This window comes from Lagenorhynchus albirostris, chromosome 16 (assembly GCF_949774975.1).
Source record: "Lagenorhynchus albirostris chromosome 16, mLagAlb1.1, whole genome shotgun sequence".
Taxonomy (NCBI): domain Eukaryota; kingdom Metazoa; phylum Chordata; class Mammalia; order Artiodactyla; family Delphinidae; genus Lagenorhynchus; species Lagenorhynchus albirostris.
In genome coordinates this window covers 25,522,843-26,613,210 of record NC_083110.1, presented here as the reverse complement: position 1 = coordinate 26,613,210, position 1,090,368 = coordinate 25,522,843, and the positions used below count along the sequence as shown (strand labels likewise).

The 1,090,368-nt window shown below is 39.9% G+C and overlaps 13 protein-coding genes, 1 long non-coding RNA gene, 1 other non-coding gene and 2 pseudogenes across 69 annotated transcripts in view; 9 read left to right on the top strand and 8 right to left on the bottom strand.

Annotated features, from left to right (window-relative positions):
- Positions 1 to 3,815, top strand: part of DUSP29 (dual specificity phosphatase 29) — a 108,446-nt gene extending 104,631 nt beyond the window's left edge. For both annotated transcript variants that reach the window (XM_060126238.1, XM_060126235.1), the window contains exon 5: positions 3,381 to 3,815. The gene's annotated coding sequence lies outside the window, so the exon portion shown is untranslated. The remainder of the gene's footprint in view (positions 1 to 3,380) is intronic.
- Positions 3,816 to 160,737: 156,922 nt separating this feature from the next.
- TRNAG-ACC (transfer RNA glycine (anticodon ACC)) lies at positions 160,738 to 160,810 on the top strand. The gene has a single exon. It is a non-coding gene; the product is annotated as a tRNA-Gly (tRNA).
- Positions 160,811 to 172,652: 11,842 nt separating this feature from the next.
- Positions 172,653 to 657,339, bottom strand: ADK (adenosine kinase). 9 transcript variants are annotated; one of them, XM_060126259.1, is made up of 12 exons: positions 657,231 to 657,339; positions 652,678 to 652,758; positions 615,965 to 616,039; positions 588,440 to 588,493; positions 480,704 to 480,782; positions 403,915 to 404,087; positions 400,470 to 400,578; positions 319,672 to 319,842; positions 261,813 to 261,848; positions 252,128 to 252,242; positions 204,544 to 204,630; positions 172,657 to 174,075 (listed from the first exon to the last, which is right to left on the bottom strand). In XM_060126259.1, the coding sequence occupies exons 2-12, from the start codon at positions 652,686 to 652,688 to the stop codon at positions 173,951 to 173,953; spliced, it is 1,035 nt and encodes a 344-aa protein (XP_059982242.1). In that variant the 5' UTR covers positions 652,689 to 652,758; positions 657,231 to 657,339; the 3' UTR covers positions 172,657 to 173,950. The 9 variants fall into 9 exon arrangements, with proteins under 9 accessions (XP_059982239.1, XP_059982245.1, XP_059982237.1 ...); XM_060126257.1 differs by having other exon boundaries at positions 656,652 to 657,318; XM_060126258.1 differs by having other exon boundaries at positions 656,751 to 657,318.
- LOC132507166 (proteolipid protein 2-like) lies at positions 464,705 to 465,221 on the top strand (annotated as a pseudogene).
- Positions 657,340 to 657,550: 211 nt separating the features above from the next.
- On the top strand, positions 657,551 to 691,483 carry AP3M1 (adaptor related protein complex 3 subunit mu 1). Of its 3 annotated transcripts, none has more exons than XM_060125834.1 (9): positions 657,551 to 657,817; positions 667,629 to 667,904; positions 668,598 to 668,769; positions 672,888 to 673,025; positions 675,068 to 675,153; positions 675,828 to 675,961; positions 676,830 to 677,037; positions 678,513 to 678,657; positions 679,129 to 691,483. In XM_060125834.1, exons 2-9 carry the CDS (start codon positions 667,632 to 667,634, stop codon positions 679,227 to 679,229), a joined length of 1,257 nt encoding a protein of 418 aa, XP_059981817.1. In that variant the 5' UTR covers positions 657,551 to 657,817; positions 667,629 to 667,631; the 3' UTR covers positions 679,230 to 691,483. The 3 variants fall into 3 exon arrangements, with proteins under 3 accessions (XP_059981817.1, XP_059981820.1, XP_059981819.1); XM_060125837.1 differs by lacking the exon at positions 657,551 to 657,817 and adding an exon at positions 658,102 to 658,229; XM_060125836.1 differs by lacking the exon at positions 657,551 to 657,817 and adding an exon at positions 658,102 to 658,292.
- VCL (vinculin) lies at positions 682,485 to 783,810 on the bottom strand. 2 transcript variants are annotated; one of them, XM_060125822.1, is made up of 21 exons: positions 783,517 to 783,810; positions 750,628 to 750,698; positions 728,327 to 728,477; positions 728,038 to 728,146; positions 725,051 to 725,173; positions 723,478 to 723,638; positions 715,694 to 715,784; positions 714,558 to 714,705; positions 711,155 to 711,308; positions 709,926 to 710,101; positions 707,599 to 707,789; positions 706,185 to 706,384; positions 703,835 to 703,963; positions 699,972 to 700,121; positions 697,865 to 697,973; positions 696,446 to 696,748; positions 694,724 to 694,848; positions 693,196 to 693,381; positions 687,334 to 687,537; positions 686,848 to 686,952; positions 682,485 to 684,593 (listed from the first exon to the last, which is right to left on the bottom strand). In XM_060125822.1, exons 1-21 carry the CDS (start codon positions 783,682 to 783,684, stop codon positions 684,447 to 684,449), a joined length of 3,201 nt encoding a protein of 1,066 aa, XP_059981805.1. In that variant the 5' UTR covers positions 783,685 to 783,810; the 3' UTR covers positions 682,485 to 684,446. The 2 variants fall into 2 exon arrangements, with proteins under 2 accessions (XP_059981805.1, XP_059981806.1); XM_060125823.1 differs by lacking the exons at positions 750,628 to 750,698; positions 783,517 to 783,810 and adding exons at positions 689,561 to 689,764; positions 739,123 to 739,219.
- Positions 749,126 to 861,089, bottom strand: PLAU (plasminogen activator, urokinase). 15 transcript variants are annotated; one of them, XR_009535989.1, is made up of 13 exons: positions 860,974 to 861,089; positions 860,554 to 860,641; positions 860,048 to 860,081; positions 859,797 to 859,904; positions 859,303 to 859,477; positions 859,023 to 859,114; positions 858,607 to 858,796; positions 858,241 to 858,389; positions 857,477 to 857,617; positions 856,992 to 857,140; positions 855,975 to 856,304; positions 750,628 to 750,698; positions 749,126 to 750,394 (listed from the first exon to the last, which is right to left on the bottom strand). XR_009535989.1 is itself a non-coding variant. In XM_060125830.1 (12 exons), exons 3-12 carry the CDS (start codon positions 860,225 to 860,227, stop codon positions 856,128 to 856,130), a joined length of 1,224 nt encoding a protein of 407 aa, XP_059981813.1. In that variant the 5' UTR covers positions 860,228 to 860,262; positions 860,554 to 860,641; positions 860,980 to 861,030; the 3' UTR covers positions 849,155 to 856,127. The 15 variants fall into 15 exon arrangements, 9 of the variants coding, with proteins under 9 accessions (XP_059981813.1, XP_059981811.1, XP_059981807.1 ...); XR_009535993.1 differs by lacking the exons at positions 749,126 to 750,394; positions 750,628 to 750,698 and adding exons at positions 821,965 to 822,247; positions 846,449 to 846,553; XR_009535992.1 differs by lacking the exons at positions 749,126 to 750,394; positions 750,628 to 750,698 and adding exons at positions 827,340 to 828,537; positions 846,449 to 846,553.
- Positions 861,090 to 890,622: 29,533 nt separating this feature from the next.
- On the top strand, positions 890,623 to 944,872 carry CAMK2G (calcium/calmodulin dependent protein kinase II gamma). Of its 18 annotated transcripts, XM_060126407.1 has the most exons (23): positions 890,627 to 890,793; positions 892,151 to 892,245; positions 903,307 to 903,366; positions 910,638 to 910,692; positions 911,564 to 911,629; positions 913,856 to 913,928; positions 914,073 to 914,175; positions 914,603 to 914,686; positions 915,122 to 915,216; positions 915,794 to 915,916; positions 919,529 to 919,612; positions 919,835 to 919,877; positions 922,380 to 922,442; positions 924,406 to 924,449; positions 931,682 to 931,714; positions 933,842 to 933,910; positions 935,076 to 935,120; positions 936,594 to 936,642; positions 937,870 to 937,983; positions 939,990 to 940,065; positions 940,433 to 940,527; positions 942,007 to 942,251; positions 942,864 to 944,872. In XM_060126407.1, exons 1-22 carry the CDS (start codon positions 890,729 to 890,731, stop codon positions 942,237 to 942,239), a joined length of 1,767 nt encoding a protein of 588 aa, XP_059982390.1. In that variant the 5' UTR covers positions 890,627 to 890,728; the 3' UTR covers positions 942,240 to 942,251; positions 942,864 to 944,872. The 18 variants fall into 18 exon arrangements, with proteins under 18 accessions (XP_059982408.1, XP_059982390.1, XP_059982392.1 ...); XM_060126409.1 differs by lacking the exon at positions 922,380 to 922,442; XM_060126408.1 differs by lacking the exon at positions 931,682 to 931,714.
- Positions 944,873 to 945,291: 419 nt separating this feature from the next.
- Positions 945,292 to 953,589, top strand: NDST2 (N-deacetylase and N-sulfotransferase 2). 4 transcript variants are annotated; one of them, XM_060126606.1, is made up of 16 exons: positions 945,293 to 945,610; positions 946,239 to 946,340; positions 947,729 to 947,768; positions 947,852 to 949,198; positions 949,391 to 949,478; positions 949,788 to 949,942; positions 950,128 to 950,313; positions 950,572 to 950,700; positions 950,832 to 951,014; positions 951,101 to 951,197; positions 951,564 to 951,687; positions 951,815 to 951,989; positions 952,188 to 952,358; positions 952,464 to 952,573; positions 952,771 to 952,873; positions 952,968 to 953,589. In XM_060126606.1, exons 4-16 carry the CDS (start codon positions 948,194 to 948,196, stop codon positions 953,091 to 953,093), a joined length of 2,652 nt encoding a protein of 883 aa, XP_059982589.1. In that variant the 5' UTR covers positions 945,293 to 945,610; positions 946,239 to 946,340; positions 947,729 to 947,768; positions 947,852 to 948,193; the 3' UTR covers positions 953,094 to 953,589. The 4 variants fall into 4 exon arrangements, with proteins under 4 accessions (XP_059982590.1, XP_059982591.1, XP_059982589.1 ...); XM_060126607.1 differs by having other exon boundaries at positions 945,292 to 945,610; positions 946,239 to 947,768; positions 951,851 to 951,989; XM_060126605.1 differs by having other exon boundaries at positions 946,239 to 947,768.
- Positions 953,590 to 953,712: 123 nt separating this feature from the next.
- ZSWIM8 (zinc finger SWIM-type containing 8) lies at positions 953,713 to 968,404 on the bottom strand. Of its 4 annotated transcripts, none has more exons than XM_060126600.1 (26): positions 967,315 to 968,403; positions 965,066 to 965,219; positions 964,727 to 964,821; positions 964,381 to 964,553; positions 964,098 to 964,205; positions 963,904 to 963,985; positions 963,663 to 963,783; positions 963,063 to 963,264; positions 962,739 to 962,914; positions 961,371 to 962,364; positions 960,479 to 960,610; positions 960,167 to 960,346; positions 959,881 to 960,064; positions 959,570 to 959,668; positions 958,851 to 958,975; positions 958,162 to 958,402; positions 957,905 to 958,063; positions 957,571 to 957,799; positions 957,104 to 957,393; positions 956,726 to 956,949; positions 955,728 to 956,219; positions 955,301 to 955,484; positions 955,021 to 955,197; positions 954,741 to 954,860; positions 954,307 to 954,417; positions 953,713 to 954,178 (listed from the first exon to the last, which is right to left on the bottom strand). In XM_060126600.1, the coding sequence occupies exons 1-26, from the start codon at positions 967,520 to 967,522 to the stop codon at positions 953,730 to 953,732; spliced, it is 5,709 nt and encodes a 1,902-aa protein (XP_059982583.1). In that variant the 5' UTR covers positions 967,523 to 968,403; the 3' UTR covers positions 953,713 to 953,729. The 4 variants fall into 4 exon arrangements, with proteins under 4 accessions (XP_059982583.1, XP_059982584.1, XP_059982585.1 ...); XM_060126601.1 differs by having other exon boundaries at positions 955,325 to 955,484; positions 967,315 to 968,401; XM_060126602.1 differs by having other exon boundaries at positions 953,834 to 954,178; positions 954,307 to 954,485; positions 967,315 to 968,404.
- Positions 968,405 to 969,651: 1,247 nt separating this feature from the next.
- CHCHD1 (coiled-coil-helix-coiled-coil-helix domain containing 1) lies at positions 969,652 to 970,932 on the bottom strand. Its single transcript, XM_060126609.1, has 3 exons — positions 970,790 to 970,932; positions 970,546 to 970,664; positions 969,652 to 969,950 (listed from the first exon to the last, which is right to left on the bottom strand). The coding sequence occupies exons 1-3, from the start codon at positions 970,911 to 970,913 to the stop codon at positions 969,837 to 969,839; spliced, it is 357 nt and encodes a 118-aa protein (XP_059982592.1). The 5' UTR covers positions 970,914 to 970,932; the 3' UTR covers positions 969,652 to 969,836.
- A 3,589-nt stretch (positions 970,933 to 974,521) lies between these two features.
- Positions 974,522 to 979,992, bottom strand: FUT11 (fucosyltransferase 11). Its single transcript, XM_060126326.1, has 3 exons — positions 979,169 to 979,992; positions 978,164 to 978,789; positions 974,522 to 976,754 (listed from the first exon to the last, which is right to left on the bottom strand). Exons 1-3 carry the CDS (start codon positions 979,874 to 979,876, stop codon positions 976,607 to 976,609), a joined length of 1,482 nt encoding a protein of 493 aa, XP_059982309.1. The 5' UTR covers positions 979,877 to 979,992; the 3' UTR covers positions 974,522 to 976,606.
- An 87-nt stretch (positions 979,993 to 980,079) lies between these two features.
- Positions 980,080 to 1,005,142, bottom strand: SEC24C (SEC24 homolog C, COPII coat complex component). 5 transcript variants are annotated; one of them, XM_060126319.1, is made up of 25 exons: positions 1,004,988 to 1,005,142; positions 1,004,547 to 1,004,797; positions 1,003,031 to 1,003,230; positions 1,000,225 to 1,000,360; positions 991,585 to 991,760; positions 991,001 to 991,375; positions 990,551 to 990,687; positions 989,222 to 989,290; positions 987,804 to 987,915; positions 987,447 to 987,574; positions 986,128 to 986,266; positions 985,807 to 985,922; positions 985,504 to 985,628; positions 985,151 to 985,342; positions 984,852 to 984,945; positions 984,520 to 984,636; positions 983,991 to 984,161; positions 983,391 to 983,487; positions 983,156 to 983,301; positions 982,794 to 982,932; positions 982,523 to 982,641; positions 982,243 to 982,422; positions 981,790 to 981,981; positions 981,465 to 981,554; positions 980,080 to 981,320 (listed from the first exon to the last, which is right to left on the bottom strand). In XM_060126319.1, exons 3-25 carry the CDS (start codon positions 1,003,200 to 1,003,202, stop codon positions 981,180 to 981,182), a joined length of 3,363 nt encoding a protein of 1,120 aa, XP_059982302.1. In that variant the 5' UTR covers positions 1,003,203 to 1,003,230; positions 1,004,547 to 1,004,797; positions 1,004,988 to 1,005,142; the 3' UTR covers positions 980,080 to 981,179. The 5 variants fall into 5 exon arrangements, with proteins under 5 accessions (XP_059982302.1, XP_059982301.1, XP_059982304.1 ...); XM_060126318.1 differs by lacking the exon at positions 1,004,547 to 1,004,797 and having other exon boundaries at positions 1,004,988 to 1,005,092; XM_060126321.1 differs by lacking the exons at positions 985,151 to 985,342; positions 1,004,547 to 1,004,797 and having other exon boundaries at positions 1,004,988 to 1,005,092.
- A 3,691-nt stretch (positions 1,005,143 to 1,008,833) lies between these two features.
- SYNPO2L (synaptopodin 2 like) lies at positions 1,008,834 to 1,017,029 on the top strand. 2 transcript variants are annotated; one of them, XM_060126323.1, is made up of 4 exons: positions 1,008,834 to 1,009,065; positions 1,010,301 to 1,010,452; positions 1,010,884 to 1,011,398; positions 1,014,784 to 1,017,029. In XM_060126323.1, the coding sequence occupies exons 1-4, from the start codon at positions 1,008,961 to 1,008,963 to the stop codon at positions 1,016,946 to 1,016,948; spliced, it is 2,937 nt and encodes a 978-aa protein (XP_059982306.1). In that variant the 5' UTR covers positions 1,008,834 to 1,008,960; the 3' UTR covers positions 1,016,949 to 1,017,029. The 2 variants fall into 2 exon arrangements, with proteins under 2 accessions (XP_059982306.1, XP_059982308.1); XM_060126325.1 differs by lacking the exons at positions 1,008,834 to 1,009,065; positions 1,010,301 to 1,010,452; positions 1,010,884 to 1,011,398 and adding an exon at positions 1,012,590 to 1,012,807.
- A 3,853-nt stretch (positions 1,017,030 to 1,020,882) lies between these two features.
- Positions 1,020,883 to 1,027,713, top strand: MYOZ1 (myozenin 1). Its single transcript, XM_060126327.1, has 6 exons — positions 1,020,883 to 1,021,033; positions 1,022,203 to 1,022,293; positions 1,023,215 to 1,023,393; positions 1,025,365 to 1,025,611; positions 1,025,991 to 1,026,156; positions 1,027,203 to 1,027,713. Exons 2-6 carry the CDS (start codon positions 1,022,221 to 1,022,223, stop codon positions 1,027,432 to 1,027,434), a joined length of 897 nt encoding a protein of 298 aa, XP_059982310.1. The 5' UTR covers positions 1,020,883 to 1,021,033; positions 1,022,203 to 1,022,220; the 3' UTR covers positions 1,027,435 to 1,027,713.
- A 5,122-nt stretch (positions 1,027,714 to 1,032,835) lies between these two features.
- Positions 1,032,836 to 1,052,492, top strand: LOC132506707 (uncharacterized). Its single transcript, XR_009535934.1, has 3 exons — positions 1,032,836 to 1,032,871; positions 1,051,493 to 1,051,585; positions 1,051,956 to 1,052,492. It is a non-coding gene; the product is annotated as an uncharacterized LOC132506707 (long non-coding RNA).
- An 18,059-nt stretch (positions 1,052,493 to 1,070,551) lies between these two features.
- LOC132506703 (protein FAM136A-like) lies at positions 1,070,552 to 1,070,970 on the bottom strand (annotated as a pseudogene).
- Positions 1,070,971 to 1,090,368: the final 19,398 nt, after the last annotated feature.

The following is a 1,090,368-nucleotide window of genomic DNA, read 5'->3' as shown; positions in this document are numbered from 1 at the left end:
TCAATTAAATATTTGACATAAAATACTGGTATGTTAAAAGGTGACATAGTAACAGCATTAGAACTAAGCAAGAACTTTAAAATTCTATGGGATCGCTTGAGATGATCAAAAGACCATTAACAAGACCTTTCTGGCACCAAGGTCTTCAAAAGTAAACCACACCATGCCACACAAAGGAGACAAACTCTCAATCTCTGACATTCCCACTTTCAATAAAAGAAAGAACAAAACATTTGTCTAACCCCCAGCACCCCTTTAACTCTCACTATGGAAATTGCTTCTAACAATGTATAAATCTGCATACATTTTAGTGCCTCCATTGTTATTTATGAGTACCAGCAACACTAGTATTCCCATCCAAATGAAGAGTTGACTGTGTCTACAGATCTGGTCACATTATTTTGAACAGCCAAACTGTATGAAAACTAAAATTTTATTTCATATTCCAAGCTCCACACATGTTGTCTGCTAGCCATCTGAATGTAACTATAATGTATTTATATTTGAATCTCATGAATCAAAAATTTAGGGCAAGAAAGCTTAGTATAATCACAAATTTTTTTAATGTAAATTAAAAACAAGATTTTGCTAGGCCTAACTTTCTAAATATACATCAGCGTAAAATAAACCTCATTTGTTCAGCCACTCTGTTCCAAACGCCTGATACATTGCCTGATGCACAGCAGGCACTCAAAATGTATTTGCTAACTATATAAAAATATATTTGAATATAAATGAAAGAAACATATGCTAGTTTAAAAACACTTATCTCTAAAATAATATTTCAAATGGTAATAATGATTCCAACAAACGTTCAATGTGACATGTCATCAAAAACCAGAATTCACCTTATGACCAAGCATTTGCAAAATTGTTCGTTATGACTGTTAATTTCATCTTACAATATAAGTGTTCATTATCTTGCCCTATTTTTCGGTTTAATTTGTTCTTTTAATATGCACAGCTTTCACTTTCTGAGGTAACTATGCAAATGCGTTTTTGTAGCCCCAGTTAAAAAGCAGAGTATAAAACACTGTATTAGAAAAACCAAAAAAGACAAGCTACAACAAACTGGTCACTGACTCCTGCCACCATTTTTTAAATGCCAGATAATCAGCACTGCATAAGTATGGATCCATAGTTATTACTCACAACTGCTCAACTGCAGCACCTTGGGAACACTTTTGCTCCTTTAAATAGCAATTAAAAGAACAATCTGGTTTTCAAGTGACAACATTCCCCTGATAGATTCTAGCTAAAACCCAGTCCTTATACTAATGGGATTGCTGCTTTCATTTGATATAACAATGCTCAAGCCATTGCTGCCATCCTTGCACTGATAAATAATTTACAAAATGTCACATATCATTCATGCAGTGAAACCAATCCAAATCTGCAATCCCATTTTTCCTTCCCAGATGAATTTTTAGCTGTAAGAAAGACATGGCCATCAGCCAGCATTCATGCTCATTTTTCATTTTTAACTAAAGGTAACACAAAGGACAAAGGTTGCTAGTAGTTCATGGCCAGAAAGACCGATGTCCCACACTCTGCTCAATAATAGAAAGCATAGATGATATCACTTCACGCCACACTCAAGCAAGCCCCACCATGCTGATGTATGCTCACAACCATTTATTTTAGGGATAACTGTCTCACAATACTCTATAAAACCACTACATTATACAGAAATGTCTGCCCTGCTGAATTATTGATAATTCAAAGCACTTTTTGCTAACCTCGGTATAGCCGAGTCTAATTAACTTTAAAAAGCTGTCACTTGTATGAAATGAAACTTTTACAGTAATGCACGTAAATGGGTCACAGAATTATTATGATTCACTATTCTCGATCAGACTACACATAAACTGTTTCAAAAAATAATCCCTGGTAATAGATTAAAATGGATTGCAGTCAGAAAGAGGTCTGAATCAATGGCAACTCAATTCTATATAAATCCACTACTGACAAATCATATTTAAGAGGTCTGAAAATGGAACCAAACATCTCCCAGTTCTGAATTCCTTTCTTTGAAATTTCACACCACCACCTAACCTGTTGATCACATTTTTTTATCAACCTGAATACTTCAGTCTGATCTTGAGAACGAACACTCACGGACAGGCTTAAACTCTGCAAACTGCTCGGGAAGCATTTCTTCCTCACCTCCCATGTGATGGTCCTGGGGCAGCTACTAGGCTAGAGGCCACTCATACACTAGCTCATTTAATCATCTTAACAATCCTGCCAGGAATGTATATTATTATGCCCATTATAGGAAAGAAATTGAGGCTCCGAGAAGTGAGGTAACTTTTCTAAAGTTGCAGAGGTTCAAGTGTGGAGCTGGGATTCAAACACAAGTGTGTCTTCTTCGGTAAAGCCCATTTCTCACCTTTACTACCTCCCCTCCTTATCTCTCCTCAAGAAAAACCAATGTTTAAAAATTATTTTCCATCAGCAGTAATAACTCTAATGTGCTCATAATCTCTGCCATCCAATTTCTCCCATGACCAATGGCATACGTTTTGTAAACTATTAAAAAAAGCAACCTTTAATATGCTATAGATTATTTATTGATTACAATGGGGAAATGGTACCTTTACAATGGAAAAGTCTGGTAGACAAACCCTTAACTGAGCAATCGAACCTATCAGCCATTATGGGACAAACTGACATGAGATGCCTCCCAAGCATGGCGCTGAAGGACTCAGCACTGCCTATGCAGTGTTCTTACTGGAAACATTTAGCCTCAATCTAATCATAAGGAGACAATCAGGCAAATCCAAATTTAGGGACATGCTGGCCTGGACTCTTCAAAAACTGTTGATGCCATGTAAGACCCAAAAAAGAGCAGAACCAATTTAGGCGATTAAAGTGGTGGGAAAACTAAATACAATTTGCAATCTTTGCTTGGATTTCGAATTTTTAAAAAATAACTCACGGCTGTAAAGAACACTATTTGGATAATTAGGGTAACATGCACTAAATAGCAGACAACACATAAACTAGACTGTGATTACATAAGAATTGTCTTAGGAGTTATGTGCTGAAATATTTTGGAGTAAAGTGTCATGATGTCTGTAACTTGAGCTCAAATGATGCAGGGGGAAAAATCTATGTGTATTACTAGTGTATGTGTGTGCAGAGAGGAAGAGAGAAAGCAAATGTGGCAAATGTTAACGGCTGGTGAATCTATATAAAGGTACTTGGATGTTCATGACATTATCCGTTCAATTGTCTAATTATTTGTTTCAATGTTTACAAGTTTCCAAGCAAAAAGCTGGAGGCACTTTCAAAAAAAAGATACAGAATGAGTTATTATATAGTTGGATTACAACATTTCTAAAGTAAAGTATGTCAATCCAATTACTGCTTCACAGGAAATACAGAGGACAGAGGAACATGTCAATCTACACAGCAGAGGGATGCAAGTACCAAAACTCTTGAAGACAAATGACCCAGTTTCTTCAACAAGTAAATTAAAAGGGTGAAAGAATGAGTGAGGGAGACAGAAACAGATATGGAAGAAGAACCAATAGATTAAGAGATTTAAAAGGCTTATCAGCCAATTACAACATATAGTCCTTATCTTGATTATGATTCGAATAAACTGTAAAACAAAACAAAATGACCTACTGAAGCAACTTGGGGCTGGTTGGCTGGGAAGAGACTGTTGGGAGGGGACAAGCAGGGTGTCTTCATCCAGGGGTAGGGGTTAGATTTGTTCTCCATGCCTCCATGCCCCAATGAGTCATCTTAGACTCCAACTTTCCAACAGAGCTGTCCAGCAACGAAATGAATTTTTTTCTTGCTTCTTTATTTTACTTTTTACACTGGTAAAATGTGTGTGTGTACGTGTGTATGTATGTGTATGTATGTGTGTGTATATATATATAACATAAAATTCACCATGTTAATCATTTTTAAGTACACAGTTCAGTGGCGTTAAGTATGTTCACAATGTTGTACAACCACCATTGATCTCCAGAACTTTTTCATCTTCCCAAACTGATACTCTGTCCCCATTAAATACTAACTTCCCATTCCCCCAGGCCCCAGGCAACCGCCCTTCTGCTTTCTGTCTCCATGAGTTTGAGTAACCTAGGTACCTCATAAGTGAACTCACACAGTCTTTGTTATCAGAAGCCATGGAGATACTGCATGGACCCTATCAGGATGGAGAGGATGCCACGGTGAACAAAGGAGCCTCCCGCGAGTTGGGATCTGGGACCTTTTCAAAGGTCCTTTCCAGATCAAATAGTTTAATGGTTCCGTGGCTGGATAATTTCTAAGGCCCTTCCCAACTCAGCTCTAATTTTTCATTGCTTCTATTATACTTTTTTTAAAAGAGATTTTAAAAGTCTTCAGGACACTTGATATCAAAATAAGACAGCCTTTTCTGAGGAAACATTCTTAAATCCAAGACAACACATCTTTGATAAGTTTTATATTTACATACGGTTACTTTTATTTCTACCCTGAAGGAAAAAAAGATGCTTGTTAGTCTTGTTAGTCTGAGAAACTGGAAAAAAAAGGAACGGAGGGAGGGAGGGAGGGAGGAAGGGAGGAAGTTCATGCACAGATCAGAGCCATGGGCATCCAGGCTCACATCCTCTTCCTGACAAAGACACCAAAAGGGGTTTTGCCTCCACGGTCTCCACTCACAATGATCAGAGACACAGCCCTCTCTTTCCATAATCCCTTAAGGATTCTTCTGGAGTCATCTACAAAATTTCCTGAATCTACTTATAAAACATACCATTTTAGTAATTCCAAGTGTTGGAAACAATTCAGCATTTTTCATTCATATATTCACACTTGTATCATGGAAAGACCTGAATTTAAATTCTGTTCTCTGAGCCTTGGGTTCCCTCTTTTGTGAAAGGGCACAATAGCGTCCACCTTGTCTTGCTCCAGGGTTGCTAAAGTTCCCATGTGAGTGAGTGTGTGAAGCACTTTTGTAAACTATAAGGTTCTATTCAAACATTGTTAACAATTATTGCAAAATTCACTCTGGCTATAAAAACAAACAGGGCAAACAAACAACTTCAAGTCCTTAATAAACATCAGTGCAAATAATTTGTTCTGGAGTTTAGAATTACTCTAAAAAGATGGATGTTGTGAGCCCCCATGAAAAGTATTCATCTTAGAGGATTTTTTTGTTTTTTGTTTTTAATGGATTAATCAGGGAGTACAGGAACAGCGTAGAAAATGCTCAACTGAGAGTCAAGAGGCCTGTAACTAATTTAATAAAAGGAAAGCTTCAAAGGAAAAGAAAAGAAAAAGATGTCAAAGGAAGAAAAGCACAAACAACTATAAAATCTTAAACTAATAATACCACAAAAGCAAACAAAGATGAATATAAATCCTGTACACCCCAGTATCAAACAGGTCCTCTTTAGAGAATGTTCTCTACACTTTAGCTCAGACAACTCAATTCAATAACTCTACAACAAGCTGTATGGAAGGGCTGTTTTAAGACTCTGCTGTATTTATCTCTTTAATTTATACCCTCTTATCGTCTCACACTGAAATTTGAAGTCGAGGTACTACTTTCCTTTACCAAAATGCTTTTCTCAAGTGTCTCACTTGTGCCGAACACAAACCCTGTGAAATAGGCTTGGTGGCTCTTTCTGTCTCCGTGTCACAGGTAAGTTAAATGCCTCCCTATGGTCACAAAGCTATTAAGACAGAGGGAGCCCAGCCTGCTGACTCTAAGCTCTTAGCTGTTTCGCTTCCCATGGCTGCTCCCTCATTTCCTTTGGAGCTGGATTCACGTTATCGCCTATCAGAAAGGCTATCCCTGACCACTCTCTCTAAAACAGCACTCCACCAGCACCTCTGGATCCTCCATGCCTTGCTTTATTTTTCTGCATAGCACTCATCACTATCTGACATATGATGTATCATTCATCGATTTTGTTTCACTTACTAAACATTAAGAGAGCAGAGATTAGTTGTTGTAGCTCCAGTCTCAAAGTACATTCATGGAATAAATGAATGAACAAATGAACAGACTGCTTTCAGGTTTGGAACTGGCTCCTCCGGTTCAACAGGTCCCAAAATACTGACTACTGTTCTTTATTTTAATGTATATTTTTAATGACTACAATATGAAGCAACCATGGCAAGGTGGGTCCCATCACTATCTAATCTGAATGCTTTTTTCCTACTCTGACCATTTATAATGAATGGCACTTATGTTTGTACATAATTGTACTTCCATGGGTCTAATCTGACAAGATAGAACCAAAATTTTAAAATCAGCTGGGAGGAAAATTGCCTCACCACTCCCACAAGTATTAACTATTGGGACTCACTCACTAATAGCCACTATAGGTTGTATGCAAGATAGCTTTGGGGCCACGCCCAGCTGCCAGTACCTAACTGTGACCACCGTCCCCTTTGCCTCTCAAGAAATAACACAATAAAAATTTAAAAAAAGAAATCAAGAAAGATGAATACACTGCAGTGAGAGTAACAAAATTATAAAAAAGCATCTATCTGTTCAATCTATTTAACAAATATTTTATAAACTTTGGTGTTTTATTATTGGTAATGAATTATTTTCCAGACTGTACAACAGATAGCACTGGGACAACAGAGGTTGAAACTGTTCATGTTGTTTTAGGTAACATACTTTTTTTTTTTTTAGCCACCTCAGCACTATACTTGACACTTATCTAATAAAGAGCTAGACTTCATTTCTTGCCACTTAACCCACTTATTCAACTGATATATGTCTGAACAGATGAAGCCCACTCGTAATTAGGATATGGATCATGCACACTCAGGATTTTCCTTTACAGCAATCTGCTTAAGCTGTGGTCTTGGGAAATAAACTAACTCTAAAAGTAGAGTATATTCCTGTGATAATCTAAACCATTTTGTATTTTAAGAGCATTATCTTGTCCCCGTCAGCATGTGCTGTAACAGTGGTCAGTGCAGCCATCCCTCTGCAAGGTTTGGTGAGCAGCATGCCCTCACAGCAGTCCCGGGGCTACTTCAGATCCTTCAGGCACAACAGACCTCTGTTCACAGCATGTGCACTGCCATTTTCTCTACACTCATGTACCCTTTTGCTTTATTCTAAGGCAATTCTTGCACTTCTGTCATGAATCTTGACCTGAATAGATGCCTAAATAATTTCTTCTGGAAGATAATTGGAGATATACTTATTACAAGACTTTTCATAGGCAACAATTTTACCCTAATTTTCCTCTGGCCATATAGGTTTTATTGTATCACCTCCCCTGCTCATTATACTTCTCTGTGGGTGATTGGTTCTGTGAGGGAGCACTCTATCATCCCCACTGGCTCTAAATTGCGTTTCTGTTATTACTCAGGGCAAAAGGATTTATTATTGCTAATGTATGGAGATCTTGAATGTGACTGCTGTATTTTACCTCCTTGTCACAGTCAAGGGAGTTTTCTGTATTTTAAGAGTGATAACGAGTAAATTAAATCTAATAAAAATATTTAAAAGCATCCCTACACATATCCATAAATACATCACTTCTTTTTTAAGGAATCACTTAGAAACAAAACCAATATCAATGACCACATACGGATAAATTCCCACAATCAAAGGCTGATTCAGAAGTATAAAATTATAAAAAGCTTAGCCACAGAGGAATAATAAGAGGAGACAAGGGAAGACTTTCTAAGAACATCAGTCACAATAGTTATCACATGTGTGGAGCTAACTGAAATGCTCACACTGTATCCTGTTGTCTAGAACTTGTTCTAATTAGGCAGGTGTGCCATTTATAAGAGTGCTGATTAAGGAAAGGGATTCTATTGGAAGGAAACAAATCTAATCCTGCACACTGCATTTAACAATAGCATCTCATTTGTTCTTTTTTTTGGGGGGGGTGGTAAATAAATGAGGCCTACAAGTTGGTGGGAGGGGGGAGAAGGTAGGACAATGAAACAACTGCCTTCCCCAGGGTCTTTAATTTCTTATCTGGGCAGAGACTTGGCTTTGAAGATTTCGTCTGAAAGTCTCTCCTACACTCCTACCATTAGAAACTGCAGATACTGCATTTATCTTCTTAAGAGGGATCAAAGTCTGATTCACCGCTGGAACACCGCTGGAAATTCAACACATGGTTATAGGAAGTCAGCTTAGGATTTACAAACTATTCTCTTCAGCAAGTATGTCATAATATTAGCAATATAATATAAACGCTACCCTATATTTTGAAAAATGGAATTTTAAAATAAATTCATATTCAAGTATCACAAATCTTTAATAGTTTCTCTTTTTTTTTTAATTTTTTTTGCGGTACGCGGGCCTCTCACTGCTGTGGCCTCTCCCATTGTGGAGCACAGGCTCCCGACGCGCAGGCTCAGCGGCTCACGGGCCCAGCCGCTCCGCGGCATTGTGGGATCTTCCCAGACCAGGGCACGAACCCATGTCCCCTGCAACGGCAGGCGGACTCTCAACCACTGCGCCACCAGGGAAGCCCTAGACTTCTTTTTTAAGAGCAATTTTAAGTTCACAGGAAAACTGAGAGGAAGGTACAGAAATTTCCCACATGCCCCCCGCCCCCACAGGTGCACAGCCTCCCTCATTAACAACATTCCCCCACCAGACTCATACATTTGTTACAACTGATGACCCTACACTGACACAACATTATCACCCAAAGTCCACCCAAAGATTACATTAGGGTTCCCTCTTTGTGTTGTACATTCTATGGGTTTGGACAAATTTATGATGACATGTATCTACCACTGTAGTATCATACAGAGTATTTTACTGCCCCCCAAAATCCTTGCGCTCTGCCTATTCGTCTCTCCCTCCCTCCTCTAATCCCTGTTAACCGCTAATCTTTTTTTTACTGTATCCATAGTTTTGCTCTTTCCAGAGTGTCATATATTAGTTGGAATCATACAGCGGCTTGCTCAGTTGCCCCAAGGCATCCGTTTTAATCTAGATGGTGCCTACATACAACTCCACCTAGGCATGATGTGAACATAAACATTCTCATTACCAGTTCAACCAAGAGAAACTTGAATGAACTGCTCAGAGACACAGGCAACTGAATTGATTGTAATTAGATACAAACAGGGAAGTAGAATGAAAAGATGAGGCATAGGTAGATGGATATTAACAAGCTAGAAAAGTCACATGGTAGTCACTTTCTCAATAAGATTACCATCACCACCACCATTCCCTCCAACAATGTCCTGTCTTCACAGAGATTTACATGGTAGTTGAGATGCTAGGCACTATTCAACAAGTTACTAATATTTACTCAGCACCCAAATATGCCAATAGAATACAACTGGTACTCCAAGCGCTTGTCCTCACAGAACCAATAAAAGTAGTGTGATTCCATTATCACACTTAATTTGCGATTGCCCGGTGGGCACATTAAACCCACTGGTGGGTAGAATTTCCATGCCCCTGGCTTTTCTGCTTTTGTTTTCTTCACTTTCAGAGTACCTTTATCCCCTTCAATTACAGTAGTCCTAAGAAGTAGGAAAGGAGGATGGTAATTACTACCTGAATGTCAAGAGCTCTGACCTTGTTTTTTGGACTCTGTCCTAAACCTCTTTGTGGTGGAAGTTCTAGATCCACTAATGCTTTAGGCCAGGCATCAACCCAGCACTTACAGGTATATTATCAGTGAAAGTCTGCTCTCTGGTCCTTTAGCATCACTGCAGGCTATGTAGGGAGGGCACAAAACATAAACCCCTCCCCTGTCAATGCAAACTACAGCAAGGCCAGGAAGAGAAACACCAGAGTGACAGGCTTTACCCCAGGGCAAGGATTTTTAAGCTCGATTCCCTAGAACTTCAAGAGTCTACAGAAACCTACTAAAGGGTATACAGTAGGTTGAAGAAAGCTCTTTATTTTTGTGAAATCAAATTTTTTTTGCATATTTTAAGTCAAAGCTTAGTACACTATGAGCTCTTTGAAGGAGACCCTTGTTTGCTTTATCTTAACAAGAACTATACACACTGTAGCTATTTGATAAATATTTGTTGAATATATAAATGTAACATTATTTCTCATACATGGTTCTTTCTCATCATTTTCTAAATTACATTCTTATTTTAGTATATAAATGGTAAATAGAGAAATAATAAAACAGCACATTATATGAGGAAAAATAAACACTTTAAATGTTTGTCCATTTAGAACCTTCATATCACATCCACCCACTTACATTTTTTAAACTGTAAGATACACATAACATAAAATGTACCATTTTAACTGTTTTTAAATGTATGGTTCAATGTAAAGTATATTCGCAACATTGTACAACTAAGTTTAGATATATTTTTATATACAATGATACAGTTCAGAGAGTTCTGAAAACATCCCTTCACTCATGTAACCCATATTGCTATCAAGATATAGAGCACTCCATAACCCCAGAAAGTTCTCTCCTGTTCCTTCCCAGTCAACCCCTTCCCACTCTCCTTCCCAAGCAACCACTATTCTTTTTTTTTTTTTTTTGCAGTACGCGGGCCTCTCCCTGTTTTGGCCTCTCCCGTTGCGGAGCACAGGCTCCAGACGCGCAGGCTCAGCGGCCATGGCTCATGGGCCTAGCCGCTCCGCGGCATGTGGGATCCTCCCGGACCGGGGCACGAACCCGTGTCCCCTGCATTGGCAGGCAGATTCTTAACCACTGCGCCACCAGGGAAGTCCCCTCAACCACTATTCTTGATTTCTACCTCCACAGTTTGCATTGGCCTGTTCTAAAACTTCATATGAATGGAAGCAGACACTGAGTTCTTTTGTGTAGGGTTTCTTTTACTCACGGTATTATCATATTCATTCATACTGTCGCATATATCAGCAATTCATTTCCTTTTATTACTGAGTAGTATTTTATTGTAAAATATACAAAAATTTATTTATTTTCTCTATAGTTGATCAACATTTAAGTCTTCTTCAGTTTAGAGCTAAAATGAATAAAACTGTTCTGAACATTCTTGTTTAAGTATTTTTGTGGATAGGTGTTTTCATCTCTTTTGAGTAAATACCTAGGAGTGGAAATGCAGGGTCATAAGGTAGGTAAATGGTTAATTTTATTATTAGAAACCTCTAGTTTGAATAATTAAGAAAAATGCTAATTAGCAATACCAGGAAGTAAGCAGGGGATACTACTACAAATCTTGAAGACATTAAAATGATGGGAAATATTATGAACAGCTTTATGCCAATAAATTAGACAACTTAGTAAAATGGACTTCGCTGATAGACTAAACCAACAAAACTAACACCAGAAGAAATAGAAAATGTGAATAACTTTAAATCCATTAAAGAAAATGATTCATAACTTAAAACCTCCACACAACAAACCCCAGCTTTGCTGGTGAATTCTTTCAAAGATTAAGAAGACTACGATACCAATTTTTTTTTTTCGATACCAATCTTAAATGATCAACTTCAAAAAACAAAGGAAGAAATATTTCCCTGCTCATTTTATGAGGCCAGCATAATTCTGATATCAAAATCGGATAAAAGCATTACAAAAAAAGTAAGTTAAAAGAACAACCAATACCCCACATGAACATAAACCCTCATTTGTTTTTCTTCTTCTTAAATCTTACTTAAAAACTTTACTGAGGTGCAATTTACAATAATAATATGTACCCTTTTAAAGTTTGGACAAATATACATATCCGCATAATTATCACAACAATTAAGAAACAGAACCCTCAAAAAGTTCCCTCAAGCCCTTTTGCAGTTCCATTTCCTTTGCAGACCGGGCAACTATTGATCGGCTTTCTATCATTACAGATTGATTATTTTGCCTGCTCTAGAATTTCACATATGAAATCACACAGTATGTACTCTTTTGTGACTTCCTTATGCTTAGCATGTTTGTGAGATTCATCCATGGTGTTGCATGTATGAACAGTTTATTCTTTTTTTTTTTTTTTTTTTTTTTGCGGTACGCGGGCCTCTCACCGCTGCGGCCTCCTCCGTCGCGGAGCACAGGCTCCGGACGCGCAGGCTCAGCGGCCATGGCCCACGGGCCCACGGGCCCACGGGCCCAGCTGCTCCGCGGCATGCGGGATCCTCCCAGTCCGGGGCACGAACCCACGTCCCCTGCATCGGCAGGTGGACTCCCAACCACTGAGCCACGAGGGAAGCCCAGTTTATTCTTTTTAATGCTACATAGTATCTCATTATATCAATATACCTAAATTCATTTATCCATGCACCTGCTGATGGACATCTGTGCTATTTACAGTTTTCAGCTGTATGAATAAAGCTAATACGAACATTTGTGTTAAAGTCTTTTTGTATACATGTTTTCATTTCTCTTTGGTAAATACCTAGGAGTGGAATTGCTGGGTCATATGTTAAGTATATGTTTAACTTTATAAGAAACTGTCAGAGTGGGGACTTCCCTGGTGGCACAATGGTTAAGAATTTGCCTGCCATTGCAGGGGACACAGGTTTGATTCCTGGTATGGGAGGATCCCACGAGCCGCAGAGCAACTAAGCCCGCGTGCCACAACTGCTGAGCCTGCGCTCTAGAGCTCAGGAGCCACAACTGCTGAGCCTGTGTGCCACAACTACTGAAGCCCACACGCCTAGAGCCAGTGCTCCACAACAGGAGAGGCCACCATAATGAGAAGCACATGCACCGCAACGAAGACCCAATGCAGCCAAACATAAATTGAAAAAAATAAATTCATTAAAAAGAAAAAGAAACTGTCAGAGTGGTTTCTAAAGTGATTATACCATTTAACACTCCTGGTTACACTTGGTTTTGCCAGTCTTTTTAATTTTAACCATTCTAGAAAGTGTGTAGGAATATCTCATATATCCTTGATGGCTAGTGACGTTGCCTGTTTTCATGTGCTCAGTGGCCATTCACATATCTTCTTTTGTACAGTTTCTGTTAGACTCTTCTGCCTGTCATCATGGTCTAATGCAATACATTGCCAAACCTTCTTCCAATGAAAAACCTTTGGCCCCAGCTATTGAAAATGCTACCAGCAGGCAGTTTTCAGTTGTCACTCCCTTCAGGGATTGCTTCAGTTGTAGAGTCATGTCACCCAAGGACATGCCCCTTCCAGCAGTGGCCCATATACAAGTGGTAGAGGTCCTCATCTCTGAGTGATACAGAAATATAAAAGCTTGGTCATCTTGGCCCAACTCTTGTACCAACTCTGTCCCAACTCCGAAGGACCAATCTAGCTCTACAGCTACATATAAAGTCAGCCAAGGCTGTTATTGAGCTGCATCACTGCTCAACCCCTTCCTCTGCCCAATAATGCTTCATTGCCATTCCTTCCACAAGAGTTGATACTAGTAAGGGCTTCCCTTAGTAAATACTCCACCATAAAACTTTATCTCAGTGCCTGCTTCCTAATGAACACAAACTATAACACCTATTTTTTAAATTGGGTTGCTTGTCTTACTGAGTTGCAAGACCTTCATATATATATATGTTCTAGCTACAAGTCCTTTGTATACATACATACATAACATATAAAATATATGTACTGTGGGACATCTCTGGTGGCCCAGTGGTTGAGAATCCGCCTGCCAATGCAGGGAACACTGGTTCGATCTCTGGTCTGGGAAGATCCCACATGCCGCGGAGCAACTAAGCCAGTGTGCTGCAACTACTGAGCCTGTGCTCTAGAGCCCGCAAGCCACAACTACTGAGCCCGCGTGCCACAACTACTGAAGCCCGTGCGCCTAGAGCCCATGCTCCACAATGAGAGAAGCCACCACAGTGAGAAGCCTGCACCACAAAGAAGAGTAGCCCCCGTTAGCTGCAACTAGAGGAAGCCCGTGCGCAGCAACAAAGACCCAACACAGCCAAAAATAAATAAATGTATTAAATATATATATATGTACTGTGAATATTTTCTCTCATTCTGTGGTTTGTCTCTTCATTTTCCTAATAATTTCTTTTGAGAAACACCAGTTTTTAATTTTTATGAGGTCCCATTTACTTTTTTCTACTTTTTATGTCCAATCTAAGAAATCTTTGTGTATTCCAAAGTTGCAAAGGCTTTATCCTATATTTTCTTTTAGTTTCCTGGTTTTAGTTTATAAATTAAGTTCATGATGCATTTTTAGTTAATTTTTATGTACGGAATGAGGTAAGGGTCAAGATTCACTTTTTTTCCATATGCATATCCAGTTATTCCAGGACAATTAGCTGAGATTTTCTTCTTCCCATTGAATTAGTCCTTCAACTTTGGTCTTCCTTTTCAAAATTTGTTTTAGCTATTCTAGATCCTTTGTATTACCATATCAATTTTTTAATCAGTTTGTCAATTTCTAGAACAAAGCCTGCTGGGATCTTTATTGTGACTGTATTGACTGTATAGATCAGTTTGGGGAGTGTTGACTTGGTAACATTATTGAGTCTTCCAACCCATGAAATGTACATTTCTCCATTTACTTAGGTCTTCTTTACTTTCTTTCAGTAACAGTTATAGTTTTCAGGGTACATATTTTGCTAAATTCATCCCTATATATTTCATACTGTTTGATGCTATTGTAAATGGTATTCAATTTCTGAATGTTCGCTGCTACTACAGAAAATACAATTGTGTTACCTCCTTCTTTCTGAAAGAATTTATCTAACAGTTGTATTTGTTAAATGTTTGAGACTTCACCATTAAAGTTGTGTGTTGTCTGAGCCTAGAGTTTTCTTTGTACCACAGTTTTAAATTTTGAACTCAATTTCTTCAGTAGATATAGAGCTATACAGAATTTCTATTTTGAATGTATGTGTCAGCTGTGGTGATCTGGGCATTCAAGGAATTTTCCCATTTCATCTAAACTGCCCAATTTATTGGCATAAAATTGCCCATAATATTCCCTTATTATTCTTTTTATGTCTTCAGTGATATCCTCGCTCCCATGCCTATTACTGGTAATTTGTGTTTTCCCTTTATTTTTTCATTGGCCTACCTAGAGATTTCTGAATTTTATTGATGTTTTCAAAGAATCAGCTTTTGATCTCCCCTATTTACTTTCGATGTTCTTTATATGAGGAAAAATGTTGATTCTTATGCAGAAACCTGATTTGTTATTATCACTATCATTATCATTTTTATTCTAATACAACAGCTAGAGCCATGTGGTTATTCAAAATGCCATTCCCTTTTCTTTGGCTGTAGAGCAGAGTGTCCACGCATTCTACTCCGGTGCCACATCAACTCCTGGGAGGCTGGAGCAGGGAGGAGGTAACAGCTGGTGCCTTAGTGGAAGAGGAACCCTACCGAGAACTGCTCTCTAGACAGTGGTTCTTAAACAGGTATGAACATTAGGATGTACACGCCTAAGCAACATGCATGGATTTTGATTAAATAGGTCTGCTGCTGACTTAGGCATCTTGATTTTTTTAAAAGCTTCGAGGAGATTCTGGTGGTACCCCAGGTTGAGAATCACAGCTCTAAATGATTAGGACATCAGGCAGTTTATGCTCAGAAGAGTCTGAGAAGCACAAGAGTAAATACAGAGCTGAGAGGCTACTGAGAATTTGTTACCTACTCCTAAAAACTGTGGGTCTGAGGGCCCCAGAGACATAATAAGTTTATGTCACATGAACATGCTTTAAAGGTAGGGGGAAATATACACATGCATCTAAAACATGGCTTAAATTTCTTCAATACGAGGGCTATTTTGTTGATTTTTAAAGTTACATGTGTGTGTGTTTTAATTCAAATAGCACAAAGATATACAGAATGGAAAATAGGTTTCCCTCCTATGGTTAATCCCTGGACACACAAATTCCCTTTCAAAAGGTTCACTGAGACACTTCCATCTCAAAAAAAATTAAAAGTTGAGGTGTACTAAACCAGTTTTATTCTAATAGATATTGAGGTTAATACCATTCTTTTGCTTCTACAGAAATGTACACGTGCGTTTGCATGTGCAAATGCACCTGCAGAATAAATGCCTAGCTGTGAGATTGCTGGGTCACAGAACATGGGCATTTTTAACTGCATGAGGTTGTGTCACTCTATACTCCTAACATGTTTTATCAAATTTTTTCCTTGCCAATTTAACAGTTGAAAACCATACCATATTTTAACTTAAATTTGTTTTTCAAATTAACTTTTAAAAACTGGATTCAAAGGTCATATTTTAAGTAAAAAAACTAGTAATTTTCTTTATCCCCTAGTATGTGATAATACAAATAAAGCTGTGCCTCCACAACCATCCATAGTTCAAGGTTAATCAAAGACCAGTGTTCTTATACATCCTCACAACCTCTACATTGGAGTAAACAAACCAAAGAAAGTGGAAGCACTAGCCAAGGGACAGGGAGGAAAGTAATGAAACTCTATTCTCCTATCCACTGATCTTTTAGGATCAGCACATTAAGAACATCATCTTCGCATCAAAAAGCTAAATGAAGCATGATTATAAGAGGACTGCACTATGTACGTGTGTGTTTAAGAAAATAAGGGGTGCATACTAATTTTTGAGACCGAGTTAAAAGGAAACTTTGCAAGGTAAGTTTGACAGATCACTGGAACTTACAGAGCCACAGAAATTTGCTAGCAGCCCATAAAATTTCAGTACTTCTTTCCACAGTCCGTGTTACAACAAAGAACAATCTGAAATCAGTGAGCACAGACCCACCTATAGAATTACAGTAACAGTACTGTCAGGCATGGTTTTTCTTCCTCCCTCCTTCCTTTTATCTTCCCTTCTTTCTAATTAACTGCCTGTCTGTTTTGAGGGCCTGGCTCACGTGATACTGCTTGGTGGTCCACTGCTGGTAGTCAACTCTAAGTTATTCAGATGATTTTGAGGATGGGGGAGGGGCCAGGAAATGATAGAGATAAATACTTCTCAAACTTTAATATACAAACAAAACACCTGGAGATCTTGTTAAAATGCAGGTTCTGGTTCAGTAATGCTGGAATGGGGCCAGAGATTCTGCATTTCTAAGAAGCTACCCCATGATACTAATGCTGATCTGTGGTCCACACCTTTGAGCAATCAGAATATAGATACTTTTGAAAAGTAACCCCCAGGGCTTCCCTGGTGGCGCTGTGGTTGAGAGTCCACCTGCCGATGCGGGGGACGCGGGTTCGTGCCCCGGTCCGGGAAGATCCCACATGCCGCAGAGAGGCTGGGCCCATGAGCCATGGCCGCTGAGCCTGCGCATCCGGAGCCTGTGATCCGCAGCGGGAGAGGCCACAACAGTGAGAGGCCCGGGTACAGCAAAAAAAAAAAAAAAAAATTAACCCCCAAATTACTCATATTCAACTCTGGGATGTGTTTTACCATTTCAATATAAGGATTCACTGAAGAGCAGAACCCTGGAGTTAATGCCCTGCCGGAGGAACTATTTTATTAGTCACAGTAATGCAGTAGTTGGTGTGGTAGCAGTTGTAGTAGCAGCAGCAGCAGGAGTAACAGTAATTAGCAGCAGCAAATATTTGAAAAGCACTAAGAACAGATATTCAGGTTAGCACTTAATCAATCATTAAAATGCCAGAAGGTAGGTACTATTATCTCCACACTACAGATGAGAAAACAGAAGTTAACTTTCCCCAAACAGTTAGGCTCCAGGACCACTGCAGTACCTCTCCGGTTATCAAGTTCACAATCACTGTGTTGTTAGTAATGAATGTCATCATTTCTCAAGTTGACACGTGGGAAGGGGCAATTGTTTAACGGCCTTATTTTCTAGCTCCTGTAAAGTCCAGCTTAGATAAATAAATAGATCATTGTAACTGATCAGTCTGGGGCAAGGTCAGGAAGAATTTAAACCTATTATTTGACACTACAGACAATCTACTTTGGATAATCAAGAGTGGCTGTGAGTTCAGAGGCCCCAGAGATGATAATGTTGTTTTAAATCTTCTGGCTTTATTTGTTAACTAAGGTGTGACAGAGTGGAATGGCTTGCTTTAGAAGTTATCCAAAGACTAACACTGGTTACAATATGAATTCCAGCATATTTGGCTTCGAAGCTACATTTTACGCTTCCTAAAAAGAGATCAAGCTAAATATACAGTTCTCAGTCAAAAAGCCCTGTAGAGTAACCTGATCTGAGCAGGGGCACTTTAACTCACTGCCAAATAGAAAAGCATGATCGCCTTATTCCACACACACAAATACCATTCTAGGAGAGGCCAATTAATCATGAATATAACTTTTCAGACATTACATAATTTCATATAGACTTGCTTCTAATGCCTGCCAAGGAAAACAGCAATTTGTATCACCAGGAATAAATCTACATTTGAAAAGAAACGAAAGTTACAAATATGAAACAGTGTAACTCTGGTCACCTCTTTCATGCCACCCTTCCTCATAAGTTCTCTAATTATTTTATTTTATAAAACTGGCATTAATAAAACAACCGAAAATGATGTAAGCTGTAAAATTACATAAATAAATGAAAATAGGGAAATCCAAGTAATTTTTATATCTACAAGAGTAGCAACCTCTAAGATATGATAAATAGCAATGCACACACACACACACACACACACACACACACGTATAAAATAAAGTCATATGCACACTGCATACTTCTGGGTCCTTCAATATTACACAAAAAACATTGGTATATTAAATCATTTATTATAATTTTTAAGAGATTCAATTTTCATATCTAAAATTATTTCTGTTTTCTACATAAATGTTTCACTGATATAACCCTGGTAAATCAGGAATAAGTGATTAATTTGAAAGCAATCCAATGATATCTACAGTCAACATTTTCAAATATAAATAATGAACATAAGCCTGGTAAGTATTCTATTTAGAAAATATACCCATCAGCCCAGGATTACCTTCAGTACGTTTATAAAATTCCTTAACAGAATATTTATAAGCAACAAAACTAGGAAAACAAAAGCAATTAATTATCCTCTTATTAAAGAATGGCTGTACTGAAGAACATCAGACTTTAAAGGGGGATGCATAAACTCATGACAGACTTATCTGAATAGTTCCCTTCTACAGTCATTTTTTAAAAGAATGCTCTCCTTCACACTATCCTTTTTTAAAAAATTAATTTCTCCTTCCTTTACTTAAGGTTGGGTGGACTAGCTCCTGCTTTTGAAACTTCCCTAAGGAAAACCTGACACCCTAATCATGGTCACTCAAAAGCAAGCCAAGTACCCATACATGCATCTGAGGCTCTGGTGCTTTTAAACAAAGACCAAACCACTAATGCCAGACCTTTAGTAGATGTGCAGAAACAAATGGTACAGTGCACTTCCCCACCTCTGTTGAAACCCTTGCTGAGCCAGCCAAGATTTTGTTCTTTATGTGTTTTTCATTTAAAAATAAGTATTTTTCACTTTCTAAAGAAGAAATGATATTCTGAATGTTTCCCCAAAACTATGTAACTATGTATGTGAATGTAGATGTGTGTGCACATATGTATACATGTATGTACATGTGTGTGTATGTGTATATGTGTGTAGGTATGGATATGGGCATATTAAATAGGGGTGTGTTCTTCATTCTCTCCCCCAGTTAAAAATAATAATAATAACAGCTAATATTTATTGCATGTGACCATGTGCCAGATACTGTATGAGGTGCTTAAATTATTTCAACAATCTCAGCGAGGTGTTCTTATTGTTCCAGTCTTATTAAGGAGGAAACTGTGGCACAGAAAGGTTAAATAATGGGCCCAAAGGAGCACAGCTGCCACTGGCAGAGATCAGATTCCAGTCAGGCAGCTGACCTCAGAACCTGCTTTCTTCACCCCCGTGTAAGCCTCTAAATTAGGAACAGTAACCAGAGCAGGAATGGGATACACACATAAGTCAAGGGCAAGGGTCATTTTGGAATTAGGAAGCAGAGGTGAGTTTATAACGGGTGTAGATATTAGAGGAAGAAGCCACAGGAGGTTTTTTATTGTCAGAGTGGATGAAGAGGAGACCATCAGCAATTCTCTACTTAATTCAAAATGACTTTTACAGAAGATTGGCTTTCAGGAGTTATTTAGAACAGAAGAAAAAAGCACAGTTTGTTGAGAAGAGAATCTAAGAAAATGACAGTGCTTGGGAGACAGCTCAGAAGACTGATGTAATGAATTCACAAGGAAGGTGCTACCTAGAGGAACGGAGCCGAATGGAGAGAGAGAAGGCTGGGACCTGAGCAGCAGATGAGGGAAATGAGATAATCCAGAGCCTGCTGGAGGCTGGCTTTGATGCATGGGGCGAACAGCCAGAGGAGATGCAAAAGGAAATGAGAAGCCCCTGTAAAGATTTAAGGAAGGGGTTGGCATGGTCAGGAAGTCCACCTGGCAGGAGGTAACAGCCCATTCTAGGAACTTGGAAGAGGAGGTAAGGAGAGGAGAATGACAGGCCTAGAAGCTACTGAGTTCAGTGGATTTCATGATGATTTCATAAAGACGTGTTATTCTGGACATGTCTGTATGTTGAGGAAGAAAAGTCAGCCAGAAATTGCTCTAAATTTAATAAAGTCTTCAGAAAAAGTTGCCAAGGCAGAAAACTTCCTAGTGACTCTGCCAATACAGCTAATTGCTTAGCAATTACTGGCCATAAGCATCACGGAAATTGTAGACATTTTTAAACCCTTACACTGTGAGGACCTATGTCTCAAAAGCCCTTGAAATTTTTATCAGTATTTGGGTGTGCTCTGAGCCAAGTTCTCTACCCATGTCACCAGAAAAAAAGATGATAATTTTCCAGAGAAAACTGTTATGTTGTCTCCTCCATTGGGCCAGAGTCATCCTCAGCTAAGATGTACATGTGAATAATTTATATTCACCTGGAATGGTTAACATACGAGCATGCTGTTCCAAAGGTACAGTTGGTTTTCTTAACAGTCCAGATCATAGAAATTCCTCATGGTCCTTCTCATTTAGTTAAAGGGATAAAATACAAATATTTATGGGAGAAAAACAACTTTTGTAGCCTATTGATTTAGCTTTAGGAGTATTTCACAACTGAGTCCTTTTTAACAACATACAACCAGGGACATAGGTCTAATCAATACTGAACATCTACCTTGCAGTTGGGGCTTATGAATTAATCAGCATCTACTCTAACTCAAACCATCAGACAAAAATCAACAGTGACCTACATTTTTTTGAACACTGTAGAACCACCTAAACAATGTTATCATTTACAATAATGACAACAATCTTGAACCCTGACCACAAACACCAAAACTAGTGTCTCTACTCATGAGTTATTTATTTCTAGGTTATCTCTTTTTCCAGGGAACTAACAGCAGGAATTCAGGTTGTCACATGCAACACTTCCTATATACATTAGCCACATCATGTTAACACTACTAACCAAAAGCTGGGAAAGAGCACCTGATGACCCCAAGGCCACACAGCAGAATTAGGCAGTATGGGGAATCTGGATCTCTCCACCCAATTCAATGGTCTATTGTTAGGCCAAGTAACCTGTTTCCCGATTAGCATACGAAACAATAGAGGATAAAATAGTGTGTAAGCAGAAAGTCTTTCCTGGTGAGCTGCAAATTATCTAAAGAAGGTTTTATTTCTAATTATGGTCATATAATTACAGACACTTTAAGGAGAAGAGCCTGTTTGTTCTGCCTGATGTGAGCAACTCACTGATTTAGGCTCTCTTGGAGCCAGCAGCCAAGTCGCAGTGGCACAGACCCAGGAGTTCCTGGAGGAGAACAGATGGACAGCTATCCTAAAAAAAAAGAGCTACCCAATGTCGCCCAGCAATAAGATGTGAGAGCTTGATAACTCTACCATACCCATTCAGGTGTTACATGTATAAAATGAAAGAGTTCACCGTTAAGTAGATATTTTTCTCATTGGGTAGCAGAGAGTACCATGCTTGGTCTCCCATTCTCTCATTTTCTAACAAGGCCTTCCCAAGGCTTCCTACTTAGCATAAATTGGCTTCACCTAAGGATTAGTTTTTATTTTTCCAATTGGTTTTGTGAAGAAAATATTCATATTTCATCAAATTTTCAGAACTTCTTACAGAAAGTTTCTGAAAGGCTGGTGACACACACTGTAGCAAAGGAATTGAGGGCCTAGAATCTGGAATCAGATTCTCTGGGTTTGAGTTCCAGCTCTACCACTTTCTAGTTGTGTGACCATAGCCAAGTATTTGACTCCTCCCTTAGTTTCTACATCTGTAAAATGGGAATAACAATAGTTGAGTGACTTATATGAGATCATATATATAAAGTGCTATGTGCTACAGCATGTGGGAACTGCTCAGAAGACGTTAGCATCTGTGAGTTATCACTGTATTTGATGTAGACATTTTGGCCAATCAACATTTTTTTCAGTACCTGCTACTTACTTCAACTGTGCAAGAGCACAGACTCTCTATCCACTGGGCCACAGAAGATTCAAAGAATGAGAACTTACGACCCATGCCTTTGCAGAGTTTACAAATCACAGGTGGAAAGAGCATACATATACAATTCAAGAACATGTTTCAGACAACACAATCCCACAGACACATGGGTTTCTTGCTTTCTTCAATAGTATATTCTGTGGAAAGTTGGCAAGTCACATTCTAAAAGGCCAGTTCCTCTACCTCCTTTAAAAGAAAGGTACGGTGAACACTTGAAAATTAAACATCTCAAGAACTGTCACAGGTCAATTATAACTCAATAAAACTGGGGGCGGGGTGCAGGGAAAGAACTGTCCTATTTTCTTTTATAGGTTCATATGGCTAAAGAAATATTTGAGCACTTACTATACATAAAGGACACTATATTTAATACTAAAATTCAACTGTTTGAAGTTTTATTTCATTAAAGCTATACAGATAGTATATAAATTATCAACAGAAGTATAAAAGTTGGGTAGAGTCAATCCATAGGGCTTCTAAAAGGGGGTGAATTTTGATGCAAAATTTCAAATGGAGGATGGGAGGGATTTCAGGTAGAAACAAACAGCAGGGGCTAAGGGCAGCAGACTTGGGTGGAAAGGGGAGAGGTGGCAGCTATAATGATGATAATACATAGACTTGAGCAAGGATTCATGTGGGGACAGGATAAAAAGGAGGTCCTTTAGATGGAGAGCCAAGTTAGCAAGAGCCTCAAATTTAAAAAAAAAAGAAAGAAAGAAAGAAAGAAAGAAAGCTCTCCTCACTGACTACCATGTCACAGCTTCACCAGCCCAGAGCTCTTGATTTCCCCACAAAATGCTCAACACTGGTGGCTAATAAGCTATTGTCTAGGACACCCGTGCACTTCTGCTTCCACCTGTTGAGTTCTATGCTTAATTGTGTTTGTTTTCAAATCTGTTTATGTCAGTTATGCCTGTTACTGTAATTAAGTACCTTAATTAAACACTGTTATCCAACACCCAATAAACTATGTGTACAAAGAGAGTTGTAGTCTCTATGGACACTTTGTTGAATGTTTTCGGACAGATCTGACTAACAGTGAAAAAAATTATTACAAGACTGGAGGAAATTACAACTAGAAGAATTGCTTCACAAGTGCATCTAAGGAAACAGATTGAAAGTTGTAGAGGAAAAAGATGGGAAACTCCAACCTATGCTCAAAGAAAAGGCTGGAGCCTCCACCAAACAACTGGCAAATATATACACATGATACATATTTTATAAGATAAAATATTAATAAAATGTTGCCATATATATATACAGATATAATTTTTTATTCCCTACTTTTAACCAGCTTTTTGGGTTAACCAACCAATTCTTAATCACATCAAATACAAAAGCTTCTAACTATAATGAAATCAAGTGGACTGCACAGTCAAACTTGAAAGAAAACTATCAAAGAACTGCACCTGCAAATAGGTGGGGGAAGTTCTATTCAAATACATAAATTTTTATATCTATATTCACTATATCTCGTTTCAGCTATGTGAGTCAAAAGAACGGGTAAATGAAATACAAACTTTGTTAAATATTTTGCCCACAAAACTCCAATCTGAATACTGAATTTAAATAGATATTTGCATTTGTAGACCCAAACTTAATACATTGTCATTTTATCTAATGCACAATACTTTATTTCTAATACAAAAGAAGTCAAAATGGATATTAAGTATTTCGAAGTACCTTAAAATGATCAAGCAACGATAAATAAAAGCAAGGATAATCAGTCTCTGAAAAGCAATCATTTTTCAAACAATATAATTTGCTCTTGACTGATTTTAAGACCTAAATAATATTACTATAAAGAATGGTAGATACCTCCTACCCGTGCTCACTTTTTTCTTGAGTGGGTTAAAATACAGGTAAGAACCAACCTAGGATTATTAAAAAGAATTATTTTATTTACTGTGAATTATTTTGAATACACACTTACTGCTTATATATCTGAAACGAGCAGCCCAGTATGAACCACGTATATTTTCCTATTATTTACCCAGAGCAGGTTATTCATCAAGCAATTAATTGCAAACAATTTGCCCAACTGATGGCTCCTTGTTTTTAGTTTGTTTTTTTTTTTTTGACATCACCATTTCACAGATTAGACTATAAAACCACTAAATAGGGATTGTGTCTTGGACTATGTTCTGTACATGATGAATACACTGGTGGCGCTCAGTCAATGTATGACTAATGATAACACTGTCATTCGTTTATTTTTCAAATACTTTATGTTCACTGAAAAATATTTATCACAGGATTTCACTGTATGCAAGAGCATCTGTAACACAGGGTAGAAACGGAATGTTTTCAAAACAGAGAGCCTGGAAACATTAGCCAGAACTCAGGCGGCCAGTATTTTGGGATTTTTTGGCAGGCACATAAAATAGATCAGACATCCTGGTTGAAAACTAAATCTCCCAACAGTAAACAGAAGAAACCAATTTCATTCAAGATAAATGACTTTTTTTCAAATTCCATTAAGAGGAAAGAATCTCTGTTTTGCAGAGATAGGCATAAAATTGTGAAAGATGTATCCAGATATACGAGATGAGGCCCAAACCACCACCAGCACCTCGTACTATGTAGTGTTTCCCATTACAGAGCCTCACAAGATTTGCGAATTTTTTTCTAATTAATTATAAATCACTAAACAAATCCTGACAATAGTGAGAATGCAGCTTGGACAGAAACAGTCTGAACATTTCTAACTCAAGTTCTACCACACAAGAAAAGAGAAATATATTCAGCAAGGGAAAACAAAGGTTCTTGGCTAAAAGCTCAACTCACCATCTTGTACTTATCAAAGTCATCTTAAGAGGCATTATTCTAGGGTTATACTCTGCTATTGTTTAAAAATGAAAAAATGTACATGCACTGGTCCAAGGTCAGTGCTCAAAAAATACTTGTTGACTTGATGTCTTAATTTTTCAAGAAAAGGACTCTGAAAATTTCAACAACTATGTATAAAAACTAAAGATTTTTTTCTACAAAAAGGTAAGTTCATATGTCAAATGACCTAAAAACTGTAAGGCACCAAATAAAACCCAGGCTCTCTGTCAGTGATTAAATCAGTGATTCAAGATGTTCTTCTTGACAGGAGAATAGAAAATATTACTAATATTTATTTATTCTGTAGTAGTGGATTTTACTAAATAATATCTATTTTTTATCTCTCTTTCTGCATACACGGCACTTAAAGCTGAAATCAATCATACACTATTACACTTGATTACTACTCAAAATATCAAGTATTCTGTTTCACATGCATAATCTTATCCATTTAATCATACCACTAGTTTCTTGAGAGAGGGTCTTATACTTTCTATATCCTTTTCGGGGCCTAATGCCCCATTAGGATATAAGAGTTTTTAAAAATTACTTATCTATCAAGCAAGTGATAATCTAACCATGGCAAGAGAAGCAAACTCTTGCATCTGGCATAAACAATGGATACTTGATTTATTCAAGTATCCTGGTTCATAAAGTGGGATTAACAATTTCACAAATTTTGAGCAGAGTAAAAAATCTGGTATTACAGTCAAACAAAATACAATTACTTTTCCTTGAGTTTTGCATTGTACACTCTTGCATTATTACCCTTGACGAAATAAGAGGACTGCCAGCTAAAAGAAATGTACAAATAATAAATGCCAGGTAGACCATTTGTTTCTCCTAAGAGCATTCTTTGTTGAGTTCAGATGCCTGACTCATGACGCGGGTTAGCTTACGTAAGCCTGTGGAGTCCTCTGAGTTAAGGGTGGCTCAGAGAGTCTCTCTACCTCCCAGCATTGGAAAGCAGTACATGACCACTGGTCTGCATACTTCCCAGGCTGGAGAGCACACGGTCCAAGGGCAAAGATCACTGTGGAAGCCACCCAATAGCCCCCTAGCAGCACTGCAGTGGTGCTGGATGCCTATAAACAGCAGAGGACACTAACAAAGGCGGCTGTGTGGGAAAAACAACATCCACTCCAAGCAAGCATGAGAAAGACACGTGAGGAAGGGCAAGGAGCTGGGGAGATGGGCTACTGAGAGAACCCAGAGCTCCCTGAGGCTTCCCCCTCCTCCCAACCCCATCAGTGAATAATCCAGCCTATCACTACTTGCTGACATTCTGAATCAGAAAGGATCTTAAATTATCTGTTTCTTAAAAAGGAGATTTTCAATTTCCCCAACAAGTCTGTCAGAGCCCCCATCCCCCAAAAAAGGTTTCTTACAGCAGGTTCTAGTCAGCCAAGGAGGGGTGCCTCCTGCTGAGCCACTGGCTCCCCACTTCAGATTTTCTGAATCATTCAGGCTCTCCTGGAGGTTTCTTTATACCCACAGAAACAGCGAGGTCTCACTCCATGGGGAACTGCTCTAGGCAGCCCCTTGCCAGTCGACAAATATGACTCCTAATTCATTAGCAGCCTGTACTATTGGAGCGAGGGGTTGAAGTGATATTACAGAAGCTTGAAAGGGGCCTTGTCAAGCACCTCTACTGGGCCAACACACTAATTGGTAGAGAATAGTTTATTATATTAACATCTAGGTCAAACCTAGAACGCTGGCGTCTTCAGAAAGATTTTGTAATTACATTTCTGGAATGTGTATTGTAAGGAACAACAGCAGTGTAGTAATAATTAATGTTGATTATGATGATTCCACCCCCTTACATTTATTGAACATGCTTAACTCTTACTTCATTACTACATTTAATCCTCACAGCCCTGTGTGAGAAGAGCAAGAATAAATACCCCAAAATGAAGGAGTAGGACACACAGCTGACCAGACTAGAGGTCACTCCTTCCTGAGAGCCAAAACAAGAGGTCTCCGGTGTACACTGAGGAAAGTATGGAAACAGTCATTCCTTAAACAAACCTCTGTCTGACGCCTCCATGGGAAATGATGGACCAAACTCTAGAATTTCAGATACAATATAACATAGTCCTTGTTCTAAGGGAGTTGTGAGATGACACGGAAGGAACAAGGTGGCATTTAGGCTGGGTCTGGAAGGGTGAGTGGTTGTTGCTAGTGAAGAAGACTAGAATATGTATGTGAACATGTTCAGAGGCGTGGACCCAAGAAAGAACTTGGGTCAGGTTATCTTAAAAAATAAATAAATAGAATAAAATAAATAAGTAGTTTACATTTTCTCTTATAGGCAGTATACATACAATGGTGTTCCCCCCCACAATGGTGTATATTAGTATGTATACACAGCATACATATTAATATACATATTAGGTACCGAGTTACACATTCACTGTGCCCCGCACCTATCACCACTGTAACTGCCCAGGTTTACTGCCCCCACTGCCCTCCACCCCACCATGGGCTGTGAGCTCCACACGGCACAGACTGTGTCTGTTTTGCTTACTACTGTGCCTCCAGCACACACGCCATGTCCATGTCCGGCACATGAGGAGCAGTCAGTACACTCTTCCAATGAATGAATGAATGAATGAATGTATAGCGGGCACTATGTTATAAAAGAATTCCCACAGAATAGAGTGACACCTAAAAATTAATAATACTAGGTAATGAGTGTTATAAAAGTTATTGTTAAAGAGCTTTGAAAACACAAAGGAGCAAATAAACTAGTTCAGATATCCTCCTACACCATCACCCTGTATAGACAGTTTCCACCCTTAATAATTTGCTTTTATAACAAATACTCGTCCAACAGAAACTACGTTATTCTGTGAAGGAAATTTAAGCAGTAAAAGTGACTCAACTTCCAGGTATAAGTTTCACAGAATGCTTTATTCTCTGCCAACCACTGTGATTATCAGTGCCTTTGTGAGGATTATGAAAAAGAAATGTTACTATATAGAAACACTGGAACAAGACTAACCTCTAGACCTACTCAGGAAATCCTCTTCATTGAAAATTTTCAGTGGGGGAAAGGGGGTGGCTTAGGGGGAGAGGAAGTATAGAATGATTATCCCACCATATTAGAACTTTAGCTTTCAGATGTTAAAACACACTTTATGCCCCAAAGCCTCAATTAAAACAAAGTTGGAAAAAAATTCAATAGAGCAAACTGACAGATTTCATCACAGAGCAGCGAGAAGTGTTTAACTGGCCTATGGAGAGATCGAAGAGTGGTTCTCTTGGCTGGAAGGCACTACATCCAATGCTGTTTTTTGGCGAAAGGAGACATGTCCAAACATCATAGTAGAGAGCATGTCATAGACTTTCTAATTTTAAAAAGGCAATTTCATGGTTAAGAAGGATGTTTTGATGGTAATCAATACCTTTTCATTTTAAAAACCTGACCATGAGAACATCCAACTAAGATAGTTATTTCCAAGGATGTCTCTTCCTTTCAAAGTTAAAACTCTTCGTATTTACTTGGCTTGGACCATGTTTTTTAGTCATTCCCATTCTTTGAATCTTTGCCTAATACAAGCTTTCATTTGGATACACCACTCCCTTTGATGTTTCTAAGAATGTCTTGCTATTAACCTCTAACCCAATTAGTCACCAAATTGGCAGAATACATTGCTATTTGGAAGCCAACAGCTTATGAAGGACGTTTTTAAAAATCTGCAAAATGAGCTATATTATGACTACTTTATTTATAGTTTTTAAAAAGCATTCCAGGAAATCTACAGTAACAAATTCGGAATAAAGGCAAGTACAGGTCCTTTGTGTGCAACGGGGTAGGGAGGTGTGGCTATTGTAAACAAAAATAAGTTAAAAACTTAAATGTACAGTCCACCTTCTCCTTTTGCCATTTCCCCCCTTTCCTCTCCTCTGTTCATCTCAGTAAAGGAAAACTTCATCCTTCTAGTTACTCAGGCCAATAACCTTGAAGCCTCCTCTTTTTCTAACACTGTACGTCGAAGCCTACCTACACATTCTGTTGGCTCTACTTCAAAATACATCCAGAATCTCTTCACGTATCACCACTCTCCACCATCACTCTAGCCTAAGCCATTACCTCCTGCTTGATTTACAGCCCTACCCTCCTAGCTGGCCTCCTTGGTGCCACCCTACAGTTTCTTCTCAACACAGCAGCCAGAACATCTGGTTAAAACTAAGTCAGTCAGATCATGACCCTCATGGCTCAAAACCTTGCAAAGCCTCCCCATCTTAGTCCCAGAAAAGCCAGAGGCCTTACACTGGTTCCCAAAGCCTGGCATAAGCTGGGACCTTTCTTCCCCTCTGTGCTCATCTCTTACTACTCTCCTCCTCCATTCCAGCCACACTGGCCTCCCTTCTGTTTCTCAGACAGTTCACAACACACTCTCATCATCAGAGTCTTTGCACCTGCTATTCCCTTGTCTAGAACACTCCTTCCCCATGCATGGCATGCTCCCTCCTGCACTTCCTTCAGAATCAAATATCACTTTCTCAGGGAGGCCTTTCCCTAATCAAACTAATTAAAATAGCAATCCTGCCTCCCCAATCTGTCACTAACTCTGCTTTATTTATCTCCATAGTACTCATCACCAGGTGACATGCTATATATCTACTTGTTTATTATCTGTCTCTTCCCATTAGAATGTAAATGAATTTCATGAGGGCAGAGAAATGCCTGTTTTGTTCCTTGTGTATCCCCAATGACTACAACAGAGCCTGACATACAGCAGGTGCTCAGGAAATACCGGTTGATTTAATGAATAAATAAATGCGTAAATGCCAGACTTTTCCTTCTCCTTCCACTCCTTCTCCATACTACTTCCAGTAATAGAATTATTTGCCCATGATTTGTCAATAAAATTGTCTTGAGTTCATTTCTCAAAGATCTGTTTTAAATATAACTCTCATTATCCTACCTGAGGGTACACCTAATAAATAACCAGGAAATTAAGAAACCAACTTATTCACCTTCTAGCTAAACATTAGGGACTTGAATCTTTCCAATAACCTCTGCCTGATTCTGAGGGCCTGCAGTTTCTTCTGTGGCAGTGTACAATCCAGACAGTGTTTTCCAATCCTCAGTCACTCCCAGACCATCCTCAGCAATTTTGCTTCATCTACACATCACCAGTGCTATTATCTTTTTAACAGTGTTTTAAACTTGGCTCACTTTTGCTCTTTTTAAAAAAACGTACGTAGGGCTTCTCTGGTGGCGCAGTGGTTAAGAATCTGCCTGTCAATGCAGGGGACACAAGTTCAAGCCCTGGTCCAGGAAAATCCCACATGCCGCGGAGCAACTAAGCCCGTGTGCCACAACTACTGAGCCTGCGCTCTAGAGCCCGTGATCCACAACAAGAGAAGCCACCACGATGAGAAGCCCGCACACTGCAACGAAGAGTAGCCCCCGCTCGCCGCAACTAGAGAATGCGCGGGTGCTGCAACGAAGACCCAACTCAGCCAAAAATAAATAAAAATAAATACATTAAAAAAAAATGTATGTAAGAAGAAACTCATCTTAAGCAGTAATATCTATGAAGTGATAGGTCTGAAGCAGGTTTTGCCCCCCTAAAACATAAAAATAAAAGTATGACCACATGAATGAAGTGTTTGTCTATGGTCCACCACCAGTGTACAATACCATACTCCAGCATTCACTGATATAAGCCAAAAAGTTTATCTTGAGGCCTGCAATACCTTTAGGAAGTAACACACACACACACACACACACACACACACACACACACACACACACACACGCTCCCCTTTGCTTTACACCATGTAAGTTAAGAATTCAAGTCCCAAAAGAATCAGATCATCTATATACTCCAAACATATCATGAAGAAATGTCTAAATTCCTAGTCAGATTAATTCAGACCATCAAAGCTAAGCTCCTACAGGGAATATCTGTTCAATTACTCACTGGGTCCTTTTGCAAGATATTATCTGCTAAAATGCTCTAGTAAAGAGTAAACTTGTATGCTTTTCTAGATAAGTTCTTTTTTTGAGCATCTACCTATCTATCTGTCTGTCTGTCTGTCTATTTTCTTTCCTTCTTCCCTCCCTTCTCTTCCTTCCTTCCTTCCTTGGTTTCTTCTAGGAGGGGGTCAGTTGGGGTAAAAAGACCTGGGAGACATTTCCTAAACTTGATGATTTCTTCCTAATAGCAATTTTACAGTTTATTTCTAGTGCTTTATCAAATTTGACTTCTAAAGATTACTTTTCTATTTTAGAGATTGATAGTAAGAAATCTCTTGATTGAGAATAATGATCTTTTACAAACTAAAAGGCCATTCTTATACTCAAACATGTTTTAAAATGTGAGCAGTATTCTAAACTTGCTTCAGACAGCCCATACAATCGCAAGAGTTATTTTAAGAAAAAGACTCAGATGGACACATCCACGGAAGCTAATACTAATGTGCTGTTCTTCCAACGAAAAGGTTACTGACCTATCAGTAGGAGTTGTCTTTTCTGGCAGAGATGATAGATTTGCCTTGTCTTATCTACACCCCCTGCTCTGTCCCCATAATGAGCCATGGCATACATGTGCAAGACAGCTGGCAAAGGGGGAGTCAGAGTCTGTGGCCATGGGCCAGAGCAAAGATTACCAACCCACTCAGAGCCTGGACCTATGACCCATGTCTCATTAGCACCTTGCTCCAAGCAACTGAGCTGCCACAAAAATCAACAGTGGCTTAAGCCATTTTGTTTACAAGTGAAACAAATCAGGTCAGTCTGACAACCAATAGTTCAAGCAGCCACTAGAGAACTGCCAAAAATACAGAAGAACCAGTGGTGAGGGGTAATTATAAGGGTCTTGCTGTCTTGCTTTTGCCCTCCATCCACCAAAGTAAGGACGAATTTGGAAGGGAAGTGAGAATATAATAGGCAAGTCCATTTGTAATATACCAGGTATTCAGTGCATGTTAACAGAAGATAATAAAAGAAGAAAAGCATATTTACAACTTCCTAGGTGACACCCTTCTTACTCAGTGGTTAGAATATACTTGAAACATGCACAAAAAAGAGCAAGAGACAGTTGTACTTGAGAACTGCAAGCTTAAAAAAATCTACAGTCAAAAAATACTTGGATTACAGTAATCCATTTACATTAGGAAACCATTTGATCTTAAGGCAAAATGAAAGAAACAAAAATAAATCCACAGCAAATCAAGTTCAAGAGAAATCATTACATATTTTTTTTTTTTTAACAGTACGCGGGCCTCTCACTGTTGTGGCCTCTCCCGTTCCGGAGCACAGGCTCCGGACGCGCAGGCTCAGCAACCATGGCCCACGGGCCCAGCCGCTCCGCAGCATGTGGGATCTTCCCGGACCGGGGCACGAACCCGTGTCCCCTGCATCGGCAGGTGGACTCTCAACCACTGCGCCACCAGGGAAGCCCTAAACCTAACTTTTATATGCACTAGGAAACCAAAAAATTTGTGACTCGTTTTATTTCAGTATTCACTTTATTGCGGTGTTATGGAACTAAACCCGCAATATCTCTGAGGTCTGCCTGTATTGAAAATACAGGCAAACGTTAAAAAACAATTACATTTACTATATTCAAAGAGATAAAAACCAAGTTTAAAGATTTGGCAGGGAACTGTCAACTATTAAAATGTGACAAACTTGAAAAATAACTAAATAAAAATTCTATAACTGAAATAGACAATAATTGAAATTAGGAATTCAATAAATGAATTTAATAGCTTATTAGATACGGTTGAAGAATGACCTAGTAAACTGCAATTGAGAAGAAATCCTGAGTATGGCTCAGAGAAAAAGTTGAAAAATACAGAAGAGAGGGTAAGAGGCACAGGGTATACAGTGAGAAATTGTAACATATCTTTTAATAGAAACCCAAAAAGAGAAAAGAAAGAGGATGAGGCAGGAACAGTATATAAAGAAATAATGGCTTAGGATTTTTCTAAACTAATGAAAGATACCAATCTTCAGATCCCTAGCAGAATACATAAAAAGATATTCATATCTAGACACATCATAGCAAAACTTCAAAGATAAAAACCAAAGAAAAGAGTTTAAAAATCAACAAGAGAAAAGGCATTTGCCTTAGTTTGACAAATGAAGTCATAAGACAATGGAATATCTTCAATGTGTTCAAAGAAAATAACCATCCAGAATTCCATACCTAGCAAAAATAATCTTCAAGAATGAATGTAAGATAAAGATAAAATTATCTGTACCATCAAACTTATACTCAATAAAACTCTTTTTCTTCTTTAAGACCCAGTCATATATTTATTCATTTTTTTTTATCCCGTGTATTACATAAGGTAGGCAGGAAACAAATGCTTGACAAACTGCCCTGCCCTGTTAACTCAAATATATTACAACAAGAACCACTAGAATGTACTGGAACAAGAATAGGAATTTTTATCTGTTTTCTTTGCTGCTATATCCCTCACTTTAAAAAGTGTATGTCATATAATAGGTGCTCAAAGATATTATAAAATAAATTCATATTATTAACAGAATTTTTAAAAGATTTTAGGTTCTACTACAAGAGCTGAACATAATTATTTGTTCCCTTTGTTTGTCCAGACAATAAAATCTCTATGTTATACATTCTAAAATTAGAAACACTAATTACAAATTAAATACCCATAAGTATGGTTAACTTGAAATTTTTTTAAAAAGTCAAAACTTACCTCATAAGTATGAGAATACATCTACATTATTAAAAAGCAGTGAAAAAAGGGGTTCCTAACTGTGTTACTAGTTTCATCTTTCACTATGGTCTCCACATACCCTATGCTCCATTTCTATTAAGTGATGTGCCAGTCTACACAGTCACAGTCTGTCTGTCATGCATTCATGCCAAATACTGTTGTCTCTGTTCACAATGTCTTCTTCCATGCCAGTTCTCCAAGAAGAAAAGTTCTCTTATTTTTTAAGACCTAGATCAAATGTCCTTTCTTCTGAAAAGGCCACCTCAACACTATCACCCCATGAGTTAGTATTAACTCTCTCCTCTTATTCAGATAGTACGAAGGCCTTTTATAGAAGGTACTACATTGTGTTCATCATTTGTATATGGTGTCTACCTCATGAGACCTAGAAGGTAAGGGCCATGTCTTTTCCATTCTTTTATCTCCCTACTGCCAAGCACCAATCTTAGTGTTTAACACATAGTGAGTATCCAAAACTGTTTGCTAAGGTGATGAAAGAAAGAATGAGGAAGTGTAACAACCTGGAGGAGACAAAGAAAAAACAACAACTAAAGGCAATGTGGGATCCCAGATTGGATCCTGAGACAAAAAAATACAGTAGGTGAAAAACTGGTGAAACTCAAATAAGGACTGTAGTTTAGTTTAATAGTACTGTACCAATAAATTTCTGGTTTTGATAATCATACTACAGCTATGTAAGTGGTTAACATTAGGGGATGCTGGGTAAAGGGTATATACAAACTCTACTATTTTTGTAACTTCTCTGTATTATTTTCAAAATAATTTCCTTAAAGTGCTTGCTGGATTGAGTTATTTTATCAAATTGTAGAAACATCACAAAGAAATGTTCAGTTTTATACATGTTCAGATATACAAAGTAAATAAATAATGGGATAGGTCAAAGGAACCATTACCAGATCTACACTATCTGAATTTTTACCAAGAATGAATTCATATACACATGTATCAAGTATAATTAAAAAACAAAGCCAAGCAAATAAAGTATATGAAAACTACAAAGCAAATTTAATATAACTGCAAATATGTCTACGGCCAGCACAGTCAATAAAGATACAGGACTCTGAGCCACTTCTATAAGCATTCCCTGGATAACGTGGAACTTGGTGATATACAGAAGAATATGGAAATCAAAATACATGAAATCCAGTACTACTGTGCAGATATTTCATTCTGACTCATCACTGCACATGAAACCAAGCTCTATATAAAAGCACTGTGCCATGCTAGAGAATACAATAGAAAACTATGTCCCTGATAAAACTGTTGAGATTGTAAAAATACAAATGTGAGAAGGTCAGTTTAACTTAGACAAAAGTGAGAATTATCAAAGAAAGCACCAAATCAACAAAACATTTAGAACTATAGATATAAGGGAAAATGCAAACGGATCTACAAGACACATTACCATTAAGGCATTATGATATCTCGCAGGGCCACTACAATGGCAACAGCAGTATAAAAAAATTATACACTTTACATATCATCAAGCAATGTAAGTGAATTTTAAATCACCTTTGGAATACCGATAACAGTGGCAATGGGCAGCAATATTGGAGTGCGGTGTTATTTGAATTGATCTGCCAGCACATGTAACCTTTAAATTATTTCAATTTAAGACAAAGGTAACTAGATAATTCTTTATCTGAAAGACTGGTGACAAGAAAGGAAACAGTCTTTCATTCTACAGATATTCACTGCAATTTAGTATGTGCCAGGCACTGTGGTAGTATTGGGGACACAGAAAGATACAGTTCCTGCCTTATTGGGGTTTATAATGAGACAGCACTAATAAATGTGATGATGTTACGTGAGAGAGAAACAGGAGGCAATGGAAGCTCAGAGCCTGGTCAGGGAAGGCGCCTCCCAGATTCCAGTTACATTGACCCTGAGGTCTAAAGGATGAGTGAGAGTTGGCTAGACAAAGGGAGTGAAGGCGGGAAGTGGGGTTCTTGGCAGGTGAGGCACCTTACATGAAGGAAGATCTGGAAGCACATGGAGCATGGCAGATCAAGGAAGTGAGGAGAATTCAGAATGCCAGAATGCCAGTGGGATGCGGTAGTATATGCATTTATCAGCCCATAGCATGATTTTCAAAAACACAGAGAGACTTATAAGGATGTTTTTCTTAAGCTACATATAGTAATGGTTTATCATTATGATTATCACTACTTTTACCAAAGTAAGAACAGGTTTTAATGAAAAGCTGTATTTCAAAGATGTTTTCTTTGCTTTTAAGGAAACTGCATAAACTAGACTTTGAAAACAAAGTAGAATATGTCAACAGGGGGAAAAAGATCAATTTGCACTAAGGGTACGCTGGAATCATAACCTAACTATACAGGCCTTTTAAATTGTTGAATTCAAAAAAAGATGGCTCATTATTAAAGAAATTCCTAATTTCTTCAGCCAGCTACTTTGAAAAAGTTACCAAGTCTGGCTGAAGTCCCTTACTCGTAAGATCCTAAAATTTTCCAGAAGAAATAAATTGCTTTAACCTTGGCAGTAAATAATAATTAAATGTGATAAATACTGAATTAACCAAATCCAAATTAGTTCTACGCATCTAATATCAAGAAAATTATGTTGAAAGCTACCCACATAACAATTCTTCTATTTAAAAGGAATTCATTTAAATAATAAACCTGATTGAATTTTATTTCTCATTTTTTGTGAGTTCAGCATCTGCTTTCTGTCACAGGTCTTTTAATTTCTGGGTTAACTAATTATATGTTGAGAAAGCACAGTGATACACTGTATGAAGAAAATGCTACAGACTTGCTAAATAAATAACATGTAAAGTTCATGCTGGTCTTGAGGACAGGTCTACTGTACTGGCCTAAGAGAACTGGGTAGCAGGAGACTCAGGCACTGGGCGCAGCTCTCTGGCAGGAAAGGCCTGGGTCCGATCTCCGCAGGTCAGCTTGCTTCCTGTCTCTCAATGTATTGATAGATCTGTTAGCGGGACTCGGGCATACAAGTTTTCTTCCACCTTTGTGCACTCTCTGAAAGGGGCAAATTTCTAAAATACAAATTGTTGTTTGACTAACATCAGGTAATGTGCTTCTGTAGCAAGACCAAAGTCTATTTCAATCCTTGTGAATTCTAGAAGCAATTAACATTATGTGAATATTTTGAAATCTATTTCGAAGTTTATGTGGGGGGTGCTTGACTTCAGATTTCCCTAACAAAAGTTGTCTGCAGAGTTCCCAATGAATAGCTTGTGACACCAAACTTCTCCTTCCAACCACCTGCCTACCCCCTTCCCTCTCTTTACACCCTCAAATGCAAGTAACACTTCACATGACACTTATCTCTGGGATTATCATATAACCATTTATGGTTAGATCCATTTTTTTGGCACTTGACTGAACAATCCAATCAATAGCAACAAGCACACTCTGCTGTCAAAAACAGACGCTGCTCCAGCTGCTGGCTCCCCTGGGGCCGATGCTGGGGCACCATGTTGGAGAGTCCTGCCAGGCCGGCCCCATGTGCCATGATCACTCTGCTCCATCACACACACACAGACATAGACATCAGGTAGAGCACTAACTCACATGGGTCATTAATGAACTTGACTGTAATTAGGCAACGCTACAGGCCAATATATGATAGCCTCCTTTGTAATTCCGAAAGCCTAAATATTAGACATGGCTGCCCATACTATAAACTGCATTCATATCTGTTATAACTGACAAAAAGAGGGAGAAATAAGAGAAAGCAAATGCTCATATAATAAATAACCTTTCTACAATACAGGCAGAGAGCTAAATACAAGATACATGGATGAGCTGCATTAACATACTCACAATATAGGAAATGATATACCTGAATGACTATTTAATAGAAAACCTACTGAAAGTTAGGATTCCTCCTCCAACCCTATCCTGTTCAACCTTTATCTATCACACATATATATGCGAAACAGTTGAGTAACATGCCCAAACAACCTAGAAATTAGGATATTTGAATGCTGAAATCAATAGCTACTGAAGACACGATTAGAAGGAAACCAGTTTAGAAATCCTTTGTAATATAAAAGGGAATATAATTTTACAAAATACAATCTGCTTTTAAAAAAGTAATCATGGGACTTTCCTGGTGGCGCAGTGGTTAAGAATCCGCCTGCCAATGCAGGGGACATAGCTTCAAGCCCTGGTCCGGGAAGATCCCACATGTCGCGGAGCAACTAAGCCCGTGAGCCACAACTACTGAGCCTGTGTTCTAGAGCCCATGAGCCACAACTACTGAGCCCACATGCCACAACTACTGAAACCCGCGCGCCTAGATCCCGTGCTCCTCAACTAGAGAAGCCACTGCAATGAAAAGCCCACACACTGCAACGAAGAGTACTCCCCGCTCGCCACAACCAGAAAAAGCCCGCGTGCAGCAACGAAGACCAATGCAGCCAAAATAAATTTTATTAAAAATTTAAAAAAGTAATCACAAACACTTACTGTTTTTTCCCCAGATTATGGACATACACATTCCAGAAAATGTATCAAATATTTTTAAAGGAAAGATAATTTGAAATGGATGTAAGAATCTCAAATACTACAAAATAATAATTTAAAAATCATGATGAGAAGAAAGGGAATTCATCAAGAGAAAATGACATGGCTCTATAAAACTGGCATGGAACAGCAGGTGGACTAAGTTCTAAAGTAAGTGAAGACAGTTAAAATTTATGCTCAATCAACTTAAAAAAATATGTTCACACATACACACAAGTCTCACACACATATATGCTGTCATTTAACAGCATGAATCCCAGAGGAATGCAAACATTGTTTATCAAATATCTTCACACATATCATACTCCGCTAGGCTACCCACAGTAAAGAAAAATAAAAGTTGTTTTGAAGATTTTAGAGGAAAGATGCTTTACATGATAAAGTACCAATCTCAAAATATATTTTAAAAACATATTCTTTCAGGAATGAAGAAAAATACCCAAGATCCTCTAACAAGAATCAAAGGAAAAGACCTTGAAAATGGCAAAGGGTAGGCTAGACAAGACAAAGAGCTCAAGCCCAAGATCAGGGAAGAAATGGTAACAGAGGACCTAGCTTCTGTATGTATGTGTATTTACTCCCTGCATTCATCCATAAAAGATGAGTGTTGATACCTGTTTTATACAAGTTCAAGTTTCCAGGTCTCAGCAAACTTCCTCTTAAACCCAAGAGGACTTACCAGGGAGGTAGCAGACCTGCAGTCAATTAAGTTTTTAAAGTCAGGGAGAGTGGCTGAGATGCCAGAAGTCTGAATATGAGCAAATGCCAACAACAACAAAGTTAAGGACGAAAATTCAGAAAATAACAGGCAAGAAAATAATGCACTCACCCTCAGCAAAAAACTTTAGAAAAAATTAAACAGATTATTTCTGAGTACCCAGAAGTAAAGTATCAATATCTCTAGATGCCAGGATGGAGTTACGAGGCACTAAACCTCAAAAACTAAGCTCATTTCTCCTCTTAATAAGGCAGGTGACAAATTATTTTCATGCTATAATTATGGAGAAGAGAGAAAAATAAGTGTAAGGCAGTTAGGTGAATTCACTAATTGACTTAAAGACTAAAATATAAATAACCAAAGTAGACTGATTAGTAAAGCAACGACAATGGGAGGGAGGTCTCCCTTTGCCCTATCCTACTCAATACATACGTAACCTCAATAAAGCAGGAGTAAAACAGTAAGAATGTTAGGAAAGATGAGATAGCTGAATGCAAAAGCATAATAACCTCCTCCCTCAAAGTAGTTTGGGATGTAAGTGCTTTGGGGTGGGGCTTGGATGCTGGGCCCTCTGCTCATCCTGTAAGGACTACAACTGCTCCACGAAATTTCCTTTGAAATAACAACAGGTAAAGGACACTAAGCACACATGAAATATGAACAAAAAACTTAAGAAATTTAAGCCTGCTGTAGAACTCAAGCTGGTCCAAACTTAAGTCAGAAAGTACCTTTGGCCATAGAACCCCCTCCTCATCAGAAGGCCAGTATCCATGCAGAACCCAAGAGAGCTAAGGGGAAGGTGCGCACAGCCACGAGGAGGAGGACATGAGCCGGGAGCTTTTTTTTTTTCTGCTGTACATGGGCCTCTCACTGTTGTGGCCTCTCCCACTGCGGAGCACAGGCTCCGGACGCGCAGGCCCAGCGGCCATGGCTCACGGGCCCAGCCGCTCCGCGGCATGTGGGATCTTCCTGGACCGGGGCACGAACCCGTGTCCCCTGCATCGGCAAGCGGACTCTCAACCACTGTGCCACCAGGGAAGCCCAGAGCCGGGAGCTTTTGCACAAAGCGGGTGGGATTACCCAGAAGGATGTGGGAGTCCAGTTTTGGCGTAATACTAACCCAAATCTGAGCACTTCCACCTGGTATCCAGCCAATAAAGAGCTAGACAGGGAACAATTCTGCACAATCAAGAGGATAAGCTCTAAAACTGATTTTAGGGAACAGGCCTGGCCTCGTTTACATATTAATAAGGCCAAGATGACGACCTTTACTATTACTTTTCAGATGTCTCATGTCCCCACTACTGACTCCCCCCGCCAACCTCTTCATATATATATTGTGGATATTGTGATTAAGAAACCTTGGTTCAGAGTGCAAAAAGGAGAGAAGTTGGGGAAGAATTCGCAGTTGATCTGGGGAAGAGGAGCCCAGGCAGAATCTGAGCTGCTGTGGGGTCAAGAGCCTGTGGTCTCCCAGAGTAAGGATAAACATAAATAATAAAAATATATAAAAGGAAAAAAAGAACTATGAACTTATTTATAAGTTAAGTGACAGGAGGTTATTTAAACTAGAAGAATATATAAACTGAAAAAAAACCCAGAGAATCAGGAGGAATATATTGGATTGACCCACGTAAAATTGCCATTTTCATAGATCCAAAAAAGTCCAGTATCAGCAATTTTATAAAGTTCAAATGAATAACTACACAGTGCTTTGCACTGAAAAATTCAGTGTAACTACACTGGAGAGCACCAGAATGAAGAGAAGTTTCAGACTCAGTGTGAAGGATGCACCTATGACAAACAGAGCAAATGGAGTATGCAAACAAACAGAACAGGGTAACCCTCTCTCAAGAGATTTCTGTATTGGGTGGTCTCTAAAGTCCCTTCTGAATATTCTGAAAGTTCTTGCCCACTTAGTCTAAGCAATTTCTGGTGGGTTTAAGACAGGTGGATTTGAAAGGAATGTACCCTGAAAAGAGAATGGGACGAGAGAAATTCAGGAAGGCAAGAAAATGAACGCTTCCACCACGTTCAGCCCACTCTCTGCAGAACCGAGTGATCATCCTGCCTTGACCACAGTGAAATCTCAACCAACATCTTGCAGGCAGGGGGAAGAAATGAGCCCTATAAACAAGTGCTTGCTATAAATTTAAAGGAAGGATTTAGCACCAGTAAAATGCAGAACAGGGTCTGGAAGGTAAGGCTTCACTGAGCTAAAGGGACTTAAACTGCAGAACTGTGCCTTACGTAGTAGTTAGGGACACAGAATGGAGAGCATTCCAGGGGCTGAAGCCCAAGAAGCAGCCCAGCAGAGACAGAGACAATGAATTTGAACAGTCTGGGGTGATAAGTCAGAACAAGTGGGTTGAGGCCAAGACTAGGGACAAGGACCATCCTGATTGCCAAGCTCAGGTTGACACTGTAAGTTTGTTCACTATAGTCTTTTAAGTATAGTTTATAGACAAAATGGAAGACTGAAATAATAAGTGAAGGGATAGTTCATGTCTTCATGCACATGTTTGCAGTATCACCATGTTTAGGACCCAGACAAAGAAAAAAAGCAAAAACATGTTTTGATTAATCAGTTGCTGCTTCATTTTTCTTTCAGGTCAGATCTTGCTACATTTTACTCTTAATGGTTTACAAGCCATATTAAAAATGTCTTGTTGTTTTTATTACACCAATTTTTCTACACACTTCTACCACAAATGTTATTAGCCCATGTTTACCTTGCATTTCCTCTCTAATGAAAACACCCACCTCAGCTCAAATGTGAGAAAAGCAGTAACAGCAAACATTTTTGGGGCGTTTACCGGCAAGGCAGTGGCATTTCAAGGGGCTGAATGGGGCTTCCCTGGTGGCGCAGTGGTTGAGAGTCCACCTGCCGATGCAAGGGACGTGGGTTCGTGCCCTGGTCCGGGAAGATCCCACATGCCGCGGAGCGGCTGGGCCCGTGAGCCAGGGCTGCTGAGCCTGCGTGTCCGGAGCCTGTGCTCCGCAGTGGGAGAGGCCACAACAGTGAGAGGCCCGCGTACCGCAAAAAAAACAAAAACAAAAACAAAAACAAAACAAGGGGCTGAATGGAAGGATTGGTCCACATGGGGTACAGGCAACAGGGGGTACACCTTGTCTGTAGAGAATTTAAAATCAGTAATAAACTGACTACAGTCAGTCTGCCGCTTATTATCACTCTGCATAGGCAATTCTAAACAATTCTGACTCTTCCCTGCTGGGGCTGATGCCTCCCATCTCAGCCATCTCTCCTTGGTCTACCATCAGTACTAGTGCTCAGCATCATATGAAGTGTTTTACACGAACTCTTCTTTAACCCTCATTTTACAGATGGGAAAAGAGGCTCGGGAGACTGAGGTAAATGGGAGAATGAGGATTTACCCCAGGCAGCCTGATTACCAGGGCTGCATGTTTAACCTACAAGCTACTACCACTCAGGGAAAATGAGCAAAAGACAGGAGAAATCCCCAGTTTCTCCAGCATTCATTTTAATGAAGTCCAGCATTCATTTTAATGAACAATGACATCTATGTTTAGGTACTGTCAAAACTGACATAATAGAATTTTTTTTCTTAATTGCTTTAATTTTAGACTGTGCCTTTTACTGGAAGTCATCACATTGAGAGAATGTAGAACGCAAATAAGCAAGAAACAATGTACTTGCATTTCTTCAATGGTTAATAATTTAACTATGTAAACAACTCATTTCCTCTCCTAAGTTTCTCCATCTATTAAGTAGAATGTTAAGTTACAGTCTTCAAAAGTTCAGTGAGGGCAGAATTTCTCTAATAATATAAAATCTTTAGACCATAAAACTACAAAGAGGGACTTCCCTGGTGGCGCAGTGGTTAAGAATACGCCTGCCAATGCAGGCAGGGGACATGGGTTCGAGCCCTGGTCCAGGAAGACCCCACATGCCGCAGAGCAACTAAGCCCATGCGCCACAACTACTGAGCCTGCGAGCCACAACTACTGAAGCCTGCACACCCTAGAGCCCGCGTGCCACAACTACTGAGCCCACGTGCTGCAACTACTGAAGCCCGTGTGCCTAGAGACTGTACTCTGCAACAAGAGAAGCCACCGCAATGAGAAGCCTGCACACCGCGAAGAGTGGCCCCTGCTCACTGCAACTAGAGAAAACCCCACGTGCAGCACGCGCAGCAACGAAGACCCAACATAGCCCCAAAGCAAAACAAAACAAACAAAAACTACCAAGAGAGGTCACTGTTGTCAGGACCTTGGAAATTACAGTGAAGACATCTTCCCTCATGCCATCCCCCAAATACTGAAAGGGAAAAGATAAGAGAAATAAACTTGCCTTCACAAATTTAAACTTAAAAATCAATACATACTGAATATGAATAGAACCATGTAGTAGCTTGAGAGATGCAAAAACAGCTTCCAAGCCCAGACTTCCAAACACTGGATGTATTAACACAACTAAAGAAGAAAGTGACAGACAGCAGGTAGTCAGCAATGTATGCAGAGAGACTAAGGCAGTGGTAGGCAGAATTCTAGGATGGCCTCCTAGTGTATACATCCTCTATAATTCCCTTCCCTTGAGTGTGGGCAGGACCATGAATATTATGGGTTTCACCCTCTATAATTAGGTTAAGTTATATGACCAAGGTAAGGAAATTTTGCAGATGTAATTAAGGCCCCAAATCCATTGGTTCTCAAGTCCATCAAGACGGAGACTATCTAGGGTGAAACTAATAATCAGATGGAGGCTTTTCAAAGGATCAGAGATTGTAAGTCTGTAAAAGATTCTCAAAGTGACCTTGAAGAAGCAAAAAACTATGTTGTGGAGAAGGACATGTGGCAGGGCAGCCTCTAGGAGCAAAGGGCTTCAGTCCTACAACCACAAGGACCTGAACTCTGCCCACAGCCACTGAGCTTGGATGAGGAACCCAACTTTTGGAAAAGATCACAGCCCCAGCCACCATCATTCACACCAAACTGCACAGCATTTTTTTTTTTTTTTTTTTTGGTACGCAGGCCTCTCACTGTTGTGGCCTCTCCCGTCGCGGAGCACAGGCTCCGGACGCGCAGGCCCAGCAGCCATGGCTCACGGGCCCAGCCGCTCCGCGGTATGTGGGATCCTCCCGGACCGGGGCACGAACCTGTGTCCCCTGCATCAGCAGACGGACTCTCAACCACTGCGCCACCAGGGAAGCCCCTGCACAGCTTTTAATACAAGTCTCACAGCCTGAGTATTCCTACACATGTCATGTAGTACATATGAAGACCTTTAAAACATTACCATTGTAAAGCAATTATACCCCAATAAAGATGTTAAAAAAAAATTACCAATATGATTCTGAATTGGGGGGGCTGTTTAATGTATATTCACTTTTTAATGTGTATTCAGTTTTTAATGTGTAAACAAGAAAGAATATGAGAGGAAATATACCAAAGTGGTTATTAGCTATTTGAATAGTGGGAATCACAAGAGATTTTAACTGCATTTGTATTAATTTTTAATTTTTCTCATTTTTTCCCAATAAGCATGTAACAGCACTTTCATAACCAGAAAAAAATATATATGTATATTTATATGTGCATTTATCTTGGGCAAGTCTTGGTATTTGGTCCAAACAAACTTTCTTTCAAGCCAAAACCGATCCTGTGGATACGCCTTGCTCTAGAAAACACAGTAGCTTTGACAGAGCACCGGACTACCCGGAATCTGAATAAGGAAACAAACTTGTTAACAGCAGGAACCAGAGCTGAAAGGATACAAGAGAGCTGAAACTAACAGGGGCCACAACAAATCTGTGGCTTGAGAAAAAAGAAATGCTGAGTAAACAAGAAGCTATGGGGTGGAGGAAAAGATGGAAAGAGGGTGAGGAAACCAGCAGGTGAGAGTGGAGAGCAGAGCCCATGACATGCAGAGGAAGGCAACAACACAGAGACCAGAGGGCACTAAAGGAGAATGAATGGGTGGGCAGACAGACAGGAAGATGGAAGGACGGACAAACAGATGGACAGAGAGCCATAGCTAGCATCCGCTTCTCCTAGGGCTCCTTTGATTTCTAAGAATTTTCCAGCCCCCTTGGCTGGAATCTTTTGTTTGTTTTTTTGATGTGGACCAATTTTAAAGTCTTTATTGAATTTGTTTAAATACTGCTTCTGTTTTATTTTTCATTTTTTGGCTGCGAGGCATGTGGGATCTTAGCTCCCCGACCAGGGATTGAACCTGCACCCCCTGCATTGGAAGGCAAAGTCTTAGCCACTGGACCGCCAGGAAAGTCCCCAGAATCTTTTTTTTTTTTAACATCTTTATTGGAAGTATAACTGCGTTACATTGTTGTGTTACCTGGAATCATTTTTAATAAATGATTTTTCATTCCTTTCAACCAAAATGAGCCCAACTAAAATTACATTAAAAACATTACTTCCGTAAGGCTAAAAATTAAAACAAAAGACCAGTTCTTAAAGGTCTTTTATTTATTTTTTGCAGTACGCGGGCCTCTCACTGTTGTGGCCTCTCCCATTGCAGAGCACAGGCTCCGGAAGCGCAGGCTCAGCGGCCATGGCTCACGGGCACAGCCGCTCCGCGGCATGTGGGATCTTCCCGGACCGGGGCACGAACCCGTGTCCCCTGCATCGGCAGGTGGACTCTCAACCACTGCGCCACCAGGGAAGCCCTCTTAAAGGTCTTTTAAAAGACAATTTCTTAATTTAGACTTTTCGCTTCTTCAAATCTAGCTCCTCCCCAAAGCTGGTGAGAACGTGGGAATCTCTGGCCCTCCTCATCCACAGCACTCACAAACACAATAATCCCAGCCAGAAAAGGATTTGCCTATTAGCCACGCTATCTCCACCAAGACATCAGCCTTATTAAATTACAACCGTTTGAACAAGGTCAAGCACTCAGAGTTTAATTCAAAGTGCTTCCAGGTATAATGCTGTCAGGTCAACTTAAACAAGCCAACAGAGGCTTGGAGCCTGATTAAATATTAAAACAGAATCTTTCACATCTGTTTTTACCCAAGGATGAAATTACTGTACATCACTTCCACCAGCTCATTAATACACTACACACACATCTTGCCTCAAAGGTTACAGGAATATCAATGCTTCACAGGCCTGCAGTGAAACCTGCCCACACAGCCAGAAGTGAGGTCACTGCATACTTCACAGGACGTCAATATTTCTTTATAAAATGTGAGAGATAATCAGTTAGACATAGACACATTTTAAATTAAAGGATGAAAATCTCCATGAAGTTAAGCCAGTTGCTTTTGATCTGAACCTTTTAATCATTCATTCAGTTGGCTTTGATAGGTAACTTGACGGCACACGTTGAGCAAAAATTTTGATTCAACAGTAATTATTTTATAAAATGGAGGGCTGTCATATCCAAATAGATGGCCATGGTGATTACATTTTTTAACTTACAAAAGCACAAATATAAAAGATACATATAAATATTTCAAAGCACAAACACTTGGGACACTAAGAATATATACTTTCATGGTGTATTAAGTAGAAGAGTAGTTGAAGATCGGCTACTTTAAAAACTATAATAGGGCTTCCCTGGTGGCGCAGTGGTTGAGAGTCCGTCTGCCGATGCAGGAGACACGGGTTTGTGCCCCGGTCTGGGAAGATCCCACATGCCACGGCGCGGCTGGGCCCGTGAGCCATGGCTGCTGAGCCTGCGCGTCCGGGTGCTCCACAATGGGAGAGGCAACAACAGTGAGAGGCCCGCGTTCCACAAAAAAAAAAACAAAAAAAAAAACTGATAACAGGGAATGACACCTGGACCAACTGTCTAGAATTACTCAGAGTATTCCCCTGCGTTTAACACCCCCATACCTGAACCCACTGAACAATTTAAAAACTGTTTTGCAGTCCTATGTCGTAGACTATGATAGATATTATTTGTGCTGCTGTGCACATTTCTCACTCTCTCCTCTTCCTCTGGTACATCACTCTTTCTCCTGGGGAACCCATTTCCACTTCTGGTCCTGGAGAACTGTCAATCATCGTGTCCTCACCCCTACTCACATGGATGGGAACATCCTCCAAACCACGGTCCCCCGGCCTCCAGTGACAGTAGCTAGTCTAAGGGGCGGGCACATGCTTCAGGAAGGCTGTTTCTATATATGTGCTGGGAGAGAAAAGTCTTTGGGGGCTGGAACTGCTCACCTGGCAAGATGTATGAGTGGCCATTTTCCCAACTCCAAGGAGAGAGCCTATAGGCACAGCAAGCCCATATACAGAGGGAGCAGAGCTCGAGATGCAGAGAAACAGCCCTGAACGCATCCTCTGAGCAACACAAGCCAATTGAGCCTAATCCATCTCCACTTTCTGTTTTGAACATTAGATGTCTCCAGACAATATTAACGTTAGTTAATGCCAGATTTATCTGTGTTTAGATATTAGCAGTAAGATAATAGAAAAAAGCTATTTTTTCTGACCAAGACGCAGCTAAACTCACACTTCCTCTAGGAAATCCTACTGATCTTTTTCTTTTCTGAAGTTCTACAGAACTTCACCTTCTACAACATTACCTACAGATGTTTATCTTGCACTGTTTTCTTACTGTTTCATCTGTGTAATTAATTTAAAGTTTTAAATCTCGTTGCTATATATTAAAAAGAATATAAAGGCTGCTTAAGTCTAAGATATTTTAAATTTGACTAGGATAAGGATGATAAATTCTAGCTACGTAATACACATCTGGCCAAAAATAACGACGCTGGTACTGATGTGTGACTTGTGGAGTCTGTTTCGTTACAACACTGCCATACCTCATATATTCAGGTTTGTTTTCAACAAAAGAGATGATCACTCATTTTCTCAAGAGTGGAGGTCAACTTCACACCCAAAGAACAGTGGTGACAGTGCAGAGACCCCAAGCGATAAAACGTTTTCAATCCAACTTACACGCTTCAGGTGAAGATTTATTCAAGAACTATTCGTTGGATTATGGAGTTTTTAAAAATCCATTTAGAATGGTGATATATTATCTAACCTTTCATAGAAATAGTGGTTGCTTCCATAAATATATGAAAAACATTTCCTTTCTTTGGACTAATTGACTATAAATAAAAGAATGATTTGGGAGATGAAAAATCAAAGATTCATTTTTTTCCCCCAAAGATATAATCACACTGGAAAATTAAAGTGACTATCAGCAGAGAACTGCTTTATGCTTCTTTCTTCTGCCACTGCACAGTATTAAATAGCACGTCAGTGGGGAAAATGGGGAAACCATGGGACGTGGACCAGGAGACCCAAGCTGGAGTTCTTGCTCTGTCACCGACTGGCCATGAAAAAGATAGGACATACAAAGCACAAAACTTCTCTTGAACCTGTTTTCTTAGTTGTTCAAGGACAGTAATGCCTGCCTTACCCACCGTCTAAGTGGGCAGTAAAGACCCAAAGAGATGAAGTTTAAAAAATAAATAAAATAGCATCACCTGAAAGCAATTCACAAATATAAGTTGCTGTCTAGAGAAAATAAATTAGTTCATATCATGTGCTATGTGCAAACATGATCTTAATCCTCTTCCAATTTATAAATGAGAAAATAAAGCTTTGTCAGAGTTTAAACCTAACTTGTGCAAAGTCACACAGCAGGTACAAGAAGCAGGTCAGACAACAGCCCCCATTCTTCCCGTCACAACCCTGCCTCCAGTGATTTCAGAACAAGGAGGCTACATACCTTGACTCGAAAGGATCCAAATTCTAGGTGGCTTCACCTAGTTTACAAATGCATTTCATGTGTGTTGAGAGGATGAACGTTCTATAAGAAGCACTTTGCTGTTGTTCTTTTTTACTAAACAAACATACAGTTTATTATTAACAGAGAAAAGGACCGGCAAATACACATAAGGACCTACTGTGTTTAGTTGAACAAACTAATTTAAAAGTGTCTGTTTGTCTTCTGTGCTTGGTATGGTTAAAATTCTAATTTAATATGGCAAAAATATCTGCAACTGAATTACAGTTAATTTCCTATGGAGTTTTCAAGTTCTAAGAAACATAATAACTCCCAAATTTTCAATTTGCAAAGTCTAAAAAGCAACATAGATCCTTGCTTACAGGTTCACAGTGTTCATTTACCGAATGTAAACCATGAAGAATACATTTCAATTTTTAATAGAATTAATTTTTATAGAAAAGCTGAAATTTCTTGACTAGTAATTTAAATCATGATGAAAGCTAAAATCATTTAAAAATCAAGACCATTTGGATGAAGTTCACTGCTAAGACACAAAACAGATGCTGGTCTCATCTCTTATATTCTGTAGGATGCAAGCAGCACACCTTGTGAGAAGGTAACAGAAAAAAGAAAGTCTCCAGCTAGTGGTGACTTACTGGATTTTCACTGCCCACAGGCTTAATGGAAGTCAAAGGAACTGACCAGCCTATTGGGACAGAAGATAAGAGGTCTGCCTGTGGGATACCACAGTGGGGAGGGGAGCTGCAGTACCACGGCCACGGGACTTGGGCCACCACTCTAGGCGCACTGCTCTCAGTGCTGTCAGGTGGGGGTGAGGAGCAGTGGGGGGCGGATGGGCTCACCGGGTGAGCGCTGGAGCGAGTGCCTGTGCCTGCGCTTGTTTCAAGGGTGGGGAAGGATGCAGTGAAACCAGAAGGTTAGGCTGCAGGATTATAATAAAAACACTTGAAGACTTACGAAACAAGGCTTTTTGAAATCCTAAACCATTAAATTTAAACACCAGTCGTTAATAAACCATAAAGTAATTTGTTTAAGAGAAAATAGAATTTTAATACGGCACAATCTTACATCAAACTCACACTGGAACAATAAAATCGAGCAGAGTAAACCACACTAAATGTAAAATCAATAAATTCTTTTTTGATTGTTGAACCCTCCCCCCAGTCATCGCCACCACCAAAGAAAAGACTATAAGGAACTTAACAGAAGGAAATTAATCATCATAATACTTTGGGTTCAATACTGATCTACAGTGCAATAATTTGGGCATTAGTTCAGTTTATTTGAAATAAGATTTAAAGCAGCACATTTAAAAGAAACAGAATTCATTAAGCAACCTCTCAAAAGAATCATTTCCTCTAATTATTGCTTTTACAACAGAAGACAAAAGCAACCCAATGTAAGTTTATAAAATCCACAATTAGCTGCCAAACTCTTACCAGATAAAATTAGAAGAGAAAAGATACTTCAGACATATAACTGGCAAAAAGTTCTGTTACTTCTAGAAAGGCATTTTCTGTTTCTTTCTATCCATAACCATTTAAAAAAGACAAATACTTTGGGCCAGATATTGTGGCAGGTCCACAGGAATGAAGGACTAAAAAGACAAGACAAAGCTGGGTGCGCTAAAAGTTTACAGTGCTGGGTTGGGGGGGGGCGGGTAATAAAAATCCTCACAATATCTCCAGACAAATGTTCGAACCTGGGCTGTATGTAAGAAGCTATGGAAGAAGGAGGCTGCTGATTGACTGGTTGAGTCTTAAAGGAGCATGAGCCTGCAAAGGTAAAACAAGAAGGAAAGTAAGGCTCTCCATATTCCATAGACAAGAAACTACAGTGTGTGAAAGGGTACAGACAGAAGGATGAAACCGAATATTTTTAGGGAATCTTTGGACAGAGGAGGAGCGGGAAAGAATAAGGAGGAATGATGATGGAGTGCACAAAGCTGGAATGGTTGATGGGAACCAGATTATGCAAGAGCATTTTAGTCAAATGATGGAATTAATTCAAGCTTCATGCCCTAATTCAATAGGGCCTACTGGGAAAATGTTGAAGATCTGATCAAAATGTCATATTATTTCCTAAACTTTTCAGTATTTCAAAATACTTAAATCATTATAATTAGTGTTTTAACTGCAAAAAAATATATGATTAAAGGACAAAGTGAAAAGGCAACCTATGGAATGGGAGAAAATATTTTCAAATCATATATCTGATAAGAGGTTAACATCCAGAATATATAAAGAACTGCTACACTCAACCACCAAAAATGAATAATCTGATTAAAAAATGGGCAAAAGACTTGAACAGACATTTCTTCAAATAAGATATACAAATGGCCAACAAGCATATGAAAAGATACTTGGGCTTCCCTGGTGGGCCAGTGGTTAAGAATCCTCCTGCCAAAAAAAAAAAAAAAAAAAAAAGAATCCTCCTGCCAATGCAGGGGACACGGGTTCGAGCCCTGGTCTGGGAAGATCCCACATGCCATGGAGCAACTAAGCCCGTGAGCCACAACTACCGAGCCCACGTGCCACAGCTACTGAAGCCCTAGCACCTAGAGCTCGTGCTCTGCAACAGGAGAAGCCCCTGCTCGCTGCAACTAGAAGAAAGCCCATGCACAGCAACCAAGACCCAATGTAGCCAAAAATGAATAAATAAAATAAAAAAATTTTTAAAAAAAGATAATCAACATCACTGATCATAAGAGAAATCCAAATCAAAACCACAATGGGGGGTTTCCCTGATGGCGCAGTGGTTGAGAATCTGCCTGCTAATGCAAGGGACACGGGTTCGAGCCCTGGTCTGGGAGGATCCCACATGCCCCGGAACAACTAGGCCCGTGAGCCACAACTACTGAGCCTGCGCATCTGGAGCCTGTGCTCCGCAACAAGAGAGGGAGCGATAGTGAGAGGCCTGCACACTGAGATGAAGAGTGAGAAAGCCCTCGCACAGAAACGAAGACCCAACACAGCAAAAATAAATTAATTAATTAATAAACTCCTACCCCCAACATCTTAAAAAAAAAAAAAACCACAATGGGGAATCACCTCATATCCATCAAGATGGCCACTATCAAAACAACAGAAAATAACAAGTGTTGGTGAAGATGTGGATAAATTGGAACCCTAGTGCACTGTTGGTAGGAATATAACGTGGCCACTATGGAAAATAGTATAAAGGTTCCTCAAAAAATTGAAAATAGAACTACCATATGATCTAGCAATCTCACTTCTGGGAACATATTCAAAAGAATTGAAAACAGGATCTCAAAGAGATACTTGCACATCCATGTTCATTGCAGCATTATTCACAATAGGTAAGAGGTGGAAGCAAGTGACCATCAATGGATGAATGAGTCAACAAAAGGTGGTATATACATAAAATGGAATATTATTGCCTTAAAAAAAGGAAGGAAATCTTGTCATATGCTACAATACAGATGAACCTTGAGGATATTATGCTAAGTGAAAAAAGCCAGTCACAAAAAGACAAATATTGCATGATACCACTTATATGAGGTATCTAAAATAAGCAGACTCTTAGAAGTAGAAAGCACAACGGTGGTTGCCATTGGTTTGGGGGAGGGGGGAACAGGCAGAGGAATAGTGTTTAATGGGTACAGATCTGCAGTTTTACAAGATGAAGTTCTAGAGATCTGTTACATGACAATGCACATAGTTAACACTACTGAACTACGCACTTTAAAAATATACTGTACTATGTGCTTTACACTTTAAAAATGGTTGAGATGGTAAATTTTATTATGTTTTTCACCACACTTTAAATAAGGGGTTCCAAATGCCAATATAGGGACATGACTTGTACTAGCTATAAAATTAGTTAGCAAGTTTACAATGTTCAGCTTATAGTAAATTACAGCTTTCTCAGATGACAAAGTAATTGCTGGCAAGTTGTACACCTGAAATCTTCAGGGTACAAAATAAGTGAAACTGCACTTAATTGTAAAACCCAGCTCTAATCTGCTGGTGCTGAGAACGTTGACTGTGCCATCATGGAAGGCTTTTTCCAAGTTCAGTAACAGAACTACTGATTTGTAGTTAGAGTTTAAAAAAGAAATTATCTTAAATAAATAAAGCCAAACTTTCAGGTATTAAAAAGTCCAATCTAATCTAAATCAAAACTAATTTCATCCAATGTGAAGCTGCCAGAGAGTGAAAAGAGGCAAATGTCAGAAAAAGGAAACGGAAATGTCCACCCATTTGTCTGTGGTCCTCCGGCCTGTAAAACATCTGCCAATTCCAAGAGTCCAAATGCCAAATCTCTCTGGTGAGACCCGTCTTTGGAACCTCCATGCTGCCTGATGCAGGCAGGGGGGCCTTTGGCTTGTCTCTCACAGCCTCCTCTCAGCCCCTGCCCCTGTGGTTCACCCACAGCCTCTTTCCCCTGGGGTCTCACACCCAGCGGACAGGCTGCACCTGCAGGTAAGGTCTTTCAAGGTGACTCAGTGGCTGCCTCCAGGCAGACCTCCTGGCCAGCAGGAAGTGTCAGGCGTTTGCTGCTCCCTCTCTACACACTGCTCCCCCCACTCCCCACCCCGGGTAGCCCCAGCCACACAGCTGCTTCCAGGTGAGAGGAAGACACCAGGCTCTGTTCACAGACACCTCCAAACTTCAGGAGAGACATGCCACACTCCCTCAGTAACTGTTCCTCAGGATTCCATCCTAATCCCATAGCAGCACCTGGCTGGTGACTGCAGTTCAATAAAATGTCCATCTCCTTTTGCAATCAACCCCGACCTTTCCTTTTTCTCTTGGGGCCTCTCTCAAATGAGTGGGAGAAGGACAGAGAGGAAGAAACCTTCACTTCCCTTGGGAAGAACAGTCCCTCCTACTAGGAGTTCCTTGCATGAAATCCATTTCTAGTCTTCCTGACACAGGCTGGGTTATAGGGTGGAGGGTATAATAGTCGCTAGACCCATTTAGCCACCTCCTGACAAGCCCCACAATGGATACGTCTAGAATCCCTTGAGACTATGTGGGTACTTACTGCCTACTGGTTACAGCTTTGGGACCTTGGCCAGAATTTTAGGCAACGGAAAACTCACATTTAACATGCTATCATATATATATTTGTATAGTAATAGGACAGAAAAATGAGACGGACTATATCAAATTGAGGTACCCTGTTATCAGGTGTCTAAGGTACCTCCATGAAGTGGACAATCCCTCTAAGGACAGTGTGAAATTCAACTCTATTAAGTATTCAAATAACTGCACAAATAAGCACTGTTGCACAGAAAAAGCAGTCAACCCTGATGAACCCAAGCTGCTAGCTGGCAGACAGTGTCACCAAGCAATAGCTTGAACTGTCTGTCACCAATGCTCAGGGTTCTGATTATGTGCACAAAAGCTGGTTAGAGGTATCAGTGCGAAATGTACAAAAGTAAAGGCTAAGCCCACCTGTATTAACACTCATGTGTGTGACAAGGACTATCCAGGGAAGAAGAATCCTGGCAATTTTAGTAACTCTACTGCCACTACTAACTGTCCCTGCATTTTATACCATTCTCTCCAGATTCAAACTCCAGGGTGAAAGCAGTCAGCAGGCTGAGCCTAAGTAGTGAGCCCACCCCTGTAACTCCCAGGAAGCAAGGCCAGGAAATTTGACCTGCGCCAACTTCCATAGCAGAAGGTCCACTCTACCATGGACCACCAGAGGGCAACCCATAGTGGATGCCAAATGTCTGTTATAGATGCTCCTATCTTCTTCCTTAAAGAACTCATAACTCAAAACAACCCTGGCAATGATAAACAATGTTATTTCTGCCAGTCTACATTACATGCTAATAGCATTCTGACTAAAAAAATAATTTATAAAAGCGTATCACTACCACAGTCTGCCATCATCAGTCAGAGTCAACAAAAAATGAAAGCTCCCAGGAAGGCTAAAATAAAATCATTAATGCAACGCTGATGACAAAGATGCCAGGAGATTATTTAATTTTTTATGTCAGATCATGTTAATTGTCATGTTTAAATTTGTAAATTGCTGCTTGTTAAACTATCCATTTACTAAAATAATAAACAATCCATGTTGTGACATATTAGTGAAATTATTATTTTTAAAAGCATCACAGACACAGATTAATAACCATTTCAGTGCAACCCCTTGTACCATTTAGGGGAAAAGAAGACCTGTTAAGTTATACTGTGGCAGAAAAAGCAAGAATTGCTATCACATTTCCCTACCCCAAACTAACCCTCCACATTTCAGATTCCTAAGGTCAGTTCAGCTCAGCAAGGCACCTGGGGAGCCAAAACCAGAATCCAGAAAGTTGACTGGAGGCTTCCTGCCAAAGACAGCCATCGAAGCAGCAGCTCCAGCTAACATCGAGGGTGAGCTGGCAACAGAAGGGTGGTCAGGTTTAAAAGAAAGCCTGTAAGGAACTGCCAGGACCAGACAAGCTGTTCCAAATCATACCACAGCAAAGGTAACAAGGATCACAGCTTTCTCTAAACAATGCTCGCCCATTTTCATCTGCCACTAATCTTACTCAGTAAATCTTTCATGTTCAATTTCACCTCTTCATACAGGGCTCAGTTCCTCACTTTCATTGAATGGAGATAAAAACCAGGGTCTCCTATGATCTCCTGTGAAAGGAAAGTGGTTATTTGCAAATGCTGGCTGGCAGAGAGTAAAAACAAAGTTTGTAGAACAAATGTAATTTTGAAATTCCATCATTTGATTGAAAACAAAAACAACCCTGTGCTCTATATACTTTTAACACAAGATTTGAACATATATCGAAAAACTCTCTGAAAAATCTAAAGTGACCACATTTTTAAAAAATCAAACCAATGATGGTACAAAAATACTTGATAACCAAAAGATTCAATATAAAACGTGTGCCTACTGAATCAAGGTCAAACTCCTAAACCGGCACCCTCAGCTCTTCATGGCCTGGCTGTAAGCTACGTTTTAAAATCTTGGACTTTCCTGGTGGTACAGTGGTTAAGAATCTGCCTGCCAAACAAATCAGGAGACACGGGTTCGAGTCCTCGTCCGGGAAGATCCCACGTGCCGCGGCGCAACTAAGCCCGTGCGCCACAACTACTGAGCCTGTGTGCCACAACTACTGAAGCCCGTGCGCCTACAGCCCGTGCTCTACAACAAGAGAAGCCGCTGCAATGAGAAGCCTGCACATCGCAACGAAGAGCAGCCCCTGCTCGACGCAATTAGAGAAAGCCTGCGCTCAGCAACGAAGACCCAACGCAGCCAAAAATAAATTTAAAATAAAATAAAATAAAATCTTACTTCCTACTGCTTCCCTTTTATAGACCTTTTCCATCTACCTGTTTATATGCCTGTACCAAGAAACTGTACTGCTCACACTTCCTCATATTCTCCTTTGTGCCCCTGTTCACAGTGATGAGCCCTCCTTCCCTTCCTCCCACATCCTTCCTTAAAAAGCAACAGGTTCAAATTCTACTCTTCCTCCAATGACTACCTCAAATGACATCTTGGCCAAGAAGTCTTCCTGGGTTTCCCAGAGAGTGCTCTCTTCTTCCTCTGGCTCCCAAAGCCCTGGCTGACCTCTTACAATAAGCTACACTCTGTACTTTTTTAGTAGTCATCTCTTTATAGTGTTTGTACTAAACTCTTCGTGTTTATCTTCAAAACGCAGCTCTTGCTTTACGGAGAGGCACCCACACTCTGCTCTGTGTACAAAGGTTCCTTGCTCAGGCCTCCAGAACACAGCAGACCCTACCTCCAACCTATGGCTCCTGCCTGCCTTTTTACGCCCCTCAGATTTAAAAGTCCACTTAACTCCTTTGGCTCTTCACCACTAGGGCTTAGTTCTCCACCCAGACAATGCACTTTCCTTTCAACAGCATTGAGTAACACTCTGTGGTCTGACCTATTTTCTGCCTCACCATACAATTACCTTATCCAAACAGTGGATGGGACATCACCGACCAGGCTTGTCCCAGGGAACCCCCAGTTGGTAGATGAGTAACTCTACAGTAATTACCCCTAGCTAACCTGGCACCACCTTGCAGACTGACACCTTCAGCCTTTTCACACTGACAGTGAAGGTTATGATGGACCAACTGGCCCTGGGCTCAAGAATCCTGCTCCCTGCTTTTCTTGGACCTCATACTCAATTCTCTCCCACTGAACCTTCACAACTACTTAACTTCTTAATGGAGCTGAACAATCTCTCAGCCATGCAAGCCTTAAAGTCTCAGATGAAGCTGAGTATCAAGCAAAACATAGAGACAGAAAAGTGACTCAAATGACACAGATAACCAGTCAGCTCTATCTATCTCCTCTGATATATATATATATATATATATATATATATATATATATATAAAATTTTTCATTACACAGTAAGTGAATACATTTTCACTGTGAAAAAAATTCAAATGATACAGATGAAGTCTCTACTGACACCACCTCAATCCCATCCCATTGCTTCCTTACAGTCGCTGATCAATGCATTTACCTACTATCTTCCCTTAAGTCTAAGATCTTATCACATAGGATTTACATTATGCTTCACCAAAAAAAAAAAGCTTAACTATTAAACTATACCACCAATTGTTAGATACACTGATTTCAGAAATGTTAAAATGTGAAAAACACATTTCAAAATCCACAAAATACACTTAGAACCAAAATGAATTTATTTTATATATAGATTTCATATGCATAATACATAAAGAATGCATGAAATGCAATACATATAGAAATATATCTAGTTCCGAGGGGTTTTTTTACATAAATGTGATAATTTTGTAATTTATTTTTCTCACTAAGAATGTATCTGGGAGAGTTTCCCATACCAGTTGCATATAAATCTACCACACTCTTTTTAGGTGTGGCATAATATTCTACATGCTGGCTGTACCACTGTGCATTTAGTTATTCCAATATTTCACCAGTGCTAACCATGATAGAATAAGGGTGTGCCCATGTATATTGTGCTAGACACAAAATTACTGAACCAAAGGTATGTAACTTTATTTTCATGGATACTGTCAAACTGCTTTCCAAAAAGGTCTGAACATTTTATATACTCACTATATATAAAGTATACCCATTTTTATCTCACTGTTGCCAAAAGAGAATATTATTAATCTTTTTAACTTCTGTTAATCTAACAAGAAAAAAATCATATCTGATTGTTTCACAGAATTTATAAAATAAATAAATATAAATATATTCTCTATATTTATCCTTTGTCTATTACACATGGTCTATTTTCTCCTAGTCTCCTATTTGTCTTTTAATTATACTTGTGATTTTGTCTTTGGTGATACAGAGATTTCAAATCTTTGGAAAGTCAAATTTGCTCATCATTTCCCATCTGTACCTGAGATTACTTACATGTAGGTAATATTTTCTTCTAAGAGGAAACTCATTCTTTGCAATTCCACTGGGTTCTGGCCTGGCAGTGCTTAGAGGGAGATGGGATACACTGCCACAACACAAACGCTAGAAAATTTCCACAGCTATCCTAAGCCCACCTCTGAAAGGGGCAGGTGCCAGTCAGTGCTCTGCCAGCCTGTGGGCACAGGAAGGACTAACCAGTTCCCTTCCTTAATGTCTGAGGCAGAAGCCTAACCCATTCCAGGCTATGTGTGCCAGCCTGGTCAGCCTGACATTATGGCCCGAGGCCAGAGACCAAGGACCAGACACACAAGAGAGGCGAGCATCCCACTCTCCATGGCTGAGTTCCCAAACCACGAGTGTCTGGACACCTTGTGTGAAGGTTGCCAACCCACCTCCCCACACAGTACCACCACCACCTCAGCCTCAGATGTAACAGACCGTAACAGGGATGTGGCACTACATCCCTGACCTGGCAAAAACAAACCCACAGTGACAGTGTGTACCCACAGTGGGTAACTCTGGTGGCTGGATCCTGACAGGCCCAGCTGCCAAGACACAGCCCATGTGACACGGTCTCCTTCCCCAGGGGAAACGGCTGGCTCTTCTCCCTCCACATCTGCACCATGAGATCAGATCATTAACTCTAGCTCCCCACTGTTTATGCGGCCTCCCTCTCTCCGTCTTTAACCTACTGCTTCCCGCCTGCCTGAGCTTCACCCTTCAGGCCCTCATGACCCACCCAACTGCCACAAAGAGGGCCCAGGACAGTTATGTTCCGAGTTCCCTGCTTCCAAGCAGTGCCTAGTGAGTTCTGGTTAGTGGCTTGGTGGCAAGATGTGGGGCTGTAGATGGGGCACAGATTCGTGGGGACACACCCCCCTCTGCTCTAAATTCATGATTTATTCAGCTAAAATCACAGAACTTAACGGGCAAGTGAGATGGCTGCACAGAATAGGAGCAGATGCAGCCTGTTTTCCTGTGGCTTTTTCTTTGCCCCTAGGTTTCCAACTAACAGCACAGCCAACTGAACTCAGGTGGGATCTTGCCAGTTTGGAGAAAAATAAAAGCTGAATTCTTGCTGCAGCTTTTAAAAAATCTGGCTTACCTAACACTCGCTATACTTTTGTTTAAGGGAATATTTATATATATTAGATAATCCTGGTCGTTGAGCCAAACTCAGCATTATCGAGAATTCCTCCTCACTTAGGTGCGGGTGGGGGGGTTCCTGTCCAATATCTCTGCCTCCAGCTTTCCAGAGTCTTGGGAAGGTCCATCTCCCAGAAGTGGTGAAGACCTAAGGGGCCTGCACAGACACATCTGGAACTCATCAGAGCTTCTCACAGTATACACCTGGAGAAATCCCAATCCCACCTCAACCCTCTCTCATCCCAAATTAATCTTCTATGTCGGGATCCTAATGTTCCCAGATGTAAACGGTTCCTCCTTGTGCTGTTATAGCCTCAGCCATGCTGCAAAGAACTAAAGCCAAATCCTGACTTTAACAGCCTGATGATGATACCCTACTTGGCATTCTGTGCTCTAGAAGAGACCCCCTTGGACAGGGCTGACCCTTTGGCCTATCAAAGCCTCCCAAGTAAGACTCAAATAGAAAGCTCCGTGAGGGGACCACTTAAGTTCCACTCACTCAGGCCTCCACATTTAGAGCAGTTCTTTACACACAGGAAGTATTTTCTAAATATTTGTTCAATTAATTATATTGGAATTTTTTTTGGAATGATTTGCTTTCTCAGAGAAGTTCATTTCTAATACCTTTAAGTCTGATAAACTTACATCTTTGTTGAAGAAGTCTTTCCCTATGGCTAACAGCAACACTATTCATCATCAACTTCAAATTTAACTAGCCTCAAATATAACCAGCTTCAACTTCTCAACCCAAAACAAGAAACCTTGACAGCTCAGGATGTCATTACACTAAATGGTGATTTTCTACATGATCTAAATCTCTGTTGTCTAATATGGTAACCACTAACCACATGTGACTATTTAATTTTAAAGAAAACTTAAAATTTAACTCTTTGGTCTTGCTAGCCACATTTAAGTACCCAACAGCCACATGTGGTTACCACATTGGACAGTGTAGATATAGAACATTTCCATCATTCTTTTACTCAGCACCACACTAGATGCAATATAAATCTTGAAAATCTGAAGAATTCTTAGCTTGCAGCCATTAAGTATCAGATCATCAAAGTGCCATAATTAAATTAAAAAATACCACCACTCCTTTAATTAAAGCAACAGAAGGAAACACTCTCACTGATGAGTAGAGCTTTTATAATAATAGATTTGTCTCATCACAATGAATAATTTAAACAGCATAATTCTCATCTTTCTCTGGTTGCCAAAGTTAATATGCTAGGCAGAGGGCAATGCATACTTGAAGTTACAGGAATCCTCTCTCTGGACAGATAAAATTTCTAGTTAATGGTCATTTAGGGAACTAATTTTTACATAACCCTTAATATCCTAGGCTGAGTAGAGTGTGCAAACATCTAGAAATTTTTTCAACCCAGAGATTCCAACACGTATGCATACAAAACCAAAATATCAAAGTCCTCTAAGAGCTCAGAATTTGAAGCTAGAAGAAAGGTTGCCAGGAATATGTTAAGTACGTAAATTAGAACAAAGAAAGCCTCTACTACATGGGTCATCCCCCCACCACCTCCCCACTAAATGCCAACGTTCCTTAACAAATAAAATACCCACATAGGGAGTTAGAGAAAAGTGATCTTCTGTGTCTTCTGTAGACTTCTAGGAACATTAAGACTTCAAGGTAAAAGGCCCAGGCATCAAAGTTACATCACTTTGACAGAAAAGTTTTCCCCCACAGTGAATCAATAAGAGGGATAATAAGTGCACAATGGAAAAAAAAAAAAAAAATCAAAGCCAAGGTGGATAATGATGGACAAAACAGGAGGCCTGAAGGTAAAAGACAAGATAACAACTTATCCAGAAGAGTCAAGGTATAAAACAGTATGTTAGAGTCTGAATTTTACACATTTTCAGTATGTATTTGTGACACTCTCACTGGGCTGTCCACCCCCCTGTCTAAGAAATTGAGCTTTACTTACCACCCAAGGTCATTTACCACTTCTTACTAAGATGTACTCTACCTTAAGGACCACTCAAACAACTCGACTCTTTTCAGGTCAGTTTTCTGCTGGATCCTAAGGCCAGTGATTTCCTACGAACAGAAGGTCAAAGGAAATATATCCCTAAAATACTGCCAGAAGGGCAGCTGGAGATCTCACAGGCAGCCAACAATTGGGAGCTTTAACTTTCATCTCCCTTTTCCTGTCACAGCATGTCATAGTCCTAAAACAGTGATCATCCTTTTATACCTGACTCCTTTGTCCTTAAAGAGCTATTTATCATCATGAAATAAAACTGTATTTTCTCCTTTGGGAATATACATGTTTTTCGACAAGACAGGAAATCCTTAGACCATGATGGGTAGAACCATACTGGGCTCACAATACTGACCCTGACTTCACTGGAAAATTTTAAGAGGTTAAAATTTCATCCAGGTAAGAGAGAAACAGATGAGAAACAATGTTCTCTCCCATTTTACACATCCATTATTTCAATTCCATTGCCAAATGTTTGGAACCTTTTTATAAACTCTCAGAAACTCAAGCAAAAACACTGCATGAGTCACTCTCTCAAAAGTGTATAAATGAGGAATACGTTACCATATGCACACTATCATTCACTGAATTTTTTAGTAGCTGTTTTTAATAAAGAAAATACATATGATATCAAAAGTACATTATAAGCATGTTACAGATTCTGGTACAGATTTCTTAAAATTTAGAAAAAAGTAGGTGGACCAAAAAAAGCATTAACATATCAACCTTCAGAAAAGAGGTTTAAAAGGTTTAAAACATTAAAAAACAAAATGTTTTAACCTCGATTTACTAAAAAATTTCTTTACTGGCATATTAGGGAAGAAATTAACTTTTTAAACAATTTTTAAAACTAAGCAATCTTACAAAATGTTTATCTAACAGAATCCCGGCATGCTGGCTATTGCATCTTTATTGACATACCTAAAAAACCACAAATTACTATGAAATCAGTCTGGAAACATGTGGCCCATGGAGAAAAAGTCTTTAACAAAGAAAGGTTTCTCTCTAAATTACATTAGTATTCACAGAGCGGAACAGCTTGCTATAGATGCACGGCATTAGCCTCACGTTCAGTAATACCTTTACTAATAAGAGAATATGTCTGAATATCACACTTCTTTTTTTAAAAACTTAATTATCAGAGGCTAGAATTGAGAGGCCCAGGGATGAGTTCCAGGCTATCAGATAAGAGGATGGCTGCAGAATGAAATTATCATTAAATATTAACTAAAAGTTAAACATGTAAGAAAATATAAAATATGAATCAGACAGTTTGAGGATGAGGTTAAGTAAACGAGGCGGTCAGCCAGATTACTTTAACCAGCAAGAGGAGAAATAAGAGGAATCTATGTTTGAACAGGGAAGGGAGGACGGTAGAGGAAATCTTGAAGATGGGGCAGAGCTCCAGGCTCTAAGTGAGGTGAAGAGGAGGATTCCAGCAGCCCCAGCAGACATATCCAATCTGGGTCTCAGCACAGATAAAGGAGTAGGGAAGGAAGAGAAGGTCTTTCCAATCCTACTCTCTCACCCCAGGTCACCCACCAAGGGTCTATCTACATTAAGACTACTTTCAAGGTCAACCTCAGCAGGAAGCCTGGGTGACAGGAGGACCTCTGGTGTCTAAAACTCCACCCCCACCCATGTGCTAGCTATAGCTGGCACATGCCTGCAACATAGGGTTTAACATGTAAATTATGCCTGAGATAACATACAATTGTTTTCAGTATCATCAGTCAATCAAGCAAAGGTATCAATAAATGATATCAGATTCCGGTGTTTTGACAGAAGGAAAGAAGACAGAGAACAGGTCTGGGGTGTCTGAAGGTGGCCAGAAGGCAAAGGTGGGAAGCATAGGGCAATGGAAATGCCAGAACTGAGTGATGTGCAGCTATGGGCCAGCACCTCACTTTATACAGGTTTATCTCAGAAAAGCCTCACAATAACCCTATGGCTGAAGTGGAGTGAATCAATGAGGGTAATTCTGATGTAAATCTACCCCCAAATCTTGGAAAACTAATGCTGTCCAGTGAGAATCAAACTATAAGCTATACAAGAGTATCCTTAAAGAATCAGAAAAGAGCTGCCTGAAGACCCAGCAATTCTACTTCTAGGTATATTCTGGGAGAATGTAGGTATATTTCAAGAGATTTGAAAACGTGTGTCCACCCAAAAACTTGTACACAAATGTTCAAAGCATTATTATTCAAAATAGCCACAAAGTAGAAACAACCTAAATGATACCAACTTATAAATGGATAAACAAAATATGGTATATCCATACAATGGAATGTTATTCAGCATTTAAAAGGAATGAATTACTGCTACATGCTAACTTGAATGAACTTGAAAACATTATGCTACGTGAAAGAAGCCAGACACAAAAGAGGCCACATACTGTATGACTGCATTTAAATGCGATGTCCAGAAGAGGCAAATCCCATAGCGCCAGAACATAGACTAGTGGTTGCCAGAGGCTGAGGGAAGCAGGGAATGGACAGTGACTGTGAGTGAGTACAGAGTTTCATTTTGGGGGAATGAAAATGTTCTGGAATTAGGTAGTGGTGAAGGTTGCATGACTTTGTGAATATACTAATAAAACCAATGAACTTGTACACTTTAAGGTGAATTTTAGGATATATGAATTATACCTCAACTTTTGAAAAAAGATTTGCCTGAAGACAATAACATATCCAAAGACTGTCCATCAGAAGGGGAGACTTGTCAGCAACAGAAGCTCGGAAAGGGGGAAGAAACAAAAATGGCAGTGTCCAGAGAAGCTTCACCAGCAGAGAGACAAGGAACCCTGAGCTTGGTCCCGTTGGAAAGGCTTTTCTGAGCAGTATTGGCGCTACAGAATTCTCCCCAGGATGAGCAGAGTCCCCTAGGGTTGAGTAACATTGCAGCCCTAAGACCCTTTGTCCAAACCTCACATGCACTAAACAGCTTCTGCTTCCAGTATACTCCACGGATCCAATATCACTTATTTCTCATTGTAAATTAGTAAATTATTATTTAATAGTTTAATAATTATTTTATATAATTTATAATTAACCATTTGATATTTTTAAATTATTATTAAAATTAAATTATTAAGCTGCCTTTCAATCTTTGTAAGCCCAGGCAAGGCGGTTTCATCCTCAAGAGATAACTTACTTCCACATTTTTAGACCAAAGAATATGGTAAGACTAGGGTGACAACCACCCTGGCTTTCCTAGGACTGTCCAGGCTATAGTCCTGAAAGCCCTGTATTCCAAATTTCTCAGTCCCAGGCAAAAAAGGACAGTTGATCACCCTACATAAGAGCCTGAAGTTTGTATCTACACCAAAATAATGTTGCCCTAATGAGGGCAGATACTGTGTAGATTGACTGATGCAAACTCATTCTCACCATCTTTTCCTTTGCCTTCTAACCAAAGAGGCTAGAAAGCTAAGTTCTTGATCTCCCAGAGTACCTGCAGCTAGTGACAGCCATGTGACTCAGCTCAAGGCAATGAAATATAAGCAGAGGCCCCTGGTGGAGGACAGGGTGCCTCGTTTCCTGAACAGAAAGGAAAAGCCTCACCAGGAGAAAGCTTTTGCTGCTACCTCTGGCCCTTTCCCTATTTTCCTGGCTGGAACAAAGCAGTGATGTCTAGACATGAAGAAGCTGTGTTGTGAGAATGAGAAGAGCGTCAGGAAGGCCTCAACGCTAAGGATGGTGAAGCAGAAAGATGCAAAGACCCTGAGTCCTGGAGGCATCATAGCACCATGGCAGCCTTGGAGCGCCCACCCCTAGCTGCTTCAAGAGACAAAGAACCCCTGCCTGTTCAACCTCCACTGAAGGTCTCTACTATCCATTACCTACTACCCCTCACTTGAACTATTTGTGAAACTTCTTAAGAAAGAGCCAGCAAGCCACTCCAGGCTTAAAGTAAGTCATTAGAAACAACTTTAAAAAGTGAATTGTTCTCATTTTTTATACCACATATGTATATTTTATTTTAAAAAAAAAGCTCAGGGACTGAGTTAGGCTTGGATCAGACCTGGGATGGGTGTGTTTGCTGGGTATACAACTAGGTAAATGTTTTAAAGCTGAAAGGTTAATAGTTTGTTTTGTGGTCAGGAAATAGGTGTGAATGTCAAGTCTACAACATCAAAATGGCCTCTTCAAAGTGTCATGTAGCTTTCTAGGAAATATTCCGTTTTGAATCAATAAATGCTTTTTCTTTTAAAGCTTCAACAGATACTAATCTTTCCACTTCACGGATGAGAAGACTAAGGCTCAGAGATTAAGTGAAAGGCCCGAAGTCACTCAGTTAGAAGGCAGAGGAGCCAGGATTGAGACCTAGCACCAGCCCAAAGACTCTCTGCCTCTGCCCCAGGGATGTAAGGGATGGACTGACTGGGTGCTTTGAAAAATGCACCAGTCTGTTGAAATGAAGGAGAGGACAAGAGGCTCTACACAGTGGCACATATAACTTCATCACAATTTCTTTTTTTTAAAAAAAAAAAGGTTTAAACAAGTTTGATTTCATTATAAAGAGGCTTTACCCTTAAAGATTTATATATATATATATATATATATGTATGTATATATTAGATAATAAGTTATCTTGTGGATAAAATAGTCTGTTGAGATATTTACTAATACAATTATTACTTACCAAGAAGAAAACGAAAAGTAAAATTGCTCAAAATACTCAATAAAATGAAGACCAGGTCCCCTTCCTGGGCTAATCCTTGAATGTTGGTATTCCCAGAAGCCTGTCCTCTCCTCAGCAACCATCATCCCCCAGACTCCTCTCCCTCATCCCACACAACAGACTAGAAATGTCCCGACACTTTGGTGTGTCCTCTCCACCCACGGATACCGCTCCACACCAAAGACCTCGCTTCTCCTTTACCTCAATTACACATCACTCCCTGCCTCCAATCTCTCTGCTCCACAGTCGCGTCTCACGCTTCCACCTGTCATGTATCTAAAATATAAATCTCTCCTCCTCTGCTTAAAAGCCTACTGACAGAATAAAGCCCAAATTTCTTCACTGGACACAGCTCTACCATCTTCGCGGCCTCATCTTCCCTCACACTTCCCCTACTCTGAGCCATACACTCTGTTCGGCCATCTGCTTCTTATCCGTTGCCCAAACATGCATTCTGGATCACACCTCCGGGATCACACTCTGGGCTCGCTATTCCCTCTGCCTAGAATGCCATCCCCACTTTTGGGCTGTCGGGTGCACTCTGACACTAAATCTCAACCTAAAAGTTCCTCCCTCTGCAAAGCCTTTCCCAGCAAAACAAATTTCTCCTTCTTTGTGCTCTCAGGGTAACTTATTCATGCCAAGCCCAGTTACTTAGCACACAGCATTAGCATTAGTTGTATGGTTAGTTACTGATGCACCTCACTAGACTCTCCTTGGTTGACCACTACATACTATACCCATAATAGGTACTCAGCAAATGAATGGATATAACATATTTGATGGGTCATTGACTGAAAGAGTGAACCTCATTTAACCTTGAGCTTCTTAAGGGAAAGAGTGCTGTCTTAATCATTTCCGTATCCCTAACACTGGCAAATCTCAGATGCCCAATAAATGTTTGCTAAGCTCAACATCATCACAGCTCCTTACAAAAATATCTCCATTGAGTTGTGATTTAATGCCATCCCTTTCTGTGAACTGAGAAATGTCTACTTGGACAGAGGTCTGGTGTCATTCAGGGAAGTTTCATTTCAGTACATGTATTTTTGATTTGTTTTAACTCTTTCTTTTTGTACAACCAACATGCATTAGTTTTACAATCAGGTATTTCCCTTTGTGGGGAGAGGAGAGAAAAGAGTGGAAAGAAAGACTGTCAATGTTATTACTCATTGTTGATTATAAAGGATTAGAATCCAAAACAAATTACCCTTAAATTCAGAAAAAGCTGGAAAAACATTCTCTCTCCTCAAACTTCTATGCTTCCATATCAGACAATGAGAATGTTATAAACCACATTTCTCTTTCCCCTTAGTTTTTGGGATGTTTAGAACTAAATTATTCATTCTAGACATAGCGTTTATCTAGTCTTTCATCTTAATTATTTTTGATGCTTTGGAAAAAAGATTAGTATATTAAATATATTTTAATCACCTAAGTCACCTAAAATCATTCTTGGATCCAAGCATGGTATAACCACCATGTATAAAGGTGAAATTAGGCAAAGTCACTTTCTGCCTCATCAAAACCGTAGTAAAACCTTGGAAAAAAGTATATATGTCTCAAATCTTGGCAAAAGCACCCCCCCTTTTCTAAATTATTTCAATGCATTTTAATGAGCTTCTTCATTTCAGCTGGGATCTTTAAACCACCACATATTTAAGCATCATTAAAAATCTTCTTCTGGGGGCTTCCCTGGTGGCGCAGTGGTTGAGAGTCCACCTGCCGATGCGGGGGACACGGGTTCGTGCCCCGGTCTGGTAAGATCCCACATGCCGCGGAGAGGCTAGGCTTGTGAGCCATGGCCGCTGAGCCTGTGCGTCCGGAGCCTGCGCTCCGCAACAGGAGAGGCCACAACAGTGAGAGGCCGTGTACCACAAAAGAAAAAACAAAAAATCTTCTTCTGTAAAGCATTAGACTGCCCACACTGACACAACACCTTAACACTACATTATTCTGCTCCCAGAAACCCTTGTGGTTGGCTTAATTTTGCCTTGGAATAAAAGGCCTACTTAAATTGAGAAATAATTCTGTACAAAAATTACCAAAGCAATAACTCCTCAAAATAAAATTTTGCCTTAGTACTTGGAGATGCCTAAGAAATAGTACCACGAAAAGCACACACACACATAAAAGCAAAGATTAGCTTTTAATAAAACAAATCTTTGCATGAAAAAAAGTAATGCCAGTCACAAAGAAAGAACACTTCTATGTACCTTCCACATTCCATACATAACAGAGCAGACATGCTCCTGAGAAGTTGAAGCCTAATTTTCTACTGCCATAGTGAAAAAACAGGAGATACATTTTCAGAGCTCTTCAAATGGTGGGCAAAGCTGACGTGAAGTTGCAACTGTAAATATTTGTTCCCTTCTTGGTTTAAAATTTTCATGATCATAAAATCCTGTATATAGAACCCCTAATTAAAAAGGAATCGATTTGCCTTATAGGATGCTTGAATTTGTACCTTTGAGGTGAATAAAATGGTGCATACTAGAAAGCGGCAGGAAGTAGAATTTTGAATTTTATTGGTTTAACAAGTTCCTCCTGAGATTTCATTTGTCAAATCTAAGAAAGTCCTTCAGATGATAATTTGTGTGACAATGTAGCAGTACAGTAAAAATTAATATCTCCCCTTGACCTTGAAAGTATGGAAAGATGATGTGTGATGAACAAACAACAAATTAAATGTCTGAGAAAAAGGAAGACAATTTTCCATTACTTTGATTTTAGAGTCACTTGATATCACCATTTACTGGTAATCCACTAACAGGGTCCCCTCATTGTTCAAGACTACTTTAATATGCTACTCAGAGAACCAGCTAAACAAAATTGATTATCACACAGCATACACAGATGAACAGCCACTATTGCTACTATTTACCTCTATACTAATCTGGAATATAGACCTTAAGCCTGAATTGATTTCTTATAATAAGCACCACTGCAACAAGCACCTAAGAGTTACTGAGTTCTTATTATGTTCCAGGGATTGTTTGAAGCACTCTGTATTAACTAATTTAATTTACCGAATAGCTCTGTGAAATGAGTACTATTCTCCCCAATCTATCAAATAAAAAATTTAAAAATTTAAAAGCACATATATCTCACACAGAGAAGGAAATTCACTTACTGCTAATAGGTCCAGAGCTCAAAAATGGGGAATCAACACTACATAAATTGATATTGGGCCCTCCCTTCCCTCTCCACAAAACTTCTCTAGGCACCCACCTAACTTTCCTCCTTCTTTCCCTTAATGGCGCCGAGGCTCTGGCCCCAGGGCCTCTGCTCTTCTGATCCACACTCCCAGCCCACTCTCCCCCAACCCCCCCCAATTCAACCCTCCACCCCAGGAAGCTCATCCAGTCTCAGTCCTTTAAATACCAGCTATATACTGATGGCTCTCAAATTCTCCAGTTTAGACTCTTACCTAAGACTTTGATCATCCAACTGACCACCCTGGGTCTCCACTTGTATGTCCAATAGGCCTCTGAAACTCATGCCCAAAACTACTGATTTCTTTTTCTCTACAATCATATTTCTACATCAGCCTCCAGCCTTCCCTACCAGTAAATGGCTCCATCATCCACCTAGATTCATCCCTGTATCCCTTCCCTCTACATTCTACACCCAATCCATTATTTGGTCCTGTTAGTTTTTTTTGTTTTTTAATTTTATTGAAGTATAGTTGATTTACAATGTTGTGTTAATTTTTGCTGTACACAAAGTGATTCAGTTATACATATATATATACTTTTTCATATTCTTTTCCATTATGGTTTATCACATGATGTTGCATGTAGTTCCCTGTGCTATATAGTGGGTAGGTCTTGTTAGCTTCATCTCCAAAAAAATGTCCTAAATCTCACCTCCTCTCCTTCCACTCTCCCTGGATGCCCTCACCACAGTTCTGTCCCTCCAACTCAGGGCTTTTGCCTGGGCTGCTGCTTCTGCTTGGGACACTCTTCCCTGAAGCAAAGCTGCACCTTCAGTTTCACTCGGGTCTGAACTCAAATGTCACCTTCTCAGAGAGGCCTTCCCAGATTAGTCCTCCTAAATCTTTAGAGCACCTATCACTCCAAAACCTGAAGGAATCTTAAGGTTTCACTTGGTAACATGATGAAAGGTAAGTTCCTTGAGGGTCAGGTCTATTCTGCTCACTGCTGTTGCCTAAAACAGTGCCTGGCACACAGCAGGCACTCAATATTTATTGACTGCAAGACTGGAAGGAGAGGATGACTATGAAGTCAACTGAGAAAACACTGACTTACAACCCATTGATCATTAAGGAAATAAACAACACAGGACAGCCAACAGTAGCCACCCAAGTGAGTTTATCTTTTGCTCTCTTATTCTCATGGGGATTACAAGACCTGTTTACAATAATCCTGTGCATGGCTTTCCAACTTTCAATGGTAATTCAAAGTAAATAACACATTTTATCTCATGACCTAGAATATACCTATGTGCATATTTAACTAAGACAGAAGCTTCATGAAACATTACTTATCCTTTCCAAGTGGGACATGCTGTAATGTTTCTTTTCTCTTCTTTTTTAATGCTGCTAGCAGCTACTACATTAATTTCCCAACCAACTAATGGAACAGAATTCGGTATCAACTACTACATTGATTTCCCAACCAACTAATGGGGCAGAATTCAGTTTGAAGAACACTAAACTCATGCCTATTATTTTGGTCTTCTGGGTAAAGAGAGTAAGATCTCTGCCTATACCTGACAACTTCAAATGAGTCACTTCACATCCCTGAGTCTCACCTCACCCGTGGGGTGTGTTAAATCGCTGTGTTAACTATTCATAGAGTGGCTGCCTTGAGTAGAACGGACTGGGGGTGAGAGCACCTTGGGAAGGAGAAGATTCTTTTGGAATTCAGTCTGTAACCATAAGGGGGCAATTTCTACCTCCTGCTCTTCCCCCCGGCCACCACATCCACTCCATCAGCCAGTTCCATTAGTTCTACCTCCAAAACACATTTCAGATCTGTCCTCTTCTCTCCATTCCCACTGTCACACCCCAGACCATGCCTCCATCACCCCAACAGCCTCCTCCCAGGCCTGCCTACCCCTCTTCTGGCCCCCTGTAATTCCTCCCACACACAGCAGCCTCAGAGACCTTTAACGTTTTATTTTTGGAAAAAAAACTCAAACCTACAGAAAAGTAGCAAGAATATTACAATAAACACCCATACGCCCTCAGACAATTTGCCGTCTAATATTTTTTTTCTGAACCATTTGAGAATAAGCTGCAAAGATCACAACTCTTCCCCCCTCTTAAGAACAAGGACATTCTTTTCATCACCACAAGGCGTTATCAAATTCAGGAAATTTAACATTGATACAATACTATTATCTAATAGGCAGGCCATATTCAAATTCTGCCATTTATCCCAATACTGTCCTTTAGAGTAACATCCAGGGTCACACATCTCATTTAGTTGTCCTGTCTCTTGGTGATTTTAAAAACACAAACCAGATCCTCTTGTTCCCCAACTTTAAACTCTCTGCTGCTCTGGTTCTCTCTGCTGCAGCTACAGGAGCTGCCTTTTTCTTCCTCAAACTCAAGGGAGGACCCTTCCCTCCCTGAGCCCTTCAGCTCTTTCCACAGCTGACCCTTCCTCATCTTTTCATCCCTCCTCAGGGACTTTCCAGAGCACAATGTCTACAGGCACATCCTTGGCTTTTCTCTCTCTCACTTCACTCTTGATTTCTTTCCTGTCACTTAACACAGCCTGTAATTACCTTGCTGTTTTTTGGGGGGGGGCTGTGTTGGGTCTTGGTTGCTGCATGCAGGCTTTCTCTAGTTGCAGTGAGCGGGGGCTACTCTTCGTTGTGGTGCGCGGGTTTCTCATTGCAGTGGCTTCTCTTGTTGTGGAACACGGGCTCTAGGCGTGCGGGCTTCAGTAGCTGTGGCGCGTGGACTCAGTAGTTGTGGCTCACGGGCTCTAGAGTGCAGGCTCAGTAGGTTTGGTGCACAGGCTTAGTTGCTCCGTGGCATGTGGGATCTTCCCGGACTAGGGCTCGAACCTGTGTCCCCAGCTTTGGCAGGCAGATTCTTAACCATTGCACCACCAGGGAAGTCCCTACCTTGTTGGTTTATTTGCTTATCCTTACTTCTCCCACTAGAATATAAATTCCATGAAAGGAGGGGTGTCTCTGAGAACAGTGGTTGGCTCGGAGTAGACAATAAATTTTTTGAGTGAATAAAGGAAAGAATAAATAAACTGCTTTCAAAAAAAAAGTGGGGGGTTTCCCTGGCAGTCCAGTGGTTAGGGCTCCGCGCTTCCAATGCAGGGGCCGTGGGTTCAACCCCTGGTCGGGGAACAAGGATCCCACGTGCAGTGCAGTGCAGCCAAAAAATGAAACATTAAAAAAAATTTTTTTAACATAATAATAAAATTTTTTTAAGTGGCCTTGTCAAGACTTTGCTGTGTAAGGCTGCACAATGAAAGGGACACATCAGTGAGACCCCTTCTCTTCCAAGGGACAACACAGCATGTGGGCACAGCCAGGGTGCTGTCAACGTGAACGCTCATCCTCAGGTAAGCACTGTAAAGGTTACCAAGACCAAAGACGACAAGAGGGTTTAGCAGGCCAGAACGAGGTAGTTTCAAGTGCTAGAAAGACTCACGTCCTCAGCTTGAAAGAGGAAGCCCACAGCATTCTAGAGAAAGGACTGGCTCTGAAGTCAGAAGACAGGGTTGGCCGCCCATCTGTGTGGCCCTAACTCTCTCTGGGCCTCAATTTCCTCATATGTCTAGTAATGGATAGTTACTAGAGTTAAGAATAACGCTTAACTTAGTCCATCTGAGAGGAGTGGATGCTGCAAGAAAGATACTGGGTGGTAGGTCCTTTAAAACTACAAAGAAAACAGCCTCCTGAATAGAGGTGAGGAGGCAGTGAATTACGGCACACAGCTGAGCAACAGTAAATGATCACTTCCTAACAACAGCCTAAGTGAGATGCCCGGCTTCATGTCTGGCACAGACCAGGCTCTCAACAGTTCCTGTCTCACTCTTGTTTAGCCCTATTTGGACCCAGAGCAGAGAGCAGCTCAAAATATGCGAGTAGACGCCAACAGAAAGCAGAGACAAAAGCTGCCTCTGGGCACAGGGGCTCCCATCCTAGAAGCGGTGGGAGCAGAGGCTGCACGACCACTTGGGAGGATTCTGCGGAAGCGATTCAAGCACAGGCTCAGCTCCACAACTCACAAGGTCTCTTTCAACCTTGAGACTCTATGATTTCTTAATTGAATTAAGTATGTCCCTGTGGTAGGCAGCATGGAGGATATCAATTTAAGCTCTAGTCTCAATCTCCAAGGAACTGACAGCCAGCCTAGAATGTCACGGCCCACAGAACTGAAGAGTTACAGATAGTGCCAAGAAGCAAGATGGACAATAAAGATCACGGTGCTACAGCGGCTCAGAGGAGGCCAGGAGACTGTCCAAGAAGAGGTGAAAGGCCTGCTACGATACGAAGGCCTGTATGTAACATAAGGCTATTTAGGAGTGTATCCTCTGCTAATGAACATTAGTGGTAGTTTTCTTCTTGTGCTGCTGGCTCTGGCCTCGGCTTGACACACGTGGCCGTGTATTGACATGTCCAGGACAGGAGGCATGTCTAATTGTTGGTTTAACATCCAGCACAGGTTCCAGAGCATGTGGTTATTTGGCAAACAGTCTGCTACGTGGAGTGAGATGGCATGGGATGGTGGGAAGGAGAGAGGAAGGACTGAAGAATCCTCTACAGGAGCTGGAGGAGCGGGGCGAGCCTGCAGGAGAAGCAACAGGGCTCCGGCAGCAGAGCGTGCCCAGAACACAGCCCGCAGAACCAAAGAGGGCGGTGGCTGGGACACGGACTCCAGTTTCCACTTGTTCTACGAAGACTCAAAGGGCAACCTTCTACCCTAAATTCAAAACTGGTTTTTAAAATGTCAGAGATTGAAAATGAACTCTGTTTTTATTTGACTCTTTTGACTTTTTTCCAGGTGCAGATGTCTACAAATGACCTTGTCAAGATTTTTATATCACCGGGCTGTTGGCTTGCTTACAGATCTGAAGTACCTAATTTATTTTTGACCTTCCTAATAATCACTATAGATCTCACAGGGTTATGTATAACACAGAGTCTCTTATTTATTTTATTGAAGTATAGTTGATTTATGATGTGTTAATTTCTACTGTATAGCAAAGTGATTTAGTTATACATATTCTTTTCCATTATGGTTTATCACGGGATATTGAATATGGTTCCCTGTGCTGTACAGTATCAAAGTCTCTTCTTTTAACCAAATTCTAGCCTCAGACATTGATAGATCATGTCTTTTGTACTATAAACACCTGTACTGTTTAATTTGTTTCATTAGCTCACAAAAGTGTTTCACAGAAGAGAAATGGCAATTAAAATCATCTCTTTCAATAGACAATGTATGTTTAAAGAAGGAAAGTGAAAATGAAAAGATCAAATGGATCTATTTGAAATTAGCCGATATGTGATTGTGAGATTCACACTGGTCATCAATAAATAAAGAGATTCTTGTTGCCTCTCATCCTAGATCAAGATATGGAGTAGCCCAAGTGAGAAGCTACTCAACTCTAAAATGCAAACCACAGGCTGCAATTCCAATAATCTGTCCTTAGGACTTTCAATTTAGTTCTCATTTCTTAAATCTCTGTATATTACCTCAGACACAGGATCAGAAAACATGACACATGTCTCCTGATCATCCTAAACACACTCTCCCAAAACCCTCCAAGTTTGGTCAAAACCTGTCCAGCTGTTTCTGGACAGATTGTATGTTTCTGCAATAGAGTAACAGACAAATGGAAACTTAACTTTAGCTAAAAAATAACATAATTCCTTGCACTCACTCAACAGAGGTGATCAAAGAGACCAGGCCTCATCTTTATGGAGCTCTTCAATCTAGAGGGGACAAATGAAGGTAAATAATAACCTGACAAATAAATATATAATTATAAACTGTAATAAGTGCTAATAAGAGAAAGCATAGGGTACTTTGTTGGAATTACTAAAGGGACTTCATTTGGACTGGGAGGTTCAAAGAGATTAGGAAAAGACTTTAAAGAATGACATTTACAATCAAAAATATTTATGAATTAATAGTATGTTTTTTAAAAAGCAGAATATATAGCTGTGGATATGCTTTGATTATAGTTATATAAAAGGACATGCACAGAGACTAATCTGGAAGAGAAAATACAAAACAAAATGGTTCTGTTAGGGTGGCAAGGTTATGGACAAGGTTCACACTTCAAAATTTTTCTTTAATGTTGTTATATTATTTTTACAATAATTAAGACAAGCATAGACATAGAATCTGAAGGCTTAAAGGAGAACTTTTTGTTTACTCTTAAGCTTGATGGAAAATCTGTGGCTTAGATCTTCATTAAAATAGCAGCACGGAAGAACAGAGCAGGAGCCTTGGAGGCTGAGAGCTCTGTACTGCAGTATGGCCCACACACTAATGAGCTGTGTGGCACTGGACGAGTTACTTACCCTCCCTGGGAGACTGTCTTATCATCTTTGAGAGGGAGCTAATGAGATCCACCTCATAAAGCTGTTGACAGGATAAAATGAAAGAGCATATGTAAAGAACCAAGCCCAAAGCCCAGCACAGAATATGTGCTTAATAAATGTTGATAGACATTATGATCATTACTAGCATATAAATCCAAATGAAAAAGTGGGCTTTGAATCAAAAGTCTCCCAGGCCCAACAGATGACCAAACTAGAGAAATCAGACGGCTCTTCATCAATCACTGTTAAATGACTTCTCTTTGATAATAAGGAAATCAACCGGTGGCCACAGTCATTTTCTCTGAGACCCCCTACACTGTACTCTGAGTGAAGCCAAAAAGATGAGTCCAAGAAAAGTTTTCCTAAAGGAGAAATGAGCCACACAATTTTGGCAATTTACTAAAAACAATTTAGAACCCCTTTATTAAAAATGAAGCCTCCTGAAACAGTTTCCAGAAACTGAGATAGAATCCATATAAAAACACGGCAGATTCAAAACAAAATAGCCCTACAAAAATTATACAGCTGGAATTTGCTAAGAGATGATATCGCTAAGGCATGCTTTTAGTTTCCAGGATATCTGTGAAAATAAACTAAAAAGACAACAACTCCATTAGTCTATCATGCCTCTTCAAACACAGACTTTGCCATAAAACTAGTATGCTTCTAACATCAAATATTATGATAGTATATTTTCTTCAACTTAGAACATTAGGTTAAAAAATGCATTCATCCAAACACTCAATAAACCACTGCTTTAAATCATTTAGTTAATTGAGCAAGAAGTAAAAATGTTCTTGTTCATTTGCTTCCGACAGAACAGAAACCAGTATCAAAGGAGGAAGAAGGCTTTCACTCTTGCTTTGTTGAATACCTGGATTAGACTGACCACCCTTTAAGATAGTCTTTGTGTGCTTCCAAACCCAAACCAAGCCACACAGAGCAGCTGCTCATTGACCAACTGGTCTGCAGAATTCAATGAATGACAAAGGGTTACCTTAATTCAATAAGATAATCGGCACACATTTACCCACCACCCAGAGCCTAACCATCTGCAAAGCGGCAGAGCCAAATGCCTGTAAAACAACTGGCAGTGTGCAGACACTTTCTCGTGTCCCTCACGTCTATGACGTTTCTCTCATAGCAACAGCTACAAAGAAGCTGAACTTTCAGAAAAATTTCAAGATACCATGATCCAACAACTTGTTGGTAAGTTATTTTGAGTGCCACTGAGATTTCCAGGCCAGATGGGTAATATGTTTTATTCAACTGAGTCTTGTACTGGGATAACATAATGTGAGACAGACACGATCTGGATCCTTTCATTGTTCAAGACGCAAAGCGACCTAACAGCAGGAACAATGTAGCATGGAAGAAAAGAAAGAGAGAAAGAAAAACAAAACAAAACAAAAAACCAGCGAAACCCCAACTACAAGAGCAACTTCAGAGCAAGAAACTAGTAATGACTTAGACTGCAAAATTTGACATCTGCCTTAGGCCAGGATGTCATTCAGCTAAACAAGCATCTGTAGCAATCAAAACTACCAAATAATGATGATGATGATAATTCAACACAGAAGGTTGAAAGACAAAGATATAATGGGCACTATAAACAATTCGGTATACAAGTTTATTTTCTTTCTGACACACCAACTAAAATCAACGGATGTAGTATTTCCCAAAGTGTGGGATTCAAGATGCTTTCAGGTGAGATGCAAGATAATTTGAAGTGATCTAAATCACACGGAGTGAGGAAGCTGTTGTTCCCTTTTCAATTTTCTCTCATACCTTCTCATTAAGGAGAAAGTCTCAGTTGGTGCTAATATGCCTTTAACGCCTCTCTAATGTTTGCTAATCTTCCTTTCAGAGACCAAGGCCTGAGCTGAGAGCCTCGGCACATAACAGTATCCAAACACATTTTAATTTTTTTTTTAATTTTTTTTTTTTTGCGGTACGCAGGCCTCTCACTGTTGTGGCCTCTCCCGTTGCGGAGCACAGGCTCTGGACGCGCAGGCTCAGCGGCCATGGCTCACGGGCCGCTCTGCGGCATGTGGGATCTTCCCGGACCAGGGCATGAACCCGTGTCCCCTGCGTCGGCAGGTGGACTCTCAACCACTGCGCCACCAGGGAAGCCCCACATTTTAATTTTAAAAATTTTAATAATAATTTTACAACTATATACCTTCTGTTTATGAAGAGGAATACATATTTTCCACTTATGGTAATGATAAAGTTTCCTTTTCCAGTAGATTTATCAAATTAAAGAAAGTGAGGCAATTTAATTTTTTTTAATTTTCATTTATTTATTTATTTATTTATTTATTTATGGCTGCGTTGGGTCTTCATTGCCACATGTGGGCTCTCTCTAGTTGCAGTGAGCAGGTTTCTCATTGCGGTGGCTTCTCTTGTTGTGGAGCACAGGCTCTAGGTGCGTGGGCTTCAGTAGTTGCGGCACGCAGGCTCAGTAGGTGCAGTGTGCGGGCTCTAGTGCACAGGCTCAGTAGTTGTGGTGCATGGGCTTAGTTGCTCCATGGCATGTGGGATCTTCCTGAACCAGGGCTCGAACCCATGTCCCCTGCACTGGCAGGCGGATTCTTAACCACTGCGCCACCAGCAATTTAATTTTTAATGAGCATTCTGATTATATTTATTTTTCCAAATTTACATTTTTTAAAAATTTCAAGCCTACAGAAAAGTTTAAGAGGTATGATGAATGTTTGCATGCCCTTCACCTAGACTCACCAATTAAGATTTTTGCCTCACAGCTTTATCTACACCTGTATCTATCTGAACTCACACATATATATTTATAAACACATACTTTTGATGTGGTTGTTGATGAACCACTTGAAAGTAAGCTGCACCAGCATGACACTTCACCACAAAATAGTTCAGAAGGCATTTCCTAACTCATAAGGAGATAATCTTAGATGACCAAAATGCCATTATCACATAAAGAACATTAACATTAATGGCTTAATTTGCCCTAAGATCTGCTCCAAATTCAAATGTACCTAATTATCACCCAGTTCTAGTACAGAATTTATGCATGGCACTTGGTTGTTATGCCTCTTTAGTGGAGCAATATGAAAGAAAATATTAAGAACATAACTAATAAACAGTATATGAAAGTGGCAAAAACTATGATGAAGGCACACATGGATCCAAAAAACACTGAACTAACCAAAAACTTGAGAGAAGTACGGGAGAAGTAATCTAAATAATTAATAAAGAAAAAGTTAACCTCTGCTATTAAACTAAACTTACATTTATAGCACACAAAGCTGTAAGGAAAATATTTAAGACCTTCTCTTTTTTGATTAGGCCTTGAAAGAGGACACAGTAAGTCAAAAGATCACTGTCAGAACATAGAGGTATATGCCAAAACGTGCTTCATTAAAAATTCCAAAGCTAGGGGCTTCCCCGGTGGCGCAGTGGTTGAGAGTCCGCTTGCCGATGCAGGGGACACGGGTTCGTGCCCCGGTCCGGGAAGATCCCACGTGCCACGGAGCGGCTGGGCCCGTGAGCCATGGCCGCTGAGCTTGCGCGTCTGGAGCCTGTGCTCCGCAACGGGAGAGGCCACAACCGTGAGAGGCCTGCGTACCACAAAAAAAAAAAAAAAAAAATTCCAAGGCTAAAAATAAAATAAAATAATTAATCTTCAAAAATTTTCCAGAGCTGATACATGTTCAAAATAACTAGCTCATCTCTTTTATTGAATAGGCACAGTGTCAGGTGCTCAAATGCATTATCTCATTAAATCCTAATTGACACACCTATGAAAAATATTTTATTATTCCTATTTTACAGATGAGATGACTGAGACTCAGGGAGTTTGTACGGGGCTTGTTTTCTTTCTATTATTAGAACTTTTTCAAGAATACATGCTAATACATTTTTTATATATTCAAAAACAGGGCTTCCCTGGTGGCGCAGTGGTTGAGAGTCCCCCTGCCGATGCAGGGGACACGGGTTCGTGCCGCGGTCCGCGAAGATCCCACATGCCGCAGAGCGGCTGGGCCCTTGAGCCATGGCCGCTGAGCCTGCGCGTCCAGAGCCTGTGCTCTGCAACAGGAGAGGCCACAACAGTGAGAGGCCCGCATACCGCAAAAAGAAAAACATGTTTTTTCAAAAGAACAAAAATTACCAAAAGTATGAATTTATTTTTTGTTGAAATATGTATACAAATGTATGTATGATATTTATGTACAAGTGCTTTAAAAGGGCTTGGAAGAATACACACAAATCCACTAGCTGTGGTTGTCTTTCGAAAGCTATTTTAGGGGAAGATCATGAAGGGCCAATGAGGAACAACTTTTACTTTTAACTTTATACATTTAAATTTTTGACATTAGGTATATATTACTTTTATAACTTCTTAAAAGTCAAAAAATGCAAATTTAAAATGCCCATATTCTTTCAATCATACTACACTGTCACCAGTATGTTTCAAGTACTCTCATCCATTAGACATATTTGGTTTCAATTTAATGATAAAAATATTTAGTTTAAATTGTTTTAGTAAAAAATTATCATATTATAGGGCTTCCCTGGTGGCACAGTGGTTGAGAGTCCGCCTGCCGATGCAGGGGACACGGGTTCGTGCCCCGGTCCGGGAAGATCCCACATGTCGCGGAGAGGCTAGGCCTGTGAGCCATGGCCGCTGAGCCTGCGCGTCCAGAGCCTGTGCTCTGCAACGGGAGAGGCCACAACAGGGAGAGGCTCACGTACCGCAAAAAAAAAAAAATTATTATATTATAGTTTGCTACAACAAAGATTTGGATATATCATGCATTACAGTTTATCATACCGTAGCTTTTAAAACCAACATTGTGTTGTATCTCTCTTCCTCCTTCCCCTCTCCCTCAAGGGCACTCGTGCACACTCTCTCTCTTTCTCCTGCTCTCTCTCTCTCACCTACACACACAAACACAGACACACATATACACACACACACACACACAATCTAGCCCCCTAATATGAGCATAACAAAAGGATGGGCAACAGAAAATAAGCTTACTAATAAGAACAATTCTTTACTGGATAGACATGTTTCTAAAATGTTGTGGGTGAATTTATTAAGACTGAAATTTTTAAATATGCCAGGAAAATTTACCATTCAAAGGAATGTCACTTATTAAACAAATAATACACCATGAACACCTGGGATTCATACTCAGAAAGCAAGGATGGTTAAATATTAGGAAATCAGTTATTATAATTAATCATATTAAAGATCAAAGGAAAAAATCATTATCTCCATAAATGCTGAAAAAACATTTAATAAAATTAAAAATCTATACCTGATGAAATTTCTTTAACAACATGACAAATTCATAAGCCAGCAACATGTTTAATTGGGAGATACTGAAGTATTCCCCCAAAACATATCCACTATCACCAGTACTGTTTAACGTCATTAAGGAAGTACTAGAGCCAATAAAAAGAGACAATAGAAAAATTTAAGATATGTAAATTAGAAAGGAGGAAATACAATTAAAATTATTATTTGCCAGCACAGCATTGCTTGCCTGAAGAACCCAAGATAATAAGCTAAAAATTATTATAAATAAGAAAGAACTCAGTAAGGTGGCTAGGTACAAAACTAATATATAAAAATCAGTAACTATCCTGTATTTTGAAAAGAACCAATTAGAAAGTGTAACAGAAAATTCCATTTACAAAGCAGCCCAAAAAGATCATATTGAGGAATTAATTTAACAGAAAGTTAAAATCCTTCAGTATATGCTACTCTATACTCTATACTCATACTCTATATTCTACACACTTACATTCACATACAAAAGACTTTAAATGGATGATAATGGTCATATTACAAAAATATTTATAAACAAAATGATGTATGTCTGGGATTTGCTTCAAAATAATTCAGTAGTGGCAGGGGGTGGGACAATGTGTAGGGATATAAATAAACAGGAGTGGTCATGAGGCAATTATTGTCATAGCTGGTAATGAGTGAGCATGGTTCTTGATTTTTCATATGCTTAAAATTTTACACAATAAAAAATTTTAAGTAATAGAGTAATAGAAAATGGAAGGATTAAAAAAATGGAAAGATACACCTGTTCTTTGGTATGACTCAAAATTAGAAGGCCCTAAAAACTCTAATAAAATTACAACAAGATCTTTTGAATAAACAGCTGATTCTAAAGTCTGTATGGGAAAACAAGCAAGCACAATTAGCCATGAAGAGTCTGAAAAGGAATATAATGGAGCATTAGCCTACCAAGAAAAAGAGAGAAAGAAAGAAAAAAGGAGAAAGAAAGGGAGAATAACAAGTGATGATGAGAATGTGGAGAAACTGGAACCCTCATACACTGCTGGTAGGAATGTAAAATGGTGCAGCCACTGTTGAAAGCAACTAGGGAGTTCCTCAAAAAATTAAACATAGAATTTTCTGTGACCCAAAAATTCCACTCCTAGGTATATACCCAAAAGAACTGAAAACACAGATACAAACAAATACTTTTACACAAGTGTTCATGGCAGCATTGTTTATGCTGTATACAAGAGATATACTTCAGATTCAAAGACATAAATTAGTTGAAAATAAAAGAATGGAAAAGATACACCATGCAAATAATAACCAAAGAAGGGTGAAGTGGCTATATTACTATCAGAAAAAAGATTTTAACATAAAAATTGTTACTGAAAGAAAAAAAGGACATTGTATAATGACGAAAAGGTCAATGTATCAAGAAAACATAGCAATTATAAATACATATACACCTAACAACAGAGCCTCAAAAGACATTAAGAAAAAGTGACAATAATGAAAGAAGCAGACAATTCAACAATAACAGTTGAAGTCCTCAATATTATACTTTTAATAATAGAATAACCAAGCAGAAGATGAGCAAGGAAATAGAAGTATTGAACAGCACTACAAACTCAACTAGACCTAACAGACATCTACAGATGTCTTCATCCAACAGTAGCAGAATACACATTCTTCTGAATTGCACTCAGAACATTTTTCAGGACAGACCATATATTAGGCATAAAGCAAGCCTCAATAAATATAAAAGGACTGAAATCATATAAACTGCATTATCTGACCACAAAGGAATGAAGTTAGAAATCAATAACAGAGGTAGATTTAGGAAATTCACAGCCCAGTATAAACCTTTGGGCAATACTGAATGACAGTGAGATAGCTGGAAAGATCAGATCTTAGGGTAGGGAACAGAGTCTGTGGGCAACAGCTCAAGGCATGTCCAACAGGAAACCCACTCACTTCCAACTGTGTCAGGTTTAATACAGCAAGGATCTCTGACAAATGCACTTTTAGGTCATTAAAACCAATAGCTGGACCTCCCTGAAGCCACAGTGGTTAAGAATCTGCCTGCCAATTCAGGGGACACAGGTTCGATCCCTGGTCCGGGAAGATCCCACATGCCACAGAGCAACTAAGCCCGTGGGCTGCAACTGCTGAGCCTATGTTCTAGAGCCCACGAGCCACAACTACTGAAGCCCCCGCACCCTACAGCCTGCGCGTCACAACTACTGAAGCCCACATGCTCTAGGGCCCGCGTGCCGCAACTTCTGAGCCCGCGTGCAGCAACTTCTGAGCCCGCGTGCAGCAAATACTGAAGCCGGCACACCTAGAGCCCGTGCTCTGCAACAAAAAGAAGCCACCGCCATGAGAAGCCCGTGCACCACAATGAAGAGTAGCCCCTGCTTGCTGCAACTAGAGAAAACCCGTGTGCAACAATGAAGACCCAACACGGCCAAAAAAGAAAAAAAAACACCAACAGCTAATCAGCTAAAATAAACCCTTCCCTGAACCCTCAGTTTCACAAAATGGTCATAAGGAATTAGTGAAACACAGGCTGACATAATTAGGGCTAGCTAAGACTCTCTAGAGATCCACAGAATTTAGGGAGCAAATGATTTCAAGTGACATGTATTCCAGAAATCTTTGAAAATGGGAATACTGTACCATGAGGCCACTGCCTTTTGCCTCCTCCCTCCTCCCCTACATTCCAAAGCAAAACTGGAGACAGCTCCACAGGCTAAATGAGGTTAAGTGAAATAAAAGTTGCAAAGTTAATTTAATTAAAATTTTCAAAGGTAAAAGCGAAGCTGAGCATTAAGAGAGATCTAGCTTTCTGATAAAGTTATGTGATTTTTTTTAAGGCATCATAAATAAGTGGGGAAAGTAAGAATTTTATTATATGATCCTGGAACAATCAGTCAGCTATTAAAAACACAAGAGGTTCTTACACCATTAACCAAAATTAAAACTGCAGATGACTTTAAGGATCTAAGTATCACACCACTAAAGACAAACAAAAAATTAGAAGGAAATATCAGTAAATGCTTCTCTGAGCTCAGGATGGTAGGATGGAGAAGAATTTTCTTAAAAAAAAAAAAAACAAGAAAAAAATCACAAAAATTGATAACAGTATACTTCATGGCACAACTAAGTAATATTTGTATACTGGTAAAAATATAAACACTGAATACAAATACTTAAACAAAAATGAAGACTTAATTACATTGAGATGAGAAGGGCAATGGGAAAGGGAAGGGTATATGTGTATAAGAGACCTTTATCCTTATTTTCCCTGGCAAGAAGTCAATAGAAAAATGTCTAAAATTGAAATTCAAGAAATAGCATTATAAGAATGCTGTTTAAAAACACAGAACTCTAACTTCCAGAAGAAATGACTAAATATGGTTGAAGGGTTGAAGATGGTTGCCTCCGGGGCATAGGAATGAAGGATGGGGAACTAACTGCAACACTACAGCTATTGAGCAATGACCATTAAACAAAAAACAAGTCATTTGTAATCAAAGAAATACAAAGCAAAGTAAAAGGGAGCCACTCTTCCCTCTACCACATTACCAAGGTAAAAAGTACAGGTGAGGAAGCAAGTAGATGCCCAAGGCCTCTCATACTCTGCCCAAGAGTATAAACTGGTACTACCTTTTGGAACACTTTTTACAATACATTCCGAAAGTCTTAGAAAAAGAATTCATGGTTATGTCCCAGTGTACCTCCTCTAATAATCTATCCTATAAGAAACAATTACCCACTTATACACAAAAATTTTTAGTAGCAGCATTATCCGTAATAACAAAAAAGTCAGGAACACCCTAAATGTTGAGTAACAAAGACATGAGAAATACTACCAGCCATTTAAAATCATACTTCAAGGGACTTCCCTGGTGGCGCAGTGGTTAAGAATCCACCTGCCAATGCAGGGGACACAGGTTCAAGCCCTGGTCTGGGAAGATCCCACATGCCACGGAGCAACTAAGCCTGTGCCCCACAACTACTGAGCCTGTGCTCTAGAGCCCATGAGCCACAACTACTGAGCCTGCGCTCTAGAGCCTGTGAGCCACAACCACTGAGCCCGCATGCCAAAACTACTGAAGCTCGCACACCTAGAGCCCGTGCTCCGCAACAAGAGAAGCCACCTCAATGAGAAGCCCGCGTACCGCAACGAAGAGTAGCCCCTGCTCGCCGCAACTAGAGAAAGCCCGCACACAGCAATGAAGACCCAATGCAGCCAAAAATAAAAAATAAAGTAAAATAAAAGCACACGTCAAAGAATCAATAAGAATACGGGAAAAGGTTTACAACATGGTTTTTTTTTTGTTGCTGTTGCTGTTGTTGTTGTTTTTTGCGGTACGCAGGCCTCTCACTGTTGTGGCCTCTCCCGTTGTGGAGCACAGGCTCCGGACGCACAGGCTCAGCGGCCATGGCTCACGGGCCCAGCCACTCCGCAACACGTGGGAATTTCCCGGACCGGGGCACGAACCCGTGTCCCCTGCATCGGCAGGCTGACTCTCAACCACTGCGCCACCAGGGAAGCCCTACAACATGTTTTAAATGTAGAAAGCAAGATACAAAATTATATAGCTAACATCTTTTTATTTAAATAGAACAAGTGTACATGTAGGAGAAAAAAAGACTGGAAGAAAATACAAACTTTTAACAGTAGTTATCTTTAGAGTGAAATCTGCAGTCATAGTATATCACCTCTGAACTTTTCTGTATCCTTCGAAGTCTGTACAATAAGCAGGTGTTACTCTGAAAACATACTCTTTTCCTCATTATTTAAATAACAAGAAGTGGGGGAAAACAACAAAGGAACATTAGTTTTAGCCATTAGTGGCCTATGTGACTAGAGCCAGTCTCCAATAGGAGACGCAGCCTTCAGCAGAAGGGGACAAGGGTATCCATTTGCACTTCTCCTTCAAGTGCAGGAAGGCCAGGGAGGAAGTGCCGGGGCAACTACCCCTCCCACAGCGCTGGACTCTGCTCAGCTGTCCTTTCTAGCCCGGCCCAGGAAAGGCTTGCTGCCTCGCTATCTCAAGGCCCCATGGCTGTAGCCAACTACCCCTATGCAGTCTGTGCTTTTATTATCTCCATTTGTCAGCTGAGGAAACCAAGACAAAGACCTTACTTGCCCAGCGGAAAAGTCAGGATTTGAACCTAAGCATTCTGCCCCCCAGCGCCTATTCTTCCTAAGACTCCTTTCAAATGACCTCTAAGGTCTCTTTTAGCAACAAGGGCCCTGTCCAGTTAACGTATCTAGACTGTTTCCTCAACCACAAAAGCCCCTGCTTACTGCACACTGGCATCTCCCAGAGATATGAAAAAGTTCTAATGTCTGCCTCCCACCCCGACATTCTGTATTAACAGGCGTCGTATGGTCTGGGCATCAGAATTTTTAAAAGCTCTTCAGATGATTCAAATGTGCAGCAAAGTCTGGGAACCACTGGCCTAAGTCAAATGACCTGCTGAAGGAGGGGAGAGGGGAGAGCCTCCAGAAAAATACTCATAAATATATAAGCCCAACATTCTGTATACAATTTCAGGGTTTACAACCACTGAAAGGAGTCCTTGGATGTCAGCTTAAAACCCTTGAACTTGGTGACCCTGAAGATCACCTGCCCCTCTAAAATGTTATCCTACAGTTGAAGAATTATGATACAACAGTTTTACTACATTAATTCATAATAGAGACAAGAAATGAATGTGATGATTTTTGGTTTTCTGTTCTGAAGCACAAATCCTAAGTCAATTAGTCAATGGTTTCCTTTGGGATGAGTATTTGGGAGAAAAGAGGAAAGGAATTAGCAGTATAAGCTGACATCAGCACTATCACGTCAGCACTGTGTTTAACCAAATGTAAAGATTTCTAGATAAGTGGATGGCTACTGTGAGGAGTGAGGAGAAAGGGAGAGGAGAGGGTCCATTATCAAATCATCTTGGGAAACTGTGAGCTAAGCAAGCTAAATTCCAGAACTTCTCAGGGACATTAGAACTCAGAACGTTATTAGCATCCTTAACATCTTGAAGAGTACCATTTCCTTCTACCTCAGAGGTTGTTTGGGAAAAGCCACCTTAAATAAGGTCACACCATAAATTTTAAGTCTTTTCAGCGACTCCTATTACAAACACTAAAAAGGCACTTAGAGGTCCAGCATTATAAGAACCTAATGTGTAACTATTTTCAATACCTTTTCTTTAAAAGAAGTTTTTCTTCATGATGGAAAATAAGAGGTAGTGTAGCATAATGGTTAAGCATACAGACTATGGAGCCAAGACGCCTGGGCCTGAATCCTGGCTCCACTCCCCATACAACAGCCATGTGACTTTGGGCAAGTCCTTCAACCTCATGTACCTCAGTTCCCTCCCGTGTAAGAACGAAAAGAAGTACTACCTCACAGGCAAGTTGCTATACTTAAAGCACTTTAAGTAGTGTCTAACTCACAGTAGGCAATATATAAAATGTTGGCTGTTGTTACTCATTCCTAAAGGAAATAAATTTTCAGTCACTGTGAAAATGAATGTCTTGGCATGTTTCAACTGGTAATTCTAACTACAATTTAAATATGGCTTGGGCTTCCCTGGTGGCGCAGTGATTGAGAGTCCGCCTGCCGATGCAGCGGACTGTGCACCAGGCTGCAACACCAGCTCTGACACTTCCTGTGTACTCTTGGGCAAGGCACCATCTCTGGCCTGTCTCTTCATCTGTAAAATTCCATCAGTAACAGTACTTATCTCTCAGGGTTCATGTAAAATTATTTTGTATATGTTAAATACTTAGAACTTTACCTGGTAAGCACTAAGTATTTAATACTAATATCTTCTTGCATATTTTCTGTATAGCCTTCAAATCTAATATGAACTGTTTATTATGCATACTTTACAAGGTATAAGTTTTTAACCATGTTCTTTTGCTCTTGTGTCTCACAGACAGAATTGAGAACTGAAATAGTCACAGACACAAATCGCACATTTCAGGAAAGTCAAGGCACTTACTGCAAGATACATGGTGATGTTTATTTCATTTTGCTCTGAAATTTTTAGAAACTGGAAAAATACATATAATTTGCCCCTGATCAAAACTGCCTGTAGGCTTTTGTTCCTACCCTAGCAAGACTTATTGCTAACCAATATACTATGTTAAATTGAAATCAAGATATTACACAATTTTCCAATGCAGAGATGCTTTTATATAAGTTGGTAGAAATGCTTTGTGAGGATGTAATTGTTGGCATCTTATTATATTTCAGTAGCTGGTGGAAAAATGAGATAAGTTGGAAGGGAGGTTTATAGTGTCAGAGCTCATCAGATGAGAAGATCATCTTTTTTTATCAGCTCTAGAAAGCACATTTACAGGCTGATAACTAAACAGTTATCCTTTACCAACTGGAACAGTCAGTATTACCAAGGTATTCCAACTAACTGCAGCTACTGCAGAAAATTCTACTAAAACACTGTGGAATGAAAGGAAATGAAGAATTGTTAAGGTTAACTGCCTTTGTGAATTTTGATGTGATTTTTCTTTCTAAGTTTTTACCAAGAACTAAAAGAATATAATATACATCCAACTGAATGATATTTTTCTTTTTTTCCCAACTTTATTGAAGTATAACTGACATATAACATTGTGACAATGATATTATTCTTTTTTAAATAAGTCACTTTCTTTTTTGGCCTGTTCAAAGTTCTCTGAGGATTCAAATTTAAATAACAGACACAAAATTCTTCAGATGTTACTTAGTCTTCAAAACGTCACCAAAGAGCCTCTCTTATTAAGTTGTTTTACATATCTTCATGCACTCTGTGGGCATTTAAATGAGAGATCCTTGTCTACAACTTTAAATGTACTTGTTAGAAAACGTTTTGGATATCCAAACTCCTATTGTTAAAAACTCTCAAGCTATTACTGCCAAATCCATTCTTCAGTTCTTTGACTCCAGAGTAAAGAAACACTAAGTGGAAATGGGAGGCAGCCCCTGTTTCTGCCCTCGTGGAAATGATTCAGGATGTACCACCAGACCTAGAACTCAGGCTGCCTGACTTCCAGCCTTCAGCTAGCATTATTCCCATAAATTGTGATTCATTCCTTTCCAAGCAGACTTAGACCATGTGATTACACTATAGCTCCAAAACCTTCAAAGATTTGCAACCTCTAGTGCAAAAACTGATTTAGGTGAGGACACTGAAACCACTGTGTGGCAAGCAGAATAATGCCACCCCCCACACCCAAATATCCACTCCCTAATGCCAAGAACCTGTCCATCTGTCACCTTACATGGCAAAATGACCTTTATAGCTGTGATTAAGTTAAAGACTTAGAGATGGGGAGATTATCCTGGATTATGTAAGTGGCCCCAATCTAACCACAGGAATCCTTGAAAAGCTGCCCAGGTGGTTGGTCACAGAAAGAAGTAACTATGATAAAATGGTCAGAGATGGAATGTGCTGGCTTTGAAGGCAGAGGGAGGGGGCCATGAGCCAAGAAATGCAGACAGGCTGTAGAAGCTGGAAAAGGTGAAGAAACAGATTCTCCCCTAGAGCCTCCAGAAAGGAGCACAGTCCTACTGACACCTTGATCTCAACCCTACGAGACCCATGTTGGGCTTCCAACCTACAGAACTGGAAGACAATAAATCTGCGGTGTTTTAAGCCACTAAGTTTGTGGTAATTTCTCACAGCAAGTAATAGAAAACTAATATACAAAGGGTGAAAGGTTATTCACACGGTCTCAGAGTATCACTGTACAAATTACTTATTCACTGCAAAACGAAAAAGGTGCCTTTATAAAGAGAGATCTGGCAGACACCACCTTAACCAACTAATCAAATAAGCACTGCCAGTAACAAGACAACCTGAAAGGATGTGACAAAAAAGGAAATACACAACATGACCCATGCAGTATTCTCGCCGAAAATATCTCCTCTGAACTTAATCGTGAGGACCTAATCAGACAAACACTAATTGTGGGACATCCTACAAAACAACTGGCTTAGACTCTTCAAAACTGCCACTGACAGAAGAAGTAAAAGAAGAGGAAAAACGGTTCCCTATTAAAGGAGACATGACAACTAAATGTGATGCAAGATTCTTAACTGGATCCTAGCTGAAAAACAAAAGTTATAAACGACATTTTGGGTCCATCTGAAGAAATATGGACTATCTATTAGATATAACACTCTTGTTTCACTGTTGAATTTCTTACATGAGATAAAAGTATTGTGGTTATACAGGAGAATGTTCCTTGACATATAATTACTATAATTTAATATCATAATGTTTGCTATCATTTTCAAACAGTTCAGCCAAAAAGTGTGAATATGTGTATGTATGTGTGTATACACAAACACACACACGGGAGAGAAATAACAAATGTGGAAAAATGTTAAAAATCAGTGAATCTAGTGAAAGAAATATAGCACTTATTGCACTATTCTTTCAACTTTTCTGCAGTATTGCAATTTCGTAAATACAAAGTTAAGGGGGAATCGTCTTCCTGGCTCCCACCACTGCCTGCTTTTCCCAGTCTCCTCACGTCCTGCCAGTACTGTAGCTGGAACAGCTTATATTCTTCAAACTGCCCACACTCTTCCACTAGCAGATTCTGTGTTCTGCTGCTTCACTCACATCTCAAGGCTCAATAGCTGCAGTTGGGTTTCGATATAAGGTAGAAGCTTGTACATGATATTAAAATACCGGTTTGGGAAACTAGTTGATCAAATATCAAACAAGAATCATCATTTCATGTCCTTAATACTAGATTTTAGTTTGAGCACTCTTTGCTGCTCTCATTATTGTTTCTCTTACGCCATATAATCTTTACTCTCTGTTTTCTTGAACTTCATCATCGCATTTATGATCTGAGACGGTCACAAGCATGGCAGTCAACCATGGACAAAAATCAAAACTGGTGGCATCAGAAACTACTACAGACACATTCAAGCGCGGCCTCTGGCTCCCAGCCCACACCACTGTGAGTATCACAGGCAGCCCAGACCAAGGCTCACCTCCTTCCTGTAGGCCTCATTGCTCTCCATATGGCAGCTTCCCAACATCAAAGAAGATGGAAGAAATTATCTAAATTTACCAGGCTAGTCCCATTCCCTCCCTTGAACTGTGGAAGAGTCACTGATATCTCAATTACCTATTCTGCAATACCTTTTTCTGCATGCTGAGATTTTGGAATGCTAAAAAAAAAGGGGGTGGGGTGGGGTGGTACTGGACTAACAGATGGAGGATTAGGAACAAAAGACCTCCCTGACAGGAGAAACAAGAGCTAAAACGTTTGTATACCTACTATAATAGCACAGAGGAACAAAAATTTGAACTTGTAAATAAAATTAAGTTGCTCTTCTGAAATGCCTGTCTAGCTACAGACAGGAAAAGGCCCAGCATGGTTTCTATGTATGCTTATGCTGTTTCTAATAGAAAGGATACAATCAAGCCAAAACAAACATCTGTTAACCAGTTAAGTTTGTTAATGAAACAAAATTGCAGCTGGTTTTATCAAAGATCAAAAGTGAAGCAAATTAGAGAAAGGATGTATGAACAAAGCTGGTTTCTAAAAAATAATGGCTAAAGAATTCTAAACCCACTTGTCAAATTAACACAAATCCTTCCTGGATTTTGCTTAGACCACTGATTAGTATTTATTTTGTATCTTTGAAGAAACCAGCCTCACAGTTTAAATCTAATATCATTTACTCTAGAACTCTGCCTATATAGTTCACTTCGCAGCGCTTTCAATGTATTACATTTCACAAAAAAAGCAAAAAAAAAAAAGTTACACTCTACCATTAATATTCTGCTAATTAAAAGGTTCGCTTATAAAAGGAAGAACAACAGTATACAGTTTGCAACTCCTAGAAACTTCTCTGGGAAAGCAGTCCAGTCCTAAGCATAAGCATGATAACAGTGATTGGCATTTCACAATGAGCCCTGCCAGGCCTCCTTCTCTTACTTCTATAAACTCCCCATCACCACCTGAAGACAGTGAGATAAGAGCACCCACACACAAACAAAACACACTTTCCTCATGGCGCTGCTAAATGAAAATGTCAAAAATTACATGGCTGACTCATTTGCAAACTTTAATTTAGTGAGCTAATTGATGTTTATGTACTCAGAAACATTAATAGACTGGAGAGATCAAAGTACCTGAGAAGATGCAGATTCACATGCGAAATGCTGGTTTAACTGGAGAAGAACAGTTCAATCAAATCTACTGTAGTTTAATGTATAGGCCAAGAAAACTAAGTTTATAAACAAAACAAAAAGTCATGAATTTTCCAATCAAAATTTGCTATTGCAGTGATAAAACAATCACATTTTCTTGTGTATTCTTTTTACATTACAAAGATAAAATATATAAAAAGAATATAGACCTTCGTTCTGAGAAACATTATAAAAATCTTCGCCATCCAAGATATGGTCAGAATAAATCAGCAAACAACACTTAACTGTTAAATAACTTCAAAGCTACAAAATATAGATTTTTCTTAGCACTCAAAGTATAACAAATACAGCTGTTATAATCCCAACAGGTATAGGGAACACAACAGTAAATTCCTGAAAGCTGCTGAAAATATCCAAAATTAGTCAAGAAATTACACCCTTAGCATCCTTAATGCTTGGAAGAAAATACCATTAGGAAATCAAAAAATAGACTGCTCTATATATCATTCACGTCAAGGTCAGGAAAAGGCAGCTATAATGTCAAACATATCTAAGATCCAAAGAGTTAAAAAGAATACTTAACACTCATTTTAAGAGTCCAAAATCCTCTGACATAATGTTTCTGTTTTTCCTGAAACCTATTTCATTAGAAGTCTAGACAAGTCCCATCTCGATAAAAGCTCAAAAGTGGAACATGCTGTCACTCCTGAGTGCGAGAGAAAGACGTATCCTTCCCTTGACCCGACTAACTAGTCTTAGACAATCTGAGGGCTCTCTCAACAACACCCCAGCAACTGGTACTATCTGCTCACAAAAGCAGTCCTAGTGCTATTTTGAAGAACTTCTGAAGCTTACCCATAGGAACAACATAACACAATCCTTTTCCTTCCCTGACCCTGGAACAGCACTATGGATTCACCTAGCCATTCACATTATATAATAGGTTTCTGTCTGACTTCAGTCATTCTAAAACCTACTTTCATTCATACTGATCCCAAAATTCAGGTTACAGAATATGGAAGAGTGTATTCTGCCGTATTTAGGCCTTTATCCAACTTTCAGTTGAATGCACACAACTAAGCACTCTTTGAGAAATGCGACATCTGCAATACAAAGGACACCAATTCAAAGGAGAACTGAGAAGGACAACAGAGAGGAGGTCATTTGGACTCTATAATTAGCAGATAAAAAATACACACATTTCTGTCAAAAAGATCCAGAGTTGTCTGAGACCATGAACAGTTCTCCTAGGGCTGAGAAACTTCTGGAAGCCTGCCACATCATAGAACAATATGGACTAGGGAATGGTCCTTCACAAAGTACGGGAGATTAGAAAAGTTCCAGGGGGGGATGAGGAGGGTCTCTCTAGGGTAGGGAGAAAACTGAAGAAAAGAAAATCTAAAAATAAAGTTCTTTTTTTAAAAAATGTATCTACTTTTTATTTTATTTATTTTTGGCTGTGTTGGGTCTTTGTTGCTGCATGTGGGCTTTTCTAGTTGTGGTGAGCAGGGGCTACTCTTCCTTGCGGTACGCAGGCTTCTCATTGCGGTGGCTTCTCTTATTGTGGAGCATGGGCTCTAGGTGTGCGGCCTTCGGTAGTTGTGGCTCGTGGGCTCTAGAGCACAGGCTCAGTAGTTGTGGCGCAGGGGCTTGGTTGCTCCGCGGCATGTGGGATTTCCCGGACCAGGTCTTGAACCCATGTCCCCTGCATTGGCAGGTGGATTCTTAACCACTGCGCCACCAGGGAAGTCCGTAAAAATAAAGTTCTTTAAATTACACCATTTACACAACACGAGAAACTGATGTAGGATGTACATTAATCTTCTATTTATGGAAATATTTCATACTAATTACCCCACCAAAAACCCTAATAAAATATCTCCCTAAAAGGAAGTGGGGGACAAATAGAATAAACAACTGAACAGGCCAAGACCATGAAAAGTGATTTTTAATATAGTTCTGTCTCTCAGCCCCATTTCTGATCATCTGTGCTCCTTCTGAAACTCATTTTTATTTTTTTCTTATTGACAGTATCATTGTGGTAATTACGTTAGAAGGTTTTTCATAAGATTGTAATACAATTATTTCATTTCTTCAAGAAAAAAACATCAAATACCCTACCTGGTATTAGAAGTGTCTCTCTTTCCAACTATAGCTGCCTAGAATGAGAGTTCCCATACTATGCACGGCACTAGAAACATACCAAGATTTGACACTTAATAAATTTTAGGAAGATATTCCCAATAAAGTGAAATACCAAGGAATGTTTAAAATTGAACCAAACTGATTTTATAAAAATGCTAAAGCCCAAATGTTCAAATGGAATCTTAATGCTACAAAATGTATAGTAATAACTGAAGTCTGTCTTAGAATATCTGACTTTCCAAAGTCCTCATAATCTGACCTAATTGAGCTTTACCATTTTTAATGAGAAACACTAATACTATCCTTTAGGAGTTCCCTCACCAAGTCAAAGATAAAGTTTTATCTTCAGTGGTTTAATTCATTTCCATATCACCTCACCAAAGAGAGCTTTCTTAAATAAATACAAAGAAGTTACGCTAAGGAGCCAGTATGGTAATATCCAGTTTGAATTCTAGACTATCAGAAGATGTGCAATTACATTTCAGAAAGGAAGGAGCTCTTCTATTTTAACTTGCATTGTATTCCTCCTAGCAGTCATGCATAGGAATGATGATGATGTTACATTTAATTAGACACAGATTTACTACTTTCCCTACTGCTTTCCCATACTGCTAATATTATAAATAGTGCCTGCTTTAAAAACTGTACTAAGTTCATTGCAACTACCAAATTTAAAATGCCAGAAATCTATTTGTTGGGGGACAACTGCTTCTAAGCATTTGAGGAAATGGAAGAGATACTTTCACTGTTAATGAAAAGCCACCCCTGTTGACCAAGTATACAGCCCACTGGTAAAGAGGTCTGGAGTCAGTCAGACTGTTTCCTTAGAATCTTGGCTTCACCACGCACCAGCTCTGAAAGTGACCTTGGACAAACTGCTTAGGCTTTGAGCCTCAGTTTTTCATCTATAAAATAAGGATAATAATCTATGGCCCTCACAGTTATTGTGATAAGGAGACAGTAAATGTAAGGCACCCGGAATAGTGCCAGCATTTTAACACTTAAGAAATGTTATTATTTTTACCATTTTTATTTTCTTTTTTACAATTAAACTATTCAACAAAGGTAACCAGAATAACAGCTTCTTGAAAGCCATTAGTTGGCTAATTGTGATTGAATGACTTCATCTCTGTACAGTGGCCATTTATACCATAAATGTCCTCCCACAATGTGAATTTTACAGACCTCTAGCACATCAAGAACAATGATAATCTGCCTTTCAAAGATACGAGAACAAGTCCTATATACATGAAGCTATAGTACAACTAATCGACATATAGATCCAAGTTCAACAGCTGAAGCAATAATAATCAAAAGCCAGCAACCAGCATACATATATGGTTTTAGTATAAGAAACTCAAAATATTTTCTACAGTACAAAAATGTTCACATTGGTCTTTGACACTTTAGATTCCTTTGAAAATCTGATAAAAACTACAGACCCTGAACCTAGGAAAACGTGTGGATACAAACGACTGTTCTATTTCAGGGGATTTGTTAGCCCACCTACCCCAAACTCATTCATGGACCCAGGTTAAGAATTTCTATTACATTGACCTAGAAAGTTTACAGGGTATTAAACTATTTATCCCTTGTAATCTCAAAGGGCAATATATTCTGATGTACTTTTTATTACATTTTTCAAGGGAAAAGGCTATTGTAATATACAATAGAAACAGTACAATACATTCTGGCCAAATCGGCAATCTGATTTTCATTTATGTTTATTTGTCCTTTTTTAAAAATTAGATTATGATTACTCAACACAACTAATCCCCAAATTTCATCAAATAAAAATTCTAGGACATATTTTCTCAGCTTTCCTTGTTATATGATGATGCTAACTGGACAATGTAAAGATCAGCACCATAAAAAGAGCAGGAACAACTGCATGATAAGCAGTAAATCACTCTGTTCTCAATTCTAGACACTTTCAGACATGAGTCTTCCTTCAGACTAAAAATACTTCTGTATAGATGCTGTATGAAAAAAATATAAGGATGTCAAGACATGATGGGCAAGGTTAAAGAGAAGGATAGGAAAGGGACTGTGGAAAATCTGTAGTATTTCATCTATCACAAGTTGATACTCCCCTGGACCACAAAATTATTAAAACATGCTATTAAATTGCCTAAAGCTGCCTGAATTAGTCCATGCACCTGATAATTATAAAAGCTTAATATACCTTAGAGTAATTTATATATATTTAAAACAGATATCCAAAGCCATCAAGAAATGGCTCTATATTCCCTTAAGGAATTTCCTGATGGCATAAGCTTTTATAAAAATATTTAGGGCTTCCCTGGTGGCGCAGTGGTTAAGAATCCACCTGCCAATGCAGGGGACACGGGTTCAAGCCCTGGTCCAGGAAGATCCCACATGCCGCGGAGCAACTAAGCCCGTGCGCCACAACTACTGAAGCCCACGTGCCTGGAGCCCATGCTCCAACACAAGAGAAGCCACCGCAAGGAGAAGCCTGCGCACCGCAACGAAGGGTAGCCCCCACTCGCTGCAACTAGAGAAAGCCCGTGCGCAGCAACAAAGACCTAACACAGCCAAAAACAAACAAATAAATTTAAAAATATATAATGAGGGACTTCCTTGGTGGCACAGTGGTTAAGGATCCACGTGCCAATGCAGGGGACACGGTTCGAGCCCTAGTCCGGGAAGATCTCACATGCCGTTGAGCAACTAAGCCCGTGCACCATAACTACTGAGTCTGTGCACTAGAGCCTGTGAGCCACAGCTACTGAGCCCACGAGCCACAACTACTGAAGCCCACGTGCCTAGAGCCCATGCTCTGCAACAAGAGAAGCCACTGCAATGAGAAGCCAGCGCACAGCAAAGAAGAGCAGCCCCTGCTTGCTGCAACTAGAGAAAGCCCACGTGCAGAAAGATCCAATGCAGCCAAAAGTAAATAAACAAAACATACATATAAAACAAAAATAAACAAATGGGACCTAATGAAACTTAAAAGCTTTTGCACAGCAAAGGAAACCATAAACAAGACGAAAAGACAACCCTCAGAATGGGAGAAAATATTTGCTAACGAAGCAACTGACAAAGGATTAATCTCCAAAATATACAAGCAGCTTATGCAGCTCAATATCAAAAAACAAACAACCCAATCCAAAAATGTGCAGAAGACCTAAACAGACATTTCTCCAAAGAAGATATACAGATTGCCAACAAACACACAAAAGTATGCTCAACATCACTAATTATTAGAGAAATGCAAATCAAAACTACAATGAGGTATCACCTCACACCGGTCACAATGGCCATCATCAAAAAATCTACAAACAATAAATGCTGGAGAGGGTGTGGAGAAAAGGGAACCCTCTTGCACTGTTGGTGGGAATGTAAATTGATACGGCCACTATGGAGAACAGTATGGAGGTTCCTTAAAAAACTAAAAATAGAACTACCATATGACCCAGTAATCCCACTACTGGGTATATACCCTGAGAAAACCATAATTCAAAAAGAGCCATGGACCACAATGTTCATTACAGTTCTATTTACAATAGCCAGGACATGGAAGCAACCTAAGTGTTCACTGACAGGTGAATGGATAAAGAAGATGTGGCACATATAATGGAATATTACTCAGCCATAAAGAGAAACAAAATTGAATTATTTGTAGTGAGGTGGATGGACCTAGAGTCTGTCATACAGAGTGAAGTAAGTCAGAAAGAGAAAAACAAATACTGTATGCTAACACATATATATGGAATGTAAAAAAAAAAAAAGGTTCTGAAGAACCTAGGGGCGGGACAAGAATAAAGACGTAGACGTAGAGAATGGACTTGAGGACATGGGGAGGGGGAAGGGTAAGCTGGGATGAAGTGAGAGAGTGGCATGGACATATATACACTACCACATGTAAAATCGACAGCTAGTGGGAAGCAGCCACATAGCACAGGGAGATCAGCTTGATGCTTTGTGACCACCTAGAGGGGTAGGATAGGGAGGGTGGGAGGGAGATGCAAGAGGGAGGAGATATGGGGATATACGTATATGTATAGCTGATTCACCTTGTTATAAAGCAGAAACTAACACACCATTGTAAAGCAATTATACTCCAATAAAGATGTTAAAAAAATACATTTTAAAAAAAAGAAAAAGAAAGAAATTCTAGGGTTTCGATTGGTCTGTGGAAAGGCAAATCACCTGGTCCCACCCAGTTTGTAGAACTGGGCCTCTATCAGCTTAAGGCAAGAAGGGAAGCAGGGTCTATCTTATGCGCAACAGTATCCAAAGAGGAAAAACAAGTCATCAGGAGCACAGCTTTTCCTAACACTGTTTCCATCACTTCTGAAAATGCAGTTGGCACATACAACCATCACCCTTTCTATCAACAATGGCTAATGGCTTACAAGGTGTAAAGTTAACTGCTATCAATGCATCCACTCACCCAAAGGACAGACAACAAGCCCCCAAACTGGAGGGCCGAAACCTTTATAAACAATTTGCTACTCCTCTGTTTTGGTTTTAGTTTGGGCAGTAATTTCAATAGCTTTGAAATAAAACAAAGGAAAATCCTACTTAACCAAAGACTTTAAATTGTAGCAGTAACTTAAGGAGAAATCTGCCATATACGTACAACTATTATGGAAATGACAGAAGGCCCAGAGAAACCAAAGATTATAAGATACAGTATGAGACAAAATAAACATTTACTTTCACCTGCTGAGAAGTGAACAATAACAAATGACTTTAAATTGAAACAGGCAGGATTTAGGTCACATATTAAAACAGTTCCAGTAATGCACAGACTATCAGTATTAAAATAATTAGTCTATAGATCCTTCTTCTCTGAAATAACAATAAAGGGAAAAATATATCAATTATACCTCACAAAGCTAAAAAAATAAATAATAATTTTAAAAGAGAAAAACATATAATGGCCTTTCTTGGATTTTTGAAATATATATGATCCTGCCTTGAGGAAGGAAGATTAAAGTTATCTATCCTGGTCCCTTCAAGCACCCACGGATTAGCAATCATAGTTTAAAAAACAAACCACATAATCATCACATTAAATTCTTAGTCAACCAGCGAGGAAGCCCTTAATACGTTGTAAAACAATAGAGAACAATTTATACTGTAAAACAATATATACCTCTTAAAATATATAAGCCTGCTCTGAGGCAAAACATTTTATTTTATCACACTTAACTCAGAACTTATGTCTGTATAAAACTTAACTGAAACTCTACAAGTCAAATGGGCAATATTTACAGTGTATTGACATTCTCTCTGCACTTACCTGGTCTTTCTCATGGGGTAGAAGGCTGACAGGTGGGAGCGACGATGGGAAAGCACTGGGGTATTTCGGAGCCCCTTTGCCATCTAAGCCTCCATAGTTGACCCTGTATTGCGGTCCGTCTTTCAGTAGCCTCCCATTGTTCACTGCACGTTTGGCCCCCAGTCGCAGCCGCTGCTGAAAGGCTGGGTTGGTGGTGGTGCTTGTGAGATCACTTTGACTTCTGAGATACTTCTCTATGTTCTTCAGGGAGGAGCCATTGGGCTCCTCAAGTCCTTCAATTGCTCTCCTCAGAAGTTTATTCCAATCCACATTGCGGAGATCATTACATGATCCTCTAGACCCCTTGGCTGACTTAGGAAAAGTGCCTGGTTTAACTGATGAAAAGCGCCCAGGGTTGTCTGGGTCCTTATAGGAGGCAAGGCCTTTGTTGGTGACTTTGAGAACTGAGCCATCCTGAACACTGAGTTCCAGCTGTTCAGAGACTGTCTTCTTATCCAACCCATGGGAAGTGCTGACTGCATGGCAGATTCTCTCTTCAGAGGGCCTTTGCTTTTGCTTTTTTATTTTCTGTATAGCTTCAAGAATCCACTCTGTATAAAGTGGGTTTGCAAGTTTTACCATGGTTGACAAATGACTTCTTCAGTACAAAAGTTACCCATAGAGGTTCTCCTTGTATTTAACAGAACTTGCACATTTGAAAGTCATTTACAATTCAACAAACGGCCAGAGTATTCCAGACCATATTAAGCAACATCTTACAAACATCCATCCTTTAGAGATTAAAAAGAGGACAAACAGGCAATGTTGATAGTTGTCTTATTTGACCAACAGGAAAAACTGCATTCGGGTGAAGAACATCTTTAAACAGGAAATCAAGACCTTAAAGGATTAAAAAGGGGGGAAAGGCTCTTAATAATGAAACTTCTAAAAATAAATTAAAAGACTCTTTAGTATTACCTTTTCAGATGCAAAATGACCACAGAAGTAATGACAGGCAGGTATTATGTAACAAAGCCAGAGCGACTATATTTGCCAACCAGAAACTGGGTCACAGCCTGAGAAGGAATTTCTTTTAGGATTTTACACGTTATTTATATGAGTTATTCATGGGGCATTTAAGAGACCACATCTAAGCTATATATTTAATGGATAACCTTTATTGAAATTAATAAAATTACATGACAGTGGTTCAAGATATATGTCTACTATAAACATAAAATCAACATCAAAGAATAAGTCTATGATGCAAAAAATTTGATGGAAGTATATTAAACTTACTGCAAAAAATCTGAAACTTAAAAAAAAAAGACGGAGAGATTTTGTAGTGTTTTGTTTTTATATTGATTCTATGCCTTTTGTATTAAATTATTTCTAAATATTTTAGACTTTTGTCACTATTGTAAGTGGAATATGCTACTAATATCCATTTCGTTCTGGTTATTGTTAACATAGAAAAGCTATTTCTTTAATGTTTGATTTGTATTTAGCCATCTTACCAAAATAGCTCATTAATTCTAGTATTGTTTTTCTATACTTTCTTGGTTTTTCTAAGTATACAATTATATTGTTACTTCTCTTCCAATAATTATATTGATTGCTTTATGTTGTTGTCTTCCTCCCCTTGCTAAACCTCAAAAAAATGTCAACTATAATAGTAATTGTAGGCATTTCTGTCTTGTTCCTAAACTTAATGTAAAAAATGTAGAGTCACCATTTAGAATGATGTTTTTTCTTGTCTTACTAATCAGTACATTCAGCACACTGTTGAAGTGCAGTAGTGATCATGATTATTTTCATCCTTTACTGATTATAAAGGAAATAGTGCTAACATTTCACCATTTAAAATGATGCTTGCTGAAAATTTTTGATGGATACTTTTGACCAAATTAAAGAAATTAATAAATTCATTTAATCATTTAAAAAAAAAAAGAGGGAATTCCCTGGCAGTCCAGTGGTTAGAACTCCGCACTTCCACTGCATGGGGCAGGGTTGGGTTTGATCCCTAACCCTGGTTGGGGAACTAAGATGCTGCAAGATGTGCGGTGCAGCCAAAAAAAAAAAAAAGCAATGATCCTGATTCTTCTATTTCAGCTAAACATTCTATTTCCCAAGTCTCACAAGTAAGAAAATTTCCCATTGAGCCATTTCTACAGAATCATGTTTTCCCATCCCTTTGAAGAGGGTTGGTGACATTCTCTAACCCACAGGTTGGAAAACTGAAACTAATGTAGTAACATAACTGGTCACCTTTCGAACAATGGAAAACTCTAGGTGTCTTACTACCCAGTTAGCTCATGAAACTGCTCAATTCGAGCAAGGTTTGTACAAATCTGATACCAGGTAGGGAGTGATACTGCTCTCTGAGAACCTCCTGGTGTACACAAAAATCCCCTAGGTCTCCAATCTGGTATTGAGTACACCTGCCAAGAGCACCAGGCCAAAGCACCCTGGCCTGGGAGTTGGGTCATATCTGGGCTCTAACCTTGCTCTTCACAGATAATATCCACATCTTAACTCTTTCTTATAGTTTAAAGTTTACAGGGTGTGCTTGCGTATAACTTGTCATGTAATCTGCAGGATGACTCAATGGGTAAACTGAGGCTCAGGGGAAGGTGGAACTCACTCAGGATAACAGTCAGTAGTAGACTCAAGGCTCAAATGCCATTATTCTAAAGTCTAAGTCAGTGCTATCTTCACCTGAGCCATGACTGCCTGCTCTAGCTAGTTCCGCCTCTGCAATTAGACTAATAGTATGCATGCCAGTCCTACCAATGTCTAGCAGAGAAACCCTGGGAAAATGACTTAACATTTCCATCACTTTACCTGTAGGGAAATAACAGTATATCCCTCCCAGGATTGTTGAGAGAATTAAGTGAACACAGTATCTAATATTCAGTATATAGTAGCTATCATCACTTCCATCCAATACAATGTCTACACACTCTGAAAAATGTCTCATAAAATATAAAATTAAAGTTATCTCTGGTTGTTTACTTACATTTAATGTACCTCAAAGGGGAAAATAATGTCTTTCCTCAAAACTTTAGCCAGATACACTGAAGAGTTTAACATTTGCTCTCAAAGATTCTGTTGCTGAAAACAATTAGGCCACTGAACTATACTAGTTCAGTCAGCTTGAAAGAGGCAATTTAAAAAGGATTGTCCTTTTTGCAATCAGTAAGCTGTAGGTTCACTCCATTTTTCTCCCCTCAGATTTAGAAACTTGGGGCTAAAGGGACCTTTGAGGTTATCCAGTCCAACCTCTAGTTAAACAGTAAAAGATCCCTTTTTCAATATCCCCAACAGATAGGCCATAAAGTCTCAAAATACTTCCAGTGATTAGGAATTTGTCACTTCTTAAGACAGCTCATGCCACTGTTGGACAGCTCTAACTGTAATATATTTCTTGCTCACAGGAGCCAAAATCTGCCTTCCCATAACTTCTACCCACTAGTCCTAGTTCCCCTGGAACAATCTCAAGAAATTCTTTAATTATGAGGAGCCTTCATATACTTGAAAACAAGTATCTTTTGAAAACTGCTACAATCAAATCCCATTCTACCTCCAGCCCCACCTTGGACCACTCATATCCCAGTTTCTTAACATGCCCACATTATCACAGGTTTCCAAGCACCTCCTCCTCTTGGTCACTCATTAGTTTGGCTAATGCCCATCTTAAAATCTGGCATTCCAGGCATGATCCAATTATAAATGCAACCCAAGGTAACATGAACTTCCTTACCAGACCTGCCATACAACTGGCTCATGCCAAGCAGGCAGTCCAACTGAAAATCCCAGATAGTCTTTCAAAAATTCTGTCAAGCCGAGTCTTTTCATTCTCTTCCTTATGCAAATTTAAATGCTGGGATTTTAAAATTTTATCACAGTTCACGTACATCTTGTTGGTTTGAGTCTGTCTTCCAACTTGTTAAAAATTGTTTTGAATCTTGATTCTGTCATCTATGTCATCTGCAAATCTAATAAGCACTCCCCTTTGTGTCATTATATAAATTACTGACTGTTAGACTTGGAACAAGGTGTATTTAGGAATGAAATCATTGGCTTTCATAGTGCAACCACTTTCACGATAGAATACAGGAATCACTCTGCTTTAGTAAGTTTAAAACAGGAAGCTGATCTTTCCAAGGTAAAATGGTTTGGGGCAAAATTTCATTAGAAGACATTTCACCATGTCCAAATAATTATTTCATCTTTCATCATTTATTCAGGATGAATCAACTAATTTAATTTGATTGCACAAAATACAACTGCAGGAAGCAGGAAAAGAGGTCACAGAAAAGTATCCAATATTGCAAAGTTGCTTTCAGGCATTTTGGTTACACAAGCAAATGAACATACATTAAAACAAAACACATTTCATAACTAATAAACACTTAAAATATACCTTCATGACAAGCTATTACCACAATCTTAACCACAATCAAAAGAATTGTTCATCTCCATTACCAACACATTTCAACAAGACTGACATTTTATATCTTAAAAATATAATAAAACAAGGGAAAATACCAGAATTGGAACTCCAAGTGTTTTAACAGTCCATGACAAAAAAGAAGATTGTCCAGATCTTCAGGCAAATCTGCCAAAAGAAAAAAATGTAAATGTTAATTTGGGCATAAGGACATCCCTAAAATTCAGCAACCATCTATGGATCTCCACAACTATTCAATCCAAACAGCTGCAGTGAATTTACTGGTATACTATGTTTGGTGGTATGTTAGCTCTTTCATACCACTAAAGGGTATTTAAGAACATGGAATTCAGGACAGGACATGAAGCCCCACAGCGAGTGCCTAAAGAAGTAAACTTTCACTCTTCTTTAAGGCCAGACCTGTTCTCCGCATTTTAAAAAATCAGGTTTGTGATGGAGTCTAAAAAAGAATTCCATCATTTAAATAATTAAAAATCCCACTATTACTCAAATAGCCAGGCAGGTATAACATTTTGTCTGGAGGAAAAAAAAAAGTCGAACATTGTTTAAAGATCAATATTAACTTTGCCAGGCAACATTCACTATTTGTCCCAAAGGTCACCTGGCATCTAGGTACTGATTGAACTATCAAGATATGGCCAATAACTGCACCTAAGAGAAGGATGCACCATTTTCCACAATAGTAAGTACGTGCTTGTACAGGTCACATTTCAGGGCAGTAATGATCATTTTTACTTCAAAGGCAAAAAATAAATGTAAAACAACACTGTGAATAGCTGCACTTTGATAGTGTACAAAACAACCAAGCAACCTTGGATCCCCTTTCTCCCTTCCCGTGGCCACAGACACACACCCCACTCCTCAATTTAATATCAAAATTAGCTCTCATCTGACACCAACCAACAGAGTTAACTAGGCAGAAACAGATGTAACACAGCAGCTCTTCGCTACAAGCCGAATCAGTGTTAAAAACATACACACACACAGAGCTAGGAGTGGAACAAAATCAGAAGTCTCTTATCTGTAGCCAATTCTCAACTAAACACATGTATATTATCCACTTTGTATATTATCCACTGCAAATTTTTTAATCTTAGGCTGGTTTGTTTCTGACATCCCACTGGCCCCACTGTAAATTGGTATATGCTAACAGAATAGATTGAAATTTAATTTTAGTCTAAGCAGTATCTAACTAGAAAGACAAATCTAAGGAAAAATATGCATAATTCATTCAAAAGGCAAATAGAAATGTTTCTTCCCCTGATTCAGAATTATCCATACCACTTCTCTTTTCCAGAGCCCTAGGATTTGTTTCATACGTAGACAGCATATTCTATTACAAGTACAACCCTAAAAACCATTATTCTCTTTTCATTTTTTTCTATAAAAACTTGAAAGTTGGACTAAAAGCCTATCAAAATGAGAATAAGTCATTCCAAATTAATTCTGGGGACTCATGTTACATCAAAATTAAATTATTCTATTTTCTAAGGTTTTGAATCATTTTATTTTTAACTACAAAATAACATCAGTAAATTATATGGTTGTATCATACAGTCTTATAGTAAAACACTATTTACATCACTCATTACACACTATTCTAAACAGATCTAGAGAAATGCTTAGTCCAACACTGAGCTTTTGGCTTCATTAGTATTATATAAATATCAACACTATTCACAAATACACATGTCAGCAATAAGAAGAGTCAAAATACCCTGGATCATAAATAATATGTGAAGCCTCCTCTAAGCTTTTGCTAATGTGTGTTGTTTCAAAATCAATGTCATAACACTCGTGTCATGAGATTGTGGATGAGCCAAAAACAGTGGTAGAAAAAAATAAAGATTAATAGTAGAGTTTACTCTTTTGTCATCCTGAGTTTTGCTTGCTAACAGTTATTTTTAGCTCTCTCACTTTCATAGGCTCCTGGATTTTTTCATAGCCTGCTATGTAATTGAGTGAGGATCCACAAATCTTAACAATATCTTCTGAAACAGAACATACACTGCTGAAGGGAAGGGGCCTTAACTTTGCTTCTGTAACCACCCACCACAGAGCATTAGCACAGCTGCTCCAAACAGCATCCTCGGTGAACAAATATCTGCTGTCTGACAACAATCAGATACATCCATACGGTGATACTGGCTAACTTTCAAGTCCTGGATGCATCTATTTCCCTTAAAATTAATGCTCAAGGCCCAAAACGTGAATTGGGAGGTGAGGTTATAAATACTAATCAAAGAACAACCAACAAATATTTAGTGAGATGTTGTTCTGTGAGTACAGCCCTATGGTAGATGCTGTGGGTATAAGAAGCGATTAAGCACCATTTGGTAGCTCCTCAAAAAGTTAAACATAAAATTACCGTATGACCCCACAATTCCACTTCTAGGTATACACCCCCAAAGAACTGAAAACAGGTACTCAAATAAGTACACGTACACTCATGTTCATGACAGCACTATTCACGATAGCCAAAAAGTGGAAAAAGGTCAATATCCATAAACAGATGAATGGATGAAGAAAATGTGATATATCCATACATTGGAATATTATTCAGTGATAATAAGAAATGAAGCAGTGATACATGCTACAACATGGATGAACCTCAAAAATACGTTGTGAAAGAAGCCAGACACAAAAGGTTACGTATCATAATAATCCCATTTATAGGAAACATCCAGAACAGATAAAGCTATAAACAGAAGATAGATTGGTGGGGCCTAGGCAGGGATGGGGGAAGTGGTTAGGAAAAAATTGCTTAATGGGTAAAGGATTTTATTTTGGAATGATGACAATGTTTGGAAACTACATAGAGGTGGTGGTCACACAACACTGTGAATATACTAAATGTCACTGAATTGTTCACTTTAAAATGGTTAGTTTTGGGCTTCCCTGGTGGCGCAGTGGTTAAGAATCTGCCTGCCAATGCAGGGGACACAGGTTCAAGCCCTGGTCCGGGAAGATCCCACATGCCACGGAGCAACTAAGCCTGTGCGCCACAACTACTGAGCCTGCAAGCCACAACTACTGAGCCCATGCACCACAACTACTGAAGCCTGCACACCTAGAGCCCGAGCTCCGCAACAAGAGAAGCCACCATAATGAGAAGCCCGCGCAGAGTAGCGAAGAGTAGCCCCCTCTTGCTGCAAGTAGAGAAAGCCTACGTGCAGCAACAAAGACACAATGCAGCCAAAAATAAATAAATAAATTTATAAAAATAAGTAATAAATAAAATAAAATGGTTAGTTTTATGTTATGTGAATTTCACCCCAAATTATTTTTTTAAAAAAGAAATAAAGCACTAAACTATAATAATAGCAACCATTGTCCAACACCTACTGTAGACCAGGCACTTTACATAGATTATCAGTAAACCTTAAAATAACCCTGTAAGGTAGCATTGTTGCCTGCATTTTGCAAAAGAAAAACTGATTCCTGAAGGTCAAGACCTCAGACCACTAAGTCATGAAAGATTTTAATTCAGATGCTAAAACCTAAACACTTTCCTGTCTCTCCACTGGTTTTCAAACTAGGCTCCTTGGATCTCTTGTAAGAAAGTGCCTTGGGTATGGGCACCACCTGAAGGTGCCCTTGTGGGTTAAACACTAGGGCCACCATAATCCTTTGCACCAAACAAAGATCTCTACCTTAACTATTCTATGTATAATGGGCTTCTCCGTAAGATTCACTTCAAAGAAAGGGTTCCGCTGAATACAGAAGGAAAAATGTCTGAAAACAACCGTGACTATTCCTTGTTGAGTGTGGAGGGGTAGAACATCCCTTGGACGGAGAGGACTTAAACTGGACCTTGAAAGACAAGGCAGAACTTGGACAATTGCCTGGCCTCTCCACCCCAATTCAAATCCTTTGTGGCCCAGTGCAAACAGATACCTTCTCAGAAGCCCTACATCACTTTGTCTAACAGGAAGCTTTTAGCTTTCTTATTATTTGGCATTCATTTTCCACTTTGTATTTTGCTTACTCATACACGGACCTCATCTCCCCTACTAGACTGTACAATTCTTTTTTTTTTTTGAGTAGTGTTTTGTTTTTTTTTTTAGAAATGGCTTTTATTTATTTATTTATTTTTGGCTGTGTTGGGTCCCCGTTTCCGCGCCAGGGCTTTCTCTAGCTGCGGCGAGCGGGGGCCACCCTTCATCGCAGTGCACGGGCCTCTCACTATCACGGCCTCTCTTGTTGCGGAGCACAGGCTCCAGACGTGCCGGCTCAGTAGTTGTGGCTCACAGGCTCAGCTGCTCCACGGCATGTGGGATCCTCCCACACCAGAGCTCGAACCCGTGTCCCCTGCATTGGCAGGCAGACTCTCAAACACTGCGCCACCAGGGAAGCCCTAGACTGTACAATTCTTAAGAACAGGACTCATGTTTGATTCATCTTGGCGTGCCCCAAGACTTCCCAGGACCACAACTTAACATAAGAGGGGCTCAATGCCTATTTGTTAAATGAATGCATCAGTAAATGAATGAAGGGAATCTAGGAGAAGGCACAGAGCTAAGAATGAGCTGTCAGACTAAAGGGATACCTAATCCATGTGCATGCCTGGAGTGGGGATGTGTTGAAGAGGAATAAGAAATAAAGTTGGCTGTGACAAAAGCCAGGCTGAGGCGTGTGAACATGACAGATGAAGTAACAGAAAGCCACTGCAGGAGTAGTGACACAATAAGGTATAGTGGAGTGCAAGCACACACACACATGCACGCACACACAAATCTGTTGAACGTTTGAATAATTCTGGCAATGGTATCCATCCAGTATAGGCTGGAGGGAAGTATAACTGAAGGAACAAACAAAAGCAACCAGTATTTCCTCTCTCCACATATCAATCGTGTTCAACTTATATTTATGAGCCTAACTCAGCAGCAAGCCCAGAGTAGGCACTCCATAAATGTTAGCTGAATTGAATATTTAATTCCCCATCTTTTGATAATAATACTAAGTTCTTTCTCACTACTCATTAACATAGAGAGTTTTCAATTCATAAGCTAATAATGTTTTCCAAGGATTTCTAAGAGGCTAAATCACCATGAAAATTATCATTTCAACTAATACATATTAGATTAATTGGAAGTTTAATTTTTCATGTCATGCGCTCCTAGTTGACAATATCCTTGTTATGTCATTAAACTATAATTGTGTAAATCTGCTTCAACAAACAATAACTGAACCATCAATAAACTATTATGGCTTCCATAATCCCTAGCAAAGATTAATTTCAATATCATCATCATAAATTAGTAGAGACATGTCCCAAATCTCCTGGTGAAGCCCATGAATTACGTTTGCATAGTCATCCCTGCATTTAAGTGCTCAACAGTTTCAGTCTCTAAACTTTAATCACACTGTTAGGAACCTCACAGGAAATTTGATCCCTTGTAAAACAGAGGATTTTAGAGACAAGATGAAAAGTCATGTGAAGTCATCAGGCCTTTGGAGCCAGGGTACACTGATTAGTAATGATGATATTATAACTAAGCACTTTCACTTAAGAAATAATCAACTAAATTTAGAATATCTTTTTTGGCATTTAAAAATTGCTATTCAATCCTAGTTTTCTTCCAACTCTCAGATGAGCTTTAGCTGGGTTTTAATGACAAAGACTGAGAATGACATATTAAGAAAAAAATCTGACATCTGAATTTTTTAAAGATTATTTTGAAAATACACATCATTTCAGAATTCTGCATTAACTTTATCACAGATGTCTTCAAACAGGATATCCAGTGAAGCCTTAAAACACATTAGGGTTGCCCTCTGAGAATCTCAAGAAAATTACAGATCTATTTTTTAAAAGGAACACATGTACATACAGACATTTGCATACAATTTCAAGGGCTTACAGAACCTCTACTGCCCATCCAAGGACCTCTTAAGGTCCACGCACTACTCTACCTATTTTAACATACACAGAGAGGTCAACAGTTTTATCCGGTTTCACAATAATTATCTCTATGAGTGCTTAAAGTAGCACATATTACATTAAAAGAAAGTTATTCTCATCGGTTTTGGATCTTATCAAACAGGCTTGTGTTAACAAGGTGATGTGCTATGATGGGATGGATCTAGAGAGTTCAGGAATCAAGTCCCCACCTTGTCAGCTACCTAAACTGTGGGATATTGGACATGTTACTGAATCAATCTAAGTCTGTCTTCCCGCTTGTAAAAATGAGAAAAATGTACAGTTTTGCAGAACTGTAAAGAGGAATAATTGAGATAACAAATATGAAAGAACCAAGGATGGTGGCAGACACATAGCAGGAACACAATAAAATGCTAGCTCATAAAAGGAAAAAGGGCAATACAGTCAGCTGGAGACCTGTAAAATCTAACCTGGCTGAACTTCCGTCTATATGACCATTTTCTCCTATGAGACAGGGAAAGTCAGCACCTGGCTCTTAGTTATAGTTGCAGACAAGTAAAAATTCAAGACAGAGAACAGAAGAAAGTGAAGAAAAGCAAAAACAGATTTGTAATGGCGAGGATGGGGTCAAAAGAGTGTATTTGACTCATAATCATACATCTTTTAAGGTCAGTAAAGCTTTTAGAATACTGATAGAATATCTACTTAACCTGAGGGTAGGAAAAGAGACTTGTCTTAAAACAAGACACAAAAAACACTAACCAGGGCTTCCCTGGGTGGCGCAGTGGTTTAGAGTCCGCCTCCCGATACAGGGGACACGGGTTCGTGCCACGGTACGGGAAGATCCCACATGCCGCGGAGCGGCTGGGCCCGTGAGCCATGGCCGCTGACCCTGCGCGTCCGGAGCCTGTGCTCCGCAACGGGAGAGGCCACAACAGTGAGAGGCCGGCGTAACGAAAAAAAAAAAAAAAAACACTAACCATAAAAAAAAGACCAGTAAATTTGACTCCATTAAAATTAATAAGTTCTGTTCATTAAAAGACACCAGGGCTTCCCTGGTGGCGCAGTGGTTGAGAGTCCGCCTGCCGATGCAGGGGACACGGGTTCGTGCCCCGGTCCGGGAGGATCCCACATGCCACGGAGCGGCTGGGCCCGTGAGCCATGGCCGCTGAGCCTGTGTGTCCGGAGCCTGTGCTCCACAACAGGGAGAGGCCACAACAGTGAGAGGCCCGCGTACCGCAAAAAAAAAAAAAAAAAAAAAAAAAGAGTGAAAAGGCAAGCCAGAGAATGGAAGGCATTTGCAACACACACACAGGACAAAGAATTTGTATCCAGAGTAAATAAAGAACTTCTAGCAATGAAAGACACAAGGACCAATTTACAAAAAGGCGGGTGGGGGTGAGGGCCGACTTAAACAGGAACTTTACAAAGGAGGAAATCCAGGTAGCTGATAAATATATGAAAAGCTATTCAACCTCCTTACTAATCAAGTAAATGCAAAGTTTACCAGATTGCCTAAATTGAAAAAACTAAGTTGAGGAGGACGAGAAGCCAGGGATCGTATATATATATATATATATATATATATATATATATATATATATATATATATGAGATAATATACTGGAGAGAGTATAACGTGGTACGACACTTTGGAAAACAGTCTGACTGGTACCTAGTAAAGTTGAAGACAAGCATAGCCCGTGACTAGGGCAACCATACAGCTCATCATCCAAATCCAGACACTGCTGAGAATTAAAGGTGCTATACTACTAATTACACCGGGACAATGGGCATAAACCAGCATAAACAGTCACGCTGCCTGTGAACCAGCAGTTCCATTCCTAGGTGTATACCTCAGAGACACTGTGCACGTGCACACCAGATGACGGATATGGGAACACTCACAGCAGCTTAGTTCACAAATATCCAGCAAGAGTGGAATGGATGATACAAAAATTGTGGAAGATTGTGGGAGTCCTAAAAAAAGGTGCTTAAAGGTGCTTTGTAAATGCAAATTAAAGCATTACAGGGAAGAAATATCCCTTCCTCACACTTCTCCCATCCACTAGTCATTTACTGTTTTATAAGCAAAGATGGATCACTACAGCTCACACATCTCTGCTTTCATAAAACAATTCCTTTTCTCTCGCTTGATAAAACTACAGGCATCCGTATACACGGTATGCACGAAAACTGAAACTATTGTGTCGAGAACTATCTAAGAGACTGAAAAGTCACCTGTGAGGAACCCTGGCATTTAGTAAAGCCATATCGGTTGGCTAAGTCTTTTAACTGGTATTCGAAAGTCCATAAAAGTTTCAGAAGTACATTAACATTATTTATGGAACTTTCTCAACTACCTTCCAATACTCACCCTATTTTACCTTTCATTCCTGTTATGCCTTACATCTGACAAGCAGTGCAGAGACAAACATTTGGTGTAACGGCAATGACATAACATCCACTCTACTCAGAGGCCTGGGTTTGGCTGGTAGGCAAAATTTCAACGGACCGTGTCATTACCACCAGCCAGTCATTCCCCTAAGTTCCTCCTTTAATGTTAAAACCTTCCTCTGCCTCTATCTTTTCTTCTGCTTTTTTTCTTTAATCATCGCTTCACCTTCTCAACCTTCAACCCTAAGTATAAGTTCTCAGGTAAGAATCTTAACCTTTACTGACACATGCATTATGCTTTCCTTCTTAAAAACATGAAAAAAAAAAAACCTGCCCCAATTCATTTTGATAAATGTGTGAAGAATTTATGAATAAAAAAAAATGGGGCTTCCCTGGTGGCGCAGTGGTTGAGAGCCCGCCTGCCAATGCAGGGGACACAGGTTCGTGCCCCGGTCTGGGAAGATCCCACATGCCACGGAGCGCCTAGGCCCGTGAGCCATGGCCGCTGAGCCTGTGCGTCCGGAGCCTGTGCTCTGCAACGGGAGAGGCCACAACAGTGAGAGGCCCGCATACCACAAAAAAATAAATAAATAATGGAGGGCTTCCCTGGTGGCACAGTGGTTAAGAATCCGCCTGCCAATGCAGGGGACACGGGTTCAAGCCCTGGTCCAGGAAGATCCCACATGCCGCGGAGCACCTAAGCCCGTGCGCCGCAACTACTGAGCCTGCGCTCCAGGACTTTGAGCCACAACTAATGGGCCTGCGTGCCACAATTACTGAAGCCCGCGCGCCTAGAGCCCGTGCTCCACAACAAGAGAAGTCACCATGATGAGAAGCCCGCGCACCACAACAAAGAGCAGCCCCCGCTCCAAGCAACTAACAAAAGACGGCGTGCAGCAACGAATACCCGATGCAGTCAAAGATAAATACATACATAAATAAATTGATTAAAAAAAAAAAGAATGGAGTGTTTTACTTCAGGTCTATCCCAGAAAATCTAGGGTACACAGACAGGAAGAATGTACTTTACTCATAGTCATACAAAACAAACAAGCCAACAAACACATACCTTTTTTGGAGTACCACATAACTATCCCAACATTCCCATTATCTACTCCCACCTCCTGTCCCTACATGGAAGAGTTTTCATATACTCTTTCTCTTTACCTTGAATTTCTGGGCACCTCCACCCCCAACTTGTTTCATTGGTTCTCTTTTCCTATTTTCCACGTTTGTAATCTAACCCCTCCTCTGCCTTTGCCCCTTGTCTCACATCACTCCCTGCACTCACCTCAGACCAAAGTACTTACAAATTCAAAACTACACAATGCCCTTTCCCGAGGTAGTACACAGGGAGCCTCCTTCTGAGACAGACACCCTGTTCCCCCTTTCCTGACCCCAGCTCAAGTTACACCCAAGAAATCCAGCCTATCAAACAACCCTATATCCCAAACTAACACCTTTCTCTGCTGCCCCATCCTCACTCTGGGTGCAGTCTAAATCACATTCACCCAGCCCCACCCATCTTTCTTCACACCTGTCACCCTTTCCAATCCCCTGACCCCATGAGATTTTCTGCTAGATATATTTTGCGTATATCTAAGTTCTAAGTAGCCTCACTTCACATTTAAGTCTGCTGTGCTGTCTTACCTTTCAGAGACTCCCAAGAATATCCGTCCCATCCCTCCATGTTTTTTTTTAATGCTTCCTATTCCCCAAAGCTAGCAAACCTTCCTATTCCAACATGCCAATTCACCCACATACCTCCTTCCCAGCACAGTAACTGTACATGTTTCTCAGTTTCCCCAATACTTTCTCCAATCCAATATCTACTTTGCTTCGCTTTCTCAACACTACTCCACATTTACCACACCCAAATCCATTCTTACTCTGCCCCCAGATAACTGTAATCTCACCCTTCTGCACCATTTCACCTGCCCCTCGGTTCCCCTTCCATATCTCCAATTTTGCACTCTTCCCACTCTCCCCTCTCTCCCCTCTGCACCTGCCTGCACACCTCCACTTTCCCCTCCCACCCACCCCCTCACTGGGCGTGTACTTCCCAGACACTCACTGGCCCCCCACCGTTCCTACTGGGTCTCTCCCACTCAGAAAACCCCTCCAAACCCCCGCCTTCCGACCACCCGAGCCCCGCCCCCACCCCATATCGCCCCGCCTCCTCCATCCTCGAGCCCCGCCCCTTGCCCTGGAGGCCTCGATGAGGGGCGGGGCCTGTCCCTCCTCCCCTTTCCCCCGCCCCCTACCGTCACGCTCAGGGGCAGCCTGACCCCGAGCGGCCCCGCGGTGACCCTCGCGCAGAGGCCTGTGGGAGGGGCGTCACAAGCCCCCGATATCCCCCCCGCCCGCTCCCCTCCCGCCCAGTCTCCTCCCCCTGGGAACGCGCGGGGTGGGTGACAGACCTGGCCGCGCGCCACCGTCACCGCACCTGCTGGGGGCGCTGCCGCTGCCTGAGAAAGAAGCCGCGGCTGCCGCCTGGAGGAGGTGCCGTCGCCTCCGCCACCGCTGCCGCCGCCGCCAGGGGTAGGAGCTAAGCCGCCGCCATTTTGTGTCCCCCTGTTGTTGTCGTTGACATGAATCCGACATGACACTGATTACAGCCCAATGGAGTCTCATTAAACCCGAGCTGCGGCCCCGCCCCGGCGCTGCCCCATTGGGCTAGACCGCAGACACTTAGGGCCACCCGTTGGCCTAAGGGTCTGTCCGTCACCCACACAGTAACCACTCTGTAGCCCATTGGGGTAGGATCCTGCCGGTCATCTCGCCTCCGCATAGCCACACCCCTCGACCCATCATACCCCCCCTCCGGTACCACCCCGGGGGAGGGTCCACTGCTAGTACCAATCAACAGACCTCTGGGCCCGCCTCTTCTGGGCACCTATTGGTCCAGCCCTTTTTCTCTCTCCCAGACACCGCGCCACCTCTACTTCCACCTACCCGCCCCTTCTACCTCTAGAAATGGATTGGGTCTACTCGCGAGAGGCGCTTGGCCTTATTGGCTGCAGACAACGCCAATCAGAGGGCCTAGTCCCTCTCCCCTCCCCCACAACCCCAAAGCCCCTAGCCCGCAGCTAAAGTTTGTGTGAGAGCTGATCGCTGGCGGCGGCCGCAGGATTTAGGGGTGGGCGCGGGCGGGCGCGCGCGGGCGGGCACGCGAAGTTAAAATTCGAGGTTCTCAGTCGCCAGCTCCTGCGGTGGAGCGCGCGGACGGGCGCGCCTCCTGGAGCGTTCCATCCCGCCCCCTCCTCCACCCTCTCCCGTCCCGTCCCGGGCGACTACTCGCCCGCCCCCTGGCTCGCATCCTTACCCCCCACGCACCCCTATCCTGCAAGACTCAGGCCGGGTGCGGGCAGTACGATGTAGCTGCACCCTCCTCGCCATCCCATGCCGAGGGGGAGCAAGCCTTTACCCGCCGGGCGTGCACCCCCCCGGCTGCACACTCGCCAGTGTCTGCAAGCACGTGCACCGTTCGCCGCTGCCTCCAGCCACCCCGGTCCCCGGCTAACCTCGCCTGCAGCCCGGCCAATCGCTTGCTGCCCTTTGTTGCTGCAGCCCGGGTCTCCCCGCTGCCTTCCTCAGCCTCCGCCTCGTCCTTTGCCAGCCGCCCGGGTCCGCAGCGCCGCGCTCCCCCCGCCCGGGACCCACCGCCGCCGCCTCCTTCTCCTCCTCCGCCTCCTCCTCCTCGGCTCCGGGCTGCAGCGCACAGAGCCCGAGGCAGCGCCGCCCAGCCCCGCTCCCCCCGCGCCGCCAGCTAGCCCGCCCGGCCCGGCCGGGGGCGCAGCCTGGACCCCGCCCGCCCCAGTCCCCGCCCCGGGGGTACCTGCCTCCGCCCTGGGGGGCTCCGCTTGCCGCCCTCGGGGGAGGGCGGGGATGCCGGTGTCCGCGGGAGGATGGGGACGCCTGGGCCGTTTTGGGCGGGGAGTGTGCCCGCCAGGGCTGGGACTAAGAGGTGCGGTCCTCGCCAACGCGCCCCCCCTCCCGCCGCTGTGGGCCCAAACTTCGTCCTCCGCCCGGGCCTTGTACCCTCGGGTAATCGCGGCAGTTTTGGGGTGGGGGGATGCCTCAGGAGCTGTGTCTACCCTGATCAGGAGGAAGAGGGAGCAGTGACATTCAGCGACTGCGGACAGGGCACGGCGGCGGCATCCTTGGGTGGGAGTGGGGATGTCACACGCGGGCTAGAGGGGGAAGCTGCCCCTCAAGATGCCCTCTCCCGGCCTGCGAGGAGCTGGAGAGCTCTAAGCTGCGTTCTCAGTGCTTTCTTGGGCGGTGTAGCCGGATGGCAGAGGGGCTGGGGGGCGGGAGGAGACGGCTGGGGGGCCCTTCCCCCTCTCCTCTAGCCAGCGCTCGAAGGAAGGCTGATGGCGAAGTTCGGTTTTCCAGGCTTCCCCTGGGCCCCCCGAGTTCCTGAGGCCCACAAGAGGGAGGCTGGGGACTCCTCTGGCCGCCCAGGCGAGGCCACTCTTACGCTGCCCACATGCCTCCCATCGCCCTCCAGACTGTGAAGAGAGAGTCCCTCGTTCTTCCCGGAGATGGGTGGGATGCTGGCAGGGGAAACCTCTGAAAATAGAAAAAGTAGGCTCGAGAAATGGCTCCTACAGAGTTTGAGTACGAAGTTTCCCTTCCGAGGCGCCATTTCTTGGTGAGGGGGAGGAGAACTATGGCTTTGTAAAAGAACCAAGTTTCAGGCATGGTGGCCTAGGTGGAAAGCCACCTGTTGACTGAAGTCTGTCCCAGGGCTATCTTGGGCCCTGGCAGGGTGACACATGGTCCCAGGGAGAGGAGTCCCCTGGTTGACTCTAGCATCCTCATGGCACTGACACTGCAACAGCAGCATCTTCAACTTCCCATTAGAAAGCACTGTACACACTAGGTAGGTACTTTGTTAGAGCAACTTATCTCAAACAAAACAAGCAGCACAGCGCAGTCATCAAATGCAGAGCTCAGCACACACTTCACTTTTTAAAGATGGTCTGCTTCTCTGGAGTGTGAGCTGCCCCTACTGATATGCTTCCTGGCAGCAAGGTGAGAAAGGAGCTAAGACAAAGGGCACAGAGTTGCATGAAAGGATAGAAAAAGGGAGAGGGGGAGCAGAAGAGTTGTAATACTACACTCAAAACTGTCACTGGTTCCATTATAAATCCCTTTTATAGGTGTTTTATTACTTGGTTGTTAGTTTTTAAAACACAAACCTCTTTAGATTAAATCTTGGCATTCACGGGCTCAGCTCAGGGAAACAAAACACAGGGAAAGCTCCACCATCCGCCATTGGCTTGGCTACTTTTGAGTTACATTACTGATAAAACAAACAAGCAGCAGGTTGGGTTTCCTCAGAGTCTCTACCTCTTTTATTTAGTATCTTCAGTAGCTGACTCAAGGTGAATTTTTACAAGCCATTAGTTTATAATTCAGTCTAGTTCATTTAGGTATTTCAAAGAGAAGGACATTTATAAGGTGTGCTTTTTTTTAATAATGCAGGTGCTGGGATTTTTATTCCCCAAGAAATTACTAAGTAAACTTGAGAATCCTGGCACACACTTCAGCCTTTATGTTCTATCTTTTTTCCTATGGTCTGTCCAGATGCACTTTATTTTGTAACTTAGATTTGAGTCTCCCAGCCTGCATTTTATCTCAAGCAATAAAAATAAACCATGTCTTAATTAAAAACAAGTTTCAAAACCCCAAATCTGTACACTCAGAGTATGCTAAAGAAGCAACCAAAGACAATAAAACCCATAAGTCCACATTTAAGATGTCTTCAGCCAATGAATTGTGGAAGATTTATGAGCATCTAACACTTGTTATCACTAATGAGTTAGCCACATGGATTTCCAGTGCATCAAGACCTGAACAGATACCTTAGATAGAAATGGGTCTTATTTGTCTAAACTTGTGCTCCTGTAATCCCAGGAGCTGGCAAACACAGAAGAGGGAAGTATCTTTATACAACATCTTGATGTGTCTTTTGAGGTTCTTTTCTTAACAAACATAGTTCTCTAATGGGCATGGCAAGGAAAGGTACTGTGTTGCTTTCCCAATGATACTTCCCTCCAAGGTTACTTGTCCTTTGAGAAATCCTGGCTCTTCAGATAAGTGGGGCTGGAAAGGATAACAGAGACACAGCTGGAGATACTTAATGCTTCCTCCTAAACCTCTCTCTTTATCTGTGGTATCTCAAATCCTTGGCTGAGCTAAACAGCTCAATTAAGAAGTTAACCTAGAAATAACTTGAATTGAAAACCAAGCATAGTGCAAAATTTAAAAGCTGACTGTACTGAAGGATTGCGAATCCAGGGGCCCATCTGACCAGTCCTCCTCCCTCCCCCAAAATAGTTGCCAATGGGCACCAACCAGAACTGCTCAGTGTGGTCCACAGATCAGTGGCATCAAAATAATCTGGGAATGAGTGCTTAAAACACAGGTTCCTTGGCCTAACCCCAGATTCTGATTCAGTAGGTCTATAGTGAGGCTCCCAAATCTACATTTTTAGCCCATGACTTGGCTTGAAGCTTATGACCATAACCACTGGCTTAGGCTGAATCCCCTTCTTTCCCAACTGCAAAGGAATGTTTCTTTTGTGAGCTTCTTAGCCAGAAGGTTATAGTCCCTAGTACTGAGATGATTCCATGGTCTGACCTATTTGTCCCTGAGTCCTGAGGAAGGATAAAAAAGAATGCAGAGTAGCTTCAGGAGCTGAAGGGAACCTGGAGGGTTTGATCTTTTGGGTTTGCTTACCTGCTCTGAAGCAAGTCAGACAAATACTCTGATAAGAGGGATCACATCCATAGACTCACTAACAAGTCCTTCTGAAAGAAATTGGGTAAGGGAGGCAGCAAGCAGGGACCCTGAACTGATTTGTCCAGGCCACAGCCCATGATGAATTCTATTCACATTCAATTAGTCACTTAAAAACCATTGGTCTATACTGTCCTTCCACCTGCCACACGACTGGAAACTGTATCCTAACAAGGTCACAGTGCGGTTTTGTCAGTCAAGGGCAAAGGGGGTGGGGGATGATCAGTCAAACCATTCGTTTAAGTAAGCTAGCAAATCCAAGCTATAAATGTGTATGAGAAGCATGCATTGTTTTAAATAGCAGTATTTTGCACTCTTACCCCATTTGTTCCAGCTAAAAAAACCTTTAGTGTCTTTTATATGCATTCTGGACCAAGTCTACACTCCTCAGTCTACCTCTAAGGCTATGCACATCTGCACCCAACCATTATCTCATCTCCGGCTTCTCCCAGCCCCACACACTCCTCCAGGCCCAGCACACGCTGTTCCCTCTGCAGCCCTGCTCGCCCTCTTTAGCTTATCTGACGAAGACCTTGGAAAAAGATTCCTCCAAATCCCTGCTTGGCTGCAGGCTCTTTGTTAAGTTTCCCTGGTCTCTGCAGGTAGCCCACAGGACTTGAAGCAAAACTTTACTCCAGCTCTGGCACTTGTTAAGTGCTCTGTTATTATTTGTTGAATTACGGAATAAAAGAAAGCACTTATTACACTCTGTTGTCACATTTTGCCAGTCTGTTTTCCTAATGAGCTTTTTTCTACTGCTTAGCCCGGTTTGTTCATCTGTACAACTGCCCTAGAGCCTGACACATAGAAGCTACTTAATAAACACCATCCACACCTGTGGTTCCCCATCCCTGGCTGCACATTAGAATCACCTGAGGAACTTTTGTTTATTTTTGGCTGTACGTGGGCCTCTCACTGTTGTGGCCTCTCCCGTTGTGGAGCACAGGCTCCGGATGCGCAACCTCAGCGGCCATGGCGCACGGGCCCAGCCGCTCTGCGGCATGTGGGATCTTCCCGGACCGGGGCACGAACCCGTGTCCCCTGCATCGGCAGGCGGACTCTCAACCACTGCGCCACCAGGGCAGCCCTGAGGAACTTTTGAATCTGCCTAGCACCAAGTCCCACCTCAGGGCACTTAAGAATATTTGGGGGTGGGGCCTGATTATCAGTATTCTTTTTTAAGCACTTTGTGCAATCACAGTACAGAACCACTGGTTTATATTTACCAGGAGGATGCCTCAGCATCAAGTGAGAAATTCTGAAGAAGACAGGAGGGTGGTAAAAGATCATAAAATTAGCTAAATGTTGCTGAGAGAACAGAGTTCTCAGGGATGTTTTTGATATTGTTTTGAGACTTAAGGGAGTCTTAATAAAGACGCGGTTTTTAGCACTAGGCTATACCAAAGAAAAACTGAACTACCCCAATATTTAATTTAATGATTCCCAGTCCTTTGGATTTTGAAATTGGGGAAAATGACAAAGTTGCCAACTTTTAATTTTGATAATAAGGACATCTTTTATTTTATTTATTTATTTTTAAGGACATCTTTTAAAAGAACTAATTGCCATCCACTATCTGCATCATTCCATAAAAGAAAGAACTCTCTGAATAAGGGATAGTCCCGCCCATGAAATGAAAGTGAATAACTCTACATCAACATGTACATTTTCTCTCTTCCTCTTTTTTTTTTTTTCCATTTCAAGGCAGAGAGTGAAACTTTACCTCTGAGTCTGGCTACCCGACCAGAATGCATTTAGGAATCACTGGACTATTTTACACTTTTCCAGGGGTAAGAAGTATATAGATCATGTTCAATCTAATCATTAACAATTTTCTCCAATATGCCCAACTCAGTGTGCTCAATTAATTGAAGATGGTTTTCTCTTATTCTATCTTTAATACAGAAAGAAAATATATAGCTCAGAAGGGCAGTGGCAAAGGAATATGGAAGAGAGCACCAAAATAAAAGTAGGTACCAGATTTTTATCCATCTCTGCCACCAACTAACATGTGTCCTTGGACAAATCACAGAGTGGCAATGTCTTAAAAGTCAGGTTTTCAATGAGACAGTAAGCCCCGTATGGACAGTTTTGTCCTCAGAGCCTAGTACAATGCCTGGTACATAGCAGATGCTTAATAAATATTTGTTAATGAATAGATTAAATCAAGAGAGTTATTTTACATCATCTCTAAAGTCTTGGCCAGGCCCCAAATCCTACAACATATTTAAACAGTAAATTACAAATCTCTGCTCTCTGTAATTTATTATTGGCTTACCCTGTGATTCCCAAAAGGTCATCATTCTTGTATGTAAAGTGTCTAAACAATTGATGAAAGAGTGAAACTGCTGAATACCTTTCTTTATTTCCTACCGCATTTTAAAATTATAACATTTTTATACATATCTGTCATAGAAAGTGTGGATAATAAAGAAAAAGAGGGGGACTTCCCTGGTGGTCCAGTGGCAAAAAATCTGCCTTACAATGCAGGCGAGGAGGGTTCGATCCCTGGTCAAGATCCCACTACGCTGCAGGGCAACTAAGCCCGTGGGCCGCAACTAGCACACCTCAGCTAGAGCTCGCGTGCCGCAAACTACAAAGCCCATGCATCCTGGAGCTTGCACTCTACAACTAGAGAGAAACCCACGCACCACAAGGAAGAGCCCGCATGCTGCAACTAAGACCCGACACAGCCAAAAATAAATAAAATAAATAATAAATAAATCTTTAAAATAAAAAAAGAAAAAGGAGGGGAAAGGGGGAGAATTAGTTGTAGGTCCTTACACTGAAATATAATCTGTTGGTGTGTATTCTAATTTTTTACCTCAGTCAATATTTCTGTTGTGACTGAAGTTTGCAGTAAAATTTTCAGCTAGGGAAACTGAAGTAGTAAAAAGCAACTTACTAGGACTTACTAGGATATTGAGACTTCTCAGACAGGTTGCATGTATGATAATCATTCCATGTCTGGAAATACTCCAATTTTTTAACAGAACTGCAGACAGAGGGCCTGAATTAGCCTTTTCATCTATAAGGTCCTCAATTCAGTCCACATCCAATCATTCAAGTTAGCAAGTTAAAAACATCCCAAAGACGGCCAAGAGGATCAGCCTGGTGAGCCATTTAACCAGCTCCATATCTTTCCCGGTATTAGTAACAAGACTGCTTGTGGGAGACCATGGTTGAGCTTGATCATAACAACCTTGGCCAGAAACTCCTTCAGAGTTGGGATTGGGTTTATCTTTATATTCCCCAAATTGCGTTGCACATGGTATTAATAAATGATGTTGATGGAACTTCCCTGGTGGTCCAGTGGGTAAGACTCTGCGCTCCCAATGCAGGCAGCCCGGGTTTGATCCCTGGTCGGGAAACTAGATCCCACATGCATGCCGCAACTAAGAGTTTGCATGCCACAACTAAGAAGCCCACATGCCGCAACTAAAAAAAAAAAATTATGTTGAGTAAAAAGGTTAAGGATCTGTTATCTGCTTATCTAAAACCTCTTATAAAATTCATAAATTAGACTGTAAACCTCATAAGTTTAAATATTTCTTGTATAGTGTGATATACATCATAGGCATTCATTAAATATATGATGGTTGGATGAATACATTCCCTAACCACTGTAAAATTGTACTTCCTGTTACCTAATCTAAAACCACTTTTTCTAAGCTATGTATTTGTTGGGGAGTGTCTTTTTTTTTTTTTTTTTTTTTTTTTTTTGCGGTACGCGGGCCTCTCACTGCTGTGGCCTCTCCCGTGGCGGAGCACAGGTTCCGGACGCGCAGGCTCAGCGGCCATGGCTCCCGGGCCCAGCCGCTCCGCGGCATGTGGGATCTTCCCGGACGGGGCACGAACCCGCGTCCCCTGCATCGGCAGGCGGACTCTCAGCCACTGCGCCACCAGGGAAGCCCTGGGGAGTGTCTTTAAACATTTAACGTTTCAGCATTTGATCAGTGGGTGTGTTTTATTTATTATATACTACATTTATTATATTTTACATTTGGTTTTTCTCTGCTATGTGTGTGTGTGTGTGTGTATATATATACACACACACACACACACACACACACATATATATATATATAGAGAGAGAGAGAGAGAGAGAGATACTTGAAACCACTCTCTCTACTCCCACAACTGTTTTAGCTACCCACTTCTGGAGTTTGTGACCTATTATTCTGCTCCATGTGGCTCACTTCAGCGGCTGATGTGACTTGGCATATCTACTGGTTGGGACTGATATCTTCCATTTTCTTTCCATTGCAATGCCACACATCGAATGATAACCTTTAGTAAATAGTCTATAATGGCTCCTGTTTTGTTTCCTGAATCACAACTGATGACCTAAAATAACAACTCCAAGTTCAATTTATTTGTAGTTTGTAGTATCTCAACCTATGGCAGAGAGATTAGTGTTCACCAAGTATTACCTATCCTCCCCTATTTTCATAGCCTTCTTTTCAGTTAGGTTAGATCATGTGGCTAGTTTCAGCCAAAGGACTATTAGCAGAAGTGGTATGTACTACTTCTGGGTCAAGGAAGTTAAGAACCAGGGTGGTTGTTCTCCATTCTCTCTTTCTCTGCAGAAGCATCTCAGAAGCCATGTGTTTACAGATGACAAGCCATTGTACAATTCGGCAGAGCCATTATCAGCCTGGACCCCTGAGTGAATGAATGGAGCAGATTCCCCCAATCCCACAATTGGTTTGAATGTGTAACAGGAGAAATAAATTTGGTTGTGTTAAGCCGAAGAGATGTGTGTTGAAGTTTGTCTACTACAGCAGGTAGTAGAGTTGGAGAACCTAAATTAATATATTCCCTAAATGCAGTACTTTACAAATACCTTTTTAAAATCTCAGTAACTGTGTCCTTGAGGTAAAAGCACTTCCCTCCTAATTATCCTTTTCTCCAAGCACCCCAGCTGACTGCCCATTGGCCGTGGTATATCAGATATATCACATTATGTTGGACTTCCCCCAGAATGCTTTAGTAAAACTGTTGGTGAGATGAAGAGAATTAAAAAGTGGATCAGTTTCTTCATTAAATAAAAGCTGTGGGGCTTCCCTGGTGGCGCAGTGGTTGAGAGTCCGCCTGCCGATGCAGGGGACACAGGTTCGTGCCCTGGTCCGGGAAGATCCCACATGCCGCAGAACGGCTGGGCCTGTGAGCCATGGCCGCTGAGCCTGCGCGTCCGGAACCTGTGCTCCGCAACGCGAGAGGCCACAACAGTGAGAGGCCCACGTACTGCAAAAAAAAAAAAAAAAAACAAACCAAAAAAGCTGTGAAAGCCTGGGGCGGTAGTGTCATTCTCAGGCTAGAATCTACTGTGTTTCAGAAGTAAGTTGGAATCACCTTAGTGATTAGCTTTTTGGCTTCCAAATAATTAACTTTGTCACCACTGTAAGTTGAGTTTGTTGAAACTCAAAAATGGAAAAATGTCTGCTTCTTAAGGGAAAGAAATTCTGCCCCAGTCCATTCAGTGCCCTTTTTGCAGCTTCTCGGCCTACTCTTGGAGCTCTAAGAAATGACAAACGACCTAGGAGCTGATTTGCAAGGTGGCTAGGAGAAGTGCATTTTGTTCCTGTCAATTAAAGGAGTAGGGGACTCAATCGTTGGGCATGGTGTTGTGTAATTCTGTGGCTCTACTCAAAACCTCTTAGGATAAACAGTGGGGGAATAAGGGATGTTGAAGTGGACTGCGGGAACATGTTGGCTGAGCATGGCTTTTGAGTGCTTGGCCTAACAATATTATTAATAATAGCTACCACTTATGGAGTACTTACAGGGCTAAGTGATTTCCCTGAATTGGCTCATTTGACCCTCACAAAAATCCTTTTTAAATACTGCTATTATCCCCCATTTTACAGACAAGGAAACTGTGGCCCTGAGGTATTGAGTGGTTGGCAGGAGGTCAGAATTCCCTTTCCGTGCCTGTTAGTGAGGTCTGAACTCAAAGCCCAGGGCTACAGCCACTGCCCCATGAGGGTGGTCCCGCGGGGCTGTTCAGGAGTCCAGGCAGGTACTGAGCAACCTGCCCTCCTCACACTGCCCACATGGCGCCTTCCCGCAAACCAGAAGCTACACTGCGGCACCCATGACCTCACCCAGGCACCGACGCCGGAGGCTCTTGGCCAGAGAGGAGGCTGGCTCCACCAAGGAAGGGAAGGCGCGAAGGCAGGAGGCTCGGAAGGCAAAGCGGCCTCTGAGGCAGAAGCAAAGAGTCCTGGCACTCGACGGAACGGAGAAAGAGAAGGTGCTGCTGGCAGTGACAAAGAAGAACCGCCCAGGCCAGGCCTCAGGGAGGCCAGAGGCCCGACCACTTCCAGGCCGTGAGGACTCCGGAACAACCACTTTTCGGCGTGCCAAAGCCTCTCATTTAATTCCGACAAGAGTTTTTTTTAGAGAGAGGAGGAAGGAGCGACGCCGCGAGCGAGGACACGAAGCTTCCGCAGACGGGTGCTGGGGCGGAGGCTCCTGGGCGCAAAGTCGCGCCCGCCGCGGCCTCACCTGCCAGCCACCGGGGGATGTTCTGTGCCTTTGTCATTCAGCGTCCCACGGTGCCAGCTAAGTCACTCAGCTGTCACCGGCAGGCCCAGAGTCGCAGGACTCAAAATAACTCCGGTGAGACCTCCCGGAGGCGGAAGGCCCCTTCTCGGCGCGAAGGAGCATCAGGGGCATCTCTGCAAGTTGCTAAATTAGCCCGGCTGCTGTTCCGTTTTTAATTTTTTGTGTGAATTCAAGACTAGGCCGCGGATGTCTTGGCAGCGTGTGAATGAGTCCCTTTCTGAAAGAATTCACCCTGCTGAAGGGCCGCTGTCAGGCGCACCAAACTTGCAGCGAGCAGCAGGCGCTGATAGGAGCCCTCCCTGTGCCCGGTGCCTCGGCCTCCCTTCCCCGCCGGGCTGCCTCGGGGAACCCCACACCCTGCGCCACCACCTCCCCGGGAAGGGCCAGCCCGGCAGGACCTGGGCCTGGCGTGGCCTCTGTGCCTCCGCCATCGGGGAGCCCGCGCCCAGCATTTTTCCTCCGGCTGGACATGACCCCAGTGGCCTGCACAGAAGGAAGAAAGGAAATCAGGCAGAAGGTTCTGGAAACTGGCAGGTTCCCACCTGGAGGAGCTCTGTCTGTGCTGAAAATGTGCCTGCCTCTGGGGGGCGCCAGCCAGAGCGTCATCACCAGCCTGACATCAGCCATCATGCAGAAGGAAAGATCCATTTCAGTGAGGATGACCCCAGACATTTATTGCTCTAGCAGAAAGCAATAAATACGTAGCTGGGACATTGTAGTGTGGGTTTTGTTTAAGCATCACATCCAACTCCTTGCTGCCACCTTTCTCAGTCTGAATGTGCCCGATTTCTCCCACGGAGGTCCCATAAACCTCCTGGATTTGGACCTCCCGTGTAAAGCCAAGGACACAGGAGCTGGAACAACCCACCACCTTGCCTCGGCTGCCACTTTTGCCCACATGAGCCAGTGTTTTGACTGAGACTAGATAAGAATTGACATGATACATTTTAAAGAAAGTTTGATATATTTTAAATAATACATAGTCCAACATGAACAGTTAAAAAAAGAGGAAAAGTACAAATAGCTAATAAACCTATGAAAAATGTTCAGAACTACTAGTTATTGAAGACATGTGAGGGGCTTCCCTGAGTGGCTCAGTGGTTAAGAATCCGCCTGCCAATGCAGGGGACACGGGTTTGATCCCTGGTCCAAGAAGATCCCACATGCCGCGGAGCAGCTGAGCCCGTGCACCACAACTACTGAAGCCCGTGCGCCTAGAGCCTGTGCTCCGCAACAAGAGAAGCCACCGCAGTGAGAAGCCCCGCGCACTGCAATGAAGAGTAGCCCCCGCTCGCCACAACTAGAGAAAGCCCGCGCACAGCAACAAAGACCCAATGCAGCCAAAAATAAACAAATAAATAAATAAATAAATTTATATTAAAAAAAAAGACATGTGAGACCCTATTTTTCTTCCCTTCTGAATTAGCAAAATGAAAATATGGAATCCCCCCACATTGGCCTGGGTGTGGCAAGCTTAGCACTCTCTCTGGGACCGTAAACTGATGCGAAGTTTCTGGAAAGTAATTTGACAACGTTTATCAAGAGCCTTAAAAATGCCCCACGCAGTTGAGCGGACTCTAAAGCTGGGGCGTGGGAGTCAAGCAGATGTGAGTCCTGATCTTCACCATTCCAGTTGTGCACCCCAGGACAAGTCACTTGGCCTCCTTTAAGCCCCTTTCCTCAAGGATGAGAAAAATGGGATGCTTCTCCCTACCTCACAGGGCTGTTGTGAGGATGAAAGGAAAAAATACAGGCTGCTTAACAAACAGGGATGGTAGCTGTAGTGGTTGTTATCATAAATTCTCTTTGAGGCAGTAATCTGGACTGTCCTAAAGAAATAATCTGAAATGTAGGCAAAGATTCATGCACAAAAGATGTCTATCCAGCATTACCTATAATCATAAAAACATGGAAATACCGCACCCAGCATTAGGGGAAAAGTTAAGAAAGTTATGGTACAGCCACGTGGTTTTAGATATAAACTCGATTGATAGTATAACAGGGAAGAGCCAAATCCGATTACATGTTGGACCTGTTTCTTTTACTTTAACCTTTGCTTTCAGCTTCTTTTGTTCACTAAAAGGATACTGTCTATACATAATGGCCTGCCTTGGGGAACCCTGCCCCTCTGCCTGAATGTTAAACCAAAGTGCCTTTGTTCAGGGAAATATCCGGACCCTGTTCCACCTGTGGATGGCTACAGAAAGAAGAAATTAACACATCCCCTCCCCAAGGCTGCCCATTCCAGGTGATATTTGCAAAACTTATGACCTTTTTACTTTACTTCCTCATCTCCTCCCCTTCTCTGTGCTATGAAAGAAACTGGCATCCAAACCCCAATAAGATGGTTTTTCAGAGACACTAGTCTGCCATCTTCTCGGTCTGCCGGCTTTCCAAATAAAGTCGTATTCCTTGCCTCCACACCTCGTCTCCAATTTATTGGCCTGTCGTGAGGGGAGCAGAGTGAGCTTGGATTTGGTAACAATAGCATATGATAATGCACGGTTCTGTACCTTGCTTTTTTCACTTAACAGTGTAACATTTCGCAAGATACACGCGTCTGCAAGATAAGTGCCTAACATTGGAATTGTTGGGTCAAAGATGTGCATTTAAAAATTTGCAGCTATGGCCAACTTGCCCCACAGAGGTTGTTCCAGTGCACACTCTGACAGAAATATCAGAGGGCCTGTTTCTGCAGCTCTCCACAACAACATTATCAACCTTCGTTTTTGGCCAAGGTGAAAGTGGTATCCTGTAGAAATTTCAATTTGCATTTCTCTTATTATGAGTGAGGTTGAACACCTTTTCATATGTTTAACAGCCATTTGTGTTTCCTTTTCATTGAATTGTCTGCTTTGGCCTCAGTTTCTATTGAGTAATAGGCCTTTTTTTTTTTTTTGCATTCATTTAGCTCTTCAGTTGACACATATGCAAATCCTTTTCCTTTAGTTTATCACTTATCTTTTAATTTTTTTGTGGCTTTTGCCATTCAGCTTTAAAATAAAAAAACATATTGTCAAGGTTCTAGGTAATTGCTCTTTCTCTGCTATGACACAGTGTATTGTCCTAACACATTGACGCTTCTCCCTCTTTCTGAGCTCCTTAAGGGCAGGGACCCTGACCACTTGAACCTCTGGCAGGCACCCAAAAGATACCTGGTTAGTGACTGTAGTTCCACTTAGTGAGTGAGTGCCAAGAACCCATGCCTCCTAGGTAAATCTGCATAGTACACAAGGGAAAAATATTCTCCTGACCTATCAGCTTCTTCCATGAAACAGTCATGGTCAACTTGTAATGAAAATGTAGTGAATTTTCAAAATATTATCCCAGCCTCAGAGGAGTAGCCTCAACGTTCAAGGTCACACTGAGAGTTGACAAGTCCACCCACAGCCTCCCACTTGGCCCAGTCCCACCCAGTCTAGCCCCAAGCAGGACAGACTCTCCCAGCCCGCGGGGGACTCACTGTGCTCTGGCTCCCTGCTGAGCGAGCTGGTGGGCAAATCTCCATCCGCAGGGCCTGGGGCAGCTTCAGAAGACCCACAACTTATCTTCTCAGGGACCTACAAGGAAAAGCAAAGTTCCTTTCCACCAGAAAAGAACAGGGTGGCCCAGATTGTGTTATGCAAATGATTAACTCCAATCTATGGAAACTTCAGAGCATTCCTGGCCTCACGGGGAAGGAACAAGAAAATTCAAGTTTAAAAAGAAGGAAAAGGAAGAGAGTACAGACAACTTTCAGCCTTTGGCAGAGGTGGGCCAGGTTAGGAATTGCTGCCAGGGTCTCACATACTGCTTGCTGTTCAGGGGCAAAATTGGGCAGAGGTACAAAGATAAACCTTGTCCCCAAAGCTGATTTCATTTTGGAGCTCAGCCATTGGTATCGTTTCTTTTCTAACAGCTGCACTCCATGAACAAGGGACATCAGAGGGCTGTGTTAGGGCATCCAATTCTGCTTTACTCGAATGGTTAGCCCCTTCTTCCCAGAAAGCATGATGGACCCAGTCTAAACAATAACCCTCCCATACCAGAGACATCTTCAGAGATGTCTCTCTAAAGACAGAGAAATTTCTTTATATCTTTACATATCTTAAAGGCTTTTAAATTTTTATTTATTGTTTTGGCCACTCTGCGTGGCTTGCAGAATCTTAATCCCCGGAGCCCTAACCACTGGACAGCCAGGCAATTCCCAAGGCTTTTTTATTTTTCACTTCTTATTTTGAAAAAAAGTCAAATTTACAGAAAAGTTGCAAAAACAATTCCGTGAACTCCCAACGCTCCTCATCTATTTTCACCAGTTGTTCTTATTATTGCTACATTTGCTTTATCACTATCTATACAATATATACTATTATTATCTTTTTAATGAACTATTTGAGAGCAAATAGTAGACTTTTACCCCTAAATATTTTCATCTTTGCTGCTAACAGTAAAGACATCCTTTTAAATAATCACAGTACAGTTATTAAATTCAGAAAATTTAACATTGTTAAATTACTGTCATCTAATCTGGAGTTCATATTCAAATTTTACTAATTGCCCCAATAAAGCCCTCAATAGCTCTTTCTTTCCCAGACAAGGATCCATTCTTGGTTGCATTTAGTTGTTTTGTCTTCTTAATTTCTTTTAATCTGGAAGAGTTCCTCAGCCTAGTCTTTTTTTTTTTACTGTAAACTATTTTTCTTTTTCTTTTTATTTATTTATTTTTAACATCTTTAATCAACCTAGTCTTTATGATCTTGATGTTTTCAAAGATTACCGGCCAGTTGTTTTGTAGAATTTCCTTCAGTTTGGGTTTGTCTGATGTTTCTCTAAGATTAGATTCAGGTTATACATTTTTGATAAAAATATTTTTAATTGCTCATGATTCTTGTATATTACAACCAAGTTATCAGATGAGTTGCGTTTTGAAACAAGTTTTTTTTCATTATAGTTCATATTCACTTGCAGCTGACTGTCTAAAACATTATTTTCTGTATTCTTGCACTATCTCCTTTTGGTAATCTTTAAACATGGTAAAAATTTTTTTTTTTTTGCATTTAGTGTTTATCCCTTTGAACACAGATCAGGGAGTCTCTCTTGCTGACTCATTCTCTTTTTGTCAGTTCTATTTTTTGTATCTGTTTATAATATTGGATATTGACAGTTTATTTTGAAATAGAAGTTGTTCCAAATCTCTCTTATTCTCCTTTGTATCTCTGGATCTAGCAACAATACCTGGTACCACTCAGGAAACGTCTGGGAAATGTTGGTTGACAAAGTGGATGAATTTAGTGGCTACACACTGAATTTTCTGAATTCAGGTCCTATGCAAAAAATAGTTTTGGTTGCTATTAATTATTTTACACATTGAGAAATATAGAAATTCAGGTATTACAGTTTTACAAAAGTGTCTTCTACTAATGATTTAAGTGTCTCAATCTTAAGATGAGCCCAAAGTCCATCTCTGGCTGAAACCCTGCTTGAGCCCTGGTGCATTTGAAGGGGGAAGGCTGAGGGGAAGGAGTTGGTGGTCTGAAGGCAGGCTTTTCTGGAGAAAGTCTCCTCCCAGAAATAAAGGCAGAGGCAGTCTGTGGGCTTTCAGGCTCTATTCAAGGACACCAAGTCTGAATGCAGAGAACTGGACCTCGTCATTCTTTGGTTCGAACCTTCTAACTTGTAGTATAGTCCAGCTATATCAACCTGAAGCTCAACACACCTGCCATCTAGAACCTGCCCACCTCTCCAGGCTCAGGCTCTCTCTCCCCCTTTTTCCTCTGCCAGTAACGCGTCTTCTCCATCCACCCCCTCCCAGGACTTTTTTTTTTTGCGGTACGCGGGCCTCTCACTGTTGTGGCCTCTCCCGCTGAGGAGCACAGGCTCCGGATGTGCAGGCCCAGCGGCCACAGCTCACGGGCCCAGCCGCTCCACGGCATGTGGGATCCTCCCGGACCGGGGCACGAAACCACGTCCCCCACATCGGCAGGCGGACTCTCAACCACTGCGCCACCAGGGAAGCCCCCCCTCCCAGGAATTTTGATACTTGGTTAATAGAAGGAAAGAGGCTTAAACTCAGAATTTTAAAAATTTAAATCAAAATGAAATTGTTTAAATTTATTAGCTTGGCGAAGATGAGAAAGATTAATTATATGCAAGAATATGGCAAAATAAGTACTGTTATACACTTTTCATACATTTTACAGCATCTGTTTAAACTTAAGATGCCTTCATCTGAGGACCAAGCAATTCCACTTCTGGGACTCTTTCCTATAGAAATACTTACACAAGTGCAGAAACATGTAAAAGCATGTTCACTGTAACCTTTTTGTAACGATGAAAAGATGGAAACTGCTCTCTCAACTGTCCATCTATAGGGGCTGGTTAAATATTGGGTTGGCCAAAAATTTCATTTGGGTTTTTCCCTAAGATGTTACAGAAACAAACTTTTTTGGCCAACCTGATAGAATATGGCACAGCATATAGTATAATACAATCTGGCTGTTAAAAAGAACAAGGTGGATCTGATCTCGGGTGGCCTCAGCCTGCAGCAGCTTGAAGCAGGGTTTCAGTTCCCGGCCACTGATAGAGGTCGGGTCGGAGTGGTGAGAGCACCAAATCCTAGCCACTAGACCAGTGGTCAGTGACAAGGCCCTGGCCCTATGGCTTTGCTGAAAAAGAATTCCCACAGTAGTGAAACAAGTAAAGTATTTATTAAGAGAAAAAAAGAGTACAATACGTGTGGATAGACACACGGATGGCCTCAGAGAGACAGTGTCGCCCCCTAGTGGCAGTCTGAATCACTTTTATGGGGCATTTCTTCTGGGTTTCCTTTGGTCAGTCATTTTGATTTGCCTGGTTCAAAGTTGGTATTTGGTATAGCTCAGGATTTTCCCATGTGTGCGCGTGCATCTCTTAGCCAAGATGGATTCTACCAAAGAGGCCTATGGGTAAGTGAGCATTAGCTGGAATCACTTCCCTTTTGACCTCCAAGGAGCCTTTCTGCACATGTGTAGTCGGAGAGGTCTTCTGACTTTGAGAATGAGGAATATGTGGTCTCTTATCTTCTATCTGGGCAGGGCCCAGCCGCCTCTCTTAATTGTCCTGTTATTCCAGTCTTGGAGTATCTGTCCACAAGGAACGAACTCAAACCATTTGTCCTGGGGGCCCATCTGTCTCCTGCCTCAGATCTACATGATCTAATATGGAACCTGTCCAAGATATATTATTAAAATGGAAAAACAATCTGCAAACCAGATTAAATATGGTTATTAATATTGTGAAAAATATTAACTAGTTTATATGTTAATATATTTACAGCAAAAAAAATCTGAAAAACACCTACACTAAACTATGAACAATGATTATTATCTGAGGAATGTGGGATTATGGGAGGCTTTCACATTCTTTGTTCTGTACATTTGTGATGTTTGACATTTTTATAAGAAATATTATTTGAAAATCAGGGAAGAAAACAAAGAATTAAAAAGCCCATGAATCAAAAAAATGGTAGTGTCTGGGGTCAGGGAGTCGTTGGGGTACAGATGCAGCAAGACTGACCATATGTTGACAAACGCTGAAGCTACGGGATGGGTCTACAGGGGATCCTTTGTACTCTCTACTTTTGCATATGTTAGAATATTCCATAATAAAAAGTAAAAGAAAAAAAAACACCCCAAATCCTAGGATAGGTAGGGTAAGAGGAAGCACCACCTGCTTGTCAGTTGGGAAAGGATGGAGTTCCATGGAGTCCTCTAAGTATCTAAAGTTAGATTTTAGTAGGTAGAGAATGAGGCTCATTATTGATTTTGTTAAAGTATGAAAACTGATTTTAGAAAGATTACTTTGTATAATTTGGGTTGGAGCAGAGAAGGATTAGAGGTGAGGAGACAGACTAGAAACCACTTTGCTACAGGCCAGTAGCAGTAAGGTAGAAAGGAAGGATCAGTTAGAGGTGCGATGGAGGCCTCACGGAAAAGTCATGGTGACTGTTGAGGAGTGGGGAAGTGAGAGAGGAGTCCTGGGTAACATCTCAGTCCCTCTTGAGAGCCCCTGGGAGGCTGGTGGGGCCAACAGACGCAGACAGACATCAGTTTCTTGAGCGCCAGCTTCTATCTGCTTCCCAGTCAGGGAAACCTCCCAACCTCAGCAAGGGCCTTTTAGCCGGCTCTTCCCTGGCTCAAGTGTGGCTGGAATAACTGGCCTTGAACTTGACTCCACTTTTTCCTCTCCATTCCTGCCAACACTACTTTCCATATCTTGTAGGGTTCCCTAATGGGCTACAGGAGTTAGCAGGAGGATTTGTTTTCTAATGTTCGTTTATTCATCCAATATCTAAGTAGTTACAACAAGCCCAGGCGCTGTTTGAGTACACACGATAATGAATAGAATGGACAAGGCATTGTCTCCTGGCGCCTACAGTCCATTCTTCTACCATCACATAAGTAGTTTATTTTCTCTTTTAAAAATTTATTATTATTATTATTGTGGTAAAATACATATAACAAAATTTACCATCCTAACCACTTTTGAATGTACTGTTCTGTGGCATTAATTACATTCATATCTTGCAAGATTGAAACTCTATACCTATTAAATAATACCTTCCTATTTCACCCTGCCCCCCAGGTCCCGGCAACCACCATTCTATTTTCCATCTTGATAAATTTGATTATGAAGTTACCTCATATAAGTGGAATTATACAGTATTTGTCTTTTTAAATTTTTTTAATTTAATTTTTTATTGAAGTATAGCTGATTTACAATGTTGTATTTGTCTTTTTGTGTCTGGTTTACTTCACTTAGCATACTGTCCTCAAGGTTCATCCATCTTGTAGCATGTGTCAGAACTTCCCTCCTTTTAAAGGATGAATTAACATTCCATTGTAGGGATATATTATATTTTCTTGAGTTGCTTCTATTTTTTGGCTATAATGATAATGCTGCTATGAATATGGATATACAACTATTTCTTTAAGTCCCCAGAAGTGGAATTGCTGGATCAAATGGTAATTCTATTTTTTAATTTTTTGAGGAACTGCCATACTGTTTTCCATAGCGACTACACCATTCTCACCAACAGTGCACCACAAGGGTTCCAATTTCTCCACATTCTCACCAATGCTTCTCATGTTGTTTGCAATTTATTTGTTAGTTTTTATAGTAGCCACCTCAATTGTTATGATGTGGTAGGATGGGTTTTAAAATATAAGAATTTTTGGGACTTCCCTGGTGGTGCAGTGGTTAAGAATCCACCTGCCAATGCGGGGGACACAGGTTCGAGCCCTGGTCCAGGAAGATCCCACATGCTGTGGAGCAACTAAGCCCGTGGGCCACAACTACCGAGCCTGTGCTCTAGAGCCCGCAAGCCACAACTACTGAGCCCATGCACCGCAACTTCTGAAGCCTGCATGCCTAGAGCCCATGCTCCACAACAAGAGAAGCCACCTCAATGAGAAGCCCATGCACCACAACAAAGAACAGCCCCCACTTGACATAACTAGAGAAAACCTGTGCACAGCAACAAAGACTCAATGCAGCCAAAAATAAATAAAATATAAAAAATTTTTACAACTAATATTGTTGAAGAATATGATTTTCAATTCAAAAGGTTATTTTCCTCTCGTATTAAGCCACTCAGTCAGAGACAGAAAGCTTTGAGAAGGCTGTAGCACCTTCTTTCCAGGTGTGTCATTCCACTATTCTGAAAGCAACACACGTGGAGGGTTTAATTCACTCCGTATAGGGCTGTCCTTTAGCTTAGTTTCCCCATTTAGACAATGGGAATAATAATAATATCTACCTCATGGGGTTATTATGAAGATGCAATGAGTTAATTAACATAAAGCACTTAGAACAGGGCCTTACATATTGTAAGCTCTGTACAAACACCTATTAAATAAAATAATAAAAATAGTTGTCCAGTTTTGTGGCTTCTTTGGAGGTGCTGACAAAATGTAAGAATTGTCTATTACACTGGAAAGAAACATGAACTGATCAAACTTTACTGAAGGCCTGTATGTCCAGGATTGTTCTAGGCACTGGGAGGGGAAATAGGAGATGCCCCAGGACTGCCCAGGATCTGTGGCTGCCTAGTGAGAAGAGCTTCTGAACTTCAAGTTTCAGATTCTCCAGAATTAAAAACACAACTGCTCAGTTTGCCTACCACATTCTGGGCACTGTCCTGGGCATTTTATATGCCATTTTTAATTTTTCCAACAGCCCTGTAAAGTAGGGATTATTAATACCAGTTTACAGATGATGAAATTAAGGCTCTGAGGGGTTAAGTGACTTGCCCAAGATGGGGAGCATGGGCAGAGATGAGTCTAGGAGGGAGGCAGAGCCCTCCAGGGGTCTAGGAGGGTGAAGTTCTCCCTCACCCCAGAACTTGAGACCTTCAGGGTTAATGAACATCCATCATTTACTGAGCCCTGCCACATGCCAGGCCCGGGCCAAGTCTTCATACATTGGACTCACCATTCACGGAAGAATTCTTCCAGGAAGGGACTTTTGCAAAGAGGAACCGGAGGCAGAGTGAGGCTAAGTCGTCAGCTAGCAAAAAGTGGGTTCATTTCAAAGTCTCCAGACACCTGGAAGGGTGGCTAAGCACTACCGAGGAGTTTAAAAGGATTCTGCATCAAAATCACCTGAATTGCATATCAAAAATTCAGATTCCTGTGCCCCATCCCAGGCTTATTAAATAAAAATCTGGCTAGGATTTGGAAGTTTCAGTAAAGCTTTCCCTGCAGCCTGGAAATAAGGAGAATACAACTGCCCACAGAGAGTTAAACCATGAAATCAGCATTAAAGAATCCAGGCAAGATTTGCAAAGTCACCTCTAAAGGGACAGATCAGTCTTCCCCTTCCCTCTTAACACTAACCAGATTGATTGTATTAACAAATATAAAGGAATAATGAATAGGAGAAAATGTTATGACCTTGGCATAGAGAAACACTTATTATACAAGACACAAAAATCTCAATCCTTAAAAGAAAAGGATTCAAATATTCAACCGTATAAAAATTAAAAACTTCTGTACAACAAAAGATGTCATAAAAAAAAAAGTAAAGACAAACCAGAGAAGGGGAGAATATATTTGCATTACATATAATCAACAACAGATTGTGTATAATCAACAAAAGATCAGTATCTAGAATATATTAAAAAACTTTAAAAAATCAATTTAAAAAGAGGGAGAAATACTTCTGTAGAATAGTGATCAAAGGACATGAACAGGCAATTAGAAGAAAAGCCTAAACCACAAATAAACATGTGAAAAGGTGTTCAACTATCAGGGATGGGGAAATGCAAATTAAAACCACAAAGAGATATTTCAAGAGCTGGCTAGGCTGTGCAGCAACTGAAACCTCTATATACACTGGTGCCAGTGTAAAATGGGACATGCTCTTTTCAGAGCAATCTGGCAATAGCTCATAATATTTAAGAAGCAAATACCCCACAATCTAGTAATTTCCCTCCTAGAAAAATTCTCCCACATGTGCTCTAAGGTACAAATTTTAAAATGTCTACTGTGACATTTTGTATAATAAAAAAGGAGGCAATTTAAATGTTCAATGTTAACCTAAAACAAGAAAATAGCCAGTTATTTTTTTTTACCAGCAAAATGGGTTTATTCAGGAGCAGCAAAGAATTGCAATTCAGAACCTGCAACTATGGGGAACCACATGCAAGTCCAATAAAGCAAAGGAAAGGAAGCTCTTTTATAGAGGAGAAAGAGAAGTTGGGAGGGGCTGTTAAAAACAAAACGTTTACTGGAGGAAACAAGAAGTTTGAGGTAGAGTGGCTTTTCATTGGCTGAGTTGTGACAGTCTCTCATTGGCTGAGTTGTTGCCAGGCAAGAAGAAAATCTTTCTTCATCATGCCAGCAGTAGTAGAGTAGTGTCACTTCCTCCTGGAGATGAAAGGTCCATCTCTTCCTGTTGGGATGTGTGTTGACTTGAGTGGTACATGTGTGAGAGCTCCCCTCCTGACCTCCCAACTGGATAAGTACCCAGGTGGTTAATATGGTAAGCCTATTTTTTTACTTTTTGAGGAAACTCCATACTGTTTTCTATAGTGGCTGCACCAATTTACATTCCCACCAATAGTGCACAAGAGTTCCCTTTTCTCCACATCCTTGCCAACCCATCTTTTTTTCTTGTCTTTTTGGCAATAGCCATTCTAACAGGTATGAGATGATATCTCATTGGGTTTTGATTTGCATTTTCCTGATGATTAGGGATGTTGAACATATTTTCCTATTGGCCATCTCTATGTCTTCTTTGGAAAAATGTCTCTTCAGATCCTCTTCCCATTTAAAACATTAGATTGTTTGTTTTTTTGCTATTGAGTTGTATGAGTTCTTCATATATTTTGGATATTAACCCCTTATCAGATATATGATTTGCAAATATTTTCCTCCATTTAGTAGGTTGCCTTTTCATTTCACTGGTGGTTTCCTTTGCTGTTCAGAAGCTTTTTATTTTGATGTGGTCTCACTTGTTGATTTTTGCTTTTGTTGCTTTTGCTTTTAGTGTCAAGTCCAAAAAAAAAATCAGCACCAAGACAATGTCAAGGAGCTTATTGCCTGTTTTCCTCTAGTAGTTTTATGGTTTCTGGTCTTATATTCAAGCCTTTAATACATTTTGAGATAATTTTTGTGCATGGTGTAATAAGACAGTGGTCTGGTTTCATTCTTTTCATGTGGCTGTCTGGTTTTCATTTCTTGAAAGAGACTGTCCTTTCCCCATTGTATATTCTTGGCTCCTTTCTTGTAAATTAATTGACCATAATATGTATGTGTTTATTTCTGGGCTATTATGTTACATTGATCTATGTGGGTTTTTTTAAAATGCCAATACCATACTGTTTTGTTTGCTATAGCTTTGAACATGGTTTGAAATCAGGGAGTGTGATACCTCCAGCTTTGTTCTTCTTTCTCAAGGTTGTTCTGGCTTTTTGGGGTCTTATGTGGCTCCATACAAATTTTAGAATTGTTTGTGCTGGCTCTGTGAAAAATGCCATTGGAATTTTGATACGGATTGTATTGAATCTGTAGATTGCTTTGGTAGTACAGATAATTTAACAATACTAATTGGGCTTCCCTGGTGGTGCAGAGGTTAAGAATCTGCCTGCCAATGCAGGGGACATGGGTTCAAGCCCTGGTCCAGGAAGATCCCACATGCTGCGGAACAACTAAGCCTGTGTGTCACAACTACTGAAGCCCATGCACCTAGAGCCCATGCTCTGCAACAAGAGAAGCCACCGCAATGAGAAGCCTGTGTACGGCAACAAAGAGTAGCCCCTGCTCACCGAAACTAGAGAAAGCTCGCACACAGCAACGAAGACCCAACATAGTCAAAAATAAGTAAAATAAAATAAATAAATAAATAAACTAATTGTTTCAGCCCATGACTATGGAATGTCGTTTCCATTTATTTGTGTCTTCTTCAATTCCTTTCATCAATGTCTTATAGTTTATAGCTTACAGGTCTTTCATCTCCTTATATTTTTTCCTAGGTATTTTATTCTTTTTGATGCAATTGTAAATGGGATTGTTTTCTTAATTTCTCTTTCTGATTGCTCATTATTAGTGAACAGAAACACAACAGATTTCTGTAGTTTTTATTTTGTAATTTTTGGTCTTACCATGTGGCTTGCAGGATCTTAGTTCCCTGACCAGGCATCGAACCCAGCACCCCAGCAGTGGAAGTGTAGAGTCCTAACCACTGGACTGCCAGGGAATTCCCTTTTTTTTTTTTTTGCCACACCTTGCGCCATGTGGGATGGGATCTTAGTTCCCCGACCAAGGATTGAACCTGTGCCCCCTGCAATGGAAGCACAGAGTCTTAATCACTGGACCACTAGGGAACCCCTTTAAATTTAAATAAATAAATATATAGATTTTGATCCTCTTAATTATTGTTGAATTTGGCTTGCTGGTACTTTGCTGAGAATTTTTCCATTTATATTCATCAGAGATGTTGGCCTGTAATCTTCCTTTCTTGTAACTTTGGTTTTGGTATTTTTCTCATTTCTTAAGGTAAAAGGTTAGGTTATTAATTTGAGATCTTTCTTCTTTTTAATATAGTACTTAAGGCCATACACTTCCTCCTAAGCACTGTTTTAGTTGCATTCCATAAGTTTTGGTATGCTGGGTTTTCATTTTATTCATCTCAAAGTACTTTGTAATTTCCCCTGTGACTTTTTTGACCCACTGGTTGTTTAAGAGTGTATTGTATGTTTTCCACACATTTGTGAATTTCCTAAATTTCCTTCTGTTATAGATTTGTACTTACATTTCATTGTGATCAGAGGAATATTTGTATGATTTCAATCCTTTTAAATTTATTGAAAAAAAATTTTATGGCCTAACGTATGATCTAATACTGGAAAATATTCCATGTGCACTTGAGAAGAAAGTGTATTCTGCTATTGTTAGCGTATTTTATAGATATCTGTAAGTTGATTTATAGTGTTGTTCAATTCTTCTTTTTCCTTGTTGATTTTCTACCTAGTTATTCTTTCCATTATTGAAAATAGGATATTAAAGCCTTCAAGTATTATGACTGAGTTGTCTATTTCTCCTTTCAGTTATGACTATTTTTGCTCCATGAATTTTGGGGCTCTGATTTTATATATATATATATATATATACACATATATAAAATAAACCTATGTTTATAATTATTATGTCTTCTTTATATATTGGTCATGTTATACTTATATCATCTCCTTCTTTGTCTTTAGTGACAATTTTTAGTATAAAGTCCACTTTGTCTTACATTTATATGGACATTTCAGCTCTCTTTTGCTTACTGTTTTCATGGTATGTCTTTTTCCATCTCTTTCTTTCAAACTATCTGTGTCTTTGAATCTAAAATGTACCTGTTGTAGACAGTATATAGTTGTTGTTTTATCCTTTCTGAAAATCTTGGCCTATTAATTGGAATGTCTAGTCCATCTACATTGAATTACTGATAAGGTAAGATTTATACCTGTCATTTTGCTATTTGTTGGCTATATGTTTTTTCTTTTGCCTTGTGCCTACGGGTACATTATAATTTTTTTTTAATTTTTGTATTTTATCTATATTTTTATACAACAGGTTCTTATTAGTCATCAATTTTATACACATCAGTGTATACACGTCAATCCCAATTGCCCAATTCATAACACCTCCCCCCACCCCACCACCACTTTTCTCCCTTGGTGTCCATACATTTGTTCTCTACATCTGTGTCTCAATTTCTGCCCTGCAAACAAGTTCATCTGTACCATTTTTCTAGGTTTCACATATATGCGTTAATATATATTTGTTTTTCTCTTTCTGACTTACTTCATTCTGTGTGACAGTCTCTAGATCCATCCACGTCTCTACAAATGACCCAATTTCATTTCTTTTTATGATTGAGTTATATTCCATTGTATATATGTACCACATCCTCTTTATCCATTCATCTGTCAATGGGCATTTAGGTTGTTTCCATGACCTGGCTATTGTAAATAGTGCTGCAATGAACATTGGGGTGCATGTGTCTTTTTGAAATATGGTTTTGTCTGGGTATATGTCTGGTAGTGTGATTGTTGGATCATATGGTAATTTAATTTTAGTGTTTTTTTTTTTTTTTTTGCGGTACGCAGGCCTCTCACTGTTGTGGCCTCTCCCATTGCGGAGCACAGGCTCCGGATGCGCAGGCTCAGTGGCCATGGATCATGGGCCCAGCTGCTCCGCGGCATGTGGGATCTTCCCAGACCGGGGCATGAACCTGTGTCCCCTGCATCAGCAGGTGGACTCCCAACCACTGCGCCACCAGGGAAGCCCTATTTTTAGTTTTTTAAGGAACCTCCACACTGTTCTCCAGAGCGGCTGTATCAATTTACATTCCCACCAACAGTGCAAGAGGGTTCCCTTTTCCCCACACCCTCTCCAGCATTTGTTGTTTGTAGATTTTCTGATGACGCCCATTCTAACTGGTGTGAGGTGGTACCTCATTGTAGTTTTGATTTTCATTTCTCTAATAATTAGTGATGTTGAGCAGCTTTTCATGTGCTTCTTGGCTATCTGTATGTCTTCTTTGGAGAAATGTCTATTTAGGTCTTTGGCCCATTTTTGGATTGGGTTGTTTGTTTTTTTAATATTGAGCTGCATGAGCTGTTTATATATTTTGGAGATTAATCCTTTGTCCATTGATTTGTTTGCAAATATTTTCTCCCATTCTGAGAGTTGTCTTTTCATCTTGTTTATGGTTTCCTTTGCTATGCAAAAGCTTTGAAGTTTCATTAGGTCCCATTTGTTTATTTTTGTTTTTATTTCCATCAATCTAGGAGGTGGGTCAAAAAAGATCTTGCTGTGATTTATGTCAAAGAGTGTTCTTCCTATGTTTTTCTCTAAGAGTTTTATAGTGTCTGGTCTTACATTTAGGTCTCTAATCCATTTTGAGTTTATTTTTGTATATGGTGTTAGGGAGTGTTCTAATTTCATTCTTTTATATGTACCTGTCCAGATTTCCCAGCACCACTTATTGAAGAGACTCTCTTTTCTCCATTGTATGTCCTTGCCTCCTTTGCCACAGATTAGTTGACCATAGGTGCGTGGGTTTATCTTTGGGCTTTCTATCTTGTTCCATTGATCTATTTCTGTGTTTGTGCCAGTACCATATTGTTTTTTTTTTTTTTTTTTTGTGATTTGGTAACTTTTTTTTTTTTTTTTACATCTTTATTGGGGTATAATTGCTTTACAATGGTGTGTTAGTTTCTGCTTTATAACAAAGTGAATCAGTCATACATAAACATATGTTCCCATATGTCTTCCCTGTTGCGTCTCCCTCCCTCCCACCCTCCCCATACCATATTGTTTTGATTACTGTAGCTTTGCAATATAGTCTGATGTCAGGGACTCTGATTACTCCAGATCCTTTTCTTTCCCGCAAGACTGCTTTGGCTATTTGGGGTCTTTTGTGTCTCCATACAAATTTTAAGACTTTTTGTTCTAGTTCTGTAAAAAATGCCTTTGGTAATTTGAAAGTGATTGCATTGAATCTGTAGATTGCTTTGGGTAGTGTAGTCATTTTCACAATATTGATTCTTCCAATCCAAGAACATCGTATATCTCTCCATCTGTTGGTATCATCTTTAATTTCTTTCATCAGTGTCTTATAGTTTTCTGCATACAGGTCTTTTGTCTCCCTAGGTAAGTTTATTCCTAGGTATTTTATTCTTTTTGTTGCAATGGTAAATGGGGATGTTTACTTAATTTTTCCTTCAGATTTTTCATCATTAGTGTATAGGAATGCAAGAGATTTCTGTGCCAAAAAAAAAAAAAGAGATTTCTGTGCATAAATTTTGTATCCTGCAACTTTACCAAATTCATTGATTAGCTCTAGTAGTTTTCTGGTGGCATCTTTAGGATTCTCTATGTATAGTATCATGTCATCTGAAAACAGTGACAGTTTTACTTCTTCTTTTCCAATTTGTATTCCATTTATTTCTTTTTCTTCTCTGACTGCTGCAGCTAAAACATCCAAAACTATGTTGAATAACAGTGGTGAGAGTGGACATCCTTGTCTTATTCCTGATCCTAGAGGAAATGTTTTCAGTTTTTCACCATTGAGAATGATGTTTGCTGTGGGTTTCTCGTATATGGCCTTTATTATGTTGAGGTAGGTTCCCTCTATCCCCATTTTCTGGAGAGTCTTTATCATAAATGGGTGTTGAATTTTGTCAAAAGGTTTTTCTGCATCTATTGAGATGATCATATGGTTTTTATTCTTCAATTTGTTAATATGGTGTATCACATTGATTGATTTGCATATATTAAAGAATCCTTGCATCCCTGGGATAAATCCCACTTAATCATGGTGTATGATCCTTTCAGTGTACTGTTGGATTCTGTTTCCTAGTATTTTGTTGAGGATTTTTGCATCTATATTCATCAGTGATATTGGTCTGTAATTTTCTTTTTTTGTAGTATCTTTGTCTGGTTTTGGTATCAGGGTGATGGTGGCCTCATAGAATGAGTTTGGGAGTGTTTCTTCCTCTGCAACATTTTGGAAGAGTTTGAGAAGGATGGGTGTCAGCTCTTCTCTAGATGCTTCATAGAATTCACCTGTGAAGCCATCTGGTCCTGGACTTTTGTTTGTTGGAAGATTTTTAATCACAGTTTTAATTTCATTACTTGTGATCGGTCTGTTTATATTTTCTGTTTCTTCCTGGTTCAGTCTTGGAAGGTTATACCTCTCTAAGAATTTGTCCATTTCTTCCAGGTTGTCCATTTTATTGGCATAGAGTTGCTTGTAGTAGTCTCTTAGGATGCTTTGCATTTCTGCCGTGTCTGTTGTAACTTTTCCTTTTTCATTTCTAATTTTATTGATTTGAGTCCTCTCCCTCTTTTTCTTGATGAGTCTGGCTAATGGTTTATCAATTTTTTTAATCTTCTCAAAGAACCAACTTTTAGTTTTATTGATCTTTGCTATTGTTTTCTTTGTTTCTATTTCATTTATTTCTGCTCTGATCTTTATGATTTCTTTCCTTCTGCTAACTTTGGGTTTTGTTTGTTCTTCTTTCTCTAGTTCCTTTAGGTGTAGGTTAGATTGTTTATTTGAGATTTTTCTTGTTTCTTGAGGTAGGCTTGTATAGCTATAAACTTCCCTCTTAGAACTGCTTTTGCTGCATCCCATAGGTTTTGGATTGTCGTGTTTTCATTGTCATTTGTCTCTAGGTATTTTTTGATTTCCTCTTTGATTTCTTCAGTGATCTCTTGGTTATTTAGTAACGTATTGTTTAGCCTCCATGTGTTTATGTTTTTCACGTTTTTCTCCCGGTAATTCATTTCTAATCTCATAGCTCTGTGGTCAGAAAAGATGCTTGGTATGATTTTAATATTCTTAAATTTACTGAGGCTTGATTTGTGACCCAAGATGTGATCTCTCCTGGAGAATGTTCTGTATGCACTTGAAAAGGAAGTGTAATCTGCTGTTTTTGGATGGAATGTCCTATAAATATCAATTAAATCTATCTGGTCTATTGTGTCATTTAAAGCTTCTGTTTCCTTATTTATTTTCATGTCAGTTGATCTGTCCATTGGTGTAAGTGAGGTGTTAAAGTCCCCCACTCTTATTGTGTTACTGTCGATTTCCTCTTTTATAGCTGTTAGCAGTTGCCTTATGTATTGAGGTGCTCCTATGTTGGGTGCATATATATTTACAATCGTTATATCTTCTTCTTGGATTGATCCCTTGATCATTATGTAGTGTCCTTCCTTGTCTCTTGTAACATTCTTTATTTTAAAGTCTATTTTATCTGATATGAGTATTGCTACTCCAACTTTCTTTTGATTTCCATTTGCATGGAATATCTTTTTCCATCCCCTCTCTTTCAGTCTGTATGTGTCCCTAGGTCTGAAGTGGGTCTCTTGTAAACAGCATATATATGGGTCTTATTTTTGTATCCATTCAGCAAGCCTGTGTCTTTTGGTTGGAGCTTTTAATCCATTCACGTTTAAGGTAATTATCAATATGTATGGTCCTATGACCATTTTCTTAATTGTTTTCAGTTTGTTTTTGTAGGTCCTTTTCTTCTCTTGTGTTTCCCAGTTAAAGAAGTTCCTTTAGCATTTGTTGTAGAGCGGGTTTGGTGGTGCCGAATTCTCTTACCTTTTGCTTGTCTGTAAAGTTTTTGATTTCTCTATCGAATCTGAATGAGATCCTTGCTGGGTAGAGTAATCTTGGTTGTAGGTTATTCCCTTTCATCACTTTAAATATATCATGCCACTCCCTTCTGGCTTGTGGAGTTTCTGCTGAGGAATCAGCTGTTAACCTTATGGGAGTTCCCTTGTATGTTACTTGTTGTTTTTCCCTTGCTGGTTTCAATAATTTTTCTTTGTCTTTAATTTTTGCCAATTTGATTACTATGTGTCTTGGTGTGTTTCTCCTTGGGTTTATCCTGTATGGGACTCGCTACACTTCCTGGACTTGGGTGGCTATTTCCTTCCCATGTTAGGGAAGTTTTTGACTATAATCTCTTCAAATATTTTCTCTGGTCCTTTCTCTCTCTCTTCTCCTTCTGGGATGCCTGTAATGCGAATGTTGTTACGTTTAATGTTGTCCCAGACGTCTCTTAGGCTGTCTTCATTTCTTTTCATTCTTTTTTCTTTATTCTATTCTGCAGCAGTGAATTACACCATTCTGTCTTCCAGGTCACTTATCTGTTCTTCTGCCTCTGTTATTCTGCTATTGATTCCTTCTAGTGTAGTTTTCATTTCAGTTATTGTATTGTTCATCTCTGTTTGTTTGTTCTCTAATTTTTCTAGGTCTTTGTTAAACATTTCTTGCATCTTCTCGATCTTTGCCTCCATTCTTTTTCCGAGGTCCTGGATCATCTTCACTATCATTATTCTGAATTCTTTTTCTGGAAGGTTCCCTATCTCCACTTCTTTTAGTTGTTTTTCTGGGGTTTTATCTTGTTCCTTCATCTGGTACATAGCCCTCTGCCTTTTCATCTTGTCTATCTTTCTGTGAATGTGGTTTTTGTTCCACAGGCTGCAGGATTTTAGTTCTTCTTGCTTCTGCTGTCTGCCCTCTGGTGGATGAGGCTATCTAAGAGGCTTGAGCAAGTTTACTGATGGGAGGGACTGGTGGTGGGTAGAGCTGGCTGTTGCTCTGGTGGGCAGAGCTCAGTAAAACTTTAATCCACTTGTCTGCTGATGGGTGGGGCTGGGTCCCCTCCCTGTTGGTTGTTTGGCCTGAGGTGATCCAACACTGGAGCCTACCTGGGCTCTTTGGTGGAGCTAATGGTGGACTCTGGGAGGGCTCATGCCAAGGAGTACTTCCCAGAATTTCTGCCACCAGTTTCCTTGCCCTCATGGTGAGACACAGCCACCCCACACCTCTGCAGGAGACCCTCCAACACTAGCAGTAGGTCTGGTTCAGTCTCCTATGGGGTTACTGCTCCTTCCCCTGGGTCCTGATGCGCACACTTCTTTGTGCGTGCCCTCCAAGAGTGGAGTCTCTGTTTTCCCCAGTCCTGTCAAAGTCCTGCAATGAAATCCCAGTAGCCTTCAAAGTCTGATTCTCTAGGAATTCCTCCTCCCATTGCCAGACCCCCAGGTTGGGAAGCCTGATGTGGGGCTCAGAACCTTCACTCCAGGGTGGCCTTCTGTGGTATAAGTGTTCTCCAGTTTGTGAGTCACCCACCCAGCAGTTATGGGATTTGATTTTATTGTGATTGCACCCCTCCTACCATCTCATTGTGGCTTCTCCTTTGTCTTTGTATGTGGGGTATCTTTTCTGGTGAATTCCAGTGTCTTCCTGTCAATGACTGTTCAGCAGTTAGTTGTGATTCCAGTGCTCTCACAAGAGGGAGATAGAGCATGTCCTACTCTGCCATCTTCTCTATTTGATGATACTTTTTAAAAAAATTTTATTATTTATATTTTTATACAGCAGGTTCTTATTAGTTATCCATTTTATACATATTAGTGTATATATGTCAATCCCAATCTCCCAATTCAAAACACCACCGACCCCCCTGCCACTTCCCCCCCTTGGTGTCCATACGTTTGTTCTCTACATCTGTGTCTCAATTTCTGCCCTGCAAACCAGTTCATCTGTACCATTTTTCTAGGTTCCACATATCTGCATTAATATACGACATTTGTTTTTCTCTTTTTGACTTACTTCACTCTGTGTGACAGTCTCTAGGTCCATCCACGTCTCTACAATGACCCAATTTCGTTCCTTTTTATGGCTGAGTAATATTCCATTTTATATATGTACCGCTTCTTCTTTATCCATTCGTCTGTCAATGGGCATTTAGGTTGCTTCCATGACCTGGCTATTGTAAATAGTGCTGCAATGAACATTGAGGTGCATGTGTCTTTTTGAATTATGGTTTTCTCTGGGTATATGCCCAGTAGTGGGATTGCTGGGTCACATGGTAATTCTATTTCTAGTTTTTTAAGGAACCTCCATACTGTTCTCCATAGTGGCCGTATCAAGTTACATTCCCACCAACAGTGCAAGAGGGTCCTCTTTTCTCCACACCCTCTCCAGCATTTGTTGTTTGTAGGTTTTCTGATGATGCCCATTCTAACTGGTGTGAGGTAATACCTCATTGTAGTTTTGATTTTCATTTCTCTAATAATTAGTGATGTTGAGCAGCTTTTCATGTGCTTCTTAGCCATCTGTAGGTCTTCTTTGGAGAAATGTCTATTGAGGTCTTCTGCCCATTTTTGGATTGTGTTGCTTTTTTAATATTGAGCTGCATGAGCTGTTTATATATTTTGGAGATTAATCCTTTGTCTGTTGATTCATTTGCAAATATTTTCTCCCATTCTGAGGGTTGTCTTTTCATCCTGTTTGTAGTTTCCTTTGCTTTGCAAAAGCTTTTGAGTTTCATTACGTCCCATTTGTTTATTTTTGTTTTTATTTCCATTACTCTAGGAGGTGGATCAAAAAAGATCTTGCTGTGATTTATGTCAAAGAATGTTCTTCCTATGTTTTCCTCTAAGAGTTTTATAGTGTCCGGTCTTACATTTAGGTCTCTAATTGTGGATATAAATCTTTACATGTGTCACTTGATCTTTTCTTCAGAAGAAAATTCTAGATACCATATTTCCAGGTCATGTTTTTAAGGTTTTTATCTGCCTCTGCAGTATATGAAGTCCTTGCTTCCCAGTAGTTATACTATCATTATTTAAATCATTGCCAATCTGGGACGAAAAGAAAGATAACTTATGTTGATCTGCATTTCCATGTTAGTTAGTGAGGGAAACTTTCTTTTTTTCATTTGTATTCTACTTCTGTGAATTGCCTTTTGTTCATTTTTTTCTACTGGGATATATGTCTTTTTCCTTCTGCTTTGCAAGAGTGTTTTTAAAGTTAAGGATATTAAGCATTTGTCTACATGTCATACTGCCAACATTTTTTTTTAACCCAATGGTTTGTTTGTATTTATTTATTACAAATTTAATTATTTATTTTTGGCTGCATTGAGTCTTTGTTGCTGCATGCAGGCTTTCTCTAGTTGTGGCAAGTGGGGGCTACTCTTCGTTGCGGTGCACAGGCTTCTCATTGCGGTGGCTTCTCTTGTTGCAGAGCATGGGCTCTGGGCGTGTGGGCTTCAGTAGTTTTGGCACGTGGGCTCAGTAGTTGTGGCTCATGGGCTCTAGAGTGCCCGCTCAGTAGTTGTGGTGCACAGGCTTAGGTGCTCCGAGGCATGTGGGATCTTCCCAGACCAGGGATCGAACCTGGGTCCCCTGCATTGGCAGGCAGATTCTTAACCATTGTGCCACCAGGGAAGCCCTCTTCTCTTGTTTCCTTTTTCTTTTCTTTTTTGTGGTAAGAATATTTAAGATTTACCCTCTTAGAAATTTCAAGTATAAAATAAAGTATTGTTAACTACAGTCACATTGTTTTACCTGTATTTATCTTCTTATATGTACCTTGGTAAAATCTACCTCTTTCTTTCAGGTAGATCTTCACACATTTTAAGTTTATTTATTTATTTTATTATTATTATTTTTTAAGTTATAATTTTCTTTGGCTGCATTGGGTCTTCGTTGCTGCACGCGGGCTTTCTCTAGTTGCAGCGAGCGGGGGCTACTCTTCATTGCAGTACGTGGGCTTCTCATTGTGGTGTCTTCTCTTGCTGCGGTGCATGGGCTCTAGGCGTGCGGGCTTCAGTAGTTGTGGCATGCGGGCTCAGTAGTTGCAGCTCGCGGGCTCTAGAGCGCAGGCTCAGTAGTTGTGACGCACGGGCTAAGTTACTCCACAGCATGTGGGAACTTCCCAGACCAGGGCTCAAACCTGTGTCCCCTGCATTGGCTGGTGGATTCTTAACCACTGTGCCACCAGGGAAGCCCTAAGTTTATTTATTTATTTTTTCTAAGTTTATTTTTAAACTTTACGTTAAATACTCATTTCTGGTGATATATATACACGTACATACATATACACACACAAATATATATACACACGTATATACAGGCATACCTTGGAGATACTGTACATTTAGTTCCAGACCACTGCAATAAAGTCACAATAAAGTGACTCACACGAACTATTTTGTTTTTTCCAGTGCATATAAAAGTTAGGTTTACATCATACTATAGTCTATTAAGTGTACAATAGCATCATATATAAAAAATGTACATACCTTAATTAAAAACCTTATTGTTAAAAAATGCTAAATCATCTGATCCTTGATCATCTGATCCTTTTTGCTGGTGGAGGGTCTTGCCTTGATGCTGATGGCTGCTGATTAATGAGGGTGGTGGTTGCTCAAGGTTGGGGTGACTGTGGCAATTTCTTAAAATAAGACAGAAATGAAGTCTGCCACATCAATGGACTCTTCCTTTCATGAATAATTTTTCTATAGCATGTGATGCTGTTTTATAGCATTTTACCCACAGCAGAATTTCTTTCAAAATTGGAGTCAATCCTCTCAAAGCCTGCTGCTGCTTTATCAAATAAGTTTATGTAATATTCTAAATCCTTTATTGTCACTTCAAGTTTTATCCATTAAAGTTTTATCATGAGGTTGCAGCCATTCAGTCACATCTTTAGGCTCTACTTTTAATTCTAGTTCTCTTACTATTTCCACCTGCAGTTACTTCCTTTACTGAAGTCTTGAACCCTTCAAAGTCATCCATAAGGGTTGGAACCAACTTCTTTGAAACTCCTGTTAATGCTAATATTTTGACCTCTTCGCATGAACCATGAATGTTCTTAATGGCATCTGAAATGGTGAATCCTTTTCAGAAGGTTTTCAATTGAATTTGCCCAGATCCATCAGAGGAATCACAATCTACGGCACCCATAGCCTTACAAAATGTATTTCTTAAATAATAAGACTTGAAAGTCAAAATTACCCCGTGATCCAAGGACTGCAAAATGGATGTTGTGTTAGCAGTCATGAAAACAACACTAATTTCTTTGTACATCTCCATTAGAGCTCTTGGGTGACCAGGTGCATTGTCAGTGAGCAGCAATACTTTGAAAGGAATCTTTTTTTTCTGAGAAGTAGGTCTCAACAGTGGACTTAAAATATTCAGTAAACCATGTTGTATACAGATGTGCTGTCATCCAGGCTTTGTTTTCCACTTACAGAGCACAGGTAGAGTAGACTTAGCATCATTCCTCAAGGGCCCTAGGATTTTCAGAATGGTAAATGAGAATTGGCTTCAACTTAAAGACACCAGCTGCATTAGCTCATAAGAAGACAGTCAGCCTGTCCTTTGAAGTTTGAAGCCAAGCATTGCCTTCTCCTCTCTAGCTATGAAAGTCCTAGATGGCATTTTCTTCCAATAGAAGGCTGTTTCACCTACATGGAAAATCTGGTGTAGCCACCTTCATGAATTGTCTTAGTTATATCTTCTGGCTAACTTGCTACAGCTTCTACATCAGCACTTGCTGCTTCACCTGGCACTTCTATGTGATGGAGACAGCTTCTTTCCTCAAACCTCATGAACCAACCTCTCCTAACTTCAAACTTCTCTTCTGCAGCTTCTTCATCTCTCTCAGCCTCCAGAGAATTGAAGAGAGTTAGAGTCTCACTCTGGATTGGGCTTTGGCTTAAGAGAATGTTGTGTCTGGTTTGATCTTCTATGCAGACCCCTAAAACGTTCTCCATATCAGCAAGAGGCTGTTTTTCTTTCTTATCATTTGTGTGTTTTCTGGAGTAGCACTTTTAATTTCCTTCAAGAACTTTTCCTCTGCATTCACAACTTGGCTGTTTGGCTCAAGAGGCCTAGCTTTCAGCCTGTCTCAGCTTTCGACATGCCTTCCTCACTAAGCTTAATCATTTCTACCTTTGATTTAAAGTGAGAGACATATGACTCTTCCCTTCGCTTGAACAGTTAAGAGGCCATTGTAGAGTTAGTACTGGCCTAATTTCAATACTGTTGTGTCTCAGGGAATAGGGAGGCCCAAGGAGAGGGAGAGAGATGGGGGAACAGCCAATTGGGGGAACAGCCAATTGTTGGAGCAGTCAGAACACACACAACATTTATTAATGAAGTTCAGCATCATACATGGGTGTGGTTTGTAGCACCCCCAAACAATTACAATAGTAATATTAAAGATCACTGATAACAGATCACTGTAACAAACTTAATAATGAAAAATTTTGAGATATTGCAAGAATCACCAAAACGTGGCACAGAGACACAAAGTGAGCAAATGCTGTTAGAAAAATGGCGTCGACAGACTTGCTTGACACAGGGTTGCCATAAACCTTCAATTTGTAAAAAAAATACCATATCTGCAAAGCACAATAAATCAAAGTGCAATAAAACAAGGCATACTTGTATACATTTTTATGTACTTATATAAAATTGCTGTAATTGTTACTTTAATGGGAGCTTCTTCTCACTTTATTTTCCAATGGATTATTGACAATGAATATTCATTTAGTCATTCAGCAAATACTTATTGTCCACTGTGTGCCAGGCACTGTGCTAAACAGCAGGACTATGCTAGTACAAAATAGACATCATCTGTGTATAGTATTTATAAATTGTAAAGTTTTGATTACCCTTGCATTTCTGGGCCAAGAATGGAATGTTATTATTTTAATATATTGTACTAATGGATTAGATTTGATAGTATTCCACTTTGGATGTATGTTTATAAATTCCATATAAGTTGCTTAAGTGAGACTAGTCTGATTTGGATTGCATGTATGTGTGCATGTGTGTATGTTAGCTTCAAAATAAACTGAAAACCTTGCCATTATTTCTATAGTTTATACAGCACTGGAATTAAGTGTTTCATCCTTATTCCTTGACAATCACATTAAATCATAAAGTTCAAACTAGAAGACTAAAACTGAGAAAAGGCCCTAGGTTTCTTGAATCTCACACCTTTGAAAGAATTTATGGAATTGGGACAGAATAGAGATTTGAAAACAATAAGCCAGATGACAAGAAATGTGTCTCTTCATGCAGTGGAACAACTAAGTCCGTGTGCCACAGCTACTGAGCCTGCGCTCTAGAGCCTGCGAGCCACAACTACTGAAGCCCATGCACCTAGAGCCTGTGCTCCACAACAAGAGAAGCCACCGCACCGAGAAGCCTGCGCACCACAACAAAGAGTAGCCCCCGCTCGCCGCAACTAGAGAAAGCCTGCACGCAGCAACAAAGACCCAACGCAGCCAAAAAAGAATAAATAAATAAAATAAATTAAAAAAAAGAAAAGAACTCATTAAAAGAAAAGTACTATAGGAAAAAAAAATGTGTTTCTTGTTTTGGTCCTGTCCCCTCATGGGAGAACAGTGGCCTTGTATGTTCACTTCCTGAAAGGACTGGCTTTTTTTCCAGGGAGGACACCAAGTATGCCCTCATCTTAGAGCTGTTCATACTCTCGGCCAGTACAAGACTGGACTAATGCTTTGGGGCAGGTGTGACCGACTGGCTTTGTATGAGTTAAGTAGAAAACTCCAGTAATGACAAGCTGGGGGCAAAAAGCAGTAGTACTATTGTTGTTACTTTCTCAAAGAATCCCCCGACATCAGATATAAATAAGGGTCCCACTTCTTGTCTTCATTCTATGAGTCCTTCTGAATTTGTACAATGGTAGCTAAATCTATAAGGCCAGTTCCATGCCTGCTGCAGAGTTCAATATCACAGCCAACCCGTGAGCCCCAAACCCTGGTTCTGTGATACAACATAATCCTTCTCATAATGTTTTTATTTATATCCCTGAATGTGTCTTCCAATTTTTAAATTTAAGCACCTTCCCCCTTACCTTCCCTAAGCACTTTTTAAGCACATGGGGCTCCTAAACCCCCTTCCGATAGCTCTTGTATTAGTTTTCTATTGCTGTGTAACAAATTGCCAAAACATAAAACAACACCCATTTATTATCTCACTGTTCTGTAGTCAGAAGTCTGGTGGGGGGACTTCCCTGGCGGCACAGTGGTTAAGAATCCACCTGCCAATGCAGGGGACATGGGTTCAAGCCCTGGTCTGGGAAGATCCCACATGCCGCGGAGCAAATAAGCCCGTGCGCCACAACTACTGAGCCTGCGCTCTAGAGCCCGTGAGCCACAACTACTGGGCCCGTGTGCCACAACTACTGAAGCCTGCACGCCTAGAGCCTGTGCTCTGCAACAAGAGAAGCCACCGCAATGAGAAGCCCATGCACTGCAACGAAGAGTAGCCCCCGCTTGCTGCAACTAGAGAAAGCCCGCGCGCAGCAACTAAGACCCAATGCAGCCAAAAATAAATAAATAAATAGGGCTTCCCTGGTGGCGCAGTGGTTGAGAGTCCGCCTGCCCATGCAGGGGACATGGGTTCGCGCCCCGGTCTGGGAAGATCCCACATGCCGCGAAGAGGCTGGGCCCGTGAGCCATGGCCGCTGAGCCTGCGCGTCTGGAGCCTGTGCTCCGCAACGGGAGAGGCCACGACAGTGAGAGGCCCACGTACCGGAAAAAAATAAAAAAATAAAAATAAATAAATAAATAAATTTATTAAAATAAATATAAATAAATAAATAAATTTATTTAAAAAAATGTCTGGTGGGCTTGGCAAGGTACTCACCTTCCGATCTCAAAATGTCAAAATCAAGATGTGAGCAGGGCTTTATTCCTTTCTGGAGACTCTGGGAAAGAATCCACTTATACATTCACCTTTGCTGTTAGTGAAATACAGTTCCTTGTGGTTGTATGGCTGAGGGCTAGTTTCCTGTCTGGCTGTCAGCCTGGAGCCCCTCTCAGCTCCTTAAATTTTCCTTGTTACATTGCTTCTACATCTTCAAAGCCAGCAATGATGCACTGAGTCCTCATGCTTCGAGTCTGTCTCACTTCTCTTTCTGCCTCAGCTCTCCTGCCTCCTACTGGAGAAAGTTCTCTGTAAAGGCTCATGTGATTAGACTGGGCTCACCATATCAAATAGAATAATCTCTATTTTAAAGTTTGCAACTTTAATTACATCGGCGATGTCCCTTTTGACATGTTACATAATATGCTCATAGGTTTTAGGAATTAGGGCTTAGACATCTTTTTGTGTGGGACCATTATGTTTATCAAAGCTTTCATCTCTATTTTCTATGTGGGATATTTTAGAATCATCATTTCCTTTGAAGAAGTGGAAGACAGTTCCACCCCTTTGGAAAAAATAAACTACCAGCCACTATCATGCCCAAAACTCACACAGACATCATGCTTTTAGCTTATGACCTATAAAGTTGTTTGATTCTGGCATCAAACTTAGTAAAATTCGTTTGGTGGATTTAGGATTTGATATAGCCGAATACTGACACACCATTAGGTGGCACTTGATTAGAAAACTTGCTTCTGTCTGAGTTTTTCCAAGGTAGCAATCTGCAAGATGGAAAGGAAACTCTGATGTAGATGCGGGGGGCGGGGGGGGGGGGGCGGGTAGAGTTGGGGAAAGCATCCTTAGCGATTACAGAAAAATCCTTAAAAACTCTCCAAAACTTGAATGTAATTTGTATATTCAAGCCGATTTTAGAGAATTTAATTATTGCTTAGCAAATGTAAATGGAGTATTTAAAATCTTTTACACATGATAGTTTTAAAAAATCCTGGGGTCAAAAAATTACCTCTAATATATTTTTATTGCCTGCAGCATTTGTTCTCTGTTAACGATGAGCAAATATTTGTAGAACACTTAACATATGCAGGGAAGGCGCATAATGAGCACCACTATGTCCTCCTATTTACCTTTGGCCCATATTTTGCACCAAGCTGTGTTTCTCTGAAACAGCACTGTCCAACAGAAATAGAATGCCAGCCATATATGTAATTTTTCACAGTTTTTTTGAGATATAATTTACATACCATAAAGTTCACATGTTAAAGCATATGATTCAATGTTTTTTAGTATATTTATAGAGTTATGCAATCATGTAATCTAATTTTAGAAGTTTTCATCATCCCCAACAGAAAACTTGTACCCATAAGCAGTCACTTCCCATTCTCCCCTACACTTAGGCCTAGTCCACTGCTCATCTACTTTCAATCTCTACAGAATTTCCTATTCTGGACTTTCTGTATCAATGGGGTCATATAATATGTGGTGTTCTGTGATGGCTCTTTCACTTAGCATAAATATTTTGAGGTTCATTCATGTCGTAGCATCTATCAGTACTTGATTCCTTTTTATGGCCGAATAATATTCCATTGTATGGATATAGCATATTTGTTTATCCATTGATCAGTTGATGGACATCTGAGTTGCTTCTGATTTTTGGCTATTTTGAATAATGCTGCTCTGGAGCATTCTTTGTGTGGAACGTGTTTTTATTTCTTTTGGACAGTTATGTAGAAGTGAAATTGCTGGGTTAGACGATAACTTCACGTTTAGCTTTTTTTTTTTTTTTTTTTTTTTGCGGTACGTGGGCCTCTCACTGTTGTGGCCTCTCCCGTTGCAGAGCACAGGCTCCGGACGCACAGGCTCAGCGGACACGGCTCACGGGCCCAGCCACTCTGTGGCATGTGGGATCTTCCCGGACTGGGGCATGAACCCATGTCCTCTGCATCGGCGGGCGGACTCTCAACCACTGCGCCACCAGGGAAGCTCCACGTTTAGCTTTTTGAGCAACTGCCTGACTGTCAAAAATGGCTGTACCATTTTATAGTATCAACATATATGTAATTTAAAAAATAGCTTTATTGGGGTATAACTGATTTACAATGAAATGTACCTATGTACCTATATGAAATATTTAATTTGATAAGTTTTGACATATATATATACCTGTAAAGCCATAACAACAATCAATATAATGATCATATCCATCACTACAAAATTTCCCTCATGCCTTTTTGAAATCCATTCTTCCCATCCCTCCCCACGCCATTACCCTATTATTCCCAAGCAAACACTGATCTGATTTCTGTCACTATGGTTAGTTTGCATTTTATAGAATTTTACATAAATGGAATCACACAACATGTACTCCTTTTTGTCTGGCTTTTTTCAGTGAGCATACTTATTTTAAGATTCATCCATGTTGAATAGATCAATAATTTATTTATTTTTGTTGATGAGTAGTACTTATAGATATATATAAATTTGTTCATTCATTCACCTATTGATGGATATTTGGGTTGTTTCTAGTTTAGGGCTATTACAAATAAAGCTGCTATGAACATTCATGTACCAGTCTTTATATGGACATACTCTTGCATTTTGGCAGGGTAAATATCTGAATGGAGAGTCTGGATTATGTGGTAGGTATATATCCTACATTTTATGAAACTTCTAAACTCCTTTCCAAAGTGGTTGCACCTTTTTTTTTTTGCACTACGCGGGCCTCTCACCACTGCGGCCGCTCACGTTGCGGAGCACAGGCTCCGGATGCGCAGGCTCAGCGGCCATGGCTCACGGGCCAAGCCGCTCCAGGGCACGTGGGATCTTCCTGGACCGGGGCACGAACCCGTGTCCCCTGCAGCGGCAGGCGGACTCTCAACCACTGCGCCACCAGGGAAGCCCTGGTTGCACCATTTTATATTCCAACCAGCTGTGTATGAGAGTCCCAGTTCCTCCACATCTTCACGTATACTTGATATGGTCAGTTTTAAAAATTCTATTGATTCTAGGGGCTTCCCTGGTGGCGCAGTGGTTAAGAATCCGCCTGCCGATGCAGGGAACATGGGTCCGAGCCCTGGTCCGAGAAGATCCCACATGCCACAGAGCAACTAAGCCCGTGCGCCACAACTACTGAGCTTGTGCTCTAGAGGCCGTGAACCACAACTACTCAGCCTGTGTGCCACAACTACTGAAGTCCATGCGTCTAGGGCCTGTGGTCTGCAACAAGAGAAGGCACCACAATGAGAAGCCTGTGCACCGCAACAAAGAGTAGCTCCCGCTTGAGGCAACTAGAGAAAGCCTGTGTGCAGCAACGAAGACCCAACACAGCCAAAAATAAATAAATTAAAAAAAAAATTCTATTGATTCTAATAGGTGTGAAGAGGTATCTATTTCTGATTTTAATTTGCATTCTCTTAATTACCAGTGATGCTGAGCATCTTTTCATGTGCTTATTTGATGAAGTGCGTGTTCAGATATTTCTCTATTTATAAAAATGGCTTTTTTATTGAGCATAACAAAGAGCTTGTTATATATTCTTGATGCAAGTCCTTTATCAGATATGTGTTTTGAAAATATATTTTTCCATTCTGGGGCTTATCTTTTCATTCTCTTAACAGTGTCCTTTGAAGAGCAGAGCTTTTTAATTTTTTTTTTAATATTTTGGCTGTGCAGCTTGTGGGATTTCAGTTCTCTAACCAGGGATCGTATAAGGGCCATGGCAGTGACAGCACCAAATCTTAACCACTAGGCCACCAGGGAACTCCCAGAACTTTTAATTTTGATAAAGTCCAAATTATTGATTTTCCTTTTGGGGATTATGCTTATGGTGTCGTACCTAAATTTTTTTCTTTGTATAATTGACCACAACGATTTTCTCCTGTTTTTTTTGTAGAAGTTTCATAGTTTTAGGCTTTATATATAGGTAAATGGCAAATTTTGAGATAATTTTTGTGTACGAGATATGCAAGATATAGATTGTGAGATATGGATTGAAGGTTTTTTAATTTTTCTTTTTTGGTTTGTTTGTTTGGTTTTTTGGCATAGGACTATCTATGGTGCTACTTATTCCAGCCCCATTTGTTGAAAAAACCTATTCTTTCTCCACCAAATTGCTTTTGGACTTTTAACAAAAGTCTGTTGCCATAGAAATAAAATTTCAGAAATAAACATGTACAATTATCATCATTTGTTTTTTGACAAGGGTTACAAGATAATTTACTATTTGTTGAGAGAATAATCTTCTCAACAAATAGTGCTGCAACAACTGGATATTCATATATAAAGAATGAAGGTGAAGCCCCTACCTCACACCATACACAGAAATTAACTCAAAATAACTCATAGACCTAAATGTAAGAGCTAAAACTATAAAAAGCTTATAAGAAAATGAAAAGTAAATATTTGTGACCTTGGGTTAGGCAATAATTTCTTAGGTATGACACCAAAAGCACAAGTGACAAAAGAAAAAAATAGATAAATTGGGCTACATCAAAATTAGAATCTTCTGGGAATTCCCTGGCAGTCCAGTGGTTAGGACTCCAAGTTTCCACTGCAGGGGCCACGGGGTTTGACCCCTGGTTGGGGAACTAAGATCTGGCAAGCCATGCAACTTGGTCCCCCAAAAAATCAAAATTAGAATCTTCTGTGCTACAAATAATGCCAACAAGAATGTGAAAAGACAACCTACAGAATGGAAGAAAAAATGTGCAGATCATATTTCTGAAAAGGAATTTCACCCAGAATATACGAAAAAAATTTACAACTTAATAACAAGACATAAGCCAATTAAAAAATGGGCTAAAGGGCTTCCCTGGTAGCATAGTGGTTAAGAATCTGCCTGCCAATGCAGGGGACACGGGTTCAAGCCCTAGTCTGGGAAGATCCTACATGCTGCAGAGCAATTAAGCCCGTGTGCCACAACTACTGAGCCTGTGCTCTAGACCCCACGAGCCACAACTACTGAAGCCCGCATGCCACAACTGCTGAAGCCCATGAGCCTAGAGCCCGTGCTCTGCAACGACAAGCCACCACAATGAGAAGCCTGCGCACCACAACAACGAACAGCCCCTGCTCGCCCCAACTAGAGAAAACCCCTACTCAGAAACGAAGACCCAATGCAGCCATAAATTAATTAATTTAAAAAAATGAGCTAATGATTTGAAAATATATTCATCTAAAGAAGATTTATAAATGGTTGATAACACATGAAAAGATGCTCAACATCATTAATCATTAGGGAAATGTAAATCAAAACCACAATGAGATACGACTTCACACCTACTAGGATGGCTATAATAATAAAAACAAAACTGAAAAACAACAATAACCAGAAAATTAAAAATGTTGATGAGAATGTGGAGAGATTGGAAATCTTGCACATTGCTGCTGGGAATGTAAAATAGCTAAGCCACTGTGGAAAACATTTTGGGGGTTTCTCAAAAAATACAATTACCGGATGATCCTGTAATTCTACTCCTAGGTATATATCCAAAGCAATTGAAAACAGGAACTCAAACACATTCTTATATGATAATAATTACTGTAGCATTATTCACAATATCCAAAAGGTAGAAAGAATTCAAGTGTTCATCAAGAGGTGAATGGGTAAACAAGAGGTGGTATAGACATATAGTGGAATAGTATTTAGCCATAAAAAGGAATGACAGCTAATACGTGCCATACCATGGATAAATTTTGAAAACATTATGCTAAGTGAAATAAACCAGAGATAAAAAGGCAAAAAATGTATGATTTCACTTGTATAAAATATCTAAAATGGGCAAATTAATTGCAAGAGAAAGTATATTAGAGGTTGCCAGGGGCTGGGAGCAAGGGGAATGGGATTTTATTGCCTAATGGGTACAGAGTTTCTGACTGGGGTCATGGAAAAGTTTTGGAAATAGATAGTGGTAATGGTTGCAAAACATTGTGAATGTAATTAATGCCACTAAATTGTATACTTAAAATGGCATATTTTATGTTATATATATTTTACCACAATTAAGAAAAAAGATATACCACTTCACTTTTATTACAATGGATATAATAAAGACAAGCAATAACAAGTGTTGGCAGGATATGGAGAAACTGGAACCTTAATATAACGCTGGTGGGAATGTAAAAGTTTTTGGCTGTTTTGGGAAACAGTTTTGCAGGTCCTTTAAAAAGTGAAATATGTTCAATAATTACACCCCCTACATATATATCCAAGAGAAATGAAAACATATGTACACAAAAATTTGTACACAAATGTCCATGGCAGCACTATTCATAGTAGCCAAAAAGTAGGAACAACCCGGTGTCCATCAACTGATGAATGAATAAAGAAAATGTGATATATCCTCATGATACAATATTATTCAGCAATCATAAAGAATGGAGTACTGATGCATGGTATAATATAGATGGACCTTGAAAAAATTATGCAAAGTGAAAGAAGACAGCCACAGAAGATCAAATATTATATGATTTTGTTTATGCCAAATGTCCAGAATAAGCAAACCTGGAGAGACGAAAGTAGATTAGTGGTTGCTTAGGGTTAAGGGGAAGGTGGCAGGGGAAATGGGGAGTGATTGCTAATAAGTAGAGGGTTTCTTTTTCAGTGGACAAAAATGTTCCATAGATGGGAATTCCCTGGTGGTCCAATGGTTAGGACTCTGCACTACCACTGCAGGGGGCACGGGTTCAGTCCCTGGTCAGGGAACTAAGATCCTGCATGCTGTGCTGTGTGGCCAAAACAAAACAAAACAAAAAACAAAAAAAATTTCCATCGATAGCAGGGATCACTGCATAACCCTGTGAACTTACTAAAAAACAATGAACTGTACATTTTAAATGGGTGAAGAGTATGGCTTGTAAATTATATTTATAAAGCTGTTAAAGAATCACTGGTCCGTATCCATATGGTTCTATTTCTGGACTCTGCTCCATTTATCTGTCAATCTTTATGCCAGTGCCACCCTGTCTTGATTACTGTGGCTTTAGAATATGTCTTGAATCAGGTAAAGTAAACCCTCTGACTTTGCTCTTCTTTTTCAAAGTTGTTTTGCCTATTCTAAGTCCTGTGTATTTCCATACAAATTTTAGAATCAGCTTGTCAGTTTGCATAAAAAAGAGTACTGGATTTTTTATTGTGATTGAATAGCTTCTATAGATCAACTTGGGGACAATTGATATCTTAACAGTGTTTTCTTCAACCCATGAAGGTCTATCATTTATTTTTATTTAGGTCTTCTTTAATTTCTCTCAGCAGTGTTTTCTAGTTTCCAGTGTAAAGGACTTTCACATATTTTGTCAGATTTATCCCCAAGTATTTCACATATTTTATGTTTTAGTAAGTGACATTTTATTAATTTTAAATTCTCATTTTCACTGTTAGAATACAGAAATGCAATTTTTATATATTAATCTTGTATCCTTCAACTTCGCTAAACCCACTTAATAGTTTCAGTTGCTTTTTTTCTAATTCCATTGGATTTCTACATAGACAATTGTATTGTCTGCAAATAGACAGTTTTACTTCTCCAACCTGGCTGCTTTCTTTCTTTTTTTCTTGCCTGACAGCAGTGGCCAGTACCTCTAATATAATATTGAACAGAAATGGGGAGAGCATTATATCCTTATCTTGTTCCTGATCTTAGGGGGAAACTATTCAGTTTTTCACCATTAAATGTGACGCTAACTTAGGGTTTCTGTAGATTCTCTTTTTCATGTTGAGGAAGTTCCTTTCTATTCCAAGTCTAATGAGAAGTCTGTTTGTTTTTAAATTTATTTCATTTATTTATTTTTGGCTGCGTTGGGTCTTCATTGCTGTGCGCGGGCTTTCTCTGGTTGCAGCGAGAGGGGGCTACTCTTTGTTGCGGTACGTGGGCTTCTCATTGCGGTGGCTTCTCTTGTTGCGAAGTATGGGCTGCAGGCACGTGGGATTCAGTAGTTGTGGCATGCGGGCTCAGTAGTTGTGGCTCACGGGCTCTAGAGCACAGGCTCAGTAGCTGTGGCACACGGGCTTCGCTGCTCCGCGGCATGTGGGATCTTCCTGGACCAGGGCACGAACCCGTGTTCCCTGCATTGGCAGGCGGATTCTTAACCACTGTACCACCAGGAAAGTCCCCCAAGCTGCTTCAAGCTTTTGATTACTGTCCAGAGTTCTGAAAAAGTTGATTCTGACAGTTTTTGCCAGTTTTTAAGTGCACTTTTAGCGCAGAAGAATTTAGGTGTTCCTTACTCTGTTATTTTCACTGATGTCTCTCATCTAAGTTCTTAAAATCTGGTTTGCTTGCAACCCTACTCTTCCAATCAGTAGTCACATAATGCTAGTAGCTACCATGTTGGACAGTGCAGGTGTATAAGAAAATTTCTAAGCAGAGTTATTTAAAGGAATATAAATGAAAAATGAGGTCTTGGGGATTTCCCTGGTGGTCCAGTGGGTAAGACTCCATGCTCCCAAATTAGGCGCCCGGGTTTGATCCCTGGTCAGGGAACTAGATCCCACATGCATGCCGCAACTAAAAGCGTTCACATGTAGCAACTAAAAGTCCGCATGCCACAACTAAAAAGATCACACATGCCACAACAAAGATCCCATGTGCCGCAAGTAAGTCCCAGTGCAGCCAAAATAAATAAATAAATTTTAAAAATATTTTTTAAAGAAAGAAAAATGAGGTCTTTAGTTGCTTTCTTATACCTTGCCATGAAATGATTTTCGTGGCAAGGTGAGGACACTATGAACCATAGATTGCAAATAATGATAGCTACCACTTCTTAAGCACTTTACTTAATGCCAGATAACATTTAAAGACTTACATGTATTAACACTTTTATTCTTTATAACAACCTAATGGAATAGGTATTATTGTACTTTAATAACACAGAAAGCAAAACATCAAGAAGTTAAGCAACTTACCCAAAGTCTCACAGCTAAAAAATGGTAGACCCAGCATTCAAACCTTGAAAGTCTGTTTTAAAGCTCATGCTGTTAACCACCGCTCCATGCTACTTAGTAGACCTTAAAGGAGGAATTCAGAGAAAAATTATTTTGGCCAAGGGAGGACAGGGTGGGGAGGAAACAGTACTATACAGAATATTAAAAAAAAAAAGTCTAAAATACATTTACAAGAAAACAAACTCACATTTTTATTGAGGGCTATATACCTGCACCTAGCACTTTGATACTTAGTAAGCAGTCAGTGAATATTTGTTGAATAACTAACTACTGCATATTTATACATTGTGCTAGGTCTTTACAAATGTCTCACTCCAAGTCATTTTAAAGAAGAGACACTGAAGCTCAGAATGGTGGAATCATTTTCCCCCTCACTTGCTAGGCAGTGCAGGGATTAGACTAGAGCTCAGTCCTCAAATTCCAGGTCTCCTACACTTTAGCTTTTTCTGAGTTCAAAAAGGATCAAAGTTACAAAGGATAAAAACTTACACCAGATTACACGATCACGTTTCATTTATGTGCATGTAGATAATGTGACTGGGGAGGGGGAGAGAAGACAGTCCAACTGGGGCAACCTGGGTACTCTTTTCTCTTGCTTGCTTAGGGGACAGACTTCTAAGAATGGAGCTACATAGATAGGCAGGAAGAGTTCCAGTATGGAGAATGTGAGCGGAAGTATAACCACATAGTAACAATTATAGTTGTTCTAGCAGCTAAAATCCTTGGTGACCCTGCCATCTCTAAGTAACTCACTGAGGAGATCTGGAGAAGTGAGAAAAGCCTTCCCTGAGCAAACATTTATTGAGCATGCACTATGTGGCAGTGGATAGTCCTGCTTTAGAAGAAGACATAGACACCAATAAAAATTATGATACATTATGATTGTAAAAACTACAATAAAAATATGCAATGTACTTTGAGAGAAAAAAGGTTGGAGCAGCAACTAATTGCCTGAGAGGTTTAGAGAAAACTTTTTAAAGGATTTGACTTTTGAACTGGATCTTTAAACTTGAGTAGTTACAGTATGAAAAGAGGAATCCAGATGGAGGCATGAGTGTAGTTATAAGGTACGTTTGGGCTGCAGTGAAGGGTTATGAAGAGGGATGGCAGTAGGAAGGCTGTTACAGTGGTTAAGGGGTGGATGGTCAAGGAATTTAAACAGACCAGGGAACATGACTGTGTGTCTTCTTTAGCAAGGCATGCCCCATGGTGAGGGAGGATGACTAATGAAGGGGAAGAACTAGAGTTGGGCAAATAAGTTAGACATGATAAAGGTCTAAATTACACCTGAGAGAATGAGGAGGTGAGGAAGAGATTTAGGAGAGGTAGAACTGACAGAACTTGGTGATCAATTAGATAAATGGGTGAGGAAGGGAAAAGTCGGGAAGAATTACTTCTATTAATGAAGATGGAACAAGTAGGAAGAATAGACTGGGCTGGGGAGTTCAAGAGAAGTTGAGTTCTGTTTTGATAATCAACTTGTCTTTAGAATATCCCAAGGGGTTGACCCGTAGGTTTTGAGCCTAAAGCTTGAGAGGAGATCAGGGTTAGAAACAGAGATTTGGGAGTAATTAGATGATAGGTGAATTTGTGGCAGTCAAATTGGACACCTAGGAGGAGCTGATAGAGTGACAAAAAGCTTGTGGGGGTGGAGGCTCCTTGACACTGAAGAAAAGGACAGAGGTGTTCCTAAAGCAGGCTAAAAAGAGGCTGTAAAAGAGGCAATATAATGAGGAAAAAGTGGTTTTCTGAAAGTCAAGGGAATAAGAGGTCTCAAGAGAGTGTGGTTCTCCAAGTCAGATGCTGAGAGAAGATGAGATAGGATAAGGATTGAAAACTGGCCATTAGATTTGACAATTAGGAATTTTCTGATGATCAGGAGAAGGGATGCTTCAGAGAAGGCAGAAGCAGTTTGCAGTGGGTTTAGGAGTCTGGATGGGAAGAGGTCTGGTTGGTGTTTGCAGAGGTGAATATTCCAATTGCCAGGTGGGTTAGGGGATGAGGAGAGGGTGTTCCATACTCAGAAGAGGAGACTGGAGGTTGTGGTAGCCCCAAGAAACCCTGCAGCAGCCCAGGACTGGCTAATTTTGTCATGGAATTCATGCAAAAATTACTTTGAAGTAAATTTATATGTGGTTTTGTATCATGTGGTCTTTTATCTTCTTCATGAGATGCTGCCATCAATCAAATTGAAAAGGTTTTCAATAGCCAAGACATGGAAACAATACAAGTGCCCCATCTGTGTATTCCATACACAATGGAATATTACTCGGCCATAAAAAAGAATGAAATATTGCCATTTGTAGCAACATGGATGGACCTAGAGAATATTATACTTAGTGAAATAAATGAGACAGAGAAAGATGAATACTATGCGATATCACTTATATGTGGAATCTAAAAAATAATACAAATGAAATCTATATACAAAACAGAAACAGACTCACAGACACAAAGCAAATTTATGGTTATCTAAGGGGAAATGTAGGGAAGGGGAAATTAGGAATATGGGATTAACAGATACCAACTACATAAAACAGATAAGCAACAAAGATTTACTGTACAGCACTGGGAATTATATTCGATATCTTGTAATAACCTAAAAAGGAAAATAATCTAAAAAAATAAAACTGACTCACTTTGCTGTACACCTGAAACTAATATAATATTGTAAATCAGCTATACTTCAATTTAAAAATTTTATTAGGTTTTCCTACTTAAGTACTTTATATTCTTCAAACATTAGGACAGATTTCAACCATACAGAAATATTGAAAATTATACAACAAACATCCAACTATTTACTACCTATATTACCACATATATTTACTACCTAGATTCTACAATTAACATTTTGTTGTATTTGCCTTATCACTTATCTACCCATCTTACCATCCCTCTTTCCATTCATCTTATTATTTGATGCACTTCATTGCAAGTTAAAGACATCAATACACTTCATAATCTATCAATATGCATATCATTAACTAGACTTCAACATTAGCTTAGTTTGTGTGTGTGTGAGATTTAAAAATCATGCAACTTAAGTGGGACATTCTCTGAGTTTTGGCAAATGCATATACCTGTGTAACCCCTATGATGACATCACCATTAGCTTAGAAAGTCCTCTCATTTCCCTTCGCAGTCAGTTTCCCTTCCCTCCTCTCCCACAAAGCAGCACTTGTTCTGGTCTTTCTCACTGTAGGTTGGTTTTACCTGTTCTAGAACTTCACATACTGGGAATCTTACAGTATGCACTCTTTCGTATTTGGCTTCTTTCACCCAGTTAAAGTGTTTTTGAGATTGATTCATGTTGTATTAGCAGTAATTTCCTTCTCTTGCTGAGTATTATTCCATCGTTTGAATATATCACACTTTATATCTTTTCTCCTGCTGTTGGACAACTACCCAGTTTCTAGCTTTTGGCAACAACGAATAAAAAGACTATAAATATTCGAATTCAAGTCTTTATGTGGACATATGCTTTCACTTCTCTTGCATAAATACCAGGAGTGGAATGGCTGGAGTCAAAGAATAGGTGTGTTTAACTTTATAAGAAACTTCCATGCCTTTTCCCAAAGTGGTTGTTCCATTTTACACTCCAACTGGCAATGCTGCTTCACATCCTCTCCAACATTTGGTGTTGTCACTTAAATTTTAGTCATTCTAATGCAGTATCTCACTGAGGTTTTAATGTTCATTTCTCTCATGACTAATGATGTTGAATACTTATCATGTGCTTAGTGGCTATTCATATATTTTATTTTGTCTTTTCATTACTGAATTAGAGTTTTTTTTGTTTTTGTTTTTTTTTGCGGTACGCGGGCCTCTCACTGCTGTGGCCTCTCCCGTCGCGGAGCACAGGCCCTGGACGCGCAGGCTCAGCGGCCATGGCTCACGGGCCCAGCCGCTCCACGGCATGTGGGATCTTCCCGGACCGGGGCACGAATCCGTGTCCCCTGCATCGGCAGGCGGACTCTCAACCACTGCGCTACCAGGGAAGCCCTGAATTAGAGTTTTTAATATATTCTGGATATAAGTTCTTTTTTAGACATTATATGTGTTGCAACTATTTTATCCTGGCCTGTGGCTTGTTTATTCATATTCTTAATGGTGTCTTCTTTTAAAAAAAATTTAATCAATTAATTTAAACATCTTTATTGGAGTATAATTGCTTTACAATGTTGTGTTAGTTTCTGCTGTATAACAAAGTGAATCAGCTATATGTATACATATATCCCCATATCTCCTCCCTCTTGCGTCTCCCTCCCACCCTCCCTCTTAATGCTGTCTTCATGAACAAATAGTTAAAATTTTTTTGGAATTCGATTTATCAGTATTTTTTCTTTCGTGGTTAGCGCTTTCAAAGTCCTCTCTAAGAAACTTCTGCCTACCCCCAAGATGTTAAAATAGTCTCCTGTTTTCTTCTAGGAGCATAATCATTTTCGCTTTTATGTTATGGTCGTGATCCATCTTTATTTTTTATGTATGGTATAAGGTAAGGGGCCAAAGGTTCATTTTTCCCCATAAAGATATCAAGTTGTACATGAATGGACCTAGAGATTGTCATACTGAGTGAAGTCAAACAGAGAAAGACAAATATCATGATATCGTGTATATGTGGAATCTAAGAAAAAGGGTACAAATGAACTTATCTACAAAACAGAAATAGAGTTACAGTTGTAGAAAACGAATTTATGGTTTCTAGGGGGTAAAGGGGTAGGGATAAAATGGGAGATTGGGATTGACATATAAACATTACTATATATAAAATAGATAACTAATAAGGACCTATTGTATAACACAGGGAACTCTACTCAATACTCTATAATGGCCTATATGGGAAAAGAATCTAAAAAAGAGTGTGGATGTATGTATGTGTATAACTGATTCACTTTGCTGTACACCTGAAACTAACATAACATTGTAAATCAACTATACTCCAATAAAAAGTAAAAATAAAATCAAGTTGTAATAGCATTGTCTATTGAAAAGATTTTCCTTTTCCCATTGGGTTGCTTTGGTGTTTTTGTAAAATATCAAACTACTTCACATTTAAATTTATTGTACTATTTAGAAAATGTTTTTACTCTCATATTCTCTTAACACTGTCTCACTGGGGGTGGATATATTTTCCTCCTTTTGAGCTGAGAAAACCAAGGCTCAGGGCAGTTCAAGAACTTGACCAAGGGGACACAAAGCGAAGGACGTGCACATAGAACTATTACTGAATCATAAAGAAATTGTTTACATTTTAAACCTACTTTATCCAGTGGAAATATTATTAAATGGACACTTTTTCTGAAGGTAATGGAGTAACAGAAATAAGTGCATATTTTTATATTTCAGCACTCCTGGTATTATCAGACTGCAAGCCAAACATATACTTTCTCTGTAGGCTTGTGTATGTCTAAGACAATCTATATTATGCATCTCTTTCTGAAAAGGTAAAGAATTACAATACTTGCTTTGCAAAATGGGTAAGAATAATAGTTTTTAGCCAAGGGTGCTTGGACTTTATTTAAGATAAAGAATGTATTTCTCTCACCCTGATCTAAAAAGAAAGTTACTCTTCTCTGATTCGAGGAAATAAAGCAGTACATAAAGGTACATATCATGTAGATATAAAAACTAGGAAGAAACTCAATAGCCACTCTTGCTCTTTTTCTTTCTCTCCTACTCTGCTATACTAATACTTGGGCATCCAGCCTGTCTCCAAATGTTTGGTACCACCTTCTTTTCCACCTCATGGAAGCAGTTTTCAAGCAAAATTGATCACTCGCTGAGACTAGGCCAACTTCAATGTTCTAACTCTCCAGACCACCTAGGCTCACCCTTGAAGTATCAGTCTCCTGTGCCCACCTGATTTACCCAACTGTAACACACAAATGAATGGCCTCAGTCTTTGTGGCTCACTCCTCTGGTAAGAACCCTCTTTTCCCACATTCAGAGAGGCAACCTTGTTAAAACCACTAGTACATATTTTAGGGATGTCATAACCAAAGCATCTACATTTTGTGAATTACACAGAATAAGAGGGTTACACAACTATTTGAAGGGAACCTGAGGTCAGAATCCATGTCTTTTTTTAAAAAATATAAATTTATTTATTTATTTTTTGCTGCATTGCATTGGGTCTTCTTTGCTGTGCGTGGGCTTTCTCTAACTGTGGTGAGCGGGGGCTACTCTTCGTTGTGGTGTGCGGGCTCCTCATTGCAGTGGCTTCTCTTGTTGAGGAACACGGGCTCTAGGTGCACAGGCTTCAGTAGCTGTGGCTTGCGGGATCTAGAGCGCAGGCTCAGTACTTGTGGCGCACGGGCTTAGTTCCTCCATGGCATGTGGGATCTTCCTGGACCAGGGCTCAAACCTATGTCCCCTGCATTGTCAGGCAGATTCTTAACCACTGCACCACCAGGGAAGCCCAGAATCCATGTCTTCTTGACAACTTCATTATTCTTCCCCCATCCTATATGTCTTCCCTCAACTATCTGTTAAACCAGGATGAGATAAAGTGGAACTAGGTTAACTACTCTTCATTCCAAGATGGAAAAACTTAGGTCAGAGAGGAGATTGCCTAACAACCAATTAAAGGCAGTTTTCCTGAGACCCAGTCAACTAGGCTAGCCATTATTTTCCCTTTGTCTTTTACCAAAACTAAAAAAGTATGCCATAAACCCAAGAACAAAATACACAACCTAATGACTTTTTTTAACACAAGAAAAGTTATGTGGGACTTCCCTGGTGGTGCAGTGGTTAAGAATCCGCCTGCCAATGCAGGGGACACGCGTTCGAGCCCTGGTCTGGGAAGATCCCACATGCCGCGGAGCAACTAAGCCCGTGCGCCACAACTACTAAGCCTGTGTTCTAGAGCCTGCGAGCCACACCTACTGAGCCTGTGCGCCACAACTACTGAAGCCCGCACGCCTAGAGCCCGTGCTTTGCAACAAGAAAAGCCACTGCAATGAAGAAGCCCGTGCGCCACAAAGAAGAGGAGCCCCCGCTCGCCGCAACCAGAGAAAGCCTGCGCAAAGCAATGAAGACCCAACACAGTCAAAAAAAAAAAAAAAAAGTTACATGATCTGTGTGCATGTTAATTACTACCAGTAGGCATACTTTAGAACCTGCTATAAATAGCAACTGTCATAAAAGTTTAGCTGGTGAGTGGCACTTGATCAATAGCCTTGGGGTAAGGGATTTTCTTATCAAAAAAAGAATAAGAAAGGTTTATTAGTGTCTCACCTACTGATCTAAGAGAAAGATATTCTGCAGTAGTTTTAATATGATACTCTAGCACTTAAACTAATTGTCCTTGAGAGTCAAAGTTGGAGGACTCAGACTTCCTGATTTCAAAACTCAAAGCTCCAGTAATCAAGACAGTCTGGATTGGCATAAGGATAACATACAGACATATAGATCAATGGAACAGAGTCCAGAAATAAAACCTTACATTTATGGTCAATTAATTTTTGACAAGGGTACCAAGACAATTCAGTAGTGGATAAAAGTCTTTTTAATAAGGTACAGGGAGGACTTCCCTGGTGGTCCAGTGGTTAAGACTGAGCTTCCACTGCAGGGGGCACGGGTTCGATCCCTGGTCAGGGAACTAAGATCCCACATGCCACAAGGGGTGGCCAAAAAAAGTAAATTAAAAAAAAGAAAAAAAAAAAGGTACAGGGACAACTGGATAGCCACAAGTAAAATAATTTAGACCTCCCAACTCAAATATATACGAAAATAAACTTGAAATGGATCAAAGAGTTAAATGTAGGAGCAAAATCCATAAAACTCTTAAAAGAGAATATAGATGTAATTCTTCATGACCTTGGATTAGGCAATGGCTTCTTAGATATGAAGCTGAAAGTACAATTGACCAAAAAGAAAAAAAAGAAAAGAAAAAAAATAAACTGGATTTCATACAAATTAAAAACATCTGGGGAATTCCCTGAAGGTCTAGTTGTTAGGAATCCAAGCTTTCACTGCCCAGGATGCGGGTTCCATTCCTGGTTGGGGAACTAAGATCCCACAAGTTGTGCAGCATGGCCAAAACAAAAACAAAAACAAACAAAAATATCTGTGCTTCAAAGGATACCTGCAAGAAAGTGGAAACACAACCCACAGAATGGAAGAAAATATTTGTAAATCATATGCTTAAAACTTATACCCAGAATATATAAAGAATGCTTACAACTCAACAACAAAAGGACAAACCACTCAATTAAAAAATGGGCAAGCAATCTGAATAGACATGTCTCCAAAGAAAAAAATACAAATGGTCAATCAATAAACATAATATCATTAGTAAACAGGAAAATGCAAATTAAAACCACAATGAAGGGCTTCCCTGGTGGCGCAATGGTTAAGAATCCGCCTGCCAATGCAGGGGACACGGGTTTGAGCCCTGGTCTGGGAAGATCCCACATGCGGCAGAGCAACTAAGCCCATGCGCCACAACTACTGAGCCTGCGCTCTAGAGCCTACGAGCCACAACTACTGAAACCAGCGCACCTAGAGCCTGTGCTCCGCAACGGGAGAAGCCACTGCAATGAGAAGCCTGCGCACCGCAATGAAGAGTGACCCCCGCTCGCCGCAACTAGAGAAAGCCTGTGCACAACAACGAAGACCCAACGCAGCCAAAAATAAATAAATAAAATAAATATATTTAAAACCACAATGAGATAGCACTTCATACCCTCCAAGATGGCTATAATCAAACAGAGAGTATCAAATGTTGGCAAGGGTGTGAAAAAATTGAAACCCTCAAACCATGTTAGTGAGAAGGCAAGATGATGCAGTCCCTTTGGAAAAAAGTTTGGCAGTTTCTCAAAAAGTTAAGCGTACGGTTACCATGTGATCCAGCAATTCTACTCCTATGTATATACCTAAAAGAACTGAAAACATACATCCACATAAAAAACCTGTATGTGATTGTTAATAGAAGCATGACTCATAATAGCCCAAAAGTGTTAACAACTGAAATGTACATCATGAATGGATAAACAAAATATGGTATATCTAAAGAAATATTATTTGACAATAATAAGAAGTACTGAAAATGTCCTAGGGTGGGCAAACTTTGAAAACATGCTAAGTGAAAGAAGCAAGACACAAAAGAACACATGACTCCATTTTTATGAATATCAAGAATAGGCAAATCTATAGAGTCAGAAAATAGTTTAGCGGTTACCAGAGAATGGGGAGAATTGGGTTTCCTTTTGGGGTGATGCAAGTGTTCTTGATTTAGATATTGGTGACCGCTGCACAGCTTTGTGAATATACTAAAGCCCACTGTATTGTATACTTTAAAATGAAAAATTTTATGGTATATGAATTATCTCTCAACAATGATAAAGATAAACAAGCATAGGAGACCTAAAAGTTTACTTAAACACAAACAAAACAAAAACCTGAATGCTTTGAATTCAGTTTATAACTATCTTTTTTTTTCTTCAACAATAATCATAATGATAACAACAGCAGGTACTTATTAGACTTGTAACAAGCAGTTTATACTTAGTATTCTCTCTCAAATTATCTCAATGACCTTGTACAGGGGTTATGATCCCATTTTATAGAAAGGAAGTTGAAGTTCAAAGAGGCTGAGTAATTTGCCCAAGGTCATATCAAGGTAGTTAAGTCTGACTCCAGAGGTTCTTTTTTTTTTAGAGATTTTTTTTTTTTTTTGGCCACATTGCACAGCATGTGGGATCTTAGTTCCCCGACCAGGGATTGAACCCGTGCCCCCTGCAGTGGAAGCATGGAGTTCTAACCACTGGACTGCCAGGGAATTTCCTGGAGGTTCTATTACACCATTTTGTCTTCCTTAAAACAGTGGCTTGGGACTTCCCTGGTGGCACAGTGGTTGAGAGTCCGCCTGCCAATGCAGGGGACACGGGTTCGTGCCCCAGTCCGGGAAGATCCCACATGCTGTGGAGCGGCTGGGCCCGTGAGCCATGGCCGCTGAGCCTGCGCGTCCGGAGCCTGTGCTCTGCAATGGGAGAGGCCACAACAGTGAGAGGCCCAAGTACCGCAAAAACAAAAACAAAACAAAACAAAAAAACAGTGGCTTACTGGTCTCTAATACTAAGTTATTTTTCAATGTGTTATGTTGTTCTTTCTGTCTCCATCAACAAAACAGACATTATTTCAGGACCCAGGATTAAACAATGATCTTTCTTCCTTAGTTTGCAGAGCACAGGGCAAAGACAGAAAAAAAGTCCCATATGACAAGTTTTTATTTGTATCAAATTACAGAGTACCATAAGTAAATATAAGATTATGACTTGAATATTGTAATATAGCTTATAATTTGGCAAATTATTTAATTATCCAAAGTTTATTACATGTTTGAGTACACACTGAAGAAATTACTTGGCATAACTTGGCAAGATAAATATTTCTGTACCTTATTTAACCATTTATCATGTATATATGTGGTACATATATGAACATATGTGTGTATATATGTGTACACACACTTCTGAATTAAATATACTTGTATAAAAGCTAAAGATTTATATACTGATATTATCTTTAATTCCTTTAAAAAATCTATCATATTAAATTGCGTCTGCATTCAAAGCAGAAATGTAAAAAAATGATCACTTTACTAAGTACACATGAATTTACAAAGTAATAAAAATGAAACAAAATTTCTATTGAGATGTTATATTCCTGTTTAATTGACATTTAAGTGGCACTATCAAACTATGGAAATAAACCTCCGATTTTAGGTTGCTGAGAGAATAAAGATTCTAGTGTGTACTACTGTACCCTCTAAATTAAGATGAACATTATTATAGTAGGAAAGGTAGCATTTAATTTTCTTCTTTATTAATATGGGAACTCTCAGGAAGCCATCAGGGCAGCGTCTGTACTCCTGGGCTGCGGTTTCCTGCTTTTTCATCAGTGGAAGTCTGGCTTCTCAGGAAAGGTGCAGCCAGTCCGCCTAATTATGACACTTGCTGCATAGTGGCCAGCACGGATGCATTCAGTCAGGGGCTTGTCAGAGACCAGCTGAGACAGAAAACCTGGAACACAGACAAAAGGGAAATACATGAGTATTGTGTAACAGCATCAGAAATGTCATATGGGTCAGAACGAAAAATGGTCTACATACCTATGCCTTTTTTCAGTCTTGAAAGTGAAGTGTCAAACCTCTAGGGTTAGAGAGTTCTTTCCTAATATTTCTTTTAAAGAAAGAGCTCTTTTAAAGAGCTCAAGTCGGGATGTGACAACTCACCACCAAGTCAACCTAGTCTTTCTAAGCCTAAACTATCATGCTTTCCTTGATAAGGAGACTTTAACTCTGAGATTAAAAGGTTATAAGTAAGAAATACTGGCCAAATAATATTATATTGGGTCTTTACAGCTGAGAAATTATTAGTTATGCCTCTGCCTATCTCTCTGGATTCCTTCTGTATTGATGTTATTCCTAGAAAATTGCTATTTGGCAAAAATATCTGGATATCTCTCCAAGAACAAATTTGAGAGTTGAAAAGTTATGAATGACCTTATATCTCTTTCACTCCCAGAAGTAACAGCGAAATAATTTCTATAGTCAAGCACCATGGACGGGCTTGACATTAAAATAAATATGGTAAGGTAGGAAACAGGCCTTCTGCTTCTGACCAACATGAAATAAAAGGAACCAGATTTACCCTTTTTCCTGAAACAACTTTTTTATTTATTTATTTTTTTGCAGTACCCGGGTCTCTCACTGTTGTGGCCTCTCCCGTTGCGGAGCACAGGCTCCGGACGCACAGGCTCAGCAGCCATGGCTCACGGACCCAGCCACTCCGCGGCATGTGGGATCTTCCCAGACCGGGGCACGAACCCGTGTCCCCTGCATCGGCAGGCAGACTCTCAACCACTGCGCCACCAGGGAAGCCCAGAAACAACTTTAAAATAAAAACAAAGCACATGCAACAAAGTTTTTCAAATATTGTACATCAGCCACAAAAGATCCATGAAAGAAGGGAAACAAATGAGGTAAACTGCAAAAGTTACCAGGCCACAACACATGGAAGGAAAGCCTAGGCAGAGCCTGACAGCTTCACTGACTTGAGAAGATGGAATTGGGAGTCAAAGTAGGATAAAATTAAACATCTACACAGACGGATCAGGAAAAAAAGAGGGGAGCTATAAATTGCCAATATTGGTAATAAGAGATATGACATCACTATAGCATCTACACACGCTAAAAGGATAATAAGGAAACATTAACAACTTTATGCCAATAGATCTGACCAGTTAAACTGGACAAACTTCTGGAGAGAGACACAAACTATCAAAGCTCACTCAGGAAGAAATAGATAACCTGAAGAGCCTTCTAGCTATTAAATATTTGATTTTATAATTAAAAAGCACATTAAAAGCACAAAAATAAAGAAAATTCCAGGTTCAGATGGTGTCACTGGTTGAATTCTACCAAATATTTAAGGAAGAAAAATAATGTCAATGCTATACAAACTATTCAGAAAACTGAAAAGGAGAGAATACTTCACAACTCATTATTTGAGGCCAGCATTACTGATACCAAAATCAGAAAAGATGCAAATATTTTACAAATCCAATCCAGTAGTATATTTTTAAAAAGATAATAAATCATAATCAGCCAGCATTTATCCCAGAAATACAAGGTTGATTTAACATTCAAAAACCAATCAATGTAATCTACCACACTAACTAAGAAAACCATAAGATCATCTTCACAGATGCCGAAAAAGCATCTGACAAAATCCAAGATCAGTTTCTAAAAAAAAACTTTCAGCAAACTAGGAATAGAAGGGAACTTCCTCAACCTCATAAAGGGCACTTGTGAAAAACTTGCATTTAATATCATTCTTAATGGTGGATGATGGAATGTTTTTCCCTTAGAATTGAGAACAAGGAAAGAAAGTTTGTTCTTAAACATTGTACTGGAGACCCTAGCCAGTGCAATATGGCAAACAGAAGAAAGAAGAAAAAGCATCAAGACTGAAAATGAAGTAAAACTGTCTTCATTTGCAGATGGCATGACTGTCTATGTCTACGGTTCTCAACAATGCCAAATGTTTTCTGGGGGGCAAAACTGCCAATGTCTGGAGACGTTCTTGGTTGTCAAACCTGCAGCAGAGGGTGCTACTGGCAACTAGTGGGTAGAGCCCAGGGATGCTGTTAAATATCCTATGATGTCAATAATGCCGAGACTGATAAATCCTGGTCTATGTAGAAAATCCTATGGAATCTAGAAAAAAGTTACTAGAGCTACTAAGTGAGTTTAGTAAAACTGCAGGATACAAAATCACTATGCAAAAATCAATTGGATTTCTGTACTAGTAATGTGTATATATAGCAATTGTATATGCCAGCAAAATTGATATTAAAAATACTATTCACCATACCATCAAATATGTGAAATACCTAGGGCTAAATATGACAAAAGGTAAGACATTTATTTACACTGCAAATGACAAAACAGTGCTGAGAAAACAAAACAACAATGCTGAGAGAAATTTTAAAAAGCTAAGTAAATGAATAGATATAAAGTGTGCAGAGATCAGAAGATTCAATATTGTTATCAGCTCTACTGATTCAATGTAATATCAACCAAAATTCTAGCAGACTTTTCTAACAGAAACTGACAAGCTGATTCTACAATTTATGTGGAAATGCAAAGAACTTAGACTAATCAAAACACAACTTTGAAAAGAAGACTACTTGATTAAAAAACTTATTACAGAACTACAATAATTGAGACATTATGGCATAAAGATAGACAAATCAATGCAACTGAATAGACGGTCCAGAAATAAACCTACTTCTATATGGTCGGTTGATTTTTACAAAGGTATTAAGTAATTCAATGAAGAAAGGGTAATCTTTTAAACAAATGTTCTTAGAAGAGCTGGATGGCCATATGTGGAAAAAAAACAAAAACAAAAGCCCCCACTTCTACTCTTCCTCACATCAACCACAAAAATTAACTTGAAATGAAACATACGTCTAAATGTAAGAGCTAAAACCATAAAACTCTGAGAAGAAAACTTAGGAGGAAATCTTAGTGATTTTGGACTTGCCAAAGATCTCTTAAGACATAAAAAGTATAAACTTTTCTTTTTTTTTTTTGCGGTACGTGGGCCTCTCACTGTTGTGGCCTCTCCCGTTGCGGAGCACAGGCTCCAGACACGCAGGCTCAGCAGCCATGGCTCCCGGGCCCAGCCGCTCCGTGGCATGTGGGATCTTCCCAGACCGGGGCATGAACCCATGCCCCGGTAGGCGGACTCTCAACCACTGCACCACCAGGGAAGCCCAAAAGTATAAACTTTTATGAGAGAAAAAATAATTTTGACTTTGCCAAATTAAACATATTTATACTTCAATAACAAGAAACAACCCAATAAAAAATGGGCAACGGTGTTGAACAAACACTTTAGCAAAGATAAACAGATATCAAATAAGCACATGAAAAGATGTTCAACATCATTATTCATTAGAGAAACGCAAATTAAAGCCACCATTAGATACCACTGCCCACCCGCCAGAATGGCTAAAATTAAAAAGACTGACAAACCAAGTGTTGACAAGGGTACAGATCAACTGAAACTCTCATATACTGATTGTGAGACTATAAAATGATAAGCCCCCTTTTGAAAACCATTTATCTGCATCTTAAAAAGTTAAACATACACCTACTATATGACTCAGTTTTTCTATTTCTAGGTATTTAACCCAAGGTAAAGGAAAGCATTTTTCCATACCACGATCTGTAAATGAATGTTCAGAGCATCTTTACTTGGAATAGCCCGAAACTGGAAAACAATTCAAGTAGCATGGAAGCAGTAGATATGTCCATGGTGATGGTTTCATAGGTGTATACATCATTCAACATTTGTAAAACTGTACACTTTAAACATGTGCAGTTTACTGTATGTCAATTATACTGCAATAAAACTATATAAAAAATTGTTGTAGTTATAAATAAGATAGTCAAGAACAGAAGAATCTGGGGCTACTTCCCTCTTAGGAAAACCCGAGCTGCTGTGGCAGTATTCAAATACTCAGAAGAACAGATGATAATGAGAAACTGCTCCGTAGCCAGACTTTTAGGCCCTCCCATAGCCCCTGGGCAGCTGGGGGGTGAAGGTTAATTTAAAAGCTGTGGTGTAGTGACCTGTAGAGAGCATTATAAGAGATTTATGTTCTTTCTCTTCTACCATTCTGACCACACAGGCTTCTCCCTGTCAGATTTGGGGAATGCTCTGTATCCAATAAAATAAATAAGTACGCCCAACCAAAGAATAATTAATTTGGTTAATGGAGTGATGTATTTTGAAGACGTTTGCTTAGAAAGTGAAATCACTCTCTCAAGAGGTTTAGTAAGAGTATTTTATCAATGGGTTTTCAGGTAACAGTCAAAGGTCGATATTAACTTTCAGCCAAACTGTGAGACTAAACTGCTCAGCCCACACAGTGAATGGAACAGATGCCAAATTTAGTCAGATCAGCTTACAGTGGAAACACGTCTATCAGAAGACTTACAAGGAACATCTGTTTTCCTCATTCCTCCTGGTATGTTTGAGAGAAAAGAAAGCTTATGTTTATGAAATATTTTTGTGAAGCCTAAATACCAGCATCCTCTTTCTAAGAGAAGAGCAAGCTGATGATTGAAGTCCCCTGAAGAGACATTTTCTTTGACAAGTGGAAAACCTGGATGCAGAAAAAAGCTAAGACCTTTGCCCCAGGTGAATATCAGTTCTTTAATAATCTATTTTAAAAAACGAACTGAGATGAACTACAGAAGTTATACAATCAATTTTAAGTGGAACCTTCATAAAGTAGCTGGTGTGAATCTTCAAAAGTTGTATAAAATAGTTTAAATAAAGAGAGCTTATATTAAAGCTCCCTTATATTATATTATATTAAAGAATCATAGGAAATCCTTTTATAATAGGAATTAAACATTCCCAAGATACATTTTTTATTGTGTAAAATATACATAATCTAAAAATTACCATTTTGACCATTTTTAAGTGTACAATTCATGGCATTAAGTACATTTTGCAATGTTGTGTAACCATCACCTCTATCGATTTCCAGAACTTTTCATCCCTCCAACAGAAACTATACTCATTAAACTCTCCATTCCCCCTACTCCTGGCCTCTGGTAACTGCTATTCTTCCTGTTTCTATGAATTTGCCTACTCTGGGTACTTCACGTGAGTAGGATCATGCAATATGTGGCCTTTTGTGTCTGGCTTATTTCACTTAGCATAATGTTTTGCAATATAATTTTTTAAGTTTAGATTTTAATTATTAGCTGGTCTAAAATGTACTTTTAAAAAACTGTATTTGGAAATAACTTCAAATTCAGAGAAAACTTGTAGGAATAAAAACAATGCAAATAGTACCCACATATCCTTTACCTGGATGCACTTATTGTCAACATTTTGTTCCTTCTGTGCACATGCTCTCTTTTTGTACAATTTTCCCCCTAACTATTTGAGAGGAAGTTGCATCTGTCATCTCCCTTTACCTTTAAATATATCTATGTGTCTTCCCTGAGAATAAGGCTATTCTCTTACATAACCATAGTCACCAACTTCAGTAACGCTGTTAGAATACTGTTATCTAATCGACTGTCCGTATTCCAGTTTTGTCAATGACCCAATAATGTCCTTTATAGCATTTTTCTTCCTTCTAGGATAGAATTTAGTCTAGGATTTGTCATATTTTTAGTCTCCTTTATCTTGAACATTTCCTCAGTCTTTCTTTGACTTTTGTGAGAAGGACATTTACAAAGAATACAGTCTTCCGCTACTCTGTATTTAATAGAGTGATTCTCATTTTGGTTTGTTTGGTATTTCCTCATGATTAATTCAGACTATGCGTTCCTGGCCAGAATACTAGAAAAATTATGTTATTCTTCTCAGGGTATCACACATTTAAGAGCATATTATGTCTGGCTGCTGTTCATTGGTGACAATTTTGATCACCTGATCAAGGTGTTGTCCTATTTCCCTTGCATCTAACAGGGAGCCTGTTGGTAGACAGTTTAATACCATGCAAATATGCTACTCCCCATCAAAAATCCCAATCCCTTCTCCCAGATTTAGTATTCACTCATGATTATTAACGGAAGCAACTTAAACTGTGATGATTTTCTAACTCCAGCACTCCTTTCACATTTACCAGTCAGCTTCTGGCATTTTACTATATGCAAGAGCTTACCTTTTCTCCCATTTATTATTTTTAATCTATTTATTTATCAATAAGGAGCACAGACTTTTTTGTTTGTTTGTTTTTGTTCGTTTGTTTTTTTGCGGTACGCGGGCCTCTTACTGTTGTGGCCTCTCCCGTTGCGGAGCACAGGCTCCGGACGTGCAGGCTCAGCGGCCATAGCTCACGGGCCCAGCCGCTCCGCGGCATGTGGGATCCTCCTGGACCGGGGCACGAACCCGCATCCCCTGCATCGGCAGGCAGAGTCTCAACCACTGTGCCACCAGGGAAGCCCAGACTTTTGTTTTTTAATCAATGGTTTATAATTCATGACAGCCTTTAATTTGGTGCTCAAAATGCCCCACTTTTTGCCAGTAGGAGCACCTTCAAGTTGGCTCAGGTGTCCTTGGACCTGCCCTCACACTATTTTTGAGCACTTCCTTACTTTCTGGCATTATGTTCTGGGCTCTTAAACCCACCCTATCCCAGCCCTGGAATCAGCCATTTTTCCAAGGATACCTATTTCCTATCAGGGTGGATTAGTATTAGAGATCAAAGTGTGGGTGGTAAGTGCATTCTTTGCTTTTGGACTCTGTCAGTGAATTGAGCTAGGAAGTATGCATGTACACACATGCACAGATATACATACTTACACACATAAATGTGTACATATGTATATACATATATACACAGAACTATTTTAGAAATTGAGTTGACACCAATATTTCCAATTCCAGTCCATCCCCACAGAGTTCTTTCTTACCTTCCCCCCTTCCATTATCATGATTTTGTACTTTCTTCTATAGTGAAAACCCTAGCTCCCAACAATATCAACACATTTATTTACTGGCTCAGTTTTTTTTTTTTTTAGTTTTTTTTTTAATTGGAGTATAAGTTGATCCACAATTGGCTCAGTTTTGAAATAACTCTTAAAACAGCTTCAAAATTGCTTCACCACTTTATTCTACGAAAACCCAAATTTACTAAAAAGAGTTTGGAATTGGTTTGCTGTTCTCCAATGTACTCAAATACTGTGTTCAGTCTGCTCTTTAGATTGGTTCTCTTTTTTTACTCCACTTTAGAATGGTTCACTTTACTTAAGACTGAAAAAAATGTTGGGCAGTTTGCTTTCAGTTTCCGTTCCCTACTTTCATCCTTGTTAATTTAATGTGTCTTTAAAAATATGTAGAATATTAACATGTTTCCAAGTAAAAACTCTAAAAAAGGTATACTCAGAGAAGTGTCACTTCCTTTTACACTGTGCCCCTCTGTGCCCGTCCCCAATGTATGTATCCAATTTCACTGTTTTCTGGTTTGTCTTCCTGTGTTTATTTTTGTAAAGGTAAGCAGATATATGTGCATTTTATTTCCTCTTCTTTCTTACACAAAAGGAGGGTAGCATAGAATACATGCCCTTTTGCACTTTGCTTTTTTCACTTAAAACACCACCTGGAAATCACTGCATATTTATACATAGAGATTCTCCTCATTCTTTTTTACAGCTGCATAGCACCATATTGTATGGATATACCATAGTTTATTCACTCCATCTCCTATGTGTGAATGTTCACATAGTTTCTAATGCTTTGAAATTATAAATAATTCTGTAATGAATAACATTTTGCATACATATTTTTGTGTTGTTGGGTGTGTGTGTGTTATCTTTGGGATAAATTTCTACAAGTAGAATTTTCTGGGTTGAAGGGTAAATATATAAGCAGTTTTGTTAGATATTTCCAAATTCCCCCTCCTTGGGGTTGAACTGTTTTGCATTTCCACTAGTCATGTTTGAGGGTGTCTGCTTCCCCACAGCCTCAATAAGAGAGAATACTGCCAAGCTTCTGAATTTTTGCCAATCTGATGGGTTAGAAACAATATCTCAATGTAACTTTAATTTGCATTTTTCTTACTATGGGTGAGGTTGAACATCTTTTTATATGTGTAAAGAACAAATCTCTTTCTGTGAGTTGTTTATTCTGATCTTTTGCTTATTTTTCTATAGAATTTTTGGTCTCCTCTGCCCCCCCCCCACCAATTTTTAAAAGTTCTCTGCATTTTTAGAATACTATTCCAATAAAGTATTTTTTAGGTAGGAAAAATACAAATAATGACAATATGCTATTAATATATACAAATTCTGTGCCAGTAAGTAAACAAAGTGCTTATTCATATTTCATTCACTGAATGTGGTGAATTATAAAAAGTGTGGTTGGCAGACACTATAGCAGATAAATACGGCTTGCAGATAAATTTAAAAAAGAATTTTGCACTCTTTTACTAAAGATTTTGGGCCTAACAAGAAGTCAAGAAGTAAAATCTTAAATAACTGACTTGGCATGTGTACTCAATATGAAAAAGCACCTTAGAAGCTCCTTTTTAGGGGCGATTAGCTTACGGTCCTTGTCAGTACATCATGTTGAAAATGAAGGGTAAGGCTCTGCATATATGCCTTTCAGCACAGCCATGAGAAGAGGAACAGGAGGCATAACACTGGAGAACAAGAAATATCAGTAGTTTTCCAAATCAAGAACTCATATACTGAGGCAATTGTTGTTACCTTTTTACTTTGGTTCATTCTCTCTGTGACCTCTAACTCCCCTCTGATCCTTTTACAGGTAGGCTTATCCCAGGGCCTCTCAGACTTTCCCCAAATTTAGGCCAAGTCACGGACCTTAGGTCTCCAGCTGTTGAGGCACAGGGTAGGTGAAGGCTTCAATGACATTGAATTTGGTTCCTAGGGCTAGTATCAGCTGGCTTTGAATCCTAGAACAATCACAGACCCAGAGCTCTCAGAATAAACCTCTGTCCATTAACAACTGGTACAGCTTATTACCTTCTGGTAAATTTCATTTGGAATTTTCTTTTACTGATGTTAAAGAGAGTGGTCCGCACATATGGTCACCTTATCTTTGATAAAGGAGGCAAGAATATACAATGGAGAAAAGACAGCCTCTTCAATAAGTGGTGCTGGGAAAACTGCACAGCTACAGGTAAAAGAATGAAATTAGAACACTCCCTAACACCATACACAAAAATAAACTCAAAATGGATTAAAGACCTAAATGTAAGGCCAGACACTATCAAACTCTTAGAGGAAAACATAGGCAGAACACTCTATGACATAAATCACAGCAAGATCCTATTTGACCCACCTCCTAGAGAAATGGAAATAAAAACAAAAATAAACAAATGGGACCTAATGAAACTTAAAAGCTTTTGCACAGCAAAGGAAACCATAAACAAGACGAAAAGACAACTCTCAGAATGGGAGAAATTATTTGCTAATGAAGCAACTGACAAAGAATTAATCTCCAAAATATACAAGCAGCTCATGCAGCTCAATATCAAAAAAACAAACAACCCAATCCAAAAATGGCAGAAGACCTAAATAGACATTTCTCCAAAGAAGATATACAGGTTGCCAACAAACACATGAAAGGATGCTCAACATCACTAATCATTAGAGAAATGCAAATCCAAACTACAGTGAGGTATCACCTCACACCAGTCAGAATGGCCATCATCAAAAAATCTACAAACAATAAATGCTGGAGAGGGTGTGGAGAAAAGGGAACCCTCCTGCACTGTTGGTGGGAATGTAAATTGATACGGCCACTATGGAGAACAGCATGGAGGTTCCTTAAAAAATTAAAAATAGAACTACCATATGGCCCAGCAATCCTACTACTAGGCATATACCCTGAGAAAACCATAATTCGAAAAGAGTCATGTACCACAATGTTCACTGCAGCTCTATTTACAATAGCCAGGACATCTAAGTGGCCATCGACAGATGAATGGATAAAGAAGATGTGGCACATATATACAATGGAATATTACTCAGCCAGAAAAAGAAATTAAATTGAGTTATTTGTAGCGAGGTGGATGGACCTAGAGTCTGTCATACAGAGTGAAGTAAGTCAGAAAGAGAAAAATGAATACTGTATGCTAACATATATATATGCAATCTACAAAAAAAAAAATTGGTTCTGAAGAACCTAAGGGCAGGACAGGAATAAAGATGCCGATGTAGAGAATGGACTTGAGGACACGGGGAGGGGGAAGGGTAAGCTGGGATGAAATGAGAGAGTAGCACTGACATACATACACTACCAAATGTAAAACAGACAGCTAGTGGGAAGCAGCTGCATCCCACAGGGAGATCAGCTTGGTGCTTTGTGACCACCTAGAGGGGTGGGAGAGGGATGGGGGGAGGGAGGGGATATGGGGATATATATGTACATACAGCTGATTCACTTTGTTATATAGCAGAAACTAACACAACATTGTAAAGCAATTATACTCCAATAAAGATGTTAAAAAAATAATAAAGAGAGTGATCAATTTTAGTATAACTGAATCCAGTGTTGGAGACGAGGTCTGAGACATAATTTAAACTGTGATGAGGTGCTAAGCTAGTTTTTTCCTCAAAGCACATAGAGGTGGGATGGCTGGTGCGGGCAAAAGGCAATGTGATTTCCTAACTTCCATGTTGCTTCTGTAGAAAAGATATAACATTTAGAATTTTCCTAGTGTCATTTACAGAGAACTGAGAAATATCATCAGTAGGTATGAAAGCCTTAATGAAGACACTTAAGAGCTAGGGATATTTTAAAAGGAAATGAACAAAGTCTTCAGATCATTTTTTTCTTTTCCATATAGTTCCTCCACTAATAGTTTTCATGGTGGCTGGAACTAAAAACCCAGTAGACTCCATTACTGTTCATTCAACATTCACAGTAAAAAGGATGAGTTAGTTTTTCTGATTATCATCAAATATGGTTACACGGTTTATGTTTTAAAAAACTCCAACAATTTGAAGAGAGGACTAGTTAAATCCAGGCAATGGAATAACAGAAAGCAGTTAACTAGATAGAATGAGTTAGATCTTCATGTGCTGCTAAGAAACAACCTCCAAGATATGAGTAAATGAAAAATCAAGAGATTGAACAGTAAGCCCAGTATACTTTCATTCGATGAAAACTGGGAATATGTATTCATATACAAACTTGCACAAGCACAGGATATTTCTGGGTGGATTCAACAGAAACTAGCAACCAAAGCTACCTCATGGAGGGAAATTAGTGGACTGGGGTAGGAGCAATGTTTACTTTTCATTATATATAAATACACTACTTCTATGATATATATATGTATCTACTTTTTGTGCTGTTGTATCTTCTACTGCTTACAGGTGTTAATTCTGCAATAAAAAGTAGATTAGAAACATTTTCCCATACCTTTAAATATTCTTCGAGACCATGCATTTTAAATGTGGATGTAGCATAATTTACTTAATCCTATTTTTGGATAGTTTTTTTCCAATTTTGTTTTCTACCATAATTAACACTGTAGTGAATATTTTTATAACATTTTAATAACATTTATCATTGTGCACATTTAAAAATTTTAATTTCCTTAGGATAAATTTCTTTAAGGGTAATTAATTTTAAGGCTTTATATCCACATTGCCAAACTCCTTTTCAAAATAATCTTATTAATGTATATACCCAACAGCAGTCTTGCTATAAAAGAATTCTGTTTGATAATTTGAAAAGTGAAAGGCAGAATCTTGTTTTAACTTACAGTTATTTGTATATTAGGGAGGTTGAAAACTTTTTTTGTTTGTATGCCTACTGACCATTTGCATTTCTTGTTTTTATGAACTGTCTGATGACAGCTTTTACCTATTTTCCTATTGGGGTATTTCTCTTCTTTTACTGATTTGTAAGAGATATTCTCCCAGTTTGTCTACTACATACGTTGTGAATACTTCCCGTCATTTGCCTTTTATTTCTATTGTTACATCAATATATTTATCTTTTCTTTAATATTTTTTCCACTGAATTTAGGCTGAGAAAGGTCTTCCATACCATGAGGTCAAATAAATATTACCTTATATTTTCTTTTAGTTCACTTATGCTCATTTAACTTTTTTACACCATCTAGATATTGAGTATGATAATTGGGATGTGATCAACCTCCATTTTTCCCAAAGAGTTATATTTTTGTTCCACTACCATATCTTAAGCAATCCTCCCTGTTCCTATCATTTTTAAACATTTTATTTTGAAATAATTTTAGATTTAAAAAAGAGTTGCGAAGATAGTACAGAGTACTCCTGTACTCATCCTGACTTTATTAAATTCCTACATGTGTTTTCTTACATTTTTGCTCTTTGGTCAAATCGTTGCAATGCATTTTAGAAACATGTTTATTAAAAACAGTAAAAAAGCAAAATTCTTATGTGTCTGAAAAATTATCATTTCCAGATTTCAGAGACGATTTTTATTTTCTGTTTATTTCCTAAATATTCTATAATAAGCAATATTACTTTTATAATCAGAAAAAAAGCCAATAAACATTATTTTAAAGAATAACATGAAGACATTTAGCTATTCAGATGAAAGGTTAAGAACAACGCATTCAAGAATTTCAGCTAAGTGATATTTTATTCTGACAGTTTTCCACTCATGCTTTTAGAGTTTATTAATAATTGTAGCCACTTGGGAACAGAGCTTTCTGCAAAGTAAATCAATATAAGCATCAGTGTTAAGTACAATGAAATTGGTCACTCTTAGAAAGATTCCTCAAAACTAAAGATCTTCACTACTTTCTGTACTCTTAGGCTTAAGGAAACACAGGCAGTGTTAGAGGAGGCATCTTAAGAGAGTTTTTGAGGGAACCTTAGCACAATCTTTCTTCCCCACATGAAGTCTTTATCTTTAGAAAGCACATGCCAAATAAACCAGTCTGCATCATTTGAAATGGAAATTCAAGGACCAATGTTTCCTTAGCAGAGATTCTGGGAGAATTCCTCACAGAAGTAAGCAGAAAGGATCACTCTACTTGGACAGCATGGTCATTATGTGATATCAATAAAACAAGCTTTTTGGTAAAAATGGTGAGGTCACTGGCCATAGGACACTGGCCTTAGCATCTCAGAACACTGTAACTGATGAAGCTGGGAAACAAAAGGCACACACACAAACTGAAGATATTGGTAAAATGAGGTGGGTGGAAGAAAGGTTTTTCCATTTTGGCCTTTTTTGTTTTTTAAATTAATAGACTATTTTTCAGAGAAGTTTTAGGTTTATAGAAAAATTTAACAGAAAGTACAGGGTTCCTGTATACCCTCTCATCTTCTCATCCCTCAGTTTCCCCTATCATCAACATCTTGCATTTGTTTGGTACCTTGCTACAATTAATGAGCCAATAATGATTCATGAAAGCCCATGGTTTATGTTAGGGTTCACTCAGTGTCATTCATTCTATTTGATTTGAAACTGTATAATGATTTGTTATGCACCATTACAATACCACACAGAATAGCTTTACTGTTCAAAAAACTCCTGTCCTCTACCTATTCATCCCTCTCACTCCCCCCTCAGCCCTTGACAATCACTGATATTTTTACTGTCTTCATAGTTTTTCCTTTTCAGAATGTCATATAGTTGGATTTGTACAATTTGTAGGCCTTTCAAATTGGATTCTTTCATTTAGCATGCTGTTTGAGTTTCCTCTGTGTCTTTTCATGGCTTGATAGCTCGTTGCTTTTTATGACTGAATAATATTGTACGGATATACCACAGTTTGTTTATCCAGTCACCTATTGAAGGATATCCTGGCTGCTTCTAAGTTTTGTCAATTAAGAAAAGAGTGCTATAAACATTTGTGTGCAGGTTTTTATGTGGACATAAGTCTTCAACTCATTTGGGCAACCAAGGAGCATGACTGCTGGATCATATGGTAGGACTGTGTTTTGTAAGAAACTGCTGAACTGTTTTCCAAAGTGGCTGTACCACTCTGCATTCCTATCAGCAATGAATGAAGAGTTCCTGGAGTTGCACATATTCACCCTATAGGCCACACATACGAACTCAAGATGCTGCTTAAACGATATGGGTGAAAGAATGTTTTTTCCATTAAAAAAACAATTCTTTCTGTAAAAATTTTTTTTTAATTTTTAAATTTCTATTTTTTAACATCTTTATTGGAGTATAATTGCTTTACAATGCTGTGTTAGTTTCTGCTTTATAACAAAGTGAATCAGTTATACATATACATATATCCCCATATCTCCTCCCTCTTGCATCTCCCTCCCACTCTCCATATCCCACCCCTTTAGGTGGTCACAAAGCACCAAACTGATCTCCCTGTGCTATACAGCTGCTTCCCACTAGCTAGCTATTTTACATTTGGTAGTGTATATATGTCCATGCCACTCTCTCACTTCGTCCCAGCTTACCCTTCCCCCTCCCTGTGTCCTAAAGTCCATTCTCTACATCTGCGTCTCTATTCCTGTCCTGCCCCTAGGTTCATCATAACCATTTTTTAAAATTTTTAGATTCCATATATATGTATTAACATACGGTATTTGTTTTTCTCTTTCTGACTTACTTCACTCTGTATGACAGACTCTAGGTCCATCCGCCTCACTACAAATGACTCAATTTTGTTTCTTTTTATGGCTGAGTAATATTCCCTTGTATATATGTGCCACATCTTCTTTATCGATTCATCTGTTGATGGACACTTAGGTTGCTTCCATGTCCTGGCTATTGTAAATAGAGCTGCAATGAACATTGTGGTACATGACTCTTTTCGAATTATGGTTTTCTCAGGGTATATGCCCAGTAGTGGGATTGCTGGGTCGTATGGTAGTTCTATTTTTAGTTTTTTAAGGAACCTCCATACTGTTCTCCATAGTGGCTGTATCAATTTACATTCCCACCAACAGTGCAAGAGGGTTCCCTTTTCTCCACACCCTCTCCAGCATTTATTGTTTGTAGATTTTTTGATGATGGCCATTGTGACCGGTGTGAGGTGATACCTCACTGTAGTTTGGATTTGCATTTCTCTAATGATTAGTGATGTTGAGCATCCTTTCATGTGTTTGTTGGCAACCTGTATATCTTCTTTGGAGAAATGTCTATTTAGGTCTTCTGCACATTTTTGGATTGGGTTGTATGTTTTTTTGATATTGAGCTGCATGAGCTGCTTGTATATTTTGGAGATTAATTCTTTGTCAGTTGCTTCGTTAGCAAATATTTTCTCCCATTCTGAGAGTTGTCTTTTCGTCTTGTTTATGGTTTCCTTTGCTGTGCAAAAGCTTTTAAGTTTCATTAGGTCCCATTTGTTTATTTTTGTTTTCATTTCCATTTCTCTAGGAAGTGGGTCAAATAGGATCTTGCTGTGATTTATGTCATAGAGTGTTCTGCCTATGTTTTCCTCTAAGAGTTTTATAGTGTCTGGCCTTACATTTAGGTCTTTAATCCATTTTGCGTTTATTTTTGTGTATAGTGTTAGGGAGTGTTCTAATTTCATTCTTTTACCTGTAGCTGTGCAGTTTTCCCAGCACCACTTATTGAAGAGGCTGTCTTTTCTCCATTGTATATTCTTGCCTCCTTTATCAAAGATAAGGTGACCATATGTGCATGGGTTTATCTCTAGGCTTTCTATCCTGTTCCATTGATCTATATTTGTGTTAAAAAAAATTCCTAATACTTAAAAATAAAAACTGCTCAAAACATAAAAGTATACGCCTTATATCCCATACTGACTTATCTATTTCATTGCTTGGTGAACCTACTATATTTTATGTTTGTTGTCTTCAGAAAGCTACATGATTCACTTCAGACACTTTTGGTAATCTTCACGGTTTTGGTTCAGATCCTTGAGGACTGGGTCAATGATCTAATGAACCATTTGCATTCCAGATTGCTGTAATACTATGCTTTCCCTACTGTCTTCATCCCTCATCCCACCCCAACTTATTCATTTAATTTATCAATGTTCTTTATACAAGAGTAATATCGAACTACACACTGTACAGTAGTGACAAGTTAATTACATAGTTATTAAGAGATAATGTGGGAGTAGTAACATAAGTTATCATGTAATTACCTTTGTTCTCAGAGGCATTACCATGTAATTAAAGCAAACCTGATATAATATTTTACAGTAACTAAGAGTGCTGAATTCTATATTCTCCCTGTCCTTTCCCTGTAAAAAATTTGCTGTCATTTCTGGATCAATCTGATTTTTCAGTTCTTTGTTCATTCTCCATCTTTCTTAGATATCTACACTTTAGTGATGATTTTATGGGCTGTCTTAGACTGGTCTGCTATACCTTCTAAACCAATGGTTACCAGATATATGCTGCCACACGGCACATGAGACAGTAAATTTAAAGGCGGTACTTTTTTTTTTTTAAAGGAATTTTGCCTTTATTTGTTTGTTTGTTTATGGCTGTGTTGGCTCTTCGTTTCTGGTGAGGGCTTTCTCTAGTTGCTACAAGTAGGGGCCACTCCTCATCGCGGTGCGCGGGCCTCTCACTATCACGGCCTCTCTTGTTGCGGAGCACAGGCTCCAGACGCGCAGGCTCAGTAATTGTGGCTCATGGGGCTGTTGTGGTGCGTGGGCTTCTCATCGTGGTGACTTCTCTTGTTGTGGAGCACAGGCTCTAGGTGCGTGGGCTTCAGTAGTTGTGGCACGCAGGCTCATTAGTTGTGGCTCAAGGTCCTGGAGCGCAGGCTCAGTAGTTGTGGCACATGGGCTTAGGTGCTCCGCGGCATGTGGGATCTTCCCAGACCAGGCCTCGAACCCGTGTCCCCTGCATTGGCAGGCAGATTCTCAACCACTGCACCACCAGGGAAGCCCTGTACGTTTTTTTTAAAGCCTGTATTTTTATTATTATTACCTGTGCCTACTTTAAGAGACAGAATAAGATATAAATTAAAATGTTGACTAATCTGAATCCTCAATTTACTAGACTTATGCCACTACCACTATGACACTTGTATACATATACAAACTTGTATAAGAAGCAAATGAAAATAAAGTAAAAACCTAGAACGCTATCAAAAGTATTTTGATTTATTCAATCAACCAACATTTATTGAATGCCTACCATCACGAGGTACTGTGCTAGACACCAAAGGATTCAAAGATGGATAAAACATAGTGTTAATCCTTGAGGATTTTATAGTTTTAGGAGAAAAAGCCACACAAATACTTTAAAAATAATCCTGGCAGAAGTGTGGAGCATGAATTTACTAGAAAAGAGACTGGTGGCAGAGAGATCACGTAGGAGTCTACTGTAATATTCTAGAAGCATTTCTCAAAGTGTGGTCCCTGCACTAGCAGCTTTAGTGTGACCTAAGCCCCACCCTAGACCTATCGAATCAGAAACTCTGAGGATAGGACCCAGCAATTTATCTTTTAACAAGTCCTCTAGGTGATTCTGATGCATGCTCAAGTTTGAGAACCATTGTTCTAGAGTGACAGATAATAAGGATAGGATGGGGAATAAATAGTGATTTGATGTGGGTGCTGATGAAATTTAAAAAATTAAGAACACTTCTGTGGCTTAAAGCTTAGGAAACTATGTGGAAAATGAAACATGGAGTATGTCCCAGGCTCAGTTCATGTCACGTGCTCTTCACCAGAGTCTCACTGCTTTTCCTGTGAAGGAGGCTACATTTTACCCCACTCCCAGTAAGAAACAGCAGTAAAGATTCTAGGTAGGACATGACAAGGGTGCTGTTATTTGAGGCACTGGACATTCCACTGGGCAAATCGAATCTAGAGATCTACTGGATAACTTCAACACGTTCTATGAAATCTTGCCAGGAGCCTCTGACCTGTATGCTATTGCCTATTAACAACAGGACCTGATGTTCAGGATTATGATCTTGAGAATCAGTTTTCATATTCATACTACAGGTATTAAGGGAAATAGATATTAAATGCTGCTTGCTTCCTTTCCTAACACGTGTTCTCTCCACATCTACCTCCATTTTAAATAACGGTAAAGAAAAGGTAGCTGTGATCAGTCTGTCACTGGATTATTCACATATATATTCTAGCATAGTTTAATGTTAAGTCAAGGTGACCTGATACGAAAGTATGGCCTAACTTGCTATTTCCTGACTCACTCCCTTTCTGACAAAATCCCTCAATAACCAAGTTCTTAGATATACTGACTAGAATGGTTTCTATCTGATGGTAGGAGGTAAGTTTGTCTGTAGCTATCTATGCATGTGATTAATTGACTTATTCATTCATACAATGAAAATTTACTATCTACTCTAAGCCAGGCACTGTGGTGGGTCCTGAGGATACACTGGAGAATAAGACACATAGTGCCCCTGCTCTCTTGAAGCTTGTATTTTAATGGGGGAGATTTTTAAAGAAGTAATAAGTTAGTAATTAAGATAATAAAAAAGTAAATAAGATAATTCCAGAGAATGTTAAGTCCTATTAAGGAAAATGACTGTGTGTAGCAGTACAGAATAGTGAAGGGACCCATGTTAGATAGGATGGTTAGAGAACACTTCTAAGTTGAGACTGAGGATGGGAAAGACATAGCCATGTAGAGTATGGAAGAGCACATTAGGCAAAGGGAACTCCACGTGCAAAGTGTCTAAGGCCTTAAAGAAGACCAGCATAGCCACTGCACGCAAGCAAAGGTGAAAGTGGCGTGAAATACAGATTCAGAGATAGCAGATCATATAGATTCTTTTAGGCCACTATAGGAGTTTAGACTTTTAGTCTAAGTGCAACTAGAAGCCACTGAAGGGTTGTAAGCCGGAGAGTGAAATAATTTGATTTCTCCTTCAAGTGAGTACTTTGGCTACTCTGTAGGAAAATGGAATAGAATGCAAAAAACACTGAAAGTATGGAGCTCAGTTAGGAAGCTACTGTAGTAAGTAAAAAACAGGCCTGAGTTAAAGTGGCAGAAAAGAAAAAGCAGAAAAATGGATGGATTTGAGATAAGATATGAAATATATCCTTAAAATTGAGTTAAAAGAACTCACTGAAGGTTTGGACAGAAGGAAAGGAAGGTATTAAGAATGATTCCTAGGTTTCCAGCTTAAGATATAAGCTGTTTGATGTTCCCTGTATTGTGTGATAGATGGATCATGCTGTAGGGAACATTTTCAGAACTCTAAGTATGAGAAAAAGGGCAAAGACAAAGGATGCAAACATACATGTGTACAGAGCCCACTCATCCATTACCCTTTTAAGAAAAACCGCCTCACCTCCAGCATTGTTGAGGGGGTCAGCTGATGTATTTGGAGCATGTAAATCAACGCTTACTGCTAACTGGACCAAGGCCAGGGCATCTGACCCCAGATGTTCTTCCAGTATCCTATTTATGAATGGCACAAAAAGTGAATTGAGCTAACCTACTGTTCTCTTTCAGGAGCCAGAATGGAAAGCAAAGAAGGACCAGAAAGACCAGGAAGGAAGAAGCAGACATGCAATGCAGCTGAGTGACATTAATGTGTAAGCAATGGAGTGAAGATCCATGAATATCTGCTGTTGAGGTCTCTAGAACTGATGGAATCTAGAACCATCATCTGGCTCCATGCTCAGTAAAAACCTGTCCAGTTTTGGTTCTTGCTTGAGATTCCTTTTATGACAGGTAACACATATGAAACCTTACTATGTGTCAGGTACTGTTCCTTTATAAACATTATTTCATTCAGCTTTTACTGTAACCCAAATGAGATAGGTATTTTATCCTCATTTTTATAGATGAGAAAACTGAGGCTCAGAGATGTCAAATAACTTGTCCATAGTCACACAATGCCAGAACAAGGACTCAAATCCATGTCTTTTGACCCACTGTCTTAACCACTGTGTTATAATGTCTCCCTTAATGCTTATGTGCTTCCTTAAAAAAAATTCCTTATTCTGAGCCAGATGAAATGGGTTTCTGTTCCTTTGACCAAAGGAATCAGATGAAATAGTGCCTTAAAGCCAAAGTATGGCTGCCCTACTAGATCCTGCACCCCTGCCCCTGCTTCCATGACAATGAGCTCCCTCACATAGTTGTCATTCTTAAGAAAATTGAATAGAACAAAATAAAGTACTGTATTGTGGGGATTTTGAAATGCACATATATAACACAGAATGATACATTATAATCATAAATCTATATTGTTTCTTTTTCCTCTGTCTTTGAATACTTCAATATAGAATAGAGATCGAAATACACTGTGAAAAACCAATTTCTTCCTCTACCTTCTGAAAAATTAAAAGAAGGAGCTCTGGTTGTGTCCACTTAGGTAACAAAATTTTACAACCTGCTACTCCAAGGCTTAAAGGCTTAACTCAGGGTAGAATTTGGCTTATAACTATGTAGCATTTCAAAGGTAAAGAAAACTCCCCATCACTTTTCACTGTTCTTTCTGATAGAGTCTGTTACTCCTAGGCTTTTGAATTGTTCATCCCTCATCATTTTTATGAGTTATTTAGGCAAGCTGGGGCAGTAGTGCAAGAAAGCATGAGTTTACTGTAAGGCACTGAATAAATGATTGTAGATATGGGAAGAAGACTAATTTTAAATATAACGGTAAAAGTTATTTTTATTAAATTTTCAGTTTTGTGTTCATCATCCTAGGTGATGTATTTCAACTGTGGTGTTTTTCTAGTCATTTGCAAGACAGCAGGTAGAGTGTTTATATGAATACCTTTCATCAAATTTAATACCTAATACAGTTTCTCTAGAAGGTAAGCAACTTCTCAGTCTGACCTGTGTCTTTTCCACAGTTGTGCAATCAACTTTTACCTTTAAGATGATGACTAACTTACAGCGGGCTAGAATATTTTAGATTCTTCTCTAATGAAGGAAGGTATTAAGAAAACAGGGGTGGCATTGACAGTTTTATGTGTCTAGGTCATTTAGGTTAAACATTTAAACCTAAATGTTTAATAAAGATGCTAACTGGGTATTTTTTCCTTTATAAGATGTGTTTTAAATATTTTATAATTGCTTTATCACTTCCTTAAAATTGAGTTTTCAGAAAAACCGTGTACTTCTGCTGATATGAGTATAGATCACTGTCTCTTTACATTGTGTTCTAGTGTTAGCCTAATTACTAGAATGAGAAAAAGTCTGAAAAAACTTTAGCCATTAAATTCATATATTTAACAAGTTACAACCTTGAAATCTTGCTCTACCTGAAAGTGCCATTAAAAGTGCTTGACTATTATTACTAGAGAAAATTTTTAATAAAAGCTAATTAAGCTATGAAACTCCCAAATGGTTAACTGATTTTAGGGGCTAAATTTCTGGTACTTCTAATTATCCTCTGATGGCTTTACTTAGTGTTTCACAACCATGACAGACGACAATGAAAAACCGCAGTGAAATTCATCCACCCTGACACTGTGCTAAGCACCAGCTTCTCCCTCTCCAAGTAAAATCAATACTCTGTTTGAGTAAACACGTTTACAGCTTTATTAGGATGTCTTGCTTGTTCTGTAACAGCTACTTGAAGCTGTGGTAACAAATCGACTCAACTCAGTTAAACCTAGAGAGCTGGGTAAGAGGCCCATCGATAAGGCTGTTATAAAAATAAACTGCAGGAGATCAGAAAGCTGGAGCAAACAGTCTGGTAAATGTCAATATTTTCCCTTACAGAGGATGACAAAAACAGTGAGATTATGTGGAAAGTCTTTTTTTCCCCCTTAAAAATGTCTCTTGTTTCAACTGGATAAAGCATTTCTACTTTTTGTGTACAACTCTTCTGAATGAAATTTTTGCTTCTTAATGCCCATGTGCATCTGGAACAGGAAGCTGATGTAAATACTTGGTATTTCTCCTACCATTTCAGATTCTTTATTTTCCTTTGTATAAAGAGGCTTATTTTGGTCTTCACTGACTTTATAAAATGACCTTATTCAAGTTATCTGGAATAACCTTGGTGGCTTAGTCTTACCTTCTTTTTATTAATGAAACAAAATTTCTGTCATCCACATTTGGGAGGTCATTTCAACACAGTGTTCACTCTTGCTATAATACTGGTGAGACCTGATGTTGTACCTTCCAAATTAGGCCTTCCAAATTAATGCATTTAACAAGAGCAAACAGTGTTAGTAGCTATAGTCAGGCTACTTAACCTCCTGACGAGTGGTAGTACATAAAAATGTCTGCTACCTATTAGGAGCAAGCTTCCACAGTGGCTACAGCTCTACCAAACAAGAACTCACATACCCTCTTTTAGATGTTTACAGGTTGCTCAAAGAACTAACATATGGCAGGAAATTCCCACTTCAGTTTGGCTGGCTTAGACTACCCAGATGTGACAAAGTAATGGTTTCCCCCTGCTGAAAAAGGCTCAGATGTAAACTTTTTTTCCTTTCATTTTTTATGTAGTTTAGTTAGTAAAATTTTATTTTGTTTTGACTTCATATTGACTACCAACTAGTCATGAACTTAAGTAACAACTTGTGACTCATATGTTAGAAAACACAGATTTTTCTGGAAAAAGGAAATCAACAAACATTAAATTTTGAAATAACTTAAAAAGCTACTGTGCCCATCAGGGTAAGGTCTGACCTAGCAGGTATTTGCATAATGAAAACCAAAGCCTAAGTGGTGTCAGATGGTGTAGTGACTGACATGCACAGGAAGTCAATTCAGAGCAAAGGTTCCTTCACGACAGCTAAGCACAATACATCCTCCCACACAAAGTGAGCAACTGAGCATCCTCCCACACAAAGTGAGCAACTGGGTATAATATATAGGCAGTGGTCAGCGCTATAACAGTGAGGATAACTTATCTGCTCTTCCTGGTGTATGAAAATGGAAACTTGTCAAATTGTATTAACGTGGCGTGGGATATTGCATTTGAATTAAAAAAAAAAAAATCCCAAACCAAAAAAACCTTTCTGTGCCCCTAATTCAGGAAAGAAGCTCCTGAAGAGTACTAAGCAGTATGTTTTACTTGTACGGATAAGGTGCCCTTGCACCCCAACCCCTTTCAAAATACTGCTTTAAAGATCATTCCTAGGGGCTTCCCTGGTGGCGCAGTGGTTGAGAGTCCGCCTGCCGATGTGGGGGACACAGGTTCGTGCCCCCGCGGAGCGGCTGGGACCGTGAGCCATGGCCGCTGAGCCTGCGCGTCCGGAGCCTGTGCTCCGCAACGGGAGAGGCCACAACAGTGAGAGGCCCGTGTACCGCAGGAAAAAAAAAAAAAAAAAGATCATTCCTCCTTATGGAACAAAAATGTTAGAATCTGAATTTTAAACCTAATGTGTGATCTCTTGATGTGGTTCCCAAAATAAAAGTTTAGCATATGCTTCTGTTTATTGTTAAAGTTAAACATCTTGGATACCCACATACCAAAACAACTATATCAAAGGCTTCTATCCATTTGGGGTATCAACTCTTGACCTATGTATTTCCAAAAGGCCTATATAACAGACTACTTAACTGACAATTTGCATTTGGGTTATGAACACATGTAATCACTGGATCATGAATTAATGAGCCATGAGATCTGGCTTCTAGTATTGCATATTTACAATTAACTCCCTTTCCTCATCCATCAAATGGGGGCTTTTTAATAGACCATCTTAGGTTTTCATACCTAACATCAATTCATTCAAGAGAGCTGCTTTTTATGAGCAACCAGATAAAATGCGGATAGGGTCAAATGGGGATTTGTTTAATCTCATTTCATTCTGATTCAGATAAAACCTCATTTGAACATAGTTTCACTATTGAAAGTTTGAAAACCTGAAAACCAGAAACGTGATTTTAAAAAATACTCCCTTTCAGCATTAACATTTTAAGCAATATAATTAAAAACAAAAAGACTTACCAGGACAAAGTCATAGCTGCTGGAGTGTTAGAATAAGGAGATGACAGTAAGCTTATTTATACCCTAATTCATAAGCAAGATAACTAATTTTGTTACTATTTAACTCAATTCAAAAACCTGTATTTGATCAATTGACAATTTCTCACAGCAGGGTGGTTCTAAAATTCAAAGAGCACTTGATGACAGAAACTGGTTTTAATTTTCCGTTTATTTCATGGGATAGAAATAAAACATACATATCTTAATTTTATAAAATGTCAATGTAAACTGGATAATTAAATGAAAAATAAATTAAGATCTTGTGTTCATACCCCAGGTTTGGGAACTCATATCTGAAGTGAGAATAGCTGTAAATTTAGTAATCGCATTGATAATTTTTGTTTGTTTTATTCAGACCCCTGTTTATAGTAAATAGCCATATAACATCAGAGGTTACACTTCATACAAATTTTCATACAGTTTGGGAAGTTGTTTGTAATAACTTATGCACCATTGGTTAAGACTTCTGCTAGGTCACAAGGTTGGCCAGGCTATGCATCAGTACTACCGACATGTGATTTCATTTATTTTGATTATATTAATTACAAAACCAATAAAGGCACATTGTAACAAATTCAAACATCTATGAGACAAGATTTTAAATTGAATACACTCAGCTTTACGAAAACTTACTATATTGCTCCTACCTTTTTTTCATTTTGCTACTGACTGATGAAATCTCTGCTAAGTCATAGATTGGCCCCAGTCTACAGACTAGTGTTTAGAAAAAGCACTTAGGCTATTTTTCCTCACTTGGAGGGGAAGACAAGAGGATACTAATGGAATGGAGTATAACAAAATGATCAGAGGTAAGAACTTGGGGGTCAAACTTTGAGTTTGAATCCTGGTTTTCACTGTGACCTTGGGCAAATTACTTAATCTCTTGAACCTCTGAGACCAGAGGAACTGTCCAGTTGAGCCTAGGCCCAGCTGCCAATTCACAGATTTGTGGAGTTAAATAAATGGTTGTTGTTTTAGGTCACTAAGTTTTGAGGGTGGTGTGTTATGCAGCAAAACCTAACTGATACAGATTGGATGAATCTGACAGATAAGGTAGGTAAAATTGACCAAATCCATGTAAGAGCAGCTTGGACTGCTATTGGATTCAAGTGAGTTCCATTTGACTCACAAATATCATAGGCCAGGAAACTGATATACATATATTTGTCATATCACAATTCTAACAAAATTAACTTCAGATATTTTGCTTGTGACATTTCTTCTGGCCCTCTGCTACTAAATGAAATCTTATAAATACCAACATTGTTTTCTTAGAATAAGCATTTCTTAATAATCATCAAATATAGGAGATGTAAGGTTCATATTTAAGTTTCAGGGTCTGATAGCCTCCATGGCTCAGACTGTCTCTGGATTATCCAAATCTCCAGAAGACAAAGTCCTTTGAATTCCATTATCTATTTACAATTGCTTCTAGATGGAGGCCATCCAGGATACAAGATCTTTGAGGGAACATTACTATTTGTGAAAAATTCCAGACTTTATCCTAAAATCATCCTGTATCCCATGTCAATGAAAGTTATTTCTCATTTCTGTCATGGCTCGAGGATCATCTTTACCTCTTCAGACCCACAAAGGCTTAAATAATCTTAGGCAAGACTCCTGAAATTTGGTCCTGGTCCAACGTCAACTTATCAAAATCTCTGGATGTGAAACATCAGAGTAGCATGTCATGAAGCATCCTAAGACTGTGCAAGGTGTGAATCTCTCTTCCCTTTCCCCCTGTGTGAACTTGAGCTGCTGTCTCTGGTGTATTTCAAATTCTTAATGACCAAGTCAATCCCATACCTCATTTGATGGTTTTAAGGGAAACTGCTTAAGAAATCAAACACCAAAGATGTCCTGCTAGAGGTAAAAGACAGGGAAAGGGATCGTTGTTGCTGTGGGATGGGGTAGGAGTGTGCAGCAATCATCTTGGTTACCATCCACAAGTAAATCTTCTGCATACAGTGGGTCATATGAAGGTTTCGTTTTTGGGTGAAGAAGTGTGAGAAATGATATATTCAACACTCACCAAGTTATTTTCTAGTCCTCTGAGTTGACAGCAAAGGAAGGGGGTGGTGCAGAAAAAAAAGTCAGAAGAATTCTACACCACTTCTTTGTACAGCACAATGAAGCAGCAGTTAAGAAGAACGGGAGAGTAAGTTACAAATGTTTGGGAATAAAAAGCAAGGTGAGAATAGAAAATGTAAACATAACTTAGAGATTCCCTATGGTTTTCTGAAGTATAGACAGGTGCTACTTGAAAAGGAAGTAATATCCTTGCTCTGGTAACTTAAATCTTTTTTTTAAAACAAAAAGTCTTTTCTGAACATGAATTAGAAAGTGAAATTAATGCTCCTTTTTATTAGATGGGAAATAGGATAATTATTTATACTGTGATTGCTAAGTGGCTTTAAAAGTCATTTTCATATTGTAGGTAATATCGTTTAGGATAATACATTTTCCCTGATAAAGCTGTCATGAGAAATTTGAAAATAAAAGTATTAAAGGCAGCACAGTTACTTTACTATCATTCAAATAAACTATTCTAAGCTATATATGGCTCTTAACATTTAATGAAGCTTTTTTAAACCTAAGAATGTTGGTCCTTGGGTAAGGTCTCTAGTCTTTTTTCTGAGAGTTAGATGTACGTGCCTGGGTATAATCTGTCAAAGGTGTACTCACTTTTAGTCTAAAGATGATTTGTAGGTCTAGTTCATATTCCTATAGCTGCCATAAAACATACAACTAAATCATGTTAGATTAACACAGGCTGGTATTGACAGCCCACTGGGAACATATTGATTAGGTCCCCTTTCATGTTATTTGTTATGATTTTTCTTCTCAGTTTCATTTACTGGGAAGACACAGGGGAAGAGATTTCACAGGGAACAATGACAGTGCCTGTCACAAAATGTTCTCAATGTTTCCATTTGTTACTATGGCAGTGACAAAGAGGGTTCCAAATGAAAAGGCAGACCTGCTGTGACAAAGCACAGCAGGACAACAGGAAGAAATTTTCAACTGACCTGGGAAATTAGGAAATCATACTTAAGAGATTATAGAATTGTCTCCATTTCTAAGGGTACAATCGTGGCGCTTTGGCTTTTGAGGGAGAATGTGAAAAGGGTAGTTCCATCAGGGCTGGCTAGTGACAAGTAAAGGGCAGACATTAGAAAGTGTTTAAGATCTCCAAATAGAACAAGGAGGTATACTTGTGGAGGCTAGAGGAATTTGTCACTGTTACCAAACCCTCGAGATGGAACTATGAATTTAATTTATGTTCCTTTGGGGTACTCATTTTAAAATTATACATGAAAATCTATGATGTAGTCATGTATCTCTTATGTGGCTAATGAGAACGCATGGCACTCTGGTATTGGGATATGTAATATCAGCACACGGTAGGTGAAGTCATGGTTTATCTAAGAACTTGAAATTGGGACTGGAATATAGTTATGCAAAGTCACAAAAGAAAGAGGTGCTTGTAAGCCAGCAAAACTTGAAAGTAATAGGAGGAATATATTAAGCACCTAAAGATAAAATGTGTCAATCAGAAAGGAGACACATTAATCAGGCAATCAAGCAAAGAAAAAGAAACTACATAGTACATGCAAAAGTTGCCATCATTGTCTCTCCATTCATGATCAAGGTAGAGGAGTATACTTCAAAAGATAGAGTATTTCCAATCCTACTAGAAAGCCTTCCCCTGGTGTAGAGATGGGAGTAGGGGATTTTAGCCAATGGATTTTTGAGTATTTCCAACTAACCAGAACATCTCTATTGTAAGATGGATGTATCAGCCTGGTGCTATTAAACAGTTGATTCATATAACTCCCTGTATTCGGATTCCATGCTGACCAAGCGAGTTTATGATCTGGCTTTCTGTATCTCTGTAGTGCAATCAATTCTACTGCTTAGCAGAAACTCCTGGTTCAAACTCACCTGGGATTAAGTCCTTCGATTCTCTTCCCTTTCACTTTCTTTTCTGCAACAATCTTACCCCAGAGTCCTAAGAATCCTATTGTGTAACAAAACCTCCTGTTCAATAAATGAAGTCATCTATTCAGTCAATAGGAACATTCTCTCTGGCAAAACCAGCTTTTGTTAGTAAGGCGGGTCTGTGGTTCTGAGTCCTAATGATGAGATTTCCCTAAAAGTTTAGAGAAGCAGTACAGTTCAGACTGCCTGGGTCTGAATCCTGGCTCTGCTACTTTCTAGCTACGAGAATTTGGGAAAGTTATCTAACCCCTCTGTGTCTCAGTTTTCTCATCAGTAAAATGGGGTTAAAAATAACCTACTTCAAGGAGCTTTTATGAACATTAAACGAGTTAATATATGTAAAGTGCCTAAGATATCAATTGGCTAGTAGGTGCTGCGTAAATGTTATCTATGCTATTACTATATAGCTTGATGTACATAGACAGAATGTGCTGAACATGCCAGCATAAGTATTCCTTGTTAAAATGACATTAGAGTATTCATCTCACTGCATGACTCAGTCTTTCAGGATCTGAATATCCTGGGAACCGATGAGAGTAGGGTTAAAACGAGAAAAATGGCTACTTAATTGAGGTTTTACCAGTAAAGTTCTGCCTAGTTTCAGCTTGACTTCCACTTTCTCTATACTGATTTCAACAGTGCGTAGTGAAATCCAGGGTATGATGAAAGTGAATAAAGTGAGGAGGCTGCCAACATATTACAAAAGGGGTTGGCAAACCATAGCCTGAGAGCCAAATCCAGCCCATGCTCTGTTTTTGTACAGCTGGAGAGAGAAGAAAGGTTTTTACATTTTTAGAGTACTGCAAAAAACCAAAGACAAAACAAAAAGCAAGCAAGAAAACAAGAAGAATATGCAGTATACGGCTTGCAAAGCCTAACGTATTCACTGTCTGGCCCTTTAGGAAAAAACGTTCGCAGATCGCTGTTCCACACTCTTTCCTTTTTACTTACCTCACTGTACCCCAAGAATAAGTATATAAATGAGTCTGGGTAACCAGAGTGAGATAAGAAAGAGGCCGAAAATCCTGTAACAAAGAGTCCAAGGGCTTTGATGATATAGTTCATTTATCACTCTAACTGTAATACAAATGGCTAGCTAGCTGTTCCTATTTTAGTATCCTAAGAATGACTTCCCTCTTCCTCAAAAAGTCTATATATTCCTACCTCGTAGTGGAAGCATTATAGGTAGTTAGGGGTCTATAAAGGAATCTGTTGTTGCAAGGCCAGGAAGCCCCAGGCCTCAGGCCCAGGAGCAGTGCCTAATTAGGTCACCATCGTATCTATGACAGCCTCAGGATGTACCCAACTAAATAGCAAAGAAAGAGAATACTTACTGTTTTAAGTATTTTAAAGTGCTTAAATAACACACACACACGTTATAAATTTAAAAGTTTCTGTACTAGATTCCTAGTTTAACCAATTTCTAAACAGGAAATCAATAGTGTCTCCTTAATGTATTACAGAATTTGGCCCAATTCTGCATAAGGTATTTTTAGGCTACATGGGTTTACAGCTCTGAAGCGGTATGGAATAGGAAAAACAGCTGCAAAATAATCAGTGATGAAGCCTTTCAGAGCAAAGGAATAAAAGATACGTGCGTGACAGTAAAGTAGAACATTATTTGTTGTATGTACTCTTTCCAAAAAAAGATGGCATGGGGCACGCTACCAGTCTAATGGTAAACAGCTCATTTAAGACTAGGCATGAAAAGTTTCAAAGAAGGAAACATGAAAAATTTATGCTAGTGAACATTAAAAGAATATAAATATTTTAAGTAACATTAAGTTCAAACCATTATACAACCTTAAATAAGTTTCCCATAATTCAACTTATCTTCCAAGGAAAGGAAGACAAGGGTCAGCTCCATTCGCCTTTTCTTCCTTGTCTCGCTTGATGTTATGAGAAATAAAGGTCAGGAGGGACTCTTCTGGGCTATCACTCAGGAGTCTAAAGCTTTCTAGAGATCTTAACCTAGCTTAACTACACTTGGCTAGAAGGAGTTCAGACATATGAAAAGAACTTTTGAATCCGATTTTAGATCAATCTAAGTTATCAAGCCAAAACTCTTCCAATTGTCTTGATCTTATTTTTGACTACTCACTCCAAAAATGATTTAGTTTTTATAAACTGTGCCAGTTCTTATTGAACCTTAATGAGACAAAAATTTAACCCTTCCTGGTACAATAAACATCCAACTATTGTGTTAGAAACAGATGTTTTAACTAAAGGATATAATCCAAAGACATCATCCTTAGCTATTAGCGTACTATTAATATTCACAATGTGTTTTAAAGAACAACAATTTGTTAACATTTAAGCCTGAAGGGCTATGAATATACTATGTACTGTCTTGATGCAGCTTGTTTATGCAATATTCTGACAGACACAATTAATCTTGTGAAAATGACTGGGATATAGCGTAACAGTAAATTATCTTTAAGCCCAAAATACATATTTTCCTGTAGTAATATACCCTCATAACACAATGATAGTAGCATATGGAAAAAACATCAGGAATTAATTATTTAAAAGCAAAAATTAAAAGTTACTATATTCATAAATCTTGGCTATGTGGCAGAGACAGGGTTAAAGGAAATGTTTAACTTGTAAGTAAGTATGAAATAAATGAGTCCGTACCTCCAACAAATGCATCTCCAGCTCCATTGGTATCAACAATTTCTTTCTGGTCTTGATCCAAGACAGCAAAAGCGGTGACTTCACTTTCTGCAATTAGAGCCAAAGAAAGGCAGACTGACTTCTCTTTGTAAACACTCAATATACAAACTCACCCAGGAAAGCTTGAAGCTCCTACATCAGCCAAAGAGAGAGACAGAACATGAAGCCCATATTCTGTACATGAGCACTTGGGAACCAAGGTGAAAAGCCATCTGTAAGCAATGCTTTTTGGTATTTTCAGCATACAGATGTTGTATGTGTTTTGTTAAGAGTTATACTTAGGTAGTTCACATTTTTGAGGAACAACTGTAAATGGTAGCAGTACCTTTTTGGACAGTAAAAATACTTGAACAGAAACTATGAGCTAAAGGAAGTATTAAGTACTAGATCATGGATCTCTAATAAAGCATCAAGCCTGGCTACATTCCTGGCAATGAAATCTTGGATATAGTTAAAGAGCTGTAAATTTAAAAACTACAAATAATGAGTCTTGAGTGTTCCTCTATAGAAAATCACAATGGCACAAAAAAAATATAACTACTATTCTGAATAATACTTGATGCCAATGTCAAGGATTACTGATATTAGTTGGCTTATTACGGATAACTTAATCTGGTTACTTTTTACAACGGAGTCACTATTTCCTCCAAACTATCAGTCAAATAACAAAAGGGAAAGCTACCACTGAATGCATGGGCAGAACAAAATGGACAGTGCAATGAGCTCTTCTCTTACAGCAGTCTGGACTTGGTTCTTTTGACTACAGAGTAACCTAATACACTACTTTAAACTTGGCACATGACAGTGGAATGGCATTACAGTAGTCTCCGTTATCCAGTTTTGCTTTTTGCGGTTTCAGTTACCCGCGGTCAGCTAAAGTCTGAAAATATTATGTGGAAAACTCCAGAAATAAACAATTCATAAGTTTTAAGTTCCACACCATTCTGAATACCGTCCCAATCCATCCTGCCCTGGATATGAATCATCCCTACGTATGCCGCCTGTAAGTCACTCAAGTAGCCGCCTTGGTTATCAGATTGACTGTCACTGTACTGCAGTGCTTGTGTTCAAGTAACCTTTATTTTACTTACTAATGGTCCCAAAGCACAAGAGTAGTGATGCTGGAGATTTGGATATGCCAAAGAGAGGCCATAAAGTGCTTCCTTTAAGTGAAAAGGTGCAAGTTCCTGACTTAATGAGGAAAGAAAAAAATATTATATGTTGAGGTTGCTAAGACAGATCTACAGTAAGAACGAAGCTTCCATCTGTGAAATTGTGAAGAAGGAAAAAGAAATTTGTGTTAGATTTGATGTTGCACCTTAAACTGCAAAAGTTATGGCCAGAGTACGTGACAAGTGCTTAACTAAGATGGAAAAGGCATTAAGTTTTGGGGTGGAGGACATGAACAGAAGATTTATTCCTATTGACGGCAACATGCTGCGCCAGAAAACACTGAGCCTATAGGAACACTTCAGCCAGGGATCCCCTGAAACAAGTGACAGCCAAGCCATTTACTGTGAGTAAAGGATGGTTACAGATTCAGTAAAAGATCTGGACTGAAAAATATAAAAATTATTGGAGAGGCTGTGTCTGCTGATGAAGAAGCTACTGCCACATTTCTGGCAGTGCTGAAGGAGTTGATTAAGGAGATAGCATACCATCCAAAGCAAGTCTTCAGTGGTGATGAAACTGGGCTCTTCTGGAAGAAGATGTCCAATAGAAGCTACATTCATAAAAGTGCAAAGGAGGCACCAGGGCATAAAACATGGAAGGACAGATGAACGTTGGTACTATGTGGCAACACTGCAGGGCATATGATAAAGCCAGGCGTAGTGTTCAGGGTGAAGAACCCACGTGCTCTCAAAAACAAACCCCCAAATTATCAGAAAGCATGGGTGACAGTTATCTCATTTATGGGATGCTTCCACCAATGCTTCATCCCAGAAGTGAAAAAATATTTGGAAGAAGAAAGGGTGGAATTTGAAGTTCTATTAGTAACAGATAACGTACCTGGTCATCCTGAATTGTTACAAACGTGAAAATGTTGAGGTTGGAATTTTATCTCCAAATACAACTTCACTGCTTCACCCCTTTTACAAGGACATCATTCAGTTTGTCCAGGTCACATACACCCACCCTGTATTTGATCATATTTGATCAGTAATTGATGCAGACTCTAATCTGGACACAATGCAGTGCTAGAAATCATTCATTATTACTGACACAATAACATTCATCAAAGCTGCAGTGGATGAATTGAAACCAGAAATTGTAAAGGCCTGCAGTCATGAATGCTTTTAAAGGCTTCCTGGGGATCAGTGGAGAAGTTAGGAAAATCATTCACACAGTAAGAAGGATTTGCCAACATGCTTGATGAAGAAGAACACATCAAAGACCATGGAGAAATGTTAACAAATGAGAAAGTGGAAGAACTTGTTGAGTCATTTACAGAGGAAGAGAAAGATGATGAAGAAGAAAGTGGAGTAGAACCAGCAACTCGGACATTACCAAAATTTGCTGAAGTGTTTCAAATTGCACAGACTTTAAAGGACAAAATTAGGGAATAAGATCCTTGGATGGAATGCAGCATTAAAGTCACCCTTATAATCACTGAAGGATTCAACCTCTGTAGCAAAACACTGATGAGTTAAAAAGAGACAACTTCCAATTACAATGTTCTTCCAAAAGGTTTCAGTGAAACAAATAAACAAACACAAACGAAAACTCTTCAGCTATTGAGGATGCCCAACCATGGACATCATCTGCTGCTGATATCCAACCATCGACATCATCATGGCTTGATGATTCTCCTTCTGACGTTATCATCAGAAGGTCAATGTTAGCCTAATGATACATCACAATATCTGTGTCATTCACCTCACCTCATTTCATCACACAGGCATTGTATCATATCCTATCATCATCATAAGGGTGAGTACAGTACAATAAGATAATTTGAGAGAGAGAGACCACATTCACAAATTTTTTTTTTTTTTGGCCATGCCGCGTGGTATGCAGGTTCTTATTTCCCCAACCAGGGATGGAAACCTGGTCCCCTGCGGTGGAAGCGTGGAGTCCTAACCACTGGACCGCCAGGCAATTCCCATCACATAATTTTTATTACAGTATATTATTGTAATTGTTATATTTTATTATTATTCATTGTTGTTAATCTCTTACTATGCCTAATTTATAAATTAAGCTTTATCATAGGTATGTATGTACAGAAGAAAAACAACATAGTATATATAGGGTCTGGTACTATCCACAGTGTCAGGAACCCAATGGGGGTTTTGGAACGAACCCCTGCAGGTAAGGGAGACTACTGTATCTGTGATGAAATTTGGCCTAGAGGACATTTGTAAAAGACTGAATAGTGCTTTTCATTGGTGTCTGGAACTTCTGAAACTACAAATTTGCATCCTTTATGGGGACAAATGTGGCCAAAGCGCTATAAACTTCAATCTCATCTAAGATCAAGAAGGAGAGAAAAGGAAATCTTGGAAATTTTAAGGTCTTAATAAAGAACCTAAGACTCTCAAAAAGCATGTTCTGTTTGCCTTTTGCTACCTGCTACTAATGGATACTTTCAACAAGAGATAAACAAAGTGATGATAATGAAAAAAAGATCCTCCTGGAAAGATTGATATTCAAGAAGAGGACTCATTCACTTAGTGATGTCTTTTGACTGTAGATGCTAAGAAGATTCCATATTAGAAGTACCTGTTTAAACTCTTTAAGTACTACCTTTCCACACTTTGTAACACCAGACCTACATGAAGTTGACAAGATTTTGATTAATTGGAAGTTAAGGCATAAACATCCAGGATTAAATTTTCTAGGGAGTATGCAGTACAGACTGCTACGCAGGCCAAAAAAAAAAAAAAAAAGATATAAGCAGACTTTATTAGAAATAATTAGGAAAGGAAAGGGCTACAGTCTGGTTTAGGGAAAGGTCTGTACCATAAATATTTATAAAGAAATCTGATTTTATTACTTCCAAGTACAAGTCATACTATAAAGGGAATTAACAACTATAAACTAAGAACAAACAGGCATTAAACAAGTAAAATGAGCTAAGTTAATGACACCATTACCATTTATAATAAGGTTATATTATGTAATAATATAACACATCTATAAAACATTTTAGGTAATATAAGAATTAATTCCTGGATTACAGATTAAAATAATCACATATAAATGATAAGTAAGCTGCAATTAGATATAATTCCTTGAGTTCTTTGTTTAAAAAAGTTATTGACTTTTGATTGGATAAATCTTTATTTATGAATAAAACCTAATTCACAATGGAAGAGTTTATCTGAATTTTGTTCTTAAGAATCATGACTTTTTGTTTAAATTAGCAAAAATTCTAAATGAATGCAGCTTTACTACACTTTTTTCTGGATATATGTGTAGATCCTTGAAATCCTTTACCCTTAGGTGTCATATGAAGTTCAATTTCCTGAAACATAAAGTAGAAATATTTTCCACTTTTTGTACTTATTAATTCAAGTAAGTATATAAGAATATTAAGAATGTAAAAAGAGCTGTCATAAATTGGTACACAGTCCAGGCTCTATTATCTTTTGCATCTAGAGAGCTATATTATGAGAACTTCTTTCAAAATAATAACGCTGAAAATTTGCAAGATCTTGAATGGTGTTCCAAATCATTGAAAAGGGATTAAACAAAGTTCAATAATATTCAAGTTCACTTATATTTTTGGTACATTCTTATTTTGAAATACAATGATCTAAGCTGGTTTACAGAGTTATTAAAAAAACTCCCACAAACTAAGTAAATGGTATTCACCAGCATGACCCATTCCATAGCCTTCTAGTCAATTTATTGTATGAACATACAAAGTACCTAACTAAATCTTAAGACACACTTATAGGCATGGGCATTATTCAGCCAATGAGGCCCAAGACACTCATATCACTGTTACTGGGATCTTGTTTTCTTGGGTGTGAAATGGGACTGGAGTAGCTGTGGGAACAAGTAGCAAAAATAGCTTTTTGCCTTAGTTATAGAAAAATGACACTTAGTTCTGATCAAGTACTTCTACTCAAGAGCTTAAGATAAGTAAGTGCCATTGTCTCTTCCCAAATTCTTTATAAAGTGAGAAGGAAAAGGATTGGGAATAATTATTATTCCTATTTTCCAGACTTCTACAACAGCACAAAATCATGAGTTTCCCCAAGCAGACAGGAAACAAACACTAACAATTCAGCTGATAACAGATTTGCTTAGTGTCATTTATTGGATAAGACCCTCACGGCATCTTCACTCAGAACAATGAAATTTAATGTACTTAAAGTACAAAATAATAAAAATCAAACAGTCTCTGGACAGTTTATACAAACAGGTAATTCACTCTTCACTCTACTGTGACATAAGCCTTACTACCCAGTCTCTTAAGAGGCCAGTCTGGCTAGAATCAACTATAATGTTAAGTCGTTTATAGTAGAGATGGTTAGTTCATACAAATGCCACAATATCTAACTGAAAAATAATAATAAAAAATCCACTCATTCAATGCCAAACAATTAGACTAAATGTTCCGGTAGCTTTACTGCTACCAAATTAACTATATATTTTAGTACTGTATACACACACAGAGTCAAGATAATTAATATCCTTAGGAAATTCTGTTCAAGGTATATTAAAGTGCCATGTGTTGTCGCTGTCTTACTGATGTCACCTCTAAATTGTAGTGAAGATATAACTGAAGAAGATACAAAGCAGGATGAGAAGCAGATAGCCAAGTGTTTTTCAGCCTCAAGGTAGACTGTAGTCACCACCTCTACCACTGCCTCTGATGAGCATTACCAGCCATGGAAAAAAACAGAAAATTGATGGCAAAAACTTCACCAGAAAGTGACAAGTAGGACCGTTTAAAAGCCAGAACTCCTGGGCTTCCCTGGTGGCGCAGTGGTTGAGAGTCCTCCTGCCAATGCAGGGGACACGGGTTCGTGCCCCGGTCCAGGAAGATCCCACATGCCGCGGAGTGGCTGGGCCCGTGAGCCATGGCCGCTGAGCCTGCGCGTCCAGAGCCTGTGCTCCGCAATGGGAGAGGCCACAACAGTGAGAAGTCCGCGTATCACACACAAAAAAAAAAACCCCAGAACTCCTAAGATTCTGAAAAGTGGCTCCTGCACCTTGATTTCTTATAATGAGGTATTTCCAGGGTATTAATGTTTTTGTTTGCTTCTTTTTTCTTTTTTTAATTTATTTATTTTTGGCTGCATTGGGTCTTTGTTGCTGTGTGTGGGCTTTCTCTAGTTGTGGCGAGTGGGGGCTACTCTTCATTGCGGTGCACAAGCTTCTCATTGAAGTGGCTTCTCTTGTTGCAGAGCACGGGGTCCAGGCGCGCGGGCTCAGGAGTTGTGGCTCGCAGGCTCTAGAGCGCAGGCTCAGTCGTTGTGGTGCACGGGCTTAGTTGCTCCGCAGCATGAGGGATCTTCCTGGAACAGGGCTTGAACCCATATCCCCCGCATTGGCAGGCGGATTCTTAACCACTGAGCTACCAGGGAAGCCCTGCTTGTTTTTTATTAACCTTTTTTTGGGGGGATAATTTTAAACAAGCAGAAAAGTTTAAAGAAAAATACAGAGAATTCCCATATAACGTTTATCCAGATTTACCAGTTTTTCATTTTGCCATAATTTATCAGTCCTCCTGTATATACATACATATTTATTCTTTCAAGCCATTTGAGCTTAAGTTGCATATATCATGTCCTTTACTCCTTAATAATTTATTTAATTTGGTGTATTTCCTAAGAACAAACATATTCGTTTAGGTAACCATCGTATAGTTGACAAATTTAAAAACTTAATATTGTTATGTCATCTAATCTATACTCCATATTCCAATTTTGTTAATTGTCCTAATGTCTTTTATAGCAATTTTTTTCATCCAGTACAAGATGCAGTCCAGAACCACATACTGCTTTTAGTTGTGCTTGTTTTTTAAAAAAATTTAACCTTTTAACTTTTACTACAGGTAATGCATAACTATAGTCCCCAAATATAAATATGTGAAAATATATGGTACAACAACCCTTCTCTTATCTCTCCCATTCATTCAGTTTCTAGTCCCACTATTTTTCAATCTGGTTATTACTGCTATTGCTTTCCTGTATATCCTTTCACAATTTCTCTATGCACATATAAGCAAAACATTCTTACTTTTCTCCTTTTTATTTTAAACAACAAAAAAAGTATCATACTATATGCATGCTGTTCTGGACGATGTTTTTTCATTTGGAGATCTTTTTATATTGGTAAACAGAGAATGTCATTGTTTTTCATGACTGTGTAATAGTCCACTGTATGGATATACTATAATTTACTTAAGTAGTCCTTTATTGATGAACTTTTAGGTTGTTTCAATCTTCTGTTATCACAAACAATGTTTCAAAGCACTAATGCTTTTATTTTAAGTAGACTCTAAATTTAATTATTTTACTTAATAGCCAAGTTAAGAATATCATTCCTACTTTATACTGGGAACTGACACAAGGAAATTAAGTTGTTATGCAAACAGCATGAAATATGCCTGTGTCACAGAATAGGGAAAAAAAAGAGAATCCAGGAAATGCTTTTTCTTTTCATTGGATACACATATCAGGATATGAGCAAAGACACCCTGCTCAGACTGACCTAATAAACAGGATAATGAAACAGATGACAAATTCTGCTAATAATAGAGATTTATAGAACAATCCTAATTAACAAGGACTTTTGGGGGAAATGAAGAGCTCTGGGTTAATTTAATTTTCTGGTTAACTAAAGAAAAAGCAGAAAGTCTTTTTAGTTGGAAATCTTTCTAAATGTACTAATATAATAACATACCATGACATCCTTGCTTTAATTAATTTATTGAACTCAATGAAAATTTTCTTTGATAATAGAGAATCCTACAGCACATGTTAATGTCATTATTCTGAACATCAGTTCTTATTGTAGTTCCAAAAGTATAAGTGCTTTCATGAAAGGCAGAATAAATGGAATGATGGCAAGTAAACCGGATTAGGACTCAAAAGACCCACAGTTTGAGTCTGGTTTTTGTTCAGCTACTTTATTCAACAAATACTTATTAAGAGCTTATCATGTGTCAGGACCTCTGTCAGGGAAGGAGAATACAGATGTGAATAGGACAAACAAAAACCCTGCTCTCACAGGATCTACATTCTAGTGAGGATAGATAATATATAACTAATACAAAAATGAAGAAGATAATTTGAGATAACAATAAATGCCATGAAGGAAATAAAACAGATGATAAAGTATGACTGGGGAGGAGGGTTAATTTAGATGGGTGTTACTTCCTCACTGAGGAGGTGATGTTTGAATTGAGACTTCAATAGCAAGAAGGAGCCAGCCATGTGAAGATCCAGGGGTGGAATATTCAAGTGCAGAGGACCTGGGCTAGCAACAAGCTTTGTGAGCTAGGCCTGTTCAAGGTTAAGAAGGCCACTGTAACTAGAGTACAGTGAGTATGTGGAGATCAAATTTGTGTGTGTGTGTGTGGGTGGGGTGTCGGGGGGAAGAGCTGGTAGAATTTCATTCTATTTAATAAAAAGGGAAACCACTGGAAGGTTTCAAAGAGAGGAGTGACACGATCCCATTTTCAAAAGAGATTGTTCTGGCAGCCTTATAGAGAATGGACTGAATGGTGGGAGTTGGGAACGGAGTCTAAGATGCTACTTACCAAGAGACCTTATGCAAGTCACAGTGTAACTTAAACTCTGTTTTGCTGCTCAGAAAATGATGATAATTCTTGCTTTAGCTATTTTCAGTGACTATTATATGGATTAAGCATAAATATTAATAAAAGCACCCTGTCAAATATAAAGCCCTATACAATTCTATAAGGTGTTTTTAGGAGCTTATTATCTTTTTTAAATTTTAATTTAATTTAATTTATTTTATTTTTGGCTGCACTGGGTCTTTGCTGCTGCACGCAGGCTTTCTCTAGTTGCGGTGAGCGGGGGCTACTCTTTGTTGCGGGTGCGGGCTTCTCATTGTGATGGCTTCTCTTGTTGCAGAGCACAGGCCCTATGCGTGCGGGCTTCAGTAGTTGCAGCACACGGGCTCAGCAGTTGTGGCTCGCGGGCTCTAGAGTGCAGGCTCAGTAGTTGTGGCACACAGGCTTAGTTGCTCCGTGGCATGTGGGATCTTCCCGGACCAGGGCTCAAACCTGTGTCCCCTGCACTGGCAGGCGGATTCTTAACCATTGCTCCATGAGGGAAGCCCAGGAGCTTATTATCTTCAATCAGGCAATAAGTACTTGTTGAACACTCACTATGAGCTCTTAATTTTCTGCTAGATCCTTTGGAAGCAGATAAAGGAGAATTATTAAGACATGGTCTGTCTTCTCAAGGAACTTAAGAATCTAGTTGGAAAGAGAAATCTAGCATATGTGGAAGAATTTGTGAAATATTAACAATGTAATATTTATAGCTGCAACAGGAGCTCAAAGGAGGAAAGGAACAATGTGAGTTTAATTAACTGGTGACGGTTTCATGGAGAAGATTGAACTTAAAGCTGGGTTTTGATGTGGATAGTGAAAAGGAGAGGAAAAGAAAGATATATATCCCAGGAGGCATAGAGAAAGAAGGATGTTTAAATGTCAGGTAAGGCCAGAAATAACGCAAGATGGGTGGGGTCCAGCCATCTCTAGGGAGGCCTTGAAAGCCCGACAAATGTTTGGACTTGATACATGAGGCAAATGGGATGCAACTGCAGTTTCTGAGCAAAAAGCGATATTCAAATACTTACTATGAGCCAGGTACTGCACCAAGTGCTCTATATACTTTATCTCATGTATTCTCACTGCAATCACATGAGTTAGGTGTTATTGACCTGATTATATAAATGAAGATATTGAAGCTCACGGAGGCTGTCAACTACCCAGGGTCCCAAAGCAAAGTAGGACTTTGGGACAAAAAGAATGAGAGAGAAGTAAAATATAATTCCAAAGCTGCCATTTGAGCAATGTTGCCACCATTTTTTCCAGAAAAAAGGTGATAATGGAAAAAAACAGATTTTGATTGAACAGTATGTAACAGTTTACTGACATTTAAATTCCCCTTTTAAGCCCTGTACTGATAACTAAATTTGACTAAATTAAGTAAATTAATACTCCATAAAGAACAGAGGCAGTATAACATTGTGATTAAGAATATGAACAAGACTCTTGGGTTCATATTCCCGATTACTAGTAAATTCCGATTTACTAGCTCATAACCAAGTTAAACTCTCTATGCCTCAATTTGTCATGTGTAAGATGGGGGCAAAAATTGTAATTATCTCATAGAGTTTTTGCAAACATTAAGTCAGTTAATACATGTAAAGCATGTAGGACAAAGGTTGGCACGTAGTAAGCATTTAATGAATAAATGGACAAGAATATTATTAATCTTAAAATAAGACTTCTGGGTATAGGCGACCAGGTCTTACTTAAAACTGCTCCTTCTGAAGGCATTTTTTTTTTAAATAAATTAATTAATTAATTTATTTTTGGTTGGGTCTTTGTTGCTGTGCGTGGGCTTTCTCTAGTTGCGGTGAGCGGGGGCTACTCTTTGTTTCAGTGTGTGGGTTTCTCATTGTGGTGGCTTCTCTTGTTGTGGAGCATAGGCTCTAGGTGTGCGGGCTTCAGTATTTGTGGCCATGCAGGTTCAGTAGTTGTGGCTCGCAGGCTCTAGAGCACAGGCTCAGTAGTTGTGGCACACGGGCTTAGGTGCTCCGCGGCATGTGGGATCTTCCTGGACCAGGGCTCGAACCCATGTCTCCCGCATTGGCTGGCGGATTCTTAACCACTATGCCACCAGGGAAGCCCGTTTTTTAAAAAATTAATTAATTTTATTTATTTATTTTTGGCTATGTTGAGTCTTCATTGTTGCATGCTGGCTTTCTCTAGTTGCGGCGAGCGGGAGCTACTCGTTGCGGTACGCGGGCTTCTCATTGAGGTGGCTTCTCTTGTGGAGCACGGGCTCTAGGTGCGCAAGCTTCAGTAGTTGCAGCATGCGGGCTCAGTAGTTGTGGCTCGCAGGTTCTAGAGCGCAGGCTCAGTAGTTGTGGCACACAGGCTTAGTTACTCTGCGGCAAAGCAGGATCTTCCTGGACCAGGGCTCGAACCCGTGTCCCCTGAACTGGCAGGCAGATTCTTATCCACTGTGCCACCAGGGAAGTCCCAACAATAAAGATTTTTAAAATGGATATGCATGTACAAAGTTGTTCTCTATTATTAAAGATTAAGCTATTGATGCCACTACTTCTAATCATGGGCTCTCTATTGGTAAGATTTCTGTTTGAATTGTTGATGGTGGCAATGGCAAATGTTATTTAGTTTACAAATGAAAAATTGCATCAGATATGAGAGGACCAATGGCTCCTTTTTTCTCATTATGGATTAGAAGTCTTAGAGCAAGAAAGCATTGCTGAAATATCACTGGTGTTTAGTGCAATCTGGTTTGCAGGGATGATAATGCCTCAAGGTAATGTCATAGGTATATGAGGAAAGAAAAAGAAATTTTAAACAGTCTATACTATACAATAAGATTAAAGTTCCCCAAAGTATGGAGTCATTTCAGAGGGACCCCTGACAAACACTGATAAAAGTTATGAGTACTATTTATTGTCTAGTAAACTAAACTGGATTAACAGATCAGTTGACTACTTGGAGTACAGTGATAAACACTAGTAAACAACCATTTTATCCAATTTAAACAGGACGCTTTTCTTTATTGAGTCATTTGCCAATCTCCCTTGCACTTAAAAGTAGATTAAAAGGTGTAAATGTATGGTTAATTACCTGTTTAAAAAAACCTCTCAATTACTCTCTCTCTCTCTCTCTCTCTCTCTATATATATATATATATATATATATATTCTTTTTTTTTTGTGGTACATGGGCCTCTCACTGTTGTGGCCTCTCCTATTGCGGAGCACATGCTCCGGACACACAGGCTCAGCGGCCATGGCTCCCGGGCCCAGCCGCTCCGCGGCATGTGGGATCTTCCCGGACTGGGGCATGAACCTGTGTCCCCTGCATCGGCAGGCGGACTCTCAACCACTGCGCCACCAGGGAAGCCCCAGCAATTACAATATTTTACATTGCTTTTAAAGCTTGGTTGTACTCCTCACTGTTCTTTATGAACAGAATTTGCAGCATCAGATTTTTGAAAAGTTGCAGGAATAGTTTAAGGATCACACTCATATCCATCAGTAGATGAAGAAGAATGGCACAACCCTATTAAAAAATGATGAAGATCCTGTTTCCAAATGGGCTGGTGTTTGTCATCCAATACTGTGCCAATTACTGTTAATTCCTCTCAGAACTGGTCCTACTAATAATCCCTAGTTGGTGCTTCCATTCCCCTCTCCAAAGTATCATTCTAAATGTCTACTACTCTTCTGAATCCACCAAATTACTGTTACCACGAGGGGATAGAACAGAAGCCATTAGGTGTCAAATCTTTATACTTTACTAGTTACGTTGAACTAGCAAATAGTTATTCAAACGATATAAAAATCAGTATCTTTGTTTCTGAGATTGGAAGAAGATGAGAGATAATTCAATTTAAGAACACCACAGGGCTTCCCGGGTGGTGCAGTGGTTGAGAGTCCGCCTGCCGATGCAGGGGACATGGGTTTGTGCCCCGGTCCAGGAGGATCCCACGTGCCGCAGAGCGGCTGGGCCCGTGAGCCATGGCCACTGACCCTGCGTGTCCGGAGCAATCGGAGAGGCCACAACAGTGAGAGGCCCGTGTACTGCAAAAAAAAAAGAACACCACAAGTACAGCTTCAGAGGATACTATTTATACTCTAGTCCATGTAAATGGTACCTGCTAGACTTGGCCTGTTCATAGTCCACAATACTATTTATACTTCCTCAGATGACCCAGAGACAAGATACAAACTGGTCAGGCATAGATGTCAGTGCAGCAAGGCTGGTGTCATTAATTGTATAGCGTGTGAACTCCTGACATTGTTTACATCTGGACAGAAGAAACTTGGGCCTTGTTATTAAAAAAAAAATCTCTGTTTTAATGTACTGACAAATTGCACTCGTATCCCCAAAGAAATAAAAGAAGCACCGACGGCCTCACAGGCCAGATATCAATTTGCTCATCTATTTTAATATCTTATTTTAGATCATGTAAGTAAATGTTCTATGTGAGCAACATAAGCGTCAGCAATTACCTTCTATTTTACTATAGTGGCTGCTGATAAGGAAAGGGAAAAACCCTCACGTTCTGGTTAGCACATTCTGAAAGCTTAGAATTTGAGTGTCTGCGGGTAAGGTTCACAATTTCTGATAGTAATGGCAACACCCTAAATACTTTAAGAGTGAAGGGAACATATACTGGATCATACAGGTGCCTTCTACTCCTTACATTCAGGTACCTTGGTTTTAAAGGTTGGAGATAGAAACGTCTTTTACACCTTTAGGGAAAGTCATGGGCACAAGCTTTCACATTCTTTACAGCATAAATGCAGCTAAGAAATAACATTTTATCTAGCATATTCCAAGACTAGGAAGTCACTGGAGACATCATATAAAGCTTCTTTCTTGATTATATGTTTACACATTTAGTGGGAAGAAATGGAGATAATTATTGAAACCTAGCAGAAAGCCCATTATATTAGGTATGCAGTAAATACTTGGTGATTGACAGTAGAATTTAAAAGACTTCTAAGCTAGTAAACAGGTATATTTTCTGACAAACTAATTTTTATATACTATTTTAACAAAACAGAAAACTTCTGTATTCCTCAAATATTTTCTTAGTGGGTAAGAAAATTAACATTTTCAATATATAACAATCTAATTTGAACTGAAACCAAATTGGCTTCAACAACATACAAAACCTCTGCTTCTATATTGCTCCTTTCCCCCTTTATGTTGTTATAAATTATATCTTTATGCAGGTATGTCCATTAACATATATTTATAATTATTGTTTAATGTATTTGTCTTTTAAATCATCTATGAAATAAAAGAGGAGTTAGAAATAAAAAATACAAGAACGCTGGCTATTACAATTACCTATGTAGTTACCTTTACTGGCATTATTTCTTTATATGGCTTTGAGTTACTGTCCAGCATCCTTTTCAGCCTGAAGGATTTCTTATAGGGCAGGTCTACCAGTAATGAACTCCTTTAGCTTTTGTTTAATGGGAAATGTCTTAATTTCTCCCTCATTTCCGATGAACTGATTTATCAGACATAAAGCTTCTTTATATTCAAGCCGTTTTTTCAGATGGTGAATTACAAATCTAATTACCAAAAAAGCTAACTCACCAAGTAGATTCTCCACGATTCACCATGCATTTTAATTTACTGAAGGTCCAAGAACATAAAATTGTAGTGTGGGTGGGCAAAGATCAATGTTGAGTTCAACCTAGGAAAGCTTTTCAGAAACTGGTTGCTGATTGTACTTTGATAATTAAATATACAAACCTATGATCCTTTTAGGCTCACCTAATTAGTATCAAATGAGTTTACTTAATTATAGTTGTAAATTAAATGCATAGGGTTTGCCTCACCTCAAATAATTACATGTGCATTGTAATGTGAATTATGGAACATTAATTCGCAGTTTATCGATTACTACCTAAACAGAGACTGGGACTCATTAGGACAAAGTTATTATCATAGCAGTTTTGATAAACAGCTCCTAGAAAAGGCTCCTGAATAATGTTTGCCTATAAGTTCTTTAAAGGAAAGGTGTGCATGTGTCATAATTGGTACTGCCCATTTATGCAAAGCCCCAGCCTAGAAAAATGTTTTTCCTGAGGTATTTAAGTGAGAGGCACATATATATATATATATATATATATATATATATATATGCATGTATGTATGTATGTATACAAAATATCCACTCTTATTCTGCAGAGCTAGAACTTTTTCAAGTTTACAGTAGAGGCTGTAATTACTTTTTAAAAAGTCTTTAGGCATAATGTTAAGTAATTACAGGTCAAACAATTACCTCCAACAAACCAGTTCTTGGTATCCCTCAGATGGAGGCAATGATAGATCAACTATCACGTTAAGAAAGCTTCTGCTATGTTCACTACACTCAGAACCAGCAAAAAAGGGGACAGAAACACTACATCTTCCTCTAATCTGTGGGTACCTTACTATAGTAGATTTTTTTTCTTCCTTATGTGATCTTAAAAAAAAAATCTGAGAAGGGAAGAAAAATTTGCTGCTAGAAAATGAATGGAGAATTATTAAAGGTATAAATACAGACTAATCAGGGGGAGAAAATATTCTAAATATTGAAATGTTTCAAACACAATTTCATGAACAGGCCTCAGGTTCTCCTTAAATACAAAATAAACTTAAGTAAAAATATGAGATTTTCATGTTTAAAAGACACAAACTTTTCAGACCAGCCCCTTGCCTCATCTACTTTAAATGCATCCCTTATTTTTTACATTTTCCTACTCCTGTTTTATTATGAGACAACTCCCAATGACCACACCAATAACTGTTACTGAACTTATATTATTTCCTCTCATTTTTCTTGGCTATTTTGCACTGTGTGTCAAAAGAAACTCTGCTTCCACAGAGCCTGAAGAACGCACTTGGCCGCTTGCTGCAAACACTAACATTTTGCTGGTTAGGAGTAGTGATGTTATCTGGCTTCAAAGAGCAATAAAGGCAAAGACTGAACAGATACATCAAGCCTTTCCTCTGCATTTACAATTTCTAACTTTGGCCACCATAGTTTTTTTTCAGTATACTTGTGGTTTTCTGCCATTTTCTCCCTTTAAGCATAGAAACTGAGGGGAAGACCCCAGCATAACAATTCTGTTTTAATTCAGCCCAATTTTGGCCTAAAGCAAACATCTAATTACTCGTGATTAATTCTAAAGCACATAACCTACTTTCATGTTCAATGGGTCTATGTTTGAATCTAACTAGTGGCTTCCCCTCATTTTTCACTGCCTTTCAGTCTTTTCTCTGTGTTAACTTAATCCCCAAAGTGACTGAGGAATCATAAACTGCCATTCTCTTACTGCACAAAATATCTGTATCATGCAACTCACATTTCAAAGGACTTATATTATTAGTCTTGAATCGTGTGTTCAAATTCAGATTAAATTCAGACCTCTCTGTAATAAATGACAAGATGCATGAGGGTTGCCTATGTAATCTAGGCAACCATAATTATACAATTATTGATGAAGTTCCTGTTGATAAACAATGCAAACATTAGGAAATACTATTTTGCAATTAAATGGTGAAGAAAGCTGTTTATTGCCTTCCATTCTAGCCTCTGTTAATAAGATTGAAGTTGCAGATGTTCTTATATGCTGCATTGATGTTAAATGGTGCATGATGCTCTAGGTGGTTCCCATAACCTTGCTTTGTCTACTATGAACTGACTCAATTGATATGATAATAGAGAAAAGAGCTGGGCTGAACTGGCACCATTTGCATAACCTTGAAATTTGTGATTATTGGACAGCCAACTGCTCCTAAAAGTTCTTGTTCAGTTGTCACTGACAACAATGCGTCAGACAAATAATATTTTGGAATTAACCACTCAGGTGGGGGCATCAGTGATTGAAGCTTTTATCCCATCAAACAAGGTACTCATCAATGCATTTCTAAAGCTAACAAAAGGGAATTTCATGATTTTATTTGGGATCAATTACTATTAGACTTAATACAAAGAGAGCAGACATCATTCAGGGGGTCACAAAACAGTGGCAGCACTTAACAGCTTTTTGACACAGGAATTATATTTCATAAAACCTGTATTTTCATCTCACTGTTAAATAAATATTATATTTTAGAATAAGGAATAATAAAATCTTTAATGTTGCTCAATATTGTACTTTGCTCATTAAAAAAATTATATGAGATCCCATACAAATATAGTAGGAATTGCTCTGATGCATGAAAATAAAAGAACATGTTAAAGAACCTCAAACAATGAAGAAAATCCCAATACATTCCAAAAACATTTTGAACAGTAATAGGAGAACAACTAGAAAAACACCATAACTGTAAGGGAGAACTGAGAATCTCTGAATTTAGAATTTATGAGCATATATGATGAATGAAAAAATAAGAGATAGTAAATGTATCTTTGGTGGGTGGACAATGAAACAATTAGAAGAGAGAAGAAGTGCAAATAAATGAGAAGAATGTAATTTAAGGTTTTTAAAAACATGTTAAAATAAAAATCTTAGAAAGCTAGTATAAAAAATTTAGTGCTAATGAAGGTGTAATACAAAACAGAAAACAACTGGGCTGCGAGTAATACCTAGAGGTCAATATTAAAGATTTAACTCCCCAAAGAGCAAATTCCTTTATCACTAGTGGGATAAGAGATGGGATAAAGGAATTTAGAGAAACACCAGATGAAAGAAACTGTGCATACACGGAATTAATGTTTTAAAGAAGGGCAATTTGAGTGATTTTTAAAACAAACCCAATTCTTTACCTTAATTCAAGGTTTAAGCAATAGTTTGTTTTGACTTTTTTGTTTTTAGTGGTTTAAATCCTAAATTATAACGAGACCATTAGTTTTATTTCAAGAAGACTAGAATATAAACCTGTGAAGTAAAATGGGGACGCAGGTACACTGTATCCACTGTTCCTCTTTACTGGGTTCATTCCCTCGGGAGAACTATATTCCGTTAATAAGGACTGTACTTCCTACCTGATTATTATCAGGTTTGGCCACATGACTTGCTTCAGCTAATGATATGTGAGAGGAAGTGATACAAGAGATATAAGAACTACTGTGTAGTTCTTTCATTAAGTCTTTACCCCTCGAATACAACTAGCATGCTCCTGATTAGGGCTGCCCTTCAGTGTTGGTCCTAGAAAGAAGAAAACATGGAGTAGGGCCTCACCTACAGTGAAGAAAAAGAATGCAAGAGAAAAAAATATCTATTACTGAATGTCATTAAGACTTTGAGGGTTATTTGTTAGGCTGCTGCCTTAGCCTAACCTGGGTAATAAACCCAGGTAATATAGAAAAAGGGTAGCACTGCAATCATTAATCTTAACAAAATTCAAAATTATGAGATGAAAGCTATAGAATAACTGCTTATTTGAATTTGATAATGCCTCCAGTTTGTCTGAACCGAAATGCAGTATCAGACCAAACATTCAATATGTGCTCTTAAAGAGCTCCTGGATAAATGTGGTACAGATGGTAAAATGTGTCTATGAGGATGCCCTTTCAGGGTTATGCCTGCTCCCTAACAGCTTCCTAAGCAACCCAGAAAGATAGAGAAATATTAATATGAATTTAAGTAGGTTCTAGGGGCTTTGATAACAGTAGACTAAGTAATTCGTACCAACCATCTCATCAAGAACAATTACAACGTCTAGACAAAATGTATCTTTAAAAAATGTGCTTGGGCTTCCCTGATGGCACAGTGGTTGAGAGTCCACCTGCCGATGCAGGGGACACGGGTTCGTGCCTCGGTCCGGGAAGATCCCACATGCCGCGGAGCGGCTGGGCCCGTGAGCCATGGCCGCTGAGCCTGCGCATCCGGAGCCTGTGCTCCGCAACGGGAGAGGCCACAACAGTGAGAGGCCCGCGTACCGCAAAAAAAACCAAAACCAAAACAAAACAAAAAATGTGCTTGAAGGTAGTGATGGCCTAACAAAAGAATGAAGAATTACCAGGGTAGGACATAAGGGATGAGAAAGACCAGGGAGGTGAGTCTGATGTTTGATATTGCTGGGAGGACAAAATTTGGAATCTAGAGCCTGTCAAGAGAGATGGCTCTGGTAAAACCTCTTCATCTTAAGTTTGGAACCCAAAGGATGGCAGCTAGGCTTAAGGATATACAGGGGGTAGATAAGCCTAGGCAATGAACTGTGGCTTGGCTTCCAATCATTCTAAGTTCCTGAACTTAGATCAAGATGATTCTAGTATGCTGGTGTTCCTGTGCCTGCCAAAAGAAAACATGAATCATCCTATGCCTCAAATTATTTCTACAAAGAATTTTCCAAATACAATGTCTCACACACAATAAAAAATAGTAATATATGGAGGCAAGCAAGAAATTAAAACCAGCAGAAATCATACAACAGAAAGTACCCCGAAGTGGTTCCAAATATTGAACTTATGAAACAGCAACTCTGAAATAACTATACTTACTGATCATGAGTTAAAAACTAAGCTGAGAATTTTAGTAGAGGACTATAAACTATAAAAAATAGAAACTGAAATCAAGAATTTGATAAGTTTAAATGGAAACTGAAAATAAGAATTCAATGAATATGTTTAATAGAGAATTAGATGCAGCTTAGAAAAGAATTAGTGAACTGGAAGATAGGTCAGAAGAAAGCATCCAGAAAGAGACATGGTGAAGATGGATAAGAAGGATTCTACATAGTTTCTGAAAGTGAAATTAGGACCAATGAAGAGAAGTTATAAGAAGGTAAATATCTGTTCAACAGAAGGAAAAACTTTCTAACAATTTAGGGTTTATAAAACCAAAATGAATAATCTGCTAGGCAGTGAATGTTTTAGAGAGGATTCTTGAATTGAGTTGGGAATGAGATAAGATGATCCTTATGCCCTTTTTAAGACATTAGGACTTTATAAGAATTCAGAGAGCTAACAGGGAGAAAATTTAAACTGAACTGTCTCATGAGAAAACGTCTGGAAAAGTATAGTATAATCCTATATATGTAAAATTATATACTGTGGGTATGCAAGCACTCAGTAGAAAGATGTCTGGAAGGATAAGCATTAAATTGTTAACATCTGTTCTCTGAATAGGGGAATTTCAGTGGATATTTTACGTATGGGAATATGTTGAGGGTGTTATCAGTAACCATGAGATGAGAGCATTGCAACTAAGGGTATTACATTAGGGTAGGAGTTCTCACACTTTTTGGTTCTAAGACCCCTGAAATACTTCTAAAGATTCAGGACCCCAAATTGCCTTTCTTTATGTGAGTTATATTTATATTTACTGTATTAGAAATTTAAAAAGAGAACTGAAAAATATTTACTAATAGACCTATTACATTTTAACATATTTTTATAAAAATAATAATATATTCAAAACAAAAATATTATTGAAAAAAGTGGCATTTGCATTTTTGCTAATCTCGTTAATGTCTGGTTTAATAAAAGACAGCAGGATTTTCATATCTGCTTTAGTAATCAATCTGTTGCTATGTTACATATTATGCATGCTCTGGGAAACTTCACTGAAATTGAGTCATAAAGGCAAACAATGTCTTAGTATTATTGTGAAATAGTTTTGATTTCATGGAAGAGACGCTTTGGAGAATCTTGGAGACCTCCAATTGGTCCACACTTTGAAAACTGCTGCATTAAAGTAGCGGCTATAGTTGTCCCCACGCTGGGATGGTAGAAGTGCTCACTCTGGACAAGCTGTAACTGAAAGAATATGTCAGTTCTGCTCTGTTTAGTGGGATAGGCCAGTAAGGAGTTAATGCTCTAAAGCTTAGAAAGTAAAAGATCCCAAAAAGTGCTTAGATGAAAGCAAGCTGGCTAACAAGAATGTTTTAGACTTCCCTAGGCAGGTAAAGTGTCACTGTGCTGATTCCTTTATGTAATAATAGGCCTGAATTAATTAACCCAAACTACGATTGCTTTGTTGTTATAGCTAACAAAGTAAAGTTTGCTATAAATGTTCTAGACAAAGGACACTGGATGAGGCCTGAAGTGGGAGAACTAACAAAGGTCTCCAAAGTGATGACAGTCTGATCTCCATATTACAATCCTGGTAACTTAAGAGCAAGACATAAGCCCAACCCAAGACAGATGGAGACCTGAAGCCTGCCTAGCATGGCAGTTGCCCTTTTCTGGACACACACACACACACACACACACACACACACACACACACACACACGGTCTGAAGCCCACACTACCATGAAAGGCATGATTTAGCCTATTTTATAAGAAACAAAATTAACAGGCCATTGAACTTCTCTCCTACTAGGCTCACAGTTTTGGAGACTTGAAAGAATCTAGTCACAAGTGTTGCAGACACCATTTCTTCCTTAATTGGGAATGACAGGATTCCTCTATTGCAGAGAATTTACTATAATAGTTTGGTGACAGGGTATTTTTATCCTTCTCTCCATGATGCTAAACCCTGACTTTGAAATATCAGTTTATTTTATTTAATTAATGTATTTTTTGGCAACACTGTGAGGCTTACAGGATCTCAGTTCCCAACCAGGGATTGAACCCAGGCCACTACAGTGAAAGCCCGGAATCCTAACCACTAGGCCACCAGGGAATTCCCTGAAATATCATTTTATGTTTGACTAACCTTTAAAAGTAAAAAGTCTGAGAGAATGGTCCCTCTGAAATAAGATTTATATCATATCCCCCTAAGAATTCTTTTAATACCTCCATTACATTAATATCTAGACCAGAGGTTGTCCTATGGCTTATGGGCCAAATCTAGCTAGCCGCCTATTTTTGTAAATAAAGTTTTACTGGAACACAGCCAGACCTATTTGGTTACGTATTCTTACATATGGCTGCTTTCATACTAGAGGCAGAGCTGAACAGCTACGACTGAGATCGTATGTCCTGCAAAGCTGAAAATATTTACTATTTGGCCCTTTGCAGAAAGATTGCTGACTCCGGATCTAGACACATAGACCATTAGAACACTCTGGACATAAAGACCATCAGAACTGAAAGATACAGTAGAGATTTTCTAGTCAGCCCTTTCATTTTATAGTTGAATAAAATGAAGCCCAGGGTATCAAAAAAGCAGTACACTGAGCACACAGAAGACAGGTGGAAGCTTCCTAGTACATGGGATTCCCTCTTTGCTATTTTCTAGCCTACTCGTTCCACACTAGGAATGCTCTGCCTAAATCAAGAGTCCTGCCGAGTCTCTTAAAAGCCACATATGGTCTTGGCACAGAAATTGTTTTCTTAACACCTGGGTAACCAGGCTGTGTAGGTCCCAGGAGTACAGCAGTGCCCTTAGCATCAGCTCTAGCCAACCCCTGAGGAGTTAGATCTGAGAGAGAGCCACTTTCAAGGCCCTGCCTCATTAGTCCCTGCTGCCACCAATCTAACTCAGAGAAAATTGATCCTTCCCCCATGCCTGCTGCACCAAGGCCAGTCTCGGGGAAAGAGGTTTTGTTCATAGAGGATTTGTTAATTAAGTCATTACTGTACTAATGAAACCCCAGAGCTTCAGCCACTAGTAGTCTATATTACTTTAGTGTAGCTAAATTTGTACACTTAATTAAAAGGCGTGTGTTCTTTTAAAAACAACTGATAATTTAAAAAATATATAAAATAAGATATGGAAAACACACAGTATTTATCATCTTACCCCCCACCCTTGCTGTTTTGATTGTAGTGGCAGGCAAATTTATATTCTGATTTTTGCATACTATAGAAAAGTCCTCAAATTTTAAGTAATGAAGTTTCACAAAATGAACGAACGCTTTGCATTGGTTCATTTTTTATCTAACACAATACATGAGGATAATCTCAAATTGCTGCATTATTTTTAATGGTAGTATCCAGTAAGTAACGTACTTTATCTGTCCCATAAAGGTTTCTTTTAATTTCTACTATGATACATAAAAACAACATAAATATCTTCACATATAGATGCTCCTATTTTGATTATTTAAATTCCAAGAATTGAAATTACTGTATTAAAGGATATGAATACGTTCACCTGTTTATGCTTTAGCAATATTATACAGGCATCTGACTGAACACATTCCAAGCATCAAATAGCGATTCTTTTAAAAGATCCTCTTATATCACATATCCTAATTCGATCTTTTATCCAAGTCCTTATGTCTTCTAGCAAATCTGTGTTCTACCTATAGAATTAACCTTTAAAAATTAGAGTTCACATTGGTCTCAACCACAGCCAGGATGACACTGTCAGAAAGCCATTAATAGTCTGATTTTTTTTTAAAGCTCATTATTAAAAGTGTACAAAGGTAAAGAAAAGTATTACTAAAAATATTTATTATGATCTGGGGCACCTGAGACATTGATCTTTCTGCATCTCTCACAAGGAAAAAATACTCAAACTAAGGTGGTACTGATATATTGTAAAATCTGCTTAAAAGCCAATTTAACATCTTTAACATTCAATCCACAGTCACCAATTCTCAAAGAAAAAAAAAATCATCCAGAATCAGCACAGATTCACAAATACACATACACAAATCTATATAAGTGTATTACTCTTAAGACTCTGGTTAAAAATCACTACACTCAATTCATTATAACTCAGGTAACCTAGATTTGTTCAAATTGTGTATATACATTTAAAAATGGCTAGATCTTTTTTATATGAATAATGGTGCAGGACCCAAAATATTTTATCTGACTATTCTAAGATTAAATTTATTTCTTTTAATAACAGCTATACTGAGGCATGATTTGCGACAGGCTGGGACTTGAGTCCTGGGACCCTTTACTGGAGTGTGTGTACCTGGACAAATGTCTCCCAGAGCAAAAGAATACAAAGAAACTATAAGGGACTAAAAATAACTGCACAAATGTGCAGTTGGGGCAAATTATGAACAAGATACAAAAAGGCAAAGCCCCAACTGCTACTTCTGAGGTGCCAGAGAAAAAGCAGCATACTGTACATGATCCCTGCACACAGCATCACCAAGGGGGTGGGCAGACCACCTAAGCCACCCCTCAGGCCCCACCCACCAATCTGCCCCTACTCTCACTCCATTTAAGGGACCAACTCACCCCCACATAGGGGAGTGAGCAAGGCAACTTGTTTTCATTCCTTTGTGCTGCAGTATGACTACCAATAAAGCCTTGCCTGAATTTCTCGTCTGGCCTCTTATCAATTTCTATTGATTAGAAAGTCCAAGACTTAGGTAGGTAACAGACTGACACACAACAAACTGCACATACTTAAAGTGTGTAACTTAAGTTTGTAGGATGTATACACCCATGGAGCCATCACCACAGTCAAGATAATGAACATATCCATTACTTCCAAAAATTCCCTTGTGTTTTTCTTAGTAAGCTCCTACCTTTTTCCTGTCCCCTAGTTCTCAGACAACCACTCATATGGATCTATAGTGTCAAAGTTTGATTTAGATTTCTAATCAATTACTTTGTAATAATTCAGGTAATAATGCCTGTAGTCAGTGGGTTGTGTCTCAAAAAATGGATATGTAATTTGAACAACAGAGGTTACTTCTAGGAAAATTTCTGAGCTACAGATTCATTGGACCAACAGCAGCTTCAATCATCAGCTAAGTGCCAGTCTTCTGTGGAGACTGCCAACCTTGTCATACATTAACACATAATTATACATCTAGCATTAGCTGATAATTGGTGGTTCTTGAAACAACAGTATTTTAAAACAAATGAAAGAGGAATTAATTTGATAATTTAAAACCAAACCTTTGGAACATTCCTAACAGTTCTGTTTCTTATTCAGTTAACCTATTTCTTTTCTTCTGAGTTAAGAAAAATTCAGGTGAATTTTCTTTTATTTTACAGATTGTAATTTTGAAGAAAACTGTGCCAATGGTTAAGAATCAATTCTAGGTTGTTGATTGGCTTTAATAACCTATGATGAGCATACGATATTAAGAACTTCACTGATGAAACACATTTAGTGTTCAAACATACATTAAAAAATACCCTCTGGGTATTCCAGGGTCCACTCAGATGAAAAATATCTATAGATTATATAATTCTTAACACTGAGTTCCCATTTATTTGTATTATCGATACCATTTTTCTAGTCACTTAAATTTAAAACCTTAGGGTAATTTTTGCTTACTTATGTTGTCACTAATTTCTATTAAACCTTCTTTCATGACACCTTTTGCCTTTAGCGATGTGATCCTTCTTTATCTTTCTAGCTTCTTGTACCTATGCTTAGCTTCCATACACAGACATACTGAACCATGTCCTCAATGCCATGATGCTCTACTCTTCTTTGCCTGGCAAACTTCAAATACTCATCTAACATTTAATCTTACATAAAGCACTTCTTAGACTCTTCCATACAATTAGTTGCTCCCTCTTCTTGGGTCCTTAACACGTTATACACTCATCTACTTAAAAAAAAAATATTTATTTATTTGGCTATGCCGGGTCTTAGGTGCAGTACTCGGGATCTTCGTTGCTGTGTGCAGGATCTTCGTTGCGGCATGTGGGATCTTTAGTTGTGGCATGCAAACTCTTAGTTGCGGCATGTGGGGTCTAGTTCCCTGACCAGGGATTGAACCCGGGCCCCCTGCATTGGGAACATGGAGTCGTAGCCACCGGACCAACAGAGAAGTCCCAACATTCATCCATTAAAACTTTTATTACAACAAACTGTGATTAGTTCTCTACACCTGTATTTCATATATTGTGAGTTCCTTATCCAGTGCCTGGAACACAGTAGGTTCTCAATCCCTGTATATGGAACAAATAAATTCTATTACTTTCTTTCCCATTAACTTTCCATCATTCTAGTTCAAATTCTTACTGGTGCACCTCTAAATTGCTGCTCCCAAATAAGTCTGCATAATTATAACCTCTCCCTTCTCCAGTTGATTTTATACACTAGCATGAAATTATATCTACTAAACTACTGTTCTGATCACATTATTCCTCTGCTCAAAACCCTTTAATAGCTTCTCACATCCTTTCTAATCAGACCCATTCAAATCTAACTAACATAAACTTAAGGTTTTTTTCTTTATCTTCTATTAATTTTCCTTACAAAAACTTTACACTAGTCAGATAAAAAGTACTTGTATTCTCTGGAATATTCTGTAGTCTCTATTTTTGCTACATTATTCTTTAACATTATTTCTCTACTGTTTGCACCCCATTTGAAAGTAAACTTTTTACTGAGGTATAACACATACATAAAAAGGGTTTGAACTATAAGCCTGACCCTGAACATACTGATTCTAAGACTAAATGGAAAGAGAGAGAGGGTTCTAGTTATCCCTAATGAATCCAGCCTGCAGCCAACACACTAGCTGAATGTAGTCATTCAAGTGACTACTGTCACGACCAGTAGAAGAACTGCCCACCTGAGCACAGCCTTGATTGCAGAATCATGAGAAAATAAAACTGCGTTTCTTTCAAGCTACTAATTTGTGGGGTGGCATGTTATGTGGAAACATTCCCTTCCTGCAATTAATAATTCCCTCTTAAGGTAACCTGACTTCTATCTTCTTCTTCTATATATGGATTCACATAGTATGTAGTCTTTTGTTTACATAAAAATGACTTTATTCCACCTTCATCCTCGAAGAAAAATTCTGGGTTGGCAGGATTTTTTGAGCTCTTGAAAAATGTTCCACTCTCTTTTGACCTTCAGTGCTTTTTTTTTTTTTTTTTTTTGCGTTACGTGGGCCTCTCACTGTTGTGGCCTCTCCCGTTGTGGAGCACAGGCTCCGGACGCGCAGGCTCAGCGGCCATGGCTCACGGGCCCAGCCGCTCCGTGGCATGTGGGATCTTCCCGGACCGGGGCACGAACCCGTGTCCCCTGCATCGGCAGGTGGACTCTCAACCACTGCGCCACCAGGGAAGCCCGACCTTCAGTGCTTTTGATGAGAAATCTTCAGTTATTCATATAATGTCTCCCTTGTATGTAATGTGCTATTTTGCTCTGGCAGCTTTTAATATCTTCTCTTTACCTTTTTTTTTTTTTTTTTTGCAGTACACGGGCCTCTCACTGCTGTGCCCTCTCCCGTTGCAGAGCACAGGCTCCGGATGCGCAGGCTCAGCGGCCCTGGCTCACGGGCCCAGCCGCTCCGCAGCATGTGGGATCTTCCTGGACCGGGGCATGAACCCGTGTCCCCTGCATCAGCAGGCGGACTCTCAACCACTGCGCCACCAGGGAAGCCCCTTCTCTTTACCTTTTGTTTTCAGTAGTTTAATTATAATATGTTTAGCTGTGGTTTTCTTGGTATTTATTCTGTTCGTGGTACACATTGAGCTTCCCAAATCCATAATTTCATGTCTTTGATCAGAATTAGGAAACTTTCTGCCATTATTTCATCAAATATTTCTCCTGCCCCATTCTCTCTCGCCCTTCCTTCTGGGACTCCAATTACACATACATTAGGCCCTCTGATATTGTCCCACAGGTTACAGAAGCTCTACTCATTCTGCTTCAATCTTCTTTCTCTCTGTTCCCCAGACTTGATAATTTCTATAGATCTAGATTGAAGGTTGCTAGCTCTTTTATCATCTCTAACCTGCTCAAAGAGCAGCTAGTGAATTTTTAATTTCAGAAGTTGCATTTTCAGTTCTAGAATTTCAATTTTTTTAAGTTTCTATATCTCTGCAGATTTGTTTTGAATTGTTCATTCATATAAGCATATTTTATTTTACATCTTGGAGTACACAGTTAAAACATTTCCTTTAAATCTCTTGTCTGGGGGCTTCCCTGGTGGCACAGTGGTTAAGAATCCACCTGCTAATGCAGGGGACATGGGTTTGAGCCCTGGTCCAGGAAGATCCCACATGCCGCCAAGCAACTAAGCCCATGCGCCACAACTACTGAGCCTGCACTCTAGAGCCTGTGAGCCACAACTACTGAGCCCACACACCACAACTACTGAAGCCCGTGTGCCTAGAGCCCGTGCTCCGCAACAAGAGAAGCCACTGCAATGACAGAAGCCAGCGCACCACAACAAAGAGTAGCCACCACTAGCCAAAACTAGAGAAGGCCCGTGCGCAGCATTGAAGACCCAACGTAGCCAAAACAAATAAACAAAGAAAAAACAAAAAAACCTCTTGTCTGCTAATTCTATTGATATATCAGGGTTATTTCAGAGCTGGTCTCCACTGATTGCTTTGTTCTTCATATGCATGATTCTTTTTTTTTTTGGCCATACCATGCGGCATGCAGGATCTTAGTTCCCCGACCAGGGATTGAACCTGTGTCCCCTACAATGGAAGCGCAGAGCCTTAACCACTGGACCACCAGGGAAGTCCCAGTATGCATGTTTCTTTTTAAATCTTGTAATTTTAGATTATATCCTGAATATTGTGAATGAGATGTTGTGGAACAGTGGTTGGCAACCTACAACCAGAGGGCCAGTCATTTGCTTTTGTAAATAAAGTTTTAGTGGAATGCACCCATGTCCATTTGTTTATGTATTGCCTATGGATGGTTTTGCATTACAATGGCATAGGTGAGTAGTTGCAACTGAGACCACAAGGCATGCAATTCTAAAATATTTACTCTTGCACCCTTTAGAAAAAAGTTGGCTGACCTCTGTTGTAGAGACTAGTCAATTGTGTACCTGTGAAGAGAATTAATTTTTTAAAAAGTAGGCAGTTAAACTTGACTAGACTCAAATTCTGAACTCCTGGCCCCAGCAATAGACAACAACAGAAATCGTCATTCAGTTCTTTTAGCCTTAGCTGGGCTGCTAGAAAACTACTTTGTATATGTGTAATTCAGGGATCATACAGAGATTTGGGCAGGGTCTTTATGCAGAGTTTCAGGCTCATTTTCTATGGTTCTCTCCTTTCAGGAATTTCTTTTCCTGAAAGAAAAATTCCTTTCAGGAATTGCTCACTTTCTACCTGATGTGGTCACCCCAAACTCTTTCTCTGCTCTTAAAGTCTATAAGACTACATGTCTTCTCTTTCAGTTTCTGCCTGATTTTCACTGTTTTCTAGTATCTCCCAGTATTTGCTTTTCTAATATTTTGCCCAGAGTTATAATTGCTACCTGAGAAAGGACTGGTTTGATAGGAGTTATTCCTACTCTGCCTAAGACGGAAGTCAGTATCCACTGTTTTGGGTCTGACTATAATGAGTAAGACCTCTGTAAAGTAATATGGAGCAACTTCCAGGTTATATTACTCAGTGAAAAAAGCAAAGTGCAAAGGAGTATTAATAATGTGCCACCTTTCAAATAAAAAGAAGGGGAAAAAAGAAAACACTGATGTATCTGTTCCTTTGGGCATAAAGAAACATAAGAATGAAATGTCCATCAACTGGTGAATGGATAAATAAAATGTGGTAAATTCATATACAAGTGGGTTGAATAGTGTCCCCCCAAAATTCACATTCACCTGGAACCTCAGACTGTAACCTTATCTGGAAATAAGGTCTTTGCAGATATAATTAATTAAAATGAGGTCATACTAGATTAGAGTACGTCCAAAATGCAATAACTGGTGTCCTTATAATAAGAGATGAGGACATAGATACATACAAGAAGTCCATGTGAAGACAGAGGCAGAGACTAGAGTGACTCAGCTACAAGCCAAGAAATGTTAGCAATGCCGAGGATTGATTGCCAGGAGCCACCTGCAGCTAGGAAGAGGCAAGAAAGGATTTTTCCCTACAGTCTTAAGTGGGAACATGGTCCCGCTAATATCTTTATTGCTCTATATGCTGATATATGGAGACTGCTATGCTTCAGAACTGTGAGAGAATAAATTTCTGTTGTTTTAAGTCATCCAGTTTGTGGTAATTTGTTATGGCAGCCCTAGGAAACTAATATGTCATAGCAATAAAAAAGAATGAAGTAGTGACAGATGCTATAACATGGATGAACCTTGAAAATATTATACTAAATGAAAGAGGACCGATACAAAAGAGAGCATATTGTGTGAAAATATTATATATTGAAAACTAAATTTATTTGAAGATTTACGGAAAAATATACACGAATATATTGTGTATATCTTTCTATGTTAATAAAAACACTTTTATGACTAAGTCAATTTCTGCCATATGGATATATTAATAAATTCAAAAAACAAAAGGCATATATAGAGAGGTTAGTAGTTGCCTAGGGCTGGGAGAGGTTGGAGGAACTGAGGCAAAACGGTATCTTTTGGGGTGATGAAAACGTTCTAAAATTGATTGTAGTGATGGTTGCACAACTCTGTAAATATACCCGCAAAACTGAATTACACATTTTAAATGAGTAAACTGTATGTTATATGAATTCTATCTCAATAAAGCTATTAGAAAAAAAAAGATGAAATACAGGAAGAATAAGTCAGAAACTAGTAAGTTCGGTTGCCTACAAGAGGTGGGTGGAAAAAGTATGAAAGAGAGGGAAAATGGGAACGCAGAAGAAGGAATGAGTGGAGAGTGACACTTCACTGAGTATGTATGTAGTCATGGTAACTTTTCATATACCATAAAAATGTTAACATTAACCAGGATGTGGGGGGAACTCTGTGGTGTTGGATTGGAGTAGGCAGGCAACATCAGTATGAACTCACATTTTACAAATCCATACACACAGATATAGAAATAGATATAGATAGATGTGTTTATACATTCATATATTTCCTAATCTCACCCACAGAAGTCTATAAATAAAGACAATCCAGTAGAAATGAGAATGGCCAGTGCCAATAAAAGGATCCAAGGCTTTTTAGAGAAATGGCTGATTCCATGGGTAGGGCAGGGTAAGTACAAGATGATCTTGGAACATATTGTGTCAGAACATAAGGAAATAAAGACGATAGGAGCATGTCAAAAGGGCACAAGAGTCAACCTGAAGGTACTTCCAATGGCCAAATCTAGGACTATCCGAGCAACAAAAAATGACAGTAATGAATGTGCATCCATAGAATAAAATAAATCTCTGTAAGTCCTGCTGATATAAATAAGTAAATGAATCAACAAATAAATGGGGAGAAGAGTATGCTCTTTCTGATGACAGAATTCCAATTAATAAAGCATGAGGAATAATAAAAACAGAAAATCACTATCTGGCTGACACCACAGTAATAATTATTATTGATCAATCAATGGATGTTAAAATTTGAAGGCAAAAGTATATTGAGAGGGGGGGAAAAGATGAAAGACACAATATCAAAGTGTCTCCCCACAAAATATTTTCTTCATTAAGAAGGGAAAAACACTAATTTATAATGGAGAAACGTGAGAGGTACCACCTTAACCAAGTGATCAAAATTAATGTCATCACCAAAGAGGCAAATTGATATCGTATGCCTCCTGATATGATGCACTGAGAAGAGCAAGATATTATTTGTGAGGTATTCTTGACTAAAAAGGCATAACCTGAATTTTATCTTGAGGAAACATTAGTCAAACCCAAATTGAGAGACATTCTACAAAATAACTGGGCAGTACTTTTTTAAGAGTGTCAAAGTTACGAAAGACAAAGAAAAAAACTGAAAAACTATGCCAAACTGTAAGAGAATAAGAGGAAATGACTAATGACTAATGCAATGTGGCATCTTGGATTGTATCTTAGGCCAGAAAAAAGAACATCAGTAATAACTGGCAACATATAAATAAGGTCTGTAGCTTTATTAATAGTATATTAATATTAATTTCCTGGTTTTGATAATTGTACTTTGATTATATAAAATGTTAATGTTTAGGAAAGCTGGGTGAAGGATATATGGAAAATCTCTACTATTTTTACAACTTTGCTGCTGCAAAATGAGAAGTTTAAAAAAATTAAAAAATTAAGACCAATGCTGTTACAAACATCCTTGTGTGTAAATCTCTGTTGTATATGCTAAATTATTCCACAGAATTAATTCCTGTAAGTAAAGTTACTGAGTCAAAGTTATGCATTTTTTTAAGGTCTGTGATATGTATTTTCAAGCTGTCTTCCAGGAAAGCTGTACAAGATTTCTCCCACCAGCAGTGGGTCACAATTATTTTTCAAATTTCTAAGATGTACCAGATGATCTCTAAGATCGTTTCTAGTTCTTATTTGCATCAAAATCTTACTGATATTCCACAAACTAGTTTACATGTCCCTTTTAGAATATATCATTTCCCTGATCACTAGTGTAAAGTGAATTCATGCTTGCATTATTTCTACAGCACATTTTTGGATAAAATTCACATAATTTTTTCTTATTCTGTTTTCTAGTGTATATCTCACCTGCCTTACTTAAGTACAAGCTCTGAAGTGAGGGCCGTACACCTTTGTTTCCAATATTACCCCAGCACAGTAGGTTACACATAGCAGTCTTTAATTTAGCATTGTAGTAGTTAAAACAAGTTGCAACTTGCTTTCTGCCATGACATGTTCAGATACCTTATCTGTTGACATTTTAAGTCCTGATTTCACTTGCATGAGCTCCTTCTTCATTTTGCCCTGCTTATATCTTTCCTAGTTCTTTATAGTTCAGGCTGCACTTGCAGAGTTGGGCACCAACTCTAAGCTAATCCTAATAAGGGCAGGATACTTACCAAGAGTAGGGCATGGAATAACTTTAGACATTCAGATGTAAGCTGTGGTGGCCCAACTGTGACCACAAAGCTTTGTTCTATCTTAATAAGTTGTCTTCTGTACCAGTCAATCTTGGGAACTGGACTGAGCTTCAGTCTGGATTCCCTATCCTTAGCCCTGAGTAGTATCCTTCCTAACAGTCTAGTCTCCATCTTCTAAAACTAGACTCCTTTCACTCCAAGGTGTTTGCTAGGCATTTTAGTGCTTGCCGGCTCCTGGCAACCTTTCTTTTTATAAGACCAATACAGCTCCTTTTATATAAAAATAGACTTCTCTGAATGACACTGATTTCCTCCTGAGAAAGAGCTTTTTCCATTTTCCCACTACCACTGCTAGCTCACATAGTATCTTGGTGTGTTTATACCAGAATTCCTCAGGTTGTTGTACTCCTGTGGAGACTGTACTTAAGCTGACTTGACACCAGATTTGTTACCAACCCCTGTAACCAGGACATCCTATCTCAACATCTGCCTCATCTGGGTTAAGTTTTTTTTTTTTTTTTTTTTTGCGGTACGTGGGCCTCTCACTGTTGTGGCCTCTCCTGTTGCGGAGCACAGGCTCTGGACGCGCAGGCTCAGCGGCCATGGCTCACGGGCCCAGCCGCTCCGCATGTGGGATCTTCCTGGACCAGGACACGAACCCGCGTCCCCTGCATCGGCAGGCGGACTCTCAACCACTGCGCCACCAGGGAAGCCCACATTATACATCTTATAAACGTAGACTCTTTAGTGATGACATAGTCCTACAGCTCTACATTTTAGGTGACTCTACCATTCAGTTCTTAAAACCCTTAAACCAGGAATATCTCCTGGAAATGGAGACATTTCTCAAATGCTAGCTGCTGCTTCCATGTGGGTTTAAAAATGGGATGAATATATTTTATCTTATTTTAAACACTATTTTGAACTTCTGTACCCAACTTCCAATAATTATTATCAGAATTTCCATAATTTTATTAACAGCTACAGTATCTCCTAATTTAGTATCAACTGCAAATTTTATTAATGGGTTACTTAAATTTTCCCCTTAATTTAACGGAAAAAAATGCTTAATAAAAACCAGGCCAGCAGCAATTCTATTTGAAAGCACTTTAGTATAAACTTTCTCCATGACTGAATTCATTAGCCTTTTGCATTAGTCTCTGTTTATCATCTTTAAACCAAACCAATCTTCATTAATTTTCTAAGGCGCTTTCCCTAGTGCTTTCACCACAGTTTATACATAGCTCCTTTTCTCTACAATTTTTCTAACCCTATCAAATTTGTCTCACTCTAACCTCATGGGATTGTTCATCACTAATACTTTTTAGAGGGATTATTGCAGCTTTTATTCTTTGGCATTTAATAAAAAGAAAAACTTCATCTTTAGTATTTGTTGATCCCTCTGAAAAAGTTTTATAAACAAGTGTAGTATAGTTCCTTTCTTTTATTGACCACAAAATGTTTCTCAACCCAAATGATCTCTTCCTTCTCAGTATGTACTTGAAGCACTTTACTGTGCAGCACAGCATTCAAAGGCCTATTACAACTTACCATTTCATGCTCACCCACACCCCTCTCCCCTATATGTGACTTTCTTTGTGATACATCATACCCTTTCAGGCTTCTTTGCCTTTCGATCTTATTATTCCGTTAACTTACATTCTTTTGTAATCTCAACTTGCTAAAATTGTAAGTATTCTTCAAAGCCTAATTCAAACATCACTTCCTTTGTGAAACTTTCCCCAACTTCTTCTTCCTTCTGTTATCCTATATAAATTAGTTCATAAAAATTGTATACCACTTCTCATACTGTATTAGTGGGTTATGTCTCTCCTAGATTTTAAGAAAAGGAGTTTTTGTCTTACATAACTACAATTTTCGACATATAGAAGGCACTCAATAAAACCACACTGACTTGAATTCATTTGTACTGTTACTTTATGTTTTTTTTTTTTTGCGGTACGCAGGCCCCTCACCGTTGTGGCCTCTCCCGTTGCGGAGCACAGGCTCCAGACACGCAGGCTCAGCGGCCATGGCTCACGGGCCCAGCCGCTCCGCAGCATGTGGGATCTTCCTGGACCGGGGCACGAACCCGCGTCCCCTGCATCGGCAGGCGGACTCCCAACCACCGCGCCACCAGGGAAGCCCTACTTTATGTTTTATCTATTGGTGTCTTGCTTCTCCAACTTGTCCTGCCTGCACTTATAGATTCGCAGGCTTAAGTTCTATATTATCTGGCATATTCTTAGCACATGATCAAAAATCTGTGAGTTGGAAGAAATGTTAGAAATTAACACAGTTCAAAATGTCAACCAATGCAATAATTCATTTTACTAAATACCTTTGTTTAAATATCTATAATGACTCCCATGACCACATAGACTGGTTTGCCCACGATAGTCCTATTACAATTAATAGCACCCTCTTTCACTTCCAAAAGTATCTACGTTTTGATGACAAGTTGTATGGTTACCATAATAATGAATAACTGCCTATTTCCTCACAAGTACTGGACAGCTGAACAGCCCTAATTATTGTACTTTTTGAAATCTGAACCATGTGAATGTATTGCTTATTCAAAAAACATTTTAAAAAATTTCCCCTTTGTTATAGGTGAGTATGGGTGGAATTCTAGGACTAAAGGAAATCATTAAGAGTATAGGCTAAATTTATTACGATGAGTAAATTAAATAGACGGCTAAGTGTGAAATAATTAATTTGACAAAAGAACTAGGCCATTTTCTTGAGACTTGATTGTTTATTGAGCCAGAAAAGCTCGAGACATAAGAACTTAAAATAGTTTAGTAGAAGCAGAGAAAATCTAAATAAACGTTATGGACCAAGATTAAACAAAGGGGGAAGTCCTCAGGAATGCTGGCTTCTACAGGGCTACTTTAAAAATGAATAAATCAAAAATGATGTGAGCTTCTAAAGAAGTTTAATTGGGATAAACTGTCTTTATCCTAATAAAAGGAATAAGGCAATATTTAAGTCTTCATTTAAGTAGCTTTTCATATTCAATGTGCAAACAATTTATTCCTTTTAACTAAGGAAAATTTTAGCTGTTCAATTATCTGAATCATACTTATCTGCTACACCTCCAAAGATTTTTATCTGAACCAAAAACTTGCATGCAGTGATTCAGCCAAAATAAAATTTTGCCACCAAGTTGTAATGCTCTGAAAAATGAATTTTGGTGTCTAACTGAATTTCAGAAAAATCACTCACTGGATACAAACAATAATTATTCTGAAAAATATTTGGTAATATACCTCTTAGATAAATATCCATTTGTATATTTTTAAGAGCTTTCAATTATAGAAATTGATTATATGGAGTTTTAAAACATGATGGATACATTCTCTAAGAATCATTAAAGCTAATGTCTGTCTATCTAACTATAAATGTGTAGGTAAACACAGCTATCATCTAGATACCCATTCACATATACAAAATGAATTTATGATATGTATACCCACCTCTTCATCATAATGTTTTCCAGCTCTTATGATATTCTACTTAAACAGAAGTCTTAGAATTGGAGATTATTTGGAAGAAGTTCTAAAAACACAGTTAACCAAGTATGGACTAGATCATACATGGATGCTTTCTTCGATCAAGGGGCCCCTGGATGTATTCCTACAAGAAGATTTATCCTACTAAAGTCTATTGGTATTGATCTTATGGTTAAATGTGTAATGGGGAAGTAGACAGTGATCCTTTAAATATACATTCTGAGGTACACTGTAAGCCAGGGGTTTTCCAATCTTGATGCTATTTATATTTTGGATCAGATGATTCTTTGTTGTGAGTGACTGTCCTGTGCATTATAGGATGTGTAGTGTCATCTCTGGCCTCTATCCATTAGATGCTAGTGGAATTCCCCCACCCTCCACCACCTATCCCATTGTGACAACCAAAAGTGAGGAGAAAAACTGTTCCTAGTTGAGAACCACTGCTGTAAACAAATGAGGCAGCATGGTATAGAACAGATTAGACTAGACTGAGATTCAAGAGGCTGGGTTCTAATCCAGCTGTTTTTGTCTCTACCTAATCTGGCAGTTCTCAAAGTGAATTATGGAGGGTAGTATTGCTAAATCAGCTAACAACCTTATATAACAAATAACTAAGCCCACTTAACTTTCCAGGACCATATATTTTTCTATTTTATAATAAAAAATATTGACTAAGGACTTTAATTTAGGCTCTAATGCTACTGCTTGTAATAAACCAACTCCTACACCATAAACAGCTAGAAAAGTTGCAAAAATTTAAAAAAAAAATTTAAAACAATAAATGAAGCCAAGACTTGATGGGACAAGATCTCTGAGAAAAGAGAACCTTAAAGACCTAGGCTAACGTGCTAAAAGTTGACCTGCAAATTCTTGGTGCTGGGTGAGAGGTTGAGAATCTAGGCAATTGGCTCTTGCTAAGAGGTAGCAAAGCCAACAGAGCTTTTGGCAGTCTCCAGGGCTGGTGAGACAAAAACTGGAGTTTCAGGCTGCCAAGGCAATCAGAATTGAAGTGGCGTGATCCTGAAGGGGAACACAGTGGAGTAAGCCTTATTCTCAGGGGTTTTCTCCTTTGAGGTGTTTGCCAAATTTGTAAGGCAGCAGGACAAAAGGCCAAGATACTAAGCAGAAGACCTCTAAAGGCAGAGTAATTTTTTGGCAGTTATATGGTGCAAAGAGAACCTACCAATGAGTAGGGACCCTAGTAAATATGCCAGGATTTCAGGTGAGATTTCAGGAGAGAGACAGCATTTCAGGAGTGGGAAAAAAAATACAGAAGTAGATTGAATCTTATAAAACCTGCAACAAAACCTTGAGCTAGTTCAGTTTTTGATCTAGGTTTACTCTAGCTGCCTTCTACAGGAAAACAGTATCACCAACAGAAATGCTATAATTTATTAGGAACAAAAGAAACAGACCAACAGATGACTTGAGACATTATAGTTTCTGGACATGCAATTTACTATTACAGTGATTAATATGTTTGAAAAATTAATGAGAAGGTAGAGGATTACACTATAAAACTGGGATCAATAAAAAAGAATCAAATAATTTAGAAAAAGAAGAATGTGATTACTGAAATAAGGAACTCAACAGATGGGACAAAGTGAAAAAGAGAGGATTAGTGAACTAAATGCTAGGTCACCGCAAAACACACAAGCTGAAGCTAAAAAAATACAAAAAATAATACAAAAAAAATAAAAAGTACAAAAAAGGCATAAAAGATATATGGGACACAATAAAAAAGGCCTAAGATATGTGTAATTGGTCTCCAATTGGAAAATCAGGGATGCAGTATCTAAAGAGATAATTACTGAGAATTTTCCAAAACTGTTAATAGTCATCAACTATAGATTCAAGGTACACTAAAACCCCCAGCAGGATAAATACAAGGAACACCAAAACCAAATACAAAGTTAAAGTCAAAGAGAAATTCCAAAAAGCAGTCAGAGAAAATGGAAATATTATATAAACCTCTTATTCAAAGAATAAGACTAAAATATTATAAAGATGTCAATTCTCTCCAATTGAAATGCAGATTCAATATAATCTCAATAAAAATTCTATTAAGGATTTGGAAAAAAAAAAAAAACAAACTCTGGGGGTGGTGACAACAAGTTGATTCTGGAATTTACCTAGAAATGCAAAGGGCCAAGAAGAACCAGGACGATCCTGAAGAACAAAATTAGAAAGCTCACATTACCAGATAAAAAGGCTGATTATAAACAGAAACTGACAGTGTAAACTGGTACAAGAATAAAGAGAACAATGGAATAAAGTCTCGAAAAAGGGACACAGATATAAGGTCACTTGAAATGTGACAAAGGTACCAATTCAGTGCAGTTAGGAAAAGGATGTTCCTTTTAATAAATGATGATGGGTCAACTGGTTACTCTTATGCACAAAATAAATGAATCATGCCCTCTAGTCCACACCGTATATAAAAACTGATTCTAATTCTAGATGGACTGTGGATCTAGATATAAAAATAAATAAATAAAAATTATAGAAAAAGAGAATAGGAAAATATCTTCATAAGCTTGGCATATGCAAAGATTTTCTTCAAAGAACATGAAAAGTTATTACCCACAGGAGAAAACATTATAAATTGGACTATATTAAAATTAAAGGCTTTTGTAACAAGACTTGCATGCTGACTGTAAGAAGAATTATAATCAATAAGACAATCTAATAAGAGCAAAAGACTTCAGGGCTTCCCTGGTGGCGCAGTGGTTAAGTATCCACCTGCCAGTGCAGGGGACACGGGTTTGAGCCCTGGTCTGGGAAGATCCCACATGCCCAGCTAAGCCCCTGCACCACAACTACCAAGCCTGCGCCCTAGAGCCCACAAGCCACAACTACTGAGACCGTGTGCCACAACTACTGAAGCCTATGCACCCAGAGACCGTGCTCGGCAACAACAGAAGCCATTGCAATGAGAAGTCCGCATACGGCAACGAAGAGTAGCCCTGGCTCACTGCAACTAGAGAAAGTCGGCATGCAGCAATGAAGACCCAACGCAGCCAAAAAAAAAAAAAAAAAGACTTCAACAAAAGAAGATATACAAATGTTAAGAAGCAGGTGAAAAGGTGTCCCACCTCATTACAATAGGAAAATTCCAGTTAAAAGCACAATGAGATACTATACATACTCACCAGAATGACAAAACTAAAAAGGTGGATAGCAGCAAACGCTGGTGAAGTTGTGGGGGGGAAAAGCCATTCTATATGCTACTGGTGGGAGTATAAACTGGTACCATCACTTTGGAAAACTGGAACTGAAAAACGGAACCCTTCTGAATTATAACTATGGTGGTGGTTACATAAATGTATGCATTTGTCAAAACACAGAGAACCTGACACCATAAAGAGTGAATTTTAATTATTAAAAAAAACAACACAGATATGAAAGGAAACCAAAATGGAATACAAACTCTAACAAATGAATATAACTGCATTACAAATAAATAATGTAACCACATGAAGTGGATAGAATAAAAGAACTAACAAAGTTACTTTTGGATAACAGTATTTTGACTAGATACTGTAAGGCCAAAGACAAAAAGGACTATAATCTAACACTGTACATTAAGGAAATATGTTTCATACAAGGGTATGGGTAAGCAATTCAAAACTACTTTAAGACAGAACAAATAGTAAATGTATCTTACATAATGAAAACCAGAACTTCAATGTCAGAGGAAGTTATAAATAAGGAAAGGGAGAAGGCTAGAATGAACTCTCCTGTTGGACTGGAATCAAAGGTATCAGTTTGAACTCATGGAATTTAAATATATAAATGGACAGATAGATATAGGAATAAATATAGATAGGTATAGATTCATGAGTTGTTATACATACATATATTGCCAATCTATTTGTAAGAGGGCCTAGAAGCAATGATTCTCAAGTAGCAATGAACATATCTAGCACCCAGATCTGGGTTTCTAAATACCATTTGCTAATAAAAGGAACCGGGGTTATTTGAAGAAGTAGTCGATTCTTGGACCGAGGTAGGTAAATACAAGAGCCTAGAGCATCTTATGTTGTCAAAAGTAAGGTACTGCTTAAAAAATTATGGGGACAGATCAAGATAAAAAGTCTATATACTGGGTGATTCTATTTTAAAAAGAAGCACAACAAATTGTTAGCAGCAGAAGCCAAAATAATAAGTACATTTGGTGGGGGGTAATGATTAGGAGGGGAGCACAAGAGGTGGCTTCTAAAGTGCTAGAAGTGTTCTATTACTTGATCTGGTGGTAGTTGGCACAGGTGTGTTGACACAGTGAAAATCTGTACCAATTTTGTATCCATACTATATTTCAAAATAAACCATACAAAATATTCTATATTTTGATTATGGTGGTTACACGTTATTTGGTAAAATATATCTGCATTTTACTATATGTAATCTATACCTCAATAAATCTGAATAAGGGTCCTTCCAAAAATAAATGCTATAATAAGGCTAACATTTGCCTAGTGTAGGCTGTCTCCCATTTTGCTTTCTAGCTTTGATAGAAAGGTGGGAGTTGAAAGAAGTCTCATTTCTTGACAGGCATGAGATCACTAAACCACACATACCATGCCCCAAAGATATTACTTTGTCAGGAATGTGACAGTTCCATATATGTCCTTCTAAATTATGTTCGACCTCTTGGATAATTAAAGGACTTTGTCTTTTATGGTTACAAAAATCTAAAAATGGAACATGAGTTAATAACTTACTTGTTTATATTCATAGTTACGAAATATTGATATATATTCTGTAAAACCTCATCTGGTAAGAACTTTTTTCTATGAATGCCATACATAGACACTCTGAAAGAATGCTACTTAATTTGTTCCATCCACGCCATTACCAACCTATGCCAACAAGAACATGATTTAAAATTGGTTTGGCTGCAGTAGAGATAACATTTTCAAAGTGATTTATAGTAATATTTTGTAGCAGTAGGAGTTGTGATGATGTGCTGACATTATTCTTCCAGCTGCTGAGATTGTTTTCCTTCAGAGTTTGCATTTTCTTTTGCACACCTTCTGTGCCTTATGCCTACCAGAATTGCAAATCACACTGATCTTTTCTTAGAGAGTAATGGACAGCACTGAGTGTTTTCAAAGAACATGACAATTTAACTAGCAAATGGGGTGACAAGTTTAAGGACTCAAGAACATGAAGGCAAGAAACTTCAATAACCCTATTTACCCCATAATGAAATGACAAAGGACACTACAATGTGACTACCTCAAATTACAAGCATGCCAGACGCAGGAGACAATTTAAAGTAGTATGTAGGGCTTCCCTGGTGGCGCAGTGGTTAAGAATCCCCCTGCCAATGCAGGGGACATGGGTTCAAGCCCTGGTCTGGGAAGATCCCACATGCCGCAGAGTATCTAAGTCCGTGTGCCACAACTACTGAGCCTGCGCTCTAGAGCCCCCAAGCCACAACTACTGAGCTTGCATGCCACAACTACTGAGGCCCGTGCACTTAGAGCCCATGCTCTGCAACAAGAGAAACCACTGCAATGAGAAGCCCCTGCACTGCAACGAAGAGTAGCCCCCGCTCACCACAACTAGAGAAAGCCCGCGTGCAGCAACAAAGACCCAATGCAGTCAAAAATAAATAAATAAAATAAATAAAAAATAAAAAAAAATAAAGTAGTATGTAGATTGCTTGTTATTGTGGATGGGTCCTCGTTACTTTGTGATTTATTGAGAAAGAGAAGCATTCAAAAAGGCCTGACTTATTGAAGTACTAGATGCTTAGCTGCTAAAAGGTTTTGTTTCCATTATCCCATAGGATCATAGAACTTGCAGCAACATTATTAAATCACCTAATCCAATGGTTCTCAACGTGAGAGATGGAGCATAGACAGCACTGCTATATCACCTCAGGGAGCTTTTTCAACAAATACACAATCCTACACTCCCCTCCCCTCAGACTCTATCACCCCCATTCTTAGACATCTTCTTGAGGATGTATATTCTAACTCCTCACAGGGATGTATCAGGTTGAGGGGAAGGTGTTTTTAAGAAGGAAGGGCTCTATTTACCAAAAGCCCATTAGGTGATTCTAATATAACAGCACCAGTCTTCCAGGTGAAAACCTCTGAGCTAGTCTGTTTTTTCTGTCTGAGCAAAATTACAATTCAAACAGCCCAGAAAGCACTCTGAAATTATTCAGAAAAGTCTACACTTTATTCTTCAGTGGACCTATTTTATTGTCTCGTAACAGCCACTGTGTAAAATGCATTATTTTCAATTTAGAACAAAAGTCCTATTGCTTCCTCCAATTTTTAGTGATAAATTTAGTACGGAAACTTGGAGAAATTTAAACTTCCTATAAGGACATACATATGTATATATATTTACACATGTGTATGTAGAAAATCTGTATTTTTTCACTACAGTCCTTATCATAGTAAGATGTGAATATATGAAGACCTTATTAGCAGCTGCTTTCTAGTAGGTAATCTGTAGTATTAGTTTTTCTAAAGTTTATAGACACAGAAACGATTTCCCTAACCTGACTCCCATTCCTCTAACAGGTTAGTCAACATTAAAAGGATCAAAATGGATAGAATCATCTTTTCCTTCCTGCCCTTCATCCCTAGTCTCTTACTCATTACTTTCCAGTCCCCCTCAGGTCCCCTCACCCCGCCAAAAGCTCAGAACTCAATTATCCTGTAAGCAAGGAACCAGTGATGTGACAAAACCTCTGGGCTGGTATGTGACAAAACCTCTGGGCTGCAAGGATAGAGGATGGATACCCAAATGAAATAGAGGTGACCAAAAAAATAGGGTAAGTGGAAAAGGCTTTAGATTCACAAGCAATTCATAGGAGAGAAATTCAAAGAATTACATTTATAAAATAAGAGAAAGTAGTTTACAGACTCTGTATCTCAAAAGGAGAAAGGTCTCTAGAATTAAATACCAAGGAAACTAATTTTGTTACATTATTGCTAAATGTCACAAACTTAGCAGTGATCATTTAGAAGTACTCTACAGAGTGAGGTTTAAGGAACTAAAACACTAATTCCTAATTAGTGTTTTAATAAGTGTGCTAGCACTGCCTTGTGCCGTTCTGGAATGTCACTTATGGTAAATTAAGGGACACATTCCTTCCCCATCTTCCATTAGTATTTTATGCTAGGAGGTGGGAAAAAGCTGATCCATATTCAAGAGGAAAGGAGGAAAAACAATAACAAATTGGCATCTCTTCTGTGAATTGCCCCACAGGCCAAGCATTTTTATGTTCTTAATCATTATTAAATGACTTAACATGACACCCAGAGCCTGGCGAATGATTGCATCCTGACATGAGAACGAATTACAAATGAAATGAAAGATCAAGCCGTATTAGAGGATTGCCTCTGGGAAATGAAAATCTTTAATTCTCTTTTATTATTGACATTTATTTGGCTGCCATGAATAACAACATAGCAAAGAGATTCAGCTATGCTTGTGCATTGAATAGCTTATCCCAGGGCTCAAAACTGCATTAACATTTATCATGTTTGCTTTTGTAGCTGACACCGCTGAACAGATTCTCTATCCATCTTGTATTTATCATGCATTGCAGATATAGTGCATCCTCTAATTTAAGTTCATTTTCATATAGTAGGAACAGCAAAGATTAGCCAGCGTCTTTCCGCAAATAAATTCCTGCTGGTAAGCATCCCTAAGAATGGTTTAATAGATTTAATAAAGAACAAAATGAGTTGACAAGGAAATTCAGTCACAGGAAGGGGAAGCTAATTTTAAAGGTTTCAATTTTGGGAAAATTGTGCAAATTCACAATGAGGAAGACACTTGTACAATATGTAGATCTGGAATACATAAAGCCTTAAAATAAATGTCTCCATAAAGAGCAACAAATTGCATTTTATGAATCTGAAAGCAGTATAACAGTTCCTATAAGAAATCTGCATGTTTTTCACTTTTCTAAACAGTGTTTATTGCTAAGACAGGAACAGGCCACATACTATAGGAAGACGGCAATCCAGATAGTTATTATCAATGAAGGGATATCTTTTCATGACTTATTTCTTTTCTTTCTTGTACAAATTAACAACAACATGGCTTTTCCTGTCACAACAATTAAAGATTATATACTACCTGGTGCCTTTGCTCACATGATCCTCTTTGACTGGACTGCCCTCCTTTTTTTTTTTTTTGCGGTACGCGGGCCTCTCACTGGTGTGGCCTCTCCCGATGCGGAGCACAGGCTCCGGACGCGCAGGCTCAGCGGCCATGGCTCACGGGCCCAGCCGCTCCGTGGCATGTGGGATCTTCCTGGACCGGGGCACGAACCCACGTCCCCCGCATCGGCAGGCAGACTCCCAACCACTGCGCCACCAGGGAAGCCCTGCCCTCTTTTCTTTAAATCCTTCCTAAAATTCAAGGCTTAGCAAGGATATCAATGTGTCTTGGGAAAAACCACTTAATATCTCTGAATTTTGTCTGAAAAATTACTTTTTACATTTCTTTCTGTTTTATATACTTTTAATTTTGGAGAATTTTAAACATATATAGAAGTGGAAGTAATAGCAATAATGACCATCCCCCCATATATCCATCACATGGCTTCCACAATTATTTACTCATGACAAATCTCACTTCATCTATAACCCCACTTCACTATTTACCACTCACAGAATTATTTTGAAACATATTTTTTTAGGTAAATTTCTCAATCTTGCTTTTGACAATTCTAAAATAAGTAAGTTGAAATAAATTAACTGTAGGGTTCCTTCTCCCCACAATTTGACAATAATTTCTTTTTTCACCCATTTCAGGCTTATATATTTAATTCAATAAAAAATTTACTCCATATTCACTATAACTTCTTTCTTCAAGCTTTACTGATCTCCTTCTTTGAGTCAATACAACCCATATACTCTGTACCAATAATTAAGAAATATAATTATACTTTGTCGTATTCATACTTCGATGTGTACCAATTTTATGTTCCAGTTAGATATTTAAGTCTATCTTAAATTTCAGTGTTCAGCAGAGTACTGAACAAACATAAAGGTAATAATTGCTACTGTTTATAATAATTATAAATTAACTGGTTTTAATCCTAAGGGTTCAGAGAGTATTTAAAGTTTTGTATTTTGGCTTTAATAGTAGGCAGCATCATATTGACAATATTACTCATTTTAATCAATAAATGTTTACTAGATGAAATTCCTATTCTATTTATTATTAAAATTATATATATATTTATTTACCTATTTTGGCTGCACTGGGTCTTAGTTGAGAAACATGGGATCTTTACTGCAGCATGCAGGATCTTTTTTTTTTTTCTTTTAGTTGCGGCATGTGAACTCTTAGTTGCGGCATGCATGCGGGATATAGTTCCCCGAACAGGGATCGAACCTGGGCCCCCTGCATTGGGAACACGGAGTCTTACCCACTGGATCACCAGGGAAGTTCCCTCTATTCTATTTATGTGAGAGCTATAAAATAGATGGCCGAGTAAAAACAAAAGTGAGGTTTTGTTCTTGAAGTTTAAAACTAAGTAAGTAACTTTTTTTTTTTGGCAGTACGCAGGCCTCTCACAGTTGTGGCCTCTCCCGTTGCGGAGCACAGGGTCCAGACACGCAGGCTCAGCAGCCATGGCTCATGGGCCCAGCCGCTCCGCAGCATGTGGGATCTTCCCGGACCGGGGCACGAACCTTTGTCCCCTGCATTGGCAGGCGGACTCTCAATCACTTAGCTACCAGGGAAGCTCTAAGGAAATAACTTATTTCTGAATTCTGTTGCTCATAATCAGATAAATTTATTTTATTCAAGCACAGGTATTTGGTAAGTAAAATGTCTTTTTTTTTTCAAGAAAGACATTTTTAGACTGACAATATCTCCAAAATATCAAAGTAAATAAACTAAATCAATGTGGATTTACTCAACTGAATTTTAATAAATTAAGTTCTTGAAAATGAAATCTTTTCTACTGAGAGAAGATAGGTGTATTTGTTAAACAAAAACAATAAAAAGTATATTTTCACAGAAATATAACAAACAGTCCTAAAATTTGTAGGGAACCACAAAATATCCTGAATAGCCAAAGCAATCTTGAGAAACAGAACAAGGCTGGAGGCATCACACTTCCTGATTTCAGACGATATTACAAAGATAGAGTAGTCAAAACAGAATAGTACTGCAGCATAAAAACAAACACATACATCAATGGAACAAAACAGAGAGCCCAGAAATAAACCCACACACGTATGGTCAATTAATTTATGACAAAAGAGCCAGGAGTATACAATGGGGAAAGGATAGTCTCTTCAATAGATGGCGTTGGAAAAACCAGATGGCCATATGCAAAAGAATGAAACTGAACCACTATCTTACAACATACATAAGCATCACCTCAAAATGGATGAAAGACTTGAAGGTAAGACTTGAAACCAAAAAACTCTTAGAAGGAAACAAAGGGGATAAGTCCTTGACATTGATCAACAATGATTTTTTTGGATTGCACACCAAAAGCAAAGGCCAAAAAAGCAATAATAAACAAGTGGGAGTTCAAACTAAAAAACTTCTGTACAGCAAAGGAAACCATCAATAAAATGAAAAGGCAACCTATGGAATGGGAGAAAATATTTCCAAGTCATGTACCTGATAAGGGGTAAACATCCAAAATATATAAAGAACTCATACAACTCAATAGCAAAAAACCAAATAATCCAGTTAAAAAATGGGTAGAGGGGCTTCCCTGGTGGCACAGTGGTTGAGAGTCCACCTGCCAATGCAGGGGACACGGGTTCGTGCCCCGGTCCGGGAAGATCCCACATGCCGCGGAGCGGCTGGGCCCGTGAGCCATGGCCACTGAGCCTGCGCATCCGGAGCCTGTGCTCCGCAACGGGAGAAGCCACAACAGTGAGAGGCCTGCGTACAGCAAAAAAAAAAAAAAAAAAGGGTAGAGGATCTGAATAGACATTTTTTCAAAAGAGGACAACAGATGGCCAACAGGTACATGAAAAGGTGTTGACCATAACTAATCATCAGGAAAATACAAATCAAAACCACACTGAGGTATCACCTCATACCTGTTAGAATGGCTGTCATCATAAAGACAGGAAATAAATGTTGGCAAGGACATGGAGAAAAGGGTACCCTTGTGCACTGTTGGTGGGAATGTAAATTGATGGAGCTGCTATGAAAAACAGTATGGAGGCTCCTCAAAATATTATAAGTAGAACTACCATATGATACAGCAATTCTACTTCTGAGCAATTAGCCAAAGGAAACAAAAACACTAACCCAAAGAGATATCTGCACCCCTATGTTCGTTGCAGTATTATTTACAATAGCCAAGACATGGAAACAAACTAAGTGTCCACTGAGAGACACTCAGGATGGACAGACTTCAGAATGGATAAAGAAAATGTGGTACACACACACACACACACACACACACACACACACACACACACACACAAACACACACGCTGAAATGTTATTCAGCCATAAAAAAGGAAATGCTGCCATTTGAAACAATATGGATGAACATTCAGGGCACTATGCTAAGCAAAATAAGTCCGACATGGAAAGACAAACACTGTATGATATCTCTTATATGAAGAATTAAAAAAACCCCAACAAAACCCAAAGTCATAGATACAGAGAACAGATTGGTGGATGCCAGAGGTGGGAATGGGGGTGGAGGTGAGATGGGGTAAAAGACATGAAGGTGGTAAAAAAAAAAAAAAAGTACATTGCTTTGAATAAATTAAAATAGAAAAAATATAGAATTTTGTTAGAATGATTAATTTCCATAATACTGGGTTTCTCCCACAGTTTCCACATGTACCTGTAGCCAGTATGGTGTCATCTCTCCCTTGAGTGAAAATCACGATTCGCTGCCTCTCTGAGTTCACCTTTGGAAGAGCCTGTGTCTTTTTGGCTATTTCTTTAATGTCTTCAGTCTATTAATAGAAAGAAGGAAAAAAATTCTCATAACCAATACAATAAACTAAAATTTTATTAGTAGATAAAGGATTTATCTTCTCATGTTCAAAGTAAGAAAGACCTGAAAATGTATTAAGAGTTATTATTTAAAAATTTTAACCATATACAGAAGTAAATAGAATAACAATCTTCAAGGAACCCACCATCAAGATGCAAGTTTTAAATTTATGATGATGCTTATTTCATTTATATACCTTTATCCACCTGCCTTTCATATTATTCTGAAGCAAATCTCAGATACTAGTGTCACATGTAAATGCTTTAGTATGTATTTCTGAAAGGTAATGACTCAAACATAACCATATAACTATTATCATATTTTTAAAAATTAACATTTCTTTGATATCAACAAAAACACAGTTTTCAAATTTCCAATTAATGAGATTGTAAAAAGAGTAATATTAAATTATTTTAGAGGTTTACAGAGCATAATTATGCTGATTCTGGAAATAATGGTTACTATAATGCCAAATTTTTCAAAGAACTAAAATAAGAGAAAGAACTACTTTATTTATTTATTTTTTTCGGTACGCGGGCCTCTCACTGTTGTGGCCTCTCCCGTTGCGGAGCACAGGCTCCGGGCGCACAGGCTCAGCGGCCATGGCTCACGGGCCCAGCCGCTCAGCGGCATGTGGGATCTTCCCGGACCGGGTCACGAACTCGTGTCCCCTGCATCGGCAGGCGGACTCTCAGCCACTGCGCCACCAGGGAAGCCCAAGAACTACTTTTTTTAAAGATAAAGTTTTAAAAATTACAAATTAATTCTAGAAACCTTCATGCTATTTTGCATATCACATAGGCTGCAAAGTTTTACATCATAAATGTCTGCCTTGAAATCTAACTCTTGAGCTATGGGTTAGATATTCAGAATCATGTTTTCAACAATTTTAGATAACTTAAAAACCCATGTCTGAATTTAGTGGGCCTGTAAAATTGCCCATGGTTTGGGGTTTGTTGGTAGTTTACTCTATCACTGTGTAAAGTTTCAAACAGTTATGGAGAAATACCAGTGGGGAAATACCAGTGGGGAAATATATCTAAGAAATACCAGTGGGGAAATATATCTAAGAAAATAATTTAATTAGGATACAGGACAGAAGAATTTAGGTAAGTAAGGCAGACAAGTCACACTGGTTACAGACAACATCAGAAACCATGATTTTTTAAAAGTATGATGGTCATCAGTGAAATATTTGTATGCTGTTTATTCACAAAATACTTAAGAAATTCTGGATGATATATGAACCTAAGCTTCTCCTATACCTAACATCATGATTCCAGAGGACTGTTGTTTCTGAAAAGAACAGCCACTTGTGATTGGATAATGCTGCTGACCTTTCAAACAGGCTGACTATTCCACTTCTGGTTGCTTATTTTAGAAGAGAACTAAGCCTGAACTCTGATAACATGAGAAGAAATTCCCTCAGTTTGAGGGGAAAGACTATTAGAAATGACTGACGACAGTTGAAAGGACTCCACAAAATGCATGTCTTTTTTCTGTTTGTTTGTTTGTTTTTTAAATTTTTACTGGAGTATAGTTGATTTACAATGTTGTGTTAGTTTCAGGTGTACAGCAAAGTCAATCAGTTATATATACATACGTGTATCTTTTTAAAATTCTTTTCCCATATAGGTCATTACAGAGTATTGAGTAGAGTTCCCTGTGCTATACAATGGGTCCTTATTATTAGTTATTGCCAATGTCTTATGATAGTAATGTCTTCACTCTCTCAAATAAATGTATACTCTAAAAAATTACATATATTCTCTCAGTCTCCTTATCAAACACATATTTTACTGCTGTAGGATTTTTGCTTATGATTGGGTACAGTTCATCTTGAGTAAAGGTAAGAAGCAAACGCCAGAAAGATTCACTTTACCATCTTGGGGGCGGAATCTTATGCATGTACTGGATATTTTTTAAGTAGAGGTCCTTCTTTAAGGTGGTATAAGGAATAAATTAAGAGTGAGATTTGGTTGTCTTATACCAACGCTGTGAGAAGATATATTTTTTGTGGTAGTTTTGGTATCCTAATCAAAGAAATTTTTTTTTATGTCAGATTAAATCTTATAAAAATGGCAATTCAAGATGGAAACAAACTTTTCAAATACAAAAGATAAATCTTTACAGAAAGGTTAAGCTATATTTTCTATTGATATTTGCATCAATATCCACCGTTCGTACAAAACCCCTTTGTCTCTCTTGGATCACTGTCAGTGTGCACCAAACCTAAATTTCTCACTATGCTTTGAGGAGTCATTGCTTTGCCCTCAACAGTTGATTCCCATCTCGTATAAAAACTTCTCTTAAAATCTCAATTTTGTCTTCCCAACAATGTATATATTTCGAGTTCTGTAGCCTCTCCTCCCCTATCCCCTGGTAGATTCTTCTCCCATATACCTGGGTTAACATATCTTAACAGAATGATGAAATTACAAGGGAGTATGACACAGCTGGATTTACTATTTGTGTGACCTCAAGGAGGTAAATATACCTCTCAGGCAGGTAAATAAACCTCCCTACAAAACTAAGACAATAATATTTGTGTTAAACGATGTTGGGAGTGAAGTATGCTAAAATCAGTGGGCAAAAGTCTGAAGAGAATCAGGATATTTGCATGGGCTCATAGTATCTCCCCCTAAGATACTTATTCATTATAAAAGGGAAAACAGAAATGTTACAGTGGAGAAAGTTGACAGACATCCCTTCACCCCAGTGATCACATTTAGCGATGCTAAAATTAGTGGGTAAAATAGGATATTTGCACAGTCTCAAAATATTGCCCCCAAGATATTTATTCACTACAGTGGGAAAACAGTAACTTCACAGAGGTTAAGTACCACTTTAACCCAGTGATCAAAGTTAACTTGGCCAACAGTAAGACACTGGGCTATCATTTACATCCCTGATGTGATGCACTGAGAAGGGTGATCTCTGTGGTATTTCTGCCCAAAATGCATGACCTCAATTTAATTATGAGAGAACATCAGACAAACCTAAATTGAGGGACATTCTACAAAACGACTGACAGGTACTCTTCAAAAGTATCAAATTCATGAACAAGGAACAAGTGACAAACTGTCTGATAGGAAGAGACTAAGACGATATGACAAATAAATGCAACCTGTAACCCTGGATTAGATTGTGGAACAGAAAAAGGAAATTAGAGGAAAAACTGGTAAAATCAGAATAAATTCTGTAGTTCAGTTACTGACCCTGTACAAATGTTAATTTCCTGACTTTGATTATTACATTCTGGTTATGTAAGATGTTAACATTAGGGGAAGCTGAGTGAAGGTATCTGGAAATTCTCTGTACTATTTTTGCAAACGTTCTAAATCTAAAATTGTTTCAAAATAAAAATGTTCTTTTGTGAGGATGAAAGAAGATAAGGTAAGTGAAAGAGCTTAATGCAATATTTAGAATATGCCAAGTACTTCATAAATATTAATTTATTTCCTCTATTTACCGTCATTTTAATACTTTCCAAAATTGTCAAAACCTAAGTTGCCTCAAAATCTCTAGAAAGGGCCTCACGAGTTTTGAGTATTGAGAATTCAATTATGGTATCTAATAAGGGAGGACAAAGAGAAAAAAGGAAGGAGAAGTAGAAGAAAGCTCATACAATTTAGCTATGAGCCATGTATAAATAGCTATGAGCACTCTGAAGTACTCATTAAATCTTAACCACTCTAGGCAGTAGGTATTATTACTATATCCCTATTTCATAGATGTAGAAACCAAGAGCCGTGTATGTAGCTCTAAAGTACTCATTAAATCTTAACCACTCTAGGCAGTAGGCACTATTACTATATCCCCATTTTATAGATGAGGAAACTGAGTCACAGAGAGGTTAAGTAACTTCCTAAAGTCATAAGCATACTAAGAGGTGGAGTCAGGACTAGCACCCACAAAGTCTAACTCCAGGGATTATACTCTTCCATGTTATCCACAGATTATACTGCTTCTATGAATTCTGGCAATGTGCCTTCTGTTGTTGTAACCAAAAAACTAGAGCATGTTTATCCTAAATCATTTTATGCCACATTCATAAGTCATTGCTAATCCTGCATTTAAATATGAGATATATATATATATATATATATATATATATATATATATTTTGGTGGTACGCAGGCCTCTCACTGTTGGATATTTTTTATTAATTATTCTGGCATGTATTTTACTGTAGTGAATTTCACCTTCTGAATTTCCAGATATTTCTCATTTTCCAAGGTCACTGGAAATCTGATTTCCTCCTCCAGTACGTTAGAATGTGAGAACGAAAGAAGTGTAGTTTATATAGTAAAGAGTACCAGACTCAGAGAGCTGAGCTCTGATTCTGGCTCTATTGTCTGTTAGCTACATGACCTTGAACAACTCATGCAGCTTATTTTTTCTGTTCAACTGATATGGCAATACATGCCCTACCTACCCGAGCCACCAGGTTTGTATGAATATTAAATATATCGATGATACGTTAGAAAAGGTTTTATAAACTGTGAATCATTTCATAAATGTTCAATTATGCTTTTATTGTCACTGGTGATCACACACCTTAAATTTAGCACTGTTTTCCAAATTAAAAAATATATTCTCGGGACTTCCCTGGTGGCGCAGTAGTTAAGAATCCACCTGCCAATGCAGGGGACACGGGTTCGAGCCCTGGTCCGGGAAGATCCCACATGTCGCGGAGCTACTAAGCCCATGCGCCACAACTACTCAGCCTGCGCTCTAGAGCCCACGAGCCACAACTACTGAAGCCCTCGCGCCTACAGCCCATGCTCTGCAACAAGAGAAGCCACTGCAATGAGAAGCCCGCACACCACAACGAAGAGTAGCCCCTGCTTGCTGCAACTAGACAAAGCCTGTGCGCAGCAACAAAGACCCAACACAAGCAAAACTAAAAAAAAAAAAAAAAAAAACAAAACCCAAAACAGAATATATTCTCTTCATTCCATTTTTAACAAGTTGATGATACAAATATTAAACAATACTGTCACAATCTACCTACTCTAATAGAATACCAATTGTGGTGTCTGCATACATTGCCTCACTTACCCACAGCGTATTCTGCTTTGTTTCCGAAATAGGAACTCCTATAATAATTACGGGGTTCATATGATGTGTCAGCTTCCATCCTGTCTCATACAACCTCCTCCTCACTCACTCCGTTCCAGTCACACTGGCCTCCTGTCAGTTCCTGGAGTACACAGTACATTATGCTCTTTTGTGTCTGTGGGCCTATGTACTCTTGTTCCCTCTGTTTCAAATTTGTTTCCCTATTGTTTGTTTGTTTTGCTTTTTTCTGTCATAGCTAGATATTTGTATTTTTCAAGTTTTCAAAGTGTTAGGCAGAAAGTCAGTGCTCAGCAAATATTTGTTGAATGAGTAAGTGATTAAATGAAGAGAATTTGAAGACTATTGTATCTCTTTCTGTTAATCTAGTGTTTTAAAACTGTTGTCATTTGGGACTCAGTCACCTAAGGAAGCAGCATTGTACTCTCTTAGCCAGCATGACCTGACTTAGTGTCTTATTTCCAGAAACTCTTGGTGATCATTCACTGCATTCTTTGTATTTGTAAGGAACACAGGAACCTTAGAAAAATCTTGGAGAATTCTTTGGGAATCAATATCTCCTGAAACTCTCTGGACTTGCTATCCAGTGCTGATCAGTGGAACTTTCTGTGATGATGTATATGTTTATATCTGCTTTGTCCAATATGGTAGTCCCTATCTACGTATGCATGCACTTCTAATGTGCCAAGAGACTGAGGAACTGAATTTTAAATTTTATTTAATTTTAATTTAAATAGCCACACGTGACTAGTAGATGCATATTGGATAGCACAATTCAATACTTCCCTCTCTCAGTGGTATAAGATGATAGAGTTGTCATTGCTCAGAGAAAGACTACAAGCCTGGAAGCCTCTGGGTAGAGTCATGGGCTGTAGGGAAAGTAGGAAAATGTTAAAAGATTGCTTTATTTCCTCTATGGTTAGAAGTATTGTATTTTAGAGATCTAAAATAAGAAAATTAAAATTTGTTGCCTGGAGTAAAACTGAATAACTGATCCAATAGAAAAGGTATAAGTTATCTTCATCATTTGGCATATACTCTATTTCACTGAGAATGAAAATATAAAAAATATTTTTTATTTAGGTTTTGGAGGTATGCCCTTCACTTTAATTTAAATCAATTTTCAATACTGCTTTAAAAAGGTTTCATAATGAAACATGTTACTAAGTACCTTATTTTTATTTAGGTTCTAAAAATACAAACCTTTAATCAGTTCAAGATAAGGTTGATTTAAAAACACTGCAGTCTGAACCGATTTTCCAAAATAACAAAAGGCCTCACGAAACTTTTTACCCAAAGAATTGTCATTTTAAATTCTTAGCAGGTCTGTCATTTAAAACAGGGCACTATGCAATTTTCCATCAACCTATATATATATATAAAAATCCTCTCTCTTCTGCTTTGTGCTCTGCCCAGCTCCAGTTTTTATCTCATTCTCCAGTGCCCTCCTAAGCTACCTCTTCTTACTGAAAATTGCCCAATTCGTTTTAAAGATTAAAGATTTTTTTTTTTTTTTTTTTGCGTTACGCGGGCCTCTCACTGTTGTGGCCTCTCCCGTTGCGGAGCACAGGCTCCGGACGCGCAGGCTCAGCGGCCATGGCTCACGGGCCTAGCCGCTCCGCGGCATGTGGGATCTTCCCGGACCGGGGCACGAACCGGTGTCCCCTGAATCGGCAGGCGAACTCTCAACCACTCTGCCACCAGGGAAGTCCAAGATTTTTTTCTTAAAGAAAGATTATCTAAAATTTGCAGAGAAGCTAATCAGAATATCATAAACAATGCTGCTGAAGATATTTCCTGATGAATAAACACTGGTTATTTTTAGAGGCATTTAGATTGGTCTCTTAGCAGACAGATCACTAGTGGCAACACTCAGTGGCTTTGGGAACTGATTGGGATTTATAACAGAAAATGAGGGTAGGACAGTGGATTTGTGGGAAGAAAAAAATGCCCACCTTTCCTTTCTTTTTTAATTTTTTCATTTCTCTCCTCTCATTCATGCCCCAAATTAAGAGGTAAAATTAAAGTTGGGAGGAATAAGACAGATTTTGTCTAGTTTGTCACACTACACTTGAGAGCACTGACACATTTCCATAGACATTAAACTGTTAAGTGATTTATTCTTGTTTGAGTCTTTAAAAATACCAGGTTTCAAACCTATGCTTTCATATCCCTATCTAATGAACTTAGGAAACTTTCATGACATTTTAAAATCATTCAGTTTCTCTAGATAGCATGCCATACATGGATTATATTTTATTAACAATACTTATTACTTCAGGGTATTCTACTCATGGCTCTTACAGATTCTGTGATGCGTATAATATTTTAGGGAACCCGTGAAGGGACACGTCAAGACACTGTGTGCTTTTAACCAATCTAACACATCATTGTCAAATCACCAACTGAGTCATCTTGCTATGTCAGGAGGTAATAAGGTATCCTACTATAATCATCATCACTTTGTTTATATGCTGTAATCATTTATGGCAGATTTATGGTAAAAAGAAACAACTCTAGAATCAATGAGTAAGAACTAACGGAAAGGTTAATATGGTGCTGGTTAGTAGAAAATAGAAAAAGTAGTTTGTTGCTAAGACTGTATTTAAACCAGGCATATACAAAGCATGTAGCTCAAGAGGGCAATAAAACTATGAATTAGTAAGGTTTAATAAACTATTAAAAATTATTATCAAGGTACTACTGAATCATGATCATTTGTTATACATAATGTTATATTTCTAAACATCTACAAAATTGGTTATTTTCTAGAACCAAAATACATTTTTAAATGTTAGCACAGAAAATAGGACACAAATTTATACTCTTCAGCCTTTTATCTTTGGAGAATTTTGATGTAACAACAGAGAGTATTAATTGTTAATACTGAAATTTCACATCAGTGAAACTTTAAAACATGGCTGAAAACATTTACGTATAGTTTCATGATCAAAACATTTGACTTTTAAATTGAATATTCCCTTCGTTACACTTAGCCCTGTATATCAATTGCCAGTTTGGGAAATGACAAAGTGAAACTTAAATTAGATAAAAATTACTTGGAAATCTTTATTCCTTCTTCTTCATGTGACTCAACCCCATATTCATGAGAATATGTTAAAACAAAAAAAGCAAACTCCCAAGAAACTATCAAAGTTGCCATTAATTGAGCATTATGAGGCAGAGTTTCATACCCTGATACAGTTTTTTTCATAAGATCTTGAGAGTAGAATACTTATACCACATGCTCACTATCTTCCTCCAAGAAAAGGAAGCCCTGTGCCTGGTTGTCAAGTCCTATGACATGGATAACATACAATGTATCACTTTGTTGCTTGATAATGAATCTGTCTTTTGTACATTTAAATAACATTTCCATCACAATTTCATACAACACCTTTCTCTAAAGAGTTCAAAGTGAGCTTACTAATATATCCAGTCAATGCTCACAGCTTCTGTAGATGGTAGACAATACTGAGTATGCAAATAAGGAGAGAGTTTCTGTATGTTCCAGCTCTAGTCAGATTAAATGTTAAAAAATTACTACCATGAAACATTCCAAGTTGCTGTATAGAACACAGTATTCTATGTAATTCTAGCTAAATAAATATGATAGTCATAAAACTCACCAACTCAGTGAATTCTCTATCAATTAACCTGCGCTGAGATTAGTCAGTGTGGACTAATGATGGACTGGAAGGTAGATATTATGTAGGTAAAAACATAGTCTTGTCTATTAGCTTAATTTTGCCAACAACAACCACATGGAGTTTGGAATCTTGACAAGATAATATTTCTATTTCTATGAGGAAAACAGAATCAATTATCTGGAAAGTAAAGCAAGTATCAATAGTTTGTTTCAGAAAATGTATATGTTTTATGCTATCAAAAAAAAAGAAGAGAGAAGAAAAAAAAGAGATTCAAACAGGAAGTTTATATGAACAGTATTTAAATTAATCAGTTCCTAACAACTGTTAAGTACAACTTTTGGAAATTAATTTACATAATGATAATCTACATGTGGTAGGGTTGAAATTATTTAAATGACATTATATTTCACTATTTAGTCTTGCTCCACCACTGCTTTAGCAGTGAATCCTTATGAAATGTAATGCAGCTAATGAGGTAGCTTTTTAACTGAACAAACTGACAGGCCCCATATCTGCAGAGGCAGCTTGAAACCGTGCCCAACCTCTTGGCTTCCCAAGAGGCTTTTCAAAATTCAATAAATAACATCTGTAGGCGATGTTGGGTGCAGACCTAGCAGAGTGCGTCATAACACTGTGCTGGCAGAACAAAGAAACCATGACGACTGCCAAGTTTCCATGGCAACTGCTGCGAGGCTCTGAGAGTATAATAGCACATCAATCACTGTCCAAAAGAACTTCATTATCAGCTAGAAGAAACCTTTAGGATCTGTTTAGTGTACAATTGTGGGTTAACTCACCTCAAAGCCTTGCTCTCTAGCAAAAGTGGCAGCTTCCTGAAATAAAAAAAAAGGAACAGTTAATTATAAAGTGCTAGGTAATGAAGAAATAATCCATTTTGAAACTCATTCAGTCTTCTTTTTACACAATTATCTCAATATATCCACATAGTTCAATTTTTATTCTTACACCAAAAAAAAAAAAAGATTTCTTTTTACCTTAGCATGAAAAAAAAGGCAGCATAATGTCAACACACTTCAGAAGTTGAAATAAGATATAGTACATGTTTTTACTGTAGCTGTCACTGTGAGTTCAGGTGTTTTGACCCCAGCAAAGAAAATCATTTGAAACCTAAGGAAGATGCTGATGGTTATGTTTTTAATTAAAACAATACCTTACAGAAAAACATAGAGAAAATACCTGTAGAGAAAAACGTCTGCTAAAAAATGTACAGATTCAGAAAACCCACCACTTCGTAATCCCTGATGAAGTTTATTCAGGCAAGGATCATCAATGGATATTAAATTCATTAGGTGAAAGGATGACGGGGAACTGGGTATTTCATGGAATCAAAGTATCAAAGATCACATGCTGGTCATGGGGAGCAAAGTATAACTTTATAATACAAGGATCAAGCTGTCATCACTTTAACCAGCGATCGATCCTATCACTTATCATTAATAATGGGATCACCAAAAACACTGTGTCTTCTGTAATGATGCAGTATAAGGTACACAGCATCAGCTATAAAGTTTTTAACATGAATTAATAAAAATTTTATTTAATAACTTGCAGTCTACAGGAAATATAGAGGATAGGAGAACAAGTTAAATGATACACTGAGAAAGCAAATGAACAAATCCATAATGCAGGACATTATACAGGACAAGTAGCTTGGTTTCTTCAATAAGTCAATGTTATGATAAAGTGGGCAGGGGAAAAATGACCAGGAGCAATATACAGGTTTTAATTGGAAACTGTTTTCAAGAAACCAGCTATAAAATACATTTTGGGACAAGTGGAGAAATTTGATTATGAAATGGGAATTAGATAATATTAAGAATTATCGATTTCATAAGGAAAATGTTCTAGATTTTTAGAGGTGCATCCTGAAGTATTCTGGGATAAAATGGCATGATATATGTAATTTATTTTAGAAAACTTAAAAAAAATAAAGTGAAGCAAAAATGGTAAAATGTTAATGACTGAATCTAGATGTATTCAGTATTACTATTTTTTTGGCCTGTTTGAAAATTTTTGTAATAAAAAGTCCCCACCCCCCATTTCTCTTTGATATAAGATGACAGGGTAACAGAAGTTGAACATCATTTAAAAAATACAGTTAAAAATTTTAAAACAATATTTTTCTGAATATTAAATATATCTTAAGGGCACAATCTGATGAACCTTATTATATACTCTAATGCCCTTATAATAGGTTATCAAATGACAAAAAACACATCTGTGTAACCAAATCCTTTCCCTTTCTTCACTCTGCTTTGCATATATATTTTCATTTAGTACTGATACAGAAAATGGAGGCAATATTACTTTTCCATTCCACTTCCCCCTTGAAAATGGAAAAAAAAAAAAAACTGCAGACAACTGTCAAGAGCCTCTACATCTTAACTTACATTCCTCCAAAATTATCTTTGCCAAGAGATATTAATAGAAGGATGGGATGTGAGCCTGAGTAGTGAGCAGATCCAACTAAAACGACTGCTGCACCAAACCATGTAAGGCAGAAACTACAGTTAATGTCTCCAGCACAAATCTGGGTACCATCTACATGTTAAGGAAAACACAGGGAAGAAAAGTATGTATGCACTTATGGTCCAATATACTAATAGTATATAAATTTAAAGAACCACTTTGAGGGTTTGAAAAGGTCGAAACAGACGATTACAGCTGAACACTGAAGTTAATAGAAAGTGATAAGCTGAAAGTACAACTCCTTAGGCTGTTGACTACAGAAGCATAAGGCTGATTGAGTTAACCTTACTTGATATAGATTTTAAAAAAATGGAATTATGATCTTGACAATTGTTGCAAGCAAGGTTAGCCTCTCTGACAATTTACTTACACTAGAATCTTGTATACCACACAGTCAATAATATTTGCTAGCCTGGATGTCAAGGAAAAGGATAAAGTTCAAAAGATATCAACGTAGAACTTTTCCAAGCTGTCCAACTCAAGAACTAACCAAGCTAATTCTTATATGGAAAAGACAACTAAGAAGCCCTGCAAGAACTACTTATTTACATGGAACTTTATCAGAGGCACAAAAGAAACCTAGAGGACTATAAGACAAAGTTAATATGAAGAATCTGTATGACTGAAGTTGCACTAAGACGTAAAAACTTAAAATTCACATACAGTAGTTAAGTTGCCTTTTTAATGTCCAGTTCTGTTCCACAAATGTAAGAAGCTATCGACTGTGATCTGTTATGGTATAGAACTGACTAATTGCAAGAAGGCACATTTATAAATGTCAGATCATTATTCTTTAAGGAAACTGGGCCCTAGGACACTTCCACATCTGTAAACTATTCCAAGCACCAACATATTTCTTACTGAGGAAGGACATGCTGAAGAAAAGTCAACTCAATTTTCTATCTTAGCGCCCCCTCACACAGGTTTGCAGAGCTGTGCCCTGTCACTGAAAAGCTAAGCACTTGTTCTATGGCTTAAAAAGATCTTATCTCCTGACTTCCTCCCACCTTCTTTTGATCTTGGGCTGGTGCCCCCAGTCACTCCATTAGAGAAGGCAGCTGGCTCACATCACTGCAGACTTTCCCACAGCTAACCTCTGATCTGAAGGTGTTTGTAGATACAATGATAGAACAACATTTATTTTTCCCTCTCAGCAAAACAAATAAAACAACACAGGGGAACAGTCTGACCCAGTAAGAATTTTAAGCAGAATTTTCGTCTTCAGATTCACTGCATGGAGAAACAGAAAGAAAGCAGAAAGCATTAAAAAGAAAACAGAAAGCATTAGGTCAGAAATCAGGGAAGAAAAAAGGGGCATAAATGGTGGGCAGAATAGTAAGACAAGTTCCAAATATCAAGGGTAATTCCAAGTGAACTGATCACACTAAATTGAAAAGGACTTTTTAGCGTGCCTTCGCAGTAAAAGTGAGAAAAGAAAACAAGCAAGTCTCCATCTGTGCTGCCCCAGGGCGCCACGTACTGAGTTTCACAAATCTAATGAAGCAGTCAAGTTAAAATCCAACCACAGAGTGAATGTGACATGTGGAGAACAGCTAGGGTTAGAATAGAGAAGCAGAGCGGTTCCTAATGCAGGTGATTATCCATGTGATAATCATTATATTTACAGGCTTTCTATTTTAGATCTGACATCAAAAATCACAAAGGAGGAGGGATTAAGGAAATAAACAACCGAAACAGAGGCTTTCCTGCTCCCCTGAGAGTGCAGCACTTTCATTCATGCATGACAAGCAACAAAAGCAAAAGGCCAGGAAAGAGTATTTCTGAGAAGGCTGGATTTCACATTAACACTTCTTTCCATTTTGATAACTTTCACTATTACTCAGTTTCTCATACAGGTCACATTTTCAAAATCAGTTCCCATTGTTGTCTGTGCTATAGTACAGTATCATTTTTGGTTTACAATGAATGATACTCACATAATATATCTTTTACAACAACAAAGCCATTTTTTCCTTCCTGGAATTGAGTGTTGTGAATAAAATGACATATAATTAAAGTCTTAGACTCTCATCTACATCACACTGTTTAGGATTTGCATTAGGCTTGCTGCTTCACCAACCAGGCTAAAAGGATGAAACAACACCAAGTATGGTTTTTTGAGTAGAGGTTTAAAAAAAGCTGAAATTCGCGGTTAATGAAAACTATGGAATACTTACATTACGAGCTATTTAGAGGGATTAGCAAACCACTACCAAAAAGCACAATCCTCAGATTATACAGGAAAGGAAGGAAAAACTCAAGTGTGTGTCTGTGTGTATGAAAGACAACAATTTCCTTTATATTCAATTGAGAAGAAAACTGTTTTCTCTGCATTTTGTCTGATAATACCCTGACTTTATAGAGAATTATCTAATCACAAACTAAAACCATAACTAGTCCATATTGTTATTCTAATTCCAATTATTTGTTACTAGTTATATAGAAATACAAATGATTTCTGTGTATTGGCCTTATATCCTGACACTTTGCCAAATTTGCTTATTAGCTGCAGGAACTATTCTTTTGCTCCTGTAAAGAAAGATGTTCCTACTAACCATACTACAAAGTTATTTTAAGAATTTAGCAAATGCCTTAAAAAGGTTACCTCTCTTTTCTCCAGGGTATAAATACTAACTACCACCACTACCATAGCTCATAACCCTTGCTCTCCCACTTCCTGCTCTACACTTCAAGGCACTGAACCCAGTTAGAGCTATTATCTGCTTGCTTATGTTACCACTCTACTTTCTGATAGTGGACATAAGGGGTCTTGGGTATAGGCTGAAACTTCATGGACTGAACTGAAACTTCATGGACTGAAAAGGGAGAAGACCCAACTTAGGACCAAAGAAAGGTAACCTGTGACTATCCACCGAAAGCAGTCCATCCATTCAAAACAAACTATTCTGTTACCCCAATGCAAACAGGAAGCAGAAAGTTCACTGGAGTTCCCATGGTCTTCACTCAAGTCACAGGAGTCCAGGGCTTTAGGAGAAGCCAAGGGAGAACCGAGCCACCAAAACAGTTCTGCTGTTTTGTTTGTTCATCTCTCCATCCAAATAGAATCTACCCTGCAAGGATAGTTTTAGGCTAACAGATACTATTATGCTAGAGGTATATCAGTGCTACAGCTGTTGCAGACCTTACAATGGTATTAGACTTTGACATGATAATATTTGAAACAATACTGTAAATCCTAATGGTGTGGTGTACATGAGAGTCTAAGACGGAATGTTATCTATATCTGCCTTTCTCTGTATAAATCTATGTATAAAAATCTCTATCTATAAATAAAATTCTTAAATTTGTATATACATTTAGATGTATAATGCCTTTTTCGAAGGGCTTTAAATGCAAGATAGTACTGGTCAGGAGGCAGTTACAGCCAAATGGAAAGAGTACAGGGCTTAGAATCAGAAGACCTACACTAAGGTTGCTGTTTTACAGCAGCTCATTTGATATGTAATCTTGAGCAAGTCGCTCAGTATATCGGTTTATATCAACACAACTGAGGGCAACAAAACCTACTGGATTGTTGCTAGGAATAAATAAAATATTTAATGTGAACTGTAAAATCATTTTGCCTATTGAATTCAAGATCTTGGTAAGATCTTAGGATAATTTAAACAAATGAATTTCAGAGCATCCAGAGTACATTCAATGATTTGTCCTATCTGTGGATCATATGTGTAGTAGAGAAGCGTCTGAATTGGTTGCCTACTACATTGATCCCTAACTGGTGATGTTCAAATTCTTGTAAAATTCCCTCCCCTTTGAATGCGGGCTGGACCTAGTGACTTGCTTCTAACAAATATCTGACAAAAGTGATGGGATGTCTTGTTTGTCCATCCTCTTGCTCACACGCTCTCACTCAGCTCTTGCTCTAGGGGAAATAAGCTGCCATGTTGTGAGGACCCCTATGGAGCGGCCCATGACTAACAACCAGAGAGGATCTAGGGCTTGCTAATAGCCATGTGAGTGAGCTTGGTAGTGAATACTCCCCAAGCAGAGATATGACTACAGCCCTGGCTGACATCCTGATTACAGCCTTGTAAGAGAATCTGATTCAGAGGCACCAAACTAAGCTGTGCCTGGACTCCCTATCCACATTTTAGACATGAGGAACCTAAGCCTTAGAGAGGTTAACTAACATGGCCCAATTCAGATATTTTCTCATTCAGATTATGCTAATCCTTAAAAAAAGGTCACAAAAATCAAATCAAACAAGCGTGGCTAACAAATCAATTGTAGGTGAGCAAATTATGGAAAGATAATTTAGATACATACTATCTAAGTGGTTTTGTATACCTGATTATGATTAACCATTTCTTAGCTGTAGCAGTGATATACCTCTAATTCATGCTGACATTTAATGATAAAGAACTACCTGCTGTTTATTTTTTTTCCTACAATATATTATAAAGACTTATGTTGCTTAAGCCTCTAAATATTTCTTCATGCTATCCTTCAGACTATGAATTACTTTTTCTTTATGCTATCTACAAAATCATTTATATATTTTCTCATGAAACTGCATTAATGTTATAGTACTTTTAATATTAAACTATTTCTGAAGAGGAAAAGTTTTAATTTGAAAATAAAGTAAACAAAGCCTAGAGAAAATTGTTAAAGAAAATATAAATCTGGGAAACCCCTTTTAAAATGTTTCATTTACGAAAATATCTGCACTGGTTTTTCCAAACAATATAACACACAACTTTGGGGAGATTTTCAACCTGTACTCTGACATTTATTACCATATGCTTCCTGTCTGCAGAATGCTGAACAGAAATATTATTTAACATTTACTGAGTGCCAAAATCTCTGTGGGGCAATGTATAAACTATAAAGACACGCATGGCCCCTATCCATTAGGTTTATAATAAAAATCAGATAAACATATATAAATTATACTTTCATAAACATGACTGAAAAAAAATTACTCAAATTACAAGCCAAAAAAAATTAGGTTTAGTTTAGAACATACTTAACCCTTTCACAAAATGATTTGATAGACGTGTCTATTCTACTAAGGAAAGTTGTTAATTCCCACTGTTAAGCATATTTAATGGTGGTAACTAAAGGAAAACAAGTTTAGGAAAAGTGCTTCATCAAAATTTGACTGACTAGCTATTTGGGCTAACTTATAGAATAATCCAAGTTTTTCAGTTGCTGAAGAAAGAAAAAAGAGATGCTAGCATAAGAAAATCATCAGGGTAGCAGGCCTCTTATTGGGTATTTTATTTCCATTTTTAATGAGATAACATGTGCTTGGCATAAGGAAGGCACTCAACAAATGTCAATTATTTTACGTATTTCATTTGATCCTCATGAAAATCCCGTAAAATAGGTATTCTTCTCCTTTCATAGATGAAAATCTGAAGGTTCAGAGACATTAAAATATGTCCAAGACCAAAAAACAAGTAATTGTAATAGCTGGCATTTGGATCTGAGGCTTTCCAAATGGTTTGTGCTGGTCTGCTACTGATGAACTCTTTTAGCTGTTTTATGTCTGAAAAAGTCTTTATCTCGTTTTCATTTTTCAAAGATATTTTTACTGGGTATAGAATTCTAGGTTGACAATTTTTTTGTCTCAGTGCTCTAAGGTCCAGCTTGTTTTAGATGCATTCTTATCTGTTTCTCTGTACAGAATATGTCTTAAAAAAAAACCAACCTGTCTGCTTTTAAGATTTTTTTTTTATCACTGATTGTATGCAATTTGATTATAATGTTCCTTGGTGTAGTTTTTTCCTTGTTTCTTTTGCAGTTTGTTGAGTTTCTTGGATTTGTGGGTTTATAGTTTTCTTCAAATTTGGAACATTTTCACTCTTTATTACTTCAAATATTGTTCTGTTTCTCCTCTCCAGGACTCCAAGTATGTATGTTAGGTCACTTGAAGTTGGCCAACCCCTGTATTATGCTAATAGTAGAATATTTATAAATTTTAAAACAGACATTTTTCTTCTTTACTGAATTACCAGTGAGGAACTGAAGGCCCTATGAAGAGCAGGCTACACAGCTTGTTAGCCTTAAGTAAAATGTGTATCTTTAGGTCTTGTTTCCTTCATTCACTGGCCAAAAAAACCCCTAAAACCTAAATCACTCATATTAATAAGAAGACAGTAAAAGACAAGATAAATAACCAATTCTTACAAGTTTAGACACATGTTTACATGCGGCAATGAGAAAGGTATTACTGATCAGTGCTAAACATTAGACCAAAAACGGAAAGGAAGACCTCATGATGGGGAGAAACTGGCATTCTTACTAAGTGTCTTTTTAATAATTCTTCTCCCTCAAATGTGCACCCGTGTCTTTTGCATTTTCCATATTCCATGAACGAAGCTTCCTAAAGTGTCAAGGTGTAATAATCACTGTCAAATCAATCCAACCTTCTGTGGCCACTCTGATGACGCTAACGGCAGAACCTGTCATAAAAGCTCCTCTACTCTTTGAGTCTTCTTGGTCTTTTGAGGGAGAAGATGAAATAAAATTGGAAATCACAGTAACATTCACAACCCAAAATATTACTGAATTAAATTAAGAAAGAAACTTATAGGACTACACTGTGACTTATTAGCACAACAAAATATAGTAAAAAACAGAGAAGCATCTAGTTTCCTACCTCTAGTGGGGAAGGGGGGCTGGGGGCAGGAAAGGCAGTTCCTCTTCCTCCTCAGGTCAGAATTTTTAACCTATGGATATGTACATAACACATTCCATACAAGTATCACCAATAACCAGTATTATTTTCTTCCTTCTTACTAGGTGACTCACAATAATTATGCGCAGAGTGTACTGTAATACTTATGTCTTAGAAACAAGTCCAACACAGACAAACTTAGAATTTTCACAATGGTCAGTAGGAAGTAACAAAAATGGCCATGGCAGTAACAATGAATACAGGTCTCTCAAGGAAAGGAAAAAAAACAAAACCTACGCCAAAAATGAAACTACAAAGAAGTCAAAGGAAAAAAAATCTAATGTGCATGAAAAACAAATCAGCCAAATGTCAGGCTACTAAAAAAATAATCACAAAAAGATGATAGAAAACACCCAACAGAGCATGTAGCAGGCCCTCCATAAAGGATTAATTGAAAGCATAATTCACCAATCCTTCCTCTATGATAATTAGGTTTAAAAAGATACTTTTGAAATGCTAGTACTGCATTTGATTATGAAGTGGGAGCCAATCATTAGTCTACAAACTAGACTCAAGAAATGTCTATCTTTCTACCTCACAAACATCATTTGTTTTCTTTTTCTTCTTTTGGTCACATCACACAGCTTGCAGGATTAGTTCCCTGACCAGGGATCAAACCCAGGCCCCCTGTAGTGGAAGCACAGAGTCCTAACAACTGAACCGCCAGGGAATACCGCCCCCCCCTCCCCAGCTTTGTTCCTCACAAACCTTTTGTCAGAATCTGAGATAACACATTTTCTAATCCTAGTGCTTCCCTGTGTGTTTTGCTGTCTCTGTAACAAAGTATGAGTTTTCACTACATATTAACAAAATGCTGGGAAATGAAGGTAATTCAGCACAGAGGTAGTAATGAAGTGCTGACATTTTTTTTTTAATTTTTAAATTCAATTTTATTTACTTTTTTATACAGCAGGTTATTAGTTATCCACTTTATACATATTAGTGTATATATATCAATCCCAATCTCCCAATTCATCAGCCTCCCATGCCATCATTTCCCCCCTTGGCGTCCATACATTTGTTTTCTACATCTGTTTCTCTATTTCTGCCCTGCAAACTGGTTCATCTGTACCATTTTTCTGGGTTCCACATATGTGCGTTAATATAGGATATTTGTTTTTCTCTTTCTGACTTACTTCACTCTGTATGACAGTCTGTAGATCCATCCACATCTCTACAAATGATCCAAATTCGTTCCTTTTTATGGCTGAGTAATATTCCATTGTATATATGTACCACATCTTCTTTATCCATTTGTCTGTTGATGGGCATTTAGGTTGCTTCCATGACCTGGCTATTGTAAATAGTCCTGCCATGAACATTGGGGTGCATGTGTCTTTCTGAATTATGGTTTTCTCTGGGTATATGCCCAGTGGGGGATTGCTGGGTCATATGGTAATTCTAGTTTTAGTTTTTTAAGGAACCGCCATGCTGTTTTCCATAGTGGCTGCATCAATTTACATTCCCACCAAACAGTGCAAGAGTGTTCTCCTTTCTCCACACCCTCTCCAGCATTTGTTGTTTGTAGATTTTCTGATGATGCCCATTCTTACTGGTGTGAGGTGATACCTCATTGTAGTTTTGATTTGCATTTCTCTAATTACTGATGTTGAGCAGCTTTTCATGTGCTTCCTGGCCATCCGTATGTCTTCCTAGGAGAAAAGTCTATTTAGGTCTTCTGCCCATTTTTGGATTGGGTTGTTGTTGTTTTTTTTTTCCAGTAGGCAGGCCTATCACTGTTGTGGACTCTCCTGTTGCGGAGCACAGGCTCCGGACGTGCAGGCTCAGCGGCCATGGCTCACGGGCCCAGCTGCTCCGCGGCATGTGGGATCTTCCCAGACCGGGGCACGAACCCGCGTCCCCTGCATCGGCAGGCGGACTCTCAACCATTGCGTCACCAGGGAAGCCCTTGTATTCCTTTTATTTCTTTTTCTTCTCTGATTGCCGTGGCTAGGACTTCCAAAACTATGTTGAATAATAGTGGTGAGAGTGGACATCCTTGTCTTCTTCCTGATCTTAGAGGAAATGCCTTCAGTTTTTCACCATTGAGAATGATGTTTACTGTGGGTTTGTTGTATATGGCCTTTATTATGTTGAGGTAGGTTCCCTCTATGCCCACTTTCTAGAGAGTTTTTATCATAAATGGGTGTTGAATTTTGTCAAACACTTTTTCTGCATCTATTGAGATGATCATATGGTTTTTCTTCTTTAATTTGTTAATATGGTGTATCACATTGATTGATTTGTGTATATTGAAGAATCCTTGCATCCCTGGGATGAATTCCACTTGATCATGGTGTATGATCCTTTTAATGTGCTGTTGGATTCTGTTTGCTAGTATTTTGTTGAGGATTTTTGCATCTATATTCATCAGTGATATTGGTCTGTAATTTCTTTTTTATAGTATCTTTTTTAGTCTGGTTTTGGTATCAGGGTGATGGTGGCCTCACAGAATGAGTTTGGGAGTGTTCCTTCCTCTGCAATTTTTTGGAAGAGTTTGAGAAGGATGGGGGTTAGCTCTTCTCTAAATGTTTGATAGAATTCACCTGTGAAGACATCTGGTCCTGGACTTTTGCTTGTTGGCAGATTTTTAATCACAGTTTCAATTTCATTACTTGTGATTGGTCTCTTCATATTTTCTATTTCTTTCTGGTTTAATCTTGGAAGGTTATACCTTTCTAAGAATTTGTCCATTTCTTCCAGCTTGTCCATTTCATTGGCAGTAGTCTCTTAGGATGCTTTGTATTTCTGCGGTGTCTGTTGTAACTTCTCCTTTTTCATTTCTAATTTTATTGATTTGAGTCCTCTCCCTCTTTTTCTTGATGAGTCTGGCTAATGGTTTATCAATTTTTTTTATCTTCTCAAAGAACAAGCTTTTAGTTTTATTGATTTTTGCTATTGTTTTCTTTGTTTCTATTTCATTTAATTCTGCTCTGATCTTTATGATTTCTTTCCTTCTACTAACTTTGGGTTTCATTTGTTTTTCTTTCTCTAGTTCCTTTAGGTGTAAGTTTAGATTATTTATTTGAGATTTTTCTTGTTTCTTGAGGTAGGCTTGTATTGCTATAAACTTCCCTCTTAGAACTGCTTTTGTTGCATCCCATAGGTTTTGGATTGTGTTTTCGTTGTCATTTGTCTCTTGGTATTTTTTGATTTCCTCTTTGATTTCTTCAGTGATCTCTTGGTTATTTAGTAACATATTGTTTAGCCTCCATGTGGTTGTGTTTTTTACATTTTTTTTTCCCTGTAACTGATTTCTAATCTCATAGCATTGTGGTCAGATAAGATGCTTGATATGATTTCAATATTCTTAAATTTACTGAGGCTTGATTTGTGACCCAAGATGTGATCTATCCTAGAGAATGTTCCATGTGCAGTTGAGAAAAAAGTGTAATTCTGCTGTTTTTGGATGGAATGTCCTATAAATATCAATTAAATCTATCTGGCCTATTGTGCCATGTAAAGTTTGTATTTTCTTATTAATTTTCTGTTTGGATGATCTGTCCATTTGTGTAAGTGAGGTGTTAAAGTCCCCCACTATTATTGTGTTACTGTCGATTTCCTCTTTTATAGCTGTTAGCAGTTGCCTTATGTATTGAGGTGCTCCTATGTTGGGTGCATATATATTTATAATTGTTGTATTTTCTTCTTGGATTGATCCCTTGATCATTATGTAATGTCCTTCCTTGTCTCTTGTAACATTCTTTATTTTAAAGTCTATTTTATCTGATATGAGTATGCTACACCAGCTTTCTTTAGAGTAATCTTGGTTGTATGTTCTTCCCTTTCATCACTTTAAATATATCATGCCACTTCCTTCTGGCTTGTAGAGTTTCTGTTGAGAAATCAGCTGTTAACCTTATGGGAGTTCCCTTGTATGTTATTTGTCATTTTTCCCTTATTGCTTTCAATAATTTTTCTTTGTCTTTACTTTTTGTCAATTTGATTACTATGTGTCTCGGTGTGTTTCTCCTTGGGTTTATCCTGCCTGGGACACACTGCACTTCCTGGACTTGGGTGGCTATTTCCTTTCCCATGTTAGGGAAGTTTTTGACTATAATCTCTTCAAATATTTTCTTGGGTCCTTTCTCTCTGTCTTCTGCTTCTCGGACTCCTATCATGCGAATGTTGTTGCGTTTAATGTTGTCCCAGAGGTCTCTTGGGTTGTCTTCATTTCTTTTTATTCTTTTTTATTTATTTTGTTCTGCAGCAGTGAATTCCACCATTCTGTCTTGCAGGTCACTTATTCGTTCTTCTGCCTCAGTTATTCTGCTATTGATTCCTTCTAGTGTATTTTTCCTTTCAGTTATTGTATTGTTCATCTCTGTTAGTTCTTTTATTCTTCTAGGTGTTTGTTCTCTAATTCTTCTAGGTCTTTGTTAAACATTTCTTGCATCTTCTCAATCTCTGCCTCCATTCTTTTTCTGAGGTCCTGGATCATCTTCACTATCATTATTCTGAATTCTTTTTCTGGAAGGTTTCCTATATCCACTTCATTTAGCTGTTTTCCTCGGTTTTATCTTGTTCCTTCATCTGGTACATAGATGTACCTCTGCCTTTTCACCTTGTCTGTCTTTCTGTGAATGTGGTTTTTGTTCCACAGGCTGCAGGATTGTAGTTCTTCTTGCTTCTGCTGTCTGCTCTCTGATCAGTGCCGGCATTTTTATTGTACTGCACATTATAAAGTGATTGGGCTAACAGATGGGATTTTGTTAAAAGCAATTTTGACTTATTGCACATAGTATTACAAACTGGCTTCTACCTATATCTATTTTAGAAACTTTTCCCATTGGTCACCAATCTTGGCCTTTCTTTTTGACTTTTTCAAATAGGACTTGATGACTTTTCTAGAGGGATGAAGGGTTTCTGCATAGTGTAAAATTTAGGAATAATTATTTTAAGAAATAAAACGGGTACTTGTTTCCTTCTATCCCTTCAATCTCTCTCTAAATTTCTCTGCATCACAAATTACTGTTCATTTCCTGAGTAAATATTTTCCCTCCTTCAGGTCTTTGGTCAGTTTTCCCCACTTACTCCTGCACATTTAAGCCCTTTTGTTTGGATTTTTCCAATTCCACTGGATAATTTAATAGGTGAAAAAATGAGACTTTTTTTGATGCTTTAGGGTTTGAATTTTGCCATCCTCTCCTAGAAACACTCCTCCGTATTTTTCTGTTGCATATCATCTTTCCCTTTCTCTCTCACCTTTCTGTTGCTTATCTTCTTTCTCATTCATTACCTGCCCTATATAGTCTTATCTAGAAATTCAGCTATCAACTTTTCAATCTTTTCTCTCTTTATAGTTTTATGGGGTAATTTCCTTTATTCCTTTCGTTTGGTATCATTCTCAGATATCCTGCCTCACTTCCAGAGTCGCTTTGCACTTGACAGCTTCCAAATTCTGCCAAGTATATTTTACAAGCACAAGGCCTATAATATCTAGTCTTGTTTCCATTCTTACTGACAGAATACTAGGTCAGGCCTGTACTACCTCTTGCCTAGATTAGTGCTATAGTGTTTTAATCAGTCTCTAGTACCAATCACACTCAGTTTGAATGTACCCTTACATTCCGACCATTAGATCCACCTTCCTAAATATCAACTCTGATTAGCCTTTGTTCAAAAAGCTACCTACTACTTCCTAAGAAAAGTCCCAATTCCATAGCCTGACTTTCAAAGGTCCTCCATAAAGTGCCCCTACTTTTCATTTCTAGCCTGATCTTTTACTATTCCCTTGTACATGTACCAGATGTCACTCAAACTAGAATACCTGCTATTCTCTGAACATGCCCCAGGCTTTTTTGCCTTCATGCTACCTTGCACATGTAGGCACTAAATGAATTAGAATACCCTTCAACCACCCTTGTCAAAATACTACCAGTCTCTCCAGGGTTAGTTCAGCCATCTTCTGCTTAATGGAAGCCTTCTTAAATTGTTCATGGTCTCCCCTTTCCCACCTCCAGAAGTGGCTTTCTGCATTGCAGAAGAGTTTTGCTCAATTTGTAAAGGCTTTTTTTTTTTTTTTTTTTTTTGCGGTACGAGGGCCTCTCACTGTTGTGGCCTCTACCATTGCGGAGCACAGGCTCCGGACACGCAGGCTTAGTGGCCATGGCTCACGGGCCCAGCCGCTCCACGGCATGTGGGATCTTCCCGGACCGGGGCACGAACCCGCGTCCCCTGCATTGGCAGGCGGACTCTCAACCACTGCGCCACCAGGGAAGCCCTGTAAAGGCTTCTTTTATGGCAGTTAGGTACAGACTGGAAACATAGTTATTTGTATAGACAGCTTATCTCTCCTACTAGATTATAAACTCTTAGTGAAGAAACTCTTTTACACTTTGTATCCTCAAAACATCTAACATATTGCTCTGCCCAGAACAGATAATAAATCCTTGTTGATTTACCAAATGATAAGGACAAAACACTCACCTACATTAAGCAAAGAAGAAATAACTCTGCATTAGATCAGCAATGACTTGATTTCTTGTGCTTCATACTCTTATTTTAGGGATCTCAGTGCTCTGTATATTCTTCTATTACCTTATTTCTTCCACTGCATTATAATTTACTTACGTGGTCTATTTTCTCCCCTAGCTTATAAGTTTCATAAGAACTAAGTTTTATATCATATCTTAGAATTGTGCCTGACACACAGTATGAATTAAATACACGAGCGCTGAAATGAGTTATACTGATTTAAAAGAATCTTATTTTAAAAGGTAAAAGATTTTTCTACTCATGTGTATTGAGCTTTTCTAGAACAGGATCTAAGATTTGGCTAAAAACTTAGTAAATTGCTAGCCTCATGTGTTTCGTGAGAGTATTCACGCAATACGTATATCATGCCATTTCTGCAGTTCTCCTGTTTTGGGAAGTTACTATAAAGGATTTTGGCATTTGTCTCTTTTCCAAGGATCACACAAATAATCAGGGAAATAGTTTTTCCTGGAAGAATAACTGACTCTGAAATATTAAACTATATTTTCAAAGATATATACATTCTAGACATCACTGGCAGATACTGGATATTACAGGGTATAATATAGCTCAACAAAGATAAGCACCAATATTTATGATAGAAGTAGCAAGAATTGCGAAAAATCAACAAAAATAACTAAACAAAACCCACAAAACAACCCCCTACATACGGATTAAATAACGGGTAAATAGCAAGTCTCAACTCAGTTTTAGGACTTCGTAAGTTATCAACTAAGCAATTTTATGACAAGCTACTATTTTATTTTGCTGACACACATGGCAATTAGAAAATTTATAGCAGGTGGGATAGAAACACAGGTCAAATTAGCTTATAAACAGCAACAACCCATTACAGTACATTTCAAAACTTTAAAATGACACTTTTTTTTCTTTAGCAAATAAATGCTAATACCTCCATTGTAATATATGTCATTTTTTCACTGCCAGTGCACATATCCTTATAGAAACCACTCCATACATGTGTAGCTCAAGACCCAATGCTAAATTTTCTTGTTTCAAAAGAAGAGATTATATAAATTGATCTTATGTGTTAAGTGTTTGAAGGACAAGATCTGAGTCAGATAGCAAATCCCTTGGAAACAAAGCTGGAGCAATGGTAACAATCCTAAAAACCTTGTTGTGAAAGGAATGATCTGAGTTACATCTCTAATTAACATGCACTACACCTCACAAACAAGGAAAGTCAATTCTTCATTAGCCAGAGTAGATTAGAGATGGTTTAGACACAACAAGGGCCTGCCTGAGACGTGCTCACCAACCCAGCAGAGTCTGGTAATTAGGCAGTATTGGATTAGCAGTAGCAGGGATGAAGGCAAGGAGCCTGGATTTAGGAGTGTGTTGCTTTATCTCCCACTTCCACTTCAAACAGAATAATTCACTGTATCACTACCATGGTTAACCTTCACCTGGACAACCAACACTTAACAATGGTTTTGTTATTATAGAGATTTTCAGTTATCAATAACTTCTCTTCCTGCTCTGCTACCTCTACATTATCCTCTGCTATTTAATAGGTGATGGCAATCTATTTCTCTTTTTTTGAAAGGATGGCAAGGGAAGTCAAGAGTCACAAAAAAGCAACACTACATTCTTGAGAAAGAAACTACATAAACTGCACATATGAAAAAATACTAACATACTCAAGTTCTATTTAAGGTTTTTCAGGAGCATCCTAAATTACTCAGTGTATTATCGGACACAGCATCTGAGAACATAGTTTTCACAGAACAAAAAATAATTTTCTGTGTAATTGTGTAAGAAAAATAAGCCCTCAACATATCCGATGTATATGTTTTGCTTTGTCCCCAAAGCAAAACATATACATTGGATATTCTATAGATATTGCCTAAAATGTGAAATCTGGTAACTGTAACAGGTTCAGAATAGGCATTTCATAATTGATGAATATCTCCAGCCTCAATGTAACCACCATGATAATGTTAGTCAAATACTATTGAGTGCTGGATAGGCATGGGAGTTGTTGGACTTCTCTTGGTTGTAATGACCTGGATAGATTTTTGATTATCTGTTGTAGGAATAAAGGGAGGCGGTAGCAATAACCATCGTCCAACTGCTTCAAGAATTTTAGCAACCAATGAACATGTTAGATACCATTTATTTCCATAGTTACACGGCACTGTGCTAGACTCATCTGATTAATCAAAAATAAGGAAAGAAGAATTAAGATGAAAGCAAAAATTAAAAGTCAGAGTGCAGTATGCTGTAATGGAAGTTAAAAGGAAAGAAAACGAAAAGGCGTTATGGCGGAAGCAGAATTTGATATAAATCTATCAATAAAAGGATAGGTAAAATTTTAGGTGAAGGTGTATATAAGGAAGGACAGGGAGGTATGGAAAATGAGAGGTCTGTCCTGAGACTAGCGAGCGGCCCAATAAGGGATGAATAGAGGACAGGAAAACACTAAGATTTTAAAGATAGATTTACTCTGTAATGAGTTCGGAGACTGGATTTAATTCATTTAACTATGTGGTAGGTAGACGGAGAAGGTGAGAGACATTAAGGTTTCTGAGAGGGTAGGTACCCTTATTAGGACTACATTTCAGAAAGATTAATTTATCTAGCAGCAATATATAGACTGCATGTAAAAGGGAAGACAAGTGAAGATTTTTAGATGGCAGATCAGAAAACAGGTGATAAATACAAAATATTTTAACTCAAAGAGCAAAGTACAGAAATGACAAGTTATAAGATAAACACAAAATAATGAATTTTAGGCAAACAATCTTTTCTAGGCTTTCCTTCCATGCTCCATAAAATAAAATCAAAGAATCCTGCACTTAAAATGAAGAAACTTGGATTCTAGTTCTTACTTTGCCTCTTACTTTACCTCTAGTGTGACTCTGGGCAAGACATAAACTCTCTTTCTCAGGTTCCTCATCTTGCAAATGAGAAGCTTATAACACTTTCTAAAGTCCTTCTAAGTCTAAAATTCAGTGACCATAACAATGAGTTTTTGGAAGGTCTCTAACAACCACAGGAGGGTTCTTTAAGCAAGAAGTCCAGAGGCTCTATTAAGAAATGACTGGCCTAAATCAGGGAGATTTAAATATCTGTCATTTACTGCTCATACCTTTTTGTAAAAGGTAAAGTAACTTTTCAGAAGACAGTAAAAGATTCATTCCTTCTTGCTAAAAGCCAAAATTCAAGAAACCTTTTGCGTTATTCATGTATACTTAAAACAAACCCTTGCCAAGAAAAACAAACTGCAAAACATGGAGGTTGGAAAATGTGAATCACCACTGATATTAAAACCAACATTTGATAATTATGTTGCAATTTCAAACTACTGCTGAATCCCATTAGGTTTAAACATAAATTCAATAAGAATTTATGATTTTATAAATGGCATTTAAATGTATTCAGAAGTAGAAACAAGAACCATCTGACAGAGAAGTGATTGTGGTTAAAACGAAAAGAAGGAGAAAATAAAGACATAAGGAGGCCAGAAGGTGAAAGAGAGGAAGGATATAGAAATAGGCTGAAAGTGAATGCAGTACAGTAATGATTCTGAGGCAAATGCTTACAAATTTATCTTCTGTACTATGCATTTTCATACTTGATAGGATTCTGAATTAATACAATAAAAGATGAGGCACCTGTCATTTAAGAAGCAGAAATTATTACAGCAGAACTTTATGCCAAGTTCTTCTTCCACATTTTTAGAAATATGGAAAATATGCACCACATGAGTGAAAAATAACAATTTGGTCTTTATTCCACATCCAATTTGGATTTTATTTAACTGTTTTCTAAAATTTTTATTCTATCTTATTTTTAATCATATTCATTTATCTGAAAAATAGAATTGCAAGTGGCGTCTTATTACACCGTTCCCCTTCCTAAGAGTTATGCTTCATTGTTGATATGACCACTTGTTTAAAAATCGTCAGTATCATAAGCAATATCATAATCTTGAATTGTTAAAATCTTTAACTGTCCCATTCAGTTAGTTGAGATAACTCAACAAGCCCATATGAAGGATTCAGTAATGTTCCTGGAGCACTACAGTACTGGAGCTAGGCTGAATTCTAAGACCCATGATTTGAACTTCCAGGCTCTAACTCCCCATTTTTGAACCTGTTTACTTTCACCTGACCTTTTAAAACCATATTTTAAATAATTTTAAAGGGCCTCACAAGGACCTTTTCTGTCCATGCTATTCATACTCAGCAATTTTCTAAGGGCCCTTGGGCACAAAATAGGGAAGGAAGAGAGTAAAAAGTCAATCTTGAAGGGTAAACAGAAAATATTCAACACAGAAAATTAGATCTAAGCTACTAAAGTCACCAGCCTTAGCTAAAACTTTCACGCCGGGGAAGGAGCAGAGCCACTGAACTTTAAGGGCTAAGGGTTGGGGATCTAGAACAAAACACACACACACACAAAAGCCTACTTCCAATACAAAATAATGTACATATAACCAAGTACATGATAGTATAATATATAAAAGTTGAGAAATAATATACCAAAATGGTGAGAAAATTCAAAAAGCTATAAAAAAATGGAATAAGGTTAGTCAGGAAAGGTTTGTTAGAGAAAAAGGATTTCTGTGTTGGACGTTGAAAGAGCATCCTGAGAAGAAAAACAAAGCAAAAGCATAAAAGTATAAAGTATTACAGAATTCTAAGAGAATCACAGGACTGGGGCACATGGGCCATCAAAGAGAATAGATGAAACACCATTAGTTTTCCTGGGCTTGAGAAGGTTTTCAGGTTTTGAAAATTAAAGGTAAAATGTAATATAGTGTTTTCTTTTTTCAAGTGGCTTTCCTCCAAATCTTGATGGGCTTGTTTAATTTAAATAGCTTTTTCTGGGAGATTTCTGAGATTCTGGCTTTTGACTCTAAGCAAAGAACTGTTAGAAGCCAAAGATGTAGAAACAGAGAGATGCTTGGGGAAGTTGATAAGTGAAATGGGTGGTTTTTCTAGAAGTAATTGTTAGGAAATTATTATACAACAGTATCCACTAAAGTAGTAGCTTTCAAGTTTTCTTGACAGCAACCACAGTAAAATACTTACTTTACTTTGCTTTTTTTTATTTACATCTTTATTGGAGTATAATTTCTTTACAATGGTGTGTTAGTTTCTGCTTTATAACAAAGTGAATCAGTTATACATACACATATGTTCCCATATCTCTTCCCTCTTCAGTCTCCCTCCCTCCCACTCTCCCTACCCCACCCCTCTAGGTGGTCACAAAGTACCGAGCTGATCTCCCTGTGCTTTGCGGCTGCTTCCCACTAGCTAGCTATTTTACGTTTGGTAGTGTATATATGTCCATGCCACTCTCTCACTTTGTCACAGCTTACCCTTCCCCCTCCCCATATCCTCAAGTAGGTCTGCGTCTTTATTTCCATCTTACCCCTAGGTTCTTCATGACATTTCTTTGCAACATGCCATACACAGACATATGTATACATGCATTTATATAAATGTACATTCTTATATCTTTTATACTTATTTCATTCAGAATTGCTAATTTTGTCCCCTGACGTGAAACTAAGAATATCATTTACAAAGTAACATGGCCCTTTGGAAGTCAGACTTAAGAAAGTTTCTTGAGGGCATTAAAAAAAAAAAATTATTTATTTGGCTGCTCCGAGTCTTAGTTGCGGCACACGGGATCTTCGTTGCCCCGTGTGGGATCTTTTAGTTGCAGCGTGTGGGATCTAGTTTCCTGACCAGGAATTGAACCTGGGCCCCCTGCACTGGGAGCTTGGAGTCTTAGCCACTGGACCACCAGGGAAGTCGCCTTTGAGGGCATTTTATACAGTGAGTAGTATATAGTAAGTGCTCAATATATTAATCCATCCTTTTACTTACCAAGCACTCACTATGTACCAGGAATTATTAGGAACTAGTAATATAGAAGAGACTATTAAGGGGGACCTAACTGAGATTTGGTGGTGCGGATGAGGAAGGAATCTCTAAAGAGAATGATATTTAAGTTGACACCTAAAGAATGAATAATAGTTAGCTGGGTGAATAATACTAAATAACGGGGTAAAAATAGGTCAAGACAGAGGTAAGAGCATGTGCAAAGAGACTGTGAGGAGAAAGAGAGTTCAATGGTTTTTAAACTGGAAATGGGACAGCATGGCAGGAGATCAGTTTTTGGAGAGATGGTATTATGAATTCTGAATTTTCTTCGATGTGAAAAAACAGAATAAAGCCAATGCCCATGACACAACATAACCAAACAAAGAAAAAATCCAGAAACCAAATTTAATTCTGCCCTTGACCTGGTTTGTAAGGACAGTTTTAAAGTTATAGAGCATAAAATATAATGCAAGTGTACTTGACACAAAGAATGCTGATTTAATTTCTTGCCAAAGCAGGCATTTATTGAAAGCACATGTACCACACTAAAAAGGATCCTAAAATTTTATGTGCCACATTTGATAAGAGATCTAATTTATATTCTGGCATTTAGCTAGAAGCCTGGATTAGTGATGCAGCAACATAACAAGGACTTCAATTTTATAGTTATGTTATATGCACTTGGTCATTGGCAATTCCAACTAGTTCAAACCGATGCACTGATTTCAAAACAAAGGTTATGGGTCAGGAACAAGGAGACTAAGACTATGAAAACGAAACAAATTGCTAATCAGTGAAAGTGTATTTATACGCATTCCAATATACTCTAGTCCTTGAATCATCCCGAAAACAGAACCCTTCATTCTTTTTCTACCTGCTCCAATTACCCTAGTTCTTTGTCAAGTACCCTACAGACATATACTTTAAAAAAAAATAGGTCTATATTCCTTTAAAAATGCCATTTGGACTTATTTATTCAAAAAGCATTTATTAAGCATCTATTATGCATCAGCCAGTGGGCCATTAAAAACAAACAAACAAAAAAACTCCCCCATGAACCATGTCCTTGTATTTCCCCAGTACTGATACTTTCCATAATTAATGCTGATGATTCCCTATCTCACTTTCCTACTAGACTGTCAATCCTGCTCACCACTGTATCAAGAGAAGTGTTAGGCACACAGCAGACATTTAAATCTTTTTTGAATTAATAAATGGTTTTTACAGACCTTTAGTGGTGAGGTTATGGAAATGCTCAAGAACATCAAATATAAACAATTAAGCACAAAAAAACTCACAACCAAATTTCAGTTAAACTAAGCTATAGACCATAATATCAAAGGGTAGAGTTCCTTTATAAAAAATTACAAGGTAAAGGTAGGAGGCAAGGCAATGGAGAAACAGTAAAACTGTGTCACTAATCCTTTTGAGATCTCTTAGAACATGTTTTTAATCCTCCAAAGAGGACAAAATTCATTCTCATAAAAGCCACCTCTACAAAGTTCGTTAAATATCCAGATTTTCAGTTGTGCACCCTAAGAAGCATATTTCTACATACCAGGATCTCTCATACATAATAACATTACAAAGTGGCAATTAGTTTAATTGAACTAAAAATGGAGTACTTTCAGTGTTCTACCTATATTCTTAGACAAACCTTGCAGAGCTTTAGGTGAAAGACTGACTCAACTAAAATATTATATCCCTAAATGAGATATTTCAAGTATTAAAAAAAAAAAATTCACAGCCTTTCTAGGCTTTAGATTTTACACCTGCAAAATGAAGGGATAGATTCAGATAGCCTCTTGAGGAGACCCTTCTATTTTATGACCAGCAACAAAGCTTATTTTCTGAGTGTGAATGGCGCTACTGTAAATGATTATTAGGGTTACCAGTTGCAGGGAAACTATTTTTTGTGAATTACAGTTGAGATAAGAATTATTGTTTAAATTATGTCTAAATGATTAAGATGGCTTTTTTTTTTTTTTTGACATATCAGCTTGGTTAGGCTGAGCTATCTTCTTCAGGTATTCAACCAAGTCCTATTCTAGCTTCTGCTGGGATGGAATTCTGCAGATGAAATCAGAGTCCCTAATCAGTTGACTTTAAGTTAATCAAAGGGAGATTATCCCAGGTGGGCCTGACTTAATTAGGTGACCCCTATAAAAGAGAGCCTAGGCCTTCCCTGAGCTGAGACTCTATCACACCTATACCCATAGGTATTTTTTTTTTCTTATATACCATTTTTTTTCTTTTTTACTTTTTTGGTTATATTGGGTCTTCGCTGTGGCACGCAGGCTTCTCTCTAGTTGCAGCACGTGGGCTTCTCTCTAGTTGTGGCGTGCAGGTGTTTTCTCTCTCTAGTTGTGGCACGCAGGCTCCAGGAAGCATGGGCTTTGTAGTTTGTGGCACATGGGCTCTCTTGTTGAGGCATGCAGGCTTAGCTGCCCTGAGGCATGTGGGATCTTAGTTCCCCGACCAGGATCGAACCTGAGTCCCCTGTATTGGAAGGTGGGTTCTTTACCACTGGACCACCAGGGAAGCCCCTACCCACAGGGCTTCAACCTGCTCCTGATCTTCCCTTCCTGAATGGACTTTGAACTCAGCCGGCCTCCAGAACTGTATAAGCCAATTCCTTGTAACAAGTCCCTATATCTGCATCTGTATGGTTCTACTGTTTCTGCTCCTTTGCTTCAACTCTGACTCATATAATGACATCATATAGTGATGCTATATAAGCTATAAACAGTGAACACCTTAAAATATTTTAACTGTTCCCATCAATTTCAATAAAATGTGTGATATGAGGAGTAGACACATGTATATTGGGCAGATGAAGTGTATATTCAGATGAAACTTTGAGGTGTGTAAAGGTTACCTTTCCCCAGATTCATACTGTTCATCCTCTCCCCTTACCTCAGATTTCTAGTATTCTCATTGTCTCTCTTCTTCCCTATCCAAAACTGAGATGAGGAAAGGATGTTAAAGTTATTCACGCTGCAGTATTAATATTTGACTATACTTAGTATGCTAAAATTTCCCAAGGTACTTTAATAAAAGTGAAAGCCTGAACACAAAGGAGTAACTGGCAAATGGTGAAATAAGCAAGAAAATAAGTATATTCTGGCATACTTAAATTCACAAACTCTTAAATGACCACTTATTCTGCCTACCTGTAAACTGGCTACTTTCAGTTTTTTTTTTAAATGATTTATTCACTTTACATTCTAGAAATGATTGCAGCCAAAGCTTCCACACCGGTAACATTCCCTTAGCACGTAATACTGCTACAGAAGAAACTGATACTTTTTTTTTTTTCTGTTTTATTTTGGTTTGGGGGGGAGTCTTCATATATTATTGGGCAATTATCATTTATTTTATTATTTAACTTTTGATGTACTTATGTCATGTATTCCAAACTAGATCATGAGCTCTTTGAAGACTTACAACTCACACCTTAAAAAACAAAAAAAACAACTCACCAGTGCTTTTTCTTGTAAGAACCTAGCAATAAAACAGGCACTCAGTAAGTGTTTATTAATTTGATAATTTGCAGAATAGTGTGTAAAATGAGGATAACTGCAGTATGGCTTTTATCTAAAGGAATTTTTTTCTGTTCTGTGTGAAATGCCAGTAGTCATGCCTTTCATAATAACACCATTAACTTGGAAAGATGTTCATATATTAGCCACAAAACTAATAGTAAATATAAAGACACCGAAGAGACTAAATTAACTAAATTTCAGAAAAGGACAGATCGTTTGTTAGATGTAGCTTTTTACTTTGGCTTTACATGTTACCTTTACTTTATGACAATATTCAGAAGTAATTGTTAATAATTCTAGAGAATTTGGTCATCTTACAAGTTACTTTGCTTTACAGCAATATTCAGAAGCAGCTGCTAGCCATTCTAGAGAATTTGACCTATTGCTAGGCTAAAACATCATTGTTGCAAATATGATTATACTCCTAGACTGTACATGCAGTACTGACCTATCATCTCCAGACACTTGGTATACTATAGGACTCAAATGATTAGATTCTGTAAATAAGTGAATGAAATGAGTACCTTAGGCCCAGATGAAACATACAATTTGGTATTAATAAAGGTCAGAAGCTACAAAGGACAACACTAACAAATGTGACTACAAATAAATGAAAAACTTCCACATACAAAAAGCACCAAAAATAAAGTCAAAAGACAAACTGCAAGAAATACTTACAAGTAACCTGGGATTTACTTCCCTTATAAACAAAGGGGGGGAATGGGGAGAAAAAAGTTAGTAGTAAAAAAAATGAACCATCCAAAAGCAAGATGAGCAAAGAATTTGGGAGATAACAGATGAAAATACAAATGGCTTGTCAACTTATGAACTTCAGAAATGCAAATTAAAACAATGAGATGTCACTTTAAATTGATCATTTTGGCAAACTTTAAAAACACACTTAAATTGTGAATACGAATTGGTAGAAACACTCAGGAGGGCAACTGGAAAAATTTATCAAAACTTAAAATATTTATTTCCTCAGAATTGGCAGCTCTACTTCTAGAGATTTATTCTATAGAAAAATTTACATTAAAGTACACAGACATATATATTCACTATAGCGCTATTTATAATAACAAAAAACAGAAGACACCCCAATAGCCTACAAGAGGAGAACAAACTATGGTATATTCATACAATAATATAACTATTACAAAAAGTAAGGAAGATAAGTCTGTACTAACAAGAAAAGAGGCCTATGTATTTTGTTAGGTAAAAAGCTTCAAAGCAGAATTATAGTACAATCTCATTAAAGTGAATATTTTAAATACTTTTATGACAAAAAATAATCTGGAAGGGCATACCCAAAACTAGTAACAGAGATTATCTTACTATGAGATGTGGTAGGATTATGAAAGAGTTTCCTTTATCTGGTTTTGTGAAGGCCAAATTTTTAACAATGACCACGAAAAAAGAAATAAAGTTCAAGTACAATATAACAATGACATCTTCAGTCATTTGTTCTATACTATTTGGATACAGAAGTATCTGATACTATACAATTTATGTAATACTAAGTTACATGGTTTTTAAATTACAAAGGGGATGAAAGGGCAAACACAAATATTATACACTCAACATATATCCCATCAGTAATAGCCAGTCAAATATATGCCTATTTAGCTTCTTAAATTTACTTATTTGTTTGAAGACCTACAATTCACCTCTCACAAACTTCAGTCCAGAGTATAAGGTAAAATATGAGGAAAATAAAGCACCAGATTCCTCTACTATCTACGGTATAGTTGTTTCTAGTAGTTTCAATAAAAAAACATTTAAAAATTTTAATTCATAGCTCCAGTGACAATAGGTGTAACTGTAGCTGGCAGCTCAAGTAGAAATTTATTTTTATTTTATACACGTTAGAAATAGTTACAGAGTAGCACCATTCTCTAATCTGTCACAGTTCTTGGACTGTTTCAAACAGATATCTGATAAGATCCACAGTAACAGGGGTGTGCTTGTATTTTATTTCTGAGGTCTGACACCCTACTACCTACACTAAAGAATGCAAGAGGCAGAAGTGAGGACCTGACAGCACCAATCACAGAAATCTGAAGTCCTTTTTTTTTTACAGATACACTACTGTGTAACCTATGCTTAAATCTTACAGAGCAATAGTGGTCCTAAAAGGGAACTAACAGCATGTCTCCAGCTGTGCCTGGCATCCTCTTCTTCTCAAATTCTAAAACAGACTCCTACATTTTTTTTAACTTGATACATAAAAGAAGGCAGTAGGAGAAAAGCTAAGATTGGATAAGGACTGGTCAATAAGACTAAGAAAATGTTACCGTGAATGCTACATATGCCCCTCCTGCCAAATCTCCTGAGTGGTAGGGATATTCCAACAGAAGATATTTGGTTGAATACACAATAGCAGAGTCCCCGCTGGTCAAAGCTAGTGAAGCTGCTCTTTTAGCTCAGTGGCAAAGAATACACACTATATAATACAAGAGAGGTTGGAGACTTGAAATATACTCCTGCCAATTGCTTTTTACTCTGAAAGCTTTCTAAATCAATGATAAGCTATCTGCACTGAGAAGGGCATGGAATATCCTCAAGTTGTATACGCAGTCCTTATGTAGAAAATAAGCATGGCTCATATGGCATATTGCTGTTCTCTATTTTAGAACTAGCACAGGAACCATGTGATGTGTTCATTGCTATGGTAACTACATTTCAGTAGTGAACAGGAGAGCAAATGGGCATGTAAAACATGTATAAGTTGTCAATATATAAGTAATTGCTGCCCTGGAGCTGCAGTAACTTAAATTTCCTTGTTGCATGACTTATTAGAATAAAATTCTACATCTTCTTTTCAAAAAATGAGGTTTAATAAGCCTTCACTCCCTATAATGCCTCCTCCATTCAAGAAAACAAATGAATAGTGTCTTTCATCACAGGGTTTTAGTAGCTTCCTAAAGAACTACTACTACTACTACTGCTACTACTGCTACTACTGCTACTACTGCTGCTACTGCTACTACTACTACTACTACTACTGCTACTATTATTATTACTATTGATCTAGGCTTCTAAAAAAGTATGTGCAATGTCCCATGTGATTTAAGGATGAATGAAGTCTCAGGCTTGGTCAATAGGAAAAATGCTCTGCTTATCTTCTCTAGGGGTCTGAGTCTACTGTTAGGACCAACTAAGTCAGATTTTTAGGTTGATTATAGCGGGAGAAATCTCTGATTTGGCACCAGTGTTATTTCAATCTTCTAAGTGCTTTCTTGCCAGAGCAACCTAGAAACAGATCCTCCTAAGACTTTGATTACTTTTAGAACAGTCTCTGATTGTCCTGTATTTTAATATGCTTATAATATTCTATATTTAATTTTAAACTTTCTGTATAATACCGCTTAGGAGTATAAATCTTAACAAGTTTCTCTGCCAATTCTCTCTCCCACCTCACCCCTCCCTCCCTCTCTTTCAATCCATTATTCTGACTTATGAGACAGCTAAAGGGATCTCACATAATGACTTAAATTATGTTTTTATATAATAAACATTTTGGGGTTCTTTTATAAAGAACCATATTCTGTGGGAAATAAAACAGTACTAAATACAACAAATACTAATATCAAGATGGACTACTGAAAAAAACCATCAGAATTATGTTTATTATTCATAGTAAATAACAATGTTATAAGCTTTACCATATCCTCTATTGAAAAACTTGCTATTAACTTTGACCTGGAGGTTGTTATTTTTCTAAATTGTAATAAACTTTCTAACCTAGAAAATACAGTATCATTTTATTAGAACTCGGAGGAAACATACAGGTTAAATAAAGCAGGTTATATTTATAATCAATATACTTTATACATACAACTATCATATAGAAAGAAAAACTTGTGTACAAAAGAGTAATCCATACTTTGTGCTGTCTGAGCAATAGGAATATTTTCTTCAAGCTCATTGGTTCAGTGGCACCATATGGAACATGTTGATCTTCAGATACCAAAAAATGTCTCCAAGATACACTTCATTCTAGTGTGTTAAAACTTTCTACCCTGCAGCTGTCAGTGTAACTATATAATTCATATCCTACTATGAAAATGCAAATCATATAGCTTACAATACTTGTAGAAATAGAAGGGACTTCTAATGGTATCTATATTTCCAAGTCATAATGTTAGAAGTGTTCCATACATGTGAAGTCACTCATGATTTTGCTGATTTAACTACTGCTACAGGTGTAGTCAAACGATGAGAAAGAGGGCAAAGGAAAAAGGACCAAAATTTTTTTCAACAATATCATATAGCAACATAAATTAATAAACTTCAGCTACATAGAGCAACACGGATGAATCTTAGAACCCTATTATTGAATGAAAAGAGCAAAACTCAGGACACTACATTCCATATTATACCATTTCTATAAAGCTAAAAGAGAAGCAAAACAATATACTGTATAAAGATATATATACATATGTATACATACACACATATATTTCAGAAAATAAAAATGTAGAAGTCAAAACAGGCATTAGCTTTGCAGGGGATGGGCAAGAGTTTTACATGAATCAAATGAGGAGAGAGGCAGACGCATCTGCTTTGTAACATATCTGTTCTGTACGTTCTTTGATACATATGAACAATTTCATAATAAGAGAAAAGAGAAAAAGGACAAGATAAGAGAAAAAGAGTACACAGATGTATAATTACCCTTTCTTGGGCAGAACATCACAGTTCACAATTTACCACAAGAAAGCATAAGAGAACAGAGTACAAGAGGCTACCACAGGAAATCACCTTGTTTTACTAAATATAAGAGCATATACAATAAGGCAAAAAACTCACCCTTCTTCATAGAGGATCTTTATTCCATTTGTTTAGATAATCTTTTTATAATCTGTCATATATAAGCATATGTAAAATAGCATTAAATAAAACTGTTTCCTTTTTTTAGAAACAGGATTTATTTTTCTTGTAAAAACTGATGAGATTTATTATGAGAGATGCTTGGTTGGCTTGCAATTGGCTGCTATTTATATAGCATTTTGTATTTTCTTATAATTGAGGTACACTTTGCAAACAACAGGATGCACAGGTCTCAAACGTTCACTCAAAACAAGGTGTAGAACATTTACATAATCCCAGAAAGGTCTCTATTGCCCTTTAACCAGTCAATTTCTATGCCTGCTTAACAAAAAGGAAACTTATTTACTGATTTTCATCATAGACAGCTTTTGCCTATTTGAATGGATTAATACAGAACACAAATATTATTTTGTGTCTGACTTCTCTGAGATTTATCCCCGTGGTTGCGAGTAACAGTAGTTGATTTCTTTTTATTGTCTAGTAATGTATTATTGTATGAGTATACCACAACTTCTTGAAAAATTATCCTTTTGATAGACACCTGTTTCCTACTATGAATGTGCACAAGTATTTTTGTGGACATATATTTTTGCTCCTCTTAGATAAATGACTTTCTGGGTAATAGGGTAGATGCGTGGGCTTCCCTGGTGGCGCAGTTGTTGAGAATCTGCCTGCCAACGCAGGGGACACGGGCTCAAGCCCTGGTCTGGGAAGATCCCACATGCCGCGGAGCAACTAGGCCCGTGTGCCACAAATACTGAGCCTGCGCGTCTGGAGCCTGTGCTCCACAACAAGAGAGGCCGTGATACTGAGAGGCCTGCGCACCGCGGCCACAACTAGAGAAAGCCCTCGCACCGCGGCCACAACTAGAGAAAGCCCTCGCACAGAAACGAAGACCCAACACAGCCAAAAATAAATAAATAAAATACTGAATACATAACTACTTAAATAGGGTAGATGCGTGATTGAGCTTACATATACTTTTAAAAAACCTTATCAAATAGTTTTCTAAATTTGTGGTCCTACCAGCAAAGAATGGGAGCTCCAGTTGTTCCATATCCTTTCCAACACTTGGTAGTTCTTTTAATTTTAACCACTAAAGTTGGTGGGGAATGTTATCTCATTGTGTTGATTTATATTTCCCTAATGATGTATGACACTAAGCCCCTTTTCATATGCTTATTGGCCATTATATTATTTCTCTTTGTGACGTGTCCAAGTCTTTTGCCCACTTTTTGTTGTTGTTCTGTTTGTTTAATTTGTAGTATATATCTTTATATATACTATATACAAATCTTTGTCAGATACATGAATTGTAAATGTTTTCACCTAACTTGCTGTTGGCCCACTCATTATATTAATGGTGTCCTTAAAAAAAGAAAAAGTAGTTTTATTAGGGTATAAATTTACATACTATAAAAGACATGTTTTCAGTGCACAATTCAATGATTTTTTTTGTTTGTTTTTAAAAATTAATTAATTAATTAAACTTTTGGCTGTGTTGGGTCTTCGTTGCTTCGCGCAGGCTTTCTCTAGTTGTGGAGAGCGAGGGCTACTCTGTTGCAGTGCGCAGGCTTCTCATTTCGGTGGCTTCTCTTGCTGCAGAGCGCTGGCTCTAGGCACATGGGCTTCAGTAACTGTGGCACGCAGGTTCAGTAGCTGTGGCTTGTGGGCTCTAGAGCACAGGCTCAGTAGTTGTGGCGCACAGGCTTAGTTGCTCCACGGTTTGCGGGATCTCCCCGGACCAGGGATTGAACCCGTGTCCCCTGGACTGGAAGGTGGATTCTTAACCACTGCACCACCAGGGAAGTCCCTCAATTCAATGATTTTTGCAAACATCACCACAATCCAGTTTTAGAACATTTCCATCAGCCCAAAAAGATATCTCCATGCCCGTTAATAGTCAATCTCTTTCTACTCCCAGTCTACTATCTGAACTGCTTTAGACATGAAAGACATTTTGAATTAATGAGCCATTTAAAAAATGTAAGGTAATAATGTGAAGTAAAAATAAGAATTACAAAACGTTTTAAAATATCAAATAATAGCTGATAGCAGTGGCTTATGAAAACAAATTTTTATTAGGTTTATCTAACATTACCACCTAACTAAATCCTTTCTATCAATGTAAAAAATTAGTGGAAAGGGCTAAGTTATCTCACTATTTAATGAGGATAAATGTGGCATATTTCATAGTTGGCTGGGAATTAAAAAGAGTTGGGGAAAGAAAACCCAAGTTTTCTAACCATGAAAAGGACCCTAAAAGATGTGTATAACATATGCCTGAATTTATAAGCCTAAGGTATGTACATTTACTAAGTAAAAGGCATAAAATCAAAACAAATAAGGATTCAAAATGTTTTCTGGCTTTAGTTAAATGTAGGATTCTCTACTTTTCATATTTCTTATATCGGGAAAAAAATCATGCATGACCATATTTCCTTTCACTAGTTTTCCCCGCTGAACTTCTCACGATTCTTAAGTCCACTTTGTATTTTACCTTTTCACTTTCATAATGATGTCTTTTGATGAAAAGAATTCCTTAATTTTAATGATTCTAATTTATTTTTCTTTACTGTTAGCATTTTGTGTCCTTCATAAGACATTTTTACCTACTCAAGACCATGATGATATTTTCCTGAGTTCTTTCGGAAGCTTTATTGTTTTATATTTATGTACAATCCATACAGAACCGATTTTTGGTGTAAGGTAGGGATCAAAGTTAACTTTGTTCCACATGAACATTCAAGTGACCCCCAGCACCATCCCTTGCTCTCTATTCCCCAGGGGCACCTCTGTTGTAAATTAGGTGACGGTACATGTGTGGGTCTATTTCTATCCTTTATCTATTAGCTTATCCTTAAGTCAATCCCACACTGTCTTAATTACTCTTGTTATATAGGATTGTCTTAATATAAAAAAAATTTACCTAAAATCACTACGTGTGTAACAGGAACTAACAGTCTTGTAGGTCTATTATACTTCAAAAACAAACATACAGACAAACTCATAGAAAAAGAGACCAGATTTACATTTACAGAGGCAGGGGGTGGGGTGGGTGGGGAGAGAGGGGAAATTGGATGAAGGAAGTCAAAACGTACTATAAACTTCCAGTTATAGGATAAATAAGTACTAGGGATGTAATAATAAATATGAATACAACATGATAAATATAATGAATACTGCTGTATGTCATACACAAAAGTTGTTAAGAGAGTAATTCCTGGGCTTCCCTGGTGGCGCAGTGGTTGAGAGTCCACCTGCCGATGCAGGGGACGCAGGTTTGTGCCCCGGTCCGGGAGGGTCCCACATGCCGCAGAGCGGCTGGGCCTGTGGGCCATGGCCGCTGAGCCTGCGCGTCCGGAGCCTGTGCTCCGCAATGGGAGAGGCCACAATGGTGAGAGGCCCGCGTACGGCAAAAAAAAAAAACACAAAAAAACAAAAAGAGAGTAATTCCTAAGAGTTCTCATGGTAAAAATTTTTTTCTATTTTTTTTAATTGGAGTATAAATGCTTTACAATGTTGTGTTAGTTTCTGCTGTACAGTGAAGTGAATCAGCTATATGTATACCTATATCCCTTCCCTCTTGGACCTCCGTCTCAATCCCCCCAACCCACCTATCTAGGTCGTCACAGAGCACCGAGCTGAGCTTCCTGTGCTTATACCGTGTTCCTGCTAGCTATCTATTTTATGCATGGTAGTGTTTATATGACAATCCTAATCTCCCAGTTTGTGACATATTCACTAAACTTATTGTGATAATCATTTCATGATATATATAAGTCAAATCATCATGATGTACACCTTAAACTTACATAATGCTGTATGTCAATTATATCTCAGTAAACTGTAAGAAAAAATGTTTACTTAATAAGTAATGCAATTATATTTGAAGATAGCACATTATAAACTAAGGTTCAAATGAATATTAATTAAAAGATGCGAATTAATTAAAAAGACTAAGATTGTTGTTAGTGTTTTCCAAATCAACCCACATTTACTCTATTCCTATTCCAATCTATTAAACACAATGTAGCCATGTCAAAGCACAGATCTAATAATGTTACCACCACTGCCTAAAAACCTCTAATATCTTCCTATTGTTGCAAGGGGGACAAAATCCGGGGAGGGAGCAATTATGAGTCTTTTGAAATAATCCAGGAAGTGATAATACCATCTTGAACTAGGAGGAAGATAGTAGACGTGGTATGAAGTAGTCAGATTTTCAATATATATTGAAGGTAGATTCAAAAGCAACTATTTTGATTAATGTGACAATGGTTATCAAAGCTCCTCTGACTGCAAATCCCTGGATAGATGCTCTGACCTAAAATTGCCACTCAAGGTCTACAAACTAACAATGACAACTAGACATCATAACCTTCTTCAAGACGTTCAAAGAATCCAGAAATAGTCTAAATCCTAATGTACACGGCATATCTACAGCTATCAGAAGCTCCATTATAACTTCAATGAATCAACATATAAATAATTTATACCTATTGATATTATACACATGAAACTATATGGGATAAAAGTAAATCTAAATACTTTTTTGCCTATCCTAATCTCTCCTTTCTCAAAGAATATTCAATCTACTATGTAAAGGAAATCACCCACATAAAAAGATAAAAAAACAAGTGTGACAGCCCAAAGAGAATTCTATAAACTCAGGGGGAAAATTAATGAATGAAGGAAAACTTCATAGAAGAAATTGTATCTATCCCTCAAGACATAACATAACTCCATGTTGAACCTGGTCAGGTTTTTAAGACTACATCCTTATTTTATATAATTTCAGAACAAAGTACCTTCCCCTCATAATAGTTGTTTGTGTTGATACTTACAAATTAAGAAGTACCTTAAGTAAATAATGTCTGTCACTCCCATTTGACTGTAAAATCCATAAGGGTAGGGACCATATCTGTTATTATTCACCTAAGTATCCCTAATGTGAATGAGACACAAAGTTTTTATCCTTATGGAGCATACTCCATTCTTACATTCAGTGGCTTTCTGAAGCCATTCTTTTTGTGTAAAACATCTTCTTTACTTCCTTCCATCACCTCTACCATGAAGGTTTCCTGAACACTCTATCTTCTGGTATGGCTGCCAGATAAAATACTAGATGCCCCATTAAACGTGAATTTCATATATGCAATTAATAATGTTTTAGTGTAATTATGCCTCAAATATTGTGAATCCCATCTGAAATTCAAATTTAAATGGAAATCCTGTATCTCTCTATGCTGAATCTGGCAACCTCATTATCTGGTATTTTTCCCCCTTTCCAAATTTCCATTTTAATTATATTCAGAATCATAGAGATTAACATTAAATTGTTGTCTTCTGCAGGATTTTTGTTTTGTTGCTCCATGTTGTAAGCACTTAACAAATATTTGATAGATGAATTCAGAAATCAAAATTACACTGAATATTTATTTACAAAGACGTTCTTCCGAACTGTATTTGAATACTGAAAAAATCAGAAACATTAAAAACATTCAACAATACAAGACTAATAAAAATAAATGATATTATACAGCAACTCCAAATGATACTTGAAGGAACAATTAATGACGTTGGAAAATGACAAAAATATAATGCTAAGTAGAAAAGGAGAAATAAAATTATACTAATGGAAATAATTTCAATTTGTTAAAACTTGGCATATATCAAAAGTTGGCTATATTCTTTGAAAATGCCAATGTCATGACAGAGAAAGACCAAGGAACTGTTCCAGGCTAAAGGAAACCAAAGAGATATGACAAATAAAGGTCATATCTCTTTGGTTTCCTTTATTGGATCTTGAAGTAGAAAAACAAAATTACTAGAAAGGACATTCCTGGAAGACAAGAAAAATTTGAATATATACTGTGTATCATATGCAGAAAGAGAGAATGCTTAAAGCATATGGTAGAAATTAATTTGTACTCTTCTTACAACTCTTCTCTAATTTGAAAATCATTTCAAAATAAAAAGTTTAAATATATGTATGGAAAAAAAACACTGGAAGGAAACACAAAAATGTTTTAGAATAATTAATGCTGGATGATATAATGAATATTGATTTTAATTTTTTTTTGCATGTTTCTATATTTTTCATTCTCTAAAATGAGCATGTATTATTATTATAGTTGGAAAATTGTTAAAAATCACTTAAAGGCACTTTGATGAAATATATAATTTTGACTTGTGAATTTGTCATATTTATAAATTTCCAGAATAAAAATTTATTATTAACATTATATTAAAGATGATTATAAAATAAATTAGAAGACTGAATACATCCTCAATTACTGTCTTAAGAATGAGGGGGTCCCAAAAGGTATCAAATCATCTGGAAGTTTGTCCATCTTCTTTTCCACTTCTATTTCTACTCTTCTCTCTACTATCCAGGATGTTCTCTTTTCTCACAACACAGGTAATTTTTAAAGGCTCTACCTTCAAATTGATCTAGGCATGAGCAAGCTTTCTAGAAACATTCCCTATACTCATGTTACCTACTATACAAAGAGATAAAGGGAATCTGATAACTAAATCAGTGACATCTTGGAGTGTTTTTCTGATTGCTTAGAATAAAAGAAAAAGAAACAAAATCCAGAACTCAGTATAAATCTAACTGAGAGTAGCTAGACAAATAGAGATAAAAGTATTTCTAGAAAAAGCCTAACTTTTCCATTGCTTTTGCCACACAGTAATTAATGCATTAAAATCACAATTTAAGGGCTTCCCTGGTGGCGCAGTGGCTGAGAGTCTGCCTGCCCATGCAGGGGACACGGGTTTGTGCCCCAGTCCGGGAAGATCCCACATGCCGCGGAGTGGCTGGGCCCGTGAGCCATGGCCACTGAGCCCGCGCGTCCGGAGCCTGTGCTCCGCAACGGGAGAGGCCACAACAGTGAGAGGCCCGCGTACAGCAAACAACAACAACAACAACAACAAAATCACAATTTAAAAGACCCCTCCTAAATCCTCCCCTTTCCTAAATATTCCACTTCTTCCATTTGTTATTTGAAACACAGTACCAAGTACCGTTCAGTTGTGACAACACTGCTTGGTAGGTTTGTATCTTTTCACCCATTTTGTAGCTGATCTAAACGTCCTGAGCAACAAACAAAAGTTCTACTAATTCATTTTGTGGTATTCCTTGTGGTGCATTTTGGGGTTCAGCATATCAAGAAATGTAAACTCTCAGTTTAGCATAACAAATATGAAATTTGATTATGAAAGAGTAAACTGAATTTGCCTCCTAACCAGAATTTCCCTCCTGGAAGAGGCAAAAACTGAAGAGGTAATTTTTATTTTATTTTATTTATTTTATTTTATTTATTTATTTATAGCAGTCATGCTGCTTTATTTTTATTTCCTTTCTTTTTTTTTTATACAGCAGGTTCTTATTAGTCATCCATTTTATACACATCAGTATATACATGTCAATCACAATCTCCCAATTCATACCCCCACCCCCACCTGCTGCTGCTTTGCCCCGTTGGTGTCCATACGTTTGTTCTCTACATCAGTGTCTCAATTCCTGCCCTGCAAACTGGTTCAGCTGTACCATTTTTCTAGGTTCCACATATATGCATTAATATATGATACTTGTTTTTCTCTTTCTGACTTACTTCACTCTGTATGACAGTCTCTAGATCCATCCACGTCTCTAAAAATGACCCAATTTTGTCCCTTTTTATGGCTGAGTAATATTCCATTGTATATATGTACCACATCTTCTTTATTCATTTGTCTGTCGATGGGCATTTAGATTGCTTCCATGACCTGGCTTTGTAAACAGTGCTGCCATAAACATTGGGGTGCATGTGACTTTTTGAATTATGGTTTTCTCTGGGTATATGCCCAGTAGTGGGATTGCTGGGTCATATGGTGATTCTATTTTTAGTTTTTTTTTAGTTTTTTTTTTTTGCAGTATGTGGGCCTCTCACTGTTGGGGCCCCTCCCGTGGCAGAACACAGGCTCCGGACGTGCAGGCTCAGCAGCCATGGCTCATGGGCCTAGCCGCTCCGCAGCATGTGGGATCTTCCCAGACCAGGGCACGAAACCTGTGTCCCCTGCATCGGCAGGCGGACTGTCAACCACTGTGCCACGAGGGAAGCCCTATTTTTAGTTTTTTAAGGAACCTCCACACTGTTCTCCATAGTGGCTGTATCAATTTACATTCGCACCAACAGTGCAAGAGGGTTCCCTTTTCAACACCCTCTCCAGAATTTGTTGTTGGCAGATTTTCTGATGATGCCCATTCTAAGTGGTGTCAGGTGATACCTCATTGTAGTTTTGATTTGCATTTCTCTAATAATTAATGATGTTGAGCAGCTTTTCATGTGCTTCTTGGCCATGTGTATGTCTTATTTGGAGAAATGTCTATTTAGGTCTTATGCCCATTTTTGGATAGGGTTATTTGTGTTTTTAATATTGAGCTGCATGAGCTGTTTATATATTTTGGAGATTAATCCTTTGTCCGTTGATTCATTTGCAAATATTTTCTCCCATGCTGAAGGTTGTCTTTTCGTCTTGTTTATGGTTTCCTTTGCTGTGCAAAAGCTTTGAAGTTTCATTAGGTCCCATTTGTTTGTTTTTGTTTTTATTTCCATTACTCTAGGAGGTGGATCAAAAAAGATCTTACTGTGATTTATGTCAAAGAGTGTTCTTCCTATGTTTTCCTCTAAATAGTGTCCAGTCTTACATTTACGTCTCTAATCCATTTTGAGTTTATTTTTGTGTATGGTGTTAGGGAGTGTTCTAATTTCATTGTTTTATATGTAGCTGTCCAGTTTTCCCAGCACCAGTTATTGAAGAGACTGTCTTTTCTCCATTGTATATCCTTGCCTCATTTGTCATAGATTAGTTGACCATAGCGGCGTGGGTTTATCCCCAGGCTTTCTATCTTGTTCCATTGAACTATATTTCTGTTTCTGTGCCAGTAACATATTATCTTGATTACTGTAGTAATCAGGTATAGTCTGAAGTCAGGGAGTCTGATTCCTCCAGCTCTGTATTTTTCCCTCAAGACCACTTTGGCTATTCAGAGTCTTTTGTGTCTCCATACAAATTTTAAGATTTTTTGTTCTAGTTCTGTAAAAAATGCCTTTGGAAATTTGATAGGGATTGTGTTGAATCTGTAGATTGCTTTGGGTAGTACAGTCATTTTCACAATATTGATTCTTCCAATCCAAGAACATGGTATATCTCTCCATCTGTTGGTATCATCTTTAACTTCTTTCATCAGTGTCTTATACTTTTCTGAATAAAGATCTTTGATCTCAAAAGGTAGGTTTATTCCTAAGCATTTTATTCTTCTTGTTGCAGTGGAAAATGGGAGTGTTTCCTTAATTTCTCTTTCAGACGTTTCATCATTAGTGTATAGGAATGCAAGAGATTTCTGTGCATTAATTTTGTATCCTGCAACTTTACCAAATTCATGGATTAGCTCTAGTAGTTTTCTGGTGGCATCTTTAGGATTCTCTATGTATAGTATCATGTCATCTGAAAACAGTGAAAGTTTTACTTCTTTTCCAATTTGTATTCCTTTTATTTCTTTTTCTTCTCTGATTGACGTGGATAGGACTTCCAAAGCTATGTTGAATAATAGTGATGAGAGTGGGCATCCTTGTGTTGTTCCTGACCTTAGAGGAAATGCTTTCAGTTTTTCACCATTGAGAATAATGTTTGCTGTGGATTTGTCGTATATGGCCTTTGTTATGTTGAGGTAGGTTCCCTCTATGCCCACTTTCTAGAGAGTTTTTATCATAAATGGGTGTTGAATTTTGTCAAAAGCTTTTTCTGCATCTATTGAGATGATCATATGGTTTTTCTCCTTTAATTTGTTAATATATTGTATCACATTGATTGATTTGCATATACTGAAGAATCCTTGCATCCCTGGGATAAATCCTGTTTGATCATGGTGCATGATCCTTTCAGTGTGTTGTTGGATTCTGTTTGCTAGTATTTTGTTGAGGATTTTTGCATCTATATTCATCAGTGATATTGGTCTGTAATTTTCTTTTTTTGTAGTATCTTTGTCTGGTTTTGGTATCAGGGTGATGGTGGCCTCATAGAATGAGTTTGGGAGTGTTCCTTCCTCTGCAATTTTTTGGAAGAGTTTGAGAAGGATGGGGGTTAACTCTTCTCTAAATGTTTCACAGAATTCACCTGTGAAGCCGTCTGGTCCTGGACTTTTGTTTGTTGGAAGATTTTTAATCAGAGTTTCAATTTCATTACTTGTGATTGGTCTCTTCATATTTTCTGTTTCTTTCTGGTTCAGTCTTGGAAGGTTATACCTTTCTAAGAATTTGTCCATTTCTTCCAGCTTGTCCATTTTATTGGCATAGAGTTGCCTGTAGTAGTCTCTTAGGATGCTTTGTATCTCTGTGGTGTCAGCTGTAACTTCTTTTTCATTTCTAATTTTATTGATTTGAGTCCTCTCCCTTTTTTTCTTGATGAGTCTGGTTAATGGTTTATGAATTTTGTTTAACTTCTCAAAGAACCAGCTGTTAGTTTTATTGATCTTTGCTATTGTTTTCTTTGTTTCTATTTCATTTATTTCTGCTCTAATCTTTATGATTTCTCTCCTTCTGCTAACTTTGGGTTTTGTTTGTTCTTCATTCTCTAGTTCCTTTAGGTGTAAGGTTAGATTGTTTATTTAAGATTTTTCTTGTTTCTTGAGGTAGGCTTGTATAGCTATAAAATTCCCTCTTAGAACTGCTTTTGCTGCATCCCATAGGTTTTGGATTGTCATGTTTTCATTGTCATTTTCTCTAGGTATTTTTTGATTTCCTCTTTGATTTCTTCAGTGATCTCTTGGTTATTTAGTAACGTATTTTTTAGCTTCCATGTGGTTGTGCTTTTTACATTTTTTTTCCCTGTAACTGATTTCTAATCTCATAGCATTGTGGTCAGAAAAGTTGGTTGATATGATTCAATTTTCTTAAATTTACTGAGGCTTGATTTGTGACCCAAGATGTGATTGCTCCTGGAGAATGTTCCGTGTGCACTTGAGAAGAAAGTGTAATCTGTTGTTTTTGGATGGAATGTCCTATAAATATCAATTAAATCTATCTGGTCTACTGTGTCATTTAAAGCTTTTGTTTCCTTAGTAATTTTCTGTTTGGATGGCTGTCCATTGGTTTAAGTGGGGTGTTAAAATCCCCCACTACTATCGTGTTACTGTCGATTTCCTCTTTTATAGCTATTAGCAGTTGCCTTATGTTTGAGGTGCTCCTATGTTGGGTGCATATATATTTATAATTGTTATATTTTCTTCTTGGATTGATCCCTTGATCATTATGTAATGTCCTTCTTCGTCTCTTGTAACATTCTTTATTTTAAAGTCTATTTTATCTGAGTATTGCTACTCCAGCTTCTTTTGATTTCCGTTTGCATGGAATATCTTTTTCTATCCCCTCACTTTCAGTCTGTATGTGTCCCTAGGTCTGAAGTGGGTCTCTTGTAAACAGCATATATATGGGTCTTGTTTTTGTATCCATTCAGTGAGCCTGTGTCTTTTGGCTGGAGCATTTAATCCATTCACGTTTAAGGTAATTATCAGTATGTTCCTATGACCATTTTCTTAATTGTTTTGGGTTTGGTTTTGTAGGTCCTTTTCTTCTCTTGTGTTTCCCACTTAGAGAAGTTCCTTTAGCATTTGTTGTAGAGCTGGTTTGGTGGTGCTGAATTCTCTTAGCTTTTGCTTGTCTGTAAAGCTTTTGATTTCTCCATCAAATCTGAATGAGATCCTTGCTGGGTAGAGTAATCTTGGTTTTAGGTTCCACCCTTTCATCACTTTAAATATGTCATGCCACTCCCTCTGGCTTGTAGAGTTTCTGTTGAGAAATCAGCTGTTAACCTATGGGAGTTCCCTTGTATGTTATTTGCCATTTTTTTCATTGCTGCTTTCAATAATTCTTCTTTGTCTTTCCTTTTTGTCAATTTGATTATTATCTGTCTCAGCATGTTTCTCCTTGGGTTTATCCTGCCTGGGGCTCTCTGCACTTCCTGGAGTTGGGTGGCGATTTCCCTTCCCATGTTAGGGAAGTTTTCGACTATAATCTCTTCAAATATTTTCTCCAGTCCTTTCTCTCTCTCTTCTTCTCAAACCACTATAATGTGAATGTTGTTGCATTTAATGTTGTCCCAGAGGTCTCTTAGGTTGTCTTCATTTCTTTTCATTCTTTTTTCTTTATTCTGTTCTGCAGCAGTGAATTCCACCATCCTGTCTTCCAGGTCACTTATCCGTTCTTCTGCCTCAGTTATTCTGCTACTGATTTCCTCTAGTGTAGTTTTCATTTCAGCTATTGTATTGTTCATCTGTTTGTTGTTCTTTAATTCTTCTAGATCTTTGTTAAACATTTCTTGCATCTTCTCGATCTTTGCTTCTATTCTTTTTCTGAGGTCCTGGATCATGTTTACTATCATTATTCTGAATTCTTTTTTGGAAGTTTGCCTATCTCTACTTCATTTAGCTGTTTTTCTCAGATTTTATCTTGTTCCTTCATCTGGTACATAGCCCTCTGCCTTTTCATCTTGTCTATCACTCTGTGAATGTGGTTTTTGTTCCACAGGCTGCAGGATTGTAGTTCATCTTGCTTCTGCTTGAAGAGGTCATTTTTAAATTAATACCATGCTGAGAGAAAAACGTGTGTTTCCCCATGTTGTAAAAAATTAATTTTGTACAAACTATGAACCCTAGTTGGCTTGATGCTTTAATAAAAGAACTCTATTTGTGAAATTAAGAATTCTAACTTAAAAAAAAAGAATTCTAAGTTAATATGAATAATTAGTAGTAACATGAATAAATTAGTACTAATATCCACTCTATTAACTAATGTTTCCGTGCTTAATATTTAGTTTTATTCAGGTCAGTTACTAAAAACACACATCACCTCTCAAAATGTATTATTCATTATATAATGTTCAAAAGGAATAGTAATTTAACATTATAACAACAGTCATGGGGACAGCATACCTATTTGGCTTAAAAATATCTAACATCAATCCTATGAGCATTCATATTTTAGAAAGAACATTAGCACACCCTTCCTCGGAAAAGGAATTGACAATAGGAGGAACCAATCATCTCTTGACTATAGGAAAAGATGATAGGTTTAAATCTTCTGTTTTCTAGATAGCAAAATGTGAAAAGAGGGAGCTGAAGTTTCAGTTCCCTAGTCTCCCTTCTCTACAGTATGGATTGAGACCAGAGAGTAAGAGGGCTGACAAAATACTTTTGGTGGAAACCAGGGTCCCCTGGGCTTGTGAAATTAGTACAGGGTTACCACAAAATTGAGGCTCTTAAAACAATTCACATGAACTGGGACCTCTAAGCCAGACCTGAACTCCATACGTGAAAACACATTGCAGATTCTTATTTTGAAAAAAGTTGAGAGGAAAAAGATGGTGATAAGTGAGTGACTGTGTAACAGCAGTGTTAACATTCTAAAAAGATTTTAGAATACAGATATAGAACACAGTGCCTGATATAGAATATGCTCTCAATAAATCGTGGTCAAACTGAAGGATAATATTATATTACCTAAAAATATTTTAAATGTGTTACATACAGTCTAAAATAGTTACAAAGTTTAGTTTGGTGGATTCAGATTTAAGATCAAATTTTAAATCCTAAATCTTTCTAAGATCAAAAGTGGTGATTAAGCAGGACAATCATATTTAAAAAGACAACTATTCTCTGTAATTTGCAAAGGTTCAATCTCCCAGCAAAGGAAAAAACTCATTCATTCATTTATTGAATGTTTAATAAATACATATTATTTGTTAGGCAGTAGGACTATAATACTGAATGGAAGTCTGCTGTGAAGGAACACATTAGTGTAAGAGAAAATACATTAACAAGTAATTACTAAACAATGTAAGTATTAAGAAAAAAGTCTTATAATTACACACAAAATATCAAAAAATCAAATTTAAAAAATGACTAAGTGAATGAGGGGGGGAATTTAAAAAATGACTAAGTGAATGAGGAGAGGAGGTGAGGGAAGTAATATATGAACTGAGATATAATGGATAAGTAGAAGATAGCCAGACAGAGTTGGAGAGGGGTAAGGATAAAGACAGAAGGATTAGAATATGAAAAGACATGAAGGCAAAAATAAATATGGTGCATTCTGGAAACCATGAGTAGTTAGGTAGTGCAGGAGAAAGAGGGATTTGAAGGAGAAATAATAGGATAAAAATACACTGGATAAAAATATAGGATCAGGGGCTTCCCTGGTGGCGCAGTGGTTGAGAGTCCGCCTGCCGATGCAGGGGACACGGGTTCGTTCCCTGGTCTGGGAGGATCCCACATGCCACGGAGCGGCTGGGCCCGTAAGCCATGGCCGCTGAGCCTGCACATCCATAGCTGGTGCTCCACAACGGGAGAGGCCACAACAGTGAGAGGCCCATGTACCGCAAAAAAAAAAAAAAAAAAAAAAAATATATATATATATATATGATCAGAAAATAAAACTATATGATGAGGATTCATCCATATTCATTGAATGATTTTAGACAAACAAGCAAAAATGAGATGGAAGTCTTTACAGTCTATACCTTAAAAAATGATCACTTTTTAAATTTTTTAGATTATTTTTCCTGTGCTAAAATGAATTGGCTAATAGGTGCTGAATCATGTTATAGTCTTAATTCAGTTTAATTCTTGCAGCAATCAAGTTTTTGAAAGAAGGCTAGAATTTGACACTTCTAATGAATTCTATTTGTCGGCAGTGCCTTAAGAATAGTTAATATCTAAACATTAAAATAACCCCATTAGAAAAAAATTCACATATACTGCTGTTGGGAATGAAAACATTCACATATACTGCTGCTGTACCTTTCTTGGAGAGGAATTTGGCAGTATCTAACAAAACTACACATGCACTTATTCTGTGACCCAACAATCCCACTTCTAGGAAGTTACTCTGAAGAAATACCTCTAACAACATAAAACCATGCATGCACAAGGTTATTTATTGAAAGATTGTTTTTAACTGCAAAATACTGTAAATAACCTACATGTCCATAACCAGAGGGTGATTGAATAAACTATGGTACATTCACATAGTTGGGTAAATACAGCTATGAAAAAGATGAGAAAGATCTCTATGAGCTTTTATGGAATGACTTCTAAGATATATTTAAGCAAAACAAACAAACAAACATTTCTAAGATATATTTAAGCAAAACAAACAAAAAACCCAAAAAACAAAAAGTAAGTGCAAAGAGAACCTACAGTGTGCTATATTTCATGTAACAAAGAAGGAGATATGAAAAAATATACATTCTGCTGGTAATCTGTGCTAAGAGAAATATAGGAATGTGAGTCAGAATACCTACAGGGTGGGTGGGAAGAAACAAAGGAAGAAAGAAGCAGAGAGAGAAGAGGTCCTGGGACACTTTTGAGGAAATTTTTTTGTATAGTTCTTATGTTTAGAACCATGTAAATATGTCATATGCTTAAAAAAAAACTGTACATAAATACTGAATTCTAGTTCATAAATATGTTTTTCTCAGCAAGTATTAGCTATCTATTATTGCATGACAAATTACTCCAAAACTTAGTGAGTTAAAACAACAAACATTTATTACCTCATAGTTTCTACAGATCAGGAATCTAGGCATGGTTTTGCTAGGTGCCTCTTAATCAAGGTCTTTCACAAGGCTGCTAACAAAGTATAGGCCAGGGCTGCAGTCATCTTATGTTTGATTAAGGGAACATTTGCTTCCAAGTTCATTTATGCTCATTCATGTAACTCTCAGGTCCTCATTGGCTACTGATTTGGGGACATCAGTTCTTGACATATGAGTCTCTCTTTAGGGTAACTCAAAGCACGGCAGCTTGCTTTCCCAAGAGTGAAGGCTCCAGGGACTTCCCTGGTGGTCCAGTGGTTAAGACTTCACCTTCCAATGCAAGGGGTGTGGGTTTGATCCCTGGTCAGGGAGCTAAGATCCCACATGCCTCGGGGCCAAAAAACCAAAACATAAAACAGAAGCAACACTGTAACAAATTCAATAAAGACTTTAAAAATGGTCCACAATCAAAAAATCTTAAAAAAAAAAAAAAGAATGGGGGCTTCAAGAGAAAGTGAGCAAGACGGGGAAAATGAGACAGAAGTCATAGAACTTTTGTAATCTAGTTTTGGAAATGACATGTCATCAATTTTGCCATATTCTATTTGTTATAAGTTACTAGCTCCAGCCCCACAGTCAAAAAGAGAACACTACATGAGGTCATAAATACCAGTAGAAAGGGATCAAAGGGGAATATTTTATAGGATGTCTATCATAGTCCGTCTTCTAGCCCCTAATTCATGTCCCTCCCGCATACAAAATACACTCAACCTTCTCCTAAGGGTGGTTTTGCAATTCTGAAATTATAGGTACTTTAGATTTGAGCAAATGAGTCAATAAATTGCAGATAATGAAAGCCAGGTCTTACTGCCAAGGAAAGGAAATATGAATAAGGAAAGAAGGAAGTTTAGATTTAACCTTGTGATGCTGGATTGCAATCTGAGTTTTCCTTTCAGCCTCATGATTTTTAATACAAATATAGCTAGTTAGGTAGGTAGGTAGGTAGGTAGACAGACAAATAAAAAAGTGTGCGTGTGTGTGTGTATATATATATATATATATATATATATATATATATATATATACACACACACACACATGTATTTCTTAGGTCTGTTTGCTGAGAGGGCCCAGAAGATACCCAGTAGCACTGAGCACACCTAGTTCCCAGCTCTTGGTTTCTAAGTACAATTTCTAATAAACCAGCCTTCAAGGAACCAGAACTCTACGAAGAAACAGATGATTCCAGGGCTGAGACAGGCAAAAATACAATATGAACTTGGAACAACTTGTGGTGCCAGAAAGTAAAGAAGTGCTAAAAAATTAATCAGGGCGTATCAAAAGAACAGAGGAGCCAAGATGAGGGAGCTCCTAATGGCCAAAACTGAGATAAATGGAGAAACAAGTAATGATTTTAAAAGGATTATAGCCCATAGAATAAATATCCATAAAGTATACTGATATAAACAAATAAATTAATAAGTGGACAGGGAGCATTTCTTCCTTACACAGAATTCCAATTAATAAATGTAAGAGGGACTTGCCTGGTGGTCCGGTGGTTAAGAATCCATCTTGCAATGCAGGGGATGCCGGTTCGATCCCTGGTTGGGGAACTAAGATCCCACGTGCTGTGGGGCAACTAAGCCCACACACCACAACTACTGAGCCCAGCACCACAACTAGAGAGCCCACGTGCTGCAACTACAAAGCCCACACACTCTGGAGCCCAAGCACCACAACTAGAGAGAAGTCTGTGCACTGCAACGAAGAGGCCGTGTGCCACAACTAAGACGCAATGCAGCCAAAAAATAAGAAAATAATAATAAAAAATAAATATTTTTTAAAATGTAGAAGAAATGATGGGAATAGAAAAATCACCATTTGGTAAACACGCAGTAAGTGCTGGAGGCAAGAATTATCAATGAAGGCTAAAAGTAGTGGGTGAAAGTACATTGAAAACACAAAATATGTACATAATCTCTTGTAAATATTTCCCAAGATAATTATTAATTAAATTAAAAGGGAAAAATGGTAACTTTAAAGTGCGTACACTGGATCAACATCTTCTTAACCAAGTGATCAATGTCAATATCATCAGTAATGAGACAAGCTGATATCTTGATATAATGTATGAAAAAAGACAACAGCATTTTGAGGTATTCTTGTCAAAAAGAACTATGAAAACATATCAGTTAATCCTACATCGAAGGACCTTCCATACAATACAAAATAACTGGCCTGTACTTTTCAAAAGTGTAATAGTCATAAAAGACAAATAAATACTAAGAAATTGCTCCAGATTAAAGAAACTAAGGAAACATGGTAAGTAAATGATAACTGAGACCCTGGATTGGATCTGGATCAGAAAAAGGAGGTTAGGAGCATTCCAAATGTGGACATTTACATAACTATTTTAGAATCATCTAAGCTAGGAATACTGTTGATAAAATACTATTAACTAATCTATAAAACCTATTTAAAATTTGCCAATTATCCTCCTAATGTCAAAGAAGAAAGGCACAAAAAAATTCAAGCTGAGTCAAAAAACGGATTTTCTAAATATAGTCCTGGTATCCTTCTTCTGTCATATAAATTTAGTTTGTATTTACAAGCATAAGTCAATTTCATTATAATTTTAGTAATAAGAAAATTTAAAAATTCATTAAATAGGAAGTTTAAATATTAACTCATTACCTTTATATCATGGCATACTAGACAAATAATACTAAAATAGTCACAAATTTATAGTACAGTATCTAAAACATTCAAATAAAAAGAGTAATTGAAATACTGAATAACACAGAAAGACATCTGCATAAAATATGATTAACTCCATAGCAATTCAAACCATTTCAAATTACAGGGTTTTTTTTTTTTTTTTAAACCAATGATGAGTTTGGGAATGATTTGAAAACCTTTCATCTTTAGAGGCAATGTAGCTTGGTAAGGGGAGGGAGATGAAGGGAGTAAGAAAAGAAGGGTATGTTGGTGGGGACTGAAAGAAAGGAAAGAGAAAAGGAGAGAGTGAAGTAGAAAGGAAGGAAGAGACACACAAAGCTTATAGTTAAATAGTCTTTGGCTCTTTCCAAATCCTTCTCACAGCACATCTTTACAACATGCCACTGACATTAGAAGACTCCCTTGTGCTACAGTGAATCTCATTTTTTTTTTTTTCCAGGTGAGTAAAATATATCAGAAAGACCCAAAGGAGAAAGTTGAATCCAGGAGATAAGCAGCAATCTTACAATGCCACAGCCCTATCTTAATTGAAATTTCATTATCCTTAGCAGAAAATACATCAGAATTTTATATGAGCACCATAAGTTTTAATTTTTTTGAAGGGGTTACGTATCTTCTCTGAAACATCATTTCCTACTTTCCTGGACTGATCTTATAACAACCTTAGATTTTTATCTGTATCATAGGCTCCTCTCACTTTGTTTGCTTATAGTAAAGAGAGAGGAATGGAAAGATCTATAAGAAGAGTCTCAGGAAGGTGACTTCCATCTTATCCTTGGAAGAAACTAGTCACTTTTGTATAATTACAAGGGTAGAATTACCATTTTAGGGATAGCCCTATTCCCCACATTCAGGTTGGAAACACCTTGATATGAGGAAAGAAAAGACCATCTCTTCTACTGTCAGAATATGGATCTGGTGACACCCTGCCTCTCTGAAAATGTTTGGAAATCATGTATCCTAAGGAATTAGATTTAGCAAAAAGATGTAACAATTCAAAAAGGAATTCCCTGAGGATAAAATGTACAGACTTGAGAGAGAAAGGAAGTTTTTCCCATAATCAAAAATAATACCTTTATAAAGAACAGTAAGTCTCCTAACTAAAGAGAGACTATCTGAATGAAGATGTATGCATTCATAGCACTTATTATATTTGGTGCACATAATTTAAGGATTTACACAGATTTTCATAGTGAAACAGCAAATTACATCTTTGTATAGACACTGACAGACTATTTCAGATAAGACAGAGTTTACCAAAGGTTATTTACAATTAAAGCACTATTGCTGTTTTCCAATTATTAATTTTTGTTATTTTAAAAAGAATCAATGGCTATTAGAAAGATTAAGGATTTAAGAGTGTAAACAATAAATATCAATAAATGTCCCCCTCCTCTCCCAGCAAACTATATAAAAGAAGAAAAAGTTAACCTAATCCATCTGCTTTAGTAAAAAGATGATCAGGGTTTACTTATAAGGAGACACAGCCATTACTCAGGTTTAGAAAACATGGATTCAAGTAATTAAAGCCAATTATACGTTTCTTTCAGAATGTCCCGATGCATCATTTAGCTTTCCTGTTTTTGGCTATACATCACTATACCAATATGATTTAAGAGCTACTCAGCCACAACAGAAACAACAACAACAAAATTGCAGAACTTTGTATATTGCTTTGTAATTCATTCATTGATAAGGTAGATATTTTTTAAAAAAGTTAAATCATCGCTTAGTAAAGAGACAGTAATTTCAATTTTCCTAGTCTGCACTAGAGGTTTTTAACATACTGAATCCTCTGTAGGATCAATAGGTTTAAAATGGATTTCCCTGCAAGAAAATGTACAATGTGGGAATAATGCCAGCAGAAGGAGGGATGAAACAGATTATAAACATAATCTTTATAAACAGAAATCATCTGTGAGATTCAAACACTAGGTCTATGTGGGAGAGTTTTATCTAAAATGTAACATTCTTAATATGTATGAAATAAATAAACTGAATTCTTCTGCCCAATTTTCAAGCTGTATTTTACTGTTTAAACTTAATCTTAAAAGCGCATTGTACCGGTAATGTGACGTTTCACTGTGGAATTAAGTGGTAACTCTTGACAAAGCAGTTATTATCATGAGATAATTGACCTTGTTTGAGAGTTAAGTATCCTGAAGCAAAGTTGAGTGTACTTAATCCTGGCAGGTTAATTATCTAGTCGTTATGGAGCCTTGAAAAGTATTACTCTTAAGAACCATTTGCAAGATGACACTATTCAAAAAAAGTTCTTAATAAAAATGAAAAACAAGAATAATCAAGTTCTTTAGTCATGTACTGCTAGATTATGACTACAAAGCAGACTGCATTAGCAGGCATCAATGAATATAATTACCTGCATGTAGAATGTCCTATTTTAAGCTGAGTCTAGGTAACAAATGGTTGTCTAGGTAACAAATGGTTGTCGCAGAAGGGAAACGCTTTAAACTTTAAAGATGTCAGAAAGAAATTAAAAATACAATGTAACATTTAAATAATTTATATATTATGGTAGTTTCAAAACTACCTTAACAAGGACAACCAATAAATTCAGATGTGTAGTTTAAAATTATAAAATGCAATTTAACTGGTTACCAAGAATTTTTAATTGAGCCAACATGAAAATTTATCACTATGCGTCTCTGAATCTCAGTTAAAAGCAAGTCACACAAATCAAAATCAGAATGAGATGCTATATTACACTCCTTAGGATGGTTATTGCCAAAAAAATGGAAAATAGCAAGTGTTAGCAAGGATGTAGAGAAATAGGAACCCTTGTGCATTGCTGGTGGGAATTGTAAAATGGTGCAGCTGCTGTGGAAAACAATTTGGTGGTTCCTCAAAAAGTTAAAAAGAGGATTATTACCATATGATCCAGCAATTCCACTTCTACATACCCAAAAAACCTGAAAGCAGGGACTTGAACAGATACTTGTATACCAGCAGCAGCAGCATTATTAACAAAAGTCAAAGGTAAAAACAAACTGAATATCCATCAATGGATGAATGGATATACAAAGGGGAAACTGTGATACATGCTACAACATGGATGAACCTTGAAAACACTATCTTCAGTGAAATAAGCCAGACAAACAACTATTGTGTGATGCTACTTTTTGAGGTACATAGAATAGGCAAATTCATAGAGAAAGCCAGTAAAATAGTGGTTATCAGGCACTGAGGGGAAAGGGAAATTAGCAGTTATTGTTGAATGGGTACAAAGCTACTGTTCTGGAAAGATAAAAAAGTTCTGTGAATAGACAGTGGTGATGGTTGCACAACACTGTCAGTGTACTTAAAGCCGATGAATTATACACTCAAAAATAGTAAATTTTGTTATATATTTTTTACTGTGATAAAAGAAAGAAAAAAGTAAATTACATCAGTTAATAATTTATACTTTGTTTTTATCATATTAATGGAGTATCGGTATTCCTGTGAATACTTCTATTTTGTTTCAGAATGAGCTCAACCAAATATTTTCAGATATTCCTTAGAGAAGAATACCCTTTTCCCTGGGCAAATCAAACAGAGAAAAGAAACAGTAGGGGTGAAAGAAGAGAAAAAAAAATCTAGCTTGTAAGGCATTACAGTTGAGCCTGTTAACAATGAAAAGAATAACTATCGGGCTTCCCTGGTGGCGCAGTGGTTAAGAATCTGTCTGCTAATGCAGGGGACAGGGGTTCGAGCCCTGGTCTGGGAAGATCCCACATGCCGCGGAGCGACTAGGCCCGTGAGCCACAACTACTGAGCCTGCGCGTCTGGAGCTTGTGCTCCGCAACAAGAGAGGCCGCGATAGTGAGAGGCCCGCGCGCCACGATGAAGAGTGGCCCCCGCTTGCCACAACCAGAGAAAGCCCTCGCACTGAAATGAAGACCCAACACAGCAAAAATAAATAAATAAATTACTAAACTCCTACCCCCAACAACTAAAAAAAAAAAAAAAGAGTTGGATATTAAAAAAAAAAAAAGAATAACTATCTAAAATTAATGTTTGGGATTATATTATTCTAGATTTCAGAACAAGGACTTGCTGATTTATAGTAAAATTGGTCAGTGTTACTGACTATTAGAACATCTGAGAAAAATGAATCCACAGTTTTTGTAAAAAACATTTTTAGGCTCTAACAAAAAATTTAAAAGATCTTCTAGTATTTCTACACAAATCCTTCACTTTACGTATAAGGAAATGGAAGGAACAGTAGTTAGCTAATAAATCAGCAAATTGATTAAATTTTAAAAATTTAATTTAAAAATTCTATAAACATTTTATTAATATATATTGATGTATCATTTGCTAATATTTAAAGTAGGGTCAAGACTTTTAATGTGTGTATGCTGACTGATATTCTAGAGCCTTTCTTATAGAATCAGATCCATAATTCATGGTTTATGAATTTCACTTTTAGTTTCTTTAAAGGAGAGTCAAAACTTGAAGACTTCTATGGAGTACTCCCGAGTGCAGCTATTTATAGGTTCTTCTTCCTTTAATCTTTAAAACTTTTCATGCCCACACCTAATTCAAGAACAACTTTTTAAAGCAATTTGTCTTTACTGAGTTTTGTACCCAAACTTAATTCATTAAACTAATTCTCACTCTATTTGCACTCTATTCTATTTTATCAGATTATATAATCATTAAAAGCAAATTTGTAGGAAGAGAAGTTGGTCTATCAGAGAACAGCCTAATAGCATAATAGTTTTTCCTTATTCACTTGGAACTATTTATTATGTTTTATCAAGGGAATGGAGAGTACATGTTATTCAAGCAAGTTAGTTAAGTGAAACTTAAGAGAGGAATAATATCAATACTGCTAAGAACACCTTCAACACTACCTAACAAAAACTCAGCACAGTTGACCTTTGAACACCACCAGTTTGAACTGCACGTGTCCACTTATATGCAGATTTTTTTCAACAGTAAATACTACGGAACTACAGGATCTGCCGTTGGTTGGAACCTCAGGTGCAGTGGAACCATGAGTACAGGGAGCCGACTATAAATTATATGCAGAATTTTTATCGCCTTTAGAGGTGGCAACCCAACCCCCTGTGGTTTTCACAGGTCAGCAGTACTTTCTATGGACCACCAGGGAAGTCCCTCACATTTTCATTTAACATTGGTTCTTTAGAGCTTTTTATATGAACAACTCTAATTTTCCCCATTTTTAAACTTATGTAAATGGAATCACACAGTACATATTCTTTCAAAAAAGCTTTATATGGTATAATTCACATATAATGATCTGCACAAATTAAAGTATCTAATTAGATAAGTTTTGACACATGCATAAAGTCCTGAAACTACAGCCACAATCAAGATAAGGAACACATTCATTACGTCCAAAAGTTTTGTTATGCCCATTTGTGATCACTGCCTCACAGCACAACTCCTTCCCAGGCAACCATGAATCTGCTTTCTGTCACTACAGTTTGAATTCTCTAGAATTTAATTTAAATGGAGTTACACAGAATGTACTTTTTGTCTGGCAGCTCATCTTTCACTCAGTATAAATCTTCTGACATTCATCCATGTTGGTGCATGTATAAATACTTCATTTCTTTTATGGACTAGTATTCTTGCGTATAGATATACCACAGTTTGCTTATCCCGTCACCAGTTGATGGACACTGAGTTGCTTCTAGACTTTGGATATTACAAATAAGAGTTCCTACAAGCATTTGTGTATGTGTTTATATGTACATATACTTTCATTTCTCTTGCGGGGGGACAACTAGGTCATATGGTGGGTTATATATAACTTTGTAAGAAACTGGAAAACTATTTTTCAAAGTAGTTGTACCATTTTGCATTCTCACCAGCAGTGTATGACAGTTCTATCAGCTTGTGCAAATATCTTGTATAGTCATACTTTTTAATGTTGGACACCTGAATAGTTGTTGCATGTTGTATGGGCTGAAGTTTTGCTTTTTTGGATATGGATATTCAATTGCTATAGCATAATTTGTTAAAAAGACTATTATTTACAGAATTGCTACTGAAATTTTGTTAAAGAATCAACAGTTGGTCTATTTCTGTACTATCTCCTCTGTTCCATGGATCTATTTGCCTATCTTTAGGGCACTGCCACACTGTATTGACTACTGTAGCTTTATAAGTCCTGACACCATGTAGTGTAGGTTCTCTGATTTTTTTTTCAAAGTTGGTTTGACTATTTTAGTCCAGTGTTTTTCCATATTAATTTTAGAATATGCTTGTTGACTTCTAGAAAATGAACAAACAAAAAACCTGTTGGAATTTTAAATTAAATTATGTTGAATCCAAAGACCAATGTGAGACCTGACATCTTCACAATAGAGTTAAAATCCATGCACATGCCCTCTCTCTCTACTTAGTTCTTTAATTATTCTCAACAATGTTTTACAGTGTTCAGTATACAGGTTTTGTATATCTTTTGTTAGATTTATCCCAAAGTATGTTATATCTTTTCATAGTAATGGAAATAGTAATTTTAAATGTCAATTTCTGCGTGTTTGCTGCTACTATATAGAAATGCAACTGGTTTTTGTGTGTTTATCTTGTATCCCACAACTTTGCTAAACTCATTTTTATTTGTAATAGCTCTTTGTAGATTTCAAAAGATTTTTCTACAAAGATGATCACGGTGTTAGTAACAGAGACAGTTTTTCTTCTTCCTTTCTAATCTCGATGATTTTCATACCTTATTAGTACTGACTAAAACCTCCAGTACAATGCTGAATAAAAGTGGAAAGAGTGAACATCCTTGCTTTGTCCCTGATCTTAGAGGAAAGCATTCAGCTTTAAATCATTAAGTATGATATTAGCTGTACATTTTTTGTGGATGTCCTGTATTGGGTTGAAGAAGTTCCATTCTATTCTTAGTACTCTGAGGACTTTTTATCAGGAATGGATGTTGGATTCTGACATAGGTTCTTTTCTGTGTCTATTAAGATGGTGATGTTTTTTATTTTTACAAAGGTGAATTATATTGATTGGTAAACCAACCCTACAGTCCTGGTCATGATGAATTATCCTATTACTGGATTGAATTTGCTAAAATCACGGGGGGAAAATGTCAAAATCCAACATCCATTCCAGATAAAAAGCCCTCAGATTACTAAGAATAGAAGGGAATTTCTTTAACCCAATACAAGGCACTGTATGCATATTGGGATAATATTGTTAGGAGGGACAAAAGGAGCCTCACTCTAGACTAATTTTGCACCAGTGGTGCTCTAAGTACTCTGAAGCTCATGAATTATGAGGTTCTCTACTCTAGCTAGTAGAATAAGAATGGTTACAGGCTCTCTGTGCACTCTGAAGATTATTTGCTAGTATCTTCTCAGGTGGTTCTTTGCCCAGCCTTCATTAGTTTCCTCACAGCTGATCAAGTACTCAGCTGAAAGACTTGGGTGGGACTCTGCAAATCTCCTGTGTTCTCTCTCTATGCAGCTCTTTCCTTTCGGGTACTATGAATTGCAAACTCCAGCTGGCTAGCTGTTAGATTTCCTGAACTTCCAGCTCCATCTCTTCAATTCAAAGAGACTGCCAAGCTCTACGTGGGTTCTCCTCTGTGCAATGGCCTAGAAATTCTCTTCAAGTGGTAAGTTGGGTTAATCATAGGGCTCATCTCATTTATTTCTTGTCTCACAAGGATCACTGTCCTTCATTATCTGTGAAGAGATAGCCTTGGTGGACAAGTTCTTCTTCTTTTTTTAAAATATACTTTCTGAGGTTATCAGAAAAGCTTTAAAACATCATTAGTAGTACACAATCCTATGAAAAGGAAAGTGGAACTAGGTAGAAAATAAGAGTCAAGTGTGTTTGGTTTTAGCTAAGTGCTGACATTTTGAGAATTTATATTAAGCACAGTAGATTTGTTTTTTTTTTCTTTTTTTTTTTTGTTTTTTTCTTTTGAGGGAGAAAGAGGGGGAGAAGGACAAAGCAATCCTGTATGTATTCCCTGAGAAATATATTTCACACTTCATTGCAATTTAGAAATGAAATGTCCCTTGTTTTCCTAGAGAACCGAAGATAGTTTATTATTACTTGAGTATTCAAGGAGAACAATGAAATATGAGATTAAAGAGATAAAGCTCATAATAACATATTTGTTTTATAATCAAATATGGTATCATTTTATTTATCCTCATTAAATTTCATCACTTAATTGGTATTTCCAAACTATTAAAATTGTTTAAAGTCTCATTTTGACATTCAATTTACTTGGTATCTATTAACGTGTTGCATTATTTACATTCTGTGCGTTTGCCTTATCTACAAATACAGCTTTATCTGAATCACTGATAGTTTACTTGAGCAAACACTGAAGCATATCACTAGAAATCTATTAATTTATCGGAGGACTTTTTGAGACTGGTTCAGTAAACTATCAAATATATCTAATTGCCCTGTATCCAATATTTATTATTCTATAATCCATATTATGACAAATCATCTCAAATATACTATACATCTACTGTTTATTGGTCTGCCATAATAGGTACTACATATCTGTTGAATTCATATGAATAGCAATCGTACAAAAAAAGTAAAAAGTTATCCTGACATGACTTGTAACCAGGTAGTAGCTTGTAATTTTACTACTTCCTCTTCTAGGTAGGGAAAAATAATTTCTTTAATAATCTATACAGTACTAACTTCTAGTCAAACTTTACCAATTTGTAGAATCAATCAATTTTTTAAATTGTGGTAAAATATACATAAAGTAAAATTTTACCACTTTAACAATTTTAAGTGTTAAATTCACTGACATTAAATATATTCACAATGTTGTGCAATCATCACCACTATCCATTTCCAGAACTTTTTTTCATCCCAAATAGAAGCTTTGTACTCATTAACTAACTCCCAACTCCCCTTTTCCCCCAGTGACTAGTAACCACTATTCTGCTGTCCTTCTTTATGAGTTTTTCTATTCCAGATACTTCATTTCAGAGGAATCCTTATAGGAAAACCCAATAGGTGTCTGCTTGTATCTGCCTTATTTCACTTAACATAATGTTTTCAAGATTCATTCATATTGTACCATGTAACAGAATTCATTCCTTTTAAAGGCTGAATAATATTCCATTGTATGTATATACCAGATTTTATTTATCTATTCATCTGTTGAAGAACATTTGGTTTGTTTCCAACTTGTGGCTATTGTGAATAATGCTGCTAAACATTGGTGTAAAAGCATTTGAATCCCTGCTTTGAAGGTTTTTTGGTTATACCTAGAAGTGGAATTGCTGGATCATATGGTAATAATTCTCTTTTTAACTTTATGAACAACCACCAAATTGTTTTCCACAGCAGCTGCACCATTTTACATTCCCAGCAGCTATGCACAAGAGTTCCCATTTCTCCACATCCTTTCCAGTACTTGTTATTTATCATTTTTTAATTTTGAAAACAGCCATCCTACTGGGTGTCAAGTAATATCTTACTTTGGTTTCATAAGCATTTCTCTAATGATTACTGATGGTGAGCATCTTTTCACATGCTTATTGGCCCTTTGTATTGATATATCTTCCTTGAAGAAATATTTATTTAAGTCCTTTGACCATTTTTAGATTAGGTTGTTTTCTTCTTGTTGAGATGTATTTGAGTTGTTAAGATATATATTCTGGATACTAATCCCTGAACCGATATATTATTTGCAAATATTTTCTACCATCCATGGGTTGTCTTTTCACTTTCCTGATAGTGTCCTTTGATGCACAAAAGTTTTTAATTTTGATGAAGTCCAATTACTTTTTCTGTTGACTGTACTTTTGGAGTTTTTTTAAACAATGAAGACCATTTTGATATCATCAGCATTTTCTGCAAACCTAATTATTCTTGGGCCTCTATTCTTTTCTATTCTTCAATGTCTCTGCCAAACTTTTAGCATTGTTCCCTGGTTCTATAAATGCTTTCCATCTTTTTTACATATGTTTTACAAATGTGAGCTCTTATTAAAGAGTTTTCTGTGTGCTCTCCAATGCTTTTTATTTTTGTTAAGGCTCCTCCTCATTTTCTTTTTAATTAAGGTTATTTGAGGTTGATGTTAAGGGCAAAGGATGAGGGCAAGGGTTGACTGATAAATGTGATGAAAATGTTTTTTATCCTGCTTGTGGTCACAGTCACATGACAGGTATGCATTTGCAAAAGCTCACAGAAATGTATAAGAAGAGTGAATTTCACTACATGTAAATTATAAACCTGAATAACCTAATCCTTTAAAAGACTAATTTTTTACTGTGTAAGAAATTAGTATATTCTGAAGGAAATACTAAAAATACTGAGTTAGAGTGGTCCAAACTGAGGCAGTTTTACTTAATTCTCAAGTACACAGTTTTTATTTATATATTTCTAAACATATACACAAAGAGAAACCAAACAAACCAGGTACTTTAAAAAAAAAATTACTCACCGTCTCATTTCCAAAGAGTATGTCAACATAAGGCATAACTTTCATCAATGATTCCTTGTAGAACTGACTAATAAATGGTGCAGACAGATTCAAAGTGAAAATTCTGTTGTTTTCAGAAGCATGGTGAGCCACTTTTAAAACTGACTCTGGGGAAACTGTGAGAAAAAAACCCTGGATAAAGAAAAAAAGGAAGGGAAATTAGAAATGCTATCTCCACATAGTCACTCTCAGTGAGAATAAAAGAAACCTATACAAAATACAAAAGCCTATATAATGTAAACCTTAAAAATACAATTATAAAATGCAAGGCAGAAAAAAGAATTTGATGAGAAAAGTTTATCACATGAGTACTATATGCTTGATATATGCCATTACATTAGAGAATAAGACATTATTTATTTCATATTAGATTTGTATATTCAATACTGAAAGAATTCTAGGAATCTACATAAGAAAAAATATTTGAAAGGTCTCATTCAGGACAATAATTACTTTTAAATCAGACAAATAGTAATGAAGGCAGATTAGATCCTTACAGCTTCTTACAAACAGTTTGGATTCTTATTGTCAGGAAAGCTATATTTAAAAATACTATTTATCTGTATCTTAAACATTAGTAAGTCTTTTAAAACATATATTTACGCTTTCTAGATGCAATAAAGTATAAGCAAAAACATGGATGCTTATATGGAAATCTGGTTTGGATGATGCGCAAGGAAATGAAGGAGTACACAAAGGGCAAAAGAAGATAAAAGTTTGGAAGCCCAGCTGAGGTAAGAACACGAAGGGCCTTGAGTGGCAGTTCAGGAGTCTATTAGGTGGAGTGGGGATGAATGAAGGGTAATGAAGTTTTCCTTGAAAGAAAGGAGTAACAAGCTTAATAGGAGAATTCAAGGGAACATTACTCTGGACAGCAACAGTCAATAAAAGCCTGCTTTCGGCTTTGTAAAAGGAAATCATACTGGGAGTATTACATACTGGACTTAGCAATTGTTTAAGATGTGGGAGACAAAGAAAAAAGAGTCAAAAGATTACTAAGATTTTAAATCTGGTTCTACTATTAATAGAAATAGAAAAATCCAGGAATTCCCTGGTGGTCCAGTGGTTAGGACTCTGCGCTTCCAATGCAGGGGGCAAAGGTTTGATCCCTGGTCAGGGAACTAAGATGCCACATGCTGCGTGGCACGGCCAAAAAACAAAAAAACAAAGAAAAAAAATAGAAAAATACAGAACAAGACCTGGCTTAGACGTCAAAGAGAGTGTTTAGTTGTGGTCATACTACATTTGAGGTGTTAAGGGACTTCCAAATATATCAGAAAGCTGGACTCAGGAGAAAGGCCATGGAAGAAGGTGATGGTAAAAGAGGAGTTGTAATTACCAAGAAAGAAAGGTAGAAAAAGAAGAGGGCAAAGGACAGAATAGAGGAGAACCAAAATCAGGGGACAGAGGAAAGGAAAAAAGTAGAGTACAAGAGGAAGGCACACAAGAAGAACAGAAGCCATGACAGAGAAACCCAACAAGGGAAACTTTAAGAAGATACTTAAAGGCACCGAAGCTATCAATGGGTAGAGAGGAAAGGACTGAGCCAAAGTCACAGGATTTGATGGTTAGGAGAAAGTACTTAATGTATGAAGGTAAAAACAGATAGTTGTTTAAAAAGGAATGGTGAGAAAGTAAGGGTAAAGATAAATTATTTGGGGAGTTTTATCAGTGAATAATAATAGAATCATCTAAAATTCACTGAGCCATTCTTACAATCCAGGCACTATACTAAAAGCTCTATGTATATCAACTTGGTTATCATTTTTTCCTTACATAAACCTATGAGGTGGATACTGTTATTATTCTCTTTTTATGAATAAAGAAGGCAAGACAGGAAAATTAAGAAAGGTTTCCCAGATCCTAGAGCTTATGTGTGATGGAGTTTGAATTCAAGTGACTCCAGAGATAATTACCCTAGTTTTAGTAGATAACAGAGAAAAAAAGAGCAAAAAGATAATTTTAGTGGCAGAAGGGGAGTAGGAGAGTTGTTTTTAAGAACAGGGAAAGTTTAAGCATTTCTGCTCTTCAATGAAGGATCTACTGGAGAAACAGAAGAATGAAGAAGCAAGAGAGGGAGGATAATTAGAGCAAGGAACCAGAGGAAGTAGGGAAATGGGAACGAGAAGAGAAGAGCTACCTTATGTTAGAAATAACCATCAAAGTGTAAAGGAAACTTCTTTTAAAAGTTACAAAAAAGCTATTGAAATATTCACTTATAACTGAGGGACTAACCACTTCTATCTTGCAAACTCAAAGAGTTTAAAGAGAAACAAGATTATTTTTCTATTATTTTCAAACTTCAAAATGAATATTAAAAGAACACTAAAAAATTAATTTTCTGGCAGGAGTCATGTGTACTGGGATCCACCTTTGAAGGGTTTCTTGCGCTTACAAATTCTGAAATATTAAGAGAATTTTATACTATAATTGTCTTTTACTAAAGTACTGCTAATGAAATTCTAATAAAAACATTTTCCTATCACAGTAACATAAAATTTTCTCATCATTTAAAAATTCTAAGCCATTAATTCTTTACCAATATTCAATTGTTCTAAAAGGAAACATGTCTTAGTCTTAGGTAACATCATTTAATGTTTTCATCTTCCTTTCTAAACCAAATACCATGTCACTTGCAAACTATGAGCATCCAAGCTGCTTTGCTATTTATGTCACTTGGAGAATTAAAATGAACAGTTTCTATAGCATCTTGTCTCCATAGTAATATGTATGTACTTGCTTTTTAGTCTTTCATTTAATGAGGAGAGTTTAAAGCTCCCCCCTCCCCCTGTTTCTCCCCAAACTGTTTCAGCATGAAATAAAAACCTCCCAGAGCTAGCATTCTGCCAGCTGTGGATTAACCACAGACAGCCATAGAATGGTTTACATAAATAGTAACCTGGTCAAATAATTAGGCTTCTCACCAACTTCAGACTGAAAATTTGATCTGTGCTAAAATACATCTGATTGTAATTTAAGGTACAGAACAGTATGCCCCAGAGTCTAAATCTGGCCTCATTCCAAATGTGTATGTTGTATGTGTATTTTACTTTAAAATGCAACACAAGAGAATTGTGATGTGGACAGTAGAACTTCCATTTTCTTAATTTTACAAAGAATACACAAAAAACCATCAGCTTTTAACTGAGGCAAATTCACAATTTAAATTAATTCCATTTTTGAATGGTTTCTTGTTTTTCTTTAAGTAAATATTTAGTATTTAAACAATTTAGGATTTGTGCTTAGAGTGCACAGACTTAAAATCGATGCCAACCATAATTTTTCTTTCTAGATTTATATCCTTTGCTAGGCCACATGTTCCAGACCATCATATCACCAAAACAAAACTGTTATAACAAAATTTTTTTTCAAGTAACAGGTTTGTAATAAAAACAGGCCAATAATTTATAGAGCTGTAGTTTAGAAAAATACTCTATATAATCAACAAAAATCTTGTAATTTTCAAAATAGGGATTTCAGTAGATACAAGAGTTAGCGCTGCTACTCTTTGGCCCTAGGACCAACGAAAAGCAAAGTAGATTCTAACACTTAGAGACTGGATAATATTAATCAGAATTAAGGGTGAAGTGAGACAATTTTATCCATTAAAATGGAAACTGAAACAGAAAAAAAAGGCAGGAATAGGAGGAAAGGGGAAAGACCAAGACAGAGCCAAAGAACCATTTTTATCAGAGCCAGACTTAAAGCCTGGAAATCTCAAGTATGTAGATTTCTCATTCAGCCACACTGAGGATTTCTCAGGGTAGTTTAAACATGGGGGAATGTAAGTAATTGAAATATTTAAAATACTAAAAGAAAAGACAAGAAACTGTTCATTTCAAATCACATCAAAAACAAAATACCAAAAAAACAAAAAAACAAAATACCCAGGAATAAACTTAACCAAGGAGGTAAAAGACCTACACTCTGAAAACTATAAAACACTGATGAAGGAAACTGAAGATAATACAAAAAAAATGGAAAGGTAGTCTGTGCTCATGGATTAGAATAATTAAAATTGTCAAAATGTCCATACTACCCAAAGCAATCTACAGATTCATTGCAATCTCTGTCAAACAACCCAAGGCATTTTCCACAGAACTAGAACAAATAATCCTAAAATTTATATGGAACTACAAAAGACCTCAAATTGCCAAAGCAATCTTGAGAAAGAAGAAGAGAGCAGGAGGAATCATGAGCCCTGTCTTCAGACTATACTACAAAGCTACAGTCATCAAAACAGTATGGTACCGGCACAGAAATAGACACATAGATCAATGGAACAGAATACAGGGCCCAGAAAGAAACCCATGCACTTATGGTTAATTAACCTATGACAAAGGAGGCAAGAATATACAGTGGAGAAAAGACAGTCTCTTCAATGAGTAGTGCTGGGAAAACTGGACAGCTACATGTAAAAGAATGAAATTAGAACAGACTCTAACACTGTATACAAAAATAAACTCAAAATAGATTAACCTAAATGTAAGACTGGATACCAAAAAACTACTAGAGAAAAACAAAGGCAGAATACTCTTTGACATAAATCACTGCAATATTTTTTGGATTTGTCTCCTAAAGCAAAGGAAATAAAAGCAGAAGTAAACAAATGGGAATTAACTAAACTTAAAAGCTTTAATACAGCAAAGGAAACCACTGACAAAATGGAAAGACAACCTACTGAATGGAAAAAGTTTGCAAATGATATTACTGATACGGCGTTAATATCCAAAATGTTATATAAAGACCTCATACAGCTCAATATCAAAAAAATAAGCAATCCGATTTAAAAAATGGGCAGAAGATGTGAATAGACATTTTTCTAAAGAAGATATGCAGATCTACAGGCACATGAAAAGATGCTCAATACTGCAAATTATTAGAGAAATGCAAATCAAAACCACAATGAGATATCACCTCACATCTGTCAATATGGCTATCATCAAAAAGTCTACAAAGAACAAATATTGGCAACGATGTGGAGGGAAGGAAGACTTGTATACTGTTGGTGGAAATGTAAATTAGTACAGCCACTATGGAAAACAGTATGGATGTTTCTCAAAAATCTAAAAATACAATTACCATATGATCCTACAATTCCAGAGCTGGATATATATCTGAAGAAAACAAAAACACTAATTCGAAAAGATAAATGCACCCCAATGTTCACAGCAGCATTATTTACAATAGCTAAGATATGAAAGCAACCTAAGTGTCCATCAACTGATGAATGGATAAAGATTACTCAGCCATAAAAAGGAATGAAATTCTGCCATTTGCAACAATGTGGACAGACCAAGTGAGAGTTATACTTAGTGAAATAAGTCAGACAAAGAAAGACAAATATTCTATGTTATCACTTATATGTGGAATCTAAAAAATAAAATGAATGTAATAATAAAACAGAAACAGACTTGCAGATATAAAAACACAACAGTGATTACTGGTGGGGAAATGGAAGGGGGGAGGGGCAAGACAGGGATATGGGATTAAGAGATACAATCTACTATGTATAAAATATATAGAGGGCTTCCCTGGTGGCACAGTGGTTGAGAGTCCGCCTGCCAATGCAGGGGAAACGGGTTCGTGCCCCTGTCCGGGAAGATCCCACATGCCACGGAGCGGCTGGGCCCGTGAGCCATGGCCGCTGAGCCTGCGCGTCCAGAGCCTGTGCTCCGCAACGGAAGAGGCCACAACAGTGAGAGTCCCGCGTACCGCCAAAAAAACAAATACAAAAACAAAAAACAAACATAAGTAATTTATTGGGCTTCCCTGGTGGCGCAGTGGTTGAGAGTCTGCCTGCCGATGCAGGGGACACGGGTTCGTGCCGCAGTCTGGGAAGATCCCACATGCCGCGGAGCGGCTGGGCCCGTGAGCCATGGCCGCTGAGCCTGCGCGTCCAGAGCCTGTGCTCTGCAACGGGAAAGGCCACAGCAGTGAGAGGTCAGCCTACCGTTTAAAAAAAAAAAAAAAAATATATATATATATATATACATATATATATATAGATGTATACAGGCAAGTACATATTGTACATCACAGGGAAATACTGCCATTGTTTTGTAATAACTTTAAACGAAGCATAATCTATTAAAATATATAATCACTATGTCATACACCTGAAACTAATGTAATATTGTAAATCAACTATACTTCAATTAAAAAAATAAAATACATAAAATATAAAAAAAAGAAACGTGGTAGTAACCTGATTATGAAGAAAGGTTGGTGAAATTAATATATTAATACCGCTGATGGGAGTGAAACTGACACTTGTTCCAGAAAATAAGTTGAAAATACACACGAGGAGCTATAAACAAATTCATATTCTTTGACCCAATAATTCTACTTCTGAGAGTCTACCTTAAGGAAATAATCCAAAATATGGAAAATATTCATTTAGGAACATATCAGTATACTATTTATCTGACTGAAAACCTAGGAACAATATATTCAATAATAGAGCAATAAATAGTCAAGTAAGAACTGGCATATATACCCGTTCTAAATCTGGCTACTGATCATTTATTTTTTTAAAAAATATTTATTATTTATAAATTCTTTATTTATAGCTCTACATTTATTGGGTGTTTCCTTATGCCAGGCACTGTGGTAAACACTTTACAGCCTATCTTTCTTTTCACATATCTATGGTCTTTAAGAGGTGGGAGCTATTGTTTGTTTCTTTTTTTTTTGTCTGTGCCACGTGGCATGTGGAATCTTAGTTTCCCAACCAGGGATTAAACCCACACCCCCCACAATGGAAGTGCAGAGTCTTCACCACTGGACCGCCAGGGAAGTCCCTGGCTATTGATCATTTAAAATGTGGCTAGTGCAACTGAAGACCTGAATTTCAAATTTTATTTAATTGTAATTTAAATGTAAAAAGCCACATGTAGCCAATGAGCGCATGGAATGTGGTTAGTGTGACTGTGGAACTGAATTTTAATTTAATTTAATTGAAAAAAAATTCAAAATGGAAGGAATGTAAAATATTTTTCTGCTAAACACAATTTTATTGTTTTGGTAGGCTACATTTCATTTTGACTGTTGACAATTTAGTGACTGAGCTGTGTTATAAATGTAAAACAGACACCAATTTCAAAGACAGTATAAAAAAAGAATGTTAAAATATCATTAATTTTATATGATTACATGTTGAAATGAGAATTATTTTAGATATCTGAAGTTAAATAAAATATATTAACATTAACTTTAGCTGTTTCTTTTTACTTTTTTAATGTTGCTACTAGAAAATTTAAAATTGTTTATGTGGCTTGTTTTATATTTCCATTGGATAGTGCTATTTTAGAGAATACTTTGAAAATAATAAAAGTGATGATTATGAAAATAAGTGGCAAAGTGGAAAATGTTTATAATACACAAATGTTAAATGAAACGTAAGATATACAAGTAGTAAGTACAAAATATGGTTATAAACTATATTATATCAATAGGAAAAGAAAACTGGAAGAGAATATACCAAAAGCAAAAATGGTTAAATTTCAGTAGAAAAATTATGGATAATTTTAATATTTTTATTTTTCAAATTTCAGTGGTTTGATTACTCTCTGATAAAAATTATTTAAAAGATAAAAATATTTTGTTCACTTGAATTAAATCTTTGTTCAAAGAAAAGATGTTTATAAATAGTGAGAAGTTTAGTTCAAAAAACAAGAGTAAGAACAGATCAAGAGCTGGGAGTAAGTCTATTATTTCTTCAAGTAGATAGACAGCTTAAAAAGGAACAAACTAAATATGAAGTGACTTTAGTAAATATAAACCACTATTCATAGAAGCAAAAGAGAAAATAAATAAGAATGTATAGTAACAGAAAAATATTAGGACAACCAGAGAACCCCACTAAACCTCGACTATAACTGATGAGAGATGGCTGAGAGTACCAGATGGTGTATCTCAAGATGTACCACAGTTGTCTATTCTAAAGAACATAATTAGTATGTTTTCCATGCCATAGTAATACTAGTCAAGACAATGGGTTGAGAGAAAGAATAAATTAGAAGCCAAAAATAACAAATACAAAAACCATATAGCAAGTTTTCTTCCCTTTAATGAGTCGTACATGTTTTGCAAAACTCTTATAGAGTATAAAATCTATTTCCTTGTAGGAGTGTGAGGATCAAATACGATTTATTTTTTTTTTTGGCTGCGTTGGGTCTTTGTTGCCGTGCGTGGGCTTTCTCTACTTGCGGTGAGCATGGGCTACTCTTTGTTGAGGTTTGTGGGCTTCTCATTGTGGTGGCTTCTCTTGTTGCAGACACGGGCTCTAGGCATGCGGGCTTCAGCAGTTGTGGCACATGGGCTTAACTGCTCCATGGCATGCAGGATCTTCCCAGACCAGGGCTTGAACCTGTGTCTCCTGCACTGGCAGGCGATTTTTAACCACTGTGCCACAAGGGAAGCCCCAAATGTGAATTATTATAAAACATACTTCCTATTTGCTTGTAAGGAAAATGACTTTGACAAACATTAAGATAATGTATAAATTGTTTACTATTACAATGTTATGATATGCACTACTTCATAGTAATGACAGCAAAAGAATCACTACAAGAAGAAAGCCAGAACAAATATACTAGTGATGCTGTAATGCTTATGTTACCACTGACTGAATATAATGCATCAGTGGAAGAGGATAATTCACCTAGATCTTCCTGCCTGTGTGGCTCCTTTTGGAAGCATCAATGAAATCACCTATTCCACATATATTTTAATCTTTTTCAGGATTAAAAAACCTGCAATCTTACCTATACCATGAACATAATGTCAGCTTTTCTTCCATCCGAAATAAACACCTCAAAAAGCATGTAATAGGAGGCAGCAAGACATAGTAGAAAGAAGATGGGTTTTAGGGGGACATACATGAGGATATTTATCACAGCTTTGCTGAAAGTAAAAGGGAGTGTGAGGCATTCTAGGAGTCTATTTCTAGGGGAAGGATACAGAAAATGTGGTGAATGCACACTATTATATAAAGATTTAAAGTAATATATTAGAAACATATACATCATATTGTATATAGTTCATCCTTTTATATGTTCTGTATAATGTACACACATGTGCGCATACCTAAAACATCATGATACACTTTTCAAGGATGCAGGACACATATCAAACACATTGGAGTACCCATGGTGGGGAGGAGAATAGGATTAGGGATCAGGAATGATAGGAAAAACTAAAATAATAAGAGGAGCCATACCTAAGCCATATAATAATAATCCGTCAGGATCTGAGATGGATTCACTCAATTCTCAGCACCACAGAGTTTAAACAAACTAGTATACTTATTTTTAACAGTTTTGCCAGTCTTGGTACTTACTAGATACATGACTTGTGCTATGTAACTTCCCTACATCTCATTGTTCTAAAAAATGGGAATAGCAATGGCTATTAAGGTTGGTGTGAAAATTAAATGAATGCTTAATACAATGCCTGGTATGTAGCATGCACTCCATACATATTAACATTGTATTAACATTACTTCTGTAGTAATATCAAGAGCATTAGAACGTTTTGTTTTTCCATTAATGTTGAGTTCTATGTTATAGCTCTTAGTTCTAATGCTTATCAAAATTATGATTTTTAACTTGAATACAGAGCTTGGTATTTCCTTTGAAATACAAATACATAAAACAAGATCCATCATTCCCTTTCCAAAAGCTCTCCCTGCCTTCTCTCTCTCCTTGATTTAATCATCCTATATCCTGCTGACAGATTAATCACCCTAATCACTCTTATTTTACTAGTAAATTAAATCCAAATGCCTCACACCCCAGCATTCAAAGCTCTCCACAATAGTACTCCAATGTACAGAGCACACCAGCTGTAACCTCTATTACTCTACAATGTATGTCCTTGCTTCAGTCATACAGAATGATTTGCTTCCCCCCAAATAAATCTTCTGAGTCTTTATGTTGTTTCTTCTATCTGAAATATCCACTACCTCCACCTGTTGGAATTTCACCCCTCCATCAAGGTCCACTTAAAATCGAACTTTCATCCCACAAAGTCTTACTGCATTCCCACTAACACATGTATTCGTTCTTCTTTGAACTTCCATAATATGTATTATGAAATAAATAACCAAGGGTATTTATTTTATTAATATAAGCAACTTGCATTTGTCTTACCTCCCAAACTTCATTGTAACCTTAAGGGCAAGAGTAGTTTTTATTTTTATGTTTGCTACAGCACAAAGAACAGTGTACAGTGTACAGATAATTTAAAAATATCTGATTAAATTCTTACTGAGATTCTACATAAATTCCCATGTAACTGAAATGCTATTTTGTTTTTTGTTATTTTTCTTTTCTTTTTTAATTTTTATTGGAGTATAGTTGATTTACAATGTTTTGTTAGTTTCAGGTGTACGGTAAAGTGAATCAGTTATACATGTGTATATATCCACTTTAGATTCTTTTCCCATATAGGTCATTACAGAGTATTGAGTAGAGTTCCCTGTGCTATACAGTAGGTCCTTATTAGTTATCTATCTTATATATAGTAGTGTGTATATGTCAATCCCAATCTCTCAATTTATCCCTCCCCCCTTCCCCCCCAGTAACCCCATGTTTGTTTTCTACATCTGTGACTCCATGAAATGCTATTTTTGGGGGGGAAAAAAAAAAGGACTGCTGCATTTTCACATGTTAAAGGAAGAGTATATTTATTTTAGACTTGGACAACTCTCTAGCTCAAAGAATCTGAACTTTCTCAGTTCACAGCACCCTTAGTGAATAAGTAACTTTTACATGGTGCCCTAAGAAATACCTAACAGTTCTATTTTTTGTAACAGTCAGGTCTGAGCAACTTAGTAAGTACTGATAATCTTAACAACTTAATACCTGGTTTGAAAAAATAATGTATATAAACTGAAAAAAAAATTTTTTTACTTCATTCAAAAACCACCACAACACTTACTAATGGGATATGGTGCTGATGATGGGCACTGCACAACTCTTCAAGCCTTGGATTCTAACTGAATAGTGCAATCCTCATTTCCTGTTCTGCATTGATTTTCAGGATTTTTTTTTTTTTAATCACAGCAACCATTCCCAAAGATAGGACATCATCCCAAAGGAATGCATCACAATCTGATATTGAAGATATGCATTACCCTGATATACAAAATACCCTATGGAACTCTTGTGAGTTTGTTGCAGGACCGTAGGGTGTCTCAGTGTACAGTCTGGGAACTGTGGCTCTAGTTGAAGAAAATACCGTGATAAGCATTTCTATTTGAGAGAGTTAAAGCCCTTCTTGGGCATGATTCATAGTATTTAGAAAATGTCAGTAATTGACTCTGCATGAGACAACAGAAGTAAATCGGAGTATAAGGGTGGCACTCTGGAGAGCAGAGGTAAGAGGATTTTATGAAGAGATGGACCCCAATTAGATGATAGCAATGGGTACCCTGAAGGTAAAATATGGCCAATGAAAAACTGCCTTTGGCTGGGATGCCCTAACAACTTTGGTAATGCTGATACCTAGTAAACAATTTTAATTTGTTTCTTATCCTATATAATGTTATAATCTTTCTCCATTAACTTAAACCTTCCATAAAAATTAGTTCTTCACTTCCCAAAATATGTACAAACAATTTTCTGTTCTGCTCAATGAAGTTTGAATCTAAGAATTATTAACTCTTTGTCCCCAAATCAAATGTCCTATCAATTAAATCTTTAGAAATTCTTACAACTATACTCTTTCCCATTAATATGTATACAACATTAGTATTAATCTTCCATTAATACAACCCTCATTTGCCTTGTAAACATTACTGCAAGAGTTTCCTGTTTTGGCAAAGTTCCTTTGCTGAAAAACCTTAAATGGCTCATTTCCTAAACAATACATCTCAAATTTCTGACATGGCATCAAAAACCCTGTAATTATGACAGTAATCTATCTTGCCTACATTTTCTCTGATGATCCACCTTCAAGAAACTTTTACACTGACCACACAGAGCTTCTAGCTACCTTAAGCAAAAATTCTATATTTCCCTATATCCTCTGCTTTGCTGGCAATATTTATTCACTCTGTAGAATCTGTTCTTCACCTTCCACTTGGACAACAAAAGCAAAGATTGCCAAATGTTTTCTGTTAAAGGCCCAATAGTAGGTATTTTAGATTTGTGGGTCATATGATCTCTACTGCAACCACCCAACTCTGCTGTTTTAGTACTAAAGTGGGTATATACAATACATATAAGCATAAGCATGACTGTGTTCCAATAAAACTTTATTCACAAGAACAGACAGTGAGCCAAATCTGGCCCAGGTGACATATTCTGCTGACCCATGAACTGAAGGAAAAGAAGGAAATACATACTACCAAGTAAAAATACCACTCAGATAAAAGGAATATTGAAGAGAAAAATTAATAGGAAATCCAATATAGTATGATAATGACAGTTAGCGTCCTCAAAAGAATAAAGGGCACGAAGAAACTGAATGTCAAAGTGGGCTTAGAGAGGAGAAAACAATATACAGTTGATCCTTGAGCAACAAGAGTTTTAACAGCACAGATCAACTTATACGTGGATTCTTTCCCAATAAATACATGTGAAAGTACTGCATGATCCCCAGTTGGTTGAATCCATGGATACATATGCATGCATGTGGAGGGTCGACCGTAAAGTGATATGCAGGGTATATTTTTTAATTTTTATTGGAGTATAGTTGATTATATGCAGGTTTTTGACTACATGGGTTGGCACCACTAAACTCCCACATTGCTCAAGGGTAAACTGTAATTATATTTCCCAATGTCCTCCCCTGAAATGAGAACACAGACTATTTTGAGGCTAGCACTAAATCAACACAAGTTACTTACACTTGAGTAGAAGACTCAATCTCCAAGGGATACAAGTTATCTTGTTTTCGTAGTTGCTGCTCTCTATCTCCACCCCTCAACCCCACTCAATGCTTCTCCCTAGGTGCCTCTGAAGATAACTGTTGAAAACAGACCCTCTATCTGCCATAAGCTAGGCAGAAACACTTATATAATTTTTATACCCTGAGCGTTCTTCTCTGTTGGAGAAACAAAAATTGTCAAGTGGTAGAAAGCTAACCAATTGTTTGAAGACTTTTTTTTTTTTTTGTGGCCACCCCACATGGCATGTGACATCTTACTTCCCTGACTAGGGCTTGAACCCACATCCCCTGCATTGGAAACACTGAGTCTTAACCACTGGACGACCAGGGAAGACTTTTTTGAACTTTCAGAAATGAATCATAATCATGGTAGAACCAAAGGGTTCACAAACCAGACAACTGTGGACTAGAATTAAAATATATGCCTTCTTTGATGTATTGCAGAGAATCCTCTTTTAACTCAAGCTCTGGCCTGCTTTTTGGCAAATTATTGAAACAAACACCTGCTGTTCCTGCATTTTTAATAAGTGGCACAAATGAAGCTATGTTTCTTTGTTGCTATTTTTATGTATAAGTGACAACTGGAGTAGTATTTCCCCTAAAATATCTAAAATAGTAGCAGATAATAGAGCAGCATGTCATAGCTTAAAAAAAAAGTGACTGGACTAGAAATTCAAGATTTCAAATGCTGGTCTAGGTTTTGGACAAGCTACCTTGAAATACTTGAGTGATATATTTAATCTTGATGAACTTCAGTTTCTTCATGACAGGAGAATGGGTGGATCATCTTGAGAAGCCCCTCCATCTCAAAAATTCTGGAATTCAGTTAGGTTTTAAGTTAACTGATATTTTTTTCCCAATTGAGGTGAAATTTACATAAAACAAAACTAATCATTTTAAGGTGAACAATTTCATGTGGTCATATTCATAATGTTGTACAACCATCACCTCTATCTAGTTCAAAAGCATTTTCATCACCCTCAAAAAGAAACCCCAAAGCTATTAAGTTACTCCACATTGTCCCTAGCTCCTGGCAACTACCAATCTGTTTTCTGTTTCTGTGGATTTACCCATTCTGGATATTTCAAATAAATGGAATCATACATTATGTGATCTTTTATGCCTGGCTTCTTTCACTTAGCATAACATTTCTGAAGTTCATTCATATTGTAGTACATAGTAGATTTATTCCTTTTTATGGTCGAATAATATTGCATTGCATGGATATACCACAGTGTGTTTATCTATCGGCTATGGACATTTTTTTTTGTTTCCATATCTGATTTTTTTCCTGTGGATTAAAGTTAATACAATTGTACATTCATGCTGTAGTGGTAACAACTTCCACATTATTTGTTTGACTGCTTTTCTCAGTTGACTCTTTCATAATACAAACACAAAGGCACAATCCAAAGAACACTTACCTTTATAATAGTTTTAAACAAATGTGAAGAACAAATTTTAAGTATTAAACAAGATATCTGAATATGGATCAACTTGAATATATTTTCATTAAAGAAAATATTTCTACTTTTCAACACTGTCTCATTTTGATGATTTTTAAAATAATTTTGGAAGCAATAAATAACATAAAAAACATGTACATATTGAAGTTGTACTTTAAAAAAGATCTGGGGGCTTCCCTGGTGGCACAGTGGTTGAGAGTCCATCTGCCGATGCAGGGGACATGGGTTCCTGCCCTGGTCCGGGAAGATCCCACATGCCGCGGAGCGGCTGGGCCTGTGAGCCATGGCCGCTGAGCCTGCACGTCTGGAGCCTGTGCTCTGCAGTGGGAGAGGCCACAACAGTGAAAGGCCCGCATACCGCAAAAAAAAAAAAAAAAAAAAAAAAATCGGAAGGGATATTCTGAGGGACGGTGTCCCTTTTATCCAGAAATTGACAACTTTTAGTGAGCCACAAATGCAACTTATAACTTGTGATTCATGTAACTAATTAACTGAGGATTTACTGAAAAATTAAAAAACATAAAACTCTATCTAAGATGGGAAAGTTTATGAAATACATAAACCAGGCTCTGAAAGAGAAGGAATAGAGAACACAAGTGATCTGTAAGAAACTACAGTGAGATGGTTGTTCTTTTGGGTCATATTTTATCTTGAAGTGATCTTTTAGTTGTTACTTAATGTAATGCAAAGTAGTGATTTCTCTCCCTTACTACTGGACAGAGTTGTTTTAAATCTGAGCTCAAAAATGGAGAAAATGCAACTATGCAAAAATAAACAATTGCTTATTTATTTCTATAAAAGTATTACTTTATAAATGGAAAATGACTAAGCTGAAAGCTATTGCTTTATCATTCTGAGTGGTCAGTGTTTCTGTTTTTGATAAAAGCCAAATTTCAAACCATTTTCTGTGACACAGAAAAGAGCTAAACTGTCAGTAAATGCACTTATATTGACTCTGACATTTTCTTCTTAGGTGCTTCCAGCATGTCGAAAGGAGAGGATTGCTTTTAGACTTGAATAATTTCTTTATTGCTGAAGCCAACCCTGATTGCTGCCAGATTAGTATCTATCCACTCATAACAGTAGCACAAGAAGTCAAAAAGGTATAGATAGCCCTTACTGCTAGATACGAAAGCTTCAGGACATTAGAAGCTTTGGATGTTAATTATCTTATTTTACAGATATCATATATCACTTATACATTACTTGTCTTCTGGCTGTTATTGTTACATGATTTGATATAATTTTTAAAATAAGAAAACTGACTAAAATGCATATTTAACACTGATATAGGACAGCAGTTCTCAAAGTGTAATTCTCAAATCAGCAGCTTCAGTATCACCTGGAACTTCCTAAAAATGCAAATTCTTGGTCCTCCCCCAGACCTACTGAAAGAGAAAGTGTGGGAGGGACACAGCAAACTGTTTTCACAAGCCCTCTAGGTGATTTTGATGCATGCTGAAGTATGAAAACCACTGATTTAGAATAATGAAATGCCTACTCATTACCCTTAAGACTTTTATTCCATCACAGAGCAACTCAAAATCTTTACGAAAATGGCAAAAGGGGGGGGGGCGCCACAAAATATAAAACTTGGCTGTAGTGAAGGAAAGAGTTCTGTTTCTCTGTTCCAAGAGGTAGTGCTGATATTATCTAGATTAAAAAAAAATCAGAATTAGTTTCCCTACAGCTATGGCATTGGCCTGAACACATCCTGCTATTCTGATTTATATATTGGGCATCTGAGTATGAAAACAGGGTTCTGCAGTTAAAAATATTTGATCTATAAACCCATTCTGCAGATACGGAAATTAGAGCCCAGAGAGGTTGCTCTATTTGCCGAAGGTCATACAACTAATGATGTGAGGAGGTAGTTGCACTCCAGTCTACTGACTTGTATGTCTGCTTACTTGTTTATACACTACACAATTCATGTTCCACAATTAATGAGGCAACTTTGAAAAAAAAGGATGAGGGAAAATATAACTCAGAACAGGTTAAGACTCGGTGGGAATGGACCTAGAGACCGTCATACAGAGTGAAGTAAGTCAGAAAGAGAAAAACAAATACCATATGCTAACACATATATATGGAATCTAAAAAAAAAAAAAAAAACGGTTCTGAAGAACCTAGGGGCAGGACAGGAATAAAGATGCAGATGTAGAGAACGGACTTGAAGACATGGGGAGGGGGAAGGGTAAGTTGGGACGAAGTGAGAGAGTGGCATGGACATATATACACTACCAAATGTAAAATCGATAGCTAGTGGGAAGCAGCCGCACAGCACAGGGAGAGCTCGGTGCTTAGTCTTTCACTGAAGAATGCACTGATAAATAGACTGAACTTGCTACTGAGGAGTTGTTGAGGACAGCATAGTCTCCTGTATTAATCCGTGTTCAATGTTAAACACCACATGAGAATATTTTAGAAAGTGGCTATTAAAAAGAATGCTTAAACTATAAAATAACTACAAGTAAAAGGAGAAAAATCACCAAATTCCACTGCAAGATTTTCTTATATTCATGCCCCACCACCATTCCACCATGAGGCCTTGTGGAGGGCAAAGTTAGTTTGAGAGAAAATGTTGGGTAAGGAGAAGAAAGCTGGTAACTGGTCCTCAGGTCAATCTAAAACCACTGTCAGAAAGATGATGTCCACCCTAAATATGAAAATATTTAATAGGTATCCACGTAGATCAGAAGAGGAATTTAAAAGCACAAAAATTTGAAGGGGCACTCTATGAAATGCATACTTTCTAAGGGAGAAAATAGGCAAAAAAGAAGCCCCTTTGGCAATTGAGTCATGAAGAGAATAAGAATCAAAAGGGGCAAAATTTAGGGTTTTGAAAGAGAGCACAAAGCAGTAGAACTCACAATCCCTAATCCCTTCACAAAACAAACCCACTGAAAACAACTCCTGCCCCCCAACCCCCAAACAAATCCACTAATAAATCTGCACTTTGATATACTGATGGAAGAGGACACTATTATACCAGGAGTTATTTAAAGCACCATAATAACACACACACTCTCTCTCTCTGAATAAGAGACAGAGTAACAGATAGCTAGCAAACATCAGAAGTGAAAATCAACACATTTCAACTAAGGAAAATTCCACAAAGGAAAACCAACCATGAAACAAAAGAAAATAACAATTTAGTACCACAAATGGAATTAAGTATACTCAAGCAAGCATCTGAAGATATGAAAACTTACCATAATTCTGAAATTCAAAAACTTAAGAACAGAAATAAACAAAAAAAGACTGAATTGAACTCAAGAATGAAAAAGGAAGACAAAGGTTTCTCAAGAAAGAATAAATGAAAATGAAAATGTAATAACGGACACCAAAAAAAAAAAAAAGACAGGAAAGTAGAAGAGAATGAAAATGAAATAATAAGGAAGTAAAAAGAGAAAGAGGAAAATAATGGAAAAGGAAGACAGAAAAAGGGGAATAACATTCATATTGTTTGAGTCCCTAAAAAAATAATACAAGTGGAACGAATTAATATTTAAACTATAGTCCCAGAAAACTTTTGAAAAATAAGAAAGGACCTGATTCTAGACATTGAAAGAGCCCATTGGATACCTGGGAAAATTAATAACCAACAATGAGCAACCTAGAGATGTATCAGAGTAAAACCATTAGATTTCAAGAATAAAGACAAAATTTTCCAAACATCCAGTCAAGTAACTTAAAGGCAAGATAATTAGAGTGGTATGAGACTTTTCAAAACTAACATGTAAAGCAAGGCAACACTAAAACAGCAAATTTTTAAAATCTCAATGAAATAAAGAGTCAATCAAGGATTTTTATATCCAGCTAAGCTGTCCCTTAAATATATTAAGACTACAGAAAAACTGTTTCAACACACAGAATTCAGGGAATTCTGTACCCACGAGTCTTTCTGAAAAATTGTTTAGAGGAAGAGTTTTAAAATGGGGGTGAACATTAAAAATATATACATGTACATCTATAACTAAAACAAAAACAGGAATAAATATAAAAGACTAAAGTACACATTTTATATGTTGGGAGAAAGTAGAAATAATGTAACTAAAAAAGGGAAGAAAAGAGAGAGAAGGAAACAGAATAAACTCAACACAGGTGATAGATGAGAGTTACAGGATACCAATAAAACCAGATAAACCAGACAGTAACAGGTTAAATAAGAGGACTTGGAAAAGAACATTAGAAAATGTGTAAGTATAACAGTAACCACTGAAACCAAAATATAAATAAACTCACTAAATACACACAAAACATTTAATTTTTAATTTACAAACAAAGTTTTGTTTTTTTTCATAGGCAAACTTAATAAGTAATAACATTCAAAAAAGTCATTTCTTCTCTCTAGGCAGGACTACACATACTCAATGAGCAACAAACACCACTGTTTCTGGCAAATAGTAGGTGATTCATAAATGTATATCGAAATGAGATAGATCATTGTTTTTGGCAAATATTAATATTTTATTTTATTAAACTGTTCTTTTTTAAAACTTTATTTATTTTATTTATTTTTTGCTGTGTTGGGTCTTTGTTTCTGCGTGAGGGCTTTCTCTAGTTGTGGCGAGCAGGGGCCACTCCTCATTGAAGTGCGCGGGCCACTCACTGTTGTGCCCTCTCCTGTTGCGGAGCACAGGCTCCAGACATGCATGCTCAGTAGTTATGGCTCACGGGCCCAGTTGCTCCGCGGCATGTGGGATCTTCCCGGACCGGGGCACGAACCCGTGTCCCCTGCATCGGCAGGCGGACTCTCAACCACTGCGCCACCAGGGAAGCCCCTGGAGTTGGTTTTAAGACAGTATTTCTGATGCCAGAGTATAGACATTTCCTACAGTCTCTTGTCAAAAATTACCTCAAGGGGCTTTCCTGATTTCCTCCATTATCTCTGAAGGACAATGGAGAGAAGGTACGCTAGGAAAGAACTGGAAAGGCTTCAAGTTCAGGAACTCCAAGCATAAAGGAAGATAGGATTCAGGATGAAGTGCTATGCTGAAATCAGGCCAAGGTGAAGGTGGTTATGGGAAAATCTATATACTAAATTGTCAGCCCTTCAGACACTTTTCCTGGCTAGCATTCAGGCTCAAGTTCACCCAAACAGAAAACTGGAGGATCCAATCTACACTGGAGAAACTAAATAGCCCTGGAAAGACACAAATTACCTCTCCCATGAAAAAGCTGTCTTTTATTCCAATACTCTAAGAAGGTCAAAACGTCCCATCTTGTGCAAAGTCTAATGAGGTATTTAATGCATCACTACTAAATATAAATGGACAACCAAGATTATCAGATACTTGAGAAGAGTCTCCAACAAAAAGTGAAGATATAAAAAGGGAATCCCAATGAACAGAAAAAATGGGGGAAAAAAATCAAGAGAAAAAGAATGAGAATAGTAAAGGGTCATTCCAGGAAGTCAAATTTCTATCACAAATTGCAAAAAGAAAGAATAGAAAAGTTGTAGGAAGGAAATTTTAAAAGAAATTACATTTTAAAATTCACCAGAAAAAAAAAATTCACCAGAACTTTCTTATTGTCTAGATTTATAGGAACCAGTAAGTTAACACAATGAATTAAAAGAGACCTATGCCATTACTACTTATCAGGAAATTTTAGAAAACCAGAGATAAAGATAGATTATAGATGCTTTTAGAGAAAAATCAGATCACAAACAATAGCTTAGGAAACAAATGAACTGAGACTTCTCAAAAACAACATTTGAGGTTAGAATACAATAGAGCAATTATTTCAACATTCAAAATGAAATATTCTTTCTAGAATTCCATATGCAGCCAAACTATTAATCTAGAGTGACAGTAAATGGTAGAGATTGAAATATTAGGTCTCCAAGTATTTATCTCCCTTGTATTTTTCTCAGAAAGTTAACAGAGAATATGTGCCTTTCAAACAAGAATTTAACTAGGGAAGAACTCACGGGATTCTAGAAACTAAGGATTCAACACAGATCAGATATGAAAGGAATTTCAGGATGATAGTGAAGGAAAAGTAAAAGCTTGAAGCAGAGAAATGAAGGGCCTCAGAAGCAAGTTCTTCAGGAAAAAAAGAAAAAAGAAAGTAAAAAATTACTACTACCTTCTTTAAAATATGAAGTATATAGTGTAAAAAGGAAAGAGGTCAAGTATTTTAAAGCCAATCTTTGAATGTAAAAATGTTTATAAAGGCAAGATGGCAAAATCTTAGTAATTGTTGAACCTTAGTAATGGGTAGATGTGGATTCATTATAGAACTTTTGCAATTTTGTGTGTATCTTTGAAAACTTTTGTAATAAAATGAAAATTTAAGGAAATGGAATGCACCAAATGAAATGACATTTTATTTACTTAACAAACACTCATCAAGTATCTTCTGTCTACCAGGCACTGGTAAAAAACGCGCTGTATGATCTTTATCTCAGATTAGAACTATCAAGACTTTTATAAATAGCTTAAGTAGTAAAGAAATGTTTCTTCCTTATGCTCATTTTAAGCTGACACAGTAATATTTAACTGATAAAAGCTTACTATTAGAATCCTATGGGGTCATTATTTTGGTGATTCAATGTGTCATATTTTTGAAATAAAAGAAGACATTACATTCCATAGAAGTATACAATTCCTGTAAGTAACAAGTAAAAATTAAAATAGCCACAGATCTACAGGTGCAAATCTGATTGAATATCTGATATCTCAGTGTGTACAATACTACTTCTATCCTAGGAAGCTATCTGTGAGTTAACAGAGAAAAATCAACAGAATTCTCAAGCTAGGGGAAGCTTTGAGGATCATCTTGTTCAACCCTACCAGCAGAAAACTAAGACCAAGATGAACTGAGTGACATGCTCAAGGATAAAACAAAAACAAAAAACTTTGTTATTAGGTAGAGATGAATGGTATTGAAATCTTTGGACTTTTGGATTTCAATTAGGAGATCTAGGCTGAGACACTAGATCAAAGATGTTTTTCCTCTTATTTACTGGCGCTATGAAAATAATTTTAACTATTAGGCTCTGAAGCTTTGTTCTAATTTTGGCAACGTATTCTGGAGATCACATACTGCATAGGGATATAATATCTCCGGTACCATCTAGATATAAAGAGAGAATGTAAAAAGACAAAAAGACTGCATTTTCAACTGCAATTTTCTTCTATATAATTTGTGGCTTTGGTAAATCTCTGACAATATTTTGTGGGTTAACATAGTTCTATACTATCATTAATTACATAACATATACCATATGTTGAACTTATTCAAAGTTACTATGTAAGTATCTTTTCAGAAACACATTGATAAAATCAGTATTGCAATGCATGCATAAAGATTTTATTTTGTCAACCATTTTTATCTAATTTGGAAAATCTTTTCTAATACATTAAAAATGCTTATTTTCTTCCTTATTGAAATATTTTCCAAATATAGATGCTATGAATATGAAAAGAAGGAATAAAGGGAAGGATTTCTTAAGTATAGAGATTATGATTGGAAAAATGATTCATTTTCAGAATAATTGGTTAAATGCTCTAACATGTTCAAAAATATAGGCTAAAATATTATAATAATAAGATAACATTAATGTGGGCCATTTGTGATCCAAGAAACTTATAAAAACTCAAATCATTTTATATGATTTTTAAAGAATCTCTTAGAAGAGCATTTCAAACCCCAGTATATTATTCCTATTTACACAAGACTTTTTCCTTCCTGAACTTTGGTGGTCTCAGTAAGTTATATATATAAGGTGTGTATTAGGTCTAAAAAAGTAGAATCTGTGAATTCCATTTTGACAAGAGTAAAATGGAAATACGTTTAATTCTGTGAGTCAGCATTTAGTAGTTATGCACAGAACTTAGGTTGAGCCATCATACTGTGATCCAATTGGAGAATAATCAGAAAAGTATCCTATCCTGTTCTGATTCTGGCACAATAATAGCAGCATTTTCAGGACTAGATGTATCCCTGTTTCAAAGTATGACTTAGGAAACAGAATGCTATCAAAAATGGGATGCTTACAGAAAATGAAGTCTTAAAATCAGAATTTAATTAAAATCTAAACATTCTAAAGATTATTTTCATATACATTTACACACACACACACACACACACACACACACACACACACACACACACACACACTCTCTAATCCACTGGATGTACTACATGTATCTGTACCCTTCCCCAACTCATTATCCCAGCTGGCAAAGTCTCCTTTCAGCATTTCTCTAACCTTTATCCAAAATTCATGAACTTCCTTTACTGATGCTAATTCACTGAATTTCTCTGAGTAGTATTCTTTTGACACAAACTCTCTGCTAAGTATATCCTTACCTATTTCTTCAGCTGAAAGCTACGTTTTATATTGTAGAACTTAGTATCTGATTGAAAACATGACTAAGCATATGAGCAGTGTTCTATATGAACTTTCTACATGAACTTCTAATATAAAACGTATGATTACCTTGTTTTTGAGTCAAACTACTACACTGTGAACTCCTCAGTGGCAGTCCAGTCTTATAGTCTTACCCTTTCTTAGCAAAGATCCAGGTTTATAACAACAGCAGCAGCAGCAGCAACTCTACTTTTTAAAACACTTATAAGTGCTCCAAATATATTAACTCATTTAATTATTACTAAAACTCTAGGAGATAGGTACTATACTTACCCTATTTGATATTTGAGGAGACTAAGGCACAGATGCCACTGACATCAGAAGACTCCCCTGTGCTACAGTGAATCAGGGAATAAACCTGGACAGTTATAGAGATTAGCCACTTTACCACAGCACCTAAATGTTCAATAGTATCTGCTGAACAAAGCTAAACACTGAATCCCAGTTAGATAAATTAAATGCCTTTAATGTTTTAAAAGGCCACTTTTCATTAGCATTTAGATGTGAAATGAAAAACATTTTTTGGATTCCTCTATTTCCAGTATCGGAAATTTGGAAAATTATTTTTAAAAAGTTACCAAGAGGGAAAAATCTTTGCCACATAAACATGATTTCTAAAACTATAACTCATAAATGTTACAAAAGTATATTTAGTGTATTAATTTATTATTATTATTGCTACCATAGTTGAAAATGTATTTTTTACCTTGTAGGTTATTCTTCAACTTTTGGTTTGGAAAAATTAACAAACTTACAGAAAAAGTTGAGAGAACAGTGCAATGAACACTCTTAGAGCATCTGTATTTACCAACTGCAACATGTTTGACACACGGCTTTTTTTTCATCCCTGAACTGCTGGCAAGTAAGTTCCAAACATCATGACCCTTAAGTCCTTTAGTATTTATCTCCTTAAAGACCAAAGACATTTTCCTATATAAACACAAAATATAACAGTGATACAATAATATTATCTAACATGCAGTCCATAGCTAACATTTTTCAACCATCTCAAAAATGTTCTTTGCAGCAAGTTCCTTTCTTCCACTGAAAAATTTTTGATGCAGGTTCAATCAAGAATCAACTATTGCATTTGCTTGTCAAGTCTCTTCAGTGTCCCTTATTCTGAAAGACTCTTCAGTGTCCCTTAGTCTGAAAGACTCCTTCTACCCTCTCCCCTGTGTCTTTCACGAGAGTGGCATGTTTGAGATTCTAGGCCATTGTCTTATGGAATGTTCCAGTCAAAACTAGTCTGATACTTCAGTGTTTTAGGCGATGTACAAGGTGATGTTTTGTATTTCTCACTGCATGCCTTGGGAAACACATTAAGTTATTATTAAAGATGTTATAATGAATCACGTGGTTAGGATAACTCCCTAATCTTTATATAAGGTTCCCTTTCTAACTGATTATATTTAATGACTAAAACTCCTGGTTGGTTAAAAAAATATGATTTTTAGATAAGCCAAAAAATATGTTGACTGTGAAAGATAATTTTCTGTTAGAGCTTCAATATACTCTTTCAACTGTTCTACTATTTCTTGCAATTTTCTCTTTGGAACTTCCCTTACTTCCATTATTTCTAAAATATGTAAGAGTTATTAACCCTAATTTTGACATTTAGAAATATAAAAATTTAAAAATCTTTTCCTTTATGTTTTTTGTATCTTCCTCAAGAAGTGATTCCTCTATAAAACTCTAAAAGGAAAACATAGGCAGAACACTCTATGACATAAATCACAGCAGGATCCTTTTTGACCCACCTCCTAGAGAAATTGAAATAAAAATAAAAATAAACAAATGGGACCTAATGAAACTTCAAAGCTTTTGCACAGCAAAGGAAACCATAAACAAGACGAAAAGACAACCCTCAGAATGGGAGAAAATATTTGCAAATGAAGCAACTGACAAAGGATTAATCTCCAAAATTTACAAGCAGCTCATGCAGCTCAATATCAAAAAAACAAACCACCCAATCCAAAAATGGGCAGAAGACCTAAACAGACATTTCTCCAAAGAAGATATACAGATTGCCAACAAACACATGAAAGGATGCTCAACATCACTAATCATTAGAGAATTGCAAATCAAAACTACAATGAGGTGTCACCTCACACAGGTCACAATGGCCATCATCAAAAAATCTACAAACAATAAATGCTGGAGAGGGTGTGGAGAAAAGGGAACCCTCCTGCACTGTTGGTGGGAATGTAAACTGATACAGCCACTATGGAGAACAGTATGGAGGTTCCTTAAAAAATTAAAAATAGAACTACCATATGACCCAGCAATCCCACTACTGGGCATATATCCTGAGAAAACCATAATTCAAAAAGAGTCATGTACCACAATGTTCACTGCAGCTCTATTTACAATAGCCAGGACATGGAAGCAACCTAAGTGTCCATCAACAGATGAATGGATAAAGATGTGGCACATATATACAATGGAATATTACTCAGTCATAAAAAGAAACGAAATTGGGTTACTTGTAGTGAGGTGGATGGACCTAGAGTCTGTCATACAGAGTGAAGTAAGTCAGAAAGAGAAAAACAAATACCGTATGCTAAGACATAAATATAGAATCTTTAAAACAACAACAACAAAAACTGGTTCTGAAGAACCCAGGGGCAGCACAGGAATAAAGACGCAGATGTAGAGAGGGGCTGAGGACACAGGGAGGGGGAAGTGTAAGTTGGGACGAAGTGAGAGAGTGGCATGGACATATATACACTACCAAATGCAAAATATATAGCTAGTGGGAAGCAGCAGCATAGCACAGGGAGATCAGCTCCGTGCTTTGTGACCACCTAGAGGGGTGGGAGGGAGATGCAAGAGGGAGGAGATATGGGGATATATGTATATGTATAGCTGATTCATTTTGTTATAAAGCAGAAACTAACACACCATTGTAAAGCAGTTATACTCCATAAAGATGTTAAATAAAAAAAAGTCATTCTTTATCCACAAAGTCATAAAGATAGTCTTCAATGTCACCTTCTAGAAGCTCTGCTGTTTTAACTTAAATATTTAGATCGACAATCCACTTGAAGTTGTTTTCTGTGTTTGTTGTAGAAACAGGAATTCAGTTTCATTTTTTATGAAAAAATAATTATCCCAGCAACAGTTATTGAGTATCAACCATTTCCTCACCAAGCTGCAATGCCAGCTCTATCATAAATCGAGTTACTATGTATGAGGGGGTCTATCTCTGTCCTCTCTATCCTATTGCAATATTCTGCCTCTGTGCCAATACACAACAGTTTGGGTATATGGTAGGCTATGTCACACCTCCCCTCACTGTCTTTCTTCAGGAGTATCTTTATTTTTTTGGCTTTTGCTATTCCATAAAACTTACGGTAAAGTTCCCCAAAACATTTTAATTTTCATGGTAATGGCATTGACTCTATGGCTCACTGTAGGAAGAACTGACCTTTTTAATGACATTAAAATTTTCAGTTTATGAATGGTATAAGACTGAGGTATTTGATATTAGACTTAAAATTTTAATGGCCAAAAGTAAGAGTACTTCCATAATAGCTAAAAGTGATTAAAAAACTATGGCAAATTTTCCCTAGATATCATCAAGGCTTAACAGAAAAGAAATCTGACATAAAGTGCTTGAGGAGAGTGGTAAGAATACAAGTTAGAAACATAAAACAGTAGAACAGAAAAATAGTTAAAAATGTATTTCGAGGGCTTCCCTGGTGGCGCAGTGGTTGGGAGTCCGCCTGCCGATGCAGGGGACGCGGGTTCGTGCCCCGGTCCGGGAGGATCCCACGTGCCGCGGAGCGGCTAGGCCCATGGGCCATGGCCGCTGGGCCTGCGCGTCCGGAGCCTGTGCTCCGCAGCGGGAGGGGGCACGGCAGTGAGAGGTCCACGTACCGCAAAAAAAAAAAAAAAAAAAAATGTATTTCGAGATAACAGCATTCCCCTTACACTAAACTTCTATTCATATTCTCTCAATAGGCCACAGTAACAACAAGCAATGCAAATAAAATACATGACCATGTCTTCAGTATTACCAGGACACAGAATAAACAGTAATAGAACTTAACTTTACTGGTGTACCTGTAAAGTAGTTGAAAAATTGCTAAACTGTACCTTTGATAAACAAATTAATCAATGAAAGTACAGTGTATATATGCACAGTTCTTTATGTCTTTAGCCTTATAGTATCTAAAAAAAGTACTGTTTGTCACCTTATTTAAGTTAGCTCCTTTCTTCCCTAGTAAAGGTACAGTAACTTAAAAAAAAATCCTTTGGTGAACCAGCAAAAACATCAAGCTACCTAGAGAATTGGAATATGGGACAGAATGTTTGATTTCATTAATTCAACAAATTTTTATTAGATAGAAACTAAGCAGTGAACACTAACAGAGGTTCTTGGAATTCAGCAGTGAACAAATCATACCAAATCCCTTTATTATTGATGTTTTCATTCTATTGGATGGAGACAGACAACAAATAAACCAAGAAATACATAACACCAGACAGCAGAAAAATGAAACTGGGTAAAGGAAAAGAGTTATCCATGAAGAGAGAAGAAATATATGTGAGTGTGCAGACTCTTCAAAGCATCATCTAAGGCTGCAAGATAATGAAGCAATGACCATTCCCTCCTCAAGGAAAGAAACTCCTTAAAGAATTTTATTTCTGATTAAATTACCAGGTAAGTATAAATGAAATGACAAAATTTTTGAACATAAAAGAACTAGGGGAATATAGCGTCTAGTGACTTTCTGAAGAAATCACTGAGAATAAACTTTAGCAAACTAGAGATGACCTGACTACTATTAATGAAAAGCCTGGCAATGAATGTTGATTCTTTTTAACTGTTAAGAATAAAACCAAAAATTTTGGGTGGATGAGTGGTTATGGTTATAGATCAGAATGTAAATGTTATAAAACCTGCTGCATGCATGCTCTATCTTCCTCTCAGTAATTGAGCGAACAGTGAGAAACAATGATATTAACTAAGATTTCCTCTTCTTTCAAAGTCAGGGGTCAAGGAGATTGGGAACAGCTGATAAACCATGTAATTGTAGTCTAACTATACTTAAAAATACAAAGGAGAAAGAAAAAAAACACTGTGTAAGAAAAGAGAATGTGGAATTTCTAAGAAGCAACAGTTAACACACACAAAAAAAACTTAATTATTTTATATGAAGTTACAGATCACAAGGGAATCATTAGAATAAAAATACAAGCCTTAAAAATTTATGGAAAACACACACAAACAAACCAAACCAGGGTGGAAATACGGGGGTTAGGGAGAAGGAAAAGAGACCATATGAAAGGTAAAAACAAAAAAACCCTCATGAACAGAAAGCATAATATAAAATTACAGAACTCATCCCCCAAATATCTGCTTTAGCTATATATTTTACATAATAAACATGACTGATTCACACAACAAGAGTGAATCTTAAATGCATTTTGCTAAGTGAAGAAGCCAAATCCAACACGCTATATATTTTATGATTCCATTTAAGTGACATTCTAGAAAATACCAAACTATAGAGAAAGAAAAACAGATTAATGCTTTCCAGGAGTTGAATGGGGGAAGGGATTATTTATAAAGGAGCCATACTTTTAAATTTTTAGGGTGATAGATTTGTTCTGTCTCTATTCTGAACAGAATAGAGAACCCACAAACAAACTCATGTATATGGTCAAATGATTTTTGACAAAGGTGCCAAGTCTACACAACAGGGAAAGGATGGTCTCTTCAATAAATGGCAATGGAAAAACTGGATAGACACATGCAAAAGAACAAAGTTGGACTTTTACCTTAAACCGTACATAAAGTAACTCAAAATGGACTGAAGACCTAAATATAAGACCTGAAACTACAAAACTATTATGGGAAAACATGGGGGAAAGCTTCATGACATTGAATTTGGTAATGATTTCTTGCATATGACACAAAAAGCACAGACAACAAAAGCAAAAATAGACAAATGGGACTACATCAAACTTCAAATCTTATATCCAATAAGGGATTATTATCCAGAATATATAATGAACTCCTATAACTCAACAAACAAAAAACAATCCAATTGTAAAATGAGCAAAAGACTTGAATAGACATTTCTCCAAAGAAGATATTCAAGTGGCCAATAAGCACCTGAAAAGATGTTCAACATTGCTAATCATCAGGAAAATGCAAGTCAAAATCATAATGTAGTATCACCTCACATCTGTTAGAATAACTACTATGAAAAAAGAAGAAAAGAAATAACAAGTGTCAATGAGGATTTGGAGAAATTGGAACACTTGTATGCTGTTGGTGGGAATGTGAAATGGTAGCCACTATGAAAAAACAGTATGAAGGCTACTCAAAGAAATAAAAATAGAATTACCAAATGAGCCATCAATCCCATTTCTGATTATAAATCCAAAAGAACTAAAAGCAAGATCTTGAAGATATATTTGCACACCAGTGTCAATGAAGCATTATTCACAATAGTCAAGAGGTGGAACCAATCTAAATGTCCATCAAGAGATAAATGGATAAAATGTGGTATAAAAATGTGATATATATGTACAGTGGAATATTATTCAGCCTTAAAAAAGAATGAAGTCTTGTCATATGCTACTGCATGGGGAAACCTTGAGGACATTATGCTAAGTGAAATAAGCCAGTGACAAAAAAAAAATACAGATGATTCCACTCATACCAGGTATCTGAAACAGTCAAACTCTTAGAAACAAGAAAGTAGAATGGTAGTTGCCAGGGGCTGGGGGAAGAACAGAAGTTGTTGTTTAATGGATATAGAGTTTTAGTCTTGAAAGATGAAAAAGTTCTAGAGATCTGTTTCACAACAATGTGCTTATAGTTAACACTGCAGCACTGTACATGAAAAAATGGGTAAGAAGATAAATTTTATGTTAGGTGTTTTTGAATACACACACACACAAAACAAAAAACTAGATGATAAATACACACACCTTATTTGGATTATGATTTGAACAAAACAATTGTAGAATGAAAATTATTTTTACTGAGATGATATGAAAATTTTAATATGGACCAGATATTTGAATACACTAGGGGTTACTGTTCATGTTGATAACATATGAATGTGGGTAATGGGAATATAGGAGTTCATTATGCTACTTTATTTTTGTGTATGATTTCAATTTTTCCATAATAAAATGTTCAAATAATTATAGATTTCTAGAGCTGAAAGAAACTTTAAAGATAACCTTATTCACCTTTCAATTTTATGAGAAATGTAGGCCTGGAAAGTTTATTAAACTTGCACATAATATAGTGACAAAACTATGATTAATACTTAAATACTACTTAATACTACAATACTTAAAATTGTTCCATTAACAATTATCACTAAAAACTGAAATGACAGTATGTCATACTTTTTGAAAGGATCCCTAAACATGACTTGTGAAAGTCTGGAGAACATAAGTTTATTAAAACTGTAAAAGTAAAGGACCTTTGGTTCATTTTTCTTTGAGTTCCTCACCTCAATAACAGTCCGAAGACATCCCTAGTGGGTGGCTTCATAAATAAGAATGGCAATAAGTCAGTTAAGGCACAGTCTTTGTCTTCAGAACATGAGAGGAGGCTCTTTTTAAGAGGCGTAAGTGTACATATACCTGCTTTCCTGAGGACCTTTTAATCCCACTAGCTACAACACCACCCTTCTCCCTCTCCCCAGTCAGAATCACTGACCACTTGGGACCCTTGAATAGAAACAGTACTGAAGGGAAAAGGGAACTTGAGAAGAGAAGCATAGTTCTGCTTTAACAGCGTAATAAAATACAAAAAGTTAAGAGGAGGAAATTGCCTGTATAGTGCAGTGAGAACTAATGAGGAAATGTGGTATAAAGGAAAAAAGATAGGGTACCTGGGTTTAAGAACCAGCTGTCAGTGTCATGAGATGTGACCTCTATCTAGCTGCAAAAAGAAGATACCTTATTTAATAGAAATCATTTGAGACTGCAAACTCAACCATCACACAAAAATAACTTTTTATATAAATTGTGATTCCAGGGTACTATAAGATCAGCTGATGTTTAAAAAAATGAATAATGAAAATTAATACTGTCCTTAAAAAGGTGTTTACCATGAAAACTGCAAATAGAGAAAAACATAAAATAGAAAGTGAAAAGCTGTCCATAATCCCACTTCCTAGAGATAAAAATGAATAGTTTTACTAGTAATTCTCAACTACTGTTAAAAAAAAAGATTTAATATATTATTCTATAATTTTTTACTGTAATGTAGCACTGAATGTAATGTGTCAAAAAATTTTATTTTATTCCTTTGGAGTCTAAGTATTAATGACTGGCAATCTGGACTGTGGAATCAAAGACACAAGGAAAGCCCTGGAGATACAAATAATCCATAATTTTAGGTTAATATTTGTTGTGGCTTTGTGTACTATCAACTCAAGATAGAGGCGTCCAGACGGGTAGTTCAATGTTTTTCACTGTACCAAGTCTAAAGTACGCTAGTAACTCACATTTTCTTTCATACAGACTTACAACAGTGTTATAGTGATAGAAGGTTATTCAAAAGGTAAAGGGACCAGTAAAAACATCTATGAATTTTATTTTAATGCTAAAAGATGCCACTGTCCTTTCTTTGAGGTCATTTACCTTCACTGAAATAGTATAATAGATAAAATAATTCTTTTAAAAGGAGGATGGTAATTCTATTGCTGGATCAATAACCTATACTAACAAAAGGGAAAACCTTCACTCCTATCTTTTCCTTCTACATTTACCAAAAATATCTAAAATCATTCATTTAAAAAATATACAAACACACTAACACAATCATATATATTCACTTATCGTCTTACTCCTCTTGGGATTTTAAACAACTAGTTTCTTTATCTACATTTGTTAAATTGGACTGAGGATTTTATTTACTGCATGTAAATACTACTAAATCACCAAATGTCTCATGTAACAGATATTAAATGAAGACATGACATTTCAGCTAATGAAGCAAAGCCATTTATCTTGAAATTTTCTTGCTACAGAAAGAGGAACCTTTAAACATGGCCTTAAGTTTGCAAAAATCAGCAACTTTAATCTATCCACTTTCTTTTGACCTTTACACTCAACCTCAGAAAAATGTTCAGCAACATAAATTCGATCTCTAAAGGCTGCTGCAGATCTCATTTTCTGCTGTTTTTCCATTAGGTATTTATGGGACTTGCTAGTGTTACAAGGGACTAGTAAAACGCCAAAGTAATCCTGCAGTTCCTGTGTATGAATTCAGCTTTTCCCTTAGAGATGATAACTTTTTTTCCCCTTGCCCAGGCCTTTTCAGAATCAAATATAAAACTAAGACTATAGGTGTAATGGGCTTTTTTAAGAGGTAGGATGGGTGAGTTAGGACAGGGCAGGGGGAAAGAACATTAACCAGGTTTAGCAGTTCAACTATTGAACAAAATTTTTTAAGCCATTAAGGTAACTTGTTACACATTTGTACTAATTGAAATCACAGCATGATTACACAAGATAGAAAATGAATCCAACGAATTCTAAAGTTTGAAGACCTCAGCTGTGTGCATGCCTTCTCTTAACTGCACAGGAAACCAGCTGCTTCCATTTATGAACTGTATTGAACAAATGTGCTCCAGTATACCCATGACATAATGTGTAACACTATACTTTCAAACAAGTTTGCCAAGAAGGGGGAGGGTGTACAAATATGTTAGTAAGACAAAAGACATTATATATACTTGTTCTTTTTTTTAATGTTAGTAAGGAAAGAAAAGAACTTCAAGCTGTGTTTCTACTAATGTGCCTCAAATTCCATTACAAAATAGAAATAATAGAATCAACGAACTTAAATAGACCAGTTTCCTCATCATAAACAGAAGTTTATCAAAGTCTAAGTCTAAACCAAGTCTGAGACAAAAAGAAATATTAAATGACTTATCACTCATTCACTGTGGACAAGGGACTGTATCAGCCATAGGACACTGGGCTATGAGACTAAAACTTTCCATAGTTTATATAAAACTGGCCCAAATTTTCCCCATTTCCCCCATCTCGGTTAATGGATGTTCCAACTTTTACTTCTTTCTTTCTCTTATACCTTACTTCCAATCCAACAGCAAATTCTATTACGTCTACCTGCAAACTATATTCAGAACCGGGTCACTTCTCACCACTTCCACTGCCAATATCCAAGTTCAAGCCACCATATCTCTTCCCTGTATTACTGCAATGCCCTTCAAATTTATCTCCTGTCTTCCATCTTTGCCCCATTCAGTTTCTTGTCCATAGAGCAGCCAGAATATCCTGACTTATATTTTAGTGTAGGGTTATGTTGTTCCTCCACACAAAACCCTCTAAAGACTTTTTATTTCATTGAGAGTAAAAAAAAAATAAAGTTTTTACTATGGTGTGTAAAGTCATATTCAATATGTCTCTCAACTCTTTCCCTCTAAAACTACATCTCCTACTACTCTGCCCATTTCTTACTCCACTCCAGCCAGATTTGCCTCCTTGTTGTTCCTGAAATATGCTATGCTCCCCCTGCACAGTCTTTTTTTAAAAATAAATTTATTTATTTAATTTATTTATTTTTGGCTGCGCTGGGTCTTCGTTGCTGTGCGTGGGCTTTCTCTAGTTGTGGCGAGCGGGGGCTACTCTTCGTTGCGGTACGCAGGCTTCTCATTGCGGTGGCTTCTGTTGTTGTGGAGCACGGGCTCTAGGCGCGCGGGCTTCAGTAGTTGTGGCTCACCAGCTCTAGAGCGCAGGCTCAGTAGTTGTGGTGCATAGGCTTAGTTGCTCCGCAGCATGTGGGATCTTCCCAGACCAGGGCTCTAACCCGTGTCTCCTGCATTGGCAGGTGGATTCTTAACCACTGTGCCACCAGGGAAGGCCCAAAGAGTCTTTATACTTGCTATCTATTCCCTGCGTCTTGATTGTTTTTCTCCCTAAGATGTGCATGACTGGCTCATTTAACTTATTCAATTTTTATTTAAATGTTACCCTCTTGAATGAGACTTTCTCTAATGGGGCTATTTGAAAGTACAATCCCTCTCTCCAGACCCCAGGACCCCTTTGCACTCCTTTTCCATTTTATTTTCCTCCATAGTTCTTATTATCATCTAATACATTATATATTTTGGTTGAAGTCTTTATACACTACAACATAAGCTCCTTGGGGGCAGCGATTTTTATTGGTTTTGGTCACTACTATATTTTTAGCACCTATAAAAATGCCAGGTACATAGTAAGCGTGTAACAGGAATGAATTAAACATATAAAACAATGTTTAAATTTAAGTACATTTCTAAAGGTAAGGTATCTTTTGAACTTATTTCATGTACCTCCTGAATAAAAATGATTAAAAGTTCATGAAATATTCTCTCAAAGTATGATGGAAATAAATATAAAGTAAAACTCTAAAATAATATCATTCCATGAATTGTTTGTTTACAGATTCTTATTTACATAGAGCTAAGAAAACACTTAAATACTATTCTTAAAAAGATGAAAATTTCTAGAAACTAGAACACAAAGGACACAGGAAAAGGTGTCACATATAAAATATATCCTAGGTATATTCCTGAAAATTTTCTTACTGGTCACTGTTAGCACAAATGCCTTATATGTATAACTTTGGAAGCACACAAGGAACACACGTATACAGGAATCTTTGGGTGTCTATAAGAATATACCGATTCAGAGTAATCATAAAAGTAATAGCACTTTCTAACTCAGTAAACACCGCTTTAATAAGTTTTGCTTATGATTTTTCTCTTATAATATATTTAGGATCTTATATGTTGGCAATTAACAATCTAAAAACATTTCCTTGAGTTTTATAAGTATTTTCTTTACACTTTGCTTAATTCCTTGGGGATTAAGGTGTTTGAGAAGAATGTAAAAAAGATAAGATCGGGGCTTCCCTGGTGGCGCAGTGGTTGAGAGTCCGCCTGCCGATGCAGGGGACACGGGTTCGTGCCCCGGTCCGGGAGGATCCCACATGCCGCGGAGTGGCTGGGCCCGTGAGCCATGGCCGCTGAGCCTGCGCGTCCGGAGCCTATGCTCCACAACGGGAGAGGCCACAACAGTGAGAGGCCCGCATACCGCAAAAAAACAAAGATAAGATCATGACTAAGGGTTAGTGGTAAAGAAGAAAACAGAATAAACCTTTAATGTCATAAGCTGCACAAGAGAGATTTGCTTTTAGTTTTCTAATAACCATGGGAAAAAGGAAAAATACATTGAAACAACTGAAAATGTACAAAGACCGGCAAACTGTAAACAGTATAGAGGTTCTCTGTTTTAAAACTGAGAAGATAAAATAATCACATTAGGTAGAAATTTCTCAAGAATTTCTCAGAAACATGTAGTTTTCCATGTTTATTGATGAAATCTGAGTCATTGCTTTCTTGGAATTCCAGAAGACAGTTTGAAACCATCACAAATCCTTAAATCTATGAATTATGCAGAAGTTAACTAAAAATTCTGTTTTTATCCTAAATTTTGTATGAGAGTCATCCTTCTTTAATGTGCATCTCTAAACTTAAAGCTAATCAGTTTTTAACCCTACCATAATCTACTCTTCTCATTGAAAGGTAATTTTTCAGAAAGAATCCAAATTCTCATCATTTCAGAAGGGCAACTGCTATTTGATAAGCCGTAGGGAACAACAAAATATGTCACACTGGATGCTAGATAGTTGACTAGACTCATTCACCACCTAAAATCATGGCAGAGGTGAGCCAAACTGTGAAAGCTAAATTTGTGAATGGTAAGAACTATCTTGTTCTTTCATTTTGAAGTGGATGACCCACTCAACCATGACTAAACTGTAAGATTTCTACCTGATAGCCAAAACAAAAATTACCTGGATTTTTGAAATTAGATATGAAACACACATTATTTAATAAATTACTTTCTGAAACTTCAGTAGTTAATTTTAGGAGAAAATGCAGTCTCTCCATATTTTTAAAAAACTTTTTTCCTATACTTTTTTCTCTGTAGATTGACTTACAGAATTTTAGAAAAGTTCTTCAAATGTACTCTTAAAGAGGTTTTATTTCTCCTGGGAGTGCCATGATAAGACTGTTTTCTTACTATGCTGTATAACTTCTCATTTTTCCAAACTGTTAAAATTTTAGTCATGTTTCCTATAATACATCAATAATGTAGATAGACTTTATCTAATTTAAAAAATATATTAATAATACCATATTATACAAAGCAATGTCCTAAATTTGCTGGTGCTTAGGACTTGGAGTTCTGGTATAAAGACAAAACAAACAAACAAAAAAGACATACAGCAAAGAGATTAGATTCTTCTCAAACCCTGTAAAGCATTTGTATAAGACTTAAAACAGATATATACTCTTAAAGTCAAGAATTTTCAAATGCAACAGTTAATCCACATAATAATTCAACAACCAAGATAGGTTCAAAGTTCTAACAAATACCATATGCAACCTGTAGTAAAGCCCGAGTTAAGATATTTTCAAGCAACAGGATAATTTCATTTTCCATTTTAAGTACTCATTTATTTTTAGTTAACAGGCTATGATATAGAACAAGAAAATGCTGTAATTATTGTATAATAAAACTCTAGTACAGATAAGATATTTTACTATTAGTCAGGAAGCTAAGATTTGGGGAACAATATTGCAAAAATATTTTTTACATTTACTACAGAAGATAATGCATAATGAATTTACCATTAATTGTAAAAACTCATGAAGTCTAGTAGCTGTTAAAATAAATCTAGCTAAGAAAGTAGATGAAACAGCAGGTTATATTTAGCCTAGAAAATGTATGAGTTCCAAATCACCTTCCATTATGTTGAATACTGCTATATGTAAAGCTCTATGTCATTCATAAAGGGGATATATATTTGCAAGATGTTATGCTACTGCAACAGGAATTACCAAAAGAATTAATACTCAGATAGGGACGGATCAGAGATGTATCTAAAATTGTTCATATTTTAAATTGGAAGGAAACAATTAAATGAAGTGCAAATAGTACTGTCAGGATACTTTTCCTTTCCAAAATAAAGAATGAAAGTCTTTGTTCTGACAATCATTAACAATAGAGGTCTACATAAGCCATCCAGACTAGGAAGGTGAGAAAAGTTTTAAAATGGAATCAATGTACAGATAAAATCAGATGCTAGCTGAGTAAAACAAGAAGTATATTTATTGTTTTTTGCTAGCAGTTTTTGAGACAAAGAAACAAGTGTCTGGCAGCTGAACCAAGAGAAGTTGGGAACTTAAATGGCATTATTAAAAGGAAATATCATTTTCTATTTCTGGTTTCTCAAGTTTAGAGTTGGTTTACTCTAAGGACTTATTCTAAGTATTCCTTACCTTAATCACAGAAGATGTTCTGTAAGTTTAAAGACATAAAACTGGCAACCCCCATCAGCAGTTTTTCAATATTACAGTAGCGTCTTTTATTAGAATCTCAGTACTCCTGATTCATTCATCTGCTTGACAGAACTTCCCAGCTAACAGTCCACTGTGATGACATAATTTCTGACAAAGGTATTTTCAATAAAATGAAGACCACCAGGACTAATCATTACAGTTTTACTTTAAATATTTTCTTAAGCTATTTGTAATTCATGGAATAAAAGGAACATTTCAAGCATCGACATACATACACTACCGAATGTAAAATAGTTGGCTGGTGGGAAGCAGCAGCATAGCACAGGGAGATGAGCTCGGTGCTTTGCAATGACCTAGAGGGGTGGGATAGGGAGGATAGGAGGGAGGCTCAAGAGGGAAGGGATATGGGGATATATGTATGCATATGGCTGATTCGCTTTGTTGTGCAGGAGAAACTAACACAGTATTGTGAAGCAATTATACTCCAATAAAGATTTAAAAAAACAAGACAAAACAAAAGGAACACTTCACTAGAACATCCACATCATATCATGTTACCCTGGAGGGACAACTTGACAGAGGAAAAGATGCGAACAAACAAAAACTGCAGATTTCATGTTTGCTAGGGACAATTTTGCTTATACTACAGTTGTTTGCACAGTGTCTAAATTGTACATGCCTATTTGATAAGGCAAATAGGATAATCTGGCACTGAGATGGAACCAATTACACTGAATATAAAATCAGAACTGAAGTTTTAGGAAAAACTAAGCATCCTTGAATAGAAATCTCTTCATTATTTGAATTATACAAAAAAACTAATGGGGTTAATGAACATCTAAAAAACTACAACCTTTTTACATCCATGCAACTTTATTGTAAAAAAATAGCAACAATACTACACATGTGTGTGAGGTAAGAAATAAAAATCAAACCAACAGGACTTCCTTGGTGGCGCAGTGGTTAAGAACCTGCCTGCCAATGCAGGGAACATGGGTTCGAGCCCTGGTCCGGGAAGATCCCACATGCCGCGGAGCAACTAAGCCCGTGTGCCACAACTACTGAGCCTGCACTCTAGAGCCCATGCACCACAACTACTGAGCCTGCAAGCCACAAATACTGAGCCCATGTGCTACAACTACTGAGCCCATGCGCTACAACTACTGAGCCCGCACGCCACAACTACTGAAGCCCGTGTGCCTAGAGTCTGTGCTCTGCAACAAGAGAAGCTGCCGCAATGAGAAGCCTGTGCACAGCAATGAAGACTCAATGCAGCCATAAATAAATAAATAAATAAATATCAAACCAACAAATTAGATATACTAATAACTGAGATTTCACAACTGCAGAATAACAGACTCATAAGCACAACAAATGAAATAAGCTCCCCATCCATAAAACCAAAATGAGTTTGTGTGTGTGTGTGTTATGTTAGTATCACACAGCTTATGTCAAAAGGGCCTTTTGGTACACAGGTATCACAAGGCTTTTTTTGTTTGTTTGTTTGTTTTCCATTAAAAAAAACCCTGCTTTATCTTTGTTAAGCGTGGGAGAATAATGTTCAAAGAGCACTCAATAGCAGGTGTTCTTTCACAGTATTTTCCCCTTGGGGTAGAGGAACAGTTAGGTAGCCAGAGAAACAGCTTCCAAATCCAAATCTCTTTCTAATTTAAAATTTCAAAATAAAACAGGCTATCTTCCATTTCTTAAAGTGAGAGCAATTAACGGGAGAAATAGTCTTAGAGGGAAGCTAAAAACAAGAAGTGATCATGAGGTTGGGGATGGGGTGGGAACACATTTAGGTATTTTTTCTTTATTAAATCATTGTAAGAGAAGAAAGAACCAATAAAGGTTGGTATGGCAATTAAGCAAGGAGAAAAAAAAAATCTGCCTTATTTTAGCAGTGAAAATGTTTGACTCTTGACTATGGAGAGCTTATTTTTTTTGTACTAGTATTTTCCAAATAGTGTCCTGCTGAACTCGCTTTGTGTTTTGACTTGACTATGGAGAGCTTGACTATGGAGAGCTTATTTTTTTTGTACTAGTATTTTCCAAATAGTGTCCTGCTGAACTCTAGTGTCCCTTGATATGTAAAAAGATGTTCTGTGAAAAAAGGGTTTTGTTCCACAGTAAAGAAATCTGTTAAATTTTTGCCTATCCTTAAATTTTTCCAGCAATTTGGAAATGAAACTGTTTTCTCATGGAATATAATTTAGGAAAAACTGCTTTTCATCATATGTTAAGGTAGGGTATATACATGTATGTTAAAAAAAATCTTTTAATCAAGTTTTGCTTTATCATTTCTTGATCCTTCTCATGTTAAATATTAACTAATCTAAAGAATTCTGTGGTTAGGGAAGAACCACCAGGTGGTCTGTGCGCTGGTCCCAAAGGTAGGGTAGATGAGTATTTCAGAAAGCAGTATGAAAAAGAAGTTGTTTGTTTTGGGAGCTGAGACAAGTGGGAGCTAGTAGTACAGGTGTGGTAAATGGAACAGCCTACACCAATCTGGATCTACAGGACCTTACTAGAAAGTATGGCGCAAAAAATTTCCAAAGTCATACCTTCAGAATACATCAGAGATATCTGTGATCAGTCTGATTTTGTGATGCTAGTTATAAAACTAAGCTTAAATAAATGGATTTTGTAATCTAAAAATAAAATAAAATAAAAAGTTTTGAGAAAAGACTAAAAAAAACCATTTCTAAAGCCAAGCTGAATGATGGTATACAGCTTTCCTCTGGAATAGGTCTCAGAGTACTAACTCCTGAATGACAGAAAACAGTAGAAACTTCAAACTGGGATGTGGTGGGAACATGAGGAATCTGAGGGATAAATCATAAGTTAAAAATTCTTGGTCATCATTTTAAAAAATCATGAGAATTCTGCATTAAAATGTTTTCATACAACATTTAAGAAATCATTTACTCCCAATTTTACATCCAAGAAGATGTGATAAAATACTGATATTTTTCAAGTCAGTTTGAAAGGCAGGGGCTTAAGTTGATCAAGAGAATAGTTATTAAATAAACAATCTGTTTGTTTTGCTAGGAAAATAATGATCTGGGCCAGTGTTTCAAATATCAGTCTATCATTCAACAAATATTTACTGATTATGTGCTAACCACTATTTTAAGGGCCACAAAATATTGCCACCCTTCTCATCACAAAGGTTTCTTGTTCCTCAAAAACATCAAGCATGCTGTATTCTCTGTTCTATCTGCCTGGAACATTCAGATACATACATGATTTTCTCCTCAAAAAATTTTTGTCTCTGCCAAAAATCCTTTCCTTAAAGAGATCTTCTAAGAATACCATGTTTAAAAGAGAACATTCATAATCCTGCCTGTCAAATGCTAATCAATTTCCCTGATTTATTCTTTTATAAAGTACTTATTGCCACATGACTTCCATAAAGTACTACTACCACCTGAATATATATACTATATAATTGTTGTGCCCTACCCCCTTCCCCTGCCTCTCTAGAATGAAATATTCCTGGGAGCAAAAATTTCTGTTCCTGAAGTATATACATGGTACCTAGCATACAGTATGGACTCATTTAATACCTGTTGTTGAAAGCGTGAATGTTGTTGATAGGATAACAAGAGTATATTAAATGAAACTGACCAAGTCAGGAAGTGATGACTGAGACGAAATCTGATAGAACTGTAGAGTTAACTAGGTAATGGAAGGTGAGAATATGAGAGAGTTGTTTCAGCAGAGAGGAATAAAACCTGAAAAAAGTCCAGTGTGGCTGGAGCTCAGAGAACACTGTCTGAAGACAGGCAAGAGAGGCAGGTAGAAATCAGTCAAGGAAAGGCCTTGTTTGGAAGTCAAAAAGATTTTTAAATTATATTCTCCCTTAAAGATTTGCTTACAGGAAGAGGCAGATGATAGTTTTATGCATCTTAAAGGCAGGCCATTGCAATGCAAGATAATAACAATCACTTCAGAAATATTCATTTAATTTAGATGAAGCAATATTTTTGAAAAAGAAAGTTAAATATTTCCTATGCTACATGAATGAAATTCACTTGTGAATCATGCAGTCAAACCTGAAGCTTCTGATCATATCGTTCAAATTAACAAATCACTTTACTTTTTGTATAAAAAAGATGTCAACTCTCTGAGGTGCTCCTGATCAGCCAAGGAATAGACAGATGCTATTTCCTCACTATAACTCAACCATAAGTCCAAGAGTTAACTATATTTTCTAAATTGTGGGCTTCCTTTGTACACAGTTTGACTTCAGTGAAGTATAATGAACTCTTTTTATTATACCAAATAAGCTACTTGTCAAATGTTATTTTTTTTTTATGTATAGATTTTCTTTCTATTGGGATTCAACTTATCTCTTTTGGTATACCCTTAATTTTGGAATAAACCTGCATAAAATTTTTTTAAAGACGTTTTATTTATTCATTTAATTATTCTGGCCGTGCTGCGTGGCATTCAGGGATCTTAGTTCCCCGACCAGGGACTGAACCCTGTGCCCCCTGCATTGGAAGCTCGGAGTCCTTATCACTGGACCATCCGGGAATTCCCCTAAAGCTGTATAAAATTTAACATAGAGTCTGGCAAATAATAAAAATATCTTCAGAGCAAACATTTGCTGAGTATTTCTTGTGGGCCACACCATGTTTTAACAACCTACATATATTATCTCAATTTATCTGTATAAGATACGTATTATTTTGGAGATGAAGAACATGAGGTTCAGAAGTTAATTTGCCCAAGCTCACACAGCTAGTTAAGTAGTGACACTTGGATTTATACCCTGATAGTTTAACTCCAAGGCATACCTTCTCAACCAATACAATGCATTATTGCTTTAATATAGCAGGAAGTTCCTATTAAGTATTTGCTATTATTTTTACACATATTTTCAAATAAAAAGTGTAAAACACCAAGAATATTTCTATAAATTAAAACTTTTCCAAGTTACCTCAGACGCACTCTAGTTTTGGTTTCTTTACGATAATGAAGTATACTAATGAAACAAACTGAGTCAAGTACTGTAAATTTACAAACACCAAGAAAACAACTCTTAATAAACAATTTTTTTAATGGGAAAAGAATAGAGAAATGGTAGCAGTGATTCCCAGTATGTACAAATGAAGCCAAAAGATTTTAATTTAATCAATGCTATAGCATTCCTAAAGACTTAGGTGGTCTTCAACATTTCTTACTTCTGATGTGGTAAAGAAGGGTCCATTCACTGCAAAAGTTAAGGAACCAAAAATATGGACATCTGCTAGCTATAAGAAAATGTTAAGGTATTAATATAGCTCTAATTTAGAAAGCATACTGCCTCAAAAGCTTGAAATATATATATATACACATGTGCTTTTTTAAAAGCACTTACTAAATAAGTTTTAGATCCAATTCCTGTTATTGTTCTCCAGATTCATTATGGCTTCTATTATGAACATCCATAAGCTTAAAATAAACAAGTCTTATAAAACAAAACAAAAAATTTCATTAGTCCTTTAAAAACTGTGTTAATTAAAATATTAAATTACTGAATTACAAGTTTATAAGTTGTTACTTTTTATGAAATCAATCAATGAAAGGGTTGTTTCAAACCTTTTTTCTAGAGTTTTATAGGTTGGAAAAGGGAGAGAAATAAGAAGGAAAGGAAATAATCATAAAATGATGAAGTAATTTTTAAAAGCAAAATCACTGAAAGGCCACTAATAACTTCAAGTGAAATGCCATATAAAAGCTTTTAATTGCCTTAAATTTGTGAAAAACTACCCAGGAGATCAACAAATTCACATCAATGAACTGCATTATACTAATAAGAGACCCCTGGCCTCTAGCCAGAGAGAACAAACAAAATGAACCATTCTCACATGGCTGCGAATTATCCAAAAGGAAGAGAAAGAGACAAAGTAACATGTTTGCATGGTGGGAAAAAGATCAAATATTGATCAGTCCAAGCTGAGGTAATTAGAACCATAGTCAAGGAGATGGGGTGCAGGTTCTTAGTCCTACAGAAATGCATCTTAAATGTTGAATGAATTAAGCTATTCACTAGTTGGACTTATGCTAAAAAAAATTTCAATGAAACATCTGGATGGTACCAGGTGTTTATGCTTTAAAAAGTTAATAACTTCTTGAACCTGTAAGAAATCATCTCGTTTGTATGATTTTCAGAAAGATTTATAAAATTTGCTTGATTTTTAGTTAAACATATCTCTGTTACCATAAAACTAATCACTTGTCCATATGATAAACCATGGTTTGCACAAAAGTAAAATAATTGCAAAATGAAGACAATTTAAAAATTAGTATATCTGATTAAGTATTTAAATACATCTATAAAGTACAAATCTTATATAAGTTTTTCTAAATTTTATTATAGTAAAATCTAGATACTTATCACTCTCATTGCTGTAAACTTTAGAGGTTATAGTAACCTAAAAAAAAATTGGGAAAAATTCTTAAGTCTGCAGCAAGAAGCAAACCAAATTTGTCCATTACTTGTTCAAAATGAATTTTTTCATTTAAGAGCTATTCTAATTATAACCACTAAGTGTATGTGGTAGTTAAAATTAAATGTCTATATTAAAAACTTGTGGCCAGTCATAAGATAAACTAGAATTAACATGAAAATGTTCAACCAGAATCAACTGGCCATGAAAGAGTGCTGTTGAAAACAACTGAAAACAGTTCTTATTATTACTGTTCTACAGCAAAATGAAGCTCTCATTTATAAATTTCCTGAAATATATCCAAAGGATTTTATTTCTATAACTATTTATAAATTCATGGTTTTATAGTGTTGAAATAAAAATAAAGATTACATGCCTAACCTCATTTCTTCCTACCACATTCAAGTGTGTTGATCAATTAATTACAGACTGACTTCAAAAATTGTTTAAGTAACAGCAAATCATTAACAGCTAAAAAGAAAGCAGCACCACAAAGCTTTATACCATAAATTCAGTACTTTAAAAGCTGTCAGTAAGTAGAATGAATGCCGGGACTTCCCTGGTGGCACGGTGGTTAAGAATCCGCCTCTTAATGCAGGGGACACAGGTTCGAGCCCTGGTCTGGGAAGATCCCACATGCCGCGGAGCAAATAAGCCCGTGCAGCACAACTACTGAGCCTGCGTTCTCGAGCCCGGGAGCCACAACTACTGAGGCCCCATGCCACAACTAGTGAAGCCCACGCGTGCCACAACTACTGAAACCCACACGCCTAGAGCCTGTGCTCCGCAACGAGAAGCCACCACAATGAGAAGCCTGCTCACTGCAACGAAGAGTAGCCCCCGCTCGCTGCAACTAGAGAAAGTCTGCGTGGAGCAACCAAGACCCAATGCAGCCAAAAATAAATAAATAAAATAAATAAATTTAAGAAAAAAGTAGAATGAATGCCTAGCTCCACATTTTAGCTAATGACATAATCCAAATGCAGATAAAATTATAGCTTAATATGAAAATTTTAAATTCATTTATCTGAAATATATCTTTCATATTTTCTTGTCAACCAAGTCTATTTTCTTAGTTGCAAATTTACTAAAATAACTATTATTTGTTCAAGGTAAGGTGTATCTTTCTTTTAATTATGTATGATTATACATAGCTTAATTTTTGTGCAACACATCATGTCTGTACTCTGAATAATTAATTATAGCTGGTCCACCACTAACAAGCAAAACAGTCAAATGAGATGTTTAATCAATGGTTCCGATTAAGTACTTTCAAGTTCCTTTCCCCAAAATACCAAATACAGAAAAAAGCAAATAATCACTAAAATAATCATTATTTTTATATTAAGAGTTATTCTTTTAAAGAATACCATGTTTAGTTTTCTTTTTACTTTCACTCTTTCTGGCATTTTACTCCTTCATTTTAGGGTAGTTCTGTTCCATCATTTACTTCTTTGTAAAAAGCAAATGAATTACATCCATTTCTGTCAAATTCTTGATACCAGTGAAGCTCTGACAGATGGAATGAAATACTCAAACAGTCACTTTAGTAGCTTTGCTATATATTAGCCCTCCCACTCTCACCTTTTTTTCTGAATTGCTGAAAAAAGTGGATCAGGTCATCTGTTGAAAATGAACTGCAAATCTAGATGTCGCCTCAGAAAAACAGGTTTCATTTCTAAATTTTTAGTCATATTTCAAGGAATAGAAATCATAGTCATCTTTCATCATTAGCATTTTTCACTGTATCTATAATCATGTGATAAAAGCTACCAGTACTTGCCAAGAAAGCCCAGTTAGCGAATTGTTCCACGGGAACACTGCTTTTACTGTCTCTCTGGGGAAAGGTGGAAAAGTAAATACACTGCTTTGCATTTTGTTACCTAGTTTGCAGACAACTTTACTGGCTAAAATAAACAATAAAGCAATGTCTCTCTTTCTAGTAATAAAATCACTAAACAGCCATCAGAGTAAGATATTCTTTGCTCCCTCCTGCTCCCCACAAGGAAATCTCTATAATATCCAATTGATTAGATATTATAAAATCAGGAAATTGAAAAAATCATTAAGTAAATGGAACCAATATTTTACTTTTTTCACAAGATCCCAGGAAAAAATTAATTTAACTACAAAAATATAAGCAGTAGAGCCATAATTCTTAAAAATTTTTAAAGCACAAAAAAGGAAAAAAAAGTCCAGTTGTTTTTCCTCTGATATTTTTGACACTTAGAAGTGGGAACACAGTGGGAAATAAGACAATTTCTGTGTATTAACAGACAACTGACCTACAAATGAAATAGGAAGGTAAAAAGATAATTAAAAAGATAATTAATCTTTAAACCATTTAGGGGAGTTTCCCGGTTGCCTAGTGGTTAGGATTCTGGGTTTTCACTGCCATGGCCTGGGTCAGGGAACTGAGGTCCCGCAAGCCACACTGTGTGGCCAAAAAACAAAAACAAAACAAAACAAAAAAAACCCTTTAAACCATTTATCTAATAAACCTTTAATCCAAACAAATATTTATACTCAGTAGGAGAAAACTACAGCACCTTTTGGGACTCCCCTGGTGGTCCAGTGGTTAAGACTCCGCGCTCCCAAAGCAGGGGCCCCGTGTTAAATCCCTGGTCAGGGAATTAGATCAGCAAGTCAGCAACTAAGAGCCCGCATGCGGCAACTAAAGAAACCCACATGCTGCAACTAAGACTCAGTGCAGCCAAATAAATGAATAAATATATAGTATAACTACTAAGTTAACAGTCATCACAAACATAATAAGAGATGTTTAATAGAAATTATTACTGGAAGGGTAGAAGATGTGAAATGCTTTCAGTAAAGCAATAAAAAAGACAAAAACAAGAACCCAAAGCTTCCTCAGTGAAAATCAATTGAGGAACATGAGATGCTTTGAGACTAACCATACATACTTTTGGCTTATAAAATCAATGTAAAAGTTTGTTTAAAATCATTGTAATCTTTAAAATAGAGAAAATATAGTTGATGAAACAGGAATAGTTGAAGACCTTTCTTCATTTCATTCACTGTACATATTTGGGAACCACTAGCATTAAGGGTTAAATACAAGTGTACAATTATCTAACCTCTCACTAGTACTCTTCCAGATTACATTCTTATACCACATTCCTTCTTCAAAAGATGTTATGGTTCCCAAATGCTCATACTATAGAGTTTATATTTTCAACCATGGGATATAAGGTCCTCCCAACTTTTGTATTTCCTACTGTCATCTACTTTTCTACCACCACCTCCTACCATTCTTCACCATGCAACCTATCTTAGTATTTCACAATCTGTTCTACAGAAGAGGTTAATAAGCTGTCTTTGAAAAAAGGCTTGAGTGGCAAATAGATTTTAAGAGCTGCATATCATAGCTCCCTCTTGCAAATTCAAAATGAACATTAGCATATTAAGGGGAGGGGGAAGGTTGGAAGGATTTCTGAGAAAGTAACTTACACAATGGTCAAACAATTAGTGGCCGGCCACCCTCCCCACCCCAATTTCAAGTAATTAGAACGAGTAAGGAGAAAAATTATCCGTCTTAAATCAGTATAAAAGAAAAGTTAAAGCCCTTTAAATACCTACCATCCATTTTATCGTTCACCTGGCAGAACCTATTCCAAAATTACTGGGTTTTGGCTAACCTACTATTTACATGTAATAAAAAACATATTTATGCTGTATGCTTCAATTAATTCAAAATCACTATTGAGATAACAAATCAAAACACCATATATATTCATTTATGTATTTATATTTAAACAGCTCTTTTTTTAAAAAGGTAGAAGTTTTAAAAATGATAGTTCAATGAGTGAACTGTAATTCCTTCAAGAGAGGAGAGCAGTTATAACTCTTTCATTTATCCTTGACATTTTCCATTACCCTTTCTTAGAATTCTCAGTAAACAATTACTTGCACTCACTCTATGATTTAGGCAAAGCTCAACAGCCACTTCCTCTAAATAAGGAAACCAAGGTTAAGAGAGGTTAAATGCCTCAGAGCAGATCAGTGGTAAGACTAGCTATATAACTGTGGGGTTCTCAGGAAATAATTTACTCTTTCCTTCAAGCAGGTGTAAACATATGAGGGGCATGTGATATTACAGACATTCTAAGTAGCTTCTTTTACATTTCAACCACTTTCATTCACTCAAAGGCACTTAAAAATATGGCATAATAGTGGAGAAATACATAAAAGAATGAATACAGAAAGCATGTTATAAACAAATATAGGAATTATTATTAATACCATCAGCAGCACTTTATTCTTTATTAAAGAAATATAATTACCACTTAGTTACAAACTGGAAAATTCTTCATTCTGAGGAATGAAGAATAAGAAACATGAGGTGTTAGTACTGAAATTAAATGTAGATACATTAATGATATTCACACTTGTTATTAACATGTTAATCACTAAGTACTCAAGATTTGTCAAGGGGCAGCTGATTTTAACAGAAGGTCTTTTCAACAGAGGCTGTGCATTACATCTGCAATTTTCATGTCAGAATAGGGAGAGAAAAAACTTTTTTGGAAAAACTTCTGGGCAAGTGTGTAAAAACTAAATGTGCATGCAAATAACTAATTCTTTAGAAAAATACCGAACAATCTATTTACACCCACTGTTTACATTTGTTTTTCTAAGTTAGTGATTATGACTTAAAAAAAATTAGTTCTATCAGGATATTTATTCTCAATGTCTTATTACTTCTTTTCTAACCCATATTTTTAATCTTCTGTGTGTATGTGCCACTATAATCAGATGTTATGAAAATTATTATACTGTCATAGGAAATGGATTTTGTGATTTCTGGTGGGAAATAAAGCAGTCAGAGAAATGAACCATTACCAGAAAAAAAATGTATTTTTTTATGAAAAGTAATGGATCAAGATATTAATGACCACCACCCCTGAACTCACTGCTGGATGCTGAAGAAAAAGGATCAAAACCCCTTAACTCTGAATTTAAAAAGGAACAGCTTCTTTAAAAGACCAAATCATCTTTTTACCACATTATAAATTGTTGATACTACTATAGTCATAGAAGAGATGTTGCCAGAGGGAGAAGCTGCCTTAGAGTACATTCCTACCATCCCTTGCTACTTTTCCATGTCTACTCATTTCACTTCAAAAGACTCCAGAAAGAAAGAAGCCTTTCATTTTAACAGGTAAGGCTAGAGAACAAATTAGAGATGTTTACTCTATAGAGGTTCATATCAGTTATATGACTGGGATCAAACAGAAGACCAGTGAGTCTATTTAACTCCGAAATATGTGTTCCTCACAAAACAAATATTTCCCATTAAAAGTGCAAAACCTTGGGGCCAGGATTTATCCTCAGGAGAGACTTTTCTTCCTCCTCTTTCACTGCCTCCTACCTAATTAATGCTTTAATTTAGCTGTATTAAGCATTAAGCATTTATGAAATAGTGTGGGGAACTAACCAGCATCTGCACAGGGGGATAATTTCTGTGGGGAAATGCATTTTAAGCTCCAAACAACTAAACCACAAATAAACTTTGGGCATGTTGCTCATGTGTTCACAGTGGATGGCAAATGAATGATGAAGTGCCAAAGGGATCATCATATTAATAGGTAGGTCAGCTAAATATACCTGAGATGGAGAGGCAAGTGACAGATGATCTATAAAATTCTGATATCAATTCTTCCTCACTGGATCACCGACATTTGAGTTTCATTCTAAATACTATCATGTATTTAACCAATAGGGACTACAGTGGAATGAGTAAATTACCACCACCACGGTTTTGATGAAAACAGTAAATAAAACAACAGTAATAATACTTTTACATTATACATTTCTCCAAGGTGTCCCTCACTAACTCTATGCCTTTAATACTACAAATAAATATACTTCTAAGTACTAATCGCTTAGATGCTTTGTTCTTAGGTGTGCCAAGTGGTCTAAGTAGTCTAAACATTCTGCAACATTATGTTTATTATTATTTTAAATCCCAGCTTTATTGAGCTCTACTTCACACACCATACAATGCACACATTTAAAGTACACAATTTAGTGGTTTCAGTATATTCAAGAGATGTGCAATCATCACCATGATCAATTTTAGAATGCTTCCATAACCCCAAAAAGAAAGTCTGTACCCATTAGTAGTCACTCCCCATCCCCCACACCCCACCAGGCAACTTCCAACCTAACTTCTGTCTCCACAAATTAACTATTCTGGAATTTTCACATAAGTGGGATTATGCATTTGTGGCACTTTGTAAATGGCTTCTTTCACTGAACATAATATTTTCAAAGTTTATTCATGTTGTAGCATGTGTCAGTACTTGATCCTCTTTATTGCTGAATAATATTCCAGTATATAAATCCATAGATTATAATACATTTTATGTATTCATTCTTCAGTTGATGGACCTTTGAGTTGTTTCTAATTTTGGCTATTATGAATAATGCTATTATGAACATTTGTGTACAAATTTTTATGTAGACAAAAGCTTTCATTTCTTTTGGGTATATAGCCGGAGTGGAATTGCTGGGTCATATGGTAACACTATGTTTAGCCTCTTGAGAAACTGGCATATTCCCACCAGCAGTTCATGAGTTCCACTTTCTCCACATCCTTGTCAACACTTGTTATTATCTGTCTTTATGTTTTTGTTTTTTTGGCCATGCCATGCAGCTTGTGGGATCTTAGTTCCCTGACAAGGGATCGAACCTGGGCCCTCGGAAATGAAAGCGTGGAGCCCTAACCACTGAACTTCCAGGGAATTCCCCTATTTGTCTTCTTTTTTTTTTTTTTTTGGCCACACCGTTCTGCATGTGAGATCTTAGTTCCCCGCCAGGGATTGAACCCGCACCCCCTGCAGTGGAAGCACGAAGTCTTAAACACTGGACCACCAGGTAAGTCCCATCTGTCTTTTTGATTACAGCAATCTTAGTGAGTATGAAATTGAATCTCATTGTGGTTTTGGTTTACATTTCTCTGATGCCTAATGATGTTGAACATTTTTTCATGTGTTTATTAAAACCTCTACTTTGGGTATATGTGTATGTATGTGTTTTCAGAAAGTGGATGTAAGGTCTTGAGTTTGTAGAGCTATAGATTAGTACAAAGGTGATAGAATTACAGTTAACTTGTTACTTTTGACAGCTTAGCTGAGGAAACCCTCACATACGCTAAGTAAGCACTCATCACTCTAATTTATATTGCAATAGATCTTATCCTTCCTAGAAGATGGGTAGTTTAATAAAGACAGCACCCATGTTTTCTACTCCTTTGTACCTGGTCCCATTACTTAATAGAATACACACGGTAGGCAGACTCAATGAATGATGTTTAAATTAACAAATTTAACATGTGTTCTCATATTAACTTCACAAATACCTCTAAGATATAATGGACTGATAGTATTCAAATTCCATGTGAAAAATGATGATCACAGACAATTATGCTTTGAATTACTGAGACCAAAACAAAACTCCAAATTTCCTAATCCCAAGTTTACTGCTCAGTATGTCTTTGATTAGGCCAGAGATTTTTCTGGTTCAGATGATCTAGGTTTTAAAAGATTCATTTCAGTAACAAAGCAATGTTTTTATTTTGGTTTATGAGATGAATAGGTAGTTCACTTATTTTAAACAAAATGAACATAAAACTAGGTACCATCTCATTAGGATATGGTAAAGCTTAATTAATTTTCTCATTAACTGTGAAATAAGTGATGAGTAGAATCTTTGTTCCTATCAAGTATAAGAGGCAGAATTGTGGAATGACTGTTTACTTCCATGAACCTATAATGAGGGCCTGAGTTCCAATCCCAAATCTACCACTTAGTAGTTGGGTGACCTTGGGCAAACTATTTAACCTGTCATAACTTCAGTTTCTGTATTTTTCAAATAGATAAAAGAAGTTAACTCAGAGGGCTATCAAGGGGAATAAGTATGTAATGCACTGGGGTGTAGTAGGATATGTTGAAGTAAGCTATTATCATTCAAGGAAACGTTGTATGTCCAATATGGAATCAATTTTGAAACAAAAAAATTCTTTAACCTATACCAAGCTACTAGGATTAATCCAAACGTCTTAGCTTGGTGGGGAACTAGGTGACAGAGATGGGAAAAAGATGAACTTGTACTCTTTTTTTTTTTTTTTTGGCAGTACGCGGGCCTCTCACTGTTGTGGCCTCTCCCGTTGCGGAGCACAGGCTCCGGACGCGCAGGCTCAGCGGCCATGGCTCACGGGCCAAGCCGCTCCGCGGCATGTGGGATCTTCCTGGACCAGGGCACGAACTCGTGTCCCCTGCATCGGCAGGCAGACTCTCAACCACTGGGCCACCAGGGAAGCCCTCTTGTACTTTTTGAATTACGTACTATTTGCATGTTTTATATACTCAAAGTAAGTCAATAAAAACATAAACAAATAACTTTAATTACCTGACTATTAAATGGGATATACTGTTATGAAAAAATACTTATAAGTTGACAGAAGAGTTTATAGGACCTAATAACATGAGCTACTAATATCAAACATAAATGCTTAGAAGAAATTATGCATGTCTATATACTGAAATTAGTCATATGGATTTGTAAGAAAAAGTTGTGAATATTTCAAATTGGGACATTAATTTGAACACTAAGTAACAAAAAATGGTTTAGCAGGTTTAACATTTAATTTTATGTGATGCCCTTAATATATTTGCTTGATTTATTGTATATTATATGTTTTATAAACATGAGAACCATATTTGCTGAATTAAGTAAACATTTTCAATATGAAGGAGAACTTTCTTTTGGAAGCCAAGACAGATTATAATCCATTAATATACCTTTCAACAAAAAGGATGAAATCTTCCACTGGTTAGGCTGATAAACTCTTTCGTGTCAAAACTAAGCCCCTTTATCATGATAACCCAGAATAATGGTCAGCTGCTCTAGGCATTTTATCTACTTTACAGATGAAAAATCAGCTCTACTTTCATGGAATTAGATTAATGCCATAACAGGAAATACTTCTGGGCCTGAACTTGCTTCATGCCTTCAAAGCTGCCTGTAAATTTAAAGTACTTCCTGAACTCAAAAGATAAGACAGGGGAAAGAAAAAGAAAAAGAAAAACAGTACAGTGACCCTTTTACTGAAGGAAAATATTGCTTCCTGAAAAAGCTGTTGAAAGCTACTTGCTAAGGGCATTATGCTCTAGAAAGCCTAGGGCAAGTCTGTTTTAGTTGAACATGGGGATTCTGGTCATATATCAGACAGTTGCTATAAATCTGTTCTTTCTATAATCCTTTTTGATAAACTTTCTTTAAGTCATCTTGGTGAAAGCTAAAGTAATAACTTTCTCAGTTTTTAGTAAATTCAAAATTGCTCACTACTTTACATATAACATTTTATAAAGGATTACAGTTTAACACATTTGGAAACATGCTGACCCCAAGCTCTAGAATTAAATTTTGGTTCAGAACATGTACCAAAGGCAGCAAATCCATCTGACACGGAATTGGGCCGTCTAACCTAACAACAAGAACAAAAAATAGGAGGCATTCTGTAGAACACATAAAAGAATTCTTTAAAAGGTGATCATGATAGAAAGACAAGAATTTTTATTCAGAAGACATATACTTAGGGAGAAAAGAATACTGGTCATAGGTATGCATTTGAATAGGCCCACATGAAACTGAAGACAAATCAATAATATAAATGATTACATGATCTAAAAAAGAAGGGAGAAAGGAGGGAATGGACCCACTATAAAACAACAAAGAAAATCAAGAGAAATACAATCTCTCTCTCTCTCTCTCTTTCTCTTTCTCTCAATACCTGGCTGCCAACAATGTGGTTAGCACTGTGCAGTATATAAAAAGAAAAATAAGATTCTACAAATGCATACTGAACATTCATTAAATACTAAGCACTATGCTAGTTGCTAGAGGTAGTGTGGTTAAGACAGGCAAGACTTTCTTTACCTTCTCATCTAGTTAGCATCTTAGGAGGAATCAAGACAAGATAATTACCAATTGAGATAACTCAATAAAGGTAACAAACATGATTATAGGGAGGTGGGGAGTATGTTGGAGATGTATAATAACAGGAGCAAGAAAAAGCAGGAGAAGGAATTTTAGACAGGTGAATTCTAGGAAGAAGGAATAAGAGTGAAGAACTTTAAGAGGAAAAGAGCTTAGATGTTTAAGAAACAGTCAATGAGGGAGGAATGGAATAAAACAGTATGACTGGTAAGAGAAAGCCATAAGACATGTAGGGTCTTATATATCATTGGATGAAGTTTGGACGTGATTCTATAAGCAACTGGCAGCCATGTAAGGAATTTAAATACCGAAGTGTCTTATGCTGATTTGCATTTTTAAAAGATCATTCCTATTTTTCTGTGGAGAATGGTTTGGAAAGAGTTAACAGGAAAAAGTAAGGAGACCAGTTATTGCAGTAGGCCTAGAGTAAAATACTGATGTCTTATAATAGAAAGGTAATTGCAGATAAAATAAAAAAAGCCAGGGTTTCCCTGGTGGCGCAGTGGTTGAGAGTCCGCCTGCCGATGCAGGGGACACGGATTCGTGCCCCGGTCTGGGAAGATCCCACATGCTGCGAAGCGGCTGGGCCCGTGAGCCATGGCCGCTGAGCCTGTGCGGCGTCCGGAGCCTGTGCTCCGCAACGGGAGAGGCCACAGCAGTGAGAGGCCCAACTATCGCAAAATAAATAAATAAAAATAGCTGGATTCCCGATAAACTTTAAAGATAGATACTTCCTGAAGGAAAGGGAATAATCAAGGATGACTCTTAGGGTTTGGCCAGAAAGCCTTGAGCAAAACCCTACAGTGATACCATGTACAGAGATGTATTATCAATAGATGCGAGGGAGAAACAAGAACAGTGTACTTCAAGACTTCTGTTTGCATATAATCAAGTAACCAGTGGGAGATTAGAAAAGAGATATGCACTAAAAAATACATTTGGAAATCATCACTCTACGAATGGTATTTATAGCCATGAGTATGGCTAAGATTAAGTGAAGATAATATATGAATAAATGAGAAAATTTCAGAATGTGTCAAACTTTTAAATATATTGGCCCAATTTTTTTCTTTTTACTGATTAAACATCACTTTCATTTCTAACATTGCTAATGTGCTTTCTTTTTTTCACTTGATTAATATTATCAGATAATTAATATTATCTACTTTGATTACACTTTTTATAAAAGCCAGGTTTTAGATTTATCTAATTTTCTATTTCATTACTTTCTGTACTTATGTTTATCACATCCCTTCCTTCAGTTTTTTCTTTTCCTTAGTGGATGTTTTAAGATCGTCTATATGCAAAATCATATTATCTGCGAGTATAATGTCTTAGTCCATTCAGACTGCTATAACAAAAATACCATAGACTGAGTGGCTTGTAAAAAACAGAAATTTATTTCTCATATTTCTGGAGTCTGGGAAGACCAATATCAAGTGTTTGGTGAGGGCCTGTTTCCTGTTTCATAGATGGCCATCTTTTTGTTGTATCCTTACATGGCAGAAGGGGCAAGGGATCCCTCTGGGGCCTCTTTATTAAGTGCACTAGTAACACTCATGAGGGTTCTGTCCTCAAGACCCAATCACTTCTCAAAAACCACACCTCCAGATACTATACCATTGGGGACTATATTATTAACATTCAACACATGAATTTTGAAGGGACACAAATAACCTATAGCAGATAGCTTTACTTTCTGTTCTAGATGTCCCTTATTTTTCCTCCTTAATTGCTTTGACTAGAACTGCTAGTACAATGTAGAACAGAAGTTTGCTTAGCCCTAGATCAAGAAGATTGTCAACCACTTGTTTTCTAAAAGTTTTACAGTTTACATTTTATATTTAAGTCTGTGACCCATTTTTTTTTTTTTTTTTTTTTGCCGTATGCGGGCCTCTCACTGTTGTGGCCTCTCCCATTGCGGAGCACAGGCTCCGGACGCGCAGGCTCAGCGGCCATGGCTCACGGGCCCAGCCACTCCGCAGCATGTGGGATCTTCCCGGACCGGGGCACGAACCCGTGTCCCCTGCATCGGCAGGCGGACTCTCAACCACTGTGCCACCAGGGAAGCCCTGTGACCCATTTTGATTTGATTTTTGTATAAGGTATGAGGATTTCTGTATAAGGCTCATTGTTTGGCCTAAGAATGTCCTATTCCTTACGCAATGTTTTGAAAAGACTCTCCTTCCTCCATTGAATTGATTTTGTACTTTTGTCAAAAATCAGTTGAACATATTTATATGGGTCTTTTAATAATTTTTAACTATAATTTTTGTGATTTTCTCATTGGTTGTCCCAAGGCTTACAATATACATCTTAACTACATCTACATCAGATTCATATTAACTTAATTCTAGTAAGATATAGAAACTTTATTTCTATATAGCTCTATTCCCTCCCCCCTCTTGTGTTATTATTATTACATATTAAGCCTATATGTATGTGACAAACCCAGCAATACATTTTTATATGTATTACTTTATATAATTTTATGTCTCTTAGAGAAGAAAGGAGAGCAAGTATGTATTTATGGCATTTGTTATATTATCCTTCTTATTTACCATTTTGGTTTTCTTCATTTCTTCCTGTGTTTAGGTTACCATCTGGTATCATTTTCTTACTTCAATACTGCTTTGTTGCCATTCACCCCCTCTGTGCTGTTATCGTCATATATATTACATTCTGATATGTTATAGGGCTAACAATACATTACATACATATTGTATGCATTTACTTTTAAATGAGTTAAGAGAAAAAAAGAAGTATGCAATTACATTGTCTTTTATAATAATTACTTACATAATACCTTTATTGGTGCTCTTTGTTCTAGTGTGTATAAATTTAAATTACTGTCTGTTGTCACTTTCACCTTGAAGAACTTTCTTTAGTATTTCTTGTAAGGCAGATAGAGCTGCTAGTAACAAATGCTCTTGGATTTGCTTATCTAGGGAAGTTTTTATTTTGCCTTTATTTCTGAGGTATTTCTGCTGGACAGAAGATTATTTGTTGATAATTTTTTTCTTTCAGCACTTTAAATATGTCATCTCGCTGCATTCTGGTCTCCATTGACTCTGATGAACAGCCAGCTTAAAATCTTATTGGTGCTCCCTTTTATGTGATTTTTTTTTTCTTGCTGCTTTCACAATTTCCTTTTTGTGATTGTTTTTCAACATTTTGACTATTGTGTGTCTTTACATTTATCTACTCTTTGCATTTATCCTACTTGGCATTCAGTGAGACTCTAAGACGTGTTGATTAATGGTTTTCAATAAATTTAAGAAGTTTTCAGCCATTATTTCTTCAAATATTTTTTTTGTTCTTACTTACAGACATGATAGTAGTTATTAGTATAGAACTAGGCATCAAAATATTTCCATTCTTTAACCATGTGATCATGGATAAGGCACTTAAATTTTTTTTCCCTCAATTTCCTTCCATGAAAAAGGGAATGAATTATACCAATTATACTCCACCTAACTCACTGGATTCCTGTAAGGACCAAAATAAACATCTAATAAAAACAACACACAATATATTAAGTGTAACTTTTCCCCCAACAATAAAGTCTTCATCTATATGCCTTTCATCTCATTCCATTTATTACTTATCACTCTTCCACACTGCATCAACAGACTTCTATCATATCTTCTTCAGACAATATACAAGCTCAGATCTCTTATGTCTTTAAACAAACCTTTCTTCTCATCCAACACCCTTTAACTCTGTGGAATCTGTCCACTATCACCATCTCTTTGGTGTAGTACGTCTCAAAGTCTCTGTGGTGAAAGACAAGTTGGGTTTTTTAACCCACTGCAGCACGAACCCATATATAGCACTACTGTACGTGACTCGTTTAGAGACTGTACTACAGGAAACTCACCACAATGTTTCCCAACATTTGAAGTTGTCCATTCCCTATTCAATGAGGAATTGAATTGACATTGAGCAACATAAACTTGCTAAAAAGTTTCTAAATAATTACTCTTGATTTCTGTATTTAATTCACTGCAGACTGGGATCAAATGTTTCCCAAACTACACTCTGCTCTAGTGATTTTGTTATTTTAAACTGTCACCAGTGGTATAATCAAAGTCTGTAAGTTGGTTTACTCAGTGATGAACTCTTATCTTTCAGAACCATTTTTCTCTGCCTTCTTAGTTTTAATTTCTTCATTCACCAATTAGGAAGCACTTTTCAAAGTACTGCTTTTGGTATTCTTCTTCTATATTCCTTTTCTTGATAATCTCAATACTCTAGAAGCTTTACCAAATCCATCATTATGGCTGACTCCCATAGCTGCACCTTTAGCTCCAACTCACTTCTCAAGAACTAGAGTTGCATCTAGATTACTTATGGGTATCTCATTGGTATTTCTAATTCAACATGTCCTAAATCAAACTTACTGTGTATCTAGAAAATCATTTCTCCCTCTGGATTTACTAATGCAGCCACGATTCTCTCAAGTCATTCAAGAGGGTAATCTCTCACTTGTTTTAGTCTACCACACACATTGTTTTCCAAAGGCTTTTATATTATCTCCTGCTTTCTTACTGGTATCTTATTTAAGGTTCTTATACTCTCTTGACCTGACCTCCACTAAAGTAACACTTTGCTAATTAACGTCCTTGTAACCAATGTCTCTCACTCCAGGTCAGGTTAATGTAGCCAGCAAAGTTTTGATCCAAATACTTCCCTATCTACTCAAAAACTTTCAATACTATTTCACTGGTTTAGCACACTGTGATATAGCACCAATTTCAAATTTTACCACTAACTTATACAAATCATTCTGACAAGTCAACAATTCCCTTAACATACCTAGCAAGTGTAAACATCAGTAAATAGTTAATGAATGAATAACTAACTTAAATGATTAAAATATCTGGATTCAAAATAACTTTGAAAATTAAAAAATCACTCTCTATACTGTTTATGATTATATGCTTTTATATTACTATTCTTCTTTTACTAAAACCACTCCATAACCAACGCTATTTTCCCATGTCTAGTAACACTGCTGCTGGTTTTACTCTTGGATGAACCACATTCTACCCTCCTGCTGTTACTGAGAGATGCATTAAAGCAGGTCACGTGGTTTTTTCCTCATGTCAACAAATGATGGCTCAATTAGGCAGATAAGTATCTACAGCCCTCAGCAGAATCTTCAGTCCATTCTCAGCAGTTTAGAAAAGCACTCTGGTTAGCATTAGAGCTAAGGAAAGGAACACTTGTAATTCTTTAAGCATTCAATTAAATTTTTAAATTCAAGCCTGGCTATTGAATGTTTCCAAACACAAACAGGGTGCAAGTAGACTTTCATCATGAATGAGTACTCTAAAATCTGTGTGTATGTAAATTTCTTAATGAAATGAGATGACATTTCCGATACACTGTTGGCAGTATAAACAATTATGGATGATACAATTTGCTAATTTTCTCATCAACAGAATAATTCTTTGTCGGGTTGCTTATAATGGGCAGTATTTGCTTCCACTGAACCAAAGGACTTCCAACTAAATGATACATGGAGCTATTGCTGAGTTACCTTGTAAAGCCTTACACTTAATGAAAGGAAACCTCAGAAATGCAGAGTACAAAAGAGAATCAGGGCAGAAAAGTTCCCAGAGTATTTAAATACTTAAATATTTAGTACTGGATTTATTTAGTCTTCTCTAAAAATGCCACCTACCTAATTAGATTTTTCACACCCTAAAAAATTATAAATACTAAAAGGAGTTTGGTTAAGGATGATACATTACCAGCTCCAGAAGTGGTAGAATTACTGCAAAGTATCTATATATACTCAAAATACATAGCAGTTTGGAGCCACTTAAAAGCAAATAAATGTACCATAGAACAGATCAATATAATAACAGATATCGTATATCACAATCTTGAGACATGGAGAAAAACAATTATATTCATAGAATTGATAAATAAAACCATGAATTTATACAGCTATATCTTTATCTGAAAGAAAAAATCTAGAGAAGGTCTCACTCAATATTTCGTTTGTTTGTTAAGATTCACTGCTGTCCTTGACAATTCTGGATAAATGATATATCACTAAACAAAGTTTCAATAATACTAATTGCAATACTAAATTTATCCAAATGAAAAAAAAGTCTAGTCATTTTATCACTGTTGCCAGTACAATGATGCAGTGTGAGACATCCCTCAATAACATGCAAAAAAGAAATATTCATACTGCCTTTTAGTCAACCATAAAACAACAAAGTAGGATGAGATAGGCAATATGGCCTATCTAAACATATGAACAGATCTAGAGAAAGACTATGTTGAAGTTAGGAGTTATGTTAGTGTTGATAGGTTATGAAAGAAAGGTAAAGGCAAATGTTAATACTACCTATTAAGAGCTCAGGAACTGAGGTCAATGAACTTTAATTTTTTAGGTCACTATTGATGAGATAAATGTGTCACATTCATGTGATACTGAAGATGAATTTATTGAAGTCTCCTTCCTCTGACTCTACGTCATCAGAGACAAAATATTAACTTCCAATGCAAACTTATCCATGGTTAGAGAATGTGCTGATTAAGCAAACACAAATATCTGGGCAATGTGATAATTACATTTCCTATTGTAAACGAATAAGGTGATCTATTGGTTTTCACATATCACTTTGAACTTGGTAAACTGAATCATCCCCGTCACCTCTCTTTCTCTTATCCAACAATCAGCCTACCAAAAATATATCCAGGGCTTCCCTGGTGGCACAGTGGTTGGGAGTCCGCCTGCCGATGCAGGGGACGCGGGTTCGTGCCCTGGTCTGGGAGGGTCCAATGTGCCGCGGAGTGGCTGGGCCCGTGAACCATGGCCTCTGAGCCTGCGTGTCTGGAGCCTGTGCTCCGCAACGGGAGAGGCCACAGCAGTGAGAGGCCCGCGTATCACACACACACACACAAATATATATATGTGTGTGTGTGTATGTGTGTGTGTGTGTGTGTGTGTGTATATATATATATATATACACACACACACACACACACACACACACACACATATATATATCCAGGACTTCCCTGGTGGTGCAGCAGTTAAGAATCCGCCTGCTAATAATGCACGGGACACAGGTTCGAGCCCTGGTCTGGGAAGATCCCACATGCCACGGAGCAATTAAGCCCATGTGCCACAACTACTGAGCCTGCGCTCTAGATCCTGCGAGCCACAACTACTGAGTCCACGTGCCACAACTACTGAAGCCTGCGTGCCTAGAGCCCGTGATCTGCAACAAGAGAAGCCACCGCAATGAGAAACCCGAGCACCGCAAAGAAGAGTAGCCCCCTCTTGCCACAACTAGAGAAAGCCCGTGCGCAGCAACGAAGACCCAACGCAGCCAAAAAAAATATATATATATACACACATATAAATTTATATAAAAAATATATATATATCCCGAATCTGACCCATCTTAAACATCTCCACCACTAGTGTAAGCCACCATCATGTATTTGCAAGTACTATTGTAACAGCCTCCTAATTGTTCTCCCTGGCATAAGTACCATCTATTTTCTTTCAAGGAGCTACCGTGATTTAAAAATGTAATACAGAATATGCTACTCCTTTACAGTGAAGCCCCCTCATTGTAGTTTTGATTTGCATTTCTCTAATGATTAATGATGTTGAGCATTCTTAATGAGAGATTCTTGTGATGGATATGTTTAGTATCTGAATTATATCACTGTCATTACGATGGTTGTGAAATTGTATTATAGTTTTATAAGAGATTAACTTTGGGAAACTGTGTAAAGGGTATATGAGATCTCTCTGTATTACTTCTTACGATGACGTGAATCTTCAGTGATTTCAAAATAAAAGTTTTATTTAAAAAAAGGGCTTGGGGCTCCCCTGGTGGCGCGGTGGTTGACATTCCGCCTGCCGATGCAGGGGACGCGGGTTCGAGCCCCGGTCCAGGAGGATCCCACATGCCGCGGAGCCTCTGGGCCCGTGAGCCATGGCCGCTGAGCCTGCGCGTCCGGAGCCTGTGCTCTGCAGCAGGAGAGGCCACAACAGTGAGAGGCCCGCGTACCGCAAAAAAAAAAAAAAAAAAAAAAAAGGGCTTGGACACAGGAGCCTACACGATGTGTTCAAATCCTGGGTTAGCCACTTACTAGCTGTGAGACCTGGAGCAAGTTATTAACATGTCCATGCTTCTGTTTCTTCAACTATTAAATGGAGGAGATAACAGTATCTATACTCATAAGGTTATCTGAGGTAAATTAATATATGTAAAGATCTTAGAACGGTATGTGGCACAGAGTAAGTGCTACACAAATATGATCTATTATTAACAATTCTTCAGAGAATATTTTCTGTTATATTGTCTATTATAAATACAATCCTTATTCTCAACTATGTTCTAAATGCCTAAAACACTGTCTAGCACATGATAAGCACTTGAACTAATGAATGCTCCTGAGAAATGTATTTGCTTCTAGTGCACTGATACATTCACTCTTCTGAATCTCCAAGTTTGAGAATATCACCTGTCAAATTTTGTTTTTATATTTGTATAACTGATTATGGATGACCACAAAAATTTTCCTCTGTATCAGAGAGTTTCTCCTTCTTCCCTTCTCATGAAAACTTTCTTGGCTTAAAATCCATTCATATTATATCCAACTTGATTGAAAGAGCTGATGGGTATATTTTTAATCTCTTTCTTCTCTGTATCTACTACAGATATGAATTGTGGTTAATAAGGCCACTTGTCTTAAGAATTTGCAGGTTTCTTCAAATAATTCTAACAATCTCTTTTATGCATATAAAAATTGATCAGAATTAATGGAAAGAATTGAGCTATTTTGTTTCAAGTTACAGTACACGCATATATTAACTATATAGCCAGGCTTCTGTATCTGTGGAAGCAGAAACACCTTGATATGGAGGGCTGATTGTACCAAACCATTTTATATGAGATTTTAGCATCCAAGGATTTTGGTATCCTTGGTGGGGGGACATGGCTCCTGAACCGATTCCCCACAGATACTGGGAGACGACTGTGTAATTATATATTAACTCTAAACTATATATATAATATATATTAACTATACATATAACCACATATTAAACTGCTATCATGTTAAATCTCAAGGTGATTCTAGGTAACATAATTTAATGCTGTAAGAAGCATAAAGTCACTGTAATAAGACATTTCACAATTACACCAAAATCAGTTTCCTAATTGAATAGTTTGAATAATATTCACTTAGAAGGTTGGCTAAGTGTCATTTGGGACTCTCCACTATCTGAGTCCACTTTAAAATGTTTTTCTCCTCAATTTCTCCTCTTTTACTAAAGAATAATTTATCTAAATTTTTGATTGGAAATAATTTCAAATGCAAAAAAGTTCCAAAAATAAAAACTGTACAGGAACACCCATATACATGTGCCTTTCACCCAGATTCCCCTGTTAACATTTTTACCTCATTTGCCTTATTTATTTGCACTTGCTATTATTCCTTCTCGATTTGAGTGTATTTTTCTAATATGTCCTTGTGATTAAATTGAGATTATGCATTCTAAGCCAGAATACTGCATAGGTTATGTTGTGTCCTCCTCAGAGAACCTCATTTGTAGGCACACAATGGCCATCTGACCCTCACTGGTGATCATAATTTTGATCACTAGGGCTTCACATATCCAATGCATTACTGCTATTTCTTTTTGCCCCTACAACTAATAAACATTCTTTGGGGAGCCATTTTAAGACCATGCAAACATCCTGCTCCTCATCAACCCGTCCTCTTAGATGTTGTATCTACTGATGATTTTTGCCTGATCTAATCTTTACCCAAAAATAATATCAGGTTTGTTTTCATTTTTGTTTTTCTCCAACTCCACCACACCTTTCACATTTGCCATTCAACTTTCAGCATTCTACTGTTGGCAAGATGCCTTCCTTTTCCTTATTTCCTTCCTTTTTCTTCCTCCATTCCACCTATGATTGGCATAATCTCATAAAACTTTTTCTCCCAGTGGTTTATAATTCATTACTGTATTTAATTATATTGATGCTCAAACTGTCCCAGATTTCGCCAATGGAATACCTTCAAGCTATCTCCTATATAATTAAGATAAACCCTCCATCATTGTTTTGAGCACTTCCTTTGTGACATTACAAGATGTTCACCTTGTATGTACTTGGCCCTAGACCTGGAACCTGCCATTTCAACATGGAGTCCTGGTTCCTTTTAGTGGTGCTGTGGGTTGAATTGTGTCCCACAAAAAAGATATGTTTAAGGCCTAACTGCTGGTATTACTTGTGATTGCAGGCTTACTTGGAAATAGAGTTTTTGCAGACATACCAAGATGAGATCACACTGTGTGGGCCCTAATCCAATGACTGATGTCCTTATTAGAAGAGGGAAATCTGGACATGGACACATGGAAAATGCATGTGACAATGGAGGCAGAGACTAGAGTTATGTTGCCACAGGCCAAGGAACTTCAAGAATTGCAGGCAACCACTAGAAGTTAGGAGAGAGGCATGGGACAGATTCCCTCTTTGTCTCTCCAAGATCAAGAATTAACCAACCCTGTCAACACCTTGATTTCGAATGTCTGGACTCCTGAACTATGAGAGAATAAATTTCTGTTGTTTTAAGTTTCTGGTAATTTGTTACAGCAGCCCTAGGAAACTAATAGAGTGGGAAATAGTGCTAGCTGTGTCATTACTACTTGAGCGACTTTGCTCTTTTGCCCATTTGGCAAGACAGCTAGGAAATAAACGCATATATAGTCACATAAAAACACACACATATACAAGTACACACACACATAAATCACTTATACACAGGAATGTATATATTTACACAGATACCTCTAATCCAATCCATTCTCACAGCATTCTTTTCTGTCTTCTCTCATTCTATATTTGTGTGTCCATTTTTCCACAGTGATAACGCAGGATCCAAACAATATTAAGTCAATTACTCATTTGCTCAAAATAGTTTCAGCATTAGTTTGCCCATACCACCAAAATAAACAAACCTTAATAAAAAAAGTTCAGGATTTGTATGCAATACTCTTCTCCTCTCCCACTCTGCCCCAAATTGAGGACATGTAATCCAATATTGTGCTCATAAATTACTTGGCTGAGTCCTCCCTTCTTTCTTCTTTATCCTTCGGTATACAGTATTCATTTGACTTTTGATAAACAATTAAGTTCATCTGTTTTAGTATGCTTACAATTTTACATCCCCTGTCCTACCGATGTCATTCATTTTCCTTTAACCTTTGAATAGGCAGGGTATTAACATGCTATCAAAATTTGAAACTATACCAAAAAAATAAAACTCCAGGAAGTGTCATGCTCACCCACATCTCTTCCATCACTCTTTCTGCCACATATAGGTTACTGATTTTATTGTTTTCTACTTTACCCTTCCTGCATATATGCATGTTTTATTTTCCCTTTTTCTTACACAAAATGTAACACTATATATGTTCTTTTGTGCGTTCTTTTTGTGTCATATTTCCTGGAAATCAATCCACATCTGCTTATCAAAAAGCTGCATAGTACTCTATAGTGTGTATGTACCATAGTTTACTCAACAAACCTCCTATGATTGGTCATTTATATAGATTCTAATATTTTTAAATTATAAATGCTGCAATAAATAACCTTAGCAAATTATTTTAATATGCCATAAGGATTGGATTCCTGGATTAAACTAATTCCTATCTGTGCAGATGTTTTTCTTTACTCTCATGTGTAATGGGGTGTGGGGGTCTTGTGGAGGAATATTTAATGACGAGCAAACATTCATTAAATATTAAGAAACAAAAATCATATTATGAAACAGTAGATACAGTATGATGTAAATTATATAAAAACTCAAAGGGACAAATGTATGCACAAAAAATAAATGTGTGATGGGATTATGGGGGATTTTAATATTCTTCTCTATACTTTTTACATGTCTCAAGTTTAATGTAATCATCATGTATTATGTTTATAATAGCAAAATAAAAATAAATTATATTGTTAGAAGGAGAAGTTCTATTTTTGGTAGTCAAGCCGACTCAGTTACCATAACATAGCCCTTTTGCTGAAAACAACAACAAATGATGAGTTAACAAAAAAAAGAATCTTTTTCTGTTTTGAAATGCATTGCTAGGTTAACACAGAATACTCAGAAAGCTAAAACAAAGTAAAAATGGAAATGCAGGGAGATAAGCAAATACTCAAATGTCTTTCATTCTGGGGACATGCCAAATCCCGTGAATTGAGCTTTAGGTTTCACAGCCATGTACAGAGCTGCCAGTAGTGTGCTGAAAACGGCTTGTGAAAGCAAACCATACATATCTTTTCCAAATTCATGTTCAATGACTTCACACTGGTAGCTTGAAATCAGCCGTAATATAAAATTAGAAAATATTAAATATCAGGACTTTTTTTTTCCTCTAGAGAGCAAGTTTCAAAGTATTTACCAGCACACTACTAAGCCCAAGGTTTAGGAGAGAAATCCTAGGTATATCAAAGATAGGGAGTCTATAGAGATCTCCACATAAAGCTGGAACTCTGAAGAGCTGCACACTTAGTGTAAGAGTGAAATAGAAGTATGCCTTTCCTAAGGAAAGAATCACAAGGAAATTCCCCTGTTTCAAACTTGATGCTAGGTGGAGGTAAAAATATCTTCCCTGAAAATTTAACCACAAGCCCACCCTCACGAAAGTTTATGGGTCTACAACTCATGTTACCTATGCAGCCCACAAAACTTTAAGCCTAAAATTTATCTGAATGCCGTTCCCAGGCCACCAGTATCCCCAGGCTTTTGGCAGATTCCCATGCAAATCCTCTCTCAGGAAACTTATCTTCATCTCAGCCTCAAAATTACTACAAATAATGAATATCAGCTCACAGACAAAACGTAAGGGAGCCTGAATAAGAGCCAGCAGAACAAATAGAAAACAAAATCAGAACTGCAAAAGTTTTAACTATTAGGCTAGGCACAAAATAGAAAATAAGATTAATGTATGTAAAGAAATGAAAGGATTAGAAACAGAAGAAAGGAGTCAGAGTTTATCAAAATGATGAAACAAGAAGCACATTTGAAAGAAATGAAAATGAAAAATAAAGTAATGGATATTAAAACTCAATGGACAGGCATAAAAGAATATTAGACACTACTGAAGACACAATTAGAAACATCAGAATATAAATCTGAAGAAATTATCCAGAAAGTAGCAAAGAAGACAAATTATGTTAAAAGGTTAAGGGATGTGATAGAATGATTAGGGATACATATGTGGTTAATCTATAAAGAAAAACATGGGAATAATATTCATAAAATTCAAGATAATGGTTACATTGAGGGTGGAAAGAGACATGGAATCATAAGGATCACATAGAGATTCAAAGATACTGGTAGGCCTTCCCTGGTGGCGCAGTGGCTCAGAGTCCGCCTGCCGAGGCAGGGGACACGGGTTCGTGCCCCGGTCTGGGAGGATCCCACATGCCGCGGAGCGGCTGGGCCCGTAAGCCATGGCCGCTGAGCCTGTGCTCCGCAACGGGAGAGGCCACAGCAGTGAAAGGCCCGCGTACCACAAAAAAAAAAAAAAAAAAAAAAAAACTGGTAATGTTCTGTTTCCTAAGACGGGTGGTGGGTACACAGGTTTTTTAATTATTTATTTAGTTTTGGCTGCATTGGGTCTTAGTTGCTGCCCACAGGCTTTCTATAGCTGTGGAGAGCGGGGACTACTCTTTGTTGCCGTGTGCGGGCTTCTCACTGTGGTGGCCTCTCTTGTTGCGGAGCCCAGGCTCTAGGCGCGCAGGCTTTAGTAGTTGTGGCACATGGGCTCAGTAGTCATGGCTCGCGGGCTCTAGAGCACAGGCTCAGTAGTTGTGGCACATGGCCTTAGTTGCTCCGCAGCATGTGGGATCTTCCCAGACCAGAGCTCGAACCTGTGTCCCCTGCATTGGCAGGTGGATTCTAAACCAGCGCGCCAACAGGGAAGTCCCCAGGTTTTAAATTTTTAAATGAAGTTTTATTTGGGAATAATTTTATATTTATAGAAAAACTCCAAACATAATAAAGAGAGTTTGCATATGCCCTTCATTCAGTTTCCCCTAATGTTAACATCTTCCATTACCATGGCACATTTGTCCAAACTAAGTAATCAACTTTGGTGTATTACTATTAACTAAAGTGCAGACCTAATTCATATTTCACCAGTTTTTACACTAATGTCCTTTTTTGTTCTGGTTCCAATCCAGGAAACCACTTTGTACTTAGTTGTCATATCTCTTTAGTCTCCTCTTATCAGTGACAAGTTCGTAGTCTTTCCTTATTTTTTATAACCTTTAGAGTTCTGAGGAGTAGTGTTTGGTATTTTGTAGAATTTCCATCAGTTTGGATTTGTCTGATGCTCTCATGATTAGATCAGGGTTATGGGTTTCATGGAAGAATACAAGATACTACAAGTTCATTTTCCCTGTCCTAGGATCAGCCATTTCTCCAAGGAACCCTGGATCCTTTTAGTGGAGAATAGTATTTTCAAACCCAGATCTGGGTGCTGAGTGTGTCTGTTGCTATTGAGGTATCACTGCTTCTAAGCCTTCTCAGTTGACAGAGCTAGGAAATATATGAATGTACACTAGCCCATGTGTACACATGTACCTGTAATTATTTCTCCATCTACCCATTTATACATATTAAGCTGAACATAAATTCATACTATTATCTCCAACTCTAACTCAGTACCACAGGGTTTATTTTAGCCTTCCCCCCTGGCTTATCTTGTTTATCTGTAACATCCCTCTCTGACAGTGAGAAACCTGAATCCCACCATCCATCATTTATTTAGATATTTATCCAACTCCAGTATATATGCAAAGTGGGCTCAGAATTATTAAAACTCATACTCCTATAAGAAACAAATCTGCCCAGTAGAATACAGTGTTTCTATAGTGTTCCTCTGTATTTAACTTAACATTTTCCAGTCAAGACACCATTTTCCAAAGTTACTTAGGTCAGCTCCTTTTTTCTACACCCCTTCAGTGAGGTGATGTCATATATTTGTAACACAGGTTGATTCATTTGTCAAAGTCTGCACTAATCCTAGGATTCCCAATATTAAAAGCATTTGCAAGTTAACTCCTTGTGATGTACAGTTCTATGGGCTTTAACAAATGCGCAGAATCACGTACCTACCACTATAGTACCATACAAGAACAGTTCTATCATCCAAAAAATTAACCTGTGTCTTCTTTGTAGTTAATGATTTTCTTTCCCTATCACTTGTCATTTTAACATCTCAATGATTAAAAATCAGAGTATAAAAATTAAAAGTCACGATTCTTCACAAAATAAAACCTAAAACTGTGAGGAGAGTCAATGCTTAAAAGTTATGGTTGAGTGCTTATAATCTATCACTTCAGAGTTCTAGACTGGAGAAAAGACATGTGAGAGTATGAGATCAACTTTACATTGTTCATGGTTGGGAGTTGGGTTCTAGTCCCAAGCACCTATTTTATACATTTAGAAAATATTCTCCAAGGAAGGACCCTGTAAGCTTTGCTCACACAAATGTTTAGGATTGAATTGTAAATGGTTTACTAGAAACATTTTAAAAAACAAAAACAAAAACAAACCCACAACTACAGTGTAAGGACAATAAACTAGAAAATTATCTTACAGACTACTCAATTTGGTATATCAATTATGTGACTATTTAATCTTAGTAGATACACTGACAGCTACCCAATATCATAGATCTGAAGAATTCAATTTCAGAAGGATAGCTCAAGTAGATTGACAGTTTAAAAAATATAATAAAAATCTTCAGCTTGATTATTTGCACCCTCTCTTAAAAGAAAAAAAAAATGAGGTTTGGAAATTTCCATTTTACTTACATTTAAGTAGTCTGTTAAATCAGTACAGATTTCACATACAATTTGAGAATCATGTCCCCAAAGGCAGTATCATCTGGAGATATGGTTAACTATATGGGTCTAAGCAGCACAATCCACTCACTGGCAGTATTATCATCAGTTAAAGACTTTAAGTTTAGCTTTCTCCCCCTGGTGGTAGTATCTGTGTTAACGTTTTAAATAATATTTGGCCTCTTCTAAAGGAAGCACTTGTCTCCTATAGTTCCTCTTTTTTTTTTTTCCCCCAAAATGCAATTACAACCATTATATCATTGTAAATTACATGCTGGGGTTATCTCAGTAGGTATCTGTCAAATGTAAAACTTACAGAAGGTTTTCAATGTAATAACGATGTTTTATCATTTTAATTACAAACTCTTTAAAAAACTTCCTAAAGTGTACCAATTGGGGTGGTCTAAATTAACAGTATCTTAGCAGCCCAAGGGTAGTAAAAATAGATTGAACTACCAAATTTCATCATACTTATAGCAGCTGTCTTCCTGCCTCTAGGAAGCTAAGTATTTAACAAAGCAGACAGCTTGGCATTGGCATCTGATTAGCGCTGTGTGTATTGTCAGATAGAATGTGCTTGGCTCTTTTGTTCCAGGGTTTGATTAAAAATCTGGAGAGCAGTGGCATCATGTAACTTTATTCTTAAGGCTTCTGAAAGGTATATAAACTGTGATGCTTCATCTGGTATTGTACATGAAAGACTGATCAATGATTTTCTGGTAATATATTTTATCAAACCATAGAAAATTTAAATAAAGGAATTCTTTTCTTTTTGATACATATACCAAAGATTTATTGAAGCAGGCAGATCTTAAAATCTTTTTAATTAAATATTTTATATATTAAAAACAGTTTCACAATAGGTTGCTTTGAAGCATATTGAGTCCTATAATTAAAATACTGTTGGTGGGGAGGAAGAATGGTCATTTTAGAGCACATAAGTACAAGATTCTATTCCTAAAATTATCAACAGTATAGATGAAGATTCACAAAAAATTTTCAAATGCATATGAACATCTTATTGAAAAATAACACTTTCTTGTAAGAATAATACTGTTTTGATGCAGATGCCCAAACATTAAACTATAAAAGGGTGACTCTCATTACCTCCTCCCCACAAATTTCTTCGAAAATTAATTACAAATGATTGTGCTTACTGGCAGAGTTCAAAATCAGTAGAGTCCATGCAAACAGTCTACTTCAATGAGAAGTACATTCTTTTACTCTATCAAATCCATCGGAGGTAATCAGACTAGATGTTTTATTCAACAGGGCTGAAGAAAATTGTTCTACAATAGGTTAATTCAAAATGGCAGCATAGAAAATGCATCTGTCAGTGGGGATCAAATTACAGGGCAAGCTCCTCTCAATGCTTAGAAAAACAAGTCTGCAGTTCTACAGATTATGTGCCTGTGTGTGTTTAAAGGGGTGGGAAAGGAGCTAAATATCTGAGCTAACCTCCAATTAAAGTCAATCATAAAAACAGCCAATTTAATGAGTGCGGATTTCTTTGGGTAATTATAACACCAACCACTTTTTTCTCTTTTAAATCTGTAATTCTGCCTTCTTGTTATTGCTTGCTTTGTCATTAATCGCCTCAGGACCTTGATTTCCTAGCAACAGACTGCCACCAAACATTTGGCTCCTGTTCAACATTTCCTTTGTGAAAAATGGCACTGCTGTTGCCGCCTGGGCTGCTGCAGCTAGACTGGCTGTGTAAGTGCTCTAATAATGTATTCTACTGAAAAAAAAAAAATCACATGATATGGGGTGCGATGACTGAGCTCAGTTAATTACTGAGCTGGGAAGTTTATCTGCAATCTAAAAGCTGTTGAGGAGTAGGGGGATATAAGGATTAAAAAGGTGCTCCTTCCATTATCAATAATTTGCAGGTGAGAATTTACAAAGAAATATTTTATTCTTGAGTTGACAGGTTTCTGTTTAAGTTTATTTAGGAAAGGGTACAAAAGGCCAATGTCCCTCAAATGTTGCTTGACAAATTCTTTCTCCACAAAATAACCCCAAACACACAAAAGAATCACAGAACAGTTTGCTGCAATTTTAAAAAGGAAATTAACCTAGGTATCTGTCAGCTGTTTCTTTTCTACTTAAGGCAAAAATCATGTGTATATGTAAATATACTATGAGATGACAGAATGAGGTTTTCATTCATAATATGAACACTAGACACAATGAAAATAGATTAAGTTATTGTTTTGATATATTGTACACCTAAATAACTATTTTATAACTCAAGACAAGAGAAAAAAGATGCTTATCATTATTTTTGAAATGATTCAATTGGGATTGAAAGAAACCAAACCTCATAATTGGAAACCCAGTGATAAGGTAGACATTTTGTCATATTTTTTTACTTGGTAGATTTATCAAGATTCTCCATGCCTTAGAAATACTACCACTTCCAGTAATGATAGTTACGGAAATTAACATGGCATGTCAGAGATGGTTCGCTGAAAGCTTGCTTTAGTTCTCAGAAATATGGCTTTATAAGATTGGCATGTTTCAGGATTGCTGTCAGGGTATGATAATTTAACATACCCAAGGGTACACTAAGTATTATGGAAGCATCTGTGAAACTAATAAGTCAGTGGACATTCCGATTCTTACCAATGTCTACATACTATATTAAAAAAACTTTCCACAAAGTATAGTCCCAATTTGGCTCATCTGAGGAAGTAAAAATGCTACAGTCTACCTGAAAACATCACAATGACCACCCTGACAGACTGAAATAAAAATGACTTTAGGGAATATTTACAAAGAAGCACTAGCATTATTAGGTCTTTGGTTATATTCAGGTAATGAAAACATACAGATATTTTTAAAAGAGAGCAAATGGTTCAGAGATATTTGAATAATTTTATAGAATTCTGCTCTTCTATCACTGGCACTAAATACATCATTTCACCACTAAGTCTGATTCTCCACTTTAACATATTTTTACAAAAAACAATTCTTGAGTGATATAAGGAAACAAGTATAGAGGCACAACTAGAAAAGTTTTAGAAATCCAGAATGGACATTTTCTAATATGGAACTATAACTGGATTATGTATCATTTAATTCACTATTTACTATAACAGAGGTTCTTGAACTGGGCTCCATTAATTAGCAGAAAGGCTTTCTGAATCTATGAACTACCAAAAATTATATTAAAATTTTATGAGTAAATAAATTTTTCTGGAATGGTTCAAAACTCAGAAAAGATTAAAATCTACTACACTAAGCACATCAATCTACCTCAGAAACGCTAGTCAACATTCTTAAGCAAAATAATATTTTTAAGATTCAATTTAGTTTATTATAGCTGTCAAATGTTAACCTTAAAGGAGCTACATATCTGTAAAAATAATTATTTTTGTAGGATGAGTACAGAATATATGGTGCTCTTTTATTTTATATATGTGCATCTTTCTGAAAAGATTGAACCAAAATATTTTTGGTGGGTTACTATACATTTTATATTTTATTTGATTGTGACAGTTTATGTCATGTCCCTTAAACTTAACAACAATAGTAAAGTTGGTCTTAAATTGTTTATAGAATGAAGAAAGAAATAATACTTTGAAAAATGAATACACAAAATGACTAGCCAGGACAGCAGAGTTAAACAGGGGTGGGAGGTTACACAAAATTTATGTTTGGGCTAAGGGTATTATAGGGAAAGATGGGAGAGAGTTACAGGGAAAAGCGTTCAAGGGTTTATCAAAATTTAAAGAAAAACTTGTGTCAGCAATCTGTATAGAGTACAAGAGGAATGCAATTTGGAAAAGCAGCAATCTGTCTTTCAGAATATCTTCAACTATTTAGGATTTGCTAATGTTTCTAATTGTATCAGGACAATGTCAGTGAAAAAGTTAACATGAATATGTCCAAGTGGTAGAGAAAACACATGACAGACACAAGAGGTTAGAGTCAAATGAGCCCTGTTATATAGCTGAGAAACCTGTATTGGTCTGAAGCTGGATAACAGCAAATATGGATTTAATATGCCTGAGTAAGTACTGGAAAGGAAGAAAACTGTTTTCTCATTTTTCATCCCACTTTACTAAATATAATTTTAAAATCTTCATCTACAACATGTCATTCAGCCAAATCAGAAAAAAAAAAATTAAGTGACATTTTAAAGAACTGACCCCAAAACATGGTAACATTGTATCTAGAACAAATAAATGAGAACAAAAGCTCAGAAGACACTCTTTAGAGTACCTGCAAAAGAGAAAGAGGTAATAAGGAAGAAAACAAAAAAGACTTATTATGACTTCCACTACATATGTCAAAGAACAAAGATATAAATTCATTATTTGTCTAATTAGGAACAATTATATAATTTATAGCCATAATACCTGAATATCACTGAAACCATTATGAGATGTGGATACAAGATTGAATGCAGGGACCATGGAGAATAACTGCTAATTGGTACAAAGTTTCTTTTTGTGGTGATGTTAAAGTTCTAAAATTATATTACAGTGATGGTTGCAGAACTCCGTGAATATACTAACGATCATTGAATTGTATACTTTAAACCAGTGAACTTTACAGTATATAAATATCTCAATAAAGCTGCTATAAAGAGATTAAATCCAATTTAATTTATCTAGAAGAATAGAGACAACAGAACATATGGGTTAAATCATATTAAGCTATAAAGATTGTATACAGTAAAATATGTTAGAAAACAGATATTAGACTATAGATACTAGACTATGTCCAATTTATGTACAATAGATATAGTACTATAGATACTAGACTATGTCCAATTTATGTACAATTTCAAAGATGTGACAACTAGCACATAAAAATGTATACTGTCATCACAATGTCTATAAATTTTCCCTCTCAAAGATGTTTATTAAAGAGATTTAGTAAACATTTTCTCAAGCAATTGCTGAGTGGTCTGAAATACATAAAGTAAACTGAAGTGTAAATATTTCAGTAGATGGTTTGTTAATTCATTTGAGGCTCTATATAAGAACCTACTGCCTTAATAACTAATTGCTATACATACGTTTATTTTCTTACCTTCTAAGGCAATTAGCACGTAGTGTGGTTTCCAACCTCACATAAAATTCCAAGACTTTATTATAATGTCACAAATCCAAAACACAAAAACTTCCAATCTTTATCTTTAGAGCCCAAAACTTCTTTAATCAACACTATCTTACTTTTCTACTATAAGTAAACAGATTATCTGTTTAGCTGAAAATAACCTTACTTTAATATTTCATAGATTCCCTCCTCCTAGTAGAGTTTTATTTTTGACAACTGCTAAAAGTAAGACTTAAGAAAAATTATAGGAGTAAACTGCTCTACTTGGAGAAAATATTTATCTATAAAAATTCAAAGTATTAGTCTAAAAAATGATACTGTTAGAGTTTAACTTGCCAGAAAAAAATTCTAGACAAACTGAAAATAAGTACAAATAGAATTTCTAAAAATCACATTCTTGTTTGAAAAATTTTCTAGTATGAATCAAAGATTGTCTCTAATAAGGAAGAAGTAAGAACAGTAATCATTTGTGTAACTCACTGGACATCAATAACATAAGGAAAAATTTTTTTAAGTTAAAAATTAAACTCTAATACTAATGCTTAAGAAGCAATACAACTATCAGTCTTTTTCTTTGTCTCTATATTATATCCAAGCTAAAGATAGACATTTTTACCACATAGTTTTGGGCTTTATTTGAAGGGGTATCAAATTGGTACATAAAACTCTAAATTCCTGCAAGACAAAGATTCATATATATACAACAACCCCCTTATCTGTGGGGAATACGTTCCAAGAACGCCAGTGTATACCTGCAACTGCCAACAGTACTGAACCCTTTATATACTACGTTTTTTTCATCAGCACTATTCTTGCACTTTGCGGCCATTATGAAGTAAGATAAGGGTTGTTTGAACACAAGCACTGTGATACTGCAACAACTGATCTGATAACTGAGACAGCTACTAAGTGACTAAAGGGCAGGTAGTGTACAGTGTGGGTACGCTGGACAAAGGACAGAGCAGGATGGCACAAGATTTCATCAGCCTACTCAGAATGGTGCACAATTTAAACTTATAAAATGTTTATTGCTGGAATTTTCCATTTACTATTTTCAGGTTGAAGTTGATCATGGGTAACTGAAAGCACAAAAAGTAGAACAGTGGATAAGGGTTGGAAGGAGGGGCGGGGGTTGGGTGTACTACTATACTAAATGTCAGGAATTATATTCAAACATGTAATGCTCCAGATAGAAGGGAAAAAAACACATTTTTCTTATTTTATTTTTTGAATTTATAAATGTAATAGTTAATGTCACCTATAAGGATATTTTTAAAAATTTTTAAAAAGGCTTAAAAATTCACAATTATTCCCTAATGAAGTCAGTGAAGCAATCCAGAATAGTATAGTCAAAAACCTGAAGTAAAAAAATGCAGAAATAAAGCCAAATGATGATCTCTGATTTGACCAATACAATGGGAGTTCCAATACATAAGCGTTCAAAAACTGCATTTAGAACACTGATAAAATGAAAAGTCAGAGGTAGTTCAACCATCCAACTCCTTAACTAATAATCTCAGAAGACTATTATGAAGATTAATAAATTCCAAAAATGCCTTGAATTCATTCATAGCTAAATGCTTTATAAAGAACTGTGACCTATGAAGTCATTATCATTCACAATTAAATAGCTTAAACTTAAAAAAAATCCATTTGTTTACTTATTTTGCCAAAGTACATTCATTATAATAGTACAGCGTTCACAAGATGATATTACAAAGGCTTTTTCTATGGTGTAATAAGGTTTTATGGCAATGAGTTTAAGTAACTGTCCATAAGTGAGCAAAACTTTTCTATTTTCACCTATCCAGATTTTTTTTTGGGGGGGGAGTAGTACAAATCTCATACATATATATTAAATTAATAGGTATCTTTCATTTCCTTGTACATTACTCTAATTTCTATTAGGTCACCATTACAAGACAAATTCATTCCCTTTCATTAGAACCTTTCTCAAATTTTTTCATGACAATGTTAGAATACTAGATGATACAATTTTGAACATAATCAAATGTCTTTTAAAACTCCTAATCATGTTATACTGTAGAATATTCTTTAGTAAATGCTATCAAAAGAAAACCAAATCCTAAAAAAACAGCAATTATATTATTTCATTATACATTCATTCTAATTTGTTATTCAATGTTCACTGAAAAACTTCTAATATGAAAATTCCAAATGATCTCATAGACTAGATTTCTTATAATTTATCAACTCATTTTAATGAATTTAGTTATTGCTTTCACATTACTGACAAAGATATTTAATTGTGAGTCTAACAGTTCTACTAAGTAACAGTTCTACTAAGATAAATTATTACTCATGTAGTCATTAAGAATTTTAGTAGAAAACCCAACCAGGACAAACAAAGTGAGAGATGTAAGACCTAAATAGTTGTTATTGATTACTGCTTGTCCTTTACATGCAAAAACTCCTATTTCTTACCAAATATGGGAACTCTATTCCTTTCCTCCAAGGTTGTACACTTCTCCAAACCATGCTTCCTCCAATTATCCATGATCATACCTCCCGTTATTCCAGAAGCAACTATTAGTAACATTTAAAACTTTACCCTCACAAAAACTGTATTAACCAAAATGGTAAGATTGTAGACTGAAAAGAGATAAAAGCAGTCAGATGGAGTTATAAATTAAAGACAGGGTAAAAGAAGATCTGTAATAAGCCACTGGAACTGGAAAAATCACAGAAAGAAGGAAATATGCATAGGAGTCAAAGGAAAATTCAAACTACTGGTCCCATATTCTCAAACAATTATTGACAAACTATGATTCACTATTCTTCCATTATAGTGCTTAATTTTGAATTAGTAAAAAAGAACACACATTGGGTGACAGTTTATGCAAAGTAAGTCACATGGCACTGGAAGCTTTTGTTAACTTATTTCTTAAATATCTGTTTGATCTCTAAAGTTAAAATTTCTCCCTATGTAAGCCCAAACTTGCAAGCTGATTAGTGTTTTACCATGTATTTAAAACTTGGAACCTTTTTCTCATTAAAAACTCTTTAGAAATAATGCATAAATTTCTGTGCAAAATCCCACTGTACTCACAATGTAGTCCAAAACACTATTAAGGACTGACTGATAATATTAGAAAAATTACTATACATGGATGAAAAGTTATCTACTAGCTAAGAGCTTTTAAATTTATTTTTAAATGATAAAGTGACAGCTAGATAATTTTATAGAATCTAGAACAGTAATTTAGGGAGTTTCTTAGGTTGAATCAACCTTAAGACTGTTCAAATTCAAAGAAAAAGTCAGGCAATCTGGCAGAAATAGTCATCTAAAAAAAAGGAAAAACAAAACCAAACAGGAAATTTCTAATTCCAACCAAGACGAAAAGAATGAGGAATGGATTTAAACAACTTACACAACTATAAAATTGGACAAAATATAGGAAATATCAATTTTGAGAAATTGGACAGTAATCAAATAAGGGACAAGATAAGGTGATCCCTACAATTATTCAAACTTAATTCCTAGAGAGAATTTCCAGATTGCAGTCAGGGCAGAGAGAACCTAAACAGAGTTCAGTAGTCTCCATTCAGGAAAGCCAAGGTAGCTAGCACGTGCAAGGGCAGCATACTGGAAAGGAGAGAGCCATTTGAAGAAAGAGGTACAAAATGAGAACTCAGGATCTGCAGGGCTTTCCCAAGTCTTTAGCATATGTGCATGAGGAAACAACCCAATTCCATGGCAAGAACCAGAAAAAAACACATATGATAGAATTTGCAGACAAGGGCATTGAAACAGGTGTTACAACTATATCCCATAACTTTAGAAATGGCAGACAGCAACACAAGTATGTAAAGCAGACAGAGCAGGAGTAAAAAAAAAAAGGCCCAAATGTTTAAACACTGAAAATATAAAAATAAAATGAAAATAACTACAAATATCAAGAGGCAGGATGAAATTAGAGTGCTAATTTTCTCACTTTTCACAGCACATTAATATTGCTTAAAAAAGAAAATATATGGTTTAGAAATTTAATGGCTCCAATTTCCTCATCTTTTTCATAAACCTTTCCTAAATATCATAGTCTTAGAGGGCTAGTGTAAGAAATATTTCATATAAGAGAATAAACAGACATATGCCAATCTGATTATAAAGGTAAAGAGCAACTAAGATTTACGTTTTCAACATGTAATTAGCTACTGGCATAACCAGTAATCCCTAAAAACCTACTAACAAAGAATTCAGTTTAAACATGGAAAAACTGAGTTTATATGCTGTAAGTGGGACACCTGCTATGAAGGTAAAAAAGATGTCAACACTTCATTTAAACCGAAAGAGAATACTGGTATATGCATATTCCATTTCGACTTTTTATTAGGAAAGTTTTTGCTGTGAATTGCAGATTCAATGCATTATGTGACAGAGAAAATGAGGAAGGTTTTGAATTTTCTTAACGCTTGTGACCATTATTAATTCATGGAACAGTGAGAAGAAGAGTTGAGTATGTAGATCTAGTTTATTTTATGTAATGCAGATAGACATCTTACTTATGGAAATGTGTTAGATATATTGAGCTGCTTCTTCAGATCAAGAACCTTTTGTATAAAGAGCTCCCACAATTTCAAGTTGTTGAACCTCTGAAGTTTATGATGATGATGTAAGACGAGTGCTGACACTACAGAACCTGAAAGTGTAGAGAAGCCAACCTGATTTCTTGAAATACGTAAAGACATACATATCTACTCTATCTAAATTTGCAGTTTTCTTATTAAGACTAGACTGCATGCTCTGAGCTGAAAGGGAATTAAAGGTTTAAAAGAAATGCTGAAAGTCTGTGGAAATAATTTTACATTTCAGAAGAAATTTCACAGATTTTGATGAATAAGAAATATGTTCTTAGTTGTTAGCAGAATAAATATTTGTTGAATGTTCACCAACAATATACAACATCTACAGCATCCCAGGTATCCAATGTGAGTCTACTATTTTCAGAACTATTTAAAAATAGCCAAACTCTGAACAAACTATAGATTTACCTGGCAATGTGAAAGAGCATTCTTTTATGAAACAGCTGAAACAGAAACTAAGAGCTAACAGCTACAATCAGATATATCAACTGGAATACATTTTGATACTTGTTTCTGGCTGAGTATACAAGTCTCAAAAGTAGTTCAATTTTATTAATTTGAACAAAACTGATCACTCTACACTTTATACAAAACTGTACCTGAATAGTTGGTAACATGACCTTCCTCTATATAATCCTCTCAATGTAAGCATTTACTTGACAGTTATAAAGGGGTAGGATTTGCTATACAGAGGAATCAATAACCTTGCAAAGCCTACAGCAGTGCACGTAAACATGCTGTAGGAGACATTAACACTAGACTGAAAGAAATAATTATATTTTCAATAAACATGTTCCTACTGGATAATCAATTTTTTATGCATCTTACCAGCTGTTTCACAGCTCAGGTAGTAAATGGCAGCAGCTGTTTTATCAAAACCGTATATGCAAATGAAGTACTTTTAATTTTTCATAGGTATCTACTTAGTATTTGTGATGAGCCACATTTAACTCATATTAAATAAAAACAAGGTATTCATAGGGTGATTAATTCAGGAGAATTTTTAGTACAGTCTTATTTTAGAAATGAATTCTTAACCAATTATTTTTTATGCCAGAAGGCTTAATAATTCAAATTACATGCTGCCCATATTCTGATATTTAAAAGATTTGTCATGATCTATGTTTCTAAAATATTAACTTAAAAGGTGTCATGGTAATTACTATGGAATAAATAGTAATTAAGTTTTTTCATCAAATAAGCTCAAACTGTTTGCAGTGAATATTTATATTGCTAATAATATTTCCACACACAATGCATGGCATCATTCACAACAAGTAGGCTAAAAATACAAATTTCCAGAATTACTTCAAAGACCTTAAGATTTAATACAGAATTTGATACTTGGTTTAAAAACATCTATGTATAATGTATCTAAAAAGAGGTATATTTGAAGATAAGTAATACAAATCACGCTACCACAGAATGATCATATTTCTGTTCGGTATTTGTAATAGAGAACCTAGCATATGCTTTGAGATGGGTAAAGAATTTACAGGATAATCAGAGACAATTATTTTTAAATGTACCTCAGCTAACAACTATAATTTATAGTGTAAATATGTACCAGAAATTTGAATTAGGCAAATACTTACTGCTATATAATAAACTCTTGCTTTGTCTACCAATATCCAGTTTTTCTCCATATCAAGATGTTTTTCCTTTTTATAACAATTGGCAGCAGCAAGATTAGCTACAAGGGATCTAAAACAACAATAACAAAAAGTAAGTAAGTTTTACATATAGTCAAACTTGTCATATAACTATACAGTTAACTAAAAACATTTTTGTAAAATTTGTTTTAATTTTATTCTTAATTCTTCAAACTGCTGTATACTGATTTTAATAAATGTAAATAAAGTTACTTTTTTTTTTTTTTTTTTGCAGTACGCGGGCCTCTCACTGTTGTGGCCTCTCCTGTTGCGGAGCACAGGCTCCGGACGTGCAGGCTGAGCAGCCATGGCTCACAGGCCCAGCCGCTCCGCGGCATGTGGGATCCTCCCGGACCAGGGCACGAACCCATGTCCCCTGACTCGGCAGGTGGACTCTCAACCACTGCGCCACCAGGGAAGCCCATAAAGTTACTTTTGTTCTGAAAACTTTTCAAGATTTCTCTGTTGCCTTTGAGATAAACAAGGACATTAATCCTTGCTCTAAATATCATCTGGTATTTTGAGAAACTGGCATTTAAGCTTCCTTTTGATACTAAAATAATAAAATTATCTACTTTCTACATTTTTAATAGTTCAAAATGCAGTTAAGAAATAACTACTATGGGGCTTCCCTGGTGGCGCAGTGGTTGAGAGTCCGCCTGCCGATGCAGGGGACACGGGTTCGTGCCCCGGTCCGGGAAGATCCCACATGCCACGGAGCGGCTGGGCCCGTGAGCCATGGCCGCTGAGCCTGCGCGTCCGGAGCCTGTGCTCCGCAACGGGAGAGGCCACAACAGTGAGAGGCCTGCATATCGCAAAAAAAAAAAAAAAAAAAAAAAAAGAAATAACTACTATGTAGTTACACACAAAAAAATATATATGCAACTAAAAACTTCAGTTTTCAAATATCAACATACTATCCACTGATATTTAATCTAATGCTTTAAAAGCGAGGTATGGGATTAATTTTATAAAACACACATATAAATGTAGACCATATTTACTATGAGGGATTAATTTTATTAATACACTACATTTTACCTTACATTACATAAAACCATTACATTTTATGGGCTAGAATAAATTAATATTAGTTTTCATAGTTGAAAACTCCTTGCACTGTTCCAGTTTTGTAGCTGAAAATCTAAGCAGAATACTACATTTAAAATCTTGTTCCAAGTGCCACACAGAGCTTTTTATTATTGTCCAACAATTAAACTTAATACAATAATTATTTATGTTACAGACAAAGAAATAAAAACACTTTTCCCCCTCCTTCTGACCCACAAATTAAAAAAAAAAAAACTTGCCAATTTTTCAAATTTGTTTTAGTTAACAGTTGTGGTTAAAAACATCCCACAAATACATCATCTCATCACTTAAGATTTTGGTAATATGGTTAGATTCTCTTTTGAAAAAAATAAATCAATTCTCTTCCAAAACATATTTGTACTCACTCATATGCCATCAGACTAACTGAAGGATACATTCTGTTTATGCTCAACTAAATTAATGCAAATAAGAGTGATATTCATCAATACATGTATATGCAAAATAACTATATTACAAATTTAAGGATAATTAATTTATAAAAAATATTTTAGTAATCATGACTCTTGCAAAATGTTGACAAAAAAATGGTTACTAAATAAAAGCAAATACTTCTGGTATGAGCTACTAAACTCTATTTTGATAAAAAAAAATACTACTCTTTTGATAGGAAACTAAATAGTTTCTCCAAAAGAAAATACAGGTATTCTTACTATCCAAGTGTATCTATCTGGTTCAGAGTTTGTGGAGAATAAGAACCTGGATTAAGAAGAATATTCCCTTAACCTGAGTTTGGGACACTGGAAGTTAGTGTTCCTAGCTCTATTTAAAACAATCTATCCAAATCTATTAGGTTCCACAATTTGCATAATGAATTAGACAGCGAGGGTTTCCCTCAGTTTCTGACTTCCAATAGCACCTAATTAATACTGATCACCATAACCATTATATGAGTATATAAATTAAGCTGTTGATGGAAGACCTAATATTATCATACCTGTTCTTTAAAATAACAACTTAACATACAAAAACAATTTAGCAATTTTACTGTAGCCGGAGTGGTATCAGAGGCAAAAGTTGACACACTTCTCACTAATGGGAAAACTCTGCACCTGCCTATTAAAGTTGGTTTTTAGAAAAACTGAAAAGGGGAAAGGTCTAAATAAGTATATCTCAATGTTTGAACTGATGGTTTTATTTATTAAAACCTTAAAGTCATAAATTTCTCCTACACCCAAAAAATAAAGTTACAGGAAAGTTTGAACATGGCTTTGGTACCCTAATTGTTTTTGAAAGTTATATTTTAGTTATTTAATGACTCCTGCCCAGAATAGTGTCAGGTCTTTAACATATATTTGAGAGGTCAAAGAGTGAGCAAAAACATATGAGGTAAAAAGGAGGAATGGAGCAAGGGGAGGAGAGATAAGGGAGGAAATAAGGAAAAGAAGACAAAGAGACAAATGAGAAAGAAGGGGAAGAAAGGGAGATAGGAAATGGTGAAGGACAGACAATATTTTTAGCTATAAGGGATGTAAAGTATCTAGTGAGTCACCATTTTAAAAGAGACCATCTTTGGTGATTCTAACAATATAATAACTAGGAAAATTATTTTTTTTCCTTTCCAAAGGAGAAAAAAGCCCATGCTGATAAGCAGTATGCTAATAATGATGTTAGCAAAGCATGAATGTACTGAAGATATACCTCCACGTAGCTGCAAAAGGCACCAAAAAAAGCAATGCATGGAAAGTTCTGAGAGACAGAGTTCAAGTTCACACAAAGAAAAACTTTCTGATAAGCGAAGTTGTATAGAAATGCAATAGATTGTTTTTTGAGTGGTGCATTACCCATGACGGAAGTTGTTTAGTATGGGCAGATGACTGTTCGCCAGAAATGCTTTAGATGACCTAATTTATATGAGGCTGGATATAATGTAATATTTTATATATTTAAAAAATATATATGTGTATATATGTATTTCAATATTCCAATCTCAGGATATGTTGAAAAGAACATTCTTCCTAATGCCAGTTTGGCAAGAACCTAGCTACAAAACACTGAATAAAATGCGCTCCTTTTCTGACCCTAATTATAAAAAGTAGAGGCTGGACTTGATAATCTCAAAATTTTCATTTCATTACGCTTCATGAAGATAACAACAGGTTCAAGAAAGGTAAAAAAAAAACTTTTTAAGGAAAAGTGATACTAGGAAGAAGAGTTTATTAAACGTTAAAATAAATTACAAACATGAGGTCTAAATTCCAAACTCAGATTTGAATTCAGATTTTACCAGTGGTTAAACAGTCAATTAGTACAGTGCTTCCCTTGAAATAACACTGACCTGTTGCCACCAGTGATGCACGCAGCACAAGTTCCTGTTGGCTGCTCATTCTGTTCATAGTAATGAGCATCCACATGGGCTTCGGCAGCTTTTTTCTTCAGGATCTCCCCAAATTTATCTATCCCGATGCATCCAAAAAATGTTGCTGCTTTGTGTGGCTGCTGAATCATCCACTGAAAAAGAGAAACATAAATAATTTTAATGGGTCAGAAAAATGGTACACATAGTTCAGTATTCTGCCAAGGATGGTGGCATAAAAGCGTTGCTTTGTTAGCAGCTGTGGCTGTTAGGAATGGAATTTCAATCCTGTATCACCACTTATGATAACAAATTTGATATAACAACCACATAAAATCTTATTATACTTCCTTCAGGGAAAGAAAGAGAACACAGTGGTTAAGAACTCAAAGTCATACTGACCTTAGGTCAATACTGGCTTGATACAGAAAAATAATACTGAGTCCAATAGAAGTAGTGAAGCATTGTCATTAAAAGCCCAGAATCTATATTGAATACTGTGTGGGTTCAAATCTTGCCTCTGCCACTAATTAGCTGCGTAAGTAAGACCATGTCACTTAACATTTCTAGGCCTCATTGTCCTCATATGTAAATGAGGAAAAAAATTATAAATACACCTTATAAAGCTGCTGGGGATTCAATTAAGTAATTTAAGTTAATGTATATGCATTATGGTACCAGGCACAAAGTAGATGATGTATATTAGCTGTGGTTGTCATTAATATTGTACTTCATATATATATATGTGTGTGTGTATATATACACATATATATATGCTAAACTTACGTTCATGTCTAATAAGTTGTTTTAAAAACAAGTTATTGGACTTCTCCAGTGGCTCAGTGGTTAAGAATCCACCTGCCAATGCAGGGGACATGGGTTCAAGCCCTGGTCTGGGAAGATCCCACATGCTGTGGAGCAACCAAGCCCAAGTGCCACAACTACTAAGCCTGTGTTCTACAGCACGCGAGCCACAACTACTGAGCCCGCGCTCTACAACTACAGAAGCCCGCGCGCCTACAGCCCATGCTCCACAACAAGAGAAGCCACCACAATGAGAAGTCCACGCACTGCAACAAAGAGTAGCCCTCGCTCGCTGAAACTAGAGAAAGCCCTTGCACAGCAATGAAGACCCAACGCAGCCAAAACTAACCAACTAACTAACTAAACAAACAACTTATTCAGAAATAAACAGTATTAAAAATTCTAATTCATTAGTCTCATAAAACTTTAATTTCTTTGCTATAAATTAATCACTGTATTTATTTTAAAATGCATACTTTTCATTGATATGTTATCTTTTATAATTAGGCTCAAATTCCTGAGGTTTCTAATACTTGTATTAGTTATTGTAAACAGCATCTATTTTTTTCTAAGACTTTTTAGCAAAATACTCAATATGCAAAGTCAAAAGATATCAAAATCTTACATTACTTCCAAATATCTGGAGTATAAAAGAAATGCATGTATGCTTAGTGCTAAAGGGATGAGGAAGTAAAAAAAGGTAACAAAGAGAAATCTGTAAGATAAAGATACAGTAACTGATGATCTAGTAGTCCAATTCTACTTCTAGGGATTTATTCTGAAGATACATGTCCACAAATATAAAACAACGTATACAGAAGTATTCTTTGAGACATTATTTGTAATGGCAAAATGTTGGAAACAAAATGTCCATGCACAAAAGACTGGTTAAATAAAATATGATAAATCCATTCAATGGAATACAACACAATTTAAAAAAGAACAAGAAAAGCCGTTTGAAATACAACAAATAAATGCAACATGTAATCATTATAGATGCTGGACTGCGAATAAAATCAAACAGCTATAAAAGACTATTAGAATAATCACTGAGATTGGAATATCTATAATATATCAGAAAACAGGATTGTATAAATTCTAAATTTCTCAAATAGAGGATAAATACTTCAAAATCGTTCAGGGGAAAAATATACATATTTATTTATATAAAGAAAGAGAAAGCAAATGTTGAAATGCTAAAAACTGGTAGATCCAATGGCATTTTTCACAGAACTAGAACATAAAATTTCACAATTTGTACAGAAACACAAAAGACGCCGAACAGCCAAAGCAATCTTGAGAAAGAAAAACGGAACTGGAGGAATCAGGCTCCCTGACTTCAGACTATACTACAAAGATACAGTAATCAAGACAATATGGTACTGGCACAAAAAGAGCAATATAGATCAATGGAACAGGATAGAAGGCCCAGAGATAAACCCATGCACATATGGTCACCCTATCTTTGATAAAGGAGGCAAGAGTACACAATGGAGAAAAGACAGCCTCTTCAAAGTGGTGCTGGGAAAACGGGACAGCTATATGTAAAAGAATGAAATTAGAACACTCCCTAACACCACACACAAAAATAAACTCAAAATGGATTAAAGACCTGAATGTAAGGCCAGACACTGTAAAACTCTTAGAGAAAACATAGGCAGAACACTCTATGACATAAATCACAGCAAGATCCTTTTTGACCCACCTCCTAGAGAAATGGAAATAAAAACAAAAATAAACAAACGGGACCTAATGAAACTTAAAAGCTTTTGCACAGCAAAGGAAACCATAAACAAGATGAAAAGACAACTCTTGGAATGGGAGAAAACATTTGCAAATGAAGCAACTGACAAAGGATTAATCTCCAAAATTTACAAGCAGCTCATGCAGCTCAATATCAAAAAAACAAACCACCCAATCCATAAATGGGCAGAAGACACAAATAGACATTTCTCCAAAGAAGATATACAGATTGCCAACAAACACATGAAAGGATGCTCAATATCACTAACCACCAGAGAAATGCAAATCAAAACTACAATGAGGTATCACCTCACACCAGTCAGAATGGCCATCATCAAAAAATCTACAAACAATAAATGCTGGAGAGGGTGTGGAGAAAAGGGAACCCTCTTGCACTGTTGGTGGGAATGTAAATTGATTCAGCCACTATGGAGAACAGTATGGAGGTTCCTTAAAAAACTAAAAGTAGAACTACCATACGACCCAGCAATCCCACTACTGGGCATATACCATGAGAAAATCATAATTCAAAAAGAGTCATGTACCACTATGTCCACTGCAGCTCTATTTACAATAGCCAGGACATGGAAGCAACCTAAAGTGTCCATCGACAGATGAATGGATAAAGATGTGGCACATATATACAATGGAATATTACTCAGCCATAAAAAGAAATGAAATTGGGTTACTTGTAGTGAGGTGGATGGACCTAGAGTCTGTCATACAGAGTGAAGTAAGTCAGAAAGAGAAAAACAAATACCGTATGCTAACACATATATATGGAATCTTTAAACAACAACAAAAAATGGTTCTGAAGAACCCAGGGGCAGGACAGGAATAAAAACGCAGACGTAGAGAACGGACTTGAGGACACGGGGAGGGGGAAGTGTAAGCTGGGATGAAGTGACAGTGGCATGGACATATGTATACTACCAAATGTAAAATAGATAGCTAGTGGGAAGCAGCTGCATAGCACCGGGAGATCAGCTCAGTGCTTTGTGACCACCTAGAGGGGTGGGATAGGGAGGATGGAAGGGAGACGCAAGAGGGAGGATATATGGGGATATATGATATGTATAGCTGATTCACTTTGTTATAAAGCAGAAACTAACACACCATTGTAAAGCAATTATACTACAATAAAGATGTTAAAAAATTTAAAAAAATAAAATAAAATGAAAATTGGTACATCTATGACAGGTATACAGAAGTTCCTTTAACTATTTTTTATACTTCTATGTAAGTTAGAAAATTTTCAAAATTAAAAGATGGGTTAAAGATATTGTAATGAAATCAAACATTCCATTTAAAAATAACAATAATTTAAAATTAGCTTATTCAGTCTTTAATATTATCAATCAATTTTTTAAAATAAGTCCATCACATGAAGCAGTTAATATCTTAAAATGCATCAATATCCATACCTAATAGATTTTAAATCCTTTAAACCACGCTTAGGTAATAATACATTTAACAGCAGAAAATACCTGTATGTTGTTCTATAATTTACTTTTATTCATGTAGAAGCATGGTTAAATTATGAACCATGTCTGCTTTAGGTAGTAAAATAAAAAAAGGCAAAGTCAACAGCAAATTTTACTATGATTTTTTAAATAACTTAAAATGCCATCAAAATAAAAGGAAACATCAGTGAAAGTGAAGTTATTATAATGTAACTCAGCCTAACTATAATCAAAGTTCACATATTCAAACTAGTGTGAAAAAAAGGGCTATATCAACTCACTATCAGGCTTAAATATGACTTCCAACCCTTCCATAAGCAGGATTTAAATGAATTGAAATGTTTCCTTTACAAATCACTACTACTTGAACCTGCAAAACAAAAAAATGGACAAATAATAGAACTATTCAGCAGGTTGTTATAATTCCACTATTGAGTATTTCATCACAGGAAACTGGCTAACATTCTGGAAATATCTGATTGTCAGCATACTAACAAAATATGACACCTTTACTCTTGATCAGTGATTTCCACTCAAAAGTTAGTCAATCTAAAATGAAAGTTTAGTAAGCCAAAGCAGACACACAAAAGAAATAGAAGCAGTGTTCACTGTTCAAAGTACTCAGTAATCTAGCTGAATAAATCAAGATGTTATAATCAAGAAAGTTGAAAAAGATTAAAAATACAAATTTTTAAAAAGTTTATAAATAATTTGTTTTTTAATTTTTTAAAATTTTATTTTATTATTATTTTGTATACAGCAGGTTCTTATTAGTTATCTATTTTATACATATTAGTGTATATATATCAATCCAATCGCCCAATTCAACCCCCCCCCCGCCACTTTCCCCTCTTGGGGTCCATACCTTTGTTCTCTACATCTGTGTCAGTACTTCTGCCCTGCAAACCAGCTCATCTGTACCATCTTTCTAGGTTCCACATATATGCGTTAATATACAACATTTGTTTTTCTCTTTCTGACTTACTTCACCCTGTATTACAGTCTAGAGATCCATCCACGTCTCTACAAATGACCCAATTTCATTCCTTTTTAGGGCTGAGTAATATGTCATTGCATATACATACCACATCTTCTTTATCCATTTGTCTGTTGATGGGCATTTAGGTTGCTTCTGTGACTTGGCTATTATAAAGAGTGCTACCATGAACACTGGGGAGCATGTCTTTTTGAATTATGGCTTTCTCTGGGTATATGCCCAGGTGAATTACCATATGCCCATAGTAGGGTCATATGGTAATTCTATTTTTAGTTTTTTAAGAAACCTCCATACTGTCCTCCATAGTGGCTATATCAATTCATATTCCCACCAATAGTGCAAGAGGGTTCCCTTTTTTTTTTTAACATCTTTATTGGAGTATAATTGCTTTACAATGTTGTGTTAGTTTCTGCTTTTTCACAAAGTGAATCAGCTATACATACACATATATACCCATATCTCCTCCCTCTTGCATCTCCCTCACACCCTCCCTATCCCACCCCTCTAGGTGGTCACAAAGCACCGAGCTGATCTCCCTGTGCTATGTGGCTGCTTCCCACTAGCTAGCTATTTTACATTTGGTAGTGTATATATGTCCATGCCACTCTCTTACTTCGTAACAGGGTTCCCTTTTCTCCACACCCTCTCCAGCATTTGTTGTTTGTAGATTTTCTGATGATGCCCATTCTGATCAGTGTGAGGTGATACCTCATGTAGTTTTTTTTTTGTTGTTTGTTTTTTTGTTTGTTTTGCGGTATGCGGGCCTCTCACTGTTGTGGCCTCTCCCTTTGCGGAGCACAGGCTCCGGACGCGCAGGCTGAGCGGCCATGGCTCACAGGCCCAGTTGCTCCACGGCATGCGGGATCTTCCCAGACTGGTGCACGAACCCGTGTCCCCTGCATCGGCAGGCAGACTCTCAAGCAGTGTGCCACAGGGAAGCCCCCTCATGTAGTTTTGATTTGCATTTCTCTAAGTGATGTTGAGCAGCTTTTCATGTGCCTCTTGGCCATCTGTATGTCTTCTTTGGAGAAATGTCTATTTAGGTCTTTTGCCCATTTTTGGATTGGGTTGTTTTTTTTAATACTGAGCTGCATGAGCTGTTTATGTATTTTGGATATTAAACCTTTGTCCATTGACTCATTTGCAAATATTTTCTCCCATTCTGAGGGTTGTCTTCTTGTCTTGTTTATATTTTCCTTTGCTGCGCAAAAGCTTTTAAGTTTCGTTAGGTCCCATTTATTTTTTTTTCCATTTCTCTAGGAGGTGGGTCAAAAAGGATCTTGCTGTGATTTATGTCAAAGAGTGGTCTTCCTATGTTTTCCTTGAAGAGTTTTATAGTGTCTGGTCTTACATTTAGGTCTTTAATCCATTTTGAGTTTATTTTTGTGTATGGTGTTAGGGAGTGTTCTAATTTCATTCTTTTACATATAGCTGTCCAGTTTTCCCAGCACCACTTATTGAAGAGACTGGCTTTTCTCCATTGTATATCCTTGCCTCTTTTGTTATAGATTAGTTGATCATAGGTGCGTGGGTTTATCTATGGGCTTTCTATCCTGTTCCAGTGAACTATACTTCTGTTTTTGTGCCAGTACCATACTGTCTTGTTTACTGTAACTTTGTAGTACAGTCTGAAGTCAGGGAGTCTGATTCCTCCAGCTCCATTTTTTTCCCTCAAGATTGCTTTGGCTACTCGGGGTCTTTTGTGTCTCTATACAAATTTTAAGGTTTATTGTTCTAGTTCTGTAAAAAATGTCATTGGTTAATTTGATAGGGATTGTGTTGAATCTGTAGATTGCTTTGGGTAGTATAGTCATTGTCACAATATTGACTTTTCCAATCCAAGAACATGGTGTATCTCTCCATCTGTTTGTGTTAACTTTGATTTCTTTCATCAGTGTCTTACAGCTTTCTGAGTATACGCAATCAGAGAAGAAAAAGAAATAGAGGAATACAAATTGGAAAAGAAGAAGTAAAACTGTCACTGCTTGCAGATGACATGATACTATACAGAGATATTCCTAAAGATGCCACCAGAAAACTACTAGAGCTAATCAATGAACTTGGTAAAGTTGCAGGATACAAAATTAATGCACAGAAATCTCTTGCATTCCTGTACACTAACAAGGAAAGATCAGAAAGAGAAATTAAGGCAACAATCCCATTCACCACTGCAACAAAAAGAATAAAATACCTAGGAATAAACCTACCTAAGGAGGTATAACTAATTTAAATTCTGTTAAAACTTTAGTGCACCACTAACTTTGTCTCAAACACAATGTGACCAACACTTGACCAGTCTGTTTCCTACCCTTCTGACATGCAATCAATAAACATTTAATACATGTATACTAGAGAATAAAATGATGAAAATGACCGTGTCCCTAATATGAAATCAAAATCATTACATTGTCAGATTTTCTAGAAAAGAGATTTAACTTTGTTCATAACCTGAATATGCTGCCTTTTTTTGGGTAAAACAAACTGCCCAACTTTTGTTTTTTTATATAAGGACAGAACATCCTTAAACACCTATCTTTAACTTCCAGTCTAGCCCTGAGGGAGTAGCAGGGTCCAGAACTACCCCTGTGTTCTGAATAACTGAAAAGAAAAGCAAAAGGGAACAACTAAAGAATTTTCAGACATTGGCCAACAGGCAGAACTGGACTGTAATCTCTGATAGAGAAGACAGAAGGTGAGCCCTGACATCATGCAGACTCTCTGCCAGGAGGCCATTTCCAGACTGTGGTGCAGGGAGGAAGAAGCCAAACAGAGCCTGGCATTCTCACTGAATTAAGCAGAGAGAGATAAGTGTTCAAGGAGTCAGGAAACTTGAAATGGCAAAAAAGAGTTTCAGAGAGGAATGAGCTGAAATCCATATAGAGTAACTCTTAAGGCTTTTGCTGGGGACCAATCTGTGCATGCTTAAGGAATACAAGAGATCACAAAGGAGCTTATATAAATGCTCCAGGATTAAAGAGTCAGTTTATCAAGGTCTCAGGATTCAAGAAAAAAATCTAATGTGATTCTATATACTACCAAGGAACAGCTGAAAATTAAAATTAAGAAAACAGTGTCATCTACAATAACATCAAAAAATAAAACATATTGGGAAAAATTTAAGAAAACACACGCAAGACCTATGCACAGAACACTATATACGTTTTGCTGCGGGGGAAAAAAAAACCCACCTATATAAATGGAGAGCCTATGTGCACGAACTGGAAAACTCAACATTCTTTTTTTTTTGGTGGGGGGCCGTCCTACGCGGTTTGAAAGATCTCAGTTCCCCAATCAGAGACTGAACCTGGGCCCTCAGCAGTGAAAGCGCAGAGTCCTAACCGCTGGACTGCCAGGGAATTCCCAAAAATTTAATATTCTTAAAACAGCAATTCTCCCCTAATAGAGTCATAGAGTCATTGCAAACCCCAGTCAAAATCTCAATAGGATTTTTGAGGATATCAAAAAGCTGATTCTATCAACAGTAAAAGGAGAAGTAACTAGAACAGCCAAAGGTTAGGAGGTATGTCAGTGTGACAGAAACCAACATTGCTAAATTCCAATATAACCTGTGATCTTGTAAGGATGCTTAAGAATTAGAAACAGACTTATCAAGACATGCACTCTAGTTCAGTAAATGATACCTAATAATATAGCTGTTTCACTTTTACACAGAGGATGAGAGGGCTCTCATTATACTGTAAGTAACTACACCTAACTAGAGAACCAGAAAGCCATTACTGTTAACTTTAAATAAATAAATGAATTAGTTGAATTCAATTTTAACAGCAATAGTAAAGCTACAATGTTATCAGAAAACACCCAGGAGGGAGATTAATTGCAGCTGGGGGGATCAGAAAAGGCTTCCAGAGATGGGTGACATTATTGAGTAGTCTTTGAATGATAGGTATAATTTTTAAAAATGGCTATGAACTGGAAAGAAAGTAGAAGCATAGAGCACATGCCTCCTTTACTGTGTTAGGAATTTTATCATGGTGTCCCTAAGGCAAAAGGAATTCTATTTATTAAGTAGTTAGTTCTAAACAACTTAAGTATTTATTTCCTAACAATTTAGTACTTGTCTAGCACTGCAAAATTCTCAAACCTTGGAATCAGGCTGGTCACCACCACCGTCATTTCCTGTCTCACATTAATTTCTGAGCAGTGCTTATTTTTTTTAGTCACAGAAACCCAGTTTTACAAAGTATATGATACCACCAAAAGGAATGTAGCAACCTAATTTTAAAATGAAAATATCCAAAGTTAGCGGTTTGTCCTGTACCTGATAGATGTCACTGTTTCCCTAGAAAATTTAAAATATCCTGAGAAACCGAATTGGGTCTGCAGCGAAGAGGCCTTAGCACACAGTTTGAGAAATAAAAGAAGTATAGTGTTAACAAAAATAATAAGAGAAATAAAGGAAAATAAATATTGGTCAGTTAGGAGTATGACAGAGAACTATGTGTGAGGGAAGAGACTAATGGAGAAAAGATCTATGCCAGATCATTAAATGCCACTTAAAGAAGTTTAGGTGGCATTCTGTAGATAGAAGGGTGCACAGGAGGGTTTTTGAGCGAAGAAGTTAGGTGATAAGAGATGATACCTCATTAAGGTAAGAAACCAGGAGGAGAAAATTTACAACTGAATTTAAACAGGGGCTGAAAAAATGAGCTTCACATTTTGAGCTTCACATCAAGAGTCTTTAACAACATATGGAAAGATTTCTATTAATATTAACTTCACCTTCCAGATGAATTTCCACTTTGTCACCTAAATGCAATATTTAGGACAATATAAATGACAATGATGCTCAAGAACCAGCCACTTCTAAAATAATGCTATGTACTTTAATTCAATCCATAACAGAATAATAAATAATGACACCTAGTTACTAAAATAATTGCAAGATAAGCCTAAGGAATTTTATACAAGAAAACCCAATGAGGCATTTCAAGAAAACTGTAAAGCACAACTAAAAGAAATTAAATGTCAAAACTGGGAAATAACAGGAACAAGCAGACTGCAAAGGGTGATGAGGAAATCAAAATGGAAGTAGTTGGTTAGGACAACAGCATATATCACAAAGCTTAAAGGATTGATTCTCTCAGATGACGGCTAAGCTTTGGTACCAAGCGAATCAGGGTGAAACAGAAAATTTTCATAAATATTATTAAGAATCCATTCTCCCTCAGTAACTAGTAACGTTAGCCTCCTTTCCTGCCAAAACTGCTCCACTTTCACCTGCTGGCATGCATCCTATTAGTAAAATTGATTCCCAATAATTCTACTATTAGCCCAGCAATAGTTTTTTAGTTATTTTTGTTGTTAAATACCTGTTAACATCTATTGCTCAGAAGAGATTTTGGGAAACTTTGGCCTACTAGAAAAAAAAAAAAACTTCAGACTCAGATATATGTAAGTTCATCTAGTCATGGGATGATAAATTATATACTCTAAGAGAAATTATATTTCTTGCAGAATTATTGTGAGTCTTGAATAAGATAATGCAAGCAAAGTGCCTAAAGTAGTGCCTATTAAAGAGTGCTGCTGCTGCTGATAATAACAGGGCACTGAGATATGATAAAAATAAATTTTAGTGTAACGTTATTTAACTCATTCCATAAATATTTTTTGATCACTTACCATCTGTTGGACATTACTGTAGTAAATAACAGATAAAGAAACACTTCTCTATCTCTTTTGTAGGCTTGTTTTCTTCTCCCCATTCTTGAGTGTTCCCCAGCCTGGATTCTCTTCACACCCTATCTATTTAGATAGATAGATAGGTAACAAGAGCGAGAGAGACAGAGAGAGAGAGAATGAGAATGTTATTGCAGCACATGGGAGTAGCAAGTACATTAGACTTTGGAGAGTGACCAAAGATGATCTCCTAAGGGAAATATGAGAACCTGTCTCCAAACTGAAATTTGTAGGACTTAAGGGACATGGTGGGTGTTGGGTGGGATAGTTAATTTTCCATGGAAGAAGAATGACAAAGAGGCTCAGAAGCAAAAAAGAGAGTACTGGAATTAAAGAACTAAAAATAAATTCAGTATTCCAAAAAGGATTTTGATACCTTATGAATGCAATGAGTGAACATAAATAAGGTGTTAGAATCAAAGTGCTTATAATCTCTTCTTTCAATTTGTATTCTAAAGACATGATATTTTCTAAAGCACATGATAAATGCAAACTGGATACAGTCCACATGGAGATATCATTAATAATATAACCATTAGTCCAGGTTAAAGGTTCAGCAGAAGACCTGGCATAAGGTTGGCACAGAATAAATTTTAACTATTCTTATAATTACTACTATTGTAATTATTATATGAGTAGCAATAACACTATTATTTCTAAGACAAATTGTTAAATATTTAGAATACTAGGAAGGAGTTTGAATTTTATTTTCTAAGGAGATTTGTAGCCTGTACGAGGTCTGTGGGCCCCAATCAGGGCAAGGTATATGTGAGAGGAAGCAGGGAATCCACTAACCCCCTGAAATGTAAGGAAATTTTTATGTATTTTTCAGAGAAGAGGATTCACGAATTTGATCAGATTCCTAAAAGGAATTAGGCCACTCACACGAGAGAAGAAGGAGGGGGGAGGAGGAATGGTATAGGGAGAATACAGCTATAGCTAGGGTGGACGCCTTTTTCTTTCTAATAGGAGTGCACCAAATTAACCAAGAAAACCATTGATCCAAAGTTATTTATCTAAATTAGAAAATACTGTATGTTATGTTTTTTAAACAACTTATATTACCTGAAATTGTTACTCAATTTCTTTGGCTATCAAAAATAAGTAGCCTAGGGCTTCCGTGGTGGCGCAGTGGTTGAGATTCCGCCTGCCGATGCAGCGGACACGGGTTCGTGCCCCGGTCCAGGAGGATCCCACATGCCGCGGAGCGGCTGGGCCCGTGAGCCACGGCCGCTAAGCCTGCGCGTCCGGAGCCTGTGCTCCGCAACGGGAGAGGCCACAGCAGTGAGAGGCCTGCGTACCGCAAAAAAAAATTAAAAAAAATAAAACTAAAAAATAAGTAGCCTAGATTTATTTCCAAAAGTATCCAAAATTAGGTGATAAAAAATAACCCAGCACCTGAATATGGTGCCACAACAGGCTTCAGATTTTTATGCAATCTGCCTTTCAACAGAAGCCTTTAAGCAACAAGATTTCTACCCAATGGATAATATATATTCTATTTCTAATTCTCCCAAGATTTTAAAAATCATGCCTATCTTTTCTTTAAGTTTCTTGCTATGCACAATGAAGTCTCTCTTTTAGGTTGGAATAAAGATATCTCATAAGGAGAAATGAGATCTGTAATTAAAAAAAAAAAACCTGCCAGAAAGTGTCTGCAGAAACAGAATTTAATATAGCATTTCCACGACATTAATTGAAATTGTTAAATTCCCTTACATAGTGAAATGATGTTGTAAATATATATGGCAAAATGCTGAGGGGGTGTAGGACACACTACTCCAAATTATGGCATACTGGCTAAAGGAATCTGAGAAAATGGCATAAGTAGAAAGGTCCCTCTGACCATCACTCTCCTTCTCTCCTGATATAGGTCATAAAACCCTCACATGAGAGGTGCCTTCACAGTATCTGCAGGAAAAGAGCACATTTATCTCCAAAGACAAAGGGATGCACAGAAGAATCCTAACAAAAAGACCTTGCTAAGTTTTCCCCAGTTAACACTTGCTTCATACTCTCTGACCTATGTCATATTTCTGTAAGATTTCCCTTTCCTCATCGAACCTAGCTACTCAGGTCAAACTGTTTCTTTGGGTCTTCATTTCCTTATGAAGGCTCCCATGTCACATAAAACTTATACTAAATAAATTTGTATTTTTTATCAGTTTAATTTTCAGACCCAGCCAGGACCCTAAGAGGGTCAAGGAAAATTTTTCCTTCCCTACAATCCTCAAGAAACTTCAAAGTAAAGGAGATGGTAGCAACGGCTGCTCTAGTTTAAAGGACATTTTATTTACCTGTATAACTACCATAATTCAAAAATAATTTCTAAAATCATTTTCATTTTCCCCATATAGTCTAAATACTTCCTTCCCCCTGACAACTTAAGAAAAACTGCATTAAAAACCAAATATAAGGGGCTTCCCTGGTGGTGCAGTGGTTAAGAATCCTCCTGCCAATGCAGAGGACACGGGTTCAAGCCCTGGTCCGGGAAGATCCCACATGCCGCGGAGCAACTAAGCCCCTGCACCACAGCTACTGAGCCTGCGCTCTAGGGCCCGCGAGCCACAACTACTGAAGCCCGTGAACCTAGAGCCCGTGCTCCGCAACTAGAGAAGCCACCGCAATGAGAAGCCCGCGCACAACTAAGAGTAGCCCCCGCTAGCCACAACTAGAGAAAGCCCGCGCGCAGCAACGAAGACCCAATGCAGACAAAAATAAATAAAGTTATAAAACAAAACCAAATATAAACCAAAAGTTCAGCTAAAAAACACTATAATTAACCAAAGATGAGTTAGAAACAAAAACATAATTAAGAGCTAAATTAGTGAGTACTTACTTTGAGTACTTCAATTTGCTAATTCTTTACCTACTACCTTATCTCAGCTAATCTGAACCACCAAACACAATGCAGATACTTACTATTCCAATTTCACAGATGAGGAAAGTATGTCAGTGGCATGCTCAAGTCTGTATGATTTTAGAAGGTATACTCCCAATCACTAGTCTAGATATAGGCAAGAAAGGGAAGTAAAGAAAATCTTACTGGAAAGAGTGTCATCAGTTCTCAGAAATACAGCTGGCCTCAAAAAGAGTAACCATGTGACCTTGAATAAGTAGCTTAATCTCTCTAGCTATCATTGTTCTCAAGTGTAAAAGTCAGGAAATTACGGTGATTTTCTAAGAGATCCATCATTTCAAGCTACGAAAAAACAGAAGAATGTACGGTATATGAAATAAGAAAAAAAAAATCACCACAGAAGCTTACTGGGACCAATTAAAACTGGGACAGAGAGGTGAGCAGAGTAAGAAACCTTTACAGAAAAACCCACAGTGGGTCTTTAGAGGTAAAAATGTCACTCAGATGCATTTGCCCAGAAACTCTACAAAATCCAGAGAAAAACATGCCAACTAATAACCAGAGAGCAAGAGAAGAATTGAGAAAAATCCTTCTCCTTTACTATTTCTAGCATACACCTTATAAAAAGAAAAATCCCTCAAGGCAGTAAACATCTGCCCATCAACACTTATCAGAAGCAACATCAAAAGCATAAGGCAAAGGTCAAGTCAAAGTTTATTGACAATGATGAACTATGACAGCTTCTATTAAATTACCTCTTCCTTCAAGGTGTATGTGATCAAAGAAGCAAAGATATTTTCACTCAGTCACATAACAAGCTATTTGTTGAGATTGAAACATCTGGTCAATACCTCCTAACACTGCAATTTCATGCACAGTTAGCATCAGGGCACATTTCTTCTCCTCTTCTTACAGGGTCCATAAGGGTGGCACATATGGCTGATCATTTCATTCAAAAAGGATTCAATTCAAGGCATTACACACAATCGTCTGTGTTTTATGGTGTTTTAAGTCTACCTTCCATCGTTTCCCATCATCATTGCTCACTGCTGTTCTCTTCAACTATAAAAGCCTGCAAATATGACAGCACTTAAAGCTTAACAGCTTTCCTCCACTGGAGTTAGATAGCATTTAAGGCAAAGGAATCTATAAAGTGGCAGGTCATTTTCTATTGTCAAAAACTCCCAATACAGTAAACTATTTACCATTTAAGCAAAGATCTAGTACAGATTAGAAAAGTAATTTTTAATGTCAAATCAAATGCTTAACTTTCTGCATGACAGATCTATGAAAGTATATTCTTTTGGTATAATTTTAAGTCATAATAAATGACTTTAAAACAATATTATAGGAACATTTAAAAATTAATTTTAATAGGGGATTTCAGATTTTTTTTTTAACTTGACAAAGAGCAATTCTATACTAAGAGAATAGGGATGCTATAATTTTATCAGTCCCCTATGCTGAAAATTTTCCACTTGAAATACATGCATTTGTTGTCATGGTAACAGGGGCCTTTCTTAAACACTTACGGTAGTAAACCTGAACTCACACCATAGATTTCTTTTTTTTCCCTTCCTTCCTTTAGGATAATAGCTTCAACGGAAAAAAGGGGTGGGGGTAGGGGACATCTTTAAAGCTGCTACTTCACATTTCCTTTGACACATCTCCGTGACAGGTAGTATAACTATATGACTATAGTTACCTTCTGAAATATAAGGATTTGCCTACATGTTAATAACTAAATGAAATTCAGGAAGAAATTTTCTTCTAGTGATAAAGAATCATGTATGACCATCTTACAATTAGCAATATGCGATGGCTGATTAAGGAAGGAGTATCAAAATAACAAGACTGAATTAAAATCTAAGTTAGGTGTAATGTCCAGGGCTGCTACACTGGCATATAAAGTAAACATTTTGTTTGCTCATTTGTTCATTAATATAGTCAGTCAATCCAATCTAAAGCTATTTATTGAATAAGTCTATGAGCCAGACACCTGGCTAGCACTGAAACACAAAGTTGAACAAGTTAGACATGGTCTCTGCTTCATGGAGATCCCAAACAAACAAACAAATGCAAAGCAAACACAACAAAAACATTAAACAGAGAAACAAAATAATTGCAAGAAATGCCATGAAGGAAAAAAAACAAATGGCTGAAAAGGACAATGGGGTGGAAGACAGATGCAAGGCAATAATCTACTTTAAATAGGTCTAAGAAACTAAGTTGAGACATAAAATATGCAAATAAGCTAAACAGGCAAAAAATAAGCTTGGAGGTTGGGGACTCTTCCAAACAGAAAGAGAAGCAAGTGCAAAACTTCTAAGGCATGGAAGAGGTTGGCATATATTCAAAAACTGAAGAAAAAAAAAATTTTTTTTATAGTAGCTAAGTTTTGACAAATACATAGGTTCCAGATCATGTACACCTTACTGACTATGGTAAGGAGAATAAATTTTATACAGGGTGCAACAGAATGCCACTGAAGGGTTTTAAATAACAAAGCTAAATTATCAAATTTAAATGAGGATCAATTCTGCTATTGTATATAAAAGGATTTTTATACTGTACATAAACAGAGGCAACAAAGAGATCAGTTAGGAGGGTGTTTCTCACATCCCACATCCAGTCCTTTGGGAAAGTTTATTGGCTCTATCCTTATAATATTTCCAGATTTTAACTACTTTTTTTCCCAAACACTTTTTGTTAATTCCACTGCTACCACCCATCCAAATTACCATAATCTCTTGCCTGGATTATTGCAATAGCTTCCTGATCTCCTTGCCTCCTTTCTTGACATTTTCCTTTTAAAACGTAAATCAGCAGATGTCATTCATTTGCTCAAAACCCTGCAATGCTCTCCAGATCACTCAATGAGAAGCAAAACTCCTTGCATTAGTCTGTGAGGCCCTACAGGTTCAAGCCACTCTTCTTTACCTCCTGCTGCCTCTCTAACCTCATCTTCTGCTACTCTTCATATCCTGCTCCAACCACAATGAACTCCATGCAGGATTTTGAAACATGCCAAGCATGTTCTCCCTTAGCAACTACTGACATCTCTACTAGACTGGACTTCCCCAGTAAGCCAGAAAGCTATTGCCTCATCTCGAAAGTCTTTACTCAAATCGCAACAAAACTGTTCCACGCACTCTATTTAATATTGTAAAATGCTCTTTTTGTTCCAACATTCCCAATACCGTACTCTTCTACTTTTTATTATTTTGCTTATGTAAAATTTAATAAACAGAAACCTCAATTACTTTACTTTGACCTCTCAGTTCCTTCAATGGACTCTTCCTTTACTATAGTCCCCTCAACTTCTTTTTCACCTCTTTTAAGAGTCCTTCCCTCCTTCATGTGCAGAGACTTGCACAAGGCTTGTCATGGTTGCAGATGCCCAATTGCAATTCTTTGTTGATCCTGCATAAACCCATTTTTGCTAAAGAAATATTTTTTAGGTCAACACTTACATATGACATTATTTGTATTTCTCCCTCCCACTAAAATATGAGCTACATGAAGGTAGGAATTTTTATTTGTTTTCTCATCAATGTATCCCCAGCAAGTGACACACAATAGATACCCAATAGGTATTTGATTAATAGTATCTTATTAGCGGATCAGTAGATACCAAAAATTTTATTTTGATGATATCACTGCATATTCCTAAAATAACATTTATTTATTATACAACAACAATAAAAGTAAAACAAGAATAAGATAATACTTCAATAAATACTAGCTATTAATATCATTGGAGGTTGCATGTTAACACTGCTATTATTTAACACTGTCATAGCCAGTATAATTATATCGTAAAATTAAGTCAAGCACTAAAAAGGTTGAAAGGTGAAAATATAATGTCACAATCTGAAAAAGAAAAGGACATTAAACACACACACACACACACACACACACACACACACACACACACACTCTCTCTCAGGGAATTCCCTGGTGGTCCCGTGGTTAGGACTGCACTTTAACTGCCGAGGGCGCTGTTCAATCCTTGGTCGGGGAGCTGAGATCCCGCAAGCCACACAGTGTGGTCAAAAACAAAAACAAAAAAACCCATAAACAAACAAACAAACACAATTTATTTTCTGCATATTATGGGAAATAACTCACTAATCTCCCTTTTACAGATGAAGAAACTGAGTCAAATAAGCTCCCTAGGACTTAAATCCAGACACTGTACCAACAAGGCCCACGTCTTAACCACTTTTCTGTAATGGTCCCCGAAGAGGATCCACAAAAAATTATTAGAAATAGTAAAGAAAGTTTGGTAATATGTTCAGTTACTAAACCATGTGCTTTAAAAACTTCCTCAAATACTAATAGTAACTTATTAGGAAAAAAATAAAGAGATGTAATGTACAACATGATGACTGTAGTTATGACTGCTATATGATATACATGAAAGTTGCTAAGAGAGTAGATTCTAAGAGTTCTTATCACAGGAGAATTTTTTGTTTTTCCCATTTCGTTTTACTGCGCTTATCTGACATGGTGGATGTAAATGAAGCTCACTGCAGTAATCATTTCACAAAATATGTAAGTCAAACTTTTATGCTGTACACCTGAAACTCAAACAGTGTTGTATGTCAATTATATCCAATAAAACTGGAAAAAATGTTAAAACAAACAAATCAAAAAAGGTACAAATGCTACATATAATGGCAGCAAGAAGAAACCAAACTTGAACCCACTGCTTAATCTTAGATTGCTAAAAGTGGAAAACCAGACATGATGGATTCCAAAGGAGATATAGTAAAATGATAGAATAGCACTTTTAAAAGATTCTTGCCTAAAGAAACAAATCTGTATCTAACTAAACCTCTAGCACTAACTACAAGCAAACATTAAATATGAAGCAATAGACCAAATCCAGAAAGTGAGACTGTCTACAGTACAAATAACCCATTTGCTCTTAAAGAAAAAAAAAAGTCACTGACTCTTTAACAAGAAGAAAGCAAGATAACAGCTAACTAGATATAAGGTATAAACGCACTGTTTGAATTCTTGTTTAGATTCTGATTCAAATAAAACTATCACAAATGGATTTTTAACAATTATGAAAATTTGAATTCTGAATTGGGTATTAAATAACATTAAGAAATTAACATTTTAAGGTAATAGTATGGTGTTATTGGGTTTTTTAAAGTGTCATTCTTGGAAAGGCAAACTGAAGGATTTATAGATAAATGACAAGATACCTAGAATTTGCTTCAAAGGAGAAATATAAAACAAGTTTGGCAAAATACTGATAGTTATTGAAGCTAGATAATGGGTACATGGAGGTCATTATACTATTCTCTATCCTTCTATGTAGGTCTGAAATTTCCTATAATAAAATGCTAAAAATATAAATATATATACAAAATGGGAAATTAAAATGAAAATATTAATGTAAGACAAAAAGACATTTACCCTTAAAAATTTATTATAAAAATGTTATTTTGCCCCAATGAACCCTATAAACAATAATGTGATATTCTGAAAATATTAATATGGTCCTTAAATTCACCTGAGCGGATAATAGGAAAGTACATAATGATGGGGGGAGGGGAGGCTTCACTACCAGGTATTAAAATGTATGATTTGGCAACTGTAATTGAAACTATTTGGTACTGACATCAAAAGAAATCAATGGAAAAAGAAAAAAAGTTCAAACACAGATTCGTGTACTGATGGCAACACAGTATAGGATACAGATGACATTTTGCTAAGTTGGGGAAAAAGGGAGTTATTCAATATAGTGAGCCAGGTTAACTACACAGCCTTTGGTGTGTGGCAGGGGGAAGGGGTATGATTCTTTCCGCTAATAATTTTATTTTACTTTTTTTTTTTTTGGCCCTGCCGCGCAGCTTGCTAATTCTCAGTTCCCCGACTAGGTAAACTCTGGCCCCCAGCAGTCGAAGAGTGGAGTCCTAACCACTGGACCGCCAGGGAATTCCCTCTCCTCATATTTTAACCAAAAAATGTAAAAAAGAAAACCAGAAAGGTAGAAAATTCAGCTACTTCAAAAATAACTTTAGACAAAGAAAGATTTCCTTAACCACGGCATGAACGCCAAATACTATAAAGAAAAATACTGATAGCTGTGACTAGATTTAAACTTAAGATCATTACACAGGAGAAGAGAAGGGTAAGGGGTGGGGAGAGGTCAGTATTCTTAAGGTACAAAGCACTCTCAAAAATCAGTAAGAAAAAAATATGCAAGGTTGTCACAAGGATGGTGGTCCTTGACAGAGTGATGCCCATATACCTAGGCAATAATACATATATTCCTTTAATGTAAGTAAAGAATACAAGCATTTTAAATACCAAGAGGCTGTACACAGTAAGAATCAGCAACATTGTAAAAACAAGAAAACTTCACTGGCTTTCAAATCTGCATTAAGGACACCACTGCTGATGCTACTTCCTGTTCAGAGGGAGGATGCCATACATCTTTCAAGAAGCTACCCTTGCCATCCTCGTCATACTGCTGAAGTGCTTATGCAATTCTGGCCCCTTCTGATTGACTCTAATAAGAGATTTTAGCTTTCAGTCTGTCTATCCACCGAGTGTAAGTAAGTGGTAACGACTGTATCATAGTCCCAAGTGCAGATCTGTGAGGCCACGTGAATCAAAGGATAATCTCTCAGGCATATCCATATCTCTGACAAGCCTACGCTTTAGCCCAACTGTATCTATCCTTACAATGAAATATTCAATAGCAATCAACAATAAATATGTGTATTTTTTGCACAGTAACATCAGATAATTACACAGTAGCATCAAATAATTAAAATGTATAGTGTTTTTTAGGGAAAAGATCTACATTCAGAGATTGCAAGGAGAATCTTATTAGCAGCTCAGTTATACCATCAACAAAATAATAATGTTACTGGGCACCCACCACGGAATTATACACTTATTAATCCAATAAACTTCTATCAAGCCCTTATTATATCTAAAGTACTCTGTGAAGAAACCTCAATCTCAAATTAAGACCTTGAAGAGTTAACATTCTAGTGGAGGAAGCAGCATGGAAACAAAATACAATGAGCAAGGGATTTCCCTGTTGGCGCAGCAGTTAAGAACCTGCCTGCCAATGCAGGGGACATGGGTTTGATCCCGGGTCCGGGAAGCCGCGGAGCAACTAAGCCTGTGCGCCACAAATACTGAGCCTGCGTTCTAGAGCTCTCGAGCCACAACTACTGAGCCCACATGCCACAACTACTGAAGCCCGCACGCCTAGAGCCCGTGCTCCGCAACACGAGAAGCCAACGCAATGAGAAGCCCGCGCACCGCAATGAAGAGTAACCCCCGCTCGCCACAACTAGAGAAATCCTGCGCACAGCAACAAAGACCCAACACAGCCAAAAAAATAAATTAATTAATTAAAATAAATAATGATACCAATTTATGAAACATACAGCATGGGGAATATATTCAATAATGATATAATATCTCTGTATGGTGACAGACGGTAACTAGACTTATCATGGTGATCATTTTGTAATGTATAGAATCATTATATTGAGCACCATGAACTAACATAGTATTGCAGGTCAATTATACTTCAAACTCACAGAAAAAGATATCAGAATTGTGATTACCAGAGGCAGGAGGTAAGGGGGGGGGAGGAATTGGATGAAGGCAGTCAAAGGTACAAACTTGCAGTTATAAGATAAGTACTAGGGATGTAATGTACAACATGATTAGTATAATTAACACTGCTGTATGTTATATATAAAAGTTAAGAAAATAAATCCTAAGAGTTCACATCACAAGGAAACAATCTTTTTCTTTTTGTATCTGTATGAGATGATTGATGTTCACTAAAAATATTGTAGTAATCATTTCATGATGTATGTAAGTCTAAATACTATGCTGTACACCTTAAACTTGCACAGTGCTGTATGTCAATTACATCTCAATAAAACTGTAAGGAAAAAATATTTTTTTAAAGATACTAATTTAAGAATTTTTTGAAGCAGCAAAAATCATTGATTTTTATTAAACAGTGAGCTTTAAATACACATCTTTTTAATAATCTGTGTAACAAATTGGAAAGTATGAATGAAGTAAAATGGTTTCCTGAGGAAAAACACTTATGCTGTTGAGTTTCTATTGTACATGAACCAACTGCTTTCTTTATAGAAAACTATTTTTGTTTGAAATAATGATTGACAGACAAATGATAGTTATTCAGACTTGAGTATTTGGCAGATATTTTCTTAAAAATGAAAAAACGTTAAGCCTGTCATTTAAAAAATAACTGTCAGGATTTATTGCTAATAATAAAATTTGAGCTTTCAACTGATAATTATAATTGTGTAAATCACATATTCACCACTGTGAGATTCCCAATACATAAAAGACTCTTTTCTTGAAACTGGTAGTGATATCGACAAATGAGACATTTTACATTTGGAAGATTTGCATAATTTAATGAACAAAAACTTTGCAGACGACCAATGCACCATAGTAAAAGTCATGTGTGGGCAGAATTTCTATCCAAAGAGTTAAAGAGACGGATATATATTTTTTAACATGACAGCTTTGTTGAGATAAAGTGCACATACATACAATTCATACTTAAAGTGAACAATTCAATAGCATTTAGTATATTCACAGAGTTGTGCAAAGATCACATCAATTTTAGAACATTTCAATACCCCAAAAAGAATCCCTCATCACTTAGCCATCATACCCCCAAACCCCCATTCCCACAAACCCCAGGAAACAACTACTGTATTTTCTGTCACCATATGCATACTGAGGACATTTCACAGAAATAGAATCATAAAATATGTGGACTTTTGTGAGTGGTTTTTTTCACTTACCACAATGTTGTCAAGATTCATCCATATTGTGGCATGAATCAGTATTTCATTCCTACTTATTGCCAATATTCTGTGGTATAGATACTTCACATCTTGTTTATTCATTCCTCAGTTGATGGACACTTGTTTTTTTTCCACTTTGCTATTATGAATAATACTGCTATGAATACTCATACAACTTTTAATGTAAAGATATGTTTTCATCTCTCTTGGGTATATACCTAGAATTGTGAGTCATATGATAACTCTATCTTTAGTCTTTTGAGGAATTGCCAGACTATATACCAAAGCAGCTGCACTATTTTATAATCACACCAGCTCAGTTTCTCAACATCCTCACCAAAATTTTTGTATATGGTGTGAGGTAGAGGTACAACTTCATTCTACTGTATGTAGACATCTAGTTTTCACAGCATCATTTGTTAAAAAGGCCATTCTTTCTCTACTGGATTGTCTTGATATTCTTGTCAGAAATCAATTAACCATAAATGGATGAATTTATTTCTGTACCCTCAAATCTATGACAACTAAATCTGACAAAGGTACAAAAGTAATTCACTGGAGAGAAAACAGCTTTTTCAACAAATGGTGCTACATTTATTGGATAGTCATATACAAAAATTTCCATTTGTTCCTCATACCATAAACCAAAATACTTCTGAATGGATCATAGATCCAAATGCAAAACCTAAAACTATAAAACTTCCAGAAGAAAATGGGAGAAAATCTCTGTGAGCTTAAAGTTAACTTTTGTTTTACCAATAGATTTTTAAATATACAGATTTAATATAAAATTGGCATTCAATAAGTGCTAGTGGCATTATAATTTTTTTATCATTAGAAAATTAGCACTCCATATACAAATATATCATGACTGTAATTTTCCCCTATTGCTAAATGTTTAGACTGTCTTCAGTTTACTTTATTATAAACACTGTCTAAATATATTTACATATTACTTATACACATATCTAACTATTACTATAGAATATCTAAACTAAGAATTACTGAGTCAAAGATTATGTACATATAAAATTTGTAATAATACTGCCAAACTGCTCTACAATAAGGTGTACCTTGTTTTCATGCCCATACAGAAGGGTATAAAAGTGTCCTTTGCTGTTATTTATTTATTTTTGATTATTATTTTTGGTTGTGTTGGGTCTTCGTTGCTGCGTGCGGGCTTTCTCTAGCTGTGGAAAGCGGGGGCACTCTTCATTGTGGCGCACGGGCTTCTCACTGCGGTGGCTTCTCTTGCTGCGGAGCACCGGCTCTAGGCTTGTAGGCTTCAGTAGTTGTGGCATGTGGGCTTCAATAGTTGTGGCACTTGGGCTCAGCAGCTATGGCTCGCAGGCTCTAGAGTGCAGGCTCAGTAGTTGTGCAGCACGGGCTTTGTTGCTCCACGGCATGTAGGTTCTTCCCGGACCAGGGCTCAAACCAGTGTCCCCTGCATTGGCAGGCAGATTCTTAACCACTGTGCCGCCAGAGAAGTCCCCTGTCCTCTGATTTTATATCTCTCTACACTGAATCCTAATCATTTATTTTCAACAAAGTAATATGCAAATATGGTGACTTTTAACTTGCATTTTTTATTGTTAGTTAGGTTGAGGAGCTTTTCATTTACTTACTAGCAATTCATATTTTTTCTTATATGAACTGAATTACTCATCATATGCTTTGTTTACTTTTTCTTTTTAAAGATAGAGTTTATTTATGGCTGCATAGGGTCTTCGTTGCTGCACGCAGGCCTTCTCTAGTTGCGGTGAGCGGGGGGGGGCTACTCTTCATTGCGGTGCGTGGCCTTCTCATTGCAGTGGCTTCTCTTGCTGCAGAGCACAGGCTCTAGGTGTGTGGGCTTCAGTGGTTGTGGCACGTGGGCTAAGCAGTTGTCGCTCGCGGGCTTAGTTGCTCCGCAGCATGTGGGATCTTCCTGGACCAGGGCTTGAAAGCATGTCCCCTGCATTGGCAGGAGGATTCTTAGCCACTGCATCACCAGGGAAGCCCCTGTTTACTTTTTCAGTTGGGTTTTTCTTTTCTTAATGCTACCAAGATCCCAAGAATCAGTTCACAAGTTAGGGACATTAACTCTTTACCTGATACATCTTACAAATATTTTCTTTCATTTCATCTTTGTTTATGATTTTTTTCACCTACTTTTGTTTTTGTATTTTTATGTACTTCAATCTTTATGACTTATAGATTAGAAACAACAGTAAGAAATTGACAAAGGAAGATAAGCCAGTAAAGGTAAAGAGACAGGATAACTGAAAGAGTTAGTAAGAACAAAGAAAGACTGCTATCCGTCCTGAAAGCTAAGGGAAGAAAGAAAGTTTTAAAATTGAGGAAGTAATCATCAAATGAAATAACCTCAAGTGGGTCAATTAGGATTCAGATTTTTAAATGGTCTTTGGGTTTGGCAATTATGCTATTAGTGACTTTTGCCAAAAAAAAAAAATGTTTCCAAAGAGAGATAAGGTTGAGATCCCACACTGCAGTTAGTGAATAAAGAATGAGTGGGAAGTAAAGCAGTAGTGAAAATGAATGTAAACTACACTGTCTAGACATCTGGCAATGAAGGGAAGGGGGAAAGGATAACAATTTGCAGCTCTAGAGAATGAGAAAGAAAATGGAATAGAATTTAAAAAACAAAATTATATAAACAAGTTTGAAGGCAATGGGGAGAGAAGGTGAAGAAGTTGAAACCTGATGATTTGTTATATTTATAGAGTAGGATGAAGTAGCTTGCTGAGAGTAGGGTAATATGGTACAGGAGACTGAGAAAGATTTGAACAAACAGAAAGGAAATGAGAGTTGGAGTAGAAAGTGAAATTATTGTAGATGCAGACATGTGTGAGTCCCTTACAATGCCTAGAAAATGCTTACATATAGAGAGACTCAATGAATGAGTATAAAATATGACCAAATTTTGGATAACCAAAAAATATACATGCTTCAGGAAACTTAGTTTTTATATTAGTTTTTAATATATAAGTTTTATGTAAAGCAGTATACTAATATGATGATTACATGGTGACATGATTTCCCAAGAAGAACATATAATTCTACTTTGTTTAATTTCTATAGAATCAGATAAAAACTTTCAGATAAGGTCTTGGCAAGTTGCTGAGCAGCAGCTATTAAAATTTGTAAATGTCATTAAAAATGGAATCTTAAACTTCTCAAGGCATTTAATAATATTTTAATACATATATAACCCTAGAAATAATAACTTAAAATATTATATTGTATAATATAAGAAAAAATTTAAATTAGTCAAGTTACTATCTAAACTATATTACCAGGAATAATTGTCAATAAATCATTTCTAACCCCAATAAAGATGTTTAAAAAAATTAAATCATTTCCATAATAGAAGCAAAAGTAAAAAGTATTAAAATTGCTAACTAATGGTAAAGCTTATATCTAAATAGAGTCAGAATAAAGACTTTACTAAATGTATTCAGCTACTAAATGTACACTGAAAATGATATTTTTACTTAATAAGCTAACACTGAGAAGAAATTAGGTGAGGATTACATAGGAAATCTGTACTATTTCAAAATTTTTCTGTAAATCTAAAATTATTCCAAATAAGAAGTCTACCCTCCTACACTGTTGGTGGGAATGTAAACTGGTATAGCCACTATGGAGAATAGTATGGAGGTTCCTTAAAGAACTAAAAACAGAGCTACCATGTGATCCAGCAATCCTACTCCTGGGCATATATCTGAAGAAAACCATGGTTCAAAAGGATTCATGCACCCCAATGTTCACTGCAGTGCTGTTCACAATAGCCAGGACATGGAGGCAACCTAAATGTCCATCAACAGATGAACAGATAAAGAAGATGTGGTACACATATACAATGGAATAGTACTCAGCCATTAAAAAGAATGAAATAATGCCATCTGCAGCAACATGGATGGACCTGGAGATTATCGTACGAATTGAAGTAAGTCAAACATAGAAAGACAGATATCATTGATATCACTTATATGTGGAATCTAAAAAAAAAATGATATAAACGAACTTATTTACAAAACAAACAGACTCACAGACTTAGAGAACAAACTATGGTTACCGGGGGAATGACTCAGGGGGAGGAACAGATTGGGAGTCTGGGAGTGACATGTACACACTGTCTATATTTAAAATAGATAACCAACAAGGACCTACTGTATAGCACAGGGAACTCTGCTCCATATTCTGTAATAACCTAAATGAGAAAACAATTTGAAAAAGAAAAGATATATGTATATATATAACTGAATCACTTTTCAGTATACCTGAAACTAACACTGTAAATCAACTATAGTTCAATGTAAAATAAAATTTTAATAAGTTTATTTTAAAAAACTAAAAATGAAGTAATAGTTTTTTTTTATTTTTTAACATTTTACTTTGAAATATTTTATACTTACAGAAAAGTTGCAGAAATAATACAGAGAATTCTCATATACCTTTCACGTTATATTAACATGTTTATAATAAAATTAACACATTATATAACAATAATAAAATTATCAAAATCATGAAATTGCTTTCATGTTTTGAAGTGTTTGTTCTTCATATCATAAAAATCTTCTCTGTGTCATGAAATAACATTTTTTTGCAAAATTTCTTTGACATGGTTTGTTGATATTCAACTCAAGTGATAAATAAAAGGATACATTTCCATTTGCAAGCAGAGTAAAAAAAGAGTAGTGTTTGCACATATCAATTGCAGTGGACCCTTGAACAACACGGGTTTGAACTGCACAGGTCCACTTATACACAGATTTTTTCCCGTAATAAATACTACAGTACTATACAATCCATGGTTGGTGCACACTGGGAAACGGAGGGTAGACTATAAGGTTATAGGTGGAGAGTCGGCACCCCTAACACCTGCAATGTTCAAGGGTCAACTGTATATTTTTCAACTGTCTAGAATGTATTCCTATTTTGGAAGTCAGTATCCTCCAAGTGGATAGATAACAAAGTATTTACTTAAATTATATAAGATTTTAATATTAATCTTCAAAAGAATTTTTAGAAAGAAAAGCTACCATTTCAAAAAATGTTACAGGAAGAACTAAGTGCGCGTTTGGAGGCCAGGAATTTGAAATAGGACCCACCCATAAAATAGTACTATGATTTTCATCTAATAATCTCAATACCCAAGGAGTAAGAGTGGTAGATGATAAGTTAGACTGACCTAGAATTGCTGGCTAGGCATTGTGAAATGAAAGGACACAAAAATTGAGAGAATTTGTTTACATAAGTTTGAGAGACTATTAAGTGCACTCAAATGCACTAAGTGCAGTGAAATGGCAGATTTGGGGGCAGTGACACTTAGAGGTGCAAGGGTTAGGAGAATTCTATGTCATCACAGAATATGAGATTTTTAGATTTCATGCATAGAACTGTAAGGGATGACAGTGTACAGCATGCAGACATGATAGAGAATGATTTAAAAAGAACCATGTTCAACAAACTCTGAAAATGGATGATGGCTGGGTTCATAACAGTTAAATTATCCCTTACCTACTTGTTGGGAAATTCTAGATAAATACCTTTACAAGCCACAATAAAATTCCCTTAAAGATCTTTAGACTTCAAAAATATAAAAAGAAATAATTAAAATATGCATTTTCCCTGCTTCTGTTGGACCAATAATATACAATTTTTTAAAAATGACTGCCAAAAAAAAAAAAAAATGACTGCCAAAAGAGGGAAATGTTAAATTGTCTTGAAAAGGGATATTAGATCAAGATCACCATTTCACAACATTATATTCTTTGTTTTTCAAATAATGTCTAGTATTATTAACTTGAACTGAAAGTATTTATTCATAAAAAAGTTTCATTTCTTCAAAAAAGTAAGATAAGTGATTTGAAAGTTCAAGAAACATATTCTAAACCAATGCTATAAAGAAATACTAACCATTCAATAAATGCATACTGACTCAGAATAGAAGGATCTGAAACATATGTACAAAATAATGCTGGGATTGAATATCGTCATTGTTCTGAGCAGAGCAAGAAAAAACAATAACTGACAGTATAAGTGATGTGAAAATATGAATGGAATTTTTACTAAAATAAACAATACTGATTATCATAAATGTCCCATTTATTAGATAAGTTAAGGGTTTAAATAAGAGTAACAAATGATCATAGGGGCACTCAATAATTAAAAATAGAGTATAAAACAGACAACTATTACTTCAAGGATTATAACTCTTCATTTAGTTAACTTTTAACAACTAAAAACACTTTCCCAGGAGTCAACTGATATCAAAAGTTACCAATTAACAGACACCAAAAAGCCTATTATTCAGAGAAACTGCTACTTGGAAAAGTAGACAAAAAATAGGATGTTTCTGTTCCCAAATAATTCATTGCCCATTTCTCAGAAATAACTGGTACATGGTGAAAATTCCCTGACAGCTAAGACATATACCTTATTAAAAGATGTAATTTTTAAAAGCCACAAACAAAAAGAAGGATGTAATTAGTCTCCAGAAATTACGTGCAATGACAGAGAACAGACATTCAAATTAAGTTTGTAAAGTAAATCCTTTAGATAAAGCAGAAAAATGTTACATTTACAAACTTTTCGTTTGGAAAGTAATAGATGTCAGATTTATTACATCTTTGAAAAATTTGGAGGTAACATAAAAGATATTAAGGGATATAAGAATTCTCTCTTGCAAAACCTAATCTCTTTCATGCATTTATCATTCTGGCTAAGCCTTTCAGTTTTTCCTGAACATAAGTCAAAATAAATATATGACCTTTCAAAATCTGTATGTTAGAAATCTAATCTAAAACACTTCAGAAAGTTGAGGGTAATTGACTATCTTTGGGGTGCGGGGTGAAGAAAACTTCAGATTATAATTTTTCCTTTCCAAATCCAAAAGTTACAATTGCTAATATATATATTTCATTGTGAATTTACTTTTCATCACAATCTATTGCTTGAAAAGGAAACACCATGATTAAAAACATACTAGACAATCAGTATAGGTATGCCCAAACCAACAATTTAACATATCTCCATGATAACAAATTGCAATTTATTATTTTCAAATTACCTCAAAATTACTCTATACAATCTTCAAAAATATTAATCAAAGATTCTTAATAATAAATAATTCTTAAATATCCTCTACACTAAACACACATATTTCAAACTCACCTCTAACCCTAATCTGTTAAACCAACTGTATACCAGAAGAAACTGGAAAACAGTCAAAAAGGTTCAAAAGATGTTGCTCACTCAAATTTTGGAATGCTGACCCAAAACATTATGGTTAACAAGAAAACAAATTGGTCAAGGCTACGAATACTCAAGCTGGTTGTGCTTTGCAAAGAAATAATGTTGACTGGTATCCAACACTCTATACTACACTCATAACTTTTGTTCAGTGATGTTTAGTCATTTTTTAGAGATCTTGTGATTAAAAATTGAGTTGACTTTAGTCAACTCACTTAGTGTTATGTTGACACAAATTCCTTTACTTTTTTGCATTGTTTGTTGATTACGTCGTTTCACAGAGGTTTAAATGATACAAATTTATTTATATGAATATTAGGTATAAAATTGTGTAGGTTCTGACCTATGTACATACACAGGTCTTGTACATCTTTTGAAAGATTTGTCCCCAAGTATTTTATATTATGGACATTATGGTAAACATTGCTTTTACTAAATTTCAAATTTGTTGTTGCTAATAGAGAAAAATACACCTGATTTTAAAATGTTGATCTTGAATCCTATAAGCGTGCTAAACCTCAATTATCAGTTCTAGTATCTTTTTGTAGATTCTATAGGATAATGAACAGAAATGATCGTATCACTGACAAACGACGAAAGATTTACTTCAGCTTTTCTAATCTAGATGCTTTTCTTTTTATTGACTAATGGCTCTAGCTAGAACCTGCAGTACAGTTTTGAACAGAAGTGGTGAAGGTGGACATCCTAGTCTTCTTCCTAATCTTACAGGGAAGCATTTAGTCTTTCAACAATAAGTACAGTGTTACCATTGGTTCTTCATGGATTTTAAGAAAAATGGATGTTGGATTTCGTCAACTATTTTTTCTGCATCTATAAGACATGATCATATGGTTTTCCCATGATCATTATTTCAGGTGAGAGGGTAAATCCAGTACTTGTTACTCCATCTTGTTAGAAAGAGGGAGCCCCAAATTCCTTTAGTTGTGAATAATGAAAAAGATAAGTGCATTCACTGAATCAAAGTAAGTATGTAAATATACAGCTAATATTTGCTAAAGACCCACTTATAACTCTTTAACTGTTAATGAATTAACAGGTCCTTAGATAAAATGGCTAATGTCAGTAGGAACAGTTACCAATATCCCATAGCAAAATATGGTACATGTATTATATTCCAACATACTGTATGACAAGTGGTAATAACATTTCAAATAGAAATTTGAAGTAGACCAGTGAATTCTGGTAGAGGTAGAAAGTGTAAATATGAAGCCCACTTATGTCAAAAGCATTTATCATGATTATGTCAGAAGCATTTGATGTGTGATATTAAGAGATGAATGATGCATAACCTCATTTATATAAATGTTCACAGAAAAATAAAGAAATATTAAGTTAAAAAAAAGACTTCAAAAGGTCAACTAGATAAGCCTCACTGGCTCTAACCAATTACAGTTAATTCTTGTTATTCAAGGTACTTATGTTGTACAAAGTTATTATGAACACTGGAGTCATGAATACTGAACCACTGTTCCAACCAATATCAATACATAACTTTGTTTTACGTGTGTTTCGGTTTAGACATATATTTATACTTATATAAATATATCTATATATACTTATATAAATATATATATATCTATATATATCTATATATATATCTATACTTATATAAATATATCTATATATCTTATATAAATATATATAATCATAACTGCATGTAAAATATTTATGTATATTTGCACAAATTTATATTTGGCTTATTAACATTGATTTCGTGGTCAACAGCACTATAACTCATGTCTGAAAAAAGTGTACCTAACAGTATTTTCTCTATAAGACACATCACAGCCTTCTAGATCCTAGAAATAATAGGGAGCATTCCAGCACTATGACTGGGGCTGATATTAAGCAACAAAATCATCAACAGAAAGAAATGCAGGGCTTCCCTGGTGGCGCAATGGTTGAGAGTCCGCCTGCCGATGCAGGGGACACGGGTTCGTGCCCCGGTCCGGAGGGTCCCACATGCCGCGGAGCGGCTGGGCCCGTAAGCCATGGCCGCTGAGCCCACGCGTCTGGAGCCTGTGCTCCGCAACGGGAAGGGCCACAACAGTGAGAGGCCCGCGTACCGGGAAAAAAAAAAAAAAAAAAAAAAATCACTAAACACACCTCGAAGAAGATACTAAAACAAAAAGGCAAAGTGTCACCTTGTTTGACTTCACACAGTATTGTGCACATCAGTGACTACAGATGTGCCCCTTGTACTAATTTTACATCTACAAAGAAATTTTTACTGCATAGGTGAAGCCACAAAAATGGAATCTACAAATAACGAGGATCAATTGTATATATAGTGGGCCTTTACCAACATTTTAAATCAGTGGTTTGTAACCAATTATAAAATCTTGGATTCATTTGAGAATATGATACAAGTATTGTATTTTCCTTTTAAAAATCACATTAAAAATTATAATTTCAGTGGATTTATGGACTTCCTATAGGTCCATAAACACACCTCCACTACAACTGACAATCCATAAACCATAGTTTCTAAAATGCCAGCTTTAGAGGCTCTAGGAAAAGAATTTTTAAAGCACCCCTTGATAACCATTTTAGATTACAACTACTACTTAACTCTTCATATTCACAAAACACTCACTGCTGTCCCTACCATCAGCTTACATTTTCTGATTGAAAAGTGCAATAGTGGGGTTTACCAATTAGATAAAATACATAGTATCATAGACATTTAAACAAATTTCTGGCTTTCATGCTTTCCAGAACAAATTTTTCTTGCAGAATTATTATTTTTAAAAAATCTACAGAACATATGTAGAAAAACAGTACAGATATTAATTTAGAGAGCTCTTCTTGCTCTTAAAATGCTCTAATTCTGGTAATATGAACACAAACTATGAGGTTTCACAGCACATTAATATTAACATCAGCTTTATAATTTATTTGGTTCTTGCCATATGAAATATCTAAAATTGTTGATTGTAATCCATTATCCCTTTAGCGTCCCCCCTCAAAAGTATGACTGCCAAAACACCTTTATATCTGATTTACAACTGACACATTAATCTGGTAAACGTTTCTGAAGTACTAACAAGAAAGCAAGTAATATTTTTTAAAAAGAGGAAAACGTGAACAATAGAGAAATATCACCAATTACTTGAGCATTAACCAATGACTGCTAGTTAATCGACAAGGGAAATTACACCCTTCATATAACTGTTCATTAGGGTATGAAGAACTGCTAAGTGGAAATGTTCTATATTAAAACTATCAAAAGGTACTGGAGAGCTTCCCTGGTGGCACAGTGGTTGAGAGTCCGCCTGCCGATGCAGGGGACATGGGGTTGTGCCCCGGTCTGGGAAGATCCCACATGCCGCAGAGCGGCTGAGTCCGTAAGCCATGGCTGCTGAGACTGCGCTCCGCAACGGGAGAGGCCACAACAGTGAGAGGCCCGCGTACCGCAAAAAAAAAAAAAAAAAAAAGGTACTGGATATTTTAGTACTAAGATTAAAAAATAATTTGCTGCATTTTAAGTACAGAGAGTCCAGACACGCTGATAATGTTCAAATAGTTATTAAAAATGAGACTGTAAAAATAAAGAACGTCAAAGAGCAAAATGTAACTCTTCTTTGATAATCATTAAGTCTAGAAATATGCTGGATCTGATCATTTAAAAGGTATTTCTGAGTTAAAAACAAAACACAAACAAATCTAATAAAAAATGGTTAAATAAGTTGAATACACATTACCCCAAAGAAAATATACAAATGGCCAACAAGTGCATAAAAAGATGTTCAATATGATTAGTCATTAAGGGAAATAAAAACATGATAATGAAATACCACTTCATAACCATAAGGTTGTTCATAATTAAAAAAAAAGAAAAAAGAAATGGTGGGGGGGATAGTGTTGGCAAGGATGTGTACAAATTGGAACGCTCATACATTGCTGGTGAAAACGTATACTACGGTTGCCACTGTGGAAACAGTTTGGTGGTTCCTTGAAAAGTTAAATGCAAATTTACCATATGATCCAGCATTTACATTCCTAGGTATATAATCATACGAATCAAAAAGAGGCATTTAAACGATCTAAACAACCCAAATGTCCATCGACTAATAGGTAACAGAATATATCCATACGATGGAGAATTATTCAGCTACAGAAAGGAATGAAGTGCTAATACATATGACAACCTCAATGAACCTCAAAAATAGTATAAGTCAAAGAAGCCAAATAGAAAAAGTCATATAAAGCAATCATTGCATTTACGTGAAACACTCAGAATTGGTAAATGCATAGTGAAAGATAACCTACCAGTGGCTGTCAGGGGCTGGCAGGAGGGGAGAAAGGGGAATGACTGCTTTCATTCTGGGGTTTCCATTTAGAGAGATAAAAACACATCTTGGAACTAGATGTGGGTATGATTGTACAACACTGTGAACGCAGTAAATTCTACTGAATTGCACTTTAAGTGATTTGTTTTATGTTATATGAATTTTTACCTCAGTAAAAAAAGAACATAAAAAAGAAAGATAAGACTCTTTATCCTAACTATTAATGTTACCCACTGAAGCATTCTGAAGGAGTAACATGACAAAATTTGTCTTTTAGTAGGGTTTTCAGCAGCTCCATTAGAAAACAAATCAGTGGAGAGCCACATTGGCTGAAAACAGAGGAAAATCATTCTATAACCTGGAAGAGAAGAGAACAAACTAGGGTAAGGGAGGAAGGAGTGTCAGAGAAAGATAGTGGGGAACAGTGATACCTGGGGAGAGACTTTTTAAGACTGCCAGGCAGATAACGGAGAGGAAATCACAAAGAGGGCCTGTGACACTCCAGCTTAGTGACAGAATATATCAGAAAAAGAGTTGAAATTCATTTGCTAACAGGCTATGAGACACCTTCAAGATGGCGGAGGAGTAAGGCGTGGAGATCACCTTCCTCCCCACAAATACATCAGAAATACATCTACATGTGGAACAGCTCCTACAGAACACCTACTGAATGCTGGCAGAAGACCTCAGACTTTCCAAAAGACATATATATTTTTTTCCTTTTCCTCTTTTTGTGAGTGTGTATGTGTATGCTTCTTTGTGTGATTTTGTCTGTATAGCTTTGCTTTTACCATTTGTCCCAGGATTCTGTCTGTCCATTTTTTTTCTTTTATTACTTTTTAACTTTTTTATTTTTAATAATTTTTTAATTTTTAATTTTAATAACTTTATTTTCTTTTTTCTCACTTTTCTTCTGAGCCATGTGGCTGACAGACTCTTGGTGCTCCAGCCAGGTGTCAGGCCTGTGCCTCTAAAGGGGGGACAGCCGAGTTCAGGACATTGGTCCACCAGAAACCTCCCGGCTCCATATAATATCAAACAGCCAAAGCTCTCCCAGAGATCTCCATCTCAACGCTCAGATCCAGCTCCACTCAATTACCAGCAAGCTACAGTGCTGGACACCCTATGCCAAACAACTAGCAGGTCTGGAACACAACCCCACCCATTAGCAGAGAGGCTGCCTAAAATCAAAACACACCACAGGATGCAGTCCTGCCCACCAGAAAGACAAGCTCCAGCCTCATCCACCAGAACACAGGCACCATTCCCCTCCACATGGAAACCTACACAACCCACTGAACCAACCTTAGCCACTGGAGGCAGATACCAAAAACAATGGGTACTACAAACCTGCAGTCGGAGAAAAGGAGACCCCAAACACGGTAGGTTAAGCAAAATGAGAAGACAGAGAAACACACAGCAGATGAAGGAGCAAAGTAAAAACCCACCAGACCAAACAAATGAAGAGGAAATAGGCAGTCTACTTGAAAAAGAACTCAGAGTAATGATAGTAAAGATGATCCAAAATCTTGGAAATAGAATGGAGAAAATACAAGAAACGTTTAAACAAGGACCTAGAAGAACTAAAGAGCAAACAATGATGAACAACAAAATAAATGAAATAAAAAATTATCTAGAAGGGATCAATAGCACAATAACTAAGGCACAAGAATGGATAAGTGACCTGGAAGATAAAAATAGTGGAAATAACTACCGCAGAGCAGAATAAAGAAAAAAGAATGAAAAGAATTGAGGACAGTCTCAGAGACCTCTGGGACAACATTAAATGCACCAACATTCAAATTATAGGGGTCCCAGAAGAAGAAGAGAAAAAGAAAGGGACTGAGAAAATATTTGAAGAGATTATAGTTGAAAACTTCCCTAATATGGGAAAGGAAACAGTCAATCAAGTCCAGGAAGCACAGAGAGTCCCATACAGGATAAATCCAAGGAGAAACATGCCAAGACACATATTAATCAAACTATCAAAAATTAAATACAAACAAAAAATATTAAAAGCAGCAAGGAAAAACAACAAATAACATACAAGGGGATCCCCATAAGATGAAGAGCTGATCTTTCAGCAGAAACTCTGCAAGCCAGAATGGAGTGGCAGGACATATTTAAAGTGATGAAAGGGAAAAACCTAAAACCAAGATTACTCTACCCAGCAAGGATCTCATTCAGATTAGATAGAGAAATTAAAACCCTTGCAGACAAGCAAAAGCTAAGAGAATTCAGCACCACCAAACCAGCTTTACAACAAATGCTAAAGAAACTTCTCTAGGCAGGAAACACAGAGAAGGAAAAGACCTACAATAACAAACCCAAAACAATTAAGAAAATGGTAATAGGAACATACATATTGATAACTACCTTAAACGTAAATGGATTAAATGCTCCCACCAAAAGACAGAGACTGGCTGAATGGATACAAAAACAAGACCCGTACATATGCTGTCGATAAGAGACCCACTTCAGGCCTAGGGACACATACAGACTGAAAATGAGGGGAGGGAAGTAACAACTGACACTGCAGAAATACAAAGGATCATGAGAGATTAGTACAAGCAACTATATGCCTATAAAATGGACAACCTGGAAGAAATGGACAAATTCTTAGAAAAGCACAACTTTCTGAGACTGAACCAGGGAGAAATAGAAAATATAAACAGACCAATCACAAGCACTGAAATTGAGACTGTGATTAAAAATCTTCCAACAAACAAAAGCCCAGGACCAGATGGCTTCACAGGTGAATTCTATCAAACATCTAGAGAAGAGCTAATACCTATCCTTCTCAAACTCTTCCAAAATATAGCAGAGGAAAGAACACTCCCAAACTCATTTTACGAGGCCACCATCACCCTGATACCAAAACCAGACAAACATGGCACAAAGAAAGAAAACTACAGGCCAATATCACTGATGAACACAGATGCAAAAATCCTCAACAAAATACTAGCAAACAGAATCCAACAAAACATTATATGGATCATACACCATGATCAAGTGTGGTTTATCCCAGGAATGCAAGGATTCCTCAATATATGCAAATCAATGTGATAAACCATATTAAAAAATTGAAGGAGAAAAATCATATGATTAGCACAATGGATGCAGAAAAAGCTTTCAACAAAATTCAACACCCATTTTTGATTAAAACCCTCCAGAAAGTAGGCACAGAGGGAACTTACCTCAACATAATAAAGGCCATATATGATAAACCCCCAGCCAAGATCGTTCTCAGTGGTGAAAAACTGAAATCATTTCCTCTAAGATCAGGAACAAGAAAAGGTTGTCCACTCTCACCATTATTATTCAACATAGTTTTGGAAGTCTTAGCCACAGCAATCAGAGAAGAAAAAGAAATAAAAGGAATCCAAATCAGAAAGGAAGAAGTAAAGCTGTCACTGTTTGCAGATGACATGATACTACACATAGAGAATACTAAAGATGCTACGAGAAAACTACTAGAGCTAATCAATGAATTTGGTAAAGTAGCAGGATACAAAATTAATGCACAGAAATGTCTTGCATTCCTATGCACTAATGATGAAAAATCTGAAAGAGACATTAAAGAAACACTCCCATTTGCCACTGCAACAAAAAGAATACCTAGAATAAACCTACCTAAGGAGACAAAAGACCTGTATGCAGAAAAGTATAAGACACTGAAGAAAGAAATGGAAGATGATACAAACAGATGGAGAGATATACCATGTTGTTGGACTGGAAGAATAAACACTGTGAAAATGACTATACTACCCAAAGCAATCTACAGATTCAATGGAATCACTATCAAACTACCAATGGCATTTTTCATAGAACTAGAACAAAAAATTTCACAATTTGTATGGAAACACAAAAGAGCCCGAATAGCCAAAGCAATCTTGAGAAAGAAAAACAGGGCAGGAGGAATCAGGCTTCTGGACTTCAGACTATACTACAAAGTTACAGTAATCAAGACAGTATAGCACTCCACAAAAATAGAAATATAGATCAATGGAACAGGATAGAAAGCCCAGAGATATACTCACGCACATATGGTCACCTTATTTTTGATAAAGGAGGCAAGAACATACAATGGAGAAAAGACAGCCTCTTCAATAAGTGGTGCTGGGAAAACTGGACAGCTACAGGTAAAAGAATGAAATTAGAACACTCCCTAACACCATACACAAAAATAAACTCAAAATGGATTAAAGACCTAAATGTAAGGCCAGACACTAAAAAATTCTTAGAGGAAAACATAGGCAGAACACTCCATGACATAAATCTCATCAAGATCCTTTTTGACCCACCTCCTAGAGAAATGGAAATAAAACCAAAAATAAACAAATGGGACCTAATGAAACTTAAAAGTTTTTGCACGGCAAAGGTAAACATAAACAAGATGAAAAGACAACCCTCAGAATGGGAGAAAATATTTGCAAATGAAGCAACTGACAAAGGAATAATCTCCAAAATTTACAAGCAGCTCATGCAGCTGAATATCAAAAAAACAAACAACCCAATTAAAAATAGGCAGAAGACCTAAATAGACATTTCTCCAAAGAAGATATACAGAATGCCAACAAACACATGAAAGGATGCTCAACATCACTAATCATTAGAGAAATGCAAATCAAAACTACAATGAGGTATCACCTCACACCAGTCAGAATGGCCATCATCAAAAAATCTACAAACAATAAATGCTGGAGAGGGTGTGGAGAAAAGGGAACTCCCCTGCACTGTTGGTAGGAATGTAAATTGATACAGTCACTATGGAGAACAGTATGGAGGTTCCTTAAAAAACTAAAAGTAGAACTACCATACGACCCAGCAATCCCACTACTGGGCATATACCCTGAGAAAACCATAATTCAAAAAGAGTCATGTACCAAAATGTTCACTGCAGCTCTATTTACAATAGCCAGGACATGGAAGCAACCTAAGTGTCCATCGACAGATGAATGGATAAAGATGTGGCACATATATACAATGGAATATTACTCAGCCACAGAAAGAAACGAAATTGAGTTATTTGTAGTGAGGTGGATGGACTTAGAGTCTGTCATACAGAGTGAAGTCATAAAGAGAAAAACAAATACCATATGCTAACACATATATATGGAATCTAAAAAAAAAAAAAAAGGTTCTGAAGAAGCTAGGGGCAGGACAGGAATAAAAACGCAGATGTAGAGAAGGGACTTGAGGACACAGGGAGTGGGAAGGGTAAGCTGGTGTGAAGTGAGAGAGTGGCATGGACATATATACACTACCAAATGTAAAATAGATAACTAGTGGGAAGCAGCCACATAGCTCAGTGCTTTGTGACCACCTAGAGGGGTGGGAAAGGAAGGGGGGAGGGAGACACAAGAGGGAGAGGATATGGGTATATATGTATATGTATAGCTGATTCACTTTGTTATACAAAGAAACTAACACAACACTGTAAAGCAATTATACTCCAGTAAAGATGTTAAAAAAAAAAAAGAGAGAGAGGCTATGAGAACCCAAGAGAAAATGTGGAGTAAAGATTTAAAGGAGACGGAAAGAAACACTGTAGGAGCTAAAACAATAGGAAGATCCAGCTATGGAAATGATTGAGGAATCAGAAAAGGAAGAAAGTCTGAAGAAGAGGTATCTCAGAAGCTAAGCCAGAGAGGAAAAAAGTTTCAAACTGGTGGTAGGGTCAACAGTGATAAATGCCATAGATGAGTCACATGAGATGAGAACTAAATAGTGTTCAGTGGATTTGACAACGTGGCTCCTACTACCTACATTTCAGAGCAGTGGTAAGAGCAATTAAGAGATACAGAAGTGTAGACTACATTTTCAAGAAATGCAACTGAAAAGGAAAGAGGACACATAAGGCAGATGTTGGAGAGAGATTTTCTTATTTTATACTGGGATGGGAGAGAATTAAAGCACATTTTCAACAAAGCTGTGAAGGTCAAGGAGGGTATAAGATTTGAAGGTAGACTCAAAAATGAGAAGAAAAGCACAAATAAGGGATGTCAGAAATAAAATGAAAGAAGGAGAATAACTAATTCTCACATATTAGGTAGAAACAATAAAGTAAAGGTATGGATGTAATTAAGTGTGACTGCACAAGACACTGAAAACACTTCTTGAAGCCAAAATGGTTGCTTGGTTGAGAAGTTGGGAAGTTGTCTCCTGATAGAGGGATAGGAGACTGGGTAGATGTGGGGATAGGAATAGTTATTAACATAAATTCTAGAGAAAATAAGACAGAAAGTTAAAAGCAAAATAAAGAATTGAAAAGAAGGTTCACGTCCTACACTGCTTGTGGGAATGTAAACTGGTGCGGCCACTATGGAGAACATTATGGAGTTTCCTTAAAAAACTAAAAACAGAGTTACCATATGATCATACAATCCCACTCCTGGGCATACATCCGCAGAAAACTCTAATTTGAATACCCCAATGTTCATAGCAGCACTATTTACAATAGCCAAGATATGAAAACAACCTAAATGTCCATCAACAGATGAATGGATATGGTATATGTATACAACAGAATATTACTCAGACATAAAAAAGAATGAAATAATGCCATTTGCAGCAATATGGATGAACCTAGAGATTATCATATTAAGTGAAGTAAGTCAGATAAAGACAAATATCATATGGTATTATTTATTTGTGGAATTTTAAAAAACGATAAAAATGAACTTATTTACAAAACAGAAACAGACTCACAAACATAGAAAATAAGCTTATGGTTACCAAAGGGGATAAATTAGGAGTTTGGGATTAACATATATACGCTACTATATAGAAAACAGGTAAACAACAAGGACCTACTGTATAGCACAGAGTACTACACTCAGTATCTTGTAATAACCTATAATGGAAAAGAAGCTAAAAATGAATGAACACATAGAGTATCCATATATATAATACATATATATACATAAACTGAATCACTTTGCTGTACGCTTGAAACTAACACAACACTGTAAATTAATGATACCTCCATTAAAGAAAGAAAAAAAGAAAAGAAAAAAAAGAGAATAGAAAAGAAGGTTCAGGGCCCAACTTAGTCTGGAAAACTGAGTTACTTTGCGTATGTACAAACAGCATGGTTTTATGCAAGTCTCTACCCGTCACTTATTCTGCTATCACCCTGATTTCTCTGGCAAGATATGCAATTTCAAATAACTATGATTCAGAATACCACAAATAACTAGACAATATTTACAAATTACATTTGTTGCTTAAATTTTTTTTTCATAATTAACCACATTAGACAGTTCCTCCTGTACTTCAGAAAATGTGGCTATACTGAATGGATCTGTACAGATAGATAAAAGTATTTGTTGATGAGAGCTTAGTTAAAACAAAAACACCTTTGCCCTCCCCCTGCAGCCAAACATAGGATAAAGAATTCCTCACTCTGAGGAAGCAAGCATTAGTCTCTTTCTTATCTCCTACTATGAACTATATATAATGTGAAATTTATATTCTACATATACATTGTGAGAGGGTTTTTAATATAAAACCATATTCATATAGAAGTAATCCGTATGCTTTTGTGTAAACTATTTTCTAGATTCTCAAAATAGAATGAGCTATATTCTTCTGGCCACAAACTTAATCTCGATATAGATATAGATATAGATATATAGATATCCTACAATGAAATTTGAAATAAATGGCCCATAGGTTTGTATTAGACCCAGATAATGTTAAATTAACTATTTTAACACATCACGCTTCATTTGAGAAGCCTATGCTAATGCTAAATTAAAGGCTTTCTCTTAAATGTTCTATAAGGATAACATATTACAAATTACTCCTCAAAACACAGGATTAATACTTAGAATATCACATAGGAGGGTCACTTAAAATCAATTATTTGTGGATATTACCTCATGGTACTTCCATAACAAGTATAAAGATATATTCTAATTTTTTATTTTTTTGGCTTCACGGCATGCAGGATCTTAGTCTCCGACCAGGGACTGAATCCGTGCCACATGCAGTGGAGGCACAGAATCCTAACCACTGATCTCCAGGGAATTCCTTAAAGATTTTACATCTGTCACAATCATGACAAAATTTTAGTTTTAAAACTTTTATCGTAAATAAGTGGTGAATTAAGTCCAGTTTTTTACTTTGCATTACAATCTTAGCTACTGAAAAAAATATTAAATTAAAAAATTCTAAAAGTACTTTTATTCTGTGGGGATTAGATTCTTTTAACAAACTATTTTTATTCAAGGTCATTACACTTTTATTTTTCAATATGTTCTGAAATGTATGTACATATATAGGAAACTTTATTCTTATAAAGATAATTTCACCCCTATATTACAGGCTCAGCCTATCACTTTTTTAGTTTAACATATGAGGATGAGGAGAAAAACATTCACACTGCTCATGAGTCATAGATCAAAAATATGCAAATGTGATATAAAATATTTATTTTGTCTGCTTACACCAAACTCTAGTCATTAGCACCATATTTTCTAGTTATATTATCCACCTACGTAAGGTATAGGTCCAAATTGCAGTTCTGCTACTTACTAAGCATGAGGCCCTGCACTTCTTCTATAAACAAGTGTTAATTCAAAACCCATCAAGGGTCTGCTATTTAACTGTACTTACATGCTAACAAAGTAGTCAGCCAGTGTTTGCCTATCTGTGTCTTTCTCACCTTTTGTATATCCAGGAACATGTGCGTGCATGCACGCGCGCACACACACACGAACATGCACACACACACAAACAAACAGAAAGACATGAGACCTCTGGATCAGAGACAAAGACAATTTATTACTCATGGCAAAAACAGCAGCAAGAGCAATATCTTAGTGCTGCTTCCCTGAGCACCAATCCTCATAGGGCAATGCAGTGAGGGCTGGATGCTACTAGTGCCAGCAAAGAGCATCTCAGGAGAGTAATCCCAAAATTTAGAAACTGATTTTCACAGGGTTTCTGCTCCAGAAAGAAAGATTATTCATTTCTCTAGACAGTCCCTGACTTATGATGGTTTGACTTATGATTTTTTGCCTTTATGATGGTGTGAAAGCTATACACATTCATTAGCAACTGTATTTTGTATTCTGAATTTGATTTTTCCCAGGCTAGCTATACGGTGTATGATACTCTCTCCTGATACTGGGCAACTGCAGCTCCCAATCAGGCACCCAGTCACAAGGGTAGACAACAGATACACTTACAACCATTCTGAACCCACACAAACATTGTTTTTCACTTTTAGTACAGTATTCAATAATTTACATGAGGCATTCAACACTTTATTATAAAATAGGCTTTGCGTTACATAATTGTGCATAACTGCAGGCTGATGTTTTAAGGTAGCCTAGGTTAAGCTATAATGTTCAGTGGGTTAGGTGTATTAAACGTATTTTCAACTTACTATGCGTTTACTGGGATGTAACCCCATTGTAAATCGAGGAAGATTTGTTTACACAAAGCTCCTATGGAGATGGAAAGCTGAGGTCTTTTATATTTAATTCCTTGGGATGTCTCCAAGGAGGGACATGGTACTAGTTTTACTATCCAGGAATTTATACTTATACAAACATGGGAACTGTAAATGCCTTTGCTTAGAAGACACAGAATGTGCAGGAATATGAGAAATCCATGAATTATCTCCCAACATTCAGCCATCTGTAAATGGGGGTAATAGATATAGTAAAGTTACACTGAAGTATTAAAAGGTTTAGAAGTAAGGTGCCTAATAGTGTCTAGCATATGGAATAATTAACTATTTGAGACAGGAGGAGTTGCACTAGGCTTGCTAGAGATGCAAAGAACAAGAGTGCTCTTGATTCACTTGGTACAAAAGGAAAAAATGGAAAAAAACCCACAATGTATAACAAGATACAAACCATCCTATGAAGTGAGTATCCCATGAAATAACCTAAGAACTTCTCCTATACAAACAAGATGAGAAAGATTCCTCCATTTATATTAATCAATCTCTTTTATAGTAACTTTCAAGCTATAGTCTGTGATGTGCTAGTGGATGTTAACTGTAATTTTTCACAACCATCATTTTTACATGTAACAGAATACAATAAAAAAATCAAAATGTACTGCAAGGTACTAAAGGTAAGAACTATTCAGTCATATATACACACATAGGCATCCTTGGAAGTAATGTAAACTGCATTTCTTAGTGCGGATTGACAAACATATGCATTTAGTAATATCATAAGATTAATAAGTAGCACTATACCCAAGAATTGGGAACTTATAAATAGTACCTAATGTTTACCAACAAATACATGCTTAAGAAAATAAAACTGAGGAAATCTATTTTAAATATAATGAAAATTAGAAAAGATATGAACCAACTGTCCAAATTTCAACTGAAGATAAAAACAACTGACTAAATTATAAAAGAAAAAAATGAGACAGTGCTGAGTTAGAAGGGCTAAATATCTTAATGAAAAAGTTGGGCAATGCTAAAAATCCTTCTAAGGACAATATACCCTTTTTGTTCCACTTCTGAAAATTCTATGTAGCAAAAAAGAATCTGGCACATATGAAAAGAATTACATAACACCATCATGTGAGATTTAATCCCAGGAATGCAAGGTTGGCTTAACATCCCAAAATCAATTAATATAATAATCATATCAATAGCACAGAAAACAAAACTCACATGATTATGACAACAGATGCAGAAAAAGCATCTGGCAAAATCGAACACTGTTTCAAGTTAAACAGACTCAGCAAACTAGTAATAGAAGGGACCTTCCTGCATATAATAAAGGGCATTTAAGAAAAACCCACAGTGGGCTTCCCTGGTGGCGCAGTGGTAGAGAGTCCGCCTGCCGATGCAGGGGACACGGGTTCGTGCCTCAGTCCGGGAAGATCCCACATGCAGCGGAGTGGCTGGGCCCATGAACCATGGCCGCTGAGCCTGCGCGTCCGGAGCCTGTGCTCCGCAGCGGGCCGGCCGCAACAGCGAGAAGCCCGCGTATGGCAAAAAAAACAAAAGAAAAACCCACAGTAAACAACATAGTGAATGACAGGATACCTTTGCCCTCACACGAGGAACAACACAAGAATGTCTACTCTCACCACTTCTCTTCAGCATTATACTAGAGGCCTAGAGGTGTTAGTCAAAGCAATTAAGCAAAATAAATAAGTAAGTAAATAAATAAATGTCTTCCAAATCGGAAAGGAAGAAGTAAAACTCTATTTGTAGATGACATATTTAGTACATAGAAAACGCTGAAGAATTCACTGAAAAATATTAGAACTGATAAATGAGTTCAGAAAGGTAAAGGAAACAAGATCAATATTTAAGTAATGAATTGTGTCTCTATACACTTGCAATGAACAGTCCAAAAATGAAATTAAGAAAACAATTCAACTTACAATAACATCAAAAAGAAAAAATATTTGGAAATACCAAATATTTCCTTTAACGTGCAAAACTTATACTCTGAAAATTCAAAACACTGTTGAAAGAATTTAAAGATCTAAATAAATGGAAAAACACCCCATGTTATGAATCAGAAGACTTCACACTGTTAATACGGTCATTAATACCTATATTGATCCTAATTAGAGTCCAAGCTGTATTTTTTGTAGAAATGAACAAGCTGATTCCAAAATTCATGTGGAATAGGGATGGGGGAGGACCAGGGAGTGATAACTAAAGAGTATGGGGTTTCTTTTTGAGGTGATGAAAATGTACTAAAATTGACACTGGTGGTAGCTACACATACATATGAATATACTAAAAACAATGGAATTGTACCCTTTAAATGATGAAATGTATGGTATGTGGATTATATTGCAACAAAACTATTTTTTAAAGTAGAATGAGAACAAAGGTTTAAAAAGTTAAAGGACAGTTTAAAGGTACCAAGGAGCAGTAACATTTATGCTAAGTACATGTTTTACTGTTCTTTAAGTCTTCAAAAATTTGAAAATACACATATAGCAACAATTAAGCACAAACCTGAGCACACTGGTCTTGCACTGCATATTTCTGTACTAAGGACGTTCATAAATAAACAACTGTCAAACAATTTTCAATAAAATGACAGCCAAATAAATAAATATACAAAACTCCAAGAATAGTTACTTGTATTATGCAAGCAACTGCATGACATGGGGAACTATTAGGAGAGCTAACACATGGTGGATTTTGCAATAAGTAAGTCCAAACACATATAAAACTCTGAAAAGGGCATAAATAGACAGCAAAACAAATGAACGAACAAACAAAACCAGAGACAGCAAGAAGCAAAAGTAATAATTTCAAAAATTATTTCAATGTGTAAAATACATTATGGCAAGTATAAGAAATTCTGGCTAAAGCATAGTAAAAATTAAAATGATTTTTGACATTACTTTGAAAAGAAAGTAAGACAGACATTATTACTTTGAATATACTTGTGCTAGTATACTACCAAAGAGAAGGGAAAAAACTGTAAGTAGAAAATTGTAACTTTGGATGTCTCAAAGGCTATAGCACAAGAAAATGAGGACAAATGTTCATCAATCAGGTCGTCATAAAATTTCTCTCATTCTAAATTTCTGACATAAAGGATAATGGTGAATGTCTAATGAATAGAGTTAATTACTAAGATATTTTTTATGGAAGAAGGTTGACAATTTTTTAAAAAAGTATTTGAAAGACAGCGTCCAATATTCTACAGATCATACTAATCCTGGTATAATTATATTTTGCAAATGGACAATCAAATATTGATTAAATAAATTGCTCCTATAAAAATTTGCCACTCATTTTAACTTTTCAAAATTATGTACTTATTTAAAATTGGTAATACACAGCATGTTATAAAAATGATTAAAACATTAAGAAAGCACATTGAGTGGAAAAAAATTCTCCCACAAATAGCAATTCCTTAGTTTTCCTCCACTGGTTGCCAGTTTTATATATATATTCTTCCTGAATTTCCATTTCTATTTGAGTTTATTTCTTGACTCTATTTTGATTCCCCGATGTTAATCCATGTACCTAGATTATATATATACATTGAAACTATATATCCTAGATTTTCCAGAACAGTCCATATTTCTATTCACTTTATCAAAGCAAATGGGACATATGCCCTCATTTTCATAAAAGATGTATTTGCTTACAGTTTTGAATAGTAACTTTCAGAGTTCCCAAACTAGGAACCAGAATACATCTTCTAAAACCTGGTTTAAAAAATATTTTAAGGGACTTGCCTGGTGGTCCAGTGGCTAAGACTCTGTGCTCCCAATGCAGGGGGCCTGTGTTAGATCCCTGATCAGGGAACTATATTCCACATGACTCAACTAAAGATTCCGCATGCTGCAACGAAGATTCCATGTCCCACAACTAAGACCTGGTGCAGCTAGCTATATATATATATATATATATATATATATATATATATATATATATATATATATATATAATATTTATTTAAATATTTAAATAAACAAATATTTAAATGAATAAATAGTTTAAAAATATATTTTAAGAATGAAAAATTACTAGGTGAAGAAATGAAAACTGTCATACTTCTCAAACTGTCAAAAAAATATATGGGAATATAAGGAAACAACCAAGTTTTTCTCATATAATACAAACAATGCAAAATTCAGATACATAATGAAACATTGAAAACATTTCCTTAGATTATTAACCAGTATTTTATACCGTTTCTTTCCCTCATACTAAAAAAAACCCTACTTTTTCTGGTCAATAGATCTGAATCCTAAAATTACACTTAATAAATATAAATTTATATATATATATATATTTTTTTTAAACAAACCAAAGACAATTTATAGTAACAGAATGTTAGTATCAGCTGTAATAGTTTAAATTTCCTCATATGTAGGTGAAAAACGGCTCTTCAAAATGGAAGGGAATTTCACCAACTGGTTTAAAAATAACAGTGAAATAAAAAGCAGAAGAGACAAGACTACTTACTGTTGACCTCTGGGCTTCCTTCAATATAAAAGTATTATAAAGCGAAGAGTAAGTGATATAATAAAGGAACCTCCACTTTAATAAATCATTTTTTTAGGAAAAGGAAGTCTGCAAAATCTGAGAAAGCAATTTATCTTCAGGTGAATAAGACAAACAGCAATTGATCTTGTACCCAGGGAGTGATTCTTCTTCTACCAGTTACAAATACATCTCTGTTAAGCATCACTAGAATAGGTTGGCTGGTCTCCTGTTTTAAATAATTGATTCACACATTTAAGATTTAGGGTGTATTCTGATATTTTATGCCAAATGCCACCGTCTCAGTAGGCTGATTAACTTGCCCATTATCTGGTCACTTTGTACATCTGTAAAATGAATCCAACTTGGTATAGGAGCATACCTGAGTAGCACCAAAGACAGATTTTGGGGGAAAGAGGAGTGTCAGAAGTAAGACCTCCACAAGAAAGTCACATTTAAGCTGAGACATATGAAATGGGCACAAACTGGTCAAATGAAGGAAAAGAATGTTACAGGAAGAGAAAATTACATGTTTATATCAATGAGATGGGTCACCACCAAAAGTTTCCATTTATAGCCTAGAATTCTGAAGACATCATGAGTGTTGTCTAATATAGTCTATAAAGGAGTTCATTTAAAAAATAAAACTATTCTAATTATATTTGCAATTTTGAAATTCTGTGAAAAGGTTAAAAAAGTAACACCCAAGGGACAAATAGTTTACAAAATTAATTTTCATACAATTAGTTTCATAGTCTTTTAATCCCTAACTTTAAAACAAATTTTAAGTACATATCATGAGATTATTCTGTCATGAAGAAATAATCAGCTTAAATATAAGATGAAAAGAGTGTCAATAAATAGAACATACTGAATGACCAAATACTAATTTTAGATTCACAAGAAGTTGCAAAAATAATATAGAAGGCTCCCACATTACCTTCTCCCAGCTTCCCCTAAAGATAACACATTACATAACCATAGTCCATTTTCAAATCCAAGAACTTGACATTGGTACAATACTAAACTGAAGACCCCATTCAGATTTCACTAGTTTTTACATGCACTCTCATTTCCATATGTGTACAGTTTATGAGATCTTATACGCTGTATGCGTTTGTGCAACCACTACCACAATTAAGATATAGAAAACTCTTCCATCACCACCAAGAAAGTCCCTTGTGCAACTCCTTTACATTCACACTACCTTTCACCTTCATCCTTAACCTCTGACAACCACTGTAATGTTTTCTAAGACTGTAATTTTTTTTCATTTCAAGAACATTATACAATTGGAATCATACAGAATGTAAATATGTGCGATTGGCTTTTTTCACTCAGTGTAACCCCCATGAAATCCATGCAAGTTGTCTGTAGCAATATTTTATTCCTTTTTAAAGCTGAGTAGTACTCCACTGTACAGATGTATCACAGTTTGTTTATCCATTCACTTGCTGAAGGTTATTCGTATTGTTTCCACTTCGGGGCAATAACAAATAAAGTGCTATGACTATATGTGTAGCAAGTTTTTGCGTGAACGTAAGTTTTCATTTCTCTATGACAAATGGTCAGGAATCTGACTGATGAGTCATGAAAATGTATGTTCAATTTTATAAGAAATGCCAAGCTGTTTCCAGAGTGGCTGTGCCATTTTACATTCCCACCAGCAATGTATGAGAGATCCAGTCATTCTGCATTCTCATCAGCACTTGTTACTGTTATCATTTAAAAATTTTAGCTAATTATCACATTTTCTAAATTTGCACTCTTCTGATGGCTAAAGATAGTGAAAATGTTTTATATGCTTATTTACCATCTTATGTATCCTCTTTTATCATTTAACATTTTAACATTACCTGAAAAGGGAATATACAATATTTCCAAGTGTGTAGTTAATTAGCTCTTTTACATAGTATGACAAGGATAAATATACAAAAAGTTAATGAAGCTTTATGAATAAAAAGTGGAGACAGACACATAAGTACAGAAAATATAATCTAATTTATTTAGAAAATATCATTATAGGGATCATTTGATTAAAGCTATTTATTATGATAACCCAGGAAAGGGACTTAAAAGTCATAGGGCACGCATCAGATGCTGTCAGTGCCCCTCCCATATCCTTTGCACCTAACAATTTCCCCTGGCTCCAGGCTTCCAAAAGCCAGAAGCTTCCTCTCTGTGCCAGAGGCATTTTCTCCTGAACTGGTGAAAGCTGCTATGCCCACCTGGGCACTAGGCAGGTGCACAGCCTTCCAAATTGCACTCCACAGCCAATAACAGGAAATATACTTGCATTTCCAGTGAGTTAATTCTGAAATCGATTTCAACACTGATTTTTCTCAAAATTTCCCCACAGGATAAAGCCCCAGTAACTTATCGTGGTAGTTCGATTAATGACTTTTTATTAGCTGCTTTGTGTTCCCTGAATCACCTCCTGCCACCCTTGCCAAAGTTACCTACATCTTCCAAATTGGCTATTTGTTTTAAAATCCTTGTTCTAGGTTCTCCTGCTGGGAAAACCTATAAAAATTAAACCACCCACAAAAACAAAATAAGTCTCATTAAAAATAAAAACATTTAAAAAAAGTAGTGACAAAAAAGCAGTGACAATAAGATGTATACATTTTCCTTTATCTATTTAATTTTTCTACTTATTACTATTAAATAAAGTCACTATTACAAAACTCTTCAACTGTAAGTTAACAGCACTTTGCATATTGAAACAATTTCTAATATGTACATTAAATCAAAATTCAATAGTGAAAATTTATAGATGCTTATGACTACAAATGTAAGAAATTTTCAACCTCTGAAATGTAATAATTTCAACTTCTAGATTCAATGTAACATGATTATAGAGACCACAGAAAACAAACTTATCAAGGGTTATTAGAAAGCTGCAGTAATCAGGGCAGCATACTGGAGACAGGATAGACATACAGATCAATGGAACAGAACACATAGTACAGAAAAACAACCATATAATTGATTTTTGAAAAAGGTACAAAGGCAATTAAAGTGATTTAAAAAGACTGCAGGAAAGGGTACTGGCTGGAACAAGTGGATACCCATATGCCAAAGTGGGGATTAAAAAAAGAACACTTACATATCTCATCCTACAAACACAAAAATTAACGCAAAATGGAACACAGATCTAAATGTAAAAACTAAAACTATAAAATTTCTAGAAGAAAATATAGAAGAATATCTTTCTGACCCTCAATTAGGCAAAGAGTATCACATAAAAGCATTATCTGTAAAAAACAGACTGATACATTTGTAAAAACTTCAGCTCATTGAAAGATACTGTTGAGAAAGTTAACAGACAAGAATATAATGGGAGAAAATACTTGCAAATCATATATCTGACAAGAGACATATTCAGAAAATATAAACAAATCTCAAAACTCAATAACAAAATGAACAACACGATTTTTAAAAAAGATCTGAACGCTGCTCTGAAGAAGATACACAGATAGTAAAAAAAACATAAAAATATATTCAACATCATTAGGAAGTGTAAATTAAAACAATGAGATACTACTTTACCCCTGTTACAGCGAATAAATAACAAAAGCTAACAATACCAAGTGCTGGCAAAAATGTGAAGCCAATAAAACTGTTCATACACTGCTGGTGGGAATGTAAAATGATACAGCCACTTAGGCAGTTCCTTATGAAGCATGTGATCCAGCAATCTTACTTCTAGTGGAATGAAAATGTATGTCTGTATAAAGAAACTTATACAGAAATGTTTATAGCAGAGTTACTAGTAATACCAAAACTGGAAACAATCTAAATATTCCTCCATTGGGGATGGATATACAAGTTGCAGTACATCAACATGACGGAACACTACTCAGCCATAAAAGAAACAAATTACGGATACTCAACAAAAGGGATGACAATCTCTGATGCACTTATGCCAACTAAACGAAACAAGATTCAAAAGCTATGCACTATATGATTCTATTTATGTGTGTCAGGAACTCAAGTGAGTTGGAGAGAGGCGAGCTGCCAGGTTTCAGAGTAGTCGATTAAGACAATAAGCCAGGGAATTCCCTGGTGGTCCAGTTGTGCTTTCACTGTGCTTTCACTCTGTGCTTTCACTGCTCAGGGTGAGGTTCAATCCCTGGTCGGGGAACTAAGATCCCACAAGCCTCATGACAAAACAAACAAACAAAAAAGACAAGCCAAAGTGAAAGTAATAATTAAGTCTTTCATCACTTATTGTGATACTATAAGAAAGACGGTAAATCGGAGAAAGTGTCCACTTTCCCCCAGTACAGTGGTCAAGGATCAGGTGAATCTGCACAGATGCGGGAGTTGTTTCACTGCCAAGGGAGCCCCTAAAAAAGGGTTCTGAAGTTTTAAGACCCTGGGTCTGGGGTAAGATGGAAGGGAGAGAGCTAGGTGCAGAATAGTATTGAGTTCTAAGTCACAGTACAGAAAGGTGTCCCCAAAGTTCTTTGTCACTTCCCTAATAAAAAAGTCTTGACAGAAGCATCTAAGCCAGGCCTCAACAAAAGCCCCAGATAAAAGGGCCTCCAAATTAAGGTGCTTGGGCTAGGAATACTGACATGTGTAAGAGCATAGCTGGCCAGGTGGGATGAGTCCTTGACTGCAACTCCCTTCAGAGACAGCAATTCATTGGCTTTACACCAAGTCTGGTGTGGGGAAGGCAGCTTTCCCACATAAACCCCACCAAGTAAAACCTTTGTAGATCCCTATGATTGGCCTGAAAAATCACACACAGGTTTTTGGCCAGGAGCTAGATTCATCAATATGAAACACTGGAAAAGGCAAAACTGTAGAAACAGAAAACTATGATATGGAATTTGATTCTACCTTGTTTTAAAAGCTAACAACAACAACAAAAAGGTCTGATGCTGATTCACAGACAAGGGCAGAAGACACGAGACCCCTGGATGAAAGGCAAAAGATTATATTTTACTCAAGTCAAGGCACATGAACATGGGCATATTTGCACCAGTTCCCCTTGCCCCAAGTCCTATGCAGGTAACAGGATGGTTCAGATAGATGCTATGCATGTACTCACTGGGTTTGCACTGGCAGGTGAGGAACATAAAGCTTAGGGAATCTACCAATTTTATAGCAAACAGTAACTAAGTCTGCTCTTTGTCTGGGGAGAGACAGTTACCTCATGTTTTAAGTCCACCAGCTATATAAATAATACTGAGAAATGTCCTAGGAAAGAGAGCAGTCAGAGCCTTACAGTCTTGGCACACCAAGCAAGGAGGTCTGTCTCTGCCAACAAAAACAGAGCAGTGATCGCTAGGAGCTGGGGTGGGGGAAAGGCTGACTACAAAAGAGCACAGGGGAAGTTTTAGGGTGCTGGAACTAAAACATATCTTGCTCCTGGTAGTGGCTACATGACTGTGTGCTTACGTCAGAACTTATACAACTGTACATTAAAAAGGTCAATTTTATTTTATGTACATTACACCTAAAAAATTTTTTATGCAAAACAACACTGGGGGAAAAAACGTAAATCTTTTAAAAAAGAAAAGGAAACGATACCTAGGACTTTGTGGAAACATCCCCAGTGGCCTTTTCTCCATATGTCTTCTTTCGACTGCCAACTACTTAACAATGTTTCCAGCTTTCATTTAAAGTTAATAAATTAAACACTTTTAGATATATTTAAATCACCTATTCAGATTTATTAAATCAGAACTCACAGTTTCTAAATTTCTTGGTTTTTACAACAATTTCTGAGAAAGAAAATAGCTAAAATTTGTAAATTAAATTAAAAATATAGTTCACTCTTGCCTTTCAGCTTTCTAAATTAAGATATCCAAAATACAATAACATTTAGCAAGCTTCCCTTCACCCTCCCTACCACCAATATTAACTGACAAACAATAAATTTTCAAAATCATTAAATTACCATTGTTCATGTTTCTCCTATTGACCAGTGATCTAAACATTCATTCTAGTTAAGAAGGTTTTTAATAGAATGTAACATCTGTTTTATGTTACATGGGAGACAGCAAAATTCTTCCTCTCTGACTGGATTATTAATGGTCGTGCCTTCTACGGAGTTATTCTCTTCATCCGCATCCCCATACTAGCTCTCTAAAGTGCAACATAGCCCCTGATGTAATACATTTTCCTGCTAACTGTACAATACTGTAGACACCATAACTTTAATGTGACATGCTGGTATTTCTTTTTTAAACCACAAATGCATTTCTTATTCTTGATCACAAATTTAAATTTCCTGTATATTCCCAGCCCACCAGGCATTTTTTGTTTAAAACTGCTGAATAAAAATAGATGAATTCAATTTTTTGACTTGTCATCTCATTTTTTTATAGACCTCTCTCCAACTCTTAGAATGGAAAAGTGAAAAGATATTTCTTTTTATCCTTTTACTATTAAATCAACTTAAGCTTAAAACACTGCAAACTAAAAAAAAAAAAACACTGCAAACTACTTCTACTCCTTAAGAGTGATATAAGTCCAGGACACACATAAAATTATTTAAAATAATACGTTTGCATTATATTCAAGACAAATACCTTTAATAAAGGCATTCTTCAAGTGTTCATCTCTATAATTATTTTAACATGAATATCTTTCTGTTTTTATTTTTAAAAAGTCCTCAAATTTGACATATATTCCTCATTTTATTTCTGAGGTTTACATCAAGATTTGAGACCATCTTAACATTTCACTGATTAGAACGAAAATAAAATAATACGCCAAATGGAGTTATTGTTGTATTTCCACTACCTTCAGTTTTTCTTGTACAATATTTTGTCCTTTATGAATGAATTCTGACAAAATTGAGATAAACCACATAACTACTAATGATTCTCAATTAGTTCTTCAGTTCATTTCCCTTGCCTAATTCTAAGAAAACTACATATGGTTTAAACCACTGGTATTTTTTGTTTTCTGCCAATACACAAACCATCCTTTTTTTGTGTTGAAAACACTCCCATGAATAGTTATAATAGTCTCCAAAGAGACCAGATGGTAATAAACACTAGAGCAGATTTGGAAGCTAACCATAAATTTACCTTTTCATAGTCTCACCATCATAATATAGCTCTTTGTGCTTATACCATTAAAAAAAAATACTGGTGATAGAAACAATATGAGTATACTTTGCACTTAAATAAAAAGATACACAGTAATGTTAAGGTCTTTCATAACTACATATACCTCCCTCATTTCATATTGTTATGATCAACAATTTTTAAGAGAGCATCAGCTTGATAGAGCATGACATTACTAATGACATTATATAGTAACTTTTTACATTAGCAAAATTACTATTAAAGTAAAACTCAAGAAATATGATCCAGCTAAAGGCAACAAACGATTTCAAAGTTAAAGAAATAGAAATATAGGCTAATGTTACACAGAATTACCACTGATTTTTATTTTGTTATTCTTCTGGGATATTAAATTATTCTGGCTTTCCTACTTCAATTGAAGTAGAATGACTTAAATAATCATTTATCAATATATTTATTTTAGAGTATCATATTTCTGAGAAATAAAAATAAAGAATGGTTTTCAAAACTAGAAGCATGATACGAAACTTTCAAAACACATTGTGGTGTATAAGATTGAAATTCAGGCATTTCCCTGCATCTGTAAAAAACAAAAATTAGTCCAAGAATTAGCTTATTTTTGTACTTTTTGATGTAAGCTACAATAGTAAATTATATTAACTATATTTTCTGTATGCATTGTAATATAGCTATCTGTAATGTTTCTGGTATTAAATTATTCTTACAGCTCAAAGCAATAAATATATAAAGTCACATGGCAATGGAAGGATAGAGACAGAAAACAAATAGAAATAAAAATAAGAGAAAAGAAAAAGTATGCTTAAATAAAAACAGGAAATATGAAAGGCAGGTGGTGGGGGAGAGATTGCAGAAAACCAGAATAAAAACAATGTCTGTCCAAAAGGTATTTATCTTTTTGTTTGCTACTGTAAATGAGGTTTATAGTTTGTTTATCCCATCTATTAATTTAAGCACCTAAATTTTAAATCCACCTAATTTATTAATTCTTTGTTTACAACAGTATTCACTTCATTCTACTGGGGTTTTCCACAACAGACTCAACAAAGGTAGTGTTAATTTTATTTCCCTATTTTATCTATAAAATATGATACTGGCATTGGAGTTGAGAGAGACAGATTCTATTAAGAAAACATATATCTATTTTCTTTAATGGAAGTTGTTTTAGCATCTCCATAGAAGATCCTATTTCTCTTTTGTTTTATTGCTATGAGAACAAATTACAGATTTTGTAACACTGAACCATCCTTGCATTCCCAGAATTAACTTTTCAACTTGGTCACTGACAATTATTAATGTGGTACTAAATTTATTTCCAAATATTGTATTTGGGCTTTTTTTCACAACAGTCAAAAATAGTATTAATCTATACTTTTAGTTTTATGCTTGCTTATTTTTCTTTCTGCTATCCTTGTTGGGTTATAGTATCAATGGGAGACCAGCTTGAAAGAAAAGAATCTAGAAGGGTTTTTTTTCTCCTATGCTGCTCAATGGTTTAATTATCTTAGAATAATCTGATGTTCACAAGTCTGGTGTATTTGCCACGTGAAGTCACCTACGATTTTTACTCTTGTGGAGAGGAGGTTCTTTGATAATCTGCTCTATTTCTTATATGAGCATTATACCACACAGATTTTTCTCTTTTTAGAATGAATTTTGGTAATTTATTTCTCTCAGAAAATAGTTCACTCCATCCAAGTAATTCATGGCATCCAGAGAAATGTAAATGTAAACTTTCAATGAGATCTTACTTTTTACACAGCATATTGATAAAGAAGACCCTGATTATATTCTGAATTGGTAAGGATGTATTAAAACAAATATATCCATTCAGTTCTGATAGAAATAAAAATTGGTAAAATGTTTATGTGGACAAATTTGACAATTTGTATAAAAATTTACCATGCTTATGCTCTTTCAGCCAGCAATTCTTATTTCTAGGACTAAATTATAAACATACACAGATGGAGGGGACTTCCCTAGTGGTCCAGTGGCTAAGACTCCATGCTCCTAATGCAGGGGGCCCAGGTTCAATCCCTGGTCAGGGAACTAGATCCCACATGCTGCAACTAAGAGTTTGCATGCTGCAAACTAAAGATCCTGCATGCCACAACTAAGACCTGGAGCAGCCAAATAAATAAATATTAAAAAACAAAAACAAAAAAACCTATTCAGATGTAACCTTCTATGTGACTCCCACATAGGAAAAAAAAAAGATATACAGATGGAAAATAACATGCATATTAAGGTACTCCTAAAGTATCTTTGTAAACCATCTAAATGTTAAACAGTAAGAGATTCATTAAACGAATTATAATACTGGGACTTCCCTGGTGGTGCAGTGGTTAAGAATCCGCCTGCCAATGCAGGCGGCATGGATTCAAGCTCTGGTCCAGGAAAATCCCACATGCCGTGGAGCAACTAAGCCCGTGTGCCACAACTACTGAGCCTGTGCTCTAGAGCCTGTGAGCCACAACTACTGAGCCCGCATGCCACAACTACTGAAGCCCACGCACCTAGAGCCCATGCTCCACAACAAGAGAAGCCACCACAATGTGAAGCCTGCGCACCGCAACAAAGGGTAGCCCTTGCTCACCACAACTAGAGAAAACCCACACATAGCAACGAAGACCCAATGCAGCCAAAAATAAATAAATAAATTTATTTATTAAAAAAAAATTATAATACTATCATAGAATGGACCATTATAGCCATTAAAAAGAACCAGCCATATCTATTTCATACTGGTATGGAACAATCTCCAAGATATACTATTAAGAAAAAAAAATGAAAATACAAAACTGTGTATACAGTATAACATATGCAGAAAATACACATTAATAGATACGCACATAGCTGTAAAGAAATAAAATATTTCTGGAAGAACACAAGAAACTTGTTACAGGAATCACATCTAACTATGTGAACTGGGTGAGCAGAGTATGGGCACAGGAGGAAAATCTACTTTTCCCTATCTACTCTTGACCTTTTAAAATTTTGGACTTTGTGCCTCTTAGTTATTTGTTGCTGCCAAACACAGTGAGTTAAAATAAGAAACATAACTTTATATAGCTTTTTTTATGGGTCAGGAATTTGGGAGTGTTTTAGCAAAGGAGTTGTGTCTCAGGGTATCTCATTAGGTTATGGTGATTGGGGCTGGCTCCTGCACATGGCTAGCATGTTGGTGCTCGTTGGTGGTAAAAAACTTTAGTTCGTTGTCATGAGGGCCTCTCCGTAGGATGACTGAGCGTCCTCATGACACAGCAGTTGACTTTCTTATTATGGGCATCCAAAAGAAAACAATGTGGAAGCAACAATACCTAGCCTCAGAAACAGCCCATCATCAATGCCACACATCAATGCACATCATCAATGCCACACACAACTCTAACACATTTTATTTGTTAGAAGCAAGTTACTAAGTCTGGGCATATTCAACAACAGGGAAATTAGGCTCTACCTTTTAAATGAAAGAATGTCAAAGAACTTGAGAGAGATACTTTAAAAACCAAAACATGTATATTGCATTTTGGTAAATACAAATAGAGTAACATTAGAAAATTAAATTAAAAGATGCATTTAGTTCTGTGGAAGACAAACTTTTTTTTTTTTTGGCTGCATCACACGGCTTTGTGGGATCTTAGTTCCCCAACCAGGCATTGAACCCAGGACCTCAGCAGTGAAAGCACCGAGTCCTAACGACTGGACCACCAGGGAATTCCCAACAAACTTTTATCATTAACCAAAAGGATGAGAGAGAGTACTGGGAGTTTTAACTTTTATGAAATGACAACACTTACTTCAACCCCTACATTTCTATGTAACATCCCACCCATAACACTATACTTCTGAGAAGTCACAGTAAGCAGAGCAGCAATTTAACACATGTATAACTAAAGGACTATTTTGAAAATGGCTCTCAACAGTGCAATATATCAATGTGTACCACCTATTCATATAAATATGTTGTGAAAACACTGAGAAATTAAATCACATAATCTTTAATGATGATGATGATACTGAAGTTTAATAACATCTGTGATAACGATTTCATGTGCCAGCACCTTACCTAGTAGTACATACTCTTCCATTTTTTATTTTACATTTCACCCTCACAACCCCAAGTGTACAGTGTGCATTTTACAGTGTACAAATGAGCAAACGGAGGCACAGGAAGCTATAGGAAAACTGCCCAACGTCATCTACAATGAGAAGTTTGTCATGTATTCTAAATATATGGTTCCCAGAACTAAGCACCACATTCAAGAAATATACTGTTCTTTGCCCATTTTCCTTCATTTGGAATAATCTTTTTACATTATTTTCCCTAAGATTGTGGTTTGGTGGCTCTGTAAAACTACATGACACAAACTGAATTTACTTAAAAAAAACAAAGGAAACTGTTTTCTCCCCCAAGTTCTCTAATTGTAGAACTATGTAAACACACACTGACTCACATACAACTGGAAAATAAAAAAGAGGTTACTGTCATTTTTTCTTTCTTTACATTTCAATTTTCTAAAATGTGTTCTAAGTTTTTAACAATTAAAACCATTTAAAAAATGTTAAGAAATCCTACAAATAAGGGGGTATAAGGGGGAAGTATCAACCTGCCACAACTTCCTACATGAAAGGTTTGATTACACATAGAAGAGCCCAAAGGCTGAGCTTGCTACTTCCACCTACTATGCAGTCACTCCAAAAGTACAAGCCCTATCAAGTCAGCTTTGTACATGTCCCCAGCAATGTACATTACTTGTAGTCTCTGCTGCTATAAAATTAACCTTCATCCCACAGGGGCCTAAAGGAGATGGTTAAGAATTGATAGTCCCTGCTTTAAAAAAAATGCAACACTGACTACGTTATTACTGACTACAATCTTTCACATTTAGTATAATTTTCCTCAGGGTAGGATTAAATCTATAAGTTTGGGGAAGGGAAAATGACCTACTCTAAATAATTTAAAGTACTGCTCTATATACTTAGACTTTCACTATTTCAGACAAATGACACATTTATATGAATGCTTCACAGAGATATTACTTTTTAGTTCCCCAGTATTTTTAGATAAAGCACATGGTTCAAATATTACTTTCCTATGTGAGTTGTATTAGTCTACCTGATGAACATTTCATTCAATTTTTAATACAAGAGAAGGTGACGGGAATTCCCTGGTGGCGCAGTGGTTAAGCATCTGCCTGCTAATGCAGAGGACACAGGTTCGAGCCCTGATCAGGGAAGATCCCACATGCTGTGGAGCAACTAAGCCCGTGCGCCACAACTACTGAGGCTGCGCTCTAGAACCCCCAAGCCACAACTACTGAAGCCCGTGAGCTTAGAGCCCATGCTCCACAACGAAAAGCCACTGCAATGAGAAACCTGCACGCCACAACTAGAGAAAGCCTGTGCAAAGCAACAAAGACCCAACGCAGCCAAAAATAAATTTATTTTAAAAAAAAGAGAGCGAGAAGGTGACAACTGTTACATAAAGCACAAATCCCTAGTGGTCCATAAATATGAATAATTACTATTCTGAACATAACTGAAAGTAATCTGATCTATCTAATGAAACATATTATTTAATTATTATATTTGCATAAATTGTATGCTTAAAGGACTATAACTGGTATTGCTTTCATAAAATCAAACCTCTCCCTTCGCCCAAGGGCCCCCTTCCCGGTCAGACAGCGGGCAAGATGTCTGGGTGTGCACCGTCCTCAAACCCACAAGCAAGCAGATCCTCTGCGCCTCTCAGGACTCCGGTCCACGCCATGGTGGATTCCGAGCGCCTCTCGGCCCCGGTTGCTGGGCCGCCTGCTCCAACTTCTCACGCCCCCGACAGGGAATTCTCCTGTTTGCTGAAATTATATTGTGCCTGGTGATTCTGATCTGCTTCGGTGCCTCGACATCAGGATACTCCTCCTTGTCAGTGACAGAGATGATCTTTGCTGCTCTCTCTGTCGTCTACATGTGTGACCTGCACACCAAGATACAGATCATCAACTGGCCTTGGAGTGATTTCTTCTGAACCCTCGTAGCAGTCATCCTCTACCTGATCACCTCCATTGTTGTGCTTGGTGAGAGAGGAAACCACTCCAAAATCGTTGCTGGGGTACTGGGCCTAATCCCTACATTACTCTTTGGCTATGATGCCTACATTACCTTCCCCTTGCGGCAGCAAAGACATACAGCAGCCCCTACTGACCCTGCAGATGGCCCAATGTAGGTGAACTCCCTTCATTTCTCTCAGCAACCTGCAAATAACACCGCCATCGAAATAATTCCTCCCAGCCCACAACTGAGGTAAAAGTGCCTTTATCGAGAAAATTTGTCTTCCAGCCTGCCAATCAACTCCTCTGGGTATGGCCACCTTTATGGGTGTGCCTAGGTTCCTCTTCCTTCCGCAGTATCCAAACGGAGACACCAGTTCTGCCTGGACAATACCCCCACCACCTAACGGAGACACCAGTTCTGCCTGGACAATACCCCCACCTAAGCCACAAAATGACGGAAGAGGGTGCCTCAGATTTCAAGACTCCAGGCCCCAGGTTGTAACCCATTCCAAACAACCTCCTCAGTGTCCGTGTGTGTGGGGGTGGGGGGGTGGGAAGGGGGCTCTGTGGAGGAATAAATAAATAATAAGCAGATTATTAGGGGGAAAAAAAATCAAACCTCTCTAAGTTTCTTATTCTGCCAGATCTCAAATTTTTAAATCCTCAAAATTTTCAGTTTTCTGTTACATGTTGTTAAATCACTTCTAAATACACAAGCAGTAAACGGCAAAGTTCTTCAATTTAACTAGACACCACATGCAATCAACCTGCTACGCCTACCAAGAACAGAGCTTCTCAATGGTCAGCTAACTTCCACCCATCCATCCAATCTTCTTCTCCCTTATTTGAAAAGCTCACTGCATAGCCGTTAATTTTCACGTAGAGACTTTGTGAAAGAAGGAAATTATAGCTGTCATGATGGGATGGACCACAATTACTACCAAGTAAGGTCTATGAAAATGAGGCCAAGCACTGTATCACTGCATACTGGATTCTAAACGCTTTACATGGGAGGGATCCAGGTAGGACAGTAGAATGAGATAAGGTTCCTTAGGTCAATTCTTCATTTTACTTCACAAACTCTGTGTATACATGCATACATATCTATCTTTAGGGCCAAACATACACAAAGTTTAATTTCAAAAAGAGAAAATATACCTCATCCTATTTACCTTGCACTTAGTTCAAATTTCATAAACAGAAGATCAGGCCTTTCATTTCCTAATAATACAAATATTAAACAGGTATATATTTAAATAACTTTATAAATCAATGTGAATACATGCTCCTGAAAATGCCAAAGATGGAATAAGAATATTGACTGGTACAGAAATAAACTTAGAAAATAGGAAGTTACTGGCTCTTAATGGATGGCAACAATGCCTCTGAGGGGGAAAACAAAAGACAAGAAGTGGGGAATGGGGGTTCTCAGTATTTGGTCACCTATAAGCAGCAATGTACAGGATAGAGTAACAGGATAGTAACTAGGAAGCCAGCTTTTGGCTCACTTTCTTACAGTTAAAGATGACTAGCAGGCAAATTAGTAGAACCTGGAAAGTAATATCACAGATTCTCAACTTGACAATTCATTATTATAGATTCCAGAAGTTGATAGTGAACTACAATATGCAGACTATATCTATGAAGAATGAAGAGCAATTTCATAACATTTAAGACAGATGCCTGATTCATTTACAAATTCAAAATTTTTATCAATAAGCTGCTATATTCAAGAGCCTATTCATAAAGTACTGCTACAATAAAAACTGTCTGAAACATTTTCTTTTACATAATTTGAATTTCTTCCAGTGGAATCAAGAACATTTTGCAATAATACTCAACTTAAAATTAAAAAAAAAACATTATTTTCCTATATGCTTTGTCTTGGATATTATCAACTAAATTCAGGGCTTAATGGGGAACCCTAAATGATTATCAAATGCTTTAAAATTCCTTATTTATATAGCTCAAAATGTATTGTTAAGCAAAATTCAAACCTTTGATTTAAGCTTCAGAAGTTAGCTAAATTGTTCATTGTTCCAAGTAACAATCACAATGTTATTTTATTCAGTATGGTGAATATCTTATGAGAGCATGTATTAAAAAGAATATAAACATCTTGAATACCAACTTATAAAAGGGTATTCATTAGGGTCCCACATTTTACTTTATCATATCTATTATTTATGTGACAAATCACCACTGTATTACATTACACGTTGAGTCCTTCAAATCAGAGAGAGTTATATAACTAACTGTATATGTAAGCACAGATTTTTAGGACACTATTGAAATGACTGCTTTTACAGAATAAATATAAACTTTTACAACTCCATGAAATAACACACCAAAAATCAAACCCAACTAAAATAACAGTTTAACAGCACAGCTAAGCTTTTTTGATCATTAACTATGTGCCATGAACCTTCCTAGGTAATTTATGTGTATTATCACATTTAATTCTCTTAATAAACTACAAGGTTATAGTGTTTTATCATCTCATTTTACTTGTGAAGAAACTACTGCTCAAAGAGTTGACGGCCACTCAGAGAAGAACCAGGTCTAGAATCCAGATCTTTGCCTCCAATGGTAATACTCTTCATTATAAACTTTGTTTACATCGCTGTCAAAATATACCAACGCATGACATTAAAAGAAAAAATTCAATAATTAGATTAAAATAAATACCTATGCTTGTACAGAAATTATGCTTTTGCCCTGTCAAAAAACTAAATAAAATTAATACAAACCAGAGAATCGCGCAGTAAAGAAAAATACAACTTTCTCATATAGGGTTGTATCTATTAATCACTTCAATCACTCAAAATATGTTCACTGAAAGTCTTCCAAGTCACAGAGATTATTGGAGATGTTGAGGACAAACAGCAGGGAACAAAACAAAGTGCCTGCCCTCATGATGCTTATATTTTAATGAATACAAAACTAATAAAAGGAAAAATATTAAAATAATAAATTATAGCAATAGGCTAAAAAGGGAAAACAATTATGTTACCAACTCAACAACTATTCTTAATAAAATCTGTGAAAATACAAGGATTAGAATTATTCTTCCCTATCATGAAGCATATACCTTTGAGCTATTTCATGAGTTTGTAAATTGTATATTACTTATAGCAATAATTATTGCCTATAAAAAAAAATCAGAAAATAAAATCTGCCCTGTAGAGACACAAATGAAATCCACCACCCCACCAAAGTCAGTTTTGTAATATTTGTAGATTGATTTCATGGACCACACATACCTCCAGTCTTTGAATTCCCCTTTAAATAAATTGCAACATCTTACCTGTACACTAATTAGAGTTAAATAAAATTGTTGACGTGTTCATTGCATATCTGAGAGTCCCATTTTCCCTTTTAAGAATGTTAGCCTATAAAAGTACTATCATTATTCCCATTTTACAGAAGAGGAAACTGAAACTTGAAAAGGTTAGGTGATTTGGGACACTTCCCTGGTAGTGCAGTGGTTAAGAATCCGCCTGCCAATTCAGGGGACAGGGGTTTGACCCCTGGTCCGGGAAGATCCCACATGTCGCAGAGCAACTAACCCGTGTGCCACAACTACTGAGGCTGTGTGCCACAACTACTGAGCATATGCACCACAACTACCGAAGCCCGCACGCTCTAGGGCCCACGTGCCGCAACTACTGAGCCCGCATGCTGCAACTACTGAAGCCCACGTGCCTAGAGCCTGTGCTCTGCAACAGGAGAAGCCACTGCAATGAGAAGCACACCACAACGAAGAGTAGCCCTGGCTCGTCGCAACTAGAGAAAGCCTGAGCTTAGCAACATAGACCCAACGTAGCCAAAAATAAGTTTTAAAAAACAAATAAATAACTAAAATAAATAAAATAAAAATAATAAATAAATAAAACATATTATATTAAAAAAAAGGTTAGGTGACTTGCCCAAGTTTGTACTTGCCCAGCTTTGCTTATTGCACAGCACATTCCCTAAGCCACTACGCTATGCTAAGCTAAAATTTAGACTATTTTGTTTTTTACTTTCTCTCAAGTATCTTGTTGCCAAAAGTACCAAAGAAAACAGGAATACTCTAGAAAAGCTTGTCTTTAAAAACATGGCAGTTGACAGTACCACTATTTAATTTAAATGGCAAACACCATATTCATTGCCCACCCAACCAAACAAATGAGACATTTTTCTCTCCCAGAAAAGATCTGACTTTATTTTTCAGTTCAAATAAATATATTAATTAACAAGACATTTATTTTTAAAAGTTCCTGAAACCTAATTACAAAATAGAATGAAAAGGAATGGAATCAAGGCAAGAATTTTATCCCCTGAATGAAAGAAGATCCTGCAACTTGTGGTTTTCCTTACTGAAGCACTTGTTGCTTTGCTCTTAGGCAGGAGAGATACAATCTCAAACTGTGCCCATGTTTAATGTCATACTGCAAGACAATGTACCACATTAAGGTTCGTAAGTGTAAAAGGTATGCTTTCTTTCATAAAGTGGATAGTTTATGATGTGTAGGTGTAGATTTGTACTAAACAACCTCAGAGCACACCTTAACTACTGAGACAAAACTAAAAGCATGTTTTACTAACAGTGGCAAAAGAATCCCTTAACACAAGACAAAAAATAAGGCTTAAAGGACAAAAAGCAGAAAGAAAAGATGACGGAAAGAGAAAAGAGGAGGGGGAGATAGAAAGGAAGAGAGAAAATATAGGTTTTGCTTTACATTGAATCTGATTTAACATAGAAGGATGTCACAAACACATTAAAAATATCCTTCAGGAAAACAAAACACTACTTTCTTCACCTTAGTTTAGCTACTAAAATCTTTCACAGTCTTATTCAACAAAGAAAAAGATTACCAAAGAAGGGAGGTGTTAATTCATACTTAAATTTTTCAATTGCAAGGAGAAATTCACAATTTTAATAGTCAATTTTACTTTGTAAGACCTAAGTTACTTAAAATTATTCATTAATCTTAAAATTGGCACTAAAAGGAACCTCCTTTTTAGTGACATAAAGGTTTGACAAGACTCTGTGTTGTATCACCCACTGTCTGCCACATCCTGCTCTGATATTTATAAATGTAGTTGTGCTATTGACAGTTCTGCAACTGCTCCAGGTGTAAGGCATTAGAAGGGAGAATTCTCTTTGATCACTCCAATGTCGTTTCTTCTCTTTAGATCTAAGCAGTCTGCACTGTTCCCAGATTCCGAGATATATCTACTAACATGCCTTTTAATCTCTATATAGTTTTTTCAGGTGAAATAGGTCATAAAAAGAGATAATCAGAATAATATTTATTCATACAGGAAAGCCACATAAGATTAACTATTTTTTTTTAAAAAAAGGTCTACAAAAGAAAACATGAGGCTCTCAATTTTAATTTCTAAATACTATGACTTAATTGGAAATGCTACATGGTTCTTAAAATATCAACTTTACAATTCTGCGTTGAACATGTTTCTATTCATTCAAACATAATTGTATAAACTTTATAAAAAATGTTTTTAGGTATTCAATATACAAAGAGTTTGGGAAAACTTTAAAACACAATTCTGAAAACTGATTCATTACTTGATGTTTGTAGGAAAAAAACAATTAAAGCACCTCTCCCCCCTCCACACACCCCAGCAGCTATCCTGTATAAAACATAAAAATACTGGCACAAGACAGTTTTCTCAAAATTCCATTAAAAACAAAACAAAAGCTTGCTTAAAATTTCACTAGAAGTTAAACATAGAGGCTTATCTAACTGTGAGAGAGGTGACAAAAAGAAAGATTGAAAAGTCAATAATGAGAGAACCAGTGAGGAATTAGAAGTAAGGATGTAAGAATTCAAGTGACCAAGAGAAACGTTTAATACTTATGTGAAGAAAAGAATCAAATCTATTACTGATGGATTTATATAAATGATTAAGGAAGAAAATTTGTAATTAGGAACATATTTTACTTCCTGAAGAAAAATGGAGGAGAGAGGGCTATTTGGCAAGGAACATATACACATTTAGTAGTTTTTAATAAATGATTTCAATTATAGCAAAGAATGAATACTATTTTATCCCTAAGATCTTTGCTTTAAATGAGAAAAATATACTTTATTTAGAAAAAAATGGCAGTTACTAAAGTAATAAGAAAATGTTTACTTTTTATTATTGAATAGCAAATCATAAAAATCCATATAGCTTCAACACTTTGGGGGAGGAGAGGAAGAAGAAATAATTGATTCCAACGATGATCTACTTATACTTCAGGTAACAAAGACTGAGAAGGCACTTAAAATATTTGATTAGCTGCCCAGAACATATGCAAAAATGACTAATTTTTAACAGGAATAGAACATTAGAAAGATCAGTAAATCAATTTGCAGGAAACTTAATAGTGAACTTATATAACTTAAAACAATATAGGAATACCACAGGTAGCTGGTCATGAGGCTTCTGAAAAATACGAGTCAGAAAAAAGCATATACTGCAATGGAGCAAAAAGATATCCAAACACCAAAAAAACTGCTGTCCCTCAGAAGCATGAAGGAAAGAGTTGGTTTAATTTGAACTGTATTAAAAATGATGGCTACTTGATTCTCTCTGACAACCTCCAATTCTTCCCAAATTGAAGCAGACTGTAAAAAGTGGAGAGAGTATGTGAAAGGCTACTCAAATCTAACATATATGGACAAGTCAAAACTGAAATCCACTAAGGAAGAGAGAGAAATCTCCAGTAAGGAGAGCAATCAGAAGTTTCCAGTTAGAAGACCTGGGTTCTAATTCTGATCTGCTTAGTTACCAACCATGGCATTTTAATCTAATTTAATCAGAATCCTTTTCATTAAAATGAGATCACATCTTTTTTCCTATCTCACAGGCTGTTATGAGGCTCTAAAGGTTGAGAGTGTATACAACAGTATAAAATAAAGATTGCAAAGAGGTAATACAAATAAGTTAAGTAGGTAAGGTTTATGAAAACCAATAGCCCAGCATAAGAATAGAAAACAATAGGTCACTGGCCTTAAAACAGAGTGACCAACTTTTTAGAATCCCAACACAGGAACAAATATAACAGACCAAAAAATACATAAATAATGATAATTATGGAGCAAATTGATGGGGTATGCAGCTCCAAACTGTTTCCAAAGAAGCATTAAAACAAAAATAAACAAAGCCCTACCAAGTACACCAACATATGTACTGGAGGAATTGCAGAAGAGAGAAAGGAGCAGAAAAAAATATTTGAAGACATATGGCCAAAAAATTCCCAAATAGATGAAATATATGAACCTACACATCCAAGAAGCTCAATGAACTCCAAGGAGAATAAACCCAAAGAAATTCACACCAAGACTTGACTAAATTATCAAAAGAAAGAGAAAGAATCTTAAAAGCTGAGAGAAACAATTTGTCAAGAGTAAGGGGTCCTCGATAATATTAATAATATTTCTCGGGCTTCCCTGGTGGTGCAGTGGTTAAGAATTCGCCAGCCAATGCAGGGGACATGGGTTCAAGCCCTGGTCCAGGAAGATCCCACATGCCACGGAGCAACTAAGCCTGTGTGCCACAACTACTGAAGCCCATGTGCCACAATTACTGAAGCCCATGTGCCTAGAGTCCGTGCTCCGCAATGAGAAGCCACCGCAGTGAGAAGCCCCCGCTTGCTGCAACTAGAGAAAGCCCGTGAAGAATTAAGGAAGAATTAAGACAGTCGCAGATAAACACAAAAGCTTAAGGAGGTTGTTAACAGTAGACCTGCCCTACAAGAAATGCTAAAAGGAGTCCTACAGACTGAAATGAAAGGACACTAGACAGTAACCTAAAAACATAAAAAAAATAAAGAACAGTGATGAAGGTAACTACATAGGAAAATATAAAAGCCAGTATTGTATATATATGCCACATCTTCTTTACCCATTCATCTGTTGATGGACACTTAGGTTGCTTCCATGCCCTGGCTATTGTAAACAGAGCTGCAATGAACATTTTGGTACATGACTCTTTTCGAATTATGGTTTTCTCAGGGTATATGCCCAGTAGTGGGATTGCTGGGTCGTATGGTAGTTCTATTTTTAGTTTTTTAAGGAACCTCCACACTGTTCTCCATAGTGGCTGAACAGAGTGAAGTAAGTCAGAAAGAGAAAAACAAATACTGTATGCTAACACATATATATGGAATCTAAAAATAAAAAAGGTCATGAAGAACCTAGGGGCAAAATGAGAATAAAGACACAGACCTACTGGAGAATGGACTTGAGGATATGGGGAGGGGGAAGGGTAGGCTGTGACAAAGTGAGAGAGTGGCATGGACATATATACACTACCAAACGTAAAATAGCTAGCTAGTGGGAAGCAGCTGCATAGCACAGGGAGATCAGCTCGGTGCTTTGTGACCACATAGAGGGGTGGGATAGGGAGGGTGGGAGGGAGGGAGACACAAGAGGGAAGAGATATGGGGACATATGTGTATGTATAGCTGATTCACTTTGTTATAAAGCAGAAACTAACACACCATTGTAAAGCAATTATACTCCAATAAAGACGTTAAAAAGAAACTTGATGTGCCTTTAAAATGGCCAAGTAGTGCCTGAAGAAGAAAATTAACGAAGAATTCTAAGGCAAAAAAAAAAAAAGCCAGTATTACCACACTTTTGGTCTGCAACTCCTCTTTTATTCCTAGAGGATTTAAAAGGTAAAATGAATTATACAATAATTATAAATCTGTGTTAATGAGCACACAATGCATAAAGATATAATCAGGAACAACAACAATATAAAGGGGGAGGATGGAGATATAAAGGGGCACAGTGTTTATGCCACTGAAACTCAGTTGGTACTATTCAAACTAGGTTGTTTTAAGTTTAGAATGTTAATTGTAATCCCCAAATTAACCAAGAAAATAACTAAAACACATACAAAAAAGTAAATAAGATGGGAATCAAAATGGTATACTACCAAAAATTTAAAAATATAAACAAATGAGTACCTGTCATGGACTAACTGTGTCCTCCCAAAACTCATATGTTGAAGCCCTAACCTCCAAGATTTCAGAATGCAACTATATTTGGAGATTGGGGCTTTAAAGGAGTCATTAAGTTAAAATGAGGCATTTATGTTAGGCCCTAATCTAATCTAACTGGTGTCTTTATAAGAATTAATAGGAACATACACAGAGACACGAAGTGTATGCACAGAAGAACAAATATCTGAAGAAGCAGCAAGAGAAGAAGGGACCCTGAAGAAACCATAGTAGCCAACACCTTGATCTTAGACTTCTAAGCTTCCTTGATCTGTGAGAAAATTAATTTCTCTTGTTTAAGCCACCCAGTCCATGGTTATTATTTCAGTACTTAACTGAAATTATATACTATTCTGTATTATTTCCTTTTCTGTTACATAAGTGCTATTATTTAAATGAAACAATATGAATAATTAACAAGTGGCAATTAGTAATAATTAAAAGAAGGACTAACTAAACAGTGTATGTATGGGAAAACATAACAATCATTTCTTTTGTTTAAATAAATATAGCAACTTATTTTAACTTTTTAAAACTCTTTTTACGTATTTAAATTTCTACAGGCCATATTGTATGTTCTTAACATACATAAATATAAGATTTTTAAAAAGAAGAGTAAGTACAGTTGGATTAAACAGATGTTACCAAAATTTAGAAAAAAATAACAATGACGTGTTCCTTTTTGTCCCATGAAATAAAAGAATATTTTAACTCTGTGTGTTTCCTTTCCAATAATACTTCTTTGAACTGATTAAAACCATAGGATACCTTCTTTAATGTGTGGTAAAACTGAATATAGTTAAAAGTAAATTTCACTTTGACTTATGGTTCTGCTGTTATCTCCACATTCTTGGTGTCAGTCCAACATGATGACATCAAGCTAAACATTCTTTCAACAAAAGCATTTGAGCATGGAATACTTAGGATTTTATTTACTAGCAATAGCAGGCATTTAGATATACAAGAATTAGTTTCTAGCTCTACAAAATATTCATCTACCTTGAATCTATCTAAATTCTTGTTTTGGTATTCCAACTGCTTATTCAATCATGTCCTTTGCATTTACAGATTCATTACATATACTATCCATGCCTAAAATGAACATTATTTCAAAATACTCCAAACCACAACGGTGATTGCAATTTCTGTTATCAAAGTTGGAGTCCAAGTAACTTACAGTTTTAGTAAAGACATTGAGAAAGCCCTATTTAAGTTGGCTGCCCTTCTATAGTAAACTTTCCCCCCTCCTGAAATATAAAGCAGTCATATTACACAAAAATGAATCATTTGTTTGTTGTATGAGTTTTTCCTAGCCTCCTTATGGCCTCTTCAAATATCATCAAACACTTTTGGAGAAATGGCATATAAATTTTTGTTTTACTGTAATCTTTCTCTGCATTCTCATCTTCAATGTATTGCCACATTAGATAAGGACATTCTTCTTGTCTCACATTCTAAAAATATTATACTGCAGGACATATTTTCTAGGTCCAGCAACAATTATAGCCATCTTTTAGGCACATGTCCAAGGAGGCTATCTCCTTCCATTTTTTTGAAGTCAAAAATCACATTAAGTGCATCTGTACTTTTTTAAAAAACTGAAAAGTGACCAAAAATGTTCACTATGAAAGCATCAATATCATAGGTAAGCATATCACATCCCTTTTTTTTTTAGCAGTGTTGTATACAAGGTGTACAGGATATTTAGAAGATAAAATATTTTCATTAATAAGTTTACACTGAATAGAATTTGTCAAAATTTAAATTTGCACTGTCTGTCAAATATGTAGATGAGAAAAGTCTAGAAATTATATTTGGACATGATATCAACAATACTGCTTTATGTTGCTTGTGGTTTCATTAAAATCTTCAAAAACATGTTTTAACAAATTAAATTATCTAAGAGCTAATGGGAACATTTTCTTGTTGACATGATTTGTCACATCACTTGATATATCAAAGTGTGATTGTTGGTAAGATCTGACAGAATGAGCTCTACATTGTCAATGTTAACCTTTACTCTTCATATGACTTCCAGTTCTTCTTTCATAGAGGTGATGATTTTTGCCAAGTAACATTCTCTTTCAATGTTTCAGCATATTTTTCCATAGCTACCATGAGAGTTATTGTTGTTAAACTACCGAACAAGGAAAAATCGATCTAAACCTGGTGTGATGTGGGGAAATTATCTTAAAGCCCTGGTAGACTCCAAGTAAGCAAACTATCCCAGAGGACACAGAACGGAAAGGGCCTACCAACCAAATTAAGATGCTTAACACAGATGTATCCATTTAAAACACACAAGAAGCAAGGGAGAGAGTTGGAGTAAGTTAACACACAGGGTGCAAACAAGTATAAGGACCACACTGCCTGAATGTTCAAACATCATCTGCTTTTCGCCTCATCTGCCTTCCCTGATGATGATGGTATCATTATGAGAACAGGGCCACAGTTTGAGCAAGGGGGCCTAAAGACAGGAGTCCCTGGGAGATATTAAAAATCAGGAACACTTTGGAAAAGAGCCTGAACAGCCATGGCTTTATTTGCCTTTCCTGGGTTATATGCATGTGGGGGTTAGAATGATAACATAGTAAGTTTCACTAATGAGTGATCTTTGGAGAAGTGAGCCTAGTGGTATATGATCATAATATGGTCTTTCCATCTCTTTCTGTGTATCAGTAATACTCTTGTTTGTTACAACACAGGTTTTCTTTATTCTGTCTTTAGCAGTCTTACAGGTAACAAACTTACTTGCTATTTGTATTTAACAAATTGTATCAACTTTGCCTGTTTCCCAAGCTACTTGTTTACTTACTATCTATACTTAAAATATCCTATGAGTTTTGCCTCAGTCTTAAAACCTACCAGGTTACTATCTATGAATTTCATCTACCTTGTTATTATTCTTGTCTTTACAGAAGAACTGAACTATTTTCAAAATACCTGTAACAAAAAACACGTATTACAGGTGGCATATGCTAACGAAAAACATATAGAATTAAATGGTTTATGGGGACTTCCCTGGCGGTCCAACAGTTAAGAGTTTGCCTTCCAATGCAGGGGGTGCAGGTTCAATCCCTGGTCTGGGAGCTAGGATCCCACATGCCTTGCACCCAATAAACCAAAACATAAAACAGAAGCAATATTGTAACAAATTCAGTAACAACTTTAAAAATGGTCCACATCAAAAAATTTTAAAAATCGTAAAAAAAATGGTTTATGAATACTTTGATGATGACTGAATTCTTACTCTTATTCTTGGCCCTAATTTTAGATCTACAGTTCACAGCACCTAGCATACATTCAGTTAGTGTAGCCACACTGAACTGGTATTTGTTGTGCAGTATTTGCTTTTTCAGTAACCTAGAGTGATAGAGAAAATGGAAGACTGTAATCCAGTTGTTCTCAGAGGTGAAGGAGAACATAAATGAATAAGAAAAGAAGACAAAACCCCAAAATCAACCAATCAAGTGCATTAACAGAAAACAAAAACCAGAACCTTCCCGGATGGGCTGTCCCTGGATAGACTTCTTAAACAGCGTAAAGCTCAACCTCGTTCATTCACCACAATAGATTCAAGCAAGATTATATCAAGATTGTTCGCTCTAAGGCTCTAAATATTTTATCACATTTTACTTAAAATTTAGATGACATAGCTTATGTTACCAGCTACTACCTAGCACAATGACTAGCACATAGCAGATGCCCAACAAATATCTGCTTTATGTACAAAGGAATCAGTTCTTCCTATTAATGACTGCCAAGGAAAATCTGAAGAATTCTCCTTCTAAAGAAAAGTACTTCTAAAGGAATGTTTTTCAAAACTCTGTGGTTACCCGAGTCATAAATTATAACTGGGCAATTATGTAGTTGAATCATCAATCAGATGTAAAAGAAAAGCCCTCTCAAAATAGTAGGGGAACTAAAAACCCAAACAAGATGTTCAACTGAAGACTAGATTGAAATAAGTATTTTTATGTGAATAAGAGCCAAAAAACTGGTTGTTTTGTCCATGAATGGGTAAATTTACATTCTGTTAAGATGAAGAAAATTCAGAAAAATGGGGGGGAAAAAAGCTCTTTCCAAACTTTCCAAACTTTCTTTTGAAAAGTAGGATAGGGACTTCCCTGGTGGTGCAGTGGTTAAGAGTTTGCCTGCCAATGCAGGGGACACGAGTTCAAGCCCTGGTCGGGGAAGATCCCACATGCCAAGGAGCAACTAAGCCCGTGCGCCACAACTGCTGAGCCGGCACTCTAGAGCCCGCAAGATTGCTGAGCCCACGTGCCACAACTACTGAAGCCCGTATGCCTAGACCCCGTGCTCTGCAACAAGAGAAGCCACTGCAATGAGAAGCCTGCGCACTGCAATGAAGAGTAGCCCCCGCTCACCGCAACTAGAGAAAGCCCGTGCACTGCCACTGGAGAAAGCCTGTGCGCAGCAACAAAGACCAACACCGCCAAAAAAAATTAATAAATAAATAAATTAATTAAAACAAAAAGAAGCATAATTTTTTAAAACATTCATTATCTCATAAATCCTTACAACTTCCACCTGCAATAAGCATCAACCTCCATTTACAGGTGAAAGGCCCATAAAAGTTGCTCATGCTTTCATAGCCAATAAAGTGACAAAGCTTGAACTCAAACCCAGTTCTAATGGACTCCCATGGCCCCAAGAGCAAGCCCATGCTTTTGACTTGTTATGTCGCCTCACTGATTATTGAATAAACAAATGAAATTTGTAACTTGAATCAAGTTGATATCACTCCCTTTTGAAGCATTCCTAGAATCTATTTTCGATTTATTTTTAAATGTAGTAAAACAGGTATATACAAAATTTACCTTTTTAATCATTTTAAAGCATACAGTACATTTGCATTGTTGTACAACGATCACCACTATTTATCTCTACAACTCTTTTCATCTTGTAAAACTGAAACGCTATGCCCATTAAGCAGTAACTCTTCATTTCCCCCTCCCACAACTCCTGGCAACCACCATTCTACTTCCCATCTCTATGAATTTGACTAACCTAGGTACCTCATATAACTGGAATCATCATCATTAGTCCTTCTGTGACTGGGTTATTTCACTTAGTATATATGCTCAAGATTCACCCATATTGTAGTATGTGGTAGAATTTCCTTATTTTTTAAGGTTGAAAAATATACCATTGTGTGCATATATCACGTTTTGTTTATCCATTCATTCACTGAAGGACATTTGGGTTGCTTCCACATTTTAGCTATTGTGAATATAATGCTGCTATGAACATGGGTTTACATGTATGTCTTCCACACCCTGCTTTCAATTCTTTTGGGTATATAACTTGTCTTAGTCCGCCCAGGCTGCCATAACAAAATATTATAGACTGCATGGCTTGAACAACAAAAAAAATTTTTTTGGAGGCTGGAAAATCCAAGACTAAGATACAGTTGATTTGGTTCCTGGAGAACCGAACGCTCCCCCTACTACCCCACCTCCACATGAAGACATAGTGAGAAGGCAGCCATCTACAAGCCAGGAAGGAGGCCTCACGAGAAACCAGACCTGACAGCACCTTCATCTTAGATGGCATCAGCCTCCAAAACTGTAATAAAATAAATTTCTGTTGTTGAAGCTAACCAGTCAGTGGTATTTTGTTACGGCAGCCTGAGAAAACTAATACAGAAGTAAACTGTCTTTTTTCCATTACCTGAGCTCACAAAGTGACCACCGGAATGTTAAACAAACAAACAAAATCAGCTGACAAATACAAAGACCTCATCTCCTCAGGCCACTACACACAATATTTTACAACCTACAATATTTTAATACTATGATTAAATTTGAGCTTTGGAAGTATGCAGGATAATTATACAGTGTAAGTCTAAATCTAATAAAAGTTAGTTTAAAAAACCAGAAATTGTTCAACCTTTGTTTGTCAATTTTCCACTTCTCTGGCCCATAATTACAATTCAAAGGGAAAGCATTAATCAATAAAAAAATCAAAATGACCTGAGTCCATCAGAGTTGACCTTTGACTGCAGTTAGTGGGATTTTGAGCTAGTTTACAAATCGTAGAGGCAAGAACCAGAAGTTTGTAAAGCTTTTTCATGTCCTTCATAATTGGAACTTTAAATAGAACACTAACGCTCCCACTTAAAATTAGGTCACGCTGGTAACTTGTAGAGTATACGTCAAAATGAGTTTATCCAATTACCCTCTGGAAGACGTATATAGATATAGACACAGATACATAAATTTATACATACATACATACAACTATGTAGATATATAGGTATATATGTATTTATATATACAACAAGAAAACTTATAGTATCTTGTTGTAAGAATTCCATTCTAAGTATTACATGAAATGCAGAAGCCATAAAGTTTAACTATATTTAAAAAAACTAAGAACTTTGGAAAAGTAAAAGACATGATAAGCAGAGTTAAAGTACAAATGACAAATAAGGAATATTTAGAATTTATAGAATAAAAAAGAATACTATCTATAAAATATGCAGAATTTCTACAAATCAATAACATGAAATATAAAATAATAATCAAAGGATTCCACAGGAAATTAAGAAGAAATGAATAATAAACATTCAAAACCAACAGAAATATTCTATAGCAACAAATATAGATTGGAATTATTATGCACAATGACCAAAAGTCTAGAATCATTCTGAATCCATTTCTTTATCACCTTTAAAATAATTAACCAACCTGGGCCACTTTAATTGAATTCTGGGTAGAGCCACCAGCATGATATTCAACTTTGAATTTTTTTACAAGTTCATCAAACCTAAAAGGAAATCACAGTAGAAAAAAGTAAGTTAGCATTTGTCAGTTGTCACAATGCAAATTTTTCTGATTAGAAGTTCGTTAAATCACATTTAGTGAAACTTTTTGAACTACATAATTATGTTGAATAAATGAATTAAAATGTTGTATAAAAAACAACTTTGCTAAATTTCCATACTTAAGAAATTTTTTCCACAAGTGTACAACTATAAGAATTTAAAATATATAGGCTGACCATAATTAGCCATTAAACTAAACAGAAGATAAAAATAACTTTATAAATTATTATTTATAAGCAATGCATATCTTCCTATATTAAGTACTGAACTCTAAAATCCTTACAAATGTATATTCTAATAAGTTCTAAAAGTTTTAGATATCATAAAGGCTATTACTTTATAACTTAAAGAATTGGGAAATTACATTCGGTTGTATGATTCTAGGAAAGTTGCTTAGTGACACAATTTCTTTATCTGCCAAATATAGGAACAGAGAGAGATGAACTGAACCTTTGATACTTCATTACTTTGGCATCTGATAAAAGCTAGAGAACTTCTCTTCAGGAAAATACATATACTAACTATACATAAAACTTTTCATACAAGATGATCCATATAAACCCCTAAATTACACGTACCCAGACAACGGGCTATGGATACTGATTCTAATAAGTCTCAAACCACACAGCATTTTAATAATCCAGATCATAAGTCAATATTTCCTACTACATGTCTCTAACATGTTAGATGCTGTCAGAGATAACCAAAGGGCATATGTATAGACTTTAATTTCAAAGGATTTACGACCTTGGAGGGAACAAAAGGATGAATACACATGAAAAAGAAAAATTTTAAATACCAAGTTATCAACCAACAAAATGTATGCAACGTAGACAGCAAGTGCTACAGAAGATCAGTCAAAGAAGAGAGAGATTGGGATGTGAATAGAGTATTCAAAAAAGATGCCAATCTTGGAAAGTATTTTCAAAACTTTAAATTTTTAAGTATGGAAGTAGATCTTTTTACTCAAATTAAACATTTCACAGAACTTCAAAATATAAAAAGAGATAAATACAGAAATGGTTACATCAGGAGTAGGAAAAACACAGTTATTATACCCACTTCCGTACTTCCAATTGCCTTCAGATCCCATCTATAAAACCCTGAGATGCCAATAAACACAATTAGCAAACCTGCCAAAATGTTAACAGCAGTATTTGTATACCACTAACAATATTCACCTAATACTAACAGGAAAGAAAACAAAGTACACAGTCCCAGATGCAGATAGGTGGCTAGTTGCGGTAGTTTAGGAAATGTCTAATTACTTTCTGAACTATGTAACAACTAAGAGTGATATGAGAGATTGGAGGAGAGAGGAAGAATGAATAGACAAAGTAAACATACAGTGATCAACTGCCATGTTCGTTTGAGGCCATTCCACTTTCAAAAGCCAATTTCTCCAAAAAGATATGTCCCCCCAGAACCTGTGAATGTAATCTTATTTGAAAAAAGGGTCTTTGCAGACATAATTAAGTTCAGGATCTTCAGGTAGATCCTCCCTCCTGAATTACCCAGGTGAACCCTAAATCCAATGCCAGGTCTTCTTACAACGGACAAAAGAGAAGACAGAGAGGAGAAGACCAGGTGAAGATGGAGACAGAGATTGGAGTGATATGGCCATATGCCAAGGAAGCCAAGGAATGCCAACACCCACCAAAAGCTGGAAGAGGCAAGGAAGGATTCTCCCCTAGGCTGGTCACAAGGAGTGCAACCATGCTATCACCTTGATTTCAGACTTCTGCCTCCCAAGAATACTGAGAGAATAAATTTCTGATGTAGGCCACCCAGTTTGTTGTTGCTACAGCAACACCATCCTTTCTCACTTTCTCAAGAACTTTCCTTAAGTTATAGTCTTCTGCATTCCATCATCATTAATTTCTTCCAATGACTAAGAATCAAATAACTATAATATTTCGGGAAGAACTAGATGGGCCTAAATTTATTATAGCTACTAAAATTACAGTAAACCAACTATATACTCTATTGTTTACTTAGTTTTTGTTATCAAATTCTACCAGCACCATCCAACAGAACTTTCTGACTCCAGTGGGAATGTTCTGTATCTGTGCGTCCAGTTTGACAGCCACTAGCCACACGTGGCCATTGAACGCTTGAAAGGTGGCTAGTGTGACTGATGAGTTTTATTTTAAATAAAATTTTAAATTTTATTTAACTTTATTAACTTAAATTTGAGTATCCATAACCTCAAGGCTAGCCACTACCTTACTGGACCAATATGGTTCTAGACTATTACGGTTTAAAAAGAACACTAGCGGGCTTCCCTGGCGGCGCAGTGGCTGAGAGTCCGCGGGCCGATGCAGGGGACGCAGGTTCGTGTCCAGGTCCGGGAAGATCCCACATGCCGCGAAGCGGCTGGGCCCGTGAGCCATGGCCGCTGAGCCTGTGCATCCGGAGCCTGTGCTCCGCAGCGGGAGAGGCCACAACAGTGAGAGGCCCGCGTACCACAAAAAATAAAAAATAAATAAAAAGAACACTAGCTTTGCAAGACGGTCTAGAGAAAAAGGATTATGTGACCAAATAAGCGTAGGAAATGTGTGTACTCTATTTCCATCTTGAATTTTCATAGTGCATATCAGCATATTAAAGGCATTGAGATATCTGAAACAAAGAAACCTGTTTGACTATTATTCAGTTTTTCTAAAACTTACAGGATTTCAGAACCCTCTGACGTTTTAGGGTGAGGTTCCACAGCTAACATTTACATAATATTTATTATGTGTGCCAAAAGTTATTGTTTTAAACATTTTATCCAAATCATCATTTTTTAAAATGCTCACAACTTTATGAGGTGGGTACTATTAGCTCCTATATTTTTCAATTTTTTTTTCAATAAATACCTGCATACTTCAGTACAACACAATCCACAGTTAGTTGAATCCATGGATGTAAAACCATGGACACTGAAGGCAGACTGTAAAAGTTATGTGAAGGTCTTCCACTGCGAGTTGTTCAGGCAGGATAGAAGGGGAAGAAGGGTGTCAACACACCAATCCCCCATCCCTCTGTGGAAAAACTCGGGAACAGTTATCTCTGCCTCAAAAATAAAGGAATTGATAAATGACTCACCCAAGGGCAGGATGCTAAAGCAGTTTGGATAAAGTCAGGACTCAAACCCTAGTTCTTTTGATTCCACATACTGTGATCTCTAACCAAACACAAACTTTTCCCCACACTTAAAGACCTGTAAACTATATTTATTGAAAAAAAAATCCACTTATTAAGTGGATCCAACACAGTTCTACCTATGTTGTTCAAGGGTCAACTGTAAACATGATCAATTTTAAAACTAAAAGGGATAAACAGAATGCCTTTATTTAACAAACAAGGAAAGTGAGGCATAAAGTATTTGAGCAGACTGTCCAACAAAGGTCACATACAACTCACTGGTTAGTCAAATTCAGAACTGCAGTCTCAGAATTACTTGTTAATTACAAACACATAGAAATCAGTGTATTTCTCCTCATTCCAGTCAACTAAGAGTTTTCTACAGAAACCAAAATTTTGCTTATTAATATTATATCTAAAATTAGTTCAAGGGGTATAAAAATTATAGAACCTCACATTTCAAGATGGAAGAGGAAGCATATGCTTGTTTCCCCTTCCAAATCTGACTGAATGTCAAAAAGTATGTTTTTTATATATGAAAATGAACAAAAGTATAACAGCACCACAAATCAAGGAAAGATGCCACGCACAGACAACGAATTTGAGAAATAACAAATTCTAATTTAACAGAAAGCTAATGTAACAGAATTGACAAAGCAGTGACAGGAGACATAACAGCAAGAGCAATTTCTTTATATACTATATTTGGTACACGAGGGTAGCTGCCCAACCACTCCTACCTTACCCACAAGAGTCAGATCTGTTTAAATGCTCTAATCTGTCATGAAAGAGTCCTCTTTTATCTAGCAACTGTGTAGATTCCTCGCCTGCCTTTTTCTTTTTTTTTTGATAACAGCTTTATTGAGATATAATTCACATATCATACAATTCAACCATACGAAGCCTACAATCTGATCATTTAACATATACTGATACTTCTGTAACCATCATCACTATCAATTTTAGAATATTTTCGTTAACTCAAAAAGAAATTCCATACCCTTTAGCTATCAAAACCCAATCTTATATCATCTTCCCCCAACCTAAACAAACACTAATTTACTTTCTATATTCTGTATTTCTACTTATTCTGGACATTTTACATAAATGGAATAATATATATGTGTATGGCATTGTTGACTGGATTCTTTCACTTAGCATAATGTTATCATGATTCATATATGCTACAGCATATATAAATACTTTATTCCTCTTTATTGCTGAATAACACTCCATTATAGATATACCATATTTTGTTTATCCCTTCATCCAACAATGGACACTTGGGTTGCTTTCATCTTTTGGCTATTGGGAATAATGCTGCTATGAACATTCATGTACAAGGTTTTGTGTAGATATAACATTTTCATTTCTGTTGGGTATATACGTAGGAGTAGAACTACTGGGTCAAATGGTAACCCTAAGTCTAACTTTTTGAGGAACTCTCACACTGTTTTTCACTTTCTGCCTAGTTTTTTCTCAGAGACAATTCGGGGAAACCTACCTGTCTAGTTATATGACAAAAGAACAATTACAGAATAACAGAGTTGCTATAAATTAACTTTACCACCATTGAATTTTTTAAATTAATAGTTGAATCAATGACCTAAGCAATTAAAATGGACACAGATTTTAAAAAGATGAAGAGAACGAAACTCAAATTAAGAAAAATACCCAGAAATTGTATCAAAAATGTAAGAGATGAAAAGTATGAAAGAAAACTTAAAAGGAACAGAGAATGAATTAGATGGTCCAAGATCCATTTAACATGAATGACAGAAAAGGAGAACAGAGATAATAAAGGGTAAGAAAGAAACACTAGGAAAAAAAGAAGTCGTCAAAAGAGAAAAAAAAAAAATATATATATAATATTCAGATATCTCTAAACACCAAGCAATTATACTTGGAAGTAGGGACTGGAATCCACACTTGGACATACCTTGTTAAATTTCAGAACTCTCATATTAAGAGAAACCCTTAAAAGCTTCTGGGGTGAAAAATAACACACTACATAAAAAGGAATAAGGATCAGAATAACATCAGACTTAATACAGGAAGCTAAAAGACAAAGAACTACTATATTCTATGCTGGTGTATAAATCAGAAAGAAACATAAGGGGGAATTCCCTGATGGTCCAAGGGTTATGACTTGGTGCTTTCACTGCTGAGGGCCCGGGTTCAATCTCTGGTCGGGGAACTAAGAAACTAAGATCCCACAAGCCCTGCAGCACGGCCAGGAAAGAGAAAGAAAGGAAAGGAGAAAGGGAGGAAGAAAAAAAATTGCATGGGGTTTAAAAAAAAAAGGAAAAAGTGACAACTGTGTATGACTTTGGAAAAGTGTAAGTATTTTGAAAGAAATTTAAATGAAGGTCTATTATATTTTTTTCATGTAAAATTCTCCCTTACATAGTCCAAATTTTAATAACAAAGGATTGTATTTTCTCTTCTAAGAGTTGATTCAATCACACTACTTTGTTCTACAGAGAAAAATATCTACCTAGTTATTCAGTAATGATGTTTTGTTTGGTTTTCAACTTTTGAATCTATGCAGAGATAAAATATGTAACATTTAATTATACTTATAAAACAGATTGTAAAAACATCATCTATAACACTGACATTTTGAAGATGGAAGAATGGAGAGATGAAAAGTTTTCTTATTCTCATTCCTTCATTTGAAAAGAGTCCACAAGTATCTTGTGTTAATGACCAACTTTTTAAAAAGAGGCTTTAAGTAAACTGTTTAAAGTCATTAGGTCACGGGACTCCTCTGGTGGCGCAGTGGTTAAGAATCCGCCTGCCAATGCAGGGGACACGGGTTCGATCCCTGGTCTGGGAAGAGCCCACATGCCGCAGAGCAAGTAAGCCCATGCGCCACAACTACTGAGCCCATGTGCCACAACTACTGAAGCTCGTGCACATAGAGCCTGTGCTCTGCAACAAGAAAAACCAGCGCAATGAGAAGCCTGCACACCACAAGGAAGAGTAGCCCCCACTTGACACAACTAGAGAAAGCCCGTGTGCAATGAAGACCCAACGGAACCAAAAATAATTTATTTATTTTAAATAAATAAATAAAATAAAATTTCCATCCTGTTGCAAAGAAGTCTCTTGACTTTCCCTAAGCTTTAAAATAAATAAATAAATAAATAAATAAATAAATAAATAAGTCAGTAGAAAAATTAAAATATCTAAAATAACATAAGTAAGACAATGAGGCAGGAAAAAGGAGAAAAAACAGTGTATGTGCACTATATTCTTCAGCTTTCAGATGAGTCAATAGATAAGTAACTGTTAATTCAAAAAATGGGGCATAACTACATTATTTATATTTATAACAGTAAACTATTAAAAACAAACTGTTGGACTTCCCTGGTGGCACAGTGGTTAAGAATCCGCCTGCTAATTCAGGGGACACTGGTTTGAGCCCTGCTCCGGGAAGATCCCACATGCCGCGAAGCAACTAAGCCCGCGAGCCACAACTACTGAGCCCCCACGCCTAGAGCCCGTGTTCCGCAACAAGAGAAGCCACTGCAATGAGAAGCCTGCACACCCCAATGAAGAGTAGCCCCTGCTCGCTGCAAGTAGAGAAAGCCCACACGCAGCAACGAAGACCCAAACGCAGCCAAAAATAAATTAATTGATTTTTTTTTAATTAAAAAAAAAAAACCTGTTAGTGTTTGCCCCTGTATGGAGTGGAGAAGAAGGGAAGGTTTTTTTTAAATTGTTTCTTCATTTTTAGTTCTGTTTTATTTTTTATAAATTTCTTAAAGGTACCTGAAATAAACATACAATTTTAAAACAGTATTTTGAAATTCAGCGCTTGTGTAACTACCATGACCATCACCACTACCAAAGACTGACAGACAAATAGACAGACAACTATATGTGTGCGTGTGTGTGTGTGTGTGTGTGTGTGTGTGTGTGTGTGTAGAGAGAGAGAGAGAGAGAGAGAAGGGGGGGGGCTCTTTATTCTGACTCATTGATCTATATGCCTACCCCTGCAAAAATTCCATTTCTGTTTAGATATTATTGTTTTATCAGTCTTAATGGAAGGACAAGTGCTCTCTTCATGTTCTTCATCAGTGCTTTGACTATTCTTGGCCCTCTTGGACCTCCACATAAATGCACAACTAGATGTCCATTTCCAAAAAATAACTTGTCAGAATTTTGACTAGGATTGCAATTATATATATATATATATACACACACACACACACACACACACACAACACACACGCACACACACACACGGAAAAGTGATATCTTTCCAATATTAAATTGTCCACTTGTAGCTGACATGGTGCACAACTAAGATCCATGAAGCAAGCCCCCGCCCCCAACAACTATCCAATCCATGATTACGGTATATACCACAGTATAGTTATTTAGGTCTTTAACATCTATTAGTTTCATAATTTGTGCCATAAATCCTGCTCATCTCTTATAGTCACGACTTCATACTTCCTATATTCCTGATATTTGTTTAAACCTAATTTTTATTTGTTGCTGGTATTTAGAAATATAGTCTTTACATCAATTTTTTTTATCCAATCAAGTTGCCAACATCTCTAATTAATAGCAATGATTCTTCTGTTTTTGCCACACATATATAGTCATAATTTGTGAATAAGGAAAAAAATGTTTTCTCCTCTTTTCCTGCCTTAGTGCACACACTAGAACCTCCAGCATAATATGCACAGAGAATAAATAGCAGTGAGAATCAATAGGCAAATTAGTCTTATTCCAAATTTTGGCCTAATAAATCCTGATGAATTCTGATGAATGATAGGGTAAGTCCATTTCAGAAAACTGGAATGCTTAATTTTTCACTTTGATTTATTTTTACTGTGTGTATGCATTGCTTCTACTAAAGAGTTAAATATTTTTAAATGTTGTAGACTTATACTACTGATAGATATTCATATATTTCAATTTAGAAATATTAAGTAACCAAAACATATGCACAATATAATCCAAGAAAAGTGCAATATATATATATGTATACTGCAAACAAAATTATCCAATATACATGTGTAGTAAAAAGGACCTGGAAGACTACAACCAAGGTGTTAACAGTGGTTCACTCCAAAGTACAAGCAATTATGGATCTTATATACATTTGTTTTGATTGTGTAATAAGCATATAAATTGTTTTCTAATAAAAACATTTTAAAATCTACTTCATCTTATAATGGAAGAAAAGAGCAACTTTCCATACAGTTATATAAATAGAACTACATACAGAACAAAACACAGAGCAGAGAAGTAAGTGTTTCTGAATGAAAGAGGCCGGGAAAGTTTAACATTTGAACAATAATTTGACAAATAAGGGAGAAAAAATATTCAACGGTAGGGGTAAAACGAAAACATATTCAGAAAATAAGTTACAGGTAATGTAGGTAAAATAGTAAAAACAAACAAAACTCTCTGTGCTAGGCTAATCAATTTAGACATTCTTCAGTAGGCAACTAGGAATTTTTAACATCTGTTTACTAATAGTGTGAAAGGCAGATTTTTTTTTTTTTTAATGATGATAGCACTCTTCTGAGGACAGGGTAGAATAAAAAGAGGCAGATCGCCAACCTTTGGAAAAGTTCATACCTAAGATCAGATGCTGAGTTAAGGGGCTACCAGGAAGTGATCAAGCTAAGGAATCATTTCTGAAGTTTAAGACATAAGATGTGATAAATAACTAGGTGAAAGATGTGGCAGAGGGAAAACAATTCTGAGACTTCTACTTCGGATTATCAGTTGGATGGTGTTAGGAAATACAGGAGAGAAGAAAAATCATATAAAAAAAAGGGAACTCCTAAGTAGTTGATTATCAAACCCAGAAAATTTTCTGTTCACAGAACTAACTGCATTGAGGAAAAATTTATTTTCTTTAATCTCTTGCATGGATTCGGCACATTTTCTCTACACACTTTTCTAGTTGATACAAAATCTCTGGTTTGTGTATGAATGGTCCACATTATCTGTGTCAAAACCATCAGTGTACACAGTGAAAAATGCTAGGAAAAGATGATAGACTGGGTATATTTAATGAAAGAACAAAAAAGTTCAGGCTAAAACATTAATAAGTCTCAAAACCATGATTACAGCTTTGCAGGGATATAATCGATTATATAAAAACCTTATTTTCTAAGTTGTTTAGTGATGACAGAGTTTATGATATCTTTATAATTTGCAGGGAACTTCTATATATTTCCAGTACGTGATTTTTTCTATAGGGAGAGATGCGTGGCAATTTTAGTACTTTATAGATACATTCTTACTTTCTCCATTTGGTTGAGCTTCTCTGTCGGAATGGAGTTGGCATATCAAATACCTCAATCAAAAAACACAACTGGGACTTCCTTGTTGGCACAGTGGTTAAGAATCCACCTGCCAATGCACGGGACACAGGTTCGTTCCCTGGTCCGGGAAAATCCCACATGCCGTGGAGCAACTAAGCCCATGCGCCACAACTAATGAGCCTGCACTCTAGAGCCCACGTGCTGCAACTACTTAAGCCCGTGTGCCTAGAGCCTGTGCTCTGCAACAAGAGAAGCCATCACAAGGAGAAGCCCATGCACCGCAACGAAGAAGAGCCCCCGCTCGCCGCAACTAGAGAAAACCCGTGTTCAGAAATTAAGACCCAATGCAGCCAAAAACAAACAAACAAAAACACAATTGAAAGAGCAGTAGCTGATACATTTTCCTACCAGCAATCTGGTAGGATTTATGAAGCTCAAATTAATAAAGTATGCAGTTTTTATGATGCTAAAAAATTCCAGAGCAACGTTACTTAAATCAAATGCCAGAGAAAACTGGATTCAGTGCTTATCAAACTTCTGCATGAGAGTTTGCAGTTGACAGAAGCAAACAAAGAATAAGAACAACAAATTTGATAACAAAAATATTTAAAGCATTTCTAAATAAAAGCAAAATCAAACAAATTAAAAACTAGAAATATAAAGGATAAAACCTGTTTAACAAATATGAAAAATGGTTATCTTTACCCAAAAGATTTTTAAAATATTTTAATTATCATTTTATATATTTTAACATTTACTTTTAATGAATTTATTGATTCAATATTTTTAAAATACTATTTTAATATTCTCATATGAGAAAAAGAAACTATTATGGCTCATATAAATGGAAAAATGAACAGTAAACAAAAGAAAAATGATAAATGTTGAAAAAGAATCAGCTTCGTTCACTAGTAATCAAAAACATGTAAACAGATTTCTGCACATTAAATTGGTTGAGTATAAACTATTAATACTCAGCATTACTAGAGATGTGAAAAAGCTGATATAACCATACAGTGTTAGTGACAGAACTCTTTTGGAAGGTAATTTAGCAATACATATCAAGAATCACAAAAATTTTTATATACTATTATCATAAAAATCCATTTCTAGGACTCTACCCTAAGGAAGTAATCCAAATCATAAATAATGCTATATGCAAGAGCTGAACATATTACCATAAGATATAATAAAGTTTAAAACAAAATATTCAAAAATAGTGGAATGATTAAATTATAATGATTATCATTGGACAGAATATAATATAGTTCATATTATAATTGTTTATATGCTGTACTATTCTAGGAAGGAATTCTGGCAGCTTATGATGATACAATTAAAATAGAGTGAATGAATAAACAAATGTATGAAAATGACATTGAAACTATAGGTAGCAAATTAAGATAAAGTCGAAAGAACACAAAATGTAAGAAATGAACATTTGTAGTTTATGAAAATCAAAATATAATAAGGGATGTTCTTATATTTACTGTTCAAAGAGATTATCAGAATATAAAAAGGTATTCAACATGTTCAGTATTTTTCGTTAGAATTTAACAAAAATGAACAGAAGAACCGCATTAACAGCCCATCAGCATTTTAGACATAAGCCTTTTCCTTTTCGATATTTTCTACAATCTGATCATGTATTTATATTCATTTTAAAATGGAAGTATTTTTATTAAAGAAAACTTTTAAATAAAAATGAATGTCACTGGAATGTAGTTCAGAATTTCTTGGAACACTAACCTTATGGAAAAAGCAGAAAGCAATATACCATATACTTATAAAGAATTTTTAATACTTGTGCTGATAGTATATAGGAGAATTTAAATTCTAAGTAATGCTTTCCACTCTCATATCACATATTATTAAATACTTTATAAACAATTGATAATTCTTGACAATAATATGAAAGCTATCTATATATCTATTTTGTTTCTGAGAAGAAAAGTAAAATACAAGAGAGTGGAGAAGATTTCAAACACTAATGTGGTAGGGAAAGCAATGACTAAATACTAGTCTTTTAATCCTAGTTTAGTATTAGACCATACCTCAGAATGGTAGTATGCACAGAAAAGGTATCATATGAAAATGATCAAACATGAAAATTTAAAGTCTATTAAAAGATAGCACACAATATCAAAAAGACAACCCAATCAAAAAATGGGTGGAAGACCTAAATAGACATTTCTCCAAAGAAGACATACAGATGGCCAACAAACACATGAAAGGATGCTCATCATATTAGAGAAATGCAAATCAAAACAGTGAGGTATCACCTCACACAAGTCAGCATGGCCATCATCAAAAAATCTACAACAATAAATGCTGGAGAGGGTGGAGAAAAGGGAACCCTTTTGCACTGTTGGTGGAAATGTAAATTGATACAGCCACTATGGAGAACAGTATGGAGGGTCCTTAAAAAACTAAAAATAGAACTACCATATGACCCAACAATCCCACTCCCAGGCATATACTCGAGAAAACCACAATTCAAAAAGACACATGCACCCCAATATTCATTGCAGCACTATTTACAATAGCCAGGACATGGAAACAACCTAAATGTCCATCAACAGAGGAATGGATAAAGAAGATGTGGTAAATATACAAAATAGAATATTACTCAGCCATTAAAAGGAATGAAATTGGGTCATTTGCAGAGATGTGGATGGACCTAGAGACTGTCATACAGAGTAAAATAAGTCAGAAAGAGAAAAATAAATATCATATGTTAACACATATATGTGGAATCTAGAAAAACGGTATAGATGATCTTATTTGCAAAGCAGAAATAAAGACAGACGTAGAAAACAAACGTATGGATACCAAGGGGGGATGGGGTGAGATGAAATGGGATATTAGGATTGACATATATACAGTATTGATACTATGTATAATAAAGAGATAACTAATGAGAACATAACTATACAGCACAGGGAACTCTACTCAATGCTCTGTAGTGACCTACACGCGAAGGAAAACCAGAAAAAGAGGGTATGTATGTATATGTATAGCTGATTCAAGTTGCTGTGCAGAAGAAACTAATAGGACATTGTTAAGCAGCTAAGCTCCAAAACAAAATTTTTTAAAAGAATGTGTGTGTGTGTGTGTATATATATATGTATAACTGAGTCACTTTGCTATACAGTAGAAATTAACACAACATTGTAAATCAACTATACTTCAATAAAATAAACTGAAAAAAAAGATAGCACAGACTTCTGATAAAAATAATAATAATACTGATGATCATAAGCATGCTACTCGCAGCAGCAAGAGTTTCTAATTGTGGAACAGCTGGGCAGTGACTAAATGACCAAAGTAAACATAGGCAAGCTAATATAATCCATCCTTAGCTAACATAATCCATCCTTTAGCATAAAAGCCATTTTGGCATTTAAGTCAAGCCACAAGTATTAATGGAAATAAATGCAGGATAGTATATACTACAAAGAGATTCACCTTTTCAAAAACAGTAATTATTATACTAACTACAACATGGTCAGATAGGTTATGGGAAAGTCAATAACTGAAAAATTTAATGGAAGACAATTATGATGCTATACTGAAGACAGCATCTACATTTTGCTGCTTGTTAACATAGTGTACTGTTTGTTTCATAAAATTTCCAACTAGTTTCTACTTTACAAAGTTAGAGTGAGGAACAAATAGTGAATGATTTTTCAATGAGTTGTAATATATCCAATGGGATATATTATGTTCTGCTCAGAAAATTTAGCACTCAAGAATAAAGAATACCCGCCACACACAAGTAAAGAAAATCAGGAGTGTGAAGAGTAAGGAGAACAGTATTTATTGGAAGATGATACTATAACAATGCATATTCACTATACCTTAGAAAAACAATCACAGTACTCTTAATTCCATTGACTGTGACCCACACATAAGGATATGAATGAAAAACTAAGTCTTATTCCTGTAATCTGAGGATCAAACATCATCTAGTTCAATTTGTAAGATCTAAAGAAAGTTTTAGAATGTAGGGCATTTTTAATTCGTATCATCGCTCGGTTTTTAGGTTAAGAAATTTCTTCCAAATATACCTCTTTTTTAACTCTAAATAAATTACCCAATCAATGATGTAAACTGGTATGACAAATGGCAAAGATATAAATGTGAGAATTTTAAAAGAAAACTTTAGAAATATAAACTTTTTATTCTCTAACATTCCTAAAAAAAGTGACTTACCAAGCAATGATATTTTTCATATTATATAATATTAATTCCTGACAAGTCTGACAACCTATGCTCAGTCTGAATATGTCATAGTGAACCTAGCAACAAAGGGTGCTAAAGCAGCGTTCATAATTCATAATGACTTAAACAGTACTGACCTACCATTTCAAAAATATACTTCCTGTTATAAACATACTTTGCAACATTTATTATAAATATTAACTTTGAGAAGTATATACTATCCAGAATACATAAAGAACTCTCAAAATTCAATAATGAGAAAACAATCCAATAAAAAATTGGGCAAAAGATTAATAGAAACATTTCCAAAGAAAGGACACAGACAGCAAATAAGCATAGATTCTAACATCAGAGTCATTAGGGAAATCCAAATTAAAACCATAAGGAGATACAGCTATTAGAATGGCTTTTAAAAAAATAACAATACTAAGTGCTGACAAGGGTGCAGCACAACTGAAACTCACACATTGCTGACAGAAATGAAAAATGGTTACAGTCTCTTCAGAAAACAATTCGGCAATTTCTAAAAAAAGTTAAACATATACTTACCAGCTGACTCAGGTACGTGACTGTTTATAACAGTCCTATTTATAATCATCAAACTCTTGAAATAACCCAAACGTCCATCAGTTAGTGAATGGATAAACTAATTGTGGTACATCCACACATTCAAGAACATGGGTGGATCTCAAAAGTATCATGCCATGTGAAAGAAGCCAGACATAAAAGGGCTACAAACAATATGATCCCATCTATTTGACATTCTGGATAAGGCAAGGCTATAGGGACAGAAATCAGAGTAGTGATTGTCAGGAACTGAAATCAGAGAGGAGAAATTGACTACAAAGAAGTATGAGTTTGGAGGACAACAGAAATGTCCTAATTTGGTGATAGTTACACAACGGTATACATTTGTTAAAACTCATAGAATATTACATATAAAAACAGTGAGTTTTACTCTATGTCAAGTATATCTCAATATACCTCAATAAACCTGACTTATTTTAAAAAAAAAAAAAAAGTATTTCCCTGGTGGCACACTGGTTAAGAATCTGCCTGCCGGGCTTCCCTGGTGGCGCAGTGGTTGAGAGTCCGCCTGCCGATGCAGGGGACACAGGTTCGTGCCCCGGTCCGGGAAGATCCCACATGCCACGGAGTGGCTAGGCCCGTGAGCCATGGACACTGAGCCTGCGCGTCCAGAGCCTGTGCTCCGCAATGGGAGAGGCCCGCGTATCGCAAAAAAAAAAAAAAAGAATCCGCCTGCCAATGCAGGGAACACAGGTTCAAGCCCTGCTCCAGGAAGATCCCACATGCCATGGAGCAACTAAGCCTGTGCACCACAACGACTGAGCCTGCGCTCTAGAGCCCACAAGCTACAACTACTGAGCCCACGTGCTGCAACTACTGAAACCTGCATGCCTAGAGCAAGTGCTCCGCAACAAGAGAAGCCACTGCAATGAGAAGCCCACGCACCGCAACAAAAAGTAGCCCCCGCTCGCCACAACTAGAGAAAGCCCACTCACAGCAACAAAGACCCAACGCAGCCATAAATAAACAAACAAACAAATAAATAAATTTTAAAACTAAATAATAATTAAAAAAAGAACATACTATCTAGGGGGGCACCAAAGGAAATTGCCCAAAACTCTCTCTCTTCAACAATGAGATCCCTTGCTCTAAGGATCAGGACAGGGTTCAGTGGCTTTCCCAGGCAAGCCACTTAAAGGGCAAAAAGAGAAATCTAACTGGAATGGATTGGGGATGGCGCACTGACTGGTGAGAGGGCCTGTCTGATCCTACTCCATGTTTAAAACACAGGTCTGGAACGTTGGACTTTTTCTTTTCAGGAATGATTGGGTCTGTTCTTGAGCTACATTCTCCACATCTCTCCCTTCTCTTTCATAGGCTCTTAAGGCCCTCCACCCCCTCCACCCCTGCTCTCCAGAGGTAAAGATGTACAGGAGTAAGTAAGAGCTTGCTCTATTGCAACATGATGTTTCTTCCAATACTTACAAGAAATCTGAGTTCTTAGTATGATCTGTCTCCTAGCAATTCTGAAGTGCAGGTTACGTGTGATTCTATTTGTGTACCTTGTTTTAAGAAGAATGAGTAAATTCACCTTCCTTATCCTCTAAGCCCAGTTAAATGATTTTTGATGAATTTCTCACAATTAGTAAGTGGTAGACTTAGGACTAGGAGATCCATCCAAAAATTAAGAAAAAATTAAAATCATGTAAAATAAAAATAAGAGTATTTAGAATAAAACACCTTGTGGCCCAAAACTAAATGAATTACTTTTTAATAAAAAGGCAGCTGGGGGCTTGTTTTTAAGATGCATCCAGAAAATCATTCTAAAAAGCCAGAAAAATAAAAGGAAGAATGATAAGGAAAAAAAAATAATGGGAGAGAAGAAATTAAAGAAAAGAAATAGCTCCTTAAATTTTAATGTGTAATTTTTCTAGTTAACTGATATTAAACAAATGAGAAAGATTTCATGATTCAACCCTAATGTAGGACCAATCATCCTTAAGCAAAAGAAAAATAAAAGTTCTTATAAGTAAAATATAAGAAAGAATATCAATAGGAAAGTGTCCATAAAACCATCATTTATAGCTTCTAGTTCTATCTTAGGGCAATTGCTTCCCACTTTCACAGTAACTACAGCCTCTTTTACCCCAGTCTTGGAGGGAAAAAAGAGAGAAAGAGCTCATCGTACATCATAAGATAAAGGAGATCTCACATTGTGCTAACATCATGGCACAGAAACCAAACATCAACGATTTTGAAAACTTCATAAAGAAGACATATTAGGGATAAGACACAAGTAAAATCTTTAGAGTAAAACTCAAAAAATTTAACTTCCTTAAGAAAGCATTCATAACTGCCAAGTAGGGTTTTTGATGAAGCTCTTTCCTAAACTTCTCATCTAAACAAATAATAAATGAAAAAACATCAGTAATTCTAAACAGGTTATACTTATTAAGACCAAATGTTAATAGAATAACACAGGGGGAAAAAATCCATAGGCAAATAGAAAGATTCAAAGCTTTGAAATCTTTTACCACAAATGTTTAGTGAGGTTCAAAAAAATTCACTTAAATGTCAGTTTGATAAAAGCCAAAAGAACATTTCCCACATGTGTTTATATTTAAGCATATTTTTAAAAGATGGAAAAAGTAACAGTCATTCAAAACCAGGGTTAAGCTATTAGTTCATAAGGATTGTAATTTAAAGGTATTTCTCCAACCTCTAATTTTATTTTCTTTGATAAGAAAGCAGTTTTAAGCATGTGTTGCTTAGATAAGTCCTTATTCAATTCTAAAATGTTTTAGTTTTTAATTATTCCCATTTATAACTCTGAAGATGAAGTTTTTGCACATGAAATAATCAAATATACTGTTGAAAAGTACTTTGTACATAAGTATAGATGATTAAGATAAAATGAATTATTCCTAAATTCAGATGTACAGCATATGTATTAAGTTTCTACTCATTATAAAAACACACAACAAAATTTCACTAAACCAAAGTATAATTTTCATTAAACAGTAAAACTGTTTGATACTTACTATTAAATTATACAAGAAACAGCCACATATAAGGAAAAGAGAAATACTGTAAGACAGTGTTTCTCAAAATGAGATGAATAGTCTCTTGATAAACCTAGAATGTCATCCATATGTCCACAGGAAGTTCCAAAACACAAATTATACTTTTTCCCTCCTTTACTGCTTTGGTTTTGGCTGTTATTTCTATCACAGAATACATGGTTTGTAATGGGCCTTAGTTACTCTGATTGAAAAATTCTATAAACATATGTAACAGATATGGATAGTATTCAAGCAATAATTAATCATTTTTCTCTACACAACTACAAAAAATATCACTCATGGGCTTCCCTGGTGGCGCAGTGGTTGAGAGTCCGCCTGCCAATGGCAAGGGACGCGGGTTCGTGCCCCGGTCCGGGAAGATACCACATGCCGTGGAGAGGCTGGGCCCGTGAGCCATGGCTGCTGGGCCTGCGCGTCCAGAGCCTGTGCTCTGTAACAGGAGAGGCCACAACAGTGAGAGGCCCGCGTACCGCAAAAAAAAGAGAAAATATATCACTCATCAGAAACACTCAAACATTTAAATCTTTTATCCAAACATAATATATAGAACTTTTGATTCTGAGTACCATATAGTGGGTCATAAGCAGCACTCCTACTGACAACAACTAGAAAAGTCATGCAAATTATAAATCATTAAAGGTAGAAAAGATCTATGGAAGCAACGAGCACCAAATGAATAAATTTCCAGGGAGGTCAGAACTGTTCAAAGGGTAGGCCAGCCCTGGTAGCTGTCTGCCTGACCTGTCCAAATTTGTACTCAGCAGCATGAGGCTAGAAAGACTAAATTTGACATTTCAGGGACCTCAAACACACAGCTGGTTTGTCCCATAACACATCTGCTGAATTCTGAAAATCAAATGTAAGCTAAGAGGGTTAACCCAAATCACCTAAAAACCAGAAAGTTTGCCCAGTTTGGCAGTGCTTACAAAACAAAGGCCAAGAGCAAAGGAACTAAAAACATGATAGGCAAGAAATGAAATCCCTAGGAAGAGTGGAGAATAAAAACTAAGACACTCTTCTGCTGGGGACTGGGAGAGGACATGTATCTATCCTGGTTGTATCTAGAAGCTTAAAATTCAGACTTTGGGTTTAGCAGAACAATGGTATGGAGGTGGAGGGCCAGGGGGTTAAAAAAAAAGTTGGAATTTTAGTTATTACATAGTACTAAAGTGATAAAATTGGAAACTGAGTGTCTAAAACAAAATGTCATATGGTTACCAAAGGGGAAAGGGGGTGGAGGGATAAATTAGGAGGTTGGGATTATTATATACACACTATTATTAATAAAATAGATAACTGACAAAGATATACTGTATAGCACAGGGAACTATACTCAATATTTTTAAATAACCTATGAGGGAAAAGAACCTGTAAAAGAATATATGTATTAGTGAATCACTGTCCTGTACTGGTGAAACTAACCCGACATTGTAAATCAACTACACTTCAGTTTTTAAAAAACAAATTTTATAATGTCAGTCTCCCACTTGAGCTATTTGCCAAATTTTGAAGGTGTGCTGGACAGAAGGATGAAGAATTAAGCTAGAAACCTCTGAAGGCAGCTCTGGTGGACTGTTTCACACAGCTGATGCGACAAAGAACCCAGTGGTCTAAACTAAGAGTCCTAGAGAGTCAAGCTCTAGAAACAGAGGCAAACAGTGTAGACTGAATCTATCAAAACCAAAAATCAACTTTGACCTAGCTTTAATCCTTAACTTTATTAAGGTGATCAGCTCTCCTGTCACTCCACATCAGCCTTGTATACAAAAGGGTGAACACTCTGGTAGAATATACAATCTGAAGGATCAACAGTTCTTATATAAAGTGTCTGGCAAACAATAACAACTGATAGTTATGGAAAGAGGCAAAATAATTTGATTAAAAACTAAAAATAAAACAAAACTAGAAAACATTTTCAAAATGATTTAGATACTGGAAGTAAAGAAAAGAATGCATAAACTAGATGAAAAAATGGAGAATTTCAACAGAGGATTAAAATTATAAAAAAGAGTAAACATCTAGAACTGAATAATTTGATATATGAGTTTAAGAATTTATTGAGTAAGTTTAAACCTAGAATATTCTCTCTAAATCTTCCTATTACTTAGCCCCAGACAAGTCTCAGTCATGGAAGTTTGTGGCAGAACTGGGAAAATAAAGCCCCGGCTCTCTGGCTAGAGGACCAAAGAGGAGAACTCCAGGGAACCAAAACTACTAAAACTCTTGAAATATCTGGAAAAAAAGAAAGACTCAGCAAAGAAATACAAGATGTAAAGAAGACCAAATAAAAATTAAATAAGTGAAAATTTAAAACTCACTAGATGGACTGAAAAGCAAAATGGAGAAGACAGAATTAAAACTCAGTATACTTGAAGACAGATCAATAAAAATGTTACAGTCTGAACAACAGAGAGAAAAATGATTTTTTTAACATGAACAAATACTCAGATACCTATGAAATAATACTAAAAGATCTAACATTTATGTTACCAGACAGTGTCAGGAGAAGAGAAAAAATGCAGCGCAGAAAAAAGTTTTGAAGAAATAACATCTTATTATTAAAACTTCCCAAATTTGATTAAAGACACACTCTTACAGGCTTAAGAAGCTCAAAAAACCCAAATATTATAAAGCCAAAGAAATCCATGCCCAGACAAATGAGAAGAACCCAGAGGGTGGAACTAGGTGGAATATCAGTATTTAAGAGGAAAAGGAGGAAGGAAGGAAGGAAGGAAAGGAGGGAGGGAGGTAGGGGGGAGGGGAGGGGAGGGGAGGGGAGGGGAGGGACGAAGGAAGGTCCATCCAGCATAGTCAAATTCCTTACTAAGGACATATAAGACAAATTTGATACCGATATGGTCAAAATATGATTTTACACTGCAAGGCATCAGTACAGGCAGTGTTCCTCAAACAAAGGCTCTGGTATAGACAGACCTTGCTTTAACTTCATGTTCATCTAGTAGTCTGACATGGGGCAAGTAATTTATTTTTAATTTATTTTTAATGTTTTCCTCATTCATAAAACATGGTATTAAAGACCCTATCTGTTTTTGCATTCCACAATATTTAAGCATAGTGCCTGACATGCCACATACACACCAAAAAAAAAGTTTGATAAATAAATGGATGGATGAACTCTGGAAGGATTAAATGAGAGTCTTCTTGCTACTGCTGCTGGTGGTGTTGGATTTTTAAGGTACAGATTACCAACCTGTACACATTTTAAGGAAATTAAGTTTTTCTTGAATATTTTTTAAAAGAACCCAATATTGACATTGATTGTGATTTTGCCTATGTCCCAGATACCTACTAGACACGAGGTGGGCTATGAAGGCAAAAGAACTCAAAAAAAAAAAAGAATGTAGAACATTGTTATTAGAGAGAAATTTAACTATAAGACATAAACCTTAGGTTAACACTTAGATATGATGTTACCTGGTGAGAAAAAAATCAGATTATTTCTAAACAACTGAAATCAGATAAGATGCTCCTACTTGCTTCCTTTACAACAGGCTCAAGAAGAGAAAAGCCCCTGTGTTTGTAGTGCAATATTTCACTCTTTCATTTATTAACTCTTTATTATCTTTCTTTCAATTAGTATGAATCATTACCACTCTGTTGTGAGTATTATGCCAGTGCCTTGAACATAGTAAGCACTCAATAAATGTTACCAACTATTTTTATAACTATGGAGGAATAATTTAGTTGCTGATTTTTCAAAGAATTTGCAATTTGGCTGCCCTCTAAAAAAAGAACTAAATGACTGACATCTTTAAAAGTTTAAATTTAAACCTCCCAACATTTCGGAAAAACACTTGAAGCAAAACATCCTCAATCTCTACTAAGTAATGAAGAATAAAATCTATTGCATGACCCATTAAACAACTGACCAAATGTCACAGCTATAAAAAACCAAAAACGAATCACATAACAAAGTTGATTCAAAAGCACATGCAACACACAATATTATTTTTTACATTATTGTTAATGCAATTCTCATTTTGATATTACATTTTAAAAGAAGGATTCTGAAAATTTATCAGTATAGAAGTTTTATTTTATGCATGTCTTTGCAGCAAAAGACACTAAAATCAGTATGAAAAGTGTTTAGAGACTGAGGAGATGTTTTCTTTCATCTTCTGAATACTACCAACAGAGATCCCAATAAAGAAAACCACAAGTTTGCTGGAGTTTAAAACATCTGGGGAATAGCTTAAGATATTCATTCTTAAGAGTTCCATGTTAAAGAACAGCCTGAAGGGCAGATGATAAATCTGCTCTAAAAGTGGAAGTGTGTTTTTAATCCCATTGAATATAAACAGACTTAAAAAAAGAAAAAAGGAACTATAATTCAGAAGTAAAGTACCAAAAGACAAAAATGCTCCATAAAAGAAAACTTGAAAAACAAACACTAGGGCTCAATATATAGGACTTAATTACAAAATAATCATGAGAATATAATGATTTTAAAAGGATCAGCAACCAGAAGGTAACCGTCAATAATCCTTTGTAATTGCTAACTGAACAATATTGGGTGATGACTTCAAATTACAAATATTCTTGTCAAAGATGTAAACTCTCAAGAGATAGCAATAAGCTCTCAGAAAGCTACTGTAAGGAAAAAATGGATTAATTTATATTAAAAATGTGAAGATGTAATGTTCTTTTGAATCAAGATATGAATGTAAAGGTTTGTTTCATAAAAGATTATTTACCAATATATATATTATAGGATGTATCAAGGCATGTTATATGAGATCCTAAAACTCTTATTTCTCACAGAATTTAAAATAAAACTGCCCATGAAGCTTAGTAATTTGCAGGAGGTATTCATACTCTTTTTTTTTACTTAATTAATCTATTTTTGGCTGCATCTGGGTCTTCGTTGCTGCGTGCGGGCTTTCTCTAATTGTGGCGAGTGGGGGCTACTCTTCATTGCAGTGCGCAGGTTTCTAACTGCGGTGGCTTCTCTTGTTGCAGAGCATGGGCTCTAGGCATGTGGGCTTCAGCAGTTGCGGTTCACGGGCTCTAGAGCACAGGCTCAGTAGTTGTGGCACACGGGCTTGGTTGCTCCGAGGCATGTGGGATCTTCCCGGACCAGGGCTCAAACCCATGCCCCCTGCATTGGCAGACAGATTCTTAACCACTGCACCACCAGGGAAGTCCCCATACTGTTTTTTAAAACAACCGCCAGCATTAGACTCAGCATAATGTGGAATAAAAATCCTTTTCAGTATATACTGGATTTCAGAAGTAGAAAACTTTGAAGAATGGTTATCAGTCAATTTGGAAGCAAAAGCAAACAAAAAAAGGTAAAGAAGGCAAAGCCGTGAATTCCAAAGTTAGACAGCTACTACAGAAGAGTGTTTGTTGCAAGAAACCCTATAGGATATACTCTACTGACATAATTAACGAGTGAATCTTGTTTCCAACACTTCAGAGATTTAAATTACATTACACAGACAACAAACTTTTCCAAATTTGAACATTTTTAGTATTTTCTAAATGCAAGAACTCTAAAATGAGAATAAAAGACAATCAATTCAATGCATAACTGGTTTCTAATTAGACATACTATTATTCCTTCAGGGGGAGAGTGGGTTCAGAAAAGTTTCTCTGTAAAAAGTCAGGTAATAAATATTTTGGGCTTTGTGGATAAAGAGAAAAACAAATGATAACAGTATTATTTAGGTAGTTATAAAATAAGAGAAAAGAATTTCCAAAAAATTTTTGGTAATTCAGGTCTACTATTAGTAGTAGAACTAATTCTTTTGTGGGGAATAACATTTCATTTAATGGGTGTTCAAAGTTACTGCTCGCTATCCTCAAAAATGACTGCAAATGTTCACCTACTAACACTGATCTATAATGAGATTTTACATATTTCAACTTTGAACGTCTTTTCACACAGATATACTGCCAAATACTGATATCAATCCACAAGCACATGATTTTAATTGAGTATATTCATCACTTAGAAGGCATTTACAGAATTCTATTACAGAGGTCTCTTGATATTTGCCTTTTAGCATGTCACTACATTTTAGATCAATCACTTCTAACTCAAGGTTAGGTAGAGGCTCCTCAACTGCATGGTTGGAAGATTCCGAAATAAGGAAGTTTCTTTGCACTTCCATCAAGGTCTGACAAATACTGTTGGAATTGTAGTTTCAGCCTGGAAAATATATCTGCTACAAATGTGTGTGTGAATGGAGATATCACTCTTTGCTTTGGCTTCTGACAGAATGTGACGTATACAGATTGATACTACTTGTAATTCAAACTACCTCAGTCGCTGTCAAATGACTACCATGGTATAAGTTTCACATATAAGAGCTGGTTTGCCTCATAATTAAGAAACACTATCAATTATATCGGTAAGAAACAATATAAAGACTGAAGCAAAAGGTAATGTTCAAGCCATTCAGTGTTCCGTAAGAGTAGTAAAACGAGCGTGTTCATGTCTAGAAAAATTTGAATCTTGACCGTGAGGTCAAAAAATTGTAATTATCAAACTTATGGGGGTAGGCCATGTGAAATAGCTCAAATTTCTGACAAAAACTGGAACTCTCTCTTCATGAAATCAAATGAAGTTCACTATTTATATTACTGGTTCAATAATAAATGACAGACACAAATGTTTTCCACAATTTTGTAATCATAATAATACAATGAATAAGCATAGGCTTTAAAAACTTTACATTTTCACAAACTTTGTAAATTTGTCCAAATAACTTTTTTTCTGTTCCACAATTATTTTTACCGCCATCACTTGTAACACATCTTAATATTCTACTTCAGACTATACTGAAATAATGTTCTCAACTTCTTTGAAAATAATCTTGCCTGCAGTTGTTCTACAAACACTTATCATGGAGGCTAATTAATTCTTCAGTCATTTGAAACTTAGCATTACCTCTTTGAATACACAACTGAACACTCTCAGTAAACATCTATTGACTCATCAAGAGTCAGGAAAACCAGTCAAAATCATTATCCTCTTCTTTAATTGACTACTGATGTTGCTACCAATGTCCTAGATCCTTAAAGCAATTATTGTCGCCAAAAGGCTAATAGTCTTCAACAAATTTATTTTTTCTGAACACATTTCTTTGGCTACTACAAAAAAACACAGTTTAATTAGCTCACCATTGGTAAGTGGCTCTCTTTGCTTGGCTAACAAATGAGCCATTCCTCACCTTACTTTGACTGCCAACTCATTTTCACCATTTTTGTACTTGTGGAAAAAATCTGCTATGATGAAATATTTTAAATTTTCTAACTTTTATGAGAGTTGCTTTCCTGTGTTTGGAATGTAATTACTTAGCCTGGTAATGGCAATGTATATTATATTCTTTTAATAGAGCATAATAAACACAATGTTTTACCACCTAGTTTAATAAAATAATCCACAGTCCATGCTCCCTTAAAGCCATAAGATTCAAAGCCCCCTTTTCTCTCCTTTTCTTGTTTTGACGTAATGGGATATGCAACAGTAATGAAAAATAAAGTGTATGGCACAGCAATATGCGTGACACCTGAAACACTACTGAATCACAACTGCATCACTGAGATGTGCAGTGTGTCAGGCAGCAGTGTGAATGAAGCAATCAATGAGAATACCACGTCAAATCTCTACTGCAACTACTCAACTCAGCCACAGTGGTGGGAAAGCAGCCACAGACAATACATAAATGAATGTTTATGATATCTTTTAATAAACTTTAATTATGGACACTGAAATTTGTACTTCATATAGCTTTCATGTCATAAAATATTATTCTTTCCCCCCCCAGTCATTAAAAAATATAAAAACCATTCTTAGCTTATAGACCATACAAAAACAGGTGATGGCACAGATTTGTCCCACAGGCTTTACCAATCCCTGCTTTATAGAAATCACTTAATCACTTGGGCTCAGTTCACTCTTCTGAAACATGAAAATAAAATAATGACTGTTGTATCTATCTACCACAGGGGGCTAAATATGTGACCAGGTTCTGAAACTATAAAATAAATGAGTGTCTGAGTGTCAACTAATTCTATTCTGCATTCACAAAATATTGGCTGTACAGCATTCAATGTATTATGTCAGGCAGTGCAGAGCACATAATGAGCATATAACATGGTCCATATCTTCTATTTTCATTGAGTTTATAATATAAGTGAGAAAATACAACATAACTAAAAGAAATGCTGAATAGCCTGTATGAAGTACAAGATGAAGTCAATTCAATTCCATAAACATAAAACAAACACTTAGCCTTTACCTTGCACTGACACTAACTGGCACTTCAGAAATTCACTATGCACACATGAAACACAGACATTTCACCCATAAACTCTTTGAACAAGATACATTTTTCAGCAACCAATCTTTCCTAGAGCTTGTTCCATAACAACCAGCACCTACAGTCTACCTCTTTTCAGTGGCTTCATAGCTTTCCACTGCATAGCTACATAAACGTATAGGTGTTTTCTAAGCTTTTTTTTTTTTTTTTGCTTTTACAGTTAATAAGGGAACCAACATCCTTATGCATACATAAAATTCACAGATCAAAGGGCTTTTAAAATTTTGATAAATAATATAAATTGTGCCTTCAAAGAGGTTGTGGCAGTTTATATCCCCACCATATTATGCAAGTGCCTATTCTCTATATCCTTGCCAATATATTATATAAGAATTATCAGAATATGTTTATTTTGAATTCCTCTTATGAGAGAGGATGAACATCCTTTCATATGCTTAAGTGCCATTAATATTAACTTTTGTATCCATCATCTATCTGTTCATAGACATTGCTCATTTTTAATATGTAACTGTTGCTCTTTTCATATTGACTTCTAGAAGCTCTTTACATATTAAAGAAGTAGGACCTGGACTCTGATTTAATTGACAACTATTTTAATCAGTTTGTAAATTGTCTTCTGACTTCATGCAAACTTTTTGCCATGTATAAAAAAAAATGTATTTTTTTATGGTCAAGTGTCTATTCCAGAAGGTAAAAAAAAAGAACTGCAAACTAAACCTAAAGGAAGTAGAAAAAGAAAATAACAAAGATCTGAATAAGTAGAAACAGAAAACAAGCATGCTCTGTAGGGGAACAACAAAGCCAAAGTTGGTTTTTGAAAAGGTTTATAAAATTGATAAACCCTTAGGAGTAACAAATAACCAGTAGCAGAAATGCAAAAGGGTACATCTTCATAGATTATATACAAATTAAGAGAATCACAGGAAGATATGATGAACAAGGGTATGCCAACACATTTTAATATTTAGACAAAATGTACTAATACTTATAAATACAAATCTTACCAAAAGTGGTATAAGAATAAATAGAAAAATATAAAAAGTCCTTTACCTATTATTATTATTATTTTTTTTTTTTTAAAGAAGATGTTGGGGGTAGGAGTTTATTATTTAACTTATTTTTTTGCTGTGTTGGGTCTTCGTTTCTGTGCGAGGGCTTTCTCTAGTTGTGGCAAGCGGGGGCCACTCTTCATTGCGGTGCGGGCCTCTCACTATCGCGGCCTCTCTTGTTGCGGAGCACAGGCTCCAGACGCGCAGGCTCAGTAGTTGTGGCTCACGGGCCTAGTTGCTCTGCGGCATGTGGGATCCTCCCAGACCAGGGCTCGAACCCATGTCCCCTGCATTAGCAGGCAGATTCTCAACCACTGCACCACCAGGAAAGCCCCCTTTACCTATTTTTAATGGAATATTCCCACAAAGAAAACTCCAGGTCGAGATAGCATTATCACTAAATTCTACACAACATTTTAGAATGAAGTAACACCAACGATAGTCAAAATCATAGAGTAAAAACAGAGAAGAACACCAAAAGGAGTATACAGATTAAAATGAAGAATATTTATTTACAAAAATATACCTTTAAAAGAGTGAAAAGGCAAGTCTCAAAGTCACAGAAGGCATGTGCCAACCAAAAGGGGCCATAACCTGAATATATAGAAATTTCCTATGAATCAATCAATTATTAAACACCCAAGGGAAACCTGGAGGAAAGAACTTAAACATGCAATGCACAGAAAAGTATATACAAACAGTAAATAAACAAAAAAGAAAATGCTTAACTTCAACAGTGATCATGGTCAAGGAAATACAATTAAACAGTAATGAGACATCACAACCCACCCAACAGTATGGCTAAAACAAAAGTTTAAAGACTGAAAACACCAGTGGGAAAACTAGAATTCTCAGTCCTGATGATGGGAATACAAAACTCTGGAAATCTTTCTGATGATATCTAGTAAAATTCAAGACAAGCATACTCAGTGACCCAGTATTTCCAATGCTACATATAATTCCAATAGAAATGTCTGCACATGAACACCAAAAGATACATACAATAATGTTCATCACTAGCATTATTTCAAATAGAGCCATACTAGAAACAACCCAAACATCCATCAACAGTAGAATACAAAAGTAAACTAAGATGGATTTTTACAGTGGAATAGGACATAGAAAAGACAATGAATAAAGCACTACTACCAAAAATGATGTGGATAAATCACACAAAGATGAGCCAGAGAAGCAAGAGACAAAAAATACATACTATATGATTCCATTTATTTAAAGTTCAAAAACAGCAAAACTACTCTCTGGTGTTTAAGTCAGGATAGTGGATACCTTTGGGGAAGAAAGAGGGGGACCAGGGGTGCTTCTGGGCTGCTGGCCAAGTTCTATCTCTAGAACTGGATGGCAGTTAAACAGTATGTTTACTCTGCGGTAATTCTTTCAGGTGTACACTTATGATTTGTACCCTTTTCTATGTGTGTTATACTTCAATTCATAAAAAGTTAATAAAAGAATGAATCTTGAGTTTTGAAAATGTACTTTTAGCATCTATGAAAATAATCATATAAAATGTCTCCAAAAACATACTAATATAGTGCATTAGTTTGATTCAATAAAAAGATTACAACCACAGTAAATTAAATGGGGGAATTTTAACACAAAGGATTAACTATGATAAAAGAGTAACTATAAAATACAAGAAAGCTCCATATGGTACTGTAGGGCTGACTGAAAAATGCCTAAGGAAGGAAAAACGTGTAAAGGATCACACTTCACTTCAGAAGGTGTAGTTCAGCCACCAGATAGCAGGGATCATTGGTTTAGCTGGTCTGGAGTTGATGAGTGAACAATAGTAACCTCTGGGAAGCAGCTGGGGACAGCATGGTAAATGATATTCATAGATTCACTAATTCTGAATGATCATTTCATTTTAGAATAAACCCCACTGGTACTACTCTCTTGATATTTAGTTGTACTCTGTTTATGTTGCTGTTAATTTATGGTTCTTTGTATATAGAAAAGTATAAAAAATACTTTTTATGTATCAATTCTATAATCCTCCACCAAGTAAATGTTGTTTCTAATTATTTGTCAGTTCACTTTTTTTGAGTTTTACAAAAACACAGTCATTTCACCTGCAAATAATATTTCCCTTCTTTACCATTTCTATACCTTATTTTTATCAGACCATCATGATCTAACTTTTGTTTTTAAAAACAACACATCTGCTGTGCCAAGAACATAATGAAGGTGGGAAGGATGGAAAAAGAGAGACTAACAGAAACTACTATAACAACCTAAGCAAAGAATGATGGTGGCACAAAGCAAGGGACAGATGCCTGTAGTGGTGTTGATGGTTAAGAAGTGACTACAGACCAGAGGGCAGACAGCAGAAACAAGAAGAACTACAATTCTGCAGCCTGTGGAAGGAAAACCACATTCACATAAAGGTAGAAAAAGTGAAAAGGCAGAAAAACAACTAAATGGAATGGAGATAGGCAATCTTCCAGAAAAAGAATTGAGAATACCGATAGTGAAGATGAATTAAGACCTCGGAAAAACAATGGAGCCAAAGATCAAGAAGATGCAAGACATGTTTAACAAAGACATAGAAGAAAGAAAGAACACACACCTAGAAGAATTAAAGAACAAACAGATGAACAATACAATAACTGAAATGAAAAATACACTAGAAGGAATTAATAACAGAATAACTGAGGCAGAAAAACGGATGAGTGACCTGGAAGACAGAATGGTGGAATTCACTGCCATGCAACAGAATACAGAAAAAAGAATGAAAAGAAATGAAGACAGTCTAAGAGACCTCTGGAACAACATTAAACGCAACAACATTCGCATTATAGGGGTCCCAAAAGGAGAAGAGAGACAGAAAGGACCGGAGAAAATACCTGAAGAGATTGTAGTCGAAAACTTCCCTAACATGGGAAAGGAAATAGCCACCCAAGGCCAGGAAGCACAGAGAGTTCCAGGCAGGATAAATCCAAAAAGAAACACGCCAAGACACACAGTAATCAAACTGACAAAAAGTAAAGACAAAGAGAAATTACTGAAAGCAACAAGTGAAAAAAGACAAATAACATACAAAGGAACTCCCATAAGGTTAATAGCTGATTTCTCAGCAGAAACTCTACAAGCCAGAAAGGAGTGGCATGATACATTTAAAGTGATGAAAGGGAAGAACCTACAACGAAGATTACTCTACCCAGCAAGAATCTCATTCAGATTTGACAGAGAACTCAAAAGCTTTACAGACAAGCAAAAGCTAAGAGAACTCAGCACCACCAAATCAGCGCTAACACAAATGCTAAAGGAACTTCTCTAAGTGGGAAACACAAGAGAAGAAAAGGACCTCCAAAAACAACCCATAACAATTAAGAAAATAGTAAAAGGAACATACATATCCATAATTACCTTAAACGTGAACAGAATACATCCTCCAACCAAAAGACACAGGCTCACTGAATGGATACAGAAACAAGACCCATATATATTCTGTCTACAAGAGACCCACTTCAGACCTAGGGACACATAAAGACTGAAAGTCAGAAGATGGAAAAAGATATTCCATGCAAATGGAAATCAAAAGAAAGCTGGACTAGCAATACTCATATCAGATAAAATAGACTTTAAAATAAAAAATGTTACAAAACGCAAGGAACAACACTACATAATGATCAAGAAGACATAATAGTTATGTCTTCAAGAAGATATAACAATTATAAATATATATGCTCCCAACATAGGAGCACATCAATACATAAGGAAACTGCTAACAGCTATAAAAGAGGAAATCAACAGTAACACAATAAGAGTGGGGGAATTTAACACCTCACTTACACCAATGGACAGATCATCCAGACAGAAAATTAATAAGGAAACACAAGCTTTAAATGACACAATAGACCAGATAGATTTAATTGATATTTATAGGACATTCCATGCAAAAACAGATTACACTTTCTTCTCAAGTGCACATGGAACAGTCTCCAAGATAGATCACATCTTGAGTCACAAACCAAGCCTTGCTAAATTTAAGAAAACTGAAATCATATCAAGCATCTTTTCTGATAACAATGCTATAAGATTAGAAATCAATAACAGGAGAAAAAACACAACCACATGGAGGCTAAACAATATGTTACAAAATAACCAAGACATCGCTGAAGAAATCAAAGAGGAAATCAGAAAATACCTAGAGACAAATTACAACAAAAACACGATGATCCAAAACCTATGGGATGCAGCAAAAGCAGTTCTAAGGGGAAAGTTCATAGCAATACAATCCTATCTCAGGAAACAACAAACATATCAAATAAACAATCTAAACTTACACCTAAAGGAACTAGAGACAGAAGTACAAACAAAACTCAAAGTCAGTAGAAGAAAAGAAATCATAAAGATCAGAGCAGAAATAAATGAAATAGAAACAAAGAAAATAACAGCAAATATCAAGAAAACTAAAAGCTGGTTCTTTGAGAAGACAAAATTGATAAACCTTTAGGCACACTCATCAAGAAAAACAGGGAGAGAACTCGTATCAATAAAATTAGAAATGAAAAAGGAGAAGTTACCAAGGACACTACAGAAACACAAAGCATCCTACGAGACTACTACAAGCAACTCTATGCCAATAAAATGGACAACCACGAAGAAATGGACAAACTCTTAAATATAACCTTCCAAGACTGAACCAGGAAGAAATAGAAAATATGAACAGACCAATCACAAGTAATAAAATTGAAACTGTGATTAAAAATCTTCCAGCAAACAAAAGTCCTGGACCAGACGGCTTCACAGGTGAATTCTATCAAACATTTAGAGAAGAGCTAACACCCATCCTTCTCAAACTCTTCCAAGAAATTGCAGAGGAAGGAACACTCCCAAACTCATTCTATGAGGCCACCATCACCCTGATACCAAAACCAGACAAAGATACTACAAAAAAAAGGAAATTACAGACCAATATCACTGATGAATATAGATGCAAAAATCCTCAACAAAATACTAGCAAACAGAATCCAACAACACATTAAAAAGATCATACACCATGATCAAGTGGGATTTATCCCAGGGATGCAAGAATTCTTCAATATATGCAAATCAATCAATGTGATACACCATATTAATAGACTGAAGAAGAAAAACCATATGATCATCTCACTGGATGCAGAAAAAGCTTCTGACAAAATTCAACAGCCATTTATGATAAAAACTCTCCAGAAAATGAGCATAGAGGGAACCTACCTCAACATAATAAAGGCCATATATGAGAAACCCACAACAAACATCATTCTCAATGGTGAAAAACTGAAAGCATTTTATCTAAGGGCAGGAACAAGACAAGAATGTCCACTCTAGCCACTATCAATTCAACATAGCCTTGGAAGTCCTAGCCATGGCAATCAGAGAAGAAAAAGAAATACAATTTGGAAAAGAAGAAGTAAAACTGTCACTGTTTGCAGATGACATGACACTATACATAGAGAATCCTAAAGATGCCAACAGAAAACTACTAGAGCTAATCAATGAATTTGGTAAAGTTGCAGGATACAAAATTAATGCACAGAAATCTCTTGCATTCCTATACACTAACAAGGAAGAACAGAAAGAGAAATCAAGGCAACAATCCCATTCACCAATGCAACAAAAAGAATAAAATACCTAGGAATAAACCTACCTAAGGAGGTAAAAGAACTGAACACAGAAAAGTATAAGACACTGAAGAAAGAAAACAAGGATGACACCAACAGATGGAGAGATATACCACATTCTTGGATTGGAAGAATCAATATTGTGAAAATGACTATACTACCCAAAGCAGTCTACAGATCCAATGCAATCCTTAACCAATTACCAGTGGCATTTTTTACAGAACTGGAACAGAAAAATCTTAAAATTTGTAAGGAGACACAAAAGACCCCAAATAGCCAAAGCAGTCTTGAGGGAAACAAACGGAGCTGGAGGAATCAGACTCGCTGACTTCAGACTATACTACAAAGCTACAGTAATCAAGGCAATATGGTACTGGCACAAAAACAGAAATATACATCAGTGGAACAGGATAGAAAGTGCAGAGATAAACCCACACACCTGTGGTCAACTAATCTATGACAAAGGAGACAAGGATATACAAAGGAGAAAAGCCAGTCTCTTTAGTAAGTGGTGCTGGGAAAATTGGACAGCTACATGTAAAAGAATGAAATTAGAACACTCCCTAACACCATACACAAAAATAAACTCAAAATGGATTAGAGATGTAAATGTAAGACCGGACACCATAAAACTCCTAGAGGAAAACACAGGAAGAACACTCTTTGACCTAAATCACAGCAAGATCTTTTTTGATCCACCTCCTAGAGTAATAGAAATAAAAACAAACATAAACAAATGGGACCTAATGAAACTTAAAACCTTTTGCAAAGCAAAGCAAACTACAAACAAGATGAAAAGACAACACTCAGAATGGGAGAAAATATTTGCAAACAAATCGACAGAGGATTAATCTCCAAAATATATAAACAGCTCATGCAGCTCAATATTAAAAAAAAAAAACAACCCAATCAAAAAATGGGCAGAAGACCTAAATAGACATTTCTCCAAAGAAGACATACAGATAGTCAAGAAGCACATGAAAAGCTGGTGAACATCACTAATTATTAGAGAAATGAGAATCAAAACTACAATGAAGTATCACCTCACGCCAGTTAGAATGGGCATCATAAGACAATCTACAAACAACAAATGCTGGAGAGGGTGTGGCCAAAAGGAACCCTAATGCACTGTTGGTGGGAATGTAAACTGATACAGCCATTATGGAGAACAGTGTGGAGGTTCCTTAAAAAACTAAAAATAGAATTACCATATGACCCAGCAATCCCACTACCGGGCATATACCCAGAGAAAACCATAATTCAGAAAGACACAAACACCCCAATGTTCACTGCAGCACTATTTACAATAGCCAAGCTATGGAAGCAACCTAAATGCCCATCGACAGACAAATGGATAAAGAAGATGTGGTACATATGTACAACGCATTATTACTCAGCCATAAAAAGGAATGAAATTGGGTCATTTGTAGAGACATGGATGGATGTAGACTGTCATACAGAACGCACCTATGTGGAACCTGGAAAAATGGTACAGATGAACCAGTTTGCAGGGCAGAAATAGAGAAACAGATATAGAGAACAAACATATGGACACCAATGGGGGAAAGTGGCAGGGGGATGGTGGTGGTGGTGGGATGAATTGGGAGATTGGGAATGACATATATACACTAATATGTATAAAACAGATAACTAATAAGAACCTGCTGTATAAAAAAAATAAATAAAATTAAATTTAAATAAAAAAACAACTGACTAGACTCAGGATATATTTTAAAGTCGTCCAGTAGGATTTGTGAAGGATTGTATATGCACTATCAGAGAAAGAGAAGAATCGAGAATAACGCTAAGGTTTTTTAGCCTGAACAACTTGAAGGATAAAGTTGTCATGAAGTGAAAAAAAGAAGGCTGCAGGTGGAACAGATTTGGGTGAAAGATTAGGAGTTCAGTTTGGTATATGTTGAGTTTAGGATATCAAAAATACAAGCACGTTCATTAAATAAATGCTGAAAGAACAAACCAATTAGAAAATCTCTCAAACATGACTGATTCTCCAATATTCCAAAACTGCTATGATTAAGGACAGAATTATGTCATAGGACACTCTACTTCACTGCAAAGAAATGATCCATGAGATCCACCAAAAAGGATAGAGTTGTCACAGCAGGTGCCATCCTTCTATGGCAGAAACCGTCCTATATCTGGACTGCCATGTGCAGGGTGAACCAAAATGCAGGCTTTACTACGGCAGAACCAAAAGACCCCAATTCCCCTCCAGTATATTACATATGATCTTTGTAAATGAAAAGAATGAGTAAAGGACCGGTATCCTTGGTATAGCAGACAACACTAGGCTCAAAATAGTCATAGATAGATAGATAGATAGATAGATAGATAGATAGATAGATAGATAGATAGATAGATGCGTGGTAAATAAATACATTTGAGAAACGGGGAAAAAACCTCACAGTTCATGGTGCTACCGATGTAGTCATTCTGTGCCCAAGGGAAGACCTGGAAAGTTTACTTCAAAAAGACATCTTGTATTAAAAATTTGAACTCTGGGCTTCCCTGGTGGCGCAGTGGTTGAGAGTCCACCTGCCGATGCAGGGGACACGGGTTCGTGCCCCGGTCCGGGAAGATCCCACATGCCGCAGAGCGGCTGGGCCCGTGAGCCATGGCCGCTGAGACTGCGTGTCCAGAGCCTGTGCTCCGCAACGGGAGAGGCCACAACAGTGAGAGGCCCATGTACCGCAAAAAAAAAAAAAAAAAAATTTTGAACTCTAAGATCTTAAAACTTCCTGTTTTTCAATATGATATATTTTCTTTATCCCATTGCACAGATGAGAAAACTAAAGTATGCAAATATTGTGACATATATAACATAAAGGTAACCAAAATTAGAATCAGTATCTCCCACATCCTTTGCTACTCTCTCAAAGAACTGCTAATATTGCAAAGCTGTCATACTAAACCAAATATGAAGAAACGAAGAAAACTATAAAAATTTAGCACATTTTCAAAATTCCAATGACCTTTTTTTCAGAAATAAAAGACACACCTTAAAATCCATATGAGATCTCAAGGGACCCCAAATAGCCAAAAAAATCTTGAAAAGAACAAAGATGGAGGACTCATTTCCTGATTTCAAAACTTCCTACAAAGATACAATAATCAAATAGTGTGAACTGGCATAAAGACAGAGACATAGACCAATGGAATACAATAAAGAATCCAGAAATAAACTCTTGCATATATGGTCAAATGATTTTTGACAAGGGTGCCAAGAGCATTTAATGAAAGAACAGTCTTTTCAACAAATTGTACTAGGGAAACTGGATATCTACATGCAACAGAATGCAGTTGGACTACCTAACACTACATATAAAATTAACTCATAATGGATCAAAGACCTAAGTTTAAGATCTAAAACTATGAACTCTTAGAAGAAAACACAAGCAAAGGATTCATGACTTTGGATTTGGCAATGATTTCTTGGGTATGACACCAAAAGAATAGGCAACAACAACAAAAAATAGACAAATTAGACTTCATGAAAAGTAAAACCTTTTGTACATCAAAAAATAATATCAACGGAGTGGGACTTCCCTGGTGGCACAGTGGTTGAGAATCCACCTGCCAATGCAGGGGACACAGGTTCGATCCCTGGTCAGGGAAGATTCCACATGCTGGGGAGCAACTAAGCCCATGCGACACAACTACTGAGCCTTTGCTCTAGAGCCCACGTGCCACAACTACTGAAGCCCACACGTCCTAGAGCTCACAAACCACAACTACTGAGCCCACGTGCCACAAATACTGAAGCCCGCGCGCCTAGCGCCTGTGCTCCACAACAAGAGAAGCCACCGCAATGAGAAGCCCGCGCACTGCAACGGAGAGTAGCTCCCGCTCCCCACAACTAGAGAAAGCTCACGTGTAGCAACAAAGACCCAACACAGCCAAAAGTTAAATTAAATCAAAAAACAAAAAAAGATAATATCCACAGAGTAAAAAAGAAAACCCACAGAATGGGAGGAAATATTTATAAGTCATATATTTGATAAAGGATTTTGATTCAGAATTTATGGAGAACTCCTAAAATGCAACAAGAAACAACCAAACAGCCTGATTCAAAACAGGCAAAGGACCTGAATAAAACATTTTTCAAAAAACATATTACAAAAATGGCCAATAAGCACAGGAAAAGATGTTCAACATCACTAATCATTAGATAAGTGCAAATCGAAATTATAATGATACTACCTCACACCTATTAGGATGGCTACTATCAAAAAATCAGAGAACAGTAAGTGTTCCACAAGAACAGGGAGAATTTGGAGCACTTGTACACTGTTGGTGGGAATGTAAAATGGTATAGCCACTGTGGAAAACACTATAATGATTCCACAAAAAATTCAAAGTACAATTACAATATGATTCAGCAACTTCACTTCTGGGTATATACCCAAAACAACTGATATCAAAGAGATACTTGGACATCCATATTCATAGCAGCATTATTTAGTGAATAGCTAAAACATGGAAACAACTTAAATGTCCATCAAAAGATGAATGGATAAGCAGAATGTGGTATATAAAGACAATGGAATATTATTCAGGCTTAAAAAGGAAGGAAATTCTGACACATACTACAGCATGGATGAATTTCAAGAACATTATGCTGAGTAAAATAAGACAGTCAGAAAAAGACATACACATATAATTCCATTTCTATGAGGTACTTAGAGTAATCAAAACCATAGACAGAGAAAGCAGAATGGTGGTTGCCAGGGCCTGGGGAAAGGGAAAAAGAGTTATTTAATGGGCATAGAGATTCAGTTTTACAACATGAAAAGAGTTATGAGATGGATGGTGGTGATGACTGCACAACATTATGACTGTATTCAATACCACTGTACACTTAAAAATGGTTAAGATGGCAAATTTTATATGTATTTTACCACAATTTTTTTAATTGGGGAAAAATTTGGCAGATATAATATAAAAATATTTTTTAAACATTCAGTACTTCTATCATCACAATACTTTCCCCAATTACTGAAAATTATTCAGATTTGACCACTGCAGTATATCCTGTATATCAAAGAATTTCATAGACCTAAGCTGGCTTCCCACTTGTCTGTAACTGATAACAATCCAGAAGGTGCTTTGGTTAAAAAAAAAAAAAAAAAAAAAAAAGCTTTCTTTTTGTTATATGTGACAAAAAGGATTATATCGGGATTATGTTTTGTTTGTTTTTATCAGCTGAAGAAAATAATGAGCAAAATGCTTCTATATCCTTTAGCTTATATCTTACATATGGGCATTAAAATGTATTACAGAAGTTTCCATTTTAAGTTTGTTATTTGGTAGAATATCCCACAGCGTTTAACTTATTATTATTTGCTACAGACTCTTCCTAAAAGCAAGAGGTCACCCATTTTCTCCAGATGACTCATTAACTAAAGGCAAAGTAGAATGAAGTGTTCCAACTTGAAATACCAACAACTAAATATAATCTCTTTTACAACATTAGAAAATTCAGCACCTCTCCTTAGTCTATAAGAGCAATCTTAAAGGGTCACCCATGTCCCCTGCATCGGCAGGTGGACCCCCAACCACTGCGCAACCAGGGAAGCCCCAGTACTTACTTATCTTATAACTGGAAGTTTATACTTTTTGACTACCTTCATCCAATTCCCCCTCCCTAACACCCTCCTCGCACCTCCACCTCCAGTAATAACAAATCTGATCTCTTTTTCTATAACTTCGTTCATTTGTTTTTTACAGTACAATTGACCTACAACACTATGTTAGTTCCTGATACACAACATAGTGATTCAACAGTTCTATACACTACAAAATAATCATCACAGTCTAGTTACCATCTTACACAATACAAAGATATTATATTATTATTGGCTACATTCCCCACACTCTACATTTCATCCCCATGACTCATTTATTTGGTAACTGCAAGGTTGTAGTACCATTTTTAAAAGAAAAATTAGTTGGAAGAGAATACAAAATGGTAACAGAAGTACTTTATTCATGGTGGAATTACTGATGATCTTTATATTTTTTGTTGTATTTTTATGTATTTTCCAAATTCTCAACAATCAGAAAGAAACGTTACTTTTTAATTAAGAGTATATTTTACGTAATTTTAACCTTCATCGTGGTTCAACAGACATCCTTACTTAGGCTTAATCTTCACATAACTTTGAGAAGTGTTTATTTAGTTCAATTCAACAAATGTTTATCAAACACCGACTATGTGTAAAACAGAGTGTCATAAAAAAAAGTGATATGCTATCAATTTACTTTCTTACATTGGCGCTTTTCAAAAAACTTGGCTCTGAAGTTGTCTCTTGCAGTGATAGTTCATGGAAGAAGCCATAGACCTCAGTGAATATATATGTATTTAGAGTGTGTGTGCGTGTGTGTGTGTGTATGTGTGTATGTGTGAGGCATGTTTGAGTTGCAATAAAGTTTAATCCAGGGCTTCCCTGGTGGCGCAGTGGTTGAGAGTCTGCCTGCCGATGCAGGGGACATGGGTTCGTGCCCCGGTCCGGGAAGATCCCACATGCCGTGGAGCGGCTAGGCCCGTGAGCCATGGCCACTGAGCCTGCGCGTCCGGAGCCTGTGCTCCGCAACGGGAGAGGCCACAACAGTGAGAGGCCCGTGTACCGCAAAAAAAAAAGTTTAATCCAGGCATTATGCCACAACCTTATGGCTCAATTCAACAATGACGTGTAAACTGCTTCATTCTGATATTTTCATTTCCTACCTATTGACATAATTTTCAAAGTACTCACCGTCCCCCAGTTTGAATGTTATGCTTGGAGATCCTAGTCTCTGCACTAAGGTAAAAAAGAGAGGAGAAAATTTTCTCCTCTCTTTTCCTGCCTTAGTCAGTTGCAATAGAGGCTTATAAAACATTACTTGTTTTTCGTATAAATAATCTCTCAAATAATTTAAGGCCAACTAATTTCCATGGATATTAAAAGAAAAGTGAAGTAACCCTGTTACCCATTTTAGATCATATTTTCTACTGTATTAGTTACAAAGGTTCCACTCCAGAGGTATCTAAAGAGATAACTTTAATGCAGCTCATCTTCACTGCAATATTTTAATAGTATATAAATTCTGGCAAAAAACAATGAGACTTTCAGGTAAATCCCTTTATAGTGAAGTTTTAAAAGTTTCCTTCTACATATTATGGTCACTTTTTTTCTTTTTCTTTTTTAAACCACAATAGTGACTTACATGACCTCCAGTAAGTTAGTTTTCAGTACTGGAGAAAATGAAAACTGGAAGTTCCTAAGTTGCTTAAACTCAAGAATTTCAATTAGATGGGCAAGTCCTAGAACTTCTATTGTGCCCCACACACACCCCTACCCCACCCAGGAACCTCAGTATAACTGGGCCCTAGGTATTTTATTTAGTTAAGGCTTGATAAATGAAAAAGTCTTAATGGCCACAGCTGTCCAGATGTTTAAGAACACACTCCAATAAAAACTGAGAGAGAATTTAGGAAGCAGCTTCCACAAATATTTATTCAGAACCTATTAATGTCATCTACATTATGTACTATATAATATTAATATGCTTTATCTCAGATTGCCACAACCACTCTCCCACACTGAATATAACCTGAGAAATCATTCCTCTTACTTTTTTTTTTTTTTTTTTTTGCAGTACGCAGGCCTCTCACTGTTGTGGCCTCTCCCATTGCGGAGCATAGGCTCTAGACGCACAGGCTCAGCGGCCATGGCTCACGGGCCTAGCCGCTCCGCGGCATGTGGGATCTTCCCGGACTGGGGCACGAACCCGTGTCCCCTGCATCGGCAGGCAGACTCTCAACCACTGCGCCACCAAGGAAGCCCTCACTCACTTTTTATACCAAGTCTTTTGATTTCAGCTCCCAAATGGCCTTTAAATTCCACCTCTTTCCACTTCAACCTCACTGCCACATTTCAGGGCCTCCATATTTCTTATTTGGGGTATTCCAACAGTCTAAGATGTCTTCATGATTGCAGAAAGGCCTTCGTCTAATCCATTCTCCACACTGTTTAATCAATTAACTCTCCTATTTAAAATCATTCCCATCACTTACTAAAAACAAATCTAAACGTTTTAGCAGGATACACACACACACACACACAACAGGCTGCATTTTATATATATATATAAAATGCAGCCTGGTTTAAAATCTTTTATCTACTGAAGTCATTCTTGGTTCCCCAACTCATGCACTATGCTTCAGTCATACTGAGGTGTTCCCATAAAATGCTTTCTCAAGTCTCTGCATGTCTTTTGCAAAGGCTGTTCACAGTATAACCATGCTACACACATACCTTCTTACCTATCACTTTCTTTGTCTAACTTCATACTTGTCTTTGAAGACTCAGCTTAAGACACCATCTTCTCTGTGAAGCCAACCTTAACTGTTAATCTTCTAATCCTAGACTAGATATCCCTCCTTGATGCTCTCATAGGTACCTTTTCAAGTATTTATCATAATATTAATCACTTGTTTATTACTTAGAATTCACTGAGACTCAGTTTGCTCATCTGTAGAGCAACTAACAGTATCTACACTGAAGGACTATTACAAAGACAAGTTCAGGAAGTACCTGTTAAAGTTCCACTAAATGACAGATGTACTGTGACATTAATATTTTTTTTAAAGACAAATGCCTTAGCATTCATCTTCCTTACTCCAGCAGCTAATCCAGTACGTGGCAAAAAATAAGTGGCTGTACATTTGTAAAATGAATTAAATCCATGTTTCAGTGAATTCCCTGACAGTCCAGTGGTTAGGACTTGTCACTTTCACTTCCAGAGCCTGGGGTCAATCCCTGGTCCCCCCCACCCCCCAAAAAAAATCCATGTTTCAGAAAGACAACTTCTGTAGCACTACAGATGATGCAATTAAGGAAGTCCTGCAACAGACATTTCAGAAAGAAGAGAATCACTCTTACGATGTTTTCAAAACCAAATACATACCCCACAGAGACCTAGAGGATTTGGCACCTCAATTGAGAATTACTACTGAAGGGAGACTCTTTTAATTTAGGGGGGAAAGGGTTAGATAGAGATCTAATCCCTTATGTATTGTTGGGAGAGAAAAAGTGGAAAGAGAGAACCACTGGAGAAATAAAACCAGAGAGGAGAGGGCTACAGTACTTAATCCAAGAGATAATATGGGCAGTAAACATGAAAGTTGCAAACAGAGGTGAGATTTGAGATCCATTTCAGATGGTAATAACACATGGTGAATAACCTACTTATGAAGGCTTACGGAGAAGGATCAAAGATGGCTGAAAATGTCTACTATGACAAAATAAGTTAATTGTGATAAGAAGTCAAAAAGTAAGGCACACAAACTGACCCAGGTTTAGAAATTGGCTTGGTCAAAGGGGAGAGAGAATTGAAGATAATGGTAAGATGTAGTTGAAATAACTAACCATGCCACTCAGGCTAGATAAAGAGAATAAGGTGAAAATAGTCAGGAACTAATAAGGAAAATACAGAATCTTTTTTGTTAAAGCAGTTCTGGGCAGGGAGTAAGTTCAGAATGTGAAAAGAGGGTTGCTCAAGTGGAATGAACAAAATGGTAATTATAATAGAGGAGTTTAAGGAAGTGTGATGACTGGGACTGGAAATGTCATCCACATGGGAACTAAGACAGCAGAAAAGAGAATAAAACAGGTACCAAAGTTTTCAAAGAATGAAGGAGCCTAAAGGGGTGACACATATCAGAACCCCAAAAGCTTCCCAACCACCTTTCCTAGTAAGATCTAGTGTTTCCCTTATTCGCTCAAAGAAGTTAACTAAAGCTTCTTTCTGCTTCCTCTAACCTATCACTGCCTTCCAGAAGTCCCTGTTTTTTGATATTTTTTTCAATAAATACGTGACAGTCTGTCATAACCAGAAGAGCACATTCCACATCGGGTGACTTTCACATATTGTAAAACAAAAATTACAGCAAAAAAAAAAAAAAAATTCTGATTTTACACTGAACAATGCTCATTTAATAATCTTATACTAGAAGGTATCAATGAACAATTATTCATTCTACAGGTTTTATTAACAGAATGACTTAAATGAAAACAAGAAAAAACTTCACGTGTGTATTTGATACAACTGTGAACACTTCTGTAAAAATACATGTTCTCTAAGTGTTCTCTAAGAAACTTCAGCTATTCTTATTACCACCATACTATATCAATGGTTATTCTTACTACTATGTACAGCTTTAAAAGCAACAAAACAATTTCTTATTAAGGTGGTTAAATCCAACAAAGGAATAGAACTAAACCTTACAACCCTTAAAAGCTTAAGGGAATTATTAAGATTTATGGCTGTTCATAATATTTTAGTACATTTTAAATGATCCAACTACAGTGTCTTTTCATAAGTACACTGGTATCACCATGCAATTCTAATCCATATGCTTAAACCTCTTTCACAGTTTACAGGAAGAAAGGAGTTTTGATTCACAAACAATGCCCTGTAGTCAAATACACTCATGAGGTATTAATTTACAACTTCATCTGTGATCAGTTAAACTGCATGTGAAATCTTAAACATCCTTAAAAAGCTCACCACAAATAGTTCAATAAGAGATTTTTTGGTAACATTACTATAACAAAAAACATGTAAGATTAAATTCTATTGTAAAATAAAACCAAATGACACTTGCTTTCAAGGATAAGTCACTAACAAGACAATCTTTTAAACCGTCACCTTCTGCATTTAAATATTAATTAAAAATGTAACATCAGGGACTTCCCTGGTGGCGCAGTGGTTAAGAATCCGCGTGCCAATGCAGGGGACACGGGTTCGATCCGTGGTCCGGGAAGGTCCCACATGTCGCGGAGCAACTAAGCCCGTGCACCACAACTACTGAGCCTGCGCTCTAGAGCCCATGTGCCACAACTACTGAAGTCCGCATGCTTAGAGCCTGTGCTCCGCAACAAGAGAAGCCTACTGCAATGAGAAGCCCACGCACTGCAATGAAGAGTAGCCCCCACTCACCACAACTAGAGAAAGCCTGTGTGCAGCAATGAAGACCCAATGTAGCCAAAATTAATTAATTAAAATTTTTTTTTTAAGAAAAAATGTAACATCAGTATGAAAAACATATGATCCCAAAGCTTTGGCAAGGCAAGTCACCAAAAAAAACAAAAAAAAAAGCAACCAATTTCATGTAGAAAATGTACATATTTCAAGAAATAAGATGTTTCTTTAATCAGTCCTAGGAGTCAGATTTATTAAAACGTCAGGTCAACCTGAGTCACACCACAACAAAAGAATAAAATTACCAGTTTTACCAAACAACTAAAATGTCAAAGCCACACAAGTTATGGGCAAAGACAATACGAATGAAAGAATACAATATAAATTCCCAATTCCCAATTCAGCTTATTTGGCTGCGGGGGGTGGGGGGGGGGTGGTGCGCCACGAACCTCTCAGAAACCTGCAGGGTTTTGTTTTGTTTTGCAGTACGCGGGCCTCTCACTGTTGTGGCCTCTCCCTTGTGGAGCACAGGCTCCGGACGCACAGGCTCAGGGGCCATGGCTCACGGGCCCAGCCGCTCCGCGGCATGTGGGATCCTCCCGGACCGGGGCACGAACCCGCATCCCATGCATCGGCAGGCGGACTCTCAACCACTGCGCCACCAGGGAAGCCCAGCCTGCAGTTTTAAGCTTTAACATTTATGTAATTTGAACTTTAGAATGTTTATTTACTAAGGATTCTTTTTTTTAACTAGCTACAAGTAATGGTTATTCTGATTACTTTTTTAAGACAATTAGAGGAGTTATCATCTCACATAAAAAGCACCAGAACTAGAGCAGCTCCAGGATTAGTTAGTTTATGACTCAACATCATCATTGACCTAGGTTGTTTCTATGTGTTCTCTGTGCCATCCTTAGTGTGATGACTTTTGTCCTTTAATGGCCCAAGATAGCGGCAATAGTTACAGTTATCACTTTACCTAATGTCCAAAGATCAGGAGAGAGACGGTCCCTTCCTTATGCATTACATTAAAAAGAAGAAGAAAAAAAGTGAAGAAAAACTTTCCCAATAAATTTCTTCAAGTGTCATTGGCCACTTGTTACTAAGTCAATCAAAAGGAATGAAATAACAATGATTAGCTTATGGGACTTCCCTGGAGGGCAGTGGTTAAGAATCCGCATTCCGCGGGCTTCCCTGGTGGCGCAGTGGTGGAGAGTCCGCCTGCCAATGCAGGAGACATGGGTTCGAGCTCTGGTCCGGGAAGATCCCATATGCCGCGGAGCAACTAAGCCCGTATGCCACAACTGCTGAGCCTCCGCTCTAGAGTCCGTGAGCCACAACTACTGAGCTCATACGCCTAGAGCCTGTGCTCCACAGCGGGAGAGGCCACCGCAATGAGAGGCCCACGCACCGCAACGGGGAGTGGCTCCCGCTCACCGCAACTAGAGAAAGCCCACACACAACAACGAAGAGCCAACACAGCCAAAAAATAAAATAAAATAAATAAGTTTAAGAATCCGCATTCCAATGCAGGGAACACGGGTTGATCCCTGGTCAGGGAACAGATCCCATATGCATTCTGCAACTAAGAGTTTGCATGCCACAACTAAGGGGCACTCCTGCTGCAACTAACAACCGCACAACCAAAATAAATAATAAAATTTTAAAAATTAAAAAAATAAAAACAATGATTGGCTTAGACTAATTCAGATTCAGCCCCTGAAGGTAAAGAAAAACCTAGCTTCCCATAAAGCACATGGGCATCTGATAAGTGATAAAAACTAAGTATCAAAGCAACTGTATAAAAAGTAAAGCATCAAATTAACACTATTTTCATACACTGCATATAATATTATTTCCTTCATTATTTCCTTTACATACTTCAAATGAACATTATATATAACAATATGGAAAACCCTCTTTGTAACTCTTAAAATCTCAATTCTGATTAATTGAATATCTCACTAGAAAACTATAATGGAAAAAAAAAAAAGGTTCTGAAGCACCCAGGGGCAGAACAGGTATAAAGATGCAGATGTAGAGAATGGACTTGAGGACACCAGGAGGGGGAAGGGTAAGCTGGGACACAGTGAGAGAGTGGCATGGATATATATACACTACCAAATGTAAAACAGATAGCTAGTGGGAAGCAGCTGCATAGTACAGGGAGATCAGCTCGGTGCTTTGTGACCACCTAGAGGGGTTGGATAGGGAGGATGGGAGGGAGATGCAAGAGGGAGGAGATATGAGGATATCTGTCTATATATAGCTGATTCACTTTGTTATAAAGCAGAAAGTAACACACCATTGTAAAGCAATTATACTCCAATAAAGATGTTAAAAAAACAAACTATAATGCAATAATTTTCCATCTAAATTAAAAGAGACAAAATAAGATAAAAGCAATAATGTGTCATACTTTCAGGAAATAAAAAAGGAATTGAATACTTGCATAAACTTCTGATTTCTCCTGAACCCCACTAAAACTATTCTCAAGGACAAAAATTACAGAAAAGGAAACAATGGTGACAAAAATTTGGACACTAGAAAACAGAGTGGGGGGGTAGTGATTCACTTAACAGACCCAAGGAAGTTAAATCAAACAACAGAGGAAAAAGGCAGAAGGAAACTGGGAGTAATCAAATTTACACTGTCATACTCCCAAAGGCACCACACTAGGTAGCACTGGGAATTTCTAGGAATGGGAGTGAAGGTAGGGCATAAAGGTTTGCTTAAGATCCCTCACTGCACTCTGCACATCAGGGAACATGCCCTCTTTCTCAGCCATGCAGAAGACTAGAGGCCCATTTTCTAAAACAGACAGGAGGGTGCTGGAAACATACTGAAAACACAAGGATTAACCAAAAGTTGATATACTAAACTTTTAGACCTCCAATTTTCTTCTTCTTGGCTCCAGAAGGCAGGAAGTTGGAAAAGGAACCTTCCTATAATCAACCTAGTCTAAGAAATGATCTAATGACATCAACATGGAATTCTGCTACAAAACAGCACAGCAGGTCATTTAACAGTGACCAATTCCGACCCATGCACAGTTATTGTCTTTCAATTTCCCACTCTTAAAAATAAAGAGGTGAATATTTCGAGACATCTGAAACTCTCCACTGTGAAAGACAAAAGCCAAAACAAACAAAAAATTTAAATAACAACTTGGAGGAAAGGGAGACCTACATTAGAAAAAAACCTTGATAAGTAACCTATCTTATCATTAAAATCCTCAGAGATAAGATATTGCATCTATGAGACAAGAACAGATGCTACTAAAAGAAAAGTATCAGAATAAATAAGAACACTTTGAAATCAAACATATGACAGTAAAAATCAAAATTTCTCAAAAAGTAAACAAAATTAGAAGAGAAAATTTAGAGGACCAATCCAAGATGTCCAATATCCAAATAACTGGAGTCCCCAACCAAAAAGAGAATAGAGAAAATAGGAATAAATCATATAAATGATTCAAGAACATTTCTCGGAACTCCAGGACATGATCCACATCAAAAGAATCCACCACCAATGTGTCCAGCAAAATGGATGAAAAGAGACTCATACAAAGACATTATCAGGACAAAGAGCCTAAAGGCTTTCTGCAGAAAAAAAAAAACAAGAGTTTTGAACAAAGGATAAAGAATCGGAATGGCATCGGATTTCATCACAGCACCACTGAAAACTAGAAGATAATGGAGCATTGCCTTGAAAACACAAAGGCAATTTTGGCAAAATATACACTTACTGAGATGTAGAATAGCTTTGCACCAAAAATGCTCGCTTCGAGTAAGCTGGTTTTACAATAGCCAGTACTCCAAGAAAGCAGTAAGAGCACTCAAATCTCGGCAACTCTAAATATTTCAATTCCATGCAGAGAACAAGAAAAGTGGAGCTGTGGTTTAATGTAGGATGCTCCCAAGTCTATTAGAAACTTCTGACTAGAACTTCTAATGTTCATGGAACACTCTGTTCCTCCTACTGGAAATCATGCAACATTAAGGATAATGAAAACAGCACCTTATTTTCAGTAAAAGTAGGAGACAAATACTACTGCAAATTAATAAGAAAAAGATGGAGTAATCAATGATGGTATGGAACAACTAAAAGTACACACTGTAAGCTGTCAAAAGCAACTGCCATGCAGTAGGAAGGAAAGCACAAAGTGTGGCAAGGCAGTTCACTGGTGGAAATTCCCTTAAATGAGTTTGTGAAAATATACTTTTTGAAGGTGGGAGGGGTACCATGAAATGCATAACATACCACTAATTTACTAAGTTAGAAATAAAACAAGAAAGTCTATTATCACCATTTACCATCATACTAGAATACTAGCCAACACCATTAAACAAAATGAAGGAAATTGGAGGTATAAGTATTGGGATATGTTGGAATATGTTGTTGCATAGTTTAAAATAATTGCATAGCTAAAAAAAATTCAAAAAGAATTAACAGAAAACTTACGAACAATAAGAGAATGTGGTGGGACTTCCCTGGTGGTCCAGTGGTAAAGAATCCACCTTCCAGTGCAGGGGACACGGGTTTGATCCCTGGTCGGGGAGCTAGGATCCCACATTCCGCAGGGCAACTAAGCCCACACACCACAGCTACTGAGCCTGTGCTCTACAGCCCACGAGCCACAACTATTGAAGGCCTCGCACCACAACTACTGAAGCCCGTGCGCCTACAGCCCATGCTCTGCAACAACAGAAGCCACCGCAATGAGAAGCCAGCACACCACAACGAAGAGTAGCCCCCCTTGCCACCAACTAAAAAGAAAGGCCACGAAGACCCAATGCAGCCAAAAATAAAGAAATAAATTTATTTAAAAAAAGCATAAGGACATCTAACTTTCTAATGTAAAAAGAGGAAAAGGATATACTGGTCAAATGTTAATGAAAAGAAATAAGTTTAACTAACTATTATCAGATAAACTTTACAATAAAGATATCAATTAGGATAGAAAGGGTCACTACATAATGATTTTTTAAAAGCTCAGTTTACAAGGAAGAATAGTAATTCTAAAAGTATATGGCACCTAATAAAATGGTCAACTATATTAAACAAAAATAAAAGAATCTGAAAAAGAAATCTGCAAATCTAGCATCACAGATTTCTATATACCTCTTTCCATTATTGATCAGTCAAGCATATAAACAAATACACAAACACACACACACATATGCGAGAAATAATAAGACCACGGGCTTCCCTGGTGGCGCAGTGGTTGAGATTCCGCCTGCCGATGCAGGGGACACGGCTTCATGCCCCGGTCTGGGAGGATCCCACATGCCGCGGAGCGGCTGGGCCCGTGAGCCATGGCCGCTGAGCCTGTGCGTCCGGAGCCTGTGCTCCACAATGGGAGAGGCCACAACAGTGAGAGGCCCGCGTATCACAAAAAAAAAAAAAGAAAGAAATAATAAGACCATGAGTGGATCATATAATGATATATGGAATTTTTCATCCAACAATTAGAGAATGTATATCCTTATCAAGTATACATAAAACATTACAAAAGTAATTGTATACTGGGACATAAGACAAATTACAAAAATTTCTAAGAGCAAATATCCCATGTAACTTGTTCTGTAACTACAATTTGGAATTAAATTAAAAAACAAATAGATAACTTCTTTAAAGCCCATTTTTCAAAATTTAAAAGATTCCCAATTAAAGAGTCAAAAAGAAATTGTTAAGGGAAATTTAAAATACTTAGAAATGAATGATAATTACAACACTATCTCTCAAAATGTAGATGATACCACACTAAAGGTGTACTGAGAAAAACGTATAGCCTGAATTGCAAATCTTAGAAAAGGAAAAAAAAATAAATCTGTAAATGTGTAAGCCAAGTGTTCACTGATATTAGAAAAGGAACAACAGATAAGCCAAAGAAAGTAAAAAGAAGGAAATAAGAGCACAAATCAAGGAAACAGAAAGCAAAGGTACAACAGAGATCAACTTAGAAAACACACACATGTATAACTACAGAAAACAACAGAGATTCAACAGATACAAGTCTGTGGTCAACAGCAAGCAAGCAAATGGGACCTCAGTCCTACAACTCCAAGTAACTGAACTCAGCAAACAACTTGAATGAGCGTGGAAGCATTCACCCCTAGAGACCCCAGAAAGGAATGTTGTCCTGCCAACATTTTGATTTCAGTCTGATGAAACCTGAAGCAGAGAACCAGTTCAGTGAGATACACTGCACCTACTTCTGACTTATAGAGCTATGAAATAATAAATGGGTGTTGTTTTAAGCTGCTAAATTAGTGGCAATTTGTATGGCAGCAACGGAAAACTAATATACCATCCTTGCTTGACAGTTAATTGCTGCTCCCTAGGGTTTAGGAATAGGTTTACTATTCCGGGATCCCATCTTCTCCCTTGCTACTAAAGAGTCCAGTTTTGTAAAGGCATCTTCTGCCATCAGCCTCCATCTACAGTAAACAGCCACTTGAGGCTTCTCAATGATGCTGGTGCCCCCTCATTATTGCATTTCCTTGTGCATTATTGATAAACAGAGTGTTTTTCCAGTCTCATAAAGTAGGTCCATTCTAGCATGCTCACTTCTCTGAGCCTGTTGATCCCTTGCCCCACTGTCTGCCATGCAGCTCTCACACATCTACTTCAATTAACATGGGACATCACTTTTCCCAAGCTTCCAAGAGCCACTACAGCAGCATATTAGAACCAGCTAAAATGGCTTTTGCCAGGGTGCTTATATTGCTACGTCACTGGAGAATGCTCCCCTCTTAAAAGAGCTCTGGCTTACATGTTAACCAAAATCAGAGGTTCACAATATTTAGTTTGACACTGAATCCAAAAAAATTAAAAGCCTTTCCTCCTTAATTCCTTGATAAAAAAGACCTGTAGTTTTCAATCTAGCTTTAAGAATAGCATGAAAGCTGTAGACCCTCTCAGAATGATACACACACACACAAATTTGCATAAATTTTATTAAAGATTCAAGGACAACAATGATGCCCATACATCTCCCTGTTGCAACCAAGATTCTCTAAAATCAGACACTGAAAATAGTTTGGGGTAAAAGATGTTTACTAGGGATCATTCCTGTGAAAGGAAGGGGATGGGGGGAGGGGGAGAAGCAGGATTGCAGAGAGATAGAGAAGTCAAATTACAATACAGACCTCACAAAGCCTCAGGAAACCTGACAGGGATCTCTGGAGGTAATTATTTGTCAGAGTTGTCTCAGGTATGAACAAAAGGGCTGGGCCTTTATACCTCTGCCTTGCTCAGTTGCATGATGAGAGGTGCCCTGGGAAAGGCAGGACCTTAGGCAAGGAGGCTGTCTCTACCAGAAGCTAACCTTGAAGGAGCTGACAGCTGAAGCCTTTCTGATTACCTTCTTCTAAACATCTGGGCTGTAATTCTTCCTTGAAGAAGGATCTGGGCTGCATAGCTCCATGTCTACCATGCTTCCACTTAGGAACCCATTTCACCCATTCTGAAAATCCTCTCCTTCTTCCACTTTACTCCCTTCTCCTCTTTTCTACTTCTAATTATACTCCTGTGCTTGCTTAAAGCAAAAGCCCAAGCAGAGAAGCTCTGAACTGTAAAGACCTCACAAGAGGTACACCACAGACTGTGGGCAAACTGAAGTTGCATATGGGTAGAAGGAGCAACAGGAGGCCCTACTGATCTAAGTTTATTTGTAAATTGTTAGCTAAGCCTGTAAATGAAATAAGTAATTACATAAGAATAGTTGACAAAATGATCTAACAGCAAACTTCTGAAAGTAGAAAACTTTTCCACTAAACCCAACTAGAATTAAACACAGGATGGCTTATAATTTATCCATCACAACAAGGAACAGTAAAATATCACTATTTGGAGGCTATAAAATTAAGCATTTATAAAACTATCTTTTAATTATAATGAGAATTAGAAAATAAGGCATTTTTAAATGATTTCATCTTATAACACTTAAATATAACCTTTCTTACAACAATATTTAAGGTCCTACTGTGTGCCAGCCACTCCTAGAAGCAGAATATATATAGAAGTCAATTGGCAGAGCTCCTACCTTCAAGGAGCTTATACTCGAGACACATAATAAACAAGGAAACAAAGTCACTTCAGATATCCGTAAGTGCTATGAGAAGTGTCATTTAAACTGAGAACTGAAGGAAGCCCAAAAAAACCAAAAGGAAGAGTATTCCAGAAAAAGGAAACATGCAAAGGTCCCAATGTAGGAATCAGCAGCTGTTCAAGAAACAAAACAAAGATCAGCATCATTGAAGCATTGTGAGCAAGAGTGCTCTTAAGTGAGTTAAGAGTTATACTCAAAGTGTCTCTGTCAGGATCAACCATTCTTCCTCCTACTTAATCTGCTGTTTATTGTTAAACAATTATGTAAAAACTTGAGACTGAAAGCTGATAAGCCAGCACTTTCAGATCTTGCCAGATCTCACATCTCTTGCAAGAAAAATTAATTTTACATGTAACATTAAGTAATGCAAACTATATTAGTGACACTTCCCTTTTATGCAAATATCTACATGTATTTTGACTGAGTTAAAGACAGTAAACAAATCACCTACTCTTCATAAGTATATTCTGCATAATTAAGGTTTCCCTACATGTTAAATCTCCACAAATAATTTAGTATCAATGGATTTACAGTATAGTTGAGTTCTACTCAGGAAAAGCAAGTATTTATTTGCTGGACATAACAAAGGGAAGTTTAAGCTAATATGACAGTGCCAAGTAGCTTTGTCATACCAAATAATTAGTTTTGATAAACACTATTAAGAAAGAAAAACAAACGATATACTTAAAAGAAAATTGCCTTAAAACATACCTGATAAAAGTGTAAAACAGAAATACTTTTAATCTCTAAGCATGAAAACATAAATGTTAAATTGTTTAACCAGTAGTGTTAAGAGCTAAAATTTCCAACATTAGAAATGACAATTACTGCAAGATATTAACCAAGGTCTGTTTTGTCTCCATGTCTCAGCTGAACAACTGCCAGTTTGGAGGTATTAAAATCCCCCACAACTTGATATTGGGGTGAATCTATGTTATACTAAGAAAAGATCTCAATACAGAAGCCCGTATATGTTAAGTAGGTTAAATCCCATTTGTTTGTTAATCAAACATGTCCAGCTCCTATATAGAGCCCTGTCAAACAGAAGAATACATTGTTATCCTCTATTCCTAACTTGCTGGTACATGTACTCTAATTTGGCCTCTTTCTCCAAAATATTCCAGTTTTGTTCACAGTAAAAATTGGTCATGACATAATTTCTCTCTTCTTGATGATTTCTGCACAAGTGTCATACGAAACTTTTTAGCAGCTATGGTATCCACAATTACTGCCTCGCCACTTACTTGGGTATCACATAAATTTAAAGGACCTTAACCCTAAAGGACTATCCCTGGCTGTGACAAATCTGATTAGCAGCACTCACAAACTCTGTTGGACTTCAAATTCTCTAACTCTTAGTCTTTTAACATAAAATCAATAGACATCTAATATTAACTCCCAAACTTTACTGTAAACTAAAAAGAATTTCTACCAATGCCTCATAGTGATTATTTTAAATTGTATAGGCTAGCAGATCTCACAAGTGTGGTCCATGGACCAAAGGAGTCCCTACAATTCTTTCAGAGAATCCACAGGTTAAGATTATTTTCCTTTTATAACTTATTCTTGCATGATTATATAGCAAAGTTTTGCAGAGGCTACGTAAGTGATGACATCACTCGGGTGGCTAATGGAATGAATGATTATGTATTTGTGTTCCATTTTGTTTTGAGAAGATTTTAAGGTAATACAGCTAGGATGTTAATACGTGCATTTTCAAAGATTAACTAATAAATTTGTTCTTGCTACTTCTATAAGGTGCTCTTACTAGCTATACCTGCTATAATCTCGGTGTGAGGCCATTATTTCATCTGTATACTTCAATCAAAACAATATATTGAAAGAGACTGAATGTAGAAGATGAAAATCCACCTGCTTCTATTATGACATATTATTATGTCAGACATTAAAAAGATTAGCAAAACTGTAAAACAAAAAAGAGTAAAACAATAGCAATCTTTTTATACTATTTTCTGTTTGGAAAATATAATCATTTTTCACAAAAATATGTCACTTATGTTAACGTATAATGGGCTTATTACAGCTATCTTTAAATGTATTAATAAGTAATTTAAATGTCTTCATGTTAGTTTCTGATATGGTAAATATCAAGAGATATAACCAAGAAGCAAGAGCTCTCTGGGGCACAGGCACACTACTTTTCACATATTTAATCACTGGCTTTGTCTTCAAAATAATTCCTGTTGTTGCACAAACTAATTTTTCACCTTCCTTTTTTTTTTAATTTATTTATTTTATTTATTTATTTTTGCCCGCATTGGGTCTTCGTTGCTGTGCGCGGGCTTTCTCTTGTTGCAGACAGCGGGGGCTACTCTTCGCTGCAGAGTGCGGGCTTCTCATTGTGGTGGCTTCTCTTGTTGCAGAGCATGGGCTCTAAGCATGCACGATTCAGTAGTTGTGGCATGTGGGCTCAGTAGTTGTGGCTCACGGACTCTAGAGCGCAGGCTCAGTGGTTGTGGCACACGGGCTCAGTAGTTGTGGTGCACAGGCTTAGTTGCTCTGCAGCATGTGGGATCTTCCCAGACCAGGGCTCAAACCCATGTCCCCTGCATTGGCAGGCGGATTCTTAACCCCTGCGCCACCAAGGAAGCCCTCACCATTTTCAATTAAAAAAATTTTCTCTACTTATAATTACCATCAGATTGATACCTCTCTCCTTATTAGCACTTCATATTTTTACTGCTTTTATATATACTTAGTACAGTGTATTAAAAAATAAACTGCAATTAAGACACAAATAATAAACACAATAACCAACAATAAAATGATGGGCCACATCAGTTTACAACATCCTTTGATCTGATGTGGCTTTATTTTTCGTTACAAAATTTTATATACTGAAATATTTATATATTTGACATTGATATTTGTCACTTCTGAATAAAAGATTTCGGTATAACAGTTTATTGCTAACCACATTTACCACTATGTTATACTATAAAGAAAATAATTAGTTCTATGCCATCACTATCAAGAGTTTTATGTGTATTGCTAGTTATTAGAAATGTAGGTTACCAAATATCTAATGTTCAAATACTTCAAAAACCATTAGAGGTTCTTTTCTTGAGACTACACACCAGTTAACCTAAATGGATTATAAAAGCCATACAGTTGGTGAAAAAATATTATGATAAATATAAGCAATATTTTCTAATAAAGATTAATAGTAGTTGAAAATTAGTGTTACGTTTAAAATACATTTCTGAATACTGCACACAGCAATGAGGCACCTTAATTAAAAAGACAAGTTTAAACCATAATCATTCATCTTTCTCTCTCGCTGCCAACTTCCTTCTATTCTTCAAACACATGAAACAGTTTATGTTATTTCCCCAAACAATGAAAACATTTATCATAATTTCACTATATTTATTGCTGTCTTTAAAGATAATATTTCCCAACATAGATTAATCACAAAAATCTTCATGAGCTAAATCTGCACATTCAATACAAATATAAAAATACAGGTAAGTAGGGGCTTCCCTGGTGGCGCAGTGGTTAAGAATCCGCCTGCCAACGCAGGGGACATGGGTTCGAGACCCGGTCCAGGAAGATCCCACATGCCGCAGAGCAACTAAGCCCGTGTGCCACACACGCCACAACTACTGAGCCTGCACTCTAGAGCCCGTGAGCCACAACTACTGAGCCCACGTGCGACAACTACTGAAGCCTGCAGGCCTAGAGCCCATCTCTGCAACGAAAGAAGCCATCACAACGAGAAGCCTGCACACCGCCACAAAGAGTAGCCCCCGCTCACTAGAGAAAGCCTGCACGCAGCAACAAAGACCCAAAGCAGCTAAAAATAAATAAATAAATTTATATATATAAAAAAAATACAGGTAAGTCAAGAATAGGATGGCATCTATCAACTATCATTTTAATCACTGAAAGTGGTAATCAATAAATTACATTAAGAATTCAGAAATTTATCATTACAAGTTACTACACTTATAATATTTACTGATTATAGACTAATATGAGACACACATTAAGTGTTGATTAAACCCAAAAGTGTCTGGCTAATAGCCATGCTTAGAGGTAAACAAACATTTCTGGAATATCTAATATATTCCAGGCACTCGGCTAGGTATGAGGAAATGAGGAAATGGATTCTGAGAAGTTGCACAACTAATAAATAGCAGAAATGGGATTAAAGTAAAAACAAACTCTAGCAAAATAAAATCAAAGGAATGAAAACAGTTTTAAAGACAACCTTCTTAATGAAATGACTGTCATTTTACAACCATTCTTTATTCCCATAACAAGGTTCAAATTTGCTTTTGAGGAAGCATCCCTCCAACACTCTTAATTCCTAAATTTCCAAGAGTGCTAATTCTATCTCCAATCACAGGAGCAGATATGTAGCCCAAGCCAAGCCAAACAGACTTAACATGATCTAAAGCTACAACTTTTCTTGGAGCCATTAGATGCAAAAACATGAGAAGGATATAAACCTATAGCTGCTGAAAGCTACCCTACCTCCAGGAGATGAGAGCCTATTCGCAAAAGGAGCCAATACCAAGAGAAACACAGCTAACAGTTGAAGAGGGTCCAAAAATGTTATTTAAACCACTGGGTCAAGCTTCACCTGAAATCAGCAAAGCCATATGATCTTTTAAATTACATGACCCAATAAATTTCCATTTGCTTAAGCCAGTCTGAATTGGGGGTTTCTGTCACTTGTTCAATGCATGTTTCAATAAAAACTTAGTGGTGTAAATCACCAACAGAAATCAAGTAATGCATTTAATTATTCTCAATCTGGAATCTTAAAAGAAATTAACAGGAATCAACAAACTATTTTCAGTATTTCAAAAAGTTTAATGGAGTTGTACACCAATCCGAGATAAGGTCACTAAACCTTATTAAAACACCACATTCCTTCTGACTCATCTCAATATGAAAACCTGTTGTTTTACCATGAATTCTAAATAGAAGTACATTTTTATATATAATCTTTAATTTAAAATTAGAAACAAATGATTGTCCACCAAATAAACTATTTAAAAAGTAACAAACTGCTTTAAAACAAAATTTTTCAAAATGATCACTGGAGGAGAAAATATCAAGAACTATCATATTACTTTGAAATATACTCAATAAAACAATTCACACTTTAATATACAAGCAATTCCTGACTAATTTGTGACTGCCTTTCTATCTTTCTACTCTGAGGCTATTCAGCCTCCAGAGAGATCAAATAAGCAGTCTAGACTAATGGCACCACCTAGTGTCCTGCACTGGTCACCATCTGAGACTCACTGTCTTCTACTTCCCTTTGCAGCTAAAGCAAAGGCTAGTCTCCTATTGTTGTTCTGTATTTAATAACTATTCCAAAGTCCATTGCTTTATTATTCATATGTACATACATGTTATCCTAAGCCTCCCCTCATCCTTCTCTCAATAATTGTCCAGTTATTTTAGGAACAACTGTTTAGAATGCCCATTACCTTTGCCAGGCACTTGGTGTTTAATGTAGGTCATCATCACAAGTACTCTGTAAAGTCACTACTCTGAGTATCCCATTCACATGCCCAAGATCACAAATCACTGGACAGACAGTAAGACTCCAAAACCCATTTGCTTAATTACTACTCCTAAGACCCATGTTGCTTTTTGTTAATTCTCCTTTTCATACTATGACCAAACCACAAACTCCATTTATAAAACTGGTAACAAGTGATTCATCTGTGTATCAGAAGAAAACAAAAGGCACTAAAAGTGAAAATTAGATTTTAAAAAATTTAATCTACCGCTTTAAAGTCTAGAAGTTCTGACTTTCAAAATGTTATCCTTTATTTTCCCAATCCTCAAAAATTAAGCCAAAGCTTTCCTCAAATACCATCACAAGTTTTTGTTCACTTCTGTTGGTTATACTAATATCATTTTCTAATATTTTGTATTATGAATTATAATCCTCCATCTTAACATCAGTTAAATCAACTCTGGGATCTGGAGGAGTTAGACTTAACCACTATTGTTCTTTTAAGAAAATTAAAATGAAATATTGGTATAGGGATAAGTGGACAAATGAAACAGATTAAAACCCAGAAACAGACTCACACATATTTATAAACTCAGTATATGACAGTGGACTGTTCAAAAAATTATGCCAGAATAAATGGTTATACACATACAAAGAAATTCAGTCTCAAACTCTACCTTACACCATACACGAAAATTATATTCAAATGGATGAAAGATCAAACTCTGTAGAGCATATATCGGAAATTCTTTGACCTGGAGGTAGGAAGGAATTTCTTAAACAAAGCATAAGAACATAAAGCATAAAAGAAAAAGACTGGTAAATTTAGTTACATCAAATTATAAAACTTACATGAAACAAAAGATACCACAAAGACAAGTCACACACAGGGCACAGATAGATATATGTAACAAATACAATCAAAGAATGAGCATCCATAAAATACAAAAATATAAAAATTAGTAATTTTAAATATTACAGCAGAAAAATGAAAGTGAGCAAAGGACACTAAGAGGCAATCACAAAACAGGAATCTTTAGGCAAATATACATGTAGGAAAATATGCTCAACCTCACCAGACATTTTTAAAGTGCATGTGAAAACCACAATGAGACACACTTCACACCTATCAAAATAAAAATAAATTAATATTTCTATTGAGAGCAATTCTTCGCATGACAGTTCAGAAAGGGAATGCTCAGATGCTGTTGGCAAGAACAATTCAGCATTATGTAGTAAAGTGCAAGATGTGCACAACCAACAATTTTACACACAGGTATAAATCTGTGGCAGCACTGTCCTACAGAGCTTTCTGGAAAAATGGAAATATTCTGTATCTACAATACCCAGTACATTAGCTGCTAGCTACATATGGCTTCTGAGCACTTTGAAATGTGTCTAGTGCAACTGAGGAACTTAATTTTATTAAATTTTAATTAATTTAAATTTAAATATCCACATGTGACTAGTAGCTACTGTTGTGGACAGTACAGTCCTAGAGAATCATTCACATACGCATACATAAGTAAATATAAGAACCTTAAATGCAGCGAAGTTTCTAAAACTGAAAAACTTTTAAAGTCCTCAACCAGAGTATAAATTGTGACACATTCATACAGTACTATATAGAAAATAAATATTTTATAACATATATATTCATAAAATATACTATACAACATACAAATAATATTTTAACATATATAAATCTCAAAATATAATACTGCACCAAAAAAACCCATGAAGGACAGACACAGTAAAACAGTATTTACACAATGTTTTAGAACCTTCAAATCAACCCCTGATATTGTTTATGAATACATATATATTCACTTTAAGCATTAAGAAATGTATTACAACAAAAAACATGTAAAACAGCTAAAAATACCAGTGACCTGGGATAAGAGGGAGAAAGGGATTGCAGACTGGTATATACAAAGTCCTAACTGTATCTGTATCTGTTTTGTTCCCCCTCGCTGCCACACTCAAACCGTCAACAAACATAGCACAGTGTTATGATATTGGGTACATGGGTGCATGTTTCAGTATTGTTAAATTCTTCTATACACTAAAAATATTTCATAAGGAAAATCTAAAAGCAAGAAAATCCATGCTACCAACTGTAGAACACAACCACATGACAGTCTGAGAGTTCCTGTTTAATTTCTTCCCATCTCATTCAGCTTACTAACATTCATCACTAAACACAATGAAATCAAATTTGTGAAGGCCTAAAACACCCAACTGTATTTTCACGATGAAGCGTAGCCTGTTACTAAAAATGTTCTCTATGTCCTAGCTAAAGCACTAAAAAGGCAAGGTTTCTCTTTTTCTTATGACTTTTTGACTTCTTATTCAATTCCCTGTGTAGTATTTGCAGAAATCAAGTATTTCAGCATGAAAACAAAACAAAACAAAAAACTTTGTTACATAAGAATTACCCTTGGAATAATTCATAGATTCATAAACCAGGCCATTTAGCCATTAGGTCAACTATAAGCTATGTTTTGAATAACACTTAATCTACTTTGTTGAATGCCTTATTAAATGTTTTATGTTTGGCAACAATTGAGAAACTCATAAGGATCACATATTAGGTCTTTCTACCAAGACACTCTGCTCTCTCCTAGCTTTAAAAATCAAAACCTAAGAAATGTATTTATGAAAATACAAACAAGCAAATATGGCATTCCACTTTAAAGCAAGTCTGTGTCCGATTCAAGTTTTCCTGAATTATTCAATCCTTCTATTGTCAAGAAGCACAAACTACATGTTTTATCAATTAGACTCCTACCAATCCCTAGGACTGTATGTTCCATGAGATCAAGTATAGTGTTACTGGAAGTGACTGAATGAATAAATGAATAATCAATGAATGAAACTATCTATGATCAGTATCGAATGTGTTCCATGTTGGTTTGTTATGCTTCATGACTTGGTAGGACAAAATAATACGAAAAACTGAAAATAAACATGTTTGAAAAAGTAATTCTACGTGTTGGAGCTTCACACCAGAATATGAGTAGGAGAATCTCAAAACTTCTCCTTCTCACTGCCTTCTGCCCCCCACCCCTCCACCTCTCAGAGGAAGCACTGATAAACAGGGTGAAAGCCCAATCTCGATTTTAAGGTTAAAATCTCGTGTTTTACAGCCAGGTCTTCTGTCAGTGCTCCGTTTTGCTGGTACATTTAAACTTGGGAACAATCCCTCTGTCTGAAAAATGACAAAGCCAGGAGAAAGGCTTGGAATGGATGGTTTAGGCCAGCAACTCTCACCCTAAAGGAAAAGAGATCTTTTCCTTGCCCCATTAACACTTAAATAGATTCTCTCATGATGTTTCCCCCTATTAGAATGCTAATACCAATAACAGGTTATAAATATAGAAGAAAATGGCCCAAAAGGTCTGCCTGCAGACTGAGTACAATTGGCAAAATATATAATTATAAATGGCCAATAAAACAAAAATGTTCTCAACCTCAGCAACAATCAGGGGAAAGAAAGCTTATTAGAACTGATAAATGTCGTATTTTCACCTGTCACATTGGCAGCATGTGTAAATAAACACCATTATACTCTATCATAAGTGATACAACTTTTACGAAAGACAATTTGGCATCTCTCAAGAGTTAGAACGTGTATCCTTTTAAGTTATATCTTATTTAAAAACTGACACAATTGTGTAAAAATACATGCAAGAAGATAATAAATGTACTTTTGGTGATGAAAAACTAAAAAAACCCAGTGTTCATTAATAGAAAACTGGTTAATAAAGATAATTTACAGTTCTACAGAGAAAAAACAGAGAAAATGGTAGAGAGGAAATTACCAAAAATGTTTAACAAAAATGGCAGGAAGGAGACCTCCCTGGTGGTCCAGTGGTTGACAATCTGCCTTTCAATACAGGGGGTGTGGGTTCAATCCCTGGGTGGGTAACTAAAATCCCACATGCTGTGCAGCACAGCCAAAAAAAAAAAAAGGCAGGAAGGACATTAAAGTTTTTAGATAGTAAGGGCCCATCAAATGCTCCTAAGAAAAATCACATAAAGATATTTCAGAATACCAGAGGGAAAGAAAAGATTCTATCAAAATGTTTCCTAAGAGAAAAAGCAGGTCATGTATACAAGCTCACAGGCAACACTAGCTACTAATGAAGCAAGGCCTTCAAATTTCTGAGGAAAAATTGCTTTCAACCTACAATTCCATACCTAGTTGAAATACCAATCTAATGTAGAGAAAGAATGAAGACATTTAAGACTTCCAAGTCGTCAAAAAAAATTTTTCCCACACATTCTTTCTTTAGGAATCTTCAAAAGATATGCTTCAGTAAAATGAGGGAATAAACTAATAAGAGAGAAAACAACCAAAAAAGCAAATTATCCAACAAAAGAAAGTCAGAGGATCAGGATCAGGGCTGTGGAAACTGGGAAAAAAAGATTGAAGCAAAACATCAGGTTGAGGGAGAGAAAGCTCTAGAGGAAAAAAAAAATTGAGCTTTTAGAACTACACTTAAACACAAAAAATTGAGCAGTGCCTAAGAGATCTGTTGAAATAGAGGGAAAAACTAGCAAATAAGTCCATAGGAAACTAAGCAAATGAATAAGCAAGGCAATAAACCATACAGAAGGTGGAAAGGACACAAACATTTGCTTAAGTTAATGGATATAATATAGTGCATTAGTTATTCAATGCTTACAAGGTCATAATAATGTAAATATTAACTACAGATTATTCACAGATTTAATCAAAATTATTATATTGTTTTTCTTTTTTCTTTTTTTTGCGGTATGCAGGCCTCTCATTGCTGTGGCCTCTCCCGTCGTGGAGCACAGGCTCCGGATGCACAGGCTCAGCGGCCATGCCTCACAGGTCCAGCCACTCCGTGGCATGTGGGATCTTCCTGGACCAGGGCACGAACCCGTGTCCCCTGCATCAGCAGGCGGACTCTCATCCACTGCGCCACCAGGGAAGCCCTATATATATTTTTTAAACTGGAGGAGTAGGTGCATAATATGATCCAAATCACAAACTGCCATTAAAAGTTCAATAGATTACATCTAAAATTGGTTAATCAAGAAAAGCAGAATAACCATATTATCTAGAAATAAAGTGGTATAATAAGGAAGAAATTAATAGCATTAAAAGCAGTCGCTTGTAGAAAACTGAGGGGAAGGTAGGAAACTGCTATATTTCATTGTAAACCTTTTGGCACTAATCAGTTTTTTACCTATACGCAAGAATTATTTTTTTTTAAGGGTATCCAGTTTTCTTTTTTTAAAAAAATTAATTAATTTTATTTATTTATTTTTTGGCTGCATTGGGTCTTCGTTGCTGTGAGCAGGCTTTCTCTAGTTGTGGCGAGCGGGGGCTACTCTTTGTTGCTGTGCCCAGGCTTCTCACTGAAGTGGCTTCTCTTGTTGCGGAGCACGGGGTCTAGGCACGCGGGCTTCAGTAGTTGTGGCACACGGGCTCAGTAGTTGTGGCTCAACGGGCTCTAGAGTTCAGGCTCAGTAGTTGTGGCGCACAGACTTAGTTGCTCCGTGGCATGTGGGATCTTCCCAGACCAGGGTTCGAACCCGTGTTCCCTGCATTGGCAGGCGGATTCTTAACCACTGTGCCACCAGGGAAGGCCAAGAATTATTTTAATACAAAAACATTCTTAATATTGATTTATCAACTTTGATAATGTTAAAATTAAAAGAAGCTGAGAGAAAGAAAGCAGGGAACAGCTAATAAAACATGAAATGTAACATTCCTATTATTATTTCAAATACAAAGTAAACAATTTAAGAACTGAAACTGATCAAAACTAGGAAAGGCAGAGATTGTATGAGACAAAGATTCATCTAATCACAGAAGAACATAGAAGAGCAGAAATATCAAGAAATAATATACAGTCTCTACTATAGGTAGAGATAACCACAACAAACACTCAAAACAGACTGAGTTAAAAGTAGCTGCCTTTGGGGGAGTGAGAAGAGGAAATGTGGGGTAGGATTTCTCTTGTTTTTCATTATAAGACCATCTGTTCTATCTGAGTTCTAACCATGTGCATATATTAACTTGGAGTTTTTTTTAAAGTGGCCCTGAGATATAATAGATCAAAGGCCCATGGGGTTCCCTTAAACTTGTTACCAAAAATAACTTTTTCAAAAGAGTAGAATGCATTTAACACAGTCTTCACAAACTAGAAAACCCCCATCTATAATATTCTTACAAAGAATTTATTGGGAAGAAAGCTGGGCAGGGCAAGGAGTATTCCTAATAATATGAACATGCAGAGAATAAATGAGTAATGAAATTTAATCTTAATCATTTAATTCAATGAGCAGTTAATTGAGAAAAGTTATTACACTGAGTTCATAACTCATTCCTAAGACTTCGGAGGCACACTTAAGTCACCACCTCAATAAGAATAAAACCATAACAAAAGATCACTTTGCTAAAGACTTAAGTTAGTTATATTTAATCACCTTATTTCTTTAACATAATTCTGGAAAAAATACACTTTAGCACATGCTTACATGTTCAAAACCAACTACTAATAAATATTCTGTGTGGGCCATGACAAGGAGAAGGTTGAAAAGCAATGAATTAAGGTATACTCATATATTATTTATATATATAATATACATATAAGATACAGAGATAAAACCATGCTATAGAAATTAAGTTGGTAACAAAAATTTTAAGGGTAGAATACAAAACTACTATATTATTAATATCTAAAGATATTATATAATCGCTCTCGCAGCCCACAGCACTCAACAATGAACATAAATCGCAGCTGCATGCTTTCATTTTTAAACTGATGAACCTCTTAGTTTAGCAGAATCGATATGTGAATTACTTGACATTATGATCCTTCACTTTCTCCCAGCTAAATAAAATACTTCACAAATTTTGATTACTTCGGGCTTCCCTGGTGGTGCAGTGGTTAAGAATCTGCCTGCCAATGCAGGGGACACAGGTTCCAGCCCTGGTCCAGGAAGATCCCACATGCTGCGGAGCAACTAAACCCGCGAGCCACAACTACTGAGCCCGTGTGCCACAACTACTGAAGCCCATGTGCCTAGAGCCCATGCTCCGCAAAAAGATAAGCCACTGCAATGAGAAGCCCACGCACCGCAACGAAGAGTAGCCCCCGCGCGCAGCAACGAAGACCCAAAACAGCCAATAAATAAACTAAAAAAAATTTTTTTTTACTTCTAAATCTGTTGTATTAAGTCTGAAACCGATTAATGATGTGCCGTACCCTGCTAAGTAGAATTAAATTAGTGTATAATTGATTAGTGTATAATTGAAGCAGTTGTAGATTTACCAACTTTAATTAAAATGGCTTATTACAGATAATTTACACTATAATATAAGAAAATAAAATCAAGAAGTTCATCAAAACCTTAAATTAAGATCGGAGATACAATATCATAGATTTGAAAGGGGTATATGCTAATACCAAGTACTTTGAAAGTAAAGCATTTTACCCCAAGTTCTATAAAAGGAAAAAATTGATTATTAACCTTTTAGCCTAGATTTTTCAAGTAATTACACTATTTATGGTAATCTACTATAATAGGTGATGGTAACCTATGTGGGTTAATGAAAGCAAACCAATAATATTTTGTCTACCTACTACCTTAAATTACACTAAAAAAATCCCATATTAAACTATTTAAGTATTTCTCGTAACTCCTTTAAAAGGTATTCAAACAGAAAAATCTCATCTTTACCTAAAAATAAACGAAAACTAATTTACCAACAAAGAAGCAAGTAAGGAGAAAGAGTATCTCAGCAACAAAACACAAAAGTAGTAGTTCTCTCAATACCCTTGTGGGTGACTACAGCCCAGAAAGTTCCACACATAAACTGCTAACTCCTCTGAGTTTAAAGCCATGGTAATTAGATTCATTATCTTACATGCTAATGACATAGAGATAATAAGTTTGCAGTGAATAATTCATACACTACCAGCTCTCACTGTGATGCTCATTACTAGTATTTTATTTACAGTACAAGTTACACTGCATTTTTTTCTATAGTTTAAATGTATTGCCTAGATAAGCAGAAATCATTTAGTGTGGAAATCTAATTTACTATCAGTAAATGGTAACAATCCTAAGCATGTATTGGTTTGTACATTTTGTAGTAAAATTGTTACTCATTATTTATTATTAGGATAATAACCAAAATATCACAGAAGTATCTTATATAAAGATTAAGTTACCTATATCTATATAGATGATTAAACTAATGATACTGGATAATGATGATTATCCAAAATGATTACATGATGTCAATGAAGTGTAAACTGCTTTAGTAACTCCTGTGTTTTCAAATAAATATTAATACCACCACACTCCTTATTTTAAAATGTACCTATAGATTACTTTGGAACTCTGAATATCAAAGTACATACGAACCCCGTAAGTTCCTGATTATGTAAATACTTACTGGAAAATAATTATCGAGTGTAAAAATTAATTCAGTGACTTATAAAACTGCAGTTATCTCCAATTTTTACCCAGTTTTGTAATGGATTTATATCACATTTACTGTATTTATCTTAAAAATTAGAGATAGGGGCTTCCCTGGTGGCGCAGTGGTTGAGAGTCCGCCTGCCGATGCAGGGGACACGGGTTCGTGCCCCGGTCCGGGAGGATCCCACATGCCGCGGAGCGACTGGGTCCGTGAGCCACGGCCACAGAGCCTATGCGTCCGGAGCCTGTGCTCAGCAACGGGAGAGGCCCCAACAGTGAGAGGCCCGTGTACCACAAAAAAAAAAAAAAAAAAAATTAGAGATAAGGTCATTTTAATCTCTTTCAAAATGACTTTTCTTATAGATACTTGCAATAACTCATAGTCTACATATATTATGAAAACTTTTACATTACAACATACATGAATTATTGTGGTTTAAATATCTCTAAATCAGATCGGAAAATTTTCTCTACATATTTTTATATTACAATGATTCCTTCTAAGATATTTTTATTTATAAGCTAAGATTTTTAATATACAGGTTGCATCAATGAAGAAAGGTCAGGCTAGGTTCAGGTAACATTTATCAGGTAAAAACTGCAAAATCTCAGTGGCTTAAGATGATAAGGTCCTTTTCTCACTTACACTAGATGGTCATGGGTCTTCCTAAAGGCTCCACTCCATGTCTTTTCATCTCACTACCCAAGATGATGCAGCAATCACCATCTCAAACTCTGCCAGTCATCAGGATAGATGGAAAGAGAGCTCTGGACAGAACTGCACTGGTAATTAAATGCTCCAGCCCAGAAAAACACATTTCTGCTCGTAACTCATTAGTCCAATTATCTGAGAAAGATAAACCTTGAAAAGGTTTAAATCTTTAAAATTTCAGAAAAAAATTTTTTTTTCTTAAAGACATCTAACTCACTAAGTAGTTTGTAAAGTTAGGTTAGATAATGTTCATGGTGTCTGAAGACAAAGAGAATTCCAAATTCCTTTTTGCATTAATTTACTATCAAATCGTAAAAATCAGTTCCTGCCCAAACTGCCAAAAGTATAACCAGGATAATATCAAGCACCCTTTCAAAGCTGCAAATTTGAATACATCAGGCTTCCCTGGTGGCGCAGTGATTAAGACCCTGCCTGCCAATGCAGGGGACACGGGTTTGAGCCCTGGTCAGGGAAGATCCCACATGCTGTGGAGCAACTAAGCCCATGTGCCACAACTACTGAGCCTGCGCTCTAGAGCCCACAAGCCACAACTACTGAGCCCGTGTGCCACAACTACTGAAGCCCACACACCTAGAGCCCGTGCTCCACAAAAAGAGAAGCCACCGCAATAAGAAGCCCGCTCACTGCAACTAAAGAAAGCCCACGCGCAGGAACGAAGACCCAACACAGCCAAAAATAAATTAATTAATTATTTTTTAAAAAATTTGAACACATCACCTGCTTACAATACTCTAATTTTCTTAGCATCACCCTCTATGAACTGAACCCTGCCCACTTTTCTGTCATCTCAGAATATTCAATACAACTTACAAAATGCTCCAGGGAGACACAACTAATAAAAATGCTGCATTCAGGCTTCCCTACCTTTTCACATGCTGTCTATGTCAGAAGGCTATCTCTTCCACCTCCACTTGATGAAAAATCTTACTCTTCCTTCAACTAAGCCTAAGTCCTTCTCCACTGTGAAGCTTTGCCTGTCTGATAACAACACCCACAGAGTTTTGTACTCCCTTAAACACTAATTCCACAACTGCACTGTGACTGTTCATTGGCTACCCACTAGACTAGGAGCTCCTCAAAAAGGAGACACTGCCTTGTTTACCTCTGAATCCCTTGCACTTGATATTAGGTGACTAATAAAACAAATAAATGTCTAGAAAAATAACTAACATTCTATAGTGCCAAATGAATGGTCTTAAAGATGTTTTGTTTTGATAAATGAAGAATAACTGTCCTGACAGTTCATGGAAATATAACTGCAAAAGTTAAGTTTGCTCAATTAGTTCCTTTTAGTACCAAATGCTAGTCAGTTTGTTAGTGGCAATTCTGATAAAAATTAACTTAAAGTTATGTGACATTCAGTTCATTTTCCTTCATTTATTCCCCACTTTTATTTGTTCAACTAAGGTCTATTAAATGCAAAGAGAGCTGTGAGAGGATCTAGGGATGGCATTAATATAGTGAAAATGTTGTAATCAATATACATACCAGACGAAAATAGGTTGTTCAATATTTTGCTCACTGATGCCTCATCTAATTTTTTGATAGTTCATTTTTATCATCACTATAATGAGGGTTAATATCGTACAGTGTAATTTAATATTAACAAAATTCACTATAGCTATGAAAAAGTTGGGAACAATTATTATCCATCAGCCACAAAAGTATCAACCATGTTTTGCTTAAAAATCTTTTTTGAAGTATATTCTATAATAACTTTTTTCAAGTTCACAACAATTTTAACATTAAACATCTTAAACAAAAATACACTGACCCTGGGACTTCCCTGGTGGCTCAGTGGTTAAGAAACCACCTGCCAATGCAGGGGACACGGGTTTGAGACCAGGTCCAGGAAGATCCCACATGCCGCGGTGTAACTAAGCCCGTGAGCCACAACTACTGAGCCCGCGCGCCACAACTACTGCAGCCCGTGCACCTAGAGCTCATGCTCCGCAGTAAGAGAAGCCACCGCAATGCACTGCAACGAAGAGTAGCTCACGCTTGCCGCAACTAGAGAAAGTCCGCACTCAGCAACAAAGACCCAACGCAGCCAAAACAATTAATTAATAAAAAAGTACACTGACATTAAAATAGACTTTTATTTTTAGAAGAAAAAATGAAGTAAAAAATAAAGAGGCATATTCAAATTCAGTTGCTGGACCCAGAAGGGTAAATACTGAAAGTACTGTACAAAAAAATCAATAAATTAATAAAAATGGTAAACCCAAGAGTATAATGATATTTTATAAACAAAAGATTAAACTCTTTAAAAGTAAAGATACTTGGAAAAATAGCATGCTCTACATTCCTGAAATAGTTTCAGAGAAAGAAAAAAGACAGTTAAGACCAATTCTTAGTCATTCTCATTATCATCATTTAGTTGCCTAACTTACGGCAAAAGAAAATGACTCATACAGCCGCTGAACATGTTTTTACTTTTAGCATTGTACAGGCAAAAAATGTATTTTTTTGAAAGAGCTGATAAATTAGCAGCTATATCTTTTCGTGATGATATACCACTAAACTACATAAAATCTGTACTACTGCAAAATATCAAGAAACAGTGTTTACTTCTCAGTTTTAGTCTGGCATAAATTTCATGACCCAACTTGATAAGAATTCGTTCAATATATCTCAGATACATGTGGGAAGATCATTTAATGTAAGATTTTTGTACTGTAGCAATTTTAACCTCTCATACAACTGGCTTAAATATATTTATTGAATTATAAAGTGCAGTGTTAGCAAGAGACAGGAGGCTCTTGAAAGAGAAGAGGCTGGAGTGGTGCAGGTGGAGATACAAAGAGGTATGTGAACTTGGGTGTTTTGAAAGAAGAACAAATATACAAAACATGCTGTTGGACTGCAGGTGGGGAATGAGAGAGAGGGTGGTGCCATGGATAGCTTCCAGTTTTCTGCTGTGGAATTATCTATTAAAGTGAGGCAGACGGTGGGAGGAACAGGTTTGGACATGTTAACTTTCAGATGACTGGGTTTATTAAAAAGGTAGCATTCAGAGGTGGCTCAGCCCTCTGATGTGATAAAGTCCAAAGCAAACAAGAGAACAATTCATCCAATTGCTTTGGCAACACTTAACAGCTTTATTAACGGTTAGTTCCTTATTTATAGAATGGAACCTAAAAGAGTCACGTATAAGTTTTTCAGTTGTACTTGGTTTCATTTTATGGGTGATAATATACGCTAGAGAAGCATTTGGTAGTCTGGGGTTTCATAAAGATAACGGGTATAACCCTCATGAATATCAAAGGTCTACTACAGATATACTAGACAATATATTTAGGACCAATTACTAGAATAATTTCCAATAAAACTTTACGGAAAATGTAAAAAAAAATTTTTAAATAAAGTGCACTGCTGATCAATTAAACTAAAAATAATTTACAGGAATTATAAGTGATGGAGCAGCAAATCTGTCTGGAAAAGAGCAGAGTTATTCTTAAAAATTACGAGGCTACTAAAACAAAGAATTGGTTGGAATCACAGTTTTATGTAGTAGTAAAGCTTTAGCACAGAAATTCCACCAAACCTCATGGGTAAAATGTAATAAAAGCTGTTAATGTAATGAAAGGAGGCAAACTGAATAGCTAACTTTCTAAAATATTTTGTTCAGAGATTGGAACTAACCATACCCACTTAGAATTACATTTGAAGTGCATTTATTGGTTGTTGAGAAAGAAAATACTAAGCAGAGGGGATGGTATGAAATGCAGGAATAAGATACCTTTTTTTTTTTAATTCAAGTGAAAAAAAATCTTTTCTGGGAAATATTACTGAAAACCTGGGGGACAAAATAGGCATATTTGATTATTTTCAACACTCTTAAAGAAATAAATGTCAAACTGTAGGGAACAAGTAATGATATATTTTAATAAAACAGACATAGCCAAAGACACCAAAAGACAGTGTTCCCTAGCTTACTGAAGAGAACATTAATGAAGACAGGTTTGAACTAAATAGTTGTATTGTAAATTCTTACTTCTCTGTGTAAAACATTTCATGATTAATTTCTGAATGAGAAATTTGAAACTTTAAAGAAAAACGTTTGGATAATAGATCCAAATGGATCTATTTGGATCTATTAAAAACATTTGGATAATAAACCTTGAATCACTCATTAAATTTGATACCCGAACAGAATGAATTATTTTAGATTAGGACCAAAAAGAAATTTCTAAGTAGAAAGAGCATATTACCACTGACAACAACCTACTAGAATGAATAAGGATTTCAAACTAGTAGTGTACCAACTAAACATACTACACTGTTTTTCTATGCAGTGAATTGAAATGAATTTATGAATAGGCAAGAATATCGATAATAAAAATTTCCAAAATTGTATAAATATTTCCAAAACAAAATATTTCTAAACATTCATTTCTTTATTGCTCGTTCTGGAGATTTTTAAATCGTATTTGTCATTCTTTTTTTTTTTTTTTTTGCGGTACGCAGGCCTCTCACTGCTGTGGCCTCTCCCGTTGCGGAGCACAGGCTCCAGACGCGCAGGCTCAGCGGCCATGGCTCACGGGCCCAGCCGCTCCGCAGCATGTGGGATCTTCCCGGACCGGGGCACGAACCCGTGTCCCCTGCATCGGCAGGTGGACTCTCAACCACTGCGCCACCAGGGAAGCCCCTGTCATTAACTTTTTATATTTTATTATATTTAGTAACAGTAAGCAGTAAGTTAGTTCCAATTGTAGGGGTGTGTGTGTGCATGCATGCACTGAAATGTAAAATGTGTTTCTTGCTCCAAGTTGCAGTTCACAGTATTTTGATAAGCACTACCCTAAATAAAACTCTTGCATATGTACAACAGGAGTTACATATAAGAATGTTCACAGAATTACTGTTCATAATCACACAACTGGAAATGACATAAATGTCCATCAACCAGTGAATAGAAAAATAAAGTGATATATGTTCATGCAATGGAATACGAGTTACTCAACAATGAAAATCAATGAACTTCAGCTATATGTACTAACAACGATAAATAAGAGAAACACAAAAATGTATTAATTTTACAGTTTCAAAACAAGCAAAACTAATGAACATATTGCTAAGGAATATACATTGATAATAAAACTACACAGAAAGGGAACTGTAAAAACAAACCCCACCCTCAAAAAAACCCCTATATTCTGGAGAATGGTTACCTCTGTGGGGGATTTGAGAGAGTATGACCCACAGGGAGCACACAGGCAGTCTCAAAGCTATTAAAAACATTTTACTTCTTAAACTGGGTGATGGGTCCATGACAGTTTCATTAGTATGCTTCACAACATTATACATATTCTTTTTGTGTGAGTGCTTTGTTATTTTTATAGTTATGCACCATACAATGTTATTACAATATTATTGACTATATTCCCTCTGCTGTACATTACATCCCTGTGACTCACTTACTTTTTAACTGGTAGTATATGTACCTCTTGATCCTCTTCAGCTATTTCACTCAACCGCTCACCCCCCTCCACTTTTGGCAACCACTAGTTTATTCTCTGTATCTGTGAGCCTGTTTCTGTTTTGTTATATTTATTCATTTGTTTTGTGTTTTAGATCCCACATATAAGTGAAAGCACATAGTATTTGTCTTTCTCTGCCTGACTTACACCTATTATTTTGTTTATATGAAATACTTTTAAGGAAGATGTTCGAAAAATATATACCAAGTTATTGGCATTGGTTGTCTCATGGATAAGGAATTATGGGGAACTTCTTCTTTCTATATATTTATGAATCATCTTGATCTTTCACAAGGAACATGCAATATGCTTGTATCTGTAACCAAAGAAAAATGAATTTTTCTAATTTTTCAACTGTAATTTAAAATAATTAAAAAATAAGAAATAGAATGAGAGTTTACTGCATTCACACTCTCCAGAGAAAGCTGTTAATAGTTTGGTTATACTAGTATTTTTCAAATGTACAACAAAACTTTTATGTACATGTTCAGTACAAATGCATTTAAATAGATTTTATAAAATTATATAACTTACGTGGTACAAAAGTGATCAAAAGGCCCATATATTTTAAGAAAATTATACTTTAAGGTATTTAAAATTATAGTAGTTCTTTATATATTTAGACATACAGAGACAGTGAGAAAGCATGTACAGGTGAGTACACCACATTAAAAAAATTTTTTTTCATGTAAATGTTTTACTATTTCCAGTAGAGATGAAATAATTCAAACACAGTTTCTATGTTCAAATAATAAACAATTTTTAGGAAGCAACAAACTGAAAACAGCTTAAATATAATGCAAAAAAGCAATAGCATGCTATGGGAATGCAGGAGAGGTTAGCACGATGGAGGGAGGAAGACAGGGGAAAGGCTTTCAGGTAACCTTTTAAGGAATTCTGAATTTTCAAGAATAAACAGAAATTAGCCTTGTGGGGAGAACTTCCAGGCAGAGAATTATATATAAGCAGTGAAGTCAGGGCACAATCAAGAAACTGCAAATAGGGACTTCCCTGGTGGGGCAGAGGTTAAGAATCCACCTGCCAATGCAGGGGACACGGGTTTGAGCCCTGGTCCGGGAAGATCCCACATGCCGCGGAGCAACTAAGCCCATGCACTACAATTAATGAGCCTGTGCTCTACAGCGCGCGAGCCACAACTACTGAGCCCGCATGCCACAACTACTGAAGCCCGCGTGCCTAGAGCCTGTGCTCCACAACAAGAGAAGCCACCTCAATGAGAAGCCTGCACACCGCAACAAAGAGTAGCCCCCCCTCGCCGCAACTAGAGAAAGTCCGCTCGCAGCAACAAAGACCCCACGCAGCCAAAAACATAAAAATAAATAAATCTATTAAAAAAGTATTAAAAAAAAAAAGAAACTGCAAATAGTGTACCTGAGGCTAACCAGAAAATGAAAGCCTGAATAAATAAGAGGCTAAGGAAGAAACTAGATAGAGGTTTTCAAGTCATTTGAAAGACTGTCCTGTTCATCTTGAATCATTGATCCTACCCCAACAAAGTTAATCATTCCTTCCTCAAAGCTGGCTTGGTATCATATACAAACTCCTTTATTATTTCCTTTAGCATACTATATGATTATCTTACTGTTGTTTGTTTAAATTAAATTCACTCACAGTTCTCTGATTATATTATCATAATTATCGCTACTTTTGCTCCTAATCTACCCTATTCAGAAATCACCTTCTCCTTAGCTGCCTTCCCCAAGAGAAGCCACTATTTGATGCCTACTACTACTACATCTTCAATTTTACAAGCTGCTTCTTCACTCATTATAAACTCCAGGAGGTCAGGGACTGGGTCTTTTTACAGACTACTCTAACAACAGGACCAGGCACAAGACTTAACATCTCTTGAAGTAACAGTCACCATGAAGTGAACCTGAAAATGGAAGCCAGCACAGAGAAAATGGAGCTTGGGCTCCTGATAACTGTACAGCTATTACACCAACCTGGACTAGCTAACCTCTAGATATCTTTTACATGAAAGAAAAATGAAGTTCTATCTTGTTTATGTCACTGTGATTTTGGAATTCCGAGTATATGCAAACTCAACCCTAACTGACATAACACGTTGTTAACACAATTTCGTGTGCCTGACGCACAGTGAGGCCAAAAAGACTGAAACGTCAGAGTTTGGGGCAGACAAAGGTTTATTGCAAAGCCATGCAAGGAGACGAGGTGGCTCATGCCCTGAAAAGCCTCGAGCTCCCCAAAGGGTTTCAGCAAAGCATTTTTAAAGGCCAGGAGAGGGAGTGTCGCAGGGTATGTGATCAGTTGTGCACAATTCTCTGATTGGCTGATGGTGAGGCAGCAGGGTGGTGTCGCAGAGGTTAACATTATCAATCCTTAGGCTCCAGGAGGCCTGAGGCTATGTGCTCATGATCATCAAGTAGTTCTTCCATTTTTTTTGGGGGGGGTGGTGGTGGTGTCAGTTCACATCTGCAAAACAGCTCAGGAAATTTGCCTCAAATATTATTATCTAGGTACGTTAGAGAGGAGCTAAAGCAGAGGATTTGGGGGAAGGCCTGTCCTGGGAAGGCCCCATAGTGTCCTGCTCTGTTACAGTATGAACTGGTGATTAACATTCTCCTGAAAATGAAACACATAGTAGAACAAAAAATAACAAGTTCCATCTCTTACGAATGAGGTTGAACATCTCATATGTGAGTTGTCCGTTCAGGTTTTTTATTTTGGTGCTGCAAACCACCAAGTCCTAAATTGTGTTCAGTATTTTGGCACATAATTTTAGAATCTGTCTTTCTGGAGGTATTCTCCTCCAATTTCAACTAGGTACTGCAATTCAATTCTGACACCAACCACCCAGAGTTAGTGCAGACCCCACAAGTTAAAGGACACTGTTGACAGCAGGATTTCCTCTCATAAGATGCCATGCACACTCCTGACTGACAGCCTACAAATTTAGGGGTTTCCGTTACCCTCTCAGGTTGAATAATTCACAAAAAGACTCACACAACTCAGGAAAGCACCATACTTACAGTTTTCCTAAATGAAGAGACATATAAGATAAGGTCTGGAAGGATCCCAAACAGGGAGCTTCCATGCCCTCTCCCCCAGTGGAATCAGGGCTGGACACATTCCTGGCACCTACTTTGTTTACTAACAAGGATATCCCACTGAGCTTCAATGCCCAGAGTTGGGATTTCATGTACAGTGAATGATTAAATCACTGGCCACATGACTGAACACAATCTACAAGCCCCCTTCCCAGAGATGGGGTGGTTCAAAGTCCCAACCCTGGAATCACATGGCCTGGTCTTCCTGGGGGACCAGCGTACCCCCACCTGAAGCTATCTAGGGGCCCACCCTGTATCACCTCATTAGCATGACAGTGATAGTACAGTGATCCAAGCAGCTCATGAATAACAAAGACACTTCCATCACTTGGGAAATGCCAAGGGTTTTAGTTGCTCAGTACCAGGAACCCAGGACCCAGCAACTAAAAACCAAACAAATTCTTTATTATACAAGAAAGAGTGATTCTGTCTGGTCTTCACCAGCTGGCACAAAGTAGAGGCCTTCTTTCCGCTCATCAAATCTCTCCCATTCCAATTCCTGAAGAATATTAGTGAAGAAAGTATCTCCTTAAACTATTCCTTTTTACATCTTAGTCAAGGGCATAGTTTAGTGGTTGAGATAAAGTCTAAGATGGCTAAAACAATCTGTCACTTTAAAGCAGCTACAAATGACTGCTTTTTTTTTTAAGAAAGCAAAACAATGGAGACTGTCATTCATTTAGCAAATATTTATTATATTTTTACCATGAACAAGATAATATGCTGTGTATTTTGGGATAACAATAAAGAATCAGACTCCAGCTTTATACTTAAAAACATAAGACATGATCAAAATAAGATAATTACGTCATAAGATCAAAAAAAAAAAAGAAAATATCATCAAGGCTGCCACAGCCATGTACCGGAAATAATCTGACAAAATGTTAAGGGAAACTATTATCATTCAAACCCACCACAGCTATTAAAACCCCCCAATTCTCTGTGTTCATTTCAAACTTTTTACCTCTTATTCTGCCGTAATAATGAAACATGGGACTCGCTTAACTGTCATTTGACTTGGCTATTTCAACACTTCTACGAAAGAAATCTTAGTTTTTGTTTCCTATGAGGAATAGATCCAGGTTTTGTGGGCCAGAATCTTTTACAACTTGGGGAATTCTCTTTAAGGAAAAGAATACAAAATTTGGTATGAAGTAAACATTTAATTAGAATGTGAAAATAAATTACAACAAATTACAAACTTTAAAAAGCCGGCAGAGGCCACAAACATCATAAATTTCAGAAAGAATGGCATATTCTTATCAACTACCTGACCAACCTCTCTAATGATCATATTTCCTACATTTCTGGTTGCATATTCTATTGCCTCTTCATATAACATCTATTGCCTCTTCATAAAACAATTTTGTAATATCAAGAAAATAGAAAGAGAATTCTTTCTGCTAGCGTATTTGATCAATGATTACAATTAATAATTTAGGAAAGCTTATATCAGTTTTACAACTTACTACAGATAAGGTCATGTGCATTCTTAGAAATGTTGTTGGATTTAGGAAAACCCCTATCAAAGTTTCTTTCATATATTTCAATCTTTCTAAGATTTGGAAATTTTTTCCAGACTAGCTTCTGACTCCATTTACTTAAATCATGTTTCCTTTCCTTAGCCTAGATACTTCTGGTACCAGACACAAAGAACGTACTCATTGCTCTAAGACCCTTGGCCCTGCATCTATATATCAGTGGAAAATAAGAATATTCCTATAAGTCATACCTATGCCAGAATGGCTAGTAATAACTATACACAGAAAAAACTGCAAACCACATACTCCATATAAATATGTCCGCTACTGAACTTCCCCTTAACTGGATCCCAAAAGTGCCTCTGGCCACTCTAATGCCATTCCAATGAGGGTACTAGATAGAGGGAAAGTCAAAGTGAAAAGAGACAACAGTTTTAACTGGTTAAAATATCTAACACTTGTAAATTTTACCAAAAAAAGAACAAAAACCAAACAAACAAAAAAAACTATGCAAACACATTGCTTGGGATCCTCTCAGGGCCTTGGAAAGGCCTGTGTAAGTGAGAAGCCCTGAAACTTAAGCTAACTGACTACAAAGTAAATCCGACTCTATTCCCTACGCTAATTTGAAGACCTATTTTCTATTCCTTTTAACTACAGAAACTGTCAAGAAAAGCAACCTTATTTCCTCAATGACACTTTCCTACTTTAACCTATAATACCTATTTTCTAGAACATAATCATCTCCAGGTTCTACCCCATTTAAATTAGGCACACTGACACTAAAAACTATTATTCCTGTTTTAATTATACCTTAATAGTAATACAAGCCTTATAATGTTTTCTATTGTACTTCAGATCAAGGGTAAATAGTTTAGACTCCAATTGGGTTTCCTTCAGTGGTACTTACGAAAAAAAAAAAGAAAAATCCAATTCAAAATGGCCTAGTAAATTTCCTTATTTATTTCACATAGCATAAGAAATTTCCTCGAATTTCACGTAAGACTTAGTAGTCCTGAGGCAGAGTAGCTTTAAGGTTGGGTAATCTAGCAGCTCAACAAAATCATTAAGGATCCAGGTTCTCTACAACTTTTCACTCTGCCATACAGTGGAGTGTTTTTGTTTTTGTTTTTGTTTTGCGGTACGCAGGCCTCTCACTGTTGTGGCCTCTCCCGCTTAGGAGCACAGGCTCCGGACGCGCAGGCTCAGCGGCCATGGCTCACGGGCCCAGCCGCTCCGCGGCATGTGGGACCTTCCCGGACCAGGGCACGAACCCATGTCCCCTGCATTGGCGGGCGGACTCTCAACCACTGCGCTCAACTAGCCCTCAAATGGTTACAAAATAACCCCCACAATTCCAAGTACCCACAGAGATGGATAACATCCAGAAATATGTGGGGGAAAAAACTTTCCCAGAAGCCCCTCATCAAACCTCCCCTCCCTCATTTCTTCTCACTGGCCAGATATGAGTCACATGCCCACATCTTAACTAATTACTAGCGCAAAAAAATGGGACAACCATGACTGGCCTAGACTGATAAGGATTTTACTCAAGTCACACAGTAGAGGGGTAAACACACACACACACACACAAACACACACACAAGAAAGATCTGCCTCAAGGACAACAGCAGTAATGAATGACTGCTGGGTAAGCTTTTTATTAAGTAAATTGGAGAGCTAATCTTGACATTAGTTACAGATTTTAGCTATGGCATATACTGGATTATAGGGCATGGCTAGATAATGTCTTTAGATCTATTACAGCTCTCATGTTCTAAAAGACAGGCAATTAGCTTACTGGTTAAGAGCCTGGATTTTAAAGTTAGACTAACCTGGGTTTGAATACCCATCCTGCCACTTATTTCCTGTTCTCTCTTCTGAAAATTCAGAGAGTAGTAATATTTAATTAAACAGGATTATGAACATAAAATGCTTAGCATTTCAGCTAAGCTTCATAGGAAGCACTCAATTTTAACTCACTCCATAAATTTTAACTAATATTATTAGTCTATAACATACATAATTATTGTGATTTCTGCACCACTAATTTAGAACTTGTGATAAGTAAAACATTGCTTATTTCCAAACCATAAAGATTACTGATCCCACCTCCCATAGTTTATAAATAACAACCGAGAATTGCTCAACTGAGAATTTAAGAGATTCAATGACATACCTAACAGCTAGCTATCTCTCTCCTAATTCTTCTCCTTTCTCTATAATAGGCATTTCATCCACTTAACAACTTAAATACCTTACAGCATTCCTTTTAGGTTCACTCCTCCAAACTCAACATTACAAAACCCAATTTATTACTTCCCCCAAATCAAGTTGCTTTTACGCTCAAATTTAATAGGATCATCATTTATCTATACAGATGCCAAAGACAAAAATTCAAAACCTTCCTGGATGTCCTTCCTCCTCATCAGTCACTAAATCCTGTCAATTCAACCTCTGAATTGTATTTCAAATTCATTCCCTATGTTCTGAAGTCATTACTACTACCCTGCAAGAGATCCTCAGTATCTCATTCATATCTATTACGAAGAGTTTTTAAACTAGTACACCCGCCTCCAGCCTCAACTTCTCTCCACTTCATCCTGTATTCTATCAATTATCTTTGTAAAATGCAGACTAAGCAGGTTTGCCTGCTTTAAAGCCTTCACAGGTCCCACATACCTCTCAACTTTACCCAAAAACTTAGCCTAGTATATAAGACCTCTCTCATAATTTGGCTCCAACCTACATGTGTAGCTAGCTTCTTCTCTTACCTCTCCTTCCATAGCATACCTAGTGTTAAAACCAAACTAAACAATACCTCACCATTCGCTACATACACCTCACTCATTCATGCTTCTGTGTATTCATGTAGATCCCTCTATCTAGGGCATAGGGGTGCAAACTAAAGAATGTCACTTGCCATCTGGTTCTAAAGAACGAAGCCACAGGAGTTCCCTGGTGGCACAGTGGCTAAGAATCAGCCTGCCAGGCGTGTCTCCCCACAACTAGGGCACCTGCCAGACGCTGGTGGGGGACCTCAACACCCAAGGAGACAAGAGGAACGCCCAAGCGACCGGGGAGGATGTGGGGGGAGTGAGGGGGGAGAAGTGGTGGAGGACAGACAAGACTGGCACCACTGAGGGGTGGCTGAGAAGGGGGAGGGGTTCCTACACCTGGAGGAACCCTGAGGGCTCAGAGGATAGGGGGGAGCATGCCTAGCACTTCCCCTGCCCAGTCGGGCCCGGGAAGCCTGTGGGACTCCCAGCTCTGTCCTCCGAGGCCCCCTCTGGGCCATGTTGGTTGTAGGGGCACAGGAGGGAGGCAGAGGGTAGTGGGGGGAAAAGAGGAGAGGCGGACGGAGGGGGGCGCTCCAGGATCGGAGGATCAGGGGAGGCACAGAGGGTGTCTGGGAAACCTCCTGGGCTCCCGGGCCTAGTCCTCTGTTCTCCGGGGCCCCCTCCGGACTCGTGGGTCCTAGGGGCATGGGAGGGAGGGAGGAGGGGGAAGAAGAGGAGAGGCGGATGGTGGGGGGTGGACCCTCCAGGACCGGAGGATCAGGGGAGATGCTGCGGGTGTTTCCCCCACCCACTCGGGCCCCAGGAAGCCTGCTGGGCTTCCAGGACTGGTGCCCTGCCTTCTGGGGGCCCCCTCCGGCCACATGGGTCCTAGGGGCATGGGTTGGGGGAGGGGCCCTATGAGATTGGAGAATGTGAAAACGCACCTAGTGTTTACCCCACCCACTTGGGCCCATTGAGCCTGCTGGGGTCCTGGACCTGGTCCCCAGCCCTCCAGGCCACAGGCACTCCTGGGCCCCTATGGCTTCCTAAGCCCTACCTCCCACCTCCCACCCCCACCCCCAGGGCCTTTTCCAGCCCTGTGGGTCCCAAGCATAGGCCCCACCCAACACCTAAATCCTACCCCTACCTACACCCCGCCCCCTACAGACAAGGCCTTTTCTGGCTTCTATTTTTCCCCCCTCCTCTTTTTTTACTATTGTGGTTGTTTTACCTTCTAGTTGTTGTTTCATCTATATTTTAATTTTTTATTCTTTTTAAGATATCAGTTAGTTTTCTAATCTTATTTTATTTTTTACTCTATGTTGTTGTTCTGCTCTGTTTTTTCTTTTTTCTTTTTTTGCTGCCCCACGTGGCTTGTGGGATCTTGCTTCACCAGCTGGGGGGTCAGGCCAGAGCTCCTGCGGTGAGAGCTCAGAGTCTGAACCACCAGACTAACAGAGAATCTCAGAAACCAGGGAATATTCACCGGAGTGAGGTCTCCTGGAGGTCCTCATCTCAGCACCAAGATCCAGCTCTACCCAACAACCTACAAACTCCAGTGCTGGAAGTCTCAGGCCAAACAACCAGTAACACAGGAACACAATCCCACCCATCAAAAAACAAAAAATGAGATGACAAAAAAATATGTCACAGACGAAGGAGCAAGGTAAAAAGCTACAAGACCACATAAACAAAGAGGAAATAAGCAACTCACCTGAAAAAGAATTCAGAGTAACGACAGTAAAGATGATCCAGAATCTCAGAATAGAGGAACGGATTGAGAAAATACAAGAAATGTTTAACAAAGATCTAGAAGAACTAAAGAAGAGAGATGAACACCACAATATTGAAATGAAAAATACACTAGAAGGAACCAATAACAGAATAACTGAGGCAGAAGAACGAATAAGTGAGCTGCAAGACAGAATGATGGAAATAACTGCCAAGGAGGAAAATAAACATCAAAAGAGTGAAAGGAATTGAAGACAATCTCAGAGACCTCTGGGACAACACTAAAGGCACCAACATTCGAATTACAGGGGTTACAGAGAAGAAGAGAAAAAGAAAGGTCTGAGAAAATATCTGAAGAGATTATAGTGGAAAACTTCCCTAACACAGGAAATGAAATAGTCACCCAAGTCCAGGAAGCGCAGAGTCCCATACAGTATAAACCCTAGGAGAAACACACCAAGACACATATTAATCAAACTAACAAAAATTAAATTCAAAGAAAAAATATTAAAAGCAGAAAGGGAAAAGCAAAACATAACATACAAAGGGATCCCCATAAGGTTATCAGCTGACTTTTCATCAGAAACTCTGCAGGCCAGAAGGGAGTGGCAAGATATACTTAAAGTGATGAAAGAGAAAAACCTACAAACAAGATTACTCTACCCAGCAAGGATCTCATTCAGATTCTACAAAGAAATCAAAAGCTTTACAGACGAGCAAAACCTAAGAGAATTCAGCACCACCAAACCAGCTTTAAAACAAATGCTAAGGGAACATCTCTAGGCAGAAAACAAGAGAAGAAAAAGACCCACAAGAACAAACCCAAAACAATTAAGAAAATGGTAAAAGGAACATACATATCAATAATAACCTTCAATGTAAATGGACTAAATGCTCCAACCAAAAGACATAGACTGGCTGAATGGATATAAAAACAAGACCCATATATATGCTGTCTAAAAGAGACCCACTTCAGACCTAGGGACACATACAGACTGAAAGTGAAGGGATGGAAAAAGATATTCCATGCAAATGGAAATCAAAAGAAAGCTGGAGTAGCAATACTCGTATCAGATAAAATAGACTTTAAAATAAAAACTCTTAAAAGAGATAAGGAAGGACACTACATAATGATCAAGGGATCAATCCAAGAAGAAGACACAACAATTATAAATATTTATGCACCCAACATACGAGCACCCGAATACAAAAGGCAAATGCTAAAAACCATAAAAGGGGAAACTGACATTAACACAATAACAGTAGGGAACTTTAACACCACACTTACACCAATGGAGAGATCATCCAAAAAGAAAATAAATAAGGTAACACAAGCTTTAAATGACACAACAGACCAGACAGATTTAACAGGAGAAACATTTATAGGACATTCCACCCTAAAGTGGCAGAACACACTTTCTTCTGAAGTGCGCAGGGAACATTCTCCAGGATAGATCACATCTTGGGTCACAAATCAAGCCTTGAAAAATTTAATAAAACTAAGATCGTATCAAGCATCTTTTCGGACCACAACAATATGAGACTGGAAATCAATTACAGGAAAAAAACTGTAAAAAACACAAATCCATAGAGGCTAAAGAGTGCACTACTAAATAAACAAGAGATCACTGAAGAAATCAAAGAAATAAAAAAAATACATAGAAACAAATGACAACGAAAACACAACAACCCAAAACCTATGGGACGCAGCAAAAGCAGTTCTAAGAGGGAAGTTTATAGCAATTCAATCTCACCTCGAGAAACAAGAAAAATCTCAAACAAGCTAACCTTACACCTAAAGCAACGAGAGAAAGAAGAACAAAGAAAACACAAAGTCAGTAGAAGGAAAGAAATCATAAAGATCAGAGCAGAAATAAATGAAATAGAAACGAAGAAAACAGAAAAGATCAATAAAACTAAAAGTTGGTTCGTTGAAATGACAAACAAAATTGATAAACCTTTAGCCAGACTCATCAAGAAAAAAAGGGAGAGGACACAAATCAATAAAATTAGAAATGAAAAAGGAGAAATCACAACAGACACCACAGAAATACAAAAGATTATAAGAGACTACTACAACCAACTATATGCCAATAAAATGGACAACCACGAAGAAATGGACAAATTCTTGGAAAGGTACAACTTTCCAAGATTGAACCAGGAAGAATTAGAAAATATAAACAGAACTATCACAAGTAATGCAATTGAAACCGTAATTAAAAATCTTCCAACAAACAAAAGTCCAGGACCAGATGGCTTCACAGGCGAATTCTATCAAACATTTAGAGAAGTGCTAACACGGATCCTTCTCAAACTCTTCCAAAAAATTGCAGAGGGAGGAACACTCCCAAATTCGTTCTACAAAGCCACCATCACTTTGATACCAAAACCAAAGATATCACAGAAAAAGAAAATTACAGACCACTATCACTTATGAATATAGATGCAAAAATCCTCAACAAAATACTAGCAAACAGAATCCAACAACACATTAACAGGATCATACACCATGATCAAGTGGGATTTATCCCAGGAATGCAAGGATTCCTCAATATACACAATCAATTTGATACACCAAATTAACAAATTAAGGAATAAAAACCATATGATCATCTCAATAGATGCAGAAAAAGCTTCTGACAAAATTCAACACCCGTTTATAATAAAAACTCTCTAGAAAGTGGGCATAGAGGGAAACTACCTCAACATAATAAAGGCCATATATGACAAACCCACAGCAAACATCATTCTCAATGGTGAAAAAGTGAAAGCATTTCCTCTAAGAGCAAGAACAAGACAAGATGTCCACTCCAGCCACTATCAATCCAACATACCTTTGGAAGTCCTAGCCACGGCAATCAGAGAAAAAAAAGAAAAGGAATACAAATTGGAAAAGAAGAAGTAAAACTGTCACTGTTTGCAGACACATGATACTATATGTAGAAAATCCTAAAGATGCCACCAGAAAACTACTAGAACTAATCAATTTATTTGTTAAGGTTGCAGGAAACAAAATTAATGCACAGAAATCTCTGGTATTCCTATACACTAACAACGGAAGACCAGAAAGAGAAATTAAGGAAACAATCCCATTTACCATATCAACGAAAAGAATAAAATACCTAGGAATAAACCTACCTAAGGAGGCAAAAGACTTATACTCAGAAAACTATAAAACACTGATGAAATAAATCAAAGATGACATAAACAGATGAAGAAATACACCATGCTCTTGGATTAGAAGAATCAATATTGTGAAAATGACTATACTACCCAAAGCAATCTACGGATTCAATGCAATCCCTATCAAACTACCAATGGCATTCTTCACAGAATTAGAACAAAAAATTTTACAATTTGTATGGAAACACAAGAGACTTATTTGGTGGCATAGTGGTTAAGAATCCGCCTGCCAATGCAGAGGACACAGGCTGAATCCCTGGTCCGGGAACATCCCACATGCCGGGGAACAACTAAGCCCATGCGCCACAACTACTGAGCCTGCATGCCACAACTACTGAAGCCTGCACACCTAGAGCCCGTGATCCGCAACAAGAGAAGCCACTGCAATGAGAAGTCCACACACCGCAATGAAGAGTAGCCCCTATTAGCTGCAAGTACAGAAAGCCCATGTGCAGCAATGAAGACTCAACACAGCCAAAAATAAATAAATAAAATAAATATGTATGGCAACACAAAAGACCCTGAATAGCCAAAGCAATCTTGAGAAAGAAAAATGGAGCTGGAGGAATTAGGCTCCCTGACTTCACACTATACTACAAAGCTACAGTAATCAAGACAGTATGGTACTGGCACAAAACCAGAAATATAGATCAATGGTACAGGATAGAAAGCCCAGAGATAAACCCATGCCCATACTGTCACCTAATTTATGACAAAGGAGGCAAGAACATACAATGGAGAAAAGACAGTCTCTTCAATAAGTGGTACTGGGAAAACTGGACAGCTACATGTAAAAGAAATTAGAACACAACCTAACACAATACACAAAAATTAACTCCAAATGGATTAAAGACCTAAATATAAGACCGGACACTACAAAACTCTTAGAGAAAAACATAGGAAAAACACGCTTGGACATAAACCACAGCAAGATCTTTTCTGATCCACCTCCTAGAGTAATGAAAATAAAAACAAAAATAAACAAATGGGACCTAATGAAACTTAAAAGCTTTTGCACAGCAAAGGAAACCATAAACAAGATGAAAAGACAACCCTCAGAATGGGAGAAAATATTTTCAAATGAAGCAACAGACAAAGGATTAATCTCCAAAATATACAAACAGCTCATGGAGCTCAATATCAAAAAAAAAAAAACACCAAATAAAAAGTGGGCAGAAGACCTAAATACATATTTCACTGAAGAAGATCTACAGATGGCCAAGAGGCACATGAAAAGATGCTCAACACATCACTAACTATTAGAGAAATGCAAATCAAAACTACAACATGGGGTTTCCCTGGTGGTGCAGGGGTTGAGAGTCCGCCTGCTGATGCAGGGGACACGGGTTCGTGCCCCGGTCCGGGAAGATCCCACATGCCACGGAACGGCTGGGCCCGTGAGCCATGGCTGCTGAGCCTGAGCATCCGGAGCCTGTGCTCCGCAACGGGAGAGGCCACAACAGTGAGAGGCCCGCGTATCGCAAAAAAAAAAAAAAAACTACAACATGGTATCACCTCATATCGGTCAGAATGGTCATCATCAAAAAATCTACAGGACTTCCCTGGTGGTGCAGCTGTTGAGAGTCCACCTGCCGACACAGGGGATACGGGTTCATGCCCCGGTCCAGGAAGATCCCACATGCCGCGAAGTGGCTAGGCCCGTGAGCCATGGCCGCTGAGCCTGTGCATCCGGAGCCTGTGCTCCAAGACGGGAGAGGCCACAACAGTGAGAGGCCCGCATACCGCAAAAAAAAAAAAAAAAAAAAAAAAGAAAAACATGCTGGAGAGGGCATGGAGAAAAGGGAACGTTGCTTCTGCACTGCTGGTGGGAATGTAAATTGATACAGCTACTATGGAGAACAGTACGGAGGCTCCTTAAAAAACTAAAAATAGAACTACCATATGATCCAGCAATCCCACTACTGGGCATATACCCTGAGAAAACCATAATTCAAAAGGACATGTGGGGCTTTCCTGGTGGCGCAGTGGTTGAGAGTCCGCCTGCTAATGCAGGGGACACGGGTTCGTGCCCCGGTCTGGGAAGACCCCACATGCCGCGGAGCGGCTGGGCCCGTGAGCCATGGCCGCTGAGCCTACGCGTCCAGAGCCTGTGCTCCGCAACGGGAGAGGCCACAATAGTGAGAGGCCCGCGTACCGCAAAAAAAAAAAAAAAAAAAAGGACATGTGTACCTCAATGTTCATTGCACCACTATTTACAATAGCCAGGACATGGAAACAAGCTAAATGTCCAACAACAGATGAATGGATAAAGAAGATGTGATACATATATACAATGGAATATTACTCATCCATGAAAAGGAACGAAATTGGGTCATTTGCAGAGATGTGGAGGGACCTAGAGTCAGTCTCTCATACAGAGTGAAGTAAGCCAGAAAGAGAAAAACAAATTATCATATATTAACACATATACGTGGAATCTAGAAAAATGGTACAGATGAACCTAAATAGGGCAGGAATAGAGACGCAGACGTAGAGAACAGACATGTGGACACAGGGGAAGGAGAGGGTGGGACGAATTGGGAGATTAGGTTTGACATAAATACACTACCATGTGTAAAATACACAGCTAGTGGGTACCTGCTGTATAGCACAGGGAGCTCAGCTCAGTGCTCTGTGATGACCTAGATGGGTGGGAGGGAGGTCCAAAAGGGAGAGGATATAGGTATACATATAGCTGATTCACTTCATTGTACAGCAGAAACTAACACAACATTGTAAAGCAATTTTACTCCAATTAAAAGAAAAAAATAAAAAGAATACGCCTGCCAGTGCAGGGGACATGGGTTCAATCCCTGGTCTGGGAAGACCCCACATGCCACGAAGCAACTAAGCCTGTGTGCCAACTACTGAGCCTGTAGCCTCTAGAGCCCGCGTGCCACAACTACTGAATCCTGTGTGCCCTAGAGCCTGTGCACCACAACTACTGAGCCCACGCGCCACAACTACTGAAGCCCGCACGCTCTAGGGCCCACATGCCGCAACTACTGAGCATGTGTGCTGCAACTACTGAAGCCCACGTGCCTAGAGCCCGTGCTCCGCAAAGAGAAGCCACCACAATGAGAAGCCCACGCACTACAACGAAGAGTAGCCCCCACTCGCCGCAACTAGAGAAAGCCTGCACGTAGCAACAAAGACCCAACGCAGCCAAAAATAAAATATAATTTTTAAAAAAAGGAGAGAGAGAATAAAGTCACTAGCCACTGTAGTCCCAGAACTTTAACACACCATGAAAGGATTTCATGGTGGAGATCAGGAATGAGGTACTCTGTGTGCTAAGAAAAACTGGCAGAACAGACCTTCAGTTGGTTAGATATTTTCAGTAGAAAATTTTATGAATCCAATTTCTTGCATATTCTCATACCTAGAAAAGCACTTAAATCATTAATGAAGACATCTGCTCCTTGTGACTAGAAGCAACCTTCTTGTGACCAGCAGCAACCTTCTGCTTAGATGTGTGCTTGGTTGCACATACCCCCTTGACCAAATCACATATGTAATGACCTCCCCCACTACCTCTTCGAAGCAGCTCCTCAGAGCTGAGAGGCTGTCTCCCGTGCTATACTCCTCAGTAAGTCACAAATAAAACTGAACTCATTGTCCTCACACTGTGGGATGTTTTTTGTTATTGTTGTTCCGTCGACAAGGGTAACTCCTCCTTTGTTCACACAGATTCCTCTGTTCCCAAATAATTTCTACTCATCCTTCAAGGCCTAGCTCAAATATCAGCTTTTTGAGATAGGTTCTTGTGTCCCTCATAGCTAGAGGAATGTACTACTCTTGTAGGATTTTATACATAATTCAATCGCAGAAGTTATCACTAGCTATTGCCTGTCTATAATCTTGAAGACACCGAACTTGTTCAGGGCAGAATTATATCTTACTAATTTTCACATTTTGGGTATATATAATAAACACTTAATAAAAAGCATTAACTGGATGAAGAGGTAAATAGTAGCTGAATAAGAACTCAAATCAGGGACTTCCCTGGTGGCACAGTGGTTAAGAATCCGCCTGCCAATGCAGGGGACACGGATTTGAGCCCTGGTCCGGGAAGATCCCACATTCCGTGGAGCAACTAAGCCTGTGTGCCACAACTACTGAGCCTGCACTCTAGAGCCCACGAGCCACAACTACTGAAGCCAGCGCGCCTAGAGCCTGTAGAAGCCACCACAATGAGAAGCCCGCGTGCCACAACTAGAGAAAGCTTGCACGCAGCAATGAAGACCTAACGCAGCCAAAAATAAATAAATAAAATCATAAAAAAGAAAAAGAAAAAAAGAACTCAAATCATTAGACTCCAAGTTCTCTGCTTTTGTACTTTATGTTTTACTAGAAATATTTATTGAATAAGAAATTTAATGCTCAAATATGTCTTCCCCATTAGACTATAAACACTATGAGTGAAGGAAAATTACTGTCTGATACTGTATCCAATGTCTAAAGTAGGCTTCACACATTGTAGGAGATTAATAAATGTTAATGAAATGAATAAATACATGAATTAATAAATTTTTTAAAACCTCAACATACTTGAAGAATGGGTATATTACTTAATTTGTCTAATGACAAGTTGACCAAGAAGTCCTTTCATTAAGTTCTGGTAGAATTTCTTAACTATTTAAATATCACATACAACAATGTTATTTACATTGTATAACAGAGGGCAAGATTCCACAGTGCGACAAATCTTATTTTGAAGAGGCTGTAATCTACCTATCAATCAAAATCTATTGCTCCAACTTGGCTAATTTCCCCCATTCATTTCCTACCTGAACCCTGTAATAATTTAATTTAACTCCTATGCCAGGCCTTCAATAAAAGTCTGATGAAAAATGAATCACGCTCTGTGTGTGTGTGTGTGTGTGTGTGTGTGTGTGTTACGTATACAATAAGACATTATAAGATCTCAAATTATTTTTGGAAGTATTAAGAATATACATGATATACAGATAAAGATACATGCATAGACACAGAAACACAGACACCCACTCACAAATGAAAATAAAGCCAAATATTTTGCTATAATCCATTTACTTCTAGGAATAGTATGAACATGTCTTTTCATCTAGTATGCCAAGAAAAAAACAGTTAAAAATATTAGTCTAGATCCTCCCCTGACCCATACTCTGTTAAATTAAGAATGTTTTAATGCAGTCATCATTTGATTATATTATAAAGGAGCCTACAACTCGTAAAACCAGCAACAACTGAAAGAATTTCACAAAAATATTAGTTACAGAATAGTTTACTTTGTTGGAATACTTGGAAAAGAACCAGACAGGAAAAGAGTAGTAACAAAAGGCAGAAAATATTTGTGATCAATGAGCAAATACTAAAATAAATCTCAAAATATCATCAATTCAATGTACATGTTCAAAATGGCTTTCATCTTCCTTTCTAATGTTTATCATTCCTTTCACTTCTAAATTTCTGCTACCAATCCATCATCTCTTCAAATGGCTTGCAATAAAAGGAACAAAGAAAACACACACTCCTTCTAGGAGAATCGATTATACTGCTCATGCCAAGACCACAGATCCATAAAGTTTATTGACTAGTTAATATAAAAGTAGAATATATCTGCTAAACCAATTACCTTTTTAAAAGAAACTCTTATCATTAAAACAAGTTATTTTCAACAAGTATACCAAAACAGATAATAGAAAGAATCTTATGAAAGGTCATCTAACCCAATTAACCAGAACTCCTTTATTCATTTGCCAACATTCCTACCAGGGAATCTGGTCTGCAATTTAACACCTCCTGACACAGGGAAATTATTACCAATACAAGTTGATTCTATTTTTGTATTTCTTTACTTCTAGAGACTTTCCCTTTATCGAGCTAAAATGATTCAGTCTGTGTCACCCACCCATTGGTTCTTCTATCCTTGAGGTTTCACATATAAATCAATAAATCTAATCTTATTTCCGCATAAAGAAATTCCTTCAAATGAAGATGGCTAATATATGGATCTCCTGATTCTCTCTCTTCAAGCTCAAACTATCCAGGTTTTCAATCTAACTTCATGATGTGGTTTTAAATTCCTTCATCAATTTCAAAAAATGGAGAATGTTTTAGAATTCAATCCTCCAAGCATGAAATTCAACATGAGAAATAATGCATATCCACCAGAATAGCAATGTAGAATTATTATACTATTAATTTTTGAAACCTAAGAATAGGACACTTCATTCTTCTATGAGTGGACTGCCATAAATGTCAAGGGAAGCCTGTAACCAATGTTTTATTGTGGATGAATGGGAAGAAAACAAGTAAAGAGTAGTAAAAGAGTCTCTAAAACACAAGAGGCTACCTCTTTGCCCTCAACTTTATTTTTTTTTTGACACTAAGGCTACACTTTTTCATCTATCAATTCACTTTCCTTGCTAGGAAGTTCATACTTTATAGCAAGGTTATACTAGAAATTTTATGTGTTAAAAAACTTTTTTATTGTAGCTGAAAAATCAGGTCAATATTCCCAATTTATTCATATACTTAATAAAGTCAATTAAAATACCAAACTAAAAAACAGTTTAAGGAACTCAGAATTGGTATTAGGTTGGAAAATACCTAAATATCAAAACAGCTAATAAAATAAATCAAAGCAGTCAGAAGTCAGTGATACAAGTATCAGCTAAGCCAAAAACTGGCTGAGTATACTTGATTAAACCACTTCACCTCTCTGGGCCACTGAGGACCCTCATCTGTGAAATGAAGATAAAGAATTAGGATCAGAAGTTCTTACATGCTTTGATCTCAGGACCTCTTTATACTTTAAAAAAAAGTATTGAATACTTCAAAGAGCTTTTATATCTATCCCTGGTTACCATATTAGAAATTAAAACATATTTTTAAATGTTTACTAATTTATTATTTTTAATACTAGAAGCATTAAATGTCAAACAAGTAACATTTTATGGAAAAAGAAAAAAAAATTTCCAAACTAAAAAATTTAGTGCCAAGGGTTACATTGTTTTATAATTTTTGCAACTCTCTTTAATGTCTGGCTTAATAGAAGACAGCTACATTCTCATATGCTTACACATTCAATCAATATCGCATGTCATGTAACCTCTGGAAAACTACTTACATTCATGATAGAGTGAGTATGAAAAAGCAAACAATGTCTTACTATCATTTTGAAAATAGCTCTGCCTTCGTGGACCCCCTTGAAAAGGTCTTAGGAACCCCCCCCCAAGAGGCCCTCAACCAACTACTGGACAAGACCATCTCCAATTCTCAAGATCCACATGAAACTAGACTGATGACAAGATTTTTTATTTTTAAGAAAACTGAAAATACACTTATCTTCACCAGGATAGAATGCATCACTAGTACGATTTTAAGAGATTTCAGTGAGATGGTCCTTTTAAACCAACTATAAAAAGTCATATAAGAAAAGATGTTTAAGATTAAAAATAATAGAACATAGTATACTCTGTTACTATGGAAATTAGTACAAGGAGGAAAAGCTATCTAAATAACTTCCTTTGTATTATAATACTACTACTAATAGTACGCATGAAAAAATTAACTCTTTTTTGTAATAAATATACACAGATCATCTACTATATATAAAGCACTGTGCTAAGCGGACTAAGGGAAATAAAGCAGAAAGAACTTTATACTCTTGCAAGAGAGGTCTGAGGTATACTCAAAAACTATAACCCAAAGTTTTTTTAAAATGCTATAAAACAAGTTAAGATAAAGCAATATGGTGGTTCACAATCTTCAGGTTGTTACGAGAATGTCAACAATGTTAATATAGTTATGATTAAACTATTCATTCACAAAGTCTAGAAATACAAGAAAATCTACTATCTGTATTTCCTAGCCTATAGAGTTAAGTTCCATTCACTGAATCCAAAGTTGAAGGGGTTCAGAACAAGCCTGCCCAAAATGTGACACTTCGGCATTTGGATTACTTTGAACTGAAGACAACCAAGGCCCAAAAGACTCAGGAAGACCTTTTTACCTCTCCCTTAAGTATCTAAAAAATTTTGCATAAGGGGCCTGGCTCAGAGAGAGAGCTACCAGAGATGAACAGTTTATCTGAAAGACCTATCCCTATGGCAGCTAATTACCAAACATCTGCTCTTCTTATTGTTCTGTGAATTACCCTCCTCCCCTTTAAAGCCCCAGTCCCCTATCCCATTCCTTAGCTCAGGAAGGCCTCAACTGCCAGACTTGCCCTTGGGTTTCATATTTTTATGGGGCTCCCATACCTATGTAATTAAATTTGTTTTTCTCCAGTTAATCTGTCTTTCGTCAACTGAATTAGCAGACCAGCCAAAATAGCCAAGAAGAGTAGAGGAAAAAAATCTTCCTCCCCTACAAAGTAACACACATACCTTTCCAGGGGAAAAATTCAAATGTAAGATATAAAAGCAAGTTTAATCTCTAATTTCACACATGCAAATAAAATCATTGTTGCTATTATCAGCAATGACTTTGGCAAATACTTGTAACAGCACCTACACACCTTTATGCTTCAATCTCATGGCCAGATGCAAATACAGAGTGATAATAAGACCAGAAAAAGTTAAGTATATTAAAATCCTAGAAACACTGGCTGAATCTTTCATACATCACTGAAAAGTATATTAGCTAGCCAATTAAACTATAATGGATAGTCAATCATTCAACTGCAGCATCTAAATGACTAGTGTGCCGCGTGGTTGCCTTCTTCCTAATATACAAATTAATTTAGAAGAGTTATTTTTCCTTTGTAAAAATAATGAATTCAAGCCTAATCTTCTCTCCTTGATCTGGGATATATTCAAGAACATAAAAAATAATCAAAATGTTTTCTTATTTGTAAATAACTATGTAACTCCGCTGGACAGTAATACTGTTTACTTCAAAATAAAAAGAAAACTGAAATATAAATTTTGGTAATACCTCCTTTTAGAAATAATTACATTTTTTATGATTATGGAATTATGACAGTTGATAGCATTTGCATTATGTAAACCTTAAGAAGAGTATCTACTTAATATTTTTACACTAAATAAAAAGTTCTCAGCCATGTTAATTCTAGCAATGGTCTCTACCTTTATTAAGATAAACATGTTAGTATAACATATATGTAAATTTATTCTATATTCTATAAGTTTATAATACTTGAATACTTCTCTCCACTGACCTCCTCTATCCCCAATACTATGTCCCCCAAAATATTAGGAGATATTCCATACACTTTTTAAAAGTTCTATATTCATCTTTTTTTTTTTTCACAGACAAAACAGGCGAAATAGCACCATCTGGTGGGTATCACCTTAGTTTTAAAATAAATTTCTGCATTTACATTATTAATACTATTTTGGAAAACCTGCACAACAATAGGGACTCATTTTAAAGTACTACAAATGAATAACAAAAAATGGCTTGACTAGCAAGCAAAAGTATACTTGAAAACTGAATCAAGGTTGCAGCATTATTTTGTTTTTTAATTACTAAAAAGTTAACCATTACCATTATTCTAAGGTCATTCGGGATAAAATCTCAGAACCTTGTGGTCTTAGTTTAAAAAAAAGAAAAAGAAATGTCAATTTTTAATACAAAAAATAATTTTTATTTTTGAAATAATACATCTACACTACTCAATGAAGAGGATGAAATGTGAACTAATCTTCAGGAAAGACAGTGTTCTCTGTTGTTTGTGTTTATATCAGGGTTGATTTTTTAAAAAAATAGGTGTGTCCAAATCAACTGAAATTAGTTAAGGCTGATCTCAAGGTTGATTAACAATAAAATCTTTCTGAATACTAACTGTGCTGGATAATGGTGAAAACATAAATTAGGTCATAATTTTATGAGCTAACAGTAACAACTATGAAAAGGAATATAAACAAACTAAAGGCAAAAATCAGGACACTAATTACAGGCTTTTAAAGGTGAAATGGAGAATGAGAGCATGATCAAAATACTAAAAAGCCCAAAAGAGGGTAGCATATTTCTTGATGTACTTTCTATCTAAAATGATTTTTTTAATTACATATTATATTTTTTCAATAACTATTGGTGAACCACACACTACATTACACAAAGTTAGGCACTATGTATACAATGGAAAGGAAAGACAAATGCACAAAGAGGTAAACCCATTCTCTCCTGGAGCTTACAATGTAGCTATCTTTCTCTCCACTTCCTGAGCACCTTGCAGATGGAGCAATTCATCTCCCTTTTAATTATGCTGCTGTTTCCTAATGTAAAGGAATTGAACATTTCAATTTATACAGCTTTCATATTAAAAATACACTGACCATTATTTTACTTCAACACAAAAGACTTAAAGCAAAGCTCATCTCTGCTCCTTGCACTAAAATGACAAGCAGCTTACAAAAACAACATTTTTGGTGAAAAATGTCCATAAGATGATGAAGTCTTTAGAGTAACAAATATTGATGGCTGAACCAGCACACCAGACAAAAGCTAAAACCAAAGACTGAGGAGGAAGAAGGGAAAGAAGAAATACGAAGCAAGTCAATTTATTTGCAGAATCACCAAATGACTCAATTTCTGGAGAAAGGGATATGCATTCATATTAAAAAGGAAACAGATTAAATAAAAGTCTGCACATTGAATGGCAAAATAAACTTCTCTCTCTCTCTCTCTCTCTCTCTCTCTCTCACACACACACACACACACACACACCTCCACACACCCATCCCTCCTCCTCTCTTCCTTTCCATTTCCCTATCTCTTCCTTTCCACCTTCCCCCTTCCCCACTTTCTTTCTCATCCTTATTTGACAACAAATAAGGTGGAATGATGAAGTCAGCATGGGAATCAAATTATGCTCTAGAAATGTTCTGATAATTAACTCTATTTTTAAAAGGATTAAATTATGGACCAATTTTTTTTTATATTTTCCTAGAACATTCAATACAAAGAAATCAGAATCATTTTATGTTGTCTAAAAATCCTTCTATAAATAAAAATTAAAAGTACCATCATTTTGGACATCATGCTTTAAAAACTAACACCATTTTCCTAAAATTCCTAAAGCATCATTTTCTTAAACTTTAACTTCCGGGATTTCCTTGGTGGTCCAGGGGTTAAGAGTCTGAGCTCCCACTGCAGGGGGCATGGGTTCCATCCTTAGTCAGGGAACTCAGATCTCACAGGCTATACACCATGCAGCCAAAAAAAAAAAAAAAAAATTAACTTCCAATTCAACTAATACTTATTCCTTAACCCACAGGCATTTAATTTGATTCTACAGCATTTAATAAGCAGACCTATGTATGACACACAAGCAGAACTGGATATGAAATAGTCACAGGTCTCAAATTCAGTCTAATATGGACAACAGACAAGTTTTAGTACAATAACAAAAGCAAATTTATTAGGGGTGAAGAGGGAGCTTTTTGGCAGAAGCAGTTGAATTTTGAAGTTATCAGGCAGATAAGATTGGGAAAGGGTAGAACAGTACATTCAAAGACCCAGATACAAAAACAAGCAATCAGATCTTAAGGGAGCTTAAGGAAGAAGAAAGCTGTTGGCTGGGGATAGCGATAATGGGGGAAAGCCAGTTTCAGATCATCAACTGCTTCCAAGTCATGCATAATAACTTGAAATTCATCCAGTAGGCAATGGAGAACTATTAATGTGTTTTAACAACATGGTCAAGTGATGGGACAAACTAGTGTCTTAGAAAGGTGGACTATCAATAGGACAGAAACAAAAGTGCAACCATGTGAAGTAAAGAATGTGAATGTGAAGTAAAGAGAAGGGGTGAGAATAGAGACAGGGTGGTTATATAAGGTGCAACTGTAACATTCTGGGCAAGAATTATGAAAAGAAGAATACATAGAGTTGGAGACTTTTTTTTTTTAAGATTTATTTATTTGTTTATTTTATTTATTTTTGGCTGTGTCAGGTCTTAGTTGCAGCATGCGGGATCTTTGTTGACGCACGCGGGATCTTTCATTGCAGCTCGTGGACTTCTCTCTAGTTGTAGCTTGTGGGTTTTCTCTTCTCTAGTTATGGCGGGCAGGCTCCAGGGCGCGTGGGCTCTGTAGTTGTAATGTGTGGGTTCCAGAGCGCATGGGCTCTGCAGTTTGCAGCACGTGGGCTCTCTAGCTGAGGTGCAGGAGCTCCATCGTTGTGGTGCGCGGGCTGAGTTGCCCCGCGGCATGTGGGATCCTAGCTCCCTGACCAGGGATCAAACCCGTATCCCCCACACTGCAAGGCAGACCCTTCACCACTGAACCACCAGGGAAGTCCGAGTTGGAGACATTTAAAGCATGTTACTTATTCATTAAAAATGTATTGAGGGACGGGGGAATTCCCTGGTGGCGCAGTGGTTAAGAATCCGTCTGCCAATGAAGGGAACACAGGTTTGATCCCTGGTCCAGGAAGATCCCACATGCCATGGAGCAACTAAGCCCATGTGCCACAACTACTGAGCCCACGCGCCACAACTACTGAAGCCCGCGTGCCCTAGGGCCCACGCACCGCAACTACTGAGCCCACGTACTGCAACTACTGAAACCCACGTGCCTAGAGTCCATGCTCTGCAACAAGAGAAGCCACCACGGTGAGAAGCCCATGCGCCACAAGGAAGAGTAGCCCCAGCTCGCCACAACTAGAGAAAGCCTGAACACAGCAACAAAGACCCAACACAGCCAAAAATAAATTAAAAATAAATAAATAGGGCTTCCCTGGTGGCGCAGTGGTTGAGAGTCCGCCTGCCGATGCAGGGGACACGGGTTCATGCCCCGGTCTGGGAGGATGTTGCGGAGCGGCTGGGCCCGTGAGCCATGGCCCCTGAGCCTGTGCATCCGGAGCCTGTGCTCCGCAACGAGAAAGGCCACAACAGTGAGAGGCCTGCGTACCGCCAAAAAAAAAAAAAAAAAAAGAATGAGATCACTAGGCAATTTAAACTAACTCCTGACTTATGCTCTCCTGAATGCACACCATGCCTTGCCTAACCTGTTGATTCTTTTCCAAGATTAAAAGAAGTAAGAATGAAGTATTTAGTAGTTAAAGAATGACTAGCTCTCTACCTCCAACAGACCCCATTAGCAATCCTGCAGGCAGATCACTCGGGTAAGATAACATCTGAAGAGTCAGCCAGCCTAGCCACAATGGAGAATGATGCAGAACCCAACCTCCTGCCTTGATGATTCAGAGATTCTTCCCCCACTTTTCCCCTTAAAAACTGTCATGGCTGAGCAGAATCTTTGGAGTTGGTCTCAGGACACGAGTCCACCTTCTCCTCTGATTAAAGCAATTTCCCTTTCTACTGACACCTGCCTCTCGAATTATTGGCTTTTGAGTGGCAAGTAGCTGAACCTGAGTTCAGTAACAAAAATATTCAGGCATAAATTAAGCATTAAGTAATACCCTATGAATACTCTGTATATGGGGAATGGATTCACTTTAAGCTGATAAAACACAATTTTTACCACCAAAAATTCTGCACGTAAAATGGCCATAAGCAGAGGATCTTAGAACCATAAAAACCTAAGGCCAAAAAAAAAAAGAAATGCTGAGGATTGAAATCCAGCATTTCTTTGATCTTCTTTGTTGAATTCAATTTGAAAATAAATGAATCTTTCTAGCACGCAGAAATTTTGTTTGTCTCCTTTCTGCAAGACCCTCTCCCCCCAAAAAATTCCCTTAATGACCATTTTCTCATCCAATTTAACAATGAAAAAACTCTTTAAAAAACATCATTTCAAATATGATATATGGCAACCAGTTACACTTCCAAAAAGTTTTTTTTCAAATCTTCCATTGGGTTTTTTCTACCTCCTCTGGTCTTACCCAACACAGACCCTACAGATGTAGAAATCACAAGTGTCTCTGGCCTTCACAAACAAAAAGACATTAAAGTAGTAGGAATATTTGGGGAAGATGGTTTCCCTTTGTATATGCTACTAAAATTTAGTATATATAAAGTAAGACATTTTTATAAAGGTAACATCTTCACAAGAAAAAACACTTGGAAGTGATTAGAATATAAAGTAAAATTTTATAAGAAAAATTTTAAATCTATTCTAGATAATGCTTCAATCACTTTGCAAAATGATTGAAAAAGCCAAGTTGCAATCTTAATGAAGTTCTACAGAGGGAGCTAGCATCACAAGGAATAAATTTATAATACACAGAACTTCAAGAAGAAGACCTATTTGGTTGGAAATATTGGATTTCTAGTCATCAACATAAGCTCAGATTATCCTCTAAGGTTTTACCTTAGCCATCAGCCAACCCCAAAAAACCACAGTATTACCTACAAACTATGGTATTTTTCTAGTAAATCATATTAAAACTAATGAAATATAACATCCACCATAAATAGTTTGTGAAGTAAATGTGTTTTAAATAATATCATTCTTCTAAAGAATTTTTTAGAATATTCTTTTTCCTAAGTCACTGAATTTAAGCAAAGTAAAAAGCAATAAAAAAGATCTGAAATCAAATTGGAACCTACCTTTCCTACTGTAAGAAAAGTAATAGAGTCTCTCCAAGCCTTAGTTTCCTGTAAAATGGGAATGATTATAATACCTACCTCATAGGGTTGCTGTGAGGATTAAATCAGAGCATAAAAGTGATTAAAGTAATGTCCTCTTTCCTTGCTCTTAAGTGTTATTCAATTTTTCAATACTTTCCAAAAAGAAAACATTAATTATAGTTAGTAGAGAAAATACTAATTATATATAGTTAGTAGTTTTCAAGAACTAGATTAGCTGCTAACAGATACTAAAGTTCCCCAAAACTCCTAAATTCGTATCATTCCCAAATAGTCTGACTCAATCCTTAAGGGAATATAGACCATGTTGGCATAACCCTTACATTGTTTTTCAGGTAGATATCTGTCATAGCTGCACTCTCAAAATATTCTTGTCTGTTGTAGACCAAGAAGAAAAAAGAATTCAACACAGCAATTTCTACTCTATTCAACCCATGTTGACCTGAATAAATTCACCCTATTGATACCACATAGTAAAATACTGTCAAGTAAACTATTTGTAGCAAAAGATCATTGAACTACACTTGGACTGAAAAGGTCTGGATAAAGTTTCAGGAACCACCTTACCCTTCCCCACTAAAAAAATCAAAGAGGTAGAAAGCAAAAAAGACCACTACCATTTTTTTCTGAACAATTTTATGCCTGAAACTCAAAAACTATATTCAGAGGGATTACGGAATAGACTAAAAGAGAAGTAGCTAATTAAAGAAACTATTTGCTTAATGGATAATAATGAAAGAGCAAAGCACTAATCTAAACCCACAGTGATATGCGACAGACAGCTAAGCTTCTCTAAGAGCCGAAGCCAGTTAAACAGTGTTTTTATAAGCATCATCATACTCAAAACAACCTACATCACAACTAACCTTTATGATTCCTTGTAGATCAAAACTTTCTCACATATATAATTTCATCTAATCCTCATTAAACCTAACAAGATAAAATGAAATTATCACTGTTTTACAAATGACGATGTTGTATTCAAGAGATTAAGTGATTAACCCAAGTATGGTAGTTTTATACTGTGTCAACTAAAAACTACAATCCCCAGAATTTCCTTCCCTATGTGGTTTTAGGTTGGGATTAGCCACAAGAGAAAGCTGTGTACAATTTGGGAGGTACAAGTGAAGCAGCGGCCCTTTCACACCAAGGGTAGTTACTGGCTAGAGGTAGTGAAGACAGAAAGGTATGGGAGGAATTCCAATTTATCCTTATGTATCCCCACTCCACCTCCAGCTCACCTTTCCAACCAGGCCTAAGCCCATCACCAAATGCTCCACTGAAAACTCACAGAAGTGGTAGCTTCAAAGAGCCAACAATCCACCAACTCTCCTCACAGTTTACTCCAGCAGCTATACATTCCTAGCTGCTTCTTGAAAGCTCCAATTCATTAATCCACACACCAGGACTGGTTAGTGACTTTTCTCTAATCCTTTCTGGACCTCTACTTCCCTAGTTTTTCTTGCAGTAAGTAAGGTTTAATCCCTATAATAGGTTTCTTATTTCTCATTACTCATAGCAGAATTGAATCTTACCTGATATACCAAGGATACAATCTGTGGCAAAACATACATAAACTCAGTTTCTTCTAGTGCTGAATCCAGAGCACCATACATTTCTTCAAAAACAGAAGGTGGCAATTTAGGATTAATCCTTTGAGGCTTTTAAGGTTTTACCACTAATAATATACATTTTTCATTCATCTATCATATATGCAATGAATATATGACAAAGTTTAATACTAAAATTATTTCTTGTAATGGGTACTTCTTTATGTCAGAGTTAATAATTTTCTTTTAAACAATATTTAAGCAAACCTTTCGAAAGTTTCATAATCCAGTTATAACAACAGATAACACGAAACTATGAAATCCTAAAATTCTAAAGTGAGAGCACAGTCAAAAGTTCACCAAAGGGGTGAACTCTGCTCACAGATTAGTTTAGAACCATTAATAGTTGCCTGGAATGAATTCAATCAATGCTAGTTTGGGATTCTTACAGAAGTCACCTGATGATATTAGTATAAAAAAACAAAGAGCAAAGAATTTGAACACACATTTAGTACTTATTCCTGGAGGCACAGCTTCATAAGCACAAATGGTGAATGTTATTGTAGAGCTTTTTAAAGATCAATTTAAAAAACAATATAGTAAACAGCTACCGTACAAAGATCATGACTATACATTAAAAACTCAATTACAAAAATATTTCACAAACAACAACAAGAACAAAAATGTTTCCCATGTAAGAGGCATCTGTAGCTTAGGATAAAATGTCCAGTGAAAGGATCATACGTGGAATCAAACAACTTCGATCAAAGAAGATTGCTGTGTTCTAGAGAAAAAGATTCTTCTACTGGTAACAAAGATTATGAAAATTCTGAATGTTCAAACAAATGAGAAGTAAAAAAGAAAAAAGAATTTTAAAATTATTTCACATAATATGTGGTTGTGAAACTTCTCTAAAAGCTTTTAGAGTCAACTTGGCCAAAAAGCTTTGTATTATACCATCTCCTTGGAAGAATGAGAAGTGCCTTGCATTTCGAATTCAGGTATACATAGTATACCTGACTCTCCTCAACTCACTGAATGAGTCTGAGGTGGTTTCTAAAGCATAATATAATACTGTAAAATTAATCAGCCATTGAGAGCCTTGATATAGCCATTGGGTTCATTATAATCAGTTAGTACTGGGACTTGCACTGAGTATCGATCCTTTTTATTTAAAAAAATTATTGTATTTTTAGGGAGCTGCTTGGTGTGATACAAAAAGCATTTAAATGGGCATCACAAGACTTGAAGTCTGGTCCAGCGCTGTCATTAAAGAGCAGTGTAACCTATAGCAAGTCACTTTATCATGTGGATCTCACCCATTCATCATAAAATATGAATAATTAGTTCTAGGGTTCATTTCTAGAATCTTAAATTCTATAATTTAAAATATGTAAAAGAAAGTGGGCCCTGAGAAAGGGATCATAAAAATGTTCATGGTATTTAAAATACTGTAGCTTTTATGAATATTGAAATCATATTAACCACTTAACCTTGTTGCTGGTCCTAGATGTTCTTTATTTCAATTTTGACTTTTCACTTCCCAGGCGTTTTTTTTCTCTTTGGCATTTGCCATGAACAAAATCTATCAGCTTTATAGGCAATCAGTTCTAACACTACTCTTACAAGACAATCTTGATATTTTCAAAGAATTACTAAGCCACACCATCAATAATAATGAATTTAAGAGCATATCAGATGTTACTGATTCTCTCTAAGGGCTCTGAACATGTTCTGAAACATGCCACTTAAATACTTAAAAATCTCCCCTGCTGGTTTAGAAATTGGCATTGTTCTCTAAGAAATTATAATATTTTTACACTGAACCAAAGATTAAGGTCTAAGAGTGTCCTTTCCAATACTCCTGCTTCATACCTCTTACATAATTCATTTATTTTCTTCCATTTCATCATAATCCTAAACCAATAAAAACTTATATATACTTATTCCAAGATAAAACTTTTAAATTCAAGGGGGAATTCTAACAAAATAATTCAATTTTGACATAAAAAAATAGTCAATAAGGAGAATTCATTCAGTAACAAAAGGGAAAATATACTTCATATCTAGAACAGCATAGGGCTTCCCTGGTGGCACAGTAGTTAAGAATCCGCCTGCCAAGGCAGGGGACACGGGTTCGAGCCCTGGTCGGGGAAGACCCCACATGCCGCCGAGCAACTAAACCCATGTGCCACAACTACTGAGCCCGCATGCCACAACTACTGAAGCCCGTGCACCTAGAGCCCATGCTCCACAACAACAGAAGCCACCGCAGTGAGAAGCCCACACACCACAACGAAGAGTAGCCCCCACTTGCCGCAACTAGAAAAAAGCCCGTGTGCAGTAATGAAGACCCAACACAGCCATAAATAAATAAATAAATAAATAAATAAATAAAACACATAAAAGTACAAAGAAAAAAATTAAAATTCACCCATTATCAATCACCCACAGATCTACTATTCTACTACAATTCTCTTTTATGATATCTACAAGCAATCTTTTTCACCTACTTAAATCATCACGATATTAAATATTTTCCTCAAAACATTTTAATAACTGCATAGAAAGAGAAAAACAAATACCGTATGCTAACACATATATAGAATCTAAAAAAAAAAAGGTTATGAAGAATCTAGGGGCACTACGGGAATAAAGACACAGACCTACTAGAGAATGGACTTGAGGACATGGGGAGGGGGAAGGGTAAACTGGGACACAGTGAGAGAGTGGCATGGACATATATACATTACCAAATGTAAAATCGATACCTAGTGGGAAGCAGCTGCATAGCACAGGGAGATCAGCTCGGTGCTTTGTGACCACCTAGAAAGGTGGGATAGGGAAGGTGGGAGGGAGGGAGATGCAAGAGGGAAGAGATATGGGGATATAGGTATATGTATAGCTGTTTCACTTTGTTATAAAGCAGAAACTAACACACCATTGTAAAGCAAATATATTCCAATAAAGATGTTAAATAAAATAAAATAAAATAAAATAAATAACTGCATAATATTCCACAGAGTTAATTTAGTTAATTGCACTAGAAAAAGAGAATAGCTCATTTAAGATTAATCCAATAGTGTGGCACTTGCTTTTTAAGAGAATTGAAAATTTTGTATTTTCTATAAAATGTGTATATATTAAGTATGCACACAGGTCATTTGGCTCCTAATAAGATTTAGACTCCTTTCCAACATCTTTTTTTAATTGAAATAAAGTAAGTAAAGCGAAGAGTAACCTAGAAAAGATGTGATTTTTTAGTGCTAAATAGTGACAAAAGAAAAGGTCTAACCTGAAAATCTGCTTCAATCAATAAAATGTATTTTTCCTGTCATAACGCCATACAATCTTTTTTCCAGAGCACTTCCATTAGATTAAAAATTTGAGCTATTAATCTATCATCACACTACACGCCTTGAAGAGTTTCTCTAAGAATTATGACAGATTTGAGCTAAATACCTATCTCTCTTTTCCAGTCTGTGGTATGGCCTAATGATATTCATTTTAACCATAGCTGGCAAAGATTAGGGACATCACTAATTTTCCTACACAGCTAAATATGTAGTTATGGTAGAAAAATAATAACTCCAATATACTTTTAGTGATAAATGCTAACTTATAAAATAATTACTATGTAATATATTCAAAGAGGAATAAAATCTGCAAGGACAATGACAAGAAAAAGTATATAACAATCAAATCCAGAAGATATTCCAAGTGGCTTAACATAAAAGAAAGAAAATTCTGGTAAAGTACTTATTATTTACACTCAGCTAGTATGTTTTATACCGATACTGTTAACGAGACAGGACTGCCCTACCAAAGGTCTGCTACGGAATATCCAGAAGACATATCAGGCACTGTGAGAAAAAAAAACATCTATCCAAATTTAACACATTCTAGGTGAAAATATAATTTGAAACCCTCAATCTTTTGTTTTGAAATTCATAGTCATAAAGCAAGGCTGGTATTAAAATTCATGTGGCCTAAAGACAAGCAAAACTTCTTCACTGAGAACTACAAAGCACTGCTGAGAGAAATTAAAAGACAGACTAAATACTGTTAAGATGTCAATTCTCTCTCAAATAGATTCAACATCCCCATGATAATCCCAAAAGGTTTTTCTGAGGAAACTGATACACTGATTCTAAAATATATGGCAATGTAAAGGATCTAATACATCCAAAGCAATCTTGTAAATGAAGAACAAAGTGGGAGGACTTACAGCACCTGACTTCAATACTTACTATACTGTGTGACTAGCATAAAGAGTGACAAGTAAATCAAGGGAACAGGATAAACCCATATTTCGACAGTTATTTTATTTTCAACAAAGGCAACAAAACAATTCAGTGGACAAATAAAGTCTATTCAGCAAATAATGCTGAAATAACTAGATATCCATATAGATAAAGGAGAATGAACATTGGAATCTACCTCACATCATATACAAATATTAATGCATAATAGATCACAGACCTAAACAAAACAGCTCAAATCATACAGTTTTTAAAGAAAAATATAAATAAGAGTATCTTCATAAATTGAGGGCAAAGGTTTTTTAGATGAACAAAGTAATAATCATAAAGGTAAAAAGTGATAAATTAGACTAAAAATTTAAAACTTGCTTATCAAAAGGCACTATTAAGAAAAAATGGTAAGCCTGGGATTGGAGGAAAAAAATTGTAAAACATACATCTGACATTGACTGGTATCCAGAATATATAAAGAATTCCAACAAGTCATCAATAAAAGGAGAAAACAATCTAATTTTTTTCATCAGCAAAAGATGTGAACAGACTCTTCACCAAAGAAAATATACATGGCCAATAAGCTAATGAAAAAGTACTCAATATCATTAGTCATCATGGAAATGCAAATTAAACCAGTCTGAGATACCACTACATATCCACCAGAATAGCTAAAATTAGCAAGACCAACAAATACCAAATGTTGATGAGGATGTAGAGCAACTAGAACTCTCATATATTGCTGGTAGGAATGTAAAACGGTACCACTTTAAAAGAAAATCTAGTAGTTCCTCATAGAACCAAATATACTATTACCCTAGTGACTCAGCAGCAAATCTATTCCTGAGTAATTATCCATGAGAAATAAAAACATGTTCACAAAGACTTATACAAAAATATTAACAGCAACTTTATTCATAGTATCCAAATGAAAGGAAACAGCCTAGACGTCCACCAATAAGAAAACAGATAAATCATGGAATGTTAATCAGCAATAAAAAAAATTAACTAATACATGAAAGAATCTAAAAAATATTATACTGAGTGAAAGAAGTATTATATAAAACATAACATACATATGATTCCATTAATAAGAAATTCCAGAACAGGAAAAACTTAATCTATAGTAGAAAAAAAATCATAATAAGGTTTACCTCTTGGAGGGTAGGAGCAGAGAGTGACTACAAAGAGGCATAAGGGAATTTCTTGATAGAGAACTGGGTTACGAACATTTATGCACTTTTCAAAACTCAGCAAATGTACACTTAAGATTTGTGCATTTCACTGTATGAAAATATTTACAGGTAAAGGCAAAAAATTCTAAACTATTGAATTCTAGGTGATGGTATGCATGTTGAAATATTTATGGGGAAACATACTGATGTCTGCAATTTACTTTTGAAATGCACTCAAAAAGCAGATGAAGTAATGGATAGACAAAAGAATGGATAAGGTGAAAAAGAGAGTAAAATGTTAATGATAAAATCTAGGTGGCGAATATATGGGTAATTATATACTATACATTTAAAATTTTCCATAATAAAATCTAAGAAAAAAAATCAGTCTATCCATGAGAGTGAACTATATCACAGACAGCTAAAGAAACTATAAATGAATTAACACATTCATATGTGTTACATATTAAATAATATGAAAATATTCACACTATTGCAGTTTTCTGGTATTTTTAATATTGGTCATAGTCTCCGAGGGCCAAAGGAACCTCTAGGTTGACTACCTAATTTCGAAAACAAAAAAGTTCTGTTACCAAACCTATAAGTAAGCAACCAACCAATGGTACAGTTACAATCACCTACCCTCACTGACTAGGCAGTAAAGAAAGAAATTATATAAAATTCCTTAACAATAAATTTAAGAACCCACGATGGAGATTATAATCAAATGAAGACATAACAAATATAAAAATACTGATGAAAGGCTAGCATGTAACAATGGGATATATCAACTCTAGGAACTCTTAAATCCTTTTCTTACATATTGAGCCTACCATTTTACGATTAACACTTACTATAATCTCTTCTATAAGACAGAAGAAAGAAAATAATTTGGAAAACATTCAGGACAGTGTTTGTAAATAGAACCTTAAAAAGTACTCAGAAAAATCATTACTTAACCTTGAGAAGAAAATAATAGTCTTGAAGCACTCAATCTACAGAAAAAGTTATTCTCCATAACTTGAGTACAAATGAAGATTACATTTAAACTAAACCATGAGGGACTTGAGTTAGATATTAAAATATCTTTAACATAAGAGAGTGTCAAACATTAAGGAAACTCCCAAGGAAGTTTGTAAAATTCACCCATGTATTTATAAAAAGGATAGATAGAACGTTGACTATCATCAATAATAAGCGCAGTCCGTACAACACTGTAAATCAACTATACTTCAATTAAAAAATAATAATAATAATAAGTGAGGTCCAACCTGTGACGTAGTTAGCCTCAAATTCCTCAAACTTAATTCTACATTATTATTTGACATTAGGTGTTTCAATAATAATTACAATTATCAGAAATTTCTTACTGCACAATGGAGGAAAAAAGTAGCCTACTAGAAAACAGAAGCATATACTTTATTTTAGCTTCCCTCTTTGGACAAACCTATGATATTGAAAAGAGATTAAATTTTTTTTAAGACTTTTTTTTTTGACGTGGACCATTTTTTTTTAAGTCCTTAATGAATTTGTTACAATACTGCTTTTGTTTTTTATGTTTTCGTTTTTTAGCCCTGAGGCATGTGGGATCTTAGCTCCCTGACCAAGGATCGAACCCACACCCCCTGCGTTGGAAGGCGAAGTCTTAACCAATGGACCGCCAGGGAAGTCCCTGAGATGAATTTTTAAAACTCCCAAGTCTGTAATTTTTAACTAAAAACCTCACAGTTCCTGTGAGGTAGTAATCTTTTTAGATACTACCACAGGGCAGAAAAATAGCAACAGAGATATCCCAGAATCATGTATACACCTAACCTACCCGAAAGATAGGATCCTACAAACATTAAAATTTTTTAAAGGAACAAAATTTTATTTATATTTAAAGTGTTTTACCTTGTGCTAAACAGAGTTAGGCATTTATTTTTTCATAAGACAACGAACAAAATCATATTTCTCCACCTTAAGCAAAGGGTGGAAGTCAACTGAGCAAGAGCCAAAATTAACAATGACAATTTAACATTTTATCTGGGGAAAGAAGATGAAACGACCTATTTCCGAATATGCCCTTAGTCTAGAGGATGGGATACAATACTCCATATTCTAATGTGTGCATAGGAACAATTATTTCCTGTGTTAACCTTATGTAGTATAAATTATCCTAATCCTACTAGGATTAAGGTCATAATATTGATTACATCTTTATATTTTATACCACACAGAGTTTTAAAAATCAGATTGTTTACATGTATCTACTCCACAGACAGAGTAAATTATGTACAACCTAGGGTTTAATGCACTTACAGTTCCTTGTGTTTCTCTTCAGCCAAGATTTGGTCATTCAGTTTAAGAGAATACCTGTTAACACAGAAACAAAAATATACTGGTCATATAAACATACGTTTGCCTCATGGACATCTGACTGTGATATCAACATACAGCCAGTTGACCCCTATCAAATAAACACTACTACACTGTTAACAGGTCTCTATCTTAATTGATAAAACATTTAAAACTGCCTAAGTTCTTTTTTTTTTTAGTATTTATTTATTTATTTAGGATGCACCGGGTCTTAGTTGAGGCACGTGGGACCTTCGTTGCAGCATGCAGTATCTTTTAGTTGCAGCATGCAGACTTCTTAGTTGAGGCATGCATGTGGGATCTAGTTCCCTGACTAAGGATCAAACCCAGGCCCCCTGCATTGGGAACACGGATACCCACTGCACCACCAGGGAAGTCCCCCAAAGTGCCTAGTTCTTTGATGGTCTATTAGTCACTTCCACAGACACCACCTCAAGAACTAAAGGGAGATGAACTTGATCATGCTTTAAAAATATGAGTTATCGGGCTTCCCTGGTGGCACAGTGGTTGAGAGTCCGCCTGTCGATGCAGGGGACACGAGTTCGTGCCCCGGTCTGGGAGGGTCCTGCATGCCGCGGAGCGGCTGGGCCCGTGAGCCATGGGCTGCTGGGCCTGCGTGTCCGGAGCCTGTGCTCCGCAACGGGAGAGGCCACAACAGTGAGAGGCCCGCGTAATGCAAAAAAAAAAAAAAAAAAAAAAAAAAATGTGAGTTATCTTCAATATTCTTCTGCAGTGAATCATCTGTTACTTTCACGCAGCAGTTCAAAATTCAAGAGACTACTAAAATGTTAAGTATTTAACAGTTCACAAAACAATATGAAGTTATTCTTTTATTAAATACATAGCAAACATCTATGTGTACCAAACTATGTACTAGGTAGTGAGACATATGAGGAAAAGTAAGTTTTGGAGTTCTTGACTGAACCATTTACTAGCTTAATGACCACAGCCAATTCTTTCACCTCTTTAAGTCTAAGTTTCCCTGGCTATAAAATAGAGGCTACCATAAATATTAGAACAGGGATCTTCCAATATCATATATTTATACTACTGAAGGTAAACAGACTCTCTGAGGAGTACACTGAAATAGATAAACAACAATGGACAGGTCTTCAATTTCCACTTGTATTCATTCCTTTCCTAAAACTAATCTGCCTGACAATGGATCAGAGAGGTCTAAACGGAGAGGTCATCCAAATTCTCCTCACTTGACTCCCCTTCCACAAGTCTTTACTCACTTTATAAAAAGAATGGCATACCTCTTGTCCATCCTGAATGAAACCAAACTGCATTGCCTAGATATAAAAATCTCTGAAGGGGCTTCCCTGGTGGCGCAGTGGTTGAGAGTCCACCTTCCGATGCAGGGGACACGGGTTCGTGCCCCGGTCCGGGAAGATCCCACGTGCCGCGGAGCGGCTGGGCCTGTGAGCCATGGCCGCTGAGCCTGCGCGTCCGGAGCCTGTGCTCCACAGCGGGAAAAATCTCTGAAGTATTAAACAAGGAATGATTCATAATATTTTGTCTGCAAAGCCTTCTTTAACTTAAATTACTACAAACTGACTACAGGGCTTCCTGTTCTATAATTACTGTAAAGAATGAAGATAGAAATTAAAAATGAGTAATTGTGATAGGATGTTCTATTTTCAGATATATTATAGAATGGGGCAGAAGTTGGTTACAATTTTCATTTTAAAAGTTCATCATTTCTAGCCTATGTTCATCATCAAAGATTACATTACCTTTCAGGGAGAGTTCTGTGAAGCAAAGCTCAGAGAGTTTCTAAAAAGAACAAGAAAGACAGTTCTTCCAAGCAACACACTTTTTTTTTTTTTTTAGGGTACTTGGGCCTCTCACTGTTGTGGCCTCTCCCGTTGCGGAGCACAGGCTCCGGACGCACAGGCTCAGTGGCCATGGCTCACGGGCCCAGCTGCTCTGAAGCATGCGGGATCTTCCCGGACCGGGGCACGAACCCACGTCCCCTGCATCGGCAGGGGGACTCTCAACCACTGCGCCACCAGGGAAGTCCCAAGCAACACACTTTTAAAACAAGTCTCCTTGCCTTCCATTTATCTACCAAGGATTAAATATCAAACATGGCTGTCACAGGAACATAAATCAAATCATTTATTTGAACTGAAAAATAAAGTCAGACTTCTTAGATCATGAAAGTCAATCTGATTGTTTTGACAATGAAAGAACAGTTTTGCCAGCAAGGTTCCAAGGCAGACAATGGCTTTAAACTGAATAAATGGCTTTGGTTAAAACATGTTTAAGGCAAAAAAAAAAAAACATCTTTAAGTCATCTGATAAAAACATCTTATCAAAAAAATATCCTTTTGACATAGGTATACTGAAGTTAACAATATTTAGCTTTTCTCAATAGCTCCTGAACAATGCCTATAAGTAAAACGCTAATAGATATAATTACTACCTAATATAATTATATTAAGAAGATTTAATAAAGCCTTTTTTGGTATACATCCCAGAACTGCATGTCTCTAATGACTCTAATGATCCTGGCAAGTCAGGTGGTTTCTAGTCTTTGCTTTCAACGAAACTGAAGAAGGACTTAATCAAATTACCAGCTGACAGATAAACAAAAATAATTTTGATGATAAATCATTTGATGACAGAAGAGTTCAAATAACTGGGTGACAACTACTGAAACAAAACTGTGCATTACCATTCAATTAATTATGTAAACAAATTGCTCAGGATTTACACCTCTTGAAGAAAAAAGGAGGAAATAAAATTGATGCTGACCATTGTCTTATTGCAGCATTGAGTATTATTTATCTACAAAAGGTTGAATTAGTTGAAAAACATTGAAGATCAGCTTCACCCATCTCATTCAAACATGCATTTCCAATAACTTATTTTCTTGTTTAATAATGATTTAACATTTTAATACATTTATGTTGTTTTACTAACTATATGCTAATTACAATTTAAAATCTAGGAAATTTCTTTTAAACTTGACTTCACATATATATATGTTGCAGAGACATACAATAGGGTGATCAATATGCATGAAAGGCTTTCATGCATAAAAATATATTGCCTTCATAATGTATGCATAGTATAGTACATGCAAAACATAATCCATGCATAAAAATACACCACGTAAGGATAAAATCTGGTGGGGAAAAGTGTGATAGAGATACGAATTTAAACAGAGAAAGGAATATAAATTTTTTAAATGTTTAAAAAGAGCCTGTTTGTGTCTTTTTATAAATGAATCATGGTGGATATCAAACCACAATGGTATTTAGCATGCACTAAGAGTGATTTATCAGTTTTATTTAACATTACAATATAAAAATCATAAATATTAACTTAATGAGTGAGGAAGTACTTGTTCATCAAAACATTTTTATGGGGCTTCCCTGGTGGCGCAGTGGTTGAGAGTCCGCCTGCCGATGCAGGCGACACGGGTTCGTGCCCCGGTCTGGGAAGATCCCACATGCCGCGGAGCGGCTGGGCCTGTGAGCCATGGCCGCTGAGCCTGCGCGTCTGGAGCCTGTGCTCCGCAACGGGAGAGGCCACAACAGTGAGAGGCCCGTGTACCGCAAAAAAAAAAAAAAAAAAAAATTTTATGGAAGCTAAAAAGTTTCAACCAGTGGATTTGATGATATCTATGTCTTAGCAAAGTGCTTGGTACATATAAAATAGGAACTCAATGTTACCTTTCTTCTTTCTCTAGTTGGTTAGTAAAAGAGAAAGAACAAACATTTCTTGCCCTTAAGGACCTCACAATTCAGTAGACAAATCAGAATAAAAGTAACTGCTCATAGTGTGATAAATATTACAATAAAGTTAAGTATAATGTATCATGCTTATTATAATAAAGAAAAGAGGGAGTAATAAGTCTCCTTCATAAGAGAGTCAAAAAACGGACAGCTTTTATCTGTTGCCCAACTTTCTCTTCCTCTCCTATTTCATCTCTTCTTTGCTCCTTCCCCATGAACAACCTTCCCTTTTAAAGTCTGAGGACAAGAATTTGAAGGGAATAGTGAAGGTGGCCCGTAAAAAAGATCCATAGTATAGGCAAGAAGCAGACTAGGATAGCCTAATTGTGATCAAATCACCCAAAGGGAAATTCTACTCGCCAGATTCACAGAGTACATCTTCAGGTACTCAACAATAAATTTGCAAGATCCATTTTGCACTATCCTCCAGGCAAATTAGTTCTCTAACCCCAAACTTCAAAATGTTCAGTCTTGGGCTTCCCTGGTGGCGCAGTGGTTGAGAGTCCGCCTGCCGATGCAGGGGACACGGGTTCGTGCCCCGCTCCGGGAAGATCCCACATGCCGCGGAGCGGCTGGGCCCGTGAGCCATGGCCGCTGAGCCTGCGCGTCCAGAGCCTGTGCTCCGCAACGCGAGAGGTCACAACAGTGAGAGGCCCGTGTACCGCAAAAAAAAAAAAAAAAAAAAAAAATGTTCAGTCTTCCCATAGTATTTCTGTCTCTGATCTGATTTTCCCCTGCCCCAAACCAGGGAATTTTCCATCAGATCTCAATAACCTTTACATTTCTTCATCTTTGCTGCTTTTTATCAATTTTATCTTGCTTATCTCTTCCTTGACTCTTGCACCCTTCTTCTTAAGAACCTGACCTATACATATACTACCCAGAATCAGCCAGACTGCTAGGTTTGAGGACACAGTTATATACTAAAAGGACTGCCTCAAATTTATTTTGGAAGTAGGCAAGATATAAATTAGAATTATAAATGTAAAAGTAAATACACCATCAGGTCCATAATTCTTACTAATGAAATGGAGCTATTTCTCACTGAAACATTTAATGTTAATGTTTGTTTGTTAAATGTCTGTTTAAATGTGGGGCTATAATTATATGTAGTTCTTATTTTCATTTAATGTATGCTGTTCTGCCAACCTAACTGCTGTTGGCAGAAAAAAAAGATACATAGCCTTTTGAATCTATTACATTTAACTTATTCTCTGAGTATTCAGTTTTAAATTAATAAACGTCAAAAGGAAAATTCAACTTAGTAGGAAGTAGAAAGTAGAGCGCTATACTTCAACTTTCTACTACGTCTTTTCCAGAATAATACAAAGCACAGACTATTTTTTAGTTGGGTTTTGTTTCCTAAAAACATGATTAAACAGATGTTCTGCTTTTATATCCATTTCTTGATTCAAACATGAACATAGTCCCTAAAAAAGCCAGAGACAGCAAAATGATATAGTGGTAGTTCTCAACCTTTTTTCTACCTGAATTTACCAGAAGGAAAAGAAATACACACCAAGCAGCAGAAAATGAGGAAGCAGGAGAGAGCACAGGGAAGGGCCCTCTTTACCCTGCCTCTAGTCTCCACAAAGAGAGCCTCTGAGTCAATGAAACTACATTAGATTGAAAGTCAAAGACCTGTGTCATTGTCCTGATTCTGCCATTAAGTAGACAAGCCATTTAATTTCTCTAAAGAGGATAAAACTACCTATGTGACAGGGTTGCTATGTGGATCAAAAAAGATAATACTTCAGGGGGCTTCCCTGGTGGCGGTGCAGTGGTTAAGAATCTGCCTGCCAATGCAGGGAACACGGGTTTGATCCCTGGTCTGGGAAGATCCCACATGCCGTGGAGCAACTAAGCCCATGTGCCACAACTAATGAGCCCGTGTGCCACAACTACTGAAGCCTGCACCCCTAGAGCCTGTGCTCCGCAACAAGAGAAGCCACTCCAATGAGAAGCCCACGCACCGCAAGGAAGAGTAGCCCCCACTCGCCACAACTAGAGAAAGTCCCCGGGCAAAAAGACCCAACACAGCCAAAGATAAATAAAATAAACAAATTTTTAAAAAACAAAAAAAAAGATAATACTTGAAAAGGGCCCAGCACATTATTTAACAGATATAAAGGCTCACCCCTCCCCCCTTTCTTGGAATGCCTCCACCTCTACCAAATGAATAATTAAATTAGCTCAAAAGTAGATTGGTGGGGGGGGGGGAGTTGTTAAAGTATTTCACTTGTTTTGAAACAACTGCACAACTACAAATTTCCATTAAGGAAACATCAGACAGTTGTATACAAGGATGTCAACTAGAGCATAATTTATGGAAAAGTAAAACTGTAAACTATTACACCATCCAAAACGTACCCAACTGCATCAGTAAATTACAGTTCAACCATGGGGAAATGGTTCAATATTGTTTTTTTTAAAAAAAAGGAGAGGGATTTCCCTAGTGGTCCAGTGGGTAAGTCTCCGTGCTCCCAGGGCAGGGGGCCCAGGTTTGATCCCTGGTCGGGAAACTAGATCCTGCGCACATGCTGCAACTAAGAGTTTGCATGCCGCAAGTAAGAAGTCCGCATGCCACAAATGAAAAAAAAAAAAAATCCTGGAACTTCCCTGGTGGCACAGTGGTTAAGAATCCACCTGCCAATGCAGGGGACACGGGCTCAATTCCTGGTCCGGGAAGATCCCACATGCCACAGAGCAACTAAGCCTGTGCGTCACAACTACTGAGCCTGCGTGCCACAGCTACTGAAGCCCGCGCTCCGCAGCAAGAGAAGCCACTGCAATGAGAAGCCCGCGCACCGATGAAGAGTAGCCTCCACTCACTGAAACTAGAGAAAGCCCATGAGCAGCAACGAAGACCCAACGCAGCCAAAAATAAGTAAATAAAATAAACAAATTTATAAAAAAAAAAATCCCGCATGCCACAACTAAGACCCAGCGCGGCCAGAATGAATGAATAAATGAATGAATGAATACTTTTTTTTAAAAAAAAAGAAAAAGCTTGCAATATACTCCCAAAAAGAATTGGAAACATATATATCAAAATATTATATATCATTGCATATGATTTTTATTTTTTTCTTTGTGTTTTTAAAATGTACATAATAAGGATATTATTTTGAAATTAGAAAAACTATATTAAAAACAATTACATACAACACTTTAGAACACTTTAGTGGTTATGATACTCATCCGGATACAGTTTCCACTTAAACTTTTCAACCAATGAACTTGTAAGCCTCCAAAGATTACATGAAAACTTTTCTTGTACAAAAAAATTTAAATAAATTTAATTTAAATACTTTATTATATAAATATTGACAGCAACAGGTGACAAGTAAGTAGGAAGAAGGGAAGTGGGAAGGGAGGGAGAAGGAGGGGTAGAAGGGACACAGGAGGAGGGGAGAGGAGAAGGAGGAGAAATACTTCCCTCAATCCTGTCTGAGCTATTTAAGGAAGACACTCTTGAAGCAAAGAAAGAATAAAATCCAATAATGGCATTCCTACCATGGGCAATGGGAAAATGGTATTACTATTTAGGTTTATAATTAAGTATCAGAACACATAAATAAAATGTATTAATACATTATAGATAACTATTGAGATACGCCAGAACAACAGTAGTGTACAACTAACAGTAATAAAACAAAGTTTGGGCCTTTTGTAAGAAACTGAAACAGACACTATTTATTCAGATGTGTTCTTTCCCTGAAGATTAGCATAACTTAGAATTTCAGGCTCAGAAAGGTCCTTGAAGAGACTGTGAAGTCCAGAACAGCCCAGTCATAAACGAAATGCCCTACCAATGTCACAGATAGTAATGTCAAGCTAAGACTTGCTATATAGCAGGATGATAATAAAATATTCCATAAATACTTGCAACTAAGATTGCCCTGTGAGAATTAAATGAGTAAAATTCTAGAAATCTACAAATATTACCATATAAACCAAAGAACCCTAATGGTTCCTGTTAAGTTTTATAAAGTTGACAGAATCAATCATACAGATAGTGTGGATATAGTGAGATTTTAAACAACGTAACATGTTTAAATGGCTCTTGCAATTGTAAAATAAAAGTTGATTCAAACATATTAGAGGGACTTCCCTGGTGGTCCAGTGGGTAAGACTCCACACTCCCAATGCAGGGGCCCTGGTCTGATTCCTGAACTAGATCCTGCATGCATGCTACAACTAAGAGGTTGCATGGTGCAACTAAGAAGTTCACATGCCACAACTAAAGATCCCACATGCCGCAACGAAGATCCCGCATGGTGCAACTAAGACCCAGTGCAGCCAAAATAAATAAATATTTTTTTATAAAAACATATTAGAGGGAATTCCCTGGCAGTCCAGTGGTTAGGACTCTGTGCTTTCACTGCCCGGGGGCCAGGTTCAATCCGTGGTCAGGGAACTAAGATCCTGCAAGATGCGCGATGCAGCCAAAAAAAAAGCAAATTAAAAAAAAAAAAAAAACATATTAGAAAGCACAGAGAACTATATTCAATATCCTGCGATAAACCATAATGGAAAAGAATATTAAAAAAGGAAGGTATATATATGTATAACTGAATCACTTTACTGTACAACAGTAATTAACACAACATTATAAATCAACTATACTTCAATTTAAAAAAATACAAAAAAAACAGAAAGGAAGAAAAAGGAGATCAAAAGTGTTAATCCACTAATCTTTCAGCTTTCACTAAAGCTGAAATTTAAGAGGCTTATAAAGAAACAGATTAAGAGTAAACCATGGTGGGCTTCCCTCATGGCACACTGGTTAAGAATCCGCCTGCCAATGCAGGGGACGTGGGTTCAAGCCCTGGTCTGGAAAGATCCCACATGCCGCGGAGCAACTAGGCCAGTGTGCCACAACTACTGAGCCTGTGCTCTAGAGCCTGCGAGCCACAATTACTGAAGCCTGTGCACCTAGAGCCCATGCTCCGCGACAAGAGACGCCACCGCAATGAGAAGCCCGCGCAATGAAGAGTAAACCCCGCTCACCGCAACTAAAGAACGCCCTCGGGCAGCAACAAAGACCCAAGGCAGTCAAAAATTAATTAACTAATTAATTTTTTTAAGAGAGTAAACCATGGGGTTTGAATGCAAATAACAGCAATAAGTTACAAGGTTTATGAAAATAATATTTTAACTTCTCATTAAAAAACTAGATGAGGGGGCTTCCCTGGTGGCGCAGTGGTTGAGAGTCCACCTGCCGATGCGGGGGACATGGGTTCGTGCCCCAGTCCGGGAAGATCCCACATGCCGCGGAGTGGCTAGGCCCATGAGCCATGGCCGCTGAGCCTGCGCGTCTGGAGCCTGTGCTCCGCAACGGGAGAGATCACAACAGTGAGAGGACCGCGTACCGCAAAAAAAAAAAAAACAACTAGATGAGGATTAAAACTCAATTAGAGAAAGCTGGAGGAAATAATAATTAAGCTAGATTTAAACCTAAACACATAGAACTATACTCTTTGTATTTTAAAAAAATCATTGATAATTATTCATAACAACCAGCCACATATTTTCATTAAAGGAAATTTTTTAAATTTGGTACTTGTAAGATGTCACCACTTGGCTCTTGGGCCACATGAACAAAACTAGCCCACGTTGTATCACACTTCCTATATATTTCTAAGTATATTTTAGTCTGGATTCTGTCCCTACATGTCACTCCACTGTGATTTACTTAGCTGAGGTCACCACTGACATCCTATTGTCAAGTCCAGTGGACTCCTGTAGGCTTTATGTTACCAATCTGTTACATCTGATATTATTAACCACTCTGTCATAACAAAGTCACTATTCTTTGTGAGACCTTATCTTAGTTCTCCTGCTACAAGCTCACCATTTCTTCTCCATCTCCTACCATACTTCTTCATCTACCCATCCATTAAATGTTCTATCTTCCACCCCACTTCTCCTTTTACTTTATGCCCTTCCTCTAGAAAGGCTTATCTATTGGTTGCTTTAAACACTACCTATTTAATAATGGTGGCAGCAGTGGTGGTGATAATGATGATGATGATAATGGTAAAAATAGCTAACATTTATTGAATGGCATTATGTCAAATTACAATTAAATATAATGTTTATTACATGTCTCTCCCACCATGAATCCTCTACCCACCAGAAACATAAATCAAACTCTCTCCTAAATATGCCCACCTAGATATCACACATTCATCTCATGCATGAACAAAACAACTCAATCTCTCCATCCCCTCTAACATGTCCTCCCCCTCCCATACTCCCTAACTCAGTTATAAATAACAACATCTAGTCATTTACCAAAACTAAACATTGGAATGTCATCCCTGACTCCTTTGCCCTTTTCATTAAATCAATCATCAAGTCTTACCTTTATAACACTGAAGTATTATTGAACTTTCTCCCGACCATTCTCTCCTAACTGTAATGATTAGGTCACCATCTCTCAACACGTCTATCACTACAGCCTCCTCTAATTTATTTCCTCAAATTCTCTGACCTACTGCAGACACAGTGATTTACAGCATTCTAAACGTGAATCTGACCATGTCATCCGCCTGCTTATTAACCCCCCTCAAGTTGTCTCCACTGTCTGTAACAGAGATGTGAGACATTCCAAGCTGTCTAGTAGCCAATAATATTAGCTAGCACATGGCAAATACATAAATTATCTCATTCAATCCTCACATTATAATACTCCTATTTTAATATTCCTACTATAATATTCCTATTTTATTCACAAGGAAACTGAGCTTCCACAGATTAAGAAATATAACCAAAGTCACACAACTACAAGTCACTCCAGAGCACAATCTTAACCTGTATTCTATAATGCCACAGTATATGAATCAATTTCTTTCTACATTTGTCTCCTCAATTACACTACTAGCTGCTTAAAGGCAAGAAACTTATTTAACACTGTAGTCCCAGTATTTGGCAAAATGCTGAACACAAAGCAGGTGCTCCAAAAAATGTATACTGAGCTCAAATGAACTGTTAAAAATGAATCCATGCTTAGGTAAGCCTTAAGAATACCATTTTCCTCAATATTTCCTCCAAAGTCAGGTCTGGAGGTACTTCCCTGGTGGTCCAGTGGCTAAGACTCTGTGCTCCCAATGCAGAGGGCCTGCGTTCGATCCCTGGTTTGGGAACTAGATCCCACATGTTTCCACTAAAGATCCCATATGCCGCAACTAATGACCCAGTGCAGCCAAATAAATAAATAAATATTAAAAAAGAAAAAAGACAGACAGACCAAGGTTGTTTAAAAAAAAAAAATCAGGTCTGAAAATCAGAGAAGCCACGAGGAATACCGTCTTACAATATCTGGGGCAAAATGAAATCTTTATAAATGAGTCTATGTTCATTTAGCGTCCATAATTTAGGTCTTATTTGAAGAAGCTCCAGAACAACTCAAAACCAATTACTTAATATGAAATAATATAAAGATTCAGAGTTTATTTCAAATTCAAATTTCAATACCAGTTTATTTCAAATTCTAAGAATCTGGAATTCATTAAACAAAAATCAAAATAGCCGAAGATCATCTTTCTTTTAAAGAAGGGCAAAGGTAACTAAGCTAAAGGAAATATTCAAAATTCAGTAGCCTTTCCAAATACCACGAACAATCTTAAAAAGTTGTTGAAAAAAAATTCTACTCACAATAGCAACAACTATATTTTAAAAATACCTAGAATAAACCTAACAAAAATGTACACTTATGAAGAAAACTAAATTTTGCAATAAGACCTAAGCTACAGTGTCTAATATTATAACCACTAATCACATTACTATTTGAATTTAAATTAATTAAAATAAAATAAAATTTTAAAATTCAATACATCAGTGGTCAGACTTCCCTGGCGGTCCAGTGGTTATGACTCTGTGCTTCCACTGCAGGGGGCACGGGTTTGATACCTGGTCGGGGAACTAAGATCCCACAGGCCTTGCGGCACAGCCCAAAAAAAAAAAACACATCAGTTGCACTAACCACACTTCAAACATTCAAAGCTAAATGTGACTACTGGTTACCATATTGGAAAACACAGATATACAACATTTCCAGCATTGCAGAAAGTACTAGTGGACTGCTGCTGCAGAGACAGTAAGTTACCCCAGATTTCATTTTTACTTTTAATCTCTTCTACATGGTTTGAATTTTTTCCAAGAATCATTTATTTTTATAATTTTTGAAGCTAACAAATTTAGCAATGACCACTCCATAAGATATGTAAGTCTAAAAAAATCAAAACTATTCATTTTGCAACCCTGTATCTAATGTACTTAGAGCCTATGTGTTATTGAAATATATAAAAGAATACATAAACTAAATGGAGAAATACATGTATAGATAGAAAAACTCATATGTTAAAGATCTCATTTTTCCCAAATTCATCTATAAAGGTAATGTAATTCCAAACAAAATCCCAGAAACAATTTTTGTAGAACCTGACAAGCTATTCTAAAATCTGTGGACAAAAGAAAAGAGCCAAGAACAGCTAAGAAAATTCCTGAATAAAAACGAAGTGTAGGGACTTGCCCATCAGACATCAAGACTTAGTGTAAAGCTTTAGTAACAAAATAAAAATAGGGCTATATTAGTTCAAGGACAGACAGACTAGAAGGGAAAAAAAAAAAAGTTAAGAAGCCAGAGACCAAACTATAGATAAATAAAAATTGTCATTGCAGATCAGTGGGTAGAAGTTGGCCTATTCACAATATAGTAATATAATAGCTGATTCCCTAAAAGGAAAACCTTTTTAAAAACTGGATCCCAATACACATACATGTCTATCCTGTTGCGAGTTCTGGTCCTAAGTTTGTCTTTATTTGCCTATCACCTTGAAGATTTTGATGGTGGGAGGATGGTAATTCATATTATGGTTCCTCTCTCCTTCTCTCTCTCTCTCTCTCTCTCTCTCTCTCTCTCTCTCTCTAAATCTCTGTCTGTTCTCGTTTTTCTCTGCAAATGTTAACAGAGACAAATTTTGTAACATGTTTTTCATTCTCTCTTCTTTTTTCTACATGTTCTGAGTGTAGCAAACTCCTGTTATGACCAACATTAGAAGTTTAGTTTATATGCAGACAAATAATTTTACTGAATCTTGAAACATTATTATTCAGTCCCAAACAAAAAGGTGTTGTAAGTTGAGGAGTATTCAGGATTATTGTGACCAGCAATTATTTGCTTTATTTTAAAAATAGAATCAAAGAGTTCTCCTCTTTACATCTGTAAAATAATAAAATATTTTGGTGCAAAAAACAAAAAAAACTGGATCCCTACCTCACGTCATATACAAAAATCAATTCAGGATCAATTAAGGACCTAAATACACAAAGCATAATGTTATAACTTGTAGAAGAAAATACTGCAGAATAGCTATACAGAGACAACTACAAAAGTGTCAGAGCATCTCACAATTAGTTTTAAACAAAACAATGATAGCTTTTAACTGTATATAAGGAGTCTCACTTGACACTCCAAATATTGTTTCACCTTCACACCTAATATACATCATTTATCAAAGTAATTCATCTTAACTTATACAAATAATTCATCTGTAAATTTTTGGCATTGAATAATCAGCATTGAAATTTATGATCAACTTTACTTTGAGTATTTTTGGAGTAAACATTAAGTAGTATCTTTCATGTATGCTTACATTAATCAAGATTTACCTAAGGTTCATATCATTATATTATTAAGGATTTATGTCTGTGAGAGAAACACATTTCCTGAACTACTCTAGCTTCCCTTCTTAAAACTGAGTATTTTTATTTCTAATGATGACTTTTATTTCCCGATTACCATTTCATTAATTCTCTCATTCCTCTTACTTCTGTGGTATTTATATGGTGTCAGGAAAAATTAAGGCAAATCTGTCTTACATATTTGTTTTCCATCCCTATTAATACATTCCTTTCCTTTATTCCCCATAATTACACCAATACTCATCTGGAAGTATTTATATGTTCCATATTTCCTCCTCCCCTCACACCCACTGTGTCTCTTCAATATGCTGGAAAAGATTATTCTCAATAGCCTACTTCCTACCACACGTGTCCTACTTATTTTCAGTTGTAATATTTTGGCAAATTGGATACACCCAAACTAACTTAATTCTGCTTTTCTCAGATCCTAATTTTTTCTTATTCAAGGGAAAAACCAGCTTTACAATCTTCAAATAAAGACTAGGATACTCTAGAAGAAATTTAATTTTTGAATATCAAATAATTATCTAGTTGATATTTCTGAATCATGGCAATGCTTGCTCTATTCTGGAAACAGGTCAATTGTAGACAACATACCATCCTCCCAACATAAGAAGTGCACTGTTTTGAAAGTTCAGTCAAAAAGAGAATTGTTGAGTCTTTCAATCTCTCACAAAGAAATTATTAATCTACTCTGATGCACTAATTAAAAGTAAATGTTAACAATTTTTGGAGCAAACTACACACATTTTTCTCATCTACACTATATCTATACTAAAAGGAAAATACAATTTCATTAAGTTTATGAGCCTTTATGTATCTACTTAATTTACACTAAAAAAATCTGGATATATAATTGAGTTTTTCACTTTCAAATTAATACTTCCATAGTAAGATAGTAGAAAATAAACAATACAGGTTTTACAATTAAAACAAGCATGTATTTCAAATTACTGCACAATGACTGATACACTTTTTGGTCATGAACAAATGACTTAAGCTCTGTTATTCTTTACGAGGATAACTACCTTATAAAGTTGTCATGAGGACTAAACTAATACCATATAAAAACGTACCTAATACATGTTGAATAATGCTTTATTGTCAGATAATAATTGTTAAAAATTATTATACTCTTGTTTTTTCTCCTTACTCTTGAAAGTTTTTCAGATGGATTCTCCATGGCCCTTCTTTAGATTCAACCCTTTGTTGTATACCAGTCCAGTGTGCAAAGACCATTAGAATATGATGGTTCTTGTTCTTTAAAAAACTGCTCTGAAAAGCTTGACAAACATAGCATGTGAAAAATATATCTTCACAAAAATGTATGTGAAGAAAATATCAATTCTCTCATTAACTTTTTTTTTTTTTTTTTTTTTTGCGGTACGCGGGCCTCTCACTGTTGTGGCCTCTCCCGTTGCGGAGCACAGGCTCCGGACGCGCAGGCTCAGCGGCCATGGCTGACTTCCCAGACCGGGGCACGAACCCGTCCGTGTCCCCTGCATCGGCAGGCGGACTCTCAACCACTGCGCCACCAGGGAAGCCCTCTCATTAACTTTTAACATTGAACACTTAAAACTCCACTTCAAAAAAAGCCTTTCATAAAAAAATGTTTTTCAGCCAAACGCTATTCACCAAGTGCCTAACATGTATCCAGCACCATGCCAAGGGTCATGTAAGAAAAAAGCATAGTGCAGTTCCTTTGCACCAAGAGCTTACTGTATATAGAAAAGATTTAGTAAGATACTTTCCTTAATTGCCTCTCTCCCCAGCAATGTTTATAAACACTGCATGCAACGCTTATACTAAATTGTAAACCTAGTACAAAAATATATATATATTGAGCTTCCTCTCAAGTAAGAAATTAGAAAGCAGAAGAGAGTAACGTGAGTCAAGAAAGTCAAAGGAAATTGTAAATTAAAGGGAAAAAACCCTCTCTTTTATTCAAAACACTGCTTGTTTGGCAAATCATAAGTTAAGATCATCACATAAATATACAAATTGTTAAACAGTTAAAACAAAAGATGAAGCCAGTAATCAACAAAAGATATGAACTAAAGGAAAGTAAGAAAATCATTTTTATTTATCCAGAGACTGCTCTGACATAGAAACCAGGCTTACCCATTTTGAATCCCCAAAATCTGGCATATAGTTATTAATTCTTAGTTTGTACAATAGGTTCAAACTGTTAATAATTTAATCATCTGTTTAAAAAATAAAGGTAATTAGTGTAGCATGGTAGAAAAAGAAACAAATAGGGTCAGGAGATACAGATTCCATCTCAGGCTTGCAATGCTAACTGTAATCAAGGGCAAAACATCTAACTTTGCTGAGCCTGTTCCGCTGTTGTAAAATGAATAAAGAAGACTAAATTATCTCCAAATTCCAATTTGTCTCAAAAATCCTATGAGTCCGTGGTTATACATTTCCTGCTATAGTACATATAATAATAGTGAAATACACACACTCACACCCCTTGGACTTCCACTTATGTATGGCAGAAAGATTATCTACTCTTCCTTCCAAGACTGTTAAAATGATAATAAAGGCACAAAAAAAGGCAAACACCTACAGGAGCAAAAAGAATACTAATGTTAAAAAAAAAGAATACTAATGTAATTAAGCATTAATGGTCAAAAGGTTTCCACAAATTTTCAGAAAAAGGAAAGCAGATGAGGAACTCAGCAGCACTAAAGAAACTAAAATCTCATTTGCAATTGAAAGAGACTACTTATGATAAGCAAGCTTAGTCCACCTGCAGAAACCCTAAATCTCAGAGGTTACAGATAAGGCCTGGAGCTACAAGTAAGGGAATGGACTACCATCTCACCATCACAACTTACAATTCCTAAAATAAATTAGAGATAAATTAGAGGTTTATTCCCTCAAGAAACCAAAGAGAAGTATCTCAGAACTAAGGAACAACAGGCAAACCAGGGGGAATAGGGAGAGACAGGTGAAACTGCCTACTTAATTATGGTATCTCTAGCCCCCTTTCCCTGGCCAACTCAGAATAAAGCAGCCAAGCTTAAACCTTCAGAAAGGAAAATGGAAGACTTTTCTGTAAAGAAACTGAACAGACTCTTTAGACTTTCAGATACTAACATTAAGGGTCACACCCCAGCCCCCCAAAATAGGTTTTTAGCATAACCAAGCCACAATAAAGTCCCATCAGTCAACAAGCCCAACCTGATAGGCACAGAGTAAAGGGACGAAGTAGGTAATTAAATAAGTTAATCCTACCAGAGGATTGTAAGTTAAAAAAAAAAAGTATGGGACACCCCTATAAGTTATTGATCACTCAAGAAAGCAGGTTTGCTTAACCACAAAACCAAGCTGGCTTGCTTAGCAACAAAACCATGCAACAGAAGTATGAGATATGCCCCCAAACAATAAAACAATGGTGGCATGAGACCCACATCCTGCCCAGTGAGCTCAGTAAGTTAATGACCCCTTGGACATGCTCTCTGTACACATAAAAAACAATAATTTATAAAAACGTGACACTTCAAAGTGAAAGACCCTCATTGTACTGAGACATGGAATAATTTTTCCATAGTGCCATGACAGTCCCGGTTTGACCACGTAGGGACAAGAAAACTCCCCTGCCCAACACAGAGGAGGAACTGATGATGGAAGTGTGATGTCTACTCAAGAATGAGGAAGAAGGTGGTCTTCTCCCCCTCCCACTTTTCCTTTGATTATAAAACTGTAGCCCACTAAGTTCTTGGGGCGCAGCACCTTCTCATCTGCCCACTTGTAAGCCTCACAAGCGGCCTACTCTAATAACTCACTTCTTATCTATCACTTTGCCTCTCACTGAATTCTTTCTGCGCTGAGACATAAGGAACCGGAGCTCCTCAGAGCCCCCTGAAACGCCACCTAGTGGTTTCAAACCCACATATACCAACCTGCCAATGAGGTTTTTGAATGTGGGGTATGCGTGTGTGTGTGTGTGTGTGTGTGTGTGTGTGTGTGTTGAAAAAAAATTTTTTGGCTTTATTTATTAGTGTTCTTTGGCTATGTAACAAATTCACCCAAAACTTAGAAGGTTAAAACAACAGTCTTTATCCCATACAGTTTCTGAGGGTCAGGAACCCAGGAGTAGCTTAGCTGAGTTTTTCTGGCTCAAGGTCTCTCACGTGGTTGTAGTCAAGCTGTCAGCCAGAGCTGCAATCATCTCAGGGCTCAACAGAGAATGGAGAAGCCACTTCTCAGCTCACTTACATGGTTGTTGGCAAGTCTCAGTTCCTCAACAGCTATAGGCCTGAGGCCTCTACCTCCAGTCATGTGAGCCTCTCACAAGGTGTCTGAATGTCCGAGAGAGAGAAAGAAGAGAGCAGCCACAATGGAAGACACTGTCTTTTACAACATAATCTCCGAAGTAGGATACCATCACTTCTGCCCTATTACACAGATCAGCCATGGTGCAATGTGGGAGGGAACTACTCACGAGAATGCCACCAGGAAGAGGGGATCATCAGGAGCCATCTTGGAGGCTGACGATCACAGCCTGCCTTCTGGCCCCCAAGGATCCCTGCCTCCTGTTTTTCAAATCCATGTGTAGTGCCTTCCCACATTATACCAGGTTTGGTTTGTATGACCAATAACAAGCATATGGCAAAAATGATGACATGTTATTTCCAAGAATAGGTTATAAAAAAGACTGCAGGGCTTCCCTGGTGGCGCAGTGGTTGAGAGTCCGCCTGCCGATGCAGGCGACACGGGTTCGTGCCCCAGTCCGGGAGGATCCCAAATGCCGCGGAGCGGCTGGGCCCGTGAGCCACGGCCACTGAGCCTGCGCGTCCGGAGCCTGTGCTCCACAACGGGAGAGGCCACAACAGTGAGAGGCCCGCGTACCGCAAAAAAAAAAAAAAGACTGCAGCTTCCATCTAGGGAAAATTACACTACTACTCTCTCTCAAGTCACTCGCAATAGGGCAAACAGCTGCCATGTTTTTAGGACACTCTGAGATTTATGAAGTGAGGGACTGAGGCCCTCACTCCAACAGCACTTCAGAAACTGAGGCCAGCCAACAGATCAATGAGCTTGGAAGCCACAGTTGAGCCTTGAAATGATTGCCACCCTGGCCAACAGACTGACTACAACTTCATCAGAGACCCTAAGCCAGAACCACCCAGCGATGCCACACTCTCAAATTCTTGACCCTCAGAAACCGTGTGAAAGACTAAATGTTTGTTACTTTAAGCAGCCAAGTTTTGTGGTTATGTATTACATAGCAATAGATAACTTATTACATAGCAACAGATAACTTCATTAAAGCTTTAAGAAAAAAAAAACTCATAAAAGCAATTAAGGATTGTTACAAAAATATTAAATTGTATAGAATTTTGAAATAAAAGTACCCACCTTAGCCAACCCACCCTCCCATGACTGCTGGAGTTTAGAACATATCCTTCCAGACTTTTTCTTATTCCTTTGCAAATAAACAGAATAAGTTTTAATGTCTTACCCTTAAATAAGAACAGACAGCCAAAGATCACCTAATATTGGAGGAAAGGCTCCACCATGAAGGAGAAAGGCCACAATAAACAACCAGAAAAGAACAATCCACAGGGAACAAAGATAAAGCAGGAAAGAAAAGACATTCAAAAACCAAACAGAACCAACTCTAATACACTTAGACAGATAAGGGGGAAAAATGCATCCATAACACAAGAACAAAATGTTACATAATGATAATTTACTAATACCAAGGTCAAAAAAAAAATTCTAAAAGCTTGCATAGAGAAAAAACTGGTAATATAAAGAGTTCTATTAGATGCTGGAAGACAATGGCACATGCCTTCAAAATTCTCAAAGAAAACTCTATACTAACCAATTAATAAGACGTGAGGGGAAAAAAATTTTAAAGATCATCAGACATATACAAAGATTCAAAAAATTACCATATGCTTATGCACTCTTTCTCTGATGGATATGCTATACACACACACACACAGAAAACCAATAAAGAAGACATGAGATAAAGGAAGACTGCTGTTTAAAAGGAAAAGAAAAGAAAAAAAAAGACAAGTCTAGCAACACAACCAGTTCAGTTTGGAGCACAAAGATGGAGAACTGAAGAAGGGAGGTCACCAGAGGAAAAGAGGTTGATAGACTTACTGATTTTGAGGAGAACGGGTAGCGGGGAGAGTGCTTATTAGGCACATTACAGACTTAATAGAGTAGCTATTGAAAATTTGAATAAGTGTATAGAAAATAGTGCAAATGAACACAAGATACACTGAAAGAAAAAAAGTTTTATAAGTAATCAAAGACTACAATTCTGTTCACAATGATTACTGATCTGGTTTTTAAATTTTTATTTATTTTATTAATTATTTTTTTATTGGCGTAGAGTTGATTTACAATGTTGTGTCATTTTCCGCTGTACAGCAAAGTGAGTCAGTTATACATATATATATATATATATCTCCACTCTTTTTCAGATTCTATTACAATATAGGTCATTACAGAGTACTGAGTAGAGTTCCCTGTGCTATACAGTAGGTTCTTACTAGTTATCTATTTTATATATAGTAGTGTATATATGTCAATCCCAATCTCCCAATTTATCCCTCCCCCCATCCCTTTCCCCCTTGGTAACCGTAGTTTGCTTTCTACATCTGTGACTCAATTTCTGTTTTGTAAATAGGTTCATTTGTACCATTTTTTATATTTGTTTTAATGTAATATAAGAAAATGGGGAAGATGAAGAAGAGGAAATGGTGTGAGTGAAAGAGAGCTAAATCCTTAGGTATCATAACAGAGACTATATATAATATCGAAATAGCTAGAGAGATAGACCTCAGAAAGCCCTAAGCTTAGGACGGCTAGGTGGATGGGTATTTATGAGACATTAACCGCCAATTCACTTATTCTCCCAGTAAGCATTCAGGAATGCAGAGGCTTTCTGACAAGTAACTAGAACCTGGTTAACAAGGACAAAAGTAATCAGAGACCCTCCAACAATTAAAAAAAAAAATCAAGAGAGTGTATAAATGCTGAGAGAATTGCAAAAGCAAAGTTCTCAGAAGGTCAGAGGGAATCCTCTCCACCATCACCCAGTAACAAGATTTGGTCATCTATTCTCCCAGTGACTTGAAGACCAAGTGTGCCCCTCCACACAGTGCTATTGTATCCTCTATTCTGGAATCCTTCCTAATGGAATCATGTTCTTGTATCCTTTCCTAACATTAAAGGAACTTTTGTCCTTTGCCTCTCCAATCAATCACCCTTATGAAAAATCACACAAATACTAGCATATTATTTAGAAATAGGCAGATACCAGGAAAAAACAGCTAATAGAATTTAAAATCTTCTGGAAAAACAGCACTTATGCAGAATGGGGTAAAAGCAAGGGGAAAGATGGAAGATGCAGCAAAGAACTGATTTTTTCCTTAAAAACCTTCAGTACTAGCTTACTTTTTAACTAGTACTAGTTTTACAATAATTATTTTTTTAACTGAAAAGGCCAAGTACTTTTTTAAAAAAAATCAGAATCACAAAAACAGATACTTTATAAGAATTTTAACAGTTAATTCATTTTTATAGTGTAAGATACTAATAAGTATATATTTAATTCATTTGTTATAGTACCTAGCAAATTATTCCTGGATAATTTATTTTTACACCATGCAAATATAAAACACTCATCTAAACATGGTCTAAAACATAAGTTAAACACAGTCTGTTGAAATGATGAGGAACACTTTCAAGTGTATTTTGGAAGAAATGGTCAGGAATATAAGAAAGAGAATGCTCTACTTTTTATGATTAGAGTTCAAAAATGTGCCTTTTATCTCCAAGTACTGATTTCAAAAGTCAGTTTTACTGATTAAAACCCTCCTAAAATAAAAAAAATAAGACTTCAGCTGGCCATTTGGGATCAGCTGCTAGTGAAACAAAGAAGCTATTTGAGTTCCCAATAGTGTCAGCACACAGCTGCCACATCATAATCACTCTGATCATATTTGCATGAACCTTTAAAAGCATAGTGTACAGTGAAAAAAAAGCTAATTTCCTAAGACTACACAGAGTATTATCCCATAAACACAAACATATACAATATCTCTCTGGGTTATACATAGATGTCCGGGGCATGTTCATCAAAACAGTTTAACACTGGTTACACGTCATAAAATTTCAAGATTTTTTACTTCCTCTTTGTACTTTTATATGCTATTAGAATTTTTTTAAAACAGTGACAATCAATTAGTTGATTTCCTGGGCAAAACATCTCACACTAAGCAAACAAAGGAGTTCTAACTTTAAACGCATAAATTCATGTCAATTGATTCTATTTTGTTCTATTTATAAAGTTTTCCTGACATGTAACTGACATACATCTTAAATATTTAAAGTATACAATTTGGTAAGTTTTGATACATGTATATGCTCATGAAATCATTATACAATCAAGGTAATGAACACACTCCTAAAAGCTCGGTCCTGTCTCTCTGTAATCTCTCCTTCCTGCCTTGTAATCTCTCCTTCCTGCCCTCCACCACACCCTGGCATATGCACAGGAAACCAATGATCTGCTTTCTGTCACTATAAATTGAATTCCCTATAATCTCAATATAAATGGAATGATACAGTATGTATTCTTTTTTGTCAGGCTTCTTTCAATGAACACAATTATTCTGAGTTTCATCCAAACAATACTCTATTCCTTTTTTATTTCTGACTAGAATTCTAATGTATGGGTAAACAATCTGTTTAATGATTCACCTGTTGATAGACATTTAGATAACTTTCAGGTTCTAGCTATTAAAAACAAAAATCACCATAACATTAGTGAACACATCTTTGTACGGACACATGTTTTCACTTCTCTTGGGTAAATATCTAAGAATGAAATGGTTGGATCAAATAGACGTGTGTTTAACTTTTTAAACTGAAATTCAGTGCAGCACTTTAACTCCCCATGAGAAGAAAGCTGTAGTTCCTCCATTATCTAGCCAACATTTGGTATGCTTTGTTTTAAAATTTTAGCCATTCTAACAAATGTGTGGTAGTACTTCACTGTATCTTTAATTTACATTTCCCTAATAATGAAAGAGACTGAGTACCTTTCCATGTGGTTATTTGCCATCCATATATCTTTGGTGAATGTTAAAATGCCTTGCCCATTTTTTTATTGGGTTGTTTCTTTTCTGATTGAGTTTTGAGAGTTCATTATGTATTCTGACTGGTAGTCCTTTATCAGACATACGCTTTGCAAAGATTTTCTCCAAACCTGTGGTTTGTCCTTTAATTCTTATAACAGTGTCTTTCCAATAGTAAAAATTTTCATTTTGAAAAGGTCCAGCTTATCAATTTTTCTTTTATAGAACATACTTCTGGTGTTCTACATTTAAGAAATTCTGGTTTAAACCACAGTCACAAAGATTTTCTCCTATATTATCATCTAGAAGTGTTATACTTTTAGGCTTGACGTTTAGTTCTATCAGTTAATTCTGTATATGGTACAAAATACAGATCTAAATTCATTTTTATGCATGTTGATAACCAATTGTTCAAGCACTATTTGTTGAAAAGACAATCCTTTCTCCACTGAACTGCCTTGCACCTTTGTCAAAAATCAGTCATCCAGGGACTTGCCTAGTGGCACAGTGGTTAAGAATCCGCCTGCCAAAGCGGGACACGGGTTTGAGCCCTGGTCCAGGAAGATCCCACATGCCACTGAGCAACTAAGCCCTTGCGCCACAACTAATGAGCCTGCGCTCTAGAGCCTGCAAGCCACAACTACTGAAGCCCGTGCTCCGTAACAAGAAGCCACGGCAATAAGAAGCCCATGCACCGCAACGAAGAGTAGCCCCCGTTCGCTGTGACTAGAGAAAGCCCGTGTGCAGCAACGAAGACACAACCTAGCCAAAAATTAATTAATTACAAAAAAATCAGTCGTCCATTTCTGCGTGGGTCTATTTCTGGACTTTCTATTCTATGCCATCAAACTTTACACTGATATCACTGTTTTGATTACTGTAGCTTTATAATAATTCTAGAAATCAGGTAGTAGCTTTTTTTGTAGATTCCATCAGTTATTCTACATAAATGATCATGCCTTTTGGAAATAAAAACAGTTTATTCCTTCCTTTGCAACCTGGATGTCTTTTACTTCTTCCTGCCTGATTGTCCTGAACAGAATCTTCAGGACCACTGTATACATTTTGAAGTGGTGAGAGTGGACATCCTTGAATTGTTTCTGATCTGAGGGGAAAGCATGCAGACTTTCACCATTAGGAATTATGTTATTAGTAGGCTTTTCCCTAACCCAAATTTTATGAGGTTAAAGGAGTTCCCTTCTATTCTAAGAACGCTATAAGAAACTTTATCAGGAATAGATAGTAGTTTTGGCAAATGGTTTTTCTATCTATTGAGATGACAATGTGATTTTTCTTTCTTTAGTTTGTTAATAGAGTTAAGTGCTCTAATTACATTCCAAACGTTACACCTACTCTACATTCTTAGTATACTATTTAATTCTGAAAAAAGGGATAAATACAGTGATACTAGTATTAAGTATGTTTAAGTGAGTTTCAATCTTCACTACCACTTTGTATTCAAAGTTGGTAAGACAATTATAGATAGCTAACAGAATGAAAACATATCAATCTTTATTAAAATAAAAAATATAGTTAAACAGAAGTTAGAAAGTAGAAAGTTAAAAGTTAGACTAGAAGTTAGAGTCAGGAGTTAAAGTAGAAGGTTAACAGAACTTAAAAGGAGCGAAGTAGCAGACGGAAGAATAGAGGCACTTCTAATTCTATATAATGAGAAGTCTAAGGATTCTATTGAAAGTTGATACAAGAAAATATTTTAATGTGTGTATATTATATCATTTAAAAGTACAAGGCAATCAGAAGTAAAACCATTAACATAATTGTATGCAGGAGTGTTTCTGATTAGCAAAGTATATTTTAAAAATTTGTATCTGAATTTCTTAGGATAAGACACATTCTCCAGTTTGTCCTTGGCGCCTCAACCTATTTCCTATTATATTACAATAGGGCAAATTTACACATTTATAAATTCTTGCCTGATCCTTTGACACTCGAATTTATACAGATGAAGAGTTATAAAGATAATCTCCAAGACATTAAAAAACAGAATTTGTTAAAAATGGTTATCCCCCCAAATCAGTTGTATTTCTATGTATTAGCAATGAACAATCCAAAAATGAAATTAAGAAAACAATTCCATTTACAGTAGCATCAAAAATAATGAAATACTTAGGATTAAATTTAACCAAGGAAATGCGAGACTTCTAAACTTAAAACTACTAAACACTGTTGAAACAACTTAAAGAAAGACATCTCCTGTTCATGAATCGGAAGACTTAATATTGTTAAAACGGCAATGCTTCTAAAACTGATCTACAGATTCAGTGCAATCCCATTCCAAATTCCAACTGCCTTTTTTACAGTAATGGACAAGTTGATCCTAAAAGTAACAAGGAATTGCAAGGGACACTGAATAGCCAAAACAACCTTGAAAGACAACAACAAAGTTGGAGGGCTCACACTTCCTGACTTCAAAACTTACTACAAACCTACAGTAATCAAATCAGTGTGGTACTGGAATAAGGACAAGCATACAGACTTATGGAATAGAACCGAGAAGCCAGAAATTAACCCAAACACCTATGGTCAACGGATTTTTAAGAGGGCCAAGACCACTCAATGGGGAAAAGAAAACTCTCTTCAACAAATGGTGCAGGGACAACTAGATTTCCACATGCAAAAAAAATGAAGTGAACCCTTAACACACAACTGATACAAAAATTAACTCAAAATGGATCAAAGCTCTAAATTTAAGAGCTAAAACTAAAACTCCTAGAAGAAAACATAGGCATAAATCATTGTGACCTTAGATTTAGCAATAGATTTTCAGATATGACAGCAAAAGCACAGCAACAAAAGAAAAAATAAACTGGACTTCATCAAAATTTAAAACTTACACATTAAAGGATACTCTCAAGAAAGTCAAAATAACCCACAGAATAGGAGAAAGTGTTTGCAAATCATAAACCTATTAAGGGTCTAGTATTAAGAATATATAGGGTTTCCCTGGTGGCGCAGTGGTTGAGAATCTGCCTGCCAATGCAGGGGACATGGGTTCATGCCCCGGTCCGGGAAGATCCCACATGCTACGGAGCGGCTGGGCCCGTGAGCCATGGCCGCTAAGCCTGTGCATCCGGAGCCTGTGCTCTGCAGCAGGAGAGGCCACAACAGTGAGAGGCCTGCGTACCGGAAAAAAAAAAAAAAAAAAAAAGAATATATAAAGAATTCTTACAACCACAACAAAAAACAAATTAAAAAATGGGTGAAGAACTTCAATACACATTTTTCCAAAGATATACAAATGGCCAATAAGCACATGAAAAGATGCTCAGCATCATTAATAATTAGAAAAATGTAAATCAAAACCACAATATTACTTTACACCCACTAGGATGGCTATAATTTTATTTTTTCTCCTTTTTTTTTTTCTGGCCATGCCACGCAGCATGTGGAATCTTAGTTCCCCAACCAGGGATCGAACCCATGACCCCTGCAATGAAAGCACAGAGTCTTAACCACTGGACCACCAGGGAAGTCCCAGGATGGCTATAATTTTAAAAAGGGAAAAAAGACCACGTTTTGGTAAGGATATGCTTCTTTAAAAAGCTAAACACAGAACTACCATCTGACTTAGCAATTCCACTCCAATACATATACCCAAAAGAAATGAAAATATATACCCATGCAAAAACTTGTACATGAACGTTCACAGCATCCTTCTTCATAATAGCTAAAAACCGAAACAATCCAAGTGCCCATCAACCGATGGCTCCACCAACTGATGAATGCATAAACCAACTGTGGTATATACAAACAATGGAATATTATTCTGCCTTAAAAGGAATGAAGTACTGATACATGCTACAACATGGATTAGAGAGGGCAGGAAGAATATGTAGGACACCATGTATCCATTCAAACATCCATCCACCATTCAAACACCATGTATCTCCACTATTGCCCCCTAATAATAAGTTTTGATGACACATGGAAGAGCACTGAAAAACATCATGTTAAGTAAAATAAGCCAGACACAAAAGGCCACATATTGTATGTCTCCACTTATATGAAATAAAATATCCAGAACAGGCAAATCCATGGAGACAGAAAACACACTGGTAGCTCCCAGGAGATTGGGGAGAGGTGGGGAGGGCAGGTGGGAATACTGAAATGACCACTTAAATGGCTATGTGTTTCTTTTGGGGGTGATGAAATGTCCTGGAGTTAGATAGTGGTGACGGTTGTACAACACTGCAAATGTCCTAGCAGTCATTGAATCATACACTCTAAAATAGTTAAAATTATGATTTAATTTTAAGTAAATTTTACCTCAATAATATTTTTTTAAAAGTGGTTGTCCCTGGGCATAGAACTTGGGGTGTTCAAGGGGAAGGGGATCTTAATTTCTCATTATTAAATATTTTTTAGTACTTTTTTTTCCTTGCACCAAATCATCACAGACAGATAAATAAACAAAATGATTTCTCAGCTAAATTAACATCAAAAGTTATTATTAGGGGGAAACAGTGGAGATTCACGGTGTCTGAATTAAGTCCTACATATTCTTCTTGCCCTCTCTAATCCTATTCCTTCTCCCATATGTTATGGTACCACTATAGATTTAGTTCACTGACAGTAATTTTAAAATGTGGAAATTAAATCATTAGGTTATTCACATACTTCTTCCTTGCAAAGAATAAAAAAATAAATTTCAAGTGAAAGTAGCAACAGGAATGAACAAATGTACCTAAGTTTTCCCAGGGAAAACTGCAGTCAATTACTCAATAAATAATAATGGTGCACTTGCTATTATCAGATTTAAATTTCCTGAATTTTCCTCCAATTGAAGATGTTAAACAGTAAATTCAATTCTAAAATTTTCAGTTTTTCTTCAGATGTAAGTTTCACATAGTACATATGAAGAGCTTAATACTTACTTATCAAGGAAATCCTTATCCACCACAGCAGTGATGTCAAGAAGAGGATTTCCCATTCCAAAGAGAATATTTTCACTAAAAAAAACCACAAAATACAAGTTAGAAATACTTCTGAAAGTAAGGTGATGTGTAAAATGCACAAATATAAAAATAAATATCTTCACTTTACCTTGGAAATAAACTTAACATACTAGTTTATTAAACCTCTGATTTGCCTATTACATGTAGGACGACATTTTAGAGGAAGCACAAAGCCATTTAGAAAAGAGAATGACTTTTAAATTGGATGAAATAAAACATAACAAAAGAAGAAACCAGATCATGTGATTTTTTTCCCACAATATTTAACAGCTAATGACTAAAGCTAATTAAATTCAATTTTTTTAAGGTCTATCACAATAAAGTTTTATACTCAACAAACATGATAGATATTTAACTCTCTAGATAGTAAAATACTGATCTAATCAAAGTTTATTAGGGAGCATACAGCAAGTCCTGGAGGAATCCAGGCAACAGCCTTACCCTTCAAAAACTGAATGACTGGGGTGGGACCTTCACAATGGGTATCATAGATAGTGTAATTTTCAATTACATTTAACAGACTTTGAGGGAGTCTGTTTTCCATAACTGATTACAATACGGCTCAAAACTGAGGGAAAGATAGAATTCCACCACAACTGATACCAACTGACAGCAAGAAATGGACCAGAGGCCATAGCTGGGTCAGCCTCAATGAGAGCCATTCTTCTAGTTTACGCAATAAAATTTGCCTCTGTGCAATTTCCCATTGGTATCTAGTTTGCTCAAGCTCTCTTCCAGTTGCCTCCATACCAGTTACCCTCCTCACCATTTGGAGGTTATCAGTAATATCAATAGTACTGATACCCAAACGTTTCTTTAGGAGAACGAGGTATAGCCTACAATTATAGTGTAAAATGATTTAGAAGACTGAATTACAGTCTCTTATTAAAATCACAGATTGGGCAACTATGGCTGAATATGCAATTAGGAGAAATTTGTCCCTTTTTCTATTTAAAGAAAAATGATGGGGGAGGCATAAAAGACAAGGCATTTATTTATTCACACGGGCATCTGTAATCAAAATAAAAGTCTAATATAAAAAGAAAATAAGTGCTTAGAAAATGAAGGATCAACAGGCAGATACAGTAAAACGTGACCATCATTTCATTAGGGACTTCTCTGCCTGATTTCTGTATTATTAGTCAAACAATAAAAACTCTTAGAACTTGTTTATTTTTCTTTAAAAAAGCACAGGGGAGCTGCTTGGTTGTTTCTTTTTATTCACGCTTTTTAAGTGTTCAGTTCAATATATACAGTAATGTAACCACCACCAAAATCAAAATATGAAACATTTCCATCATCACAAAAAAATATCCTCCTGTCCCCATGTCAGTCTCTCCACCCCCAACTGGTCCCCTCTAGGTTTTTTTGTTTTTTTGTTTTTTGTTTTTTTTTGCGGTACGTGGGCCTCTCACTGTTGTGGCCTCTCCCGTTGCGGAGCACAGGCTCCAGATGTGCAGGCCCAGCAGCCATGGCTCACGGGCCTAGCCGCTCCGCGGCATGTAGGATCCTCCAGACCAGGGCACGAACCCGTGTCCCCTGCATCGGCAGGCGGACTCTCAACGACTGCGCCACCAGGGAAGCCCCCCTCTTGGTTTTAAGGAATGTAACTGTGATACTTCTTTTTAAGAAGTCAGTCCTTTGCACATCTCCTGCATTCTCAAAATAGTTCATAACACTCTATTTGAAAATTTATTAAAAATAATATTACCAAATTAATTCAACCTCTCTGGGCCTATGGTTTCTACAAAGAATTATGGGGGAAAATGAGCACACTGAATCACAATAACCATGTTTAAACTCATTCCTAAACTTATTTGTCCAACAAAACCTTTGCTTATGGAGAAGAATATGTAAAATGTGATTCAGAGCTCCGCGTGTAAAGGACAAAAGAGGAAGAACTTATACACTGACTACTGTTCCTCACTGCAAGAAGTACACAGCATGTGTACTTGATGAGAGATGCTGTCAAGTTGGAATTGTCCGGAGCCTGTGTGGAACCTGTTGCAGCAACAGTGGCTAAGGTAAGAGGTGGGGACAATAAAATTTAAAACAGCAGATAAAAGGTGTCTTCAAACAGTAAGTTAAGTAAAAACTATACAATTATTTCCAAAAGCAAATAAGTTTAAACTACTCACGTCGTTTTCCTCTCCATCAGTGTACGTAAATGAGAAACTATTATATGATTTCATTCTAGTATGACAAATTAACTTTGTTAAAAACACTAATTCTTCAAAATGGCTAGTTTCCTAAATACAAACTAGTGTCCACGCCAGTAAATACTGTATCACCCTTCTTAAACAATGAAGATACTATTTAAGCAAGCATTTACTTTGAACTTGTCCTATTAGATGTGAACAAGATGGGGGCTGGTCTATGGCCAAAAACTATGACTAACCCATACCAGGATTATTGTTTTGTTCCAAATGTTAGCAATGTCTTTTTCCTGGAATGGATGCTAGGATGAAAGATTCTGAATGACTTTTTCTTTCTTTCTTTTTTTTTTTTTGGTCAGTAATTTTGAAGTGTCTCATAATTCAGGCTCCATCCAACATAAACCTATACTATAATTATTATTTTGTTAGACAACCTACAAATACTACACACTGACGTAGATATTACGTAAAAGATCCTGAGAAAACTTTGTCTTGTTTATTGATATATTGATATTGATTAGCCCTCTGGTCAGCAAAAATATTTACTTACATCTGGTGCCAGAATAAACACTATTGATGAGTGTCCTTAACTGTTACAGCAATCATCCCCTTTTTAAATTCAGAAAACTCAACTTTATATGTGATTCCTCTCTCTCCATCAATAAGCACCATTCTTAGTAGTAACTGCATCTTCCTGGTTTGTTCCAACAGTTCATCTACCAGGAACCCCACAACACCCGACTGGCGCTGCCTTTAACTAGGTCCTCTACAGACCTTGCCTAAATTCCTACACTGCTGCTATTTTTTTAGCCACAATAAATCCTGTACAATATCACCGAATTATATTATTTAAACAAATAATGATATTTTTCCACTTAAAAGTTATTCCCCTTACAACTATGTAGAGGATAAAATACAAAACATAAAGGACATTGAGTCTAGCTGGAACCTACAATATTTCATCAAATCTGAGATGCCATGAATCATAAGATTCCAACTTCCCATGGAGATTGCAAGGCATAAATGCATCTGAGAGATGTTAAAATGTGAAGAAATGTGCATTATTACAATCACTGAAATACAGTGCCTCTCTAACTTTATCTCTCACCATTCTAACACATACAATCCATTTTCCAATCATAATACCTCACTGTGCCCTGAAAAAGACTGACTGTAAGGTCCTTCCCCTATACTTCTGTGCCTAGCAAACGCCCATTCACCTTTTTAAAATTTCTCGTATGCCAGCTCTCTTAGAAAATCTTTTCTGCCCAACTCGTACCTAAGGATTCCCATGTAAAAGTGTACAGGCTGTCCCCTGGACAACTCCAAAGGGTGCAGTTCACAATGTGAATGATAGCTCCTATAAACTAAGGCACTGCTGCCCACCTCCTAGTTTTACTCATTCCTCCTCCCTAGATTCTGTTAAGTTCCTTGATGAACTTTTAATCAATTTTAAGGGTTGCTTTGTACTTTATCTCAATCAATTTATCTCAACATAAAAGGTAAAGTTGTTTGTTTGTTTTTTTAACCTTAATTACATTTGTATTCTCAATAGCTGGCATATGATAATCACAAGGGCCTTGAGGGATTTTTCGATTCCAGGTTCTAACTTCTATCAACAGACTGCTGCTTATCTCAGGCTCCCATAGATCAGGACTGGGTCTAGAGTAAGGTTAAATTTTAAAGGTACTTATTACGTCAAAGGTCAAATAATAGAACACTAATTCAAAATAGGTTGTAATAGAGTTCCCTGATGGCCTAGTGGCAAGGATTCCAGGCCTTCACTGCCGTGGCCCGGCTTCAATCCCTAGTCAGGGAACTGAGATCCCACAAGCTGCACAGCATGGCCAAAAAGAAAGCAACAACAACAACAACAACAAAATAGGTTGTGGTAAGTTAAAAATGAATATTGCACTTCCTAATGCAATCACCAAATGACAACACAACAAGGTATAGCTAAAAAACCCAATAGACAACATAAAATGAAAAATTAAAATATAGTCAATTTAGAAAAAAAAAGCAGGAAAGACATAATAACACATAGGATAAATGGAAAACAAAAGATGGTATACTTAAACCCAACCATATTAGTAGTCACACTAAATGTAAATGGATAAACACTGCAATTGAAAAATAAAGACTGTCACACTGGATTAAAAAAAAACGCCACTTACTATAGATACACTTTAAATATAAAGACAGAGAGAATTTAAAAACAAAAAGCTTGGATAAAAAGACATACCATGCAAATACTAATCATAAAAAACCTACAGTGGCTATATTAATATCAAACAAGGCAGACATCACCAGATATAAAATGATTTCATAAAAATAAGCAGGTCAGGGCTTCCCTGGTAGCGCAGTGGTTGAGAGTCGGCCTGCCGATGCTGGGGACACGGGTTCTTGCCCCGGTCTGGGAAGATCCCACATGCCACGGAGTGGCTGGGCCCGTGAGCCATGGCTGCTGAGCCTGCGCGTCCAGAGCCTGTGCTCCACAGCGGGAGAGGCCACAACAGTGAGAGGCAAAAAAAAAAAAAAAAAAAGCAGGTCAATTCACCAAGAAACAAAATAAATGCCTTCAAAATACTTTTAAAAAAAAACCTGAGAGAAACACAAGAAATAGACAAATTCACAGTCTTAGTTAATCGTAACACCCCTCTTTTAGTAGTTAGTAAAACAGACAACACAAAAATAAGTTAGGGAATCACACTACTGGATACTTATCCTAGAGAAATGAAAACTTAAGTTTACACAGAAATGTGTACACAAATGTTCATAACAGCTTTACTGGTAATAGTAAACAATTGGAAACAACCCAAATGTCCTTCAATAGGTAACTAGGTAAAGAAACTGTGGTACACCCATACAATGGACTAATATTCAGCATTAAAAAGGAATGAACTATGATACAACTTGGATGGATCTCAAAGGCACTATAGTGAGTGAAAATAAAAGCCTTATCTATGTGTTACCTACTGTAAAATTCTATTTATATACCACTCTCAAAATGACAAAATTACATTGACTGAGAACGGATCAAGAGTTGCCAACTGTTAAGGCTGGGGGGGAGGGTGTGACCATATAGGGATAACACAAAGGAGTTTCTTTGTGGTGACAGAATAGTTTAATACCCTAATTGTGTTAATCTGGAATCTGGACATGATAAAATTTCGAGGAACTACACACCACCACCATGTCAATAAAAGGCAGTGTATGCAAAGACTGGTGACATTCTAATAACATCTATAGTCAACTTAATAGTACTATACCAACATCAATTTCCTGGTTTTGCTAAGATACTGTGGTTTTATAAGTTTTATCATTGGGGGAAGTTGGGTGAAGAGTGCATAGGAACTCTCTGTACTCTTTTTGCAACTTCTTGCGAGTCTTTCAAAATCAAAAAAAAAAAAAAAAAACCTTGTAAAGTATTTTAAAAGAAAGAAAAAGTAAGAATATTTTTAAATGTTTAAGAAACAATTAGGGTGATAACATCAGGAATGGCAGAATAAAGGCCTCCAAAAATCCTCTCTTCCATAAAAGCAACAAGAACACTAGCAAAAAAAGTCAAAATCAACACTTTCAGAACTCCACATATTAACCAAAGGCTTGCAACACCTGAGGAGCATTTATTCAAGGGGAAAAAAAGGCTGAATCTCAGTAAAAACAGCAAGCTTTGTGGCATTTTAACTTGCCCTATTCCCATCCCCCCTAACCAGCTCCAAGGCAGCCTTAAAAGCAACAGCCCCAAAACACAGTGGAAACCAGGGGCCTACCAGCCACTGGATGAGCTGGAACAGAACTGGAGCTCTTTCAAAGCCCCATTTTCAAAAAAGTGCTATTATTTGAGCTTACTGGCAGTTACCCGAAAAACTCCTACTCCAAGATTTCTCATTATTTGACCTGACTCAGAGTTTCCCCAGTACTAACAGCCTTTTCCCCCGGGGCATTTGTCAAAAACAATTGGCTGCAATTGTTTAACACCCCAGCCATCTGAAGCAGTTGGGACAAACAAGCAGCTAACCAAAAAAACTTAAAAGGAAAAGTGGGGCATGAGATATCCATAAGGGGTTTTGAAAAGTTCTGAATATTCCTGAGAATCTAGGAGACCATGTATTATACATGTGCCCTGGCCTGTGGGCATGCTCAAGAAAGACCTGAAAAGGTACTAAGCAATCATCTCTGAGCATGAGGCTCTGCACAAGCAGGAAATAGAGGCTATGGCACATTGTAAGCCCGGCTGGGCACTGAAGGTATGCCTAATCAAGCACATACAGCCTCTCGGCAGATACTGCCAGACAAAAACAAGTATTGGCAAGAACGCAGAAAAATTGGAATCCACATTGCTGGTGGAGACATAAAATGATGCTGCCAGCTTGACAAAAAAGTTTGGCAATTCTTCAAAAAAATAAACATAAAGTTACCATATGACCCAGCAATTCCACTCCTAAGTATATACTCAGGAGAAATTAAAACATGTGACAGGGCTTCCCTGGTGGCACAGTGGTTGAGAGTCCGCCTGCCAATGCAGAGTACACGGATTCGTGCCCCGGTCCGGGAAGATGCCGCGGAGCGGCTGGGCCCGTGAGCCATGGCCGCTGAGCCTGCGCATCCAGAGCCTGTGCTCCGCAACGGGAGAGGCCACAACAGTGAGAGGCCCGCGTACCGCAAAAAAAAAAAAAACGTGACATCACAAAAACTTGGACATGAATGTTTATAGCAGCATTATTCATAACAGCCAAAAAGTGGAAATAAAAATATCCATCAACTGATGGATAAACAGAATGTGGTCTATACATACAATGGAATATTATTCAGCCATAACAAGGAATGAAATACTGATACATGTAACAACATAGATGAACTTTGAAAACATTGTACTCAGTGAAGGAAGCCAGGCACAAAAGCCCAAATATATGATTCCACTTATGAAATGTCCAGAATATGGCAAATTCAAAGAGACAATGTAGATTAGTGGTTACCAGGGGATGGGCAGGGGAAATGGAGAGTAACTACTAACAGGTATGAGGCTTCATTTGGGGATGATGGAAAAGTTCTGAAATTAGATAGTAGTGATGGAGGTAAAACCCTGTGAATATCCTAAAAACCACTGAGCTGTACAGTTTTAAATGGTACATTTTATGGCATGTGAATTATATCACAATTTAATAATTAATAATAATTAGTTAATAATTAAGTAAATAAAACAATGAAACTAATTGGTATTTATAGAACAATACACCCAACAACTGCAATATTCATTTACTGAATAAACGATGTGTAAAACAACTACACTGAAAGCCTCAAAATATTGCTGAGTGAAATTAAAGACTTTAAAAACACATGTAGGGCTTCCCTGGTGGCGCAATGGTTAAGAATCCACCTGCCAACACAGGGAGCATAGGTTCAAGCCCTGGTCCAGGAAGATCCCACATGCCACAAAGCAGCTAAGCCCGTGCACCACAACTACTTAGTTAAAAAAGTACTGAGAGGGGAACATTTTATATATGAAATGCACATGTTAGAAAACAAGAAAGGTTTAAAATCAATGGTCTAAACTTCTAACTCAAAACAAAATGGAAAAAGAGTAAATTAAATCCCAAAGAGAAGAAAATAAAAATATGACAGCAAAAATAAACCAAATAGATTAAATAAATGAATGAATGAATGAAATAGAAAACTATTACCAAAATAGAAGTTCAACAAAACCCAAATCTGGGCTTTTGAAAAGATTAATACATTTGATAAACCCCTAACAAGACTGATCCCAAAAAGTTAAAAAAAAAAAAAAAGGCATGGGAGGAGTACTAATACCAGGAATGAAAAAGGGGACATAAAACAGTTCCTACAGGCAGTAATAGTATACTATGAACATCTTTTTAACAATCCAACAATTCTGAATAAATTTCTTTAAAAATGCAGCTTACCAAAACTGACACAGGAAAAAATGTTAAATCTGAATACTCATTTATCATTTCTTTAATAAGAAATCAAAATTTGTAATTTAAAACCTTTCACCCCTTCATCCAAAAAATATTCCAGGCCCAGTTGGCTTCACTGCTAAATTCTATCAAAAATTTAAAGAAACAGCACCAAGCTTACAAAGCTACAATAATTAAGAAAGTGTGGTATTGGTGTAACAATATACAAATAGGTCAACAGATGAGAACAGTGAGTCCAGGAAAAGTCCTACATCTATCTAATCTATTGACTGAAAATCCTTTTGAGGAAACCCTTACACCATAGCAAAAAATCAGCTTAAGATGGATCTTAGACCTAAATGTGAAGGTTGAAACTACAAGGCTTCCAGAAGAAAACATAAGAAGGAAAGATTTCTAAGAACCCAAAAGGTAATAAACAAAATAAATCAATGAATTCAATTTCAAATTTTAAAACTTCTGCTCCCAAAAGACACTGTTACGAAAATGAAAAGACATGTCTTTTTTGCTTATTTGCTACATAGGAAGGTATGTATGTTTGTTTGTAATATCTAACAAATAACTTATATCTGAAGTATCGAAAGAATTACAAATCAGCAACAAAAAGACAACTTATATTTACAAATATGGGTAAGACCTGAACTGGCAGTTCTAAAGAAAAGATAAGCAAATGGTCTATAATCACATTATTAGCAATCAATGAACTAAAACTACAATGAAATGTAACTACACATCCATCAGAATGGCTAAAATCAAAAATGCCAAACACTGTCAAGAAAGTGGATTAACTGGAACTCTTATAACACTGAATGTTTAAAGTATTTTGTTTTCTATTTTAGAAAACAGTTTGGTGGTTTCTGAAGTTAAACATACATCTACCCTAGAACACAGCAATTCCACACCTGGGCATTTACCCACGTCCACACGAATGTTCATGGCAGCTTCATTTACAATAATCAAACCCTGAAAACAAGCCAAAGTCCATCAACAGAATTGTTGCTATATCCATATAATGGAATCTTACTCAGCAGTGAAAAGGAACAAACTATTAACACACACATCAAAATGGATGAATATCAACATTGTTACTGAACAACAGTAATCAGATAAAATAATCAGACACAAATAGTACTTACCGTATGATTCCATTTATATGAAGTTATAGAATATACAAAACTAATCTCTACTAATAGAAGCCAGAAAATGGTTGCCTGGATGGTGCAGGGAATGAGACTGACTGAAAAGAGGCAGAAGGGACTTCCCTGGTGGTCCAGTGGGTAAGACTCCGGGTTCCCAATGCAGGGGGCCCGGGTTCAATCCCTGGTCAGGGAACTAGATCCCACATGCATGCTGGCAACTAAGAGTTCGCATGTAGCAACTAAGAAGTCGGCATGCTGCAACTAAGAAGCCCACATGCAGCAACTAAGACCGGGTGCAGCCAAAATAAATAAATACATATTTTTAAAAAAAGAAGAGACAGGAAAGAACTTTCTAGGAGATGAACATGTCTTGTAAGTTGGTCTGGGTGGTGTTTTACACAAATACTTTTTTTTCCCCCAAAATACAGTGAACTTAGGATCTGTGATTTTACTATATATGAATTATACTGTTGGTATTTTTTTTTTAAGTAAACAAACTAGGAAAATATTTGTGTCCCTTAGGCTATGTAAGGCCAGTCCTTCCATTTAAGCCTGTGCATACTGGCATGCCTTCTTGCAAACTCAAGGAAATAATCTCTTCCCTCTGTCCAGCATCATCTGTTTTTTCACTTTCTACTGGATCATTCTTTTCAGCATACAAATATGCTGAAACTCCTGCCCCTCCCTCCCAGAAAACCTCAAAGACACATATATGTCCAACTATTATTTCCCTGCTCCCCATTACAGTAAGAACACTTCTAAAAGATTGTGCTATTAAATAGCAAGGTTCCCTAAACAAGATAAAATCATTAATTTAAAATTCAACTTTCAGGAGCACATGTGAGACATACTAATGACTAACACATAGCAATTTGCAGCTTATAAAGCATTTTTATGTATGTTATTGCCTTTAAATCCTCACAATAACTCTGTAGTGTAGGTATTGCTATTATCTGTTTAAGAGAAACAAAAGATTCAGCAAAGTTCTATAACCTGCCAAAGGTCAGACAACAAATAAATGATACCTAACTTCAAATCATGTGCTTTCTTGTTCAATATACTACTCTGAGACAGTAAGAACTCTAAACACAATAAAAATGTCCGACCAATGAAAAATATCCAAATCTAGCCAAAATAAGCTAATATTCCATCATCTTATGGTCGTATTTCAAGTAACATTTCAACAACCAAAATCTACTACAACAAAATTATTATAGTGTGTAAGTAGGTGACTAGATAATTTATTAACCAAATGGGATACTTTTGAGAATAAAGGAAGAGCTATTAATAATTATGCCAGGATAAAAGGCATGATCCAGGACTGTCTTGGACAAACTGGGACATATGGTCATCCTATTTATAAGCCAGCTATGCTATGTGAAAATAAGAATTCAGACTTACGTTTTATTACAGTATTTTTTTAAATAACGTTTTAAAACCGAGTAGGTACGAAGAGGTAAATAGGCGTGATTGTTAACCAATGTTACAGGACAGGGTTAACATTTAAACAGTCTAGACATTTTGGTTCCATTTCATCTTTGACAGTTCTGCTTAATATAGCAATACTGTGGCTGGAAAGATTTGGAATTAGAAAACCTTGTATGTTTTTTCAAACAAAGATGACCTATTATAAATAAGTATTAACAGCTGACATTGCAATCCTCCAAAGGAAGGATTCCTGCTTTAGTTCTTCAAAATATTTCATAAATGAAACAATTTCATTTTTCATTTTATTTTAAAAATTCATTAGCCTCACTAAGAAGTCTCATGGCATAAAAAAGTTTGTACAGTAATATGAAATTTATAATTCTTAAGACACAAGTCCTGAAAATGAGTTTGAAAATTCTGTTTAAAGGCTCTAAAGAAACCAAATCAACAAAACAAGGCAGTTTCAGTCTTAGCCAGAATTTAGTCTCGATATGAATGTTCTCCATCTGAGTGGCTTGGCAGATCCTACTGGATGTACCTCAAAGTTTTGAGTGTTAGGAGAAAAATACCCTAGGACCCCACCCACAGCCCACATAAATTTCCCAATGTAGGCTTAACCCACAGAAGTGGTTACAGAATTATCATGTAGGGCAGTCATGTCAAGTCCCAGAATAGTCTTAAACCAAACCTGACCTGTCTGGGAAAGCCAAAGAATTGGGTTCCTCAGCTCTACAGCGAACACTCTCCCTGTCTCCCTACCTCATTTTCCCAGTCTTCCCTGGCACAAACTCAAGCTGTAAGCAATGCCCAAAACCAGATGAGACATTCATGTCAGGAAGGCAATATTCATAGGAGTATTTTGAAATACTGTTGGCTCAGTGAAAAGTGCATAATGTAGGAGTTAGGAGACCTAAATTCTCTCTTAAGCTCTATCATTGCCAAACTAGGATATATCACTTCACTTTGGGCCTCAAGGTCCAGTATAGAGAAAGAAAAAGAGTAAAATGGTGACTTCCCTGGTGGTGCAGCGGTTAAGAATCCACCTGCTAATGCAAGGGACAAGGGTTCGATCCCTGGTCGGGGAAGATCCCACACGCCGCCGAGCAACTAAGCCCGTGCACCACAACTACTGAGCCTGTGCTCTAGAGCCCGCGAGCCACAACTACTGAGCCCGCGTGCCCCAACTACTGAAGCCCACGTACATAGAGCCCGTGTTCTGCAACAAGAGAAGCTACTGCACCACAACAATGAATAGTCCCCGCTCGCCACAACTAGAGAAAAGCCCACGCACAGCAACTAAGAGCCAACGCAGCCAAAAATAAATAAAATTTAAAAAAAAAAATTAAGAGGAAAAAAAAAGAGTAAAATGCTCTCTAAGATTCTCTTCTAGTCCTGACATTCTACATTTTCCTATGTCTCCTGAATTTTAACTCAAGGGTCAACTTTCCTGTTGGGGCAATTAAAAATGTTTTATCATTTCTCACATGAAGACAAGCTGGAATCTGATATACGTAATCTGATAATCGGTTTTACAGGCTGTAAACTCTTCATTAGTAATGGTGTAGTAGAGTAGAATACAAATAATAGTAAAAGTCAAAGAGACAGTCGAATTCTCCAGCCAAACTTATTCAAAGATTAAAAATTTTTTTTTAATTCTTTTGATTTAAATCATATTTAGGAATTCCTAATAGCTGAATGCTACACCGGAAAGGGCACTGAACTAGGTATCTAGAGAGCTGGGTTCTACTTCAAGATATGCAACTACTTGTGTGAACCTTAACAAATCATAGTATCTCTTGGCTTCAGTTTCTTCAACTGTAAAATGAGGGAATTAGGTCAGTTCACTTCCTGTTTAAAAAATCTAAGATTTAAACATTTATTTTCAGACGACACCATTCTCTAAGGGGACCAAATTGCTTTCAACAAGAAGAGAATACTCCATTTATAAAACATCTTAAAATATAAGAACACTTTCATATCTAACCAGCAACGCTGTGGAATACATATTTGTATCACCATCACTGAGTATTTCATTAAACAAATGTCCAGAGAAGGAAAAAAGAGAAAAAGAAGATCAGTAACTCAGAAAAATACCCTCAATTAGAACCTAGGTGTGTTGACCACTGGCCCTCACTGGTTTCCAATCCTATTGATGTATTCTGTGGTAGTCATTGCGAGGAGTCACATATTACTATATTTAGCAGCAATTATTTTAAGTGTGGTATAAAAAACAACAATGGACACGAAGTCAGATTTTGATAGCTTGGTGACCTTGATCATTCTCCTCACCAGTATTAAAAGCAAGTAAGCAGTACCCATCCTTTCGGCTACCGTTAAACTGGGTACAAAATGGGTATATGCCTAACATCATAAACGTGAAAACTAAAGGTATGACAAAACTGCATTAAATGCAGTCCTCACTGGGAACCAGCTGGTATCTGTAGGATTACCAAACCATTTTAAAACTGTCACCACATATATAGAGTTGCTTCAACTTCAGTAGTCTCCCTGCCTACTCCTAAACCTAAGTTATTAAGTTCCTTGGAGGACTACAGGAAAGCAAGAGAGTTACTATAGCTGTCTCTCAGAATACTCTAAAATTTTTGTTCACAGAAGCAGCTTTTTTCAGGAAATTTAAGTAGTATGTTGTTTTTATAAAGGTATCATGCAGAGCACTGTATAATGGATATCTGGATTCAGTTCCTAACTCTGCCACTAACTGATTTTGCACAAGGCACTCAAGTCTTCTTGGTCTCAGTTTCCTCAGGTATAAATGTGGTAGCTGGGTTTAGATAATATCTAAAAATCTTTTTTTGAGTCATGTCACTATAGTTGAAGTCTATGTAAAATGTAGACTAACATCTGAAGAAACAAGGATAAATGTAACTATTAGTAGTTATCTATCCTTCCACAAGTCAAATAAGGCTGGTATTAACCTTTAAATTTTAATACAACCACCATTCTACCCCTACCTTAAAAAATACATCCTACTGTCACTGGCCGAGCGGCAGAAGCTTTATATTTGGGTTTTTCTCCACTGAAGAGTAGCCAGGAATATGACGATGGATTAATATCCAGTCCACATAAGAAGTGTCCCTTAACATAGACAGTATTTGACCCACACTCCTAATTAGTAGCCGGCTACAATGATGGGAGTTGGGAGTGGGGAGAGGGAGCAGTGACTAGGTTTAACAGCATAATCCTAATTCATCGTAAAATACTGTTAGCATTAAAATATAGACTTATATGTCCCAATACAATTTATTGTGAAATCTTTCCATGTTGATCTCCACATTTCAGTACCCCAATTCCTCCTTCTGCATAATGAGGTAAATACTCTTTGTGTTAATATAGAATTACGCAATTTAACAGAAACTGCATCCCAGTTCAGCACAGTTACGTCTTACTTTAACTTCCCTGAGGGTCAGGTTCTCGAGTCATTTCTTAAACACTGTGTAGTCAAATTCACCACTGAGAAACCATTAAATCACCACGATTTAGGCTGCTGGAAGCTCATAAACCAAAATTTAACTAATTTTATTCTCTTCACATTTGTGCTGGGGCCTCCCTTTCTCTGGGACAATGAAGGCCAAGGTCTACTTTAAAAGAGGCAGTTCAGAACACTGAGTAAATAAGGCAATTTACCTCTTTTTATAAATAGTTTCATCAGCATAAGGTAAACATTCAGTCAGTGCTACCCGCAGACATTGGACAGGGCCATTATCCTGTCGCCATTACCAAAAAAGAACCTTCCAAACTCTGGAAGAGCAATTGAAGGAAGCCTCTCTTTTATTGCTCTCATTGTATACCTACCACCTCATGAAACCCACATTGCGTGTGACTCAGATAAAAGTAGGTAAACAGATGGTACCTGGGGAACCAGAGTACTAATTCCAGTCATTAGCAAACATTTTTGGGACACACAATTTCACAACTTGGGGGCAATCTACCTGCATCAAACGGCCAACTTTGCAGGTCTGCACTGGGCCACCAACGAAGTTGTCAGAGGGCATGACACGCGGGCATGGACACGCCCTGTGCACGTCACACTTCCCCAGGCCTCGGGCTATCCCGGGGGAGGGAAAATAGCTACATTTTCACGAGAAACCCACTACGCTCACCTGCAAGCTTCAAACCCTGTAATCTGGGTAAGGGTCACCTCAGCGGTGCGGCTGCTCGCAGGGCTCCGCCATGTGCCTCAGCCCCCAAAACTTCTGAGGAAGGCAGAAATGACCAACTGAAAAGTGCAGAGAGAGCCTCCAACATGAGGGGGACCGGTGGCATTGGGAGGCTCCACAACACCCAAGACAAGGGGCGACAGTTCTCCGGCAGCCAGGAGGCTAATGCCCAGCAAGCGCGCAGTTTAAGCTGCCGCTCTGTCTCATTACCTGATGGCCGTCATGGCTTCACCTTCTTGCCCCACGCAACAGCGTTCGCGTCCGATGCTCTGCGTCCGCACGGGCGGCAGCAGCAGGTACCACAGCCACTGCTCCTGGGCTCAGGCACTCAGCGACGGGGAGCGCGTCCTCACATACCCGGCGCGCGGGCGGCCCCCGCTGAGCCGGCCGCACGCGCTGATTGGCCGAGCCCGGAAGGGGCGGGCGCTCCGCCCCGGGCCCGCGGCCCGAGACTAGCCCAGGCCGCCTCGGGCAACTGCAAGCCGCCCGCGCGTCTCGTGCCGGCGCGCGGGCTAGCGGGCTGGCTAGCGGGCGCGGTGGCCATCTTGAGTCCTGGTAACAGAGTTCCCCCCCACACACTCCTGGCTTACGGGGCACGAGGATGGGTGCCCGCCTCAAAAATGGCCGCTCCGAAAGGCAACCGGCTTATCAGTCACATGGCCCTGTCTACCTCGGCCAGCCCAGGTCGCCTTAACAGGACTTGGGACAGGGACGGAGTCAGGGCAGTCTTTGGGGATGGGGTTTAACAGCCTGAAAAACCATCTGCAGAAAAGCAGCAGCCGCCTGGGAAACCTCAGTCCGGGTAGAATCGATCGCGTGGCAACAGCAGCACATGTCGTAATTCGAACTCGCAGCCTTTAAGAGTCAAATGCTGAGTCTTGTGGTCCCCAAACGTTTTTGAACTTCAGAAACACTTAAAACAAGTTATTTAATACAGAAGTGTCCATGGTCTCACTATAAACCTGTGAATCAGAACCTAGAAAGGTGAGGCCCATACATTGGTATTTTTAGCAAGTTCCCGGGTGATCCAGGTACACGTGTAAAGTTTTAAAACCTCTGGGCCAAACTAGCCCACTCAGACTATCCTACTTGACATACTAATTGTCAGACTTCCTCACTTTTCTGAAAAGTACGAAGCGCTCTGAAGTAAGCATCTAATGCCATAGGGAAAAAATTGGAAGAACCCTAACTCTTGGAGCTAGCCTTACAATTTAGTGGGGGTTAAAGGATTTAAGAAACTGATTCTGAACCACTAATAAAAGGTAAAAGGCTTTCCTTGTGCAGCGGTTAAGAATCCGCCTGCCAATGCAAGGGACACGGTTCGATGTGTCAAGACCCAACACAGCCAAACATACATAAATAAATAAAAAGACAGGTAAATCAATTCCAACTGCAGGAAGGGTAGAATGGAGGATAATCAGTAAACGCTTTATGACCTAAATAGCTTTTTTTTATTCCCTCTTTATGCTCTGTGCAAATATTTATATAAACAGACCACAACCTCCAGTGGCATTCATTTACTAACCATCTGGATGGTGATCAAGTCCATAAAAGTGTGAAATCACTTACGTTAGAAACACAATCCAAGGCTTCCCTGGTGGCCCAGTGGTTAAGAATTCACCTGCCACTGCAGGACACATGGGTTCAAGCCCCCATGGGGGAAGATCTAACATGCTGCAGAGCAGCTAAACCCGTGAGCCACAACTACTGGGCCTGTGTTCTAGAGCCCGCGAGCCGCAACTACTGGGCCAGCGTGCCACAACTACTGAAGCCCGCGCACCTAGAGCCACGCTCTGCAACAAAAGAAGCTACCACAATGGGAAGCCCTGTGCACCACAACAAAGAGTAGCCCCGCTCGCGGCAACTAGAGAAAGCCCGCACACCAACGAAGACCCAACGAGCCAAAAATAAATAAATAATAAAGTAAATAAATTAAAAAAAAAACCACGATCCAACATGTGATACTGAATTCTGCATACTGTGACTGAAGGAACTGAATTTTTATTTAATTTTAATTAGCTTAAATTTTAAAACCAAAAGGTAAAATATTTTTCCATTAAACACAATTTTGTTTTCATTGCACTACATTTCACCTTTTAACTGCGAAAAATTTAGCATCCAAACTGAGACACTGTAAATATAAAATGCATACTGAATTTTTCAAGACTTAGTACAAAAAAAATACAGAATATCTCAGTAATAAATTTTGTACTGATTACATGTTGAAATAATACTTAGCTATGCTGGGTTAAATAAAATATATTAAGATTAATTTAAACTGTTTCTTTTTACTTTTTTAATGTGGCTACTAGAAATTTTTTAATTTTATGTCTTGCATTATATTTCTACCTGACAGTGCTGTTCTACTAAGTTAGCCTTGCTTTTTTCTTACCTATCATTGCCCCATGACAGAATAATTATGCTCACCAAATGAAATTAGTAAAGACCAATTTATACAAATCCCTCATTCCTTACTAACCATCTGAAACATCAAGTATTCCAAAGGATTTCAAGTTTCCTTTGAAAATGCTTTTTTTTTTTAGCATTTTTCTCTTTAGTTTGGAAAATCCTATCTAGAATGAAGCCATGTACTATAAATTTGATGTGTTCAGTCCATGAGTAAAGGCTATTAAAAACAGAGCTATACTTGGCTGATTGGGACTTTGACCAAATGTCCACAAGCAGAAGTAGTCATTTGTTCCTCTGGATTAAACAAGATCTGAATCAAAGCAGCCGCAGAATAGCAATTTGAAGCAGGGGAGACACTGACTAATTCAACAGTTTGCCTCCTCCTCTCATGGAAAATGTTAATAGATAACCCACATGAACTAGAGACACCAGGAATAATCCTTAGAACAAATTTCAAAACCTCCATGTAACTTTTAATATGGGATGGAGTATGGTGCTTTTCAAACTTTAATATACATACACATCACTTGAGTGATCTTGTTAAAATAAAGGTTTGATTCAGCAAGTCTCTATGGTCAAGATTTTGCATTCCTTTATGTTCCCAGATTTTGCCAATTGCTTCTGGTCCGTGGGCCATGCTAAGTAGCAAGGTTGTAAAGGGAAGTAGCAAGATTGTAAAGGTAGCAAGACAGAAGTGACTTGGAACCCCTGCTTGACTTCCTACATGACCTTGGGCTGGTTCTTAACCTATGTGTCCCTCGGTTTACACATTACATGCTTTTCAGGGCAATGGGAAGATTAAAACTTAATTCTAGTAAAGTCTAATAGAGTCCTCAGCACATGACATGATTATTACTTCGTTGTTACCACATTTCTTAAAATTACATCTCTGGGAAGCATGATATGAAAGCTAACATGCACTCGGCCTTGTGAAAAATAAATGAACTTTCACACATGCCTAACATAACTTTGTTGACTCCTATTTTTGATTTTTAACAAAAAACTAATTGTGGTACCAAAACAGCTAGATTTGAAACTTTGCTTTTTAACAAATACAGTATATTCTATGTCATTAAGGGACGATAAAAGCCTGCAATACTCAAATATTCAATCAAATTAAAGCCATATCACATTCAAAGATTTTTTAAAAGCTACTTATTTTTGAGTAGTGACACTTTGCATCTAACAATCAAAACTTTGGTTTTTTTACTCATAATCAGTCAACACAACTTTCAAAAAGTGTATTACTTAAAATGTACTTAGGTAACAGTTCATTTCAGCAGGTACAGATACAGAAATGCTATTTCAGTAAACAGGGCTCATGTGTGATTGTTCTTTCAGAGTCAATCAGGTAGAGATAAAAGACATGTTTTTCCAAATAAAGGCAGCAGCTTTTTTAATTCACAGCACGTTCCTTTCCTCAGCCTTTCATGCTTTTTTTCTCCTCCACCCAATTTTTCTCAAACACACACACACACACACACACACACACACACACACACACACACACACACACAAAGTTAGCTACCGAGTAACCACTAAAAGACTCTTTCAATCAATTTTTTAAGCAATTTATTTCAACCCTATTCTTCACTTTAGGGAAAAGCAGTCAATTTGAATTATTAACCTTCATTAACTTTCTTCTAATTCAAATAGTTGAATCAAGATCAGTGGGTCAGAACAGTTTGCTCTTGGAAAGATAGATAAGTAAATATTCTATCTACTTTATCTAATCATGTGGTTAGTCTGCCACTAAAAGCACCTAGATAGCTAACGCCAAATAGTTAAATAAATATGTTTACGGATAGCACAACAAATATGTAGACTAACCTTTTCAACAAATGCTTCCAAACCCAAAATAATAGCAAAGTTCTCTTCAAACACAACCAGTTTGTTAAGCGTGCAATAAAACAAGTATTTTCATATATTAGTACATTTCTAGAAAGCTTTGTGGCAACGTGTCACCAATTCCACTTTATAGGCAACTATAATAGATAAAATAGAACATGAACAAAGATGTGTATACCTAGTTATTCCTTTCACATTAATAGCAAAAATGTATTATATCCCTAAATAAGGAAAAATAGAATAATGGTTAAATAAATTATAGAAGAATGTTATGAAGCTACTATAAAATGTTTTCATAGACTTTTTAAGGACAGAGGAAAATGCTCATGATATAATCTTAAGTGAAAAAAGCAAAACAATCCAACAAAAAGAATGTAGAGTATAATCTTGACTATGTTAAAAAATATATATATGCCGTATATACACAGAAAAAAACTGGAAAGAAACATACCAAAATGTTATTACTGGATTCTCTGGAAAGTAGAATTATGTGTCGTTTTGACTTTATATTGATCTGCTTCATAAATTTTCTACTACATGTTGGTTTTATTAGCATAAAATTTTTGTATTATTAAATTTTAATGGTCTTTCTGAAATGATTTAAAAATACAAAACTTATTCCTGCTTTTTTAAAACCTGTGTCTTTTTAGATCACAACCATCAAAACTACCCTTATTTTTAGAGGAATTAGGCTTACTTTACAAATGTCTCATCTTTTCATGTGTAAAGATTCTTTAATACAGGAATAACAAAAATAAAATGTCTATGATTTTCTTGTTTAATTTTAAATCTTAACTTGACAAAAATTAAAAGCATAAGTACCACTTTTAGAGCTTTGCACAGCCTTTAAGAAGCCAGCTGTCACAAGATTGAATGTGGAATATCTTCCCTGCATGTTTCTTAAAAATACATCTCCTCATTTCATATGAATGAAAATACTGGGACTTTCCTGGTGGCACAGTGGTTAAGACTCCCAATGCAGGGGGCCAGGGTTCAAGCCCTGGTCGGGGAATTAGATGTCACATGCATGCCACAGCTAAGAGTTCACATGCTGCAACTGGGGAGTCCACTGCCACAACTAAGATCCGGTGCAACGAAATAAATATTTAAAAAAAGAAAAGAAAATACTGATAAAATAAGATTTTAAAGCAATCTATACCATATTCCAAAAAGAGAAATTTCTTAAGACTTGTCTCCCTAAAATAATTAGTGCCACAGAGTAAAGTTCAGGAGCCGGAGAATAAAGAGATGGGAATTCTAATCCTAGGCCTACCAAAAAAATGTATGTCCTTTGACCGTCAGTTTCCTTATCTGAAACACCAGGTAGTTTGTTACAGGTGACATCTCAGGTCCGTTTCAGTTCTTAATGGACAGTGGAAGAAAAAAACTGTCCGCTTGTGACAATACAAATTGGGTTGCTTTTTTAAGAGTTGATCAGTTTTAATGAAAATAAAACACTCGCAATTTTACTTAGTTTTCATTATGGACAAAGTTATTCAAAGAAACATTGCTAAATGTATTACCCAAAAAAATATTAAAAGAGGTTCACTTTTTATTTCCTTTTAATTATTATCGATAGATTCTCATGTCACATTTCACTTTAACGTGACATATTCAAACAATATAATCTTTAAATGGAACCTGACAATTTATTTCCCAGGAGAATTTGAAGAATATAATAACATTTGATTGACTGAACTTTACTTACTAAGAATTCTTAGCAAAACTCCCTCCCAAGAACACCTACACAGTGCTTCTATATTTTCAGTGAACCACAAATCTTTAAAAGTCAAAGAAAATTTCCAATCTAAAAGTATAGGACAGGGACTTCCCTGGTGGTGCAGTGGTTAAGAATCCACCTGCCAATGCAGGGGAAATGGGTTCGAGCCCTGGTCGGGGAAGATCCCACATGCTGCGGAGCAACTAAGCCTATGTGCCACAACTACTGAGCCTGTGCTCTAGAGCCCGCGAGCCACAACTGAGCCCGCGTGCCACAACTACTGAAGCCCGCGTGCCTAGAGCCCGTGTTCCGCAACAAGAGAAGCCACTGCAGTGAGAAGCCCATGCACTGCAACGAAGAATAGCCCCCACTCGCGGCAACTAGAGGAAGCTGGCATGCAGCAACGAAGACCCAATGCAACCAAAAAAATAAATAAATAAATAAATGATTCTTTAAAAAATAAAATAAAAAAACAGAAGTATGGGACAACAGTGCTTCCCAATTATTTATGCTGCCAAGAATATATTTTGAAACTATATAATTGAATATATCACTATCATTTCACAAAAGGGCATTTTAACATAAAAATGTAAAAAGGACATCACAGAATAAACAGCGCTACCCGAAGTATTGCTGGTAACCTTATGAAATATATTTTCTATATAAAAGATTTTTCTTGTTTTTATTTTACCATAAATCCGGTACTTCACAAAAAAGCTTTTAGGAATCAATCACTTGGGAATTCCCTAGCAGTCCAGTGGTTAGGACTCCACGCTTTGACTGCTGAGGGCACGGATTCAGCCCCTGGTCGGGGAACTAAGATTCCACAAGCTGCCGTGCAGCCAAAAGAAAAAAAAAAAAAGGAATCAATCACTCATTAACTCAACAAATATTTATTGAGATCTTCTCTCCTACTCAATACACTGGAGATTCAGCAATGACCAAGAACATGTACTGCCCTTATAGAACTGATATTCTAGTGAGGAGATATAGATAAATAATCAAATAAACAAGAACATTAAATGATCATTAAGTGCTATGCAGAGAATTAAGCCCAGCAGATAACACAGAGAAAGGCTCCTTTAGAGTGGGTAGTCAGGGAAGATCTCCAGTAGAAAACTGAATGACAAGGAAGAGCAAGGTGGGGGAAGAGTTTCCAGACAGACAGACAGCACTAAAATAACTGGAAGCCCAGTGTGAAAAAAAGGGGAGGGACAAAAGGTTGTGGTTAGAGAAAGAAGCAGAACGTCTTAGTTTTGATGAGCCTAAGAAGTTTAGACTTTGTTATAAGCAAGACAGGAAGCCACTGTAATTAAGTTTTAAACAGAGGAATGACGTGATCTGATTTTGTCTTAAAAGATCAACCTGGTTATAGTGTAGAGAATGGATCAAAGGAGCATGAAAGCAGAAAGACTAAATTAAAAGCCTATTACAGTAATAAAGATGACAAATAATTGTGGTTTGAACAATGAAGATAGTGGTGGACATAGAAAGAAGTAAATGGACATTTTGGAGGTATTGGGTTGGCCAAAAGGTTCTTTCGGTTTTTTCCATAAGATGGCTCTAGTAGCCCTTAGTTGTCTTTAACTTCATTCGAAACAATTTTGTTAGATTGTATTGTGACAGCTGTCATATCAGAGTGCATTAAAAAAAAAAGTATCAAAATTGGTGAATTTTTGTGTAGCCATTTTAATATTGAAGTTGGAAGAAAGAAAGCAACATTTTCAGCATATTATGCTTTATTATTTCAAGAAAGGTAAAAACGCAACTGAAAGATTTGTGCAGTGTATGGAGAAGGTACTGTGACTGATCGAATGTGTCAAAAGTGGTTTGCGAAGTTTCGTGCTGGAGATTTCTCGTGGACGATGCTCCACGGTTGGGTAGAACAGCTGAAGTTGATAGCGATCAAATCAAGACGTTAATTGAGAACCATCGACATTATACCACACAGGAGATAGCTGACATACTCAAAATATCCAAATCAAGTGTTGAAAATCATTTGCACCAGCTTGGTTATGTTAATCGCTTTGATGTTTGGGTTCTACATAAGTTAAGCAAAAAAAACCTTCTTGACCGTATTTCCACATGCGATTCTCTACCTAAACATAACAAAAACATTCCGTTTTTAAAACAAATTCGGACAGGTGATGAAAAGTGGATACTGTACAATAATGTGGAATGGAAGCGATCACGGGGCAAGCGAAATGAAGCACCACCAACCACACCAAAGGCCGGTCTTCATCAAAAGAAGGCGATGTGTATATGGTGGGATTGGAAGGGAGTCCTCTATTATATGCTCCTTCTGGAAAACCAACCGATTAATTTCAACAAGTACCACCCACAATTAGACCAACTGAAAGCAGCACTCAACGAAAATGGTCTGGAATTAGTCAACAGAAAACACATAATCTTCCATCAGGATAACACAAGACCACATGTTTCTTTGATGACCAGGCAAAAACCGTAACAGCTTGGCTGGGAAGTTCTGATTCATCTGCCGTATTCATCAGACATTGCACCTTCAGATTTCCATCTATTTCGGTCTTTACAAAATTCTTAATGGAAAAAATTTCAATTCCCTGGAAGACTGTAAAAGGTACCTGGAACGGTTTTTTGCTCAAAAAGATAAAAAGTTTTGGGAAGATGGCATTATGAAGTTGCATGAAATATGGCAGAAGGTAGTGGAACAAAATGGGGAATACATTGTTCAATAAAGTTCTTGGTGAAAATGGAAAGTGTGTCTTTTTTTACTTAAAAACCGAAGGAACTTTTTGGCCAATCCAATAGAATGACAGGAATATGGGGGACTAAGGAAAATAAAGGAGTCAAGAGTATCTCCTAGATTTTAGACTAAATTGGGTAACTTTGGACTAAATTGAGTAAATGGCACTGCTGTTACTGAGATAAAAGGGAAAGACAAGAAAGAAGTTCAAAGGACAAGTTCCAGGGGAGGTTGGGGATAGAGATAAAGACTTGGGAAACAGATTTTTCTTTCTAGTCTTCCTTACTCTGTAGTGCCTACTGTTTTCTATTAATAGACTAAAAATAGTTGTCCAGAATTGTATATGCAGTTTCATTTGAACAACACCCTAAGAGGGCAACCATTCTACCTTAGCAGTCACCTGCCAGCAGCCACTAAATATGTATATAATTAAAATAACATGTAAAACTTAATGAGTGTTTAATATGTGCCAGACACCATGCTATATATGTTTCAAGTACTACCTTATTTGAATTTACAAAAACCTTATCAGAAGATTTTTTATTATCACCATTTTACATTTGAAGAAATTGAAGCTCAAAGAGGTTAAATAATTTGCTGAAAGTCACATGTTACAGAACAGAAATCCAAACTCTGGTAGCCTGACTCCAGAACTGGGGCTAATTAACACTGTACAGTGTTACCAAAGTAAACCCAAGACAGACTGACATAAGTCTGAGACTTTTATAAACACCCAAATTTCAGAACACCACACTATGACTTCCACCCGTAAGATGTAGTAGTCCGGTAACAGCTTTCTTACTAGCCGGAGCATCATATGAAATACTTTCAGAAATTGCTTCCTTTATTTCCATATGTGCTTATTCATAGATTAAATCTGAGCAGCCAATGAATCTGCCGTTTTTGTCTTTAATTTAGCCAAGACTCCTAATTGCCACCAAGAATCATTTCTTAGACCTCTTCATTTTTAAAAATTTCAACCACAATTTCATTTCTGTCAAAATCACAAGACTGATTGTTGACAAAGAAAAACATCTTTTTTACTCTGCAAGAATTTAGGGGCACACAATTAATAGCAAGTGGTTAAATTTACTATAAAACTAAGTAAATCTCCCACCCCAGCCATTCACTTTGTGCAAATCAAATTTAGGCTTTAGTAAAATTACAAATTATTTCTTATCAAGATCTTTCAAGACTCATAAATTGAAACCACAAATGTCCACAAAAGGTTCCACTGTAAAAAAAAATAATTTTTTTTAACTTATATTAGTCCTTGGGTATATCCTCTAACCCCTAGTGCCTATCATGTTCTACTATATAAGAGTAAAAATAAATGTAGTCTCAAATTAAACATGCAGTTTTATCCAAAAAGAGTCCTAAGAAATAGAAATTTCTAATGGGTTGCTTTAGAAATGATGGAACTGGTTTATAAAGTTTTCTTTTATTCAATTTTTTTTTTCTCTCTAACAGAGTATCCTAATAATAGGAACCAGCAATTTCATAGTCTCCACTGATGAGGACTGACCTAGATTTGAAGGTCCTATCTTCCACCCTACTACATGGGCAGAGGGCCACCTTCTCTCACAGTCTGTGGGACAGGACACAGACTGGCACTGGCTCTCATCTGCCTAAAGACTGACCTGAAATTGGATTTCAGGGTGCAGAGAAAAATAGTGAAATATTTAGAGTGAAACCCCTCCTTGTGGAAATAGGGTAGACTGCTTTTCTGCAATAACTAGATATTTAAAATTGAAAGACTTGGAAGTTTATACAGTGGTGATGGTGGTGGAGGTGGTAGTGATAGTAGTCTCAGTGTTACTGGGAAACCTGGGATGGAGAGAAGTGCAAAGAGCCCACCAAAACTGTTGTATTGGGAAAAATGTAATCTTTGAAGTGTCTTTCCTTATGCAGCACAACAGTCAAGTAGAATTAAAATTATATACATAAATATAGTATATATACCATAGCATTCCTTGGAGTGCTTTCAATGGAGATCACTTGACCCAGTGGTTACTTAATGTGATCATGTAATCTCAAGTTAAAGGGGAAGGATCATTAGCTTTTGGGGTGGGTCATCGTGCAGATTTTCTAATGATTCATTACATATATGAGAGAATCAGGTACGGGAAACGTTAAGAACAAATTTTTTTTATTGCCTCAATAGTTATATAAGTTCATCAAGAAATGCAGTGTGGGGCTTCCCTGGTGGCGCAGTGTTTGAGAGTCCGCCTGCCGATGCAGAGGACACAGGTTCGTGCCCCGGTCCGGGAAGATCCCACATGCCGCAGAGCGGCTAAGCCCGTGAGCCATGGCCGCTGAGCCTGCGCGTCCGGAGCCTGTGCTCCACAACGGGGAGAGGCCACAACAGTGAGAGGCCGCGTACCGCAAAAAAAAAAAAAAAAAGAAATGCAATGTGATGGGACTACCAATATCAGGGTTTGATATATGTTCACATACACAAAGTATGTACATAGGTATGTATGTATATATAATATTATTCCAAAAATTGATATTTTGGTGTAACTAAGCATCTATAACTTATAAACCATTTATCCTCATATGCCTGTTTATAAGTTTAAAATACACATAAGTTCTCCCATTTCATTTGGGGGTGGGTTTAAATAGTTATTTTTAAATACTGGCATCTAAACCCACAGAATTTCATTCTAAAGCTCTTACCATTTTTCACATTCTCCTCCTTAATTACTTTGAAGGAAATCTTGACCACCATCATGTCTTCCTCGGTGGGAAAAAAAGAGCCTGGGGTGGAGGAGCATTTAAGATGAATGTGGTTTATCTGAAAAGCAGGACATTTTTCTGCAGACAGAGGCAAAGAAGAATGACTCTGCAGCATAACTGGTCAAACAACCAGCCCAACCCATTCCCCAAAAGCCAGGGGTTACACCCAAACACTGCTTCAACATCTGGGATTCTAAATAGCCAAGGGTATGAGAAGATAAATCCTTTTGCTTATATCTTAAGAAAGTGCTATTAATATTCCAAATATGGGCAGATATTCTGACATGGACATTTCCACAAATCCCTACAGCTCTGTCACAGGGAACAGTCCTCTTCTGGAAACCACTCTGTCACCTAAAGATACAGTACACCACAAAACCTGCATTTTACAAGAATTAATGCTTTCTTTTGAGGTATGATTGACATGTAACATTATATTAGCTTCAGATGTAAGACGTAATGATTCAGTATTTGTATATATTGCAAAATGATCATCACAGTAAGTCTAGTTAACATTCATAACCATAAATAGTTACAAAGATTTTTCCTTGTGATAACAACTTGTAGGTTTTTAACAAAAACGTTTAATAGTTTTGTTTTCTTTACTGAGGGGTAGAATGGGGGTTGGTGGGAGCAGATTTCTCACTTTTTCAGATTTCAACAAAAACATAACAGCTTCAGGCTTCCCTGGTGGCGCAGTGGTTAAGAATCCGCCTGCCAATGCAGGGGACACGGGTTCGAGCCCTGGTCTGGGAAGATTCCACATGCTGCGGAGCAACTAAGCCCGTGCGCCACAACTACTGAAGCCCACGCGCCATGCTCCGCAATAAGAGAAGCCACTGCAATGAGAAGCCCGCGCACCGCAACGAGGGCCCAACGCAGCCAAAAAAAAAAAAAAAAACAACAGCTTCAGACTGCCTGTAATGTGAAGGGAAGAAGTAATTAAATCCAAATGTAATCTTCAGGCATTGTAAGAAGGCAATTCTTACTCAATGTCAAATAGAGTTTTTAGGTAGTGTTAGGTAGCAAACTTATCTTAAGACTCCACAGAAATTTTTAGACCTTAAATTATTTCTACAAAACCTAAAACTCACAGTTCCATGGAAAAATACTACACATATTTAAATTAAACTCTGCACTTTGAAATCAAAAATTGACACATTTTCCAATGTTAGGGGTACCTGTGGCGGGGTGCAGGGGAGTAGACTATTGAAATTAATCATCTTTCAAAGGGCAATTACAGAATTAAAAGGTTGGATAAATTCAGTCACGGTTTTCAAAATTATTTTACAATAATTGTGGCAGATTAAAAATGGCCACAGTTTCTTGGAGACAAGAGTCTATGTCCCCTCCCCTTAAATCTGGGCTAAACTATGACTCCTTTGACCAGATTCCAGGCTAGCCTTAAAGGACTGCCAGCTCCTGCCTTGGTCTCTGAGCTGCCATCTAAGAGGTCCAACTACCAGGTTGAGGAAACCACATGGAGAGGCCCTCAAGCCACACAGAGAAAGAGAGGAACCCAGCTAAGCCAAGATTGCCAGCCACCACTACCAAAACACCAGGCAAATGAGTAAAGACAACTTGTACCCTCCACACCAGACCTGTTATCAGCTAAATACCTCCAAGTGATCCTAGTCAATAGCACATGGAGCAGAAGAATCAACCAGCTACTCCTGACCCACAAAACCATGAACTCTAGTAAAATGGCTGTTCTTTTAAGCCACTAAATTTTAGGACAGAAAACCAAACTCATTGTGAAAAATATATTTTGCATTGCAACTAATACTCCATAAATATACATAATGGAAACGTTTCACAAAGCAATACTTACCCTTACCATATTCAATGCATTGACCTTTCCTATTTTCCTTTTATAAAATACCACTTTTTCTATACCCAAATTGATTCATGATCTAGTTTGAAAAGCATTTTAATCTGTACGACTCATTTCACACAAATCTAGACAGAAACCTTAATAGGACCCAGGTGTTCTGATTCCTAATACAAAGCTCTTTTTCCTTGCCCCACACTAACAGCCCACAGGTTCATAATAAGAAGCTTCTCACAAACTCACATACACACCTCAGAGCTGAGTGAAAAGTTGAAAAGCAGAGATGTCTGATGTTGGAAGTTATGTAGAAATCAGAAATAGCTAAGAGGAATGAGCCTTTTCCTTTTTTATCACTTCCCTTTACTTCCCCCCTTCTTTTCACAGATCTGTATTTTCCTATCCCTACTTCCTTTTTCCTCTGGTTATCAAGCATTATAAAACTGAGGTTTTTAAATATTAGTTGAACTTAATGAAATGTTATAGTCATATTCTTAAAAGTAGGCTAACTGAACATTTTATCATTTCTTTAAAACTGTTGCTTTTTTTTTTGGTATGAGGTCCAAGACTAATTGTAGCTGTAGGTCATTTTTAATGAAACAGAATTCTCATCACTGCCATCTCAGATCTGGTAGAACATTTTCATAACATTTGAATTAATAATATTAAAAGATTAACAGCTTTTTAGCAGATTACTAGTAATTGTTTCGTATATAACACAGGAGTATTTTTTGAAGCAAAGGGCTTGCTTTTTTTTTTTGATCACACAAATCACTGTTGATTCCTGTTCTATTGTTTATACAATACCTGAATATTTGAGCTAATCACTAAAAATAAATCAGATTCAGGTTTGAATCCTATCTCTGCCACTTATTGTATAATCTTGAGCATATTAAACTCTGTGAACAGTAATGGTTGTCCCATATAATTATAATAATTAATAATGCTAAGTCATAAGATTCAAATTATCAATATCAGGGAAAATTGCAAAATCTCTAAAGTAAATAAAAACTTACCACAAATTGTTCTTTTAACTGGAACATTTTAACTCTTAAACATAAGCAAAATTGGTTTGCCCAAGGCTTTTAACAGAAAACACAACCTGCTCAAAACTGAAGCTCAATGAGTTAATCCATTACAAAGCATACAATTAAGTATATCCCACGAGGGGATATTTATTCTTGGTGGTGGTGGGGGAGGGGGTACCTACATGTGTGAATAAGAGAACTTGAAAGACAAAAATCTAAACAAGGTTACTAAACACTAAACACATCACCACAGAATTTCTTTAAATAGTGTGCTTATCTGGCACATACAGAATTCACTTTGACACGTTCTCAATTTGTGTCTTCATAGTGTAATACAAACAGCAAGAAACGTGAATCAGATGTCCTGAGTGTAGAGTGAGAGCTTAGTACTTAGGGATGCTTAACTTCTCTGGGCCTATTTCCTCAGATGAAGGCAGTTACCTGGTGGCCTTGTGAGGACCTGTAAGAAAAGGTAAAAGTGCTTGACATATTCTTTAATATGTTGTTTGTTTGTTTTTAACATTTATTTATTTATTTGGCTGTGCCAGGTCTTAGTTGTAGCATGTGGGATATAGTTCCCTGACCAAGGATCGAACCCAGGCCCCCTGCATTCGGAGCATGGAGTCCTAACCACTGGACCACCAGGGAAGTCCTAAATATGTTATTTTTATCTTTAAAAAAAAAATTAAACTTCATTTCTTGTTCTAGAAAGTAAGACAATGACAAGTTATGACTTCGGATCAAATTTCACCTCAGATTCTTACTAGCTGTTACCTGACTGACATTTAACTTCACTGGGCTTCAATTCTCTCAACACAACCATGTAAATATCAGACTTTGATTTTAAGTACCTCCTCAGGCACCAACAATCTCAAGAGTCTAAAACATGTTCAGAGTTTTCAAAAATCACATGAAATTGTAAATTACCATTTCAAAGCCACATCTGGCTAATACTGAGATTTGCTGTTGTTTTCACACTTCAGCACCATTTGTTGGAAACTTCAGCTACAGAAGATCCTACCTCAGGATTTGCACACCTAGCCATCTCCTCCCATTCCTGCTCCCACCAGCATTCCCAAGCAGTCTTTGGAAATACCAAAGTAGCTTCTAAAAGGGAAAGGCTAGGAAAGCCTCCTTTAACCTGTTTTATGGGTATAAAGAAGAAATATCTTGACCAACAGAAATCATTTACATTTAAAGAGCTCTGAATCTGACTTGATAGCTACAGGATACTAACAAGTTTTCTAAGGAATGTAGTTTATTCAAGCTTCACATAGAAGTGAGATCGAAGGTCTCGTGTGTGTGTGTGTGTGTGTGTGTGTGTTTTCCATTAGTGAAAAAATGTACTCCTTTCCCTTATTTGTGCTGAATCTAGGGGAGGAATGCTACACAAATAGGGGAAGAGGGGTACTAACGAAGGGATTCCTGTCTAATGCAGGAGGCTGGGCAAAGATAACATTGCTCCCATTTCTAAGGATTTGTGAGTGTAAGTCTAGAAATTTATATATTTCTCTACAGAGCATCTTTACAATATTCAAACTGAGCGATGAATATACCCAAAGAAGTCAAACCTACCATGTAGAGAGGAAGCTAACCCCCACACCTTCAAAAAAAAAAAAAAAAAAAACTTTTCAAGCTATTTTTTACTAAAATACTACTTTTTAATACTAAACATTTAGTACTACTTAATTTAATAATATAACTATGTTTTATTATAATATTTCAAATCTAAACAATCCAGCTCTGTACATTTGGATAAGCAAGTGCTATGTAAAACAAACAAGATAAAGTAGAATTGTCAGTATACTTGAATGGGATCAACATGCTATCCCATGCTAAAATGTAATATAATCAGTTCATCTTGAGTATGTGAGAACAGAGTCATAACCAAGGGTGTAAATCTGCATCACTTCTACAGCTTAACAGCTCTAATCTTCACCAAAACTAAGAACTAAAAATGATAGCTACGGTCTCAGCTCTGCATAGGAAAAACAATTTCTAAAAAACTCTATTTTAGGAGGAACCCAAGACTTCCTCAGTCATGCCTATAAAACAAGAAAATGTTCAAATCTCTAATGTGGTTAACTTCAAAGGCAACACATTTGAACTGTTTGGTTTTTTTAAGATAATTTTCTTGTTTTTCAATTTGTTTACTCAAAAACTTAACATGGCTTTCCAGACTTCAGCTCAAGGGCTCAAAGAGTAAAACTATTTTGCTACATCAAGCTTAAAGGAATTTGAGAACCTTAAGACATCTGAATTTGATTCTTTTGCTATATTTTGTTTTCCAGTGACCCCTCTTGGATGAGTCAACAGACAAATTTCTTAAAAAGACCATTTTGCGGTATTACCTGTTGGTTACATAGTACACTGTTACACAGTGCGCTATGAAATTAAGAACAATGTTGCTAACCTTCAGTGCTTTTGGAGTTCTAATTAAAATGCAAATAAGCTCACTAATTAAGGATCTGCTAACCCATAGGGAAAAGACTGATCATTCTGATAAGTCACTGCGTTCTTCTTTGCAAATTCATTTTCAGAAAATTTATTTCTCCACCAAATAAGCAATTCTACTACATTTTTTTTAAGAAAGAAAACACTGACCACACGGCCTTAATAAAATGTTACTATTTATATAGGAGTAATATATTTATTCTGAGGGAATTTTCCCCATGGACAAATGCACGAAATGATTATTATAGTCAAGGCTCACTATAGTCACCAGAAAGAACAGAAATGTAATCTAGGAGTGCATCTCTTGGCCTCTGTCCTCTAGTATTGGATTTATTTCACACACAAGCTCACTCCATGTAACAATAAAAAAGAAAGGTCCAAGAACCATGAAATGTTTTCAGGTAAGAGATCTATCAACTCTTATGAATAGATAAGAATTTACAGCCAAAACATGAATCCATTTTGTGCCACTGAGTACTACAAACATAACCTTAAAACATCTTTAGAGTTTAAGAATTAATTCACTGAATAAAAATTTAGAGCCTATGTTGCAATGAAGTAATTAGTTATAAGGCATTAAGAGTGATTCAACAAGTTTCCCTACTTCAAGTAGCACTAGACGAGATAAAACATGCATACACTGTGCACTGCAATAATGCAAAGTATAAAGTACAACCAACCAGTGAAGGAGCTGTTTCCAGGCTTGGTGATTAGGAAAGTTTTATAGGGAAGATAAACTTTGGCTGGACCTTGAGGAATGAGGTTTTCATAAATATATTCTATATATGCTATAATGAACTTTTCTCTTGCTAAGAGAATGATACCACCTCACCTCCTACACCCTACAAAGTGCTGGTGGAGCTGTTGATTAGAGCGTCCTCCTCAACATCCATGCACTCCCCCACATATATAAACACCATTGGTGTGCATGCAAGCACGCACACTTGCACACAGGAAAATGGCTGAGAGTATATCCAAGGCTGGCCAAAATCCCCACCTCTGATACACTAATTGATTCAATGGTGGGTATGTAACCCAGGCAGGACTAATCAGAGTATTCTCAAAACTGATACATAGATGTGGAAAGTCTCTGCCTTTGGGCTCATAAGATTTTGGGCTTAGGGATGAAAAATGCCATCTTTCTTGTTACATTAAGATGGGCTGTGTGAGAAATGAATTCAATACCAGACGACAATAGAGGCAAGAGATGCACTCCTAGAATGAGTCATATCTGGCTAGACTTCATGCTCTTTTAGTCAACTGAGTCTCTTAGAAACTTAATGGTTCTACTAGGGATACACCAAAGTCCAGCCTCAGCCTCTAGAAGGCAAAAAGCCAAGTAACCACTTCAATATCATTTCTGATAACCTCTAATTTTGTGAGTGATCAGTAATCACATAAGCTACCTTCATACCTATAATCCTGTATTTGCAGCTAACATAGCAAAATAGCGGGGCTTATTAGTAACTAAATGTGGTTTGCTAACAAAATTGTGAGATCCTGTTAATACAGTAACCAAACTGTGTCTTGAGAAGGTAGGAGTTTCTTATATAATTGCTGTACATATTTTCTTATTCTATTCTACAGAAGATGCTGAAATCAGCATGTATGCAATGAAAGCCAAAATGCAAATGGAAACTCAGATGTTCTTACGTTGAAAGCGTATTATTGTTTCCTAGATGAATACATTTTTAAAGAAATCATATGAGGGCACAAGTACAAACAAGTACAAACAAAAACATAAGAAATAAAACATGTAAGTGAGGGCAACAACTTTAAATCTGCTTTGGAAAATATTCAAAAAGTATCGTCTTCAAGCAGTATGTGAAATTTCAGTTCATGAGACCACTTCAGTGAAATGAGCCTTCCAAATCTTGAAGTCCAAAAATTGAAGAGTAACTGACTAATACCTTAGTATTTTTAGTATTTTTAGTAATTAGTATTAATTACCTTAGTCAGTTACTATTTGAAAGAAAGAAAAGCCTAATAACTCAGTTACATAACCAGCACCAGTATTATGGTAGAACTAGCCAAACAAGACCTTTGAAATAAGCATCTATTTAGTATCATCAACATGTAGAATGGGGACTGCAGGAAAATTTTAGCAAGTGATTCTGATGAGAAATTGTTGTTCCTGCACAATAGCAAGCTTTTAAAAACTGAATATTTAAATTTTTAGAAAGGCTCTCAATCCTATTATTGAATCCTTGGGGCAAGATATGTTCTGAGGCCAGAATTTTATGGGATTTAGAAATTTGTCAATTTTAGGAAGGTAATGCACTGTATGTGCTATATGTTTTATAAACTGCCCAGGAAGGTTTCACTCAGCATGCCATTAACAAACACATATTTCTACAGCAAAACATACACATTTGTGTCAGACAAATAAATACTACAGGGGGCCTCAAACCTGTTCAAGTTCTGCTGCCAAATTAATTCATCTCAAACTTTTTAATTTCCAGTTTTCAGAGCTTTTAGGATTTCAGAAATACAGATGAAAAGATTACAACCTATAATAAAATCATAATACTTGTTTTACAAAGTTTCAGATTTACTTAGTATCCCAGAGGTCCATTCTGTAATGATGATATTTAGACACTTGGCCAAAGTATGTATTTAATGCACATCAAGTTCCTCCAGCTTCAAATCAAGAGTCCTAATATATATGTTCAGTGTAGAAAAGTTGGAAAATACAAAAAAAAGAAAGAAAGAAAGAAAAGAAAATAACCCACAATCCGAATGTAAATTGGTGCAGCCACTATGGAGAACAGTATGGAGGTTCCTCCAAAAACTAAAAATAGAGTTACCATATGATCCAGCAATTCCACTCCTGGGCATATACCCAGAGAAAACTATAATTTGAAAAGATACATGCACACCCATGATCATAGCAGCACCATTTACAACAGCCAAGCCATGGAAACAACCTAAATGTTCATTGAGAGATGAACAGATAAAGATGTGAGATACACACACACACACACACACACACACACACACACACAATGGAATATTACTCAGCCATAAAAAAAGAATGAAATAATGCCATTTTCAGGTACATGGATGGACCCAGAGATTATCATACTAAGTGAAGTAAGTCAGAAAGAGAAAGACAAATACCGTGTGATATCACTTATATGCACCTGGAATATCCTCTCAACCTGAGGACTTTGATCTTTCTTAAATTCTGGAAAATTCTCAGCCATCATCTCTTCTAACAAGGCCTCTCCACCATTCACACTCTTTCCTCTTTTTGGAACTCCCAGTTAGATGTTAGTTGGTGCCTCTCAATATATGTATGTGTTTATATATATATATATATATATATATAAAAAATATTCTCTTGAGTTTTCTTGATTTCTCTGTGCTACATCTGGGTGAATTACTCAGTACTATCTTCCAACTCACTAATTTTTGCTTTAAATACGTTTGGACCAGAGTTTAACCAACTTTTAAAAATTTAATTTTTCACCATTTTTTCTTTTATATAGCCATTTACTTCACATTTACCTACTGTTTATTTATAACATGCTTTTTTTATAACTATTACTTCTTTTATCTTTTTAAACATATTTAAAATACTTAAAAGTCATTTTGAAATTGCTCTATTAGATTTTAAGTGAGTTTATCTCCTAGTGGTTTTGTTATTTTCTAAGTAATAGTCTTCCTCATCTGTGTGCAGGCTCAGACTTTCCCTTCCTTTTTCGAATGGTTCTGAGGTAAGCCACCCCTCTTCCAGAGCCCATGACCTACAAGTTCGGTGCTCTTGTACCAGGTAATAGTGGAGAAATTACAGTTCCCAACTCTGAGCCATGTGGCAGCTCAGCCACTTCTGTGTCACCACTTCAGAGCCACAGCTTTTTAAAGCAACAGCCAGGAGTAGAGGCTTTCAGCCTTCTTTTCATCCAGCCCCAGCCCAGCTCCAAGTTTCATCCAGGGTATCTGACTCCAGTTCCCCTGCACAAAGTTATTTCCACTTGCTCCTGAACCCAGGATCTAAATGCATGTTTGCTTTCCATTTCAGTCCCTGGAGATGGTTATCTTGTTCTTGAGTACACCTATATCTTCTCTTTTTCTTTTTAAATTTGTAATTGCAGTGTTTGGAGCAGGGTAGGGAGCTAAAAGCAGGATAAAGAGCACCGTAATAACAACAGCTAACTTTTACTGAAGACATACTATATGCCAATTTTATATTTACTTTTTTAATGAAATCCTCTCAACAATCTTTTGAGGTAGGTATTTTTATTATACCCATTTCAAAGATGAGAAAACAGAGGCATGGGGCCAGTAAACAATCTTTCCAAGATTACCAGCTAATAAGGACCAAGAGTCAACCAAAGGTCTTAACCACTGCTCTACTGGCTTCCATCCTGACCAGAACACTCTTCAGAATTTTAATTCTCTTATTTTTTTCCCCACTTAACTCTGATCATTTTGCATACAGGCAGGATTTTAATCGATGGAAGGGAAGTAGAGCCATATTCCTGGTAGAAAGTAGCATATTGGCTTAATGTTTATATAGTGTTATTCAGTCTAGGCCTATACCTAAAACCAGAAACATAGTTTCAATGCCTGTCTTTTTACCAAAAACCCTTCTCACTTTCCCTGGGCTCCAGGCATTTCATGTTTACCTCTAGATACCCAGGACAATCCATGCAGGCTTTCCTCTGACTCTGCCTTTTCACCACCCTCTCTCTGCCCTAGTATATAATGTCTGGGAAAGGACCTTATTAAGGGATTCATACAAAGTACCTCAGGAGACTTCTGTTTTTCATTTTCCTTCAAAACCAAAGTTTTAATCTTAAAGGATTAAATTTATAAATATAAGTGAACAACATGCAATATCACCCGAAAAGAGCCAAACTCAATTTTAGGCTTCATTGTTAAAAACATAAGGTCTAGAAAAGTAAAGATTATCAGTCCCACTCTATGCTGCGCTGATAATTTATCCAACAAACATTAACTGAATAGTTCCTAAGGACCAGGCACTGAGCAATACACTATGGACGCACAATTGATCATCCTTTCTCTTTTCTAGTATGCATACATTTTTCTCATTTAATCCTCACAACAGGCCACTCCAGGAACAGTACGCTCAGTTTATAAAAATCATCTTCTGGAGAATTTCCTGAAACAGAAAAAAAAAAAAAGGTGTTTTAAAGAGATTGGACGTTGAGAACAGACTTGAGGACACAGGGAAAGGGGAGGCTGGGACGTACAGAGTAGCACTGACATATATACACTACCAAATGTAAAATGGATGGCTGGTGGGAAGCTGCTGCATAGCACAGGGAGATCAGCTAGGTGCTCTGTGACCACCTAGAGGGGTGGGATAGGGAGGGTGGGAGGGAGGCTCAAGAGGGAGGGGATATGGGGATATGTGTGTACATATAGCTGGTTCACTTTGTTGTACGGCAGAAACTAACACAACAATTTTACTCTAATAAATACATATTTTTTAAAAAAATAAATAAAGACCAAAAAAAAAATGAAGAGGTTACTAAAACTGTTGCTTGGTCATCTAAAATACTTACAGACTTTTATTCCTAGGTTTAATACACAATTTTAAAACACAGGGTCCTAGTGAGAGGTAAAAGGCAGAAGGAAAGACTAAAAGGAGTCCATGGAAGTGAAATGGTTAAGAAGCAATAATTTGAGAAAAGCTCAACATTTGCTGATTGGAGAAGTGCAGTTTGTTTCCTTTTTAATAGAGATTAAAATTATATATAATTTATATATATATAAATTATATAAAATTAGAAGTCATGATCCAGAACAATGTGTAATTGCTAAAACATCAGAGAGTTACAATGTGGGCTCTTCAGATTCAACCCTTCCTAACATCGACTTCAGAGCTTATGAATATTTGCTATGATGAATAAGTAGAGCTACTCCTGAAGAAGATTAGGCAGAACTTGAACCTGTAGGTGGAGAGACTGGTTAAGAATCCAACACCAAGTCTAAGCAAAATAAAGTTTCAACTTGAGTTGTGGCAGCAGGGATGGAAAACAAAAGGAATTTATCAGACATAACTGAAGAAGAAAAGACCAACTTTGATAACCATACGCAGAGGGAAAATGAATCAAGTATCAAGGTTCCAAACTTTGGAGTAAGAGAAGTTAGTGGTGCCGTTAACAGATGTAGGGACCATGGAAGAAGGTGCAGATTTAGGACAGCAGATGGATTTAGTTCGATATATATGACTTTGAAGTGTCAGCAAGACACTCAGAAGGAGATATTCAGCAGACAGTTAAAATTAGGGTCTGAGAGCTGAAGGTAGAGGTAGAAAGATCACACAAGTGGAAGTGTTCAGTACAAAGCCTGGACCCTCCTACACCTTCTGCTTCAGTCAGACCAAACAAATGTAGAGGTAGAAAGATCAGACAAGAGGTAGAAAGATCACACAAGTGAAAGTGTTCAGTACCCCAACAGAGGCAGCTCTCTGCCATTTCTACCTCCAAACAAACTTTTCTATAAGCCAGACACCCTACTTCACATCTGGTTAGCATCGTCTTTCAGTATGTCATCTTTCGGTATGCTCAGTTATCATTTTCCCAAACCCTACTCATTTTCCACCAAGAGGATGGTACCTGGGTCTTAGCTCTCTCACTCCATGTACCTAATTTTTAGCACCATGCCTAAAATAGCAGGCATTTGAAAGACTGACTAAAAGAATAGGCTTTGCATGTGCTCAACAAGCCTTGGAAGGAACTCTATCCTCTTTAGAGGTGACCGCTGAAGAAATTAACTTGGATGATATTTCCAAAGGAGAGAAAAGAAAGTTAAGTGGTCCCAAATACACGTAATCATCATGGAACATTTTTATCTAGGGAGCAGTTCCCAAAAATGCTTCTTGACCTCTTTCAGGCCTAAATACATCATCTGTAACACAAGGATCATTATTCCTACTTCACATGTTGATGGGAAGATTAAATGAGATAGCATAAATAAAGCACCTAGTATAATGTATGGCACTCAATTAATGTTCCTCAACCCAATGTGAAAATATGACAGAGCTAGCTTATTTCTTTGCAACTTCAGTAACTGCTATACCCTAAAAAGCCTAGAAAAATAATGGATATTTGAGAAAGGGAAGCTAGACTTGTCAGATGCTCTCCATGAAGCCGTTTTTTCCAGCCTCACACTATTGTCACTTTTGTGTGGATAATTCTTTGGTTTAGGGGGATTCCTGTGCATTGTAGGATGTTTAGCAGCATCCTTGAATTCCACCCACTTGGTGCCATTAGCCCTCCCCGCCAAATATGTCTCCAGACATTGCCAAATGTCCCTTGGGGGGGCAATACTTCCCCTGCTTGAGAACTACTACCCTAAAACTAACTGAAATTCTCACAAAGCCCTAAATCCTTTTCTTGACATCTACAAATTTATATCATAAATTTATTTGTTCCCTAGGAACTGATTCTACACATTAAATCATGCTTAGACTTTATAAGCCGTTCTCTTAAAAGTTAACCAAAACTGTTAGCTAGCCCCTTAACTGTCAAGCAAGTCATCACAGATAATGCATGAAGTCTAACCACTCAGTGTATTACCACACTGAGACCCTTAAAGCCAAACTAATATAATGAAAGTAGGAATAGCCAATCCCAAAAGGTCTTCACACAAAATGAAGAGATTTATCCCAGTACTCAGGTGTCTAATCCTGACTTCATGTCTACAAGTGGTACTAACTACATATTTTATAAAATGAGTTTTAGTTGCCTAAGGACTTTTACAAGTTTTACGTAGACACTAATAACATGTAAAATAACATTACACCTGTTTAAGAATTATTATGTATCATATACCCATATATTGCAACAACGTAAAAAGCTATGTACACTAACCACAGAACAAAACAAAAAACAGACAGGAAAGTAGAGAAACAAAAGCTGAGTGAACAGTTCACTAGGGCTTTTGGACAAACTGTGTGAGGTTAATAAAGTTGACCTTGATCAAGTTACTTAACCTCTCTATACCTGTTTCCTCCTTGCTAAAATGTATATAATTATAGTGTCTACCTTGTAGTGTTGTGGGATTGAATGAGTTAAAAAAGGTAAAATGCTGAAACAATACACATTAAACATTATTATTTATCGTTATTTTTAAGGCTGCATAGGCGAAGAGAAGCGTATCTTGGGTGGTTGTATACAAGTAGGCACAGTAAAGTCAAACAACAATGAACATGCACCCAGATGCTCTATGTTCAAACTTCAGTTCCTTAACTAATTGTTTCATTTGGGCTTCCATTTTCTCATCTGTAAAATAGGAAAGCACTTTGAAAACAGATTACCATATGACAAAATCTAAGGGTTGTATGTTTAGTAGGATAGCAGGGGAAAGTTGCAGCTGTCTTCCAATTTGGTAGAGGAAACTTTGTGAAGAAGGTATTTTTTAAGGAAATACTCTAATAATGGGCCAACCAGGGAAAGCACATGCCTTGAACCCAGGTAGGTCTGATTCAAAAGCCTTTGCTTTAGTCTACAGTTTGAAAGCTTAAAACGAAAAAGGAACATCCTGAGTCGTTTAAAAAAAAAGTTTATTTTCTTCATATAAGGTAGGCACACTAACCCTTTGACCCTTTGAAAGTAATAGGAATACATTAAAGGCACTGGCAGGGATTTGGTCACCATCCATTCAAAACAACGTTAACACACCACCAAACCGCTAAGTGATCTTTTCTTTTCAGTTATGAAAGATTCGTTCTTTCAGAGGTAAGGAAGGGTAATGCTAGAAAAAATGAGATTTGCCTTGTATGATCAGGAGTGTCCCAACAGTTTTAAATCAGTTTGATGTCTATTTTTAGATACAAAAATCTTTGCCTTCCAAGGAACATTTCAAAATCATCAAGGAATACGCATACTGCACCTTATACTTATTAGGAAGTAATATTTTAACCAATAACTTTTTGTAAGTAAAAGTTGCAACATCAAATCATATGTGAAACAAAAGTTAGGTGCAGAACTATCTCCACTGCTGCCAAAAGTGCAAAGAAAAAAAGAAAAATCAAGCTTTCCTAACCGTTCAGGCAAATGCCACCTCCGCAAAGCCTCGGAGGGGGAGTCTTGGTCCCCGGTAGAGGATCTCCAAAGATAACACCATTCGGTTCGATGTACGTACGAAAAGGAAGGTCAAGGCGCCCTTCCGCGACCTTTACGAAAACTCCCAAGAATTCTGTCTTTGCCCCAGGGTAGAGCTGTCGCTGGGCATTCTCCTCGACATCCCGCCGGGAAGAGGAGGTCGCCGCAAGTGACTCGGATCAGGTCGGGTACGGTCCTCACTGGTCGCACCAGCTCAGCTCGAGCGGGCTCCCACGTGGCGCCCGCAGCCTGCCCAAAGACGGCGCTGCACCCCCGGCCGGCGTTCTGATTGGCCAAGGGCGGCCGAGCGTCTCCGGAGCCGGCTGTGACTCGGCCAAACTGGGCGGGCGCCGGGCAAAGGGTCGCAGCCAGGAGGGCAGCTACCCGAGCAACCGGTCCCGTGTGTTGGCCCCATGCCGGCGGTGCGGATACCACCCGGCGCCTCGGTCGCGCAACCCCATGTGGTCCCGGGTTAGCAGCAGGCACAGTCACCCTCTACCCTGTGTCAGGTAGCGCTCACCTCAACGCTCGAGGCGCCTCCACCTTCAGCTTTTTGGGCTTCGGTTCCTCCTCAGCCGCTGCCATTTTCGCGCTCCCACCTCACTTAAGCTCCAGAGCTCGCCCCACCCCTTCGGCTCTCGAAGGCCCCGCCCCCTCTCCCATCACCTCCTCCTTATCTCGAAACCCCGCCCCTCTCGGCTCCTCTCAGTTCGTGCCTCTCCCAGGCACAGCTATTTGGCTCTACCTCTCGGCCTCACCCATTGGCTAGTTCACAGCTCCTCCTAACCCCGCCCACCCGATTGTAGGGACACCCTGACTGGTTTAGGCTGCCGATGAGCGCCTAAGTCCAGAAGATGTGAAAGCTCCCGTTTCTCTAGACTCTGGATGATCTAGTAGATTATATCCTAAAATTCAAAAGACGTCTTTCTCCTCATTCAACGTCTTCTCACTCATTTACTCTTTCCAGTACTGTTGGTTACTTTGAAGCTGTTAGTCAGGCAATCTATCCGGCATCCCAACTCCGGGGTCCTCACGATCTTCTCAGCTGCCTCGGCCTCCGTCAGGAGAGGACCCCGCGTCGAATCACTGACTGGCCCAGGAGTCGGGGTGAGTGTGAGGGGCTGGGGGTCTGCGGACAGGGTGGCATCACGAAAAGTGGGACGTAGGCTGAATAGCTCGGGCTCCCGACTGCAGTCTGGGGTGCGGGAGCGTCTCTGGTGCTGTGGACCGGGGCCGCGCCTCCCTCCCGGCCTTCCGGTCTTTCTTGCCAGCTGGGCCGGAAGGGAAAGGTGCACCTGCAGCCCAGTGTTCTCAGGCCCTCAGGCTCAAGAGGTTCAGGCTCATTGGGGTCCCTCACCGTGCTCTGACGCGGGAAAAAGGTCTTGTCACCCACGGAGAGCTAAAGTACCGACGACTTGGACCTCAGCCCCAGGCTTCTGCTGTGGAGGACAAAATCCTTAAGTGTCCTGAGCGGACGTCCTGTTAGAGGGTGGCGCCTGGATGAGCCTGGGGTAATGCGGTGAGGACAGTGTTGCAGTTCTTCAGAAACGAGTTGATAGGACTGTAAACTGAAGAGGTGACAGTGAGTATGGAAAAGTGATAAACGATGTGCTTGGTTGGATTTGGTGGATTTGGATTGAACCCGAAGCTGAAGCTTGATTAAGAACTTGATACCTCTATAAAACTAGGAGTCCTCACATGAGAAGGAGGAATTTTGTGGAGCTTGGAATATATCGAGTTTGAAACAGTAGTTTAGGTGGAGATGAAAGAAAAGTTTATTTTAAAAAAAAAGCCTGGTAAGTAAGCCAGAAAGAAACTTTCCAGGGGAGAACCAAGACAGGTTAAGTTCGTATAATTTGGTAAGAAGTATTTGTTTTGTTTTGGGGAAACTTATCAGTGACATGAAATGCTGCAGGGATCAAAGGAGGAAGTTGAAGTCTGAGAATAGGTTGTTGGATTTGATGATTAGGAAGTCATTGGATCATTTGAGAGAACTGCTCTAATAGAGTCCGTTATTGAGAGGAGAAACTGCAAGTGTAGACTAATGCTTCTTCGTTTGGAGCATGAAGTGAAAGATGGTTGGCAAGGTCCATAAAAGGTTTGGGGTTTGTTTGTTTTGTGTGGGAGCAGAAAGCAAGTAACTAATGTATAAGATTAAACATTCAAGAAACAGGAGATAAGACCTGGGAAGAGAGGAAAGGGGATGGGATCAAAATTACAAGTGGAAAAATTAGTGTTAGAAAGAACGGAGGACACTTTCATTTGAGATCATAGGAAAAGTGGAGGATTGAAATGAATGAAAAATTACCTGAATCTTAACATACCTTTAGTAGGAATGCTCTCTTGGCAATAAAATTAGCTTTTCTTACTGAATCTTAGGATTTTACAATGTTTTTAAACAGTCAACATAATAGACTATTGGAGTTCCCTGCAGACTAGATATTTTTAAGTAGCTCAATAATATTTCAGTTCATACATAATGAGTGACATTTGTAGAGAAGAGGAATTCACTCTCTCTCAACAAATGACCTTCTCTCCTATTACGCAGAGAAAATAGAAGCCATCATCTTCTTGCAACCAAATGTACAAATCTGCTTCCCTTCTGTTTAAAGAGGAAAAAGTGTCCCTTCTCCTTGGGAAGGCAAATCCTTTCACCTAGTTTCCCAGTGCCATCCTCTCCTGACTTCTCAGGGTCTTTTTTTTTTTTTTTTTTTGGTTAAGTTACTTCTTCTTTCCAATTCATCAGCCTTTCCCCTTCAACTCACATTTTTCCTTCAGCATTTAAAAATATTCTTCCTTAACTTTATGAACTAATCCCATTTATTTTCTTGTCTTTTCCTCTCCTTCATAGCTATAGTTCTTGAATGTATCATTTACTCTCATCTCTGTTTTTCCAACTTCTTGCTATTTATTTCTCAGCACACTGCAGTATATTTTGTTTCCACCATTCCACTGAGCTACCACTGAAACTGCCCTTACTAAGATCACCAAATGGGGCTTCCCTGGTGGCGCAGTGGTTGAGAGTCCGCCTGCCGATGCAGGGGACACGGGTTCATGCCCCGGTCTGGGAAGATCCCACATGCCGCGGAGCGGCTGGGCCTGTGAGCCATGGCCGCTGGGCCTGCGTGTCTGGAGCCTCTGCTCTGCAACAGGAGAGGCCACAACAATGACAGGCCTGAAAAGATCACCAAATGGCCTCTATGTGTTAAATTGTACGTTCTCATCAGGCTGAAAATTTGCTTCCTTTGAGGCAAAAAAAAAAATCATACTTTTATGTATAAAGCATGGGTATTTATGGTACATAAAGAGGTGTACAGAAATATTCCATGGTATTAAAATTTTATGGAAGAGGGGTGTGAGTGAACGGGAATCTAAAAAGGCACCTTAGGATACAATAATGAAAGTTGAGAAACACTGTAAAATAACAGATATTTTCAGTTTTCCTTGTAGCTTGACCTCTTTGTGCCATTTAAAATGTTTACCACTCCTTTTTTCTGGAAACACACTAATATACTCTGGTTACTAGACTCCCCCCCCCCACGCTTTTTTTTCTTACCCTCTTCGGCCACATCTTCTCAGTTTTTTTCCAGGTCCACTTTCTTGACCCACATGCTACTCAGATTATGAAGTTACTTCCATAGGTTCTTTTCTACTATACACATTCTCTCTTTGTAGTTTTAGTCTCCTTATAGTTATATTTTGCATTAATAAAAAATCATGGAGCTTCCCTGGTAGCACAGTGGTTGAGAGTCCGCCTGCCGATGCAGGGGACACGGGTTCGTGCCCCGGTCCGGGAAGATCCCACATACCGCGGAGCAACTGGGCCGTGAGCCATGGCCGCTGAGCCTGCGCGTCCGGAGCCTGTGCTCCGCAACGGGAGCGGCCACAACAGTGAGAGGCCCGCGTACCGCAAAAAAAAAAAAAAAAAATCATGATTACAGTACTCACAAATCTATCTCCAGTTTGGCTTCTCTCTGAAGCACCAGACCTATATATACAATGGTCTTCTGAATATATCCATTGGGGTCAGATATATCCAGAATTGGGTCAGATTGTATAGGACCAGGGCTGAATCCCTTGTTTTCCCTCTCGTCTCCACTGCCTGTTCCCCACCCCCCAAACTTTTCTCAACCCTAAATGTTTCTCTTTTCATTTTACTCCATCCCTATTATCAACACTCTAGTCTAGACCACACATAACTCATCTCTCAACTAGTGTCACAATATTCAGTTGCCCAATTATCCAGTTTCCACAGTGCGATCTTAAAACTGTAAATTGGGTTGCATGAATCCCCTGCATAAAACCATAAAAAATGATTTTACATTGCACTGAGAATAAAGTGAACCAATCTCTGCTTATCTTCTCCATTCTCATCTCATCACTTCCATCCTCCTTCTGAAGTTGCTAAATTTGTACTGCATTTCTTTGTCTTATGTTCTTTCTCACCTTGAAGCCTTGTGGATTTTTATAGCGTACTGTATTTCCCCTATCATCTTACTGTATTAAATTGTTTGCCTTCTTTGCTGAACTCTAAATGCTGTGAGTTCAGGGACTCTTATTTTGTTCACCTTGTATCCCCATTGCTTAATATATAAAACATTCAAAACTGTTGAATGAACAGGATCAAGATATTGGTTAAAAATCAGAATAGCTAGATTATTTTCTGGTTTCATTCTCTCACCTTAGATACAGGCCCTTCTATACCTCCATTCTGTTATATATAGAAGGAATACATTTTCTTTTTTAGACACTCTTCCAAGGATATTTTGACTATTGTAATTGCACTGCTTGTGAATCATCAGGGTGAGTGTGTTCAACATTCAGTAAAGAGGGTTTATGAAGTATTTAAGCTGCAGTCAAAGCTCTGATGGAACTGCCTCTGAACACAGTTTCTTAAGTGGCTTTAAAATAAGCTTGGAGAATTCTGTTTTCTGACTCAGAAGTCACTAGGAACAAAAAGATAGTTGTGGTGGTAGCTTTCCCAGAAAGTTTATTAAAATAATGAAATAAATAACTGCAGCTACTCAAAAGATAAGTAGCTAAAGAAACAAGCAAATTTACACTGCTGCATGTGGTATTTGTTTTTTGCATTAAGTCCTTGGTCTTAATATGGATAGAAGAAATAAACTTTTTTTTCCTATAATAGAAGGTTAAGATGGGTTTTGAAGCTAAGCACTGTTGAAAGCTACAAGTGCTGTGCTTTCCTCTCAGCACTGAGGACAACAGCAATAAATCCAGATGGCAGTTTAACTTACTCTATTCTTCTGAGACCTGAACTACTGCCAATGAAAACAACTTTGGTGGAAACTTTTCCTGGAAAGAATTTTTCACCAGCTTAAGAGGATGTGTAGGAATCTGGCCGCTCAAGTAAAGAAACTACAAAGTCACTTGCTTCAAGAATAAGCAGCTTTTTTAGGGTATATTGTGGCAATGGAGTACCACAGATCCATGTGAACTACATTTTCTTTAGGATGAATAGCTTAAGAAGATAACCTATGTCAGCTCTCTTAAATATAATTTCTGGTCTAAATAATTTATTAGAATACATTTTGGCTTCTAACTAAACAAGAGGCATATCCTTCAACTCTTCCTCTTAAATTATAAGCTCAAACAGCACATTTGCTGCCCAGTCCAATATGATAACAGCTAGCTCCATGTAGTTATTTAAATTTAAATTAATTAAAACTTCAGTACCTCAGTTGCATTAGCCATATTTCAGGTGCTCACATGTGACTGGTGGCTGCTGTATCAGACAGCACAGATAGAGGACATGTCCATTATTGCAGTAAATTGTACTGACACTGATGCAATAGAGTGTGTTCCTGATAATTAGTTTCTAAGAGGCAGGTAAGAACAGGAGCTCAAGATTCAACTGGATCTGGGTTTGAATCCTAGCTCTGATACTTATTGTATCATCTTAGATATTTGACTTATCATTTCCAAGACTTTATTGTCTTATCTGTAAAATGGGGATAAAAACAGTATTTATAGCATTGAGTTGTGAGGATTAAATAAGATAATATAAAAAAAAGATAATATAAGAAAAGTGCCTAGGATAGTGTCTGGCCCACAGTAAGTACTCAATTTTAGATATTATTAATTCATTTATCTTTAATGAATAAAATACTTTGAATGAAGCTGAAAATTAATTATTGTGAAGGATGCCATATTCCTTAGGGGGCTCACCTGAAGTGCTCAAATCTGGGTCTCATTGAGTTGATTCCAATGTTCCACTTTAAATCGTACTTTATATTTCAGATGAAAATTTCATTCCACAAAAGGCATCACAATGCAAATTTAGTTGCAGATCTTATTGCTGGGTACTCCTGTTCTATTTTTTTAAAGTGTATCAGAGAACAGAGGTTAAAAGTCAGTAGGTTCTCTATATTCCAGTGGCACTATTTTAACACTCAAATAGAAACTGACACAAAGCAAACCTATTAAACAAAGCATCTGACTAGATAAAGTGGAAAGATTTAGGAGGTTCCAGATATTAATCTGGAAAAATTTAGTAGGTCCAAAGCCTGAGGTATCAGCGTTTATTGCTGCCAACTCAGGTTGATAACTTGGCTAAATAGAGATGCCTTTGAACAAAGAAACATTTTCTTTTTCTACTAAACTGGAACCCTAAACTATCAATATTAACAGCATCCATACTTTATTAATACAATAATTGCTAAAGCACATCTTAGTAGTTAGTATTATTTACTTAATAACTATTGAACATTCACCAAATGGGAAGAGGAAATCATCACCAAATAGTCTTTAAATGTCAACTGCTTTCATTAAGTAAATGACTTCCTATAAAAAACTGGTCAGGTTGATGTCATTGTTTTCTGTGTCAATAGAATTGAATGAATTCATTCTGGAAACTCTTCCTTTCCTATTTGGAATTTATCTTCATGCATAGAAATTATTATATTCATAGATTTTATATTCTTTCTCCTTAGGCTACATTTATCATTCACTACTGTAATTTTGAATGAATGGACCACTAAACACCTGATACTGATGTTATCTATATAAAAGAAAGGAGCAAGTTAAGGTAGATATTTGTCCACTGTCTCCCATATTACAAGGACAATAAACTTTTTATTTGAAGCATAACTAACACTCAGAAAAGTATACAAGCCATAACATAAAGCCCAATGAATTATCACAAAATGAACACAACTTGTAACCATCATCTAGATCAAGAAATAAAACATTACCGGCACCTTAGGAGACCAACCCTGTTCCTGTCTCAGTCATCACCCCCACTCTCCTTCCCAAAAGAAACCATTTGATTTCTCAAACTATAGATTAGCTTTGTCTGTTCTAGAACTTCATATAAATAGAATCATACTGTATGTATCCTTTTGTGTCTGGCTTTGTTTGTTCAATATTGTGTTTGTAAGATTCGTCCGTATTTGTTTCATGTAGCAATAGTTTATTCATTTTCATTGCTGTGTATTTCCCTTTAATAATACACTAGTTTATTTTCCCATTGTACTATTAATAAACAATAATAGTTTTCACTATTACAGTATATTTTTATACATGTTTTTTGTGCATATTTGTACGCATTTCTGTTAATCCACCTGGGAGTGGATTTGTGTGTTACAAAGTATTAAAGAATACTTTTTATTAATTGAAAAAATAATTATATTAAAACTAAGCATTTTTTAGACTGAAAACTACTAAACTGCTGTTTTCTAAAAATGTGAAGTTTAGTAGTTTTCAGTATATTCACAAATCTCTAATTCCAGAAGATTATTTTTATTTTTTTATAAATTTATTTATTTTATTTATTTATTTTTGGCTGCGTTGGGTCTTTGTTGCTGCACGTGGGCTTCCTCTAGTTGCAGCAAGCGGGGGCTACTTTTCGTTGCAGTGCACGGGCTTCTCATTGCAGTGGCTTCTCGTTGCAGAACACGGGCTCTAGGCACGTGGGCTTCAGTAGCTGTGGCTCGTGGGCCCTAGATCACAGGCTCAGGAGTTGTGGCTCACGGGCTTAGCTGCACCACAGCATGTGGGATCCTCCCAGAACAGGGCTCGAACCCATGTCCCCTGCATTGGCAGGCAGATTCTTAACCACTGCACCACCAGGGAAGTCCCTCTAATTCCAGAAGATTTTTATCACCTCAAAAAGAAATACAAAAACCAGTAACTCCCCATTCTTCCCCCTCTACCCAGCCCCTGGCAACCACTAATCTACTTTCTGTCTCTGTGCATTGGCCTGAATTCTAGACATTTCATACAAATGGAATCATACAATATGTGATCTTTTGTATCTGGTTTCTTTCACTTAGCATAATGTTTTAAAGGTTCATCCTGTTGTAGCATGTGCTGGTACTTCATTTCTTTTTATGGCTGAATAACATTTCATTTTGGATATCTGTTATTTATCCATTCATTGGTTGATGAATCCATTCATCAGTTGATAGACATTTGGATTGTTTTCACTTTTTGACTATTATAAATAATGTTGCTAAGAACATTCGTGTACAAGTTTTTGTATGGACATAGGTTTCCAGTTCTCTTGGGTGTATACCTAGGAGTAGAATTGTTGGGTCATTTGGTAACTCAGTCTTTAACTTTTGGTAGAACTCAAAACTGTTTTCCGCACAGCTGCACTGTTTTACATTCCTACCAGCAATGTATGAGGGTTCCAGTTTCTCCACAAACTTGTCTACCCTTGTTATTGTCTGCCTTTTGATTTGATTATATCTAGCCTAGAGAATATGAAATGTTATCTCATTGTGATTTTAGTTCATATTTTGAAAAGATAGTGAGCTCTAGTGCTTATCAGCCATTTGTATGTATATCTTCTTTGGAGAAATGTCTTTTAAAATTCTTTGCACATTTTTTATTGGGTTATTTGTCTTTTATTATTGAGTTGTAAGAGTTCTTTATATATTCTGGATATTAGTCCCTTGTAAGATGTATGGTTTACAGTTATTTTCTCATTCTGAAGGTTGTCTTTTTACTTTCTTGATAATGCCTTTTGAAGCACAGAAGTTTTAATGCTGATGTAAGTCTGGGTTATCTGTTTTTTTCCTTTGTTCCTTGTGCTTTTGATGTCATATCTTAAAAATGTTTTCTAATCCAGGGTCATGAAGATTTATGCATATATTTTTTCGAAGAGTTTTATTGTTTTAGCTCTTATATTTAGGTCTTTGATACATTTTGTATTAATTTTTGTATATGGTGTGAGATAGCAGTCCAACTTCTTTATTATGCATGTGGAAATCCAGTTGTCCCAGCACCATTTGTTGAAAAGACTATCCTCTCCCCTACTGAATGGTCTTAGCACTCTTGTCAAAAATCAGTTGACCGTATACGTAAGGGTTAACTTAAGAACCTTCAATTCTATTCCATTGATCTCTATGATTCTCTTTGTGCCAGCACCTCACTGTACCTTACATCGAGTTCTGAAATCAGGAAGTGTGAGTCCTCCAAATTTGTTCTTCTTTTTCAAGATTGTTTTGGCTCTTCTCGGTCTCTTTCATTTCCATATGAATTTCAGGATCAGCCTCTCAGTTTCCATTTAAAAAAAGGCAGCTGGTGTAATAGGGATTGCATTGAATCTGTAGATCAATTTGGGGAGTCATGTCATCTTAACAGTATTAAGTTTTCCAATCCGTAAGCATGAAAGGTCTTCCCATTTTTTTAGGTCTTTTAAATTTCTTTCAGTGATGTTCTATAATATTCAATGTACAGGTCTTACACTTCTTTTTGTTAAATTTAATCCTAAATGTTTTGATCTGTTTGATGCTTTTGAATTGCTTTCTCAATTTCATTTTCAGATTATTCATTGCTAATATATAGAAATACAGTTGATATTTTATATTAATTTTATATTCTGCAACCTTGCTTAACTCATTTATTACTCTAGTAATTAGTGTGTGCGTGTGTATGTGTAATCTTTAGAATTTTCTACATACAAGATAATATCATCTGGAAATTGAGATCGTTTTGCTTCTTTCTTTCCAATGTGGAAGACTTCTGTTTCATTTTCTTGCTTAATTGCCCTGGCTGGAACCTCCAGTACCATGTTGAATAGAAGTGGTGAAAATGGACATCATTGTTTGTTCGTTTTGTTAAGTGGAAAGCTTTTGGTCTTTAAGTATTAAATGTTAACTATGGGATTTTCTTTTTTTTTTTAATTAATTTATTTACTTATTTATTTATTTTTGGCTGCGTTGGGTCTTCATTGCTGTGCACAGGCTTTCTCTAGTTGCGGAGAGCATGGGCTATTCTTCGTTGCGGAGCACGGGCTTCTCATTGTGGTGACTTCTCTTGTTACGGAGCGTAGGTTCTAGAGCGCAGGCTCAGTAGTTGTGGCGCACGGGCTCAGTAGTTTTGGCGCATGGGCTCTAGAGCGCAGGCTCAGTAGTTGTGGTGCAAGGCTTAGTTGCTCCGCAGCATGTGGGATCTTCCCGGACCATGGCTCGAACACATGTCCCCTGCATTAGCAGGAGGATTCTTAACCACTGCGCCACCAGGGAAGAAGTCCCTAGCTATGGGATTTTCATAGATGCTCTTTATCAGGTTGAGGAAGTTTCTTTCAATTCCTAGTTTAAATATTTTTAATTACAAAAGGTTGTTGGATTTTGTCAAATTATTTTTCTGCGCCTTTTGAAATGATTATATTTTTTGTCTTTTATTTTATGAATATTGTATATTGTGTTGATTGATTTTCATATGTTGAACCAACCTTGCATTCTTGAATAAATCCCACTTGGTCAGGGTTATAATCTTTTTTATATGTTGCTGGATTCAGTTTGCTAGTATTTTGTTGAGGATTTTTATACCTATAGTCTTAACTGATATTGGTCTGTAGTTTCTTGTATTGCCTTTGTCTGGATTTGGTGTCCAGATAATACAAGGATGCTTTTTTGATATATACTAAATTTAAACGTTTTTCCTCCCCCAGAAAATGATCCACAGTCTATTTCTCATAAACTGTTCCGGTGACATATTTCTAGAGAAGCACTGGAAGAGTGTTGTGAGCCAGTCTGTCTGTGATTATTTCTTTGAAGCTCAAGAGAAAGCAGCTGATGTTGAAAATGTACCACCTGTTATTTCAACACCTCACCACTACCTCATCAGTATCTATCGGGATAAGCTCTTCTTTGTCTCTGTCATACAGACTGAAGTGCCACCTCTCTTTGTAATTGAGTTCCTACATCGAGTTGCTGATACTTTTCAGGTTGGTTATTCATCAGATACTTTGAATTTGAATTATCCAAGTTATATTATGATTATATTCTTTAAATACCCAGTTTTTGATGTGTAGTCTGTCTCTCTGTCTCTCCCTCTTCTTTTCAACTAAGCATAAGTTCATAAACATAAACCTTTTTAGTAGGGCATACGGTAGTACACATGGTGCTCCAGTTACTGTTTTAGAAGAACAAAACAATCTCATGGTAATGGAAGCTGTATTTTTTTTTATGTATTATAAATTATGTCATCAGGAAATAATAGTGCCCTCCACATACAGTTCTCTGAATAGTACCACGATTTTGACTGGTTATGAAATCTTCCAATACTTACACTTTATTTTTTTCTTGTCTTGCTGAATATACCAATAATTTTAAACTGATCTTTGTTTTTTGGAGTACCTAATCAAGGCAAATGAATTTTATAGTTCACATTCTGTTTTAACATTTCAGTGTACTTTCTGGCATAATATGTAATAGGAATTCAATTCAATTTAAAAATATTAAGGAAATATTGAGAAATAGTATATAGAACTATGGAGGGTTTTTTCACTCTGTTTTACATATTTTCAACATCTTAAACAATGAATTATGCTACTGTAAGCTTACCCTTTAGAACAAAAAGTATTTAGCAAGCCTGTCTTCATGTCTTCCATTGTGTAATGTTATGTACATTTTGTTAGGACTACTTTGGTGAGTGTTCGGAGGCTGCAATTAAGGATAATGTGGTCATAGTATATGAGCTCTTGGAAGAAATGTTAGACAATGGATTTCCACTGGCTACTGAATCTAACATTTTGAAAGAATTGATTAAACCACCAACAATTCTGCGTTCTGTCGTCAACTCTATTACAGGTAAGATGAAACACACTCTGTTAGGAACTGAGCCATTAAAACTTCATAAACAATTCATTTTTGCTTATGATCTGGCAGATTATTAAGGTAGTCCATTTTGGCCAGAATTATAGTTAGTGATAATGTTAAAATGGATATATATTTCTTTTCATGAAAAGAGACTATATCTTAAATGATACAGAACTTTTGGTTATTACTCTTCTGTTATTTTGCTACAAGACTACAAAAATATTATTACTATTGTTTAACAAGAACTAGTAAGACTGAATAAATTATCCCAGTTAATCATAAAGAAGCCAGTGTAGTGACAGCTGTTAACTATTGTGGTAATCATTTTGTAATATATACATAAATCATGATGTTGTGTACCTTAAACTAATACAATGTTATATGTCAATTATATCTCAGTAAAGCTGGAAAAAAAATAAAATTAAAATATAGCATTATAAATCTGGCATTATGCTGCATACCCCACAATTACTAGAGTATAGAAAATTTAAGACTGCACCACAGAGTACATGCCATCTCCTCCAAGTCTTTATTTTGTACATATAGAAGATATATTAAAAAGAGAAAATTAAGTCTATTTGTGAGATTTCGTGCATTGTGGGCCTTGTATTTGTGTTACAAACTTCTAATTTTGGTTTAATTCTTGAGTATAGCTAGAAATTAGGTACATCCAGAGGACGATATACTTTTGAAAGTATCAAAGTCTTCTAGAGAAAGATTTCTGTGAAATGTTATATGCCACTTCAGCTATACTGTCCACCATTGCAAACCCCTTTCCAAGTGCACTGACCTAAAAAATGGGGTAAGAGAGGCCTATAAGAAAGTGATCATTCCTTTATTCATCCTCTGGGCAAGACTGAGTGTCAGGAGAAATTTAAGGAAAGATAGGGAAGGGTAAGCTGTGACAAAGCGAGAGAGAGGCATGGACATATATACACTACCAAATGTAAGGTAGATAGCTAGTGGGAAGCAGCTGCATAGCACAGGGAGATCAGCTCGGTGCTTTATGAGCACCTGGAGGGGTGGGATAGGGAGGGGGAGGGAGGGAGACGCAAGAGGGAAGAGATATGGGAACGTACGTATATGTATAACTGATTCACTTTGTTATAAAGCAGAAACTAACACACCATTGTAAAGCAATTATACTCCAATAAAGATGTTAAAAAATAATAATAAATAAGGGGCTTCCCTGGTGGCGCAGTGGTTGAGAATCTGCCTGCTAATGCAGGGGACAGGGGTTCGAGCCCTGGTCTGGGAAGATCCCACATGCCGCAGAGCAAGTGAGCCCGTGCGCCACAACTACTGAGCCTGCGCGTCTGGAGCCTGTGCTCCGCAACAAGAGAGCCGCGATGAGGCCCGCGCACCGCGATGAAGAGTGGCCCCCGCTTGCCACAACTAGAGAAAGCCCTCGCACAGAAACGAAGACCCAACACTGCAAAAATAAATAAATTAATAAACTCCTACCCTCAACATCTAAAAAAAAAAACTATAAAAAAAAAATAATAATAATAATAAATAAATAAAAGACATCAACTAACCGCCAAAAAAAAAAAAAGATGGGGTGTCTTTGCTCCTAAAACGTAAACTCTGGATGAGAAACTGAAAAAAAAAAAATTAAAACACATAAATAACAGTATAAGATTTTGAAAAGCAATTCCATACTTTATAGATGGTGTAGTGACACTGGAGGGTACACATGGTGTAATATTAAATGGGAAAAAAAAAACAAAACAGGGAGTTCCCTGGCAGTCCAGTGGTTAGGACTTCTTGCTTTCACTGCTGGAGCCCAGGTTCAGTCCCTGGTCAGGGAACTAAGATTGCACAAGCTGTGCAGCGTGGCCAAAAAAGAAAAAAAAAAGCACACAACCATAAAAAGTTACTCTTAATTATACATAAATATTCCCACAAAAAATGTTCTAAAGTTTATAATACCATCTCCAGCTAAGGAACTACATATTATCTTTATTTTTGCGTTATACTTTCTGATTTCCAAAATGAACATGTATTTTATAGTCAGAAAAAAATTAGTGAAATATAAAATTTTTTAAATTTGATATTTTTTAAAATATTTATTTATTTTATTTTTATTTATTTAGCTGCTCCGGATCTTAGTTGCAGCACACGGGATCTTTAGTTGCAGCATGTGGACTCTTAGTTGCAGCATGCGTGCAGGATCTAGTTCCCTGACCAGGGATCAAGCTTGGGCCCCCTGAACTGGGAGCGCTGAGTCTTAACCACTGGACCACCAGGGAAGTCCCATAACATGGATTGTTAAGGCAATACATTATAAAGATCAAGAGAGTGGTTCAGTGGATAAAGTAATCTCTCCTGAACTGTAGTGGGTGGCCCTAGGACAGGGTCCTGGAGAATCAATAGAATTTAGGAAGAGAGGGAGGAATAAGAACATTCTTCATAGATGGAACTGTATGAGAAAAAACACACAGTGAAAAATCTTGAATTGTATTTACCTGTTTAACAGAAGTAGAGCTGTTTTTCAGTTGAGTAGTGAGATAAAATTAAAAAGTTAAGTTGAGGAAGTCCTGGAATGGTAGTCTAAATATTTAGCTTTAATCATAAAGCCAGTGGGGAAACATTTAAAGTGTTTGAACAGAAAGATTAAAGTAGTGTTTTTAGAAAATTCTGGAAGGCAACAGGATTGGAGACAGGAACACCAACCATAATTACACTACAAAGTTGTATGTGTACTTTGACTGCAACTACAATCGAACACGGGTTTAAACTGCCCAAGTCCACTTAAAGTCAGATATTTTTCAGTAAATACATATTATAGTACTACACAAGCCGCAGTTGGTTGAATCTGTTGATGCAGAACCATGTGTACAGAACACCAACTGTAAAATTATACATGGATTTTCAACTGCACAGGGATCAGCACCCCTAAACCCTGTGTTGTTCAAGGGTCAAGTGTGTATTTATTATTTTTAATAAATTTTTATTTATTTATTTTATTTATTTAGGCTGCGTTGGGTCTTCGTTGTGCGTGGGCTTTCTGTAGTTGCGACGAGCAGGCTCTCATTAACGGTGGCTTCTCTTGTTGCGGAGCACGGGCTCTAGGCACCCAGGCATGCGGTGGCATGAGGGCTTCAGTAGTTGTGGTGCACGGGCTTAGTTGCTCCTAGGCATGTGGGATCTTCCCAGACCAGGGATCGAACCCGTGTCCGCTGCATTGGCAGGCAGATTCTTAACTACTGCGCCACCAGGGAAGTCCCAAGGGCCAATTGTATATTTTAAAGTGAAATCTGAAAAAAGCAAAATTATCAAAATAGAAAAAAATAATAAATGCAACCTGTTTTGAAGGAAATGTTTAAAGAAATGTACCAAAATGTTAATGGTAGGTGTATTTTGGTGATAGGAAGATAGATTTTTTTTAGCTACTTTTCTGAACTTTTCACATGTTGTTGTTATTGTTAAGCATGTACTACTTTTGAGTTGGAAAAGTAAATTAACCAGAATGTTAAATATGTCACAGCTCAAGGGTATATGTTTTGGACAACCAGACTTATTTTCAGACATATGTCAGTTTACCAGGAAATTAGCCAGATTTTGAACATTAGCCATATTGCATGTGGGTGTGCGATATGGGTGTGCTGACCTTAAAATGGGAAACGGCCAGAGTATGTTCTTCAGCCAGTTAACTCTGCTTGGCGGCATCTCATGTATAATTTAAGCTGAATACCAAATGGCCTACTTATCACTCTGTATTCTCGGTGCAGACATTTTATCAGCAGAGGGTTTTGAAACAACCAGCCTCTTTTTTCCTCAGTGGTAGCAGGATGAGATTCTGTTGTTGAGCCACTGGAATTAGGTTAGGTTACTGTTAACACACAGGAAGCAAAAGATAAGTAAATGAATTTAACCTGGTTTGGCAGATAGACACAGGACCACATGGCCTATTTCTGTCTTCTAGAAATTTGATCACATTGGTATGGATATGTCTCTGACAGTTCTGTAAACCATCCACAACTTCAGTGGAGAAATACCCAAACACTAAAGAAGCAGCTAAAGTACTTGAGGTTTTTTTTCTGTTAAGAGCTTTTCTGATGAGCATCTTATGTGTTAGCTTTGCTTTCTGTTTTTCCGGTTTCTAGGCAGTAGTAATGTTGGGGACACACTCCCCACTGGGCAGCTGTCCAACATCCCATGGCGCCGAGCAGGGGTAAAGTACACAAACAATGAAGCCTATTTTGATGTCGTTGAAGAAATAGATGCAATTATAGATAAATCAGGTAATTGTGTGCATATTATCTTATCAGGGAAAAAACAGTTCAGCTGACATAAGCTGAATAGAAAACCGAAATCCCTTGGCAGTATGCATTTCAGTGGAAAAGCATTCATTTTCAAATCTGTTTATTTTGTCCAGAGGTTACATATTATTTTCATAACCTCTAGTTGAGAAATGCCAAACCTTTGTAAATCAGATCTAATGCCACCTTACTTTAAGCCAGTTATTACCCTATATTCATTTCCATCTTGCCATTTATTCAGTTTAATATTTGTTGTATATCTACTATGCACCATACTTTTTGCTACCAGTTTATCTGCGGTCCTTCTAGTAAAGACCCCAGACTAAAGAGCAGTACTGTATTAGAACCATAACGTTTTATTAAAAACATCTAGTCCAACCCTCACATTTTATACAAGGCGAAACTGAGGCTTAGAAGAGTTAAGTAATCTGTTCAAGGTCACACAGCTAGTTGGTGTGTGAATACGAGTTACTGTGAATTATAGACACTGTCTCTACAGTGAGTGCCCTTTTTATTATAAAATTCCATTGTATGGAATAATAGCTGTACTATTAAAGAATAATGGCTCTTATTTCTTAAAAGTTAACAGCTAGCTTAGTCCATTTCATTAGAAGCTTGGCTAATTTTATTTTAAATATTTTAACTTTGATTTATTGTTAAAGTATTTTAAATAAAATTAGCCAAGTTTCTAATGAAATGGACTAAGCTAGCTGTTAACTTTTAAGAAATAGGAGCCATTACAAACAATAAATGCTGGAGAGGGTGTGGAGAAAAGGGAACCCTCTTACACTGTTGGTGGGAATGTAAATTGATACAGCCACTATGGAAAACAGTATGGAGGTTCCTTAAAATACTAAAACTAGAACTACCATACGACCCAGCAATCCCACTACTGGGCATATACCCTGAGAAAACCATAATTCAAAAAGAGTCATGTACCACAATGTTCGTTGCAGCACTATTTACAATAGCCAGGATATGGAAGCAACCTAAGTGTCCATCGACAGATGAATGGATAAAGAAGATGTGTGGTACATATATACAATGGAATATTACTCGGCCATAAAAAGGAATGAAATTGAACTATTTGTAGTGAGGTGGATGGACCTAGAGTCTGTCATACAGAGTGAAGTAAGTCAGAAAGAGAAAAACAAATACCATATGCTAACACATATATGGAATCTAAAAAAAAAAAATGGTCATTAAAATATTTTAATTTTGAAAACAAAAACACTAATTTGAAAAGATACATGCACCCCAGTGTTCATAGCATTATTTACAATTGCCAAGATATGGAATCAACCTAAGTGTTTATCAACAGATGAATGGATAAAGAAGATGTATACACAGTGGAATACTACTCAGCCATAAAAAAGAAAGAAATTTTGCTATTTGCAGCAATACGGATGGACTTGGAGGTCATTATGCTAAGTGAAATAAGCCAGATAAAGAAAAATACGATATCACTTATGTATGGAATCTAAAAAAATACAACAAACTATTGAATTTAACAGAAAAGAAGACTCACAGATACAGAGAACAAATTAGTGGTTACCATTGTGGGGTGGGGTGGGAGAATGGGAGATACAAACTGTTGGGTGTAAGAGAAGCTCAAGAATGTATTGTACAATGCAGGGAATATAGCTAATGTTTTATAATAACTGTAAATGAAAAGTAACCTTTAAAAATTGAATAAATTTTTTTTAATTTTAAAAATCACTGGAAAAAAATATTTTAACTTCATATCCAGCAGTCTTACAAAGTAGACGCTATAAAGATAGGGACAGGTTTGATTTTCCTTAGAATTATCATATTCTAACCAGAGATAGGTATAGGCCATGGCACTCAGTAAAGAAGCTATCTGAACTAGTGTAATGGGTCCTCTGTCCACTAACCTTTTAATAGATGTGCAAAGCTTCAGTATGTCTGACACCCAGGAGATATGTCCATTACTTCAGATACAGTGATAGCTCTAGTAAAGATGCAGATTCCAGTGATGTTATCACCTTTATTTCTTTCTTTAGGATCTACAGTCTTTGCAGAAATTCAGGGGGTAATTGATGCTTGCATTAAGCTATCTGGAATGCCTGACCTTTCCCTTTCTTTCATGGTAAGTTTTCTCCTGTTTTGTAGCTCCTTGCAAGCCTAATACATGTGAAGTACTAAATGAAATGATAAATACTGAGACATGTTTGTTTTAGATTGCAAAGGATTATCTAAGAAATATTCCTAACACAGCTTCCAAAGACAGTAGCTTACATGATGAGCATTGCCTTTATGGAAAGGCTGAGGAGGGGTCTTTGCCTCTGAGTATGCTAGAAGTAGCTTAAATGGCTGGCTGGCATCTGCAAATGTGCGGTGCTACTTTTCCTGAATTATTACATGCTTTGTTGATATGAAAGGGCATTGATCTTTTGCATCATTTTAGATACAGCATGATACACTACTAAGAACCATAAAGAGAACTGAGCTCTGATGCTATCTCTGCCTCTAACTTGTCCTGACCCTGAGCTCTTTGAACCTCAGTTTTTTCATCTATGAAATGGAAATGATACCACTCAGATTTTCTACCTCATGGTTATTGAAATTCAAATAAAATAATGTATATAAAATACTTGCAGACTTTAAAGCATTGTGAAACTAAAGTTGTGTTGATGTGATCATAACAAACTCTTACATGACTGCTATATCTTGATGAAGCATATAATTTCTCATAGTATCTGAATTAGAGTTACAATATTCATTATACTTTATAAATATGGTTGTCTTCTGTTTCCCTGGCAGAACCCGAGGCTTCTAGATGATGTCAGCTTCCACCCCTGCATCCGGTTCAAGCGTTGGGAATCTGAAAGGGTTTTGTCATTTATTCCTCCAGATGGAAACTTCCGACTCATATCATATCGTGTCAGCTCACAAAAGTATGTTGATGCATCAATCAGAATCTCCTGTCAAATATCAGTGTACTGCATAGAACTCACTTTTCCCTGTTTCATTCTGACAAGTTGGGTACTTGAATTCATCATTGCTCCCTTTAGCCACTGCTCACCAGGAGACCCAGGAAGAACTGGTGAAAATGTGTGTCTAACATAATCAGTATACTTTGAATCTTAAGAGTACAGAGTAGTAGTAAATTAGACTGTAGTAAAAATATGTATCTGAGAGCAAGCATTTTGGACCATGCATAACCTGGGCAAAACCGTAAACCCATACCATAATTTTACTGTGGTCTGTGGACGTCATGGCTGATAGAAGGAGACAGACTTACCTGTAGCTCTCCAGGACATTCTTCAACTAACTGGCTTGAAGTTACTCTTCTCTGCAGTGAAGTTTAGATGAATGATTTAGCATCGTGAGTTGTAGCTGGTTTGTCCCTTGAAAATATCAGAAAGTATTTTGGGTAACATCAGAACAGGACTTAAAAGCAGAGGAATTGTTTCTTGGCCCTTACCACATAAAAACTGATTTATTTAGTTTGTATAATTTTAAATTATCTTTCTATGGGATCCTATTTCATTTCTTTAAACTAGGGCTATTTGCCCCAATTGCTTATACTATAATTAAGCTTCAGATTTCTATCTTGATTTGTATACTTACTGCTCAGAAATTGTATAATTCCTAGCGGAGTGGTTCCAGAACACTGTGCTATACTCAACCTGCTCTGGTACACATACTCAATCTGCAGTTCTGGGGGTAAAGGATACTCTGGACTGAGGTTTTCAGGCCACCTCTGGAACTCACACTATTAATTGTATGTTTTTGTGGTTGTGTCTTTCTTTCTCTTTTTAGTCTAGTGGCAATACCAGTGTATGTGAAACATAGCATCAGTTTTAAGGAGAACAGTTCTTGTGGTAGATTTGATATTACAATTGGACCAAAGCAAAATATGGGGAAAACTATTGAAGGAATCACAGTGACAGTTCACATGCCAAAGGTTGTGTTGAATATGAACCTGACACCAACACAAGGCAGCTATACTTTTGATCCAGTTACCAAGGTACAGCCACCTAAAATCAAGAGTGAGCAAGTGTTTCTGCAATCTTTATTTTGTGCTTTGGGGATGTGGGGGGACAGAGGAAAGGGTCTAATGTCTTGGTTAAAATTGAAGTTCCTAACAAAACCTGGAATGCATACTGTGCTGTGCTTCTGCCACTGCCTGAAGAGGGAATCCTGCATCTGCTGCTGAGTCGACAAACAGAAGTGAGACTCATTCTTTCTTCCTTCAGAGTCTGCCTTTACCTATCCATTGATAATCCAGAGATTCACTCACTCTTCAATGAGGAAGATGTCTCATAGAAGCCTGTGATATAACTTTTGTCTTCCTTTAACAAACAAGGAAACTAAAGCTCTGAGGTCAAGTGACTTGCTCAAGGTCACACAGCTAGTTAGAGGCAAGGTTGGGATTCGAACCTAAGGCTATCTGGTAAACTTTTTAAAAAGAGAAAAGCATTATGTGGATATAATGATCTATTAATTGTTAATAGATACTATAATCTATTAATTGCTAAATTTTCTGTAGAAATTAAGACCTTTCTCTTCCTTTCTAATTTAAAAGCATTGTTTCATACTCTTCCACAGAGGATGTTGGCTAGGAAAGCTGCCTTCTCACCCTACATATATTTGCCTCTAGCAGAAGGATTTCAGAGAAATTGTAAAAGATGATTTTTCTCTCTGCTTCCTGCTTGGGTAAAAAATGATTCTTTTCTTCAGTAGAGTCATTGAGCTACCTGGTAAATGCAAAGGGTTTTCTTTTTTTTTTTTTTTTTTTTTTTTTTAGTAAAATCATTGAATGTTAAAGATCATCTAATCCAATACTGAGGATTTGAAGAATCTCCCCAGAGACCACACAGGGATGAGAAGTGAAGGGGGAGCTCCAGATCCCTGGCCCTTCACCCCAGCTTCAAACATAATAGCTTCAATTTCTCATCTGTTACTGAGCTTCCTCACTAAAGATTTCATTTGAACAAGGGGTTCCATCACTAAAAGTTTAAAAACACCAATTTAGGCCCATCTTCTTATTTTATGGAGAAATAAACTTAGGCCCAGAGATAAACAGTAAAGGTGGTATAGTGGAAAGAACATTTGATACCAGAGAGCTGTAGGTTCAAATCCCAGCCTTGCCTCTAACTAGCCATGTGACCTTGAGCAAGTCATTTGACCTCAGAGCTTTAGTTTCCTCATTTGTTAAGACAAAATTTACATTACAGGTGTCTATGAGACAGCATATGAATAGTGCTAAGCACAGTGCTAAATCCAAAAGTAGATGCTTAACAAACATTGATTCTCTACCCTCACTCTCCATTCAGAGTCACAGAACTAATTAGTGATAAAACTCAGTGGAAATCCCAGGTCTGTTTCCAAGACACTGTGCTTTATTTTGTACAGAAGTTTATGGTGTCTTTGCACCTTGTCTTTGAACATATGTCTTTAATAAATAGTTCAGAATGTTTTTGTTTTTTATGTCTTTTTAAGGTACTAACGTGGGATGTGGGAAAAATCACTCCACAAAAGCTCCCCAGTCTTAAAGGACTGGTAAATTTACAATCTGGAGCACCCAAGCCAGAAGAGAATCCAAGCCTCAACATACAGTTCAAGATCCAGCAGCTTGCCATTTCAGGTAAGGAGAAATTTGACTTGTGTTTAAGGGTAATTGGGTTTTGCTGAGGTCAGCTACTAGGATCTTAGAAGGGTAACTGACATTCCGTCTCTACAAAGAGCAACAGCTCCAGTATGCCTTTCACTTTGTGCTATGGGTACAGTGATTTTGGAGAGCACCTTATTTCACACAGCTTCCCTTCACCCCTACCCTCATTCAAGCACAAAGAAAGGAGTCATTCATACTCACAGAAAGTAGAATTATCCTTAAAAGACACTGCTTGTCCACATGGGAATCTGAACTAAAACCATATTTCCATAGTGCTATAATCTGTGAATGGTAGAAGACACATTGCTTCCAAATGGTGACAAGCACACTGGTTAATGTCACATTTACTGTGTAGTAAACTCTATTTGCTAAGCAAATATTGTATTGGTTGGTGTGACCAGGATAGTAATTTATTCCTTTCCTTACCTATTCTTTTTGACACAGGCTTAAAAGTAAACCGCTTGGACATGTATGGGGAGAAATATAAGCCATTTAAAGGAGTCAAATATGTCACGAAAGCTGGAAAGTTCCAAGTGAGGACATGAGAAGAGGCCAGAATTCCTGAAGATATGTTTGTTTTCCAAGTGTCATTACAGTTTATTACCATTAGGTACCAATTGGATGGGAATACATATTGTAGTTAAAGCATTTGTGTCGAGCCACACACCGCTAACAGAGTTGCTTAGTAATCAATGTAGGGTTCTTAAGTAGCTTTAAGCTAAGGAAACTTCTGAATGAATTAGCTTATTTGTATCTTGTCACCTAGGATGATTTTAGAGGTGATTTCCTCCATAGGGAGATACCAGCTGGAGGCTGCATATTTTAACAGTCAAGGCAAAAGTCTACAGTGATAACTTCTCTCCTAAAACAAGTGAGCTGGTCTCAGCAGGAGCTATCTTAGTCTGTAATGTCATGTATCAAGTGCAGCCAAATGTCACACTTGATCTTAGCCATCCCAAATCTTCTGTCCCAACAGAGGAAAAATTCCTCCCACCCCAAGAAGTTTACAGAAAACTGCCTCTTCAAGTGTTTGCCTTATTCAGCTTTTCACTTATGCCATTAAGCAAGCACTGTAGCAAAAGCCACTCCACATGGCCCTGGCAGGGAGCACTGCTGCTCCATGCTCCATTCTCACTGTACTTGGTATTGTATTTTTTATAAATAAGATTTTTATGTAAAGCTCAGATTTTGATTTATAGGGATTGCTTGCTGCAGTAAGTACCATCTCAGTTTTGTGCCACTTGGTTCAGCTGTTAGCACAGTAAAAATGATTTGTATCAAAGGGGTGAATGCTTTAAGGTAATAAAAGGAACACTACTTCTGCTTTTAGGAAGTTATTGCAAGCACAAGCATTTGAGATTTTAAGCAAATTAATGTAGTAAAAGAGAAACTTAAGTGAACCTTTGCCATCTTCATGTTTTATAAAGCTTATCCAACACCACTTAAAACCAGTTAGCCTAAAGGCCTCATGCCCTAGTTCAGCTAAAGGAAGAAAATGTGCCTGCCTCACTGTTGTCAATCTTTTTTTTTTTTTTCTTAAATCTTTTATCTCTGTTGTTGTTCTTAAGGGTTTCAACTTGTCTACACTCCTTGTCTTCAGGGGAACTCCCTTTTCATATTGTGTGCTTCCCAAGGCTATAGTCAATAGATTCCTTCCTGAAACTATTGTTGTAACTGTCACTGGAGTACTTAAATATCTCTACTGTACTGACAAAGTACATTATAATGAGGCAGAAACAAAATCCTCAGTAACATTGATAAACCTGTATTGATCTTCATGGTTGGCAAGTCAGTCCACAGTTGTTATCATTTAACTTGATTGACTTAGAAGTCCTTGCCCAGTTATTTTGCTTCATTAGACATGAAGAATGGAGAAAGTTAAGGTGTAAGTTCTTGCTCTTGCTATTAGTTTTCTTTGTGACTCCATTCTTTTCATTGTCAACTTATCCCTTACCCTTATCATGCTAATCGTAGCCCTTACACTCATCCCATTCTGCTGTCAGGGCTAGTGGTTGGTGCTGGTACAGGGAGCCCACTGTACAGCAGCATTCTTACCTTTGCCTGCCTAGGGCACCCAGCCTGCCTTTCATCTAATAGGAAAGGTTACTTTTTGCAACTTAGTAATTTCTAGGGTAACCAATATCAGCTTGGCAGCTAAAATTAAGATGTTGCCAAATATTTATTCCCTTTGCCTAAGATTGGTTACCCAGTTCAAATGCTTTTCATTTTAATGTCTTCCTCTTCAAAGTTCATACCTCAAAAGAGCAATCAATACATTTGCTTTTCTTTCTGCAGAATCCCTAATCTCAATCATCCATATATGGACTAATTTTCTTTCTGTGCTATCTTCTCATATACAAGCAGATTGTATTCCAAGAGTCCCTTCTTCTAGCAATTTCTGCTAAAACTTCCAAGTAGACTGTTTCCTTTTACAATTAAATTATTGTATTTATTAATTTGATTGAATCCAGTAAGTCCTTTCTCTAGCTCTGGCTACACTGTCAATAAAAAGATGAAAGCAACAAGTTGATTTTTTAGCTTGACTGTTAATTCAGCATTCTCAGCTGGGCATGCCAGTGTTAGGGCAGGCTGAACACGGTCACATTTTACTCTGCCTCATCACACAAGGTGTGAGGGTTGTTGCAGAGCACTTCCAAGTGCTCCTCTCTTGACCTCAGCCTTATATATTTTCTCTAACCATTACCCTTTTAGCCACAGACTGAATAATAAGTGATCAAAGCTACTCTCCGTACCACCACGTACTAATAACAAAGATCCATGAATTCTTAGTAGTAGTGAAATATTTTCAAGCATAGAATTGCAGATAATTCCAGGATAGCCTCATTTTCTAAATTCTTAAAGGAGTATAACCCAAAAGCTCATTTTCTGCGTAAAGGAGTCACCATCATTTTATTCAAAGGGAGTTCATGTGATGGGTTCATTCCTTAAGTGCTGCTATAGAAGAACCTTGGAAAATACTGGTCCTGGTGTCCTTAGAGTCATCTGACTTGAGAAAAACTATAATGCAGCAGGAAGGCAGCACCAGTGAGCATATGGTAAATAGAAAAAATGAGACCGTGAATACTGTTTTCAGATATTACTGAGCTAATTCAGTACCTCTGGACAGTTCCCTTTAACTCAGACAGCTGGAATCTGCCTCCCTAGTCAGCAACTTTTCTATGTTAAAGCAGTGATAAATGTAGTCAGCGGTACTATCCCCCTTTAGAGATATTTACCACTTTCATATATAGAAAATAAGGCAAAAATACTGATGTCCCAGCTCTACTTCAAGAACCTGTTCCTCCTCTTAGAGCTTCCTCAAGCAAGAAGAGGAATATGTGCCCGAAAGCTAGCTCTGCCTCATAACTCTGGTGGATCCCTGACAACCCTGTTGTTCTGTATTGGGCTTTAGAATATTAAATATCAACCTGCAATATTCCTGCACATGTAATAGCTTTAGCTTAGGGGATAGTGATGGCTTCCACATACAGCCAGAATCTTCTAAGGTGGACTGCTTCAACCAGGGGATGATCTGTATCATCTGGCTGCTTTCCTCTGTTAACCTTTTGTCACTTCTGCTCCTTCTAGTTTATAATCCCCAATGTTGTCCTTTATTACAAAGGTCTTGTTAAGTAAATATATTACCACTGGTTTCTTCTTCTTCCAGTACAATATTTGGATTAAATAAAAACCCTTAGTTTCCACATTTTGAGGATTAGCTTCACTGGCTATTCTTCAAAACAAAGGAGAAACCTGATCTAAAAGCTCTTGCTGAAATAACTTACCCATCATTTAAAGCATTATTTATATAAATGTACTTTATTGTTTTAAACAGAAGAGGCAGAAAATACTTGCATATAACAAATCCTAGCTTATAAATGTAATTTTTTAGTGATGTCTAATCAGCATTCAGGGATTTTTTTTTTTTTAATTTGCTTCACTGTGTCTTGAGCACTGATATTAGAGAAAAGCACATTGGCATAAAGTGTAAACCAGTGTCTCAAAACACTGGAAGAACTTGGAGAGCAAACATGATTTTTCTTACTTCCTCTAAGTAGTCTTTAGTAAAACAAAAGGTGATCTTTGGCATAGATTCATGCTTTAAAGGCATTAATATTGCATTTATATCAGGTAAGCAACTATACAAGGATGCTGAGGGCCTTGAAAATAATCATCAGTTAAAAGAAAACAGAGGAAGCCTGAGTGTACAGTACCAACTTAAGACAAGTTTTACACATTCGATGTTAGGGTCTAACACACACTGGAGGTGGGGAGGACATTCAGGCAAGGGTTCTTACTCCTTTACTCATCCAGTTCTGGCTTTGGGAAGAAGTATAGTTTCATGTGCTGGGGAATGCTTAGACAGCAGTGGTAAGTACAAGAAAGGAAAAATTGCCTTCTCTCACTTTGCTAATAGGAAACTTACTATGGTGATAATTAAATATTATACCCATTACTCTTTTGAACAACTGTACTTAAGGAGGGAGGGTAGGATGCAAGGAGCTTGGCTGTTGTTGGCTGAGGGAGGTAGGAATCACTGAGGACTGTTTCCCATCGATTCATCCCCAGCAGTGCCAGAATTCCAGTCTGCAAGTACCACCTCCCTTAGGTAGGCAGTGTCCTTCAGACAGGACTGCCTTTCCATTAGACACTCCTGGGGACAAGCACCAATTCTTAGGACTGAATTTCAAAAGGATAAAAACGATCTTTCAAAATTATAGAACAAACATATATCTTTAAAACCTTGTTTAGGAAGGCTGTGGGAAGAATACAAAAGCCAGGACAGGAGACATCATTTGGTTAAAAATTAAATGCAGCATTTCAGCTCAGAAAGAACAATAAGAGCTAAGAATGAATGATAAGGCCTCAGCATAGATCTCTGCAGGCAGTGACAAAGCGTGGAGTGCCTGGGAGTGGCCCTGCTGGGAGGATGGGCAGGGCCACGCCCCGGCCACTCTGCCTCTCCAGTGGCAGAGAGCACCAGGACACACAGTGTGTTCTTGGGATGGCTACCTTGGCAGGCCGAGGCAGGATATGGGACGGAAGGTTTCCCTAGCACAGACATTGCTCTGGAAAGAGGTAAAGACAGAATCACATGATTTGGTGATTTCCTCCTGACAAAGTGAAATTTGGTTTTGTACTGTGGGAAACTAGAAGGATTAAATTGGGGAAGGGCAGGAAGTGAATCCAGGCCCCACATGCTGGGGCTCCCCAGAGGCCACCTTCCCCTGCAACAGTGAAGGTCACTCCTGAAAAGGACCAAGGTAGCACAGCCAGGGAAGGCAGGCAGGGTCAGCAGCAACATGGAAAGCCCAAAAAATTTTGGAGGCACAGTGATTTCCTTAACTGATTTGCCTGGGCCCTGGGTCTTGGGAGCCTGGCGGAAAGAATGGGGAGACGGGGGCAGAAAGGGAACTGTCCTTTAGGGAACAAGCGCAGAACAGGATGTCTGGCTAGTGTTCACTCTTGGATTCTGAGTTTATGTGAAGTCCATGGGCTAGAAACCCCGTCTGCCTATTGGGACAGAGTGTGCACAAGTAAAGCCGTGGTCGAGAATACAGGCTTTATAAGGAGACACATTTCAAAGTGTCCATGACAAGAGTATAAATGTTTTCTAATGTGAAGAGGCCCCATTCCTTTCTGTTATGTCAGGCCAAGATGTGGCTTTCAACCCCCCAGTAATCTTGGGTGGCTCCTGGGACTCCGATCATTTTCATTCTGTTCAGCAGGGGCTTCTGTGTTAGCCAGGTTCAACCAGGTGTCTACTGGTACCAGGGAGTCTTTCTAACCCAGCGCAGTGTAAATCCAGCATCTGTTCGAATTTTGATTGAAGCTGCTTCTGCTTCTCGAACAGTCTCCTTCACAGACTGCATGAGGTTCTGGGCATTATGAACCAGCATCTCTGTGGCCTGTAAGGAAAGAGGAGCTCTCCATTACTCACAGTCGCTGATGGAGCCCTGCCTCTGAAACAGGCTTAAGCCAGGAATGCAATGCAGTTTACCCTACCTGTACCTGGCATCCCTTGTATTTGTCACATCACTGGTGGTTTATAGCTGGATCACCAAAAAGAACCCAAAACTGGACCATCACTGATTTTATACTGTACCCATAGGTGGCTTCTAGTGTATACTCCTTTCCTGGTGTTCAAACAAGCCCCTACCTCGGGCTTCTGCAGTCCCCTCTACCTAGAATGCTCTTCCCCCAGGTATCCCATGGCTCACCTCTCACCTCCTTCAGATCCTTGCCCATTTGTCACCTTGCTGAGGCTTTTCCTGCTCACCTTATTTTAAATCACAAACCACCTTCCCAACTCCCAGCATGCCTCATCCTCCAATTCTTTCTTCACTTTTCTCTACAGAACTTACCATCACTAATTGATGTACTGTATGTTTTACCTAGGTTGTTTATCTGATGTTTTGTCTAAAATTTAAGTTCCATGAGGGCAGCAATTTTGGTCAATTTTGTTCTCTGCTGTACCCTAGTGTTACGTCAGTGCCTGTCACGAGGCATTTCATAAACATTTAATTAACACATGAAAAACTAACCAAGTAAACCAACCACCTTATAAATCCATGAAAATCTAAATAAGTAAATCTTGTAAACATACAAAATACAGGACTGAGATCACACTAGTAACTAACTTATCAATCCATTAACTCAGTAATTTTTTTTTTAATTCTTAAATATTTTTGAGCTGTAGACCCTTTGAGGGTTTAATGAAGGCTGTGGATTCTCCCCAGAAAAAATTGCTCACGTGCACAAAATTTGTACATGCAATTTCAGAGGGTTCATGGGCTCTGAGAGGCATAACTATGGACTAGAATTCCCAATCAGTTAATCTTTTCGCTTGGTCAACAAAGAGGCTGAGGCCCAGCATGATTCGGAGACTTGCCAGCCCAACTCACACAACAGTCAGGATGAGCCTCAAAACTTCTGACTTGCAATCCTGTGTTTCTTCCATTCTACCACACTGTTTCTTTCTTTTTTTTTTAACTGGAATATTTAATGGAACATAGTAGATACTCCCAAGATACATTTTTGTTGGCTAATGGATTAAATGATAAGGTCGGAAACTCTGAGTCTTACCCTTTCTTCCCTGTTTTTTCTATTTCCTTTTCTTGGGGCAGGAGAGATCACATGACAGGAAATAGCCTAGTGCCCAAACCCTGCCTAGAACACATGGAAGTTAAAGGTTAAAATCCAGTTCCCATGGTTTGGGAGAAGAGAGGGTTATGGTGAGAGCTGTTGAATTAAACCATGGTAGTTAAGGTAGCACTACTGACACCAAGAGAAGTAGCCTCCCTGTTCCTCTAAAGTGCTCCTAACCTCTATCTCCTGGCCCGGACAAGGAGAGGGATTGTGTGTATTTTGTTAACTCCCCTACATAGTATGTAATACAGTGCCACATACATATCCCATTGCATGATGAGCCTTGTCTGAGCAGTTCAACAAAAGATGTGCTACCTTCCATAAGAAGAAATTGTTAAGTCTGGCTCATAGCAGAGACTACTAGAGAAGAAATGAGAGGAAGAGGTGCTCAAATGAGGGCTTTCTGAGAAGACCTGAGCCACATTCCCAGCAGGCAGGGAGAGAAAAAACTGTGACTGCCGAGATACATACAAGAAACACTTAAGCAAACACTCCCACCATCTTTATTTCATTCTCTGTCAAAGAAACCAAAAGAGAAGCACCTCGTTTGAGATGTCATTTCAGCCTCAGCACAGGCCTAACCACCTCATGCCCCTGAAAAGCCTACACTATTCATCCTCCCTGAGGTACTTATCACCCAGAGAACAAGGAAGCAGAAATTCTCCAGCCAGAAGGATAGAGTGAGCAGGACTGAACAGGCATTGGAGGCCTCGAGAGAGCCAAACCTATTCCAGGGAGGAAAAGAACCAAGTAGAGAGTCCTAACTGCTGCTGATTCACTTAACCTCCCAAGGCCTCAATTTCTCAGCTGTAAAATGACAAGAGTTGCACAAGAGCTTTTTACTTCCCTTTCCAAATTTCTGATGATCTCTCCAACATAGATGCCCTTCTGAGAGAACTGAAGACTCCATCCTACATACTGAATACCCATTTCACAGTTAAAATTTCCTCAAGGCTGAACTGAATTGCTATCAAGTGGAATAGAAGCTGCTGGCGAGAAATCAGAAGCACATACCTGCTCAGACTCCTCGTCGCTTATGTTGGTCCGGCCCAGCATGGTGGCCTTCACCGTGGACAGAATTTTGAGCTGGGTGCTTATGGTTGGGATTCGCTCACATACCTAAAAAGAAAATTTAATTTAGTATGTTTCTTTATTTTTCTTATCCACAAGCTCCCTGAGGATGAGACTTAATTCACCTCTGTATTCTCAGTGGCTGGCATGCAGAAAGCATTCAGTAAATCAGCAGCAGGATTCCAATTGTTTTACCCCTAGGATCAGTATAGTCCTTCTGTCCAGACATGGAAGCATTAAAATTCTTTCATTTGATTCAGAAATAAACTTGCCTGTATCTGTCTTTCCCAAATACACATGTGTATTTCCCCTTTCTGCTATTTCTTCCCATTCTAAAGTACCTCCTCCTTGCTCACCCAGTTTTCTCTCTCCTGCTTTTCACCCTACCCCCTGCCCCCCCCCCGCCACACACACACTTTTCCTGAGTACCTGTAAGAGGTTGGTTCTAATCCGCTTATCTGTGCACTGCTTGGCAACCTCCTTGGCCAACCGAGTCACCTCATCTGAGGCCTTGGCTATGTCCTTGGCACACTGAATCAGTGCCCGCTTGGTACCGCTGCCCCCTCTGACCAGCCGAGACATCTCAGCCATCAGCAGAGCCATGCGCTTGGCTGCTGCAATGATGTCATTGCCCTAGAGAGAAGCAAGATACAGTGTGAGCTCAGCCCATACTCTGGCCAAGTTAGGGAAGGAAGTAGAAGCACAGAGAAGAGAGGAGGGAAGCCTGCTGCTCTAGCAGCCCTCTGGAGGGGTGAGAAGAAGATATACAGACTATTCTTGAGTGATAAAGATACAGCACAGGAGAAATAAACAGAAGAGTGAGCCAGGGTACTCACCCCAGTACTCAGTGAGAGACAGAGAGAGAGAGAGAGAGATCACCGGACCAAAAAAGGAAGACTTGGATATTAATCTGAAAGGGCAACATGTGAGCCCCAGGCATAGCACTAAACAAGCATTTCAGCATTTCCAGGTTAATCATGTCAATAAATTGGGGATGGGCCCAAGAAGTTGGTTAAACAGGCATTTTCCTTTCTGTGGGGGGAAAGCAGTACAGCTGGCCTGAAGGGAAAAATACAGATGAGCCTTTCCAGATGCTGAAATCATCCTCTTTATCCTTACCCTTGTTACAAACAGCAGCCAATGATTGTCGCTGCTGAACTAGAATTTAAACCAAGTAACTATCAGCCTTGGTGAAAAAAAATTTTTTCTGACCTAAGTCTGCTCCTGCCCTCCCTCTACTGCCTCTTGTTTGTACTCTCAGCCTAAAGGAACATATTATTTTAATTTTTCACATTTAAAAAGGCCAAGAATCAATTCTTCAGTCCTCTCAGCTAAGTGGCTTCAATTAAAGAAACCTTCACAGTTAAGAGGATGCTGGGGGAGGTGTTGGGAAAATAAAAATCGTGAGTCAAGCCGTAAATGTAACCCTCACTCCAACTAACAGCAGTTTATCTTACACTGGGCATTTTGGTTCATTAAAACCCTCATGGGTCATAATAAGGAAATGTACAAGTAATTTACTTTATGCCTTCAAAAGGCTGATATTTTGGCTGATAACAACCAAAAATAACAAATGCAATGTTCAAAACTACCTAAAAGGCCAGGCTCTACACATTTTTCCCCTCATGCTTTACAATTTCTAGACAATGCAGTGAGACATACACAAACCATGCCACTGCAGGGTGCTCTGTGAGAAACCTCCACAGGCACCGTGACGTGGCTGATCTTTTATGGTGGAGGGTGTATGACATCTTGGGCAGCAATTGAGGCCAGAGAGAACACAGGCATGGGAAGAACTCATGAGAATAGGGGTATGTTAGACAAGGCTGGCTGGGCCCACCTCTTCCAGTGCAGACCTGGGATCATTCCAGGATTTCATGACCTTGGTTAGAGGACAGTGTAGTGCCAGGGTTAGTTATTTATTACCCATCGCTCTTCAAACCCTTTCTTCTTGCAACATGCCACCTTCAAAGGGAAAAAAGTGATTGCCCCCATCCCCCACTCCCTAAGGCCAAAGCTCCGTTGGTTCCTGTCCTGCAGACTTGAGCGCTATCTGATCCCAACTCACACCCCCTCTCCCACTGAAACCCCTGAACAAGCCAGTCAGTGAAGCCCCCTTCCCCGTGGGCTCCCATGAAGGGAGCATCTGCCCCACAGCATCTGCCCCACAGCCAAGTGCAGGACAGCAAGCAGCCCTCCCCAGAAACACTCCTCACGCTGATCAACTCTGCCTGAGCCAACAGTGAGAGGTCAGCGGGGAGGGGGCATAGGTGGGGGACAGGCAAAGTCCAGTGATCAGGCCAGATGACCTCTTAATTGTCTACAATGATTCCTGACCTGAAAGTCACTGAGAGGCATCCACGGCTTCCCAAGGGGTTTAAGGTTCCAATATGGGCCACAAGGTCAGTAAGAAAAGGAATCCTTTCAAAAAGTGACCCCATCTCTAACTCCCAAACATAAATGCAATCCAGTTAATCTGGCATTAGCAGACCTATCAAACTTGTGAAGCCAGTCCTAACAACAAGGTGCAGACAGACAGATGCCCGCCCGGCTCAGACTCACAGGACCCGCACAGATCATGAGTGATGCAATGTGTCAAGGCTGCACATGGCCAGATGCATATGGAGCAGCCCCAGCTGGGGGCGCTAATCAGTACCTTACTAGACCACTTGGTAGCTTCCCGATGCAATGACTGAGCCGCTGCCAGAATGGGCTGGTTGACCGGCTGACTGGATGGCATTAACAGCAGCTCAGGTTCGTAATCGTCTTCCATGTCAGGGGGGACAGGGGACCCAACAGCGTCAGCCGCATCTGCCTCAGCTACAGCACTTATACCCACCTTAGCGGCTGGGTTACCCGGCTTTGTCGATGGCAGGAAGGGTGAGAAACAGGGACAGTGTTAGTAAGAGCAGTAGGGCTTGGGCAACTGAGCTTCAGCCGGTTTAGTAACCAAAGTTTGCCTAGGATGGGAAAGAAAATGGATACTCTCCAGGAGTCAGATGAACCAAGCTCCACAGAAGGGGGAATTCTCAGCCTCCGGCACCGGCCTTGTTCACAGTAAAGGAAAGACGCTTACGCCAGTAGCAAACGGTTTCCAGAGAACTATTTATACAAAGAAAGAAAGTGGCATTCCTTTTGTATACACTTACTACCAAAGAGTAATTCTCAGGTCAGAACATTTTTGAGAAGCCAAACAATAGTAACTTATTAACTTTAAAAGGAATCCAGAGGGAAAATGTAAGTGGAACCACACAAGTTGCTTTGAACAGAACAATGTGAACAACTGCTGGCTCATATGAACGCTGTTCTACAGCTTCCAGGAAACAGAAAGTGTCTTGGGTCAGCTCTGCAGCTGCCAGACACAGATTATTTCCTTCAGGGGTTAAAACTTCCAGAATTGAAAATGATAAATTTGAGGCAACAGATATCAAACCAGGAAAGAGGCAAGAAAAACACAATGGTGAGTGAAGAGGACTTATCAAATACCCCACAATCACCCAGCTAGAAGGAGCCTCAAGAAGACATCTCATCCAGCAACCACCTTAGGGAAAACCCACACTTCAGAGCAGCTCTCCCTAAGGTCTACAGAGACAACACTTCACAATTTCACATTGCATCCATAACTAGCCGACTAAGAAACCTGTTCTTCGGGTACACCCTGAATCTCTCCAGTTGCACTTACCCCAAACTCAATTTATTGATATTTCACAGATAAGATAACACATGGACTTGTCAACTGACCAAAGCAGAGTTCAGAGGAGCTCAAAACTGGTGTCCATGAGAAAACAGGACCCGTGATGGGGGAGAGAATTAATTTAATACCAGGGATGGGCATTCTGAAAGGCCAGGAAGGAAGCAAGAGAGATCAGATGCTGAAAATAGGCTAAGGGGGAAAGAGAATGAAAGGAATTGCCCCAATGAAGCCGAACCACTTATATAAAGAATGGCAAACACAGGTTCTTTATATCAAACATCTCTAACCAAGAGGAAGTAAGAGTTTGTGTGGAATTTTATTTGAGGTTGCTACAACTCCTGAAAGTCTTAATCCGCACAGGAAGCCTGCCTCCAAACACTGACTATTAAGTTGGAGGATTCAGGGCCAACAAGGGGTTTGGGTACCTTCTAAATCCTTTCACCTAAACTGTCTCAACCAGGACTCAACTCACCCCCATTCCTTAGAGGAGAGGCCAGCCCACTTCTGCTGGGGTTCAGAGTCCCAAAGTACAAAGCAGACCGACAGATACACAAACACATACCACCATCCGTCCTCCCTAAACACATGGTTCAAATAGCTCCTGACTTCACACAGCTCAAAGTCAGCAATCCCCAGATGCTCCAAACCTCCAGAGACAGTCAGACCTACGGATTTTTGGCAACAAATGGCAGAGTGGGATAAACATGTAGGCCAATGCTGTCTGCCCCTTAAGTTTTATGTTTGTCTTTAAATTCATGTATATTTTGTGTTCCACTGCACAATGTATCTGTTATTTTTTTTAAGTTCAAAAGTACATTTATTTAAAATGTGGGCAAGATATCAATATAAAAGAAAAGAGTGTAAGAAATAAAGATTTGAAATGTTTTGTACTTTTATTTTTAACATCCATAACTTAGAGTGTATCTGGGTTTATAAAGAAATTTAAATTTTTCCTTAGGGAATTCCCTGGCGGTCCAGTGGTTAGGACTCGGCACTTTCAATGCCGGGTGCCCAGGTGCAATCCCTGGTCAGGGAACTAAAATCCCGCAAGCTGCGTGGCACGGCCAAACAAACAAATAAATATGTTCTTTAAAATCTTTGAGTAGGGCTTCCCTGGTGGTGCAGTGGTTGAGAGTCTGCCTGCCGATGCGGGGGACGCGGGTTCGTGCCCCGGTCCGGGAGGGTCCCGCATGCCGCGGAGCGGCTAGGCCCGTGAGCCATGGCCGCTGAGCCTGCGCGTCCGGAGCCTGTGCTCCGCAGCGGGAGAGGCCACAGCAGTGAGAGGCCCGCGTACCGCAAAAAAAAAAAAAAAAAAAAATCTTTGAGTAAAACCAACCTTCACTATCACCCCCACCCCACTCCCCATGTGCACTGGGACTCTGCTAATGGTCCCAGGGGTGTGCATGCCCCAGCTAGAGAGAGATGATTATAAGTGATTCCACGGGTCAGGTCCAACACCAACAAGGTCACCATTCCTTCTTGGAACCTGGGCTCACAGCTAACAGTGCAGAAAAATACAGAGTTAAAAAACCAAGGTAGGGCTTCCCTGGTGGCGCAGTGGTTGAGCGTCTGCCTGCCGATGCAGGGGACACGGGTTCGTGCCCTGGTCCGGGAAGATCCCACATGCCGCGGAGCGGCTGGGCCCGTGAGCCATGGCCGCTGAGCCTGCGCGTCCGGAGCCTGTGCTCCGCAATGGGAGAGGCCACAGCAGTGAGAGGCCTGCGTACCGGAAAAAAACAAACAACCAAACAAACCAAGGTCAAATTCCCAGCCTGAAAAAACCCAAGATCAGCTGCATGTGCAGGAGGTCCCTGGGGAACTACATTCAATACAAGAGCTTGAGGTGGCTGAAGGTGTGAAATGAACAAAGTCCAATAGATGTTGGGAATAAAGATGTAGGTTCATGGTAGAAACAGTTTAGAACTGACTTCGAACCACCTTCCACTGCAGGGTTAACAATAATATTTAGCTCTTGTCTAGAAAAGCTACCACTCACTTTTCATCATTCATGAGGCATGACTGCTGCAGCATCCAAATTTTCACCAACCATGTTAATATTTACACTTCCAGATTGTTTAGTAGGAGTTAGCCTGGAGCTGTCTTGAGTTGAGGGGTAAGATGATTCTGAGAAAGGGAAAAAGCACATGGCTTCTAAGACACCAATCTACCTGCTTCTATGAGAAAAGAGAAGGAAAATGCAAATATTTCATGTAGCTATAGCAGAGCCTACAGAAGACTGTGCCATGTTTGCAGTGTGGATAATTAGCACGAGAGCATCTAAAAACATTCAGTGACCCCAAGAAAGAAGAGCAATTTCTAAGAGACCAAATGTCCAGCATCAGGGCAGCTGACACTCTAGAGGACAGAAGGAAAAGAACTTTCATCTCTAACTAAGGTATCCTAGCTCTCACTTTAGCTGCTAGAAGGAGAAACCATCAAGTACCAGAAACATCTCACTAAACCACAAGAAAGAAGAGGATTGTGCTATTGGCAATAACAGGAACCAAAGCAGAGAGAGGGTGATTTTCCAAATAGACTTCCTGGGCTGTGTACATGGCTCTTCATCCTTTCTCAGCAAGAAGAGCTTCATTACTCACCTTACTGGACCATTTGCGAGCTTCATCATGGAGCTGCCTGGCAGCCATCATCATTGGCTGGTTAATCACCTCCCCAGCTTTCTGCTCAGGGAACTCTTCATCCTTCTCCTCTGGTGGTGGGGGCCTGGGAGGAGGGACCTCACCCTCAGGCAGAGGTGGTTTGGGAGGAGCAAGCTCATCTGTCAGCTAAGAAAGAATTACCAGGTTGTAAGTAAAGCTCTAGGAACTACTCCCCACCAGAATTCTTTCCTTTCCTTTAAAAAGCATCCCCAAAAAAGCCACCCACATTCACTCCATTTAAGACCATCCACACTGATCATAAGGACCACCTGTTTCAATCTCAACAGAAGCATATTTTCTTCCTTTTTTCTCCACAAAAAGTTAGCACCTACTGTTTTGGACATATCCCAGGGAGGCACGCACAGCCCTACTGGGCCAAGGATCCTCAAACGAGATCTAAGTTCTGGTCCTGACTCTGTTGACGGGCAGCTGCATAAGCAACAACTTCTCCCCTGGGCCTTGGGTTTCTCAAAGGGTTTATCAGTGAGGAATATCTAGACCAAATGACCTCTAAGTTCTTGATTCCAAATGTCAGGACTCTATTGATCACATAAGAATCCATGCCCCAGAATAGCCCTCCCTAGCCACCCACCAACAGCCCAGCTGAAAAGAATCAAGTCAAATCAAAAAAGAAGCGTTGAAGGCTAGGGAAGCACTGTTCATTAGCTATGGGCACAGTGACCCAATTTTGTCCTCAACAAACTTAGAAACTTAAATATGGAAAAGTAAATTTGGGATATTAAATATGGGAAAGTATATCAGGGACAGTAAATCAAATTATTGCCTTGATAAGCTATTCCCAAGGACAAGCTATTTCCAATACTGTCAGAGAAAATGTCTAAAAATAATGACTATTTCTGATTCTAGGATTTGTATCTGCAAGCTATTGCTCAGCTTTCCTCCCCCTAAACCATTTACCTATGGAAGAAAAAACTCATGGTACTTTCTGGGGCATCAAAAGATTTAAAATTATAGTTAGGGAAAAATTAACTTTTTTAAAAAAAAAGGATTTTATTACTTTTGCTACTAAAAAAAGTCAAATGAAGGAAAGAAGAATGTACACAAGAGTCTAACCACCTCAGGTTTGTCATCATCAACTGGGAACACATAAATTCTCACCACAAACTGTGCAGATTATTTTCCCACTCCTCACTAACTTGCCCCACTAACTAACTCATCACTCATCACATCCACACTTACCACAGCCAGCTCCTCTGCTCCAGTCACTTCCCATTAGAGCAGGCCAACACCAAAGACCCCCACTTACCCAGCACACGCCATGCATAAGCACTCGGTTAATACCCCGCCAGATTCAAGAATGAAAGTCGAGTTGTGCCTCTGACTGAGCTTCAAGTAAAAGTTAAACAACGCTACCTAGTGACCGAGGCTCCAGAACAGCCTACCTCTCTCTTGCTACAGTCCCGACACCCTGCTGCTCAATTCTCCCAAACTCTCTGAATCTACTTACTCGGAGCTGTTCAAGGTCTGGCGGAGGAGGCGGGAAGTCAGGCTCCTGAGGTTGGAAGGCTTCTCTGACCTTGGCCACTGCTCCCAGGATCCGGTATCCCGAGTCCAGGAAGCTCTTTTGCAGGCCTAAACACAGACACCCTCACTTTCAGTTGGGTAGGTCAGTGCCCTGGAGCACTGTCTGTCCAGCAGAAGAACTGGTTTCCAGTAACAAAAGCTGGATATGAAGCTGCCAGTAAGCAGCACAGGCAGTGACTGAAGGGGAAGAGAGGTAAGAGCCAGGCAGATGCCCTGAGGCCTGCAAAGAGTCAAAAGTGGCACAAACCAGCTGATCCCTGTAGTGCTCAGGGCGCCTTCTTGCCTGTACAGCTAACAAGTACTCAGCACATTGCCGGGCCAGGAACACTTTGGGCTCAGGTGGTGCTCATCACCTCTCATGATAAAGCAGTCGAGAGATAAGCCTGCCCCACTCAGAACAGGGGAGATGTCAAGTTTCAGATGGGGCACACATTCCCTGGAGTACTTCTCACCTTTCTCCCTACTCCTTTGCTCCACTTGGCATTCAGCATATTAACCCCTACATTGAGCTGCTGCTACTGTGTCCAGTCACCCAGAATTAAAGGAATCTACTCAAACTATTAGAAACTCCAATTAGGAAACTGAGCACATCTTCAGTGATGGTGGGTTGAGAAAACCAGAAAGATTTTACCTGGGCTAGGGACGAACAGGGCAGCCCCTCCTTCCCATTCTCTCACACTGAGTGGATTCTACTCATAGAAGAGGCTAGAAACACTAGAGGCTCACAGGAGGAAGGAATTCAGATGTTTCCAACCAAAAAGGAGTGGTTACATCTTTAGCAGTAATGAAAATATGATCAAAATTCAGCTAAAGAAAACACAAACTCTTTGGTGTAGGATCAAGATCAAGACCTAGGAGACCCACAGGTTAACTTAGGCTTTCCAGATTTGACAGAAATAATGAATGTTGTCCAGAGAAAAAGCATTTTAAGAAAAGCAGAAGGTATGCCAGTTACATAAGCTAAATGGTTGATAAATTGGTTATTATGCATCTTTTGAGAAATTTCCAAAATAATGACTAAACAGGACCAGGAGTTATTTAATCAGACATTAAGAAAGCACAGAGAGACTTCCCTGGTGGTGCAGTGGTTAAGAATCCGCCTGCGGACACAGGTTCAATCCCTGGTCCGGGAAGATCCCACATGTCACGGAGCAACTAAGCCCGTGCGCCACAACTACTGAGCCTGCGCTTTAGAGCCCACAAGCCACAACTACTGAGCCCGCGAGCCACAACTAGTGAAGCCCGCGTGCCTAGAGCCCATACTCCACAACAACAGAAGCCACAGCAATGTGAAGCCCACATACCGCGATGAAGAGTAGCCCCCGGTCGCCGCAACTAGAGAAAGCCCACACACAGCAAGGAAGACCCAACGCAGCCAGAAACAAATAAAAAATAAAATTAAAAAAAAAAAGCACAGGGAAGTTGGTCCAGAGAAACTAACTTACAATAACCCTGCCAATATTGCAGAAAATATTCTGTCCAACATTTTGAATAGAGAAAGCTTAATATACTATCCTCAAACTAAGTATCTGTAGTTTTTGCTCCCAGGTTGTGTCATGGTTGTGGGGTGCATCTTCTCTCCCCACCCTGTCAACTTCCTGAATTAACCTCTCAGCTGAGGTGAACCATACCATGCATTGCTTACCAGGGTCAGAAATGTTTCCTGCCACAGCCTTTGCATCCACCACCATTGGGGAGATGGTTTTGCTCAATTCGTCAGAGGCGGCTTTCACGGCCTCTCGGAACTTGGGATCCTCAGAGTTCTCCACCTCCCTCTTAGCAACCAGCAGGATCCGGTTGGCCCGACGAGCAATGCTGGTTGCCCCAGCGACCAGCATCTGAGGCTGAATATTGGCCATGGCGACTTTACACTTGTCCAGGTCTTTTTTAATTGCTTCTTCGGAAGCATCCAACAGAGATTTGGTGTCAATGGCTTCGTCCACCAGCCCTGTCCGGAGAACAGAAATGGAATTTAGTTTCTATTTTAGAAGAACAGAGACTCCAAAACCCTGTTGTCCACTCAAATTTCTCACGTGAAAGTACAACACCCATAATTCTCACCTTCAGCTCAAAACCCTTCTTACACAATCAAAAGCTTCCAGGTGATCACCATTGTAAAAAAAAAAAAGTGAGAATGTAGCCCAGGAGGCCATACAGACTCACAGCATTTATACCAACCGTGGTCACCAGCCTTCTTGTATCTACCACAGACAACCAGAAACGCTTTGACATCAGGAGGAAACAAGGATTGCGTCTGAAACCTTCACCGCATCAGCACCACATTATCTGTTAACAGTATTTTCTCCCTTCCCGTCTCACTCCCCAGCCATCTGTTGCTTATTGGCAGCTTGCAGTGCCCAAGATGAGCCACGCAGAGGATTCCAATAACCCTAACAGCCTGTTTCTTGTTTCTGTTACCTCTCTTCAGACACCTCAGGAGCTCCACTTTCATCTCTGGCTGCTATGGACCCCTGTCCCAGCAGGTTCTGCAGGGAAGCCGAAGAGCCTACATTCCTCATCTCTTCCTCTCCCATCCCTCCCTCCAAAGAGAATGAAGAAGATTCAGAGGTGCCACCTCTATCGCACAGACACAGGTTTGTCAGTTGTTGGTTTCTCCTTTTTTTAAAAAAAAAACTACGTAGTTGATAAGTTGGAGGAAACTCTGAGAAGTTGTATTAAATGGTAGCTATTGTGGTTCCTTGAAATGTGAACCTGCTGAAAATGACAGGGACACTTACTGTATCCACAAACACCGCCTCTCAGCCTCTGAAACCAAACTCTGGCTCAGACAGAGAAAAGACACTATTCAGAGAAGATAGGAGCTGTAACAATAAACATCACACCGGGAGGGCCACATTAAAATCAAAGAGACTCAAAGAGTCTCTCTTCGGACAAAGTTGCAAGGCTTGAATGAGAAGCCGCTGCTGCTCAGCGGCCTTAATCAGGGCCAAGTACACTGTCGAGCACATGACGGTCCCTTTATCCAATTACAGCTGAGTAACATAACTGGTCCTGTTTCTCAGTCTCATGGATCAGACAGGAAGAATTTTGCACACAACTCTACCTGTCATTTTTTCAACATTATCGATCCACTGGTTCTTCATGGTCTCAAAATGTTCATAAGCAGCTTGATTTCCGGGATTCCTAAGTAAGATGCGAGCCGCTGAGACGACCTGGCAATGACAAAACAACCTTTAACCACCACTCAAATATAAACCTTCAGCAAAGCTTCCCCCTCTTTACCTACAGGTGGCACTATAAGGCCAAAAATCGGTGAGTCTCTTTTCAGACCAAGCACTTTAGTTTTGGTCTCATAAACAGCTCCCCAGAATGGGCCCTCACAAAAGATTTTACAGTTACAGCCTGATTTTAAGAAGGTAATAAAGTGACAAAGTAAACGGGTGTTTGCTTGATACTTCTGAACATATACAAAACGGACAGATACTTAAGCCTCATCTTAAAAAGCACCATTAAGAATGATACTAAAGATTACTTAAAACAGATTTATAAATATTTATTAAAAATAACTGTCGGACTTTCCTGGTGGCGCAGTGGTTAAGAATCCACCTGCCAATGCAGGGGACACGGGTTTGATCTCAGGTCTGGGAAGATCCTACATGCCGCAGGGCAACTAAGCCCATGTGCCACAACTACAGAGCCTGCCCTCTAGAGCCCGCGAGCCACAACTACTGAGCCCACGTGCCACAACTACTGAGCCCACGTGCCACAACTACTGAAACCCGCACGCCTAGAGCCCGTGCTCCGCAACAAGAGAAGCCACCGCAACGAGAAGCCCATGCACCGCAACGAAGAGTAGCCCCCACTCACCACAACTAGAGAAAGCCCGCGCGCAGCAACGAAGACCCAATGCAGCCAATAAATAAATAAATAAATAAATAAATAAATAAATGTTCCTTTAAATAATAATAACTGTCTACAGTTAACAAAGTGCTTTCACATCCACTGTCTTACTAAATCCTCAAAACAAGCCTGTGAGAGTGAAAGGACAGTAATCTCTCCACTTCACAGCTGCAAAAACCAAGACGCAGAAAATTTAAGTGACTTGCTCAAGAGCTCCCAGCTAGTCAGTTGCAGCACTTGGGGAAGGAACTAACATTTACTGAGTATTTGATAAGTTATAGGCTGCACAAGCATCTTCTTAATCCTCAAAACAATCCACTAGGAAGGAATTATCTCCATTTTACACAAGGAAACTCAAAGTGACAGAGGATTCGAATCCAGATCTGTCTCCAAAGTCCTTGCTCTTTCCATAGTTAGTGCCTTAAGCCTAGTGCTCTGTTCCTGTTTTTTCAGAAATCTCAGTTTTATAGAGAAATCCTATGTTTTATGTTCTATGTTTTATGGAAATTTTTAAGGAAAGTTAGACATGTTCATATTTTATGGACATTTTTTTTAAAAAGCTAGACAAGTATGATTTTTCAAGAGAATCTAACTTGTTAACATGCCACATTGGCAAAAGTTGAACAATTAAGAGACAAGCTTATTTCCCCTGTCTCTGCCTACAAGCTCCCCACCAAATCTAGTATCATAGATTTCTAAAGCCCAGACAGTTCCTAATGTACCACAGGCACTCAAGAAATATCTGCTGAATAAATGAATGAAAAGATAATGAATTTTCTGTAATTTTATTGGAAGAAAAAAACTGCACAAACATCACACTAAACGATGTTGAAGAGATCTTTTAAGAACATCTATCATGTACTAGAACTTTAATTCCTGTCCAAGTTGTTTTCTTTTGTTCCCACTCTTCCAATATTCTGTTTATAGTACATTAGCTACATCTTGGTTATATAATTAAATAAAAAAGAAAAATTATGGCCACATCTAAAATTTTTAAAATACCATCAAAGAGATGTGGGGAAAGGCATAAGCTCTAAAATCAAAATAAACTAACCTCCCAAGATTATTGAATTTTTCCCTAATTATGCATGGGAGGGGGGTGCTTTACTAGTTTTTTCTACTTTCAAAACTAATGATCACTGTAAAAAAATTCAAACAATATAAAAATGATTTAGACATTAAGGGTATGTGTGGATTCTTTCATGATATTTTATAGTAAGTGTTCAAAAATGTATAGAAACTGTTCTGTAACTAACCTTCTTTACTCAATATGGTGTGTACTGACATGATGAAGGGGGAGTGAAACCCACCTGGGGTGTGAGTTCTCGGGCTGTCTTCACTGAGGCCTGAATGCCTTCCACCGTTGATTTATTAGCAGTTCCAACAGCAGCCGCCTTCTCTGCCGTGGCTCCAAGCCTTCCTGAATGGTTTTCAAAGTTAGCTGCCCTCTCATCAAATACCTTGAGGAACAAACAAAGACATTAAGAAAATTTATTGCAATAAAATGGGTCAGGCAGCCTAAGAAAAAGTCTCTCTTTAAGCAGAGGCAGCAACTGCTTCAGCAAAGACTTTACAAGTTAATAAGACAACAGTCACATCGAGTCTTGGCCTTGCCGTATCTCCTCAGAGGTTTGGCCATAAGCATCACATGCATCCAGGCAAGTGCACACACACCGTTGAATTTCAGCGCAGTCAATGCTTACCAGGTGCAAACAGGACGTACAGTGCTGTGCAGTCTGCAATAAGGAGTTCACAGAATCCAAAGACTTAAATAATCCCTGTTTACAAAAGGCTTATCCCCTAGTTTGAAGAGTATAGAAAAACCTACTCCAGGTTCCAGTGCAGGTGGCTGGATGCATTAAAGGCCAAGAATATCCAGAGTCCTAACCAGAGCTCCAGCCTCCTCAGGGCAGCTTCCCTCACATATCCCATTACCATTAATGTTGTAAAAGCTCTGCCCCTGACCTCCATGGGAAAAATGATAGCTGGTGCTCACACACACGCCTGACACAAGGGTAAGGATGGCTGACTTCCATCACCCCAAATGCAAAACCATCTACTGAATTGTTCATTCAGTTCACATATTGTTAAAAAGTTAACTTCTTCTTCGACATGGATATTATGCAAGGTCATATACCACGAAGGGGACAATTTAACTTAGACACCAAAGTTCTTCTGTCATTTGTTTGGATCACATTATTAGAATTGATGCTTGAGGCAAGGTATATCCAACAGCCCTGGGTGAGCTTTATATTATACACAGAGCACATTAGGAACTGCCTGGCAGAATCTACCCTCTTCTTTGCCTCCTCCTGGAGGTCTACCTGCCCCTACTTGGAGACAAGTTCTGGCTCCCAGCAGACAATCTCTGAAGGTCTCCTGGTCCAACAGCAGGCTCCAGTCTCATTGCCAGGGTTCTATGTTTATGCACGCAAGTCTCTTCCCCATTCTGACCTCTTGTTTGGATTCAGCCAGCTGGGTTCTTGCCATTTAATGCTCAGGATCTCTTCCTAAATCTCTAGCCCCCTGGTCCTCTTCTCCTGGCCTCAGTCCTTGTTTCTCTCCTTGGCTGGTCTCCCACTCTGAATCTATAAGGCTTTGCCAACTTTGGTTCACCATCTCAACCCCAGTCTATGTCTGCTGCTCCCTCTGATTTACCCAACTGCTTAGCTTGCTTTTCTTGTCACTCAACCAAACTGTACTGAGCACCTACTATGTGCCAGGCCCTGGAACAGGTGCTGAAGATACAAAGATGAATAAGACATAATTTCTGCATCTCAAGGATCTCACATCCTAGCAGGGTTAAAAAGGCCCATAAACAGATACCTACAATAGTTGTGTGCTATGTGCAATAATAAAACTAAGCATTGATACTAGGGAGGAAAAAGTAAGGCACTTAGACTATCCAGGAAGTGAAGGATACTAGAATAAAGGATAAACAGAAATTAGCCAAAAGAGATAAGGGGACAATAATTAGGTAGAGAGACAGAAAGAACAAAGACATGGAGAAAAGAAAGGACAGAGTACGCAGGAAACTATAAGCAATGAGGTATTGCTGGGGCATGAACTGAGAGGTGGGGTTTGTGGGAAACAGGGGTAGAGGGAGTATTAGAAGCCAGATCACAGAGCTCTGGCTTTCTCCTATGTGAAAAGGAAGGGCCACTGAAAGGTTAAGCAGGAAAATATCAGGGTCAGATCTGTATTTTTATTTTATTCGTGCCCTAGTGATGGATTCAAAGACCAGTCTCAGCTGTGTAGTTATAAAGGCAGCAGGGAACAAGGATCAGAACTAGAGCCGTGGCAACATGAATAAAAATTAGAGAGAATTCAAGATGTATTTGTGAGATCAAATTAGCTTGTCTTACTTTATAGATGTGGGAAGATGAAGGGAAGAGTCAGTGGCGACTCACAAATTTCCAGCTGGAAGAAAACAGGAGGACAACACATGTTGAGGTACCCATGCAGCATCTAGGTAGAGATTACCAGCAGACAGTTTTGTCTGCTCATCAGACACTCAGATGTCCGGAATGAAAACAAAGCACATCACCCCAGCCTAAGGGGACCATGAGCTGAACTGACCAGTAACCTAGGCTAGAGAAAGAAAATGGGGGTCATTAGCAAATAAGAATAACATAAACGTCTGCTCACCAGTTCTACATTGTCTTGGGTGCCTGACCCAACCCTTTCTCCTTTACTACCAATACTATAGAGGATGGAAAACCAAATACTTGCTTTCCTAGATTCCTTTGCAGTGAGGTAGCCATGTGACAGCATTCTAGCCAATGAGACATACACAAAAGTCTCCTGGAGGATTTCTGGGTGAGCGTTTACTTTCATTTATTCAGCACCAAGGATGTGTCAGACATTGTTCTAAGAAATGGGAATAAAGTAATGACAAAACAAAATCCCTGCCCACATGGAGCTTTCATGCTAACGTGAGGAAAACGAGGTAAATATGTAAGTGTTGATAAACACGAAGGAGAAATGTAGGATATGGAGATTAGGGAATTTCTTGGGATGGGCTTGGGGTGGGGTTGCGATCTTAGGTGGTGACCCCAAAGTGACATTTCAGTAGAGAGCTGAGGAAAGTGAGCGAACAATACCTGCAGTTATCTGTGGGAGGACCAGAGAGAACAACAGCAAGGGCCCCAAGGTTAGAACATACAAACATAAACAAGGAATACTGGGAATACAACGCAAGAAGATCAATGCAGAGACAGGAGCATGAGGGGGAAGAGAGGCACCACACAAGGTCAGACAAGTAGATGGCGGACCAGATGCAGTGGTGTGACGAAGCTGCTGGTATCAACTCACACAAGCTCATAAGAGCCAAATGTGCCCATCTCTTCCCGACTCTGCTTACAGTGACTTCACGTTGAAACAGCCATCATGGGAATATTTACATCATGGAAATTAACAGACATTACAAATCAGGGCCTTCTTGTTTTTGTTTTTGTTTTGTTTTGTTTTTTCCTGTGTCTACCAGCACATCACTGGCCTTACTGTTCATTGTAAGGACTCTGGCTTCACTCTGGGACAGGGAGGAGTAATCTGAAGGGTTTGAGTAAAAGAATGACATCAAATGATTTAAAAGAATTGCCCTGACTTCTGTCTGGAGAATAAAGTGTCCTAAGGGGACACTAAAAGGAAGGTTATAACTAGAGGGACAGTTATTCTAGTTGTGACTGGAATGCCCCCACTGCTCATTTCTTACTGCCTTGAACATAATGCCTAGGGCTGCATCAGCATCTCACATCATGAGGAAAAGATCAAGAAAATCAGAGAGATACCAGCTTTCATGGCTTCAAGCTGCTGAACCAATGCCAAGGCTACCTAGCTCCATGTTTCTTGTTATGTGATGAAAATAAAACCCACTTGTTTTCATCTCTGACAGTCACGTCTTCTACTGCTTGCAAGTGAAGACATGTCCTAAAGACATTCCTAAGCAACATACCTGGTGACTGAAAGAAGAAGTGGCAAGGCCTTTCTTCCCTCTTCTACCTTTCCACCCTTCATCCACAATTTCCCAACCACTCCTGACATACACTGCAGTCACATTTTACCTTTACACACACACATACACATAGATATACATATACATATACACATACACATACATATACATATACACATGGCTGGCCAACAGAAGAAATGGAAGACCTCAGATACCCACCTCTTCCCTATTGGGTGCATCAGGAGGGGCAGTGGCTGCCACTGCCAACAGCTTGATGGGAGTTGTAGTATCACTGAAAACATCTGACACCTCCTGAGTCATGGCCTCCTGCATCCGGGCTTTCAGATCCTTAAAAACATTGTTTAAAAATTAAAATTTCCAGAAATATCCAAAAAGCACATCTGCCATTGTCCTTCCTTCACTGACACATTCATTCATTTGGTGTTTCATTCAACTTTATCAGCTATGAGTATCAACTGTGTACAAAGCACTGAGCTAGCATGAAACAGGTGTAAGAAGTGAATCCTGCCCACATGACCCACATTTCCCTAGACTGTTCCACCCAAACAAGAAATCTTACTTCCTTTCTTGATGGCCCCTAAGAATAATACTAAGAATCATGGGGTTGAGCCCAAAGAAGACCATGAGATGAGACAGAGCTCCTCAACAATCCCAGTGCTGGAGGGGCCTGACATAATTACAGTAACTGTAAGGACTGTTTGGTGGATGCAGTGCCAAATTTCTAAGCAACTTCTTATATTTAGATGAAAGAAATCAATAATGGAATTTTTCTGGATATTTCAAATAAGTTTCTAGAAAAACTTGATAACCAATATATGAATCCATTTTTTATTTTAACATGGGTCAAAAGCAGAAGATTCTCAGAAGTCATGAAAAAACTCCTTTTCATAATTATCACACTTTGTCCAATCTAAGTTTTATTCTAGATTAATACTCGAAGAAGGATCAATCACCCCCACTGTTTCTCAAGGTGGGTAGCATGCACTGGCTGGTGGTATCTGAAATGAATATAGGTGTTACACAGACAAATGTTTTTATTTTAATAATTGTGTGTTTCTTTTATAGAATATTAGAAAAAATATAACTAACTCAAACTCCTGATTTCAGGATTTTTATAAACTTTTCTTTTAAATAAAGTTTAAAAAAGGAGTCCATTTTAAGAAAAATACTGACTAAATAAAAAAGTATAGGTGATACATGGTAGAGCAAATATGAAAGAGCCCTTGATTGAGTGAAGCTTGAGAAACACAATTTTAATTGCTATCACACACTAGTAAGCTTTTCCTTAATAAGCTCTGGATTTCCTTATATTCTTTTTTTAAAAATTTTATTTATTTATTTAATTTTTGGCTGCATTGGGTCTTCATTGCTGTGCACAGGCTTTCTCTAGTCGTGGCGAGCAGGGGCTACTCTTCATTGCGGTGTGCAGGCTTCTCGTTGCAGTGGCTTCTTTTCTTGCGGAGCTTGGGCGCTAGGCGTGTGGGCTTCAGTAGTGGCACGCGGGCTCAGTAGTTGCGGCTCACAGGCTCTAGAGCACAGGCTCAGTAGTTATGGAGTGCGGGCTTAGTTGCTCTGCAGCATGTGGGATCTTCCTGGACCAGGGCTCAAACCCGTGTCCCCTGCATTGGCAGGCGGTTTCTTAACCACTGCGCCACCAGGGAAGCCCCTCCTTATATTCTTGATCACACCTTTTTCACTTTCCCTAGACTCAAGAAATTATATTTTTTAAAAACTCTCCCTCCTAATTTTTGAATAATAGTAAGCATAAGAAATGTAATGAGGGACTTCCCTGGTGGCGCAGTGGTTAAGAATCCGCCTGTCGGGACTTCCTTGGTGGCGCAGTGGTTAAGAATCCACCTGCCAATGCAGGGGACATGGGTTCGAGCCCTGGTCTGGGAAGATCCCACATGCTGCAGAGCAGCTAAGCCCGTGCGCCACAACTACTGAGCCTGTGCTCTAGAGCCTGTGCTCCACAACAAGAGAAGCCACCACAATGAGAAGCCCGCGCACCGCAACGAAGAGTAGCCCCCACTCGATGCAACTAGAGAAAGCCTGCGTGCAACAATGAAGACACAATGCAGCCAAAAATAAATAAATAAAAATAAAAAAATAGGCAATGGGGAGTTTTCCCCATTAGTCTTAAAAAAAAAAAAAAAGAATCCGCCTGTCAATGCAGCGGACATGGGTTTGAGCCCTGGTCCGGGAAGAACCCACATGCTGCAGAGCAACTAAGCCCATGCACCACAACTACTGAGCCTGAGCTCTAGAGCCCGCGAGCCACAACTACTGAGCTCGCGTGCCACAACTACTGAAGCCTGTGCACCACAACTACTGAAGCCCGTGCACCTAGAGCCCAAGCTCCGCAACAAGAGAAGCTACCGCAATGAGAAGCCCGCACACTGCAATGAAGAGCAGGCCCCGCTCGCCACAACTCGAGAAAGCCCGTGCACAACAACAAAGACCCAACGCAGCCAAAAATTAAATAAATAAATTTATTTCTAAAAAAAAGAAAGAAAGAAATGTAATGATATGTGCTCCCAAGTTCTACCTTTAAAGAGTCTTGGAGCTGAGATGCAAGGGCTCTCGCCTGAGGACTCTCCCCTTCCCCTCTGGCAGCCAGGTCAGCCAGCTGGGCCGTCAGCTGGTCCACTCGGTCACACTTTGCAAGAAGATCTTGGCGATAAGGTCCCATCATGACATTTGCCAGACGATGACCTTCGGCCACAAGCCCTCGGATGGCAGCCTGACCTGCACCAAGAGGAAAACACTGAAACTCACATAGACCAGGAGAAGCCAACCACTGTGCCATTCTGGTAAGGATTTCTTTTCTTAATAATACATTTAGTGGGGTTAGTGGGGTTTTTTCCCCTATCAAGACAAAAAACTGGGGAAATATAAAAAACGTAAAAAAATATAAACTACCCATAATCCCATCACTTGGAGACTGATATATTTGACCATTTCCTTCCAGTCTTTTTGAATGCATTGAATGCTCCTATACATACATACATTTCTCTTTTATAAAACTGGGATCATACTATACATTAACTTTTACTCCTTGCTTCTTTTTATTTAACGTGAGCATTTTTCTACATCATTAAATATTATTCAAAAATCATGATCTAACTCTATGCAACATTTTATCATATGAACCATAACTGTTAATATTATTAAATATTTACACTATTTACATATTCTCATATGTAACTCCTTAGAAACATCTCTAATTATTTTTAGAATAAATTCCTGTAAGTCAAATAGCTGAGTCAATGGGTATGAACTTTTTTAAAGCTCTTGACATATAATTCCAAATTGCCACTCAGAAAATTTGTACCAATTTATTCCTCCTCCAGTAAACTATATGTCTGCCTGATTCCCCCACACTGGGAATCACCAATTAAAAATTTTATCTTTTTCCAATGAATACAGCAAATGAAATAAATAGATCTTTCAGCTTGCTATCATAATACAACCTAAATTCTTATAGATCCATTCCTAAAATCTCTCAAAAATCAAAATTTTAGGTTAGCAACTCTACAGGTGATTGTGTGATACAGGAGCCCTCACAACTGAAAACAACCTTGGTAGCTAAGTGTCTTTTACTTATTTTCAAAAATTATATTTAACTGTGAACTTAACTAAGGACTGTAATAACAGAAATACAACAGAATGAAAGTATACATAGACTGGAAATAATTAGCTCAAAGTTTCAGCTGCAACCTGAGGAATTTTCTATTTGCCTGCAGCAAAATCATTTATTTATTAATACTTCTTGATTAAATCACAGGAAATTTATTGGCTACATTTGGAGATGGAGTCACACTGTGGAATGACTTACTCACCAGTGGCTAAAGAACCCCTTCTGTACCTAATTACAGATGATACAGGATCTCTATCAACAACTTGCTTATCTTCACTGTAATAAGTTTAATGAGGATTAATAAGTGCAGTGATGATCTTACCAACTCCCCGGTCATCCACTGTGGGATTATCAATCCACCGCTGTGCCTGCTCAATCTTGCCCTCAAGGTGGACAGCTGCTTTGGCAGGTCTGCTGTTGGCCACTGCCTTGTTGGTTTTGGTCTGCAAGTTCTGTAGGGCCGTGGCCACCTGTTTGGCCAATGCTCGGGCCTCTGGGGAATCTCCTTTTCCCCTGCAGAAAAAAAATAGCCATCCTGTCACACAAAGACACTCTTTACATTGAGATGACTTAATTGCTAATACAAATGCTAATGAGATGACAAACTGCTAATGATTATTATTAACTTGGTTTGAAAGGAGAGGGATTTATCTATTTGACCCTTAAATAAGAAATTAATAATATAAATTCTGATTGTTTTGCCTCGTTAAGACAGTTAAATATGTTGTAGTTAAATATGAGTTTGGTCAGTCTGGCTCAACCAAGCTCAACCATTTGGTAAGCTGAGCTCGATCAGTCATCACTAGGTTAGGTGGCCCCTGAGCCTGCCATCTCAAATCTGACTCATTTTATATCTCAAGTCCACTAGGTCATAGAAAAGTAAACTTCAGGATAATCACATCTGGCTCACCGATAAAAATGCAAATCTTAGTCTACCTGACAGAATGACTAATTTAGATACTATCTTAAAAGTTCCTTTATGATTCTAAACTTTCATACTTTCTCCATTATAAAGCTGGACAAAGAAGATAATTACTATGGTTCTGATCATAGCTACTCCTGCTGCCTGGAAGTTTTAGATAGATAGATAGATGGATAGATAGATAGATTGATTGATTGATAGATAGATAATAGGAATAAGTAATGATGGCATGTGACCAAACTTGGTCTGCTGTTATCACTATTATCATTAATTCTCTCTTCATCATTAAGAAACATTAATGAGTGCCTGCTATGTATATGGACCTGTGTTAGGATCCTGAGAGCATAGTTTCCTCCTCTGAGTATTTTTAAATCTAGTAAAAATGTAAAGACTATATTAATTAGCCAATATTAATGAACAGAGACCAAAATTTGTAGACATATATTACTTTACAATTGTCCAATTATACATTTTCCCACCTACATAATTTTATATTTGGGGTATAAAATAGTGACCCCCCAAATGACTGAGCTTGATATAGAATCAAACTTGAGCTATTACTTAAGCTGCTCTCTATCACCACAACCTCCTGCCTAAAGTATACCCACCCTGCTCCCACTCATTCCTATTTCAAGGTCTGAGGCAGAAGTCTGCTTTCTTAGCTAACGTTGGTCTCTTACCCAATATAAGATTTGAAAGGACTCTAAAGTACCTCTGTGGAAAAAGGTTAGGCACTCTCCTGTGGAAGAATAGGGAGTGAAATACACAAGTTAAATGAAAAGTCGAATCTCACAAGATACTTGACTATGGTTATTCCTGGAGAAGTGACTGGAGGACTGAGGTGGGAGAGAAGCAACTCTTACTTTTGCCATTGTACACTTTTTTAATGTTCTTTTTAGCATATGATGCAGTTATTTTTTTTTTAAGACAGAAAAATATCTTTCAAAAGGAGAAAGTGACACTTCTTTTCTATACAATCAAAGTAGATGCTATGAAAGCCGTATCTGTCTCACCGATTTAAAAAAAAAAAAAAATCCCCTTAAGAGAAGAACCTGCAGTGAGGATGTTATATTCAAGGATCTTTTATAATTGCTACATAAGAAGTAACACTGCTGGTCAAGGAAGAAACTATCTTCTTATGCCTCCCCATCCCACCCCAACACACACACACACACACACACACACACACACACACACACACACACACACAAAGCTTTTCATAGCTAGCCACAAAAGTTATTTTCCTCATATGCCTGGGAAACAGACAAGTCACAAACATGGTGTAGCAGTATGTCCTAGCTTAGAAATTTTAAAAAATGGATCTCAGGGATTTCCCTGGTGGTCCAGTGGCTAAGACTCTGTGCTCCCAATGCAGGGGGTCTGGGTTCAATCCCTGGTCAAGGAACTAGATCCTTCATGCCGCAACTAAGAGTTCACATGCTGCAGCTAAAGATCCCGCATGCCGCAACGAAGACCCGGCACAGCCAAATAAATAAATTAATTAATTTTAAAAATAGGTCTCTTAAAAATATTTTTTTAAAAAATAGTTCTTAGTATCCTAAAATTATTAATTTAAAAATATCTGCCCTCACCACGTCACAAAAAAATCAATAAGAAGACAATGGAAGAGTATCATATGTGCATTTAACCTATAAATTTCAACTATATATGTGCTTAGGGGGAAAAAGAGAGAGATTAAAGGACAATTTAATTGATTAAATACATACTGTCTTCGTAGATCTGCTAGTTTAGAAGTCAGAGCAGATATTTCTCCAAGAGAACGTAGAATGTCATCTCTCTCTTTAGGATCATCACACAATTCTGCTATTTTCCGAGCTTCAGCCAAAGCCCCTCGAATCTGTTCTTCTCCTTCTGGTCCACCATTTGGATCTGCAAGCCAATTCTACACACAAAGAAATAGAAAAGAAGCACACTGTGATCTACTCATGAACCAATTTTACTAAACTTAACAAGGCCATCAGAAATATTTCAAAAGTAATCATAAGGGCTTCCCTGGTGGCGCAGTGGTTGAGAGTCCGCCTGCCAATGCAGGGGACACGGGTTCGTGCCCTGGTCTGGGAGGATCCCACATGCCGCAGAGCGGCTAGGCCCGTGAGCCATGGCCGCTGAGCCTGCACATCCGGAGCCTGTGCTCCGCAACGGGAGAGGCCACAACAGTGAAAGGCCCGTGTACCACAAAAAAAAGTAACCATAAGGCATACCAGCAATTGTTTTTATAATGCTGATCCTTATAATTTTACATCAGTTCTTACTCAGGCAAAACCAAATCAATCCTTCAGCTATTTATTTATAAAGATATTAATATTTGCACGTGCGGCATGCAGGATCCTAGTTCCCAGACCAGGGATCGAATCCATGCCCCCTGCAGTGGAAGCTCGGAGTCTTAACCACTGGACCTCCAGGGAAGTCCCCCTTCATCTTTTTAAAAATGATTTTTTTTCTTTCTCATTAGGATAAAATATCTTCATGAGCTTTAGCTTTGAATTAATCACACCTTATTAATTCTTCAGTTTCTTAAACATTTATGTTTCTTCATGAAATGCTTGAAAATCATTTTATAGTAGAGTAATATCAGAAAGCTTTAACCCTTTTACATTGCTATGACCAAACACAGTTGTGAATTCTGAGATGAATAACAGGTTTAACATACTGTAATCTCCAACAGGAGCTAGGGGAATGGTACTCAGAATGCTTACTTTTAACTAACTGAAGAATTCAAAATTAAGATCTCTATTTCAAAATATGGATAATCATTAGCCTTAAGCCTGTGGTGGTAGGGGACGTGTTAACATTGGCAACTAGTGTGTATCAGTCATCACTCAGAAACACCAATTATCCACCCATAGAAAGTTAGGGGGAGAGGGATACAGGATATTTATGGAACATTTCTCTTTCTCCTTTATTTCCCACCCTTGCTAAAAATCATCATCGCTACCTGAGCAGCATCAATCTTCTTCGCAATGCTCTGCTTTGAGTTGGTCATGGCTTCCAGCTTGCGGGCTGCATTTTCCACTTTTGCTGTGAGCACATCCAGACCCTGAGACACCTGCTGGGCTTTCTGCATGGCCACCGGTGAGGCTCCTTGTCCTCTGCTCAAACAGATAGATGCTGCTGTTGTACTCTCTCAAACTCTTAATGGCAAAATATTACTAAAAGCACAGTATATGTTCTTTTACCAACATGTTTGTCCTTTTCCTTTTCTACTAAATCTGCGATAACACAAGGAAACAGAGAGAGACAAAGCAAAACACCCAAACCATCTAATTTCTCCTTTGCTCTTAAAAATAATACACAGTAGCTTCAAGGAACTGCATAACCACTTTAAAGACCAGACTTGCACATTTTGATAATGATTTTCCTCTTGGTGGTGATTACATAATCAAACCTAATCTTCAGGGGGGAAATGTGCTTGTGATCTTATTGCTATGGAAGGTTTTGTTACCATAGTACGTATGCTTTAGAAATAAACAGCCCATTAGATTATCTTATTTATGGGCAAGTATACATTGAAAATGTTTCAGAAGGCAGCACACATAGTGCTACTGAAAGCACACCACACTGGGACCAAGTAGATGTCTGTTCAAATCCTGACTCCTGCTACCTGAGGAACCTTGGGTACAATGTTTAACTTCCTTGGGCTTCAGTTTTCTAACTTAGAAAATGAGGGGTAGGTAGGTAATAATACTGGCCCTGCTTATCAAACAGAGTGGCATCAAGCAAAAAGAAATACTTGAAAATACTTTGGCAATAAAGCAATACACATATGTGACTATTGTTATTACAGAGTTGTCATTATCATAACCTAATGGTAATCTTAAATATCTACCTTCCACTCCTATGCAAACTATAAGTATCAAAACCAGATAGTACTGAGGGAAAAGGGCACACAAGGACAAGAAACCATTATTTCTCATCATGTTCCTAAAGAACTAATTTCACTATTTTCCTCTCTCAGAAGTGGTATGCTGCTACTACAAAAAAATGATGTGAGTTAGTAGAAATTTGTTTTCCCTTTGTTAGAGACTTCCCAGGTCATAGCAAAGTAAGATTTGCCATCTTTTTATACTCATATTTTTGAATCCACCCAGCCTGGTAAACTCAATGATAGGGGTGGCAACTTTATCATTTGGTTGAATGGAATGGCTGATCATCATAACCTGAGTTTCTGATTTTAGGATAGACTACAAAACATCTTTGCTTCCCTTAATAATAGTATGGGTGTGTCATTCATCTACCTATCCTCTTTTTAAATTTATATGTTTTTCATGTATACCAATATTTGAGGTAGTGAACTCAATAATATTTACTGCCAGGTATATATATATACTTTTTACTTGTACATGACACCTCCCTTTTACATGGCAGAGGAGTCTAAGACTTTTGGAAATATACTTTTTATGTTTTAATTTGCTTTTTTCCTTCAAATCTACTAATTGATTATGAGGAACATTGTTTGTATAAGAGTCCAACTGTGAAAAAGTAAAAATATTTATGGGTTGCATAATTTTTCATTCAAAATAAAAAGTTTGAGTACCATGGAGGGGAAAATATATACTTACAACCCTAGAAACTCTAGGTGACTGAATAGAAGAATACCAAAGAGGAAATTGTTACTGAGTTTCAGCCACTAAGCTGTTAGAAAGCTAGGCATATTTAAGAAAGGATAACAAGGAGACAGCTTTGTAATCTTTCACTGTGAAAGACTATCGCAGACCCATTGAGGCTCCTCACTTCCTTGACCAGTGAGGCTCCTCACTGTTCCAACCTTTTCTCTTTACAGATTTATGGTCGGTCCTGTACAGCAACTACCTCGTTCTCTTGCTCAGATTCATCTTTCTCTAAATACATACAACTGTGTATTTGAGAATTCCAACTGAAAACTGTCTACCACACTGTGAAAAGGCTGCAGACAAAAGAGCCAGCAGTGAGAAATTAGAAGAGCCAAGAATCTTGTCAAACTGCATTGGCATTTCTCCAGATGGGAACAGAACTTCTTTTTTGTCCTTTCTGTAAAGTTCTTGGCATGCTCATGGCAGAGGAGACTGCTTCACAGCAAGAGAAAAGGCCCACTGCACTCAATGAGATCACATTTATTTATGCTGTTCCTTCTTCCCTTTAAGGTAAAGGCTCTTAACCTGAAGCCCGTGGAGCTTCCAGGGCTACAGTGAATCCATGAACCTCTGGAAATTACATATAGTATTGTATGGGCATGTTTATATGTAACTTTTTAGGTAGAGATTAATGGCTTTCATCAAATTATGAAAATGACCTTGGTCCAAGAAAGGTCAGGAACCACTCCTTTAAGAACTATATTCTTGGGCTTCCCTGGTGGCGCAGTGGTTGGGAGTCCGCCTGCCGATGCAGGGGACACGGGTTCGTGCCCCGGTCTGGGAGGATCCCACATGCTGCGGAGCGGCTGTGCCCATGAGCCATGGCCGCTGGGCCTGCGCGTCGGGAGCCTGTGCTCCACAGCGGGAGAGGCCACAACAGTGAGAGGCCCGCGTACTGCAAAAAAAAAAACTATATTCTTAAGTCCATTATGTTAATACATTTGAGGCTAGGTGTAATGGTGTGCAACACGTCAAGGCGTGTTCCTGAAGCCTTAGTTTGTAGGGAGACCTTATACTGTATTCCAATTATCTCAAGACGTTTCATGACAATCTTGAAGCAAAATTAAATTTCATTTATACTAGTGTGTCATCATACCTCGATTTTTCACAATGTCCGTACTATAAAATTCCATAAAGATGAGAATCTTTTAGAACTTCATTAACTATATGTATGAGTTCCAAACAAACCTATATTATACTGAGTTTTCTTAATAGCAAACTATACATATTTAATTTGGGGGAATGGGGGTGGATCCTAAAAGCCAAGACTTGAGGTGGGTAAGAGATAGGTAAAAGAATTATAAAACCAAATGAATAATGATGAAATAGAAACTCAAAAGAGCCTAGAAATGACCAACGTAGAGGATAATCTATTTAACTGATTTTTAAAATGACATGTGAAATAATTCCAACGTTTTCACTCTTTATGTTTTTTTCTATCCAGCCTTCATAAAAGATATCTACGCACCTTATTTTTCATAAGCTTATGGCTAGAAACTAAAAAAACAGATTTCAACTTTACGATAAGGCATCTACATATTTTAAAAGTTCAACAAAAGGAAAATTCACTCCAATCTCAAAAGAATTAGTAGAATATAATATCTACGTTATCTATTAGCCAAAGAGAATTCAGTAAAATTCACAGAAACTTGCTTTCTGAATCACTCCATCAGGAGCGAGATCCCAACTGTTACCACTACTGCTCTGGTGAGAGCAGAGGAACTTTACCTGGCTCGGAGGTCAGCCACTTGATCAGTCATCTGCCCTAGCATTTTGCAGGTTCCCAGGATCTCCCTGCGTTCTTTGCCTGCACAGAGTTCACCAACTTTTCCAGCTTCATCTAAGATCTGCCTGATGGCCTGTTCACCAGCATCACCTAAAACAAAGAGATTTTCAAGGGAGTTCCCTGGTGGCCTAGTGGTTAGGATTCCAGGCTTTCACTACCACGGCCTGGGTTCGATCCCTGGTCGGGGAATTGAGATTCCTCAAGCCAGGTGGCGCAGCCAAAAAAAAAAAAAAAGAGAGAGAGAGAGAGAGAGAGAGCTGTTCAATATCTACATTGTTGATCCATTAATTATTTAGAAAGGTTGCTTTACAAGTCATTTCATTCATGAAGGAATGGATGATTTTAAATGACAAGTGAATAGAAGGCAATACATCTGATAGCTAACAGCCAAGCACTGCCCTTACAACCATAGGCTGAGGTTTTAACCACAGAGACTGCTCAAAAAGATCCTTGGAACCATACCCATCTGGAGATAATAAGCAGTTTGTGGTAAGCATGTGAATGATGAAAGTAGGCTCTAACAATTCGATAGTACTCAACGCCTCTAAACTCCATTAGGCTTTTCACATTCATTCAAATATTAATCTAAAACTGAATAAATATTAGATTAGAAAATCCATAATGCCTAGCTCAATAACCTATTTGGGTCTTATCTTTATACAAGTCAACTTTGCTTCCCAATTCTTGTTAGCATCATCATTTCATCTGCTTAATTAAGTACTCTGTTGACGTAAATGGAAATCTGCCCAACGGGAACTAGAAAAGAAGAGCTTTCATTCAAAATAATTACCTTTCTGATTCAGGGAAGGGGTGAACCAATAATTTGGCAAAGAATGCCCAGTTCACTTTGCTTTATTCCTCTGTGATGAGAGGTAGTCTATGCCCTTCATCCTTTTAAGGACCAGTAATACTTCAATTAGTCAAAACTATCAGAGAATGGAGTATGCCCCTAAATGTTGCAGTATTTATCTCAGGATTATGAGATTACAAAATGATTTTTCTCTTTTCTTTTTCTTTTGTTTGCCTGGTTTTTAGCTTTTTGCTGTTATCTATCAGAAAAGTAGAACCAGAGGGTTACCTGGGGAGGCACTGGGGTCACGGAGCCAACCTTTAGCCTGGTTCAGTTTGGAGTCTATGGAGGCCAACGCTCTCTTCATGGCTTCAGTGTCCTTTTGAAGAAAAATACCACAAGTATTTTCTTTGCAAAAACTAAGATACCATGATACAAAGTAAGACAGAGAAGTTACACCATTAACATACAATAGCTACGGTAGTCCTACAACAGCCTTAAAAGTATTCTCATCACACCATAACGCTTATTTCTGTCAAAATGCAGCATCTTGCATGCAAATCTTCAGTTAATTCTGTTTACTAATCTCCTTATTGCTAAACTGTGAAAACTGGTAAAACTGCTCAAGCCAAAAGATGTTCAATGTCTTCAGCTGGAAAAAGTCCTCTTGTCACATGCCTCATTATCAACCTTTCCACTAGTCAACAATCATCTACTGCAGCCCTGCCAAAGCTCTCCCCGCTTCAGGAAAGCCTCATTAGCATGTGGCACCACAAACCACAGTTCTTCTACATCTTGTTTTGAAATATACACACACTGCTTGATGTTTCACTATGTTTAATCTGAAAAACCTGGAATTACTGGCTGGAAGAAAGCTGAAAATTTTAATCTAGCAATTCAGTTTTAATTCCACAAGTAAACCACCAAATGTAATACAAGAAAGAAGTGTCTTTCGGGCCTTCCCTGCCACTCCTCATCCTTAGTTCCCTTACCGTCCCTAATCTGGAAGAAGAGGCAGGATAAAATAAGTGGGTCTCAATTTATTGTTTAAAATCAGGATTCATAATGACTTGCATAAAACTAGCATAAAATCTCCCAGGATATAGCATGAGAAGTCCAAACAACAGACTAATCACTTTTAAAATATACATATGTTTTAATAAAGTTTTTTAAGTAAACAGATATACAGAAAACAATATAACAAATATGCATGTACCCATCCTCACAACTGACAGACTGGCCATCTCTTAAGTCTATTTAACACCTTAAAAGACAGCCTCTCTCCCTTTTGCTTAGGGAACTGGATCTTACAGAGCCCATCCATCAAAGCACAGAGTTAACCTCTGAAACTCTAGGCAACGCCTTAAATCCCTACCTTTTTTCAATTTCCAGTCCTGCAAACCGGGGTTCTTCAAGGTGTGGTGCCACCAGTTTTCCACATGGGGGCACTAGGAGCATCCCCACTTCCAATTCAAACAAAACCCAGCAGCAGCACCAATAAGCGTTGGGAGCACTCATAATTAGGCTTAAGGTCAGCAGCCTGACACCAGCTTTTCCAAAGTACCTATTCAAATTACAGGACTCTCAGCTTTGGACTCCCTCTTTCCCCATCTAAACAGATACAGATTTGGCTATCTAAGGCTCTAAATAACAAATTCTCAGCCATGGCAACTGAAAAGAAGTGAACTAAATTACTGAAAAAATGGAAATAAAATATTTTTATTATCAAGTTATATGAAATTATGATAGCTATCATCAATAAAAGGCAGTCATAAGAGGATCTATTTCAAAATCCATCTGTCATTAGTGCTGTAAGTAGACAAGTGGCATTTTTTAAGTGCTTTGATTCTCAAATGGTTTAAATATTTGCTCTTCCTTCATCTAGTTCAAATTAATCTGTACAGCAAACCTTGTCTTCAAAAGTCAACTTTAGCTTAATTCCAAATTAGCAAGGCCCAAATCAATATCTTTTTAAAGAGAGTCGCAGGCAACACCCAACCTCAGAGAGTCGGATAGCCTTTAAGGTCTAATACCAGTTATAGGACTTTGTCTAGATACAGATTTTAAAAAAAATTCATGATCTCTCACCTAGGAAGTATTGTGCACATTCTGAAGAAGAGGAATTATAGCCATGGAAAAATACTTAATTTAAAATCTATTAATAACCATTTCTCTAATACACTTATATTTTCAGTGAAAAAAAACAATAGATACTTATAACATTTCAGAAATCTCAATTCAAGGGGAAAGAAAGATCAGAAATTTTTCAGTGTCTATTCTAGCATTAAAGGCTACCAGTTAGGAAACTAATCTTAATTGAGCACTTCCTACATGTTAGGTTCTATTTTAGGCATTTTTTCCCTCATTGCTTCATTGAACTTCAATTTTTAATGTAATTTAATTTTATAAATTAAGGGGCTCAGTCATAGAAACACAGTTTGATCTCAAACCTCATTATTTTCTATTAGATGAAATTCAAGAATTTTTTTCTTTTACCAAAGAGAGTTGCCAAAGATTCCACTAACCTTTTACAGTAGTCAGCAAATCTTTTGCCTTGCCAATTCTGGCTTGGTTAATACTGCCCAGAAAATTAGCTCTATAAATCAAATTCATAATCCTCACTAACCTAAATAACTGCTTTTATTCTCCACTGCCCCAAAATGATTTGAAACACGATAGAAAAACTAGTTTTGCTCTATTCAGTATCCTCAAAAGTCACTGCTTTTTTCTCCCTAATAAAGCGTGGTCACCATGCTTCAAGGAAAGAATCTGATTCTCAGGATGTGACTAATTTAGTCCTGAGTATGAGATGTGAGAATATCAAGAATTTAACATTAAGAGATGCTCATTTTCTCCTAAAAATAATCAATGGCAAATTTGCAATGAAGCTGCATTTTTACACTGGGAATTTCAATTAGTTACCAAAGTTTCTAAGAGCATGAATTTTAGACAATTTTGGAGATTTAAAACAGTCACTGAGAGGGCCACCTTAAATTCTTTCTGGAATAGAGCAAATTGTAAAGAATCATTTAAACACAATACATTTTAATGTCATATCTATTAAAAGCAAAAATGTCTGTGGGAACAAATATTTTGGTCTCTTAAGAATTTCTTTTGAAGGGCAGTGTTTGTTATGGAATTGACAGAATTCTGACATAAGCAACAAAAGAAGTATACTAACATCGGCTATAATATAAACAAATTCAATGAACAACTAGGACTAAGAAGCAATTTTGAGATATATTTATAAAGGGTAAAAATAATCATAACTCTGGGGTCAACTACACTATGTACCATTAAGCTTTTTGTTAAACCTTGTTATGTAGGTCTAAGTACTCAGAATACACTCTGGGTATGAAATAGAAGAGAAAAAAACTGTACCCTCAATAAGTACTGTTCTCTGTAAAATCTCAAATTTGCGAACAAGAAAAGTCTCCACCAATCTCTTCTCTGTTTTTGTTGTTGTTCTTTTTTTTAAAGAGTGAATATAAAAAAGACCAGATCTAGTCATGTAGCTTTGGGGACAGCTGTCAGGGATCTGATACCCTCCTGCTCTGGTCCGTTTTACTGTAAAACTCTGATGAGTTCAGGTTTTAAATGAGAAAAACCATAGTGCCTTGGCACTCTGCCACCTATACCAGAAGTCAGAAGGACAACCTAAAAGACTCCTTTTTACATGCTTTTCCAGGACCTGAAACACTTCTGAAATTTAATATAAAGTTAGACCTAAAGAACACTGAATAATACCAAGAACCACTGAGTTCCTCCCACAGACGATCAAGAGGAACTGTGGTAGGGAAAGTGAGCTTCTCCGTTCCCAGGCTCTTGAAAATTTTTAATTTGGGACTAAGGACCCTCTCTCATTCACTGCCCAAGCTACTCTCCCTTTTCCACTAACACCTCCCAACCCCACCCTTCCCACTCCAGCCCATTCCTGACCACATTTCTACCCTCAAGTCCATGTTTTAAACAAAGATGTTTTTGGAAAGATAAATTGGGCCGTAGAACAAAATCTTATAAACTACATTTAACCTTGGAGAGAAAGTCATCTAGCCCTGAGCCTTCAGGCAAGCTACCCTCCCAGGCATCAGTTCCTCATCTCCAAGAATACCTTCTCAGTGCTTCCGTGCCACCTATGCACACACAATCAGTTATACCAACTAAAAGATCACTTGGATCAGAAGGGAAATGTCAATTCCTGTACCATGTTGGGCTTTTCTCCTTTGGCTGGGGGGGAGGATGAAATATTATATATACCTAAATTAACTATTTATCTCAAACTCCAAAAGATAAATCCTTTGTTGTATTAGCTGCATACTAGAATACTAAAACTAATACTGCATAATAGAATACTAAAAGACTCATAAAAAGCTCATATATAACCTTATTTTTTTCAAAACTGAAATAAAAATCAACCCTTAAATCCTCAATGGTCTGCAGTAAGGGCAAGTTATTATAGGATTGCATGTTCTAAACAGTATTTCCTTCTTTGGTAGACTAGAGTAATCTGTGCAAGACATCTGAGTCACTCACTACATTTACCCACCACCAACCTAGGCCCACCATGGGAGGAGACACACCACAGGGACGAATTCTGAATAATAGTATCTAATGACTCAAGTTGCAGTTACAGGAACACCTACATAGGGTTCAAAAATTCTTAGCAATGAAATGCTTTTTAAATTTTTTTCACTTCCTCTTTATTCTCAGCATGCGTCAAGATACAAGTAATATAAATACCAAAAAAAAAGAGATTAAATATAGATTGCTAAATTTACAAAGGGTAAAATTAGAACTGTGTTTAAACCCCAAATTCTTTTGTCTCATAATGTATTCCCAGGAAAAATGCTAAAATAGTTTTTAATAATCATTATGATTGTTGATTTAGGAGGGGAAATTTTTTATTTTCAAAATAAAGTGAAGTGTTTAAAGTCAAAGTACTTATAAATTTGTAAATCTGCCATTTGAATGTAGGTATAAAACGTAAAATAATCAGCTATTGCATTGCCTCTTTAAAATCTTAACTTATTCGGCAAGACGTACTTTTACCAAGAATTTTTTCCACTTACTTTCTTCCCCCACTTTTCTAGAGGAACCATCACTTTCCAGGAGAAAACTGCACCAGTGGGGAAGCATGAAACAAGTATGGTAAGACAAAGTTAATTCTTTATTGGTAGGGGTGAAAGGAGGTAAAAGATATCGTATGTATTAAACAGAATGGGAACCCAGGGGTCACAGACAGACACAAGGTCTGATTAATTCACTGCTTACAGTTGAGCAATGAAAGATGCATAATGCTACTAAACTGAAAAATAACCAAACCCTAGTTACCAATTTCCATTTTCAGGGTAAAATTTTTTCTAAATATTCTTGCAACTAATAAAAACAATTACTCTTAGGGGGTAAGGGAGGTAGAGTGGATAGGGATGGGGATGAGAGTGAGCTGTGTCACACATATCCTTTTATAGCATTTTTTCAATATTTATTTATTTGTTTGTTTGTTTATTTATTTGGTTGTGCCAGGTCTTAGTTGTGGCTCGCCGGCTCCTTAGTTGTGGCATGTGAACTCTTAGTTGCAGCATGCATATGGGATCTAGTTCCCTGACCAGGGATTGAACCAGGGCCTCCTGCATTGGGAGCACAGAGTCTTAACCACTGCGCCACCAGGGAAGTCCCTTTATAGCATTTTGATATTTGAATCAGGTAAATGTAAAACAAAAGCAAAATGAAGTTAAAAAATAAACATTTCTTGCTCATTCTGATGTCATTATGTACTTAAGCTTCTTTTAGCTGAACTAATTTTATTTATTTCCTTTCATTCTGATAGTTTTACAGCATCCTAACAGTCTGGTTCCTTCCAGATCAGCATAAAACTGAGAGAGCTATTAGACTGTACACAGTGGGGACCAGGTTTATATTTCCCTTGTATATGCCCCCAAATGCCTAATCTTCCTCCTGAAAAACTCAACTGACCACGGTTTTGGTTTTGGTTTTGGTTTTGGTTTTGGTTTTTAAAGAAGCAGCTCTCGGCACTTGCACAAAATAAAGCTCAGTCACACTTAGTTACTAATTGATGGATGACTTTTCCCCTCCAAAAACAGAGAAACATTAAGGTTGCAAGGCCTGCTTTTCTTTTTTACTATTTCTCATCTGCTAGAAGCAAAGGGAAGAGAATAAGGAAAGAGATTAGATTAGAGGAACATGAGATCATGGAGAACAACAGCTGATTCACAGCTTAGATAGCAGAACATGCAGTGAGCCAGGTACTGAAGTTAGGAAAAACTTTAGGTAACCTGACTTTTTTCCTTTTGATTTTTAATGCTAGGATTATTGTGAAGGACAGGTGCCCCATCTAGACTCTCTAGCTTACCCATTTTCATTATGGCTTAAAACCTCAATGATGCATCTCCAAAAGTCAAATTCCAGAGCCTGCAAAGGAAACTGGTAGGAGAGGCAAATACGAGATAGCAACAGCTGGAAGTTTCCTTTCCTAAGAGCAAGGTCCACTGGTAACTTAGGGGTCACCCGGCTACCTGGTGAAATCTGCCCCTCAAGTGAGGTCAGTGGGAACGACCAGACCAAAACAGTTCCCAGGAGACTGCTCAAAGAGAGGAAAGCACCCACCAAATATAGAAAGCCTGACATCCCATAGTAATGTCTTTCCTTTTGCTTTCCCCAAAGAAACAGCTCCACATGAGCCAAACATGAGTCTGCCCAGCACAGCCCCAGAGTCCCGTATTAAGTCAAATTCTGACGCATATTCAAGCACAGTGTTACACACCGGCACACGGAATGAGGCACGGCACACAGCACAAGAAAACCTCACAGACATGCTTTTTCTCTTTTTAAGCAAAAAAGAAACTAGAGGGCAAGAGAAAGCTTACCTTCTAAACGTGAGAAAAAGAATAAAACAAACAAGAGAACAAAAAAAAAGATGCATAAAGAAGTCATAACAGGGAAGTGAAAGTTATCAAATATGCAAAAGCAAAATTAAGTAAAATATCAAAGACGTTACATGATTTTACAATATGGATTTAAAATACAGTCTTAGAACTTGTTCAAGAACTTCATGCCTCTGAAAACAAATCCATAGTTAAGATAATCTGACTAATTTCTCCTCCACTCTTAGTTTAACTTTCTGGTCAACAAAGAGAGACTGTTGATTTTAGCCCCAGCTTCGACCTTACCTTATAGGTGTCCTGGAGGACAAACAGAGCCCTACTGGGCACCCAGTGGAAATCATACTACAATATCCCCTCTGTAGTCTGCCACCAGCCTGCTGCGTGGCCCTGGAGATAGCATTTGGGTCCACACAGTGGGGGAAGCTGGATCCTGGAGACAATGTGTTCCCCCCACTGCCTGCATCTTGGGCTCCTACAAGGGAAGTGTAAACCCAAGTGTCTCTGTTCCCAATCACTAGACAAGAAGCAGACCAGAGCAGCAGCACCTCAAACCACCGCTGCTGGGCTCTAGGCGGAATCCACCAACCCTTCTGGAATTCAAGAGGAAATTCTAGACCAAGGGTAAAGGGACCCCTCAAACTAACTGACAAACGTGAAAACTAATATTTCAGTTAAGCTCTCTTTAGGGAAAACAGAATGATGAAGGGACACACCTAGAAATGTCAAGAGTTTCCTTTGTAGATTTCTCTGGGTCAAAAATTGGTTAAGAAAAGTTTTCCATAAAATTCAGTCATAGGCATATTCTGTATCTTACTTAGTCACCTAGCAACAACCACCCACATGAAAGGCAGGGCTCCCACCCAGGAGAGTATACACAACACCAGAATTCCTCCAACAGCCCAATCAGCTTGAAGGAAAAGCTACATCCTAGCTTTCAACCAACATTCACCCTGCATACCTATTTGTTTGTTCTACCTCAGAGCAAAGGAAAAGCGCAAAAGCAGGAAGTAACCCATAACCCTTTATTTTACAAAAGTAAAGAAGAAAATACTTTCATAATATCTAAGTAGTCTTATGCTACACACAATTACAAGAAAAAATGTGAGACAATCACATCCCCAGGAAGGGAAAATTGGGGATTTTGCTTATTTCTCCCCCAATAACACTTACCTTGCTGGCCCAGGCATCTTCGTCCCAAGAAGTGAGTTGTAATACACGAATGATCTCATTAATTTCAGCGCTCATCTTTTCTACAGTAAAATTACGATTTTTCAAAGCTTCTTCAATTCCTTGGTTTTTTGAGTTTTTAGTTGTTACAAAAATCTTCATAGCTGTAAAAATAAACGAAAGATCAGAAACTAAGCCTGGAATTTAATCTTGCTGTATTACAATATTCACACAAGATGTTCCACACTGTGAACATGTTTTGGGCTTCTAAGGTCTTAAAAAAGAATATGAAAACAAACACTGCAAGTCTGCCATTAAAGTTCCAGTATCAGCAACCTTCACTGTTAAGAAAGCTCAAGGTACAAAACTTCACCACATCATGATCAGAAAACTAATTTAACATGCATATACTGAAGATCCACAGTCACAAAATATCCACTATCCTTCTAAATCAATTATCATCCCAGCCCTAACACTGGCCCCATCAAACACAAACCTAATGTGACGAGATAAAAACAGTCAGTAAAACTGTAACCAAAGAATGCCGCTTGACCCAATCCTAGTGGAAGATCCCAAAGTGTTGAGTTTATCTTCCATGATTTATCTTAACATATAGCAGGGACTATCTAACCCCTAAAAGTGAAGAAGAAAATAATAACGAAACACTAGAGAAGAGAATATCTTCTTATAAACTAACTAAAATTATAAAAACAAAGATTAATCAATGCTTTATTGAGTTACCCAGATTAGAAAGAAAGATTCTTCCCAACAGCCTTTCTGCCATATGGAACAGTTGGTCTCAAAAACATATTTTTGAGAAGATTATAAGGCGCTATTTACAAATTTTTGTTTTCTCGTTCATGTAAGGGCTTTCTGAACTCTTACACTCACATCTCCTATTTTAGCTACTACTTGAAATTACAAAGCAGGAAGGCAGTAGCTGGCGATTACAGTGACATGCCTTATAAAATTCTGAAAATAAAGCTGCCCTCTAAGACTTAAACCAACTAACCCACAACTTGACAAAGATAATTTACATAAACCATGAGATGTCTGGTACATACTAGACACTCAATAAGTGCAACTCCCTTTTGCTAGGTGAGAGAGCAGCCACCATGTTTGCATTTCTGGGCTCTGCCCAATGGGAACGTGGTCCTAGTTGGTGTACACCACCTGCTCTTCAACGTAGAGAAGAGTTAAATATCTTCTAGGAAAGGGCTGTGGGTTCACTTCCTTACTATACAGTGCTCTATAATATCCATTCCAGCTCCTAATTGTTTTTTCTGAGTACAAATAAAGGTGTCAAAATCCATACATCCAAAACTAGAGTTTCTAGAGGAGAAAAGGGCCTGTTAGAACTTCAAGAGAACAGTATGAGGCAACAGGAGAGCAATTTCAAACAAAGAGCAAGAGAAGGAGAGCATTAGAGAAGATAAATACTGGTTCTTAGCTAATCAGCTGCATTTTTACTCAGGCTGAAAGACATGCAACTAAACAGCAAAAGAAAATAAACACCAGAGTTTAGAACATGTTAACATGGTTTTTTTCTGTAAGATAAATTATAGACAGAAAATACCTGAAATGAGAACTGGCAGCAACTCTTTCACGGTGTTCATTGAGTTCACCAACATCACTCGGTGCTCCTGGTGAGTCAGTTCCTGCTGCCTCTCATCGATCATCTTGGCCATCTTAGTCATTCCTGGGGCACAGGGAATAAATTGTGCAGAGTGAGCCATGAAACAATCCAGAGTCTGGCTTTCTGAGCCTAAATCCATTATGAATTACTGTGAAAGTCCAAACTGACTGTCCACTTATTTAAACAACAGATACTATCACTGAACTCTAGCATTTATGACATAGAATTTTTCAGGACAGTTCTAAATTAATACAACTTTATTCTTCTCATTAAAAGCAATTTATTAAATATAAATCCTAAATGTAACATAATTTTCACACATTTGACATAAATACATTCACAAATATTTTTTAAATGTTGCAATTAGTAAATATACATTTGAAAAAAAATTCACAAGTGGGGGGAAAAATACTTTGCCTGTCTACCATACCAGCTTTCATGCCATGTACCTGGCCACTGACCTATGTGTATAAGAATCTCATGTGAGCCTAGTACAGGCACACCTCAAAGATACTGCGGATTCAGTTCCAGACCACTGCAATAAAGTGAATATCATAATAAAACGAGTCACAGGCACGTTCTGGTTTCCCAGTGCATATAAAAGTTATGTCTACACTATACTGTAGTCTATTAAGTATGCAATAGCACTATGTCTAAAAAAACAATGTACATACCTTAATTTAAAAATACTTTATGCTAAAAAATGCCAACTATCATCTAAGCCTTCAATGAATCATAATCTTTTCAGTAGTAACATCAAAGATCAGTGATCACAGATCACCATAACAATATAATAATGAAAAAAATTTGAAATATTGTGAGAATTACCAAAATGTGGCACAGAGACATGAAGTGAACAAATGCTATTGGAAAAATGGCACCAATAGACTTGCTTGAGACAGGGTTGCCACAAACCTTCAATTTGTAAGAACGCAGTTATGTGTGAAGCACAAGAAAGTGAAGCAAGGTGTGCCTGGGCTAAGAAACTAGCGGCTGAAAAAAATCTTAAGAATTACAATAATGTGTTTTGTTTTCATCTTTAAATTTTTCTGTACTTTCCAACTTATCCAAAATAAGGATGTATCACTTTTATAATTAGAAACAAATAAAAATAATTATGGGAGCTTCCCTGGTGGCACAGTGGTTAAGAATCTGCCTGCCAATGCAGAGGACATGGTCTCGATCCCTGGTCTGGGAAGATCCCACATGTCACGATCAACAAAGTCCATGTGTCACAACTACTGAGACTGCGCTCTGGAGCTCGTGTGCCACAACTACTGAAGCCCGCGCCCCTAGAGTCCGAGCTCCGCAACAAGAGAAACCACTGCAGTGAGAAGCCTGCCCACCGCAACAAAGAGTAGCCCCGCTCGCCGCAACTAAGAGCTCACGCACAGCAATGCAGCCAAAAATAAATAAATACAATAAATTTTTAAAATAATAATAATAATTATGGTGATGACAGCATTTGAAAGCATCTGGTGTTTTGGAGTTAGCATGCTAGCACTTTTTGCTACTTTGGTTATTATTCAAGGGTACTATGTGATTCTCTAACACTTTGGTTTTCCAACTGCTCTTAGAACTTCTTAAGCAGGTTCACAGATCGTCAAGGGGCACCCAGAGGGAGATGGAAAGGGTGGGGCTGCCTCTGCTTCATCCAGAGTAGCTCCATTTCTGTCTTTTATATGTTGGGATTCGGCAAAGATTTATTTTTTCATTATTTCATTAGATTTTTTAATTGAAGTATAGCTCATTTACAATATTAGTTTCAGGTATACAGCATAGTGATTCAGTATTTTACAGATTATACTCCATTAAAAGTTATTACAAGGTAATGGCTGTAATTCCCTGCTATACAATATATCCTTGTTGCTTGTCTATTTTATTTTTTAATTTGAGTATAGTTGCTTTACACTGCTGTGTCAGTTTCTGCATATATCCCCTCTTTTTTGGATTTTCTTCCCATTCAGGTCACCAGAGAGCACCGAGTTCCCTGTGCCATACAGTAGGTTCTCATTAGTTATCTACTTTATACATAGTAGTATATATATGTCAATCCCAATCTCCCAATTCATCTGCATAAGATTTCATTTGAAGAAATAAAATTTCTTCACAGTGCTAGGAGAAAGTTTAAAGGGTACTGCTCTAAAGCCATTTCCCAGCGATTTTCAATGACAGCTCAGAGAAATTCTAAACTGCCTTAAGTTTACAGGATGACTGCACTGAAACCTCAAGGAAATACATTTTATGTAAGACAAAAGAATTTTATAAGATAATATGTGATTCTTAATACTAACAAATTAAACATCTGATATGTCTTGTCATTGGTCTAATTCATACTTTAAGGAGCCTCAAGTTCATGTTATATGTCTATAACACCAAAAGCTGGTATCTGTTCATGTATTTTGAATACTGAATTCTCAGATGACTACACAATCAGAGATTTAGCCACAGAAGTTCTTCTCTCCTTCTAGGTCTGATTATATTATGCAGGCTTGGGCAACGGCATGAATCCATAATAGTAGGCAGGCTAATTAGCAAGCTAAGAGGTCACAGAGAGCTACAGGCCAGCTGGCAGACAGTGAAGGAATGCTGTATAATGTGGAATGAAGAGGTCAGGATTCAGGGTGGCCTTAAGCACTGCAGTAATAGGAAATTATTTCCTACATTCTCCAGCAACATTTGCAATGTCTAGTTTAGTTCATTAGACAGGGCCAGGATCTGTAGAAAGCAGATTCAGCTTTCAGAGACAATGATATCTCTTCAGTAGAAGCACAGAGTCAGCTCCATCAACAGAGTAGAGACAACTAAAAGTTCAATGCATCATTACCTATCTCCCACAAAAAAAGTAGGGAGGAGTACCCCTTTCCTCTTGATCAAACATGGACAATCCATAAAAAATTCTGCTATAAAAGTAGGATATGACTAACCTGGTCCAAGATTCTTTGTGTAAGTGACCAAATCTTCCATAGTTTCCACCACCTCTGCCACTGTAAGATATTCCAAAATTCCTTTGCAAACTCTAATAATTTTACGAACCTGAAAATATATTTCATAGTATTCAGTCAATTGAGTAAACGATAAGTAAAAAACACAGTCATTCAGATGTGTAGCTAGTCAACATTTTGTCATCCTAAACAATCCTCAATCCTCCATTATTATCTTTTAAGGCTGGGCTTTTTGTCTGGAAGAGGTCTGCATGGGCCTCAGGTTGTCTACCTCAGCCTCGTCGAAGGTGAGGAGCAGGTCTGATGTGCCGGAGAGGATGCCCCTTGATCCATCAATTAGATAATCTCGAGCAGGCACTGAGTAAGGGTCTGACTGAAGCATCTGGGCTGCCTGGACAAGCTTGGTGCAAGCATTCTCCACCCTGTGGGGAGGAACATGGAGTTAACTCACTGGCAGAACCAAGCAGAAGAATATCACATGCAAATGCAAAGAATGTAAATGGACATAAATTCACATTTTTTTCCTATATGGAAAATAGCCAAGACCAATTTATAATAGAACCTAAGTTTCCAGCTTTTAAAATTTACATTAAGGGCAGCACATTCTTTCATTCACTGCACTAAGCCCTTGTTCTTCATTATTTCCTGGCAACAAAAAATAATGAGAAAAAGTTTTGGACCTTTTACTTTAGGTTGTTGTATCTCTGTAACTCCTTTGTTTCCTTCCTATTCACCCTACATACACTGCCATTAAAAGACACTTACACAAAGAACTGATATCCCTGACAACAGTTTCAGATTCAACATCGGAAATAAAATACCAAAGCACTGTGTTAAGCGAAATTTAATAATCAGACAAACCAAAGAAATAGGAGGAAACACAAAGCAAAAGTATGAGGTAATGCATAAATTTTTCTTTCATCTAGCCAAATGGATTTGTTTGACAAACTGGACAGTTTGAAAACAACCCTATAAAACTATGCTGTTAATTAAAATGTCACTGGCATTAATAACTGAATCAGTTAGTAATAGTTTAATATAATATAGTTTAATAACACAGATGACCCGATCAGCCAAAGGTGTCTTTTTTTCGGGGGGGGGGTCATTTAAAAAAGGAACCCGAAATGCATAAAGCAAGTATTCTCCTTGACCCTCTTGTACTACTAAAATGTATTCATTCATTCAATTATTCTTCTGTACAGAGTTGAAAAGGACCTAACAGATCATTTCCTCACATTCAGTAAATCCATTATGTTATCACTGAGTAACTTACATGCAACAAATTACTTTAAGTTAAAATATTTAGCCAAAATTACACATTCTTATTTGGAAACACAGAAAATGTCCCATGCAAATAAAAGCCCACTTCACAGCAAGTTATATCAAATGAAATAATATAAAAACTCAACAAGTATAACACAGTCTTGTTAAAAAATAGAATTAAACCAACATACTAATTTCAACTACATAAAAAGCATTGGGCTATGGACACTATAGGTATGTATATAAAGATGCAAAAAACACTATTCTAACTCTCAAGAAGCATACTTTGGTAATTCACAAACTTCAGAGCCATAAGGCAGCACATAATAAATATCAGCAAAGAGCAAGAGCTCACTGGCGTGGCTTTTGATCAGTCTTAGATGACTGGTTATTTTCTGTTCCTTTTAAATTTTTAAATTAAAATTAAAATTTAATTTGAAATTACATAACATATATATATATATATATATACCCATACATATGACAAAATCATATACACATATATAAAACCCTGAGGCATACAGTGAAAATTTTTCTTCCCTCCACTATCTCCTAGGCATTCAAATTCCATCTACTTGCAGCCAATGTTATGTTTCCTCTGTATTCTTCAAAATAAAGACACTTTATGCACAAAGAAACAAAAACATAGGCTTCCACCATTTTTACACGAATAGGATCATACTATGCATACTCTCTGCATTCTGATTTTTTCACTTAATTTAACTTGGTGATGTTCTAGTAGAAGTACCCAAAGAGCCTCCTCATTGTTTTATACAGCTACATAACTAGTCCCTAATTTATTAGCATGCTGCAATGAATCACCTTGAATAAACATTTTTTTTTTTTGGCCGTGCTGCATAGTTTGTGGGATCTTAGTTTCCCGACCAGGGATTGAACCCGGGCCCCGGCAGTGAAAGCCCCCAAGTCCTAACCACTGGACCACCAGGGAATTCCCAATAAATATCTTTTTTTTTTTTTTTTTTTGGTATGCGGGTCTCTCACTGTTGTGGCCTCTCCCGTTGCGGAGCACAGGCTCCGGACGCGCAGGCTCAGCGGCCATGGCTCACGGGCCCAGCCGCTCCGCGGCATGTGGGATCCTCCCGGACCGGGGCACGAACCCATGTCCCCTGCATCAGCAGGCAGACTCCCAACCACAGAGCCACCAGGGAAGCCCAATAAATATCATTTTTAAATGTGTATATCTGTAGGATACTATCTAGAAATGGAACTGCTGAGTCATAGGTATGGACATTAATAATTTTGACAAACGTTGCCATATTGCCATCCACAGAAGTTATCAATTTACACTCCCACCACAGTGGATGACACAGTGGATCTGTTTCCTCACAGATTCAACAACTCAATGTATAATCAGACTTATGTATCTTTACCAATATGATAGACCAAAATTGATTTCGATATAGTTTGAGGTGAAAGTTATATAATATACAATTAGTAATTTTAAAGGGTATAATTTTCTGTGTGCTTGAAAAGAATGAGTTTGCTCTAATTTTTAGGTGAAATATTTCACATATTCCATCAGCTCAAGCTTGTTAATTGTGCTGTTCAAATCTTCTATATCCTTGCTGATTCTTTTGGTCTGTTTTATCTATCAATTACTGAGTGATAAAATCTTGCACCATAACAACAGATTTGTCCATATCCCCTTGCAGCTGTTTTTGTTTTTTATATATTGAGGCTAACTTATTAGGTACATATAAATTTACAATTATTATATCCTTCTTGTAATCTGAACCTATTTATCATTATGTGATACCTCTTTATATCTCCAATAATGTTTGTTGCTGATATTAATATTGTAAACCAGCTTTCTTTGACTATTTTATTTGACTGGTATATAACTTTCTAACTCTCAGTATCCTTATATTTTAGATGTGTCTTTATAACTACATATATACATATAAGTACACAGTTTTAATCCAGGTTAGCAACTTTTAACTTAATAACTTAGCTCATTTAAATTTATTATTATTGATATATTGGGGGGGCGGATTGAGAGTCTTTTTCTATATTTTTCTATTCCCTTTACTATTTTATAGGTCATACACTTTATGTTTTATTACTTTTGTGGTTCATTAAATAGTTTAGCATGCATAGTTGGCATGGTAACAATCTAAAATGAGTCAATAAGGACTTCGTTGGTGGCACAGTGGTTAAGACCCTGCCTGCCAATGCAGGGGACATGGGTTTGAGCCCTGGTCTGGGAAGATCCCACATGCCGTGGAGCAACTAAGCCCATGCACCATGACTACTGAGCCTACGCTCTAGAGTTCACGTGCCACAACTACTGAATCCCACACACCTAGAGCCTGTGCTCCACAACAAGAGAAGCCACCACAATGAGAAGCCCACACGCCGCAACTAGAGAAAGCCCATGCACAGCAACAAAGACCCAACGCAGCCAAAAATAAATTAACTTTAAAAATAAATAAATAAAATGAGTCAATAATTGTACTTCCTCCCCAAACAACAGAATGATCTTAACATACTTAATTCCCAATCACCCCTTTCCTGACCTTTATGCTATTGTTTTCAAGTTTTGTTTCATGTTTATGTTATTGTTTTCAGGTACAAAATGCTGTATCTTTTTTTTTTTTTTTTGCGGTACGCGGGCCTCTCACTGTTGTGGCCTCTCCCGTTGCGGAGCACAGGCTCCAGACGCGCAGGCTCAGTGGCCATGGCTCACGGGCCCAGCCGCTCCGTAGCATGTGGGATCTTCCCGGACCGGGGCACAAACCCACATCCCCTGCATCGGCAGGCGGACTCCCAACCACTGCGCCACCAGGGAAGCCCTGTATCTTTTACTTTCAACTTTTAAATCTTGTTAGGCATTACATTATTGTATAAGTCAAAGTTTGTTTATATTTACCAACAAACTGTCCAATATGTTGGCTAATCATTCCCTCTTGTATCTCAGGCATTATACCTGGAATCATCTGACTATTGTCTGAAGGACATTCTTTAGCACTTCCTCTAGTAAGTCTGCTGGTGACAAAATGTATCCATTTTGGTTTGTTTGAAAATGCCTACTTTGTCCTCATCCTTCAAAGATTACTTCAGTAGTACAGAATTCTGGTTGACAATTATTTTATCAGCACATTGAAGGTATTACCTCACTATAATTTGACAACAGAACCAGAAAGACATGTAACAGAAGCAGAGGTTGGAGTGATGTGGGCTATAAGCCAAGGAATTCAGACAGCTTCTAGTGGCTGGAAAAGGCAAAGAAATGGATCCATTCCTAGAATCTCCAGAAGGAACACAACTCTGCTAACTCATTCTGGGCTTCAGACCTCCAGAATTGTAAGATAAAACATTTATATTGTGTTTGTTACAAGAGTAATATGACACTGGCATCCAACTGAAATTTACCAGGCATACAAAAAGGCATGAAAATACCACCCATAACAAAGAGGAAAAAACAATCATTCAAAACCAACCCAGAAATGACACAGAGGACAGAATTAGTAGACAAGAACATTAAAATAGTTCCTATAACTGTATTCTATGTGTTCAAAAGCTAAAGGAAAGACTGAGTAGATAAATGAAAGACATAAAAAATATGGAAATAGAACAACTAGAGATACAAAAATACACTGGATAGATTACTAACAGATAAGATATTGCATGAAGAAGATTATTGAAACTGAAGTGCTAGCAATGTAAATTACCTAAAATGGGAGAAAACAAAACTTAAAAGAAAATGATCAGAGCATCAGTGAGCTGTGGCACAGCTCCAAGCAGCCTAAAATGTGTGCAATTGAAGTCCCCAAAGGACAGAAAAGGGGATAGAAAAAAATATTTGAAGAAATAATGGCCACAATTTTTATAAACTTAATTAAAACTTAATTAAAGCCCCAAGTCCAAAAAGCTCAATAAAACCCAAGCACAAAAAATACCAAGGGAATTACAACAAGGTACATCATAATGAAGGTACTTAAAACCAATAATGAAGAGAAAATATTAAAAGCAGCCAGAGAAAAATGAGACACTTTATATTACAGAGGAACAAAGATAAGAGTAACAACAGACTTCTCACTGGAAACAATGCAACCCAGAGAACAGTAGAGCAAAGTACTGAAGAACTTTGAGTAGACCCAAAGAAAATATTTCAAAAATTAGGGCAAAATAAAGACTTTTTCAGTATGTAAGGGTTAAAAGAATTCATCACCCAGCAGATCTGAGCTATAAGAAAGTTTAAAGGAAGTCCTTCAGGAAGAAAGAAAATTATACCAGATAGAAGTTTGGATTTACAGAAACAAATGAAGAGCACAAAATGGTAAATATGTGCATCAATATATAAACACATTTTTTCTTATTGTTTAAATCTTTAAAAGATAACTGACTGACTAAAAGCAAGAACTTTTTTAAAACACAAAGTTAATAAAAAGTAAATCTGATTCTGCTGACTAGTTAGACAATGAGAACTGGTTTTGCGAAGGACTGTGGCAGATGTTTTCCACAAATTAAATGAGCTAAATTTACAGAGAAACATATTTAAGATGTGTATATAACACACAACAGGGCAGAAAACACATGCTTTGCAACTAAACTTATGATTTAAAAATATTTAAATGAAAACTTTAAAATATCCAAGGTATTCAAAAATATTCAAGTGTTTCGAAAGTCTTTTAGGGATGTCAGCCACTTATTAAAGAGCACTGGCCTCATGCTTCAAGATATTTTTTTACAGCCATTCCCTCTAGCTGAAACCTCTCTCTCTCTCTCTCTCTCTCTCTCCCCTCTTTTGCTTGACTAACCCCTACTCATTCTTTTAGGTACCATTTTTAAATGACTGTTTCTTCATGAAACCATCCTATAAGTCTATAAGTACCTTTCTTATGTGCTCCCATGAGACATAAACCCTCCCAGTTTTGTTTTTGCTATCTCCCACAAGAATGTAAGTTCAGCAAGGTCAAGGACCCTATATATCCTATATTCACAGAGTAGAATCCCTGACACATAATAAATGCTCAATAAACATTTATTGAATGAATGAATGGATTTTCACCAAGTACAGGAGATCATGAAACCATCTGGCCATAGAAATCATTAACTCTAAAAGGTCACAAACTTAATTTTATTTTCAGGTAACATGAACCTTGATGAAATTATAGCAAACAAACATAAGCACCACAGAATGCAACTACACCTATTTGAAAGGATACAGTTACTGCACAAGTGTTTCAAATTTGGAAAAAGCAAAAAATAAATGAAAGGAATAACCATCATGGAGAAAGGAAAGAAGAAAAAAAAAAGATGAAATGGAAAAGCTTTACAGGAATCAATTTGATTCTCCACTAATGGTTCCCTTGTGTGGTAAAATGATAGGGCCAAAACAGACACTACACCCTTTCCTTTTACCTACAATGAGACATCTGATCTGTACATTAAAATTTAATGGCATTCATAAAGCCAAACAAATCCCACCATGACTAACCAGTAGGCAGAAACAGGAAAGAGTCTGTCTTGTCTGTGGAAAATGAGATTTTATTTAAACATTCAAGCTGCCTGACTTCTTAAAGAGATCTTCTACTTTTTAATACAAATCTGAATTTTTAAAAAGCATTTTAGAGGATGACAGTAGGGATAAGGTCCATTTCCTAAATAATTATAGATCTTGACTATATACTAATAATATTGATTTAGCTACTTTAAATCAATCAACTAGCACATTTTAAGGCTTCTCTCTGCCTCTGAGTCTTCAACCTAAATTAATAGGAAGCTCTTATGCTTTAGATCAATGGACCAATGACAGCCTCACAGGACCCACTCATAACCCTCTAATCCATTCTTCACAGAATTACTACATGATATAAACCCACACAATTTAAGAGATGGAAAGGTTCCAAACTACTCAGTTCCATGTGATTTCAATTATCACTAATCAAGACGCTTTAACTTATGCTGAATTTTTTATTTAAGAAAAATAAAAGGATAACAGATCTAGAGATTATAAAGATTCACTGCCACAAGACATTTTTAAAGGTTCTTCTAGACTGCATCCAGAAGTGAGAATCTTAAATTCCTTTAGTTTAATTTTTTCATAAATTTGTTCATTTAACATACTGAAGACCTACTACTTGCTACACAAGTCCTAGAACTAGATTTGCAGGGGGTGGGGGTGGGCACACTGTGCGGCTTGCGGGATCTCTTAGTTCCCCAACCAGGGATTGAACCCAGGCCCACAGCAGTGAAAGTGCCGAGTCCTAACCACTGGACCACCAGGGAACTCCCTAGACTTTTTTTAAGTCCCTACTTTTAAGGGGTTACCACCTTGGTAGGACAAGACATACATATAAACAAATACAAATTAGTATTTAAAAGTATGCCCAGCACATGCTGAGGGGACACAAAAGTGGAAGTAGTCATTTTTACCTAAGAGATTAGGACAGTTGTGATAGAGAAGGTGAAGACAACACTGCTTCTGCCCTCAGAAGTTCAGTACTACTTATAATGATGATTCTCCTCACAGCATCTCTGAGTTGTTTTTCCAATGGAATAACATTCTCTCCGCTCCCCCCACCTCTCTCCTCCCTCTCTCTCTCTCTCCCTCTCTCTCTCTCTCTCTCTCTCACACACACACACACACACACACACACACACACACACGAACACATGCATGCACACACACAGTCAAGAGTCCTTTCTGTGAACAATAACATGTATTTGCAATAGACCTGGTTTGACTAGGGAGGGCAGTTCACTATCACAAAGGACAGGTAACTTCCTCACCCTGAAGCCAAACAATCTCAATCGGCTTCTGTCAAAATCAGTTATCATGGGCTTCCCTAGTGGCGCAGTGGTTGAGAGTCCGCCTGCCGATACAGGGGACACGGGTTCGTGCCCTGGTCCGGGAGGATCCCACATGCCATGGAGCGGCTGGGCCCGTGAGCCATGGCCGCTGGGCCTGCACGTCCGGAGCCTGTGCTCCGCAACGGGAGAAGCCACAACAGTGAGAGGCCCGCATACCGCAAAAAAAAAAAAAATCAGTTATCATATCCCAGCTCACTGATTTAGATGAGGAAGGGAGAGAGACAGCTTTGGACAAAATAATACAGGCAGACCTTGGAGATACTGAGGGTTTGGTTCCAGCCCACAGAAATAAAGCAAATATCACAATAAAGTGAGACACACAAATGTTTTGTGTGCATATAAACACATATAAAAGTTATGTCTACACTCCACTGTAGTCTATAAATGTTATGCATATAAAAGTTATGTTTACACTCTACTGTAAATATATAAAAGTTATGTTTACACTCCACTGTAGTCTATTAAGAATGCAATAGCATTATGCCTAAGGAAAACAATGTATATACCTTAATTTTAAAATACTTTATTGCTAAAAAATGCTAACCATCATCTGACAATGTAGGGTTCCTACAAACCTTCAATTTGTGAAAAATGCAGTATCTGCAAAGCACAATAAAGTTAAGTGCAATGAAACAAGGTATGCCTCCTTAAAGGAGAGAGTCTGATGGGCCTATTTAGACATATACTGCTGTATAACTTTAAATCAAAAAGCTCTCTAAAACATTCAACAAGTTAAACTTTCACCCCACCCCCAAAAAACATGTTGGGGGGTGCGGTGGAAACTACCCTATACCAAATTCACTGTTTTAATAAAACCTGACCTTAGACAGTATAGCCATTTAGATTATAAACACTATCACAAAAAATGCATTCTGCTTACTAAAGACTGCAGTGCTATGGAGCAGAACACCTGAAAATCTGACATCATGGAAGTCAGATTACCCTGGAGCACATCCAAGGAAGCAGGTGTTTACATCTTGGGACCTGTCCTTTCGAGAGAGAGCTGGTCAGACCACAAGCATATCCAATCACAAAAAGCACAGACAACACTTGGTAGATAGGAAGGAAACAGGTGGGAGGAAGAAAGAACACAGTCAGCTGGTGGGTGAGGCTTTCCGCCACTGTGGCCATGGCACCCAGCATGTCCATTTCCAACCAGGCTGGCCCTGGCATAATTATCTGGCAGGCAAAATCGACTGGCCGGGCTATTCCTGCTGTCTTCTTAACCCATGTTGAGACTCTCCTTCCCTTCCCAACTGGGCAGGGTCTCTGAGAGATCAAGAAAGGCCCAGATTACTTCCAAGTTTGAGAAGCCCATCATATTTAAAAATGAAGAAATGCCAAAACAAGGTCATAAACATGGTGGTATATTTAAGTCGTTACATTGAATAATTTTAATTGCATGATAAACATCTTCTTTTAAGAATCCCTCTCTTCCTCTATGACTACACGTATACCATTTGAAGAAAATACTGAAGTCCAGGCCCTTCATAAATATAAGGCCTGGGTGAGAGGCCAGGGGTTGGGGGTAAGGGGCAGGCCCTCAAACACTCTGCTTTCCCACATTTAGAACCTAACTACAGATCAGTAAAAATAACTGCTGATGACTCAAAGATTCTCCCTTCGCTATGTATTCAAGCATTTAAACTGTTAACCTGAAGAATGAGCTCTAATGAAATTCCAGGTATTAGCAAGTGATAATGCAGTCTTTCTAGTATCCCTCAAATAGGACGCATGGCCTCTAGTTGTATACCTCTATACAACTCATTCCATCCTCGTATCTTTTTGTGCATATACATATGATTTTAAAACTGATAATAATATATGTAAAGATTTCAAAAGACTCAGGGAGATGTGTGAAAATAAAGTATTCTTTTATATACTAGCCATTTGGCACTAATCTTACTTTAAAATAGCAAAAAGCAGAGTCATTCCGTGGCTTCCCAGTACCAGCCAATATGCTTTGCTCCTGGCACTGCCATTTTGAGAAAGGTCAAGGAGTCTTGGCCATTAGTCATTCAGAAACCTGAGTGAAGGCTACAAGCAGTTAGTTTTTAGGAGGAAGTTAGGAACACTGAGTACAATGACAAACTTTAATCTAGTTCAAGTAGCAAGTGCCCAGCACCAACTCACCCCTGTGTATACTGTGTGGTAACACTATAACATCCTGTTCCAACCCTGTGCTCCTAGATTTAAAGATCCTACAGGCCTCATCCACAAATTATTCCTTTCCCTGACCTAACTCAGTGACAGTACCAGACACTGCATGTGTACACCCAAAACTAAACTTAAAAACCACAGTGAGTCATACTGAAAACATTCAAAACCCTTTAACAGCAACACCACACTCTTTTTGCTAGAACATGTACATTGAGATAACAAAGCTAAAACACACATAAACATCAAAGGCTCACTAAATTCTTTTATTTCAGATGAGATTAGGAGGGTATGTAGCCAGTTTCAACTTCCCTTCAAACAAAACAGGATTCTGCCAGAGCCCAGAGATAACTGAAAGGGAAGCAGCATGTCGGGGATGGGAAGGTTCGAAGTGTCACTGCTGCCCAAGCTACATCCTCCTCAAGTCTTGCTGGCAGCTTATGAGTCACAACCTTTGAATCCTATAAAGCCTGAATGACTAGTCCTAGTCTTTCTCCCCACCTTCTTTCACCCCTTGTTCAAATCTAGCATCTGTGAAGGGAGAAGAGATTCTGATCCTGCAAGGTTCAATCAAGAACTCTGCTACCTACAGGTCTATCAGCTCCTCTGGTCCTTCCTCCAACTCATGCTGTGGTTACAGCAGAAACAGATAAACATATAAGCAAGTGCGTCTTACAGATACTAGTAGTTTTCAAATGTATGTTGATGCTGTCGTGATGAATAAAATAAAAATCTATTTTAAAACATTACAAATTCATTGTGACTTTTATTCTTATACATTCTTAATCAACTAATAATAAAGAGTCTCACCATTATTATTTGAAGTTCCTTATGCTGAAAAAAGTTGATAATCACTGTTCTACAGCAGAATGTAATGAATGAGCTAGAGGTGTAAATACCTAAACACAAAGTGAAGTGGAATAGACACACAATGAGAGAATATTTTTACTTATGAGGAAAACTGACAAAAACTAGGATGTGGTTTAAAAAAAAAAAAGAACAAAATCTGGAGATAAAAGTCAACAGTAGGCTAAACAGCAGTCAACAATCATCCTAAAAAAAGATAATAAAAAAATAATTAACAGAATTTAGGATCCAAGAGAATCATAAGCTTGTAACCACTTATAATATTGCTTTGAAATATATAAAGTTAAAACTGACAATTATGAGGAAAACTGACAAATCTACAATTATTATAGATTTCAACAGACCTCAATCATAAACAGTTTATGATTTATAGCAAGACTATAGAAGTCTGATCAATAATACTTATATGTTGACCTAATTGATAAAAAGAGAACCCTATACCCAAGCAGAAGAGAATACACTTTCTTTTTAAGCACACACAGTAGTACACTTACCAACACTGACCACTTATTATGTCACAGAATAATTTCGAAGAATTGATCACATACCAACCAAGACTTCTGGGCACAAAGCAATTAAATTAGAAATATAACAATTAAAAGATATAAGCATACCGCATTTTATTGCACTTCACTTCACTGCACTTAGCAGATACTGTGTTTTTTACAAATTAGAAGGTTTGTGGCCCCTGTGTTGAGCAAGACTACAGGCATCGTTTTCCCAACATCATTTGCTCACTTCATGTCTCTGTGTCACATTTTGGTAATTCTCACAATATTTCAAAATATTTCATTGTTATGATATTTGTCATGGTGATCTGTGATGTTATTACTGTGATTGTTTTGGCATTTTTTAGCAATAAAATATTTTTAAATTAAGGTATGTACATTGTTTTTTTAGACACATGCTATTGCACACTTAACAGACTACAGTGTAGTATAAAAAACTTTTATATGCACTGGGAAACCAAAAAATTCATGTGACTTGTTTTATTGCGAATATTATGGTAATCTGGAACTGAACACACAACATCTCTGAAATATGCCTGTAGTAGAAAGAATCTTTAAATGTACTACTAAATAATGTACATGGGTAAGAGGAATTCACAACAAAATTACAAAATATTTAGGGCTGAACAACTATTAAAGTACCTACACAGCTGTTTCTAAACTTGTAATCAGAGCAAAATTGAGAGCCCAAAATATTATATTTATTTAAAAACAAGAAATACTAAAAGATAGAAATATTGAAAATAAGATATTCAAATAATAAACCTAACAAAATAAATAATGAACCTAAGAACAGAATTTAATGAAATAGATCTTTGGGGAAAAAACTAATAAAACATAAATCTCCCATAAGAGTGATAAGAAAAAAAAAAGGTAGAAATAGATAATACTGAACAAAAAAGGTTAGAGGAAATGCATAATTTCTTAGAAAAGTATCAGATTATCAGAGTTGACTCAAAATGAATTTAAAACCTGAATTAGCTAATAAAAGGAATCTGAAAGAGTAATCAAATTTCTTCCTCTAAAGGACACCAGACCCAAGAAAGTTTTAGATACAAGTTTTGCCCAACTTTCAAGGACAGACAATCCTTTTCTTATATAAAATGTTTCAAAGACTAGAAATCTTATTTTATGAAACTAAAATAACCTTGATAACAGAATAAGAAACAAAATAAGAAAATTATAGATCAAGACCCCTCATGAACAAAGAAGCAAAATCTTTTTAAAATATTAAAGTAGAATTTAGCATTGTATATTCTTTTCTAAATCACTACTACATAGGGTTTATCTTAGAAATGCATAGATGGGGGAACTCGACGCTTTGACTGCTGGGGCCCGGGGTTCGATCCCTGGTAGGGGAACTAAGATCCTGCAAGCTGTGTAATGTGGCTGAAAAAAAAAAAAGAAAGAAAGAAATGCATAGACGGTTCACCACCAGAACAGTTGATACTTATGGAGTAGACCAGAGACCATCTTATAGAGGAAAGGATAAAAACTGCATGATTATCTCAACAGATACAGAAAAAGTATTAAATGAAAACAAGCAATCAGATTTTTTTTAACAAGGTCTTACTACAGGAGACAATAAATGAGAGGAAATTTTTCTATGAAAAAGCTTAAAAAGTAACTGAGTTTATTTTGAGAAAATGACTGAGAAAAAAAGATTGAGAAGCTCAAGAAGAAAGCTAATTTTCACCAAATATCTTTTTTTTTCAGGTACTTTCACATACATTATCTCACTCATTTAAGCCTCACAATAACTATTACATTATGAGAAGAGATTCTTACAAGGAAGGGTGAGAAAGAGTCTTAGCATACTGGATTGAGTACAAGCCTGGTGTCAGATAGTTTAGGGTTTGACTCTTACCTCTGCCGTTTATGTACTAGGTAACTTTCAACAAGTTACTGTGAGCTTCTCTGACTCTCAGCTTCCTCAACTGCAAGACGAGGTGCATTAAAAAACACAGTATAGGGCTTCCCTGGTGGCGCAGTGGTTGAGAGTCCGCCTGCCGATGCAGGGGACACAGGTTCGTGCCCCAGTCCGGGAAGATCCCACATGCCGCGGAGCGGCTGGGCCTGTGAGCCATGGCCGCTGAGCCTGCGTGTCCGGAGCCTGTGCTCCGCAACGGGAGAGGCCACAACAGTGAGAGGCCCTAGTACCACACACACACACACACACACACACACAAACCACAGTATAAAGTACCCAGCTCATAAAAGGTACTCAAGAAATAGAGCTATTTTTACAAGGCTCTTTTGCTTCTATTAAGGAAAGAACAAGAAAGATTTTAAATAGAGGTAAGAAAAAGAAACTTAAACCTTGAGAACTTCTTAATTTGAGATTGGACCTATATAGTCAAGGTAATCATTAAGGGAATACTAGTGTCTAATTACTTTGAGTGTTTCTGTTTGTATTTGCAGGGTAGGGTTGGGGCAGCCAACGGCCTCAATTCATCTATAAAATAAAGCAGTTGGATTAAATAATCTCTATGATTCTTTTTAACTTTAAAATATTATGACTTTAACTTCTTTATAGCTTAAGGAGGTGTAAGACACTGCAGTACATCACAAATTACATACATAAAATTCCTTCTTTGGAAATACTCAGGAAAACTGTAAATCGTTATCCTCTACGAGTGGTATAAAGTTAGTAGTGCCTGGAAAGAGAGTGGTGGACCACCTGACTTCTTGGAAGTCAGATTATGGAAAGAACATGGACTTGGAAGCCACGAGACCACCAACAGGAAACATGTTCTGCCACTTACATGCTGAGCAAACTTGGGTGAGTTAAAGTTTGTCAAACCTCAGTTTTCTTATCCGTAAGATGAATGTATTAATACCTTGAAGTTGATGTTCTCAGAATTACATGAGAAAATAAAAATATGTAAGTACCTCTCCCAATAATACATACTCAATAAATGTGAGTTCCCTCGGCCCCTTGAGTTCCCTTCAATCATGTGACTGATCACTCTGTTGACAATGGAAACCAAAGTATTACATGTTTAAAGTATTATTTGCTTACTTCTTAATCATGAAGTGTATACAAATTAAAATAAGGGTTAAATCCCTGCCAAGTTGTTTAGAACTCTTCCACAAGTTAATAAAATACCCAGAGTTCATTATTGAAAAGACTCAAAACTTAAATCACTTTTGCTTGAGAAAGTCTGTGAAAAATAGTAGTACTCAACTATGTTTAATGTGACAAGTTCAAAGGTGAACTATTTAAAGTTTGAGTGCTTGCTCTAGGTCAAAAATGCAACAAGTCAGCTGACAGATGTGAATGATTATCTCATAGTTACTTGGTCATCTATGTTAAGTAACAAAAATCTTCTCTTAAAGTAGCAATGGAAGGATCACTAAAAACTCAAAGTTTAAAAAACAAAAATTAGGGCTTCCCTGGTGGCGCAGTGGTTGAGAGTCCGCCTGCCGATGCAGGGGACACGGGTTCGTGCCCTGGTCCGGGAAGATCCCACATGCCGCAGAGCAGCTGGGCCCGTGAGCCATGGCCGCTGAGCCTACGCGTCCGGAGCCTGTGCTCCGCAACGGGAGAGGCCACAACAGTGAGAGGCCCGTGTACCGCAAAAATAAATAAATAAATAAATAAAAATAAAAAACTAAAAAACAAAAATTAGAATCACACATTAGCCCCAGAGAAGCACAGTCCATTGAGTGGTATGCTCAAAGAATTAATATTTTATTTATTTATTTATTTATTTTTGGCTGTGCTGGGTCTTCGTTTCTGTGCGAGGGCTTTCTCTAGTTGTGGCAAGCGGGGGCCACTCTTCATCGTGGTGCGCGGGCCTCTCACTACCGCGGCCTCTCTTGTTGCAGAGCACAGGCTCCAGACACGCAGGCTCAGTAGTTGTGGCTCATGGGTGTAGTTGCTCCGCGGCATGTGGGATCTTCCCAGACCAGGGCTCGAACCCATGTTCCCTGCATTAGCAGGCAGATTCTCAACCACTGTGCCACCAGGGAAGCCCAAAAATTAATACTTTAAAAAGATATTCTGGGGCTTCCCTGGTGGCGTAGTGGTTGAGAGTCCGCCTGCCGATGCAGAGGACACAGGTTTGTGCCCCGGTCTGGGAAGAGCCCACATGCCGCGGAGCGGCTGGGCCCGTGAGCCATGGCCGCTGAGCCTGCGCGTCCGGAGCCTGTGCTCCGCAACGGGAGAGGCCACAACAGTGAAAGACCTGTGTACCGCAAAAAAAAAAAAAAAAAAAAAAAAAAAGATATTCTGGCCACTTTCACCAAAAAGAGTGTTTGAAAACTCAAATTTCCTCACAAATTATTCTGATTGTTCAAGATCAAAAGCAAAGAAAAAAGCTAAATATGAGGGCTTATGATCTAAAAACATGACACTACTACTTTAAGTCAAAAGAAATCTAAATTAAGTGTAAGCATGTTTAAATCCTTTTCAAATTTCTTCTTTGTACATGAGTATCAGTCAAGGTAAAATTGTACAAATACAGACCATAATTGCGCTTAACTAATAAAGTTTAAGGGTTAAAACATGGCAATTTCCTAGGAAATATGATTAATGGCAATTATGTAGATTGCCACTACATACACCCTTTCACAAAGTATTTTAGGAACATTCTTTTATTTGATAGGCTTAGACATTACAATATGTTTCAAAAATAGTCCAAACTGGTGAATCAATCCAAGTTTTGATGATTTCAAGCAGACTGTTCAGAGCAGCGCTGAGACAGAGTGGCGACACTTCACAGTTCTAAAATGAAACTATTTGCCTGCCAACAGACAAAGCACTTTATGCCCTTTTTAAGGAGTTCATACCACGGAGACCACCTCACAAGTGACACCTTTTGATATATTCAGATACTAAACACCCCTGGATACGGGCCAAGCACTGCCTTCCTTATCCATTTCTGCTCCATTGCACAAATAAGAATGAAATTCCACCGTATACTGCAACAGGAGTTTTTCCGAGGCTAAGAAAATAGTTTGCCACAAACATTTTTTACCTATTAAGAAATCAGCTTGAAGCAAATCCCTGCTGACAGGAAATGAATCTGGTCAGTTTGACACACAGCTTACTCTCCTTCACTAGCACCTATTATTCATCCTGTATTGGCTATGACTCTTCCTGAAAAACCACCTTCATCTTGTCATTTGAGTTACTGCTCAAGAAGCGCAAAGCTTCCCTACCACCCAATTCCAAATTCCTCTGCCTGGCTTTCAAGGGCTTCATCATCTGACCCAACTACCTAAGCTTAGTTCCTACCACCCCCACCATGACTGTTTCTCTCCTCAAAGCCCCCATGACTGACTCATGCTGCTCATTCCACCTGGAGTATTTTCCTTTCTTCCCACACCTGCCCCCACTTCCAGTACTTTCCTTTTTCCCTACATCTGTCCTCCCAAGTCCAACTTCCTAAATGAGCCTCTTTCTACTATTCCTACCTACAATGGTAGCACTCCTTCTCTCCTATTATAAAGTCAGTCTGTTTTACAGCTCTTCAATTTGAAATTTCTTAAAGCACTTTCTTAAAAATCTCTCTGTAGCAGCAGTTCACCTTAGTGCCTCCATGATACACAGAAGAGTAAAACTCTCAATATATGACCTATCCCTTTGGGTGTACCTGCAATTATGCACAATTTCCAGCCGCAACAGCGATATTTCCACTAATTTCTCCTGCACTAAAGAAAGCATAATAAAAAGCCAGTGAATATATTATATTTCAATAAAAGTTAAAAGGAAAAAAACAAAACCTAGTGAGTGGGAATGAGAGGAATGTTATTATATATGTGATCTTGAATATGCTCAATTTACTTTTTTTAAATAAAGCATTTGCAAACTTTGGCACTTTATTACTATTAATAAATAACTTGTAATACATCTTACAAGTGATCATTCATAATAAGGACAATTAAAAACTGCTATTCTATGTAGCACTTAGCATGCTAGACACATAGAAAGCAATCAATAAATATTCTATTAACCAATTAGTGTGTCTAGCCCATTAATAAATCGCACATAACTATTACAGCTGCTGCAGCTGCCTGATGATAATGATTGATGACAATGATGCAAAGTACAAACACAAAGAACAGTAGCTGAATCTCCTGCTGACAGTCTCTAAAGGACCAAATGACTTCTTATAGGGTGAGTCTAACCACTATTTTAACAGTACAGCATGACCGTGGCACTCCTGAAGTCTACAAAGATCACAGCAGTTTCTGTGGCAATCATCACACAACCCTACACCTCTTGTGCAACACTGTGGCTATTAATGCAATCTGGTAAAATTAGTAAATTGTAAACTCTATTTGCCAGTAAAGTCAGGGATCAGATAACTTTTGCTCCACCCAAGAGAAAGCCTTCCTGTGACAACGCAAATCTTGTTCTATATTAAAATGGCCCTCACTTTTACAGTAAGGAATTGCCCAAGCATTGGAGTCCCTCATCAACAGTTACAACCCAAATGTATGATCTTTAACTGATATTAAACCATTCTCCAACATTCCAACATGCCCTTAATTGCCAGTCACACAAATAGACTATGATTTGATTTTGAGAGCCCCCCCAAATCCTGAAAATGTCAAAAATTCTGAAAATGACATATCCTTCCCTGAAAAATCTCTAAATCTACATCAGATTGCTTATGTATAAATCCATCTAGAGATCAACAGTCTTCTGTTTTCTCTAGCCCTGACATTCTAACATTCTAGGAGTAGAGATTGATCCAAGAATAAATTTTTAAACTTATTTTTTAGCGTTGTCAAAGCAGACACTATTTAGAAGTCCTTGTCAAAGTAGAGACAGCAGAAGCATCAGTCTGTCATGCCCTGGAAACTTCCAAACATCAACCAAACAGCCCAAAAGAATGTACTACTCAACAGTTCCAAGGATGTCATTAATTGCTTCCATCTGTTTCCCTCTCTGTCCCTTCTCCAACCTAGTAAAGTTATTTTTTGCTTCATTTTGCATTCTAAAGAAAAGCATAAAGAGCCCTCATGTTTTAAACTGCGGAATACTTATTCGTCCCCCAAATTTGTTTGATAATAACAGCCATATTGTTTTTGTACTCCAGGCTATTTTCAGGTAACATTTCAGAGTGTGGCATATTAAGTCGTGTACTTTTTAAACACTGCTCAGTAAATATTTCAGTTGGTCATAACACAATGTTTTTCCCTGACTCCTCAAGGCGACCAGGGTTCTCCCTGAATGGCATGATAAAGGTTAAAACCTCTGAATGGTTTCATATCCATTAATGATCCTTACCTAAATCAGTGGTTTCATTAAACATTGCATAATCATGACTTTCTAATTCTGTCATTTATTCCACTTTTATTGGTTAGAATTTCCCCCATCAACTAGAGCTATTAGGTTACTGTGAAATAAAGTATGCCCAAGAGAGAAAGGATAGTTACAATTTTTTTTTTCTTATGATGAGAACTTTTAAGATCTACTCTCAGCAGGGCTTCCCTGGTGGCACAGTGGTTGAGAGTCCGCCTGCCGATGCAGGAGACGCAGGTTCGTGCCCCGGTCCGGGAAGATCCCACATGCCTCGGAGCGGCTAGGCCTGTGAGCCATGGCCACTGACCCTGCGCGTCCGGAGCCTGTGCTCTGCAACGGGAGAGGCCACAGCAGTGAGAGGCCCGCGTACTGCAAAAAAGATCTACTCTCAGCAACTTTCAAATATATAATACAGTATTATTAACTATATTCACCATGCTGTACATTATATCTTCATGACTTATTTATAACTGCAAATTTATACTTTTTGACTCCCTTCCCCATCTTGCACACCCCCCCACCTCCCCACCTCTGGCAACCACCCACCTGTTCTCTGTACTTATGAATTCATTTTTTTAAATATTCTACATATAAATCATATAGTATTTGTCTTTCTCTGACTTATTTCACTTAGCATAATGCCCTCAGGGTCCATCCATGTTGTTACAAACAGCAGGATTTCCTTCTTTTCTATGGCTGAATAATATATTATATATATATCACACCTTTATCAATTCACCCATTGATGGACACTTAGGTTGTTTCCATATCTTGACTATTGTAAATAATGCTGCAATCAACATGGGGTGCAGATATTTTTTTCAAGATAAGTGATTTTATTTCCTTAAGATAAATACCCAGGGATTTCCCTCATGGTGCAGTGGTTAAGAATCCACCTGCCAATGCAGGGGACACAGGTTTCAGCCCTGGTTCAGGAGGATCCCACACACCACAGAGCAACTGTGCACCACAACCACTGAGCCTGCACTCTAGAGCCCGCAAGCCACAACTATGGAGCCCAAGGGCCACAAATACTGAAGCCCCCGCACCTAGAGCCCATGCTCCGCAACAAGAGAAGCCACTGCAATAAGCCCACGCACCGCAACAAAGAGTAGCCCCCACTTGCTGCACCTAGAGAAAACCCACGCACAGCAACAAAGACCCAACACAGCCAAAAATAAAAATAAATAAATAAAATTTAAAAATTAAAATAAATAAATACCCAGAAGTGGAATTGCTGGATCATGTGATATATCTATTTTTAATTTTTTGAGGAACCTCTGGAAAGATAGGACAAATGCCTCTTTTCTTTAAATTTCCCATTACCAGAGTAAGGGGCTGGTGTCCTAGTTACCACCAAGGGTGATCAATGAGGTTTTGTTTTGTTTTAAAGTTACCCACTTTTCTGAAAATATCATCACAACTAGGGTACTCCTTAATTTTTCTAAGTCCCCAAGGAAGCCTGTGAGAGAGCATATAGCATATTTCAAAAGTATATTTCTGGGAATAAGCAGAAATGAGTTTCCTGAAGAAATTCATTTACCAGTCAAATGATATTCATAGGCTTGAATGTGAAGGGTTAAAAGGAACTTTTTATAGGGTCATCAAGTCCAACTTCCCCGATATTTTTTTTTTAACATCTTTATTGGAGTATAATTGCTTTACAATGGTGTGTTAGTTTCTGCTTTATACCAAAGTGAATCAGCTATACATATACATACTTCCCTGACATTGAATCTCCCTATACACTATCTCCCCATGCTCTGTACCTTCCAGGGGGTGAGGGGCAAATGGGTACAAGCTAGAGCTGTGTTTTTAATGTACAGTAAATGCAAGTTTAATTACACTATGTTTAACTGACAGCATAGGACTCTTAATATTACCATGCTGATGAAATGGCACATAAATAAAGTAGGCTCATACTGGTTAGAGCTGGAAGAAACCCAGGATGCCACCAAGTCCAAAGAGGGCAAGTTTAAAAAGAGACTCCCACAAAACAGACTCTGCAAAAAACAGATGCTTCTGGTACCTTACTTCCTGACACATGAACATTTTGCAGAATTAACAGAAACAGTTTTGTAGAAGCACCCACTAAAGTAAGTTAGAAATAAGAAGATACCAATATGGGTGAAATTCTCATCTGTTCAATGAAAATAATAGACCATAAGGAGGATAAAAATAAAGGAACACTTTTTGCTTTATTTTAAATTGTGATATATAACATACATACAGAAAATTGCACAAAACATATATATAATGAGTGATTATAAAACAACCACTCATGTAACTGAACAGTTAAATCAAGAAATAGAACATTATTACCACTTTAGAAGCCCCTGCATGCCTCTCCCTCAGTAGAGCCCTCTTCCTTCCTCCCGGAGTACCACTATGCAGACTTCTGTGTTCATTATTTCCTTATTCGTCTTTATCTTTTTACCTTATAAATAGGCATCCCTAAACAACAGTTTATTTGTTTTTGAACTTTAAATAAATGGAACCTACCTACATATCTATATCTCTATCATTCACTTCCCTTAATTATTTTTCAGATTCATTCATTCTTTTTTAATTCATAAAATTAACCATTTTAAAATGAAGTATTCTCATTCCTTTTTATTACTGATTAATATTCCAATTGATGACTATACCATGATCATTTTTATCCATTCTACTGTAGATAGACCAGTGGTATCATCATGAACAATGTTGATATCAGTATTTTTGTATATGGATCCTAGTGTACATGGGCATAAGTTTCTTTAGGGAACATACCAGGAGGCAGAGAAATTGCCTATTTTCCACTTTACTAATGCCCAACTCTTTCCCAACGTGGCTGCACCAATTTACATTCCCAGCAGCAGTGTCCCAATTGCTCCACATCCACACCAACAACTGATATTATCAGACTTCTTAATTTAGGAGCTTATAATAGAACAATTTGCAGCTCTCTGATGACTACTGAGATAGAGCACCTTCTCACAGGTTTGCTGGCCATTTGGATTTCCTTTTTTGAAGTGCCTATTCAAATTTTTTGCCCTTGTTTTTTAAAACTGAATAGACTTATCTCTTTCTTATTGATTTGTAGAGGCTCTACTTTTTTATTTTTTGTCTTATGCATCAGGCTTTACTTTTACTTAGGACGTGACTGCCATAAAAAACAAAGTCATTAATCAAAGACAACATAATCAAGAACCTGAGAAGCTTTAACTAATCAAAAGTTAGTATCTCTGCTTACTTTACATAGGATAGGCCAAAATGTCCAGCAATTATTTGTAGGAGTATTAAGTGATATGTAAATATAACTTAAATTTAAAACGCTACTGAAATATGTGACAAAACACTTTTTTTTTTTAAGTTTGTATCCACTGTTATCTCCAAGCAAAGGTATTTAGTACACAATCCAGACTCATGCATGCTAAGGTCAGAATGTTTCTGAATCCTTTCCATTCTGAAAAACAAAATTCAGAAGTCACAGTTTGATTAAAAATTATGTCAAAAATGCCTAACACCAATGAATAAAATCAACAGTAGGAAATTTGACTGCTGAAAAATGAAAAATTAAAATTTCAAATGTAAACAGAGCTTTATATTTAAAAAAAAAAAATTGCTCCTACAGTATTTTTCCTTTCCTAACAAGAGGATTATTCTGCTTAGCAATAGAAGAATGTTTTAATTACTTACTTAATAAATGCTGGTGGCATATCTCTCTTCAAAATCTGATCCTCAGTGGTTTGAACAGTCTCTTTTCCAACCTACAGGGAAAAACGATTCACAATTCAAATTTAAATTCTCAGACTTTTAAAACTATTATTTAAACATATTTGAAACACATACATTACACATTATCATTGAAAATGATAGATTTGAAGAAAATTTCTGGATTTTTTGAAATTATCAAGATTGCTCCCACATATGTTTCCATAATACACTTGGATAACAATATAGAGTGCAAACATAATGTATTAACCCTGTTCCAGAGTAATTAATTTGAAGGCATCATTGAGCACAGTGAGAAAAAAAAAATTCATCATTGAGAATATATATGTTTGTGTGTATTTATGTTTAATGACAAACTGCTACATCTCTGAAAGAGTACATGGAGTACATTAAGTACATGAATCCAGTTAGGTAAGCTAAAAATGTCTATTCAGAAAAAAACTAACATTACTGGAACTGGAAAAATATGTGAAACAATAACTCTGAAACTAGAAACCAAACATATGAAAGTACACAACTTAACTAGTAATCAACATGATGTTTTCCCTAATCATAGAGCATCTTAAAAAGAAATAATATATAATGCTAAATGTTGCAATGGAATAGTTTTACACCCTGCTGGTAGCAATGTAAACTGGTATATTCTCTTTGGAAAATCATTTGCTAGTATGTGTTAACAGACAAAAACGTCCTATCTAGGAATTCCACTTATGAGAATACACCCTATAAGCAATAATACCAAGTGTGGTAATCACAATATTTACAAAAATATTCACTATCATGTTAGTTAAAAAAGCAAAAACATTTTCAAAATAACTTACCAACAATGAGGAACAGTTAAGTAAATTAAGATATATCTTTAGACTTAGTACTACAGGGCCATTAAAACAATGGTTATAAAGACTCAGCACTATGGGGAAATGTTTATGACATTATACTTCATTTAAAAGGAGAAATAAAAAATAATAAATACACTATGATTACAACAAACCCAAAACTCATTATGTACAAGGCAAAATACTGAAAGAATATAAAACAAAATGTGTTTATTAATGCTTGCAAAATTTTGAGTGAATTTGTATCTGTATTTCCTGTTTTCTAATTTTCTGAAATGTGTATATATAATTTTTGTAATTTAAAATGTAACATTAAAATGTTACTCTTGGTTACTTAAGTGTAATTATTTCCTACCTAAAAATTTTATTAATTATCTATCATTTTATATAAATCTTCCCCAAAAGTAATGGCAAAAAATTTTAAAAACATATCAAAATACTGCCACACTAACCGGATTGTGTGCATGTGCACATGTATTTATTATACCACAAATGGTATACATACTCACTTTCTTTAAAATCATTCCTATGTAGGGCTTGGATGTCAATTTTTCTTTAACTATATCATATATTACAAAGCACTCTAAAAGAAGCAAACCTTAATATAAGGAATAGTGAAATTCACCCTTTTATCAATATAAAGCTATTTAGGAATATTAAATCATAAATATAAACCACATTTTAATGCAGAAATCTGTGAAATTTTTAAAACCCAGAATGGAAAGTATCGCAATCCTATTATTTAACCGTTTAACTTTTATTGAGTTTAAAGAAGAAAAACGAGTTTAAAAAATTCCTAAATGCACAGTAAAGCAGCTTAAGCAAATAACACAATAAACTATTCTCAGAGAATACCAGTCAGGCATGAGTTAATAAATACAAGTTTTTTCTCTCAAGTTAATAGCTCAGAAAAAAGCAAGACACATATACCACTGTGTAATAGCCAGTGCTTTTGTAGACAATGGACTGTCTGTATCATAATAAAACCCTTTCAAATCAGCAGCTGGTTCTCTAGAGTTTCTCAGATCAAAACATGACAGAATATTTCCAGATGTATTGTTCACCATAGTTTCTAACAAAAATCAGCCATTCAAAAAGCTGTGGGCCATGACTTCATGAAGGAAAAGGTGAAGTGCAGCAACAGTCACTCGTTCATACTAAGCATAAAGGGTATACAAGGATATTCACACTTAGAGCAACAGCAATTCCTTTTATTTTACACACCACGTGTACATATATAGAGAGAGCCAAAGAGAGACAGGGGTAGAGAGAAAGAGAGAGAGAGTGTGCAAGCCAGGCGAGTGGGGAAGAGTTCCCCTTATATCTCCTTTAGAAAGTATTCAGTTATTCAGTGTTATTAAACATTTATTGAATGCAACTACATGTGCCAGTCACTGTTCCAGGTACTTTAGACAGAACGGGAGTAAAAATAAGTTTCCTTCCCTCGTGGAAGTTATATTCCAGTGGGAGTAGACAGAGAGAGAGCACACAAGTAAATAAATAAATAAATAAACAAAATCAATCCAGGTAATAGTAAAGATGATGCTATAAAGAGTATGGGGTAGGAGTAGAGGGGGCCTACTTTAAAAAGTGTGGACAGGGCTTCTTCCCTGGTGGCGCAATGGTTAAGAATCCACTTGTCAGTGCAGGGGACACGGGTTTCAGCCCTGGTCCGGGAAGATCCCACATGCCGTGGAGCAACTAAGCCCGTGCGCCACAACTACTGAGCCTGCGCTCTAGAGCCCATGAGCCACAACTACTGAGCCCATGTGCCACAACTACTGAGCCCATGTGCCACAACTACTGAAGCCCGTACGCCTAGAGCCCATGCTCCGCAACAAGAGAAGCCACCACAATGAGAAGCCCACCCACTGCAACAAAGAGTAGCCCCCGCTCGCCACAACTAGAAAAAGCCTGTTGCACAGCAACGAAGACGCAATGTAGCCAAAGATAAAAATAAATTAAATAATTTTTTAAAAAACTCAATAATGATAAAACAAACAATCCAATTAAAAAAAAAAAACAGTGGACAAAGAAGTAACATTGGAGCTGAGATTCTGAAGCTGAAAAGGAACTACTCATGCAAGAGCTGGGAAAGAACAATCAAGAGGGAGAAGCAAGAAAAAGGCCCAAAGGCAGGAAAGTTTGGGTGTACTAAAAGAGCCTTAAGGAGGCCAGAGTGGCTGAAGCTCAGTGAGGGGGGTAGGTGTGGTGATGAGGTTGGGTAAGAAGGCAATGGTCATATCACAAAAGAGCCTTTTAGGCCAAGTTAAGGTGTTTGGAATCTTTCCTAAGTACAACAGGAAGCAGGAGTGCTAAACAAGAGACTGACATGATGTTTTTTTTTTTAAAGGACATTTTGCCTGTTAAAAGGAGAAGTGATCTTAGCAAGCAAGGAGAAGCAGAGTGACCAGTTAGGAAGCTACTGTAGTTGTCCAGGGCAATGATGGTAGTGACTTAAAATAAGACACAAAAGTGGACATGGAGAATTAGTTCTTTTGGAGGAAGAGCTAATGGGACTTGCTCTTGAAATGGGTGAAGTAGGGGTTGGGGAGTGGACTGACAGAAAGAAAAATTTAAAATAACACGTAGGTCAATTAAGTAAAATGTCTTCAAAAGCAGCAATGCTAAAAGGCTGATGTATAGCAAAGATTTAACATGAAAGGATAAAACAATCATGAGTAAACCAGGCAAAACCACTGAAACAGTTTTTCAATAGCAACTATTCTGACCCCAGTAGAGGTAATTACTAAAGAATGAATTCTATTTAACTATTTTAGGTCTCTTTGGTAAAGGTAGGGGGTTGGTGAGGAAACAGAAATAGACAATAAAAACATACTCAAGGGCTACTTTTTTTTTTTTTTTTTGCAGTATGCAGGCCTCTCACTGTTGTGGCCTCTCCCGTTGCAGAGCACAGCCTCCAGATGCGCAGGCTCAGCGGCCATGGCTCACGGGCCCAGCTGCTCTGCGGCATGTGGGATCTTCCCGGACCGGGGCACGAACCCGTGTCCCCTGCATCGGCAGGCGGACTCTCAACCACTGCGCCACCAGGGAAGCCCAAGAGCTACTTATTTTAAAACTATTTTTTTAAGTATTTAAGTGATGTGAACTAAATCTGATTTATTATTCTAAGCTGCATTCATAACTGCAGTGATAGTATCCACAGTCACTTTGATCTTCAATACACTCAGCCTATAATTAGGTTACACACAATGAATGGTCCTGTTTTTAAGGCATAACACATAAAACGTGACTATGTAGAATGAATGCCATTTTTACTCGGAGAATTGATTTTGGGCAATGCTGTCCAACAGAACTTTCTGTTATGATGGAAATGTTCTATTTAATTTGTGCTATCCAGTACAGTAGCCATTACCCACTTGTGGCTACTAAGCACTTGAAATATGGCTAGTGCAACTGAAGAACTGAATTATTACTTTTATTTAATTTTAATCTTTTTTATTAACACTATTTTTTAAACAGCCATTTTAGGTTTACAGCAAAATTGAGAAGATACAGAGATTTCCCCATATACTCCCTGCCCCCATACCAATAGCCTCCCCCATTATCAATGCCCCCCACCAGAGTGGTACATTTGTTACAACTGATGAACCTACCATTGACACATCATAATCACCCCCAAATTCATAGTTTACATTACATTCCACTCTTGGTGTTGCACATTCTATGGGTTTGGACACATGTATGACAGGTATCCATGATCATGGTATGACACAGGGTTTTGCCCTAAAAATCCTGTGCTGTGCCTATTCATCCCTCCATCCCAAACCTCTGAAAACCACTGATCTTTTTACTGTCTCCATAGTTTTGCCTTTTCCTGAACGTCATATAGTTAGAATCATACAGTATATAGCCTTTTCAGGTTGTCTTCTTTCATTTAATTTGAATTTAAATTCCACACGTGCTACAATACTGGACAGCTGAGGTCTATGGGACTTGCACTGTCTCCTAAAACTGGTCTTCCTGCCTCCAAACTCCTTCTTCTAATTCACTCTTCACATGGCTGCTAGATTAACCTTGATTTTTACCTTTGCTACGTGGTGTCTTCAGAGAAGAAGGGAGCTGGGCCTAGAGAGACAGCAGTTGCCACATGGAGGAGAGAGGGATCAGACAGCCCAAGCACAAAGAAGAGCACAGACCAAGCCTCAAATGTGTTTGAGCACACGGTTGACTAGACAAAAAAAACAGGCTGGTGTGCCTTCAGCAAAGGAAATGAGGCTAGAAAGGAAAGCTGGAGTCAGCCTGGGAAGGGCTTTGTGTGCCAAGGGAAGGCAGAGAGGATTATGCTTAACCTGCCCATTTATTCAAAGGCTGTCATCCTTTGTTCTAGATCTAGATCTTTTCAATTCAGTTCTATCGCTGTATCAAGTATCAAGTCAAGAACTTCCAAAGAAGCCAGTTTCTAAGGATATGCAGGACCAGAAAGGCATCTTCTATGTGTAAACAGCTGGCAAAACCTATTGAGGAGAGCTGGACCAGGAGATGACAGGAAATGCGCTTTCCTTTGCTCTCCCCACACTATCAAAACAAAAAGTTTCTACAGCAGCCATCTTTTCCAAATAAAAAGAGTAGAGCAATTCAGAAAGGGATTCACAAAATGCTCTTTGTTAACTAGCAGGAATCTTCACGGCTTGTGGAAAAACATTATTCCTGGAGGTCAACCTTAGTATGGGGAAGCATATGATTTCCTAGTACAGGCCACAACTTTGCAAACAAGTGGGAAGTGATCAACTTGACAAATGCTTCTCGAACCTGTGCATCACCAGGTCATCAAAATTCCTGGCTAGTTAAGCCAAATGTTTTTGCTACATACATGTTAAGAGCACATGTATGGGAATTTGGTGACTTGATTTCTAGTTCCAGCTTAGCTAATAAACGGCTATGTAACCTCAAATAAATCATTTGATTACTCAATTATTTCTTCTATACTACATGATCTCATTGGGGGTCTTCTTACTCGTCTACTGTGTGTTGGCCAAACTCCCTTTTAGCTCTTTGATGAAGAAAACTTACTTTTAAATTTATATTTTCTACCTTAAGTCCTCATTTTCTACCTCAAATTCTTTTGCAGAACAAGGTATAAAACGATTAATAAATACAAAATTTAAAAGCTCTCACTTCCTACACATTTTATCTGTATGTTTTATGAGTATGAGATTAAACTAAAGTTGATGTCTGATTTTTTTAACCTTAAAATAAGTCTTATTCCCTCTGAAAAAAAAGACCTATATGTTAAAGGGCTTAAAAAAAAAAAAAACGCAGAGAAAAGAATGACAAATAGGTCTTAGTTGTAGTCTTAAGTTCTCAGCAGCTTTTCCAGGTCAGCATTTAACAACAACCCTTTCAAAGTAATCTAACTTTACAGTAAATACATTTTATTGCTTCCAAACTTTATTCCATTGCTGAAACTCAGATTTGTTGGTTCTATTCACTGCTAAAATTATATCTTTTATTTTCTTCTTCAGAGAATTGCTTCTAACTCCTGAGGTCCAATTCCATTCAATTCAATAAACAGGCAGTAAGTGCCAACTATGTGTCCGCTAGGTGGTGGGAAGAGAATGAGAGAAGAAATAAAGCATCCTTAGACATACAACTGAAATAATGGTAGTGAATGAGTAAAAGGCCTGGGGGCATTTTTAGGGGGCTTTGCAGGAAGATGTTTCTTTTGAAGAGCTCTTACTTTGTTCCCTAGTTAATTTAAATATCTTTTGTTCACTACATGACTTTAGTTCAAAATTCTATGTGAGAGGCCTTTTGTCTTCTGCTGTTGTTATTACTCCTTTTATCACAATCTACTCGATTTGGTTCAGTAATTCAGTAGAGAGACTTGGTTTCTTTCCAGCAAAAAAAAAAAAGCTTGGCTGGTTCAAGTCACTACCCAGACTAAAAAATATGTTAATGTAGGTGTCTCCCTTAGCTAGACTAGGTATAAGAAAACAAGAAGACAAAACACAGTAGGGAGGACTTGTGTTAGCGATTTGTACAGTATAAGTGGTAACTATAGAGCATTATGTTAAAAAGGTGGCAGGGAGATGGTAATCAACAGAAGTTGCTAATGTATTTAGACAAGAAGATACAAATGATGAAAATGTAAGCCTAACTTAAAATTACAGTAGGCCAAGCCAAGCTATGAGATCAACTGACTGACCAACTGATTATGAGAGTGTGCATCCATCTGCCTATTAGTTTGGCTCAAATCAGTGTTTCTTATGGCATAAGTATCAATCTATTATACTGAACAGCCATTCTGATAGGCAGCTGTGTCCAGTACCACATGTGGGTCATACAAGGAAAATAATAATGTATGTGACCCAACATCAGCAACACTTTTGGTTGTTTTCCTGCAGTGCTTGGTGATGGACTTGTGATCTATCCACCCCCTCACTGGTACCTTTTGTATCATTCACAGAGGGCACACCAGAGCCAAGTGTTTAAAAAAGCCATATATACCAGAAAAACCAGGACTCTCTAAGCTACTCTGATTTCCAACTCACTCATTCATTTAATCAAGCACTTATTGAGAACTTCCCATGTGGTAGGCACTATGTACAACACTGTGTGTGATGGGAATACAAAAAATAAGTGAGACTCAGGCCTCGCCCTTCACAGACAGGACAAATGCTTAAACAAATCATTGTAACACAGGGTAATGCTCTAACAAGAGTTATATCAAAGTTTCACAGAGGAAAAGAAACTCTAGGAAGGCTGATAAGAGTTCTCCAGGAATAATGGGACTTGGGGAAAAAATGAGAGGTTTCCAATAGTGGAGAAGCATATGTGAAAGGATGGCCAGTTCAGGGAACACAGACCCACCTGGCTGGAACACAGGGTATTGGGTGGAGAAGAGGTATAGAGAATAGGAAGTTGAAGAAGCAGAAAGATGCCACATCAGGGAGGGCCCTGTGTGCAGCGTGCTTAGACTTTACTCTCTAAGCAGTGGGAAATTATTTCATGGTTCTAAGCAAAAGACATTCTTAGGTTTACATTTCAACAAGATAAACTCAGCAGCAAGAATGGAACAGAGGGAAGAAAACTAGGAATACAAGTTCACTTGTTAGTTCATTTATTCAATCAAATATTTACATAACACACCAGTGCTAAGTATTAAGACAGTGATGAAAAAAATACACATGGTCCCTGACTTCATGGAGCTTAGAGTCTTAGTGAAAGATGAACTAAAGCAGCAGCAGTATGGATGGATATGAGGGTAGATGTAAGAAATCCATCTACATGACACTCAGTCCACATAGAGGGTAATGGAGACACCCAGACTCCTGACGCAAGTGACTTGGTAATACACGCAATGGAGGAAGAAAGCCAGCTCTGAGAAAGAAACTAATCAGAAGGTATGGGATATTCAGATGGAGATAAGGAAATGTTAGAGGAGGAATCATAGAGCCAGTTCCTCCGTTTACTTGCCTGGGCTGAAGAATAGATTGCGGCTGGTGGAAGAACCAGCAGATGAAAAGAGCCAAGAAGGGAATGTCTGAGAGCGGGGTAGGGGGAATGGTAGAACTGTGTGTCATGAAAGCCAAAGGAATAGTTTCAAGAAAGTGAAAAACAGTGTCAACTGCTAGAGAGAGGTTAATGGTTTCTAGTATATTCACAGAGTTATACAACCATCACCACAATCAATTTTGAACTCTTTCATCACCCCAAAAAGAAACTCATTAGCAGCCACCCCCTTCATTTATCCCCAGCCTTTCCCCACCTCCATCCAGCCTTAGGCAACCACTAATCTACTTTGTCTCTATAGATTTGTCTATTCTAGATATTTGATGTAAATGAAATCATACAATATGTGGTCTTTAATGAATGGTTTCTTTCATGTTGCAGCATGCATCAGTACTTCATTGCCTTTTATTGCCAAATAATATGCCATTGTATGGTTATGCCACATTTTGTTTATCATTCATCAGCTGATGGACATCTGGATTATTTCCACTTTTTAGCTATTTTGAATAATGCTACTATGAACATTAGTGTAAATGTTTTTGTGTAGACATATGTTTTCATTTCTCTTGAGCACATACCTAGATGTAGAATTGCTAGATCATATGGTAACTCTATGTTTAACCACTTGACAAATAGCTAGACTGTTTTCCAAAGAGGCTGTACCATTTAACATTCCCACAGGCAATGTACGAGGGTTCAAATTTCTCCACATCCTTGGCAATACTTGTTTTTATCTGCCTTTCTTATTACTATAACGATTCTAGTGCAGTGGTGTCTCACTGTGGTTTTGATTTGCATGTTCCTAATGGCTAATCATGTTGAATATCTTTATATGCGCTTATTGACTATATGTATATCTTCTTTGGAAAAATGTCTATTTAAACCCTTAACTCAGGGGAATTCCCTGGCGGTCCAGTGGTTAGGACTCTGCGCTTTCACTGCCAAGGGAGGGGAACTAAGATCCCACAAGCCAAGCGGTGCAGCCAATAAATAAATAAACCATTTACTCATTTTAATTAAGTGATGTGTCTTTTGCAAATACTTTCTCCCAGTCTGTGAGTTGTCTTTTTGTTTTCTTGATAGTGCCTTTTGCAACACAAAAGTTTTTAATTTTGATGAAGTTCAATTTATCTATTTTTTTCTTTTGTTGCTTGTGCTTTTGATACAGTATCTTAGGTTTTGCCTAACCAAGGTCACGAAGATTTATTCCTTTGTTTTTTAAAAATTCTATAATTTTAGCTCTTACATTTAGGTCCATGATCTATTTGGTGTTAATTTTTGTGTATGGTGTAAGGAAAGGGCTATTATTTTGTTTAAATAGGAGAAAATTAAGCATGTTGATAGGGTGAAAGAAGAGAGGCAGGAAACAAGACCCTGATTATGAAGCAAGGTCTCTGAAGAGGCAGGGTTAGAATGTGAAGAGTAGGTAGAGATCAGCCTTTACCAGAAAGAAAGCCACCTCTTCCTCAAGAGGCAAAGGGGGTAGTGGGAGAAATAAGTGGAGATACGGAGATAACTGTAACTGTAGAGTCTATGGGCTATATGCTCTTCTTAGGAATTTACAAGGCATATTAGTATATTTAAGGATCTAAGATAACCTTCAGACAAGAAATCAGTTTAATTTTGTTTAATCCATTATTTTCCAAATTCATTTGACCAAGAATTGTTTCTTTTCTAACACCTACTAACCTATGGCGGAATTAGAATTTGTAGGATATACTTAGGGAAATGGTGATCTAGGCCAGGAAAGCCACTCTTAGAAAATCCTTATCCAGCTCCTCTCTAAATATTTTCTAAAAGTACTCCTCTTGTGAGAACTATGAGAAAGACTGAGAAGTATTTATGTCAGGAATGACAAAATGGGAGTGTATGGGTCAAGTGCAACCCACAGACCTATTTTGTTTGACCTGCTCAGTGTTCTTTTTAAATGGGAAATTTCACATTGAAAGAAATAGAGATTTCCAGATTTTACTGACTATCAGGAAGATCTGGTAACACTAGGCCCTGTTTCCATATGGCAACAATAAGATGAAGATAGCAGTTTTCTTCAATCAGGGCCTGCCTTTTTCAATTTACCACAGTCCCTACCACTCCCTGGTGCCCTATAACCCACCTGATTCACTCATTACCTATTTGACCCTGCAGGTATTTGAGTTTGTGCCACCTGATTTAGCAAAAAGATTCCGTTCTTAATTAGGACAGTACAGGAGGCAAGCTCTGCAATATCATGAGTGTCATGTAAAATTTTACTTATGCCTCAGCTATTTCACTAATAATGAAACATCCCACTCTCTCCCCAATATATAGCCACATCAAAAAAAAAAAAAGACTGGAAGGAATTACAACATGGAGACTAGACCTTCAGATGATTTTTATTTTCTTCTTAATCCTTCTCCAATTTTCCAGATTTTTTAAAAACTGAGTATGCAATGCCTTCATAATCAGAAAAATATATGCTAAATTTCTAAAATGTACTAACAATATTCTTGGTACACAACAATCTATAAAGTGAGACACCACCAGTGCCTAAAAGCTTCAAATTTTGACCAACTGCCAAAAACTTAAATGTGCATCAATAAGAACACAATCAAATGGGTTAAAGGGCAGGTGAACTACATGGGTGGCAAGTTCTAATGTCAAGCAAGCTCATTTGATGCAACATACTTTCCTTACAACTAGTGTTAAGCTGCCTTGGCAGCAGCTGCTTATTCTAACACAACAGGAGATTGAGTGTATCAATGAAGGCTAGATTAATGTTAGCAGAGAAGCCCTGCTCACCAGATCCCTATTTATGAAGATACTGTGGGCAGGCTTCCAATTTGCAAATACTTTATTCTCTCTCTCAACTCAGGATTCTTCTGTAGACACAACCACAAACACCTGTGCTCTGGGTGGCCACCAATTTAACAAGCAAGCAAATCATCAGCACAGGAAACTTCTCCCCATCACCCACTTTCTCCCACAATCAACTCAGAAGGATCTTCCATTCTTATTTTCATTATTTCTTCAACATACCTATAAACTAATCCTTTATGGCTCTATTAAGGTGACTAGCTGGGCTCCCAAAGGCCATTAAACAAAAATCATGGATTAAAAACTTAAAAAAAGAAAGAAAGCTAAATATTGCTAAGAGAAATTAGGTCAACTCTACCATCTGTCCTGTCTCATACATGATTATAAGGAAACAATGCATATGAATGTGTTTGTACACTATTAAGGTGTTATCAAATGCAGGATGTCTCTGTGCTATATAAATGTTTAGTCCCTTAAGTATCCCAGAGGCCCCATCAGCATCAAAAGAGTCTGTTATCTTCCTCACTGCCCTCTAACCAAATCTGCTTTTCTCAAACATTCCACAGAACTTAAAATACACTCTTATTTTTCTTGTTTTTCTACTTTAATAGCTAGACGCACTTTCTTTTAGCAAATGCATTTTTTTCTTAACAGATTTAGTTCACAAATGTGAAGGATTTCAATTACATTGCAGCTTTTGCAGATAAGCCTGGGTATATAACATATCGTTTGTTATACACACTGTCCCTATGGAAAAATAACTCCAAACTAATTTGTCAATGAATTTTGAAACATCACCCATTTTTATGTTTGGAAAACTGAGACGGAGGGCCCATCCTGGAAGGTAACATAGAGTGGTGGGAAAAGAACTGGGGCTTTGGAATGAATCTTACCTTGCTCTGTTATTACTAGTTCTGTGTCCTGGGGCAAGCAACAATCTCTTTAAGCCTCAGTCTCCTTATCAGTAAAATGGAAAAAGTAAAATGTCTCTCATGGCTAAGGGATATAGTAATACACATGTAAATCACCTAATACATACGCATCTTCCACGGCCTGAAAGATAACAGCGCTAAATAAACATTAGTCGTGTTTTCTTTCCCTCTGCCATTGCGGTACTCATTTGTGACTTCCATTTTATCCTCTAAAAGAAAAAAAAATTTTTTTTAATTGGGCACATGCTATAAGTCAGGAGCCCCCTTATTACCTCATTAAATCCTTTTAACAACTCTATGAGGGAGGTACCACTACTATCTCATTTTACAGATGAAGAACAGAGGCACAGAGAGGTTAATTGATTTGCCTAAAATCACTCAGATAGTGGTGTTGACTTCAGCATATCCATGCTCTAATCCTAAGCCATTATACTGTTTTTCAAAAATGAGGAAAACAAATTTAATGATGGCTAAAGTTTTCTGCTGTAATACTGCATGATTTTACAATTCTTTGGAACTTTCAGATGGCAAGAAGGATAAGAAAACTTCAAGCTCACAACCAGGCAAATATAAAAACTTCAAGCTCACAATGGGCAAATATAAACCATCAAGATGCAGTTTAAACTACTGATGTCCAATTGTTTGATTTTCCTTCCCAGAAGCTGGAAGGTTTCCACAACAACATGGGTCAGGCTCACTAGGGGTTCAGCTGCTTAAGCTCCTTAACTGTTATTTGCTTAGAGATGATCAACTGAGTCAACCTGGCTGCAATTAGCTTTCAAAATTAAACCAGGACTAACAATGCAATCTTTTTTTTTTAATAGGTGTGGTCAAAACTTGAAATAGTAACCCAATGGCAAAAGTAAGTATTGTTATTACTGTTGGGAACCATCCTGCTTGTTAATTGGAGATTATTCAGAGTCACTTTTGCAGTATAGTAATTGAATTTGGCTCTAGGCTATAATAGACACTCTGACCCATTAAATTAGGGCCATAAGTAAAATTATTCCATTTCTTAGCCCAAGCTACAAACACACTTCTTACAAGCAGCCAGAACTGGAAATTCAATATTTTGTAATATCAATGTGTCAAATGGTTAAGGCTGCCAATTATAATGCTCATAGGAAAAACTCCTGTTTTACGGTACCTAGAAAATCCCCAAAGTTTTACCTTTAGGCTTTTCTTCTTAATGTTTTTCCTTTTTCTTCTCAACAACTACAAATATAATTTAGTGTGACTACATATGCGCTGAACACAGACTTAATTCTAAACATGCTGAAAAGTGAAATAAGAGAACAGCTACAGCACATTCAGACCAAACTAGCTAAGATGTACAGACAGAAAAAAGCTATCAACCATCCCCAGCAATACTAGTCATGTTTGTGCCTTTTGCAGATTGCATTTCATCACCATTCTTCTATAACATTAACAAATTAGACATACCCTCTGTCTAACCAACAGAAAGACTTTTACAGGAATATTAAAGTTGATCTCCTTTTGTTTCACTGGCTTCCTAATACAAACTATCAATGATGCAGCCTAGATGTTCAACAGTTGCCACAGACAACTAAACCTTTAGTAAGTTCTGGCTCTACCATCTTAGATAACTTACTCCCAGTTGGGCAAAAGGAAGAAATAGAATTAGAACTGAGAGAATTACAGCATAATAAGAGTCCATTCATCATTTTTTTATTTGGGGGGGTGGCTTTGTTTTGTTGTTGTTATTGTTTTAAGGAAAGTAAAGACAATGGTGGCAATGCACCTAAACACTAAATTACATTCCTTTTATCTTCAGTTCTTACTAAATATCAAGTTCACTCCTAATGGTTCATCACAGAACAATACAAGTCTATATTAATTCATAGATGGAAACCATCCCAAACTGAGAGTTTATATGGAAGGTATAACAGCAGAGAATCCCTGGAGATTGACAGAGACTGTGGAAGGATTTCATTGTTGAATTTGTGTGAATTCCTACCTTAGCAGGTAGTTTCTATAAGCCTAGCAATCAACAAATATACTAAAGGCTTAAATAATCATCACAAAATTAGGTAATCCTCCTTAGGACAAATCCAAGTTCTCTCTCCAGGGTGTATATACTTCATCAATTGCTAGGTGGACATGGTGTAAGTAAACTCCCTACGAATTCTTCTATATAGCTGATCCCATCAAAAAATATTACTCAGTGGTGTTATAGTCTTTCTCTTTCTTTTTTAATAGAAGAGAAGTAAACCAGAGATCTTGAAGGTGTCTCTGGTATCCTTACATTTTTAGATTGGTTCATTCTTTAAATTATGTCCTAAGAATTCTGTGTGTAAGGCAATGTGCAGGTGATACTTCCTCAGGTGACATAAAGATGCACAGTTGGGAAGTTTATGGCCTGGAATAGCATCAGAACTACATAAATGACTCTGGTGAGTGCTAATGGGGAGATAGAACTTAGCACTACGGGGGGCATGTGGACAGAGAGCTCAAACAGTTGCTGAGATAAGGGCAGTTTTCAGTATTTGAGCTGAGCCTTAAGGCATAGATAAAATTTCTGGAGGGAAGAAGGCATCTTAGATGGAAGGAAATGCAGCATGTACATAGAGGCAGAGATGAGACAACCTGGAGTTTGTTCATGAAAGAGCCAGCAGTCCTACTGGGCTAGCACAGGCTTCATGGGAAGGGCAATATGGTGGAGTAGGACCAGCAATGAATTCTGATTTTGGCTTTTCCACTGCCGAAGGTACCTGCCTTAGACATACTGTTGATTACATCTGAGAATACATTTTCTCATTTTTAAAATGAGAGAGTTGGATCAGAAGATCTCTGAGATCTTATTTCCAACTTTATAACTCTATGACTCTAGGTTGAGGGTTGGCAATTTTTTCCATAAAGGGCCAGAGAGTAAATATTTTAGGCTTTGTGGGTCATATGGTCTCTGCCACAACTTCTCAACACTACTGTAGTGTGAAAGTCACAGAAAATATGTAAATGAATGGGCATGGCTGTGTTCCAATACAGCTTTATTTATGGATATTAAAAATTTAATTTTATATAATTTCATGTGCAGCAAAACATTATTCTTCTCTTGACTTTTTTCAAATACTTGAAAATGTAAACACTATTCTTAGCTCCTGGGCAGTACAAAATTTGGCCCACAGGCTATAGGCTGGTTTCTCCACTCCACAGAGAAATAAGAACAGAAAGGGCTAGCGTGTGATAGCCCTCAAGAGCTAGAATAAGAGAGACAATATTGTACTATAATTATACAATGTGATAAATATCACAACAGCAATCATATTGCAATACATAAATGTATCAAAGAAATATTGTATACCTTGAATTTTAACAATATTATAGCAAGATTCAATTTTTAAAAAGAGCTAGAAAAAGGAATTTAATTTAGAAAACAATGGGAGGAGGTGCCAATTTCTGGGAAGAAAATGTTGAGATCAGAGTTGTATTAGAAGCTTTACGTGGCAATAATGGATGGGAATGAGAGATTAGTAGATAACTATCAAGAACTGAAAATATTAAAGCCTAATCTAGGCTGGTAGCTTTGAGAAAGGAGAAAAAAAAAAGATATGGAAGAATCAACAAAATACTACTTGAAAAAAAGATGAGGAAAAAGTTTATTTCACGAACGTAATAAAAGAGGTCAATTTCCAGACAAGAAGGGGGGAAAATACGATTTTTTTTTTTTGCAGTACGCGGGCCTTTCACTGTTGTGGCCTCTCCCGTTGGGAGTACAGGCTCCGGACACGCAGGCTCAGCGGCCATGGCCCACGGGCCCAGCCGCTCCGCGGCATGTGGGATCTTCCCGGACCGAGGCACGAACCCGTGTCCCCTGCATCGGCAGGCGGACTCTCAACCACTGCGCCACCAGGGAAGCCCGAAAAGATGATTTTTGCATTGCCATTCCTCAGCCTTCAGTAGAGTATATGACTGCAGCAGACTGAGGAATTTGCCTTTTTGTGGAAGCTTTCAAACAAACAGCCTACGTTGGAATTTCCAATTCCAAGATAAGAGTTCTTGAGTATATATCAGGTAAAATGTAGCCTTCATGTTTTGGTTTTAGAGATGCAATAGAGATGGCAGTTTTAGAGATGGTGTTTATTTATTTATGGCTCCTTTTACTCCAGAGAATTTTCAGCAGCCTTCACAAATTAGGAAAGAGTATTCATCCAGTGTACCTAGATATATCATTGCTTTGAGAATTTTAAAATCACCCTGCTGACTGTGACTCAGAATTTATATCTATCTTTCCTTGTTCTGAGAGAGGAAAAAATTGCACTGCTGCAAATACAACCAATTCAACATTCAAGTATCTATCAAGTGTGAGTAATCCAACTCGATGGAAGCACTACATGCTTTCTAGAACTCAAATTTGGAAGCTGAGTGGGGCTGGAGGAAGAAGGGGTGCAAACAGACATGCACATAGTAGCTCTAACTCATGGTAGAGTTTGATAGGAAACATAGTCAAGCCTCATGGAAACAGAGCAAAAGAAGACATTAATTTCAACTAAGCAGCCTGGACAGAGCTTCATAGAGAAAGTGACATCAACACTAGGCCCATTTTAACATGAGAGGAAGAATAATTCCAGGCAGTGAGAATAGTGCAAATAATAACAATAAAAAGACGTGGGAAAACATGGACTTATTTTTTTACCTCAAAAGTGGTACATGTTTATTGTTAGGAGACAAACATGAATTATGGTAAGAAAAACAAAAAATTTTAACCTGAAACCCCACCACTCAATCCCACCACATTTTAGTATATGCTCTTTCACATATAAAATAATACAAAATGGGATCATTCTAAACATATCCGCCTCCTGTTTTTTGCATAACATCTTAGCATGGATATCTTTCCATGCCAGCTCAGAATATACATTGGAACGATTAAAAACCACTGGCATACCTGAGTTCAAGGGTAAGTATAGCCCTTCCCTTACAGACCTTCCTTTGAGCTCCCAATTTCAATTTGATCTTTTCTTTGTCTTTTTCCAAGATTTTTCTTGCATCCACATGAGAACAAAAAGGTATGGGTATAACTTGTGTCAATAAAATCGTTGTTGACTTCTTTTAAATTTGATAAGGACTCTAGGTTTTCTGTCCTGCATTTCAAAGTGATCTCATTTGTATAATTAAAATACTTAAGCTCTGGTCCTGCCACTTACTAGCTCAAGGCTCTATGAGCCTTAGTTACCCCACCTGTAAAATGGGAGTAATAACCACATAGTATAAATAAAATAATTTGTTTTACTGATTTTTTTTTTTTTTTTTTTTTGCGGTACGCGGGCCTCTCTCTGTCGTGGCCTCACCCGTTGCGGAGCACAGGCTCCGGACGTGCAGGCTCAGCGGCCATGGCTCACGGGCCCAGCCGCTCCGCGGCATGTGGGATCTTCCCGGACCGGGGCACGAACCCGTGTCCCCTGCATCGGCAGGCGGACTCTCAACAACTGCACCACCAGGGAAGCCCTACTGATGTATTTTTGACATTGAGAATACTATGAATCCAAATGTAAATTAATTAATAAAGAGGCTGTCTCTAGAATTTGGCCCCTCTTTATCTGCCTTCTTCCCACTGCTTGAGGCAACCTTTACCATCTTAGATGGATGGTTCTCCAGCTCCTGTGTCTCACTTGCCAATCTATCTCCTCGCCACTACCAGGGATATCTTACCAAAACCCAAAGCTATCCACGTTATACCTCAGCTTAAAATCCCTCCATTGCCTGACATCCAGTGCTTAGAATGTTCCCCTTCTAGAAATTATCTTATAAATGTATTTGCACATGCATAAAATGACATATCTATGTCATTCATTGCCACACTGTCTGAATTAATAAAAGATCATAAGTAACGTAAGGTCCTTCCACAAGGGTCTAGTTAAATAAATTGTTACAACCACCAATGGATTATATTATGTAACTATCAAAAGAAGAGAAAGCTTGTAAATAATAAGCTACACGGATATATTGTAATACAGCACAGGGAATATAGCCAATATTTTATAATAACTATGAATGGACTCTAACCTTTAAAAATTGTGAATCACTCTATTGTACACCTATAACATAATATTGTACGTCAACCATACTTCAATTTTTAAAAAAAGAAGATGGGACTTCCCTGGTGGTCCAGTGGTTAGAACTCTGCACTTCCACTGCAGGGGACGCAGGTTTGATCCCTGGTCAGGGAACTAAGATCCCACATGCCATGCAGCACAGCCAAAAATTAAAAATAAATAAAAATAAAATAAAAAAGAAGAGAAAGCTCTATACAAACTGATAAGAAATGTTCTCCCAAATATGTTAAGGGAAAAAAAATCAAGGAACACGACAGTATAACAGGTCATCTTTTGTATAAAAGAGGAATCGGGCTTCCCTGGTGGCGCAGTGGTTGAGAGTCCGCCTGCTGATGCAGGGGACGGGGGTTCGGCTGGGCCCGTGAGTCATGGCTGCTGAGCCTGCACATCCGGAGCCTGTGCTCCGCAACGGAAGAGGCCACAACAGTGAGAGGCCTGCGTACCACAAAAAAAAAAAAAAAGGAATACATATTGCCTAAATATGCATAACTATCTCTAGAAACACACCCAAGACATTTGGTTTCCTTTGTCCATTAGTTTCCTATGAGGAGGGAAACCAGGTGGCTGGAGTTCAAGGGTGAGAGGGAGACTATTCACTATATACCTTGCTGTACCTTTTAAATTTTGAACCAGATAAATTTTTCACTATTCAAAAACTGAAGGGTTTGTTTGTTTGTTTAGTGATTAATATGGCATGTAAGTCCCTTTACAAACTAGCACAATCTACCTTAATAGTGTCATCACTAAAGCTTCCCCACTCCCTACTGTACATTCACACCCTTCAATCATTTCATTCTCTCTGCTCAGAAGGCTTTCCAGTTTTTCTCTGGCTGGCAAACTCCCTCATGCTTCAAACACTGCCTCTCTAAGACAGAATGAACTCCCCCTCCTATCTTCCCAACTTATTCTTCAAAAGGGCCTTTGGACTTTGATTACACATTTGCTCCCTGGCATTAGAAGCTGGGTTCACAGTCCTCCATGAGTCCATCAGAAGCTTATATCCCTTCAGCGACAGAGTCCAGACCTCAGCAGGCATTAAAAGTATGATGAAATGGCAGCATTACTCACCTTAGCCAAAAGCTGGGAGCAACCCAAGTGTCTATCAACAGATGAATGGATAAGCAAAATGTGATATACACATACAATGGAATATTATTCAGCCTTAAAAAGGAAGGAAATTCTGACACATGCTACAACATGGATGAAATCTGAAGACATTATGCTAAGTGAAACACGCCACTCACAAAAGAACAATACTGTATGATTCTACTTATATAAGGTACCTAGAGAAGTCAAATTAATAGGGATGGAGAATGGAATAGCAGTTGCCAAGGACCCAAACGAGGGAGAAATAGGGAGTTAGGGTTTAATGCGTACAGAGTTTCAAATGGAGAAAATACAAGGTTCTTGAGATGGTGGTGATGGCTATACAAAAATGTGAATATACTTAATGCCACAGAACTGTATACTTAAAAAAAGTTAATACAGTAAATTTTATGTTACATATATTTTACTGCAATAAAAAACTTTAAAAAATGAAAGAATCAGCAACTTCTACAATCTCAAGACAGTAATGTTATCCTGGCATTTCATCAGATTTTAAAAGTGCCTTTCTAGGGACTTCCCTGGTGGTGCAGTGGTTAAGAATTCGCCTACCAATGCAGGGAACACGGGTTCGAGCCCTGGTCCAGGAAGATCCCACATGCCGCGAGCAGCTAAGCCTGTGCGCCACAACTACTGAGCCTGCGCTCTAGAGCCTGCGAACCACAACTATTGAGCCCGTGTGCCACAACTACTGAAGCCTGTGCGCCTAGAGCCTGTGCTCTGCAACAAGAGAAGCCACCGAATGAGAAGCCCCCACACCGCAACGAAGAGTAGCCCCCGCTTGCCGCAACTAGAGAAAGCCCACGCGCGGCAATGAAGACCCAATGCAGCCAAAAATAAATAAATAAGTTTACTAAAAAAAAAAAGTGCCTTTCTACTTTCATCCTAGTATTAAGCTCTTGTAGTTCCTTACACTCCAAGATGTTTTTCATTAAATAAGAAAAAAAAAGAGAATAAAAGCAATCTTTTTTTAAAAGAATGATAAAAGAGCAAGAGACTACAATACTGACAAGATTTTGAAAAAGATACGATTCTAGAAGTAAAAAATACTGCCATTTAAATTAAAAACTCAGTGTCTGAATTAAATGGCATATTAGACCCAGGTGCATGAGAATTAGCAAATTGGAAGACCTGAAAAAATAACCATATGGAAAATATAAACTGTTCAGATACAGAGGATAGAGAAAGTCCAATATTTTTCTAATTACACTTCCAAAGGGTAAGAATAAAATGAAGGAAGAGGCGAAAATTCCAAGAGATAATGGCTAAGAATTTTCTACGACTGATAAAAGAAATCAGCCCTCAAAATCAGAGAGCCCAAAAAATCCCAAGAAAGATAATAATATCTTAAAAGCCCCAGTGAGAAAAAAATCATTATTTAGAGGAGAATAACAATTAGACTGATGGCAGATTTGAACGCAGAAAACACTGGAATAATATTTTCAAAATGCTGGGAAAAAATTACTATTAGCCCAATTTTGTATATCCAATGAAATTATCTTTCAGAAAAGATGGCAAAATAAAAGATATTTTCAGACAAATGAAACTTAGAGTGTGTACTGCCCAAAGACCCACCTATTAGTGTAGGACAGACTTCAGGAAGAAGGGAGGTCTGTTCATCGTTTCTCTTATATCTCAAAAAAAGTGGTAAACATATAGGTAAATGGGGAAAAAAGCAACTGTATAATACAATAGTGTCTAATTTGTGGGGCGAAAAAAATCAAGAGAGAAACAAAATCTCAGACAACCATATATAAGGGGACAGTGGAATTACAAGTATTTTACCATTTTATTCAAGTAGAAAGTAAAGATGCCAATTAATTTAAGACTTTGAAGTTAAATATGCATGTTAAAAATTTTCCAGAAAACCACTGAAAGACTAGAAATAACAGGTATACCTTCCAAATTAGTCGTTAAGGTCCCCTGACCTTTACATTCAACTCTATTACTCCTATATCAATAGGACATCTGAAAGAGACTCTATGCTTCCTTTCAGGCTAGAGATACTAACCTCTTCCAGTATCCAGCATATTATGTAGTCATTAAATATTCGTTAAATTAATTTGGCTGTTCCAGAACAAGATGAATTCTATTTCACAAATGCATTGTACTTTTTAACTCTACCTGGAAGGGCCAATTCCATTTACTTTAGTGACTACCCCTTCAGTTTTTTCTTTTTTAGAAAATAGGACAATGAATGTTTGGGATAAATCCCAAATCCTAAGTCCCAATTTTTGCTTCTAAACTGGGGTGGAAGAGGGGAGAGATACAATTTTACTCTCACTATTGATCCAAACAAAGGAGATATCAATCATAAACTCAGATGTCTGAATTTTTCATGGGAAACTGGCAATCAAAGGCTTAGGCACCTAAACTGTGAATATTTTCCCCACAGTTGATAAAACTGTATATTCACAACATATGGAATTCTACTGAAAGCTTTCACTGGCATTTTGCCTTGTTGAGTAAAAGTTAGAAGTTATACTTAGACATTAAAAAAAAAAATCAACACTGCTTTTTCATTAGACTAACATTTAAAATATGACTTAAAAATCATGGAAAAATATATTAATATATCTAACACTCACTGAAATCTTTAACTATGTGTCAGGCATAGTTCTAAACATTTTTACAAACTCATTAATCTTCACAATAATACACTCCAAGTCAGATACTATGATTAGCTTTGTTTTACAGATGAGGACTATGAGAACCAGAAATTAAATACTTTCTCCAATGTTACATACTTTGCAGGTGTCAGTCAGTGGTAGGATTTAAACCTCAGCAGTTCAGCTCTAGAGCCTTTACACTTAACCATTACACTATAGGTGATTTATCTTATATCTATATCTAAAGTCTGACTTTGGTATTTGCTGACTCATACCAGATGCACTTTGCCAAAGTTGGCTATTCTGTTCATTTGCAAAGCATCAAAACTAATAGAGAATCCCAAACCCATGTTCTGTATTTCTTTAAACTTAAATATCCTGCATAATCCTATGTTGGGCAGGATTATCCCCATCTGCACTCCAGGACTCTATCCCTGGAATTTATTCATTCAGGAAACATGAATTGGATGATCCTACTGCATGCAATACCCTGTGCTAAGCAATGATTTACTGCTGCTTTCCTAATCGCAGTTAAATTTCATCAAGATTCACCCACAGCATGATATACATTTTTCCAAAGAAGCATAAAACATTTTGGGGTACGGAAGCAGCAAACGGTCTTCCCACTTGTTTGTTCAACAATTATTCCTCAAGACTCTACTATGTGCCAAGCACTTTGATGGGTGCTGAAAATCAGGGGCAAACACGGCAGAGCCAATATTTGCCCCGGGGGCTCTAGTGGGGGAAAGATGTTCAAGAAGTGATAATCACACAAATAATTACTTACAACTGTGAAAAGCACAGTAAGGAAAAAAATAATCAAGAAGAGGGCAGCTGAAGCTGATGCTCAGCGGTCTTTTCCTAACTAGGGGGCCCACCACCTGCTTATTCTGCTGCTGGCCCACTCACATTTTCTCCATGGCTCCAAGGAATCAAAACTGTAGTTACAGTACTAGCGTACAACCCTTTAAAGTAAATAATTTAAATTCTGCAACAATTTCATGGATGGAGAAGATGTAGATAAGCTAAATCTTTTATAAGATCATAAATTTCATCTGTATTTTAACAACCTGAGGCCACAGACCATGTCTTATATACCCTACTATTATTCAGAACACCAGGCAATGTGCACAGCTAGAGTCATAACTAATTTTGGTGGTTTGGGGGAAAAAGCCACAGAATAAGAAATTTAAGTGTTACTAGAGATTTACTAGCACATTTATATATCCTTATCTACTTTAATTAAATGAATAAAAACATGTTGTCCACCTTACAGATAAAAGATGAGCCAGTTCTCCAGGGATGGGGTGGGGACAGAAAGAAGGCTGGAAATATAGAGAAGCTAGATAAGTTGAAAGCTGGCCCCTCAACTTTCAACTCTAAGAACAAATATACCATTTTTCTTTCTTCACAGAAAGCCTACTTGTGGGAATAAGTTAAGCTTATTTCAAAAAGAAGGAATGACTTTGGCTTGGATTGTGGCCAACTGCAATGAAATTCAGCCACTTTCCCCTTAAAAGTCATCCAACTGGAAATCTTATCAGTGGGAAATTCTCTAAGGGCCAAAGACTCTATTTTCTGCAACTTAACGATATTTGTAAAACATTTTTAGTTCTAAGGTTCACTACCTCTCATCCTCTATACATACACACATCGCACACTCATACCCATCCAATGAGCTGCCTTCTCATAGAAGTGACGGAATTTTTTGGAATCTAAAGTTCCAATATGTAACCAACACAATATAATATTTATGAACCTTTGTTTCTTTTTGTGATTATGCAGGCATCTGCATATAGCAACATTTGGGCGCAGAAGAAGAGTCACCAAGCCATCCAATGGAGGCAAGAGATAGTGAGCTATCTTCATCATGAATGAGCCTAGAATGACCAGCAGGTATAGAGAGTATCAAGGCACAACACACTTATCAAAGGAATACCATGAGCAAGAGACTGGGATAAGCACGGCACCAGGAATATCAAGAAGAATATAACCCAGTCCTTGTCCTCCAGAAACAAACAGTCTTAAAGGGAGACACCGTAGGGGAGTAAGGAAGGAGGGGAGAAAAAAACAAACCCACAATCAACTCAATCATCCAAAGACTGATGACCCAGCATACAAGGACACAAGACCTACAAAGCCTTACCAAGGGACTGGAAGGAAGGCGAGGGATCCCCAACTGCCTATGTCTAATTATACAAGTCCCCTTTTATCCATTACTCTATCATACTCTATCCCTTTGTCTGCACATAATACACATACTTAAATAGATTTAATCAATGTAAAGACCCCATATCTTTAATAAGGATGTTGAGATTAGAAGTTCTTTCAAGATCTAGCCCATTATTTTGAACTTATTTCATTCCACACTTACTGAAAGAGCAGTTAGCTAAGTACAGCATGGCTCCCTAAACAGCACATGACAGAGAAAGTCATGGGTTGTTGTAACTGACTGGGTTTCCTCACTTTTCTTTGCAAATTCTTGAGCAGGAAAGTGAATTAAATGGTTTGCAGGGGGAAGGGTGTTAATGGTGAAAAGGGATAAGAGCTGGTGCATCTATATATAGTTAAGTTTGTATTTATATCTTGGGAAACAAATTGGTTTGGAGTAGAGAGAAAAGACAAAAAGACAAATCAAGTTCAAACAGACTGTAAAAGGCTGAGAAACACTGGAGACGACTGTGACTAAAGATAGATTTTTTAAAATTTCAACGATAAAAATGTAATACTTTTGTAACAAGAGAAATTCTGTTCTTTCTGAAAGACTATACAAAGCTCAACATGACAAAAATGATTATTAATAGTATGCATATTTTTAGTGTTAAAGATAAAACATTAACGATGATAAAAATACAAATGAACAAAAATCCCCTACTTATATATTTATTTCAGCTTCCTTCCCTAACAAACCTTTTTGCAGATTGTTAAGAAGAAACAGGTAAGATAGCGTTCCTCTCATAATCATTCCAAATGGAAACTGAACAAATACGAAAATGACAGAAAAAAACAGAGAAGCAGGAGCCTAGATAACTCAAAACTTACGTTATCCAAACTAAACTGTCTATGTGGCCCAATATACCCAAATGCATACTGTTAAGAATTCTACAGGTCCAATGTACAAGGAACAGAACGACCGATGAAAGCCTGCAATGGGAGGTCCTTCCTCCCATATACCAACTTTTGTCTCTGGGTGTTTCAGAGTCTTATTACAGATTTGAACTTTACTCCTTAAATTTCACTCTGAAGTATTTATACCACATAGCACTGAAGGCTGTTGGAGCTTAAAAAAGCCAAGGCTGAAATTTGTTTTCTTCTTTTAGTCCTGTCTATATGGGAAGGTTTAAGAGCAGACTGGCCTGAAAGCAACATAAACTAAAAGAATGGCCCTTTTTCAGCAACAGTCCAGAGCACAGAGCATTATGCTAGAGAGAAACCTTGCTGGGATACCAGCTAATCTCTGATGTTCGCCCTTTAAGGACTGCTACTTCTTTTGATACTGCTCTAAAGCTGGTTTATTATGTAAAAAGTATACCCCAGTGTCATGACCATGACATAAGGTTCAATGTGAAAAGTTTGGGCCTGGATCAGCCAAAAAACAAAAAAGCAGCAGATCAACTTTCTGATATCTTTTGTCTCCTGCCATATGGTTCAAGGAAATAAAGATCTCTTAATGAGGAATTCATGACTCAGTATGATACTACACTGTAACCAGCAGAGTTCCAAATAATATATCAACACCTGGTCTAAATTGTTATGTTTTAAAAAGACAAAAAGAATGCAAAATCCCAATGCTACTTTCAGATAGGAGGCAACATATTCTCACATTATGAATTTAGTAAGTGGCCTGCATAGTTGAAATGATTCTGAAACAGAGAACCACAACTCAAAATAGCCTGAACACTTTCGTTATCTCAAACAATGGGCAGTTAGCCATTCATTCCTCCCTCCTAGTATATATTCTACTTGTTTCAGACAAGGCCCATTATAAATTCAAAGAGACTGTTCAAATTCAGCTATACCGGATGTCTGAAAGCTGGGGATGGAAAATTGTCACTGCACAAAAATTCCTATTACAATATTTTGTGCACAAAAAAATGAATGATGGGCTTCCCTGGTGGCGCAGTGGTTAAGAATCCACCTGCCAATGCAGGGGACACGGGTTTGAGCCCTGCTCTGGGAAGATCCCAGATACTGTAGAGCAACTAAGCCCGTGCGCCACAACTACTGAGCCTGTGAGCCACAGCTACTGAGCCCACATGCCACAACTACTGAAGCCCGTGCACCTAGAGCCCGTGCTCTGCAACAACAGAAGCCACCGCAATGAGAAGCCTGCGCACCTCAACGAAGAGTAGCCCCTGCTCACGCAACTAGAGAAAGCCCACCCGCAGCAACGAAGACCCGATGCAGCCAAAAATAAATAAAAATAAATAAATTTATTTTTTTTAAATGAATGCCATATATATATATACACACACACACATATATATATAGTTAGTTCATTAAAAAAAAAAAGTTATATTGCACACCTATGACCAGCCTGACATTGAAAGGAGCAAACACAACAGACATGGCCTCTGCCACTGAGAAACGTACAACCCAATGAAGACAAACACTGACCAAGTATGATGACTGCCACAAGAGAAAAAAATACATGCTATGATGGACTTTAGACTGTGGATAATTAAGATATTCCCATCCTACCCTCTTTCTAGGTGTGCCAGTAAAAGACCAGGAAGTTGTCAGAAAGCTTTTAAAATAACGACCCTCTCAGCTGTGATACATACAAAACATAAGTATTTTATATATACATATACACATACACACACATATATATGTGACCGGTAATTAAGTATATAAAATAACCAGACTCCTTTTTTAACCAATATACCAGAAATATTAAAATCCAAATAAGTCCCATCTCCATAAAAACAGTTGTGTTAATGCTACCCTTACTCTGGACTATAGCAGAAGGAGTCAACTTATGATACTGTGGTTGATACCACAAAACTTTTACTCTAACTTTTATTTTGTCCATAAAATATAAAATAACTTTTATTTTGTCCATTGTTATACCAGTGCTATTTACAAAACAGCTTTAGAAAAGCCCAACTTTCCACTGTGTCAATATATATAAACAAATATTTAAATTGGGGCTCCATTAAAATTATAAACATAGTTGTAGAAACATACAATCTCCAAAACTCTTCCATTCTCTCGATCATGAGTAAATGCTAAGTCCTATTTGTATATCTCTTTTGATCTAGAGACAAAGTGTTTCAAATGAAACTTCACGATTCCCCAAAGAATCCACAAACCTACTATAAATACTATTTAAATACAGAAATCCTAGAAACCTACTTTAAATACTATTTAGTTCTCATAGACTTCAAGCTAAGCAGCCATAAATACTAGAAAAGCCTTTACGTGTCTGGCAGACATACTTTTGTGTTACCTGTATCTAGTCTTTTTTTTTTAACGCTGCAAAATTGAATGTCACTGTGAAACAGAACACTACCTTCACATCATTTTTTTAATATAGGCCCTTCACACAGGCCATGCCAAAAACAACCTTTAAACAGATAATCTTGCCAAGCCCAGGACAAATGGAAACTCTTTGACTAACAACATTCTCATTGCTTCTGATTCAAGCTAGAAAACTTCCAGTGATATTTAACAACTTTGTTCTAAGTGGACACAGAATGGTGGAGTGAAAAGAGCAGTGTCCAGAGTAAGTGAAACAGAGCTCAAGTCCAAGCTCCCCCACTAATTAGCTGTGCCACTGTGGGCAGGTTACTTAACTTCCCTGATCTACAGTATCTTCGTCTGTAAAATTCAGACCATAGCAATACCTACCTTAAAGGACAGCTATGAGATTATACATATGAAAGCATTTTATAAACGATAAAGAATTATACATTCTTATTTACCGTATTAATTTTTTCCTTAATATAGGAATTTATATGTTCATTTTAAAAATTGGAAAATACAGAATATGAAGAAGAAGAAAATCACCCACAGGCCTGTCACCCAAACACTGTTATTTATTTTAACTGAAATAAATCCAACATCAACCAAAAGAAATTAAAGTAGGAATAATTTCAGATGTTAATATAGATAATTTATAAAAGACAAAATTGATTTCTTTTTAAGAGCAGAACAGTCTTTCCCAACTATCAGTTTAAAGACAATGCTGCTATTTGTCCCAGAGCTGGTCCCAACAGGGTATGATATATGGGTGAGGCTCATAAAAGTAAAGGCCAGAAAAACGTCCGAAATAAATATTTCATGAGTCCCAGGAGTAGTTACAACACATGCTCTCAGATGCTGCAATGGAGAAAGCAAAGTGTATGAACCCCCATTAATAAAACTGGCACGACTATATGGTCACAAAGACTGTCAGATTTCTATGGGCCACTTCAATGGGAAAAAAGAAAAATTTATATACCATGCTACAAGACAGTCTAAGACTTCTGAATTTTTCACACTGCTGACTGAATCCCATCCTTGGAACCTGTACCTCTCCTCTATTTTTCCTTTCCCATCCATCTTTCTCCTAGGCCCCCTCCTTGTTTTGTTACTGCATTAGAATCATTCTCTGTGTTTAAAATAGCCTTATTTTATACAATGGAATATTATTCAGCAACAAAAAGGAATGAATTTCTGACACATACTACACCACAGATGAACCTTGAAAACATTATGCTAAGTGAAAAGTCCTACACAAAAGGCCACATTATTTTCTGATTCCATTTATATGAAATGTCCAGAAAGGGCAAATCCACAAAGACAGAAAGCAGAATGGTGGTTGCCTAGGGCTGGGGTGCTGGGGGATGGGAGAGAATCAGTGACTGTAATGGGTATGAAGTTTCTTTTTGAGGGAACAAAACTGTCCTAAAATTAGACTGTAGTGATGTTGTGCAATTCTGTAAATATACTAAAAAAAAAACACACTGAATTGAGTGTTTAAATGAGTGAATTGTATGGTATGTGAATTATATATCAACAAAGCTGTTTTTAAAAAAATGGCCTTGGGCTTCCCTGGTGGCGCAGTGGTTGAGAGTCTGCCTGCAGATGCAGGGGACACGGGTTCGTGCCCTGGTCCGGGAAGATCCCACATGCCGCGGAGCGGCTGGGCCCGTGAGCCATGGCCGCTGAGCCTGCGCGTCCAGAGCCTGTGCTCCGCAACAGGAGAGGCCACAGCAGTGAGAGGCCCACATACCGCAAAAAAATAAAAATAATAAAAATTTAAAAATGGTCTTATTCAGTTGAAAAAAGGACATGTAAATAATCCCATCCTACCCTCTCCCTAAGGGTGGAGTAAAAGTGATGACTCAATTGTGATGATATATATATAAAGTGACCAGGCTACTTTTGTTTAACAAATACACATGAAAAATTACAAATCTAAATGAGTCTTGCTTAATGATTTCCTAAGTCAAAACTTGGTCCTCAGATTCTCAATAATTCGATGCCTTTGTTTAGGTATACTTTCCACTTGTAATGCCTTTATTACCATGTCTTTAAAAGTTCCAATCCCGGGCTTCCCTGGTGGCGCAGTGGTTGAGAGTCCGCCTGCCGATGCAGGGGACACGGGTTCGTGCCCCAGTCCGGGAAGATCCCACATGCCGCAGAGCAGCTGGGCCCATGAGCCATGGCCGCTGAGCCTGCGCATCTGGAGGCTGTGCTCCGCAACGGGAGAGGCCACAACAGTGAGAGGCCCGCGTACCGCAAAAAAAAAAAAAAAAAAAGTTCCAATCCCACCTTCTTTAAGGCCAACTCAGAGGTTATCGCCTCCATGAAGCCTTCCCCATGCTCTCAAGAAGAGCAACCTTACCTTCCTCTGAACTTCCATGATACTTCACTTCCTCCGGGCCACTTAGGACCTTCAATACAGTATTATACGTACTCTGCCCAATATCATACTTACTGCTTTGATGTTAGAAGGGATGTGTCTCAATAAATACCTACCTCATAAGTGGATGACTACAGCTTAACAATTCAGAATTTCATCATCACCTGGTAAATTTTAATTTTGGAAATATCCAAAAGTCACTTTAGACTCAAGAATGGTATATAAAGTAGTAGGGTTAAAAAATGCCGACTTCAGACAAAATTTTCTTGACCAAAATAAAACAAATTAATTTGACATATGTATGTAAATAATCTGTAAGAAATTCCCAAAGAGAAGCACTGGAATAAGGATATAGCCTCCCAAGGTAACTGAAAGAAACCTGAATTGTATAAATTCCAGAATATTTGTTCAAAAATCAGATTCGTTAATTTATAATAGCACCGTGTGTTTTTTTCCTGAGAGTTCTATTATCAAGCTCTACTAATTCTTCTTCTACTGTATTTGTAATATGGTTCTAATTCCTGCTCCATTTTCCCTGCCACACCCGAAGTCCAGGCCCTCATTTTCCTCATGACCAACCAATTTTAAAAGTCTCCTAATTTATCTTCCTTCCCATAGTTCCTTCTTTCCTTCAACAATATCAAGCCATCCCATGGGCCACTGTTGAGGGTAGGAACTGAGAAGCACATACGAGGCCTGTTCTCCAGACACAATCTAGTTGGGAACTTGATACATGTACACGATTCATTACAATATTCAGCAGCATATACACAGGGCCACAACTGACACCCAGGATTCCAAGCAATGGGTAGGTCCTCGGGCCTCCCCAGAACACAATCTATACAGTCTCCCTCACACACTGTCCTCATCCTATCCCTTCCATTCTCTTTGTTCGTCTTATTGGCCTTCTGTTAAAGTGCCCATATGGCATGCACCAATTTCATCTCCAGTTTCTCTCCAACTTGCCTCCTGAGCTAAGCAAGACAATCTACTTGCTGTAATCTGGAAGTCACTTATTCACAAGTACCTTTGTTCATGATTAACTACTTATCAACACAACCCTCCCCACTTTCTCTCTGCTAACTCCTATGTACCACCAATCTCAAGTCCCTTCTTTTGTAATGTATTGGGAAGTTTGCAATTATATGTAATTTTGTTTTCAGTTTATCAATGGCCTCATTTTTTTGGTATTTGTCTCACAGTATCTATTAGTGTTTCCTAACTAAGGGACTATATGAAAGTCACCTATGGAGCTTCTCAAAAACACAAAGGCCTTGACCTGACCCCCTAAAGAGCTCCTCAGTAAGTCTGGGGTGGGAGCTGGACATCTTTATTTCTAAAAAGCCCCACTGGTGATTCTGATACATATCTCAACCTAAGAACCACTGATTTATTAAAATGCTCCCTATATAGCAGACATTCAGTTCTTATTAATTCATGCATTGAAGCTCATAAATAACTTTCTTCTAAATAGCCTAACCAGATATCAGCCCCTAGACTATACACTAGCTCTGCTCCAAGTGCAACATGTGGTTTTAAGATTTCATTTCCTGAAGTACTCCTTGGAGGGACACTATTACCTTGTCTCTTTACATTGTTTCCTATTTGTTGAGTAATGGAGGCCTGGAATGCAGCCATGTTAGACAACACTACATAAGAATGTACTCCGGAGTCTTAGATTAAAATTAGTTATAAAAAGAACAAGAACAGTGTAGAAGGAGACATTTTGAATGAATTCAGTATTCTTCCTGAATACAGTCTAACTAAATCTACACAGAAGGCAGATGGGGAATTTGGTCAGTAGCATTCTCCTAGTACCAGTCTCCTGAACTGTCTCCTGAACTGGTCCCCTGAAGACTGAGGAAGACTTGGAGCAGCTGAAGTGTGCTAAAGTGCTCTAAACAGATACGGAACCCAAGCCCCACCCAGACCCACAGTTGCCTACCAGCCTCCTAACTACCCTGGCACACACTAGTTACACAGCTCAGTGGGGAAGCCGTATAAAATTTTTCCAAATTTGTTCCCCACAGGCAGCAGCAGTCTGAGTCACCCACCCAGGGTGGGAAAGAAAAGTGTGATATTAGCCAGCAGAGTGTTAGGAGACTGGTCACAGCACCTCTTTTCCCCTTTCAGAAGTGGACTCCGCCTCCTCCAGGAATCACCTCAGTTATTAGTCACAGCTGTGGGCTACAGGGGTCTGCAGAGCCACTTCGCCATCTAGGAAAGTTGTGGCTCGGGGAGGAGACGCCCCGCTCTTTTCTCCGGCAGGGGCCGCAGATCCCAGATTCCACAGGCCTCTCCATCTTGCTTCCTGCCAGGAGGAGGGGCCGATGAAGAGGGCCCCCGAGTCTGGAAAGGCCCCAGTGTGAGGAAGCCGTTTGACAGCAGGTAAAGCCAGGTGGAAATCTCCACGGGAGTTGGAGGGGCGGGGGGGGGGATGAAAGGCAACAGGGTTAAGCGAAAGAGAAAAAGGGATTCGTAGTCATAAATTACTGCATAAAGATATCACCCGGTGTTTGTGAGTGCCAGAGGTGTGAGCAGAGGTAGAATGCCCGGGAAAGGAGGAGACAGGGACGAGTGGCCACTAAAACAAGTGGACAGAAGGGCCGGACGCGGGGAGCTCTGGGGAGGGCTCAGAGGTGGGTGAGGCGGGTTTCAAGGTAAGGGGCAGAAGTATTAGAAAGGAGAACGTGGCTCAAATAAGAATCCCTGGAAGGCAAGTCAGGGAATCATCAGAGGAGCCCGCCAGCCCAGAGGCCAGACTGAGGAGGCCTAAAAAGGAGCTGAAAGCAAGGCTGTCAACGGGAGGGGCGACAGCCTGCTGAGGGAAAGGGGCTATCAGACATCCTAACGCCTGTCATTTATTGAGCGCTTACTATGGGTCATAAGCTGCGCTAGCCACTTTATAAATACCACCTCGCTGAATCTTCACAACAAACCCGCAAGGCAGGCATTATTATGATTGCCCCCATTTTATAGGTGAGGAAACTGAAACCCAGAGAGGCTCGGGGGCTTGCTCAAGGTCACAACGCGGGGGCGTCAGGATTCAAACCCGAGGCGGTCTGGCTCCCGAGCCCACCGGCAAAGCCACAGGCAGCGCAGGGGAGCCGCAAGGCAAGCCGGAACCCCAGGGACGTCTCCCGCCCCCGTTCCCCATCCCAGGCCCAGCGCGCTCACCCGAACGAGGTTACTGACGGCCGCCTGCACGGCGGCCACAGGCGCGGTGAGGTCAGGGATGGCTTTGCCGTCCACCTCGCCTTCCTCGTGCATGATCACCAGGTGCGAGATCTGCTGCGCGACCGGCTCCAGAATGCTCTCAATCGTGCGCGTATGAAACACCGGCATCGCGGCGGCGAGCGGGGCGGCGAACCGCAGGCTACAGAGATCTGAGAACGGCGGGGCCGGGAATCCGCGGAGACGGACTCTGAGCGGCGACTACGGAGTCCGGGCTTCCCTCGGCGTAACCAGTCTCGCGAGCGCCCCGCCCCCTCTCGTCGCCGCGCCCAATGGCAACGCCGCTCAGACCCGGACCTCCACTCCTATTGGTCCCTCTTTGAGATGCTCCGCCCACGCAACCGCGCCGCCAAGGCCCCGCCCCGCCCCCATTCCCAAGGGAGGGGCCTGGGATTGGGGCTGAGCCGCGGGGTTTGAGACCGGATTCCCGAGCCCTAACGCCGGGCGCTCCTTATAAGGGCATGGTGGGAGCGGAGCGTGCGGCTGGAGTCGGGGCCCCGCCCCCCGGGGCCGCCTCCAGTGTTGGCTCTGCAGAGCTCCGCCCCTCTGCAGAATCACCTCAGCGGGGTGGGGTCTCCTTACCTCAGACGGCGCTGGAGTCTGAAGAGTCCAGGCAGCTGTAAGTCTTCACCCTGCTCCCCAACTTTTCCCTTCACACGACGCCCTCAAAATACACTTTCCATTTCCTCTCAGTAATACATTCAAACACAGAAGTGCACAGAGAAAACATAAGCGTCCCATTCATTCACACACACGCTCCACCCACTCCCGAGCTCAGAGATACTCACAGTTTAAAGTTTGGTGTTCAGGCTTCTAGACCTTTATCTACTCATTATCTTGTACATATATATTTTCTAAGTAAATGGGATTAAGCATTTTCCTGGAACTTGATATTTTTTCCCCTTAATTAAAATCCCCTGGTTGTCTTACTCCTGGTAAATATAGGTCCAGGTCTACCTCATTCTTTTTAATGGCTGCATGGTACGCCATTGCCTGAAATCGAACAGTTTCCTAGTTATGGACATTTAGGTTGGTTTCTGATTTTTGCTTTTTTTTTTTTTTTTTTTTTGCGGTACGCGGGCCTCTCACTGTTGTGGCCTCTCCGGTTGCGGAGCACAGGCTCCAGACGCGCAGGCTCAGCGGCCATGGCTCACGGGCCTAGCCGCTCCGCGGCATGTGGGATCTTCCCGGGCCGGGGCACAAACCCGTGTCCCCTGCATCGGCAGGCGGGCTCTCAACCACTGTGCCACCAGGGAAGCCCCTATTCAACAATTCTGCATGAACATCATTGTACTTGCTTCTGTACTGTACACATGTGTATTTATCGAGGACCTAGAAATGAAGTGAAAATGCAAAACTATGTACATTTTACATTTTGATAGATTAGACCAAATTGCCTATTCCTCTCACAGCATGCTTTGTAGATGACATCTTCTAAATGTCTTCCTCACCTCAAAATCTCTTTTGCCTAAGCTTCCCCATTCCAAGAGGAAACAGTTTCGCTGATACCTCCAAGCTGAAGATGCTCAAGTCAAATGCAAATATTTCTCAAGCACCCATGTTTTGTAAGAGACTAAACTAGTGTCGGTTGCCCTGTGCAATTATTGAAATTATTTTTGCCTAGTGGTATATATCCCCTGTTTCTACTGTGTGTGTTACCAAGTCCTGTACTTTTCCTTCTCATAAATACCTCCACTTTTTTGTTACTGCTTTCATGTCCTTAGAGGCAATGGATTTCTTTCTCTGTTTTAAGCTAACGTTTATTTGGTACTTTCTAAATTCTAAGAAACTTTAAATTTGGTACTTTGTAATTTCTAAGATCACACATAGGACAAGCTACTCAATTTGTGGGACCCAGTGCAAAATAAAAATGTGGATCAAAAAGCAGAAAAAAAGTGCTGTTAAAGATACTAAAATGTAAAGCTTACTCCTTTTTTGGGTTCTCTCTCTCAACCTGTCAGAGTATTTTTTATTTGCTATCTAATGTCACACTCCTGGGCAGGGAGATACCTTTGGGATAAATACAGATCCCCCCATAGGAAATTGGGGGCCCATGCAACCCACTGGCTGCCTGAAGCCCCCTCCTGCTAGCCGCTGGACTGGCATACTATTCCCAGCAAGGGACAGGAGGCCAAACCAGGCATCTCTCCTTACCACAGGCCTGCCTCCCCAACCCACAGCAAATGGGTGGCCTCCAAAGGTATTACAACCTCCACACTGAGACTCTCTCAATAACTGGACAAAGGAAGGCAAGAGACTCACCTCCACCAAGTCAAGCACAAAAAAATGCAGTGGCATTGATACCTTGGGTTGAGAATGACCACCTCCTTGCCTAACCCCTAGATACTATCGGTGGCACACACAGAGCCCTGCCCAAGGTAGAGTAGAGGGTAAAAGTGGTCACTGGACAAGGGCAGGGGAGGCTGGGTGAGGTCAGGGGGCCAGAGGTTGGGAGAGCAAGCAAGCTGAAAACCCATCCAAGAGAGGTGGTAGAAGGGAGGACCATGTAGAAGCTGAGGTTCCAACCATGGAGAAGCTGAGGTTCCAAGCCCCCAGTGCCTGTTCCAATTGTCCCATTGGACTTCTCTTCTAAAATACAAATTCAAAGATAAAATTATTAAGAATACAGACAATGATTGCAGAGCATTTAACCCCAAATGTGAAGTTCTGAGTGCAGGGCCCTGTGTAACTACATTGATTGTACACCCATGAACCTGACCCTAGTTACATAGCTGGTAACATAGGTCTGACCATGACTGCCTTAATTACTAAACAACTCCGTAGGAACTTCCATTCCTTATGGAGTTTCTTATCAAATCTATTAAAATTTTTCTCTAGTCCTACCATAGCTACCAAAGCTTTTTTCTCTGTTCACTATTTCACATTAGTAATAATAATATTGGGGTGATGGAACTGTATACGATTTGTTTTCTATAATCCTCACGCTGCCTCCACTTTGCTGATTGTATACTTATGTGCAATTTAACACGTTCTTCTGTCCTGTGAATTTCCTGCAAGTTGGCAGCGAGATTCAGAGGCTGGATCATGTAGTTGTCAACTGTAACATATCATCCCTGCCTACAATCTTGTAATCCAGGCTCCTCCTGACTGGCCATGTTAACCTCCCTAAAATACCATATTGCATATCCAGTCCATGTGTTCCCCTCCATCCACATCCATATCCACTTCTGTCCCCTTCCTCCCCCACAATTCACATGCACCCTCTAAAATCTTCCATGGCACCTGTTAACACATTTTAATACATTTTAACGTCAATACCTCCACAGACTGGGCTCAGACCAACATTACTGCCTTCTGCTTTCCCATCCAGACCCACAGTCAGGTGGGTTACACAATGCAAAGAGCACAAACTCGGAAGTCATCCAGAGCTCAAGCCGTAATCCCAGCTTCACAACTTGATTGGGATAGAACTCTGGTGAGTGGCTTTTCTTCTCTCTGCCTGAATTTCTTTCTTTGTAAAAGTGAAATGATACCACCCTCATAGAGCTGATATATGGATTGGTGAATGAATTTGTGTAAACACCAAGGAGACCTCAGTAAAAGGAAGCTATTATTATTATTGGAGCAGTCACAAACAGACATATTCTAATATCCAAAAATCTGTGGTGGAGTTTCACTTTTGAGTTTTGCCTGCATTTCTTTCCCACCTAGAAAGTTCTCTCTGTTTGTCTATGTCTTATCTACTCTGGTAGGTAAAATTCTAAGATGTCCCCCTAGATTTACGGCCCCTGGTATAATCCCCAGGACTACGACTATAATAGATTTTACTCCCATGATTAGATGACGTTATATAGTACAATTGAATTTAAGATAGGGAGGTTATCGAGGCAGGCCTCGCCTAATCGCATTAGCCCCCTTAAAGCAGAGAATTTTCTCCAGCTGGTCACAGAAGAGGAAATTAAAAATTAGAAGCACAAGAAGGATTTGACAAGCTATTGCTGGATTAAAGATGCAAGAGGCCACATATCAAGGAATGCAGGCAGCTTCTAGGAGCTAAGCCTAGCCCTGGCTGACAGACAGCAGGAAAACATGGACCTCATTCCCACAGCCGCAGGAACTGAATTCTGCCAACAAGAAGAATGATCTTGGTAACAGATTTGCCCCAAAGCTTCCAGATGAGAGCTCAGTCCAGTTGGCACCTTGATTACAGCCTTGTGATACTGAGCAGAGAATCCAGCCACACCACACAAGACTTTGGACATACACAATTTTGAGATAATAAATGGGCGTTGTGGGCTTCCCTGGTGGCACAGTGGTTAAGAATCCGCCTGCCAATTCAGGGGACATGGGTTCGAGCCCTGGTCTGGGAAGATCCCACATGGCACGGAGCAACTAAGCCTGTGTGCCACAACTACTGAGTCTGCGCTCTAGAGCCCACAAGCCACAACTACTGAAGCCTGCACGACTAGAGCCCGTGCTCTGCAACAAGAGAAGCCACCACAATGAGAAGCCTGAGCACCACAACAAAGAGTAGCCCCCACTCACCACAGCTAGAGAAAGCCCACGCGCAGCAACGAAGACCCAACGCAGCCAAAAATAAATAAATAAATTGATATAAAAAATAAAAACATAAATGGGCGTTGTGAGGTAATTTGTTACATAGCAATAGAATAACTAATGCACCTATCTTCAAAACCCACTTCTAGTTCTTTCTCTATGACTTCCCACTGCAAAGCCCTGGCATGAGCTCTTTATACAATCCTTTTTGCTTCGTAGCACTTATCACAGTTTTCCGTTTATTAGATGACCATTTTATATTTCTCTCACATCTCTCTATGACAGAGACTGATAGATGTCCCCAATACCTGTTCTGCTCTTCCTCTATAATAACAGAACCCCAGATTTATAGCTGGGCACTTAGCCACACAGTTTCAAATTGACACTTGGCAAGTTACAAAGCTTCGGTTTTCTCATCTCTAAAATGGGGATAATAATGTTTTCAATCTTATTGAATACAAAGGATTAGCACATAATAAGCACCCAAAAAATGTTACCAGAGAGAGAGAGGTCAATTCATAACCTGCACTAGACTAAGAACCATCACGAAAGTAAGTCAAAAATAATATGGTGAAAATCATGTGATCAAGTTCCAAGCAAGAGGAGCTCACCATGGGCCTGAGGGTAAGAAAGAGTTTATGGGATGGTGGAATTAAATCTGGCCTCAAAGGAAGAATAATGTTTGGTTAGGCAGGCAAGACAGCTGGCCGACATTCCAGAATGAGCAAGACCTGGAGGGAAGCATGTTCGGGAGAGTGATTAAATTAGTCAGACGGAAGTGAATGTTCATACAACTCAAAGATGAAGATGAGGGCTTCCCTGGTGGCGCAGTGGTTGAGAGTCCGCCTGCAGATACAGGGGACACGGGTTCGTGCCCCGGTCCAGGAAGATCCCACATGCCGCGGAGCATGTGGGATCACGGGCTGGGCCCGTGAGCCACGGCCGCTGAGCCTGCGCGTCCGGAGCCTGTGCTCCGCAACGGGAGAGGCCACAGCGGTGAGAGGCCCGCGTACCGCAAAAAAAAAAAAAAAAAAAAAAAGATAAGGTAAATTTCCACAAGATTATAACCTACAGAGGTTAAGGACTATGTGACATTTGCTCATGGTCGTGGCTAACTCAACGTTACTTTTTGCCGTGTTAATTAGTCTGAAGGCCACTAATGATAGGGAACATTGTAAGATATGTAAAAATTTAGCATTTTCCAGTTAGAGGAAACTGGGGAAGAGTTTTCTATGCTGGCAGTTATTTTACACAGTGCCAATGACATGGGAAACTTTAGATTCTTTTAAGTCCATAGCAATTCTCTGAGGTAGGTAGAAAACAAGAAGTACAGTTCTCTTTTATTACACAGCCTGGGAAATTGAGACATAGTAGCAACTGTCAGTGTGAGTACAATTTGTGGAAATTTTAGTCAAGGATAGAGATTCTTCTATATTTAGTTGGGACGCTCAGTTTCGCTCCGTGTTTGTGTTCTCCTCCTGGTGAGGTTTTGGACTGCTGTATGTCGGTCATGTGTCTAAGGATTTACTTACACCTACTCAGTACACTCCAGTGCACTTTACGCCCCCACGTGGGTCAATCTACAACTTATACACACTGCATCCCCCCATCTCACCACAGATGTACCTTCTCTCTCTAGAACACGTCACCAGCCCTTTCCCCACGCTGTCCCCACATAAGAACCACACAGTGGCTCAATCAGTAGTTCTTCCTTTCCTTCCCCAAATGCTGCATGCACACCCCACCCCACCCTCCACCCCCACCCAAAACCACAACCACTTCCGCCATCATTTTGAAAACAATGTGGTTCTTTTTCTTTTTTTACCCCTAGCTTTAATAAGGTATAATTCGCAAATAAAGACTATTTATTTATTTATATAAAATATATGGTATCATATATGTATATATACATTTATAGTGTACAATGTGGTGTTTTGATATACAGACACATTGTGAAATGATCACTACAATCAAGCTAATTAACACATCCAACATCCCGTATAGCTACCATTTTTCATGTATGTTGAAAATACTTAAGATCTACTCAGAAAATTTCAAGTATATAATACATTAACAATACATTAACAGTATACAGTATTATTAACTATAGTCACCAGGCTGTATATTAGGTCTCCAAAACTTACTCATCTTATAACTGAAAGTTTGTACACTTTGATCAACATCTCCCCATTTCTCCCACTCCGTCCACCCCATCCCATAGTAACCACCCTTCTACTCTTTGTTTCTACGAGTTTGACTTTTTTAGATATTACATGTAAGTGAGAGCATGCAGTATTTATCTTTCTGTGTCTGGCTTATTTCACTTAGCATACTGTCTTCCAGTTTCATCCATGTTGTTGCAAATGGCAGAATTTCCTTCTTTTTTAATGCTGAATAATGTTCCACTGTATACATATACCACATTTTCTTTATCATTGCGTGGACACATAGGTTCTTTCCATGTCTTGGCTATTGTGAATAATGCTGCAGTGAACGTGGGAGTGCAGATATCTTTTCAAGAGTTCGATTTTGTTTCCTTTGGATATATACCCAGAAGTAGAATTGCATTTTCTAAAGAAGACATCCAAAAAGGTGCTCACTATCAATAATCAACAGGGAACTGCAAATCAAAACCACACAGATATCACCTCATATCTGTTAGAATGGCTCCTATCAAAAAGTCAGAAAATAACAAGTGTTGGTGAGGATGTGGAGAAAAGTGAATCCTTATACACTTTGGGGAATGTAAATTGGTACAGCCATTATGGAAATCAGTATGGAGCGTCCTCAAAAATTAAAAATAGAACTACCATATGATCCTGCTCTTTCTTGACCAAGCTTTTAAAAATGCAATGTGAATTTAAATCATTTTCAACTTTACACCTTTTTCCAGTTTTCTCACTTTTTTATTGCACTTCAACCTTATTCATTGTGTGACAAAGCTACAAATAATGGTATTAAATATTATGGAGAATTTCAGCTTCCAAAGATAACTACTAATAACATTTTAATATATTCCCTTTTAGCCTTTTTTTCTGTTCATATATATATATATATATATATATATATTTTTTTTTTTTTTTTTTTTTTGCTGTACGCAGGCCTCTCACTGTTGTGGCCTGTCCCGTTGTGGAGCACAGGCTCCGGATGCACAGGCTCAGCGGCCATGGCTCACGGGCCCAGCCGCTCCGCGGCATGTGGGATCTTCCCGGACCGGGGCACGAACCCGTGTCCCCTGCATCGGCAGGCGGACTCTCAACCACTGCGCCACCAGGGAAGCCCTGTTCATATATATTTTTATGTGTATGTTCAATTTTTTCTCATACAATTTTTTTCTGAGATAATTTACATACTATAAAATTCACCCTTTTAAAATATAGTGTTCAATTTTTATTCCTACTATTTTCACCTTAACATTATTATATCAAGAACATATGCCCATGACATTGAATATTCTTCAAACCTTGATTTTTACAGTCGGTTTATAGACATATTACATTTAAAGTGTGCAAGAACCATAATTTATTTAAACAACTTTCTAGTTTTGGACATTTAGGTTGTCTCCAACTTTTTATTATTGTAAATAGTGCTTTGAAAAATAGCCTTGAGTTTTTATTTTTATATGCATTGAATTGTTGCTTTAACACCTTTACTACTTATGAGTCGAACAAACACCATTGGTTACCTACTCAGTAGGCATTCTCTCCTTCATCCTTAGCTTGTAGAATCTAATACTTTGGAGAAGTATAGTAGTTATCTATTGCTGCATGTAAATTACTCCAAAACAATAATCTTTTATTCTCTCATGTTTTCTGTGGTTCAGGAATTTGGAAGTAACTTGGCTGGGAAGTTCTAGCTCAGAGTCTCTTATGAGGCTGCAGTCAGATAGTAGCTACAGCTGGGGTCATCTGAAAAGCTTCTTCAATCATATGTCTGATACCTGGGCTAGGAAGACTCAAAGATCATGGGGGCTTAAGTGATGGAGCCCTTCAAGCATCTCTTTCTATTTCTATGTGGTCCCTCCCACGGGCTCTCAAGCATGATGACTTCAGGGTAGCCAGACTTCTTTACAGGACTCAGAATTTCAAAGGCACATCTCCCAAGAGATCAAGAGCTGTGCAGAAGCTGTATTGCCTTTTCTAACCTAGCCTTGAAAGTCACAAATATCACTTCTCACCTGAATCATACATGAGTCCTCCCAGATTCCAGGAAGGGAACATAGACCCACTTCTTGATGGAGAAGTATCAATTCACATTTAAGGAGAACATTTGAAAAGTGTTATCTGTCAAAGGAGGCAAATATGCTGAGAGAAGGTGGGCCCCTCCCCAAACCTAAGGGATGAACGATGCTTTCTCTGAACCAAGTATGATAATCCCACTCTTTGTTGTTGGTATAAAAGATACCACTAGTTGTCCACCCAAAAAGTATTTCCCCTTCCTCCTATCAGAACTCAGCTAACTATACTAAATTACCCAGGCTTTCTTGCAGCTAGAATAGCCAAGGGATCAATTCTTCCCAATGAAACCAAACTCAGAGATCTAAAACTTTGGCTTTTCTGAGATAGATACTTGCCCCTTTCTGATGCACAAGAACACAGCTCCAGGGGGTAGTCCTTGCTGGACATGAGTCAGTCAATACAGTCTCTTCACTTGCTCATAGTGATTGGTTCAAAAGTAAGCAGTTGACAAAAAGAATAAAATACCTAGGAATAAACCTACCTAAGGAGACAAAAGACCTGTATGCAGAAAACTATAAGACACTGAGGAAAGAAATCAAAGACAATACAAACAGATGGAAAGGTATACCATATTCTTGGATTGGAAGAATCAACATTGTGAAAATGACTGTACTACCCAAAGCAATCTACAGATTCAATGCAATCCCTATCAAAATGCCAATGGCATTTTTCACAGAACTAGAACAAGAAATTTTACAGTTTGTATGGAAACACAAAAGACCCCGAATAGCCAAAGCAATCCTGAGAAAGAAAAACAGAGCTGGAGGAATCAGGCTACATGACTTCAAACTATACTATAAAGTTACAGTAATCAAGACAGTATGGTACTGGCACAAAAAGAAATATAAATCAATGGAACAGGATACAAAGCCCAGAGGTAAACCCACGCACATATGGTCAACTTATCTTTGACAAAGGAGGCAAGAATATACAATGGAGAAAAGACAGCTTCTTCAATAAGTGGTGCTGGGAAAACTGGACAGCTACATATAAAAGAATGAAATTAGAACACTTCCTAACACCATACACAAAAATAAACTCAAAATGGATTAAAGACCTAAATGTAAGGCCAGACACTATAAAATTCTTAGAGGAAAACATAGGCAGAACACTCTATGACATAAGTCACAGCAAGATCCTTTTTGACTCACCTCCTAGAGAAATGGAAATGAAAACAAAAATAAACAAATGGGACCTAATGTAACTTAAAAGCTTTTGCACAGCAAAGGAAACCATAAATGAGATAAAAAGACAACCCTCAGAATGGGAGAAAATATTTGCAAATGAAGCAACAGACAAAGGATTAATCTCCAAAATATACAAGCAGCCCATGCAGCTCAATATCAAAAAATCAAACAACCCAATCCAAAAATGGGCCCAAAACCTAAACAGATGTTTCTCCAAAGAAGACATACAGATTGCCAACAAACGCATGAACCGGTGCTCAACATCACTAATCATTAGAGAAATGCAAATCAAAACCACAATGAGGTATCACTTCACTGGTCAGAATGGCCATCATCAAAAATTCTAGAAACAATAAATGCTGGAGAGGCTGTGGAGAAAAGGGAACCATCCTGCACTGTTGGTGGGAATGTAAATTGATACAGCCACTATGGAGAACAGTATGGAGGTTCCTTAAAAAACTAAAAACAGAACTACCATATGACCCAGCAATCCCACTACTGGGCATATACCCTGAGAAAACCATAATTCAAAGAGATACATGTACCACAATGTTCATTGCAGCACTATTTACAGTAGCCAGGACATGGAAGCAACCTAAATGCCCATGACTGATGAATGGATAAAGAAGATGTGGCACATATATGTAATGGAATATTACTCATTCATTAAAAGGAACAAAATTAAGTTATTTGTAATGAGGTGGATGGACCTAGAGTCTGTCATACGGAGTGAAGTCAGTCAGAAAGAGAAAAACAAATACTATATGCTAACGCATATGTATAGAATCCAAAAAAACGGTACTGATGAACCTAGTGTCAAGGCAGGAATAAAAATGCAGATGTAGAGAACAGACTTGAAGACACAGTGGGGGAAGGGTAAGCTGGGACGAAGTGAGAGAGTGGCATGGACATACGTATATTACCAAATGTAAAATGGATGGCTAGTGGGAAGCTGATGCATAGCACAGGGAGATCAACTTGATGCTTTGTGACGACCTAGAGGGGTGGGATAGGGAGGGTTGGAGGGAGGCTCAAGAGGGAGGGGATATGGGGATATATATATACTTATAGCTAATTCACTTTGTTATATAGCAGAAACTAACACACCATTTTAAAGCAATTATACTCCAATAAAGACGTTAAAAAAAAAAGTAAGCAATTAATCCAATTTGTTCCAATATGAGAAAGAGTGACTCCCAGGTATAGGAGCTACCACAGACATGCTTTCTTTTCCCTCAAGGTATGGTGTAAAAATGGAAGCATATGCAGCCATTTCACTTCCATGATGGGGGAGTCTGGAGCTCTGAGGAACACCATAAAGAGCTTGAATATGAAGGCAACACTGGAGAAAGAGAGAAAGAGAGAAATATGTCCTCAGTGAAATTTTTATTTTGGACTCAATTCTCACCTGATGCCAGTCTAACCTGAGGATTTTTCAGTTACTGAGTATATTGATCAAGGTTCTCCTGAGAAACAGAACCAATAGGAACCAAAGAGATTTATTGTAAGGAATTGGCTCATTATGGAGGAGGACAAGTCCCATGATCTGCAGGGTGAATTGGCAATCTGGAGACCCAGGAGAGTGATTTAGTTCTAGTCCAAGTCTGAAGGCCTGAGAACCAGGAGAGCCAGTGGTATAATTCCTGTCAAGGGCTGGCTGGCTCAAGACCCAGGAAAAGCTCATGTTACAGTTCTAGTCCAAAGGCAGGGAAAAAGACCTTGTCCCAGTTGGAAGGCGGGCAGGAAAGAATTCTCTGTTCCCTGGGCGGTGTTCACCCTTTTTGTTCTATCCAGGCCTTCAATTGATTGGATGAGACCCACTCACATTAGGGAAGGCAATCTGCTTGACTCAGTCTACCAATTTAAATGTTAATCTCATCCAAAAACACCCTCACAGAAACACCCAGGAAAATGACCAAATATCTGGGCACCTCATGGCCCAGTCTAGATGGCACAAAATTAACCAGCACACTGAGCAAATTAATCTTGTGGTTTAAGTCAGTTTGATTTGGGTTTTTTTTTTTTGGCCACACCACATGAAATGCAGGATCTTAGTTCCCCCACCAGGGATCAAACCTGCACACCTTGCAGTGGAAGCTCAGAGTCTTAACCACTGGACCACCAGGGAACTTCCTGATTTGATTTTCTTTCACTTGCAACCAAAAGAGGCTAACTTGATACAGGGCACCTATTGTGTGCTAGACTGTGCCAGGTGCACAAAAGTGGTGACGAAGACAGAGCTTACAGTCTAGCAGCGTGTGTAGGAAGGTCATTGCTTTAAAAAAAAAAATGTTATTAAAGCATAATACATTCAGGTAACTGCAGCCTGGTTGACATCTTGACTACAATCTCATGAGAGACCCCGAATCAGAACCACTCAGATAAGCTGTTCCCAAATCCCTGACCCAGAGAAATTTATGTGAGATAATAAATGTTTTTTTTTGTTTTATGCCATTAAGATTTTGGGTAATTTGATACACAGGAATAGATATCTAATACACCCTTCCCCCAGAAGTATTCACTAATCTGATTTCTTTCGTCATTGTAGATTAGTGTTGCCTGTTCTTGATATTTATACAAATGGAATCACACACTATGTACTCTTTTGTGCCTGGCTTCTTCCACTCATTATTATAGCTGTGAGGTTCATCCAGATGCATACATCCTGCAGTATTCTGTTCTTTTGTTGTTGTATGGTATTTCGTTTCATGAATATACCAAAATTTAGCCTTTCTGCTATTGGTGGACATTTGATTTTTCTCCCAAATTTTGGCTATATATGAATAAAACTTCTATGAACACTCATATATGTCTTTTTTTTTTTTTTTTTTTTTGCTGTATGCGGGCCTCTCACTGTTGTGGCCTCTCCCATTCCGGAGCACAGACTCCGGACGCACAGGTTCAGCGGCCATGGCTCACGGGCCCAGCCGCTCCGCGGCATGTAGGATCTTCCCAGACTGGGGTACGAACCTGTGTCCCCTGCATTGGCAGGCGGACTCTCAACCACTGCGCCACCAGGAAAGCCCCATATATGTCTTTTGGTTGGAGAGATACACTCATTTTTCTTAGAAGGCATTTTTTTTTAAAGGTAAACTCCCTTATTATTTTTTTAATAAATTTTATTCATTTTATTTTATTTTTTGGCTACATTGGGTCTTCATTGCTGCACCCGGGCTTCCTCTAGTTGCAGCCAACAGGGACTACTCTTCATTGTGGTGTGCAGGCTTCTCACTTTGGTGGCTTCTCTTGTTACAGAGCACGGGCTTTAGGCACACAGGCTTCAGTAGTTGTAGCACACGGGCTCAGTAGTTATGGCTTTTGGGCTCTAGAGCGCAGGCTCAGTAGTCGTAGTGCATGGGCTTAGTTGCTCCGCGGCATGCGGGATCTTCCCAGACCATGGCTCGAACCCGTCTCCCCTGCATTGGCAGGTGGATTCTTAACCACTGCACCACCAGGGAAGTCCAGAAGCTCAGTAGGTCTGTAATGGGGCCAAAGTATCTGTATTGTTAATAAGATCCCTTGGTGATCCCGACACAATCAGTCCCAGCTCTGGCATTTGGTAAACACTAACCTAGGAAGCTACCCGCTCCATCTGTAAGAACAGTACTTGCTACAGTGTGGATTTCTATGTGTTTATAAAGAAAACTTTCTTGGCTGGTATAGGAATGCTATGATCTTCAGAAACTCACTTAAGAGAAAGCCTGAAATCTATAAATTTGGTAAAATGTTCACACATTTTACGTACTTCCTGTCATTGCTTCCACGTACTTCCTGTCATTGCCTTTGTTCTTGCATCTTTTCTAAGTAGCCTTTGGTCAAAGCAGAAGGAAAGTTGAAGAAACTTGATGAGGGCTTTAAAATTTAAAACCAGGGACTTTCCTGGTGGCGCAGTGTTTAAGAATCTGCCTGCCAATGCAGGGGACATGGGTTTGAGCCCTGGTCCGGGAAGATCCCACATGCCACGGAGCAACTAAGCCCATGCACCACAACTGCTGAGCCCATGTGCTACAACTACTGAAGCCCTCATGCCTAAAGCCCACGCTGCACAACAAGAGAAGCCCAAATAAGGAGAAGCCTGCACACCGCAATGAAGGTAGCCCCGCTCTCCACAACTAGAGAAAGTCCACATGCAGCAACAAAGACCCAACGCAGCCAAAAATGAATATAAATAAATAAATACAAAAAAATAAAATTAAAACCCAATTCATTTCTCACAGACTTTGCATCTTAACTTTAGATGCCACTGTCTCTTCAAGTCCAAAGGTAACTTAACAATTTGTATGGATATTGCTGAGCAGAGGAGTCTGGAAAGAGCAGTAAGTTCAAAAGCTATAGGAAGAAAAAACAAAAAAGTATTTTATCATGTGGTTTGGAACTAAAGAAAAGAATCTCATCAGCTTAAGCAAATTATAGTTATATAAATTATATAACTTATATATATATATATATATATATATAAAAATTATAGCCCAAGAAACTGAGACAGAGAGAGACCAAAGGTAGAAAAATCTAGATTGGATTCCACCTCTTACCCTCTGGGAGCTATAACATTTAACACTCAGTATGTTTCTCCTATCCTCCTCCTAATGTACATACCCTTTTGCTTTGGAGAATTCCTCTCCTACTTCATATGACCTGGTGGGGCTCTTAATTACAGTTTTCCCTTTTCTCTAACCTTTTCCCCTCACGATTACCAAAGTAGAGTGACTATACCCAAGACTGGCCAATCATAATATCCCACTTCTTTGGTAATAGTCAACCATTCAAGAAAGGACACACAACCCTAGCAGAGCCAATCTAAACCCTTCCCTGAAATTGACTTATGGATATTGTGAGAGACAGAGAGAAATTCTCTATTGGACATACTAAACTTGAAAGATGTGAAACTGGAGTTGTTGAAGACAATTTCCCCAGAGTCCTATCTAGAGTAGAAAAAAATGAGGCCAAACCACAGAGAGAAGCAAGGCACAAAGACAGGGAAAGAAGAAAACCTTGTCCCATTGTTTGAGCCCCTGAATCCAGTTATGCTTAAAGCCAGAGCCTGCCCTGAACCACTCAAATGTAAGAACCAATAAATGTCCTTTGGCTTTAGCTAAGTTAAGTTAGGATTATCTCATCAGCAGTCAGAAGAGCCCTGGTTAACACACATTGCTATTCCGCAGTCTTGTCTGTGTCCCTAGCCTGAGAAAAGGGAAGAAACTATATACTAAATGGTTTGCACCAGCTTGAGAAGGTAAAGGTATTCAGATCACCCAAACAGGAGAGATATTTCTTCCCTTTTCCTACCACCCCCAATACACACCCTACAGCATCAGGCACACATTTAATATTTTTATTTGAGGACTCATTTTGAGAACGGCACAGGATTATACTTTGGAGTATTGTGAATAATTACTATCTTTTCTAAGAGAACTCTTGTTTTCTTTCCAATATGTGACCTATACAAGCCTTGCTTTTTATAAAGGGGTTTTATTTTTATTTTGAAACGTTTTCTAAGAATACTTATAATCAGCATGTTTTAGAGCCCCCTGATTTGGTAATTTTTTTTTTTTTTTTGGGTACGCGGGGTACGCGGGCCTCTCACTGTTGTGGCCCCTCCCGTTACGGAGCACAGGCTCCAGACGCGCAGGCTCAGCAGCCATGGCTCACAGGCCCAGCTGCTCCGCGGCATGTGGGATCTTCCCAGACCGGGGCACAAACCCGTGTCCCCTGCATCGGCAGGCGGACTCTCAACCACTGCGCCACCAGGGAAGCTCTGATTTGGTAATTTTTTAATGGAAGTCAATGTGAGAATGTAAGCCACTTAGCAAAATTCCTAAAATGCAATTCATTCTCCTAAGCAAGGGAGACTTGCATTACTCTTGATGTACTCAGAAGTGATTTCTCCAGAAATCAGAGTGGATTCGTAGATAATTGACCCTGGAGCATGGCATTTTATAGAATGACAGAGAATCTTGGAAAGGAGGTGGAAAATAACTAGCATTAATTATAGGCCTGTTGTGAAGCGCTCGTTTTACCTAGGTAGTCCAAATGCTTGGGTTTCATCAGCCTAAGGTTACAAATTTCAGCCATGTGTCCATTAATACTAAAACAAATACTTAATACTCATTCCTCCGAATACCAAAAAGTCACCTTTTCAATATGACCTGGTGAGAAGGGCTAGCTCTTGGGGGTCAGGAATAGATCTGTAGGATTCTGCTGCTTTGGCCTCCTCACCCTGTGGTCTCTCTCAGGGACCCTGATGAGACCATCAAGGCAGGGGACACCTCTGCCCCAGTTCTCCCCATGGGTATCCATGGTCTGGCATCAAGAAAGGGGTGTTGCTCTGCTCTTAGCTACCTCTCCCACACATGGCAGTTCTTAGGAGTCAAATGCACTTAAACAAACAAACCCAAAAAAGACATGTGTTGCATAGATAGAAGAATATCTCACAGAATCAAAGTTAGGAGGTGCAGCCTAGCCTCATCAGTGACAGAACAAAAGGGATTATGGAGTGGTCGAGTACAATGGCAGATATCTATCTATATCTGTATCTTCTCAGGGCTCCTGCTTCATTCTCCTTCCTCTGTACTGACTCTCTTTCCTTTTTCATCCACAGTATGAAAATGACTGCCTCAGCTCTCTTGGTTCCCTCCCCATTTTCTCTCACAGACATCTTCATTAGTGCATTTCTTACACATTTAATACCATCTTGATTCTGCTTCTCAGAGGACCTGGACTAACACATCCAGCATCAGTACATTCTGGATTATTGTGTCTTAAAAACTACTGTGTGACATGGAGAAGACAGCCATCTCAAGCCAAGGACAAGCCTCGGGAGAAAGCAAGCCTGCCAACAACTTGATCTTGGACTCATGGCCTCCAGAACCAGGAGAAAATAAATTTCTGTTGTTTGAGCCACTCAAAAAAAACCAAAAACCAAAAAAACTACTGTGTGAAGGTCAGCAATTGCCAACAGCTGTCACTGTGTACAGTTTCTCCTCCGACATGAGATGAAGTTCATGCCTGCAGTCCCTCCTACAGTTCTCAGGGTTCCCTCATAAAAAACAACTGGAAAAAATTACACTATTCTCCAAGAGTGAGCAATAATTTATAGGCAAAGCGCAGCCTAAATTCATGGAGGAAAAGAGAGGTTCCCCTTCAAGGTAGCTAAGATACACTCAATTTACATTATCAAACACATAATTTCTTTATGGAAAACCGCTATATTTGAGTTCTGTCACTGTATTCAGTTTTTCTCCAAAGAACAATTGGTGGATAGTTTGTGTACATTTGCATAATTTAAAAACAAAGTGGCAACTCTTCCAAAAAAGAGGGCAGTGGATTCTGAATGTGTATCCAAATCTTCACCTCTTATCAGGAAGGAACTGCTTGTAAATCTTAAGTTACTGTTTTTATTCTACTTTACAAATTTCAAAATCCAGTCTCTATCAAGATAATCACTGCACATATATGGTCTCATTTAATCCTAAAAATAATTATGTCTTTCATTCATCTCCATTTTAGAGAAGAGGAAACTGCATTTCAGAGAAATTAGGAAATTTACCTAAGATTGCTCCACTAAGTCTTAGAGAAAGAAATTAAACCCAGCTCCTTCTAGCTCACAATCTCATGTCTTTCCACTATTTTCAGAGATGCTATTAAAAATCTTATGTGGATTCACAGAAAGATAGACAAGATGAAAAGGCAGAGGGCTATGTACCAGATGAAGGAACAAGATAAAACCCCAGAAAAACAACTAAATGAAGTGGAGGTAGGCAACCTTCCAGAAAAAGTATTCAGAATAATGATATTGAAGATGATCCAGGACCTTGGGAAAAGAATGGAGGCAAAGATTGAGAAGATGCAAGAAATGTTTAACAAAGACCTACAAGAATTAAAGAACAAACAAACAAAGATGAAAAATACAATAACTGAAATGAAAACTACACTAGAAGGAATCAATAGCAGAATAACTGAGGCAGAAGAACAGATAAGTGACCTGGAAGACAGAATGGTGTAATTCACTGCTGCGGAACACAATAAAGAAAGAAGAATGAAAAGAAATGAAGACAACCTAAGAGACATCTGGGACAACATTAAATGCAACAGCATTCACATTATAGGGGTCCCAGAAGGAGAAGAGAGAGAGAAAGGACCAGAGAAAAAATTTCAAGAGATTATAGTCGAAAACTTCCCTAACATGGGAAAGGAAATAGCCACCCAAGTCCAAGAAGCGCAGAGAGTCCCATACAGGATAAACCCAAGGAGAAACACACCGAGACACACAGTAAACAAATTGGCAAAAATTAAAGACAAAGAAAAATTATTAATAGCAGCAAGGGAAAAACGACAACATACAAGGGAACTCCCATAAGGTTAACAGGTGATCTCTCAGCAGAAACTCTACAAGCCAGAAGGGAGTGGTGTGATATACATAAAGTGATGAAAGGGAAGAACCTACAACCAAGATTACTCTACCCGGCAAGGATCTCATTCAGATTCGATGGAGAAATCAAAAGTTTTACAGACAAGCAAAAGCTAAGAGAATTCAGCACCACCAAAACAGCTCTACAAAAAATGCTAAAGGAACTTCTCTAAGTGGGAAACACAAGAGAAGAAAAGGACCTACAAAAACAAACCCAAAACAATTAAGAAAATAGTAATAGGGACATATATATTGATAATTACCCTAAACGTGAATGGATTAAATGCTCCAACCAAAAGACACAGGCTTGCTGAATGGATACAAAAACAAGACCCATATATATGCTGTCTACAAGAGACCCACTTCAGACCTAGGGACACATAAAAACTGAAAGTGAGGGGATGGAAAAAGATATTCCATGCAAATGGAAATCAAAAGAAAGCTGGAGCAGCAATACTCATATCAGATAAAATAGACTTTAAGGGCTTCCCTGGTGGCACAGTGGTTGAGAGTCCGCCTGCCAATGCAGGGGACACAGGTTCGTGCCCCGGTCCAGGAAGATCCCACATGTCGCGGAGCGGCTGGGCCCATAAGCCATGGCCGTTGAGCCTGCGTGTGCATCCGGAGCCTGTGCTCCGCAACGGGAGAGGCCACAACAGTGAGAGGCCCACGTACCACAAAAAAATATATATATATATAGACTTTAAAATAAATGTTACAAGAGACAATGAAGGACACTACATAATGATCAGAGGATCAATCCAAGAAGAAGACATAACAATTATAAATATATATGCACACAACATAAGAGCACCTCAATACATAAGGCAACTGCTAACAGCTATAAAAGAGGAAATCAACAGTAACACAGTAAGAGGGGGGACTTTAACACCTCACTTACACCAATGGACAGATCATCCAAAATGAAAATAAATAAGGAAACACAAGCTTTAAATGACACAATAGTCCAGATAGATTTAATTGATATTTATAGGACATTCCATCCAAAAACAGCAGATTACACTTTCTTCTCAAGTGCACACGGAACATTCTCCAGGATAGATCACATCTTGGGTCACAAATCAAGCCTCAGTAAATTTAAGAAAATTGAAATCATATCAAGCATCTTTTCTGACCACAACACTACGAGATTAGAAATCAATTACAGGGAAAAAAATGTAAAAAACACAAACACATGGAGGCTAAACAGTACATTACTAAATAACCAAGAGATCACTCAAGAAATCAAAGAGGAAATAAAAAAAAAACCTAGAGACAAATGACAATGAGAACACAACAATCCAAAACCTATGGGATGCAGCAAAAGCAGTTCTAAGAGGGAAGTTTATAGCTATACAAGCCTACCTCAAGAAACAAGAAAAATCTCAAACAATTTAACCTTACACCTAAAGAAACTAGAGAAAGAAGAACAAACAAAGCCCAAAGTTAGCAGAAGGAAAGAAATCATAAAGATCAGAGCAGAAATAAATGAAATAGAAACTAAGAGAACAATAGCAAAGATCAGTAAAACTAAAAGCTGGTTCTTTGAGAAGGTAAACAAAATTGATAAACCATTAGCCAGACTCATCCAAAAAAGAGGGAGAGGACTCAATAAAGTTAGGAATGAAAAAGGAGAAGTTACAACAGACACCTCAGAAATACAAAGCATCCTAAGAGACTACTACAAGCAACTCTATGCCAATAAAATGGACAACCTGGAAGAAATGGACAAATTCTTACAAAGGTGTAACCTTCCAAGACTGAACCAGGAAGAAATAGAAAATATGAGCAGACGAATCACAAGCAACGAAATTGAAACTGTGTTTAAAAATCTTCCAACAAACAAAAGTCCAGGACCCGATGGCTTCACAGGTGAATTCTATCAAACATTTAGAGAAGAGCTAACACCCATCCTTCTCAAACTCTTCCAAGAAATTGCAGAGGAAGGAACACTCCCAAACTCATTCTGTGAGGCCATCATCACCCTGATACTAAAACCAAAGATACTACCAAAAAAGAAAATTACAGACCAATATCACTGATGAATATAGATGCAAAAATCCTCAACAAAATACTAGCAAACAGAATCCAACACACATTAAAAGGATCATACACCATGACCAAGTGGGATTTATCCCAGGGATGCAAGGATTCTTCAATATACACAAATCAATCAATGCGATACACCATATTAACAAATTGAAGAATAAAAACCATATGATCATCTCAATAGATGCAGAAAAACTTTTGACAAAATTCAACACCCATTTATGATAAAAACTCTCCAGAAATTAGGCATTGAGGGAACCTACCTCAACATAATAAAGGCCATATATGACAAACCCACAGCAAACATCATTCTTAATGGTGAAAAACTGAAAGCATTTCAGTTTCAGTTAAGATCAGGAACAAGACAAGGATGTCCACTCTTGCCACTGTTCAGTTAATATCAGGAACGAGACAAGGATGTCCACTCTTGCCACTATTATTCAACATAGTTTCGGAAGTCCTAGCCACAGCAATCATAGAAGAAAAAGAAATAAAAAAATACAAATTGGAAAAGAAGAAGTAAAACTGTCACTGTTTGCAGATGACATGACAATATACATAGAGAATCCTAAAGATTCCACTAGAAAACTACTAGAGCTAATCAATGAATTTGGTAAAGTAGCAGGATACAAAATTAATGCACAGAAATCTCTTGCATTCCTATACACTAATGATGAAGAATCTGAAAGAGAAATTAAGGAAACACTCCCATTTACCACTGCAACAAAAAGAATAAAATACCTAGGAATAAACCTACCTAGCGAGACAAAAGACCTGTATGCAGAAAACTATGAGACACTGATGAAAGAAATTAAAGGTGATACAAACAGATGGAGAGAGATATACCACGTTCTTGGATTGGAAGAATCAACATTGTGAAAATGACTATACTACCCAAAGCAATCTACAGATTCAGTGCAATCCCTATCAAATTACCAATGGCCTTTTTTACAGAACTAGAACAAAAAGTCTTAAAATTTGTATGGAGACACAAAAGACCCCGATAGCCAAAGCAGTCTTGAGAGAAAAAAACGGAGCTGAAGGAATCAGACTCCCTGACTTCAGACTATACTATAAAGCTACAGTAATCAAGACAATATGGTACTGGCACAAAAACAGAAACATAGATCAATGGAACAAGACAGAAAGCCCAGAGATAAATCCACGCACCTATGGTCAACTAATCTATGACAAAGGAGGCAAGGGTATACAATGGAGAAAAGACAGTCTCTTCAATAAGTGGTGCTGGGAAAACTGGACAGAGAATGAAAGAATGAAAGAATGAAATTAGAACATTCCCTAATACCATACATAAAAATAAACTCAAAATGGATTAGAGACCTAAATGTAAGACTGGACACTATAAAACTCTTAGAGGAAAACATAGGAAGAACACTCTTCGACATAAATCACGATAAGATCTTTTTTGATCTACCTCCTAGAGTAATGGAAATAAAAACAAAAATAAACAGATGGGACCTAATGAAACTTCAAAGCTTTTGCACAGCAAAGGAAACGATAACAAGACAAAAAGACAACCCTCAAAATGGGAGAAAATATTTACAAACGCATCAACCGACAAAGGATTAATCTCCAAAATATATAAACAACTCATGCAGCTCAATATTAAAAAAACAGACAACCCAGTCCAAAAATGGGCAGAAGACCTAAATAGACATTTCTCCAAAGAAGACATACAGATGGCCAAGAAGCACATGAAAAGCTGCTCAACATCACTAATTATTAGAGAAATGCAAATCAAAACTACAATGAGGTATCACCTCACACCAGTTAGAATGGGCATCATCAGAAAATCTACAAACAAATGCTGGAGACGGTGTGGAGAAAAGGGAACCCTCTTGCACTGTTGGTGGGAATGTAAATTGATACAGCCACTATGGAGAACAGTATGGAGGTTCCTTAAAAAACTAAAAATAGAATTACCATATGACACAGCAATCCCACTACTGGGCATATACCCGGAGAAAAGCATAATTCAAAAAGACACATGCACCCCAATGTTCATTGCAGCACTATTTACAATAGTCAGGTCATGGAAGCAACCTAAATGCCCATCGACAGATGAATGGATAAAGAAGATGTGGTACATATATACAATGGAATATTACTCAGCCATAAAAAGGAATTAAATTGGGTCATTTGTAGAGACGTGGATGGATCTAGAGACTGTCATACAGAGTGAAGTAAGTCAGAAAGAGAAGAACAAATATCGTATATTAACACACATACGTGGAACCTAGAAAAATGGTACAGATGAACTGGTTTGCAGGGCAGAAATTGAGACACAGATATAGAAAACAAATGTATGGACACCAAGGGGGGAAAGCAGCAGGGGGCGTGAGACGTGTGTGATGAATTGGGCTATTGGGATTGACATGTATATACTGATGTGTATAAAATGGATGACTAATAAGAACCTGCTGTATAAAAAAAAAAAAAAAGAAAGGCATGGGCTTTCCTGGTGGCGCAGTGGTTAAGAATCTGCCTGCCAATGCAGGGGACACGGGTTCAAGCCCTGCTCAGGGAAGATCCCCCATGCCGCAGAGCAACTAAGCCCATGCGCCACAACTACTGAGCCTGCGCTCTAGAGCCCACGAGCCACAACTACTGAGCCCACTCGCCACATCTACTGAAGCCCGAGCACTCTAGAGCCTGTGTTCCGCAGCAAGAGAAGCCTGCGCACCGCAATGAAGAGTAGCCCCGCTCACTGCAACTAGAGAAAGCCTGCACGCAGCAACGAAGACCCAACACAGCCAAAAATAATAAATAAAAATAAATAAATTTTTTTTAAAAAGGAAAAAAAAATCTTGTTTGGGGAATTCCGTGTCAGTCCAGTGGTTAGGACTCCACCCTCTCACTGCCGAGGGCCGGGGTTCCATCCCTGGTCGGGGAACTAAATCCCACAAGCCGTGCGGTGCAGCCAAAAAAAAGAAGAAAACAGAAACAAAGAAAACAAAATCTTATTTGCTAAAATCTTTCTTAATGATAATATATGGAGATTTAAGCAAACTTAATTGTCCTTTTTGTTATTTAAGAAAATGAATGGTCTCTGAACTGCATGGTCAAAATAGTTGAATATATATAAATGTTTGCTATATATTGCTTAAGTTTCTGACACATTGAGGAAAAAAAGCCTTTTTTCTTCCTCTTCCCCTTCATTGGGGCCAACCTTTCCACTGGTACCCAGTAAGGAGGTTGGCATGTCTGGGGTTAAGCAAATAAATGAATACAGATTTCTCACTGTGAAAAGAATTACAACTATGGAAACTGAGAAGTGGAGAATATACCTTGGAGTGTTGCATAGGAATTGGAGATGCCAGTATCGTGGTCTGATTAGACAGATAAGCAGACAAATATAGTTTTGTGTGTGTGTGTGTGTTTTGTTTGTTTACTGAGAGGGTCTAGAAGCAATGGCATTCCAATAACAATGAGCATATTTAGATCTTGGTTTCTAGATACCATTATCCACTAAAAAGAACCAGGACTCTTAATTAAATGGCTGACTCCAGGACTGGATCAGGGAAAGCACAAGGTGTGTTAGTAACATTTTATGACACCGGAAAGTAAAGAAGTGCTTGAAGAATGATGGGGACATGTTTATAAGTAACCAGCTTGAAGGGGCTCTCACTGGCCAAGTCTGGGACAATTTAAGTATCAAAAAAAAAAAAGATTACAGATTGTAGCCCTGTGAGTAAAAGAGAAATTATGAGTTCCTATGTAATTAAGTAATTAATCATGATATTAATTAATTACTTAATTAGGGAGAAAGGAAAACCCTATCCTGTCTAATAAATCTAGAAGGAATGATAGGATTAGAAAATCCCCATTTGGTGATCATCTGAGTAATAATTTATTCAGGTTAGAATCATTAATGGATGCTAAAACTGGGGAAATTTTGATGAGAAACAAGATAGTCACATGATCTCAAAGATTTTTGCCACAAAATAATTATTCATTACTTTATAGTGGAAAACCTGGCAGATACTATCTTAACTAAGTGATGACAGTTAACATGCCCAATAATGGAACAATGACATCATGTGCCTCCTCATACGATGCCCAGAGACTAGCACAGCCTCACTTTTGTGACATTCCTGCCAAAAAAAATAAATTATAAACATCAGGCAAACCCCCATAATTGAGGAACATTCTCAAAACAATTAGCTTGGGTTCTTCAAAGCTATTAAGATCATGAAAGATAACTGAGAAGCTATTCCAGATTGAAGAAGACTAAAGAAACATGACAACTAAAGGCAACATGAGACCCTAGATTGGATCCTGGACCTGTAAGGGACACTGTTGAGACATTAGGTGATATTTAAATTGGGTCTGTAGATTAGATGATATTATTGGATTGACGTTAATTTCCTGATTTTGATTGTTGTACTGTATCCTTACACTCAAGGTACACAAATTGAGATGTTAAAGGGTAATGGCACATCGTGTCTACAACTTATTCCCAAATTATTCAGAAATAATAAGTAGGGAATCAGGGTGAATATTTGGAAGATCTGTGTACTATTGTGGAACTTCTTTTGTTGTTTTGGTAAATTTGAAATTATTTCCAAATAAAAAGTTTTTAAAATGAAAAACTATGGCAGCTTATTCCCCAAATAGCTCTAAGAACAGCAAAGCCCACAAACACCTGTGGAGGTTTAGGGAAAGCAAAACAAAAATTTTCACTTCAGTTATTTATGGCTGCATAATAAACCACTCCAAAATTCAGTGGCTTCAGTATATTAACCTGTCATGATTCTGTGGATTGATTGGCCTCAGCTGGGCAGTTCTGCTCCATGAGATGTCAGATGGGGCTGCAGTTATTTGGGGGATGCATGAGGCTGGAACATCCAAGACAGCACATTCACATGTCTGGAGCCTTGGTGAGGACGGTTGGAAGGCTGGACTCAGATGGGCTGCTGGGATGGTTGGGCCTCTTTCTCCGTTCAGTCTCAGGGTCTCTCCCTTTATACATGGCCTTTCTAAGTCACTTCTTCACGTGATCTCTCCAGAGGGTAGCCAGACTTCTTACATGGCATTTCAAGACTCTTTTCAAAAGTGCAAAAGCAGAAATTGCCACGTATTCTTAAGGCTTAGGTCTAGAACTAGTCATCACTTTAACTGTGCTCTATTGGTTAAAACAAAACAAAAAAATTGGGGAAATATTCAAACATATTAAAAGTACATGTGCTTTCATGTACCCATCACCTAGCTCTAAATTTTTGTATGACATTTTAAATCAAATTTAAATTATTAGTAGTTAAAAAAAAATGAGTTACAGGGTCAATCCAGATTCTATGTGGGAGGGGACTACACAAAAGCATGAATAGCAGGAGTTGTATCAGGGGCCATCTTTGGGGCTTAGCTGCCACAGCATCACAGCTAATTTACCAGTCTCCTTGCCAAAAATGTGTTATATTTCAAAATCATGTTAAGTAAGTATGTAGTCTTTTAAAAGCCAAATGTGAACTAAAGCAATATAAAGCTGAGACATGCTCTAGATTTTTGTACAAGCTACCTCTTCTTTCTTCTATGTGACTAGTATGTAAGTTGTGGTTGTTTCTTGTGGTTTTTAAAATTTTGCTTTGTCTTCTCATTATAACCTTGTCATATCTGAACAGCAAGCTACCTTGATTTATGACAGTATTCTTTTTTTTTTTTAAGATTTTTTTTGATGTGGACCATTTTTAAAGTCTGTATTGAATTTGTTACAGTACTGCTTCTGTTTTATGTTTTGGTTTTTTGGCCCCAAGGCATGTGGGATCTTAGTGCCCTGACCGGGGATCAAACCCGCACCCCCCACATTGGAAGGTGACGTCTTAACCACTGGACCACCAGGGAAGTCCTTATGAAGGTATTCTTTTTTTTTTTTTTTGCGGTACACGGGCCTCTCACCGTTGTGGCCTCTCCCGCTGTGGAGCACAGGCTCCGGACGCGCAGGCTCAGCGGCCATGGCTCACGGGCCCAGCCGCTCCGCGGCATGTGGGATCTTCCCAGACCGGGGCACGAACCCGCATCCCCTGCATCGGCAGGCGGACTCTCAAACACTGCGCCACCAGGGAAGCCCCAATGAAGGTATTCTTGATTATATTTTTATTTATTCTTTAGGTTTCAAGGACAGGTTGAAATAACCAAATGGATTTTGATTATTACATTCACTATCATGAATGAAGCTTTAGCAGCTTTATCGAAATATAATTTAAATACTATAAAATTCATACATTTAAAATATACAGTTCAGTGGTTTTTAGTATGTTTACAGAGTTATGTAACCATCACCACAAGCAGTTTTAGAATATTTTCATCGCCCCCAAAAGAAACCTGCTACCTGTTTTTAGTAACTCCCCATTTACCCACTCCCAGGTTAGTAGGTACCACTAATCTACTTTCTGTCTCTATTGATTTACCCGTTCTGGACAATTTATATAAATGGAATCATACAATATGTGGTCCTTTATGACTCGTTTCTTTCAATTAGCATAATGTTTTCAAGTTTTATCCCTGTTGTAGCATGTATCAGTACTTCATTCCTTTTTATTGATGAATAATATTCCACTATGTGGGTACACCACATTTTGTATATCAATCAGCAGTTCATGGGCATTTGAATTGTTTCCACTTTGGGGCTATTATGAATAATGCCACTATGAACATTTATGTACACATTTTTGTGTGAATGTGGGTTTTCATTTTGGGGTGTTGGTATCTGGGCCTATGAATTTTTTTTTAATAAATTTATTTATTTATTTTTGGCTGCATTGGGTCTTCATTGCTGGGCGCCGGCTTTCTCTAGTTACCACAAGCAGCAGCTACTCTTCATTGTAGTGAGTGGGCTTCTCATTGCGGTGGCTACTCTTGTTGCAGAGCATGGGCTCTAGGTGCGCGGGCTTCAGTAGTTGTGGCACACGGGCTTAGTTGCTCCACGGCATGTGGGATCTTCCCGGACCAGGGCTCGAACCCATGTCCCCTGCATTGGCAGGTGGATTCTTAACCACTGCGGCACCAGGGAAGTCCTGGGCCTGTGAATATTTTGATGTATTTTATAATACATTATTTTTATATATTTAATTAATTTTATACGATTAATTATATATAATTAATTGTATTTAATTACATTTATATGTTTAATTCGTTTTATATATTGTATAATATGCCTGGATCCATTGATTTTTTTTTATGAGAAAGCTAATGGTTATTTTCCAGTTATTAAACTTCATCTTTCTAATATACAGTGAACTGCAAATAATAATTTGGAGGAAGAGGATTGGAGAAGTTGATAAGAACTTCACTCAAAGTATAAAGGAACTTAGCTTAGCTATTGAAGTATAATTGCCTGGTTTAAGATCCTGATTCTACCACTTGCAAGATGTGTGACCTTAGGCAAGTTACTTAACCTCTCTGAGCTTCAGTTTTTTTGTCGCAAAATGGAGGAAAATATAATAATAATAACTACCTCATAAGAGCACTGTGAGGATTAAAGTAGGTACCTCTAAACCTAGTGCTGGGCACAATGTAAATATATATTCATTGTTAGTAATTTTTATTAATTACTTATATACTGCCGCAGTTTTACATTTTTATTATGACCATGCATTGCATTTGAAAATTTAAAAGCAATTTTAAAATGTGTGAAGTCAACCTTAATATTGCTTGTTTACTAATTTAAATACACTCATATTACCAAATCATGTTTCAAGCTGGAAAATAGAGATTTGATCCAGCTTCCTTTGTGTCTGTATTTTAGATTCACTAAGGATATGGAGACTAATGGCTTAAGGTCTGAACTGTGCTTTAGTTATTCTTTTCCATTTTACAAATCAAAGAGGGAGAATTTCCTGGGCAAAATAATAAAAATTCATGAAGCTGTGGTGCCATTTTTACCAAAACTGATCCTGAAACAAATACTAATAATATTAAATTTCCTAGTCTGCAAAGAATTGCCTTTATTATTCCATCAATCACTTGGATCTTTGAAGCAAAGCAGTTCTAACTACTTTTTCTGACTCCTAAGGCTTTTTCGTTTTAGTGCAAAAGAACTCTTTTAATAATCTAGCATCTTGCCAAAGATCCTGTCTCAACTCCCTATAGCTGATTTGAGCATCCCATTTCAATTCATTGCCTGTGGAGCTAGTAATCATATGATTTCTCTAGTGACTCCAATCTTAAATAATAATATCCATCTAATAAGGCTTGTTCCATTTATAGGGCTTAAAGAGAAATTAGATTTTTAAGAAAAAACAGCAGCAATACTAGAAATAACTATTAAAATGTATTCTAGAAGCCATTTTCTGGCCTATTTTCTACTGTTTTATTCATGTTTCTGGTCAGAAGAACAGGAGTACAGAATGAAGCGCTTATGAGGTCCACACCCTGGTTCCTCCCACCACTCATGCTTGGACTCATAAGTTACCACTCACTAGGATCTCCAAACAAGACACCAGGACCATTTTCAAGACCTTAGGAGACCTGTAGCCTTTTAACCAACCAACCTGTAAGTACCTACAAGGTAACAAGTACTGTTCTCAAGGCTATCTTTATGCGTGTGTGTATTACAGCTTTACTGAGATATAGTTTATATACTATGCAATTCACCCACTTAAAGTGTACAAGTCAGTGGTTTTTACTATATTCACAGAGTTGTACAGCCATCACCACAATCAATTTTAGAACATTTTCATCACCCCAAGTAGAAACCCCATACCAATTAACAATACTCCCCTTTTCGTCCCAGCTCTAGGCAACTGCTAATCTATTTTCTGTCTCTATGAACTTACCTATTCTGTAAATTTCATATAAATGGCATCATATAATATGTGGCCTTTTGCGTCAGACTTCTTCCACTTAGCATAATGCTTTAGAGGCCCATCCATTATGTTGTACCATATATCAGTACTTCATTTCCTTCTAAGGCTGAATAATATTCCATTGTATAGGTATACCACATTTTGTTTATCCATTCATCAGTTGATGGACATTTGGGTTGTTTCTACTTAGCTACTGTGAATAATGCTGCTGTGAACATTCATGTGAAAGTTTTTGTGTGAACATGTTTTCTTTTTTTATTTCTAAGATTTTTTTTTGATGTGGACCATTTTTTTCTTAACATCTTTATTGGAGTATAATTGCTTTACAATGGTGTGTTAGTTTCTGCTTTATAACATAGTGAATCAGCTATACATTTACATATATCCCCATATCTCCTCCCTCTTGCGTCTTCCTCCCACCCTCCCTATCCCACCCCTCTAGGGGGTCACGAAGCACTGAGTTGATCTCCCTGTGCTATGCAACGGCTTCCCACTAGCTATCTATTTTACACTTGGTAGTATATATAAGTCCATGCCACTCTCTTACTTCGTCCCAGCTTATCCTTCCCCCTCCCCATGTCCTCAAGTCCATTCTCTACGTCTGCGTCTTTATTCCTGTCCTGCCCCTAAGTTCTTCATAATCTTTTTTTTTTTTTAGGTTCCGTATATATGTGTTAGCATACGGTATTTGTTTTTCTCTTTCTGACTTACTTCGCTCTGTATGACAGACTCTTGGTCCATCCACCTCACTACAAATAACTCAATTTTGTTTCTTTTTATGGCTGAGTAATATTCCATTGTATATATGTGCCATATCTTCTTTATCCATTCATCGTTCAATGGACACTTAGGTTGCTTCCATGTCCTGGCTCTTGTAAATAGAGCTGCAATGAACATTGTGGTACATGACTCTTTTTGAATTATGGTTTTTCTCAGGGTATATGCCCAGTAGTGGGATTGCTGTGTCATATGGTAGTTCTATTTGTAGTTTTTTAAGGACCCTCCATACTGTTTTCCATAGTGGCTGTATCAATTTACATTCCCACCAACATTTCTCCACACCCTCTCCAGCATTTATTGTTTGTAGATTTTTTGATGATGGCCATTGTGACCGGTGTGAGGTGATACCTCATTGTAGTTTTGATTTGCATTTCTCTAATTATTAGTGATGTTGAGCATCCTTTCATGTGTTTGTTGGCAATCTGTATATCTTCTTTGGAGAAATGTCTATTTAGGTCTTCTGCCCATTTATGGATTGGGTGGTTTGTTTTTTTGATATTGAGCTGCATGAGCTGCTTGTAAATTTTGGAGATTAATCCTTTGTCTGTTGCTTCATTTACAAATATTTTCTCCCATTCTGAGTGTTGTCTTTTCATCTCTTTTATGGTTTTCTTTGCTGTGCAAAAGGTTTTAAGTTTCATTAGGTCCCATTTGTTTATTTTTGTTTTCATTTCTCCATTTCTTTAATATTTCTCTAGGAGGTGGGTCAAAAAGGATCTTGCTGTGATTTATGTCATAGAGTTTTCTGCCTATGTTTTCCTGTAAGAGTTTTATAGTGTCTGCCCTTACACTTAGGTCTTTAATCCATTTTGAGTTTATTTTTGTGTATGGTGTTAGGAAGTGTTCTAATTTCATTCTTTTACATGTAGCTGTCCAGTTTTCCCAGCACCACTTATTGAAGAGGCTGTCTTTTCTCCATTGAATGTTTTTGCCTCCTTTGTCATAAATTAGGTGACCATATGTGCATGGGATTATCTCTGGGCTTTCTATCCTGAACCACTGATCTATATTTCTGTGTTTGTGCCAGTACCATACTGTCTTGGTTACTGTAGCTTTGTAGTATAGTCTGAAGTCTGGGGGCCTGATTCCTCCAGCTCTGTTTTCTTTCTCAAGATTGCTTTGACTATTCGAGGTCTTTTGTGTTTCCATACAAATGATGTGGGCCATTTTTTAAAGTCTTTTTATTGAACTCGTTACAATAGTGTTTCTGTTTTATGTTTTGTGTTTTTGTGGCCCTGAGGCATGTGGGATCTCAGCTCCCTGACCAGGGATCGAACCCGCACCCCCTGCATTGGAATGCAAAGTCTTAACCACTGGACCGCCAGGGAAGTCCCAAACATATGTTTTCATTTCTCTTGGGTATATACCTAGTAGTGGAATTACTGGGTCATATGGTAACTCTGTGTTTAACCTTTTGAGAAACTGCCAAACTGTTTTCCAAAGTGGCTGTACCATTTTACATCAAGGCTATCTTAAGGTCTACTTGGTCTGGGGTTAATTGTTCCATTTGGGTATGGACTTGGAAACAGGCCTTTGCTGTTCAGGTAAGAAACTTCTGTCAAACATTTTCACCTTTTTTAAAGTTAAAAAAATAAAATGATTAGCATTCCTCTGATTAGAAAGAAAAAGAATGAACCTATTTATCAAGTTTCCAGAATACTATAGACTCTTATGGAGCACTTGCTTCTTCTCACCCTAAGAAGCTGAGTAGGCTTTAAGGGCAGGTGGACAAGGCATCGTGGTATAAATTAAGGGGCATTACAAAATAAAATGTCCCCAGTATCGCAAGGAAATTCTTTGTCTCATTTACAATATAACAACATTCCTGGTTACGGAAGTCAGACGTTCATATGGGCTAATAAATTTTTTTCATTTATTTTTTTTAATATATGGTTTTAGTGAAATTCGGTATTTACATACATTCTTTTTTTTTGGCCGCTTGCGTGACAAGTGGGATCTTGGTTCCCTGACCAGGGATCAAACCCGTGCCCCTTGCAGTGGAAGCACAGAGCCCTGACCACTGGACTGCCAGGGAAGTCCCATGGGCTAATAAATTTTTATTGTAGTCACTCACACCTTAGCACAAATTACTTTAATAATCACATTTTCCTCCTAACCCCTGGTTAAATACAGCTGACTCAAACTAAGGTGTTCTGATAGTAGAGGAGGTACTAAAGAAAGGAAGGAAAAGGACAGTTGATTCTTGAACAACAAGGTTTGAACTTCACGGGTGCACTTATCCACAAATATTTTTTCAGTGGTAAAAACTGCAGTACTATAACATCCGTGATTTGTTGAATACATGGATGGGAAAGTGTGGATACGAACTACATATACAGAGGGCTGACTATACCAAGATTTTCTTTTTTTTTTTTTTTTGCGGTACGTGGGCTTCTCACTGTTGTGGCCTCTATCGTTGCGGAGCACAGGCTCCGGATGTGCAGACTCAGCGGCCATGGCTCACGGGCCCAGCCGCTCTGCGGCATGTGGGATCTTCCTGGACCGGGGCACGAACCCGTGTCCCCTGCATCGGCAGGCGGAGTCTCAACCACTGCGCCACCAGGGAAGTCCCTATACCCAGATTTTTTACTGTGCTGAGGGTCAATGCCCCTAACCTCTGAGTTGTTGAAGGGTCAACTGTAATTTTTAGAACCTAAAAAGGGGAATTTAGAACGTGCTATACACATTACATTTATTAGATTACTCCTCATAACAACTCCATAAGATAAGCACTATTATTTTTAGTTTAAAAGAAAGGAAAAAGTTTCAAAAAGTTAAGTAATTTACTGAAGGTCACAAAGGTTCTATGTAAGGAGGTAGGATTTTAATTCGAATCTATTTGATTCCAAAAAATCAGAGCATCCTCTTTCTCTTCTGAGTAGAGAGCAGACACTAGTGGGACTCTGGGGCTGGGAAGGAGGGAGTGGGGAGAGCAGGGCTGTGCTGTGCAAAACCAAACTTTGCCTTCTCTACAAACTTTTCTCGTGCCCCTGGTTACCACAACCACTTGCTGGCAGCACCCCCGACCCCCAATGGTTCTGCTGTGCAGTAGTGCTAATGAGTCCCTAAATGCTTCCCGCTTAGTGGAGCTACCGTATATGACTAAGTTAAGACTCCAGCAACTACTGCTGCCTGGGCCACACACACTCCAGCAAAACTTCCTTATTTGGAAAAGTCTTTTCCATCCTCTTTGGGCAGAAAGAATACAATCTCACATTTAAGAAAAACAAAATGCTTTGACCTGAATCAGAAGGGGCACTCAAAACACTAAAACACAGAGATATGCCAAAAAGATCAAGTATATTTCTGAATGCTTTCTCAGGTGGAAGGTGGGGGGCAGGGAATGAGATTGCTTCATCAGAGAGTAAAAGAACAGTCACACATCCCTTTTTCTTTAACTCCAGATGCTTTTCTAGTTAGCAATAAGCTTTAAATCTCAGTTATATGAAATTGAGCACACTTTTTACTGGAGTTAAGAAAAAATACCTTTTGAAATTGTTGATTTATGCCGGCAGAAGACTATACCTTTTCGGATATGGTTTAGCATTTCTTCTCACACCCTGAATAGAGGTTATATTTGAAAAGGCAGGGTAGATATATGCAGATATGGGCCAGTGAGGTCAGCCTGAGTGTTGGCTCCTGTCATCCCAAGAAACTGCCCAGGAGCAGTTTGGTAGAAAAATGAAAAGAGGAGACTTAAGTCTCAACTCTGCCACTAACTTGCTGGGTGAACTTGGGCAGCTTAATTAACTTCTCTGAGTAGACCTCAGTTTGCTCTTTTCTGAAAAGGGGTTGGACTAAATGACTTCCAACAGCCTTTCCAGAATTGACTTTCTGTTTATGGTTTCCATGATTGAGGAGAGGGCTTGTCTAGGCTAAAATATGCTATAAAAACCATGGGTTTCTGATGTTCTCTAGACCCACCCCTCGTTTCCTAACTTCCCTCTTGGTACCCCTACCCTCTCAGCCCTTCTGGAGTTCAGGGCCTTAGTGCTGCTTTCTGGCTTCCTGGAGGAACCTCCTAAAGGGCCCATTGGTAAACAAAGTATAATAAACTGGATATTATCCCCAGTGCTTATCAAGTCTTATCTGTCCCATGTTCCATTCCCCCAGAGTCTGCTTTCAACCACCTGGCCCTTGGTGATGATGGATCAAATCAGATAAAATAACCTCCCTTGATATTTACTGACAGGTAGCCCCACTCACAAAAATACCTTTAAAATAATCAGAATATACACCTCAGAGGTCCTATTATCTGCATTATTTATTTATGTGGAAGGAGAGTGTTGATGTGGGGTCATCCTGTGCCCCTCAAATTACATGAAGGTTGGATTGCTTTCTCTGATCAGTGACACTTGGGGAAGTTGTCTTATCTTGGCAGGAATATTGTAAACTCAAGTTGGAGATTTTGTTTTTCTGTGCATTAATCTGCAACTAATGCCAGTGAACATTATCCTTGTTTAATTACATTCAATAACCAACTGACACAACTTCCCCTGGGAAGAAGCTTATCCAACTCTGACTCATGCTTTACAGCATGTTGGATTTGAGGAAATGGATAATATACGCCCCGCTGGCTTTGGAATTTTAAACAGAAACCCACATGCCGCCAAGTCTCCGGCTTACTCCCAAATATGGGAGAATGTGTGCCCCAGCCACAGTTGCAAGAGGCATGCTCAGTGTGACAAAAGGCAAACCCACGGTGTGTGCTGAGCTCCAGACCAGACGTGGAAGGCCAGAGCCAGCATCCACTTAACAGAAACAGAAAACCTTAGGAAAGGGGAGAGAGGCTGCCACCCCTAAGGAATGTCCCTTGTATAGAGTTATCTTGATGATGTCATGGCAGTGAATTTCTTATTAAAATTAAAATGAATCCTGAGCTTCAGGAACAAACGAGGAGCATCTTCAAGAGGCTAACCTTTTAGGGCAGTGCTTACAGACGCAGCCTGTCAGAACAGGAGATGAAATCATACCAGCCTTGTGCTGAGCTGGCCAGGTCACCCTGGACCCAGATCATGAAAAGAAACCCTCTGGTGGCCGGTGTGCCCCAGGATTCTCTGAGAATCAGAGATGTTGCCAGGGTAGAACTAATTGGGGCAATTGCTCTTATGTCTGAACTGAGAGTGCAGGGGGCAGTATCCCAGAGCAGGAAGAGATGGCTCCTCAGCTGGAAGCCAGAAAAAAGAGGCTCACAGTCCCCTTCAACCACGCCCCCATCTGCATGTCTGAGCCTGCCCTCCGTCTGCCCAGACACCACTGAATCTGCCCAGACACCACTAAGTCTCCACGTGCCCTCTTACAATCTTACAAACTCTCTTCCCCTAACAGCTATCCTTATTATTCTTTTCTTTAAAAACAAAAACAAAAAACAAAAAGAAACTTTACTGTTTTTATTTTAAAAATATGTGTTTGTTGAAAAAAATCGAACAGTATAGAAATATAACAATAACAGTTCCCATTTATGGAGTGTTTTCTCTGCATAAGACACAGTATTAAAGCACTTAATGTGCATCATTTCATTCACACTTCATAATATCCCTATGAAGCAAGTTTATTTTCATTCCCTTTTACAGATAAGAAGATTAAAGTTCATACAGGTGAAGTAAATTGCCCAAAGTCACGCAGCTAGTACACAGCAAGGCTGAGATTTGAACACAAGTGTTTGCTCTCTGAAGGCCGTGTGCTTAAGTATTACATACGCTACCTTAAAAAGTACAAAGAAGAGAGAGATATCAACTCCACACCAGGACTCAAAGGTAACCTCTGCTATTGTCCTTCCAGACTTCTCTTTACATACATGTGTGTGGTGTTCATTTTAACCTGATTTTAGTAGAATAAAGTCTGGGGTTGGTTAGGCTTCTAGGAAGAGGGATAATGAGTGACCCACAGTAATTGATCCAGATTTCTCTTCCCCTTAAAAAGCTCTAGGTCAGGGAACGTTGGCTGAGTCCCAGGCCCTCTGCTGGTGTCCGAGACGCTCAGATGTCTTCCTGGGAGTGTCATGCCAAGCACACAGTAAGCACTCAATTAATTCTCTCCAGTGGTACTGTAAGGGACAGATTTTTCTGGGATCCTTGGCCTCTGCTCCAGTGTAGGTATTTAGGAGCTGTGAGTGCCTTCCCTCTCCAAATGGTGCTGGTGCCAGTGTTGGAGCCAAATAAAAAACCAGTTGCCCCAGTGAGCCTAGAAGTGCAGACATGTCATCACTCTGGACAGCAAAATGAATGCTACCACTGCTGTCCTGGGACTGCCACTTAAAGCCCTTGCTGAACTTGTAATCCCAATCTTTCTCATGACTGCTTAATGAAGAAGGAAGCTTTGGGGACAGAGGTAGTCACAGCTGAGGCTGAATGTGTGTTGTGGGACTAGAGGGAGCAGAGTGGGACCTGGATTCAGTAGCATTTCTAGAACTTACAGTCACTCCTGTCTTCTGGTCCAGCCTGGCTTCAGGGGGTTGGAGAGTCACCCGTAGCCAACAAAAGGACTGACTTCAGGGGGCAGTGACATTTCCCTGTTTGGTCACAAGACCTTAGCTTAGGAAGCAGAGCAAATGCTTGTCACAATAAGAACTCAGGAAACCTATCTTTCCTTCCCACCTCCCGCTAACCAGTACCTCCCCTGCTACACACACAACCACACACATTCCCTTTAAAAAATTATAAAGTGGTGAATTTCATGTTGCAGAAATTTTACCACAATTTTTTTAAAGGTACCAACCCAAATTAAATATTCTATTTTCTCTCCTTATTCCTGTGTCTGCATATTCGTCAGGTTCTTTTTTTCCCCAAGCAGTGTAATATACATTGTGGAATTTGATCCTCGCAACTTGTGATATAATAAGAGTAGTTATCCTTAGTTCCCTAAACCAGGGATTACTAATTTTTTAAACCTTTTGTGGAAGTATAACATATATACAGAAATGTGCACACATCATAAATATACAGCTCTATAAATTTTCAAAAGGCAAACATTGCTATGTATCCAAAACCTAAATGAAGAAACAGAACATCACTAGCACCTCAGAAGCCCTCTTTTGACCCCATTGTAGCTACTAATCACTGAAAGGAAATCCCTATTCATAGATTAAAGGCATAGATTAATTTTTCCTGTTTTTGAACTTGACATAAATGGAATTATAACTATGTATTCTTTTGTGTTTGATTTCTTCCACCTAATGTTATATTTGTGATATTCACCCTTACTGTTGTATGTAGTTATCTCATTGTTGGATAGTGGATTATGTGAATTCACCGTGGATTATTTATCTGTTCTATTGTTGGTGGACATTTGAATTGCTCCTCATTTTTAGCTATTACAAATAGTGCCACTGTGAATATTCTTATACGTGTCTTTTGTTGAACATATGTATTTCTAGAAATGTGATTGCTAACCATAGGGTACACATATGTTCAACTACGGCAGATATTGCCAAGCAGTTTTCCAAAGTAGTTGTACCAATTTACACTCCCATGAGCAATGAATGAGAGTTCCAGTTGCTCATATTCTCACTAACACTTAGTGTTGTCTGTCATTTTCATTTTGGCCATTTTGGTGGGTATGTAGGGATATCCTATCGTGCTTTTCATTTGCATTTTCCTGCTTGTTAGTGAATTGAGTACCTTTTCATATATTTATTAGACATTTGAATATTTTAGGGACTCTTTAAAGTTTTATTTCTTGGTTATTAAAGTAATACATGCTAATTGAAGAAGGTTTGGCAAATATAGAAAGGAATCATGGTAGATTTGTACTATGTCAACTTAGCTAAATGTTTGAACTATGTTTTTCAGAATTGCTTTCCTTGTCTGGTTCTGGGCTAGGGTTGCCCACAAGAACATTTGCACAATGTCTGGAGAGAAGAAGCAAAACACCCATGTTTATGCTCAGGTGTAGAATCAGGCACTGTTGTAACTCACACACATTGTCTCAGTTCTGCTGGCTCACCTTGTTGGCCCTGGGATTAGCAGTTAGGCCCACAACTCCTTTGGTTCCCACCAGATCTCATCCTTCAGACTTTTCAACTCCTGGGCCAAATGTATGTTTAGCTCCATGACAAAGGACCCAGTAAGAGACTAACACAGCTTCCAATTCACCCTGTGGGCACCACATTTTTTTTTGCAAATTCCAGTTTGACTTTGTTCTCCCATACTTCATGTCTAGCTACTCTTCCTGACCACCTGCCCCCCTGACTTCAGGCCCAGCACCAGAAGCATACACAACAGTCACATACAAGCTGTTTAACCAGCTCCCACAATTGCAAAATGTCAAATCTTTATAATAAACTTCTTTTTTTTTATAAATTTATTTTATTTATTGATTGATTTATTTTTTTTGGCTGTGTTGGGTCTTTGTTGCCGCATGCAGGCTTTCTTTAGTTGCAGTGAGTGGGGGCTACTCTTCGTTGCGGTGCACGGGCTCCTCATTGCGGTGGCTTCTCTTGTTGCGGAGCACGGGCTCTAGGCGTGCAGGCTTCAATAGATGTGGCACATGGGCTCAGTAGTTGTGGCTCACGGACTCTAGAGTGCAGGCTCAGTAGTTGTGGCGCACGGGCTTAGTTGCTCCACGGTATGTGAGATCTTCCCAGACCAGGGCTCGAACCCATGTCCCATGCATTGACAGACAGATTCTTAACAACTGCACCGCCAGGGAAGTCTCTGGTTTTCTTCTTAATGCCTGTATCAGTCAGTGTTTAATCAGAGAAGCAGAACTACTAGGAATGGTGCAAAAAGCCTAAAGGCCTTCCCCTCCCCACCAAACACAGCTCCCCAGATGTCAGAGATGTAGTCCTTTGATTTAAGCATTACTATCTCAAGGTCTCTTTTAAAATATAAGCACTCCTGAGAGAGGTAACACCTGAAATCCTTAACTCTTCAGAATGAATGATCCCTCAGATGCAGTGATAAGTGAGTCGGTATCATAAAAGCTTTGGTTGAGAACAGGCTGGTCAGGGGGCAGCCAGGGGGATGAGAAGCCAAAGGCAAACTTTGCCTCATTTGCAATTTGTCCCAGAGCCTCCTGGGCTCTGAGTTTTACAAGGACAAGATTCAACAGGGCTTTCCTGCTCAAGTCTGAAGCTTGGCATCGGCTCTGCTCCTTACTGGAGGGCGGACTCACCAGGAGGACAGATTTACTTCCCTGAGAAGAACAGAACCAGAGAGAAGCAACTGGAGATGGAGAGCATTTCAGAAACTAGTGGTGATGAGAAGAAACTGGTGACACCCTCCCTCCCAGCCAGTTCTGCCTGGCTGGTTTCTTAAAGAGGAACAAAAAGGGGATATTGTGGTAAATCTTTCTTGTTTTGTTTTATTTTTCTGTTCCAACGGCTAGAGATACTGTTGGCCTCTTTCCCCTTTTGCTCCTGTCAGCACCCTCCCAAGCAAAGGGGACAGTTACCCCACAGGTTGGCTACTGAGCTGGGACCTCCAGGCTGGCAGGGAGGCCACAGCCCAAAGCATAGGAGTGCCCAGGGGTAACATTATCCTGCCAGAGCTAAACAAGGAACCAAGTGTTTAGAATAACTTCAAGAAAGTCGTAGGCGTTTCCTCTGTCAGGGAAACAAGAAACCACAGTGAGATAATGGATAGCTATATTCAGGTCACAGATTATCAGCTGCCACTGCTGCTTCCTGTTCAGAACTCAATGAAACTTCTTTCTAGTCACTGGAGCTTCATGGATAATGCAAGCGTGACAACATTTAGTGCTGTGCGGCTTGGGAGCACTGCCTGGGGATCTGACACAACCCAGTGATGAATTATTTTTGGTGGGGGTGAGGCTTCAGGGACCTGTTCCTGGTGGGGTGAGTGGTGGATGAGAAGCAACAGTGAGAATAACTTTTGCCAAACTCAGCTTTTTTTTTTCAGGCTCTTGGACTAAGAGAGTTTTGTGCATTATCTCATTCGACTCTTAAAATTACCTGAGGCAAAAAAGTGTTGGCAAGGATGTAAAATTAGACCCCTTGTACATTGTTGGTGGGAATGCAAAATGGTGCAGCCACTATGGAAAACAGTATGGAGGTTCCTCAAAAATTAAAAATAGAACTGCCACATGATCTAGCAATCCCACTCCTGGGTATCTATCCAAAAGAATTGAAATCAGAATCTCAAAGAGATATTAGCACTGCCATGTTCACTGCAGCACTGTTCACAATAGTCAAGATGTGGAAACAATCTAAATGTCCGTTAAAGGATGAATGGATAAAGAATATGTGGTACATATATACAATGGAATATTATTCAGCCTTAAAAAAGAAGGAAATCCTGGGTTTCCCTGGTGGCGCAGTGGTTGAGAGTCTGCCTGCCAATGCAGGGGACACGGGTTCGTGCCCCGGTCCAGGAAGATCCCACATGCCGCAGAGCGGCTAGGCCTGTGAGCCATGGCCGCTGAGCCTGCGTGTCTGGAGCCTGTGCTCCGCAACGGGAGATGCCACACAGTGAGAGGCCCACGTACCGCAAAAAAAAAAAAAGGAAAAAAAAAAAAAGAAGGAAATCCTAAAAACATTTGACAACATGGTGGAGTCTTGAGGACATTATACTAAGTGAAATAAGTCAGTTACAGAAGGACAAATACTCTATGATTCTACTTATATAAGGAATTTAAATAGTGAAACTCATAGAAGCAGAAAGCAGAACAGTGCTTGCCAGGGGCAGGCTGTAGGGGAAAATGAAGAGCTGCTAATCAATAGGTTTAAGGCTTCAGTAATGCAAAATGAATAAGTTCTAGATCTGCTGTATAGCATCATGACTATAATTAACAATATTGTACTACACACTTAAAAATCTCTGAAGAGAGTAGATCTCAATGTTAAGTGTTCTTACCAAAATAAAATAAAAATAAAAATTTAATTTAAGAACTACCCTGTGAGAGGGATACTGTTATCCCCATTTTATGGATGAGACAAAGGGATCATAAATGTTAAGTAACTTGCCCAGAAGCCACAGCAGTAGAACTGGGAACTAGAATCAAGACTTACTTCTCGGGGCTTCCCTGGTGGTGCAGTGGTTGAGAATCTTCCTGCTAATGCAGGGGACACGGGTTCGAGCCCTGGTCTGGGAAGATCCCACATGCCGCGGAGCAACTGAGCCTGTGAACCACAACTACTGAGCCTGCGCGTCTGGAACCTGTGCTCCGCAAAAAGAGAGGCCGCGATAGTGAGAGGCCTGCGCATGGCAATGAAGAGTGGCCCACGCTTGCCACAATTAGAGAAAGCCCTCCCACAGAAATGAAGACCCAACACAGCAAAAATTAATTAATTAATTAATTAATTTTTAAAAAGTCTCCATTCTTTATTAAAAAAAAAAAAAGACTGACTTCTCTGCCTCTCCCTCTCTCTCTGCCTCTCCCTCTCTCTGTCTCTCTCTCTGCCTCTCCCTCTCTCTGTCTCTCTCTCTGTCTCTCACAGTACTGTATTGCACTGTCCCTTACATATACTTAATATACATATACCCATGTGGCCACCACCCAGATCAAAATCGAGCACTTCCATTCCTTTATGCCCCTTTCCAGCAAATACCCACTCCCTCTAACTTCCAAGGTAACCAATATTCTGACTTCTATCCTCATAGATTTGATTAGAACTTCAAAATCAGATTCTTGATTCCTATTCTTGAACTTCATATGAATGGAATCATACTCTTGTTTCTGGCTTCTTTTGCTCAATACAGTACGTCTAAGATCTATCCACATTGTTGTATGTATCAGGAGTTTGTTCCTTTTTATTGCTGAATAGTATATGATTTTATGAATATACCACCTAATTTATTTATCCATTCTCCTGTTGATAAATATTTAGGTTGTTTCCAGTTTTAGGTCATTTTGAATAATACTATCATGAACATTTTTCTTAGGTAGGAATATATTTAACATTATTAAATACTGCCAAATCATTTAGTTTCTCCATGTCCTTGTCAACACATGGAATTGTCAGTCTTTTCATTTTAACCATTAGAGTGAGTGTGAGAAATACCTCTTTCTGATTTCAGAGCCTGTGCAGCATCATCAAGCTCTGGATCTGAGCAACTGCTACATCCATGGGTCTCTGGCTTGGGTGGGAACAAGTGGCCTAAGTACCACTTACATGCTGGCAGCAAGAATGGAACGTGGCTCCCCAGGACAGCTGGTTTCCAGGAAGCTGCCTCCTCCATCATTTCTGAGGGGTATCCACCAACTTCAAGATTGAGTGTGCATATGTCATTTTCTAGGAAAAGCTCTCTTAGAGAAAGCTCTCCTGTGGCTTCTGGTACGAGGGTGTGCCAAGTGTGTGGCCAGTGTGGTCAGAGCCTACTGTGACATTGGCCTGTTCTTCTTTGCTAACAACTTGGAGTGGTTCAAGCCAGAACATCAGAATGCTCTCAAGGATAGGGCCTGGCCCAGGAAGCACTGTAGCCTGAAGCATAAAAACCCTAGAACTATGTTGCAGCTTGGCCTCCTCCTGTAATGTGGACTTGGGCAAGTCATTTAGCCTTTCTGTGACTCAGTTTATTCAATTATTAAATGGGCAGCTATATAGCTGCTCTATAGCTCACACAAGGTTCTTCAGAGGCTTCTTACTCTTCCTAGGGTGTCTTTCTCCAGCCCATCTTCTCCCCACGTCCCCTGTGTCTCCACCACACTGACCAATTTAATGTTCATGAGCAGGATAGCCTCTTTCACTCCTCTAGATTTTTTTTTTAATTAATTAATTTATTTATTTTTGGTTGTGTTGGGTCTTCGTTTCTGTGCGAGGGCTTTCTCTAGTTGTGGCAAGCAGGGGCCACTCTTCATCGCGGTGCGCAGGCCTCTCACTACCGTGGCCTCTCCTGTTGCGGAGCACAGGCTCCAGATGTGCAGGCTCAGTTGTGGCTCACGGGCCCAGTTGCTCCGCGGCATGTGGGATCTTCCCAGACCAGGGCTCGAACCTGTGTCCCCTGCATTAGCAGGCAGATTCTCAACCACTGCGCCACCAGGGAAGCCCACTCCTCTAGATTTTTATAAAAGGTGTTTTCATACAAGATATTCTCTTCCTGTGGAATACCCTTCCTCACCTTGTCCAAATGGCAACCACCTCCTCATTCTTTAAGACTGAGCATAAGCACCATTTCCTCTGCAAAACGCTCCCTGGTCATTCTTTGACTCTCCTGGCAGATGGAGACCCCCATAACACTTAGTGTTATACATCTTCTCACATCTCACTGTTTTCTTGTGAGTCTTCTCCACTAGACCAGGAGCTACTTAAGAAGAAAATCCTCTGGGGAATTCCCAGGAGGTCCAGTGGGTTGGGACTCGGCGCTCTCACTGTGGAGGGCCCAGGTTTGATCCCTGGTCAGGGAACTAAAATCCCACAAATCATGCAGTGTGGCCAAAAAAAAAAAAAAAAAAAAAAGGCAAAGGATTTGAATAGACATTTCTCTAAAGGAGTCATACAAATGGTCAATAAGCACATGAAAAGATGATCAGCCTCATTAGTTATTAGGGAAGTGCAAATCAAAACTAAAAAAGTTAGGTGCCACTTACTAGAATGGCTAAATTTAAAAAAATTTTTTTTTACTTTAAAAAGTGAAGAAAAACTTCTAGCACTGTGTCAGGCTGATAGCGGTTGCTCAGTAAATATTTACTGGATGAATGAATAAATCTTGAATGAAAAGGAAGTACGGAAATAGTAAAAAAAAAAAAAGGAAATTAACCCTTTATTATTATATATATAAAAGAAATATATACATATTGCAAAATATTCAAGCAATAGAAATAAATGTTTCCCTTAATCCACCCCATACTCAGGGATAGCTCTATAAGCAGTTTGCTCTGAGACCTTTTTCTATACATATACAAATTTTTTCTCAGGTTTTCTGAGCCTGTTTTTTACTTATTATATTATAAACACCCGTTAGTAATTAAAAAAAAATTTAATTTATTTATTTTTGCCTGCGTTGGGTCTTCATTGCTTCGCGTGGGCTTTCTCTAGTTGTGGCGAGCGGCGGCTACTCTTTTTGGCTGTGTGTGGGCTTCTCATTGCAGTAGCTCCTCTTGTTGCAGAGCATGGGCTCTAGGCATGCGAGCTTCAGTAGTTGTAGCACGCGGGCTCAATAGTTGTGACTCACGGGCTCTAGAACACAGGCTCCGTAGTTGTGGCACACAGGCTTAGTTGCTCCGCGGCATGTGGGATCTTCCCAGACCAGGGCTTGAACCCATGTCCCCTGCATTGGCAGGCAGATTCTTAACTACTGTGCCACCAGAGAAGTCCCTTTTAGTAATTTTTTTAAAAAATACTATTCAAACAGAAGTTGAAAGAACAAGTCTCAGACTTGGTAAATAGGTCAGGGAGAGGAACCTAAAGAGTGAGTTTTCTTTTCCGTTCACCCCTCTGAAAATCCTAAAAAGTCCCTTGTTCATCCATTCCTTTATTCATTTTAATTACAAAACTCACATCTGTGCACTGTAACAAATTCAGACAATACAGAAATGTATAAATAAAAACATAAACGTCTTCCATATATGTAAGTATATATGTGTGTGTACAATTTTAAAAAAGAAAAAGAAGGCTGTACTATTTGTGTTCTGTAACTTGCTTTTTTCACCTAGTAGCTCATGGACATCTTTCTACATCAGTAAATATATATCTACCCCGTCCTTTTTGATGCTTGCATAGTATTCCATTAAATGATACACCATGATGTAGATGTTTTCTACCTTCGGCTAATGCAATATATCTGTTCCATAAACACTTACTGAGCACCAATAGGAAAGATTAAATAACAGTGTGGACCTTGCAATGACAGGTTTACCCCAGGATGCTGTGGGAGCCCAGAGGGGACACACAGACTGGGACGACTGTATTTGACAGGAGCACCTGCAGTAACAAGAGTGGAACTTGAAAGCGTGACTCGAAAAGGCCAGCTGCCCAGCACTCTTCCTCCCACACAGGTCTTGCATTTCATTGGCTGGAACAAGGCAGGATCCAGGACCCCCAGAGAGAGCTTCTGGAACGTGAGCTGAATGGAACAAGTATGATTTGCTTTAGATGAACAGATTGGTTTTACAGAAACAGGAAATTTCTCTCATACTTTAAGTCCTAAAATAGAATAAATATGCTGGGATGCACAGGGATTTGGGGAATTTGGTTAACTTTGTGAAATACATTTTTGAAGTGTATTTTGAATCTGGCAATCTCAACGTGAGCTGTTACACACTTCTCAAAAAGACTCGTATTGAAAATCAAGGCATGGCCACAATCAAGGAATGTTCACACAGTAATAGAGTGGAGGGAAGAAAACACCTCTAAGCATTGCTGGCCTCAAAGGTACAGGAAATGGAACCCTTCCTGCTCTGTTAGGGAGACTGTAAATCAGGCAGCCTAGAGGACCAAGCACGGCCTGGCCCAGCCTTCCTCCTTAGCCTCACTTCTGGATTATTTCCCTGACACTGGCCCTCATGTTCCTCCAACTCAGCACACTGTCCACCTCAGGGCCTCCAAACAGGCCTTCCCTTTGTCTGGAAGGCCCCTTATCTCCCAGTTATCTCCCGGACCCCCACTCTTCCTATTCTTATTCATCCTTGAATTCTCAGCCTGATGGAGGCTGTCTCTGAACCCCCAGTATAAATTAGGTTCCTCTGTCTACATTCTCCAACAAACTTTTCTTTTCTTTCAGAGAAGTTACAATTGCAATAATATTGGCTTGTGTGATTATTTGTTTAGTGATAACGTCCTCTACTAGGAACTCTGTCTGTTTTATTCATAGCTGAATTCCTAGGGTCTCATAAATGTCTGATGCAAAATAGTACCCAATAAATATTTGTTGAATGAACGAATGCCTTTAGAGGGCGATTTCTTTCAAAATTGTAAACGTGTGACTCAATAGTCCCACGGAAAGAATCTCTCCCACAGAAATAGCATGACTGCCCAAGATACAGGTGCAAGTATGTGCATAGATGCATTTGTATTAGCAGAGGCTTAGAAAATGCCTACATTATGGTACATCATTCAATGGAATACTATGTAACCATTCAAAGGAATGACAAATATATACATTTACTGATATGAAAAATTTCAAGGGAGAAATGAATCGGTGGAGCACAGAGGATATTTAGGGCAGTGAAATTACGCTGTATGATATGAAAATGGTGAATATATGTCACTATACATTTGTCAAAACCCATAGAATGTACAACACCAAGAGTGAACCCTAATGTCAACTATGGACTTTGGGTGATTGTGATGTGTCAGCACAGGTTCATCAATTGTAACAAATATACCGCTCTGGTGGGGGATGTTGATACTGGAGTAGGGAGTATATGGGAAATCTCTGTACCTTCCACTCAATTTTGTTGTAAATTTAAAACTTTTCTTTAAAAAAGTCTATTTTTGAAAACGTGCTTGAGCCATATATGGGGGATTTCTACTTTTTTACTTACACATTCATATTTTCTAAATTTGTTAGAGGGCACATCTATTAATTACTTTTGTAATTAAGAAATACTAAATATCAAAAGAGAAAGGAAGATAAAAACCTTCCACAAAGTAGGCATAGAGGGAACTTACCTCAACATAATAAAGGCCATATATGACAAACCCACAGCCAACATCGTTCTCAATGGTGAAAAACTGAAAGCATTTCCACTAAGATCAGGAAGAAGACAAGGTTGCCCACTATTACCACTATTATTCAACACAGTTTTGGAAGTTTTAGCCACAGCAATCAGAGAAGAAAAAAAAAATAAAAGGAATCCAATCAGAAAAGATGAAGTAAAACTGTCACTGTTTGCAGATGACATGATACTATACATAGAGAATCCTAAAGATGGTACCAGAAAACTACTTGAGCTAATCAATGAATTTGGTAAAGTAGCAGGATACAAAATTAATGCACAGAAATCTCTTGCATTCCTATACACTAACGACGAAACATCTGAAAGAGAAATTAAGGAAACAATCCCATTTACCACTGCAACTAAAAGAATAAAATACCTAGGAATAAACCTACATAAGGACACAAAAGACCTTTATGCAGAAAACTATAAGACACTGAGGAAAGAAAATAAAGATGATACAAACAGATGGAGAGATATACCATGTTTTTGGATTGGAAGAATCAACACTGTGAAAATGACTATACTACCCAAAGCAATCTACAGATTCAATGCAATCCCTATCAAATTACCAATGGCATTTTTCACAGAACTAAAACAAAAAATTTCACAATTTGTATGGAAATACAGAAGACCCCGAATAGCCAAAGCAATCCTGAGAAAGAAAAACAGAGCTGGAGGAATCAGGCTACATGACTTCAGACTATACTATAAAGATACAGTAATCAAGACAGTATGGTACTGGCACAAAAAGAGAAATATAGATCAATGGAACAGGATACAAAGCCCAGAGGTAAACCCATACACATATGGTCAACTTATCTTTGACAAAGGAGGCAAGAATATACAATGGAGAAAAGACAGCTTCTTCAATAAGTGGTGCTGGGAAAACTGGACAGCTACATGTAAAAGAATGAAATTAGAACACTTCCTAACACCATACACAAAAATAAACTCAAAATGGATTAAAGACCTAAATGTAAGGCCAGACATTATAAAACTCCTAGAGAAAAACATAGGCAGAACACTCTATGTCCTTTTTGACCCACCTCCTAGAGAAATGGAAATAAAACCGAAAATAAACAAATGGGACCTAATGTAACTTAAAAGCTTTTGCACAGCAAAGGAAACCATAAACAAGATGAAAAGACGACCCTCAGAATGGCAGGAAATATTTGCAAACGAATCAATGGACAAAGGATTAATCTCCAAAATATACACGCAGCTCATGCAGCTCAATATCAAAAAAACAAACAACCCACTCCAAAAATGGGCAGAAGACCTAAATAGACATTTCTCCAAATAAGATATACAGATTGCCAACAAACACACGAAAGGATGCTCAACACCACTAATCATTAGAGAAATGCAAATCAAAACTACAATGAGGTATCACCTCACACTGGTCACAATGGCCATCATCAAAAAATCTAGAAACAATAAATTCTGGAGAGGGTGTGGAGAAAAGGGAACGCTCTTGCACTGTTGGTGGGAATGTAAATCAATACAGCCACTATGGAGAACAGTATGGAGGTTCCTCAAAAAACTAAAAATAGAACTACCATATGACCCAGCAATCCCGCTACTGGGCATATACCCTGAGAAAACCATAATTCAAAAAGAGTCATGGGGCTTCCCTGGTGGCACAGTGGTTGAGAGTCCACCTGCCGATGCAGGGGACACGGGTTTGTGCCCCGGTCCGGGAAGATCCCACATGCCGCGGAGCGGCTGGGCCCGTGAGCCATGGCCGCTGAGTCTGCACGTCCGGAGCCTGTGCTCCACAACGGGAGAGGCCACAGCAGTGAGAGGCCCGCATACCACAAAAAAAGAAAGAAAAAGAGTCATGTACCACAATGTTCATTGCAGCTCTATTTACAAGAGCCAGGACATGGAAGTAACCTAAGTGTCCATCGACAGATGAATGGATAAAGAAGATGTGGCATATATATACAATGGAATATTACTCAGCCATAAAAAGAAACAAAATTGAGTTATTTGTAGCAAGGTGGATGGACCTAGAGACTGTCAAACAGAGTGAAGTAAGTCAGAAAGAGAAAAACAAATACCGTATGCTAACACATATATATGGAATCATAAAAAAAAAAAAGAAAGGTTCTGAATAATATAGGGGCAGGACAGGAATAAAGACATAGAAAATGGACTTGAGGGCATGGGGAGGGGGAAGGGTAAGCTGGGACGAAGTAAGAGAGTGGCATGCATATATATATATATATATATATATATATATATATATACACCACCAAATGTAAAATAGATAGCTAGTGGGAAGCAGCCGCATAGCACAAGGAGATCAGCTCTGTGCTTTGTGTCCACCTGGAGGGGTGGGATAGGGACGGTGGGAGGAAGACGCAAGAGGGAGGTGATATGGGGATGTATGTATATGTATAGCTGATTAACTTTGTTATACAGCAGAAACTAACACACCATTGCAAAGCAATTATACTCCAATAAAGATGTTAAAAAAAAAAGAGAAAGGAGGAATAAACACTATCAGTCTATACATACAGTCCACACTCTGCATCCCACACATGCCCAGTAACAGGCAGAATGTGAACATGCTCATAGCTCTCCGACCACAAATAAGAGTATCAGTGCTTCTCCCTGAACACCCACAGGACCACGCATTTTCACCGATGACCTCGCAGAGGGAGAGGAAGGCTGCTCATCTGCAGGAGATTTGCTCAAACCTGGCCCTGGGAGAAATGGAGCCTGGGACCCAGTGGGGGTTGGAATCTGTGCAAGACATCCAGGGAAGTTTCTGCGCCTGGCACTCTGTTCTTTCAGGCAGACCCAGATGAGGTATTTTTCTCATAATTATAACATTTACACATTTTTATTTTAAAATATTCAGACAATACAAAAAACTATAAAGAAAAGAATCAATAACCTATAGCATCCACATCCTAGTTATAATATGACCTAGAGTTAATAACATATTGGTGTAAATTCTCCCGAACTTTAAAATTCACACCTTTATAAACACATATATATGCACATATATATGTGCATATAAACACATATGTATGCATACATCTTAGATATAATATATACCTGATTGATATATTTACTTATTTCCATTTCATTTTAAATGCCTTTGGACTGGAGCTTTTACCTTTTAAAAAATTTTATTTTGAAATAATTTTAGATTTACAGAAAATTTGCAAAGAGAGAGTTCCTGTCTGAACTTCACTCACCTTGCCCTAATATTAACACCTTACATACACCTAAGAATGATCCACTTGTCAAAACTAAGAAATTGGGCTTCCCTGGTGACGCAGTGGTTGAGAGTCTGTCTGCCGATGCAGGGGACACGGGTTCGTGCCCCGGTCCGGGAAGATCCCACATGCCGCGGAGCGGCTGGGCCCATGAGCCGTGGCCGTTGAGCCTGCATGTCCGGAGCCTGTGCTCCACAACGGGAGAGGCCACAACAGTGAGAGGCCCGCGTACCACCAAAAAAAAAAAAACTAAAACAAAACTAAGAAATTAACATTAGTACTGTACTATAAACGTAAATTCAGACATTGTTCAGATTTTTGTGTACTTATGTCCTTTTTCTGGTCCAGGTTACCACACTGCATTGGGACAAATAAGTTTTTACAAATTTCACCTGCTTCTTAAATTGCTCCCTTTCTTTCCCCACATGTAGCACTAACCTGGGGTCAGAGTGCCTTCCTTCATTTTTCTATCACCTTGCTTTCAGGCCAATCATTTGCTTTCCTTATGTGCTTCTCCAAAGACTGCCTTTAAGGACCCCATAGATATGAGGTCTCCATGAAGATTCCTTTAGTCAAACAAATCCTGCTCACTGCCCCCTCTCTGCATAGATTGATTCCAGGAGCCAGAGGTTTGCCCATCAGGAGACATCTCACCCAGGACAGGACTGGATCCACTGTGTTCTGGCTTCCCTCAGTGTGCATCTTCCCTATACTTTCCACTGTAATTTCACTCCATGACTTCCCTGGGCATGTCACCTGGGGGCCTAACACTTTACCTGCTTTCTCATTCATACAATCCCTGCGTCACCTTAAAATGCCTCCAAGATGCCTGAAGCATTTTGTGATGATCTTCGTGGTCCTTCCTTTGAAATGTCTATCCAAACTTTATATAGCCACCAACTCTTCAAATCATTAGGGGAAGCTCCAGATGCCCTTATTTTTTATTTTTATTTTTTGCGGTACGCGGGCCTCTCACTGTTGTGGCCTCTCCCGTTGCGGAGCACAGGCTCCAGATGCGCAGGCTCAGCGGCCATGGCTCACGGGCCCAGCCGCTCCACGGCATGTGGGATCTTCCCGGACCGGGGCACGAACCCGTGTCCCCTGCATCGGCAGGCGGACTCTCGACCACTGCACCACCAGGGAAGCAAGATGCCCTTATTTTTGACCATCTGTATGAAAAAAAATTTTTTTAATAATTTTTTTTTTTTTTTTTGGCTGCGTTGGGTCTTCGTTGCTGTGCATGGGCTTTCTCTAGTTGTAGCGAGCGGGGACTACTCTTCGCTGTGGTGCACAGGCTTCTCATTGCACTGGCTTCTCTTGTTGTGGAGCACCAGCTCTAGGCACGTGGGTTTCAGTAGTTGTGGCATGCGGACTCAGTAGTTGTGGTGCACAGGCTTAGTTGCTCTGCAGCATGTGGGATCTTCCCAGACCAGTGATCGAACCTGTGTCCCCTGCATTGGCAGGCGGATTCTTAACCAGTGCCCCACCAGGGAAATCCCTGTATGAATATTTTTGACAGCAATTTATTTTATGTCTCTGGCACAGAGAGTTGGACAAATCTCTTCAGTTGATGGTACATCATTTTGTCATTAGTAGATAGGTGCCCTCTTTTATTTTTTTCCCATTCATTCCCCTAACCATCTATTTTTCTCCCCACCCTATAAAGGGCACTCACTATAATATGTGTAATGTATGTCCACAGGTATATTGGTATTCCTAAAAGATACATAGTGCTCTTTTATGGATAGATGTGACTTCAGTCTACGTAAATGTATTGTACCATAGATCTTATTGTATTTCTTCTTTACATGACACATGTTTTTAAGATTGATGTGTGGCTTTAAGTACCTCTGGTTCATTGTGTCTGGTGGCTACACAGTACTTCCAAGCATGCATCCACACATTTCACTGCTCCATTTCTCCAGGGATGACACCCAGGTTTGCCTCCACACACAATCTGCTGACAAATATACTTGTTTATGTTCCATTATAGGCCTGTTTGAGAGTTTTGGGCGAGCAATATACCCAACAGTGGGATCATTGGCTCTTTGGGTATAACATATTTAAATTCATGAGAGTCAGATGGCTTCTAGAATTGTTCTACAAGTTTATACTCCCACCAGCAATGGTTCCGTTTTCCCCACATCCTTGCCAACACTTGGTAAGTGATATACGACTTGTCTAACTTTTGCCAATCTAATGATGCAAAGTGATATCATGTTTTAATTTGCATCGCTCAGAATGCTTCTAAGGTTAAGCATATCTTTACAAACTTGCCAGCTCTTCTGATTTCCCTTCTATGATTTCCTAATTTATCCATTGCTCACTTTTCCATTGGATTTCTGGTCTTTTTTCTTGTTGATCTTCGGGAGTTTCCTGTACATTGCACGTAGTAACCCTGAGTCTGAGCAAATCTGATTCCTAGATACAGACTGCTCCAGAAATAGGTTTTTTCAATTACTATAAATATGGTTTTCCTCTTTACTATCCATTGATAAAGCCAACCACCGTTTTGTGGTTGAGCCACCATCTCTGTTCTGTGAAATCCACAACTGTGACAAGGCCCTGTACCATCAAGCAGCCCGGGCTGACCCGGGCATATGAGTAGAGGAACGGCATGATTTCAGAAACCCTGGGTAATATACAAAGCAAGAGAAACAGGCAGAACTGGGAGAGGCTGCTACCACTGGTGACTTAAGACCCAAAGTTCACACATAAGTGTTCTTAGTCCATATGAAACTCAGCTGCTTTTTCTACAGTTTAAAGTTTCCATCTGCAATGTTGAATGAGAAACAGAGTGAAGGGGGAAAGCAAGCTGTTGGGGTATAAACTGCTTTACTCATGATGACGACAACCTCTGTGTGTTTGAAGTGAGCCTTTGCCAGACCTAAAAGGCTCTATTTTCTCAATAACCTGATACCAGCTTCTGTCACTAGCCACGGCAGCTGCACTAAGCTGTTAGCTCCCGTGTGTTATTTTTATCCCCAATACTCACTGGGACCCACTTGGTCACCATTATGTTCAAAGAAGGTTTTGGGGGCCTGAACGCTACCATCTACCTCACAAGGATAAATGTCACATGCACAAGAAGAAGGATTTTCATTAACTGGCTGGGTAAGGCTCCCACTTGTCCTCAGAACAAGGTCCCTTAGTAAAAGCTGGGTCACAGAACTCAGCTGTGGCCAGGAGGCCTCAGCAAGTCTTCCTGGTCTCTCTCTCTGAATTGGAGGGGTCATAACCAGCTGTATGGAGGAGGATGGCTGCCCTTCTCAGAGAGGCCAGGCCCTTTGGTGGTCACTATATGGAGAAATAAGTCAGAAGAGAAGAAATTGAGTCACGAATCCCCACCCAGCAATAGAATATTTCTCTTCCTGGGTGCAGCCATCTTGCCTTCGGATCTGGACTGGCCTCCCATCCTCAGCACCACTATCAGAAGTTTGTTAAACCGGAGCATGGCATAAACAGCCTTGAGGTCGTCAGATCTTATCTTCTTTGAGTCCCTTCTGATACCAAGGCCCTCACACTGCCCATTAGGCAATTCCACCCAGCTTCCCAGCCAGAGTTCTGAACGCCACCTGATCCTTGGTCGCCTTTCACCCCTAACCCAGCAGAGGCCGCTAGAGTGATGCAGATGAAGCCAGAGTTGGCCAGAGCAGTGAAAGGAGGTCCCAGAGGCTGGCAGAATACCCTGTCCTCTACAAGCTCTGAGTCCAACCACCCAGCTGGGACAAGCACTCTGAGCCTCCTGCTTGGAGTTCCCTTTATCCTTCTCAGATGTGAAGATAGGGCCAGACTATTTCCATTTCATTATTTTTTTAAATATGTTTACTACCATATTTTTTGGCTCCTGATGTTTTTTAATTGCCAAAAAATAGTTACTAAATTGTGGTCTATTTCAAATATTTATACTTAGTAAATTAAAGCTTGTGACCCCCCCATACACACATACATACACACATGTAATGCAGCATAATGGTGCAATTCACAAGCCATATGAAAATAATAATAGTTTACAGCACACTACAGCTGGTGATCTGGTAATTGGCCAAGTTTGGGATGCATGTTTTCTGCTCATCCCAGTGAGTGAGGCTGAGTGTAGCTCTTTGATGGATATAAAACCCTACACATTTAAGGTCTGTATTTGAGGCCCTTCATAAACGTGAGGCCCTAGCTAAATGGCCACTGGTCCACTGTCCCCTCTCCACCCTCACCATCCATGGACCAGGCTACAGTGAAATATGACACTAAGTGCAGAGTGGATAAGAGGAAGGTGGAGAAGGTTCAAGAGTTACTGGTCCCCCTCTTCCAGCTCCCAACCTGTCACCCTCAGTGGAGAAATGCTCTCCGCTGGCCGGAGGAACATAGCTGGATGGCGAGGGGAAAGCTTCTCTGTACCTGGCTGTTCTCTGTACAAGCCTCCATTCCAAAGTTTCCACTCTGGTTCATTATTCCCTCCCCTTAGGCCCCAGACCCTTTTCCTGTGTTTGTGTTGTTTTTGTCAAAGCAGGAAGTCTTCCTGGAAATATTCCAGAAATCCAGCATCCTCCTCCTAACCCAGGGGACACTGGCTTCATGTGCGCCCCACAACCACACCTCAACTCTGGGCTAGAACAATGGTGCCAGAACAACAGGAAGCCATCTTCCCAGGGACCCAGCATCTTGCCCTCAGGGTGAACATCAGCACTGGGCCTGCCTCTCTCCCTCAGCAACACTCAGAGCAACTCCTTGCAGTAGAAAACAATAATCAGGGAGGGAAAAATGTGAAGTTTTTTAAAGCAATTTGAAAAATGTGGAAGAGTGCTAGGAGGAAAACACTAGCCCATGTTTCCACAGTGCTGCTCTTCCTCATGCCCCTTTTTTCCACCCAGGACCTGAAGGCTGAGCACCATGACTACCCAACCAGATCTGCTGTGTCTGGTGGGTGCTCAGTCTTTCAACCTCCACCTCCTTGTTCAGCTATCAGAATCCACATCTCATCTAGTTGTCACCAGAGATGATGAGGCTAATGTGAGTGCCTGGCGAGGCCACAGTGTGTTCCCTCCCATGGGAAAGTTGTTTTGCAGACCAATAGCTCAGGTGTCAAGAGTCTGGGGATGCTATTCCTACTGGATGCTCCTGGAAAAGGGGGGTTCTGTGGCCAAAATATATTTGGTGGGGCTTCATACACAGGTTCACAATCCTTTATCCACAATGTTGAAGTCCAAAAAGTCCTGAAAACCAAAAGTTTTTTCATAACTCAGGGACAGAACCTGACCTAAATTGATCTGTAAGTTTTCAGATTCTTTATTTAACTTACTTAGTGTGACTATCCAGAAGTTTTTCTGCAGAAATATGTGATTACAGGGCCTGTCCCACTCTGCTGGGGATGCTATGGGATAAATAGCATATTCATCACATTACCTTATTGAAATCTGAAAAATTCTGAATTCCAAATACATCTCATCCCAAGGGTTTGGGGTAATGGATTGTGAACTGTATAAATGCCCTTATTGGACCTTTATTCTGAACATAGTATTTCAAGGGCTCTGAGAAGCCTTGTTGTAGACAAGAAACTAAGTCCACAGAGCATTCCCCAAACTTATTTGGCTACAAAAATCTTTGTTCCACTTAGTATCTACCTCCTGGAATTCCCATGTGGACACTTTGGGAAACACAGGATGTTTAGAAGAATTTAACTGTCTAAGAATGGACTCTCAGATGTAGGAAAAGGTGGATCTTCCTGAGCACTCTTAGATCCTAGGCCCTAGGGACAACTTTTCCTCACTCTCAGGGCTAAGACAGTGGGCAAGATGAAAAGCTATAATAGGGAAGACAGAGGCAAGACTTTGATGACTCATGTAGGCCTGGAACAGGGACAAGGTCTGCTGGAAAGCCCAATTAGGACAGACACATCTGTTGAGAGTCAAACTGCAGAGCCAGACAAGAACCAGGAGGGAAACAGTTAAGAGTTCAGGTAAAGATTGGAAACCGAGAGATAAGCAGGATCTAAAGCAGGGGTCCCCAACCACCTGTCCTTGGCCTGTTAGGAACCAAACCGGGCCGCACAGCAGGAGGTGAGGGGAGGGAGAGCGAGCCAGCGAAGTTCATCTGCCGCTCCCCATCACTCTCCATCGTTAGCATTACCGCCTGAACCGTCGCTTGCATTACTGCCAGAACCATACCCCTACCCCTGGTCCGTGGAAAAATTTTCTTCCATGAAACAGGCCCCTGGTGCCAAAAAGGCTGGGGACCGCTGATCTAAAGCACTCAGGAGTACAAGTACCCAACACGAAACATCCTTGAAACTAAAGCAGTGTTTTGCCTCATCCTCTGAGTTTTTACATGCTTCCTATAAAGACCCACTTTATAGGAGTCTGGAGTTTACAGGTAGAAAGACAAGGGAGGGCTCTGTGTTAAATCAGTGAATAGGCAGGTAACCCACCTAATATCCTCTCTTGACCCAGGTGGAAGGGATACTTGTGAGAATAGCATATTCAGGCAATAAGGTTTGCAATATTCTTCTTGTGTCTCTGGTCTCTTGGCTGCTGCTTGTTATCATTTGTTGAAATTATGCATTGACCAGAAATGTTGGGCTCCAGTACCATGTGTCAGCAGCATCAGAGCTGGGAGCCCTGGCCTATCAGAACAGGGTTCTATTCTGATCTATTCAGAATAGGTGAGGAGGTGGTCATCTTGGCTAGTATCCCTTAACAGTCCTGGGTCTATCAGGTGGCAGGAAACTCTTCAGAGTTAGCTCTGGGTAACTCTAGGATAATTCATCATTGGTTTTCTCTAAACTCTTTTTTTGTTGTTGTTGTCTTTTAAGCAGAGGTCTTATTAGAAGCCCAAATGATTTAAATTTATTTATTTATTTATTTATTTATGGCTGTGTTGGGTCTTCATTTCTGTGCGAGGGCCTTCACCAGTTGTGGCAAGTGGGGGCCACTCTTCATCGCGGCCTCTCTCGTTGCGGAGCACAGGCTCCAGACTCTCAGGCTCAGTAATTGTGGCTCAGGGGCCCAGTTGCTCCTCAGCAAGTGGGATCTTCCCAGACCAGGGCTTGAACCCGTGTCCCCTGCATTGGCAGGCGGATTCTCAACCACTGCGCCACCAGGGAAGCCTCTCTCTGAACTCTTAAAACTGGTGCTTGGGAGCGGCAGGAGCATACTGGGAAAAGGATGTGTCCGGTCCATCCAGGACTTTGTTGCCACTGGCCCCTGTCTCTTGCTGCTGTAAATACAGTATACACAAGTCCTTAAAAAAAAAAGTTTTTTCTAAAACTCTCACGCTCACCCTCTGGCTACCTCCTTATGTCTGCCCCTTACAATTCATCCTCTGTCTCAGGATTTCTCAACCTTGGCACTATTGACATTTGGGACCAGATAATTCTTTGCTGTGTGTGACTGTCTTTTGTAGGATGTTAGTTACCCACTAGATGCCAGTAGCATCCCCCTAGCTGTAACAGCCAAAAATGTTTCCAGACACTGCCAGATGTCTCCTGAGGGGCAAAATCACTCCCTGTTGAGAACCACTGCTCTATCTGAATGAGGAAGTAGCACTGCAGACTGAGTGAGTGCCTCGGAGAGACCCCAGCTTTGCCCTGGGCTAGCTGTGTGCTAAGACATCTATAGTATTTCCTGTGTGACCCTGTAATATTTCCCACTGAATTTAACCTCTCTAAGCCCCAGTTTCCTCACTCATAAAATAGAAAAAAAATAATAGTAAATATCTCAGGCTTTCTGGGAGGATTAAATGAAGAAACTTACGTAAAAAGATTATAGTGCTTGGCATAAAAGAGCATTCCAATACCTGTGGGTTATTATTAACCCCTGTCCCTAGGTGCTCCACACCTGCCTTCAAAGTGACCACTAACTTATCTTAAACTTGTTTATAAAACACTTCATAATCTGACCTTACCTCTTTAACTTCATTTCTCCAACACTTCCTCCAAACTCAACACTCCAGAGCTATCGAGTGCTTGCAATTCCAGGGAAGCAACCAAGATTTTTTTATGGCCCTTGCACTCTTTGTACTTGTGATGTTCCATATGCCTGGTTCTCTCTTCTCCCCTGGCTAACTCCTATGTACCCTTTGAGTCTCAGCATGGACAGCACCAGGTCCAGGAAGGCTTCCTCTCCCCGAGTCTGGCCAGAGGAGCCTTCTTTGCACCTTCCCCATCATCACGCTTCTGACATTGCGTGGTCCTGGTTCTCTGTCTCAGTCACTCTCCCGACGGGGATCTCTGTGAAGCAAGGGATGCTGCATTGCTCTCTGCAGAGTCTCCAGTACCTAGTACAGTGCCTGATGTCCAACAGGATGCCATAGTGCTTGTCCAGTCAATGACTAACACTGTGAATTACTTTAGCACTAATATGGAAAAGGTTTCTCTTTTTCTCTTCTTTCTTGGGTAACGATGTATTATTCTTTCTGTTTGAATAGGGAGTACTTGCAAATGGAACAAAATTTAAAAGTTATCAGGGGGCTTCCATGGTGGCGCAGTGGTTGAGAGTCCGCCTGCCGATGCAGGGGACACGGGTTCGTGCCCCGGTCCAGGAAGATCCCACATACCGCGGAGCGGCTGGGCCCATGAGCCACGGCCGCTGGGCCTGCGTGTCCGGAGCCTGTGCTCCGCAACAGGAGAGGCCACAACAGTGAGAGGCCCGTGTACCGCAAAAAAAAAAGTTACCAAAGAAGGGTAAGAGAGAAAAGTAAGCCTCCCTTTCCTTCCTCCAACCACCCACTTTCCCTTCCTAGAGACAACTACAGTACCATGCAACCTTCCAGAGATGTCCAACTATGCATTTTAAACAGAGTGTTTGTAATTTAGCACTGTCAGGACTCCAGCCTGGGCAATAGGCAAGAGTCCTCCTGATTCCCCAAATCCCACTTTCCATACTCAAGAAAATTGTCTCATTGGGTGCAGGAAACAAACTTTAGACTCTCCTCAAAGGCAGCAAGGTAGAAGTTGGGAAAATCTGGTAGATCCCAGCATGCCCACCACCCTCAAATCTCCTAAACTGTACAAACACACACACACACACACACACACATACACACAGTAAAAGCAGAAGTGTGGGGATGCTCTAGGGGACCTTCCCTGGTGCAGTCACCTGCAAAGCCCCACCCTCTCCCTTACTATCTTGAGAAATCTGAGTGAGAGGGAGGGCCAGGCCCAGCTTCAGGCTTCCTCCTCTCTCCCCAATAAGAGGAAGCAAAGTTCAATGCTTAGTCACTTCCCATTGGGTTGGGCTTTACCTGGGGGTCTGAGTCACACACAGGTGCCAGGGAGGGAAAGGTGCTGCCCAACATGACACAACTGCCTGCCCAGGAAGGAGATTAGCCGTTGGGGGTTGCAGGGACCACTACAAGTCTGATTGTGGATGCTAAGAACCCCTGCTCTTTGAGGGACTTTGGAGTCCCAGGCCAGGGGCAAGGCCTTAGGATAGAGAATCAAGAATCTGTGGCTTCTTTGCCTGTCTGTGTTCCAGGCACTTGGTGGGCCCTCAGTAAATGTTATTTCCCTCCTCCACTCTCTGAGTAGAGGAAAGAGTCCAGGGCCTGAGGAACACCAATAAACATGTGACTGACCAAACATTTCAGCCACGCCAGGGGCTTCCTGGAGCCAGCCAGACATGACCAACCCAACCTTGGGAGAAGCTGGACTGCAGACTGGGGACCTTCACCTCTGCTTGACTTTCACTGTTCCTGAAGCAACTGTTTCCACTCCCATTAAGCTGTGCTAACTATAGTAGGCAAATAGTGGCCTCCCAAAGATGTCAACATCCTAATCCCTGGGACTTATGAATATGTTACCTTATATGGCAAAGGAGACTTTGCAGATATGATTAAGTTAAGGATCTTGAGATGGTGAGATTGTCCTGAATTATCCAGGTGGACCCAATATAATCACAAGGGTTCTTTAGACGGAAACAGAAGGACCAGAGTGAGAGGAAGGGAGGTAATGAAGGAAGCAGAGGTCAGAGTGCTATGGGACCATGAGCCAAGGAATGTGGGCAGCCTTTAGAAGCTGGAAAAGGCAAGGAAAGAGATTCCACCTAGACCCTCCAGTCCTGCTGATTCATTTTGGACTTTTGACCTCTAGAACTGTAAGATAATACATTTGTATTATTCTAAGCTACTATATTTGTGGTCCTTTGTTATAGCAGAAATTGGAAACTAATGTAGATTTTGGTACCAAGAGTAGGGCACTGATGTAACAAATACCCTAAAAACTAAGTGGCTTTGGAATTGGGCAGTAGGCAGTGAATGGAAGAATTTTTAGAAGCATGATAGAAAAAGCCTAGGTTGTCTTGAACAGCCTGTTAGTAGAACTATGGATGTTAAAAACTCTACTGGTGAGGGATAAGAAGAAAGTGAAGAGCACAGTAGAGAAAACATATTGTTTTAGATAATATCTAAATCATAAACAGAATATTTGTAAAAATATGGACATTGAAGGTACAGCTGGTGAAGGCCTGGAAGTGAGGAATATTTTATTGGAAACTGAAGAGGGGGATGTCTTTGTTATATAGCGGCAGAACTTAGCTGAATTGTATCCTATAGTTTTATGGAAAGCAGAACTTGTGAGGAATGAACTTGGGTATTTAGCTTAGGAGATTTCCAAGCAAAGTGTTGAAGGTGAAATCTGATTTATGTTTGATCTTTATAGTAAAATGTGAGAGGAAAGAAGTAAACTGAGGGAAGAACTCTGAATAAAAAGGAACCAGGACTTAGTGGTCTGGGAGATTCTCACCCTATCCAGATTGGAAAAGATGTTATAATTAGCAGATTCACTCTCAGGAAACAATACTCTAGAGAGAAAGTCAAAGTTGTGACTGGACGACCTTCTGCTAATACAAAAAGTCAGAGCATTTATTACTACAAAATGCTCTTACAACGGATTGGGCATGTTACTCATGGATCCCCACAACCATCTCAGCAGAATCCAGAGATAGAGATGGGATCATCCAAGAAAAATCTGTGGAGAAGACTTTTATCTAATGGAGTGAATGCCTATGACATATGTGAGAGACCCACAAGGTTCGTAAGAATTTTATATCAGTAGAAACACTTTGGACTGAAAGTGACAGAGAAAACAAAATGAAAGAAGATTATCAGACTCTCAACATTCCACAGGCAGGAAACAGGGTGATAAAAGTTCTTGCTGCAAACATAAGTTACCTTTCAAGTAAAAGGAAAAATGACTCAGAGAGGAGGGGCAACCCCAGAGGACAGAGCCTTGAGCCACAGAGGATTATTCTCAGTCCTTGAAACCTAAAGGAGTTTGCCCAGCAGTATTTTGACATTTCTTGGGACCAGTGACTTCTTTTTTCCTTCCATTTTCTCCCTTTTTGAATGAGAATGTCTATAACTATTATCCTATGCCTATTCCTAGAAGCAGATAACTTGTTTCTTGAGTTTCACAGGTTCACAGATGGAGAGAACATGGGTCTTAGGATGGATTATATCCAGTACCTCACTCATACCTTATTTAAGAATATTTAGATGATGAAAGTTGGGGCTTTTGAGGTGATGAGATTTTAGGCTTTGAGTTCATGCTCTAATGGGTCGAGATTTGGGAGGATGTTGGAATGGGGGTGAGTGTATTTTGTATATGTGATGATTGTGAATCTTTGGGGGCCAGAGAGCGGACTGTTGTGGGCCAAATAATGACCCTCAAGAATATCCACATCCTAATCCCTGGAATCTGTGACTATGTTAACTTACATGAAAAAAGGGACTTTGCAGATGTGATTAAGTTATGATCTTGAGATGGGGAGATTATTCTAGATTATCTGGGTAGGACCGACATAATCACAATCTATAAGGGGATCTTTATAAGAGGGAAACAGGAGAGTCAGAGTGAGAGAGGGAGATGTGATGCCAGAAGCAAAGGTCAGAGTGATGTGGAGTCATGAGCTAAGGAATGTGGGTAGCCTCTAGAAGCTAGAAAAGACAAGGAAATAGATTCTGCTCCCCTAGAATCTCCAGAAGGAATTCAGCCCTGCTGACCCATTTTGGATTTCTGACCTCCAGAATTGTAAAATAATGCCTTTATGTTATTTTAAGTCACTAAATTTGTGGTACTGTGTTACAGCAGCAGTAGAAAACTAATACACTAACCCTTTTCCTACACCAAGCTCCACACCACTCAAGCCAACCTACTCCCCCTCCCACCTGAGGCCCTTCCCACCTTTCTATCTCCTCCCTATTTCCAACTTGACATTTCTAACCTCCCCCACAGGATTCCACCAATTGTTTCTTTGGCACTCCTTCGCTTTCTCTTATTTCCTGATTCTTCCCAGATCTGCATCATCCTTTAACCTGATGGTTCTTAACCCTAACGATACATTAAAATCACTTGGGTGGGGGTGGGAGGGACGACTTGTATAAAATATTGAAGCCCCATCCCAGACCAATTAAATCAGACTCTCTGGAGGTGGGGTTCAGATATCAGGTCACTGTTAAAGCTCCCCAGGTGATTCTAACATGCATCCATCATTGAGAATGCCTGCTGACCTGTTGCTCCGGGGTTATCAAACTTTCACATGCATAAGAATCACCTGGAGAACTCTGAATGTGGCTGCCAGGTCCTCAGGTCCAGAGATTTGGGGTCAATACATCTGATACTCAGATCCTGCTTTTCTAACAAGCTCCCCAGAAGTGCAGATGCAGGTGGCATTTGTAACTTTGAGAGACATTTCCACAGCCTTCTGTCTGCTCCCTCCCCAGGAGACTCAGCTAACTGATAAAATGAATTCCTTAGATCAGTGATTCTCAATCTTTGATGAATACCAGAATCACCTAGGGAGTTTGCTAAAAATACAGTTGCCCAGATACCAATCCAGTTTTGTTTAACCACGTTATGGTTAACAAGCTCCCCAGGTGGTTCGTGTGCATACTGAAGTCTGAGAATCAATGCATTAGATGGGTGGTTCTCAAACTTGAGTATGTAAAAGAATCACCTGGAGGTCTTGTTAAAACACAGATAGCTGGGCCCCACCTCTAGAGTTGCTGATTCAGTAGGTTTGAGTGGGACCTGATAATTTTGCACTTCTAACATGTGCTAGGTGATCTGAAGTTGCTGATTTAAGGACCATACCTGGAGAGCCACTGCTTTAGATGGATGTTCTAAGCAAAGTGTTTATCCCACCCCGTGCCTCTGTCCATCCTTCCTCCTCATTCTCTCAGCCATGAAGTAGTCCAGCTAAGGAGAGAGAAAGGGCCGAGGTAAGTGCCTGAGGGAGTCTTGATGTGATGGGGCTACAAGAAGGGGCTGTCAGAGCAGGACTTCTGGTAAGCTCACCATTGGGGCATCTGGCAGAATTCTAATAGCCCGGGATGGTGGCCAAATTCCAGTGGAGAATAAAAGTGATCTGATCGATAGCTGTTAACTCCATATATATATATATATATATATATATATATATATATATATCCAGCTCCCCTGGGGCTCAAAAGCTTAGAGTTCCCCAGGCAGAGCCTCTCAGCCTGTGATGGAAAGAGGTATACAGGTGTAGTGAGCAGTAAGAGAAAATCTGAGGTAGGGGCTGACCCATGTCACCAGGCTAATCAGAGGGAAATCCCAACTGGAGCTAGAGTCCTGTTCACCCATGGCACTGACACCAGCTCTGGAAAGAGAGAGCTAAAGAGACTGCAGAGCGAGGATGAGAAGAGCCAGGGGAGAAAGGAAAGTAATTCCGTTTCCTTTATATTCAGAGGGAGTGAGAAAGTAAAGGCAATTGGCAGACCACAGAAAAGGGGGATGGAGGGATTGGGTTGAAAACACTATCAGCCAGAGTTCTTACAAAATCGACTTCACCTTCACACCCTGCATGCAGAACTTGGTTATGTGCCAAGTGTGTATGATCTTCCCGAACACCAGAAGCCATGTCTCAGTTCTAGGAAGCCATAAGGCAAACAGCTAGATACAGCGTCTGCTAATCCCCTTATACATATCACAGACCCATCCACCAGTTCACTGACAGTGCATCAGTGCGCTGACAGTGCACTGGGAGGTCTTGGAGAAATTCCTTAAGTCAGAACCACAGTCACAGGGCTGAACAGACCTGGGATGTTTAGGAAACAAGCATCAACCCCCACAGGTTTGGATGACATCACCACTTGGTGATTATGGTGATGAGGATTTTTCCAGTTGAGTGGACAGAGTCACATAGGCCATCAGCAGGTCTAGCTTGCCCTGTAGATACTGATCCTCAAAATTGCACCAGTAGGGGCTTCCCTGATGGCGCAGTGGTTGAGACTCCGCCTGCCAACGCAGGGGACATGGGTTTGAGCCCTGGTCCGGGAAGATCCCACATGCTGTGGAGTGACTGAGCCCACATGCCACAACTACTGAGCCAAAAATAAATAAATAAATAAGAATAACGAATTTTAAAAAAAAATTGCACCAGTAGTAACTCTAGTTCGGTCAACTACCTACTAGATATGGCTTTAGGGAAATCACTTACAGTGAAACCTCAGTTTCTCACCTGTAAAATTATGCAGTATCTTACTTATCCAAAGACAGGAGGCTAAACCAAATGATACGTCCTTCTCCTCCTTTCACCCCATCCAGGCTCCAAGTCTATCCTATCCCCCCCAAATCTCCCATATCTGTACCCTCCCCTCCCACATCCCTGCCACTGCCCTGGTTCAGACACTCTTCAGCTGCTACCTGGCTAATTGTACTAGTCTCTGAGCTGGTTTTCCCTGCCCATAGTCTCATCTGGGCCAAAGGATCTTCTTTTACTCAAATCTTTCACACTGCTGTCACATGCTGCAAACTTTCTAATGACTCCCCATAACAATAAAATCCAAAGTCCTTCATGTGGCAGGCAGGGTCCTCTAGGCCCTCAGGTTTCAGCTCTCGGCAATTCCTCCAGCTAAATTGCCTCTCTAACATTGGCCCTGTATAGCCCATCCCCTTGAACTACATGCAGTTCCTTGAGGGCTCCATGCATTCTCCTTCCTCTTTACCTTTGCACATACTGTTTCCTGTACTCAGATTGTCATTTGTCCCTTCCATATTTGCCCTTTGAGACTCCACTGTTAGCCCTCCATGCCCATCTCACACATCTTCCTCATAGCTATGCTCTCACTGTAGTCTGTTCACTTGCTTGTCTGTCCCTCACTTTACCTTTAGCCCATTGAAGCTGAGACTCTACACCCAGTACACATCATCATCTCTACACCCAGTACACAGCACAGTGCCAGGCCCATGACCAACTCTCGATAAATGTTTGTTAAATGAATGAGTGAAATGAGTAAAGAATAAACCAATGAATCAGTGAATATCTTGAGTCCTCTCTCAGCCCCCAAACCTCACCAAACTGGCTGTAACGCCCTTCTTTTAGAAGTCCTTTTAAAAAATGTAAACTCTTTGGGCTGGTAGCATATTAAAGTTAATGAGTTATTTTAGACCTTAACTAGGTGGTCAGGCAGAACAAGGGCACCAAAAAAAAAAAACAATGCCTGAGGAAAAGAGGTATAAGGGCAATGGTAGGGAGGGCACCAGAGAGAAATTTCACCCCCATTTCCTTTTAAATGCAAATAATACTGTCTCATATGTACATACAGATTACAAGTAACTTTCACATACTTTATGATGCCTCAATCCAGAAAGGTAGGTTGGATGGGTGTTATTAACTACATTGTAAATAATCTCTCTCGGAGAGATTTGCAATACCACAGGAAATGGCTATGACAAAATATGACAAAAGCAAAGGACAAGATACAAAATTATGTATAGAGTGTGAACACAGCTATGTAAAAAAGAAGCAGAGAAAAATGGAAACATCAGAATACATTCATTCAGTAAACATTTATTAAATATCTGCCATATTCTAGACATCATGCTTGATGCTGGGGATTTAGTGATGATCAAAACACACTGTCAGGACTTCCCTGGTGGTGCAGTGGTTAAGAATCTCCCTGCCACTGCATGGGACACAGGTTCGATCCCTGGTCCAGGAAGATCCCACATGCTGCAGAGCAACTAAGCCCGTGCACCACAAACTACTGAGCCTGAGCTCTAGGGCCTGCGAGCCACAACTACTGAAGCCAGCGCGCCTAGAGCCCATGCTCTGCAGCAAGAGAAGCCAAAGAGAAGCCACCGCAAGCCTGTGCACCACAATGAAGAGCAGCCCCCACTCGCCACAGCTAGAGAAAGCTGGAGCGCAGCAACAAAGACCCAATGCAGCCCAAAATAAATAACTAATTTAAAAAACCAAAAAACCCCACACACTGTCCCTCATGGAAGTTACATTTTGGTGGGGAAAAGCAAACGTTAATCAAATAGTGATGCAGCAGAAGTAAAATTGCAATAGTGACAAGTGCATCAGAGAGGTGATACATAGTGTAATGAGACTGTAGACAAAATAGTGAGACCTTCTACAGATAGAGGCAACCCAGGAAAGACTTCCTTGGCAAAGAGATCTCTGAAGCATGAGGAAGAACTTAAACAGTCAAAGAAAGTCCCACGCAGAAGGAACATGACTAACAAGGGCCCTGTGGTGAGAGAGGAACTGATGAGTAAGAGAATGGCTGAATAGGGCAAGCCTGGGAGAGGCTGGTGCCAGATGGAGCTAAAGAGGAGGTAGGAGCTGGACCCTGCCCAAGCTAGCCAGCCAGGAGCAGTGGGAGTTATTAAGAGAGATAGTCAATGGGGGAGGCCAGTTGGGAAGCTATTGTGGTGGTCTAGGCAAGAGTTGATGGTGGGATGGGCTCAGCTAATGGTGGTGGTGAAAATGGAGAGACATGGATGACCTCAAGAACTCTTAAGCAGGGCTTCCCTGGTGGCGCAGTGGTTAAGAATCCTCCTGCCAATGCAGGGGACACGGGTTCGAGCCCTAATCCGGGAAGGTCCCACCTGCCGCGGAGCAACTAGGCCCGTGAGCCACAACTGCTGAAGCCCATGCACCTGGAGCCCATGCTCCACAACAGAAAAGGCTACCACGATGAGAGGCTGCACACCGCTGCGAGGAATGACCCCCGCTTGCCGCAACTAGAGAAAAGCCCACGCGCAGCAACGAAGACCCAACGGGGCCAAAAATAAATAAATAAATAAAATAAATTTAAAGAACTCTTAGGCAAATTGCCAGGATTTGGAGATGGATGGGATGGTAGGGGGTGCGTGGTGAAAGGAGAGAAGCATCTGGATGACTTTTAGGTTTCTGGATGTGAATGGAAGTGGTGCTGTCACCCAAGACAGAGTGTAATGGATGAAGCCCATCGGGTTGGGACCTGAAGACAGGGCTGGTTCAGGGCAGGTTGAGTTTGAAGTGCCCTATATGTGAAAACCAAAAGAGGACGTCAAGTAGACAATGGAAAGTAAGGGTTTGGATCTCAGAGGAGAGGTCTGGCTGGAGATAATCATTGTAAATCAACTGTTGATTGATGGTCATTTAAACCTGGGTGTGAATAAGACTGTGTGGGAGAGAGTTTAGGGTGGGAAGAGGAGCTGGTCTAGGGTCTGGTCTTGGGGAACCCAATATTCAGGGCCAAGTAGAGGAGGTTGAGATGGCAAAGGAGACCCAAGAAGCTAGAGATGTTAGCAATGGCTGGGTGGGTGGAGGGAGGATGAATTGGGAGATTGGGCTTGACATATATACACTACTACATATAAAATAGGTAACAAATGAGAGCCTACTGTATAGTACAGGGAACTCTACTCAGTGCTGTGTGGTGAACTAAATGGGAAGGACATCTAAAAAAGAGTGGATATATGTATACATATAACTGATTCACTTTGCTGCACAGCAGAAACTAACACAACCTTGTAAAGTAACTATACTCCAATAAAAATTAATTTTTAAAAATGGCGGTAGAATGCTATGGAAGCATTTTACTTTTATAGTTACTTTTACAATTGGGTGGAAATTTTTAGTTCAGAGAAAAAAACCTTTTTATGCCTCCGTGACCTTAATTAACCTTCTAGATTTACTGCCTGAGGGCAAGAAGTGATATTCAAAATATTTAACTAGCAGGACTTCGGAGTACCAACACGTGGAAGGCAGCTGGAGGAGGGAAGGAATCTCAGAGGCCCCTGCTAGGGGCCCTCTGCCAGGCATTAACCCTGTGGTTGCTGGATTATGAAGAACTGGAAAGAGGCTGGGTGGCAGGGGACCATGTCAGGGGTGGGGTGTGTGTGGATCTTGGGACATCAGTGTTTTAGAGATTGAGAAGTACTGGCACCTGCTACTAAGTATCAGCCCTGCCTAAGGGTCCTCACCTGCTGGATCCCAGCAGCTCCTTATTCCCACCCCTACTCCATGCTTGCTCACTGCCCCTCCAACTCTTTTCTCTACCACAGCAGTTTATTCATCACTTCTTGAGAACACCTTGCTTTTCTTTTCATGCCTTCATTATCTTCCCTATCCCTGGAATGCCTTTCTCCTCCTTGTTTGGCAAATTTCTTTGCATCTTTGCAGGCCCAGGTAAAATATCACCTCCTCTGGGAAGTCTCCCTTTATTTGCCAAGGCAGAATTAATTACTTCCTCATCATTGTTCCACACATTTATACATACTTTTATTATAGCAAAAATATTACAATTTTTATCACATTAAATTGTGGTCATCGTTCTGTCTCCTTTGCAAAGTTGTGAGCTCCTTGAGGACTAGCACTATGTCCTATTCATTCCTGTATCCCCAGCATCTAAAACAGTGCCTGGTGTCAAGGTCCTTAAAAAAATTTTTCTTTTAAGGTTGTTGAATGACTCCCAATGGGACTGCAAGGTCGGAATGGGGCCTAGACTATCTTTTCTCCCAATTTGCTACTTAAAACTCAGCATTAGTACTAATACATGCTGCAACATGGATGAAACTGGAAAACATGGTAGGGAGAGAAGTCAGTCACAAAAGACTAGGTGTTATATGATTCTATTTATATGAAATGTCCAGAATAGGCAAACTCATAGAGACAGAAAGTAGATTAGGGGCTGAGGGGGTTGGGGAGAAAATCGGAGCGATTACTAATAGGTATGGGGTTTCTTTTTTTTAAATTTTATTGGATTATAGTTGATTTACAATGTTGTGTTAGTTTCAGGTGTACAGCAAAGTGATTCAATTATACATATACATATATTCATTCTTTTTCCAATTCTTTTCTCATATAGGTTATCACAGAATATTGTGTAGAGTTCCCTGTGCTATACAGTAGGTCCTTGTTGGTTACCTTTTTTATATATAGTAGTGTGTGTATGTCAATCCCAAGCTCCTGATTTATCCCTCTTACACGGTATGGGGTTTATTTTTGAGTTGGTGAAAATGTTCTAGAATTGACTGTGGTGATAGTTGCACAACTCTGTGAATATACTAAAAAATCATTGAGTTGCACACTTTAAATGGGTGAATTGTATGGTATGTGATTTAGTATACCTCAGTAGTACTGTTATTTAAAGAACACCTCAGCAAACTCCTCTCACTGTGATTCAAAGGGCGGGCTCAAATGTCAGCAGCTGGGGAGGAAGGTGGACAAACAGGGATGAGGGTGGAGGGGTGTATTCAGGGGTGGTGTTGTTGTGCAGGGTTGGCTTGGGAAAGGCAGAGCATGAGTGGAAATCAAGTTGAGTCCTGATAATAGCATGAGCCATAGACTATTTCAGAAGGAGGGGTTCTGGTGAAAACAAAAACCACTTCAATGAAATCAGGTTTCAACCAAAAAGGCTGAGGTTTGCTTGAGAAGGGTAAAGTTTTACTTTGAAACTGGTGGCTGAGTGTGATTTGCTCACTTGGCCTGGGAATCTTTTAAGAGGAAAGAATTATAATCTAGGCCAGGGTTGAAATTCGGTTACACTTAGCCTCCCTGCACCCAGCATCCCTGAAGTAGGGAGCTTGAAAAGAGGGCTGCTAACCTTCCCTCAGGTTGGGCCCTGCTGAGAGTGCTGGGCCTGTGCACTCTGGAGCCAGCACTCTGCTACTTACCAGCCACATTGCCTTGGGCAAGTCACCTAATCTCTCTGTATCTCCATTTTCTCTGCTGTTAAATGGGGCTAAGGATGGCACCTTCCCCATAGGATTGTTATAAGGATTAAACCAGATAATAGGTGAAGAACTTAGTACAATGTCCAGCACTTAGGGAGCACTAGAAAAAGGCAGTCCCTAAAGTGAGTGACAGGGTTGTATCTGGAGCCTTGAAACTGGTTGCTGGAGAAGTGGCTGATTCCTGCTACCCCGGAGTGAGGTCTGTGACTGGGAAGAGGTAGCAGCTGGCTGGGGGTCGGTCAGGTGGCTGGGAAATGGTCTGAAGATTGTTAGCAGTGCATTGCTCAACCCACCAGTAGGGCTCATACTTCCTGTTTTCAGTGTCTGTGAGCCCTGATGCTGGCGCTGTTCATGTTGGAACAAGATCTTTCTTGGCCCCTGCGGGGTATGCAGAGGCTGAGCAGCAACTCAGCCTGGGCTGGGCTCCTTAGCTTCACATCTTTGCCTTTTCTCTCCTAGCAGGTTTCATCTTCCACAAAATACACCTATGCAATCCTGGGGTAAAGAGGGGAAGGGGTTCCCATTCAATTCTACGAGAATTTACAGAGTTTTGTAATAGTAGCCACTGTTTTTGTGCCTTTACTAGGTGCCAGGATTATGGCTAAGAGATTTATGAACGCATGAATCCTTATAACAATCCTGGGAGGTAGATATCTCTTTTATACAGATGAGGAAACTGAGACACAAAAGGTTAAGAGTTTTTCCCAAGTCATACAACTAGTATTTTAGAGTCAGGAATCTAGTCCAGGCCACCTGACTCCAAAATCCATGCTCTGAACATCATACTGAATGAAACATGCTAGATTATGGGGATTAAAAGCTGAATACTCTGGGTCCTTGCCCTCCAGGGGTCCATTGTCTAGGGATCCTCTGAACAGGAAGCCCAGGAGACCTTGTGCCCCCAAACCCCACTCAGAAATCTAACTGTTCATGCAGAGAACATATGCTGACCACGTCTTGAATTTTTGGGCCCTTCACATAATCTGGCCAATTGTCACCAATGTATCTCAATCAGGGCTGCATATCAGAAACACCTAGGGAATTTTTCTAAAATCACGAGCCCTGGCACCAGCCCTGACCTGAATCACAATCTCTGTGGGTAGAGCATAAACATATATATATATTTTTTTTTTTTTAAGTTCACAGGTGACTTGGTTAAGAAACATGGCCAGAACTCACTAGCATAGCTTGGAAATTCCAAAATTTTGGCATCCAACTGTAACTCCTGAACTGCCTTCTACATCCAGTTCTTAAGAAGCTGATGTTTGGTTCAGAATATATGTACATGCCCATTAGGATATCACCCAGCTTTAGATTCTGAGCTCCCTGATATGAGGGATAGCAAAGGCTGGTCATGAGCTTCATTAACACACACTGAGGAAACTCAGCACCAGCCCCATGCACAGATGATGGGAAATTATGTCTTCTGTTTCCTGAATGCCACAGACTCAAGCTGGGCTGGGTTTGGGATCAGCAATTTTCACTCATGCACATGTCCCCCTTGGTTGAAGTCAGCCCAAGGATTGTTGGGGTCAGAGTGAAGAGTATATGGTAGGATCACCGTGTAAAGTTGTACAAGATGTGCACTGCACAGAGGCATGAGGCTGGGGAGGGAACTAGGAGTTGACAAAGCCTGCACACCATTTACCAAGCTGTGGACTTCTGGCTTGGGGCACATTTTTGTACCTTATGTGCTATGGAGGGTCTGTTCCACAAGTCTCCTAGCTTCTCCTCCCAAAGCCCCATTAAGTCCAGATATCGCCCCACAGGAAACTCTGGGGTGCATTCCACCATTGTCATTTTCTACTTTTTATCATCCCAACTCCCTCCCATACAAGCATGAGGGAAGAGCCAAAATTTTCAGAAAAATCACATTTGATCAACCATACTTATTCAAAATTACAAAAATAGATATAAATAAAAATACCAGAATATAATTATTAAATATTCAGTGTACAGGAATGGTCCTCACCTCACTCAGTGAGGATTGGATGAACTCGGCGGGAAGGTCAGAAGGGATAACTGGCCAAGAATGGACATCTATGTGAAAGTGAGACTGGAAATTTAGTGCTGGTCACAGTGTGTGCCCCAGAATGGTACATTTATACATATCATCACCTGGGAGACCCAAGAGGCCCCACAACCTCTCCAAACAGGCCATTCTGTGTGATGTCACAGTCCATACAATTTGGGGAAGTATCTAGACTTGCAGTCAGACACAGAACACCAGCTCTTACACTGACACAGCCTGTGCACAAGTGTGCCAACATACACACACGTATATAACATTTCCTGATACATTCATGGAATGTCAGAGCCCTTCCCTCAAGTCATTTAGTGTCCCTACTCTCCAAACCACTGTTCCTGCATTGGCCAAGCTCTCTCAAGAGACCTCAGTTCTGTTACACTTCCTAATTGGGAAATTATTCATTTCCCAACAGTGGGCCTCATGAATGGCCCACTGCCAGGGAGCTGGCTCTCCTTCCACCTATGCACAGGAGATACCATTTTTAACTCCAGGAAGCTTTAGTCCAGAAAACGACAATACCATTCTGGCTCAGGACCACCCTTCCATCCTGGCCAGGGGAGATCTGGGCGTCCAGCACCCAGACGTGTATCTGAGGGTGAAGCTACTGTCACTCACCCTGATGGGCAGCACAAGCAAAACCACCTCTGCAGAGCTCATCTTCCTCAGTCTCTTCGTTATATATAGCTGTGCAGATGGCCCTACTGCAAAAATGACGGTCACTGTGGGAGTGGGTGGTACCCGTCTCTTCCCTTGGTTCTCTGGGGGCCCTCAGAGGGCTAGGCCATTCTCTCCCCCAATGTGAGTGTGGATCCAGGGCAGGAAGCTTGAGACCCTTGTGTAGACGCCTGGCTTTTCCTTCATGGCACATTCACGGCCCCAGCTCACAATCCCAGTCAGAGTCATGCGGCCTTGGGTGAAGCAGACCAGCGGCCCCCCTGAGTCTCCCTGTTAAGCCAAGGACACAAAAGGTGAGCCCTGGGAGAAGTGAGAAGGGGGCCATCTGATCCTACCACCCAATCATGCCCGAGAGAGAAGGGAGAGTTTCCTAGAGTCAAAGTCCTTGGTGACTCCCCATTTCCTACCACACCAAGTTTAAAAATCCCCTGCTTGGCTTTCGAAGTCCTGTTATCTACAGTTTTACCTACATTTTCAGACCCTATTTCTCCTTCCCATCCCAAAATATGCCGTGCTCATTCTCATTTTTGTATCTTGCAACTGAAATGCTCTCTTTTATTTCCTCTGCCTCCTCAAATTCCTATTGAGTCACGTTCTCTCTGAAGTGCCCCCCTCAGTGACCATCTAGTTGGTTCTCACCTCCCTCTCCTAAACAGCTGATCATTTATAATTCACACCACACTCTGAGCACTGAATTGTGTTATTTTCTGTTGTTTTCTCTTTCTTAGGGTCTTAGTCCCCCTCCCTCCCTGAGTCTGAAGTGCCTACCATAGAGCCAGGCTCTTGACAAATGTTTGGTAAATACATAAGGACTGGTTTAAACCTTTTAAGACCTGAACCCCCGGTCCTGGCTTCTTGGGATTTTGACTGGAGAGAGGCTCCCCAAAGCTGGTAGGGACAGGCCCAGGAGCCCAGGGAGATCTAGGGGTGATGGAGAAAGATGCTTGGAACTCTCACCTGGCAGGAATCTGTTTTCCACTGTGGGTCAGCCGCACACAGCATTTTGCTGGTGACTTCAGTGCCATAGTAGTGGGGCTGCTGACACTCCTCGTGGGAAACCAGCTTCACAGCAGTCATTTTCAGCTGCTCTGGATAGATATAGTCAGCTAGATGGAGGAAACAGGGGGGAATGTACATTAAAATGTGTCTGTTGGGACTCTCTGCCAGGGAGGTCCAAAAAGTGTCCCTACCAGGGAAAGCCCTTATTTTTTTCCACCCACATCTAAGTCTTTACCCCACCTATAGTCCCTCATCCCTCACCCATTTAACTTTATGGCTCATCATTCCCTAAACAATGCTCCCCACTCCATCCCTGGACCCATCTGCTGCCTCCACAGTGCTCCCATCTCTACATCCACAGTCCTCTCTTGATCAAGCTGAGCTCACTTCCAGGTTACAACACTCCCTCAGGACCCTCTCAGCCAGACCCAAATGTCACTTACAGGGATTCTCTTTTCCAAAGCCAGTAACCTCACAGCTTGTGCCAAAATGGGCATCCCCATTCGCTGGGGGCAGGCAGATGACCTGTATGGACCGGGATGGCTGTGCACACTGGCCCGTGCTGGAACGGATCTTCAGCAAGGCTGGGGGAGCATGAAGGGGTCAGAGGGGAAAGATCACCACCTAGTCAGGTGGTCACTATCTCTCCCCTCCAAACCCTGAGGGAATGGCTGTCTATCCCTATGTCAGAGTCAGAGGTCATCCTGGGAGGTCTGCTGGTAGCTTGTCACCTGAAACAAGTCTCCCCTGTCCCATGCTTCAAGGGCTTTGTTCCAGCTGCTGACAAAGCCTTGGACAGCCAGGGCAACTGCATACAGCTGTATGAGTTTTTTTCCTGCAAAAAACAGCTCATAAAGCCCTGGCTGAGGTAGCTGGGCTGAAATCCTGCCCAATAATCTCTCCAAGTTCTATATCCTGGGACAGACAGAGGCTCCATCCAACAATGGAAGGGGCATCCCAGCCCAAGCTATATGCCATCAGGGCCATTGCCACCCAGAAGAGGATACCTGTTTGGAAATTCAGGGACTCTACAGAGGAGCACCAGGCCCCTCACGTTTTCCACTCTGAACCCTTCCCCACCACTCCTTTGTTGTGTAAAGCAGGGTCTTCAAGTTCCCCTACAACCCCAACTTCACACGTGGGTCTCTTCTCAGACCCCCATTCCCACAGCTATCATCATCACGGCAGATGAGGGTTTTCCACTCACCAATATCATTGTGGTGAGCAAGGGTGTCAGCACTGTAGTCCTTATGTAAGATGAGCTTTTGCACCTCAAACTGCATCTCGCCAGGCGTGATGGAGTTAAGCTTTGACCGACCCAGGTAGACAATGTAGTCCTCCTTCTTTTGGTATTCACTGTGGGAGGGGAGATCAGTCAGTCTGATCTTGTGAGATCCTGTCACTTCCCCCTCCCCACCACAGCAACCTCAGAGCATCACTTGTCCCCAAGGCCATGGGCCATATAGAGAGAAGCCAAGGGGGTAGAAATAAGGGGAATCTTTTGCTGGGAAGGAGGAAGGGATTTGTTTGGGGTAGGGCAGGAGGGTCAGGGAGAAGAGACAGAGGGACATACATGAAGCAGTGTGTGGCGCTGACCACCCAGCAGGGATTGATGAGGCTGCCACCGCACACGTAGGTAACAGAGCCTGCACGGTGCCTCCTATAGATGGCTGCAAACCAAGGCTGGTTCTCGATGGTGGTGAATTCTCCCCCAACAATCTTAAAGCGGGGCCTCAGAGCCTTCTGGCCACACTGTAACTTTTCTGGAGGAGAGAGGGCATTTCTTTCTGGAGGAGAAAGAAAGTGATATCTTGGGGAGGGAGGAAGGATAAAGTGTCCTTCTCCTGGTCCTCTGACCTCCCAGTTTTTCAGGGCCAGGCAGGCCTCTCTCCTGCAGGCCTCCCTCCTCATCCCTCCTATGATGGAATAAGGGAAGAAATGAGTTTGTCCCCTTCCACCCACCATCATAAACAGGCCAGTGACACTCACCAGAAGAGCAGCTGTGCACCATGCACTCCTGGACAACCTGCATTAGGCCAACATGCACATAGCACCAGGGTCTCCTCTGATTGTCTGGGTTCCTGGCAACACAGAGGGGAGAAGGGTGCCATTCCAACCCAGAATGCCTTTTCTGTGTCCTCCCCTCCAGGGAAGACTCAACCAGAGGCCTTGATTTTCTCATGCTATGGCCAGCACTTGGCAAGCAGAAAAGATGGTAACGAGGGTTTCTGTGAGGCCATAAGGAGGGTCCTTGCTGCCCCCACCTCACCTGCAGTAATTGTGTTTCCCCAGTCCCAGCTGAAGGGCATCAGGTCTGTGGGCATGGTACGTTTTCAGAAGGATGGTGGGAGAGTTCCAGGCCAGGCAGGGCCGGCCGCTGGTGTCAGTGTTGGCCTTCCCTCGGTAAGAGTGACCATTCCCCTGATAGCAGGTTTTCGATGTATCTATGGGAGGATGTGAGGATGAGAATATTAGAAAGAGAAGGAAGTTCAGACAGGCATTTTAGAGATCCTGTCAGGCCTCACATGATTTCAGTGAGGCAGAAGATACTAGAAAGGGTCTCCTTCCATCCCCACCTCACATTTGTGCAGCCTCAGCTTCATGACATAGTGTGTGTTCATGTTTGACTGTGAATCACATGAGGATAAAGATGCCCCCCACTCTACCTCCTAATTCCTGCCTGCTCTTGCATCCCACCCATGTCTCCCTGCCCCCAAGTCTCTGGTGCCCCCTCCTCCCCAGTTGGAGTCAGGATCCCCATACCTATCTCACAGTGTTCCCCTTGGAATTTCTTTGGGCAGTCGCATCGTTGAATGTTGGAGAAGTACTTGTAGGACACACATTTTCCTCCATTCAGACAGCCACACTTCGCTGGAGAGCACAAAGATTGGGGGGTAAGCAAGGAGCATAGGTGGAGGCAAAGGGGGAGCCAGCAGGGACAGGGAGGGGCTGCCTCCTGAGGCTTTTCCAAGATATCTGTGCAACCAGATATTGTGCAAGGGGTGGATACTCACAGGCAACAGACACTTGATGAAGTTCATGGCTGCCCTGGAAGAGATGCAGGCGGGGGGAGAGATTGAAAGGAAAAGTTCACCAAAGGACCCATGTTCCTGGGACCCCAGGGTGAGGATAAACTGGCCCCAATCCCCAAACTCAGCCTTCCCTCCAGCTCCCTCTCTCCTTACCCTGTTCATGTCTAACTATCCCTCAAATGGAAGATCATCAGCTTCTAGCAGGGAGAAATGAATTGACTCAAGCAAGCTTCACAAATCAGATACCAGCAGGTTGGGGCAGTCCCTGTGGCTTCTTCCTCCTTTGCCGGAAAGTGCAAGCTCCCTTGGTTCTCAAGGCCCCAATGCCACACCTGTCCTATTTCCCGGGGAGGGTTTGGCCCTGCTGTTGATGGAATTCGGAGGACTCCAGCTTCCTATGCAGCCCCTTCCTTCCCCAGCGCTTTTCAGGGGTCTTGCAAGCCCCCTCCTCCCGCCGCCAAGAGTCAAAAGCAGGGAAGCCAACTCACCTCGGAGTCTCTCACGACCAGGGCGCAGAGGAGCAGGCATGCCAGCAGGAGTCTCATGGTGGCGAGGCTGGGGCTCTAGACAGCGGCTCTACAAGGGAAGGAGAAGTCAGGGGAAGAAGCGGAGGAGCGCGCGAAGGCGGACCGGGTGGTTTACTGCAGTTCAGGGCTGGAGCCCCTAAGTCCCCTGCGGGAAGAGCCCGCGGTGACCAGGCTCCCCAGGCCCGGCCGTCTATCCTCTCTGGAGGCTCAGAGGTCGTGGCGCAGCCTGCACTGGTCCCCGCAGGGGAACACATGGGCACGGAGCGCGGTGACTCAGCGTGCAGCCGCAGCCGAGCCGGGGCAGCGAGTAAGGAGAAGTAAAGCCGGCAAGAGCTGGGTCGCCCGCATCCACCCTGCGCTCTTAGGGAGGTCCACACTCACCCGCACCTATGGCCGGAGGGGCGCAGGGCCGGAATAGCGGGGACTAGTGGACACTCTGATGCTCGGGCGGGCTCTAGGGCTCCAGTCTCCGCACTGTGCTGCTAGCGGGCAGTGCTGGCTCTATATTACGACTCGCCCTAGCCCTGGCCCCGCCCCAGCCCGGTATCGCCCCGTCCACTCCCTTCCCTCCCCTTCCCTGAGGACCCGCCGCGACTTGGACCCCGCAGGCTTCCACAACCTAAACTGTGAGAGGCAGCGCTGTCCCCACTGGAGGGGACGAACCAGGTCTGAACTGAGGTATGGAGAGACATCTAAATTCTCCGCCCCCTCCTCCCATTCACCTGGCCTGGGCCCCGCCCCCGTGCAGCACCCCCCATCCCCCCGATTTGCCAAAAGGAAAGGCGCTAGGGAGACACTCTCCTCCAGCTCTGATGCCTCTTCCCAGATCCCCTAAAGCTCTTCTCCACCCTCGGCCCCCAGCTGCTTAGGACACTGATTCGGACCCTTGGGCTTAGAGGCATAGTCTGCAGGTTGTACAGCTGTGAAGTCTCTTTCTCAATGTGAAAATACACGTCGCTGAAACACACAAAAAAACGTGTTCACAGGGACTGCCTCCAAGTAGTATGCCAGCTCCCCGAAAATCAACACAACCAGTGGATAAGACAAAGCTTAGTTTATTGCTTACTGCGGTAAGGTAGTTTGGTAGTGGCAGGGGAGGGGGTCCGATTTTATTGAGAATTTGCAGTTTGGTATAAGGCAGGTCTTTGAAAGTGAGGGCCTGATAAGGATTGGATAAGAGTCGTGATATGATATTGTAGGATTGTGAGAACAAAGTCTTAGGGCACAAACTGTTGATGCTTTCTATTGAAGTGTTCATAGGTTTTTCAGGAAGTTCCTAAAATGAAATATTCATTTATTTGCCTGGGCCATAGTATTGTCACTTAATAAAGACAATGGAATAGTAAAGCCTTATTAATGTAGAAAGTTCTATTTTCACCTCTGAAGAGAGAAATTTGGGAACTGGAGGACAAGAATGAGATTTAGTTTTCACTGTATAGCCTTTTACACTGTTTAAATTTTTGAAAACACATCCTTGTATCACCCGTTCCAAAAAGATAATTACAGATTTTTAAATGCACGTGTATTTAGTATTCTACTTCATCATAGAGCCTTGTTTCTAATAAGATAAAATATTTGCTCATCAAATAGATTGGCCTCCAGAAAGACAAACCATGTGTAAAGGACTCCACCTATGCTTCCTGCTTGAGGGTGAGCACACACAGTTGTGTACACACGCACAAGTCCATGCACACACACATATCTCTCAGGCAGAGCTGAAGAACTACAGCAGGGACTCTGAAGTTCAGTCACCCCCATCCGTTTCCCCTAGTGTCGGGAGCCAGGCTTGGTGTCACTTGACTCCACCCTGCAGGACTGTCTCCCTCAATGGAAGGAGAGGAGGTTGAATCCCTGTAACCCACTAAGGGGCCCAAGGCTTGTCCCTCTCCCTGCCTAGGCCTACAGCGTTTTGCTGCCTGGCAAACCTGGACCTTGGGTCTGGGTCCACTTGAGAGGGGCAGGAAGAGGGCAGAGAAAGTGCCAGGAGGGCAGGAAGAAGGAAAGCCTCTTTGCTCTGCCCCAACCAGAGGTATCAGGATGCCAGCCTCTGCCTGGGGAAAGTACAAGTTAACCATCCAGCTTAGGAGGCAGGTGACCCATCATCCTCCGGGGAGAGAGTTTTTCTGTGCCCAGCTCTGAGCTGCCAAGCCTCCCAGGGGATGGACTGAGTCAGAGGTGCTAGAGGCTTTGGAACCAGCCAGGCTACTTCCTGTAGAAGACTGTGATATGTTTTGTTTGGAGTTAGAACACATTATAGAACACATTAATTGTAAATAAACATGATCAAAATGTAAACAGAGTTACAACCTGAGGACTTACCCAGAAACTCTTAGGTTAGTTATCAGGAAATTCCCCGCTGACTTGTGATTCACTGAGCTTCCCCGGCAGCTCTCATGACTCCATATTACTTGGCTGGAGGCTGTCATGCTGATTCTGAGAGCAGGATGACCTCATTTCCTCCCGGACAAAGAGACTTGGAAACCGTTATGCAGCATGACACCCCTCTTCCCCCTCCTTCCTCTTGTGGGTTCTTCACCTGGTTGAACAATCCTAGAGCCTCTGTGAAGAGAGAATATCCTTTCCACTCTGTGATCTTTGGCGCTCTCTGAAATCTGTGTCCGTCTTTTGGTGCACAGTCTGTGCTATCTTTCAATTCTTTTAGGGCAGAGACTACATCTTAAATATCTTTCTCCCCCTCGGCACCTGGTGCATGCCATGTTCACCTAGGTGCTTTATTATGAATGAATCTGTGAACAAGTGAGAAGAGAGCGCTTTGGGGCTCCCTGGAAGTTTCCCTTCTCCTTGTCTTTTTTTTTTTCCTTGCCATAAAAAAATAGTACTGACATCATTTCTGTCTTTTGCTAAAAAGCACCTTGATACAAACCATTCCTCTTTAAACTCACGTAGCTGGGAATAGTTATTTCCATTTCACAGATGAGGAAAATGAGGTGGAGAGAAGATACATAGTTGATAAGTGGCAAAGCCAGCGCTAGAACCCTGGTTTTCTGATCCTTGTTCCTGTGCTCCATACCTCACTGCCTCCAAAGAGAGGGATTCAGAACAGAAGGCTGTGAGAGAAGGGCCAGATGCTGTAAGATGTTCCAGCTCAGGGGAGCCTTCTTGCTGGCTTTGGAGACCTCCTTCCAGAAACATGCCTAGGACTATGGGCTCTGAGCTCCTGGGAGACCCTGGCTATAATATGAGTTAGTTGCTTGCCTAAGTTCCAGAAACTAACTTGGTGGTCTAGTCTATCTGAAGTTTCTGTCAAGTGTGAGAGAATAAGGAACTGAATACATGTGGTTTCATTCTGTTCCTGAGTCTCAGAGTAAAACCACCAGCCTCCTGCCTCCACATCTCAGTGGTCCAGATCTCCCATGTTAGATGTGGCAACAGAGACTAATGCAGAGGCCCCATTTCCTGGAGCGGCTCATAAAAAAGCAGGCAGATGCCAGGTGTGCCAGGAGGACCAGGATGTCAAACTTGGCCCTGAGACTGTGTCCAGGAAACAGGACCACTGAAGGGCTATTTTCTGACTAGCAGGACCCAAAGGGAAGTTCATGTCGAGTCACAGGATGTTTTCCTGGGTTGCTATACCAAGAATGTTCAGTTTGGTACTGTGTAGAGAGTGCAGTGTCTAGCCACAGGTCAGCCACATCCAAGTCTAATGACCTCAGGCAAGATGCTTAATTCTCTTGGTCTTGGTTCCCCATCTACAAAAAGAGGCAACGCCTGCCCTGCCCCTGCCTCACTTTGCAGATTGAATGAGATCATATTTGTGTGTGAAATCATTCATTCATCCCTTTATTCACTCACCAAGGATTTATCATGGGCCTAACATGTGTCAGGCACAGTTCTAGATGCTAGAGACACACGGATGAACTTTGTAAACTGTAATTCCTACCTTGAGTGCCTGCCTTGCCTTCCTGTCTATGACTGTCCTGGCCCAGAAGTCCAGGCCATTCCTGGGAGTCCATCCCAGGATTCCAGTCAAGTGGGGATGCTGTGTCCTTAACCAACAGTTCCCAGCAACTGACCAGCTGTGTGCACTGCTCACCCCCACATCCCTGACTCCCACTCTCTCCTCCTCTCCAGTTGTTCGTGGCCTGAAGCTCTTCTTTCTCACCTACTCATGGGGGCCACAGACTTCTCTGCAGTCCTGGGAAGGAGGCGGTGAATGCTGGTCATGTAGTTTCCTTGGGTCTGAGGACTCCTTCTCTCTGCATGTTTAATGCTGAGGGAAGGGATACTGTCTCACAGCAGGCACTGCAAGCCACATTTGGAGCCTGTAACATGATAGGGGAGGTGTTGGAGCTGCTAGGCCCCCAGCAGCCTTTGGCAAGAGTAGGGCGGGGGAAGCCACATAATTGCTTCCTTACTCATGGAAAGCAAAAAGTACAGGGGCTGCACCCTGAGGTTATACTCTTTCGTCAGTGAACAGAGGGGCCAAGTTGGACCCTCCAGCTTCAGCCTATGACCCCTACCCTTTCTCATCGTTTCTGCCTCATCATCTCTGGCCCAGTCCCTAGCCCCACCCAAGCCAGTGAGCTCAGACCTCTGCATGAGTAGAGCCTTGGCCAGATTTTCCTTTGTCCCTAATCTAAACCTGGTTACTCCCTAAATCAGGAACTTACTACCTCAAAGAATGTTGGTCGTGGCTTTCCAGACCTTCTGGATTCTGAGGCCCCCACCAGAACCAAAGCTAGGCCCTGGTCCTAGAACTTCTGCTTAGAGCCCAGGCTACCATGCTGGATGGCAATGGCTGCTTAAACAGAAGCTAAAGGGGATACCCAGGAAAAAAGGGCTGGAATGGGAAACCAGAAACTGGTGGTTTTGCTAAAAACTGCCAAAAAGTCAATGATATTAAAGGAAATATGTTCAGCCAGGAGCTCGTATACTCAAAAATATTGTTCAGAAGAAAACCAACATAACATCCACAGCCTGCATGACGTATAATTTCATGGGCTCATGACTCTCCCAAGCTGGATTCTATATGCTTCTCTGCCTTTAACACAAGTGCAAGCACTTCCCTTTCCATTACACAGAGAGGAAAACAGAGGGCTGATGAAGGGAAGTGAATCATCTGCGTTCATTCACTGAAAATGATGAGATTGAGAATTCACTGATTTTAAGGAACCTGGTGACACATTTCCCCCCTCCCCCTCCTATTCTGAATCCTCTCTCCTCCCATCCTGACCACCCTCAATTCCCAGCCTCAGTCTCTTTGTCTTCCTACCCACCTGCAGAAGGTGCTTCTTTTCTCCAAGCAGTGATTGATAACAGTGTGATGAGGCAGCCAAGTCCTGGGGAGAGGTCAGTCTCCTTTTAGAAGGTACTAGAGGATGAAATGTATGGAAGTCTATGAGAAGAGGGAGCAGGGGCATGGCAGGGAGCCCCTTATATAGGTGTGTATGCAGAGTGAAGAGAGGGAATAGTATGTGGATAATCTAACCAGGAGGCTCCTGTTTACTCTGAGAGCAGAGATGGGGGGGAATATGACAGAAACTAAAGAAGTCTCTTCTCTCTAAGGGAATATTATAATCTATCCCTTGTTGAAGATAGATTATAATGGCCAACTTTTATTTGCCTACATTCATTTTATTTTTCAATCTTAACAACAACATTTAAGGAAGGTACTATTAATATCACCATTTTATGGATGAGAAAACTGAGGCTCCCAGAATTTAAGCAGTTTATCCAAGGTCATGCTGTAGGTATATGGTAGGGTTGGGACTCACACGTAGAGTTGGTTGATTCCAGGGGTTGGAGAACTACCTCTGAGGCAATATCACATTCAGTCAGGAAGGTAGGGGTGCTGGTCCTTATACCTAATAGGGAATCTCCCTATTCTAACCCATGGTGCTATCCCAGAGTGTCCCCAGCTGTCCAAGTCATGTCTGGGTTGATTCCTGTCTATTCGTAGCTCAAGCCAGACTTTGATTAAAATGTTCCTCCTTTTGCTTAGTAAAGGCAGCCACAGTTGTATCTGCAGGGTCTTGTCAGAGAAGTGATCACTGGGTTTTCTGCCTGTGCTTATATGTCTGTGTAGATCTCTGGAAACATCAATTGTCAGTTTTCCCTTTTTCAAAGCCGTTATTCAGCCATATTTATACGACGGGGATACCTAGGGGTTTTCTGTGGGGAAATAACAATAGCATCTCTATACTGAACATGCATTTTATTTAGCAGGCATTTGGTAACCATTCTGTGTGCATTCTCTCATTTAATCCTCAGTGAGGGAGATGTAATATCAACCCCACTTAATGGATAAGGAACTGAAGCCCTCAGAGGTTAAGGATACACAGCCAAGCCAATATCAATGGTGTTGTCCCTTTACCCTTTCCTGAGGAAAAAAAAGTTACCCTGTTATGTAGGTGCCCGGGAATCTGTAATAATATTCACTAATGTTATGTTTTCCAACCTTGTCTGATGATAAGAATCACCTGGCTTAAAGGTTTAAAGAATACAGAATCTCAGGTTACTGCCTTCTCTGATTCATTAAGTCTGGGAGGGGGCCCAGGAATCTGATTCTTAATATACGTCCCATAGGATTCTTACCACCAAACAAGTTTGGAGAAAATATCAACCAATGCATACCTAGGGAGCGTTAGTTTATTTTTTCACCTAGGAATGCCCGACTAAATCACGAATTTTCTATTGACTAGGGTTTCCACTTTAACCCCATCCTTTGAGGTGGGGGCCAGAGGAGAACGCAGAGGTGGGAATGGTTCATGGCAGGAAGGCTGACTTTTGGGCAGAGTTTCGCAGAGATGAATCAAGGAGGGGATGTACACCTGAGAGCCTTGTGCCAACCCAGCCACCCTGAGGTGATTTTTCTAAAGAATCTGTTCTCAGAAAATTAATTTCTTCAGCACCTCTGTACTTGTTCTTTTTTCAGATACTAATGATAGTTTCATTTAAAAGATGCCAAATGGATGGCTAATGGAGGGACTTTTCCATGTAGAAGCTAAAAGAACGTGGGGAATTAGAGTAACCCTCAAAGTCATGGCAGTGGATAAGAAATTGACTCCCCAAGACTTTAGGAAAATTGGGAGAAACTGAGTAAAAATGAGAACAAAGCAGAACTGAGAATACTTGTACTTACTGGTACTTTTCTATCTGTGATATTTCCTTACATTTCCTGTGCTGGCCCAACTTCTGAGCTCTCAGGGTCAGTTTGTTTGTTTTCCCCTAGGCTCTTCTGGTTCCACCTGAATAGAACTGGGATTCCAGAGCATTGTCCCTTTGCAGGAGTGTGGGAACTATGCCCATCACCAGTGGACCCAGCAGCTGTGGGATGACCACAGCGTTTGCATTTGTAGTCAGGAAGGAAGTAACAGTGTCATTCTCCCTATGCAGACCCTCTGCTCCATTGCATAGTGTCCTAAAGACTTATTCAGTCTGTATCGTGGCAGTCAGCCTATTCTATTCGTAAAGAAAATTCGACCCCAAGTTCTAAAAATAAAAGAACTGAGCTCAACTCAGACTGTTCATTTCATTAAATGAACTAAAAATTACTTTCAAATACCTAAGGTGTGCCAAGGACTATGCTAGTCTCTGAGGGCACACAGAACAGACATGATCCCCACCCTGAAGAAGTTTAAAATCTTGTAAAGAAGAAAAAATGAATACACATGAAATGATTAAAAAGCCACTAGGTAAGATGGCTACTATAAAAAAAAAAGCCAGAAAATAACAAGTGTTGGCAAAGGATATAGAGAAATTAAAACTCTTGTGTACTGCTGGTGGGATTGTAAGATGTTGCAAACCACAATGAAAAATGGTGTGGCAGTTCCTCAAAAAATCAAATCTAGGACTATCAAATAGCCCCTCAATCCCTTGAGGATTCCTTCTGGGTATATATTGAAAAGAACTTAACCAGAGTCTCGAAGAAATATTTGTACACTCATGTCATAGCAGCACTACTCACAATAGCCAAGAAGTGGAAGCAGCCCAAGTGTCCACTGACAGATGAAGAGATAAGCAAAGGTGGTGTATACATTCAATGGAGTATTATTCAGTCTTCATTTTTTATTTTTTTAAAACATCTCCTTATTTCTTTTTTTTTCTTTTTTTTAAATAAATTTATTTATTTTTGGCTGTGTTGGGTCTTGGTTGCTGCGTGCAGGCTTTTTCTAGTTGCAGCAAGCGGGGGCTACTCTTCATTTCAGTGCGCGGGCTTCTCATTGCAGTGGCTTCTCTTATCGCGGAGCACGGGCTCTAGGCGCGCAGGCTTCAGTAGTTGTGGCGCACAGGTTTGGTTGCTCCACAGCATGTGGGATCTTCCCAGACCAGCAGGCGGATTCTTAACCACTGCGCCACCAGGGAAGCCCTATTCAGTCTTTAAAAGGAAGGAAATCTTGTCACTTGTTGTATAACATCAATGAACCTTGAGGACATTATGCTAATTGAAATTAGCCAGTCACAAAAATCATATATGGATATATATGATTCTACACATATCTATAGATACAGAGGTATCCAAAGTAGTCAAATTTGAAGAGATAAAGAATGGTGGTTACCAGGGGCTGGTGAGAGGGAGAATTGGGGAGCTGTTGTTTAATAGCTATAAAGCTTCAGTATTTTGTTTGTTTTGGTTTGGTTTTTTTTAGATTTAATTTTATTTATGTTTGGCTGTGTTGGTTCTTCATTGCTGCGTGTGGGCTTTCTCTAGTTGTGGCGAGCAGGGGCTACTCTTCGTTGCAATGCACGGGCTTCTCATTGCAGTGGCTTCGCTTGTTGCGGAGCATGGGCTCTAGGGACGCGGGCTTCAGTAATTGTGGCACGCAGGCTCTAGAGCTCAGGCTCAGTAGTTGTGGTGCACAGGCTTAGTTGCTTCTCAGCATGTGGGGCCCTCCCAGACCAGGGATTGAACCCGTGTCCCCTACATTGGCAAGTAGATTCTTATCCACTGCACCACCAGGGAAGTTCTGTTTGTTTTTAATTGAAATATAGTGATGTACAATGTTATGTTAGTTTCAGGTATACCACATAGTGATCTAACATTTAAATATACTATGAAATGATCACCATAATAATCTGGTAACCATCTGTCCACATACAAAGTTATTATAATATTATTGACCATACTCCTTATTCTGTATATTTCAATTCTGTGACTTATTTATTTATTTATTGACTTATTTATTTTATAACAGGAAATTCGAACACCTTAATTCTCTTCACCTATTTCGCTCAGCCCCCCCACACCCTTTTCCCCTCTGGCAGCCACCCATTTGTTCTCTGTATCTGTGAGTCTGCTTTCATTTTGTTTTACTTATTTGTTTGTTTTGTTTTTTAGATTCCACATATAAGTTAAATAGTTTGGTGTTTCTCTTTCTCTGACTTATTTCACTTAGCATGATACCCTCTAGATCCATCCATGTTATTGCAAATGGCAAGATTTTTTGACTGAGTAATATTTCATTGTATAAGTATACCACATCTTCTTTATCCATTCATCTATTGGTGGACAATTAGGTTGCTTCCATATCTTGGCTATTGCAAATAATGCTGCAATGAACATAAGGGTGCAAATATCTTTTTGAATTAGTGTTTTTGTTTTCTTCAGGTAAATATCCAGAAGTAAAATTCCTGGATTATATAGTAGTTCCAATTTTTATTTATTTATTTTTAAAATTTATTTAATTTATTTATTTTTGGCTGCATTGGGTCTTCATTGCTGCGTGCGGGCTTTCTCTAGTTGCAGCGAGTGGGGGCTCCTCTTCTTTCTGGTGTGTGGGCTTCTCATTGCAGTGGCTTCTCCTGCTGTGGAGCATGGGCTCTAGAGTACACACTCAGTAGTTGTGGCGCATGGGCTTAGTTGCTCCGGGGCATGTGGGATCTTCCCGGACCAGGGCTCGAACCCGTGTCCCTGGCACTGGCAGGAGGATTCTTAACCACTGCGCCACCAGGAAAGCCCAATTTTTATTTTTTTGAGGAACATCATACTCTTTTCCATAATGGCTAACCAGTTTACAGTCCTACAAACAATGCATGAGGGTTCCCTTTTTTCCACATCCTCGCCAACACCTGTTATTTGTTGTCTTCTTGTTAATAGGCATTCTGATGGGTATCAGATGGCATCTCATTGTGGTTTTGATTTTTAATGATGATTGATGATCACTAAGCATCACTTGATGATTAGTGATGTGCATCTTTTCATGTGTCTGTTGACCACCTGCCTGTCGTCTTTGAAAAAATGTCTATTTAGGTCCTTTGCCCATTTTTTAATCAAACTTTTTTTTTTAATACTGAGTTGTATGAGTTCTTTATATATCTTGGATATTAACTCTTTATCAAATATATCATTTGAAAATATCTCCTCCCATTCAGTAGGCTGATTTTTCATTTTTTTGGATGGTTTCCTTCACTGTACAAAGCTTTTTAGTTTGACGTACTCCCATTTGTTATTTTTGCTTTTGTCTTTCTTGTCTGAGGAGACAGATCCAAAAAACTATTGCTAAGATGGATGTTGAAGAGTGTACTGCCTAGGACTTCCCTGGCGGCAGAGTGGTTAAGAATCTGCCTGCCAATGCAGGGGACACGGGTTCGAGCCCTAGTCCGGGAAGATCCCACATGCCGCAGAGCAACTAAGCCTGTGCACCACAATGACTGAGCCTGAGCTCTAGAGCCTGCGAGCCACAACTACTGAGGCCACACCCCACAACTATTGAAGCCCACGTGCCTAGAGCCCGTGCTCCACAACAAGAGAAGCCACTGCAATGAGAAACGCACACACCATAACGAAAAGTAACCCCCACTCGCCGCAACTATAGAAAGCCCCCACGCAGCAATGAAGACCCAATGCAGACAAACATAAATAAATAAATTTATTTTTTAAAAAAAGTGTACTGCCTATATTTTCCTCTAGAAGTTTTATAGTTTCAAGTCTTGCATTTAAATCTTTAATCCATTTTGAGTATATTTTTGTATATGGTTTTAGAATATGGTCCAGTTTCATTCTTTTGCACGTAGCTGTCCAATTTTCCCAGCACCATTTATTGAAGTGGCTGTATATTCTTGCCCCCTTTGTTGTAGATTAATTGGCCATATAAGAATAAGTTTATTTCTGGGCTGTCTATTCCATTGATCTATGTGTCTGTTTTTGTGCCATTGTCATACTGTTTGTTTGTTTGTTTGTTTTGTGGTACGTGGGCCTCTCACTGTTGTGGCCTCTCCCCGTTGCGGAGCACAGGCTCCAGACGCGCAGGCTCAGCGGCCATGGCTCACGGGCCTAGCCACTCCGCAGCATGTGGGATCTTCCCGGACTGGGGCACGAACCTGTGTCCCCTGCATCAGCAAGCGGACTCTCAACCACTGTGCCACCAGGGAAGCCCTATACTGTTTTGATTACTGTAGCTTTGTAGTGTAGTTTGAAATCAGGGACTGTGATATCACCAGCTTTGTTCTTCTTTCTTAAGATTGCCTTGGCCAATTGGGGTCTTTGGTGTTTCCATACAAATTTTAGGATTGATTGTTCTAGTTTGGTGAAAAATGTTTTTGGTATTTTGGTAAGGATTGCATTGAATCTGTTGATTGCCTTGGGTAGTATGGACATTTTAACAGTATTAATTCTTCCAGTCAGTGAGCATGGTATATCATTCCATTTGTTTGTGTCATCTTCAATTTCTTTCATCCATGTCTCATGGTTTTCAGAGTACAGGTCTTTCACCTCTTGGTTAGATTTGTTCCTACATATTTTATTCTTTTTGATGCAATTGCAAATGGCATTGTTTTCTTAATTTATCTTTCTAATAGTTTGTTATTAGTGTCTAGAAGTGCAACAGGTTTCTGTATATTAATTTTGTATCCTGCAACTTTACTAAATTCATTTCTTAGTTCTAATAGCTTTTTGGTGGAGTCTTTAGGGTTTTCTATAAATCGCATCATGTCATCTGCAAATAGTGACAGTTTTACTTCTTCATTTCCAATTTGGATGCCTTTTATTTCTTTTTCTTGTCTGACTGCTGTGGCTACGACTTACAATACTATGTTGACTAAAAGTGATGAGAATAAGCATTCTTGTCTTATTCCTTATCTTAGAGGAAATGCTTTCAGCATTTTACCATTGAGTGTGATGTTGGCTGTGGTTCTGTCATATATGGCCTTTATTACGTTGAGGTATATTCCCTCTATACTAACTTTTTCGAGAGTTTTTATCATGAATGGATGTTGAATTTTGTCAAAAGCCTTTTCTGTATCTACTGAGATGTTTATATGATTTTGATTCTTCATTTTGTTAATATCACATTGTTTGATTTATGGATATTGAACCATACTTGCACACCTGGCATAAATCCCAAATGATCATGGGGTATGATCCTTTTAATGTATTGTTGAATTCAGTTTGTTAATATTTTGTTAAGAATTTTTGCATATGTGTTAGTTAGTGATATTGACCTGCAATTTTCTTTTTTGTGTGGTGTCTTTGCCTGGTTTTGGTATCAGGATGATGCTGGTCTCATAGAATGAGTTTAGAACCATGCTTTTCCTTTCAATTTTTTGGAATAGTTTGAGAAAGATGGGTGTTAACTGTTCTGTAAATGTTTGGTAGAATTCACCTGAGAAGCTCTCTGGTCCTGGACTTTTATTTGTTAGGAGTTTTTTGATTACTGATTCAATATTATTACTGGTAATCAGTCTGCTCATATTTTCTATTTCTTCCTGATTCAGTCTTGGGAGATTGTATGTTTCTAGGAATTTATCCATTTCTTCTAGGTTGTCCAATTTTTTGACATATAATTGTTCATAGTAATCTCTTATGATCCTTTGTAATTCTGGATGTCAATTGTAACTTCTCCTCTTTCATTTCTGATTTTATTTATTTGGGCCCTCTCTGTCTTAGAGCTTTAGTTTTGCAAGATGAAGAGGTTCTGGAGATCTGTTGCACAACAAAGTGAATATACTTAACACTACTGAACTGTACACTTAAAAAGAATTAAGATGGTAAACTCTAGGTTATGTGGGTTTTTTACCACAATTAAAAAAAAAAACCTGTTAACATTAAACATTCTGAACACTGACCATAAATGCAGTAAAAACTTAGAGAACAGAGGCACTGAAATTAGAGATTTCCTGGACCTGAACAAATCTTAAAAGATGGGTCAGGGCTTCCCTGGAGGCGCAGTGGTTGGGGATCCACCTGCCAATGCAGGGGGCACGGTTTCAAGCCCTGGTCTGGGAGGATCCCACGTGCCGCGGAGCAACTAAGCCCGTGTGCCACAACTACTGAGCCCACGTGCCACAACTACTGAGCCCACGCGCCTAGAGCCCGTGCTCCACAACAAGAGAAGCCACCGCAATGAGAAGCCCGCGCACCTCAAGGAAGAGTAGCCCCCACTCACTGCAACTAGAGGAAAGCCCACACGCAGCAACGAAGACCCAACGCAACCAAAAAAATAAATAAAATTAAATTAAAAAAAAAAAGATGGGTCATATTAGGATTGGTAGAGAGCAGGAAAAAAGAAGTTCTAAGCAAGAGTCATGGAAAAAGACAGGAGCTTGAATAAACATGGTACATATTGTGGAGAGTAAACTGTATGTGTTTAACTGTGTGTGTGTGTATACGCATGTGTACATAAGCTGTGAGAAATCTTGCCCAATTGAGGAGCGCTTACATTGAAGAGTAGTGAGAACCAAGTACAGATAGGCAGGGTAAAGTCAGATTATAAAAGGTCTTAAAAGCCAGATAGAAGTCTGTACTTGATACCACAGACTCTAGAAAGGCACTGTAAGTTCTTGAACAAGGATGTATATAAGATTTTTAGTAAAGCTGAAAATTCCCACCAGTCTCAATCAAGATAAATGAAGCAAAGAGATTAACTTGGATTTTGTCAGGGCTTGGGCTGGAAGGAATGGGGAAATGATAAACCTGCAGGATTGGGTGAAGAGTGGGAGCGAGAACTGAAATAAGAGGATACCAGAGGGGAAGTGAGACTACAAGTAAGAAACTTGGACTTGGACTCGTACAGCTGTCTTTGTTCCTATTGGTTAGGAGCTTCTGTTTTTCCAAACTTGGAGAGTCATATGTCTTGCTTTAGAAAGAGCTTTAGAAAGTTCCTTTAAAGGGCTGTACCACGAAATCCATATTTGAAGGCCAAAACAATAGTTTCATGGACTGGAGTGAGAAGACTGAAGGCAGAGAGTCCCACTTTCCAATCCCAGAGGCACCTGTCAAGTACAAAGGCCATATCCCCAAGCATGAGCTGAGAGCTTCCTCCTGAGGAAGGGGGTGACTGCCCATGGAGGGCTGTGGTTTCAGAGTCGGAGAATGGAGCTCCATTCCCAGCTTAGTCACTGACTCCACCTTTGCACCCTCTGTAGGCCTATGTTTTCTCTTTTGTGGAATGCAGAAGGATGTTCTTTCCACCTGCTTTTATGGAAGAAAGAAGCGGCTGAAAGAAAAAGAATTTATATCAGGCAGCTTTAAGCAAAGGGGTGAGGCCTGGGCTGACGCAAAGCCCAGGATGTATGAGGACACGGGGGCCAGGTTTGACACACCATGCCCTTGACATCAGAAGTCTATGGAGAGGACGTTAGTATTAAACAATATAAACAAATGTTGCCCCAGAGAGTCTGGGTTCTGGGAATATGAACAGGGAATCATGACCAAAATTCCAGGTCTCCAAGTTCCCCTCAAGGAGTCATGAGGCTCATGAGGAGGTGAATCACCACACCCAGAATTTGTCTTGAAGACCTAAACCACCAAATATGAGCCTCAGCAAAGGAAGGGGCTCAGGGAAGTCTTGATTCAGATAGCTTGGGGGCGGGGGAGATATAAGCTGTTCCCTTAGGTCCTGGTAAGACCAAGAAATAGTTTTGCTCAAGGCGCTGGATGTTTTTGTAGTTCTTGAGGTCAGTGGCAGGTCAAAGTCATAAAGTTGGTCCCACGGAGCCAGCACAGTTGTCTCTCGTCTGGAAGACCACATGGAAAAAAGAGCTCAGATGATTGTGGGACCTAAAGAAATTGAAGTTGTATTCTTCCTGAAGTCTGTGTTACTTCTCAGTCCAACTCTCCATGAGCAAAAGGCAGAGAGATGGGCAGCAGCTTGTCAGAGCGTGGAAGAGAGGTCAAAGGGCACAGGGACAAAGAAGTGTGTTGGCTGGAAATACCAATTCTGAGAGACAGGCAGGCTCATGGGGTCCCCAGGGAGCAGAACAGACCTTGGGAATCTGGAACACTTGGACCTGTGGAGTGCTATGTTCAAAAGGGATCTCACATACCACTTCACATCCATTAGGATGGCTTTTATCAAAAAAGTGGAAAACGACACGTGTTGGTGAGGATGAGGAGAAATTAGAACCCTTGCGCATTGCTGGTAGGAATGTAAAATGGTGCAGCCACTGTGGAAAACCGTTTGGCAGGTCCTCAAAAAGTTAAACATAGAACTACCATATGATCGAGCAATTCTACTCCTAGTTATATTACCCAAAAAAATTGAAAGCAGGGACTGAAACAAATACTTGTACATCCGTGTTCGTAGTGGCATTATTCACTGTAGCCAAAAGGTGAAGCAACACAGCTGTCCATTGACAGATGAAGGAATGAACCAAATGTAGCATAGGCATACAATGGAATATTTTTCAACCTTAAAAATGAATGAAATTCTGGCACATGCTACAGTATGGATGAACCTTGACAACACTGTTTAGTGAAATAAGCCAGACACAAAAGGCTACATATTGTATGACTCTACTTATATGAGGTACCTAGAATAGACAAATTCATACAGATAGAAAGTAGAGTAGAGGTTACCAGGGGTTATGGGGAATTATTGTTTAATGGATACAGAGTTTCTGTTCGGAATGATGAAAAAGTTCTGGAAATGAACAGTGGTGATGGTTGCACGACGAAGTGAATGTACTTAATGCCACTGAACTGTACACTTAAAAACGGTTAACACGTCCGTTCTTTACGTGTGTCTCTATATAGCTGATTCACTTCATTGTACAACAGAAACTAACACAACATTGTAAAGCAGTTATACTTCAATTTAAAAAATGGTTAAAATGGTAAATTTTATATTATAATATGTGTATTTTACAAAAATATAATTGCAAAAAAGGGGAGCCCCGTGACATAGGGATTGACAAGGCACTGAGAATAAGACTCAGAGAAACAGGACATGAAAAGGTGGCAGCACAGATATTCAGAGTCTTGAGCTGAGATGGGGATAGGGACTGGGACAGAGACAAGGAAACCTGTCCATGAAGGAAATGGGTTAAGTGTGGGAGTCCGAGATGAAAGACAGAGAAGTTGACCAAAATGGAGCCCTGTTAGGGGGTAGAGCTGAGTATGGAGAAAGAAATGGGGATTGATAGGTCTGATTTTTTTTTCCTTTTTTGTTCAATTTTCATTTTTAAATTTATTTTAGCATCTTTATTGAAGTATAATTGCTTTACAACGGTGTGTTAGTTTCTGCTGTATAACAAAGTGAATCTGATTTTTAAAATGAGTCTTAAGTCTGGATCTTTCTTTGGCAGGCATGTGGGTTTCCACATTTAACCCCCACAGAGCTTGCGGTGGTTGCTTCTGGGACCTTCATCCACTCTGCAGGGGTCAGCTGGCAGTTGCCCTCTGAGGCTTCCTGTCTCCTTATAGAGCTGACAGACACCACAGTGAGTCATTCCTACCAAGGCCTGACTCATTTTTGACCCAGTTTTGGTGATCAAACACAATACTCTGGAATTTGGCACTACAGCTCAAAAGGTATGGTGGGAACATGGTTGCAGGACCCAGGCTCCTAGCTGCTCCCTGCTGCCATCCCATTTCTTGGTAAAGGTTGAAGTGAACTGCATTTAAAAAAAAATATTTGTTTATTTATTTATTTGGCTGTGCCGGATGTTAGTTGTCGCACACGGGATCTTCACTGCCGAGTAAGGGATATTCCTTGCAGCATGAGGGCTCTTTTTAGTTGCAGCATGTGGGCTCTTAGTTGCGGCATGTGGGATCTAGTTCTCTGACCAGGGATTGAACCTGGGTCCCCTGCAAAGGGAGCATAGAGTCTTACCCACTGGACCACCAGGGAAGCCCCTGAACTGCATTTAAGGTCACAAAGACTTGGGTTCAAATTCTGTCTTGCCTCTTACCAGCTGTGTGGCCTTGAGCAAGTTACTTAACCTCCAGAAGCCATGGTTTCCTCACTTGTAAAATGGGGCCACAGAGCTCCATAGCCTTGTGGTGGGTACTGAGTAAGATAATATATGAAGAGCTTTTTAGCACTTTGCTTATCACAGAGAAATTATCCAGTAAGTTAATGTAATTATAATTATCAGCACTACTATTAAAACCCTGAGGTCTTTGATTATCTAGGATCAATTTGCCACAAAGGCAATGGAGACCTGTATGTGGAGCTTCAGTAACCCAGACACCTGCAGCCCTAGATTTAGAACAGGAAGACCTGAATTTCATCTGGGTTCCCTGATTTACTAGCTGTGTGACCTTGGGCATTTTTCAGAGTCTCAGTTTTCTCATTTGTAAAATAGGGATGATTACATAGAGTTGTAAATATGAAATTAAATAATATGTGTAAAAGCTCTAGGTAAAAACCAAAAGAGCACAGATGTATAATATTATAATAAACTCAGGATCAGAAGCAAGGATGTGTCTGGGCCAAGGTTAGGGTCAAGATGGGAATCAAGGTCAAGACTGGCACCAGGGATGTAAAAACAACTGTGATCAAGATCACGGTTGGAACTGGGTCAAAGCAAAGTTTTGGGCTAGGGTAGGGAAGGAGTCATGAGCAGGGTCACAGTAGGGGGTTAGGTGGAATTTTTGATTTGGGTTAGGAATCCATGTCGGATGGTGTGCATAGTCTGAGCCCTAAGGGCTATAGCAGTGCTGTGCAGTGACTCAGAGGTGGCTGCACTGTCTGGGGATAAGGCTCTAATCCAGAGATCTTGGTTTGGGGGAAAATAGAATGTGAGATTTACTGTAGAAGTGTAGGCCTTTAGGGAGACAGTTCAATTGCAGTAGTTCAGGCACCTCATTACCTTCGTCATTCTCCTCCCAAGCTGGCAGGTAGCTACATCACATTAAGTATCAGCCTATCTCCAGGTGCATCTTGCACAGCACTGGTCCTCACAGTTCTGATCATCTCTCCTCCATCATCCATCCACCTATCACCCATCATCCATCATCCATCCATCAGGGAAGCCCGAGAGGTTTTTAAGAAAGAGTTGGGGTACTTCCCTGGTGGCACAGTGGATAAGAATCCACCTGCCAATGCAGGGGACACAGGTTTGAGCCCTGGTTCGGGAAGGTCCCACATGCCAAGGAGCAACTAAGCCCGTGTGCTACAACTACTGAAGCCCACGCGCCTAGAGCCCATGCTCTGCAACAAGAGAAGCCACCGCAATGAGAAGCCCGCTCACCCCAACATAGAGTGGCCCTCGCTCCCCACAGCTAGAGAAAGCCCGTGCGCAGCAACGAAGACCCAACACAGCCAAAAAAAAAAAAAAAAAGAAAGAAAGAATTGGATGAGAAAGTTCCAAGGGTGGAAACCCATGCCGGGTGGCAGTGACTGCTTAAAATACAGGGAATTAGAGAAGGGCTCAGCAATGCTGCGGTTGCTGGAATGGCAGCTCCTACCCACGGCTCCCTGCTGCATGCTTCCTTATTTGAATGAGCCGTGGCAGCCACCACTCCCACCAGGGTAAATCACAGGGAGGCCCCATGGGAAGTTTCAGAGCTGAGGCAGACCCAGCAGTCGCCTACACCAAACTGGTTCTGCAGCAAGACTGACAAGCCAGAACCTGCTAGCTACAGGGTCCTCAGAATCAGACTCTCCTCGTTCCCAGTAAGCAGCCCTCCCCAGAGCCATGAGACAGCTGCTGTTCTGCATGATCTTAGCCCAGCTAACCTGGCCTCTTGGTGCAAGGAGAGGTCCCAAGAGTGTGGGTGTGAGGAGCTGGTGGGGGAAGCCGAGAGCCCCCTCCCTTGGCACCTCTAGGCAAGCCAGCTTTCTGGGTAGTCATCCAATTCAGGCACCCAAAGTGCTGACTGGAGGCACTGTCATCCTGGTGCTGCATAGAGGAAGACAAGCCAGACCCTGGAGGGTAGAGGGCTGCACCTGGCTGAGATGCCCAGACAGGCCCATGGGTGACAGGCAGCATATTATGCCCAAGCCATCTTCAGCAGTGTTTGCAGAGCCTGTGCTATTTTAAGTTCCTTTGTCATCACTGCAAGCAAACTGGACAGAGGGAGTCTGATTAGAAGGGAAAGAACCAGTTTAACAGAGCTAGGGGTGCGGGGGCTGCTTCCCTGAGTTGGCATCCCAGCCCCAGGCATAAGAGCTCCATGCTTCTGAGGCCCAGGACTGGGTTAGGATTCAGCACTGGCCTCAGAGTAACTTGTCTGACAAAAGAGGCAAAGAGGAAGACTCTGAGGTTCAGGGGTCAGTGTCTATAATTCCCATCATAGGAATAAACATGACAATAAAAATACCTTATTATATAAGTGCTTCATAGTATATGTTACCGTCATAGACATGATCTCATTTGACCCTTACTGCAGTCCTATGAGGCAGGCAGGTATGATTTGTCCCACCTTAAATATAAGGAATCTAAGATTTACCAAAGCAAGTGACTTGCCCAAGGTCATAGTCTCAGGAAAGTGACAATGGCAGGGCCTGAATCAGTTGCAGAAGGGGGTTTGGGAACCTAGACCGGCACATCTAGAGGTCTTCGTAGGAAGAGGGGAGTTCAGAGAGAGAAGGGGAGCCTTGGCCTTCTGTTGGTGGCCCCAGGAAATGTGGGCCTTAGTGGACCAGTGGCTGAGGAATAGACCCACCCCAGACTCTGTGGATGGTCTGGCACTACAGGGTGGTCACAACAGGCATCAGGGCAGCTTTGTCTTTTCTCTTAGCTGGTGGGTGTAAAGGGTTTTTCTCTTCCCCTTATGCCGCCCCCTGAATCAGCTGTCTGGCATCGCCCTGGCATGTCTTGGGCCCCACGCCCAGGCAGTGAGGAGGCACTGGCAGATTGCTCGGGGAAGGCTGCTGTCTTAACTCAAGCCGATTCCCAGTTAAGACCCCCTTTCCAGACGACAGCCCAATAATGGCCACATAGGGAGCTGCAACTTGTAGTCATAGGGTGAGTCTCCCTCACCCCTTGGACTTCCTGGCACAGGTGGCATTGGGAACATGACTTTAGCTGTGGGCTGCAGCCCAGGATGGGATGCAGGGACCAAATACATTTTATAGAGTGGCTGCGCCAGGCTCCTAACCAGATCCCTGCTTGGGTTTCTGGTCACATCCAAATAGCTAGGGAGGGTGTTGCTTTTGGAGAGAAAAGGGGAAAAGAGAGCCAAGACTCCAGCCTGAAGCTGCCTCAGCTGTTTCTGGGGCTCTGACTCAGAAGCTGCTTCTCAGGAATGTTGAGCACATGGGCCTCTGAGCCCTTGTTCAGGCACAGTGGAATGAACAGCTGGGGCGTGGGGGGGTGTTTCACCCTTCTCCCTCTTCTCTGAGGATGCCTTGTCCAGAGAAACCTCCCATGGGCCAGAGGGCTCAGCCTGGAAGGCCCTGGTCACTTCGTCCAGGAAGGAAACCTCCCCCGACCAGCTCAGCCCCCAGGGATCGACCAATGACTGTCTGCAGCTACCAATTTGCATTTATCAAAATGCTGCATTGCGTGGGTGTCTACCTCTACCCCTCTCTCTAGTTATCTCCTCAGCTCTGTTGTAACTTCCTTAAACTCATGCTTCTGGGTAAAATAATGTGCCCTGAATATACTACTCATCTGATAAATATACTGATTGACTGATAACCTGAGGACAAGGAAGAAAGAAAAGAAAGAAGTAAAGAGAAAGCAGTGAGAAAGCCAGCAGTCTGGGTCGTATCCAAAATATGGGGAATCTACTTCCCTTCCCAAGCAAAGCTCTCCTTGGAGAAAGGAAAGCAGAAAAGCTGTAGTGAGGTGACCTGGCACTTCCTTGCCCCCAGACACCCTCAGATCTGCCAGGAGCCACTGGGAATCCTTCCACCTTGAGAGAGGAGGGGGCCCTGCAGTGATTCTCCAAATGTGGGCAAAGGTTCTTTCTCTGCTTCTTGCCTTTATTTAATTTCTTTAGAGCAAGAGATACCACATGGGATGATCCACAGTGAAATGAGACCCAAAGAAAACTAATCCTGGAACAGAAATCATGTCAGCAGCTTATTTTAGGTTTTAGGTTTAATTGTCTGCATATCTCCTTAGATCATAAGAGCTGGGAGGGCAGGAACAGAGTCCATCTTGTTCACCGAGCTAGTCCCAGAGTCTGGCACACTACATGGTACACAGCAGGCTCCATGGTAATCAATAGGGTGCTCCATACACAGTCCTTGATTTGCCTAATTCAGGGGCATCTGGAAATTACTGGTACTCTTCTTCTATCTAGCTGCCATCAGCAACTTCTGTTCTGGAGCTAACTCATTCCAAGTGTGGGAATCTGATGATCTATTGGAAGAAAGTGAAGCCAGGGTCACTGATAGGCCATCTCTAGAGGCTTGGGTTTTAGGACAGACTTGGTGTTGGAAATGACTCCTGGGGTGGGGTCGGCTGAGTAATCCACAGCCTTGTTGGCTCTCTAAAACTGGGCCTACTGCGGCCTCTAGTGGACAAGCAAAATCACTGCCCTTTCTGGGTGGAGGTCCAGCTTCCCCACCTCTTTGTCCCCAGGATCTCCAGGTTCTCCATCCTTGGACCCAGGGTCAAGAGCATACAAGATGGCACCACTAGCAAATTAATGGACCATATCAGAACCATAGACCAGCCATGCAACAGACCAATTCATTAAAAAACACCCATTATGTACAGTACAGAGCACCCTGATAAAAGCATGAGGAGAGAGGAGAGGGAGATAAAAGAAAAAGACAAGGGTTCTGCCCTTAAGAAACCTATGATCTAACTACGAAGGCAAAACTAAAGTTTTTTAAAAGCAAACATAGAGCCTGTCATCAGGTGCCAAACATTTCAAGAGCTGAGTGCAGAGGATCAGTGCAAACTCTCTTGCCTAACTTTTCTCATCTGTAAAATGGGGATAATAAAATTCACCTTGCAGGGTTATATGAAGATTAAAATAAGGTGATGGGGAAGAGAAAATATGACACTATTGTCGTTGTTATTCAAGTAAATTCATCATAAAACATTTAGAAAGCACATTTAAAGAAAAATGTTCACAGTAATACCACTATCAGAGATAAGTACTATTAATCTAATGATGTGCATTCTTAAGCACGTTGAGCATGTCTGCAGAAGCAGGGGCATTCTGGGAGCGGTACGAAATCACAAGATAACATAGAATTACAGAGGGTCTAGAAAGTTATACATGAGCATTCATACTTAATTCTTTTTTATTTAATATTTGTGGCTTCTTTTTTTTTTTTTTTGGCTGCCTTAGGTCTTCGTTTCTGTGCACGGGCTTTCTCTAGTAGCGGCGAGCAGGGGCTACTCTTCATTGCAGAGCGCGGGCTTCTCATTGTGGCAGCTTCTCTTGTTGCGGAGCACGGGCTCTAGGCGCCCAGGCTTCAGTACTTGCAGCACGCAGCCTCAGTAGTTGCGGCATGCGGGCCCTAGTGCACATGGGCTTCAGTAGTTGCAGCTCACAGGCTCAGTAGTTGTGGCTCGCAGGCTCTAGAGCACAGGCTCAGTAGTTGTGGCACACGGGCTTAGTTGCTCTGCGACATGTAGGATCTTCCCAGACCAGAGATCAAACCCGTGTCCCCTGCATTGGCAGACAGATTCTTAACCACTGCACCACCAGGGAAGTCCCATACTTAATTCTGAAGGAAACAAGAACATTTCAGCAAAGATGTGACCTACTTAAAATGATATTATTTCCTGCAGATCTCTGCATATATGTTGGGCTTAGCAGAGGGACCTTCCCCGACCACCCTGCATTAAATAGCACCTCCAACCCCTTTCCCTGCTTTAACTTTCCTCATAGCACTTAGCACTCACTGATGTATTAAATATTTGTTTGTTTATAGTGTGTCCCTTTCACTAGAAGTAGGCTTCCTGAGGGCAGGGACAGCATGTATTTCATCTACTGCTCCACCCCCAGCACTGAGACAGTGCCCTAAAAAGAGTAGGTGTTTAATATTTCATGAAAGGAAGGAAGGAAGGGAGAGAGGGAGGGAGGGAGGAAAGGGGAAAGAAAGAAAAAAAGAAAGAAGAAAGAAAGGAAGAGAAATATAAAATTTGGTAAATTAGTTGGTAAAGTTAGGTCGGCTACTGCAGTAACTCTGGAGGGTGAGGTAGACCTAGTTTAGGATGGTGGGAGGGAAATGGAAAAGAAGAAATGGATACAAAGAAATTTAAAGGGAAAAATTTACTGGTGTCAGTTCCTGATGATACACAGGATGATAATAATAAAAACTACCATTTATATAGCATCAGACATTGAGCCATTCACCAACACGTATTCTTATTAAATTATTATAACAACCCAACAGCAAAATTATGACATCTTTATTTTCCCGATGAGGAACACAGAGCTCAGAGAGTTTGAGTAACTTGCCCAATGTCACGTAACTAGTAAGTGGCAGAATTCAAACTCAGCTCTGCCCCCTAAGCCAGGTGATGGATGAGTCAAAGTTGACTCCAAGATTCTGAACGTAGGTCATTAGCAAGATAGTCAAATCACTGTAGAGCTGAAAAAAACTGAAGAAACCTGGTCAAGGGTAGCAATGGAATAATTATTATCATTAATATCGGGTTGGCCAAAAAGTTCGTTTGGGCTTTCTCTAGTTGCGATGAGTGGGGGCTACTCTTTGTTGTGGTGCACGGGCTTCACATTGTGAAGGCTTCTCTTTGTTTTGGAGCATGGGCTCTAGGCGTGCGGACTTCAGTAGTTGTGACTCGCGGGCTCAGTAGTTGTGGCTCACGGGCTCTAGAGTACAGGCTCAGTAGTTGTGGCACATAGGCTTAGTTGCTCTGCGGCATGCGGGATCTTCCCGGACCAGGGCTCGAACCTGTGTCCCCTGCATTGACAGGCAGATTCTTAACCACTGTGCCACCAGGGAAGCTCCCCCCACCCCCCGTTTCTTGTTACAGAAAACGTTTTAGTCTCCTAGGCCTTCCCCAAGTTCCAAAAAGCAGATTCAAGTAGTTAATGATTAGAATAATCACAGGACTCCTGGTTCCTTCTAAAGGGATATAGATAACAATCTGATGCATATCTCTGAGTTGTTCTGTAGAAACTAAGATGCCCCCACCCCGACCCAGGTAGAGGATGGTGACTATATTCTGACCACAAGCACTAGAACCCAGACTGGTTGGAACCAGGAGGTTGATGATTGAGATTCCCAAAACATCATCACCTACCAATTAGAAGAAAGTCCTTGAGCTGATCATGCACCCTGCAACCCACACCCCTAATGTTGCATTTAAAAACCCTTCCCTGAAAGCCATAGAGGAGTTCAGGTCTTTTGAGCACAAGTTGTCTGATCTCCTTGCTTGGCACCCTGAAATAAATGCTGTACTATCCTTCACCACAACTCAGTGTCAGTAAATTGGCTTTGTAACAAGCAGAGCAACAAACAACTTTGGCTATTTCTGCAAGAATCCCTCTGCACACCACCCCCAGAGCCCCTAGAGTGCTGAGAGTTCATCCTGTGCCCATCTCCACCACCCTTCTTTATGGTATCCAAGGAACAGCATCATTTCTGGCTTCAGGCCCAGATTTATGTCCGCCCTTGATCAAGGTATCTTCTCACATTGAGCTGGGGTTTCCAGTCTTGTGCCTCTGTGAGGACAGAGGCAGCCTGCCCTTGTGGTTATACCAGGACAATGGGGTTTATTAGGGCTCTAGGTCCTATCCTCCTCCTGCTTCCCCACTTGTCCACTCTGCTCCCACCACATCAGCATTCTTTCCACCCCTCAGATATTTTTATCTCAGGTCGTTGCTGCTCTTCCTTCTCTGAGGAATGCTCTTGTCCCAGATCTTCAAATGACCACCTCTTTACCATCATTTAGGTCTCCCTTAAAAGTCACTTTGTGAGGGCAGCCAGGTCTGAGAACTTCAGCTAAAGTGGTTCTCTATTCCCTCCCCATTCCTCACTCTCTGCCTCATTGCTTATTTTATTTTCTCTGTAGAACTTACTCCAGTCTAAAATGACCTATTTCTAGTTTCATCACCTGCCAACAAGAATGTAAGTTCTCCAAGGGCAGGAATTTTGTCATATTGTTGTCTTCTATTTCCCAAGTGACTGAAACAGAGGAGGTGCTTAATAAAATGAAGAAATGAATGAATGGATGAGTGTCCCCTCTGAGCTAGTCCCTGGATTCAGGACTAGGGCACTGGGATAAATGTGAGTTGGGTTTAAGATTCCAATCTAGATCCTATTGGTGGTATGAGCACAATCGAATTGAACCCCCATGCCATTTACTCCCCCACATCTCTTTCTATTCATTTCCCTTCAATCACATTATCCCAGCTCTACCACAGAGTAGCTATTTGCCCTTAGACAAGCTGCTTTACCTTTCTAAACTTAGTTTCCTCTTCCGTAGATGGGGCTGATGGCTCCTACACACACAGGGTGGTGATGAGAGTTAAATGAAATTGCTTATGTTGAGTGCTTAGTGCCTGCACCCTGCGTGTAGCAAGCTCTCCCTAAATGTTAGCTGCAATTGTGATTTTTATTATCTTCTCTGCCTTTCCTGTCTCTCCCTCTAAGCACCCTGTGCACCTCAGGTCTGCCCACCAGGGGGCCCTACATGCTGCTGTTCATGCCCAGGCCATACCCACTAGTGCAGGACATGCACCTCACCTCAGCTCCTCCCTTTTACCTCTGATGACAGCTCTGTCACCTCTCCACCAGTGCTCCCTCTTCATCCCAAATAACTCAACCCCTTGCCCCAATACTTCATGCATTCCACAAATACCTACTGAGCACCTACTATATGCCAGGCTTTGTGTTAGGTGTTGAGGATACAAGAAAGAAAGATCTGGTACCCTCTGTCTTCAAGGGGCACACAGTCTATAGGGGAATGGTGGAGGGGCCGAGAGGCCAAGGGAGCCCTGACCTGGATTTTCAGGGTCAGAAGGCAGGAATCAGTCTGCCCTTCAGAACCAGCCCTCTAGCTGCAAAATGGAAGGGAGTTCCTCCCTGCCAGCCCCTCAGCCCCTCACTCCAATCATTTTGGCTTCTCACAACTCACCTGAAACTCATTCCTACAACACACCTGAAATTCTGAGCTCAGCTCATTCCCTGCATCTCAGACCCTATTACAAACACCTTGTTTCCTCACACCAAATGCTTTAGTTCTCACTCCAAATATTCTTAGCCTGTCACCCCAAAATCTCATCCCCTATGCCCAGTAGGAGTTGAGCCCCTCACTTAAAATACCTCAGCTTCTCTTTTAAGAAATACCGCAGTCATTGATTTAATTCGTGGTTCTTAACCCTTTTTTCAAGCTCTTAGACACAGGAGGCATGGGAAAACACTCCTACCAAAGACAATGGCTTGGTTGGGAGTAGTTCTCTTTGGCGATGGGGCATATCAGCTTTTCTGTGTGTGGTTGTGATTTGAAGCGTCATCCAGGGGAGAGAGGGGCATCCCTTAACCCCTCCTAGTTTGGGGATTGCTTATGTAAATGTTTTCATTTGTCTTTCTCATTGTTTCTTTTCCCCATTATCGTATCTTCTCACTAGTTTCAAATGCCTCACAACAAAAACTTTTCTCAGAGTCCTTGGAGAAAGGCCATTGACCTCATCACCCCTAATTCTCCAAAACTAGTCATAGAATCCTAGAGTTGGAGGGGACCTCAGAAGCCACTTATCCAGTGGGTTTCAAACTTCTTTCAGGGAATTTTTTTAGCCAGGGACTCTTTTTTTTCAACAAAATCTTATATGGAACCCCAGTATATTAAGCAGTTGCTGGGGCTTGACCATGTAACCCATAGGGTTCTGTGGATTTAAAGTATGGATTTAAAAACCCCTTGCAGTACAAGACTGTATTCTTTTCAAATTTATTTTACAACATCCCATAACAAGCAGGTACTTATTCTTTGTTTCCAAGAGTGTCATCCCTCTTGCATTTAAATACCTCACTTTTATGCCCATCAACAAAGGATTGGTTTAAGAACATGTGGTATATATATATAATGCAATATTATTCAGTCTTAAAAAAGAATGAAATATTGCCATTTGCAGAAACATGGATGGACCTAGAGATTATCATACTAAGTGAAGCAAGTCAGACAAAGACAAATATCATACGATATCACTTATATGGGGAATCTAAAAAAAATACAAATGAATTTATTGACAAAACAGAAACAGACTCACAGACATAGAAAACAAACTTATGCTTACCAAAGGGGAAAAGGAGGGGGGAAGGGGTAAATTAGGAGTATGGGCTTAACAGATACAAACTATGATACATAAAATAGATAAGCAACAAGGATTTACTGCATAGCACAGGGAACTATATTCAATATCTTGTAATAACCTATAATGGAAAATAATCTGAAAATATATACAAATATATAACTGAATCACTTTGCTGTACACCTGAAACTAACATAATATTGTGTCAACTATACTTCAATAAAAAGAAAGCCTCACTTTCAACTGCCCCATTTTCCTCAACTCTGAAGAGTAAGTAACTTTATACTCTAAAATTGCATTCCAAAATTAGGGAGGGAAGCTTCTCTCGTTCAAGGAGAAGTCCCATGGTGTAATTTTCAGAGACTCCAAAGAGAAAGATCAGCAGAATGACAGAGGGTCCGCCTAGTGGGGCTCCTCTGGTGATTATCAGGAAATCCATTTCCTGTGTAAATCCCTGTTCCCCGCTCTGTGGGCATGGCCTGAGTACTGGTGCTTACCAGGGGACTGGCTGCAATGGAACATAGCCACTCTTGGACCCCATGAGGTTGCCATACCACTGCGGCCACGTCAGAGAGGCTGTTGAGGGTAGTGAGGGAGGGAGGGAGAAATGAGGTAGTAGAACCCTCACCCTCTGCCGGGAACAGGTCAGGTTTGTCGTCTTGTTTTTCTGTTTTCCCTTGGGATACCCTAGGGGCCTCTGTGGCAGCCCTGGCCTGTACTTGTTCTGACGTCTCTCCATCTTCTCACTCCACCTTACATTAATGAATATAAAGTTTCAGCATCTGGAGGTCGGGAACCAAGTTGCCTTGAGGGCTCAGGAATGGCACACTGATGATTAATATGCAAGCCTTGTTACTAGAGTGCAGGCTAGCCATCACTTCTGCTTTTAAGGTGGATGATTTACTGTCATCCACGTGTATACAATCTCATTGCCCTGCCCCACCCTGGGACTTGGAACCAGGCTCTTACCCCGGTGCTTCGAGATAGGAAGTGGCCTTACTCCCCAGCGCCTTACTTCCTGTTGCCCTGAGGAGGGGTGGGGCATGATATTCTGTCACCTCAACCCTTCCCTTCTGCCCTCTGCCCTCCTTCCAGGCGATCTATTAATGCTTTTCCTCTCCTATTCCCTTAATCACCCCCACTGGGCAGTCTGGTTCTCAAACCAGCTCCAAGGGCTGTTGGTTAAGGAAAGGAGAGGAGCCCTCCCTGGGAGCTTTGCTCCACCCACCCCCTCAGGGAGGTGGTCTGGGAGGCTGGGACGCCTCTCAGCCTCTCAGCTGCCTTCTCTGGGTGAGCCAGCCTGCTGACAATGGAGGCCCAACTCCCAGTGGGCGTCCTGCTGTAATCAAGACTGAGCTGCAGCAGTTGGCTGAGCTCCGCCCTGCCCAGTAGGGGCTGGCCTTTGACTTGGGGTACAGCTGCCCGGGCAGGTCAGGAACCTGCCCGGCCTGTTTCTCCTCTGCCGAGACAGTTGTGAGCCTCCGTCCTACCATCCTCTGACATTGGGGACAGGAGCCAGGGCCCCAAGGAGTCCCTTCATTCCACAAATATTTACTAAGTGTCTGGGGCTGAGTAAAGAGTGGTGAACAAAACAGGCAGAAGCCCTGCCCTGTTACAATTTAGTGGGAAGGCAAATATTAAACAGATAGCTAACACTCTTCTACTTAGGTACCAGGTACTGTTCTAAGTACTTTACGTGATTTAGTCCATTTAATACTCAAAACTCTGTGAGGTAGTTAGTTACTATTACTCTTCCCAGTTTTCAGATAAGGTAACTGAAGCACAAACTAAGTGACTTGCCGGATGCCACACAGCTGGTCAGTGAGTTGCCCAGAAATCCAAGTCAGGCAGTCTGACCCCGAACTCACTCTTAAGACAGCCATGCTCTTGCTCTACTTCCTCTCATACCAGTAAACATATCATTACACAATGTGATGAGTGCCATAAAATAAAATAAAGGCTGCCTGCAAGAAAATGGGGCTATTTTTTTCTTCCTTCCACTTGCTCTTCTAGCCCACACCGCACAAAGCCTTTTCTAAATGGTTCCCATTTCATCCCTTTCTTAGCTGGCCGGAGAGAGAACATTCTCTCATCTCTAAGGTTGGAGTGCAGGAAGGCAGAGTTCCACCTGCATCCTTCGCCCTGGCCTGGTCTCCCTGAACAAACCGTGCCTGAAGGGTTTTATCTAATAATGGCCCTGATGCTTACACAAGTCTAGACTGTCAGCTTCCCGAGGGAAGGCTGCTGAGAGCTGGCTCTGCAGACTGGGGGCGTCTCCCGAGTGTGCAGTGTGACACGGGCTTTTTGACCTTGGCCCTCTCTCCACATCGTGTGCGCCGGACTCGAGTGTGGAGCTTCACCAGAAAACTCGGTGGTCCAGACCCCTACACACTCCCAACACACACACACACACACTCGCACGCACGTTCTGAGCACTTGTAGGGTCCGCCCTGAGACAAGCCCACAGGTCGCGAACCTTTCACCTCCCTCCGGGCGGCCCAGGGCGGAGACCACCCCCCACCTCCCCTTCGCTCTCCCGCGCGCTCGACCCAGCCCAGGCGGCTCCCTTGGGCGGGGCGGGGCCGGCGGCGGGAGGCCCCTCCCCGGGGGCGGGCCGGGGGCCGGGCGGGGGGGGTGCTGGCGGGGCTGGGGGCGGGGCGGGCGGGCGGCACGGGGGTGTCCCTCCCTCCCTCGCTCTACCCGGTAAAGTCTCGCGGTGCTGCCGGGCTCAGCCCCGTCTCCTCCTCTTGCTCCCTCGGCCGGTCGGCGGTGACTGTGCACCGACGTCGGCGCGGGCTGCACCGCCGCGTCCGCCCGCCCGCCAGCATGGCCACCACCGCCACCTGCACCCGCTTCACCGACGACTACCAGCTCTTCGAGGAGCTCGGCAAGTACGGCTCGCCCGCCGCCCGCCGGGGCCCCCCCACCCTGCCCCAGCCGCCCGGGCGCTATGCGGCTCCTCGCCCCGCCCCCCGGCCCTGCACCAGCCGCTGCAGCGCCCCCTCGGCCCGCCCCACCCCCAGCCTTTCCCGCCAGCCGCCTCCGGGGGCCCCGTCGCCCCCAGCTCCCTGCCCCGCAGCGCCCTCCGAGCCCTGCAGCAGCTGCCCGGGCTGCTGCACCCCGCGCTGCCGCCGGGACTGCAGCCCCTGGAGCGCTCCTGGGCGCCCCCAGCCCCGCCCCTCCTGCAGCCTTCAGGCGCCCCGCATCCCGATCCCACCTGCTCGCTGCCCCCTTCCCACTCAGTTCAGGAGCTCATTCAGCATCCCGTCCTATGTCCCACGCGCCTGGCACTCAGGACCCTCCCCAGCCCTGCAGCTCCAACCCCGCTGCGGTGCCCGGGTGTGGGGGGATGTTTGGTACCCGGCCCCGCCCCCGGCTAGTGCAGCTTCCAGGAACCCAGCCCCACTGCTGGGCAGTGCTGCAGCACCCCCGTCCCCTCCCCCCATCCCTGCAGCGGTCCCGAGAGTCGCGCGCCGCAGCCGCAGCATCCCCCTCCCCTCCGCACTGAGCAGGCCGCTGCAGCAGCCCCAGCCGCCCCCACCCCCACCCGCGGCGGCGAGCCCGGCCACTGCAGCCCCCGCCCTGCCCGCCCCCCTAGATGTTTCCAGAGCTGGAGTGTAGAAGCTCCCGTGGGGGACTGGGCGGGGGGGGGGGGCGCAGACGTAGAGGGAAATATCATGGGAAAGGGGAGCTGTTGATGTCTGAGACCCACAACTGGATCCTCTCTTTCCCTGCTGTCAATTGAGCCAGGATGCAGTGGGATGAAGCCGGGTGAGGGGGATTTGAGCCTCACTTTCCCCACCTTCCCCCATGGTTGAGGGAGATTTCTCTCTCAGAGGATTATACCCTCTTTCTAATCTCTCCTCCTACCCACAACTATTCCTGCTGAGAAGAGGGCAGGGTCTCTTGCCTTCTCCGGGTCCTCTAGGCCGGGACTGCAGGGCTGTCTGTGAGATGCAGCAGGTGTGTGTTTTAAGCATCTGCCACCAGCTTGATGCACAGCCTGAGGTTAGGGCTGTTGCTTCGCCCAGAACTAGATGTGGGTGTGGGAGTAGGGTGGTCCTCCACCCACATCTGTTGAGTGTCCTGCAGAGGCCACATCCTTCTGCCCCATGTTGGATGGTGATGGGCACTACGCTGGTGTGTGTGTGTGATTTTGACTAAAGGTCTAGTGCTGGGAGCATCACTGTCCTCAGACCTGAAGTGTGTTTGCTCCGTTTCCCAGTTCTTTCCCCCTTCTCCCTCCAGGGGTGCTTTCTCTGTGGTCCGCAGGTGTGTGAAGAAAACCTCCACGCAGGAGTATGCAGCAAAAATCATCAATACCAAGAAATTATCTGCCCGGGGTGAGTATTCCCCATCTTGGTCTCTCCCAAGGGTGCCTCCAAGGGCTATGGATTCTTCTGAAGATGCTCCAGGAGTTGGGGATTGTGCGTTTTAGCACTTGGAGAAGCGTTGGAATTTCAGGGTGGGTGGACTTTGAAACCAGGCAAGGAATTGTATGGGGAACAGGTAGAAAAGAATGAAGATGTAAGAGTTGTAGGTTGCTGCTGGGAGGAGTAGTCTGTGAAGGCTCAAAGGAGTTTGGTTTTTATGGAGGTGGAGGATATGGGGAGTGGTGGGTGGCTAGCTCTTCATTTGGGTCATTTGGAGTCTGTGTTTGGGGCAGTGGTAACCACTCCAGGGCTGTCCGAATCCCTGTGCCCCAGTGGGGACTTAAGATGAAAATGCAGTAAGTGAACAGCTCTGACAAATCCAGCCTCCCCCTGCCCGGCAGGCGGCAGAACAGACTCCCAAGGGAAGGGAATCTGTAAACATCAGGGGAGGCTGCTACTGTCGAGGGCTTCTCAGGAACAAATCCTGCCAGATGAACTTGATTGCTTTTTTGATCAAATTACAAAGTTGGTGGTGCAGCAACAGCAGATGCAGTCTGTCCTGGGTGGAGGCTGATGCCTCATGGTCTGGAAATCTCAATGGCCTGGTTGGAGTGGAAGCAGCTTGGCCTCGGGATCTGAGAGCTGTGAAGGCCCAGGCCTGAGGGCCTAACTTGTGAGATCCTTCCAAGTACCTGAGGCCAGGAGGGTCAGGCCCTGTCTCTCACACCTTGAACCTACACTCCCTGCACCTTGTATTGGGTGCTTGCCAAACTCACCTCATCTGATAGGTATAGACCCAACAATGTGTGAAGTGCTCTGTGAACAGGTGTGGTGACCATGGAGGTATGTAGATGGTCAGGTCATCGAGAGCTGCAGGGTGTAGCACCAAGACAAAGGTTATGAGACTTATAGAAAAGAATTAAGACTAGGCAATAGGATGCGATAAATATATTAGGAGCCAGGACAGATGCCCTGGAGAAGATGTGGGCCATGGCCAGTAATGACCTGGGCGTCTCTGGGGTAAGAGATGTAGTAGATGTCCCTAAGCATTGGAGAAGCAATAAAATGACAGTGGGCTTCTGTCATGTCAGTTATTCTGGGACCTGTTTAGCAGGGCTGTGTCTGCCTCCTGGCTGGGAGGGCCTCTCTCCATCCTCACAAGCAGGGATTGTCTTGCTGTCTCCCTCCCAGCCCCTGTCTCTTGCTGTTCCTCTACATTGGCTATTAAGTTGACTTATTTGTTTGTTTTCTTTCTCTCTGGGTACCTTGAGTTGGAGGCGATGGTTGCCATAGAGATATGTGGGCAGTCAGATGCCCTCCTTCCATGGGGAGGCGGGACAGTGTGGTGGGCTGGACTCTTTGGCAGACATCCTCTGGCCAAGGATGCAGGGCGCAGGCAGGGATGACGGTTTGAGAATGGATACCTCCCCGTGCCCACACAGCATAGCCCTGGTGCATCAGAAATGGGGCTGGTGTCTGGTGTCTCCAGTTAATGATGCAGTGCTTTGCTTTCCTCATCGCACCACTGTCCTCTGACCCAGGGATGCGGGAGGGAGGGAGAGAGAGAGACAGCTGGGAGCTGAACTCTGGGATGAGGATAGCTGGTGTGGTGACTTTGTGGAGCTGCCTGCCTTGGGCCATCATTTTCTACTCCTTCCCTACCCATCTGAACTTCCCTAACCGATGTGATCATGTCCCTTTCCAGTCCTCACCTTTTTTCAACCGTGTCCCATCTTTCCCAGCTGATATCTTTCTTTCTCTGCCCAAGTGGGATGAGGTTTCATTTCTCTTTGATTTTTTTCTCCCCAAGAAGATTCTTGTGTAAGATCATATGCTTTAGGCAGCAACTCCCCCTCTCTCGAGATGGTTATGCCAAAACTGGGGCTCTGCTGCGTGGCCTGTGTGCCAGGTTAACTCTGGGACAGAGGTCTGGTCCTGGTTGATAGGCACAGATGCCAACAAGAGAGTTCAGGAATATGTAAGTGCCCGTACTGTTTGGAGGTTGAGAGTGGGAGGGTGTTGTCTTGGAGATGGAGGGAGCCATCCAGGGGCTGTGCTGTAGGTGTGGACGTGGGGGGTGTGAGCTCCTGGGGAGGGTTGGGCCACTGCCCACTAGGCTGGTGCCCATGGGGTTAGGGAGTGAAGGCCGTGGCTTCCCTGAAGCCTCTCAGTTTACGCTGTATATTTTATAAAGGTGCAGCGGCTGGGGCTGGGTTTCACTCGTCGCTGTCTGTCTGTCTGGGGCTCCACAGGTGTTGGATTTCTGTGTCTGGGAATGTGGTGGGCCCACCAGGGTCATCCATGAGGGTCTGAAGGAGCTTGCTGTGTTTGCTGAGTCTCTCTGCCTGTTATCTTTCTTGTTTGTGATCCTCTGTGCTGCCGAGTGAAAAAGAGCGTATCGGGCTGGTTCTCCTTGGCATCCATGGTAAGGTGGCCCAGGAGGCATGGGGAGAGATCACCTGGTCTTCTGGGGGGTCAGCTCTGGATGGGAATCCTTCTTTTGCTCCGTTGTTTCTTGTCATGGTGGCCTCGGGGGCCCACGGTGGTGGCTGTGCGACAAGACCAGGGATCCCTTGGGCATGAGTTCACGTGGCTGAGCCTTGAGCGCTGTTGTTGTCTGCGGGCCTGTCTACGTAGAGTCACTTGAAGTCACATAACGTCACTCCATTTGCTTTGGAACAGCAGTAGGTGTAGAGTTGGGGCTCTTAAGGGAGCCGGTGGTTCCAAGCTTAGCTCTCAGCTAGGCTGCAGGAGGCATTTAAAATAGGCTTGGATGCAGAGCTAGTGGGCCAGGTGATGGCAATGATAAGTCGTTATTTTAAGATTTAAGAGCACCCCCTCCCCCAGAAGCCTGAGCCCTTATGTCTTTTTTTATTTTTAAATCTTCATATTCTCTTCTTATCTTTATTCATATGCATATAGATTTTCACCTCATGGAGCATAACATTTTATATCCCACTCTCTTGCTTATATCCAAAGCATTTCCCATATTGCTACAGTTGAAGGGCAAATGGTCCTTTCTTTTCTCTACATAGTTCAGGATTTATCTTTGGAGCAGTTCACGTCATAAGAAACTTCTCTATTTGGACCATTTATCTGAATTCTAATTGCTTTCACTATGATGGGATACTTAGCCTTACTAAGAGGTGCTGTTGGTAACAATATTATGAAATCTGTTACAGCACTTGCTTTGCTTATTTATTTATTTAATCTGTATACCCCATGTGAAGAAATTTCTGTTGAAGCTAAATGTAAGCAAAAGCTTTCCCCTTCCCCAGGACCTGGGAGGGTAACGGTAAGGAACCATATCTGTTTCTTTCACTTTGGTGTGGGCGGGGCCGGATACATATTGATACAGCAAAGTGCCTGATACATATTGAGCCTCCTATACTTGTTGAGTGAATGGACTGTGTAACCAGCCTGGTTGCCTTTTGGCTTTGGCGCTCAGGAAACTCATAGCCAAGTTGGTGGATCCCTTGTACCCTGGTGCTGGCTTGGGTTCCCCCTTTCTCATCCATGGAGCCAGGCTGTAGGCCTGACACAGCTGTAGGGGAGGACAGATGAGGTTAAAGACCTGTGCTTGGAGAATAAAGCAGGTGGGAGATATAGGAAGACAGTGCAGCTTATCATCTTCCTTCCGTGTCATAAACAGCCTTATAGGGCAATGTTGGGACTTCCTCTAAGCAGCAATTTTCAATTTTAGTGTTCAAGAGGATCACCTTGAAGACTGGTTAAAAATGCACATTCCTGGGCTCTATCCACAGAGATTCTGCTTCAGGAGGTCTAGGGTGTAGCCTCAGAATCTGCATTTTTAACAAGTGCCTTAGTGAATTTCATGCAGGTAGACCCTGAGCCACACTTTTAAGAAATGCTGTCTAAAATCAGCGACAGCTGTGACAGTTGCTGTTGCCATGATCTCTGAGATTTCCCAGACACACCTTAGCCCAGCCTTCTCCAGGTGGTGTCTTGGCCGGTATGTGGCCATCTGTGTACATGGGCTGTTCTGTGATTAGAGGCCTGCTTCTGAGCCCCCAGATTGGGGTGTCAGTTCGTGTCCAAGGCTGTGGCAAGCTGAGTGCCTGGAGTTGTCGCATGTTGGCCACCAGAAGGGCAAAGACTGTCCCTTTCTGGGTCCAGCTGGCCCTGAGGAGTGAAATAGGATCCCCCTGGGTGGTGCCAGCTAAAAGTCTCCACCCCCTTAGTGTTGGCCTGAGTAGCCCCCATGACATTTGTGTCCCCTGTGGTATCTCCAAGTGAGACTTTCCTGTTAAGGATGAAGAGAGAGGAGGGTGATACAGCAATGAGGGAGGGGCAGAAGAAAGAGAAATCTATGCAGCACGGGAACGCTGGGACTCTGGGACTTTAGGAAGCATTTAAGAAGATTAGATATTAGATCCAAAACCGTGCTTTCCTCCTGAGGATAAAACAGACCAATTTCTGTTGACAGAGAAATGGGCAACTTGTTTATAAGTGAAGGAGCTCCTCTGACCCTTCTCCCTGGGTAGATGAGGAAGCAGCGTGGAGGCCCCTTCTTTGTGCTAAGGGCCAGTTTCATCACACAGTCATGCTTTGAGCTGTGTGACTTAGCTCGCACAACACTGGCCTGCCTCCCTGCCCTCCCACCCCTTCCCAGAGTGACTTGGGGTGCTGGCATCATAGGGTGGAGATGGAGGTTGGAAGGTGGCCCCATCCAAGGTGGCAGTAGGGGAAGCCCTGCTGCTTGCTTCTTCCTGCTGCTTGCTCTGGTCCCTTGTTAGGAGCTGTGCTCCAAGCTTTGAGGCTGTGCTGAAACCCTAGAGGTGAGTGGCTGACCCCATTCTCTGCTGAGGCTGGAGACAGGGAAGGGGAGGAGTGGGTGTGACAGGCTTCTGCCCCATCTCTGTGCTCGCTGCTCTCTGGACAGCCTTGGCGGGCTGACATGGGCCTGATCCCATGGGTGCCAAAAGGGTGGTGACAGGAAGAAATGGGCACTTTGCACCTTCTGAGTGCCTCTCGGCAGAGGCCCTTTGTCTTCTGCCCCTGGCCAGCCAGATCTGTCCCACAGCCAGTGGGGAAACCAAGACACAAAAGATTGGTTTGTTTTGAGATGTAGGCATGCCAGTGATTTTGCCAGTGCTCAGATCCCAGCATCCTTAAGCAGTATGGACTTCACTTACCCTTTGACTCTTCCCTTTAAAACACATATTCTGGATATTTAGTTCCTGTGATAAATCCTGATATATCACCCCCATACCTCTCCATCTAGGCCCAGAGCTCTAAGCCCAGTGGAGCAAATCCCTCCTTTCGGCTGGCTAGGTCTTGCTGTCATCTGTAACCACCTCTGTGGGTAGAGACCGCTCTATGATGGGGATATTTCCAGCCACTTCCCCCCAACACCACCTATACTTCCTGGGCTCTATCAGCAGCAGCAGCTTCCCATCTGCTCCCCTCTTTTCTCCTCCCTCTCTTTCCCCTCCCCCTGCTTGCTGCTGCCCTGGGAGGAGCTATTTTTAGGGGCTGCTTCCTGGGATGTTTTACTTGGGGCTGGTTACCATGAAGGAAATGTCACCAAAACAGTGGGCAAAGGCTGCAGGCACCCAGAGCCCTGCCAGGGGCATGGAGAACTCGGCAGCTGACCCTGTTCTGGCCCTTGAGAGTGTCCAGAGGCAGAGCTTTGCCTTCTTGGGGCTTGCTAGTGACCCCATGGGGATTTTCCCTGTCCAAGCTGGTTTGGGAGACTTTCACTATGGGGCACTTCTTGGTGCCTCCCTCCTTTTCCTCCTCAGTTAAAGCTTCTCTTGTCTTAAGATTCAGAGACCAAAGTAGGGCTCAGGTCTTTGTGTCACCCAGTTAAAACTGCTCAAGTTAGGACTGAAGAGAAGGGGGGGACACCAGGTTAAAGGACAGAGCCCCGGGGGTTCACGTGGGCACATTTCAGGCTCCGTCTCACTGTATTCACAGCCCTCAGCTAGTTCCCGGGTGTATGGGTGTGAAGGAATTAGAAGCTGTGGCCCCTGCTCTTACATGATACACGGACTTTGCTGTTAACTGGGGACTTTGCACCTTTAGAGTGAGATTCACAGAGGAATGGATGTGGCATCACAATGTCAGGGGTAAGGTCAGTGAGACTGTGGCTTGGGATGCCCACTAGTCAGTGCCCAAGGCCAGGGACTGTTTATAAGCAGCTGCGGAATGTGGATTATGACACCAAATCCCTATGCTGCCCTTGTTTATACTCCTCGGAGCGATATCTACGGGGGGCCTGGAGGGGGGCACTTGGAAGAGCAACAAGAGGAGAGACCCACATTGAGCATCTGAACTCGATAGGCTCTGGGAAGCTTTTCCTAACCCATGTTGGGGCCACAGGCACAGACCTTTGAAATACCCTTTGAAAAGTCAAGGGTGTCATTGAGGTTGGAACTTGGGGAGAGTCCCCATAGCCAGAGCAGGGCTCTGTGTCCTTTCCCACTTACAGTGGGTTGTATGTTTAGGTGGCAGTAGGATCTTAGTTGAAGCTGGTGCTGGCATTCATGGTTTTAGAGAAATGTCACTAAATCAGCCAGCGTGTCTCTGCAGGGCTGTGGAGAATCTGGACGACCCTCCCTGGGCCCCGATCCTGTTGGGGAAGGAAAGTGAATTTGGAGTGGGCATCTCCCCTGGGGTCCTAAGGGAGAGGTGTTTCTAGGGCTCTGCCCCGCCTTTGCCACGCACCGTCTCCTCACTGTCTGCTTCCTCTTTTCTGCATCTGGTCACTCCTTGCTGCCCTTCTTGTCAAGGGTATTCGGCCTTTGTGGTGCCCTGAACCAAGTCTTGAAGCGCTTGGGCAGAAAGCGGGAGACGTGAGGCCTCCAGGGATCCTTGTGTCCCAGGGCCTGGCTCTGCCCTGGGTGGGCTGTTAGGAAAGCCTGAAGCGGGATCTTGATAACGGCCGCTTCTGCTTTCTGCGCCTGTTGCCACCTCTGCTCTTGAGGGGAAATCCTTGCAGAGGGCTATGGTTGGAGCTGGGCTGAAGGCCGGCAGGGGTGGATCTCTCCATGGCAGTAGCTCACAGGCAGGCAGGAAGTGGCCCTGTGCAAAAGCGGGAAGTGGCCGTTGTCAAACAGGAAGGGGGGGCTGGGCCGTGTGAGGGGGTGGGGGTGAGCCCAGTTGAAAGGTGGGTGGGAAGAGGGTCAGCCTTAGAAGGTCTGGGCTGTTCCCTAGGAACGGCAAACTCAGTGGTCACTGGAAGGAGGGGGCGTCTCAAGGGAGAAGGCTGCCTTTGTGACAAGAGCACCGGCTGATGTTTAATCACCTTGGGATGTCAAGCCAGGACTGGACCTACCACTGTGGACCAGGCCAGTTCAGTGGCCTTACCCCTTTTGGGGCTGGGGATGCGAGTTTACAGGACAGACCTTGCATCTGGAAAAGATGCTCTGCAAACCTTACTTGTTCCTCAAACACCACTGCTGCTGGGGTGGAGCCCTTTGCTTTTTCCCAGACATGGAGCAGCCCTGGAGGGGGGACAACAGGACCGGAAGTGAGGGGGGAAAGGGACAAGAGACGACAGCTGGAGAGGTGGGGTGCTGGCTGGCTGTGCGAGGAGTAAGGAGTCAGGGAGAGCGTGGTAAGCAGAAACCATACGGCTCGTTGAGCAGAGCTTCGGGATGGCAGGGCGCCACAGCCAGCAAGGCTGAGGCCGAGGAAGACCAGGGATCCCACGGGCAGCAGCATTTCCTGGGCTGTCCTCTGTCTGATGAGCCCCTGTCGTTAACCGTCCCCTGTAGGCTCTAGACACAGGTGGGCCACCCCCAAACAGGAGGCTGTGATGGAGCCAGGTCGGAGGGCTCAGTTGCTGTGCTGTGGACCCCATGACTGCCCAGGCTGAGGGAGAGTGGGCCTGACTCTCGTCTCTGGTGATGGCCATGGGCACAAGCCCAGCCTGGGAGGTCTCGTCTGTCTTATCACTGGGCCCTTGGAAAGGAAGCTCTCCCTGTGTGCCAGGCACTGTGCTGAGCGTTTACCCAAATACATCATTTAATCCACGAATATCGCTGCCTCCATTTTAGAAGTGAGGAAACTTTTTCCCAAGCTGTGTGCCTGGCTCACTCTCTCACCTCACCTCCTTCGGGTTCTAATCAAACATCACCTCCTTGCTGAGGTGTTCCCTGACCACCTATTTTAAGTGTCCACTCTCCCACTTCCCTGCTTTATTTTTCTCCATCGCACTTACCACGACATCTAACGTACCATCCAGTTGTTCCTGTCTGTCCCTCCCCCTCAGCTCCTCTAGGATATCAGCTTGATGAGGGTGGGGGTTGTTATCTCTTTTGTTCACTGCCATATCCCCAGCATCTGGAGCAGTGCCTGTCACATAGTAGGCCTCAGTAAATATTTTCTGAGTGAATGAATGAGGCTCAGATGGGTTTAATAACTCACCCAACATGGCGGCCCTGAGACTCAGTCTGGGGCTCTCTGACTCCAAAGCTGATGTGTTAATGGCCAGACTCCATGACTAAGGATCAGAGCAAGGACCCGAGGTTCAGAGGAGACACAGGCCTTGGGCAGAACATGGGGCTCAGCTCCTTGGAGTTAGGGTCGAACTAAGTGACTATCTAGGACCCTCTGGACCCTGGGCAACTCCTTCAAGGAGCTGGAAGTGTGACTCTGTGTCTCTTCCCTTCTTACTCTGAGTCACTGGTAATACGGGTGCCAGAGCACCCGTATTGTTAGTGCTGTTGCTGTTGTGGAACTGTAACTATTAGCCAGTAAGAGTCTTAAGGGAGGAGATAAACATTAATCTTCGGGGCCTTCTCCTCAGCTGCCACCTCCGCATCGCAAGATACTGTTCTCCCGCGCTTGCCCGGGCAGCCAAGCCCGAGAGTTGTGGGTTGGAGGGTGTGAGGTGAGTGGTCAGAGAGAGGGCTGGTAGGTCTTCAGTTTTAGGGTGACTAGCTTGGTACTGCCATCCCACGTTCAGGGATGGGAAGGAAGGTGGGGTTGCCCTGACATCCTCTGGCCAGATCTGGAAGATCTGGAAGAAGCAAGGCCCCCTGCAGGGGGGGAAGGGGGACTAGGCAGGGCTAGTGTTGCTTCCTCAACTGCCTACCTTCTGAAGGTCCCTGGCCCTGAGGGATCCCAGGCAATGTGGGGTTACCTGGAGTTCTCCTGGCTGCATCCTGGTCAGTGGTCATACTGAACTCGAGGATGGGAAGGAAGGCCTGACCCAGATCTTTGGACAGCTGGGATGGATTAGCTGGGCAGCAGGAACTAATCTCTGCCTGTCCCCACGTCCTTCTTCCACAAAGCAGAGCTGTCCCTAGAGGGAAAGTTTAGGACAAAGCTGAGGGTGGTTGGTGAAACAGTAAATGTGAATTCCTTCTCATCTATAATCCGTACATTATCTCAGGCAGGCCTGGGCTTGAAATCACAGTTCTATCCCTTTCCTGCTGTAGGATCTCAGGCAAGTTATTTAACTTCTCTGGGCCTGTTTTATCATCTGTGAAATGGGATAATCAATGCACCTGCCTGGTAAGATGGTTGTGAGGGTCATGGGAGGCTTTACAGAGGCTCTTTGCTATTTAGGTAGAGGTGGATGGGCAGAAGCCCCTACCAAGGGAGGTGGGAATTGCTTGGCAGCAATGGATGGGAAGGTACCTGCCTGGACCTGGGGAAGTTGAGGTGAACCGGACTATGCCCCCCAAAGCCTGGAGTCTTTGCTTAATACTCTCACTTTTCTTTATCTTGTCATCACATCATAGCAATGAGAAGGAGGGCTCTAGGCTCGGACCACCTGTATCCACTGCCTGTCTGTGGGACCTTGGCCAGGTTACTTGAACCTTTTAAGCCTCAGTTTCCTCCTTTACAATGTAGTGGAACTAATCAGATCCTCCACTTCACGGGGTTTCTGTGAGGATGAAATAAGAGAATCCGTGCCTCTGCCTGGCCTACAGTAAATGCTTCGTAAATAATAGTTTTTACTACTACTGTCAATGTTATTGACAAACCGTTATTAAGCCTCTGATATGGAAGGAACGCTAGGAAGCATCACGCAGAGAGGTCCCACCCTTTGAAAAGCTTGTGACCGAAAGATTTAATGTGTGATTTAATGTGTGATGTGAGAATTATAAGAGGTGCTGTGGGAGATGGGGGTGGGTCATGGGGAGAGAAGTCACAGACTACTGTGAGGAACAGGGAAGACTCTGTGAAGCAGGTGACTTTGGCAGGATTCCAGCAAGTAGAGCTCGGGGGTAGGGTGGGCAGGGCTTCTAGGCCACCTTGCTTTGAGTAGTAGCAGCCTCTCTTTCTACTTCCTGGAGCTCTGCCTTCCCGGGGAAGGAACTGACCAAACACAGCTTGCTTAGATCGGTGGGCTCTTGGATTCTGGTTATTTCACCAAAGCAGAGTAACCCCAGAGCCTGCGTGCCAAGAGGTCAGAGCTCCCAGCAGTGGACAGCCAAGAGGATCCTGGGGAGAAGCAGGATTTCTGCAAAACAGGCATCATAATACTACCAACCTCATAGCATTGTTATGAGACTAAATTAAAATATGTATCTGCCTGGTGTAGAAGTAAGCTCTCAATAAATGTTAGCTAGTATTATTATTATTTTCAAATCATCACCATCTTCATTGTCAGCATCATTATGTTGCAGGGTTGCCATGAAGACTGTATTAGAGAATATATGCAGCACTCCTAGCACAATATCTGGTCTTGTAGTAGGTGTTCAATAAAACTTAGCCATTATTGTTAGTATTTCCAACAAGGAAGAGATTCTGGGCACACTGGCCCAGTGAAATCCCTGCTGTGGTGGAAAGAGCACTACAGTTTTAGTTAAAGACCTGGCTTCATATCCTGGCTCTGCCACTCACTAACTTGGGAAGCTTTCCTAAGGCACTTCATCAGGAAAAGGTTGTCATTAATACCTGTCTCCAGAATTGCCGTGACGTGATGTATTAATTCAGCAAATTGTAAAAAGGGCATAGTTGGTGCCTAAGAATTGAAAGCATATGAATAGCCAGGTGGCCACAAATAGAGTGGGTGTTTGATGGCTTTTGTTTTCTCTCTTCTGCTCTTAGATCACCAGAAACTAGAACGTGAGGCCCGGATATGCCGACTTTTGAAGCATCCAAACATTGGTAAGTGCCCTTACACAGGGCATTTCTTGGGCATTTTGTGGAAGTTGGAGAGAACAGAAATCCACTGTTTTTGTATAGGGAACCACTTCTGTCCCTGGGCCTTTGCCTGGTGTCATTTTTTGCCCAAACAGGATAGCAGCCATGTATTGCTCAGAATTCTGGGGTGTTCTAGTTCATAGACCTGAGTGTCTCCATCCCTGTGGTGCCATCTCAGGGCTGGGAGTGAGGTATCAGAATATGTTTCAGACTCGCTTTCTTCCCCTCTCCTTCTGTCTTTGGGCTGAGGTCCAGGTCCTCGGCGTGTGAGGCTCTGGGCTAGTAGCCTGCCAGCATCCCTCACCAGGGGCCTTCCATGGCCGTCATAAAAGGGTCCGGATTTTGTTTCTGGACTTGAAAAAGTTTTGTTCCTGTTGCGGTGTCGTGCACACTCTGGGGGTTTCCATGGTGCTCCCGTTTGTATTCCCCGGAGCCGGGAAAGCAAGCTGCCCACCCGCCTGGCTTCTCTGGAGATGGGATGGCAGGAGCCACTTGGATGGTGAAGGAGAAAAATAAGAGGATTTCTCCCTGCTCCCACCCTGACATGGGGGACAGGAGCACATTGTTGGTTGTTGTAAAGCCGAGGAGGTTTGCCTGCCACAACCCACTCCGGCTCCGTTTTACATTGTTCAGCTGAAGTCGTCTTTGCCAAAAACGCTGGCCCCAATTCGGTGCTTCTTGCAGAGGGAACAGAAACTGGGCTGGCTGCAGCGTCTGAGCAGAAGCCCCGGGCTTGACTTGAGGCAGAGCAGGGAGCATCTCCTAGGTTTTCCCTGAAAGCTGTGATCATCACAAAGGACAACACGTTTTCCGCGCTCCTCAGGCACGGCCTCAATATCGGGGCTCCCACAGTGCCCTGGAGGCCTCCCACTCCGCTGGGTTGGCAGCTGGGGCTGTAAGGCGACTTGCCGAAGCTCGGTGCTTCCTCCAGAGCTACTCAGCCTCCAGCTTCCCAGATCTCGGGCTGGAATGCTCACCGGGAGCTCTTAACGTAGGAGAGTGAGGTCGTACTCCAGCCCAAGGGGAGAGGAGCTGTGAGGTAACCAGAACTGCAACCATGCAGGGCTTTATAGATGGCAATCAGCAGCTTGGATTACACCCGAAGCAGATTGGCATAGCTGGTGCTCAGCTCTGCCTGGTGCAGTCTTCCACGGAGCCAGCACTTCTCAGCCCACAAGTCCTGGGTTTGGAACTACCGGAGCTCTCTGAAGTTAGACCCTCACCTGCAAACAGGACGGTGGGGACCAAAGTGTTGCCTTAGGTAGAAGAGAAATGATGAGAGGAGCAGCTAAAACAGCAGGCACAAACTCAGGCGTGTTTTGTTCGGCCGGCTCAGTGGTTTAAACATATTTTTATTGTTTGCCAGTATTTTAAAACGAGATTTCACACTTTGAAAAAAATTCTGTTTCCCAATCTTTCAAATCAGAAGGTTTGGCTCTGCTGAGCCCACATCCATTATGTGCCGGAATCAGCTGGGGCTGGGCAGTGGCTGCCCCTTCAGCCCGCTGGCCACTGTTTTTGCTGTTATCTCACATTTGTACTGCCTACCTGGTCCCTCTAGGCTTTGTGAGCTTGTGACCTCTGACGTAGCAGTTCCAGAGCAGGAGGAAAAAAGAACGTGGGTGACTAAAGCCATCCATGAGCACAGAAGCATTTTGGTGTTCCAGTCCCAGGTCTCAGGGTCTGCGGACGGCAACTTCCTTTCCTTATGTCCCAGGTGACCAACTCGTAGAGCAATGATGAATTGTCCTCCTGGAGGGAGGAGAACAAGGGGTGGGGTAGATGATGCAGGAGGCAGAACCATGTCTCCGTTACCTGCGACACGGGCATGGTTGACCACAGCAGGGTTAGGGTAGGATGAAGACAGTCGAGAATCAACCGGCAAGTACAAAACTGGGATTCTAGCTGAATAATGCCCGAGCCTTCTTTTTATGTTTTCTTTTAAATTAGATATATACTTTTTGACCTTTTAGACTTTACTTGGTTTGGTAGCCCCCCCCCCGGCTTTTTGTTCTTTTTAACCACCTGCCTCCAGCTCAGAATTAAGGCAGATGGAGTGACCATGTACCCCAGCCATCTGCTCTGTTCGGGAGGGAGCAGGACCCAGGGAAGGCCAGGCAAGGCACACTCCCTTTGTCAGCGTCTGATCTCCTAGAACTGTGCTTCCGTTTCACGACTGCTCCCAGATCCTGGGCGTGTTGGTCTGAGGCCCTATTTTGGGGTCAAGAGCAGGGGGAGGGAAGGGTGAGTCAGGACCGTGTCCTGGCAGAGCGGGCTAGCCGGGCTATCTGGCGTCCAGTGGGAACCAGGACTCCTGGAGATGTGGGGGAGCTGCAGGTCCAGGAGGCGGGGTTGCCATGGAGCCTGACCTGGCTTGTGGCAGAAGAGGAGGCAGTTTGGTCCCCTTAATTCAGTATTCATCTCCTCTCTCCGCTGCTCCATCCTTCAGAGCTGTGGCCCTTTTGGCTCTAGCCTCTAACTCCGTTCCTCAGGGATACAAGTGGACCAGCCCAAGAGTGAGGAAGAGTGAGGAAGCTGAGAGCAGAGAGCATATGGTCCACCTCTGATTATTGTCAGACCCTTAGGCACTTGAATTCAGAAGGGTATTTGGTACAAGGACCCAGGCACCCCCAGTTTTTTTCCCTGATAGGTATTCTGCCCCAGGAGTTGAAAGCCTGTTGGAAGAGTGAACCCTAACGTAAACCATGGACTCTGGGCGATAATGATATGTCAGTGTAGGCTCATCAGCTGTAGCAAATGCACTGCTCCGGTGCGGATGTTGATGTTGGGGGACACTGTGCATGTGTGGGGACAGGGGGTAGGTGGGAGCTCTCTGTACTTTACTCTCAGTTTTGCTGTGAACCCAAAATCGCTCTAAAAGGTAAAGTCTGTTTTTTTTTTGAAGCCTGTTGGTTCTGAGGCATCCTGCAGGACCTGAAACAGCCCTGGGAGAGTGGCCGGAGGCGTGGAGTTGAGAGGAGGAAACGGCAGTAGTGCTAATCATCTAAAGTCTGAGTGAAGTGTCTTCTACCTGTGCTCTGCTTGCTCTCTGCTCTAAATTCCTCTAATGAATAGACTCTGTCTTCCTTCGTGCTGAGCTGCCCCAGCAGTTTCATCACAGTCTAGCATTGTGGTTTAGAGCAGCACTTCTCAAACTTTCATGTGCTCGTGAATCACTTAGGGATTGTGTTAAAATTCAGATTCTGATTCAGTAGGTCTGGGGTGGACCTGAGCTTCCTTACATCTCCTGCTGATGCTCACGCTGCTGATCCATGGACTGCATGTGGAGAAGCAAAGGCCTGTGGCTTTAGAGTCAAGTCCTCTAGGTTTGAATCTGGGATTTGCTGGTTAGCTGTGACCTCGGCACATGGTTTCACCCACCTGTGCCTCCGTTTTGTCACCTGTGCCTCTACGTGGAGTTGTTTTGAAAAGGTTCAGCAAGCAAAGGAGGCCTAGGAAATAAGTGGAAATGATGAAAATGGAGATTTCAGCTCCCAGAAGCGACCCCTCCTAGACTCCCAGACCCAAATCAGTTCGCAAGTTATTCAAGCCTGGCTGCGTTTTACCTTGGGCCCAGGGTCCATACAGCTAATAGTAAGTGTAGCAAAAGCGGTTGTAAAGAAAGAGAAGGAAACATTGGATCATAACTGAGCAGCTCCCAAATCCCTGCCCACCCGCTTCTGGAGGACAGCGTTCATCCCTCACCAGCCCATGGGATGACAGGACCTCCTTCCCACCGTGTTATTTCCATGGACATGAACAGTGATACTTTGTCAGTGCTTTTTTGACCAAAGTTTGTTAGTTAAAATGTGGCATACTGTTGGTGGCTTTTAAAGAATTGGAAACAGCCACAAAATTTGGGTTGTGGCTTTGTCAGTACTTGAAGTTATGAGACATCGAGGGTTTTTTTTGTCCTGTTCTTCCTTCCACAGTTTGTAAAGAACAATAATTAGGTTTATCACTGTAATGCAGTAACTGCTTCATGTCTAGAGTTCCTGTCTAGAGTTGGTCTGGTCCTCCTAGGCCTTCGTACCCTCTCATGACTGTGGAATGGCCTGGGTGTTGGATTGTTTTTTTCCCCATGCATCCATAGCATCCTTTACTTCTCCCTGACAGCCCTCAGCACAGTACCGCTTGGTTACGCATTTGTGCAAGTGCTTCTTTAAAGCCCGTCTTCTCCGATCCCCCAGAGGCTGCGCGGTGGCAGAGCTGGGTTTCCCTTGTTCACAGCTGTGTCCGTGGCATGTACAGTCACGCCTGCTTCAGGGAGGTGCTGAATGGACACTGCTGAGTGAATCAGAATGGCCAGGGCTAGTGGGGACAGGTTGGAGCTCCTTTGCCTAAGAGGATGGAGAAAGTGACTCCCTGGCAGGCAGTTCCACAAAATCAGGGATCTTGCTGTCAGTTTGCCTTGTCCTCAAGTCTCAGCTCTGCCTCTCAGTATAACTTTGGGTGAGTTTCTTTTGGAGCCACCGTTTCCTGTCCTGTTAGACGGAGGTGATAGAAGTACCTACCCGACAGAGCTAACGCAAGGGTTCAGTCAAATAACATGTGTAAAAGCACTTGGCACAATGCCGAGCACATTGAAACAGCTCAGCTACGAGTTAGGTATTGTAATTTGGATCATTAATATCAAGAATCTGCTAGGTTGGCAGTTAGAGTGGTGCATTCAAGTTTCTTGTCTTGTTCTCAGTCCTGTGTTAATTTTCTTTACAAATGGAAACAAAAAGATAGCAGTCTTGCTCAGCGATGGAGCCTTCCACACCTGTCCCTCCTCGTCTTGGTGGTTGCCATGCTCTGAGACACACATCAAAGCCATTCTCTGGGTTGGGTGGCCTGGGAGGATTAGTCTTCCTTTGCTGCTCTGCTCTTCTGATTCCCCTCCCAGCTTCCTCCCACCTGGGCTCCGTGTGTGGCCTTTCTGGAGAAGGGCAAGTTCCAGTGACTCCCTGTCTGGGCAGAGGCATGGGTGCCTGCCCTTTTTGCCCTGTTCTCAGCCCTGCTGTGCTGGGTTCGGGGGGTGGGTCTGGGGGCAGGGATCCTGGGGAGGCAGGGCCAGGTGGCAGGACTCCCCGGGGAGTGGCTGTTAGCATCGTACTTGCTGCCCTGTCAGTGCATCGTCCTGCTGCTGTTGGTCACCTCCCTAATGAAGCTGGTCTTCAGCTTCTGGGACAGCTGATTTCCAGGGGATTATTTGTATTACACACTTTAATGCTTTTTAGTAGCAAATTTTTAATTAAATGGAAAGTCCTCTTGGAAGCAAGGGAGCAGCAGCTGCAGCAGGACTCAGCATGAGACACCAACTCCTGCCAGAGACCCACAAGTGAGGAGGGAGGGTGGCAGGGCTTTGGGGGAGCTCGCTTGAGCGTGCCTGGCTCAGTTAGGGTGGAAGGGAGGCAGGGGTTTGGCTATGGCTCCTTCCTTATGTCCCCCACAGGCCTAGAGAAGTATGAGCTTATGTGCCCGAGCATAGGAGAGAATCATTTGAGGAGGAGGGGTTTTAGAAGTACCACCTGCCTTTGATCCCATTGGTAAATTGCAGAAATACTGAGTTCTGGGGGAATTTTGGGGTGAGTAACCAGATCAGATCTAATAAGGTTGGCAATATGAAGTATAAACAATTGTCAGGCCCTGGTTCTAGCCCTGGCAGGCCCGAGTCCTCATTTGTCAAGTGAGGAAAACCACGGGGCTCTAGTGATGGCTGAGTGCCTGTATTTTACATTCGGCTGATCTTGCTTTGGTGGGAAGGGTACGTAGGAAAGTGCCTCAGCCCTGATGAAACGCTCTCACACTGGAAACGGTAGTTGTCATTTGAGCTGGTTGGGGCCGGACATGGAAGAGACACTGTGATTTCTTTGTATCCAAGAACTTCACTGGTTGGTTTGGTGTCAGGCCATTCTTGAAGTGCTCTGCAAGGTGCTCCTGGAACTGCTGAGGGATGGAGTGAAGGTCAAACAGAAGAAGCCCTTTGGAACATAGGCTCCCCATCAAGAGAGTGCAGGTGAGGGAAGGGACAGGAGCAGCTAGGATGGTTGGCCAAAACAAAGTTGTGTTTGCAGTAGAATGATGCTCAGGGGTTGGCATTTAACCCCGAGGTGGCTTTGTGGGCACAGGCTTGAAGAGGAGACCTCAGAAGACATTAGGTTGAGCTTTTGCCCACGAGCTCTGGAGGTGGGGAGTGGGAAGGGATTCTGCTCGCCAGCCTTTTCTTGCAGCCTTCACTGCAGCTCCATGCAGTAGCCTCTCGGAGCCGTCTTTGATGCTGTTGTAGGCACATTCGTGAGTGGTTTCTCTCCGGGCTCCATTGCTTTGTTGCCGGGGTGTGTGGGCTACTCCACATTTCTTATAGGAAACAGTGATATGGACCAGTCTTTGGAGTCAGAAAGAGCTGGGTTCACATTTGGACCCACTACATCTTTGGCCTTTGGCAAGATACTGTATGTCCCTGAGCGTCCAGTGTCCTCATCTGTGGAATGGGAGTAATACTTATCTCGGGGTGGTCATCAGGAATAATAAACTCTTTGAAGGCCAGTACTGTGTCCTTCCTAAATCCCGCCATCTACCACAGGGTCCAACACCCAGTAGTCACTCAGTAAATGCTTGTAGCGTAAGTAATGTACGCAAAGAGCCTAATACAAGGCCTGGCACGTAGTGAGCACTTAATAAATGGTTATTGTTGTCGTCGCCTGAATCTGTGTGTTGCCTCCCGTGCTCACCATCCGTCATCCTCCCTCCACGCGCCTCCCTGCTGGGCACTGCCTTTCCCACTTCTTCCCCTCCCTCTAATTCTTCTGTTCCCATCTACTCCAGGCTCTCAGGCTCTCCCATCTTGTCATTCTCTGTCCCCCTGCAGTCTGTGTCTCTCGGTGCTGCTCGCTTTGCGTTGCACCCTCACGTGTCATATCCCAGGACTACCTTCTCTGGGACCAGCCCCCTCTGGGAAGAAGGTTCTTGCTTTTCTCCGTCCTATCTTACTTCTTAGCCACAAAGCTTCTGTCTCTCGCCTACACTGTAGGCAGTCTGAGGTGGCGACCAGAGCGCTGGACCTGGGGTCTGGTCGTCTCTGCTTTGTGGCCATGTTGCCTTGGACCGGGGCTGCTGGGCGTCTGCCCATTCTCAGGAGAGAGCCTGTGGGGCTGACAGGACGGGGCAGGGCTGGGGTGGCCAAGGAGGAGAGGAGTAGGATTTCCAGGTTTTCTCTCTGTTAATCTCTGTCCCCATCTCCTCTCTTGCAGTACGCCTCCATGACAGTATTTCTGAAGAAGGGTTTCACTACCTCGTGTTTGACCTGTAAGTGCCGCTTTCTGAGGGTGTGGGGGCCTTTCCCTCCAGCTGGCTCAAGAGGAAGGCTTGGAAAAAAGGCCTAAACTGGGTCTTCAGCCTCTGCCGAGGGTCCCCCTCCTTTGCCCATGGAGAGGGGTTTGATTTTGAACTTCCTCTGGTAATGGGCAGGTTGCCGAGGGTCTCCTTGCTCACTCCGTATCTCCCCCGGGCTCTGAACCCCGGGATGGCATTGCTCTTGCATTTCTGTTCAGCAGCACACCTTGTGCAGATGCTTTTTTCTTGTTTCTTGGTGTGTTGTCCTTAGTGGAGAAATAGAACAGAGGTCTTTGCATGACCTTAAAAATTCTGGGAAATTGAAGGTACCTTTTATTAGTCATAAACTAGGCTCCCATTGGTCTCTCCTCCACTTTGGTTACGGTTTAATTTCTTAAAAGTGGCTCTTCACCTCCTAGAAATGCCTCTTTGGTATTTTCCGGGTTGGGTCTCTGTGTCCTTGGTCTCATTATTCTTCAACTTCAGTGGTAGGTCTGTCATTCTTGGGCAGCTTTATCTTCGTATTCAGATTGGTCTCAAATAAAGCTATGACTGTTTGAGTAGGTTGATTATTTTCTCTTAGATGCCTGTATATTCATCTTTACCAGAGTATTAGCTAATCTATAGGTTACAGAAACAGAAATGTGCAGGGGGAAGGGAGGGCCCATGTTGTCCCAAGGAGAAGCTCCATGTCATTGAAGGACTGGCGTGCTCTGGGCTCTCACACAAAATGCATGTAGAGCTGACACTTCTCTAAAGCTGTTGTACAGTGTGACCTGTTACCTGTTGGATGCTGGGGTTGGACACCTGACCTGCCTCCTCTGACCCTCTTTGTTGGTTGCAGTGTTACCGGTGGGGAGCTGTTTGAAGACATTGTGGCCAGAGAATACTACAGTGAAGCTGATGCCAGGTGAGATGAGGGCCCTGGGGGCCAGGCGTCCTGCCTGTTTGAATCGTCTTTGGGGGAGATCAGAAGAGCTCTTACCTGGACAAGGATTCTGTAGAGCTGGACTCAGGCTACATTCCGTGGGTATTGTTAGGAGTTAATAATTCAGCACTCCCAGATCAGTTTTTTTGCAAAGCTCTTACATATCTCCTTTACGCCGTCACACCAGAAATACCTTTTCTTTGCACCACCGCCTACTCACAAGGGCCCAAGGACCCTCCCTATCCCTGCTTCTTTCTTTTGACAAATCCTGCTGCATAACGAGGCATCCTGGGGATGATCCAGAGATGGAGAAAACATGGTTTGTGTCCCAAAGGAGTGTAAATGTCTGGGTTAATAATCCAACCGGGGAACCTTCCTGAGAGATTTCAGCCTGAATCACCTTGTGTCTTGACCACCATCACCAGCCCCCATGTGGGGCTCCGCAGGCTAGAGGACCATTCCTCGGCCATACCCTTCAGCCCCCAGCCCTCCAGGAAGCCCTGGCAGCTCCTCCGTGTGACACAGCAGAATTCCTCCCACACCGCAGCTCTGGGGCGCTTGTTTGGCCTGCCTTTCCTTCCTCGGCTCCTCCCCCGCCCTGAGTTTTCTCTCGGGTGATGTCCTTACAACCTGATTTTGATCATCCTGCCTGCAGCTTCTCAGGCATATGTGGCAGCTCTGGCTGCCTCTGGAGGGTGGGGGAGCACAGCTTCCTCACAGATTTCTCAACCCTGAGAGGCCATTGTTTGCTGATCAACCTCAGATGCTTCAGCCTCAGGAAAAATTCTCAAGTGGGAGATGAATTCCAGTGCCAGCAGGGGAGGACCAGGCTCTGGGCGGGAGGAGGCAGTGATAGCTCAGGGAGCCTGGCGGGGAGGAGGGGGGGCCGGGGCGGGTGACTGTACCAGTGGGCTTGGCCTGGCTCTGCTGGGACAGTTCGCACTTTTGCCATTTTTGGCCAGAAGGCTCTCCCTGCTAGCTTGGCTCTGTTCTAATTATATATTTCTGTGGAGACTCGCCTCTTCAGCTCAGTCTTAAAGTCTCTTTGGCCTACTCTTGGGCTGTGTCCTATAGGGAGGCCTGAGCCTCCGCCTCCAGGAGCCCAGCAAGACCCTTTGGCTCTTGTGGAAGCCCCAGCATCAGCTTTTAAAGGAAGGAAAAATAAGTCCAGGTCACCAGCTCAGCAGACACTTGGTAGTACCTGCTCCATTCTCTAGGCCAGGGTTCCTCAGCCTCGGCGCTACTGACATTTGGGCCAGATAATTTTTTGTCGTTAGGGCCCCTCCTGTGCATTGTAGGTTCAGAACCATCTACCTGCTAGATGCCAGTAGCACTGTCCCTCTCAGTTGTGACAACCAGCAATGTCTCCAGGCATTGCCAGATGTCCTCTGGGGGCCATAATCATCCCCCAGTTTTCACCAGTGCTCTAGACTGCCAGTACACCCCACCAGGAGTTTGACTGTAAGTGTGGCAGGATGGTTTGGAAGGTGGATTCACGAATCAGCAGCTGAATGTGACTCTAGGTTAGTTTGTCTTTTTCTATGAAAAATTATGATCAGAAATGCTCCTCAGGTGCCTGTTTGGAACCCTCTTTAGTACCTTGTTTCTTGATGGTGCCTGTGTACTTGTTTTATCTCCCCTACTAGATGATAAACTTCAGGGCAGGCACTGGGTCATCTTTACAGCTGATGTGGTACCAAGCACAGTGCCTGTAGGTGCTCGATAAACGTTTAAATGAAAGAATGAGTGTACCCACCCCCGAAACGACTTAAGCTAATAAGTTGGACTATCCTTCCTGAGTTGCTACCACAAGCCTCTTCTCCAAGAACAGAGTTACCATAGCGGGGAAGAGAAACAAGGAAGGAGTTGGATGGTCTCTCTTTCTCAGGAGTCTGAGATGTCCCCCAGTTTCTTGGAAACCAATTGAATATGTTGGGCCTTTACAATCTAAGGAGGCATGGTGGACCCTGTTCTAGTCTGCCCTCTGCCATTATCTAGCAGGAGAGCCTGGAAAAACCACTTAATCTGCTTGGGCCTCAGTTTCCTCTTCTGTAAAGTAGGTTTAACAGATGATGTCCTAAGTCCAAGGTTCTAGCTCCTCATTGAGTGATTCTCTGTTAATCCCTGACCCAGAGATAAGTGCTTTTGTCCACAGCGTGTGGTCATGGATGGTTTAACCCTGAACTGACCTTTCTTCTGCTTTTGCAGCCACTGTATACATCAGATTCTGGAGAGTGTTAACCATATCCACCAGCATGACATTGTCCACCGAGACCTGAAGGTACTACCCAGGTTCCCCCTTTGCCTCTTGCTTGTGAAGCATTGGCGCCACCTGGTGCCAGATGGTAGTACTGCGAGGCCCAAACTAGGCTCCGTCTGGGCTGCGGGTGGGTGCCTCACGAGGTTCTCTGTCTTCCTTACACAGCCTGAGAACCTCCTGCTGGCAAGTAAATGCAAGGGTGCCGCAGTCAAGCTGGCTGATTTTGGCCTAGCCATCGAAGTACAGGGAGAGCAACAGGCTTGGTTTGGTAAGAGTGACCCTGTCTTCCTGGAATGCAGCCCCCGCCCTTCCTCCTCTTCCTGATCTGCCTTCCTCTTTCATAACTAGAAGCCAGACCCTTAATGGCCCTGGGCTCCTCAGGGACTGGAGGAGGGGAGGGTGCAGAACTCCCCCTGGCCCTCCATGACTCAGTACAGTGAGACTTGCTGCTGTTAGCACTGTGTTCTTGCTGCTCTGGGGAGGATGGGAATTCCTGGTAGACACATGGACTTACCCTCTGATTTAGATTCCGGGCACTACAAGAAGCCCAGCCCGTCATCTCTTGCTGCCCGTGTGCTGAGAGCTTATGTAGCAAATGCAACAGGAGTAAGAAGGGACTTGGGGGAAATTGCTAATGTGGGTTTAATGAAAGAGAAAGTGGGTTCAGTGTGCCTCCGCTGTCTCTTCCGCTACAGGTTTTGCTGGCACCCCAGGTTACTTGTCCCCTGAGGTCTTGAGGAAAGATCCCTATGGAAAACCTGTGGATATCTGGGCCTGCGGTAAGCCCATTCCACACACTCAGCTTTTTGGTGTTAAGGGCCCTCGACTTCCAGCGATGGCAAGAAAGAGGCATTGCTCTTCCTTGTGGGTCCCACAGGCGTCTGGTATATGTGAGCTCACGGTGTTTGCTCTAGTGTCCCCGGGATGGCTGTTTCCATCACACCCTTCTCCCCAAGTATTTCCTAGATGACGTTGCATCCTTCTTGAAGAGGGATTTGCCCATGCCTTAGCAGGTGGGTTGTGCCTAAAGAAATCCCGGACGCGGCTTGGTGACGTGGGGAGTGAAGCATAGTGGCACAGCATTATTGGCTGCCATTCACTTCTCCTTCTGGTATGGCCTTGACTTTCTGGGTGGCTCTGAGCCCTGTGTGGCTTTTCTTGGTTCCTCAGCAAAGCAGGTGACTGACCCCAGTGACCTGTGTCCTGTCTTGTAGGGGTCATCCTGTACATCCTCCTGGTGGGCTACCCTCCCTTCTGGGATGAGGATCAGCACAAGCTGTACCAGCAGATCAAGGCTGGAGCCTATGATGTAAGGACCTGTTTGTTCCTGCCCCTCAGGCTCTGACCAGGGGAAGGGGCGTGTTGAGTGTGTCACAGGGTACAGGGAGTGTCAGGGACTTTGAAGACCCAGGGATGCGCATGGCATATAGGCCTCAGTTCTTGACACCACCTGTCCCAGGGAGCAGCTTTTTTGCACAGCCATTTTTGGTAGCTGTAAAGTCACGCAGTCCACTGAAGCCCTTTGGTCTGTTATTTGCAAAGAATGGTGTGGCTGTGTGGTGTGCTGCATGACATAGGGATGAGAAGTCTGGTGGCTCTCCCACTGCAGTGGGGCCTTCGGCACAGCGCTGAACACCTGATTCCTCCTAGTAGAGAGATGGAGTTGAACCAGAAGATGTCAGAGTCTCCCGGTCTGATATTCTGGCATTCTAACCATGATTGTTCTGTTTTCCTTTCCCGGTCTTTAAGTTGACCCTGATCCTGGGATACCCCAGGGCTTTCCCACACCCTGCTGGGCAGCTTTAGGTAACACAGAGTACCCCAATTATAGGGGGTATGAGGCTCACAGATTTCATACCCCTCCTCCTCTTGTTCCCACTCCTTAGTTCCCATCACCAGAGTGGGACACGGTGACTCCTGAAGCCAAGAACTTGATCAACCAGATGCTGACCATAAACCCTGCAAAGCGTATCACAGCTGACCAGGCTCTCAAGCATCCATGGGTCTGTGTAAGTGTCTTCCACCGAGATCAAGGAGAGCAGGGATATCAGCTTTCAATGTGCCCATAGCACTGTCTTTACCCTCCTTCTTATGAATAGAGAATAATCATTTTGGGCCCTGAGCTAAGACCCAGCAGAGGGGAGGGGGCACTGGATGGGGCCCAGGGCCAGCAAATGTCATCAGGAGGAGTTGGGGAGGCGATTGGGACTAACTGGCCTCTGTCTCTCCCCCACTCACTTGTCAGGTGTGGTTTAGCTTTGATCTTGAATGAGGGCTTAGGTTGACCCTTGCAGACTCTAGTTGATGAGAGAAAGCAGCTGGCAGAACTCAAAGTGAATTGCCATGCCTAGAGTGCCTATTCGGATCTCAGTTCTTAGACGACTCTAATGGAAATGTGACCAAGACCCAGCAAATGAACAGAAGGGGCCTCTGAGCCATGAAAAAGAGCCTCCTGAAGTTCAGTCATAAATCTCGCCCTAGGAGAAGCCCCCGGGGCTATCATTGTGGGTCAGCATATTCTGTTTTCGTGTACAATTCTATCAGGCTGAAACATCTTTTTTCAAACAAGAGGGTCTGCCTCTTGTTAGGCCTCCTGACAGCTACGATGCATTTATGTATTTGTTCTTTCCCGTGTTTACTGAATGCCTCTTTGATGCTGGTCCCTGTGTGGGTGCTGTAGATACAGAGATGAATAAGGCATGGTGCCTTCCCTCACACATCTCAAAGAGTACCTGGGGAGACAGGCACTCAAGCAGGCAACCACTCTGCAATGTGACAAGTACGTAAAAGAAGCTAATGAGTATGTAGGAGCTCCTGCCGTCTCTGGCGGGCAGTGGGATTGCTAAAGGCATGGAGGAGGTGGGCTCTGTCCTGGTTCTTGGCAGATGACTGGGAGTTCCCCAGGATGATAACCTGCAGACAGAGGTTCGCAAGGGCCAAGGTGAGAGGCCATGGGGAAATTGTGGCGAGTTCAAGGAATATTGAGTAGTTTGGTTGTAGATGAACGTAGGACTACAGGAATACAAGAGACTGAAGCCAAAAAGATTCCAGGACATACAGGTTTCTGCCTAAGGAGTTTGGATTTTACTCTGAAAGCACAGGGAACCATTTAAGGGTTTTAAAGAGGGAATGAAGTATGCAGTTAATTAAGAAAGATCAGTTTGGAAGCTGTGTAGAAAATGGAATTGAAGAGGAAAGAGGCAGGGGCAGAGAGCTCAGGAAGCTGTCGTGACTGTCTAAGCAAGTCCAGATGAGGTCTCGGCTAAGGGTAATAATAGGAGAGTGGGCGGTATGGCAAGGAGTGGACACATCTGAGAGATGTTTGGGACATAGAATGAAAAGGATTTAGTGACCAGCGGGATTTGGGAGGTGAAGGAGAGAGTGGGATCTATGAGGACTGCCAGGTTTTGAATTGGTAACTGAGTGGAGGGTTGTACCATTCACTGACCCAGAGGAAACCCAGAGGATGAACCTGTTTGTGAGAAAAGATGATGATTTTAGTTTCCTACATGTTAAGTGTGGTGTTTGAGGACCTCTGGCTGGAGATATCCAGTGGGTAGTTAGAAATATGGAAAAGAAGTTAAAAATTGGAAATATAGGTTGTAGTCATTTTGGTGGTGTTGGGGCTATAGAAATAGATGGGATTGTTTCTATGCTGATTGAATTCCTTTTTCTGTTTTTTTGGAGGGTTATTTTTTGGCTGTGTTGGGTCTTTGTTGCTTCGCGCGGGCTTTCTCTAGTTGCGGCGAACGGGGGCTACTCTTTGTTGCAGTGCGCGGGCTTCTCATTGCAGTGGCCTCTCTTGTTGTGGAGCACGGGCTCTAGGCGCGTGGGCTCAGTAGTTGTAGCACGCGGGCTCTAGAGCGCAGGCTCAGTAGTTGTGGCGCACGGGCTTAGTTGCTCAGCGGCATGTGGGATCTTCCCAGACCAGGGCTTGAACCAGTATCCCCTGCATTGGCAGGTGGATTCTTAACCACTGCGCCACCAGGAAAGCCCCTGATTGAATTCTTACTGTGGGCTGTTGTAAGAGAAGAGATGGCCACCAGCATTTAGCGCCAGGGAGAGTTGGAGGAGCCGGCAAAGGAGACTGAGAATGAGAATTTCCATGGGAGAAGGAGGATCAGGAGATCCTAAGAAACAGGAGGTCTCAGGAAGGGAGGTTCTGTAATTAGATGCTTCAGAGAGTCCATGATAAAGACAGAAGAGAGCCTGTTGGCTCTGACCAATTAGAAGCATTGTTTCATTATTTCACTGATAGAGGCAGTGGAGGGAGAGAGACTGAAGCCTGTTTACAGTGAGGTGAGGAGGGAATGAGGGTGAAGAAAGAAAGACATGGTACTAGTTAGAGAAGATGGATGAGTCAGGGGAGTTTTTAAAATCTTGCGCTTGACTGTATTGTGTAGACTACAGAGAAGAATATAATCCAGAATATAAGGGGTTAAAAATATTGGCTTACTGAGGAACCAGTGTTTGGATAGCACAATGAGAGAGGGACTCCTGAGCCCAGGTCAAGGGGTCAGCACATGAGGGATGATGCTTCTGAGACCTGGGATTAGGTTGCAGGGGTGTGAAAATCAGCTTGTGGTTAGAAGGCTGAAGTTGAAGTTCTTGCTTGATGATCTCTCATTTCACTTTGTGGAGAAGTTTACACTTTGGAGGAGGAGGTGAAATATGAGATCTGGGGAAGGTAGATAAGGTTGGGAGAGTTGCTTCGGGAACTAGGAAAGGGAGCGGCCAGAGGGGAAGGAAGGCAGGATGGCCCTGTGGGGGTGTGGGCACCAGGCTGCATGTTGTAGGATTTATTTTTTTAGCAGGCTGGCCAAGGTAACAACAGCAGAGTGAGGGGATGAGCCACTTAAAATGGGTACTCAAGAACTGCGGAAACATTATGTTCTGGGGTCGTGTTTGTGGACCCCACCCTCCATCCTCCTATATATCTCAGCAGACCCTGAGAACATCTCTGTATTAGAATATGTAATCATTGATGCTTGTATTGCTGACCCTGTGTCATCAGGGAAATGTAAATCATGTTCAGGGGACTCTGTTTAAGGAGGAAGTTAGCAGTGATACATTGAAGAAAAATTCCTATCCAAAACGGTGAAAAGAATTAATGCTTCAAGGTAAAGATCCTTAGCTTCTCAGATCACAGCTTCATTTAAGACCTTGTTGGCGAGTGGGATGGTTGTTGAGAGGAACTCTTAGAAGGAATGAATGTTCTCTCTGGAGAGCAGGAACCCTTTCTGTTCTCTCACTGCCCAGAATCTGGAGCCCAGTAGGTGCTCACTAAATAGTTGCTGAAGGAATAACTGCATGAGGATCACAACACACAAAATACTCTCCCGTTCCATAGCCTCCATCTCCCAAGGAAGATTAGAATGCTCTCTTGGGCACCTTCATCCAGCATCAATTACCGGTGGTGTTTTCATGTCCAGATTATTGTCCTTACATAACCTTGATTTTTGGGTAGTGCTTTTATTGTAAAAGCATTTTCACATCTATGACCTCATCTTATCTTCAGAGCAACTCTGGGGCGGCTGAGCACATGGCCACCGGTGCTGGGACTATGGTGAGGGGCCTAGGATCCGGTGGGGGGCTCACAGGCCTGTCTATTTGGCTTCCAGCAACGGTCCACAGTGGCATCTATGATGCATCGTCAAGAGACCGTGGAGTGCCTACGCAAGTTCAATGCCCGGAGAAAACTGAAGGTGAGTCTAGCCTTCCGGGCCGGGCTGCCAGCATCCTGAAATCATACCTTTCAGCAGTGCACCCCCTGCCCCATCACAGAAGGAAGCTCCCCTCCTGGCTGGAGCTGAGCTATGAAGGTTGTACTCATTGGGAGCCCCTAGCCAGCAGCTGCCCTCTGCCTGAGAACAGACTGTGCTTTTCTAGAGCCTGATGGAATTCACAGGACCCTCTTCTTTCCCCAGGGTGCCATCCTCACGACCATGCTTGTCTCCAGGAACTTTTCAGGTATGTTTTCAGCTGTGCACTTTTAACTCTACGAGGTGAGTGGGTCAGAATGGGCTGTTGCCATATATCATGCCATCCTGACACTGGGTGTCTCAGGCAACACCTTGACCAAGATGATGAGGATCCTGTTTGGAGGGGCTGCTGCAGCTGAGTTTTGTAACCTGAAATTCTGGGGGGCTTTACTTGACTTCAGGTTTATGAACTGTATTCCCTAGAACCTCCCAAGGAGTAGTCTGCCCAGTCTTCCATTTACCTTGTCCCTGGGTATTCTTACTTAATTCTCTGAAGACTCTCAACACTTTAAGATTTTAGCCAGTCTCAAGGGCATTGGAGGATGTGCTGGGAAAAAGGAGGAGATGAGATGTAGTGAATCTTCCCAGACACCACCATTAATTGGCTGACTGGGACGATCACTACATCGTTGTGTCCAAGTGGAGATGACTGATAGAAATTATTCCAGGTGTTTAAACCTTTTACAGGGACTGTGCTTAAAATATTCTCTTTTGTACCAACTGTAAAAGTGAAGAAATAGAGACCAGCAGGATGGAGGGAAAGGAATTTGCTTAATGTTGCGTGAGGAATTGGGAGAGTTGGGACCAGTAATTTGTAAATCACACTTGACATTTCTTTTTAAGATGCAAGACATTCCACCTTCCCCCTCCCCCCACCCTCATCATTGTTTGCCCTCACTTGGGAAGCACAGTGGCTTTTCTGTGAGGAAAAGATTAATGACGGGACTTAAGACAGAAAGGTTTCTTCCCAGTTTGCCTTTTCCCCTGATCTTCCCTCCCCCTAACCCCCAGCCCCATTGTTTTGGTTCAAGACCCCCTTCTCATTCTCATAACCAGACTCCCTCCCTTGCTTTCCTTCTACACAGCCATGGGGGTGGGGGGGTTGTGTGTGTGGGAGGCTCAGGTGGGCAGCTACCTGGGCAGAGATTGCTCCCTTGAGCTTGAGTCCACGGGCTTGGCTGTACTGGTTCCCGGTAACCTCCAGCCCTGGCTCTGGGGCTTCATGAGCTCTAGCCCGAGTGAGAGCCACAGGGCCCTGGAGGGTCAGGACTGGAGAGTAAGCTGGGAGAGTGTCCCCCTCAGGCCCATCCCCTGTGACCCTAGTTGGGGCTCGATCTTGTGTTCTGGATTCACCTCACAAATGGGGACAGGAGGGCACAGTGGGCCACCTCCTGCAGAGGTGGAGCTGTTGTCCCACATCAGGCCTCTGGTCCTCTAATCACTTGCACCTTCTACTTTCTGGGTTTAAGAAAGCCTTTCTAGAGGACGCTCAAGGGCAGGTATGTGCCGACCCTAGAATGAGGTGATCTCTTCTCTCTCTGAGTGGAAGAGATGTGAAACAGGCTGCTAGGAAATCAATAGCATGTGCCCCATCCCGTGGCCTCCGGCCTCCGCATCAGGCTCTCCCCGTCCATTTCATGAAATTGGTGTCCTGGTTTCAGGAACTCAGTCTCTCTGTTACAACACAGCACCTTCACTGATCCCTAAAGAGCCTCCTGTCCTTGCTGCCCAGACTTTGTCTGGCCGTGGCACTCACTTTGCCCTGGCGCAGGAGGCAGAAAAACAAACAAACAAAAAGGAATGCTGCAAGCACTCCAGGATGACCTTGTCTGCCCTGACTCTGGGACAGGTGGAAGACAGAGCCAGTCTCCAGAAGCTTCTGTAGGAAGAGGTGTCTAGAAGTATAATCAAGAAGGAAGGGCACTTGTGTGCTTCTTTAGGAACAAGTGAGGCTGTTTTCTGAGTTGATCCCAAATAGAAGGTTCAGCTTATCCCTGGATTCTAGCAGGTTGGCTTGTGGTGCAATCGGGGCTTCTAGAATGTATTGCTTAAGCGGCCTTTGTTTACTTTCTGGGCGCTCATTTTTGGGGCACCTACACCTTTGGAACTCTGAAATGCAGCCTCTCCTGGCCACCTGTCTTGAAGAGGGAAAGTGACGGGTGTCTCTGAGGAGTTGGGGGCCGTGGAACATCAGTGAACTGGCTGCACAAGGGCCACGGACCCTCCCTGGGCCCCAGTGCCAGTCTCTCTACTGTTTGGAATGCGGCCGGAGGAAAGGGCTGCCCTCCGAAAATGTCCTCCTTTAGGTCCCCTGGGGAGGAAGGTTTGCAGATGAGGCTCAGTTTCCTGACAGCCTTAAGCTAGGGCTGGACTGCCTCGGAAGGGACACGGCCCCTTGCCAAGTCAGGCTTTGACCTGCAGACCCTCACCCGAGGTGGTCGTGGGACAGGTGGAGCCGCGGGATCCCCCACGCCCTGTCCGAGCCCGGTTCTCTCAGGTTCCCAGACTGCTGCAGGGCTGGCTGCACCTGCTCACCAGCCTGCCCCCGGCACCTCTGCTCCCCCAGCTCGGCCGGCTTGGCCACGCCGCCCGGACCCTGCCGTGCACAGCGGCAGCGGGTTCCTGTGCCTCGCGCTGGGGCATGCTCGCTGCTGACTGGCCCCCGTGGCTTTGCGGCAGCTCTGTGCACTCAGAGACTGTATCCCCTCAGTTGGCAGGCAGAGCTCCGCCCCCGCCTCGCCTGCCGCGAGCGCCGCCGGCCTGGCCGGGCAAGGTACGTGGCATGAGTCCTCCCCGACCGCCTGCCTCGGCTCCCTGCCACCCCACCAGGAGGGCCAGCATGCCAGGCCCGCTCACCAGGGAGGCGAGTCCCATGCTTGCGGGCTGAGATGGGCATGCCGGACGGACCACCTAACTTGGCATCTGCGAGCGCATCGGTGTTACGGAGCCCCCTAACCAGCCGTGCATGCTGGGCGCTTGCCAACTCTCAGGAGGCAATAGCCTGGGACGTGGAGCTGGGCAGCAGGAGGCTTTCCTCCCGACGCCACCCGCCCGAGAGCCTGGCCCGCCTGTGAGGGCTGCGGCCAAGGTGGCCCGAGACAGCCCTGGCGTGGCCCAGAGCTGAGCTGCCCACAGCGGAAGACTAGGCTTCAGCGGCACTGGTGGGCGGCCCCAAAGGGGAAGCCACGCCCTTCACAATTGTGAAGTCTGGCATTTGCCGGCCTCGGGATCTGAAATGCCGTAGAGTACAGAAGCTGTGCAGATAGCCGCTCCTGAGTTTGGATCCTAGCCCTGCCACACCCTGAGCAAGTCACATCAGCTCTCCCAACCTTAGTTTCCTCATCTCTCCAATGGGGCTAAGAAATAACATGGTGACGATTAAGATCATGTATGTCTAAGGCCCTCAACCCTGCCTGTATGAGAAAACTTGTTAAGAAAGAAATCCTGATGCTGAGACCCTACTCCAGACAAATAAAATCAGAATCTCTAGGGCATGGGATAGGCATAAGCATTTTTCTCTAACTCCCAAGTGATTCTAATGGGCTGTCAGAGTAGAGAAGTTTGACGTATGTAAAGCACTTAACACCGTCGGTGGTCAGGCATAGTAGTAAACACATTTTAAAAATAAGTTTCAAATCACCCTAGCATAAACTGGAGATAGGACCAAAGGCCATTTTTGGAGGTCAGAAATCTTGTGATGCAAGGACCCTTATTCTCACTGGAGACCCAGCTTGGGTAGGAAAGGCTACCTGAAGGGAAGAATGGCAGCAATAGTGACAGTAGTTAACACCTGCTGAGTTCTTGCTATGTGCCAGGCACTCTGCTTAGTGCTTTTCATGCCATTATCCCATTTTATAGATAAAGAAACAGGTTCAGAGAGGTTAAGTAACTCACACAGCTAGCAAGCAGTAGAACCAAGATGCAAACCCATCGAAGTCTAGGTGGATCAGACAGTTGGACTGATTCAATCTCCCTGGAGTCTCCCATCCACTGTCTGCTACTTTCCTGTGACCTTTGTGGTGAACAGGCGTCACCAGCCTTCCTATGTGGAGCTCACCAGCCTTGAGCATCACCCTGTGCCTGGCTAGAATCTGTTTAATACCTCATTATTCTACCCAGTCCTTTCTGCTCAGTGGGTCCAGAGAGTAGACTGAGGAAAGGGTGGCAGTGAGGACATGCCCAGTCAAGGCTTCAACCCCCTGGCAAAACCTTCCTGTAGGTGGTCCTAGTCTCTGTGTCTGTATCTGTCTGTCCTCACGTCTGGTCTCCTTCATGAACTGTGACACTCTTGTTTCTTGAGAACACTCAGTTGATGTCTTGCATCCTTGCAGCTTGGCTGTCCTGAGAATCTCCATGGCATCTAGGGACAGAGCCCTCACCTTTCACCCTGGCACTCTGCTTCCAGGCCTAGGTGGAAGCTGTTGAAGGCAGAGTTCCCAATGGCCCAGGCAGCCCCAGTACTGAATGTGGTTTCTCCTCCTGAATGCGGAGTGTCCTTGTTTCTGCTGAGCCCTCTTCCATGGCAGAGGAGATCCTGGGGTGCCACCCTGAGGGTCTGACGCTGCTTGAGATGCCCTTCTTGCTTTGGGGCATCAGGAAGGGCCTCTTCTAGGGGGTTCAGGAGACTCCTGGCCCCCTTGTCAAACACATCAGTCTCTTGCGGATCCAGCTGCCAGACTTCAGGATGGGAAGAGGGTACAATACAGGAGACTTGATTTTTCTCTTTGTTTTCACAGCTGCCAAAAGCCTATTGAACAAGAAGTCGGACGGCGGTGTCAAGGTAGGTGTCTCCACTCCTCCAGCCCAAGGTCTGGCCTTTCTCTTCCAATAGTCACTCCCGAGGGACTCCTTGGCACTTTGTTCCCCCTTTCCCCAAGAACCTTCCTATCCTTGCTTTTCTGCTTTAAACCAGAAACCTCTGTGCTCAGAACAGCAGGTTCCACTGGCCTGAGAGGGCAGAGGGATACGTGCTTCACCTGACCCTAGCTTGATTGGAAAGACTCAGGGGAGGTGATCCAAACTATAGTTTACTAGAGCTGAATCCTGAACATGACTTCCAGACACAGGTTTCATCTCCAGGGCTTGACTCTCTGGGTTTTTTAGGTCACTGGTTAACCTTTTTTTCTTTTTAAAGCACAAACCGATTTAATCAAATGAAAGCAAAGTTTGCCTGGTTGACTCAGGGTACAGGACTTGGCACCTGAAGCCACTATCCTTTTGTTCTTTTTTCTTATCTCCAAAGCACTTCCAGAACCCAGCTCAGATACCATTGAGTGAAAGCGTCAAACTTTCTCGAGGCATAGGTGCCTTCGATACAGGCCAGGGACATGGTACCTCACAGCTCGTTTTCATTTGGTGAGGGAACTTTTCCTGGGGGATGAGGGCAAGACAGGGGCCCATAGGGACCAACAAGAAGCCTTAGTGGGGGTGCTACTTGGCCAAGGAAGAGGGGTCCTCACACAGCCAAGGTGTTCTTAGAGGCTTTGGGGGCAGAAATGGCCCTGGGGCTGGGGCATTGGATAGGAGTTCATGCTATCTTGAAGCCTGCCAATTTACACCACGGAGAATTTCAAACCATTATTAAGCAAACCTTTAAGTTCCAACAAAAGTTTAAATTAGACCTTTCCCCAGGATCTTATGTCCCCAGCTGAGATATACCTGTGTGCCCCTTTCCCTTCCCGCATCCCTTCCTCTTTTTCTCATTGTCTGCATGCCTGCTTCCATGTACTTCTGCCCTAAGGAGGGGAGCTTGGGCTCCACGCACACTTGCTGACATGGAGCTGGGGTTGACTGGCAGCCCCTCAGTTACAGGGGTGTGAGCTCGATGGTGCAGCCAGGTTAGGAAAAGGTGGCTAGTTAGAGAGTTTGCATATATTTTTCTGGAGGAGAAGCTAGAGTCAATCTTTACAAAGTATTAAGTACCTGTCAGAGGCTCAGTGCTACATTCATTTCTAAAGGCACACAAGAGGTATAAGAGGAGATGCAGGTTTCATCCAGCCTCAAGAATTGCAGGGTCAATTAAAAAGGAAAGTGAACAGATCTGGGATCAGCTAAGCCCTGAATGGTATATGGTACTGGACCCTACATGGGATGGTTCAGTCCAAGAAGCTTCTGGGGAAGAGACTTATTGGAGAAAGCTAATAGGAGGTAGGAAGATTGGCACCAAGTCAGTGATTGCCTCTAGAGAATGGGATTGGAGGTGAAGGCAGGGTGGGGAGACACACATTTTGTTTTTTACTTTGTACACATGTGTTTTCTTTAAGATGAGAATGTATTTTCTGTAACTTAAAAACAACAAAAAATATTTTTATGGGTTCTATTATACATATTGATGTTCTCTGCCCAACTGGAACATGGGGTTTTTGGTAGAGGGATATAAAAAATACAGCTGGATTGGTCTGGTTGAGCAGAGGAATTGGAGATTTGTGTGTTAGACCACAGAAAACACCATAGACCACTGAGCAGGGAAGGTTAGGAGTGATGTTTTCGAAAGACTTGGCTAAGCGTGTAAGGGTGAATAGAAGAGGGTAGGAACAGCTGAAAGGCTGCAGGGAGCGCATATTCTTTCTCATGAGACACAGGACACCCAGGTATCAACTAGGATTTATTATAGTCTGGGTGTAGGGTGAAGAAAAGATGATGAGAAATAGAAAGGGTTAATATTCAAAATGACCACCAGAGGAGCACAGACCAACCACTTGGAATAGGTGCGGCCTGTAGGTCATTGGTCCAGCTCTACCCATGGGTGCTGGGCACCCATTAGCTCTGATGAGAGGTATGGCAAAGGAAGTTCCCATTAGATACGGGAGATTTAAAAAGGGTCCATCAAAGGTAATGGCAAAGTGTCTTGAATATTGAAAGAAATGGTGGTATCTTTGCTAGAAATGTGAGTAGTCGTGAAGGAATGTTTTGGTGAGAAGAGAAGTTTTGTTTTGACCACACTGAGACTGAGAGACAAGTGAAGATCTGGGCAGAGAGGTCTTCAAAGGTGCTGGGAGATACCTGGTGTAGCCCAGGGAGGTGTGCAGAGGGACACTCACGTGAGTGAATCTCGTGTCCACTGAGGGAGGTACGTGCCAGGCAGGCGCTGGAGGAGCAGAGGGACGAGCACCTGAGCCAGAACAGCAAATTTTCCCAAAGGAGATGGCCGAGGAACTGAGTTTGAAGGACTAGTTGGATTTTGCCAAGTTAAGGAGGGGAGCAGAGAGGAGAGGACATTCCAGGCAAAGGGAATACAGAAGTTTGAAACAGCACGATGATTCTGGGAACTCCATTAGCTTTTGTATGACGGAAGCAGAGAGTGATTGCACAAAACAGGACCTGAAATGAAGCAGTGACAGCTGAGATGGTGAGAGGACGGGTTAAAGGTGTCATTAAGGAGTAGGTTTCTGGCAAAACTTTGTAGATACTGGCCTCAGGCACAGCCACGTAAGACTTGCCTAAGGAGCTAGTTAAAATACACAGATTCCAGGGTCCAGCCTGGAATTCAGATTCAGGAAGCCTTGGGCGGGAGGCAGAATCTGAATTTTAATAACACTCCCATTCCTCCATATGAATCCAAAGCACACAAATGTTGAAGAGTCCAGGAAAGGCAGAATTTCAGGGTTATCTGTTACTAAGGAGCTGGAAGAAGAGGAATTAGCAAAGGAAATGGAGAAAGCGGTGGAGGAAGAACAGAGGTGTGCAACAATGCCAGCCCTTACAGGAATGCTGAGAAGGATACAGACTAGGCAACCAGAATTGGTAGTTAAATTGCTTTAAATGAGAACATATGCGGGGAACCTAGCCCAGGTTCTGACCCTGATTAGGTACTCCGTAAATGAGTTTTATGCTTGAGAAAAGACTGAATATAGAGGTGGGAACAGAAGCTAAGATGCAAGAGTTTAAGAAGGGCATGACCAACCAAAATTCAAAGGCCAACAAGAGACAGGTTGGAGAAAATATTCATAGCAGATGTGATGGGATGAGTTAATATTTTTATACAAAAGAGCTTTCTCTAATAAATAAGAATACCCCCTAAAATCCAGCAGATAAATGGTCAAAGAAGATGAACTGACAATCTGAAAAGAGGAAGTAGAATGAGTTAACAAATGTGGATGTTTAGCCTCACTGGTATCAGAGAGAGGCAGGTGGAAACGAGGTGCCATCTCTTGACTCTTAAGTTCGTGATGGTGGTGAAAGTCGGAATGACCCCTCCGAAAGCAGCCTGTGTGTCAAAATACACAAAGATGTTCCTGTTTTACCTTTTAGTTCTACTTCTGGGAATTTGTCCTAAAGGAATCCCTCAAAATATGGAAAAACTGAAAGCAGAAAGATGTTCAACATGACATTACTTATAACCATGAGAAGATGGGAAACATCAAAAGCCCAAAGGATAATGACTAAATAATTATGGGAAATCTAATCGACCATTACAAAGTTATTAATTTTTATGACTATATAATGACAGAAATGTTTCAAGTGGAAAAAGTGGGCTATAAAGCAGTACATACAGTACTGTCTAAATTTTGTTTAAAAAAAAGTACTGGGCTTCCCTGGTGGCGCAGTGGTTGAGAGTCCGCCTGCCTATGCAGGGGACGCGGGTTCGTGCCCTGGTCCGGGAAGATCCCACATGCCACGGAGCGGCTGGGCCCGTGAGACATGGCCACTGAGCCTGCGCGTCCAGAGCCTGTGCTCCGCAACGGGAGAGGCCACAGCAGTGAGAGGCCCGCGTACCGCAAAAAAAAAAAAAAAAAGTACTTCTAGATTATATTCAGTGTATGATATGTGAATAGAAAAAGAACTGGGAGAAAACCCACTGAAGTGTTAATAGTAACTTCACTGGGTGATGGGAATTTGGGAAACTTTTATTTCATACATTTTTCTGTATTTTCTACATTTTTCACCTAGACCGTGTATTACTTTGATAATAAGAATAAAAATTAAGATACTATTTATTTTTTAAGTAAGACATTAAAAGAAAGTAAGGCATAAACTTGTATAGAGCTTACAACGATATGTTTAAATTGCATACACAAAAGACTGGTAACAGTGATAGGATTATGGGTGTTTTTTTCCCCTCTTTTCTCTTTTCCAAATTGCTTGTAATGTGGCTGCAGTCCTTTTATAATCAGGAACAAGTATATAATAATGAACAGCGTGGTTGGATGAAAGTACTGCAAAAGGGGAAGGAAGGAAAAGACAAGGCAAGGTATGCGGGGTTTTGCTTTTCTGGGCCTTCTTGAAAGTCAAGGTGATAACCTGTGTTATGAGGGAGGCCTGTGAGGCCTCTCAGAAGATCCTGATCTGTCACATCCTGGATCTTTCTTTTAGACCCCATCCTCCTTTCCCAGCCCACCACACCCCCTCCCCAGTTTCTGCTGCTTAAAGTCCATAGGGAGATTTCTTTCTTGCTGTTCAGAAGCTTTCACAGATGCTCGGATATTAGCATTGGTTTGAGCAGTGAGTCTACCTTGTGCAGTTGAATTTGGGGACTTCAGGTTCTGGCTAGGTTTCTTTGAAGATGCCAGTGACCCAGGGTCTATGGAGGAGTGAGAGCCACTTAAGAGGACAAGACTTGAGGGGCCCCTAATTGAGGACAACTTGTGCATTCCACTAGTCCCAGGCCAGAATGACCATCCAATCTTAAAAGAAAGAGCGAGGAAGCAAAGAAAAGGAGAGAGAAATAAGGAAAAGAAGGAAGAAAGGAAAGAAGGAAGGGAGGGAGGAAGGGAGGAAAAAGAAAAGGAAGAGAGAGATGCTATTATTTTCCTTAAGTACCGTTTGAATATTTGTTTAAGTGTGGAAAGGAGGCTTGAACCTTTTTCTGGTTTAAAATTTTTAATATTTAATTTTTAAACATAAGTGAAGTATGGTTGTTTAAAATGATCTGGTAATTAAACAGTGCTGCAGGCTGCCAGAGGAGGAGGCCAGCTATGCATGGCTGAGGGCAAAACCCTAAAGGGATGGAGAAAGAAATTGAAAGAAGCCTGCTCACCTGGTAGAAACTAACCCATGAGTAGAAAGGATTATCTCAAGTTTTCATGCAGGGCAGTTTAAGTAAGAGAGGCAGCTGGGAGCGAGTTGGGAACTTACTCCCCATTAGTTGAAGCAGACAGCAGAAAGTACCCTGCCTAAGGCAAGGTCTGGGTGAAAGCAACCTGCATGGCCTTTTGACTCCAAGACTGGCCCTGGTCTGTGCCCCTGCAGAGTTTTCAGTGCTGTAATTCCAGGCAAGTTAGAAGCCTGTGCTCTGCTTCAGCCTGGGGAAAAACTAGAGTCAACAAACCCAGTTGAACTTGGCAAACATTTGTTGATCATATGCTGACTTTTAGACATTTTGCTAGGAACCATGGAGATTACCAAGACAAATAAGATAGGACCTTCCTTCAAAGTGTTACCACTCTGGTTGGATAAAGGGAGAAGTATATATATGAATGTAAAGCAACTCCCTTTTTTTGGATAATTTGGAAGTAAAATCTCATATGTGGGTATATATGAAAGGCTAGGACTTCCCTGGTGGCACAGTGGTTAAGAATCCGCCTGCCAATGCAGGGGACACGGGTTCGAGCCCTGGTCCAGGAAGATCCCACATGCCGCGGAGCAACTAAGTCCGTGCGCCACAACTACTGAGCCTGCGCTCTAGAGCCCGTGAGCCACAACTACTGAGCCCGCGTGCCACAACTACTGAAGTCCGCACGCCTAGAGCCCGTGCTCCTCAGCAACAGAAGCCACCACAATGAGAAGCCCGCGCCGCAACAAAAAGCAGCCCCCGCTCGACGCACCTAGAGAAAGCCCGCGCATAGCAACAAAGGCCCAACACAGCCAAAAATAAATAAATAAATTTATTTTTTTAAAAAAAAGGCTAAAGCAAGAGGCCTTATTATATTTAGGCTTTCTTTTTCTTTAGACCTATTTCTAAATTGTGGACCATTCTTTTAAATACTTGTAGTTCCCTTCTTTTGAATAGAATACATTCTCAAAAATGTCTTCCCAAGTAGAGTGTCAGCTTCTTGAGGGCAGGAACATTTATCTGTGTTCAGTATGCCTAGAATAGCCCTCAGTAAGCATTTGTTGGCTATCGTTAGATGAATATGCGAGTAAAGACACACAGACATGTTCCTAGGGGACTTCTATCTCCCAGCGAGCTAATGATAAAATCCTCAATTACCTTTCACCTTTTAGACACAGTCTTCCAAGATATATTTTCAGTGTTCCGTGTGGTCTTTATTTTTCTGCTCTTGTTTCATGTCTGAACATAAAGTGTTTGAGCTTCTAATTGAGACTAAGGCATCCCTGCTTTCAGCATTCCCTGTGGTTTACATCTTTGTGTCCATAAGATCACTGCACTTTTAATCACCAGCACGCCTGCTTTTCCATTGCCCCCTAATTACAAAATGCAATAAAACATTGAAATCTTATAAATGAGCATGGCCATACCAACAAAGAAATGAGTGCCAAAATTTAATATTTGTCAGATGATTTTCAAAAGTTCAACATCTTTCTCTGAAAAGGAGTTTTGGGAGTCCAGTGAAAAAAAGTCTAGGTTCAGAAGTCAAATGTTGTTAAAGCTCAGGATGACCTAGAGTAGCTTTTGCTCTTTACCTGATAGCTGCTCACTCGAATTTCAGGCAGACCTAGTAATGAAAGAAAATAAATAATCCTGTAGGTGAGCTAGGTAAGCCCAAACCTATAAATTTGCAGCAAAATGTTACTTACTCTCATAGACTTGTGATTTAATCTCCTTTTAAGAGGTTTCTCTGAGCAAATCTGAGACACCTCAGAATATCCTCAGTCTGTGTTTATGAACCTGACAGCAGAGGAGTTCTTCCTCTCCCAGGGTCTGGAGGGGTGTGTGTGCCTGTCTGTCTAGATGCTGTTTTAACCCTTCTGGTGCTGGACTCCAGGTCTCCTCCTTCTGCTCTTTTCTCCTGAGGCAGAGCCCATGCTGGTGCACTAACCTGCAGCGTCTCTGTGCTTCTCTTCTTACCTCCTCTTTCCCCTTCTCTTTCCCTTTTGCTGTGGTGTGTCCAGAAAAGGAAGTCGAGTTCCAGCGTGCACCTAATGGTGAGCCTTGCCTGCCCACCCATCCGCCCGCTCCATGCTGCCTGCGCCCGCCTGCCAGCCACGCAAACCCATTCTGCCATGTGCGTGTGCTTCACTCATCCTCACTGCATGTCTGTGCTGTGCGGGCAGGTGTGGCCTGTCCTGCCAGGCGGGAGCCATTGCCCGAGGTGGCCCAGCGGCCTAAGAAACGGGCACTGGAATGTGTGGTATGGCATTCCCTGCTGCAGCACTTGGACTGCCCCCAGCAGCCCAGGGCAGGATGTGAAGCTGGTAGGGATTCGGGGCCAGGTGGCAAGCACAAGGGGAGACCCTCACTCACGGTCGCTCAGGAGGAGAGACCCTGCTCACCGGGCACAAGCAGCCGTTTCCTACAGACTGGCAGCCAGCGGACTTCTGTGTGGTGTGCGGAGGAGCTGGTTGTAGGCTCTCGGCTCTGAGCCTCACTCTCCTGGCCTTTTCCCCCGTGCAAGTGCCCATTAGCACGCTGTGTCCGGTGTTTCGTCCTTCCCACCCTTCCCGCAGGAGCAACAGCTGAAAGGCTGCAGAGAGCACATATTCTTTCTCATAGGACACAGGACACCCAGGGGAACACAGCAGCCTGAATCCTTATGAAACCATCTATTAAAGCCAGAAGTGGGGCCACCTGGGTGACATCCCAGCCCTCTGCAGATATGGCAGTTTTTACGGACACCCTGCAGTCCTTGCCCCCTTGCCCCCTGTCTCAGCTGGGCTTTGCAAATAGAATAGCTTTGTCCAATCAGCCCCAAACAGGTCCATATCAGCAGCTGAGCTAGGAGGGGTCTGCTCTTTTCTGGGGGAATATGGAAGAGAGCAGAGTTCATGTGAAATTAGATCCACATCCTTTCTACTCCTGGGGCCCCCCTTCTCCAGCCTGCAGAATTCAGCGGAGTCTGATAGCACTTAGGTGCCTGGCTTGAGGTTCCATGCCTAGCCCTGGGTTTGGGGACATCTCAACCATTGATAGCAAGTTACGGCTTCAGGTCTGGTCCAAGGGGCCATAAAAGAGGCCTCCAGGCAAGAAGAAGTAGGACAGTCTGGATGGCTTTCTGTATGTGTTTTAGGAGAGAAGCACATCCTAGCTGCCAGTGTGCCCTCATTTGCGCCCTGCACAGAGATGGTAGCTGTACATTTGTCTCTCTGCTTGTTGAAGAATTTGCAGGCATCAGGCTGCTCCTCAGTGGCCACCGACTCCACAGGCACTCCCAGTGAGACTGAGTGTATTGGTTAGGGGATTGTAAGAGGCAGAGAGCATCAATAGGACTCCCTGCCCTGGAGATCGGCCTCCTTCCTTCCTCGTTATCCTCCCCCCACCCTCCCTTGCTGTGCCACTCAGTGTAATATTTTGAAAGGCAAGGAGATATCCCAGTGGTCTGCTGTTGGGAATGTTGGCATGCTGGGCAACCTACTCTTTCCTGGGGACTGGGTTCTGGATTCACCTGCTACTCCTTGGAGCTCTGCCCTCATTCCCAGCTGACCAGGTCGAAGATTGATCAGGCAGAAAGGCCAACAGCACAGCCCTGTCTCTACTCCCTAGGGTCAGTGGATGCATTTTGTATCCAAATTCCGCCCCTTTCCTCTCTGGACACCATCTCCTAGGCCAGGTTTTCTTCCTCTCCTTGTTCCTCTTCTTTTCAGATCAGGCTTCAGTCTGGTGTTGTAAGGGGAAGGAAATGCAGGTGGCAGGTTGAAAGGGCAGCAGGGGACTGCCCACAGTTAGGGGACACAGAGTTTCTGAATTTTGCTCTGCTTTCTTATAAACCACACTCCTTTCCCCCTATAAAGTGAGAAGATCCTGAATTTCTTTGGGTGTGAAGTATAATTGTTCAGTGACATGGCACCTGGCATCAGCAAAGATTTCTGGAGAGATGCTTTAAAACAAGTCTTCGGGCTCATCCCACCTCGAGGATGCCTCCTGGGCTAGGTCTCTGGGTCCCTCCAAATAATCTCCTCTGATCATCTCTCCAACCGTTGCTCCCATCCCGTAGTGTTATGGAGGCCACCTCAGGCCTAGCTCCTCCGGGCCAGGCCGGCGGTGCAAGGGAGGTCTGGGAGTCAGGCGGCTTTGGTGACTCTAGAGGAACTAAACCATCTGTTTTCTTGTCTCAGCCACAGAGCAACAACAAAAACAGTCTCGTAAGCCCAGCCCAAGAGCCCGCGCCCTTGCAGACGGCCATGGTACCTCCTGACTACCGCTTCTCCGCCCCTGCCCCTGGCTGCCTCCCCTCCTTCCCGCTTCCTCCCAGGCCTCCTTGGCCCTTCTCCTTTCTCATCCCTATAGAGCAGGCTGCTTTGCGCACTGCCCCATAGGCCCCTTCCCCCTCACTGTCGTGCTTGGCCGTGTTCCTTCCTGCATGGCAGAACTGCTGCTCCTGCTTCTTTGCTCTTGGCGGGGGGAGAGTGATCAGGGCTCTCAGCTAAGCCTCCCAGCCCCAGGCTGGGCCCTCAGTGGGTCTGCTGCAGGGGCCGGGAAGGTGAGTTGCTTATAAAAGGAGAGGGTAGGAGCTTTCTTGGGATCTGTACATCAGTTCTTGGAGGCCTCCTTGTAAAATCTGCCTCAGCCTCTCCTTTGCAAAGCAATGAATAGGAAGGGGGGCTGGGGTCCCCCACCTCTGGATGGTGCTGAGGTGTCTGGGTTCCTGGAGAGCCCCCATGCTGTCCGAGTTCTGTCGGGGCTCAGCCAGGGGCACTGTGTGCTCTCAGAGCTCCCTCTGCTGGTGACTAACTAGAGTTAGCAGCGGGTATCTGGGAGAGAGGGAGGGGGAATTGTGCTGCCCCTCCTACTTCCTGTGGCCTCTGGAGCTGCCTGCTGTGGGGCTGTAGGGACAGGAACTCTGGGAGAGGCACAGGGTGGGTGAAGCAGGCGGCTCTCTGGGCTCAGCTTGCTGAGGGCCATCCTGGGTCTTTCTGGGAGACCTTAGTCCACTCTCCCAGCATCCCTGCCTCCTGCACTCCCCTTGATGAACACTGTTGTCAGGGCCCAGCCTGTTCCCTCAAGCCTACAGCTCCTCCAGTGTACTTGTCCCGTGGGAGAAAGGACACTCAGATTCAGCAGGGTTCGGGAACAGGGGCCCTTGTCCTCGGCTTCCCCAGTACCTGCTTCCATTAAATGCCAGGCCTCTCCTCCTTACCAGCCAGTGCTGTCCCCTAAATCTGGGGCTTCCAGCTGCCTGGGACCCAGTTGAGCCAGGATATTTTGTCTTGTGAGCATGGCTGGCGAGCGGACCTCAGTGGTCATCATAGGGTCAATGTACGAGGGTTCTGGGGTAGGGGTGGGGTCCCTTAGGGAAGAGCTGTAGGTCTGTCCCCAGGTCAGGAGGGTAATTTTCATCTTCCCTCACAGGAGCCACAAACCACTGTGGTCCACAACGCTACAGATGGGATCAAGGTAAGTGGCTCCTGAACCAGTCTCCTGCTTTCCAGGTCAGCAGGAAACAGGTGGGCTGGGTCACAGGGTTTAAGCGTCCTGCAGATGGCAGCCTACAGGCTGCACCTCAAGGCCAAGGTATTTGCAGAGTCTAGGCTGGGGGTAGCACATGCCTGTTTATCACTCTGTTGCCAGGGAGGGCATCATACCTTAGTGATGCTGAGCTCAGGCTCTAGAGCCAGACAGGCCTGAGTTTGCATCCTGGCCCTGGACCCCTGGACCAGTCACTCTCCCAGGCTGCACCTCAGTTTCCTTATCTGTAAAATGGGGATAATAAAAGTAGAATCTTCTTCCATGTGAAGTTTAAATGAGAGTAAACATTAGCTAGAAAAACAGAGGCAGTCAGACCCTAGAGCAGTCATTCCCCATTGCCTCACTCCTTTATGCCCTCAATAACCTTGTCTCCGTATTTTCACTACCATTAGTAAATACTTATTGAGCCCAAAACCATCCACGGCTCTGGTTTACAGAGGTGACGAGACTAAATCCCTCTCCACAGGTGTAGGGGAGGCAGATAATAAACCAAAAACCAAATAAATAAGATAAAATCCAGTAGTGATAAGTGCTATGAAGAAATGATGCAAAGTAAATAGATAATGAACAGGGCCTTTAGTTAAGTGGTCGGGGAAGGGCCTCCCTCAGGAGGTGATATTTGAGCTAAAAACTAAAAGACTGGAAGGAGACAACCAGGCAGACTCTGAGGCAGAGTGCCCTGGACAGAGGGAATGCAAGGGCAGGGGCTTGGCACATATACGGGACAGAAGAAATCAGAGCTAAGGGTGTGGTGAGCAAGGGGGAGAGGAGCAGGAGGGTGGTGAAGCTGGAGGAGCAGACAGGACCTGCTCTGTAGGACTTGATAGGAGTTTGCATTTTTTTTTCCAGCAGCAATAAGAAGCTGTTGGAGGCTCTTAGCAGGGGAGTAATGGCATCTGATTTACACTCTGGCTGTGTTATGGGCAAGAACTTTAGGGAGGAAGCAAGTGTGGAAGCAGGGAGACCAGGCAGCTATTGTGTATTTCAGGTGCCAGATGTTGGCATCTTGGGCTGAGGTTGTAGCTGTGCATTTGAGGAGAAGAGGTAAGACACGTAATTTATTTTGCAGGTAGAACTGACAGATTTGGTTTTAGATTAGATAATTGAGATATGAGGGAAAGAGAGAAAGAAAAGAATCAGCATAAAAATCAAACCTAGAAGATGACTCTAGGTTTTAGCCTGAACAACTGGATAAGTGGTACATTTACTGACTTGGGGAAGACTCAGGATGGTGTTTGGGAATCCAGAGTTTCATAGGAGTCAGATGGCAAGGGTGGAAATAGAGCCTTCTGATTCCTCCTTGCAGCTCCCGTAGGAGCACATGCTCTTGCTTTTGTTCTGCTTGGCTCCTCTGGTTTCCAAGGGCCTCATTTATAGAAACTTGTTCTTTTTGGCCTGCAGGGCTCCACAGAGAGCTGCAACACCACCACAGAAGATGAGGACCTCAAAGGTAGGTGCTAGCCCTTGGTGGGGAAGGGGCCCCGGCAGTGTCCCAGGTACCTAGGCTCCAGTGGGGCACCTGCCTTGTCTGCCCCCAGAACTGAGATTGGTGGCTCCTTATACGCCAGGAGAAAGTTTGGCATAAAAGCTACTTTCCATGGGCCAAGATATGAGGCCCTGTCTCTTGTTGCTGGGCTGGGCAAGTGGCTTCTCTTCTTTGACCCCAAGTCTAGGATAGCTAAACGAGGGCTGTTCCTGAGGCCCAGGGCTCAGAGAACTGTTCCTGTTGCTGCTGCGATATGATATCCCAGAACAGGGACATCTTGAGTCCCTGCAGAAGCAGCCTATAGATGTCATGAGCCATTAGTAGGGTGACCAGTCATCCCAATTTCCCCAGGACTGTAGTGATTTCCAGGATGTGGAACTTTTGGTTTTAAAACTAGGACAGTCCTGGACACGTCGGGGTGGGTTGGTCACTCTTATCACAAAGCTTTGGTATGAGTGACGGAGTCAGAACCACATTTGGCCCTGTCCCAGTGGTCCTGTGCAGACCACCAGCTTAAGTTTGGGCCTGGCCAGAGTGTCGGGGGTGTGGGAAGGCATGGCAGGCCAGGCTGCTGGGAATCTCTGTCCTGCTCTTTGGTTTGGCCTCCTGGAATTGCTCCCATGCCTTCAGTAAGTGACCTTAGGCCAGGTCCTCAGAAAAGTTGGAGGAACATTACAGGACAGAGCTGAGAGAGCATGCCCAGCGGCGATAAGGGAGCAACAAATCTCTGGTAATACCAAAAAAAAAAAGGAAAAGGAAAAGAAAAAAGAAAGCATAAACGTATAAGGCAGTAAAGAACAGTGCTTCCAGGGCTGCTGGGATTGAGGTCAGATCAGTTCACTTCTGGCGATGCTGGCAGGGTAAGCGGCTCCTGCACTGCTGGGCTCTTGACCTTGTAGCCTTGCCCCCTAGAACATCTTCCCCAGGACTTGTACAGGCTGTTCGCAGGCTCCTCTGGAAGCCACAAACCCAGGTCTGTGCCCCTTCCTGGGGCTCTCAGCTGGGAGGCCTCTGTGGCAGAGGCGGCGGCGTGGGACGTGGTCCAGCCTCCACAGCAGCCCGAGGCATCGCCTTGCCCCGGCTCTCAGTGCCACGGGCTCGGGTCCTGTCCGGCTTGCTCGCTCACCTGCCTTGTTCTGTTTGTTTTGGCTGCTCTGCCTTGCCCTGCCCTGCCCTGCCCTGGCTGGCTAGCTGCCCCGCTCCGCACTGGGAATGGCAGCTCGGTGCCTGAAGGACGGAGCTCCCGGGACAGAACAGCCCCCTCTGCAGGCATGCAGCCCCAGCCTTCTCTCTGCTCCTCAGCCAGTAAGTGTGAGGGAGGCACATTCTGGCTTCCGTCTCCCTGGCTTGTCCTGAAGCCCCTCGGGGATTCCCCCCCCCCCAGCCCCTCCCCAGAGCTGTCAGCCCAGCCCAGCTGTCCGTTTGGTCAGCCTCAGGAGCTCAGCCTCTGCTGGGTGTGGGAGCTGATTGGAGGTGCTGTTAAGACCAGGCAGGGGCCCTGAGACTGGGGCCCAAAGACATGAAGAGCGGGTGGAAGATCGTTGCAGGAGGGAAGGAGTAGAAAGCCACTGGGATGTGCAGTGGGCCTTGCCTGGGCACCGAGTGGGAAGAAAGGTGGAGTCAGAAGTCAGGTCCAGGGTAGTGGGCATGGGGTGGGGGGGTGAAATTTGCCATAGTCAAGAAACCATGTCGGGATGTGGTGCTTCTTGAGGCTAAGCGTAATATCATATTAAGAGCTTGGGGTGAGACAGGCCTGAGTTTAAATCCAGCTACACTACCTTCAAAAATGTGTGAAGTAACTTAACCCCCCAGAGCTACAGTTTACTTATCTGTAAAGTGGGGATAAAATGGCACCTACCTCATAGCATTACGAAAAATAAATGGGATAGTAGAATGTCTGGGTATGATGCTTTGCTGGGTTAATGGTAGCTTGTATTTATATTTTTAGTTGTGTTTTTGTAGAGGATGCCTTTGTCTGCTTCTTTCCCTCCTACCGTCTGTCCTTTCAGAGTTTCTAAACACGATCCTCTTCACCCATAGGGCCCCAGTCAGGTCCTGCAGATGGGTGTGGTGGGGTTGGAGAGGGTGTGTGTGTGTGTGTGTGTGTGTACGTGTGCCTACCTGCTTGCCTCTAGAAAGTGGATAGAGCTCTCACCTCCTGTTTATGCACCTAGAGCTGCCCCCATGGTGGTGCTGGTGGCTGTAGAGCCCCCCTCCTGGCTGTACCATTGGCTGCTCTGCCTTCTCCCAGTGGTGCCCCTTAGCTGTGCTGTCCTAATGCTCACATTTGTCTTGCAGCCTCTCGCTCCTGTGAGGAAAGGCTTGTGGCCTGGGCCAGCCTGGGGCTCCGGTCAGGGTTAGCCCGAGCTCAGTACGAGGCCTCCCTTACCCTGGCGGTACCCTCTGCTAATAGTGGCGCTCCCTGTAAGTGAGCTGCCTAGGAGAGCAGGATGTTACCAGCAGTCCCTTGGCTTGGGATTGGGGTTGGGGGCGCTCTGAGGGCACCAACTCTGCCTGCCTGTCAGTCTGAAGCTTGTCTTGGTTTTCCTGAGGGACATGTCCTGGCTTGAGAGCTGGTATGAGATTTAGAGCCTTTCCAAGGCTTGTCCAGGGTAAACGGAACTGTCTCACTGGTGAGAGGCTCCATTTAAAAAAGAGTGTTTGTAGTTCCAAGATCCTTTATCCCAGAAAAGCCCTGTGGAGGAGATGAGCAGGGTGAAGAGAATTAAGCATCCATCCCAGGGCTCTGTTCATCCCTTGGAGACCTCATCCCTGGCTAGATTCTGCTCTCAGGCTGGCTGTCGCCCAGGGCTAAGTTCTGGACCACTAAGTGAGGGCTGGGGGTGGGGAGGTGGTAACTGAGACCTGACTGAGCCCCTTCAGGTGAGAGAAGCAAGTGGGTGGTGGAAACAGCCCTATCGGGAGATGGTTCTTTGAGAGGCTAAACCTGCTAGGGATCAGATACACAGACTGAGGGCAGAATATTCACAATGTGTCAGGCTCCTCAGCTGTTAAAGGCAAGAGTGTTTTCTGCATCCTGGTTGTTGATGGAGAGGGAGGCAAAGGCCAGAGGATCATAAGGCGGGCTTTGTGCGGGGGGGGGGGGGTGTCGTTAGCTCTATGGACAACAGAGGGGGAATGGAGAGAAAGGTGGGCTCATCTTCCTGCAAAGGGCCTTAAAGACAGAGAAGACAGGGATGTCTTTGTCAGAGAGATCACAGGGGATTCTCTGAAGGATTGGGGAGGGCTTTCCATCACTTGGGAGATTCCCAGTCTCCCACGGGTAAATTGCTATATTTTTCCCCCCACAGTGCGAAAACAGGAGATCATTAAGATCACAGAACAACTAATTGAGGCCATCAACAATGGGGACTTTGAGGCCTACACGTGAGTAGAGACTTATTTCCTTGAGACCCAAGTCATCTCTCGAGGCCTTCCCTCTTCCCAAAAAGCAGCTGGGACCAGGGGTAAAGAGAAGGCTGGGCCTTGCACACAGTGTCTGAGTTAAACACCAGGCCCCTAGCCTGGGAGCCCTTCCAGGTAGACATCAGTGATTGAGCCCGCCTGTGGTGTCTGGGCCATGGGCTGAAAGGGCAGAGCTAAGTGGCTTGGCAGGCAGGGCTCTAAGATCGCAGCCGTGTTGTCAGGCCCAGCCCACAGATAACCTGCTGCGGGACAGACACCACTGATGGGGAAGAGAGACGAGTAATTCTCGTACAAGACTGATAGGCTGCTTTTTTTCTTCCCCCTGCAGGAAGATTTGTGATCCAGGCCTCACTTCCTTTGAGCCTGAGGCCCTCGGTAACCTCGTGGAAGGGATGGATTTCCATAAGTTTTACTTTGAGAATCGTGAGTGGGTTCGTGCTGCTGAGATACTCCTGCCTGCCCCTCACCCCCTTGCCTCTGTCCCCGCTCACCTTCTCCTCTTCCCAGTTGCCCGCTTTTCCCTTACTGGACCTGCCTGCCGCACCCTGGTCTATGTGCTTGCCCCCTTGGGCCCTGAGGATGGTCTTCAACTGGCACCTTCAAAGGGCCGCCTCCACAGCCCCGCCTGCCCCTCCATTCTGCAGCTGCCTCGTGGCAGTGCCAATGCCAGTTGCCATAATCAAGGCCACTGTATTTCTTTAAGCCTCGCCTTGTTCCAAGACGATTGGAAACCATGCGAGGTTAGGTTGAAATGATCTCAGCTCTGTGTCTGCAGGTTTCAGAGTAGAGGAAATTAAACCCATGATAAGAATGTGCAAGCAAGTAACAGGGCGCTGTTGGTGATTGTGAGATCGGAAGTTGTGGCTAGGGTCCTCCTAGCCACGAGGGAGATAGGAGTCCTGGCTGGGAGCCAGGGGGGCAGGGTATATGCCCTGGACAGTTCCTGGAAGTCCCAGAGGATAAGAAGCTGATTCATCTCCTCCTCCCATCTTTCTTTCCACTAAGACCGTCCCCCTTCTTATTTTTTTCTCATCTTTCCCACTTTATCCTGGGAAAGGATCCTGCCCTGGATTTTATTTTCTCACTATTTTCTCTACTAACTGCCGTCCTCTCCATGTCTTAGCTGCAGTTATAAACCCTAGGTTATCTAGGTAATTCTGTCAGCCAGAAGCAATTCCAGAATTTATAGAAGCTCTCCAAAAGGTCTCATGTAGCCCCTAATATTTGAATTGAAGTAAAATATGAATCTCAATAAAAGCAACACAATCCATAGTGTTTGCTGATAATGGCAACCCATCTTCTCTTGGTTTTCCCCCAGAGGACCTGGGAACCCTGGGAATATCCTGAGCTTGGTGCTTTGGTGACTTTTTTTTTTTTTTTTTTAACTTTGGATCTTTTTAAAATCAGAAATCAATTTTGAATATTTTAAGTTCTTGATTTTGCTCTATAACCCTAATTAGGGACAAGCCAACCCTTATGAAATCTAAACCCACCTATTAGGGTAGAAAGATCATCATAGGCTTTCGTTAAGATAGTCCTGAGTTCAAATGTTGTGTGATTTGGACAAATTACTTAACCTCCTTGAGCCTATTTCCTTATCTTATAAAGAAGAAAATAATATTGACCAAGGAGTATGGCTCATGCGTGTAAAACCCCTCAGCACAATGTCTGATTAAAACAGTAGCTGCTATTATCATTGTTCCACACCTTTCTCTTCCTTTTGAATAATCAAGACTAATCTGATGGGGTTTCCCAGCCTCTGGAAGGTGTATGGGGACTTGGAGACTCACAGAATGGTTACTGGAGAGAGGGTGAGACTTGGGAAGTGCAGGCTGGGAGGAAAATGCCAGTCCCCAGGCCTGACACCCTCCTACCTACCCCACCCTTCCCTGCCCCCTACAGTCCTGTCCAAGAACAGCAAGCCCATCCACACCACCATCCTGAACCCGCACGTCCACGTGATTGGAGAGGACGCGGCTTGCATCGCCTACATCCGCCTTACCCAGTACATCGATGGGCAGGGCCGGCCTCGCACCAGCCAGTCAGAGGAGACCCGGGTCTGGCACCGCCGGGATGGCAAGTGGCTCAATGTCCACTATCACTGTTCAGGGGCCCCTGCCGCACCGCTGCAGTGAGCTCAGCCACAGGTGCACCTGGTGGGGGGTTGGGGAGCGGCTGGGACAAGTGGGGTCAGAGGAGGAAGAAGAGGTTGAGAGGTGGCATTGGGGGAGGATACATGGGCCATCCCAGAAGAGTAGTGAAGGCTGGACAGTGTGGTGGTTGTAATAAGTCATGCTCTGAAGTCAGACAGACTTGGGTCTGGCTCCTTGACTCCAAATTGGGTGACCTTGGACAGGTTACTTCCCCTCCCTAAGCCTTATTTTCCTCAGCTGTCAATAAGGAAGAAGGAGGGACTTCCCTGGCGGTCCAGTGGTTAAGACTCCGCCCTTCCACTGCAGAGGGCTCGAGTTTGATCCCTGGTTAGGGAACTAAGATTCCACATGGCTGCAGTGCAGCCCAAAAAAAAAAAAAAAGGAGCGGTGGCTACCTCCTTTGTTGTGGTGAGGATTAAATAATATACTTGTAAGTAAAGCACTTAGTAGGCAAATGTGAGGCAGTGTTATGTTTAAATACTAGCTTCTCCCCCATCCTCCACCCTCTCAGGCAGACTTGACCACGTATGTAGTGTGTTTAAGTCTCTGGAACTCCTCTGTGGGTATTGTCCTCTGTTCTGTTACCACGTCTGTTCTGTTTGACAGGGGCATAAGGAGATCCCAGCCGGAGGTCAAACCTTCGCAGCCAGTGGCTCTGGAGGGCCTGAGTGACAGCGGCAGTCCTGTTCGTTTGAGGTTTAAAACAATTAAATTACAAAGCGGCAGCAGCCAATGCACGCCCCTGCATGCAGCCCTCCCGCCCGCCCTTCGTGTCTGTCTCTGCTGTACCGAGGTGTTTTTTACATTTAAGAAAAGAAGATCGTTTAAAAAAAAAATGGGATCCATACCGTGATGCGTTTTAAAACCACCAACAGCCCTTGGGCTAGCAAGAAGGCAGGAGTTTGTGTGATGCCCATCCTGGCACAAGCAATGGGCTCACCTACCAGCCCTGAAGAGGTGAGCTTAGCCTCTGGCCTCCATGGACTCAGGGGACCAGGCAAGAACTCTGACAGAACTTTGGGGGCTGTGATGTGATTACAGCCCCTGAGGTGGCCTACCTGCCCCAGGTCTAGGAATGGACGTCTTCAGAATTTGTATACACGCCTAGAATGAGGCTGATGAAGAACATCATGGCCAACAGACCTACTTGGGAGAGAACGCGGAGCTCCCAGCCTGCCGTGGAGGCAGCTGAGAAACAGTGGGCTCAGGACTGAGAAGCAGGGCCCGGACATTGCTGTACTGTACCATTTAGTATAGACGGGAAGAGAATTGGTGCTGCAGAAGTGTGTCCGCTACAAAGCTGATGAGAAACCTCGTGTTAGTCTGACATGCACTCACTGACTCATCCATTTCTATAGGATGCACAATGCACGTGGGCCCTGCTATTGAGGCCCAATCCTTGCAGCTGGGAAGTGGGAGGGGTTGCCGCTTTGCTTTGTGTTTGTTTTCTTATAACTTAGCAAGGAGAGAGCCGGGCCTTGGTCTGGGCTCCCCCTGCTGCCTTTGGCAGTTCTGTTTCCGTGCTGATTTGGATCATCTTTGTCTTGCCTTTTCATGCTGGTGGTCCCTGTGCTGACCCTCATCTGGACCTGGGCCCTCTGCCAAGTGCCCCTGTGGGATGGGAAGAGTGAGGCAGCGGGATTGAGTGATGGTTGTTTCTATGCATTCAGGCTGCCCTCGGGGCTGCCTCCCTTCTTCCTCTTCCCTTGCTGCACGCCCATCTCTTTTCCTGTCTTTGAGATTGACCTGACTATTCGGGCAAGAAGAGGTATCCTCTACAAAGAGACCTCCTTACTGACCAACTGAAGTATAGACTTAACTGCTGGACAATCTGCATGGGCATCACCCTGTCTCTCACCTGCATGTACCCAAAAGAGATGTCCAGAGCCAAGGCTCCTACATTCAGTGTCCCTCTCTGTGCTCAAGGAGTTCCATTCCAGGAGGGAAAAATTTATACTCTAAGCAGATAGCAGAGAAGATAATGGAGGAGCAATTGGTCATGGCCTTGGTTTCCCCCAAAACAACTGTGCAGACCTGTCGGCACAAATGTCTGCACTACTGGGGGATAGATGGGTGGGCCCCAGCTCCCTGGACTGCCTTAAGGAGTCACAGGAGCTGGGAGAAGAGGCAAAGCTACAGGTTTACCTTGGAGCCAGGTGAGAAGAGAGCAGACTCACAGGTGCTGGTGCTTGGATTTAGCCAGGCTCCGCTGAGCACCTCCTGCATGCCCCAGCCCCTGGGCCCTAACCCTTTTCTGCCCTGCAGCCTGCAGTACCAGCACGCAGACACCTTCACCACAGGGTTTGGTTTTGCTGGCTTGAAGACAAATGGTCTTAGAGTTCATTAAGACCCATAGCTTCATATGGCTGCTCCAGCCCCACTTCTTAGCATTCTTAATCCTCTTCTGGGGCTAATGTCAGCATCTATAGACAATAGACTTAAAAAAAAAAAATCACCTTTTAAACAGGAAATGAGAAGGCATTTGATGCAGAATTTTTGCATGATGACATAGAAATAATTTAAAAATAGTGTTTGTTCTGAATGTTGGTAGACCCTTCATAGCTTTGTTACAATGAAACCTTGAAGATATTTAATAAAATAACCTTTAAACACTCCATTGTGTTACTGCTGTTGGAGGCTTATGGCCGGAGGCTTAGATTTAACAGCCTGGGTTACAAGGCTTCAGGTGGAGAAGATGTACCTTCTCCCACCCCTTTTGGGCTCATTTTAGAATAAGACTTCCTCATAAACTCATCAGCCTCCAATTAGTCGCCCGGTCTGCTGAGGCGAGTTTGGAGCAGGGGGAAGAACTCGGGCCCTTAGCGGGTGAGCTCTGAGTCTCGCCCCGCCCCCGGGCCCCGCCCGCGTCCAGGACAGCCTTCCCGCCCCTCAGTGGGCCGGCCCGGCTCCCCCTCCGCCGGGCCGAGTGGAAGAGCCCACACCCTCGGCCCGCCCCGGCTCCGGGACCCTCGGCGCCGACGCTAGCCGGAGCGTGCCACTGCGCGGGAAGGAGGGGGGCGCCTCTTGTCGGGGCGCTCGGAGCCCGCCGTCTATGAGGCTGCGGCTCGGCCGAGCGCTGCGGAACACCGTTCGGTGGCTCGGCACCTCGGCAGCGCGGCGGGCCGGCCCGGAGGCGGGGGTGACCCGAAGTGGGGCCGCGAGCGGCTGCGCGCCGCCTCCCCCCGCTGGGAGCGGTGGTTGGGAGCGGTGGTTGGGCCCGGCTGCGGCAGAGCGTTCGCTCGGAGATGGCGGAGCCGCCGCGACGCAGCCCGAGGCCCCGAGAGCAGGGAAGCCGGGCATCCCCGGGACGTGGCGGAGCCCGGGGACAGCGGGGACGCCGCCCAGTCCGCCGGGTGAGCCGCCCTTGAGGAGACCCCCCGCTCAGAGTGTGGCCCCCAGCCACGGTCCCCGCAGTTCTCCCCTCACAGACTTCCCTCAGTGTGTCCACCGAAACCTCCCGCAGGGGCGTCCCCGGCCGCCTCTCGGGGCGGCCTGCGCTCCCCTCCCCCGTCCCTTCCGCAGGCCGCCCTGGCAGTGGCCTCATTCCCCTCGGCTCGTCCCCTCCGCACGGGGCTCCTCCTCCCCTCGGGGCTCCCCCCAGCCCGACGCCCGCCCCTATGTCCCCGCAGACTCCTCCACGCGCCCCTTGCCCCATCCCCTTTAATGCTTCACGCCCGACTCTCTCCATACCCACCTGTAAGCCCATGTTCCCACCAGCAGGGCCCTCCATCCGCGACCCCCGTGTGCCAGCCCCCTACGCCCGTGTCGCTGCTCGGTCCCCCTCCTCCCGCGGCATCTGCACTGCCGGTCTCCCAGCGCGGGGCCCACACCCCCGCCTTCCCCAGCACCCCCCTCTGTTGCTCTCCTCCTGCTGCGCCCGCACCTTTAGCCCCCTCCCCGCCGCGGTCCCGCTTCAGCATTTATCCTCCCACCCCAGTACTCCCTCATCACCCCTTCCCTGAATATTGCTGCTTCTTCTAGGTTCGAAGCTAAAATGCAGTGGTTAAGACCAGGGCTGGAGCCTGACAGGCCTGACGTTGAATCCCATTTCCTCCACTGACTGAGCTGTGTGATCCTGGGCAAGTTGCTAAGTTCTCTGGACCTCAAATTAGTCATATGTAAAATGGGAATATTAGTTACCTCTTAGGGCCGGTGTGAGCATTAGATATATGGAAAGCTCTTAGAAGAATGTCTGGCAAAGTGTAAGCCCTCAGTAAATGTTAACTCTTATTCTTAACCTCGGGGGTGATACACCCCCAGTATCGGCTTCCCCACAGTGACTTCTTCTCACTACTGTGTTTGCCCCAAAAAGTTTCCTCTAATTCTTAGGATTCGTCCCTTCCCATCACCATTTTGATCCTTTCCCAGCTCTCTTTTCACGCCGATTAGTTTTACCCAGGCCAAAGCAGAACTGTTCTTAAGTTGTCTCTCTCAGTTCTGAAGGACCCCATCTCTGCTTAATCACCCGGAGATGTGTATGTGTGTGTGTGGGATGTGTGGTAGAGAGAGATCTCCAGCCACTGGCCTTACTTCGAGTGACTAAAGTGGGGAGAGTGACGGTAAAGCTTCTAGAAGTAGTCTATCTACTTAAGGAAAAAAGTCTCCGGAATTAGGTCTCCTTAAAACTATTTTCTGATCCGACTGTTCTTACTCCTTCTCTATAATTGATTGTATACTACTTAAGCTCCTGGTGCTCTCTGTCATGCAGCCCCATTCAGTTCGCTCTGTTTTTGTAACAGGACTCAATTCCTCATGTCTCTCCAGGCTAGCTCAGGACCCTTCTGAGCTGTTCAGGGGTGAGGGTGTAGTACCACCTAGGCTAAGTTAGGAAAGAGAACTGGAGTGGATAAGGAGACAAACTCTGGACTCAGCTCTCTAGCTTTTCTTAGGTGCCAGTGATGTGGCCTGCTCTGGGGCTACATTGTTATCACCCCTCTTGACACTGGCACAAGTGAAATAAAGGGGAGGGATGGGTAATTTTTCACAAGCAATGGAAAAGAGAATCCCCAGGTTCTGGATTTGGAAGGTAGTAGAATGATTAGCTAACACCATTTCTCTTCCCTCTTGAATTTCCCCACCTCACTGCAAGTTCATTAGTGCTGTTAGCCTGTGGTGTTGGGTTTGATAGATGAGGAACATTAGCAGACACATGAGTTTCCTCTTATTTGATATTTTGTTGGAGCACGGGACTTCTGGGGCTTTCCGTCCCTTCTTCACAGGACGAACAGAGCTCCTGCTGGCTGACCAACTGCTCTGTCACGGGTTGGGAACTCCTTTCAGAGCAGGTTCATTTTCAGCCTCCTGGGCTGTTTGGCCTCTTGTCGATGGGAAATGTGTTCCCTTCCAGACCTTGGATATACTGCTTCAATTCTGAGCTTAGCTCGGGGGAGAATTTAGACAGTATTCTAAGAAACGGAACAGGCTGTGAAGCTAAAGTATGAGACTCAGATTATGTTGTTTTCCTACAGGAGCTTTTTTTTTCTGGAGAACAAACCATCCTGTGAGCAGGAGGTAAGAGAAATGGGGTGAAGAGGGGAATGGATTAATGACACAGTTTCAAGGAGAGAAGTAACCCATTGATTTCTGTCTTACAGGTAGTGAGGGCAGAGATTGTGAACTTTGCTGACCTCTGATGTGAGGAGCTCAGCCAGGACCAAAGGTGGAGCCTGGCTAGATTTGCATCCTGAAGCCATGGGCCAGTGGGCCATGGTGACCTGAGACCAATGGACTCTGTCCAGTTGCCCCCTGTTGCCCCTTCTACCTCCCCTATCCTATACTAAGGGGACTTGTTTTCCACCTTTTCAGGGAACTGACCCTGCAGGAATCCCTTTCCCCTCTTTTCATATCCTTCTACCCTCCCAAGAGAGCCTCAGCCTATAGAACTCCTACCTCCCATCCCCTAAGGTAGTCCCCATCCCTGCCTCACCTCCCCCGCCATGCTCAAGCTGTGGAAGGTGGTACGCCCAGCTCGGCAGCTGGAACTGCACCGCCTCATACTGCTGCTGATCGCTTTCAGTCTGGGCTCCATGGGCTTCTTGGCTTACTACGTATCCACCAGCCCCAAGGCCAAGGAACCATTGCCCCTGCCCTTGGGAGACTGCAGTAGTGGTGGGGCAGCTGGTCCCGGCCCTGTACGGCCTCCAGTCCCACCCCGGCCCCCCAGGCCGCCAGAGACAGCACGAACTGAACCCGTGGTCCTTGTGTTTGTGGAGAGCGCATACTCACAGCTGGGGCAGGAGATTGTGGCCATCTTGGAGTCCAGCCGTTTTCGTTATAGCACTGAGCTGGCACCTGGCCGAGGGGACATGCCCACACTGACTGATCATACCCGTGGCCGGTATGTCTTGGTCATCTATGAGAACCTGCTCAAGTATGTCAACCTGGATGCCTGGAGTCGGGAACTGCTAGACCGGTACTGTGTGGAGTATGGTGTGGGCATCATTGGCTTTTTCCGAGCCCATGAGCATAGCTTACTGAGTGCCCAGCTCAAGGGCTTTCCCCTTTTTCTACATTCAAACTTGGGGCTCCAGGACTACCAAGTGAATCCTTCTGCCCCACTACTGCATCTCACACGCCCCAGCCGCCTGGAGCCGGGTCCACTGCCCGGTGATGACTGGACCATCTTCCAATCCAATCATAGCACATATGAACCAGTGCTTCTTGCCAGCCTTCGACCAGCTGAGCCCCCGGTGCCAGGACCCTTGCCTCGCCGGGCCCGGCTTCCCACTGTGGTACAGGACTTGGGGCTTCACGATGGCATCCAGCGGGTGCTCTTTGGCCATGGCCTCTCCTTCTGGCTTCACAAACTCGTTTTTGTTGATGCTGTTGCATACCTCACTGGCAAGCGCCTCTGCTTGGACCTTGACCGTTACATCTTGGTAGACATCGATGACATCTTTGTGGGCAAGGAAGGAACCCGCATGAAGGTGGCTGATGTTGAGGTCAGTCTTTCTTTTTCCTGACTCATTTCTTTCCTTAGAAGCTGTTTCAAGCTCTGTCCTATCAGACTCCCTTCCTTGATTCTGAGCTTGTCATAGGTACGCTCCCTACCCTTTCTAGGCAAGAAGAATGCTACTTCTCATTTTTCTCCTTCTTAGTCTCCTGATTTCTCATGTCCCTGCTACTCTTCCCAGGCTCTGTTGACCACCCAGAACAAACTCAGGACCTTAGTCCCCAACTTCACCTTCAACTTGGGCTTCTCGGGCAAGTTCTATCATACTGGTGAGCTTATTCCCCTGCTCCTTCAGCGTATCAGTCTTAGTTTGTCTCTTCACTGTCCATCCTCCTGGGCAGACAGGTTGGAGAAAAGGGGCAAGGTTTGGGGTCAGAATGCTATGAGGGCCTAGCAGTGGGTATGAATTTAGGTTAGCATGGGCGGCTGGAGGGCAGGTTGGCAATCGGGAAAATAGTCTTAGGTGGGCAGAGGTCAGCAATGTTGTCCCAAGGATGGAAAGTGGTCAGTGTTGTTACAGAACAAAGGAGGGCACAGGGGCTGACCGGCTGTGGTCAGTGGTCAGTGTGTGGTCATAGGGACAGAGGAGGAGGATGCAGGGGACGACATGCTGCTGAAGCACCGCCAAGAGTTCTGGTGGTTCCCCCACATGTGGAGCCACATGCAGCCACACCTGTTCCACAATCGCTCCGTGCTGGCTGACCAGATGAGGCTCAACAAACAGTTTGCTCTGGTGAGACCCTTGGATCTCTTTCCCATACTTTCTCCCAAAGATGATGCTTCCTTCTCCACCTTACCCTAATGGGGTACCCTTTCCCCACCCTTTCCATTTTACTTTCTGTGGAGGCATCCCCACCCTCTTTACCCTCTACTCCCCAAACCTCACCAGGTCCTGGTGAGAGTCTCTGCCATTCCCAGGAGCATGGGATTCCCACGGATCTGGGGTACGCTGTGGCCCCCCACCACTCCGGCGTGTATCCCATCCACACACAGCTCTATGAGGCCTGGAAATCCGTGTGGGGCATCCAGGTGACCAGCACTGAGGAGTATCCCCATCTCCGCCCTGCCCGCTACCGCCGTGGCTTCATTCACAATGGCATTATGGTGAGGGACTCCCAATACGGACTTGAATCAAACTCCCACATTTGGACAGCCTCCAACCTGCATTGTCCAAGTTCATCCATATAAGGGGTAGAGAGATGAAAAGTCATATTGCACATAGCAAGAGCTTTGTTGTTGTAACTTCAGACTGAGTCCTCTACAAACCCAGGGAATCCTAATGCCTCAGGTCTTTTGTCCTTAATCTACTTCTCATTCTACCTTTCAAATCTCATCTGTCCCTGTTTGTTCTTTTCCCTTCAGGTGCTGCCACGGCAGACGTGTGGCCTCTTCACTCACACGATCTTCTATAATGAGTATCCCGGAGGCTCTCGCGAACTAGACCGGAGCATCCGAGGTGGAGAACTCTTTCTGACAGTGCTGCTTAATCCGGTAAGGTGCCGAGAGGAAGGGCTAGAAGATTGGACAGCCAAAGTGTTTGCATACTGAGACTTTTGCTCACCAAGCCCACTTCTGAAGTGGGGTAGGCTCTCCAAATCTGACATGCAGGCACCCCCTTTCAGATCAGCATCTTTATGACTCATCTGTCTAATTATGGAAATGATCGGCTGGGCCTGTACACCTTTGAGAGCCTGGTGCGCTTTCTCCAGTGCTGGACACGGCTGCGCCTACAGACCCTTCCTCCTGTCCCTCTCGCACGGAAGTACTTTGACCTCTTCCCTCAAGAGCGAAGCCCCCTTTGGCAGGTACAGGTGGAGCTCAGGCTGACCTAGAGATGTGATGGGGGTGGCCGTTGAGGAAAAGATTATCTGATTCTTGGCCTCACCTTCAGAATCCCTGTGATGACAAGAGGCACAAAGATATCTGGTCCAAGGAGAAAACCTGTGATCGGCTCCCCAAGTTCCTCATTGTGGGACCCCAGAAGACAGGTGAATCATCCTTAGGCAACTTCTGTTGCCTTGCCTTAAACCCAAAGAATTCTTTGGCCAAGGAACTCCCTTCTCATACCCACCCCTCATTAATCCAGTCCCTTGAGTGATTCTTAACCTGGTTATACATCAGAATCATCTGTTGAGTTTTTTTTGAAAGACCCACAAGTGATTCTGATGCACAATCAAGGCTGAGAACTACCATTTTAACCCTTCCCTGGGCCTCTCTCAGGCTTTCCTTTTCTCGCTCTAGTTTGGCCAAACGGTATTTTACCACCCAGAGTGATTATTTTCTCACCTCTTTCAAGCTGATGTTGTTGAGGTGGATTCTCTCCCACAATGGCCTGGACTTTCTCTCTCATTTAGGGACCACAGCTATTCACTTCTTCCTGAGCCTCCACCCAGCTGTGACTAGCAGTTTCCCAAGCCCCAGCACCTTTGAGGAGATTCAGTTCTTCAGCAGCCCTAATTACCACAAGGGCATTGACTGGTGAGACCTGGAATGCTTCTCAGGACACTCCCTTCCCCTAAAATACCCCATTCCAGCTTCTCCCAGCACAGATGTCCGGCCCCTTCACTCTGCAAATTCTCTGCCTCTCCTCTCTACTACTTCCTAGGTACATGGATTTCTTCCCTGTCCCTTCTAATGCCAGCACTGATTTCCTGTTTGAAAAAAGTGCCACCTACTTTGACTCAGAAGTTGTACCACGTCGGGGGGCTGCCCTCCTGCCGCGAGCCAAGATCATCACTGTGCTCACCAACCCTGCTGACAGGGCCTACTCCTGGTACCAGGTGAGCCTGAAGCTAGGCACACATCAGAACTTAAGAGAGGTGGTGACTGCTAGAGAGACAGAAAGGAATGAGGGTAGGGAAACTAAGCTAGTGCCTTGGGGAGGGGTGCCTGTGCTGTCTGTTCACTAGACTAAGAGGAAGGGCAGAACAATGCTGTCAAAGCACCAATTCCTTGCCTTCCTGTTCCTTGTCCGTCAGCATCAGCGAGCACATGGAGACCCAGTTGCGCTGAACTATACCTTCTACCAGGTGATTTCAGCCTCCTCCCATGCCCCTCTGGCACTTCGCTCCCTACAGGACCGTTGTCTTGTCCCTGGCTACTATTCCACCCATCTGCAACGCTGGCTGACATATTACCCCTCTGGACAGGTACAGTTCCCCGGTAGCCCACATGGGGGTCCCCTTCCCCTCCTTTTCCCTTCAGCCCAGAGGCTTCTAAGGAATACAGAGGGAACCACATCCCTGTCCCTTTAGTTGCTGATTGTGGATGGGCAAGAACTGCGTACCAACCCAGCTGCCTCAATGGAGAGCATCCAGAAGTTCCTGGGTATCACACCCTTTCTGAACTACACACGGACCCTCAGGTGGGAGAGCATGACCCAGGGGAGGATGACTCGGGGGGAAATGGGGAAGCAGGTTGACCGTGTCTGTTTGGAAGAGACATGGATTTACCCTGTCTTGCAAGGAGAGACATGTGTCCCTCTGGGCTGGGAGAGGTAGTGTACATTTATGAGGCTTGGATTTCTTTTCTGTCACCTAATGGCCTCTTCTTGTTGAGCAGGTTTGATGAAGATAAGGGATTCTGGTGCCAGGGACTTGAAGGTGGCAAGACTCGTTGTCTAGGCAAGAGCAAAGGCCGGAAGTACCCAGATATGGACACTGAGGTAAGCAAAGCCAGGGACAGGGTATCCCTTTCCACCTGTAAGATCTGATTTTGTCCACTCCTTACCATTTCTGACTTCATTTTTCTCCTGTTAGTCCCGCCTTTTCCTTACGGATTTTTTCCGGAACCATAATTTGGAGCTGTCGAAGCTGCTGAGCCGGCTTGGACAGCCAGTGCCCTCGTGGCTTCGGGAAGAACTGCAGCATTCCAGTCCGGGCTGATGTATCAGCCTCCCGTACCAGCAAAAGCCCCCTTCTTCCCTAAGGGGCAAGCCCAGAGCAGGGCCCACAAGGGGGATTAGAGTGGCCTGGCCCCTCCCCCTTCTACCTCAGTGGCCTCGAGGCCTGGGATGGCTAAGAAGGGAAGGGCATCCCTTTCCCATAGCTCTGGGGTCTAATAAAGGGGCTTCCCTTGATACCCCACAAGATGGTACTAGGCACCTTTGGCCCATGGTCTTGGATGGTGGGGGGGAAATGAGAGGGTCCAGGCAGGGTGAAGAGGAACGTATTAATCCAATGCTTTCCCTCTTTATCCCCAGCAGTGTATCTTATCTGTAGTGGCCGTGGGAGGGACCCCTTACTGTGGGATCAACCTGTGGCCCGGCCTCTCTAATGTCATTCACATTGAATGGGGATGAGGTCAGACGGTGGCTCATAGAGCTGAATATGAGCCCTAGCTGTGGGCTAGAAATGAGTTTAATAAACATCCTTATTTTTGTGTTTTGTCTGCCTCACTGGAGTGGGAGAAACCTAGAATAAAAGCAAGTATCAAGATTTTCCTCTGCCCCAGTTCAAGGTTCATCCACACATGGAGGGAAAGAAGGGAAAGGCCCAGGCAGACGAGAGTAAAAAAGAAGTTTATATATTTATAAATGCCAAATAAATACCAGAGGCCACCCAACGCCCCCTCCCAGACAGGGCTGTCTCCCCCAACCCTAGGCTTCTAGGGTCTGAGACATCTTGGCCCCAAGAACAGCTGCCAGTCTGGGCTACCAGGGAACTGAGTGGGGATGATCTGTCCAGCCAAGATTCGTTCCCCCTTTGTGAGGGGTCCCCATAGCCACAGGCCTGTGTCCCTGTATAGGGCCCTAGGGGGGCCAGACTCAGGGGGAGAAGGTGGTCATCTCGAGTGAGACCCGCTGCCACAGCTCCTTGGTCTGTTTGCTGCGCTTGAGATTCTGCAGGATGTCGTTGAACTGCATCATGCCCATGGGTGTCAGGCAGAAGGCGCTGCGAGCACTGCGGATCGCGTTCACAAAGTCGTCGTAGTCGGCAGGGGTCAGGTGAATCAAGCGGTGGTGGATGTACTGGAAGACGTGGGGAGGATAAGCCACTAAGCACAGAACCAGGCCCCTCCGCCCTGGCGTGCTGGGTGATCTGTTCCCTGCCTGCCCAGGAGGTGTTCCACCCTGCTCCATACTTCCTGGGTTATCACCTGCATGTATGCCTGCTGGCAGCGCTGCACCAGTTGGTGGAAGGCCGGGGCACGCAGGTGGTTGTGGGCATGAGCGGGGCTCAGCCGCTGCAGCGTCTCCATGACGATCTCCTGCAGCACAAACGGGCTCAGCACCCCCTTGGCTGCCCCCACACAGAACTGGTGCACGTAGTTCACTCCTGGGGGGCAGGGGGAGGGGCATGAGACGGGGGTGGCCACCTCTGCCCTAGGGACCCAACTTTAATCTCTCAGCTCTGGCCTGGCAGAGAGCCTCCCTCCACCCCAGGAGCTGAGGTAGCCCCCCGCCCCTCGCGCACGCACACATACCCGACCAAGGCCTCAACTCTGAGCAAGAGCTAGGAAGGAGGTCTGGGATGGGAAGGTGGGGGGAGCAGGTGAGGGCGGACAATGGTCCTGGGGAGGGGAGGTGTTACCCAGCTTTGCTGCCAGCCCCAGCAACCATTTGACATCATCAGTGTAGGGGGGGGAGCGGGAGAAGTTGTTGGGGTGATCATTGTGTGCCCGGCGACCCAGCATCTCCAGTGCCAGCATCCCTGGGAGAAAAGGGTGGGCACGTGGTGAGGGTGCGTCCTCCACCCTCTACCTCAGCCTCGTACCTGACCCCACGGTAAACCAATTAAGAGGTATGGTGGGGAGGGGTCATGGAAGAGTCTCTGGCTGCAGGTGGGGGCACAGGAAGGGCCCTCCTCTCACCGACACGGTAGGCGGCGTGCAGGTGGTGTAGGCTGTGCGGGTTGACAGGCTGACTGTGAGTCTCCTCCTCAGGTGGTGGAAAACCCCCGCTCACCAGAGGGCTGGGCTGTGTGGGCAGGGCAGGCAGTGAGGCACCCTGGATGGCCGGAAACGTGGAAGCTGGATGGACACTGCTCACTGAGGGTGGGATGAAAGCCACATGAGGAACTCAGAGCCCAGAGAGGGACACAGAGGATTCCCTCCCCTCCTCCCCTGCCCGGTGTGCCTCCCCTCCATTCACCTGTTCCCTGTCCCCACAACTCACAGGCCACACTGGTGGGCAGTGGGAGCCCTGGCTCTGTGTGGTAGGGATGTACTGTGATGGGTGCCATGGAAGGGACGGGGAAAGACACAGCAGTGGCGGCAAGTGAGGGGGGAGTCACCGAGTAAGGGTACTGAGCCCCCAGGAATGCAGGATGCACACCCTCGAGGCGGGAAGAAAAAAAGGAAGATTCCAAATTATATTAGGATGTAGCTCTTCCCCGTTCATCCCACAGCTGGGTATCCTGCATTTCTTATCTTAGTTGGGCTGGGTCCCCCGACTCCCGCCACCTCACCAGGACTCTTGGACAGCCCTGTTATCCTCCCGGAGTACCCCACTCCAACCCCCCGTGAACTCCCAATGTGCTCCCACATGCCCAATCTCCAGTAGAACATTGCATACTCACCTGTGGGTATGCAGAGCTGGGCACAGGGAAGACGGCAGGCCGGGGCATATGAGGCATGGGGTGGGCGGGGTGAGCTGGGTGGGTGAGGTATTGAGGGCTGCAGGGCAGGTGGGGCTGTAGAGCAGTGTAGGGGTGCAGGCCAGGGGAATGACCATGCCCCAGTCCTGGACCCGGATATAAACTGGACCCCACCGAGATGACTGGCACCACTGTGGCTGCTGTCACTGCTGCTGCCGCCGCCGCCACTGTAACCGGCTCAGTCCCTGGGACCCCCCTGCCCTCAGGCAGCCCCCGCCCAGCCTCCCCAGCTGCCCTGATCCCACTGGCACTACAGCTTGTAGCCCCTTCACGGGCTGTGGATGAGCCACCTGCTGTTTGCTCATATAGCCAGAACCACTGGTGAGCAACCTCAAACAACACTTCGGGGTATACGCCCCCACCCTTAGCCGCCTCTTCCACTGCCATGCAGGCCTTCTCCAACATCAGGTTATCCTGGAAGGGAGGGGCAAAGAGGGTTGAGGGGGAAGGGCTTTACTCAGGGACAGTTCTAGATGACATTCCAATGTCTCCCTCAGAGTTGGCTGGTTCCTGGGGAGGCATCTAAGGTCAGGGCCAGTGCCCAGAGTCAGTGTCAGAGCAGTGAGTGCTTCACACAATGAACAAATACTTGTTGACCAGTCCCAGTTCCAAACTAATTTAGCTACTCCCAGCCAAGTCCCATCATCTCCCTGAGGCTTCCCCTAAGGACTCCATCCCGGTGATCATCTTGGTCCCTAGACTATAGGCCACATCTCCTTACCTATGAAATACGAATAATCTGTTCTCAGAGTTGTAAGGTAAAGGATGTAGTAGATGTGAAAGCACATTACTATGTCAAGTGTCACCATGAGAGGACCAACTGGATAGTTTGTGAACTCCAGGATATGGGAATCAGGAGCTGGACCCAACCTCCCTGCCCAGATGCCCCAAAGCAGGTCCGCAATTGCCTGTAAAAATACCTGCTCCTTGCACTGCACCAGGGCCCGCTGGATCTCATTGGGGTTCAACGCATGGGCATGAGGCAGGCAGCTTAGGGCTAGTTCCGCCGCTGCCCTCACCATATTGGAGTCTCGTGCCCGTGATGCCCTGTCAGCCAGGGATGCAACCTCAGGGGGTGTCAGGTGCCCATCCCAGCATTCTACCAGTATAGTCAGGGCTGCACTGCCAATCTCCATTGCCTGGCCTTCAGGAAAAGGAGAGAAAAGCAGAGTGGGGTTAGCACGGGCAATGGGAATGGGAATGGCATCTCTCCTATCAGGTCAGTAACTCCACAAGGATATGACTTATCATCATCGATTAATCCCCTTCCCATACCCAAATCAAGATGCTGGATTTACCTGTAATCCAGGAAACGTGGGAAGAGTAAGTACGTGAGAGCCAGTTGGGAGAAACAAAGTTGTGCAGGCCAAGGGCATAAAGCCCAATCTCGAAGGCGCAAAGGTGCAGGTTACGGTGAGGACCCTGGTGGCCCCCTGAGGAAGATGGATGTGTGAAAATGGAAGTGCTGCTGTTGCCCCCTGCCTTGATCAGCACCGTCTTCGCCAGCTCGAAGTAGAAGTGTGCAGCTGCCTCTGACGGCTGATTGGGTACATGGGGGGCATGACTCTCAGGACGGCGGCCCTTGTACCTGAAGGGGCAATGGGGTAGGGACAGGGATTGGGGTTTCTCTGAGGTGGGTGTCCAGGTAGGTTGGAAAAGACCAGGGTAAGTGAGGATGCTGACGGAGACAACAGTTGGATTACACTAGGGATGTGGCTCTCGGGGTGGGCCAGGTCAGAAGACAAGGATGTTTTTTCCCACTGACCTGCCAACTTCAACTGTCTTCGCCCGGGCCCCTCCACTGGCACTGGCCCGGCGACTTCCACTGGAGGACGAGGAGCCAAGGGAGTCTGAGGAAGAGCTGCTAATGCTGTCACTGTCCTGTCCTCGGCCCCAGGAGGTAGGGGCCCAGCCCCCTCGAAGTGGCCTCCGGCTTAAGGTTGGGGAGCTATCCGACGTTGTTTCAGGGGCACTGCTGTCAATGCTGGCCATGCCTAACCCCCCCCAAGACAAGACAGTCTCAGAAGTCAGAAGCTCCAGAATTCAGACTCCAACCTTCAGGAATCTCCTTCCCTCCATGTCATCCCATGGGTTGTTACCTGTGTGCTTCTTCTTAGGCCGCCCTGGTGAGCCCCAGCCCCGTCCATTGTAGCCTCCACGGCTGCCAAGTGCCAAGCGGCTGGGGACCTTTCCCTCTGGTCTTGGGGTCAAAGCTGCCTCAGATGGGAGACCCTCACAGGGGGAATGTGGGGAACTCTCTGCGTAGGGAAGACAGGACATTGGGATGAGCCTGGGAAAGGGGGGCCCAACACAGCTCCATACCACACATCCCCCCTGCCCAGTGCCCCCACCTCACCAGGCACATTCTTCTCTGTGAAGCCCTCAGTGGGGCCTGGCCCAGCCCCTGCCACACTCCCTGGCTGAGCAGGCCCTGCAGAGCCTGAGGTCAGAGGTTGCAGGGCCCCTGGAGCAGATGGGCCCCCATGCTTTGAAGGAGACCTCTGGCTGGCTGTGGCCGGGCGGCTAGATGAGTAGAACGAACTCAGTGTCTGTGGTTTATGCGTCTGGCTCTCTCGGTCCAAGAGTTTGTCTAAGATCTGAAAGACAGAGAAGCGGTGACTGGATGCCCTTTATCTCCTGACTTCTATTACTTTTCTTTCTCCTTGAAACAGCTTAATACTTCCTCCTCAGGAAGACTTTCCCAGTTCTAACCACAGGAGAACCTGCTGGAAGACAGGGGCTGGCTTACATATCTTGGTATCCCCTATAACATTTACCACAGGACTAAGTATATTGATATTCAATACATATTGAAATAAATGAATGAATGAACGACTTTATGCCCCCAGTTTCTCTTCTTCCACCCCAAGCCCAAGCATTCCTATAAGAACCACTGGTCTCTCACGTTCTTTACGAGGTGTTCCCAAGATTCCCCCGGTATCTCCTGTACGTAGAATAGCCCTTCCATTATACTAGAAACCCCTGAGAAAGGTGATAAAATTTGCTCTCTCTGCCTGTCGAAATCCCAGTACCTCAATCCCTTACCTTTTTGAGTTTGGCCTGGTCGTCTTTGTAAGTGATCATTAGTGCCAGGGCCAGGTCACCCTTCTCCCGACGTGTGCCTTCACATAGCAGGGGATGCTCCGCCTCACTCACTGTTGTCTTCATGCCTGTGAGAAAGAGGCGCTCATGGGGTTTGTGAGTGGCCATAACTTGAAAGACAGCCAAGGGTAAACAGGCCAGGGCTCCCCAGCCACTAGCATGTGAAGTAAGGAGTTCTCCTGGTCCAACCCACCTTCCCTATGGAAGGTGCCCACTGCCTAATACATCCGGCCTAAGCTCTGGTCTGCTTTTTAAGACCTTCATAATTTGGCCTTCTCTATCACCCCAACATATCCATCACTTCAGGGAAGTTGGGCTCCCCACTCATGAAGACTTGATTGCCCCTGCGTCTTTACTCACAGTGTTTTGTCCCCCTACCTAGAACTTAACTGATCTTTTAACCCATATTCCATACTCTATCCCCTTCCTAAGGCCTTTCCCTAGAGTCCTGTTTTGCTGTCCTTATAACACCGAACATTCATAGTCCTCGTTTTTGCCCTCAATTCTTCAGTCTCGTAGGCACTATGTGTCATGGCACATACACGTCACGCTGGCTTTCCCCTTACCATAGAGCCCCTTCAGAAGAGGGCTCATGTCTCATGCACTTCAAGGCCTGGGCCAGGCTTAGCTCACAGATGTGCTCAAGACACTGACAGACTCACCCAAGGCAGCAACTGCTGCTTCAAATCCCAGCTCCTCATCCCCAGGCATCTCGTTGTTCCAGTTGCGACTTGGGGGCCGGGAACCCGTGGGAGAAACCACTGGATAAAATTTGGGGTAAGTTAAGAAGACAGAAGTACCATGGGACAGAATGAAAAGGGAAAAAACCCAAGACACTCATCATTCCAGATCCTTCCATGAAGCTGCCCGATGCTTCTTACAGGCGATTCAGAGCCTTGGGGCTCTTGGTTTCTCTTTAGAGAAAGCTACCCCTGCCCCAGTTCCCCACTTTCTGTAGTGTCAGGCATCATACCTGGAGTACAGAGAACATCAAAGATGAAACTGGCCAACATGAGAGGCAAAACAGGCCGATAATCACAGAGTGTCCCCTCCCGAAGCTCCTCTGCCCGGCAGCGCACAGTACTCATCTCACTCGGACCCAGAGGAATCTTCTTGAGCAGGGTGGCCACCTCAGACTCCTGATATGCCAGCTTCACCTGAGGGCATAGGGAGGAACTAAGACCTCAATCACCCCAATGGAGATCACGGTGTGAGTCTCTGAGGAGATGGCAGTGCAAGATTCAGATAGAACTTCTGACCTCCAAGGCCTTGGTGGAAGCTGGGGGCCGCTGTAGCTCCAAGGCAAACATGCCCACTCGGAAGGCCAGGTTGTGGTGCTCTGGGCGCTCACTTAGCACTGTTAACAGGAAGGCCGCCTTGGTCAGGGTGTTGGTAGCCACCCAGGTCTGACGGCTTGTAGAAACCTTGTTCTTCTTGCCCTAAAGAGGGAAGCACAAGGAGGCAGGCAGATGAGTCTGACTCGCCTTGGTGGAGGGAGGAGACTCTAGCCTGGGGTGGGGCGTGGGAGAGGGTTATGGGTAACTGGAGAGGGAGGGGGGGTTCTCTCTCACCTTGGCAGGGGGCGGCTCTACCTTGAGGTCAGGTGGGTTGGCTAGCAAGTCCTGGGCAAGCTCCACGGTGAGGCGGGAGGCCTCACTGCTATAGCCGTGCGCATGCAAGGCCTCAGCACAGGCAAATAATATCTGGAAAGAGGACATGGGCACCAAACATGTTGCAGGACACCATACTCACTCATGCAGCAAATATCCCATGAGCACTTGCTATACACTGGGCCCTATGCTAGTCCTGGGTATACCACAGAGACTCACAGCCCATTAGAGAAACAGACACATAAACACACAAACAGGTGTGAAGCTGGCTAGTACTGGGAAAGGTCCAGAGGGGAGCCGATGAGCAGGATACCTCAATGGGACTTGGGGCAGAGGGGCAGTCTCAGGGAAGACCTCCTAGAGGACATGATCTCTAAGATCTCTGAGGCCTGAAGAAGAAACAGGGGCTAACCAGGTAAGATGAGGGAAGAATATTCCAGACAGAAAGGCCAATCCGTACAAAACTATGTATGTAAGAGAGAGCATGGCAAGCTACAGGAACGGCTCAACTGAGTGTAGTATAGCTGACATAGTAGCTAGATGAGGCTGGAGAAGCAGACAAAGTTCAGAACAAGTGAAGCCTCATAGGTCATGCCAAGGACCTTCATCTTCACCCTAAGGGTAATGGGAAACCACTGAAGAGTTTTAAGCAGCAGAGTGACAAAATTATACATTCCAGGAAGATCAACATGGAGAGAAGAGAATGGACTGCAGGCAGCGAGTCCAGTTAGGAGCCTGCTGCAGGATTCTTAATAGTCACACAACAGTCCTGTCACTCGCAACCAGAGGCAGGCGGTCCCTCTCCCAGCTATGGCTAAGAGGCACCCTCAGAGTCCCCTCCAAGCCCCCTCACCTCCATGCGGCTCTCCTGTTCCAGTGGCTTCAGTCCTGCAAACAGGTCGTGTTCCTCCCCAGCCCCGCCCTCAGCCTTCTCTTCCTCGCCCCCAGCGCCATCCTGGGCATTCAGATAATACGCCTGGTAGTCATCCTCCTCCTCTCCAACCGCAGGGGCTGCCTCTTTGGTTTTAGGGAGCCCATTACCACTCTCATCTGTGGAAGCGAGGTCGTCCCGGGTACAAAGCTCCCTGGGCAGTAGGCCAGGGGGGCCAGCAGAGGCTGTGGAAGGCTCAGGCCCTTCTGAGAAGTACACGCCACCATCTTCTTCGTAAGTATCTGGAGGTTCAGGAAGGAAGGTAGAAGGGCCTCGGGAGCCACCAGGGTGAGGGCAGGGTGGTGGGCTCTCCGGGAATCCACCAAAGGTGCTGGCCTCTGCACCCAGGGCCAGGCTGCTATCATCCAGGCTCATCTCAGCCAGATCCGGCTCCAGGGAGCTGTCTTCACTGCTCAGCCGTCGCTTGCTCCCGCTGCCTGCTGAGCCCTTGCCCCCACTGCCAGCCCCCCCCAATGCTTTGGCTTTGCCCCCACCTGGACCCATCTTATGCAGAGCCTTATCTCCCCCCTCAGCCGAGAGGCGGCGGGGACCCCGCTGCGATGAGAGGACCCCCTCACCCAATCCCTTGCGCTTGGCCCCAGCCTCCTTGGGCCGCACAGCTGGCTCGGCAGGAAGAGGGCGGGGCCGCTCCCGGGATTCTTCCAGGCCCCCAGATCGGGAGGCACCTGGCCGAGGGGGCAGGGCTCGGGCCCAGCACAGGGCCAGCTTCCTGTCAGTGGCACTGTAGGTGACACCGGGAAGGGGGTAGGCCTCTTCCCAGTTGAAGTAGCAGGCCTCCACTGCCGGCCGGAAGCCAGGGAAGAGCCGCTCCAGGGTCTTCTTGTGCTGTCCCCGCTTCACGTTCTCAATCACCTTCAGCTGCCACTGGCGCAGCTGCACACACAGCTCCCGGCGCCTGTGGGAACAAAGTGGGGGCCAGGAGGGCTTGTGGGGCCTACACTGCGCCAAGCAGGGACAGGAGGAAACAGGGAGATGGTATTCCCCAGAAGCGGGGCACAGGGAAGGACCCCAGGAAGTGCTTCTTGAGCCAGCCCCATAGACATCACTCGAATACTCAGGGATTTGGGAAAGTGGGTTATTTAGAGGAGGGATGGAAGAAAGCCTCTCAGGAAAAGAACTCATAAATCACTGGAAACCCTAATGCTCAGCACCTCCAATTTCCCTAGGACTAGAAAAATGGTACGTGTGTCTATGTACAGGAGATGAGGGCTCGGTCTGTCCAGGGCTGGCCCCATCTCCCGGCGGTGGTGAGCCTCGGGGGAGACTCACCGCTGGGGGCTGAGCGCAGGGTCCAGCACAGCCAGCCTCCACAGTGTGACCATCTCGTCACACATGCTGGCGCATGCGTGGGCCGCCACCTCTGATTGCCCGTTGCTGCGGCCTGTGTGCCCACTGGCGCTGCTGTGTGAGGCTGAGGTGCGCACGCTGTACCACCAGCCTGTTATCTGGAAACAAAGAGGACTCTGAGATGAACCTAACAACTTAGAGGAAGACAGAGGAGCCCCACGCAGTGTCCCTGTCAGCAAGAGGGGAGTGCGGTTAAGGGAGGGAGAGGATGAGCCAGCACGGGCCTCCCCAGCTCTACGGGATTACCTGTTCGTAGGTGAGGCACTGGTCGGTGAGGATTTCCAACAAGGGGGCAGCATTGCTGTCCCTCCGCTTGAACATCTCCCGCACGATGCTAAGCAAGTTCCAGACTCCCTCTGGCTCGCGGCCCCTCAGTGGGCGCAGCAGACATGCCCATTCAGCAGCAGCCGGAGGCTCCGTGGAAGACAGATACATGGAGTTCACATCACTGTGAAAGTCGCAGAGTGGAAAATGATGACCCTAAGATGGGGCTGAATAAAGCAGGTGAAAGAGCAACAGGACTTTGACACAAAAGGGGTCAAAATACAGAGTACAGGGGAAAAAGTATGACCCAGACAAAAATTCTTAATCGCCCTCTGCCTCAGTTTCCCAATCGCTGAAAGGAAGCAAAATAACTCCTGCTCTACCTAAGGACAGACCACTCTGTGACTACATAAAATTATCATCACCCACTGATTTCACTAGTAACATGTCGTGTGCGCCAGGCAGTGTAAGAGTGAGGGGGGGAGTGGGAGAGGTATCCATTACTAAAACAAAGAAACTGGCCATGGCCCGAGGGATGCGCCCCTCCCACCACAGACACAGGCATGAAGAGATCCTGTTTACCTGAACACCACAGGGGAGGGGCCACAGAACTTGTGCAGTGTCTTCTTGATGTTGTCAGTGAGTGTTGATTCATCCAAATACCAAGTACTCTGATCGGAGGCAGACGGCCCTGCTGTGGGGTCTGGGGGTGACAGGCAGTCAGTCACCTAAAGGTAGGAGCCTGGATTCGCCTTTAGTAAGTGGCGCTCTGCACCCCCAAGCTTGCTTTCTTCCTGCTGCCCTTCTTTCTCACCACACTCACCCGGGGCTCCACATACTGTATTGATGGCTGTTGACTGGGAGGAGAGGAGTTCATCCAGGAGACGCTGGGCTGTGGGCAGGATCTGAGGGGGAAAGGGACACAAAGGCAGAAGTGACCCAAGGAGGCCTGGGCCTAACAGGAAGGCTGATATGCAGCCCTGGACTAGTCAGAGAGGGTGTGTCAACCTCCCTCACCTGCTGAGGGAGCTCACTGATGAGGTACTGAGCAAACTTCTGCAGCTGGTCCCTCTGCAGTCGAGACAGGGACTCTGACACTGGGGCCCGCAGGCAGACTGCAGAAGCCTGAAGGGAACACCGAGAGAAATGAAACAATCTGGGAAAAGGCTTGCTGACATCGGAGCTGGGGACAGAGAGGCAGAGTAGGAGAGGAGAGGGGGCTCACATTGTGGCCAGGCATGCAGCAGAGAAGGGGGGGTGGAGCGGAGAATAGGGCCAGGATAAATTGGGAGGGCCTCACGTTGTGGATGCGGAAGAGACAGAGTGCCACGACGTGGGTGCACCATTTGGCCCCAGCCCCACAGGTGCAGCTGCAGGAAGTGACCCGGCAGCGGTCAAACATCACAGCCACGTTGTAGGCCCCTTTGGGGGGGACCATCTGAGGTGGCACCACTGTAGCACTCAGGTGGAACCCTGGGGAGAAACATAGGTATGGTCAGGGAGAGCCACCAAGACACAGGTCTCTGCCCTTGACCCTGGCCCTGCAGTTCTTCAGACAACCTGCTCCAGCTTCTTGCAGTAGTTCCTTAATTCTTAACACAGGGGGTGGGAGGAGCAGGAAGTACCAATTGGTGAGGGGCCCTTACCAATCTGCAGGGGGTCCTTCACAGCCCTCATGCGGAATAGCTGATCCCCTCGCTGGAACTCATCTGCACTGCCGTTGGCCAGGCAGGAATACAGTCTGGGAGTGAAGAAGAAGACATAGCCACAATGCAGCAAATACCCTTCCACAGACCCTGTCAGAGACCACCATGCCCCGGGCACTCCCCAGTGTCATATCGTGCTGGGGAAAATCCCAGGTACTCCCTGCCCCGGCTGCCTCCTTACCGCAGCCCCAAGTACGGTGCCCTTTGTTCCGTAGGAAGCCCAGCGCACGGTGTGGAACATCAGGACCCCACTCCCCACCGTCAGTCCTTTAGCCTCACCGAATATCCTCTTCATTCTCAGGGAAGCTCCAAAAAGCAATTCGGAGTTGGAGCTGCTCAGGCACCGGGGGGTAAACTTTCTCCACCACTTCAAATGGGATATGAAACGCCACCTGTTTTGCTGACAGCTCCACCAGTGGGATCACCAGTCCATCTTTGGAAACAAAGGTTGAGGTAAGGGGAAAGAGGAGGGGAAACAAAAAGGGCCATGATTATTTGGCACCGATGCCAATGCCACATCTTGATGCGCCCTCCCCCCTCCCCGCCTTCACTATGAAGGAAAGAGGACATCTGGATGAAAAACCAAGGGACCCTCCTGTGAGGATACACTAACCCTTAAGACTCCATCTGGGGAAGGGGAGCTAAGCAATCCCCAGCCTACAGCCTGCTAGAAGATACCAGGGATATCCCAGAAACTCCTAGCCAAACAGGTGTGTCCCAGGATCCTAGCAAGTAATGAGTCTCACCTGGCTTGGCATCTAATTTCCCATATACCTAGCACTTGAGATTCATATTACATTGTGTATATATCTCCCCTGGCATTCGCTTCTCTAAGTGCTTTTTTTTACTGTCCCTTTCTTTTTTACTATCCCCTTTTTTTTTTTACTATCCCTCTAAATGACTCCATGCTTCCATCTAAGGAGGGAAGATAGGCCAGAGCCCAGAAGAGTTGGGAGGACCTCCAGAAGCAAGAGAGAGTCTGCACTTTCTTTGGCACACCTGAGCCCTGGCTTCCCACAGTGGATGCCCTGGGGTGTGGGTTGGGGGTGGAGAGGTTACCCCAAGGGAACCTGGTTGCCACTCCTGGACTCACCTGGAGTAAGATGGAGCTACCATTCAAAGTTTCCCACACTGTTTTAATCAAAAAGCAGTGAAACGCAACAGACTGCATATCTCACCAAATTGCTAGTCAGATTAAAAGACATATAGAAAATAATGGTGCTGAAAGGAACCTTTCTAAATAAAAAGTCAGTCTTCTTATTTTATAAATGAGCAACTGAAAAAGGGTAGGGTTGGCGGGGGAGGGGGGGAATGCCGTGCTTTCCTAGATTTTAACCTGTTCATAAAGATACCAATATGTTGAAAATCTTCACCACCATCTTCAGTTACTTCCCTCAAAGTGAGGGAGCTCTAAGCCTACCCACACATGCAAGTATGAAAGAAGCAAAGAGCCCATAGAAGACCCATAGCGAAACTACCTATGGTGTGTGTGTGTACAGGGCATATGCTATCTCTCCAAATGAAGGTAAATATTACCACTCCTAAACAGTGACACATGTAAATTTCCCTCTGTCCCTAAGGGGTGCTGGAAATCTCTCCGGGGCCTTTTGAAAACAGGACCTTAGAATGTCCAGAGTAGAATCACAAATTAAACCCCTCAACTGGTGAAAAAAGTCCACTTCCAATGAAGCTCAAACTGTGCCTTGAAGAAGGCAAGAATGTGGTGAGTCCTGAGTCTGCGGGGCTTCTGTTATCACTCTCTTCTCCATCCTCTTTAACAAAAGCAAAATTCTTCACAGCACTCATCAGAAAGACCCAAGGATGAAAGAAACTCAAGTGAAAAGCAAGAAGAGTGTTTCACGAGACTCGAGAGTCAAGTACGCACACTCTTCCCCAGGCCCCAGATGAAGGAAATCTAAGGCTTTAGTACAGTGGTCCCAGGCTTGGCTTCTGACAGATGTTCAATATGGCCAGGAACCAAGTCTCTGATCTAAACCTATGTGACACCCCTCTCGTAGGCCAGTTCACCTCCACTTTGCTCTGGGTGGAATCCCTTCTTGGTGCAACGGGGATCAGAGATCATCACCTTGAATCAAGAAGCTCCCAATACACTTTGCAATGGGGTGACACACCTCAAGTGGTCACTTCTTCACAATCCACCCCCTACCCACATTCTTTTCTATTTTCTGGCCTGCCTCAGGCTGAACTCGGTAAGTACTCCCAAGTCAAAGAGGGAATTCTTCTCCTTTACCCCATCTCTTACGGCAAATGAACCACAGAAGATCTACTTTCTGTCTTTAATCCTATCCAACCCAGAATTTCCCAGCCATCACTCCAACACACACACACACACACACACAGGCAGGCAGGCAGGCAGGTGTGGAGAAGGCAGCCCCAGGAAGACCGGAAAAGCGAGTCCTGAACAGCTCCCGAGCAGGGACAGCTTGGGACAGCTCCCGAGCAGGGACAGCTCTCGAGCAAGGCCGGAGCAGGGCCTGCCCGCTCCCCTCCTTCCAGCTCACCCTCACCTCGCATTCTGGTACCGCCACTGCCACCTCCGCCACCGCCGCCAGTGGGGGAATTGGGCCCCGCTGACTGTTTGCGCCATCCCCGCCAGTTCTGGCAGAGGCTCTCGGCCTCGGAGATGAAAGAACAGAGCGAATCCTCCTCAAAGCGGTCCGAATCCTCGAAAGAGAAGCGCTCTCCGTCCTCCCACTCCGCGAACATCAGCTCCATGGGGCCCGCACCCCCCGGGGCCGGGTCCCCCCCCGCGGATCCGGGGCCTGGGCCGCCGGCCGGGGGCTGCGGGGAGGCCCGGGGCCTGAGGGGCGAGCCGGGGCTGGGGGTGGCCGGGGCGCTCAGGGCGGCCGTGCCGGGCGAGGATCTCAGGCCTGGGAGAGACACGGGACGGGGCCTTGCCCAACTGCGAGGTGTGAACGGGGATCGTGGCCAGTCTCCGAGATTCAAGGCCCGGACGAAGCGCTCGGAAGCCGGGGCCTCTTGGCGGCTGCGGCGCCGCCTCCCCCATCAGCTGATCTGAACTTCCGGCCGCGCCGGCCACCACCACTTCCGCCCTCGCGCGCCCAGGAACCCGAGCCGGTACGCGCGGATATAAGGAACCTGTTTAATTGCTACATTTCCTGCTTTTTTTTCTCGAGCCCACCCCCAGATACCGTAAGAGGAAGCCAACCCCCAAAAGTATACGAAACGACTACAGATCCCAGCAATAACCCGGCGTCCATAATGTCCCGAAGAAATAAGCAGCCGCCACGCATGTCGGGAGTTGTAGGCTGTCAAGAGACAAACACAGGAACCATTGGGTGGAGTTATTGTCCTAACTCCGGATAGGCCCCGGGGCCGCATCACCTTCTGGGAATTGTAGTTCAGAAGCCTGCATTCCAGAAGACTTTTTAATGGGGTTTAATTGGCGAAGCAACAGGAAAAGGCGGCGTTTGATTTCAGGGGATAGTTGCACTGTTTGTCAGTGGGGCCTTTGAGTCCAGGGGTTCCTAGCCTTTTTCTGTGCCATGGGCCGTTTAACAGCCTGGTGAAGCCCCTAGACCCCCTTCTCAGATTGTTTATAAGTAAACAAAAGAATTACAAAGGAAACCTTTTATGTTGAAATACAATTATCAAAATATTAATAAAACAAATTTGTAACATAGTACTTCTTTATTTATACTTTAAATAAGATCCAGCATCAAGTGTAATAACTACCATAATATTGAAGTGATGAATTTAAATATTGAGATACTGTGATTTCACATAGGTATTGCTAGTAATACTGTGGTTTGTTTCCCACCGCCCTAATTGAAATACTCAATTTAAGTTGTGGTTAAAGATAAAATTTTTTTCTCATCCATATTCACAGACCTCTTACTGGGAGTCTATTGACTGTAGGTTAAGAACTTCCAAGGCTAGTACAAAATGCCTAAGCACTGAGCTTCTTCCTAACAGCTTGCAGAACCAGGCAACTGCCCAGTGCTCCACCAATGGGGTATGTGGACTATAGAAAGAGGTAACTGTGGGGGGGTCAAGGAGGCACGGCCCCTTCTTTATCTTAATAATTATCCCACTGGAGCTTTAAAACCCCCAATGATCCCTTTGTACATTTAAAGGGATGTATGTGCTGTAAAGTACATAGAAAAGGTTAACTCAGTTATGCCTGGAAGGGCAGAGTATACATAAAATGCTATACAACTGTTCTAATATCAGGAGGTCACAAAAGTAAATGCTTTCAGCAGCTAGGCGGATAACTTAATGAGAGAAGTGAACAGGTGATACACAAAGAAGATAATTGCCAATTAAGTCTCAGTCTCATCATTTAGGAGAGTCCTGTGGCCAGATCCCTGGAGAATGGAGACAAACGATAATCAGCTCTACTTGATTAATCTTTATTTCCATGTGGGAATAAGAAACTACGGTTGCCAGATCTTTTGATTTTTTTAAGAAAAGCTAAAAAGTGGGCTTTTTATGACATTTTTCCTATTTTTGAATGTGGCCAGCTAATTTAAAAACAAAATTTTAACTGTGTGGGCCAAATAAAATTCATCTGCAGTACCTTTGGGTCATCAGTTTGTGAACTTCTGATTATTCCCGCAGCACCCTGCAGGGGTTATGCACAAAATAGGTAGTCGCTACTTACAGATGATGGCAAAAAACTCTGCATATAGACAGACTCCAACATCCTTAATGCATCAAAAGGCAAGGGCATTAAATGGTATACAGGACTTCAAATGCAGGACAAGACAAAGGTTTTTGTCCTGCACCTGGTGCAAATTAGGGAGCAAAGACCTTCCAGAGTGTAGGGGAGGACACAAGGTTCAACTATGGTGGGAGTACCTAATCCACAACAAAAGGCCAAGTTCTCTTCAGAGGATTTTATTTCAACATAAAGCATAATTTCCACCCACATAATGATTCCAAAGGGTAAAAGAAAGTGTTTTGCCTCCTACTCTTCAAAGACAGCATGGCAGTGCAAACATCTCTAAAATGCCTCTGCATAGTTCTCAGAAGCTATAGTCCAGTCATTGAAAATGCTTCTCCATTTTCAGCTGACATGAGGTTTGTTAGGAAACCTATTTAACAACTTATTCAATTTCTTGGGGGGTAAACTCCCCAACTCTCCCAGGTCCTCCTGGATTGATCTCACTTTTCGGGCTGCCTGAAAACACAGAACAAAAATTAAAATGATAGCTCCAAAGTTGGCCCTGACCAAAGCTAATAGTTCTCACAACACCCCAAATCACACTAAGGTATTAACCAGCCTGGAGATCGGTGTCATCTTCCCAGTCCCCTTTCATCAAAAGAACTTGGGACCCAAGAATGACTGTATGGTCTGAAGCTACCATGCCAGCTGGCAATTAAGTCTAGGCTGGAAACCAAACAACCTGTCCTTTACTATCTTTAGTTCTACTTCAGACAATAATGTCTATTTGAACAGCAATTTAAACTTTACAAAGTGGTTTTCCCATTCATCTCTTCACCTGACACTCACAAAATTCTGTAAGGTGGATACTAATATTAACCTCATTTTGCACCAAGTAAAGCTAAAACCAGTGAAACAAATCGCTCAAGATCACAATGCCTTCAAAACGGTAACCTTCCCCACTTTGGCGTGACTCAGGTAGCTTCCAAAAACTTCCTCGCCCTTTTAGAATGAGAGGGACTTTCTTATCTCCTAGCAAGAGACAGTAAGAATCATTACTGTATGCTCCCCATTTTCCTCCCAAAAGGGCACCCCAGGAGTCTCCTGTCACCTCAGCCCTCGAAGCACAATCGAAGAAGTCCTGGATCTCTTTTTTGCACGCTTCGTCGCGGAATTCATTCTGCTTCCAGCAAGCCATCATTACTGACATCTCCGTGATACAAGTCGCCTCTGGAGAAGCAGAACGCGGGGACCCTCAGTCACAAGGAGACCCTTACCTTCCGGCCCTCCCACCCAGCAGCCCTCTGCACTCCTCCGACTTCCGCTCTGGGGCCTCCACGGCTCCGACTGCTCACCGCCCTTCTCCCGGCGCCGTTCCCCGACACGGTTAGCTAGGATGAGGGGCTTGTTAGGCTTCAGTATGGGCTTCCGCGGGTTTCCAAACCTTGCTAACCGACCCCGGAGGCTGGGCGTCGCCATTGCTCACCGAGCTCCCGGCAGGCTCTGCGGCGCCGTGCGTGACCCTGCGTGACCCCTACGAGCTCGACGAGACTCGGCGACAACCTCTCCCACCCCCCACCCCCCGCTCCCGCCCCAGCATGCACCTTTTTCTTTTCTTGGCGGGGTCGCCTTGATGCCGGGGTCGGATCACGGCTGGTGCAGACCCGTGTGCAGGTTAGGAGGAGAGTCTTTGGGACTCTTTTGTGAATCTACGCTGACTCTTGTAGGCTCCGGGCTCTGAAGCCTTGGGGCAGTACTGGGCCGGGAACACTCAGGAAAGAGGCCTGATAAATGGACTCTAGTTTCTGGTGGTAAAGTCTGGATTAGAGGGTGATTGACACAGGCAAGGGCAGAGAGAATGGGAGCGAATCAAAATATAAGTTTAAGATGCTACGTTGGGAATGATTTTATTTTAATAAACCTTTAAGAACTGTTGGTTTTGATTATCTTTAGAGCCACTCCGAAGCCGCGAAGAAAAATAGGCTCATTTACTCTTAACAGCTGCTGCTGCTTAGATATCGTTTGTTCATTTGTAGTGATCTCACTGGATTGGGTGAGGTTTAAGCACTTTCTCGCATTCATCGTTTTAGTTAATCCTCTCGCCAATCCTCTGAAGGTACTTAGCAGTACCATTCCCATTTATACACTTGGCCCTTCAATTATGATGCCTAGCTTTAATCAGACTTGGTTCTAAGTTACTTTTTTCCCCCCGCCCCCTCCTCCCCACCAAGTGACTTTTAGCTGTTTACAAAACTCAATCCAAAGATGAACCACTCATTCTCAAGGCATTTACACATGAGCTCCAAGAAGTGTCTCTGGTAATGGAAGCATAACTTGGACAAGCTTGTAGTTCATAAGGTGACTACTATGGAGAAGCAATATTTAGTGTGTGCTAATCACTTATCACAGATGTTTGGAATCTTCCCATTTATCTCTGCATGACTGGTTCTTTTTCTTCTGTTGAGTCCCAGTTCATGTCAGAGAGGACTTCCCTGACTTCCATCCAAACCACCATCAACCTGTTTTATTTTCTTCAGAGTACCTATCATAGTCTGGATTATCTTGTTCATTTATTGTTTGTTTACAGCCTTACCCCCCAACACCCATTTAAAATGTAAGCATCATGAGAGAAGGGACCTTGTCTATCTTGTTCAGTGGTGTATCCCCAAGGCCTAGAGTAGTGCCAATAAATACTTGTTAAATGAACAAATGTTTGAAATATTTTTGCAAGTCTCCAGCTTTACCATCTTCACCCCAGAAATAAAACCAAGCAGAAGACAATGTTTAAAAAGAAGCCATTTATTATACAAAATTAAACCTGTGATAATCGAAGAAGCAACTCGGGAATAATAAAGGCATCAGCCCCATGCTCCACCCCCACTGCAGCAACACAAATAATGCTAATTCCTATCAGAACTTCTACCACCAATAACCCCAAGTCTGCTACTGTATACAGAGCAGGCTGGGCCCCAAACCAGAGAAAATTCACATTGCTTGCTTTCTCCACAGAGAAAGTGAAGCCTTTAGTTAGATAGCCATGTGGCTATTCCTGGTTCTGCTTTCCCTTGTAGAAATGTAGCACCTGGTTTTGAATACTTTTATGGTAAGAGGAATAAAGGAGAAAGTCTGGGAAGCACTGACCACAAAGCAGGCATGAGTCTCCAGCCACAATCATTCATAAAAAACTGGCCTACTTTGTACATAAAAGTGCTAAGGTAATGCCAGTGTGAACTGTTGTAATTAGACAGGAGAGGTAGGGATGATTCTACACCTTGCATAACCATCACCTACCCTTTTCATTGCACATAATGAAATTTGAGTCCTAACCTTATTTTGCACTTGGGTAATAATGTATTTTGCACTATATAAACTAGCATCTGCATTTAAATACATTGCAAGCTTAGAAATCAGAGTCCTGAATTTGGCTTCTTTTGTAAGAGTCCTTACTATATCCAATTTTAACATAATTATTTTCGAAGGTCTGTCTTTCTCTCTTATTCTTTTCTGCAAAAGTCCAAACAGAAAACTTTCCATGCTGTTATAAAGGGCATTTTTTATTAAATAAAATGAAAAAAGGGGAGTTCCCCAGTGGTTGGGACTCTGTGCTTTCACTGCCAAGGGCCCGGGTTCAGTCCCCGGTCCGGGAACTGAGGTCCCACAAGCCATGCGGCACAGCCAAAAAAAAAAAGGAAAAGAAAAAAGAACCACCCTGGCAGTGAAACCCAGCCTAAATTATAGCTTTGCTTGGCCACATCTTTAGGACCCTAGTTGTTGAAGCATCTCATATATAAACAATATATGAGCACCCCATATATATAAATGTTTATTGCGAGGTCTGTTGCAGAATTTCCATTTTGCAGTATATTATATAGTTTCACGTCAGCCAAAAATGGTAAATTCTCTGTAAATCTTCACCCCATTCCAAGCAGGTGCCATTATTTTTTTAAATAAACACTTGATGTTAGCTTTGATCTAGCTCTAAAGAGCTAGATTTCCTAAATTTAAAAACAAGCTGGTGGGCTTCTCTGGTGGCACAGTGGTTAAGAATCTGCCTGCCAATGCAGGGCACACAGGTTCGATCCCTGGCCCTGGGAAGATCCCACATGCCGCGGAGCAGCTAAGCCCGTGCGCCACAACTACTGAGCCTGCGCTCTAGAGCCCCCGTGCCACAACTACAACTACTGAAGCCGAGCCCATGCTCTGCAACAAGAGAAGCCACCCCAATAAGAAGCCACCACAATGAGAAGCCCGCTCGTCACAACAAAGAGTAGCCCCCGCTCGCTGCAACTGGAGAAAGCCTGCGCACAGCAACGAAGAAACAACACAGCCAAAAATAAAAACAAATATGGGCTTCCCTGGTGGCGCAGTGGTTGAGAGTCCGCCTGCCAATGCAGGCGACACGGGTTCGTGCCCCGGTCCGGGAAGATCCCACGTGCCGCGGAGCAGCTGGGCCTGTGAGCCATGGCCGCTGAGCCTGCGCGTCTGGAGCCTGTGCTCCGCAAAGGGAGAAGCCACAACAGTGAGAGGCCCGCATACCGCAAAAAAAAATAAAATAAAAACAAATAAATTAATTAATTATTTAAAAAGCTGGTATATCACACAGAACAGTTTAGCAGTCTGCTCAAAATATTAAAAACGCTCAACATCATTAATCATTAGAGAAATGCAAATCAAAACTACAATGAGATATCATCTCGCACCAGTCAGGATGGCCATCATCAAAAAATCTAGAAACAATAAATGCTGGAGAGGGTGTGGAGAAAAGGGAACACTCTTGCACTGCTGGTGGGAATGTGAATTGGTACAGCCACTATGGAGAACAGTATGGAGGTTCCTTAAAAAACTACAAATAGAACTACCATATGACCCAGCAATCTCACTACTGGGCACATACCCTGAGAAAACCATAATTCAAAAAGTGTCATGTACCAAAATGTTCATTGCAGCTCTATTTACAATAGCCCGGAGATGGAAACAACCTAAGTGTCCATCATCGTCGGATGGATGGATAAAGAAGATGTGGCACATATATACAATGGAATATTACTCGGCCATAAAAAGAAACGAAATTGAGCTATTTGTTATGAGGTGGATAGACCTAGAATCTGTCATACAGAGTGAAGTAAGTCAGAAAGAGAAAGACAAATACCGTATGCGAACACATATATATGGAATTTAAGAAAAAAATGTCATGAAGAACCTAGGGATAAGACAGGAATAAAGACACAGACCTACTAGAGAATGGACTTGAGGATATGGGGAAGGGGAAGGGTAAGCTGTGACAAAGGGAGAGAGAGGCATGGACATATATACACTACCAAACGTAAGGTAGATAGCTAGCTAGTGGGAAGCAGCCACATCGCACAGGGAGATCAGCTCGGTGGTGTGTGACCGCCTGGAGGGGTGGGATAGGGAGGGTGGGAGGGAGGGAGACACAAGAGGGAAGAGATATGGGAACGTGTATATGTATGGCTGATTCACTTTGTTATGGAGCAGAAACTAACACACCATTGTAAAACAATTATACTCCAATAAAGATGTAAAAAAAAAAATTAAAACCCAACAAAACCTTATAGAAGGACAAGATTCTATTATACATAGTCTGTACTGAAGTCATAAGCATCATCTTCCTCTTCAGTCTTTACAACTATATATATATATATATGTTTGTAAATTAATGTGTGCATATATACATACATACATACACACTAATTAAACCAGACATATTGATAAGCTATGGAACTTTTCTAGTGATAACTCATTAATACAATATTACAACCAGGGTAGTTCTAAGATCCAAGGTATTCTTTCTTGTTCCACTGCCCCAGAAAAAGCAAATGGTCTCCCTGTCCATTAAGCTATATGTTTAAACCACAGCAATAGAAGGGTCTGGCTACCTCCCTAAATCTGACTAACAACTTTTTATTTAGCCAGCCACTTGTGATGGCTTAAATGTCTTGCTTCGCTTCTCATGCCCTTGAGCTTAGGTGGGTGGGCTCCATCAAAATGTAGTCTCAGTAAGTACTATAAAGTTGTGCGTTGTAACAGTAATAGAGCGAATGAAGTTGGAATATTTATCCCACTTAAAGTGAAAAGTGCCACAGAATATGAAAGAATTACTAGAGCTATATTGCTGGGCTGTTTTTTCTGCCATAATTTTCATGAGTTTTGGGGGGAAATGGACTTTTGTAGCATATAAAAATAATAGAAGAGTTCATTAGGCAGACAGAAGAGATCAAGGACTTATAAAAATCTGCACTTAGATTCACATTGGCCTATTTCAACATTTCAAAATCATAGCTTTTTCTGCTGTCATTTCCAGCCTGAGTCTCCATCTCTAATCTAAAATAGAGCAGGACAATTCATTAAATTGGCATGACATTTATTAGCCACTGAATCTTTCTACTCATGAGTGGAGAAGGAATTTCAGATATGCCCTAGATAAGAAGCAAACCAGCAGTAAGAAAAGCTGTCAAATCTACAGGCAGTTTAATGCTGGGGAAAATGAATGTGGGAATGGTGGCAAGGCTACTCCGTCTCCATCAGAAATTGTGGAAAACCAGGAAAGAAAAAGCCATTCAAAATGAAAAGGTTGACATGAAAAGCAAAGTCAATGATATAAAAAATACAACTCCAGAGAGCCAGAATACAACCCACCAGGAGTTTTGCTTCACCACCAACATAACAGTTTATAAAGCCAGAGATGAGGAAAGGAGACTGGGAAAGGTACCGAATAATGAATGGTTTGAGGAATAGCACAGTAGTTTTCTAAAGATGCTAAACCTGGCCCATCTTACCTCATTCACAGCCAAGTACTAACGTGTTGTCCCAATCATGACTGAGAGGATGATATGGCTAGAGAAATAAGCAGTTCTTTAAAATTTTTGTTGATCAGCACCTTTAATCAAATGGGTGTTTCAGGCTTCTGGTTCCCACTAAACCAAGAACTGGATGCCCCCATCTCTCCTTGAGTAGAGGCCCTATTACCATAGGCTGAGACCCTGGCTACACATCTTTAGAATAAAATATCAGTAGATATAACTTATTCTTTGAACTCATGGTAAGACAGTGCTCATTAAGAACTTGCGTAGCAGATACCCTTCATGTCCCACGGTAGAATAAGGACTTCCATCTCCTTAGCTCTATCAAGTTAAGGACTCTTGCAAGAGTAATTAGAGATTTTGGTTCCTTTTCATGAAGATCTCAGTTAGGTAATCCCAAAATTTCCTCTGCAGTGTCTCATTGTTGTGGATCATGGCAGTGAGAGCTTCCCCCTGGTCCAGGCCTTGCCAGTAATCTTGCAGCCACATCTCCTTCCAGCTGAAACATCAAAATGGGAGTTGGATTACGGAACCTCAGCACAGCTGTGAGTCCTACCTTTCTCTGAATGGCCAAAGAAATCTTAAGCAGATACAGTGGTTTATGGCTAGGACGAGGGATCCGCTTTGAGGGAAGGAAATGTGAAGTAAACCCAGTACTAGTCCAAGTGACAGGCAGTAAGCCACAAACACAAATTTATCACACAACACCCCCCCTCCCCCAATGAGTTAAATTTCCTGACTTGCCTGCTCTTGGTCCCTAAATGTGGAGGGAATTAAGAGGCAGGCAGGACAGGGCCAAACTATGGACACAGTAATCTCCCTAAGAAAAGCAAGGGGGCATATTTAGATGGTTACCTTTTATGTTACACCTATTTCAATAATCAAAATGAAAGTGCAATAGTATCCAGTGTCTTGATGAGACAGAACCTGAATGTTTCTCTTTTTTTAATGTGTTACACTTTTCCTCTGATAAATCATAATATTATGTTCAGCACAAACTAGATACAAATTACTTGATGTAAATTACTGGATACAAATTACCTCCACTCCCAGGAACAAACTGTGCCAGCCCTCTGCTGCCATCCACTGTCCAAGGTGATCTCTGCAGGACATTCTAGCAGCCTCTCTTTCTCACGGCTAATAATCTTTTATCACCCCTCCCCCAACAGGTGTGGTTTGCTGCAAATGGCTTCAACATTTTCCCACCCCACCTCCCATGCTGACCTTGTTTCCCAATGTCACCACCTTCTGCCACCTACTGCAGTAGCCCCCTCACTTCCCTTCCAATCCACACTGCCTACCATTGTTAATCATCCTTTGAAAGCATCCCTTCTACTCTGTCTAGGACAAACATAATTTATCATCCAAATCAGGGTAATTTTAAGAATGAAAGGAGGTGCTGTTAATAGTTACACCAGGTTAACAGGTATAAACCCTGATTGTTGCAAACAAACCTCCCTCAGAATACTCTCTTCTGTATCTCTCATCCCCAGCCCCACCATGCTGCAGGTGCTCCATAAATAGCTGAGTTGATTTTCAGGACAGTCCAGCTCCAGAGCCTAGTATTCAGAATATGTACAACCTGGCCCAGCTTTGTCTCTCCCCCATTGCTTCCCTGAACGGGCCCTCTGCTCTAGTTGAAGCTTTTTTTGAACTACTGCAAACATTGTTTACAAAAGCTGATTTTTGTATGTTGTTGCCCTGAATGATATCTCACCTTTTACTGAGCTTTCGCAGTTTGTCTTATCCCCACAACTAGACTCTTGATACCTTAAAGGCAGAGTGATCCCATGTCATAATTTCCTTATACAACATCCCCTCAGCACCTAGTGCTAATTTATTGCCTGCAGGAAGCAAGTCAGTAAATCATTTGATTTGACAGCCACAGGGGACCCCAGATACCCTTACCTGTCATTCTCAGGAATCTCTTCCACACTGCCAAAGCCAGGTGTGGGCACTGGGCAGTCCATGTGTGAGGGCTGGGCAATATGAGGCTCAGGGACAGGGATGTCCCCAGGAGAGGCTGCATGGGCCTTCTCGGCATCCAGCCGAGCCAGTTCGTGGTCACAGACGAAACACTCGAAGCCGTTAAGGTAGTTAGGCAGTAAAGGATCATTCACTCCCCACTCCCGCTGCTTCAGACTATCCAGAAGGAACTGGTTGGTGATGCCCCCAGGTTGCTTGTATGCCAGGTATTTCATATATTCCTCATCATTTTTGTCCAGAAAGTCAATAAACTCTGCCAGCTTCTGCGGCGACTCAAAGTCGTCAATGAGGATGATGGAGTGATTGTTGGGCACCCAGTCCCTCACAGAGGGAGAGCCGCGGTACACAGGCACAGCACCGAGGTGCATGGGGCGCCACAGTTTTTCCGTCATGTAGTCGTCACAGATGGCGTTTTCGAGAGCCAAATGAAACTTATAGCGGGACAAGAAGGCCAAGAGTTCTGGATCCTCAGTGGTGGCTGTGGCTGTGTCCTGTAGCCGCGGCGTGGGCAGCTCCCGATTCTTCAGGCATTTCCCATATGAGTCCACCTGAGTGGGGTACAGCACGCCGTCAAGAGGGTATGGGTAGCGTATATATGGACATATATACACTACCAAATGTAAAATAGATAGCTAGTGGGAAGCAGTCGCATAGCACAGGGAGATCAGCTTGGTGATTTGTGACCAGCTAGAGGGGTGGGATAGGGAGGGTGGGAGGGAGGGAGACTTAAGAGATATACGGGGATATACGTATATGTATAACTGATTCACTTTGTTATAAAGCAGAAACTAACACACCATTGTAAAGCAACTATACTCCAATAAAAATGTTAAAAAAAAAAAAAGATATGGCACGTCGGCCTGGACACCAGGGGTCGCGGCCTCAGCCCGGCGCGCCACCCTCCCCTTCCCGCCCCCCCTCACCCACCGGGATGTAGCGCATGAGCTCGCGCACGTAGCGGTCCCGGTCCGCAGGCACGTCGCAGTGGGACTGCAGATAGAGCAGCGGCGCGTAGCCCCGGCGGCGCCAGTCCGCGCGTTCCGGGAGCGGAGGCGCCGCGCGGCGCAGATAGGCGGTCCCGGGCAGCCACTGCAGCGGCAGCGGGTAGTCCGAGTGACGGCTGAAGGTGGCGGTAAGATTGAAGAGGCGGATGCCCGGACTGTGGCTCAGCAAGAAGTTGTTGAGGGGCGACTCCTCGTGCAGGAGCGCCCAGCTCTGGTGCGCCAAGCGCGGCAGCGGCGCTTCGGACGCGCGGAAGTCGGTGCCGTAGAAGAGCAGTGCGCGCGTCCGCGAGTCTCCCCGCACCCGTCGGTCCCGGGAGGCCACGCACGCGCCGCGCGCGCACTCGATGCGCTCCGAGTCGCCCGGGAAGTGAGGGAACAGCCCTGGGCTCCACCATAGCAGCACCGGCAGGTCCACCGCCTCCCCCCTCCCCGGCCGCGGGGTCCCTGGACCGCGCGCCACCCCCACTGCGCCCAGCGCGGAGGGAGGCCGGAAAACTGCGCCGTCCCACGGCTCCGCCCACTCCACCTCCCTGCCGGTCTCTCCCTCCGCCACGGGCCTTGAGCCGCTGGCCGCACAGACACTAAGCACTCCCAGGGCAGCAAGCACAGCCCCCGTGCGGCCGGCCCCCATGTCTACTCTGACAGCCGAAGCCCCTCAGCAACAGGCCCCACCTCGCGGTGAGTCGCGATGGGACGAGGTCCTACGCCACAGGGGCACATGGCGCATGCGCAGCTCAGTGGCCACCTCAGCCGGCCACTTCGCGGGAGCCGCTAATCCTGGCAGGAAGTACTGCAAGGAAAGTGATACGTCACAGATAAAACGGAGGCTGCTGGTTACATCTTAATTTATTTTATTTCTTTACAAATTAAAGATGCATTGAAAAATAAACCAACGAAGAGAAATGAGAGGTCCAGAGCAGGGGCGTCCCGGGCTGGGAGCAGGCAAGCCTGGCCACCATCAAGCCTAGCCCTTGTCCTGCCCCAGCTAGGTGGGGTTGGAAGATAACTGTCAGCCACTCTGTCAGTACGAAAGCCTGAGTGGTGTCCTAGCAGGAGAGACTAGACACCTCTGCCTCTCTCCCCAACAACCTCCAGCTTGGAGAGCAGTGCTTCCAGCGGGAGCTCAGAGTGGGATGCGGGCTGGCTCTGTGAGGTATTGCAAGTCGATGGCCAGGCTCCCTACAGAACCATCCAGTGTTGGGGCCTCTCCAGCTGGAAAGGAGGCTGATACCGCTACCAGGTCTTAATATACTTTGCAACTCTGTTCCCAGGCTCATTCATTTCTGATTACGTGCCTCTATTCACCAAGTGATCACCAATCATTTCAGGAGAGAGAAAGATCAGTGGAAGCAGAGCAAGAAAGCTAATCAACCACCCTCAGTCACTCTGAGTTGGCTGTTGACTTCCAGGCCCAAGAAGACTGACCACTTTTCTCTCTACCATCTATGGTCTATACCCCAGCTCTTGTGCACCTGTAAGTATGTTTATCCCTAATATAGGAAGTTGTTGATGACAATGAGCTGACTTCGCAGCCCCTCCCCCTGTAATACCCTGGGATCCTCACTCCTTCCTGTCTGCCCTTCTCTTCTTGGAGGCTGGTCCAAAGGGACACATAATATTATCAGGGTCTGGGTGGCTCCAAATCCCCCAACACCAAATCATATACAGTGAACTGAGAAACTACATTCATTACGACAGGATTAGCAGGAAAATGGTAAAGTGAGGGGACAGGGGCACCTTCCAACAGCAGGACATGACAGAGTGGTAGGATACTTGAGCCCAGAAAGAAGGTGTCTCCTTATACCTCCCCCTCCCCCCAAAGAGACTGAGGTCAGCTTATATGACTTATAATATATGGAACTGTCCCAATTTCTCTGCTGTCCTGGGGTACTTTCTGGAAGCTGGCCTGGACCCTATGCTGTTTACCACATGCTCTAGCTCAGTAGCTGCCGAATCTCCTTGTGCATATGACAGAGAAAGTCCACATAGGATGCTCCGCCGCTCAGGCTCTTGTCTTCCACCAGGAAGTGTTTGAACAGTGTCTCCAGCTTGTCCTCTTGTTTCACCACAATAAGCTATGGCCAGAACACAGGGTCATGAGGCAGGGCTAAAGGGAATTAAACATGCCCTAAAATCCCATTATCTAGTCACTTACTCCCCATCCCCCTTCCCAGTGAGGACTTGACAAGGTAAGAAATCCAGGTCCGGATCAGTGTTACCTTCATGTACCGTGATCTCTGTGCCCTCAAACTGTCAATAAGGCCTTGCACCTTCTTGGACAGTAGATTATCCAGAACTGGCAGAACACTCTGGAACACAAAATTCATTTATCCTTATGGTAAGGTATGCTGAATCCAGAAGTGAAGATGGGACAGCACAGATTTATGCATTATCTGAAATATGGAAGCCTGTGAAGAATGACAGCACCCTCCCTCTCTAAGTGTACCCTGCTATTTAAGGGAATGAACACACTTTTCTTGGCTCCTAACTCATATCACAGAGTCTACTTCCACACCCACATTCTCCTTGACTCCCTGCCCTCACCAAGCCACTGGTGATCTGACTGAAGGAGGAGACACCGAAGAGGCTCTGGACAACACCCTGTTGGACACTTGCTCCCACCCAGAGGAAGAGGTTGAGCCCATTCTCCAGCAAATATATATCCCCGTTGCTTAGACGCTCTTCAGATGCTCGAACTGCTGGTGGTTCAGTGGTATTCTCAATGGGAGACTTTGTCTAGACAAAAGGAAGGGGGCAAACGGTTACCAAGGACCATAAGACTCGTTTGCCCACCCACACCCCCATCCTCCACCCCCATACACACGAAATTTCAGAAAGCTAAGCACCTGAGTAACTCTCAGTATGAAAATATTACATCAGATAAGATAGGTAAAAAATTCATGAGTGTCAGACACAGATAATATTAATCCTTCCCTTCGTCCTCCTATGATGTCCCTTTCTCACTACAATGTCTCACACTCCAGCACTCAGTCGCACCAACGGTAGGAGCCGAGGATAGAAGAAGACATTGGTCTCAGCCACATCCATGGAGGTAACCAGCTGTCGGACGTAGGCCCGGTCATCAGTAGTGACTTCAGCTCCAGGCTGCAGGACATCACTCTTCAATACACAGTTCAGGTAAACTGGGAGTAGCTTCATGCACTCAGGAAGGATCAACTAAGGGGGTTATCAAAACAAAGTCAATAATCATGAGAAATCCCTCCCAATGCAAAAATGTATCCCAACAACAACTCCTCCACCAATATGCTTGCCCTACCTGTCCTGCAGAGGAAGGGCTGGCACAGTTCTTTCTGTAACAGGCCAAGATTTGGGCACACTGAGTGATAAGAGTGTCACGAACAGTCTTCACAGGGCTGCTCAGGACCCCCCGGTATGCTGGATGGGAAAGGGAGACAGCACAGTCAATGGTCAGCCACTCCATCACATGCGCCTTCCCACCATCACACCCACTCAGGAATGCTGAATTGTTGACCATCCTGGACCTTTCTCTTAGCCCCAATCCCACCCTGCCCTGCCTCTGCCCTCACCAAACTTGGCCATGTAGTTGATGAGCGTGTCAGTCTCACAGTTTCGATACAGATCAGCCAGCTGAGTGCAGCAGTTGAGGGCCAGGTTGTGGATGCGGAGCCGTCGCTGCCCTGCACAGCTGGTGTAGAGCAGGGCACACTAGGGGAAGGGAGAAAGGGGGAATTCACACCCCTCCCTCAGCATAGCCCTTGGAAAACTGCCTCTGCTATATTCTTAAACTAGAAGACAGACATGAGCCATCCCTTCTCCAGCCTCTTCTAGTCTTCTCTACCCATCCTTCACCCCCTTCCCTACAGCCTGTTTATATCCAGTGATATGACCGCGGACACTTCTTCCCCAACCCCTGCCTCCTGTCCCCTACCTGCAGGAGGGCTCCATTCTCTTCATTGAGCCGATCGTCATGCTTGAACTCCACAGTCACCGTCTTGTCCCCATCCAGCCCAGCCAGCTCCACATCTGTTGTGTTGTTCATGTAGAAAGCCCCAAAGAAATCTACAGCACGGATACCTGAGGCCACATGGACAGGGCTAAAGGTATGACAGGTGCCTCCCTCCAGACTGAGCCCCCCCACCTGCTCTTCTCCAACTAGGACTGACCAGTGCTTGTCCGGACCCGCATCACAGCATCAAAGCCAACGACCTTCTGTACATCCCGACGCAGGTCACTCAGGAACCGTTCCTGGTCATTTTCCACCTGCATCCCCCCAGGCTCAGAGTCACATCACTGACTACATATAAACAATCTCCCTGCACCCCCTCCACTCTACAAGCCTGCAGAATCATAACGACAGTAACAGTGAAGATAATGATGTTGATGATAATGATAGCTTTTAAGCACTTATTACATATTACATGCCAGGTATCCCATTAAGTGCCTTACATATAATTACTTAATCCTGATGATAAATCCTAATTAATAACTATAAAAATCCCATTTTGTAGATGAAGAAACAAAGGAGAGAATAATTAAGTAATTTATCCTAGGTCACACAGCTGGTAAATAGTAGGGCCAGAATATCAACCCGGGACTGATTCCAAGCCCCGTGCTCCTGACTGCCACACTCTCTTCTGTACACTGTGCAGTCTTCTCCTCCAATGCTATTCCTATTAATGAGTCAGCAGCTAAGGGGCCACTCCACATGCAGGCAGGCATTCCCAGTCCTGCTTCCACCTGCCACCCAGAGTCCCATGCCGTACCTGAAAGCAAGCGTATTTATAGACAGAGCCACCAGTGAGCTGGGGTACAACAGAGAGCGTGGCCACATCCACATACTGGTTAGGGAAGAGGAAGAGGTCTACGCAGCAGCCTTGGGCCACACACTCTTTGGCCAGGGTCTGATAGGCACCTGTCTGAGGCTGGAACAGAGTCTGGGGAAGAACAGGAAAAAAATGTTCAAAGATCCCAGTTCCACCCTGCCTGAGAACTGTATATGCTGTATATGTAATATGGGATATTCAAGGACATGTAAGACTTCAGATGTACCTCTCAGTTTGCAATAGTAACAGAACAGTCTCTTAAAAAAAAAAAAAAAAAGTCTACCAAGGGCTTTGGGATGGGGTAGAGGTGTGGGAGCAGTGGAGAAGGTTGGCAGTCACGGATGTGACATGTGAAAGGGCAGAGGATCCAGTCCCAGTCTCCCTCAAGAAAGTTAAGAGTACTGCATTGTGAATAGACAGCATGTTCCTCTGTAATAGAAAGTCCTCCCCGCAGCTCCCAATCCCACACCTTCTCCTTGTCTGTGTTGATCAACTTCCTGTCGTCTCTGTTCTTCAGTTTCCCTGGGGCCTCTGCAATGGGCAGGGAGGTGTGGAACAGAAAGAGCTTCCCTGCACACTCAGCAGCCTAGAAAAGAAGAGAGATCTACTTGTCCATTCTTTCCTTTATTCATCCATTATTCATTCATCCCTTCCCTCGTCATTTACTCAGTGCCAACTATGTCAGACAAGCTGACTCACTGCACAGCCATCAATCACTGAAGATACAGGGGTTGTATCCTAGGGGGTAAGATGGTCAGAAGACAGTGTTGCAGAGGTGGCTGCCAGGGACTCGAGCCTTACCTTCAGAGCCTCCATCCCAGCCTGGATAACTGGGGCAAATACTGTCTCTGTCTCCCTTGTGTCTGCAAACATTTCTGGAATCTGATCCAATAAGCTGAAGAGATAGGTGATAGGAGGCAATCAAAATTGCTATCCAAATTTCAAATCCCTCAATTCCCTGAAGAGTCATCTGGCCCCCAGACTCTGAGAACTCCTGAGGCACAGCCTCTGTACATCTGCTGAACGCTCTGCTCAACTCTCTGGCCTTCTGTGGTTGTATCCACCCCACCCCTGCTTTACCCCCACAGTCTAACTCCTACCTGGTGATGACTGCTTGAGACTCATTGACATTGACCAGGAAGCCATCCAGCAGTGGCACAAACATGTCACCCACATCAGATACAACCATCATTTGTGGCTGGGCCAATGAGCTCTTCACATTGTAGAAGTGGAGCACCTTATTATAGGTGACAAAGCCAACGCGGATTGCTGACTCTTCTGCCCCGCCCTCCCTGTAGAAGGTGACATTGTTACCCACGGTTGCCAACTTCTCCACCACCCAACTTCATGACATCAGGATCCACAATGTGCTGAGTTAACCCAGCCACCCACCCCTAAGCCCCCTCCCCAGGCATCATTATCCAAAGGAAGCACCTCGGCTCCTAACTCTCACCTAGGCAGGAAGTCTAACAATGACTTGAGCTCCTCACAGAGGAGCCTAACAAGACCACTCCTGATGGCATTGTAGGAGACGTCAATCATGAAGATGAAGGCAGGAGGGCTGGGGAACTTATTGTTCTGCAAAGGAAGGAAATGTTGGTGGCGGGGGTGGGAGAGGGGTATTAGTAAGCAGGTCAGTTGACTAGAGAGAAGTCAACACCAAAGGGGACAATGACGGGGTGAGGGAAATGACCACAGCAAGTCTTAGCTGTCTCATTGTCCACCCACTGCTGCTCCCCACGCTACCTTCCCTCACCTTGCAGTAATCTACAGTGGCCAAGAATTCATAAGAACCCAGGGACAGCTCAGGACGGTCATAAGCATCCACACGTTTGCCGGTATGATCCAGATGTTGAAAATACTGGGGGGGAACTGTGGGGAGTAGGGCAGAGTGTTACTCAAAGGTCCACGCTCAATCTTAGTTGGGTCCTGGCTGAGCTCACTCTATTGCCCCACATCCCCACAGGCGCCTTATTTCCCCAACTCCTGAACCAACGGACCCTCATCTATCTAACTAGAAAGAGAACAATGAAGATGCAATCCAGATCCCCCCCAACCCCAGCCTCTGTGAACATACCATCGTTGATACAGCTGCAAAAGCAGCACTGGAAGCGCCTCCCTCCCTCAACGAACTGCATGAAAGGGCACATGTATGCTTTGCAGCGATTGCAGCGCAAAGGGCCAGATTCCCCGTGGTCGACAACATACGGTGAAGCCTAAAGAGCAAAGGGGAGGGGCTCAGACATAGAGGGAAGCTACAGCAGGGAGCTATATGTGGCAACAGATGAGGAGGAACAACCTGGAGGGAGAAGGGCATGGCTCAGATAGTCTGCCTGGGGAGGGAGCAGAGAGAAGGGGAACGAGGACAAATGTCAAATGTCTCTAAGGAATGTCCCTAAGAGTCTAAATTCTATAGTCCCCTCTCCTTACTCCTCATCTCTAGAATTTCACTTCTTCTGGAAAGAGAAAAGCAACTGTGGAACTGGCCCAAACAAGCCAGGGGCTGACATGGATGTATGAGGAGAAAACCAGAGATTACCCAGGATTCTCATTTCTGGCCCAATCTTCAATCCCCTTCACTCCTGCTCTAGGATCTTGACTCCTACCTCCTTTCCCAACAAAGTAGCTATGACATTTGTCCTCTCCAATCCCTGGATTTCTGTGAGCCTACTGACGCCCAGGCAGATGTCACCCTACAGATAAGAGACCAGCAGTCAAGTGTCCAACCATCCCCACTGAGACCCAGGAAAAAAGAAAGAGAAAAACACAGAACAAGACAGAGAAACAGGATGTAAAGTGAGCCGTGAGTATCCAGTTACAGAGAAATCCACCCCAAGTTCATTAAGCTAGGCATGAATATGAGGGTATCCTACCAAGGCCTGGCAGAGCAGCTGCCAAGCTCTCTCTCTTTCAATGCTGATTCCAGGGATTGGGGTGACAGATCATGGCCCAAACCAGGTAAGAAGGACTACTGGATCTTAATCTACCTTTTTCCTTAATATGCTGTCCCAACATCTCGACTTACCTGGGATGACAGGACAGCATACAAGAAAAAACAGAATGATGTGCTTCTAATCATCTGGAGATGACCATGCTATGAGACGTTCCTGCAACCAGCTGTCTTCTCCCCTACAAGTTGGCCTTGACTCTTTCCATAATGTGTTTCCCCTGTGGACTCTGCTCCCATCCAGCAATTTCTTGGGCTTTTACTCTCATCCCTACCACCCCTTCAGGCATGGGCCCTGTGATAGAAAGCTATTGAAGATATTCACCCCTCCCACCCAACCAAGACTTCTTCCATTGTGACTGCCAGAATCACATCTAGGAAGAAGTCTCACTCCCCAATCCCCCTCCCTTCCTCCCTTTCATTATACTCTAGTCCCTTCCCTGACTCACCTCTTCTGGGGGCAGCCTTGCCAGCGGCTTGATGACAGCCGCTAGGGGCACCTGAGCCTGCTTAGCCATGTCAGATGTGCAAGGGATATTATAGGATGTGCATCGGATGTATCGGGGACTTGCATTCCCTGAAGCGGAGGTAGAAAAGCTGAGTCAGATCACAGAATCACTCCAGACGCTGGCTCTCCATTGCCAATCCACCCCATCATCCCAACAAATGCTAGAGCTGATGGTGGCTTTTTCCCCCTAGAGACCAATGAGGGACTGGTCTCTGATTAAAGACTGACAAAGCCCCATCCATAAGCTGATAATGCTGGAGAAAAAGTCCCCGCAGGGAGTAATTAATGCCCTTCTCACCTTGGTCTTTCACGAGGAAGTTGGTGGTGACTAAGGGTGGCACCTGGCCCCGCACTCCAGTAACAAATGGCTCTGAACCCCGGTTGTTCCTGTCATCCTCAATAACCTGAATCTGTAGGGAAGAGGTGAAATGAATGAAGTGACAGATGAAAAGGGAGTAGCAGGTCGCAGAGAGCCAGGAGAAAGAAACACTGGAGCTGCAGCACAGAAACTAATAATTTGCCAAGGAACACACCTCATGCACCAGGCCTGCTCTCCTTTAGGAGATCATATAAAATGCTGTAATACCAATCTTCCACTCCACAGTCAGCAGCAACATGCTGGACAGGCAACATTGAGAAAGGGCTTCTTTATGAATCGCCCTGATCCCAATAAATGGTGATCACCCTGTTATAATACCTACTCCAGGAAAGCTCCAGCTCTTATCACAAGCCTTCAAACGTGATCAGATTCCACTTCCCTCCCCCATCAAGCCTCTGCCTCCCCTTCTCTTCCCAAGACAAATTCTGAATCAGAGCAGGGGAACAGACAACGGTAAACATGTAAAAATGAAATCTACCTGGAATGACTCTACACTCAATGAAAGTAGAAGGGACAGGGTGAGGAGAGGATTACACAGCAGGAAATGATCAGGTAAGGTGAGGAAGCAGATGCTGCCTTATTTTCAGGTAAGCATCAGTGTGTAAATATGGAAGAAGAGGATATTATAGCCCAATCCTCAGTCCCCCACATTTTGACAGACCCAGCAAAGGAAAAAAAAAGATTTTGCAAAGCTGGTGATCAGACCTTCATGCAGGCTGATAACCTTTGGTCAGTTACTTCAAGATGGGTTTGGTAAAACCAGAAAAAGTAAAGGGAGAATAAGACTCTGTATCCCATAGCAGAAAGAGTTGAAGCTTAGAAATATATCAGAGTCAAACAGACTCTCCAGATGAGAAAGTGGCCCACACTTTCCCAAACCAGCTGACCCCTCCCCGTAAGAAATGAGCTTCCCAAATTTGTACATTAGTAGCCACCTACCCACATGTTTCTCTACAATAAGCAGTAGACAAATCAAACCCAAAAGGGAAAGATCTACTGTTCAGTTTTGTCCTGTTCCATCCTATGTCACATGCAGGCTCCTGGAGGAGCCAGCAGGACTAAAACCAAAGCTTAATATGCCATCTGACCCCACCCTTCGATCCTGACCTTCTACCATCCCATACTTAAAGGCACTGCTAACAGCTTGCTACTTCTTCATTATATGGTGACTCGAGGCATGCACATCCTTCTAGCTTGTAAAAGCAAGGGTCTAGAAGGACTAAGGGAAGAGGATGCGGAGGGATGGACATGGTGGATGAGGTGAAGATGAGGTCACAGGCATGCATGGGTGACATTAACACAGGGATGACACACACACACCCACCCCCTGCACTTACTGGACTAGGAATGGCATCAGGGTCTATTCTGTGTCTGGTTTTCTGCTGAGGAGGCAGCTCATTGAGTTGCTTTTAGTGTTTTAATAATAAAGGCAGCAGGGGAATACAGGGAGGGAGACAAAAGAACAAGAAGCAGATGTTACTTCTCTCAGCCCTGATGAGTTAGACATGAACAGCTAACTCATGGAGTTAGCTCATACTAACTCCATGGAGCCCAGCTCATACTGCTGAAAGCAGGCCCCCCCAGATCAGAAATTCCAAATGTTTCTGGGCCAAAAAAGAGCCTTTAATGGCTCAGGCTATGATGTAGAAAGATAAGGAAGGGGGCAAATAGGAGGCAAGAGGGGTTATACAGAGGGGCTGAATGGGAGAAATTTTAAGAAGGAAGAAGAGGGATGTTCCCTCCAAAAGGCCAAGCCTCCCATGTAAGAACTATTCTTATGCTGAAAGAAGCCTCACATCCAACCAGACTCTCCTTCTTACTAAAGGAGGGAGAAGGAAAGAGGGACTGCTTAATCCTCTAGAGTCCCCCTTTGCCAACTGGGTCCCTCACCATGATAGTTCCCCAAAGGAAGAGGGAAGAGAACAGAATGGAATATGACAATGGCTAAGCATGGTGAGGTAATTGACATAGCAAATGTTGCAGACAGAACTATAAAGTGGCCTCCACTTGGGAATACAGTACCAGCCTCTATTCTGTGTATGATGAGGAAGGCCTGAGTATTCTGATGGCTCTAAGGGTGAGATTCACCCTCTTCCTGGGAGAAGCAACTTCCCCACATCGCCCTTGAAATTGTAGATCACTATTCCCCATCCACACAGCAGCAGGCTAACAAACAAAAGTATTGGAGGCTTCCTCCTAAAACACTGTCCAAATAAGGGCAGAGAGAATCCAGAGAGGCTTTCCTTTTCTTACCACCTAACACCAGAGAATTTCCACCAGCTCTACCCGTTAAGAAGACTGCTATCCTACTAGATCTAAGAGGACAAGACCTGGACCCACCCACTACTCCACAGAAGAGCAGAGGTTACCGTGCTCTGTCCAGCAGTGGCAGAATGCAGCACTCAACCCAGAGCTCTACTGATACTGCTGATCACTCCTGGTTTCCCTTCCTTTCCTGCCCAGCTATGAAGTAAAAGTGCCCCCAGAAGATTTCTGGGACTTCAAGTTCTAGTTAAAGAGTCAAAAATTACATCTAGGTTCTACACCTACAAGATGATGAACGAAAAGGAAAATCAGAAAAGCCTAGGCAAACATCTCTTCTAGGTTGACTCACTTATCTGGCAGCCACAAGCACCTTCCCCAGGACCACATAAGTATCTACTTACAGGGCTCGGGATGGCATCAGGGTCCAGGCGCTTAGGAGGCAATGGTTGAGGAGGCCCAGGCTGACTTCCAAAAGTGGCTGCTCCTGGGTAGGGACTTCCATAATTGGACTGAGGGCCCCGGGTTGGTCCAAAGGAACCTAAGTGACAAGGACACAAGGTTGATGAACAAATTATTCCTTCTCTATCTCTTCTTAAGGCCTCACGGAAATTACTAGACTCCTATAAATGTAGAATTGAGAGGTACAGTAGTGACCATTCAGAGAAAGCCCACACTACCTGAACTAAGAGAAAAAAAAATCTCATAAACCCCAGATCCTAGTAATAATACCCTGAAGCTGTCTATCTAGTTCACCACTTAGCAAACAATACTAAAAGCAAATAAAAACAACAACAAAAACACGTGAACTGCTAAAGCCTTTGGCTCCTAGGTAGACCTTGGGAAAAACTCACCATTTTGTTGCAGCTGATAGCCTGGCTGCTGGGAGGAGTGCATAGGTGGTAGTGGTGGTCCTGGGGGCCCAGTCATTTGGGTGCCAGGGGGCAGAGCTTGAGGAGCAGGTGAGGACACGTGGTTGGGCTGGCTCACTGGGGGCCCCCCAAAACTCTGTCCAGGCAAGGGAGGACCAGTCATCGAAGGCATCCGAGGACCCCCTGAAGCTGGGGGTGTGAAGCTGGAGGCCTGTAGTGGGACAGATCGCTGGGGAGGCTGGGTCCCAGGATGACCCTGGGCCTGGCCAAGGGGAGGAGCTTGGCCCTGAGGATAGGAGCCATACAGACCAGAGTTAGGGAAACTTCCTGAGGCTGAGGCCAGCGATGTTGGTGGGCCTGAGAAGTAGAAGAAGTAGAGTCAGAACCCCAGTCATTCTGCCTCCTTGTTCAGTAAATCACTTTCCTTTCCACATGAGGGGCAGGAATGACTTCTCCCATCTGCTGGGGCTCAGAAGCACAAGAAATAAAAGGGATTCAGGTATAGCCCCAGAGTCTGATGCTTCTAAAAAGAAGGGGACAGTATTCCTGTGGTCACAGCTACTCACCATAGCCTAGCCCTGAAGGTGGAGAGGCTGGGGCCACAGTACCACTGATCTGCATTCCGGCCAGCTGAGCCGTCACCTGTGCACTTGTTGGGGGAGGGCCATAGGGCTGAAGCACAGCTGGCTGGCTGACCACAGGGGCCAATATGGCTGACCCAAATGGCTGATACCCAGGGAGCCTGCGAAGAGAAGGAAGGCAGAGGTTTCTAGTGGGCTGAGATACCCTTCAAAGTTGGCAGGAGCTCCACATCATATAGGAAACTATATTGTTTTACAGCATCTTATTCTCATCTGGGCTCTTATATGGCTTCACATTTTTATATATTTGTGAATAAATTACATTCCTCATGATCTACACTGTGATTATTCATGGCAAACCTTGTTTTCCATTAGGTTCACTCCAAAAACATGTGTTGAACACCCTCAGATCAGAGTATTATTTACTCTGCTAGTTAGATTATCACCTCCTCTGCCTTAATCCTTTGTTGACAAACCACCTCAGTTCTGTAATCTGAAGCACTGAAGGAGTCGAAGGGAAGGTGCACAGAAGCATTAACACAACAGGAGCTTAATAATGTGGGCTCAAACAAATGCAGTTTGATTGTTTAACTTTTAAACCAAAGTATCACTTAATCCTGGGAAAGATGTTAGAAATATCCTTAAGATTAGAAGAGCAGGTCAGCTAAGTCTGGCATTCTATGCTAAGCAGAAAGATGATGCTAACTCTACCAGAGTTAAGGACTAGACAAACAGGACATAAACCAGGTAGCCTTCTAGCTGGGTCTATCTAGCAAAGCCTCGTTACTTGGATAACTGTCTTGAATATTCCCATGGTATCAGATGGCATATTAAAATATAAATTCAAAATCATTCCAATATCATTGTATACCAACTAGCAATTGCAACACTGTTTTACAGTAATGTTACTGCAGAAATCTATAACATAGATTATTATACATAACAAGCTCTTTCTGGGATTTCAAGAATGAATCAAATTCTTCACAACGATAGCCTGTTAAACTGAAATTCTGATTTATCCTTCCTGCTTATTTTGTCTCTACTAAATAACTAGAACTTTATTATGTTTGGTCAGCTTCTAATAGTTCTGCAGTTTCACACTTTTCATTTGTTCATTTAACTAGTATTTTCTGGGCAATATGCTAGTGAAACTTACCTCCCTAAGCTCTTTGTTGGGCTTTGCATTTTTTGTCTTCCATAGCAACAAACATACTGTTAGCCCCATGGCAGATGCTCATAAATCCTTGTCAAAATAATTATATTCCATGGTACTACTCTATTAACATGGATAATACTCTCCACTACCCAGTAGTATTCTATCACATACCATAGTAACAATAAACCAACACCTTATCTGTACATGGCTTTATAATTTACAAAGCATCTCTAAGTGCTTTATTTAATTCTCACAGCAAATTAATGAGGGAAACAGAGCAGATAGAAAACTAAGACACTAAGGGTATAAGTAGCAGACTATTCTAGAACTAGAACCCAGACCCAATTCTTAGTCCAATATATCAATACTTTACTTTTTAATTGTGAAATATAACATAAATAGAAAAAAATACATAAAACATATACGTACTGCTGAATAATACAAAAACCCATGTAACCGAAAAGCAATTCAAGAAATAGAATACACCAAAGGCCCAGTGTGCCTCTCCTCCATCACAGCCCTCTCCTTTCTCCCAAAGATAACTACTTTCCCAACTTCTTGATAATTGTTCCCTTATCTTTAAAACAATATAATTCACCTATGTCAGGTTTTTAAACTTTTGTAAACAGAATCACATCGTACATACTCTGAGTTTGCTTCTTTTGTTCAACGATGTTTATGAATTCATCTGTGCTGTTGCATTTAGCATTCTCTTTCATCACTAAATATTATTCCACTAAATAAATATGCCATGATTTACTTAAGCATTTTACTACAGATGGATATTGGGGGTTTTCCAATTTTTGGATATTATCAATAATGTTGCTATATTCAATCATATATTCAACTTGTTTATACACACATGAGTTTTTTCTAAGGCATATAGCTATGAGTGAAATTACTGGTTTATATGATATGCATATCTTTAATTTTAACAGATAATTCCAAGTTATTTTCCCATAGTAGTTGTACTAATTTGCATCTGACCACCAGTGGATGAGAGTTCCTGATACTCCACATGCTCAGCAATAATTAGTACTGTCAGACTTTTTAATTTTGCCAATCTGATGGATACACAGGAGTATCTTGTTGTGTGTTTTTTTTAAATAAATTGACTAATTAATTTATTTATTCATTTTTGGCTGTGTTGGGTCTTCGTTGCTGCGCGTGGGCTTTCTCTAGTTGCAGCAAGCGGGGACTACGCTTCGTTGCGGTGCCCGGGCATCCCATTGCGGTGGTTTCTCTTGTTGCAGAGCACGGGTTCTAGGCGCAGGCTTCAGTAGTTGTGGCTCGTGGGCTCTAGAGCGCAGGCTCAGTAGTTGTGGCACACAGGCTTAGTTGCTCTGCCCTTAAACTTAAGCCTGCAGGTTCTCAAGATAATAATTTCTACCCTCTCCACAGGCAGCCACTCTGAAAACCACTGAAAACTGAAAACCACTCTGATTTTCAGTTCCCACTTTGTCTCTGGCACTTGAGGATTTCACTTTCTTTCTTTTAAGCTTGATTATGTATTTGAAAAAAAAGAATTGTTTTTATTTCCTCTCCCCTTTCTAGATGTTTGTGGCAGAAGGGTTTTAGGTTACATTAATCTACTTACCAGCTGAAATTCTTTCACCTGCCTTCATATCTCCACTGAAACTACATCTGTCAATGATGTCGAACCTTGCCAAACCCAACAGTCAATTCTTCGTCTACATCTCACCCTTCAGCAGCAAATGACACAGCTGATTATTCTCTTGACTTCCTAAAATACTCTCTTCACCTAGTTTCAGGATGCTACTCTGTCATGGCTAATCTCCTACCTCACTACTGCTCTTTCTCAGTGTGTTTGTTTGTTTGTTTGTTTTATTTGGCTGTGCCAGGTCTTCAGTTGCGGCATATGGGATCTTTAGTTGCAGCATGAGGGCTCTTAGTTCCCTGACCAGGGATCGAACCCAGGCTCCTGCATTGGGAGCATGGAGTCTTAACCGCTGGACCACCAGGGAAGTCCCTCATTGTGTTTTTGTTTGCTTGTTTGTTTTGCGGTACGTGGGCCTCTCACTGTTGTGGCCTCTCCCGCCGCGGAGCACAGGCTCCGGACGCACAGGCTCAGCGGCCATGGCTCACGGGCCCAGCTGCTCCGTGGCATGTGGGATCCTCCCAGACCGGGGCACGAACCCACGTCCCCTGCATCGGCAGGTGGACTCTCAACCACTGCGCCACCAGGGAAGCCCCTTCATTGTGTTTTGATAGCTCCTCCTCTGACTGCCTTTTTTTTTTTAAAATAAATTTATTTATTCATTTATTTCTTTTTGGCTGCGTTGGGTCTTCGTTGCTGTACGTGGGTGAGCAGGGGCTACTCTTCATGGCAGGCTTCTCATTGTAGTGGCTTCTCTTTGTTGCGGAGCACGGACTCTAGGAGCACGTGCTTCAGTAGTTGCGGCACCTGGGCTCAGTAGTTGTGGCTTGGAGGTTCTAGAGCGCAGGCTCAGTAGTTGTGGCAAACGGGCTTAGATGCTCTGCGACATGTGCGATCTTCCGGGACCAGGGCTCGAACCTGTGTCCCCTGCATTGGCAGGCAGATTCTTAACCACTGCACCACCAGGGAAGTCCCTCTGACTGCCTTTTACATGTCAGTAAGCTCCAAGGTTCAGTCCTCATCTCTACTATTTACTCTCAATGCTCACTTTCTAAGTGATTTCATTTAGTCCCATGGCTTTAAATAATGTCTCTATACTGAAGACTCCCAAATTTGTATCTCCAGTCCTGACATTATTCCTTAGCTGCAGATCCATATACAACTGCCTATTCAGCACCTCTACTTGGTAGCTGGTAGCTTTCTTAAACCTATAATGTACAAAATAAAACCCTTCATTTCACCCCCCCAAATCTGCTCCTTCTCAAATATTCTTCATCCCAGTAAATAGCACTATTTACCAAATTGCTTAAGTCAACAGGTTAAAAGACATCCAGAATTCCTCTTTCTCTCTTAACTCACATCTAATCCTACCGACTCTACCTTCAAAATATATCCCAAATCTGACTGCTTCTTACCACCTCTACCACTACCATCCTAAACCAAGCCAAGATCATCCCTTACCTGAACTACCGGCAATAACCTCCTCATAGGATTCCCTACTTCTACTCTTGAATTCAGCAAAGTGACCTCTTTTTTAAAATAAATATATTTGTTTTAATTATTAGAGAATGAGGAGAGCACAAGCAAAATTTTTAAAAAGTAATGTTTTTACTAATCACATTTGTGATAGTATTAGTATTGTTATACTGAGATTGTTGTGTATAATAAGGGATAAAATAAATGAGAAATTGTGGGATATTCCAATATTCAAATTCCATCATCCCCACAGTCTTGAGAATCAAGACTCCTGGTATGGAAGAAAAGAGATACAGATATAATGAAGAGGTTGAGTAAAGGTTCTGTAGTCTTGAATTTGAACTGAAAGTACGTATTTAAACTAATGAGGTATTGTACCTTTAATATATGTAGGTATGTATTTCTTAGCTACGTCCACTGAAGAGGCCTAGGAAGTGACCAATCAGGCAGCAATGAACATTCCTAGTGCCCAGGTTATAGTCACAAAATAACATTTCTCACCAAAAAAATAAAGGATTTCTTGGAAAAATGGGTAATTCCTGGTCTAGAATATAAATGTACAAGATAAGCGTGAAACATCTCATTAGACCTAAAGATTACTAGGGTCATGTCAAAAGGATTCAGGAATCAACTTGAAGAGGCTCACATTGGTCAAAGACAGGACACTTTATACTCCAATAATGATGATAGTTGTAGTAATTTGAAACCCATCAAATATGTTTAAAACTATAAATTCATAATGATATTAAAAATAAGAGTTGGTCACCTTGTACATAACTGAGAACCAACTCATTTCCCTATAAACTAGGAAATAAAGGTAAAGAGTCAAGCATTTATTCTACATGAATTGCACAACCTGTAACCAAATAACAGATGACAAGAACTGTCTAAAATGGTATTCAAACAAATAAATGAGGAAAACAAAAGAATTAGAGTATCACCATTTTGTAAACCCAGTGAATTAACATACATATGAATCAACAACTAGTAACATCATAAAAAGAGAGACATCAAGATACTATGTGTGGGGCTTCCCTGGTGGCGCAGTGGTTGTGAGTCCGCCTGCCAATGCAGGGGACGTGGGTTCGTGCCCCGGTCCAGGAAGATCCCACATGCCGTGGAGCAGCTGGGCCTGTGAGCCATGGCCGCTGAGCCTGTGCATCCGGAGCCTGTGCTCCGCAATAGGAGAGGCCACAACAGTGAGAGGCCCACGTACCGCAAAAAAAAAAAAAAAAAAAGATACTATGTGCCAGGCTTCCTCGGTGGCACAGTGGTTAAGAATCCGCCTGCCAATGCAGGGGACATGGGTTCGAGCCCTGGTCCAGGAAGATCCCACATGCCGCGGAGCAACTAAGCCTGTGCGCCAAAACTACTGAGCTTGCACTCTAGAGCCCGTGAGCTACAACTACTGAAGCCCGCGCACCTTGAGCCCGTGCTCCACCACAAGAGAAGCCACCGCAGTGAGAAGCCCGCGCACTGCAACAAAGAGCAGCCCCCTCTCGCCGCAACTAGAGAAGGCCCGTGCACAGCAATGAAGACCCAATGCAGCTAAAAATAAATAAATAAAATAAAATAAATAAATTTATATATAAAAAAAGATATTATGTGCCTTCAAAATCTTGCTCCATCCTATCCACAGGGATCAAATCTGGATCCAGTCTTTGGATTCAGCTGCCAATTTGCAGGAAATACAAAGGAAAAAGGAAAATACTGAACTGCAACATGAATATACAACCCAGATAATCCAGGCTGTGGGAAACTCTTCAGGTCAATTAGCTTGGAGTCCTCCACAGATAAACAGTAAGAAAAAGAAAGAGATAAAAAGGGAACCTATGGACTTAAAAGACACATCAAGTTGTTTTTTCTTAACAGGTAAAACTAAACTGTGGTGTCTAGGGATGTACCTTTGGATGTAAACTATTTTAAAAAAACACAAGAAAGTGGCTACTATAAAAGTTAGGATAGGGCTTCCTTGGTGGCACAATGGTTGAGAGTCCGCCTGCCAACGCAGGGGACATGGGTTCGTGCCCCAGTCCGGGAAGATCCCACATGCCGCGGAGCAGCTAAGCCCGTGAGCTATGGCTGCTGAGACTGCGTGTCCGGAGCCTGTGCTCCACAACGGGAGAGGCCACAACAGTGAGAGGCCTGCATACCGCAAAAAAAAAAAAGAAAAAAAAGTTAGGATAGGGAAGGGAATTCCCTGGTGGTCCAGTAGTTAGGGCTCCGCACTTCCACTGCAGGGGGCATGCGTTCGAATCCTGGCTGGGGAACCAGGATCCCGCATGGCCAAAAAAAAAAAAAGTTAGGATAATGGTTACCTATGGGGGGAGGGAGAGAGCGATGATTGAACTGGAACACATGGAAGGGGTTTTAGGGGTGCGTGGCAGAGTTCTATTTCTTGATCTGGATTGTAATCACTTTATGAAAATTTACCAAGCCATACCTTTGTTTTGTATGGTTTTTGTGTATGTGTTTTACATTACAATGAAAAGATCCATCACATAAGCGAACAAACAAATAAATGGGGAACATGTTACTCTCCAGCTTAAAACTCTCCAACGGCTTCCCACTGCAACTAAAATCAAATTTAAACTTCTAACTATGGCTTAGAAAGCATTACATGATATGGTTCCTGCCTATGTACCTACTTTATCTCCTCCACTCTCCACTCTGCTCTAGACACACTGGCATTCTTGCTCTTCTTCACATCAACCAAATTAATTTCTCTACCAGGGCCTTTGCACCATTGTTCCGTCTATCTAAGACACTCATCCCCCAGATCTCTGGGTACCTCCCTTCATCATTTCACTGTGGTTTCAAACATCACTTCAGAGAGGCTTTCCTTGACCAATGTATTTAAAACGGCTTCCTACCTCCTCACTACTCATTCTCAATATCCTTATTCTGTTTTCTTTCTTTTTTTTTTTTTTTTTTGCGGTACGCGGGCCTCTCACTGTTGTAGCCTCTCCTGTTGCGGAACACAGGCTCTGGACATGCAGGCTCAGCGGCCATGGCTCACGGGCCCAGCCGCTCCGCGGCATGTGGGATCTTCCCGGATCGGGGCACGAACCCACGTCCCCTGCATCGGCAGGCGGACTCTCAACCACTGCGCCACCAGGGAAGCCCTGTTTAATTTCTTATTTACATTTGACTACTTGTTATCTTCTGTGTACTCCATGAGACTATAAGCTCACGAGGGCAGAGACTTGATCTGTTTGATAATGCTTTATCTCCAACCTCTAGAACAACATCTGACACATAGTATTACAAAATAAATATTTTTAAGTGGATGAATGAACTAATGAATTCCCTATACTGCTTCTCAGAGTTTTCCAACACAGAGGGTTAGGGAGAGTTTCCTAGCCTCTTTCTCTGGGCTTACATTCAATGTTAAAAATGTATGTTCTGGACACCTAATAAAAATGTCACTAAGTGACTCTTCCACTACCACATACCCTATGCGTAGTTATACTTTATTCTTTGTTTACCAAAAAACAAACAGCATTCCAACAGAGATGACTGCCCTCCTTTAATGGACTTCCATGCAAAGACAGGGGTTTACTGAGTCATGCACCACCAAAGTTTTCATCATTTACGTAGTTTTCCTTTGAGTATCTTTCCTTTCATAACTGGTCACACCCAAACTTAACCAATAAGTCCTACTAAGTGCCTGATCTAAAGGAAAAGGGGAAGTCAGAAGAGACATAAATAATCCTGAGGTTCTTTTCTCCTGTTTTTCCCGTAGGGTAAGCTCAGAAGGACCATAACAATGATTATAGATATGTCTAGTCAAGGAAAAAACCCAAGTTCACAAAAATAGAAAGAATATGAAAAAAACCCAGGTACTTAGATGGGTCAATAATCCATAGGGTGGACATCAGCAGCACCTGTAACCTGCAAAAATGAGAACAAAATACAAAAAGATGAAGGGAAGAGGAAAAGGGATGTAAGAGAAAAGCAAAGAAAAAAAAAAGAAAAGTAAACAGGCCCTCACACATTCCTAATTCTTCCAGTCTCATCAGACCAATTTTAGGTTGAGCCAAATACGTACCTCTGAATGGACTTGAGGACACGGCGAGGAGGAAGGGTAAGCTGGGACGAAGTGAGAGAGTGGCATGGACATATATACACTACCAAATGTAAAATAGATAGCTAGTGGGAAGCAGCCGCATAGCACAGGGAGATCAGCTTGGTGCTTTGTGACCACCTAGAGGGATGGGATAGGGAAGGTGGGAGGGAGAGGCAAGAGGGAGGAGATAATGGGGATATATGTATATGTATAGCTGATTCACTTTGTTGTACAGCAGAAACTAACACACCACTGTAAAGCAATTATACTCCAATAAAGATGTTAAAAAAAAAAACAAATACGTACCTCTGCATCTGAACAGTGGAGCTTGGCCCATTCTGTACATCTCCTTGTCCAAACTGGCCATATGCAGTCTGGCCACAAGGGCCCTGTGCTGTCGAGGCTGGAGGTGCCCCTGAAGAAGGTGGGGCTCTTGAAACACCTGAGGGTAAAGAAGAGAAACTAAGCAATTGGGAAATAACTTTCTCCTCCACCCTGAGCAAGGAATGCAAAGCAAGAATCAATAAGCTCAGACCTTTACTGCAATATCACAAGCATAATACCATAGCTTGGTAATGAAAAGGACACCATCAACATGCAACTCCAGCTACAGGAGATTCTGAACATGGATGCCCAGCCAGAGAGCCTCTACTCTCCTAGACAGGTATACTACAGGTCAAGCTGTAGCCAGAGCCACAAAAATGTAGGGCCTTCCTATGATCACCATACACTCTCACTCAATCCAGGACAGTCTAACGTTCTTACCCTAGACAAAACGTCAACTCTTTTAAGGAAAAGATCTGGGGCTTCCCTGGTGGCACAGTGGTTAAGAATCCGCCTGCCAATGCAGGGGACACAGGTTCGAGCCCTGATCCAGGATGATCCCACATGCTGTGGAGCAACTAAGCCCGTGAGCCACAACTACTGAGCCTGTGCTCTAGAGCCGTCAAGCCACAACTACTGAAGCCCGTGCGCCTAGAGCCCGTGCTCTGTAACAAAAGAAGCCACCGCAATGAGAAGCCCGCGCACTGCAATGAAGAGTAGCCCCTGCTCACCGCAACTAGAGAAAGCCTGAGTGCAGCAACAAAGACCCAACACAGCCAAACATAAATAAATAAATAAACAATTTTTTTTCAAAAAGGAAAGGATCCCACTCCAGAACTCAGAAACTTAGAGCATACTTGAGAAAGGTGGCACAGAAGGTGACCAAGTAACATTCTAAACTAGGTTGTAAAGAAAGGCACCTCTTAGAAAGACTATTCAGGACATCCCTGGTGGTCCAGTGGGTAAGACTCTGTGCTCCCAATGCAGGGGGCCTGGGTTTGATCCCTGTTCGGGGAACTAGATCCCACATGCATGCCGCAACTAAGAGTCCGCAAGCCACAACTAAACATGCCACAATGAAGATCCTGCATGCCGCAACTAAGACACGGCGCAGCCAAAATAAATAAATAAACATTAGGAAGACTATTCTGCCAACCTCTTCTTCATATATTCTACTTATCCTACGCATCTTCTTTTCAGCCATTTCTAAGTGTTGGCACTCCCAATAGCACATGGCTCAGGAAAGTATTCCCACGGGTTGGAGAATTTGTTCCTGCCCAACTGTTCAGTCAGGACAGGTCACCTGCCCTCCAATTACTGCTGTCACTATGTCATCACAAAAGCTGTACTCCATCCTTTCTGCTCATCAGAGCTGCCATCAAAGCTACTTCTACTCCCCCCAAGCATCCTTCCCACATGAGATGCAGGAAGAAAGCAATTAGTTACTTGGCATATCACTTTGGAAATATTGCTGACCCCTGTTCAAACTATTGTTTTTTTGTTTTTCTTTTGCTCTGCCCCCAGTAGAGATTAGACACTATAGAACCTGCCTACAGGAATATGATTAATCTGAACCTGCTCACTAGCCATCAAAGAACCAGATATGTTTTCCTCTCAATAACAGAGCTTCCTCTTGGGGCAATGCCAAACTCCATCTTGATAAGCCAGGACTTGATAGATCAGAGGTGGACTCTGTCCAGCCAAAGTCCCATCCCAGAGTAAGGCTCTCCAAAGCCCTGAGACCTAATCTCACCACTTCGCAATTTTTTTTTCCAAAGTCATAATTTAAATGGTCATAACTTCAATCATTTCCCAAATCTTACCTATGCCTCCTTGGTGCCTTCTTTTTCCCATATCCCTTTATGGAATTTACTGTTTTAAAAAGCATAAAGCATTTGGTATACCTAAGTCCTTAGCTAGCCTAACCAAAGATCAAATGTCAACCATTTTATAAAAAACCCCTATGAATAATATAATCTGTAGATTACCAGCTGCTCTTCATGAAAAAGTAACATAAAAGCCAAACACTGATCCTAAGGCAGCACCAGATTGGTTTCCTCTTATTTCCCTGATATTAGACAATATCTAAGAAGCCAAAGAAACTCAAACAAAGGAAAAGGAATGATATCAGCAGAAAGATATGAGAGGCACCAAAAATCAGGCACACAAACATCACACTTTTCATCCATGAACTAGTTCCCCAAGTCCCAGAGTCATTTATAGATAGAACTGAGTCCGATGAGAGGCATTATCAATATACATGAGAAACAAGTGATTTCAGAGAGACTTTAGGTCAACAGAAATAATTAATCCTAGTCACAGGCTCTGAACGAGCTGCGACCACAACCCTTCCATCCAGCTGTGAACAATGCAGCCAGGTGAGGCTGCACAGGGTGACACCCAAAGGAAGTGAACTGCCATTGAACCTGGAAGATGTGCTCCCACTAGATGTCTTAAGGCAGAGACACAGTCACCTTATAAAAAAACAGGGAAAGGTGGGAATTCCCTGGCAGTCCAGTGGTTAGGACTCGGCACTTTCACTGCTGTGGGCCTGGTTTCGATCCCTGGTCAGGGTGTTAAGATCCTACAAGCTGCGTGATGCGGCCAAAAGGGAAAAAAAAAACAGGGAAGGGCAGACTGCCCACAGGACTCTCAGTGACCAAGAGCCAGATTCATGTTCCTCCATCCCAGTCACCACAACCTTTTAGGCAGCTTAGGTAGGGCAATACAACCCAACCTGAAGACTACTAATTCCCCTCCTCAGCTCAAAGGAAGCTTGGAAACATACCTGGGGGAGGGGTTTGCTGATAGCCTGGTACTGGGCCATTGTAGGCTCCATAGGAAGTGGGGGCGGTTGTGGGCCCTGGTTGCCCACCATAGCTGGATTGATGATGCCCTAGGTAGACAGGCTGGGGCTGCCCAAACGGCGGCACAGGTGGAGCTGACTGGTTAACGTTCATTATGAGAGCATCCCCGACTTGGTCTCACCTATTAGATGAGAGAGAAGAGAGAAATTAGTCAAAATCAGTTTTCTAAAGAGAGAGCACTATTCACAGTAGGAAGTAGAAATAGAAAAGGACTGACCTTATCAGGCAGTGATCAGCCTAATCATTCTCACACTACTACAGGATCTTTGTAATTTTCTTCCCCAGACAGCAGACAGACTGCCTCCTCAAAGTAAGGATTTTGTTACTCTGAACCCTATGCTTTGTCACTGCCAAGAGGGTATAAATTTCAACCTCAGATAGGCCCATTGGAATGGAGCAGCAGCCTCCATTCCCCAGTGGTATGATTTCTAGTGTCTAGTCATACAAGAAGTCCTGCCACTGATAAACTATTGTGATATTACAGGTAAATGAAACAATGCTCCCACTTTCCATTCATTCACTCTAGCATCCATTCATTCCACAAAATTGAATACCCTCTAGTGTGCTAGTCATTTTTAATCACCCAGACTACATGTCTAAAACAGATTGGCTAAATTCCTTCCCCCTCAAAAGACAAATTTTAGAGTAACCGGTTAGAAAAATGACATTCTTTGGCTAAACTGCAGTAAATCAAGTGCTACACCATCCCCAGTCTTCCCACCAAAAAAGTGTATGGACCTTAGAACTGAAGTATTAAAATCACTAAATGTAAAGGACAGCTCAAAACTCTAGCAAGGTATCAGATTAGAACTGAGTGCAGGCCTGGCACAAAAACTTCTCACAATAACCTAGGGAAACAGTTCAAAGATCAGTGGCAAAGTTAGATTTCATGGAAAAAGATCATTCACCTTATCCTTCTAGCAGAGGGGACTATAAGTATTCCAAATCCCAATGCACTTCTCCAACTCTCCTGTTTCTGCTCTTATATGCTTGTAATGAATCTAGGCCACCACCAAAATTATTACAATCTTGCCCAGCAACAAAGGAATAAATTGGAGAGCCTTTCCAAGGTCCTTCCAAGAACAGGACTATCTGATCACATCTACTCTTCATAGCCTGACCATTCCAACTCTCCTATAGACAGAAGGGACCCAGGAAGCATAAGAGCTCACAGCTACTGCAATGGAACAATGGGCCTCTCCCCTTTGCTAGGTAGGGCCATCTTGACTACAGAAAAGCTGAGCTGCTCTTGGACTAGAACTCTTTAAATTCAAAGCCATCTCAGGAGCTGTTCTTCCAAATCCTAAACCTCACACAGGTCACTACATTAAGCTTGACAGATGTCCTCCTCCTCCTCTTATTTTTCTAAAGTCAGTGTGGGGGTGGGGATGGTAGGAAAGGAGCTTCTTCTCGAGGAAATAATCCCCTCAAACACACCCAAGAGTTTGGAGTCAGGCTCAAGTTTCAACTCCACTCTGGGTGGACAGTCGAGGGTGACAACCCAGGAGGCGGGGCAAGCTTCCTAGAACTCTGAAAGTAGTCGAGCTGTGGAGGCTGGGAGCGCTGGGGATCAAGACCGAGAAGCCAAGCCAGCTTCTCGGGCCGCGATGAGAGAGACTTCCACTGAGTAGGAGATCGAGCGTCTTGCGCCCTTCAACAGGCTCAGGGCAGGAAGCGGGAGCCGGAATCTGGGCCGGGAGAAGAGAAGGGAGGGTCTAGGACTGATTCTGGATTGTGGATGCATGAGGTGAGGGTCTCTCCCCGGGCCCCGCCCCCGGGCCCCTCCCTTCCTTCTCAGACAGGACCCCGATCTGGCCAGTGATACCCCGGCCTCTCCTCTGCTTTCCTACCCACCAACCTCCCGAAGCCACTCCTCACCCGGCTCCAGATCCAGGTTCGACTTCGTTCCTAACGTCAAGGCTCCCAGGCTCCACTTCCGGTTCCGAGGGGGCCGGCGCGTCGCCCCCGGAAGTTCCACCCCCACGCTCCAAGGCCACTCCTTCTGCCACGTCGGCAGTAAGTACGCGCCGAGGAACCCGGATGCCGCACATGCGCTACTTTCCCCTCTCGTCATGGCCGCCCCCTAGGGGCTCCGCAGTTTTTTATGCATTTCCGTTTTTGTTTTTGTTTTTGTTTTGCACAGGTGTCCTGGTAACCTTATGGTCCCACTAGCTGAGATGTGATTGAACTATGTTTAGTAACTCTCCTTCCTATGACATATTAGAAACCTCTGATTTAGAGTCCTGTAGCGATTTCCTGCTGACCCCTGGCCCCATTGATTTCCGTCTTGGAGGTTCTCACCCATGACCTTTGCCGGTCTTGAGATTTGCGGAGCGGGACGTACAATTTTTTTTAAATATAATTATTCTGATGTAATATATCTTTTTAAAATTTATTTATTTTGGCTGACCCATGGGGCTTGCAGGATCTTAGTTCCCTGACCAGGGATCCAACCCATGCACCGGGCAGTGGAAGTGCAGAGCCCTAACCATTGGACCACCAGGGAATTCCCTTAGAACCCTGTAACGTTAAAGGGCACTAATTCTGCTTTCTGGGGTCATGTGTTCAAGTTCTGGCTCTACAGTTCCCTAGCTAGGGCAACTTAATCTCGGCCTCAGTTTCTTTCATTTGTAAAATGAAGAGAATATGAATGCCCTTCTAAAAACTTGTTGAGAGTATGGGATTAGGCCACAAAGATTGCCTGACACCGTAGTAAGTGCTCAGTAAAGGTCACTCGTTATTAGTTAACCGTTTTTATAGAGCGCCTTGGTTTAGATGCAGAGCACTGCCACAGCCTGATAATCTCTACTCTTAGAATGCCCCCAGCCTTTTGGAAGAGCTACAGTTCCTGGAGTAATTATTATTACACCATTTAATAATAACAATATTGTAGCTAATATTTGTAGGAGTTTTTAAAATATACATAACCTCATTTAATCCTTTCAATAATCCTTTCATTTAATAATTATTTTTTAAGCATTGTTGTGTTCCAAGCCATGTTCTTGGGTCCAGGAATACAGTAGTGAACAAACAAAAGTTCTTCATCAATTTAAATAAGGTTTTGTAATTACATACACGTATGATAAAGCTATAAAAAAAACAAAGTGGGAAGTCCCAGGCAGTCTAGCGGTTAGGACTCCACGCTTTCACTGCTGGAGGGCTTGGTTTCTGTCCCTGTCTGGCAACTAAGATCCTGCAAGCAGCCTGGCCTGGGGCCAAAAAAACAAGAAACAAACAAAAAAGCCCCAAAGTAACAAAATTCAGGCTGTTGGTTACCTCTGGGGAGGGAAAGAGAAAAGTATAATTGGGAGGAACATAATGGAGCATCAATAATATTAATAGTGTTCTATTTCTTAATATTCACATGGATATTTACATTATTGTTATTTTCAAATAGTTCATATGTATTATGTACAATTCATTTCAAAATAAAAGTTTTTTTTTTAATAAGGAAGAAAAGAAATGGGGAAAAAGCACTGGTGTAAAGGAAGCATTTAAAGGGAAAAAAACATTAAGTGAAGAATTTTATGACCAATGTGGGGAAAAGTTCTTGCTCTCATATTGTGCACAGTAAATTTTAGTTATTCTGAGGTACAAAGTGGTTCATTCATTGAAAAACTTGCACTTCTAGTCGTTGCTGGAATCTTTTATTAGGCATTGAGCACGTTTTAGTGAACAGGCAGATTTTTCCTGTCCTCAGGAGTTTATAGTAGAGGTCAGTGTTTCTCAAACTGTGATCCTGGGATCAACAGTATCAGTTTCACCTGTGAAACCTGTTACAAATTGCAGACCCACCCTAGGCATATTGAATCAGAAATTCTGCAGGTGCGGCCCAGCAAGCTATGGCCCTCTAGACAATTCCATTGCACACTGAAGATTGAGACCCACTAGTCTAGATTAGTAATTTGCGAAATTCAGCTAACATTTGTTGAGCAATTGCCATAAACTGGGGTCTCTGCGAAGTATTTTCGCATAATTTATCCCATTTAACACGTCAGCATAGGAAAGTAGGTATCCTCTGTCTTGCTTAATGTTGCACTCCTAGTAAGTAGTAGAGTTTAAATTCATAGTTTCTTGAGAATAGAGGCTGATACGTTGCATTTTATTGGTTTCTGTATTCCCACTCTGGTTCTCAATCTTGGCTGCACATTAGAATCACCTGCAGTGCTTTTTAAACTGGCCATAGCAAAATAAATAAATAAATAAAAATAAAATGGCCATACCAGCTATTAGGCCAATAAAATTAGAATCCCTAAGGCTGAGGGGCCTGAGAGAGAGAGAGAGAGAGAGAGAGAGAGAGAGAGAGAGAGAGGGAGAGAGAGTGTGTGTGTGTGTCTGTGTGTGTATAAAGTATTTGTATAATGTATAATATATAAATTCATGTAATATGTAAAATGTCATTACACATCATCTAATCATATACACAGTCCTATTTTAGGGAGCCAGTAGCTTTAAAAGTTTTCCAGGTGATTCCAACATGCACTTAATTGATTCCAATATGCAGGGTTAATTGAAAGCCACTGGTATAGCACAATGGCTTACATGTAGCTAGCACTCAATAAATGTTTGAATAGTGAATGAATGGATATTTAGATACTCTTTTCACTGATGAGGTCAAGTAACTGCCCAAGGTCATACAGCTAATAAATGATAGAACAAGAATCCAAGTCCAGTTCTGACTCTAAATTCCAAGTGCTTTCTATGACTACATCAAACATCAAGGCAAACAGCATTTAGCATGCTATCAGAGCAGCTATTCCAGGGACCTCTGTAGCCTTCAATAATTACAGCACCATAATATTATGTTTTTTAAAAGAAAGAGATCTCTTAACATAGGGCACATTCATGTAATGGAAACCTAAAAATAACTAAATATTTTATTATTAACATGGGTTGGCATGTTTATGCACACCTATCTCTACCCACCTTTCCATGACCAACTATGTGTTGTAAGAGGTAATTTATTTCACCAAACATTGAGCACCTGTTACATCAGTCATTGCTCTGGGGGCTGTTGATTGGCTTTTACACACAGTCCTTGCCTTCAAGTTTCTCACAATCTAGGAGGGAGACAGGCATATAAACAAACCGTAATATTGGCTGAAAACTACAATAATAGAAATACGAACAAGATACATATTTTGCCCAGAGGAAGGAAGGATTAATTCTATAGGTAGGGAGTGAGGAGATGGGCAGGAAAAGCTTTATGGAACAGGCAACACTTCAGCTGGAGCAGGCTGAACAGAGTTCCTCTACATTGCACCCAGCACTGCAGTGGGATATGGATCTCCACTTTGATTAATAGGTTAATTCATACAGCAAAGGGGTACTTTTTTCTGGGGATCTTGCAATCTTGTGGGACAAACCCAGCCATTCCTTGCTCAGGAATTGAAGCCCTTGCTGCTGCCACTTTAGAATAAGCTTTGGAGGAGAGCAGTTGGGATTAGTCCATGACCCTATCAGGGAAGGCACAGTCCCTGAAAGGATGTACATTAGTTATAGAGCCCACAGAGCTAGTACTCTGAGTCCTGAGTAAAAAGCCCATGCAGGAGAATGGGAGACAGGGGAGGGCAGAAGTTTTCACTATAATTAGCTCTGGGAGTAATACAGCTTGGGGAGGGAGGGGAGTACAGCCGGTAACTATTTTGAGCACAGCTTCGATTGACAGGACATGTGTGCTGGACTGTACTGATCTCAGGGCCAAGTTGCCTGCCTGTGGTGTGTGGTGTGGGGTGGAAGGCCTAGGGCAGCAGAAGCAGGACAGCCAGACAGGCCGGACGGGGTACCAGCACCTCGACTTCTCTCCCTGGGACACTGTCCAAACTCCGAAGGCCATAGGCCAAGCTGAGAGATGGGTGCTGAGGAGGAGGTGCTGGTCACACTGTCTGGGGGAGCCCCCTGGGGCTTCCGACTTCAGGGGGGGGCCGAGCAGAGGAAACCTTTACAGGTATCCAAGGTAAGGGAGCCTATATTGAGGTTTCAGGGAAAGGGGAACCCAAGGGAACTTGGGAAGAGTCATGTGGTGGCCTGTGGGGGGAGAAGTGGGAGGCTGTGAAGAAGTGGAGTGGGGGTGGGTAGATGGTCGAGGAAGCATGCTCAGATCTGACGGGGGGAGCAGTGTCTGAGCACAGCCTTCTTGTGGGGGGCTATTAGAAAAGGGAATTCCTGGTTTCTGGGAGCAGAGAAAAAGGAAGACTGTGCCTCAATTTCATAGAAGCAGAGGTCCAGGGCTGGCAACAGAGGCTCAGGGCTGGCCATCCAGTCTTTGCTCTCCTGGGTCTGTGCCTCTACTCCAAACTCCAGGAATGTAGGGAAGGTTGTTATTTCTCTCTAACTAAATTGGTATGTGATGATCTGAGGTTCTCACGCAGCCCAGCCCAGCCCAGCCCTGCCCTGCCCCTGCCCCAGCCTTCAGTCCTCCTCTTTCGCTATGCCAGATCCCTTCTCTCACTAGGCAAGACTTTTTTTAAGGCTAGGAGGGTTATGGCAAGATATGATCTGTCAGATGAAGTTGTTACCATTTTGGTTTCATAGCACAGGTTTAATTTTCTCAACTATAAAATGTAGGTAATGATAGTACCTACTCCATAGGTGCTAACTTCTAAGGATTAAATTCAATAAAACACGTAGAGTGCTTGGCACTGTGCCTAACATTTAGTAAGCACTAAATGTATCGCCACTATTACTATTATTACTTTAACATATGTACATGTGTGTGCACACCCGGCACACCTATACATACACAATCGCAATCCCTCAGAATCTGCTGGACTCCCTCCAATCTGGAGTACTGTTCTAAAATCTTGACTGTGTAGATAATGGTGCCTAGGACTCCAAGGACTAGAAGAGAACTGTTGGCTAGTATAGATATTTCCTCTGGAGGAAAATCCTGAGGGGATAACCACCATTTCTACAATAGAACGTCCCGTCCCCCCTTGCAGTTTTCCCCGTCTTTTTCATTCAGTGATTACCCTACCTCCCTTTAAAGGATGTGTTATTCTCTCAAATCTGTACCTTCTTCCGTCTAGATTGACCCCCCTTAACTGTCACCCCTTGTCCCTCCCCATCCTTTCTTACCCTGTAAAGTAAAATTCCATCCACACACTGGTCCCTCCTGTCCTAACTCCTTTCATTCTATTCCCCCCTTGGAGCCCTCCCTCACCTACAGTCTCTCCTCCAACACCTTCTCAGATCCGAAGACGGAGCCAGGCTGGCAGAGCAGGACTCCGGGAAAGGGATCAGCTTTTGGCCGTCAATGGGGTTTCCTGCACCAGCCTCTCTCATGCCAGAGCCATGAGCCTCATCGATGACTCAGGGAATCAGCTTGTCCTCACCGTCAGGCGGTATGGACCCCTCCCACCCCAGCCTACACCCATCCCCCTAGTCCAGGGCTTCCATTGCCTGTCTCAGCTCTATGTCTCACTAGCCTGACTTCAGCTACTGACAAGTACCCATTTCTGCTTGTGTATCTGTGCTGGAGTATAGATGTTTGTGTATGCCTCCCAAAGCACTTGAATGTGGGTGCGTGGGCCTATTTAGGCCCTTTGCCTGTCTATTTATCGTCACATCTCTCTTTAAACCCACTTCCAGTCAAAGCCTGCCAAGCAGATTTGCCTACCAGTTCATTTTCAGATCTCCACTCTTCCCAGCCCATCCATTTCACCTACATGCCAGTCCCCTCTCTCCCCTTACATCCTTCTCCCATCTCCTCCAGATCTCTCTAGCTCTCAGTCATCCAGCTCATTTCTCAAGTTCTGTCATCTTTTCCATCCAGGGTAGAGGACGAGGGGCCTGTGCGATCTCCATCCCCTGGTGAGCTTCAGGCACTGTCACCCTTGTCTCTGCTGAGTCCTGAGCCCCCTGGTGCTCCAGTTCCCCAGCCTCTCCTGCCTGGGAGCCTCCTCTCTCCCCCTGACAGTGAGGCTTACTATGGAGAGACAGACAGTGATGCTGATGGCCCAGCCACCCAGGAAAAGACCCGCCGACCCCGCCGCCGAGGCCCAACAAGGCCCACCCCTCCAGGAGCCCCACCTGACGAGGTCTACCTGTCTGACAGCCCCGCAGAGCCAGCACCTGGTGTCCTTGGCCCTCCCAGCCAGGATGACAGCCGCGTGAGCTCCCCATCTTGGGAGGACGGGACAACCCTTCAGCCACCCCCGGCTGAGGCCCTGCTGTTGCCCCATGGCCCCCTCCGGCCTGGCCCTCATCTCATCCCTATGGTGGGGCCTGTTCCCCACCCAGTGGCAGAAGATCTGACTACCACCTATACTCAGAAGGCCAAACAAGCCAGTGAGTGCCTGAACTCCTTTTCCTTAGTCAGGATCCTTCAATCTGAGCCCTAAATCTAACACTCCATAACCATACATTCCACCTACCTTATGCTTCCCTTGGATACAGTCCTGGGGACAGGTGGAGAAGAGTAATGGATAGGAGGGGAAAATAATTATTCTCACGATCCCCATTAGTTTTGCTGTTTGAACTAGCGTGACAAAAAAGTACAGGGGGCTCAACCCAACCCAGGAACAGGATAAGTAGGGAAGTTGGAAAGCGACATGAATTGATGAAGGGTTTGCTTGTCGTTGCTATGATTTTGCTAGGTGTCAGACGGGGTGAGGGCAGAGTGCAGACATGGGTCAGGGGAGTATTTGGAAGCAGGACAGGGATACAGGGACTCTTCAGTGTTAATTGAAGGCATAGCATCAGAGCTACCTTTGACATTGCTAGTTCCATTAGGATTCCTGGGGACTGGGAGGCTATGGAATAGTCATGAGATCTCTAGGAAGTGGTGGTGCGAGGGATCTTTGGCTTCTTATCTTAGGCGAGAATGTAGGCCCTAAGATGCGGAGCACAGGCTCCAGACGCGCAGGCTCGGCGGCCATGGCTCACGGGCCCAGCCGCTCCGCGGCATGTGGGATCTTCCTAGACCGGGGCATGAACCCCTGTCCCCTGCATCACCACTGCACCACCAGGGAAGCCCTCTTTACTATTTTTGATGTGAGCTACAGAACAAAGTCTAAGAGTGAACTTTCTCCCTGTCCTATGCCTCCCATACCCCTCCTCTAGAGACCTTTCTTGTCACCTTGGAAATCTCAGGGTTACCCCTCTAGTTCTCATCTCTCGTTCCTCCCCTCCACTATTCTGATTCCTGATCCATAGAATTTTGTGCCTCTAAGTCTGGAATAGAGGCTAAGGACGTGACATTTTACCATCAGACATCCCTGAGAGTGTCCCATGTCCCACAAAGAAATTCCAGATGCACACCCACGATCTCATGCTTATCCCCAATTCTCATTTTAGCACCCTCTCCCTTCCCCATCATGCTGGGTGAGACTGTAGTTAGTGAGTGGCTCAGGGATATTTTTAGCCAACCAGACCTCATTGTCCAGTGTGGTGGGGTAGGGGGAAGGGTAGGCAGGTGCCCATGTCCATCATACCAGGGCTTGTGGGGCAGCCCAGAGAAGGGAGGGGGGGCCAGGCTCCAAAAATAGCACAGTGAGCTCATTCAGCTACCAGCTCTGGGGATAAGACAAAGGGGCTTTAAAAGGCGTGGGGGGTGCCTCAAACTGGTTCTGCTCCAGCCAACACTGCCTTTCTCGGCATGGAGACTTTTGAGCCCATCAGCCAAGAGCCTCTCAGCCAAGCCAGTTGCGACAAAGCCCCAGGCCCAGTTCCTGAGCTCCAGGACCCGTTCTATGCAGGTACTACCCTCCCACAGCCAAGAGAGTTCTGGAATCTAGAATGGAGGGGACTACGTCAACAGTTTGGGAAGGGAGGTCTTTGGGAAAGGTCTTACTCCCTTACCCCCTCCTCCTTTTTTCCTTCCTCTTCCTTCTTTTCTTAAGAGTTTCACTGCCCTTTTCTCAGAATGGGCTGATGCTATGGTCACATGTCAAAGGGGTTTGTGACCACATGAGCTATGGAAAACTCATGGAGAGAGGGTGTATGTGTGAGAGAGAAGTGTGAGTAATCTATGAATACATGAAAGCACGTATGTGGGAGTCCGTGGGAGAAGATATGAGTGAACAAGAAAGTGTCTGGATACATGTGCAGCTAGTGTCAAGAAAGCTTTGATAGTAATAATTACTCACAGTGGGGCTTAGGTTAAATGCTAAATTTACCTACATTATCTCACTTAAACCTCATAGCAACCCTATGAGGTAGACGTTATGTTATCATCCTTCTTTACAGATGAGGAAACTGAACTTCAGTGAGATGAAGTAACTCTCCCAAGAACCAAAAATCTGAACTAAACTATGACTCCAGTGCCTATCTCTAGTCCACAGTACTATTGTGTGCTATGAACGTTGGAACGGGTGGAATGAGAGCCCTAATCAGAAGGGAGCTTTGATATCTTGAGTGGAAAGTAGATGGAATTTCAAGAATTTTTCAGGAGGAACTGGGGATCATGGATCGGAGAGTATCTGTGTCCGAGTCAGGGTCCTAGCAGCAGGGCAGCGTTCCCATCTCCTGGCTCCACCTCCCAGGCCCCACGTGGCACGGGAAACCCTGTCCTGGCTCCCCTTAGCACACAGTGCTTGCGTGCCTGCCTGGTAGTGTCTACCTGAGCTCTCTACCCAGAAGGCTTGGAAAATAGGGGGCAGCTCTGTCAAAGAAGCCCACCCCACTCCCACCCTCAGCTTGGGGGAAAGGAGACTGTATCAACCGGTGACTTTGAGATATCCTAAAGATCTGGAAGCTTTCCTTGGAGAGCAGCACTCTGGCTTTTCCTGCATCTCACATCTGAAGCCATCCCTGCCTGTGAGTAGCAGGGGTTTGAGGCACAGAGGAGCACCTTGGATTTAGAAGGCACTTAAATTTTGTCCCAACTGTTAGTGACAGTGTCTCTGCTAGGGGAATTCTGGGAAGAAGGGCCACCTTGAGTATGCATGTATGTTTTTGTGTGGACACGTGTATTTATACATGTGTATATGAACTAGGATGTATATAAGCTAGAGTATATGGGGATGTGAGAGAAAAGTACAGATGAGAAAATATGCCCATAGCCACCTCTCCCTAGAGCCGTATTCTTGTTGAAGTGATGTGTGGTGGGAGTTATTTCTATGAATGTATATGATGTGGACCACACGATGATAGTGGAATTATGAATGAAGATCCTCATTGCTAAGGATCCTTTGTGTCCTTATTATAGGGTAAGGGGTAGGAAGAGGGGATAAGTCCCAAACTTTCTGAGAAGTCCCCTAACAGGGTCTCTTTGGTGGGAGAAAAGTGAGTGCCCCTTCTTATTTTTTCTTACCGTGGGACCTGCTTCATGTCCTTGCCTGCCATGGGAAGTAAACCCCCTTCTACCCCAGCCTCACATTGCCAGCCAGGAATGGAGGAAAGCAGGGGAGGCATGCGTGTGGTGTGGGTAAGAGCAATCTCCTGAAAGATAGGAGGGAAGAGAGGATAGGAGGAGAGCTGTGGTCAGAGTGGTGTCAGGGCAGCCAACTACCCTCTGCCTTCCCTTCAACTGTCCTTGGTTTCACCTTTCACCTCCACTCTGGCCCCAAGTTAGAGGACTTTGCCAAAGGCAGGAGAGACCTTGCGGGTCAGGCCAGTGAGAAGACCAGAGGTGGGAGGCCTGAGGGAGCTGGCTGTGGGGCGGGGCGGGGGGCGGGTGAGAGCCTTGGGGAACAGAAGATGCTCACTGACCATTCCCTCCTCCTCTCCCCAGAACTGCAAAGGGCAGAGAGCCTCCAAGAGAGAAGTGTGAAGGAGGCCAAGACCAAATGCCGGACGATTGCATCCCTGCTAACCGCAGCCCCCAACCCCCACTCGAAGGGGGTATTGATGTTTAAGAAACGTCGGCAGAGAGCCAAGAAGTACACCCTAGTGAGCTTTGGGGCTGCCGCGGGAACAGGCGCTGGGGAGGAGGACGGCGTCCCTCCAACTAGTGAGTCTGAGCTGGACGAAGAGGCCTTCTCCGACGCCCGCAGCCTCACCAACCAGTCCGACTGGGACAGCCCCTACCTGGACATGGAGCTGGCCAGGCCGAGCTCAGGCGCAGCAGAGGGCCAGGGCCCGGGGCTGGGAGGGCAGCTGAGTGAGGCCTCTGGGCGAGGGGCCCAACTCTTTGAACAGCAGCGCCAGCGCGCAGACTCCAGCACTCAGGAGCCGGCCGGGGATGGTCCAGCCGCCACGCACAACGGGCAGGGCCTGCAGTCACCACCTCGGGCACAAAGCGCTCCGCCAGAGGCGGCTGTGCTCCCATCCAGCCCTTCGCCGGCCCCTGCAGCCAGCCCCAGACCTTTCCTCCCTAGCAGTGGAGCCTCTACCCCAGCTCCAAGCATCTTTAACCGGTCAGCCAGGCCGTTTACTCCGGGCTTACAAGGGCAGCGGCCAGGTACCACCTCGGTTATTTTCCGGCCCCTGGCTCCCAAGAGGGCAAATGAGAGCCTGGGAGGCCTCAGCGCCGTCCCACCGCCTTTCCTGTCCTCTCCGCAGGGGACCACTCCTCTGCCCAGCTTCTCGTCAGGGGTTCCCAGCCACGTGTCAACCCCTGGTTCCGCCCGCACCCCACGCTCCTCCGGCCCCGTGACAGCCACCAGCTCCCTATACATCCCAGCCCCCAATCGTCCTGTTACGCCAGGCGGAGCCCCAGAGCCCCCCGCCCCCTCTAGCGGAGCTGCCATGACCTCCACCGCTTCTATCTTCCTATCGGCGCCTCTGCGACCTGCTGCACGCCCAGAGGCCCCCGCCCCTGGCCCCGCAGCCCCTGAGCCCTCCAGCGCTCGGGAGAAGCGCATCTCCGTGCCAGCTGCTCGCACCGGCATCCTCCAGGAGGCCCGGCGTCGGGGGACCCGAAAGCAGATGTTCCGGCCGGGAAATGAGGAGACGAAGAACTCGCCCAACCCGGAGCTGCTATCGTTGGTGCAGAACCTGGATGAAAAACCCCGGGCTGGGGGTGCGGAATCTTGTCCAGAGGAGGATGCCCTGAGCCTCGGGGCTGAAGCCTGCAACTTCATGCAGCCACCGGGGGGCAGGAGTTACAAGACTTTGCCTCACGTGACAGCTAAAACCCCGCCTCCAATGGCTCCCAAGACCCCACCCCCTACGACTCCTAAGACTCCACCCCCAGTGGCTCCCAAGCCCCCTTCTCGAGGGTTCCTCGATGGGTTAGTGAATGGGGCGGCCCCTTCAGCTGGAATCCCTGAACCACCAAGGCTTCAAGGCAGGGGTGGGGAGCTGTTTGCCAAGCGTCAGAGCCGAGCGGACAGGTATGTGGTGGAAGCACCTGGTCCTGGCCTTGGCCCTCGGCCCAGAAGCCCTTCTCCTACCCCCTCCCTGCCCCCTTCCTGGAAATATTCACCCAATATCCGTGCCCCACCTCCAATTGCTTACAACCCACTGCTCTCACCGTTTTTCCCCCAAGCTGCCCGAACTCTCCCTAGTAAGATCCAATCCCAAGGGCCTCGGGCAGCCCCCAAGCAGGGCATTAAGGCTTTGGATTTCATGCGGCACCAGCCCTACCAACTTAAAAGTGCCATGTTCTGTTTTGATGAGGTTCCCCCGACTCCTGGACCCACCTCCTCAGTGCCTCCCAAAACTGCCCGAGTCCAGGAGATCCGCCGATTTTCGACTCCAGCGCCCCAGCCCACTGCAGAGCCCCTGGCACCCACTGTGCTTGCCCCCCGAGCAGCCACTACATTGGATGAGCCCATCTGGAGGGCAGAGCTGGCCTCAGCCCCTGTCCTTAGCCCAGCCCCTCCTCCAGAGTCTCCCAGGGGTCTTGGGACCTCCCCCAGCTCCTGTGGCTTCCAGGTAGCCAGGCCCCGGTTCTCAGCTACTAGAACAGGATTGCAGGCTCATGTGTGGAGGCCTGGGGCGGGCCACCACTGAACAGGGCACAGCTCCCAGGACCAAGGGGAGGTGGAACAGCTAGTTCCTAAAGTTGCTTCTACCCAACCCGCCCGCCCCCGCCCCCGCCCCCCCTCCTTTGCAGGCTTAATTCCCTCCTGCCAGAGAAAGTTTTGGAGTTGGTGTCCCATCTCCCAGCTTCCTCCTGACTCCTAACCTCCCTGCTGCTTTCCAACCTATAATACTATCTTTGCTTTGGTGTCTGTGCTTCTCTTTGTAGCTCCTTGCCTGGATCTCTGTCTTTAACTCTGTCTCTTCACCTACACTCCTCCACTAGTCTCCATTTCTCTACATTTGTGCTTTTTTCTGTGGGCTTTGTTTTAACAGTCAATGAGAAAGACAGAGAAGTTACCACTGAGACCTCAGGCAAGAAGCTCACCACCAGACAGGCAGCAAAGGGACTGAACTGACCCCTATTTGCACGAAATCATTTGCTGCTCCTCACTCTTCTTTCCCAAGCTTGTCTGGCATTTTCCTAGGTGTGTGTGTGCAAGTGTGTGCGTGCACACAGATGTGCTCTTCTGTCTGAGGCAAGAGTAAGAGGAGCCGTCTAAATAAAGACCCAATCTGGGTCTTACCCTTGCACTAATGAAAGAAGAGTCAGTTATCCTCACATAGAATGTCTGGTGGGGAGAAAGAGACTCATTAGAGTTAAAGATCATCGTCTGTAGCAGGTGTAGAGCATCTGGTGAAATTCATAGAGTATGAGGAGACCCGAAGGACCAGGGCAGTTTGTATGGGTTGAGTTATACCAGCTAGACCAGGAGTAGAACTAAGAATTCTGTTCCTTGGGATTTCAGAAAGTTAGCAACTGGAGAGGCCCATGCTGAGCAACAAAGCATCCAAGAAGTGAAAAGAAAGAAAGAAAATGTCCTCTGAGAATGAACAAATCATTGGCTTCATTGTCTCATGAACTTAAGACAGAAAGGAGAAAAGAACCATGATGTGGAAAGTGAGGTAGAAACCAGGAGCAGAACAGAAATGAATGAAATTGATCGAGCCTCAGAGAGAAGCATGGTGAGGGAGACTACAGTGTTGGTAGAGAGTAAAATTGGATAATAAGAAACCAATCATGTACACAAAAGGGGAATTGGGGAGAAATTTGAGGGAGAAGAATGTATTTGTTAGAGTGAAGGGGGATGATGGTGGAGGGATGTGAGAGTGTGTGCTGAGTGTTGAAAGACAGGTATCTGTGCTACCTCCTTTGAATCTGTCCCTCTGTCTTCTGCAGCTTGTCATAACTACCTGAGAAAGGGCAGGGAAACACCCAGAGCCAAATCCTCTTTTTAGTTCTACCCCATCCCTCAAACCCTAGTTCTTATTTCTTTCCAGCTTAGGTCCTGATCTCTGATCCTAGAGGGATATGGGCTCCCCTCTCACCATGACCACCACCAGTCACGCTTGCTGCTTGATCTGGAAATTGATAATTTCCTTTGCATATTGAGTGTGAGTCACAGTACTTTGGTTTGTGCACAAGAATAAACTTATGCCCCATATCTTCTGTTGTTGTCGTCTCTTCTAGTTTTATACCTAAATCCTGGTCTCCCCTTCATCTTCTCTAATTCATACCCCTGATCTCCTGATTCCTGATCTCTTTCTCAGTTCCTACCCTCCTATTTTTTACTGTTTTGCCCTTCACCCCCTGGTCTTTTGCTCTTCTCTGCCAATTCTGTCCTAATCCAGTGTAGCCACCTCCATCACTCCCCCAGTTCTCTCTCTCCAGATTCTCCCCTTCTCCATCCCCTGCTCCATACTTCTCAGATGAGGCCTCAGCTTACAGAACCTAGACAATTTGGAAAGGCCCTGCTTTCCCAACACCCTGGAGGAAATCAAGGGAAAGCAATGGCTGAAGTTGAAGGTGGGGTGAGAGAGGGAAGAAGGAGAGAGAGGGTGGATCAGCGTGGATTGAGACTAATAAAAAAGAGAAGGCACTGAAAGGCGGCTGGAATTAGACTTCTTAGAAGAGGAAGTTCTGTTGCCCCAGTTTTACCAGCAGGGGGCAGATTTGTGCCAATAACCAGGCCCATGACCCTGATTCTCCCAAATATGCAGCCTCTCGGAATTTCAAAGGAAGGGCTCAGAGAGCCTAGGCTAAATATTCTGTCTTCATTCACTAGGTAGTTTTAGGTACTCAATCATAAGAGACCAAAATTTTGGTTGGTTTTTTTTTTTTTCTTTTTTTGCGCTACGCGGGCCTCTCACTGTTGTGGTCTCTCCCGTTGCGGAGCACAGGCTCCGGACACACAGGCCCAGCGGCCATGGCTCACGGGCCCAGCCGCTCCGCGGCATGTGGGATCTTCCCGGACCGGGGCACGAACCCGTGTTCCCTGCATCGGCAGGCGGACTCTCAACCACTGCACCACCAGGGAAGCCCTTGGTTGGTTTTTGAGGGGAGGACGGTAATGATGACGAAATCACCTTTTGCTATTTATGTTTTTTCATCTAATTGCTTCTTTGGGTTAGGAGAGAATGGAGAAAAAGGACAAAAGATGAGGAATCTGGAGGCTAAACTGGTCTGGGCAGAGGCCAAGTAGAGGGGAGCAGGGCGAACTTTCAGCCCCTAACCTGAACCTATAAAGTTCAGGATGGGAAAAGGACATGGTCAGGAAGAGTGGGTAGCTCACAGAGAGACAGAAAGGTATTCTGGGGACTACAAAAGCCACTTCCTAAGGCAGCCACAACAGGGTGGTGGATACAGCAGAGGTACAGCAGCTGGTTACAAAACCTGAGCAGAAGATGGAGAAGGATCCAGGATGTTCACGCAGCTACCAAGGAAGGTGCCGGGCAAATGACAGGTTTCCTTGGAGGGGGCTCTCAAGCTTGTGCCCTTTCCCAGAGGCTTCTCTAGACCAGTGTGAATGGGACAGTCCAGATCCTATGGGGTGTGTGCTCCCTTTGAAGAAAATCCCAAGTAGGAGCCTCAGAGAGTAAAGCCCTGGCAGGTCAGAAGCCTACGTGTACCCCTTCAGGTAGAAGTGACATCTGGGACTTCCCTGGTGGCGGCCTCAGTGGTTAAGAATCTGCCTGTCAATGCAGGGGACACGGGTTCGATCCCTGGTCCTGGAAGATCCCACACACCACGGAGCGGCTAAGCCCGTGCACCACAACTATTGAGCCTGTGCTCTAGAGCCCGCGAGCCATAACCACTGAAGCCTGCGCACCTAGAGCCTGTGCTCCGCAGCAAGAGAAGCCACCGCAATGAGAAGCCCGCGCACCACAACAAAAAGTAGCCCCCACTCGCCACAACTAAAGCCCGCGTGCAGCAACGAAGACCCAGTGCAGCCAAAAATAAATAAATTAATTAATAAATTTAAAAAAAAGTGACATCTATCTAGCAGAGCAGGCTAAACTGAGCACCCGAACAGCAAATGGGGATGAAAAGGCAGAAACTGGTCAAGTTTTCTCCCACATCATCCCTGATAGCCTAACTACTGGATTTGGTTAATTTGGTCCCTTATCCTGCCAAAATCTGGCCCTCCCAAAGGAAAGACCAGCCTATCCAGGAACTTTCAAAGGGCAGTTCCATTGTGAACAGAAATTCCCTTCCCGAAACATAGCATCTTAAACCCTCCCACCCCCAAAATTCACCCACATGTCCCTCCAGCTCCAGCCTGGATTGTCTCTGAATGGCTCTCCAGACACATTCTCCTGGTTCTCACTTTCCCACTCCGAATTCTTATTCACCACTTGCTGCCTGCTTCCTCTCTCCCTCTCAGTTTTCACTTTCTCCCTGAGTGCTTCTTTGGATCTCACCCTCGAGGTGCCAAAGAAGAGGAGTCCCTGGGCAGACTGATCCTTCGCTCAGACAGCTTAGTGAGAGAATTCCAAAGGACTTTCCTCCCCTTCCTGAGCCTCTGGGCAAGGAGGATGGGATCTTGGTTCCAGGGTCTCAGTACCCCTGTGCCATTTGAGCTGCTTGCGCTCATCGTCTCTATTAATAACCACCCTCCCTCCCCCACTGCCAGTGCTGCCCCCACGCCTGCCCAGCTCGGGTTCTCTAGTCACAGCAGCACAGTCCTCCAAAGCTGCTGGACCCCAGGGAGAGCTGACCACCGCTTGAGCAGCCGGTAAGTCTCCAGCTTTATAGTCAGAGGGGCTGGAGCCCACTCTGCTGACTGCTGTGTCTGTGTCTGTAATAGTGACCCTTGATCCTGGGGGGAGCTGCCTCCCTCCTCCATCTGTACTCAGTTCCCAGTTGTCCAGTTCAGGGGAGCCACAGAGAGTTGGAAGGAGAAGGGCCCAAGAGGGTGGGGGGATTGGAGATGTTGGGGGAGGCACTGGAGGAATGAGAAGGGGGTCTGAGAGGCTGGATGGAAAACAAGAACCTAGTTGGGGCTGAGAGAGGTATGGGGAGAATCTATTTAGCAGTTCCTGGACTCTGGTCTCAGCAGACCCCACTAAGCTAGTAGAATCGCAGATGTGCTGCGAGACAGGACTCAGCAGAAGACATTTCGCTGAGTGCCAACTTCTGTTAAGGAGGGGCTGGAATCTGTATCTTTTCCCAGCTTGTCCCCCTCCACTGCCAGATCCTATGATTATGTTCCTGTCCTCCCTGAATTCCCCACTGCTATGATATTGCTGAATTGACATGCATCAAGATTGACCTCCCTCTCCACTCCAGGTCTGGGGGGTGGGGAGTGACTGAAACTGAGTGGGAGCACTGCTGTCACCTCCCAGGCCATGATCCAGCTGGCCCGGTGGAGGGGCAATAACCTCTCCATCCTATGGAGAATGTTTCTGGCTGGATCTCCTCAACCCTGGCAGAACATTTTTTCTGCTCCACCCCCACCCCACCCCACTCTGGGGCTTGGGGAAGACTGAGAGGCCAGAGTTTGCAATGATAATCCCAGTCTGGGAGCCCCGTACAAATAAAAGCTTCAAGTCATGCCAAACCAATGAAACCTGGGTGCATTACCTGACCTGTAAGTAATGTGTTTGTTTTACCCCCAGGCCCTCCTAACACATATTGTGTTCCTAAGCCCGGCACCAGCTCTATGTAAAACAGCTGAAAAGAGGTTGGTAGAAGGCAGGGGCAAGGGGTGCATCTATACTTTCTGTCCTGCTTCCCAAGAAGAGAAGCCCCAAAGCAATGGTTTTTCACCTTTTAGAGAAATATGTACTTCTTTTAAAAAATCTAATGAAATTTTGCTCCCTGAAGTCCTTAAGCAGTGCCTTACTGTAGACACTCACCGCAGTCCCTGTCCATCCTTCACCTCCTCCTTCCCACCCTATCCAGGCTCCATCCACCTCCACAATGCCACTCTCAGGGACCCCTGCCCCCAACAAGAAGCGGAAATCCAGCAAGCTGATCATGGAACTCACTGGAGGTATGGCATGTTTGCACCTACCTAGTGTGGGACTTCTTATGAGTATCTCTGGCCCATGAGCCCCAGAAGTATCATAAGGTTATATGTGTCTTAAGGCGAAGAGATAAGGAGAGACAAGAGGAATTTGGGGTGGGGGTGAGGTTTGCAGGGGTGGGGGGAAGGGGGGAAAGGAAGAAAGAATTCAACACTGACTACTCACCCTTCCACCCTTTTCACCTTGTAATCTGAGACAATAACACCCATGCCATGTTACCCAGCACAGGTCCAAGACAACAGGACCCACAGGTCAGTGAGGTATGTTTGAGAAGAAAATATGTATGATGGAGACTGGCACAGAGTAAGGTCTCAATAAATGGTTAATTTCCTTACTTCTTTCCCCAGAGCTAAGGAGCCTCGTATAGGCACTTAAAATGGAAAATTGCTCAGGCATTTTTCCTGGGGGTGGTAGGAGTACAGCATGTGAAGAGCTCTCCCAATCAATACCTAGAAGCCGTTTGCAGCCAGTTTACTGAGGGGAAGAGAAGGCAAAGGAGTTAAGATAGGAGTATATACTTAGAGGTGGCTTTGGGCTTTCCCCCGTGCTAGTTTCCCCAATGACCTCCATCTATGATGTTTCTTTACTCTTTTGCCCTGTACCCCATACCTTTTACCCCATTCACCGTCTTTACCCCATTCTAGTATCCCCACTGTCTCACCCTGCACCCCATTTCCCATGCATTCTCTCCAACTCCAAACCCAGGAAATCAAAATCCTTCATAAACTAGATAGAATTTGATCAGACATCACAGACAGCATCTGCTTCCCTCAGTGATCTCTGCTGGGACACACACACTTAATTAGTTGTGGATGGCGGCTTCATTTGGAGCTAGAAAACCCTACTTTCCTCTTTCCCTTGCCTCTGCCTCCCCACCTCCCTGAAAGGTGGACAGGAGAGCTCAGGCCTGAACCTGGGCAAGAAGATCAGCGTCCCAAGGGATGTGATGTTGGAGGAGCTGTCGCTACTCACTAACCGGGGCTCCAAGATGTTCAAACTGCGGCAGATGCGGGTGGAGAAATTTATCTATGAAAACCACCCTGATGTCTTCTCTGACAGCTCAATGGTGAGTTCAGAACTTTACTACTCTCAAAGCCTCGTGCCTCTTTTGACAGCTTCTTGGTAGGCCCCGCCCGAGTCTCTAAAATATGACCAACCTCCCCTCCCAGCTAATTTATAAGCTCATTAACCCCCCAGATACAGCGAGCCCCCAATAGCTCCAGGGTGAATTACAGCCCACCTCTGAAACTAAATCTGTATCTTAGAGCTGGTGAGGCAGGGTGGGGAGTCCACACCTTCAAGGAGAAAACTCCTTCCCAGTATGGTTAAGTATTAAAGATAGGATTACCAGATAAAACACAGGATGCCCAGTCCTATATTTTAAAGTTGAGATACACACTAAATAAGCTACTGAGGATATATTGTAGGCACAGTAAATAAAGCCCATATTTCATAATACCTTTAAATGGAGTATGGTCTATAAGAATATTGCATCACTATGTTGTATACCTGAAACTAATATAATATTGTAAAGCAATGCTACTTCAATTAAAAAAATAAAGTTGAGATATACACAGATAATTTTTTAGTAAAGTATGTCCCATGCAATATTTGGGACATAAGTTTTTTTTTTTTTAATTGAAGACACTTAGGGAATTCCCTGGTGGTCCAGTGGTCCGGTGCTCTCACTGCCAGGGGCCTGGGTTCGATCCCTGGTTGGGGAACTAAGATCCTGCAAGCCACGCAGCATGGCAAAAAAAAAAAAAAAAAAAATTGAAGACACTTAGTTAAATTTGAATTTCAGATACACAATAATTTTTTAATATAAGTATGTCCCATGAAATATTTGGGACATGAAAATTAAATTAAAAAATACAGGACACTGAGTTAAATTTGAATTTCAGGTACATGACGAATACTCTCATATCTAAATATGTCCCATGCAATACTTAGGCATATTTATACTAAAAAAGTATTATTGTGTATCTGAAATTCAAATTTAACTGGTGTCCTGTGATTTTTTCTTTTTGCAAAATCTGGCAACCGTAGAAAGAGGTAAGTGAATTTTTATAACCATCTCTTCTTGAGCCATTCTTTTATCTAAAGGGTCAGTATAAGGACCACAGATGTGGGGACCGAAACCATGCTTTAAGGTCCTACGTCTCCTAGTCAGGATCATTCTCCGAAGAGAAGTAGAGATTGGAGAGGGACCAGGCACAAGATATTTCAGCTGAGAAGGAGGGGATCGTTTCCATTTCCTTTCTTCCCCCTCCACCTTTCCTGGGCAGCCAGGGGAGAGTGAAAATAGATGCCTACATGGGGCCAGGGGCAGGAGTGTCTGCCATTTGCCCGTATGTAGGAGCAGAATAAAAATGCTGAGCCGGTCATATCTAACTTTAGGAGGCCAAAAGCCCTCCCTCCTGACTGTGTCTGGTTACACTGGGTGGAGCATGGGAGTGTGTTCAGTGGGTGGCCAGGAGAGCCTCCTGAAGGAGTTGGCAGGGTTATTTTTAGGCTTTGGGGATGGATTCAGTGTTGCCCTTTGGGCTTCCCTTCCCCCTACCCACTACAGTTTCACTGTCAGGAAGTCCTGGTCCAACAGGCACCAAGAGGAGAAAGGGAGAGGAAGAGGAAGAGAGAGAAGAGACTTTTATCTGTTAGACAAGATGCAGGGGAGGAGCAGAGATCTCTGTAGTTCTTTAACTTGAGGCTGGGTTCTCCATGCCAGCCCCAATCTCTCAAACCTAAGTTGAGCAGAACTCTTGGTCCTCTTTGCCTTGGTAAGGAGGGAAAGGGGATTTTGGAGAATGAGTTGCCCCCATCCTAGATGTAATTCGAACTGAGCCATAGGGGTTGTATCCCTTAAGGAGAGTTTAATTTCTCACAGTCAGGCTATCTGCTAACCATCTATTGGAGGGGGGAGTCTCAGATGATTCAGTGTCTTCTGGTTGTCCATTGTCTCTGATCACCTCCTACTTGCTATGGTATTCCCCATACCCATTGCTAACCTTCCCCTTACTTTGTCCTTTCTTTTCAGGATCACTTCCAGAAGTTCCTTCCCACAGTTGGGGGACAGCTGGGTACAGCTGGCCAGGGATTCTCCTACAGCAAGGGCAGCGGTGGAGGCCAGGCAGGGGGAAGTGGCTCTGCCGGACAGTATGGCTCTGACGAGCATCACCATCATCAGGGCCCTGGGTCTGGATATCGGGGTACAGATGGTCCTGGGGGCCAGACTGGCCAAGGAGGAGCTGCTGGCACTGCAGGGGTTGGCGAGACAGGACTAGGCAAGTATCCTCACCCAAGAATAATGTGTCTGGTCTCTAAAGCAGAGAAATACCCAGGAATGAGGCCTAGACTGGGTGTAGGAAGCAGGAGAGGCCTGTTGAGATAGGCTGATGGACTTTCTGGGTCCATAAGGATACAGAGACGTGTCTATTCCACCCAGAAGCCTTGTCTCTCAGTCACCTTTCTAGCCTTTCAGTTTGTATCACAAATCCGACTCCAGGCTGTCATTATTTCACAAACCTTATACAATTACCAAGATATTTTACCTTTGGTCCCTGGCCCCAGCAACTTCTCTAGTGCGGGGCTCTGAGACTAACTTCCATTGGCTACTAACTGCTATTATTTGACTTATTATTATTTCTCTCCCATGGCTGCCAGACGACCAGGCAGGTGGAGAAGGAAAACATATCACTGTGTTCAAGACCTATATTTCCCCATGGGAGAGAGCCATGGGGGTTGACTCCCAGCAAAAAGTGGAACTTGGCATCAACCTGCTGGCCCACGGGGCCAAAGCTGATCTCCCTCAGTATAAGTCCTTCAACAGGTAAGGAGGATGTGGAAGGAACCTGATGCATTCCAGTGTATGGCAACATGCCCTTAGTTGGAATGGAGACTGGTTCAAATGTTTCAGGGGGATGAGGAGGCATGGGAGGAATTTGGGGGCCACAATTGAAGGCTTTTGGTCTTTTCACTCTAGCTCAGAGAAACAGCATGGTATGATGAACGAAAAATTTGCTAGGAGGCAGGATCTGAATTTTAGTTCATAGTTATGTTCATAGCTGTTCATAGCGGTGTGGGAAAGTCACCCTACTTCTGAGCCTTGGTTGCCTTGACTGTGAAATGGGAATAATATATTACACACTTAAAGGCTTCTTGAGGCTCCCTTCATTCAAGGTTACAATTCCATTACTGTCCTTATAGTATAACTCTATTTTTCTTTTCTTTTTTTAATTGAAGTATAGTTGACTTACAACATTATATTAGTTTCAGGTGTACAACATAGTGATTCAGAATTTTTATAGATTATGCACCACAGCAAGTTATTATACTATTGAAGATTCTATTTCTTTATACCCTACTTTAGTAAGGTTCAAGTATCTATCCTTTTGGAACTGGGCTTCTCTAGACTGTGTGAAAACAGGACAGGGAAGCCCTAGAGAAGTGCTTTTGGTCCTAAGGTACCTGGATTTTCCAGGAAATGTTAATTCCTCTCATCCAGGGCACGCACTATCCACTGAAGGTGGGGTAGGGGTTTTGAGGGGGGTCATTATAATTTAAGGCGACCTCAGACCCTTGAGTCTATAGTGTTTGGGGTAAAATTTGCTGAAAATGTGACTGGTTTGGCTTACAACTATCCATGAGACTCTCTATCTAGTACACACTAGACTACTTTTCTCATTTTTAGCTTTGGGGAAACAAGCAAACCAGAAGGGGGAATGGAGTACTTAGGGAGAAGAAGAATAAGGAGTGCAGAAGCAATCTGCAACTAGAATTCACAGACTTCCCTATCCTCAAAACAGTGTAACATCTCACTGACAAAACTCTTTCTTTTGTTCTGGTTTTTAATTAAATAATGTGTCCCCTTTTCAGGACAGCAATGCCTTATGGTGGATATGAGAAGGCCTCCAAACGCATGACCTTCCAGATGCCCAAGTTTGACCTGGGGCCCTTGCTGAGTGAACCCCTAGTCCTCTACAACCAGAACCTCTCCAACAGGCCTTCTTTCAATCGAACCCCTATTCCCTGGCTGAGCTCCGGGGAGCCTGTAGACTACAATGTGGATATTGGCATCCCCTTGGATGGAGAAACAGAGGAGCTGTGAGGTGTTTTTACCTCTACTTTGTATCAAGTTTCCCCTCTCTGGTTCCATTTTGGAGAGGGAATGCTGAGCAGGATACCCCCACTGAAAATCCAGTATCCTTGTGGGAATGGAGGGAAAAAGAAAGGAGAGATCTGCCCTTCCATCCTTCACTCCAAGTCCCCACTCCAAGCATCTTTTCTTACCAACTCAGAGCTCCCCTTCCACTTGCTCTGTATGGAACCTTCTCTTATGGAATTTTCTCTGCCTTCGGTAACAGTTAATAAACTTCAAGGAAATGAACTCATTCTTCCTCTGATATTTGAGGGCAGACGAAAACTGAGGCTAACAATGCACAGAGACTAATTAAAGTAAAATACCATACATCCATTATTCGGACTTCAAGACTGCCCTGATTACTTACACACCCACACCCACATCCGCACCTGCCAAAGCACATTCATAGGTATATACAAAGACATGCTTATTGAATAGTACATAAGACAAATAATCATGGACAAACACATGTGCTGGCCCATATGTGGGCAAAGCTAAGCAGCAATTATGTGCTGTGTTTAGGAAATAGGCGTTGGTGACCCTGGCGTTAGCTCTCTTTAAGAAGCTGATTAGAAACTGGGATAATCAGGATTACCCAATTTTTACAGAATGAGAGCATGCCATAAAGTTGACACGAGAGTGAGCTTAGGAATATATGTCAAAGGTTACAGGTTCCCAAAAGGATGAAATAGAATAGGGAGCCATGTTGGAATCCAGGAGGAAGTGGGAGAAACCATCTGCAGTTATAGTATGCCTGGCTCATCTGTGAACACATCAAGAAAAGATCTAAGGGTCATAGGGGCACTGCAGTTGTGTCCAGAAAGCACTATGATTGGGAAGAAACCATGAGAATCCAATAGGAATGAGTAACAATACTCTTTTTATTAACTTCAAGCATGGGGTTTCTTTAGAGTCCCGGACTTACTCTTATGTCCCACAAAGTCAGAGTTTGATGCATATCTGGAAAAATAACTTTTGAGGAGAGCTGGCTGAATTCAGCTAACTCCATGAGCCATTAATGATTATATTAGGTTCCTAGACTGCCTGGACTGATTCAATTTTCATGGAACTTGGGTCATATGACATTTACCCTGGTCACCTTCCTTTATGACATAAATAAATTTCAGGGAATTCATACTTCCTCTAAACTAGTACACAAAACTCTATTTCTATGTGCATTTTTCTAAGAAGAGTTGTCATAGTTTGGCTTCCCCCCCAAACAGACCCTGAAACAAAGATTTGGATGCAAGTAGTAAATTTGGGAGGTGGTCCCAGAACCCAAGCAGTGTAAGGGAATGAGAAGAAGGCCAAAAAGGTGCTTCCAGCAAATGGGGCTGAATCTCACTAGAGACTCTCTGAGAAAAATGTTATTCAAAGTGTGGTCCATGCACTGGCAGCAACATTTTCTCCTGGGAGCTTGGTTAAAAGTGCAAATTCAAGGGAATTCCCTGGCAGTCCAGTGGTTAGGACTTGGCGCCCTCACTGTCAGGGACCCAGTTCGATCCCTGGTCGGGGGAACTAAGATCCTGCAAACAGCGCAGCAAGGCCAAAAAAATTTTTGCAAATTCAAGAATTTGTGTCTTATTAATCTTTCCAGGTGATTCTTAAGTGTTAGTAAAGTTTGAGAAACACTATAGTAAAACATACTTCAGAATTGCCTCACTGAGGCAATTCTACTACTATTCCAGTAGTAACTGGAATATTGAGCTACCAAATCCCATCTCTCATTGGTTACGGATTGCCAAGGGGAATGTTAACTCTGCTGGCACTTCCAGGCAAGGAGATAACTCAGGTGTTTAAGGTAGGAAGCTATGGCTTGTGCAGGATTTGTCTACCAAAGCTGTAGTGAACTCTAGGATAGGCTGAGGGAATATGGGCAGGGCACAGACAGGATGTGGATAAGATTTCATAGCTTTTATGAGATTCTCATGTTTAAAAGTCTGTGAGCCCGGGCTTCCCCGGTGGCACGGTGGTTAAGACTCCACCTGCCAATGCAGGGGACACGGGTTCGAGCCCTGGTCCAGGAAGGTCCCACATGCAGCAGAGCAACTAAGCCTGTGCGCCACAACTACTGAGCCCACGCGCCACAACCACTGAAGCCCAAGCACCTAGAACCCGTGCTCCACAAGAGAAACCACCATAATGAGAAGCCCACCGACCGCAACGGAGTGTAGACCCCACTCACTGCAACTAGAGAAAGCCCACGTGCAGCAATGAAAACTCAACACAACCAAAAATAAATTAATAAAAATTGAAAAAAAAAAAGTCTGTGAGCCCTCCCCAAAAGTTAAGGACTATATTCCTTCAACAAATGTTTATTGAGTGCCCACTATACACTAGGTACTATAAATCAGGCATCAGATGTACAAAAGTAAATAACAACATTCATGTGACAAAGAGATTTCCCAGCTATAAAATAATTATTAAATGCCTACCCTTAAAGTTGGGGTAAAAAAAGTTCAGGGTCTAATAGTCAACAGCTCTGAAAACCTAGCAACTTAATTTTTCCTACCTCAGAATATCTGAAATCTTGTAAATATATACCCATCATTTATCTACTGATGGGCACTTTGGTTGCTTCTACATCTTGGCTACTGTAAATAATGCTGTAAGGAACACAGTGGTGCATATCATATATCTTTTCTAGTTAACATTTTTTTTTTCTTCAGATACTCAGGATTGGAATTGCTGGATCATACGTAAATTCTATTTTAAATTTTTTGAGGAATCTCCATAGTGTTTTCCATAATGGCTGCAGGAAAACTCTTTTTATATAGAAGCTTGTGAAACCATGCACTTCAGATTGGGACTTGAACACGCGTGCCAGAACCCCACCAAAGCCCACAGTCTTCCAAATGAGATCACACACCTGGTTTCAGGACTTAATGAAGCTCAGGTTCTTGATGTCTCATCGCAGAAAGAATTCAGTGAGAGACAAAGTGATAGGTAAGAAGTGGATTTATTTAGAGAGAAACACTCTTCAGACAGAGTGTGGGCCATCTCAGAAGGTAAGAAAGGCCGCCAGGGTATGGGGTTGTTAGTTTTTACAGGGGTGGGTAATTTCATAGGCTAATGAGTGGGAGAAGTATTCCAGCTATTTCGGGAAGGGGTGGGGATTTCCAGGAATTGGGCCACCGTCCACTTTTTGACAGTGGGCACCGCCACTGTCATGGTGCCTTTGGGTGTGTCATTTAACTTGCTGATGTGTTACAGTGAGCGTATACTGAGGCTCAAGGTCTAGTGGAAGTTGACTTCTCTGCCATCTTGGACCCATTTGGTTCTAATCAGTTTATGTCCTGTCCTTAGGCTGTGTCATTCTTTCAAAGGTTGTGCCCTGCCCCCTTTCCTCCTGTTTCACTTGCACTCTTCAGTGGGCACAAGTCCCCACTACCACCTATTGTTTTACATCAGGTCTCTTTTATTGTTACCCACCTAGACTCTGCAGCCGTTTGAGTTAGCAACTTCAAGGTTTTCTTTTACATAAACCACCTGCCCATAATACTATGCCCCTAAAGTCATCCAGATAATGCATTCCCTGGTATAGGGTCTAGAGCTTTGCTGTCTAATGCTGCAGTCACTAGCCACATGTGGCTATTAAGCTCTTAAAATTTGCCTAGGCTAAATTAAGATGCTCTGTAAAAATAAACAATGGATTTTGAAGACTCAGTATGAAAAAAGAATGTAAAATATCTCATTAATAATTTCAAAATGTTAAAAAAATTGCTGTACACTAGAAACTAACACATTATAAATCAACTATACCCCCAATAAAAATTTTTAAAAATTTCAAAATATTGATTATGTTGAAATATTTTGAATACGTTGGGTTAAGTGAATAACTAAATTTCATTTTTCTTACTTTTTAAAAAAATGTGGCTTCTACAAATTTTAAATTGCATGATGTCCCTCACAGTATGTTTCTACCGGACAGCACTGGTCTAGACTATGAGAGGTATTCAGGGGATTGGAGAGAAGAAACTGAATTCTCCATTTATTATTTTTATTCCCTTATTTGTTCTCCTCTGTTTTACTCTCACTGAACAACGTTCTTTATATAGCTGTTGCAGTAAAGGGTACCCCTTCCAGGGCCTGAGGGTGGGCTGCTGTCTAACACTCAGAAATGAATTGTCCGAGGAGACACACGTGCTGACAAAGCAAGAGACTGTTAGGAAGAGGTGCCCAGGCAGATAGCAGCAGGGTAAGGGAACCCAGGAGAACTGCTCTGCCACGTGGCTTGCAGCCTTGAGTTTTATGGGAATGTGGTTACTTTCCGGGTTGTCTCTGGCCAATCATTCTGACTCAGGGTCCTTCCTGGTGGTGCGCGCACTGCTCAGACAAAACAGATTCCAGTGAGGATTCTGGGATGTTGGTAGGACATATGGACTGGTGTCTCCTCTCTCATTTTGACCTTTCCTGAATTCTACCGGTTGGTGGTAGCTTGTTAGTTCCTCGTTCCTTACCAGGACCTCCTGTTGTAAGATGACTCATGCAAGTGGCTACTATCTTGCCTGGCCAGGGTGGGCAGCTTCAGTCAGTGTGTCCCCTAACATGTCTGTCGTCTGTTCCAGATCCTACTCAGTCTGCATTTACAGCTTTCTGAGGGCAGAGAGAAAGCCCTTACAACTAAGTGTTGAGAGAGTCACCAAGTAAGGATGTGCCCACAGGGTGGCAAGCAACAACTGCAAAGTTCAAATCACAAACCAATGCGGCCCCCTTCCACATTCAAGGCCAAACATCTGTAATAATGTTCGACTAAAAACAACAACAACAAAACACTTTGATTTCCTAGTTTCGTTGGGCAAATTGATGGGGGCGGGGCACGAGTGTATAAACGTAAATATTTCTGTTAAGTCAAACACCATTCACAAACCAAAGTAGGGGAAGAACGAATCAAAGTTTCCTGAAGGAAGGTTAAGGAGGAGATGGAAAGGTCAATTTCTGGCTTGCTCCCTCCATCTCTACTCTGCATGCATAAGGAAAATGCCAGGAAGACTGAACTTCAGCCAAGGCGACACTGCTTTAAGTTTGAGGCACTGGGAAAAGACAGCCCCATACCTCAAGTTATTCCAGTGTAGGGTTCGTCATACTAACTTACCCCATCCCAGACCGTCCTGCGTCCTGCCTACAATACTTATCCGACTCTCCTGCCAGTTCCATATCCTTCTCCGCCCTCGCCCACCTCCAGACTTTTCCAGGCCACCCCTTAAGCGCCTTGCGGCCGCCATTTTACACAATACTATCGCGAGATATACTTAGCCGTCTCGACCCTGACTCATTTACTTTCTTGCGAGAGACTCTTCCCGGCCGTTCTCGCCGTAGCTGAGGAAAGTGTCGCGAGAGCTGGTTGCCTTGGCTCCCTGTAGCTATAGCAGCCGCGGCGGTTAATGATGCGGCGGCAGAAGCGGTGAGTGCGACACTCAGGGGGGCGGGGCCGGAGGTAACAGGGTGCTGGGGGGTGTGTGTGGTAGCGCTTGGGGAGGGGGGTGGGGAAGGTCGGGTCGCGGGAGAAATGGGCTCGAGTGTGACGTGTGGGGTAGGACCCGGGTCCAGTAGCTATAGGGACAGGGCGCGTGTCTGCACTAGGGCACGCTGTGAGGGTTGAAGCTGGTGGGAGGTCCAGGGGGAGGGACCGGGGTGTAGAAGGGTTCAAGGGGCAGGGCCCGGACTGTAAAAAGGGTGTTCGTGTTGGGAGCAAGATGGTTATGGGGACTCAGAATTGGGTAAAGTAAGTGGGAAGAAATGGGGTACAGCGAGGAGGAGGGTACGTTGAATAGGAGCCTAGAGGTTGGGCCCGGTTTGCTTTGCCCTGGCGGAGATGGGGGGTGCGGTGTCAGACCTTTGCAGTTTCCTGGGGTCCGCCTGAGGCTGGTCGGGGACTGAGCGCTAGGACCTGGGTCCTATAGGACATGGCGGGAATGGTGGCGTCCCGGAACTTTACCGCCCACCCCCCTTCCAAAGAAATCCCCCACGGACTCTGAGATGTGAAAGGAGGGTCCTGGTGAAATAGTATTAGTTGGAAAGGTTCTTTCGGTAGTGGTGAGTGGGATAATGAATGATGCTGCTCTGAAATAAAGTGTGGGGTGGGGGCGGGAGAGAGAAATTCTTGAGAAAAAAAACCTAAGATGTGCGTATCGAGTTGGAAGAAGGGGGTGTGCGCTAAGTTCACGTTTCTTTCCAGTTTCATTCAAGTGTAGAATTCCTTTACGGTGTACTTATGAAATTATATATGCGGTGTAAAATCAGTTTAGATCATACAGTGAAAGAATGTACAGTACGACATTTAAATCCTCCACGAATGTAATTTAAAAACTAAGAAAAGTGTTTCTACTGCAGCAGCACAAGGCTGAACACTAGGGATAGTTTTAGTTACTTGAATATAAAAACCTAGTGTTCCGAAAGTGTGTCTTTTCAGGTTGTTTGCCTTTTAAGAAATGGATGCAGTTTTATTTTTAGGAGACAGAAAGAGTTTTGAATATCCGTCAGTCTGGAAATAAAAGGAGTCTTCCGGGAGTTAAAAATCACTGAGAGGCAAAACATTTACTCTCTGAGTCTCAAGGACTGTTTTCTAGAGACAGGTTTGGATCACTATGCTGTTAACTCTTATTTCTAGTGAAAACAGGGGCATCAATTCAGGCATAAAAAATAATTTGTTCATTTCAATATACAGATACAAGCTTTCTGATAATTATTTCTCACTATCTTTTGTAGGTATAAATTTGCAAAGGCATAACCTCTCTTTTTATTTATTTATTTTTTTTGAGAATTAACGTTTTATTTGACGGACTTGCTGAGGACTTAAGCCTGGAAGACAGCCTCTCAGATGACTCTGAGGGACTGCTCTGAAGACGTAAGGGAGGAGCCAGGATATATAGGAGTTTTTGCAAGAAACCAGGTAGTAGGAACATCAAAAGATCATTGTTAATTAAAGAAAAACAGGGACTTTCCTGGTGGTCCAGTGGTTAAGACTCCAGGCTTCCATTGCAGGAGGTGTGGGTTCCATCCTTGATAACCTCTCTTTTGATTATGTAACTGGCTTTCTCCATGCTGAGGTTCACAAATTCATTAATTAGAATAGTGGATTTTAATCCTTCTAGAGCTAGCCTTGATGTGGTTAGTTATTGAACCTATTCATTTGATATATGTTCGACTAAAACTTTTAATTTGTAATGTTAGTAGCTAACCTTTAAAGTCGAAATGCTTTTCTGAGGCAAGATAAAGCTTTATGTGGTTGAGTCCAAAAGATTTCTCCATGAATCCATTAAGGAGCTTTACTGAGTTCCTATTATGTGTAGAGTACTGTGTAAGGCACTGCAGGGGGGAAAAAAGATTAATTCATTCATTTATCCCTTCAACAAACGTTTATTGAGACCTATTTTGTGTCTGATTACTAAGTCTCCAGGATACAAATATAAGTAAGCCTTGCTTTTTGCCTTGGAATTGCTCAGAGCCTAGGAAGGGAGAGAAATAGAGTAACAAATCATTACATTGTAGTAAACACAATATATATGTGAACACAGGCTTATGAAACAAGGTTCTGGCCCTGAGGAGTTTACATAATAGTTGACAAGATTAAAATGGAAGAAATTATTTTAAAAAATATTAAGCAAATTCTAAACTATGCTGCATCAATAAAACACATTACGTTTTTCAGAAGAGATAAAATTAGAATGGAAGCTTGAGGAGAAAATTCACAGATCAGTTCATAATTTAATAGTGTTTTTAAAGTACTCTTAAATATCACTGAACATTCTTTTTTTTTTTTAATTTATTTATTTTTGGCTGCGTTGGGTCTTCGTTGCTGCGCGCGGGCTTTCTCTAGTTGCAGTGAGCGGGGGCTTCTCATTGCGGTGGCTTCTCTTGTTGCGGAGCACGGGCTCTAGGCACATGGGCTTCAGTAGTTGTGGCTCGCGGGCTCTAGAGCGTAGGCTCAGTAGTTTTGGCGCATGGGATTAGTTGCTCCGCGGCATGTGGGATCTTCCCGGACCAGGGCTCGAACCCGTGTCCCCTGCATTGGCAGGCGGATTCTTAACCACTGCGCCACCAGGGAAGCCCCTGAACATTCTTAAGTCAATAATAATGATAATAATAAGCATAAATGCTAACATTCATTGATTGATTATTAATGTCCTAGGCACATTATTTCATTTTATTTATTTATCCCCCCACACCCCCAATTATCTCATTTTATCTTCACAGCACTCTGCTAGTCAGCTGGTACTAATACTTCAATTTTAAACATAAGAAAACTGAAGCTTAAAAAATTAAGGAAGTTGCAGAAGATCATAGAGCTAGTAAATGGCAGATTAGGGACTGGAGTTGGAAATATATGTGACTGGTAATCTAAGCAAGATTCCTTTCTTTTGCAGTAAGGGGGCCTTGGAATGGGGGTAGGGGGCCAGTCATTGAACGTGGAATTGGTCAGAAGATCAGAATTCAATCTCTGTGTCTCTTTATTCATAGAGTTTTCTCCCTCAAATATTGACACTACATATGAGGAACTAATTTGAATATTAGCATGATGCTGAATATGAGGTTTGTATTGTACAGAGAATTGAGTACATTACCATATTCATATTGTATATGATTGTATTGGGAGCTATGCTTGGGAAAATAGTTATAATAAGCAATTGTTAACATCTGTAAACTTCCAGAAAGTGATCATTTTAACAGTGGAAATGGTTATCTATATTCATATACAGGGCAAATGTTATTACAGCAGACTAAGGGATTTAGGTAAAAATTTTTGTACACTACATTTTTAAAAATTTTTATTTTTTTGTATATTTACTTTCAGGTTTTTAAAACTCTATATTCCAAAGTCCAAAATCTGATTTTCTGGTTGAAATTCAAATTTTATATCTTCCTTTTATATTGAGGAAACAGAACTTTTAAATGACTTGCCCAAAGTCATTTAATGCAGTGTCCCAGATATTCTTAAGAATTACATGCAGATTTGACAGTGAGTCAGTGATTTTTTTTCATTGAGTTGACTTTCTGCATCAGTCCCTCGTCAGTATAGATTTTAGCTGGAATAGCACGGGGGTGTGAATGAGATTCCAATGTTTTCTAACATCTTTTAACTAAGTGGGCTGTGTGCCCATATTTTAATGTGAGTTATTTTTGAGGCATTGAGACATTTTTCCAAGAAAGGTTTAGAGCAAGAGAGTGAGATGATAGGAAGAGCCTTCAGTGGTGAGAACGGGAACTTCTCCAGAAGGGTTGAAAACTGAAAGCAGTTGATGATGTGTAAAGAGAATAATGGTCTAAAAGCTTTCTGTAACTCCACCCACCACAGGAGAGCCTGGAGACTTTTTCTTCTACTTTGATACACACAGCCTCTGGAAAGATTCCGTCCACTGGGAGAAAGTATTACTTTCTCAGCATTTATATTAGCAATAGTACATAGACATTGAACAAACCAAAAACAATTTACATGGTAGCTGAAAAGTGATATCTCATTTTGGATTTCCATCTCTTTGGTTACCTGTGAAGTTGAACATTTTCCCGTATTTATTATTTTTTATTAGGCAAAGAATAGAATAAGCAGTTTCAAAGAGAGAAATATAAACAGCCAATAAAGAAATAAAAAACAGACTGACAGGCATAGAAAACAAACTTATGGTTACCAAAAGGGGAGGGAGGGGAAGTTTGGGATTAACAGATACACAGTACTATATATAAAATATTATTATTATTATTATTTTGGCTGCGTTGGGTCTTCATTGCTGTGTGCGGGCTTTCTCTAGTTGCGGTGAGTGGGGGCTACTCTTTGTTGCAGTGTGCAGACTTCTCATTGCGGTGGCTTCTCTTTGTTATGGAGCACAGGCTCTAGGCGCATGGGCTTCAGTAGTTGTGGCATGTGGGCTCAGTAGTTGTGGCTCATGGGCTGTAGAGCGCAGGCTCAGTAGTTGTGGCACACGGGCTTAGTTGTTCCTTGGCATGTGGGATCTTCCCAGACCAGGGATCAAACCCGTGTCGCCTGCATTGGCAGGTGGATTTTTTTTTTAATACTTTTTTTTCTTTTTCATTTATTTTATTTATTTATTTTTGTCTGCGTTGGGTCTTTGTTGCTGCTCACGGGATTTCTCTAGTTGCGGCGAGCGGGGGCCACTTCTCGTTGCGGTGCGCGGGCCTCTCCTTGCGGTGGCCTCTCTTGTTGCAGAGCATGGGCTCCAGGCATGCAGGCTTCCGTAGTTGTGGCTCACGGGCTCCAGAGCGCAGGCTCAGAAGTTGTGGCACACGGGCTTAGCTGCTCTGAAGCATGTGGGATCTTCCCGGGCCAGGGCTCTAACCCGTGTCCCCTGCATTGGCAGGCGGACTCTCAACCACTGCACCACCAGGGAAGTCCCCATACATAAAATAGATAACCAACAAGGACCTACTGTATAGCACAGGAAACTATATTCAATATCTTGGAATAACCTATAATGGAAAAGAATCTGAAAAACAATTTGTTCTATCTATCTGTCTACCTATTTATCTATCTATCTCTGAATCACTTTGCTGTATATCTGAAACTAGCACAACGTTGTAAAATAGCTACTTCAATTAAAAAATGAAAGAAAGAAAAAGATGCTCAAACTCACATAATCTGGAAACTGCAAATTAAAACAATATTTTTTGTTGACTTCTCTGTGTTTTTTATTATTTAAAATATTTTTAATTTTTTAAATTAATTAATTTATTTGTTTTTATTTTTGGCTGCGTTGGGTCTTCGTTGCTGCGCGTGGGCTTTCTCTAGTTGTGGCGAGCAGGGGCTACTCTTCATTGCAGTGTACAGCCTTCTCATTGTCGTGGCTTCTCTTGTTGCAGAGCACGGGCTCTAGGCATGTGGGCTTCAGTAGTTGTGACACATGGGCTCAGTAGTTGTGGCGCACGGGCTTCGTTGCTCCGTGACGTGTGGGATCTTCCTGGGCCAGGGGTCGAACCCGTGTCGCCTGCGTTGGCAGGCGGATTCTTAGCCACTGCACCACCAGGGAAGCCCCTGTCTTTAAAAACATTTAAAAATCTTACGAATGTTTAAATTGTATACTTAATTTGAAGAAAGAGAAAAAAGTACATTCTTTAAAAAAATAATTCTTTATGTAGAGGCTAAGAAGCAAAGGTTCCTCTTCTAGAACTATCCTGTTTGGTGAATTTTCTTCTAGTTCTTTTTCCTGCAATATATGCAATTTCTATATCTATTTATATCTTTTTTAAGTCCGTGGATTGATAATTTTTTTTCCTGTAGTTCTTTTTTTTTTTTAAAACCTAGCAATATGCTTTTGAGATCTCATCCTGTCAGTACACACTTTTTAACAGATGATTGTATTTCAGTTTGAATGTCTGTAATTTATTTAATTGTTTCTTTATCTATGGACATTTAAGTTTTCTCAGATTTTTGCAGTTATCAGCAACACTGAAATGAACATCCTTTATTCTTGTCTCTTGTGCAAATGTCCTAGAATAACTCTAGAGTAGGTGCCTAGAATTGTTGTTTAAAAGGTATACATGTTTCTAATTTTGAAAGATACAGCCAATTTGCCCTACAGTCTGTGTACCATTCTTTATTCCATCAGCAGTTGATGAAATTGCCTCTGATACTTGATATCAATCTTGTACAGTTTTACTAATATAATGGGTAAATTTTAATTTATAGTTTCCAGATTGCTTGTGAGTTTGTGCATCTTTTTGTTTCTTTATTGGCTGTTTACATTTCTTTCTGTGAAATTTCTTATTCTGTTCTTTGCATATTTTTTAACTGGGTTGTTTTCTTTTTTCTAAAAATTTATTTATTTTTGGCTGCGTTGGGTCTTTGTTGCTGCGCGCGGGCTTTCTCTAGTTGCGGCGAGCGGGGGCTACTTTTCATTACGGTGCGCGGGCTTCTCATTGCGGTGGCTTCTCTTGTTGCAGAGCATGGACTGTAGGTATGTGGGCTTCAGTAGTGTGGCACGCGGGCTCAGTAGTTGTAGCTCGCGGGCTCTAGAGTGCAGGCTCAGCAGTTGTGGCGCATGAGCTTCGTTGCTCCGCGGCACGTGGGATCTTCCTGGACCAGGGCTCAAATGCGTGTCCCTTGCGTTGGCAGGCGGATTCTTAACCACTGTGCCACCAGGAAAGCCCCACCCAGGCTTTTTGGTTTGGTTTGGTTTTCTGTGGCCGCACCAAGAGGCTAGCAGGATCTAATTTCCCAACCAGGGATCGAACCTGGGCCCTGGCAGTGAGAGTGCAGAGTCCTAACCAGGGAATTCCCAATACCACCCAGTTTTAATTATTGCTGAAGGTCAGGTCCCCCTCAGTCTTAGAATATATATAAGAACAGATTTTTTTGGGGCTTCCCTGGTGGCGCAGTGGTTGAGAGTCCGCCTGCCGATGCAGGGGACACGGGTTCGTGCCCCGGTCCGGGAAGATCCCACATGCCGTGAAGCGGCTGGGCCCGTGAGCCATGGCCGCTGAGCCTGGGCATCCGGAGCCTGTGCTGCGCGACGGGAGAGGCCACAACAGTGAGAGGCCCGCGTACCGCAAAAAAAACCAAAAAACAGATTTTTTTTTTTTCTTTCAGAAACCGTCTTTCAGGTTTTGTTACAAACAAAGATTCTGTTGGAAATGTAATTGGGATTGATTGCAACAAATAAATTACTTTATGGGTGAATTTGTACACCCATGAATTTACAATGTTGAGACTTTCCATTAGAAACAGTGTATTCTCTTTATTTAGGTTTTAAAAAAATCCTTTAGAAAAGTTTATAGTTCTCTTGATAGTGGTCTTGCACATGTCTACTTTTCTAGTTATTTTATGGTTATTTAAAGTTGATATGGCAATTGGGATCTTCTACTCATGACATATAAAAACTTGGTTATTGCTGGCATATAGGAAAGCTATTGATACTTCTGTGTTGATCTTGAATTGGATAACATAGTAAATCTTTTTTAAAAATGATTTAAATGGTTTTTCATTTGATTCTTTTGGATTTTCAAGATAGTTATCTTTTTCAGCTCTTCATGTCTTTGCCAATTTTCATTTTGGTGTATGCAGTTTTTTTCTTATTTTGACATGTTTTATAGCTCTTTATGGTAAAAATATTAATCATTTATTATATAGCTTGCAATGTTTTTTAGTTTGCTCTTTGTTTTTATGGGAAACTTTTTTTTTTTTTTTGCGGTACGCAGGCCTCTCACCGTCCGTTGCGGAACACAGGCTCCGGACACACAGGCTCAGCGGCCATGGCTCACGGGCCCAGCTACTCCATGGCATGTGGGATCCTCCCGGACCGGGGTACGAACCCATGTCCCCTGCATCGGCAGGCAGACTCTCAACCACTGTGCCACCAGGGAAGCCCTATGGAAACCTTTTGACCATCAATGGGTAAAACACTAGAATGGGCTACTGCAATAGTTCAAAGTTATCTTGACAATAGGAAAATTCTAAGAGGGTTAGAATTATTCAAACCAAGTTTGGTGAATAAAACTATGAATTAAAAATAGAGGAAAAGGGTTTTCCCTGGTGGTGCAGTGGTTAAGGATCCGCCTGCCAATGCAGGGGACATGGATTCGAGCCCTGGTCCGCGAAGATCCCACATGCCACGGAGCAACTAAGCCCGTGTGCCACAACTACTGAGCCCGTGTGCCACAACTACTGAAGCCTGTGCACCTAGGGCCCGTGCTCCCAACAAGAGAAGCCGCCACAATGAGAAGCCCGTGCACCACAGCGAAGAGTAGCCCCTGCTCGCCACAACTAGAGAAAGCCCGTGTACAGCAGCGAAGACCCAACACAGCCAAAAACAAAATAAAATAAAATAAATTAATAAAAAAAAAAATAGAGGAAAAAAGGTCACTTCTGGGTTCAAGTGGGATTTGATTAGAAAAGTCAGAAACTCTTTTAATCTTGTGTATAGTGATGTGTCATCTGAGTTAAAGTAGTTGAATTTAAATTTGGGGAGACAATAGCTGAATAAAATTGATCAGGTTGAAAATACACAATAGAATATATAAATAATAATCATGTCTGATATTTAATCATACATATGGAAGAAGCTGGTTTTTCTGATTACTGTTATACCTGGGGAAAAAGGATAACTCTTTAGCAGCAATGTTCCTTCACAGCTCACTTCTGAAGGGAAATCCTGACATGTGGACATTCCTGAGTTTAGCATTGAGGGGGTGGTTGGCATAGCAGAAAGAATGTGGGCTTTGGAACCAAACAAACCTTGGTTCCCATTCCAGTTGTTCACTTATTAGAACTGTGATCTTTAGCTCATTGTCATAGCCTCCTTTGTAAAATAGTATGCTTAAAAAATGGTCTATCACATCAAATAACATCATCTACTGCTCAAAATTGATACTGCTGTGCAGCTTCATTACATGGTGCAAATATTTGTTCAATGAAAAGCATACTATGACTGAGGAGGTCTGAATTCATATGTTTGCTGCTGAACCATCAGTAACACCAGTCAGATTAGGGGTTAGGAGAACCAAGAACCTAGGGTTAGTACCATGTAGGTTAGGTACCAAGCACCTAGAAGCATGTTAGAAATGCAGAATTAGAATCTGCATTTTAACAAGATCCCCAGGTGATTCATATACACCTTAAAGTCTGAGAAGCAGTGATCTAATGTGCAGTATCTAAAGGAAGGTGGTAACTCCAACTCAAAGCAGTAGGGGTTGAGATGGTAGGAGCTATAGAAGATTAGGCAGGTAGTCACTCTGTGGTTCCAGATGATTCATTTATTCACTGTAGGACCCTCTCACCAAGCTGGGGGATACAAGGAACATCTTCTAGAAGACAGGGCTAGCATGATCCTGGTTGGGTGTCTGGTCACTAGCCAAGGGGTTTGGCATTAGAGCAATAGCTTTAGTCTCTGCAGGAATCTAGGCTATCTGTGCTGTTCAATATGGAAGCCACTAGACACATGTGGCTATTAAAATTAAATAAAAATTCAGTTCCTCAGTCATACCAGCCACATTTCAAGTACACAGTAGTCACATGTGTCTACTGTATTGAACAGTGCAGTGCAGATATTGAGCATTTCCATTAGTGCAGAAAGTTCTGTTGGATAGCACTTGAGAGGAATAGGCAGAACTACCAAGGTAGGGTGGGTATTTGCCTTAAAGGCTGTGTCAAAATGGCCAAGTATAGAAGGCAGAGAAAAATCCATGAATTGCTGGTCACACACATAACTCCCCATCCCGTTCCAGAACCTTTCCATTGCTGATAGCTGCTGATAAATTCCCTGTCCTGTTAAGGCCTGGGTGTGCCTGCAAGTGAAAGCATCAACTAAAAGGTAAGAGAGGGCAGAAGCTGACAAGGAAAATTTTCCTGACAAGGAAAATGTTCTGGAGAAATTGCTGAACATTGGGAAGAGTAGGAATGGCTGGGTATGGAGTTAGGAAAATCACATGAAGTACTAAAAGAGATAATTTAGCTGCTAGTAAAACACCATTGTTCCTAGAAGAAATAATACTGAAAATAAATTCTAATGTCCACGTTAATGCCGAACCAGTCACCAACTTGATCACATCTTCACTAAAGTTTTTTTTTTTTTTTTTTTTTTTTTTGGTGTATGCGGGCCTCTCACTGTTGTGGCCCCTCCCGTTGCGGAGCACAGGCTCCGGACGCGCAGGCTCAGCGGCCATGGCTCACGGGCCCAGCCGCTCCGCGGCACGTGGGATCCTCCCGGACCGGGGCACAAACCCGCGCCCCCTGCATCGGCAGGCAGACTCCCAACCACTGCGCCACCAGGGAAGCCCTTCACTAAAGTTTTTAAGTTGGTCTATCAATGTTAAAAATATGAACTTTTTTTTAATGTTTAATGAGAATTAATGGGAAAGTAGAATTCAGTTTGAGGTTCAGTTTTCAGTCTTTCCCCCCAGAGAATGCATCTATAGAAAAGGCTATCCAAATTCTATTTATTTTTGTTTTGAGGTTCACTTTTCAGTCTTTCCCCCCAGAGAATACATCTGTAGAAAAGGCTATCCAAATTCTATCTGGTTTTTTTTGGGGGACAGTGCCATATAGTAAATTTGTGAATTCCTGTACTTCTCTTTCTTTATTGATGGTTTATATCAGACACATACATGAATGTAGGATTGTTGTATGTATAAAAATGTTTTAAATTTTCTGTTACTCTTTCAGAGTTTTCCTTATTTCAGTTTGGCTATGTAGGCAAGTGGCTTTGGCCACACTGCGCAGCATGAGGAACTTCCCGAGCAGGGATCAAACCTGCGCCCCCTGCAGTGAAAGCACGGAATCTTAACCACTGGACCACCAGGGAAGTCCAAACCAGTGGCTTTTAAGAAAAACCTATTACATTTGTTTTGCAAATAGAAAATATAGTCCTTTCATTGTTGGTATGCAACTAATGAAGTTTCTGAAATTGACATTTCAGTATTTTAACACTTTCCCTTAACAGTACCTTCCTGTACCACATTGAAAGGAAGAAACATGTTCCAAAAAGCACATTTTTCAAATAACATTTCTTTTTTTTTTTTTTTTTGGCTGCACTGCAGGTCTTGCGGGATCTTACTTCCCCCACCAGGGATTGAACCCAGGCCCCGGCAGTGAAAGCGCTGAGTCCTAACCACTGAACCGCCAGGGAATTCCCTCAAATAACATTTGAGTTTTTAAATGAAAACAGAAGCTGAGGATAAGACTGTATTGGACTCTTGCAAAATATATTTTTGTCAGTCTTATTCTGACCTGTGTATAGATTCATTTTTTCCTAAGACATGAAAAGTAGGCTTTTAATATAAAGCTGGTGGTAAGTCAGTGACTTCCCAGAAGAAAAAAATGTTCATTTTCTCCTGAGAAGAAAATTTGGATAAATACTTTTTAGTTAATACATTAGTTTCATAGTAGGTTTGTAGAAAAATTCACTTACTATAGAAACAGAGCTTTCTCTTTGTATGTCATTGTCTCATTTCTGACCTGGGCTCAGCTCTTGTTTCCCTGTGCAGATCCACTTCCTTTGGTGGTGCATCCTGTCCTGGGTGTTGGCCCCAGTCAAAGCTGTATGGTGCCAAAAAAAAACAAGTTCCTTGATCCTTTTTTGCTATTTCAGCCTCTTATTTATCTTTACTTGTGGTCTTTGAAGACCAGAAAGGTGTTTGTGAACAATTGAGAATTACATCATGGGTATTCCTACAGTGTTGGGGAACACCAGAGAGAGGCAATATCATTTTAATCTTGGGTTTTTCCCCTTCTTCGGGCCCACCAGGTCTAAGGAAACTTTTAGTTATTTAACAGAATTGAAATAAGAAATTTTGTAATTACAAAGGTAGGTTTTAGACACCTCAGAGTTACAGAGTATTTATTGATATTGAGAATACACGTTTAAATTATTCATGCTTTATCAGTCAACACCAATGTTTAAATCACAAATTGCCACATAGCAAGTTATTTTGGGTAGGAAATCTGTATGAACCAAACTCTGGTAATGATTTTAATTGGGCAAAGTATAGAAGTCTGATTTAGAGGTGTCTTTTCCTATGCCTCCTCTAAAAATTCATGAAAAGAAACAACTCCCTTTAAAAATTGTACTTGTTCTTATTTCACAATGACTTTCATCCTTTTTATGCCTTATTTCAATAGATAGTTACTAAGCATCTGCTTTTTTTAATGTATAAAGTGAATTTTAAAAAAATTAATTAATTTTATTTTTGGCTGTGTTGGGTCTTCATTGCTGTGCGCAGGCTTTCTCTAGTTGCGGCGAGTGGGGGCTACTCTTCGTTGCAGTGTGCGGGCTTCTCATTGCAGTGGCTTCTCTTGTTGTGGAGCATGGGCTCTAGGTGCATGAGCTTCAATAGTTGTGGCACGCGGGCTCAGTAGCTGTGGCTTGCAGGCTCTAGAGTGCAGGCTCAGTAGTTGTGGTGCATGGGCTTAGTTTCTCCGCGGCATGTGGGATCTTCCCAGACCAGGGCTCGAACCCGTGTCCCCTGCATTGGCAGGCGGATTCTTAACTACTGTGACACGAGGGAAGTCCCTGGTTTTTTAAAAAAATTATTTATTGTATTTTTGGCTGCGTTGGGTCTTTGTTGCTGCGTGCAGGCTTTTCTCTAGTTGAGGCGAGCGGGGGCTACTCTTTGTTGCGGTGCGCGGGATTCTCATTGTGGTGGCTTCTCTTGTTGTGGAGCATGGGCTCTAGGTGTGAAGGCTTCAGTAGTTGCAGCATGAGGGCTCAGTAGTTGTGGCTTGCAGGCTCTAGAGTACAGGCTCAGTAGTTGTGGCGCACGGGCTTAGTGTTCTGCAGCATGTGGGATCTTCCTGGACCAGGGATTGAACCCGTGTCCCCTGCATTGACAGGCGGATTCTTAACTATTGCACCACCAGGGAAGCCCTAAGTATCTGCTTTTAAAATAAGTTTTATTAAGGTATAATTCACATATCATACAATTCACCTATTTTAAGTGTATAGTTCAAAAGTTACTATATGTGCAGAGTTGTGCAACTGTCACTTCAATCAATTTTATTACATTTTATCAGTCCAGAAGGAAACTATATATCCATAAGCAGTCATTCTCCATCCCAACCCCTCCCTCCCTTGGCAGCTACTAATTTATTTCTCTCTGTATAGATTTACCTATTCTGGACATTTCATATAAATGGAATCATAAAATACCAATATGTGGTCTTTTGTGACTGACTTCTTTCATTCAGCATAGTATTTTCAAGGTTCATCCATGTTGTGGCATGTATCAATGTTTTATTCTTTTTATGGCCCCCAAAAATATTCCATATTCCATTATATGAATAAAGCACATTCTTTTTATCTGTTCATCAGTTGAGACATTTGGGTCCTTTCTGCTTTTTAGCTATTACGAATGAGATAAATGAGGTGCTTAGCCCACAAAATAAGGATACTAAGGGTTGTGCAAGTGCAACATTTAAGGAGGCAGTCACTTACTCTCAGGGTTGTGCAAGTGCAGGGTTACTTGATTGACCTTGAGAGTGAGTGCCTTCTTAAATTTTGTACCTGGGAGCCTCCAGTGTCCCCCCATAGTCTTGGCAGTGGATTGGCTTTCCTTGAGCTTCACTGAATATCAACCACCTAAAAACACTGAGTAAGAAGGTATGCTTTACTCTTTGTCACTCTCCTGTTCAGTAGCGTTCAGTGATCTGCCATTGACTATCAAAGACTAACCTGTGATTTGTGATTCTAGTTTTATTTCTAGTTAGATTTCCACTGTCTTATTTCAGCCAGTGTAAACTACTTTCTATTCCCTAACAAGTCAAAAGCTTTTCTATTATCCTGAGTTTGCCCAGTGCCATTTTTCACCTGGAACTGATACATTGAACAGAACCTATTTGTGGTGGCATTGATGAGGGTGAACCACTATTTGAGCTTATGAAACTAATCTTGTTCAGATTCTAGTTCCCAAGTATTAGACATAATCTCCTTCCTCTCTAGATCACAGGTATTTTTCAGGAAACTAGTTAGGAACTTTCTGACTAGATTTCTTACTCAGAATGCAGAAAGATGTGTGTCCCTAGTCAGGACAGATTCCATAGTTATGGTTTAAATTTTTCTCTTTTTTTTGTTTTGGCCACGCAGTGCAGCATGTGGGTTCTTAGTTCCTTGACAAGGGATTGAACCTGTACCCCCTTAACCACTGGACCACCAGGGAAGTCCCCAAATTGTTATTTTTCCTACATTTCCTACAGTATCCTCAAATTGCTTTGCTTAGTTCTTGCTGAGCAGTGCCCAAGGGGATTACTAACGTTATGCAACTGATTTGTTTGTGCCAGTCTCTGTGCCAATAAAGCCATGCAAATTTGAGGCCATTAAAAGTAAAATCAAGTCATAGTAATGCATGTACATTATTTAAAAGTGAAATGATACTTTAAGGCTTATAAGGAAAAACATCTTTCTTCTGCTCTACTCTTCCTTACCGACTCCTGATTCTTGTTCTTCAGAGCACTTTTTTTTTTTTTTTTTGCAGTACACGGGCCTCTCACTGTTGTGGCCTCTCCCGTTGTGGAGCACAGGCTCCGGACGCACAGGCTCAGCGGCCATGGCTCACGGGCCCAGCCGCTCCGCGGCATGTGGGATCTTCCCGGACCGGGGCACGAACCCGTGTCCCCTGCATCGGCAGGCGGACTCTCAACCACTGCGCCACCAGGGAAGCCCCAGAGCACTTTTAAATGTTGTCTTTTTTTTCTTTTTTGTATTTACCTTCATATATATTTCTAAATAGTATGCTTAAACTGCTATTTCCTACCTCCACCCCCATACACACACACTTTCTCTCCCAATGTAAGTATAACCTTTTTTTTTGTTTGTTTTTTTTGCAGTACGCGGGCCTCTCACTGTTGTGGCTTCTCCCCTTGCGGAGCACAGGCTCCGCAGGCTCAGCGGCCATGGCTCACGGGCCCAGCCGCTCCACGGCATGCGGGATCTTCCCGGACCGGGGCACGAACCCGTTTCCCCTGCATCGGCAGGCGGACTCTCTACCACTGCGCCACCAGGGAAGCCCACTTTTACTTTTTTTTTTTTTTTTTTTTTGGTTAAATTAGTTGTGGTAAGCAGAATAATAGCCCTCTCGAATATATCTGTGTCCTTATCCTCAGAACCTGTATGTTCCCTCATGGCAAAAAGGAATTAAGGTTGCTAATCAGCTGATTTTAAAATAGGGAGATTATCCTGTATTATCCAGATGGGTTCAATGTAATTAAAAGGATTGTTAAAAGTGGAAGAGGAAGGCAGAAGAGATGCTATGTGAGAAGGACTCAATCTCTGTTGCTGGTTTTGAATATGGAGGAAAGAGGACCGTAAGCAGAGGCATGCAGGCATCCCTTAAGCATCTGGAAAAGTCAAGGAAAGATTCTGCAATAGAACCAGAAGAGAACAGTAGCCTTACTACCACCATGATTATAGCCCAGTGAGAGTGTGTTGGACTTTTAACCTCAGAAGTGTAAGATAAAAAATTTGTGCGTTTTTTAAAAAAATTAATTTTTGGCTGCGTTGGGTCTTCGTTGCTGTGCGCGGGCTTTCTCTAGTTGCAGCGAGCGGGGCTACTCTTCGTTGCAGTGTTCAGGCTTCTCATTGCGGTGGCTCCTCTTGTTGCGGAGCACGGGCTCAGTAGTTGTGGCTCGTGGGCTCTAGAGCGCAGGCTCAGTAGTTGTGGTGCACGGGCTTAGTTGCTCCACAGCATGTGGGATCTTCCTGGACCAGGGCTCGAACCCATGTCCCCTGCATTGGCAGGCGGATTCTTAACCACTGTGCCACCAGGGAAGACCTCCATGTAAATTTTAGAATAAGCTTGTTTAGGTCTAAAGAAGGCCTTTCTGGGATTTTTATAGGAATTGCATTAAACTTATAGATTAATTTGGGGAGAATTGACATTTTTATCACGTTGAGTCTTCCAATCAATGAACAAGCTTGTTTATTTATGTCATCTTTGATTTCTTTCATCAAACTTTTAGCATACAGACCCTGTACGTGTTTTTGGAAAGTGTATATACTTAAGTATTTAGTTTTTTTTTACAGTGATTGTAAATGGTAATGTGTTTTTTATTTTGTTTTCTGCATGTCTGTTGTTAGTACAGTTGACCCTCCAACAGTACAGGTTCGAACTATGCAGGTACACTTATAAATGGATTTGTAAAAATAAATGCATACTGTAGTACTACATAATCCTCTGTTGGTTGAATCCGAGGTTATGGAACTGCCCATACTGGAGGGTGACTGTAAAGTTATAAGTGGATTTTCCTCTTGCTTAGGGGGTTCTGCACCCTGACCCCTGTGTTGTTCAAGGGTCAACTGTATATAGAAATGCAATTGGAACTTCCCTGGTGGTCCAGTGGTTAAGAACCCGCCTTCCAATGCAGGGGATGCGGGTTTGATACCTGGTCAGGGAACTAAGATCCTACATGCCGTGGGGTAACTAAGCCCAGGCAACACAACTAGAGAAGCCCACGCCCCGCAGCGAAGACCCAGCGCAGCCAAAAAAAAAAGAAAAAAGAAATGCATTTGATTTTTTTGGTGTTAATCTTATATCCTGTGGCCTTGTTATTACTTCTAGGAGTGTTTTTGTAGATTCCTTGGGATTTACTATGTAGACATTATGTCATTTGCAAATAGAGTTTTATTTCTCCCTTTCCAATCTGTATGCCTTTTATTTCTCTTTCTTGCCTATTACAGTGCCTAGAACTTCTAATATTATGTTGATTAAGAGTAGTGAGAGCAGACATCCTTGCTTTGTTCCCAACCTTAGGGGGAAAGTATTTAGTATTTCACCTATAAGTGTGATGTTAGCTGTAGGTTTTTGTTTTTGTTTTTTTGTTTTTTGGCTGTGCTGGGTCTTTTGTTTTGGTTCGTGGGTTCTTCTTTGTTGCAGTGCACGGGCTTCTCTAGTTGTGGCATGCAGGCTCCAGAGTGTGCGGGCTCAGTAGTTGCGGCTTGTGGGCTTAGTTGCCCTGTGGCATGTGGGATGTTAGTTCCCCAACCAGGGATTAAACCTGCGTCCCCTGCATTGGAAGGTGGATTCTTAACCACTGGACCACCAGGGAAGGCCCCTGTAGGTTTTTGTGTAGATGCTTTTTTATCAAGTTATAAGCACATATTTTAAAAATTTCAGGTGAAATCATATTTCTTCTGCAGTGCTTCTCCAGATTCTCCCAAGCTAATATTTACCCTCCATGTTTCAACAGCATTCTGCTTATATTACTGTTACTGAACTCTTTCTTAATTGTTTTCTGGTTGATTTGTGTTCATCCATCCCTCCTTCAGACACATACACCCTCTAGGCTATGAGGGCAGATGCTGTTTTACTAATTTTCATATCACTAGTTTAGAACAGTGTGCCTGGCACCATTGAATTGTTTGATTGAGTGAGGGAGTGAATGAATGAGTAATTGAACAAGAGAATAAAAAACTCTCTCTCACAGGGCTTAAGATAGGTTTTAGTGATAAGGGTATGAACTTTGGAGCCAGACAGCATTCAAATCTCAGCCCTTCAATTTAATACTACTGTGCAAAGTTGGTCAAATTATGAAATATTTCTGAACCTTAGCTCTCTTATCTGTGAAATTAGTATAATAATAACCTACTTGAACAAATTAAGTGAAATAATAAATGTTAATTCTCAGTGCAGTAGCTATCATGTTGTAGGCACTCAAATTTTAGTTTTCTTTCCTTTTTTTCTTCATTGAACTGTATTTAATGATAGTGATTGTAAAATCACTTTGTGAACCGCAGAAAGTTATTTCAAATACTGTTCATGTTTGTGTTAAAAACAGTCAAACTGGTCTTCCCTGGTGGCGCAGTGGTTGAGAGTCCGCCTGCCGATGTAGGGGACACGGGTTCGTGCCCCAGTCTGGGAAGATCCCACATGCAGTGGAGCGGCTGGGCCCGTGAGCCATGGCCGCGCTGAGCCTGCGCGTCTAGAGCCTGTGCTCCGCAAAGGGAGAGGCCACAACAGTGAGAGGCCCGCGTACCGCCAAAAACAACAACAAAAAAAACAACAACAAAAAACAGTCAAACTAATTTTGATTATGTTGGTTTAAGGGGAAAAAATAGGGACATGAGAAAATGGAGAAAGTTTGAATAACTTTTGTTGAGCAATATAATGTGCCAGCCACTATGCTCAACACTTTACATATAGTAATCCATTTAATCTTTACAATAACCTATGAAGCACATACTTCCTCTGAAGGATTATTTCTTAGTTTTTTAATTGTAGTTTCCTTACTTCCACCCTTTCTAAATAAGCCTCAGGAATGGGGCTAATACACTTTAATGCAGATTTCAAACTTTGTATAGAATATGAAGAAGAATAATTATTTTATTTCTAAGCTTTCATTTTAGTATTTGGGGACTGTGTACTTTAGGTTAAGTCTTTGTTTTTTCAGCAAACCTTAGTGGTGATATTTATAGGCATTGCAGGTTTGGTTCCAGACCACCACAATAAAGAGAATACTGCAATAAAGTGACTCACCTGAATTTTTATATCCTACTGCATATAAAAATTATATTTATACTGTAGTCTACTAAGTGTGCAATAGCATTATGTCTAAAAAATGTACTTTTTTTTTTCCACGCTCTGAGGGCTGCAGGATCTTAGTTCCCTGACCAGGGATTGAGCCTGGGGCCGCAGCAGTGAAAACGCCAAGTCCTAACCACTGGACCGTGAGGGAACTCCCAAAAATGTACATATCTTAATTAAAAAATACTTTATTGTTAGAAAATGGTAACCATCATCTGAGCCTGTAATGATTTGTAATCTTTTTGCTGGTAGAGAGTCTTACCTCAGTGTTTATGGCTGCTGACTGATCAGGGTGACAGTTGCTGAAGCTTAGGGTGGTGGTGATGGTTTCTTAAAATAAGAAAACAATGAAGTTTGCCACATCAATTGACTCTTCCTTTTATGAATGACTTCTCTGTACTATGCAGTGCTGTTTGATAGCATTTTACCCACAGTAGAATTTCTTTCAAAATTGTTGTCAATCCTCTCAAACCCTGCCACTGCTTTATCAACTAAGTTTATGCAATATTCTAAATCCTTTCTTGTCATTTCAGCAATCTTCACAGCATGTTCACCAGGAGTAGATTCCACCTCAAGAGACCACTTTCTTTGCTCCTCCATAAGGAGTAACTCCATATCTGTTCAAGTTTTATCACGAACCCCTCAAAGTCATCTATGAAGGTTGGGAATAAACCTCTTCCAAACTCCTGCTGATATTGAAATTTGACCTCTTCCCATGAAGCACAAATATTCTTTTTTTTTTTTTTTGGCCACGCTACGTGGCTTGTGGGGTTTTCGTTCTCCAACTAGGGATCGAACCCGGGCCCTTGGCAGTGAGAGCATGGAGTCCTAACCACTGGACCGCCAGGGATTTACCCACAAATATTCTTAACAGCATCTAGAATGATGAGTCCTTTCCAGAAGGTTTTCAATTGACTTTGCCCAGATCCATCAGAGGAATTACTATCTATTGCAGCTATAGCCTTACGAAATGTATTTCTTAAATAATAATGAAGCTGCACACCCAGATAGGGACTTGAACCCACTGTCTTTTAATTGTGATCACACACTTGGTCTCAGGACTTAATGAAGCTCAGGTTCTTTTTCTTTTTTTTAAATAAATTTATTTATTATTTTTATTTATTTATTTTTGGCTATGTTGGGTCTTCGTTGCTGCGCGTGGGCTTTCTCTAGTTGCGGCGAGCAGGGGCTACTCTTCGTTGCAGTGCGCGGGCTTCTCATTGCAGTGGCTACTCTCGTTGTGGAGCACGGGCTCTAGGCACGTGGGCTTCAGTAGTTGCAGCACGTGGGCTCAGTAGTTGTGGCTCACGGGCTCTAGAGCACAGGGTCAGTAGTTGTGGCGCACGGGCTTAGTTGCTCCGTGGCATGTGGGATCTTCCCGGACCAGGGATTGAACCCTTGTCCGCTGCATTGGCAGGCGGATTCTCAACCACTGCGCCACCAGGGAAGCCCTGAAGCTCAGGTTCTTTATGTCTCATCACAGAAAGAATTCCGTGAGAGACAAAGTGATAGATAAGGAGTGGATTTATTTAGAGATACACATTCCACAGACAGAATGTGCTCCATCTCAAAAGATGAGAATGGTTTTGGGAGAAACACACTCCACAGACAGAGTGTGGGCCATCTCAGAAGGCAAGAGGCCCTGAAATATGGGGTGGTTAGTTTTTATGGGCTGAATAATTTCATAGGCTAACGTGTGGGAGGATTATTCCAACTATTTTGGGGAAGGGGTGGAGAGTTCCAGGAATTGGACCACTGCCCACTTTTTGACCTTTTATGGTTAGCCTCCAAACTCATGGCACCAATGACACTGTAGGTGTGGCACTTAGATGCTAGTGTATTATAGTGAGCATATAATGAGGCTCAAGGTGCACTGGCAGTCGAATCTTCTGCTCTCTTGGATGTAGTTGATTCTAACCAGTTTATGTCATATCCTCAAGGGCTATGTCCTTTTTTTTTTTTTGGCCGCGCCCTGTGGCGTGTGGGATATAGTGCCCTGACCAGGGATCGAATCCACGCCCCCTGCGTTGGAAGCGTGGAGTCTTGACCACTAGACTGCCAGGGCAGTCCCTATGTCATTCTTTTAGAGGTTGTTCCCTGCCCCCTTCCCTTCTATTTCAATAAGACCTGAAAGTCAGTATTACTCGTTGATCCATGAGCTGCAGAATGGATGCTGTGTTAGCAAGCATGAAAACAACATTAATCTGGTTGTACATCTCCATCAGGACTCTTGGGTGGCCAGGTTCATTGTCAGTGAACAGCAATATTTTGAGAGGAATCTTTTTTTCTTATCTCAACAGTGGACTTAAAATATTCAGTAAACCATGTTGTAAACAGATGTGCTGTCATCCAGGCTTTGTTGTTCTGTTTGCAGAGTAGACTTAGCATAATTCTTTTTTTTTTTAAATATTTATTTATTAATTTGGCTGTGCCAGGTCTTAGTTGCAACATGCGGGATCTTTGTTGCAGCACGCAGGCTCTTTAGTTGTGGCGTGTGGGATCCAGTTCCGCAACCAGGGATCAAACCCGGGCCCCCTGCATTGGGAGCACAGAGTCTTGACCACTGGACCACCAGGGAAGTCCTGACTTAGCATAATTCTTAAGGGCTCTAGGATTTTCAAAATGGTAAATGAGCATTGGTTTTAACCTAAACTTGAAACTGTGCACCTCAGATTGGGACTTGAACCCACGTGCTGGGACTTGAACCCAGCCTAAACCCAGATTGGGACTTGAACCCATGAGTCTGGGACTTGAACCTGGCCAAAACACTGATTGGGACTTGAACCCACGGTCCTTTAATTAGAATCTCTCACCTGGTGTCTGGACTTACTGAGGCTCAGGTTCTTTGTGTCTCAGTGCAGAAGGAATTCAGGGAGAGGCAAAGTAATAGGCAAGAAGTAGATTTATTAATAAAGGACGCTTGTGAGAGATGCAAGTGGTCAGGCAAGGAGGCTCTGCCCCAAGGATTAAGTGGGCTACAATTTTATAATAAAAGGAGAGTAGGGGAGGGGAAAAGACAGCCTTCTTCAAGTAGACCTCAGGCTTACATCACTAGCTCCTCCTTCGTATTGGGCAGGACAGTGTCTGACCGTATGGGTCAAACTAGGACTGTCATTGCGCTTATTCAAATCAGTAGAAGGGTGGTAACATTTTTCTTTCACCTAATGACCTGGGACATATCTCCTGCTTTTATTTATCACTTTATAGTTAAGCAAGGCTGCTGTGTTCCACAACATTCTGATAGCTTTCTTGAGCGATCATTAACTTACAGTGGTCTCCCAAAGTTTCCTAGGTTTCCCTCTCTATAATCCCATACTGGGACTTCTACAACTACCTGTATAACTATCCTATCCTATCCCTATCAAAGTCACCAGTTGCATTGAAACCGAGCAGGACCTTGTGGGGCCTTCCTGGGTACAAAAGCCCCTCTGTGTCCCCTGTTTCTTGTTTGTAGAGAAACGTTTTAGTCTCCTAGGCCTTCCTTGAGTTCCACAGAGTAGACTCAAGCAGTTAGTAATTAGAGAAGTGAGGGAATGCAGAAGCAAAGGAAAAGCAGTCAAGCAAGAAAAGTAATGATAGCTTAAACAATAGTTCAGCTATAAAACAGAATCACGGGCTTTGCTGGTGGCGCAGTGGTTAAGAATCTTCCTGCCAATGCAGGGGACACGGGTTTGAGCCCTGGTCCAGGAAGATCCCACATGCCATGGAGCAACTAAACCCATGTGCCACAGCTACGGAGCCAGTGCTCTAGAGCGCACGAGCCACAACTACTGAAGCCCGCATGCCTAGAGTCCGTGCTCCACAACAAGAGGAGCCACTGCAATGAGAAGCCCGCGCACCTCAGCAAAGAGTAGACCCTGCTCACCACAACTAGAGAAAGCCCATGCAGCAACAAAGACCCAACTTAGCCATAAATAAATAAATAAATAAATAAATAAATAAATAAATAAAAACAGAATCACAGGACTCCTAGTTCCTCCTCAAGTGATATACATAACAATCTGATGCATATCTTTGAGTTGTTCTGCAGAAAATAAAACCACCACCCAGGTGGAGGTGACTGCATGCTGACCACAAGTGCTAGACCCCAGACTGGTTAGAACCAGAAAGTTGATGATTAAAATTTCCAAAATGTCATCCTGTTATCTCATCTTCAACCAACCAGAAGAAAGTCCATGAGCTGATCTTGGCACCCTGCAACCCTCACCCCTAATGTTGCCTTTAAAAACCCTTCCCTGAAAGCCAACAGGGAATTCAGGTCTTTTGAGCATGAGTTACCTGTTTGCCTTGCTTGGCACCCTGCAATAAATGCTGTACTTTCCTTCACCACAACTTAGTGTCAGTAGATTGGCTTTCCTGCCTATTGGACAAGTGGACCTGAGTTCAGTTTGGTAATAGCATTAGCCCCTAACAAGAGAGTCAGCCTGTCCTTTGAAGATTTGAAGCCAAACTTTGACTTCTCTCTAGCTATGAAAGTCCTAGATGTCATTTTCTTCTAATAGAAGGCTATTTTGTCTACATTGAAAATCTGTTGTTTAGTGTAGCCACCTTTATTAATTGTCTTAGCCACATCTTCTGGATAACTTGCTGCAACTTCTACATCAGCACTTGCTACTTCACCTTGCACTTTTATGTTATGGAAGTGACTTCTTTCCTTAAACCTCATGAACCAACCTCTGATAGCTTCAAACTTTTCTTCTGCAGCTTCCCTACTCCTCTTAGCCTTCATAGAATTGAGTAGAGTTTGGGCCTTGCTCTGGAGCAGGCTTTCGCTTAAGAGAATGTTGTGGCTGTTTTGATCTTCTACCCAGACCACTTAAACTTTCTCTATATCATCAGTAAGGCTGTTTTACTTTCTTATCATTTGTGTGTTCACTGGAGTAGCACTTTTAATTTCTTTCAAGAACTTTTCCTTTGCATTCACCACTTGGCTAACTGTTTCATGCATAAGGCATAGCTTTTGGCTTATCTCGGCTCTTGACATGCCTTCCTCACTAAGCTTAATCATTTCTAGCTTCTGATTTAAAGTGAGAGACATGTGACTCTTCCTTTCACTTGAACACTTAGAGGCCAGTGTAGGGTTATTAATTGGCCTAATTTCAATATTGTTGTGTCTCAGAGGATAGGGAAGCCCTTGAAGAGGGAAAGAGAAGGGGGGACAGCTGGTTGGTGGAGTGGTAAGAAGAAAGCAACATTTATCAAATTTGCCGTGTTATATGGGCATGGTTTGTGGTGCCCCAAAATAATTACAATCGTAACATCAAAGATCACTGATCACAGACCACCATAACAAATATAATAATAATGAAAAAGTGAAGCACAATAAAGTGAGGTGTGTTTGTACTTTCGACTTCCTTCTATAGGTGTACGTTAGCTACCCCCAATATATTAGGTTCTTCAGTTTTATGAAATTGATCAGAGCAATAAATTCATTTATTGCCTATGGCACATCAGTTTTTTTCAACAAATATCACAGTAAAGCTTGAATTGATTTTTGTTTTTTTCTTCGGCCGCACAGCATGTGGGATCTTAGTTCCCCCACCAGGGATCAAGCCGGTGTCCCCTGTAGTGGAAGTGCACAGTCCCAACCACTGGACCAGCAGGGCAGTCCCAAGCTTGAATTGATTTTTGAAAGAAGAGAAAAGCACCAGACTGTTTGAACTAGGATTTAAAATATTTCTCACTCAGTAATTTATATTTAGCAGGTTTAGACCTATTTTGATTAGTTCTCTCTCTTTTTTTTTAACTGTGGTAAAATACACAATGTAGAATTTACCACCTTAACCTTTCATAAGTGTACAATTCAGTGTATTAAACATATTCACATTGTTGTGCAACCAATCTCCAGAGCTCTTCTCATCTTGCAAAATTGAAACTCAACACCCATTAAACAACTCCCCATTCCTCCCTCCCTGTAGTGCTTGGCAACCACAATTCTATTTTCTGTTTCTGAATTTGACTCTTCTAAGTACTTAATATAGATGGAATCATAGAGTATTTGTCCTTTTGTGCATGGCTTATTTCACTTAGCATAAGGTTCATATATGTTGTAGCATGTGTCAGAATTTCCTTCCTTTTTAAGGCTGAATAGTATTCCATTGTATGTGTATGTTACATTTTGCTTACCCGTTCACTTGCATTTCTTCCATCTTTTGGCTATTGTGGATAATGCTGCTATGAACCTGCTTTCAGTTCTTTTTTTTTTCCCCAGTCTTATTGAGGTATAATTGACATACAGCACTGTATAAGTTTACGTTGTACAGCATAGTGATTTGATTTAAATACATCATGAAATTATTATCACAGTAAGTTTAGTGAACATCCATTATCTCATGTAGATACAAAATTAAAGAAATGGAAAAAAATTTTTTTCCTTGTGATGAGAACTCTTAGGATTTACTCTCTTAACAACTTTCATATATAACATACAGCAGTGTTCATTATATTTATCATGTTGTACATTACATCCCTAGTACTTATTTATCTTATAGCTGGAAGTTTGTACCTTTTGATTGCCTTCATCCAATTCTCCCTCCTCCCCCTCCCCACCTTGGTAACCACAAATTTGATCTCTTTTTCTATGAATTTGTTTGTTTGTTTTTGAAGTACAATTGACCTACAACACTATGTTAGTTCCTGTTACACAGCATAGCGATTCGATATTTCTATATATTTCAAAATGATCACCATGCTAAGTCTAGTTATGATATGTCACCAAAGATATTACATAGATATTGAATATATTCCCCAGACTGTACATTTCATACCCATACTCATTTATTTTGCAACTGGAAGTATGTACCTCTTAATTTCCTTCACCTATTTCTTTTCTCCCCCCAGCCACCATTCCCTCTGGAAACCACTTATTTGTTCTCTGTATCTATAATTCTGTTTTGTTTTGTTTACTCATTTGTTTTGTTTTTTAGATCCCACATATAAGTGAAATCATTCTTCTTTTGATCTTTTGCACTGTAATTTGATGACTAGTGTTCTGTTTGGATTCCTTTCTCTTTTTTTGTGTGTGGTTTTATTATAGATTTTTGGCTTGTGGTTACCATGGGGTTCATATTTTTTAATATCTTTTAAAAACATTTTATTTATTTATTTATTTTATTTTTCTGCATTGGGTCTTTGTTGCTGCGTGTAGGCTTTCTCTAGTTGCAGCAGGTGGAGGCTACTCTTCATTGTGGTACGCAGGCTTTTCATTTCGGTGGCTTCTCTTGTTGTGGAGCACGGGCTCTGGGCACGTGGGCTTCAGTAGTTGTGGCACAGGGGCTCAGTCATTGTGGCTTGTGGGTTCTGGAGCGCAGGCTCAGTAGTTGTGGCACACAGGCTTGGTTGCTCTGTGGCATGTGGGATCCTCCCAGAGCAGGGCTCGAACCTGTGCCCCCTGCATTGGCAGGCGGATTCTTAACCACTGTGCCACCAGGGAAGTCCCTACCATGACGTTTATATATAGCTATATATCTATATGTATGTGATTATTTTAAGTTACTGATCTCTTAAATTCAGATGCATTTTCACAGCCCTGCATTTTTACTCCCCCCTGACTCCCCACCCATGTTTGCTGGTTTTGACATCATATGCTACATCTGTGTGTATCCCTTAACTACTTATTGTGAATACAGATGATTTTAGTACTTTTGTCTTTTTACTCTTCTACTAGCTTTACATGTGGTTGGTTTCCTACCTTTACCAATGAGATTTTTCTTTTTGTAGTTTTTATATTTCTAGTTGTGGACTTTTTTTTATTTTACTTAGAGAAGTCTGCTGAACATTCTGTAAAGTTGGTTTGGTGGTGCTGAACTCTTTTAGCTAGCTTTTTCTTGTCTGTAAACTTTAGATTTCTCTATCAAATCTGAATGAAAGCCTTGAAAGGTAGAGTATTCTTGGTTGTAGGTTTTTCCTTTTCATCACTTTAAATATATTGTGCCACTCCCTCTAGCCTGCAGAGTTTCTGCTGAAAAGACAGCTGATAGCCTTATGGGAGTTCATCTGTAACTTGTTGCTTTTACATTGCTGCTTTTAGTATTCTGTCTTTATCTTTAATTTTTGCCACTTTGATTACAATGTGTCTGTGTGTTGTCCTCTTTGGATTGATCCTCTTGAGACTCTCTGTGCTCCCTGGACCTGGATGTCTGTTTTCTTTTCCAGGTTAGGGAAGTTTTCAGGTATTATATCTCGAAATATGTTCTCTGTCCTTTTCTTTCTCCTTTCCTTCTGGGACCCCTACAGTGTGAATGTTAGAATGCTTGATGTTGTCTGAGAGGTCTTTTAAGCTGTCCTCATTTGTTTTTTCTTTTTTCTGTTCAGCTTCAGTGATTTTCACTACTCTGTCTTCCAGCTTGCTGATCCATCCCTCTGTATCATCTAATCTACTGTTGATTCCTTCTAGTGTATTTTTTATTTTATTTATTGTATTCTTCAACTCCATTTGGTTCTTCTTTATATTCTCTAACTCTTTGTTAAAAACTTCTGACTTCTGACTCTTTTCATCCAATCTTCTCCTGAGTTCTTTGAACATTTTTTTTTTCTTTGAACATTTTTACAATCATTACCTTGAACTCTTTATTGGGTAGATTGCTTATCTCCACTCACTTAGTTCTTCTGGAGATTTATCTTGTCCCTTCATTGGGAACATATTCTTCTGTCACGTCATTTTGCCTAATTTGCTGTTTTTATTTCTATATATTTGGTAGATTGGTTATGTTTCCTGATCTTGGAGAAGTGGCCTTTTGTAGGAGACATCCTATGCATCCCAGTAGTGCACTTCCCTCTGGTCACCAGAGCTATGTGCGTGGGTCCTTCTGTTGTGGTGGGTTGACTACTATGGGTGGTCTGGTAGGTGTGGCTGGCCCCCTCTCTGGTTGGTTGCCATGTCCTGACTTGTGCAGAGGCTACTGGCTGCTGGTGTATGGGGCCAGGTCATGAGGAGGCTGGCTCTGGGGCTCCAGGGGTCCTGGGGCTAGTGCTGGCACACTGATGGGCAGAGCCATGTTCCAGGGTGGGTGGTTGTGGGGCTGGGGGTCCTGGATCTAGTGTTGGCCTGCCTATGGGTAGGGCTAGTTCCTGACAGAGCTGGCTGTGGGGTCTGGGGTGTCCCAAGCTGGTATTGGCCCACTGGTGAGTGGGGCTGGATCCTGAGGCAGCCAGCTGAGGGGTCCAAGGTGTCGCAGAGCTGTTGTCAGCTTGCTAGTGGGTAGGGCCAGGGCCCAGGGGCGTGGGGGTGGGCAGGTTCCTGATATGGTTGACTCTGGGGTCCTGGGTATCTTGAAGGTGGTATCAGCCTACTGGTATTGGATTCCTCTGCTGGTGCCTGCCCACTGGTGGGAGAGGCTGGTCCTGAGGCTAGTGCTGGCCCACTGGTGGGTGAGGCTGTGTCCCAGTGTCTCTGGCCAGTCTACTGGTAGGTGGGGCTGTGTTCCTGCTTGGCTAGCTGCTGGACTGAAGTGTCCCAGTACTGGTGCTGAGAGGCTGGTAGGTGGGGCTGGGTCTCGGCATTAATAAGCTAAAGGGTGGATTCCAAATTGGCGCTTGCCAGTACCAATGTCCGCATGGTAGAATGAGCTCCCCAAAATGGCTGCTGCCAGTGTCTTTGTCCCCAGGATGAGCTCCAGTTGTCTCCTGCCTCTCCAGGAGGCTCTCCAAGATCAGCAGGGGGTTCTGACCCAGGCTCTTTTCAAATTACTTCTTCTGTGCTGAGTCCTGGAGTGTGTGAGATTTTGTGTGTACCCTTTGAAAGTGGAGTCTCTATTTCCCACAGCCCTCTGCCTCTCCTGAAAGTAAGCCCCACTGGCCTTCAAAGCCAAATGTGGGGCTTGTTGTCCCGGTGCAAGACCCAGGCCTGGAGAGCTGGTTGTGGGCCTTGGACTCCTTGTTCCTTGAGAAGAACCTCTTCAACTGTAGTTGTCCTCCCACCTGTGGTTTGCCTACCTGGGGATATGGGTTTTGACTATACCATGTCACCACCCCTCCTACCCAACTTTTTGTGGTTCCTTCTTTATTTCTTTAGTTGTAGAAGATCTTTTCTCCTGGTCTTCCAGTTTTTCCCATCAGTATTTCCTCTGTAAATAGTTGTTATTTTGGTGTGCCCGTGGGAGGAGGTGAGTTCAGGATCTTCCTACCTCACCATCTTGGCCAGTCCTCTCAGTTCTTTTGGATATATACCCATAAGTGGAATTGCTGGATCGTATGATAATTCTGTCTTTAATTTTTTTGAGGAATTGCCTTACCATTTTCTATGGTGGCTGTACCATTTTACATTCCCACTAGGAGTTCCAGTTTCTTCACGTCCTCATTCACAGCTGCTATTTTCTGTTTTTTTTTTCTTTGATAGTATCCATCCTAATGGGTGTTTTCAATTTTCATTTTGGTTTTGATTTGCATTTCCCTAAAGACTCGTGATGTTGAGCATCTTTTCATATGCTTATTGGCCATCTGTATATCTTCTTTGGAGAAACGTCTATTGTCCTTTGTGCACTTTTCAATCACTTGTTGTTAACTTCTAGGAGTTCTTTATGTATTCTAGATATTAACTCCATATCAGATAAATGATTTGCAAATATTTTCTCCGATTCTGTGGGTTGTCTTTTCACTCTGTTGACTGTGTCTTTTGATGCTCAGAAGTTCTCTGTTTAAAAATTTTTATTATTTATTATTTAAGACATTTAAGAAGAATAATACAATAAGGAACCTTGTGTCTACTATCCAGCAAATTAAATATTACTAAATAAGTTGAAGCCTCCTTGTTTTCTCCTTCTTGATCACAAGTCCCTTGCCATCTCTCAAAGGTAACCACTAATGAATTTGATGTTATTCCAACTAGTTTATATTCCTAACTCAGCCTGTTAGTGTATTAGAAGCTTACCATGACAGAGGTAAAAATACTGCAAAGGTCCTGTGGAAGGCTGAGATGCGAAGGGCTATTTATTAGATTTTTTTTTTTTAAGTTGAAAGCCCAGTCCAGAACCGTCAGACAGTTTTATATAATAGGTGCACAGAAATATTTGTTGAATGACTATTTGGTACCCAGGTACTTTTTTTAAAAAAAATTTATTTTAGGGCTTCCCTGGTGGCGCAGTGGTTGAGAGTCCGCCTGCCGATGCAGGGGACACGGATTCGTGCTCCGGTCCGGGAAGATCCCACATGCCGTGGAGCGGCTGGGCCCGTGAGCCATGGCCGCCGAGCCTGCGCGTCCAGAGCCTGTGCTCCGCAACGGGAGAGGCCACAACAGTGAGAGGCCCGTGTACTGCAAAAAAAAAAAAATTATTTTATTATTTACTTTAGGCTGCGTTGGGTCTTTGTTGCTGTGAACGGGCTTTCTCTAGTTGCGGTGAGTGGGGGCTCATCTTTGTTGCGGTGCGCTGGCTTCTCATTGCAGTGGCTTCTCTTGTTGCGGAACACGGGCTCAGTTGGTCCGCGGCATGTGGGATCTTCCCGGACCAGGGCTTGAACCCATGTTCCCTGCATTGGCAGGCAGATTCTTAACCAGTGCACCACCAGGGAAGCCCAGTATCCAGATACTTTTGATTGAAGACAATTAAAGTACCAATATTACATCACTTTGAAGTGAATTCTACGTATCTTTTGAGTTAGTATTATTATGTGTTTTACCAATAAATGGACAGCTATGGCAGAGTAAATGTTTTCTTAGAAGTAATGAAACTGAGGGGCAAACTTGGGTTTGGAGCATTTAGCTGTAAATGCATATAGTGCATTTAGCTGCCTCTGTTAATTGAGACTTGTAGACAAGACAAGCAGAATAAGAGAATGGAGAAGTATTACATTCCTGGTTTAAGAAAATGAGTTGTAAGTTCTGAAAAGGGTGATTCGTCAGGTCTGACTCTGGGCAAGGACCTGTTGAAACAAATAGTGTGATGTTCACAGGGTAGAAGTGAAGAACCTGACCTCCATTATAAGCTGAAAATGAAATCCTTCTCTAGTGAGGCCATACTGGGAGCAGCAGCAGCTGCTACTGCTATGCTGCCGCCTGAATTTGGTGGCTATGTGAGGTGGCCAGAGCAGGAAATGATTCCGTGGCAGTAGGCATGTATAGAGAAGGACTTGTTCTGGCTCTGTCCAAGTGGTTACACAGGTTGTGGGTGTCACTTTAAACATACAAAGACCTGCTGGCTGGAGGAGGAGCAACTTCCTGAGGATCAGGTGCACATCTGAAGGGATGAGCTCATCCTTCTAACCAGACCTGCTCTAGATGCTGAGTGAATGTTTTCCTAATTGCAAGTCCTGCAGCTGGGAGAAGCAGGAAATGGTTGAAGCTTCAGGCACTTTGTGAGTAGCAAATAAACAGAAGCAATTTTGGGATTCTTTTGAAATGTGTGGTTGTGAATATCAAGTTGAAGGTGACACATGTGCACATTCATTTTTTTCTCTAAGTTGAGGTTTGCAGTAAAGTGTGTCGATGGTTGAGGAAAGCTTTGGTGGTTTTAACTTTATTCTAGTGATTCGTTTTGAGGTGACTTAATAGTTTATTTCCTATACTGTCTTGTTTTATTTTGCTTCTTTGGGAAACAAAAATCCTGGGGGTTCCTTTTTAATTTCCAGGGATCTCTATGGCTTTTTTAAAGCTTTAGTTAATGGGACTTAGCCGCTTTTTAAGTCCCCTGTGCTGGCTTTCAGAGCCCTATGCATGATTGTATTTTGTTTTAATTTACCTAAACTATTCACTTTAAGTAAGCTTCTTTAAAATTAAGTTGGCTTAAAAAAGAAATATCAATTATTAATTATTTTTTAGTAAACTTTTTTCTTTTGAGATACTTCTCAAAATTCACACAGAAATAGAGGTCTGATATACTCTTTACCCAGTTTCATCCAGTGGTAATATCTTGTAAAACTGTAGTGCCAAATCACAACCAGCATATTGACATTGATACAGTGAGGGTACAGAATATTTTCATCACCACAGGATACATCATATTACCCTTTTACAGCTATACCCACTTCCTTTGCATCTACCCACTCCTTAACCCCTGTCAACCACTAACTGAAAAATCAGTTTTTAAGCAAGAAGCTTTGTGTGCTGTCTTAAGTAGTTTTGTGTTAGAGATCTACATGACCTTATGAAAAGAGCCCTAGGCTGCAATAGGAGATTTTGGTTCATTGTAGCTCTTTGACCTTGGGTAAATAATTTAAATTTCTCTGTTCTTCGGTTTCCCTATTGTAAAATAGGATAATGGTATATTAATTTCTATTTAACCTATTTATAGGATTTTTGAGAAATTCTAAAGTTCTTTAAAAAATAAGCACTCTATAGATTATTACTAGCAGCAAGGACAATAGTTTTCAAACTAGGAAGTATATAGCAAATTATAAACTACAAACTATCCCAGATGGCAAGAATGATCATTTTAAAGTGAATTTAAATTTTAAGGCTCAGTTGAATTTCAGAGTACTGAATTAACTGGCTGATGATCTCAGAGTCACTGTTGTTAATCTTTGAGAAATCATAAAAACCAGAGAGAGACAAATGTCCTGATATCCAAAAAGAGGAAAGTAGTTGGAAAAGTGCAGACCTGTAAAATTAATGTTAAATACAGAAAAATTAAATTATAAGTGATCAAACAGATGATATGGAGTATTAACCCAAAAGATTTAGTATAGGCTGATTTATCATAACAAATTTCTTCTATTTCTATTCTTAAATTCTATTACTTCTATATAGAATTACAAGGTTAATAGATCAAGAGATTGTTCTTGTTACAGTCATAATCCCACAGTTTCCCAGTCTTTCTTTCTTTTTTTTTTTAAATTAAGGGTACTTTAATTAATTAATTAATTTTTATTTTTGGCTGAGTTGGGTCTTCCTTTCTGGGCAAGGGCTTTCTCTAGTTGCGGCAAGTGGGGGCCACTCTTCATCGCGGTGCGCGGGCCTCTCACTTTCGTGGCCTCTTGTTGCGGAGCACAGGCTCCAGACGCGCAGGCTCAGTAGTTGTGGCTCACGGGCCTAGTTGTTCCGTGGCATGTGGGATCTTCCCAGACCAGGGCTCGAGCCCATGTCCCCTGCATTAGCAGGCAGACTCTCGACCACTGCGCCACCAGGGAAGCCCCAGTCTTTCTTTTTTTAACAGCTTTATTGAGATATAATGCACATACCATATAATTCACCCATTTAAAGTATACAATTCAATGGCTTTTGGTTTATTGCATTTTTTTTTTTTAAAGTAGATGTACCATTACATTCTCCTAGAATTGTACAAGGGCTCCAGTTGTCAGGGTTTTTTTGTTTTTGTTTTTTTAATTAATTTATTTTTGCTGTGTTGGGTCTTAGTTTCTGTGGGAGGACTTTCTCTAATTGTGGCAAGCAGGGGCCACTCTTCATCGCGATATTAATGTTTTTTAATGTTTAAATTAATGTAATTTATTTAAACATCTTTATTGGAGTATAATTGTGTTACAATGTTGTGTTAGTTTCTGCTGTATAACAAAGTGAATCAACTATATGTATACATATATCTCCATATCCCCTCCCTCTTGCGTCTCCCTCCCACCCTCCCTATCCAACCCCTCTAGGTGGTCACAAAGCACCGAGCTCCCTGTGCTATGCAGCTGCTTCCCACTAGCTATCTATTTTACATTTGCTAGTGTATATATGTCCATGCCACTCTCTCACTTCGTCCCAGCTTACCCTCTCCCGCTCCCGTGTCCTCAATTACATTCTCTACATCTGTGTCTTTATTCCCGTCCTGCCCCTAGGTTCATCAGAACCATTTTTTTTTTTAGATTCCATATATATACGTATTAGCATACGGTATTTGTTTTTCTCTTTCTGGCTTACTTCACTCTGTATGACAGACTCTAGGTCTTTCCACCTCACTACAAATAACTCAATTTTGTTTCTTTTTATGGCTGAGTAATATTCCATTGTATATATGGGCCACATCTTCTTTATCCATTCATCTGTTCATGGACACTAAGGTTGCTTCCATGTCCTGGCTATTGTAAATAGTGCTGCAGTGAACATTGTGGTACATGATTCTTTTTGAATTATGGTTTTCTCAGGGTATATGCCCAGTAGTGGGATTGCTGGGTCATATGGTAGTTCTGTTTTTAGTTTTTTTTGTTTGTTTGTTTTTAGTTTTTAAGAAAAAAACTGTTCCATACTGTTCTCCATAGTGACTGTATCAAGTTACGTTCCCACCAACAATGCAAGAGGTTTCTTTTTTCTCCACACCCTGTCCAGCATTTATTGTTTGTAGATTTTTTGATGATGGCCTGTGTGCGGTGATACCTCATTATAGTTGTTTTTTTAAAAATTAATTTAATTTATTTATTTTTGTCCGTGTTGGGTCTTCGTTGCTGCGTGCAGGCTTTCTCTAGTTGCGGAGAGCGGGGACTGCTCTTTCGTTGCGGTGTGCGGGGTTTTCATTGTGTTGTCTTCTCTTGTTGTGGAGCATGGGCTCTAGGCACGTGAGCTTCAGTAGTTATGGCACGCAGTCTCAGTAGTTGTGGCTAACGGGCTCTAGAGCGCAAGCTCAGTAGTTGTGGTGCATGGTCTTAGTTGCTCCACGGCATGTGAAATCTTCCTGGACCGGGGCTCAAACCCATGTCCCCTGAATTGGTAAACGGATTCTTAACCACTGCGCCACCAGGGAAGTCCACCTCATTGTAGTTTTTTTGTTTGTTTGTTTGTTTTTGTTTTTGTTTTTGCTGTACGCGGGCCTCTCATTGTTGTGGCTTCTCCCGTTGCGGAGTACAGGCTCCGGAAGCGCAGGCTCAGCAGCCATGGCTCACGAGCCTAGCCGCTCCGCGGCATGTGGGATCTTCCCGGAGCCTAGCCGCTCCGCGGCATCGGCAGGCGGACTCTCAACCACTGAACCACCAGGGAAGCCCCTCATTGTAGTTTTGATTTGCATTTCTCTAATGATTAGTGATGTTGAGCATCCTTTCATGTGTTTGTTGGCAATCTGTATATCTTCTTTGGAGAGATGTCTATTTAGGTCTTCTGCCCATTTTTGGATTGGGTTGTTTGTTTTTTTAATATTGAGCTGCGTGAGCTGCTTGTATATTTTGGAGATTAATCCTTTGTCAGTTGCTTCGTTTGCAAATATTTTCTCCCATTCTGAGGGTTGTCTTTTCTTTCTCCCAGTCTTTCATGATACATTTATAGCTGTTATATAGTAAAATATGGTTTGGTTGATTGACTAAATGAATGTGTTGAAGATTGAATAATTGTATCCACTTAGACTCTTGATTTCACCAGGAAAAGCCTCTGGTGGATTTTCTTTGGACCTTGGATAGAGTAAAACAATTTTATTTTTATTTATTTATTTTTGGCTGCGTTGGGTATTCATTGCTGCACGTGGGCTTTTCTCTAGTTGGGGTGAGCGGGGGCTTCTCTTCATTGCAGTGAGCGGACTTCTTGTTGCGGTGGCTTCTCTTGTTGCGGAGCATGGGGCTCTAGGCGCATGGGCTTCAGTAGTTGTGACACATGGGCTCAGTAGTTGCGGTGCATGGGCTTAATTCCTCCGCAGCATGTGGGACCTTCCCGGACCAGGGCTCAAACCCATGTCCCCTGCATTGGCAGGCAGATCCTTAACCACTGCGCCACCAGGGAAGTCCCATTAAAACATTTTTAAAACAAGTTAATCAGAGATGTAAGTATTGCAAAGATGCAGGAGTAGTTAATTTGACAGATGATAAATAAAGCCTTAAAAATTACGTCCATAGGGTGAAATCATGGGCTCAAACTGAAATTATACTTAGCAGGAGTAAGTCCTTGAATATTTAAATTCAAAACTTCAAATGCACAATAACAGGATGAGGAAGAGCTGGTTGGGCAGCAGTTCATGTGAAAAATATCTGGGAATTTTGGTTAATCACAAATGTAGCAGCAACTGCCTGTGCAATGTGGCTGCTAAAAACACCTTCAGCTATATTATGTTTATCCAGGTCATAAAAGTTTTGGTTCCAATATATTTTTGTGCTAGGTTGGAAATACATTTTGCATATTGGTTTAAATGGACACTGATAAAGTTGAGAGCATTCTAAGGAAGGGAGACTGGACCAAAAATGGTCTGAAAACCATTTATGTAGGAAATTGTTGGGATTTGAGGAGGGGAGTATTGAGAAATTTTAAAATAATTTTAAACATTTATTTAAATTTTATGCAATTTAAAATGGAAACATGGGTATTTGTTATATAATTTTTCTTTCTCTCTTAGAAATAAAACAACAGAGATAAAACCAAAGCCCCTTCCCTCTACCTCCCTACAAGGAACTTTATCTTATTTTTATCAAAGTAATACATGTGCATAGTTTTAAAAATGTGGGTCTTCTCTGGTGGCACAGTGGTTAAGAATCCGCCTGCCAGAGCAGGGGACACAGGTTTGAGCCCTGGTCCAGGAGGATCCCACATTCCGCGGAGCAACTAAGCCCATGCACCACAACTACTGAGCCAGTGCTCTAGAGCCCGTGAGCCACAACTACGGAAGCCGGCGTGCCTAGAGCCCGTGCTCCTCAGCAAGATAAGCCACCGCAATGAGAAGCCTGCGCACCGCAATGAGGAGTGCCCCCCGCATCGCTGCAGCTGGAGAAAGTCTGCGTGTGGCAGCGAAGACCCGGCGCAGCCAAAAATAAAATAAATAAAAATAAATAAAATTTAAAATGTGAATAGTTTATATGTGTAGAAGGAAAAATAGCAGTTATCCCCCCCCACAGAGGCAACTATAATCAAGTGTCTTAAATATTTCTAATAATATAATCATATCAATTGCTTTTAAAAACTGTTAAATGTATATAAAGTGTTCAATATAAAGAATATGAAGTGTTGGCGCTTTTAAATACATATATGTGTTCTCCGGTATATTTTCACCATAGTTATGTGATTTGGGGTCGTTATTTATTATTTATATTATACCAATATTGAACCTGAGCTACATCATGTACAATGATGATAATTCTTTTTTTGTTTTGTTTTGTTTTGAAAAATTTCATCTTATTTATTTTTAAAACCAAACCACTAGGAAAATATATCACCATCTTGAAACAGCAAACAGACAGGCTATATTATCAAGTAATAAGTTGCTAAAAACACAACAAGGTCCTTAATAAAACGATAAGGTGCCAGAACTGGGGCAAGAACAACCCATGTCGCAAAAGTGGTATTTGGTAACGGGGGCGGGGGGCTGTGTCCCATTTTTTGCTCTAAAAGAGTCACAGCTTGCCCCTGAGTTGCTTACTTTTTCTCCTTTGACCTTCATGTTGCCAAGGGTTTGTTTCAACAGAGCTTTGTTATTACAGGGGGCAAAGTAAGCAATACTGGGTTTAGGCTTTCATTCTATTTTGTTTTATGAAAACCAGATTTTTCCAAAGCCAGTACTTCATAACTCTCTTAATTAAGCAGCTAACAATTCATCTTTCGCTGTTCATTCCTGAATACTAGCATATAGCACAATCAAAATCCCATTTCCCTTCAAGGGTGAGTGTCACTGCAAGATTGTCTTGTGATTCGGCCGGCTCTGCTGCAGACAGCCTCAGGGCTCATCATGGCTGCCAGTTAGAGGGAAAGTTTGCTTCCCCTACCAGTGTGATAGCGCTTCTTATATTTTTACAGGGTCTCCAGGCTGAAAGATGTCATGTGTGAGAATTTTAAGAAATGCGCATCCACATTTTGACGGCCAGAAATGAATACCTGCAAGGACCCTTTCAAAGTTTTTATTCAAACTACCTCCCCCAACTCTACATCTTAAAGTAACTTCATGCCCTTGTATATAAAACAAAACCAAGCAAAACAGATCCCCAGAAGCCCCCTTCTAAATTAGTGACCTCATGGATTTTGTTTTATTTCCAGTTTGTGGAAAATGTTGTAGTGATCCTTCTGGTAAACAGCTCATAGTATCTGTGCCAGGATAAGCACTTGCCACATGAAATTCAGGCTCACAAAACTCTCCTGTGCTATCTTGTGCTATCTCTGACCCAAATTTTAGCACCAATTTTTTTCACTTTCTAGGATTCAAACACAAGGGAACCAGTGTCCAGAGGCAAGTGACATAGGCCTTAAACTTGCAGCCATCCTTAATTTCCTCATTCATAAACTTTCCTTAGAAAACTCAAATCCCCATTCCTCTTTTTAAACAGATTCCTGCCTTCAGCCCCAATGGCCAATAGCAGACATCTATTTCCCAATGGACGAGAGACACTCCTTCATCTTCTTGGTCATGGTTGGGGTGAGGTTCATGTGGTCATCCACACACTTGTTCACGCAACTCTCCAGCTGCTGCTTCACCTGAAGCTCTTTACTCCCTGCATCTACTGAATCTTTGGCTTTGTCGTTGCAATGCATAGTGCACCGGGCCAGACCATCCTGGAACTTCTCCAGCTCGCTGGTCACCAGGGCCTGGGCTTGAGCCAGAGGTGCATGGCAGCACGCAATGCACTGGTGCACTTGCTGCATGGACGCCTGGCTGTCCTCACAACAGACGGCGCTGCAGTGGGACATGAGGCCCTGCATCTTTCCCAGATGTTCTGTCTCCCCAGACTCTTCACCATAGAGTCTACCGCCTCCTGCACCAGGAGCTGCTGCAGCTCTGCCATGGCCACCTGGCGCTGCTCCCTGCTGGCTGGCACCCACATGGACTCCCGCTCAGGAGCCCGCTGCCTCGCTGCTTCCTGGGTCACTGTGGCCCGCCCTTTCCAGATAATTCTTTTCTTATACAATTTTTCATTTTCCTAAGCATAATTGCCTTGCTTTTTTCATTTGCTCAGTTTTTAAAGTTCTAATCATTATTAAATCATTCCCAGACTCTTAGCTAGGACCTAAAACTCTGCTCCATTCATTCAAATGCAGTAGATAAGTTATCAGTCCTTTTTTTCACCCTTAGAGATCTACCTTGTATATTCCATTTTTAAAATGATACATAGCATTAAATCTTAAGACTGTATCACATTGTATTTATTCATTCTCCTTTGATGAACATTTAACTTGTTTTCAGTTTTCCTCTAATTAAGGAAGATACATGTGTGAGAATTTTTCTAGGCTATGATGAGAAGTGAAATTACTAGTGTATTATTCATCTATTGCTGCATAACAAATTACCTCAAAATTTTGCAACTTAAAGCAGCAAATATTTGTTATCTGTGTTTCTGTGAGTTAGGAATCAGAGTGTGTCTCTCATAGGCTGTAATCAAGTTATTTATTTATTTATTTGGCTGCTTTGGGTCTTCATTGCTGTGTGTGGGCTTTCTCTAGTTGCGGAGAGCGGGGTCTACTCTTTGTTGTGGTGGGCCGGCTTCTCATTGTGGTGGCTTCTCTTGTTGCAGAGCATGGGGTTTAGGTGTGTGGGCTTCAGTAGTTGTGGCTTGCGGTCTCTAGAGCACGGACTTAGTAGTTGTGGTGCATGGGCTTAGTTGCTCCGTGGCATGTGGGATCTTCCGGGACCAGGGATCGAACCTGTGTCCCCTGCATTGGCAGGTGGATTCTTAACCACTGCACCGCCAGGGAAGTCCTTGTAAACAAGTTTTTAACAGGAGCTTTGATTTCATCTGAGGACTCAACTGGGGGAGGATCAGCTTCCAAGTTCTGCCTCTCCTGTGGCATGATTCCGCTTCTCACGGGTTAACTGATGGAGGACCTTAGTTCCTTTCTAGCTTGTTGGCTGAGGCATCCTTCAATTCCTTGCCTTGTGGGACTCTCCATACAACATGGCAGCTGGCTTCCATGACAGTGAAGAAGATGGAAGCCAGAGTCTAATCTAATCTTGCAAATGACATCCCATCACGTTTGCTATATTTTGTTAGAAGCAAGTCAGCAGATCCAGTGCATACTTAAAAGAGTGGGGATTACATGAGGGGATGAATAAAGTTGTGAACTGCTCCGAGTCTTGGTTGTACTAGAGTATTTAGCCTGGAAAGGGCGACTAAGGGAACACATGAGTTTTGTCTTATATAATTTGAAAGGCATATGTAAAGAGGAAATAGTAGATCTCCTCTGTTTTTGATCAGAGATTGAACTAAGAGCAGTGGGTGGAAATTAAAATGTATGGCCTTATAAGATGATGTGATTTCTGTTCTTGAACATAGTCTGTTAGGGGCTGGGTGACCTCTTGTAAAAAAGATTACAAAAAATTTTCTTGCATTAGATTAGAAACTTTAAGTTCTCCAAAGATTATTTCTACTCTAAAATTTTATAATTATAAATGAGTGAGTTTCAAACTGTTAGTATTTGAGTAGTCTGTTAATCACTAATCAGGGAGAAGTGTATAGGCTTACATGTGTATTTGCACATACGAGGTTTCATTTAGAAGATCCAGGTTAAAAAGTTAAGAGGAGAGCTATAAATTTACACTTTAATTATTTAAAATCACTGTTCTTTTCCTGCTTTTTTTTTTTTTCGCGGTACGTGGGCCTCTCACTGTTGTGGCCTCTCCCGTTGCGGAGCACAGGCTCCGGACATGTAGGCTCAGCGGCCATGGCTCACGGGCCCAGCCGCTCTGCGGCATGTGGGATCCTCGCGGACCGGGGCACGAACCCGTGTCCCCTTCATCGTCAGGCGGACTCTCAACCACTGCGCCACCAGGGAAGCCCTCTTTTCCTGTTTTTATATTCCTTTGGCTACCATAGAATGTTTACTACTATAATTCTTATTTTAAAATATTAGCAGCAACTCAGTTTTTTCTTCTAACAAAAAATATTTTCATTGTAAAAGAAAAAATAGAAAATACAAATAAGGAAAAAATAAGAATACTTTATAATCTTCCCACCCAAAGATGATATTAACAATAACTATGTTAACCTCATGGTATAATGGTATATAATCTCTCTGACCTTTTAATTTAATTTTACATGTACAAATACACACAGATTTATTATTTGTGCTAATATGTTCTATAGCATCACAGCAAACACTGAATTAATGAATACTGAATCATTGCTCCTAGGGGAAATACAGGATTAGGTTCCTATGAGTCTCTGGTCCCATTTTTGTTAACTAATCAACATGTAACCTTGTTTTATGTGTGTTTTTTTTAAAGGCACATTATTTAATATATATTATTGATTCACTAACATTGAACTCATGGTGAATAGCACTGTGACTTATGCCTGAATGAACCTTATCTAACACACATATTTTCTCCAGAAGGCACATCACAGCCTTCTTGCACTTAGAAACAATAGGCTTCAGTACTACACTTGGGGGTTATTTTAAACAGTGAAATCACCAACCAAAAGCACAAAAATGTGAAAAATGTTGTACTAAATAAACCACTAAAAGGACACTAGTTAGTAGTATGAGAGCTGAAACAGAAGGCTGAGTATTGCCTTCAGGCTTTGACCTAGTTGGGAATGTGCACCTCAGGCAACTCAAAATTTTCACCATTCTGTGCATTCACATGTCTATGAGTGATCACAGAAGTGTTGCAAATATTGATTTTGAGGTTACAAATTATTTTAGTGAGTAGGAAAATTGGCATATGAGGAATCCATGTAATGAGAATTGACTCTGCGCGTGTATAGTAGCTTTTGTTTTCCATTTTGCTTGATTTTATAAAAATGAAATATTTTTGAAAATACTGTTATAATCTGCTCTTTTCACCTAACACCCTAATCATTTATTCATTCAGCAAGTTATTTATGGCATGCCCACTATGTGTCCACATAGTGTACTAGACTCTGGAGATACAGTAGCAAATAAGATAAACAAAGCCCTTGCCTTATGGAGCTTACATTCTAATGGGGAAGGTAGATAATGAGTAATGTCTGGTAGTGATAAGTACAATTAAAAAAACTAAGGCAGGGTAAGGAGATAGGGTGGCAGTTGGTAATTTTATTTTATTATATTAATTAAAAATTTTGTTTTTCTTTTTTTTTTTTTTTGCGGTACGCGGGCCTCTCACTGTTGTGGCCTCTCCCGTTGCGGAGCACAGGCTCTGGACGCGCAGGCTCAGCAGCCATGGCTCACGGGCCCAGCCGCTCCACGGCATGTGGGATCTTCCCGGACCGGGGCATGAACCCGTGTCCCCTGCATCGGCAGGCGGACTCTCAACCACTGCGCCACCAGGGAAGCCCTGTTTTTCTTTTTTTAGAAGTTTATTTTTTGGCTGCATTGGGTCTTCATTGCTGTGTGTGGGCTTTCTCTAGTTGCGGTGTGTGGGCTTCTCATTGCGGTAGCTTCTCTTGTTGAGGAGCATAGGCTGTAGGTGTGTGGGCTTCAGTAGTTGTGGCGCATGGGCTCAGTAGTTGTGGCACATGGGCTTAGTTGCTCTAAGGCATGTGGGATCTTCCCGGACCAGGGATCGAACCCTTGTTCCCTGCATTGGCAGGCAGATTCTTAACCACTGCGCCATCAGGGAAGTCCCTATTATCTTAATTTAATATACTTTTTTTAGGTAAACAAATATTGACTTTATTCGCAATTGGCCATTTTTAAAAAAAATTTATTTATTTTACTTATTTTATTTTTGGCTGCGTTGGGTCTTCATTGCTGTGCACGGGCTCATTGCTGTGGCTTCTCTTGTTGCAGAGCATGGGCTCTAGGTGCACAGGCTTCAGTAGTGGTGGCTCACAGGTTCTAGAGCACAGGCTCAGTAGTTGTGGTGTTCAGTAGTTGCTCTGCGGCATGTGAGATCTTCTCGGGCCAGGGCTCGAACCTGTGTCCCTTGCATTGGCAGGCGGATTCTTAACCATTGAGCCACCAGGGAAGCCCTGGCCATTTTAATTAATTAATTTTTATTGAAGTATAGTTGATTTACAATGTTGTGTTAGTTTCTGTTGTACAGCAAAATGATTCAGTTTTATATATATCTATATATTTTTTCTTTTTCAGATTCTTTTCTATTATAGGTTATTATAAGATATTGAATATAGTTCCCTGTGCTATACAGTAGGACCCTGTTGTTTATCTATTTTATATATCGTGGCGTATAGCTATTAATCCCAACCTCCTAATTTATCCCTCCCCTACTCCTTTCCCCTAAGTTTGTTTTCTAGGCAGTTGCCAATTTTATTTATTTTTTAAATTTTTTGTTAAAAATTTTTATTTTTTTTTTTACGAAAAGACAACCTACAAAATGGGGGAAAATATTTATAAATGATACAACAGACAAGGGCTTAATTTCCACAATATACAAAGAGCTCCTACAGCTCAACAATAAAAAAAACAAATAACTCAACTGAAAAATGTGCAGAAGACCTTAATAGACATTTCTCCAAAGAATACATATAGATGGCCAGTAGGCACATGAAAAGATGCTCAACATCACTAATTATTAGAGAAATGCAATTCAAAACTACAATGAGGTACCACCTCACACTGGCCAGCCTTAAAATGTCTACAAATAACAAATGCTAGAGAGGGTGTGGAACCCTCCTACATTGTTGGTGGGAATGTAAGTTGGTGCAGCCACTATGGAAAACAGTATGGAGGTTCCTCAGAAAACTAAAAATAGAATTACCATATGATCTAGCAATCCCACTCCTGGGCATATATCCAGAGAAAGCTATAATTCAAAAAGTTACATGCAGGGCTTCCCTGGTGGCGCAGTGGTTGAGAGTCCGCCTGCTGATGCAGGGGACACGGGTTCGTGCCCCGGTCCAGGAAGATCCCACATGCCGCAGAGTGGCTGGGCCCGTGAGCCATGGCCGCTGAGCCTGCGCATACGGAGCCTGTGCTCCACAACGGGAGAGGCCACAACAGTGAGAGGCCCGCGTACTGCAAAACAAAAAAAAAAGTTACATGCAACCCTATGTTCATAGCAGCACTATTCACAGTAGCCGGGACATGGAAACAACTGAAATGTCCATTGACAGTTGAATGGATAAAGAAGATATGGTACATATACACAATGGAATACTGCTCAGCCATAAAAAAGACCAAAATAATGCCATTTGCAGCAACATGGATGGAACTAGAGGTTATCATACTAAGTGAAGCAAGTCAGAAAGAGAAAGACAAATACCATATGATATCACTTATATGTGGAATCTAAAATATGGCAAAATGAACCTATCTATAAAACAGAAATAGACTTATAGAGAACAGACTTATGGTTGCCAAAGGGAAGCGGGAGGGAGAGGGATGGACTGGGAGTATGGGGTTGGTAGGTGCAAACTATTACATTTAGAATGGATAAACAAGGTCCTACTGTATAGCACAGGGAACTATATTCAATATCCTGGGATAAACCATAATGGAAAAGAATATGAAAAAGAATATATATATGTATATATAAAAAATGGAGTCACTTTGCTGTACACCAGAAACTAACACAACATTGTAAATCAACTATACTTCAAAAAAAGCATTTTTTTTTTTTTTGGCTGCACTGCGCAGCATGCGGGATCTTAGTTCCCCAACCAGGGATTGAACCCATGCCCCCTGCAGTGAAAGCGTGGAGTCCTAACCACTGAACCACCAGGGAATTCCCCAGGAATACATTTCTTTAAATTGGTATGGACTCATAGATATTTATCTTATTCTTTAGCCTATAACCCAATATTACTTTCTTTTTCTTCTCAAATTGTTTCAGATTTGGCCATTGGGCACTCCTTTGGTTGTCTCCTGTGTCCCTTTGATATACCTCTATCAATTTAGGATATTTGTTGTGTTTTGTTTTTAGCATTTCCTTACTTTTTGACATTATAAGATGCTCCAGGCTCATCTCATGTATTTCCTGTCCCAGGCCTAGAATTAGCCATTTCTCCAAGGAACCTTGGATTCCTTTATTGGAGAATAGTATTTGAAACTAAGATGTCAGGTCTAGGTGTGCTTGTTGCAACTGGTGTGTCATTGATTCTAAACATTCTCAGCTGACAGCAAGTAAATATATGCGTGTATACGTTAACATCTGTAAATATTTCTAGATGTAACCATCTTTATTTATTTATTTTTAAAAAGTGTTTTATTTTTTGGCCACGCCATGCAGCATGTGGGATCTTAGTTCCCTGACCAGGGGTCGAACCCACACCCCCTGCATTGGAAGCGCAGAGTCTTAACCACTGGACTGCCAGGGAGGTCCCCCATCTGTATCTTTATTAAGCTAAACACAAGTTTATACTCCAACTCTAATCTGTTACCACATGGATAATTTTAGCCTTTTCCTCTGTCTTATCTGTAACTTCCCATTCCAAACGTGAGAAACCTTCCACTATCTCCCATTCATTTACTTAATTGTTCAATTCCAGTATACATGTATAGTGTTTTTCAGAATTGTTAACTTGTACACCTGTGGGAAGCATCTGTACTAGCTAGAATGGCAGTGGTAACGTTCAGTTTCTTTGCCGTTAGTCTTAAAAACTCCAGTCATTTCCATAGTTGCTTAGGTCAGTACCTTTATCCACTACCCCCTTCAGTGAGGTTGTTTATACATTTGTATGTTTTTATTATGGAAAATTTCAAACATATACAAATGTAAGGAGAAGAGTGTGTTGAACTCACCTGTACCCATCACCAGCTTCATGAACTATTAAATACATGGTAAGTTGTGTTTCATCTATCCTTCCCCCACTCCTCCTTAGTCAACCCATAATTAATTTGAAGTAAATTTCTTACATATTATTTCATCTGTAAATATTCCCAAATGAGACTTACCATAATTTAACCAATCTCCTATTGACAGACATTTAGTTTTTACTTATTACAAACGGTGCAACTGTAATATCTTTCTACATTATCTTTGCAAACTGCAGGGTAAATTTCTGGAAGTTGAATTGCTGAAACAAAGGGTATAAGCATTTTTTTTTTTTTTTTTTTTTTGCGGTACGCGGGCCTCTCACTGTTGTGGCCTCTCCCGTTGCGGAGCACAGGCTCTGGACGCGCAGGCTCAGCGACCATGGCTCACGGGCCTAGCTGCTCCAGGGCATGTGGGATCTTCCCGCACTGGGGCATGAACCCGTGTCCCCTGCATCGGCAGGCGGACTCTCAACCACTGCGCCACCAGGGAAGCCCCGGTATAAGCATTTTAAATTGAGAAATACCACCAAATTAATTTTATTTCTACCAGGAGTGAATGAGAATTTACCCCTCCCCTCACCCTCACCTGCTCTGGTTTCACCAAACTTTTAAATACTTGGCATTCTGAGATACAAAAGGTGATAGTACTTTTCTTTTACATTTCTTTAATATGAATGAGATAGGACATTTTCCTTATCTTTATTGGTCATCTATTTTTTCTCTCTGTGAACTGGACATTTAAATTCTTTGTTTAAGGAAAGAAAATAAAGTGGCACAAAGGACCAGTTCCTTTCCCAAACCATTAATACCATGCTGTCATGTCTCCCTTTTCCCGTGTTCCCAGTTCAGATCACCAACTCGGGAGTGGTGTTTAAGTCTCTTTAATGAAGGTAAATACTTGCCCATCTTTTCCCCCTATCCTTTTGTCCCCCTTTTCACTCACCAAAGGTTCATTAGTTCTCTGCTTTCTTTGCACCTTGAGCACAGTCAGATTGTTTTTCAAACAGACGGTTTTAAGTCAGCTTCTGAGAGTACTCTGGGGAAATTTGCCCAAAAAGCAACAGGAAGGCTTTCTACAGACATGTAGGGAAATGTTTGTAATTGTTTAGCAAAGGGTGTGCCCAGCAAGTGTCGTTTCAGGCTGCCTTGTTCATCTGTTCTGTCTTTCCACCCAAACGTAACACTTGTACTCTGACTTTTGCTGCTGTGACATGTTGGTGTCATTTTCAGCCTTATTTTTGTCACAGTGAATTATCTGTGTCCATTCACTTTGGACATACATGTAATCAGTACTGTTGACTTCTTGATTAGAGAAATGGTGATTGCATTCTGTCCTGAACTAAATGACAATGTCAGACAGTAAGAATGCCCTGACAGCCTGATTTTCTTGCTTATGTATTCTTTAAAAACAGCTATTCAAACTCTCATACACACATAAGTTGTTTGCCAAGCATTTGAAGCCATCTAGTTTTACCAGGTGGCAGCTGCTGTTGTTTATGGGAACCTAATTTAAACCACAGACATGGAACAGTGTCCTTGTTTTGCAAAGAGGAAAACTGTGATTTTTTAAAATAATAGCTTTATTGAGATATAATTCACATACCACACAATTCATCCATTTAAAGTTTTACAATTCAGTAGTTTTTAATATCTTTACAGAGTTGAACAACCATCACCACAATTAATTTTAGAATATTTTTATCACCTCCAAAATTAATGGTATATCTATTAGCAGTCACTTTCTATTTCTTTCACACCTCCTCTCAGTCCTAGGCAACCATTAATCTACTTTCTATCTCTGTAATTTGCCTATTCTGGATATTTCATATAATTGGAATCGTACAATAGGTGGTCCTTGTGACTGGCCTTTTTCACTTAGCATGATATTTTCAAGGTTTATTCATGTTGTAGCATGTATTAGTACTTCATTCTTATAATGACAGAATACTGTTCTATGGTATGAATATATCACATTTTATTTATCAATTTATCAGTTGATATACATTTGGGTTGTTTCCACTTTTTGGCTATTATGAATAATGCTGCTATGAACATTCATGTACAAGTTTTTTTTTTTTTTTTGCTGTACACGGGCCTCTCACTGTTGTGGCCTCTCCCGTTGTGGAGCACAGGCTCCGGACGCACAGGCTCAGCAGCCATGGCTCACGGGCCCAGCCGCTCCGCGGCATGTGGGATCTTCCCGGGCCAGGACACGAACCCGCGTCCCCTGCATCGGCAGGCGGACTCTCAACCACTGCGCCACCAGGGAAGCCCCATGTACAAGTTTTTAAGTGAACATATGTTTTAATTTCTCTTGGAGATTATCTCTCTACCTACCCACCTACCTACCTAACCTACCTACCTACCTATCTATCTCTAGGAATAGAATTGCTGGGTCATATGGTAACTCTATGTTTAATCTTTTGAGGATCTACCAGGCTGTTTTTTACAGTGGCTGTACCATTTTACATTTCCAACAGCAGTGCAGGAAGATTCAGATTTCTTTCCACTCTTGTTAACCCTTATTATTTTAGCCATTTTGGTGTGAAGAGGTGGTTTTGATTTTCATTTCTTTGTTTAATTTAACCATGTTTTTTAAAAATTATTAATTATTAACAAGCTAATAAAACGCAGTTTATTTTTTAGAACAGTTATAGATTTATAGAAAAATTGAGCAAATAGTGTTACCAAATTCAGATTCTGCTGCTCGCTCACTGCTCAAAAGCTGATACTTGACAGACATGTTGGTTGGAAAGGAAAGGTTACTTTATTCAGGAGGCTGGCAATCTGGGGAGATGGCAGACCTGTGCCTAAAAATCAACTCTGACGATTCTGCTTAACCATGAAAGTGTTCTATTTATTTATTTATTTGTTTGTTTGTTTATTTATGGCTGCATTGGGTCTTCGTTGCTGCACGTGGGCTTTCTCTAGTTGTGACGAGCAGGGGCTACTCTTCGTTGCGGTGCGCAGGCTTCTCCTTGCGGTGGCTTCTCTTGTTGCTGAGCACGGGCTTTAGGCGCGTGGGTTTCAGTAGTTGTGGTGCACAGGCTTAGTTGCTCTGCGGCATGTGGGATCTTCCTGGACCAGGGCTCGAACCTGTATCTCCTGCATTGGCAGGTGGATTCTTAACCACTGTGCCACCAGGGAAGCCCCATGAAAGTGTTTTAAGGGAGAATCATTTGGGGAGGAGGTCAGTCTTCCTTATTTTGTGTGCAGGCTTTCTTCTGATTGGTTGGTAGTGAAGTAACAGGGTGGTGTTCCAAGAATCTTGTGCACAGCCTGAAGTTACCCTCCTCTACCTAGGTGGGGGCCTTATTTCCTACAGAAGCCCTCAAAGGTATTATTATGTATATTCCTTGAGGAGGAACCAGGACCCTGCTTTTATTGCTGCACTGTTTCTTTCTTTTTTTAAAATATTTTTTTATTTATTTGGCTGCATCGGGTCTTAGTTGCGGCATGTGGGATCTTTCATTGCAGCGCACGGGCTTCTCTCTAGCTGTGGCCCTGACCAGGGATTGAACCCACATCCCATACATCGGAAGGCGGATTCTTAACCACTGGATCACCCGGGATGTCCCTGCACTGTTGTTTCTTAACTGCTCCTCCTTTGTTTCTGCATTCACTCCCTTCCCTGATAAGCAACTGTTTGAATCTGCCCTTTGGAACTCAGGGAAAGTCAAGGTGGCTGAATGAAGCCTGTTTCCTACAAACAGGAAACAGGGGACATGGAAAGGATTTATACCCAGGTGGGCCTCACAGGGTCCCGCTTCCTTTCAATAGTAGAGAGTTACCCTATTGTGTCTCTCCACAGTTTCCCCTATTAGTAACATCTTACACTAGTGTGGCACATTTGTTGCAGTTAATAAACCAATATTGAAACATTATTAACCAAAGCCCATAGTTTGTTAAGATGTCTTCATTTTTTTTTTTTTTTTTTTTTTGGGTATGCGGGCCTCTCACTGTTGTGGCCTCTCCCGTTGCAGCGGATGCGCTGGCTCAGCGGCCATGGCTCTCGGGCCTAGCTGCTCCGCCGCATGTGGGATCTTCCCGGACCGGGGCACGAACCCGTGTCCCCTGCATCGGCAGGCAGACTCTCAACCACTGCGCCACCAGGGAAGCCCCATTTTTAAAAAAAATATCTTTATTGGAGTATAATTGCTTTACAGTGTTGTGTTAGTTTCTGCTGTATAACAAAGTGAATCAGCTATATGCATACGTATATCCCCATATCCCCTCCGACTTGTGTCTCCCTCCCCACCCTCTTTATTCCACCCCTCTAGGTGGTCACAAAGCACCGAGCTGATCTCCCTTTGCCACGTAGCTGCTTCCCACTAGCTATTTTACATTTGGTAGTGTATATATGTCAATGCTACTCTCTCACTTCATCCCAGCTTAGTTATTTTTCTGTTTAAGTCCACATCTAAAATTCCACATTGCATTACTTATCACCACTCCTTTTGGTTATAATGGTTTTGCAAACTTTGATTATTTTTGATGACCTGGACAGTTTGGACTACTACTGGTCAAGTATTTTGTGGGATGCCCCTCCATTGGAATTCATCTGATACTTTTCTCATGATTAGACTGGGGTTATGGGTTTTTGGGTGGAAGATCCAGATATATAGTATCATTCTCATCACATCATATCAAGGGTAAATGTTGTCAACATGATTTATCATTGTTGATATTGACCTTGATCACCTGCCTGAGGCACTGGCTGTCAGGTTTCTTCACTGTAAAGTCACTCCTCTTGACTATTTCCATACTGTATTGTTGAGCAGCTTTTCACGTGCTTATTCATTTGTGTATCTTCTTTGGAGAAATGTCTATTCAGAACTTTTTTTAAATTGAGGTTTTAAGAAATACCCATTTTTAAATTGGATTGCTTTTATTATTCAGTTGTAAGTATTCTTCATCTATTCTAGATACAAGTCTCTTATCAGAAATGTAATTTGCAAATATTTTCTCCCATTTTTTTGGTTATCTTATTACTTAAAAAAATTTTTTTTTAATTAACTTATTTTAGGCTGCATTGGGTCTTTGTTGCTGCGTGTGGGCTTTCTCTAGTTGTGGCAAGCGGGGGCTACTCTTCATTGTGGTGCATGGGCTTTTCATTGCGGTGGCTTGCCTTGTTGTGGAGCACGGCTCTAGGCGCAGGCTTCAGTAGTTGTGGCACACGGGCTCAGTAGTTGTGGCTTGCAGGCTCTAGAGCGCAGGCTCAGTAGTTGTGGTGCATGGGCTTAGTTGCTCCGTGGCATGTGGGATCTTCCCGGAGCAGGGCTTGAACCTGTGTCCCCTGCATTGGCAGGCGAATTCTTAACCACCGTGCTACCAGGGAAGCCCCATCTTATTACTTTCTTGATGGTGTCCATTAAAACATAAAAGTTTTAATTGTTATGACGTCTAATTTATCTATTTTTCCTTTTGCTGCTTGTGTCATATCTAAGAGAACTTTGCCTAACCCAAAATCATGAAGTTGTATGCTTAAACTTTCTTCTAAAAGTTTTAATAGTTTTAGCTCATTTATTTAGATATCTGACCCATTTTTATTTATTTATTTAAATTTATTTATTTATTTATTTTCGCTGTGCTGGGTCTTATTTGCTGCATGTGGGATCTTCGTTGTGGCCTGTTTAATTGTGGTACGCCAGATCTTTAGTTGCGGCATGGGGGCTTCTTAGTTGTGGTATGCAAACTCTTAGTTGTGGCATGCATGCAGGATCTAGTTTCCCGCCTGACCAGGGATCGAACCTGGGCCCCCTGCATCGGAAGCATGGAGTCTTACCTACTGGACCACCAGGGAAGTCCCTGATCGTTTTTAGTTAATTTTTTTTCATATGGTATGAGATAGAAGTCCAGCTGCATTTTTTTGCATATGGATATCCAGTTCCCTTGTAAGCAGATAGGGTTGGGGTTCCCCAGAGAAAGAGAACCAGGCATGGCTTTCTTGATATAAGAGTAGCCATTTTTGGCCTAAGCCATTTTATGATCTAAGCCTGGTCACAGTGCTAGTCCTTGAACAAGTCTCAGTAATTAGTGATCTTAAGGGAACAAAAGAATGCAAAAATAAGCAGACCAGTTGTCAGACAAGAGAAGTAACAATAGCAAAGATAATATATCAGTTGTAAAGACTCCCAGTTCTGTTTCAGTGGTAAAGATTAGCATGAAGTGCTCAACCACCAGAAAAGCTGGAACTTGAGGGATGATTATGTTGACCTTTTCTGACCCTTGTGATTTCAGTCAACTAAAGCTTGGACTCTGTCGTTGGCCCAAGTCCCTTCATGAATATGCATGTACTCTTAGCTTAAAACTTTCCCAATTTTGCTATTTGGGGAGACACTGCTTTGGGAAAGATCCTTGGTGTTCTCCTTACTTGCTGCAAGTAATAAATCCTTCCTTCTCCCAGTCTTTGGCTTGGTTGTGTCTTTTGGCTGGACATGCATCAAGAGGCGAACCCAATTTTCGGGTAACAGCCTCAACGCTATTTTTTTAAAAAATATTTATTTATTTAATTTATTTATTTGGTTGTGCTGGGTCTTAGTTGAGGCAGGCAGGCTCCTTAGTTGTGGCTCGCCGGCTCCTTAGTTGCAGCAGGTAGACTCCTTAATTGTGGCAGGTGGGCTCCTTAGTTGTGACGTGCAAACTCTTAGTTGCGGCATGCATGTGGGATCTAGTTCCCTGACCAGGGATCGAACGTGGAGTGTTATCCACTTCGCCACCAGGGAAGTCCCCAGTACTGTTTGTTAAAGAGACTGTTCTTTCCCCCTTGAATTGTCCTGGCATGATGGTGTGACTTTGTTTTTTTAAAGGATTTAAAAAATTTATTTATTTATTTATTTTTGGCTGCATTGGGTCTTCGTTGCTGTGTGTGGGCTTTCTCTAGTTGCAGCAAGTGGGGGCCACTCTTTGTTGCAGCGCACGGGCTTCTCATTGTGGTGGCTTTTCTTGTTGCGGAGCACGGGCTCTAGGCATGTGGGCTTCAATAGTTGTGGCATGAGGGCTCAGCAGTTGTGATTCACGGGCTCTAGAGTGCAGGCTCAGTAGTTGTGGTGCACAGGCTCAGTTGCTCTGCGGCATGTGAGATTTTCCCTGACCAGGGCTTGAATCTGTGTCCCCTGCTTTGGCAGGCAGATTCCTAACCACTGTGCCAATGATGGTGTGGTTATTAAGGTTCAGTTGAACATGGGGAAAAATTTAGCACGTGTGTGTGTATATATATATATATATATATATATATATATATATATATATATATATATTTGGCCGCACCACGTGGCTTGCAGTATCTTAGTTCCCTGACCAGGGATTGAACCCAGGCCCTGGCAGTGGAAGCATGGAGTCCTATCCACTGGACCACCAGGGAATTTCCCCTAGCATGTATATCTTAATACATTATTAGTAACTCTACCCCAAATCAGTTATAAAATGCTGAAATGTGGTAGAAATCTCAGAGGCTTTCACTACAGCTAGAGAAGACCAGAGACGATTTAGGATAAATATTGCCCAAAATGTAAATTACTCTGCTGACAGCATAGCACAACTGTAGACTCAATTTGGTTCTTGTGAAACCTCTTAAGGAGAGTTTTTGCCTTTAGAATCTTCTGAGTTAACACGCATAATTATTTCAGTGACATAGCAAGGTGTTATCAGAACTGGGAGCAAATTGCTCTTCATTTTATTCACAATTTTAGTTTGTGGCCATCCTGAAATTTTGGCACAGTCACCACTGTCCTTTAGTCCTCTCATTATGTGCCTGCCCTAAATCTTCACAGATTTGGAGTAAGAGCACTAGAAGAAAGAGCTCTAGAAGTTGCGCTCTGGTGCCGAATTGAATCTTGGAGACAGAGTTTTGGGTGAAGTAGAAAAGAATAGCTTTATTGCTTTGTCAGGCAAAGGGGGACACAGAAGACTTGTGCCCTGAAAAACTGTGTGTCCCAATGTGGGGGGATTTGGTGAGGATTTTTTTTTTTTTTTTGACCATGCCACATAGCTTGTGGGATCTTAGTTCCCTGACCAGGGGTTGAACCTGGACCCTCAGCAATGAAAGCAAAGAGTCCTAACCACTGAATCGCCAGGGAATTCCTGATGAGGAGTTTTACAGCAGTGGTTCAAGGGTGGGGTTGCTGATAAGGATCAGGGTGTGTGCAGGGCCTGCACTCCTTTAATCTGGCCTCAGGTGGTTTCCTGATGAGCTTCTGGAGGTTATTAAACTGTGACCTTCTCTGGAATAAAGAATGCTAATATCTTCCATTTGTTGGGGATTTTAGTTCTGTAAAAGAGCTCAAAGATATCATTATGAGTATCCCTTGAGGACCCTGCCCCAAGGCTACACTGTTGTTTGTTGGCTGCTCCTCCCTTGTCTCTGCATCCCCTCCCTTCCCTGATTAGCAACTGTTTGAAAGGCTTCCAGGCCCAAGAGCCCCACAGAGTCCTGCTAGGTTTCACTAGCATTTAGGTGATTCTGTGGTGCTTGAGAGATATTTGACATCCTTACTCCTCTCTAGAAGCTTTCAGTCTCTTTGAAGAAATTTTAAACCATTGTTCTAGAGATATGTTGGCTATATTCATAATGACATAGTGCTATTTCAAATAATTTTTAGGATAATGCAAGATGTAATTAAATATATGAATTTAAATGATAATGATATTATGACATTAGAAACTCAAATAAGTGGCCCCTGACTGCCTTTCCTCTTTTTTCAGAGTCCATTTGTGTGAGAAATACACAGAACTGTTTTTGGATGGTTTGTTGCTTAGGTCTGTGGTTAACAGCCAGAGTTTATCCGAAGTATGTCCTTAGGATCATAATTGTTTGGTTTTTTTTTTCTTCTCTCTTCCTTTTTTGCATTATACCTCTTCTTAGTAATGGGTACTTGAGTAAAATAATCAGCTATTCAAGGTACATATGCTATTTACTGACACTAAATAAATCTCAGAATATAAACTAGATACAAATTAGCTATATAGTTTTTATTGTTTTCTATGGACTTTCCAGTATATTCTTCTTTACAATCTAGAGTCAAAGGCTAGAATATTTTCTCTTGGGTTCCTTGTTAACTAAGATCAAGTCCATATTTTATTTTCATTTTCCAAACTCCAGTTTAAGCTTTTTTTTCCCCCATGTGAACACATAGCCAGGAGTCAAATGCTACTGTTCCATGGGCTTCCACTTGATATAAAGCAGTCTTTACTCTGCCCCTCCCCACCTCAATCCTCCATAATTTATTTAAAAGTCTCCAAATTTCCTCACTGCTCCCTAGAGTGCTAGAATCAAGGCACTTTTATTTTCCAATCTGGCTCCTACTCTGGAGCCACTCAACTCCTTCCTTTCCGCAAATATCAGCATTATCATTAGCATCTCAGAAATAAAACCCAACAAAAATGATTTTTGGGGTTACTCCAGGAGGGAGTCACCTTGGTTTTTCTTAGAGAAATTCTGTTTCTCTTTTATGGCTCTAAGAGAAGCAAAATATTCTCTTATTAAATTGAACATTCTGCTGTACCCTACCCCTCTGGATAGTGGATGTGACCAAGTGGGAGTTTTCGGCCTATGTTCTTCCATATCACCCCCCCACATACCCCACCCACCCACACAAGGATTTCTCTTGATTGTTTTATTCAAGTCTTAGAAGTAGTTTCTCCCTGCTAAAATTTTTTATATTTTTTCAGAGGTCTTTGTCTGTATAGTCAAAGGTGGACTCTTATGGTGTAACATTCCCTGCAAAGTACTTGAAAAATAGGACAAGTTTTGTTGAAGCACAGTTTTACAAAGTACTGTTGTTATTGAACCGAACTTGAGTTCACATGCTTGGAGCCTAGGAAAGCCAATCTGCTGATACCAGGTTGTGATGAAGGAAAGCACAGCATTTACTGCAGGGTGCCAAGCAAAGAGAACAGTCAGTTGTGCTCAAAAGACCTGAACTCCCCAGTGACTTTCAGGGAAGCTTTATTTGTCTAAAGTTTTTTTGATGTGGACCATTTTTAAAGTCTTCATTGAATTTGTTACAATATTGCTTCTATTTTATGTTTTGGTTTTTTGGCTACGAGGCACGTGGGATCTTAGCTCCCTGACCAGGGATCGAACCCGCACCCCCGGCATTGGAAGGTGAAGTCTTAACCGCTGGACGGCCAGGGACGTCCCAGGGAAGGGTTTTTTAAAGGCAACATTATGGGTGAGGGTTGCAGGGTGCCTGATCAACTCATGGACATTCTTCTGATTGGTTGATGGTGAGGTAACAGGGTAATGTTCCTGGAATCTCAGTCATCAATCTTCTGGTTCCAGATAGTCTGGGGTCTAGTGCTTGTGGTTAGATGTAGTCACCATTCTCTACCTGGGAGGTCGGGGGTGTGTGTGTGTGTGTGTGTGTGTGTGTGTGTGTGTCTTAGTTTCTGCAGAACAGCTCGAAGATATGCATCAGATTGTTATCAGTATCCCTTCAGGAGGAACCAGGAGTCCTGTGACTAATCTAATCATTGATTGCATGAGGCTGCTCTTTGGAACTCATGGAAGGCCTAGGAGACTAAAGCCTTTTTTCTACAACCAAGAAACTGAGACACGGAGCGGCTTTTGTACCTGGGAAGGCTCTGCAGGCTCCTGCTCAGCTTCACTGTTGTAACCAGTGTCATCCAACTTCAGGATCCCTGAACATTTAAAAATGACATCTAAACCCATATATGTTAGTCTCCCTCTTTGTTTGGGAACCCTTGACTGAAACTCCCCACCTTGGCTGGGGAGGCAGGATGATAACTGCTTGCCTGCATTGTCTCACAGTAGGAGGTCCTGAAGAAGAACATGGTTCTGCCGTGGAAAACTAACCGGGAGAATTTGGGAGGAGCTGAAAGGAGGGAGGACACGCCAGTCCATAGTATGTCTTGTAAAACTAACCTGGAAAAATTTGGGAGGGGCCAGAAGGAGGAGGGAGGAGACAATGTGTCCTGGCAACCTCCCATAAACCTTCACGATGAAATCCATCTTAGCTGAGACATGCCTGTGCCACCAGGAAGGACCCTGAGTCAGACCGAATATGGGCCAAGCAAGATGATTGGCCACCTGGAAACTGATCCCCTTACCATAAAACCTGAGACTGTGAACCACGGGGCAGAGGAGTTCTCCTAGCTTCCCTTACCCTGTTGCTCTCTGCTCGGGCGCCCCTTCCCAGTAAAGTCTTTTGCTTTTGTCAGTATGTGTGTCTCCTCGGATTCATTTCCGAGTGTTAGACAAGAGCCCACTCTCGAGTCCCCCTTCTTGCAACATCTTGACCTAGCAATCATGCCCACAAAAACACTCCTATAAGCAATTTGGCACTCATCTAGCACAAAGCTGTAGTTACTCAATTTATTTTGGGTTGAGATGCCTAGTGGTTGACACAGGGTTCTCTTTATATGAGACAGAATCTCCTATGCAGTCTTGAAAAGGAAATAAGAAATGTCCAAAAATAACTTATACAAGGCAGAATGTGAGTATGTAGGAGAGTTTTGCATGAAGTATTTTCTGAGGGGCTTCAAAAGAGATTACAGTTCATAAGGTAAGATTTCCCTGTGGATCGCCTCCCTTGCCTGGCTGAGATGAGAAGTCATGTTACCTAGTTGCATTGTAACCAGGGTTGCCCCAGTATTCTTAGTTTTATTTGATTAGTTCCACAAGGAGTATATAACCATCTCTTAAGGACTTGATTGGAGAGCTTGACCTTGATATTTGTACACTCTTTTTTTGTATTTAGCACTGATCGTAGAAATCCTGTGTTTCACATTTTGAAATGACACTAACATCTCCACCACCCCCTCCACCAAGCACTAGGAGACCTGAATTAGAATGCTAATGGTTAGCAAAAGAAAAGCAATAGTTTCTTTCTTTCTTTCTTTCTTTCTTTCTTTCTTTTTTTTTAATTTGGGCACTTCCCTTCTTGTGAAAGGACTACTTTAGACTAGTATATTGTTAAAATGTAAGAGCTTAATTAGTTTTGGGTAGTGCCTGCTTTTGTTTAATTTTGCCAATAAATCTTAATTAAATCTTTAAAAAAATCAACCCATACATTTTCTCTCAACCTATAGAAATACAACAGAACTTCCTATTTGGCAAGGATTCTGCTGATGAGTTTTTTCATCAGTATGCTTATAAAACAACTCCTTTCAATAAAGCTGTTTTATAACAGGGAGTAGTACATAGAAGGGTGTGCGTTGGTCCTCTGGGGCCTTTGTGCCCTGCCTGCAAATGTGAGTTCTGGGTGGAATGATCACATGTTTGGGGGTAGGACTCTGCCTGCTGTTTGTTCTTGGTGATATAATTTGGCCTCTTCCCTGAGAGAAGGGGGGAGATTTTTCACTGTCCTCGCCTTTCAGGTTGGGAATCTTTGAGAGTCCAAGCTTTTAAAAATTGATTCCTGAATCCAACCTCTCAGTTTACACATTAATTTTCTTTAAGAGTGTGTCTTGTTTAAGATAGTTGGAAGAGTTTTGCGTCTTAAAATGATTTAATTCAATTTAAGTCTAGACAGTCTTGGAATTATGAATTAAGGATTCAAACACGACACTGTTTTGGTTTTCTC

Bases quoted from the DNA above. Each gene is read 5' to 3' on its own strand.
- ADK (XM_060126254.1), bottom strand. From the start codon at position 657,295: ATGGCAGCGGCTGAGGAGGAACCGAAGCCCAAAAAGCTGAAGGTGGAG. The intron at 252,243-261,812 runs GTGAGTTAACCC...TTCTATTAATAG, and splicing joins CTAGAGAGCAAGGCTTTGAG to ACTGAAGACATTAAAGAAAT. The intron at 204,631-252,127 runs GTACATGTGGAA...CTCTAATTGCAG, and splicing joins TGACACCATACTGGCTACAG to AAAGTGAAGTCACCGCTTTT.
- AP3M1 (XM_060125834.1), top strand. From the start codon at position 667,632: ATGATCCACAGTCTATTTCTCATAAACTGTTCCGGTGACATATTTCTA. The intron at 667,905-668,597 runs GTTGGTTATTCA...ACATTTTGTTAG, and splicing joins GAGTTGCTGATACTTTTCAG to GACTACTTTGGTGAGTGTTC. The intron at 675,962-676,829 runs GTATGTTGATGC...TTCTCTTTTTAG, and splicing joins TATCGTGTCAGCTCACAAAA to TCTAGTGGCAATACCAGTGT.
- VCL (XM_060125822.1), bottom strand. From the start codon at position 783,684: ATGCCGGTGTTTCATACGCGCACGATTGAGAGCATTCTGGAGCCGGTC. The intron at 728,478-750,627 runs GTAAGTAATTAA...TCCTCCCCACAG, and splicing joins ATGCCACCAGCATTTATTAA to GGTGGAGAATGCTTGCACCA. The intron at 697,974-699,971 runs GTGGGTTTCACT...TGTCATTGCCAG, and splicing joins CCCGAGAACTCACACCCCAG to GTCGTCTCAGCGGCTCGCAT.
- PLAU (XM_060125824.1), bottom strand. From the start codon at position 860,610: ATGAGACTCCTGCTGGCATGCCTGCTCCTCTGCGCCCTGGTCGTGAGA. The intron at 860,082-860,553 runs GTGAGTTGGCTT...CATCTCTTCCAG, and splicing joins TGGTCGTGAGAGACTCCGAG to GGCAGCCATGAACTTCATCA. The intron at 857,141-857,476 runs GTAAGTGACATT...TCCTCCATCTAG, and splicing joins CTTTGGAAAAGAGAATCCCT to CTGACTATATCTATCCAGAG.
- CAMK2G (XM_060126407.1), top strand. From the start codon at position 890,729: ATGGCCACCACCGCCACCTGCACCCGCTTCACCGACGACTACCAGCTC. The intron at 903,367-910,637 runs GTAAGTGCCCTT...CCTCTCTTGCAG, and splicing joins TTTGAAGCATCCAAACATTG to TACGCCTCCATGACAGTATT. The intron at 935,121-936,593 runs GTAAGTGGCTCC...TTTGGCCTGCAG, and splicing joins ACGCTACAGATGGGATCAAG to GGCTCCACAGAGAGCTGCAA.
- NDST2 (XM_060126606.1), top strand. From the start codon at position 948,194: ATGCTCAAGCTGTGGAAGGTGGTACGCCCAGCTCGGCAGCTGGAACTG. The intron at 951,688-951,814 runs GTGAGACCTGGA...ACTACTTCCTAG, and splicing joins TACCACAAGGGCATTGACTG to GTACATGGATTTCTTCCCTG. The intron at 952,874-952,967 runs GTAAGCAAAGCC...TTCTCCTGTTAG, and splicing joins ACCCAGATATGGACACTGAG to TCCCGCCTTTTCCTTACGGA.
- ZSWIM8 (XM_060126600.1), bottom strand. From the start codon at position 967,522: ATGGAGCTGATGTTCGCGGAGTGGGAGGACGGAGAGCGCTTCTCTTTC. The intron at 956,950-957,103 runs GTAAATCCAGCA...CTTTTCCTGAAG, and splicing joins CCACGTTTCCTGGATTACAG to GCCAGGCAATGGAGATTGGC. The intron at 956,220-956,725 runs GTATTTTTACAG...CCTCCCTTCCAG, and splicing joins TGGTGCAGTGCAAGGAGCAG to GATAACCTGATGTTGGAGAA.
- CHCHD1 (XM_060126609.1), bottom strand. From the start codon at position 970,913: ATGGCGACGCCCAGCCTCCGGGGTCGGTTAGCAAGGTTTGGAAACCCG. The intron at 970,665-970,789 runs GTGAGCAGTCGG...CTGCTTCTCCAG, and splicing joins ACGGCGCCGGGAGAAGGGCG to AGGCGACTTGTATCACGGAG. The intron at 969,951-970,545 runs GTGACAGGAGAC...CTGTGTTTTCAG, and splicing joins ATTGTGCTTCGAGGGCTGAG to GCAGCCCGAAAAGTGAGATC.
- FUT11 (XM_060126326.1), bottom strand. From the start codon at position 979,876: ATGGGGGCCGGCCGCACGGGGGCTGTGCTTGCTGCCCTGGGAGTGCTT. The intron at 978,790-979,168 runs GTGGGTGAGGGG...TACCCCACTCAG, and splicing joins AGCTCATGCGCTACATCCCG to GTGGACTCATATGGGAAATG. The intron at 976,755-978,163 runs GTAAGGGTATCT...TTGATGTTTCAG, and splicing joins GAGATTCCTGAGAATGACAG to CTGGAAGGAGATGTGGCTGC.
- SEC24C (XM_060126319.1), bottom strand. From the start codon at position 1,003,202: ATGAACGTTAACCAGTCAGCTCCACCTGTGCCGCCGTTTGGGCAGCCC. The intron at 991,761-1,000,224 runs GTACGTATTTGT...TTCTCTTCGCAG, and splicing joins TCCACTGTTCAGATGCAGAG to GCTCCCTGGGTATCAGCCAT. The intron at 982,642-982,793 runs GTGAGGGCAGAG...TTTCCCATCCAG, and splicing joins CAACTACATGGCCAAGTTTG to CATACCGGGGGGTCCTGAGC.
- SYNPO2L (XM_060126323.1), top strand. From the start codon at position 1,008,961: ATGGGTGCTGAGGAGGAGGTGCTGGTCACACTGTCTGGGGGAGCCCCC. The intron at 1,009,066-1,010,300 runs GTAAGGGAGCCT...ACACCTTCTCAG, and splicing joins AACCTTTACAGGTATCCAAG to ATCCGAAGACGGAGCCAGGC. The intron at 1,011,399-1,014,783 runs GTGAGTGCCTGA...TCCTCTCCCCAG, and splicing joins TCAGAAGGCCAAACAAGCCA to AACTGCAAAGGGCAGAGAGC.
- MYOZ1 (XM_060126327.1), top strand. From the start codon at position 1,022,221: ATGCCACTCTCAGGGACCCCTGCCCCCAACAAGAAGCGGAAATCCAGC. The intron at 1,025,612-1,025,990 runs GCAAGTATCCTC...CATGGCTGCCAG, and splicing joins GGTTGGCGAGACAGGACTAG to ACGACCAGGCAGGTGGAGAA. The intron at 1,026,157-1,027,202 runs GTAAGGAGGATG...TCCCCTTTTCAG, and splicing joins CAGTATAAGTCCTTCAACAG to GACAGCAATGCCTTATGGTG.